Source organism: Halichoerus grypus, chromosome 2, assembly GCF_964656455.1.
Source record: "Halichoerus grypus chromosome 2, mHalGry1.hap1.1, whole genome shotgun sequence".
Classification (NCBI taxonomy): domain Eukaryota; kingdom Metazoa; phylum Chordata; class Mammalia; order Carnivora; family Phocidae; genus Halichoerus; species Halichoerus grypus.
This window is the reverse complement of record NC_135713.1, coordinates 182,188,681-183,342,113: the sequence shown is the minus strand read 5'-3', so window position 1 is coordinate 183,342,113 and position 1,153,433 is coordinate 182,188,681. Positions and strand designations below refer to the sequence as shown.

The window sequence follows — 1,153,433 nt, the reverse complement described above, 5'->3', positions numbered from 1 at the left end:
TCTTCAAGTTCATTCCTGAGTCCTTTACACAAGCTCTAGTGGTTTTTTAAATTGTTTCCTCGCTATTTGGTATGACAGATGTCCCAGGTTCATCTTGCATACTTCCTGCTCCAGACCTGGCAGGAGCCATTTTTCTGAGAATCACTGCTTTCTTTGAATGAGAAATTGCATTTCAGGACCATATACTCTGGTTGCCAGTGATGTTCATTGCTACTGAGGTTGGTTACTGTGTCTAAACATTTTCCATAGACGGAACTGGGGGTGGGGCGGTGAGTTTATTGCATGTTGATAAGGTTGGTCTGTGTCTTTGTTGGAAGAGGTCACTGAGAGGACGTGACCCACCGGGTCGACCTGTGAGCTGGCTGGGGCAACCGGAGGCTCCTCACCCCCTCGCCTGTCCTTGGAGTGTGCCTCTGGCCGGCTTTCCCCCCACTGGAAGCTAGCTGCCTGCAGGACGCCGCCCGAGACAGCAGTCTGTTGCAATCGGGACGATGGATGCGTGGTTGAACCCCATGAAGCCTCCACAGAAGGTTTTCAGATTCCGGTGGGTGGAGGTGGAGGTCTATTCGTCTTGCAGCTGCCCGAGACCAGCCTGGGAAGCCAGGTCCCTTGCTTATTAAGCCTGCCCCTGGCCCTCTGGAGCGGCCCGCCTCTTTCTCCCGGCTCTCCTCGCCCGCCCCGTCGGGGGGCCCGGTCAGCTCTTGTGCGGAAGCTCCCGAGTCCCGAGCCAACAGCCTTCTCCTCTCGAAGGTCAGTTTCACCAGGTACAAGATCTTGGCCTCCTACTTCCATTCCTTGTGTATCTTAAATATGTCACTCCTTTTCCTTCTGGCATAAAGTGTTGCTGTTGGAAAGTCTGGTAATAGCCTGAACTTCTTTCCCTTATGAAGTCACATGTTCTTATTTTCCAGATGGTTAAAGGAGTTTTTCCTTATTCTTCAAAAGTCCGGGGTAATGGTGTCAGAATGTCTTGGTGCTGGTCATTCGGGGTCGGTATTCTCAGGGATGACGTCTGCTCTTTCAATGTGAGGTTTCGAAAAAAAATTTTTTTTTTCATTTTCGGGAAGTTTCCTTTGTTTCTTTCGTTCTGTTAAGTGTTTTAATGTTTTAATTAATTAATTAATTTTAATTCCAGTGTAGTTGACATACGGAGGTCTGTTAGTGTCACGTGTACAATATAGTGACTGAGCAAAGTGTTCTTGAATTCTACTTCGCAGTATCTGTTCTGTTCCCGTGTGTGGGTTTTCTTCTTCAGGAGCTCTGCGCTCTGTCTGATATTCTTTGCCTGTCTTCGGTATTTGTCAGTCTTGCTTTTTTACCTATTCTTTATTTCTTTTTATTTTAATGCCCCCCCCTGCCGCCCCCCGGCTGCTGTTTCCACCTTCTATTTCTTTTAAGATACATGTTGTGTCTATCTGATCTTGTGTTCCCTCTGGTCTTGTCTTCATTTCTGAAACGCTGCTTTTCTTCCTTTTTCTGTTCTTTCCTGAGTTCTGTCACCTCAATTCTGAGTCTAATTCTGACCTATAATGTTCTTTTATGTCTTGTTGTTTGAAAAATGTGTCTGACCTTGATTGGAACCAGCCACCGTTTCATTTTGTTGTATGGACATGCCTTTCCGGTGCACCGTGTCTCCTCGGTATGGGGTCCCGTGCGAGAAGTAAGCCCTTGGCCTTCACGGTAGACCCCTTTGTTCACCCAGGCTTGGACACGACCCCTCCCCATGGAGCTGCTGTTCTGAGATTGGCCCTCAGTGTCTCTTAGAGAACACCTGTGGCCTCTATCAGGGTGCTCGCTGCTTCTCTCCACTTCCTCCTGATGGATACTCATAGTGCCGACAGTGATGGTCTTGTGGCCACTGTGGTTTGTCCCCACTCATTTGTACTTTGGGGTTCTTGAGTATACCTTGTCACATTTTGATGTAAATGTTGCCCATTTCTGGCTTTGTTATCTATCGTCTTCTTTTTTTTTAATTTGGAGATCATTGAGAAATTATGATCCCACTGCTACCATTTTACTAGAATTCTTTTTATAACAATTTAAGCATCTTTGTGTTATAGCACATACTGAAATTAAGCCTAACATATAAATAAATATACATAAGATAGATATAAAAAGATACAGTATGTAACAATAATTATATAATATATACGGTATATAATATATAACCATATATGTATATCTGTATACATATATACAATTTTACCCCTACAACGAAATGTAACAAAGGGAAAGAAAACAATTACCAAAAGCCCCCAGTACATAAGTTGATTTGTGTTCTTCCTCTAGTCTTCGTCCATCAGGTTTATTGTTTCATATCATACTTCACTCAAATTTAAAAATTTCTGTGAAAACAATAACATACATGATTAAGAAATCAAGTGATACCAGGACGCCTGGGTATCGGTTGGGTGACTGACTCTTGATTTCAGCTCAGGTTGTGATCTCAGGGCCGTGAGATCGAGCCCTGGGTCAGACTCTGTGCTCAGTTTGGAGTCGGCTTGAGATTCTCTCCCTCTGCCCCTCCCCCCACTCATGTTCACTCTCTCTCTCTTTCTCTCAAATAAATAAATCAATCTTAAAAAAAAAAAAAGAAATCAAGTGATATCCAAAAGGTTTGGAGTGAAAGGACACTCCCTGCCTCACCTCTGTTAACCCTCAGTCCTACTTCTTGGAGACTGCCATTTTGAATCCCCTTAGTCCTTCCTTCTGGTGGTTGCTTCTATATCTCTGAGTAATACGCTCATGCTACTATTTCCTGATCTATCATCTTTAGCCATTTTCTGTTTTCTTCCTGCTGTAACAAATGAGGATTTATGTCTATTGCACCAGTCTCCCCTTCCCTATTCAATCCTTTCAATATGGCAATTTTGTTATTTTCAGTTAAATGGCATTTCCATTATTATGACTAAGTAAATATTATTTACTACAAAAGGAAGTAGTGTGTTTTGATTACATTTAATTTCTTGCATTGCCTTCCTTTATATTCATCCCACCCCACCACCACCCCAAGCTGTGCCATTAGATCAGGTGTCTGTTTCCTTCCTTCTGCCCCCATCTGGAATCTGGGATTCTCCTTCTGTTCTCTTGGTTGTAATACCTGTGTTTCCTGCTCCCACATCTTCCATTTTCTTGGCTTGGTTCCTTGTTTTGTTCTGGCACATTCTCAAATAACTTCCTAAAATAAGGTGTATTAGAGAATTTTTTTTAAGAACATGGATGATTGAAAATATCTACCTAAGTCTCAAAATTAACTCCCTTAGAATTTTAGGGCATTGTTCTTCTGACGTACAGTATTGTTACTGAGAAATTGGTTAATATTAAAATTCTATTTCTGGGCGCCTGGGTGGCTCAGTTGGTTAAGCGACTGCCTTCGGCTCAGGTCATGATCCTGGAGTCCCTGGATCGAGTCCCGCATCGGGCTCCCTGCTCGGCAGGGAGCCTGCTTCTCCCTCTGACCCTCCCCCCTCTCATGTGCTCTGTCTCTCTCATTCTCTCTGTCTCAAATAAATAAATAAAATATTAAAAAAAAAAAAATTCTATTTCTTTCAAGGTAACTTAGAAAAAAATCTTTTCCTTTGGAATCTATTCTTTATTTTTGGTAACACAGGGCTTTATAATGACATGCCTTGGTATGTGGCTTTCTGCATCCCTTGTTCTGTGTACTCAGTGGAACTTTCCATCTGGAAACATCAATTATGGGAATTATCTTGAACTATTTCATTAATAGTTTCATTCCCTCTAGTTTCTCTATTCCCCTTTTCCAAAACTCCTAAGTCAATAGGTAGACTTTGGACCTTTTGTGCATTTGTTGGGTCCAGGCACCTGGCTAGCTGCTGGGGATAGTGAGGGATATGAGGTACCCCCTGCCATTAAGAATCTTGTTGAAGGCATAAATCTTTGGAGAGGAATTTATGATCAGAAGGACTTTTCTGGAAGAAATACTAACAGGAAAACCCAATAGCTCAAAAGGTTCTGTCTCATTGGTTATCTTGTTTGAGTAAGTTCAGGGTCACAAGCTAGTAAGTGGCAGAGATTTGGACATTGACTCCTAATTCTTTTTTTTTTATCAGGTTTAATTTTATTGTTATGTTAATCACCATACATTACATCATTAGTTTTTGATGTAGTGTTCCATGATTCATTGTTTGTGCATAACACCCAGTGCTCCATGCAGAATGTGCCCTCTTTAATACCCATCACCAGGCTAACCCATCCTCCCACCCCCCTCCCCTCTAGAACCCTCAGTTTGTTTTTCAGAGTCCATCGTCTCTCATGGTTCTTGACTCCTAATTCTAAAGCATCTTTGTTCCTACTACAACTCATCTACTCCTCCTGATGACACTTGTTCAGCTGCGGAGTCTTGACCAGTGGGAATAGACTTTCTTGGGTGTTCTCAAGATCTGATAGACAGCATTTGATATAGGAGGATTTCTGATCCCATTCCTTAAGAAGCAGTAGGTCAGAGTATGCCTTTGTAAAATAACTTCTGGATATTTTCACAGTTGGAAAGGATCAAGTTTTGGTGGTTCTGAAGACCCCACTTGGATTCCAGTCTCCAGCTCTAAGCAATCTCAGGCCACCTCCCCACCCCATTTCTTCCTGGGTCTCATTGTTCACTTTTTCCTTCCATGATGGGGAGGGTGCCTCCCCACCTCCATCCAGCCTTTGGGACACACTAGCTTGGTGTAGTTTTGTGACCTGTAGTTTTGTGATTGGTAGCTGTGATCATTGCAAACCTTAGGGAGCTGGAGAGAGGTGGTGGGGGCTGGGGAGTGGGTGGCAGCTCTGTTAAGAAAGATGAGACACACATAATTGCCACTTACATTTGCCACTATTGTAAATCCTCTCGAATAGACCCTGTGTCCCTAATGGGATGCCTTCACAGGGAGATGGGACCCCTCCTGATGAATCAATTGTGGATTCATTAGTCTCTCCCTGATATTTAATAGTAGCTGATACCCAGCCCTCCAGAGGTCAGCTCAGGCACCTACACCAAGAGGAAAAGAGTCAGGCTGGGAGCATTTAAGTCAACAAGGGAAGGGGCTGGTTTTGCTTGTGTTGGGAGCAAATCCATTTTCATGCTTCATTATTGAATCCGTTGCTACAAGGGAAGATTAAATACAAAGGTAGAGAAAGAAATGAAAAACACAGGTAGAAAGATAGAAAGTAAAGGAAAGAAGAGCTGACATGTGAAGCATTCAATTTTCTCCGGAGCTCACCTCTTTGGAATCTTCCGGAACTTCTGTTACTGACATCACCTCACTTAATTCTCACCAAGTTCCTCTGATTATCTTCTTTTTAGAGCGAAGGAATGGAGACCCAGAGAGGGTAACAGTTTTGCGTGGCTGCCCAGGTCTCAGGACTGTGGAAAGGCAGAATTTATGTTCTTTTTTTTTTTTTTTTTAAGATTTTATTTTTATTTATTTATTTGAGAGAGACTGATAGACAGAGCGGGGGGAGGGCCAGAGGGAGAGAGAATCTTAAGCAGACTCCTTGCTGAGCAGGGAGCCTGACAGGGGGCTCGATCTCATGACCCTGAGATCATGACCTAAGCCAAAACCAAGAGTCGGACACTTAACCAACTGAGCCACCCAGGTGGCCCAGAGTTTGTATTCTTTGAACTGTTCCAACATAGTACAACCCATCACTCAAAATCAGAGGTGGGCAAACTACCACTGGCAGGCTAAATCCACCCGGTGGCCTGTTCCTGGACTGCTATGTCCTAAGAATAGTTTTTATACTTTTTAATGGTGTAAAGAGAATCAAAAGCAGAATAATATTTCATGACACATGAAAATTATATGAAATTTAAACTTTGGTGTCCATGAGCAAAGTTTTGTTGTAGACCTGCTCAATTTTTGGTTTGTTTTTTGTTTTGTTCTAAAGATTTTATTAAAAAAATTTTTTTAAGGTTTTATTTATTTATTTGAGACAGAGAGAGAGAGAGAGAAAGAGCATGAGCGGGCGGGGTGGGGGGAGGTGTGGGAAGGGAGAGAGAGAAGCAGATTCCCCACTGAGCAGGGAGCCCCACACGGAGCTTGATCCCAGGACCCTGAGATCATGACCTGAGCTGAAGTCAGATGCTTAACTGACTGAGCCACCCAGGCGCCCCTTAAAGATTTTATTTTTAAGGAACTCTACACCCAACGTGGGGCTTGAACTCATGACCCCGTGATCAAGAGTTGCATGCTTTACTGACTGAGCCAACCAGGCACCCCTGCTCATTTGTTTATAGATTACCTATGGATGCCTTTGCCTTACCATGACGGCGTTGAGTCATCATGACGAAGAAAGACATCGTAGCTAGCAAAACATTAACTATAAAAAACATAAACATCTGGACTTTGACAGAAAAAGTTTGCCAACTCTGTTCAGACAGATTGCCGGAAACCCTGAGTGACAGAGGCAGAGACAAATTGAGTTCAGACATGGATGCACACTTTATTGATAACCGACTTACATTGTAAGACATAATTAAGCACCTGCAATTTCAGAAACACCAAACACTGCTCCGTTCCCAGCCAGCAATGGCCCCGTAAGGATTTTAGGATTTATAAGCCTAATTAAATATTGCAGTAGAGATTGTTCAGCCACTTTGGTGATTTGCCTTGAAGGTACTTAAATGACAGGGATGGGGTTTTGAACGTAACTTGAAGAGTTTGCGAATTTCTTTGTCTGTTGATTATCGCGTGGGTCAGGTCCTTCTGTTATCTGCTTTTAGAGCACCATGGATTGTTCCTTCCAAGCCCTTATGATTTCTCATTATATATATATATGTATATTTTATGTGATTAATTTCTTTCTCCTCCACTGGCTTTAAATTCCACAAGGAGAAGGACAATGTCTATTTTTTGCTCATCCATGACCATGTTTCCCAAGCAACCAACACACTCGATGACTTGGTGATTGTTAAATAAATAGATAAGTACATTTCAGTGAATGAGGGAATTAACCAATACATGAGTAGATGATGCAACAGGGAGTCACGACTCAAGGCAGCCTGCTGGGCACGGATCAAGGGCAAAACCGTACAAGGCAGAACACGGGGCTGAGACCTCTGGCCGCCTGCAAGAAGATGGAACTCATGTTTGAAGCACTTACTTCAAAACGGGTTTCATTATTCTGAAATGCTTTCCTAAATGGATGTAGCAAACTAAAACCAGGAATCCCATAGTGTAATCCAATAACAACAACAAAAAATGAAGCAAATTCGTTCCTATCTAGGCAATGATAAACAGACCAGAAGCTGAAATATAACATTCATGGATCTTTTAGGACGGAGAGGTGGGGAGATTGAGCCGAGGAAGGCGAGTGTGTAAGATGAGCTTACACTGTCTGGTGTGAACTTTCTTTAGCCGCTTGGTGCTCGAATGATTTTGGCTTTGGACCAAAGGCTCTTGCCTCACGGGCTGCTCCTCTCCAGAAACCACGTCCTCCCTCTGCCTGTGCATCTGCAGGGTTGATGGCCTTCAGGGATGGGTGAGTGGACCACGCTTTACAGATGGGACCACTGAAGCTAAGTGAGCACAGTAACTAGGCCAGAGAAAACAAATACATGTTTTCTCCTTAGTCCAAACCCTCCTTCCTCCAGGGCATCCGCACCACTCCGTAAACGAAAACCGTTCTTAGCCTCGGCCTGGAACCCATCATTTCTCACCACAGCTGGTGGAGAGAGGCACTTACCCCCCAGGCCCCCCCTGTGTATTGGTGCCCGAAGGACCGGTCTAGTTCCCGACCCTGTTTCTTTCTTTTTTTTTCTTTTAAAGATTTTATTTTATTTATTTGACAGAGAGAGACACAGCGAGAGAGGGAACACAAGCAGAGGGAGTGGGAGAGGGAGAAGCAGGCTTCCCCGCCGAGCAGGGAGCCCGATGCGGGACTCGATCCCAGGACGCTGGGATCAGGACCTGAGCCGAAGGCAGACGCTTAACCTCCTGAGCCACCCAGGTGCCCCTCTGGCCCTGTTTCTAAGCCCTCTTGAGTAAGTGCTTCATGAGCAGGGTGGGAAGGATTCAGGCAGTGGAGGTGGAGGGGTGGGGGAGAGGGGCAGAGTTGTGCCGGTGAGTATTGGTGGTGTGGTGGAAAGATCCCAGGATTTGGAGTCAGCTAGACCTAGGTCCAGATCTTGGCTTCTCTTGTGGCGATTTACGGAGCCTTTCTGGAAGCTTTTGCCTTCTCACCTGTGAAAGGAGGATAGTAAGATGTGCCTTGCAGGGTCCCTGTAAGCGTCGAGTGCCAAGTGGCCAGCCCAGACACTGCGCTCCCGGAGGGGACCAGCTCGCGTGTGCGCCGTCCTGTTTCTGCCATCTCTCCTTTAGGAAGTAGCGTGGTCCAGGGGGTGGGTGTGAGTCTTGCAGCCAGACGGACCCGGCGAGATCCCGTCTTGGCCGTGGACTGCACAGCTGTCGTCCTGGGCAGGTGGCTTAACCTCTCAGATCCTCCCTTTTCTCATTTGTAAACTGGGGATGGCAGGTGGGGGGGAGGCCACCTTGCAGGTTGAGCTTTACACAACAGAATACATGTGCAGTGCCTGGGGCAGAGTTGGGGGTGAATTCATTCCATGCAAATTTCCTCTTCCAAGGTCCTTTGTGAGTTGATGGAGCGAATCATGGCTATTTGCCCATCCAGGGGGGACTGCGTCTTACCACACACACACACACACACACACACTTTCAGCAGGAACCGTGAGCCCAGGAGCAGCCCCGCAGGATATGAACAGAGATGTCAGCTCTCACAGCCCGTCCGCGCAGAGGGCTGTTTGCGGGGCCCGCTCACGTCGGTGTGCCAGCCGGGTACCCACAGCACGCCTCTGTACCAGGCAGAACTTCCGCTGCGGACCAACTGGGCTCTGTCTGAGCCACGCCTCTTCCGAGAAGTCCTGATGACAAAACTCGCTCTCTGTTCTTCCACCAGGTGTAGCTCCTCTCGTTGCATTTATAAAAGTGGCTATGAAGAGGGAACCAACTCTCACACCCCGAGCTAGCCCTGAGGGCAGTTTTCTACATCTGTCCACCGATGGGATAAAATGTTCCCTTTCTAGACGTGTTCTTCGTGCCAAGGTTTTCTGGCAACAGGGGAAGGATTGAGGGTCCCATGTGCTGAAGAGGCAAGTGCTTTCCTCTAGCACCATGAGTTCTCTGGAAGCCCCAAAAGCATCCATTTCTCATTACTTCTCTGTGAAAGGCAGAGAGGGGGGAGGGAGTGTTTACTAGACTTCTGCCTGCCTCACACTCCGTTTTCATGAATCCTGGGCTTTGGCCTCAGACCCACCTGCGTTTAGATCCTCGCTCTGCCATTTCCTTACCTTGAGCAGATGCCTTAGTCTTTGTGAACCTGTGTCCACATCTGTAGAATGGGGGAGGGAAGAGAGCATGGAACGGCGTTGCCACTTGGCAATGTTCCTCCGTCCTTCCCCCCATTTCTTTAGGGTCTGTTAAAAAGGTGAACTATGGGATGGCTCAGTCAGTTAAGTGTCTGCCTTTGGCTCAGGTCATGATCCCGGGGTCCTGGGATCGAGTCCTGCATCGGGCTCCCTGCTCAGCGGGGAGCCTGCTTCTCCCTCTCCCTCTGCCCCTCCCCCTGCTTGTGCTCTCTCACTCTCTCTCTGATAAAAAAACAAAAGGTGAACTAATTAGGTGTGATAATGCTGAGCTCCCTCACACAGGGAATGATTCTTGATGGCCCCTGAGCCTAAGAAGACAGCAACTCTCCAGATCACTTCCGGGCAGCACTTATAGGGCCCAGGACCTGCTTGGCCAGGCAAAACAAGGAGGTAGGAAAGTCGTGATTGCAACTGCCCAGACACAGGTCCCAGGGCACCCCCCCCCCGCCCCTCCTGCTCCCCAGGCCACGCCTCCCCACCCAGCCTTTCTCACCGCCCTCTTTTTGCAATTGTGGCCACTGGGGCTGAGACTTCCTCCTTTCCCACTTCGCAGGTGACATCATCTGGGCGCTGAGGGCTTCTGGGTGTGGGGCGGGCTGCTTTCCGAGTGGCCGAGGTTAAAGCAGCGCACAATGACCCATCCACTGATGCTTTCTTCAGGCTATTTTGTCTCCTGCCCAGGCTCAGCACCTTTCTGTGTGACTTCTGACAATTCTTTAACCTTTCTGAGTCTCAGTGTCCTCATCTGCAAAATCAGGGGAGTACGCCTGTCTCAGCATTTTCCAAAATGTCTTCTGTGGGATCCTGGTTTGGGAGGAGGCTACAGGTGTCACGTGAACAGAGTTATGCGATCAGGTAAGTGTGGGCAAGATAAAGACTCTTCTTTACTCTCAGACTTCTCTTCAGGCAGTTTGAATCTTCAAGAGGGGGCTGTGACATTCTAAACATTCTAAAGTTTCCTTACCACCATAATATCCCCTTAGACATGACAGGTGATGTAGCATAGTCTAGTGGGGGAAGGACGCAGACTTGGGAGCCAGATTTACCTGAGGATAAGCCCCACCTTTGCCACCTACTAGTTGTATTAGTTATTGACTGCTGTGTAACGTATTCCCACACACCTAGTGGCTGAAAATGACACAGATTTATTATCTCACAGTATCTGTGGGTCAGGAACCTGGGATGAGAGCTCAGCTGGGTCATTGCTTCAGCGTCTTTCGCAAGGCTGCAGTCAAGGTGTTGGCCAGGGTTGGGGTCTCAGCTGAAGTCTCTGCTGGGGAAGGATGGGATTCCAAGCCCTTGTGGTTGTTGACAGGATGGAGTTCCCTGTGGGCTGTTGGCTGGAGGTTGCCCTCAGTTTCTCGCTACGTGGACCTCTCCAACATGGCAACCTGCTTCCTCAAATCCAGCAGGGGAGAAGTCTGCTAGCAAGGTGGACGTCACGATCTTACGTAGCCTAATCGTGGAAGTAACAGCCTGTGCATTTGATATATTCCCTTGGTTAGAAGTAGTTACTTGAGGGGCGTCTGGGTGGCTCAGTTGGTTAAGCGTCTGACTCTTGGTTTTGGCTCAGGTTGTGATTTCAGGGTCGTGGGATCAAGCCCTGCATTGTGCTCTGTGCTCAGCACAGAGTCTGCTTAAGACTCTCTCTCCCTCTCCCTCTGCCCTTCCCCGCGCGGTCTCTCTCTCTGTCTAAAATAAATAAATCTTAAAAAAAAAAAAGTAGTTACTTGGCCAGCCCTCACTCAAGAGAGGAGACTATGTGAAGGCATGAATACCAGGAGGCAGGGACCATCTGGGGCCGTCAGAAAATCTGCCCGTCACACTAGTTATGTGACTTTGGACAGGAGCTCTGCGCCTTAGGCTTCTCATCTGTAAAATTGGGGCGGCAATGCTAATATCTTCTGTATAAAGTTGTGATCACATGAGTTAACATATAGAGACAAGTGTCTGGCAAACAGCGGGCACTGTCTCTATTTGCTTTCATTGTTAGTAAGACCAGTACGTGGCACGGAGAATACACAGCAAGCGGTGTTCGAATGAATGAGTCCAAGATGGGCTTGCGTGACACGGAACACTCTCCAGGGACGGCTGCCCTCCTCATCCTCAGGATGCTGTAAAGATCAGAGGCAGCGAGCTGTGTGAAACGCCGGGCACCGTCCCTGGTGCACCCTGGGCCTCCCCGCACCCCCGTCCCCCCGCTGTCCCCTCCCCCAATAGTCATTTTCTCGGTACAGTGGCTGGGATGGTGCCAAGAGCAGTTAAGTGCTTCGCAGGGCCTCTGGATGAGGCTGGCAATGACAATTAAGTGCATTTGAGGAGCCCGAGCAGCGATGAAAATGAGGTGAATGGGAAGAAAGAGAACAAAGGTCTAAAGAAGTGGAAAAAAAGAGACAGGCAGGACCACTTTGAAGAGCAGTGCTATTTTTTCTCAATGGACCTCTGAGTCTGAAGTGTTTTCATATTCACATTTAAAATCTTAGAGACACTGCCCTGCGTTCTTTTCTTCCCTCTTAGCTGCTATTAATCATTGTATTCAAAGCAGGTATTTCTAGGGGCGCCTGGGTGGCTCAGTCATTCAGCGTCTGCCTTCGGCTCAGGTCATGATCCCAGGGTCCTGGGATCGAGCCCCACATCGGGCTCCCTGCTCCACAGGGAGTCTGCTTCTCCCTCTCCCACTCCCCCTGCTTGTGTTCCTTCTCTCGCTGTGTCTCTCTCTGTCAAATAAATAAAATCTTTAAAAAAAAAAAAAAAAGCAGGTATTTCTTCCCAGGCTTCTCCTTGGCAAATATCTGCACAGCATCTTCGTTTAAGTGGATTAAAATTGATTCACTTTGCAGCTTTCACGACACCTCTGGAGTTCACAGAAAGAACTGACATTTGCCTGGTGCTCTACATTTGCAGAGTACCTCCATGCCCAGTAGCCAGCTGAACTTTGAAATGACGGGGCCAGGTGGGGATGGCTCTTGTCTTCGTTTTAGGGGAGAGGGAAACCTCGGGCTGAGCCAGGCAGGCGCCCCTGGACACCTTTCTATTTTATTTTATTTTATTTTATTTATTTATTAGAAAGAGAGAGAGAGAGATCACGAGCAGTGGGGGAGCGGTAGCGGGAGAAACAGACTCCCCACTGAGCACGGAGCCTGATGCAGGACTTGATCCCAGGACCCCAGGATCATGACTCGAGCTGAAGGCAGACGCTTAACCGACTGAGCCACCCAGGGGCCTTGGATACCTTTCTATTTTAAGCCACCTTCCTTCAACAGCACAAGAATGGCTGGTAGGGCAAGGGGAGAGACTCCTGGGATGGTTTCCTTGGCTTGTCAGGAGGGCAGTCTGACCTCTGTTGGCTTCTGTCCCCCATGTTGGCTGTCTACTGCAGAGCACGTGCATTGCTGGGATGCTAGCCCTGGGCAGGGTGTCCAGGGACTCAGGCTACTCCTGTTCCCCTCAGCGCCCAGAAAAGTGACAGCCTCTGGAGACCTTCCCCTTTGCTCTCTGGGAGAGGCCAGTCAGGAGCACAGTTTTCTCCTGGAGATGTGCTGGAGCCAGGGGGCTGGTGGGGACGCCTCCCCCAGGCCCATATTGCTTTAGTCCAGTGGTTCTCAACCAGCCGTGACTTTGCCTCACTTCCTACCCCCTGGGGACATTTGGCAATGTCTGGAGATGACTTGGAGGGAGGGTTTGGGGTGTTACTGGCATCCAGTGGGTAGAGGTCAGGGATGCTGCCAAACACCCTATAGCGCACAGGACAGCCCCCTCCCCACAACAAAGAATTACCTGCCCCCACGTTGGTAGTGCCAATGTTGAGAAACCCTGCTTTGCCTTATTCTTCTAGAAGGTTCTATGAGACTAGGGGTTCGGGTGGAAGAAGGCAGGTAGCCTGTAGGGATGGGCTCAGACTGCTAAGTAGGTACTTGTGTCCGGGGCACCCCATCGCTCCCCACCCCCTCCGCCTATCTAGCCCTCCCTTGTCTGTTTTAATTCTGTTGGAAACCAAAACTGTTTGACAGGGCAAGATGTCTTCCCCATACTTCCTACGCCTGGCCTGCTTTTGGCCGTGGCCTTGAGGCTCTGGTTGGGAATTCACGTGTTACTGTTTGGAGAGAGTCATATTTTTTACAGCAACATAACCCATTTTACCTTTATAGTAATTGTTTTGGAATAAGAAGTAATCATCCAGGACTGACCAACTTGCTTTACTAAGCGTTCCTTTCTCACTCCTGGCAAATTGCTTTGAGAATTGAACAAAGCCCGGCTCAATCATGCAGGATATCCATTCCAAAGGATACCGGGGAAGTAAATCTCTGTTAAGCCAGCCTGAGTCATGCCTCCTCCTCCTTCTGCCCAGGGATCAATGGTGAGCGCGCGCTTCATTCCGCATGCCCAAGGTCTCGGGGATGGGTGCCTTAAGCCGGGGGCTTGACCGGGGCATGTGCGACGCTCATGGGATTGCATAGGAAACTTGTAACAGTAGACTGTTCTATTAAAGAGCTTTTGGTCCTTGGGGCTGAGGTCAGAGTTGGCACTTTCACGTGGCTGTTGAAATTAATTTGTGGCTGTCTTTCACTGACAGGGTTCTGTGGAATGTTAAATAGGTATGGAGTGAAAGAAGTGGTCCAATGAGTTTGTTCTTTACTGCAGGACTTCTCAGTGTCTTTACGTTGTTAACAAGCTGTGTGACGTGTCGAGAGGAGATATAGCAAGTGGGATTCCCCAAGTTTATTTGGTCTCAGAACTCTTATCGTTATGGAGCATCTCCCGTGATTAGTGATCTGCAGAACAGAATTTTGGAATATTGGAAAGGGGAAGGATGAGATCTCCTCTCTTCTCCCCCCCTCCCCCCAACCCCTGGCATTTATTTGAAGTCCAAGAAGAGGACGGTGATTATTTAGTGCTTGTAGGCTGATGGTGAAGCTAAGGGCGGTTGACAAACCCCGGTCTTCACAGAGGCCTGTGCTGTGGGTGGCTCTGCCTTCACAGCAGCCTCTGCCCCGGCCCAGCGGTGCAGGGAAAGAGCACTGGAAGGGGAGTCAGGAGCCCAGGGCTCCAGGCTAAGTTTCAAATATCTTCTCAAGGCCCGAGGATGGCGATTATGCAAGAGTTAGAACACCTTGACCTCCTGAGTGAATTATTCCCATTTCTATGATCTCCCCACAGACACTACTACAGAGACGGCCACCGCCTTGGCTGTTAATGATGTGACTGGGGGTCCACAGGAACAGGTCTCGCACGCGCAGCCTCCATGCAGCGCCGTAAGGCTTCCGAATCAGATCTCAGCAGCCCCTTGGGTTCGTCTCAGGATGCTGCTGAAACCACGGCTCTTCTGTTCCTTCTCTTATTCGTTCAACAGATACTGCATTGGGTCTGAGCCTGAGTCAGGCTCCCTCCGTGCTGGGTGCAGGGGACTCAGACACGAGTAGGAAGGGGTCCTTACCTCCAGGGGCGTGTCATCATCCATTTCTTGAAACCAGAAACACCACCATCTCCCCAACTGCAGCTCTCATCTGCAGCCAGATACCAACAAACCTCTGGACTCCATTCACTTTCCATCTCTGCTCCTGGGCATTCTAGTCCATCCTCTTGGCCTCTTGCCTCAGTGGCCCGGCCCCTTCCTTTACAGGGGAAGAAACTGAGGGGCTCTTTCTCCTCCTCTCCCCAGGCGCCCACCTTGGCCCAGAGAGGAGGGAGCGTCCACCAACAGGGCTCTTCACTCAGCGAAGGGCAGCCCTGTGAGCACCCTTTCTCTGCCCTCCTACTTGTTTTTCTTCACCGAGGATTGGTTTGGTCATGTTTTCCTGGTGGGCGGGCCTCCTGGTGTCTCCACTCTTTTTGACTTGTTTGCCCCCTGAATCAAAGAGCTCTGTTCTCAACCCATGCCTGTCCGGGGAGACGCCCTCCTGTCCTGTGGGTTCTAAGCTTTAAATTTGAGAGGGATGGAGGCTTCCACTCAGGCCTCTGTCCCAATTGTGTTTGCCCTTCCAGCTTTGTCAGAGGGCTCTTCCTTTTGCCGGTTATTGGGTACAAAGCTGGCCATTAATAAATCCAGACTCGAATTCCTCGTGTGTCTTTGGTGGCTGGTCAGCCAGAGGGGAAGAAGGGCAGGCGTCAGGGGTCCATCTCCAGCCCTACTCCAGATTGCTACACTTAGAGGCAGAGAGGGGGAGGGGCTCGCTCAAGGTCATGGGGACTCTTGGCCGATGTGGGACTTGAACTGTGGCCTTCTGACTCTTGGCCTGGTGCTCTTTCCTCCCCATCTCCCTCCTCAAATGAACAGAGCTGGTCAGTGATGCTCTGCTTGCTAAAAAGAGAATGAAGCTGTCTAGACACGATCATAAAAAATGGCCTCTGGATCCAGAGAGACTTGGGTGTCTGAATTTCCAGTCTCATCTCAGTTCCCTCCTCTGGAAATAGGGTTAATCGTGGCACCTTCCTCAGGGCGTGATGATGAGCATGAGATGAGATAATCCACTTCAAGTGCACAGCACAGTGCCTGGCACAGAGTAACTGCTCAGTCAACGTTACCTACTTTCCTTTCATACCAAATAAAACAATAAAAAGACTTTCAAGACAGAAAAATACAGGCCAAGAAGGGAAAACAGAATCCAGCTGATGTAGAGTAGCAGCTGAGGTGTTTTCCTGATGAACAGTGAGCAGATCAGCTAGGTGCTTGAGGAGCTGGAATTCCCATCTGGAATTCTGGGTGTTGTAACTGCTCCTGGCTGGCTGTGTGTAGTGCAGGCTGAACGCTCTCAGTACATACATCTAGAACACCACAGGCGCTAATATCTATAAATAGGGAGGAAGCCACAAATGAGAGCTCATTAAGTTCTTACTGACTGCTGAAAAGTAAATTAGAAAAAATAAACGGAGCTGAACATTTGTGTAAACCTCAATCTTGCTGATGTTTTTCAATTAGCAGAGTCATTTTTCATGCGAAAAATTAATGGCTATCATGTGCCACCTGGCTATAGAATCAAGTGACAAATTTGTTTTAATGACCACTGTCATATCTCTGGATTGAGCAAGGTATAACTAGTTACAGGCCATCTGGGGTGGGAGGAGGAGAGAGAAGGAGAGTTGGCGTTTAGGGAGCACTCCCTATGTACTAGACACTGCGCTCCACTAGGATGCACACCGTCCCAGAATTTTCTCCGTGGCCCGGTGAAACTGTTATCCTCATTTTGTAGATGAGGTTCAGAGAGGCGAAGGAACTTGCCCAAGGGGGCACAGTAGATGGGCAGGGCGGTGTGGTTCTAGAGTCTGTGTCTATCCCACTAAGTAACACTCTGGGGAGGGAGAAAGACGAGGCGGGAATGCGGGCGGTGTTGGCTGAGGTCTGGCAGGTGGCCGGAAGCAGGGGTGGGGTTGGAATTCAGTGAAGAGGGTTGACGTGGGCAGAATCCAGCTGCAGGAACCCTGATGAGGGAGATCCTTAGGATTCTGCAGGCATGGTGGTCTCTTTCTGAATAACAGAGCACCTGCCACCAAACAGGAGCTCCCATCTCTGGGAGAGGGACAGCAAGAGCAAGGCGGGAGCCAGGCAGGTTAGGATGTCTGTTGGAGGAGGGCCCTGAGTTAGCAGGTGCTCAGTAAACATTCAGTAGGACCAGTGAGCCGTTTACGAGAGCAAGATGTTACAGGGAGACACAGGGCCAAGGCTTACGCCCATGCCGGGACAACCTCACGGGGGTGGGAGGGCAGCAAGGAAGGCTTGTGGTGAGCCTGCTAGTCCAATCGGGAGCTGCCTTTGCTCTGGGGTGTGAGGGAGGCACCTGGACTTCCTAGACTCGTGTGGGGCCGCTGGACCCTACTGTTGCTGCTTACCCTCCCTTTTGGTAGTGCACAACTGGGCAAAAGAAGGAACCTGCCAAAGTGATCCTTTAATTTTGGAGGGTTTCTCCAAGGCTCGGGAATAAGCCCCTGGGACCTGAGCAGGGGTGAACCTTTGCTGTGGGGGAGGGCGGTTAGGAACAGCTCTGCCGTGAGGCAGGGTGCCCCCTCGTGACTTTGGTAGGATTTCTTGGAGCCTCAGGCTCCTCTCAGGAGCTTTCCTGATTGGTGTGAACTTGACTTTGAACCTGGTGGTAGATAGAGGTATTAAGGTTTTTTCATAGGTCTCTCTTTCCACTTGGCTTCCTCTTCTGTTCCTAATTCCTGAGGTCCATAATTATCCTGTTTGCTGTTTTGTAGTTTGGTGACTGTTATTTTTTGTTGTTGCCGTTCCTATTGGCAATTTGAATATTTTTTGTTGTATATCCCAGTGGGTTCCTTGAAACCACACTGTTCTTCCTGACATTTCTGGGGACACAGTGTTTGTTCCAGCCCTGACCTTGCTGTTTGACTGTTAAACATTTATTCTCCCTGTCTCTGTCCCTCTCTCCTTCTGGTATTATATATCTACCAATTTATCCATCCATTGATTCGGTCATTCATCTAGCTAACTAGCCCCCTATTTCTCTATGCATGCCATGGCTCTGAATTAGCAAAGATTAAAATGCTTGGTTAAGGGATAACCCTTGTAAATCATTCATGCTTTCCCGTGGCCATAGAAAGCAAAGAGAATTAAAAGAATAAAGAAAAATTCAGTTAGTCTAATCCTCATGTGAATTTACAGCCTCTGTTTCTTCCCCTAAAATGTTATCTTCTTGTCTGTGTCAGAGACAGGGAAGAAGGAAGTCAGACTTGTGTTGACTGGGGTTTTAGTTTTATCTGTGGGACGAGGTGTGCTTAGGGTCTTCCTACTCCACCCACTTCCTAGCCTCCTCTGTTGACTGGTGTTTTAGGCTTCCCATGTAAAGGGCAGATTTTTAAGATTGAAGAAAGGAGGGGAGCCATCCAAGGACCTTGAGATAAGATAATCAGGGGCAGGAGTTGCTGTGATGACCGGGCTCATTGATTTCTCCCAACTCCCCACCTGCAGGCCTCTTGGTCTTGTGCCTGAGGTGAGGGTTTGAGAACCATTGCTCAAACTTGACCAGCTTGTCCCTGGTTTTCAGTAGAGCTCCTTGATATCCATTTCTGACTCTGTGATAAGTATCCTTGGACTGGGAAGCTCATGGGACCTTCTCCAGGTACCTCTTTTCATTGCCCCACAGGAAGGCAGGTCAACCCTTGGGACTGAGGTTCCTTGGCTTCTCTCTGCTCTCCCAGAATGTACAGAGTTAAATGAAATAGTGTTACTTTATCCTTCTATTTCTATCAACAAGTGAGACTGGATTTTCTACAACGGCTATTAAAAAAGTCTTAAATATGGGAACTCTACTTCAGGCAGTTTTGCTGAATTTAAAGCCTCATATTGTTGGGTTTTTTGATAGTATAATATCAAAAAATAAAGTTTATGTTGTAATTTTCTGCAGTAAAAAAGTAGGTCTCGGGATGCCTGGGTGGCTCAGTCAGTTAAATGTCTGCCTTTGGCTCAGGTCATGATCCCGGGGTCCTGGGATCGAGTCCTGCGTCGGGCTCGCTGCTCTGCGGGGAGCCTGCTTCTCCCTCTGCCTGCTGCTCCTCCTGCTTGTGCTCTCTCTCTGTCTCTCTGGCGTATGAATAAATAAAATCTTAAAAAAAAAGTATGTCTCTTTTATAATATGTTGTTTAAGGTTGCAAACAGTCATTTCTTGAAAGGGATCATTTTAAGAGTGGGGACTTTGAAGTCAGATCCTTCAGATTCAAATCTTCACTCCACCATTAATTTGTTGTGTTATCCTGGGAAAATGACTTAACCCTCTCCATGCTTCAGTGTCCTTCTCTGTAAGATGTAGAAATAGTACTAGCACTGCCATGGGTTGGCTAGCGATGCTGTGGGTCGGCTTGCTCAGTCTCCCTTCCACCCTCCTTCTAGACTGTCTTCCTCTACGGCAGAGCTTGGGAAGCTAAAATCTACATCTGCCCAACGCCCTTGCAGTGAGGGTTCAGGTTGCAACGTAGGCTTTGCTGATTAGAGACACTGGCCCAAGATTTGGATGGCCAAGACCTTCTTCTTGACTCTTCTGCTGGCAAGCGAAGGTATGGGAATGCGAGGCTTTGGGACAACGTCCTGGTGCCCCGTCACCAGCCTCCTGGGGCCAGCGGTGCTTAGAGAGGCAGCAGCGGGGCCGGAGGGCCGGAGGGTCCTGGATTCTGACTCACAGTGATGGGGCTCCGCTGTGGACTCAGAAGTTCTAGTGTCAGCTTCAGGGGAGTCTCTCCCGGAGTTGACCAGTTCTTATTGTTCGAGAAATCAGTCTTGGGCACCTAGAGGAGAGCCTACTCCTCCTGACCTTGCAGTGACTTCGCAGCACCTGATTTCCTTTACGAAATCCCTCCCTGCTTCAAAGGGCCAGAGTTGTTGCAGTCTCTTGTACTGAGCCCGGGCTCATCCCGGGTTGGTGGCAGAGCTCAGGGAGGTCACGAAAGAACTAAATGGCCGGCCTGGCACCTGGTGAGCAGAGCCAGGGTTCACTAGCCATCAGTGAGGGTCATCACTGCAATCACTGTCATCCCATCCCAAACGCCTGCCCTTCCTGGCCCTGGGAGGTGCAGCTGAAAGTGACAGACAGGGGGCACCTGGGTGGCTCAGTCGGTTGAGCAACTTCAGCTCTGGTCGTGATCTCAGGGTCGTGGGTCCGAGCCCCGCGTCGGGCTCTGCGCTCAGCATGGAGTCTGCTTGTCCCTCTCCCTCCGTCCCCACACCCAAGCCCCCGTGCTCTCTCAAATAAATAAATAAAATCTTAAAAAAAAAAATGACAGACATGTTTCATCCTCTGAAAGATCTTACAGTCCAGAGGACTTAAAACGAGATTCACTTTTATGAGCTGATCTGCATGATTAATAATAGTTCTTTCATCCTGAGTTCCCTGACCTTATATTTTTTTTCACGACTGTGGGGACCCAAAGCCCGGGCATCCCTGTCCTGGATGCCATCCCCGGCTGCCTGCCATCATAGCCTCGTTCTCAGAGGAGAACAGATCGTGGGCTGCGGGATGCCAGGGAAAACAGAGAGCACACCTCCTTCTATCGCCCGCCCGCACTTGGCCCAGTGACCAGCAGGAGCGGGTCTCAGGGAAGGAAGAAGGGTGCATGAATGCCCTTGCCTGCCACTCTTCCCACGAGCGCCCCATCCAGGATAGCGGGTTTCAGCCGCGCCTGGGCATTGGAAGCATCTGCCGGCTTCGCAAAATTCTGATGCCCAGGACTCAGATCCAGAAGTACCATTGAGCTCTGTATTTTTTAAAGACCCTTTGATCCCTCGCCTCCCACCACCAGCCTTAATAATCACATGCTTAGCTGTAGGGGTGTTAATCCTATTAGAATCCATCACGCTGGTCTCAGTCATCTGCTGAGAAGCAGCGACATGAACCAGTTTGATTTTGTTCTTCTTTTATGGCCTTTCCCGCCCATGGAGGGGCAGGCGTCACAAGGTGTGGGTTGAGGACCCAACGACCCAGTGAGTTTATAGAGGTTCCCATTCTCTCCATTTCTAGGGTCTGCTCTGGGGCTTCACTGAGGCAGCCTTTCTGGCACCTGCCAAAGAACTTGGCTCATTCTGACTTGTTGGGACTGGCAGGAGTGAAATCCTTGGGAAAGACAACCCCCCCACCCCTCAGGAACACGTAGACATCCTGCTATTATGGTTGAAGGCGTGATTATTGCTGGAGCCTTTCATGTGTTCCTAATGCAGGGAGAGGAGTAGCTTTGCCAAGAGTCTGTCTGAATATTTACATTCTTGCTTCAGTAGGAGTCTCTGCTTTCTGGGAGTTGGCTCCCTCCATCTATGCAGCTTGGTGGGCAGCAACTGGAATCCACTCCAGTCCCTGGAGCCAGCCTTTTGCACCTGCTCTGGTGGGGGGTGGGGAGTCAGAGGCGGCCAAGAGCCAGTTTCTGCCTTTCAGGCATTCACAGCCTGGTCCAGAAGGGCAACAATTACAGGGCAGCTATGGCATCTGCAACTCCAGACACATTTATAGGGGAAGGCAGAGATAGGGAGGACTGACTCACTCGTTCCTGGTTGAATAAAGCTAGAGCCTTATAGGGAGCACGGACATTTGCCAAGTGGAGAAGGAGGGGAAGGGCATGTCCGGCAGAAGGAACAGCATTGGCAAAGGCACAGAGGCAAGTTGTAGGGCACAAAGTGTGAGGGACAAGAGCAGAAGTGGGAAGGGGCCAGGTCATGAGGATCCTCCCAGCCAGGCTCAGAAGCTGGGATTTGGGCCTGGGGAAATGGGGAGCCACAGAAGGGTTTTGAGCAAGGCAGTGACATAATAGGATTTGCATAATGGAGAGATTCCAGGCAGAGCTGGTGTGGCAGAGAGGCCCAGGGTTGGATTCAGGTCCCCTAGGTTCTTAACCTGGCTCTGCCGTGTCACCAGCTGTTCTCGGATTAGTCACTTTCCTTCTTTGACCCTCAGTGTCCTATGAAATGGTCATGATGATAACTTATAATGTCCTCCCAAGGCTGTCCAGGGGCCCCAGTACAGCAGAACGTGGAAAGGGAGTGTGAGAAATTGTGAGCAATTGGGCCTATTGTTGGTGCTGAGGTCCAGGCTTTCGAATCCTTCTAAGTGCCAGAAAGGAGGAGGTAAGACGTGAAGAGGGCTGGCTCTGCTTGGTTTGGCAGCTGGGGTGGGGCCGTCTACACCCTTGGGAAATCTATGCCTCCCCACCTGCTCACCCTTGCATGGCTCCTGTCCCTTCGTAGCTGGCTTGTCTGGGATGTGTAGACAGAGTTCATTCCTCGGTGGCACCTTTGCCCTTCCTCCCCCGAGAGGGATGGGGTGTGGGCAGTCTCAATGACTCAATGATTGTCCAGCCCAGTGTGAGGAAGGGGTAAACGTGGTGTGCAGGCGCCCAGAAGAACTTCATCATTCCAAGGATGCTTGCGTCAAAATGAAGGGAAACCCTGTCAAGGAGCTTCTGGCTGAGGCCAGTGGTTTGGATTTGCCACAGATGAGCCGAGGTGGCATGGAGAGGCCTCATGGGCAGCTCTAAAGAGAGGGCACGGGGGGCTGCTACCATCCTGGTCACGTGACTCGCGTCATTTCAAGTTCCTGCTTTGCCACCTGTTTGCTGTGTGACCTTAGGAAAGTCCCACAACCTTTCTGAGCTTTTGATTTTTTTCATACGCAAGTGGGGGCTTTTGAGAGTCTTTGTTGTTCTAAAGATCTGTGATAGTACTAACTGCCCCTAGTAATTGGAAATAACCAACCAGCCTTCAGGAATAAGAAATTACCATGAATTGGGGCGCCTGGGTGACTCAGTCGTTAAGCGTCTGCCTTCGGCTCAGGTCATGATCCCGGGGTCCTGGGATCGAGCCCCGCATCGGGCTCCCTGCTCAGCGGGAAGCCTGCTTCTCCCTCTCCCACTCCCCCTGCTTGTGTTCCCTCTCTAGCTGTCCCTCTGGCTCTCTCTCAAATAAAAAAAAAAAATCTTAAAAAAAAAAAAAAGAGGGCGCCTGGGTGGCTCAGTTGGTTGAGCAACTGCCTTCGGCTCAGGTCATGATCCTGGAGTCCCTGGATCGAGTCCCACATCGGGCTCCCTGCTCAGCAGGGAGTCTGCTTCTCCCTCTGATCCTCCCCCTCTCATGCTCTCTGTCTCCCATTCTCTCTCTCAGGTAAATAAATAAAATCTTTAAAAAAAAAAAAAAAATGCCTTTAAAAAAAAAAAAAAAGAAATCACCATGAATTAAGACCCTGGAAATAATAAAACAGTTTCAGGGGCCTGATTCTTCATTATTTTCAATTCCTCTCCCCCAGTCCTCTGAAAGGCCTCTAATTAGCTCATAGATAGGCCTTTGGTACGATCCGTGATTGAGCACAATGTGTGTGAGACGCATTCAGGCCCACAGTGGAGGGAGCCCCGTCGTTCTTAGACTGGAGCAAGCCTCAGAATAATCAATGCCAAAACTTGAGGGGGCCTGAGGGAGACCCTTACTGTATTAATCTGCTGGGGCTGTGGAAACAAGATGCTACACACAGGGTGACTTAAACAACAGACATTTATTTTATCATGGTTCTGAGACTGGAGGTCCAGATCTAGGTGCCGGCAGGGCTGGTTTCTCCTGAGCCTCTTCCCTTGGCCTGTCTCCACTTTCTCTATTTTCACATGGCCTTTCCTCTGCACATGCTCTGTCCTGCTCTCTCTCCCTCTTCGTATCATGGACCTTACAAGGTCTACTGCATTAAGACTCCAGCCGGATGGCTTCTTTTAACTTAATTACCTCCTTAAAGGCCCTACTCCCCGAATAGTCACATTGGGGGTTAGGGCTTTAACCTGTGAATTTTGGGGGGGTGGGACACATTCAGTCCATGACACTTACAACTGAAGAATTGCAGCCTTGCGGGGAAGTAGAATTACAAGTAGAAGACCCTAGTTCAAGTTGATTCCTTCCAACTCAATGGTGCTCTTGGGATAATGAGTGAAATGAGGCGGTTTGAGCAGAAGACCCCAACAGGCCCTTCTGGCTGAGCCATTCTAGCATCCGAAGGGTCAGGATGCAATGTAGGGTATGGGTTTCTTTCTCATGCTCGTAGCCTGATGGTTTCTGAGAACCAGTCCCAGTCTTCCCCACTTGGACATGACGATCTTACAGAGCAAGTGAAGGGAGGATTCTTCCAGGAATCCTGCAGCAGGCTGGGGGTCAGAAGTCTTGGAGCCTAGCTCTGTTACGTATTTCCTTACACAACCTTGGACTTGGACAACCTTCTTGGCTTTGGGCCTCAGTCCCCCTATTTGTAAAAATGATTTCGGTGAGCTCATTGCCTTCTCAGCAGGGGGAATGGGAGATGGTTTATTGAGATATATAGTCATCTTCCTTTATCTGAAGTTTGTTACCTGTGGTCAAAGGCAGTCTGGAAATAGAGGATCCTTCTGATGTATTGTCAGAAGGTCAGTAGTAACCTAACACTACCTCACGATGCCTATGTCATTCACTCACTTCCTTTCATCATGTGGGCATTTTATCATCTCACATCCCCACGAGAAGAGTGAATATGGCACAATAAGATATTTTGAGAGAGAGAGAGAGAGCACATTCATATAACTTTTATTACAGTGTATTGTTATAATTGTTCTATTTATTATTAGTTATTGTTGTGAATCTCTTACTGTGCCTCCTTTATAAATTAAAAGGGTAGGTATGTGTAGGAAAAAACATAGTACATAGGGTTCAGTGCTGTCTGTGGTTTCAGGCATCCACGGGGGGTCTTGGAATATATCCCCCACGGAAAAGGGGGTCTGCTGTAATTGATACATGACATTGTGTAAGTTTCTTTTTTTTTTAGAGATTTTATTTATTCATTTGAGACAGAGATACAGAGAGAGAGAGAGAGAGCATGAGCAGGGGGAGAGGCAGAGGGAGAGGGAGAAGCAGGCTCCCCACTGAGCCAGGAGCCTGACGCGGGGCTCCATCCCAGGACCCCGGGATCATGACCTGAGCCGAAGGCAGACGCTTCACCATCTGAGCCACCCGGGCACCCCAACACTGTGTAAGTTCCAAGTGTACACTTACATACTACACTATGATTACCATCATGGTGTTCGCTAACACCTCCTTCACATCACATAACGACAATTTCTTTTTTATGAGAACACTTAAGAGCTACTCTCTTGATAACTTTGAAGTATCTAACACAGTATTATTAGATCCCCCAAACTTATTCATCTTGTAACTGGAAGTTTATACCCTTTGACCAACATCTCCCTATTTCCCCCCAAGCCCCTGCTAACCACCATTCTAGTCTCTGTTTCTATGAGTTTGGCTTTTTTAGATAACATGTATAAGGGAGATCATACAGTATTTGTTTTTCTCTGGCTTATTTCACTTAGCATAATTCCCTCAAGGTCCATCCGTGTGTTGCAGATGGCAAGCTATCCTTTCTCACGGCGGACTAAGGTTCTGTTGTAGAGATGAGAGCTACCACATCTTCTCTATCCGTTCGCTCACTCAGGGACGGACACTCGGGTTGTTTTCATGTCCTGCCTGTTGCGCATGTGGCCGCCGAGGGCAGGGATGGGTTTTTGCGCCCCTTTTTACCGTGCACGTGTTACGATTCTTCACTCTGAGAGCCCTTCTTTGCTTTTCGTATTCAAATCGCCTTATCCCTGCATCTCTTTTCTCTTTTACCCCATCCAGTTGGCATCACTGAAAATTCCTTTTAAGATCTGACGACTTTTCAGAAATTATTTTCCAAGTCTGGCTACCTCTTTGATCCAGCCTTTGTGCTTTACTCTGGCGGGGCAGGCGGGCGGTGGGAGCGGGCTGTTCAGGGCCAAGGCTTCCTTCTGCGCCAGGGACAGTCGCGGTGGCCAGGCCCGGGTCTCACTGCTGCCACTGTCCCCGCACAGGCCGAGTTAGGTTTTGATCACGTAACCCTGGTTTGAGAGCTGTTGTCTGGCTGCTCCTGGGACAAGGACTTTGAGTTTCTTTGGGTATTACCCTGCAAAGGATTGCCCCGGCCACTTCACACTGGACCCTAAGCTCTGAAGGAATGGACCACTGCACAGCTCTCACGTCTGCAAGCCGACAGAGGACTGGAAGATCGGAAAACGGGGTATAGGACCTGGGAACCCTTTTTTTATTGATACCTCTTATTTGTTGGAACCCTCATATTAGCTCCCTCCCGAATTCTTTTTTTTTTTTTTTTACGTAGACTCCACGCCCACCATGGAGCCCAATGCGGGGCTTGAACTCACAACCCTGAGATCAAGACCTGAGCTGAGATCAAGAGTTGGGTGCTTAACTGATTGAATCACCCAGGCACCCACAGCCCTAATTCTTGAACCCCACTTGTATTGGTTTCTCAGAGCTGCTATCACAAAGCACCATGAACCAGGTGGTTTGGACCAATAGAAGTCAAGGTGTCACAGGGCCACACTCTCTCTGAAACCTGGAGGGGAGAATCCTTCCTTGCCTCTTCCTCCCTGCTAGCGGTTTCAGCCATCCCTGGAGTGTCCCTTGGCTTGCAGCCGCCTCACTCTGGTCTCTGCCTCCTTTGTCACGTGGCGTTCCCCCCTCGTGCACCTGTGTGTTTCTTACAGACACCAGTCATATTGGGTTCAAGGGCCCATCGTACTCCAATATGACCTCATATTAACCATTTACATCTGCAATGACCCTAGTACCAAATAAGTTCACATTTTGTGGTGCTGGGGTTTAGGACTTCAATATATGTTGGGGGGGTGGTGTCACAATTTAAAGCATTACATCACTATAAGCGAGGTCTTGATTTTTACAGTTGAGAAAACAGGCTCAGAGAAGTTGATGACCCCTCCAAATTCATATGTGTGACAAGTGGCAGAGTCAGAATTTGGGGTGTAATTCACCTGGTTCCAATGCCCATGTGCACTCCACTCGAACACAGCATTTGCATGCCTGGCCTCTGAGTCACCTGTATCCGAAGCACTGGAGGCCCCGTGTGCTTGTGAAACACACCTGGGCCCCGGGAATTCGTGTTTTTAATGAGCTGCCTAGTTGCTGTGGAGGCATGCTTTATTTATTTATTTTTTAAGATTTTTATTTATTTACTTGAGAGAGAGAGTGCACGAGCAGGGGGCAGGGGCAGTGGGAGAGAGAGACGGAGAAGCAGGGTCCCCACTGAGCATGGAGCCCATTCAAGGCTTGATCCCAGGACCCCCCCCTCCCCAGGTGCCCCCTAAGGCATGCTTTAACTCAGGAATTCCTGCCTTACATCTTGGTGCCTGTCTTGGGCTGAGGGAGTGGTGCATTGAGCAGCTTCCTACAGGTTGTCCCAGTAGGAAGTAGTTGGTGCGTCGTTGTAATGGTCAAAGTCTAAACTGGTTGTTCTCAAACTGTACTGTGATCATATATTATCTAGTGATCTTGTTACAATGCAGATGCAGATTTAAGAGGTCCAGGGTGGGAACCGTGTTTCTGCGTATCTAGCAAGGTCCCAGATGACACTGATGCCGAGTTTCCACGGAGCAATTTTGAGGAGCCGGGGTCCTAGAGGCCATCCTAGATGAGACACAGTGGTTGATGAATCAAGTATGGATTCTCAATTCTGGCTGCACATTTGGACCTCTGGTGAAGTTTTGAAATACCCATTTCCAAGTCCCATCCCACGAGAGTACTGATTTTATAAAAGCCTGTTAGGTAATTCCGTTGTGTGGCCAAGGTTAGGGACCACTATTTTAAAACAAGGTGAGGTGCCTAAGAATGCACATGCAGAAGGGGAGGCCAGCTTTTTTGTTGCACTGAGCTTCTTCCTTTAAAGTCCATGTCTGCCCGTACCAACTTCTGTTGCTGATCTTGACGTTGACTTCAGAGCCAAGAAACAAAGTCTGGCTCACCTGGCTGGAGGGGATGGGGTGAGGGGCCCTAGTGCTATTTACATTAAACCACTGGGTGCCCAGTTGTAGGCTGGTGGGGGTGAGTTTCCCCAGGGGCTCCAGAATGCAGAATGTTGTTATTTTCTGGCTGGAGTTCAGGTCCCTGATGGTCACCTAAATTGTCACCTGCCTCGTCCACCAACCCCCTGCTCTCACGTTCACCAACTCACGTCCCCGACTCCTGCCTTTGGACGGCTTCTCAGATGAGCTCCACCACACCCAAGGGCTTCACACTGGATAGAGTCTGCTCTAATGTGCAGTATACGGATTGTGATGATTTAACCCCTCTCTCTAATACCCCCAGCCCGTTTTACCAGGATTTCACCCCAAAGTCTCTGCTCTCAACCATCATATTCTACTAAAATTATTTGTGGGACCCTGTAGTGGAAGGTGGCTCAGAACAGCAGTTGAGGGCTTTGGCCTCAGGCCTGTCTGGGTTTGCAGCCCAGCTCCGCCTCCCTCTAGCCCTCATCTGTACAATGAGGTGAGTGGTATCCTTATCTCACAGGGAGGATGAGAACTGAGTGGAGTGATTTACGGAAAGCAGCCTCAGGATGGTGCCTGCACACATAAACACGGGTGTCTTTAGAGCACCAGTGTACCAGAGCCAGGGTGAGGCTGATCTTCAGGGGCCCCCACTGCCCCAGCCTCTCTGCTTCTGTGCCTCGTAAAAGCACAACATGGGCAGGTTTGCAAAGGGGTCTTTGGGGTCAACTCATTTCTCATAAGATCTGTCTGTTTCTATCCATTTTTCTCTCCTCTGCTTTTATTTTGATTGATTTATTTTTTTTTTTAAAAAACCACCCTTGTGAAGTAAATGAAACTGTCACTCAGGGAGACAATAGGCGGATGTAGTGATTAAGAACATTTTCTCCGGAGGGGCGCCTGGGTGGCTCAGCCAGTTAAGCGTCCAACTCTTTGTTTCAGCTCAGGTCAGGATCTTAAGGTCCTGAGATGGAGCCCCGTGTCGGGGTCCGTGCTCGGTGGGGAGTCTTCCTGTGGATTCTCTCTCTCCTTCTGCCCCCTGCCCCTTCCCCTGCTCGTGCTCTCAATCTCTCTCTAAAATAAATAAATACATCTTACAAACAAAAAAAGAACATTTTCTCTGGAGCCCATCCTGTGGCCTTGCCATTCAGAAGCTATGTCATCTTGGGCAAATTCCTAGCTCCTCAGTGTCTCTTACTCCTCATCTGTGGAAACAAAGATAATAATGATACGTGTCTCCTGGGGTTGTCAGGATAGTGCACGTAAAGTGCATGGGACAGGGCCTGGCTCTCAGAGAGCACCCAGGCTCTGTTGGCTTCTATGACCGACTGCACCCCCTCTGGCAGCCTATAATATGAGGCTTTGCATCTCCTTCAATCCCACAACTGCCTATGAGCTAGGAGGTGTTATCTCATTTCACAGATGAAGAAATGGAGGATTGGGCATTTGGGAACTGGCCCAAGATCATATAGGTAGTAAGTGGTGGTGTCGAGATTTGAACCTTGGACTTTTAACTAAAAGGCCCAAGGTCTTTTTTTCTCCAGAGTTTTTAATCCGGGGTCCAAGAACATCTAGTGGATTACTTGTAGGTTTCATTGGGTGTGGGGATTCTTTGAAATAGTTTCAAAATTGGGTGTTTGTGTTTGGGGGGTAGGATCCATTGCTTTCTTTAGACCTGCAGAGTGAACCATTGCATTATGCTGACTTTCTTATAAGATAGAAAAATTATTTAATTAACTCCAGATATATGAAATTTCCATTGCTGAGATCATGCAAATAATTGGGCTCTCATGCATCTGCATTGCTAGAATTAATAATTTCCACATTCATACTCTGTGCATACCAGACTAGTGCCTCCAGCACCATTTTGACCCCAATGGTCTTGGGAAGTCTGATTCAGAAGAGAGGATAACCTGGAAGTCTGAAGTCACTCCTGGAGGTAGACCCAGAGTCCTGGGCTTCCCTCCCAGCCTTTCCTCTGTGTTGCAGGGCTTTATCGCCCTTGCCTGTAAAACGTGGGGATTGTCCAGATGGCCACCAAGTCTCCCCTGAGCTTCTGTGGGCCGTTTTGCTCATGTCTTTCTTTTTTTTTTAATTTTTAATTTAAATTCAATTTAATTAACATACAGTGTATTATTAGTTTCAGAGGTAGAATTTAGAGATTCATCAGTTGCATATAACACCCAGTGTTCCTTCCATCAAGTGCCCTCCTTAATGCTCATCACCCAGTTACCCTATCTCCCCAACCACCTCCCCGCTTATGTCTTTCTTATATGAAGTCAAAGCAAAGATCAAAGTGCAGGCACATTTTTGGTCGACAGCCAATTAGTCATTCATTTGCTACATCTGGGGATGAGCTCTGCTGAGCAGAAGCCTCACTATAACTCCCCCTCTCCTTTCCCCCACTTTGGTCACCACCAAGGACTGTAGAGTTAAATTTGGAAGAGGCCACAGAGGTAGCTCTTCATTTATCCTTTTGTGCTCCTGAGCAAACTGAGGCCCAGAGATGGGGAGTGACTTGCATAAGGTCACATGGCTAGTAAGTGGCTGGATTGAGACTTGAACCCAAGTTTTCAGACTCCAAATCCAATGTCTGTTTACAAAGCCAAATTAGTACATAGTGATCTAGGAGCCCTCTGAGGGCTACCAGAATGTGACAAAACTGTGGGCTAGCGGGATTTCTGGGAATGCTGTTCTTCCCCTTCCTGGTGCCTCATCATACGGACATGGTCTTCCACGCATTGGAGGGAGGGAGGCAAGGAGGAAGAGGCAATATTGACCCCAGAGTGATGCCCCTGTCCTGGCAAGAGGGAGTGCCCATGCCCTCAGCTCCTGGGGCTCTGACCAACGGCTGGCCATTGTTGGGAGCTCATTTGCCTGCTAGTCTCCTTTTCTCATAGGGTTAGGGGACTGCAAGAAGAATTGGACATAATCTTTCATGCTTCATTCCTACGTGTCAGATCCCAGAATTTATTTATTACTTTCCCTTTGCTATAAGAATGGGATCAGTTCGAAGAGCTTGAGAGTCAGACAGCATGGATCCTGAATTTAAATCCCCAGCTCTGCTACTGTCTAGCTATGTGCCCCTAGGTAAGTTTCTGTCTTTCTGACCCTCGGTTTACCTAACTGCAAGATGGAGACAATAACGTTTAACTCAGAGGGTGAAGTGACAGGTGCGTCCGAGGTACTTCCTGCCGGCATTGGGTGGGAGCTCTCCGTTATGGACCACATGTTGATAGAAAGCAGGAATCCTGGCAGAGGGACTTCTCAGTGGGAGGCATCTCCTGGAGGGGCTCTCCTGGCCTGGCCTTCCAGGTCCACCTGGCAGCCACTGGTTCCCTCAGTACGTGTGGCTGAGCATCCATGAGAAGCCAGGTGAAGAGAGAGGAGCTGGGACAGCAAAATGTGTGAGAGTCAGCATCCGCCCTCAGGGACCTCACAGATCCGTGCCAGCAGAGCGATGCATTTTCTCTTTTAATTCTGTTTCTCCCTGGTTGGTTTTTAGGCCTCCTTGTTCCTCCTGAGTGGGAACTGCTTCAGCGGGTGCTGGTCCTGCTAGGGGCAGCCTCCCTGGGGGCATGCTGGTGGCTGGGGACGAAGAAGCAGCCAACAGACACATGGCTGGTCACCTGGGGACCCAGGAGGGGGATTCAGCTACTCAGTTCTTCGCCTCTCCAATTGTGGATTTCCTATCCCTGCCCTTTCCGTGGTCCGTACTTTTGTTTTTCTTGAAGTATTATTGCAGATATTGTATCTGTTAGTTTCAGATACACAGTGTAACAATTTGATATTTGTACATATTGTGAAATGATTGCCACAATAAGTCTAGTTGACATCCATCCCCACACATACTTACAGATCTTTTTGTGTGTGATGAGAATTTTTAAAAAAGATTTTATTTTATTTATTTGAGAGAGAGAGAGAGCAGAAGCAGGGGGAAGGTCAGAGGGAGAGGGAGAAGCAGGCTCCCCACTGAGCAGAGACCCTGACACAGGACTAGATCCCAGGACCCGGGACCATGACCTGAGCCTCAGGCAGACGCTTAACTGACTGAGCCACCCAGGCGTCCCTGTGTGTGATGAGAACTTTTAAGATCTACCCCAAGTAGCTTTCACATATGCAATACGGAATTATTAGGTAGAGACACCACATTGTATATCACATTTCCTTACTTGTTTTATAACTTTTAACTTATTTTATAACTTTTATAACTTTTGTATTTTTTTGACCCCTTCACCCACTTTACCCACCCCCGGCCCCTTGCCTTTGGCAGCCACCAGTCTGTTCTCTGTCTCAATCAGCTCGTTTTTTTGGTTTGTTTGTTGTTTTACGTTACACAGAGAAGAGAGATTGTGCAGTATTTGTCTTTCTCTGTCTGTGATTTCAGTTAGCATAATGCCCTCAAGGTCCATCCGTGTTGTTGCAATTGGAGATTTCCTCCCTTTTTAAATGGCGGAATAAAATTACATTGTGTGCATATATATATATATACTACATTTTCTTTATCCATTTTTCTCTTGATGGACACTTAGGTTGTTTCTATATCTTAGCTATTGTGAATAATGCTGCAGTGAACACGAAGGTGCATATGTCTTTTCATTTTCTTCAGACTAATGCTCAGATGTGAAATTGCTGGATCATATGGTAGTTCTATTTTTTTTTTCTTTTTTTAGAGAGAGTGAGAGAGAAAGAGAGAGGGTGGGGAGGGACAGAGGGAGAGGGAGAGGGAGAATCTCAAGCAAACTCCCCACTGAGCATGCAGCCCGACGTGGGGCTCGATCTCATGACCCTGAGATCATGACCTGAGCCGAACTCAAGAGTTGGACGCTTAACTGACTGAGCCACCCAGGTGCCTTGGTAGTTCTATTTTTTTTTCTAATGTAAAAAGTAACATGCATAGTTAAATATCCTTCTCCTCAAAGTCTGCCTTGCTCTCTGTCTGTTCACCCATCCACCATAATAATGGCCAACATGTGAAGGTTTTCCACGGGCTGGGCACTGTGCTCTGTATTTCAGGGTTGAGCCCTCACAGTAATATTGAGAGGGAGCTGCGACTACCACCTGTGCCTAAGATGAGAAAACGAGACATACAGAGGTAAGTGGCTTGCCCAAGGAAGTGGCAGAGCCGCCCAGGAACCCCTGCAGCCTGGCGCCAGAGCCCCAGCCCCGAGCTGCTAGAAGGCACGCTGCGTCTCTGTTTGCGGGTGGCAAGGAGAGACCCCGGCGGTGACTTAGCCCAGGTACTCACGCTGGCGACTTCTGAGCGGTGGATTTGGAGTGATTCGTGATTGTCTTCTTTAAAGTCCTCAGTAGTGTTTTAACTTTTGGATAATGTGCAGCTATCAGTTTTATAATATTGAAATAAACTAAAAGAGAGAGTTGCAGATAATCCACAAAGCATATGATTTGTGGGAGGCTAGACAGGAAGCAGGGATTTGGGGTTTTTTGGGGGCCAGGTGAAGGAAAGGGCTTTGAGAGGCAGTGAGAGGAAGCAACGCTGATCTTGACCGTCCTCTTCTGGTGCTCTTTGTTGCCTGGGTCCTCCTGATGCTTACCGGGGACGCTCCGCTGCCTCGCGCTCTTCCTGCCACAAGATGGCAATCACAGCACAATGATGGACCCTGCCTGTGGTCTCTTCGAGGGACACTTGAGCCTCCCCAGTGTCCAGTGGAGGAAGGGGCTTTCAGACAGGGACCCCAAAGCCGACATGCCCCTCTGATCCAAACCCCGGGCAGCCGGGCAGATGTATTCGGACGCTCCCATTTGCAGCAACCATGGCCCTTCCCAGAACAAGGCTGCATTATCCATTTTGCTTTCTGATGAAAGAGACATAGAGACAAAGTGACACAGAGGTTTCTGGGCACGGCAGGAATGCCGGCAAGCCTGGAGAATGGGCTATTTGTAATCTCTGGGGCTATTTATCTTGTGGCTTGTGTAGATTCTTTTTGCTCCGTGGAAAGAAATTGGTGCTAGCCTTCCAGGTGCAGAGGCTACGGGGCAAGTCCCAAGGCAGGAAGCTGGTAGCCTTCACCAGAGTCTTCCCGGGTGCGAGGCTGGGTGAAGCAGCTTCAGCTGGGGCTCAGCTTTTTGGCCAGGCTCCAGGGAGGAAGACTGCCAGGAACAGGCCTGCGTCCTAGGCTCTGTGGTGAAACTGGGGAAAGGCACAGATGAACGGGGTTGGAAGCCTGGAGTGGGAGGGGGGACACTGCATCCCTAGCACCTGAGGTGCCCAGGAGGGACTAGATTCAGGGTGGGCAGTGGGGGCGGGATTCCTGTATCAGTCCACACTAGCTGCTGTAACAAATGTAGCTTCAAATCTCAGCGGCTCACAGCAAGACGAGTTCACGTCCTCTTTGTGTGATGTTTAAAATGGGTGATCCTGACCCACAAGGAGGTAGCTCTTCTCCACGTGGTGATTCAGGGACCCAGCCTCCTTCTAACTTGTGGTCCTGCCATTTTCAACACGTGGCTTCCAAGGACTCTTAGAAGAAGAGGAAGGAGGGGCACCTGGGTGGCTCCATCAGCTGAGTGTCCGACTCTTGGTTGTGGCTCAGGTTGTAACCTCAGGGTCGTGGGATCGAGCCCCGTATCAGGCTCTATGCTTAGCCCAGTCTGCTTGGGACTTTCTCTTCTTCTGCCCCCCGCCCCGTGCCCCTGCACATTTTCTTGGTCTCTCAAATAAAAAAAATAAATCTTTAAAAGAAAAAGGAAAAAAAAAAAGAGAAGGGGAAGGAGCATGGGAGAACATGCATGGGAGATTTCCTGGGCCAGGCCCAGCCTCACACATTATTAAGACAGCCAGAAATGAGTCTCATGCCCACACCTAACTTCACAGAGGGGGCTGTGAAATGTAGCTTAGTGTGTGCCCAGGACGACGAAGTGGGTTTTATGCATAACTAGCCAAGACTCATTATTGAAATAGTCAGACTATAGAGTTTATCCCAAAGAAATAATCAGGTTTGAACACACAGATATTCGTGCACGAAGATGTTCATTGCTCTCTTATTATAAAAGTGAACCTTTGGAATGGACTTCAGTATTTAACAATAAGGGATAAAAGACCTTACGGTCTGTTCACACAAGGGAATTCTATGCTGACACTAGGGATGGTGCTGTAGAAGGCCGTGTTTTGGGCCCACAGTCCTCAAGTGATTTATTAGGTAGTAATTCCAGGAAGCCAGGACTCCTGTGAATCAAGGTTAAATACAATCAGGCATTATCTATTTTCATTGAAACGTTCTACCACTTAGAGTCAAATACAAAATATTTACTTTCAGTATAACTCTACAAGATATTCTCTCCGCATTTTTAGGAACAGATTTCCTCAAAAGCAAAATGTACAACTGAATTATACGGCAGACTTGGTAGGAGGCTATTTCTCTTCTGATCGCCCTGGTTCCATGTCTGAGCCCCCCCTGAACAGCGGCCTCACAGGGCAGAGACTGCGTCAGGCTTGTTTACAGCCCTGCACAGCGTGGGGCTGATCGTAGGCATGTGGCAAATATTTATTGACTAAAGTTAAATTGGATGCGATGACGTCAAATGAAAAAAACAATTTGAGCGGAAAAAAAAGGCAAGGAAAAAACCCCCCAAACATTCAGCCTGATGCCAGCTATGTAAAAAGAAGTTCATAGATGTGTCTAAAAAGACGGCAAGAGAACATATCAGCCTTCTTGCACTGTGTCATGTTCTCTTATTTAGAATTTTCTATTTTTTTATAGTGATTCATTTGCATAATCATTCACATCTATCATTTGCATAGTCAAAATAAACAGAAACAGTTATTCTTAGAAAAGACTGCTTGTAGGGACCAGAAATGCAGCTCTGAGGCTGTGCCTTGGAGATATCACAGGGTGAGGGGCATGGTACCTTCTCGCATTGAAGGCTGAGGTGTGGGGAGCTAGTTAAGTCATTTATGCTTAGTTCCTTGGTCTGGGCGCTGGAGAACCCAGCCAGGCTGTGAGGAGCTGGGGAACACAGAGGCAGAGGATGTGGTGGGGAGCCCACTCTTCTCTCTTGGATATTCATCCCGAGACATTTTGACATTCCCTCTGAAGTGTGAGTGTGTCCTTCATCTGCACTGAGAGTTGTGTGGGTTGAGTCTCTGGCGACAGGTGTGGGGTATAGGGGATGTCATCGGGGCATTTGGTTCTGTACCCCTTCTGGGAGCTTCCCCACCCTCTTAGGGTTGCTAGATAAAATGCACGGTGCCCAGTTAAATTTCAATTTCAGATAAACAACGAACCGTATTTTTGTATAAATATGGCCCAAAGATTGCACCCTTCACGTAACCCTAGCAAGCTCAAGAGCCTTGTTTTGGTGAAATGGCCTGCTACGTGAGAAGTGAGGGAGTTGTCTGAGCTCCCATCGGAGTCGGAACCTGAAGCCCAATAAAATGAGCCTCCTGCCTCTCTCTGCCCACCTCCTTTCCATCTTCCCAACCTCTGTCTTCCTCCTACGGGACTGCCAGGAGTGCTGTCTACACCCAGGGTTGCACCACCACTATCAGGGTGTGTAAATTCAGGGTACTTTCCCTGGAAACCCTCCCTTGGGGCGCATCAACCTTGCAGACTCTTCTGGGAGTCTTTTCGGAGCTCACCCCCTCTGCCTCTGGGTCTGAAAAGGACAGCAGGGCCCCCCCACCCCCACCCGACTGCAGGAGCTGCCAGGTCCTAGGTGTAACTGGGAGCAGGGCCTGCTTCTCCCAGGCCCGTCGCTAACACTTGTCAAAGAAATACCAAACAGTTCTTTTGGGGTGCTGGTTGGTTTTGAAAAGGAAATCTTCAGAGGAGGGTGATGAATAAATCATCCACGAATATGGAATTTTCCATCTTTCAAAACATTAGGTCAAACCAAGTGAAATTGCCAGTAGTTCTCTGCTTTGGACTTTATAAAACCAGCAGTTTAGATGCCGTAATTGTAACACTACACACAGCCACAAGATACCCCCACGCGCACAAACGTGTACTGTCCGTGTACAGACAGACTTATGTTACGGGGGGTTTAGCAAAGGGGCTCAGAATGACCAGCCCTGCCCCAGACAACTGCTCCAGCTGGCGTTTTTCTCAGAATTGTAAATTGAATTGAACAAGTTTGCACAATCCCCTCTGTTTACTCAGTGCCTACTTCTGGAGAAACCGCTGGGGTCAAGTTCTCTCTGCTGCAAAGCCATGGCCTCCTGAGGTGTCCACGGGTGAGAAGGAAAAACAGTAAGACATTCCTGAGAACATGGGCAGGATGGGATAACCCCATCCAGGATGGTAAAGCAGGCTCAGGGCCCATGCCAGTTAAAAGAGCAGGAGGCACAAAACTTTCAATGAGGCTGACGATAGGATGATCTGGAAAAGTCCAGAAGCCCAGGTGGGAGAGTGTTTGGTCTATGAGTATTTATGTGGAAAGCAGTCTGTTGGGATGGGGTGGTTTCTTCTTTAACTGTCCTACCATAGCTCCTTCATTTGCAAGCTATGTGGCCCGAGGCCAGTTATTCAGCCCCTCTGAGCCTCAGTTTTCTCATCTGTAAAATGGAGAGAGTAATTTCTACCTCACTGAGTGGCAGTGAACATCTGACAAAGAAAGGTAAAGGGAAGCATGCTATAAACTGTGAAAGCTCTAGGTAATTGTCACGTACCATGAACAGTGAGAATTCCCTCCCTGGAGGGGAGTTAAGGGAAGGAAGAGGTAGTTTCCCAGAGGCTTGGAGAATCAGACCATCAGGGAGTGATCCCAGTAGCCTAGGGAGGAAGAATGGACTGCAGTGGCAATGGTGGGTGGACAGGAAGAGAGCAGAGTTGTTAGGGAACGAGCCTCAGCCCTGCTGGGATGAAGGACGTGATACGGGGCACCAATGTTCATGATCATTCCAGTCCTTTCAGAGCTGCCAGCGTCGATTGAGGGTTCCCCTGCATGGCCAGGACCATGGTGTGGCTCCAGCCTGCCATTCTCTCAGGTTTCTGGAAACACAGAAGCCCTGGGAGTATCCGCCTTGTAGACTCTTCTCCAGTGGCTTACAGTACGCTGTGGTGTAGTGTTTCTCAAGCATCATCGACCTTAAATATTTTAGAAATCATCATGTAGTGATTTACGGCAATAACAGTTTGAGCATAAATGTTCAATAGTCGATATTGAAATCTCGAATATGCATGTACATTATAGGACGAGGTACCTCACGCAGCCTGTGATCTTCCAGTAGATGCTCCTGCTAGGAGCTTCTATGGCACACTCCCTACTCGCCTTGCTGCGGTGCTTGTCCTCCTTGGAGGAAAATAATCTTCAAGAAAAGTGATGGAACACAACTCAAACTAGCTTAAGCTAAAAAGAAGAGAGTTTCTTGGCTCAATCACTGGAAGCTTCAGTGGGGCAGCTCACTTCAGGGCTCTGGGTCTCTCTCAATTTCCTGGACCAGTTATCTCCACGGATGGGCAGATCACCAGCCTCCAATGCTTGCATCCTCCCGCTTAGCAACACCCGTGAAAAGACGGGGTCTTTCAGGATCGCAACGGCAGGAAAGTTCCAGGGGGATCCTGATTGGCTCATCTTTGGTCACGTGTCCGTTCCTGAACCAATGATTGTGGTCAGGAGAGTGGGTCTCTGATGGACCTCTTGGAGGGAGTGGGCAGAATCAGCCTCCTTTCTGTGCCTCAGAGATCGCATTCCCTGTCGGAAAGGGGAGTTCTCTTGCTAGAAGAAAGGGAGGAATGGATGCCAGAGGACAAAGCACAGGGTCCCCTCGCCGTACTTTAATGTTACAGCTTGTGAACTGTCCTCTCCGAGCCCTCAGCATAGCACCCTCAGGACAGCTGCCTGGAGTCAATGCTTCATCTATATCTGTTGAATTAATGAATAAATGAACAAGTGAATGAGCTACTTCAGCTAGTTAGGTGGTAAATTCTGCATCTCTAATGGGACGTCCTGTTATTCATAGGTATAGCACACTGTTTTCTTTTTTTAAATTGACGTGAAATTTATGTAACATAAAAGTTAACCATCTAACGATATACAGTTCGGGGGTATCTAGTACAGTAACAAGGTTGTGTCGCCAGCACCTCTATCTAGTTCAAGAACATTCTCATCATCCCATGGGGCGCCTGGGTGGCTCCGTCGTTAGGCGTCTGCCTTCGGCTCAGGTCCGATCCCGGGCTGCTGGGATCGAGCCCCGCATCGGGCTCCCTGCTCGGCGGGAGGACTTCTCCCTCTCCCACTCTCCCTGCTTGTGTTCCCTCTCTCTCTCTCTGTCAAATAAACAAAATCTTAAAAAAAAAAAAAAAAGCAAAACATTTTCATCATCCCAAAAGAAAACCCTTGCCTGTTAAAGCAGTCACTCCCCATTACCTCCTTCCCTACCCCCCGCCCCCCACTCCCACCCAGCCCCTGGCAACCACCAAACTGTTTTCTGTCTCTATGGATTTACCTGTTCTGGATATTTCATATGCCATCCTATTTCTTAAGCACATTTATGGGGTATTTTTCTTATAGTTACTAAACAAACTGAAGAAAAAAAACATTATTTTTTTAAAGATTTTTTATTTATTTGACAGAGAGAGAGACAGCCAGAGAGGGAATACAAGCAGGGGGAGAGGGGGAGGGAGAAGCAGGCTTCCCGCCGAGCAGGGACCCTGATGAAGGGCCCGATTCCAGGACCCTGGGATCATGACCTGAACTGAAGGCAGATGCTTAACGACGGAGCCACCGAGGTGCCCCAAAAACATTCTTTTAAAAAAAGATTTTATTTGTTTATTTGACAGAGAGAGAGAGAGCACAAGCAGGGGCAGAGGGAGAGGGAGAAGTAGGCTTCCTGCTGAGCAATGAGCCCGACGTGGGGCTCGATTCCAGGACCCTGGGATCATGACCTGAGCCGAAGGCAGACGCTTAACCGACTGAGCCACCGAGGTGCCCCAAACATGCATTCTTTTATTTTTTTTAAGAGATGTATTTATTTATTTTAGAGAGAGAAAGACAGGGAGAGCGTGAGCAGAGGGAGGGGCAGAGGGAGAGGGAGAGAGAATCCCAAGCAGACTCCATGCTGAACGCAGAGCCTAATATGGGGCTCGATCTTACGACCCTGAGATCATGACCTGAGCCCAAATCAAGAGTCCAACGCTTAACCAACTGAGCCACCCAGGTGCCCCAACATTATGTCTAATATATGGTTGCAAACAACACAGATCAGCTCGAGCCAGCTTAACTGAGAAAGGGGGGGATTACCAACCCACCTGAAGTCAAACCTGGTCCAAGGATCTGGTTGCCAGGGTCTGAAGACTTGCCAGAACTATCTTTTGTTTCCACTTCTTCACATCCATCAGCCTCTTCTTTCTCTGCTCAGATGGGTTTCCCCTGCTTTTTAGAGTATGTGGCAGAAGATACCCTCTCCCCAAACGCCAGGTTAATATCCATTCTGTTCTCACCACAGTCAGAGGCTCTGTGTCCACTTCCTAATTTCTGGGAGAGGGAATCAAGTGGTCCACTTGGACCAGGGGTCTCACCCCCTGCTGTTCCCAGCCCCATCACCTACCTAGGGTCTCGGGGGCAGGGCCATCCTATAAGCGGACAAAATTGCTCTGTGGAGGGCAGAGGGTGACATGAGCCCATGTCAGCAGGGAGAGGATCAGCAGCTACTTACTCAAAGGCCAGGGCTTCTCATCGGGACACCTGCCTGTTGGTCATAAGCCAAAGGGCTGCTCTGGCCTCCCTGAGCATGGCTGTAATTGATTTCGCTTCAGAGGATTTCCTGACCCTTCTTGAGATAATAGAAAGGACTAACATGAAATTCTCTCCCAAACAAAATCAATTGCTTTCCTTCTCCCACCAGCAGACAAAGGCAGTCCGCCGTTCCTCTGAGTGAGCAGACTCCCGAAGCGTGGAGCCCAGGGCCCAGGGAGGGCAGGCTGCCTTGGTCTGGAAGGGGTCTGTGCCAGGGTGAGACAGGTTTCAGGGGACGGTCGGAGTCACATGGGTCTGAGCTGCATGCCCGCCTCAACCTTTGCCCTATTTCTGGGTCTGGGCGGCTTTCTACGCCTCCTGACAGAAGTGTTTGAAGTTGGCCGGCTTCCTAGTGCCAGAGGAGGAAGGGTGTGCACCCGAGGCCCTGGCGTGGTGGGGACAGGTTCAAGGTGGGGACTCCCAGCTACTGTGTTCATAGAAGGCACCTTCGGGGCAGCGGTCAGGAGCAGAGCCTCAGTATCTTCAGGAAGCATCTAGCTGTTGCAGCTCTGCTGGCAGCTAAGCGGGAAGAGTTCCCTGCTCCAAGAGCCAGGACCAGGGGCTCAGCAGCCTACCTGGAACTGTACTTCCTAAATCCAGCTACCTGCAGCCCCCACACCAGCCCAGCGGCGTGCCTCTCTAGACTCCCCAGGTCGAGGAAGGAGAATGAGTGTGCACTTTGGAGCCGGGCAGAGCTGTGGACTCTGGTCCTGCTGCTTACTCGTCACCTGACTGGGACAACTCGGCCTCAGCTTCTGCATCTATAAAACGAGGCTAATCGTGTCTGTCTTTTGTTCTCTTTTTTTTTTATTTAAAGATTTTATTTATTTATTTGACAGAGAGAGAGAGACAGCGAGAGAGGGAACACAAGCAGGGGGAGTGGGAGAGGGAGAAGCAGGCTTCCCGCAGAGCAGGGAGCCCGATGCGGGGCTCGATCCCAGGACCCTGGGATCATGACCTGAGCCGAAGGCAGATGCTTAACGACTGAGCCACCCAGGTGCCCGTCTTTTGTTCTCTTGACGGAAGGATCAGATAAGGCACAGAGCTTAGCTTGGTGGTACAAAGGAGTTTATGTTTATCCCAAAGAATCCAAAAGTGTTGAGCATATTATTGTAGTCGGGCAGGAGCCACACCCACTGCTTTGGCTTCTCCCGAGTCTCTCTGCTGTGTCCTAGCTCATACCTTAAGTTGCTGGTTATCTCTGGGCAAGGGGCTTCCACACTTTTGGCCTCAGTTTTCTCATCTGTAAAATGGGGTTGTGAGAGAAGATTATCTTCTAGGTCCCCCCTGGCAGGGAAGCCCAGGTCTACCGGGTCCTCTGGGAAGGAGCACGAGTTCCCCAGAGCCCAAGCCTTGAAGGCTGACCACTTACAAGACGCCTAGAGACCAAGCAGGCCTATCCTCTGAGCCCCGCAGTCTGGAAAGCCCTGAGCACGGAGAAAGTGTTTTCTGTACGTGTGAAGGAAAGAGACTGCTCTGCCATTTGACTTCCCAGATTTGGTGCTTTGCTTCTAGAGCTTGAAGTTGCCAGTCCAGAAGCCTTATGAATTACAAAGAGTTTTCCGAAACCAAAGGCCACTGGAATATGCTATCAAAGAAGACTTGTTCACACTGGCACTTATAATGAGTGTAGGGCATTACCCTTTGAAAATGACTTTTCCCATGCAGTTTCAGAATGAAAAATGCAATATTGTGGGAGATCGTTGACCAGAGAGCCCAGAACAGCAGAGTCACCATAACATAGTCTTTTCCTTGGACATCTATGAAACTTTGTTGGCAATACTCAAGAAAAGGGTTTGGGTATTATGCAAGAGCCAGTTTATTTGCTTCATTCCTCATGAAGCTCAGCTCATGGTGGTCATGCGACGAGGTCAATCATTTCTCCTGGGACCCCAGGCTGACCTCAAGCCTCGTGGGGTAGACTGTGCATGGTGACGTACCCCTGTGCATGCTGTCTGACTGGAACTTCTAGGCGCTGGGTGAGGAGGCCACCTGGTGCAGGGGAGGGAGCCCTAGAGCTTGAGACAGCTCTCTGTCTTAATTCTGGCACATGTCCTTCGCTGTGTGGTTTTGGGCTAGTTGTTTCATCTCTCTGAGCTTCAGCTTCTTGGTCCGTAACATAGGGAGATAGCCTTGTGCTCCCTCCCTCCTGTGGAAGGTGGTCTGGAGTGGGGCAGGAGCTAACATATATGTTGAAAATGCTTTGCAAGGTGTAAAGCTCTATGCCCATCCCTGTGCTTCTTCTACGAAGTACTCTGCTTTTTGCAATCACTGTTGCTGGTTGATTATTATAGTTACTGGTCAATGAGGATATCATCAGTCTTTGGAAGGAAGGAAGGGACTCTGGGAAGACTTGGGGGGCCCTGAGGGCAGGTTGTTACTTTGTTACATCATTGATATGTGGTCGCCCAACGAGGAAGTGATGGCTTCAGCCTTCGACCTTGCCTACACCCACGCCAACTCAAATTCCCCAGTGGTTTTTGAACTCTGCTCTGTGGAACCTTAGATTGTTGTAGAGGCTTCGGGGATTCTACAAATATCTGAGCATCACTGTTACAGCGCTGGTGGTATTACTTAATGCCCCAGTGACAGTTCTTGTCCCAGCTGGTGGAATTTGAATCCACGTGCACCTCTGTCCTCTGTATCCTCGGTTTTCCCCAGTTATGAACATCCTGAAGGGTCCCTAAACATCATGCTCAGGAAAAGCCTCCAGACCTCTCTGACTGCATAGAGTTCCCCTCCTTTTCCCTTTCCTGGGCTCTGGTGATCGACCGAAGAGGACACGCTCAAACGGTGCTGCTCTAAGTTTTTTAGGTGGGCAACGCGGGGAGACAGCAGAGCGCTCGTCCTTGCAAAGTGCGGGAGGAATGAATGTGGCAAGAGGCGGGAGCGGAGCAATTTGGGCTTCATCATTCGGCAGCTTTGCCTCCTGAGAATACCTTGTGGTTTGGGAAATGACCCTTTAGGTTCACTGTAGCATTTTTCTTTGAATAAATGACAAACATCCATCATGTAATACATCCCTTGCAACATTTCAGCCTGTCACTAATGACCTTATTGGAAAGAACATTTGATTTAAGATTTAAACCGTTCACGACAACCTCTCTTAGCTTGGGTACATACATTTGAAATAAAATTAATATGATTTTAGCCCACGGTCAAGTAGTAAATCCATGACTTTTCCAGAAAATAATCAGCAATCTCCTCTCCCCCACCCTTCAATTCTTTAACGCAAATGTGCTTAAATCAAGCCCCGCTGGGTCCTGGAAATATAGTTAGAGGACTTTATCCATTTTTGACCAACTGAGGGTATATTCTCCGAGGTGTCAAAAGAATTATTATCTTATTTTAGGAGTCAAGGTTGGAGTAGCCCGTGTCTGTTATTCTCTCTGAGAGCTGCACATCAGATCCGAAACTGATGGTCTCTGTGGCTGAGGAAATGATTTCAGTCTGGGGAAAAGACACCGAATATCGTAGTGGCATCTGATAGCTTCTGTAAAAGCTGAAGAAATGTTGCTTCTGGTGGAACTTGTACTTTAATTAATATACACCCCTCTGCAACGCCTTCGTGCAAACGTCTTAAATGTCCGATGGGAGAGACGTGGCCCTGACCTTGGTCTTCTTTGCTTAGGATGTGCAAGTGTGTGCACTAGGTGTTTCCTAGCCTGGCCCATTTGTGGGTGGTGGGTACACGAGTGTGGCGTTTCTCTGCTTTGAGAAAAGTGCAGCCTCTTCTGGCTTCCCGGCAGCTCCTTGGGGAGGTCTCTGGCGCTGGAGGGCAGTGATGGTGAGGTGCCTTCCCCGAGGAAGGAGCCGGCTCCCTTATTGACGGGGAATTGAAATGGGAGCGTGTCTACACTGGTACCACAACGTTCTGGTTCCGTGCCGGGCACTGTTGCAGGTGCTCTGCACACGACAGTGAACAAGGCAGATGTGGTCCCTGAGCTCATGGTCATGATATCCGGGGGAGGGGGGGCGGGCAGATAAGTCAACAGGCAATTGCTAGAAAGTTGATCAACTCAGAGAAGGAAGCATAGGGCCCTGTGGGAATATATGGCAGGGGAACTTACCCGGAGGCCCTCTTGGAGGAGGTGACGTTTATGCTGAGGTCTGTGGTGTGGAAGCATGGAACATAGGCTATGAAGCAGAGCTGGATGCTTCTCGCACCACCTTGCCCAGATTGTCACGTGGCTCTTATTCCAGCCAACTCCTCTTCCCAGGGCTGTGGCCAGAATTGCCCCACCCCCACCAACCTTTCCCAAAAGTTTATAGACCTCACTGCCTCTTCTCTTAGGTGGAGATCCCTCCCCTCCCAGGGGGCCCCCATTTCTTCTCTGCACAGGGATTACTGGTGCGGTGGTGTCAGTGAGTCTTTGGATTTCCCAGATAAACCTAAATCCTCTGTGTTTAATCATTCTGACTAAGACTCTGTCCCAGATGAAGAAAGGATACAAACCTGAGGGCTCAGACTGGTTTAACAGTCAGGTTATGGGTCCAGCAGATCAACGCAAGGTCATGGGGCAGGTGTCTCATAGGGGAGGCTTTGGGACTGGCTGGGCCCCAGACCAGCCAGTGGGCTGAGCTCCTTCAGGGCACAGATGCTTGGACCAGACAGTCCTTGGTTGGGAGGCTTTTGCTGAGTTTGGGGTGCAGTGCTTCTTCTGTGGAAATGAGAACAAATGGGCCCAGCTTTTCAGAATTAATCAGAAATGTTCTTCCTGAGTCAGCTCAGGACCTCCTTTGCAGGCAGGCTGAGAAGACCCCCTTGCCTTGTATCCCACTGCCCGGGGTGGGGGGGTGAAGGGATGGGGGGAGTCTTCTCCAGGACCTTTCCCAGAGGGGCTCTCTGCCTTGTTGCCTCCCCTTGCCTTCCATCCTGTCTGGGCTCTGTCCCTGCTCCCTTCCCCTATTGGTCTGGCTTTCCCCTGGATTTCCAGTCACACTCAAGTCCTATAATCTGACACTAGGTCCTTCGCGTGCCCAGCCTTCATGCTGAGCTCCCAACCCTGTCCTGAGCATGGGGGTCTTTGCTCTGGAAAGCCTGGGACAGGCTCTTGGGGGCCGGTCCCGTCCCTTTCAACATGGGACACTGAGAGACACCAAGTGGCGGCAAGAACTCCAGGTGAGAGTGAGCACCTGCCCTGAAGACCCAGATTGCTGGGAGATCCGGATGTGGTGAGTGGGAGCAGGCGCTTGGCCACCAGAGGGTGCAACTGCTGAGGAATGGGCTGCGAGCCTGGCCTAGGGAGGGAGGAGTCATGGCGGGGCCAAGGGAACGACCTCTGACCCTCTAAGATTTGGCTCCTCCTTCCTTCCCTGGTCCCCTCTCAGCTCCGGCGTTCCCCCCATTTGCTTATGCTGGAATAAGGGGGCCTCCTTGCCACACCCTCCATCCAATCCATCCCTGGACTCTTCCTCAGAAACTTCTGGAACCTGGTCACCTCTCTCTACCCAGCTGCCTCTGGCTTGGCCTGTGTCCCTGTCCCTGTCACCTCTCCCCAGACCTTCAGTCACATTGTCATTCCCAGCTTCTATTTTTTCTTTCCCGAGGGTCTCCTCAGTCTAAGTGAGAAGTCTCGCATATATTTTCTTGTGCCACCCCATCCTTTTCCTTAACTGCACTTACCATAATTTGCAATAACATACTCATCAGAGTGATGATTGTCTCTCTCTCCTACCTCTGTACACTTGGGACTAAACGGACGAGGAATGTTTTGCTCAATATCCCCAAGCAGAGCCTGGCACACAGGAGACCCTGATATTTACTGAAGCCACCGGCCACGTGTAGTTATTTACATTTAAATGATGAAAGTTAAATAAAATAGAAAGATTCAGTTCCTCAGACCCACTGACCACATTTCAGTGGCTTGGGGCTCATGGCCGCGGCACTGGGCAGCACAGAACGTTTCCACCACTGCAGAAAGTTTTACTGGGCCATGCACGCAGCTGGCTAAGAAATTTAATTTCTAACTCAAGCTCCTCTTCTGCTGAGTAAGGGACACTTTCTGTTCTGTTTGGGGTCCCTCTCCCTCTTCCTGTGCTGGGACAACCGCTAGGAGTCTCGCGTAATGCCAGAGTTTCAGGTGGGGCCTTGGTGCTGTCCACACGGTCATTCTGGAGCATGCACCTCCTCTAGCACCAGCCCATGAAGAGCAAATAGTGCTGAAAGTCTTATAATGAAAAAGAGCAACACCAGCCTCCCTCTCCCCCTCCTTGGCTTCTTCTCATTCCCCAGAGGCATCCTTTTCCACGAAAAAAAAAAAAAAAAGCGATTTCTCCAGGATCATAAATAATATGTATTTATGGCTCTCTTTTGATTTGTCCACTTTAGACATTTTCTGCTTAATTCCTATTATAGTAGATGAGAATTTTTTGCTTTTGTTCATCCTCTTCAACTCTCTCATCCTTTCAGTTTTCTTGTCTTAGAGTTTTTTGACAGTACAAGGCGTTACTATAACAATACTGTTATTGTTCACTATTGAATGCACTATGATCCTATGTCATTTTTTGAACAGCTCTTTTAAAAAGTTAAGAATTGTGGGGCGCCTGGATGGCTCAGTCGGTTAAGCGTCTGCTTCTTGATTTCGCCTCGGGTCATGATCTCAGGGTAGTGTTATCGGGCCCCGCATCCGGTTCCATGTTCAGTGGGGAATCTGCTTGAGATTCTCTCTCTCCCTCTGTCCCTCCTTCGCTCCCTGAAATAAATGAATAAATCTTTAAAAAAAACGTTAATAACTGTGACATTTTATTTTTTTTCTTGTTTTCTTTGCATTCCTGGCAAAACTTCCTCACATCCTCTAATAATTTGCTAGGACAGTTTTTAGTGCAAATTTGCATATATACCTTTTATCTGCCCCCCACCCTGAAGAAAAAGACTCTTGGAGTCCTCTGTGCTCCTGGCCCACCCCGTCCTGGCCCACTGAATGGCCATCCTCCTGGGGTTCCCCTTACTTCTCACCTGTGCTGGGAACTCTGTTTCCTCAACCCGTGGCTCTGTTTGTCATGATTTCATCCTTCATGTTGGCCAAGTACAGCTATGGCAGCTCTTGAGACAGGGGGCCATCAGAGGTAAACTTTTTGAGTCCATGAATGTCCGAAAATATCTCTATCCTAGCCTCACCCTTGGTGGATAGTTTCACTGGGGCAAGAATTTTAGGCTGAAAATAATTTTTAGTCAGAATGTTAAGGTGCTGCCTCATTATTTTTTGGCTTCCGGCGTTGCTGTTTAGAAGTCCCAAACTAGCCCATGGAAGTAGTGGTGGGAGACAGAGAGAGAGAGAGGCCCACATGGAAGCTGCAGTGTGTCTTTTATAACCTAATCCTAGAAGTGACTTACTGTTGCTTCTACCATGTTCTGTTCACACAGACTGACCCTGGTCCAGCGTAGGAGGACACAACACAGATGTGTGGGTAGCAGGAAATGGGGAACGTTGGGGGCCATCTTGGATCTTGGTTATCATGGTTTCTTGGTCTATGTGCTCTTTATATGGATTTTCAAAAAGTCCACCATTTACGGTGCCCCATGTTCCAGGCTATCTTTTGCCTCCAATACTTTTTGCTTTTCTGTGACTCTGAGGTGATGAACTGGTTTGCTTCTCATGATCTCTTTCTCTGGCACTCAGCTTTGACCTTTCTCTGCCATGTCATTTTTCATTCCTTTATTCTTCTCTATTTCTATATGTCATGGTTCAACTTTACAGATAACTTGTAGCCTCATTAATACGGAGTTTCTGTTTCTGTATCTTGCTCTCCTTATTATCTTGGGATGAGTTTTGAGAAGGGAAGGCAGGGGGTAGAAAGATTTTTGCTCTACCATTTTGGAATCAGAAATCTTTCCAGAAAATCCCCAGCTAGTCGGTCCAGTTTTGCTCTTCTTCATGTATCTTCTATGCCTCAAATCTACCTAGGATTTATGAATTTTCAGTTCAAAAGCCAATAATGAACTCATTTGTTCTCTGTATTTGGCTATGTGATCCCTTCCCGGAGATAGTTAGCATAAAATGAGTGCTCAGATTTGTGAAGAGAGAAGGACAAAGGGTAAAAGAAATGTATGGAGCTGGGGCATCCTGGTCTTTTATCAAATGTGTTATTCTGTTATAACAGTTAAAGATGAGAAAAAAATAAAGATCAGGAACTCTGGAAACTCCAGAGAGAAGCTGGGCACTTAGTCATGAGGTATGCTTTCAAATTTAAATGGAAACCACAAGAGAACTCCAACTGTTAGAAACGAAGAGAAGGAGAACCTAGCAAGTTAACAAACTAGCATTTGATGACTCAGGCAAAATCTAGCTAACATGATCATCTCGTTGGTCCACTTACTTTGCAAATGGGGAAACTGAGGTCAGGGAAGGGAAGGGACCGGACCAAGGTCACAGAGTCAGTTAAGAGCAGAGATCAGATCTGAACTTTGGCTTTCACTTTGGTGCTTTTATCACTGTACCAAGAAGACTTTGACATTTTTATGACATTCCTCCTTTCTTTATCATTTGGAAATGGTTTTGACAATTCTCTACCCACCTCTTTATTTCTGAAGAGCAAGAACATAGTTTTTACCGATAGCCAGATGGCCTTTTCTCTGCCATCAGTCTTGATAATGGTAGTTGTGTGCAGGGAATAAATACAGAAGTTTGGGAAGTGCATCTTGAAGGTAAACAGTTGTCCTTATGGCAGGACTTCATGGAGCCTCTACCTTGTCAATGTACACGGTAAGTCTTCAAGAGATATATGGTCAGTAGATTGGTCTGCTCGGGTTACCATAGTAAAATACCACAGACTGGGCGGCTACACCAACAGAGATTTATTTTCTCACAGTCTGTAGGCTGAAGTCCAAGATCAAGTTGCCATCAGGGTTGATTTCTTCTGAGGCCTTTCTCCTTGGCTTTGAGATGGCTACTTTCTTGCTGTGTCTGTCTTCATGCAGTCTTTCCTCTGTGTGCACGCCTCGGTGGTATCTCTCTGTGTTTCCAAATTTCCTCTTCCTATAAGGACACCGGGATTGGATTGGATTAAGGCCCATTCTAAAGGTCTCATTTTAACTTCATCATCTCTTTAAGAGCTCCTGTCGCCAAAGGCAGGCACATTCTGAGGTCCTGAAGGTTAAGGCTGCAAAATATGAATTTTGGGGGAGATACAGTTCAGCCCCCAGCCGTCAGTGTTTCCCTGTCTTAGTGGGTGGTGGACTCCTTTTCAGTATTGAGGAATTTGTGGTTGAGGGAACATTCTTCAGGAAATGGTGCTCTCGGGAAACACAACAAGCCACAGCTGAAAAGATGCAGGACACTGTACCAATGTCCAAGATTTGCTATCACTGGTCTCGGGATGAAAATCAGGAACATATGATGGTGGGTGTCTAGGGGAAGGGACAGAGCTGGCTAGAAACAGCAGCTTTTTAACATTTAAAAATTTTATTTATTTGTTTTTTTTAAGAATATGGGGTGGCACATAGAATGGAAGGGAGGACCCCGGGAACCGAGGCCCTGTTTCTCTGTCTCTCTAGGCCTCTTGATATCTCTCTGATCTCTGCCTCTCTCTGCTTGGCTTCCTTTAGTTTACTCCCTTTTCCTGCAGGTGGATTTCTCCTTGACCCCCAAATAAGAGAGTATTCCTTGTCAGATCCAACATAAGAAGATTCTCATGGCTTACATTGTGGAGGGACATTTGGTTCTTTTATTGGTTGCAGGCTGGATATCATCCAGAAGAGGGGAATGAAAGAGTATGGGGCAAATAAAGGTAGAAAGGGCCTTATCATGTTGCAGTGACATTGGAGGAAAGACACAGTGATCCAGCCCCAGGGTGTGCAGAACTCTCGGGGAGGATATGTCTCTTTCAGCAAGGATGTCGTGTGAGTCAGGACTTGTTCTATGTCTTCATTTAGGGGATGGTCGTTCAGGAGTAGCCACAAGAGGAGACACAGGAAAGACTAGGAAAGCAAAGTTTATTATACTCCCAGGTCACAGAAGTAGGAGGCATGCCACGCAGGACCAAACGGGGAAGCACTAGTGTTCATCAGGAGGTAGAAGGACAGGAGCGAGGAGAAAGCCAAAGTCATGGCCTTTATTGGAGTTTCCACGGGAAAGGCAAGGCAGGGCAGGGTAAGCAGTGGAGGATCAGCTAGTTTAATAATTTTGATGAGCTCCAGGCTATGGAGGTGGTCCTTAGTTGCCTAGTACCTGGCCCTGGGGATGATTAAAAAATATTGCCTCTAGGCATGTTCCTGGTGAAGTGTTTTGCTATCGCTAAGATTTGGCTAGGTTAGGCATGAGGGGGAGCCCTGGTAAGAGAGAATACAAAGGCAACAAATTTCTGGGTAGCAGGCCAAAAACACTTTAGGTGCCAAAGAGTGACTCTTGACAAAGGATTTACGGCTGAACGGTGGAGTCAATCAGCACTTCTGTCCTTCCTTCTTTTTTCCTTCTTCCTTCCTTCCCCTTTTGGGGTTCCTGCCTTCAGAATCCCCCTGGATCCTGTCATGCTCAGTGGTTCCTAGATTAGAGAAGAGCAATGCCCATCTCTCTTTGTGTCCAAGGGTAGATGGCCTCCATCATTCATTCATTCAACAGTGTTTTTTTTTTTTTTTAAGATTAATTTATTTAAAAGAGAGATCCCTGAGATCATGACCTGAGCTGAAATCAAGAGTTGGATGCTCAGCTGACTGAGCCACCCAGGCACCTCTCCATTCAACAATTTTCTTTTTTAAAAAATTTTTTTATTGTTATGTTAATCCCCATACATTACATCATTAGTTTTAGATATAGTGTTCCATGATTCATTGTTTGTGCATAACACCCAGTGCTCCATGCAGAACGTGCCCTCTTTAATACCCATCACCAGGCTAACCCATCCTCCCACCCTCAACAGTTTTCTAAGAGCAGATTGTATCTTCGGCTCTGTGGGAGGTTCTGGGAACATGTGGTCAGATCAGAGGGCAGATGAAGTCTAGCGATCCTGTTCAGGGGGTGTGGAGTGATTATTGGTCTTTCTCTGGGTCCCCATTGCCATTTTCAGACCATTTCTCATTCATCCTCATAGAAAAGCACCTTTCTCTTCCAGGGTTATCTTCATCTGGCCAAAAGACCAAAAAAGCTTGAGAGAGGAATTGTCAGTGGGCTGAGCCTCAAAGGATGGGCAGTTTTTCCAGCTGAAGAAGATGGGGGAGTGGCTAAAGAGGGGACAGTAGAGACAGAGAAAGGAGAGGGTCAAATATATCATTAGAATTTTAGGCTGGTGGGCACAGCTCTGTTTCCCTTAGTTTCCAGTGAGATTACCCTCCTGGCACCAGAAAATGCCCCATTGCCCATCCCCTGGGGGAATATCTTCCAGTTGAAACTTTCTCAATCTGCTTTGCAGAGTTGAGTCTCCTTGTAACCCTTTTCTAGGAAATTTTGTCCTTGAAGGCAGCCGAGAGAGGTCCATTTAGCATTGAGACCGGTTTAAAGTGGGAAAGGTACAAGGATAATACGGCTTTGCGCAAAGTGGGTTTCTTTTTCACCATTGTGTTTGCATAGATGGTTCGTGGCTGAAGATTTCCCTCTGGAAAAGGTCAAGTCTTTTTTTTTTTTTTTTTTACCAATCCCAGAGGAAGTGTAATTGACATGAAGTTTGTAGGCTCACTCAGTAGTTTAACCCATTTATAAAAGCAGATCTTAAATTAAAAAAAAAAAAAATAACAGCACTGGCTTGATATTTTCTGGTTGTACAGTGGTTGATCACCCATAATTTCAGGAACACTGATGCAGTATGCAAGAGAAGAAGCCTTTGATTAGATTTAAATGGACATCTTGAATAGAGTCTAAAATGGGAAAAGAAAGCAGAGCTGCCCTTTGATTCTGCAAAAATAAAACCAATTTGCCTTGAAAAAACGTATCTCATTTTCTTTCTCTTTTCATATTTGCAAGTTAAATAGGATTAAATCCCAATCAGCCATTCATTATATATTTGCCAAATAGGTCGACTTCGACCTGGCTGAGTGTCAGATCTCCTCATGGCCAAGTTGAGTGTCAGGTACTTTGATTTACAGGGAGCTTCAGGAGCTGCTTGTGGCATCCTCTTTTCCTACTCAGAAAATGTGTTTTTTTTCTCCCCACCCCTCATAATTTAGAACTCCATCTCTTACGTCTGTGGACAGCATATAACTTTTGAGAATGAAGAACATGACCAAAGATATTGGAATGCATAACGTGAGGAAACCTAAAAGGAATACATAAATTCAAGATATCTAAAATCAATGGCTACTCACCAAGGTCTAATATTCTATATTTGGATAATTATTTTCACTTCTATTTCAGTTTTGAGACCCCACAGAATGAGTACTTAGGTTTTTTTTTTTTTTTCTTTGCCACAATGGATAAGATGTTTTGGAAATGAAGAATTCACTTCTGTGGTGGCCATCCTCCAGGCATAAGCAAAGTCCTTTCCTAACATGGTCACCTGGGGACTGAGATGTCAGAGTAGATAACTGTTTGAAAGAGGAAATGAGATTTCATCAGCCCTCTGTGTACCTTTGGAGCATGGTCAGATGGTCTTCATTGGATGGAAATAAAAATGTCTCTCTTTCTTTCTTTCTTTCTTTCTTTCTTTCTTTCTTTCTTTCTTTCTTTCCTCTTTCTTCTTTCTTTCTTTTTCTTTCTTTCTTTCTTTCTTTCTTTCTTTCTTTCTTTCTTTCTTTCTTTCTTTCTTTCTTTCTTTCTTCTTTCTTTCTTTCTTTCTTTTTCTTTTTTTTGGAACAAGAATTTTGGCTAAAATAAGATCAGGAGGACCTCTATGCTGAGGACTTGGTAAAGGGACACACAAGGGATAAATGTATGTACATAGCTGGTTCACTGTACCCAGAACTTGTTCTCTGTATTCATAACCTGTGACTGCCCTAAAGGGACAGATTAAAATTCAAAGCAGACAGATCCTTGGCTGTTTGATTTCAGACACAAAATTGGAAACAGGCTGATAAACATACACAGCACGCATCCCACTCTCATTCCCTCTGTGTTCCATTACACTGGGCTCGGCAGAGGCAGAACCCTGTCAGCTCTGGCTGAGAAGGGTTCCCCCTTTCCTCCCTAATGGCAAGAGTCTGGTTGTTCCAATCGAGTCTTCTTCTTCTTCTTTTTTTTATTATGTTATGTTAATCACCATACATTACATCATTAGTTTTTGATGTAGTGTTCCATGATTCATTGTTTGCATATAACACCCAGTGCTCCATTCAGTACTACCTCCTTTTCTCCAGTGTGTTTGAAACAGATGAGGTCTGGAGGGGCCTGGGTGGGAGCAAGCTCACATTTATTCCACTACCTTTCCGTGGGCTGGGGGAAGCAGGGGAGGCTTTACTCACATGAAGATACCCCATCTCCCTTTTGGGAGAATGGCCATGGTCATGAGACTCCCAAGACCTTAGTGATAAGTGATACCATTGGCTCGGTGACTCCATCCCCCATGATTTCAGGGGTGTGGCTGAGGTCTTTCATTGATCAGATTCTTTCTCTTTCCCTACTTGCCATTTAATTCTTCGATTTTTGAGGTCAAGACTCAACTCTGTATTTTCTTAAATGGGCAAATTTTGCATTAATCGTTGAAAGCTCAGGCATTGTCTTGCTGGACAATGATGGTCTTAGGTCTAAGGTTATAGAAGGTCATTCCTAGAGTCCTGAGATCAGGCACACTCATCCACGTTTTGAGCTTCATGGATCCTTGGAGGAAATGGACAGCTTTGCTTTTAGGGACAGAGCAGCTGACGACATTAGATTCTGGGCGCTGTTGGTGTCTTTAACCATACTAGTCTGTCAGCTGTAGGGCGAGGAAGTGGGCATTTGTGATTAACAATTCATGGAGTTCTCATTCTTTTTTTTTTTAGGTTACCACATAAATTTATTTTTTTATTTTATTATGTTATGATAGTCACCATACAATACATCATTAGTTTTTGATGTGGTGATCCAGGATTCATTGTTTTCGTACAACCCCCAGTGCTCCATGCAGTACGTGCCCTCCTTAATACCCATCACCGGGCTAACCAATCGCCCCTCCCCCTTCCCCTCTAAAACCCTGTTTGTTTCTCAGAGTCCATAGTCTCTCATGGTTCATCTCTCCCTCCCATTTCATTCTTAATGATTAATCAGTTTCTTATTAATGATTCCCGGGTATTCTGAGCACTAATAAAACTAATGATTACTTTTGAATATTAGCAGAGTTGTGTGTCCCTTTTAGAGATGGATGGTTGTCAAGTACGTATGCTTTAGAGCGAGTGTCAAGCCTAGACTGCCTTTTTGGAAACTGCTCTCTCTCTCCTTCTAAGAGCCTAGATTTGTGCCCTGTGATCTTGGCCCCTTAACTACATATGGCTGATGGAACCGTGGGTGGATTCCTAACTCAGGGAGATTATTAGGGACAGAGTATTTGCGTCCCTACCACAATTCATATGTGGAAAGCCTATCCCCCAAAGTGATGGTACTAGGAGGTAAATCCTTTGGGAGGTAATTGGGGTTAGATGAGGCCCTGAGGGTGAAGCCCTCATGAACGGGATCCATGCCCATATAAGGGTTACAAGAGAGTTTGCTTGTGAGGATACAATGAGCAGTTGACCATCTGCAACCCGGAAGAGGGTTCTCACCACAGCCTGACCATGCCCGCACCCTGATCTTGGACTTCTAGCCTCCAGAACTGTAAGAAGGAAATTTCTAAGCCACCCAGTCTACGGTGTTTTGCTATAGCAGCCCAAACTGACTAAGACAGGCATCTGTGATGCATCGAGTCAATCCATTATTGCTATTGGTCAGCTGAACAAAAGGCTATAGAGACTGGCTGGATGAGATGGTGTTGGGCAACGAAGAGTAACACGGTGTCGGGGCCAGAGCTGGTGCCGAGGCCAGCCAGACCCACGGGCAAGCTGAAGGCATGGGGAGAGACTCTAGAGCTGGTCTTTGGGTCGCACGAGTCAGGAGAAGCAGAGCTGCAAGAGCACGTGGCCCAGAGGGAGCGCTGTGGGGACTGCCCTCACCCCCCTCTGGCCCAGATTCCTGTCCCTGGATGCTCACCGGCTATTGTTGCCTGCAATGAATGATTCCATCTAGTTTGAGTGGGTTTCTCCTCCTTGCAAGCAGACAACCCCTGATCAGAAGAATGGCCTCTGCCTGCCAGAGGTGACTCATCACAGGGCCAGGGATAGTCCGTCTCAGTGAGAGGACACTCAGCTTCCAGGCAGGCCAAGAAAGTCTGTCTTGGTGCTGGAGTGTTTCATTTGTGCCATGCGATTGGGACAGGCCATGCGGGAGATCGTCGCTCTGGGCATGGGTGTCCTGTGGGGAGCGGGGAAGACAGAAGGATGGGAAGTGACTAGAGACATTTTGGGTGCCGGAACCGTGTTAGGTGCTTTGCCCGTATGCCTTCTTTTGTCCTTTTATGGCTATGGTAGGTTGAATAATGGTCCCCCCTAATATATCCACATCCTAATCCCCAGAATCTGTGTAATTTTATATGGTCAAAGGGACTTTGCTGATGTGATTAAGTGAAGAGTCTTGAGATCGTCACTGTCCGGGTGGGCCCAGTGTAATCACAAGGGCCCTGATAAGTGGGAGGCAGGGGCAGGTCAGAGGCAGAGGAGAAGGCGATGTGATGACACAGAGGTTGGAGTGACACGCTTTCACGGTGGAGGAGGGGGCCATGAGCCAAGAAATACAGACAGCCACTAAAAGCTGAAAAAAGCAAGGAAATGGATCCTCCCCTCAGAACCTCCAGAAGGAACCAGTCCTGCTGACCACCTTGACTTTTATTTTTTTTATTCAGTTTTTTGTTTTAATTCTAGTAGAACTAACATACAGTGTTATATTAGTTTCCGGTGTATAACATAGGGGTTCAACACTTCCATACATGACTCAGTGCTCATCGGGATAAGGGTTCTCTTTAGTCCTCATCCCCTAGTTCCTCCATCCCCCCCACCTCCCCTCTGGTAGCATCAGTTTGTTCTCTGCAGTTAAGAATCTATTTCTTGGCTTCTCTCTCTCTCTTTCACTTTGCTCATTTGTTTTGTTTCTTAAAGTCCACATATGAATGAAATCATATAGTATTTGTCTTTCTCCGCCTGACTTTTTCACTTAGTGTCATACTCTCCAGCTGTATCCATGTTGTTGCAAATGGCAAGATTTCATTTTTTTAATGGTTGAATAATATTCCACTGTATAATATATACCACATCTTTATCCATTCATCTATTGGTGGACACTTGGGCTGCTTCCATAATCTGGCTATTGTCTTTTTTTTTTTTTTTTTTTTAAAGATTTTATTTATTTATTTGACAGAAAGAGGCAGCAAGAGAGGGAACACAAGCAGGGGCAGAGGCTGAGCAAGGAGCCTGACACGGGGCTTGATCCCAGAACCCTGGGATCATGACCTGAGCTGAAGGCAGACGCTTAATGACTGAGCCACCCAGGCGCCCCCACAATCTGGCTATTGTAAATAATGCTGCAATAAACACAGGGGTGCATGTATCCCTTTGACTTAGTGTTTTTGTATTTTTGGGGTAAATACCCAGTAGTGCCATTACTAGACTGTAGGGTAGTTCTATTTTTAACTTTTTGAGGAACTCCATACGGTTTTCCACAGTAGCTGCACCAGTTTGCATTCCCACCAACAGTGTAAGAGAGTTCCTATTTCTCCACATCTTCGCCAACACATGTTTCTTGTTTTGTTGATTTTAGCCATTCTGACAGGTGTGAGGTGATATCTCATTGTAGTTTTGATCTGTATTTCCCTGATGATGAGTGATGTTGAGTATATTTTCATGTATCTCTTGGCCTTCTGGATGTCTTTTTTTTTTTTTTAAAGATTTTATTTATTTATTTGACAGGGAGAGACACAGCGAGAGCGGGAACACAAGCAGGGGGAGTGGGAGAGGGAGAAGCAGGCTTCCCGCTGAGCAGGGAGCCCGATGCGGGGCTCGATCCCAGGACCCTGGGATCATGACCTGAGCTGAAGGCAGGTGCTTAACGACTGAGCCACCCAGGCGCCCCATCTGGATATCTTCTTGGGAGAAATATCTGTTCATGTCTTCTGCCCATTTTTAAATTGGATTATTTGCTTTTTGGGTGTTGAGCTTTATATGTTTCCGGTGTTCCATATAAAAAGCTTTATATGTTCTTTATATATTTTGGATACTAACCCTTTATTGGATATGTCATTTGCAAATAGTTTACCATTCAGTAGGTTGCCTTTTAGTTTTATTGTTTCCTTTGCTGTGCAGAAGCTCTTTATTTTGATGTGGTCTCAATAGTTTATTTTTGTGTTTATTTCCCTCGCCTCAGAGGACATCTCTAGAAAAATGTTGCTACAGCTGGTGTCAGAGAAGTTACTGCCTGTGCTTTCTTCTAGAATTTTTATGGTTTCTGGTCTCACATTTAGGTCTTTTTAAAAATTTTTTTCTTTTCTTTTTTTTATTATTATGTTAGTCACCATACATTACATCATTAGTTTTTGATGTAGTGTTCCATGATTCATTGTTTGTGCATAACACCCAGTGCTCCATGCAGAACGTGCCCTCTTTAATACCCATCACCAGGCTAACCCATCCCCCCACCCCCTCCCCTCTAGAACCCTCAGTTTGTTTCTCAGAGTCCATCGTCTCTCATGGTTCCTCTCCCCCTCCGATTTCCCCCCCTTCATCACATTTAGGTCTTTAATTCACCTAGTGGATTTAATCCACCCAGACCACCTTGACTTTAGCCTAGTGAATCAGAGTTCAGATTTCTGACCTCCAGAGCTTCGAGAGAGTAAATCTAAGTTGTTTTTTTTTTTTTTAAAGAAACTGTAGGTGGATATTCTTGTTTTCTTTTTTCTTTTTTTTTTTATTAGGATTTTATTTATTTATTTGACACAGAGAGAGACAGCAAGAGCAGGAACACAAGCAGGGGGAGTGGGAGAGGGAGAAGCAGGCTTCCCGCGGAGCAGGGAGGCCGATGTGGGACTCGATCCCAGGACCCTGGGATCATGACCTGAGCCGAAGGCAGACGCCTAATGACTGAGCCACCCAGGCACCCCGTAAGTTGTTTTAAGCCGCTAAATTTGTGGCAGTTTGTTATAGCAGCAATAGGACACTAATGTGGTCGTATTCTTATTTTCCCCATTTTTACAAACAAGGAGGCTCAGTGTGGTTGAGTAACATTCCCAAGGACACACAGCTTGTAAGAGATGGAAAAGAGCTTTAGTTCCAAGCCTGTCAGACTCAGAACTGCTGTGGAAAGTTTCCCACTATCTGATTTTGCTGCCTGAGGGATCTTCTTTCCTAAGCACATCTTTGAGCACATCAAAAGCTCAATCTGTGTGCAGCAGGTGAATGCAGGCACCTGGAGCCAGAAAATGGGTGGGATGACTTCTCAGTATCCTTCCTTTCAACATCGCCAGGAAGTGGGTATTTGCCACCTTGTACAGAAGTGCACGTGACCTCTGGGGCCCCAGTGGCTGGACCCTCCCTGCTAGATCTGGCATCTGGGTCTCTTAGGTGCCCGCTTCTTTGAGGAGGCAGGAGTAGGTCTGATTTATTATGGTGCCTTCCCCAATTTCATGCCAAATGATTCAATTACAGTCACCCTCAGCACTCAGGAGAGGCTTCCTGCTGGCTGACAAGGATGAGCCCCGGGTGGCCTGGAGCATGTAGGAAAATTTCACCTTATTATTTATTGGAGGGGGAAAGTGGCATTTCTCCCACTTCGGAGTAGGTTAGTTAATCACCACGTATGGGAGAGGAGCAAGGAAAAATCTCCGTTTCCACAGCGAAGCCAGGTTTTAATGAGGAAATATGGCAATGTTTTTACTTTATATTCCCTGGCCACCCCCATGCCTCTCAGCTTGGCTTACCTCTGCCTCACTGAAAGGGATGAATGTTTATTGGCTTCTCACTAATCTAAGAACAATGGTTTCCATTTATAAAGCACTTACTCTGTGCCAGGCGTGGTGCTGGGCAATTTACAAGTGATCCTTAACCTGAGCCTGCAAAGTAAATATTACTATGCTCATCTCACAAACTGGGAAGCCGAGGCTCAGATAAATGGAGGAATCTGCCCAACAACACCCAACAAACAGGTCAGCTAGGATTCAAAACTAGGTTTTCCTGAAACTTGAGTATTCTTTGAGTATCCCTCAGATCCCTCTGCCTCTCCCCCTGCTCGAGCACTGGCTCTCTCTCTCTTTCTCAAATAAATAAAATTTATTTATTTATTTATTTTTAAGATTTTATTTATTTATTTGTCAGAGAGAGGGACAGAGCACAAGCAGGGGGAAGAGGCAGGCAGAGGGAGAAGCAGGCTCCCCGCTGAGCAGGAAGCCCGATGTGGGACTCGATCCCAGGACCCTGGGATCATGACCTGAGCCCAAGGCAGCCGCTTAACTGACTGAGCCACCCAGGCGTCCCTCAAATAAATAAAATTTTTAAAAAATGTATGGCACTTGGGGTGACTGGGTGGCTCAGTTGGTTAAGCATCCGACTCTTGATCTCAGCTCAGGTCTTGATCTCAGGGTCGTGAGGTCAGGCCCCATGTAGGGCTCCACAAGGGGCGTGGAGCCTACTTAAAAAATTTAAAAATGTATGGAACTCATAAAAGGTGATAGAAATGACTCATTATGACGAATTTATTGGAAGAACTTTTTGGTCTTCAGCTAAACCTTAAAAGACTTAGGGTATCACATGCAAGAAAATTCCCCGATTTTTGATGAAAATTTATCATATTGGTTTCCTTAGCACCAACATTCCCTACAGACTGGCATAGAAGGGCTGTAATAAAACATTCTTTGTTCCCAGAGTATATTTGGACTTTTGTTTTCAAAGCAACCTTTTGGATGTGCTCATCCCATTCACTCACTCCATTTCTGGTTCAAAATTTATTCCTCTGGGCATATTTGAAAGCAAGCACATTAAGGACAGGGCTCTGTCTTGTTCCCTGCTATGTTCCCTTGGCACCTAGGACAGTGTCTAGCTTACGGGAGGCTCTCAATTCATATTTGTTGCCTAACTGATGGGCTCCTCCTATTCAATATAGAGAAAGGGTCAGAAAAGGGGAAAAGGTCACATGCAGGAGTAGTGGATAGATAGGTGGCAACTTTTCAGGATCTCATTCTGTCATGTAATGGGTACTGCTCACCCAGTTTGTCTACTACTCCCAGCCTACCCAGCCAGGTGAAATCATCCACCCACCATGCCCCTTTCTCTTTTACACCAAACCAGTACTGGATGCCAGAGAATGTTCTAGGCAATCACTCAAGTCTTCCCTCATTATTCAGTTTTGCCATTGACCTTTCCCTTTCATTTTGTCTCCTGGTGCCAAAGCCCTTGACATGGCCACAAGCTCAGGGCCTCAGCTTTATCATGGCCCATGGTCTTTCTTTGGAGCCAGAGTGCTTTGGGTTTGAATTTAAGCCTGACCTACTGTCCAGCTGTGTGGCTTTGGGTAAATTTCTTAACCTCTCTGCTCTCCAGTTTCCTCATTAGTAAAATGAGGATAATAGCTGTGCTCCTCAGAGGGCTGGTTGAGAGGAGTCGATGAGCTAATATTTGTAAAGTGCTTAGACCAGCACCCAACACACAGTAAGTGTTAAATCCCTGTTTGCTGTTATTATAATCCTTATTGCTATTATTATAATGATGTCCTTCTTGGGCTCTCAATGGGCTGTCAGAGAAAGGCAGGCAGAGTGTCAGCCCAGGAGGGAGCCCTTGCTAATATCCATGACATCTGCAGGGGTGTGGTGATGCGGACTATTGCCAGAAGAAAATTCTTACCCACAGCCAACCACGAAGAACACCCTGAGGGTAAAAGCTGTTTCTTCGCTGCTGCTTTGGCTCCACTTCTCAGTCTATACTGAACTCTCTGTTGCCAACTCCCTGGAAGGCTCTTCTCTCTCTGCCTGTCCCCCTTCTTCTCCACTGCCACTCTGGCATCCTCCTGGTCTTTTCAGGCTCTCGATTCTACCCACAGAGTCCTGACTCCATCCTCTCATCCTTCATTCTCATCACAGCCCCAAGCCTGGTCCTCCAGGTTCTGCTGAGTCGTCAGAGTGAAGCCTCCGTAAGACCAAAAACATGTGCTTTGCCATTCAAGATAGCCTCTTACGGGCGAACCAGGGGGCATCATTACCCTAGCAAAGTGCCTCTTTTTCTGCCATACCAAAGACCTGCTCTCAAGAAGGGGTGAGCGTGGGCAGAAGAGCATGAGGGAGCAGGGAAGGCAACCCCTCCCCATCTTGCAGAGCACAGGGAGAATGCCTTTCCTGGGGGCGGTCCGGGGGTGTGGTCTGCAGCCTGGAGAGAGTGAATCCCTTGGGATCAAGCTGCACCCTGGAATTTAATTTCCAACCAGGCAGCTGGAGCCTGACTGTGCTATTAACAACCACCTGCTCTCATCACCATGCAGACCCTGATGGAAAGAGGCATTAATTTACAAAAGGGCGCCAAGTAGCAGACATGTGTCAATATGCGACTTTCAACTCAGGAGAGGAAATAAATCTCATTTTGGAATTGATGTCATGATTGACTTTAGAGCATATAAACTTGTTAGGTAATTGATCTCTGAGCAAAGTGGGAACGTGACGAGCAGGTAGAGGTTCCACATCTGACATTTTGTTCCCGGCCTCTCCCCCCCATTTCAGCCTCTCTCCCAGCGGTCCCCTCGTCCAGAGGTGGCTGGCCTAGACCAAAGAGAACAGATGTGTTTCTTCTTTTTCATGATACCCTGGGAGAACCATGCCAAAGGAAGGTGGACTCCTTAGCCTACTGTTTGATCCCTTGTTCTGGCTACAAAGTTACACTCTAGGTCTGCCCCCTGCATGCCGTGTCCTGGTCAGTTTCTATTAATTTCAAATGGCCAAGGAGATGAACAGCTGTAGGTCTGAACCCTTGAAAGCTGGCTGTGGTGGTTGTCTGGTGGTCTGTCCATCCCTAGACCCATCCAGCACCACCACCATTGCACCCCCTCCCCTCTGCTCATGGCCTCCCTTATTTCTACCACAATCCTTCCCCCCTCCCTTCTCCATTAGACCAGCGAATGGTGACGGAAAACTTGGGTCCCCCTGATGGGAGCATGGTGTTAGCCGTGAGGAGAAGCATACCACTAAATTTTAGGAGTCTGAATACCCTGGCTCTGAAGCTCGGTCTGATTTATTTATGGGCTGGCCTCTGTCACCCAGGGTACAGCATTATATCAGCCAGCGTGTTGAAGGTGCCCCCAGTGGTTTATGGCTGTGATAATGGAGTTGTTATGGGCCCTGGTGAGCTGAAATTTATCAAGGCCTAGGTTCTTCCCTGTGTTGCTGGCTCTGAGATGTCCCTTCACCTCTGTTCAGGACAATAACAGTAATAATAATAAATAATAATACCATAGAGGAAGTGATCATGATGATGATGGTAATAATTAATAATAATAATAATAATAATAATAATAATAATAAAATAACTCATGCCTACCAAGCCATTACTATGTGCCTGGCACATACATTAACACTTATACATTATTTTTTGCTCCTCAAACTGTCTTTAAGGTCGATGTTATCCAATCATTAATTTACAGGTGAGGAACGTTGAGGTTAAGCAATGTCCCCAAGATCACAGGGTTGGTAGGATTTGAGCTGGGAATTCAAATCCAGTTTGAAGCCAATGTTTTTTATTTTGTTATTTATTATTATTATTTTTAAAGATTTTATTTATGTATTTCGGACAGAGAAAGTGAGTGAGAGAGAGAGAGAGAGAGTGAGTGTGCGCGCACGAGTTGGGGGGAGGAGCAGAGAGAGAAGCAGACTCCCCGCTGAGTAGGGAGCCTGACTTGGGACTTGGTCCCAGGACCCTGGGATCATGACCTGAGCCGAAGGCAGACGCTTAACCGACTGAGCTACCTGGGCACCCCTATTATTATTATTAATTTATTTATTTTAAGTAAGCTCCATGCCCAGCGTGGATTCCAACGTGGGGCTTGAACTCATGACACTGAGATCAAGACCTGAGCTGAGATCCAGAGTCAGATGCTTAACTGACTGAGCCACCCAGGCACCTCTAATTTTAAAAATTTTTAATGGGTGTTATTCTGGGTGCTGTATTTGCTCCCCAGACTAATAGCCTCTGTGGAGATAAACAAAGGTGGCCAAAGGGAGAATAAGCGTTACTTTTTGACAGCAACGGAGTCAACCAGGACTATCACTTGCATTTGGCACTGCTTCCTTAGCCACAGGTGTTTCTAATTTGACCTTCATGTGCCCTGGTAGCAGGGAGGGGTGTGTGCTGGTTAAGGGACTAGAACATTCTGGTTACAAAAAGAGGAATGATGTCCCCCATGGGGGAACAAGCATCTTGGCCTTCTGATTTATAGCTAGTTCCTTGTGAGCTTGGTTACTGGGAGTCTGTCCAGTGACTAGTTAATCAACTCTTGGTCCTGCATGCCCCTCAGCCAGACCCAAGGGTGCGGTGGTGTCGGCCAGAACTAGTCAGCTGGCCTTTCCCTGGCAACATCTCTCCTTGGGCAAGAGTGTGATATGCTGGAAAGAGCTTGAACTTGGAAGTGGTGGACTAGTAGTAGAAACCTAGTTCTGTCTTTTCTTAGCAATGTGGGTGTTGAGCTGCTTACTTAACTCCTCTGAGATGTGCCTTTCTCATCTGAAAAGTGGGCATAAGAATACATTTGGAGTTCCTCTGGGGATTAAATCAAATATGGAATGTAAGGTTTGTGGTCCCTGGTTGGCACATCATAGTGGTTGGTTAGCTGCAACGTCAGGGAGGGCAGGAATAAGAGACAACAATACTCCTGTTCTCCCTGATCTTGGACCCAGAGAGTGTATATGCTTTGCTCATGTTTACACAATAAAAGCAGAACACAGCTCAGGTCTCCTTGTTGTCTGCTGTGGTTTCCACTCCAATAGGGCCTTGCATCAGTCTAGAGCAGGTGTTGGCAAACCTATGGCCCCAGGGCCAAATCGGGCCCATTGCTTGTTTTTGTAAGTAAAGTTTATTGGAAGATGGCCTTGTTCATTCATTTCCATATTGTCTAAGTCTAAACAGCAGAGCTGAGCTTGAATGGCCCATAAAACATACAATTTCTACTGTCTCGTCCTTTGTAGAGATAGTTCGCCAATTCGTGGTATAGAATGTCATTGCCCACTTAGGTGGGAGGAATTTCAGAGCGGGGAATCACAGAATCAGGAAAGCAAGGAGACCCTCAAAAGGTGGAAGGAGAGAAGCATTCGGGAGAAAACACTGGCTTCCAGGGAAAGGAGGGAGGGGAGTGAAGGGAGAATATAGACCTTCAGCAAGACCTGGCAAGAGCCCCAAAAGACAAGCCAGGAAATATTAAGAAATCGATAAATCTGCTCCCTTTAATTCCTTTGTCTCTGCGGGGGATGCGAAGCTGTTTGCAGAGATTATGAGAAAATATGTGTTGAATGTCTGGCAGAAGGCCAGGTCTCGAGATGGTCCTTCTGCAAGCCTGGCTGGCGACAGGGCTCGCATCTACTATTTGTCTTCCCTGCCTCTGGGCTCTGACTTTAGGACCCTGAATTTGATGTTTCTTGGAAATCCATCATCCTCTATAGCCAATTGGTCCCCAAGCCCTGTCTACTCTGACTCCTTAAGTATATCTTCAGTCTGTCCCTTCCTTTCCATTTCCACTGCCACAAACCTAGGGCCTCATCATCTCTCACGAGGATTATTATAATAACATCTGCCTGTCCATCCATCCGTCCATCCAACCATCCATCCATTCTTCCAGTTGTACTGAGTCCCTGCTGTGTACCATGTACTGAGCTAAACCCTGGTGTAGAATGCTGAGCACGATGCAGTCCTTGTCTTCAAGGCCTCATAGCTAATGGTCTTTAATAACTGAATTTCTACTTCTAGATTTACCTCCACCCAGGTTCTTTGTCCTCCTTGTTTTCAGGGTGCTCTTTTGAAAGCACACATTTGATTCTGCAATTCCTCTAGTTAAAACCTTCTAATAATTTCCTGGTAATTTGCCTATAGGACAAACTCCTCAGTCCTTAGTGAAGCATTTAGGCTCCTTTGCAAATTGATCTCTATTTATCTTTCCAGTGTTTTTCCCCCCCATAAATCTAAATTTCAGTGAACAATTTCTAATTATGGTTCAAGCCCAACATGAGATTTCATACTGTATTAGTGAGGGTAAGTAATGCTAGGCTCTGCAGAGGTAACAAATAAACCCTGAAATCTCAGTGCCTTAATGCAGTAAAATTTTATATATCACCTATATACAGTCTAATGTGATGTTCCTGGACAGCTCTCCTCCAAGCAATGACTCCGGGATCCAGGCTCCTTCCACCTCTGAAAGTGTCTGCAAGCTCATCCCAGAGTCATCCAACCAGCAGAGGAGAGGACGAAGGTGCATGGAGGGGTACTCAGGAAGTGTTAGGAACCAGATCTTGCCCCACTTTCATAGGTTAGAGCTCAATCATGTGAACCCAGTTAACTGCAGGGGAGGCTGGGAAATGTAGTTTAGCTGTGTGCCCAAGAGGATGAAGAAATGGATTTGACGATCGAATAGCATTATCTCTATCATTTAAATCTTTGTGTCTTTGTCCTTAAACTCTCTTCCCCCTCCTATTCTGGGCATGTGGGCATCTCCTTATCCTCCCACGCCTAGCCTCGCATCACCTCTCCTGAGAAGTCTTTCCTGGCCCCACACAGGCCCGGGTCCCTTTCTTTGTTTCCATAGTGCTTTGTCTATTGTTAACACTGATCAGATTTTTCTATGTGCCAGGCTCTGTTCTGAGCTCTTTGTATGCATTAACCCTTGTGACCTCTACACAAACTTTATAAAGTAGGTACCATTATTCTCCCCAATTCAAAGATGAGGAAACTGAGCATTATGGGAACAAGTGAATGCCCAAGGACTTCATTATAATAACACAGTGCACTGTACTGATGGGTTTTCCTATCTGTCACTCCTCTGGGACCATGAACAGGCAGGAGCCTGGTTTTCCTCATCTTCTATGCTTGAACATGGTGTGTCCTCAGCAACTATTTATTGCATGAAGAAATGTTATCATTCAATACGTTAATATATATTGGTAGGTTTATTTCATATGGACCCATAATGGGGTATGCTCAACAAATGTTTATTCCCAGTTGGTTGAAGAACTGAGTCATCAGTCAGTGATGGATGGCTCATTCTTTTAGAAGGAGCATATGACCAGCGGGACACCCCAGTGATGTTTGCAGATGTTGCAGCAGAAATCTGCTCCTGACAGAGCACTTGCTTTGCAAGCTGTTCTCTCCTGGTCTTTGTGGGCTTTGCATGGTGATCTTCAAACAGCTGGGCTCCATTGTGATCTGCCATATGCCAAGCTCAGGTGCATTTGCTCCTGACCCCAAGACTTGAGACAAATCAGGTGTCACGTGCCTTCAATTTGACCTTTGGATGAGCTTTGATTCCATCACTTAATAGGGTAGCCAACAGCACTTTTTGGCTCAAAAAAGTAGCAGTGCAATTAAATTGATCCAAATGAACCAAGCTTGAATTATGTGCTAACCCTTGAGGGAGGTGTTGATGTGAAGATGAGTAAGGTATATATGGTTCATGAATTGTGAATGCTCACATCCTGGGACTGAAGGAGGAGATATATTATCAGTAGTGCCTACCCGAGAGGGTTGCTCTGAGGCATGAATGAGACGAGACAGTGCAGTAGGGAGAGCCCATAGCCTGGTGCTGGCCACACTAGTAAGTGCTCAATTAGTATTAGCTGTTATATTATTATGACTATGTGGTGAGTGTTATCTTGGTGACATGTATGAAATACTTTGGGAGCAGAGTATCCAGTTGTGCCTGGGGAATTCTGGGAGGCATTCACAGAGGAAGTGAGATTAGAATATGGCTCCAATGGATGAGTAGGAATGCTTTTCAGAGAAGACAATGATGAGGGTGGGGATAGGCATTGGAGGCTGAGGAAACTAGGGGTACAAAATAAATTTTTTTTTTCTCTGAGGACAACAGGTAGCTTTGGCAAAGAGTGTGGCAGTTACCATGGGAGAACAGAAGGGGAAATGGAAAGTATGGTGTGGTAGGCAGAATACAGCTCCCTTGCTGCCAAACGCCTGGATCCTAATCTTGGGTACCATTGATATGTTATCTTACATGGTGATGGGGAGTTAAAGTTGTCAAGGGAATTAAGGTTGCTAATCAGTTGGTCTTAAAATGGGGAGATTATTCTGGTTTCCCCAGGGTGGCCTCAGTGTAATCATAAGTATCCTTAAAAGCAGAGGCAGGAGAGGGAGTTAAAATGATGCAACGTGAGAAGGATGGAGAAAGGAGCCATGAGCCAAGGAATGTGGGTGGTCTCTAGAAGCTGTGAAAGGGAAGGAAATGCATTCTCCCCTAAAGTCTCCAGAAATGAACACAGCCCTGCTCCCACCTTGCTTTTTCCTTCCATGACACCTGCATCGGACTTGTAATTTCTAGAACTGAAAAATAATAAGTTTGCTTTGTTGAGGCCACCAAGGTTGTGGTCATCTGTTACAGTCACAGCAGGAAACTGATACAGATCAGGAAGACAGAATGAAGGAGAGGAGTCTGAAAGGTGGGCTGAGCCAGACTATGCAAACCTTCCTAGGTTTTGTTCTCTTTTCCTGTAGGACAGAGATTCCAAACAAGTGTTCTGTCCCTTGACGTGTTCTGCAAACGGTCCAGAGATCAAATGACTCTGGGTATCATCACATGCTCTAGTCCTGAGTTGAAAATTCATCATGAACATTCATAATTTAAAGGCCCCAAGAAGTTCTGCAGCAAAGAGACCTGTTTAACTTTGTTTAATCAAAGATTTCCAAAATTTGCTTGATCATCAACTTCTCTTTTTTCTCATCAAGACCTGTTAATATCCCTGTTTTCTTCACATATGATCTATTACTTTGGAAAATCTTGCTGTAGGTGATGAGAACCTGTCAGAGGTTTAATTTTAATAAGTTTTTGTTTTTGTTTTTTATTTAAATTTTAAATTTAAAAAAAATTTGTTTTTTTTTTTAAAGTTGAAAGATAGTGTAACCTCATTCTGAAAAATAGAGATGCCCAGTGTATAGCAGCAAATTAAAGAATTGTGACCTGGAGCTGAACAGGGTTATGACCGGTTAGCACAAATCCTCCAGGAATGAGATGAACATCACGGAGTCACATATCAAAGACCTCTGGACTCATGTTGTAGGTAAGCAAGGAGGGAGGGAAGGGTTTGTTCTTTACTTTTGTCCTGAAGTGAGTAGGGGCTTTATGAGAACTTACCAGAATTCAAAAATCACTTGGTAGCGAGGATTTAGTGAGGGGATGGCATGGTGGCACAGGAAGGCTGTGGGACGAATAAGGACTGCATGCAGTATGAAGCTGTCTGCTCTGCTGAGGGGACCAGACACAATCCTCTTTCACAGTTGCAGTGCAGGTGACATGAGCTTGCTGGGTGACATCTTGGATATTGAAATTTTGGAGCCAAACTGCTGTCAGAAAGTACTGAGTCACAGTCTTTGTTTGTTTCCATGGGGTTGGAAAACACATGAAACCTGAGGTTGAGCAGCACCATCATCCTCTGGTTGAAGTGGAGTGGGGGCATGTGTATTATTGCTTGACCAACTTGCTCTTGTGGATTCAGAGAGACATCAACCAAAGTCTTGCCTCGATGTGGCTTTTCCAGCCATCGGCAAACAACCTACAGCGCCCCAATGAAAATACCTCAGTGCGCCTGTGTAACTACTCCAGTGTAACAATGGAAGCATTTCTAGTGTACCGGAGGAACTGCCTACGGTGGGCCAGGCTTTGTGTTTGTTTCTGGGGGGATTTGGGAGGATGAATAAGACATGGCCGTCCCACAAAGACTTCAGAATCCAGGATATCTAGAAAATCTAGGAAATGGAGTCACAGCTTGTCTGACAAAGCTCGGGCATTTGGAGGACAAGGTGGGGGCTTGTCACAGAATGTGGGGATGTTGAGGAAGGGTTCCTGGGAGAGGTGATGCCTGAACTGGGCTTTGAAGGATGTGTGAGCATCAGCCAGATGAAGTGTGTTGGCAGATGAGGATAAAGGGCATTATGGGCACAGTTGAGAACAACACAACCGAGGGGCAAAACAGTGAGTGGGAGGCAAGAAGCGTGTCTATGTTGGCGGCAGGAAATGTGTGGGGTAGGAGAGGTAGGAATCAGGTTATGAGGGATCTGATTACCATTCTAAGGAACTAGGGCTGCCCTTAGCCTACGGTGAGTGTTTTTTTCAAAGTTTGATTCCGATACTCTCGACATCAGAATCATAGGTCTTAGGTGCTGGTTAAAGATCTGCTGGAGCAGAGCCTCTGGAGGAGGCACCCAGGAGTCTGCGCTTTGGAGAAGGTCCCAGGTGATTCTGGTGTACACTGACCTTGAGAACTGCCACTTCAGGAGACAAGAGCCATTGAAGAGTTTCGAGTGGTGATGTGGTTTAGATCACTCGCCCTAGAGTCCTAGAGTCGAATGTAGGGTAGATTAGACAAGAGCAGGGAGACCAGTCAGGAGTCTCTTGAGATAATCCTGGTGGAAGTTAAGGACGACCTGACCACAGTAGAGGTAGCCAGAGTGCAGAGACATGCTGATGTGGCCAGAGGCAGGCGTACAGGTGAGCACTGAGCACTCACCTGGGGCCCCTATGGCTAGTTCTGGTTTAGAAAAAGGCACCCAGCATGGACTCTCTTGGCTGATGGGGGGGAGGGGCAATGAGAAGGGTAGGGAGTAATGGTGTTTGGAAGATGTAGGCAGTAAAGTGATTCCATGTTGGTAGAACTCAAAAGTCTGACTCAAGCTCAGTGTCTAGGTTAAATAATACTTTAGAATGATGGTGGCATCTGGGAATCACCAACTAGCAGGATGCACGTGTACACACGTGTGCGTGTAGGAGCAGAGGACATCGTCTTCACTTATGAAAAGGCAGATGTTCAATGATTATAGAAAATGTTAGAGACTTTCCATGTGTAGAATGGGGCAAATCAGAATGAGCCGAATGCAGAAGTTTCCAAGTGGTGGAATCTGAGTTCTCTTTCTCCTCCCACCCCCAAGGCAAGTCTCCTCCCCAGATGTATCTATGATTAATAGTTTGGTGTCTAACCTTTCAGAACTTCTATGCATGCACGTACATATAATATATTTCTATGCAAATTCAGTTTTATTTTGCATATGCATGTGTTTTGTTTTTTTATTTTTTTATTATTATGTTATGTAATCACCATACATTACATCATTAGTTTTTGATGTAGTGTTCCATGATTCATTGTTTGCGTATAACACCCAGTGCTCCATGCAGTATGTGCCCTTTTTAATACCCATCACCAGGCTAACCCATCCCCCCACCCCCCTCCCCTCTAGAACCCTCAGTTTGTTTCTCAGAGTCCATAGTCTCTCATGGTTTGTCTCCCCCTCCGATTACCCCCCCTTCATTCTTCCCTTCCTGCTTTCTTCTTCTTCTTCTTTTTTTTTTTTTTTTAACATATAATGTATTATTTGTTTCAGAGGTACGGGTCTGTGATTCAACAGTTTTACACAATTCACAGTGCTCACCATAGCACATACCCACCCCAATGTCTATCACCCAGCCACCCCATCCCTCTCACCCCCCACCACTCCAGCAACCCTCAGTTTGTTTCCTGAGATTAAGAATTCCTCATATCAGTGAGGTTATATGATATAAGTCTTTCTCTGATTAACTTATTTCGCTGAGCATAATACCCTCCAGTTCCATCCACATCATTGCAAATGGCAAGATTTCATTCCTTTTGATGACTGCATAATATTCCATTGTATATATATACCACATCTTCCTTATCCATTCATCTGTCGATGGACATCTTGGCTCTTTCCATAGTTTGGCTATTGTGGACATTGCTGCTATAAACATCGGGGTGCACGTACCCCTTCGGATCCTTACATTTGTATCTTTGGGGTAAATACCCAGTAGTGCAATTGCTGGATCGTATGGTAGCTCTATTTTCAACTTTTTGAGGAACCTCCATACTGTTTTCCAGAGTGGCTGCACCAGCTTGCATTCCCACCAACAGTGTAAGAGGGTTCCCCTTTCTCCGCATCCTCGCCAACATCTGTTGTTTCCTGACTTGTTAATTTTAGCCATTCTGACTGGTGTGAGGTGGTATCTCATTGAGGTTTTGATTTGGATTTCCCTGATGCCGAGAGATGTTGAGCACTTTTTCATGTGTCTGTTGGCCATTTGGATGTCTTTTTTGGAAAAATGTCTGTTCGTGTCTTCTGCCCATTTTCTGATTGGATCATTTGTTCTTTGGGTGTTGAGTTTAATAAGTTCTTTATAGATTTTGGATACTAGCCCTTTATCTGATATGTCATTTGCAAATATCTTCTCCCATTCTGTCGGTTGTCTTTTGGTTTTGTTGACTGTTTCTTTTGCTGTGCAAAAGCTTTTTATCTTGATGAAGTCATTTTTATGTGCATGTGTTTTTTATGGTCGATTTAAGAGATTTTCTTTCTTTATTAAAAAATCCCCCAGCCTCCCCGTTTTATTGAAATACAATTGACATACGACATTGTATTAGCATAAAGTATACAACATAATGATTTGGTATATGTATATATAGTAAAATGATCACCACAATAAGCTTAGTTAACATTTATCACCTCACAATTATGATTTTTTTTTCTTGCGGTAAGAACTGTTAAGATCTACTTTCTTAGCAACTTTCAAATATCCCTCACGATATTGTTAACTATAGTGGTCATGCTGTCCATTATGTCCCCAGGACTTATTTATCTGGAAATTTGTATCTTTTATCAACTCCACCTATTTCCCCTATCCTCCGCCTCCTACCTCTGACAACTATCTGTTTGTTCTCTGTTTCTATGAGCTTGGTTTTTTTAGATTACTCATATAAGTGAGATCATAATAGTATTTGTCTTTCTCTGTCTGAGTGATTTCACTTTGCATAATGCCTTCAAGGTCTGTTCATGTTGTCACAAATGGCAGGATTTCATTTTTTTATGGTTGAATAATATGCCATTATCTATCTATCTATCTATCTATCTATCTATTTATCTATCACACCTTTTTAAATCATTCATCTGTTGATGGACACTTAGTTTGTTTCCATGTCTTGGCTATTGTAAATAATGCTGCAATGAATGTGGGGATACAGATTATCTCTTTGAGATAGTGATTTTGCTCCCTTTGGATATATACTCAGAAGTGGAATTGCTAGAACATACAGTAGCTCTATTTTTAATTTTTTGAGGAAGCTCCATACTGTTTTCCATAGTGGCTGCACAATTTCCATTCCTACCAATAGCGCACAAGGGCTCCCTTTTGTCCACATCTTCACCAGCACTGATAGTCATTCTAACAGGTGTGCGGTGGTATCTCATTGTGGTTTTGACTTGCATTTCCCTGATGATGAATGATGTTGAGCACCTTTTCATGTACCTGTTAGCCATTTGTATGTCTTCTTTGGAAAGATGTCTACTCAGTTCCTCTATTTTTAAATTGGATTTTTTTTTTTTTTTTTTTTTTGCTGTTGGGTTGTATGGGTTCATTATAGATTTTGGATATTAACCCCTTATCAGATATATGATTTGCAAATATTTTCTTTTATTCTGTAGATTGCCTTTCCATTTTGTTGATGGTTTCCTTTGTTGTGTAGAAACCTTTTAGTCTGATGTAATCCTCGTTTATTTTTGCTTTTGGAGTCGAAGTAATGTGTGTCTTTTGCATGCCTGGAATACTGTAGATAAGTAGATACACTGCGACTGACTTTTTTCTTTTAACGATGTGTTTTGGAGAAGTTTCCATGTTGGTTTATGCAGATCTGATTCATTCTTTTAAAAATGCTGCATTTTCCTTGACACAGATACGCTTTTCTATCTCATACTCAAGGTTGATCCAAACGCAGAGCCGTTTCCTTTGCCCCAGCGAGGACCAGCAACATCCTCGTCTTTTCCTCCCCGAGCTCCCAGATGCCAGCAATAGGTTTTCCCTTCTTGTTCCTTGCAGTTTTCATTTCATTGCAGTTAAATCTCCCTCTCTGGCAGCCAGCCAAGCCATACCTTTGAGATGCCACCTGACTATATCTGAGTGGGAACAAGAGAGTTTGCTGTCTGCATTCCTGTTCTTGAAGAAAGCCCTCATGGGGTGAGATTTGGGAACCCTATCCATGGCACATTGACTTGGGGGCTTTGAACAGACACGGTATATCTGGCCCATTCTCATCTGAACTGAGAATCCCATTTCTATTCTTCTACCACTTACTGCTCTGTAAGTTCAAGAATCTGTGAACAGAGGAAAGGTATTTATTGGAGAGAGAGCCCACAAGGAGAAAAAAAGGACAAGTACTTGATAAAGGATTTCATGATTTGGAAAAACATATTTATATTTTCAGCCCTTGAAAGAGATGTTAAGGTTACAGAAGATTTGTCCTAACCACATCTCCTCACACAGACATTGGTGCGGGTTCCTTGTAACAATACCAGGCAAGGAGATGAGATATTAGCTGAGAATAATTGGAAGGTCTAAGTGAACCATGGAACGAGGGTCACTGAGACATCTCTGGCTTCTTCACCCACACGCTAATGGAAGAGTTTTGTGGGATTTAATTTAATTGAGCCAGTCAGAGTGGAAACCACTGAAAACCTGCTGCTTCTGTTTATTCTCTGGGTTTCTATGGAGAGATGAGCTCTGAGGGGTGATTCTTTTAAAGAGCGTTATAGGAGGAAAATAGTTCCCCGGTGGTCTGGGAGGAACTTGGACTTGGGTAGCGTAGGTGGCTATAGGTGACTTGAGGGGTCTGTGTGGTGATGTTCGAAGAAAACAGAATTTATGTTCCCTTGAGTTTCCTCAATAATAATTAAAATAATAAATTAATAATAGTTCATTTTTTTATTTTGAGTACTAACTGGGTTCTTTCACTATCTCACTTAATCCTCAGGTTATCTATGAGGTGGGCAGGGCAGAGTTAGTTTTCCCACTTTACTATTGCAAATCAGAAAAATTAAGTGACTTGTCTGAGGTCACACAGCTAGTTGGTAAGGGACGGTGCCTAAATTTGAAAATAGGTCATGTGATTCTATAACTTTTGCTCTTAACGTCTATGTTACACAGCCATGGACGTAGAAATCCAAACTGAGGGAGAAGAAAGCACAGAAGGACAACGAATTGACTATGGGGGATCGGCTTTAACTGACTGCAAGATTATCAGATGTCATTTAGGACTCTCTGAGGACACTAGGTAGATAGGTGTACGGATCTCACAGTCCAGGGGCTCTTTCTAGGGGCTTGCAGTATTTCATCACCTTCTCCCACCACTTGACATCATGAGCACTCCGGAAAGCATATTTTCCTTAGAGGTCATGGCTTGGGATTCCTGAGTTGTCCCCTTTCTTTTTTAGGGATCAGGAGTACAGGAGCACTAAAGCATCTTGAAAGGAGTGTTTGAGCATTCTGGATCAGGGAGGCCCTGCATCACGTGGACTGAGACAGGGTAGTCAGGAGTAGCCTTCCTAGTGCAGGATAGAGGCAACATCGTATCCCGGAAGGAGGGAGGAGAGAAAGTGCAATGAGGTCGGGAGGGCTTGGGATTTAGAGCAGGTTGGGATGTGGTGTGGGTGGAGCAGGCGGTTCTGAGGTTGTGAATGGACAGTGGGTGTGAGGATCTGCCTTTGATGTAATGGTGCTCTCATGGGAGAGAAGATTACTCCTTTAAAGGGCTGAGCAGGTGGACGGGGCCCAGGACAATGCCTTTAACACGGCATTAATTATGCCTGCTATTTGTATGGTGTTTTTACATTTTCAAAATAATTCCACCCAATATATTTGCTGCATCAAACTGAATGAAGTGGGATCTCTGTTATTCTGGAGGTTGATATGCATCCACGCCCATTATGATACTTTTGGAAGAAGTCAGTATCTCTGATGAGGTTTGGCACATCAACCTGAACTTGTGGGGTAGCTTATTATTATTATTATTTAATATTTTATTTATTTATTTGTCAGAGAGAGAGAGAGCGAGAGAGAGCGCACAAGCCGGGGGAGAGGCAGAGGGAGAAGCAGACCCTCTGCTGAGCAGGGAGCCCAATGCGGGGCTCGATCCCAGGACCCTGGGATCATGACCTGAGCTGAAGGCAGACGCTTAACTGACTGAGCCACCCAGGTGTCCCTAGCTTATTATTTTGATACAAAATGGCAGCAAGTATGTTCCTGTGACTGCCCTGGAACAAGTCTACAGTCCAGAGCACTACAGTCTGGAACATACCAGGGTTGGGTCCCTCCTGGTGAGAGATGGCGAGCAGGATAGAGCTGAGGATTACCTTTGATGTAAAAGAGGGACAAGAACTTCCTGGCACAGGGAGTCAACAGAGGGACAATCCCAGTCACTTGTAACCTCTTTCATCTCTAACTCCACTAGCCTTTCATCTGGTTCTCTCTCTCTCAGCATATTGAAGTGGAAATTCCTTGTTTTGGGGCCACCCAGGCCCATTTCTCCTTCTTCAGATACCAGCACCCAGAATCCCCTTGGGACGACCCCTCCTCCCTCACTCTCAGGGCATGGCTTTGGATAAAGATGACTCCATCGTGGGTTTTGGAGGTGGATCACGTGACCACATGCAGTGATTGGTTCAGGGATGGGCCCGTGACCAGGATTTAAAGTGGGCACCTTGGGGAGGAGAGGAACTCTCTGTGGCCTTGGGCCTTGATGGTGTCAGGATGGGGGGCTGTAGAGGTCAGTAGCCACCTTGCCCTGTGGGGAGAGCTGGAATACTCAAAAGGGCTTCAGTGAAAAGAGGCTAATGTCAGGACTATTTACAGAGGCGTGGGGAGGATTAAGGAGACCGAGAAGCACAGCAAAGCACCCAGGGGCTGGCAACAGTGGGGGGCTCTTGGTACCCTGAGTCCTGAAGGGGCGGGCTGAGGGAACAGTGTTACCAGAAACTGACAAGTGCTGGGGCCAGGGAAGAAGGAAGCAGCCCCTGCTGGACTGACAAGGCAGGGAGGACGCGGGGATGGGCTGGGAGGAAGGAAATACTCCAACCTCCCCCGCCTCAAGCCTTCCAGTCTTCTGCTGGTACTTGCACTGGCCGGGCCCCATCAGAGACAGAGATCAAGCTCAGATCAGCCTCCTCCTTGCAGAACAGGGCAGAGAAGGGCAGAGAACGGAACTGGGGTGGGGGAGGTGAAGTGGAGAAAACCAGCACAAAGCTGCTTTTGATGTTCTATTAGTTAGGAGAGGCAATAATCCTCCTTTTGGCTCGAGCCAGGTTTGTGTGGCTGTTCTGTCATCCGTTCGGCCAGAGTCCCATGTGGCACATGAAGCTTACTAGCTAGCCATTGTAGTTAGTGGTTACAGCCGTCCCCTGATCCACGGCTTTGCTTTCCATGGTTTCAGTTACCTGTGGTCAGCTGTGGTCCAGAAGCACGTGACCCTCCTTCTGACTTATCGTCAGAAGGTCAGAAGTAGCCTAATGCTACATCAGCATGCCTAGTCATTCAGCTCACCTGGTCTCATCAGGTAAGCATTTTATCTTCTCACACCATTGCAGGAAGAAGGGTGAGTATAATATAATAAGATATTTTGAGTGTGAGAGAGACCACATTCACATCACTTTTATTACAATTTATCATTATAATAATTCTATTTTTATTATTATTATTGTTAATCTCTTACTGTGTCTAATTTATAAAGTAAATTTTATTATAGGTATGTATGTATCAGAAAAAACATAGTATTTGTAGGGTTTGGTAGTCTCCCTCATTTCAGGTATGTTTCATCCTCCCGACTGTATTCTCAGTGAAGTGCCTGCACAAGGTAGATACTTGGCAAATGCTTGCTGAAGTGAATCAAACTGAATCCTAGGGCAGAGCGAATAGCTTATCCACAGACACAAGGCGCACCCACCACGGTACACCATGATGATAAATGGGGGTGTTGGAGTGGGTGGCACTTCGTGGCAAGGTAGGAGGACAGCCTGGGCGGCTTCACTCCTGCCGTGAAAGCAGAGAAGCCCCGAGCTCCTTGAAGAAGTAGGATGGTGGGAGGGAGCGGGGAGAGGAGCATCCGTGTGTCGGGGTCTGGGGGGTAACTCAGCCACATGGACTCTGATGGGCAATAGAGCCGGGGCGGAATTTCACGGGGACCAGGAAGTGTTCAGCAAGAAAAACTGGAGCAGAGCCTCAGGGTTAAAAGAGCCCATAGAAATCATCTGATGGAATCCCCAGCCTGTGAAACGGTAAGGGTGGGGTTGGGGCGGGAGGGCAGGATGAATGACTAAGCACCAGCATCGGCATTGGGTTGATGATCTGGTATAACACGCTGATACTGCAGGAGAAAAAGGAATTGCAAGCCAGGGTGAAAAAAATCAAGGAAGGGTTCTGATTGGCCTGGCTGGCTCCGGGCTCTGTCCATTCTTTCTTTCTTTTTTTTATTTTTAAAGATTTTTATTTATTTATTTGACAGGGAGAGACACAGCGAGAGAAGGAACACAAGCAGGGGGAGTGGGAGAGGGGTTAGCAGGCTTTCCGCTGAGCAGAGAGCCTGACGCGGGCCTTGATCCCAGGACCCCGGGATCCTGACCTGAGCTGAAGGCAGACGCTTAATGACTGAGCCACCCAGGTGCCCCGGGACTCTGTCCATTCTACCCATCCCAGAGGCCAGGAGATCTCATGCTTCTTTCTGCGCCAGTTACGAGAAGCGGTGAGGGAAAGGGAGCTGGGAAGACACAAACTAGGCATGCTGGTATTTCGAACCATTTCGGTCCGTCTGGAGCCAGGATCTATACCTTGTTTTTTGCAGATAGCATTGCAAAGATGGCATACCGGAGGGGGTAGTCTGGGGTTTTAAGGGACCATGAAATGCTACAGGCAAGAAAGACGTGGGATAGTCTGAAACAGTTGACTAGAAACGCCAAGGAACACAGTCAAACCCTGACAGCATTTTGGGCATTCAAACGAGTGTGCCCTAAGGCAGTATTTCTCCAAGTGTGGCCTGGGGAATCCCTGGGGGACTCTGAGACCCCCTCAGAGGGTCCTCAAGGTCAAAACTATTTTTATAATAATATCGGATGTTATTTGCTTATTTCACTCCCATTTCCTCACAAATGTACAGTGGAGAAGGAGAGTGAGATGTTCCAGGGAGTTCTGGCTTGTGCTAATGCTACACATTGAATCCAGAAGCAGGGATGAGACCACCAGGGGAAATTGGCATATAGATATATCTTTGGGGGATTTTGCACAAACACCCTGTCCTCTTTCTTTGGGATCCATATGGGCCTGGAAGGGAGGGGAAAAGCCCCCCAGAAGGTTACCTAGCAACTATCGGAGTTCAGGTGAAATCTGCTAATTAGATTGGTAGGAAGTGTGGCTGGCGAGGGATTGCCTAGCAACCGGCAGCCTCCTGGACCTCCTTGCAGATTTTGGCAGAGGGGCATCCATACCCTCCAGAAGGGTTCCCCCAAAGTTGCTGGCTCCTGGAAGATTTCAACCAAATTGATCCACCCTGACAATCTCTTTCTGGTTCTCTCCATCCCTTTCTCTCTCCTACTCCTTTCTCTGTGTCTCTTCATCAATCAATCCACCTGGTAGCTAAAAAAGTTGAACTTCGGAGGGAAGCAACAAGGCCTAGTGGAAAGGGCATGAGTTCTGGAACCAACTGACTAGGATTTCAAACCCATTTTGCCTCTTACTGATTCTGTGAGTTAGATAAGCTGCCTCATCTCTCTGAGTGGGTTTCTTTGTCTATGAAACAGGACATGATAGAGCCAGGCTCAGAAGGCTCTGGTGAGGTTTAAACTCAATAAGAGCTAGACTGCCTGCCATATGGTGGTACTCACCAAACGTTCCTTCTTGCCACTCCCCCTCTTTGCAAATTAGATATTCCTGATGCCGTAGGGAATCAATCAGAAGGATTAAACTATTAGAAATACACACCTAAGACATAAACACTGGAGAGGAGTAAACTGCAGTTATTCACACATAATACTGTATTTTATATAAATATATTGGGAACCACTTCTCCTGCCAGTTCTTCAAAACTGGACCCTCAAAAATGGAAAGAGAGAACAAAATATGTTTGAACATTGGTAAAGGTTTTTTTTTTTTTTAACCATCATGCCCATAGAAGATACTATCAGATCATGAATCTGCTGCATCAGAAGCATTAGGATGCTATGGTAGACAGAAGAATGGTCCCCAAAGATGCCCATGTCCTAATCCCCACAATCTGTGAGTAGGTTTCTTTACACGGTGAAAGGAATTCTGCAGATGGGATTAAGTGAAGGATCTTGAGGAGATTATCTTGGAATGTCATCAGGATCCTTCTAAGGGAAAGAGGGAGGCAGGAGGGGGGTGGACAGAAGATGCTCCCCTGCTGGTTCTGAAGAAGGGAGGGGTCGCAAGTCAAGGGATGCAGTGGTCTCTAGAAGCTGGAAAGGGAAACCAGTTCTCCCCTACAGCCTCCAGAAGGAATCCAGCTCCATTAATTACTTTAGCCTGATGAGAGTCATTTTGGACTTCCCATCTCTGGAACAGTAAGATAATAAATTTATGTTGCTTTTTTTTTTTTTTTTTAAGATTTTATTTATTTATTTGACAGAGAGATAGACAGAAGAGCACAAGCAGAGGGAGTGGCAGAGGGAGAGGGAGAAGCAGGCTCTGCACTGAGCAGGGAACCCGATGCGGGACTCGATCCCAGGACCCTGAGATCATGACCTGAGCCGAAGGCAGATGCTTAACCATCTGAGCCACCCAGGCGCCCTAAATTTATGTTGCTTTTAAGCTAAGCTTATGATAATCTGTCACAGCAGCAATAGGAAACGAATAAGATGCCTTTGAGAGTCTGGGCGGGGTGCGGGGGGGCTCAGACACCTGGGAACGTGACCCCGCTGTGCTCCCACACCTGCCCTTGACTAGTTGAGACAAGTTGATTCTTTTCTCTGAAGTTGTTTTTTTAAGCCTATTTATTGAAGGTATTGGACTAAAGCAGCATCTCTCCTGGGCCCCTTCTAGTGTGACTTTGGTCTGGCTCTGTGTGCTGGGACTGTCTAGTGGAGATAGTTGCAGTGCATAACTAAACATGTTGCTAGGTTCTTTGGGGGGCTTGTGTTCATTCAACAACTGGTACTTAATAGGTGCCAGGTGCTGTGCTAATTGCCGGGAATATAAAGACAAATAACCTGTTTCTGCTTTTGCAGGAATCCTAGTCCAGTGGTTGGTCGGTGGGGGGTAGGGGGGTTGGGCTAAGTTGGGCTAAGGCGCCTGACTGGTGTGAAGGTGGCTGCAAGACTGCCTGGAAGCGGTGAAGGATGAGGCTTGTGTAGCAGGAGGGGAGAGGAGGGACGGTGTGCCCTGTGGGAGGACAGGGAGTCGTGGGCTCCGGCTGGGGGCGAAGGCAGGAGTCAGAGCCTGGAGGGCATCAGAAGTCACACCAGGGACAGCAGGGAGCCCCTAAAACTTTCCATGGGGCATGGCAAGATATCCTTCATGTGCTGTGATTATTTTTCACTTTGATATTTTTAAACTAGAGAGACTATGGGATAAAGAGACTTGCCAACGAATTACTATTCCATTGTAGATATTAAAAAATATGAAGACCTAGAGAAAAATATGTCACAGCATTAGCTCTGCAGCTAAAATGCCTGGGTTTAAATCTTGGTTCTGATTGTCAAACTCAACACACAAAGAAGAAATAATGCAATCAAGAAATAGGCAGAAGACATGAACAGACATTTCTGCAAAGAAGACATCCAAATGGCCAACAGACACATGAAAAAATGCTCAACATAACTCAGCATCAGGGAAATCCAAATCAAAACCACAATGAGATACCACCTCACACCAGTCAGAATGGTTAAAATTAACAAGTCAGGAAACGACAGATGTTGGCCGGGATGTGGAGAAAGGGGAACCCTCCTACACTGTTGGTGGGAATGCAAACTGGTGCAGCCACTCTGGAAAACAGTATGGAAATTCCTCAAAAAGTTGAAAATAGAGCTATCCTACGACCCAGCCAATTGCACTACTGGGTATTTACCCCAAAGATACCAATGTAGTGATCCAAAGGGGCACCTGCACCCCAGTGTTTGTATCAGCAATGTCCACAATAGCCAAACAATGGAAAGAGCCTAGATGTCCATCAACAGATGAATGGATAAAGAAGATGTGGTATATATATACAATGGAATATTATGCAGCCATCAAAAATTTGAAATCTTGCCATTTGCAACAACATGGATGGAACTAGAGGGTATTATGCTAAATGAAATAAGTCAATCAGAGAAAGACAATTATCATATGATCTCACTGATATGAGGAATTTGAGAAACAAGACAAAGGATCATAGGGGAAGGGAGGGAAAAACAAAACAAGAGGAAACCAGAGAGGGAGACAAACTATAAGAGACTCACTCTTAATCTCAGGAAACAAACTGAAGGTTGCTGGAGGGGAGGGGGGTGGGAGGGATGGGGTGGCTGGGTGATGGACGTTGGGGAGGGTATGTGCTATGGTGAGTGCTGTGAATTGTGTAAGACTGATGAATCACAGACCTGTACCCCTGAAACAAATAATACATTATATGTTAATTAAAAAGATAAATCTTGGTTCTGTGGTTTGCTAGCTGTGTGTAACCTTGGGCAAATTGCTTAGCTCTTTGGTGCCTCAGTTTCCTTGTTTATAAAATGGGATAATAATAGAATGGCTTCAGAAAATTAAATGAATATAATAAAATGCTTAGAACACTGCCTAGAATATAGCTAATGTTCTGTAAGTGTTTGCTATTATAATTTCTCACAGGGTCCTACACATTAGAGTCCTTTCGAACATGACCCTCAAAAGCACACTTTTTGGTGTAAGGGAGGCAGTTGTCCTAGACCATGTCCAAGGGGCCTCATTACTGCATATGATAAGGTCACCAAGGTGGTCCTTGTTAAAATACCCTATCTCCACATATAGTCATACTGGGGGGTTAGGGTTTCAAGCCTTGAATTTGGGGGGAACACAATTTGGTTTATAACAGCTCCTCACAACCTAACCTCCTGTCGCTTCTGCTGTATTGTGTTTGTTAGAACTGAGCCCAGGCTCAAGGAGGGGAGATGACATGAGGGCATGCAGACCAGGAGGAGGGATCACCGGGGCTAGCTTCGAGGCTGCCTATCACAGTCATTCGTTCATAGAACAAAACTTTACTGACTGCCTACTTTGTCCCTTGGTGCGGCAATAGCAAATAAGACACACAAGATCCTATACCTCCTAGAGCTTGCATTCTGGGAAGAGAGATAGGATATATATCTATAGCTATATCTAGAGAATTGTCTAGATCTGTATCTACTAGAAGAAGCGGATCTAGCTCTACCTATCTAGAGAAGTAGATAGAGATAGGGCTCTATCCGTATTTAGGATCAGGTAGTGACGTGTGCTCTGCAGGCATGTAGAGCAGGGTGGGGATGGTGTAACGGAGAGAGCTGTGTCTATTGATGTGGCCACAGGACCCACTTGTTAGGATGACAGAGGTCTGCAGGAAGGAAAAGGGAAATCTGGGGGGAAGAGCCGGGGCTGCTTTGCTGTACAAATGAAGCAGAATCACAGCTGAGGCAGTCCCTCCTCCATGGAGAGGTGTCACGCAATTGTGCCATGGTGTTATTATTATTATTTTTGGCAACTTTTGCTGCCTGCCCACTCATGCCCTCTTCATCCAGTCTGCCTTGTGAAGAGATTAGCTAATAGATGCTTAGAAAGTTATTTGTCCAGAGTTATTGCCTTTTGTCCCCCACTATAGAGGGACTATCTTTGTTGTTTCTTCTGATTACATAGTGACACGTACTCTGTATACATTGTAAACCAAATCCAAACAATACAGGCATTTAAACTGTCAGAAGAATTTTGTGACCAAGAAAGGCCTTGACTCAGAGAAATAAAATGTACTGAATGCTGCTGATCCTGGGCACTGCTTAGGGGGAACATTGCAGGGGAGCTTCCCCACACTCTGAGACCCCAGCTTTATAGAGGGGGCAAGGGGTGCTCTTGTGCCCCATCTCCACAGTGTTGGGATGTAGACCAGAGTCCCCATCCACGCTTCTTCCTCCAAAGTACCTCCAGCACTGAAGGTGCTGCCTTCAGTGAATAGATGTCGGTGAGTAGACATCTGCAGATAGGGACATCGGTAAGATGTTATTTTGAATGGAGGTGGCCAGGGACTTGCCAGTTTCCCTTAGCATTGATCTTCTGTCCTCAGCCAGTCTCGGCTTTTCCTGAAAGGGAAAGGAAGGAAATGGCAGCAGGGTGTCTAGACTTCACACCCTGACTCAGATGGCCCTACTGGATGTTATCCCCATTAAGATATTTTCTGTTATTGTTCATAGAAAAAGAAGAGAAATTCCTTAATGAGGAGGGGGTGATCACAGGACTTGATCTGTTGTACAATGTACATCATTAAAATATGAGATCATACAATAGGGCAGGAAGAGTTGACTTCCCCAAATCATCTGGCTTCTCTGTCACCAGCTCCTTTCTTTTGAAATAATAGTAGTTAACATTTACTGAGCATGTACTGTGTACCAGGCACCGTTCTAAACCCTTTTTAGGAATTAATTATTTAAATCTCAGCTAAATGCCTATAGATGGAATGTCTGGATTAGAGGGTAGATATATGTTTAGCTTTTTAAGAAACTGCCAACCATTTTTCCAAACTGGATATCCCATTTTACATCTCACCAGCAACATACGAGAGTCCTGGTTACTTTATATCTTCTCCAACATCAGGTGCTGTCAATCATCTTCATTTGATCAAGTTTAACGGGTATGGAATGGTATTTCATCATGGTTTTACTTTCCCTGGGGACTAACGTTATTGAGTATTTTTACATGTGCTTATTATTTGTGCAAAATTCATTTTTAAATCTTTCTTATACTTAAATAATACATAATTTAGGGGCACCTGGGTTGCTCAGTCGGTTGAGCATCTGGCTCTTGATTTCAGCTCAGGTCATAATCGCAGGATCCTGAGATCAAGCCCCATATTGGGTACTAGATGCAGAGTCTCCTTGTCCCTCTCCATCCCCCGCCTGCTCTCATACTCTCTCTCTTTCAAATAAATAAATAAAATCTTAAAAAAATAAATAATTTAAGGCTATGAATTTTCCTCTGAGTATGGGTTTAGCCACATACCAAAGGGATTGAAAAGAAGTGCTCTAAATTTTTTTGTCCTAAATAATTTTGTCGTTTTATTTCTAATAATTGTTTCATTTCCTAAGTTATTTAAAGGATCATTTCCTGGTTTACTCAGTAGTTAAAACTTTTTGCTTGCTTCTCTTTAAATTATTTGCTTCTGAATTTATGACATTGTAGTCACTGAGCATGACCTGTAAAGTATTAACATTTGAGAAAAAACATACAGTTGTGGGCAAGTACATGATCACTATTTTTCAATCTTCTATAGGCATGAAGAATATAGTCTTTCTTTTTTAAGTGTATATGGTTCTCTTTCTACATCTCTATTAAATCAAGATTGATAATTATGTTGTCAAAATAATTTATATACTTATTCCTTATTTGTCTGTTTAAATAAAAAAATTTGAAGAGAGTTGTTTTAGATTGTCTTGCTGTGCTTTTCTTTCTTTCTTTTTTACTGAATTCTCTTTGCATTTCTAAGAGCCATTGCCTTGAATATTGTTTATTGCATAAATTTTCATGTATTTATTATCATAACTTCTTCATGGAGTGACTGTCATTTATATATCCTTCTGAAGCTGTTTAAATTTTTGGCCTAACATTTTATCCTCAGACCTTGATATTTCTATCCCTGTTTCTTTTTGTTTGCTTTTCTCAATATCTGTTTGCTCATCTGATGTTTTTCAACTTCACTGTGTCATTTTGCTTTAGGTCCATCTCTTTTATTTATTTATTTATTTGGGGGGGGTGGGAGGAGCTGAGGGAGAGGGACAAGCAGACTCCCCGCTGAGCACAGAGCCTGATGATGTGGGCTGGTCCTATGATCTTGAGATCATGACCTGAGCCAAAATCAAGAGTTGGGCGCTTTACCCACTGAGCCACCAGGTGCTTCCTAGGTTCATCTCTTTTAAACAAAACATAATTCCATTTTTGTTTTTCAAATCTGTTCTAAGGATCTTGACTTTTTTATAGCAGAATTCAACTCTCTTACATTTATTTGGTATCCAGGATGCTTGGTCTTATTCTTGCTGTTTAATTTTATGCTCTCTCTTTGTTATATTTTCTATTTGTTTCCTCATTTCCTCATTACTTATATTTATTAAATTGATGAAGTATTCTTTATTTCTTTTCTTTTTCTTTCCAGTTGGAAATTGGAAGTTCTAATATACATTTATATTCTGCTAGTGTTTACACTGAAACATTTAGTAAACATATTTAAACTTACATTTTGCTAACAGTTACAAAAATGAATAATAACCATGCCCCTTCAGTTCTGTTGAAATAATTAAGAATTTTAGTTTTATGTTAACTTTCTTCTTTCTCTTCTTTCTTTCTTTCTCTTTCTTTCTTTCTTTCTTTCTTTCTTTCTTTCTTTCTTTCTTTTCTTTCTTTCTTCTTTCTTTCTTTCTTCTTCCTTCCTTTCTTTCTTTCTTTCTTTCTTCTTTCTTTCTTTCGTCTTTCTTTCTTTCTAGAGAGGGAGAGAGAGACAGAGGGGCAGAGGGAGAGAGAGAGAATCTTAAGCAGGCTCCATGCCCAGCATGGAGCCGGATGTAGGGCTTGATCTCATGACCCTGAGATCATGACCTGAGCTGAAATCAAGAGTCAGACGCTTAGCCAACTGAGACACCCAGGCACCCCATGTTAACTTTTTTTCTTAGAGCATGTCTTTTATAGTTCAAGAATCCATTAACAATTGCATTGCAGTTTTAAGTCATAATATGAAATAAATGGCATAAAGCCATTTAAAATGGCTTATGCGAGAAATCTCCTCTCATATAAGCCATTTTCCTGGTAGTGGCATCGACATTCTCAGAAGATTACTTAAAAGGCAGTTGGGGCAATGAATTTTCTTCCCTCTCTAGAAGTCTGGCTGGGTGGTGGTTAATTCTTTATCTCCATGCCCCTGACTTAGTATATGAACACAGAGTGCACGGAGCCGACAGGTTAATGATGCCCCTGCGTGATGTTATAGATGGTCGTGCCCACTCTCCCTACAGGCTGCCTAGCTTTTCATCATTTACTTAGATTTATTTATAAATAAGTGTTTATTCAATTCATTGTAGGGGGCATTCAGCCTCTTTGTTCATCTGCCTGAGGACAGGGACCATTAAAAGGATAGTTTCTTGGGGTTCCTGGGTGGTTCAGTCAGTTAAGCGTCTGCCTTCAGCTCAGGTCATGATCTCGGGGTCCTGGGATCGAGCCCCACATTGGGCTCCCTGCTCAGTGGGGAGCCTGCTTCTCCCTATCCCTCTCCCTTTGCCACTCCCCCTGCTTGTGCTCTCTCCCTCGCTTGCTCTCTCTTTCTCAAATGAGTAAATAAAATCTTAAAAAAAAAAAAAGAATAGTTTCTTATATTCCCCCAGAGCCTTACACACAGTAAGCGGTTCACGCTGGTAGTGTGATGCTGGAGACATAGGACTGACCCTGAAGCTTGACCTGTGTTTGTCTCAGCTCTGCTACTTGTCAGTGTCACGAGCTTAAGTAAACTATTAACATCACTGACCTGCAGCTTCCTCAGCTCTAAGATAGTACTAACTTGGCAGGCTAGTTAAAAAGGATGAGAGGATCAAATCTCCAAGGATTTTGAGACCCACAGTGAACAATTGCTGGGTAAACCAGTGGATGTGTGGGAAATGAAGAAAAACAGAGACAAAGCCTGGAGACTTGGATGTATCCTGAATGTGAAGCCCACTCCCTGGAGCCTCTCTTTGTAGCTTCTGCTTTTCAGCCGAAAGGGTTTTGGGTGAGCTTGGCCAAGAAATGGCTGCACGATGTAGGCAGGGGTGCTGGCAAGGGTGGGGGGGACATTTAACCAACTGAGCCCCCTGGTACCCCTGAATCTGGTGTTGATGCAATCACGAAAACTTGGGCAGATTGTGGTACCACGTGGGATCTCATCACCTCCGCTGTACACGTGAGGAATCGAAGCATGGTACATCCAGGTACTTCACTTGCTCACGGTCTCCCGAAGCACTTGACGTGCTCTGATGTTTTCTGACAGAGAGAAAGCCGGGCAGACAGGCCCACATCACACGCACACTGCGGGATCCGTGTGCTTTCTCTGCCTCCCTCTTGTTGTCTCGCGGAAGGCCTGTCCTGTCACTGCCATCGGGGGCGGGGGGGATGGGCTCATCAGTAGGCAGGACTCGTAGCCCGAGCTCCTGGATCTGTTCTTGAAGTGAATTTCCATTGTGTTTGTTGCAAACAGTCAGGCAGCTCCCTGTTTCCTGTTGGCTCGACTTCCTTCTCATTAAGTTACCAAACTTCAAGGATCGGGGAGGGCGAGCAGGAGGCGAGGTGAGACAGGGTTAAAGGAGGACTGTGTTTTCAGCAAGTAATGGATTTCCCCGGCGCTGTTCCCGCTTAGGCTGGATGTAGTGACGGGATGTGAAGATGGGCTTCCTCGCTCTTCCCTGGTCGCAGCTCTGAAGATAGAGATCAGCTCTCCTCTTGGGGAGCTGGCCCCGCGACCAGACATCTGCTGCCGAGGCCGGAGGGAGGACTGGCCAGGGCTCTGGCCACAGGCCGGCAAGGCCAAGAGAGCTGGAGCGGAGCCATGGGGCATAGACACTGGCTCGAACCAGTTGTCTAGTCAAGCAGCCGGAGCGCGGGGAGGGGCGTCCACACATCCGGAGCCTGCTGGGAGGGGGAGACACAGCCAGTGTCTCCTTCAGTACTTACTTCATTTAATCTGCAGGTCAACCCCCCAACCTTCTTTTCTTTTCTTTCTTTTTTTTTTTTTAAGATTTTATTTATTTGCGAGAGAGAGAACGAGAGACAGAGAGCATGAGAGGGAGTGAGAGGGAGGAGGGTCAGAGGGAGAAGCAGGCTCCCTGCTGAGCAGGGAGCCCGATGCGGGACTCGATCCCGGGACTCCAGGATCATGACCTGAGCCGAAGGCAGTCGCTTAACCGACTGAGCCACCCAGGCGCCCCCTTATTTTATTTTCTTACTCTACAGACAGGAAACCAAAGCTTGGGGAGATTACATGTATCTGCAAAGGACATCTAGCAGGATCAGGATTCAAGTTCAGATCTGCTGGACTCCAGGGCCATTCCAGAAATCTGCCTTTCCTTTGGGCCCTGCGATAGGATGCGCTGGGTCCTTTCTGCTAAGATTTCCATCTTCCACCATCCCTTGAATGAAATACCAGAATGCAGATAATGAAACCCACAGAGAGAGGGGAATGTCCCAGTGTTGGATGTGGTTGTTGAAGAGGAGGTGACAGCTGACGCCAGGGGTCTCTGTCTCAAGCACGGGAAGCCTGGACCGAAAGCTTGGTGCCTGGGCTGGAGAAGCCGAAACAGGTTGGAGGTCCTTAGAAGTCATCTGGGGCAGTGGTTCTCAAATGGTGGTGATTTTGGTAATGTCTGGAAATGTTTTAGCTTGTCGTGCTGGGGGCAGAGGGGTACGACCAGCCTTCAGTGGGTAGAGGTTCACGGATGCTGCTAAACGTCCCACAGGGCACGGGACAGCCCTCCATGTCACAGAATCCTCTGACCTAAAATGTCCATGGTGCCCAGACCGGGAGAGCCTGGTCTTGGTATTTAAAGGTGTGTGAACAGCTTCCGAGAGGTGCGGTGCCCTCCCCCAGGCACTCACCAGGTGAGTGATGTTCGCACGGTGCCGAGCGGCCTCAGGCAAGGAATGTAGGAAGGGGCCTCGGATGGGAGCGAGGGGTTCAGGGGGACTCAGCTCAGATCGCCAGGCTGGGTAGCGCCTGCACAGGCGTCTTCTTGGGGAAGAGGTGCTTCTGGTCTGCTGATTTGTCCACTGGGCCCAGGGCCCATGGGAGGGAAGGGTGCTGTGGGGAGTCCTGGGAGCCAGTGTGAGCAGGGGCTTCTGAGAGAGGCTGACTGGAGGTTCCAGTCAGGTCGTTCTCACCCAGCCCTAGATGCTACTTCCTGAGCTGGCCTGCCCTGAACCTCATGGCCGTCTGGTGGGAAAATGGGCACCACCGTAGTCCCCAACCCCTATTGATAGTTAGAAAGCGCTTTTGGGGGCACCTGGCGGGCTCAGTGGGTTAAGCATCTGACTTCGGCTTGGGTCCTGATCCCAGGGTCCTGGGATCGAGCCCCGCATCGGGCTGCCTGCTCAGCGGGGAGCCTGCTTCTCCCTCTGCCTCTGCTCTCTCTTTCTCTCTCAAATAAATAAAATCTTTTTAAAAAGGGGGGGCTTTTTAACATCTGGTCTCCTCCTTGACCAGTGCAGTAGGCAGAACCCGCATGATCCTTCCCTTTTCTGAGACGATGGGAGTGGGGCTCGGGGGTTAACCGGCCGAACCAATGCCGGGGCTCTTCCCACTCGTCAGCCGCTTCCGTCGGAGCGGGGCGCCTTCGTGGGAGAGCTGTCCTGGCGCTCCGGCCTCCGCTCAGTCCCGCTTCTCTCCGTCCCGGGCGGCCTCTGTTTCCCGACGGTGTGAATAGCTCAGCTTTTACACTCCAGTGAACGAGTACGTTCTGGATTTAATTTCTTCATTTTAATAAAGGAACCTCCCAGTTGAGACATTGGTGTTTGGGAGGCCTGGTGCTGCCCAGCGGGGACACGGCATTGACCGAGCCATAGTTCTGTCCCTTACACGCTCAGAGCACAGGGGGGACAGAGACAGAGACAGAGACGCAGGGGCTGGGGAGTCAGCCGAGGGAGCCACAGGAGTGGAGCCCAGCACCCAACTCAGGCAGTAGCCAAAAACCACTGACCTCAGATTATTGCTTTATAATTGGCACCGCGTAAGGCCTTCCTCAGGACAGAGAGCGTTTCTTCTCACTTCTGTCTCTCTAGCCCTTAGCAGAGTGCTGGGCACACTGTCGTAGTCTGATGAATGCTTTTTCCTTGCTGTTCCCTCCCAGGGGGGGCAATGTAGAGCTTGGCTTCCCGAGTCTCAGTCCCGTAACGTATTTGTTGTGTGACTTTGGGAAAATAAATTAATCTCTCTGAGCTTCAGGTTCCTCGCTTGGAGAATGGGGATCAAAGTGATGGCTACCTCGCAGGCCTCCTGTGGAGGTTATCCATGTAAAGCATTCAGCTCTGTCACGGTGTGTGGCACGTGGGAAGACGTCCATAAATGCAGCCGCCCTATTATAGATGATATAATTGGCATGGTGATGTGTCTGCCTGCCCAGCACACGGACCAGCGCTTCTTAGATCCCACTAACCGTTGGCTGATTTGAATGGTTCTGGCACGAATGTTGTAAGAGTATGGATTTCACTGGTTAACCGACTTACAGTGCTTTATAGTTGGAAGTGAGGTGAGTTGTCGACATGCTAAGAAGTATCTTTAATGCCCTCCCTCCCCAACAAACATTAAAAAATTGTTGCTGAGACATGCTAGAGATGGGTCTGGAAGAACCCATCTGCCACGGCTGGAAGAACATGAGGCCAGTGAGTCTTAGATCCGTGAACGGAGCTTGGTGCTTACTGGCTGGCCTTCCCCCTGCCTGAACCTCTGAAGCCCATCTCTCATTCAGTAAGGGATCCACAGTGCTGAGCTCCAGAGCGCCTGCCTTCCATCCCAAGGGTGCCTGCAGCCAGCTCAGGGAGAGTACAGAGCCCTGCATCCTCAAGGCCTGCACTGCTAACATTCTCTGCCCTTTCCTGGGTCTGCCACATTCCCTTTGCTAAGCACCAGGAGACAGTTTGCCTGTTGGTTTATAGCCATCTCCACTGGTAGCCAAACAGTGGGCAGGACTGCTGATCCTGGCTAAGTCTGTGCTGGGAGCCCTGCGACAGAGGTGGGGAACGTCTCCTGCTCCCCTGAGCTGTGAGTGTCCAGGGCAGAAGCCTAGAGGCCCGGTCACACCACCTTGACGCACCCGGGGATGGGCTTGCTCTCTCTAGTCAGCTCAGAATTCCCATGTTGTCCCCAGCAATTGTTCTCTGTACACATATACGAAGATATTTTTTTTTTTTAAAGATTTTATTTATTTATTTGACAGAGAGAGACTCAGAAAGAGAGAGGGAACACAAGCAGGGGGAGTGGGAGAGGGAGAAGCAGGCTTCCCGCCGAGCAGGGAGCCCGATGCGGGGCTCGATCCCAGGACCTGGGATCATGACCTGAGCCGAAGGCAGACGCTTAACGACTGAGCCACCCAGGCGCCCCTCGAAGAGATTTTTTTTCTCCCTCTCTGTTGGTACACGATCAAAATGTTAGCATCTGGAAGCCCCCCTCCCTCTGCATTTCCAACCACCTGCTTGAGTGTTGTTAGGCAGTCAGCCGTGGGGACTGAGGCACTGAAGCTGAGGCAGCCATTGACTTTGAAGCTGGGGACTCGGAGACTCACTGTCAGCTCCACGCCTCTGCTTGGGGCCCTGCCAGTGTTGTAACAACATCTGCAGAGCGTGTCTAAGCACATGTTGGAATGATCCTCTCCAGACCCCGCATTGCCTTTTGTTAGAATTTCCCCTGTGCCCGTAGCATGCGTCTACTACTGACGAGTCTGTTGAGCCCCTGATTTCTTTCTGCACCACATCAGCCAGTCTCCGCAGACGTGTCCCTCGGCAGGTAGAGCTGGGTAGGGACTTTTGATCAGTCCAAAAAAAGACTTCAACCCTTAAAGAAATCCTGGGCCCACTTCCAGGGGCCTCTTTTGTCTGCCTTTACCAGAGGGAAATTTCTGGACCTCATTCTATGCATGCCCGGCTCTTGGATAGGTTACCCGCACCCACCCCCACGTTGTAAGGTTGACTTCAAAGGGGTTTCACAACTTCCTTCTGACTTTTGGGAGATATTTCTAAGGGCACTTTCCAAAATTGTAGGAAAAGAGGGAAGGGAGGTGGGGTGTGGACAGTGAGGACGAAAGTGGGACAGATGATGCTCCTGAAGGTAGAATCCCACCTACTGATCACCCAGTGATCTGAAGCTAAGCCTGGGGCCCCTCGGATCAGTTGATTGAACCAAGGCTTCTGTGCAGATGAAGTGACATTAATGTCAGTGGTAAGAAGAAATCCCTCTAGAGGGCAATGAAGCAGGAGGGATGTCTCTATAGGGAGAGTTAGAAATTCATTCTTCATTTTGAATCATTTTTAGAACCCCTGAAGGGTGAAATGAAGATATCACCCATGTAGACTAGTGTTCTGTGGAATGCGGTGACCCTCCACGTCCATCTTGAGGCACCACCTGGGGAAGAATCTGGCTGCTTCAGCTGTACAATGTGTTTTGGGTTCCCCAATATGTCACCATAAAGAAGAGACCCAAAGAACATGACATTTTTTAAAAAATTTTTTTATTGTTATGTTAATCACCATACATTACATCATTAGTTTTAGATGTAGTGTTCCATGATTCATTGTTTGCGTATAACACCCAGTGCTCCATGCAGAACGTGCCCTCTTTAATACCTATCACTAGGCTAACCCATCCTCCCACCCCCTCCCCTCTAGAACCCTCAGTTTGTTTTTCAGAGTCCATCATCTCTCATGGTTCTTCTCCCCCTCTGATTTGCCCCCCTTCATTCTTCCCCTCCTGCTATCTTCTTCTTTTTTCTTTTTTTCTTAACATATATTGCATTATTTGTTTCAGAGGTACAGATCTGAGATTCAACAGTCTTGCACAATTCACAGCGCTTACCAGAGCATATACCCTCCCCAGTGTCTATCACCCAGTCACCCCATCCCTCCCACCCCACCCCCCACTCCAGCAACCCTCAGTTTGTTTCCTGAGATTAAGAATTCCTCATATCAGTGAGGTCATATGATACATGTCTTTCTCTGTTTGACTTATTTCGCTCAGCATAATACCCTCCAGTTCCATCCACGTCGTTGCAAATGGCAAGATTTCATTCCTTTTGATGGCTGCATAATATTCCATTGTATATATATACCACCTCTTCTTTATCCATTCATCTGTCGATGGACATCTTGGCTCTTTCCACAGTTTGGCTATTGTGGACATTGCTGCTATAAACATCGGGGTGCACGTACCCCTTCGGATCCCTACATTTGTATCTTTGGGGTAAATACCCAGGAGTGCAATTGCTGGATCATATGGTAGCTCTATTTTCAACTTTTTGAGGAACCTCCATACTGTTTTCCAGAGTGGCTGCACCAGCTTGCATTCCCACCAACAGTGTAGGAGGGTTCCCCTTTCTCCGCATCCCCGCCAACATCTGTCGTTTCCTGACTTGTTAATTTTAGCCATTCTGACTGGTGTGAGGTGGTATCTCACTGAGGTTTTGATTTGGATTTCCCTGATGCCGAGCGATGTTGAACACTTTTTCCTGTGTCTGTTGGCCATTTGGATGTCTTCTTTGGAAAAATGTCTGTTCATGTCTTCTGCCCATTTCTTGATTGGAGTCTTAGAACATGACATTTTTTTTGAGCAGAGTTCATAAGTTCTCAAATACAGAAAATAAATATGAGGAGGGTCTTGGGAGATATAGAAAGCTCCAGAGACCTGGCTGGAGCCTTGAATCTGCTGAGAAATGAATGAGGAATAATTCCTCTTCTTGTGGGGGAGTGGCAGGGGGCAAGAGGATTTTCAAGAATGGGGATTTTTTTTTTTTTTTTAAGTAGGCTCCACCTCTAGTGTGGAGCCCAGTGTGGGACTTGAGCTCATGACCCCTGAGATCAAGACCTGAGCTGAGATCAAGAGTTGGACTCTTAACTGACTGAGCCTCCCAGGCACCCAAGAATGGGGATTTTTGATATGAAATTGCAAGCTGTCTATCTGTGAAATAAATCCTTACCCTTTGCAACCAAACCCTCAGCAAATTCTTTTTGACATGTGGGTTGGGGTATGGTTTTGGTCAAAGTCAGGAAAAAGGAACCCTGCTGCACTTTAGGATTGGTGAGAGTAGAGGAAAGAGGAGGCGGGGGAGGGAATTCATAAATAAGAGAGAATGTAGTGGGAGCGGGGATGGAGAGCCAGCAGAGGTCATGACAATGTGTCTTTGGGGATTTACGGAAGTCTTGAGGGAGGCATTGGATCTCCTGCAGGATGTGGGTGTGGGCACTGGTGCCAATTTTATTTAAATCCTAAAACTTAGAAACACCTCCTGTAATATTTGAATATGTGTGGATGCACATAGAAAAGGTCGGGAAGAAAATGTTCAGGGAGACCACTGTTGAGTTGCATCTGGGGGCTGTGACTTTATGTGAGTGCCCGGGAAGGTGAGGGGAACTTCACTGTTCCCACCACATATATTTCAGTATTATTTCATTTAAAGATGACAGATAAATTAAAAATGTACCATTTTATAATTTAAAAATAAAAAAAGGCCCAAATCATCCATAATCTCACTGCCCAGATGTGATAACTTTTAGCATTTGATGTGGATTCTTCCTGATGTGTTTCTATCCATATGTAAACACATGTTACCTGCGTATGTAAAAAATGAGGTCATCCCAGCCTTGTTGTGTAGCCCACTTTTGAAACCTAATAATATATCTTAAGCATCTTTCCGTGTCCTCAGAATACAGTTACACATCATCATCTTTTAATAGATGCATGATATTCCCTCATGTATGTGTCCCATGCCTGATGAAACCAACATTAAGGACATTAAAGTTGTTTCCATTTTTCCCTACTATATACGGTGAATATCTTCATGGATGCATCTTTTTGCATTTTTTAGTTATGTCGCAGAAAACATTCTGAGAGGTAGAATTACTGGATCAAAGAGCAGTCATGTTAAAAATTTTGATACATATCATCCAATAATCACCCCAAAATGTACCAGTTTCCACCTCTACCAGCTATCAGCTCTTACATATTTTTTGAGCTCGAACTCAGAAATAATATTCCAGACAAATAAACATTACTTTTGCCCCGAGGGGGTTTACATTCTATTAGGTGGTTTGTTAGCACATGCTAAGATTCCTTGTGTATTTGACAAGTATTTACACCATCCTTACCATGAGCCGGATAGTTTTCTGAGGACCTTAAAATATTAAGTCATTTAATCCTCATGACAACCCTGTAAATCAGTAGTAGTATTTCCATTTTACAAATGAAAAAGCTGAAGCGAAGACGTTAAGTAGCTTGCTTAAGGTCTCACTGGTGATAAGTGGCAGACCCAAGAGTCGAACCTACAAAACATCCTGGTTCCAGAATCTGTTTCTTAATCCTGTGCGCAACAGGTAATAAACCTCTTAGCACTGAGATGATAAACCAGTGGCTTGGAAACCCTACATTCAATCATGGAGGTTAACAGGGAGATGGTCTTCCGGCTTGCCAAGACCCTCCCTTTAGGGCTAGGGCTGAAAGGGGCCTCAAGGGGCTCAGCTGCTCCATGTCTGGGCAGTTGAAGATGGAATGGAGGAGCGAGGATCATGGAGTTTTCCCTGGAATTTTCCATTACAAGGGTAGCATTGGAGGAAACCCAGGGATGGGTAAACTACCTAGGGCCCTATGGCCTCCCCAGGAAGATGGAACTCTTTTTGGAGGTTTGAGTGGTGCATTGATTCTGAAGAAGCAGGAAAGCTAGAGTATGAAGAGGAGACAGACAGACAGACAGGCAGACAAGCAGAGAGACAGGATGAGATAGGAACTCCAGCTTGGATGAAGGTGGGAAGGCTAGAGAGCAGGGTGTGAGGGCCAGTTGTCCTGGGAAGGAATGATCAACCATATGGCTGGAAAGCAAGCTGCAGATGGGTTAGGTGGGAGATAAGGAAGGGTAGTTGGTTTCAAATCTTGGAAAGCTCTGAGCCCAGGCAAGGGCTTGGACTGAGGACAACAACAGAAAGCCCTTCAATCTTAGAGCAGAGAAGTGGTGTGACCTGAGCTGTTTTAGGAATATCTTGCAGAAAGCATGGAAAGATTTATGAGAGACTGTGATGAGAGATTACTGCAATGGTCTGAGCTAGAGGCATCTGGGGTTTGATTTCATCAGGCAGAGGCAATGTGAGCATAAAGATGGGCATGATGCAAAGGTCACACGAAGCTGAAACTGAGAAGTTTGCATGACTGACTTTTGTGAAGCTGGAGGGCGAGTGAGGGAGGAGAAAACATGATTTTGTGATTTTTAGCATGAGCATGTGGGAAGCTGCTCCTGCCCTTAGCTGAGATGGGAAACCCAGGATGAGGGTAGATTGAGGGTGGGGGTGAGAGAACAGAGACTCCTGTTTTGGATTTGTTGGTTCAGAACTCTGTGAACTGTCCCAGTGCAAGGGTCAAGTGGAAGGCCATGCACATTTGGAGCTCGGGACAGAAGGTAGATCTGAAGGAGAGTCCTGGAGTCATCAGCCCAGGGGACGGCTGTGAAGCAGTGAGTGGGGATGAGGTCCTACAGGGACAAGAGGCAGAGCAGGAGGAGCAGAGAACAAAGGGCTGGTCTTTGAGAAGCACTTCCATTTAGGAGAGTGGTTCTCAACCATGGCCCCATGTTGGAATCACCTGGAGACTAGAAAACTCCTGGTGCCTGGGTCCAAGATATTCTGATTTCATTGACCTGGAAGGCAGCCAGGGCATCAGACATTGGAATGCTCCCCAGATAATTGTACTGTGTAGCCAAGGTAGAGAGCCATTGGTTGAAGGAGATGACAGGAGAGGAATAAGATAGAGAGCCATCTCTGTAGAGCAGGTGAGCGTTTAGAAGTGTTTTCATTTGTTCTATAACATTTGCCAAGTACCTAATAATAATAATAGCTACCATATATTGAAGGCTTGGCTCTATCAGGACCCGTGCTGAGTGCTTTACACACATTATCTCATTGTGATGCTCACACAATACCATGAGATAGATATCTTTACTCTCTCTAATAGGTAAAGAAAGTAAGAATCAGAGAAATGCAGGAACTGCCAGAAGTCACTCATCTGAGTGGAGGAAGCAGGAATTAAACTTACTATATTGAATGTCTTCAAAACCCTTGGAGTTAATCACTGCGCTATGCTGCTCGCTGCCCCCTAGACCCTGTGCTCAGGGCTCTCAAGGGCCTTGTAATCGGATGGGTATTGGAAGAGTTACCCACCATCAGGTAAGCTCTGTCATGGAAGAACGTACCAAGCGCCATGGGTACCAGCTCACATCAGCCTGGAGGACTTAAGGAAAGCTTTGCCTAAGTGCTAATGCCCAGGGTAACATTTCCTGTTTATTCCTGCACCCAGAAAGAGGCTCCATGTCTTGATAGGAGGGTGGCGTGTGTGTGCAAGGAGGAGAGAATTGATGACGGCCAATGCTGATGTTACACAACTGTAATGTTGATCAACACACGGACACTCTTGAGAGAGACTTGGGGACTGTGTTAACTTTCAGACCCTTTGGCTTTGTGAAGATGACAAAGCCTTTCTGGTGGATGGCAGCCCAGTTGTTCTCTGTCTACTTTTAAGTTACCTTGGATCAAGAGCCACAACCGCTGGAAGGAGATTCTAGCCTCAGTACCACGGAAGAATTCTGCATGGGCCGAGCAGCCCGCCGAGTCAACCGTCCTCTGGAGAACAACTCTGAGGTAAAGTTTGGCACCTGTCTTGGGAAGGTGTCTTCTAAGCCAATGTGAATTTACTGTCTCTGGAAGGAGAAAGGGCACATTGAGGCTTTCAGAAATGGGAAGTTAAAAGTGGGCATTAGTCAAAGTTGTCATCCTCTTATATATCAAAATTAAGATGGTGCTGATGTCATTGTTGACCGCATGAGTCAGAACATAATAAACTTTAAAACTGCCAGACCAAAGGTAGATGCTCATGTCTGGGATTGATGACAGAAATCACAAGGTGCTTCATTAATTTCTCCACTGCCCATTTATGTGTGCATGAAGCTCAAGGGGCGAGAGGAGGGAAGCTGAACCTTTTGGCGGACATGGTCAACAAGACTGTAGTTTCAGAGGGAACCAGGTTCTCTCGGTACCTCTTAAGATCTGGTCCTTGGCCTCTGGTCTTGACTGAGAATGACACCTCTGTATTAATCACCCTGACCCCTCTCTCTGCTCTGTCCTTGAAGCTTCTCGAGGGAATTAGCTGGTAAACAGGTTTAATTGAAGTTCCTGAAAAGTCAGGGAGTTGAGAACTCTTTATTTGAATGCAATCACTCTATCGATTTAAGACACAATTAGCGACTAAATATACAATCTCATATAAGTGGCCTTTCCCAATTTGTGGAGCTGTTTTTATTAAACTTAGTGAAATCATTTGAGGCTAAGATATAAGACATTCAACACTAGGATGATTGAAAAATGGCAAAAATATCACTATTAAAATTACACACACACAATGATGAAAATATAAATGAGGATAAAACTTCAAGGGATTAATGTAAACTCTAGTGACCTTTCACCAAATGATTCATGATTTTAAAAATCTCTCTAAGCATTTTTCTCAACAGTCAATCACTGAATGTCCTCTAGAGGTCACGCACTGTGGTAGGTGCTAGAGATCCTGAGGTGATCAGGATAGAAAGCCCCTGCCTTCAGGAGGCTTCTGGTCCCATGGAGGAAAACAGGCCATGCATGTGGCTCTGTGAAGTCTACAAGGTGCTCTGATTGTTGAGAGGAGGGGTGTCTCTGAGAAGAGACTTTTCAAGAACCATGTCAGGTTGTTACGGAACCTGGACTGGATCGCCTGATGGAAGAACCAAGCGGCACCTGGAGATCTTGGAGGATGGGAGTTTATTGAACGCCGGCGGGCTCAGAGGAGAGTGGTCTCCAAAGGTCTGAGCCCCGAGCACAAACAAAGGGGGCAGTTTATACACTTCTACTTCTGCATACTTGGCACTTTTGGCACCTGGTGAAGCAGGGCAGGGAGAAGGACCCGGAAGAGCCCTGGGGCAAGGACTGGGACTCTCTCGCTGGCTAGGTTGGCCATCTTAGGACACAGATTTTCCTTATCAAGGTGAATGGTGGGAATATGGAGTGTGTTGAGGATTTATGGGGGGCAAGAGCCAGTAAACAACTCTTTTAAGAGGTATGAGGGAGAAGACCAGAGGAGAGAAATAAAGGAGTCTTTGGAGGGGCATATTAAGAGGAGGGAGGAGGGTGTTTTGAAGATTCAGCACATTTGAGTGTAAATATGAAGGCGATAGGAGAAGGAGGCAGGCAGAGAGAAAGAGAGAGAGAGAGAGCACACCAGTGAGTGAGAGAGATTAACTGTAGGTCCCAAGAGAGTGAGAATAGTTGACAGGTCGGAGAGGATGGCATCCAGTGCACAGGTGGAGAGATTTGTTACTTGGGACTTTGTGGTTACAATCCACCCTTGTTCCCTCAATCTCTTTCCTGCTCCATCAGCTGTAAGGGGTTGGGGGTCTTCTTGCCATTGCTACTTCTATGGTACCTTACAATCCCTTCTGTCATTTCCAGTTACCTTGTTAACAGTTCTTCTTTTTTTTTTTAAATTTTATTTATTTATTTGATAGAGAGAGACACAGTGAGAAAAGGAACACAAGAAGGGGGAATGGGAGAAGGAGAAGCAGGCTTCCTGCGGAGCAGGGAGCCCGATGTGGGGCTCGATCCCAGGACCCTGGGATCATGACCTGAGCCGAAGGCAGACGCTTAACGACTGAGCCACCCAGGCGCCCCAACAGTTCTTTATAGTAAATTCTCTTTTGTACAAACAACCGGTGTGGTTTATGTCTCCTGACTGAACTGTGCCTGATATGCTAGCAGTCTCCTCTGGGGGAGCTTCAGGGTTGGTTCTGGCTGGAACTGGGGATTCAGGGGCTGGGGCAGACTGCCCTTCAAACCTTCCACTCCAGCGTCATCTTGCCCCTTGCCGTGGACATTCCTGGTCCAGGGTGCCAACCAAGATGCTCAGCTTCTGTGAAACTCTCCCTTCCCCTCCACTGGGCACAAGAGATTTTCTGGGTCTCCTCCACATCAGGTGCAATTGACAAGGAACCAGGGGACATTTTTTTTACCATTTCTTGTATGGAACACATGCACTTGTGCTGCCATCTCTTTGCTGTCCTGTCCATGTCTTGTGCTGGGTCTGGCATCGGTGAGACTCTGTTTCTAATGTCAGTCAAGAAAGAGCACCTTAGGGGCACCTGGTGGTTCAGTTGTTTAAGCATCTGCCTTTGGCTCAGGTCATGATCCCAGGGTCCTGAGCGGGGAGTCTTCTGCTCCCTCTCCCTCTGCTGCTCTCTTGTGCTCTCTCTCTCTCGAATAAATAAATAAAAATCTTAAAAAAAAAAAAAAAGAAAGAGCACCTTAGTCCACCCATTTACAGTTACACTCAACCTCCTGGGCATTCTCTCATATTTTTCTTCCCTTTTCCCTACTTCCCTCTCATTAACTGGAGGATCTCAGCCACTGTACTCTCTCTAACTTGTTTCATCTTCTGTCAACCCTTGTCTCTTATTTCTAGGCCTCTCTATCTTGCCTTTGGGCAGAGGGAAGAAAAGTCAATTCTCCCAATTCACACATGCTCTCCACCGATTTGTCTCACGTGGTTCCCTGTCTACTGTGTCTAGCACTTTGGGACCTTTCCCCACCCCAGCCCAGCTTTTAAAAAAGATTCTTTGTAGTGGTTTTCTAGAAACATGACATGTGATGTCTTAGTTTACCAGTTGGCCACAGATGAATATGCCAGGTAGCACTCTGCTTTTATTATACGATGCTTACAGTGGGGGTGAGTAGGACAGGAAGTAGAAAGGACAGCGTAAGCTCCAATAGACAGCAGATCCGTCGGATGGCCTGGCCTTTCGGTTCTGCCGGCCTGTTTCTGTGGATTTCTCCTCAGTGTGGCAGAGCCCCCAGTGAGACTGCAGAGTCAGGTCCCCTAAGCGCCCTACCCAAAACTCAGCCCTTCCATTCCATCCAACAAAGTGCTCAGCTCAGCCTCTTTTCCACAGCACTTTTGCCCCAAATGCTAATTGCATTTAACTAATCCACAAAAGAAACATCCACACAGAATTCCATTTTAATTAGCATACCACACTCTTTGTGCAAATTTACTCTCAGAGGAGACCCATTGTAACCGTGTGGAGATAGTAATGACAGGGCCCCTTGATGTTTTCCCAATAGCTTTTAGCTGCAAAAGCATTTGGGCAGCACGCCGTGAGCATCCTGCCCGACTGTATTATTGGGGAACACCTCATTGATTAGAAGTTGGTCCTCCTGCAACTTCCTGAGTTTCTTGACACTTACTCTTGAACCCCAGATGGGCCTCTTCTTAGGAGGACGCTGTGAAAGGTAGCAGTGTGTAGGAGGAAAAGAAGAATTAGGCTATAGACCATTTTCTTTTCTCTGGGCCATGAAATTTCAATGGTGAAAAGAGACTTTAAAATTATTTTGTCCAGTGAGTTCATTTTATAGTTGGGAAAACTATGGTCCACGTTCTTTTAGCTTGAACTGGGACTAGAATCTCCACTGAGGGCCTCCCCAGTGGTTCTTAATGCTGGATACACGTTAGAATCCCCTGGGAATGTGAAAAAAAAAAAAAGTACCAGTGTCCCACTAAATCAGGTTTTGGTGGGGACCCGGCATTACTGTTTTTCTTTTCTTCTTTTTTTTTTTAGAGGGGATGCAGAGGGAGAGGGAGAGAGAGAATCTTAAGCAGACTCCATGCCTAGCTCGGAGCCGGATGTAGGGCTCGATCTCACGACCCTGAGATCATGACCTGAGCCAAAACCAAGAGTTGGAAGCTTAATCAACTGAGCCACCCAGGCACCCCCACCCCAGCATTGCTGTTTTTCAAAGCTCCATATTATGGGCTGAATTGTGTCTCCTCAAAATTGAATAAACGGATTGGATCGACTTGTCCATGGATCATCAGACCTGAGAGGGACATGGGATCAGAGATTGGCAAACAGTGAAAACTCAAAACAAGTAGCTGACCAATCGCCTGAACAAATGAAGGAACTTACAGATCAGTTGGTTCAATCCATTCATTTTATAGATGAGGAAACTAAGATATATCACATTCTTCAGAGGAGTAGCTGTGGCTCATCTTTCCATCTGAGTGAATAAAGGGATGCCATTAACACCCAAACTGAATATAAAATGCAAATACTACAGGGCGTAACAGCTATTAACACACGAGGCCCTTTCCCTGGCGAGCTGCTTGAATGCACACACTTGAGGGAGGATGTCCCTAGCAGCCAGCTTTGGAGAGTGGAAAGATGACTGAACTCAGGGACAGAAGATGTGGTTTCTGCTCATTGCTCTGTGACCTTGGGTTCTCTTTCACTTTTATCTCGCCTTTTCCTTAAAACAAACAAACAACAAAAGACAACAAAGGGACGCCTGAGTGGCTCAGTTGGTTAAGCATCTGCCTTCTGCTCATGATCCCAGCGTCATGATCCCAGTGTCCTGGGATCGAGTCCCACATCGGGCTCCTTGCTCAGTGGGGAGCCTGCTTCTCCCTCTGCTTCTGCTGCTTCCCCTGCTTGTGCTCTCTCTGTCTCTGACAAATAAATAAATAAAATCTTAAAAACAAACAAACCACCCCCCAAAGGCCAACCACAACAAAACAACAGAAAAGTGGAGAAGATAATTTAACAAATACTCATAGTCTGATAGCCCAGAATTAAAAATGACGTTATCCTATTTGCTTGGCATCGAATGTAGGAAACACTGCAGAGAAAGGTGAGCTTTCCTTCACCACCACGCACAGACTCACTCCTCTCCCGACAGGCAATTACTGAATTTTTTTTAAAAATTGAATTTGATATTCTTCCAGTCCTTTTTTTTCTTCTCCTGTTTTTGAGCGCAGCTTTGTATTTTGTCCTTTTGCTTTTTCATGTTAAAGGTGCTTTATGGAGGTATAATTTATATGCAGTAAAAGACAAAAACTTAAGCGTGCTTAAGAAGCAACCCTGAGATCAAGAGAGAACACTTCTCTTACCCTCGAAAAGTCTCCTTTCAGGCAGTACCATTTCCTCCAAGAGTTAACCTGATTCTTATCCATCTGAGTGTTGTTTGTGCTTGAACTTGATCTAGACGCACTCTTACAATGTTTTCTTGTATCTGGCTTCTGTTGTTCAACATAGTGGTTTTGAGATTCACCCATATGGATACTTGTTTCAGTAATTTACTATTTTGTGTTACTGAATGCTATTCCATTGTATGAATGTAGGGCAGTTAATTTGTTTATCCCATAACTATGTATTTTTATATATTTAAGATATTTTATCTAACATTTCTGTTTTTATAGCAGAAGGGGGATGTCTGTGTGTGTGTTCTTGCCTCTGACTTTCTTAACACTTACAAGCATTAGTTTCTTTGTCAAATGATTGTGCTGAACGAATGTGCCCCATGAAAGGACCGTTCCCAGAACTGGCTCTGAAACAACCTGGAGCAATGATTTCCAACCTCCGGAGTCGCCTGGGGAGCTTAAAAAATACCAGTGCTGGACCTCTTGAAGATTCAGAGTTAGTAGGTCTGGGAGGCGCTCTGGCATTTTTTCATGTGGTTAAAAACGACTGCCTGCTATTCTCCAATGATCATAAGAGCTAGCCTGAAATTTAATTTAATTTAATTTTATTTAAAGATTTTACTTATTCATTTGACAGAGAGAGAGAGAATGAGCAAGGGCAGAAGCAGAGGGAGAGGGAGAGGCAGGCTTCCCTCTGAGCAGGGAGCCCGATGCGGGGCTTGATCCCAGGACTCTGGGATCATGACCTGAGCCGAAGGCAGACGCTTAACCAACTGAGCCACCCAGGCGCCCCTAGCCTGAATTTTTAAAAGAAGCCCTCAAGTCAAGATTCTCCCTTACTTTACTATGAAAAGCCCCAGTAATATGAAGCCTACAACAAGCAAAAACATAACAAAGTGACAGATATGGAAAATCAGTAGGAGGAGAAAGGGTGGGGGTTTTGAAATGAAACCAAACCCTTTATGGTGTGTTGGGAAAGTCCCTGGCCTGGAGTCAGGAGATCTGTGTTCTAGCTCCAGCTGTGTAGACTGCTGGCAAGTTGCTTAAATTCTCTGGGTCTCGGGGTTCCCCCACTGTACCTAGAAGACGCAGGGGCTGGACAGTTCCTGAGAATCTCTCCAGCTCTGGTCCTCAGTGCTTCTCAGGTTCAAGAGGAGGCTGGAGTGAAAGGAGCTGGCGCTCCACTCTTCTCTCACTGTGTGTGTCACCCCGGGAGGGTGTGCCTCCTTCCTGCTGGATTAATTTTATTTGTGAAAGGTCTATGAAGCATGGCAAAGCCTTTGATTCACATGAATTCGTTGCAAGGGAAAGTATGTAGTTTGCAGCTGTAGGAAATATAAGGACACTGCTAAGCCAGGGAGAGAGGGATTTGCACTCTACTGCAACGTTGGTTCACGTCTCCATCTGTGCAAGGGATTAGCTAATGATTTGCTCCCAGGAGTCAGAATTTGCCCATCCCCTATGCAATAGTGCTAACTCGGCAGAGAAATGTGCGCCACATCCTAGAATTATAGTCTGCAGAAACCACCACAGTGGTTGGCACGTAGTAGGCGCTCAGTAAATATTTGATGAATAAAAGATCCATTTGGAGTTTCTTTGAGGATTCTCCTCTCTCAGCCTGGGTAGAGAAAGTAGTTCTTTCCTCTGTTGTCACCAATGCAGTTTATATTTGAGTAATAGCTTTCACTGCTTACTGTTGCTTTTCACTCACAGAGGAGGGTTTGAAGGAATAGTTATGTTTGGGGATGGGTCTGGGTGGGTGCATAGATTCGGGGGGACAGGGTTCATCCAGATTACCATCAGTCTGAGAAAGGGAGCGGCTATCATGAGAATCTCTTGAAAAACAGCCTCCTCCCCAAAGATACCTAGATCAAGCCCCATCCCAATGAAAATGTCTTTTTTACTTTTTTCTTCCCTTTTTTTTTGCAGTCAACATGCACAAACTAAGAAAGCAGAGCATAATGCAGGTATTACCAACACTAGGTATTTTTTTAATAAAGATTTGTTTATTTAATTTAGAGAGAGAGAGCCTGAGCAGGAGGGGGAGAGGGAGAGAGAGTCTCAAGCAGACCCCCTGCTGAGATCGTGACTTGAGCTGAAGCCAAGAGTCAGATGCTTACCTGACTATGCCACCCGGATGCCCCATCTTAACCGTTTTTAAGGGTACAGTTCAATTAAGTGTATTGACATTATTATGTAACAGAGCTCCAGAACATTTTCATCTTGTAAAAAGGATACTCTATATATCCCTTCTACTTCACAGGAAAATGCATGAAAAATACGCTCTGAAGGGGATGAATTAAGCGTGCAAGCTAGGTGGGTCTGGTTTTACCCAAGAGGTGACAAGGAGGAAATTAACTAAATTAATATTTATTGAGCACCTGCTAATATTCACTGAGCCCCTCCACACAGCATATCCAGGTACTTGCCGTCCTGAGATCCCACACTTCTCATTTTTGTTGAATTTGTTGATAGGAGGATGCTGTAAGGGGCTATAGTTTCTTTTTTCATGTTTTTTGGCTAAAGCCTGACTCCCTGTGTGAATCTGGGGCACTTGTCAGTTTTTTTTTCCCCCAGGGCTCTGACCACCGGGGTTGCACACCAGCCCTGCTCAGCAGACCCCCTGAGAAAGGAGCCTGGGGGGGGGTGGGGGGCAGAGCTCACTGTCTCAGTGTCTGTGCTGATATAGGGCAGAAGCACTGCATTCAAGTCCTGGTTGTACTGCTTCTTTTTTTTTTTTTTTTTTTTTATTATTTTTAAAGATTTTATTTATTTATTTGACAGAGAGAGACAGTGAGAGAGGGAACACAAGCAGGGGGAGTGGGAGAGGGAGAAGCAGGCTTCCTGCCGAGCAGGGAGCCCGATGTGGGACTCGATCCCAGGACCCCGGGATCATGACCTGAGCCGAAGGCAGACGCTTAACGACTGAGCCACCCAGGCGCCCCTGGTTGTACTGCTTCTAACTTAGGTATTCCTCGCTCCATTTCCAGAAAGAATTCGGATATGGCATGAGAAACAAACACTGATCAGCAGTTTTAATAATGGATAAGGATATTTGGACGAAGGGGAAAGAAGGCAGGACAGTAAGATAAAGCAGAGTGAGGATCCTGGCCATACATCCTGTGTACAGCTTTCTGGCTCTAGGGAGTTCATTTACATCCTTCAACTCTCTTTTAAAAAATGGCAGAGAGGGGGACGCCTGGGTGGCTCAATCGGTTAATCATCCGACTCTTGATTTCAGCTCAGGTCATGATCTCAGGGTCGTGAGATCGAGCCCTGCGTGGGGCTCTATCCATGCTGGGCCTGGAGCCTGCTTAAGATGTTCTTTCCCTCTCTCCCTCTGCCCCTCCCACCCCTAAAAATGGGAACCAAAACTTACCTCAAAAGTCATGAGAATTATACTAGAAAGTGCTAGATTAATGAATTATTGTTATTATAACAGATTCCCCCCTCCCCCGCCAAATCAGCCCAGTCAACTTCCCTTACAAATGAGTTAGATAAAAAAGATTTTTAGGGTAAATTTGGTGCAGTGGGCTCTTCCTTAGCCTTTTTGAGTTGTGACTTTCTTCCCATTCGGCTATTTAGAGAATGATCAGCAGAACAGAATTTACACTCTTTAGACAGATTGTACAAAAAAACTGGGAGCAAGTTCTGAATATCCAGGCCTCCGCTTTTGCAATATTTCCTGAAATTTTTAATGGATGCCCTCTACACAGCTCTGTAAGGAAAAAACTTGCATTTCTGTGGAAAAGTGTGTATTGTTTGGAGCATACCCTTTCAGATTATTGTATTCTGATTCTGTGGGGACTTAGGCCTATTATGGGTCGACTTTTGTCCCCCCTTGGCCACCCAATTTATCCGTTCAAGTTCTAACTCCCAGTACCTCAGAATGTGACCTTGTTTCGAAATAAGGTCATTGTAGATGTAGTTAAACTTAAGATGAAGTCCTACTGGAGCAGGGTGGGCCCTGTTCTAATATGACTGGTGTCCTTGAAGAAAGGGGAGATTAAGACACAGATGTGCATGGGGAGAGCACCGCATGAACACGAAGGCAGAGAGACGAGGATGATGCATCTATAGGCCAAGGAATGCTAAAGATTGCCCCCAAACCACCAGAAGCCAGGTGAGAGGCTTGGAACAGATCCTCCCTCGCAGTCCCCAGAAGGAACCGGCCCTGCCGACACCTTGATCTTGGACTTTCAGCCTCCAGAACCTTGACACAGTGCATTTCTATTTCTTAAGCCACCCAGCTGTGGCCCTTTGGTAAGGCAGCCCTAGACAACAAATAAAATCTTTCATTGTCTTTGAGCGATTTTTAAAACTGTGAGTGGTGGATCACTGATAACCAACTGCAAAATAATTCTTTTTAAAAATTATTATTTATTTACTTGACAGAGAGAGAGAGTGAGCACAAGCAGGGGGAGCGGGTGAGGGAGAAGCAGGCTCCCCACTGAGCAAGGAGCCCGATGCAGGGCTTGATCCCAGGACCCTGGGATCATGACCTGAGCTGACAGCAGCCGCCTAACCGACTGAGCCACCCTGGTGCCCCAATATAACTTTTGTCTATAGACTTGCAAATGTTGTCTCAGCCACAAAGAGGGTGAATTGGCTTTCCTTCCCCCGCTGTGAGAGAGGCCGGTCTTGTTTCTATTTGCCCATTCATTTAAATATTCTTCATCTTTAAGTGTGTCTGTTCTTTGGTTTGTTCTCTGGAACCAGGTGCCACCTCTTATTGGTTTCCTCATTTGGTAATGAGTTCAATAAAATCCTTAACATATATTTATGTAACGTCTATGGGAGAGCCCTGATTTTACTTTTTTGGGGGAGGGGCAGGGGGAGGAAATGATCCTTTACCACTTCCTCATTATCAGTGAATCCTTCCACCTGTGTCACACATTGCTCTATTTAGCATGTGTCTCTTTCCTGCTTTGGGTGACCATGTCCCAGGGGGTCAGAGACAGACCGATCTATGCCAGATCGAGGGAGGGTAGTCTGTGGGACACAACAGCGTTTATAAAATACTTGCAGGGGTGCCACGTGCAGGAGGGGCAGAGCCATTCCATGTTTCCTCCAGCAGCTCAGTTACAGGGAGACAGGTTTTGGCTCCAAAGGAAGATGGACCCCTAGATGAGCTAATCATCACCGTTATCCGAAGACAAAATTGCTGCCTTGGGAGTAGTGAGTTTTTGTGGTTGGGGTTGGGCAGGTAGGTTTGGGTGGCTTTTGGTGGGATGTTATACCAGCGTTTAAGGATAAAGGATTGGCTGGAAGTTTTAGGTCCCTTCTAGTCATGAGGATCAATAAGTCAAAGATCTAAAGATAGAAAGACACCTCTTTGCTTGCCCCCATTTCTAGCCCTGTCTTGCCTTACCTACAAAATTCCAAATTCCTTCTTCCTTCTCTAGTCCTGTTTCCAGCTTCTCAGTCGTTCCGTCCATTCCCCCTTCAATTCCGAGATGTCTCTTTTGGGGAGAGACCCTGCTTTCTCTTCATTAGCTTCGCCTCCCCTGGCTGCCTCCCAGACAGAGGAAGGGTGGAACGTTTAGCATCCTCGTCCTCTGGGCCTGGGCCTGGAGGCTTCTAGTTCTCACGCTGCATTTGACAAAGATGTCAAGGTGTCACTGGTAAGTGCCTGAGAGACCCCGTGGATGGCGTGTTACTGCCTGACACGCTGTCTGGGGCTGCAATCTAGCAAAGCTCAGAGGGTCTAATTAATGCCATACACATCTTGTCTAATGTCATCATAAATCTGCCTGGGAGGGCTTCTCATGGGCGTTTTCTGACTTTCGGTGCTAAGCTTCAGGAGTACCGATCACTGCTTCCCAGGCATGTCATCATTTTGCAGGTTATAATCTGCAAAACGGGACAGACACCTATTAGCATGGAGCCAGTTAAGATTGCACCCGCGACTTCATTATACACCATACACCTTGCAGCTTTGTAATTATGCAGTCAAAAAAATGAAAAAGAATTGCCAAAGGCAGTCACTTGACGTAGATATACAGTTACACAAGAATCATTGATATAATTTTGTTTTGCCTCCTTTTATTACAAAAAAGTAGATTAAAAAAATCAGAGCGCTCTGTCTGTGTACAGGAGGCCACCCCTTATCTTCAGGGGATATGTTCCAAGCCCCCTCGTGGAGGCCTGAACCTGGGGATATAGACTATGCTTTTTCCTATACAGACCTAGAAAAAAGTTTAATTTATCCATTAGGCACAGTAAGAGATTCACGACAATAACTAATAATAAAATAGAACAATTATAACAATATACCTTAATAGAAAAGTTACATGAGTGTGATCTCTCTCTCAAAATATCTTCCTGTCCCGTGTGCACCCTTCTTCTTGTGATGATGTGAAATGATAAAACGCCCACGTGAAGAGATGAAGTGAGGTGACGTGGCCTCAGGCTACAATGCTAAGTCAGAAGGAGGGTCATCTGCTTCTGGACCGCAGTTGACTATAGGTAATTGAAAGCACGGGTAAGGGGAGGACCACTGTATGTGGAAATTCCAATGCAGTTTCAATGCCTGGACTTTATAGGTTAACATAGGTAGTATCTTGGGTCTTTTTTAAAAAAAACGTTATTTAAATTCTAGTTAGTTAATATATTGTGCAATATTGGTTTCAGGAGTAGTCTCTTGGGTCTTAAAAATGGTAATTTGTAGGGTGCCCAGGTGGCTCGGTCGGTTAAGCATCTGCCTTCGGCTCAGGTCATGATCCTGGGGTCTTGGGATTGAGCCCTGCATCAGGCTCCTCGCTGGGCAGGGAGCCTGCTTCTCCCTCTGCCTCTGCCCTTCCCCCCACTCATGTTCTCTCTCTTTCTTTCTGAAGTAAATAAATAAAATCTTTAAAAAAAATGTTAATTTGCTGCTCTTGCTGCAATGGAAGTTGAAACTTCTCTTCATTTATTGTTGAGGATCTTTATTCTTTTAAGATGCTGTGGACATAGATTGTGTTGCAGATTCAAAAGGTGATGGTGAGCTATGCCCTCGGCCAGGGCCAGGCAGCTGGTTCTGAGTCCTCCCTGGGGGCAAGTGTGGGATTCTGTCCCTAAATCCCAGCCTGTGAGCTTGAGTCCCGTAGCACAGTGTTGCACGGCCCCAGGTCACTAGCGTGCCATTGAATCAACCAGAAGGACACTTAACCAGCAATCGCACAGGCAGCTGACTTTCTTTCCTCATCACTTTATTTCCCCTGGAACCCCTGTGTCACCAGCCAGGGGTCCATGGCCAGTGCCAGCCCAGCAGGGCTCAGTGGCCAGTGGGGAGTCTGCTTTACTGAGTCTTCAGAACCAGAGTTCCCTCCCTCCTTCTTTCCTCTGACTCTTTCCCTGAAACTCATGTCTATCAAGTCCCAGTCCCTGGATACATTTTCTTAATTTACTATTTTTTCCGTCATGGCTCATTACACCTCAGCTACAATTAGAAAAGTCACTTGGAGGTTTCTTCTCCCAGGAGATGGGTGTTAAGTCTTTTCTTGTGACTTCTGGCTATTTCATCAACTTGAGGAAGTGGCTGGCTCAAAGGGTATTCACACTTTAAAACTCTTCTCTTTCTTTCATTTTTTTTAATGAACGTTTAACTTAAATCATTATATCAGAAAGAATCATTTTCACGCCTCATGAAGACCTAAAAATAAAATATTATGCCTTTTTTTTTTTCTTTGCAATTCGAGTATATATTTATCCCCTTAGGGGCCATGATTCTAAAAAAGCTCAGGGTAAATGGGATTCTTAGGAACTAGGTGTTTTTCACTATGAGTTTACATGATCATCTCTGAGCTTAGATTTTAGCTTAATTTCTCTCTGACAGTCATTCAGTGTGTGCCCCTAATGATCTGCTCCCGGGTCTCACTGTCAAGTAGTTAATGATCTGTCAAGCAGCCCTTTCATTTACTAAACACTTGTTATTTTCCGTGTAAAAACATTTCAAGGCAAAGAACTGTTCTGCAAGGCAACAGATCATACCCAATTTCTATCTGGTAAACTTAGATGTCTCTTGGTTGGATCTTCTGTAATGGAATGTGTGAACAACGGGGTGTCAGGGAACCTCAGTTTTAGGCCTAACTTTGCTGCTAGCTTGGGATACGCTCAGTATCTGTAATATGTGACGTACATCCTGCTACTCCCGCCACTTGGTCATGGCAGACATTGCTAATTGATTAGGGTTATTAGAGATGAAAACCATTTGCCCCTCTAGCTCAAAGCAATCATTTCCTCTCCAAAATTCTGTTGTTGTGCATGATCAATCATTTCCTCTCCAAAATTCTGTTGTTGTGCATAATCAATGCCCATTCTTTTTTTTTTTGAAAAAAGACAAACTAACAGAAAAATGCCATTTCCTCCCGTCTGAAGAACTTTGAATTTCCAAGAGCCACAATTCTGATATCTTCATGGGATGTACTTGGAACCTCAGGAACTTGGATCCTGGGGAGGTGCCGGAAGTCAGGACTGAATAAGACAGAAGTTGACAGTCTGTTGACTCCCCTTTGCTGCCCTGGAGATTCTGAGAGGGCCCTAGGCTAGGTTCTACGCCTTCCAGCCTCAGTCTGTGAGCAGTCCTGCTGGCGCAGGCACCCAGTGGGAGACACTCCTGTCTGAGCTTCAGGAAATTCTGAAATGGCCCTGTAATCAGTTCTAGCTCTCCAATTACTATCACAGAGCAGTCCAGGCTGCCCCTGCATGTGGTGAGAGACACGCCCATCTGTGCCTCCAAAGCCAGGTCTGTAGACCTCAATCATGGGTATGGATCCTAAAACAGCCCTGGGACTCAGGTCCAGCCCCTCTCAACCATGGTCCAGGGCTAGTTCTGCCCACCCAGGGACCTACCCAGTGACTTGGAAGGAGCCTTCCCAGGGATGTGGTGGGAACCATACCCATCTATGCAGCCGGTAGTAGGTGAGCTGTCTAAGGACTCAGCTGTGGACCCTTGTCCCTATACCACCTTACTCAACAAGAGACTGGAGGCCGTGCCATCCACCCAGGGACTGAGCAGGACTCGTGCCTGCTTGAGCCTCTGGTAACAAGACTGCCAACTGCAAAGCCCACTGCGGACGCAGCGATAGCCTTGCAAGTCAGCCCTAGCCCAGCCTGACTGTGATTCCAGAGGTAATCTCATCAGCCTGGGGAACTGACAGAAGGTCTTTACCTGCCAAAACGAGTCTGTAAAGACTGAGAGGTGTTTGTTCTTTCAAATGCACAGACACCAAAGCAAGACTACATGGATCATTAAGAATCAGGCAAATATGACACCAAAAAAGGAAACTAATAAAACTCCAGAATTGGGGACTCAGAAATTAACCTATATATATATAGGTCATTAGTTAACCATATATATATATATGGTTAACTAATATTTGACAAAGGGGCCAAGAATAGATAATGTGAAGCTATAGTCTTTTCAGTAAATGGTGTTGGAAAAACTGGATATTGACATGCAAAAGAATGAAATTGTATCTTACACCGCTTACAAAAATTAACTTGACATGGATGAAAGACTTAAACAGCAGGGGCGCCTGGGTGGCTCAGTTGGTTAATTGTCTGACTCTTAGTTTCGGCTCAGGTCATGATCTCAGGGTTGTGAGATTGAGCCCTGCATTGGGCTCCATGCTGGGTGTGGAGCCTACTTAAGATTTTCTCTCTCTCCCTCTCCCTTGCCCCTCCCCCTGTTCTCTCTCTCTCCCTCTTAAAAAAAAATAACACTTAAACATAAGAATGGAAACTATAATACTCCTTCAAGAAAACACAGGGAAAAAAACTCCTTGACATTGGTCTTGGTAATTTTGGGCTATGACACCAAAGGCACAAGCAACAAAAGCAAATAAGTGGGAATATATATATCTATATATAAACTTCTGCACAGCAAAAGAAACAACCAACAGAATAAAAAGGCAACCTATGGAATGAAAGAAAGTATTTGCAAACCTTCTACCTGATAAGGGGTTACTATCCAAAATATATATGAAACTAATACAACTCAATATAAAAAAAACCAGATAATCCAATTAAAAAATGGGCAAAGGACCTGAATAGGTATTTTTCCAAAAAAGGATGTACAAATGGCCAGTAGGTACATGAAAAGGTATGAACATCACTATCAGAGAAATGCAAATTGAAACCACAACAAACTATCACCTCACCCTTGTTAGGATGGCCGTGATCAAAAAGGCAAGAAATAACAAGTGTTGATGAGGATGTGGAGAAAAGGGAACCCTAGTGCACTGTTGGGAATGTAAATTGATGTGATCACTATGGAAAACAGCATGAGTTTCCTCAAAAAATTAAAACTTTGGAACTACCATATGATTCAGCAATTCTTCTGTGTATATATCCAAAGGAAATGTACTTTCTATCTTGAAGAGAGATATGTACTTCCATGTTCATTGCAGCATTGTTTATAATGGCCAAGATATGGAAACAACCTAAGTGTCTGTGATGAATATATGGAAAAAGAAAAATGTAACACGCACACACAGACACACACAGTGGGATGTTATTCAGCCATAAAAAAGAAGGAAATCCTTCTTGACGGCATTCATGCTAAATGAAGTATATAGGACAGAGAAAGACAAATACTGTATGATTTCATTTATATGTAGAACCTAAAACAACTGAACTGAGAGGAACAAAAGGTAGTTTGGTGGTTGCCAGGGGCTGGGTAGGGGCCGGGTGGGTGGAGGAAATAGATGGAGGTGGTCCAAGGATACAAACTTCCAGTTATAGAATAAATAAGTTCTGGGGATGTAATGTACAGCAATACTGTATTGTATATTTGAAAGTAGCTAAGAGCTTAGATCTAAGCGTTCTTACCACAGGCAAAAAAGGAAACTATCTGAGATGATGGATGTGTTAACTAACCTTATTGTGGTAATCATTTTAAAATATATACATACATCAACTCATCATGTTGTACACCTAAACTTACATAATGTTATATGTCAATAAAGCTGGGAAAAAAAAGACAGGGGGAAGACAGAGGCCAAGGACACTGATGAAGCTAGAGTGAATAGATTCAATAAGGGTGACTTAGAGATCCAACACCCATGTTGAAATTGCTGTGGAATATTTTAGCTTGATAGAGCAGGTGGTAGAACTCAGCCTCATGGGCCTGTGAGCAGAAGAAGGCCAAGGATATTCAAGAAGGTAAGGTGCCCATTTTCACCTTCCTTCAGGGTTTTCACCCAGTGAACAGGGACACAGAGAAGAGGGTTCCAGGGGAAAAGAGCTTGCAAATACAAGACTGATGTCAGAGCCCCAGCCACAGAGGGTGGGCTAGAGTTGAAACAGGGAGCTAGAAAGGAAAAACTGCAATCTTGAGTGAATGCAGGACATGCAACCCCCAGGCCAGGGCAGAGATGCTAACCTTGACGTTAAACTCTACAGGGAGGGTCTGAGAAAGCTGGGGCTGCTGTAACCATTCTTGGCAAGGATTTCATAGCCCTCATATCCCGGGAGTGTGTGCACATAAAACCAAGGATCCGCCTGACTTGCAAACATTTCCTGCAGTGTAGCCAGCTCTCTCAAGGTACACTGAACGAAAGCGCTCAGTGTTGGGAGTGCAGGTGTCTTCCCCAGGCTATTTTGGAGATGCTGAATCTGAGGACATGAAGTCTTATACATCTTGTGGGAATAATGCTTTGATTGATTTGGGTAGGAAATTGAGTCCAGTAGAAAGTCTGGATCGTGGTTTTCTTTCCCCAGATGTCTCTTGATGTGCTCTGGGGACCAAGCTCAACTGACGGTCTCCTGCTGAAGATGGGGCTGTCCAGAAAACATAAGCAGCTTGACATGGTCTTTTGTAATCATTGCCACTGTCCCCCACAGTGGCCCACATTGGGAAAGGACTCTTCTTCCTTGGACCCAATTTGGTGCTGCCCCTTTGGGGTCTGTTTGCAAAGTCAAATCTGCTTGCCCTTGGGGCTCAGGTTCCAGTTCCACATGTCCTTGGTGCCATGAGTCTCAATCCGGGCTGCACATCCCAATTACACGAAGAACTTTAAAAAACAATTTTATGGGGGTGCCTGGGTGGCGCAGTCGGTTAAGCATCGACTCTTGGTTTTGGCTCAGGTCGTGACCTCAGGGTGGTGAGATCAAGCCCTGAGTCAGGCTCTGCGCTCAGCATGGAGTCTGCTTAAGACTTTCTCTTCCTCTCCTTCTGCCCCTACCCCTGCTCTCTCTCAAATGAATAAAGAAATCTTTAAAAAACCCCACAATTTTATGGTTGAAGTAATCTCTTGTTATCATCCCTTCAACTTCCGTAATTTGATTAATGAGAGCCCCAGGGAATTAATTTTTAATGAGTAATAACATGAAACATTATATTTCCTAAGGATTGTCCATGAGCATTTCTTCTCTTCCCTTCCCATTGCTTTTTCACATCCCTTCTTTTCTAACATTGTTTCCCTTTCAGATGTTTAGTGAGTATGAAGTCCAGAAAGTCCTAACAGGAAAGTATCAAGTGAATATAAATGTCAATATAATTAATTAATATAGTAAGCAAATTAGGGGCACCTGGCTGGCTCAGTTGGTAGAGAGTGAGACTCTTAATCTTGGGGTTGTAAGTTAGAGCCTCATGTTGGGTGTAGAGATTACTTAAAAATAAAATCTTAAAGGGGTGCCTGGGTGGCTCAGTCGTTAAGCGTCTGCCTTCGGCTCAGGTCATGGTCCCAGGGTCCTGGGATTGAGCCCCACATTGGGCTCCCTACTTGGTGGGAAGCCTGCTTCTCCCTCTCCCACTCCCCCTGCTTGTGTTCCCTCTCTCGCTGTGTCTCTCTTTGTCAAATAAATAAAATCTTTAAAAGAAAATAAAATCTTAAAAAAATTATAATAAGCAAATTAATATAGGCATTGAAAAAAATAGCTCTTCTGAAAAGAAAGTAAGGGGACCAACATTTGTTAAGTAAATTGAAAATAAAACCATTAAAATGGATGCCTGCACATTTGCATCAATTAATGTTCAGTTTTACAAGCTTTGCATGAAGCAGTTTATTTAAAAAAGAGATTTATTTATTTATTTATTTATTTATTTTAGAGAGAGCTCAGTGTGGGTGGGGAGCAGGGAGAGGGGCAGAGTGAGAGGGAGAGAGAGAATCTTAAGCAGGCTCCATGCTCAGTGTGGAGCCCAACTCAGGGCTTGATCTCATGACCCTGAGATCATGACCTGAGCCAAAATCAAGAGTTGGATGCTTAACTGACTAAGCCACCAAGGTGCCCCTTAAAAAAAAGTTTTAAATGAAATTTTTCTGCACTTTAATGTTTAAAACAAACAAATAAACAAAAAGCCAACACCTGGACCCACCCCATGGGTTCTGATATAATTCATCTGTGATGGGGCTGACCATTGGTGTTTTTCTTTTAAAGCTTCCCAGATAACTCTAATGTGTACTAGGGTTGAAAATCCTATTGAGAATCTCTGGGTTAGTTACTAGGCTCTATAAACATTGGTTAATTTTGACAAGGGCTGGAGTTAATTATTGGACAAAAAGAATGTGTTAAAGGGGCATTGACCTCTATATCTATAGTCTGACCATCTTAATATGGCGAGGGACCCATTTGAAACACAGGCAAACTTATTAGAACAGACAGCTTTGTCTTGTTCTCCCACAGTGGCCGAGTGGTGGAGAAGAGATTGTGGTACAACCATACTAGGCCACGCTATAGAGGAGTCTACTGTAATATAGCTAATTTATTTCCACTTTTCTCCTTCTTGTTCCAAATCAACATTTGATCACATTGTTTTTTTACAGTACTTTATTGAGGAAAAATTTACATACCAAAAATGCACACATTTTGTTTATTTATTATTATTATTTTTAAAAAGAGGGAAAAGTTTATTGAATATACTGCAAGGGAACAGCAGGTAGGACAGCAAAGGAGAGACTGTCTGACACACATTTTGATTGCACAGCTAGATGAATTTTTACAATGTGACCACCACTCAGATCAAGGTATAGAACATTTCCAACACCCCAGAAATTTCCCTTGTGCCCCTTTCCAGTTGATAATACATCCAGAAGTAACCACTCTTCTAATGAAAAACCTGTTTTCATATGAATTGGTTTTCCCCTATAGGCAAGGTGTTGTTTTCTCTGACTGCTCAAGAATTTTTCTTTGTCTTTAGTTTTCAGAAATTTAATCATAGTATTTCTTAGAGAGGATTTCTTGTGGTTTATCCTGTTTGGGTTTCACGCAGTTTCTTGAATCTGTAGGCTGGTAACTTTAATCAATTTTGGAAAATTCTTGACTACTATCTTTTCAAACCTTTTGAACATTCAAATGTTCTTTCTTCTCTCTTTCTGAGACTCCAATTACATGACATTGTCCTAGAGATCTCTGATGCTTTTTTTCTCCTCCCACCCTCCCTATTATTTTTTCCTCTCTATGTTTCAGCTTGGATGATTTCTACTGACCTATCTTTAAGTTCTTTAATCCTGTCTTCTGCTTTGTACAATCTGTTATAAAGCCCATCCAATAAGTTCTTTAACTCATATATTTTATTTTTCAGTTTGTTTACTTTTTGTTTTTATTTATCTATGGAAATTGTCCATATTTTTATCCAATTTGTTGGTTTTTCTTCTAATTTATTTGCCATATGTATAATAGTTATTTTAAATAAATTTTCTGCTTATTCTAATATCTCAGTCATCTGTAGGTTTGCTTGTGTTGGTTGCTTTTTCCCCTAATGATGGGACACATTATATAAAAGAAGATAGTGGAATCTGATACTATGTTCCCCCAGAAGGGGATTGCTTTTTCCTCTATCAGACAGCTAGGTAAAGGACTGATCTCTTTTATCTACTCAGGAGATGAGTTGGGTTGGGGCTTATTTGTTGCTTAATTAGCCTCAGGTCTCCTCTGGTTTCAGGTGACTTAACAGTGGGATCAATTTCTCCTTTCAGCAGAATTTTGGGATATAAATACTATAAGTTCATGAAATATCTTCCCCTGCTTTCCAGTTTAGCCCTTACTCCTGCACCAACACTTCCTTAGCAAAATTCCCATGAAGGGAATTGGCTGGCATAAAGAACTAGTTTAGCTTTTGGAATTTCTCCATATTCCAATATGCTCTATTAGTTCACATGTGGCATTTGGCTGCTTATTATTATTATTATTTTTTACCCCAGCAAAGTCCCTCAATCTCTGGCAAATCTGATCCTCTCCTGCTCTGCCTTGACTTGGTCAATGCCTCTGGAGACCAAAGTGATTACCAGTTTTTACTCATCTAGTAAGGGCTTATCCCTCTCTGGAATTTAATTCATTTGGACTTTTTGCATTCACAGATTTTTGATGATTTTAAAGAGTGTTTTCCTATTGTTATGGTAAAAGCAATGGTTTTTTACATCCTACCCATCTGTGTTGGGAAAAATTTTGGCCAAAGACCAGTGGACATTCTCTTTTTCTTTACAGGCCTCAAATTAAGTGTAGATTCTTGAAATAAGGCAGTGAGTGAATGGTTCAGAACTCTAAGATATGGCTATTTGTATTTTGAAATATTTTTGAAATACTTTCTTCATTTTCTTCTTAAGATAATGTTAAATAATCAGGATTTGGCAATAGTGCATTCTCAGCTCTTTGTGGGTGTGATCTCTTGCCTTGAACTCTTTGTAATATCTGCACAGATTTGGAGAGCATCCTACTCTTAGTTCATTTTATGAGGGTAACATAGAAGGAGGACAGTTCTGTACACCCGACTAAATCATTGCTGCTTCTTCATGTAACCTGCCTATTTTATACTCTGGGTGATTGGCAATGATGTCATCCAATTATAGATTTTCCTTTTCCTTTGGGTATCAAGAGTTGATATTTCTAAATTCTCTATCAGAGATTTTACAAAAAATTAACAAGTTCACAAAAGAAAAACTATTGAATTCACAGGCATCCATTCATTTCCTTGTTGTAATTTATATAAATTAGTCTTTTGATCTTCTAGTGAATATTTACCCAGTTCACAGAGGGAAGAAATACTGTCTTGTGGGAAAGAGCCAAAGCTTCCTGAAGGTCCCCTATGTTGTTATTAACTACTGTCTGGATCTTAGTAGACTCTAAGTTCCTTGAAGTCAAGAGCTGGGTTTGGTTTGCTCTTATATTCTCTGTGCTTGAGTAGGGACTCAATACCTAGATACTGAGTAAGTGAATTGACAAGAGACTAATTTTAATGTCCAGGAATAGCAATACATATGAAATAGAGGTATCAACAGTTATGTAAAACATGCAAAATTAAAGCCCAGACAGAGGGCAGCTGAAGAAATGGACCAAGAGGTTGTGTACCTTATGTACTACAGAAGGATTATTGTGTATGGACTTTCTGACTTGAGGACCAAATCCTATGCACAGGCATATTGCAAAAAAAGATGAAACAGCCAAGATAACAATGAGCACATAATGGGAACATGTTATAAACTATTATATATTTCTAGGAAATTATCCTTGGTAACTAGAGAACCAGACATGAATCTGAACTAATTTGACCCAAAAGCAAGCAAGATCCAGAAGGATACTGTGTTGTCCTATGAGAAATCTTGGGCACATGTTTACTAAAAGAGTTCTGAATATATTAGATGCTCAGAATAAGTGCAAAAAGCTTAAATAGGATAAATATGTGAAGGCCTAAATTCCTTCCTATAACTGAACCAAGAATGATTTGGCCAGAGAGGGTCATCTTATGATCTTAACAAGACAGTTGCTTGCCTCAATGTCCCTTTGTGACATTTCTTTGTGATCCCTTTGCCCCTTTTCTCAGTCTTAAGGGGGAACACAGATTGAGGAGGTGAGTACAACTGATTGAAAAGCTTTCATCTATTACTATTTTCCTTTTTCATGCTGTAATATTTTATTTTATTTATTATTATTAATTTTACTGACATGATTTTATACATACAAAACTCAATAGAAGAAATTTATTACTGTCTGCATTTGGCCATTATTGTTACTTGTCTTATGATTGTTACTGAAAATAATTTTTTTTTTCTTGTAGAGGAGGGGTGGTATGATGAAATAATCTGCTGGGGTACCAAATATGCTAAGCGTGCCCTGTGCTGGGGGCAATGGCACTAGTGAACCTTGGCCCAGCATGTGTGAAAATGGTGACAACGAGGGAGAAGTTTCTTCTGAAGAGAGATGAAGATTTATGTGGTTTGGTGGGTCCCACGGGGTTAAGGTTAAGCCCATGGATCTTTCTGCCTCAGGAGGGAGCTATTTTCAGCGTGAACTCCAGGCAGGAAGAGAAGGCCCACTGAGGAAACATCCTCCCTATTATGGACTGAATGCTTATTTTTCCCCAAGATTCATATGTGGAATCCTTAATCCCTAATGTGATGGTATTTGGAAGTAGGTTCTTGGAGAGATAATTAGATCATGAGTGTGGAGCGCTCATGAATGGAATTAGTGTGCTTATAAGAAGAGGCATGAGAGAGATGATCTCTCTGTCTTTCACGTGAGGACACATTAAGAAGGCAGCCTCCTCCAAGACCGGAAGAGGCTCTCCCCCAAACCCGACCATGCTGCCACCTGGCTCTTGGACTTCTGGCCCCTAGAACTGTGAGAAAGAAATTTTCTGTCTATGACTCTACCCATCCCCTGAGTAAATGGGGGTGATAAAGGGTAAGACCTACATCAGCACAGAGTCCTTGGGCTGGAGCACTTGCCAAGAGCTGCCACATCACAGGCATGGCTATAATATGGCAGCATGAGCTGGGGGAAAGAAAAACCTTTCCCAGTTGCCAGTTAATAAAGACCCTTTAGAACTGATGTTTGAGATATGTTTTTGCTTATTCAAGGTATGTCTCAAGAGCAAAAGAATCTCAGCCATTATAATGTATATTTTCTCCATAAGTATAATTGAAAAACTTCAGTGACTCTTACAAAAATGATTTATGTCTCACTCATTGAGCAATTCTTACATTGGCTATAATAGGTCCTAAAGCAGTTTTACAAATTGCCTTTTTTGTTTTTATATAGAGGGCATAATAGAGTCCTTCAGAGTCTAGATGCTGCCAAACTTGACATTCTCCCCTAAACGTATCCAGTGTTTCGATCTCTGATAAGAACCAGTACTTTCTCAGCTGTCTTCACTTTTTCTTCATTTTTATCATCAGCACCAGCAGCTGACTTTCTTTTGGGAGCTACTTTTCACACAGAAACAAAATTTGAGTCACTTCATAAAGGTTACGGCATCTAAGGCAACAAAGGAGAGAATGACCGAATTGTGTTGAGATGCAGAATTGGGGATTTGGTTAGGGTTATTCACTAGCTAAGTGGATGACTTGGTTCAGACCACTGATCCCACAGAATATAGGACTGAATATAGAGACGCTACAAAATACTACATGCCGTGGACCTTTGGTGCCATTCAAGGAATGGTCAATGCTATAGAAGTCCTAGTCACAGCAATCAGACAACAAAAAGAAATAAAAGGCATCCGAATCAGCAAAGAAGTCAAACTCTCACTCTTTGCAGATGATATGATACTTTATGTGGAAAACCCAAAAGACTCCACCCCAAAATCGCTAGAACTCATACAGGAATTCGGTAAGGTGGCAGGATATAAAATCAATGCACAGAAATCAGTTGCATTTATATACACCAACAACAAGACATAAGAAAGAGAAATTAAAGAGTCGATCCCATTTACAATTGCACCCAAAACCATAAGATACCTAGGAATAAATCTAACCAAAGAGGCAAAGAATCTTTACTCAGAAAACTATAAAATACTCATGAAAGAAATTGAGGAAGACACAAAGAAATGGAAAAACGTTCCATGTTCATGGATTGGAAGAACAAATACTGTGAAGATGTCAATGCTACCTAGAGCAATCTACACATTTAATGCAATCCCTATCAAAATACCATCCACTTTTTTCAAAGAAATGGAACAAATAATCCTAAAATTTGTATGGAACCAGAAAAGACCCCGAATAGCCAGAGGAATGTTGAAAAAGAAAAGCAAAGCTGGCGGCATCACAATTCCGGACTTCCAGCTCTATTACAAAGCTGTCATCATCAAGACAGTATGGTACTGGCACAAAAACAGACACATAGATCAATGGAACAGAATAGAGAGCCCAGAAATGGACCCTCAACTCTATGGTCAACTAATCTTTAACAAAGCAGGAAAGAATATCCAATGGAAAAAAGATAGTCTCTTCAACAAATGGTGTTGGGAAAATTGGACAGCCACATGCAGAAGAATGAAACTGGACCATTTCCTTACACCACACACAAAAATAGACTCAAAATGGTTGAAAGACCTAAGTGTGAGACAGGAGTCCACCAAAATCCTAAAGGAGAACACAGGCAGCAACTTCTTCTTCCTAGAAACATCGCCAAAGGCAAGGGAAGCAAGGGCAAAAATGAACTATTGGGACTTCATCAAGATAAAAAGCTTTTGCACAGCAAAGGAAATAGTCAACAAAACCAAAAGACAACCGACAGAATGGGAGAAGATATTTGCAAATGACATATCAGATAAAGGGCTAGTATCCAAAATCTATAAAGAACTTACCAAACTCAACACCCAAAGAACAAATGATCCAATCAAGAAATGGGCAGAAGACATGAACAGACATTTTTCCAAAGAAGACATCTAAATGGCCAACGGACACATGAAAAAGTGCTCAACATCACTCGTCATCAGGGAAATCCAAATCAAAACCACAATGAGATACCACCTCACACCAGTCAGAATGGCTAAAATTAACAAGTCAGGAAACAACAGATGTTGGCGAGGATGCGGAGAAAGGGGTACCCTCCTACACTGTTGGTGGGAATGCAAGCTGGTGCAGCCATTCTGGAAAACAGTGGAGGTTCCTCAAAAAGTTGAAAATAGAGCTACCATATGATGCAGCAATTGCACTCCTGGGTATTTACCCCAAAGATACAAATGTAGGGATCCGAAGGGGTATGTGCACCCCAATGTTTATAGCAACAATGTCCACAAAGCCAAACTATGGAAAGAGCCAAGATGTCCATCAACAGATGAATGGATAAAGAAGAGGTGGTATATATACACAATGGAATATTATGCAGCCATCAAAAGGAATGAAATCTTGCCATTTGCAATGACGTGGATAAAACTAGAGGGTTTATGCTGAGCGAAATAAGTCAATCAGAGAAAGACATGTATCATATGATCTCACTGATATGAGGAATTCTTAATCTCAGGAAACAAACTGAGGGTTGCTGGAGTGGTGGGGGGTGGGAGGGATGGGGTGGCTGGGTGATAGACATTGGGGAGGGTATGTGCTATAGTGAGTGCTGTGAATTGTGTAAGACTGTTGAAACACAGACCTGTACCTCTGAAACAAATAATACATTATATGTTAAAAAAAAAAAAAAAAGAAGATAGTAGGAAGGGAAGAATGAAGGGGGGGAATCAGAGGGGGAGACGAACCATGAGAGACTATGGACCCTGAGAAACAAACTGAGGGTTCTAGAGGGGAGGGGGGTGGGGGGATGGGTTAGCCTGGTGATGGGTATTAAGGAGGGCACGTACTGAATGGAGCACTGGGTGTTATACGCAAACAATGAATTATGGAACACTACATCAAACACTAATGATGTAATGTATGGTGATTAACATAACATAATAAAATAAAATTAAAAAAAGAAATGGTCAACGCTAAAGAAGGGCCACATGCACCCCAATGTTCATAGCAGCAATGTCCACAATAGCCAAAATGTGGGAGGAGCTGAGATGCCCCTCAACAGACGAATGGATAAAGAAGATGTGGTCCATATATACAATGCAATATTACTCAGCCATCAGAAAGGATGAATACCCACCCTTTGCATCAACATGGATGGAACTGGAGGAGATTATGCTAAGTGAAATAAGTCAAGCAGAGAATGAGAATTATCATATGATTTCACATATATGTGGAACATAAGGAATAGCATGGAGGACATTAGGAGAAGGAAGGGAAAAATGAAGCGTGGGGGGAATCGGAGGGGGGAGACGAACCATGAGAGAATATGGACTCCAGGAAACAAACTGAGGGTTTTAGAGGGGAGAGGGGTGGGGGGATGGGTTAGCTCGGTGATGGGTATTAAGGAGGGCACGTATTGCATGGAGCACTGGGTGTTATACACAAACAATGAATCATGGAACACTACATCAAACACTAATGATATATTGTATGGTGATTAACATAACATAAAAAAAAAGGAATGGTCAATGCTGTGAATGCTAAATCCAGAGGGCTTGTCAATGACCGAAGTCTTCTCTACTTAGAAATTGTGTATGGGATGGCTAGAAGGCAGAGGATAAATAAGAAGAGTCATTTCCAAGAGCTATCTGAGATAGAAACAAAAGGATTCGGGGAAAATATGAATGCCCTTGAGCCTGCTGGTTGACAATTACTACCAGCTTTGTTGGTAGTGTGTAGGACATGGGAATTCGGTACGAGAACCTACTGCATATCCTGTCGCTCATTGTGTATTGACAAGCAGAGTAACCTGCGTGGTGTCCTCACTGCAGAGAAGGAACTTAGGCATTCTCAGAAAAATGATTTTGTCACCCTTACAAATTTAAAGTTAAAGAATGTCTTCAGGTATTGGATGCGGATAACCAAGCTGTGTGAGTCTGAAATGATTATTATAGTCAAGATTCTGACCCTCATAAGGACCAAGGAAGAGGACCCCTTTCCCTCTTCCCACCCCACAGAGTTCTGCTTCAGTGAGATATTTTTCTTTCTTGTCTGGGACACTCAGCTATTGCATACACCCACACAATGGCAGGCAGGATGCAAACACTAGATGCAGTTATTTCCATTTGTGTACTTGTTTGACTTGCTTCCAGAAATTCAAATATCCAGAGGTTTAAAGTTACACACAGTTCAAAGATTATATTACAAGAGGTTCCTTTAGTAATCGTTGCTCCATAAAAAAAAAAAAAAAATTCACGGCTCAATATAATTTTAAAAAGCTTTGGCTTACCAAAAATCAATTTGCAAACACCTTTTGCATGGTAAACCCTGCATGTTGGGTCCAGGATGTTTCTTCAGCGCCCTTATCTTGCCCTGGATCAGTCTGGTGCTCTCCACCTACATCATTTTGGACCATGTGGGCTTCCACTCTTGATGACGATGATGTCAACTGCCTCTTTAGTGACTGTTCCCTCCAAGTTCAGTGTGACTCAGTACCCTCAACAACCCTCTTCTTGTTCAAGAGGGAGGCCTTAGGGGCTCTATAAAGGTGTTCCCCCTCTGTGCCCGGGTGCCCGGGGAACTGCTCTTGGCAAAGACCTCTGAGCCTGCCTGCTGCGTCTGGCCTGCATCCGGGTAGAGACCTCTAGCTTTGATTCCCTGCTGGCCTCTCTGCCTGCTTCCTTAGAACAGATGATCTAGAAGGCTCCCTGCTCCCTAGAGCTCTTTGCCCTTGACACGTTTCCCCATTTCCCTCTGTTCTGCATTTCACCACATGCACCAGCCTTGCCCTCCCACGCATCATATGCTCCTGCAATCCCAGCCTGAGTGGGGGCCCCACTGGTCTGGGAGGGAGCTTAGACACCCTAAGTGACCCTCCGGATGCTCGTGGGTTCTGGTTACATTGGCTCTTTCCCAGGTGGGGCTGAGACCGCTCATGAGCATGCGGTTGAGGAAGGTGTTAGAGCAGCTGCTCATCTGAATTCTCCTCAGGAGCCCTGACCAGGCCTCTGGCAGCACTTAATTCACTTTCATTTCCAAATTGGAACTCTGCTGGAAATGTTAAAGTGAATGGAATTCTGCACCAGGCAGGATGTCCTTTCTCATTTCATTCACATGTTTGGATATTTAGCTGTAGTTAAGGCTGGGTATGAAGCCAACTCTTCAAATCTTGGGAGAATTACTACCTGTGGTTTGGGGTGTGTGTGTGTGTGTGTGTGTGTGTGTGTGTGTGTGTGTGAGTTTTCTTTCCTATACCTGAGATTTCAGATTACCTTCTTTCCTACTGAATTGTCATACCCATGGCCTGGCTGCAAAGAAGGGGGGAAGCAAGGTTCTGACTTCTCCCTTGGGGAAGCAGTAGTCCTAAAGCGGAAACTTTATTCTAAACTCAGGAAGGCTAGTCAAACAGTACTGCGTGCCAGAAATTATGAAACATATCCTTGGCACTCAATGTTCAGGGTGTCAGGTCTATTCTGTGCTTCAACAATGACTTTGAAATGGATATAATGCCTTTCACTCCTCATTACTGCCTTAGGCTCCTATCATCTTACATAGATTTAGTGCCATAATTTAAAAAACTACTAGATAGAAGAAAAAGAGACTACAAAGGAGTCCTACTTTTTAAGAGAGTATTTTTATTTTTGTTAAAAAAGTACATGCCTGTAATTTTAAAAAGTCAAGCAGTGCTTCAAGACTTATCTAAAAAATACTTGGCTGTCCTTTGCTTAACAACCCTCCTTCACCTCTCCATTAGCAATGTCTTTGAGCTTTTAATCTTCTTTTCTTCCCATGTTTGCCCCTTCCATATTTCTAAATATGGATACACTACTCTCTCTTGATTAATCACCTTTAGACATTATTTATTGCCTTCCTATTATGAGGAAGGGGAATGAGAATTTTAAATCTCTACTATTCCTTTCTCTCTTCCAATATAATGAGAGCACTATGCATTATAACTATAGTGAATCCATATTTACTATTATTAGTATAACTTTAATATTGCCCACTTCTGGATTTAAAGTACAGTATTTTATTTTCTACTTGGACAAGTTATTTTTCCCTAGAATTAATAGTTAGCTCATTAATTTTTACTTCCTTGACTTTCTGGGATCTCTGGCTAAATTTTCTCACATCTTCCCCATAGATCTATGAAATTCAACTCAATTCAATTTTCTATGCATGCATGTGTCAGATAATCTATCAGTTAACAATTTAACCTTTCTTGGAGTCTGATCTCCTGGGACCTTCTTCCTTTGTTTCAATCATAACTATCTGTTCCCTGGAGGGTTTCCTATCCTGGACATTCCCTTTGCCTTTCTTCTATGTTGAATCTCCTATTTCCTGGATCCTGTGTGCTCTGTTTTTTGGTTAACTCTGTTATTTTGGTGAGGTACATTCTCTTGTAGTATTCCGAGAAAAGTAAGTATGAGAGATAAATTGTATGAAGCTCTGCTTACCTTATTCTACTTTCAAAATGGATTGATAGCTTAAATGGGTATAGAATTTTATGTTGGAGACCATTTTACTCCTAAGGTATTCTACTTTCTTCTAGCTTCTAGTACTGCTGTTTAAAAATCTGATGCCATTATCATTCTCAATTTTTTGTATGTGACTTTTTTTTCCTCTCTGGAAGTTAACATCTTTCAAGATTTTCTCTTTTTTTTAAAAAATTTTTTATTGTTATGTTAATCACCATACATTACATCATTAGTTTTAGATATAGTGTTCCATGATTCATTGTTTGCGTATAACACCCAGTGCTCCATGCAGAACGTGCCCTCTTTAATACCCATCACCAGGCTAACCCACCCCCCCACCCCCCTCCCCTCTAGAACCCTCAGTTTGTTTCTCAGAGTCCATAGTCTCTCATGGTTCGTCTCCCCCTCTGATTTTCCCCCTTCATTCTTCCCCTCCTGCTATCTTCTTCTTCTTCTTCTTTTTTTTTTTTTTTTAACATGTAATGTATTATTTGTTTCAGAGGTACAGGTCTGTGATTCAACAGTCTTACACAATTCACAGCGCTCATCATAGCACATACCCTCCCCAATGTTTATCACCCAGCCACCCTGTATACTTTTTTAAAAAAGATTTTATTGTATTTGTTTGTTAGAGAGAGAGAGAGAGAGCACAAGCAGGGGGAGTGGCAGGCAGGAGGAGAAGCAGGCTCTCCACTGAGCAGGGAGCCTGATGTGGGACTTGATCCCAGGACCCTGGGATCGTGACCTGAGCCAAAGGCAGATGCTTAACCAACTGAGCCACCCAGGTGTCCTGGTGGGCTCTTTTTATCAAAACAGTTGTGTCCTTCAGTCCTGGAAAATTTACTTGTAGTATTTCTTTGAAATAATTTTCCCCACCATTTTTTTTCTGTTCTTTCTTTTTGGAATTCCTATTAGGCAGATATTAGGCCTCTTGGACTGATCCTCTACTTTTATTATCTTTCTTTTCCTAGTGTCCATCTCTTCATCCTTTTTGTTGAATATTTTAAGGAAACTAGATATAATATTTAATTTTTAAGAGCTTATTATTGGTCTCTGATTATTTTCTTTAAGAAGATAGCAGACTGTCTTCATTCTCTGCAGTCATTAATTATAACTTCCTTGAATTTTTTGTTTTATTTTGTTTTGTTTTTCTTTTTCTAACTTCTTTCTTCCTGTTTGCTTTTGCCTGTATCTTTCAAGTTTCCAGCTGCCTCCAAATGCCTGGTGTCCATTCATATTTAAGAACGAGGCACTAAAAAGGTAATTAGGCTTGGTCTGGTCCTGTTGACTTCTCTGGCTTTCATGTAGGAAAATTTGTTGGCCAGCCAGATTACCCCCAAATGTCATTATTTGTAGGTCTTTTTTTCTCTTCTGATGGTGTTTATTTTCTTAAATCTTCTTGAGGAATATAAAATTAGATAACAGTGTTCTAAAGCTGGAATAAGGGAGAAGGCTGCAGGTCTCACCGTCAGAATACAGTGTTCGGTTAATTCTTCCTGATTTGAGTTTAGCAGCTCATGCACACCTTCCTCTGTGCCTGGTGTCCCTGAAATGGAGCCAGTTTGATTCACTCCATCCAGAGAATCTACACCTATCTCCCAATGGGCTGCAGGAGGCTAATTGCTTCACAGTACAGTGATGGTTTTACTCTTGCCTTGGTGGCACTTGGTGACTCCAGTTTTTAGTCTCTCTTGGGCTCTTTAGGTAAGTTAGTTCATTCCTCATTGGTTTTTCCCTTTGAAGACTTGGGTTTTACTTTACTCTGTCCTGCTAAGAGTGCTCCTCTTTCTGCTTTCTGGATTCATCTGTTGTGGTTCTGATTTACAGATGTCTTCTAGTCTCATAAAAATGGGACTTGTTCATGTTCCTTTTTCTTGTTCTCCTTGTTCTACAGTGTTTTCCAATAAGGGGTTCCCTTTATGAACACATGGACATGATGTGTTAGAAAATGAGTGTGCGAGTTAGCTAAATTTATCTCAACAGAATCCTTAGAACCAGGGTGGCCATATAATTTATTATCTGAACTGGGACACTTTAAAATTCAGCTGGGAGAGGGAAGAAGTTTTCATGCTGAGACAATAGGTATAAGCTTGGATTGTTCTGAGAAAACTGGGATATATGATCTCCCTATATAGAACTCAAACTTTCCTTTAATCTCTGGAGTACCAACTTTATCCTAAATATATTTATTTAAATAAACACACACACACAAATGTGTGTGTGTGTATATATATATATATATATATATTTAATTTTTTAAAAAGTAAAGTATCTCCTGTTAAAATTTATTCTTTAATGTAGTGTGCAGTGTCCTTCATCTTGGTTTCTGGCATGAATCCACAAGGACCGGACTAGACAATGAGCTGAAGGACAGCCATTGTCCTGTGCTCAAAATTGCCCCTCCTTTCCTGACTCATTATTCTCTTTACCTCAGACTTGTTCCCTTCAACACCTCCTTCCCTTGGAATGGATATGTCTCAGGAGACTCCTTAGTGCTTCTAGCAAACTGACCCTTGGAAGGTTTGCCCCACCAACCATCCTTTCATACCCAGAGGTGTTTGAGTCATAATGAATATAGCTTAGAGTTTTAAGTCTGGATCTCTTTGAGTGTCATGCTTATACTGCAGGAAAAAAAGGGATGGCAACCCGTTGAATTCACAGATCCTCTTAGGAAGTTTATACCAGGCAGTAGATAGAAGTCACGACCCCATTCCCCTGGTGCATGCGTGCACACACACGTCATTATATTGGGACCTTGAAGCTCCTCTTTCATGTGTAGCTCCCAGGCCTATATCACCATTCCTCAATTCAATATAATTCAGTTTATTTAATTCAGATGCATTTCAACATGCATCAGTGCCTACTGAATGTCAGACATTAGGTGGGGACTAAGCACATGAAGGTGAATTCTTGCAATCAGGGATGTTATAGTCTAGCTGGGTATAGATGTAAGAGGGTCAATATTTTTGAGGTCATTCCTTTCATATAGACAGAGAAGGACGAAAGACTCTTCTGGTGTAGGAGGACAGAATTTGGGGGTAGAGAGAAGAAGCACCCAGAGGGGTTTGGGAAAAACCTAGTGCAGGAAACGTCTTCCTTATTCTACATTCTCAAGTTATAGCCTGAGACAATTGTAAGACCCTTAAAGATGTTCCACTTTCACTGCGGTGCCTGATAACATGGTGCTGGCTGGGGGAAGAATGTAGACTAGAAATGGCTAGAGAAGTGTCCCTAGAGCTGGTCCTCAGGCAGTTACCAGTTCTCCAGGGTCCACACGTAATGTCCAGGGAATCAGAGTTTCCTGAGGGCTTCAGGGTCGGGGGTCATGCAAGTGCTAGAAAAGTGATGGGCTGAGGAGGCCTGATGCTGGCATAGGGAGGCCACATTCTCAGCTATGGATGCCATTGGCATGCCCAAAATGAACTGGGCAGAATTAGCCAGATGGTGGTAGATACCAGCATAGTCCTTAGTGGCCAGACCAGATCAGCCATTCCTAAGAGTATCCGATTCATCACATTCATGGTTGGATCAATACTCAAGCTGGAGATAGGAGACAGGCCATAGGCTGGTAGATAGTATGGTAGGTTTCCATTAGATGGTGGCCTAGAGCAAGAGTACAGAGGGATGGGTTGGAGAACACAGAAGTCACATGAAGTGAGGTATTGGATAGGAGAAGTAGACGGCCTCAAAATAGAGCTGGTTTGGGGGTGAATGTGGGTCTGTGGGATTGTGACTGGAAGCACCCCCTTTGCTCCCACAGTTGGATGTGGTTTTGGTTTCCTATTTTTTTTTTAAAAGTAGGTTCCACACACAGCATGGAGCCCAATGTGGGGCCTGAACCCATGACTCTGAGACCAAGACCTGAGCTGAGATCAGGATTCAGACGCTCAACCGACTGAGCCACCCAGGCACCCCTGTTTTAGTTTCCTATTACTGCTGCATCAAACTACCACCAAATTAGTGTATTGTTTTACAGGCCTGGAGGTCAGAAGTTCAAAACGGATCTCACTGGGCTAAAATCAATATGTCGGCAGGGCTGCATTCCTTCTGGAGTTCCTAGGGGAGAATCCCATTTCTTGCCGTTTCCAACTTCTAGTGACCAGGCATTTTTGGCTTGCAGTCCCTGCCTCCATCTTTAAAGCCAGGAACATAGGGCCAAATATTTCTCATGATGCCATCTCTCTGGTCTCTCTTCTGCCTCCTTCTTATCTTTTTTTTTTCTTTCAACCATCAGTGGCATTTTATTTGGGAAGTTTCTATGTATTACATAGATGTTCCTTTCTCTTTACCCCATTAAAAAAAAATCAGAAAGACTTAAAAAACATATAAAATCTCTTAACTAGTTTCTCTAGTCTTAGGCTAAAAAACTTAAGTGGTGCCTCTCCTTTATGACAATACTGCTTTTTCAGGAGAATTCATAGTCTGTCTTTATGGCTCACTACAGATTTCTACTCCTTCTTGGGGAAAAAATGGTCAATGTTTCTGCTTCCTTTTAATAAATTCCTTTCTTGATTATTACACATTATCATTCCCCACTTGACACCTTCTTAGAAACTTGATTGCTGGATGCATTTTTCATTTGGCAAAAATTCAATGTGGCTTTGCTTGGGATGTCTAAGTGTCAGAAACAGCAGTGTTGATGTTCTGATTTTGAGAGGGAAAATATATATAGAGATGCATACATTCCTGGAAGAACAAATGTAGGAGACTGAAATAGGGTGTGCACAGAGTTAAGAAGGCTGATAGACACTACTTGGTTTTGAATGCTGTGGCTGTCAGCCACTGAAGACTGCAGTGTAGGCCAGAATATAAATCTCTGCAGGAAGAAGTTTGGTCAGGCACTATGGAATGACAGAGTCGGCTTCATTTTGTTCCAAGTGTATCAGCACAGACACACGCCAGGAGGGGCAGTATGCTCACTTGCAATGAGCGGTTCCCCGTGAATGATCATTTATGAGCATTTCTGCAAATGCTTTGTCAACCTAGGCACCGGGGGAAGAGAAAAGAAGCATCCTCTTAAAATATACTTCCATCTCTAACTCACCCAAGCCCCCAGGTCTCCTGAGCTCTGTGACTTGCAAGGCCAAAATGGAGTTTAAGTACGTGTCCTTCTAGATCTGGAAGCTGGTTCACTGGGGCCATCTCCGAAGATCTGGGTGAGCGCAGGGCAGCAGCAAGCCTACCCAGAAGGGTACGCCTTAATGATCTTCACATCGTCCACAGGGTGGTCCTGGGGGTTTGTTTCCACCATTCCTACTCGATTCACCATTCCTATACCCTGGCACACTTGGCCAAAAATGGTGTGCTTGCCGTCGAGCCACTGGGTGGGGGCTAGGGTCACGAAAAACTGGCTGCCGTTGGTGTCTGGCTCCGCATTGGCCATGGCGAGAATTCCAGCCCCCGTGAATTTCAGGTCTGGATGAAGTTCATCCTCAAACTGCTTGCCAAGGATAGATGCACCACCCTGACCTGTCCCTGTTGGGTCACCTCCCTGGATCATGAAGTCTTTGATGATCCTGTGGAATTTGGTGCCATTGTAGTAACCTCGATGTGCCAACTCAGCAAGATTTTTACAGGTCTTCGGAGCATGCTTCCAGTATAACTCCAGCACAATGATCCCCATGCTCGTCTCCAAGTATATGTTGGGCGGCTGCCAGGAGTCTGGGGGGATCACCGCCATAGCGCAGCCGACCAAATCCTGCCTGCCTCCTTCTTATCTTACCCTCGTGATTACACTGGGCCTACTCACTAATCCAGGATAATCTCCCCATCTCAAGGTCAACTGATTAGCAACCTTAATTCTATCTACAGCCTTTACTTCCCTTTGCCATGGAACCTAACTTATTGGCGAGTTCTGGGACTTGAACATGGGTATCCTTGTGGGAAGGCATTGTTCTACTTTCTGCAGATGTTCTCCCACAAGGCCACACGCGTGACCGTAAAGTAGCAGGCACCTGTCTGGCTGATGTCTTTATGGAAGAGGTGGCAATTTAGCTGTGTTTTGAAGGAAAGGTAGAGGTTGGTGAAGTCGGGAGGTGAAGAGAGTGAATTAAAGGTAAGGGAGAAATGTGAGTAAAGGATCAGAGTTGGGAATGTGAGGAACAGAATGCAGGAAGTTTGATGACACCAGAAGGTACCTGTGGGGGGAGAGAGAGAGCTGAGATTGGGAAGGATGGTAAGAGACAACTGTTTAGTGCCTTGAAGTTTAGATGGAAGGCACTGGAGAGACACTGAAAGCTTGCATGGGATCAGGTAAGAAAAGACTACAAAATAACTATGTAAAGATATATGGTCGTTAAATCATTTGGCTCCCCTCACTCAGGCAATCTTTGATTTTATGCTCTTGACTTTTATTGGAATTGTTCAATAAAACTCACTTTGCATGATTTACCAAAATGTAGTTGAAGAAGTTCATTTTGTGGTTTCCCAAAGATGTGGTTGCATGTGAGGGATGTTCCCTGCACTGAGTGCCAAAGTTTGTCTCTTGACATTTATGTGTTTTCTAACTCAGGCACCATGAACTGTATCAGATAGTGATTTTTGGTTTGTTTGTGTTTGTTTGGCTTCCATGAAGCTCAGAGCCAAAGACTAAATTGCTAGATGCCTTATTTCTCTTGCTTGTACATTTATATATTTTTATTTATTATTTATTTATTTGTTTATTTATTTAACATTAAAATAGCCTCTTTTTTTATTATTATGTTATGTTAATCACCATACATTACATCGTTAGTTTTTGGTGTAGTGTTCCATGATTCATTGTTTGCGTATAACACCTAGTGCTCCATGCAGAACGTGCATTTATATATTTTCTAATTCCAAGTGGTCTCCAATTTTTCTTTTATGTCTCTGTGAGGGGTAATGCCAGCTGTTAACCCCAAATATCAGGGGGTTAAACACAATGGATATTTCTGTCTTTCTCACATACAATATTCTTGATTCCAGGTATTCCTGATCCCAAGTCCCTCCAAACAGTGATTTTTAGGAATCCAGGATCTTTCCTTTTTGACACTCCACCCTCATGTAGGCCTACGGAGTGCTCTGGATGCTAGTGGCAGATGAGGAAGAGGTGGAGGATTGTGTATGAGCCATACGAGGAAATGGCGCCTGTAACTTCTGCTCATTTCCCACTGACTAGAGTTCAGTCACCTACAGCACTGCCACCTAACAACCAGGGAAGCTGGGAAAGGTAGATAACTTGTGTGCTGGAAGAAAAGGAAACTTATTTGATGAACTAACTAGTCAACCTCTGTTATTATGGACTGAATGTTTGTGTACCTACAAAATTCATGTGTTGAAGCCCTAGCTACCAACGTGAGGGTCCTGGGAGGTGGGGCCTTTGGGAGTTAATTATGTTTAGATGAGGTCACGAGGGTGGGGTCCTTATGATAACATTAGAGACCTTCTAAGAAGAGGCCAGAACATCCCCTCTTGTTCCCTACCATGGGAGGATACAGCAAAAAGATGGTGGCTTGCATGCCAGCGAGAGAGCTTTCACCCAGGACTGGAACCAAATCAGCCAGCACCTTGATCTTTGACTTCCTAGTTGATCCAGAAGTGGGATAAATAAGTTTAATTTTCTGTTGTGTAAGCCACCCATTTAATGGCATTTTGTTATAACATCCTGAGCTGATGCAGACATTTGTCATATCTATCCTCCGATTACCAGGTACCTATTTTGTCCTTCCCACACATGGGAGATACTTTCTCCAAGTGAGGCCATCCAAAACCTCATCCAGTCACGTCTTCAAACTCCAAGTGCAGGATCTCTGGCTGATGATATGCACTTGTCTCCATTAGGTCAGCAGGTGGGTCCTTCAAAGATAAACTGAAGAGATGATTGTCATGCCCCCCCCCCCAACTTCCAACGTGCCATGCACAGCAGGGACCTGATAACTCACGAAAAACTCCCCTTCATCAAAGAGAGAGGTGGGAACTGCGTGTGGCTGGTCCAGAGCAAGGAGGAGATTTTGTCAGGGAGGTGGGGTGAGGCCCCTCTGCCTCGAAGTGGGAAGTTTCTTGAATTGACCTGACTCTGATTCGAGTGAAGAATGTCCTTGTTCTATGCTCTATGATCCCCGTTCTACCCTCTGTGAGGGTCTTCCAAGTCCCTTTCTTCCACAGCCCTCTGAAGTGGGCTTTGGGAGGAGACCCCTTCTTGGGGGCTGTAGAGCTTCCTGGCCTGGCACCCAATCACATGAATCTGGGCAGTCATAGACTTTTTTGGGGAAAAAAAAATCTCAAAAACTCAATTCTCTTCTTGTTTCTTTGCTTCCAGGGGGTCTCAAGTACCAGGAACCATTCTCCAAATCCCTTTTAGCCACAATTATCTGCTCTGGCTTATTTCTTTGCATCCTTGCCTCAATTGGGTGCCATCTGCAAAAATATGCTTTGGTAGGAACGTGCCTCTCCTTAATCTAACCTTTATCCCAAGGCAGGGTCCTGCTCTAAAAGGCAACCTACAGAATGGGAGAAGATATTTACAAATGACATATCAGATAAAGGATTATACCCAAAATCTATAAAGAACTCATCAAACTCAACATGCAAAAAACAAACAATCCAGTCGAGGACATTAACAGACAATTTCTCCAGAGAAGACATACAAATGGCTAACAGACACATGAAAAAATGGAGAAAAGGTTTGGATGGTCATGCCAGGGAGGTATCTATGGACTAGCCCTGGAACTGGCACACATATCTCTGCTCACGTTTTATTGGCGAGAACTCAGTCGTTCCTATTTGCACAGGAGGTTCTACCTAATTGCAAAGGAGGTTGGGAAATGTGGTCTAGTTTATATCCAGTAAGAAGAGAAAATGAGTTTGATAAAGAGTGAGCCAGACCTTGCCAAGCATCTTTACTTAAATGTCTTGTGCATGCGCTTTAATATTGTGACTTACTTCAGATCCTTTCAGAAACTGGCATGCTATAAATTAATTTTAAAAGACACACAGTCTGCCTTTCTTCTTCCAGAATTTTTTTCCCCTATAAAATATAGGACAGGGAAAAATTATTTCATAGTTTGTTCTCAGTTTGGGAAGTCTATCAATTTGGGTCCATCAGTGGTAATGGTCAGACCATCAGAAGCTTTCTGAGCACCTAATTCCAGGTTAGAGACTTTTTCCAGGGTCAACTTTCTTCTTCCTTTTGAAATGGCCTTATTCTTCTGCATCTCCTTAATCATGGACCAACCTCTCAGCTAGTTTGTTTTGGATTCAAGGGTGAGGCTTTTGTCTATGTACTTTCACTTTGATTAATCACTCTTTCTTGCAATTTCTTAGACTCACTACATGCACCCAGTTAGCCCTGTGCCTTTGCTCCTGCTTATCTGGGTTAAAAAAGTGTGAAGGTTCTGGTGTTCCAAGACTACCTGTCCTGGGCACAACATTTGGCAGGCTGTGGCACTGATGAGGTCTGGTGGATGGCAAGATCCTTGTTCTGGGCTCACATTCACCCTTCCCCTGCACCCTGTCCTTTGGTCTGGCTGTCCTTGCAGCACTCAGGGACTACCCAACTGCCTCCTGATGGGCCATCTGTAGGCACATTTGCTTTCTGGCAATTTTCTTTGCATAAGCGGCTTTTAAAAATGATTTGTGTGATTCATCCAGGTTTCTGATTTCAAATCGCATCCTGAATATTTACTGCCCCTCTTTTGTTCACTATTTTCTACAAAACTGGAACCCTTTTATTCCCCCCATCAATATACTCTTCCTAGCCTTTTACATAATAAAAAGCTTGAGTTTCAGCATTAATCATTGTGATTAATGGGATTCCACTAATAACCTTTTTCTACTTGGGAAGGGTCCAATTATGACTATATTTTGTGTTTGGCCTTGGGCCAGTTTCTAACCCAGTGATCCAAGTTTTCATTGGTTTCATGATTCCACAGCATGGACATTAACCTCTCCTAATCTACTTTCTCCTACATATTTCAGGCACAGCCAGTCCTCCAGACCTTCTGCTGACCCATCCTTGGATATAATGAGGCTGGCTGCTTGGGGAGGGAAGGTCTGCCTCTCTCACATTCTCAGTATGTTCAGACACAAGCCTATTCAGTGATTCTTGATGTTTTCCCCATGGGTGTTATCAAGCCACATTTAGGCTTCATAATTCTTTGGCTTACCATTCACCCTTATAATTAATAATGGAACCCTGCCAGAAACTTAAAAAAAATAATGCTCTTCAAGGAGAATTTTCAAAGGACTCTTCAGTTTAAACTCTTCAAAAGCTCTGGACTCCTTCTCTCAGACACAGTAGAGGAAATAAAGTAGCCCCTCAGAGACATAATAGGGGAAAAGAACATGGTCTTCAAGGTCAGGATGAGTTGTGAGGCCTTGAGAAAATTATTTAACTTCTAGGAGTCTCAATTTCCTCATTTGTGAAATGGGACTATGATTATCTTGCAGGAATAGGATAAGGATTAAATTGAATAATGTATCTAAAGAGGCTTGTGGTTCCATTTCCAATAATATAATAATCTAAGTAGTCTGAAAACCTCCCTACTAGAAAATGCCTAGAAATGCTGAAGAGACTATAACAAACATCCTTTGAAATGACTAAAAAGAAAGAGGGAATTCCCAGGAGCTGAAAACAGAGGGGACTAAAGACAAGGGCTGATGGTCCAGCAGTCTTGGGAGGTGAGAGTTTATTGTTTCCGGTAAACAAAGGTTTTGGATTTTAAAGCTCACACAGAGATGGGAGATGAGGTCTTGGGCTCTTGTATGGCAGGGAATTGGAACTGAGACCACTGAAAACATCTGGGACACTTGAAAGGCTATATCCTTGGAGAAATGGTTAGATATTATAGCCCATTGCAGAGATACTGAGATGGAATTTATCTGTCTCCTCTGGATTCTGAGTAGGGATCAATTTCCTCTTGAGAATTCCTAACAGTAGACCTTTATAACAGATTCCTTGCACAAGTCTGGGGTTCTAATGTACACTGCCTGCATGGTCTAGGGAAGCCCCTAACCCAAAAAATGAACATACCACTTGTTCCAAGCCAGTCATACCCTTGGAATGACTACAGTTGCAAATATAAAACTACCTTAAAAACCTGGGTAGATTTTTAACTCTGCCCACTTGGTATTTCCACAGATAAAGCCCCACTAGAATTTAGCTCAAAAACCAAATTATGAAATGCACGAGGAAACCACCTGCCATATCTAAGAGTTATCAGGCAAAGCATATGGTAGGATTGGAGTCCAGAAGCTTCCAATCACAGAGCTATTCAATGGAGACCATGAAATGGGTATACTAAAAAATTGTCAAAGTTATAATAGAAAGAGGTGAGAACCTGGGAAAAGAATGAAGCAGGATAGGCCAAAGAGAACTTGTAGAAATGAAAAATGCTGTCATTGAGATTAAAACTCAGTAGGCAGGGTGAAGAGTGGATTGGCTCAGGTGGCAAGAATATGAGTAAACTCAAATGCTTCCAATCAGTAGGTGCTCAGAAATTCCCAGCGATCCCTCTTTGGGAAACATTGAGGTGTTTACTTTCTCTTCTTGGTAAACTTGGGAGGTGAGGAGGGGTTAGAAATGTCCATGTCTGTTATTTGTAGATCTGCAAATGAAATTGTGAGTTGAATGTGTCTTTAGCGTCGCTGACCACTACCGTGGTACCATTTTCTCTATGGTGACTCTTTCTCTTTCATCTCCCTTCATTCTTAGCAACCCCAGGGGTTCATGGCCTTACGCTTTCACTCCGCTTCCCCTGCCAGAACGTCATCCCAGGAAAGGACCTTACAGATCTACATACAGCATAGGGTGCTGGAAAATGTTCAGGACTAGGAATCAGAAAACTTGGGCTTAAGAAGTGGGGCCATCACTGAAGAGGTATTTATAAAATTGGAATCATATTCCCTTTTCTTATTCTACAGAGTGATTGACAAGATCAGATAGATCCTGTTGTGATAATATATTATAAGTGGCAAAGCATAATACAACATTACAAAATTGCTATTATTGCTACTCATATCAAGAAATAATTAGAAGCCTCAGGGGCTATTCCTCTTGTGACCATTTGCTTTCAACAGGGAAGTCTATAAACTAAATGAACAGGTCTCCTATGGTGGGGATTCAGACATTGGTGGGCAACATGGGAAGCATTTTGGTGGAGTCTTCTTAACAACCCTGAAATCACACCAAATATGCAATTATCTTCCTTGTTCATTTGTAGCTGATATATTTCACATGTGATTTGGGGGTAGGATAGTGTGGGATGATAAGCTTCTGCAAAGTGACTGTGCATATCAAAATTGACTTTCAAAAGGCAAAGTTGGGCTTAGGGAGGGAAAGTGTCTGTGTCTCTGTTCCTCCCTAGCACAACTGAGTTCTCATAGTTGAGTGTTTTAATGTTTTCTGTTTGCATTACATACTCCATGAATAGTAATGTTCTTATTCTGCGCCAGTTTTCTTCTTTCTGCTGGATTGTTGGTCTTCTTATTGATTTTGCAGGTGCTTTTTATATATAAAAGGAATTCTGTCTTTATTTGTAATGCTATTTACAAATTTTTCTCTGGTTTTAATTTGTCTTTTAACTTGGCTAATGTTTCAAAGATTTAGAAACATTTTTACTTCCAGGCTTTGTGCCATTTTAATTTTCTCATTTTCTCATATTTTTTCATTTATTTTCTCATAAAAATTCTTTTTTTTAAAGATTTTATTTATTGAGAGAAAGAGTGCACGTGTGCGTGAGAGTGGAGGGGGTGCAGAGGGAGAGGGAGAGAGTGAGAATCTCAAGCAGACTTCCCACTGAGTCTGAGACCCTGACCTGAGCCGAAATCAAGAGCTGGACTCTCAACTGACTGAGCCACCCACGCGCCCCTGGCACGGATTCTCATGAAACTTTTGTGGTTTCACTTTGGTGTGAGATGTGAAATATGAGTCTAAAAAAGAGTGAAGCAGTTCTTTGTATCTAGATGAAGTTTCTGTTATTTCTCTTTTCTCTAAAGAGTCCTTAGAGGTCTGAGCAATCTCTTTCCTTTCAGAAATTTCAGAGATCTCTCTGATACTTTGGTAGATTGGGTTCTAGCCTGTGCAGTTTACATGGGAAAGGGGCATTTTTTTTTTTTATTCTTCTATTTGCTGTACTCCTTTGAGAATTCTTTCCAACAGAGACCAGTTTTCTCTATTATTAAATCTCTAAAAAGTTTAGTGGGTGGTATAAAGTTATAGACGCATTTCAAAGCCCAATTTATCAGCTAACCAAAGGCAGCTACCACACGTCTCTGTTCACCAGTAAATGTGAGGCAGTGAGAGGGTGGGCAGGCAGAGCTGAAAGATGTGGAGGGCGAAACTCCTGGAATGAACGGGGTTTGCCCACAACGGTGTAAGTCGTAAAGTGGGTTCCTGATGCAGCGTGCAGTCGGTTCCCTGTTGTCTGTGACCCATAGAACATTCCTCCTTTTTCCAGCTCACTGGAAAGGGGGCTGTTTATCTATGTGAGGATGAGGTTCCTGGACAGAGCCAGTGGGATGAAAGAAAACACCATAGACGCCATGGTGTTGTGTATCTGAGCAAGACCTCACATGTGACCCTATGAGTTTTTCTCATTCCTCTCTTCTCCTCATTTCCTCCCTTTCTTCTACTTTTCTTCCAGCAGCTTCCCTGGCAGGCTGTGCGCAGTGGGGGTGGTGGTGTCTTCCTCACTCCTGTTGGAGGTCAGCTCACCTCTAACTCTCATGAGGGGGAGTGCTGATCACACGGAGCCCGGGGGTCTCACTGAAGTGGACCAGGTATGTCCCTTTAGAACCACCCCTGCCTTCCAATCTTCTTTCTCTCTCTCTCTTTTTTTAGAGAGGGGGAGGGCAGAGGGAGAGGGAGGAGAGAATCTCCAGCAGATTCCCTGTTGAGCGTGGCGCCCCTCCACCTGGCTCCATCTCACAAACCTGAGACCATGACCTGAGCCGAAATCAAGAGTTGGATGCTTAACTGACTGAGCCACCCAGGTGCCCCTCCAAGCTTCTCTTTATAGGGGATAGAAGGAGCTATTTTCATTTCTCCAAAGTGCGGTGATTCCTAAAGCAGCGTTGCTCAGAGGTCCTTGATAGAAGACCACCACAGCAATGCTCCCCTGTCTGCCAGGAACAGAGGGTGGAGGACGGGGTCCAGGAGAGCAGTATCATCTACCCTGCATATATTCTGGCTAAGGCTGTAGCATGGAAGCACAGAATTTCAGGGTCTTCACAATGATTGATTTAAGTTATTTTACTGATAAGAAACAAAAGTAAATCACTCAGTTGTCCAAGGTCACAGAGTTAGTGGCAGGGCCAGAACTTGATCCCAAGTCTTTTGACTTGAATTCATTTAGTCTTGTGACAGATCATGCATGACTCGAAATGCTAAATTGAAAGCTGCCTGATTATTGCTATAAAAAGTGTCAGAACTTCTAGATGTGTTAGATGGGGAGGGGATACGATAGTTACTTACCCGATATCTCATCTCCCTTCTTCATTATTAACAGAAGCCCAGCTAAAAGGTAGTGGTGTGTCCACTAAAAAAGCATATTTTCCAGGTTTCTTTGCAGATGGCATGAGCATGTGATTCGTTGTAGACATGTAATGTCTACTTTCTGACTTGATTAAGCCACTCTAAGTAGATCTTTCTGTTATTTGCATATTCCTGTGATATCATCCAAAAAGAAATCTCTCTCCCTCTCTTTGTATATGCCCTAATTCGCAGAAAATAGCCTTATAACATTATTAAACACCACCAAATGTGTTAGCAAACAGATTATTAGAGGGTGAAATTATTTACATTACCAGAAGATTTTTCACATCTAAAGGATCACAGGATCCATTTCAACTGCATCTTTCTCAGTGTTTGTTTATAGATCATTTCATACTTAACAGAGGAGAAACTAAAAGCTGAGTTGTTCCGTGCTATTGCTGATTAAGAATCAATCAGAAACAGGGGCGCCTGAGTGGCTCAGTCGGTTAAGTGGCTGCCTTCAGCTCAGGTCATGATCCCAGGGTCCTGGGATCGAGCCCTGCATCGGGCTCCCTGCTCGGCGGAGAGCCTGCTTCTCCCTCTCCCTCTGTCTGCCGCTCTGCCTACTTGTGCTCTCTCTCTATCTCTGTTAAATAAATAAATAAAAATCTTAAAAAAAAAAAAAAAAGAATCAATCAGAAACAAAGATAAAACAAATCTGAAAGTATAATGCTCAAAAAAGACATTCATATTACGAGTTAGTTATTCTCTTCCTCCTCCTGCTCTCCTTCCTCTTCCCCCGCACCCCATTTCTATTTCTCTTTTTTAACCAGGCAGGAAACTCAAACATGATATGTCCTGGTTCAATGCCAGACGCCTGGCTTCCTAACAGAGTGAAATTGAACACATTTCTCACCACACTTCATTCTTTACATGAAACTTACCGTTGTTTTTTTTTTTTTTAAAGATTTTATTTATTTATTTGACACAGAGAGAGACAGCGAGAGAGGGAACACAAGCAGGGGGAGTGGGAGAGGGAGAGGCAGGCTTCCCGCTGAGCAGGGAGCCTGATGCGGAGCTCGATCCTAGGACCCTGGGATCATGACCTGAGCCGAAGGCAGACGCTTAACCAACTGAGCCATCCAGGTGCCCCAAAACTTACTCTTTAGGTATTTCCCCCCCTTTCTATTAAAAGCCCCTCTACCCTCCTGGATGCCCCAACTTGAAATCTCCATAATCTTTTCTCTCCCCACCCCAATGTTCAATTAGTTTTCAGACCTCGGGTGGGCGGGGTAGGGCATGGAGGAAAGGATCCCGAAGTGGATTTATCCAGTTGTTCTCCATGACCTCAATCACACCTGCTCTTTGGTCTGACCACTCATTAGCTGCTTGCATGGGAAATATCAATTTGTGTGATGGTGACATTTGAAGCTTACATGATTGCTTTGATATATTAGTTTTGGAGACCAAACACTCCAATTATAGCCAACAGAACACTTTTAATTGGGACTCAGAGGTAAAAGGACTTTCTGTTGCTATAGTTTCAGGGGTACATATGTGGTCAAGCTGTCTAAAGCTGGATTTATTTTCAGATGTAAGCTATTACAGACAGCGAGCTCTGGTGACTAAGGGACATCTGCTCTTCTGGGAGGGGTGGAGTGTGATCTTGGGGCTCATCTAAAACGAAGCTCTTAGGCAGGGCACATTCTGTTATGGTGGTGCTTTCAATGCCTTCGATTTCATATCCTTGGATGGTGAGTATATGTCTGGAAAGGAAACATTAACCTATACGTCTATGAGTGCTTTGCCAATAGACTAATGTTCTGAGCTTCAGAAGGAAGAAAGGAAGGAAGGAAGAAAGAAAGGAAGGAAGAAAGGAAGGAAGGAAAGAAAGAAGGAAGGGAATAAAAAAGCAAAGGGTACTTCTAAGCAAGTTAGTGACCTTAGCATCTTGATCTAGTTCCTAGAGTTGGAGAATCTCATGGAAACGGCCAAGGGTATAGAAAGAAGGAAAAACCTGCCTTGGCTACTAGACATGCTTCTAGCCATGCACCTGTGAGTCATGACAGACTTGCAGCTAAGAATGGATCAAAAGAAGGATTGAGTGGACTTATGACTTCTTTTATGCTTTAAACCCAGCTTGCCTAGGAGGTGAGTAGGAGAGACTTCAGAATTGAGCAACGCCCTTTCATTCCGAGAGATGCCAACTGGAGGCAAGGGTCCGCTGCAGTTAGAGTCATATCAGGATCCTGCAAGAAGGAGCTCATTAAGCGCCCTGTGCCCGTGGTACCTCCTTACAGATGGCACTTAGCACAGATGCCTCCATCAGGCAAAACACGGGGCACGTCCCAGCCACTCCTGGCAGCCCCTCCAGCCTGGCAGAGAAGATTGTAAACACAGAGATAAAACTTCTGCGGTGGTATTTGACAGCTTCAGCTCCGTCCCTCAGTCTGCGGGCTCTCTGGAATTCTGCAGTAAATCTCTTCTCTTCTCCCTTCATCGGGGTTCAAAGACTGGTTAAAAACTGGGCTATAAAACCGTCTCACATTCTAAAATTGGGAAATTGCACAGGTCATGTTTTCTAAGCACAACGTTATTAATAAATAAGAGCTGCACTAAAAACTCAACCACTTGAAAATTAAAAACAAAACATAAATGCAAAACATTCACTTAAACAATGCCTAGGTCAAGGGGAATACGAGAAGTGCAATTAGAGTGTAATTAGACAATGATGACATTAAGGACACTGGATACTAAAACTTATAGGATGATTAAAATTGTACTCAGGGAAAACACATAGCCTGAAATACCTTGCTTTTAAATAAGGGATAACTGCACGTAGGATTTAATCCAATGATTGGAAAACAAAATAGACTTACGTAAAGCACATCAAAATTATGGCAGACTTAAAAAATTTGTACTACAGTAGACAAGTGGCTAGCCACTCAAATCAAGAATCAGGAGAGAACATAAGCACACAAAATGAGGCATTAGAAAGAAGATATAGCAACTGATATTAAACTGGGATATTTCGTTCTACTACATAGAAACAAATTTGAGATTCCAAGAAATGCATGAATTTCTGAGATAATATAAATTACAATAATTTGCTCAACAAGAAGCAGAATCCTCGAATAGCGCATTCATCAGGAAGAAATTTTATTTATTTTTTTCCAGCTTTATTAAGATCTTACTGATGTAAAAGTTTAAGTGCACAATGTGATGATAGATGTATATATCAAAATGATATGCATGTCAAAATTATATCTATTTATCAAAATGATTACCACAGTAAGGTTAGTTAACACCTCCATCTTCTCACATTTTACAATTTTTGTGTGTGCCCTTATAAAAGAGACTCCAGGGAGCAACCTTCCCCTTTCTGACGTGGTGAGGACACAGGAAGAAGACAGCTATCTGTGAACCAGAGTGGACTTTCGCCAGACACTGAATCTGCTCACACTTTTATCTAGGACTTTCCAACTTCCAGAACCGTGAGAGATAAATTTCTATTATTTAAGCCACCATGTCTATGGTATTTTTATTATAGCAGCCCAAATGGATGAAGATATGGGCCTTAATAGGACAGTTGGTGAAATCCAAATCAAGTCTGGAATTTGGCTAATAGGAACCTAACAATGTCAGTTGCTTGGTTTTGACAAATGTACCCTGGTGATATTAAGAGATTGAGGTAGGGGAAGATTGGTGAGGAGTGTACTGGAAACCTCTGTACTGTCTTTGGAACTTTTCTGTAAATCTAAAACTATTATAAAATTAAAAGTTTATTTAAAACTAGAGATGTCACCTCACTTTCACAGATATTGTGACAATTAAGAGTAATATCATAAGGAAGCGCATAGAGACTCAATGAGGAATAGCTGTATTGAGCTAGCTTTGCTTGGGCTGGAGAAATCTCTTTTCTCCCCCTTGGTACCTCTCAATAAACATCAATGTAGGGAATAGGTGCAGTAGCTTTTCCTCTTGCCCTGAGTTCCTTTCTCCCTGCTCCCCATCCTGCCAAGCCCCTTCCTGAGGGGAGAGCAGTAGAAACCTTCCCACACAGCTGTGGCAACTTTTTAGTAGTTTGGACCAAGATTTATTGTCAATGGCCAACAGCTGAGGAACAGCTCCTTGTATTCCATACCCAGCCATTGTTTCTTTCACTCTTTTCTTCTCCTTCTTCCTCTTCCTCCTTCTTCTTCTCCTCCTCCTCCTTCTTCTTCTTCCTTCTTCTTCTTCTTCTTCTTCTTCTTCTTCTTCTTCTTCTTCTTCTTCTTCTTCTTCTTCTTCTTCTTCTTCTTCTTCTTCTTCTTCTTCTTCTTCTTCTTCTTCTTCTTTCTCCCCCTCCTCCTCCTCCTTCCTCTTCCTCTTCCTCTTCTTCTTCTTCTTCTTCTTCTTCAAGACTCCAAATGTGAGATCATACGGCATTTGTCTTTCTCTGTCTGACTTATTCACTTAGCATAATGCCCTCAAGTTCCATCCATGTTGTTGTAAATGGCAGGATTTCCTTTTTTTTTAATGGCTGATTAATATCCTATTGTATATTATACAACACATTTCTTTATCCATTTGTCCCATCAATGGACCCTTAGGTTGCTTCCAAGTCTTAGCTATTACAAATAATGCTGCAATGAACACAGGAGTGCATATATCTTTTTGGGTTAGAGTTTTAATTTCCTTTGGATAAATACTCACAAGTGGAATTGCTGGATCATATGGTAACTCTATTTTTAATTTTTTGAGGAAGCTCCATACTGTTTTCCATAGTGGCTGCATAATTTCCATTCCCAACAACAGTGCATGGGGGTTCCCTTTTCTCCACATCCTTGCTAACACTTGTTATTTCTTGTCTTTCTGATAGTAGCCATTATGACAGATGTAAGGTGATATCTCATGGTGGTTTTGATTTGCATTCCTCTGGTGATTAGTGATGTTGACCACCTTTTTATAGAAATGTTGGCCATCTGTATGTCTTCTTTGGAAAAATGTCTATTCGGATCCTCTGCTCACTTTTTAATCAGAGATTTTTTTGTTTGTTTGTTTGCTACTGAGTTGTAAGGGCTCCTTATACATTTTGGATGTTAAGCCCTCATCAGATATATTATTTGCAAATATTTTCTTCCATTTAATTGGTTGCTTTTTCATTTCGTTGATGGTTTCCTTTGCTGTGCAGAAGTTTTTAGTTTGATGCCGTCCCACTTTCTGATTTTCCTTTGGTTCTCTTTGCTTTTGTCAAATCCAAAAAATCATTGCCAAGACCAAAGTCACGGAGCCTACCACCTATGTTTTCTTCTAGGAGTGTTATGGTTTCAGGTCTTAAATTCAAGTCTTTAACCCAATTAGAATTAATTTTATGTGTGGTATAAGATGGTGGTCCAGTTTCTTTCTTTCTTTCTTTTTTTTTGCATGTGGGTATCTAGTTTTCCCAATATCATTTATTGAAGGGCCCATCCTTTCTCCATTGTGTATTCTTGACTTTGTTGTAGATTAATTGACCATATTCGCGTGGGTTTATTTCTGGGCTCTCTATCCAGTTCTATTGATCTGTGTGTCTGTTTTTATGCCCATGCCATACTGTTTTGATTACTACAGCTTTGTAGTATAGCTTGAAATCAGGAAACATGATGTCTCCAATTTGTTCTTTCTCAAGATTACTTTGACAATTTGGGGGGTTTCCTGTGGTTCCATACAGTTTTTAGGATTATTTGTTCTATTTCTGTGAAAAATATCATTGGAATTTTGATAGAGATTACATTGACACCATGGATTGCTTTGGGTAGTATGGACATTTTAACAATATCAATTCTTCTATTCCACGAACACAGAATATCTTTCTATTTATTTGTGTCTTCTTCAATTTCTTTCATCACTGTCTTATAGTTTTCTGTGTGTAGGTCTTTCACCTCTTGGTTAAATTTATTCTTAGGTATTTTATTCTTTTTGATGCAATTTTAAGTGGGATTATTTTTTAAATTTCTCTTTAAGCCATCTTTACTAATTGTTTTCTGTGTGATCTTGTGATCTTTAGCAAATTTGTTCCTATGTTAATAACTTGAATTTCCTCATTTTTAAAATGTGATAATAGTACCTACCTCACAGTGCTGTTGTGAGGACTCATTAAGGATATATGTGCATGCACCCATTTCTGTTTCTACTATGCAGTAGGCATTGAGAAAGGACAACCATGCCTCATAGATACACCCAGTGAGAACCACAAAATGTTGGTATTGCTTTCATGTGGGAGTATGACCTCCATGAAGGGAGAGGCTGCTATCTCTGTGTTGCCTTCCAGGGGAGTAAGAATAAAACATTTCCACTAAGGTTCTGCAAGGTAGTGGTCCTATGGGAAAAGTCCTATGTGCAGAGTAGGGGATGTGTTTGTAAAAATAAATAAAGAAAACCTCATTTAAGACCAAGTTGGGGAGCCCTGAAGGGGGAGCTCTCATGCATGTCCCACTCACTGCAGCCTGCATGACCAGTGGGAAGATAAGAATTATTTTGACAAGAGAGGACATTTTACACATAGGAATCTCATCTCCTGCTTTTAAGAAAAAGGAGGAAGATCCCTCCCTGCCCCAGCAACAATGCACTGACTACCACTGGCAGCCAATCAGGAAACCACCACAACCTCAAGCTTTTGTCCTTCTCCAATGAACTTTTGTTCAGAACCATCCTCCCCAATTTCCTCCTAAAACCTCATAAAGGCTGACTTCCTGTTTTGTCTCTGCAGACTTGCCTACCGTTCTCCATAGGCTGCTTGTCCCGAATTACAATTCCTCTGGTATTCCTGAATCAACTCATTTTGCCAGTAAGATAACTGGCTATTTTAAGGCTGATGTGTTTTTACCAGTAATGATATAGCGAGTCAGATGAATCCCAATTCACAGCTCAGTGGGGCCCTCCCTTGTCAAGAAGTTTTTCATTTTTCTCCCTGTTAAGACCCATGATGGGAGGGAGAGTGTCTTCTTTTTTGATTGCCCTTGATCCCTATTATCCTAGTACAGTTCCTGGCAGGTAGAAGGTCCTCGATCAATACTCTGTAGAATGGATAAATGGAATGTTAAGAAGATGGGGCTGTGAGAAGGGAGAAGTTGGAGACCTTCTTAGGAGCAAGACCATATGGTCCAGCTCACGTGGATAGGGAAGGAAAATCTCTCTTTTCTTGACCCTTTCCCCATCAGTTGGAAGCTCAGGTTTGTAGTTGGTGTCACTGGTGGTGGCACAAGGGGAAGAGTAAATGGACTGCTGAGAACGGAGCCAGCGGTCACTAGTGATACCTCAGGGCACAGAAGGTTGTGTGGGGACCTCCTCACGCTAGACAGGACCGCAAGAGACCCTCACACACACCACAAGTCCCCCAGCAGTGTACCACTGAGCTGCAGGTCATCACATGCTTTGAGTAATTTCAGTTCCATCGGAGTAGCTTTAGGATTTTCAGAGGGTTGTGTGAACTAGTCCTCAAAGAGATGCATATTTTTATTTTTTGTCTTTCCTTTGCTGCCTTTTGTGAGGTAAGCACTTGGTTTCCAAGCAGTTATGGCAAAAGAACTCATATAAGACTTGAGCTCAGCTTATTTGAGAGCCATCTGGGTTTCAAAGAGCCTTTTAAAAAATGTTGGGTTACTGGAAATTGATGGGCAAACTATTGTGCACTTTCATTTGCTGGACACGTGCAGCCAAGCGGAACAGAGAGTGCTTTTCTTTGTGGTAATTGTTCACTTATTCCCTTGTTTTCCATTTATTCTAAGTTGCCAGGGGTTAGAGGGGAACAAGCTATTCAAGAGACATAATCTATCAATAGTGTCTTTAAAAAAGGGAAAGAAACCAATATTTTATTATGGGTTTATAATGGCGGGCATTTTACATGTAATCAGTCAGCTGACTCTTCAAGCTCTTTTTAAGATCTAGATAGGATTGATTCAAAACGCTATTCCACGAAGTATGGAACATCCAAAGCCCTCCCCCAGACTTACGAACATTTCCTGGGGGCTTAAGCTCTCATAGTCTGCTCTGGCTCTGAGCTCACTTTCCTGCTGAAAATAATCATGTTGGTTGGAGCATGTTGGTCCCTGTTAGGCAGCCTCCCAACCTAGATGTGGGACAGTGATGAAGGGCCTTTCTGGGGCAAGAAGGGCAGAAAGAGACGGTTGAGGAGAGAGGAAGTAGTTCTATCATATCAATGTAAGTCATTTCAAGTTACTATTAAATTTCTCTATTTTTATGCCTCTATTGCCACACCCCTATGAGGTTACTGGCTAAGCCAGGTCACTGTGTGCTTAGTCTCCTGCTGGCTCATGAATTCTTCTCTCTAGGTAAGACTCCATTTATTTAAATGGTTTTAAGTTTGTTGTTCTCCCCCATTTAATTACACACATGTTATCTCATTTAGCACATGACAACCGCAAGAAATATGTACCCCTAGTCTCATCTTGTAGATGATATCTTGGAGCTCAGAGAGGTAAATGATTTAACAGAGGACACATGGCTCATTGTTGAGAAATTGGATTTCAGAGTGAGATTTATCTAGCTCTAAAGTCCATGTTCTTTCTGTCTTTCTCTTTGTATTTATAAATGTGATTGCTTTTAAAAAGTGGCCATGAGAATTCCAAGACCCTCCAACATTTTATCATAAGGAACCCTTATCTTCGAAGTCACTGTTTGAGCAACACTGCAGTTTTTTTGTGGGCTCATTTACCTCTCCATGCACTCATTCAACACAGTTCCTGAGTGTCTCTACCCAGTGATAAGCTTTGCGCGGACTGTTAGATGCCTCACACAGTCCAGAAATGGGACTGTGGTGAAAGGATTCATGAGTTGGAGAAGATAGTGTTGTTCAGAAAAGTTAGCTTCTTTTGGTCCCCTGCCTCTGCAGAAGACAGTGCATAATCAGGACAGAGGGGGGAGAATCTCAGTTCTTTAGGTTTTTAGTCGTGTATTAGTGGAAGAGGGTACAATGGCTACAGTGTGGGCCCCTTAACACCAAGTCCCATCCCCATCCTCCCACTGGGCACCATGACTCGACTTCTGCCTGTCAGGCATGGCTGACAGGATTCTTTGAGTAATATGATGTTTTATGTACCAGTCCATGAGCCCCACAGCACAGTGGGAGTAAAAGCTGGGTTACCTGGACCTTGGAAGACTAAAGAAAATTGAAAGTAGTAGAGTCCTCCAGATAACTGTAGGGCTAGGGAAGAGGGAAACTTACAAGAAGTGAGGTGGTTTTGCCTGAGAAGGAAGTGGTGCAAAATGATTGACTAGCTTCTAGTCCCTTCTTTATCTGCTTCTTCAAGATCTTGGGTCAGTTGCTTTGTCTCTCTAAGCTTCAGTTTTATTTGCAAACCAAGACTCTCCTGAACTCTTCCAAGTCTGACATTTTCTATTTTTTCCACAAGCATTGGAGACGAGGATCCTTGCCCACTACTGACTGGGAAGACTTGGTACCCTGCTGTTCTCAGGAAGCATTTATATAGCTCTCTGGTTGGCTCTTAGTTCAGTTCTCTTTTCCTCGCTGTCATTGGGCTGGATTTCTTATCTCTGCTGGAATTGCCTTCTATCTCTTCCCCCTTCAGTTCTTCCTTCTTTGTCCTCTGATTGACAAATGATGGAGAAACAGGCCGTGGCAGGAATCGGAGCTGCCTGTGGCTGAAGGGGGCTCTGCTCGAATCACCGCAAAAATTTTTAAACTTCGTGCCAGTAGAAGTATTGACTCTGATTTTATTTTCTCCTTTTGGTGAGGAATCTTAAATGAACTGTGGGTAGCCACGATTACCATGGGCTCACCCCATCAAGTCCCAAACACATGCTCTTGAAATTTCTGCTCCCAGTCAATACCACCTAGTTTCAATGAGAAGAGAAAGGTTACAAATTTTATATATAAAAGTGGGTATTGAAAAAGTCCTCTGGTTGGCTCCAGGTCAGCATCCAATTCACAGCACTTTATGAGAGTAATTCTTTTGGAGAGAGATTTTTCAGCCCATGGAAGTGACTTTCATGAGATATAGGGGCCAGCTGGGATGTCAGCGTGAAAACCCTTCTTCGTGTAAAAAGCTGATGGGAATGGGAAGAATCAGCCAAGCCTGTCTGTGTCTGGCTGGGTTTGGAGAGAGGCAGAGGCTGATAGTGGTGTGGTCCTATGGACACTTTGATGGGGGCTGCCAGATGCCTGGAGGAAATCTGCTCTCTGTACCCTCCTCTGTTTTCTTTAACTGCCAGAGGAAATAAGACTATCAAGTCCCTCCTAGCTAATGGTCAGACAAACTTTATTTCATTTCATTCATCCAATAACTATTGAGTATTCACTATGAGCCAGGTGAGGGACATCTAGTGGTGTTTCATCTGTGTCAGGGAGCTCAGTCCTAACAACAACCCTATAGCTTGGGTATTATCATCTCTAAGACTCAGATTCCTCTCTTGTTGTAAAGCTTATAAGAACTTTGCTTCTGGAGTAAGATGTGTTAGTTTGGGTCCTTCAAGAAGCAGACACCAAATGAGTTAGACTTGTAAGAGATTCACTGAGAGAAACAACAGTGAAGGAAAACAGGAAGGGAGGCAGAGAAGGCTGGGAGAGCCATCTGAGTGGTGCAGATCTGGCCCCTATGAAGGAGAGAGGGAAAGAAGGAAGGGAGGGAGGGAAGGAGGAGGAAGACTGCAGTACAGTTCTCAAAGCCAGGTTGATGGGGAATCTAGAGTCAAAGTCACCCATGAGAGGAGTGCACATTTCCCAGGAATAGGCCTGCCTTTAGTACCCTGCCATGCTCAGTCACTGACTAGGAACAGCCTATGGCATGTGTCTCCTTGTGTGAAAGCATTGATGAATTCTAGAGTGCAGCCCTGGGGCTGCTGGTCAACCACACTCCCAACAGTAGGGGATCTAAGAGGCACTGCCATGGTCCATACCCCTGTCCTGCCACCCACTATCTGGGTGACGGTGGGCAAGTTGAGTAACCTCTCTAAGCCTCATCTTTCCTCTTCTCTAAAATAAGAGAATTCACACCTCATAGGGTTCTATGGAGGAATACAAGAGATGATGCATATAAAAAAGCATTTTGCACAATGCTTCGCACCATAGTAAGGTGTTGAATGTTAAACAATCACTAGGTGTTATTACTTCAATGATTCAAGCTTTTATTTTCTTCTCCAAATGAAATATTCCTTAAAAAATCAACACAGAGTGGAACATTCTAGTGGAGAGGGGATGGGAAGCTGGTCTGGGTCTCCTCCATACTTGTACTGTAGCCCTTGGGGCTTCTCTGAGGAGCCCTAGGGGTTGAGGAAACATCAGGTGGAATCATATCATATAGATATTTTATGTGTGTGTGAGTGAGTGTATTTTTAATTTTTTTTTGTATTTTTAAAATTAATACACAGTAAGATTGACCTTTTGAGGGTGTATGGTCCTATGAGTGTTAATACATGTATCAATTTGTATAACCACGACTGTGATAGAAACATAGATCATCAGTTTCATCAGTATCATTGCACCCTCCCCCGCTCTTCACCCCTGGTAACCACTGGTCTGTTCTCCATCACTACACTTTTGTCTTTCTGAGAATGCCAAAAAGTAGAATCCTATAGTATTCGATCTTTGGGGCCTGGCTTCTCTCATTCAGCGATAATGCCTTTGAGATTCTTCCAAGTCTTTGTGTGTATCAATCATGGATTCCTTTTTTTGGCCGAGTGATATTTTGATGTATGGGTGCACCATAGTTTGTTTATTCATTCTCCTGATTAAGGAAATTTGGGTTGTTCAGAACGCCTGGCGCATCACTGGGGGGGTCATAAGCAATGGCTGTGGGACTAAATTGTGTCCCTGACTATGGTTAAACACACACCTAGGATGGTAGGACTATAACACATAGCAGTTAACTTTCTCTTCCAGATGCTTCTAGTTTATATTCCTAAAGCACTCACCAACAGTGTGCCCTTTTATCCATCCCCGCTGACATTTTTCAAGCATTTTAGTGACTCTGACCTCATTCTCTATTTAGCAACTTCATCACTTCAGTCCCATGCCGTTAAAAATTTATCCTCACTAATATCAACAATCATTAGGTTTATTTGAGTAATGAAGACACAGATGCTATTTAAAACTGCAACTGGCATCTAAGGAAAGTGGAGCTGTTTAAATTGAAGGCCTTCCAGCTTATGGAGCTCCCAAGGGGTTTGGTCTGGCTCTTCAAAGTCAGTCTGGAGCAGAGTTTGCTGTTTGGAGCTGTGGAAATTTGAAAGCTCTACCTCCCAATGGAGTGAGAAGAATTTGGGGGTTCTGGTGGTGGTCCTAGAGCTTGAGGACCAGGAGGAATAAAGAAGGTAAAGCAAGATGGAAGAATCTGTGATATGCACTAGGCTTGGAACCACATGGGATGAAGTAGTCAGTGAACCACACCCCCATCCCCGCCCCCCCGCCCCCCCGCCAGAGGTGAGATTTCACTCCCTCCTCTGTTTACTCTGTGATCCAGTAGTCACACTTTAGTACAGTGCTGGAGATAAAAACTATCAATTAACAACCCCTCCTGCCCTCTGGGCTCCAAATGGTTGAGAATAGATACCAGGAGTCAGATGTAGTAAGGATGTTCTCCTAAGAACAAGGCTGTCTGGAGTCCAGTTTGAAATTGTTCATATAGACTCCTTTGCTATCCCTTCTCTTCTTGGACTTCTTAGTAACATCTAACACATACCCACATGGTTCCTGTGAATGATCTTACCCTGAAAAATAGCAGCATCCTTTCTACTGCTAAAGTGTGTGAGAGCCAACATTGATTTGTTACTGGTAAAGAAAACTCCAATCTTACCCTGGCTCTCATTTCTATGCCAACAGTGGGGCAGAAAGAATAGATGTTAGACACAAGATTAAGACAGGGGTTTAATCTGGTGAAAGCAGGAGTTTGGAGCCAGAGAGGCGCAGTTCTCCCCCTCGCTTCCCACTTCTTTTCCACCATCAAGGACCCACATCATGTGGAGGAGTGCTTACTACTACCATAGGATGTGGAATGAGGGGTGTTAGGGACTGAATTATATCCTCCCCCCAAACTCAGATGTCAAAGTTCTAACCTCTAGGAGAATGTGTATTTGGAGTTAGGTTTGATAGGGAGTGGGACCCTAATCCTTAGAAGCAGAGGAAGAGATACTAGGGCTGATTGTACACCAAGAAAAGGCCATGGACACAGCAAGAAAGTGACCATCCACAAGTCAAGGAGAGAGGCCTCTGGAGAAACCAATCGCTGGCACCTTGATCTTGAACTTCCAGGCCCCAGAACTGTAAGCAATCAATTTCTGTTGGGTAAGCCCCCCAGTCTGTGGCATTTTGTAATGGCAGCCCCAGCAGACTGATACAAGGCATTCGGCAATCTCCCCTAGATCTCAAGGGGCAGGGAGCTCTCAGCTGATGTCTGAGAGATTTCTGGTAAGAACTGATGTCTCCATCCTGTTTATATAGTGCACAACCAAGAAGAAGCAGCTAGGTGAAAGGGGCAAAGCACTGACATATAGAGCCAGGAGACCCCGCTACTCTCTTGGCTTGGGCACTCACCTGTTTGTGACCTCTGACAGCAATTGCTTTGAGCCCCACTTTCCTCCAGCAGGAACACGAGGATAGTAAACCTGGCCATGACTGCTTTATAGAGCTAAGTGCCTCCAGGGAGAATACACGAAAGCTTGTTATTGCTTGGGAAGCATGATAACTTTTGCCCAAGCTCTCATGGAATCACTCAGAGGTTTGACCAGGAATAGTGAGACACAAAGGCCTATCACTGTCTAGAGGACCACGCTGAGAAGCACCTCTGTCATTTCTTACAGAATGGAGACATCCCCTGAATGAGGAATAAAAGCAGCATCCTTTCTACTGATAAAGTTTGTGAGAGCCAACACTGAGGTGTTACTAATAAAAAGCACTCCAGTGTTTGGGCTGCTTTCATAAATTATTATGGCTTCAGTTGGTAAAATTTTTTCAAACAGCAATTTGGAAAAATGTATCAAGGTCCTTAAAAATCTTTGTATTCTTTGACAGAGTAATTCCATTTATCATAACTTATTCTGAGGAAATAATGTGGAATGCAGAAAGCTGTACGCTTTAGGTGAGATGTTCCTTGCAACTTTATTTACTATGGTGTAAATTAGGAAATATTTTAAATCCCTGACATTAGGAGAATGACTAAGAAGTCATGGTATCTTCGTATGGTGGAAGATTATGTGGTCAGTAAAAGTATGTATACAAAAGTATATACATTGAAATGAAAAAGGCAGACTACAAACAAAATTGGAAGAAAATACAACAAAATGATAGCAGTTGATGCTAGAATTATGTATTTTTATTTTCTGCTTTATGCTTCTGTTTTTGGTAAATTTTCCACAGTGAACATGTGTATTTTTTATAATCAGAAAAAAAAAGAAGTAAAGGTCAAAGACGAAGATAAGAATGACAATGTATAAATAATTTCCTTCCTTGTGACATGGATCCTCTCTGCCGACCTTTATACCCCCCAGGAGGTATTGTGAAATTCAAATGAAGTAATGTGCAGCAACATTTATTCTCTTCCCACATCCTTCCTCAGCCCAGAAGAGAATAAACAGAACAGAATAAACCTAGCCAGCAGGGAAGAGCCGAAAAGAAACTTTCTACTTGTTCGTTTCCAAGGGGTGGTCAGTGCTAGCCTGACTCATGAAGAAGGTGAAGCCGCTGACATTCATTAGCCTAGTTTATCAATTGGGTCAAGTTCACGTTTCCTTCTGTCATCTTGGCTTAATTTGGAGATTCCCAGCCCTGGCTGTGCTTTAAAATCACCTGGAGGAGCTTTTAAAAACTATTGATAAGAGGCCCCACCTCCAGTGATTCAAACTCAATTGGTCTTGGGTGAGGTTGAGCAAGAGTGTTTGCAAAGCTCCTAGGTGATTCTAACATGCATTGTGGCCAAGAACCACTGGATTGATTGAATCAGGCTCTTTGAAATTCCAGCCTCTAGAGGGTAGGACCTGCCTCTTGCTCAGCCTCCAGGTCTTGGCTCTCTCTGTTTCAGCTTCTTAGCCTGTGAATGGTAGAAGAAGATCATGTCAGGTCTTTACCAGGGGCTGATTGTCTTTACTTTGTAAGGCAGGGAGCAGGAAGCTTCATTTGGGGCTCCATTAATTCATTTATTTTTATTTATTTTATTTTTAAAATTAAAAAAAATTTAAATTGTTTATTTAAATTCAATTTAGGTAACATATACTGTATTATTAGTTTCAGGGGTAGAATTTAGTGATTCATCAGTTGCATAGAACACCCAGTGCTCATTCCATCAAGTGCCCTCCTATTGCCCAGCACCCAATTACCCATCCCCCCACCCTCCAGCAACCCTCAGTTTATTTCTTACAGTGAAGAGTCTCTTATGGTTTGCCCCTCTGTTTTCATCTTACTTTATTTTTCCTTCCCTTTTGGGGCTCCATTCAAGCTATCCTCTCCAGCCTAGTTTTATCATTAAGGAGGCTGATTTGACTCTGAGCCCCATTTGATTCCTGGTATCTGTTCTCAACCAGTTAGAGCCAAGAGGACAGGAAAGGGAGATACTTGACAGTTTATATCTCCAACACCATAAAAAAGTATGATTACTGTATCGCAGGGATAACAAGGAAAGTAGTGAAAATCTTTACAAGGGAAACAAAGGAAGGATTCGCCAGGCTGGGTTTGAATGGAGCATATAGATCTGCTAGGCCAAGAAGGTAAAAGAGGAAGGATATTTCAGAGAGAAAGCGTGAGGATGTGAAAATCCTTACAGGGTCCTGGATCAGCAGAAAGTCTTATGATTGGTGCACGGAGTAAACATTTGGGGAGTGGCACACAAGAATAGAAATGTATTTTTGGAGTCTTGAGTGCCATGCTAATGATTCTAAATTCTGTCGTGAAGAAACTATCTAGCCATTAGAAAGCCTTATGCAAGTGTCCCATCTATATTCAGAAAGTCACAGGCGGTGGCCAAGGGGGACATGGATGCCTATATTTTACGTGGGTTTAAAACCTGTTTCCTATGTGGTGCCTGACAGTACCAGAACTGGGATTTTTCATGGAAGAATGTCTTACTTTTGCTTACTTGGTAATTCACTTTCCTCTCTCAGCCTCTCTCTTCCTGTTCTTTCTGCGGAGGTTCAAGAAGTAAATGAGCCATCACAAGCAGAGTCCCTTTCTTTTTTTTTTTTTTTAAAATTTTTTATTGTTATGTTAATCCCCATACATTACATCATTAGTTTTAGATATAGTGTTCCATGATTCATTGTTTGTGCATAACACCCAGTGCTCCATGCAGAACGTGCCCTCCTCAATACCCATCACCAGGCTAACCCATCCTCCCAACCCCCTCCCCTCTAGAACCCTCAGTTTGTTTTTCAGAGTCCATTGTCTCTCATGGTTCTTCTCCCCCTCCGATTTCCCCCCCTTCATTCTTCCCCTGCTGCTACATTCTTCTTCTTCTTTTTTTCTTTCTTAACATATATTGCATTATTTGTTTCAGAGGTACAGATCTGAGATTCAACAGTCTTGCACAATTCACAGCGCTTACCAGAACACATACCCTCCCCAGTGTCCATCACCCAGTCACCCCATCCCTCCCACCCCACCCCCCACTCCAGCAACCCTCAGTTTGTTTCCTGAGATTAAGAATTCCTCATATCAGTGAGGTCATATGATACATGTCTTTCTCTGTTTGACTTATTTCGCTCAGCATAATACCCTCCAGTTCCATCCACGTCGTTGCAAATGGCAAGATCTCATTCCTTTTGATGGCTGCATAATATTCCATTGTATATATATACCACATCTTCTTTATCCATTCATCTGTTGATGGACATCTTGGCTCTTTCCACAATTTGGCTATTGTGGACATTGCAAGCAGAGTCCCTTTCAAGACTGACTCCAGGCAAAGCTTTCAAGTGGGCCATTCTGCGGGCACCTTCAGCTCTCTCCAGCTTTTTCACACTTGGTGGGCTCCTCTTCCTCCTCGTACAGACCACCTACTAACTCCCTCTATCAACCCTTCTTTTTGTATGCATCCATCTGTATGTGTATTAAATTAACTATGAGTTTATATTAATTTCTCTGACTTTCATGTAGAATCACATGGGTCATTCAAGCCTCTTCCTTGCTTATCTGTAACCACCCACTCCAACAGTGAGAGAAACCTGGCTCATATCATCTCCCACCATCTCTTAATTGTTCCGTTCCAGGATTCATGCATAGTGGTTTCAGGTTATCTTGTCCTTACGTGGGAGACAGCTTTATCTATTATAGTATAGTGCTAACGTACAATGCCTTTGGCCTTTAGTCCTGGAGACAGTCCTCATTTCCAAAGTTATTTAAGTTCAGCATCTTGTTCTTCCATCCCCTTCAATGAGGTTAATTCATACATTTTACAACAATACACCAGACCCATTCTGGGAGCTCCCAACCTCCAAAATGAATTTTTAAAAATTTGATATGTTAAGATTTACTCTGTATCGTAAAGCTCTATGGGTATTGACAGATGTATAGTACCAATAGCCACCATTAGAGTTTCATACAGAATAGTTTCACCACCCTAAAAAAAAAAATCCCTCCTTCTTCCTGAACCTGTGATCTCTTTACCAAGTTTTGCTTATATGACATTCTAGAATGTCATCTTAATGGAATTGCATATATGTAGTCTTTCCAGACTAGCTTCTTTCACTTAGCAACGTGCAGTAGAGATTCATTCATGGCTTTGGATGGCTTGATAGCTCATTCTCTTTTTATCACTGAACAGTACTCCATTGGATGGATGTATCACAGTTTGTTGGTCCATTACCCGATGAAGGATGTCTTGGGTGCTTCCAAGTTTTGGTGATTATGAATAAAGACACTATAAATATTCATGTGTAGGTTTTGTCAAAGAATAATTGCACAAGGGAAGTTAAATGGGCCAGGAAGACTTTATTCAAGACTATTGCAATTGGGGAGAGAGATTGACCTCTCTCTCATTGAAACAAAAGGTGGGAGAATTTTTATGTGCTGGGGTTCACTGGTGGAAAAGTTGGGGTGGCTGCTTCTCCGAGGCCCTGAACTGACAAGGTAGGGGAGCACCAGGAGGACTCTATTCTAGGCAGAGGCTGCCTTGGAGGGTTCAGAGGGGCTTCTTTCTGTTCATCAGTTTGTCTTTGTCATCCCCTAACGCATTGTATTTGACACCTGGCATTGTTCCTGCTGCTATGACCATGACTTCTCTGCCCTGCAGAATTTGCCTTGGGCAACCTCTCCTAGTGCACCCTGGCTGTGGAAAATTCCTAAAATTCCTCCTACTTGGGCCTCTTATTTGTGGGAGGCATTCCTTCCAACTTACAGGAGCCCATGAGCAGGAATCAGATGTTTTACTGAATGTGTATAACTATTGCTGATCAAGGATTAAAGTGTTCCCACTGTACTAGCCGAAGTACAAGCTGGTCCTGCCATGGACTGCTGGCCGTCCTAGAGCCTGGGCCTCTAAGGAGACGGCACACCTTGCAAGGTGACAGGAAGCTCTCAGGGGGATGCTGGGAGGTTTTCTGGTTCTAGAACCTAGTAGTTACATAGGCACACAAGTAGGGCCCCAGAATGCTCTGGGGGTCCAGGAGAGATAAAACCCTATCAGCATGGCTAAGAAAGCTTCTCATAGGACCTCCTGGGATGGTTATCCCTTCGTTCTCATCCCCTCCACCCAGGGCCTGTGGTCCCCCAATATCCTTACAGCAAAAGCAGTTCCCAGGACACCTGAGGAGTAATAAGGCCACTGATGGGAAATGAGTCATGAATTCAGAAACCAGGGGTCTTAGGGACAGTGGCAAATGGGCTGGTTCAGGTGAGGTTCACCATGGGGTCTGACCCTCATGAGAGCACCAGGGTCTGGTTTACTGGCTGCTGGCTGCATGGTGTGGGGATGGGCTCACTGGCTGCAAGACTTAGGAAGGGGCCGTTGCTGGGAGCATCTGTGGAGACAGTGAATGCTCAGGCAGCTTGTCACTGGAAGCTTCTCACTGCAGAGAGTTAAGGCCAAGAGTTCTGGCTCAGGCCCTCACCGGAGTGGGACCTCTTATGAGTCATGGCCCCTCTCTGTTTCCCAGTCTGAAATCCTAGCTGCAAGCCCCTCCTTCCTTGGGGCCGGGTGGAAAGGAGTCCGTGAAGGAGCAGGCAGAACAGAATGTGGTTTCTTCTCGGCTCTTTCCCACAAACACAGGCTCTGTGCAGATGGGGCATCTGTGACAGAGCCTGTTAAAGGTTCTGAAAACAGATCAAGCTACACAGTGTGGCGCCTTCCTTCCTGCCAAGTGAGCAGGCCCAGCGGTGGCCACGTCTGATCTCCGTGGTCTCCCAGAGGGGATCCCACGGTCTGTGAAGGAGCCAGGGCTTTGTGAGCAGATGAGACCACATCGTGCTTTGGGGAAGAGTGAAGGAAAAGACTCTTGTATCTGGTGTTTGTTCCTTTCTTCCACTTTCTGCGTCTTCATTCTACTCTACCAAGTTACTCTTATTTAAAAAGTAGCTTGGTTATGTTCTCTAAAAATTATGTATTCTAAGTGTTGTTATTGAGATATAATCATAGTTGATATTAATGGACTGCATGCTCTGTGCCAGACACCGGATGAAGCACTTTATGTGCACAAGGAACACTAGAAGGGAAAATTATTCTTATGCCCATTTTACAGATGGGGAAATGGTAACTTAGAAAACCAGATAATTCGCTTAAGACGTGAGCCAGTATTGTAGAGGAGGGAACTGAGACTTTGCTTCAAAGGCCCTTCTTTTATCAAATACCTTAGTGCCTTTTCCATCTATAGAAATAAAGGCTGTTACAAAGAAAGAAAGAAAAGCATTTAGAATTCCATCAAAGGAAACTGTTAACATTTTGGCATATCACCTTCCGGGTATTTCCTATGCTATTTCGGTTTTTGAAGTGTTCCTTCATAATGCTTTATGGACATGTTTCCAAATCAATAAATATCATCACAAATGATGATTTCTTTAAAAAATGACTTCATAGTGTTCCATGATATGAAGGTACCCCATAATTTTTTTAACCGATCCCCACTTCTTGGGTCCTGCCAAGATTTTGCTCTTATAAACAATGCTGTGATATACATTCTTGTTTTGTTTTGTTTTGTTTTGTTTTGTTTTTTGTTTTTTTAAGTAGGCTCCACACCCAGCATGGAGCCCAATGCAGGGCTCATGACCCTGAGCTCAAGACTTGATCTGAGATCGAGTGGGACACTTAACTGACTGAGCCACCCGGGTGCCCCTGTGATGTACATTCTTCTTCATGCATCTTTGAAAACTTGTCCGGCATTTTCCATGGCATACTTTGCCAGAAATGGATTTGGGAGTGAAGTAGCTGTGCACATTTTAAGTGGGACCTGTTGACAGGTGACCATCCAGAGGGGACATGCAGATCACATTCCCACCAGCAGAGGGACTCTTTCTGAGAAAAGTTTGAGAAACACCCTTTAGAGCCATCTCTCATTTTCCTTGGACCCAGGGGCACTCACTTTGGTGTCTGTTTCTCTCACTTTTCAACTTTTCAACTTTGCAAAACCTCCTGGTGTTGCGGCCGCCTGAATGTTTCCCCGATGCTGTTTTTGTTTAAAAATGACTTCATTGAGTCATATTTTGCTCATCACATAATTCACTCTTTTGAAGTATACAATTCAATCATTTTTTATTAAATTTACCAAGTTGTGCAGTCATCACCATAAATCAGTTTTACAATTTTCTCATCACTTCAGTAGGATCCCTCATGTATATTCACTGTTAATGCTCCCCCCCCCTTCTCTGTCTCTGCCCCGGCAACCGCTGATCTACCTTCTGTCTCTACAATGTTGCTTTTTCTGGACATTTCATATAAATGGAATCATACAATATGTAGTCTCCTGTCTCTGGCTTCTTTTAATGAGCATAATGTTTTAAAGGTCCATCCACGTTGTAGTATGTAGCAGTGGCCCATTTCTTTTTATTGCTGGATAGTTTGTCATTGTATGTTTATACCTCATTCTGTGTAGCCATTTACCAGTTGATGGACGTTTGAGTTGTTTCCAATTTTTTAGTGTTATGAATAGTGCAGCAAAGAACATTCATGTGCAAATCTGTGTGCACATATGTTTTTATTTCTCCTGGGTAGATACTTGAGGGGAATTGCTGGATCATATGGCAAATTTATGTTTAACTTCTTAAGAAATTACCAAACTGTTGTTTTCCAAAGTGGCTGTGCCCTGAATTCGTGTTTCTGGTTTCCCACATCCTTACCAACATTTGTTACTGCCCATCTTCCTGCAATAGCCGTCAGTAAGCATGAAATGTTATCTCCCCGTGGCTTTAATCTGTATTTCCCTAATGACTAATGATGTTGAGCATTTTTATGCCCCTTAAATATTTTATTTTTTATTTTTTTATTTTTTTTAAAGATTTTATTTATTTATTTGAGAGAGAATGAGAGAGAGCACATGAGAGGGGGGAGGGTCAGAGGGAGAAGCAGACTCCCCGCCGAGCAGGGAGCCCGATGCGGGACTCGATCCAGGGACTCCAGGATCATGACCTGAGCCGAAGGCAGTCGCTTAACCAACTGAGCCACCCAGGCGCCCCCCCCTTAAATATTTTAGAATTAAAGATATCCATTGCAGAAAATTAAAAAAAATACAGAAAAATCAAAGAATCAAAGAAAGAAAAACCCCAGTGTATTTCCACAGCTAGATATAGCCATTTGCCATTTTGATGTCAATGTACGTGTGGGTCTTTTTCACGAATTGGTGTCTTACTGTATATGTGGTTTTGAAAATTATTTTTTCCCCTCCACATCTCTTCACATCATTAGACATTTTTCTACAACCCCTCCCTCCTCAATATAATCATTCTTACAAATGAAATCTGTCGTGGAATCTCAAGCTACGACACGGGGAGCAGAGCTTCTCTGAGTAGAGGGTGGGGGGAGTGGCTCTTGCCAGATCACGTGCCCCCCCTTTGAAGGCCAGCTTTCAAACTGCTTTTATAGATTATGTTTAATGGCTGCAATTAGTTCCCTACTGTTGAATCATAAGATTACGAAGTGGTTCAGAAGGTGGGAGCCAATCTGCTGAGGTTGAATCTCAGCTCTGCCATTTATTAGCTATGTATTCAACTGTGCCCCTGGCCTCAATTTCCTTGTTTGTACAATGGGAATAATAACAGCCCACCCTGTCATAGGAGAGTTCTGTGGACACATATGCACGGTTGCAATGATTTTGCCCGTCTCAGGTTTGAGTTACTTAATTTCATATAGTTATATAACAAAACTTAAGGATGACAATTTAAAAACATGTCTTTAAGTGAACACGCTAACAATCATTGCTTCTCTTGGAGGCCACACGAACTGGTCAATGGGCTAGTTCAGAGAGAAAATCAGTGTATGCTCTAGTTTGAATTCTCTATACACAGATGGGATATGAGGTCTTGGATAATTTACCTTTAGGATCATGATAATTTCTGCAAAGGCATTTTTTTTTGATGATTTGTCAAAGAAGAGCGACACAAGTGAAAAGGCATGATGTTCAAGTTCACAAATGGCATTCAAAATGTGACTGTGTGCATTATACAATATTTGGAGGATGATGTGCCCAGAACACCAGCATACCAGTGTTTCTTCAAACATTTTTTTCAAGAGAAGAGTTTCCTACTAAAAAAAGGGTTATGGGTGTTATACGCAAACAATGAATCATGGAACATTACATCAAAAACTAATGATGTAAGGTATGGTGATTAACATAACATAATAAAATTAAAAAAAAAAAAAAGGAGTTCTAATGCTGACATGGAAGGCTTGTTTTGGAAGGAGATGGAGTCTATATTTTTTGCTCATCATGTTTTACAACATATATTAATATATAAACCATACATATCCTTTAAATTGCTCCCCCTTTATTTCCTGTGAGACCCTGATTTTTCAACCAAGGGTTTGTTGATGAAATGAATGAATATAACTGTCCTTTGTTCATATCTGCTCGTATGTCCCGTAGGAACAATGTACCGCTATGTCATATGAATCCTGCATGTTTGCTGTGTTCCTAGAGGTTTTATAGTTCTTGGTTAGTATTATAAATGGAATATTTCCACCCAGTATTCCATTCCATTTCCAACTGGTTACTGTTGGTTTTGCTGATATGCAAATACAGCTGAACTGCCTTAGGACAGGTGTTAGCAGGGCCACAGTGAGCAGAACACAAGGGTGATATTCAAAAACACTGAAAAACAAGTAAAATCTTCCCAAAAGGCTCACAGAAGGGTGCAAGAGGGGCCTTACACGGCACGGCGTGCAGCAGCACCCGCTGGGTTCCTCTTCATTGGTCTTACATTGTGCCAGCATGCTTCTCTCTCTCTCCGTTCTCTTCTTCCAGATCCAGTCTTCTCTTTCTGGGGGGTAGCTCCAGGCCCTTTTTATGTCACCCAAACAAAGTTATTTCTAGGTTTATTCCAACTCTATCTATTACTCTGATCAGCACCACCCCAGCCAAGACCCTTGGTGGTTGGAGTGACAGAGAATCCTGTATTAGTTATCTATTGCTGTGTGAAAATTACCCCGAACACAATGCCTCAAAACATTTATTATCTCACAGTTTCTGTGGGTCAGGAATCTGGGAGCAGCTTGGTGATTCTGGTTCAGGCTCTCTGAGGTTGTGGTCCCGCTGTTGATGGGGACTATGGTCATGGTTATGTCAAGATTCAACAGGGTGGGTAGGGGGGAGGAACTGGGTCCAAGCTCTTGCATGTGGCTGCTGGCGGGCATTATGTCTTTGCCATGTGGGCACCTCTATACGCAGAGAGAGAGAGAGAGAGAGAAGGAAGAGAGAGAGAGAGAGGAAAAAAGACATCCCAAGTGAGAAGACAAGGAGAGTGGAATTAAGCCCACCTCTTGAGAGAAGAGGTATCAAAGCATTGTGGAACATCTTTAAAACCATCATGAATGTTTTCTTATAATGGGTTGGGAAAGAATGAAAATTATTATAGGCTATTTTTCCATACTTCTCATGCATAGGAAAGCTCTTGATTTCCTTGTTTGCATTTTCCATTAGCCAGCTTGCTAAACTCTTATTAAGTCAAAAAGTTTTCAGTGAATTCTTCTGGGGTTTCCAGGTAGATAATCATGGTTTTCTTTTCCTCTACTATTTATACTGTTTTTTTTTCCTTCTTCTCATTTTCCCTATCACTGACTAGAATTATCTTTAATAATAATAACCATAAATAATAAAGATAAGTAATGGTGGTGGTAGTGGGCATCCTCGTTTCATTCCTCACTTTAATGGAAATGTCTTTAGTGTTTCGGTAATAAGAACAATATAGGCTGCTCTTGGTTTATTGTGTTAAGGAAGCACCTCGCTTGTGCTAGTTTACTGAGAATTTTCAACTCTTCCTGGTTTTTGGAGCTTGGCTGTGTTGCAAGGTTTCAGGGAAGTGCGTGCTCTTGGATTTCCTAGCGCTTGAAGCGAAGAATTCCAGGCTGTGGAGTCCTAGCATTTGGCTAGGCCAGGGCCCATTTCCATAGGGTAAGGCAGGGAGATTCAGACATTTTGCTTTGAACTTAGTACTCCCGGGTTCCTATTTTCTTCTGTCCTGCCACTCTCTTTAAAGAACCCTGTCATAGCTACCATACGATCCAGCAATTGCACTACTGGGTATTTACCCCAAAGATACAAATGTAGGGATCCGAAGGGGTACGTGCACCCCGATGTTTATAGCAGCAATGTCCACAGTAGCCAAACTGTGGAAAGAGCCAAGATGTCCGACAGATGAATGGATAAAGAAGAGGTGGTATATATATACAATGGAATATTATGCAGCCATCAAAAGGAATGAGATCTTGCCATTTGCAACGACGTGGATGGAACTGGAGGGTGTTATGCTGAGCGAAATAAGTCAATCAGAGAAAGACATGTATCATATGACTTCACTGATAGGAGGAATTCTTAATCTCAGGAAACAAACTGAGGGTTGCTGGAGTGGGGGGTGGGGTGGGAGGGATGGGGTGGCTGGGTGATAGACACTGGGGAGGGTATGTGCTATGGTGAGTGCTGTGAATTGTGCAAGACTGTTGAATCACAGATCTGTACCTCTGAAACAAATAATGCAATATATGTTAAGAAAAAAAAAAAAGAAGAAGATAGCAGGAGGGGAAGAATGAAGGGGGGGAAGTCGGAGGGGAAGACGAACCATGAGACACTATGGACTCTGAGAAACAAACTGAGGGTTCTAGAGGGGAGGGGGGTGGGAGGATGGGTTAGCCTGGTGATGGGTATTAAAGAGGGCACGTTCTGCATGGAGCACTGGGTGTTATGCACAAACAATGAATCATGGAACACTACATCAAAAACTAATGATGTAGGGCGCCTGGGTGGCTCAGTTGGTTGGGCGACTGCCTTCGGCTCAGGTCATGATCCCGGAGTCCTGGGATCGAGTCCCGCATCGGGCTCCCAGCTCGGCGGGGAGCCTGCTTCTCCCTCTGACCCTATCCCCTCTCATGCTGTTTCTCTCTCTCTCTCTCTCTCTCAAATAAATAAATAAATAAAATCTTAAAAAAAAAAACAACTAATGATGTAATGTATGGTGATTAACATAACAATAAAAAAATTAAAAAAAAAAGAACCCTGTCATATTCCATTTGCTGGCCCTGGAAAGCTTGGTACTAAGGAGGCAAAGTAAAGAACTATGTGGACAGAAGACCGCCCCTATGTCCATTGACCCAGTTAAGATTGGAACCACCTACGGCTCTGCACTCATGGTCTGTCCCCTGGAGGGGGTTGGGTGACTCTAGCCAATGCTGGACATCCCCTCATGTCACTGGGTAATTTGTGGACTCTCTGGCTAGCTGTGTGGTATTCAGGGGAAACCTGCAGCTGGCTTTTCCTACAAATCATTCTCCAGGAGACTGAAGGGTGGGAATCCTAGCATCTACAACTTGAAGCCTCCTTTGTAGAAACTTCCTGTATCCTACCCACAGGGACCATGTTAGCAAGTTCAACCCTTGCTATATGGTGATCTCTTCTTTGCTGACTCAGGGGAAAACTGATTTGCTATAACACTTGGATAAAATGACCCTCATGACTGGCCCAATTAAAAGATGACCTTCAGCCTTTCTCCCCAAAGAGTGGACCAGCAGCATCAGAATCCTCTGGGGAGGGGCGGGGGAGATTGCTGGGAATGCAGACTCTCAGGCCTCACCCAGACCGACAGAATCAGAATCTGCATTTTCACAAGCCCCTCAGGTGATTCTCATGCACGAGAAGGTTTGAGAAGCTCTAATCTAAAGCATCTTGGCTGCACATTAAGTCATCTAGAGAGCTTTAAAAAAAATCCCAGTGCTCAAGCCATACCCTAGACCAGTGGGTTTCAACCATGTTGATTTTACCCAGCCCGGCCCCCACATTTGCCAAAGTCTGGGGCCAGTTTTGGTTGTTATGGCTGGGGTGCAGGTGCTTGGTATCCAGTGGGTAGAGGCCTGGCATCCAGTGGGTAGAGGCCAGAACTTCTTCCAGTGCACAGGACAGTCCCCCCAAACAGAATATTATCCAGCCTAAAATAACAGTAATACCAAGGTTGAGAAACTCTGCCCTGGAATTTCTGAGGACAGGGTATAGGCACCACAAATGATTTTCAATGTTCCTGATGTTAAGCATCCCCTGGGGTACTTGTTAATTTTTTTTTTTTTTAAGATTTTATTTATTTGACAGAGAGAGACACAGCGAGAGAGGGAACACAAGCAGGGGGAGTGGGAGAGGGAGAAGCAGGCTTCCCGCTGAGCAGGGAGCCCGATGCAGGGCTCGATCCCAGGACCCTGGGATCGTGACCTGAGCCGAAGGCAGACGCTTAATGACTGAGCCACCCAGGCGCCCCTGGGGTACTTGTTAATTATATAGCTCCCCATACCCTTCCAAGAATGATTCTCCATCATTATTGGATCTGGGATAGGGCTGGGATTCACAGTTTTAACAAGTATCCCAGGGGATGCTTATCATCAGGTAAGTTTGGAAACATTAGCCCAGGGCCAGGAAGAGCACAGATGCCAGGTTACAAGTTAATTTAGGAAATATATCCTTAAAGATGTACTAAAGTGGAATGCAGGATGGAGATATGACTTGGGACCCAGTCATACATTCTCAGGAACCACGGAGTAAGGGAAAACTGCATCCTCTACCCCTGCTCCATCCTGATTTCCAGTCTGAGCGGTGTGTGTGTGTGTGTGTGTTTCACCTAGGAATGGATTCAGAGGCATTGGGGACATGAGAGAGACCAAAACAGTACAGTGTCTTAAGTGTTCACAGCCTTGCCCTCTCCAAGGCCTTCTGGGAGGATCCTGAAAATCATCCACCTTGTTCCTGGCCTTGTTGAGCTTATTAAGGTAAACAAGGAGGAGGCTCAGCAGGAGCCTGGAGAGTTGTTATACTGATTTGATTTACCAAGAGAGGGCGATAGTGAGAGATAGTAGTGATTTTTCAGTGTGTATATTTTTTGGATTACAGACTGGAAGTTTTTTTTGAATGTAAAGTTGAAAATGGCCACAAGGTGGCCCTGTTATACTCAAACCAGCTCCCATGCAGGTGGACCATGGACTGGATTTACAGATCCAGGAGGGCCCAGTCACTCACAGCATGTTTGACGGGTAGCAGTTGGGTTGGTTGGGGAAGGGGGAATGATGAAGGAGAAGGGTAACAGAGTGCATGCGTGAGACATCTATATGGACTGTATATACTTGCTTCCCTTGGTCTGGAGCAGTTCCTGCTTTGATATCCATGACTTTCCCGTTTCTGATCTCCCGATTTTCCATAGTCTCTGACCCTAGAATGGACTCTCTAAAAGGAAGGCATGTTGCAGGATTTACTTCCATTTGACCCTGAACCTTACCAAACAACCTACCGACTGTTAAGACTGATGTCTAATTCCACTGTGTGGTAGACAAGAGGTTTCTGAGAACCCTTTTACATTTGAAGATGAAGGCTGTCAGTGAGGTTACGTACCCCACCACACCACACTCAAGGCACCTCCACACACAAGAATCTGGAATACTGGGAGCGGCTGGCTCTTGACTGAAAAGACAAACAGAGGGAATTCTGGGTGGCTCAGTCAGTTAAGCGTCTGCCTTCGGCTCAGGTCATGATCCCAGGGTCCTGGGATCGAGCCCCGCATCGGGCTCCCTGCTCAGCGGAAAGCCTGCTTCTCCCTCTCCCTCTGCCGCTCCCCCAGCTTGTGCTGTCTCTCTCTCTCTTTCTTCCTCCCTCCCTCTCTCTCTCTGATAAATAAATAAATAAAATCTTAAAAAAAAAAGACAAACAGAGATAACTGTTCATTCTAGGATCCTGACACCTTGATGGTGTTGCCATCCTAGGGAGTTTTCACTTCAATGACTCCCTGATTGTTTAGGTTGAAGTAGAACTTCTAGGGCTTCTACAAGCCCTTAACCTGGATCAGAGAGGGATGTTAGTAAAAGACAGCCCTGAAGATGATGTGACCTTCTAATACCCAGTGACGCCATTTGGAGCACGTCCTTGGCCTTCCAATAGCTGATACATAGGAAACAGCATGACCTTTGGGCACTGGGATCCTACTGCTTATCTTGAGGACATCCTGAAACGTGTTTTGGACCTGCACTTGGCCCAACCACCGGTCAGGGGAATCATGAACTGAGCAGAACAGCAGAAATCCTGAGAACTTAATTTTCTGAGGTATAGATGATGAGTGTCTGACAGATCTGTCTAGACAAGACATCTGTTCAGTCTTGCTCAAGGAGTTGGCTTTCTCGAACTGGAAGTCCCCAATCCCTCCTCCTGCTCATGTCTACTCTCTGAAGTTCATCTCCCGATTTTCCATAGTCTCTGACCCTAGAATGGACTCTCTAAAAGGAAGGCATGTTGCAGGATTTACTTCCATTTGACCCTGAACCTTACCAAACAACCTACCGACTGTTAAGACTGATGTCTAATTCCACTGTGTGGTAGACAAGAGATGCGCCTGATCCCCAGATCCCCCCTCAAGGAAGGATTTGCCTCTAACCATCAGCAACTTCAGGGTCTGCCACTGCAGAAGGGCCCTCTCACCCAATATCTCTGGTGATGGAGAGAGGTGGAGATATAAGGGGATATGAAGGCCTGGAACATGGACACTCCCACAGGAAGTCCTTGATCCCCACCTGCATTGCAGTTTGACTTTTTTCTCTGCCTGATCCTGTGTCCCCATCCCTGCCTTTTGCAGGTGTTGATCCCTAATAAAAAACTTTCACCTTGAATTGCATCTCAACATCTCCTTCTGGAGAACCCAACCTGAAATACATGACGTGGGCCCCATATTGCTAGGAGGGGGTGTGTGCCCCTGTGCTTCCTTTTTGAGAAAGCTGGTCCTAGTGGATGTCCATTTCCAAGCACAGAGGTGGTAGCTTCTGGTGATCAAGGCTATTTTGTGAGGGGAAGGCATTTTCTTATCATGGCGATGTTCAGGGGGAGTGTGGTTTGATGATTGCAGCTGGACCAGCCAAGGCAAACCCAGAGGCCCCCTTGGTTATTCCTAGTGCAAAAATATCCCAGAATTGAGCTAGGGGTCATCTCTGACCCTCCTTCTTTTTCTTTTTCTTCTTTTTCTTTTGGTCCTGTTTCTGCCCTTTGTAATTTTCCTGGCCTGTATCCTATTTCCTCTTCCTTCTGTGAGCAGTGTGTGTGTGTGTGTGTGTGTGTGTCATTTCAATTTGCAATTTCAACATGGGATGAGGAATTTTCAAGTAAATCTGGGCTTAGTGAGACAAATTAAAATCCAATTAAAGAAATAAAATCGTGAACGGTGAAGTACCCATGAGATGTCTTTGGGGGTGGGGGTGGGGGTCGGTTTGAGCTCAGAGAGGCGCTGAAAATCCCCCGTAGGGGCTGAACTCCATAGTGCAAGCTTGGATGGCAAAGCCAAGGATGGGGCGATTACAGGTGAGAGTCCGTGACGGCACCGTAGAGGAGATGAGAGGAATGGGTTGCAGGGGAAATTCATTTGATTAAAAAGCAGCTTAGCCTCTTGAAGAAGGCCAATTTGAAATAAAGAAGAAAGCAAAGCAAGGAAAGAAAGAAAGGAAGGAAGAAAGAGAACTATAAAGTTGCCATAAAACTTGCTATGAGGCAAATGGCAGAGGGAATGTGTAAGTGAAAGTTCTTGTTTGTACGTCCCCCAGGAGCTCTTCGGGGACTTGAGATCCTGCCCTGTTCTAGGTGCTGTGCGAGGTGTTAGGGATACAGCTGCTACTGATCTGTCCTCACGGGCTTGCATGCTGATGGGAGAGATGCCTTCACTCCCTGCTCCCAAAGCGGTGAGCCCCGACTGGCTCAGGCCACACCCTCTGTGACGAGCAGGTGGACCCCCAAGTATCTGCTGGCAGGAGCTGCTGCAGGTCGGAGACAGAATGACACAGAGAAGCAGGACTCGACTATGGCGTGGCGAAGGAGGCATTCAGCTCAGGTGCCAAAAAACCCAAGAATCAAGATAAATAACATTCTAATGCAATGTTTTTTTTATTTTTTTAAAGATTTTATTTATTTGACAGAGAGAGAGAGAGAGAGCACAAGCAGGGGGAGTGGCAGGCAGAGGGAGAGGGAGAAGCAGACTCCCTGCTGAGCAGAGAGCCCAAAGTGGGGCTCGATCCTAGGACCCTGGGGTCGTGACCTCAGCCGAAGGCAAACACTTAACCAACTGAGCCACCCAGGCACCCCCTAATGCAAAATTTTAAAACATCAAAATCAATGCAAAAATAAATCAAAATATCAAAATATCACAATTTTACATGAAGACAGGATCAGCATTCCTGATTTGTGCTTTACCTCAGGCTTTAATGTAGCTTGGCAAGGCACTGTTACTGAACTTGTCTTTGTTTAAAATGTTGGTATTTTGTTCATCTTGACATTTTTTGCATGCAATTTGATTTTTTAACATATTGCATTAAAATATTATTTATCTCGATTCCCAAGTGTTTTGGTACCCCCTTAAAATTTGCACCCAAGGCCGGTCCCAGCCCCTTGTGGTAGATAGATGGTGTTTGACCCCAGCGTGGCTCCCTGGACCCATTCTGAGCCTTCTGGAATGAGAAGAGCGATCAGTTCAAGGTGAAAGGACTGTTTTTACTAGGATCTCATGGGATTTGGAAACCAGAGAGACTTTACACCCAGTGATAAGGTGTGACAGAGCTTCGGGCAAGGGGCATTTCCCCTTTCTTGAGGGAGCCAGGGTGACTCGGTGTGCTAAGAACTGAAGGGTATGCAACAGGTGGGGGATTGGCAGCTCTGGGAGGGTGCCCTCCTTGAAGCACACCCCTCACACGATGTGTGGTTTACCTTTTTAATTGTAGTTCCTGACACCTCACAGGCACTCTGTGTCCATCGAGTGAAAGGATGAAGGCGATCTGTGGTGCGTACTGTGGCGTGATGAGACCCCCTGGTACCCCAGGAGGAGACTCTGAAGAGATCGGCTGTCTGCAGCAATATGGTATCACCCCGCCCCCAAAGTGCAAGGAATACTCTCCCACCTTAAAAATGTTATATCTAGGGGCGCCTGGGTGGTTCAGTTGTCGGGTGTCTGCCTTCAGCTCAGGTCATGATCCCAGGGTCCTGGGATCAAGTCCTACGTCGGGCTCCCTACTCGGCGGGGAGCCTGCTTCTCTCTCTCCCTGCTGCTCCCCCTGCTTGTGCTCTCTGTCAAATAAATAAATAAAATCTTTAAAAACAAACCTTTAAAAAATTTATATCTATAATATAAAAGTCACCATTTTAACCATTTTTAAATGTACCGTTCTGTGGCATTAAGTACATGCACACTGTTTGTACAACTTGTCACCACCCTCCTGTCCAGAACTTTTTCATTTACCCCAACTGACTTTCTATGCTCATTAAGCACTACCTCCCCTCCCCCCGCCCCCAGCAACCACTGTCCTACTTCCTGTCTCTACGAATTTGACCCCTCTGGGAACCTCATATAAGCACAATCGTACAGTACTTACCTTTTGTGACCTGACCACTTTACTTAGCATAATGCGTTCAACGTTCATCCATGGAGTAGCAGGTGTCAGAATTTCCTTCCTTTTTTTTTTTTTTTAAAGATTTTCTTTATTTATTTGACAGAGAGAGACACAGAGAGAGAGGGAACACAAGCAGGGGGAGTGGGAGAGGGAGAAGCAGGCTTTCCGCTGAGCAGGGAGCCCGATGCGCGGTTCAATCCCAGAACCCTGGGACCATGACCTGAGCCGAAGGCAGATGCTTAACAACTGAGCCACCCAGGTGCCCCAGAATTTCTTTCCTTTTTAAGGCTGAACAATATTCCACCGTATGTGTATACCACATTTTGTTTATCTACTCATATCCTGATGGACATGTGGGATGCTTGCACCTTTTGGCTACTGTGAATAATGCTGCTTTGAACAAACTCTCCCACTTTTTTTTTTTTTAAGTAGGCTCAATGCCCAGCGTGGAGCCCAGGGTGGGCCTTGAACTCAGGACCCTGAGATCAAGACCTGAGCTGAGATCAAGAGTCGGATGCTTAACCGACTGAGCCACCCAGGCGCACCTAAACTCTCCCACTTCTTCCACTTAGAGAAATAAAAAGGAAAGCCGCCCCCGCAAGGCTGTACCTGTCTGTGCTGATTCTATTTTACTCTCGGTTGCAGGTTTGGCCTCCTGGACAGAGGCAGCCAGTTGGCTTTAGACCCTTGGAATACCCACCGTGTTCGTAGGCACTTCATTTGGAGTTGCAGATGCAACATCGACCAAGACACGCCCCTCCCCTCCGAGAACTTGGTTTAATGCAGGGGCAGATTCATCAACAAACGACTCTGCTTGGGTCTTGTTTCGGTGAGAGAAGCAATTGCTTCTGTTTATTCTTTCGGTTCTTGAATGAGTAGGTAACTCCTGGAAAAGGAGAAGGTTTAGCTAAAGTGGAAATTATAAGAAATGTGGAGTCGTGATCAATATTCTTTTTTGAATTCTGAGGCACGATACTGGGGCCCCTAGTGCTGGGAACAGAAGGTTCTAACATTGTGACCCCTGTTCGGCTCTCCCCACCTGGGGGTTCCCAAGCCAGGGAGACAAGGGGGCTGCTTAGCAGGGAATTCTGCCCATGCGTCATGCCCCCGTTCTCACTCATAGACACACACACCTGTTCCCTGGAGGGAGACGAGCTTCAGAAAGTCCTTGAAACCAGGAGTCTGTTGGCCGATTTCATGGGAACGCTTCATGGCCGACGGAAAACCATCCAGCCTATTAGAAGTCATATACCCTCTTTAATGTGGATGATAAAACTTTAATTAAAGTGGTGATTAGAAACAGAGTGATAATGGCCACTAATAAAGTAGTTCATAGGGATCAATAGCTTTACAAAGAGCAGTCCATCCAATTGCTGGGGGGGCCGCTGTAGGCGGCCCCAGCACATGAGCTCTGGGCAGGGTAAAAGGATTAGGGGAAGGGTTTACTGGAATAGAGAGATAACATAAAAGGCAATTTATAATGTGTGACTCCAAGCAATGAGCTAGGGAAATGGAAAGCTGTGATGTGGATGGAAATCACTGCACCTTTGCATTATGAATGAGCTTTACAAGATTGCAGGCTCGAGCAAGATTTGGTTACTTGTGTACAAATGAACGGTATCTGCATTGTTTCTCTTTTTTGTTGTGGTCCATGTGTCTTAGGGTGAAGGGAGGCAGGACAAGCAAAACCACATCTGAGAAAGCCTTTAGCCATTGATGCTGTACTAATAATGGTAATAGTAATAAAGGCAGAGTCATAACAATAACAATAATAATAACAATGATAATAATAATACAGTGGTAATGAGCACTTCAGTGCCAAGCACTTTCATATTTCATCTTTAATCCCAGTGTCTCTCCTGCCAGGTGAAGGGTAAAAACCCTCTCTTTACCAAATGATGCAGAGGCCATATGTTGAGAAACTGGGTTGGAAAGGGAATCCAGGGAAGGTTTTCCGGAGGGTGAAGTTTTCATTTAGGATCTGCAAGGCACGAGAGGGAACATGAAGAGGGCATTCTACATTGGGAAGAATTTTCGGGAAGTGTCCTCTTACCTTCTCCCGCGCCTCCCAACCCAGTCCCTCCTACTATAAATGCAGCGTGGGACATGGCAGTGTCTGGTATCTGGAATCGGGCAGATGTGAGGTCAGATACCAGCACTGACACTCCATGGCTACTAGACCCTGGGGAGGCAGTAGACTATTCAAGCCTCGGTATTGCCATCTGTAAAATGGGGCTAATATTTATCCCATGGGATTCTTGTGAGGATCAAAGCAGAATTTAATGAGAGATACTGATAAAGCATCTAGCGGATAAAAGGGGCTGTTGGTTTTCCACTTCGGCTGGAGCAGAGGGCTGTGTCCCCGAGCTCCGTGAATGTGGCGGGGCCGCTGGGCTGTGGTGACTGAGGTCTTTATGGCTTGAAGTAGCCCTTTTACTGTCCAGCTGCTCTTTGTCCCTCTGTCATTGTTTTATTGCTCACTAATACTTACTACTCTTAGAAATTTTCCTGTTTCTATCCCTGTATCTTTATTGTCCCTACCTTCCCTTTGCAAATTAAGCTTTCAGAACAAACTTGTCAGTTTTGCTGGGGAAGTGTCCTTAACCTAGTTTAAGACTAATACTTCTACTTGAACCCTGGATCCTGTTCTCTCTCGGCCCCTCAGGGACTTGGCTCCAGGACGGTCTTTTCTTTTTCGGTAATCGATTTCTCCCTCATTGCGGGGTTATATCCACCACCACATAAACATATCATGTCACTCATCTTTTTTTCCCCAAAGATTTTATTTATTTATTTCAGAAAGAGAGAGCACAAATGTGGCGGGAGTGGCAGAGGGAGGAGAAGCAGGCTCCCCACTGAGCAGGGAGCCTGATGTGGGGCTCGATCCCAGGACCCCGGGATCATGACCCGAGCTGAAGGCAGATGCTTAACCGACTGAGCCACTCAGGTGCCCCAATGTCACTCATCTTTAAAACAAAAGTCAATACCCTCCATTGACGCCCCACATCTCCCTCCAACTATCACCCCATTTCTCTGCTTCTCTTTGTAAGAAAACAGAGCGTCCATCCTCAGTCTCCAGCTCATCACCTCCCACTTTCTCCTCATTGCCCCTCATTTGGGTGGTCATCTCTACTTCTCCATGGATGCTCCCTTTCACAAGGTCATTAGTGACCCCATCTGGTGAAAACCAGTGGTCACGTCTCAGAGACAACGTTATTGGGCCTGGCAGCAGCATCTGATGGGGCTAACCAGTTCCTGCGGGCCTCTGTGTGACCCCCACCCCAGCTTCTCCTCTTTCTCCCCTCCCCTTCCCCAATGGGCTCTCCATGCCCTGGCTTCTGACCTCAGTGGGCTTCCTCTCTATCTACACCCATCTCCGGTGATCTTCTCCCTCCATGCTGTGCATGCTGAGGTATTGTCACGGAACCCTCCCAGGAGCATGAGCATGTCTGTCTAAGTGCCTCCTCCTTGGCATCTCCTCTTGGATGTCCAATTGTCATGACCGGGGAAATGCGGCCAAATGCAACTCCTGTTGACTTTCCCCCAACTCCATCCTGACCCAGCTCTCTCAGTCTTGGGAAGGAGTTCTTCATCCATCTCATTGCTCAGGTACTCATAGAAAACGTGGGGTTTTCTATTCTCTCTCTTCACACACTCACAAATGCAATCCATTACTACATCCCATGGACTCCGTGTTCATGTTTTTCCATTTCCATTGCTCCTACCCAGGAGAAATCATTACCATTTCTTGCTAGACTCTTGCAGAAACTTCTTCTTTTTTTTATTTAAACATTTTTAAAAGATTTATTTATTTATTTGAGAGAGAGAGAGAGAGAGAAAGAGAGCACGCATGAACACATGGGGGGAGGGGCAGAGGGAGAGGGAGAAGCAGACTGGGGAAGCTGATGCAGAGCTCCATTCCAGGACCCAGAGATCATGACCTGAGCCCAGATCAAGAGCTGGCCACTTAACCGACTGAGCCACCCAGGAGCCCCTCTTGCAGCAACTTCTTAATGGGTCTGTCTGTTTCTACCTCTGTCTCCACCCTCTCCTCTCCGCCCCTCCCCCATCCATTTTCCATATGGCAGCCAGAATAATCTTTCCAAAGTAGGCATTGGACCATGACACTTTCCTGCTTAAAACCCTTGAATGGTGTCCATTTCATTTCGGAATCTCACACTTATACACACATGCACATGCAAGCACATACGCACATTCTGTTCTATGACCTTCAAGACCCTATAGGATTTGGCTCTCACCTACCTCTCTAATATTTTCTGTGTCTCTTTTGTCCTTATTCATCCACAGTGGCTTTCTTTCTGGCCATTTAACATGCTGAGTTCTTTCCTGCCTTTGTTGAGAGATACTTGCTGCACCCCCTCTAGAATACTCTTCCCCCAGGCCTTTCCACAAATCCCTTTCCCCTCCCTCAGCTCCTAATCCAAATGTTCCCTCCTTAGAGGGACCTTTTCCATCAACCCTGGTTAACCCCTTCTTTTTCCAGTCTACCTTATCTTTACCTTATTACTCTTTTTTGTTTTTTTAAAAGATTTTATTTATTTATTTGACAGAGACAGCGAGAGTGGACAAGCAGGGGGAGCAGTAGAAGGAGAGGGAGAAGCAGGCTTCCCGCTGAGGAAGGAGCCCGATGTGGGGCTCAGTCCCAGGACCCTGGGATCATGACCTGAGCCGAAGGCAGACGCTTAACCATCTGAGCCACCCAGGCGCCCCTGTTTTATTTTCTTGATTGCACTTAGCACCTGAAAGTATTTCATTCGTTCATTTTCCCTTGTTCGATGGTTGCCTTCTTCCACTAAAATATGTATTTTTGGGAGGCTGTATCCGCAGGTTCTGGGATAATTAACCCCCTGCACATAGTAGGAGCACAGGGAATGTTTGTGGAATGAATAAACAAAGGCTATTTGAAGAGCCTGTTTACCCTGCGATGTAATGTCAGATTCCTATTCACCTCTAACTATTCCCCTTGACTCTCCATGCTTTTCCTGCCCTCCCTTTATTCATTGAATACAAATTTCATAAGGATTTGGACCACAACACAGAAAGGCTTGGGAGGAAACACTGCATAATCCAGTGATTTTAAGAGTCCCTAACTTCTAATTAGCATGGTGCACGGCAATGGTGCTAAATGAACTGTAATAGTCTTATCAGGTCAAAACCCAGCTTTGTAGGGCAGCCCGAAATAGAGGCTGTGCTCTTTTTGTCTGTAGCAGGGCAGTCCATGGAGGTCTCTAAAGGTGTATCAAGGTTTAATAGGCAAATAACATACTTGGTAGAATTGTGCAGTGAGAGAGACACTTGCAAACTCTCTGGGGTGGGGCTTCCGGATATTGAAGTCTCTTTCAGGTGCATTTGGGGCCTGGCTGGATGGTTTCAATTAGAATTCAATTAGCATCAATCAAGGCGAACTCCAGGGGCAGCCAATGCATCGCAAGTGCCCCAGGCCCCAGGGCAGTTCTGAAACGAAGCTCAATGTAACCACAGGCACGAAGAGGAAGTGTCTCTCAGTTCTGTTCAGCGTGGAGCTAGGAACCCTTAACCATCATAACTCATGGCCCTTGGGGGACCAGCTGGCCTGTCCCTCCCTGGCCACACTATCTATACGACTCTCTTCTGGCCCTTTGGATGGTTGGGCCTGCTCGGATTACACAGTCTACGGCGTGTAAAAGTGTGCTTCTAGCACCTTCTCACATTCACAGCCATACTTCTAAACCATTTGTGGGAATGCACCCCGTAACAACTCGTTGTCAGTCACTTCCCTGGCTTCTGGCTTGAATATTGCCTCATTCTGAGATTTGACTTGGAAATTGCTTCTCACAGCTTTTGGGATCCAATGTTTCTGGGCTTTTCTTTGTGTAATCCTTAATAAACAGCTCTAACTATATGTATGTGTGTGTGTATGACTATCAGGGCAGGGTGATTTTGAGAGAGAAGCCTAATCCGTCTGCTCAAGTGGGAACTTTGGCTCCAGGGAGCATGTTGCCGGGAGTACTGTTTCCCTGGGGATTTTGGAGACCTCAGGGATATTAGAGAAGGGTACTTTGAAACTGATGGCTGAAACTTGAGAAGCCAAAACCAAGTCTCACCAACAAAGAGAGGGGGACAAACTACATTACCCAGTGTTGGGGGAAGTTCTTGGTATAGGTTAGAAGTCCCCCTTGCAGGTGAGTCTTCTCTTTCTTGAGACACAAACTGATTACTAACAAGGACAGAGACTTTGCGCACAGCATTGACAGTGATGCTCAAATATCCTGCAACCCAGCTTCAGAGGGAAACTTGTCTTGGGTTTCTTAGTGAAGAACAGACCCAATGGGGCCCCCTTCTTGGGAATGGAGTACCATTGTCCTAATCCTGGTGGAGAGAGGGCTCTCCCTCCACCATCTCTGTGAGAACATCGAAATGGTAGGTCAACAGCTGGGGCAAAGGATTTCTTGGTGTAAGTATTAGCAGCAGCTTTTGGTGAAAATACCTTTCAGCAGAACAGAGAGGGGCACCCATAGTACCAGGCAGAAGATTTTATTGGCCAGGAGGGGATGCTATCTTCCCAGAACCTGCTAGATGAAAAGCTCCCAGAGCTTGAACAAGGTGACTGTTTAAGGCCCTTATGGTTTAAGGCTCTCTTTTTTTTTTTTTTTTTTTTTACCCCCTTCACCATAGTTTTGGTGGATTTCTTCAGCAGGTTTGGCATCATAGTTAGTGATATACATTTGTGCCTTTGCTCTGGGTGGAGAACTCTGGGTCCTGCACAGTTGCTTATGTACAGAAAGGCAGCAAACAATAAATACGTGTTAAATGCACGTCAAAGGCTTTATGCCCAGGCTTTTCCCAGTGCTTGCAGCATGTGCAAAAATGCCAGCTATATATCTTGGAACAAAGAGTCGGCTCCTGAAAGAGAGGTAGAAAGCGAGGCTTAGCCATTGAAGAGGAAATGTCAAGCCGGGCAGGGCAGGCCCGAAGGATCCGTGTTCTCAGCGGTGTAAGTGTCCAGATTGGAGCCCTTGGCTGCCAGCCTGGCCCAGCCGTCAGGTGACGGGGAACAGCGCTCTTGACCTTTCAGTTCCGCAGCCGGGCCCTCTGCCCGAAGAACCAGCAAACCTCATCCGCTCCCTGAGCTGAAGCAGTGGAGGGAACCTGTGGGGCCCGGAATTTCTCTCTCGGGGGTGTGAGTGCAGCCTCCAGGAAATCACATGCCCTCCTCAGGGACAGTCGTCTTCTCTCCTGAAACCACCCAGACCTCCCGTTCCAGAGCAGAGAGGGCCCACCCTACCCCAGCCCAGGGCCCCATGTGGTCCTTAGTGAGCGTCAGTAGTTTCATTGAATTTTCTTCACCTCTGATTGGATAAAATGTGTGTGAGGAGCACCAGCTCGAGGTCTGGGGGACTGGGATTTGAATCCTAACTGCCACGCGATAGCGGAATGATGTGAGCACATAGCACTCTGAGCTTCTGTTTTCCCGCCTGTAAAATGGGGAGAAACAGTGCAGGGAAAGCTCGTTGGTCATCATGGGAGGAGGAGGACGAAGTGCTGCTCCCTTTCCCCCCTTATGTGGTTTCTTTATTGTTACCAGAATTGGCTCTTGACCAAATAAATGGTAAGGCCGCCATGTTGGCAGGCCTCTGCCTTCTTGCTGACAGGTTCTATACTCCATGTTGTTTTCTGCCTTTCCAGGTAATTCTCTGGTTTTTGGCTTCTTCTGTGGAGCTTTCCTGCCCCACTGCCCCTCATCAAAGCCGAACCATCATATTTTGCGTTCTCTCAGGACCTTGGTCAAGGAAGGAAATTGTCATCCCATGTCTCTTTTTATTACATTTCCTAAAAGGGAGTGAGGGCTTCGGTCTTGAGGCTAATAGGGAAGAGCCACCCACTGAAGACTCTGTTGGCTTGTGGGTGGCTCTGAGCCCACTGACGATCAGGCAGGATATGCCCAGGGGCTGGGGCCTCTGGCATTCGGAGGCTCCACCTTCCCCTAATCTCAGCATCATTGCTCATTCTTCATGGTTATTTCTGCCGTGGTTTCCTGATCATGTCTATTGTTATACTCTGGGGCTAGAGTCTGGTTCTGAATTCCAGTTTTTAAACAGGGGTTTTGATCGCCTTCCAGATCTTGCCAACCCATCCCCTGGAAGTCAGGTTCTCTTCGCAATAATTTCTCACCATCAGATGGGTTCTGTTCCTACGGGGCCCATTGCCGGGGCCCATTGCCGGGCTCTGCGTAGAGCTGCTGTCCCTTTCCTCCTGCTGCCAGTCCCCCACTCTGGGTTTGACTCCCTTGCACTGCAGCTGCAGGCCATTCAAGCCGGAGACCACCACATCTTGCTGGATCATGGCTTTGGACTGATGGTTTCCCCTTCAGGGGCCAGCTCTCCTGCTGAGTCACTTTCAGCTCGAGACCCTTTTCCTCTGGGCTCCTCCCCTGGCCCGCACAGCCCTGGGGCTAAGGGCCAGAGTGCTTCGTGCTCCCGCCTCCTGCTTAAGCTCATAAACAAATCCCACCAATAGCACTGATTTATGATTTATGTCCACCCTTTTCTCCACATACTTTCAAAGGTATTTCAGGCCGCTTTCAGGAAACAATACTTAAAACTGGTCTATACAAGACAGAATCACCAAATGGAAGAGAGGGATTGGAATGATGCTAGAAGCCTAGATTAAGGATATTTCTGTCTTTGAGAACCACATTTTCAACTGGATTTTCTAGCAGCCAAAGCGAAAAGGAAAATAGAATAAGTTGTATGGTCCCATTTTCTGGTTAATGGTGGTGCACTAAGCTCTAGCTGAATATCACTTAATTTTAATCTTTAGGCTAATACAGTGCTTTGTTTCAGTTAGAATTTCCTGGACATTCTTGAGGAATAATTTGGACGGCAAAGTTTTAAGCATCATGATAGATCAATTCAATTCAACCAACATTGATTTATTTTTTTAATTAAACAAGCTTCCTGAGCACCTAATTTATTAGCATGAAACTTTATGGCATATGCTATGGGGGACAGAAAGATCCAGAACCTTTCCTCGAGGAGCTCACGATGTAGAAAGGGGGATGAGAGGCACACCTATATGTCTACAAGACAAAGTAGAAAGTGATAAGATCTCTAAGAGGGGCAGGGACATGGTGCTAGGCAAGTCCAGAAAGGGGGTCAGGAGTCCAAAGTTTCATGGAGAAAGGTGATTGAGACAGTTCGGGTTTGTGCAAGTAGAGGTGGTGGGAGGGACAAATATAAGGAAAGGCCATTTGAAGTTGGAGGAACAGCGTGACTTGGGACAGTGCTATAAAAATCATGGGGTTGTGTTCAGGGAAAAGGCAGGGTCAGGGAACCCATGGCTATTTGATTGGATGCTAGAATGTCTGCTTGAAATCTATGAAGGGAGATCAAGGAGCACGAAGGCAGCCTGCCAGGATGGAATATGGAAGGCCTGGAATGCCATGCTGAGGAGTCAGCGAGAGGTAGCATGAAGTAGGTAGTCTAGGAACCCTGTTTCCTGAACTTGGGGTTTTATTCTGCAGGCGAAAGGAGCCGGTGGAGGGTTTTAAGCCAGCAAGTGATTCATCCACAGTTGGGCGTTAAGCCAATTATTTTGTCAGTTGAACACTGGGCAAATTGAAGCCAAGGAGATGGGGGCGGTGTGTGGGGGGGGTAGGGTGGGCAGGGAGAGCAGGGTTGAGGCCCCTGATCTAGTTCAGGTGGGAAGGAAACATAGAAGGAGCTGGAGCTGGGCAGTGAGGATGGCAGGGAGTTGGGTGGATTCAGGAGACATCACGGCTCAGTGTCTTTCCCTGAATTCTGATCAGTGATCTGATCAGTGTCTTAACTGAGCAAGACACAGTGTAATGAAGAGGCTGAGGAGGTGAGAGCCACATGGACAGCAGTTCAAATCCTACCTCCAGCACTCACCAGCGGTGTGATTTCAAGCAAACCACTTCATTTTTTTTTCTGAGTCTCATTCCTAACGCGAGGGTGAGAATACTGGCCTCACAAGGCTGTCATAAAGATTAGATGAGAGAACGAATGTGAAGCGCTTCCTATGATGCTTGGCCCAGAAGGCCCTAAATAAGGGCTTGTAACCAAAATTTATCTCTGCCCCCAGATGTTCTCCCAGATTGTGGTCTACTCTGGTAACTTGCCCGGATGCCTATAATTTGCTTGTTTCCCTGACCTTGGACTTTGCCTTTCCGTGTGATGTAGTCTACCTGTTCTTGGTCTCTGCTCTATGGGCTGATTCTGACCTGGGATACCTGGATGCATCTTTGCTCTTGATCTGAGTGCTGTCTTGTAAGTAGCCAGTAGGCACATGTGACTCCTGAGCCCTTGAAATGGGATGTAAGCATAAAATACACATGGAATTTCAAAAATTTAGTTTGAAAAACCAAATGTAAAATCTCTTCTAAATTATTTTCTGATATTGATTACATACTGAAATGCTATTTTGAATGTATTGAGTTAAAGAAAATATATAAAATTAATTTGACCTGTTTCTTTTTTTGAAGTGGTGGCAATAAAGCTAAGGTTACTGGGGACTCACGATGTGCTATGGACTGTTCTAGACTTGTCACATGGTTTGAGTCGTTAATCTTCACCACGTGCCGTAACTTACTGTTATTAGACTGACTTCACAGTTAAGAAAACTGAGGTTTGAAGAGTTTAGGGTAAATCTTTAAACACTTGTGTTTTTTACTTTTTAAAATCTGGCTCCTAGAAAAATTTAAATTATGTGTGCCTGTTCTGTTTTTGTATGGTCCATAAGCCAAGAAGGGGTTTTACATTTTTAAATGGCCAAAAAAAAAAAAGAAAAGAAAAGAAGACTGATATTTCAAGCTTCAGTGTTCCTAAATAAAGTTTTATTGAGACATGATCACACATAGTCATTTATACTGTGTATGGCTGCTTTTGTGTTATAATTGCAGAATTGAATGGTGGCAACAAAGACTGTACAGCCCATGAAGCCTAAAATATATACCATCTGGCCCTTTACAGAAAAAGCTTGCCGATCCCCGCTCTAGATCGTTCTCCCGATTGTGGACCCTTCCTCCGTCCTGACCACTGGCCCCTGAATCCCGTCCTGGATTAGTATTCCTTCTCTATACCTTATCTGGATTCTAAACTTCCCCAGTTCCCACCATACTGCTCTTTGGCTCTGTACCCCTACTCTGCTTCTACACGTAACCCCGGTCTGGCCCAAGGTCACTCCCTCTCAGTCACTTGTAGTGGCTCACACTGAGGTGACTTGTATGTGATTATGAAGTGAGCCATTCTGCCTCGGGCTTGTGTCCTTAATGGTGCCATCTTGGTGTTTTGCCTCATGTGGGTGGTGATTTGCCATAAAACAAGCCCAAATGCACTGAAAACACCAGCTTCTGAGGCTCACAAATCGCTACGGAAGACAGACAGACGGCAATGCCGCCGTCACATGGGAGCAGCCATCTGCTGTCACCAGCGTGGAGGATGTCGCTCAGGAAGCAGAATGTGGAGAGCAGAACGAAAACATCTGTTTCCAGGCTTGAATGTGGTCCCTCCGAAGAGCACAAGACAGTAACAGCCAGCAAGAGGAGAGGCTCTGGGTCCCAGGAAAAGCTTCACAAAGGATCCTTCCTTCAACCTTTGTAGCCCATGACTACCATAAACTCTCTTTCTTTAAGTAAGCTTTATTATTATCATTACTATTATTTTTACTATAATAGAAATACATGGTCATTGTTTAAAAAAAAAATAAGAAGGGGCCTCCAAGGATATCCATTAAACTTAGAATAATCTTCTTCCCCTGACTTACAAAGCCCTACATGATGTGACCCTACCCACATTTCTGTCCTTATTGTCTTCCACTCCTCTTCTTCCCACTGCACCCCAGCCCTAATGACCTTCTTTCTGTCCCTTGAACATACCATGTTTGATCCCATCTTCGGCTTTGCAGTCCCCTGCCCTCCACATAGCTGACCCTTCCTTGACATTCAGATAGTGTCTCCTTAGAGGGGCCTTCCCTGGCTACCCAATTCACAACAGCTACCAACTTACAACATCTCCCTGTTTTCATTCTCGGCATTGCCTTTTTTCTACCTGATGTTCTTCTTGTGGTTGAATATATGTCATCATCCACCAGGGCGCCCATGTGAACTGGAACATTTCCAACAGGATATCACTCATCCTAGCACATTCTTTGACTCCTAGATGGTATCAACAGATCTTCACTGAATGAATGAATAATTGAGATAGTCAGAAAGCCATGCAGATCAAAATGCTGAGATTCCCATCCCCCCCAAGGAAGAGAATAGAAGGTTCCTGTGCTTGCCTCGAGCTATAGAGAGGATACATCACAGAAATACTAGATGACTTCTCTTTGACCCGGATAATCTGAGTAAACAAGACCATCAGCTCCCACTACCGAAAGAAATGGACTCTGGTGAGACCCACAAGCACGGAGGAACCTCTGACACTCTTGTTGTTTGGGAGAATGTGGATTGCTTTGCTGAAGTGAAGAGAGGCAGCCATGGAAACAGTTTGCAGTTGCCTGGATGAGCAAGCCTGATAGACTTGGAACAGGGGAGGACATAGTAGATGCAGAGAGAAGTGTATGAACTTGTGGCATGCCTTGGATGAGAGTGAGAAGGACGGCTGACAAGACTGGATGTGGTATGAGAATAGTGAGGTCCGTCAAGAACAAAGACCTCATTTCGGTGTGATCTTCCTCCTACTCGTTGTTTCTTAACTCACCAAAATAAAAAAATAATAACGGGTGAGATTTGTGATGAAGGTAATAAAGTCAAGTCATCTTTTAATCCCAATTCCTTTTTCCCCACGTTTGGGAACACAACCAAAAATAAACAAAAATTGTAAAGCTCTATCTCTGATGAAACAGAGCAATGGCCACAGCTCCCAGTTATGAACTATCAAGCATGCGTACCTTAAGTGGAACAATCTGGACCCAAACGAGAGGAGATGCTGCAATCTAATGCTCTCCCTCGGATCTCAAGGAGGAAACAAATCTCCTAAAAAGTAAGAATCATGGTTTTGAGGGACATTTCTCTCATCATTTGACTGGAAAGACAATGTAAAATGAACTCAGCTCGGTTATAACCACAAGGGATGCTACATGTCAAGTGCAGTGGGACTAGAAGCTAAAAGGGTCCCGGGTCCTTTTTGACTTTCTTTACTAGCTGCATCAGCCCTGGATCGTCTTCCTCTGGGCTTTCTGTTACATGAAAACAATCAACTCTCTTGGGTTAAACCACCAATATTAGGTTTCTCTGAAATGCAGCATGTGGGGCAGTTGCCCACCTTGCAGCCCACATCCTGATGAGCATGGCTAACATGCTGCAGGTTGATCACAGGGTACCCTAGGCTTAGGCAAATATGAGGTCATCTAGATTCTGTTCCCTTAAACCATGTGACTCGTGGGCAGCTCCTGGGTGGTATAAACATGTGGCATCCCTCTCCTAATGATGGTAAAAATGCTTACTCTTGACCCAGCCTTGTAACTTGCTTTCTTCTCTGTTCCTCATCTGCCTAAACTTCACCTTATGACTTCGTCTCTCTGTTTCCCACCCTGTGCTCACAGCTTGGGCCAGTGGTTCTCAATGGGGGATGATTTCGCCTCCTCTCTCCCAACCCCGGAGGACATCTGGCAACGTCTGGAGATATTTTTGGTTGTTGCAACTTGGAGGAAAGTGTTACTGGCATCCACTGGGCAGAGGACAGAGTTGCTGATACATACCCTACAGTGCACAGAGCATCCTCCCACGGTGGTTAATTACCCAACCCAATATGTCACCGGGGCTGGATTGAGAAGCTCTGCCTTAGATCTAGCAACTGGTTATATCATTTTGGCTTAAGCCCTTGTCTATCTCTTAGCTTACACTCAACTCTGTCACCACTAACTCCTGGCTCTGAGGGATTCTACTACATGTAGCCCTGACCTGAGAATGCTACACTGTTTGGTCATTGTGTTCACTAACTTGGACCTTGAAAAAGGGACTCAGATAGGGATGAGGTGTGCCAGAGTGATTTATCTTGTTTTCCAAGCAAGCCCAGGGAGAAAGAGGCTAAGACAGAAGCATAGGGGAGTCCTGTTTAAGTCCTAGAGGTGAAATAAGATCTTGTCTATGTCAGGCGGAACTTGGAGGCCCAGTTACATGAAAGGATTGGGGGTGGGTAAATGGCTGTTAAAGCCAAACCATAAAGGGTAACTGATACAAAGTAGCATGCAAGGAACCAGTTAGGGGGACTTAATAGGAGACAAATAGAAGTGCAACATTCTCAAGCTATCACAGTGCACAGAAAGTGGAAAATGGTAGAAGGGAGAGCCCAGGAGATCGACAGAACAGAGGTGGCGGATGGGCCCGCAGAGGTCAGAGGTCTTTGAAATGGAGACAGAGCCTGTCCTAAAAAGCCTCTAACATTCTTCTAGGGTAGCAGAGAATAATCACTGGTTGTAGGGTAACACCTGTCCACGCCCGCAAGACCAGCGGTTCTCAACAAGGTCAAAAGGACTTTCATCTCATCTACCCAGATCTGCTCTATCATCTCCTTAGGTAAAATCTCTGAAATACTGCAAGCTGAGGAATCGTTTTGTTGTTAATTGGACATTTTTGTTTATAAAGAATTAACATGAGGCTGCAGAATGGTGGCAGAAGTTCTGGGCTTAAAGTCAAAAGACAGCGTTCTGTTGCTTCTAGTGAGTCACAGTCATTGGCCAAGCTTCAAGTTTTTTTGTTGTTTTTTTCTTTAAACCTAAAGAATTTTTTTAAAATTCTTTTTTATTGTTATGTTAATCACCATACATTACATCATTAGTTTTAGACGTAGTGTTCCATGATTCATTGTTTGTGCATAACACCCAGTGCTCCATGCAGAACGTGCCCTCTTTAATACCCATCACCAGGCTAACCCATCCTCCCCCCCTCCCCTCTAGAACCCTTAGTTTGTTTCTCAGAGTCCATCGTCTCTCATGGTTCGTCTCCCCCCTCCGATTTCCCCCCCTTCATTCTTCCCTTCCTGCTATCTTCTTTTTTTTTTCCTTAACATATATTGCTTTATTTGTTTCAGAGGTACAGATCTATGATTCAACAGTCTTGCACAATTTACAGCGCTCACCATAGCACATACCCTTCCCAGTGTCTATCACCCAGCCACCCCATCCCTCCCACCCCACCCCCCACTCCAGCAACCCTCAGTTTGTTTCCTGAGATTAAGAAATCCTCACATCAGTGAGTTCATATGATACATGTCTTTGTCTGATTGACTTATTTTGCTCAGCATAAACCCTCTAGTTCCATCCACGTCATTGCAAATGGCAAGATCTCATTCCTTTTGATGGCTGCATAATATTTCACATATATACCACATCTTCTTTATCCATTCATCTGTCGATGGACATCTTGGCTCTTTCCACAGTTTGGCTATTGTGGACATTGCTGCTATAAACATTGGGGTGCACGTACCCCTTCGGATCCCTACATTTGTATCTTTGGGGTAAATACCCAGTAGTGCAATTGCTGGATGGTATGGTAGCTCTATTTTCAACTTTTTGAGGAACCTCCATACTGTTTTCCAGAGTGGTTGCACCAGCTTGCCAAGCTTCAAGTTTTGAGTCTGCTAAATGGGTGTCATACACCCACGCTGTCTTGTAAGTGATGACTCAGGGACCAAATGAGGTGACAGATTAGGAGAGCTTGGAAAATTAGGCACATGAATATTTAAGATGCTGTAGTATTACCCAACACACCAGCTATGAACTGCTAGTTTGAGAGGATTAGAATAAGATAAAGTACACATAAAGTTCAAACTGTACAGAATAGATTTTATTTCCTCATGATACGGGACATTTTTGATATCATGGAGAGAAGGCAACCTTGGAGAGAAAGTAAACACAGGAATTCAAAGCCACTGTCCCGGGTTTGGGCTCTACAGGGAAAAATCTGGAGTTGACCTCCCATTTAGTGAGACACTTGAGATGTTCTAGACCATGTGGAAGTACAGGTCACAGAGGTAAGCATTTTGCCTAATAAAATGAGAGGATTTGGGTGTCAGAAGGAATCCGAGAGGGAAGGGGGTATGGACACTAAGAAGTAAGAAGTCTTTGGGGAGAAAGGGGGCTTAACAGCTTGGTGAGAAGAAGCTTCTCATTGCTTTTGATCCTCAAACATGTTTATGACTTTCTCGAATGACTTGAGAAGGTTGTTGTCACGTTGGGGCAGACGGCGGGCATCACCACAGAAAAGGGGCCGAGTTCCAGATCTGCATCAGCGAGGGGCAGAGAAAAAAAAGGGCTGCTGTAGATGGTGGGAGTGAAACCAGATTTTCATCTGGAGCCAGAATGCTGCACCATAATGGAGAGTGACCATTGGGGACTGTTTCGGTGTTAGCACTGAGAGTCCACATCCCAGAAAATCCCCTGGTCCCAGACAAATTGGGTTGATTGGGCACCTTCTAAGTGATGCTGGAATGAGGAAATTCAGGATTTTCAGGTAATTTAGGACGGTCATTGGACTCCCTCACCAGGCACGGATAGAGGAATGAGCCAATTAAAACATCTCTAAGGACAGGATGACATCTTGTTCCATATGTGTGCCTGAATGTTTGGGTTAGTAAAGACATTTGGTTGACAAAGGAGGCAGAAGAGAGAGCATGGTTCTTGCTGTTTTCTCTAATGTTTAATAAATTCCACTAATGCTGGAATTCCTGGGCTGTTGTTGCTTTGGTTCATCTTAAAAGAACATCTCAAGGCTCTTGCTTGTGAAGTTTGGGATAAATGAAATAACAAGACTCTATAAACACTCATGAAAAAAACCCCAAACTGGAAACCCTCCATTTTATTTGGAAATTGACTGAGAGAAAGGCTGCCAAGAAAATAGAATCATACAAAGACCACCAATATACCCTTTTATCTAGATTGTTTATTGTTAACATCTTACCTCATTTTTTATTTTTAGATTTATTTATTTTAATTTGAGAGAGAGAGAGAGAGAATGAGTGGGAGAGGCAGAGAGAGAAGGAAGACAGAATCCCAAGCAGACTCCGTGCTGAGCATGGAGCCTGATGTGGGGCTCGATCCCATGACCCTGATATTATGACCTGAGCTGAAACCAAGAGTCTGATGCTCAACTGACTGTGCCACCTTGGGCGCCGCCCCCCATTTGTTTTATAATTTGGGCAATTCTCATTTTCTCTCCCTATTTCTCTCTCACACACATGCACACACATAATTTTTTCTGAGCCATTCGATACTAGGTTGCGCACATCATGCCTTTGTACCCCTAAATGCATTATCTCCTCAGAATAGAAATATTTGCTTATATGTCACCTTCAGTAATTGAACATCAATACAGTCCTTTCCTCTAATCTTCCACGTACATTCCAGTTTGGTCAATTGGCTCAATAATGTCCTGTACAGCATCTCCCCTCTGTTCTTCCAGTTCAGGAACGGACGTAGGATCAAGTGTTTCATTTCATTGTCACATCTTTTTTGTCTCCTTTAATCTAGAACATTCTGTAGCCGTTCTTGGCCACCTGTAATGTTTTTGAAGGTATAATCCTGTTTCTGTGTTTCATAGAACGTTCCTCACTTGGGGGTTCGTCTGAGGTTTCTTCATGGTTTGATTGTGCACCCTGGTTTGCATGCTGCATATGGGATCCCGTGTCTGTCTCAGGCTTCACATCTGGAGGCACCCAGTGTCCACCTGCCCCTCATTGATGATGTTAGTTGTCACTATTCAGTCAAGGGGTTATCTGATTTCTATGCCATAGAGTTTTATGGTTTCCCACATATACATATATTCTTTTTTTTAAAGAAAGAGAGAGAGAGAGACAAATCCTGAAACAGACTCTTAACTGTAGAGAACACACTGATAGTTACCAGAGGGGAGGTGGGTGGGGGGATGGGTGAAATAGGTGATGGGGATGAAGGAGCACCCCTGTGATGTGCACCAGATGATGTGTGAAGTTGTTGAATCACTGTATTGTACACCTGAAACTAATATAACACTGTGGATTAACTATACTGGAATTAAAATAAAATAAAAAAAGTCTTAGTGTCTTCTTGTAAAATTCAGAGTGCAGGCGAGTCAGTCATGGCACTGCTGTTGTATTTTTGCTCTTTGCTTCTCACATGAGAAGTCAAGGAAAGAATTTTATATTAATTGAGAATGCTAGTGAGAGGAAAGAAGGGGAGTCCACCAGTAATGGGCAAAAAAGCACTGGTTTCCAAGCAGCTGTAGTAATTCCAACTTGAAATGTGTTTGCTTTGGGGAAGTTTAAAGACAAGGTTGCTTTGGCACAATTTTTTCCTCCGTTTTTCTTTCTTCTGTGTTCATCATTAGATGTTGATATTGGAGCTTCCAGTAGAAAAGCATGTTTTAGGATACCTTTCCTTAACTTTTCTCAACATTTATCCTCCTTTTGTGGAAGGGTATTATAAAACCCCATGAGGGCTTAATTTTAGGTTTCCTGCCTTTCCCACTCTGTTTTTTTCATTTGTCTCTGTCGAGGGTAGAAAATGCTAGAAAAACATTGCTTTCAGATGAGAATAATGTAATTTTTTGGTGAAAAGTTTGGTTTTGCTAAGCTCCTTTGGAAACCATCCAATTGTCAATTAATGTAAGCACATCATGTAACTCCTCTAAACATTGCAGAGCTCCCAGACCTCAAAACCACAAGTCCATTATCTGCTATTACTCAACTGAAATCTGGGAGCTCTGCATTGTACAAATCCTCTTGCAAAGTGTGTGTACATTTGGACGCTCCCAGATGGCTCTTCTGCTTGGTCCTGTCCTTCTGGCTACTTGGTCCCAGATAGCCCTGTGGTTAAAGGAGCAGATTTCTATTTAGGGACTATAAAGATACATATAAGCTCACAGGAAATATAAGTATAGACACAAAACCCCACATTAGTCTTCCCATACTCTATACTGAACCAATATGGTGGTTAACTGGGAATTTTTTTGCTTATTAACACACCCAAGCTCGGTTTCTTCATCTTTTAATTACATATAAAACAGGCCAAAAAAATTTGCATCTTTTAGTATTTGTTACCGCAAACTTCTCCTAGGAAAACTTTGGTGCTTTCTGTTTGACTCCTTCCCGGTCTTCAAATGCCCATTTCCCTCCCATCCAGCTCTTAGCCAAGGTTCATCTGGGAGAGAAAGTAACAACATCAGGAGGACAGGAGGAGGGAGGGAAGGGAAGAACGCAGGTGGTATTGAGGTAGGCGGGACTTCTCACCCCTGCTGCTTGTTAGAATCTTCTTGGGAACTTTTTTTCAGAATTCTTGGGATATTTAAAGAATGTCAAGGCATGGGTCCCTAATTTAATTGGTCTGGGCACTGGCATTTTCATAAAACTGCCTTGGTGATTCAGTGGAGCAGCTGGAGTTGAGAACCACTGAGGTTGATTTTTGATAAATGAGAGGGTAGAAAGGAGGAAGGTTCCAGAGAAGCTGTGGCTTGTGAGAGAATTGGAAATCAGGATGATCAGGAGAGAGAGGCTTTTTAGAAGTGTTAAGAAGTCGTGCTGTGGATTATACATTGGATCTTTGTTTATTACTTTTCTTTTTTATTAATTCTGTAAGTGTTTGATAAAAATCCACCAGTGAAACCATCTGGTCCTGGGCTTTTCTGTGTTTGGAGATTTTTGATTACTGATTTCAGTCTTCTTACTAGTAATTGATTTGTGAAGATTTTCTATTTCTTCCTGAAAGTCTTTGTAGGTTCCATGTTTCTAAGAATTTTCCCACTTTTTTTCTAGGTTGTGCAGTTTGTATATAGTTGTTTATAGTAGCTTTTATGATCCTTCATATTTCTATGATATCACTTGAAATGTTACCTCTTTCATTTAAACTTTTGTTGATTTGGGTCCACTCTCTTTTTTTTTCTTGGTTAGTCTAGCTAAATATTTGTCATTTCTATTAATCTTTTCCAAGAATTAACTTATAGTTTTATTGATATTTTCTATTATTTTCCTGTTCTCTATTTCATTTATTAGTGCTCTAATCTTTATCATTTCCTTTCTTGTGCTAACTTTGAACTCAGTGTTTTCTTTTTCTAGTCCCTTGCAACATGGAGTTGGTTCTTTATCTGAGATTTTTCTTGGTTCATAATGTGGATGATTATTGCTATCAACTTACCTGTTACAAATGCTTTTGCTACACCCCATAATTTTGGTATGCCATGTTCCCATTTTCATTTGTCTCAAGGTACTTTCATATTTTTGTCTTTGATCCATTGGTTGTTAAGGTGAGTGTCACTCAATTTCCATGTATTTATGCATTTTCTAGTTTTACTCCTATTGTTGATTTCCAGTCTCACACCACTGTGGTCAGAGAAGATACATGGTATGATTTTAATCATCTTGAATTTGCTAAGACTCCTTTTGTGGCCTAACGTATGGTCTATCCTAGAAAATGGACCATGTGCACCTGAGAAGAATGTGTGATTTTCTGTTATCATATAGGATGTTCTGTAGATGTTTGGTAGGTCCAGGATCTTTAATTTTTTCCTGAGAGATGTATGTAGAGATTAGAATTGCTTTTGGTTGCTGATCTGTGTTTCCTTGAAGACAATATCACACAATGGTAAGACTTTCCTTCTTTTGGCTTCAACAGTCCTCTTTACAGGATTTAAGATGGGTGTGTGTGTGAAAACCACAGAGCTCTCTAAGTATCTGTAAAGACCACACCCTCCCTCACCCTCTAACCCCATATATGAGCTCCTTGCCTGATCCCTTCAAAAGAAACCATTTGCAAGAAGAAGGATATAACAAGACCTGATTCTCTACCTCCCTATAAGCCAGTATTTTGCATATTTTAGGGTCATGAAATCAATTTACTGGCTTGTGACCCGCATATTGTATTTTTAATGAAAAAGAACAGACCAGAATATAAACAGAGTATGTGGCAGACAGTAAAGGCAGACATCATTTGTTAGTCTTCATCTCACTATGTGTCAATGAGAGTAGTACTTCTTATATTATAGTCTTATATTTCTTATATGAGATATTCTTTATTGTGAGTTTCAGTAAAAAAAAAAATTGAAAGCCACTGCTCTAAGTGACCACAAAGCCAACCGTATCATACCTTTATCTGTGTTTACTCCATAACTGGTAAGATTCCCAAGCTTCTCAGGTGGTCCTTTGTCACCTGGACTCATTCCCATGTGGGTCTGTACATTTCCCAATCTGACCCAATACACCACCTGTCTTGACTTCTCAGACTCTTCCACTCTGCCCTTGGAAACTCATGGGTTGGTCATTAGCAAAATTCCCAGTGTTCTCAAACTCTTTGGAAATTTCCTTCTTCTTGTTGCTGTATCTGAAAACTGATTCTTCTGTGAGGCCACTGATTTCCCATAGGCTCCCATGTGGTGGTTGTTTCTTTCCCTCACTTCCCACCTACCACTGCAGGTGGGGATAGGTGTCCTTTCTGCTCCTCATCACCACTTCCAGATCACTGTTCCTTCTTCATCCCTAAAGAAGCCAGCTCCTTCAGACCATACTACCCAGTACCCTTTCTTGTTGCAGCTGTCTTCAGTCTTTATGGTTAAACTCATTCACTGAAAATCAACGAACCTGGTTTTGTATCTTTCTTTCCATCCCTAGTCCTGCCATCATTCTTGACACTTTCAAAATCCACATGGGTGACTCATCCATCTTCCTGGTCTCCCAGTTCCTTGACCTTCTCACCTCCATTGATTTTTTCCTTCACCACACTCAGCCGCAATCCCCACGGTCATATGTTAGACCTGCACTGTCCAACACTGTAGCTGCTAGTCACAGGTGATTATTTAACTTAACTTCACTGAAATAAAATAAAAAACTTAGACCCTCAGTAGAACTAGCTACATTTCAAGTGTCCAATAGCCATTTGCAGCTAGCAGCTACCATATTGGACTATACAGATATAGAATATTTCTATCACTGCAAAAAGCTCTATAGAATAGTACTGCACTAAGACCTTTTCATGACAATAACACGATTTTAAGCGTTATGCTTCCAGACCATCATCTTATGTAGTTGTAGCTCACTCCTTCAAGTACCTGACTGTGATAGCTCTTTGATTCTGGACCTTCAATCCACTGACCTCAGCACTTTTCACTGTCTATTAATTATCCTCGTCATATCCTCAGTTTCCCCCTTACCCAACTTAAACTTCATGGTCCATCATTTCAAGCCCTGGCATAAATCTTCAACTTTCTTGCTCCCATTTCCCTCTGTCCTTCTCAACTAGAAAAACACTACCCCAGGTTAAATCTCTCCTCCTACACTGTATCTATACCCAAGGAGCAGAATGCAGCTTAAACATTTGAACTGTACCAATTCTTACTTGAATTTCATGACCATAAATCTCACATGGGCTCTCAGTACACCCGACTATATGTCACAAGTCAATTCACAAGTTCTAGGGTAACTAGGGGTCTGACTCTCAGCATTGGTGGGAGGACCCCTTTTCTCAGCTCTGGGGGTAGTAGTTACTCTTCACATCTTCTATTTCTGTCTTCTGTAGAGTTCTCTTTGAACTCTTTCAGTAGTTAACCACTTTTTACTAGTTAATAATTATTAATGTTAAATTTTCCCTATCCTAATTATGGGTGATTTCTGTCTCCTGATTATATCTAGAATGATACAGTGGAATTGACACAAGGTGAGATAAATAGACCAAGAGAAGAGAATAGAGGGTGCCCGAGGGGACCCATGCCATTTGTAGACACTTGGTTTATGACAAAGTTGACCCTGCAGAGCAATGGTGAGAAAAATGGTCTTTTCTATAAATGGAGCTGCTCTCTGACCATGTCTCCTAACTACCCTTCCCCACTGTCTGTGTGGCAGCCTCTCTAGCCTCTTTGTTGCTTGTTAGACACAGAGCTTCTGTGTTGCTATTCCCTTCCTTGGAATGTTCTTCCCTGGATATCTGCATGGCTTCATGTAACTCTATGCTCAAATCTCAGTCCCTCAGAGGGACTTTCCCTCTAAAATTGGGAAGTTCAGAATATCATTTCCAGCTATTCTTTAGTCCCTCACTTCATTCTATATTTTTTTCGTGGTTCTTCTTAGCTAAGTTTAAATATTTATGTTTGCTTATTGCTTGTCTCACTCTTAAAGTGTAAGATCCATCAAGAGATACTTTTTGTTTCTTTTCCTTTCCTTTTTTTTCTTTTCTTTCTCCTCCTCCTCCTTCTTCTTCTTTACTTCTGTATGCCCATCATTTAGAACAGAGTTTGCAATAAATATTTGTTGAATGAGCAAACGAATGAATGAATCATACTGACATGGGACCATGTGGGCCTAGGGTTTATTTGAGTTACATGCACATTTTTCTCTAAACTGAAATTTTAGCCTCACTCAAGGGAAAGCTCTGTTGTTTCCTGGCATCAGGCTCCTTCTCTAAGATTACCTGTCTTAAAGATTGACTGCCATTCTACTGAAGATTTTAAAACTGATGTTAAAAATGCAAATCAGATTATTTCACTTCCATGCTTAAATCCTCAAATGACTTCCCCTGGCATGTGGGATAAAATTCAAACTCCCTTTTCTGGTATACTGCTCTGGACACTATCTGTCCTCTTTCTACTTTTCTGACCTCTCTTTTTTTTTTTTAAGATTTTTATTTATTTATTTGTCAGAGAAAAAGAGAGAGCAAGCAGGGGGAGCAGCAGAGGGAGAGGGAGAAGCAGGCTCCCTGCCGAGCGGGGAGCCCAATGTGGGACTCCATCCCAGGACCCCAGGATCCTGACCTGAGCAGAAGGCAGACCCTTAACCGACTGAGCCACCCAGGTGTCCCGAAAAACAGCCATCCCAGAAGGCTCTGACCTCTTCTTTTACGTTCCCTTCTGCTCTTTCTCCTCTAGCCACACTTGGTTGCCTTCTGTTCTTTGAACAATACCCTGGCCCATTCCTTAGGACCTTTGAACTTGTATTTCCCTCTACTTAGAACACTGTTTTCAGATTTTCATTTGTTTAACCCATTGTCATTCAGTGCAGATGTCACCTTGGCAGAGAGGTCTTTCTTTATTTCCTCTCATCACCCTGTTTTATTTTCCATGTAGCACTGGTCACTTCCTAAAAATTACCCTCTTTATTTGTTTGCTTACTCTGTCTCTCTTCTTTATCACAATCTTGCTTTATGATATTTACTAGCATATTCCTAGTGTCTAGACAAACAGTGATTGATACTCAATAGGTGATCAATAAATATTTGCTAAATAAATGAACGTTTCATCAGGAATATCATCTAAGTGTCGAAATGCTAGCCTGAGGTGGGAACATTGATCCTCTTAGAAATAATGTGAGCACGTTGGGGGGGGACTTTCTGTTTGTAGGAACTTACAGTAAATTGACTTTCTTCACATTCACCCCTGCTTTTCTACAAAAGCCATTTTTCATTAAGAAAGAGGACATTTTAGGGGTGCCTGGGTGGCTCAGTTGGTTGAGCAACTACCTTCAGCTCAGGTCATGATCCTGGAGTCCCAGGATTGAGTCCCTAATCGGGCTCCCTGCTCGGTGGGGAGTCTGCCTCTCCCTCTGACCCTCCCCCCACCATGTGCTCTCTCTCATTCTCTCTCTCTCAAATAAATAAAATCTTAAAAAAAAAGACAAAAAAAGAAAGAGGACATTTTAATTTCCAGTTTTTTGCTTATAAATAAGGCACATTTTGTCACTCATACTCTTTCTTTGAAGACTTTTACTATGATCTGTCCTTCCTATCAGAACATTGCCTCTCTTTTATGATTGAAGGTGGACTGATATCTGCAGCTCATCTTCCTGGTCTTTTCTTCTGGCTTCTGGTTTATCAGCTTTAGGCAGTGTCTGCTGCTGTTGAAGAACAAAAATGTTAATCTTCTTTATTTGTTTTATGTATTATTTACGCCCCACCTGCTGCCAGACCAAGTTGAGGCAGCTAACTTCTCTTAATTACATTCTACCCTTGCCATTTGAAGTTTCCATCCAGACCCGGTACGGTTTCTCAGCAGTGCCACTGGGTCTTTGATTCCTTTTTGAAGAGGACGATGTTGGATGGTTGGATTGGATAATCTCTGGGCACTTTTATAGTTGTGACATTTTGAACTGCTCTTCACAAAGGAGAAGCAGTTAATGACCACTCATCCAGGGACCACTCCATACTCACCCCTACCCACTTCTTCCTGGGTAAATGTCTTCACCTCTTTTAGTTGCACTTCAAGACTAAGTTTGGAATGTGATATATAAAGATTTCCTTTTTTAGTAAAATGTGAACTTTTAGGTTGTTACATATAGAGCGTATAATACCATTTGTGGAATAACCTACTATGTGCCAGGCACTGTTAGTTACTTTATATAAGTTGTTTCAAATAATTTCCTTTTTAAAAAAGATTTATTTATTTTGAGAGAGAGAGAGAAAGAGAGAGAGCACGTTTTCACGCAAGTGGGGGGAGGGGCAGAAGGAGAGGAGAGAGAGAATCTCAAGCAGACTCCCCGCTGAGCAGGGATCCCAATGCAGGGCTCGACTTCACCACCCATGAGATCGTGACCTGAGCCAAAACCTAGTCGGATGCTTAGCTGACTGAGCCACCCAGGTGTCCATATTTCAATTAATTTCTATAAAATTTCTATAAGGTAGATATTAATACCCTTATTTTGCAGAAGAGAAAAAATGAGGATCAGAATAGTAACTTATGCAAGATAAAATAGCTAATAAGGGGCAGTAGTGGGATTTGAACTCTGGTCCATTCAGTCCCTCAATCAGATACTCTGATTGTATCTGTAGATGTATATATTCCTATGAGTGCAGCTCATAGAGGGAGAGAGACTCAGCCCAGGTGTTGGGTCAGGAACGGCTAAAGGAAGCTGAAACAGCTGTGGAGAGAAGCGATGCCTTCTCTACTCTGGGTTACACATACTTGTGTGAAGATGCGTATCTGACACAACTGTTACGGCAACAGTAGGCAAACAAATGGCCGATGGATGAGGTCACATCTGACCAGGGTCTTAGCCCAGTCAATAGGGTGGAAGTTGAGGTGAAGAACTGGCTTTCGAGACAGAAGAAATAGCATGTGTGAATCCCTTAAGACATGGTGCACTCGAAAACTGCGGAGTTGGGTGAGACCAGAGTATAGGATTTGTCTGCAGGTTGGAGAAAGGCTTGGACATGAGACTGCAAAGATCAGCAGAGGCCAGAGTATGAAGAGCCTTTGCATTTTGCTAAGTAGTTTGGAATGAGTCTCACAGGTGACAGAGGATTGCTGAAGAATTGAAGGGGAGTGACATGATCTGGCTTTATTTTGGAAAGCTTTCTCTCTTCACACATTATCTCTAACTCCTAAGACATGACTAGTGTCACTGGCCAGGTATGTGGGGCGTGCCCTTTGGGAGAACACCTTGTCTCCTTGGCGGGCCAGGATTCTCACCGTGCTAACCCCACGCCTGTGTATCAAAGATGATACATCAAAGACAGATAATGTCAGAGCCTGGATGGGGGTCTGTGGGTGGAGGGCCCCACCACTCAGTTTTGAAAGGGACTTTTCTATGGCACTTGAGATTAGAAGGAAGGCTGCTTTTGCCTCAAATGTCAAAGCATTCTGTGGGTGAATTTTCTGCTGGAAGTAAATCGATGACAATTTGAATTCATGCAGTAAACTCTGGAAAATAAAATTAAATTATTGGCTCTCTTTCCCCTTGAAGCTAAAGTGAGCTGAATACTTGGCCTCATGTTCAGAAACCTGGAGGGGAGGATAGACAGTTTCGGGGGTGAAAGAGAGGTGAGCAGAGAGGAAGGGTGAAGACCCGGAGGAAAAGGCTTTGTTTTCGGCTTTACAGCGCTGGACTGGATTCTAACACCAAACACTTCCGGGTCAGTGCTTTTGAAAGGCAGGTGTAATGAACACTTGCAAACTGTCATTTGGGAAAATATTATCCAAACACGTGGCCTAAGGTACCTCGTACAGTGCTCTTCGATGACTGGATGCTAGAAAATGTGGTAAAAAATGCTTCAAATAAGAGCCTCCAAGTTGGGAATGTTTAAAAATTACTTTAGATTTATTTTTGATTCCACAAACTCATTTGAGATTAAAAACACAAAGCTCCTGAGTAGCAAAATTGTTGTAAAACCCTTTCCCCTCCCCCCTCCGTCCCCCCCTCCTCTGGTAAACATCTCAATTCCATTGTAAAGGCCAAGAGTGGCAGGGTGACCAGCAGGACTTTCAGCCTTGTAGTCAGGCAAACCCAACTTAGAATCCCAGCCCAAAAACTTGAGTGTCCTTGGCCAAGTCATTTCTTTCTCTCGGGTTTAGTTTCTCATCTTTGAAATGGGGTCAACACCACTTATCTCCTAGGGTTGTTATAAGGATTGAATCAGAGCGATTGTAAAGGGCTCACTATTCTTTCTCTCTTTTTTTTTTTTTAAATTTATTTATTTATTTATTTGAGAGAGAGAGAGACAGCGAGAGAAGGAACACAAACAGGGGGAGTGGGAGAGGGAGAAGCGGGCTTCCCGCGGAGCAGGGAGCCTGATGCGGGGCTCGATCCCAGGACTCCGGGATCATGACCTAAGCTGAAGGCAGATGCTTAACGACTGAGCCGCCCACGTGCCCCAGGGCTCACTATTCTATTGGGCAAGTAATAAGCACTCAATAAAAGGCAGTCATGGTGATCATTATTGGGGTTCTTGAAAGTCAGGTTTCCCAGCACCAGTCCTATTTCTTCCTGATCTGCTGCCCACACCTCTGTTGACTCGGGTCATCTCCTTCCTGCTGACCTGAGTCCTTCTCTCCATCCTCAACTTGGAGAAATACTCCCAGCTCCGATGCCAACTTGCTTGAGCAGAGTGCTCAACTTTTGCTTCGGTCTCCTCATACTTTTAGTTCATCCTTCTACTCTGACGCTAGTTGACATTACAGATGTCTTGGTAATGACCCTTCCTGATGCCATCATTTCCCATCCGCCTCCTGTCCTGAGTGCCTGTGGTAGGCAGAATAATGTCCTCCTTCCCACCCCCAGAGATGTTCTGATTTCCAGAACCTGTGACTATGTCATTATATGGCAAAGGGAGGTTAAGGTTGCAAATGGAATGAAGGTTGGCAACTAACTGCTCTTGGATGGGGAGAGGATTCTGGATTATCTGGGTGAGCACGAAGTAATCTCAAGTGTCCACATATGGGAGAGAGGGAGGCAGGAGAGTCAGGTCAGAGGGAGGTGTGTGAGAGAGACTCCAAGGGCCATTGTTGGTGATGATGGTGGAAGGGGCGGTGAGCCACGGAATATGGGCAGCCTCTAGAAGCCAGAGAGACGAAAGAACAGATTCTCCTCTAATGCTTCCAGGAGAAAATACAGCTCTGCCAATACTTTGATCTTAGCCAAACAAGGCTCTTTTCAGACTTCGGACCTCCAGAATGGTGGGGTGATAAATCTGCATTGTTTCAAGCCATTAAATTGGTGGTAGTTTTCCCATGGCAACAACAGGAAATGAATACTCTGCCTTTTCCAGGCAAGCTGTGTGCTTTCTGGTGAATGGGTCCAGTCTTAAAGACAGGAAGATGAGGAGCGCCTGGGTGGCTCAGTCCGTTGGGTGTCCGAATCTTGTGGCTCTGCTCATGATCTCAGGGCTGGGGAATTGAGCCCTGTGTCGGGCTCTGCACTCAACACGGAGTCTGCTTGCAATTCTCTCTCTCCCTCTCCTACCCCTCCCCCTAATCACACACTCATGCTCTCTCTCTCTCAAATAAATAAGTAAAAAAAAAAAAAAAGCAGGAAAATAAGGTAACATGGAGTTCAGAATAAACCTTTCCAAAAACACATGGTACACAGGCAATTTATTACAAATAATATCAGTCCAATGATCATCTCAACTATCCACTTCCATTTTGAAGTGGAGAGAAAAAAAGCCTTTTATTTTCATGATTTGCCACTAAATACCATGTTTGAGTATTTAGTTATTTAGTAGTAAGTACCATACCATAATCTTCCATATTTTCCTTGCTCCCTTTTGATTTTAGCCTCAAGTATTACATTTTTATTTGTTAATTTTTTTTAAATAATTAAAAAAATTATCTTGGTATAGAAGCATAGAATATTAATTTTTTTACCACTTTTTAGCTCCTTAAATAATGGGTGCCTTCTTTCAAGTGAAATATTAGGTGAGCAGATATTATAAAACAGATTATGGCAAATTGTTCAGGTATAGATGGGTTGCCAATGGGGAGAAGATGCGATGCCCCAATGTCCAGCTTTATCCTCTGTGGCCCCTGGAGCATCTCACTGGAGCCTCAGAAAAAACATTGTTCTAGATTTGAGCTTTCCATTTGACAGATGGGAAAACTGTGGCCCAGAGGAAGAGCATTTCAGCTGAAGGGCACATGACCAGTTACCACCAGAAGGAGATTGACACCTGGGCCTCTGGACTTGGCTCTCAGGTGGGTTTTTTTGTTTTTGTTTTTTTTCACTTTGCTACATTAACCTAAACCCAAATTCTTGTTTCATTGGATTTGTTTCCCCCTCACTGATAAGGTGAGAGATACAAGGGCTGTCTGGTGGGTGGGTAGAAGAATGTTTTTCAATCAAAAAGTTCAGGCTCAAACGTGTGTCTCATGGTCTCATCTTGTCTCAGACATATACCAGCTGCTAAAATAATTTCTTCATCCTGCTACAATCATTCTTCGGTGTGGAAACTGAGACTCAGAAGGATTAAGTGGTAACCTTCTATCCATTTTCAGCTCACCTCTCAATCAGCAAATGTCTCTTCCCATTCAAAGAGATGAAAACCCTTTCCTTTCGCCTCAGTGTGGGGACTGTTGAAAAAGAGAGAAAGATGACGATTTCTCATGGATAGGAACGCAACCAGCCAACATTCTGTGCTTGTTGGATGACATTAGAAGAAAGGTGTGCCTTTCCTAGAAGTCTCTTAAAAATGACTAAATCCTTCAAGACTTCTCTTGGAGCAGGTGGGATTAGTAATTAGGGTGTGTGGTCAGGAGCCATCTTGGGAAATGATGGGGAAGATCTCCAAAACCCAAAGGAAGGAGGATCTAGCCCAGGCCAGCACTGAGAGTTATTACCAGCTCTTCCTGAGAAGGAAACATGGACTGGTATTGACTTCGTGTCTTCTCCCAGGTTGCTTACGACATGTGTAGAGTCAGTCATTCTCATTTCAGAGTGAGGCTCCAGTTGTTCTTCACAAATCCACCCTAGGCATTGCTGGGTGTACTGGGGTTAGGACTCCGCTGGTACACACCTGTGGGTTTTACCAGCAGGCCTCTTTCTGATTGGCCAGGGCTGACCGCATACCTGTCGTTAGATATTTTAAAGGGTCCCCCTGATATAAATACCAGGATCAGTCAAAATTCTGGCATCTGTAGTGAACCAAGCCAGGTATGCAAGATCACTTACAGAATTTTTTATGAAATTCATTTTGGTAGGGGTGCTGTAGTAAGCGATGGACCAGAATGCAAACGCCTTCCTATCTGGCTTCTTCGGCCGGACGCTCTTCAGCACCATGTGCTGTGTTTCAAGTGATGAAAAGCATTTTTCAATTTGATGGGTTTCATCTGCATTTTATTAGTCTATTTCTGGAAAAAATACCATTTGTACATCATTTTGCTTGCAGACTTGTCTTTATTATTCCTCTCCCCACCTCATGTGGTGGGTCGAGGATTTGATTTTCTCTCGGCTGTTGGCACATTTCTCATCCTCTCTCAGAGCAATTTACCCTCTGTGACAGTCCATCTGTCTTTCCTGCCCCCACTTACAAATACTTTGCTTTTTCCAATTTTCCTTATTTCCTTTTAATATCATCCACCTAGCCTTCCCTGACCTTTTCTGACTCTTCAGATGTGCCGTTGTTCCTTATCCGCGCAGTGTGATTGGTAGGAATCCCACAGATGCTCTGACAGCATCTCTCTCATAACTTGCCCTGTCACTCTCTCTTAACTGTCTCATTGACCTTTACTTGTATTTTATTGGCTTGTGTTTTTCTCTTATTAAAAAGAAAAAAAAGAGAAAAGTACAAACATTAAACACACGGCCATTGTCTGAGTGTTAGCATTTGAGAGAGGATCTGGGTGTGGGTGTATCTCCCGTCTTGCACCTGCTGGAGCTGGAGGGAGCGACCACATGGACCTGTGGCATTCAGTGGCCACCTCTGAGGCTTGTGGGGTTTTTTGGATGGGCAGATGGTCATTGTTGATGAGTGTCACCAAGAGGGGGAAGTATGCTTATTCTTGTATATCAGGGGTCAGCAAACTTTTTCTGTAAAGAACTAGATAGTAAAATGTTCAGCTTCTCAAGTCACTTGGTCCCTGTTGTAGCTACTCAACTCTGCTGTTTTGCAAAGGCAACCCAAGGGGACATGTGAAGAAATAGTCAGGGCTGTGTTTCAATAAAACTTTATTTACAGAAACAAGCAGTGGGTCAGATTTGGCTCAGGAGCCTTAGTTTGCTGACTTTTGTTTTAGAGTGATTTTACCTTCTAGCGTCTTACCTGTCCTTGTATATTTGTGCATTTGTTGTATGCTGGGAAGTGCCTTTTTAGACATAGGTTAGCATTCTATCCTGAGACACTCTCAGAGGTCACCTTGTGAGGGAGAGAGAGGCAGGGGAAAGGGAGTTTGGTGCAAGGAGATATCATGTCCTGTGTTTTGGCAATGACAGAAAGGGACCCTCATTCAGGCCTGCTGGAGGGAGCTGGCCTCCTTGTGGGTTGGGGGTAACTGGAGTTGGGAGATTGAAGATTCAGTTCTGACTCTGGATATTTTGCTCAGGAGCTGGATAGTTTGGATAAGTCACTTCACATCTTTGGATTTCAAGGTTCTTAACTGCAAAATGGGGTCATTGTTATTGCTGTTATTTTTCTTTTTTTAAAGATTTATTTATTTTAGAGAGAAAGAGATTGTACCAGAAGGGGAGGCACACAGGGAGAGGGAGAGAGAGAGATCATCTCCAGCAGACTCCCCACTGAGCACGGAGCTGGATGCAGGGCTCAATCTCATGACCCTGAGATCTTGACCTGAGCTGAAACCAAGAGTCTGACACTCAACCAACTGAGCCACCCAGGCGTCCCTGATGTTCTTCTTCTTCTTATTAAATTTAATGTTCTATAATATTTTACATCTCTGATTATCAATTGCTGGCTGGTGCAAGGATTTCTAACTTAAAGGAATTGCTGTCTTCTCATATCTTGAGGATAATGTAGAGTATGAATTATGATGAAGTCTTTATGTAACAGAAAATCCGAATGTAGGGATTATGATATAGGTGTTTATTTTTCTCTCAATCAGTTGTCCAGGGCTAATATGGTAGATTCAGGATGTGAACTGGGACTCGAGATCCTACTGTCTTTCTGTCCCCCTACTCTCAGTATATAGCTTTCATCCTCAGGGTTGCTTCATGGTGTCAGTATGGCCACTGGAGCTCCAGCCATCACATTCATGTTCCAAGCATCAGATCAGAGGAAGGGGCAAAGGCAAAAAGGAAGTCTTTTAAATAAGTCTCCTGGAAACTCCACCAAACGATATCCATTTATGCCATTAGTCACTCTCAACTTCCAGGAAATGCAGTGTTTTAGCCGGACACATTACTTCTCTCTATAATATATGGGATAAAAGGGAAAAATGGATATTAGGAAGGCAGATAGCAGTTTATGCAACATACAGATTTATATAATGGCCCAAGATGAGAAGTAGATAAATGCCCCAAACCACACCTGTGGCACAGCATTTCTATCTCACCTTTGACATTTTTTCCAACAAAAAACAGGTGAGTTTATATAACGGGTAGTGCAATCATATTACGATACATTTCATTCCGAAGGAGTTCTAGAAGTCATCTTGCTTCCCTTAGTTTTTCTCATAGACACCAGAATCTTAACTGAGCCTGGCATGCATAGCAGGGCTACTGTTAAGAAAACTAACAATGGGTCTGTTGTCAGCCCTGGCCATTTAGGACAGATGCCGGCTAGTGGGACAGATAGGTGTGTAGCAGCTGTTCCAAAGTAATACATGGGAAGGATTTGTGAAAAATGATGGGAGCCTCTCTCTGGAATAAAAATTATTTACCGTGCACACTTGTCAGAAATGAACCAGAAAGATACATAAATGATGATAGCAGGCTATAGCTCCTCCTCAGGAGAGGGCTGGTGGTAACTCTGTGCTGGCCTAGGATGATTCTTCTTCCTTAGGTTTTAGTGATCATCTGTGTTTTCCAAGTGGGCTTCTTACAATAGGCTCTAATAACTAATCCCACCTGCTCAAAGAGAAGTCTTTAAGGATTTAGTCATTTTTCATGGATTTTCATGGAAAGCAACCTTTTCCTCTAATATAATCCAACAAGCACAAAATGCTGGCTGTCTGTGTCCCTATCAATGAGAAATCTTCATATTTTTCTAACTCTGACTCTTTTTTACCGGAATGCTCAGGTTGGTGGCAACGGTTCTCACACTGTGCAAAAGGGAGAAGGTTTTCATCTCCTTAAATGGGAAGAGATGGAGTTCTGAGCTAAAAGTCGACCCCCTTTCATCCCTACAGTACGAGTGCTGTACTCGTATGATGAGAACGATACAGTGTGATACTTCCTGTGCATTTCCATTAGACAGGGGCGCTCTGGAACTCCGGTCTAAGTGGGCACAGCATTGTGTGGAGGCTTTCCTGAGTTGGACAGGACGGCCCCCCAAATAGTACATTTATAGTAGCAGTGTTTTCTGTCTTCCCCAGACCACCAAAATAAATCCTGTACTTTCCCTCTCAATTCTTGTTTTTTTTTTTTTTTTCCTGATTGGAGAGTCAGGAAAGCACATTTTGGGGTTGGGGAGAGAAGGGAGAGAGAGAGAGAAAAAAAACCAGCGCTGGGCCAGGTGTGGCTAGGAGTGGAAAGAAAGGTGTTTGTGTGTGTGTGTGTGTGTGTGTGTGTGTGTGTTTAAGTCAATCTGGACTATATTTGGATCCCATTCACGCTTTTTGAGAAATACAGGTAAATGATTTTTTATTACTTTTAGTTGTTGGATTGTCCTTTTTGGTCATGATACTCTCCACAAGTAAACCCATACAATAAAGAGTATATCTTAATAAAAAATAAACCTTTTTCTTATTAAGCAGTGCATGCCCTTTGTCAAAGTTGCTGGAAAGGGGTGACGGTCAGATCTTTAAGAAATTGCTATTTGCAAATTGCAGCTTCCTTGTTTTGGTGGACGAACAAGCAGACTTCGAGCGGATCTTTTTTCAAGGAAGAGTTACTCAGGTGGTTTTGAAGATTATACAAATGCAAGATTTAGTGGTTACTTTTCATCCTTGGGTTATACCCTTTGATATGCTTGGTTGGTGCTTTAGAAAAGGTGGATCTACTTGCCTAGGGGCAAAGGAGCCATTGGGAAGAAAGGATCAAGGCCCGAGATACTTCCTTTTTTAAAAATTGAAATATATTTGACATATAGCCATGTGTAAATTTCAGGTGTATAACATGTTGATTTGACACATTTGTATATTGCAACGTGATTGCCATTGTGGACTTAGTTATCACTCCTCTCACATCATGTAATTACCACTTCTTTTTTGTTGTGGGAATAGTTAAGATCTCGTCTCTTAGCAGGTTTGATGTTTGTTATACAGTATCGTCTGTAATCATTGTGTTGTGCATTTAATCTACAGGATTTATTTACCTACTAGTTGCAAGTTTGTACCTTTAAACAAATCTCTCCTATTTACCACCCCCAAGTCCCTGGCAACCACCATTCTCCTCTCTTTTATTATGAGTCCAGCTTTTTTAGTGATATCATACAGGACTTGTGTTTCTCTAAGTTATCTCACTTAGCATAATATCCTTAAGGCCCATCCATGTTGTCTCAAATGGGAGGATTTCCTTCTTTCTCATGGCTAATATTCCATACCAAATCTTCTTTATCCACTCATCTGTTGACAGACATTTAGGTTGTTTCTATATCTTGGCTATTGTGATCAATGCTGCAATGAACGTGGGAATGCAGATATCTCTTCGCGATCTTGCTTTCAATTCCTTTGGATAAATACCCAGAAGTGGGATTTGCTGGATCATATGGTACTTCTATTTTTAATTTTTTGAGGACCTTCCATATTGTTTTCCAGAGCGGCTACACCAATTTACATTCCCACCAAGGGTGCACAAGGGTTCCCTTTTCTCCACATCCTCCCCAACATTTGTAATCTTCCTGACAATAGCCATTCTAACAGGTGTGAAGTGAACCTCCATGCTTCCTTCTAAGGTTCAAAGTTAGCGGACACTTTCAGATGTGTTGCAATGGTCCCCAGGGTAAAGCACTGATTGGAAAGAAGAGCTAGGCTTCCAAGAGGCACTCAGGAGAAATGGGAGTCTGGATCATGACAGAGCCCGGAACAAAGACTCTGCTTGTGAAAGTGAGCCACTGATCCAGAGCCCTGGGCACCCACACCTGGAATACCTCAGCTGAGGTACTACGGAGGGAGGAGATTGTCCTTCCTCAAAGGATGCCCTTGGCTTGAGCAAGGATGTGGGTCAGGGAGGGGATCAACAGGGAAGTGCCAAGAAGGGCAGGCCCCAATTTTAGCAGCAACAAAACTCCAGCGTTTGTCAGGAATTTCTCTTTCTTTACCTAGCGGTGGGTAACAGAACTACATAAGTCTGAAGATTCCTGGACCATTCAGGAAGAGAGTCAAGCCCAGGAATGAGAAAATGGGCATTCTACTAATGTGAGAATATGTGAGTGATCAACTGACTTATAAAAAAGCACAAATAGAGCTTATTTGTACCCTAACCTGGTAGGGTGTTCATACCCAGCTACATCAGAAAATATAGATAAACAGAGAAGAAAATTCACAAGACCTATGATAATTATTATAATACCTCAGCATATATTGTCTTCTAGATTTTTCTGTCATAATTATACCCATATGATGAGACCTATTGTTTTTAAAATGGCTGGTTTTCACTTAGTGATATTTTATAAATACTTTTCTTATCAATGAACATCGTAGCATCATTTGTAATAGCTGAAAACATCCTACTTTTGGGTACAGTGTATTTTATATTCTGAAGGTAGAGTCATCCTTTTTTTTTTCTCAATAAAGACAATTACATAACATTACATTACATTACCCTGCTTAACTGTGGACTTGAGTTCAGGAAACAGTACAGGGTAATGGGTCAGAGTAGTGGCTTTGGATTCTGGATGACCTTGGCATTATTTCTGGATCTGCCGCTTCACACCATAGGATGTTAGAGAATTCATTTAACTTCACTTACCTGGAGTTTCACCAGCAGTAAAATATGCATAATAACTTCAACTTCGTCGTGCTGTTTTGAGGATTTGATTGTATGAGGTACGTAAAGTTCTTAGCCCAGAGCCTGACACAGAATAGTTATGCAGTCATGGTATAATTCATTCACACATTAGTGCATTAGTGCATTTACTGAATGACTATAGAGTTTCAGTCACAGTGATGAATGCTTAGGCTAAGAAATGAGAATATGGACCCATCCTTACCCTCAGGAAGCTCACTGATAAATGAAAGCACAGTTACAGAACAAGGAGATAAGAGCTGCCATTTTGAGTAATGCTCATGGGACCAGGAGGTGCTTAGGCTTCCTTGATGGCTATATTACATAAAAGACACAGTTATCATGCACTCTGAGGGGTGTTGTTACTTCCTCTTTTCCCCAGGAAGCAGAAGAAACCAGTGTTGGCCTCATAAGTGTGTCCCTTGTGTGTTTGCTCTCACATGGGCCACTCCTCCTTCATCTTTTAATTCCTTATCTGCTGGAGACATTGTTCAAGGCCAAGAGAGACTCAGCCTTGTGATGCCAGGGCCAGCCACGCTAACCAATGGGCCATGAACAGACCTGACAGAACAGTGCTCATTGAATGGAAATGGCTAGAACAGAGCCACATGAAGAGTCCTTTGGAGTTATTAAGCTAGGGAAGAGGTCTGTAACTCAACTGAGAAATGGAGGCCCCCATAGAGAATTCTTGTTTTGCCCGAGGCAGATGATTTCTGGCATCCAGGGGAGATAACCTGTAGGACAGTTGGAGGAGAATTAGAACAACCAGTTACATGCATATGGCATTATTATTTGTATCAAGGAGATTCTATTTGATATTCAAAAAGGAGAGAGAGGCTATTGTTTTTGTTTGACAACTGAAGATGAATAATTGACCCACCTGGTCCAGGAGGGATGTTGAGGATACGCTACATATTAAAGCTGGAACATGATACCTGTGTAGCCATAGCTAAAGAAGGTCCTCTTGACCCTCATCTCAAGAGTGAGGACTAAGCAGGGGCACCTGGGTGGCTCAGTTGGTTGAGTGTCCGACTCGTGATTTCAGCCCAGGTCATGATCTCAGGGTCCTGGGATCGAGCCCCATGCTGGGCTCTGCACTCAGCAGGGAGTCTGCTTGAGATTCTCTCTCACTCTCCCTCTGCCCCTTCCCCAGAGCTCTCTCTCTTTCTCTCTCCAAAATAAATAAATAAATCTTAAAAAAAAAAAAGTGTGAGGATTGAGCAAGGAGTCTTGTACTTTGCTCTATTTCACATCCATCAGACAGACAGCAGGACTGGGATTGTTCTCTTGGTAACTGCACTTAGGAGGAGCTCTGGAATACTTACCTAGAGATCAAGGACTGAGGGGTGATGTTTCTTTGGACAGAGCCATCCTTACTATATACCATGTGTGTTTCACAGCTGATGTGGCAAATAGGTTTAGGCTCTTGGGCCAATTTTGGTTTATTCAGATTAGCTACCTGAATCATTGCCTTGACATAGATTCTAAGGCCATGTTCAGGCTCAGGGGCATAGAAGGTCATGCTTGTTTGGTGAGTCTATCACAGGGACAGAAAAAGGCAATGGTGGCACCTATTACGGGATAAATAATGTGGGTATAGAAGTCTTTGTAGAGATTCTTTATACATTACAAGAAATAATCCTATATCCATTAGAGATGCTTTGCACAGTCAAGCTTTCTGCTTAAGAAGTAAAAGGGGTGATGAATAAACATATCTAATAGACACAGGATTATTCTTTCTAACATATAAAGAACTCCTACAAGTCAGTAAGACAACCCAATAGAAAAACAAAGTGTGCAAACAGGTAACTTGCAGAAAACAAAATCAAGACTGCCAATACGTATTTGAAAAATTGCATACCCTCTCTTAATAACCAGGACAATAGAAACTTAAATGATATTTTTTGAAAACCTATCAGATCAGCAAATATTAGAAAGTGATCCAGTCCAGGATTGGATGGATTATGAGGACATAGGAACAGTCATATACTGTCGTTGGAAGTATAAATTGGCTGTCTTTTATTGGAAGGCATTTTGGTAGTCCCTATTATAATTTTAATAAACATACCCTTTAGCCCAGAAATGCCAATTCAAAATTTTTGTTCTTGAGATACACTTATACATGTGCACGAATATGTACGAGGATACTCCCTGCAGAATTGTTCGCAACTGTGAAAAGCAATTAACAACCCCATGCCAATCATGTGGAAATTGATTAAATAATTTAATGTATTCATAATATGGAAATCTATTTAGTTCTTGAGAAGAATGAAACTGATCTACAGATGTACAGACAGGGGAAGATCTCTAAGATATAAGGTGAGAATAAAATTATTTTGCATGTGATACATGTGGTCCCATCCCATTAATGATTTTTTGACATCAAAACAATATATTCATATATATAGTGTGTATGTACATAAGTGTATTTTTTTAGAGTTTCTACAGACAGAACATAAATTGTTATGTGGTTACTTTTGGATGGGGGCTGGAATTGGGGGTCAGAGGTGGAGGGTGAAAGGGAACTTTAATTTTTTTCACTCTACATATTTTTTATTGTTGAAAATTTTAATCATGAGCGTGTGTTCCTTAATTGTTTTCTAAGAAGCCAGAGTTACGAGAGCACATGCTTCATTCCAGAAACTACAAAGGGGCTGGTAAGCTGGCGCCAGACTGTGAAAGCTCTGTATGTCAGGCTCAAGTTTAAATGAATTCTGTAGGTTATGGAGAGTTATTGAAGGGTTTCAGAAGAGAAGAAATGGGATCAGATGAGCATTTCTGATGGCTGCCCCTGGCAGTAGTTGGGGGATGGGGACACGACGGGTGCCCAGTATGTGTTTATTGGATGGACAGCTGAGGAGATGACTGATTTCTTATGGAAAAGCCTGAGTGTGAAATCACAAATGCCAATTCTGAGATGATTTTTTTCTCCTTTTCCAAATCAATTCAGAGAACGTCATGAGTGGCTTTTCGGTAGCTTGAAAAATGAGGAAACTGGATTGTATACAAGTCAGGAGGCAAATATGTTACGCTCCGTATGGTGATGAGAAACAGCCGGATCTTGGTTCCTCAGGGAGGTTTGTCACAACCAATATTTTGATAGTAACAAAGTAGTAAGGCTTGCACATTGTTTACTTAGTAAAGAGAGAGTAGCCTCAAGATTAAGCTTATAAAAGTGCCACCCCACTCATGGCACCGATGTGCTTTCTTCAGTGGAGGGAGAGGGATGGGTACAGGTAGGGTGATTAGAAATCCAGCTGAGGCCAGGACACCCAGGGGAAGGTGTCTTACCTGCGACAGGTGTGTTGGAGTAGGAGAAAATTTAAAGAACGCCTGTCTTAAAAAAAAAAAAAAAAGAAGAAGAAGAAGATAGCAGGAGGGGAAGAATGAAGGGGGGGAATCGGAGGGGGAGACGAACCATAAGAGATGATGGACTCTGAAAAACAAACTGCGGGTTCTAGAGGGGAGGGGGGTGGGAGGATGGGTTAGCCTGGTGATGGTTATTAAAGAGGGCACGTTCTGCATGGAGCACTGGGTGTTATGCACAAACAATGAATCATGGAACACTACATCAAAAACTAATGATGTAGTGTATGGTGATTAACATAACAATAAAAATTTTTAAAAAAAAAAGAACACCTGTCTTAAGCAAAGGAAATTGGGCCCTCTAAAATTTAAAGTACCACAGAATTGACTTGTTCTGACAAACAGCTTCCCCACCACTCATGCTACTCCCAGGGAATGGGATTCTTGGAGCTAACACGACCCTCATGCTGTGGTCACTACCAAGCTGGTCACCTTGCCAGTGGTGTGCTGGTAAACTAGAACTCCAGAACAACAGCAACAGAACAGACTGTGATGCTGTGGTTTATGATAAATATATGTGGCTTTGTCCTGTTGTGGCACAGAGCTCCTAAAAACCCTTGGACTTTCCTAAGTGATAAAGCAATAAATATAAAATCAGCGTCTTTCATTATTCATAACAAGCCCCTTTCAACTACACCTGAGTTTATGTTAATGAGGTGACTGTTGGAAAGCACTTAAGAGGGTCGCTGGTTGCCAGGGCAACCAACCTGTGATTAGAGGGCTGGAACTTTCAGATCCGGTCCCCCCTCCCCAAACCTCTGGGGAGGGGGGAGAGGGGCTGAAAGTTGTGTTAATCACCAGTGGCCAATGAGTCAATCAATGATGCCTTTGAAATGAAGCCTCCATAAAGACCCTAGCTGAAGGGGGTTCTGAGAGCTTCTGGGTTGGGGAACACATGGGGGCTGCTGGGAGAGTGGTGTGTCCTGAGAGGGCAGAGGAACTCTGCGCTCCTTCCCACACGCTTTGTCCCACGCGTCTCTTCCTTCTGGCTGTCCTTGAGTTATATCCCTTTGTAATAAACAGCTAATCTAGTAAATAAAATGTTTTCCTGTGTTCTGTGAGCCGCCCTAGCAAATTATTGACCCTGAGGAGGGGTAGGGGGACTTCTGATTGAAAGCCAGTTGGTCAGAAGCATAGGTGACAGCCTGGACTTGCCATTAGTGTCTGAAGGGGGGGCAGGCTTGGGGGCCTGAGCCCTCAGCTGGTGGGATCTGAGGCGAACTCCAGAGAGGCAGTGTCAGAATCGCGTTAACGATAGGACTGTCTGAGAATTGCTTGCTGGAAAGCCCCCAGACCTCTGGCGACCAGCAGTGTAGTGTGAGTCGTGTATTAGTGGCCCACAGAGAAACAAGGTGCCAAGAGGAGAAACAGTGAGTTTCACAAACAAACCCTGACTTTTATATTTTTGTATTCGTATTTGCTCATCTACGTGGTGCCGATACGTTCACCATGGTCAAATTTCAAGTCATCATCAGTTTAAGAAACTGGCTTATAGTATTCCTGAACGTTTAAGAATCAGCTCTCTGGGAGCTGGTATGGGTTGGAACTTCCCACCTGGAACTTCCCACAGGGGAAAATGCACATCATGGATTCTGGTCTAACTTAGGAAATAGCTGGCCTTTCCCTGATGGCGCAATAACTGAAGTGGTAATAATCCCATTTTATGAATGAGGAAACTGAAATTCAAGAAGTAACTTGCCCAAGATTCTATACAAGATTGTACATCTGCCATTTCCCTCTGGGAGAAGAAGCCCCCCCAAAGTCCAAGTGCATCAATACTTGGACTCCAGACCCTTTGGATCAAACAGGGGAACTCATGGGAAGTCAGTTTTGTATGGTCCTCCATAGTTAAAATAGCACGAGGGAGGTGTTGCTACAAAGATTTAATTCTTTTTTTTTTTTAAGGTTTTATTTATTTATTTAGAGAGAGAGAGAGCACATGTGTGTAAGTGTGGGGGCGGGGCAGAGGGTGAGGGAGAGAGAGAGATTCCAGCAGACTCCCCGCTGAGTGTGGAGCTGGACCCAGGGCTCAATCTCACAACCCCTGAGATCACGACCTGAGCCAAAATCAAGAGTCGGACGTGCTCAACCGACTGAGCCCCCCCAGGAGCCCCACAAAGATTTAAAACAACATGTTTGTTGTTTATTAAAACACTAAGTGCCCAGTGATTTAAGTGTAAAGTGCTGAACAAAAGCAGTTACTGTTAATAATGACAATGATCTCATAATCCTCAGGGCTTTGTCATAGATAAGATGTCCCCCAGGTTGGAAATGAGGCCAAGGGTCTGAGGGGATCATTCAGTTACTTGGGGCCTCATAGCTTGGGAGGAGCTGATCTGCCAACCGTGTCTTCTGAACCCAGCACATTCTATCATGTTTCTTCTTTGTGTGCGTCTTTCTTCTCTACCGGATTACAGCCCCTCTGAGAGCAAGACCCTCCTCTATCTCTGCTGTCTTTGTATTTCTACATTGTCAAAATGAGTTTTGATTTCCAGGAGGTAGTTTTTGTCCTGGCCTACGTAACAGGCTTAGCTAATGCAGTCAACCAACTGATTCTCATACAAATTTTCAAGCTCTCCACAAGGAGGAACCCAGACAAATCTTTCATAGCAGATAAGGCACTTGGAAATTGCAAGCAAGTAAGAGAAAGTTGTTTACTGCATTCTCCCTGTCTGTGTTACTGAAAGATCAGCCTGAGTTTCCTGTAACAAGTGGAGCTCGAAGCATCATCTCTCTATGGACGGCAGTACACGAGTCATTTCCCTGACTTGGGATGCTGGCTTCGGTCCTGTGCTTCTGAGTCATCTGGTCACCCTGACACTGTTCACAGGCTCCATCCGGAATCACCCCTTCCTGACCTGCTCACACTTTACTTTCCTACCTACACCCAGTTGATTCCCTGGCTTCTAAAGCCAGGGCTTATTTCTCTGCTCATGGTCAGTCATTAGCAACCCACTGGAAAACAGAAGGCCGGCCAGAGTGTAGTGAGAGATGGGGAAGGTGGCAGGAGGTGAGCCTGGAGAGATTCATGGGGACAGTGTTTCATATATACCGACTTGCATTCAGACATTTTTTCTAGTATGTACATCTGTTTTTACAACTATATTTTTTGTTCCTTGGAGATGGAACCAATTCCTTTTCCCCAGAGTGAACAGCCACAGTGAAGAAAGTAAATATTTGTCAACTGCAAACAGTGAGGTAAGAGGTGAGAGCTAGTGTAGCTGACGACAAATCACTTCACATATCTGGCCATCACTTTGATAATCTTAAAAAAAATGAAGATTGAACTAAGAACTCTCCAAAGCAGCAAAGTAGAAGGCAAGGGTCAGTAAAAATTTCCTGTAAATGTTCAGAGAATCTAAATATTTTAGGCTTTGCAGCCCATATGGTCTTTGTGGCAACTGTTCAACTCGGCCTTCTGGCAGGATAGCAGGCACAGGGCGAGTGAACATGGCTGTGTTCCAATAAAACTTTATTTACAAAAATAGGTGACAGGCTGACTCTCATATAGGCGAAAGGGCTTGAGTATGAGGCTTAGACCTGCATGGGTTTGACCCCAGCTTGGACACCAACTGTGGGGCCTTAGGCAAGTGAATGAATTCTTCCTCTCCTGAGGTTGTTCTGCAGTAGAAATCCGGGTGATGTTCTTGCAGGGACGCTTGCTGTGGGGATGAGGTGAATCTACATAAGGTACTCATCCCGGGGCCTGGTGTAGGTGTAACTGCGGCTTCCATCCTAACTTCTACTACTCCAGCTCTGATACTCAAGTTGTCTAGGAGTCTGTTGGTAATTTTAGTTCAGGCTTTTCTGAGATATAAGCCGACAGCTTGTAGGTGACATTTCCTCTGAGAAACAATAAACAATTTGAGCGGATTCCTTATCCGAACTTAGACCACGTGGATAGAGAGAAGCTTTGGGGACAGTGTTCTAAGTGGTTTGGGAGCTTTACTTTCTAAAATGCCCACCCAGCTGGCCTCTGGTCTGCTGTTCTGGGCGGTCTGTACTCCAGGCCGCCTGGGTGTCTCTTCCCTCCCAGGCCCTTTCCTGCCCTCAGCATGCCCACTTGCCCCTCCATGTGTCACCTGGCCCGTTCTCCTGTCTTAGGTGTTTCTCAAGGCCTCCATCAGAGGCTCTCAGTCTGGCCTCTTGGGTGACAGGAAGCCCAGACCTTGCAGGCCAGGTGCAGGGCACTGAGTTCAGGGAGCATCACGTCGTTCAAGGCAAGGAGGGGAAACTGAGGCAAGTCTTTCCAGACCTGGGGAGCCATGAGGGGCAAACTGATGGCAGTATCACTGAGTCGGGAGGCTACCGTGTCGAGGTTGGGTGTGTCACTCTGAAGTCAAGTTGCCTGGGGGTGAATCCCGGTTCCCTGCTCATTGGCTGCAGGACCCTGGGTGGGTCCCGTGGTTGGTTGCCTAATGAGTAAAACGGAGACTGTCATTGGACCTAGGACACAAGGCTGCACTGAGGACTAGCTATGGCTGTCTTCTCCATCTAAGGATCTGCTTGATGTCCGGCGAGTGCCGAAGGGCTACTTCCCTCTCTTTCCAGCTCGTGCAGGACCCCAGATGCTCACCTCAGCCCCGGAGGTTACATGACAATTTTGTCGAATGAATGAATGTGTCCGGCTTTATTTCTGACTTGCTTCCCTTAGCATTCACTCAGTTGTTAGTTTAGTCCTTCGTTCCTTCTGCACTGATTGGGCATCTGCTACGTGCCAGGCATTATGCCTGGTGCTCGGATCACAGATAAGACATGGCACCTGCCTCCAAGGAGTTGCTCATGCAGTAATTTATCTAGACAAGCAAACAATCCCAGTGCAGGGCAAATGTGTCCATAAGGCAGATGCACACAGAGAGAAGGGCAGGTGGTTCAGTTGATTGAGTCAGGGGGGGCTTCCGGGAGGAAGCGGTACTTAGATTTATTTTTTATTTATTTTTTATTTATTTTTAAAGATTTTATTTATTCATTTGAGACACAGAGATAGAGCATGAGCAGTGGGAGAGGCAGAGGGAAAGGAAGAAGCAGATTCCCTGCTGAGTCAGGAGCCCGATGTGGGGCTTGATCCCAGGACCCTGGGATCATGACCTGAGCCGAAGGCAGACGCTTAACCATCTGAGCCACCCAGGCACCCCTAGATTTATTTTTTAGTAAGTGGGTGAGAGGTGGATAAGCTGGGGAAGGGTGTTCCAAGCAGAGGGGAAAGCATATGCCATGGCTTGAAATACAGTGATTTGCTTAAGGTTTTATAAGTAATTCGTGTGACGGGAGCATAGGGTGGAGGGGAGAGTCTGGTGTCCTGCGGTGGGGTGGGGGTAGGAAGGATCGGATAATGAAAGGCCTCATGGACCAGACTAAGGGGCTTGAATTTCTTCTTTATTCTGTGGGCAGTGGGGAGCCCCAAAGGGTCCAAGCAGGGAGTGGTGAGTCCCATGGGCCAGATAAAGGGGTCACACTGCCCGGGGCTGCAGGAAAACCTCCTAGAGAATCCCTCAATAAACCGGCGCTGTGACCAGTGTAGTCCGAAGCCCAGAGTGCAGAGTATTGTTATTCTCCTTTTCTCTTTGCATTCTTTTTTATTTTTTGGGCACACCATAAGAAAATGTCATTTGCACTCTGAAGAGTGTTTTGCCCAGGGCAGAATTGGACGTGGGGCCCAAGCCGCTCTACAGTGACAGGTTGCTGTGTGGAAGGAGGTACTTGGTGTGAAGAGGCAATTAACGGTCCCAACTGTTGGACAGGAAACCCAGAACTTCAGAACCGTGCTCCTTCCGGACGCGTTTTCCCATTTCCCAAGTTCATAATTGCTCCGTGCGCTCCGCTCCCGCGGCGTGTGGCTCGGCTCTCTGCGCCCCACCGCCTGTCGGGGTCGCAGGCTGGGGGAACGCACCTGGGTCCCCTGTCGGGATCCTCAGCACCAGGCTGTCCCGCTGCAGCATGCTGTGGAGCTGCTTGCATGTCGTAGACGCCTTATTAACGTGGTTGTTCTAAATCTGATGAAAACAATGTCTCTTTTATTTTACCGGTGAGGAACTGAAGAGGGAGGGAGGAAGGAAGTTGACATATGTCAAAGGCTCCTCTGTGGCTGGCACCGCACTCCATCTACAGTACTCACTGAGTCCTTACGACAAGGATAGTATCACCCTATTTGAACAGATAAGGAAAATGAGGCTCACAAAGGCCGGTGAATCTGCCTCCATTTGTGAAGCGAATTATTGACCCAAATGGGTCTAGAACTCAGGGTTCTTTCAAGAGCATCCCCATGGCCTCCTGAAGGCCTGAGGCTGCAGTGGGGGCTCCATGTTGCATTGGGTCTTTCAGCTTTAGGGTCCAGAGCCAATTCCTTCAGCCTTTGGGGCCTTGATGGGACATGGCTACTCTCCTTGGGGAGGTCACTGGGTACCCAGACAAGATGGAACCAGCACACACAATGTAAGTGCCTTAGCCAGGGGAGCATGATAGAGACTCTTGTCATAGGCCAGTGAAACATGGGGCTGGGGAGGGAGCAGCTGCTCTCTGAGACCTGTAGCTCCAGGAGGGGGCCGGTCACTGCTACAGCCTTCGACAAAGCGTGTAGACACTGTCAGCCTGCCACCCAGGAGAGAGCTGTGGGAACACATCCCTCCACCCACTCCCTTCCTTCCTCCAGTCTGCTGCTTGTGATGGGACCCACTGCAGGACCCAAATGGAAGTGAGAGAGTCAAGGAGGCTGCTCATGGATCCGCAGGGTCAGCCTCTTGCAGCGCAGAGCAGGCCAAGAGTAGGTAAAGCTTCTCAAGAGCAGGGTGCGCCCCGGTTAGGCTCTTGTCACAGCTACTGTGTTTCTTAAGGCAATAGGTAGAGTGGGCTAGCCCTCCTCCCTGCAACCCTGCATTGACTGTGTCAGGGGGAATGTCACATGCTTATCAAACTGTTTCCATGGTCCTCTGGTCACACAGGGAGACTACATTTCCCAGTTTCCCTTGCAGCTAGAGTGGGGCCATGTGACTAGGTTCTGGCCAATAGGATGTGGGGAGAATGACATATGCTACTTCCAGGACTGGCCTGAATTGGAAGAACCTGGATCCCTGAGTCACTCACTGCTTGGAGGAGAGCTACCAAGGAGATTAACTTTGGCATTGAACTGTGATGCAAGAGAGACATAAATCTTTATTATGTTAAGCCCCGAGATTTGGGGGGGTTGATTGTTACAGCAATTAGCTTTCATTAACCTCACTAATATACCCTCCTCCTCCTAGTCATTGGCTAGATTTCCTCTCATCTGTACCTATTGATGATGCCCCAAATGCGTGTTAATGTTGTTGAAAACTGACCTCTGTGCCCTGGAGCCAAAATATGTAACTCAAAGTCAGAGTTTGGTATAAGAAGGAGGATAATTTATCACTTTGCTGGGCAAAGGAGGCTCAGCAGGAGAAGGTTTTCAAAAAAACTGCAAGCCCCCCCTAGAGGAAGGCTCTGGAGGGTCTTATAGGGAAATACAGGATCTAGCCGGTTTTGACAGAAATTGTGTACCCACTACCAGCCTCGTTCTTCATGTCTTTGGGGTGGTACCAGGTTCCCGAAACAAAAGGTTGAGAAGGGAGGGGGGAGGTTTGCAGGAGAGAGGAAGAAGATGACTTAGTTTAAAATCAAGCCTCCAGAAAGCATTAGTGCAGCTAGAGTGGGGCCTTGTGACTAGGTTCTGGCCTAGTTGATTTTTGTTCAACTTTATGCTTTTAAGCGGTTTCATTAATAAGCCCTGAAATGGAAATATTCGGAGGGGGTGGTGGGATATCTACTATGTGTGTGAAGAGATATCACCTCTATTTTGGGGTTCCAGTTTTAGGAACAGATGAAAGTGACATTTTTTATAGGCTTTTTTTTTAATATGCTAGGCATTTTCACACATGTTAATTTACTTAATCCTTTCAAAATCACGAGAGTTAGATATTATTTTGTATTCATGATTCCTGTTTTGCATGAGAAGACACTGGCTCGAAGAAATTAAATAACTCCTATCATCTCACAGCTGGGAAGCCGTCAAGTTACTAATAATCTGGAGGGAGAGAGATGACCCTCAGGTGGAACAACATAAGACTTTCAAAATGGCATCTGGAGAAGACCAAGCAATGTGAGGAAAGGCGTTATCTGTTCATGCAGAGGGGACCCAGAGCCAATGAGCTGTGAGACTTCAGAGAGCTTCACCAAGCATCAGTAGAACACGTGTGTTCTCAGGGAAAACACTTAAAGAGAATAGAAGGTGATAGCCTCCTGTCTCGAATGAGAACCCTGAAGTTCACAGAGGTCAGTTGCCACATCCAGGGGATCTGGCCGGTAAGATGAAGCACTGGGATTTGAACCTGTGCTTGAAGTCCTTGCTCTTTTTTTCTACTGATAATTGAAGTTCCCTTAGAGAGTGGTCATTCCCTAATCTGAACTTCTAGAATCGTTCGGGCTCAATTTTATAAATAACCCACCACGTAGCCACATTTCAACATGAGGGGAACCATGCTTGGGGTGGGGGGCTTGGGTCTGAATCTCTGATGGGTGTGGGGGGGGCTGGCACATAAAGGTTCCCAGTTGTGACAAATTTCTCCATCCAAATGAAGTCATACCTTCACATCGCATCTGCTAATATTTTTCATCATCGGTTTAAGAACTGTCAATAGCAACCATTGACCTTAATTATTTTTTTCCCCAGAGTTATCAATTTTATAGCAGGTACCCAAGGGGAGTCCAACTAGCTACATGTTTTTCTTTGCTATCAACATGGGTAGAAGTGTGGGGTATGGGGGAGGGGAGTCAGTACTAATTATTTCTTGAGGTTTCTGATGCTCAGCGTCACCAGATTTCTTCTCTTTTTCATCAAATTCTACTATCCTCCTAAGCTTCCCCGAGTGTCACCAGTTCTCCCCAACTCTGGCTTTTCTGGGAAGCCTGGGTTGTTTGCCAGTCCAGTGAGGGTTAAGCCGTCTGGGTTCCTGGAGTGGAGCCGTTTCTAATGCTTTCTCTTTGTCAGTGCTCAGTTTCCTCTTGAAAAGATTTATTATCAATTTTTCATCCTCGGCTTCAGCTTGGGCGTTTGACAGATCCTTAGTTATTTCCATGCTTTTGGACACTACATGAAGGAGTCTAGGTTCTCTTTGTTGCTGGGCTTCTCACTATAATTGGCTTGGGTCTTTAATCATGCAAACTTTTCTTGTGAATAATTCCGTAGCAAGAGTGTGGAAGATGGCCTCAGTGGTTTGACAGTTGTTTTAATTCACTAGAAACAAAACAGTTGCCCTGAGCGCCCATGATTTCTCCTGTCCATCTCTGGTTGGGAAAGAAAATTGGAAATGGCTTGGCTGAGATGCCCACTGCTAGTTCAAACTCAGGCTGGGGGGCTCTGGGACACACCGCTGCAGGGAGAACGAGCTCACTTCTCTTTGCCTGGAGGATACACGCTGGGGGGGGGGGGGGGAAGTGTTGCTGGCTGTCTACAGCAGCAATCTCCTCAGTCCCAGAGTTTCCCCAGTGGGTGGAGGGATTCTGCCTCTCCAGGGACAGAGGGAGGAAGATCCTAGGGTGGAGTGTTGGACAGTCCGAGAGACAGGTTTGAATCCTGGCTTTGCCATTAACTAAGAGTAGGCTACTGAGCAAGTTACTTACACATTTTGAGCCTCTGTTTGGTTCACTGTGCTTGGGGCCAATATGTGTTTATATTACAGAAGACTCTTGGAGGATTGACTAGAATAATGCCAGGAAAGGGCTTAGCACAATGCCTGGTGCAGAGGAGGTGTTCAGTGACCATCAGACATTGCTATCCACTGGGTTTCCCCATCAATCAAGTGATGCCACAAAGTTGGGCTTAAATAAAACTGGTGCACAAATCAGAGGCTGATTATTAATTCTACATCTCTCAATAATTCCCTCCCCACTCAAGCAGGTGCCTCCATCCCTGGTCTTGTTCATCCTGAGATTGGGGCTTTGGTTTCTCCTCTTCTTCTTCCTCCTCCTCCGCTCCTCTTCTTCTGAATTTGAAGTGAAATTGACATAACTTAAAATGAACCATTTTATTTTTTTTTTTAAGTTTTTTTTTATTTATTTGAGAAAGAGCGAAAGCGAGAGAGATCACAGAGGGAGAGGGAGAAACAGATTCATTGCTGAGCAGGGAGCCTGATGCAGGGCTCGATCCCAGGACCCCCGGGATCACCACCTGAGCCGAAGGCAGACGCTTCACTGACTGAGCCACCCAGGAGCCCCAAAGTGAACCATTTTGAAGTGAACAATTCAATGGCACTTAGTACATTCACAATATTGCACAACCACACCTATATCTAGATCCAAAACCTTTTGATCACCCCCAAAAGAAAGTCCTGTACCTGTTGAACCATTGCTCCCTATTTCCTCTGCTCCCTTCTCCAAGTCCCTAATAGCCACCAATCTGTGTTTTGGCTATATGGATTTACTTAATCTGGTTATTTCATATAAATGAAATACATAGTCTTCTGTGTTTGGCTTCCTTCCCTTAGCATAATGTTTTCAAGTTTCATCCACATTGTAGCATGGATCCGTACTTCATTCCTTTTTATGAATGAATAATGTTCCATTCTTCCATTGTATGGATATACCACATTTTGTTTATCCATTCATCCATTGCTGGGCAATTGGGCTCTATACACCTTTTGGCTATTGTGAACAGTGCTGCTATGAACACGCGTGTGCATGTACTTGTTTGAGTCTCTGTTCTCAGTTCTTTGGGGTACATACTGGTTACCTATTCTAATTCAGCTCCGCTGTGCATTTCTGACCAGCACGTTTTCTGCGAGGCACCGTGACAGAGAGGTGAGGTGTGAGGGTCCCGGTGCCAGGCTCTCTCCTCGGCTACTTACTAGTTGAGTGAGGAGCTTGGCTTCTCTGCACCTCTGGCTTCCCTTCTGTAAAACAGAGTTGTTACAGCAGTTCCTCCTTTACGGCAGAATTGCAACGATCAAGTGGACTGATGCCCATAAGAGCCCATAGTCTGTGCTTAGTGAACATTGGGCATCACTACTGGTCTCTCCCTCCACTGTTTCCCTCCTGGTGTCTCCTCTTTGATCCCCATTTGTTTAGGGTCTCTCATATATCTCCCAGAGCACCGGTGGCTGAAGTTTCTTCCTGGACAAGGTGGCTGAGTTATTGGGCTCTCCCTTTAACACTGGGAGTCTTAGGACCCTGGGAGACCAAGTCTCTGAAATAGGAAGAAGCTTTAGAGAAGCTAAGCCTTTCAGTGTATTCTTTCCTGACCAATAGGAATCTGAAGCTGCCTTCTTCCTTCACCCTAAAGCCCCCTGGGTCTACGGCAGCTCTGGAGTATTCCTAGATCCCATATGACTATCTTCTCTCTAGGGGAGGTGCCCTTACTCAGAGCTGCCAGTCGACTTATAATTTTTTCCCCTTCTGGTCATATTCCTGCTCAAGGAATGGCTTCTTATTGCTTATAATACTAAGATTATTTCTCTACAACCCAATGAAGCAGGTAGCTCTCTTCCCGTTTTATTTCAAAAGGAGTGGCCTCTTTTTTTTTTTTTTTTGGATGAGAAATCTTAAACTCAGAGGCATAAGATAATTGTCGGGGTCACCAGCAAGTGAATTGCAGAGCTCAGATTTGAACACGCTAGCCAGGCTTAGGAGCACCTGCTCCTTCTGGTTTGCACACTGCCAACCACCCTGGCTTCCTGATCCCAAGCCCAGCTGAATTTTCCTTGGTCCATTTTCATCTGATCTGTACTAAGCCAGTGAAGTTTCATCAAGCTGAGAGCACCTGCCAGGCTTGTTCTAGCCCCAGATCTTAGTCCCAGCTGTTCTGCTTATCTAGAATACCATACCTCCCACCTATGCCAATCCTGCCACCTGGCAGGCCTAATTCAAATCCCTCTTCCTTCACTAAAGTCCCCCACTGAGCTTTTCAATCAAGATGTTGTTCTTCATTTTGGAATTTCCTATCGCTCTTAAAGTTGCTGCCTTTCGGGGCTTCAGCTAGCGCAAGCGTTGCCTTTGTGTGAATTACAAGAAGGCCTTCATTCTCTCTAAGCTGCTGAATTGCAAAAAGATGTCCCCTGCCTCCCTCTCAGCTGAGCACTTTTGTGCAGTGTACAGAGTGTACAACCTCACTTGGCCATCTTGCCTATCTGACAATTTCAAAAATGATTATCTTCTGAGTACAAAATATTCCTTAGTCACAGGGATTATAAGAGTTCCACATTCATTCATTGTCTCTCACAATTAGATTTTAAACTTTTTGAGGGCAGGAACCATAATTTATCCTTCTGTTTCCCCCACCTTGCTTGGCGCAGAGCCAGCTGTGTGGTTGGTGCTGAGACCTCAGTGTCCAGCTGATGAGGTGACTCAGCAAGTGTTGTGTCAGCTCTTGGCTCTGAAGGGACCCAGCAAAACTCTCGCAGGTAAGATTAGACTGACACCTAAAGGTGACCTTGGGGACTCTGTTCCACTCCAGCCCATTTCTTTTTTCTTTTCTTTTTTTTTTTATTATGTTATGTTAATCACCATACATTACATCATTAGTTTTTGATGTAGTGTTCCATGATTCATTGTTTGTGCATAACACCCAGTGCTCCATGCAGAACGTGCCCTCTTTAATACCCATCACCAGGCAAACCCATCCCCCCATCCCCCTCCCCTCTAGAACCCTCAGTTTGTTTTTCAGAGTCCATCATCTCTCCTGGTTCATCTCCCGCTCCAATTTGCCCCCCTTCATTCTTTTTTTTTTTTTTTAATTTTTTTATTGTTATGTTAATCCCCATACATTACATCATTAGTTTTAGATATAGTGTTCCATGGTTCATTGTTTGTGCATAACACCCAGTGCTCCATGCAGAACGTGCCCTCCTCAATACCCATCACCAGGCAAACGCATCCCCCCATCCCCCTCCCCTCTAGAACCCGCAGTTTGTTTTTCAGAGTCCATCATCTCTCCTGGTTCATCTCCCGCTCCGATTTGCCCCCCTTCATTCTTCCCCTCCTGCTATCTTCTTTTTTTTAAAATTTTTTATTATGTTAATCACCATACATTACATCATTAGTTTTTGATGTAGGGTTCCATGATTCATTGTTTGTGCATAACACCCAGTGCTCCATGCAGAACGTGCCCTCTTTAATACCCATCACCAGGCTAACCCATCCCCCCATCCCCCTCCCCTCTAGAACCCTCAGTTTGTTTTTCAGAGTCCATCATCTCTCCTGGTTCATCTCCCCCTCCGATTTGCCCCCCTTCATTCTTCCCCTCCTGCTATCTTCTTCTTTTTTTAAAAATTTTTTATTATGTTAATTACCATACATTACATCATTAGTTTTTGATGTAGTGTTTCATGATTCATTGTTTGTGCATAACACCCAGTGCTCCATGCGGAACGTGCCCTCTTTAGTACCCATCACCAGGCTAACCCATCCCCCCACCCCCCTCCCCTCTAGAACCCTCAGTTTGTTTTCCAGCCCATTCCTCAGCTTTGGAACACATCCAACCTATTCCTTTAGGCTCCTGCCTTTCTGGTATGCTGGCTCCTTCCCTATTCACCCAAACACAGAGCTTTGTCAGCTCAGATGTCACCTCCTCAGGGAGCCTTCTCTCCTGGAAGCCTCTACTGAAATCAACGTCTCCCTCCTTCAGTTCCTTAGGTGGTCTTTCCTTTCTAACCCACCGTTCCTGACTCTTAGAAGTGCTTCTTCAGATGCAGCTCAAGTTTCCCGTTTCTGAAATCTGTTTGCATCTGGGCGGTGTATCCCAGAACACACTGGGGCCTCCTCTCTGCCTCTCTCCTAGGTATTTCTGAGGACCAGATTTGTGCCTGGCGCTCAGTGGCTGTGGGATTAGTGGCCAGCGGGGCCCCTGGCAGCACATATTCTCCAGCAATGCACCTCTCTTCACAGCAACAGAAACATTTGCATCCCTCGATTAACATTGCCTGACACTTGGTTGACACGTTTCCCAAGCTTTTTCTCACCTCTTCTCTGGTTTTGTTTTCACAACTTGTAGGATATGAGAAAAAAAATGATTATATCCATTTCACTCGTGAGGCACCTTCCGTTGGGGAGGCAGACATCTCATTGTCTGGTGACGGGGACCTGCTGCCACTCACTCGCTCGGGTGTCAGGAGCTCAACGGACCACTGGGGCATGGTGACAGTTTGGCTTTTGTTTCATCCTCTTAACTCTTGCCTGAAGTTAACCATTCAGTATCCTTTGAATTCCCACTGCATGGGAGCCCTGAGGTCAGGAGGCTGACTGGGTGTGAGGATTGAGTATCCTTGTCAACTCCAAAATCCTATGAGCACAGCTTGCTGGAATGATGTGTCAGAACCCTGCATCCTGGGCGTCCAAAGGGGTCCTGCTTTTCTTTTCATCCACTCTCTATTCATTCATTTTTTTGGAGTATGTGTTCCAGGGGCAGGGAGCCTATAGCCTATATTTGGGACTGTTTGGCAGATGCCTTGGTATAGAGTGGTGGGTCTCTGTCTCAGCTGACGTTAGATTCACCTGGGGCACTTTTAGAACCACCTATACTTGGCACCTTTATAAGTTCCCCCCAGGTGACTCTGATGGGCAGCCAACATCGAGAATGGTTCTCCAAGGCCTGGACTCATAGTCCGAGACTCTGCTTTATTATTTATTATTTATTTTTTTAAATTTTTATTGTTATGTTAATCACCATACATTACATCATTAGTTTTTGATGTAGTGTTCCATGATTCATTGTTTGTGCATAACACCCAGTGCTCCATGCAGAACGTGCCCTCTTTAATACCCATCACCAGGCTAACCCATCCTCCCACCCCCGTCCCCTCTAGAACCCTCAGTTTGTTTTTCAGAGTCCATGGAGAGACTCTGCTTTAACTGGGGGATGGGAACGATTGGCAGGTCTCTGTACCTTGGGGGCAGTATAAAGAAAAACGATGGTGGTCTTGGTAGGAAGAGCCCTTCCATTCTAGACCAGCTGAGAGCCAAGTTCACTTGATGCTTCTCTAGGATCAGCCTTTGTTAGCTCTGCTACTCAGCAACTGTGTGGTCTAGGCTAACTTTACCTCTCTGATTAACTCCTTTATCTACAGAACAAAGCCAAGAACTACATGGCAGAACCTCTATGGGCACCAAATAAAAGAAAAAAAAATATGTAAAATATATGTGAAAGAACCCAGGACCACGCCTGGTATGTGCCTGGTACAGAGGAGGAGCTCAACAACCCTGAATTGAAAAGAATCAAATATTATCCTGCCTCTCATAGGAAAATTCTACATATCAACCAACCACCTTGTTTGAGTACCTTCTATTTACAAAGAATTAGGATAGGATTTAAACATTCTTTTCTTTCTGTGCATAGGAGGGAGAGATACAAAGATGCATGAAGGGACAATGTTAGAGAGCTTCTGCCTGGCATGGGCAGACAGGAAAATAGGGAACCACATGGAGTTCTATCTCTGTAACACACATCGATTTCTGCAACTTTATTTCTGATACAGACCTGGATGAAGTAAATGTTAATCAGAGATAAAATCAATAGGCTGTGTGGGGCGACTGGGTGGCTCAGTTGGTTAAGCAGCCGACTCTTGGTTTCGGCTCAGGTCATGATCTCAGGGTCTTGAGATCAAGCCATGCTTCGGGCTCCACGCTTGGTGGGGAGTCGGTTTGAGATTCTTTCCCTCTTCCTCTGCCCCTCCCCCTGCTTGGGCATGCTCTCTCTTTCTCTCTCTCCCTCTCAAATAAATAAATAAAATATTTTTAAATATTTCAAACGCTGATACTTCTTTTATTTAAAACAGGGAGATTTTTTATCCAAACGCTAGACCTGTTAACTGAAGATCTGGGGCAGGAGGAGGGGACCGGGAAACATTCTCAGACCATCCCGAACAGTGACTGCGCACAGAGATTGGGATATGATTCTGAAAAGGGAAGAGCCGTTAGATCAGGCTGGCCTCTGGGCTCCCATGGATCCACCTTACAAGGGGAGCCCTTCTCTGAGCAGGTCCTTCAGACAGGGATGTGGTTCCCAGCTGCGCTGCATGTTGGAATCATCTGGGGATTTTTACAACACGCTGACAGTTGGCTGCCACCCCGGCATTCTGACTTCAGCGGTATGCGGCGCAGCCTGGGCACTGGAGTTTTTAAAACATCCCCGGGGGAGTCTAATGTGTAGCAAAGTTTGGGAGCCTCTAGAGTAGGAGGGAGTAGGAATGAGCATTTGGTGTCCAGTGGTCCTCACACTTGAGTGAGCACCAGAATCACCGGGAGGATGCCTGTAAAAACACACATGGCCGGGTCCCACGCCAGAGTGCTGTCTAAGAATTTACATTTCTGTCCAGTTTCCAGTGATGCTGACAGGGCCATACTCTCATAACCACTAGCTTAAGAGAGCTGGGTCTGGCTTTGCCCCTTATGAGCTGCGTAACCCTGAGCATGACCCCCAGTCGTAAGAAGTACAGTTTCTGCTTTTATAACATGGGACAGCAATGGTGACTAGCTCGTGGGCCTCTGTGGGCGTGAAATGAGATGATATTTGCAAGTTGCTTAACCCGGGGCTTGGCCCACAGGACACGTGCAACCCATTATCTGGGTGTTTCCTTAGGTTCTGTCCTGCCAGCTAGTGAGTGATGTCCAAGGGCATCTCTGCTCCTGGGGGTCCTACTTTCAGGGTTTCTGGAAGAAGAAAACTGTTACTCTCAGGAGCTAGGAGTGCTCGGGGAGGGGCAGGGGTTGTCCGGCAGGGTAGGGGCCCATGCTGGGGATGCAGGCACATGTCATTCGATGATTGTCAATGGGGCCCTTCAGCCAAAGCTGGGCGGGTAGGGGCTGCAATGGAGGCCTGCCCTCCTGCCCAAACTTCATGTTACTCACATTCCAGACCCATCTAGTATGGCCAGTGGTGGTTGTCCTGGTGTCACCATGGAAACCAAACTGCTACCAAGGGAGGTGGGAACTGGGCTCTAAATGGTGTTGGAAACCACAAAGCATGTCCTTGAGAGGAGCACTGGGAATCTCCCCGCTCTGCCTTCCCCTTTTCTCGTGCAATTTGCCCAGCGTTCTCTTCTGCGTATATTTACTTCCCCTCCCCATTTTGCTGAGGAGGGAACTGAGGCACGGCATGCATGTCCCTGCAGGTGGGCTCTGCAGGCCAAGCCGGCACTGTGGCCACCCCCTTTCTGAACACCCATGCACATCACATGGAGAAATGGATTTTTGTTTCTTAATGGCTTTACCAGGTCAACTCTCAGAGACTTTTTGATATGTTTAAACGTTCTATTTTTTTTTTTTCTTAGAGTGGTAGAAATCTAGTAAATCTTTATTACTTCCACATGGTTTGAAGGCAAAGTGCCCCGATTTCCATTTTATAGTTTGGGCCATGCAGGGAAGGATTGGCCCAGAAGGTGAGAGACTGGCTCATTCTCTCCATTTCCAGTTCTGGTTGGCCAGAGTGAAATTCTGCCCGTGCCCAGGGGCCCCAGGGGTGTCAGCCTGGGTTTTCTTCTGTTCTCCCTGGACTGAGAACTGAATGAGAGATGGAGTTAGGGAATGATCTTAGAGAGGCCATGGGAGGTCATCGAGTCCAGGTTATTTCTAGATAAGGACACCGTCCCCTGGAGGGGAGTTGATTTGCATCACAGAGGATGCTAGTAACAGAACAGAGCCTAGACACCTGGCCCCTGCCTTCCTTCCTCACTGGGGCTCCTTGCTCTGCGCCCCGACACGAGTCAGGCATATACCTATGTGCGGACTGCTGGGTATCTATTACTCTCATCTGATATTAATTGATGGCTTTGTTGTGATTAGTGCTAAGCCCTTCCTGGAGAGGGAGGTATGGTATGGTCCACATAAACGCTGCCAGGTGAGCCGCACACATGACCCACAGGCACCACGTGCAGAACAGTCACTGGTATTGAGTTGGTTGCTTTAAGTAGCTGTGTTCCATTCAAGCCTCACAACTCACAGAGGCGGTTATTAGCATCCCTGATGCCCAGATCAGAGAAGTAAAGCCACTTGCCTAGGATCACACAGCAAGCAGGCAAGTGGCAGAATGAAGATTTGAAGCCAGGTTTGGTTGATTTACCAATATTCTTCAGCCACTGTACTACACCGCTACCTGCCCTTGCAGGCTCAGGAAGATTCTGTCTCAGAGAGAAAGCAGCAAGCCATACAGATGAAGACTGTCCCCTGTCTACCTTGAACTTTTGCAGACCTGGTTTTCTGCAAAAATACAATTGCTCAGAAACTGGCTCCTAAGGCATCATGGCTAAGGCCATCCTCTAACTCACATTGGTGCAAAAAGTGAAAACACTTCAATTAAGTGTATTATTTCAAATATGAAGTATTTGGCTGTTTGATCATTTTTTTTTCATCGTCAATATGGCTAACGTGTCACTTGGCTGAAGTTTCCCATTTGCATGGACCCTGCCTGCCTGCGTGCTTCCCTCTTTCTGGGGACCGCGATAGGAAGGAGAGACGAAAGTTATTTTTAATTTGGCCACTGAACGAACATCCAAATCTTTCCTTCCAGCAGCCGAGCCTATATGTTTTCTCACCAGGGTATTAATTACCCGGCTCTGGGAACGGCCAGCCGGGTGGCTCCGGTGGCTCCCCAGCCTTACTGGCCACAATGCCATGGCTCGTGGACGGAGCAGGACCCTGAGGCTTCAGCAGGGAGCGTCCTCCTCCTCAATAAACTCAGACATGGGTACTGGCTAACTTGTTAAACACATTTATTGATTTCTTGACAGTAATCAAACACAGTGAGTGACCATTATAAACAAGGAAAGAAAGGCATTCGTTTGTATTTTGTGAGATCCGGCTGCACCTGGAGAGAAAAGACACCCCCTTCCCAGGAATTTACAAGGCAAAGTGCATTCCTTCAAGGGAGCATCACAGTGGGGTGGGGGATGGCAGTTTTGAAATGCAAGAAATCTGTCGCCTGCTATCTCAGGCTGAAGCTCACCTTGTATGAATGATCGAGCCATGGAGTGGAATTAAAGTTATACTTGCTTAGCAAATGCATTCCTGATTGCCACAAACTCAGTCAAAACTGGCTGCAAATGAACAGAACACGTAGATGAAGGAACAAGTGAAATCAAAGAATGCAGTTGCAATGGAGTCAGGGCTTCGCCTGTAAGGAAGGAGAACAGACCAAAGGCGGAAAAATGAAATTAACTTGTTAAACACATTTATTGAGCTGTTAACAATAACCAAACACAATGTATGACCTTTGGAAAACAAGAAACAGCAAATGGATCGATTTTGATCTTGGCAAATCCTACTACAGATATGTGACAAAGGGGAAATAATTCCATTTCTTTATAGTCTGCAGTGATATATATACAATGTGTATCTCTTCAAGGTCTGTCCTTTGCTCTTTGAATTTTTTTTGAGTAAACAGAAGAATCATAATCTAGAAATAAGTGTCCTTGGCCAACTTTGTCTTGGTTCACCTGTCACCAGCACCCTCAGAGGATCCTAGGACACCACCCGAGATAACTTGATGCCAAGAACAAAGTCCGCTTGATGTTGTCGGAGCTGTGTTTTCTCCTCTCTCTCTTTTGGAAGAATTTTGTATGTACAAAGGCTGAAAAGTCTCATTGGGTAGATTTCTTAGTTCAGGAAAACAGTATCAAAATTGTAATCTGGTTAACTGGTTATTTTCTTCTAAGACCTCTTATGAATGAGCCTGTTTTTTCTGAAACTTGACTTCCCATCTTGGAGGCCATGTTGAGTGTGTCTGTGTGTAGATATGTTTGCACGTGTTCGCATGTGTGTGCGAGTGCTTGTGTGTGTGTGTGTGTGTGCGTCAGTGAGTGTGTGGAAGAGATGTGTTCCTCTGCCATGGTTTTGCAGACACTTTTCATGAAGAAAGGGCCAATCCAAAGAGTGAATGAGGCTTGAGGGAGAGAGGGAGAGAGAAGAAAGAAGGGGGCATTCTAGGTTACATCAATTCACAGTTGTAGCATTTCTTCTTGAGATTCTTCTTGGTCTCGTTCCCTACTTGAGGAGCCATTCATTTACTGGAAAGAGAGAGAAAGGAAAACACACACACAACACAAAACGAGGCATAGTTGAATTAATGCACACAAAGCTTGGGGGTCTTACTCCAAAGGGGAAGGGACAGTTCTGTAAATTGTATGTATGTATCCTGACCACCCCCTCTGCTTCCTCATAAACCTCTAGGCCTGAGCTGTCCCATAGGGTTGTTACCAGTCACATGCGGCTACCATAAATTCAGTTAATTAAAATGAAAACTAAAAATTTAGCTGCATTGCTGTACTAGCCACACTGCAAATGTCAGATAGCCACATGTGGCTAGTAGCTACCATACCAAACAAGGTAGATATAGAACATTTCCAGAGTTGCAGAAAGTTCCAGTGGATGGCAGTGCTCTAGATGAGGGTTGGGCAAATGACAGCCCACAGGCCAAATACAGCCTGTGATCTGTTTTTGTCTGTAAAGTTTTATTGGAACGTGGCCACACACATTCATTTACATATTGCCTATGGCTGCTTTCACTCTACAACATAAGAGTGTAGCAGAGACTATATGACTCAAAAGCCTAAAGTATTTACCAGTTGGCCCTTACAGAAAAAGTTTGCCACCCCTGCTCTAGACTATACGCTCTGCATGGATGGGGCCCTATCTGTCTTCATCACCACTGTATTCCCATCACCTAGCTAAGTGCCCAGCACACAGTAGGTGCATCATAACTAGGCGTTGAATAAAGGGAAGGCTCAATGAATGGATTGTTTTTCTGGTAGTTCTGGCTGGAAGGGAACAGAAAATTATAGTTTTGACACTTTGCGTGTGTCTGACAGAGAAAAAAGAAAGAAGGAGATGCGGGGGAAGTAGGAGAGATGAAGTGGGGGACCAAGGGGTAGCTGCCTGGTAACATCCATAGTCCCCATATTAGGGTGGCACGTTATTGCTACAAAGGACTTCCCCATCTAGGCTCTCATTTGCTCCTCATGAGTCATGAACTAGATGGTATAGAGACTGTCATGAAAGAAGCCAGGTCCAGAGGGGAAATGAGGTGGTTGGGTTTACCTGGCTTGGTAGTGACAGAACCAGGCCAGGAGCTCGGGTGTGTGGGTTCCTTGTTGAAGACATCTCCATGACTCCGTTCTGTCTCCATCTTCCTTTCTATGTTGAGGGTTTACCACAATGATCAACAGATACTTAGCGTGTGTAGGAAGAGAGAGAGAGCTCGATGTGGACGAGAGGGTTACAGGAGGCAGGAGTCATCTTAAATGTCTCCTTTAGTAGGGATACTAGTCACCGCTAGGGACAGAGCACCGGAAAAAGATGTGCTCACACATGTTACCCTCATTGGATACCTGGCATCCAGAGTATTTGCTCCCCTTTTGGGAGAAAGGGGGTGGAGGTCCATTGTGCACATAGCTAAAAGCTTGAATGCTTCTAGCTGTCCTGTTCTAACAGATGACATTGGAAAATCAGCCTCTCTGGGCCCTTGGGTAAAATGGCAATAAAACTGCTATCTTATGCTAAGTGAAATAAGTCAGAGAAAGACAAATACCATATGATTTCACTCATATGTGGAATTTAAAAAACAAAACAAATGAACAAAGGGAAAAAAGAGAAAGAGAAAGAGGCAAACCAAGAAACAGAGTCTTTAAGTACAGAGAACACACTGATGGTTACCAAAGGGGAGGGGGGTTTCGGTGAACTAAGTGATGGGGATGAAGGGGTGTATCTGTCATGATGAGCACCGGGTGATGTATGGAAGTGTTGAATCACTCAACTGTACACCTGAAACTAATATCACACTGTATGTTAACTAACTGGAATTTAAATAAAAACTTAAAGAAAAAGAAAAAGGAAAATACCTCCCTGGCTCCCATCAGTTTAAAGTCATATGGTGCTGTATATACGAGAGGCTTAAGATGAGGTCTGCAACTTTCTGAAATGTCCTTAGTGTAATGATTTGTAACTATTTATGCAAAAAAATGTATATAACCCTAGCCAAATATTCTTTCATGGGAGCACTTTCTTCCTTGTGAAGACTGTATCCTAGGCAGCTGTCTTAACTTGGGCTCCAATAAAACTTCCTCCCTCCCTCCCTCCCTCCCTCCCTCCCTCCCTCCCTTTCTTCCTTCCTTCCTTCCTCTCTTCCTCCCTCCCTTCCTCCTTCCCTCCCTTCCTTCCTTTTATTTTTTCAATGCTGTCTTGCTTGAACCGGAAGGGATCTGCACATGTGACACCCCCTCCCCCATCTCTATCTCTGTATGTCTATCCCTATCTCTGTCTATCTCGAATGCTACAGAGGTTTTACCAACGGGAAAGCACCGTACAAATGGAAGGGGGTGGTCTCACTGTGATTTGTGATCCCGATTCTAATAAGACGACTGAGCCCCGGTGGGGGCCCGCTGCCCTCCAAGCCAGCACACCCACCTCTATACTGAAGCTTCTGGGCTCGGTTGTTCGGACAGTCCTTCCCCTGTAAACTGAAGTTGATGTTGGTGCGGATGCAGCGGTTGCTGAGCGGCTGCACAGGCCTGAAGTTGTCACTCATGCTCAGAAAGATCTGAGACGGCTGATTCTGGCTGAGCAGGCGTAAGGAATGCATCTGCGGGGAGAGACACAGCTGAGTCCCACCAGTCTCCTAACTGCGCTAGGGAGCATGTCAGACCGCGTAGACCGTGCCCAAGCCAGGCGGTCCTGGCTGTCTGGGACAGGGCACATGTGAGTGCTGCAGAGACCCCTGTTTCATGGATGCCGGTGTGTTGCAGGCCTCCTGATGCCTCTGTGCACAGAGTGAGCCGGGCTTCTACCTCACCAGGTCACGCATGTCTCTGAGCAAGTCCTTTGCTCTCTCTTAAGCTCAAACACACCATCTGTCAAAGGAGGAAATCCATCTGGTTGTTCTCCAGGGTCCCTTTTTCCTCTGACACCTCATGGTTCCAGAATTTCCAATAATTCAGGAAATTATTCCCCCCGCCCCCATGGGTGTTATCCACACCGTAGTGATTGTTCCAGGGGTCAGAGCTAAATTAAGCTGGATCAATTTGGTTGCTTTTCTGTGACTACCAGGACGGGGCGGCTGGACTAAAGGTTTTCCGCCATGTTCCAGCCCAGGACTGCGAAGCAAAGGAAGTTTTTAACAGGAAAGGAGGACAAAGAGAATGTGCAATAAGAAGCGAAAGAGAACAGAGAGGACAGACTTCCCGTGAATTCCGGACATCAATTTCTGATCTCAACTCCCATAGGATGCCCCCATATCTCTTGAATATCTCCTTTTTTCTAAGTGAGGTATCTGGAGGGGGTGGCGTGTCACCAAAAGAATCCCAATCAACACAGATAGGACTGGAAACTTCAAATGCTTCAGACTGTTGGGACGTGAGTACATATCCTGTCAAGGAGATTGGATTCTGCTTCCTTTGCTCATCTTCCTTTCGAGTTTTTATAGACGATCTTAGAATGCCAGAACTGGAGCAGACGTGACTTACCCCCCTCGTTATAAAGGGGAGGAACTTTCATTTCACATGGTGGGGGTGACAGCTGTGGGAGTGCACAGTGAGCCATTGGCAAAGCTCATACCCAGTGCTCAGACCTGGTTCTCAGGTAGTTCAAGGGCATACTAGCCCTGTGAGATGCTCTAAAAATACTTCACATTTCAACAGTTTGTGAAATGCTCAACATCCCATGCCTCTTCTTGGAGACTGACACATGTATTATCAATTTAAAGGCCCCGACAAGTTTCCCAGTAAGGAGATCTATCTATCTATCTATCTATCTATCTATCTATCTATCTATCTATCTATTTATCTATCTATTTATTTATTTAAATGTAGGCTCCACACCCAGCATGGAGCCCAACCCAACATGGGGCTTGAACTCACGACCGTGAGATCAAGATCTGGGCTGAGGTCTAGAGTAAGATGCTTAATCGCCTGAGCCACCCAGGGGCCCCTATTTAACTTTTTTTAAAACCCAGCTTTTTCAAACATTTTTGGACACACCATCCATTTTGCTCACTTGCTGTTTGAACATAATGACTGTAGTGAACACTTTGGGAATTGACCTTGCTGTCTTTTCTCATTCAGACACGTGGGATGCTTCTACAATTTGTTCATACTAAGCCTTTTCAGATGCTGGTTTTTCAAACATAGGTGTGGTGATTTCAATTGTGGACCCCCAGAATTCATAAATTGAAGTCCTAACCCCCCAGTACCTCAGAATGTGACCTGATTTGGAAATAGGGTCATCGCAGGTGTAATTAGTTAAGATGAGGTCTTTAGGGTGGGCCCTAATTCAGGGTGACACAGTGTCCTTATAAAAAAAGGGATTTGGGCAAATATGCAGGGGAAGAATGCCACATAAAGGTGGAGGCAGAGTGGGCAGTGCTTCTAGGAGCAAAGGAACACCAAAGATTCCTGGCTACCACCAGAAGGACGGGTGGGAAACAGATTCTTCCTTACATCCCTCGGAAGGGGCCAACCCTGCTGACACCTTGATCTTAGATTTATAGCCTCCAGAGCTGTGAGGCAGTACATTTCTGCTACTTAAGCCACAGAGTTTATGTTACATTTTGTCAAAGCAGTCCTAGCAAACTAATCAATAGGCACTCCATAAACCCAGCCAGTCTGGACATCATCTTCCCCATTAGCTGAAAGACCGCAGAAAAGCTCACCTGCATCCTGGTTATATAGACAGGTTTGTTCATTATTATCCAGCTTGCCGTCTCATAGCAGGGTGGGATAGTCATCGACCCATCATACGTAATGAAACTAGAGGTCTCTGGATATAGTTCCTCTATATTAAGTCCCTGTAGTAAATATGCATCATCTAGAGAAGGAAATAAGAAAGACTTAAGGGTTAGGTTTCTTGAGAACGTGCTGGGGTTGCTGATAATTTCTTTTTCTTTTCAGACTTAAGAAGACCATATCTGCAGGATAGGCTACAAAAATGAGCAGGCCCCCCCCCCGCCCCAATCTCAGTTATTTTCAACAACAAAGGCTTATTTCTTGCCCACATACACGTTAACCCTAGGTTGGCTGGGAGCTTCCTCCATGTCATCATCGTCCACACTCTGGGACTCAGGCCCTGACGGCAGCTGCTATCTAGACCCTTATGAGTAGCAATGAGAGAAAGCAACCAAGATGAAGCATATGTTGGCTCTTAACTCTCCCATCCCAGAAGGGGCACATGTCACTTCTTACATTTTAGTAGCCGAAAAGGTAACATGGCCAAGGCTGACATCAGGGATTCAAGGAAGCACATTTCTCTGGCAGGACGGGGCACTGAATATTGGCAAACAGAAGTGTGGTCTACCACGAGGGCACAAGAATGAACCAAATCCTTGCTTACAGTCCCTGAGACCTAGACCCATAGCATTACAGTCATAATGAAATACGCAATTAAAGGCTTCAGGGCTGATTGAAACACTGCCTGGTCGCCATTCTTATTTATTAACATTGTTTAATTAAAAGAACATTTAGAAAACACTTTTAAAAAGAAAAGCAAATCAGGCCAAATCTACCATGAGATTCAACAGTTAAGTCCAACAACTGATTTCATTTTTGTGGGTCTCTTCCCTATTGCATCCATGCACATAGCCTTTTCTCTTTTTACACCTACTTGAGATAGTCACATTCATATGTATTTTACTATTAAATGTGCTTTTTCAATTATGAGAGTGACATAAGTACATATCAGACTATATGGAAAAAAGAGAGACAACAAGAGGATAATCAATACCTCAGTCATCTGGAACAGTGGCCATGAGCATTTTGGTCTATTTCATTCTGATTTTTAAATTCAATGCACTGGTTGTATTTCTGTAAACACTGTAATGTACTGAGGTATTCAAATACCCACAAATTCCAATGAACCTCTCTCACCCTCCTCCTCTCCCTAGGATCCTTCCCCTTCTTTCTGCACGCTCTTCCTCTCTTCTCCTGGCTTTCAAAACACAGTGTTTGGTATTCCTATTTTTCTGGCCATTCTTTCTCAGGTTCTGTTGATTCTCCACCTGTTTATCTCAGTGTTGACATTTACTGGGGACAAGTCCAAGGCTTTTTTTTTTTTCTTCCTCACTCTACAGTGAGAAGCCCACCTACATCCATGGCTTCCATTGCCCTCTGTATCCTGGTGACTCCAGATCTAAGTGTCTGGGGGTCTTGTCATGAGTGTCCACCACTGTGGTCGGTCCAGGTGGCCCAGGGAACCCAGTGCCTCCAGGTGGAGGGAAGAGCCTGGCTCCTCCAGTCCTCCTAGATTCTCTCATCCATGTTTCCAACTCCCAGTGGGAAAGGACTAACTCTTCAGCGGTTGACATAACCTCTCAGGTTTAGGACTGTGCCCGTATAATGGTACAAAAGGACTTTCACATACAGCTGGAACCTCACAATGACCCTTAAGATTGGTCAGGCAGATAATAACATCCCCATTGACAAGATTAGAGAGGCAGAGTAACCTGCCAAAGGTCACAGAGCTGGCTGGTGACTACAGAGTGGGACCAGTTCTCCTGACTTCCAGCCCAGGGTAATTCATTCACTCAACAGATGTTCAGTATGCACCACTTTGTGCTGGGCTTAGGGTTAGGTAGGGTCTGAGGAGAGAGCAATGAACAAGATAGATGCAGTGCCCACCCTCATTTTATTGAAGAGACAGACAAAAATGGCCAAATTAATAAATGCAAGCTCTCCTATCAGGTGGTAATGAGTGTACCTTGGCCAGGCCTGTTCCTACCTTCCAATCCTGAGCATCAGGAGGCTAATCCATGTTCCTGGGCACAGGCCCCCATCCTTTCCCATCTCTTCCTCCAGAAATTGCTCACTCAAGTTTCTCTGATAAAAAAGAGCCATCTCTGCCAAGGGAACTTGAATTTCAGTGCCCCTTCACTCGTCAACGGAATTAAGAACAAATCAACTGATCCAGTGGTTTGGAATGATGTAAATAAAACCACCGTCTGCCTGCTCCATCCCCAACTCCTCCTCCCAGCCTCTGACCACCCTGAGGGGGGACCTGAATGTCTCCAGAATGACCATGGAGGCAGACAGAGTGGTCAAGCTGGATTTGGAGGCCAACCCTAGGAGGAAGGCCTTTCAATTTGCATTACATGTGTCCACTCTCCCAACCAAACACCAGAGAATCTAGACAAGCTCAGGAGAGATGCCGTGATCAGCATACGGCTGCCCTGGGGTTCCGCACTCTGGCCTGTGGGGTCAGATGCTTCCCGGACAAAGCCACAGTGTCCAGAGCACACACCAACGTGATGCTCCTTGGAAGTCACGTCAGGCGTCAACACAATAAGCTTCTGTTGAATAGCCATCATGTGGCTCTGTTTCTTAAGCCCCTAATATGTGTCAAGCACTACGCTAGGTATGGGTGAGCAGGATGTAATTAAATGAATGCAGCAAGGAGCCACAGAGACAGTGACACAGATCTGCACTGGGTACATTGAGAGGTTGTCATTTCTGCCTGGGGGTGGGACTCAGGAGAGTATTAATCGAGGAGCTGACCTGAACTGCATTTTGAATGACAGGAGGTAATCAGTGCGTAGCTGGCAGCAGGTGGCTGTCAAGGGCACCGTAGACATTTCTGCCAGGGAAAGAACTGAGGATGGAGAGAGAGATGCATAGGGGCTGAGGGCCGGAGTGGTGCTGGGGAGCTGCAGGGGTTGGGGGGGAGGGGTGTTGTGCAAAATGAAGCCAGCGGTGGGCACAGGCCACACCCGGGAGGTCCTTCTCTGCGCTGTTGGGAGTTGGGGCTTCCTCCTGTAGGCAATGTGAAGCCAGTGAAGGGTTTAGAGCAGGGGAGTAGCAAGATCAGATCTGCACTTAATGGTGCCTGCTCTCACGGAGCTTTGGCCCGAAGATTAACATATTGAATGAGAGAAGGAAGCATCCTGCACATCTTTATTAAAGGTCAATGCGATTTGTTTAACCAAGCTTGCACGCAGAGCATATTGGGTACTCTAGCATGCTGCTATTATTGTATTTTATTTTATTTGGGGCTGTGGGGAGGAGGGAAGGAAGGAGGTGGTGGAGCGAGGGGCATTCCAGGCATGACTGGAATAAAGGAAAAGAACATTTCTGTTTCTCTGAAACCAGAAGCAGCCTCTGTGTTGCATCCATATTCGAGGCAAGTTGGTGTGTGTGGGTGGCGGGGGGTGGGCAGGCGAGGAGCAAGACGCTATGTTCGGGGATGTAACCCACACAGTAGGGTAACAGCGTGCTCCCAAAACACTGCTGTGCCCGTATCCCAGACTCCACCTGCTGGGGTCCTGCCGGGAGATTCCTCTTCGCCCACGTCCCCTGAGAGATGCAATGCTCCATTGGAGAACTCGGGTAGCTTGCGGGCAGTTCCACCTTCCCGGGATCCTCACTCACCACTTGGTTCACACTTCACCTTTTGCCCTTCTTCTTCTCCTTCTCCTTCTTCTTCTTCCTTCTCCTTCTTCCTTCTCCTCCTTCTCTTCCTCCTCCTCCTTTCTTCTTCCTCTTCTTCTTCTTCTTCTTTTATTTGTAAGTAACCTCTACACCCAATGTGGGGCTCGAACTCACAACCCTGAGATCAAGAGTTACGTGCTCCACTGACTGAGCCAGCCAGGTGCTCCACCTTTTTGCCTTTTTTGTTTCCTCACGCTCCAGAACTTGGAAAGACCCAGTGTGAAGAGTGTGAGCACTGGACTCAGACCTGAGTTCGAATGCTGACACTGCTGCTCACCTTCCGTGTGACCTTGGATGTGCACGTAATGGCATGAGCCTCAGTTTCCACATCTGTAGCATGCAGATGGTTGGGGTAGCCATAGGACTGAATGTATGTGTCCCCCCAAAATTCATATGTTGAAGTCTTAACCTCTGATGTGACGGTATTAGGAGGCAGGGCTTTGGGGAGATAATTAGATCACGAGGATGGAGCCCTCATGAACGGGATTAGCATCCTTATAAAAGGGACCCCAGAGAGTGCTCTCACCCCTTCATCCTTGTGAAGATTCAACAAGATTTCCATAACCCAGGAGAGGGCCCTCGCCAGAACCCAGCCATACTGCCATCCTGATCTCAGAACTTCAGCCTCCGGAACTGTCAGAAGTAAGCTTCTGTAGCTTGTAAGCCATCCACCAACGTAGTTTGTGAAAGCAGCCCAACTTATAACTGAGACAGAGTACTTGCCTCTGAGTTGTTCAAAGAACAAATAAGATCCCACTTTTCAAGTACAGATGGTCCCCAACTCAGGATAATTCAATTTACGATTTTTCAACTTTATATTGGTGTGAAAGCAACAGTCATTCAGTAGAAATCATATTCTAAGTTGCGAATTTGGATCTTTTCCCAGGCCAGCGATAGGTGGTAGGATCTTCTTCCGTGAGGCCAGGCAACGGAGCCGAGGCTCCCTGTCAGCCCCTGGGTCGTGAGGGGTCAACAGCCCGCAACCTCCAGCCATTCTGTACCCACGCACAACCATCTACATTCCGTTTCTCACTTTCAGCGCAGTATTCAATAAATTACATGAGATAATCAATGCGTCATTATAAAATAGGCTGTGTGTTAGATGATTTTGCCTAACTGTAGGCTAATGTAAGTGCTCTGAACACGTGTAAGGTCAGCCAGGCTGAGCTATGATGCTCAGTAGGTGAGGTGTATTAAGTGCATTTTTCACCTAGGATATTTTCTTTTTTTTTAAAAGATTTTATTTATTTATTTGACAGAGAGAGACACAAAGAGAGAGGGAACACAACAAGCAGGGGGAGTGGGAGAGAGAGAAGTAGGCCTCCCGCTGAGCAGCGAGCCTGATGCGGGGCTCGATCCCAGGATCCTGGGATCATGACCTGAGCCGTAGGCAGACGCTTAACGACTGAGCCACCCAGGCGCCCCTCACCTAGGATATTTTCAACTTATGAGGGGTTTATCAAACGGAACCCCACGGGAAGTCGAGGAAGATCTGTACTTGGCAGAGGGCCCAGCCTATGGCACTTGCCCAGGATGACCTCTTCCCTGGGATAGGCTCTGCTTGACCTCCCTGAGGTCTCCTGGCTCGCTCCAGCTGGGTTAGTGCCTTCCTTTCTCACCATATTTGTTGAATCAGCTTGCCAATAATAACTTACTATTTAAATGTCCCCGCCACCCTGCGAGCTTTTGGGAGAAGGGCTTCTGTCTTTGATCTCTGAATCTCCAGGCCTCTGCCTGGGGCCCACCATGTACTGGGTGTTCAAGGAACACTGATTGGATGATCAGTAAGACAGTTTCTGCCCAGCAGCTCCACCTGGTGATGGTGTTGGGCAGAAACTAAAGGAAGAACGGGGAGCCTGGGTAGCTCAGTCGTTAAGCATCTGCTTTCGGCTCAGGTCATGATCCCAGGGTCCTGGGATCGAGCCCCACATCGGGCTCCCTGCTCGGCAGGAAGCCTGCTTCTCCCTCTCCCACTCCCCCTGCTTGTGTTCCTGCTCTTGCTATCTCTCTCCCTGTCAAATAAATAAATAAAATCTTAAAAAAAAAAAAGAAACTAAAGGAAGAAGAGGCAACATCATTTGTCAGGTGATGGGGAAAGATCTCTGAGGCTCCAGTCCTTACCACTAGCTTAAATACATACTGCCCGCTCCTCTCCCCAAATAGAGGCCCCCCCCCCCGCAAGATATCAGGGCGGGAGTGAGACTGGTGCCTGTCTCTGTCTGGCATCACCATGTTCCTACACCAAACACTTACACTGCTGTATTTACATTGCTGAAATTGGTGTAATGTTTGTCTTCATGATTCCCCCCACTCTGCCTCGGGCTGCCATTAAGTCAGTGTTCCAGCTTTTAGGGATTGGAATTTGAGAATCACAGGCCACCTTTTTACATCTTCTATTCTACCCATGGAGACTTGCTTGGTGTATTTGGCCGGATAAAGGCCATGGAAGCCAAGAAAAGAATATGGGCAAACCCCGCAGTTTCCAGCCCTGGGGTCAAAGAACACTGGGGTTGGGTTCCATGGCTGACCAGGTCAGGAATGAAGTATGACCCACTTCCACTGTCTATGCAGCCACCAGCGGAAAACCGTCAGTGTGTGCGTGTCACCGTTATCCTCTGGGCCCTGAGACAGAAAGGAGCCTAAGAACGAATGTGCTAGGTGGGTGGGTTCTGCTCACCAAACTCTCATGGATCGATGTATTCACCAGTAAGGATGGTAAAGATCTAGAGGTCAGAGTTGTTTGTGGATAGAGAGATACAGATTTGAGGGGAAGCTCAGAGGCCAGTGGGGGTGGTCCGTTTGGTTTAAGGCTATTTATTGAAAGGAAGAAGTTCAAATAAATTTTCATGTTTAAAGAGAGGTTTTCTTTCTTTCTAATTATTTTCTCCATTTTTCTGCCTTATCTTTTCTTATCATCTTTCCATCCACCTATCTTCTAACTATCCAACTGTCATATGAGAATGTAGCTTAGAGGGGGCAAAGCCCTGGACTTCAAGCATGAATCTTAATCCGAGTCTAAGTTCCAGTTGTGGCTTTGTCAGGAACTTTCCTCTTCCTTCGCGGCTAAGTCCCATAACCTCTTACTGTGGGCACCAGACTATTGTGGATAATTGCTCAAGTCATCTTCAGGTGAAAAAAGTCCATGGACCCCCAAACATCCTTCAACATAAACAAGCTTCTGTAGACATATTTATCCTCGGTCGGTCCAACTTCTGTAATTCTTTATGTGCTGACTACATCTCTATAGTACGGGAAGACCCCTGGGAGAATCACTAGGGATAGAACAGTTAGGTGCAACTAGTACCCGATTTTATTCTTTCAAAGGACTGGAGAAGTTGACAGATGTGCTTTTAATTTTATGACATGCTCTTGCTGAATCTGTGATTTATCTTATACTGAGTTCTCCGTGATGGATACAACTCTCATGCTGATTTTTTCTTCTTTTTTTAAAGATTTTATTTGTTTATTTGACACACAGAGAGAGAGAGAGAGAGAGAGAGAGAAGGAGAGAGAGAGAGAACAAGCAGGGGGGAGGCGTAGAGGGAGAGGGAGAAGCAGACTCCCCACTGAGCAGGGAGCCCGACCCTGGGCTCAATCCCAGGACCCCGATAACATGACCTGAGCTGAAGGCAGACGCTTAACTGACTGAGCCACCCAGGCGCCCCTCTTCTTCCTTTTTTTAGTAAGAAAAACATCCTATGACGACATGCCTAGGACTGCATAGTGGGGGAATTTTTCCCTTGGTCTGAGCTTCAATGGCAGCCTCTGTTAAATGTGTCGTGTTTACTTATGTGAACCACTGAGAGATTTAACATCGCCTGGCTCCCTGCTTATGAAGTTCCTGTCCAGAGAGAGCGGTACCAATGAGCAAAAGACACGGCGGCTCCAGAGATCGATACCGGGCTGGCTTCTGATCAATAAGGAATTATTTGGCAATTTTCTCATACGGAGTGACATTTCCTCTTGTAATCTGAGGCAAATCCGAGTGAATTGAAGAAAGGCAATTACCAAAGAATAAAGTAAGATGATTTTTTTGTTGTATACAAACAATCGGTGAAAAAGAGGACACCCGAGAATTGGATTCGTGGAGGGAACCCCTCCTTTCCTGTCCCTCGCTTCCTGGAGTTACTACTTAGATTGCAACATGGCAAGTGGTTGCTGCATTTCTCATTCTGTGAAAACATTTCCAAAGCCATTCTTGAAATGAAAGTACAAGTTCAATTAAGCATAGAGAAAGGCACCAGAAGCAATATGCTTCAACTCCCCGGTGATACTTTGTTACGCCGAACACTGCCTCCCTCTGAGGAGCAGGTGCCCAGAATACTTCCCAAGGACCTGAGAGGTATAAGGCAGTCACAAGTTGCTCTGTCCTTGCCGATGCATTCGTCTTTTAGCCGGGGTCAGGGCAGGGGCCCAAAGCAAAGTTATAAAGAGACAAGACAGAAAAAAAAAAAGTTTTAAGGGGATCATACTGTGTGTCAAAAACACGCTTAAAATCTCTCCTCTGAGTGCCTTCGGTTGTATGTCTTTTTTTATTTCCTTGGAGGGAATATATTAAGACAATAGCAGGATCTTTTTAAATTTGAAATCTGGGATCTTTTGGGTCCTTATTGGGCTGAAGTTCACCACTGTATTTACAATCTATGAAATGAACGGAGTATGTGAAATTGAAAGAGAATGAAGCCACCGAAATGATACACTGTCCTAGGACAGCGGAAGAAAGCCTTCATTTATATGTAATGTTCTAATAAGTACTCCCTGTTCCCCATTTAAGAAGGCTCTTTGCACTCCATTACTGGTTTCACCCTTGAAAATATCATAAAATCTTTTTTTAAAAAAATAACGCCAGCTCGATGAAGTCAGGTGGATACTAAAATGATAAGAATGTTACCTTCCATGCAACTGGAGCTCTGTAGCTGCTAATTAACACAAGGAAAATGGAGGGATATTGGCATTCTTGCAATATACCACATCAAAAAATTAAAATACTTCGTAAGTTACTGATATCTCCTCCAGAAATCCATTCAGAAAATCCATTTTTCAATGTCATGATTTCAGTCTTGACCCTCAGTCTATTGAAGGGGAATTTAACTTTAATAAAATGGATTGTCTTTAGAAGACTTTCTAAATTCAGCCTGAAATTAATTCTGGCTGGTCTTTTCCATTGTCGGTCTGGGTTCGTGAGAGTGTTTTATAAGATTTTCTCAGACATATGAAATCTAAGCTTACAAGGAAAGTAGAACCTCACTAGGCCATTACTATCCACTGCATGGCTTCATAGACAGGAGCTGTGCGTTATTTAAAGTAAGCCGTACTGTGTGCCCAGTATTGTATTCACCGCAAACAGTTTTTATTTGGCATTATAGTGACCTATCTCCCACCCTTCAGGAAGCTGGATTTGACCACCATGTACCTTTGGATGATTTAGGAAAGCGCAAAACAATACACCTCGTTTATACCAGGCGTTGTCTAGGCAGCTGACTGATTGCCTTGTTTAATCCTGACCCCAACCCTCTCAATATCAGGATAATTATCCTCATTTTACTGATGAGTAAATCATGATTTCAGAGTCGTTAAAAAACTTGCCTGAAGTCACACAGCCAAGGAAGTGGTAGAGCCAGGAGCCCAGGTTTGCTTCATTCCATCTCTCTTTGCTAGAGCACATTGCTTTCCGTAAGTGTGGTGGTTTCACCACCGTGGTATCTGGCTTCCAAAATTTCCAGTCCTTTTGGCAAGATTCTCCTTCTTGTTTTCTTTTACTGATTCCCTGGCATTGATTTTCTTAACTGGCTCAATAGAATGATTTTGCACAATTCCTTTTTCTCCTAGTCCTCTAATCTGTGACCAACTCAAGCAAATGGGACTGTGTACCTACTAGGTGCCATTGTGGTAATTCTGCCCCATGCTTCCATGCTTGCTCCCACTCACCTGCACCTCTCCAGCTAGTTGATGAGACAGACATGCAACAGCCTCTTCCAGGGTGGGATTTAAAAGATATCTTTAGAAATGATTTGCAATCCTAAGTATGGGTATTTGAGCTGCTCTTTCAAAAATGAGGAAATGTCCCGCCTCTCTCCTCTATTTATTCTCACTCATGATTTCACCCAGGTTTAAACGCCATCTGGATCCCAGTGACTTCCACATTTATATCTGCAGTTCTCTCTCCTGAAATCCAGATTCATATATCCAACTGCCCACTCCTCACCTCTTCTTGGATGCCCAACAGACATCTCAAGCTTACCACGTTCGAAACTTCTGATTCCCTTCCCCACCCACGAATATGCTTCATCACAGCTTTCCCCAGCTCCGCTGATGGGAATGTCTTCCCTCCAGATGCCTGGGCTAAAGCATTACAGTCATCTTTGACTCCTCTCTTTCTCTCACATCATAAATCCAATCTATCGAGAAATCTCGTGGCTCTTCCTTCAAAATATACCCCATCATTTCTCACCGCCCCCTTCACATTGGCCTGGGATCATGATTGACATTGTTGAATCATTGGGATGGTTGCAATTATCTCCCAGCGTTGACCCTTGCCCCTCTACCGTCTCTTTCCAAATATGCAACCACAGTGATCCTTGTCAGCAGATCGTGTCACTCTCTGCTCAAAGTCTTAGATTGATTTCTCATTACAGTGGCCTCCAAGAGAAAGACTGATAGGGACGATTGACCCATCTGGAACAAAAGTCTACACCTTCTCAGGTAATAAAGGCAGTGCCACTGTGTCCTTCTGGATGATGCTGATTTCCACCAGTGGTCCCATGCCAAGGCACAGGCAGGAGTTGCAGAGAGCTTGGAATAGGATGAACCTGAACTTTCAACATGCCCACCAGCTCTATGGTTAGTTTCTGTCTCTTCCATTTTGCAAACAAATGCAAAAAGCAAGGAGATGGCTCTTGAAACTGAACCAAAGTTAGAATTAAGAAAAAAACATGCTGCCCAGTTTCATGCAATGCAGAAGTATCATCATTACAACTAGTTTTAAGACCTCGGAGCTAAGGTTTTCTCTATCCCTAGAGAGGAAGCATGATGGGAAGACGAGGGCACAGAAAAGTTCCCGGGAGGACCTGTGTTTGAATCGTTGCTCTCTCACTATGGAAGGCTAGATTATTGGTCAGGAAGTGTTCACTCCCATCTCGCCCCCACCTCCATGGGTAGATTTTGATATTGGGCTTGGCATGTCTCTTGCTTTGGCCAGTTAAGAGGGGATGGAAGTGACGGTTTGTGAGTTTCAAGCCTAAGCCTTAAGGAACATCACGTATTTCTGACCTCCACCATGAGAAGTGCTTGCCATGGGTATCTACCCAATCCCAGAAAAGCAACAGCCATGTGGAGCCAAGCTGCCCTCACTGACCCATAGACCCACAGCTGCAACGGGAGAAATCAGTGCTTCCTGTTGAATGCTTGTTCGTTGTGCAGAAGTTGCTGACTTTTACAGCCGCTTACTAAATAGGTGTCCTTGCCAAAATTGCTTCCCTTCTTCAGGCCTTGGTTTCCTCATATGTAAATTGGGATAGCAATCAGACCCACTTTGAAGGTGGGTACTTTCCCCAGGTGGGGGCCTAGTGAAGGTGAGCACCAGGGAAGGTGCTGCCCATAAAGCTATCAGCACAAAGCCTGAGATGTGGGAAGTGCTCAGTTAGTGTTGCTTCCTTACTCCTCATGCTCAGCACGTGGCAGAGTGGGTACCATGTTTAAGTGAGTGTGGCAAGTTGAAGCTATGCTGGGGTGGGATTCTGGGTAGCAGCAGAGTGGGTGGGGGTCCAGGTCAGGTGTCCCTGGGTAATGTGGTTGGGTGGCCCTGGAGGCAGGGATCAATTTCTTTCACTCTTACTCAGAAGTATGGAAGCAGGGGACTCTGATAGATGCCCCCGAGCAGGTAGTGATGTCTTCCCTGGGGAGGCTTCTGGGCTTGTTTCCCACCCATGATTCCTGTTCACTAGGAACACCCCCCACTTGCCACCAGGCCAATCTTCCGCAGGCTGGCTGCCTCGGGGAGTTTAGCAGATGGAAGAGTGCTGGTGCTCTCCTGCTGAGCAAATCAATCCCTTTCGGCCATAGTGTCCTGGGCATAGTGGGGTCGAGGCCATTCCCACTGGTAGGGCCATCATTATCCTTGCGGTGTGTGATAAAGGTGCTACCGGGAATAACTCCCTTATTGCCCAGAGTGTAAGAGCACAAATACCTGCCATTAGGAGGCCTAAAGCAGTTACCTCTCCCCATGTGGGGTCTCTTTATCTTGCTTTCATTCCCTTTCTTTTTCCTTGGCCATGACTGAGGGAGAAGGGCTGCTCCCACTGCCTTCCATTTGCATTTCTAGGGCATTTCTTCAAATAGGTCTTCTGCCTAAACTCCTCGGAAGGCTTCAAGACCCTTCAAGATCTGGACCCAAACCGCCTTTCCTGTCCCTCCCTCTGTCCCTGTCACTGCTATGGCAGGGGCCACTCATGCCTCCATTAATTCAGGCCCTACCCATGTTTGTTGTGTATACTATGGGCACTGCAATGATCTGCTGAGGAAGGCAGAGTTTCTCCCCCTGAGCTCTTCACAGTCCTTGTAATGCTCTCCTCGCTTTGGATGCTGCTCTCTGTGCTTGGAATGTCCTCCCTCCTTCCCTCTCTTTTTCCCTCCTTCTGGCCTACCTTCCTGCCTGCCTTCCTGTTTTCCTGCCTTCCTTCCTGCCTGCCTTCCTCCTTCCTCCCCTTCCCCCCTCCTCCTTTCCTCACATCTCTCTCTCCCCAGCGAATAGTTATTCATCTCTTCAGTCCTTATTGAAATGGCACCTGCTTCGTGCAACCCTGCCATGTGTTCTAAGCAGATCTGCTGTGATCCCAAAGAATTCTCTTTAGATTTTTTACATTGTGCTTGTTACATAAATGTCTCTAATGCACTACGATCTGTCTCCCCACCTAGAGAGTGGGGACCTCGTGGACAGAAAACGTGTTCTATTGATCTAGCTCGTGGCACCCAGGAGCTACTCAATAAATATTTGTGGAGTGAGTGAGCGAACAGCTGAATGAAGGTCTTGGGTTTTCACACTGCTGCCCACTTCAGCTATCGCCGAAGCGCGTCCTTCTCGGTTCCCATGGAGCTGACGGGGCGGCAGTCAGCAGGGACGCTTCATTCCAAAGAGATGAAGCTGGAATTTCCCTCAGCTGCAAAATGGCCATCTGCCATTGGTCCCAACGAGACCTGTGCCGCTGGCTCTCCAGCCCCTTGTTTGCACCACAACTGGTACCTGTTCCTGAGGAAGGCCACTCTTCCGTAGCATGGACCCCCGTGGGTCGGCAGCAGCCACGTCCCTTAACGTGAATCAGACCCGTGCTGGGCGTGGGGCGGGGAGGAAAGTCCCACTAACAATTGACTCTGCAGCTGGCGATCTGTTAGATTGGGTGTTGGGGCTTAATGTGCGATTTCATGGCTTTTCATGGTCTCTACACTGCAAATTCGAGATGATTTGAAAACACTTTATTTAATTTTCATGCTTTTTTAATCAAAAAAGTTAAAAAGACTAATAATATTTTATGGGCAGTTATAAAATGTGCTATTTGCACATGAGACAGAAATGTCTTCCTTAGATGAGCAACCCGAGTGTGCACTGGGGCTTTGGTGAGGAAGGGTGCGCTAGTTTGGAGGCAACTCATTCTTTCAGGTGATGTCTGTCGAGGTGCCCTGGGATTCTCCAAGTTCATTCACCACCCCACACCCCAAGCTTTTCATGTGGAAGTGACTCGGCAGTGAGCACCTTGTGGGGAGGGCTGGGGTCAGGCCATTTTTACGTTTGGGGAGCCTCGCCTGGTGTTTGTCATGGGCAGGGGTGCAGAAAATGTTTTCTGAATGAGTGAAGGAAAGAAGGAGGGAAGGGTTCTCCATACTCTCCCTCCAGCAGTCCAAGAGGAGACCTGAAGGCATTCACTCTTTTCCCCATCGCCACCGGAAGCAGAAGCAGCAGATACAGCTGAGCTCCTCGCTTGGTGGAAGGGCATGCCGAGGGGGTGTGGGTATAAGAATGTTGGCGTGCTGCTTTTTACTTTGGTGAAATCATTATTTACCTATTGCTTAATTCAAAATCCCAGACCCAGACGGACCCTAGAAACTGGAAGTTCGATTTCTTCACTTTACAGATGAAGAAACAGAGTTAACATTGAAGAAGCTCCTTACTTAAGGACAAAGTTGGGACTTGAATCCCACTTTCCTGCTCCCTCCTAATTAGTTAAAAAATATTTTTTTCCCTGTACTACTTCTTTCGTCTCTTGGCGTGAGCTAAGCCTTTCCCAACTTCTGGGATTTCTTTGGGAGAAGTAGCACCTTTTTCCTTCTTCTCCTTTCAACTTTGCACAGCTCTCCCTTTTCTGCTTAAGGATTCTGGGGATAAAACACTCTGGAAACCCAAAGAAATGGACATAGTCCTCTAGAGCAGTGGATCACATATAGCAGTGCAGAAAGATGCCTCAGCCTGAAAAGGGACCCAGCGACACAGAGAGGGAGATTTGGTCCAGCTCTGGAAATGTTGAGGTTGGATCCAAACTACCTGGTGAATGCTTTTTCAATCATATAATTGGTGAAGCCCTAAATGTGGCCAGCTGACATGGTGGAGTTTGTCAGCTAGTGCAGTCCCCCAGCTCATTACCAATCCATGGGATAACGATGACCATCCTCATAATAATCATTATCGCCTTAGACAGGCATGGATGACAAAGGCACCCCGGGGACATTCTTTTGAAATGAGCTGCTTCTTAGCCAACCCTGACTCTCCAGAGTGACTTTCTAGAGAATTAAAGGATCATGAAGCTGAAAGAGGCCCTCTGAGATCATCAGTTCTGGCTTGCTGCCTTCAGACAGGACTAACCTTTATAGAATAGTTGTTGTATAGGAAATCGAACCAAACTTACTTTTATATGTTATTCTTGTGATAGTATCTCTGTTGAGCATTCGATTAAGAAATGGGTTTGATGAATCAGAAACCTAGGAGAGAAAAGAAAATATTAATGACTAGTCAGTGCTATCTCGGAATAAATGCTGCCTCCTTGCATTCAATTATTCATTCATATTCATTGAGTGCCTACCATGTGCCAAACAACATGGTGGCTGGAAATTCAGACATTAAATGCACACACTCTACTCTCAAGAAATCCTAGTCTAGAGAAAGAAGACAGGTGAGTAAATGAATGGTTATAATAGAGTGTGAAGATTGCTATGATAGAGTTGCAGGCATGATGATATTAGGGGAAGACAACCCACGTGGGGAATCTGGGGAGCTGAGTGAGCTGGGTCTTGAAGGATGGGTGGAAACTACAAGGTGCTTTGCTCGTAGAATGTAGGAAGGAAGAAGGGTAAGGAAAAAATTGCATCCAGAGGATCTGTGCATATGGACATGAGAGAGTGAGAACTAGTTATGCTCCAGCAAGTACTTCCGTGTAGCTGTTACTGAGGGTATGGGGGAAGGATGGAGGGTGAGGCAAGACAGGTAGGCAGGGGCTAGCTCATATCAGGCTTTGAATGTCATGGGAGGATATTTAAGCTTCATTCTGAAGGGATGAGGAACCATCAAAGAGTTTTAAGTAGAGGAGTGACATTTTAGGAAGGGGACAGTTATTCTAAAGACAGTGAGAGAGAAAGAGTACCCAGAATAGTGGTATCAGGGGATGAAAAAAAAATCTCTAAGAAATAATTTAGAACCTTATATAACTGCTTATTACAAGAATCAAATATATCATAAGCCATGCCATTGTGTCAACCAATCATCCATCCATCCATCCATCCATCCATCCATCAATCCATCCATCCATCCATCCATCCATCCATCCATGCACCCATACATCCAATAAATATTTACCAAGTGCCTATTAGGGGCCAAACATTGTACTAGATGTCCAGGGATCAGTTCCCATTTTATGTCCATGCCCTCAGGTCTCCAAATTCCTTCTTTGGGAGAACAAGGCAAGGTTCAAGGGGCTCAAGCCAGAGGACCACCATTTGGAGATTGTGATGTGCTCCCACATAACCGTGTACACTGTTTCTTAACAACCTCCCTTCTACTCAGTCTTTTCCAAGGCACAAGGGTTCATCTCAGTCAGTTCTCTCCTACCTCTCTCAGCTCTGCTCTGTAATTTACGCCTCAGCTGTTAATCGGATGCTGTGACACATCAGCATTTTAAATCTGATTTATTCTGAGGGTTGGAAAAATTGCAGCAGATGATTATTATTATTAGATAAGCAACAGGTAATTTTTAGTTTGGAGAAAGCACAGACTGTTTATTTTCCCTCCATCTGTCTCTCCTTTCCCACACGGTTTCCTGGATGTGTTGTGGTGAGACACACACTGGTGGGAGGGGGGGAAGCGTGATGAGTGAGAATGCTCAGTGGAGTTTGTCAGAGCCACCCCCAAATGGAGAAAAGTCCCAAAGCAAACACTGTTGCTCCCCAGAAGCTTTAGTGTCAAATTTAGCTTCTCCTTTGACCTCCTCTTTGGCCATTTAAAACATAGCTTGATGCCGCCTGTTTGTGCCAATTCACATGGAAGGAGAGACAAAAATATATTGTTACGGCTAGTAAGGAATCTGCCATGCCCCTTAATTAGGTGCCTTGGGCTCCTGGTATCCGGTGAGTCTGGGCAGCACTAATGTTGGGACTGGACCTTTTGAACTGATTAAAAATAATAGAAAAATTTCCAGAGTGCACACAGATGATTTGTGGGCTCTGGTGTGCTGGCGGCGTGGGAGGGAGGATAAAGTATGTACTTGGTATAAGTGAGCTTAAGTGGGAAGTTAATGGTGTGTGATTGAGCAGTAATTACAGCCAAATCTCAGCTCCCTGTGGTCATGGGAAGGATGGGGGATTAGGAGGGAACAGAGATAAATAAAACACACAGATAAACAATTCTCTTATTTTAGCCAACAACTCCAACCCTTCTATGGCTCAGTTTTTGGCCAGGGTGCCTTCTCTAGGGATTCAGCTGACCCAGAGGAGGGGCCTCTCATTTTCTGTGCCTGCCTACCCTGCAGTGATCTTCGCTGGGAAGGCGGGGGGCAGAAAGATCAGAAGGAGGGGAGGACCACCAGAGGTTGGGTGCCCTTAGAGCCAAGGGCTCTGTTCATCTCATTTCTAGGCACATGCCTAGCATAGGACAGGCCCATGTCCCACACTTAGTCGGTGTTTTGGGATGAGTGAGTGACAAGTCTCAGCTTGGATAACTCACTGTGGAGCATCTGGGAGTTGATTAAGTTGGACAAAGAGAGAAATGCTGTGACTTATTCTGAGATCCAGCGAGAAAGCTTCAGGTTTGCTCAGGGAAAGAATGGAAGCATCCCTAGGGGGCCAAACTGGCCTGAGAAGATGCAGGAGCTGGCCCCCAAACTTTCACTGACTGCAGGGGTGGGGACATAAGTTCCTCCCAACAGCCCGCTGGGACACAGCCGGGACCTGCGTCAGTAATCTCCCTGCAAGAGCTTGTGAAACACGCCCATGGTCTGCTGTTGAGGAGACTAACTTCCTGGCGTATCAATCACCCTGTCAGCTGGAACGTGCCTGAGCTTCTGGGATGACATCCACTGACTCGAGCGCTTTAAGCAAAGTGAGGCACAGTCAGGGGCCTAGGCTGAGGCACCTGCCAAAGAACAGGCGGTGTTGGGCAGCTCAGGTTGGCCGACATGGAACCCAGGCACGGGGAAGGCCAACGAGGCAGGTGAGCTCCTGGACACTCACAAGGCAATACTGTGACATATCGGCAGGCTTCCCAGCAACGAGCATGGCCCAGGATGAACACACAGGTTGTATCAACGTCATGATTGAGGCTGGTCGAGGGAGATAGAGTTTGCCCTGTGCTTGTGGGTGGCATAGGGGCATGGGGGAAGATGTTTGCAAATGTCATGATCTCTCTTCTTCATCTCAGTTGCTTTCTCCACGCTCTGTTGGGGAGGCATGTGGTATGAGGAAGGTCATTAGTGTGAAAGTCAAGCAAGACCTGGGCTCCTTTCCTGGATGGGCTGTTAGAAGCTACATGCACTTGGGTGGAATGCAAAGATTCTCTGAGCCATTTTCTTCATCATAAGGATGCTGGTGCCCGCCCCACAGGTTTATTATTAGGGTTAAGTCATAAAATATATGTAAAGTATGTCTCTCAGTGCCTGGAATTCAGAAATCTGCTGTTCATTATAACTGGGTCTGTGATGATGCCAAGAGGTGTAGAGTAGGGACTGGCAGGATCTCTGCCAGAACCAATGTCCTTTGGGTGTCACATCAGGTACTCAGAAGGTATGACAGCCCAAAAATATGCTTTCCTGGCCAAAACCCCTTCCTGTCTTTGCTAATGACAGCTGCAGGAGCTGAGTGGCCAACAGATACCTCTGGCCAATGTTCAGCTCTGCCCAGGCCACAGGAAGGCCTGATGGGACCCCCATGAGGGAGAGGAGCTCAGGAGGTGGCATGCACTCTAGAGAGGGAGGACCAGGCAGAGCCAAGTGCCTGTTGCAAAGGGTGATGATGCTTTGGGAGAGGAAATGGGGGTAATGCCTGGGGTGTCCCCATGCCCAGTCTCCTGAGCAGTGATCATGTCACCACAAGAACTCTGTTAAACCCCCCCAGTGGCAAATGCTGGATTTCTACTGATCATATTCACCAGATTCCAAGTTCTGACGGGTCTGGCCTCTCGTGGTCTGGCCAAAACTGCCCAAGGGGCTAGCACAGTGACTGTCAACTTTTGGAACTGTCATACGTTCCTTTTGTTTTCTCTCTCTTTTTTTCCCAATTGGAAAGACATTTCTTCTTTTTTCGTTTTCTTTTAAATTTGCATACCTGCTTCCCTCCGTATCTGTCAAAATGTTAAAGGTGATTATTATTATTATGATTTTTAACAAACTGGAATTTTCTTGGTTGGAGATCTGTTGTTGTCGTTGACTGTTGGGGAGATGTGGAGCCTCCTGAGAATGTCATAAACTCAGCCTTCGTGATCTCTCCTTAATTTCTCCCAGGGGTGCTTACGAGGGAAAGGGAGAGGAAGATGGGAGGTGTGGTTCAGAGCAACTTCAGGGAAGCTGGAGGGGGCTGTTCAGGGCAGGGCCTGGAGGGGAGGGACATCTCACATTTCCCTTCTATCTCTGTTTCCAAGGGGCCACTGAGGGACAGGAGCTTAATGCTGTGGGGTGTCAGTGAGCCACCCCTCCTCTTCTGTTGCATCCTTTTGCACGATGTGGGACCTGAAGACTGTCATTGGCTCCAGCTCCCCTTTTCTCTCTAGAACAAAGGCTGCTGAATCCTCAGGCTCTGGAGCTTTGAAATGGAGCCATCGTTTCTGCATCTTCGTGAAAGGGACCTCATGTGTCACAAATCTCATGGGTATAAAAGTCACCATCCCGAAGCTTTTCTTGGGCACGGACCTCACCCCTTTGGTTATTTCTGAGATCCAACAGAGACTGAGCTGGTATTCTGACCGGGCTGGGAATGGCAAGAAAAGAATGAAAGAATGCAAGGCACTTACTTTTATAAATATAGAAACTACCACCAATCCATTAGGGCTCTTTGCAGCTTCTGTGACATTTGTATATAACTCATGGTTATAGTGGATGAGCTGCACCTGGCAAGAGGGAAAAACAAGAGTAAGAACAACAACCTCGCCCGAACAGGTGTGAGGCACAGCAACTCCACCCTACATAAGGGTTAACTTTAAGGTACACTGTAGAACAATCGTAAAGACAATGTTGTAATTGAAAGGGATTCAGGGAGGTGTGTGTGCATGTATGTATGTGTGTGGGGTGTATATAAAATGCACACACACACACACACACACACGGATATACAAAAGTACCCATACATCTTTGCAAATGTTTTCTGGTAACAATCATGCCTTTAATAAGCTCTGCCCATCTGGCTCTGGCTCTGTCCCAGGATATTTCCCCTAAAGCATGTGCAAAGTGAATTTCTCTTATTAGGAGTGGAACTGCCCTGCAGGGGCAGACGTGCCCTCCTGGCTGCATCCATAGCTTCCACTGGCCCTGAGTGAATCTTCCCCCCATGGCCTTGGGCAAGCAGGGAATGGTTAGGTTCTGAGTCAGCCCAGTGACTCTGGGAGGACAGTGGCCAGCCTGTGAGATGCAGCATTCCTGATAAAGAGAGTGATGGCTCAGGCTGCGGATGCCCCAGCCTGCCAAGGTCATCTGCTTGTGCAGGACTCAACTTCCTCCTTGCTCAGTGAAGATCAGCAATCTGCTTGTTAAGCCTTTGTGCAATGGTTAGTGTGAGTAGCAAATGAAGTCTTGGATCTGGGCTCCAGGAAACTAGGTTTTCCCTTTCTTCCCTCATTTTTAAAAAATGCTTTTCTAAGGAATTGTGAAACATAGCATACATATATGTTTAAACGAATGCCCCACCAATTTTTAGCCACATGGGTAATTTACTCCATCTCACTGAGACTTGGTTACTTCCTCTGAAAAACAGGTGTGATTGTCTCTCCTTAGAATTCATCTCAGGCTGTGGTTTTAAAATAGATTTTTTTTTTTTTAACAGTATGGAAGTATAATTTTTGTAACAAACTAAAAAAAAAAAAAAAGTGAGAGTTCTTCCCCCACCTCTGTGTAATCCCAGCCCAAGCAATATGACTATTAACAGTTTAGCATATGTCCTTCCTGATATTTTTTGTGCTTATAGATCACACACATATACATGGAGGGTTTAAAAAATTATAAAAGATCCAGAATCTATAAATATCTAGGAGAGATAAATTCTTAGAAACATACAACCTACCAACACTGAATCAAGAAGAAATAAAAACCTGAACAGATGAATACAAATAAAGAGATTAAAGTAATAATCAACCCCCCCTCCCAACAAAAAGAAGCCCCAGACCAGGTTTTGTGGGTAAATTCTACCAATCATTCAAAGAAGAATTCATACTGATCCTTCTTAAACTCTTCCAAAAAATGGGAAGGAAAGAGAATACTTCCAAACTCATCTTACAAGGCCAACATCATCCTGACACCAAACAAAGCCAGATACTTTAAGAAAAGAGAACTACAGGCCAATATCCCTAGTGAACAAAGATGCAAAAACACCAATGGAATAGTAGCAAGCTGAATTTAACAACACATTGAAAGGATTATACATCATGACCAAGTAGGATTTATTCCTGGGATGCAAGGATGGTTTAACATACGTAAATCAATCAGTGTGATACACCACATTAACAGAATGAAAGATAAAACCACACGACCATCTCAATAGATTCAGAAAAAGCATCTGACAAAATTCACCATCCTTCATGATAAAAACTCTCAACAAAACAGGTATAGAAGGAACTTACCTCAATAAAATAAAAGCCATATATGAAAAGCCCATAGCTAATACAATCAATGGGGAAAAACTGAAAACTTTCCTCTAGGACAAGGATACCCACTCTTGCCACTTTGATTCAACATAGTGCTGGAAGTCATAGGCAGAGCAATTAGATAATAAAAAGAAATAAAAGGCATCCAAATCAAAAAGGAAATAAATAAAGTCAATTCCATTTACAATTGCAATAAAAAGAATAAAGTACAATTGACCTTGAACAACACAGGTTTGAACTGAGCTGGTCCACTTACATGCTGATTTTTTTTTTTTTAAATAGAGTACAATATTGTAAAGGTATTTTCTCTTATGATTTTCTTAATAGCATTTTCTTTTCTCTAGCTTACTTTATTGTAAGACTATAGTAGTGTACCAAACATGTGTTAATTGACTATGTTATCAGTAAGGCTTTTGGTCAACAGTAGGCTATTAGTAATCAAGTTTTTGTGAAGTCAAAAGTTATACAGGGATTTCTCACTGCATGGGGGGAGTTGGTGTCCCTAACTCTCGCATTGTTCAAGGGTCAGCTGTACTTAGGAGTAAGCTTAACCAAAGAAGTGAAAGACTTGTACACTGAAAACTATAAAATATTGATGAAGGAAATTAAAGAAGACATAGATAAATGGAAAGACATCCTGTGTTCATGGGTTGGAAAAATTAATATTGTTAAAATGTTCATACTACTTTCAGCTCAATCCCTATTAAAATTCCAATGGCATTCTTTACAGAAATAGAAAAAATATTCCTAAAATTAATATGGAACCAAAAAAGACTCTGAATAGTCAAAGCAATCTTGAATAAGAACAAAGCTTCCTGGTTCCACAATATGCTTCAAAGCTATAGTAATACAAAAAGTATGATACTGACATAAAAACATACGTATAGACCAGTGAAACAGAACAGAGGGCCCAGAAATAAATCCACACACTTATGGTCAACTAATCTTTGACAAGGATGCCAAGAATATACAATGGGCAAAGGATAGTCTCTTCAGTAAAAGATGTGGGGAAAACTGGATATCTCCTAAAGAAGAATGAAATTGAACCCTTATCTCATGTCATATAAAAAATTAACTTAAGGGCGCCTGGGTGGCTCAGTTGGTTAAGCGACTGCCTTCGGCTCAGGTCATGATCCTGGAGTCCCGGGATCGAGTCCCGCATCGGGCTCCCTGCTCGGCAGGGAGTCTGCTTCTCCCTCTCCCGCTCCCCCCTCTTGTGCTCTTTCTCTCTCTCACTCTCTCTCTCAAATAAATAAATAAAATCTTTAAAAAAAAAATTAAACTGGATTAAAGACTTATATATAAGACCTGAAACTGTAAAACTAGTAGAAGAAAACATAGGGAAAAAGCTTCTTGACATTCAGTGGTCTTGGCAATGATTTTTGGGTCATGACACCAAAAAGTACAGGCAATAAAAGCAAAAGTAGGCGAGTGGGACTGTATCCAACTAAAAAGCTTCTGCTTAGTAAAGGGAACAAAACAGTGAAAAGGCAACCTACAGAGTGGGAGGAAATATTTGCAAACCATGTATCTGATAAGGAGTCAATATCCAAACTATATAGGGAACTCAAACAACTCAATAGCAAAAACCCAAATAGCCTGGTTAAATACGGGCAAAGGGCTTGAATTGACATTTCTCAAAATAAGACATATAAATGGCCAATAGGTACATGGAAAGGTGCTCAACATCACCAGCCATCAGGGAAATGCAAATCAAAACCACAATGAAATATCACCACACACTTGTTAGAATGGCTATTATCAAAAAGACAAGAGACTACAAGTGTTGGTGAGGATGTAGAGAAAAGCAAACCCTTGTACACTGTTGGTAGGAAGGCAAACTGGTATATCACCATTATGGAAAACAGTATGGAGGTCCCTCAAAAAATTAAAAATAGGACTGCCATATGATCCAGCAATTCCACTACTGGGTCTGTATCCAAAGCAAATGAAATCTGGATCTCAGAGAGACATCTGCAGTCCCATGTTCATTACAGCATTATTCACATTAGCCAAGATATGGAAATAACCCAAGTTTCTGTTGATGAATGAATGGATAAAAAAAATGTATAAAGAAAAATAAGATGGAATATTAGTCACCCATAAAAATGAAGGAAATCCTGCCATTTGTGACAATATGGATGAACCAGGGGGACACCATGCTAAGTGAAAAGCCACACCCAGAAAGACAGATACTGTATGGTCTCACTTATGTATAGAACCTTAAATAGTCAAACTCATAGAAACAAAGAATAGCTTGGTGGTTGTCAGGGGCTGGGGGGAAACAGAAATGAGATGTTGGTCAAAGGGTACAAAGTTTCAGTTATTCAAGATAAGTGAGTTCAGGGGCTTTGAGTACAGCCTGGTGATGATAGTTAGCAATACTGTATTGCATACTTGAAATCTGCTAAGAGCATAGATCTTAAATTAAATCATCTTTACATACACACACAATAGTAACTATGTAGAGGTGGTGGATATGTTATTTAGTTTGTGGTAATCTAATATATTCATGTATTCATTTATCAAAACATCAAGTTGTACACCTTAAACATACATAATTTTTATCAGAGAAATCTCGAAAAGTTGTTAAAAAATAAAAAATGAATGGAATTATTTATAATTCTATTATAATTCTATTATATAATATATATAATTATATATTATATTATAATTCTTTATAATTATGACCCTGAACTTGATTTTTTAAAATTTAAAAATAGTTTGTGGCTATCTTTCGAAGCCAGTTTGTATAGAGCTACCTAAGTTTTTATAACAGCTGCAGAATTTTCTCTTGCACGAACGCTGAATGCCCCGTGACACATTTAACGATCCTCTCACTGGCTTTCAGTTTGTTTCCAGTTCTTCTTTCGTCTTGTAACAATGTCACAGAAAGCTCAGCTCTATCTGTCTGTAGCGGTGGGAACATTTTCCACAGGCTGATGGGAGAATCTAATAAGACAGTGCCTGTAAAAGTGATTTGTGACTCCGAAAAAGTGTAAGTGTATTCATTATTACCAATATCCTGTATTGTGTTAAAAAAAGGAGGTAAAGTTTTAGAAGCTGAGAAAGTCAATGATTTAAAAAAAAAAAGTGCTTTTCTTTGATCTTTGGAAAAAAACCACCTCTAACACAGTGGTTTGCAACCTTCACTGTGCATTTAAATCACCTGGGTGCTTTTAATACCCACCTGTGCCTGCTCCCCTGATTCTGATTTCATTGATTTGGAGTGGGAACAGGGCATGGAGATTTGTTAAATGCTCTCCAGCTAGCGGGCAGCTGGAGTGGAAAGCCAGTACCACACGATCAATGAGCATCCACACCCCCTCAATGCCCAGTCAGGTGGATGGAAACTTGGATCTGAGAATACCCTGACCATCCTGAGTCATTAGAGCTTTTCATGGAGGGAGCATGGTATTGCTGCTCTTGAAATATCCTATTTGCTCATTGCTTTCTCACTTCTCGTGCGTTTTGCCGACGGTGGCAGATGGTCCTACAGCAGCTCTTCTGTAATCAGAAAGGCAACCATGGGCAGGGACTGGCAACTCTGCTTTGCCTGTGCAGAGTGGATCAGGCAGGTTTCTCTGGCCCATTCTTATCATTTGCCGCCCGCCCCCACACACAGCCCTCGCTTTCTCCAGGTGGAGAAGTGTTGCCATGTGGAAGAACCAGGAGCTGTGGGGGACCTGCCACACCTCCCTTCAGTGTTGAGTAAGCTTCTTAATGAGAATCAAAACACATCCTGCCATCTACTAAGATCTTCCCACCGGGTGACCTACGAAACCACCTGGGGGACGTACCAGTGCTGCAAGGCATGCCTGGAAATTTCAGCATGCTCTGAGAATCAGGAGTTGGAGAGCCGGGAATTGGAAGGCGCTCCAGTGGAATGGTTCTTCCCTCCAACTCACGTGACTGAAAGATGCAGGAAGAAGTCTCTTGAGCCACTGGGTGACCCACAGGGTGGCATTCTGCAGGGGCCGGGGACTGCAGAAGGGTGAGGCTGTGCTCTGCTCTAAGCTTGAGTTGGCACATTTAGAATTTTGATCTGATGTCTTGCCTCCTCTTTGTTCCAAGGTAACTTGGCTAGGACTTTGATGTCATGAGCTTGGGTTTCTATTAGGAGTTACGGATGGCCTGCTTCTTACATGAGGGTTGAACCGTATGAGATTGGCCTTTTGATCTACCAAAATGGTGATTTTATAGAATTAATTAATTTGGAATACAACGCCTTCGCCCTCCCAAGATGTTAAAAAGACCCCTAGTGCTTTTTTACTTAATGTGCTGGGGAGACCAGCAGCTGCCACAACATCTGGAAGGGAACTTGTTAGAAATGTAGAATCTTGAGTCCTACCCTCGATCTCCTGAATGAAGATCTGCATTTAAAAAAATCCCCAGTGATTTGAATGCCCATTAAACTTTGAGAGGTACTGTTTAGCAGATACTGTTGGTTGGTTAGCAGAGAGCCCTGTCTGGTCTGGCTGTTCACTGCTCTTCTGGGTCAGTTAGGCTGGGTTGAGGGGTATAAGTATCATGTATGTTGGAAGACAGGCTGAGTCCAGATCATAGGAGGCCTAGAATATGAGCTATGGAAGGGTTTTGAGCAGATGGTAAGATAATCAGCACAGACTGCAGGAAGACAGATTCAAGCAGGGAGAGGCTGGAGGTAGGGAGGGTGTAATTTCAGGAGGTGGCTGTTTGGTGGACAGTGTTCTGTAGGAACTGCGGAATGTGTGTGTTCGGGAAGAATGGGCACCAAGCGATTCCCCCAGGCCTCAGAACCGTTAGGAGCCCCAAAGGACCCTACGAGGCAGCTTGGCAGTGGCCGGGTTTCTTGTTCCCATCTCTCAGAACACAATTTTGGCATCAAAGCCAAGAGCAGAGGATGCATGGGGCCTGTAGCAGTTCGTGCACCCAGAGTAGGGCTTAAGTGTGAAAAAGAACTGCTTCTCTCCCTACCTTCCAGAGCCAATGGAATTATAGTTACTGCAGCTGATGCTTTGTTCCTCCCCAGCTAGGCACAATGGTGCTAATCCAATGCCCACTAACCACGCACGATGTGCCTGGTGTGGGTGGGTCCTGCCATGAATTTGGGCTTGGGGGGGGCAGGTGGGCAGCCATGTACAGATCATGTCCTGCTAGGAGGAGAGTATCGGATTGGCAGGTGGGTTCTGAAAGTGATGTCTATGATGACTTTTTGCCAGTTATAGGTAATATTTTAAAATCCCCATCCTACAAATTCAGAACTTGTAATAATTTGGATGAACACTAAGATGTAGTTTGAACCTCAACTTCGGGGCTTACTCAAGGTGATCAGTGTCTGACACGAAAGAGGTGACAGTAAGTGGATGTTTGACCTCTGAGCAAGTGCAAAGCAACTTAAGACGGCGGGGACAAAGTACAAAGGGCTTACAAAAGCAAACTCTTTGGGAGCTAATCGTGATATGCTAATTAAGCATCAAGCCTAGTTATTCATTAAAGAGATGCCCCAAGGGCTTCTGCCAGCCTAGTTGGAATTACCATGTGGAAGAGCTAACCCTGGATTACAGGAAATTATTTTATAATCTTGACTTCTTATTAATTTAGACAGGTGCCCTCAATTGAGAAGCGTTCTGGAAATGCAAGAACGAGAAATCATTGTGTTAGAGGAAGAGATAAGATATTGTTGGTTTTTTCATGATGCTCCGATGCAGCTCAGAGCCTGACACCAAGATCTAGCACATTCACTGTACTTAAGTCCTTCGTGACCTGATGTGACTCTTCCTTGTGTGGCACTGGCTTGAACCTTGTGTTCTCATCCCAGAACATACTGTCTCACTCAATCCTACAGGCGCCTGGAATTCACTTGTTCAAAAAATCTTGGAGGGCCAACTACGTGCTGAGGCCGGTTGTATAAGACTGATGAAGTCCTTGACCTCCGAGAGGTCATTTCAGATAGCATTGACAGCTTTGAAGGAAACAAACAAGACTTTGGCTTGCAAAGTGAATGGCAGTAGTGGGAAAAATGGGGGTGAGGTACATAGGAGTGGGAACGATGTCAGGTAGTGTAGAGTTGGTGAAGCCCTGTCTGCAGAGGTGAGATCTGAGCTGCGTTCTGATGATGAAAGGAGCTGGGCGTGGAAGACTAGAAGGAGGCACGACACAGGCAGAGAGCACAGCCTCTGCAAAGGGGTAGGGACAAATGGCTGAGCATGGTTGGGGAAGGGTGAAGGTGGCTCAAGATGGGACGAGCTCATGGGGGGCTTTGCAGACAATGGTAAGGAGCTTTGACTTTATTTCAAATGCAACAGGAAGTCACTGGTTTTAAGGAAGAAATCAGTTTATCAGATGTGCATTTTTGAAAGATTTCCCAGGGCAGAGTGGAGACAGAGGAGACCTTGCCTCCCCTTCTTGACCTAACAGCTCAGCTCTGGTCTCATCTTCTCTAGGACATCTTCCATGAATCACTGACCTTGAACATCAAGTGCAGCTCCTCTCTGCTCCGTGGCGCTCTTGTCCAGGGGACAGGTTCAAAATACTTTACAGCTGGGATGGCGGAGTACTGAGTGATCAGGACAGACGTAAGTCATAGACAACTGGTACAATCACATGGGTGCTGAATGTCATTGTTGACATTAGTCACCACCATCATTTGTTGATAATCATCACCAACACTTGCTGCACACTTATTTGTGCGAGACAAAATGCCAGCAGTAACATCACCTCATTTAACCCTCATAAAATTCCGTGAGTTGTGCCATTCTGTCCATCTGAGTCATGGGGACACTGGGCCTCTGAGAGATGCTTTGCTCAAGGGAGTGGAAAGAGTTGAGATTGCCCTAGTTCCTATGCTGGTAGAGTTCACACTCTACTCATGCTCATGCACCATGTTATTTTGAAATTATTCTTTTCTCTACCTTTGAATAAACATCTCAAGGGCAGGGTTATCTTTCATCATAATCCATGCCCTGGGCCTGTCATGGGACTTGCTTGGAGGTGTTGGCAATGTTTGTTGAATGAATCCCAATTCTGCATCCTATAGATTCTTCATCTTGGGAGGGGCCTCGGAGGAAACCCAGGCCAGCCACTTCTTCTAAAAATGAAGAAACTGAACCCAGAGTGAGGCTTGCCCAAGATCATACAGTCAATCATACATCCATTCATTCAACAGCGTTTATTGAGCAACCACTAAGTGAGGCAGAGTAGTGTGAGTTGAAGTCGAACAGGGCGATGGGGCCAGACCATGGAAAGCCTGGCAGGCCAAGCTAAGGGGTCTGGATTCCATTCTAAGGGTGATGGAGAATTGTGTTTATGACTATACTCTTAGGACCACAGGCAAAGCTTCCGTGCCCCATCATGGAAGTGAGCAGCCTGACAAACATTGGTCTTTGGTGACAAGTAACTCAGCTTCCAAGCTGATAGAGAAGTACTCCTCTTTACTCCATGAGCAGAACTACTGCAAACAAGCTTCCGAGTCGACAGCAAGCTATCCTTGTCATCGGTTAGGCTGAGAGCAGCATGTGGTATAAAGGTCTCACACCGAGTTCACACTTGGCAGCAACGAGGTGATTCATGGGTGCGTACCAGGCTGTGCTTGCTCACCCTTCACGCCTCAGCAGAGTGACCAGCTGGGTCCTCAGACCGTGTTGTAGACGCCTCAGTTCGGCTTTCCCAGCGTGACGCTCCATTAGCAGGAGCCCCTTAGTGAACTCAGGAAAGAGCAGCCTTGTCATGGAAGACTACACACCTGGCATTTGGAGGGATAACACCACCACCTTAATTACCCCTGCTTAGACACCTCAGTGGCTTCCCATTGTTCTGAGACAGAGATGGAGACCCAAATCTGAGCACAAGCCATGTGTAGCCCCTGGCGTTTCCCACCACGTCTCCTTGTTCTATGTGCTCTGGCTACAGTGACCTTTTAGTCTCCTTGCGCACCATGCTTCTTCCTTCCCTAGAGCCTATGCATACGCTGTTCCTTCTGCCTAGGACGCCCTCCCCTCCCCTCTGTGTCTACCCTTTATTTACACACCCCTTTAGATCTGAGCTCAAGGGTCACCTCTTGAGAGAGATCCCCATGACCCACCCTCATGGCATCCCATGTCTTTCCTCTTTGAAACAGATCACAGTTTTGTTTCAGTTTCATTGTGCGATTGATTAATGCTTGTCATTTTCACTATGCTGACTTTAAGCTTCATTCAGGCAAGGATCATATCTGATCGGTCCTTGTGATGTCCCCATGCCCAGCACAGAACCTGGCACGTATTAGCTATAGCAACATAGAAACAATTGTTAAGTGAATGAATGAAGCCACGCAGGCTGGCAGAAATACAATAATATGTGATGTCCCCAAGGGACAGGGAGAGCAAGGCACTTGGCAGAGCTGGTAAAGGAACAGCCTGGAATCCTAAAGAGAGGATCTCTAATGGGAACTCGCCACTGGGTACCCTTGGGCAAGGCAGGCCTCTCATTTATAAACAGGATAATAATATTAACTACTTCACAGAACTGTGGTGATGATTTTATGAGACAAAATATATAAAGCATTTAGCCCAGGGCCTGGCATCTCACAAGCACTCAGTAATTAGCTCTTTAGAATGACTAAACAAGCAATCAATAATAGAGCCTTCAGCTCCCGCAGGAATAGGGGGTAGTGTGTGCAGCCCCCTCTCCTGGGTCCTCACTTTGAGCCTGTTTTCCCAAGGGAAGCTTGAGCAAGATATTGCCTGTTCAGAACCCAGATCGTTTTCCAATTTCTCTTGTCCTGTTCAGACACGTAGGGAGCACCCTGTGTTCCAGGCACCGGATGAGGTGAGAGCTTTTAAAGAGAAACATTTCCCCGGTGGTTCATCCTATAATCGAGAGGTTGGCAGGCTTTCTGTAGAGTCAGAAAGTAAATAAATTCAGCTATGTGGGTTATGGGCTCTCTGTCACAACTCTTCAAGTCTGCTTTGGAATGAAAGGCAGCACAGACAAAATATAAAAGAATGGGCGTCTCTGGGTTCCCACAAAACTCTATTTACAAAAACAGGCGGCAGGCTGTGGTTTGCCAACCCTGCTAGTCTAAATTTGAGAGATGAATACAAAAATTCAGGGGGTATACTTTACCCAGTCAGTGTTCTGTGGAGATAGGAAGAAAATACATATTGAAGGAATGTCAATATTAACCTCTCCCTTCCCTTTAAATGATGATTACCGCTATCACATTTCTATAGCCCTTTAAACTTTTCAAGGGCAGATTCAACTCCGGGAGGGCTTGATTCCAGTCAAGCCACAAGTCCCACCCGTCGTCTGCCAGACGCCAGGCGACCAGAGATGAGCGCCATATATTCAATTACCCCATTTGTTCCTGACATAGGCAAACGATGAAACAAAGGCACAGAGAGGTTAAACAACTCTTCCGAAGTCACACAGCCAAGTGACTCTGGTCCGCTTTGCTTTCGAGTGTACACACTTTTTCTCCTCACAAGAAAGGAGAAAGACAAAGGTGTTTTATATCTGAGGGCAGATCACATTTCAACAGCGGTTGCTGGAACAATTATCAGCTAGAACTTATTTATAGAGCATCATTAACAAGTTCGTCTTTATGTGTAAGAGCGCACGCAGTCTGCGGAGGAGAAGGCGGTTTGGTATTTACCAACTGTCAAGTTCTGGCCCTCAGGTTTGGCAATTATCACCGGTCTGCCTGGTGACAGATCATTTCCTCCATTTTAAGACGCGGAATGCAATTACGGCTAAAGAGAAAAAGAAGTGCCTATAATTTCAGGGACTAAAGACCCCCAAATGTGGTCCAGCAATCACAGCAACCTATAAAACCAGAGCGAAATACGGTATTCCAACCTCCCCCACCGAAGACCCCCAAAGATAACAAAACCTGGGTTTTTAAAGCATGGTGTTTTTCACTGAGTTGCATGACAGTTGGCACACGTGGGGAGTGATATGTTTGGATGGAGGATGCTTCTGGAAAAGCCATTACTTTGAATCCAGCCCAATACCTCTCCTGTCCAAATAACCCCGGGCTAGTTGTCTAGCCCCTCTGTGCCTTATTTTCTTCATCTGTGATATGGGAATGCAGCTAAGGATCGTTGTGAGAGTAAAACAAAAACATCCACTACACAGTCTTTCAGGAACGAGGCAGGGTATAGTCAAACATGCAAAATAAATGAGGTGACACATGCAAAGTACCACACATAGGAAAGGTGATTCCAATATTCCTTCTTTTTCCTTCCACAATGCAGAGATTGGACACACTTTCCTTCTTCCTGGTTTCTGGACTTGAAATCTGTTGTCACAAAACAAACCACATGCCAGGAATCTTCTGGAGCGTTCTCTCTTCTGAAGAGACATATTTCTCACATGTTTATCACGAACCACCGAATTAGGCTATTCCCTGATGCTTTTCTTTTCCTTTTTTTCCCCTGCAACATTTTGAAATAGCCATTTCTAGAAGCCAAGCTCTCTTCCTACGATCCTTTTTTCAAAGCATCTGTATCCTTTCCAACTCTCCTGAAAGAAGCTGCAGAAAGCCAGAGCAGGATGCCCTCCTGTAATGAGGTCCGGATCCTCCCGGAAGTGACTTCAGGCAGTGGCTGCTACCTGCCAGGATGGGAAGGTGAGGTCTGCAGGTATGTTTTGAACCTTGGCTGATTTTAATGAATGCTCTGCATCCTGCTACCCACACTTCACTGCTCTTGTCCTTCCTCTGCATCCAGCTACTTCCTGCCTATGCTCCCATGACGTCAAATGCATCCCAGCGAAGGGCGGGGGGGGGGGGAGGCTCATTCACTGGCTCTGGAGTTAAATGTCCTGGGTTCAAGTTCCAGTTATTCAGTCTCTTTGAGTCTCAATGTCTTCATATGCAAAAATGTGACTCCAACATAACCTTGCAAAGAGTCAGGATGATTAAATGAGCTAAAACATGTAAACGAGCTTTAGTGTGTAAATGAGATAAAGCAGGCTTTAGGAGCTGTGCCTGGAACAAAGCAAACGCTCATTAAATGGGAGGTTTGGTTATTACTATTAGACACGTCTGGCTGCTGGGGCTTAGATAAGGGACACGAGAAGCCTGGAAGGATGAAGTGACCTGTTACATCCAATAGATTACAGCAGAGCCCAGCTGTGAACACTTGGAGACTATATTTCTTGAAGACAAGGTTAGTCTATTATTCATTTTTGTATCTTACTTTATCTTACTGTCATCTGCTGCCAAGAAGATTCTGCCAGTCTTTTCTTTCTGTAGTTCATATGATGAAAATTGTAGATGTACTGGACGCACTGTCTCCATTATCTATGCACTGCTTCTCTTAGCCTCATGGTCATCCTTGTGGAAGAGCCTGTCCCCGGGGTGAAAACCCATGTTCTGGTACGTTCAGCTCGTTTTTGTTCCATGTTTATTGAATAAGGAACCCCAGAGCTCACATAAATAGTATTAATGAAGGCTCACTTTGTTCTAATTATTGTAGGGACATGTTATATAGTTCCTTTGGTTAAGATAAGAATCTTTTTTCTACTTCTAGTACCCACAGAAAAGCCTTGGCCAGAATGGGTTTATAAGTATGTTCCATAAGACTCTTTTTTTTTTTTTAAAGATTTTATTTATTTATTTATTTGAGAGAGAGAGAGAGAGAAACAGCATGAGAGGGGAGAGGGTCAGAGGGAGAAGAAGGCTCCCTGCTGAGCCGGGAGCCCAATGTGGGACTCGATTCCAGGACCCCGGGATCATGACCTGAGCTGAAGGCAGTCGCTTAACCAACTGAGCCACCCAGGCGCCCTCCCTGTTCCATAAGACTCTTAAGGGGTAGGCAGGCCACGGTCTCTTACAATCTTATATGTAAGAAGCCTAAGCTAATATTAGCTAATGGAAAACAATATTATGTTAAAAATTATTTTTATTATTATCTTACTCTATATTTTTATCTTATGTACTTTATTTTATTATTTTATTATGATCAAGTAGGGTTCATATCAGGAATCAAGAGTCAACATTAGAAAAAAATCTTCCAATGTAATTTGGTTGAATGGAGGGGGGAAGAACCGTGAACATTTTTCAGGAGGGATGACCTACTTTTAAGTCACACTTATACCAAATTAATACCCATTTTAGTGGAATTATTTCTCATCTTGGCCCAAGGACATGGCTTTAACAGTTGAGTCTTCTGACTTCACCGATGTGATGGCTGGTCTTGCATCTCTTAGACACTGTAGAAACTGTTAAGTTACTTTTGTTTCATTGTCCTGCTTAAAATGACTTCAGTTTTGAACTTAAAAAAGAAGAGTCCAGTGCTTCAACCTGATGGCCAGGATATCTTTGCCTGAGGTCTGATCTCAGGGCGTGGACGAGGAAGGCAACCTCCAAATGATCATGTGACGGCGTGGGCCAAAGCATGTCCATGGGAGACTGAGTCAGGCTCTGAAAACTTCCTTCTCTATTGCTCGGGGCCACCACCCACAGTGCAATGTGAATGACGTTCCAGGGGATCACGGTGTAAGGTTTCTATCCTTTCACAGTTATTTGTAGACGTTTATGGACTCACTAGTTTAGATATAATTCAACAGAAGAGACACATGATCTGTCAAATACCCACAGGCCACGACCATTACTAGGGGCTCTGCAGCAGGCGCATGCCGAGGGCTTGATCCAAAAGCCTTCTGAGCTTCACTTCGCAGTCGGTCCTGGGATTAGCCAGCCTCACATAAGTGCGAAACAGAGGAGGAACCAAACTCTCCTTGGTAATTAAAGACAGCTATGTGGTACTGGATGGCGTGAGGGCCTCAGAATCTCAAGTTCTAGTCCTCGGGGTCCAAGCTCTGTGCCTTACTTGCTTTGTGACCTCAGGTGATCACTGAATATTCTTCTGTCTCAGTTTCCTGATCTGTAACATGAGGCCAGCCACTTGTGCCTTCTAGGCTTTTGGGAAGGATTTGAAAAAATAATGGATTACACATCTGGGTGTATTTTCAGCCTGTGGGACAGTGCCTGGCATATTCTATGTTCTTAGATACTTGAAGGAAGAAATGCATGTATGAAAATCCTTCATATACATATTTTCTTTTTATTCCAAACACTGGAGGACTCAATCTTTTCAGGACTCTAATAAATGATTCTTACAGGTATCCTGGTGGGAGTAGTAGCTGGGGTGGGGAGGTGGGGGCTACTTGGATGACATCTTTAGAGGAAAAAGAAAAGAGCTCATCTGGAGAATAGTGAGATTCTTCTGGGAGCAATAACAAAGGTTAAATTAGGCACATTATAGAGGCAGAACCTGTTGTTCCAAGTTCTCAGACCAGAGCAAAGGAACCACTAGGCCAAGAGTAAAAGCCCTTCTTTTTCTCAGATTCCAACTCTAAAAGCAAGTAACTCTATCAAGACTTTGATGACACATTATTCAGTCACATCTGCTTTCTGCAGAGGCTGTAAACAAGCCATCACGGAGGAAGGAAAGATGAGATCCTCACAGACCTCTTGCATAGCCACCATATTCAGTCAGTGTTAATTCAGAAGAGTTACTTTTGATGAGTACTCACCTGCCTGTCGTATTAATGGAAATCGAAACACAACATCTATTAGATAAGAGAGGAGGGTTTTTTCTCCTCTTGTCAATCAGGCTGTGGAGCAATTTGGATAAAATGTTCCTAAAACTAGACTTTATTTTGTACACATTAATTGCATAAAGTGTAATACTTAACTAGATACGCACACTTTCAAAGTCCATTAAATATACATAAATACAATCCACAGGATTGACTCTGGGGATGAGGAGTAGAAAGAGCTCCAAGCTGGCAGTCAAGGGGACTGGGTTTTAAAGGACAGTCCTGCCACTCAATGGTTGGGTGGGTCCCTGCTCCCTTTTAGACCTCAGGGTGTTTATCTGGAAAACATGGAGATTTCAAGGACAGGGTTTTTGATTCTTCTAAAAAATGCACATGGGTGGGAGGTGTGGGCTGTTGCCTCCTGAGTTTCTGTCAAAGTCAATTAAGTCACATAAAACTGAAACCAAATATTTATTTGAAATGTTTAAATGAAAGCTTCTGTGAAATGTTTAAGTGCAAGTTGTAGTATATAGCATGTGTCCGCCTGTGGTCACAAATGGAAGGACTAGAGGTGGCCAGGCTGGTTGACAAGAGAAGAGGGGCTAAGGTCAAAGAATACCTGTGTGCAAGTCAGGAACAGTCTCTGGGTCTCCTGGCTGCCCGTCTGTGACCTCTGGTTTGCTAGTGTTTAGGCCAAACCAAATCACACCCAAACAAAACAAAATATCCCAAACCCTAGAACCGACACCCATGTTTTCATTCAGTTATTCTTTCGGTAAACACTTATCTGTGCCTCCTGGGCACCAGGCACCGTGTAGGACATGAGGTGATAAAAAGAGGGAAGGTCTCAGAGGCAGAAGGAAGCACATGTACAAAGGCCCTGTGGCACCAGGGAGGTGTGTGTAATAAGAAACGGCTGGAGCCCAGAAGGAAAGGTGAGCTAGGAGAAAAAGGGAGGGACCACACCCATACCCAGCCTTGGAGATCCTGGTAAGAATTTTGCCTTTATCCTAGGAAAAAGCACAAGTCATCTGAAGTTTTAAGACCAAAGGAAGGGTGTGTATGAAGGGATGGGGAATGGTGATAACATCAGATTTGCTTTTCGCACAGATCACTGAACCAAAAATTATGGAGAGAACTCTGTAAGTATAGGAGACTCTTCACTACAGCTCATTTCCTCGCTATGGTGTTGGATCCTTCCAGGTTCTCAGTGAGCCAGGCATTCCAAACCCTGGAATCAGATCACCCCAATTCAATAACATATCTCACATCACGGTGCTTGACAAGTTAAAAATAATTTGAATATCGCTTAAATTTTTTAATCTTAAAAGGCACGGAACATTATCTCGTGATTTTTTTTTCTTAAAAAAATAGAGAATTAAAAGAACAACATATTAATTACAGGGAATAGGAAACCCTCAGGCAAGCTTCTGAAAAATCAGGAAAAGTATTCAGGAAGATTATAAAAGATGAGTAATGAGTATAAAACATCTTTTGGCAAACACAGAAAAGTATTAGCTTATTCCAAGAAGTAAGATAAGGTCGGCCAATCACTGTAAAACAAATAGCAACCCCCCCCCCCAAAAAAAACCACTCGGCAACCAAGAAAGCCCTAATCCTACTTATAAGAAAAAGTACAAAAGCAATAATTCAGGAACTAATTTGACCGACGCAGGGATGGCCATGTTGGTTCCAGGCTATTGTTGCAATTTACAAGAAGCCAAATGCCAGAGGATAATGGGATCTGTCGTGAGGGTTCTCGCATGCCACACAGGGGGGAGGGAGCCACAAAGACATGCCACATTGAAGAAGAAGGAAGGAATTATGGATGCTGATGGGCTCACTGGCCAGGCTGACAGAGTCCTAGAATCCAGCCCTTCCTCTTCTACCCAGGCAATGTTTTATAGTCAAGACAGCTGTGCACAGTGGGCTCTGGATCAGTCTTCATTGTGTGTGACTATCCTATGCATTCCAAGGTCTTTAGAACTTTTGTACCCCTCCGACTAATTGCCTGTAGTACCCCCCCAATCATGGTGACAATCCTAAATGCCTCCCACACATTTTCAAACAACCCCTCCAGTACAAACACCTTGGAATGTGGATGGGGGTTTGGATTGGGGGTACTGCTCAGACTGAGGGTCATGGCTGGGAAATTCAGCTTATCTGTAAGCTGGAGGTAATGATGGGGTTCCCATGCTACATATCTGAGCTATACATCTTCATGAAGGTTGCAGGGTCTCAGGGGTGAAGCAAAAATGACCTTGGGTTGCCATACCCTTCCTGCTGTGCCCCTGTGTGGTCTGATCGTCATTCAACACCAATTCTTTGCAGGATGCAGCTAGTTCCTTCCTCTGCTGGTGGATCTTGTTTTATAGAAGGATCCTTTGATTCTGTTGCTGAGGGGTGGGTTGGGGCTGACCGTGGGGAAAAGGAGACAGAAGAAGGGAAGCTGAATTACCCTCACTCTATGGCCGGGGAGCCCAGATGGTGCCCTTGTCCTAGGCTCCCAAAATAAACTCTTGGAGGGAAACAGAGACCACATTTTGCTGACAGCATTTGGGAAGAGGCATGTGTGCAGTCTATATTAAGACTTCCGATGTCCATTCCGAGAGTATCTGTGTGCCCGTGAGAGCACGTTGTCTTTACTTGCAGACCACTGGGCCTAATATCTCTGTGGGCAGAGCACATTTCATCCTCTCCCTCCCATCCTGTAAGCCAGGCTCAACCATTCCATGAAGAGTTTGGCCCCAAATCAAGGCTCCATGTGGGACCTCCGTCATTTACCAGGGCAAAGGTCGTTTGCAGCAGAACCAGGTCAGTCAGAAGGGAAGGCTTGAGTCCCTTGTGCAACTAGAGTCTGAGACATTCCCAAGGGGGAGTGGGGTCAGTGCATTCACATCCCCGGAGAGGTAGCACCCACTCTGTGCCAGGAACTGTGCTGGGGTGGGGATTCCAAGACGGAAACCAAATCTTGGCCTCAAGCAGTTCCCAGTTCATGGAGAGCTTCATAATTGGATCTTCACGTACATTTCCTCACTGGACTCACATAATAGCCCTGCTGTGAATTAGCCCAGGAAGCTTTGAAGCCTACGTTCAGACAGGAGACTGAGGACCCAAAGCCACTCAGCTGGGAAGTGGTAGATCCTAGATTGGAATCCTGGTCTCTTATTTTCCAAACATAGTCTATTTCCCATCCCTAGACTTTTGTTCAGGCTGCTTCTTTCATCTCGTGTTGAAATCATTCTCTCCACTCATCCCCATCTCGCCTGATTATCAATTAAAAAAAAATTAAAGGAGCTGCTGTGTACGGAGAGTTTTCCACAGGCCAGCAGGGTCTGGAATACCCTGCAGACTCCATCTCATTCAATTCCTGTAATAGATGTCGTTGCAGGAACTGCTGTTCCCACTTAACAGATGTGGAAACTGAGGCCTGGGGGGGGTGTGTGGAACGACTTGCTTGAGGTTCCCCCAGGTGGTAAAAGGTAGAGTCATGAGTCAAACCTGGCCTGGGGGGCCACAGAAGCAGCCTCTGCTTCCCGGGGGTTAGCACAGTTGCTCTGTCTGCTTCGGGCCTCCCTGGCCGGACCTCTGGGACACCAACGCTCGAGTGAACCTGGGGAAATTTCCTTCCTTTGCTGGGCCCTGGTGAGGGGTTGGGTGATTTCAGAGCTCCATTCCAGCCCTGCCTTTCTCTGGTACTGCCTGCCGTGCCCACACTGCCCCCAGGTTTCCAGTCTTCAAAGAGTCACAGCAGCAACGACAACACTAGTGAGTATTATTGAGCCCTTAGTGGGAACCGGGACCGTGCCAGCCAGTTCACGTGCATTCTCTCTCATGCACGAGGACCTCACCATTACCTCCAATTCACAGATAAGGCACAGAGATGTTAAGTAATGCAGGGCACGCAGTTATTCAGGGATGGAACAAGGGCTGGAGCCTGACGCCAAAGACAACATGGCCCCCAAGCAGATGCAAAAGCTTTGGGATTTGGATGGTCAAGCCGACGGAGGGACTGGCTAAAGATATGAATCCCCTCTGGGTGAAGGCCTCATGCACTGGAGGGTTTCCCCGATTGTCAGCTGCAGAGACCAAGGCACAGGGGTCCATTCTCCCCCATACTCCTTCCTCAGCTCCAGTAGCTGGGCGTCCTGTCCTCTGAGGTTGGAGGGAGCGGGCTTGGTGCATGAGTCAGCCTCAAGGAGGAGGTGGGAGCCACTGCAGACACACCGCTAACCCTTCCCCTGTAAGCTCGGCCTCCAGCCTCTAGGCTTTTCCCAAGTGCTAATGCTGCCTCCTCCTTCCCCCCTCCAGACCTCCCTGCCCTTGGTAAGCCCTCAGGGTCCCCCACGGCCAGATCCCGCTGTTTCTGGCCTTTTCTTGCCTACGTATCTACAACATACAGCTTCTCGTTTAAGAGGTTCCTTCCTCTTCGTGCATGTGCCTCATAGTTTCACATTTGGCCTGGCATCACGCTGCCTGTCCCCAACTGGAATGGCCATTTTTTTTTTTTTTTTAGCTGTCATTTCTGCGAACTGAAAGTCCCTCCTCATTGCCATCTCCTCCATGCTGGCTCTCTGGATTTTCCTCTCTGGATTTGCTCTCTTTGTTCTTTTGAATTCTCATCGTACTACAATGTGGATTTTCCTCTGCTTTAAATGATAACTTTTTGTGTCCTTGTAGCGATTACCCCTCAGCCTCTAAGGAGTGGAAAGAGTTGAAAATCTGACCCTAGCCCTGCCATTAACTCTGTGACTTAGGGCCAGTGAGTTAACCTCTCTGAACTTGAATTTCTTCCTCTTTAAGATGGGATTAATACGACTTATTTTTCTAATCATTTTAAGGATTACATAAGTTCACGCACGTAAAACACTTAGCACATGCCGGGCTAGCAACAGGCACTCATGAATTCTAATTTATCCTTCCAGCTCACTTTCCTTCCTGACTCTTCCCCCCCACACATATACTCACACACACACACATCTACACACCCCACTGCCACTTGCTACCACCACCCCAAAGTGGCTCATTGCTGGTGTCCATGGGGTCACAGCATGGAGAGCTGTAAGACTCATTAGCGGTCCATTGTTTAGGTCATTGTTTTGCATATGAGTCACTAACACCTGAGTTGGGGGTCATTTGCTCTCACTGCCCCTAAGTTAGTACAGTCATATAGCTAACATTTATTGGTTTCCTACAATATACCAGGCATTGCGCTTGATGTTTGACGAGCATTATCTTATTTCATCCTCCTGATAAATCCTATGAGTTCGGGTAATAACATTTTCATCATCCCTATTTTATAGAGGGGGAAACCCATGCTTCAAGAAGTCAAGCAGCTTGCCCGATATCTCATTTTGCTACTAAGTTGCAGAGCTAGAATGTGAACCCCAGAGCATAATTCTAGAGCCTGGCTCTTACACAGAAGCTTAAAACAAAAGTGGACCCCAGATATCCTATATTCTTCCCAGAGTCCTCTCTAGGACCTCAGGAACGGCTGAGGCAATTCAGAAACAGCTCATTTCTGTCAGGGCAACTTGCCCAGCTCTGCCCAGGGAAGCTCAATTGAACAGAAATGAATTCCAGCGGCCAGCCCCTTGCCCGGCCAATCTCCTCCCTCAATGGCTAGAATAAGCTCCACAAGGGCTGGCCGCTTTCTGCTTTCTGGTGGGGAGCTCCTGTGAGCTTTGCAGGAGAGGAGGCCTGCCCTTAGGCCGCCGGAGATGGAGACTTTTCACTCTATCTTGGGCTGACACAAAACACCCACCTCTCTTGCTGGTCATTCGGAGGTGAACAGGCCTGTGGCTGGCCGTAAGGCCTGTCAAATTGCATGGGTGCCAGAAAGGGCCGTTCTTGGCTTTCTGGGACCTTGGATACAGAGCTGGGTAGGGCAGGGATAAGCAAAAACGGCTTCCCAGGCCGTGTCCTGGAGCCTCTTGTGTTCATTTCCCTTCTTTGGTGTTTGGAAAGCAGGACCCCCAGAGACCAGATGGCCGAGATCCAAGGCTAACTCAAGGCAGTCCCATAGAGCTGTGCTCCCTGGTGGTGGGGTGAATCATGGCATCTCAGCACGGGAGACATCAAGCATTTGCAGGGAATTTCATACTCCAAATCTCAGCCACACTTGGGGTCCTGCCAGTGAACCTCCTTCTGGATCTGCCCCACCTGCATCCGCTCTACCAATGCCACCAACTTCCCAGCACTGCGTTTTATGAACCTGGGCACCTCGGAAGACTCTACTGTCTTCCTTACTCCGGGGAGCCCATTTGTCACTGCACCCTGTGGATTTCAGAGATCTTTCTAAATAGTTCTGGCAACTGTCCTCATCCCCATTCCCAGGGCCATGACTACAGTTCAGGGTCTCACCTAATCTTACCTGGAATGTTCCACAACCTCCTAAGTGGCCTTGCTGCTTCTAATCCCATCTCTGCACAGGGTCATTGTGATGGCTCTAAGTGCAGACACTTCACTCCCCTGCTTAGGGAACTCTTCTGTGGCACCTCACTCTCCTGAGAGAAACATCCAAGCCCCTTTCAATGGCCGGGGAGGCGTTCACGACCTCCATGTTTCACCTTCCTGTCAAACCACACATGCCAGCCACCCTAAGCCACTGCAGCTTCATGGACAGACCCAACTATTTGTACATCTGTATCTCTGACTATGCCTTTCCCTCCACCTGAAATGTCCTTCACCCCTGTGTTCATCTGGCAGACTCTTATTCATCCTTCAAAACCCTGCTGAGGCTTCACCTTCCAGGTAGAAATGTGCTCATTTACCTCTGAGCCACCTTCCTACCTGCGACATACCTCTAGTAAGCCTTTACGGCTCCGCACTGCAGTGATTGTTCATGGGAACATCCCCCAGGTTTTGTAGAAAGCGACTGTCCAGGATCGAGCACAATCCCCATCATATCATAGGCACTAAATACACTTTGTTGATATGGATGATTTCCCCAAATTGATCAAGCTGATTCCTCTCACCAAGTACAACCACCGCAGGGAAGAAAAATCATCCTCTTACTTAGGAAAAAGAATTACTTGACATGTCTTAAAACTGTAAAACCCATGAACAAGCGCTTTATCCTTCTTTTTGTGGTTACTTTTTCTTTTTTATTGCATGGTTGGAGTCTGGATAAGTTGCCTGAGTTTTATTCATTTTCCAAACTCTGATCGTTATCTTGGGGGGTGGGGTGGGATGAAAAAACAAACCATATATTGTAGCTTTTTTCTTTCCCAGAGACATATATAGAGCAGCCTCTGAAGAAGTATTAATATTGAGAAAGATGCTATTATCTGCATTTTATTAATTAATCCATACATCTACCTGTCATTCTTTCTTTTCTATGGCCTTCCTCACAGCAGTGGTGCACACTTCTGCTGTTGGTAAATTGGCACAATAAATCTGGTGGGACCACCTCTATTTCCAGCCGTTCACTTAACATTTTATCACGCGGCTGTGGTCTCAGGATTGAAGTCAGTTAAAAAGATTAATACCATTTAATACCACCCAGAAGGAAGATGCCAGAAATCTGTTTAAGGTCTCATTATTCATGTCTTCATTCCCTTTGTGTGTGTATTCTGATAAGCATAACCATCCTTTTTAGGCTGCTAATAACTACTTAAAATGATTAAGGTAACTAGTTATTTCCTGTAAGAAAATTGCTCTGTTGTCATTAACACAGAATTAAAATGGCTCCCGTTTCATCTTTAGCACACAGCCTCTTGCCCCCCAGTTGCCTTAAATAAACAGAGAACCAACTCAAGGAGGCTGTGTGCTCCTTTGTAAGCGATGAGCTCTGACTAGGCAAGGAGAGGAAGTGTAGATTTGCCGAGGACCCCGCTATGGAGGCGGATGCTGGGAAGGAATACTTGGCTGACACCCATGTTGTAAGCCCATCCCCCTGACCTGCCACGGGGTTCGCAGGAGTATGATTCACATAATTGCCATAATTGGCATTATTCCTGTGAGGCCTGAGCAATGTGAATGGGATCCGGAACTCTAAAATCTCCCAGTCCTCTGGACCAGCGGTTCTAAAGTTTTCTCTTCCCTGGACACATACATGACATTCACCTGTGATACACATACACTCCCATGGGAATGCTCTGCTTTTGGAGAAAGACCCACAGATATCTTGTCGGGACAGAAACATCATGATCATTTGCAGGTCCCCTAGCTAGTAATGGTAAGTGAGGAATGATGGCTGCTTATTGGGGGTTTTAGCATAAATAAGTTTGACCAGTGCTACTTAAGGTGGAATCTATGAACATGCATCCTATAGTTTTTTTGAATATCCATTTCCAGTTCCGGATATATATCCAGGAGTGGAATTGCTGGGTCATATGGCAATTATATGTTTAACCCCTTGAGGGCCTGCCAAACTGTTTTCCTACATTTTTAAAAATATTTAATTTTATTATGTTATGTTAGTCACCATACAATACATCATTAGTTTTTGATGTAGTGTTCCATGATTCATTGTTTTCGAATAACACCCAGTGCTCCATGCAGTACGTGCCCTCCTTAATACCCATCACCAGATTAACCCATCCCCCCCGCCACCTCCCCCTAGAACCCTGTTTGTCTCTCGGAGTCCATAGTCTCTCATGGTTCGTCTCCCCCTCTGATTTCCCCTCCTTCATTTTTCCCTTCCTTCTCCTAATATCCTCCATGCTCTTCCTTATGTTCCACAAATTAAGTGAAACCATATGAGAACTGACTTTCTCTGCTTGACTTATTTCACTTAGCATAATCTCCTCCAGTCCCATCCATGTTGATGTAAAAGTTGGATATTCATCCTTTCTGATGGCTGAGTAATATTTCATTGTATATATGGACCACATCTTCTTTATCCATTCATCAGTTGAAGGGCATCTCGGCTCTTTCCACAGTTTGGCTATTGCGGACATTGCTGCTGTGAACATTGGGGTGCATATGGCCCTTCTTTTCACTACATCTGTGTCTTTGGGGTAAATACCCAGTAGTGCAATTGCCGGGTCAAAGGGTAGCTCTACATTTTTAAACAGCACTTAACCTGTGCCAGGCATTGAGTGAGAGTTCATAAGACAGTGCATTTGGACAATAAAGGTCGAGAGACAGGAGACCAGTGGGGCTGGAGGAGTCCATGCAGTCTACGGATCTGTCACATTGTCCTTCTCACTCTCTTGTTTGCTCTTGCTCTCTCCCACCTTTTTTTTTTAAATTTTTATTTATTTCTTAAAAGATTTTATTTATTTATTTGTGTGTGTGTGTGAGAGAGAGGGAGCATGCACAAGCAGGGGGAGCGGTAGGTAGAGGGAGAAGCAGGCTCCCCGCTGAGCAAGGGGCCTGACATGGGACTTGATCCCAGGACCCTGGGATTGTGACCTGAGCCAAAGGGAGACACTTAACTGACTGAGCCACCCAGGCGTCCCTTGCTCTTTTCCACCTTAACCATCTGCCATGAGTGGCTGCACCCAGCATCGGCATCACCTATGAGCTTGTTGGAAATGCAGAACATGGGGCCCCGCCCAGACCTACTGCAGCATCAGCTTTGGGGGGGAGGGGTAAGCGGAGCTCAGGATCTGTGTTGAAGAAGCTGTCCGGTGATTCTGATTTCTCAGGTTTGAGAAGTTCTGAGACAGACCTAGGTACAGCCTCCCAGCCACCCTCTTTCCTTTTATGCTGGAAAACCTCCCTGCAGCAAAGTGAGTGAGGGAGATACTGCATTAGGGACACTTTTGAGTCTGCTTTAATTTATATAGAATCAATCATTTGCAACACTCTGTGTGTACCCCACTTCATTTACATTTACAATAATAATACTAGATTATTTTGGGCAGTCCTGCATGGAAAGCCACCTTGGCCCCATGTTACACCAGTGACTGTCAGTTGGTCTCTGCAGAAACAATCCACGATCTTCCCATTAATTCCAGAGACTGTGCTCCTCCTCAGTGCTCACGCCAACCTGCAGTTGTGATGACTGGTCTACAGAGGAGTCAAATGCCCCCTGGTTAGCCCTCTGTGGCTTCCTGACAGCCAATGGCAGCGTTGACCTGTGATATTTGGTGCTTGCGTTGAGCCCTTCACATCTCTGCTGGTCAAGAAGTAGCAATGTAGTAGAGGATTGAGACCCTGCATTTTGTTGTCAGAAAGACCAGGATTCAAACCTGCCCCTTGAACTTGAACCTGTTTCTTTTTTTTTTTTTTTTAAGATTTTATTTATTTATTTGAGACAGAGAGAATGAGAGAGAGAGAGAGCACATGAGAGGGGGGAGGGTCAGAGGGAGAAGCAGGTTCCCTGCCGAGCAGGGAGCCCGATGTGGGACTCGATCCTGGGACTCCAGGATCATGACCTGAGCCGAAGGCAGTCGCCCAACCAACTGAGCCACCCAGGCACCCGAACTTGAACCTGTTTCTTAACTCTTGAAGAAGTCAATATCTTGCCTGCAGAATGGGTTAATAATCTCTACTACATGGAATATGTGTCCAATAAGTAGTGGTTATTATTGTTATTGATCCTTGCTGATGATATGTGTGGGAACTCTCCATAGTGCTTCTGTCCTCCCTCCCTCTCTCCTTTTAATAATAAAAAAAGAAGTACATGGAAAGAGGAAGACAGTTAAGGTAGGGTAGAGAGAGCAAGAGAGAGAGGCACTTGTCATGGTTCCTCAAAAGCTTCTAGAAGTACTAAAACCTTCTGGTCTCCTCCTGTCTCTAGATGTTTTTTGTTCAAGTGCACTCTCTTGTGAGCTCTTGAACTCTGTTTGGTACAGGGTAAGTGCTCAATTTAAAAATACAGAAAAACAGTTTGGTTGTTCCTCAAAAAGTTAAACCTACAATTACCATATAACTCAGCAATTCCACTCCTAGGTATATATCCAAAAGAACTGAAAATAGGTACTCAAACAAAAACTTGTGCATGCATATTTATAGCCACACTATTCACAACAGACAAAAGGGGGAAACAATACACATGTCCATCAATGGATGAATGGATAAACAAATTATGGTCTACCCATCCAATGGAGTATTGGTCGGTCATAAAAAGGAATAAAACACCCATACATGCTATAACAGGGATGAACCTCAAAAACATTATGCTGAGTGAAAGAAGCCAGACACCAAGGGTTATATATTGTACAATTCCATTTATGTACACTATCTCGGAATAAGTAAATCCACAGATAGCAGATTGGTGGTAGCCAGGGGCTGGGGGTGGGAGGAAGCATGCGGAGTGACTATTTAATAGGTATGGGGTTTTATGGGGGGGGGGTGACAAAAATATTTTGGAACTAGATGAAGGTGGTGGCTGCACAATTTTGTCATTGTACTAAGAGCCACAGAATTGTCCACTTTAAAATGGTTAGTTTAATGTTACTGAAATTAAAAAAACATATGCCTAGACGATAAAAAAATGAAAGGTTGACCTTGAATGATCGGTTTCAGTATTCCTAAAAGCACAACCACTGAAACAGATCTTTTATTTCTGTTGCTCCTTGCTATGACTAAAAATCCATCAGTCTGTGTGGGGAACTCCAGTGAGGGATGGATGGCTCTCTGGCAAGTGTACGTGGCCATAAATTTGGCCTTGCTAGTGCAAGGATTTCAGGTAAGAATCAGGAACTGTGAAAGCTGTTAACAACTCAGCTGTTTCCAAGACAGGTGAGCATCTAAGACAGGGCCATGGGCAAGGTTTAGTGTAGTCAGGAGAAAAATGTGAAGGAAATGCATGTAGGCAAGCCCTCCTGAGAGACAGATTCAGGGGCATAAAATTGGCAGTTCTTCTCCATTAAACAATTTGGGATGATCTGAAGTCTCCTCCAAGTTCCTGTCTCTCTCTTTATCTTAATTAGCAAAGCAAAGTCTTAGGTGCAGTAAGCCCTCTCCTTCCCTAACAGATTAGCTGGAAAATAGGAAGCTGAGCTTTTGCAAGAGTCTAATAATCAAGGAGTGAAGGAAAGAAGGACAGGACAGCCTGCAGACTAAGAGCTATGTGCTGCGAGGCGAACAAAGCCTTCCCAACCCATTAATTCACATGCAAATTCATTCACCTTCAAAAACAATGGCACTCATTTTTTTTGGTGTACTGTAAGGAATCAAAGATAGACGTGACCTAGTCATTCTCCCCCCTAGAAGAGCTTACTGACTATTGAGGGTTGAAGGGGAGAGGAGGACACAAACAAGTATTAAGCAAACAGGAGGGGCGTGTGTCAGATTGTATTGTGCACGAGGATCACTTGGGGACCTTGCTAAGATGCAGGTCTGATTCACTAGGTCTGGGGCAGGGCCCGAGATTCTGCATTTCTCAAAGTACTGAGGTGAAAGCACGCTTCTGGTCTGAGGACGCCCACTCGACACAGCAAGGAGCTAGAATATGATAACGGAGTGATGATACAAAGTGGGGTTCGGCAAACTCTGACCTGTGGGCCCCATCCGGCTTGCTCCCTGTTTTTGCATGGCTCACGAACTAAGGAAGGTTATACGCTTTTAAATGGAAAATAAAGGAAGTATGCTCTTTCATGACATCTGAAAATTCTATAAAATTCAAATTTTAGTGTCCATAAATAATGTTTCATTGGAACACAGATGACCCCATTCCTTTACCTATTGCCTATGACTGCTTTCTCACTGCAAAGACAGAGTTGAGGATTTGCAACTGAAACCATATGGCCCACGGAACCTAAAATACTCACTCTCTGGCCTTTCATGTGAAGTTTGTCTACCCCTGGCATAAAATAATAAGGGATTTCGAGAGAGAGGGAGAGACTACTTCCTGCTGGATTAATCGGAGGAGAATTCAAGGAGGGAGGGCATCTGAGTGTCTTGACTGTGGGTAGAATCTGAATGGTAGCCTTTGGGGAAGAAAGAAATCCACGAGGTACAAAGTCGTGGAAGTGGGAAACACAGGGGACGCGACAGCAGATCTCAGTGTTAAAACCACGAATAAACCAGGCCACTGTTGGGGCTGCCAATGTGGAAGCATCCTTAAAGCTTTCTCTGGAATGGGAAAGAAAAATGGCCTGATACAAAGAGACCTGTTCCCAACTCTGGGAAGATGGAACCAGCCAGGCAAGTATCTGGTCAACCGTGTGTGTGTGTGTGTGTGTGTGTGTGTGATTATTTATTTTATCATTATTTTATTTTATTATTAATATTGTACATTAATTAATATTAATTAAATGTGAGTATTTGGGACCCAGTGGTTCTCAAAGTTCGGGAGGGACACTGTCCCCCAGGGAGCGTTTGGAAATGTGTCAAGGTGTTTTGGGTTGTCACAATAATTGGGGAACATTTGGGGCGCCTGGGTGGCTCAGTCATTAAGTGGCTGCCTTCAGCTCAGGTCATGATCCCGGAGTCCTGGGATTGAGCCTGGCATTGGGCTCCCTGCTCAGCAGGAGGCCTGCTTCTCCCTCTCCCACCCACCCTACTTGTGTTCCCTCTCTCGCTATGTCTCTCTCTGTCAAATAAATAAATAAAAATCTTTAAAAAAAATAATTGGGGAAAATTTACTGACATTTACTATCCAGGGCCGGGGAAGCTAAACAGATTTTCAATGTGATGCAGAGGACAGTCAGTCTTGGCAACATCGAACTGGTTTCTCCTAAATGCTGAAAGCACCCCATTAACAGAGTTACGCTGGGGACTCTTCTGTGGTGTGGAATAGCCATGGGTTGAGGAATGAAAAAATGGAATAAAGGAAATGCAACCTGACTGGACACTGATGAATGGAGACCAGGCTAGAGGGTGTATTGATGCCAATACTTGGCCATTAGACCGGAAATCTTTCATTTCCCCCTCCGATTCCAGATTGGCCAGAATGCCAGGCTAGTGTACAAATTCCAAGAGAATCTATGTGTAGGGGATAGAGTGCTTCTTTTCGTGACCATTTACCCATCACCACTCTTTCAACCATCTGCATGGTGGCCAGATTGTTGGGTTTGGAGTCAGGAGGAGCTGGGTATGATTTCTGCTTTGTCTCTTCCTAGCTGGTGTTCCCAGGCAAGTTATTTCAATTTTCCTAACCTTAGTTTCCTGACCTGTAAAGTGACTATGGTGAAGGATTTTTGTACAAGTTGATTAAGATACTCCGTGGGGCAGGTTTAGCGCAATACTGGGGCCCATAGCAGTGCCCAGTAAATGTGTTTCCTTCTCTCTTTGCTTTGATGAGCAAACACTGATTTCTGCTGCTAATGGTGCTATTATTGGCCAGTTGGCAAAATTAGAGGAGAACCAGTTTTAGCTGAGCATGTCATTTATAGGTATAAAGCAGATTTCTCACCCCCAGCACTACTGATATTTGGGCTCAATAATTCTTTGTTGTGGGGGCTATCTTGTGCACAGTAGGATGTTTCTCAGCATCCCTGGCAACTATGCACTAGATACCAGTAGCATCCCCCAGCCAGACAACCAGAATTGTCTCCAGACATTGCCAAATTTTCCCAGGGAGGCAAAATCACCCTTTGTTTGAGAACCACTGGTTTAAGGTGAGAGAAAAATAAATAGTGGCTCTTTTGGATGAAGGGAGAAATGTGGGATTGTTTTGTTTTGTTGTCTAAGCAAAAATTCTGACCATAAGCCTCCAAACTCTATAGTCTATAAACACCAAACATAGCATGTTTTCATTCAGTGCTGGGCAATGAATGCACTAGGTCCTGGGGACAGACAGAAACAAGGCACAGTCCCTGTTTCCCAGGCATGAACAACCTGCTTTGCAGAATCCCATCTGGGGAAGAAGGTTCTTGAAACTCTGGCCACCAAGCAGCCATTCATTTTCTAGGCAGGGCCCGCCATTGGGTCTCTGGAAAACATGTGGTTGGGCAGCTGAACTGATAAGATGGGAGGCTATGTGGATTTATGCTGGTGCTTATTCTAAGAGTTGGACCAAGGCACAGGTTGAACCTGTTGGCAAAATGAAAGTTCCCTTGCCATGGTGGGGAGGCCGGATTTATCTCAGGGGATATGGTTTGGTGACAAGACTGATTATGTGGGGTGTATTGTTTATACAAGTGTAATGTACTCAGGGCTCAAGGCAGAAGGTGGGTTTTATAAATCAGCAGATAAGTAAAATAAATGCATTGCACTAGATACTCCTGCTGTCTGGATAAAGGTGAAAGGGGATGGTGAAACACAGTTATTTAAGGGAATTCAATAAACTTAGTGGATTCTTCCTTAAATGATCAGTTACTGCCGCCACCCAAAAGCACCCCCCCAGCCCCTAAGGCCATATTCCCTATAAGAAAATTCTAGAATGTTGGCATTGGAAACAGGATCTTGTTTTCTTTTTTTCTTTCTTTTTCTTGGTGGGGGGGTGGGCAGAGGGAGAAGGAGAGGGTGAGAGAGAATCTTAAGCAGGCTCTGCACTGGGCATGGGGCTCGATCTCACGACCCTGAGATCATGACCTGAGTCAAAATTAAGAGTTGGATGCTTAACCGACTGAGCTACCCAGGTGCCCCATGAGAACTCGTCTTCTTGACACCAATAATCAAAAAGTAAAGAAATGGAAAGACTCCCTGATGAGGGTGGGGAGAAGAGAGGAAACCCAATGATTACGAAGGGCTACTCTGTGCCAGGTGTTTGATATTGACATAGACAACATCTTATTTAATTCACATAGAAATCCTGTGGAACGATTATTTCCAAACTTGTCTGCTTATAAGAACCACCAGGCATGCTTATTACAAATCCAGAGATGTGAGTCCTACCCTTAGACCTTCTGAATCTGACTCTCTGGGGAAACAGGGAAATCTGTAGTTTTATACCACACCTTCTAATGATCAGGGGTTTCTGAATGATCAGGCTAGTTAGGGGAACACTGCGGTAAACTGTAATTTATCATCTCAAAGTTAGAGATATTGAAACCGGGCTTTGCCTGACCCCTAATTCTAAAGACTTTCTGTGGCTTCGTGCTGTCTCCTTGGAAATGACAGGTCCAATTAAGACTCAGACAAGATGGGCTTAAAATTTGTCTCTGCTTTGCATATTAGCTCCTTAGAGCTTTGAGAGTCAGTATAACGAGGAGAACAAAGCCCGTGACTGGAGTCTCAGGACCTGAGCTACTGCTCTGTACTTTATGGTGACCTCGGGTGAGTTACTAAAGCTCTGCTGGTCACAGTTTTTTCATCTGTAAAATGGTGATAAAAAAGTGCTTGCTTCGACTGCCTTGAGAATCACTGTGTGGATCGAATGAGATAATAGATGTGAAAGAGTTCTGCAAATGTAAAGCCATTTGTGAGGTCTTCCTGTGATGGAGTCCTGATGAAGTCGATGCCCAATTATCCACGTAACCAGTTCCTATTTTGTGCAAAGCCTTTGTAAAGGTCTGACCTTTCCTTCTCGTCTTTGGATCACTTCCCATGGTGTGTGCTCATGTGAAGACAAGGATTTCACACTTTGACAGGTTAACGCATGAAGAGTGCTCCCCATCAAAGGCGGCTCCTCAGTGTAGGCCACCCTCTAAGGGCATGTGTACATATTTTGTGACCTCTGGATAGACAACAGCAAACGTGCCACTGGATGCACCTGGATAACGGAATATTAACCAGGCCACCGTGAGGATCGTTGTGTTGCCTGCGTCCTGTGAGGTCACCTGCTGGTGGCTGAGGCCGTCAATGCACCTAGAGACACCTAAACATGGGTCCCCCTACCTAGTCATTGTGGGCAATAGATGCCCCCAAAGATGTCCATGTTCCAATCCCTGAAATCTGTGAATATGTTACCTTACATGGAAGAAGAGACTCTGCAGATGTGATTAACTGAAGGATCTTGAGATGAGCCCATTATCCTGGATTATCTAGGTGAGCTCAATGAAACCACACAGGTCCGTGTAAGTGAAAGAGGGAAGGGGGAGGAGAAAAGAGGAGATGGGATGTGGGAGGCAGGGACTGGAGCCATCCAGTGTGAGAAAGACTCAACAGGCCATTGCTGGCTTTGAAGACAGATCCTTCCCCAGAGCCTCCAGAAGGAATGCAGCCTGACCAGGACCTTAATTTTACTCTGTGAAACCAATTTGGGCTTCTTTTTCTTTAAAGATTTTTATTTATTTATTTTAGAGAGAGCGAGCAAGAGTGCGTGCGCATGAATGGGAGGGGTGAAGGGAGAGGGAGAGAGAATCTCAAGCAGGCTCCCCGCTGAGCGCGGAGCCTGACTTGGAGCTCGATTCCCATGACCTTGAGATCACGACCTGAGCCGAAACCGAGAGTCGGAAGCTCAACTGACTGCGCTGCCCTGGCACCCTAACCAATTTGGACTTCTGACCCCCAGAACCGTGAGATGTTTTAAGCCAGGAAGTTAGTGATAATGTGTTAGAGCAGGCCCGGAACCGAATGCGCCTCCTCTTTCAGGGTTTAGCAGTGGGGTGCTCAACAGCATGCTAGTGGAGGCTGGTCCCAAGCACTGCAGGGCACCCAGTGGTCTGCTGGCACTGAATGCCAGCCTCCCTCCCTCGTCACTGTGACCACGCGTTCCCAAAGGCCCCGTGGTGGGAGTGGGCACTGCCCAGGTTGAAAAGAACAGCTTATATGGCTGGGCCACCTGGGGAGGAAAGGTATATGTGGGAGCGGGCCTCCGAAAAGCAGGATTTACGAAATACATGGAAAGCTCGAAGGTCCTCATTAGCATTATTGGCTTACCTCTGGACTGCAAACTCTTCTTCGTGCTCTGTGTCCCCTGTACACCAGGGCCCGCTGCCAGGCCCAGAGTAGGGTGCGCTCTAAGTGTTTGTGAAGAAAATAAATGGGTTCTTTGATGAATTATTTCTCAGGCCTCCAAGAGGGATTTATGATGCCTTAAAATATTAAAATGCATAAGCTGAAAATAACGAAATAAAATCTCATTAAAAGGAGCATAGAAAGAGATGTCTGGGCACCTGGGATGGGAGGTCGGAGGGATGTAGGGGGGTTGAGGTCCTGTGTCTGAACGCCACCTTTGGCCCTGAATTTCTTCTTCTTCTTTTTTTTTTTTAAGATTTTATTTATTTGAGATAAAGAGATAGAGAGAGGGAGGGAGAGAGCATGGGGGGGCGGGGAGGGGGAGGAGAGGGGCAGAGGGAGAGGAAGAAGCAAGCTCCCTGACGCGGGGCTCGATCCCAGGACGCTGAGATCATGACCTGAGCCGAAGGCAGATGCTTAACTGACTGAGCGACCCAGGTGCCCCTGGCCTTGAATTTCTGACTGCAAAAGTTTAATGGGCAACACCCACTTAAACATCCCTTCGGGTCTCAGGTGGAGGTCAAAGGTGAATCCTAGAAGGGCGTGAGGAGTGACATGTTGTTTACCAGACAGGATCCCGTGGAGACTTGCACACTGGATATGCAAATGTAGGTTTGATCTCCGAAAACGTCCCTTACAATTAGGCAAGAGATGGTTGGAACACACAGTCAGCTTGATTAGAGATAGCCAGAGGCATGCTTGTGTGAGCAGTTTATTAAATTATTGAGATGTCTGGAGGCTACAGATGCCAGAGAGGATGACGTGAAGAGTCGGAGTTGGAGTCTGCAAATCACTGGAGATCCTGTCCTGTCAGTGGCAGGACAGGAGGGGAAGTTCTGGCTTGGGGAGGGGCAGAGAGGGTGCCAGGGTGTCACTGTGTCTTCCAGGCAAAGAAAACAAACCCACACGCAGTCCCCTGTGTCCCTCCCTGCCTCTGCAAAGCCACCAGGTACAGCTTCTCTGTGTTATTGATGCTAATGACCCACCTAATGGCCCTGCAAGAAGGATTTCACATTTGCAAATGACAGCTTTTGCAGGCGCCACAAATCGTGGAGCCGTGCCACAAATCGTGGAGCTTCGCCATCAAATGCAAAGGGGCTCAGATCACTGAAGGACTTGGGATAATGGGTGATAAAATGCAGTTTAATGCGGACAAATGTGGAATAATATGTCTTGGAACAAACAATCAGAAGGAGGAACAGCTGCTAAATGAATTGCTTTCCATTACACTGACCAGGGACTCGAAATGGTCCTTTGCAGTAGCCAAGGAGTTGACAGAGGGAAAGGCTGTAGAGAATGTTGTCCATTGCTGGACAAGAACCCCAGAAAAGTCAGAGGTAGGAGAATAACCAGGTTAGCACCTGTCTTGTAGGTACTCATTGCCTGAGTTAGGTGCTGGTGGCTGCTTCTCAGGCTCCTACTCAGCCTCCAAATGCTTAGGGGTTTAGGGGTGCCCCTGGGCTTGCACCTTGGCTTTCTCTTCTCCAGTCTCACTGTCTCTCCGAAGAATCTCAATCAGGTCCTTGACTTGAAGCATCATCTATACCCCGAAGACACCCAAAGTTAAATCTTCAATTGACCTCTCTCCAGAACTCTAGGTCAACAGGTCTCAAAGGTTCCTACACATTAGAATCATCTGAAGGATATTTTTAAAAATCCCAATATCCAGACCACTCCCTAGAGCAATTAGTCAGAATCTCTGGGGTTGGGACTCAGGTACCAGTTTTTACTCTATAAGAGAGTCCAACGAGTAGCCAAGTTTGAGAACCACCACTCTAGACTTCTTTCCCCAACTGCCTACTTAATTTCTCCTCTTGGATGTATAAAAACTTAATATGGCCAACAAACTTGATTATTGCCCCCACTCCACACCTAGTCCTCTCTAGTCCTCACTAGCCACTGATTGCTCAAGCCCCAAATCCAAGCTTTATTCTGTTTTTTTTTCCTATTTCTCTCAGTATCTAAATCTAATCCACCAGCAAATTCTTCAACACTAACTTGAACACATCCAACACCATCCTGCCATCAAGTCTAAACTGAAACATTGCAACTTTTTGCTTCCATTTGACTTCTCTCCAATCCATTCTCCCTTTGGTATCCAAGGTGATCTTAAAACCAAAAACAGACCATGTCATTCCTTGTTTAGAAGACTCTGATGGCCTCCCATGTAGAATAAAATCCAAGCTAATTATCCTGACTTCTAAAGCCCTATTCTGTGAAACCAACAGGATATTGAGTAAATGTGTGTGACTTCCCAGGCTACATAATAACACATCACAACCTCCCCTTATGTTCTCTTGGATCATTCGCTCTGGGGAAAGACAGCTGCAATGTTGTGAGGACACAGCAAGCAGCCCTATGGAGAAGTGTGTGTGGTGAGGACCTGAGGTCTCCAGCCACCAGCTGGTGCCGACAGCCGATCCACATGAGTGCGCCATCTTGGAATTGGATCCCTCACCCCAGTCAAACCCCAGCTGACATCTGCCTGTAACCTCTTATGAGACTTCTAGCATAGCTGCCCAGATTCCTGACCCTTGGAAACTGTGAGATAATAAATGTTTACTGTTCTAAGCCACTAAGTTTTGGGATAATTTATTATGTAGCAATGGATAACTAATATGTTGATTCATAAAAATCCAAGAGTCTGGAGACCTCTGCATTGCTCTAAACTATTCTGAACCATCTTTTGTATTACTGACTGGCTTTATCACTAAACATCTTTAAGCTTCAGCTTTCTCGTCTATAAAATGGGAACAATATTTATCACTCCCTCTCAGGTTGCTGTGGAAGATTAGAAGACATGATGCCTGTGTTTGGAACTATAATTGGTAGTAATATTTGTTATTATTATTCTTGGTTTTTATTACAGTTATGGGCTGTCTCATGCCTTCATCGGTTCGTAGTACTGTTTTCTCTACATGATCTGCATCCTTTCCCCAATCTACCTGCAGAATCATTCCTTCTTCCAGAAGCATGTAATCAAAATAACAGCAGCCGTTTATCATCCGCTACCTAATGTACTACGCTGGGGACTTTACAAGCAGGGATTTTTAAGTCTCCATTTACAAGTGAGAAACCTAAGGCTCAGGGAGGCTGAATCACCTCATGTAAGGTCCCTAATGCTGGTGGGAGCAGCCAGGATTCCAGCCCACGGCGATTCAATTCCAAAGGCCACTCTCATTTCAGGACATCAAAGTATGCTCAGTAATCTTTGAATGAATGAATATGTATGCAATATCATTTGTTACACAAACAGCAGAGGAGAAGAGTGGATGATCTGTGTGCACTCATTTCCACTTTGAGATATATACAATTACATGACAAAATGATGTCACAGGAAGTAGAATTTTGGCTTTGTACCAGACAACTCTTTGTCTCATGTGACCTGGTGATTGCCAATGACAATTTCTATGATGCAGGCTGACATCCTGTACATTCTAAGCTGTCCCCACTCTCCATATGCCCTGTGGTGCAGAGAATATGCCCTTGCTTTCATTTTGGCCTGAGTCATTTTCAGAGTTTGCTGAGAAAAAACATTCTCAACCACTAGGAGTGCTTAGAAAGGAAATGTGGCTTTGGAAACTTGATCTAAAAGTGTGTGTGTACATGTCTATGTGTTTTGGCTACGCAGAATAGTTCAGTAAACCATATGACACTGATTTTAACCCGTGCACATGAGTAGATATCCAAGAGGGGCCTCTAGGAGGTAATAATGCAATATTCTGGAAAATGCATCATGTTATCTGGACTATCCCATCACCTGTGTGCTATATGCATGTGGGCAGATTACTTAAACTCTCGGAACCTCCATCTTCTGTAAAATGGGGATAGTAACATCTAGTTCAGTTCTATTGTGAGGATTAAGCATATATCAAGTCTTACCTGATTTGGGTCTCCCATACTTCTCTGAGCTTATATCCTATGATACCATCCCACTGCATACTCCTTTTCAGCTGCATCAGCCTCCTGGCCATTCCTTAAACTCATCAGGCAGGTGTCCACCACAGGGCCTTTGCACCAGCTCTTCTCTTTGCTTCCACTATTTCCCCTTCAGATACCCAATGGCTCACCCCTGCATGTCTTGGCTTCCATGGCCCCTCTTCCATGAGGTCTGTTCTGACTACCCTAATTAGTGCTGCACCCTCCTCCAGCCATTCCATTGTTTTGCTTTTTCTTCTTTCCCTAGCATTTACCACCTCCTTATATGCAAAACAATGTATTTATTAATTATGATCCATCTCCTATTGCTAGAATATAAGCCACGTGAGGGCCAGGATATTTGTGCTTTACACACTGATGTATCCCCAGCAACCAGAACAGAGCCTGGCACGTAGGAGACACACCATAAATACCTTGCTGAATGAACGAATAAGTAAGTCCATGAATGAATGCATGAATGAATTCACTCAGTGCAGTGCCTGGCTATTGTAGACATCCAATAAAGTTACCTATTATTGTTGTATTGTAACCTGGGTATCCCTAGTCTTTCTCATTGTGGAGTTACAAATAATTTTAAATGCTTCAACTTGACTGCCTACCACCCCTGCACAGTGCAGGACCTCATCCCTCCCCCCCTGCCACTCCCATGCCTTCCAGTCATTTACAAGACCCCCGCAGGGGCCCAGGGAACCAGTCTGCTTTTGTTGAGCAGCTCCACACTTGCAGTGGTGTGAGATACTTGGGCACGTGGTGGTAGCCTCCTCCTCTGTCGTAACCCTCTGTAGGATGCTGCTTCCCTGCCTCCCTGGGCCCAGTGGGCTCTGCAGCTGCTTTCCCACTGTGCTCGGAGCCGCACCCCCCCAACACACACACCCCAGCATGGCAAATGCCACTATTACTGCTTTCCCAGTGGCTCTGAGCACCATCGCCGCGTGCTCCCTGGAATCAGAGAAACTGTTCCCTCCTCTACTCTCTGTTGCGATGGTTCACCCGGACCCTGAAGCAAACAGCCTGTGGTCCTAGCCCTCAAGGTTGCTGCTGGACAAGACACTCCCCCTTCAGCTTTTACTTAGGACCAGCACCTGACAAAGAGACACCAACCTGCTCTCCATGATCTTGCCTTCCCTCTTGTCTTTGCTCCAATCTTCCTTTGAACCAACCTCCTTCCTCTTGCTACAACCAGAGACAGGCATGGCCCCCAGGCCTCCCAATTCGTGCAAATGCCTGTTTGCCCGCAGGTGTCCTCGGACCCTACGCCCAATCTTTGCTCAGCTTCAGCCAAGACATCCCTCCAGAGCGTCAAAAACAAAACCAGCCATCATTAAAATGAAATTAAAAAAAAAATAAAACAGCACTGCAGAAGAACACAATGCCTTAAGTTACTGCGTGTTGGTAGACTGCCGGTCCCTCCAAAGGTCTGGTTGTGCATGACAAGGCTACTGTCACAGCCCAACAGATGGCCCACGGTATCAGGGGGCACTGATCTTGTTACAGTGAAATCCATTAAATGAAAAATTCCCCCCAGCAGGTGTGCACACCAGTTTTATACCCACGCGGGAATCCATCTCTTCATGAAGACATTGCTTTGGTGGTATTTATAGGCTGATGGTTGCAGGGTGAAGAGAGGGGTGACTGATATTAGTATTAATTGCAATCACTTGCATTTATCTAGTGCTTTATGCTTTTTCGAAAATGCTTCCACAGCTGTTCCCTCATTTGCTTCTTGCAATATTTCTATGAGGTAAGACATTAGATTGAGGGCAGTGAACCCAGGAAGGCGGGCACATTTCCTTCCTTCTTGGCAAGGTCTCGGAATAAGTTTGCAGCCCGTCTGCTGTGGCTGGGAGGCCGGCCTTCGGGTGGTGAGCCTGTGGGCCAGGGGATGCTGTGGAGAGAAGAGGAAGGAGCAGGAATCCCAGACACCCCCCTCCCCTGCAGGGTGTCCTTGGGAACCTGATGGAGATCCCTGTAAAGGCCGTAGTCTTAGCTGGGTTGTTGCAGGGCTCCTTCAACAGGTCTCCCCGCCTCCATCCTTGCCCTGCTTCCATCTGTTCTCAAGGCAGCAGCCACAGGGAGCATGCCTGGGTGGCACAGTCGGATAAGCGTCCCAGGTCCTGGAATCGAGCCCCACATCGGGTTCCTTGCTCAGCGGGGAGCCTGCTTCTCCCTCTCCCTCTGTCTGCTGCTCCCCCTGCTTGTGCTCTCTCTCTCTCTCTGACAAATAAGTAAATAAAATCTTTAAAAAAAAGAGTGGCATTGTCCTAAGTGTCTTAGGTCAAGGATTCTATAAAAAAAACAAACAAAAAACCCATTTCAGACTGTGTCACTGCAGTGCACCCCCCAACCCCCGCCCCCAACTCCCAGTGAGGGCAGAAGGGCTGACAATGGCTACAAGGCCCCCCACACCCATGGCCTGGCCCCACTACCCTCATGCCCCTGCTCCCACTCCTGCCATGTGGGCCTCCTTGGTGTTTCTCGAACATGGCACAGCCCACCTCAGGGCCCCCATGACACCTGCTTTCTCTGCCTCTCACATTCTTCCCCATCGCTGCTCGGCTCACACCTCACCTTCTCCATGGTGCCCACCCCAGTCTCTCCAGACCTCCTCTTGCCTGCCCACCCTCCTTTTTCCTTCCTTAGCCCTCTCTCCATGTATTGCTTTTCTCTGTGACACTTCGCTTCTTTTAACGTATTATATATATTCACTTCCCCAGGTGGCCATAAGAGATTACCACGAAATACAGAGATATATTCCCTCACAGTTCTGGAGGCTAGAAGTCCAAAATCAAGGTATGGGCAGAGTTAGTCCCTTCTGGTGGCTCCAAGGGAAAATCTGTCCCAAGCCTCTCTCCCTAGCTTCCGGGGGCTGCCGCAATCCTTGGTGTCCCTTGGCTGTGGGAGCGTGACCCCAACCTCTGTCCCTGTGTACACGTGGCTATCTTCTGTGGGTGTCTGTGTCCGCACTTCCTTCTTCTTATCAGGATGTTCATCATTGGATTAGGGCCCACCCTAATAATCTCATCTTAAATCGACTGGTGATATCTGTAAAGACTATTTCCAAATAAGGTCACATCCACAGGCGCCTGGGGTTAGGACTTGAACATATCTTTTTGGGAGACATAATTCAATCCCCAACACTGTACATTTAAAGATTTGATTATGTCTCTTGGTTATGGTCTGTTACCTCTGCTAGGTAAGCTCCGTGAAGACTGGGGCCTTTGTTACATGGACTGGGTAGACCCTAAGATACCCAACAAATGACAGCTTCCTTCCCTCAAGTTCTTCATCCTTTAAGTGTTATTTATATCCCCCAATGAAAGTCTCATAACAGTTAATTCTCAATTATCCACCCATACTTGGGAGTTGGCCAAAGACGTTCATAGTCGTTTCTAATGTATTGCCAGAGGAACCCTACTTTGACAAATTGGGCATTCTATCCAAATTGCTAGCTTATATTCAAACTCAATTTACATAGAGGCTGCCACTGCCTATAGAAGGCTATGACTTGGGCTAGAGTCTTAGATGAATTGTTTCCACTGAGACCCCCCCTTCCTTCTGCAGACCTTACAGTCACCTGCCCTCCAACTACCCGTCCGACCCTAGGCTTCGCCCAAAGTTTGGTACCTTGTCCAGATGTCCCAAGTCCTTCCTTAGAACCTGACAACCAGTCCAGAGAATCAGATCCCTCTCATTGAGAGCCAGAAGAGATCTTAGGAATCACTCATTCACTCACTTGCTCTATAATATATTTCTTGAACACCTACTAAGTGCTGGGCATTATGAGTGCCCCTTTTGGTCCCCTCTAAACCTCATAACACCCTGTGAGGTGGGCAGTAGGGTCCCTGCCCTGCACGTGAGGGCACAGAGGCAGAGAGAGAGGGTAAGGATTCACTGAGATTACTGGCCTGGTAGGTGGCAGATACAGACCCACACCCAGGATGCCTGGGTTCGAAGCCCCTTGAATGACATTGTCTTGTAACCCAGCTCCTCAGCGTTCTATTCAAAGAGGAGAGACGCAGATTCTATTCTGCTCTTCTTTCAGATTGTAGATCACTCTCACCCCCTTTTCGGTGACGCACTAAATAGCTCATAGAGGGCTGGTGAAGGAAGTTCTTACTCCCGGGTTAGAAAACAACTCTTTTTTTATCTCATTATCCTAAGGTCACTTTGGTGCTGGTCAAATAGGTACCCTGTGCACCTCCAGACTCCTTCTCCATTCTCCTCCTCTCTGTGTGGGAGGCTCACTGTGTACTCTGTCTTGACTGGCTCTCAGAGGGTTCTGTCAATGGCAGCCCCCCGGGGAGGAAGGGAGAGGGAGAAGGTCGGGGAGGTCAGGGTCCTTCTGCACCTGGCTCCTGCCTCGTGAGGCTGCTGGGCTGGCTGTGTCCTAAAACTCACTGCCCCTCTCAGGGCTGCCAACCCTACAAGAATCTCTCTCCTTCCAGCTTCTGGTAACTTCTCTTGCCTTTGTCCCTTTGGACCTCAGGGTAGTCACAAACACTCGGTTAGCATCCGTGGGTTAGTGTCTTTTCCCCAGTGGTTCTCTCACACTCACACTTTGGTGATACACTTCCCTCAAATTATCCAATTGTGGGGGTGCCATTTGTACCCTGTTGGGAATCTGCTGTATGCAAATAACTGTGCCCATATGGTAGAGCGGGACCCTGAGGCTTAGGAGGCGAAATGTCTTCCCCCAGGTCATATGTGGAGAAAGCAGCTGCCTGGGGGCTGGAATGAAGTCCCTCGTTTAGTGCTCTAGATCCAAGAGGAACGTCCAAATGGCCTGAGATAAGCCTCTTGGGGGCACATCAGACCCACAGAAGGCTGCTGACAGGTGGTTCTTGTTCTATCCCTGTATATAGTAGGTGATTCATAAATGTTGGCTGATGACAAAGTATTCTGGGTTCATTAGTTATGATGATTACATTTTGAATAACCACAAGTAGGAAGTTAGCCCATTTGGAATATCAGTATTGCGGAAAGGAAACTGGGACTGTCCCTAGTAGATCTAAGTCTGGATATTGGCCTGTGGAGGGCAAGGAGGGCACGCTCCTCATCTGTAACTGAGACAGGCCTCACTCTCCAGCACTGCTGTGAGCATCCAATGTGAAGACACCTGTCAGGGCCATGTTTTGGCAATAACATCCTGAGTCCCTCCAAGCAGTCCCGAGCTTATTGTCACTCGTGACAATATGTCTTCAGCATTCCACTCTGTGTCCCTAATGGGGTGCATGATGAACAGGAGTAGTGGGGTGGCAAAGAATGAGCTCCAGAGGAAACACTTAGGAAACTGGGCTTTCTGCCATTAAAAGAGACAGATCTTTATGGTGACCTAATTAAAGTTTTTAAAATTCAATTTGGACAGTTAGCAAGCTAGGCTCCTTTCCAGGAGGAATAAGGCCTTCGTGCAATGACCTAGCTGATCCCAGTCTGTCCACCATCTCGAGTAACAGAGTGGGTGTATTGGCTTCTTGCAGGAACCCAGGCTTCCCCGGGCCCAGTCTTGGGTCAGGAAGACATCCCGTGGGATCACACTGATGTCATGGGCCAAGAGTGGCTGCCATGACTTAGAGGAGGTGCTTCTGGGGGAAGAGAGTTATGAAGTATGGTTCTCACCAAGAGAGAGGTGATTTCTCTTTTGTAAACCCTGACAGTTGTTTTTTTCCCTTTTGTGTAATGCAAGTGCCTCACTTAAGCTTCGATTGCTGAGGCATCTGTTCTAAAGGGGCTATCTCAAGTAAACACACCACTAGATAAAGAGCCAGGCCACCTGTCTCCACCGAGTCTCCTTTGTTTTAGAGATCTTGGTTGATTTCAATAACTGACCATTTGGGCCATTTGTCATTTCTCTTCCTCTAAATTAAATTCCCACTCTTAAGTTTTAAGTTCACCAATAGAGAGTGGGCCTGAGAAAACGTAGACTCCCACCCTCCACCCTAATAAAACCAGGCCTGGGTGTGCTCTCTCTCTCTACTTGCAACCTGGCTGTGTGGCCCCAGGTGTACCATGTAATTTCCAGGGCCTGTAAGTAATAAGCCTGTGTTTTTTCAAAGTTTCCTAATGGTTACTGCTGAACCACAAGGGCTGACCCAGGCACGACATTGGTTATTGACAGGCTGAGAATGGTACAAAATATCTTTCAACTGTTGTTATGGAAGTTTATGGAGTCTAGAAGAAACAGCATCCTTCCAAATCACCCATCCATCCATCCTTCCATATTTCCATCCAACCGTCCATCCATCCACCTACCCACCTACCTCTCTGTTTATCCATCCAACATATACTGTCTGATTATTCCCCTCAAACACTGGAGATACAATACTAAATATAACACCATTCATACATTGAAAGAGCTCAGTCTTTATGCAAGTACAGATAACTAAGACAGTGGTTGCAAGCACAAGGCTCTGAGTCAGAAGACCAGCACAAGGTTGACTCTGATTTTAGTGGCCATGTGATCCTGGGCAAGTTGCTTCTCTCTAGGTCAAGTTTCTCCTCCATAGAATAATGCAGCAGGACTAGAGGAATGCACTCTAAGTCCTCTTCCAGGTCAGATACGCTACGATTCTCTGTCCAGGCAAATTCAGTGTAAAACAGATCATCTCGTGAGTGTACATTGTGATTATCTCTAGTAAGGGGTCTCCTCTGTCCACTTCGCCCCTGCAATGTGTCTCCTGTAATGTAGGCAGAGGGGTCCTTGCTAAAGTGAATATCATATTTCCCTTTTCATTCATCTCCCGAAGGGTGGATTCCTGTCCTCTCAGGCAAAAGATCAACATTCTTCATCTGGTCGCCTTGCCTAACCCTTCACCTCATTTTGCACCAAGCCTTGACGGGCTTTCTTTGCCCCTTACACTCATCATAGTTCCTCTTGCTAAAAGGCCCCTGTCTGGACCACTTATTTTTTCCCCCATCCTCCACCCAAGGAGAATTACCCATCCTTCAGATAGCAGCCTGCTCACCATTTCTTCAAGGACACTTTCTCTTACTTTTCAGGCAAGGCCTGGCTCCTTTGTCATATATACACATAGAATCATGTTTGTTTCCTTTAGACCACAAACCCTACTCCTGCTCTAAACCCTAACAAAGGGGTCTCTTGGTTTCAATGTTTGGCTTCCCAACCGCCTGTAGCTCCATGAGAGCAGGGACTGAGTCTAGTTTGCTCACCCGGGCGTTTCCTAAAACTGTGCCTGGCACATAGGGGGCGCTCAATACCCATTTCTTTTCTTTCCTTTTTTCTGAACAGTAAAGAATATGGTTAGTGTCATAGGCTGATAAATATGAATTCTGCCACACCTGGAAATGAGACTGGGAAATGGTATCCTCATTGAGTAAGTTCACCTGGAAAAAAAAAAACTGCCTCAAAAGAAAGCCACCCATACGTTATACACTTGCTGCAGAGAAGAGTAAGGTGCTCACTCTACCCCATCCAATGATTAAGGGTATCTATCAAATCTCCAGGGAGAGGACTCCTCTGAACCACAGTGGACGTCACACCAGCTGGGACTCTGAAGCCTGGGGCCCATCACCAGCTAGAAGACCAGAGAGTCAGAATTTGATGAGGGGTCTCTACCACCGGCCGACGTGGGGGCTATTCTCAGTCTGGAAAACTGGTTCTGTAGTTTAAAAAGCCGTAAAGGAAGAAGGGCAACTCATAATTTTTCTTGAACTTGGTTAAAAAATACTTCGAATGTGATTCTGAGTAGCACATCAGTGGTTGAGAGCATGAGTCTGGAAGTCTAGTTGGAGTCACAGTTCTAGCGCCGGGCGAGTCGTTTTGCGCCAAGCCTCAATTTCCTCAGCTATGAGGACAATGGTATGTTTATTACCAGGTGGTCAGAAGCAGGAATGGAGTCACGTAGGCTCAGTGGTTCACACAGGGCCTAGCATGTATTTCGTGCTCTGTAAACAGAAGCTGTTAGCAGTAAGACCAGTTACTTCCTTTGTCATGATCCTGTGCTCACTTATGGATCCATCTGGTGCTCCGGATTCTTGAGTGGACCCATTTGCCCGAAGTGGACTCCCGTGGGAACTGTTTGTTTTCATGGCCCCAAACCCTGACGCTTCTCCTTCTCCCCACAGCATGCCAAGTCCGTCAGCTACCAGAGTTGGCCCTCTTTTCGAACTGTCTCCAGAATCCATGGCTACTCTCTGGTCTGAGCTGCCAGCCTGCCTCGCCCTGATGATGCCAGTGGCACCCAACGGGTCTCCCTGCCTGTGCCTTTAACCCCTACTGTGGTTTCCTGGTACAACGGGCAGAACAAGCCTGTTAAAATCTCAGGCAGGGGGGCGCCTGGGTGGCCCAGTCGGTTAAGCAACCAACTCTTGATTTCGGCTCAAGTCATGATTTCAGGGTCATTAGATGGGGCTGTGCCTCGGGCTTGGCGCTCAGCGGGGAGTCTGCTTGAGATTCCCTCTCCCTCTGCTCCTCCCCCTGCTCATGCATGTGCATGTGCTCTCTCTCTCTCTCTCTCAAATAAATAAATAAATAAATAAATAAATAAATAAAATCTTAAAAAAAAACAAAAAACAAACCCTCAATCCGCTCCTGCAACCCTGTTTGAAAACCTCTAATGGTCCCCATCACACTTAGAATGAAACCCAAATCCAGACCCTGCCCTCCCAAACTTTCCTGATCAGCCCCAGCCGACCTTTCTAATCCTACTCACTCTCCCTGAACCCAGGTCCCAGCTACAGTGGCTTCCCTGCCACACACTGCGCACGTCCCTTCCCGAGGGCTGGAGACCTCGCCACCTGCCAGCCTGCACGCCGGCCTCCCCATGTCCTTCATGTCTTTGTTCATATGTTACCTTCTCAGCCAGGCCTTCCCAGACCGCCTTAGTTAATACTGCAGTCTCCACACGTGACCCTTTTCCTTATAATCCATCTCCTACTTTACTTTCGCCATTGCACTTGTCAACCATTTGATGTACTATACGTTTTACAGATTGGTCTGTTGTCTGTCTGTTCCTCTAAGTTCCATTATGAAGGAACTTTTGTTCTTTTTTTGTTCCCTGTTGTAGCTCCAGTGCCCAGATCCTCAGAGAAGCAACATGCTGGGTGCTTCTGAATGAATGAATGAATACAATGAATGAATAAGTATTCATGTATTCATTTATATTTATTCATTCATTGTATGAATATATGAATGAATGAGTGAGTGGTCAGCCCAGTTCTTGAGGTGTGGATGCCTTCTGTGTACACTCAGGAACTGTCCTGGATTATACGGTGGCTGTGTCAGGATCCCTAAGCTTCCTCTTTATAGGAGGGCTCTACTATTATCCAGTTCCTGAATTTTCTGGGTTGCAGAATCAATCCTGGACCTCAGATGTCCCTCATACCAGCTCAAGCATTGCAACACATTTTCACAATGGCAGAGAATGAGTCAGACTCTGATATGGTATAAATATTTAGCCACTTGCCTTCTGAAGGTGAATTCATTGTCTCAGGTTACCAGAAATATCTCTTGGTTCCCTGAAGCAGAAACACACTTTCTCATGTGCATAAATAGCCAAGACAAGTAAGAAGAAGCAGTCTGATGCTTACCATCTTGGCCACCAAGCATGATAAGTGGGCAGGGAAGGAAAGTGGCTAAGTATATACATTTGTTTCTCGTATTCCTATCCTTAAGCAGAACAATGGAATCCCTTCTGGAAGACTGGCTGGCTAAATTTGGAACTGTACTTTCCATTTTAGAGAACAGCGGCTTTGCTTTTATAGGAAAACTGGAGGCAGCTCTGGGGAAGGGGTGAATTGTGTTGGTGGTGGCACCCAGAAGTACTCATCAGGCTTGTTCATGTTGAGACACATGGTGGCCAAAGGATCGGCACTGGGAGATTCATGATAATGGCGCTTGCTGGGGAAGATATTAGGCAAATGTTTAAAGGAGGACATCAACCCAGGAAGTATCTGGGAGTAGGGATGAAGAGAAAATGGCACTACAAGTAGTAGAGAGCCCTAAGACATAACTGCTCCTTGCTGCTTTGGTGATCATAAGTGGTCTTGAGTAGTTATTCTAATCAGATTCTACTGATGACCAGTATATTATCTAAATGTTCCTCTGGGAAGCTTAGATGGGAAGGCAAGGGAACAGATAGGGAAAAGGAGGAACTCTCATGCCTCCATTGTGCTTGAGAGTGGAGTGGGGAGGGTGCAGGTGCAGGACACTAAAACACCGGCTTGCTGGCGATGGGCATGTGTGGGACATGCAGGAGAGGACATTAAAAATCTACAGTTTCACAGAGCTTCTAATATTGATATGATGATGTGGCTATATAAATTTGTAGTTGTCATTCATCAAAATTTTCTGCATCCTCATGTTAAGAGGACCTCAAAGCAGAGAATGATGGTTGTCTGTAGAATAAACATATTCTCCCTGAGTGTACCGAGACAATTATCAAGGGAAGTATGCTATCAAAAATAGGAACTTGGACTCCAAGGACAGAAGCTCATTCATTCTTCATTCATTCATTCATTCATTCATTCATTTATTCACTCACCCAGCAAATATGTTTTGAGTACCTACTATGTATCAGGTATATGTCCTGATGATATAGAAGTCAACAAGATGAACAAGATCCCTGCTATCTTAGAGCTTGAATTATGGTGGGGGAAGACAATAAACTAATGAGCAAAAAAATGGAAAAGATAACTTTTGATAGTGATGGGTGGTAAAATCAGTATGTGATGCAGAAGTCTGGGAGTTAATGTTCAGGCTACTTTCAAACGGATAGGCAGGGAATGCTTCTCTGGGAAGGGATGTTGGAGCTGAGACCTGAACAGTGGCGAGGACCCAGTCACATAAAGATCCAAGGTGATGGCTCACGTGGAGCTTTTGAAAATAACAGATGGTGGGCCCTATCTCCAGAGGTTCTAGTGTAATTGATCTGGAGATGAAACCCAAGGGTATCTTAATAGGTACCCAGGGTTGCCAACCATGTACGTAGACTAGAAGAAGAACTTACTAGATAGAATAGCATGTGCAAAGTCTCTGAGGTAGGGAAGAGCTAGGAGTGTTCCCAAAGCAGAAAGCTAAGTGTGGCTGGAAGGGAATGGCTGAGGCAGAAAGAGGTTAAGAGAATCGGAGGCGGCAGGGATTATACTGGCTATTGGTAAGCTTGCCATGGCTTTAGAACTGGACCCCTGAAGTACAGAGGACAAAAGGTTCCTGGCTACATGCAGAGGAGGGTATTGTTCTGAAGGCAGCCAGGGAGGCAGGATGGATGATAGGATTCAGTGTCATCAAACAGCAAACTAATCTTAACTGCAGAATTTCTCTGGTGATCAGTTGCCTGTTTTCCTGGGGTGATCAATCTATGAAAAGTTTCCAAATTGTGTTAAAACTGCCAGTTTTTTAGCAAACAGCACAGAGCATACTTTCCAGGGAGAGAAGTTCAATAATTAAAATGAGTCAGCACTGAAGGACTGGAGGGCGGTTTGATCTAGTTCAGCAGCCGACATTTTCTTAGCAGAAAAATGCAATATCCATAATACATTATTTTGCGCCGAACAGAAGTCAACTAGAACAGAATTATCTCAGGAGAGACCACGGAAGCTTGCCAGAAAATCATTTGGAAAGCAACAGGAAACTGGGTCTTCAAAAGCTGAAGTTGGGGAGTAGTTTTGGAGGCCACCGTCTCAGGTACCTGCAGGTCGGAGACACTCCCCAGAGCTGTCCCGACGTGCCTCTCTCCTGCTCTGGGGGGACTCCAAAGGGCACACAAACACAACCCCCAGGCCATCTGAACACCTGGGGTTCTGAAGCCTGGCTCCCATCCTCACCACCAGCAGAAAGATCTCTTCAATGTGGAGCAGCTCTTATCCTAGGGGGCAGGTTTGCATTTGCTTGGGGTGTTACTGCAGGAGGTGGGAGGTTGGGGTGATTTTTTTGTTTTTCTGAGACAAGAAGAGGTGTTGAAAGAGAAAAGCGCTTTCTCTGGATGGCCTGTGTCCCTGCAAGCATCCCCCCACTGAGCTTCCATGATGAGTGAAATCTGCCAAACCTGAAAGTGGCTTGGCTTGAAGTCCAAGCCCTGGTGAGAGGTTGCAGGAGTCTCCTCCTTACGCCTGCTGCAGTCTCCCTTCCCGGGGCTGGCTCTCCAACTTCAAAGAAAACAGAAATTGGCTCCATTCTGTCCTCCTGAAGTTCATGCAATTATGGGCCCAAATAAATTTGTGTTAGATTATGCCAAAGACTAAACAACATTTTGCTTTATTTTTTATTTTTTGCTTCACTGACAATAGTCCAAGAGAGGAAGCCTTCAATTAGAGTAGCAGAAAATACTGATTAGAATCAATCAACACCTCTAGAAGTTTAAACACTTAAGTTAATTAAATGGTTCAGTAAACTTGAAGCAAAACTTGAAAACAGAAATTGCAATGTATAAAAGGATGCTTAGATTTTTTAAAAAACAGATAATTATCCAACAAGCTCAACATCAACCTCACCAAAGGCTCTGTGGAAATGATCAGGCAGTGCATTAATTTTCATTGTAGCTCACACTTATGTTAACACCAATACTCAAAAGTAAAAACTCGTGATTCCTACCAGGGGGTGTGATGTTCTCAAAAAGAACTGGTTTAGACATAGACTATTGGGAAATTGGTAATGGCCATGTGGTTTTTGAAAAGTCCTGAATATTATAAGAGACCACTATTCCCTCACCTTCAGTATAAATAAAACCACACAAATGCAACTAGTTCTTGCTGATTTTGTTTAATTTAGAAGAAGGCCCAAACAGGATGCGTGAACATGGCATGCATATTATTTACAAAGACCTATATTTTGTAAACTCTTCTGCTACAAAATGAAGTCAAACTAGGTGTCTTTGGTTGGGTTCCCTTAGAAAGAGCCTGAGATGGGGAGTCTAATGATTTATTGAGGATGTGTTCTTCAGACAAGGTGGGGTGGGGGAGCAGGACAGAGCAGAAGCAAAGATCTAAGTAAGGATGTTGACTCAGATGGAGATCATTACAGTCTGAGCCCTTAAGGAAGTGTTGGACTTTGGATTACACAGCAAAATTAATACCACCTAAGTCAAGGAGGTCAGCTCTTTATGCCCTTGCCCTGTATATATCGGTCACTGACTACTATGGGCTTCTGTTGGAGATGGGTGGGAGTGGTGGGGTGTGGTCTCGTGGGCAACAGTGGTGGGGTGTGGTCTCGTGGGCAGTGTGGTCTCCCAGGAAAAGGGGCAGCTGTCAGGTGTGATATGACAAAGCACATCCACTGGGGTACGGACAAAGTGGCTACCAGATGGGATCTGGGCAGGGGGTCTACTCTACTGGACCAAGGAACTTCTACCTCATAGAAATCACTGGGTGATCTTAGGTAAGGGCAGGGCTGAAAGTTACCTTTGATGAAGAAGCCCATTCTGAAGTGTGAGCTGCATCAAGATACTGTCTTGTTCACCTCTGAGCATATTAATGCGTCAGTACATTAAATGAATGATGAACAGATCGCTTATAGCATCAACTGGAGATGGAGCAGTTTTCATGCCCTTTCCGGATATTTCACAAACACCCACTGGAGATAAAACAATAATATGCTACTTGAGGTTCAGTCTTACAAGGATACATAGGTTGGAGCCCTACTGTAGCTTGTCCCTGGGTATGTGGTTTTGGACCTCAGTTGTCAAATCTTTAAAATACAGTACAACTTCACAGGGCTCCCACGGGGCTTAAGAGAAATGGCACATGGAAATATTTAATAATTTGGCTTTTTCTCACAAAATGCTGTCCTTTGGTGGAGAGCCCGGAGTGAAGGAATAGAGACACCTAAAGCTAAAGCATTGGAAGACTTTAATAATAAAAATTTACTGTAGTAAGATAACACAACATTGGAACCATGCTCTAAGTCAATAGGCACCATGAATTGATATTGATCCACAGAACACACTTTTAGGAATGAAGCTACTAGATAAAGAGAGGTAGACCTAGAGCAAACATCTCATTGTTTTATTTCCCAAACTTGTTTGCAGCTCAGGCTCTGAACTCTTCCTAACTAGAGAAATTGAAAGTTGTAAGTAAAACATGGGTTTCCCATGTTTGGCCATTTGCAAGTGCACAACACTTACTACTCCTTCTCAGACTATGTGATGTGACTTATTTTTTGGGTTGCCAAACACTGCCTACTGCCAGTCAAGAAAGCAGAGGGAAAGTGAGCAGGCTTGTCAGGATAGGGCATGGTAATGCAGGCACTCTGTGCCCTTGTATGCCAGCTGTCTGATGACCTATCTTTGCCTCCACAGACTCTTCTTTCCGGCCCCTGCTGGACAACTGTTTATGGGTCCAGAATGGGGGTCACAGAGACTCATCCAAACAATAAATCAGAGATCATATTTTCATTATTTGGGACCATGAAGACTTCAGTTGTGCAACTGAGTGACTTCTTGAGAGTTTTTCCTATTTTAGAGTTCCTGAAGAATTGGGAGCTGCTACTCAACATGACCTTTCCTCACACTCATTGAATGGTCTGAACATTGTTCTCCTCATTGACTAAGGGACAGGACTAATGGCTGGACTTCAAGTACAGTCAGAAGGGATGAATGGCTGGCCATTTCTTGACTTGATCATGATAATGAGAGAATAGCTGTTTAACAGGCAGGTGTAAGAGGACCATTAGAATCCTGCATTGACTGAACCCATCAAAGACGTCCACCAAACATGAATCCATCAAAGATGGGGACAAGGTGGGGCCCCTGAGGACACTGGTTACGGTAAGTCATATGAGAAGAGTAGGATCTGAAAGAATATGAGTTTCAGTTTTGTATCTTTTTCTGACTATGGCTTCCTAGCCATATCACTTAAGCCTAGAACCAAAGGCAAGATTCCCTGACCACTAGACTTACTCAGACTAGAGCAAAAGATGGAGTATGGGCAATGAGCATTCATTGTTTTCCTGCCCAGTATCTGTCTATTCCCCGTTCTCTTGATAATAGCATCCTTCCTTTCCTTTGGAGAATGCCCCTACCTCACTCTATATGGCCATTGGGGAAATGCCAATCCTGGTACCCTGCTCCAGGGTGGGTCCACGACTGCACAATTTAAGCCAGATTTAATATCCTGGGAATTTGAATTATAAGTGGAGTGAAATATGGATGGAAGATGATTGACTATTTGATGGCAGTACTCAGAGTCAGTCTGTAATCCTTGGTGCTGATCTGATGTTCCTGACCTTCTTGAGGCCCTTGAGTCTATGAGATACCTGGTATCGCTTAAAAAATTCAATTTAATCCTTGAATTAGTTTGAATGGCTTTTCTGTTGCTTATACCAAGGAACATCGAGTGCTCCAGTATAGAGGGCCATAGTGTTCCTAAGGAGAGAAATGTCAGTGTCTCTTTCTCCGTGTCTCTTGCTCTCACGACATATGTATGTACATGCGATAGTGTGAGCACTGACAATAGTCAGTTAGGCCTCAGTGAACTTTACTCCAGGCCTCTTGTCAGTCTGAGAGGTGAGGTGTGATACTATGTGTTACTATCCATCTCTGTCTTAAAGAGGCATAGTCTCTTGGTGGAAAGAGTACAGAGTTTTGCAATCAAAGAAAACTGGCTTTGACTGCCAGTTCCACCATTTGTAATTCGTGTAACCCTGGGCAAACCTGGGTTCTATACCCTTTTACTTTCCCCACCTGTAAAATAGGGACAATAATGCTATCTTTTCACAGGTTGTGTGAGAATTAAATAAGACAATGTATACAAATGACCAAGTATTGTGACTTTCACTAGAACATGTAATTCCCTTCCGCCCTTGGAGCTCTCTGGGAGGTGGGCTGGGATCTTTATCACCATGGTTATTTTGCAATGGTGGGCTTTCTTAGGGCACTTGATGAGGCCACACTCAGCGGAATGAGTTAGAGACCCTTTGTGGTTTCAGACATGGGAGATATGACTGAAAGGGTGATATGGACCCTTGTTAAATGATGATGGGAGAATCTCAATTTAGATGTAAGCAAGAGTGTGCTCAGGTGGAGAGAGAAGTCTACAGATGGAAGAAATCTGCAGACAGCATATTTTCGTCTATATCTATGTGGGACAGTTTCAGTTAGGGGCCTGAGAGGGGGCAGGGAGGAATGAGGACTCATGGGTCCTTTTCCACACGTGTGATCCTAGCAACATAGGTGCTTGATATCCAGAGAGTGCAAAATAGCAAAGCCTGTCAGCACAGTGCCCTTCCCTCAAAGTCTCACTATTTCATGAGTGAATTGTAGGGGAAAGAACAAAGTAATGGTGGGGGTATAAAACAATTTTTTTGAGGGGTGGCAGTTTCCAAGTAATTGCATCGAGAATTTTGTGTTTGTTTTCCTGCATCAATTTATACTGCACACAACAATGTAAAATGGCCACTATTTTCTTTCCCTGCTCCCCTCCTGAGAACAGGCCCCCCGAGCCACCTCATTTGGGGGTTCTCCCTCCAGATGTGTTCCAGCAAATGAGGCCAAGTGACACATTACAACCCCTTCAATCATTTTCAGAGGAATCTGGTTGGGGTGGGGAAGTCGCCAAATTAGGGAAATGGATTAGTGTATTTGGGGGAGAAGAAATGCACAAGGGGTAAGAAACTACCTTAAAGAAAAGAATGTTCTAAAATGTTCACAGTTCCCTCTTTTGCCTCAAAAAGTGACATTTATTCAGAGATTAAAAAAAGAAAGAAAGAAAGAAAAAACCAGGATGTTCATTCCTTGGCTCCCTTCCCTGTCCCTCCTACCATCCCTCAGTTCTCCAGGATTGATCCCAGGCTGGAGTAAGCAGCAGCGCTGCCCCCTCGGGTGATGTCAGCATTGTGGCTCTAAGTACTGCCTCAGCACTTAGCTAAATGGACTTCACTTTGCCGCTCTCAGCTGAGCTTCCCTCCATATTATCTGGTGGGGGCGTTAGTCAAGCATATGCTTGCCTCCCCCACTGAATTGTAGGCACCCGTAAATGCTGCATTGAATCCTTTCCCTTACAGACCCTTCAATCTGAAAGCCTACTACTGAAAAATTTGGTTTGCATTCAACAGAAGGCCCTGACGTTCACCAGTTTCATGGTAGTACCTGCATTTGTTCATCAAGTTTATGGTCTTTGGGGCTTTGGCTATGTAGACAAGGGGATCTTAAGTACAGTGGGGACGTAGAGAAATGAATTAGAGTATTCCTTGCGCAATCTGTGAAATAGGTTGCTGCTGTCTTTGGAAACCCACTTCTTTGAGGTAGTTTTCTGTACCTCCTTTTACACCACAGCATCTGTAAACTATAAGCCGTGGGCATTTCCAAAAATGGTCACATCTTTTCCTCTGACCTTACTCCAGTCCCTCACTCCCTCCTGAGATCTCATCTGAGCCTACCACACATTGGCATGGGTGCAAAAGTACATTATAGAGAAGAGGGATTCGACGAATCATAAAATCTCACACGGTACTGGAGAAAGTCCAGGATAAATGGGCTTTGAATAAAATAAATGCCACCAAACCCCCCACATAAATGATGCACGGCATTGCCTGCAAACTGAGGCATGAAGGCATGAAAATTTAAACTCCCAGATGGCTCCCCCTCTGTTTCTTTTCAGCTTGCCTTCACAAAACTACATCACTCACTGTTGAACTTAGGTGACACGTGAACTCAGCCTATCGCCGAAAAGCCGCCTGGGAAGTTGAGTCATTGGGGATTTGAAGGCAAGATCCATGTTGTATTTGCCCCTGTAGTCCCAGCACCTAATATAGGATTGGGACACGGTCAGGCTCAGTAAGTGCTGCCTGCATGTTTCTAAATGGGGAGGAGAGTTGTCTCTAAGAGGGGTTAAGACCCATCAGCAGACGTCTTTCCTTCATGATTTAAGGGGTTGAGTATGAGCAGATGGGGATAAACCTTGTGTTTCCAGCCTTAAAGGAGGCAGTGGGCTTTGAGACCAGACAGGCTGAACTTTGCTTCTCAGCTCTGAAATATAATAGGCATCTAAAGGCATCTAAACTCTGAACCCTTGGTTTATCCACCATTGAGATGGTAATAATAATAATAGTAACAGCTCTAATATTAATAATAATAATTATTATAACCAATTACACCTTCAAAGCATTATTTCGAAGACTGAGCTAATTATGCACGCTGAGGGACCAGGACCCAAGAGATACCCTATGAATGCTTGCTCTTGCTCATGACTTCCCCAAACCCTTCACTGATTTGGCCTGATTCCACCAGTCCCACTTGTTGCTCCAATATCAAGGTCTATTCCAACCATGGGGATGTGTGACATTTTACTCCTAACAAGCATCTTTCAATAGGACAGATGTGGGTGCCCTTTTAATCCAGGTCTATTTTGTACGGTTTGAAAATGAAGTTGAAGAAATGAGGAAGAGGGACATCCTTCATAGTCACAGTTTGTCTCAGTGACTCTGCTAACCTTTAGGCCCTGGGATGTCTTTAGGGTTTCCCGTCTCCTGGCTCCCTTACCAAAATTAGTGTGCCATGGACTTTCATACATTCTCTTATGTGACATTCATATTAGCCCTGGGAGGAAGTCTGGACTAGACAAATTATCACTATTTTCCAAATGAGAAAATGGAATCTCAGAAAGACTTGTAATAAAAGAATCAAAGCCTATTAAAGCTGGAGGGTGTCTTGGAGATCACGTGGAACAATCCCGTCATTCTCTGATTGGAAAATGAAGCTTGGATCAGGAAGTGACTTGGCCTGAGGCTACATGGTCATTGGTAGAGCTGGGACTGAAACCCATTTGTCTTGATTCTTAGTTTGGTACTTTCCTCTTGGTTACACCTGTTAGGTCTCAAATGCAGATTTTTTTTTTTTTTTTTTTTTTTACAATAAATCTAGTGCTTAACCCCTAATACCACCATCTAAGAGATAGGCTTTTCCTGAAGTTAGTTCCCCTCCTGTTGAGACAAAGAGTGGCTAGTTGATTGAAAAAATATGATTGTCGGTCGCGACAATACCAACTCAGCTTTCAAGATGCTGTCTGGTTCTCACTTTTAGGACCGGGAACCAATGGGAAAGGAGGCCATCAGCCAGCCTGGCGGAAGGAGAATGCTGGGGAGGAGTCACGGCTGGGCATGTATTTATTCAAGCTATCCGAGAGCATGTCATTGGTGCTAGAACCTGAACTATGACAGGGTAATCAGGGTTACTGAAAAATTTGTGCCGAATGTCCAGTCTAGAGGGTGAGGCTCAGGATAAAATTGGAGGCTAAGTCATGAAGTGGATGCTGAGAGGTTCAAGAACAGGACGGATTCAGTATGAACAGTGGTTGAAAACCAAGGATGTGAATGGCCGCTGAGTGTTATCAGTGCGTGGGACGTGGTGTGGGGACAAGCACGCTGCCTGGAGGTACCGGCAGGACTGGACACATCCACTGAGCAATCCTGTGTGTGTCATCTATGGGAAAGACACACATTTCAGGCAATTAACCAGTCATAATCTTAAAGAATTACATACATATAAAGTGATTACATACATATATATATATATATTTAGGTCTCTGGGGAAGGTTTCTGAAACTCAGTTCATCTTCCCTTTGATGTGAGAGAAGCCGAATCAGACTGAAATCTTTTTTTTAACCTACTTGCCATTCATATGGGGTGCTTGCTGACCCTTTTATCTTTGCTGAAATCAGAATCCTTTATGTCTGATGAGTGTGCTAGTGCAGTGCTATTTGGGCTTCAGCGTGAGGCTGTTTCTCCCCCCTCTGTCCCCTTCCCCCATCTGTCTTCACATTTCTGAGTACAGATAAAAAGCCTGGCACTCATTAGCTGAGCACCGCTGTAGCCAGCCAGCCAGTGTTTACTCGTGCCCACGGGGCGCACGGCATTGGCCTGGGCACCTGTGTGAGCAGCCGACGGCCCCGCCATCCTCTGCCCTCAATCCCGGCTCCCAACAGGGCTGTGGGGCTGTGTGGGCCTGGCACACAGCAGGGGCAGGCAGACAGGCCTGGCGAATAGTAATCAGGACTATGAGGGGGCCTGGGAGTTTTGGAATTTTGAGGGCTCCGTGGTAGGAATTCAGAACTGTGAATGATTTTGTAAACAGCCATTCGAAATGACAGGAAGAGCATCCAGAAGTGCAGTTTCCATCGATGCCCTGACAGAGTAGCAGGGACCCCCCACTGCCATGCATTCTGTAACTGATACAATATGATAGGAAAGAATATTGTCACAATAAAGGACACCCCTAGGTCGGGAGATGTGTTGAGACTATCTGGGCCTGCCCGCTTGTTTTCTACTTAAGGAAACTGTTTTCTGTTTACGTGCTTAGGAAGGTCTAGTTGGGGTACGTCCTCTTAAATAACACAAACATTGGGAATGCGTTTTTTTCGGTAAATACTGGCCATTGCCAACAGAAGTGTAGGATGGGCTAAGATCCTCATCTTTTGGATGAGGTCAAAGAGGCCCCACTACTTCCGAATAAAATGCTGTCTCTGTTTTTGCCTAATGAAATTTCACTCACCCCAAACTGGGGAAATGAAAAACAGTTTGATTTTGGGGGTGGAGGGCTGTGGGCCACTTTTTCCTTTCTTTTGTTTTCTCAGAATATTATTATGATGGCTGTGTAATGCAGAAAAACAGTGACCTGCTCTCTCAGGGAATGAGTCAGCAATTGAAAATGCAATGGAAGAGAGAATATTTCCTTTCCTGGTTTGGGAATGAAAGTAAAGTATGCCTATCCCTGATGACCTGGGGAAAATTCTAACTCCTCCATGAAAGTCCTCTCTTAAATATCTCTGTGCCTCCCCAAGGCCCAGCACACTGGTGGGAGCCCAGTGGTCATTCAGCGAATCCTTGCTGAAGATGAAGGGCATAGTAATAGGTAGTGATAATGATGACACTTTCTACTGTTGAGTGTCTACCAGGAGCCAGCACGGGTGGGAAGCCGGCAAGGGAGGAGTGACATCCCAGTCTTCAAATGGTCAGGCTGAGACTCACAGAGACTAAGTGGTTTATCAATGCCACATAGTAAGTGGCAGGATTGGAACTTGATTTGCTGGACTCCAAAGGCCCTGCCCCGGCATGGGGGGTAGCTCTTAGCGGCATCCCGTGGGACCAAACGCATGTTAGTGTGGCTGGCCAGGGTGCTCCTCTCGATTCCCACCTGGACAGGACAAAGATTTATGAGCATTCCAGAATCCCTCTGAAAACAGCTTCTGAATAACCCACCTAAGAAAGGACCAGTAAATCAGCCTAGTTTCTTGGGTTTCCCATGGCTCTAGCTTGAACTTTAATAGAATGCACATCTTCTCCTCCTTCTAGTTTCACTAAATGTCAAGGTTTCATCAGCACGAGCCATGCTTTTCAGGGAGGGAAGTGTGCACTGCTGCCCAGCATACCAACAAGAGGATGGAGTGCTTTCCCAGTAACCAGCTCAATGTCAAGGCCAGTAGGGCAGTACTCCTGCTATGTTGGTAGCAAGTGGGAGCAGGTGCATGGGAGGTAGCCCAGAGCCGCTTGCTGGCTGATTAGGGGAAGGATGATTATTGGTTTCTCTCTCCTTCCCTAGCATCAAAGAGGGTATGTTTGCTCATTGACAGGATTCTTTTTCTCTTGTGATTTCTCTTTTTTTTCTATATTCATCCAGATATCTGTCCCTCGGGTTTGAGTAGAAGGCAGATGCTGATGGCCAGTCTTTATTCATGTATTCATTTATTCATTCATTCGTTCATTCATTCATTATAGAATGCTTCTGCTGGGAATTACGTCCTTTGCTGGAGATAGAGAGATAAAGACCTTGAACCATCTTGGAGATGGAAAGACTCTCTAGCTGTAAAAGAATGTGATGTGCAGTAGGGACACATTTACACATTCTGTGGGAGCCCCAAGGCGCTCCCTGCCTGGGGCTGGTAACAGTGATGCTGGTGTGGCTGGGGGCACAGAGAAATCTTCAGAAATCAGGTGCACTTCTGAACAGGGTCTTGAGGGAGAAGTGGGATTTGGTAGGCAGACATACAGGGCAGGAGGGTCGTTGTCCTAACCAGAGGACCTGCCCCTGTGAAGGCTGGAGAGGTCAATGAACATGTAGGTTTTGAAGGAGTGACTGGAAATCTACTCTTCTGTTCCTGTTTATGTGAATATGATGCATCCTTAAGGTCCAGCATAAGTCCCACTTAAGTAAGAGGCTGACCTGACCTTGAACCACCCCAGGCTTTCTTTTTTTTTTTTTTAATTTTATTTTATTATGTTATGTTAGTCACCATACAATATATCATTAGTTTTTGATGTAGTGATCCACAAATCATTGTTTTCGTATAAAACCCAGTGCTCCATGCAGTACGTGCCCTCCTTAATACCCATCACGAGGCTAACCCATCCTTCCACCCCCCTCCCCTCTAAAACCCTCAGTTTGTTTCTCGGAGTCCAGAGTCTCTCATGGTACGTCTCCCCCTCTGATTTCCCCCCTTCATTTTTCCCTTCCTTCTCCTAATGTCCTCCATGCTCTTCCTTATGTTCCACAAATAAGTGAAACCATATGATAATTGACTTTCTCTGCTTGACTTATTTCACTCAGCATAATCTCCTCCAGTCCCATCCATGTTGATGTAAAAGTTGGGTATTCATCCTTTCTGATGGCCAAGTAATATTCCATTGTATATATGGACCACATCTTCTTTATCCATTCATCTGTTGAAGGGCATCTCGGCTCTTTCCACAGTTTGGCTATTGCGGACATTGCTGCTATGAACATTGGGGTGCATATGGCCCTTCTTTTAAAATAATTCCATAGAATTATTTGTCTACACTTAACCATCTAGTGTCTTGTGTTAGTTACTACATAGCTTTCCAATGCATGTCTATCGTCTTCCCTGAGCACTTTCTTGAGCTCTTAGAAATATTTAATATGCACCTTGAATGTCTCAGAAAAGGACTTACAGATTTTCCAGAGATCTGCCCCCATGGGACAGAGGAGAGGCCCAAAAAAATAAAATGGATTGTCCACATTTATGAAACCATTTGGTGGGATCAGAACCCAGGGCTGTTGATTCTCACGAAGTGGCCTGTCTGTTGCATCAGCTGCTCCCCTATTTGTTGAGTAGAGGGGTGGGTGGTGGACAGATGGATGGATGGGTGGACACCATGGTGTGTGATGTTTATTAGCTGCAGCCTTGCCTGGGTGCTGCACACTCTTTAGCCACTTGCTAAGTCCCTGATGCCCCCACACTACCTGTGGGGAGGAGCATTTCTAGAAGCTGAGACTCCATCAATGGACTAACTTCCACAAGAGCCTTCTAATGACCCCTTTCACAGAGAAGCTGGCATTTAGGGGTGGCGGGAGGAGAGAAGGGGGCATAATCTCCTGCTTTCATTTTCAATTCTTCAGAAAGAAAGGTCTTCTCTAGTCTCTGGCAAGCGTTTTCAGAATGATACTCTCTGGGGTAAAAGGGGTATCCCACACATTCTTAATCAACACAGATTACTAAGATGTCACCAAGATGATGATTTTTTTTTTTTTTTACTTTTAAATGAAGTTTCTCTTGTCTCAGAACCTTTGAGTTGGAAAATATTTATGAACAGAGTTGGCTGCAGGTCAGGGATGCCCAGTGATGGCGTGGTCCCACACAGCGGCTCCCAGGGGTCCTGAGCTAAGCTGTCACTTTCTGCAGCTATACCCCAGGAAGTGGGTGGTCTTTCTCCCTTTTTAAAAATCAAAATGGGATAATAAGAATATTCTTTTATATTTGTAAAGAGAGACTTGCAAAGCACTTTAATTGCTTCATGCATTTTTTAAGCTATCATTACTGAGCTGAGCGTCCATTGTATTGATTTATCAGATATTTATTGAGCTCCTATTACTATCCTAAACATTAGGGGCATAGCAGTGAAAAAGAAGACCAACAGTGTCCCTGATATTGCAGAGCTTGCCTTTCCTCCCAGACTTTTTATTTTGAAATTATCTTGTATTTATGTAAGAGCTGTAAGAACAGTACAGGGAGTTTGTGTATGTTCTTCATCCACCTTCCCTTAGTGTTCCATGACTGTGGGACTTTTATCAAAATGAAGAAATTAACATCGGCACAACATTGTTAACTAAACTGGAGACTGTATTCAGCTTCCCCCAGTTTTTCACCACTGACCTTTTCTCAGGACCAATCTTAGATAGTTGTCCTTTCTCCTCACTCCCCTCCAGTCTCTGATAATTCTTCCGTCTTTCCTTGTTTTTCATGATCTGAGAGTTTTTGAAGGCTGCTTATCAGATATTTCATGGAAAGTCCCTCAGTTTGGGTCTGTCTGAGAACATATCCTGTATCTGTTCTGTTCCCCTGCTAGGACAGGGGATACCATTTCTGCTAAATCTCATGATTATACTGTGATAATGGGGTTTTGGATGCCATCACAAAGGTGGAGTATCCTTCTCGTCACTTCTGGGAGCAGCTGATATCCACATGGCATCCCCAGTAATGTTAACCTTCACTACTCGGTTCAGGCTTCTCCTCTGGAAAGCAAACATTTCCCCCCGCTTTCCATTTCTTTCTTTGGAAAGCAAGTCAGTAAGTCCTGCCCATGCTCCAGAGGGGAGGAATTAGCGGAGCTTGCTTTTTAATGAAGGGAGATAGAAGATATGCAAATAAGTAGATACCTGGGGGAAATTATCAGTAAGTGATACATGCTGAGCCAAGCATTAAAGCAGGCTGCTGTGACTGTGAGTGACCACGTAGTTAGGGACAGTTGCGGCTGAGATCTGAGTAACAAGGAGTCAGACACGAATAGGGCAGGGGGAAGAACGTTCCTGGGAAAGGACATGAACAAGCTTGGTATCATCAGACCACATCACTCTGCTCCAGTGACCCCCTTCTCACCCAGAGGGAAAGCCAAAGTCCTCACCTTGACCCCCCAAACCTTCACGATCCACCTTCCACCATTCTGCCTCTGCCCTCACGGCCCTTCCACTCCACCTCACTGACCACCACCCTGTTTCCCAAATGCACCAGGCACAATCCGTACTTAGGCCTTGGTACTGGCTGCTTCCTCTGGGGAAATTCTCTTCTGGCCCCTCTGCTCACGGTCGGCCCCCTCACCTTTCAGGTTGTGCTCCAATGTCATCTTTTCAGTGATGCCCACCTTGACCTTCTTATTAAAAAAGCAGTATGTACTCATTGCTGGTACTTCTGAGCTGTTTAACCTGCTCTCTTTTTCTGCATCACCTTTAACCTTGCAACACACACCCCCACATGCCCCAGACCCAGGGAGTGAGCAGGTAATCCCAACCCTAGGAACTCAAGCACTGGGTGAGAAGGAAGTCCCTTGTGTCTAATCAGGTCGCGGGCACTTTCTTTAGCTAACAAGGCCTGTGTGACAAGCCACTAGGCCTGCATGACTTCTTAATTTCCACCTCCTTAATGTATTTTTTTCCCTGACAGTTACCACTGCCAAGTTTGCCAGCAATGAACCCCCTCTCTCCCTGTTTTAGTCACTGCCTACAGTTCAGCAATAGTGAATTCTGTTGCTCCCTCTTCATTTGCTGGTGACTGAAGAGGCATCTGCATCATGTTCTCCACCAGCCTATGCATGAATAAGCTATTTTGGTGTAGAAACTGACATTTTGCGTGGAAGTTTCCAGTATTCCTGAAAGAAATAAAATCCAGGATTTTTTCGGTTTCCTTGACAGCCATCTCTTCGGTCCATCTCTTGCTCACCCAGCCAATATCCAACCCCTGCAGCCCTCTCTGGAGGCATTCCAGTGGGGTAGACAAGCTGACCTATTTAACAGCCATGCAGCAATGGCAGAGAAGGGGTGCTCAGAAAGACCAGGAAAACAAAGAACTGCGGCCGACGTATGTTCCTCTGCATCATACCATTTCTGCTAAATCTCATAAATCCTGGTTTTCTCTAATGATGGGGATATTGATGTGGCATTAATTTTCAGAAAACACAAAGTGTAGGCCAATGTGTGTGGTCAGAGAAGAGGAAGTAAGTCTCAGATAGACATCTCTCTGAAATGGCCAACAAATCAGGACAGAGGATGAATCAGTGAGGCATAAGTTGGTACCATTATTATTCCCATTTTACAGATGATGAAGCTGAGGCAGAGACCTGGGAAATAACTTGCTGAGGGCTAGCCCCAGCAGTAGAGGCAAGAGTCAAGTCTCGTGCTCATAACCCTCTGCCCGCGGCTCTGTGTATTCCCACCTCGAGCAGTGCCGTCTCTTAGCGCAGAACTCGGTGAGAAACACTAAATATCTCCTTACTAGAACAGAAACTCCTCAAGGACATGGATTGTTCATTATTCATATTAGAACCCAGAGGCTGGGAAAATTTTTCACACAGTAAAAACTCAAATACGTGTCTATGAGGAATAAATATAATTCATTATACAGAATTTTTGTGTTTTTCATTATTTTGAATTAGTCGTTCTTCTGTTTCCTTGATGAGGAAGTTATTAAACACACCAATCAGACTTTGTCAAACCTTGTGGTGCAAGAATATTTTCTTCCTTGTTGGATTCTTTTTCTGAACTTGCTGGCCATTATTTCCTGGTAGAAATGTTTTGTAAATCTGGCCAGAAAATCGATAGGGTCTTGAGCAAGGTTAAGGGATTAACATGTATTTGCAGTGAAGCAAATCATACTATATAGCTAGGGATATAGTTGGTTTTGCAAATTTAACCCTGATCCCCAGCTCTTAACTCAAGCAAACATTCTTTTTTTTTTCTGTTGAAAAAGAAATTGAATATATGCCAGTTGAAAAAAAAATGCACCTTCAATATTAAAGGTCCACTGTAAATGAACTTTTCTTTTAATTAAAACAAGCACCCAAATTAAAGAATATAACCTGCAGTGTTGATCAAGCGCAGCCTCTGCCCAAGAAAGCTGTGTGTTTCGCACCTGTTGGCATTTTCCAGAACACTAATAACGAGAAAACTATCCCAATGGGGATATCCTGGACTTTGATATTCAAAAGGCTTTTGGAGAGCGTCTTATATCTGGGTCTCTTAAGAAATAAAGTCAACACATGGGACAGAATAATTCCTTGGGTTGTTTCAGTTCCGTGGAAGGGACAGAGATTAGATACAGTTGTCATAAACTAATCATCTGTGCCCAGATAAGATGGTCCCCGACTAAGGTGGGCAACAGGGAGCTCGGATGATCAGCCCCACTGGATGCCTCACTCGACAGGCTTAATACCAAGCAAGTGAAAGTGGTTCCAAGCCAATGAGTAATTGTGAACAATATAAACAATTCTTCCTCTTTTTGCTCCGAGTTCTGGAAACTGACAGGCAAGAGGTGAGAACACATGTAAAGGTCCACTGATTATTTTAGAAATGTTCCCTTTTGGTGGCTGGGAAGAGTCCTTATTTTAACTATTCTGTTCCAATGTTAGACCACATCCCTCCTAAGTCTGTGTGGTTCTACCAGAGACAGCTCATCAGCCCACCCCTGGAGAAGACAACAGATAGAGAGGGAAGGGGCTGGAAACATTCTTGTCATCTCTGGGCCAGACACAGCGCTAAGGCTCTTGATCTCACACTGCCTTGTTTTATCCCAACAACAAAGCCTCTGAGGTTGATATTGTTACTACCATTTTCCTCATTTTGGAAGAGCCCAAATATTTTTGAAGGGCACACAGCTAGTGGCAGAACTGGCATCTGAATGTGGGTTTGCTTGATGCCAACCCCTGGGAAACTTGTTTGAGCCCACCCTGTGATTTATGTACTGGCAGAAAGGGAGGAGGGGGAGAGCAGCACCGGCGGCCAGGAAGACGAGTGACATGCTCTGATTTGCCACTGACGTCCCCACGATGAGTAAGATTGTTGTGACAATCACAAGACGTTAAATTCTTTGAGAGCACACTAGGGATTGACTACATTTATTCTTTCTACTAACAGGTACTATTCCTATTTGTCTGGGATGCTCTCATCCTATTTCAACCACATTCATAACCTCTCTTTCAAGATACTGCTCATGTCCGAAAGCCTCCTCCAACCCCTAGGTTTGCGTCCAATATATCGTGTGGATTTTGTTGGGCTGAGCAGGAAAAAACTACGTTCCCCACCAGTCGACATTTTTGGGGGTGTCCGTATGGCTTACAGCAACTGCTTATTCCATGTAATTGCTCTTCCTCCCACCAGGGCAGGTCCCCCCAGACCTGTTTATCTACATGACCATCTCACACACATAGCTGGTTGGGTCAGAGAGGATATCAGATCTAGGCTGGAAAAAAATCAAACCTCTTCTTGGAGAACTCGGAATTGGGATGAAGAGCCAGTCAGCCAGTCAGGCCAGGTGGTCTTGATCCAAGAGGACCTAAACTTGGGAGCCTAAGGGGTGGTCATTTATTCCCTGCATGGGCACAGAGAATCAGAAGAAAAGGACAGCTGATGGAGAGAATGAAAATAAAGCAGCTATGTGGAGGTCAGAAGTGGGGTTGGAATAGTTCCCAGGGTCATGACCTTGTCTCAGTTCTGGCTTCCAGGCTCTTTACTGGCCCAGGTGACCTTGAGTTCTATGACATATCCCAGAGGCTTTCCATAGATTGTCTTGGTCGCTTCACTTAGCTTGCGTGAGTTCCTGTGACCTGCATCCCAAAGCACCACACCTAAGATGCCCTTGGGGACCTGAACTCCATGAGGACAGTGGCTGGGTTTGTTCACTGAGCAGTCCTAGGCTGGAGCCATTCTTGGCTCAACTGCATGGATTTTTGTTGAATTGCTCTGGCTGATAATACAGCTTTTCTATCTAAGAGATAGAACACTACCTGTCCCCCAAACCGTCATCTGCTCGTGGGAATTAAAAGAATTGAAACCAAGGGCTTGTTGGTTCCACTGAAAGACGGGCCTCAGCCCCTGTCACTCCATCCCATTTCCAGCTTGAGAAGGCAGGTGGGGCGAAAGCTGGAAAGCATCCAAAAACAAGAACAGCAGGAGAAAGTGACAAGCGAGACAGGGTATGAAGGGGCTTGTTTTGTTGTGTGTGCTTTGGAATCAACTTGTTCTTTAATTAAGGGAAAAAAAATCACCCTCCAGCTAGTAAAGACACCCCTAAGAAAATTAAAATAATGTAAATCAAGCTAAATGAATACTCCAGAAGCAGCACTAGAGCTTGGTGGGACTGAGTGTTTGGATGCCCCCGAGGTTTTAAAAAGCAAAGCTGGCAACCGCCTTTTGGAGCCGAAACCCTCTCCCTTTTGTTTGATGGCAAAGAGTGACACCAATAGGGATTTACAGAGGGGTTTACGGTGACAGAATCTTCTTACTGTTCTGGCTCTCTAAAGACCAGAATTGAAACAAAGCCTAAGTGGATGATGATGATAATTCCTGGGGTTTCTTCCTAGGGGTGCTCCGTGTAGAGAAATCACTTAAATTGTAATTAAAACACACAAAGCAAAATGGTTCAAGGGGAACCTGTAGTTTCTAGTAAAATACCCTACTAACCACAGGAGCATTTTACCTGGGAGGTAGCTGAATGACCGACGCCTTGTAGAATGTGTGCGTGTTTGTGTGTGTGCACGCACGCGTGTACTAGTACTGCTAGTATACTGTGGCCATGGTAACAGGGACACAGTAGGAGGTTCAATATTTCAGGCATTCTAACAAGTAAAGGTGACATATCCAAGTCAGCAGGACAAGCTCAGCTTTAATTTTTGGTGTCACATCAAATGTCTTAATTTCCCAAGCTTTTACCTTAAAGGAGATATGATGGTGGCCACTTAGAGAGTATATACTTAATCTTTGGGGGAACCTCTTCAATGTAGCATAAAGATTTTATTGCAGACCCATGTTTCTGACTCTCCAGACAGCACAACGACCCCTTCCGTCAATGTTTATATGTGATGATAAAATGACTCAGGACGATTTTACTTCCCTGGGCCCCGTGGTGCTGGAAGGGCTCTGACCGAGCTACTCCAATCCTCTCATTTTCTGGATGAGGGGAAGGAGATCCAGAGAGGTTAAGCAGCTTGTCCAAGGTCTTCTAGACACAGATTGACCATATGATTCATTGTACAAAGTGGGGCATTTTTGAGAGAAAAGGAGGTGCTATTTCAATGACACCAGGACCAACTGACCTCAATCTAGACTGCCCTAGGAGCATGTGATCATCCTATCTAGACAGATCAAGGTTTTGCCTCAGACCCAGAGCATGAGAAAATGCTCTATTTGCTGCTGACCTTTGCAAGAAGGAAGAAGGAGTCGTTATCTGGGGAGGGGGAAGGGCGCTCCCAGAGGCCAGGATGGGGATTGCACTTCCTTGCACATGCTCCAGCCAATGCATTTCCGGAACCACATGTCCGAGCTGGTGTTAGCAGGGCCTGACTGGCTTGCATGGGGCCCCAGTGATGACTAGAAAGAGGTGCAGTTCTGAGGACAAACACCTTGGCCCGTGGGTGGCACATCTGCAGCCCTCTTCTAGGGAGTATTAATACCAACAAGAAATCAGCAATCAGAAAAGGTGAAATGTAGGAATTTCACCTCCTGCACGGATGCCACTCTGGATTCCTAGATGGGGACAGAGGGTAAAAATGCTGACCTTGAAAGATGGAGCCCGAAGAAGCATACCGTTGCCAATAAACACTACCATTACTGAGCGCTCACTGCGTGCCAGGCTCTGTTCTGAGCACTTTACATACACTGATCCTCTTAATCCTGAAAAATACCCGATAGGGTAGAACGGTTCTGTACCCTGATTATGATGATGGTTATGCAAATCTGTACATGCTAAAGTTCAGAGAACTGTATGCCAAAGGAAAACAGTTAATTTAAATGTATGATAATTTAAAAAATAAAGTTAAAAAAAAAGACTATATACTGTATGAGTCCATTGAAATTTGAAAAAAGCAAAACTACAGTGATAGCAGATCAGTGGTTACCAGGGGTCAGGGGATTGACTGCTGAGGGACATGAGGGCACCTTTCGTGATGATGAAAGCGTTCGAGATCATAGTTGTAGCGGTGGTTACATGACTATATATTTATGATGATATATTGACTTGTACAGTTAAAATGGCTGACTTTTATTGTAGGTAAACTTTACCTCAATAAAGCTGGGGAGGGGAGCCCTACAGATGGGCATCGCTGTTAGTCTCATCAATAAGGAAACCAAAGGACAAGTAGGTTGAGTAACTTGCCCAAGGTCACAGGTGTGTGTGACAAAGCCAGATTCAAACATAGGAATGAATAACTCTGGCAATTTTAACCTCTGCGATTAACCACTGCTTATGCAAGAAGGTCCCAGCTCGTCACCTGGGGGAAGAGGAACACATTAGCCCTAGACACGCAGGTGCAACGGGAAATGTGTGATCCCCACCAAGGACCTTACAGAAACAATAGTTGTTCTGGGTGGCTGTTTGGGTCCACCAGACTGGTCCTTCCTGAAGCAGACACAGCTGTTTGCTTTGAAAAACCTGGAGCAGGGGCACTGATTCCTGAGGCAGGTATCTGGTGATCGCTGGGCCTTCCCCCTTTTCCTGGCTGGGAGTATGATTTAAAATCTTCTGGCTAAGCTCATTTTGCCAAACAGCTCCTGCAGGGTCCATTTTTAAGACTCAATCCAGAAATTTCTAGCTCAGCAAACAGATCCAGTACCAGAAAATGTATTCGCCCAAGCCACCTCTGAGACTAAGGAATATGGTTTCCCATGCTTTGCAGAGGGAAACAGATGTGTTTATTCACAAACAAATTTACAGATATGCAATACCTTGCTTATTGTATTTCAAAGACACGAGAGCAAAAAAACATCACTGTGCATCTGTATGTAACGTCCTAGTTACTGTCCATCTGAGAGGGGCAGGTGAATGAATCTACAGTCCTCGGCAGGTGCACAAAAGGATGCTGTGTCATATTTCCCATTGCAGTTCGTGCCACTTGGAGAGATAGGCTCCCGTCTCACTTTATAGCCAGAAAAAGTGCAGGTTATTCTTAAGGCTGGTGCAGAACTGGGAGGGGTATTCGTGATTAGAGAGAATGAACTTACCCGTGATCAAGCAGCTACTTAGAAGCAGAACCAGTTAGGTGCCTTGACTTTGCATAGCTGAAGTCAGAGACCTGGGTTCAAATCCCCGCTCTTCCCCGTATGGACCATGTGACTGAAAGCAGGTTCTTTAATCTCTCTGACTTTCTTTTCCTTTTTGTAAAAATGGTGCTTCCGAGTGTTAGCTCACAGGTTTGTTGTGAGCAATGGGTGTGAGAAGGCACTGAACTGGGTCATGGTACAAGCTCAACAAATGAAAACCAATGGTAGCAACCATCTTGGTATGTTGTGATTATCTTCATAGGTCTTCTCTGCAAAGATTTTGGACTAGATGACTGGCATAGCACTTTGCAGCTTAAGAAGCCCTATCACAGGAATGCTTTTCCTCAATACACAATCAACTGATCATGTATATAGGACTGGCATTATTAAACCCAGATCAGAGTTTTAAAAGGTTAAGGAAGGCTAAGTGATTTGCCCCGTTTTGCCCTTGCTGAAATCACACAGCTAGTAGGCGAAAGAACAGGGTGTTGAAGGCAGATCTTTTAAGTAAAAACATTACCCTCTGTCTGGTGGCCCAAGAGTCTGACTCCCAAGCCACTGTCCCTTCCCCACCGTGCGTTTGTCTCGGCTTCCCTGTGGCCCTCTTCCGGACCAAGGCAACTGCTGTTCTTGGAAACTGCTTCTAACAAGATGATCCAATGAATAATCATGAGAGCAATCCTAGTGTTGCCCTTTTACTGCTGAGACGGGGATAGATTTATGTAGGTTGACCCTGGCTGGTATTTGGGAACGGATAATTACCTTCACTTACTATATCCTAGGCTGCTTTGGCTAAATATTTACTGCCCAGAATTCTGCTCTTTCCAACCAATTCTGAACATGAGCATGCCACAGGCAACTAAATGGCATAATTCATTTGGGGCGGCCATAAATCTAAGGCTTCTACCAGAAATGATGCAAAAAATTAATGGAACATGAAATCAAGTAAATGGAATTGAGTACAGTAATTAGTTCATATTTTAATCCTCAGGTCTGTTTATTATCCGTCAACTGGCGAGCAATTAAGTCGGCACCATTGAGATGATTAGCTTTGTTTCAGCAAAAGTTTATCGATATGTCAGAGCAAATGAATCTGGGGGTTTTAAATGGCTTTATTTTGAATTGTATAGCAGCACATCCATGGAGCGGCTAGACATCTCATGATTTAATTTTGCAATATTATTATCTAGATTACTTATATTTAATATTACTGAGCTGTTGTTCTACGTGGCTATTGGGGAGAGTGGGTAGGAGGGGGGATTCAAACTGTAGAAAAGCATGGCTTACATTCTTAGGTCCTCGTGATTGCCTTTTCGTATTAAGACCAACCAAAGGATCTTTCAGGAATTCTACTTTCTGTTTTAGTCTTCCAGTCTTTCATTTCTACATTTCTTGCAATCAGGCACTATTACAGTTCTCACATGGGTGGTATTTTTGTTTGGGGTGATTTGGTGACTTCTAGATCCATCTCCTCATGGATGCTGATGAGTGCTCATGCTTATAAAATAATCTGTCCATGTCTTTGCCTTTTTGAGGCTGGCTGCATTAACGTCCTTGTGATGGGTTCTGCTCACTAAGATAGGGAATCTGATTATCAGACTACACCTGCTCTACGGGACAACTAAACCAGATGATCTCAAAGGGCCTGCTGAATCTTGGGATTGTATATAATCTACATTTTTATCCGAAAAATTTTAAATCTCAAATTAGGGCGCCAGAAACTTAGGTTCCAGTCCTAATTCTGCCACTGTCTCTCAGTGACTTTGGGCAGGGCTCTTATCCTCTCTGGCATCTGAGTTTTCTTTTGTACAGTAAGTGGGTTGGAAGAGGTGACCTCCATGGACCTCCAATTTTAACACTTCAGACGGAGGCTTTGAGCAGACTTGTTCTTTTCAATAGTGGGTCTATACCTTGAAGTAGGAAATGTGATTTTTGGTGGAACCTCTGCAAATTTTAGTGAACTCCTGACAGTGGTCAGAGTAGTAGTGAATTCTTACTTCACACCTTTCTTTTCCAATTGATTTTATTCCTGTGGCTTTGGAAATGGGTGGAAAAAAGTACAGCTAGTTTGTAGAGGTGTTGGGTCCAGTACCCACCTTAACTGCAATGTCATTGTTTACTAAATAAAGGAAGACCACATTCGACACTTGTAAAGCCGAACACTGATGGTCTCCATGGTAACAGTTAGGTTCTACACACTGAACCTTGATCAAGTCCCAGGTAATGCCTGTCTTTAACAATGTCTTTGTAATATAATACTCCTTCCCTGCTTTAGACGGAACACCAGGGAGGAGATTAGAGTCCAGTAGAGGAGGATGGTGGCTGTCATAATGACATCCTGGCAGGACCAGGTCAGAGGTATGATGCAGGTTAGGATGGGAGTCCCCGGGATAATGAGTTGCCTCAGCAAGTTGTCTTTAAATGCAATGTCTTCTCTCTTTGGCTGCCCCATGGTGTCCATCTAAAACTAGCAATTTGGAAAGCTGCTGACTTGATTGGATTGTCCCTTCCCAGAAGCAATTATAAAAATGTCCAAAGGGAAGACTCCTTATCCTTAGATCCCAGTCATCATCTGCTTGCTGGCATCATCATAATATGCCCAATCACCATCTGGGCTTCTGACTTCTGTTTGCTTTGCTTCTCAAAGGCCAGTTTGCTAACTCTGAGTGGGACTGGCTCCTGGGATCCAGAACTTTGGCTTCTAGCATTGGCAAAGACTAATTCCTTGGTCTGATCTTGGGAGTAATTCCAGTGCTGAAATGAGGAATCTACATGAATGTTTCTAGCACATTGGCTATCCATTTTACCATTCCTCCTCCCAGGGACCCTGAAGAATTCACTTACTCTGTATTTGTGAATAACTTAACATAAAATGTCTAGAACTGCTGTTGATATGGACATTGACTTTATTAGGTTTGCCTTATGGCAATAGAACTGAATTCATGATATACTGGGCATAATTTAGGCACTCTGAAAGTTGCAATCTTTTATCTTCATTTTGCCCATTCAATCTTTTTATTCAGTAATATCCGTCAGGTGCCTGTCACATGTATGGGGACATATTAAAAAGTACGACCTACTCTGTGACTGCATGGAGCTAACATTCTGGGAAGTCAGGGTCTTACTCATGGTCTACAGATCCTTGAATGTCCCCCCTGGGCTAGGGCCCAGAGTAGGCGAGCAGTCACTACTCTGGGGTTTATGGGTAGGTAAACCTTGGCTTAGGTTAATCAATGTTATGAATCAGAAGACCTGAGCTAAGCCCAACCTCAATCATTTACTGTCTGCATGGTCTTGGGCCTTAGGTTCTCCAGGTAAGAGGGAGACAATACCAAGAGGCAACTTCACGGAGCCAGCGTTGGTGATTCAATGGGAGAATTTATGTTGTGCTTTGGAATTCATTGAGAGTAACGGCCAAAGTCCATACAAAGTCCAGGCAAAGAGGACCTGATATGCAGCAGCCCTGCCCACTCTCACCTCCCTGACTTCTCACGCCCTCTCTCTTACCCTGTGTTGGGGCTGCTCTCCCTCTTCCTAGAACGCTCACAGCTCTCTCCCACTTCAAAGCCATGGTAGCGGCTCTTACCTCTGCCTGGAATGTCCTTCCCCCAGACATCTCTATGGCAACCTCACAGATGACATCCTCTCAACACAGCTTATACAGACAATCCTGTTTACCCTTGTAACTCATTACCTCCCCTCCTCATGCTCTGATCCCTCCTGACTCTATTTCTTTTCCCATAGTGTTGATCTTATTCTAACTTACCATATGCATTTACTCATTTATTATGTTTATTATTTATTACTTGTCCATTCTCACTTGACTATAAGCACCATACAGGAAGGATTTTTATCTGTTTTCTTCACTGTAGCACATGGTAGGCACTCAATATTTGTTAGCTGAAGGAAAGAAGGAAGGAAGGAAGGAAGGAAGGAAAAGCAAATCAGGAAGCACGTAAACAGTGGCCAGATGTTAGCAGTGAGATTCGGTAGCCAGCTGTGGACGTGCCTGAGCAAGTTCTGGATTGTGCTGCTGAGTAATTGACTCAAGTCTGTGCCTTGTTCCTCCAAGGTGACAATTGTTCAATGCTTTTGTGTTCTTTACCACACTGAGGATAGGGCTAGGTTAGTACCTTGTTAATACATTTTGCATCTCTCAAAGTACAATCCTTTCTCAAAGAAAGCCCCGAACACGCCTTAGTGGTTGCTGTGAACTAAACCACTCTTTCTCTTTTCCAGTTTCTAATAGAACTTGGTGCTTTGGACAGCCTTTATTGAAACACCCCATCTTCAATTTAAATGAGGCTGCATATTCCTGGTATAGTCAATGAATACAACACACCCAAAATTCCAGGAAAAAATTCCTGTAAGCTTTGAATTCCTAGGTCGCCAAGAGTTGATTGAGTTATAGATTCAGTGATTGAATGACTCATTCCACAAACATCAATTAAGCACCTACTGTATGGTGGGTACTGTGCTAGGTGTATGGTATACAAAGATGAATAGTGAAAAAAGTCCCTGTCCTGAAGGAGTGTACGAAGATCATTTATTTTTTCATTCAGTAAACATTTATGGACTCTGACCTCATGTGTCTGACAATGTACAAAGTGCTGGGAATACAGCGATGATCAAAATAAAATCTCTATCAACAAAGAACTCCAGTTCCAAGAGAACTGAGAGTAAACAGTTATAAAATCTACAGTGATGGGCAATTTAATAGATTGGGGCCAGCAACATTTTTGTGTAAAAGACCAGATATTTTGTAAATATTTCGGCTTTTGCAGGCCACACAGAGTCTCTGTTGCACGTTCTTCTTCTTCTTCTTCTTTTATTTTTAAAAACCCAATCCTTTAAACATGTAAACCATGTTTAGCTACTCGACTGAATTTGGTCCACAGGCTACGGCTTGCGGACTACTGAAATAGGTGAATATGGAGGATTCTCTGGGAGTCACTGGCTGGGAGGAGGGGAGGAGGCTTGGAAAGTTCTGGGGTGTGGGGTGGGGGTGGGGGGCTGTGCACGAATGAGGAAGAGAGAGAGAAAGCTGGGATTCAGAACAGAGGGAACACCTTTACCTCGGCACTCAGGGAGTTCTTCCATACGTATGACCGTGTACCTGTTATTCTTAAACATCCCAATTCTCATTCCCCTTCAAAACTCCACTTGTATCAATGAACATCTCTACAAGGAGGTCTCAGCCTCCCGGCAAAGTGCTAATTACATTGCCTGAGTACCTCCCCCCAGAGCCGTTCCGTGCCTAATGGGGCCCTGGTTCTCCGTGATGTGCTCCTCAGCACATTTCATACTCTAGCACCCTGCAGAACAATCTGGTGTTGCTTATTCCTACAAATTTGTGCGGCTTTAGTGCAGCCAGTGTCTAAAGGATGCAAGTAACAGACTCCTTCAAGGGGACAGGGTCTGCATTTTCTGCACTTCTCAGTTGTTTGCACGGAGATAATTGTATTCCCTATTCTGGTTCAGAGCCACTAAATAAATAGATAAGCAAACAAACAAACAAGCAAACAAACCCATAAATAAATAACATACGACTTTTGTTCCTCCTTTTAATGAAGCAATCTTATCCACATTCATAGCAATAGCTGTGGACTCGTTCCTTGCTCGGATGTGTGTGAGCAGAATCAGAGACTCAAGAGGCTGAGCCGGGAAAAGCTCATGTTCCTACCTCACCTTCAGCGGGAGCAGCGACTGTGTCCGGCCACAGAGGTGTCCAAGTGTCCTCTCCTTAAAACAGTCCCGAGAGAGCTATTTCATAACCCCCTTCCAGAACCATCCTCAAATACAAGCCCCGTGACCCTGTATTTTAAATATACATGCCCCTCAGCAGACTGTCTGCTATGCGGGGCTATGGAGCTCAGCACACTGGAGACATGGGAAGATGGATGGCAGGAACGGGGGGACCTGGCAGAGGTTTCCCGCGAAGTGGCTGGTGCGAGTCTCAGTATATACACTCCCTTGCGCCTTCGGAAAGAACTTAAGGAAGGTTTTCAAAATGAGTATTTCCAACCTCCACTCAATAAGAACGCCTCTTTTTTGTCTAGCCTCACTACTGGAACTTCATCCATCCCCAGGATTCTTTTCAAATACTATCTTTTGCCTACTTAATGCATTTGTTTCTTTTCATAAATACCCTACTTTAGAGTGGACATAATCTAACCAGTTAGTTAGACACGATCAGCAAGTGAAGGGTCTTCCATATTAAAAACGGTTCATTTTCCCTTCTTGAAAAAATGGAGGCATTTGAATCCCTGAATATGCTCATTTATCACCAGCCCCCAACAAGGCATCCAGGAATGCTCCGTGTAGGACATGAATAATTTTTATAAAAATGCAGTTGCTGACTGTGTTGTACATCCACACAGCTTTATAAAACAAAGCAAATGATTACCATCAATTACAATAACCTCACTAGACAAGACTGCAATTAATCTTCAGCTCTTGAGATAACGACTGTTGCGCCGTGCCAAGGAAAATGCCTGGCATTAATTGACTTATCACGATTGGCGATGATAGATGGGACAGATGGCGATGTGATTATTCATTGTCAACAAAATAAGCACACGCTCTGTTGCTAGAAGTGTCTACTTAGGTCCTCTCAGAGGATAGCCAAAAACAGAGACCAAAGGTGGCTTTGAAGACAGCACAAAATAAAAATAAGACATTAACCTCCAGGATGGGCTATATTTACTCTAACTGGGGCTAACACTCAGTGGAATCTGGTTGGGGGACATTTTCTATAAGGAAATCATGGATTACATGGGATTTCAGCACTAGAAGGTACATTCTTTGCTCATGAGGATATGAGATGAGTCACTCTTATGAAGTCCTCAAATTCCATTCCATGCTTAATAATTCCAGTGATGGGAATTCACTATCTTCAGAGGCAAACTCGTTCCATCAATGGATAGCTCTCATTGTTAGAACATATATTTATTTAGTTGAACTCCATCTTTCTAGGACTTCCATCCATGGACCCTAGGTCTTTTCCCTCATGCCACAGAGAAGGTGCCAAAATTTTCTTGGTCACTAAACTCTTAAATATCTCAAAGGCTAATACTTAGCCACGTGACATTGTTTTGGTGCTTCTAGCATTCTGATTTCTTATACCTAAACCCACACCAGTTCAGAGACCACTCATACTGAGACCACTCATACTGAGGGGCTGGGAAAGAAAAGTAACACAGCTGATGTGGTCTGCCCAAGACAAGGTGTAATAGTACTTATGCTGAGGCCAATGCTCTGGCTTGCCTGCTTGGGAAGCTGTTCTCCAAATCTCATCCATCTAGACAGCACCCCAGCTTTGCCATTTGCCATAACACCCGGGTGCCCTTTTTAATTTTTGTGCAGTATGGTTTTGTTGATTAAGTGCTCATTGTTTAGAAAACTGGGATAATTCGGGCATATTCTGAGCTAAAACTGGCACAGTGGTCACTCACCAAAATCTCTTGGGGGTAATTTATATAAAGGTGCATATCTAGACCCCACTCCCTGAGACCCTGATTCAATTGCCCTAGGGCAGGATTCAAATGTAAATATTTTGACAATGGTCCCCAGTTAATTCTCACTTGCAACTCTGTTTCGATGCTTTATTCATTGAAAGCACTTAATAATGTGCCAGTGGAATGAGTGCTTCACAAACCTAATCATCAGACTCTCCTGGGGGCTTTAAAAATGCAGATTCCTTAGAGTGCCTGATACCTGTGGTCTGGGTATGTCTAGGAAAATTAATACTTTGAAAGATCAACTTGTTATGTGTTTCCGTTAAGGATTTTGGAGACACTCATTTACTCCAAAATTGTAGTTCCTATACAAATTACAATGCACCCTTATCACACACTGAAGAAAAAGGCAATTCTAAGGAATTCTACAAAGCAAATATTTTAGCCAAGTAACCATCCACACTTTTTCACTCATTCAATAAATAAATTCATTAATAAATTAGTTTTTAATCGGAGGCAATATTATGATAAGGATCAGTGAGGGAAAAAAGCAAAGAAATCAAACCAAAGAAATGAGCAAGTAAACCAACAAATAAAAGTTACAAATACTGAAATGATATGTATTTAAAAAGGAAGTGTTTATCTAATTTAGAATATTCCCTAATTCAGACTGGCAGTCCCTGGTCACTCTCAATTCATGGATTTTCGCTCTGCTTTCCTCATCTTCCCTGCTATACTCTAGCTCAGAATCTGCAACTCTCGGGAGTTTTTCCATTAGGGTGCCTTTGGCAGACATCCCTAATCAATCCTAGCATTTTTTTCCTATGGATCCAGGAAGGAGGCTCATTCCTGCTCAACCCTGTGCTCTATGCAGCCATTACTAATAGAGCACAGATGAGCTGAGCTCTACCTGAAGCTTCCCCAATACACACAATGTCCTGACACAGGTTGGTGCCTTTGTTGTTCATAATTTCCTGCTTTATCTTTGTTGTCTATCAACTCTTGAGTACTCCAAATGTTCCTTACATCTGAAATCCCACTTAATTTTCAAAATAACCTTATGAGGTGTGTAAACTCAGCCTTGGAAGGATCAAGAAACCATCTCAAGATCACATAATAAGTGTGTATTAGAGCAGGACATACAAACTCTGGTTCTTTGACTCCAGAGCTGATGTTCTTAAACATTATTCTGCATTTCCTCTCTTCTTAGCCCAGTTCAAAGGGTCCCTCCTCTGGGACACTTCTCCTGGCCCCTTCAGGGAAAATCTGTCACTTCTTCCTGTGAGTTGGCCAGGGTCTTTGTACATCTCAGAATACTCTAATAACAGAATACTTCAATGATTTGAATATAGTATTCTTTGAACTCCTTTGTGGTAGGAGCTTTGCCTTTTTTTTGTTTTTTGTTTTGTTTTGTTTTGTTTTTTAATCTTTGTATCCCTGGTACCTAGGAGAGAGCCTAGTAGATTCTCAGTTGATACACTTTGAACAATCATTAAAATCTGGCCAAGGGACTCCTTAAGGTTGGCCTCTCTTTCTCAGTGTATGGCCTTACTATATTAAAAACAATGCCAGGTTTAAACATGATGTTGATTGAAAAAATTTAAAAAGACTAGTCAATTGTGAGATACATACTTCTGTTATTTTAAAGCTTTCTTGACCTCAGTTACTGAGGACTTTTAAACAGAAACGTAGTTACCGACTATTTAGCATATAAGCCCCCCAGACCCCTAATTGATAACCACCCTCAAGTGTAAGAGGACAAATTAAATATACCATGCTTGTCAAGGGTCAGAATCCAGATGATATCTGTTATATCTCTCATCCTATAATTGAAGCTGGTTTGGCTCGCTGCTATGGTCTGTGTCCTACCTGGGTTGATGGTGGCACATAGTGATACTCACCAGTAATGGTGACATACAATGACATTTCTATTCTGTAGAAAGTCAGGCAGACTATTTAGTTGCCTGACATTTATTTCACAGTAAGTTATAGTTTTGTGCAAATAAGATCCATTCTGCCAGAAGGAAGAAATTATGGAACCTATACTCTCATATGAGAGGCTGATGGTCCAAGTAGGTGTAAGTGAAGGTATGCATGAAAAGTGAGGATTTGGGGTTAAAATAATGCTCCAGAGATACTGTAGGGCATGAGTCATGATAGCTGCACCAATGTCTCAGAAGGAAATACCCAGTTTCATTGTGGCCTTCCCTAGAAAACACTGGAAGCACGTTTATAGACTTCCACATCAACTTGCAAAAGACAGATGGAGAAAGGAGGCACTGACCTTCTCATTTCACAGATTTAAAAGAAAGCTTTCCATCTGTTATCCCACCTTGGGTATAAATAGACACCAAGTCTTATTAATTGGCACTCAACTTTAGTACTTCAACAGCCCCACATACCTCCCCAGAGAAGGCTTGTCCATTGAGGAGGTGCTCCGACCCTTGGCTGTCCTCACTCCCGAAGTGTAGTCGGATCTCCTCCAGCCGGTGGCTGTATGTCATGGGCCCTCCTGATATGTTAACCAAGTGTTCCTTGTCCAGGCGCAGGGACACATGTCTTCCAGTGTTGTACATGGTCCCACTGACCTGCAAGGCAATGCACAACAGGTCAAGCAAAGCTCTCTTTCCGTGTCTCACCAAACCAGCATGGTGCTTAGACCAATGCCTTTTGCCTCCTCTTGATAGGCAAACATTAGGCTAAGTTTATATATGAAATAGGGAGTAGCAGTACCTAGAAGGCATTCCTGCCCTACCTGGCTTCTGTGGTATTTTCTGCGAGGCATAAACCACATTTATGATCACATGATCATGTAGGAATTTGAGGTGGGAATTCAAAGGAGACCTCAGCAACTGTGACTAATATTTTGGACATTGCACTTTAGAAAAAATAACTTGTCCCTCTTAACAACAGGTGTTGGCAAGGATGTGGAGAAGGAGGAACCCTTGTGCACTGTCAGTGGGAAGGCAAACTGGGGCAGCCATTTTGCAAAACAGTATGGAGTTTCCTCAAAAAGTTAAAAAAAGATCCACCCTTCAATCCAGCAATCACACTACTGGATATTTACCCAAAGAATATAAAAACACTAGTGCAAAAGGCATACATGTAACCCTATGTTTATAGCAGCATTACTTACAAGAGCCAAACTATGGAAGCAGCCCAAGTATCCACTGACAGATAAATGGATATATATATAATGCAATATTACTCAGCCATAAAAAAGAATGGAATCTTGCCATTTGTAGCAACATGGATGGAGCTAGAGAGCATAAGGCTAAGCAAAACAAGTCAGTCAGAGAAAGACAAATACCATATGATTTCACTAATATGTGGAATTTAAGAAATAAAACAAATGAGCAAAGGAAGAAAAAAAAGAGAGAGAGAGACAAATCATGAAAGAGACTCTTAACTCTAGAGAACAAACTGATGGTCACCAGAGGGGAGCCAGGTGGGGGGATGGGTGAAATAGGCGATGGGGATTTAGGAGTGTGCTTGTCACGATGAGCACCAGGTGATGTATGGAAGTGCTGAATCACTATACTGTACACCTGAAACTAATACTACACTGTATTAAAATAAAAACTTAAAAATATAACTTGCCCCTCTAACCCTAAGTATTTGGAATGTAGAGATACTGTAAAAGTTAAAATCTCAGGTGTGAGAAATTGGAGAAAGCAAGAGATGCCACAAAGGCCAAATGAAAGACAAGGAAGCCAAAAATGGGTAAACAGGAGCAAACCATCGTGGGAGACTGAAGGTTTTGGTTTGAAGTCTCAAGTGTGCAGTCCCATGTGTCTTTGTTAGGTCCCTCTCTTGCCCTGGCCACCAGATGCTGCACAGAATGTGAGCTCTGACCCCCTTCTCAGAACTCATGGACTCAGTGCTAAGCTAAAGAGATGGATACAAGTTTCCCATTTCCCTTCCTCACTCCTGATTCCATCTTGCTTCAGCTTCTCAAACTGCTGACCTTACCGCTTGATGTTCCCTTTCCTTCTTTTCTCTTTGAACTTGATATTCAGCTTCATTTTATTGACTTAGCACCTCTCAACACTTGAACCCTGATTACTACCTGTGACTCTACTGCCTTTGTCTCCTGGGTTGACTTAGCTCTTGGGGCAGAACAAAAGCTTAAAGGAGACTCTGAATGGGTCTGAATGGAATGCTTCTGGACTTTCAGAGGCTGAGATACTTGGATTTTCTTCCTGCTTACTCTGGCTGCTTTGGGCCCAGCCTTCTGCCCTAGGGATTCCTTAAGGGCTTCATGTAACATATGATACATTCCTTAGTCATAGTTTCATACATTTTCTCTCTAGCACTACCCTTACCTGCCCCTCCACCTTTCTGACACTAGTGATAATCAGATAGGTCTGCAGATGGCTCACTGTGGTGGAGAGAATAACGCCCACTAAATACTCCATTGACTCATTTTGCTGTAAGGTGGAGCCCATGTGACTGACGTTGGCCATGGGGTATGAGGGGACATGACAGGTGTCCCTTCCAGGGTGAAACTCTGGAAGTGAAAAGCTTACATGCACAAGTCTCCAGTCTCTCTCTTCCCCTGCTGCCTCAATCCCTGGGGCCACATGGAAATATGTAATGTTCTATTGCTACAAGATGGAGCTCATGTCAGCCTGGGTGCTTGGCAGATTAAAGGGCAGATTGCAAAAAGGGCCAGAATTCTTCCCCTCCCTGTAACTGCATTCTTTACAACAGGACTCTGTAGCTGTTCCCTTCAAGATAGGGATCTGCTTCTCTCCCTCTTGACTCTGGGCTGGCCTTGTCACTTGCTTTGGCCAATAGGGGATATGATGTCTGTGCTCTGAGAGGCCTTGCATATTTCCTCACTCCTTCTTGGAAACTTGAGACCACCATGTCAACGAGCCTGGGCTAGCCTGCTGGGGGATGACATGACACTGAAGAGGAGAAGCCATCACAGACTGACCATCCCATGGCTGACCTGCCAGCTGACTGGCCCAGCCGAGGTCAGCCTAGCCTTGCCCAGACCAGAAGAACCACCCACAGACCCACGGACTTGGAAGGTAAATAATTGGGGTTTTAAGTCCCTAAGTTTTGGAGGTAGTCTGTTATGGAGCAAAAGCTAACTGATAAACACTAGGTCAATCATCTTTCCCCTCCTGAATCTGGAACTATCAACAGAAACTCTGTTGAGTGCCTGGCAGTGTTGAGTACCTGAACTGGAGAGTCACATGGAGTCCAGAGACTCAGCCTGCTAGGTAGCTGGAAGTCAGACCAGAGAGAGAAGAGAAAAGCAGATGTGCCAACAATGACAGAGGAAACCGTGCATTGAGAGAGAGAGAATAGCCACTTGACCTTCAGAAATCCTTGTTTGCAGTTCCTTCATGAGGCCTGAGCTGCATTTTCTCAGATGCTTTACATCTTACCAATAAATTAATTTTTTCTCAAGTTATCCATTCTTTGCAACCAGATAATCCCAAAGTGTGTACTCCTCCAGTCTCAAATAAATGCATATTTAGTCAGTATGAGATCATGAGAGCTTGTCATTTTTTTCATGTCCCAACTCATGATTTCCTTGGCAGTAAAATGGTCAGAGATAGGCTTGTGTTTGACATTGCATCTATCATTAAGTAAAAATTACTTTTTCTAATATTAAGATAATATAGGTATTATATATGGTTAAAAAGATATAGAATGGCTCAAGGAAATAAAAATTAGCCACAATTCCACAATTACCCAATGATCACCACTAATATTTTGATATATATATTCTTATAGCTATATATACTATAACATATATGTATGACTATCTATACCCATATTTTAACAAGATCATTTTATATGTGTGTCTGTATAATCAGATAAGTGATTTTTCACACACATGTATATATATATGAATTTGTATATATAAATATATACTATTATTTATAATATGCTATGTATAATATTAATATATTAATGATATCATGTAGTATATTTGTTATATATTAATATATAAATCATATTAATTATAATTATATTAGTATATAGATAATATGCTATAATATAGTATAATAGATGAATACAATATTATTCAGTATATATTATATATAATTATTATATATTATATATTTAATATACATAAATAATTATACGTATTATGTACACAAACACAATATTGTTATTTAACTATATAAATACCACATATGATTATATATTATATAAATATATATATAATTTTCACAAACATGAATATTTCCGGGTCACTAAACTGCTCTTCTGTAATGTCACTTTGAAATGGTTGCATAATACTCCACTGTAAAAATACATAACTTATTGTTGAATCTTTACATCCCCTTCACTTTTTCACTATTGCAAAAACGTACTGCAATGAGCATCCTATGGATAAATTAGCTTTATTAATCCAGGGATATTTCAATTGGCAAATTCTCTGTCAAGTGGTGTACACATTATTACAGTGCTTACTATCTATTGCCACATCCATCGGCTGTGGAGAGCAGGTCCCACAGAGCAGAGCTGGATCTCGGTAATTCTCTTCAAATGACAAAAAGAACAGCACCATGAGATTCAACCAGTAACATCTGTGGGCACCTATGGTGTGTGAGGCAGTGTAAAAGGAACTGCTCTGAATTCTTTCTTTTTTTTTTAAAGATTTTATTTATTTATTTGACAGAGAGACAGTGAGAGAGGGAACACAAGCAGGGGCAGTAGGAGAGGGAGGAGCAGGCTTCCCGTGGAGCAGGGAGCCCGATGCGGGGCTCCATCCCAGGACCCTGAGACCATGACCTGAGCAGAAGGCAGACGCATAACCGACTAAGCCACCCAGGTGCCCCAGTGCCCTGAATTCTTAGAGGATATATGCTCTGTCCCATTAGGGAAGTATCTGGGGCTTTCCTGCACTTCTAGAAATCTTTCCATCTGTGCCTGTCTAATGTCTAATGTTCCTAAGAAAACTGTTGCACATTGAAACAAGGCAGGGACCAGGTGGTATGCTTGTCTGCATTTCCCCAGGACTTAGAAAACCTACTGGCACGTAGCAGGTAGAAGAATGAAGGATCCTTGAGTCAAAAGATTCCCTGTGTGCCTCTTGGTGACCTTGGGAGGCTCAGTGAATTCCCTGAATCCTTAGTTTCCCTAAACATAATGTAGAGATAAGAACCACCCCCCCCATGAAAATGGGGGATAGAAAACTATAAGGCATATAGAAAACAAACGTCAAAATGATAGAAGTAAATCTTCCTTATCAGTAATTACTTTAAAAGTAAATAGATTCCACTTCTACGAGGTACCTAGAGTAATCAGAGTAATAGAGATAGAAAGTGGAACATGGTTGGGGAGAGGAAAAGGGAGTTATTACTTAATGGGCACAGAGTTTCAGTTTTGCAAGATGAAAAGAGTCCTGGAGACGGATGGTGGTGATAGTTGCAGGACGATGTGAAATGTCCTTAAGACCACTGAAATGTATACATAAGAATGGTTAATATGGTAAACTTTATATGTGTCTTTTACCGCAGTAAAAAAAAAGTTGGGGAAAAATTCCCTCATGAGTTATGAGAAATAAGGAAATAATACATGTAGCAGTCCAACATTTTTATTCTCTTCCTTCCCCCCCTCTTTTGACTTCTGCATGGGTGCCTAGCTGATGTCCAGGACCCATGCTGATCTTCCCCACCTCCCAGCATCCAGTGGGATACAGTGTTGCTTGCTAAACATCACAATGAAGGACTTCCACTGATTTCTGCATTGTGACGATTCGCTTGCCCATCATTCCAGATTATTATTTATTTATTTATTTATTGAACATGGGAGGTGGGGGAGGGACAAAGGGAGGGAGAGAGAGAGAATCTTAAGCAGGCTCCACCCCCAGCACAGAACCTGACACCGGGCTCCATCCCACACCCTGAGATCATGACCTGAGCTGAAATGAAGAGTCTGAATAATGCCTCTAACTGTGTGCTAGGAGCTGAGGATGGCATGGTGAGTAAAACCAGGCACAGTCCCTGCCCTCATGGAGCTCACACTCTCCACCATGCAGAGACCAGAGTAGGGGAAGGGAGTTATGGGAAATCCACCTGAAACTCGACCATTTGCCTATGTATTCTTACAGCTAGATGCAACACCCCCTTAGCCCCACCCTTTCCCTAGACACTGAAATAACATTAATTTGTATTAATCAAAAAAAGCTGTGTAGCCCGGGTATGGTTTGTTGCACTTTAATTTAAAAATAAAGGCTTGACAACATTATGTATGATATCTAATGGTACATCTGCACTGTAGTAATTAACATTGCAGTAGTGTCATTTTAACTGTAATGCTAATTACAGTGTTTCCAATGAACTACTTTGGTGCACAGCATGTTGGAAAAAGTTGTCTCATGCCGACCAGGAAACAGAGCTGCACAGAGAAGTTGAAGCTGCAGGGGGAGATCCCGGCTGCCTTTGGCTGCTTCATGGTTCTCCTCTATGTTTTATTTTAATCCATTCCAAAATGAGGTGAGAGGCGTAAGTGATGATCATTTTGCAAGGGAGGGCCCTAAGTGCAGTTGCTGAAGGCTCAGTGACTTACCCAGGATTGTACAACTGGAGGGGGTAGCAAAGCCAGGTCTTCTTGATTCCAGGTCTCATGATGTGAGCAAATGCAAGCATCTCAGCCCCTTTCAGATGGGAGCCCTGTGGGGAATTGTGATTTCTCCTCCAGTCTGCAAATGCAGGGCTTAGGCAGGCGCAGAGGCAGCGAGATTCCTTTTCAGGAAAATAGGGGACCGGAACGGACCCTTGGCTGCTAAAGTTCATCCCGGGAGGAGACCTGGAGAAATCTGTAGGTCAGGGAAGTCCCTTGATTTCCTTACCTGCAGACATTTACACTGGCTGGAGACAGGGTGGAGCCATATTTGTTGAGGGGAGCAGTTAACAGGTGTTCCACAGAGGGGCCTGTCAAGATTGCATGTCACTCAATATTATCTCGATCACTTGAACCCATCTAAAAGCCATGCGTTCTTTTGCAAAGCAAAGAATTAACCTCAGGTTATTCATTTTGTAAAACTGAATGTCTTCCTATAGCAAACACGGAGGTTTGCAGCAGCTCATGATTAGCCAAGTCCTGTTATTACAGGATTCATCTCTTTTATTCTGATGACACCGCTGTATTAGAGGGAAATAAATTCAACCAGTGTGCTTTTAGGGTCAAGAGAAGTTTGATTCTTTGACAGTCAGCAATGATCTTGTTCATAACAACTGCCATCCTAGTTTGACCTGTTACTGGGTGTCAGATACCACGCTAAGTTTTGAACCTGAACTTAATTAATTCTCACAATTTCTCCCTCACCAAACCCAGCACCAAACAAGTCTGGTACTTAGACTCAAGCCATTTGCTTCCTCTCAGATGATAAGAAACCGGGCTAGCCCTACCTGTGGCATGGAGGCCTCCCACAGGGCATACCTGTCCTTCTGGGCCTCTGGTGATTTTATACCAAAAGGCAAACAGCCCATTGGTTGGGGAGCCGGGGCTTGACCCCCACAAAGCTCTGTCTCTAAAGCCTGTGCTTTTAGCCACTGGAAATTATTAGATTGCCCAGCTGACGACCTAACGGCGCAATATGACAGGTTTTCTTTAAACACGAGTTGTTGGTGTAGGAACCCCACAGGGGTTTAGAGTCAAGGGTGTTCGGGATTGTTTATTGCATTAGGTAGGGTTCTCCGGAGAAAAGGAACCAGTAGGCTGTGTGTGGCAAGTTCAAATTCCATAGGGTGGGCCGCAGGCTGGCGAACCAGAGAAGAGCCGATGCTGCAGCTCAAGTCTGAAGGTCATTTGCTGCAGAATTCCTTCTTGCTCCAAGAAGCTCAGTCCTGTTGTTCTCATCAGGCATTCACCTGACCGGAGGCACACCCCCCCCCCCCCTGCATTATGGAGTGCTATTTGATTTATTCAAAGTCCACTGATTTAAATGTTTGTCTCATCCAAAAATACCCTCACAGAAACATCCAGAATGATGTTTGACCAAATATCTGGACACTGTGGCCCAGCCAAATTAACATATAAAATTAACCATCATATTTATCTTCACATCCCATTTGCTTTCTTTACTACACCACTCTTATCCAGTTATGCTGATACTATACAGAACACATCGATCTATGTTATATATATATATATATATATATATATTTTTTTTAATCACCTAATTTAAAAAGTCAGCTATCCTAAACTATTCAACAAACCTCAGTCACATGGAAGGAGAGCTAGTTTGAAATAATGTATGTCTGAGTTATAGAACAATCATAAAGAAATGATTTAACTGTTCTTGTCAAAAGCTATGTACACAACAAGGTAAATTTATCCTTGAGTCTGGAAGGGAACTCAGAGACAATGCTGGTGTAAGTCCCTCATGTTGTCTATCTTCCTATTTCCAGATTGGGAAAAAAAAAGGAGGAAGTGCGTCTTTTTTAAATGACCCAATTCACAAAATAAACATATTGAAGATCTTTAGTTTAATGGAGATAACACTTATAGGGTTGATATTTATTGAGGACAGCTAAGCATAAGTAAACCTTACCCTCAGAAATTCCAAAAGATTCAATAAAGTTACTTGCCTGGTATGACACAAAGCTTACGTGAGGTTTCCTTTATATTTTCTCTTGAGGCAGCCTGCCCAAATCTCCTGCAATATACTCAGAAATAATTCCCTACAGTTTAAGATTTTTAAAATTTATTTATTTGACAGAGAAAGAGACAACGAGAGAGGGAGCACAAGCAGGGGGAGTGGGAGAGGGAGAAGCAGGCTTCCCGAGGAGCAGGAAGCCCGATGCGGGGCTTGATCCCAGGACCCTGGGATCATGACCTGAGCCAAAGGCAGCCGCTTAACCGACTGAGCCACCCAGGCGCCCCAGAAATAATTCCCTACAGTTTAAATGGAAATGTTAACACTACGAATGGAGTAGTTGAGAGGAAATAGAATCTCAGTTGTGTAAAAGGAAGAGGTGACCATCTGACTTGGCATATGAGCTACCACATTCTCAAGAAGGTTCATTAGGAAAGCTGCGGGCAGGATGCACCCACAAATTTTGAGGACTTACTATGTGTCAGATGCTGTGCCAACTTTTTAAAAAATTTTAATTCCAGTGTAGTTAACATACGGTGTTTTATTAGTTTTAGATATACAATATAGTGATTCAACACTTCCATGCATCAGCCAGTGCTCATCAGGATAAGTGTACTTTTAATTCCCATCCCCTATTTGACCCATCTCCCTACCCACCTCCACTCTGGTAACCATCTGTTTGTTCCCTAGTTAAGAGTCGGTTCTTGGTTTCTCTCTCTCTCTCTTTTTCCTTGCTCATTTAAATTGCACATATGAGTGAAATTAATTGGTATTTGTTTTTTTCTGACTGGTTTATTTCACTTAGCATTATACTCTCTAGCTCCATCCCTGTCATCACAAATGGCAAGATTTAATTCTTTTTTATGGCTGAATAATATTCCATTATATATATATGCTACCTCTTCTGTCAATGGACAGTTGGGCTGCTTCCATAGTTTGGCTGTTGTAAATAATGCTACAATAAACACAGGGCTGCATGTATCTTTTTGAATTAGTGTTTTTATATTCTCTGGGTAAACAGCCAGTAGTGAGATTACTGGATCCTAGGGAAGTCCTATTTTTCATTTTTTGAGGAGTCTTCATACTGTCTTCCACAGTGGTTACACCAGTAGTGCATTCCCACCAACACAGCTGTGTCACTTTTTAGATCAGGAAACTGGGTACAGATAGGCTAAGAACTCTACTCAAGGGTATGAGGGAAGCAAGTAAGGGAACCACAGCTCAAAAGAAGTCTTGATGACTCAAAGTTCATGGTGTTCCCACTGTCTCAGAGAGCCACTTCAAAGCCACCAATGAGAGGCTGCACTCCATTTCTCATGACCCTGTAAATTTCAGAAATTTAATAATGGTCATTTTAATTATGTATTTTGGAGTTGGCATGTGAGCCCTCTTCACTCATCATGCAGGAGTGTTGGCATTCTTGCCTTTAAGATACAGTCTTCCTCAGCAGATTGTCTACTATACTATGAGTGAACACAATGGGCTGATGGATGTCACCATAATATCCACAACAGCTGTGACTATATATATTCCAGGCCTTGTACTTATTCCTTCTCATACATTATCTCGTTTAATCCTTACACTACCCATGTGAGGAAGGTATTATTATTCATATTCTACAGAGGAGGAGATGGAGGCTCAAGGACTCATAACTATAGCTCCAGAGTTAGAAATTGGCAGAGTCAGAATTCCAGCCCAGGCCTGTTTGACTCCAAGATCTCCAGCTCTTGAAAGCAAAGAAGTCTGCAAGTTGGCAGAAAGAGTTTTGGGGAAATCACGTAGCTTCTAAGTAGCTTCTAGGATTGGGGATAAACTCGTAAAGCCCAAATATGGTGTCCCCATCGATGTGCCTGAATGGGTTCAATTTGGGTAGTCCTAGCCTGAATCCTCTAGTTGTTTCTAGACCCAGTACAGCTGGGAAAATCCTAGCCCCTACTTGCTGGGGGTTGAGAGATGGGCCACACCTGCCTATCCTATTGTTGGCTTAGCAAGTGGGTGGCCAAGACCGTAGTGTTGGCTCAGTGCCTAGAAGGGTTAGTGAAGAAGGTTTGACAGCATGCTGTATAAATTAGGTGTTCTTTCATTGCAATTGAGGCTTCCTATTTTATGTCTCTGACCGCTCTGCTGAGGTGTGTAATAGGTCTTCTCTGAATGCAATTAGTGAGCCAAAGAGATTTAAGAACACAACTTAGACTGGTTTCCTATAGAGTAGCTCGAGATGCCAAAGGGCTGATCTGTAAAGGCAGAATGCAAGAAGCCAGTGGGCTGCTTGCTCACATGGGCACTCCAGAGGCATCACTATAAGGAAAAGCAACGTGGAAAAAATAACTGGAGTCAAATCATTGGCCTCACTGTACCGTACCATATACATGGATTGGGGAAATTTGGGTACTCTGGATTCTAGGGCTGAAAGGACTTTAGAGACAATCAAGCCCAACCTCTTCTTCCAAAAACCCAGAAAACTGGAACACAGGGAAGGTAAGAGCCTTGTCCAGGATTGCACAGCAACTAAGTGGTAGGTTCAAGACTAGAAATCAACCAACCAACACTGTTCCTTGCTCTGGGAAGCATATCTCCTCTTCCTCTTATTCTTTTGTTTTTCTTCCAAATTATTTTATGCTGAGGGTACATAAGCATACTGACTCAGAGACTCAGAGTTGAAAATGCTGGGTGTGTATACACGAATACCATAACCCACAGAAAATAAGAAAAGATTCAGCCTGACATCTGGACGTACCATTTACATGGTGTCAGTCATCTGGATTCATGGCTCGTCTTGTTTAATCCTTACGCTAGACATTTTATGTTATGTAGATTTCAGATAATAATTAGACATTGAAGGGATTAATTGTTAAGAAAAGAGATGAAAGTAAAGTAAAGGAAATGGAGCATTAGGAGAAGGCATTTTTTTTTTTTTTTTCCAATGCAGCTTTGAAAGAAAGCAGAAGAAACGTATTTGGAGCTTGTGGGTTGGGGCTGTTAGGAAGCAAGTGGCTGAGATGTGGGTAAGGAACAAAATGGAACCCGATAGGAGAGCTCTGCTTTGAGTTACCATACATGGAGTTGTGGAGGAGGGTTGAAGAAGTACTTCCAAGATCTCGCCCACTACTCTTTTTTTTTTTTTTAATCACTATGTGCCTAGGACAATAGCAGTGTCTATAGTGCCTCATCTTTATGCCATCTGCTAGCTTCCTGCGTCGCCCACTACTCTTAACCCTGCAGGGCGGATAGTAGTTTCTTCCTTAGCAAGGCTTAAGTTTACCCCAATCTTTCTCTATCCCATCCGTCTCAGTCAGTCTGCTTTTCCTACAGGAAGAGCCCAAGCTTTTGGAGTCCATGTTGAAAAACCAGATGAAGCGATCACATGTTCCACTTCTTATTATATGGATTCTATTATCATCATTATTATTAAGAAAAAAGTTGAAACTATGTAACATGGCAATATTGACTCTTCAAATAAGAGATATACAAATTCTATAGGGATGCTTGGCGTCACACTCTAGCAAAGCATCTCTTGAACATGACCGACACTGGTGGGGATGACAAGAGGAACAGAGAGCAGGTGTGAACGATGTTGTCTGGTCATGAGGGTTATGTGAAGATAATTCCCTTTATCCTCCATCTTCCTCAAGGGAATGAATGGCAGGGGGCTGACATTAGGCTAGGTATGTTCTGCCACACACAGTTTTTGGCACTGAAGCCCTTCACCGATACCTCAGCCCTTGGTCTGTGACCAAGGAGGGGGACCCCAGAGAATGCTTTCTGGAATGAGCTTCTCCCTTCCAGTCCTGGTATATGGATTTTTAGATGTGAGTCCCATGTACCACTTGTCTACTGAGTCAATGTTGCCAACCAATGATTTCATTCATTTAATATTATTTTAATGATTTAATATTATGAGCAAAATATACATTTAATAATTTGTCTTATGTGTGTCCTTACGTGCTTTATGAACATTCTAAATCCTTACACAGAATCTGCAAGGTAGGTGTGATCTTCACATTTTGCAGATGAGAAAACTGTCACCAAGAGGGTTATGTGACCTGCCCAGGGTCTCACAGCTAGTGGGTTAAAGAGTCTGAGTTTGGACAAAGACTGTTTGATTTCAAAGATGGGTCTCCTGCTTCACTGTGCTTTGTCTCTGTGACCTTGGTAATGTTGGTTTCACAATTAGTTACCCAATTCCCCTAGCTGGACTACTAGCACTCTGCTTGAAATCTTAGCCTGCTAGGACTTTGAGAGCCTGCAGAGTTCTTGCCAAGCCTCTCACGGTTGGTTGTCTGGATCCAATTTTTTTGACTCTCTAGTGAGTGGCCAGTTGGATACAGCAACTAGAATCAAGATGGTATCAGCTGATTGGCCAGCAGTACTGTCTCCATGGAAACCTCTGTTCCTCTGTTCCTTTGGTGCCCTGGGGGCCCACCTCAGTAATCTGCACTGGCTCAAGTCAAGTACTGGGTAGAGTATGCTCCTGTATATTTAAATATATTTATAATTTTTGGGAAAAGATAACATAGGCATGTTTACACTTACCTTTCCTGTTTCCTGCTGCATCCCCAGCACCTGAACGGTGCTTGGTTTCTATGTGTTGCAAAAAATGGACATGGTGGTGCCCAGCATCATCTAGGTGCCTGTCCCCAGCTCCGCCCTCTAGTCTGCCTCAGTGGGTCTGAGGTGGAACTCAGGAAACCACCATCTTCCTCTTCCAGTTTCCCTTGATGTTCTTTCTAACTCAATCTGTCAGATATTCAATGCTGGGGACAGGGACACAGTAATACAGAGTAATTTTCTTTATCCTTTCCCCATCCTCCAGGCTCTAAGGGTTGCTTTGATAATTATAAAGACAATAGCATTAAAACTCTCTCTAAACATAGAGTGGGCTATAAATAGAATCATCTTCAGGCCACTGTTTTTCCCTAAACTGTGAAAATTCAAGGTTAGGCCACCTTAATTAACACATTAAAACTTGCCTTAGAAAAGTTATTTCTAGCTTAAGGTCATTTAACTCAGTCCCTGATTCACAAGGCTTTAGGCAAATAACTCCCCATCTCCAGTTATTTCATCTCCAAAGAGGAAAATGCCTTTTGAGGGGAGTTTGGGGGGACCCAGTGGCAGAGCACCTAGATCACCTTCTTCACATTCCCTTGGGTGGGTGTCACTGGTCCCACTGGTTCTATTAGAATCACTGATGCCAATTTTTCAAAGACACAAGAAATAGCAAATGTTTGGGGGATAATCAGTTAATAAGTCCCTTTGTTCCTCCCTCAGTCGTTGTGTGCAAGTGAATTACTCAACCTTTACCTCCCTCACTGTCCTTGCTCTTATGGACTCTTGTCCACCATGAGCTGCCCCCCTCTAGGGCAGACTCAACTGCCCACAGTGGCCAGCAGGTCACATAGATAAGTGAGACAGGCCAGGTGGGAGACAACAGGGAGTGGTGGAGACTGGGGGAGGCACTGGGTGGTACCACTTCTTGGATATCTCTGGAAGGGTGCATAGCACACTAAGGCGGTGCTTGCCTCTGGGGGAGAAACCAAGAGGAATCAGGAAAAGGAGGGCTAGGGGTACAAGACTAAGTTTTCATCTTGTGCCCTTTGCCTTGTCTGAATTTTGAAAGTCAACAAAATAATTTTTAAATAAGATAAATTTAAAATTTTGAAATAAGATACTCTACATACAATCACATCTCATGCTAAAATCCGGGCTATGGTACAATGGTTATGATGTGGGCCCAGGAGCCAGCCTAGAGCAGGGGCCTACAGAGATTGAAAGCAAATCTACATCTGCAATTTTAAATTGTCTAATAGCTACATTTAAAAAAACACACCATGAAATTAACATTAAGAAAATATTTCATCTAACCCAATATATCCCAAATATTATTTCAACAGGTAATCTATACAGAAATTATCAGTGAGGTAGTTTACTTTCTTTTTTCATAGTACATTTTTGAAATTCAGAATATATATTTTGCACTCAAAGCACATCCCAGTTTGATCTTGAGGCATTTCAAATACTCAACAGCCACATGGGGTTAGTGGCTACCACACTGGAAAGTAAAGCCTGGTCAGTCTTCTTTTCCAATTTGTTCTCCCTCATGCAAACAGAACTATATCAAGGAGTGGGCCAACTGGGTAACTGCTGAGGGTACCTGACTCGGAGGAGCATCGAACACCCCAGGAATACATTAGGAATATAGTGCCAGTAACATATCTGTTACTCATCCAAGTAGACAACGCCCTATTTGTGAGATCTTTCCTCTCCCCTCCCCTCCTATCCCCTCCCCTCCCCTTCCTTTCCCTTCCCTTCTTTTCTCATCTCTTCTCCTTTCCCTTCCCTTCTTTCTTTGTGATTCACATCACAAATTTTATGGGGCAACCATGCATGGGAGCAGACAAATGACAGTTGCCTGGGTAGTTAGAATCTACTGACCTTGAAACCCAGTAAGGCATGGCCTAGTTCTATTTACTAGGCATGTCTACTATGTCCCATTGTCTAAATGATGAACCTCTTAATATTCCTCCTCAGATGTTGGCTGAATCTGAAAATCGTGAAATACACTGAGAAGCTAAATGACAAAAGTAGGAAACCTTTTGCTCACAGGTGTATTTGTTGGGGGATCATGGAAGAATTCCCAAGTGCTTCCATCCCACTGCTTCCTCCCTCTCCCAGGATCACACAGCCCCTGTTCCCATCTGGAAGGTCACTTATTCTATATTTCCCAGAGCTCTTCGTCTTGTCATTTGAATGACTGTGCATTTGCAATTTTCCATTGTTGCCCAGTTTTCACATGCTTTGCATTTCTCAGCGGGCTCTGCAAGTGTAATGAACATTTCCTGTGCCCAGGAAGGAAGGCTTACGGTCTTAAGCTGATAAGTAAATATCATCCACAATCCAAATCCGAATAGGACTCTGATGCATGTATTTTGCCGGATTCCTCACTGCTGCCGCTTACAACTTCAGTCTCTACCCAGTGCGGGGTGACCATGAAAAAAGAGACAGATTTCTAGAAACAGCATGCATCCTTTCCAGAAGCAAGCGACCACGGAAATTACATTTTCTGACTAGAGATCGCATCTCGATACACTACCGTTACCAGCACACCAACATCACTACCATCTCTTGAGCCCTATGTGTCTGCCCCTGGGCACTTGATCCTTGCCCCTGCCCCAGGAAGCAGATATTTTTATTATCACTCTTTTTATGAAGAAACTAAGGCTCAGCTAGGGTAAATAGGTCACAGGGCTCTACGTGTCAGAGATCATGTATGTGAAAGAGCCCGCGCGGACCCCACACAGAGCTGTTCTGTTGGCTCTGCGGGGAGAGAAATGAGTTCCGTCCAGGGATGCTGGCATCTCAAGTGGGCCTTGGAGATGGTAGGACGTGGATGCCCAGAGACACCTAGGATAAGGGGCGGCATCGGCGAAGACCAGGGCTGGGAAGATACAAGTCATGCAAAGGGGACGGTGGAGTGACTGGTCCATGTGACCAGAGTGATTGAGACACAAGCCGCCCAGGGTGGGGGGCGCACAAGGAGTCTGTGACAGGAGGTACCAGACACCTGCCATGTGGCAGACGGCCCTATTGGTGCTTTACAAAGGTCATCCTGTTTACTTTTCAGCGAAACATGTGCGGGCCGGCGTTATGACCATCTCTGAGCTACAAATGATGAGAACCGGGGTCTGAGAGAGATTCAGTGACTTGCCTCAGTCCCCAGCCAACGAGCGGAGGATGGAAGATGTGAGTGCATGTCTGTCCTATTCTTTCTGCCACAATGCAAAATCATGTCGCAAAAAGGACACTTTTCCTAAGAAATAATTTCCTGCCGGCAAGCTCTGCCCTCCTACACTGATTCTTCAGATTTGCCACATTTTTCAGACAGAGCCGGGTCCTCCTACCTGCCGGGAGGGTCCACCATCACTGCCATTACCACCCTGAACCCTCTTCTCCCTCTTCCCGGTCTCTGGCTAAAGGAATAAAATCTAAACATCAGCAACCACGGAAAGCCCAACAAAATGATTAAGTAGCTGTCAGCACCAACTAGAATCTCACCTGAGGGATGAGAAGATAAATACTGCAATAACCCAAATCTCAGAAATATGTGGCTCTGTTTTATGCAACTGATATTCAATTTCATGGCTCCAAAGCAACAGTTACATCAGCCAGTTTGTGTCCTTAATGCGGTAAAATGCCCATGGAGGGAAGGCCGTGGAGTTTGTGTGCAGTGCGGGGTGGGGGTTCTTTACTGAGGATCCTAGAATCAGCTCACTGGGGATCCAGCATGGGCAAGCAAATGGTCCTCTCCCACCTCACCCATGACAAACGTACTGAGTGGCTCCGAGGTGATCTGTACGGTTGATCCAGCTGATACCAGGACAGAGTATTTGTCAGATAAGTTAGAGCCAATTATATGCAGAAGACAGTCTTCAACCTAAAGGGCCAGAAAGAAATCATGCAGTCCCTTTCCAGACGCCCTCCCCATCCTACCTCCATCGTCCTGGTCCACTGAAAACATGCACAGACTTTTATTCAATAAGCTGACCTCATGGTGACTTTTTAGTATGTAATTCCAATCCCATGCCCCTTTTATGGTCAAAGAACTTAAAATATTCACAGCAAAACCCATTTTTATGTTTCTTCCAGTTGTTTACACACACACACACACACACACACACACACACACACACACACACCTACCCCACAGAAGAACTCTCCTCTTCTTTATCCCTGACATACATTCAACAATTATAAAAATTCCACCTCCTAAAAGGCTCCATAATCTGTCCCCTTCTCTCTGTCTCTGTAGCCACTACCTTATCTTATTCTGTCCCTTTATTTTACACTGTCCTGCCTGTTGTCTCCATCCCCCAACCACTGCCTAATTTAAGCCCTTATTTTTCTGTATTTCCTCAAATCTCAGATGTGAAACATTGTAAAATGCACTGTGATTTTATGTCCCACCCCGAAAAGAGAAAATACTACAAATGACATAGCACCGTTGGTAGGAGGGGTCCCCTAGAGATGTGAAAACGTGAAGAGAAAACATGCATCTTAAAAATTGACAACACATAGTATCTCAACTAAACTCTTATTGTCTCCTAACTGCTCACCCCTTCACTCTTGTCCTAGCTCTTCCTGCTCAGGCCCCGAGCTACCTCTCCTTTTCCTCTCCTTGGTAACCCCCTTCTCCTCCTTCCAGGTCACCTTCTCAGGGTCCCCTGAGACCCCGCACGCATGGTGATGACGTTTCCTTGTACTCCCATGGCATTCTGAACATGTCCATGTGTAATCACACATACACGTTGCTTTGTAATTATTTGCCTGTGTGTTTTTCCCCTCCAAGGACTATGAGGGATTTGAGGACAGGCTGCGTGTCTTGTTCAGCTCAACATCCCCAGACCCTGGCACAGGGCAGGGGCTCGGTGAGGTCGTGCGGAAGGAACGCGGTGGAGGGCTGCGAGCCGCTGCTTGCTTCTGGGCAAGCCACTAGAGGGCAGTGTGGAACCATTCCATCACCCAGAACTGCCGTCCCCAGGAATCCAGGTAGTAAAGGTTGAAGGAAGCCGGCCTCCTGCGGGCAAGCTGGCTGAGAGCCTAGGAAGCGATATAGCTCCAAGGGCGCCGTACCACTCGGCAGAATCTACTTTGAGGATGCTCCTTGCATCTCAGTATCCCTTGTCAGCCCGCCCACAACGGGTGGCTGCCTCAGCACATTCTTTTAATAAGAGCCAAGTGCTCTTCCCTGCTTTCCATCCTGAGTGGAAGGTGGGGGGAGGAGGCCATGGAGAGGGAAAGAAATGTCTCCTTCACATCCCCATCCTCATTTCTAATAAAGACAGCCTTGCCGAGAAGGGCCTGCAGTATAATTGCTCCACTTTGAAGAACAACAGGTAGCAGCATCAATATTTGATTTTTAAAAGGTTGTGTGAACAGTTTTAAATATTAAAGATAAAGGCAAAGACTCAGATTGCCTTTTCATCTCAGTAGTTGGAGCATTTTAAACGAAAAATGGTGCTAATGAGCAGAATAAGACTGTTTGCCCATCAAATGGTATTGGGTTGCAATAAAGCAAAATCATTTTGAGGTGGGCGGAGGCAAGGGGTGAGAAAGCGGTATCTATACCAGGGAAGTTCGCTGTTCATTATCTCTGTAATGAGACAAAAAGAGTGCAACTCTGCCAGGGTAACTTTCTTCCATCTTATCGTGGGATGTTTAGCTCCCTCAGTGAGTGGTCTGGGACAGGCTCTGAGGAAGCCTCATAAATTAACTATCCAACTTCCTGGCTAATGAGCCCAATATGTCAATTCCCAGTGATCAAAATGATGCGATTCAATAAAGCACAGTTCATTTTGTAAGGAAATATACTTTTAATAGGAAGAACTGCAGGGTCATGGTCCTCCCGAGATAATTATGGGCCAGAGGAATTAGAGGCTTGGAGCTGTACTTACCGTCTGGAGATACCCCGTGGGGCTTGTGTGGCAGAGAGTGTCTTTCAGGGACAATAAATTCCTTCATTATGTTTCCATTATGGCATTAATGCAGCAATCTCCGATTTACTTGTAACCAAGAAGGCTGGTTATTCCTGAAACTTGGCATTTAATGCTAATGAGTGCTTGCAAGACAGGCAGCTCCCTGTGTGTGTGTGTGTGTGTGTGTGTGTGTGTGTGGTGTGTTGGGCTCAGGCAATCCAGCAGGAAAGTCAGGAACATGGGAGGGCAGGGTTCAGAGGGCTGGCGTGACTCAGGCCAGACAGACAGATAGAGACCTGGAAAAGTCAGGAGTAGATCGTCGAAATCACACCTGAAAAGTGAAGCTGAGGACACCACTAGGTAAGCAGTACCCAGTGTGAGATCCAGACCCTGAGGGAAGGCAAACAGGACTCCCTTGAAAGACAGAGGAGTGCTGGGCAGCAAAAGGGTGCAGGACCCAGGCTCAGAAGCAAGAAAGGGCGCTGGGAACTCATGCCATTTCAGGGTTGTCCATGCAGTGTAGGACACTGCTCTTTGTGGTGATGGGGCCAAGGGCAGCCCAGCACAATGGGTGTGTCTCTAAGAGGCTCCACCTGGATAGAAAGAGCTCCTTTAAGAGCAAGGACTCCATAGTCAGACTTGTTGGAAAGGCTTGGTTCTGCGATCCGTACCCAACAGCGAAAAGGTACCTATCTGGTTTATAAAGATAAAAGTAGAATTTCACAAGTCTCCATGCAGGAGTGGATGATCCTCTAACATAATACCCATCCAGTGCTGGGAAGCTCTGCTTTGGATGGAAAAACCACTTAGGAAAGACGAGTTCTACTAGCATTCTTCAACTTGACTCCAGTGGAGTGGGTAGGTGATGTAGCAGGAGACAGGATAGTTCCTGGAGTCAGATTCAAGTTCTGACCTCTCTGCTCTCAGCTGGGTGGTGTTGGGCAGGTTGCTCAGCTTCTCTGAGCTGGAGTTTCCTTAACTGACATTTAATTTGCCCAGCAATCTATGTATTTCAAGGGAGATGGGAAGATAAATGAATGTGTCAGTTTGCTTACTTTTATTTTTTCTGTATTTCTCCAATACCAGAGATAAGAAAAAAAATATGGTATAGCAGAACCAGGATTTTTTTCCCTTGAAGCAATTCTTATCTATAATGGGACTTACCTAGGGCAGTAAGGTTGCTGTTAATTCAAGTAATTTGGAAAAAAATTGTAAAGAAAGGATTTTTTCCATGAGTCAGAGGGCTGAAAAGATTATGCATTAATTAGAGGTGTTTACTTAAGGTGAGAAGTAGATGGTGCCAAGTTCAACCTTATGCAGAGTCTTGCCAGAGGTCCGCGATGGGCAATGACTGGCAATGCTCATCAGCTTGCCCTGTCCTTGAAATGAGACTCTTGGTTGTCCAGAAATTGTGAGAGGTGACTTGGCAAGGATTTTCTTCTATTAAAAAAAAAAAAAAAGCCCTCTTTTTTGGCTTTTGACACTTACCTTGTTTTGGCCTTTGATTAAATTCAACTAATGGGCACCAAACATTTACTTCCTGCAAGTTTGTCTTATATGCTCTGTCTTTTAATCACCGTAATAATTATATAAAGTGGGTTTAATTATGCCCAATTTTTAGAGATGAAGAAACTGAAGTTCAGGCAGGTTAAGAACTTAATCACAGGGACAGCTAATTTGAGGAAAGGGGACTCCATATTCATGCCTCTGGATAGACTCCAGGTCTCACTTCCTTTTTCATATTTCACATCTTATTCTCAGTGACCTCTGGATTTGTTTCTCTTAAATTTTTTTTCTTTTTTTTAATTTAAATTCAATTAGCCAACATATAGTACATCGTTAGTTTTAAATGTAGTTTTCAATGATTCATCAGTTGTGTATAACACAACTCATCACATCACGTGCCCTCCTTAATGCCCAATCACCCAGATTGTCTTAAATTTTTAAAATCAACTTTATATTTTGGAATCATTTTAGTTTTACAGAAAAGTTGCAAAGATCATACAGAGAGTTCCTGTAAGCCCCTCACCCAGTTTTTTCTAATATTCACATCTTCTATAACCATTGTACATTGCTCACAACTAAGAAATTAGCATTAGTACATTACTATTAACTAAACTACAGGCTTTATTTGGATTTCCTCAGCGTTTCCATTTGTGTCCTTTTTCTGTTCTAGGATCCACTCCAGGACACCACACAGCATTCAGTGATTCTCAGTTGCAACTTTGTATTTGTTGCAACTTCATCTGGGCGAAGGTTGGCAAAGGGATCAAGTGTAAAGGCTAACATTTTTGTAGGCTGTACCCACTTGTAAAGATATGCTAGTTTTTTGTTTGGTTTTGATTTTGCCTTTGGTAGAAGCAGTTCTTAAAACTCGTTGCAAATGACACTTTCATTCTGGCTTGGAATCTTTGCTTGCTTGTATCACGACTGTGCAGGTTTGGGATTGAGATTCAGCTTTCAAAAGCAACTCTCCATCATTGTCTCCTTTCAAGGACGGGAAATTTCAAATCAGCTTTAGGCTTCCGCATTCGCTGTGCCAAACATTCCTGAAGTTTCCACAATTGCCAATAAATAAGACATCCCATCATCTTTAACGCGTCAAATTTTCTGATAAATTGAATTTCATGAAATATTGCTCTATTGATCTCAGTGCTCAGCTTACAATAAGGCGAGCTGGCCAGAATTGCTAGCTGGAACTTTCTGCAAGGAAGATGTTGTGTACTTACATGGGTAGGGACATTTATGAGGTCAGGGTCCCCGACTCTAAATTTTAGTTTCTGGCACTACCTCAAATCTGAACTGATCCACAGTGACCTCTCCATTGCTGCCCTCTGAACTTTTGTAGTAAAATTCCATTTTGGCTTATTAAAGGACGTGCAGAGGAGCTCTGTGAATTTGCACGGTAGCTAGTACTTGGCACACGGTGGGTGTGCAGTCCGCGTTAATGCTCCCTTTCCTTCGAGAACAAAAGGAAATCAAACCTGTCTCAGAACTCAATTTTGAGAGTTATCACGATGACAAAAAGGAAAGGGCCAACGATGAAGATGGATAACACGGCAAGACCAAAAAGGAAAAAGTCAAAGCACAGTGTTTTCCCCACACACCAGCTCTCCCAGGGCTGCTCTTGAAATAGTCTGCAGTGAGGTGCGGGTTCTTTTAAAAATTTTTTAAAAACACAAATAACATTTTCATACTTTTATAATGACAACATGTCTTGACTGCCATCTGTTCCTGCCATTTGTTAAGGCAACTCAATGAGAAAAGAGTATCTGGATGACTAATATTTAGCCTGTTCATAGTCTTTTTAAATGGGTGGACAGCTTCCCTTGAGATAATATCCCAGGATCCATGGCAAGCTCGTGGAGTGGGAGGGCTGAAAGCAGGGCTTTGCCACCACTAGGCAAATTGGGTCATTCAGCCAACATTTCTTGAGTAACTATGATGTGCCAGAGAGTGCGCTAGGACTAGAGAAGTAAAGATGGATGAGAGAGAATCTCCTTAGGCTGGTGGGGACTGAGCAGCAAATCCATGACTGTATACGAAAGGTTAAGTGCCATGACAGAGGTTTGCAAAGGATGCCACTGGAATATATAAGGAGGCCCAAGACCCAGTCTGTGAGTGTGTGTGTATGTTTGGGGTGAGGGGTGCGAGGGGAGAAAGAGGTGCTCAGGAAAGTTGCTCTGAAGAAGATAAAACCTGACCTGAGACTAGCAAAACTGGTAGGCATCAGCTATGTGTCAAAAAGGGGGGTGGGTGCAGCCTCAGATGAATCTGACAGGATTGACATGGTGCATCAAGGATACACATGTAGTCTCCCGTCTATTTTAACTGGACCCAAGAGCAGGAACATTCAGTAGAGGTAATAAGTCAAACCCTGTTCCCTGGGCACTCATTAGTGCACCCTAAAACAGTTGGTCAGCAAGAATGGATTGCTAAGCCCCAGAGCAGAGCAGGTGAAATACGAATGTAAGAGAAGACAACGTGGTGCATGATGGGAGGGTAGCCACAACCTCCCCCCAGGCCACAGTCAAACAGCAATGAGAGGCAGTACGTGAACTATGGGGATCCATTTGTGCTTAGGAACAGATAGATCCTATGTTAGCCTGAGGCCATGAAGTTGCTACTTGGGTTTTGTTGTTTCTTTTTTTTTTTTTTCCAGTCCAGTTACTGGAAGATCTGGTGCAAGAGGGCTAGACAGGCTTCCTCTCAAATCTTAAGGTTGTATCTCCATTGTTCTCTTAGATGACCGAGGTTAAACCCTTTTTAAATAACCCTTGTCATTTTTGCTTTGTTTTGTTTCGCATCCTAGCACTATTCGGGAGTACCTGTCTTTTTCTAATGCATAGGAATGCATAGTAACTGCACATTGTAAAACTGCATTCTCTCCCACGTGCAGCTGTAACATCCCGAGTTCTCCCCACATACTAGGAATCCTAAAGCAACAAAGCAAATAAGATACAAAGCCCCCGAGAGCTTGAAGGGTCACAAAATCACACAAATATTAATGCTATGGTTTGCTAAACTGAATTGAAGGCTTCCTATGTGCCAGCCCCTGCAATGATCACCATATCTCATTCAATCACGAGAGCAACCCTACGAGCTGGTACTAAGGTTATATTTACTTTATAGATAGGAGAAAGAGGCTCAGAGAGGGTCATTGACCTGTCTGAGACCACACAGCCAAGAGGGAATGAAATGAGGTCACCAATCCAGGCTTATCCACTTGCAAAGCCTTCTTTTGATCATCTCTCTCCCGAGAAGTCAGTCAAGGGAGCTTCCCCATGCCTGACTTGGCAGTGCGAACTCTTACTGGCCCTGGTGGATCTGGGGACCCCCTGTCCATGAAACTCAAAAGTCACATCCATGGAACTCTTTGAAGTCCATCTTTCCCGCTGTTGTCCCAAGTGGCTTTCCTGCCATGTCCCAGCCGTGTCACTCATGCTTTCTATGTTCAAGAAAGGGAACGTCCTCCAGCCCAGCTCTTTCCTCATTCGTCTGGCAAGCACTGAGTAAGCCTGCACCGTGTGTCAATGTTCTAGGCCTGGGGCGGTGGCGTGGGGCCAGGACGGGAGGGGACCAGTGAGACGAGACTTGACCAATAATGAGCTGGCAGCATCACCACGGCTCCTTACCTTTCACAGAGCTGCTTCATAAGCCCATTCTCCTCTGGCTCCCAGACAGAATGTTCTGCAGGGGGAGCAGGGCAGCCCAGCTCCCTGAGTTTAAGCCACTTGTCTATGGCCACGCCGCCTGCAGAGTTAGGGTTTGATACCATCCATGTGATGGCACGTGGAGGGCTCTGTACCCCCGCTCCTCCTATTTCTCCTCTTTTTCATTCTCACACATTCCATAACCTCCCTGGGCCTCACTTTCCTTATCCGTGAAATGGGGAGAGCAATGGTAGTATTGGTCTGCTGTGATGATAAATCAGGTACTACATGTAAAAAAATACATATGGTAATTACTTAACGAACATTAGGTGCCAGCAGTTAGTTACTACCTACAGTTGTCGGAATCACTATTACCTCTACTACTATGATGGCCGCACAAGAACGAGAAAATGATTACGAAGGGTATGCAAATGCACACAAATGAGCACAAGCACTTGCTTATAAAACATAACTGTTGGGTGATATGGGGTAAAAGAGTGAGATAAAATACGGCTTCCCACGGGGCGCCTGGGTGGCTCAGTCGTTAAGCATCTGCTTTCGGGTCAGGTCATGATCCCAGGGTCCTGGGATCGAGCCCCGCATTGGGCTCCCTGCTCAGCGGGAAGGCTGCTTCTCCCTCTCCCACTCCCCCTTCTTGTGTTCCCCCTCTCGCTGTCTCTCTCTCTCTGTCAAATAAATAAATAAAAAATTACGGCTTCCCAAACTTGGCTGTATTGATACACAGCTCTAACAGTTCATGCTTCAGTAATGAAGGCCACAAGGGGGACTAAAATATGGACTAAATCCTTAGGACATCCACAAATGGGAAAGACAGACAGGCAGACACACACATGGTGAGCAGGTTAAAATGAGGTGGGGGCCACGGTTGTCACGGGACCAGGGAGGAGGAGGAGAGGGGCTAACACACTCATGTGATTTAATTCTAATAACGGTCATGCGAGACAAGCGGTGTCTTACAAATGAGGACACTGAGACTCAGCGAAGTTAGGTAACTTGTCAAGGTCACAGAATGGAATGGAATTTTCACACAGATACTTGACTCCCACACTTTTTCTACCTCACCAATGACGATACCATAATCGGAAGAGAGCTTGTGGTTTCTCCCGTCTCTGGACTCTGAGAGCACTTAGCATCTGGAATTTACACTCACTCGCACACACAATATTCATGCACAGTGTGCACTGAGTTATTCGCATGCACAAGAGATCTCTACAATCAGGCTCTAAGTTCCCTGAAGGGGGGTCAGTGCTATCGTTGCTTTTATATTTCCCAGGGTGCCCAACATGCGGCCCAGGGCATGGTACGTATCTGTTGAATGGCCTGGTGGAGAGGAGAGATTCTGTTGTGCAAGACTGGGGAGGAGGCAAGGACTTTCATAAGCAATGGAAAATTTTGTGCCGAAGTAAAGTCAGAGTCCTTGACAAAGACCTCGGAGTATAGAAGCCTCTGGAAGCCAGAGTTGAGCTACAACTTCCTCCCTGGGGCATGGATGATTTGATCAGGTCTGGATCCCTTCCTGAAGTTGGGCTGCTCAGGTTCTCTTCTTACTAATCTGAGACGGGGACTAGGAGATTCAGTCTGGGCTGGTCTCTTAGATAAAGGGGATGAAACTCAGGAACTGTGGGCTGGTCAGCTCCTGCCTGAGAAGCAGACAGAAGGATGGAGCACACATTCAGAGACAAGATGTCCTCACAGCCTAATGGAGAAATTGCCAGATTTCTCCAGGGTGGCACATCATGGAAGGAGACCACTGGGTCTTTGGAGCCAGATTGCTTGGGTCCAAATCCTGGTTCTGCCCCTTACAGTCATCAGTGTGACTGGAGGAATACTGTTTAACTTCCCCATGCCTGAGTTTTCCCCTCTGGGAACTGAGAATGATAGTACCTTCTTTGGGATCGATCCCACGTCACCTGCTTCAGCACAGAGTTGGATACATCATACACCCTCAATGAAGAGCAGCTGCCATTTTCAGATTGTACCTGCATTTTATTCTGCTGGGTTTCCCATCTGTATGTTTCTGGCATCTTGACTACTTTTTCTTCCTCATTTCAGAACTCTCGGAGGCTCAATTGCTACTTGCAACACAAAACAAATCAAAGCCCTCTCGGTCGCCGGTAGAGAGACCTGTCTCTTCAACAGCTACTGCCTGAGCATATTTATCAGCTACTAGCCAGAAACACACACCTGTCTTCTCAGAAGTGACACCCCAGCACATTTCAAAGCACAGACCTTTCTCTCCTCCGATGGAGAAGGGGCTCTGCTTGTTTGTTCTCTTTGATTCTTGGGGCTTCTTATTAACTGGGTATAGGGCTGGGGATATTAATGTCCTCCCTTTGTCAAGAACATTCTCCAAAGTCATGAATAATCATGTTGTCATGCCTGTGTGACTTAAAATACAAAAGGTGCAATTTATGCAAGTTTTAAAGTTACTTTTTCCAAAGAGTTCAACCCATGATGCTGTCAGACTGTCAGAATATGGGCACCAGACTAGATTCTTAGCTGCTACTTATGAATTTTCAAAGGACTTTAGCACATTTTTAATTGGAGTTGTTTTCTTCCCCCCCTCAGCCTGCAAACCAATCTGTTTGGCTATTACATTTCGAGTGTGGTGGCAATATAATGTTGGACTGCTGGAAGGGGTGGGTGGAAAGCTTGCTTCATTTCAAGGTTACCTTCTAGGCTCAAGGCCATAGGCCTGAGACCAGGTTTCTCAGGCAATAAATAATTTTTTTATTTTTTTTTTAAAGAAAGGTGAGGAAAGAAAGCAGGATGCCAGCCAGTTAGGTGTGTGTGAAGTTTCTTAAGAAGAGCTTATATTTTCATAGCACTTCTCAGAGCAATTTGCACATACCCCAATGCACTTGAGCCTCCCACCAATGGTGCCCATTCTCATCCTCTTACTGGGACGTAAACATTTTTCCAGGGCTTGGGGAGACCTTGGCTCCCCGTGCCTCCTGACTCGTGAGGATGGATTCTTCCCAGACAAACACTTCTGGCCCATCTGTCCCCTCCTCACTCCTCCCCAAGGAAGAGTGGGCCGACTTCTCTGCTTTGAGAGTTTGGGGAAGAGTGGGCCGACTTCTCTGCACTGAGAGGGAGAAGTGACAGTGCCTTGCTCTCTGCTCAGAAGGACCTGCCTTCAGACGGGGTGTGCTATTTGGCTCTCTTGGTCATGCTGGGACCACCATGGTAAAGACCTGTCCCCTCTGAGGTCAGGCCTATGGTTTAGGAGGATAAGTTCAATTTGGGGTAATGAAGTGGGTGGTGTTCTCAAATTCACTTCGTAGCCCACCACAGCCACAACCTCCAACAGAGTGTTCATCATTGAGAGAGCTGACATTTTAAGTCTCCAACTATCCGACTCCTGGGTTCACCTCTTACTTCACGTGAACCATGTGGGAATCAGGGTGTGTGTGGGGGTGGGGTAGGGCATATTATTTATTAGCCCTCTCAAACACAAATTAAAAAAATCAAATCCATGATTAAATAGCAAATGGTGAGTTTGCTCTTTTATTTATTCCACACATATTCATGGGGTGTCCCCTATATGTCAGGGCACAGGTTTTAAAATGAAGAATCTTCAACAAGCATATATTTTCATGGTGGAGAAAGGCAGTGAACAATTAAATACACAATTACATGGTAATAAGGACTAATAAGCAAAGGAGAACAGGATGCTAAGAGAATGTATAATGGGGGATCTGACATAGTTTTGTTTGGAAATTGAAGGCTGTCTTCTTTGAGCAAGTGACATTTAAACTGGGCTCTAGAGGATGGGCAGGAGGAGGCTGGCCAAAGTATTCATGTGGAGGGGGGTGAAGGGTGATCCTAGCATAGGATCCTGGTTCAGGATCGGACCCTGAAAGGCAAGGTGCAGCTGAAACAGAAAAACGGGAGGGGACTGGGGCACACAGCAAGACGGGGCTGGCGAGACAGGCCAATTGTGCAGGATCTTGTAGGTCCGGTTTAGGATATTCTTGGTTTTTTTTTCCCTAAGATCAACAAGAAGGCACTGAAAGGTTTTTTTTTTTTTTTTTTTTTTTTAAGATTTTATTTATTTATTTGACAGAGACAGAGACAGAGAGAGAGGAAACACAAGCAGGGGGTGTGGGAGAGGGAGAAGCAGGCCTCCCGAGGAGCAGGGAGCCTGATGCGGGGCTCGATCCCAGGATCCTGGGATCATGACCTGAGCCGAAGGCAGACGCTTAACGATTGAGCCACCCAGGCGCCCCGCACTGAAAGGTTTTTAAGCAAGAGAGGGATTTGTTAAGATTTGGGGTTCCCAAAGATCACTCCAGCTGCAGTGTAAAGAATGGAAGAAAGCAGAGTAAGAATGGGAGCTGGGAACCCAGTGAGGAGCCCGTTCCCACAGTCCAAATAGGACATTAGAGATAGGGATTCATCTTGTGGCACTGAGGACGGTTTCGTTCTCTTAGTTTGGGTTGCCCCCAATTTGTTTGGGAGGTGATTTCAGGAAACACCAGGATGGAAAGAGGATATGAGACAGAGAAGGGAAGGAGGTCAACAAAAGCAAGTGATCCAGCTACTATGGGTAATGATGCTCTCTCTTGCCAGGACATATGCCTGAGAGCAGCACTCTCTAGTAATGGTGTAAGGTGAGCCACATATGTAACATAAAATTTTATAGTCATCACATTAAAAAAAAGCAAAAGAAAGCAGGTAAAATTAGTTTTAAGAATATTTTTTGTTTAGCCTAATATATCCCAAAGATTGTCATTTCAACATGTAGTCAAAATAAAAATTATTAATATTTTACGTGCACTTTCTTACCCTAAATCTTCAAAATCCAGTGTGTATTCTATAAAGATAGCACATCTCAGTGTGAACACCAAATTATCTTCGGACATACTCGATCTGTGTTGAGGGTTCATAGAGCTTCTGGCTGCTAAAGAAGATTCCCGTATCTACGTTGTGCTACACATACGTAAAAGTTTCCCAGTGACTGAACCAAGTGTCAGCTTTTGAATTTAAATTAATTAAAATGAAATAAAATCAAAACCTCATTTCTCAGTTGCACCAGCTTCCTTATAAGCGCTCAGTGGCCACATGTGGCTAGTGGCTACTGTTTTGGAGAGCTCGACCACAGACTATCCCACCAAGGCATGAGGGATGAGAGCTGGGATATTTATGCACCAACTACAGTCAGTCCCTGGGTGAGGACTTCTCCTGGCACCCCAGGCTTGCCTGTGCTTGGGCAGAGTGGACTCTGGTAATTAGAGGAAGCCCCCGACAGTTGGTGGCTGGGTGGGTGCACTCTGAAGTAAAGCCCAAGGGGATTAGAATGAGGATAAATCTGCTACAGAAGGACTGATGTTGGAAATAGAGTTTGCAGGCTGTGCAAAAAGAGGAGAGAGAGGGGGAGAGAGAGAGGGAGTGGGGAGAGAGAGTGGGGAACAGAGAGAAATCAAATATGATGTGTAGTTCATGGTTTACAGTTGTATGGACAGTAGGAACATTTATTGAGATAGGGAAGATGGGAGAGGGCACTGGTTTGGGAATAAAACCATCAATTTAATTTCAAATATTTGAGTTTGAAGTTCCTGTGAAATATTTAGGTAGAGATGTTGAGTTGGCTTTGGGATAAATTGGCTGAGAGATCAAGAAACATGTCAGAACAGTAAACCTGAAATATTACAGAATAGCTCCCGAACTCCGCTCACGATGAACAGTGACCAAACTGCAGATATTTCTAGAATGTGGCCAGTGGTGGGGTCTCATCTTTTGTGGTGCAGGATGGGTTCATGGGGCATCTCGTAGCTTGGGGCAGAAAAAAATCCATCAGGAATGTATATTCTTTGCCCTGAGTCCAGACTCCTCAGGCACCTTTTTCTTGGCCAGTGAGAGTAGACAGGGGCCGTTTCAGATAAAGGAAAGAGTTGTTGTAAGGGAGTTCCCATTCTCACTAACAGCAGCTTCCAGGTTATATCACATCCTAGGTGTTTGTTCACCTTGAGCCAATCAATCTCCCTGGGGCCCATCAACTCTGAGTATCCTGGCCCATGGGACAAGCCCAGTACCAGGAACACAGATGGCTCTCCCCAGACTCAGCTGATGGATCAGAGGAAGACCAGCAGCCCAGCCCACCAGTCCTTCAGATCCAGTGTCATTCGGAAGTCAAGCGTGGCTGTCTGGCTTGCAGGCTGGTTCGGGGGCACGAACCATCGCATGGGTACCCTGCAGACAGGTTTCTAAGGACACCGCCACCCTAGGTGATCCAGATGATGAGGTCTTACAGGATTTCACACTTTGTTAGGGAATTTTGTTCCATCAGTTTGGATAGATTGCAGAAAACACACCTTGACCACACGGTAATAGCTCTGATAGTTGTAAAATCACACCAAACACCTTTACTATAGAGGAAATAATGCAGTGCTCAATCATTTGTTCAACCTGAAGTTGTAAAGTGCTGACCTTTTTCCAGGCCTTGTGCTAGGACAGGAGCCACAGAGGAGCAGGGCACTGTCTCTGCTCCCACTCAGGAGGGAGGATCAGTAAACAATCAGGGTAGAATGTGCTAGAGGATATGATGGAGGGGTCACAGAAATGAGGCATCTAGCTCAGGCTGTGCAGGGAGAAGGAGATGGGGACGTTTCCCTGCCGAAAGCAACCTCTGGACTGGGCCTGTGGAGGGATCAGGAGCACAGAAACCCAAGTTCCTGGATCAAAGAGTCAAGAGGGGAGCCCCAGAACTCATTTTCCTGCCTCCTGGAACACTCTGCCATACATCAGGTGGTTGAACTAAGCACCGTTTGATTCACTGCAAGAGAGAGTCTATAGTGGAAAGTGCAGTGGAAAGACCCCAATAAGGGGTCAGAGCCAGCGAGGGCCTTTCATAGAAGGAATGGAGGCCCAGGCATTTGGGGGCTGGTAGGTTACAGGCTCTGTTTTCCTTTTTCCAAAAATGGGGGAAAGAGAAGTGGGCAGTAGTAGCTGGACTGAGAGCCCTGCCACGGGGCTTGGCATCTCAGGGCTCCCTGCCTGCCTAGGGCACCCCCCCATGTCCCCAGACAGGGTTCTGGCCTGCAGATGAACACTGGATGCTTTCTTAAAAATTTAATCTTCTCCCCCCTAGAACGATTCATTACAAATTCTATGTCCATGAGATGCATTAATATTGATTAAGAAACAGGTGCTCTCAGATTCAATTAGCAAAACTACAATTATTCACAGAGGGTTACGCCAGAAAATTGGGCAAAATATGCAGGTGTGCAAATGAGCTCTACCCGAGGGCCCTGCGGCAGGGCTTGAAAAATGTCCCCCCCCCCCCCCCCCCCCGCCCCAGCAAGTGCTTTCCTCGCCTTTCCCTTTGTTTGGGTGACAAACGGAGTTGCCATTTCAGCTGAACAGCCATGATGAACCTCGGTGGCTCAGAAGCCCAAAGAACTTCACAGTTGGAATCCTAGTCCCAAGTCAGGATTCCCAAACTGGCTCATCAAATCCCTGCTTGTGAATCCCAAGAGCCCTCAGCTCCATTCCAGGTGATTCAAGTTCGAGGAGTGGGGTGAGGGGCTCAGAATTTGTAGCTTGAAAAGTGACTCGTGGGACTCTTGTTACAAGTTTGGGGAATGCGCTTAAAGTGAAGGCTGGGGCTACCCAGAGCGATGAAATGCCATCGGGAGGGATGGATGATGGCAGGACATGGGAGGGACATTCAGTGTCCCTTCTGGTTGGGCCTGGCCGTATGTCCTATTCCAAGGGCTGTCTCTCTCCACGGGTGCTGAGTGAGGAGTGGTTTAATCTAACAGGCATGAAAACAAGAAGAGGGCATCACGATTTGCTAATTAATACTCTTTTTCATAAATAAGAGAGAGAAAATAAATAGCTTTGGGAGTGGAAGGATGGATAGCCAGCCTGGACTTCTGTAACATTTTTGGGATTCTTGCCAACAAAACATCCCTTGACAACAAGACAGGAGCCTTGGTGGCTTAGATGCCTTCCTGGCTAACTGTATTTCTAACCACGGACCCTCAGCCGCAGACATCAGAGTCTCATGGAATTTTTACCGCAGGAAGTGATGTCCAAGATAATTGAGTCCAACCCCTTTGCAGTGCAGAAGGAAGGCATGCTGTCGCAGAGAGGTGGGGGGACATGCCAGTCGGGTGATGAGGTGTGAGATACCAAAGATCTTCCCAAAGACGGGAGGAGAGCTGCCACATTTCCTGAACCGTGGTTCTGGCTGTCAGCGCCTTCTTGTGGTATACGGCATGGCCTTTGAGACTCTCTCATGATAGAGCTACCATAAGCTAGGGAGCAGGGGAGGCAGGAAGAACTTCAATTTGTTCAATATGTGTTAAGTGAGAACCCCGTATGTTCAAGGAATTGGGTGGCACAACAAGATGTATAAAATAAGAGCCCCGTCCTTTAGGTCACACAGACCTGTAAATGAATACCTGAAATATAATGTGACAAATGCAAAGTAGGAGTATACATAGAACAGTGGTAACTCCAGAGAGGAAGCCAAATTAGGGAAGTCTGCTGAGAAGGGTTTGAGTCAAAAGCCAAAGCTCATCCCATTCAGAGTCTCTGGCTCACATCAGGAGAACTGTCTCTGATCAAGAACCTAAAGAAATTCATCCCTGTCCCATAAGGAGATAAAGACCAATTCCTTACACGGGAAACCATCAGCACCGTCGTGCCACCAACTCAGATGACCAGACACAAATGAATTCTTCATGGAGCTAGGGTGTTATTGGCTCTTCCAGATCAACTACCGAAGTGAATACTCTCTCTTTTCCACATATTAGGATCCTGCTAGCCTTCGAAGCCCACTTAAAGCCTTTCCATCTTGGGCAGTACCTCATTTTCGATGTGATGCTGTAAAACTTTGTGTGAACCTGTATTTTAGAGCCTCCTTCATTCTATCTTGTATCAAAATTACTTGTGTGTATTTTTCTTTTTTCCTACTAGATGGTAAGTTCTTGAAAATAAACACATCCCCCCACCTCTACACAGGGGAACATCGAGCATGATGTGTAGGAGAGAACAACTGAAAGGTAAATAAATGGACAAGTGCTACATTGTACCTATTCCTATGTCCGGTTATCATGCCAAGTGCTTTATGGATATCTTGGGTACTTCTCATCTGAGAGACAGGTATGACTCCTCAATTTTACCAAAGAGAAGATGAGCACAGGGAGGTTGCATGACTTGCCTCAAGTGATGAAGACAGCAGACAGGGGAGCTAGAAATAGAGCCCAATTCTCTTTGGTTTCAAAGTCTGTTCTTCCACTTTACCAACTCCTTCCTAATGCTTTGCACATAACAGAAGTTCAGTAATTTTTAAACCATGACCTGATGAACCCATTAACAGATAGAGGGTATGTGATCACAGCTAAACATAACCAAATGCCATTTAACAGCTTCAAAGTACTCGAGCAGTAGAAGATGGGTACCAGCATCTGTTTGTCAGAATAACTACATTATGAGAAGCCAATTCATTTAAGTAAGAAGCAAAGATTGAATTAATGAATGACGATTAGTGGAGGAGCTCAGCCTCAGTTGCTGGGTATGTGTAAAACCATCATTGTAGCATGCTGTTCATTATGTTCAAATCAAAAGTAAATTGACTGGTAGCTATTAATTATGTTTTTATACATCTGGAAAAGAAAAAAATTGGAAAATAAGCACCGGGATCAACAGATCCAATAGAGAGGCTGGTGTATATTATGCAGATAGGAGCCATAAATCATGTGGGAGTGAATTTTAGGAATGATTATAATGTCTCACCCAACCACTACTATTCCAATTATAACAATATCTGATGTCTATGCAGCTCTTTGTAGTTTAAACATAATCTCAAACCCCTCATCAATGTTAACTCTCAAAGCAACACTATTTGGTATGGACTATCCCTATTTCACAGGTGAAGAAAGCAGCTCAGGGTTTCAAGCGCCTCACCCAAGGTTGCCCATAGTTAACAGAAAAGCAAAGAGTGCAAACTTTCAAGGAACTGTCCCCCCTTCCCAAGAGTTTTATTGTTCCCAGTACAGTCCATAGAGAGAAATGGGTTAGTCCAATCACTTTCGTCCTATCTTATGCAGTTCCATCTTCCTTCTTCTCTCTGTGGCCCATGCTGCTGAGGACCCAGCATACCTCACATCTGAGTCCACCTGAGTTGAAGAAACAGGATATGATGCCTCATGGTTTAAAATAAACTTGGATGGAGGCAAGGGTGGAGAGAATTTGAGACCATGAACTTACAGAGTCTGGAATTGCTGACAACTTCCTTGGGCTCAGTGGCCATTTCAGGGGCAAAAATTCAAAGAAACAACCTCAAGATGCCTGTGAGGGAAACCACGTGGGTGTGGTTTCACGGGATGAGGGCGGGTCTAAGATGATTTGCCTGCCGCCTTGTTTTACCACATGATATACACCTATTAAAGTCAAGAAGTCGCTGCTGGTTAGAAACGAAGGAAAGACTACAGATGGCAACAAAACCGAGTAACGGGCCATGGCTGGAACCATAATTCTCGATAATCTTTAATTTGGTGCAAATCTATTACAATCATCCCCGGGAGGCTGGGTACCCCACAGAAAGTAGGTTTTGCCCTGTGTTGAAGCTACTGGCTGAGACGGGAAGGGTAAGACAAGTGGCTTTTGACTAGAGATCGGGCTTAGAGAAATTTTCTGTAGCTCAGTTATAAACTTATCTCTGGTATGGTGGACAGTGGAAACACTGAACAGCTGCTGATTGGTAAATTAGTACACAGACCCACATGCTATCTGCGGAGCAGAGACAATTTCTTTCCCCCTTGCGTGTTTTAGACAGATGTTTGGTGTTCCTTGTGCTTTCTTGCCTTACCATCTCATTTCTGACCTTTCTTTGTCAACTGCTCATTCAGTGTAGGGTTATCATTTATCCACCTGCTGTGCCTCCATCTGCCTTCGAAGGCCTGAGCATGCTCCGATTCTGGACATTTGATGCAATCTGGGGATTTGCTTTTCAGAGCCCTTTTCTCTTTGTACACAATACATCACACAGCAAACAGTGACCGTGGGACACACCTCTGCAAAGTCAACAGATGCCGGGTGGTTGTTTGGAAGAAGGCTGAATTGAACTAGGCAGGACAGATATTTGCAAATTAAAACAACTGCTTTTCTGCCCGGGTTGTTGTTGAGTCTCACAAGGCGCAAGGAGAGAAGTTAATTACACCAGTCACCTTGAATTTCTTGAGTATCACAAGAGGGAAAGGTGCATTTTCAGTTTGTTTCCGGCTCCGCTGTTAACAAAAATGAGAGTGTAAATAGGGCATCCTGCTGCCCGGGCACCTGAACATAGAGACATCACCTGGGAGCTGGAAGGAGAGCTGCTGGAAGGGCCCCTTCTCCATTTTACCAGCAGAAAATTGAGGTCAGGGAGGTTACACGCTTGGCTCAAAGTCATACAGCTAATTGGTGACTGTGGTGGGAGTGGAGACTAGGTCACTTTGCCCCTGGGTCAGCAGGTGTCATCCTACTATATTGTGTTAATTTTAATTTCTATGTATTGGGCTTCAAGACCTTCTCCTGCTCAGGCAGGGATCTTTTTTTATATCATAAATTCAATTGTATGATATTTAAAAATTGATACCAAACAAATAAAACCAAGTAAGTATCATGTATAATATATACACTAAATATAATATGCAATGTTATAAATTTCCTCCTTCTTTCAACAAATATTTATTTAAGACCTTTGTGCAGCACTGGGATAGAGATAGTCAGAGTTTCAATAAAAGAAATTTATAACAGGGTGGAAAAGTAGGGGAAAAAAGTAGGGAAAGAAAAAAAGGTAGATAGTGCAACCCGGGAAATGTATTCAGGACAGCAAAATCAAGGATATTTCCACATATAGAAAGCAAGATATCTGAGACTTTCAAAAAAATCTGAAAGTCCTCACTTTAAGCAGGGCTGATATTAAAACTCAGTTAACTAGACGGGAATTACCTGGGACTCTCAGTTAATCAGACCTGGATTGCTAGTTCTGCCTTGGGAGAAAGAGACAAACCACAAAGAACTTAAGGTATGGCAAGCAGGATGGCATCTAGAAAGGGCTTGGGTCCAGACGTAGGTTTCCAGAAGGCTTAACTTTTCTATCATTCAGTTTCACCTCCTGCAAATGGCCAGTGTGAGGTGTCACTGAGTGGGTGGGAGGATATAGTGTATGTGGAGGATCTGGCCCAGAGGCTGGCACGCTGCATCTACTCAGTAAATGTTCATTGTCTTCCTTATTTCTTGAAAATGCTCTTCCAGAGGGGGCGCCTGAGTGGCTCAGTTTGTTAAGTGTCCAGACTCTCGATTTCAGCTCAGGTCATGATCTCAGGGTCCTGGGATTGAGCCCTGCGTTGGGCTCCCTACTCAGTGGGGAGTCTGCTTGTCTCCCTCTTCTCTCTCTTTCTCTCAAATAAGTAAGTAAATATATATATATTTTTTAAATGCACTTCCAGAGGACATTCCTGAATTTGGTCTATATTTACAGCTATGTCTGGCATCATCTTCCTTGTAAGACGGAACCGTGAGGACCAACATTTGGGATTATGTGACGAGGCTCTGGGGGAGCCACAACCATCCATAATGGTTCCAGTGTGTTCCACTTACCAAAGGAGAACAACGGAATTACACATTTTGGAAACGTGTAGCCATCAAAAAGTCAGCTGGAAGATTGAGTTAATCAGAGCATGGCCGGTATAAGAATTGTGGAGGATGGAGGTTTGTTTCATATGAACCTCACAAAGGTACCTTCAGATGCAGGTCTGTGTTTCCTGGTATCAGCTTCCTCCGGGAGGTAAAGGCTCCTCATGCCCTTACTAAAAACAGTCTCTCCTGGGTGGGACTGGTGCTGACAGAGCTCAGGGCTGACCCCGGGGAGGAGCACAGGGTCCTCTGCGAGGCATGGCCACACATGTGGTGTTCACAGGGCAGCACTGTGCTGGGCACATGCTGATGCTTCTGAATGTGTCAAATCCCTCTGCTTTCCAGAAATGATGGCCTGGGAGGGTAGGTTGGAGTGGCGGAGAATCCAACCAAAGCACAGGAAAAGCATGGCCTAAAAAAGTCCCAGAGAGAAAGCGATCTGAAAGGCTACAGACTATATGGTTCCAGCTGTAAGACATTCCGGAAGAGGCGAAATTATGGAGACAGTAAAGAGATCAGGGGAGTGGGGCGGGGAGAGGGGAGAGAAAGAGGCAGGGGAGTGGGGCGGGGAGAGGGGAGAGAAAGAGGCAGGGGAGTGGGGCGGGGAGAGGGGAAAGAAAGAGGCAGAGCACAGCGGGTTTTTAGGGGAGTGAAAATACTCTATGACATTGCAGTAGTGGATACATATCATTATACATCTGTCCAAACCTAAGCATGTACATCCAGAGTGAACTCTAGGGACACCTGGGTGGCTCAGTTGGTTAAGTGTCTGCCTCTGGCTCAGGTCATGAGCCCCGGGTCCTGGGATTGAGCCCTGAGTTGGGCTCCTGGCTCAGCAGGGAGTCTGCTTCTCCCTCTCCCTCTGCCCCTCCCCACCACTCATGTGCTCTCTCTCTCAAATAAATAAATAGAATCTTAAAAAAAGAGAGTGAACTCCAATGTAAACTATATGATCCATCAATATAGGCTCATCATTTATAACAAATGTACCACTCTGGTAAGGGATGTAGATAATAGGGAGGCTATGTGTGTGTGGGGGGGACAGGGGGTATATGGGAAATTCTATACCTTCCTCTCAATTTTGCTGTGGACCTAAAACTGCTTTAAAAAATAATCCTCCCCAAAAAAGTCCTAGGAGTCAGAGTGATTTACCGAAGTACTTTATTTTATAGATTGAGAAACTGCACTCTAGAAAGGGACAGAGGTTTCCAATAAACAGCAGCAGTGGGACCAGAATCCAGGGGTGCTATTTTTTCACTCAGTTTCTCCCTGCCATCCCTCTGACAACCTGGATCTTGACCGACCTTCCTGGGGCATTTGTGGACCACTCACATGGAGTCGGATGTTACAGATGGAAGGCGTCTTACAGACTTCTTGATTCAATTCTCTTCTTTTTCAGAGAAGGACACTGGGGCCCAGAAAGGGAATCTCATGGAAGTTAGTGAGAGAGCCTGACCAGAGCTCACCTCCTCTATCACGGGCCCAGGGCCATTTTTATTTTACTATGCAGAGGCCATGGACAGCCAGATTTCACGGAGGACCAAGCCACTCTCACCACCCCCAGGAACGGTGAGTTCAAGTGCCATGTCTCTGGCATCAACTTCCTTGTCAGATGGAAGAGCGAGGACATTCTAGGGCACCATGCAGAGAAACCTATATCCTTTGGGGAGAAGGAGATAGGAAGGAGATTAAGGCAAGAGAATAGATAAGAAGACCTACTATCCCCTAGTTTAAATCTTTTTAAAGTAAAATTCATGAATCCTGGACCACTCTAGCTTGGGATTAAAGCTAAACTCACGAGGGTCACAGAACTGATCTGCTCTGGGCTTTTTCTCGACCTGCCGTCAGGCTGCCTGGAACACTTCAAATCAGGAAAACATCTCCTGCTTACAATGTAGCATCTGTCACTCCATTCCCTTCCTCCCCGAAGTCCTGTCCATTGCCAAGGCCTCCAGGATCTGTGCCAAGAGCACTGGTGCTTTCCCTAAAGCCACCAAAGCCTGGGAAGGTGATTGCAAAGCCGGCTCTCACAGCTGCCAGGGACATTGGTACTTTTTTCTATAAAACATAGCATGAATGTCTTTAAAGATGAGGATGGTGACCTCGTTAGCAATTACTTAGTCATTATCTGCATCTTTCAAGGCATCTTTTTTCCCCCTTCTTCCCAGAAGCATCCCAGGTACACCACGGCTCCACCTACAGACCATCTGCTAGCGGCGTCGGCCAGAACAGCTGCCCACCAGCTGGAAGAGGGACCTGGAGAGCCTCGGCACAGCTCCACAGTGCCCTGCATCAGGGAGGCAGGCAGGCCTGTCATGGACGGCCCCAGCTGTGGGTGGTTGACACAGCCAATTGGGGCATGGAGTAGGGACTGAGGGCATTCAGGCAGCATGCAAATAGACGCGCCTTTGTCCCCACTGTGCAATGTGATGATGTTTCTGTGGACTTCCCAGGCTCAAGCTGCAAACTCCACTCTATCTTAATTCATAACACACACACACACACACACACACACACACACACACACGCTCACTGATTCCTGGAGTAGTGGTTCTGGAAGTGATCAGAGGATCATTTAATCCAGTGGGTCCTACACTTGACTATGTCTACTGATCATGCTAACAACCTGGGGAACTTTTAGAAATCACAGATTCTTGCTTTTAGAAATCACAGATTTTCAGTCCAGCCGCTGACCTAGTGAATAAGAATAAAGAATACCTGGAGGTAAAGCTATATATATATTATAATATATATACACACATATATATTGCTTTATATATGTAACATATGTGTATATATATATATTACAACATATATATATATATATATAATACACACACACACACACACACATATTTGAACAAGCTTTCCAAATGATTTGGATGTAGCCAGCCTAACATGCATCTACAGATTAGCATCTGGGATCCACTGATTGAAGTTCAAATACCCTCCCTCCACTGCTATAATTTTATCGAAGAGGACACAGTGGCACTGGGAGAGAAAGTGACTTGCCTTGAACCCATGGTAAAGCCCTGATAATCGCTCGACTTCTTATGCTTCCTCCTTCCTGCAAGTCTACTGCCCTGTCCTTATTGATGGCCAAACCTTCCTTTTTATTTTACTTATCTTCACACCAAGACACATGCACATTTGACTAAGCAACCACATTTACTGATCAAAAAATATTTAATCTAACGTTGCCTCCCATAGGAAGCTCAAATTCTCCCTAAACATGAGTCCTTTGGAGAGTCCTTAAGGCTTAAGAGAGACGCTGGGGCTTCAGAGATCAGTGTCTGAAAATGTACATCGACTGTTGTATACAAACGTCTGTGCTTGGTTTTTGGAAAAGGGTTCATAGCTCCCAACAGATCCTCAAAGGCATCTATCTATATCTCTAAAATGGCTAACACCTCTGGTTTATAATATCTCTGATAAGAGGTTGTTCGCCTATCATGTTGAAGGAGAAGACTTAGAAGTTTAAAAAAAGAAAGAAAAGAGAAAAAAAAAGTTCACTGTAGAGATCCAGCTTGACGTACTGATTTTTGGCACATCTAGCTGTGCTAAGCATCATGAAAGTGTTTGATAAAGTGTCAACATAGAAGACATGATCATAAAAGCTAGTGCAGCTTGAGAAAAAAAAATTTTTAAGTTGGCTTAAAGCTGCATTGTCACTAATGTGAAGCAAAGGGATGGCCAAACCAAAATGCCTCAAGGAAAAGGCAAGAGAAACCAGAGAAGGCTTAAGACACAGACTTGGAAGGATAATAAACCATTTTATCAGGGCAGGACTTGGGAGGAATGTGAAGCAGCAACTTTTAATTAAAGTTGGGCTAATACACTAATTTGGGAAACCAAGATTCATAATTAAAATTTTATGCCAACTCTGTGCATCACCAAACATTTTTAATGGCTCCAGGAAGAACATGATGTGGGTACAGGATACATCATGGTGCATGTTGAGGGAGCAGGTCAAATGCACGAGGTGGAGAAATTGGTGGGAAGAGCTAGGAAGCTTTGTCACTGATGTCATCAAATCCTCCTTCTTCTGCAAAATGAGCAGTGATTGCTTCTTGGTCAAAGGAGTGTGCAAATGTCTTTCACACACAGACTGAAGTGTAGTATCACTCCTCGGTACTTTCCTGCCTTCCCTAATTCAATATGGTTTCCTGAGGGCAGGGACTGTGTCTCTCATCTTTCTATCCTCAGTACCTAAGATATGTCTTGTATTAGTTATCTGGTCCCATATTAATACTGCCAAAGAATCACAAACCATCAGTGGCAGATGTCAATAAATCTTTAGTTAGCTTAGGAGTCTTTGGGGTTCAGGTGATCTGGACTGGATTTGCTTCTGTATCCATGATTAGCTGCAAGACATCTAGACAGTTTTGTCAAACTTGCTGGGTTCACTCACATGTCTGCGGGTTGCCTGGCTATTGGCTGATCTAGGATAGTCTTTGTTGGGATGATGGCCTGCACCATATATCTCATTCTCCAGGACGCTAGCTTAGGCACGATTTCCCAACACCTCACCAGACAAAGCAAGACCTACAGCTAAGTTCTGAATATGAATGAGAAGGCACTACCAAATTACTTGGCAAAGGGTATAGATACAGACAGAACTGAAGAATTGGGGCCCCTAATACAATCAGCCTCCCACATGCCTTGCATCTGCTGAAGGCTCAATAAAACTTCATTGCAAAAAATGAATGTTCTCCAAAGAAGATATCCAAATGGCCAATAAGCACAATGAAAAGATGTTTAATATCATTAGTCATCAGAGAAAGGCAAATCAAAACCACAATGAGATGTCACTTCACACCTACTAGGATAAGTGTTTGTAAGGGCGTGCAGAAATTGGAACCCTTGTACACTGCTTGTAGGAATGTGAGTTGGTGCAGACACTTTGGAAAACAGTCTAGCAGTTCCTCAAAAAGTTAAACATAGCATCAACACTTGACAGAGAAATTCCACTCTAGGTATCCAAGAGAAATAAAAACTTGTACACAAACATTTACAGCATAATTATGCATAAGAGCCAAGGGGTGGAAACTATCCACATATCTATCAATTGATGGATGGATAAATAAAATGTAGTATACCTGTACAGTGGGATGGCATCCATAAAAAGGAATGAAGAACTGACACATGCTACCACATGGATGAATCTTGAAAACATGATGCTGAATGAAAGAAGCCAGACACAAAGGGCCATGTGTGCTATGATTCCATTTATATGAAATGTCCAGAAGAGGCAAATCTGTAGGGCAAGAAAGTAGACTAGTGGTTGGTTGCCTAGGGCTGGCTGGGTTGGGTGAACTGGAGATAGCTTTTAATGGGTATAGGGTTTCTTATCGGGTGGCAAAAACATTGTACAATTGTGACAGTTGCACAACTCTGTCCATGTATAAAAAACATTCAACTGTACACTTTACAAGGGCGAACTATATGGTATCTCAATAAAGCTTTTACCAAAAAAAAAAAAAAAAAACCTAAACAAAATACCTCCTATAAAGGTACTCAGCCCAGTGTCTGGACATGTTAACCATACTTCATGAAATCAGTGACGTTGTAGATTGTAAGATGCACCATTATTTTTTTTTTTTTTTAAAGATTTTATTTATTTATTTGACACAGAGAGAGAGAGAGGAATCACAAGCAGGCAGAGTGGCAGGGAGCGGCAGAGGGAGAAGCAAGCTTCCCGCGGAGCAGGGAGCCCGATGTGGGACTCGATCCCAGGACTCTGGGATCGTGACCTGAGCCGAAGGCAGACGCTTAACGACTGAGCCACCCAGGCGCCCCAGATGCACCATTATTTTATGTACCACCAAGAAAGAAAAAAAACACTGCCAAGTAAACTGTGACATATCATCAGTTATAAGATACCTTCTAATTTTGGAGATGTTAAAATGTGGAAAAATGTGTGTCTTAAACCCAGTGAAATATGGCACACATTGAAGAAGTTAGTAGCATCTGAAATTAAATCTATTCAACAGAAAGACAGATGTTTCTGTCTTCAGATTCAAATTTGAGGCTCACACACCTTTCCTAGATTAATGGCTTTCTGGGTATCCATTCTTGACTCCCACTCTCCATCAAATTCAGCAGGTGTGTACAGGTGAAGTGCCTCCCCTCCCTGGGCCAACCCGCCCTGCCATCTGCACTGCAGCTCTGTCTAGGATCCAAGTCCCTGGTCTGCCTGAGCATCTCTTTGTAGGGAGGGAGGCCTGGGAGGGGAGTGAGCCTGTCCTTCCCTCAGGGACTGGAGGCCATTTCTGCCCCTGAAGCTCTTCAGGCGTCTTTTCTCTTCCCCATGATGGGATGTGACTGGGATAAACAAGGAGAGTGCTTTGTTGTGGCGAGAGATGTCTGGCCCCCAGTGGCAGCTGCAGCTGAGGAGAGAGTGAAAAACCACACACACGTTCACTTTTGTTTGGGTGATGAGCAGTCAGAGCTGTTGACTGACGGACAATAGGATGAATAAAAGCATGACCCATCCATCTTTTGGTTGTCAGTAAATCTGCAGTCCCCCTCAGGAACTGGGGAGAATTCTTGTCTCCCTCCTGCAATTGACCGGTCTCATTTACGACAGAGAGCAGAATAGCTTCATTGTGGGCAGGCTCTCATGTACTTTATTAACTTCTAATTTTCAAGCTAGAGGGGAAAAAAAACAACCCAAGCTCTTCAGTCCTCTCTCCCATATATATGAACCTTGTATGAGCTATAGAATGTTCTTGTGGGGAAATGCAATTAAGAAAAAAACAGTGTTCCTACTGGGTATTTACCCCAAAGATACAAATGTAGTGATCCGAAGGGGTACGTGCACCCCAATGTTTATAGCAGCAATGTCCACAATAGCCAAACTATGGAAAGAGCCAAGATGTCCATCAACAGATGAATGGATAAAGAAGATGTGATACACACACACACACACACACACACACACACACACACACACACACACACAAAATGGAATATTATGCAGCCATCAAAAAACCCGAAATCTTGCCATTTGCAACGATGTGGATGGAACTAGAGGGTATTATGCTAAGTGAAATAAGTCAATCAGAGAAAGACAAGTATCATATGATCTCACTGATATGAGGAATTTGAGAAACAAGACAGAGGATCATAGGGGAAGGGAGGAAAAAATGAAACAAGATGAAACCAGAGAGGGAGACAAACCGTAAGAGACTTTTAATCTCAGGAAACACATGGAGGGTTGCTGGAGTGGTGGGGGGTGGGAGGGATGGGGTGGCTGGGTGATAGACACTGGGGAGGGTATGTACTATGGTGAGCACTGTGAATTGTGTAAGACTGATGAATCACAGACCTGTACCTCTGAAACAAATAATACATTATATGTTAAAAAAAAGAGAAGATAGTAGGAAGGGAAAAATGAAGGGGGGAAATCGGAGGGGGAGATGAACCATGAGAGACTATGGACTCTGAGAAACAAACTGAGGGTTTTAGGGGGGAGGGGGGTGGGGGGATGGGTTAGCCTGGTGATGGGTATTAAATAGGGCACGTATTGCATGGAGCACTGGATGTTATGCACAAACAATTATTCATGGAACACTACATCAAAAACTAGTGATGTAATGTATGGTGATTAACATAACATAATAAAATAAAATTAATAAAAAAAGAAAATATGCACAATAAATTGTAGGTGTACAGTCAAAGAAAAAACAGTGCTCAAGGGCGCCTGGGTGGCTCAGTCGGTTAAGCGTCTGCCTTCGGCTCAGGTCATGATCCCAGGGTCCTGGGATCGAGCCCCGCATGGGGCTCCCTGCTCAGCGGGGAGTCTGTTTCTCCCTCTGCCTGCCCCTCCCCCTACTTGTGCTTTCTGTCAAATAAATAAATAAAATCTTAAAAAAAAAAAAGAAAGAAAAAAAAATAGTGCTCAGAAGCAATCTTTCTTAGAAATAAAACCTAGAAAGAGAACAATGAGAAGCAGCATGGATGTCATGGCCACATGAAGACTTTCTTCTGGGGCTGCTCTTTTGTTCTGAATGATTCCAGGTTTAGAGTGTTATGTCACAGAAATTCCAGCGAGAAAAGAAGGCATCTAGCGCACAACGACCAGTGTTTTATGGAAAGTATCTGAGCTGGTGACACCACGACATCGTGGATTGTGGAGTCTGAGGTGTGTGACCCTCATGGTTGTTTGTGTACTAGAAGCATGTGCGACTGTTGTCCTGAAGTCTTCACTTCAGCCCTACCAGAGACACTGCGCAGAGAACAGTCCCAACAGATCACAGTCGACGAAGCTTCGGGAGGGGAAGGATTGCAGGGTGTGGCCCACAGGATGCGGATAGTGGGCTATCACAGCTCAGGGCAGGCAGATAGCTTCATTTTCCCTCCAGATTCCAAATGGTAGGAAGTGGCTGCTTGCCACGCCGTGTTGAGAAGGATTCAGAGGCTGCTTCAGAATATCAATTGGAAAAAGTGCACTGTTAGTGATCACACGTCTCTATTCTTTTAGCAGGGGCTGGGGGTATGGCTGGGTCTGTCTGCTATAATGCTTCTCATGATTCCTTCCAGGAGACAGCATCCTAGGAGGGAAGATTTGGAATCAGGTACACCTGGTTTCCATCCTGGCTCTGCTTTTTATCACCTGACAAGGGCTCTGGTTTCTCATTTGCAAATGGCAGTGATAATAACAATTGTGATCTCTTGTACCTTGTTCACTTGGTGCCATGCACTGTTCGAAAGGGCTTTGCATGTTTTAACTCATGTGGTTCTTACAAGTGCCTAGCACAGTCGACCCTTGACATCATAGAAGGAAGATGCTTTCCATGAGGGAAAATTCTTCCTCCTCAGGTCAGTGCCATCCAACCCAGCCCAGTGCATTCTGCAGGCCCTGCTTGGACGGAGGACGTATCTGAAATATGAAGAACCAGGAGCGTTTCCTGTCTTTGAGCCAAAGGGCATCCGAAGATTAAGTCTGAAGTGAGAGGGGGTTGCTGAGTCTGGATTCAGCCTGAGGGGCAAATGGCTCGGGGCGTCCACAGAGTGTCCTCACCTCCAGTTAATGGGCAGATAACACTGGAGGCTGTGGCAAGGAAGGACCCGGCCACCTCCGTTCCATGCCCATTAGCACATGACACCTAATAGCTAACGCACAGCTCTGCGACCTGTGTCTGCTTTTACATAACCGAGTTGTAACTGATTCCAGGTTCTGCTGAATCTGCCCTTTGTCTTCACCAGGAACAATAAAACAACCATCTCACTGATATTAAATTAAATGCAGAGTTGCAGACCGCAGACTCATAGCCCCACATCTCAGGACGCTGCCAGTTATGCCCAGATCCCCTGCTGGCTAAATGATGAACATATATTTTTTAAAGATTTTATTTATTTGACAGAGAGCGAGAGAGGGAACACAAGCAGGGGGAGTGGGAGAGGGAGAAGCAGGCTTCCCGTGGAGCAGGGAGCCCGATGCGGGGCTCGATCCCAGGACCCTGGGATCATGACCTGAGCCGAAGGCAGACTGAGCCACCAGGCGCCCCAAATGATGAACATATTTCTCCTGGTTTAAATGGGGAATCAGCCCATTGCAGTACAAGCCAGTTTTTCCCTTCGTGTCCCGGATATCACTTGAAACCCTGCCAGAAAACGGACAGTACTCAGATCTCTGACTGGTAGGCAACTGAGACAGTCTAGCTGGAAGGCTGTATGGGAGGGGGTGGGTTTGAGGTTGGGGCTCGGAGAAGCTGATGAGATGGGAAACTCTGCCTAAGGTTTCCTGAAGCAGCAGCCTTGTCCTCCATCCTCCTAGGATTTAGTCTTCCCTTCCTGAGTCTTCCCTGTTCCAAAATGGCAGCCAGAACCAGGCAGCCTTCCCTGATGCTTCTGCCTCCCCCACCGTCCTGATTTCCAAACCTCGACTACAGACCTCGTTTCCTCTTTACTTTCTCTTCTTCCCCAGTCCTGATCTCTGTTTTCTCTCTCCCAGCTTTATGATCAAATCTAACAATGAAAAATGTCTGGAAATTCTAAAATCCTGAAAAACTTTTGGTTTATTTCTGTTTTTTTTTCCCTTTCCTTTATTTTGTTGGTGGTGTTTGGGCAAAAGGATGGCGTGGAGGACAAAGGAAAGAAACACCACGTTTTAGGAAGAGTAGAAATCTACACAATGCCTATTTTTAAGTGCCAGTTTTAGTCAACTTTAGGAGCATAAGGCACCTCTCTACAACTCAGTTTGCTAATTAAGTGGGGATTGGTATATTAAATTTTAAAGTATAATTTAGTCAGACAATAATTACCAGTGAACTAATTAAATTTGCTTTTCAGTGGTTTCAACTTTTGCCAGAAATGGAGCTATAAGTTACTGAACTGTAAGGAATTTAGCATCTTTCCTTTCATCAGTGAATAAAAAGCAGGAGAAACAGACTTTCTTTCAACATTGTATTGTACATCAATCCTATGGTAGGCTGTGTGATCTCGACCAAGTTACTAAACCTCTCTGTGCCCCAGTTTCTTTCTATTCTATGGTACCTATCTCACAGACTTTTCAATGAGGAATAAATGAGTCGGTTCTTATAAAATGTTTAGAATGTTGCCCGGCACATGCTAAATGCTAAATGAGTGTTATCTATGATGATTTTTAAAAACAATCTTTATGCTTTCTGCACTTATCTCCCCTAATGTTAAGCCCATTCAAAAATATAAATTTCTAGAAAAGGATCTAGAGGGGAAAAAAGGGAACAAGAACCTAAACTCACAGATGATAGCATCTGCTAGTCATTCTTAATTTGTGACCTATCCCTGCCCACATTTCTGCTTCCGATATTTCTCTCTTGTTCCTTTCATAAATTCTGAACTGAAGTTTGGAAGTGACCAGAACTGCTGGTTCATTTCTTGATTTGGGTCAGGTAAGGACCTTTCTGGGAGCAGTAATGGAGGTCATGAGAAGATAGAAGCATTAAAATCGAAAATGCTTGAGGTACTTGGACAATACACCAGTTTCTTCCACATGCTTCAAAATATGGAGGAATGGGAAGTTAGCACGAGGTGGAGGAAATGAAGTTGGTCAAAGGCATTGGCCACCTTGCTCTGGGGGTGCCTCAAGGAGTCACAGACTGCATTCCTAGCTGCGTTCTTCGTCTTGGCTCTGGGAGGTACCCTTCCAGCATTAGGAGTAAGTATGTGGCTTGTTTGGTAATCCACAATCTAATTAAGACATAAAGTATTTGTACAGTCCAATTAACAGGTAAGGACTCCCTAGCTCCCAGAAGAGTTCAAGCCCTTTCCGACTAGCAGACTCGACCCTTGCCAACCTGTTTACTCTCGTCAAGACCATGACATGATCACACCTGAATGGATTTGGCATATAATTTACCCATCTTCAAAGAGAGTATGTTTTTACTCCCTTCGAAAAATGGGTGGGGTATCACATATCCATAAAACTTGGCTACATAAAACACAAAAACTTGGTCAGTTTCTTTCTTAACCAACTATGGGCTCATGCTAATATTTTTCTTGGGCTTTATTTAGGCAAAGTTAATCTTCTGACAGCTGTTACATTTGCATCATTTGCGAAAAACTTTTCAGGAATAATCAAAATCTTTGCAGCTCTCACTGACCTCTTCTTGGCCTTTAACTTGGCCTCGTGTGGGTTTAAGTTGCAGATTCTTAGTTACTAACACAGTCAAATCTGCATTGCAATTTCATTAGGAGACCTAGGCTCAGCGTGTGACCTTTTCTGAGAAATCAGATAACTATGTTTAGTAACAAAGGGCTTTACTGGGAAACCTCTTCATAGCTTACGTATTTATGATCTTAAATAACTTTGCGATCATCTTCATGCAAACTCTCCAGGCAGAGAAAATCGAACGACTGTCTTCTATGATGTCACTAACTAGGAGTTGCTGAAATTTACCAACGGTTGTGCCATAGAACTCTTCACGCAGATGACTGCTTGACTATCAACTACATCAAAAGTTAAAATCACTATTGGTCACAGACATCCTTGAAAAATAACGGAACTGTATTCATTAACTCTGTTCAATAGATCAATTTGTTGTTGGCATCTTTTTTGTATTCCTGTTTCTGAATTTTCAGCCCAAGTGGTCTATAGTCACATGAACTCCCACAAAGAACTCTTTAAGGCAGGGAATTGGGATGAGGAGTGCCCAGTAGGAATCACATTTGCAAGAAAGCTAGGCAGCTGCTGTCTTGCTGAGCCCTGGGCAAGTACTACCCCATCCTGCTTATCCTATACAATTTCCCCAAGATCTGCTAGCCCCAGACTCCCATGTCTGTCCACTGGGTCCTCTCCTTTGAAACTGGCCCTACAGCCCATTCATGGTCAACTTTCGACCTCAGGTTGGACATTTGGTGTCTCCTTATTGAAATAAGCCTCTGCTTCTCCCCTCATGGCCCTTCTCCCCGCAGTCTTCACCCAGACATGACCCTAGTTCCCATCTTCACTCTTCCAACTTGGATGGAGCACCAAAGAGAAAAAAATAAATTTCCTTTCCCGGGAGAAAATTATCTGCAACAATGCAAAATGAAGTTATACACATCTAATTGAAAATGGGGGAAGGCGAGCCTGAAAACTTCCTAGCCCATTTTTACTAATTAAATATGTATGCGGCATCATTTATATTTTATACTTTATTACTTAGTAATCTGTCTGTTGTTCTATCTTAGTGAATGCAAAAACATCGATAAGGCTTGCATAGGCTTATGGGTGAAAGGGCTTTAAATTTTGCCATAAAGTCTTTTTTTCCCCTAGCTTTGAGATATAATTGACCTCTAACATTGTGTAAGTTGAAGGTGTACAGTGTAGTGATTTCATATATGTATATATTGCAAACTGATCACCACAATCAGGTTAGGTAACACATCCAACACTTGTCATAGTAACAAATTATTCTTTTGTGGTGAAACTAAAGATCTACTCTCTTAACAACTTTCAAATATTCAGCACCATATCGCGAACTATAGTCATTACACTATACATTACATCACCAGAACTTTTTCATCTTATAAGTTGGGACACTCTGACCACCTTCACCCCTTTCCCCAACCCCTCATCCCTGCCCCTCACGATTGTCAATCTGTTCTCTGTTTTCTATGATTGTTTTTCATTTTTTTAGATTCCACATATAAAATGAGATCATACAGTATTTGTCTTTCTCTGACTTATTTCACTTAGCATAATGCCCTCAGGGCTCGTCCATGTTGTTGCAAATGGCAGGAATTCCTTTTTTTTTTTTTTTAATGGATGAGTCATATTTGATTATATATATATATTCCACATTTCCACAGTATATATATATATTCCACATTTTCCTTATCCACATTTTCTTTATCCATTCATCTGTCTTACTTAGCTTGTTTCCAGGTCTTGGCTATTGTGAGTAATGCTGCAGTGAACACAAGAGGGCGGATGTTTTTTTGAGACTATGATACACGGTCTTCAACTCCTTTGTGGCAAACTTTTCCACTCTGAGGGTGCATAGTGAGGAAGGGGAAGGACTGTATGTTCCCTGAATTCTCCATTCCATATTTCTGGGCTCCTGCACTGAATACCTCTAATTCCTGTGTCTGGGGTCTTTCTCCCTTGCTTTGCAGGGTTAGATGACGATCTTGCTGGACCCCTGGTCTCAGGGGCCTCTTTCAGCCCCACAAATGATTTTCACAGATGCCTGTTTCCATACTGGGCAGCGCTTCAGCAAACATGCTATGTTAACACACGGTGTTCCTTCATGTTTCTGTGCCTTAATGAGGGCATTCCCTCTCTCCCCCACTTCCCTATCCATTTACTTAATAAACATATATTACACAGCTAGTGTGTGCTAGTTTGCTGGATGTTCTCAGGTGATCCGGTAAATGTCTCTCCCATGAGGGAGCTTTTATTTATTTATTTATTTAATTTATTTATTTTTATTTTTTAAAGATTTTATTTATTTATTTATTTGAGAGAGAGAGAGAGAGCAATCACAAGTCAGGTGAGGGGAAGAGGGAGAGGGAGAGGCAGGCTCCCCGCTGAGCAGGGAGCCCCATGCGGTGCTCGATCCCAGGACCCCGGGACCATGACCTGACCTGAAGGCAGATGCTTAACCGACTGAACCGCCCAGGTGCCCCAAGGGAGCTTTTATTATGTGTGATCAGGACAGTAACCAAGTAAATGATGGAGTAAATAAGATAATTACCATACTATGGAGGCAACAAGCAGGATGAGAAGATGGAGCAGTGGCTCTCAGTTACGACTGCACATCTGAATTGCCTGGAGAGCTTGAAACATTTATAGGTGCTTCGGCTCCATCCCCAGATCAATTAAGTCAGAAATTCTGGGAGTGGGGCCCAAGTATCCAAGTACCAGTATTCTTTAAAACCTCCTCAAGTCATTTCTTAAAATGTTATTGAAAACCTTATCAGAATGTATAACTTGTCGAATCACTATGTTGCACTCCTGAAACTAATGTAACATTGTGTATCAACTATAGTCAAATAAAAAAACCCACTTTATTTAAAAACTTTATTAAAAAGCTTCACTGCAGTATAATTTACATACCATAAATTCACCACTATAAGTATATGGTTCGATGATTTTTAGTAAACTGCAGTTGTAGAGCTATCCCCATAGTTCAGTTTTAGAACATTTCCAACACTCCAAAAGATCCCTCCTGCCCATTTATGGTAACTGTGCATGCCCGTCCCCAGCCCCAGGCGGCCCCTGATCTACTTTCTATAGACTTGCCTTTTCTAGATGTTTGCTGGGTACTTTTAATGTGCAGCCTGGATTGAGGAAGGCCAACACTGAGTGAGGAGGAGAGGGAGTGGCTAAGCTGGATCTGAAGGATGAGAATCAACCAGCCAGGCGTGTGGAGAAGGGCACTCCTGGCAGAAGGAACAGCAAAGGCAAAGGCTCGGAGGAGGGAGAGACCTTGGCATAGCTCAGGAGCAGAAAGGAGGCCACTGCACATAATGAGCAAGGGTGAGAGCAGAGCAGGAGGCAGGATACGGAACGTGCAGGGCTTCGAGGCAGGGCTTCCAGGCAGGGCAAGGAGCTGGGGTTTCCTCTGAGAGCCACGGGAGATCACCGAGGATTTTATGTAGGAGCAGGACAGGCCGTGATTTTTCTTTAAGCAAGGTTCCTGGCAGCTCTGTAGAGACCAGATCAGAGAGGGGCAAAAGGGAGAAGCAGGGAGGCCATCAAGGGGCTACCTCCATGTGGCCGACTTCTGCTCCTCCTGGAAGATTTGATTAAATGTGGCCCGGCCTTGGGAGGTTTTCTCTGTGTCCCCGCTTTTCTCCCACAGAGCTCCAGTCACACTTCCATTAAAAACCAATTACAAGGGATTGTTAATAATCTGTTTACTTGTCTGTCTTCCCGATAGGCTATGAATGCCTTTGGTGGATCTCGTGGGGGAAGAAAATCTCACCAAATCAATAAATTAATGGAAAATATAACAAACAAAAATGAGAAAGAGGGAAGAATTATGTGTTATTTATCCTTCTATTCTTAGTACTTGGCACTGCGCCTGGTGCTGTAACAGGTGTTCAGGAAATACATGTTTGTTGAATTGAATGATGCATCTCTTCAAGGGCTGTGCCCAGGCCTCGTGTTTGAATCCCTTCAGCAAGTAGCATGATTTAGTGCATGAGATAGGCGATGTATAATTTCATGTTGCGTAAATGAATCTAACTTGAGATGTGATTCCATCAGCAGATGGAAGAGAATGTGCAATGATAATGAAAAAGAACATTCTTGCAACAATGTATAGTTCTCAGAGCACTTGCATTCATTCAGGAAACAGTTGATGAGCACCTACCAGGAAGTAGGTGCTGTGTTGGGTGTTGGTGGGCACGGGGCTGTGGTCTTGCTGGAGGAAGCTGAGGGTCAGGATATCATACAGCAGGCTTGAAGTGGGTGAATCAAACCTCATTACCCCATTTTACAGATGAGGAAACCAAGGCACATTGAGGTACTTATCTAAGGGATCAGCTGAGACTCCAACCTGAGTCTTCTGCCTGCCAAGTCCCTTTGCTGGATAGTAGAAAGAACTGCCACATCCGGGACACTGGGCATTTCCCTGAGGAAAACAGTAATTATCTCTGGGGTGCAGACCATGTTGGACTCTTCTGAAACATGGAATTTATACCTGGAAGGGACCTTGGGGAGCATTTGGTTCAACAGCTTTATTTCACAGATAAGGAAACCGAAGCTCAGAGAACTGAAATGATCTTCCTTCACATTACACAGGTATTTAGTCAGAAAGCCATAAACTCTCGGAGTGAAAAGTCCTCAGACGTTTTATATTGAAGGAATTCAGAACCAGAGACGTAAAATGATTTGCATAAAATCATACAACTAGGAAATGGCAGAGCTCCAAAAAGAACCCAGCTCTTGGTTCCCTGCTCTCACTACTATTTGTGAAAAACCTCAGAGCTTGTATCTGTTGTTCACCAAAAAACATACAAAAAATGTCCATAATACCTTTAATCATAATAGCCCCAAAGTATAAAAAATAAAAGTGTCCATCAATGGTAGAATGGGTATAGGCACACAATGGAATACTATACAGCAATGAAAAAGAATGAGCTACTGCTTCGCAAAACAAGTTGGTCTAATATTAACAGATACAGTGACCAGCAAAAGAAGTCAGACCAGAAAAAGAGTCTATACCATGTGATTTCACTTTCATGAAGTTCAAGAATAGGCAAAGTAGTGATAGAGGTCCCAACAAGAGTTCCTGCACTGGTGGGCTGTGGTCTGGGAGAGGTCCTGAGGGACATGTCCAGGGTGCTAGAAATGTTCCGTGTCTTGGTCTGAGTGGAGGCAATACAGGTGTAAACATGTATAGTTCCCCAAATTGTCCTCTTAAGATCTGTGCATGTTTCCAAATACCAATTATATCTCAGTATATGAGATGAATGAAAAAGAGCAAAGTTCCTCCTTGTCCTCTCCCGCTGCTCACCACAGCTCTGGGAGGTAAGGCCAGGGCTCAGAGTATTAAGGGTTTTGCTCGGGGAATTTGCTGGTCAACCCCACAGCCCAGGGAATGTGCCTGCCCAGCCACAGCTCCACTCAAAGGAGGGTTTCAAGCCTTCAGCCAACAGAGAGAACGTTTTAAGTTTCTGAGAGAATTTATAAATGTGTTAATTACAGTCATCAAGATTTTGTATTGCAGTGAATGCTAATCTAATGGGTTTAGATGAGGCAGTTTACTCAACTTGCTTGTTATTTCTCAATTAACTTCTGAAATCTTTCTCTGACTTTTCAACTTACACCAACAGAGCCCCTGGAGTTTGGATAGAACGGATTTCTTTTAAGTACTATGTATAGTTTGCTTTGCCAGCAGAGAGTTGTGGGGGCAATTTCATATTTACACCTGCATCTCTGTCTTTTAAATTTTTGGTTTGCCTTGCTTTTGAGGAAGAATCTTTATCAGCACGAACATTAACTGTAGCTGAAGAATGCCTATGTGAACTATGGGCCATCTGCTAGATGGAATTCAACACGGGTACTGAAATCAGACAGTAGCCTGAAGAGTGCCTATGGGAGTTAAGGAAAAAACAAGTAAAACTGTACATATAGTGGGTCTCAACTAAACAAAGTTACACATATTTAAAAAATATATATAATAAAACATATATATATAAACAGTATATATATATATATATATACTGAAATGTCAACAGTGATTATATTTAGATAAGAAAACTAGAGTATTTTGCTCTTTCTCCTTTTCTGTATTTTTCAAATTTTCTTTAATGAGCATGCACTACATTTATAGTTAAAAAATGGCAGCTTTGAGGACAAAACAAATTAATTTTTAAAGTCTTTGAGGTGTACTTTCTAAATGTCCATTTTTCAGAGCTATTGAGTGCCTCATTGTATTCTTTTTTGCTTTGAGGTTTTTTTTTTAATTGAAGTATAGTTAACATACAATGGTATATTAGTTTCAGGTGTAGAGCATAGTGATTTGACAATTCTACACATTAAGCTATGCTCACCATAAGCAGAGTTATCACCTGTCACCATACAACATTATTATAATATTATTGACCCTCTCACCCATGCTGTACTTTTCATCCCCATGACTGATTTATTTTATGACTGGAAGTTTGTACTTCTTAGTCCCCTTCACCTATTTTGCTGACCCCTCTGACCCTGGCTCCTTTGGCAAACACCAGTTTGTTCTCTCAATTTATGATTCTGAGTCTGTTATTTTCTTTTTTAGATTCTACATATAAGTGAAATCATATGGTATTTATCTTTCTCCGATTTGTTTCACTTAGCAGAATACCCTGTAGGCTGCAAATGGCAAGATCTCATTCTTTTTCAAGGCCGAGTAATATTTCAGTGTGTGTGTATATGTGTGTGTGTGTGTGTGTCTACATACTTACATATCTTCTTTATTCATTCATCTACTGATGGACACTTAAACTGCTTCCATATCTTAGCTATTGTAAATAATGCTGCAATAAACACAGGGGGCATGTATCTTTTCAAATTAGTGTTTTCATTTTCTTTGGGTAAATACCCAGCAGGGGAATTACTGGATCATATGGTATTTCTATTATTAATTTTTTTTGAGGAACCTCCATACTGTTTTCCACAGTGGTTGCTCCAATTTACATTCCAACCCGCATTCTCCAGGACAGATCACATGTTAGGCCACAAAACAAGTTTCAGTAAATTTAAGAAAACTGAAATAGTATCAAGCATCCTTTTGGACCACAACCATATGGAACTAGAAATCAATTACAAGGAAAAAAAACTGGAAAAAACACAAACACATGGAGGCTAATCAACATGCTGCTAAACAACCAATGAGTCAATGAAGGAAGCAAAGAGGAAATTAAAAAAAAATACATAGAGACTAATGAAAATGAAAACACAGTAGTCTAAAATCTTTGGTATGCAGAGAAAGCAGTTCTGAGAGGCAAGTTTATAGTAACAACATTATACTTTTAAGCCAGTAAATTGAGGCTTATTAAGCCCTAACTTTGTGTTTGAGGCTTCTCACAGCACCATATGGGATAAAATAAAAATGTAGCAGCGCAAATAAGAGTGACAAAAGCAACAGGGGAAAAAACAGAGGCTAATGGAATAATGAAAACTAAGTTTATTTTGGCCTATTTCCTATTAGATAGTTAAAATAAGTTATCTTGATGGGGCACCTGGGTGGCTCAGTTGAGTGTCTGACTCTTGTTTTTGGCTCAGGTCATGATCTCCAGGTAATGAGATCAAGCCCCGAGTCAGGTTTCCCACCCAGCGGGGGAGTCTGCTTCTCTCTTTCTCTCTCTCCCTCTCCCTCTGCCCCTCCTCCTGCTCATGTTCTCTCTCTAAAATAAATAAATAAATCTTTTTTTTAATAAACCAAGTTATGTCCAACACATTCGTTGCTGAAGGTGGGTATGATCCCATTCGTTTATTCCACAAGCATTTCCAACCACTTACTGTGAGCCAGGCACTGTGTTCGGCGGTGGGGTTACAAAGATAAATAAGATTCAGTCCTTACAGTTGTATGTATGCAAATTATACCTAACGAAAAAAGTATAGCCTTTTATCTCAAGAGAGCTCCCCACTGAACAGATGTGAAAAACATTCAGAAAAGTTAAATGACTTGTCCAGTAGCCACCCCCCCGCCCCCGAAAGACAGTGCTGGGGCCAGGATTTCTGTCGCTTCCCTGTGACAATATCCTGGTGCTGCAGACCATTGAGTGTGGGTACAGATTCTGCAGGTCTGGCACCGAGGAACTGGTAAAGGCTGAGGGGACCAGGCTGACCTCCCTGGGCCTCAGGGGGTAAGATGTGGATACAGGGAGCTGACAGGGAAGATAGTCCTGCAGCTCAAAAAATCAGGGGGTGAGAAGGATCCCGCGATCTGATAGTCTTGTAAGGAAAATGGCCCATAAGTAGATAGTGAGGCTAGACTATGGGACAGGCTGTCTTGTCATTCAGATTTTGGCCTCTGATTGCCACCTCTGCAGAAAGGCCCAATTTGAAATGGCCATCCACTCATTTTCCATAGGATCTAATCTTAAATCTATACAGACCATTTATCAGTATTGATTATGTTTCTTGGTTTGTAGCCTCTAAAAAAAAAAAATCATTGCTTATTTCCTTCCATCAGAATGGAAAATAAAAGAGAACAGGGACCATGTGTGTCTTATTCTTAGCTTAATTCTTAGAGCCTGAAGCAGAGCCTGGAAAAGAAAACCTTCACTAAATATTTGTTGAGTGAATTAACTGGTTTTATAGGAGCACCAAGCAGGTTCCTAGCCAGGACAGAAGTACGGGGGCGGATGTCAGGGAAGGCTTCCTGCCGGCGGTGGCAGTTGAGATGGGTCTTGAGGGATGAGCAGGTTCTTTCCAGAGTCGGGGTAGGAGTGAGAGGGCTGAGGAAACAGAGGCGTGCCTAAAGGTGAGGCTCAACGTGAGGCAGGGGCCAAGCTCCAGCATGACCTGGAAGCTTCCATTTATTCGGAGGACAAGGGAGATCAATCGGAGGGTTGCAACTGGGACATGACACGATCAGATCTACGTCTTAGGAAGTCTGGCCATACGGAAAGACATTCGGGTGACACGAGCCTTGGGGGGGAGAACCCCTGACCCCCAGGGCCTGGCCTGGTGTTATCAGCCAGGCCTTGGTGTTCTCCTGATGAACAGAAACCCTTTCACAGAACACAGCAGACAAGGCCACTCTGCGACACTGCTGGGGCCAGTCAAAAACAAGACCACTCCACAGTGGTGTCTGGGCACAGACACCAGGCACACTGTCCCAACTGCAAAAATGACCAGACACTCCCCCCTTCATGGCTAGTGTGAGTGACTGCAGCTTCTGCACCCATTACAGTTCTTACGGTGCTTCGTGCTTCCAGCTTTATGGGTAAGATTTACCAAAATACCTCATCTTAGAATTATCCCCATTTCCTGGACGACAGTCCCCCGGGCCAAGCCCTGCTTCCTCGAACCCTCCTCCAAAGCACCGAATGCAAATCTCGCTCCTACAAGTCCCTCCTGGCACCTCTTACTGAGATGCCTCATGATACCCCATTCCACGCATGCTCCCTCCCTGGAAGGAGCAATAGATTTGTTCAGCTGCAGACGTGTTCCTGGAGGTCTTGGCTGGAAAGCCCACTGTTACTTTTCCGGGAGTTTTGCAAACCGGTGGTTAAATACATCACTATTAATAATTAAATTATATAAACTTCCAATTAAATAAGTTTATTATATTGAGACAATAGTAATGCATCCTCGAAACTCATTACTTCTTAATTCTTTTATTATGTTTCACTGTCCTCTGTCCTCTGGGGCTATGCGGATCTATTTTATCTGCAGGGTGGAAACAGTAGAAAATCATGCACTACCGTGCTCTCCTCCCAATCCTGTGTTTAGTGGTGTCATGTTGTGAGCTTGACATCTGCCATAGCGAGAGTATTTATACCATGGAAATTGTCATACACTACAAATCAGAGCTTCTCCTGATCTCCTTCCTCCAGCTGGTTGGTAAACCAGTACAACACCCTCACTCTAATCTACAAGTGCTGAGGCCTTGCACCCAGGCACCAAGAACAGGGCAGATCAGTGTGTGAATTCAAGGACTATTTAGGTGATAAGAGAATTGACAGGGAAGGGAATTAATGATCTGAGTTTTTCCTCTGTCCTCTGGTATGTAAAGTACAAAGCCTTGGGTTTCTTTTGTCTTAGGAGGCCTGTCTTTAGTACCAGGATATTCCCAATTCCCCGAACACTGACCTGGGTCCCACCTGCTCCCGGCTGATTTCTGGCCCTTGCCTTGAGAGCCGTCTGGATGAGGCGACCCTGCTTAGCCATTTCCCAAATAGCTCACCATTATCAATTAAGAGAACAAGACAAGCTGTGTCATAAATTTACTACGAGGGATGGTTTAGAAGTAAAGACGCATGAAGTGTTTACTTTTTAAAATGTTTCAATCAACATTAAAATTTCACTTAGACTAAATCAGGTAACAGAAAAGCATACAGCGGATAGAAAAAGACGAAAAGGGGAGTCATAAATAACGTTAAAAATCATGGCACTGGATGGGGAACAAGGGCACTCTAGTCTGAAGGAAGGGGCTTCTTCCAATGATGGTATCCCGGCACCTTAATGGTCCAGGTGACTAATGCTTGTAAAATACTTCGAAAGCATCAAGCACTGCATCCATGCTGGGGTGCTCCTGGGCCACTAGATCACCGTGGGAGGGGGTCTCAGTACAAATGCCACTTCCTACATGGAGCCCTTCTAGATCGAGGTCTTCCAGATCCTTCTAGGTGCCTTTGTCAGAACCCCAGCAGCTCTGTACCCTTAGGGTCAGTGTTGCTGCAACAACATGGCCATTTGCAGGCTTCGCTTGGAGGTCTGCGTTCTGATCCCTGCTTCTGCTGCCCTCTGCACAGCACCTGCCCCTCACAGGGTCGTAGCCTCAGGGGACTCTCCATAAAGCTGTGTGCAATCTCATGGCGAGCGGGAAAGCTTTCTCCTCTGAATGGCCTCTGCTCCCACACGATAGTCCTTCTATAAACCAACCCTCACAGGCCACGGAATAGTCCGATTGGTCTATCCACTCTGGGAGTCAGGCGTTGTCTAAAAACTCCTACTTTGTATGTCGGACAACTGAGGCTCAGGAACGTCAAGCAGCTTGCGGAAGACCCCAAGCCTCGTTCCCACTCACTCTAGCACCCTTTCCTCATTGTTTCCAAACAGCTGGGTGGTTTCTGCCACGGTCTGATTTCCTCCTGCCTTGCTTCCCCATGACGGTCAAACCAATAACCATCCGCACTATGAACATGACTGCCATCGAGGAAACCGATAGCCATCCCCACTACGAACACATCTGAACACATCTGCCATTGCGGAGGGTGCTTCCGTATTTGTCATCTTAATTAATCTGCACTGTGACTCCACTTCCAGCCTCGCAACCTTGGGCAAGACCTTCACCTCGCGGGGCCTCTGTTAACTTCAATTACCACATTCATCAATGCAACATCCAAGTGAGGCAGGGAAGATTTTATTAGTAGTAAATTATTAATAAGTATGCATTAATAATGCCCTCTTAAACTTTCATAACTGTTCAGAGTTTACAAAGCACTTTCTCAAGCATCTTCTCATCTCTTCTTCCAGTCCCACTGTAAGGCCGGTGGAGAGGCAGACGGTACTGTCCCAATGTGAATGTGAAGAAGCTGAGGCCTACAGAGACTCCAGCAGCATTTTTTTTTTAAAGATTTTATTTATTTATTTGACAGAGACAGAAATAGCGAGAGCAGGAACATAAGCAGCGGGAGTGGGAGAGGGAGAAGCAGGCTTCCCCTCCAGGAGGGAGCCCGATGTGGGACTCGATCCCAGGACCCTGGGATCATGACCTGAGCCGAAGGCAGACGCCTAACGACTGAGCCACCCAGGCCCCCTCCAGCAGCATTTTATAAAGTATATTTCGGGAGCATATGAATCCCTGGGAATACCTGGGGGAAAAGGGCTGAGTGGGAAATAACTGCATGCTATGTCCCCTGCTTAGAAAGTTAAAAGTGCACAGCACATTAAAGCCCTGATAAGTCCCGCAGTAAGGAAACCTGCTGAATTTTGTTTAAACTATGTGTGCGTAAACTTACCTAACCGCAAAAGATCCCCTCACTCTCTGAACAGTTATCAGTATTTTGTGAAACTGAGTTCCTGTGGAGCTCCTGTTCTGTAGAACTGACCTTTAGTATTGTCTGGACTAAACAATTTAATCAAGATTGTGTGGCTGTGAGTCCATATGCAGCTGATGTGGTCATTAGCAGAAATGAATTACAGCCCTCTGTTCATAATAAGTTGAACTACCTCTATGGTTCAGTTTCCTGTCTGCTTTGGCAAGTGAAAGTCATTGTTGCCAGTGAAATGCTGAGTCCGAGTACTGAGCTAACTTTACATCACTGTGAGGCTGGCCCAGACTTCTCCCATGTCGGGCTGCATTCCTCCTTAAACTTCTAGCCATGAGTACAGGGGTGGGAGATTGGGAAAAGGTGTATTGAGGTTTCTGTGTCCCAGCCTTTCAAGTCTAAAAAGATTGTGTAGTGTAGATATAAATTCTGGGGTCTTGTTGGTTGTTCTTCTTTCTCAGTTGTTCTGAACATTTGAGACAGTAGTCCAGATACCGAACACCAACGATTAGGTAAAGAGACTAAAATAGTTGCTCACAACCAGGAGCAATTCCCCCATCCCCTCCACTACCCTATTCTTTCTGCAGGGGACATTTGGCAGTCTGGAGACATTCCTGGCTGTCACCACTAGGAGGTGCATGAGCGGAGAGAGGCCAGGGATGCTGCAGAACATCCCGGTGCACAGGACAGCCCCCCACAACAAGGGATCATCTTGCCCCAAATGTCAATAGTGCTGAGGTAGAGAAAAGCTGGACTACAGGTATACCCCAACTTTTTGAGGCCATGTAGAGCAGTGAAAAGAGCACAGACTGCTTGCCTGAAAGCCGGGGTTCACGTCCTGGCTTCCCCAGTGTGAGGGAGACCTCTGGGGGCAGATTGGCAAGTGCTTTGACTCAGTACCTGGTACTGGGCTGCAGGTGAGGTGGTGCGACCCCCTGCTGGGCCGGGCCCCATGGCCATTGGTCCAGGCGACCTTCCATCTGCACTCTCTTCTATCACCTGTGGACTGGGCACCTACTGGAGGATTCTGGGGTCTCACCTGGATACCAGATCAGGGCTTCTGAAACTTAGGTCCTTGAATCCCCCAAGAGGTTCACAGATGCTGGAACTTGGGGGGCGGGGGAGCCATGACCTCTTTACTTTCATGAATCTCTCATTGAAAGACTGAATCACTGAATCTCTCATTTTTTTCATTGCAGTCTAACCGTACCTGTGACTTCTTTTCCAGTAGGAATCAGAGATTTTTCTCATATCACATTGCAGTTGTTAAGCCAATATCTCAAAACGTCATTTTCACTCATTGCTACTTTGTAATTATAGTAGTTATAAGAGTGGCTTCTAGCTCTTGTGTAATAATGCACTGATCAAGAAGCACACATGTTACTATAGTATAATTTGCTCTTTTTATTTTAATATTTTGATAACCATTTCACATTTGGTTTCCTCCGTTATCCTATGTATTTTATTTTATTCATTGACAAGCATTCTGCAAAGAAGCGTTCCCAGGCTGCACCAGACTCCTGGAGGGGTTCCTGGGACAAGAAGGTTCGGAGCCACGGCTCCCTGAATGAATGACCGTGTGAATCACAGTCCTCCCTCCCAGGTTGGCCCCACGCCATCCCTGGGAGGCCCCACCAACCCACACTGGGGCACAGCGTAAGCAAGGCACAAACCTTGCTTGTGTCAAACCACTGAGATTTGGGAGATGTGGGTCATAGCCCTTAGCCCATCCTGACCCTCACTGATTAACCCTGCCAAGTTTGTCCAGTGCCTCTAAGCCTGGCTTCCAGGCTTCTTGGGAAGAATCCTAACTGTCCATATGGTGGCTGGGAAGAGTAAAGGGGAAGTGTGTGTGGTGTGCGGGACAGATGCAGGGGTTACTGTGAATCGCCGAGTGGGGCTGCTATTCCCTGAGCCAGGGGTTGGCAACCTATGAGCCAACTGTTTCTGTAAACAACGTTTTATTGGAACACAAGCCCACCTGTTTGTTTATGGATCCTCTGCGGCCACCCTCATGGCAGAGCTGAGGACTTGAGGCAGAGACCGAGGGGCCCCTGTACCCTAAAATATTTACTATCCAGCTCTTTAAGAACAAGTATGCCCATCTCTGCCCTAGCCCTAAGCCTTGCTTTTCTCATTCTGGTGGTGGTGGTGGGAAAAGTTGCAGCCCCTTCGTGTGGATAAAAAACCTGGGGAGATACTACCCTCTACAGACCCAACTGTGAGGTTGGGGTTGGGACAGCTGGCGACAGAGAGCATGCCCTGCCACCTAAGGGCACAGACGGGATTCCGAGCCCCAAAAGGCAGCCCCCTTGGCATTTGCTTGAACTGGTTCAATATATGGATGCTTCCCCGGGGTTGTTGCCTTCGATCAGGTGGACAGACAGCCTCATATCTGGAGGACGTGCACAGGGCAGAGTACCAAGGGCAGTTTGTTCTATATGCTTCCAGCAGTATGACTCTTTCTACCTAAACTGTGAAGATATTATCACACCCAGTTTACAGGTAAAGAAACTGAATCATGATGGGCTACGGGAGTCTGTGTGAAGGAAGCTACCAGGTAACAGACCAGTGCCCTCAATGATCATGCACTTTCTTTAAAATGCCACCATGAGGATGCAGATTTGGGGGGGGCTGGCCCCAGGATTTGCCCCAGATGGTGTAATCAGTAGGTGGCAGAGCGGGCGTGTTAACTCGGTTTGGTTTCACAGCCACCACAGCGGACACGGCTCCACGCTGCTTCCTGCATCATTTTTGCTGCCTCTGGCGTCCGTGTCAAAGGACCTCTGTGCATGAGGAAAGCTGCGGCAGGGCCTCTGCCGTAAGCCGGAACGACCTTTCACATGACCCGAAGTCAACTCTTGTTTGTCCTCTGTTGTTGAATGCTGTGTGGTCCCGAGTCCGTCATTTACCCTCTCTGAGCCTCGGTTTATTCAAATGTCATAACAGAATTATTATAATCTTTATCCTTCCTCACTGGGTAATTTAGCACTCAAAGATAAAAAAGGAAAAAAAAATTAGTTGAGTAGATTTTTCTTTTTTTAGTCTCAGCATTGAAAAAAAAAGTATTTTTCTTTGAAAGACTCATAACACTGACAGCTGCCAAAATTAGCATCTGGCTCTTTTCCTTTTATTTAAATATATCTTATCTGATTCTGTTATTTTGGCACATTGTCGGGTGATACAATGCCAGTGTGAGAAGGAAGTTTAAGAGATTTATCCCAAGCCAGCTTTTAGTTGAGCAGTTGGGGAAACAGGGGTCCCAGCAGGGCAAGCAGTTTGCTTTGGCCCCCCCGCCCCAGGAAGTGTGAGCTGAGGCATCAACTCCGGCCCTGGACTTCCAGGAACTGTGTTCTCATTACTTTACTGCATCTTGAAGGAGAGGCCCACGGCAGGTGCTCGATTTCATGACGACGGTTCCTCAAGCACGGAAGTCACAATCGACGTGTCCCTCTCCTTTGGAGGTAGGTGTGCCTGCACTGTGAAATCCACCAGCTCTGGCTTAAAGATCCGGGCGTGAAGGGTGCTTCTGCCGCTGACAGATGGTGAGGCCGTGGGCTCATTTCTTACCCTTCCTGTGGAGTCTTTGTCTCCCTGCCTATCAAGCCGGGATGGGGCTAGTACTTACCTCGTAGATGCTGAGAGATGCTGAATAAGATGAGGTGGATAAAGCACGCCTAATAAAGTCCCTGGCATAGAGTAAGACTCCATAAGTGCTAGCCGTACTACATTGTTCTAGCCACTAAGGTAAGGATCCTACATCAAGTCCTAACTAGCACGGTCCACTCACGGGGCAGGAAAGAGGCTGTCATGTATGGACCCTGAGGTCCATAAGAAAGATGCCTAGAAACAAGGCATTAGTAGCCATGGCTATTTGCCCAGTTTTATGATTGAGAAAAACTGCATGCTAGAAAATCCCTGTGCGTTGAGGTCTCTTACTCGAAACTCACTAAATGCGAGTTTAAATACATATTTATTTCCTGTTCTGATATCAGTGAGTAGGAGTAGTGAGGAAATCACCCATAAACAACATAAATCTTCTGAGTTCCATCTTCTGCGGGGGGGGTTTCTTGGCAGCAAACAGTTGGCTCTCAGCATCTGATTTCATCTGTACATGGCCCTCCCCCCTCCCCCCATTGGCTGCCTCCTTCCTGGCCGCAGAGCTGGGGTTCAGCACTTGGTGGCTCCGGGGATCCAGGGCACCGCAAACCCACAAACCTGCACTAAAAGTCTTTAAGCATTAAGCTTTGATGAGGTTGATGCCCAGGAACTAGGCCTTTCAGCCACTGATGGAGGTCACAGTCTCCCTGGTTTACGAAAAACCAAGCGCTCAGTGGAGCCCTGCAGGGCTAGGAGCTGTTTGGGGCTAATTAGCCTCATTAAGAAATTGTTGATGAGCTCATGGAATCGAAATGTAGTCACAATCTGAAGTCACTTAGCAGATTTGCAACCTAAAAATAAAGTAACTTTCTGGCAGTTTCCCAAGGCCTCAAAGTACCGTGTTTGTATTTACCTCTGGGAGGAAGTAGTTCAGGTGAGGTCTTCCTCCTCAGCTGAGCCAGAGCCTGGAGACTGAAGGGGCTCCTGGTGCCTTTTTGTAACTTCTTTTCTTGGATTGAGATGTCTGTCCAGCAGAGTTCCCTACCCGCTCTTCTTGCATCCGGATCCAAAGCCTGGAGTTCTGCTCAAACCGACTCCCTACCTGAAGTGTGTGCTTTCTCTCTCTCTCTCTCTCTCTCTTTCTCTCTTTCTGTCTTTGATGATTTATTCTATGCTGGGTCATCCTATGTATTTTCTCATTTAATCATTATAAGGATCATATGACATGGTCACTACCACCATTCCTGTCTTATAAATGAGACTCAGAGAGGTTAAATGACTTTCCCCAAGTCCCACAGCTAGTAAGTGGCAGACCCAGAATTTGTTTTTTTTTTTTTTACTCTGTGGAGATTTTCATTTTGTTTATATTTTTTTTTCTTGTTCATTTTTTATTTTTTATTTATTTTTAATTTTTTTAAATTTTTTATTGTTATGTTAATCCCCATACATTACATCATTAGTTTTAGATATAGTGCTCCATGATTCATTGTTTGTGCATAACACCCAGTGCTCCATGCAGAACGTGCCCTCCTCAATACCCATCATCAGGCTAACCCATCCTCCCACACCCCCTCCCCTCTAGAACCCTCAGTTTGTTTTTCAGAGTCCATCGTCTCTCATGGTTCGTCTACCCCTCCGATTTACCCCCCTTCCTTCTTCCCCTCCTGCTACATTTTTCTTCTTTTTTTTTTTCTTCCGTAACATATATTGCATTATTTGTTTCAGAGGTACAGATCTGAGATTCAACAGTCTTGCACAATTCATAGCGCTTACCAGAGCACATACCCTCCCCAGTGTCCATCACCCAGTCACCCCATCCCTCCCGCCCCACCCCCCACTCCAGCAACCCTCAGTTTGTTTCCTGAGATTAAGAATTCCTCATATCAGTGAGGTCATATGATACATCAGACCCAGAATTTGAACCCCAAAAGTTTGACTCCAGGACCTGAACCCCCCATGTAAGACTGCATTCAACTGTGAGCACTTAGGATGTTCTCAGACTGCATCCACACCATTTCCCACTTCCATGTGCTCTTGTCTTGTACATGGATAATGGGTCTCCCCGACTGACACACAGTAGGCATTCAGTAAATATTTGTTGCAGGATTCCATGGGTTCTAAACTTCTTGAAAGTAATGATTTTGCTTTATATAGCTGGAGACCCTCCCCACAAGTTCCTTGCATTCTTTTGAGCTCATAGTTTGAAGCCATTACATTTTCCCCGACTATCAGATAGTCCTTTTTACTGGGCAAATTCTTTCTCATATCTAAATGAAATCTCTGACACAGCAATTTAAACTCATTTCCTTTAGTCTGAGCCGTGTTTTAAAATGTCCATCTGCACCTGAAGACTACTGAACACCGAGCCACATAACAGGAGAGAAAAGCATGGAGTTCAGAGTCTGAGGACCTAAGTTTGAATCCCATTCTGAAACCTGTTCACGGTGACCTTTGTCAGCTGACTCAAGATTCTTGAGTCTCAATTTTCTCAATTTTTCTTGATTACCCAGACCGCCTCATACAGCTGGTGTGGGGATTAAATTAGATAATATACATTGCATCGATTTGTACATCAGTTATTATTTTTACTGACCACAAGCTGGTGGTGATAATAATTGAGTTGTGGCTTCTTATGCTGAGCAAAATCAGCAGAAATCTTGAGGATGTCTTTCCCAGGTCAAACTACTGAGGAGAGGGGCTATGGATGCTTAATTCTGTCTACAATTCTCCCTTCAAGTTATTTATTGTGCACTTACTGCACGGTAGGCACTGAATGCTAAATGCTGGATATTCTAGATGCCAGATATGCAAAGCCATGCAAGACAGAGTCCATGGTGCCTGTAGTCTGAATGAAATAGAGACAGGTGAATCCCCAAGCACCATGCCATTGGTCAAGTTCAATGAAACAGGTGGAAGGAGGGAGAACCAGTGTATCATGGATATCTACTAAACCTTGGAATCATCCTTGACTTTTCCATTTCTCTTACATCCCATGGCCCATCTCCCAGCAAATCATGTCAGCTCTACCCTCAAAATACATCACAAATATGACCATTTCTCATCCAAAACTTCCATTCTTTTTTTTTAAAGATTTTATTTATTTATTTGAGAGAGAGAGAGAGCATGAGTGGGGGGCGGGGAGAGGGAGGCTGACGCAAGGCTCAATCCCAGGACTCTGGGATCATGACCTGAGCTGAAGGCAGACACTTAACCAACTGAGCCACTCAGGTGCCCCCAAAACCTCCATTCTTGACCATCCTATCTACAATAGCACCTACACTCTCTGGTTATCACTACCTTCTTGCTTAATCTATCTTCAAAGGACTTCACGGCGCTGCACATATGGTTAATTGTTTAGGTGTTAATTGTCTTCCATCCCATAGAATGGAAGCTCCTTGATGGTTTGTTTGGTTCACTGATGTCTTCCTAGTATATAGAACAATGCCTGGCACATGGTAGGTATTCAATAAATATAGACAGATAGAATGTACAAGGTGGTGCACCAGAAACACAGAGAAAGGGCATCTCACAGGACTTGGTCAGGCAGAGAAGAAGGTGCCACTTGATTTGAGATTTGAAGAATTAAAAGGTATTAGCTAGACAGAAAAGGGGGGAAGTGTATTTCATGGAAGGTCCAAATACTGTATGTAAAGACCCAAAGAGCATGATTCCTTTGGGGAACTTTAAGTGGTTCTAGAGGGAATGACGTCTAGAATCCTTCTACAGTGATCTCAGGAGGAGATTCAACCTTTTTTCCCATCACCTTCTTTTATCCTGAATAATTCACTGCAGGTTTAATGAACTGACATATTTTTAAAGCCTTTTTTCAAGCTCTGCTCTTTCCAACCTGGGCAATTCTTTATTTTCTTTATTTTTGTTTTCCTTAGTCTTTAACAGGCATAAAACATCCAGATGAAGAAAAGAAAACTTTCATTTCTTTCTTTACATGCTGCTTTGCTGGATCCCAAACACCATGAAATGAGTTGGTGAAATGCTAGGACAGTCACACCCAGAGCGCTGGCAGAGGGCCATGTGGGCCAGGCCAGGCCAGATCAGCTGACCCACAGGAAGCCTGTAGAAGGATGTAGTCCAAGCACAGGACGGCTCCTCCAGCTCCAGCCTGGGGCAACGGCTTCACTGATGTTTTCTGCCCATGGCTGGATGCTGCTTGGGAAATGAACCAGATTCACTTTGGAATACCAGTTACTTTGGGGCTGTTTCCAGTTCCGCTCATCCTTTTTACTTCCTCAGCACATATGGTCTTTCTCCTCTGTCCTCTCTCTATAAAGAATAGGATGAAGCCCAAGTGTACTCACGATGGAGGGAGAATGGGGTGGAACTTTTTTCAGATAATTGCATTTTCCAGGCCTCAGAGCCAGAGGCCTCCATGCTCCTAGAGTCGAACGAAATGATGGAAGATAGCTGTTAACACTGCAATGCTCTATCTGTGCTCCTAGTGGTAGAATTATCCAGAATCCTGGTGTTTCAGCTTCAAAAATGGCAGTACATCCATGTCCATGGATCCAACCTCCCTTTCCAAACTTATCTCTCCCTATGTAAGCAAGATAAACAACAACGACTTATTAAGGCATTAAGATGTGCCTGGCATTGTCACGCACACTGGAGATCACGACCTCCTTTATTCTTCTCCCTAACCCTTCCCTAAGCTAGGGCCACCTCTTCCTCCCCACCCCTGCTGCCATCATGTTCGGTCAGCCCACCTTGCTTGACTGTCCTTCTAAGCACTTTCCATAACTCTATTACATGAGATAATGTATTTACTTTTTTTGAGCATTACTCTCCTAAATGAAAATGAAAATGTCATAAGAACAGAGACTTTTTGTTCTATTTGGATAACTGCTATATCCCCTATGCCTCAAGCACATAATAGGTGCTCAACAAGTATTTGTTGGTGGGTGAATGATTAACCCATGAATTAGGTTTTATTATCCTTTTACTGAGGAAGAAACCAAGCATTTAAGAGGGAAATAAGTGGCCCAAGATAACAGACTCAGGATAAAGATGAGGGTAGAGCTGGGTCCCAGGCCAGCTAATCTCAAAGACATCTCTTTTAGTATATTCCTTCATGCCCTCTACACTCTAATGGGGCCAGGATTAGGGTGATGCAAGTGAGGCACTCATCTCAGTGCAGAATTTAAGGGGGTACCAAAAAATTTAGTAATTAAAATAAATAATATTTTAATGCACTATTTAAAAAAATTCAAAAATTTTAATGCCCTAAAACCATGATGCACAGAACTCCAAAATTATAAAGAAAGAAAGGATCCGTATTACTGATTCTTCCTTTTGCCTAGGGCTCCAATGTGGTTCAGCCAGCAGTGATAGGTCCTTATTTAAAATATTACCCTGACCCCTGCGGTGCTCCAGTCAGTGATGCGGTGAACCTCTTGTTCCTCTTGTACCACGGTGTGACATCTCCCATGCTCAGGGGCGTGGATGGCACACGCTCTGCCTTCCTCACTTCGCTAACCAGTGGCCATGTCCCAAGATGGCATTGGCATTGATCCCCCACTCCAAGCTCCGTTCGTCAGAACGTCGGTACTGCCCTGTGGTCCAATTACTGGACTGTTTTGTTGCATTTTCCGTATTGTTTGGTGAACGAGTGGAAAACAGAAAAATGAAAGAGCTGAATCTAGCGAGAGGAAGCATAAATCTTATAATCTAATCTAATTGGAATAAAAATGGAAATCATTAGGCATGCCAAAAGCAATGCTTCCTGAGCTTTAATCAGAAGCTGGATGCAGTGCCTGTTGACTGGGTGTCCACATGTGGAAGGAAAGAACAGGATGCGAGAGTACGTACAGAAATGAGATATTATCAAAGATTGAGTCAAAAGGTGAGGTTGAGTGAGGTTGTGATGCTTTTTTTCCCCAGATATCATTCTACAGTTGACCCTTGAACAATGGGGGGGCGGTTAGAGGCACAGTCAAAAATCCACATAAACTTTTGACTCTCCCCAAACCTAACGACTGCAGCCTACTGCTGACCAGAAGCATTGCCAATAACATAAACAGTCACCGTGTATTTTGTGTGTTATGTATCATGTTCTTACAATAAATTAAGCTAGAGAAAAGAAAATGCTATCAGGAAAATCATAAAGAAAAAAAAAAAACGTTTACAGTATTACTGTATATTTTGAAAAAAATCCATGTAAGTGGACCCATGCAAGTTCAAATCTGTGTTGTTCGAGGGTCCGCTGTAATTGTTAATCCAGAATGTACTCTGTGTCAGGCACTTTACATGTATTAGTTCATGTAACCCTCCTAACAACCCTAGGAGATAAGTGCTAATATTATCTGTTTTTCTATTACGGATGAGGAAACTGAGGCACAGACAGACTAAGTAATCTGCCCAAGGCTACACAGCCAGTGACTGTCAGAGCCAGAATTGAACCCAAGCAGTCTGGCTCCAGACTTTTATTTCTTCATCTCGCAAAGTTCTTTATTATTCTTTTATTCAACACATGTGTGACTCTCCTAATTGACTGTGTGGATTGCATCTTTACATTGTGCAAAATGAAGCAATGAAGAAGGAACAGAAGAATGGGATCTACCCAGGAGAAATGGCCTCAGCTCCTCAAATCCAGAGATTTCCGTGGATTTTCCATGACTTCTCTACATAGTGGATGGAAACCATAAAGTGCTATACAATTATAAAAGAAGTAAAGGGTACCAACTACTGAAAAGCATAGCAGTCCGAGACTAATAATAACATCCTTTCATGGAGATGACCCTTCCAGGACACTGTCAGGGAAGTATGTCACTGACATAGTAGAATTAGCACTAGGTTTTTCCAGAAAATTCTACCTTCAAGTCCCAACCAGGCCTTTGAAGCTCAGATGTGGAGAAGGCAGCTTCATCGTGAATAAAAAATGGATAATTACTCCTGCTCTGTGTTCCTCATGGAGTTGTTGTGACAGCAAATGAAAGAAGATACGAAAGGACCCCATACACTCTAAAGCAATGAGGAGTCTAGGCAGTGATCATATTTTCCCTGGATGGATTGAATCGCTCTCAGTCCATGTTCCACATGTCCTTCAAAGCCATGTGTGTGTGAGGGACACTGTGCTTTAATGCTAGGTCTTGCCTCCACCCTTTCCATCTGTCTCTGCTCTAGAAGACTGGCCCTATGCTTATCACTGGCTCCCTTGCTCTCTGGCTTCCATTTGGGTTTGGCCAATGAGGGACCCTGGCAGAGATTGGAACAAGGAAAGGAGGAAAAGGCCAGGGTATTTATTCCATTCGCCTGCCTATCCTCTTAAGGCAGCCCTGTCTACCTGGCCATCTCCTTCATTCATCTCTTTAGGTCTTAGGGCAGTGACAGCCAGTGCTGGGCACTGCACTCTCCCTGTGGTTTCTCTACCCTCTCCCCAAACCTATACACACAGTCCCTCTACCAAACCCTCCTCCACTTATCCTGATTTGTGTTATTGTTTCCTACTGAGACCCTCATTGAATCACCCACTCAAGGTCCTACACTTTCTTCATGAGGTTCTCCAATCCAGCAGAGAGCTAAGCCACTTTGCTCTGAACTCAAAGATCTCATTTTTGGTTTAAACCAATTTTTGGCAAAGTGAGTAGCATGGAATATTCAATCTAATGGGTATTAGTAAATGACATTTAAAAAATGTTCATGTTCTTTTTCTTTTTTTATTTAAATTCAATTAGCCAACGTATAATACATTATTAGTTTTTGATATAATGTTCAATGGTTCATTAGTTGTGTATAACACCCAGTGCTCATCATATCACGTGCCCTCCTTAATACTCATCACCCACTTATCCCATCCTCCCATCCACCTCCCCTTCTGCAACCCTCAGAGTTTGTTTCCTGGAGTCAAGAGTCTCATATGGTTTGTCTCCCTCTCTGATTTCTTCCTGTTCAGTTTTCCCTCCCTCCCCTATGGTCCTCTGAGCTATTCCTTATATTCCACATAGGAGTGAAACCATATGATAATTGTCTTTCTCTGCTTGACTTATTTCACTTAGCATAATCCTCTCCAGTTCCATCTATGTCAATGTAAATGGTAGATATTCATGTTCTGATATCCTTGGGAGGCACAGGTTGAGCAGACCCCATAACCATCACCCCTCCTTTTTTGTCTGTGAGACTTTTTAGAGCATTTAATTTGCTATTATGCATATTATATACCAGTAGGAGAGAAGACACACACACACACACGCACACACGCACAGTGTAATTGTAAGAAGCCATTGACTGTAAAACGTATTACTATTTCAGAGATACTATAATGTGAAAAAGAAAAAGATGCTGGTCTTAGTATAGAATACAATAGTAGGCACATCTTCCAGATTTTCTTGTTTGAGGAAACAATTTTGGTAGAAAATCTCACCAGAACAGAGCGCTAAAGGATATTATTTTGGCAAAGCCAACAACATATACAGCACCTGTGCATTTCTTTATTGCATCATTGTTTAGCTATAAATTGATTACTGATCTCCTGCTGTCAGGTAATCACTATTAATTCCATGTCTACACATAGAGATAACATCTTCTGGGCTCCACAGATACTCGGTGGCTCCAGGGTTCTGGGCAGAGGCTGACTAGCTGTTTGCCATGTTCTACTTCCTCCCACGCACACAGCTCACTGCCCTTCTCAGCCTTCCTCCCAGTGAGCTGTGGCCATGTGAGTTCTGGCTCACAGACAGCAGTTAGGAATGACGTGTGCCACTGTCAAGCTTGCCCCATTCGATTCTCCCCTTCACGCTTTCTCTTCCCATTTGCTGGTCGGACAGCAACACCTGGGGTGAAGCTGGAGCCATGAGTTAGGGATGGCAGACATCACAAGGCTACATCTCTGGACACATGAGCCCCCCCCGCCCCTCCGCCAACCATCTTCCCATCATTGCTGTTGGGACTCTGAGTGAGCAACAAATAAATTTCTGCTGTACACTACACCTGTGGGCTTCACCTGTTACCGTGGCTGGTACTGTACCAGCTAACACAGCCTCCCCATGAGCGTGGAGTGGCTGGGGCTAGGAATGTGGCCTGTGGCTGTAGACTGCACATGGCCTTGGCCTCTAAACTCAGAACATCCCTCTTCCTCCAGCCTTCTCTTTGACATCTTCCCTAGGCCCCAGCTGCTGGTTGCCCCCTTCCCATTCTTCCTACTCTTTTGGGCAGAGCTTTACCAAAGTGCTTATTAAGTTGCATTTCATCTCTCTATGTGCATGTTTATCTCCCTCATTTCATTACAAATTCCATTAGGTCGAGAACCTTGATGTATCTATGTCCCCGTTCTAAGCACCCTACATAGGGTGCATAGTTAAAAAATATTTTATTGAATGAATGAGTTACTAGGACTTTGGATGGTCCAATAAGGCATCTTGGGACATTCCTCATATATTTAGAGTACCTCCAAGTAAATCCCACCATTCAAACAAACATGTAATAAAACTAACCTAAGATTCTCCAAGAGGAATCAGAGTTTGGAGAAAAGCATTCATTCAAAGCAAAAGTATCTTTCATCCACAAACTTTTCAAAAGGGCTGTTCCATTGTTAAATACCTTTTGTTGAAACAAAATAAATCTTCCAAAGGTGTACTGTTGGTCATGATTTAAAACTTGGGTTCTGCAAACCATCCAGTTGCATGATACTGAGGGGACTGATCCTTTTTTGTCTCCTTTTTCTCATTTATAGTGTGGGAATTATAATAAATAGTGCAAAGTTTTTATGGAGAGTGAACGTATACGAAGTGTGTCAAAGAGTGCATGGCACACCGTAAGGACTACCTAAATGTCAGCTGTTTTTTTATTACTTCATAGGTAAGCAGTTTTATTTCCTGATTTCATTAAGATGTCTGGTTCTCACCTGCGTTAGCAAACTGTGGCCTCTAAGTCAGGCCCAGGCCCCAGCCCGTGTCTGCGTGGCCTTGCAAGCTCAGAATGGTTGTTGTATTTTTGTTTTGTATTTTTGTTGTATTTTTGTAAAACAAAAACAAAGAAAAATAAAACAAAATGTGATGGGTCATATGTGTCTGGCAAAGCTGAAAATACTTATTTTTCACTCCTCTTCTGATCTCTGCTTTAGAGTAACCGCTCCTTACTTGTGGGAATGACAGGGTTAGCTCTTCTTCCTGAGAGCGAGCATGGTAGAGTGGAGAGTAGATTGAGTACTGGCCTCAAACCCTCGGCCCTTTCTACGTACATTTGCTTGGACAAATTATGTAAGTCTTCTGAGCCAGTTTCCTCACTGTAATATGCAAAATTTAATTTTGTCCCTGTAAACAGGGGTGGGTGGGTGGTCATGCCTACTCCAAGGGCTGTTTTAAGAATTTACCATGAGAATGTATGTCTAGATGCCCCGCCCAGTGCCTCCCCCAGACTAGGGCCTCCGTGACTACTGTTTTCTTTCCCCTTCACATCAGTGCTTGTTCTACTGGACCTGGAATCTCACGATTCTTCTTAATGAGCAAAACTGTGGATTCAGAGCATGGTACGAGCGTTGTGCACAGAGCCATCGGGAAGCCTATGGGAGACTGTAGAACCCCCGCTCGAGAGTCCTGATGATATAGGACCAAGGAGGGCAATGGAGTCCTGATCACACAGCCCCACGAGCCCCCTTTCAAGAACTGATCTCCGGCTTTTCTTGGCTCTTCCTGATTCTCCTGGAACGCGGAGTCCTGCTTGAGGGTTGAAGTGATTTTGCAGGAATGAAGGTTGTAGGCAGGAGAGATTCATGTTATTCAAAGACTGCCCCCCACGGATGCGTTCTGCATCTTCTGAACAGCACATAGCAGCCTCCCTGTGGCTGCCTCCTTTAATTTTTAAAGCATTTGAAATCTTCACCAAGTTGGGAGACTTGTAAACATTCGTAATAGACAGGGAGTGTTGGAGCCTCACTTTCTGCACCCACAAAACTCAAGCACTGCGGGTGCAGAGCTGAGGGTCAGGGGCTGGGCGGCAGACAGCAGCGAGGTACTGAGGGGGTTGGTGGGGGTCCGGAGGACCATTCCTGTGACATCTTGCAAAGACAACTCCACGCAAATAAAGGTGGCAGCAAGGAACGACATTTAAAGGCTTTGTGCTAATACTTAGGAAAAGGGGACGCACGGAAATACACGTGATTGCAAACCACCGCAATCCCAGAAGAACCACAATGGGAAAGGGGAGGAGAAGGGGAACTAGCATCTGGTAGGTGACTACTGTGTGCCAGGCATTTCGTGAAATGCCTTCATGAGTAGGTTGACGATTCAGTTCTCACGGTGGCCCAGCAAGGCAGTTACAATCATCGCTCCAAACTGACAAAACCAGAAGCTCTGGTTTAGAGAGGCAAGTGCCTACTTAAGGCCTCACTCAGATAGAACCAGAGTCCAGGCTATGTTGATTTCCAAGCCATTGTTTGTTCCTAGAACAGAAGGTGGAGTGACATTCTGTTATGAGGTTCCTGAATGACCCTGACCCACAGGGTCCGTGTAGACATAAACAAGTCAAGAGAGTACACACACGGGGCTGAGGGCAAGGCACGATCTGGGGTCTCAGAGCAGTCCCTTAACTTCAGAATGAGATAGATTCATGCACAGTAGAATGGGGATGCCTCTGTCTGCCTTCTTTCTCTCTCTCTCTCTCTTTAAGATGCACCTGATTTAGAAAGAGTATTGTGCTTTTTAAGAATTCATTTCTGAGAGGTATTCCAGCTTTATAATTCTATGCTTCTATGGTTTGTAGCTCCTGTTATCCTTATTCATGAAAGGTTTATGACCAGCTGGTGCCAATGAGCTGCAACTCTTGAAAACTTCAGGAATTCACCTCATGAAAAGGCTTTTGTGTAGTCCTGGGCTTGCAAGGTGGGGTCCCAGGTATTCCAGGCATAGAAAGCTAACATTGCTTCAGCAAGGAGGCCAGCATGCAACCTCTCTGCTGACTCCACATCAGTGGAGAGGAGAAAGCCAGGAAATAGAATGCTAGACATTGGCCTAAGGGATGATGGCATGTGCCTGTCTCCCTCTAGTGGCTATTTGTGATGTGGGGCTGCCCCATAGCCCCTCCCTATATTTTGGTTTCTCTCTTATTACATGTCCTTCCTTCCCAAGAATAGAGACCAGAAAACCCATTTCCCCAGACTCCCTTGCAGCTAGAGTGGAGGTCTGAGCCTGGGTTTCTACCAGTTGGCTGCACCCATGTAAGACTTGGTTTCCGAAGTGAGCAGCTGAGGAGGTGGTCAGGTGTGGGGCACTTAAAACGCCAGTGGTCATTGCAATGGGGACTTCTATTTCTTCAGAGCTTCTAGCATCCAGCACTGAGGCTCAGGGGCAATGGCTGGGACAGTGATGTCTTCCCTAAAACAGTTCCCATGGCATGGATGGACACTGTCATTATCTCTACAGTTCCAAAGCCTGGCTCTTTGGTCCTTCTGCGGAGTCTGCAAGTCACCTAATGTCCTTGTAAAATTATTGTTTTTTATTTAAACCAGCCACAGCAGATGTTATTATTTGCATCTCAGAACCTTGACCAGTGCTGTCAAGTGACAAGAAGCACGTGGATCCTGGGTCAGTGCAGAGGCTCAAAGTATCCTTAAGGATTCAGCCTCTATCCTTTCAAGTTTTGTGTGTTTACTTTTTATTTTTTTTAAGATTTTATTTATTTATTTAGAGAGTGCCAGAGGGGGAGGGGCAGAGGGAGAGGGGGAGAGAGAGAATCTCAAGCAGACTCCCCACTGAGCGTGGAGCCCAATGTGGGCCTCAATCCCAGGACCCTGAGATCATGACCTGAGCCAAAACCAAGAGTCGGATGTTTAACTGACTGAGAACCAGATGCCTCACAGGAGAGAAGTTTTGAACAACAGAAAGAAGAATATGAAGGATGAGCTAAGCAACAGAGGAATGAGTGACATTGGTGACAAGTGAGTTTCCGGGCACTAGAGGTAATCAAATAGCACTGGTCTCCTGTAGAGATGAATCACGCATTGGATTGAGGCAGAGAAGTAAGGCTGGATGAGGATGAGGACCTTTTCAGTTCTGAGATTAAAGATTTAGGGAGAGATAGGGGGAGAGCAACATCAGCCTCATGGGAGGTTCTGGGGTGAGTGGAATCTCCTTGTCTAGCAGGGAGGGTTGCTGATTTAGGCCATCTGGAGTCAAGCACAGGTTTGATTCCTCTGCCCTCTCCGCAGTGCTTCTGTTGGGAGATGCCGGTGAAGTCCTTTGGGTATCCAGGTTTCTCCCTCGGGCATTAGCAGGAGTGGCTTCTTCTAAAGGAAAGCTAGCTGACCATTCTCACTGGTGGATCTCAGTAACACTGCCGCCCTAGAGGCCAAGAGAAACCAGTGCATCCTGTCTTCCTCCTCTCAGCCTTCATGCAGAGTAAGAGCTTATTTTTCAACAGCCTTTGACGCGTTTTTAAGCATTTACCCTCAGGATTATTTCTCTTTCTCTCTCTCTTTTGTTCTCCCAACTTCTAGCCAGCTGATTAAAATTCTAGTTAAACTGAAATACTCTTTCAGATTGGGCTATTCAGAATTAAGCAAAAAGCACCGAATTTGCTAAAGGTCTAGCACTTTTGATTAATCTTTAATTAATATTTCACTTTAATTTTCAATTTTAATTTCAGATTTGTAAAATCTGCATTGATAGTGGTTCTGAAATATATATGTTTTAGTAGACAACTGTTTTCTGAAAGATCTGACAAGAATCAGCTGGGAGAAAGTTATGGTAACACAGGGCAAAATAATATTGTACTGTGTTGACATTAATTTATCTTTGTTATTTGCCCTAATGATTTTATGATTTTATTGGTATGCTACATTGCCAAAAGTGTGGCTTATAATTTAATTTCCACTGCTGAGTCCAGAGAAGCCACTGGAGGCACCATAATGATGAAAGAAGAACCACGGTAGTAAGACCACGGAAAAGGCTACAAAGATGATTTATGTAACTTTCTTTTCCCATTTGCAGTTCATTAAGTCGCTGTCTTCTCGCAGTGACCAAGTGAAAATTAAAGTACTTCAGAAAAGAGCTTGGGGTTCAGCATCATTAAAGGAAGAGAAATGGGTGCCTGATGAACTTGACTGCAGAAATCTATAGAGCACAACTTAATCAGCCTCTACATTGATCTTGGATGCTCAGAGGCAGGTTTAAGACTGAACAAATCTTTTTAATGCATATTCTCTCCCTTTGAAAAGCAGCATATGATGCATGAGAATGATTTAGAGATTATCCCGGACTTCAGTTTCATAAAGTGAAATTGCACGTAGCACTTTCCAGATGTTCATGGAGAAATAGGAAGAGAATGTATACTTTTCATGGAGCTGCCTCCTTCCTGGGATTCTCTGTCCATGCTCCTAAAAGTCATCGTTCAGACAATGGCAATTGCTAAGAAGAAAGGGAAATTGCTTGCTGTCCAAATGATCATAATCACTTTGGGCCACCAGTGTTTACTTGCTTTTTAATGGAGGTTCAGAGAGACCAGCACAATCTGTGCATCTGGGCTGGCAAGGGCTGTGAGAAGGATCCTTTCCCCCAGTAGTACATCATCTCTCATTGTCATAGGGAGGGGGAGCTGCTCATGAGGCAGGTAGCAGAGGCACTAAGGCTTTGGTGTTGGACAAGCTTGGCCTTGAGTCCTTGCTTCTTCACTTACTGTGAATCCTTGAGCAAGTTACTTAAATTAGTTGAGCTCCAGATTCCTTACCTGCTGAAAGGGCTGATGAAACTTATCTAATATGGTTATAGAGGGAATTAAAGATGGGAACTGGAGAGAATGACAATCATCCCATGTCATGCAAAAACAGGATTTACTGGGAAATTTACCAGCAAAGGGTCAGCAAGACTGGTCACCCATTCTCTCCTTTGCCACAGAGAGGTGTCTAGGGGCCACGTTGGCGAGGCACAGTGTGAGGCTGTGCTCCACCACCTTGCTCCTCTACCCTTTTAGAGGCAAAGTGTGTGAGAGTCCTCAAAAGAGTGGCAAGAACAATCTGGTACTGCACCCCAGTTGCTCAACAGAGTTGTAGATAAACATCTTGCAGCTGGATACCAGCTCCCCGGGTGGGGAGGGGCTCATTTCTGGGATAGTATCAGTCCCAACCTGTGGGAAGTCTAAGTCCCTCCCCCTGGAAGAGATAAATGTTGGCCACCAAGAGTCACAGTGGAACGTCTGAGGAGATGGTGGCAAGGTTTGAATCTGATTTGAGACTGTGCCTCTTCAGTTGAGAAGCGAGGCCACTTTCCCTTGACCCATAGATTTTGCAAGTCAAACTTTACTTTGGGGCCTGTCAGACGTGTAACCGTGGTCTGCTGACAACAGAGCTATACTACTGGAATGTCCTAGAGATCTATGGCTCGCTACTCTCCATCCGATCTGGCTTTCTTCCTCCGCTACAACGTGAGCCTGGCACGGGCACTGAAAGCAAACTAGCATACGGCAAGATGTAATTAGGTTTCTAAGAAAGGTGTTTTTGTTGTTGTCTTTCAATTCAATAAAATAAACATTCACATTTTACCTTCTAGGCACCAGGGAATGTAGTCATGGGGCGGGTGTTACACCAACAACAATAACTCCTAACAGTTATTGAGTTTTAGCGCCTGCAGGCAGTACTCCAAGTACTTTATGTGTTTTATATAAAGAAAAAAACCTAACATATAACACTTGCCTTTGAGTTAGGTGGGGAGTCAGCCACTTAACCAACTGAATGGGCAATGCTAGCGCTAAGCGCCATGAGAGTGTTAACAGACAGAATGCTATGGGGGTCCAGAGAAGGCTTGTGGGGAACGGAAGTGAAGGGGACGTGAGAGCTAGAAGGGCCAGTAAAAACTAGGCAGATAGGAGAGGGATGGAAGGAAGGGCAAGGAGAAAGGCATGATGGTGGTGGTGGTGATGATGGTGAACAAAATCCAAAGAGGAGGAGGAGTAGAAAGGGAAAAAATTAAAGAAGATTTAAGAGACAACAGACTCCCCATCACCACTGGCACACCTTTCAGTACAGGCTTTCAAATTTTTCATTCATTGACTTGGAAGGGACCAGGAGACGCAAACATAGACAGAATGACTATGCCTTTTTGCTGACTTGGCCAAGTTTTTATCCCCTTTGGGAGGTTTTACCCAGGGGGTAAAACCCTCAACAGAGAGTAAAGGGGTAATGAAAGAGGGAAGGGAGATGTGAGGCTGGAGAAGAAACCCAAAAGTGAAATGCTGTGTGAAACTTTATAATGTCATAAGAAATGGTACCTGTATACTGGTTTTCAGATCACACACACACACACACACAACTTGGGGAGAGAGTCAGTGAAAAATGCTGTGAAAAGTGCAAGGCTTCAAGACAATTCTTCGATGAAGAAGCATCAGGAGCAGAATAGGCTTAGCAGGACTTTGTACAGCTTTCCTCGGCAAGCTGACTTTCCAGAAAATATGTCTCCTCATTTAGCATTATCATGGCCCCTGCTATGAAAGCAGGACTCTCTTCTACCAATTATAATGCAGATCAGGAGATAAGGACAAATATTTCTGAGGGTCCATCCTTTGGCAGATGCTGTGTATATAAAATTGCATTTAATTCTCATGACACCCTATAATGTTGGGTATGAAAGACTAGGTCATTTCACCAATGACTGTAAATTGTGACCTAGGGTTTTGGAACACTCTAAGGTCCTACAGCTGATACCAGTCAGGCCTCTTTTATTCCAAAGCATATATTCTATCAACTATATAGTGCTGCCCTGAAAACATTAGCCAACAATATTACTTTAATAAATAGTGCTTTGTATGTGTATATGATCAAACGTGAAAATGTAAGATGTTTTATATATGTCAAGTATATCTACGTGAGGGATTATCATGATTATTTGTCATTATTTCAGTGTTGTTGAAAACTTTCCATTGTTTACAATTTCTGAATTTTATTTTTGAGTCCATAGGACGCTTGATTCTTGGAGCTTCTAACCAGCTAATTATCTAATAGAAGTGCAATAGAACACCTGCTCTTCAAGGGAATATTTTTTTCTCTCCTGGTCAAGGACGAATTTGGATGATGAAAAAATCCATATGTTCTGCAACACTGAAGTCTTTAAAATAATATTTATCATCACCGATTTAAAAATTGGAGTGCAGGTGTCTTGAAGCATTTTATCTTTTCAATGTATAATTAATTACTTTGTTTAAAACCCTTATGAAGTAGGTGGTATAGGTATTATAATTCTCATCTTACATTCACCCGTTAACTTATTCACTTTACAAGTATTTATTAACACATTAAAAATATCTAAGCTCCAGAGAGATAGTTGATAGGCCTCTGAGTCAACAGAAGAAGCTAATGTCAGGCTGGAATCAGGGCTCTGGGGGTTTTGAATTTGGGGCATTTCTCACTAAACTGTCTTGCGTGAGTCTTCATTCTAATCTAGGTCTTTTGGACATACACTCTTGATGCCCTAGCTGGTTCACTTTATTGTAGGAAAGATCCTAATGGAACCAGTACTTTTTTTTTTTTAAATTTTTTTATTGTTATGTTAATCCCCATACATTACATCATTAGTTTTAGATGTAGTGTTCCATGATTCATTGTTTGTGCATAACACCCAGTGCTCCATGCAGAACATGCCCTCTTTAATACCCATCACCAGGCTAACCCATCCTCCCCCCCCCCGCCCTCTAGAACCCTCAGTTTGTTTTTCAGAGTCCATCGTCTCTCATGAACCAGTACTTTCTAAATCAACTCCCATTGGCCTCCACACCCCCATGGAACTATGGCTCTTCGAACTGCTGTAGCTTCAGAAATCCTGAGAAATGCATGAGGCGGCCTGTACGCTAACTCAATTATAGGGGATGGGACTGTTTAATTGCCACGAGAAGCTGAATACAGTTATTACTCAGAGTGAAAGAGCCTCATTTCTTATTTTCTTTGAAAACTGACAATTATCTTCTGGAATGACTTGATGCATTATCAAAACTTCCATAGAAATTCAGAGACATTCCACAACAGAGCAAGTTGACATAGCAAATATCTCTGCATACATATCCCGTACTTCTCAGAGAGTAGATGGGTGGAAAATACACAATTCTGCTCAAGGGGGTCTATGTATTAGCTCTCTGGCACCTTCTGTGACCCTGATCCTGCCTATTCCTTCCCTACCTCGCCTATCAAAGATTGGACAATTCCTTCCCATCTACCACCAGTGAGCCCTGTATAGACTTCTCTGATTAACAGTTATTTTGCTTTTATCTCTTGTTTTTTTCCCCTACTAAATTACAGGCTTCCTAAAGGCAGAGATCTTGTTTTATTAACATTTGTAGCCTTGATGCCTAACACAGTGCCTGACACAAAGCAGGCTTGAGAAATGGTTGTGGAAGGAGGACACAAATGCATGAAATCAGGGAGTCACAATCCTTGGTTAATTACATGTTCACTGTTGAGTGACAGAAGCAATAAGCAACAGGCTTTGAATATATCCAATGCTTTCTTACCATGCACAGAATGCTACGGCTAAAAGACTCTGCCTTATAGAAAAGATAAGTAAACATGTAAATGACGTAAAAAAATATCATTGATTTGTTCATCGGATTTTAGGTAAATCCATACTTTGGCACAGACACTAGCTGCTGACTTGGGATACAAAGGAATGACAGGGACCCTGGAGGGGCTTAAAGCTTGGAAGGAAGATGCTGGGCTATAATCAAGTAACAAAAATAAAGTAAATCAATGGCTTAATGAAAAGGAAGACTGAAACAGAAAATTGGAAAATTTCAGAAAAGATACAAACGTAGCTCTGGCACAAGAATTCACATGAAGAACAATTCTAGGAGTTAGCATCGTGACCGATGATCAAGGGGGTCACTAACACTGAGATGAAGTGTTACTGAATGGCAGAGGGTATGGTAGGATCGAAAGGCTATTCTAACTTAGTCCTTCCACCAGCCCTAGAAAGCAAGCACTGGGCTAGAGAAAGAAACTTGGAATCAAGGAGATAAAGGAAATAGAGTGTATGGGCCAAGAATACCAGCTTTGGCATCTGCAGAGCTGAGTTGGAATGATGGGTCCATAACTTAACTGTGTGACCTTGGCAAATCTTGTCAAGCCTCAGGATTTTCACCTGCAAGAGGGGCAAATGACAGCACCCACCTCACTGGTGAGGCAGGTAAGGTACTTATTAGTACACTGCCTACTGTAGAACCCACAAAGTGTTGACTACTTCGTTAGTTCAAGATCACACAGTTAGCAAGGGCCAAGGCAGGGCTTCATACGCAGGCCCTCTTAATTCCAAAGCTCATACTCTTTTATTACCTGCTCCCTTTCTGGGCAGAGTAGATGATCTGACATACATTCATTAGATGTCTGATATGGGCCAAAAGGCAGGATGCAGCCTTTCTGATCACATTACTAGGACATTTCTGTCCCAACTTGAACTCTCAACCCAATCTGATTGGGTCGGGACAGAAATACTCTAATAATAGTTCCTTGTGGCTATCATAATACAGAGTTGGTAAATTATAGATAAAAGGAGGGATAAATTATAGCTCTTTCCTATGTTTTTGACTTTGGAGAGTAAGTCTAAGCCTGAGGATAGGAAGGATGATCTTAATTTCGAATATATTCGGTCTGAGTTTTCTGTGGATCATACAAACACAGGAAGGTACAAATGGAAAAGACATGCTGAAGGCATTATCCGCAGGATATAACTATGTAAGGGAGATGGCTGGGAGGTTTTGAGCATGGAGGCAAAACATCAGGACCACAGTCAAAAATGTGTGGCTGTTATCAAGATGTCTTGAACAAAACAGATCAACACTGAAACCAAAGCAGCAGTAGAGGCAGACCCTGGGGAGAACAGATTCACAGTTTATCAGTCAAGAAACAGAAAGCAAAACAGAGCTGAGTCTACTTCATGGGGCCCATGTGGTTGTTTGGAAGTAAATTAACATCCTAGAGGGTTACGTGACAGGGATAGAGACGGACAGTGATGGCCTTCATTCCCATCAGCACGACAGTCAGGATCCTGCTTCCCTGGACAGGACCAGACTCTTACATGAAACACGGCCCCTTTGCCTACCCTTAGGAAGGACGTGTTCTTTGGCTTCCTTCCCCTCCTTTGCCTGCAGCAGCCCACGTCAGGACTTCACCCTCCCACCCCCACATCAGGTCTTCAGTCCACGTACCATTTATATTTGCCATTCTATGTGACTTTGGTGTGTAAACACTGAGAATTGGATTTTATAGTCCCCTTTCTGGTTTCATGGCCTCCATACACATCCATGCTGCTGTTATTATCTCTAACTCTGGCAGCAATGTGCACAAGATTGCAATGTCTTTGCTGATAAACATTTTATTTAACGGCAGTACTATTTCTATTGTACCCTGCTTCTCTTTCTAGCACAGATCTGGCTTTTCTGCAGGGCAACTCCCAATGTGAGTGTGAGAAGACAAACCTACAAAGAAGCCCCAGTAAATAGGATAACCAGCAGGATGCATGCACAGGGATTCCTGGGTGATTGGATGAGGGAGTGGCTCATTCCCCTCTGAAGAGTAGGCACCTTGGCTAGTCTTCAAAATCACCACGTACACTCAGGTGGAAGCTCCCTCCAAACAAAAGACACAGCATGGGTTGATTTATTATTTGGCTCCTATGTCTAAATACATTGGCAGCAAATAGCTGAGAACTTGGATTTGGCCGGCTTAAATGTAAGGAGATTTATTATCTCACAGAGCAAGCTGTCCATAGGTAGGGAAGGCTCCAGGCAAGGTATATCAGGGCTCTGACCCCACTTCACTGTGGTCCTGACTTCCTTTGTGGGTTTTGCTTCATCAGCAGTTCCAGGTGTATCAATGACTAGGGAATGTCTCCTCCTTGTGCCTCTTTTTAGCAGCAAGGGAATATTTCCCATTAATGCCCAAACAGTTTCTCACCTCACGGACCTGAACAGAGTCACGTGCTTGTGCCTCTGAGCCAGTCACTTGGAAGGAGTCTGAAATTGCCATGATGGTGTTAGGTCATTTGGGATTTGTCCCCTGAGCACTCATGTTTGCAGACAGAGGCCACCTGAACAAAATCAGTACTCCATCAATGAAGAGGAAGACGAGAACAGATTTGAAGTGGGCAGCCAACAGGGTCTGCTCTGTAGCCACTCTCTGCATATGATACTTTTTATTTTAAAAGAGAAGGAGCAAAAATAAAAACAAAAGAGTGCTATTAGATTAGGACCAGACTCAGGAAGGTAGACTGATTTGGGGCAAGGGACTCGGATTCCAGACGGCATGACACTCTTATAGAGAAGATCTAGAAATTTAAAGAGCTGGCTGCCTGTGAGCAGCAGGTGCAGAAATATCAAAATGTGTTCTGTGTACCCATTAGACATGGCTGTGATTGAGCACTGCCATGACAGTTACCTCCGTGCTCACCTGCAATCGTGCGTGGTGTTCGAGTTGACAGTTACTGTGATGCAGTTGGTGTCAAAGTTTTTTGTTTTGTTTTTTTTTAAGATTTTATTTATTTATTTGTCAGACAGAGAGAGAGAGAGAGCACAAGCAAGGGGAGCAGCAGGCAGAGGAAGAAGCAGGCTCCTTACCGAGCAAGGAGCCCAATGCAGGACTCAATCCCAGGACCCTGGGATCACAACCTGAGCCAAAGGCAGATGCTTAACCAACTGAGCCACCCAGGCATCATTGTGCCAAATTTCAAAGGGTTGGCAGCTACTAGACTCACTTGTTGGAAACATGACCTTATAAAAGATAAGGCATCACTGGTATGAAACTCTCTCTCTCATATACACTCACACAGAAAAAAAAAACATATATAATATATATATAAAACCAATCACTTATTTTTCATGCCTATTAAACCATTCTTGCTTTTAGTAAAAGTCACACTGATAAATCAATAAGGAATTAAAATTTAAGCATTCAGTATGAGAAGAAAAACAGTATATGGAATCATATAACCCAACTCCCTATCCTCAGCTGGCTTTCAGGTTTTACAAACAAGCCTATGAGAGACAAGCAAAAATTCATTTCTGATGCAGAAAAATGAGCAGAGTGGGGGCTGCAAATGGGTTATTTCCCCAGGTTGAGCAAGAGGAATGCTTACACCCAGCTTTGTTAAGTAACCTGTGGATGATAAGTAGTGTGACTATACCCATTGCTGGAAATCCACCGCATATGCGCTGAAGCTGGGGTTTATGGAGACATGAAATGGCCAGCCAAATTCACCTAGAGACAAGCTAAAGTGATGGGATAAAAACAGCTGCAGGAAGAATGAACCATAGACACATCTGCAGCTGGGGCAGTCTGTTCCTTGAAGCTAGTGGGAAAATTCTGAGCATCTAGCGCATTCCAAATGGGTAGATGGAGGGGAGGGGCACACGAAGAAGGTTGCTGTGAGAAGGAGCCACTGTGTTAAGGAGAGGTGGACAGCTATGTTGGCTGGGCCCTTAATATTTGGTGCAGAAAAGTTCTCTAACTGACATCTCCAACCACACAGCGTCTAAATAAACCATTGCATTCTTAAGACGAGACAGACTCATTTATTTTTGTCACTCTAATTGCCTTGAACATTGGTTCACGACTTCATCTGGAAAAGATTTTTAAAGGACAAATTCCAGATCTCTGCTACAGGGAAGATTGAACTGGAATCATCCAATGCTGGTTGAGTTTTCTCCCACATGAAGGCTCTCTTGCAGTCAAGGCATCATACCTGGTTATCTGAAATGACATGGGCCCATCTTCTGGAAAGAAGTTCCTCATGAAATTCAGTCCTAGTAACAGTCTCCAGTTGTACACACCATCTCTTTCCTACGCAAATATACCAAAATAACTCTATCTAATGTTATTTATTTATTTTTTAGTATTGCTTTAAAGAAGATGGAGATCTTAATGATAATCTTTAGTGGGATGGAGTTGGAGTTGTAGAAAGAAGAAAAAAAAATCAGAGAGTCTTTATTATCTCAGTTTTCATGATCAGAGTCTCCTCAGTTGCAAGATTTCAGAGAGAAGGAAATTCAAAATAGCATGTACGTATTCATTACTGAATTGACCACTTATAAAATCAGTCCCTATTCAAAATCAGTCCCCACTTAACACTAGAGACTTAGCCAACGTCATTACAAATCTCTCATTGACTCTCATAAAACACAGTCTTATAAATACACTTTGTAAATGGTTTAGACATTTTAAAATTTTCCAAGAAATGGAAGATTTCCTGAAGTTAAAAGAGATGCTGTTGAAGAACAGTTAGAATCACATGCAGAATTCTTGACGATGATGTGGCAGAAACACAACTAGGTATTATTTAAAGAAGAAAAAAAAAATCCTCAAGGATAATGACAGCTTAGGCATTATAGAGAGAATGCTACAAATACCAAAGGGGTTAGAGAATACTGATAAAATCCTTGAATTTTGCAAAAATAACCTTTCTGATTACGCTGAGAAAGTTAAAGTGAAGGCTCTATTGTGACATCATGTGATTTTGTTGGAAAAATTAATCCAAAGGGGGAAGCAAAACAAGACAATTCATTCTTTGTTTTCAGAATTAGTGGTATAGTTATAACCTGATTTTTTTCCAAATTTAAGTAAAGTACACTTATTTTCATAATTTTTCATGATGAAATACAAGTCAAACATAAGTCAAGCAGAAAAAGACAATTGTCATATAGTTTCACTCATATGTGGAACATAAGGAATATCATGGAGGACCATAGGGGAAGGGAGGGAAAACCGAATAGGAAGAAATCAGAGAGGGAGACAAACCATGAGAGATTCTGGACTCCAGGAAACAAACTTAGGTTTACAGAAGGGAGGGGGGTGGGAGGACGGGGTAACCGGGTGATGGGTATTAAGGAGGGCACATGTTGTGATAAGCACTGGGCGTTAAGTACAACTAATGAATCGTTGAACGCTACATCCAAAAGTAATGATGTACCATATGTTGGCTAACTGAACATAAAAAAAAACCAAAAAAATTTTTTTCATTCAATTTTTAGAAATTCTGGTCTCTATTTCAAGAGAATTCACTTTAAATGGTCATTTCCAGGTATCCATTATTGTTAAATAAGATGGAACTTCCGTAAATATTCTCTTGTCACTTGGCTAAATGACCTCATATGAGTCCAATATTAAGGATATCTGATATGGAAGCCCAGTTTTGTCCTGTGGTGGTTTCAAAATATTCCACAAATCTTTGGATACTTATCTCTTGAAAAGGCAGTCTAATTTCTCTTTTCTTGAGTGTGGGCTGGATTGAGTGATGCCCCTCTGATGAAAAGAATAACAGAAGTGATGCTAGGGGTACTGGGTTGAATGTGCCCCCTTCCCTCCTCACAAAAAGAAAATTCATGTCCACATGGAACTCCTATTTGGAAACAGGGCTTCTGCAAGATGTAATTAAAATGTGGTCATAGTGGATGAGGGTTGGCCCTTAATCCAATGACTGGTGCTCTTCTGAGAAAGCAGATGCACAGTGGGGAGGGCAGTCACATGAAGATGGAGGTAGAAACTGGAATGGTGCATCTATAAGCCAAGGAACACCCAGGGTTGCTGGTAACCACCAGAAGGTAGGAAGATGCAAGGAAAGATTCCTCCCCTAGGGTCTTCAGAGAGAGCATGGCCCTGCTGACACCTTGATTTTGGATGTTTCACCTCGAGAAGTATATGGAAGAATACATTCCTATAGTTTTAAGCCACTCAGTTTAGGGTACTTCATTATGGCAGCCTTAGGAGATGAATTCAGGGATAACTTCAGATTCTGTTACTAACACTGCAGTTTCCTCTTTGCTCACTCTCTCTTGGGTCTCTCACTCGAGGAGAAGTTAGATGTCTCGTCCTGCAGATACTCAGGCAGCCTCTAGAGAGGCCCCCTCAGTGAGGAATGGAGGCCTCCTGCCAATGGCCATGTGAGTGGGTCATCTTGAAAGAGGACCTTCCTGTCCCTGTCAAGCCTCTGCCAACGTCGTGGTGGCACCCACCTGAGAAACCCGGAGCCCGACCCCCAACTAAGCTGCTTCCAAATTTCTGACCCACAGAAATGGTGTGATAATACATATTCATTGTTTTAAGCCACTGAGCCTTGGCATAATTTTTTATGCAGCAACAAACAACTAATACCTTTGCTCCCTCAGATCTAATTTCCCTACCTCCAAAGTTCCTGAAGATCCGGCTACAAATAAAACACATTTAGAATTGAACAGAGATTTCTTCTCCCAAGGCTATTACAATTTTCCATAACTTTATTTCCACTGCTTATCCACCTCCTATTTCTGACAGATTAAAAAACAGCTTCTTCTCTCACAGAGCTCTACCATCTCTGAGATGTACAGATTTAAAATAAAGAGTGGTTGCCACTTTCATACATGTTATTAGTTTTATCACCTCAGATATTTAAAAATAATCTGAAGCTTCTCATATTCCCTTGGAAAATGCTCTCGGATGCAGATACCAATACTGGCCTTCTACTCAGTAGGCTTCAGAGGATGCTCAAGGGATTCATGTGGAAAACGGCTGGTCTCTGGTTTCCCTGATTCCTCAGAAAGCTCACTGAGGGGCTCAGCTGCTCTGGCAGCTTTACCCGTGAGTATACAAAGGAGGGAGGGGGTCCCTGAGAAAAAACTCCCCCAAGCATGTGACACAGGTCCACAGAGTTGGGCATTGGTCACTGCCTGATTTAACAGATTTTTTTTTTAATTAGAGAGAGAGCGTGAGAGTAAGCAGGGGTGGGGGGGGAGAGGGGTGGAGGGAGAGGGAGAGAGAGAATCTCAAGCAGACTCCATGCCCAGTGTGGAGCATGAAGCAAGGCTCGATCCTACGACCCTGAGATCATGACCTGAGCCGAAATCAAGAGTCGGATGCTTAACCGAGAGACACCTAGGTGCCCCTGATTTAAAAGATTTATCGAGTATCTGATAAGCACCAGGCATAGAATGTTAGGTCCTTGGCAGACAAGGAAGAATAAGATAAGGATCCAACACTGTCATCAGACAAACCCATAAAAAGATCATTATATGATATATGGTAAGGACAGAATAGAAATACATATAAAGTTCAATGGGAACCAAGAGGAGATGAGGCGGGCTTGCAAAATATGTTTTATTTTAGAATCTATTTGCCTGCAGGTCTGTTTGCCGTTGGAACCTGTATGGGAACCACCTTCAAGGTGATAACTGCACCCATCTGATGTTGAAGGAGGAGGAGGAGGAGAAGGAGGATGGGGAAGAGGGTAGGAAGAACAAATCCATTTACACTGCAGGCTCAGTACTATAGGCTCATGCCCTTGGGATGCATGAACGTGAGGAAGGTCACCTGTGGGTTGGAATCCTGTGCTGGGGCTGCTTCTGGTCAGAAACACCAGCTCATCTTGTACACCAGGTACTATACAATATTCTAAGTGCCTTACAAACATTAGCTCATTCAATCTTCCCAACAACCTGAAGAGGACAGTAGTATTATGATCCCTATTTTACAAATAGAGAAACTGAGGCAAGTAGGAGGCAGAGCTGGATTCAAACCTGGGCACTATGTCTCCTAACAATGCCCCTCCATACTGATCTCTCAACTGTCCCGAACACCAGCAGAAAGGATGTTTACTCTTTACCATAGCTGATTAGGGATTTTGACAAAGTATGGCACAAGGCAGAATTTTAAGCCTTTTAAGCAAATCATACTGGTTTTACTTGGGTGAGCTTGCTATTATAACCTAAGGCTGATTTGTGTCTCTGCTTGGTAGAGATGTTTAAAAAAGTAAATGAAGGGGAGGCAGACTCAGCTGTTTTGTGTTTTGTGACCATTTCCTAAAAATGGTCAGGATGCCCATGGCTGATTTGGATCAACGTATCACTATGTCTACTTTAAGCCTAAATACATTTGAACGTGATATTTTGGAAAGCAATTAATTAGGTGTGCTCCTAATTGCCTGGTGCCGTGGGCGGGTCAGACGGTTGTGGAACAGGGTTGTGGAACAGGGTGGACAGTTTAGTCTCATGTCATAAACCTGGGGCCATCTTATGAGACTCTGGAAGCCAGCTAGGGAATCTTGGCAGCTCATCGTGGATTTACTTTAAATGGAAGCGGCTAAAGAGAAGAGCTTCTGAGTCTCGAGTCAGCTGTACTGCATCGGCCCCTCTCTCCCTAATCTGTGGCTCCAAATAATTCTGTAAGTAGATAAAATTCTTAACCCATCCAAGAATAATATAATCAGACAACTAATACTGCAATCTTTCTCTCCTGGGGAAGCCTCTACAGAGCACAAATGAAGCAGACTTTTCCTAAGAATCCTCTGCCTTTCTCTTGGTTTCAAGTTTATCTCCTTGCGGGAATCACATCCGCTTTCGCTGAGCTGAGGGTGGTGAGTGGATTCTGGGATATTTGGAGATACACAGAATGCCCTCATCTTGTCATGTCTGTCATGGCAGTGCACCCTCATGTCGAGCCTCCCCAACCTTTTTTCAATGTCATGGTCACGTGGGATAGGATAATGATGCAATACTGTATTTTTAGCCCTGTTTATCCCATCCCGAGACATACCCAACTTCCCACCGTTAATGCCACCCAGTGGCATCAGTAACACGGGACATAAAATCATGCTGCTTCCCGTAACGGCTGGAATCTTGGGATGCAATGGACGATGGTATTTGTGACGCACGCTGGGGTAAATGTGCGAGGCTGCTTCTGGCTGGAGGCAGCCCCAGGTGCTGGCCAGCACCCACTGGAGACTGGGAGACTCAATATCTCAGGCATGCCTGTGATTCATTTGTGACACTCCAGGAGGGCATCTTTGCCTCCTCAGGTCTCAGACGCTCTGTCTGGAAAACAGAAATCATAACAGCACTTTCCCGATAAGAGGCCTTTGCAGGCCTTCTGTGAGTTTACGTACATAGAGCACATTCCTGCAATATGACATCAAAGAATCTTCCTTACTGCTGTTGGCTTTACAGGGCCAGGGCCAGGGGGAGGCGAGTGAGGCATTCGCCTTTGACACAAATCTTAAGGGGTGTCAGAATCTCAGTGATCAGGATAAATAATATTTTCATGCAATATTAAAAAAATAAAATGAACAAAAAATCAAAATTTTAGGGGTGCCTGGGTGGCTTAGTCGGTTAAGTGTCTGCCTTCGGCTCAGGTCATGATCCCGGGGTCTTGGGATCGAGCCCCATGTCCACTCTCTACTCAGCAGGGAGTCTGCTTCTCCCTCTCCCTCTGCCTGCTACTCTCCTGCTTGTGCTCTCTCTCTGTCAAATAAATAAATAAAAATCTTTAAAAAAAAAAAAATCAAAATTTTAAATAAAGACAGGATCTAGCTCTTAATCTCTATCCTGTTAGATCCCATTTTGATTTTTTTTACACAATTGCATTAAAATATTATATATCTCAATCATGAAGTTTTTTGGTGTCCCTTGACATTTTGTGCCTGAGGCTAGTGCCTCATGTCCTTCACCCTAGTCCTGACTCTGGTTACATTGCTGATGCTGGACTCCTTTGACTCAGACACTCATTCAGCAAGCCTCTGTTCGTGCCGGGTGCTGTGTCAGGCACGGGGGATACACAGGGGCGAGACGTAGCACTGGCCTGTGGAAAACACTGATATGCAAACAGATATGTGCCGCATACCCTTTAGGGATGCTAGAGACGCATCCCCTCATTGATTCATTCCACACTGTTTAGTGAACACCTCCTCAGTATGTATCAGGTACAACACGGGACTCAGGAGGAGAACAGTCCCCTCTATGTGGGTCGATATTTCCTTGTAAAACACACATTTCCAGTGGCCTACCGGGAGGTAGTGAGAAATCTTCCAGCAATTGAAAAATTTCTGTGGCTACTTGAGATGCATCACCCCGCACAGTGCCTACCACATTAGACATACCCCGTAAGTAAATGTTTGCGAAATGACTGTTCAAACTGACGGATTCCTGTAAGTAAGACAGAGATGATAAGTTACAGTCTGCCCACTTGGAATCCCTCTGTTTGCTTTGGATGCTGGCGGGCTTGGCACAATGGGAACAATCAGACTTTGCAGTCGATGGATGTGAACTTGACACTTGGTTCCACCACTTATGGTGGTGACCTTGGTCAATTTGCTTCATCCTTCTGAAACTGTCTCCTCCAGTAAGGTTAATCCCACCAACTTGCAGGTCTTTAACGAGACTATGGATCTGCAGAGTGTTTCGTAAAATCTGGCTCATAGGAGACACTTGGTGGATGTGCTTTTCTCTCCTTTCCACTTTGTTCCAGAACTTGATGGAAGTGCAGGTCAGAGAGTCTGAGACAACCCCGGGCAAAGGAAACCATTTGGGAAAGGGGCAATGAGATTTCACCATACAAAGAATGGGACCAGTCTGTTTCTTCGCATCAGTACCCCATAAGCAAGCTGGATGCAGGATTTGAATAATTCAGGCCCATTTCGACAAGACAGTCACAAATGGATTGGCTTCTCCAGGAAAGATGCCAAACCAGGGTCTGAAGAAACGTGGACCCAAAGAAAGTTTTCAAGGGCTAAAGAGACCCACGTGCCAAGAGCAGGAGAGTCCTGAGTGCTGCCGCAGAGATGCAAATTGGGGCCATGTCAGGAAAACACAACTTAAACCATAAAATGTCACTTCACATACAATTTAAGAGAGATCTATGAGAAATAAACTTTAGAAAAGTGCTCACATATATCAATGTATTACAGGTGCCTGGCAAAACATTTCTATGAAAATATGTAGTATGGTGTACATATAAATCTGTCCCTAGTTTTATGGTTCCATATACAGAGTCATAATGTATATAAAGTAGAGGAACATGGAGAACCAGTTCATTGCTTTAACCCATGCTGGTCACATGGACTTGGAATGATCCGTTAAATTTATATAGTGTCAAACAAGTACAATCACCATCTCAGAAGGAATCCAAGCAGCAAAGGCGGGTCTGGTCGTATTCATGTTATAGAGGGGCAGGTGGGTGGGGAACAGATGGAGATTTCTTGACCACCTGTGATGGGCCAGGTCTCTGCTAAGCACCTTACCTGCATTATCTCACTTCAGCCTCTCCACAATCCTTTGAGGCAGGTCCTACTGTTCCCATTTCACAGATGGGAAAACTGACACTCAGAGAGGTTGAGTTATGTAATCAAGGACACAGAGGCAGCAAATCCTGTGCTAGAATGGGAACCCTATGCAAGCAAGGGGATTGTACACCGTTTGCTCAGCTCTTAGAACAATGCTGGACACGAAATAAGTGCTCAATGAATATTTGTTGAGAACAAGTGAGGGAAGATGGCAAACCCAGGTTCAGTTAACTCTATGTCTGGTGTTTTTCCCCTGGGGTTGTGCAGTGATGAAGGGAACAAAGCAGCTCATCTACACAGAAGAGAGGGTTCCTGGGGCACGATGAGAGCTGGAGCCTCCAAGAGGCAGGTTATAGAGATCTTGGGAAATCCCACATTTAAGGAGCAAGCTGCCTCTCTGACCCAGTGCCTGTCCTGGCCACAGCTCTAGACCTGGCTGAGTTCAACGCCCCCTCCTGCTGCTCTTAGAATATCTATGAGGTACGATCCAGCAATTGCACTACTGGGTATTTACCCCAAAGATACAAATGTAGGGATCCGAAGGGGTACGTGCACCCCGATGTTTATAGCAGCAATGTCCACAATAGCCAAACTGTGGAAAGAGCCAAGATGTCCATCGACAGATGAATGGATAAAGAAGAGGTGGTATATATATACAATGGAATATTATGCAGCCATCAAAAGGAATGAGATCTTGCCATTTGCAACGACGTGGATGGAACTGGAGGGTGTTATGCTGAGCGAAATAAGTCAATCAGAGAAAGACATGTATCATATGACCTCACTGATATGAGGAATTCTTAATCTCAGGAAACAAACTGAGGGTTGCTGGAGTGGGGGGTGGGGTGGGAAGGATGGGGTGGCTGGGTGATAGACACTGGGGAGGGTATGTGCTATGGTGAGCACTGTGAATTGTGCAAGACTGTTGAATCACAGATCTGTACCTCTGAAACAAATAATGCAATATATGTTAAGAAAAAAAAAAAGAAGAAGATAGCAGGAGGGGAAGAATGAAGGGGGGAAATCGGAGGGGTAGACGAACCATGAGATACGATGGACTCTGAAAAACAAACTGAGGGTTCTAGAGGGGAGGGGGTGGGAGGATGGGTTAGCCTGGTGATGGGTATTAAAGAGGGCACGTTCTGCATGGAGCACTGGATGTTATGCACAAACAATGAATCATGGAACACTACATCAAAAACTAATGATGTAATGTATGGTGATTAACATAACAATAAAAAAATAAAAAAAAAGAATACCTATGAGGAGCAAAGTGGAGGCAGCATGGAATCTAGAAAGAGCATGATGCTTAGGGGCAGCAGCCCCAGTTCCAAGCCTCGGCAATGCCACTGACTAGAGATCTGACCTTGGAGATGTCACCCTAGCCTTCTAAACCTCCAGCTCCCTGTCTCTGCCAACAGTATATTACCCCTCTCTTGTGATCTTCTGGGCTGAATACAGCCTCGCAGGTCGTGTACTAAACAGCTCCACATCCTAGAGCCTAAAGTGTGAATGGCACCCCGTGCAGTTGTGTGACACAGTAGCCCTGCTCCCAGAGGGAACACAGGAGAAAGGAGCCACAAATGGAGCCAGACACACCTGAGTGCAAATCAGCTCTGTCACCCTCAGGTGCATGGCCTGGCCTCAGGTTCCCTCACCTGTAAATGAGAATAAAAGGAATATGTGCCTCCTAGGGTGGTTTTGAGGATGAAATGAATTAATACATGTGAAGCACTTAGAAGGCATGTAGTAGGTGCTCAGAGATATTTTGCTGTTACTATTTTATTATGTTACTTTGCTATTTTCAAATTCTGTGTTAAACCAATCTGTTTTGGGTCAGTTTGCTTGACTAGACTGGGAGCTTCTAGAAGGCAAGAATTGTGACCATTTATCCATCTATCACTATTGTCCTGGAGCTGTGCACATACCGGACGCTTGATCAATATTTGTGGAACTCAACTGAACCAGCCATTGGCAAAGGTCCGAGTTCTTCGGCCATGTCCCATCAAGGATTGTCTTCTTCTGTTTTAGACTTGAAACTTGAGCCAAGTACTTCCTAATTTATTGTAAAGGTTTAGATTTGACTGAACTTCAGATTTCACTAAACTTTCCTTTCTTACCCTCAGTCCCAACTCAAAACCTTTTACTTTGAGAGGAGTGAATGGAGAGCTTTCTGTCTGACTGTCGGCCAGAAATCCACACATAAGAAGGCCTCCTAGCTATTTGAAAGGAATTTTTTCTCTGCTCCTTTCTTGAGGTCATACAATTAAGTAGAAGAAATAATAGGCTACACCGTCTACCTAGGCCCCAGCATAATGCAGACTTTATACCCTCCAGGGCCAGAGTGAGAATCAGGGTCACGTGGCACCCTACAAACCATGTCCATGTTTGTAGGACAGTTTGGGGGCCCTCATCCATGACCACAGTCCAGCTCCATTCAAGTAGATTTCAGCTTCACTGAATTAGAAGGGGAGGACATTGGGTTTGTCCGTGATCTCTACACTACAGTGGTGAGTGGAGGTGACAGACGGCCAAAGAAATTTCAGACCAAAAAAGCCCCTATTGCTTTTCTGAATTATTTAGGATTTCGGATGACCCCTTCTAAGGAGGAAATATGTGACAGTTATAATACTTTTATAGTACTGAGCACTTGCTTATGTATTATTTAATTTAGTCATCATGGAAATTAAGGCAAGGATAATGAACCTCCAGATCACAGACTCAGAGAGGTTAAGTAACTTGCCCAGAGTCACACAGTTGAAATTCAAATCCAGGTCAAATTTAAATACTGTGTGTAGGGTGAAACGCTTGAGGTTTTAAGTCAGATGAATCTAGATGTAAATTCTAGGTCTGTTTCACAACAGCACTGTTGTATTAGGGAACCTATTAAAACTTTCTGAGTCTCCGTTCTACCACATGTAAAATGAGAATAATAGCTGTATTCATCCTACAGAGGTGTCCTGAAGGTCAAGTGAGATAAGACATCTGAGTCACTTAGCATGACATCTGCTACAAATTAGGTGATCCATCAAGTTTAGTTATTTATTACTACATTTCAAATGTACTATTCCTACATCATGCCATTTACATAATTCAGACATTCCCCATTCCCCTCATTCTTAAGAGAGCAATGGCTTTACGGGTTTTTAATTTAGAAATCCTAATCTTCCTCACCTGTTTTATTTAAATGAGAAAGTATCCTATTTAGATATAGGGGGACTTTATCCTATGTCCTTGGAAAAATTGAAAGGGCTAAGTGGACAGCTCAATAAGCTTGAGTCTACTTTACTGTAAGACATTAGCCTGAATGCTAATATATTAGTTGTTTAATAAAAAAGAGAATATTAAAAAGGTCCTGATGATATTTAAGTGTATAATAAAACCCACAGAAAATGCTAGATAGAGAGTGGGCAATGAAATACTGCCGCAATCTAATGATGCTAAAGCTACGGCGCAGCCCCCCAGTCCAGGGGCTCCCCAGGCTGCTCTGCGGGAGGCTGGAGACGGGGCAGCCACGGCATGGCTGGGAGCCCGCTGCTGTCCCTGCTCCAGTCAGCATGCCAAGAGCCAGAGTGCCGCCACTTGAACTGTCTCCCACTGAGCCCTTTAAGCAGATGGGGCCTGCCCACGCTGGATCACCCCCGACCTCTAAGTGAAGCCCATGGGCCATGACTCTGCTAACTAAGCCCAGGTCACCTGGTGCATTCACTTCAACCTGTGCTGCATGCCACACTCCGTCCCCAGGCTTTTGGCATCACTTCCAGCTCCCTGGCTTTGGTGACCTGCTACACAAATGTGTCTTCTGACTCGGTCTCTGCACCTGCCCTCAGGCACGCTTCACCATGGATGATAGGCACCTGCTCCCCGCCCCCCCCGCCCCAAGATTCCAAGGGAATGCTCGGCCAGTCAGTCTGCTCGCTAGGAGTCTTCTTTCATGGTCCCTCCCAAGAAGGGTACGCTGGCCAATCTGTGGTCCAGAATGAGGAACTGAGGCCAGGGGAAGGAGCTGAGGGTACAGGACAGCAGCGGCTTCACCCCTGCCAGGCACTGTTCGTTTTCAGTGAGGTCAGGCTATCTCTGGTCATCCAGGGGACACAGGGTTAGAATTGGGCAGTGGGTAGCAATTCAACTTGTGGCTGGAAAATTCTCTTGGGGAGGGGAGAGGGAGATGCCTTTCTGTGCAGTTTGTAAATGGACAGCAGGCGAAGAACCTCTTGGGTTTACGAGCACTAGCGTGGGTAGCTTCTAGGGGCTAGTCTGGTGGGATGCTCCCCTTTGAAAGGGCTAATGGGGAATATCGATGAACAGAGGGGCTGGCTGAGAAGTCACTTCCCAGTGACAGTAACATCTGAGGAAGGCAAGCTCTGCATAGGGCACCTTCCCAGGACTACAGAGGGGGTCCTGGCAGGCAGAATCTGCAGTCCTCTCCTGCTCTCTTGGAAGAGGTGATATGGTCCAGGGCATCCCAGAAGCTTCTGGGCACATGGCTTATGACCTGGGAGAAGGAGCTGAAGGCCACTTCTAAGCTGAAGGTGATGCCCACAGGGGAGTCAGCAAAACCGAGAATGATGTGAGCACTCACATTTACTGAACTCTCTGTGTATGCTGGGTCAGTTCCCGGCGCTTTATACACTTAACCCTCACAACTGCCTATGGGAAGGTGTTATTTTCATCCCTGCTTTAGAGATGAGGAAACTGAGGCATAGAAAGATCAAGTTAACTCGCCCAAGGTCAGTTGAGAATCTGTTTTCTTATGTGGCCCATCTTGCTGCCCACTCAGCTCTGGGGGAGACTGACAGCAACCGCCAACATGAGGAGAAGCAGAGGGAACATTGGCTCTAGATTAAAACCGCCCTGGATATGGCTCTGGCTTTGCATCCTACTGCTTTGTGACTTTGCAAAAATTGCTTTACCTTAGTTTCATCTTCCAGGACATGGGGGACAATGCCAGCCTGAAGAGTTAGTATGAGATGGGAATATAATAATTGGTATAAACCACCAAGCCCACAGTGCCCGACACACGGTGGGCATCCGTATATGTTGGCTCTTATTATTATGTGGGGAAGCACTTTGTGAAATTCAAACTATCATTTACATTTTAGCTCCACAATGGCAACACTGGAATATGCACCATCATTTAAGCAAAGACAAAATGTTGACAATTAAACTATCACACACCACCGAGGTAAGACACACCTCAATTTCAGGGATGCGAAGATGCTAAATGTAATGTAATATACCTATGTACAAACAACCTAAAAAGAATGTAGGGAGGCCTCCCCTCCCCCAGCAAGGAAGGGAAGCAATGCAAAGAAACAAAGAGCTCCAGTTTTATAAGGAGCGCAGGGCCCAGACCTCAAGGGGACTGAAGAGCCACGCACAGGTGCTAACTGGGCTGGGTGATGGTGCCTGAAGGCACTTAGACCTGGCCAACCTCTTCATCACTCGCGGAGCTACAGAGTTTAATAACGGGGGACTCTGGCTCTACCCTGAAGTAAAAAGAGGTGAAACGAAGAGGTGTGATTAATTCCTCAAGTGGATCCTTAAAATGTCAAAATGTGGACTGTGAGTAATCCACGCATGGGAAGAGGCCACAGGGTGCAGGAGAGGAAAGCGCAGAGGACACAAGGCCTGAAGACTCATCCCGGCCCCAGCTTTCGTCCCTCGTTATCTACGGGACTTGGGCTGGTCAGGTCACCTTCGGACCTCAATGACCCTGGCTACCAGTGAGGGGTGGAAGGAGGAGATAATGAGGTTTTTCTAGCTCTGAATAAGTATGTGGCTTCGCCTAAGGCAAATGTGCAAGGGGTAAGCCGAAGACGATACCAGAAATCTGGATTTTGCTATATTTCACATGCTTCCAACCTGTCGCCTGGACAACCCTAGCCCTTTGCTGCCTGAGATTTCCACCTGAGAAAGGACTAGCATGCTGGGGTCAAAGCCTTCCAAAAGCAGATCCAGTCCTAATGTATTTGAGATTTTTCTTTCATGCCATAAAGCGGCAGTGGAAATACTCTGCCTTCCAAACTCTTGTTTCAGTTTGTTTCCCCACGTTCATTCTGGCTAATTAAGGGCTCACCCATAGGAAAATAGATGTGAGAGACATCTCAGTAAGGCTACAACAGCATCTTCCCCAAACCCCCATTGCTTACCATGAGACCACAAGGAGTCCAGAAGCGTTTAATATAAAAGGACTGATCACTGTAAAGTGAGTGGCCGCCAAGGATCATGAAAATAATGACAAGACTGCAAATCACAAATAACAACCTAGAAGATTCAGAACAGCAACAGGAGCGGCGAATACACTAAGCTTCAGCTCAGATCAGCATCCACCTCCTTGGTGCACAATGGGGAGGAAGACAAAGGTGAACACGCCACAATCCCCTTGCCCACTGGATCTCCCATTTTCACGGGGCCGAGAGAAAGTGTCAAGACCCTTTTTCTACAAGGCTGTCTGTGCGGGGTGCAGGGGGTAGAGGGACAACAGAAGGTCACTTGGAGAAATGGGGACCCTGACTTGAAGCAGAGGGCTTGTAAAAAGATCTATGGAGGAAGGTGTGGATGGAGTGGAACAGTTTGATCACATGGTTCAATGGGAGGAGAAAGGAGGAATCCGCATTCCAGGTGACTGGGGCCTCTGGAGCAAACTCCAAGGGTCAGGGCAGTAATCCAGAATGTGGGGACTCTCGTGGATTTCACACATTTACGTGTATTGTAGGAGACACACAGAGACAAAAACACAGAGAGAGAAAAAGGGAGAGACTGACTTTATCCTCTATGCAGTGCAGAGTAATCCATTTGTTTTAGAGAGGGAAGTGACATGGCAATGCGTTAAATTGAGGATTAAAAAAAAATATGATCTTCCAAGCAAATCAAAACCATTGCTTTTCCCCACAAAACCATATACCCCAGAATAATAATAATAATAATAATAATAATAATAATAAGCACCATTTACTGAGTATCTGCCACTGCCAGGCATTCCACAACTGTGACCTCATTTATTCTTCACCATAACCTTAAATCTGTATTATTGTGCCCATTTTACAGATGAGGACACTGAGGTTCTAAGAAAGAACCTAAGACCCATGTCATGGCAGAGCAAGGACCAAAGAAAAGGCTCTCAGATTCTAAAGGCTGCTTTTTCCCACCTGCTGTAGACACCTTTCCTCATGTGCCACTGATTTTATCAGACAAAACAATGAGCCTGTATTTTAACAGAAAGAGCCTTGGACGAGAAGCCCCCTCATCAGCCTCACTCTTCAAGTTTCACTCTTAGGAATGGCAAGTGCCAAACCATAAGGCACAGTACGAAAAACCAGTCCAGGTCACAACACTGGCCTGATTACCTGCCGCGATGTGGCCTGGTCATACATGACTTCATTTTCCTTCTATTCTAGCAACAAACTGCTGTTGGGTTTGGGGGAAGAGCGACATTCCCACATTCTGTTCCTGTCGCCATTCCCATATGAAAGGGCTGGAAAGAGAGTAGAGTCTGTCTTCATGATCTGAATGATGTAAGAGGCAGTGGATGACACAGGCACAATGTTCTGTTTTCATAATTTTATGATTTCTGATTTAGTCTGCAGGGGCAAGCATAATAATAATCCTTCTGATTCTGTGATAGTGTCTCCCCTTAGAAAATACTCATTTCTGGTGCAGTTAGGGTCGAGATGGAATGAGAAACTCAAGACTTTCTCTTTAGCTCAGTCTGCTGAGGCCCGCCTTCTGGAATTCAGGGGGAAAAGAGCTCAGTAACCTCACACTGTCCTTCTTCTGAATATTCATGACTGTGACTTGCAACCATAACTACATTATTATGTAAATAGCAAAGCAGAGGAAGAAAGAAATGACTCATCAAAAATCTCCCTGGGAACCTCCATCAGAAATGCAAATCATAGAAGTTTCTGGATTCGAGGTGGGCACCTGGAATCTCAGCTTGTAGTTTTCTTTGGGCGAAGATTAAAAATAAAGAGAAACCATACGTTCCATTTGAGTGAGCAAGAGTAAGGGGACTTAGGCATTAAAAACAGAAGTAACACATGCAGAGAAGAACTTCCTTCTACACTGAGAAAGCAAGGTGCGCTTTTCCCGGTGTTCTTACACCGCGGTGCTCGGTGCAGGCCACCCCCATGGGGAGGATGGGGTAAATGTGCCCCGTGCTGAGACTGGGAGTCCCCACAGCCTACTCTCTCCACCGATTTTCAGTGTTTTCCTGAACAGATTTCCAGCTACAAAACCCTCAGCTATTGTGTAATTGCTCTGGTTACAGCTGAAAATGTTAGTCATTTCATTATACACACTCCAAAAGGGGTATATAAAAGTTGTTTACAAGGGCAAAGTCATAGTTCTGAACCCTGGCTCTAAGAGGTTCTTGTACCTTGCCATATTTTAATTCTTTAAACCCCCAGCAGCTACAGTTACACTTTTATAACTACCAGCATAGGAAGTTATTAAAATACTTGGCTCCAGTGCATCTGGGCCCCTTGCATCTGCCGGAGTGCCGTAAACTGTTACGGCCAGCCATTTGTGCAAGCCCACTGAAGAAGCATCATGATGGAATCATTTCTGTGGCCAGTAAGGGGAAGTTAAGGACACACTTCGAATCCAGGCCATGAGATGCAGTGATGGAGAGGATGGGTCTTGGAGTCAGAGTAAGCTGGAATCCTCATCTTGCCTCTTAATCCCCATGTGAGCAGATCCCTTAGCTTCTCAAAGTCTCTGGGGGCCTGTCTGCGGGGGGGGGGGGGGGGGTGTTGGGGGGGGACAATCATGGCACTCACCAACACAGGATGTGGTGGGAATTAAATGAGACATGGACCTGCCCCATAAAAGTTACGTATTATTATTGTTATTGAATTAATATCATTATCTTTTCTGCATCAGAGCAGGGTTCTGGAATCTGTGGCAGAATGAAATTTCACAACCATATCCCCCTGTTGTCATCACTTACTTAAAAAAAAAAACAACTTTATTGAGAGAACTTTGATATATGAAAACTGTACATATTTAAGGGGTACAATTGGATGTTTTGATATATGTCTATATTATGAAAAGATTGGCATAATCAAGCTAAATAATTTATCCATCGTCTCTACATAGTTATCATTTTTTTTTTTTTGGAGTGTGTATGTGTCTGCGTGTTGAGAAGATTTAAGATTTTTCTTCTTAGCAAATTTTAAGTGTGCAATGCAGTGTTGTTGACTTTTGTCACCATGCCGTATATCAGATGCCCAGAGCGGTTCATCTTGCATTAACTGAAACCTGTACCCTTTGACCAACATCTCCGCACTCACCCCTCCTCCTCCCTCTCTCCCCTGGCCCCTGGCAACCACCATCCCACTACTCTCTGCCGCTGTTGTTTTGACTGTTTTAGATTTTTCACATAAGTGAAATCATACGTATTTGTCTTTTTGTGTCTGGTGTATTTCACTCAGAGTAATGTCATCCTGTTCTTCACCCTTGCTGTCACAAGTGTAAGGGTGTCCTTCTTTTTAAAGGTTGAATAATATTCTATCATGTGTGTATGTGTGTGTGCATCACATTTTCTTTATCCATTGGCCCTTTGACATGTAGCCTATTACCCTATCTTGACTGTTGTGAATAATGCTGCAATGAGCACAGGACTATAGATGTCTCTCTGAGATCCAGATTTCATTTCCTATGAATATATTGCCAGAAGTGGGATTCTGGATCATAGGGTAGTTCTATTTTTCGTACTTTGAGGAAACTCCACGCTTTTTTCCAGAGTACCTATAATCGTTTTATTTTCTTTCTTTCTTTTTTTTTTTTTTTAAAGATTTTATTTATTTGACACAGAGAGAGAGAGAGAGAGCACAAGTAGGGGGAACTGCAGAGGGAGAAGGAGAAGCAGGCTTTCTGCTGAGCCAGGAGTCAGATGTGGGAGTGGATCCCAGGACCCTGGGATCATGACCTGAGCTGAAGGCGGACGCTTAGCCAACGGACCCACCCAGGCGCCCCTGCAATCGTTTTCTTAAGGGAACTGAAAGTAAGCAATGATGAACAATGATTCACACTACCTTTTCCTTCCTTCGCCACAGGGGTCCAGCCTGTGGCAAGATTTATACTCCTACCTGACCTCGTCTGTGAACAAGGAAAGGCAGGACCTGGCATACAACAGTCAGCATCCTGCGCTAGTTTGGGAGTACCTCCCAGCTGCCATGTTTGTTGACCTTTTCCTTCAGACTGGAAACTACCTGGCCTACAAGGGCGTCCAGGATTATACTCTCGGCTGGGTCTGGAAATTACCTTGAGGGTTCCACCCACCCAGTGAGGCACACGATTCCCTGGCCCACATTTCACACAGGCTACTGCAAGCCTGCAAATATTGGAGTCTGGAGAGCTGGGTTTAAGTCCCGACTATTGAGGATGTAATCGTGGAGAAATTACATAAACCCTCTGAGCCTCCATTTTCTCATCTGAAAAATGGACATTACATTATTATTTATTTCAAAGAGTTTTCATGAAGACTAAAGGATGCAGCACAAAAGAGCATTATGGACTGTAAAGGATTACATAAATGTTACACTTGTTATTACTTTTGGCAAGCAGGGTCATCATTGTCTGATCAGTTCCTTATAAGAAGTCAGAGGGTTTCTGTGATTAATGATGGGCAGGATACACCTAAAATATAGATGTTGTATTTTTTACTCAAATGTCAGAGCCATGGGGTTGACTGAAGACAGGATACAATGGGAGAGGCAGGGCTCCTTGTAAAGGGCCATGCCAGCCTACGTGGCTATGGAGAGGCCAGCGAGCCAGGGCAAGAGCAAGGTTCGCTTACTTCTGATTTATTGGAATTGAATTCCTTTATATTTTTCTTTCTTCCTTACAGACGTATCCCATTTCATCCTTAGGTTCTTTCCAAATCCCATTCCTGGAAACCCTTTCTCTTCTAGTCCCTTGAGACCCCTTGGACTTAGCACTCATCAAGCATTAATTTTTAAATGGTAGATGCTTTTACTGGACCCAGTACTGACCCTGTGAAATTAGTCCTTTCTATTTGGAGCCACCTCATTCTGGGGAGGCTCGAGCCCAGCCAGACTTGCAATGCTCATGGCCTCACTGCTCTGGAGGCCTCGTTTGCAGCCTTCTCTTATTTTCTTCCCTAAAACACCCAGCAAATTGAGTGGCTGGAAGTCTAGCTGCAAGCCCTGGTGAAGGGAGGGGGCCAAATCTGTGGTGTGTATTTTGATGGCCTGGAGGAGGCAGGCCTGCTCTTTCATGCTGCAAATCTGCAAGGACAACTGTCTGAGGGGAAGAACTGGCTCGTGGGGGGTTGTTGGCCACTGTCCATGCTCCACACTTAACTGCTCTGAGAGATGGTCTGGAGGATGGATGCACTCCCGAACGTTAGCTGTCCCAAACAGTTCCCGGTGACTGTGAATTTGGAGGACCAGCAGGAAGTAGGTTTCCTCTGCCTCCTAGACTTTCGTCCATGCAGCAGAAACATGCTAAAGACTTGAAATATAACAGCATAGCAGCTATTGACTTCTCTACCCTATTAAAATGTCATTGGCGGGAGGGGGTGTCAGGGGGCGGTACTCAGGATATAAACCCCAGCAACAGCCATCCTGATGGGCTGAGGTTTGGAAAACAAGATAGAGATGGAGGATGGGGCCAAGAGACATTGCACTAGGTACTTGATTTCCTCCCTCCCTCCTCCCCACTACTTGTGAGCTGTGTTGCGCTGATCTACTAAGCCAAGCATAGACACTGTACTTTTTGAAACTGTAACAGAAAACACGTATGAAGCTATTGCCTCTCCGCTTCAAATCCAGCTTTCCACACCTCCGTTTGTGAGGCCGGTGCCAGGACCCCGCAAAGGACATTTGGCCTTTGCGGGCTGGAGCCATGCCAGGTTCTGCCAGTAGGGGGCGCTGGCGGAGCCCGCGAGGCCCAGGAGAGCGCAGACACTGATCCGCTTCAGGTGTCAGGTCCGCGGTGCGTTGCCGCGGGCAACGTGCTGCAGGCCTCCTTTGCCTTTTTCGCGCCAGCAGCAGCAGCAGCAGCAGCAGCAGTTCCGTCTGGTAATTGCAATTTAATCCAGTTCGCAGTTTTCCCAACGTCACAGAACCAGCCTCATGGCGACCCTTCAGGACATCAGCACCATCCGGGCTCCTCAGGGCGTTGGGTCCTCTCAGCCCCGAGATGCCAGCATTGGCCAAATAACTCCCACCTCTCAGAGGTCTGAGCTTGGGCTACATCCGCCAAGCTTCTAGGTTTCACACTTCCTTTTATTTTCCCTGTCTTAGAACTGGCACGTGCTCCACGCAACTGTTGGCTCTGTGATACCTTCGTGTTATCTCTTTGCCTTTCCAGATATTCAACACCTAGCTAACCATCTTTTATACCAAGTTCTCTGTTAAAATACCTGGTGTGGTTTCTGTCTCCGGATTGGACTCTGACAGCTGCATCGCTTTGGCTCTCTGACATGCCTGGCAGTGAGAGCTCACAGCATTTCTTTTTAATCAAAGACACAAGTGCATGCTCTATGGGTTGTCTGTTGAAAGCCCATAAGAGACAGCTGGTATTTGAGAGAGATACTCTAGGAACCACAGTAACTATTCATACTGAAAAGTCTCCATTTATCATTAAGCCAGAGCATCTAAAGCCACATGCTGGGATCATGGAGGTACATACCTATCTCCCAGAGCTATTGGGGATATTAACTGAGATTGCCATATAAAGTACTTAGCAGATTATAAGTCTCCAAAAGTACTAGATAATTGTGTGTGTGTGTGTGTGTGCAAATACTTATTTTATTTTATTTTTAAATATTTTATTTATTTGACAGAGAGAGACACAGCAAGAGAGGGAACACAAGCAGGGGGAGTGGGAGAGGGAGAAGCCGACTCCCAGCTGAGCAGGGAGCCCGATGCGGGGCTGGATCCCAGGACCCTGGGAGCATGACCTGAGCTGAAGGCAGACGCTTAACGACTGAGCCACCCAGGTGCCCCTCAATTTTTTTAATAGACACATGACATTTGTTAACTATAGCATAAAGGAGGGAGCAAAAAAGAACCTATATGGTTGTGGTTTTTCTGCATTTTTCTTTAAGTGGTAAAATCTGAACTCTATGTAGACTGTGAAAAGATAGGTATGTATATTTTAATCATTTGAGTAACCACTAAAACACTATAGACAGTCAAAAAGTAAGTAGGCAAAACTGAATACTAAAAAATCAAATAATCAAAAGAAGGCACAAAAACAGAGTAATGAAAAACAGAGCAAACAAACTGAAAAACAATAAAATGACAGACCTAAATCTAACCATATCAATAATTACATTAAATGTAAATGTACTTTATTTTATTGATGTACTGTATTTTATTTTTAAATATTTTATTTATTTATTTGACAGAGAGAGACACAGCAAGAAAGGGAACACAAGCAGGGGGAGTGGGAGAGGGAGAAGCCGACTCCCAGCTGAGTAGGGAGCCCGATGCGGGGCTCAATCCCAGGACCCTGGGATCCTGACCTGAGCTGAAGGCAGACGCTTAATGACTGAGCCACCCAGGCACCCGTGCAAATACTTTTTAAAGCAGGACAAGTGATTGTGCTGTTTCCTGCAAAGTTGTTACAGGAAGTGATGCCATGTATTTGGGGATTTAGGAAAATAAATTGGAAGCTGTGTCCCTCTGCCTGTTTTTGCTATACAAAATTAGCAGGAATAAAAAGGAGACTACTGATACTCCTTTTAGCCCGGAGAAGAGAGGGCTTGAAGGGGGTGGAGAAGGACGACTTGAACTTCTTTAATCATCCTCAGAGATCTGAAGGAGATGAGAAATATGGCATGTTTTCCATGGCCCAAAAGGTCAATCAAGGGCTGATAGGAGAAAAAGAATACTTGCTGCTTAAGATAAACAGAAATCTGAGAAAAGTGAGAAATACCCAGAGGCTGACTGGCTGGAGAAGCAGAGGGTTCCCCCCATCAGATGAGGTGACTAATCAAAGCTGGTGGCTGCTAGGTTAAAACAGAGGGGCTTTGAGCAGCGATGGAGGGACTTGTGAAAGTTCTCTTCAAACCCAATGCTATTTCATCCTCTGGGTTTGGGCTAAGTTTTCTAGATTGACAGGTTAAAATTGCAAAGGTGGAAAAATAATGAGGATGTGGAGAGAGAGAAAAAGTTGAACAGATGCAAAGTATAAGGTTAGAAAGGCATCAGGAAAATCTACGCCTGTGAAAAAACTTCCTTTTTACTCCTATTATATTTTAAACCCGCTGAGTTGGAAAAATGAGAAATAGGTCATGATAGGTGGGCTTTTTTTTTTTTAAATGAGATGATTTGGGTCAATTTTCTATATACCAACTTTACATGTTTCAAAGGCAACTCTTGGAATAGCAAAGAGAGAACATAATAAAAAATTCATGGAAAAAAAAAGTTGCAATCAATGTAGAATAAGCCTTTGAAAATTAGCTAATTAATCTGGCTTTGCTTTGTTTCCTCATATCGGGGGACTTGATTTACATAAAAGAAGTCTAATGTGAATGATGAATGCACACACAGAAAATAAGAGTTGAATAAAAGATTACTTATGTGTATGACTAGACACTTCAAACACTCATAGTGAATGATGAATCACTGAAGACTACATCTAAAAAGAACTCCAGAACCATGACTTTCTTAAAACAAACCATAATGAATTCCACAAGGCTGGAAAGGGTCCGAAACAGAACTGCAAGACTTCATGTACGGTCCGCCATGTACAACAGTTACCCTCTTGCTATTGACATGATTTCTTCCTTAATTCTCTCATAGACAGAGCCAGCATCGAGGAGTGGACAACACACTGAGGTAAATTTCAACCCCTTGGAGAAATTTTCATAGGATCTGATCTGTATGAAGGAGGTACCATGTATAGGAAAGGGAGTCAGGCTGAGGTTGGAAGACTACTCGAATCTAGAATCAGATGGGGATTCTTGCACTAAGATTTTTAGGTTCTTTAGCAACTAGTGCAGTGAGCAAGAACATGGTACAATAGATATTTACAACTCTATTCATTCAGATAGGAGAGATTTTAGACAAAACCAGTGCTTAACAGGACTCCATTTTTTTTGGCCTCAACCCTAACACCATCCCCACCTCTGTGCTGTTACACTCCAGAAGAGACCCAATGTCTTATACTGAAATATCATACAACAAAATACCACAGACTGGATGACTTAAACAATATAAGTTTATTTTCCTACAGTTTTGGAGGCTGGAAGTCTGAGATCAGGGTGCTAGCCTGTTCGGTGTCTGATGAGGTTCTTTCTCCCTGTGCTCGCGTGCCCTTTCCTCAGCTCACGTGCATGGAGGGGTGGGGGGCAAGCTCTCTGGTGTCTCCTCTAATGTAAGAGTAATGTAACGTAACAATGTAATTAATGTAAGGCACTAATCCGAATATGAGGGCTCTACCCTCCTATCTCATCTAATCCTAATTACCACCCAAACATGCCACCTCCAAATACCATCTCACTGGGACTTAGAGCCTCAGCATACAAAATTTTTTTTGGGGGGGGGGAACATAAACACTCATTCCATAATAAAACCGAAGTGTGAAGCAAAATATGCTGATTTACTAGTGGTGTGACTTTGGCCAAATTGTATACCTAAATCTCAGATGCTTTCACTGGAAAACAGAAACTCCAACTACCCCTTCCTGACAAAGGTGTTATGGAGATTAAATGAGTCAATAAACACAAAACATATTTCACATAAAAATAGTGCAAGAGATTTTAGTTGTTACTACTGTTGTTGTTATTATTAGTATTATTAATTCAGATGGTACAAAGATGATTCTGAAAGCTGTTCCAAATGCTGCTCTCTGTTCTGGCCTTGCTTTGCTAATTACTATTTGGGCTTAAATTCAGCTCATTCTGTGCAGAAGACTACCTCGGATTATCCCCCAGTGAGTTAGATGGCACCTACCTTGCTCTCCCACGACTAAGCCTACATTTGTGAGCAAACAGCTTTCTCATTGCCTTGTGAATGCGATTTTGGTCTTCATCATACTAGTGAGACTCTGAGCTACTTGACGGACTATCCAGAGTTAGCCAAACTTCAGGGTTAAGGGCACAGTGTTTCATAGGACTGCTGTCACTTTGGATACCAGCCACAAGTTCAAGGTCCCCATGAGCCACCCTCACTTCTGACTAGCTGGCTATAAATTCAGGGGTCTCCAAAGACTCTTTCAGGCTTGAGAATTCACTAGGACAACTCACAGAACTCAGGAAAACACTATATTTATGATTAGAATACAAATCAGAAACCAACCAAAGAAGAGACACATAGGGTAAAGTCTGGGAGGGCTCATATGAGAAGCCCCCGTCATCCTCAGGGAGGCATCACCCTCATGGCACATCCGTGTGAGATAATACACAGAGTACAGCCAAACACGAACGCTCACCCGAACTTTGGTGCCCCGAGTTTTCACTGAGGCTTCATTATACCTGCATGATTGATTGAATCATTGGCTACATGACTGAACTCAATCTCCAGCCCTTCTTCCCTTCCCAGGGTTGGGCTGATATCAAGTGGATCAAAGCCAATCACTCAGCCATGCTGAGTCTCTGCATTAGCATAAACTATCAGGTGCATGTGTGTGGTCCAAGGGGTCCACTATGAATAACAAAGACACTCCTATCACTTAGGAACTTCCAAGGGTTTAGTGCTTACCTCCCAGGACCTTGGGACAAAGGTCAGCCAAATTCTTTATGACACAGGGATAGAGATTATGCCTCCTGAGTGGTTAGTAGAGTACATGGTATAGGGGATTAGTAAATATTTGCTGAATAAATAACAGAATGAGAAACAAAAGTCAAAACAAGGTTACTGTTTTAACCCCACTGAAAGAAAGAGTTGGACAATGACTTTTATTGGAGGCAGGGGTAGATTTATTTCTGGCATTTGAAGGCCTCACATCCCTTATTCCATTTCCTCTTCTACTTTCTCCTATTTTCACCGAGTTCTTCTCACTATCACTGTTCCTTACTACTGTGAAACAGACTTTGAGTTCCTCCTTAAAACTCTGCCTTTGCGTATTTACCCCAAAGATACAAAGGTAGGGATCCGAAAGGGTACGTGCACCCCGATGTTTATAGCAGCAATGTCCACAATAGCCAAACTGTGGAAAGAGCCAAGATGTCCATCGACAGATGAATGGATAAAGAAGAGGTGGTATATATATACAATGGAATATTATGCAGCCATCAAAAGGAATGAGATCTTGCCATTTGCAACGACGTGGATAGAACTGGAGGGTATTATGCTGAGCGAAATAAGTCAAACAGAGAAAGACATGTATCATATGATCTCACTGATATGAGGAATTCTTAATCTCAGGAAACAAACTGAGGGTTGCTAGAGTGGGGGGTGGGGTGGGAGGGATGGGGTGACTGGGTGATAGACACTGGGGAGGGTATGTGCTCTGGTAAGCGCTGTGAATTGTGCAAGACTGTTGAATCTCAGATCTGTACCTCTGAAACAAATAATGCAATATATGTTAAGAAAAAGAAAAAAGAAGAAGATAGCAGGAGGGAAGAATGAAGGGGGGTAAATCGGAGGGGTAGACGAACCATGAGAGACGATGGACTCTGAAAAACAAACTGAGGGTTCTAGAGGGGAGGGGGATGGGAGGATGGGTTAGCCTGGTGATGGGTATTGAGGAGGGCACGTTCTGCGTGGAGCACTGGGTGTTATGCACAAACAATGAATCATGGAACACTACATCTAAAACTAATGATGTAATGTATGGGGATTAACATAACAATAAAAAAATTAAAAAAAAAAACTCTGCCTTTGCGTTTCACACCTTTTCAATGGGATTTTGCAGTGCTCAGAGCTGAGGAAGTGAGACAGAAAACACTGCGTAAGAAAATCAGATTCCTCTCCCAGTGGCCGAGGTACCTTGATGCATGACAACATTTCAATCCTGGTGCTCACTCCTTTCTGCATTATATTAATGTCACTCCACTTGCCACTCCATTACTTATTAGTTAAATCAATAAGCAACCTGTAGGTTTGCTGCTTAGTGCCTGTCAAACTGAGGCACTCAGGGGGAGCTGTTAATGCAAAGTGGTATTTCAGGTGACAAGGGGCACACTGGTGGGGTGCCTGGGTGGGTCAGTTGGTTAAGCGTCTGCCTTCAGCTCAGATCATGATCCCAGGGCCCTGGGATCGAGCCCTGCATTGGGCTCCTTGCTCCGTGGGGAGCCTGCTTCTCTCTCTCCCTCTGCCCCTTCCCCTGCTTGTGCTTGTGCTCTCTCTCTCTGTCAGGTAAATAAATAAAATCTTTTAAGAAAAGGGGGCACATTGGCTCCTGAGAGAGGTGTGGGGTGGGCAGTTTGGCTCAACAAACAATTATTGAGTGCCTATTATTAAGTTAAGGCACAGTTTCTTGCCTCAAGGAACCTAATGCCTAGGGGACAATGGAGATGGAGGACAGGCAGAATGGATTTTTCCCTCTTTGGTTCTTTCTACCCAGTAGAAATTACTCAGGGTCCCTACGTCACCTTCTGAGGTGTGACTGGTGAATTCAAGATCCTAGTTCTTCCCCCTGCAGTCTGGCACTCCTCTTTTGCCTTTCTGCTTTATTTTTCTCCCATGGTATTTATCACCACCTGGCATCCTATATAATTTGCCTATTTGCTGCCTTGCCTCCTCCCACTAGAATGTAAGCTCCATGAAGGCAAGGGTTTTCATCTATTTTTACTCATGGCTATACTCCAATTGTGAAATCTATGCTGGGAACATAGTAGCTGTTCAATATCAATTTGTTGAATGAGTCTACAGGAGATTTTTTTCCTTGAAAAGCTCTCAAAGCCAGACACCACAGTATGTACTTTGTACATGTTGTCTCATTTAATTCTTAATGAGGAGAGGGCTAGTCAAAGAGCTGGCCTCTGGTCCCACGCCTCAACAGTGACAGCGCTGAGCTTTAAGACCAATAACTGTGGAACTCCCTGGCCCATGTTCTTCCCATCTATGATGTCGTTAGGCTATCTTTCTACCCAGTCCTGGTGAATGCCAAAAATGGTCAAGACTGCCGGCTCTGCCAGAAGAAGCTGGACAAATCTGCACCCAAGAAACCACACTGGTCTGTAAGGTTGGGACCGTGCCCCACTTTGCACATTCTCTGTCATGTCCTGCTAGTTCTTGACAGCTCCAGTAAACCCATTGCAACAGTTCTTAATCCTAATCTGACTCCTCCTGATGAAAGGCTCCTTAACTCTCCCTGTTCTGTCTCCAGATCTGAGCCAGTGAAGCCCCAATGAGGCACTAAGTTAAGAACCATCCCTCTAGCAGGGAGAAAGCTCTGAAATTTGTATGCTTTCTCCATGCCTTGCTTCAAGGTAGACTAGAGCTCATGGAACAGCCTCTCCATGGAACTGTCCTCCCATCTCTTCCCTCCTCCCTTGTGGTTATTCCCCCTGGCAGCTGGTTTTACTCTAGTTCTTTCCAGTGGCATCCTCATCTGACTCTTGTCAATCTTTCCTCAAGATTGGCCCATACTTCCAGCATATCCCCAGCCACTGGGTTTTTCTGGACAAAGCAACTAAGAGATGCTAAGACCTCTCCTTCCTAAGAGTTCTTGCTCCTTCTGTACCCTGAAAATCACTGCCTCTAAAATTGAGACTACTGCCCATTTCAGTAAGAAATGAGGCCACATGTCAATAGAATATAGGTAACTAGACATTTATAGCACTGGGCAGTGATGCAAAATTGATTAGCAAGTGTAATTGCAGTAAGTAAGATGCTCTCTGCTCCTGGTAATGATGACTCGTGGCATATTGAGAGAAAAAAGCATGATTTGCAAGGAAATGAGATTCCCAATATTAAGACTGGGTCTAAAAGCACCCAAATAGAATTGGAAATAACCTAACTATTGAATAAGACTGTAGAGTGTAATGATGAAGAGCATGGGCTTTACAAGGAGACAGTTCTGACTTCAAAGATCAATTTTAACATGTATTTGTTTTTCTGACAGGCAGCAAGTTCTTTAAACTCTCCAGGTCTCTGTCACCCCTACAAGGAAATGGGAATGCTAATAATGTTTACTCCTCTAGGTGATTGTAAGGATTAAAAGAGAAAATGCAAGTAAAGCGAAGTCTGTGTCTCTCACACAGCAAGGGCTCAACAAGTAAAAAAGAAAGTAAGGGAGAAAAAAACCTATCTACAGTGTTTTATTACTTCACCAGAAACTCCAGATACTGGGAAGCCACCACCCAGTGATCTACTGAAGCTAAGTCAGCCTACGGACGAAACGCAGTTTTGTAATTGATTAGCTTCAGACCTAGAGGCAACTGACAATCTCTGGTCCCTCAGGACAGGATCTGAGGTTCTGCCTTGTGAACCCAAGCTGCAAGGAGCAGGAAAAATCTTCCCAGAATGGGAAATGTAAAAGCAAAGTGCCAAAGGTGTCTAATTATTTCCAACAAATTTTAAAAGCTTCTCAACACTCATTTTGCATAAATGTAAATCTAAACAGTTGGATGATTCACAGTTTCTATGTTATTCTTTTAAAAATAAATACATCTGAGTTTTCCTTAAATAATTCTATCAAGATTCAAATAAAACAGGTGTAAGATGCAAAAAAGAAAGAAAGAAAGAAAGTAAAAGAAAATTCAGGGAAAGATATTCTACTTTGGCTTTCTGTTATATCTGGGAGACCATTCATCTTTTTTATTTTTATTTTTTTAATTTTTATTGTTATGTTAATCACCATACATTACATCATTAGTTTTTGATGTAGTGTTCCATGATTCATTGTTTGTGCATAACATCCAGTGCTCCATGCAGAACGTGCCCTCTTTAATACCCATCACCAGGCTAACCCATCCTCCCACCCCCTCCCCTCTAGAACCCTCAGTTTGTTTTTCAGAGTCCATCGTCTCTCATGGTTCATCTCTCCCTCTGATTCCCCCCCCCTTCATTCTTCCCCTCCTGCTATCTTCTTCTTTTTTTTTTCTTAACATATATTGTATTATTTGTTTCAGAGGTACAGATCTGAGATTCAATAGTCTTGCACAATTCACAGCGCCCACCATAGCACATACCCTCCCCAGTGTCTATCACCCAGCCACCCCATCCCTCCCACCCCACCCCCCACTCCAGCAACCCTCAGTTTGTTTCCTGAGATTAAGAATTCCTCATATCAGTGAGAGACCATTCATCTTATCTCCCGCTCTCTCCCTCTCTCTCTCATTTTTAGTAAACATTAATCCGCACAGATGGTGAACCATGGTAATCTCTGCTACCAGCTGCAGAGAGGAATTTTTAATGAAATGGGAATTTGAAGGTTTTTACACAAAGCACTAGGATCTCTTCTACTTTTTCTCATAATGCTCAAATTATTTTTACTGCCATGGGTTATATATGCATGATTGTGGCACTCCTTCTGGAACACACTGATCTACTGTGCAGAAGGTGCTGGTGCTTTATGCATGCTGTCTTGTGCCCTAGCCAGTATGAGGGTGCCAAGTCCCCCATAAAAGGCACTCAGTGGCTAAAATGACAAGACTTAGCCCTAAACTGCCCCATCTTTGTTTGGCTTTTGTTGATATGCCTCCCAATCCGATGGCCTCCCTTTTAATAAACTCCACAGAACTGTGGCCTTGATTTTGTGGCTTCTCTAATCTCCAACTGAAAGATTTGTCCCCCCCTTTTTTCCCCTGGCCCAGCACTGCTCAGACTGACCACCTAGTATTTTGACATCTCCTGCCTGATGTTAAGACCCTCCCTTACATACAACACTGTGAGCAGCTTTGTTGGACATGGCTCAGTGCTTAATCACTCACTTGACATCCTCAGTGCCTGCCCAAGACGGTCAATACTAGACACTTGCGATCATTCTTAAAGAAATCTTATCAGAAGGAATTGCAAGTTAGCTATAAAGCCTAAGTCTTTTTATAAAAAGCTTTATAAAAAGTTATATACACTCACATACACAAGCACACATGTGCAAAAAAAATCAAAAGTCAAACAATGTCTAACCTAAGTTGTATTTACCACTTTTAATAGGGACACATTACTTTAAAAAAGATTTATGCACCTCTAAAAACATTCAGAACATGGTGACACAGAATGATGTTGATGCTTATAATAGTTTTTAAACATAAACGACAAAGGGAAAAGAGTCAGAAACTCTAAAAAAGGTGGGGCAGGGAATTATTATCTGCTAATTAAGGATGGACACAAAAGAATGCTATAATCTTAAGGTTAGGAAATTCATCTCTATTGAAGTTAAATATTGAAAACTTCAATCTTGAACACTGAATTCTCTTGTGTACTCCTTTGATGACCACAAATCCAATCACAGACCATTTCAAATGCACAGGGAGAATCTTTGAAGGTGAAAGGAGGAGATCAGAGGAGACTCACTGCCATGGAAAGACTATCAGGATCAGGAAGCCTGGGATCTAGTCTCACAAGCCATGAACTTACTTTGTGATCCAGGCTGAGTTACCAGGCCTCTTCAGGCCTCAGTTTCCTGATGTGTAAATTTACTTGTGTGGTCCTCAGGCATGATTAATAAGAGTTCACCAGGAAATAATGCAAAACTCATCTGGAAATTTAACAGGAGACTCTCTTCCAGATCCTTGATATTGTCATTGGATGTTCATGGAGAAGGCAGGTTTCAGAACCCTGGACAGAGCTACTTGAACTCTGGAAGGGGAAGGAGGAAAAGCAGCTTACCCGACAGAGCAGAAAAAGTCAGCTGGATGAGAAAGGCTGGCTGTCAAATCTTTGGGAAGACTGGCCTCAACTAGTCTTGACAGTGTTGTCTATTAGAACCCATGTTAACATCCCTGGCAAGATTATAATCTTCTTAAAGCAGGGCTCCTTGAGGTTTAGTGCTCATTTGAGCCTTTTATCTAGAGATTTCCATATGCAGAAATGTGTATTTTTCACAGACCCACTGGTGATTCTGACATGCACTGGTGCTGGAGAGTTTTTTTTTTTAAGATTTTATTTATTTAATTGAGAGACAGAGAGAGAGAGCGAGCAAGAGAGCATAAGCAGTGGGAGCGGCAGAAGGAGAGGGAGAAGCAGACTCCCTGCTGAGCTGGAAGCCAGAATGCGGGACTCAATCCCAGGACCCCTGGGATCATGACCTGAGCAGAAGGCAGACGCTTAGCTGGCTGAGCCACCCAGATGCCCCACTGGAGAGGTTTTAAAAGCAGACCCTAGGTCTTATTAGGTGCCTGGTACCTACTAGACTGCCAAAGAAGCATGCTAAAAGAATGGATGTGCTGAATGAATTAATGTATTTCAGATTCTGCAATCCAGCATAAACACTGACTTTTATAGGACACATTACTCTGGCATCAGGCAAACTTCCACAGATGGTCACTATCCCAAAGATGCTTTTATATGAAGCCAGGTGAGGTCATCTGAGGTTACACCACATTGAGAAGAATGGAAGGTTATACTACTACAAAGAACATTTGTTTCGTAGGGTACAAAGAGTAAAACTAGCCAGATAAAAACTAGGGCACCAGAAGAGAAGGATGTAAACCTTGGAGTTGAGGTCTGATTTCTCAGGTGGAGATAAAAGAAGAAGTCAGGAACTATCCAAAATCAAGCCTCAGACCTTCCTACCCAAACCATTCTTTAATTAGTAATTATTAAGACCACTGCACTGCTGCATGATCTCTCAGGATTCAAGAATCTGAACTACAATCACTATGCTCTGTCTCACACTTTCCCTATAAGGAAACCAAAAGCCAGAAGAAAATAATTGCATGGAACCAAAGCCAGTGATACAATTCTGGCAATGACCAACTATACTTACACAGCTTGCAGCCCCTCCTAGGAGATTGCCCTCCTGGTCCAGGAATCACCAATAGCTTTTCTTGGGCCATGGCTTTATAGGACATGCTATGTTATTTTGCCCATCATGCAAGGGCTGGCAGTCCACAAATCACCCAAGGGCAGGATCATGCTCTGACGTGACTTGAGCAAATCATTTGTGTAAGTTAATGTGCAACTCCTATAGCTGTGCTGTCATCAAAACACTGGGTCAAATCAAATAAGTCCATCAAGGTGCTATAAAATATGCATGCAAAGAGAATGGATGTGATGTTGTTGAGAATAATAAAACAGTCCATAAAAGCTATGAAATAAATCAGCTGTTCTTTCAGGCATGGAATACAAAACACCACATACAGCAATATATATTATATATGCTGTAAGCACACATATATTATATATGAGCACTTATTGACACACTTGGAGAAACACAAAGCGATTCAGGTGTTTGCATCATGGAAGCATTTGCTCTCAAGGAGGCACTAGCACATTGATTGAAACAATGCTTTAACTTCTTTTTTTTTTTTTTTAAAGATTTTATTTATTTATTTGACAGAGAGAGACACAGCGAGAGAGAGAACACAAGCAGGGGGAGTGGGAGAGGGAGAAGCAGGCTTCCCGCGGAGCAGGAAGCCCGATGCGGGGCTCGATCCCAGGACCCTGGGATCATGACCTGAGCCGAAGGCAGATGCTTAACGACTGGCCACCCAGGCGCCCTGAAACAATGCTTTAACTACTGATCAATGGCTCTGCCAAGGACTATCTCTCTGGTGAATACTTCTCATGGGGAACAGGTGTCTCCCTAAAAAGGACAACTCATACATAGGAAATACAGGGAAATTACACTTATGTCATGAAAGAAGATTCTCAGGTAGGTAGCTCTAAGATGTTTTAAAGTGATTCTCTGCCTTTCTCCAAAGCCATGTTTTTAATCTCAGATCATGGGGCAGGGGAATGCACCCCCCACCTTTAGACCAAACAATGAATGAGTTAGGAGTAGAGAACCTTACCCCTCCTCCCTCCTTACATCCTTCCTTCTTTCCTTCTTTCCCACCTCTCTCTTTCCTTTCTCACCCTCTAACTCCCCTCCTCCTTTTGGGGGAAAAACATACTCTAAGACCGGGTGCCCTTCTGCACACTGCATTACCAAGGCCAGGATTATTTAGTGAGTATCTGTAGGTGACAGGCTCTTTGTTATGCAAACAGAATTATAGACATGAATGAGCTCCTACCCTGCCCTCAAAGAATTCATCATCTACTGTCAGAGAAACACATATACATAATTAATGATAATGCCAATAAAGATGAAATGTGTAATTTAAAGGAGAATATAAGCAAAGGAAAGAAAAACGAATTCCAATTACAGGGATTTTGATAAAGTGTCTTACATAAGATGGAATCTGAACTTTGACTGAGGGATAGGATTTTCATCAGGAGAAGAGAAGGACCAACCTCTCCAGCTAGGGAATAGCATGTTAAAGACCTAATGAAGAGAAAGGCAGTGGTAATTTTTCTCTACAGAGCATCACTACGATGCTGGTGCTTACCTGAATCTCTGGAAAGGAAATGCCTTCTCCTCCTTCTAGCAAAAAGGACTGGGGCTATTCCACAGAGTGACTTGGAACCCTAAAGACAGAGTTTCAATTTCCAGCTTCAGTAGTCACCTACATGTGGGGAGGGAGCTCTCCCACAAAGTGTCTTGAGGCCCTAAAAATTCCATTTTCTCTCCATTTTAGTGCTAGTTGGTAATCCAGAGGTCTAAGACCATGGGGATTCAAGAATAGCACCCCAAATCCATGCTCCCTCAGACATTATCGAGCCCATCTTGCAGGCTCATGCTAACCTTGCTCTGTTTTTTCCCCTTCTCAGACCTCTTCATCTCTCCCTGCTATTTGCCTTCTATCAGAACCTCTCCAGTGTTCAGATATCTCAACACATGCCAACACTCCACACGTAGAAAGGATGTAAGTTTCCCTGCCAGGCTATCCCAAGTCCTGAACAATAAGGAGTATTTGTAGTACTATCTGGAGCTGGCTCATTCTGGCTTGCAGTCAATTATCAAATTTTCAGGAATTTTGTGAGCTGGTGAGCCTGACATCGAATGAAGTAGGAGGACTTATGCCATGGGAATTGGCAAAGGCTACAAATCAAGGCTCTTATTTTCAGAGAGCTAGTCGTTAGATTTTTACCAGTACCATACTGAATATTTCGTTCTTCAGAGTCCCCAAATATTCTACACCAGTTAGCTAAGGATACACAAATGACTTTCAGAGAATTATCACCTTACTCCATAAACCAATGGAATGTTGCTGCCCTGGGAAGTGTTGAGAGATGGATCTCAACAATGGTGCTGGTCAAACATCCCCCATCAGGAGTGCAGTGTGCTGCAGGGAAGAGAGAAGCATTGAAGTATCATGTCTAAGAATTCTAGCTCTATTCCTTATTGACTATGTGATCTAGGACAAGTTATATAAGTCTCTGTACTTTGTTTTTTTTTTAACTGCAAAATGGGGACTCTAATAATTACGTGACAAAGTGGCTGCAAAGATTTAAAAAGATAATATTTGAAGGCACTTCGAACAATGTAATAGAACAGAGCTAAGTACCCAATAAATAACTTTGGAGAGAGCCTAAGATAGGTTCAAATGCTGGTACTACTCCTTTCCAGCATCTACAACCCTGTTAAAGTTATCTAACTTCTCTGGTTTTCCATGTTGTCATATGAAGAATAACACTAACTACTTTGCAGGGTGCAGTGAATTGGGTGTTTGGCATTCAGCATCCTTCTGGTCTTCTCAGTATTGCAGAGGCTGGAAAGCTAAAAACCTACACTTTTCAGACTCTCCTGTAGCCAACATTCAGAAGGGAATTAGGTTCTACTGATAGGAAGTACTTGTGTGGGGCTTGAAACATAGATGCAAAGCAGAGACAAATTTTTTTGGCTACAGCACTCCTTTGACCCTTCCAATGATGTTACATTCTTTTTTTTTTTTTTATATTCAGTTAGCCACCATATAGTACTTCATTAGTTTTTGATGTAGTGTTCAATGATTCATTAGTTGTGTATAACACCCAGTGCTCATTCTGTGTTAAATTACTCTAAGTTACCAAAGAGGTGTTTGTGTTCTGCAACTGAACCCTGACTGATAAACAGAGCTTGGGGAGGATTTCATAGGTACATAGGTCAATGTGCCTTAAATAGCTAGTATTGTGCCTGGCATGCAACAGGTTTTTAATAAATGTGAGCCCCCTTTTCTTTCCATACTCATCAATCCTCCTTTCTCTGTGGAAGAAGACCCAGCTCACCATGGCTTGTAATCAGCATAATCTGTTTTACGACTTTTCTGTGCAGAGTGTGGGGGAAATATGGGGGAATATTCACTCCCTGGAAAGCCAGAACTCTGCTCTAAGTCCATTTTTATACATGTAAATCCTCAAAGGATGCTAAACAATGTTATAAGAATGTGGCCTTCATGGACAGAACTATAGGATAGTTGCTGAACTTGGGAGGTAAGACTATCCCTTCTGGAAACTAACAGAAGATGGCATTGCTTGGAAAAGCTTCCCATGGGACCCAAGAATCAGTTTTGTGTTAATATAGGACTATTCCTATTGTAGGTGGTCTCCAACCCCAATATTATCTTATTAATTCCATTTTAAAACATTTCTATCTGAGCATCTACTCTGGGAGTAATTATTAAAAAACAAAACAAAACTCAGTTCTCCTTCCTCTGCTCTTTTATTCAAGTCCTTTTCAAGTTGTTTCCTAAACATTAGTAATTGTTTCAGAGATTAAAATGTCAGGAGGTGGGCAGAGCTAATTAGAGTAGCCCCTGACAACATGTACCAAAAAGCCATGTGAGAGAGAGCTAGATTCGTGAATATGACCTCATTATTAACATGGTGTATTATATTAACCTTGTTCCCAATGTAAAATGTGCTGAAAACACTGGTACTCAGCTCTTCCTGGTTTTGTTTGTGGCACCTCAGGCCACAAATATTAGAGCTAAAAATTGCAAGAGTATTACTAAATGAAGGCCTGGAAAATGAACTGGAGATGCAAATTGAAATAACACTATGGCACAAGAGACTGAGAGTCTGCTTTCTCAGTCCTCTAGGATGCCTCCTTTACCTAAGGGCACTGAGTTTGGAACTGGGTCTCTCCCCTCGGTAGCATGTCTCCACACTTACTCTTGGGCATCTTTTGTGGGGCACAATGAGGGGTAGTCAGAGTGGGGAGGGTGGTTTTAACCTGTGTCTGGATTTTTATTTACAGGCAACCAGAGAGCCATGGTATTACTACAAGGGTATGCAAGTCGCCATGAGTAAACTTAACACTCTCGACAGTCAACAGAACTGAACAACAAATATCTTTGATCCTCAAAGTCATTTAAGCTCTGCTCATAGCTCAGTGTCCTTCCCTGTGCAGACAGCTTTATGTAAAGGGAGGTCTCTGCAGCCATAAGGGATCTGGGTTCTACTCCCTATTCTACCACTTCAAGCTCTGTGTCATAGGGAAGTCTCTCAGACCCCACTCCTTTGTGGTTTTTTTTTAAACTTATTTTTTCAACTTTAAAATGATTTACATATAATAAAATTCACTTTTTCGGGGAGAGTATAGTTCAATGCATTTTAGCGCATGTGCAGATTCATGTGAACACCACCAAGATCAGGACACAGAACAATTTCATCATCTCTGCCACTTTTTACCCCTGGAAACCACTGATCTACTCTTTATTGTCTCCATCCCTATTGCCTTGTCCTTTCCAGAATGTCACATAGATGAAATTATACAGTAAATAACTTTCTGAGACTGGTTGCCTTTGCTTAGTGTAATGTATTTCAGGTTCATCCGTATTGTTGCGCCCACCAGCAATTCTTTCTTTTTCATTGCTGAGTAATATTCCACCATATAGGTATATCCATTCATCTGCTGAAGGACATTAGGTTGTTTCCAGTGATTATGAATAACGCTCATACAAACTTTTTTGGGAAAGTTTTCATGTGAATGTAAGTTTTCACTTCTCTCTTTTTTTTTTTTTAATTTTATTATGTTATGTTAGTCACCATACAATACATCATTAGTTTTTGATGTAGTGATCCACAATCCATTGTTTTCGTATAACACCCAGTGCTCCATGCAGTACGTGCCCTCCTTAATACCCATCACCGGGCTAACCAATCCCCCCTCCCCCCTCACCTCTAAAATCGTGTTTGTTTCTCAGGTCCATAGTCTCTCATGGTTCATCTCTCCCTCCAATCCCCCCCCCCCATTTTTCCCTTCCTTCTCCTAACGTCCTCCATGTTATTCCTTATGTTCCACAAATAAGTGAAACCATATGATAATTGACTTTCTCTGCTTGACTTATTTCACTTAGCATAATCTCCTCCAGTCCCATCCATGTTGATGTAAAAGTTGGGTATTCATCTTTTCTGATGGCTGAGTAATATTCCATTGTATATATGGACCACATCTTCTTTATCCATTCATCTGTTGAAGGGCATCTCGGCTCTTTCCACAGTTTGGCTATTGTGGACATTGCTGCTATGAACATTGGGGTGCATATGGCCCTTCTTTTCACTACATCTGTGTCTTTGGGGTAAATACCCAGTAGTGCAATTGCTGGGTCATAGGGTAGCTCTATTTTTAAATTTTTGAGGAACCTCCACACTGTTTTCCAAAGTGGCTGTACCAACTTGCATTCCCACCAACAGCGTAAGAGGGTTCCCCTTTCTCCACAACCTCTCCAACATTTGTTGTTTCTTTCCCTGTCCATTTTTGCCATTCTAACTGGTGTAAGGTGGTATCTCAGTGTGATTTTGATTTGAATTTCCCTGATGGCTAATGATGATGAACATTTTTTCATGTGTCTGTTAGCCATTTGTATGTCTTCTTCAGAGAAGTGTCTGTTCATCTCTTCTGCCCAGTTCTTGACTTGATTATTTGTTTTTTGGGTGTTGAGTTTGAGAAGTTCTTTATAGATCTTGGATACCAGCCCTTTATCTGTAGTGTCATTTGCAAATATCTTCTCCCATTCTGTGGGTTGCCTCTTTGTTCTGTTGACTGTTTCCTTTGCTGTGCAGAAGCTTTTTATCTTGATGAAGTCCCAAAAGTTCATTTTTGCTTTTGTTTCACTAGCTTTTGGAGATGTATCTTGAAAGAAGTTGCTGTGGCCGATGTCAAAGAGGTTACTGCCTATGTTCTCCTCTAGGATTTGGATGGATTCCTGTCTCACATTGAGATCTTTCATCCACTTTGAGTTTATCTTTGTGAATGGTGTTAGAGAATGGTCGAGTTTCATTCTTCTGCATGTGGCTGTCCAATTTTCCCAGCACCATTTATTGAAGAGACTGTCTTTTTTCCATTGCATGTTTTTTCCTGCTTTGTCAAAGATTATTTGACCATAGATTTGAGGGTCCATATCTGGGTTCTGTTCCATTGGTCTGTATGTCTGTTTTTGTGCCAGTACCATGCTGTCTTGGTGATCAAAGCTTTGTAATATAGCTTGAAATCGGGCAATGTGATGCCCCCAGCTTTGTTTTTCTTTTTCAACATTTCCTTGGCGATTCGGGGTCTTTTCTGATTCCATACAAATTTTAGGATTGTTTGTTCCCGCACTTTGAAAAGTGTCATTGGAATTTTGATCGGGATGGCATTGAAGGTATAGATTGCTCTGGGTAGCATAGACATTTTAACAATGTTTATTCTTCCGATCCATGAGCATGGAATATTTTTCCATCTTTTTGTGTCTTCTTCAATTTCTTTCATGAGTGTTTTGTAGTTCCTAGAGTATAGATCCTTTACCTCTTTGGTTAGGTTTATTCTGAGGTATCTTATGGTTTTTGGTGCTATTGTAAATGGAATCGTTTCTCTAATTTCTCTTTCTACAGTTGCGTTGTTAGTGTATAAGAAAGCAACTGATTTCTGTGCATTGATTTTGTATCCTGCCACATTACTGAATTGCTGGATGAGTTCTAGTAATTTGGGGGTGGAGTCTTTTGGGTTTTCCACATAAAGTATCATGTCGTCTGCAAAAAGAGAGAGTTTGACTTCTTCTTTGCCAATTTGAATACCTTTTATTTCTTTTTGTTGTTTGATTGCTGTTGCTAGGACTTCTAGTACTATGTTGAACAACAGTGGTGAGAGTGGGCACCCTTGACATGTTCCTGATCTTAAGGGAAAGGCTCTCAGCTTTTCCCCATTGAGGATGATATTCGCTGTGGGTTTCTCGTAGATGGATTTTATGAGCTTGAGGAATGTTCCCTCTATCCCTATACTCTGGAGAGTTTTAATCAGGAAAGGATGTTGTATTTTGTCAAATGCTTTTTCTGCATCAATTGAGAGGACCATATGGTTCTTCTCCCTCCTCTTATTAATGTGTTCTATCACAGTGATTGATTTGCGAATGTTGAACCACACTTGCATCCCGGGGATAAATCCCACTTGGTCGTGGTGGATGACCCTTTTAATGTATTGTTGGATCCTATTAGCTAGGATTTTGTTGAGGATTTTGGAATCCATATTCATCAGGGGTATCGGTCTGAAATTCTCCTTTTTGATGGGGTCTTTGCCTGGTTTGGGGATTAAGGTAATGCTGGCCTCATAGAATGAGTTTGGAAGTTTTCCTTCTGTTTCTATTTTTTGAAACAGCTTCAGTAGAATAGGTATTATTTCTTCTTTGAATGTTTGGTAGAATTCCCCAGGGAATCCATCAGGCCCTGGACTCTTGTTTTTTGGGAGGTTTTTGATCACTGCTTCAATCTCGTTACTGGTTATTGGCCTATTCAGGTTGTCAATTTCTTCCTGTTTCAGTCTTGGCAGCTTATAGGTTTCCAGGAAGGCCTCCATTTCATCCAGATTGCTCAGTTTATTGGCATATAGTTGTTGATAATAATTTCTAATAATTGTTTCTATTTCCTTGGTGTTAGTTGTGATCTCTCCCCTTTCATTCATAATTTTATTAATTCGGGTCCTTTCTCTTTTCTTTTGGATAAGTCTGGCCAGTGGTTTATCGATCTTATTAATTCTTTCAAAGAACCAACTTCTAGTTTCATTGATCTGATCTACTGTGTTTCTGGTTTCTAATTCATTGATTTCTGCTCTAATTTTAATTATTTCTCTTCTAATGCGTGGCTTAGGCATCGTTTGTTGCTTTTTCTCTAGTTCTTTAAGGTGTAGAGTTAGTTGGTGAATTCGGGATTTTTCTATTTTTTTGAATGAGGCTTGGATGGCTATGTATTTCCCCCTTAGGACCGCCTTTGCAGTATCCCATAGGTTTTGGACCGATGTATTTTCGTTCTCATTGATTTCCATGAATTGTTTAAGTTCTTCTTTGATTTCTTGGTTGACCCAAACATTCTTGAGCAGAGTGGTCTTTAGCTTCCAAGTGTTTGAATTTCTGCCAAATTTTTTCTTGTGATTGAGTTCCAGTTTTAGAGCATTGTGGTCTGAGAATATGCAGGGAATGATCTCAATCTTTTGGTATCGGTTGAGACCTGATTTGTGACCCAGTATATGGTCTATTCTGGAGAAAGTTCCATGTGCGCTCGAGAAGAATGAGTATTCTCTTGTTTTAGGGTGGAATATTCTGTAAATATCTATGAGGTCCATCTGGTCCAATGTATCATTCAAAGCTCTTGTTTCCTTGTTGATTTTCTGCTTAGATGATCTGTCCATTGCTGAGAGTGGAGTATTGAGGTCTCCTACAATTAACGTATTGTTATCAACATGACTCTTTATTTTGGTTAACAGTTGGCTTATATAGATGGCTGCTCCCATGTTGGGGGCGTAGATATTTACAATTGTTAGATCTTCTTGTTGGATAGACCCTTTAAGAATGATATAGTGTCCTTCTGTGTCTCTTATTACAGACTTTAGTTTAAAATCTAATTTGTCTGATATAAGAATTGCTACCCCAGCTTTCTTTTGAGGTCCGCTGGCATGGAAGATGGATCTCCATCCCTTCACTTTCAGTCTGGATGTATCTTTAGGTTCATAATGAGTTTCTTGTAGACAGCATATGGATGGGTCCTGTCTTTTTATCCAACCTGCAACCCTGTGCCGTTTTATGGGAGCGTTTAGGCCATTCATGTTGAGAGTGATTATTGAAAGATATGAATTAATTGTCATCATGTTGCCTGTGAAGACATTGTTTGTACAGATTGTCCCTGTAAATCTCTGTTGTATATCACTCTTGGGGTCTTTCTCCTTTTATAGAACCCCCCTTAATATTTCTTGCAGGGCCAGCTTAGTGGTCACATATTCTTTCAGCTTCTGCCGGTCTTGGAAGCTCTGCATTTCTCCATCCATTCTAAATGAAAGCCTTGCTGGATATTCTTGGCTGCATGTTATTCTCATTTAGTACCCTGAATATGTCTTGCCAGGCCTTTCTGGCTTGCCAGGTCTCTGTGGATAGGTCTGATGTTATTCTGATGTTCCTCCCTCTGTACGTAAGGAATCTCTTCCCCCTAACTGCCCTTAAGATGGTTTCCTTGGTTCTAAGATTTGCGAGTTTTACTATTACATGCCGGGGTGTTGGCCTGTTTTCCTTGATCTTAGGAGGGGTCCTCTCTGCCTCTAGGACTCGAATGTTTGTTTCATTCCCCAGATTAGGGAAGTTCTCAGCTACGATTTGCTCAAATACATCTTCTAGCCCCCTCTCTTTCTCCACTCCCTCCAGGATTCCAATTATTCTGACATTGGAACGCTTCATGGTGTCACTTATTTCTCTGATTCTATTTTCATGGATTCTGAGTTGTTTTTCCCTGGCCTCTTCTTTTCCCTTTTTATCTATTATATTGTCTTCCAGGTCACTTATTCTCTCTTCTGTCTCAGTTACCCTAGCTGTTAGATTATCTAGATTGGATTGGATCTCATTGATAGCATTTTTAAGTTCTGCCAATTCACCTTTTATTTCTGCCCGTAGACTCTATGTTGCCATTAATTGATTTCTCCGTTCTAGCCATTGTCTTCACAATTGCTAGCCTGAATTCCATCTCCGACATCTTGGTTATATCTGCATCCATTTGTAAATCTGCAGCATAAGTCATAATCTCTGAGTCTTTTCTGTTTTGGGGGCTCCTCCTCCTAGTCATTCTGTTGATGGGTGTTTGAGGGAATGTATAGAGTCCAAATTATTGACCAGAACCCAAGCAAGATGCACCTGTTTTCTTGGGACCTTAGGGTTGCTGGCCTCTTGTTTTCCCAGCCTGTCTTCTGCGGGAGGGGCCTGCCGCGCTGTTACTCAGGCAACCCTGTTTGGGTGGAGTTGCCCTGCGCCCCTGTGGTGGGGGATGGGCTCAGTGGGAATCAGTCTTTTGTTCTCTGGCGCCTTTCCCTGGCAGCTTTCCGGGTCTCTTCTGCGAGTCAGAGCAGAAGAGACCGTTTCCAACCCTCTGCCTCAGAGCAGAGAGACCGCAGTCTGTTCTTCAGTGAGCCCTCCAGGCCACACCATCTCCGTTTCTGTCCGTGCTGCTATAAACTGCAGCAGCCTGGGTTGTGCGCCCCTCCGCAGCGCTCCCAGTCCTGCCTCCAGGTCGGGGCATGTCTCTGCCCTTTGTGCTTCTAAAACCGCCAGCCACTCCCAGTTCACATGTGAGACTCCGCCGCTTCGGTTTCCCTCCCGGGGGCTGCAGTTCGTGTGCGTGTCCACCCCGGGGCCTGCAGTTCACCGGCGCGACTCCGACGGTCCGGGTTTCCGTCTGGGGGGGCTGCAGTTCGCGTGCGCGCAACCCCACAGCTCTGAGTTTCAGTACCGGGGGTTGCCCTAAAGTCCTTTCCCGACGCTACCAGTCTGCGAGTCTGTGCCCGTCCGCAGCGCGCGAGGCTGTCACTCACCGGCGGTGTAGGATCCCCACGGCCAGGCACCCTCCCGCTGCCGTTTATCCTCCAATATCTGCCCGCAGAATCACGGCTCTCTGCTTCGAACCTCAAAACCAATCGCCTGCGATATTCTGTTTGTAGAGATCCAGATCTTCTTACATCTCAGGCTGGTTTCGTGGGTGCTCAGAGTGGTCTGGTAGATATCCAGCTCAATTCCGGGGACCAGCTGAAATAGGGTCCCCTACTTCTCTGCCATCTTTCCCCATCCTCAGTTTTCACTTCTCAATGCAGAATTTTTCAATGACTGTATTATTATGTGCAGAATTTTAAGTGGGATAATTTTTTGATGTAGGAGGCTGCCTTGTGCTTTGTAAGATGTTTGGTGGCATCACTGGATTTACCCATTAGATACCAGTGGCATCCTCTGACCAGTGTGACCACCAAAAATGTCTCCTCATATTACTGAATGTTCCAGGGAGGGCAGGGCAAAAATGCTCTCAGTAGGTAACAATGCTCTGGGATAAAAACCCAGGAGAGAGATTGCTGGCCCATATCATAAGTATACATTTACCTTTTAAAGACACTGCTAAGCTATTTTTTCTAGATCATCTGTACCATTTTGCATTCCTACCAGCAACGCATGAGGTCAAATTGCCTTACATCTTTGAAAACACTTGGTAATAGTAGGTTTCTTAAATTTTAGCCATTCTAACAGCTACGCAGTTCCTTCATTTTAAAGTAAGGGATAAAAATACATCCTGTGTCAGATATTAGTGCAGCTCACTGATATTTTCAGTTCTGTGATGCTTCTCACTTGAGAAAATTTCATTTCCTGATCCCATTAAGTTCATTTCACTTTGTGAGTTACATTGGCCAAAGAATGGAAGTGAGTTGGGTCACTTCAGGATGGACGCATAGAAGAGCTGATGCACTCTTCTCTTGTCTTCCCTTTTCCCAGCTTTGGCAACAAGTTACATTCCAGATGGTGGGGACTTCATCAGCCAACGTCCTTGAGTGAAACTGACATGGAAGAGAGTCCCCTGCCAAACTTCAAATGGACATGATGTATGAACAAGAAATAAACCTTTGTTGTTTTAAGCCACTGATATTTTGAGATTGTCTGCTACCTCATCATATTTAGTCTATCTTGACTAAGACAAATTCCTATGTGATAGACACATCGTAAGCATTTAGGAGATAAATGTGGTTAATGCATTTATCACAGTTCTTGGCTCAAAATAAGTGCTCTGTAAATGGTTGCTATTATTATAACTATTTATTCTTCCCTGACCGTCCTACCCCAGGGTGATTCTTCCATTTATAAACACAGCTTTTATCTCTATAATGCTTAACACAACTACTTCAACTCCTTCAAGGTACTCTGTGAACAGATTGGTCTCAAAGAGACAGACCGAAGCAAGCGCACATTTCATTGGCCACCTGCCCATCAGGTGTGCTGTACACCATCCAGGGTTTGAGGACACAGTATCACTGTGATGCTGCACGCATATTCTTTTGGATGACAACAATCTCAATCATTTTACGGCCTATCTCCTTTAGGTCATTGTATGTTTTGAAGGTCTTTCACTGGTTGGCTAACCTTCTTACATTTTCTGTCTACTTACCCATTTTCCAAGAATGTAGAGAGGTATAAAAACACAATGGCTCCCAAAGCTGATGGTGCATCAGAATTACCTGCAGGAATCTGAAAAGTCTGATTCTAAGACCTAATCCCTCTGAGATTCTAAAGCAATAGATCCAAGGTGATATCTAGGACTTAATTTTTTTTTAGAGGGAGAGACCAAGAGCGTGTGTGCGCTGGGGTCCAGGGGGCGGGGGTTGTTGGAGATGGGCAGAGGGAGAGAGAGAATCTTAAGCAGGTTCCATGCCCAGCACAGAGCCCGACATGGGGCTCAATCTCACGACCCTGAGATCATGACCTGAGCTGAAATCAAGAGTTGGACACTTCACTGACTGAGCCACCCAGGCTCCCTGGACTTAATTTTTAATATTAATGTTTTAAAAATATTTTTTAAGAGTTCCCTACATAATTTTGTTGAGTAGACAAGTTTGGGAGCCTCTTCATTAGTTACAGAAGGGGAGAAAGTGTGACCTCAAGAATCCTGGTGAGACTCAGAAAAACTCCTGAAATTATCCCAGCCATTTAAGAATGCCAACAAAAGTCCATACTACTCACTTGGAAGAATTATAAGCTGCCATAGCATTTTCTTTCAAGTTATTGCCCAACACTGAAATTATTCCTGGCTCTGCTTTAACTTGGCAGAGAGACCTTAGGCAGAAAACTTAGCTCTTTGGGCACCAGGGTCCACATCTGCAAAATGTGTGAGACCTACAAAAGCCTTTGATCCATTATCTTCTATAATCCAAACATTTATTCTGATTATCCAACTAGATTGTCACATGAGTTGATGACTCCTTTTCTCAGGATTTTAATGCATCATATGGGCCCAGTAAATGTTTTTCAAATTTATAACTCTTCATTCACTAACAAACAGGGTGTCTGCCTGAGCGAGGGTCTCATCAGTTCAGGTTTGATTTATATGTATGTACGTATGTATTTATTTCTTATTTACTAGATCTCCAGTTTATTATAAAATGATACAACTTGGGTTCAGCCACATGGGAGAGATGCACAAGGCAAGGCATAGGGAAAGGGTGCGGAGCTTCCATGGCCTCTCTGCGTGACTCACCTTTCCCAGCGCTTCTGTTGTTCACCAACCTGGAAGCTCCAGGTTTTGCTTTTAACATAGTATTTTTTACCATTCCAAATACGATATATGCTCATTATATAAGATATGAAAAACAGATATAAATAACAGTAACATTTCATAATTCCAATATGCAAAAATACCCACTGTTAATAGCTTAGATTATTTTCCTCATTTATTAAAATAAAATATACAATATATAGCTCTACAATCTTTAAAAAATTTTCTTTCCATTATCACATGAGAATTTTGTCATGATTCAAGATTATTCAAAATTGAACTTTAAGTATCTGGTGTAGTATCTTATTAGATAGTTATCATACTTATGTAACCACTCCTCTCTGTCAGACATCTTAGGTAGCTTCCAATTATTCTCCATTGAACATCATGCGATGATGAATATTCTTTGCACATGCATTTTAATGTGTATATTTCTTTAGAATAAGCCACTAGAATTGGAGTTATTGGGGAGTCAAACACTGTAAATAGTGGCACAAGCCTTCTAAATGGTCCTCCTCTCTCCATTCTTCCCCTCCTCTCCTCATCTTCCTTACTGCTGCCAAGACTATCTTTCTAATACCTGGATTTTTTTCCCCTTTCTCTCCCATTAGACTAGAGCTATGACATCACTGTTTAAGATGGTGGTTACCTCCCCTCCACCTCCCAATATTATTACAATGAGCAGAAAGGTACAAAGTAAAGAATTAAATCAATTAAAGCTCTGGAAAATAGGAATGAACAGACCTGTGGAGGAATTTCTGAATGTTAAAGAACAAATGAGTTAGGTTTGGCAGGAAGTGAATACTATAGAACAGAGTGACCCAAAGCCTATCAAAAAAAAAAAAAAAAAAAAAAAATACCAGCAGAGAGGAGAGCCAATTGCTCCCAACAGCATCCTGGAGAAATTCCATGGGGATATCTGTAAGTCTGAGGAGCAGGGATGGAATAGAAAGATGTTCCTCAAAGCCGTATCAGAGAGGGGAATTCTTTTAAAAAGGAAAAGCAGTGAAACATGTCCAGGAGTGAAATGCACTGATGGTACCAATCTTTGAGTGGTAGTGTATTAACTATGTCTTTTATATTCTGTATTCTGATGCTCTGACATCTGGAGCTGGGCTGATCTGGGAGGGACTGCCACTCCCAAGGTTAGCCAATTTCTAGATGCAAACAACTTGCCCTGGGAGTGTGCTTTTCATATCAAACCAACCAATCCAGAGTCCACATCCCTACCATCTTCTTTATTTGGCTTTTATACTCCTGGGCCACTATTCATTGGCCCAAATTACCCCAGGTCTGGGTATCAGACAACTAGGGACTGTCCCTCTGCCCCGGAGCTCAGTAAAATTATTCAAATGAATTAATCTTAAACTGTTTACCTTGCCTTCATGGTTCCTTCCCAAAGAAACCATAATAAAGCCTCCTGCCTTCCATTCCCTCCTTCCCCTCTGCTGATGACAGACCCTAGTGCTTCCTGGCGTGGCCTGCCTCCTCCTCTTCGGAACTGTAAAAAACTCTTTTCAATGGCAATCATCTCCTCATTGGCTGGCCTTACCGTACCTTTCTATTAATGTGCTCTATTTTAATAGGACAAAGTCTTCCTTACTGTGTAGTACTCTTGGTATTCTCAACTCCCTGCCCAATCTCCTATAGGAAACCATGTTTATTGGCATATTCAATAGGTTTCAGCAATAAAAAATAAATAAGTAGATAAAAGACCTATGCAAAAGCATGGTAAAAAAAATCAATGTTGGGTGTGCAAACATATAGAATAATACGATGGCAACAATTAAACCCTGCGGTATTGGTGCATGAAGAAATGAGAAAAATGAAAAGAGAAAGCATACTACAGGGCTATGCGCACAGTCAGAAACTTAGTTGCATTTCAGATTAGTGGGGATAGGTGATTTATTCACAAAATTGAGTAACTGGAAAATATTAGATAGATCTCTTTTTCAAAGAGACTAAAAATGATCTTGAGATGGATTATAAACATAAATGTAGAAAAAATATCCCACCATGATTAAATTAATAGGATAATGTTTTTTTTTTTTTTTTATAATCTAATGCTAAAGGAAGCTTTCCCAAGCAAGAACAAAACCCAGAAACCACAAAGGAAAAGATTTACAGATTTTATATCTTAAAAATGGAAGTTTCTGTGAAACTTCAGCAAAAGTCACTATAAACACGTTTAAAAGACAAATTATAAAATGGAAAAAATATTTGCAACATCTAAAACAGAAAAATGGTTAATATTCATGATCTATATAACAAACTCATAAAAATGAAAATGAAAAAGACAGCCTAAGAGAAAAAAAGAGCAAGTGCTATGAATAGGCAATTCACACAAAAGGACAAAAGGCAAATAAACATACGAAAAGGTGATGAACCTCACTAGCAATCAGGGACATGCAAATGCAGCCTACAATAAGATAGCATTTTTCACCCATCAAATCAGTAGAAATTTTAAAGACTGATAATTTCCACGGACCGCAAAGCCAAGGGGGAAAGAGAGCACGTTATACTGATGTGGGAGGGAGGCAGTGCTGAGGAGGACAGTTTGGTAGAATCCTTTAAAATTACAAGTTTGTGACTTTTTGGGCTCAGCAAGTCCACTTCTACTGACATAACCTATTACATTGTTTGCTCAAGTGTATAAAGGCATGGGTACATGTTAGATGCAATAGTTTTTGTAATAGTAAAGAATGGAAGCATTCTCAAGGCTCATCAATAGAGGCATGATCAAATACCTTGGCAAACTTTCACAGTGGCTAAAAAGAAAGAATAGACTTATACGGCCTGACTTTAAAATAGATACCTATCTTAGAGTGTTGGTTAACAAGAAAAAAAAAAAAAAAACCAGAATGAAAGAAAGTTGCAAAATAATGCAACATGTACAGTATTATCTATTAATACGTGCATGTTTACATCTATAAAAGATATGTTCATATATTTAAAGGTGTATATTTATACAAGTATATATATATACATATAAATATAAATAAAGTAACTGACAAAAAACTTTGTAAAATCATAGTATTACATCATCATATCCCTTTTCATTTTCCCCAGCTGATCATTTGAGCCCCCATATGCCTTAGTACAAGGAAATCCAAGATCTCATTTGTGGTTGCCCATCCCACAAATTGTCCACAAACCCTTGGAATGTCATGAATGCCAACTGTAATTTCTGTGTGTGTGTGCATGTGTGTGCACGTGTTTTGGGGAAGGATGTCAATCCAGCTTCTAGACCCAAAAGATGCAGCTGAATGGGGCTGGCTTTCCTAAGATGTCATTGTGAAGACTGGCCTCCCACACTGTGGTCTGTGATAGTGATGCTTGGTTGTAATGATGCTCCCTGACCTAGGCATCTGTACTTGGTACTTGAAGGATGAGCTCTCCATGCCTTTTGAGCTAAGGTCAGCTGAGAGTGAGGCTTTCCATGCTCAGCTCTCTCAGTTCCTGTGCAGCCATCTCCCAGGGCTCCTGCCGGCCAGAGAACACTGAGTCAAGGCTGGAATCTTCCAGCTTGGAGACACAACATTGCCACCCTCCTTCCCTCTCTAGGAAATCCACCAAGGGGTCCAGGCAAGTTTTCCTTTTAGAACCTCAGAAGTCACTATTTATTCTCCTTTCCCAGAACAGAGTAATAGGTTGGCACCTCTCTTAGAAAGGAAAGCCTTCTAGGAGAAATTCTGGTGGGGTCTACCTTAGTTAAGGTACTGATGGAACAGTTTACTGATAGGACAGATTTGCTGTGCCTTGCACAGGTCTGGAAGGAGTCATGCCAAACTATTCTAGTGGGTCATCACCTTGTAGGACGGTGGGGATCGGGGAGAGAAGTATGGTCATATTTACTCCATAGTACTTTGAACGGACTAAATTTTGGGTTGATTTTATTTTGAGAGGATCAGTGAAGTTGTGTATACATACACACATACACATACATATTATGTATACATATTACCTATATGCAAACCAACTTAAAAATAATCAAAATGTTTCTTTCTCTCACCGGGACCATTTCCATCATCTTACACGGATGCCATTATTCCTTTCAACTAAAAACAAATCCCCTCATGATTACCCTTCCCTCTTGAGCTATAACTGTATTTCTCTGCTGCACTTTACAGCAGAAGTCCTCAAATTGTCTTTATAAATCACACTAATGATGATTTCCCCCTTCACTCATTACTACTGTTCTCATCAAGGTCACTAATGGCCTCCACAGTGTTGATCCGGTGGTCAGTTTCAATATGCATCATACCTGACCCATGAGCAGCTCCTTCCATTTTAGAGTATGTTCTCCTGGTTTCCAGCATACCAGCACTTCTAGTTTTCCTGCTCCTTTTCTGGTAGATCCATCTTAGTCTCCTTTACTGATTTTGCCTCAACCCCTTCCCATCTTACCATTGAGTGTTGCAGGACTCACTCCTTGAGCTTCTCCAGTGTGATTTCATCAGTCCTGGCTTTAAAGACCATGTATGTTCATCATATCCCAATATTTTACTGTTAGCCTAGCCTGATGTTCCTGAATTCCAGATTCTTATATCCTACTGCCTATTCAATATCTCCACTTAGAAATGTGATAAGTATGTCAAATTCAACATACCCAAACATGATGTTCTCTCTCAAACCTGATCTGCTTGCATTCTTCTACAAAACGTTCTACAAAACGATAAATGATAACTCCATCCTTTCAGTGGCTCAGGCAAAAATCATGGAATCCTCCTTGACCCCTCTCCTACTCTCACATTCCATATGCAACCTACCAGCAAATCTTGTTGACTCTACCTTCAAATTATATCCAGAATCTGAACACTTCTCACCAACTCTTGTGCTACCTCCTTGGCTCAAGACACAATCACCCTCCTCCTGGATTGTTGCCAACAGCCTTTTCACTGGCTGCCTTGACTCAGCTTTGAGTCCTTTCAATGACTCAACACAGGGTGATTCTGTTAAACCATAAGCAGATTGTCACTTTACTCACAACCCTACAGAAATCCCTCAGCTTTCTCAGAGTAAAGCAGAGTCCTTATAATGGCCACTAGGCCTCACATAGGTTCCCTATGACCTCATTGCCTTTCCCTCCCCTATCCCCCACTTTAGCCTCCCAGCTTTCCCTAGGACAGGCCACACAAGGCTTTGCCTCTGGACTTTTGCATTTGCTGCTCCCTTTTCCTGACTCGGAACACTCTGCCCCAAATATCCAATGGCTTGCCGATGTAATCCATGCAGGTCTTTGACTTTATGCCCTATTCTCAGCGAGGCTTTCCATTACTACACTGTTTAGAAGAGCACTCCTCCCACCCTCCTGACATTTCCTATGCCCCTTTCCAGTCTTTTCTTCTGCATAGCAATTATACCATCTGTATTTGTTTCCTAAAGCTAAAACAGACTAAGTGGCTTAAAACAACACAAATTTATTGTCTCATAGTTCTGGAGGCCAGAAGTCTAAAATCAAGGTGCTGGCAGGGTTGTTTCCTTTTGGTGGCTCTGAGGACGAATCTGTTCCATGCTCTCCTGGCTTGTGATTGTGCTGGCAATCCTTGTGTTCCTCAGCTTGTAAATATATCACTTTTATCTCTTTCTTCATTATCACATGGCCTTCTTCCTTGTGTGTCTGTGTACCTGTGTCATCACGTGACTTTCTTATTAGGACATCAGCCATTGGATTTAGGGCTCACACCAATCCTGTATGACCTCATCTTAACGTGATTGTATCTGCAAAGACTATTGCCAGATACATTCACATGCTTGGGCACCAGGGGTTAGACCTCAACACATCTTTGGGAGACACAGCCAGCCCAAAGTACCACTTGACATACAACGTATTTTACTTATTTTGTTGTCTTTCTCTTCATACAAGAATGCAAGCTCTCAGAGGGCAGAACTTTTTTGTCTGATTTTTTTTTTCACCATTATCCTCTCAGCAACTAACACGGTGCCTGGATGGGATGCACCCCATGAAGACTTGTTGAATGACTGGAGTCTCCCTGCTAGCTCCCCATGATGAAGAGCATAAAGGCCCCACCACTGGATACAGCATTGACGCACTTGGACAATCTGCCCCTCACTTAACTTTTCATGTGTAGCTCCTGTCTTCCAGCTCTTGTCTCTCAGTGTCCTAAATTTCTACCAAAGTGAACTCCTGGCTCTTCTTCAAAACAAACCCTTCTACAACTCCCCATATCTGCTCTTTTCCCCTCTCCTAAAATATTCCCCTCTCCTCATGACACATATTACTCGGTTAAAATCTCATACATCCTCCTAAGATCAGGGCAGTCCTCCTTGAAACCTGCTCTGAGCCCATATACAGGTAACAGTTGGGCAGTGAGGAGAGTGGCAAAGATGAGGTTTCTCAGGCGTTTTTTAAAGTCACCACCCTGCCTTCCAGGAAAGTCCTTAGTCCTGGGCAGACAGTGCAGAGCTTAGCACAGGAACACTCAAAATAGATGGTGCAGGAGCAAAAAAAGGGGCTTTGTCTCTCCAAACTATCCTCCAGAGATGGCCAGTCCAGTAATTGGGGGCTGGGTGAATCCTCCTCCAGCCACCCACCCCGTCTCCAAAGTCCATTTCCTTATAGCCATTTCCAGAGGTATTTTGAGCGCTGTGGGTGAATTTAGCAGTGTGGTCTTAGGCATAGATGAGCCTGAGTGGCTATAAAAACTGCTGCTGCCAACTGCACAAATTTCCTAGAGGAACGATACCTCCTCCAAAGTAACTCAAAGGTACAATTGGTAGTACAAAAGGTACTACCTCCTTGTTAGTAACTCAAAGGTAACTCGAAAGTAACTCAAAGGTACAATTGATCTGTTTCATCTTTAGGCAGCGTTCCACAAAGTCTTAGAACTACTACATTAGAATCATGTGAGTGCTTCTTGAAACTTCCTACGTCCATCTAAGTTCCCCCTGAATCAGATCTTTAGGTGCAACAGTAGAAGCTGCATTGTCAATGAGCCGCCCATTGGAAAATATGACACACAAGGAGGTTTAAAGATTCCTTTCTTAAAGGAACCCACTGCTAAATCCATCTATGGGAGCTATCATGGTCAACCGTATTCTTGACAAAGCTGGAAAGAGGAAGGAGTGAAATAAATAGCAAGTCTTTGGATCAAGTTGGGGTTTCTCTAAATACTCCCCCATCTCCAAGTAGAACTATTATTTGAAAGTGGGTCCCCAGCAAGGACCCTGTGGGCAGAAGTAAGCAGGCCCACAGGGCTGGCATGTGGAATGGAAGTGAGAGCAGTTCTTGAGAGCATGTTATCAATCACACCCAAAGACAGACAGGGATTCTGAGATGAGGGTACGCCCTGGACAATTATTCTATATACTTTCTTGCAGCCCATGGAACTGAATATCGATGCCAGATGCAGGTGGTCTAGTGCAAACAGTAAGGTCTTTGGAATAAGATAGAACAAGGTTTTAATTCCTGCTTTAGCAGTTATTTCTGGCTCAGTGAATCTGGGCAAGTTATTGAATTGATCTCAGCCTCAGTTTCCTCATCTGCATAATAGGAACATTAGTGCTTGGCTGGCCTGTTGTGAAGATTCAAGGAAATAAAGTGTGTGAGATCACCCACCGTGACACCTGACGGAGGCCCCTGAAATAAGACTTCTAGATTCATTTCCCATGTCCCCAGTAAATGATAATCAGAGGTTGGCCTTGATAGTAGAAGCTGGAGAAGGAGGAGCAGAAAAGGGGGAGGAGGAGAGGAAGGGAGAAGAAGAAGGAGAAAAGAAGGTGAAGAATAAAAAGGCGGAGGAGGAGGAAGAAAGGAATGAAGAAGGGAAGGAAAGGGGAGGGAGGAATAAATGAAGGGAAAAGAGAGAGAGAATGAGGGAAAAAAGTAAAAAAAAGAAAAAAATAGTGAAAGAAAAGAAAATTAGCTTGGTCTAGTTTGGAAGATATAAAATAAGTTACCTGTATATAAAATGTTCTACTGCATATTTCAATTAAAACATTTAAAGGATCCATCATGTCACTGTAGATTTCTCCAAATAACTAGAGAGTAGAGTAAGACTATTTTCTGTGGCTCAGAGTGAAATAATAGGGAAGTAAACATTGGAAAGCTTTTAAAGCATCCTAAATTGTTTTTTCTTCCTTCAAATGTCAAAATACCTGTCTCAATAGATATTTTTAAATTGCATTCCTTTTTCAAGATCCTTCTATCCCTAGTGTCTCGCTTAGGAATGAAAGAAATAACTTCGCCAGAAGCAGCACAATTGGGGGTGGGATGGGAAGGAAGTTTAAATAAATTTCAATTTGACCATCTCCTAGATCTTGGTAGCTATTTATCATGTTTTACCACTGAGTTTGTGGAAACTGGGGAGAAAAATAATCTTGATATTTTCTACTGCTCCCATTATCTACTGCTACCTAACAGATCATCCCAAAACTCAGTGGTTTAAAACAACAATTTATTATTGTCACTCATGGTTCTTTAGATTGACTGGGCTCAGTTGGGTAGCTTTCCCTTGGGGTCTTTCATGTGGTTGCAGTCTGGGACTATAGTCTCTGAAGGCTCTCTGGACCAGATGTTAAGTTGGGTCACTCCCCAAACCGGCAGTCGATTTGAGAATGTGGCTGGGAGTCAGCTGGGGCTGTCAATCAGAAAACCTACACATGGCCTCTCCAGGTGGCTTCAGCTTCTTGGGCATAGTGTCTGGATTCTGAGAGGGAAAGCCCCAAGAGTGAGCATTCAAAAGACCCAGGAGGGGCCTGCAAGGCTTCTTATAATCTAGCCTTGAAGTCATGCAATGTCATTGCTGCTGCATTCTATTGGTTACACAGGGCCAGCCAAGAATCAAGTGCACCAATACCTGAGTATGCAAGAGAAGGACTCCTGGGAAGCTGTGTTTGTTGGAGGCCACCTCTGCCGACTAGTGCCACATCAATTATTTTGTAATTAGACTTTCCTGTTCATATGGGCATTTCTACCTTTACAAAACCATTTTAGCACAAATCCCCAAATGGAAGTTTCACCTGCATGAAAAGAAAGTTACCATCAAAGGTAACAAAACACATGACCAAACATTGCCTGCTAAAGCATCTGTGAAACACCTTTTAGTAAATGGGGGGTCCGCTAGAGATATCCATCCTTTGTGAGTTTCTGACCCCAATCCCTAGGCAGAAAGGGAGTTAGAGTCTCCCAGCTGCTGAGGAGTCCTGAGGGAGTAAGTTGGCACAGACGGACCACGGATGTTGAGTACCTTGGGCAAGTCACTTCCCCTAGTTTCTTCACCTGGAAAAAAAAGAGGGAGCAAACTAGATGATTTTTGGGGTCTCTTCCCTTCTGACATTCCATTAACATGCCAGTGGCTTAGGGAACTTCAGAGAATAGAACATTTTAGTTAAATTATGGTGGTTGTAATGCATTTTTCTAAATCACCTCTTTTTTATCTTTTGGTTCATTCACGAGAATAGAGCAGGCAGGGTGCATCGACCCATGGTTCCATCACAGTGTGGTGGAGATCAAAGTACAGACATGGAGTCAGCAAGTGCTGGGTTTAAGTGTCGGCTCCAATATTCACAAGGGTAGGACCTATTCCCATTTGCTCAACCTCTCTGGTCCTTGGCTTTCTCATTTGTAAAAAATATTGACCCCATAGTTTTGTTGGAAGGAATAAATGAGATGAACTTTAAGATCCTACCACAGGGCTTTTTACCACTGAGCCATTTTTGTTGTTTGGTATTGTCTCTTAACCTCACTTGAATGGCATAATGGTTATGGTGTACCTGTAGCTTTTAGTTACCACAAATCTGTTTGAGAAATAGCCAGGGGATGAATAATACACATAAATAATAAGCGAGTGAACCATATTTCAAAGCAAAGCAATCCTATTTGAAAATGTGGACTCAAACCACAGTTTCAAACCAACCAAATATATTTATTGGGTCACTAGCATCCAGAAGGTGCTGTGCGAGTCTCCGTAGAAGACAAGGTTCCTATTAGGTGTCTGTATTCAAAGCTTCTTCCAGTCTACTTACCCAGAGATTGCTGAATTGGGAGGTGGTTGACAGGCCAGCAGCACAGATTGCGCTGTCTGCCAAGGAGAGAATTGAAAGCTTCCTTCTCCTCAGTGCCTAGCACAGCTCAGAAAGAGTCCTGCAAAGTGAGCACTGAACACAAGGCCATCTCTCCTCCTTTCCAGGTTTTCACAAGTAGGTCAAGAACAGTTCAGAGAAGATATACTTCTGCATCAGAAAACTATTCCAACTGACCAAGACTTAACTTTGTCCCTAGCAGGAGGGATGAATAAAGGATATCAATGAAAGGAAAGAACCCCCAAACTATCCCATGTACTACTACGCATCCATTACTAAAGAGGTACTGAGGACCCACCTGAGCAAGATGCTGTGTGGGGACTGAGGTGTGTGTGTGTGTGTGTGTGTGTGTGTGTGTGTGTGTGTGTGTGTGTGTAGGGGGTTGCATGAATAACACAAGGCTTTTAGGAGCTCACAAAAGGGGGAGATGAGACAGATACCTAAATAACCATAATTCAAGAAAGTGCTAAGGATTACAAAAGCTCAAAGTTCTGAGGACTGAGAAATGACAGCAATCAGGGAACAAGAGGGGAGGGAGGCCCCACTTCAGCCTGGCCATGGAGTAGAGGTAGCAACAGTAAGGAATTTGGTTTAGAGGAATCACAGTTTAGGAATGAAAGAGGAGGAAGAAAAGTCTGTAAAGAAGACTGAAGCCACACTCTAGAGCATTTTCAATACTGACTGACCTAATGGGTCAAATGGCAGAAAAACATAGCAGACATGGTTTGAATGAGAAGGGAGTTTGTTTATTCCATGCAAAAAAAATTAGGGAGCAGGCAGTCCAGAGTCAGGATGCTGGCTCAGCAATGGGTCTCCCATGGAGTATGCTGGCTCTTTCCATTTGCTCCATCCTGTCGTTCTTCATAGGCAGCTTTTTTTTTTTTTTTTTTTTTTTGTCCTCATGTTTGTCACCTCATGGTCAGAATATGACTGTTCCACCTCTGGCCTCAGGTGTGTGCTATAGGCAGGAAGAAGGGTTCAGGATAAAGGGACATGCTAGTCAAGCCCCTCCTAAGACTTTCACTTACATCTCACTAGAAATTTGTCATGCCTTCCCGAGCTGCAGGGGAGGCTGAGATCTTCGGAGTATCTTGCATTTTCTGCCACTGTGGTAAAGCAAGCTAAGGGGAAAAGGACTTATCAGTCCCTTTTGAGGACATAGTTCACAGTGTCCACCATAGAACTATTGATGGTTTTGGACAAGGGAATGATAGATTTGGAGCTGTGCTTCTTGATAATTAATTTGGCTGCAATACATAACCAAACTTGGAGAGAATGGTGACAGAGAGAAAGATGAGAACTCAAAGACACAGATTAAGTGATGGGTTCATAATCTTTCATATATTAGTAAGTAGTGGAATTGGGATTTGAATCTGGGCTGGTGGTTGCCAAGCTCTTTCCATCCATCTTTCTAAGGACTCCAAGGATTTGAGCCTTATGATTGAGAGCGTATAGGGCCCTTAATAGAACTATTTCCTACATAGAATCATAGGCATAAGCACCAAAGCTAAAGAGCCAATCATTTATTTATTCCTTTAATCCTGCTTTAATTAGGTCTACTGGTGTGTTATAAACAATCCAGAGAGAGAGAGTGTAATAAAGTGGAAAGAATGGGATTTCAGAGAAAGATGGAGATGGGTTCAAATCCCGGCTACTATTCCTCTTTCCAGTGGTATGATTTGGGGTTAGTCTCATAAATTCTTTGACCCTCAGTATCTTTATGTAAAATGGGGAGGAGAATAATAATGAAACAGATGTACAAAATAAGATAATGTGAGTATGCCAAACATATGGCCAGCATGGGTTAGTTAGTTGGCCCAACTTGCATTCTTAAATTTCTTCTAGACAATTCCAGCTAGGATTAGTTGTGTGTCACCAATAAGACACAGGTGAAGTTGGCTATATTTCTATGTTTACTTTTCTCATATGGATTCTTTCCTTTTCTCCTTTCTGACGGCGAGCATGATAGCTGGAGCTGATAGAGTCATACTACCACCATAAGGAAAAGGCCATGACAATTCTAGTGGTTTCATCATGGAGAAAAATGAACAATTGGACTGGCTCTAAAAGCTTCCAACCCCCTGACCTCTCATTATGTGACCAAAATAGAGCACTTGTTGAAGAAACTATGGTTTCATTTTCTATTACTTTCAGTTAAAAGCCCTTAAAATTGATATAGCATATAAAAGCACTTGGTGCTTAGCTGGCAATAAATGATGCTTGTTACTGCCATCATTGCTATTATTGTTATTGGTTCAGTAGCATTAGACAACATCAAACTAATGTTAACTTGCGGATGAGAAGACTATAATCAAAATACAGGAACAAATATGTGATATTCCCATGAAAAGATGAAAACAAAGTCAACCATGGAGGACTGAGAGTACAGTAACCCCATGTTGATTCTGCATGGGTGGAAACTATCTGTACATATGTTGGGAAAATCCAGGCTACAAGCCCAAATCCAGGATTATAGGAAAGGACTCTCTGTTCAGATGCAGGAACAGAGCGCGCATGGCAGGGGATAGAAGGAGGGAAGGCTTTCTCCTGGAGAATTCTGAGCGACGGCGACAAAATCAGGGCTCCGACTCTGGAAGAAAGATTCTCTCTGTGGCTCTAACTTAAATTTAGTGCTCATGGGGATGGACAGAAATCAAACTGGCAAAGAGAGACTGTAGTTTCCGGTAAAGAATTTAGCAATCAGGGAAGCCATGGTCCATGGAAATGCATTTTCTGACCTTCAGAATTCCCTAACCAGCTACTGAATGAGATAAATTGTTAATCTATAATGCACGTTAAATGCTCAGATTTTCACGAACCTAAAGTGCCAAATTAAACCCAATGGCTAATAGGCACCAAGAACAGAAAGGTTATTAAAAACAAATGAACAAACAATTCCAGTGCAGAGCATAGCCCTGTGTGTGTGTGTGTGTGTGTGTGTGTGTGTATTTGCTAAATAAGTGAATGATCCAATAAATAATATAGGGTCCTTCAGACAAAATCAGAGATTCTATATTCATGAGAGCAATATATGAAAATTTCCACCAATCTATTTGCCATCTATCTATATCACTTTTATTTATACATTTTCAAAAATATTTGTTACAGTTTACAGAAACACATACACAGCAATAGAATGAATTGACAGAAGAATTCTGCAGTTCAAGATAGTTGACTATGTATGTCTCCTGCCTTACATCCCATTAAATGACACAAGGTACATGAAATAGGAAGAAAATTATCACTGGGAAAACTATAGGAAGCTTGCCATGAGCAGATCAGAATATTCAGGAATTTCTGAAAGGTTTAAGTCTGATGGTAACATCTCTAATGGAGAAGAGGCTAAATAACCCACAACACAAAATGGAGAAAAGACAGGATGAAGAAAATATGAGATTTCCCAGCCAAATTCTGGAGGGGTCCCCAGATCAGGGACAGGGAAAGAGTGAGGAGTAACTGAATGAAGGAGCTGTACCATCTAGAAGGTTGATGCGGCATTTGTCCCTGAGTAAAGCTAGAGGAATGGCTTGCTGTTTAGGGTGAATGATCTATGATAGGCCCCCAGGGTAGGCAGTAGGGTCCAAAAAATGCAGCATTGTGCTTCCAAGTAACTTTGGTTGCCACAGTGAGCCACTAGCAGATAAATCCCCACACCTCCTAAGAAAAGGGCTTCCCAGGTATAGTCCCCACTACATGTAAGGACCCAGGGCTCCTGTCATCAGAATCTGTACCCATTGTTGGAGAAACAATGATTTTTACACATGATGAGAATGCCAAACTCAAGCTACCAATTCTATTCACCTAGGTCCTGATTTGTAAATGTGCACATGTAACCTAATCACTAATACTGAATGAAATATAATAGTCTGAAGTAATTCATAGGAGGAATATCCAGAAAAATCCCCTAGGAGAAGGAGTTAATGCATAAAATAGAAAAAAATTTAAAGCAAGTAAAATTAGCATATTCAGAAATAATTGTGAGTTTCCTCCCAGTTTTTTTTAAAAGATGAATCAGAATTCTTGAAAATTGAAAATATCACTGTGGAAATAAAATGCATGCATATTTGTGAGAGCTGAAAAAACAACATAAAGAACTCTTGCAAAAAACAAACAAACAAACAAACAAAGTAAAAAGCCTAAGAGATGAACTTCACGTAGAAAGTAAAAAGTGTGGTGGGCAGAATAATGGCCCTTACAAAAATGCCCTTATCTAATCCCTAAAAACTGCAAATATGTTACTTTACATGGGAAAAGGGATTTTGTGGATGTGATGAAGTTAAGGATCTTGAGATGGGGACAGTCTCCTGTATTATTCGGGTGGGCTCAATGTACACATCTTCCTTAACCTACAATGGGGATAACCATAATGTCTCAATAAACCACTCCTGAGTTGAAAATACTGTAAGTGGAAAATGCATGTAATACACCTACCCTATCAAATGTCATCATTTAGCTTAGCTGAACTTAACCGTGCTCAACACTTACATTAGCCTACAATTGGGCAAAATCATCTAACACAAAGCCTATTTGATAGTGAAGTACTGATTATCTCATGTAATTTATTGAATGCTGTAATGAAAGGGAAAAACAGAATGATTGTATGGGTCCAGAATGGTTGTCAGTGTGTTGGTTGTTCACCCTCATGACTGTGTGGCTGACTGAATGCCTCAGCTCACTGCTTCTTCCCAGCATTCTGAGAAAGCATCATACCTCACATCACTAGCTCAGGAAAAGATCCAAATTTGCAATCTGAAGTACGGTTTCTACAGAATGTGTATTGATTTTGCACCATCATAAAGTTGAAAGATTGTAAGTCAAACCATCATAAATTGGAGACGTCTGTAATCATAAGGGCCCTTGTAAGTGAAAGAGGGAGGCAGGGGCATCAGTCAGAGAGAAACTTAAAGATGATGTGCAGTTGGGTTTGAAGAGAAAGGAAGGGGCCATAAGCCAAGGAATGCAGGTGGCATCAAGAAGCTGCAGAAGGTAACTGAGTGGCTTCTCCCCAGAGCCTCCGGAAGGAATGCTGTTCTTTGGATGCCTTGATTTTAGCCCAGTGAAACACATTCTTAACTTTGCAGCCCCCAAACTATAATATAATAGATTTGATTTCTTTGAAGCCATGAAGTGTGTGGTCATGTGTTACAGCAGCCTGAGGAATAAATGCACGTGGAGAACAGTCCGCTGATCCAACAGCTGTGTAAGGAGAGTCCAGGAGAAAAGATGTGTGGATGGAGGGTAGGATGCAATCAAATAAACATCTGAAGGAATGTCTCTGAGCTGAAAGGGACTTGAGCTTTCAGAGAGAAAAAGGCCAACTTAGTCCTTTATGGCAAAATTGTAGAAAATTGGGATTCTTAAGGATAAAGAAAAATCCGGAAGTCAAACTCTCACTCTTTGCAGATGATATGATACTTTATGTGGAAAACCCAAAAGACTCCACCCCAAAACTGCTAGAACTCATACAGGAATTCAGTCAAGTGGCAGGATATAAAATCAATGCACAGAAATCAGTGGCATTCCTATACACCAACAACAAGACAGAAGAAAGAGAAATTAAGGAGTCGATCCCATTTACAATTGCACCCAAAACCATCAGATACCTAGGAATAAATATAACCAAAGAGGCAAAGGATCTGTACTCAGAAAACTATAAAATACTCATGAAAGAAATTGAGGAAGACACAAAGAAATGGAAAAACGTTCCATGCTCATGGATTGGAAGAACAAATATTGTGAAGATCTCAATGCTACCTAGAGCAATCTACACATTCAATGCAATCCCCATCAAAATACCATCCACTTTTTTCAAAGAAATGCAACAAATAAGCCTAAAATTTGTATGGAACCAGAGAAGACCCCGAATAGCCAGAGGAATGTTGAAAAAGAAAAGCAAAGCTGGCGGCATCACAATTCCGGACTTCCAGCTCTACTACAAAGCTGTCATCATCAAGACAGTATGGTACTGGCACAAAAACAGACACATAGATCAATGGAACAGAATAGAGAGCCCAGAAATGGACCCTCAACTCTATGGTCAACTAATCTTTGACAAAGCAGGAAAGAATGTCCAATGGAAAAAAGACCGTCTCTTCAACAAATGGTGTTGGGAAAATTGGACAGCCACATGCAGAAGAATGCAACTGGACCATCTCCTTACACCACACACAAAAATAGACTCCAAATGGTTGAAAGACCTCAATGTGAGACAGGAGTCCATCAAAATCCTCGAGGAGAACACAGGCAGCAACCTCTTCGACCTCAGCTGCAGCAACTTCTTCCTAGAAACATCGCCAAAGGCAAGGGAAGCAAGGGCAAAAATGAACTATTGGGACTTCATCAAGATAAAAAGCTTTTGCACAGCAAAGGAAACAGTCAACAAAACCAAAAGACAACCGACAGAATGGGAGAAGATATCTGCAAATGACATATCAGATAAAGGGCTAGTATCCAAAATCTATAAAGAACTTATCAAACTCAACACCCAAAGAACAAAGAATCCAATCAAGAAATGGGCAGAAGACATGAACAGACATTTTTCCAAAGAAGACATCCAAATGGCCAACAGACACAAGAAAAAGTGCTCAACATCGCTCGGCATCAGGGAAATCCAAATCAAACCTCAATGAGATACCACCTCACACCAGTCAGAATGGCTAAAATTAACAAGTCAGGAAACGACAGATGTTGGCGGGGATGTGGAGAAAGGGAACCCTCCTACACTGTTGGTGGGAATGCAAGCTGGTGCAACCACTCTGGAAAACAGTATGGAGGTTCCTCAAAAAGTTGAAAATAGAGCTACCATACGATCCAGCAATTGCACTACTGGGTATTTACCCCAAAGATACAAATGTAGGGATCCGAAGGGGTACGTGCACCCCGATGTTTATAGCAGCAATGTCCACAATAGCCAAACTGTGGAAAGAGCCAAGATGTCCATCGACAGATGAATGGATAAAGAAGAGGTGGTATATATATACAATGGAATATTATGCAGCCATCAAAAGGAATGAGATCTTGCCATTTGCAACGACGTGGATGGAACTGGAGGGTATTATGCTGAGCGAAATAAGTCAATCACAGAAAGACATGTATCATATGACCTCACTGATATGAGGAATTCTTAACCTCAGGAAACAAACTGAGGGTTGGTGGAGTGGGGAGTGGGGTGGGAGGGATGGGGTGGCTGGGTGATAGACACTGGGGAGGGTATGGGCTATGGTGAGCACTGTGAATTGTGCAGGACTGTTGGATCACAGATCTGTACCTCTGAAACAAATAATGCAATATATGTTAAGAAAGAAAAAAAGAAGAAGATAGCAGGAGGGGAAGAATGAAGGGGGGGAAATCGGAGGGGGCGATGAACCATGAGGGACGATGGACTCTGAAAAACAAACTGAGGGTTCTAGAGGGGAGTGGGTGGGAGGATGGGTTAGCCTGGTGATGGGTATTAAAGAGGGCACGTTCTGCATGGAGCACTGGGTGTTATGCACCAACAATGAATCATGGAACACTACATCAAAAACTAATGACGTAATGTATGGTGATTAACATAAGAATAAAAAAATTTAAAAAAAAAAGGATAAAGAAAAATCCGAACAAGTTTCCAGAGAGGGGAAAAAAATAAGGCTGGTAAAAGAAACTGTTGTCATTCTCATCACTGAGTCCATTATTCATTTGTGCCCAGTATTTTCTTTAATCTTTGCTAGAGCAGGACTCTGCTTATCTCATACATATGCATGAGGAAGAAGAACCTCACTGATAGAAGGCAGTTCTACAGTTAGTGGTAGAAATGGGATTAAAACTCAGGTTGCCTATTTCTGAAACTTGTAACCTCAGTTGCTTACACCAAGCTTCTCATCTGTAATAAAGAAAGCAGGAAAACAACAGACTAATGCTAAATATACGTATAAATATATATATATATATTTATATACACTTATATAAAGAGCTAAGGAGGGCGCCTGGGTAGCTCAGTTGTTAAGCATCTGCCTTAGGCTCAGGTCATGATCCCAGGGTCCTGGGATTGAGCCCCGCATCGGGCTCCCTGCTCAGCAGGGAGTCTGCTTCTCCCTCTCCCACTCCCCCTGCTTGTGTTTCCTCTCTCTCTGTCTCTCTCTCTGTCAAATAAATAAATAAAATCTTAAAAAAAATAAAATAAAGAGCTAAGGAAATGTGTTTTGAAGCTGGAGTCCTATCATTAAAGTACGGGGCAGAGGGTCACAGCACTTTTAGATATACAAGAACTCAGCGAGTTTACCATCCACATAACCTTTTCTGAAAACAAAACACTAAAAAAGATAAAATTTCTGGTTGTACTTCAGCAAAATAAAGCTGAGAAACAGAATATTACATAACATACCAATAAAATGAGCAATGATATCAGTAAAACTTATAGTTAATACCAGGTAATTGTTGAAAATATGGCAGTGAAATTTAATGGAATTGTTAAGTAAGTATTCATAAAAGAGAAGAGGCACAAAGTAAAAAATTAACAATCTGGAACCAAAATTGAAGATAATTTTAACAGTACAGAGGAGGCAGTAAGGAAGAAATAAAGGAAAGATATAAAATAACCAGTGATACAACTCTTATTTTGTTTCAGTGAGGTGGCTGTACATATTGCTTCATTTTTATGGAGAAAGGAAAATAACTTCTCAATGTGAAGGGTTTAGGGACGACCACTAGCAGAACAAAAATACAAGGTAAAACTTTTAAACTACCAAAAAGTAAAATGTAAAATAATCAAGAAAATATGATAAAGCATGGAAAACGTGAAATAACAAACATATCAGACATTATAAGGAATGACCATCGGCTGAATTTTTTCACTTAAAGGACTCTCAGTTTGGAGTCGGGGAAACAAACAAAAGAATCCCACTGTATTTAAGGAGAAATACCTAAAATAAAACCACATAAAGAAGTTGAAAATAATAATAATACAGGAAAAAGACAAAGATTTATCAGGCCAATGCAGTTCAAAGCAACTTGAGAGTTATAGACAAAGTAGAATTCAAGACAAAAAGCATTATATATATAAAAAAAGAGCACAATTTATACTGATAAAAACATGTGTTCTAATAATATACTAGCTATGAATGTTAATAACCAGGACAACACAGTTGACCTTTGAACAATTCATGGTTAGGGGCACCGATGCCCCACGCAATTGAAAATCCATGTATAACTTTTTAAAAAAGACTTATTTATTTATTTATTTATTTATTTAGAGTGCACACAGGGGCAGAGACAGGGAGGAGAGAGAGAATCTCAAGCCGACTCCATGCTGAGCACAGAACCTGATGTGGGGCTCCATCTCACCACCCCAAGATCATGACCTAAGCAGAAATCAAGAGTCAGACACTTAACTGACTGAGCCACCCAGGTGCCCCTCCATGTATAACTTTTGATTCTCCCAAAACTTAACTACTAAAAGCCCACTGTTGACCAGAAGCCTTACCAAGAACCTAAACAGTTGATGAACACATATTTCATGTGTTATACGTATTATATACTGTATTCTTACAATAAAGTAAGCTAAAGAAAAGAAAATGTTATTAAGAAAATCATAAGGAAGAGAAAATACATTTACAGGACTGTACTTTCATAGTATCCATGTATAAGCGGACCCATGCAGTTCAAACCCATGTTGTTCAAGGGTTAACTGTACATCAAGAAAAAAAAAGGATAATGAAAGGAGAGTTTTATTAAAAAAAAAAACACTGATATTTTAATTGAACGAAGTAGACACAAAAGTAAGGATATAGAGGATCTGAATAGCACAGTTAACAGTCTAGAAAGAACGAGAGAAAGGGAGAGGGGAGAAGGAAGACAGGAAGCAGTGATGGAAAGAAAGGATGGAGAAAAGGAAGTAAGAAGGAATGAAGAAAGACAGGAAAGGGGAAAAATTGGGTTTTGTCTCAGACATACTGAGACTATGCATTCTTTTTTATTAGACTATGAAATCTTGGGGTGCCTGGCTGGCTTAGTCAGTTAAGCGACTGACTCTTGATTTCGGCTCAGATGATGATCTCAGGGTCCTGGGATGGAGCCCGAGTTGGGCTCCATGCTCAGCCAGGAGTCTGCTTGAGATTCTCTCTCTCCCTCCTTCTCCACCCCTCCCCCACCACTCAAGTGTGCTCTCTCTCTCTCTGTAAAATAAAAATAAATCTGTAAAAAAAAAGACTATGAAATCTTTACAAAAATTGATCATGTACTTGGCCATAAAGAAACTGCATAAATGTACAAAAGCTCAAATCCTACAAGTTACATTCTCTGATTACTGTACAATGAAGTTGGATATTAAAACCAAAGGCATAACACAACAAAGAAAGACAAAAGGAAATCAAAATCCTTGGATATTTTTTAAAGGCTCATCTGTGTTAACATTTTGTGTAAAGCAAAAGTCAAAACTGACCTTGCAGCCTCCTTAGGAATGAGGGAAAATGAGAGCACTGTAAGAAACCTGAGACATGAAAGTCATGAAGAACCTCGGGCTTGGTAACAAAAAGATTAAATCTTTTTTTTTTTTTTTTAAGATTTATTTATTTATTTTAGAGAGAGAGAGAGAGTGAGAGAGTGGGGGGAGGAGTAGAGGGAGACAGGAGACTCCTTGTTGAGCATGGAGGCTGATGCAGGGTTCTATCCCATGACCCCGAGATCATTACCTGAGCCAGAATCAAGAGCTGGCCGCTTAACCGACTGAGCCACCCAGGCACCCCCCAAAATTAAACTTCTCATGTAGAAAAACTCACTGATTGGTTGAAGGACAGAGGAGAAAAACACTTGCAGTCTATTTAATAAAGGTTTAGTGCTCATAACATACAAAGAGAATATATAAATTCAGGAGAAAAATTAGGCCAATAGAGAAATAGAGAAATGGCAACTCACCAGGAAGAAACAGAAATGGTCAGTAAACATAGCAACAGATGTTCACACTGGTGATGGGGAAAATGCACACTGAAATAAGATACAGTTTTTGTCCACTGGATTGGAAAATATTTTAAGTCTGTTAATAACCAGTTTGGTTAGGTGGTGGGGAAACAGCATTCTTGCAATTTTTGACTGGTGTTTAAACTGGTTCAGATTTGCAAATATCTTCTTCCATTCCATAGGCTGCCTTTTAGTTTTGCTGACTGTTTTCTTCACTGTGCAGATTTCTGTGGTGATGAAGTCCCAATAGTTCATTTTTGCTTTTGTTTCCCTTGCCTCCAGAGACATATCTAAGTAAGAAGTTGCTACAGCCGAGGTCAAAGAGGTTATTGCCTCTGTTTTCCTCTAGGATTTTGATGGTTTCCTGTCTCACATGTAGGTCTTTCATCCATTTTGAATTTATTTTTGTGTGTGGTGTAAGGAAATGGTCCAGTTTCATTCTTCTACATGTTGCTGTCCAGTTTTCCCAACGCCATTTGTTAAAGAGACTGTCTCTTTTACAATAGATATTCTTTCCTGCTTTGTCGAAGATTAGTTGACCATAGAGTTGAGGGTTCATTTCTGGTTTCTATATTCTGTTCCATTGATCTATGTGTCTGTTTTTGTGCCAGTACCATACTGTCTTGAGGATTACAGCTTTGTAATATAGCTTGAAGTCCAGAATTGTGATACCAACCGCTTTGGTTCTCTTTTTTTCAAGACTTCTTTGGCTATTTGGGGTCTTTTATGGTTCTATACAGATTTTAGGACTGTTTGTTCTAGCTCTGTGAAAAACGCTAGTGATATTTTGATAGGGAATGCATTAAATTGCAGGACTGCTTTGGGTAGTATAGACATTTTAACAATATTTGTTCTTCCAATCCATGAGCATGGAATTTTTTTCAACTTCTTTGTGTGATCTTTAATTTCTTTCATAAGTGTTCTATCGTTTTCAGAGTACAGATCTTTTACCACTTTGGTTAGGGTTATTTCTAGGTATCGTATGGTTTTTTGGTGCAATTGTAAATGGGATTGATTCCTTGATTTCTCTTTCTGCTGCTTCATTAGTGGTGTATAGAAATGCAACAGATTTCTGTGCATTGATTTTGTATCCTGCAACTTTACTGAATTTGTGTATCAGTTCCAGCAATTTTCTAGTGGAGTCTTTTGGGTTTTCTACATAGACAATCGTGTCATCTGCGAATGAGAGTTTGACTTCTTCCTTGCCGATTTGGATGCCTTTTATTTCTTTCTATTGTCTGATTTGCAAATGACATATCTGATAAAGGGCTAGTATCCAAAATCTATAAAGAACTTAGCAAACTCAACACCCAAAAAACAAATAATCCAGTTAAGAAATGGGCAAAAGACATGAATACACATTTTTCTAAAGAAGACATCCAGATGGCCAACAGACACATAAAAACATCACTCATCATTAGGGAAATACAAATCAAAACTACAATGAGATACCACCTCACAGTAGTCAAAATGGCTAAAATTAACAAGACAGGAAACAACAGATGTTGGCGAGGATATGGAGAAAGGGGAACACTCTTACACTGTCAGTGGGAATGCAAGCTGGTGCAGCCACTCTTGAAAACAGTATGGAGGTTCCTCAGAAAGTTAAAAATAGAACTACCCTACAACCCAGCAATTGCATTACTAGGTATTTACCCAAAGGATACAAAAATAATGATTCGAAGGGGTACCAGCACCAGCAGCATTATCAACAATAGCCAAATTATGGAAAGAGCCCAAATGTCCGTCAACTGATGAATGGATAAAGATGTGGTATATATACTCAAGGGAATATCACTCAGCCATCAAAAAAGAATGAAATCTGGCCATTTGCAACAATGTGGATGGAGCTAGAGTGTATTATGTTTAGTGAAATAAGGCTGTCAGAGAAAGACAAACACCATGTGATTTCACTCATTTGTGGAATTTAAGAAACAAAACAGATGAACATGGGAGGGGGGAGAAAAGAGAGGGAGGCAAACCATAAGACACTATTAACTATAGGGAACAAACTGAGGATTGCTGGAGGGGAGGTGTGGGGGGAAGGGCTAAATTACTGATGGGGATTAAGGAGGGTATTTGTGGTGATGAGCACTGGGTGTTATATGTGAGTGATGAATCACTAAATTCTACTCTTGAAATTAGTATTACAGTATATGTTAACTAAGTAGAATTTAAATAAAAACTTAAAAAAATAAACTGGTTCAGATTTTTGGTGGGCAATTTAGCAGTACTAATCCAAAACTTTAAAACATACTTACTAATTCAATAATAATGTTGAATAAACCGTGAGCAATTATCACCTGAATCAGGAAATACTGTCTTCCCACCTCTGTCACTTTCCAGTCACTAAGAATACAGCTCCTTTGGGGGTGCCTGGGTGGCTCAGTTGGTTAAGCGACTGCCTTCGGCTCAGGTCATGATCCTGGAGTCCCTGGATCGAGTCCCGCATCGGGCTCCCTGCTCAGCGAGGAGCCTGCTTCTCCCTCTAACCCTCCCCCCTCTCATGTACTCTCTCTCTCTCTCCCATTGTCGCTCTTTCAAATAAATAAATAAACCTTTAAAAAAAAATAAAAAAATAGATCCTTTGAAACAGTAAGATTACTTCTAGCAATCTATCCTGCAATGATACTCAATGTGTGATTATTTGAAGAACGAGCAACTGAAGATAACTTTAGTTCTAACAACAGAATGGCTGGATCAAGTACATTTCAGCTATTCCATACAATACTAAGCAACTCTCAAAAATAATGCAGTAGAGATCTTTACGAACTGCTGCAGAAGAATGTCCATATATTGCTGAGTTAAGAAAAGCCTTCGTGTGCCTGCATACATGTCCCCCCCATGCATGCATGTATATGCAAGTGTATATACATATGTGTGTATGTACATATGTTACTTATATGTGACTATGTCTATAGATAAGTCTACAAGAATACACACTGCTGAACTGTCAACAATGACTTTCCCTAGAACATGACACTTAGGACTTAATTTTATACAACTGTATATATATATATTTTTTTGCCTAAACATGTAACATTACTTTCAAAATTCCAAAACTAACAATAGATAAATTAATCAAGGTAGGAAGCAAGATAAGGTTAGAGTAGTAAAAGGACACTGAGGATAGGTGAGTTTACATAAATCCAGGGCATTTGTTAGGGCTAGGTGAGCCATTAATCCACCACTGAGCCTCCTAAAAGTCAAAACAAGAAGAAAACCATAACCAGTATATGATTACAGAAACCATAATAATTACGCAAAACAGTTGCCATATTCTCGAGAGGTACCATTTCCCCAGGCACTTTGGTCTAAAAGATATTTCTTCTGGGGCGTCATATAAATCATTGATACAAATGAAAGGAAAAACCCTACCCATAAGAAATAGCATGATTAATTTGTAAGGCTGCTTCTTAAACTGACCACATTCATAAGATTAATCCCAGTGAGGAGCAAAGAAAGTCCTTCTTCCTTGAGAAAATATTAGTGAATCCCAGTTAAGTTCTTCAGACAGAAACATCCATAGCAGCAGAGTCATTGAAAAAAAATTACTACTCACTTGCACAAAGTGAAGAATAAAGCAGTGGGACATCTGAGATGAAGCAAGCTCACAAACTGCCCCCTCAAGAATTAGAATCCTTGGGGTGCCTGGGTGGCTCAGTTAGTTAAGTATCTGACTTTGGCTCAGGTCATGATCTCAGGGTCCTGGGATCGAGCCCGGTGTGGGGCTCCACGCTAAGCGGGGAGCCTGCTTGTCTCTCTCCCTCTGCCCCTCCCCCTGCTTGTGCTCTTTCTGTCCCTCTCTCAAATAAATTTTTAAAAAATCTGAAAAAAAAAGAAGAATTAGAACTCTTTTTAAATCAAAGCCATAACCAAGCTGGATAAAGAATATGATGACAACTTGGAGGTGCAGAACCTATTCATACCTACATATAAGTAAATGTGAGTAATTCATTCATTTATGTTAGCAAGTGACAAATTTGTTCCTGAGCAGAACAAACAAAATGAAATAATTTATTACTTAGAAAAAAAAATCAGCCAACAAATTCCAACAAAGGGACTTCTGTTATCTTAGGATGTTCTGTCCTCAGTCTATTAAGGTAAGGAAAAGCACGCTTCATGCCAAAGTGATGTGAAATGTTTACTTTGCCTTGTTTTAGGGTAGGGTGTAATTATTACCATCAGTGTCACATTTGTGTCTTTGCCTTCCTAGCATATGAATCAAATTTGCCACTTCATGAAGCATGAAATTACCTTTTCAATACTAATTCAATAATAATGTTGAATAAACCGTGAGCAATTATCACCTGAATCAGGAAATACTGTCTTCCCACCTCTGTCACTTTCCAGTCACTAAGAATACAGCTCTGTTTGCTCACACCACAGAAGGGTATGACATTGATGTGACGAATATTTCCAAAACTAGGTGAGTAAGAACATTCCAAGGGTTGGAATCCCAAGCCCCTTGCCTAGACATTTCCTGTATCCTTGGATCCCACAGAATGGTTATAGAGTTGTCATCTTTATTAAGTAACAAAACAAAACAAAACCACTTATTAAGTTATCCCCAGGTAGCAGACATTGTAAAGGAATGTAAAAGAGATTCATGGCTGCTTTCTAGTAAAAGCTTATACTTTGAGTAGGCATAAAATCTTTTGGAGCGATCAGGGAATCAGATCACAGAATTCTTGACAAAAAATATAGTAATAATAATAGCCATAGTAATCTGATAGTCATTATGGCAACACTAATAGCGAAAATCATAGCTACCCTTTAGTGAGTGTTTCCTATTTTCCAGGCGTGTTGCTACTAAGTGCTTCATTAGCATTATTTTATTTAATCCTCACACCCGTTCTATAAGGTAGAGATGACAAAACTGAGGCTTATAGAATTTGAGAAGTTTCCCCAAGATCACACATCTATTCAGTGTCATAGCTGAGACTGACACCAAGGTCTGTCGGAGCATAGAGTTCATTCTCTCTCCACTCTTCCATTCTAGCTGAAAAAGTCTCAGAAAACACCAAATTCATGACCATGCATATCTGTAATAGATGAAAAATCAAGAGCCAAAAATACTCAGGTGTCTGATTATAAATGTTCACTTGGACAGCCTTGCCTAGAACCAAGGCCAAGTGAGGGTGAAAAGCACCCCTAAAGACTCAACTCGAGGATTCAGGTAACACTGAGTACATTTTCTTTGTGTTAGTTGCTATTTGCTAAGTAGTGTGTTGTGTAAAATTCTGTGGTCCCTGCCTCAGTAGAGCTTATAGTCTAGTAGGGGAGGGAGGTGTCATTTAAATAATTACATAAGGGAAGGTAAAATTAAACTGTCATCATTGCTTCAAAAGAATGGTAAAAGGTTCAATGAGAGATTATAATATGGCTGTGGTAAGGAATTTTGTTTTTGGCTTAAACACTACAGGAAATTTTTTCAAAGGTGGGAAACAGTGCTAGTGTTGGAGGTAAGGAAACTATAATTTCAAAATCTCTGGATTGAGAGAACAGAGGATGAAGTGGAAAGTAAGTGTGTGGGGGGAGGTGGTAATACCAATTAGAAGATTATTAAATTGTCTTCAAAAGGGACAATGGTCTGGATTAGGATAAAGCTGGGAGTATATAGAAAAATGAAAGGATTCTAGAAATACACAAGAGGTTAACATTGACGTTCATGTAGGCAAATCATAAGCAAGTCATTCTTATGAAATCAAGCCTGGACTGGATTCTTACCAAAAAGTGATTTTCTCTCTTCTGATTTGTGGTGGGGACTTGACCCATTTATTTGAATCTTAATCGATTTTGAACCTGCTTAATAAGCATTAAAAAGTCTCTGTTTAATGGAATGCTAAGTGATTTTTGTATGTAATTTTTTTTTCCTGAGTAATTTTAGCGAAAATCCAGAGGAAAAAACTATTCTTTTCAAATTGGCTTACTTTATGGTTGAGAGATGGGCTCTATGGGTCTCTCTGATGTACAGAGAAAAACTCAACCCATAGTTTCTGCTCCTCAACCAGAAAAAAAAAAAAGAGAGAGACACTATTGATGGTTTTTCCTCAGTATTTCTGGCTCATGGGGTGGTGTATGCACTCTTCTGTTTTTTAGCCAATCTTTAACGCAGCTCCTCATAGCAGATGTCTCCCCTAGAAGGCTCACTTATATCTTATCCCACACCATGTATAAGCTGCATATACTATACCTGACTGGATCAGACATTAAAGAACAACAGAATTATTTTTTACACCATACTACTAAATCTAAAACAAAATTAGCTCTAGCCTACATGTATCATAAAAAGTATCACTGCCTTTAAGCTATATTTAAGTTAGTTTGTGTTTTGCCAATTGAGTCATAGCTGTCTGTCTGTCTGTCTACCTATCTATCTATCTATCCATCCATCCACCTATCTCTATCCCTACTTCTTCCCCCATCAACTTTTTCTCTATTTCTTTAAGTCACAAATGGATAATACCAGTGAAGAGTGGATTGTTTGGCCAATAGATCCACCCTTTGTCAGGGTCCCAATAAAAGCCAGATAAAAATAAGCCTTTGACATAAAGTTCTCACATTTTTCATAAACTTGGTGTTAAATTTCTCTCCACAAACCGAGCTACTCTTTATCCCTCATTCGTATGACAGATGCCTTTCCTCGTGTTCTTATTATTAGCCCTACCCTACCCTTAAGATTTCATACTTGGTACCACTTTCTGGCTACCATCTCAGTTCCTTTTCTTGGTCGTAAGTGATGTCTCTGTCTTATAAATGTCACCTCAGGTCACTGAGAGTAGGAACTGGAAGGGGAAGAAGCAGGACTGGGATCCCATGTGTACCCAGAGCCCATGTGCTTACCCACTGGTAAACTACTTCTATGAATAACCCTTCTACTTTAGCTTGGCCCCTAACACCTGCTCTTGTGGGCCCACTAGTCCTGCAGGCGCCCGCGAAGGAGGAACTGTCTAGACATAGTTCTGGGTGTATAATGAGGGCCCAGCCCCAAGTCAGCTTCTAGTTAGTGTTGCTTCCGAATCATGATGACATGAAGGTGAAGGTCTACTGACAGAATAAATGCTCTAGGCTACAATGCCAGCAGGCGCTCTTGTGAATACAAAGCACCAAGAACTTGTACTTCTCCCGGGCTTTCTGATATCCCAGGTTTAACACCCCTGCACTCTTGTGAATCTAGTGCAGCAAGGCTAAAAGGAAAAAAAGAACTATTAGTACCATTATGTTTTTAAAAAAAATTATGTTTCTTGCTTTTGGGTAGCTTTTAAATAATCGTGGCAACTCCTCAGCATTTTAAAGAAGCTTATTAAAAAAGGAGTTAGGAGGGGGCACCTGGGTGGCTCAGCTGTTTAAGCATCTGACTCTTGATTTCAGCTCAGGCATGATCTCAGGGTCGTGGGATCAAGCCCCTCGTGGGGCTCCGTGCTCAATGGGGAATCCGCTTGAGATTTTTCTCTCTCCCTCTCCCTTTGCCCCTCCCTCTACACGCACACGGGTGTGCTCACGCTCACGTGTGTGCTCTCTTTCTCTCACAAAAAAAAAAAAAAAAAAAAAAGTAGCCAGGAGTCTAGAATTTATTCTTAATATCCAAATTTGGAAATACTCTACATGGACAACATCCGAGAACACTGAGTAAGCTACGGCAAAGTTAATAATGATGACGATGATGTCATAACTGCAACAGCACGCATTTATCAAGCCCTTATTAGGAATCACTAGGACTAGATTCACCCCCTCATTTTACCTTTGCAACAACCTTACAAAGCTCAGGAACACAGTCAGTATAAGATGATGTTGCCAAGAGTTCAAGATAAAGTGGAGAAATAAAAAAAATAGGACATAAAATTCTTTCTTTTGCAAGAGAAAAACTAGTTACTAGAAAAAACTGGAAAGAAATACAGTATAATATTACTAGTGGTCAATTGTCAAAGGTGGGACTATGTGTACCTTTTCTTCCTTTTTTTCCTGAATTTCTTTTCTCTTACAAACCCTTGTTACTTTTCCATTGGGAAAGCACATGAAACCTTATTTAAAATAAACAAATGCTGGGTCATTTCTCTCCTGAAGATGACTAACTAGAAAAATATTTGTTCTCAAAAGGTCTTTGGGGGTCTCCAGAGAGTCTAAGTTAGATTTTGTTCTTCAGCAGGTTGAAAAACCATTGCCTACCATTCTTTCTTGGAGGCACTACTTCAAAATTCTCCCAAAGAGGAACATAGTTGTGGACCTCTCAGATCTGGAAAGACGCTGCTGGTGAACGAAAAATTACAGGAGATAAGGCACCTCAGGTGAGTCTGGTGATTTATACTCTTCTCAGCAACTTCATTTTCCTCTTTTCCTCCTTGTCCCTCACAAGACCCCTAGGAGTCAGCAACAACAGGCACTGTTAACGTCCTCATTACAGAAAGTCAGGGACAATGAGAACAGCTACCTGGCCCCACAATGAGCTAGTAAACATCTGAGACTGGAACCTAATCTCAGCTCTTAATTCCATGCCCTCTTTAAGTACAAGGGCTATCTACTAAGAGTCCTGATTACCCCTGGCAGGAAAGACAAGCTTACCAGGCCATGGGCTATGTAAAATGTGGATGGATGAAGGTTCTGTATAATGTCTGCTGTAAATTCACTATAGTGCAAACCTCAGAAAATTAAAGGCATACCAGTATTATCATAATCTGATTCAGCCAGTCATGCAATATTTATTGCATGCCAAGCACTATGAAAGTCCTGGGGATTCAGCGATGGCTGCCTTCAGGTAGCCTACCGTGGGGAATGAAACTTAGTAGTATAATACAATGGATGAGTAATGAGTAATGTAAAAGAGACATAACAAGGTGTAACAAGCTCTCAAAAGAAGGGCGTGCTGCTCCTCATTCATTCACTCATTCAGTGCTTCTTGCTACCACGTTTTGAGCTGGGTTCTGGGATCCACAGCAAAGAACACATGATCAGGGGCGCCTGGGTGGCTCAGTCAGTTAAGCGTCTGCCTTTGGCTCAGGTCATGATCCCAGGGTCCTGGGATCGAGCCCCGCATCGGGCTCCCTGCTCGGCGGGAAGCCTGCTTCTCCCTCTCCCACTCCCCCTGCTTGTGTTCCCTCTCTCACTGTCTCTCTGTCAAATAAATAAATAAAATCTTTAAAAAAAAAAAAAAAGAACACGTGATCTTTACCTGGGAGGATTACCATCTAATGGGGAAAACAGAATTATATTGATTATATAGACCTAAATTAAATCAGAAATGAGGTAAATGTGCCAAAGGATAGTTACCCAGTGCTGTAAAAAGCATATGTTCTACATATGATACATGCTTTTGACTCAAGGGAGAGTTTCTTTGCAACCCTCTACTAGAAACTGAGACATTTGGTAGTTCCTTGAAGGCTTGGACATTCACAGGATAGTTTCCAGGGGCTGACTGGAAGGAGCCTACTCAATAATGCTTATACATTTATGGTAATAATTTGATAGACTCACTGTTTCTCTGTTTTCTCCTCTCTACCACTGCACAGAGTAAATGCTTATCCTCTTGCCCTCAGTTTATGGATGGGATGTAAAGTTGGAATGTTCCTCTCTTCCCGAACAAGCCAGGCGCACACAGTTTTATTTTTTTCCCCTCCTGCAATCATATCACATTATTCATAGTAAAGCATTAGCTCCTAACCTGAAGCATCCTCCGCTGAGGGTAACAGATGGCATCAGGACGCCTATGCTAGAAGGAGTGGAAACCTGATTATACTCTTTCTAATTTTTTTCCCCTCCTACATGAAGCACACTATAGCCACCTCATCGAATATGGTGATGTGTCAAAACTTAATTAGCCAACACTTGTACCCCATCTACATTGTGTTGGGAACGATTTTTTCAAAAGCAAGAGAAAAGCGCTTAAAATACTCTGGCAAGAAGGGAATTCTTAGGATACAAAGGAGAGAGAATAATGCAATAAGCTATTTTATATTCCCAAGGCTTTCATACTTTCTTAGATAAGCTGAAGCAGGAGGAAACTGCTTGGTTCCTCGGATGCAGGCTGGCATTCTACACAAAAATGGGAAATACTGGCATGTCTGTGTGTACTTATAGGGCATCAGGGACTAGTATATTTGAATGAAGTATAGTTCCTGTGTTTCGGGCCTGCATCATAGGGTGACCAACCCCCCCTGGTTTGCCTGGAACTGAGAGGGCTTTTGCGATGCAAGAATTTCATTACACTGGGGAAGTCCGTGTCACCTTCAATGCATGTAAACAATAGTCATAAAAAGACTTACATTACAAACTTCGAAGGTCATGTTGACCAGGCCAGTGGTTTCTTCTGCTCTCCTTTTACCATTTGGAGGAAGGAGGCTGACTGTTCCTAGGAACATCAGAGGAGATTTTTCTTGTTCCTAAACTAGCTCATCTGTCCAAATCCTGTCTCCACCATCTTTCTTCTCTTCTGGCCCTGCTCCCCGTGTCCTAGCTACTACCCTCACAGCTTCCTGGCTGAATATAGTCAATTGCTCACAGCAGCATGAGAAGAGTCTCAGGCTCATCCATCCCCTGTTCACAAAGCAGGCCCAGAGCTCCTTTCACATTTTGTAGAGATTTTTAACCAGGGGACAGAAAAAAAAAAAAAAATGAGATAAACGGTCAAAGTGACAAACAGCCTCAAAAATCTCACAATAAAAATACACTTTTGCAATTCTCTAACATGTATATGGAGTGAGTTCTATCCTAGTGTCCTTATTTACTAATTGTGTGCCTGAGACAGTCAGTCCCACCTCTATTCCATCCCCAGCCTCTCTTGGCCTCTACTATTTACAGGCTTGGCAATGAGGTCTCTATCTTAGGCTCCTTCCACTGCTCATGACCATAGGAAGCAGTGAATGCAGTATAAACCATGTGGATTTTAGGGTCCTCTGCCTATTCAGAGCTGGTTTCAGATCTTGGCTCTGCCACTTTTTAGCTGAATACTCTTGGATGAATTACTGAATCCCTCTGAACCTCGGTTTACTCATTATATCGTCACAGAGATGTAAAAAACATCAAAAAGTCATATTTACATGTTGCCAACCTTCTAAGGAGGCTGCTTTGTTTGCTCTGATGTTCAGCATGATAGATAATTACGAGGCACACAGGAATCTCAACAGTCAGAGAAAGATGCAAGTACATCTCTATATTTTCTTCATTAAGGCAAGGAAGTGGTTGATGATTTTCCCCAAGATTGGAAATCCAAAGGGTTATTCATCAGTGTCCCAGAAATTGCAGTTGGCTCTCCCCCGTGGCATGGAGAGAGCTGTAGAATTGGAATATGAGGCTTAGACATGGCGTTAGAAGTGGTTGGGCAAACAGTTCACAATGCATCTCAGGTGGGAATAATTCCCACTGACCTCACCAACTTGTAAGAATTAATTGAGAACAGATCTAAAAGCATGGGACACAGACCATGCATGGGGCACAGACCATTAATGACCATTGGTGAAGTTGGGCAGACTTCTTTTTCCCTTCTGGTAAAGGAAATAGAAGGGTCACATGACTAGTAAATAGCATTTCTATCACTCCCTTGCTTCCCTTCTTCCTTGCTTAGAATCCACGATCCATCACCATGATCAGCCCCTTCCCTATAACTCAACTCCTTTATCGGGGTCACCTGCCACACCTGATAGCTGGCTGGAACTAGCTCTCCACCTACCTTGTCCCTGTCCCCAACTATAGAATGAGTTTGGATAAAAACATACAACTGTATTTTCATTTCAACCATAACTCTCAAGTATGTCCTCAGTATTCCCTAGCAACGCTTTGGTCAATTTATGATCCACATTCAGGGATATCTATTTTATACCTCCTCCCCACCCTCCTCAAATTTCCCATTCCCATTCTTTGCTCTCAGTTGATGACCTTGATTATTTGAAGGATAACACAAATCAGTCAGACACAGAGCTACTTCACCTTCCCATAAACCAAACCTACTTCCCCAGCCCCATCGGCACCCAGATTCTCTTCACCCCTCCAGTTACAGGAGTGAGCTGTCCTTTCATCCACCTATAGCCAGCACCTCCTTTTTGCATTGGATCCCACCTTCTGTTGCCTAAAGGAGGACGTGACGGCCACAGGGAGCTTGTCTTTCCTTAGCATTATCAGTGAATTGGATTATTCCCATTAGCATATGATTATGTCCTAATATATATCCTGTCTGAAATAAAAAACTACAACACCTATTTGATCCTCATTCCTAACTCTCTAATTTCTCTCTCTCTCTAGTATGTATATTATAAATCTATATCTATACGCACACACACACACACACACATACACTGTTCGTTTAATATCTGTTGCTGACCAGATCCCCACTCAAGGCTGCAGGACTTATCCCCCCAACTGCTCTGAGTGCTACAGCTAGGAGTCCTCAGTTGCTAGTTGTCTCCCAGAATTGCTTTTAGAGGGTAAGAGCCTCCTGCCCAAGATCACACCCCCTTCCCGGATAGCCCTCAGTCAGGCCCCGTGCACCAGTCTGAAGGTGAGGGCCCCCACATTCCAATGGGGGATCATTCTGCAGGGCCATCCTAGCTTCAGAGCTCGCCATGGGGTCACCCACATTGCAACCCAGCTTCTTCTGCTCAGTAGTCCCTCCTTCCTTTCCCCCACGGGAGTCGAGCTGGAGAGCCACCTTCAGTCAACTTCCTACACACCAATGCTCATCTCCGAGTCTTTTCCTGGGAAACCTGACCTGTAATACTTTCATTAACATGTGAGTTCCACCAGTGCTGGGGCCTTATCGGTCTGTTTTTCAGTCAGATGCCAGGGTTTAGAACAGTACTTGGTACATGGCAGATGTTCAAGGAATAGCTGGTAAATGAATGAATCAAATCACAGAGCTGGCATCAGATCTGGTCCTACAAGATCCCAAGCCAGTACTCTCTGCCCCACAAACACTACCACAAAGAGACTTCCAACTTATAACTTTGAGATCCAGTTCACTTTGAAACTCTGCCCTTGCTTCTGCATGCACCTGGTACCAGATGAGTCTTGCAGCTAGCTAACGCACAGAGATTAATTGGAAGAATTCGTTCTCACAAATGGTAAACCGGGGGCAGCTCATGCGTGGCCGTGTAATTACTTTGGTGGCACTGACACATCAGGAGGCCCCTGGAGGGTCCAGAATCCCACTCAGCCCAAGAGGTTTCCATCTTAACTTTGAATTTCCTTGGGCCTCTGTCACTTGAAGTCAAACAACATCATCTTAACAAATTTTGAGTGTGTGAATAATTTCTCTGTTTCTTCTGTCCTGGTATGTAAACCGATATTAAAGACTAGAATATTTATCATGTTGACAGCTCCCACCTGCTAGATTAGATTTTGCTAAGGAGCTGAGTTTTCCTCCGAGAGCATTCAACTCCATATCTTCCTACTCTCGCCTTCCACTTTAGACGCATTTGGTATTGGCTAGCTCTACACCAGAATAAAATGGGAGGCAGCCAATAGAAATAGCTGAGGATATTGGCCACCTTCAACCCAGACTACCAGGGAAATACAAATTTAGTTATGAAATAAAAAGCCAATTCAGTTAAGGAATGATGCTGTAGCTTCCCAATGACTTCTGTCACATCCACTGGATTAAAATTCACAGCCTTGCAGCTCATATTCCAGTGATGTGTTTAGTACCTACTTTACCAAATCACTAGGAAAGCTATGTGCCATGACATCTGTCCAAATGAAGAGAGAACCAAACTCTGATTAAGCAAATCGGATACTAATGCAAGGACAGTAGTGAAACGGGGCTACTTTCACTGAATGAAATGTCTTTGGCTCCCGTAAGTAATTTCTTGACTTGACTTCATCTGGTTCTCTGCAAAAGCCAGAGATACAGCTGCCCTTCTATTTCAGGGAAGACCGTAACTCAAGTGAATGCATGCACGAGCGCACACGATGTTTTGAAGCAGCCATGCTATCTTACTCACAGTCGGAATAAATGGGCCGCCATTTCCTTGTCACAGGTGAGACAGAGGTAGAAAGGGTACTGAGATACTCTTTCCTGGTCTTTGTTAAAGAGAAAAAAAAAATCATTTTCCCAGTTAAAGCAATACCGAATAAGACTGGATGCCATCTCTGTTTCTGCAAAATTATAGTGAAGGGGAGCTCAGATTTCTCTGAAACTAGAGGTCAGGCCTGCAGAGTTATTCACCATCTATCTACAGACTGAGCATGGAGAGACCTGTTATGATTTCAGGAAATGAAAGCCACACAAGGCAGGTGGAATTCAGAGGTAAACACTATCAGTTTGAAAGAGGGAAACATGGTGTCCTCTGCTCTTTCTACTGAGTTATTTTGAGACATAGGAAGACAGTGGAGAAACATGGACAATATTAGACACGAAAAGCAACCCCCTTTAGAAGAGCAAAAGGACAGTGTCAGGATGAGACTGCACCTGCCAATCTCCAATCATCATTGAAAGGACAAAGAGCCCATCTCGGGGAATCTTCTGCAGATGTTCTCTTGATAGCTACTTCTTTAATTGTCAGTTCAGGGCTTGGCTTTTTATAATTTGGTTTCCCAGGAAGAGCATCCTCTTCTCTTAGGAGAGTATTTAGCACCTGTGAGATTTGTAGAATCCACTCTCGTGTGATCTGCTCATCTCACTGATGTTAACCTCAGAAGGTAACGAGAATGTTGAGAAAGACCCTTCTCCTCAACAGCCTGCAGGCCAACTCATGGCCCCCTCCTCTCTTTTCAGGGCACGGGGTGTTTCTAAATTACTGCAACTTCTTCCACTTTGTCTGTAACTGAGAATATTTTCTGCTTCAATGTTTGAAATTGTAGATGTCATAAAATGTGGCCCTGCCCTGTGTTGCTTAACTCATCTGCTCCTGCTTCTATCTGTTGTCCTTTATCTTCAAATCCTGGGGACTGAGCTATTTGAACCAGACCTCCCAGCCAGAAGCAGGGCGACAGGAATGAACAGCAGACGGGGAAGCTCCTTTTGTGGGTTTGGGTTGGGGGGTGGGGAGAAGAGAGGCTTAGGGAGGGGGATGGTGTCAGAGGGGAGCCTTAAGGATGACGCACAGAATCCCCTCTGATCCTACCCTTAAGCTCTTTTAGAAAACCTAATCTCCAAAGATTTAGTTTATTTTTGATTATAAACAAAATATCTTTCTACCCATGGTAATTAATAAAACTAGAAAGCAGAGAAACAGACAAGCTGGTTTCCCTCTTCTTAATTAGGTACCTCTGATTTATTTAATTATTTGTTTTGTTCTTCTTTCTATCTCGCGTCATGCCACAAAAGATTTCCTATGGCTTACAGGGGAAAAAATTATATATAACAAAACTATCAAAGCAGGTTAAAGACAGAATAGAATGACAGGGCCCGGAGAGTAATTCAGCAGGCTATAAAGGCCCACTAATTTTATTACAGGTAAAGATTTGGCTCTGAAGTTCTTTATACTTAAAAGGAAATGAACAACACAGTTCTCATGGAGGGAAAAAGCACATCAATTGTGCGGAGGGAGCAAGGCTTTTCCTAACGCTTAGTGTTACAGAAATTTCTCACTGAGGGCTTCCTTCAGGAAGACCCAATGACACAATGTCCTTTACAAAATGCCAGTGGTGATTTAAAGGGTAGATCCTTCCTCTAGATTGTTCATAAATTTGAGTTTTGTAAGGCAAAATGAATTTTTTAAATTTTTTATTGTTATGTTAATCCCCATACATTACATCATTAGTTTTAGATGTAGTGTTCCATGATTCATTGTTTGTGCATAACATCCAGTGCTCCATGCAGAACGTGCCCTCTTTAATACCCATCACCAGGCTAACCCATCCTCCCCCCCTCCCCTCTAGAACCCTCAGTTTGTTTTTCAGAGTCCATCGTCTCTCATGGTTCCTCTCCCCCTCCGATTTCCCCCGCTTCATTCTTCCCCTCCTGCTATCCTCTTCTTTTTTTTTTTCTTAACATATATTGCATTATTTGTTTCATAGGTACAGATCTGAGATTCAACAGTCTTGCACAATTCACAGCGCTTACCAGAGCACATACCCTCCCCAGTATCTATCACCCAGTCACCCCATCCCTCCCACCCCACCCCCCACTCCACCAACCCTCAATTTGCTTTCTGAGATTAAGAATTCCTCATATCAGTGAGGTCATATGATACATGTCTTTCTCTGATTGACTTATTTCGCTCAGCATAATACCCTCCAGTTCCATCCACGTCGTTGCAAATGGCAAGCTCTCATTCCTTTTGATGGCTGCATAATATTCCATCGTATATATATACCACCTCTTCTTTATCCATTCATCTGTCGATGGACATCTTGGCTCTTTCCACAGTTTGGCTATTGTGGACATTGCTGCTATAAACATCGGGGTGCATGTACCCCTTCGGATCCCTACATTTGTATCTTTCGGGTAAATACCCAGTAGTGCAATTGCTGGATCGTATGGTAGCTCTATTTTCAACTTTTTGAGGAACCTCCATACTGTCTTCCAGAGTGGTTGCACCAGCTTGCATTCCCACCAACAGTGTAGGAGGTTCCCCTTTCTCCACATCCCCGCCAACATCTGTCATTTCCTGACTTGTTAATTTTAGCCATTCTGACTGGTGTGAGGTGGTATCTCACTGAGGTTTTGATTTGGATTTCCCTGATGCCGAGCGATGTTGAACACTTTTTCATGTGTCTGTTGGCCATTTGGATGTCTTCTTTGGAAAAATGTCTTTTCATGTCTTCTGCCCATTTCTTGATTGGATTCTTTGTTCTTTGGGTGTTGAGTTTGATAAGTTCTTTATAGATTTTGGATACTAGCCCTTTATCTGATATGTCATTAGGCAAAATGAATCTTAAAGGTGTTTGTTGCTGGGGGGGAGGGGACACATTTTGGTCTGTAAGTTATCACCTTTCAGTTTATCACTTTTGTTCACCGTGGATTTTTTCACGTGAAATTTTCTCAAATACAGGCCAATCTGGGGAGTGGAGAGACTGTAGTAGAAACCACAGATGGCTATGTGACTTGGCCCGTGTAATGTGGGTAGAAGCGACAAGGGTCCAGTTTTGCCCCTACGGCTTATGTGGTCCTGTGTGCTTTCACTTCCCCCTCTGAGAACTTCTGATCTCAGCTAAAAGGTCATGCTCTAGGTAGTTGCTGCCCCTTCAGCCTGGGCCACAAAGCCTAGCTGACCTTGACTTGAATAAGACCCGGCTCCGGCAGACCTGAAGACTCATGAGTAAGAAATACGTGCTTACGAGATTTTGTAGTTATTTGTTAAGTAATGCTATTAAATAGCATTATTGTGGCAAAAGCTTGCTAATACCTTGCCTTGACTATGCCACGAAGTTGTTGTGAAGGTTAAGTCAGAGAATGATCAAGGGTATTATTTGCATAACCAAATTTAATGGATGAATTATAACTGTTTACTTCTCTAATGTTTACTCCAATATACAGCTTATAGAGTTGACAGCAGACCTGCCTTTTGTTTGCTGGCAAATGAACTGATCCTGGGACAGTCACATACCCAGCAATGCATCGTAGGGGAGGTGGTTCATTCTGCCTGGCATTGAGAGACCCATTAGTAGACAGGTTAGGTGGACCCTTGTGTACTGGAACACAATACTGTGTCTATTTGGCCAATCATGCACAGACGGGAGAGTGAGTTGAGACTGTTGGCTGGAGTGACACAAAAGGACAATCCAGAAGAAGCTAGAAGGAGTGGGACAAAATAGTAAAGAGCTACTAAGAGGAGTCTAGAAACCCAAGTACAAGTCTGGCTGATCTATTGTTAAGCACTAATCATTTGATATGATGGAGATTACTTTGTTCAATCAGTAAAGATCTGAATTACCTACTTGTCCTTTCCTGGGGGTCACCATGGGAATTATAATGATAACATCCACATTTCTGCATATCTTTTTTAACCCACTTTGGTCATCCGAGCCCAGATTAAATACCAAAAACAGTTATCAAGAGGTTACCACCAATTTCAGTGCATATTTATTGGGCACCTACAATGAGCCAAATCCTACACGGTTTCAGGAATAAGCAAGATAGATCACTAGACATGGTTAAATATATGCCAGATTATAAAACACATGAAGACTGTACTCCATGAAGACTAAGAAGTCTAGCTCTCACTGATGGGGACCAGGACACGCAGCCCCAAAATAAGCCAGTTTGGCTTAAGAATTATTTTGAGCAGAACTCATTTGGGTTCCTGATGTCCCTTATCTTCCTAAAAGCAGAGCCTCCCCAAAGAACTCAACTGTCATAAAGCCCTCCCCTGAAGTAACTTTAATTTCTCTTCTGGAACAACACCACACTCAGACAGATGTCACAAACTATCCTATCTCCCATCCCGTCTCCTAAGAGCCCATTTATCTTTCCAAAAAGCCATTTGTTTTTCCGTAAGTGCCCTCTCTTCCCCTCCCTTTCCCCTACTAAGTTAGTTACATAGATCCCCAATTCGAACCATCCCTTTGAGTTACTCATCTCTATCCCTGTATTACTTCCATGTATTAATAGGCATCACACACATGTTAATAAACTTCTGTTTGTTTCTCTCTTGTTAATCTGTCTTTTGTCAACATAATCTACAGGGCCCCAGCTGGAGAATCTAGGGCAGAAGGAAAAAGATGTTCTGTTCAAAGCTTATCATCTACTATATGTTTTACCATGTTATATGTACCACCTTTTACCTCTTTTTATGGACAAAAAAGTACACTGATATTGATGGCATAAATAAAATTGACTTCAAATCACAAGCATATTATTGCATGAGTACATATTATTACATGGGCATCATTACTATGGTGACCTAATTTCCAGGGTCAGCTATTTCTCTGTTAAATTAAAATTAAATTGTGGAAATACTATGTGCTAGGCACAATGATGGGAGCATTCCAACAATCTGTGATTCTTTAATATTAACTCCGCTGGATAGATCAGGAAACAGGCTCAAGGGGATAAAGTAACTTGCTTAAGGCCGTTAGAGTCTAAGCACATTCCTTTTTTCTCTGCATCCTGCTACCCTCATAGTTTATTTACTGTGCTCCATATGGTGCAGTCAGTAAAAAACAAATGGCAACTGGAAAAAAAAAAAAAAAACAACAACCCAACTTGCCTGCCATTTCTCTTCTTCATAGCTAGAGAAAGAGTTTACTAACATCAGTGTCAATGATCATAAAGCGAAACGTCCTAAGCCTTAAATTTGCTTTTCAAATACCAGTATTTCAGAGGCAGATTACCTGACTCCAATAATATGCCTCAAACCTTGTACTGTAGGTGCAATGAGAGGGAATATTTTCATCCATTATAAGAGGCTTGTCAGGGGAAAATATTTTCCTGATATCATACCCAAGAGAACAGCATGTGGAGCAACATTATCATATTTTATTGAACTTTCATATATTCCATGCAGTATAATGTATATTTTATCTTTTCAAAAGCCTTGGTAACAAAAGAATAAAATATCTATCTAAAACTCAACGTACTTTCTAATAATGCTGCATGCACATTAATAGCTTTCAAAACAATTCACAGGGCTCTGGTAGCTCACCAGTCTGTGCTAGGAATGAATATCCTTCAGTTCCAGGAAGGAAAGCTCAACCCTGTGGCTTTGCTCACTCTTCATAGCAGGGGGCAGGTGGAAGCTAAGGGGCATAGGAAAGGGTATACATTCATAAAGGCTTCCTCTCAACTGGCAAGATGGGGGAGGAATGTCCTGAGCACTGGGAGTTAAGTACTAGCCTAGCTTAATTTGCATATTCTTGTGGCATCGCAAGGGTATTGATTCTAGCCTCTGAGAGACAATTTACATAAAGGTTTCAGGGCATTCTCAGGAAACTAGCAAAGAGGATTTTGGTAGACAATGACAGTCCCAAGAAAAACAAGGAGAAAGAAACCAATTGTTGGTAGTTGGGGGACGGGAGGCTGGGTGAATTACTTAGAGGTAGAAGAGAGCATAAAGACACATGTTTGAGATGAGGTATCCTTCTGCTGGTGACTGAGAGCTTCACGTCTGATTCCCACCAGGCGTGGTCACTCAAAGCGCTTCCAGGCAAGTCCCTAGGGTCTTGGTATAAACTCAGAGGCTCCTATGGAATTGGAAAAGCCATGTCATCTTCTAGGGACTCAAAAGAAAGTTCAAGGTCAGACCAGTTGGGCTTGGGATAAAGGTCTTCAGATGCTTTGGAGAAATACCACTGTCAGGATGGGAGTGATCATTCATGTTTCAGCAGCGCCTGCAAGAGCCATGCAGAGTACCGGGGAGGTGGGTCGCAGGGGGAGGAGTGACCCCACCTGCACAGGCATACTCCCAGGAAGCACGAGTCACCCAAGTCACCCGGGGCCACACAGAAGGGATGGACCTGGGAGGCTGGGGTAAGCTCCCAGCAATGGTCTAGAGCATGGACGTGAGCCAGAAACCATTGTCATCTTAAGTCTTTGCTTTGACTGTCCCATTCCCGAGATGCCTGGAGAACTGAGCATCACCTCTGAATTCCTTTCAGTCTTAACACTGGATGTGGAGAAGAACAAACCTAAAATTTCCATCCGTTATCATCATTATGATCCACAGAGAACTAAGGGCAGGCTGAGAAATGAATGGCAGGGGTGTACCAGCTTTGCCCCTGTTAAATTATGCACATCATATGAAATGACTTAAAGGATGAGTGCCCAGAAGAAACAGGGACAGGCCATTTACGCTGGCCAGTCCTCTGAGGCTCGTGACTTTAAAAGTTTCTCTTGATCTGCCATGAGCCCCGTGGAACATGGAAATGTGCCTACCGGGATTTCCACTGTGCAATTCTTGTTCTCTGGAGGAATACCCTACATGCAGAAGCACCACGGCGTGTCCTCAGCGCAAAGCAAGGGAAACAGAGCAGAGCAGACAGAAGACACAGAAAACACTGCCACCGTGTAAACAGAGAGAAAACACTCATGTCCGTGTCCTCGAAGCTAAAACTGTGTCTTTCTCCTGACTCTAGAGCTACCAGATCTGGTACGGTGATGACAGTAACTATCTGGGGCATTTTAGGTGGCACTTCTTTGATGAAGGCTGTAGGAAAATTAACTACCCATTTAGAAATGACATTCAGTATGTGCTCGGCCACCTTGCTAGGGAGGAGAGTGGCAGCCAGATAACAAAGCAGACCTAGAGCATCACCTCGAAGGATAAAATATGTATGATGCTAGAGCCAAAACAAACAGGCTGCAGAGATGCAATTAACAGGCAGAGCATGGCAGGAACCCAGCACAGGGCACCACCTTCCCTCATTCTCTCAAATGATGGCAAAGAGAAGGAAATTGGCTGAAAGTCAGGGCTCTTCTGATCCGAGACCCTCTCCTTCCTGAATCCATGCTATATTGGAGGGTATTTTTCCCCTGTCTTCAGCTTTAGTGCAACATTCTGGAAAGGGACACAGTGTTTCAGGCAGACGAGCTGAGGCTGAAACTCAGCTCTTTTTCTTGTCTCCCCTGTAACTCTAGGTAAATTATGTAACAACTGTACATCTCGGCTTCCTGGTCTGCAAAACTGACCATCTCAGATTGTTTGGGGAATGAAATGAGATAAAATATGTATGTATCAATGGATGTGGTAGGTACTCAATAAATCTACTTCCTTTCTCTCTTCCCATCTATTTGTAATTCCAGGATCTGGGGCATTTTTTTTTTCACTTATCTATATATCATTTCATTCAATAAACATTTATTGAGTGTTTTCTTTGTGCCATGCACTTTATTGCTAATCAGAATTTGTCAGCCACGGCCACGAAAAGAAGTGGGCCAAATGAGCCCAGACTGCAGGTTGAAAGGGGTTACCCTTATTCGAGACCCTATGTCTCATAGCTGTTGGTGTTTTAAGCACACAACCCACAAGGGAAATGCCAGACCACATGGTAATTAGCAAGAACAACATGTTCATCCAAACAGGCTGCAGAGATGCAAGATTTTGTTGCTCCCACTTGAATTTGCATCAAAGGACTCTGGCTGAGGTTAATTCACCTCCGAAAGGTGATCAAGGTATACACTTTTCTCTTCATTATATGGATGCCAGTCTTTGAAAGGCAAATTAAAGGCTTTATCAAACGTATGATTATGGGTGTTTGTGTAACATTTGACCTTCTTCTGTCTTCACAATCCTTTGAATTTTACGTTTCTAATCACAGTGTCGCAATCCAGAACACACAGAACAGTTTGACTATATTAGTGAAGTTACTTATTTATATATTATCTGTGATCACTTGCTTTCCTCCATTACATTCTTCCAAGTGGGTAACTTACAGTTATTAACTTTCAGGAAGCCCCTATATATCATAGCATCATACCATTAAGCCTTTTGGAAATTCATCACAAATCAGTATACAGATGACATTGATGTCTTATTGCTATTCATTCCTCCTGGGCTGTTTTTAGCAGTTCATTTTTTATATCCCTGAAGTGCTGAAATATGGCTCACTCCAGTATCTGTCCTTTTTGTAATCGCAAAAGGAAAGCTTGGCAGTTGTTGTATGTTACACTCTTGAGAAAAATGCTAGTAATATGTCGAATTGATTGAACAGCATGGACTCAAAACTGCCTGGCAAAGGGCTATTTCCTCAGTCTTATTCAGATTTTTTAAAAAAGCATACCTTTTAGAATCAGAAACTGTGAAATCATCATCACAAGGCAATGTGTTGAATAAGGATCACTTGGAAAAGCCCAGAAGCTCCTCCCCATTTCTTCCCTTTGCTCCTGCAAATATGTTTATTGCATGTGTTTACAGTGTTGCATGCTATTCTTCTGGAAACATACTATCACTGACAAGAAGCTGGGGGGTGGGTTTGGGGAACTGGGGTTGTGAAATAGCCCTGGACATCCCTAGTTCTGGGGCAGTGGCAGCTTAAACTGGAAAAGTTCTTGGTGACATTGCTTTGTGATTGCCAGGGCATTGGGTAAAAGCTGTCTCCATATGCCAACCTTACTTTGCAAAGGCATGATTAGGAGTAATGTGGGCTTGTAGAAGGCAACCAAGGAAAGACGATGTATTAAAAGAGGAATCAGAATGAAGGTAAGGAACGTCAGAATTCCATCTACTCATTTCTATGCTTCCCACCTCCTCCCCAGTTAGTGGAGACTGGGCTTGGGGAGGGTAGAGTACAGGGCAGCCCAAGTGGAATGATAGTTAAGGAGGCCAACACAGTCATTGGAGTCATTTCCAATATGAATATTTGGAGCGAATCTAAAACTTCTAACACTAGTTATCACAGATGCTGTTGGTGATCCCCTCAGATCCCCTTTTCTGGGAGAGTGAGCAGGTCTCTCAGCTCCTCTGAGTGTTGGCTGCAATCAACTCACCCTCCTCTTGGGAATTGCCCTTGGCCTATAAGAACCGCGGTGCGCTGGTCAATATTTACCAACCAGCTTTCTGGGGAAAAAAGGCCCTGTTTTGTAGCATTGGCAGATTTCTTTGGTATAAACACACTTACCATGGGGATTTCAAGTTACCAACTTGATGTCACTGAATGTAGAGGTGGGAAGAGATGGGCTCCGGAAAGCCAGTGTAAGTGAGCTTCTCCAGTGCATCACTGCACACAAGCCGCCTTGCCTGGGAACACCAGCGATGTTATACCCCACTTAGACTGCCTCCCTGGCCCGTGAGAGTAAGTAGAAGGCTGCAAGAACAGTGGTGCCATTCATGCTCAAGAGCTCCCCGTGGGATCCGGCTCCAGTTGGACTCCAGGTGGACTCCCATCTTTGCTGAACTTCTTCCCTGCTCTGCTGCCCCCACTCCTTTGCAGTTCTCACTTGAGAACCCTTCTTCAGCAATTCATTGGTTCAGGAAGCTGCATCTCAGGCTCTAAAAACTTGGGCTTGGGGAAGCACTGGACTCTGAAGGGGTGACACAACACTTAATTTGAACTGATAATTTTGCCCAAATCTTATTCTATCAGAGTCTCTCAAGCTCAAAATAAATAATTTGGGAGTCTTCAAGCACTAGGCTGTTTTCTATATTCAAACCTACCTAGCACACGGGCACTAAATAGTAACTATAAATAGCTGTATGTACTGCATAATCCCTCCTATCCCAGCACAAGCCATGCATGTTGCTTCTAGTGAGAAATCAGCGAAAATAGCTACTTGGCTTAAAAGAAAAAAAGTCGCTTCCCTCAACTTGAAATAAAAAAGAAGAAATATTTTCTGAATATTTCAGAGGAAAATGCAAATGAGGAAAAATCTCTGCTCCATAGAATTTGATGTGAGGCATATTTGTGATATGAAGGTGGGAGAAAATATTTTCAGGAGGTGAGATGCTGCTAGTTTGACAGGTTTCCATTGACTCCAACGCACCACACGGCATGTGTGTATGTTTTCACTTCTCGGTAAAAATGAGATCATGCCCCTTCATCATATGATATCATATGTAAACATGTTTTGTATATATGGTCAGAGCATGTGGGTTTCAGGGCTAAGGGCCAGAAATGACTAATATTATATTGTGTCACATCTGGTGAAGATCTTAGTAAACAGAGAAAAGAATCTGTTCAGAACACGAAGTAGGCAACATTAGCAAAATGTCTTACTGAATAGACACCAGGTTTATTGTATGAGAAAAACAGATACTAGGCTGAACTAGCTAATCTCTGAACATTTTTTATTTACCTTTTTAATAAAAATTGCATATATGTAAGGTGTGCAACATGAGGATTTGATATACACATGCACTGTTAAATGACTACTACAGTAAAACTAACCTATCCATCTACTCAGGGTTAGCATTTTCTTGTTGTTAGTGAGAGCAGCTGAAATCTACTGTCTTTGCAAATTTCCAGTATTCAATAGGGCATTATTAATGTTCGTCATTATGGTCTACATTAGATCTATATGCCTACTCATCCGACGTAACTACAACATTGGGGTGGGGAGGTGGGGAAATGGAAAAATAAACTGGCTGCTCTTAACTTTTCATACAGTTTAGATCTTGGCCCTAACATAGTACAGAACGGGGATTAGAACACCTACATTCTAAAATGATAAAAATATGAGATATTGGAAAGAAATGGATTATTTTAATTATTCTTTTTTTTTTCTCAGTTCAAGTTTAATAGAAACAACAAAAGACAAAAAGTGATGCCCTATTACTGTACATAAGAGTTGGCCTGCCCCATAACAGCTCAGGCCCTTCTCTCCAGAGGAAGAAAGGCTGGCCTCCCCAACCCCTGCAGGAAAGGCCCATCCTGTCCCCATACCACATCTGCACAGAGTCTAAAGTCTTATGTTCTAAGCATAACAATAGTACAAAAGAGATTTTGTTTTCATGGCCACCCACTGCAGCCCAGCCCTAAAACGACCCAGCGCTCACTTCTGCTTAGAGAAATATTCTTTGCTCTTCTGGACATCAGGCTTGACGGTATCACTGCCAGGCTTCCAGCCAGCTGGGCACACTTCCCCATGCTTGTCAGTAAACTGGAAGGCCTGAACCAGTCGCAGAGTCTCATCCACAGAGCGGCCGACAGGAAGGTCATCTACCGTGATCTGCCTAAGGATACCTTTATCATCAATGATAAAGAGGCCCCTGAACGAGATGCCTTCATCAGCCTTTAAGACTCCATAGTCCTGAGCAATGGTATGCTTGGGGTCTGATACCAAGGGAATGTTCATGGGTCCCAGTCCTCCTTGTTTCTTGGGTGTGCTGATCCATGCCAGGTGACAGAAATGAGAATCCACAGAAGCACCAATCACTTGACAGTTGAGTTTCTTAAATTCTTCTGCCCTGTCACTGAAAGCAATGATCTCCGTGGGGCACACAAAGGAGAAGTCAAGAGGGTAAAAGAAGAACACAATGTATTTTCCTTTGTAGTCAGATAGGCTGAGGTCTTTGAACTGGCCATCTGGCATAACAGCCGTGGCTTTGAAGTTGGGGGCAGGATGCCCAATTTTGGCATTTCCTGAAGACATCTTGCTCTCAGCGGCTCTGAGAACAAAAACGCCGAAGACAAGGCAGGAAGAAGACGCCTATTTTAATTATTCTTAATCCTTCATGAGACATTAATAAGGTTGCTTCTATACGACATTAAATTTTCATAAGAAAAAATTGGGGCACCTGGGTGGCTCAGTCGGTTAAGCATCTGACTCTTGATTTCATCTCAGCTTATGATCTCAGGCTCCTGGGATTGAGCCCTGCATCAGGCCCCACACTCAGCAGGGAGTCTGCTTGAAGATGCTCTCCCTCTGCCTCTCTCCCCACTCACACACACACTCTCTCTCTCAAATAAATAAATAAATAAATCTTTAAAAAAATAAATTTTCATAAGAAAAATGAAAAGTCTGATCGTTGCTCAGATGTTCAATTGTTAATGATGCATAGACTCCCCAAATCATACCTTTTATTCTAGTTTTCCAGTTTTAATGTAATTCTTTCGTTTCAGAAAAGCAGAATTAGAAGAAAATTTGTATTTTCTTAAGTCCTTCATACAGAATCTACTTCATTTTTTCCCCCTGAAATGATGGGGAAATTATTTATTTTTATTTTCAGACCAAAGATACCTGGTTTCTAGGCAACAATGGCCCTTTAACTGGACTCAAAGTCTCTGAAGTTCAGGTAGGGAGAGCTTGGCTGGTCTATGCAGCCAAATGACCAGGCTTACAAGGAGAAGACTGGCCAATTTCAGAGCCTTCTTGGAGAGAATGCACAACCGATATCAGATTTTTAATATCAAAATTCAGAACTCTTGGGTATATGACTGTTTCTGTGTCACCCAGGTGTTCTGCCAGTTTTATCCTCTTGACTGTGATGGAGACACTTGTTCTGGAATGCTTGAGAGATAACACAAAGTGGGAGAAGTAAAAATTAGGTCGTGTTTTTCCCTTTTCCCTTGCTCTTCTACCTCATTTTTAGATGAATGGCAAAAGAGCTGAACTACAAGCAGTGTAAGTGAGTACGACATTTTGTCACCTATTTGAAAGGGCAGTTAATTTGCCAAATGCCTGTTGGTTTCATCTGTGGAATCAAGTAACCAGACAACGAAGATGGTACCATGTGATTGATACTTAACACCCATGAAATTCCTGGGGAATTCATCTGCCTCTAAATTCATTAGATTTCTTGAGTCAATTCCCCGCATACTCTCTCATAAAAATTGTGCTCAGTCCTCGGATAACTTGAATTTTCTTTTATTTAAGTGTTGCCACCAAAATCATAGAATTGTCAATCTTTCTAAAATGTAGGAAAGGGGAGTACCTATTTCAGAAGACAGATGCAGAAGACAGAAGGCATGGGTTCCTTGGTCACATGAACCCAGGACCAGGAGGAAGGAGGGAGGAAAGCAAAGGGGGGCAGAGGAATGGGACAAGGTGAATGGGAGAAAGGAGACAGGGGAGGGGAGAAAAGGGTAGGAGAACAAGACAGAATGACTGAGAAGAGGAAGGTAAGTGGGGGGGGGAGGGGAGAGAGAGAGACAGAGAGATAGAGAGAGACAGAGACCAAGAAACAGGAAGGGAAAGCAAAGTCTTTTCTAATACTCACAAGAGGAATAAAGAAAGACACAGAACTAGATGTATTTATAAAATACTAAAGCCAACATCCAGGTGTTTCCTTCAAAGGCTTGCCTAATGACTGCACTGATTTTGTGGGCAATGTCAAGAGGGACACATTACAAGCAACTGCTGAGACGCTGAGCAGTAATCCTGAGCCCAGCTCTAAGCTAGGCGACTGTGCGTGAGAACCTGACGCCAACCACAGAACACCTTTGCTCTGAGCCCATTCCCAACTTAGGATACAGCATCGGTCTCTCACATTTTGCTTATCTTTCATCACAAGGCCCTGAAACCTTCCACTGCATGCAAAACGCTCTGCTCTGAGCAGAAACACAATTACCTTGGCCTCATTTCTTTATCTTTAATCAAAGTCCTTTCTTGTAACATTCATTTTCCCTGGATCCTCCATTTTAGCAACTCAGAGCAAAATATCCTAAAGGGGAAAGAGTCCGGTATCCAACACTTTGAGGAGTAATTTTGATAGCAGATGAGAAAGAGGACAAGGCAGGTTTCTTCCAAACCAATGCTAGGGCTTTAAAGGGAGTTCTCCGTTGGGAGTTAAATCCTCATTCCGGGGTCAGCCTCAAACAAACATATTCCGTGTGCCCATCTAACCATTGTTCGTAGTTTCTAGATTGGAAGGGGGATTCCAGGCCAGGTCAAGGCTGTCGTCTGATGCTTGAGCTCGTTCTAGAGTAGCACGTGGACTTCAGTGCCTGCTGGAACTCTTTTTGTGCTGGGGTTCTCAATGTAACACATGGAGGTCATTCACCCTTCACATGGCTTGAGCTCTTATTTTGAAATAAAGTCTGGTTCATGCCATTTCCAAACACCAGCACTAGTTTTCGGTGTCTGAGGCTGCACAGGACAGGTATAATTAGAAGGCGCCTGTAATTATATCTTAAAATGTCATCCTTTCAGAAAGAATTGAATACAAAACGTACAGAATGGTTCATTCTTCTCATCACTACTTTGTTCCCCTTTTTCTGCATTTCCCTTTGTCAACATCTTTTCCATTAGTTATTCTAACCATCAGTACTGAGGGATCTGACCGCAGTATCCCAGGTACTCTATTCTCCCTGAAGGTTATTATAGGACAATGACCTCACTTACGGAGGAGTACCTTATGTACTATGTAATTAGGTTGAATTCGTCTCTTGGCATCTTCCCTGTGCTATTTACTCATGCCGATCACATTATCCATTAACTTCCTCTACTTTTTTCGCATGTAGTGATTTTACAACAAATCCAGCCCACTCTGAATCTGTGCAGCTTTTTATAAAGATGGGCCTGAGAGGAAAGCTTTACCTTCATGCATACTGAATTTCAAACTCTTGGATACGGGTTGCTGGCAAGGTGGTTCTGGATTCATATTCTGTCATCCACGTCACCTCTCAGCATATATGTTACGGATTCTAAAGTGAGTATTAGTTTCTTTGATGGAGAAACTCTGGTAGGATTACGTTGTGTTTTCTCGCTAATGGCCACATCTCTGATGGTAGTTACCATGGTCTGAAAGTTCATATGTTCAAATCTCAATCCCTGAGGTGGGGTATTAAGAGGTGGGGCCTTTGGGAGGTGATTAGGTCATAAGGGCAGAGCCCTCCTGATCCGGGCTGGTGCCCCTAGAAAAGATGCCTCACAGAGCTCCCTGGCCGCTCACACCACGTGGGGACTCAGCAAGAAGGCGCCGGCTGTAAACCAGGATGGGGGCCCTCCCCGGAATGCGACCATGCCCCTGCCTTGATCTTGGACTTCCCAGCCTCCAACACCGTGAAGTCCATTCTTTAGAAGCCACCCCGTCAGTGACAGTTTGTTCCTGCAGCCCGAAGGGATGAAGGCAGTAACTAACAACTGTGGCACATCTCCTTCTCCGACAGCTGCCAGCCTGAGAACTCGAACGGCCACCTGCCTACTAAGTGTGTTACTTCATGTAATTCCCTCCACCACAACCACCACAACCCTGCAAGGTGGGTACAATTACGATCTCTCTTTTACAGAGGAGGGAACTGAAGCTCAGAGAGGTTAGGCTTCTCATATTTGGGTGGTTAGTGGTAAACCTAAAATCCAAACCAGAGCAGCACATCTGTGGGTATCTATCCCTCCCAACCCCCCAAACAAAGGTCTATATTGTCTTAATGTTCCTTCTCCCTGTAACTGTAACTTTAAAAGACCTTCTCGTTCTGCCACCCTAAACTCATTCTGGACCTTATTCTCCCTGAAATGATTTTCACAGGTTCCTTCCACTTTCATCCCCCTCCTCGGCTATAAAGCCCTTTCTCTCACATCTCTTCCCTCCCATTTAAAAACATTATTTTTGGCAAAACTCCCTGTGCAGCCACATCTGTAGCCTTAGCTCCTACCACTTCCTTTTTTTGAGGTATCATCATTTGTAATTGTATTGCCATAATTTCATTTTTAAGAGCTTCTTCGTCATCTAGAGTTACCTTCCATGAGGCAGAGAGATCACATCTACTTTAACTATGATAGTTCAAAAATCTGCCTTTTGAAGGTTTTAGGATCCATGTCTGACAATGCTTATTAGCATTCTTTTTTTTTTTTTTTTTACTTTGGAATACCGTATTTTCTAAGATAATACATCCACTTTCTTCCAGAATTTTACTGTCCATTCCATATCACTGAGCTGCTTTTCCTTGTTGGTTAGAATTAGAGTCAAACAAAGAGACCCTTTATTGTTTCCTTCTGAGAAAGGATATTGTCAGTATGGCAAGTCAAAAAACTTATCAAACCACAAAATACAAATGATTAAGAATTACATTCACTTCTTCATCAGCTCTTGGAGATCTACTGTGTCTCACAAGCACATGTAAAATTATAGGTGTCATTTCCATACCAGAGCTTCAGTATAAAAAGACCCGTGGTATTTAAAGATAGCTAATGAGTTCCAAATGGGAAAGAATACTTACCATTGAAAGTTTAATATCAGTTATGCGATAAAAACCAGCACCACGGTAACATATTTAGATGGCAAAATGGATCTATCGTTACATTTTCTTTAATCTTTTACATGTGGGGCCAGAACGACTAACATTTAAAGACCCTCCTGCAAACAGTATTTCATTCCACCGACCTGTCCATGCTAGCTCACACTCTAGCACCTCCATAGAGCCTGGTTCAGCCAACCCAACTTCTTACCACCCTTAAATATTAATGTCAAAATGATTGATTTGCTAATTAATCATTTCATTGTTTCCTTAGGTTCTCTTCCACTATTATCTCAAATAGTTATTTAAATCAGCTACTGTGATTTAATTTCTGTATATCTATATTTTCTCCCCTAATATATCGTGAAGTCCTTGAAGGAATATAAATGCCTTACTCATAAAAGGTTTCTAAACATAGCAATGTAGACACTGCAATGATTAATTGTGGTCAACTAAATTTTGCTATCAGGTTCATGGTGGAAATTTAAAAAATAGAGAAGTGATAAGATTTTAGGCACCCAACCAATTCACTATTTTTTTCAACATATTTTGACCATGTTTCAGGAAAAGTACAATAATCGAAAATTAGTCTCTAATGGCAGATTCTGTTGATGACAAGGTTACTTTTCATCATGGGACTTTCTCATATTTTTCCCACCTTAAGTCAAAGCAACTTTTCACTAATTCCACATAAACCTTTGGTTTGGTGATCAAAGATAATCTTGGTTCAGTTCAAATCAACCAGCCTCATCACAGATAACCTCAGGGATATAAAATGAAAATATGAAAGCACATTTATCATGAGGAGCCCTTAATCTAAGATGGGGAGATGAGGCAAGTAAGACTAATATACTACAGGCCAAGGTTCAGGTCCTAAATGAAATATAAGCAAGTCACTTAAAGAGGCAAATGAAGAGGGATTTCACCAGTCATGAAAGACATCAAGGGGAGCATCATGGCGGAGGCAGCACTGGTGCCAGAGAGGTTGAATAATAAAAAGGTAGGGATGGGGAGTGCCGAGGTACAGAGGCACGTCAGGTGAAGGGCTACACTGTGGCCAAAGCGCAGATCACAGGGAAAGGTGCGATACAGTCAATTAAGAATAAAGTATCACAGTCTCACTGGGAACAAAACGTAGGCATAAGATGTAAGAGGAATAAAGCTCTGGAGGGGAGATTTGGGGCCATATTGCAAGGACTATGAACGACAGGTTGAGACATTTGTACCTAATTTTATAAGTAATGATGAATTTTATTACCTCATATTCATTTAATGGGAAATTTGCAAATGGTCATGTAGATAAAGGGTATAGCCTTGCGTAGGATGTCTTCTTCTTGCCCCTTCAAATCTATCTTCACCTTGCCCTGTGGCCTGGAGGCTGGCTTAGGTACACTGAATCAACAGTTTTGTCTTGGTCTCTGACTTCTCCCCAGAGGGAGCCTGGCAAAGTGGGGGTAGCGAGGAGTGCAGCTGGGGTCTTTCATCCTCAGCTCCATCCCTGCGGTTGCATGAGCTGCAACCAGTCTCCTTGAAAGGGTCATCTTACATTCTGGGAGTCAGAGGTCAAAAATCAGTTTTGCTGGGCTAAAATCCAGGTTTTAGCAGGGCTGTGTTCCTTCTGGAGACTCTAGGGAAGAAACTGTTTCTTTGCCCTTTTCCAGTTTCTGGAGGCTGCCCATATTCTTTTGGCTCATGACAATGCATAACCCTGATCTTGCTTCCTTTGTCACATCTCCTTCTCTGCCTTGGACTTTCCTGCCTCTGTCTGTTCCTTATAAGAACGCTGTGACTGCATTGGGCCCATCAGGATAATAGAGGATGATCTTCCCATTTTAAGATGCTTACCTTAATCACATCTTCAAGATACCTCGTGCCATGTAAGATATCATAGTTATAAGTTCTGGGGATTAGGATATACATATCTTTAGGAGAGGGCATTATTCCATCTACCATATTTGTCAACTCTGTATTTTTGCCTAAAATGAAGGGATGAATTAAAAATCTATGGGTGTTTTTCAGATTATTAAATTAATGCAAGCTTGTTACAGAAAATCTAGAAGCTTTAGAAAAGTTGAAAGAAACAATATTACTCTTAATCTTGGTCTCTTTTCTATGCATAGCATGGGTGCTTTTTAAATACATAGGGATCATTAAGTGAATGACTTTAGAGGTTACCTTTTATATTTAATTCTCATGAGCAATGCCCGTGTCACTGACTACTGAGATGTCCATTTTATTAAAAGACCTAAAAGATGGGGAAGGATGCCGGAACTGATTTTTGGTTAAAATGGTAGGATCAGCAAGTGATTTTAGACTCAGTTTTAACATGTTTTTTCTTCTTTTAGATGTTTCAGATCAGCAGAGAGGTTATCTACAAACCATATCTCTTCCATGAACACTAACCTCACCTCTTAATCCAGAAACCCTTCAGCACCCACCTGTATCAGAGAATGCTCCAGACAAATATCTAGAGGAACTACTATATCCCCAAATGATCAAGCCAGGCCATTCAGATTTTGCTGTTCAGTAACATTCACACTCTACGCTGTTATTTTCAAATTACACCAAGAAGCTTACTTAGGTGAATAGCACACAGAATTTAATACACAAACACTTAACGTATACTCACTTTGGCGTGAGGAAAAAGACAAGGAAGGTAAAAATATATGTGAATTTGTACAAGTCCATTGACTACCAACGGTCTCCATCTTTAAAACAGTCAATCAGGCTTGAACTGAGCTTAAAATACCAGTTGTCAGAATCCAATTTCCCACATACAGGGATTTTAAATGATCTGAGACCGTGAAGGAAGAATTATCTCCACCTGCCTACTCTAATTCCTGAGTTGACTCAGTAGCTTTCTCTAGAAGAGATTCATTAGCTCCAAGATTAAAAAAAAATGTTTAGACTACTAGGAGTTAAGTTGAATGGGGTCAAGGGTGGGAGACTGATTCCAAGGTAAGATTCTTATGACCATACACAACCCAACCTTAAGTGCGTATTGTTTGAAAAGCACAGTTATTTAAAATTTTGTCCATAAGAGTCCTATGTGTCAGATATGAACAACTACGTTAAAAAAAAAAACACTCTCCTTCAAGAAAAAACAACAACAACCCAAACATTGCTTAAGAATTACCACTGAAAAGAAGCAACCTAAAAAAGTAAAAGAAATACCATTATTCAAGTATAATGAATATACTTTGTTATCCAAGACACAATATGTTTTGATTGACATCTAACTATTATTATTCTTTGTATTTTTGCATTCAGGTTGAATTTCAGCCCTTGCTCATGCTAAGATAAGCCCTTAATTCATGATTTGAGCCCCACGCCAGGTCAGACACATTAAAACGAACACAGCAACACAAGTCCGAGATTGCAGCAACGCTGCTTCATGGGCCTGGACATGAGTTTCACTGAAACACAAGCAGAAATCATGTTCATGGATAAGAATGTGACATTAAACACATAATGACTGGGATGCATTTAACATGCTGATACCCAGCAGATCTCAGACTTCACAACGTGGCACCTTGCCCACATTCTACAAAACCTCCCAGTCTTACAGGGTGGTCTTTAAACCTTTTGGTTTGGATACACATTTCTTCAAGGCAAAACTAAATTCACAGCAGTGATTTGAATACTCACTTCCAAAATAAGTCTCCAACTCATTAAACACCACCTTTAAAAAGCTGGCAAACATGATTTAGCTATTGTCTATCACGTTTAGACATTTCATTACCAGTTAGTTTATCCTCCTACCATCTATATTTTATTTTCCACCTTTCGCTAATGCAAAGGAAACCATCAGACAGTCCTCAGCTCTTCAAACAGCTGACAACACAAATCGTGCCAGATATAAATATTTACATCGTCGAAAGTAAATGTTTCCAAAATTCCAAACTCCAATGCATTTGAAAATTGATTTGGATCAGGTACACTTTACTGAATTGGAAATATAAAAAAAAAAAAATCTCTGTCAACAACAAAAAAAATACCAAACCAAAACATCAGTGCTTTTTAACATCAGGCTATCCCCCCCATCTCTTCTTTCCCAATAAATTTTAGGGAGAAGTATCTTGAATTAATTATTTTTCTCTTTCACATCAATATTTTCCTCTAAGATGGGCTGATGGAAAAGTGAAAATTATGTGTCCATTATATACGTTAGCTTGCCACCTTTCTCATCCCATGTCCAACGTACTCTTAACCTAAAAATGCTTCAATTGCTTGCTATAACTCAGGAAAAAGATCCGGTTCCTTAACACAGCCTCTAGATTTGGCCCCATCTTCCTTTTCCATCCTTACCTCCCTCCTCCTCCTCTTTGATCTCTGTGCTTCAGTCTTGCTGGTCCATCTTGTAGCTGATTTCGGGCCCTCATTCTGCATTTTTACTGCTTCTCACTTTGTCTAGAATACAATTATTCCCTCCATCACCCTCTCCAAGAAGGAAAGAATGATTGAAAAGTCAAAACTGCAACTTGCCCTTTCTGAATCCTGGTCAGTGAGCCTGCCCATGCTCATGACTTGAAGGAGAGAGGTGTATGTAGAAACCATGGCAAGTTCCCTTTAGAGTTTATAAAAATAAAACTTCAAATGGAATGATAATTTGGATAGGTTAATTTCTATGGAATCAGAGCAATAAACTACATAACCTACATAGGACTTTTCTAGAAAAATGCTTCTCAAGACGTATTTAAAATAGAACACAAACACTACATAGAGAAATAGTCTCAATTACGTGCAATGCCTTTTAAAACCCGCTTTGTGACCTGAGTCAAAGTCACTAACATCTCCAAAAACAGTCATCGGACTTTGGGTTTGTTTGTTTCGTTGGTTTTTCGGTGACAGTTATATAATAGGAAAAAATACATTCCGATATATCAGAAGGGGAAAAACTGTCTAACAAACTCCATGGTAAGTAAGGCAAACAGACCGTGTAAGTAGAGAGCAGAGCCCAAGGAACGCAAACCCTGGAGAATCGGCTGCCAGCAGTAACAAAAGTTGTCCATAATTTTATTCCCAATTTCTTGGACACAAATGATTTTCCATTCCTCTTGAGTTCACAATAACTAAATCACCTTCAAACACAATTTGCTGTGTGTGTGTATTTCCCACCTTCAATGAACTACTCAACAGTAAAAGGTAGCCAAAAAGAAATTAACCCACAAGAGAAATGCTAGAGTCCAGCAACAAGAAGACCCCACAGGCATTATGTCCTTCCGAAAATTAAGGAGGAGCACATCGCGGGGTGCGGTGGGGGAAGGAGGGACGCTGGTGTGAGAATCACAAAGCATAACTCAGCATTTCTGGGCAGGAGCTAGGATTCTTAGCCAGCCAAGATTCCCCTAGAAAGATTAATTATTGATTTTCTTATAAATCATCTAAGGTGATTGTTTGTTTTTCCTTCCAAGATGATACATTTCTGACTTTACGTTTGTTAAAACAATTTTCCCCCCACTTTGTTGAGGTTAAAAGAAGCCCCAGTAAAGAGGTTTCTGAGAGGAGCATTTTCCCAGCGTGATATGCTTGGGACGCACGCAACATTGCTTTCTGACCTTCATGGGGTACCAAGGGATAGGGCCTCGGGCAACCTCCAGGGGTTACAAAGTAATTAGAAGCATGAGGGTTTGACTAGCTAAGGAGAGAAAGCACCATTTAGACATAATTATATTGGTTGGCAGTAGGCCTGAGGTCTGTGATTTTACTCCTAGATGGAAAGACAAACTCATCACAGAGATGGAGACCCGGAAGACTAGCTTTCAGAATCAGCATCTCCCGGCGTCCTTAACTTCGCAATGGAAGCAACATGGCTGCTTACCTTCCTGCCCCCAGTGTTGATGCGAAGGGGAGTCAGAAAGGGGTCGAAGATCATGTGACTGGTCTCTATGTTGACCGGTGACTGCCGTTTCCCCACAGAGCAAAGATTCCAAGCTGAGTTCACCAATCCCCAGAAAGAAGGAACTAGAAACAGAAAGAAATTGTAGAATTAGTCTGGGTGGAAGGTTCGAGAAACAATGCAAAAAGAGCCATGGCACCAAAGTGGTGACATCGGAGAGAGCAACCTGATGTTTCCCACCCATAGAGATCCTTGGGTGTCACTAGGGTATTTTCTTGGCCTGGATTGTGGTCCATTTCTCTAAGTTTTACCTTCAGATTTTCTTGTTTCAGACCCACTCATCTTGGGGCCTCTTTGATGAGTACAGTTAGCATTAATGCCTTAATGGGAAGAAGGTGTAGTCCACCCACATCATCTTTTGAAGCACACCAAATATTTAGTAATTCCTGAGCTGATGCTCTGCTTTTCCGTGTGGCAGGAATGATATGGGAATCACCCTTGCTCTATATAGAAGGTATTTAAAGCTTTTAAAAGAAAGTAGCATTTGACATATACAAGGTGTTATTCTGTGGGCTGTCAAAACTAAACTGAGGGAATGAATGACTTTTATGACCCCCAGTCAATGCCAGACAGGAGCTTGGCAAAATGACTTTGTCTTTGTTTAATCCAGCACTGTGTCACTAACCTAATGTACCAGCAGCTTAAGAATGTGTTCATTTGATAGGCAGGAAAAAAATGGAGTGCTGGGTGCAAATATCCAAAGGGGAATCATCTACTCATTTTCCGTGTCCCATTAAAACATCTATGAAAATAAATTTCTAAGGCGATTTCCAGTTATCTTCTGTTTAAGAAAGTTAGCAGAGCAGGGGGAACCAATAACTAATTTTATGTCAGTGAAGATCACAGACTATATCTTCAGCTTTTTCCTGCCCCCTTCCCCTGTGCTCAGTATTTCCACCGAGGCTCTGGATCCATGTGTCCAATATGTGGCCAAGAGCTTATATGGTTATCACTCACTCATCCATCCACAGTGTCCATGAACAGCACAGTGAGTTCCTGTTGCATGTCCAGCCCTGGGTTAGGTGAATTTCAAGTAAGGCAGATATGTATGACTACCACACTGCGGGGGGTGGGGGGGCTTGGAGGGTTGCAGAACGAGGTGAGTGGGTTATGAATCTCTAGGTGAGGGGCACCAAACCCTGATATAGTGGTAGTGGAGTTAGGGAGTGATTCCTAGAGTAGATGAACCTAACAATCAAGTCACAACCCTCTCAAATGCACCTGTCCTCTCAGGAACTCAAATTTAATTCAGCCTTTACTTTAAGCAGCCATCATTCCTTCTCATGTCATGGATGGAGAAAATTGAGGCAAGAGAGGAGTAGTGCAAATACCTGCCGAAGAGACTCTATAAAAGACCCATAATTCAGGAGAAGAATCGAGCTGGATGGTATGTCTAGTACCATTGAAATCTAAAATTCTACCAACCTTTTATTTGTTACAGGCCGTTGTTGGGCAGAAGTGGGAGGAAAACCAAAAACAAGTTCCTCAGATTCTTAGAAGAATGTTTCAACACCAGAATAAGGGGGGGACTTCCTTGTGAAATATGGCAAATACTTAATTTGGCTGAACCCATGGCAATAAGCCCACTGGGTGGTTCCATTCCTTTTGGTTTAAGGAGTTTGAATTGGGGTTCTATCTCTAACTGATTTTCAAATGGCAGCCACGGGTAGAGTAATAAAGGGAGAAAGAGAAGCAGAGGGGGTGGGGTAGAAAGAAAAGAAGAACCTGTACATGTGTTCCTTGGCACTTTCATTTCCCATCATTATTTAAGTTATGTTATCCCTGCAAGTCATTTAACATCTTTAGAAGGTAGCATGCCCCAGCCAAATGATAATATTTAAGGAAGCTCTTGAATTAAACATGTATTTTTAAAAATATAAACTTCTGTCTCCTCTAAACTGCTATTTTTAAATCACTGACAATCCTATACTTATTCCCCAATCATTCAGCTTGTTATGCAAATAAAGTCCCCATCAGTGTCTGCTCCTACCCATCTTTGTCAGTGATGCATATAAACATGGCAGATGTGAGGATGCCAGGGATACGGCTATGGCCCTGCCCCAGATTAGATAAATCATTTATCTTTTGGGCTTTGGTTTGGTCTCTATAGCCTGTGTGGTAGGCTGAATAATGGCCCTCCTTCAAAGATGTTCACATCCTAAGATGTTACCTTCCATAACAAACGGTACTGTGCAGAAATGATTAAGTTAAGGGTACTGAGATGAGTAGATTATCCTTGATTGTCTGAGTGGGCCCAATGTAATCCCAAGGGTCTTTTTTAAGAGAGAGGTGTAGGAGGGTCAGAGGCATAGAGAAAAGATCTTGGGGTGGAAAGAGAGGACAGAAGACACTGGCATTGAAGATGGAGGAAGGGGATATAAGCCAAGGTGACCTCTAGAAGCTGGAATGGGCGAAGCAAGGGATTCTCCCCCCTAGAGCCTCCAGAAAGAACCCTGGCATACTGACCCCCAACGTTCATTTTGGGCTTCTCACCCCCAGAACTATAAGATAATAACTTTGTGGTATGTTAAGTCACTAAGTTGTAGTTCCTTGTTATAGCCACAGCAGGAAACTAATACAGCCCCCTTTGATCTTTAAAACTCTGTGAGACCATCACCTCTTTGACAGCGGGGCCATCTATGATGTCTGGGGGCTTTCCCCAGAAGGCAGCTGCATCATAAATGTAGTGAGAGCTAAGTGCAGGTTGCATCTCATCTATTCCCTTGAAAATCATTACCAAAAATAATTCCAACCCTATAAATGGGTTGCAAGACTGCTAATATATGGCAACACAGGGAGGCAGATGCTGCGGGGCCTAATAAACTTCACACCCCAAAAGCACCCCCACAAAAACACAAACAACAGAAACTTTATGCAAACATCTGCCTTGGCTTTTATTGGGCATGCCATTCTTTATGACAAAGAGTTTCAGGGTTTTATACTCCCACTTCACTGTCGAGGCCTATGTGTCTGGTTCCCACCACCTGCTCAGATGACGGAGGAACAGCTGAGAGCCCCTCACCCCCCATTCATTAGCTCCACCCCTGAAGGGCTACCTAAGTTTGCTCACTACTGGACTGCTCATTTTCAAATCAGCCATGAATTCACCGTCTTTCAGAAATAGAAGCCACCTTACAGATCATCTGGCCTGAACACATACATGAAATTAAGGCCTTAGCAGCAGAGGGTCAAGTCCTTCCTTCCCAGCAGGCTCCACACGAAGGCAGATTATTGGAGCCAAGGAGTGTCAGAGCTAAGTGTTGCCTTGGCCATTGTAAGACTCTGCTCCCGTTTCTCTTTTGGCAAATCCAAAGTAACATCAGTGCCTATTTTCCAGTTGAAATAAATTTCAAGTGCAAAGGTTCAAACTGACCTGCTTTGAACGTCAACCATTGCAAACAAGATTCAGATTTTTAAAAAGCCATGCAACGATGGGTGTGTTAGATACAAAGGCTTCAATCCAGGCAAGAGAGGAGGTGCTTGGGTCTCCTCTGCAGGGCCCTCGAGGAGATCTAATGGGGATGACTGCTCATGAAGAGCAGGTCCAGGGGTTGGTGTCCTGGGGCCAGCTGGGCTGGGGAAGGTTCTAGTCCAGATGAAAGAAGCCAATGCTTTTAGAATCCGTGTTAAGTGTTGGCACGATAACGAAGGTGTCAAAACTAGTTTAGGGAACTTAGGTGCCAAAAGGACCGGACTCAGATGTCTGCAAATGTGGTGTAATCTATTCTAGCGAAATGCATTAGGAGGAAGCATCTGGAAACAGGAGGGCATGGAGACTCCATGATTCCTGCGGCATGGGAGCAAGCCAGCAGATTTCACCTGCACAGCAAGGCTGGATGTGTGAATGAAGGCTTCAAGATTTAGAGTAAGAAGCTCTCCCTCTGGATTTGTGCAGAACATTATCCCCAGGATTCTGATACTTAACTATCCTCCATGTTACTGATCCTTCAGGTTGATAAACACACATATCACCCCTGGGAGCAGAGGTGGCATCGAGGGGTGCTATATGTGGCTTCTACTTCCAAATTTAGAGAATCACTGTTGAATTCTTTTTCTCTTAGTTTCCATGACTGTCCCAATAAATCAAATTTTTAAAGCTCTCTGTCATTTTTAAAAGCATCCATTATTATGGCTTATTGGCTAATGCTGTGTCTTTTTCTAGCTCAACTGGCGCAACGTATTGTTAAGAAAAAAACCCCACAAATGTAAATAAAGTAAAACTGAGTGAGAGTCACTCTAACCAATTAATGGACAACTGGTCTGAAACTGTTTGAATGCCATCATCCCTGGCATCCTTTTCCCACAGTCTTCTAATTTACATATAAACTAGAACACACAACAGACCTGGATATTTTTGCAAATTAATTTCTGCAGAGCTCAAACAATGGCTCTTAACAGCTGCATCACAGCTATGTGCTATTTTGCCAAAACATCTCCCCCATGGCAATGTTGTGTTGTTACCATAAACTACAAATCCCGAAGAGTCTCTTGGCTCTGGGTCCAGCAAGCTATGAAAGACGCCCAGTGACTAGGATTTCGGCTGCTTAAAATATGAGCCTTGGAAAACCCAAAGCAAAACCTATCAGCTGCTTGTTCAAAACCAGTGAACCAAAAAAATCCCCAGTTTAGTTATTAACACATCATGGTAACCCCCATACAAAAATGGAAAAGTTCTCACCGAAACAAGAAACAGATTAGGAGAGCAAGGAATCAGAGAACTCGAGTCCGATATTGAGAGTTAAAATTTGCCCCGGGACATTTTTTTTTTTTTTGTCCTAGAGATGATGCCCAGAGTCTGTCTGAGCTCTTAGGCATCCTCTTTATTCATGTGTCCTGAATTTTCATTTCTTGTCTCAGCAAATTTTGCAGACACCATGTTGGTGTGGGCAGGGAGTTTGGCACTGGGAATTAATTCATGCAGCTTATGTGAATTTGCTAAATCCTATGCGAGCAAGACAAACTCACTTAAAAAGTGTTTACTGACAGCCTATGACATGCCAGGCATTAGGCTTGACACCAAGAATTCATGCATCAAATATTTGCTGAGGACCTATTATGTACCAGGCCCTGTTATCAGTTCTGGGTAGTTCAGCAATGAATGAAAACAGCTCCTGCTGTCAGGGATCTTGCAGTCTAGCGGGGAATATGGGAGACACTGTTTATCTCCACACTTGCATATGTTTATCCACGTAGTTAGCAGTTCCGGTCAGCACGCTGTAGAGACAATCAAGATGGCCAATGAACTGGGGCGCCAGGGTGGCTCAGTTGGTTAAGCATCTGCCTTTGGCTGGGGTCATGATCCCAGAGTCCTGGGATCGAGCTCCGAATCGTCGTTGGGCTGCTTGTCCCTCTGCCCCTCCCCCAACTCGTGCTATCTCTCACTCACTCTCTCTCTAAAATAAATAAATACAAATTTTTTTTTAAAAAAGATGAAAATGGATTATAGAATAAAGCATGGGTAGGGAAATAACCTAGAATCGTCAGGGATAATTTCTCTGGAAGTGACATCTAATAGCAGTGGAAGAATTGAGAGGAGTCGTGCCTGAAGAATGGCAGGGAAAAGTGTGTCCAAGGCAGAGGAGCAGACTGGTCTTGGCAGAGAAGAGCCTCGTGTGTTCAAGGAACAAGAGGAAGCCAGTTAACTTGAACCTGATGAACCAGATGAGAGAGAAAGAAAGAGGAGATGAGGTTGGCTGGGTAGACAAGGGACAGATGTTTCAGTGAGGAGTTTGTACTTTAATGTATTAGAAAGCCACTGAGAGTTTTAGGCACAGGAGTACCATGAATTGATTGATGAATTAAAAGCATGTATTTGCCTTGGCTGGAATACAGCCAAGAATGAGCTTGATTATCCTTAGAGTAGTTTGAGTGGGAAAAGAATCGGTTCCCAAGCAACAGTTGGGTTTTTATGTGAATTTAATCCTATTGCTTTGGATTTGTTTAAATTCTATTTCAAAGGCAGAACTAATTGAATGTTTTAAAAACTATTCTCTTCAACATATGTGTCAATAAAATAGCATTTTTCCTAGGATCCAATGAGCGCTTTACAAGTCACCATTTGAAGCAAGGAATATTTTCATGAAGAGACTCCGCCAAGGCAATCTTTTCTTGCTTTCAAGCAATAAACTAAGTCCCCAACTTTTTGGCCAAAGGAAAGCAAATGAAAGATGGGAAAATGAATACTGGCATAAAACGTATCTTTGGTGAATTCAATCCTACAAATAAAGCCTTCCACTTCAATATAGCAATCTCTACTTTAGGGTTATAAAGCACATGAATACATTTTAAATAAGAACTCGTATCTTTCCCTTGCTCTTTTCCTCACCAATGCTGATTTACTGTCCCTTTCCCTATTCTCAACTGTAATAAATCTCTACTTTGAGCCATTATTAATAAGCATGTTTAAAATACCCACTGCTGCAGGCTTTTGGCCCCTTTCTGATTTCAGATTTATTTCATAGGAGGAATAGCGTTTGAATAACTCTTTTGCTTCTGGATTCTTCTTCCATTGCTGGGCCTCTGATCCATATTTCATAAAGGGCATCTAACAAGGGCTTCCCATTCTCTCACTTGGTGACCTCTCAGGGGTTGCAAAGTAACCTACTTAACACATAATCATTAAGCTGTGCATTCATCTGCAAATTAATGAAACATCTCCACTGAGTCAGATTAAAAAAAATGCCCCCACTCTTAAGTACACCCCATACGGTGGGAAGATAGGCATGCTAACAGTTACCATAAAACATGGTAAGTGTTACAATTAAGGAGTGTTCATATTAAAGCTTAAATGCAGAGAGGGGAGTAAACTGACTCTGACCCTTTCCTCAGGTGCTAGGATAAGCCTTCCTACTAGAGGGGATATTGGAGTTCAGCCTGCAAATATGACTAGAGGCTGCAAGCCACAAAAATCTTAGAACTACTTAAAAGCCAGAAGTACTTCCTCACACAGAGAAACTTGCCATTCTTAGCACCCAAGATGCACTATCACTGGAATCTGAATAACTATTATGCAGAGAGAGAGTTTAAGCCACTGGCTCTTCTAACTTCTCCGATTTGGGGGGTTATTATTGTATAGGAGAAAGATCATGAGCTACCATATCCTCACCACGGAACCTTGAATAGATGGCTAAACTTCTGTAGTCTCAGTTCCTCCATTTATAAAAACAGAGGTGCTGGGAAGATTAAGTGGGAACATGTTTATCAAAGGTCTAGCATTATGTGGTTTTTATAATAAGTATTCCATGAGGGTTGGAGAAGGGGTCCAGTGAGGGGATCCTGGAGGATGTTGTGGCCCCCGACCCTGGTTCCACCACTGCAGCCTTCCAGAGAGGGAAAAGGTGAGGGATCCCGGCAGCAGAGGGGGGAGAGGCAGCTTTCAGATGCCCACACAACCCAACCTGGATTCAGAGCGGGGAGCTGTCCAGATCAAAGGGCTGACCAGTTAATTTCATACCCGGAATGCGCCACGTGCAATTATTTCTCGAATCTATAACACTCAATGTCTGGATGAATGGGGGAGTGAGCAGTAATATGAATCATTCACAGTGGTTTTAACTCCAAAGACAACCATTTTTATTTAGCTTTTCAAAGTTGTTGGATTAATTGTTTGTATAGGACCTTCATCCACCTGTTTGGGGTTGGTGGGGACTGGCTTGCATTTCTGAAGACATATCACTTGAGGGTGAAAGGAAGGAAGAGGGGGTTTGCATTTGCATTTGCTGACCATGCACCACAATCTCTGTGCCACGAACCTGACATATCTCATCTTGCTAATCCTCCCTACAACTCTGTGAGATACTATTATCATTATTTTATAGATGAGAAAAGTAAGACTTAAGACTTAGAGAAGTTACGTGATTTTCCAAGGTCATTTGGCTAGTAAGTACAGTGACCAGAATTTGAGATCAGTTCCTTTCTTTAGAGCAAACAACCAGACAAAAATCATTCATGTGTGGTAGCAGGTGAAGCGATACACAAGTGTGCAGATCAAGGGGAAATTATCTCCCTCTTCTTCCTTCCAGGGACACCTTGAGGTAATCGGTGTGAACATTTTTGTCAGGCATCTTTCACTAAGCTCACATATACATGCCCAAACATGTATCCATATATTTATAGAGGTTCTATTTGTAAAACTATTGATTGGTTGACTGATGTAGAGAGCGCCCGTATTTGCAGGGGCAGGGGTGGGTGGGGAGGAAGGGCAGAGGGAGAGGGAGAGACAGAATCTCAAGCAGGCTCCATGCTCAGTGCAGAGCCCAATACGGGGCTCGATCTCATGACCCTGAGATCATGACCTGAGCCGAAATCTAGAATCAGACGCTCGACCCACTGAGCCACCCCGGCGCCCCTGTAAAATGACTTTTTGTTTCAAGCAACAATATGCCACTGATGTCCTCCCTGTCAGTGGTCCCTAGAGCTTCTCATTCATGTGTTAGGTGACAGAGCTTCCATAGTTTGGATGTACTTCACTTTTCTCAACCATTCCCTAGATGAGAGAGTAGGGTGATTTCCATCTTATTTTACCGAGCTTTTCATATATTTTTCACACAAATGCTTTCATTTTGGCAGGAAACATCCCTAAAGGTAGTACTGTCCAGTCAAGGTATGCACATGTTTTAATAGATGCTGCCAGGTTCCTTTAAAAGATACTGGCACTGTCTATAAATATTTATGTTCCTATTGGCTACATGTGTGTCCCTTTCCCCCATATCTCCATAGCCCTGGATGTTACTTATTTATTTGTTTGTTTATTTATTTATGGAGATCTAACAGGGAAAATGAGATCTCATTGATTTAATTTGCGTTTCCTAACTGCTGCTGAGGTTGAGCATCCTCTCACATGTTCATGAGCTATTTGCTTTTCTCTTTTGAAAATATTCCTCATGCGTTTTTCTCTGGGTTACTTATATTTTTATATAAATTTTTGTTGTAATTTGACCTGTAGAAACATTTACTCTTTGTCATGTGCTGTAAACATTTTCTCCTTGCTTATTATCTAGCTTTTAACCTCATTCTGGGTATTTCTATATAGGGATTTTTTAAGTTTTATGTGGTTGGATATATTGATCTATTTCTTTATAAGGTTTCTGAGTTTCCTCTATTACTTAAGATTGTATCTCCAAATACAGATTGTATAAATATTTTCTAAATTATTAAAAACTACTTTTATTATTATACTTTTTATAATTTGACTTTTAAAATCTATCAGAGATGAATTTGCATATGCTATGACAGTGGTCTAAGATTTTCCCAGATAGAAAGTGAATAATGCCAGCATTATTTATTAAATAAATCATCTTCCCCCACCAAAACAAATGTTACTTTACCACATACTAAGTTTCCATATATATTAGATTTGCCTCTGGACTTTTGAGCTTGTTCCACCTATTCTGTGTCAGTGCCATGTTGTTTTGAGTATAATAACATTTCTGGTAATTTATAAGATCAGACTTCCTGATCAAAAAGCCTGTTCTCGGGGCGGCTGGGTGGCTCAGTCTGTTAAGCGTCTGCCTTCGGCTCAGGTCATGATCCCAGGGTCTTGGAATTGAGTCCTGCGTTGGGCTCCCTGCTCAGTGGAGAGCCTGCTTCTCTCTCTCCCTCTGCCTCTCCCCCTGCTTGTGCGCACTCTCTCTCTCTGTGTCAAATAAGTAAATAAAATCTTAAAAAAAAAAAGCCTGCTCTCTTTCCTTGCTACCTCTAGGGGACCATAAATACCTGAGCTCCAGGGTAACCTGCTAGGATTAGTGATTCTAGATACGGAACATAGATGTAGTATTCTTGGGGACACCAGGTCGTTAGAGGCTATCTGACCCACCTATGAACATAGGTAGTTGTATACTTGAATCATATCTGATAGAGAGGACAGTGCTTGCCTCTTTCCTCAAAAAAGCACTAAAAGTGCAAAGGGCACATTCAAAAAAACTCCAAAATGGACTCCTTGGAAGACAGGGCACTGAGATAGAAATAGCATAGCATTTAGGGTCAGGAGAACTAGGTCCTGGTTCCACTAATAAAAGTCACATCTACTGAGTGCTTACCATGTGTTGGCCACCACACTAGGCATTTCCCATTCATCAGTTCATTTAATAATCTAGGAGGTAGATCTTGTTATTGTCCTAATTCTTACCAGGTCTTATAGGTATCTGAGGCACAAAGACATTAAGTAAGTTGCCCAAGATTTAAACATGTTATAGATGAACAACTAAAGCTCAGAGCATTGAGTAGTTTAACCAAGGACATTTAGCGAATACACAGCTGAGCTGGTGGTGACTTGAACCTAGGTCTGACTCCCACATCCCATATCGAGCACAGAGCTCAGTGGAACTAAGCAGCCAATATTATTTTCTCCTCAATATTTTGCTTTCTCAGAATTCATATGCCAGTGAGTCAGGATGACTTGTTCTTGAGAACCCACAGGAGGGCATAAAACGCAGTCTGGTTTACGTAGGCATTAAGCCCTGTGTGTCTGTCTTAGGTTTAAGATTTAAGCCTAACAATGGTGTTAAGCATTATCCGATTGTAATTTGGTGGAAATTTTTCTTGCCCCATATAATTATTGGTACTTCAGATAAAATCTGAAATTAGTCTACTGAAGCTGGTAATTGAAACCACAAAGAGAAGAATGTCTCAATGCATGTCAATAAACCAGCCCATTAATTATTTCCGCCTATTCAACTTCAAAGAAAATGACCAGCCTGATGTCTCTGAATAACCACACAACCTACTTGAAATTTAGATGAAAGCTGCATCCTCTTGACTTCAAGAAGTACACATCAGTAATGTTGAAACCAGCTGGGGCATGAGAATCGAAAACCAGGTAAGAAGCATTTTGCTAGTGAAAGTAGCTGATCTTCTTCAGCCTTTGGAAATTGAGAAACGTTCACTAATCCAGTATCTGGCAACAATTTCCCACAAATTCAAACATCGGTGAAACGCTTTTAAAATCCTGCAAAACATCTGGATATCTTGGACTATACTGTCCTTGATCTAGTTGAATGTGTAAACAACTTCTTTTCCCTCTCCCTCCCTCTGTAGGTGCACAAAATCATACCCCTTATACAAATGTCAAAAGGGGGAAAGCCCTACTACCCAGATGTGTGGAGATCAGCTGAGCCTCACCTCAGCGCATCCCAGCGGTAGGTATCTCAGCCTTTTGAAACATCTCACTGGGTCCACATCTGTGTCATCCCACAGAAACCCCCAGCTGTTCCAATCTGCCTTGAGTTTGGCATGTATTTAGGGCATTTTCTTTATCATCTGCACAAATAACAGGGCTCTGTTATCTTCATGATACATCAGGAGAAATAATCGTCATGCCATCAGTGAGTCTTGGGGCCCAAACACAATGGAATCAGTCACTAAACGGGGAACAAAGACACACAAATGGTCTGTTGGTCTTCTCCTGATTTTGTGCTAGGATGGACTGTCCAGTATGTCCGCAGTGTATTTTCTACGGAGACATCAGATTTAGTTTCTCTGATAGAGTTCCTTGACTAACACATTTAACTTCTCCTCTTAACTTTTCTATTTGACTTTTGTATCAACATGCTTCCTATTAGTAGGCAAGAAATCATGCAGGCATCTCCCTAACTGTAGATCTCTGTCAAAATCTTATGAACAATCAAATTCTAGGTGAGTTCTTTGCCTTGAAAAGCCCCTTATCCATCCTTGGTACCTCTAGCCTAATCCAGGTTCCCACTGCCATGTATCTTAGTCTCTGCAATAATTCCTTAAATAAATTCCTCAGCTCCAGGGTCCATTTCATCTCACAAATGGCCTGACAGCTGAGCACACAAGGAAGAACCAGGTCTGGAAATTGTGCCAGATCTGTGGTCCACAACAGAATTTAGAACACAGCAAGGGTCAGGGTTAGGTTACTCTAGACTTTTCCTTGTGGCCCTAGAACTCTGATTTGATGCCACCATTATATCCCCAATGCTTGGCACAGAGTAGTCACTCAATAACTATTTATGAAATGGGTAGATACACAAATGGATGGATGGAAGAGAGAGAGCAGGACAGTGCTGTCTGCTTTGCATTCCATTTTCCTGCTAGTGCTTGTTATATTACAGTCCTTTAATACAATTTATGGAATGAACGATGCACATCATTCTGCTTCATTTCTATACCCTCAACAACACAGTGTGCTCATTCCTACTTCTCTGCTTTTTTCCCTCCAACTTCACTAAGATATGACTGACAAATAAAAATTGCATATATTTAGGATTATGATGTGATTTTTTCAGGTGTATAATTTGATGATTTAATATACATATACATTATAAAATAGCTACAACAACTAAGTTAATTAACGCATCCACATAGTTTGTGTGTGTATGTTGAAAACACTTAAGATCTACTTTCTTAGCAAATCTCATGTATATAATACAGTATTATTAATAATCACCATGCCATACATTAGATGTCTGGAATGCATTCATCTCATAACTGAAACTATGTACCCTGTGACTTATTTGGCCCCACTCCCCCACTCCCCAGCCCCTACTCTCTTCTAAGAGTTAGAATTTTTAGATCCCACATTTTTATTCTTCTTTTCTCTCTTGACCTTCCTGTAATAAAATCCTACACATTCTACAATTCCTAATTTAAATCCCAATCCCTCCATTAAGTTATTCTCTATTGTTCAAGGTCATCATTCTGGATTTCTAGGGAAGCCAGTTCGATGCCAGACCATTTCATACTTAACTATGCATGGCTATATTGTTCACTGTTTTGCAAATGCATTATTATCATTTCCTAAGTAGAAGCAAGCACTTCAAGATCAGGAACTCAAACATAGCACAGCACTTGATTACAGGGCCCAGGCTCATAAAAGATGATTCATGAAGTGACTGACCAAGATTAAATCTCTCTAAGGGGCTTTTAAAGAAAAGGATTTGTATTTGAAAAGACACCAGCAGGGAAACAGATTTGGTGGTATTTTGACACTCATTGCCACCCAGTGCCCAAACATATGCCCAGCCCTCGGAAGCTCCTTGCAGTTCCACTAACATACCCTGCCTGCAGTGGCTCCATGCCTAGAACGCCCTTCCCAATGGCACATGCAGACAGCACGTTCTCCTCTTTCAAGATGCAGCTCGCTTTTCCCATCTGCTCCTCCCTCTATCTTCTACTCTTCCTGCTGGAGTCACATGTCCCACCCCTATGCAACTTGGGCACTCCTATCTTCCAATACTCGTATCTTGCAATTTTGTACATGCCTGTCCCCCCAATTACAATGGACATTTTTTGAAAACATTCTGTCTCTAAATCACCATCACTAAGCACAGTGCCTGGGATATAGTAAATTCCTAGGCAATGTTGTTTGAATAAAAAACAAAGGGCTAAAAAGTAGTCAAGATCTGATATATACTAGTGAAAGAGAAGTCAAAGGGTGAGGAATGGGGCGATCTGTCATTTTACTGAGCATCCCCTGTATGACAGGCTCAGTATTAGGCATTTATTCAGAATGTCTATTTCATGTCTGATCACTTTGCCCGGATGAAGTAGGAGAAAAGGCCTGATCCCGGTGATACGGTCTTATTTATCCAGGTAGTGAAGCATGAATACCAGACACAGTGGGGATTTGATAGTATTCTTATCAAGGCAAAAATCCAAAGTTGGCTTGCCACATGGAATAAAGAAAAAAGAATGATTCTAGATGCAAAATCAAAGGAAGAAAGTAGATGAGTGATCTGCAGTGGGCAGTAGGAAGGAGAATAAAAGAATTTCATGAGTCAGCCAATAAAGAGACAGAGTAGCATTTTATTCATTTGTATGTCCGTGAGTGTGGTATGTTCTGAGCTTTCAAAAGTGTAGCTCTGGGGCAGCCATTTGATCATCCTTGTACTAATCATGAAAGGTGGACTGAAGGCTACATCAAATGATCAGATTGCAAGAAGGACTAGAATACTACCACCACAGGAGACCCTGACACTGGTCAACAAGGCTTTAGAATGTAAAAACTCTGCTGGTACTTATGTTTCCATTTTGAAGGCATTTCTCATTTCCACATGGTACCGTATAAAGATTCAGTAATAAACGAATGCAGAAGTGCTTTGTAAACCATTAAACATTCTTAATTTCTTAATTATTCATGTTTGCATTGCAATATGTTTACAAATGATCAGCATTCTCTTGGCCAGTTGGCTCTCTGAATTTCAGTTTTGCTCTCCTGGCAGGACAACTCAAGTTCACGTACTAAACGCAAGGAATAGACCTTTGTTGCAATGCTTACTCACACAGACAGCATGAATGTTGGCCTTTTGTTTTATTATTGTTTCCTAAGGAAAACAAAGTGAGGTACTTAACAAACTATACTCCAACTTGCAGCCTCTCTAGGAGATCCACGACAGCGCAGCAAAAGAAATTCAGGCTGATCTAAGTGAAGCTTTCTTTTAGTGACTGATCCAGCTTTGAAGACTCTCTTGAATCAATGGCTTGGGACATTAAAGTCCAACATCATCTTTTTGATACAGCAAAAATCTGAAGTTTCCTCATTATAGTTGGCGGCTCCCTGGTCTTCACTGAGAAGAATTTGAAGTGCCCCGAGGAAACACCAGTTCATGGTGACGAGAGATTAAAAGAGCATTTGAGTTTTAAAGGCCCCAAATGCCTAAGAGAGTCAGCAAGGACGGCTCAGAAATTTTATCAGCAGTGAACACATCCTTAAAAGTTTCCTCTGTAAGCAGCCTCAACCTCAGCTCTGGGTCTGTCATAAGGCTGTCACCTCCTGCCTTTCTTGCCTTTGTGCACTGGGAAATCAGAAAAATCAGCAAAGCCCTCACTTTTGCAACACTTTATTTTTTTTTAAGATTTTATTTATTTATTTATTTATTTATTTATTTATTTATTTATTTGAGAGAGAGAGAGAGAGAGAAACAGCATGAGAGGGGAGAGGGTCAGAGGGAGAAGCAGGCTCCCTGCTGAGCAGGGAGCCCGATGCGGGGCTTGATCCCAGGATTCTGGGATCATGACCTGAGCTGAACGCAGTCGCTTAACCAATTGAGCCACCCAGGCACCCGCAACACTTTAAAGTTTATAAAGCATGTTCTCAAAAAATGCAGCTCCGCTACTTCCTGTGTAGTGGTACACAATTTCATCAACAAACCAATTTAGCAGGTCAACAAAAACCCTTGTGCAGTCTGGGTCACCAAATATAAGAATGTATACCCTCTTCTCTCAGAAGAAGGCAACCATTTAAAATTCTCTGTGATCTTCTAGGAAGCAGGACACAATACCCAAATCCAGAAGCAATCAGAGGCGATGGATTACTGGTCACCATAAGGGGACACCAGTGGAGTCTTAGCATAGTGATGAAGCATTAATTTTGGGGCAAAGCAAGAAGCTGTGAGTAGAGGAGGCACTCAGTTAATACTAGTTCAGTGAGGAAATGGGGGGGTAGATAAATGTTCGAAAAGAAGGGGAAACGGGAAGATGGCTGAAGAGTCAAAGCTCTTTATAGGATGCTCTATGGAGAGTTGGCTAATGAATGCAGTGACTGGATAATTAACCTTTATCAAGTGCTAACTCCACTTTAGGCCCTGTTCTAAGTGTTTATATATATATTAACTCATCGAATCCTCACAACAGTCATATCATGTGAATACAACCATTATCCCTATTTAACAGGTGAGGAGACTGGGGCAGAGGGAGCTTAAGTTTTATAGACAGAAGGTAGTCAACTTGGGATTCAAAGCCAAGAAGTCTGGCTCCAGAACCTGTGCCCCTTAAAAACCAGGTGAGCTTACTCACTTTGAGTCTTGATCTTTAAGGATACACAACAATCAAATGGGGAGCTTATCAAAAGAGCTGAATGGGGACTCCTATACCAGAGATTCTGATTAAATAAATTTACTGTGGAGTCCAGAGATCTTCATTATTAACAAGCAGCCCAGGTGCTTCCTATGCTGGTTGCTCATAGACCATAAAAATGGGAAAAATAAGCTGATAAAATTAACATTTTATGTTAATTTATGTTATGGAGAAAGTGAGTCTACCAGATTCACAAGGTCAGCCTTGTGAACAATGACAGATCTAAGGGCAAAACGTTATCAACTGAAGGGTCAATAAGAAAGACTAAAACAGAAACACCCACATTGTGCTTCCTGCCTTGACACAGGAAAATGGCATGGAAAATTGTCTCCTGGTGGGGATAGTAATATTTCACCAGGGCTCAGCCCTTGATTTTATCCACTGTCTTTTGTTCTAACTCCTTGTCGTCCAAGCAACCCTTGGATAAACGTTGCCAAGTGTTCTAATCTCAAGAAAGAAAGAAAAAAAAAAAAAGAGAGAAATAGTTCTGTTACTGAAGGGGGGAGGTCCTAATTTCCCCATTATAAAGTAAATTGTCATGATGGCTTATTTATCGGCCAATAGCCTGCTCACCTGTGGATATACCAAGATTCTCCTGTTTCTGCATGTGAGAATCTACACATCAGACACTGGGCCATGAGGTTTTGACCAACCCTCGGCCTCTGACTCAGGAACCGCCAGCAAGCAGAGCACACCTCTTCATGGCTTGCCTCTGCAGCAGCCTCCCCTCACCTCACCAGAGTCCACGCTCATCATTATTTTAGAAACCATAAACTGCATTTAAAAACCAAAAAATGACTTCTGCATAGAGATGTTCACCAGAACATAATTTATAATAATGAAGTGCTGGAAACAAACTAAATGTGCAGCAATATTAGGGGACGGTTTAGAAAATTAGGTGGGTTCACATAGGGGCGCCTGGGTGGCTCAGATGGTTAAGCGTCTGCCTTCGGCTCAGGTCATGATCTCAGGGTCCTGGGATCGAGCCCCGCGTCGGGCTCCCTACTTGGCGGGGAGCCTGCTTCTCCCTCTCCCTCTACTGTTCTCCCTGCTTGTGCTCTCTCACTCTCTCTGTCAAATAAATAAAATCTTAAAAAAAAAAAAAATGTGCCGTTGTTAACATAAATCTTAACTATACAGCAAATTTTTATATAGAATGTTGTTTCAAATATATACAACAATGTGTACTGGAGGGGGAAAAAATAACCAAAAGGTGGCTAGAAGTTATCTCTGGATAGTGGAATTATAGGTGACTGTTAATGTATACATAAGTACGTTTGTATGTTCCAAGCTTTCTACAAGAAAGAGGTAGTGCTTTCACAATTAAAAAAAAATTAAAACAAAACAAAACAAAAAAAACACAAAGACTGCTTATTTGGGCCAAATTTTAACCTTCCAGAGAATTCTGTTCTGTTAAACTGAGATTAATTTTCTTATCACATCTGTTTCGAAAGTAGGAATGATAAAAAAAAATGATTAAAAAAAACCCCAAAACCAAAAAACCTGTCTGCCTCCCTGTACCCACTTTCCAAATTTCTGGGCCAACTGGGATGATCTGGGCACACCGAGGCATAAAATGCAGGTGATACCTTCCCCTTGTAAGAAAAGAAATGGGGGTCATACTTAGCTACTGCCAAATGGGAGACATAAAGAACCTCAATATATTGAGCAAGAATTCTTCCTTTTCATCCCTGCCCTTGGACATGAGAAGTTAATAGGGATTTAGTTAATTGGCTGGTTTTCATCCTAATTGGCTAACAAATCCATTCCAATCTCAAGGAAAACCAAAGAGGTGGAAACAAGTAACAGGAGGGTTCCGATGCTGATTGATGTTTAAAAGAGATTGCATTTTAAGTGTCGGGAGGTCTGAGGTCCTGACGCTCAGAGCATTAGCTCCCTGGAGGGTTGCCGGGCTCCATCAAGGAAGGGGTGAGTGTCCCTGCCAGGACACCCTGGGACTTCCCGTCTCTTTGAAGACAAACTGAAACCGATGGCACACATTTGATTTTGTCATCTGACACTGAATTCAGTTTCAGCAAAGGCAGACTCGCTCTGGGCTGCAAAAAGAAGTTCCAGCAGGGCTCAGGCTCTTGGATCACATGGGCACCAGAATCTTCTAGAAGGTGCAAGTTAAATCCATCTAAGCTGAGTTTGCTCTTTCTTTCCTCACACCAATTAGTTCTGCCATTTAACACAGAGATTAGCAATCTCATTTCCTGGGACCGATTCATCAAAGGATCAGGATCAAACTAAGTGGAGCTAGCCTTCTGCAAAATTTTGAGGTAGGTGAAATTGGTTTTCCTCATCTCTTCACCTGCCTTTGCAGCCTCCTTCCTGCCCCGTTCCCTCCCCAGGGAGTCTGTTTCCTTTGCTCACTCCCTTGTGGTCCACCTCTGCTGCTCGTGATCACAGGTAGTACGTGTACCACAATCATACAGTCCAGACTACGACTCAGCCCTTATGATCACACATGCAAACACACTCTTAGGAGGGGTGGAAGAATGCTCGAGACTTGTGCAAGATCAGAGGGTCAGGCCAGATGAAAACTGATGGAAGGAAAAGTATAAAAAGTAAAAGGTAAAAAAATATAAAAACAAAGCAGAAGGGAATATGGGAAAAAGCATATGGTGAGAAGAGCTAACAGACCACCAACATTGACCTCAAGATCAGCTGACAAAGGTCCCAAGGCTCAGGCCATTGGCCACTGCAGTAAATGAAAGGACTCCAAGGTCAGCTGGGGGAAGAACCCAGAATTCACAAAACACGCAGAATGCAGTCTCTTCCATGTTTGTCCCTTTCCACTCCTTCTGTACACCTTTTGAACCTCCTGTCTAGTCTAAGATAATCACCCACTAGGAGGTCTTACAACATTCAGTTTCTCCTTGCTTTCCTTTTCCTGGCACTGAATTTTTTTTTTTAAGATTTTATTTATTGATTTGAGAGAGAGCTGAGACAGAGCACGAGCTGGGGGGAGGCGCAGAGGGAGAGGGAGAATCAGGCTCTCCTCTGAACAGGGAGCCTGACACAGGACTCGATCCCAGGCCCCTGGGATCATGACCTGAGCCAAAGACAGATGCTTAACTGACTGAGCCACCCAGGGGTCCCCATTCCTGGCACTGAATCTAACTGCTTCATTGTCCCCTGGAGCCTCCTTCAGTGAGGCTTTCAAGACCTTCCACCATCTGGAAGGAACCTGTCTTTGGAGCTTACCTCTCACTGCTCTTCCCCCCACACCTTGGCCTCCAGCTAAACAAGAACTGTCACCCCCCAGGTGTCCTGGGGCTTTCGTTTCTTCAGCAGAACCATGCTCTTTGCCTGATGCACCCACTCATTAAAATCCTACTCATTCTCCAAGGCTGGACTCAAGTATCTCTTCCTTTGGGAATCTCCCTCAATGCCCCCTTCTGCCTCATGAAGTGGTACTCCCTTTCTCCTCTGAAATTCTGTTGTATCCTCTCTAATGCTACCTCTTACAATATCTCTTACAATAGTGGCAGAAACCATGTTTTTAATGTCCTAATATTTTTTGGAGCTTATGGTATGATAATGGGATAGCAGGGGTTTGATGAATGCATGAGGAATCCCGACCACATACTGAGTGAATGCCACCACGCCATATGATGGAGCTTTCTCTTATTCTTGCTCACTCTCTCTTGCTTTCATATGCACACACATATACTCTCACACATTCCTGTCCATGAGAACAATTCAGATACCTTAACTGAAATATGAAAGATTGATAAGTAAAGGGAAAAATAGTAAAAAAAAAAAAAAAGAAAAGAAAAAGAAAGAAAGAATGATTAATACTTCCTTTCTCTCAAATAAGACAGATCTTTTTCTACTTGGCTTTTAGAATGTAATTGTTTATGAATTTCTGTACTTGAAAACCACCTCGTTCCACTGAGGCCTTTGGGTATGTTTTGTAATGCAAAATCTTGATTTTAGGATGCATCTTCACATGGAAAAAAATACTTGGTCTAGACTTTCTGAGCTACCTTTACCAGTCTGGTGGTGAAAGACTGAAAGAAGCAGCCTACATTTCCGTAGAAATTGGTAAATGGTAGGGTGCTACATGGGAGGGCCTCATTAAATCTGACAGTGGTTCACCTACCTGAGGTTTGTAAACAGAGCATCTGTTCTCATTGGTATAGACATGACCTTGTGGGTCTCTTTGCAGACTATATTAGTGCTGTGCAAATATTCCTACTCAGTTGTGAAGGCACATTATCCTCAGGGAAATTATTCTCCCAGCAAACAGACAGATGTTTAACTTCACTTAATATAACACTATAGTCTGCATTCTTAATGTGAGACAGGGGTCCTTTTTCCAGCTCGAGTAAAATTACGTCTGCCGTTTTAACACCACGGCTCTCTGTAGCAAAGATTAAGTCATTACCTCTTTCTGACTAGAAACTGTGCTTCTTTCAGCCCCCACTCAGGAAGGTCATTTGCAGAGGCCATGGTGTACCTCTCAGACCTTGGGAATCACAAGATGATGCAGGACGTGTCTGTGATGGTCTTTTTCAGCCTCTCTGAGAACTTCTAAACACTTCTGCTTGCAAATTCCCACAGTATAACATAGTGGGACTTATTTCCGGTTGCAGGAGTCAGACCCAGAAGAATACGAAACACGCCTTTTCCAAAGAGGCTAGGAAAGCTTAAGAAACTCAAGGGGGAAAAAAGGGGTGGGTGGGGTTAGACCAAACACACACATCTAGATTTATTCTTGGGGGCTTTGGCATACAATCTGCCTGTCTGCTAGTGGTGATCAAGGACCATTGTCCTTTGGAACTTAAGCAGAAGGGGCCCAGAGAACTGAGCTAGACCCGAGTTTGACACAGTGGAATTTCTTTTAATGCTGGGACTTAGGATGGCACGACCCACCCACGTGAGGTCCTCACAGCTTCCAATCTATCCTTCCACTCTGCTGGGCTCGACAGCCACGTTTGTGCTTTATCCGCTGGCTTCTGCAGACTCGAGCGGGATACTGGAAGGCTGGCGTGAAGGACCTGCTCCTTCCTGTCTGCATCCCCTCCTGCCGGCATTACCCCAGGGATGGGGCCTCACCCTAGCAGCACCATTGGGTTCTATTTCGCAGGGCTTCTGTCCCATACTCTCAGGACCAGCTCCATCACACCTTCTTTGAGATACTAACACCAACCAGATGACTTGCTCCCCAGAGGTCTGGGTCCCAGTTTTCAGGGACCTCCTCCAAGCTTCAGAGCCCCCAAAAGGAGCCCTGCTCCGAGTCCCCACTTCTGGGGCCTCTTTCCCTAAGCTTCTAAATTCTTGCCCCCATCTCTTCTCCCAGCCCTGGGGTGAAAGCTGATTACTTTTTTTTTTTTTTTTTTTAAAGATTTTATTTATTTATTTGAGAGAGAGAGAATGAGAGACAGAGAGCATGAGAGGGAGGAGAGTCAGAGGGAGAAGCAGACTCCCCGCTGAGCAGGGAGCCTGATGTGGGACTCGATCCCGGGACTCCAGGATCATGACCTGAGCCGAAGGCAGTCGCTTAACCAACTGAGCCACCCAGGAGCCCCGAAAGCTGATTACTTTTATCGTGACTCCTGTGATACACTAAAGGTCCCTTTTTCTTCTTCTCCTTTCCAATCCTCTGATTAAACAATTATTTTATATTAATGATCTCTATTGAAATAATGATGTGGTTTCTTTTCTCTTGACTGGGTCCTAATATGATTGATATAATTATAACTGATTTATTTATTATAATGGAGTGACACAGACTTTTACTGTATAGTTAATATTATCTTTATATTTTGTAAGGAGCATCCATGTGCTAAAAATGCATTTGTTAAAAAGAACCTGAAGGATCACTATTACTACCCTGAAAGATGTTCCTGATAGATTGATAAAAACAAATGCTTTTCTAAGTGGCAAGCATTTGTTTTATAATTAGAGAAAGAAAAAGGGAATGTTTAAGAAGGATAAAATAACAGGATACTGTCATCTCTAAAAGAGTACTTTATTAGCCCTGTTAAAATAACTCTTAAAATATCTTTAACATATGTAATCAGGACACTATGATTTTTTCCCCCATATTTAGCTGGGATTGCAATAACCATAAAACAATTAAGATGCAATTTTTTGATGTTTTTGCCACAATTTGAAACTCAAAACATTGACATGATATGCTTAATTCAAAGGCATACATGCTCCTGCGTCTAAAATTTAACTTTTTAGCTAAATATAGCAAAAACCAACTCACATTAAAGTCCACAGCTGGGAAAGAAGAATTAGCAAAAACTTTAATTATGGTCTCATTGACACTTCTATTTTCAAGCCCATTCATGAATTAATTTTAACTCTGTGCCTCTGGCTTCAATCAAACTGTAAGTACCTGTCAGAAAATGACAGTGTTTCAATATCTGCACATATGTCTGAAATTTCTGCATCTTGGTTCCTTTGTCAAAATTTCAACCTTGTGCCGTGTGGGGGAGGCTCTAAGGCAGAGGCAGCAAGACTGGTCTCCGAATTGGCCCAGATTGCCCATCCAGGGAATGTTCATTGACTCTATAAGCCAGAATGGAACTCCTTCTTAACAGAGTTGACCTCCAACTCATAATGCAGCAGGAGCGCTGCATGATGTAGGGAAGCAAGCACTGAAGAGGAGCTTCAGGGGACCCAAGTTCAAGGCCACGTCCCATAATGTGACATTGGGCTAATCCTACTCTGTGAAAACGGGCACTGAACTAGTAGAGCTTTGTTGGGAGCTATGCAGCCCGTCATCATAATAATAAGACCTTCTACCTGCAATGTTTAAGCAGTTGGTCTAAGGCAGTGGTTGCTAAAATTTTGGATAGCATAGCGCTCCCTGTCGATGAAAAAAAGAGTTCAGAATGCAACCTCCATATCAAAAGATTTGTTCATAAATTAGACACGTATGCCATTGTACTAATTAGTCCTAGTGCTTGGTCTCCTCTAAAACAGTGCCTATCAGTCAGCATCCTCTCTCATTCAGGCGAAGCCACAGGGGGGCTCCTTTCTGATCCTTGACGTTGCCAAGCATGTTCTTACCTCACCGTCTCTGCCCCACCTTCTTTAGCTGGCCCCTTGGCCCGTACCCTCAGCTACTTCAGGTCTTTTTCTTTTTTCTTTTTTTATGTTCAGTTAGCCACTGTATTATTAGTTTTTGATGTAGTGTTCAATGATTCATTAGTGCGTATAACACCCAGTACTCAACACAATACGTGCCCTCCTTAATACCCATCACCCGGTTACCCCCTCCCCTCTGAAACCCTCAGTTTGTTTCCCGGGGTCCAGGAATCAGAGAGGGAGCTACTTCAGGTCTTTGCTCAAGTGTCACTTTGTCAGAAGGCCTTCCCTGACTGCCTCATTTAAATTTAAAATCCTTCCCAGTTCGGCCCCTTGCCCTCCCTCTCCCCCTTCTTATTTCTCTCCAGAGCACTGTGCTGGGCATTCCCCATTGACCCTGGGGATACCTCTTCCTCTTTCTCCCCTTTTCTGCGCCCCAGGAGGCTGTAATCCATGGATTATACCAACTGGGCTCCTTTGCTCCCTGGCTTTCAGTTGAGTTGGGCCATAGGAAGCACAGCAGGGGACTGGAGGGAGAGACAAGCGAGAAAGAGGGAGCTTAATCCCTCCGTAACTATCCTACAGGAGCCAAGGACTGGAAAGGGCTGCTTTCCTCTCCCAAGGCCACACCTCCTGTTGGGTATCCTGCTCCTCCATCCACAACTGCTGCTCTCCCTTCTGAGCGCTGGGATGCTCCTTCCTCCTCTGGGGGAGACAGTGCCCCACTACCTGTAGCCCCTAAGGTGTCCCACCATCCCTTGTTGGTTTCTCTTAAACCCTGACTTGCCCTCTATAAGCAGCTCTTCATCAGTCTCTCCTCAATGACTTAGTTTGAGTGTGCCACCCAGGACGTTATCAATATTTATATTGCTAGTCTGTTTCCTCTCATTACAATGTAAAACTCCTGAAGACAGATTTTTCATCTGTTTTTTGTTGTGGTTCACTGCCATATGCACAGTTCCCAGCACATAGTAGGCACTCAGGTAAACAGATGAATACTATTTTTCTCCTGGATCCCTGTGGATTGTCTTGCACATTCTATTTTGGGAATCACTAGCTGAAGGTACAAATATATATGGTTCTTCGCCTGATTTTACTAACTCTCGGACTCATTTAGCCGAATTCCCATCTAATACAGAGCTCTGATTATTGTTAAATTGTAAGAAATGTAATTCAGTATCAAATCCTTCTGGAGGATCATTCTTGCCTCCCACAAGATTCCTATAATAATGGCCTCAACAGATATTGAGCCAATCATGGGAGAGACTTTATTAGTTCACCTTTCTAAGCTGTCTTTGAGCTAACAGATTTGTCCTTCTCCCTCCTGATTTCTGCTTTAAGATCCTGTCTTCCTTTCTTCCAATAAGGAAGATGAAAACTGCCCAAGGAAGTATAGATAAGTCTGGCTCATTTTGTCCCTATTCACACAACAAGGGAAAATCACTCAATATCTTGTTCCCCAGCTCAGTTACTTAATTTGCATACAATACTCCATTATTTAATTAACTCATAACTTCTAGGGCTTAGCTGCCCAGATCAGACTTAACAATTGTCTTTAGTAACAACATCCCTTAGAGCAGAATAGCTAATTACACAGAATTTTTTTTTTTTTTTAAATCAGAGGCACATACATATCCTTTTTCTGTCCTTCAATGTGAACATTTGGGTAATTGCTTCTGACTGAATTACCTTCTGCCTATTAAACATGCCGGTACTTCACTTTTGGATAAACCAGATCATTTTTCACACACCTGAGTTTCTTTCTCTGCATTAATCGATAAATGCAGCTGGGTTCTAAGAGTCTCTACTGTACTGAACAGAACCTGATCTTCAAGACAATTTCATGGAACCTGCTGAGGTTGCTTTGGGAGGAAGAACGTAAGTGGCAAGAAACTGCTGAATCTTGCATCCACAAGGAAACATTTTGTAAACACAGTATCTTCCATGTGCCACGTGGTTCCATTTTTAAATGCTGTGCTCATCTCTGGCTATATATAGCGGCATGAGTAAGTGTTTTCTATGGGGTTTTAAGTTTCTTGAGCTGCAAGTCAAAACATTGAGATGCTCCGTCTTTGGGAAGAAGAAGACATTAACTGCCAATATTATTAAAATGGAACTCTGCTTTCTATTACAACCAAAGTGTGTAAGCTTGCACCAGCAGTTACACAGAGTAAGATATAGTTTTCTTTCATTTGAACTTGAACAGCATTTATATTTTCCCATTCTTAGCAGTGGTCTGACTCTCCAATGTTCTATTAGTGTTCTAGGTGGGCCATACCAAGTGCCACAAACCAGGTGGCTTACACAACAGAAATGGATTGTGTCGCAGTTCCGGAGGCTAGAAATTCAAGACCAAGGTGTCAGCAGGGCCGGTTCCTGCTGAGGACTGTGGAGAATCTCTTCCATACCTTCTCCTTAGCCTTCTGCTGGTTTGCTGGCAGTCTTTGGTGTTTCTTCATTTCTCCACCATCATCCCTATCTCTGCCTTCGTCTTCACTTGGAGTTTTCCTGGTGTGCGTGTCTGTGTCCAAATTCCCCCCCCCCTTTTTTTTTTCCTTAAGATTTAATTTATTTGACAGAGAGACACAGCGAGAGAGGGAACACAAGCAGGGGGAGTGGGAGAGGGAGAAGCAGGCTTCCCGCGGAGCAGGGAGCCCGATGCGGGGCTCGATCCCAGGACCCTGGGGCCATGACCTGAGCTGAAGGCAGATGCTTAACAACTGAGCCACCCAGTGCCCCCAAATTTCCCTTTTTATAAGAACACCAGTCATACTGGATTAGAGGCTCACCCTACTCTAATATGGCTTAAGTCATTACATCTGCAATGACTCTATTCCGAATAAGGTCACATTCTGAGGTACTGGGGATTGGGACTTCCACATGAGCTATTTTTGGGGGGGCGGGAGGGAGGAGGCACAGTTCAACCCCTAACAAATGGTCAAAATTAAATCATGTGTCAAGAAGATGCTAAGAGATCACTGTATCCAACCCCTTTCTTTTTTAGTGAGAAACAGAAAGATAAAGTGACTTGTCCAGGGCTTGCTGGTAGAGAGTAGCACTGACAGACCTAGAACACAGGGCTTCTGGCTCTGGTTCTGGTGCTTTCCTAAGCACATGACACTGTCTTAGTTTTCTTCTTCCTGAAGCGGAGACTCCTTTGCATTTACAGAGGTGAAGTGGCAGCAGGGACCATCTTATGTGGGAAAACTGCCCAAAGATGGATGTAGCATGTCTACACCAGCTTGCTTTATGAGGGTCACCCCCCAATAGGCAATTAAAAAAGGGAAAGCTAGGTGTGAGAACTGAAAAGTAAACCTCACTGAGGGGCACACAGGGTACCTGCCATTTGCTCTGCACTCTGAGCAATTCTGAATTAGTAAGTTAAACGAGTTTTCGTAGTCCAAGGAATTACTCACAAGCACTGAGAGCTTCCTTTGTAGAAAGTGTTTTCAAACCCATTATCTCATCTGTTCCCTGTTCCCTCCCATCAGCTCTGAGACAAGCATTATTTCTATTTGATAGGAAGAGAAACTGAGGTTCAAGGATAAGCATATATATATATTTTTTAACTGAAGTGTTACAGCCTGACTTAATAAAGCTTGTATGTTATCTCAAGTTGGGATTCAAATTCCAGTGCTCTTTACTGAAGTCTTATCGTTCTGAGCAAAACTAAGTTAAACATGTTTAAAGTTCACAAACTCCTTAGTATTTACACTTGAGTTTTTTTTCCTACTTCTCCCTTGAAATATAAATTTGGGAGAACTTCTCATAGTCCAACCAAGTGCTTTAGGCATCCACTGCTTTGCACTCAGCAGATGGTCATAAAATCTGAGAAAAGGATGACATCTGTCTTCAGACCTTAGAGAGTCAGAGTCACATAAGCTTAGGATTTGAATGAGCTTAGAGGCTTTCTAAATAACACTTTTGTTTAAAACAGACAAGAAAGCTATGGTTCTAGATTCTACAGCAAGTTAAAAATCCAGCATCCTGAGTTCTGATGACTCTCAGCCCTGTGTTCTGATGACTATAGGATCTATCACCATTTCAATAAGAGAAATACTGGATGGAAGAAAGTCCCTATCACATTAGATTGCTTTTTTTTAGATGTGTACATTAGATTGCTTTTATCCCACTTTCTCTGAAGGCAAGAAAGGTCATTAAAGATGCATGGGAGAAACTGCAAAAGAGTACAATACTGTGCAAGAGTGATACTCAAAATTATTAAATTGCTGTCCACAGTGCCCTTTGAAGGCACAAAGCAGCTCCTCTGTAAGGTTATAAAAAGAGGTTGCATGTTGCCGGCTGAGGCTTCTTTCAACAGAGACCCCATTATGGCTCCAGAGGAAAGGACATGAATTCCTTCCAGGGAGTCTGTGTAAAAGATAGTGTATGCTTCTCTCCTGGCATCAAGACTCACAAAAGAGATAGGAAGTGTGAGGCTCTATTACTGATGAACTTCCCACAGAATATACTGCATCTCATTTTTAAAAATAGCCTTGCTCCTGTTGGGTGGAGTATTTGATGGCCTTCATAAAGAAACTGAAAGCTTTACCAGAAGTCTTGAAAGGAATAAAGAGCAGAACAGAGAGAGGGAAGAGAGGCCAAGAAGCTGGTCTCACTGCTCCTGGATATTTCTGGACCTCAAAGGGGTCATGTGTTTGACCTCGGGGTCTCACCGCCTCGGAATGGTTTTCCCCATGGCCTCAACTCATCTCCATCATTCTCCCCACTGCTAAGCAGGTTGGGTTTTGCCATCACCTTGGAAACTTCTATTTTCTCTACACTGTAAATCCTACCTTCCTCAGCATGGCCTGCCTGGTGTTTGGAAACCCAGCTTCTGCTCCAGCTCATCTCCTGCTTCTCTGTTCTAGTAACTCACGTCGCCACCACACTCGGGCACCTGCCACTCCTCAAACATGTCACTTGTTGCCGCTGCCTTGGTGTGCCCATTGTTTTCCTTCATCAATCAAAATTCTCCCTGACAACAAGGCTTAGCTCAGAAGCTCCCTTCCATGAGAAATCTTCTGGTCAGAACGAATCACTCCCAGCCTGAGCTCTTTCTTGGGGGCTCAGCTCAAAGCCTCCTACTTTAAGCTTTGGTTCTTCTGATTAGACGGAAAGACAAAGCCATTTGTAAACCAATGCCAAATCTAAAAACCTTAAAAAAACTTTTTCAGATTAATTTTAGATTTACAGAAAGGCTGCAAAGATAGTATAGACAGCTCCCACCTGATAACTTTTTAGAGTCACAAAATATTTTACAGAAATGTATAAAGAATATTACAAACACTTAAATCTTCACCTCCCATCTTTATCAAGTCTTAACATTTTGACATTTGCTTCAGATTTTTTTTTTAAACACAAAGCATTACTATTACTTTTAAAGTCTTCTGTGTATATCTCCCTGTTCTCAATCTCTTTTCCTCCTCAGAATTAATCAATGTCTTTATTTGGTGCTTATGATCAATTGGCATGCTTTTATATGTTTGCTTCACATGTATGTATCCCAGAAACCATACTGGATCGCTTTGCATATTGTCAAACTTTATACATATGGCATCATTCTGTATACATCAATCAGTTTTATATATTTTGCTTTTTCACATAACACGTGTTTGTGATTTTGTAGATCTAGTTCATTCATTTAATCTTCTGCATTTTATTATAGGAATACACAACCATCTATTCTATTCAGTTGCTAGGCATTTCAGTTTCTCATTTATTTTTTAGTGTGGACAAGGAGAAACAAACAACAATGCACATTGCAGCACTGGTTTTATTAGCAAAAGCAGGGAGTGGATCTGGATGGATTAATCCATGAGCTCATAAACTTTCCCACTCTAGAGCACCATTTAAGCCCTTACGAAAGAAAAAAAATAGAGATATCAAGATAATATTTTTGACAGTGGTGAGCAGTTTCTTGTTCATTTCTTAAAGATTTTATTTATTTATTTGAGAGAGAGAGAGCACAATCAGGGGGGAGGAACAGAGGAAGAGGGAGAAGCAGGCTCTCCACTGAGCAGGGAGCCTGACCTAGGACTCAATCCCAAGACCCTGAGATCATGACCTGAGCCGAAGGTATATGCTTAACTGACTGAGCCACCCAGGTGCCCCTCTTGTTCATTTTTGTTGAACAGAAAACTTTTTCTTCTTTAGATCCATAAAAACAGCAGGAGAGAAACCCACCAGCAGTTTTTAGGAAAATACACATAACAGAGGCACCTTTACCACTGCCAACCTTTTCCAAATCTCAAAAAAATGAAGGTAGAAGGTGCTGTTCATACTACCATATAAAACTGTAGAATTAAGTCCAAAGGATACCTAGAGTCTTATCTCTCGGAAATCTAATTTCCTATACCCAGCATTGGCCCAAATTGCTTTAACCTTCTCTTGAAACAATAAACTCTTAAAAAAAAAAACCCAAACAAACCCAGATACAGGTGATATCATTGTTTTTCCCCAAACAGTTTTAAAATACGCCTATAAATAATACTATAGAAAAGAGGGGAGCAGACAGGCGCAACTATTTTGGGAGCTAATTAAAGCAGAACTTGGGTTTTCTTGCTTAATGATTTTATACAAATCGGCAGAAAGGTGAGGAATGTTATTACAAGGTGGTCAGGCAGGAAAATAGATGCCTTGTCTCAACTCGAGAGAGCCCCCTGGTTCCACTGGGACATTTGCCTTTATTACCTTTTCCTTTCTGCTTATTGTGATAGTACGCAATCTCATAGGCATGGTGGTAGGATTGGGGGCACTGGGGTGAATAAGGTAGTGTCTGCTTTTAAGAAGCTACTGGCCACTCCATGAATATGTGGAAACAAAAGAGAGAGAGAGGGAGGGAGAGAGAGAGAGAGGGAGGGAGAGAGAGAGAAAGAGAGAGATGGCACAGTTCTTTGGGAGGAGGCAGGAGATTGAGTGGGATGCCACATAGAGGGAGCTGGAGCAAAGGCAAGGAGCAGTAACAAACCATCCCTGCCTCCAAGGAACACCTGCAACAGTACATCTACTTGGAACCTAAATCCTGGTTTCCATAGTTTTGTTAATAATACAACTACCCTGGGGCACCTGGGTGGCTCAGTCGGTTAAGCATCTGCCTTCAGCTCAGGTCGCGATCCCAGGGTCCTGGGATACAGCCCTGTGTCGGGCTCCCTGCTCAGCAGGGAGTCTGCTTCTCCCTCTCCCTCTGCCCCTGCTCATGCTCTCTCTCTCGCCACTTTCTCTCTCAAATAAATAAAATCTTTAAAAAAATTATACAACTGCCCAAACCATGATGTAGAAGAAATAATACAACCTGACTTAAAAGTATAAAAACAAAATGGAGTGTGCCACACACCAGCTACACTGAACTATTTTCTATCCCCCCAAACCATGAATTTTCAAGCCACAAAGCTTTACTTACAGCCCTACTTTGATGACATTCTCTGCATGTTCCACTTCCCTCTAGACTAATGCATCCTTAACACTCATTTGAAACCTCACCTCCCTAAGAAACCTTCCTCATACCCCCCCCAGAGGGGTGAATCATCCCTGTGCGTGCTTCCAGAGAAGGCTGCTTCTGTCCCTGTAAAGTATAGCACTCAGCACAGTCTGACAAATAGCCTCTTAATTGTGCGTGCCTCTGTGTCCTTCACTCTCAGAAGACAGGGATTCATCTCATTCATCTTTCTGGTCCCCTCAGTACCTGGCATAGTGCCAACTGTGTTAAGCGTTCAACGTGAAGTTCATTAGATGACTTGCATAGCTGAAAAGAAACAGTGCTGGGAACAAGAGTCATCAACAGATCCCAGTAGTATAATTGCCTTAGACTTCATGTGGATATGATTCCTTTGAAAAAAATGTGTTTTGTGTTTTTTTGTTTGTTTGTCTGTTTTTGGTAATTGGCATTGACTCAGCTCTACCTGGAAGCCCTAGGTTTAATTCCCTGGACAAGGAAGCAAGCTGTGTATGTTTGAGTGGGTGTATGAGGGTAGTCCTCATGGATCTTTTCTACAAACTGTGTTCAAAGTAGGCCCCTTTCTACTAGATTCCTCACCTTTCCTAGATAGAAAACAGTGGATGCTTATTTTAATTAAAGTAAACAACTACTTCAAAAGTATGCTCAAGAATGAAAATCGAAAAGGCAAGAAGGAAAACACTAGATGTAGCATTTAAAAGGGTATTATTTTTCCTTCAACTTGATGGTTTATTATATGTGTTGAAACAATTGTGAATGGCTTTTCCTTAGGTAATGTTAGGTATTTGGTGTGTTTTTTCCCCCCAATTTTCTCTAGAAAATTTACAGGAAAAGAGAAATATACCTTAGCAAGGAAGGCTGAGAATTATTTTAAAACTCAAACATATCAGGCCAATATACTCATGATATAAAAACAAAACAAAACAAAGCAAACAAACAGATAAGCAAAAGTAAAACAAAACATGAAGAAACAAATGAGAGTGCCAGTAGAAAGAAAAAAGTAATATAATTTTGTTTGGTTCAAGTTTTGGCTATGATGAAGTATGTATCTCTACATCTCCCATTGATTACTACTAAAGACATAAAGGCATCCATCAGAGGACTCAGGAAAAGTAAATGATAGCAGGTGAATTGGAGAAATAAATCAAAATTGAAAGTATGGCCAATATAGCAGTGAGTTTATGAGTATTTTCTTTTTCTTCCTAATCTCCCAGTTTGGACTCCAGAATAGCCTAAATCCCAGAACTGCAGATTAGGCATGAAGAGGAAAAACTCCAAGAGAAATATATTCCCTATTTTTCTTTCCAGAGGACTAGGAAGGAAAAGTATATGGAATGGAGACTGTGGAAGGAGATCCATTCCTTTGTGTGTTTTTTGTTTTGTTCATCTGGCTTAGTCCAGACAAGTCATAGTCACAAAGTTGTAAACTAATGGATGCAACAGCTATGAATATACCTAAGATTCTGAGAGAAATTATTTCTCTTTGAGCAGAGTAATTGGAAAACTGGTCCCTGTGGTCCAAAGAGAGAGTATGTTTGTGGGAAATTGTCGTTATTAATTTTCTTCCTCTTTTCCTTCTCATTGTTTTGCTCTCAAGGTGAACCAAGTCATGAAAAGTGTGAAACAGCATAGGAACCTAAAACTCAGACTTTTAAGAAACCCTGGAGACTGGACAGGAACTCTGAGGACTGTAGAGGAATGTGGTAGAGAAAAAGAGCCCCTAAATCTGTGCATGAATTCACAGGCTCACCGCTTAGCTGCACATGCATTGAAATTACGTGATTGAGCATAGTGAATGCTTCAAGAATTGGATTATTGTAAAACAAAGAGTTGACCCCTGGTTTGTGTACATACGGAGCAGACAGAATAGAGCTACAGATGCTTTGAAAACCACAGCCTATAGAAGGCAGGTGTGGCAAGAATCACACCAGGTTGATTATCTGAGAATACAAACAAAAAACAAAACAAACAAAAGGAAAACATTACCTAGAGAATTTAACAGGATGAGATAAACATAAATCTCAAAATGTCTATGATATAATTATTAGGCATAAAAAGACCCAGAAAAAAATCTCACCAACTCTCCAAAGAAAAGACAATCAAGTAATTACTAATCCCTGAGATGACCCATATGTTGAAATTATTGGGCAAAGCTTTGAAAGTAGTTATAACTATACTCCGTGAAAAGAAAAAAAATCTTTTGAAATGAATGAAAAGATAAAAGTTCTGAGGCAAGAAATAGAAAATATAAAGGAGAACTAAATGAAAATTTTAGAAATAAATATATGATAACTAAAATTTTTACCAGATAAACTCAATAGTATAGTGCAAATGTCAGCAAAAAAGAGTCACTGAACTTGAAAAAAAATAGTAGAAATGATCCTTTCTGAACAAGAGAGACAAAATTAATATACACACATACATACAGAGCCTCAGGGACCTGTAGGAGAGGTCTCACACTTGAGTTACTAGAATCCCAAAAAAAGAGGAAAAAGATTGGTGCGGAAAAAATAAACCTGAAAAATTTTCAAATTTGGTTGAAAGCCATAAATGTATAGATTTAAGAGTCTGAAAGTACCCAAAAAAGGGAAAAAATCACATGCAGAGACATCTTAATCAAACTGCTGAAATCTAAAGGCAAAGAAAAAAATCTTGAAAGCAGCAAGTAAAGACTCCCAACACTTTACATACAGGGGAACAGTTCAATGACAGCATATTTCAATGGAAATCTCAGAAGGCAGAAGACAGTATAATAACCTATTTAAAATGATGAAAAGCAAAGAACCATTAAATCAGAATTCTATACCCACCATAAATATCCTTCAGGAAAGAAAGGTGAAATAAGATATTTTTGGATGACAGAAAAAGCTAATAGAATTCATAGCAGCTGATCTTCTCTAAAAGAAATGATGAAAGTTCTTCAGGTCGAGGAGAAATGATACTAAAGAGAAACTTGGAACTTCAGGAATGAAAGAAGAGCAACAGAAATGGCAACCACCTGGGTAAACAGCCTTTTTATTTTTCCCTCTTAAGTTCTTTAAAATATGTTTGACTGTTGACGGTAAAAATTATAACATTGTGTGATGGGGTTTTCAATTTTTTTTTAATAGACACACGACATTTGTTAACTATAGCATAAAGGAGAGAGCATAAAAGAACCTATATGGTTGTGGTTTTTCTGCATTTTTCTTTAAGTGGTAAAATCTGAACTCTATGTAGACTGTGAAAAGATAGGTATATTATTTTAATCATTTGAGTAACCACTAAAACACTGTAGACAGTCAAAAAGTAAATAGGCAAAACTGAATACTAAAAAATCAAATAATCAAAAGAAGGCAGAAAAACCGAGGAATGAAAAACAGAGCAAACAAACTGAAAAACAATAAAATGACAGACCTAAATCTAACCATATCAATAATTACATTAAATGTAAATGTACTAGGCAAATTAAAGGAGAGATGATGAGATTTGAAATAATTAAGAATCAACTATATGCTCTCTGCAAGAAAAAGACTTAAATATAATGATATCGATACATTAAAAGTAAAAATAAGAAAAAAGACAAACCATGCAAACAGTATTCAGAAGGGAATTGGGATGGCCTATATTAATGTCAAATAAAGTATACTTCAGAACAAGGAAAATTACTGGGGATGACATAATGATGAAAGTATTAATTCACCAAGAAGACATAACAATCTTATATGTATATGTACCAAATAACAAAGCATTAAAATGCACGAAGTAAAAATGGATGAAGCTGGAAGAAATAGACAAATTAAAAATTACAGTTAGATTAAAAACACTCCCCTTTGTAATTAATAGAACAAGTAAACACGAAATCAGCAGGGGGGATATAGAGGTTTTTAACAAGACTCAGCCAACTTGACATACATGGAACATTCAACACAAGAGCAGAATATACATTCTTTTCAAGTGTATATGGAACATTCACCAAGTTAGACAAGATCTTGGGTCATAAAACGAACCTTAAGAAATTTTAAGTGACTGAAATGATATGAAGTATGTTCTATAACGATAGTGGAACTGAACCAGAAATCAGTAACAGAAAGATACTGGGGGAAAAAAAAAAACCCACAAATATTTGAAAGTTAAATAACACACTTCTAAATAATGCATCTGTCAAAAAGAAAGTCTCAAGGAACATTAGAAAATATTTTGAACTAAATGAAAATGAAAATATTACACGTGGTGGTCAGTTTTATGTAGCCAACTTAGCTAGGCTATTGTCCTTGTTATTGAATCAAACGTCAACCTAGTTTCTGCTGTGAGGTAGATATGGTTAAAGTCTACAGTCATTTTGGGTGCCTGGGTGGCTCAGTTGGCTAAGCGTCTGCCTTCGGCCCAGGTCATGATCCCAGGGTCCTAGGATCAAGTCCTGCATTGGGCTCCCTGCTCAGCGAGGAGTCTGCTTCTCCCTCTCCTACAGCCCCTCCCCCTGCTCATGCTCTTTGGCTCTATCTCTCTGTAAAATAAATAAATAAAATCTTAAAAAAAAAAGTCTACAGTCATTTTATGTTAAGCAAGGAAGATAATTCGTTGAAAAGGTAAAATAAAGATATTTTAGAAGGGTGTCCCACTAAAATGCCTTCCCTGAACTACTGTGAGCATACTGAATAAAACAATAGATCTGAACCATAAGAAACAGTCCAGTTCTTATTGGAACTCAACTATGTATTCATTCTTCCACCCAGATGGATATTGACTGTGGGCCAAGTACTATGATAAGCAATGAAAATCAGACCTAAAATTAAGATAAATGAATGAATGAATCTTTAAGACACTTCTGTGTGGAATTTAAAGAATGAGTAGGGAAGAAGCAGAAAAGTCCATTCCAGGCAGAAGGAAACAATATAAACAAAGAAACAGAATAAGAAAAATTATGTTTTGAGAAATTACCCTTTCTGCCCCTCAGATGCCTTCTGCTTCCTTTTGTGGGTCTCTGACAGTGGGGACTGGAGGCAATGAGGCAGCCAAAGCATATGGAGTTACTGAGCAGGCTGTTTGTAGAGGAACAGATAACAGAATAGCTACCTAGCCCAAGGAATGGGAAGAAGAGAGATGGAACACACATTGCAGGCCAATGCAGATTTTGTGCTCCCAACGGAATTTTTACAGCATCTTTAATTTAAAAAAATACTCTGCAAGGCTGGGTGAAAACCTGTCTAATTCCAAGCTGCGCAGGCTAAGTCTCGACTTCATTTAAATCCTATTAAAGCACAATCTTCTCAAATATCCTTTTATGATATCTAGAAAGTCTAATTCTTCAATTTAATTTTATGGGAGTATGGATTAAAAACGCTTATAAAGAACAAAGGGAATTACCCAAAGAAAGGCATTTCCTGGAGGGTGAAAAAAAGCCCTCCACACAGCAAAAGGAATTTTTTAGTTTTACTATTTTTACTTTTTTCCCCCCTCTATGTATGAGGAATAGAGAATGGGAAGTCTAAGATCTGAATTTAAAGCTATCGCCGAAGTATATTTTTTATTTTATGCGACATGGCTTTAACAGAGGAAAAGTGATTCTACTACCACCCTGCATAATTTTTGTAGAGGAAGCATAGATGTATTGCTGCTCAAATGCTGAAATGACTATTTGGCTTATTCAAAATTATTTGAACTATTAGCTCATGTAGGATAAGCATGCTAAACATTAATCCTTTCATGATCTAATTAATCAGCCTTTCCAAAGTTACTAAGACAAATTCTTCAAAGATGCTTTCAAAAATCCCTTTATCCTAAAAGGATTCATTGTTTTATTCTTCTTATCCAAAATCACAGATAAGTTATTTGCTCTACACCTAGATCCTTTTAAAAATAAACTAATATAGGCAAAACACCTACATTCCAGGATTGAAACAGAAATAGAGAGGAGTGAGGAAGCAACCAGCAACAGGCACGAGAAGTGATGAAAATTGACCTGACTACATCATAGACCTACACCAGGAAATACTACTCCAAAAATTCCATATTTGAATAGGTATTACATGGCAATTGGAGTTAATTTGTTAATCGGTGTGATCTAAATAAGGATTTCAAAATATACCATAAAATAAGTTCTAGATAAGATGTTTGATTCCTTGGGAAAATTGTTATAAATGATTTAGTAGTGAAGGACCTAGAGCTTCATTTGTCTCAGACCAGTGATGAGGAGAATCTAAAAATGAACCTGGAACATAACAGGCGTATTTGCAGGCAGTGGTGAGCTTACAGTTTATTTCCCATAAATGGCAAAAACCATGCTTATTACCTGCATAGGCTTAGGAGCACGAAAAACATATTCTACTTCTACAATTTCTTACAAATTGTTAACAAAACAATTTCTTCCCTAAGAAGAACAAATACCTAGTGATACTGTGTTTAAATTTATCCTTGGGCATGATGAATAAAAATGTATCTGGTGTGAGCTATGGATCCCTTATTACAGAAGGATTCTTTAGAAAGTCTAACCCTTTCTTCTTGCAGGAGAAAGCTTAGTCAGCATTATTTGGGGATGATCAATCTGGATAGAAACCACAACAGAAAATTAACACTTGCTTATCAGAATTGGTAATACTTCAGATAACATTGATGTGGGAATGAAAGTTACCCTTACCTAGCTAACTTTCAGTACTAGTTAAAAACGGAATTTTAACAAGATAGTAGAACTGTTTAGAAATATTTACTGGTATATTTTTGAGCTTTCTACTGCTACCATTTTATTTTCTTTTTCTTCTTCTTCTTTTCTTTTAATATTTATTTATTTATTTATTTTTTAGAGAGAGAGGGAGAGTGTGAGCAGGGGGAGGGATAAAGGGAGAGGGAGACAGAGAATCTTAAGCAGGCTCCATGCCAAGTACAGAGCCTGATGCGAGGCTCACTCTAATGACCCTGAGATTATGACCTGAGCCAAAATCAAGAGTCAGATGCTTACCTGACTGAGCCATCCAGGCACCCCTCTGTGTCTATCACTTTAAAAGTAACTCGTATTTTACACAGCATCTTATGTTAATAAAAAGTTATTGTTACCTACTTAATATATAGAATAAAGCCACTATAGATCTATTGATTTTTCAGACTATGCATTTAACCAAAGTAAAGGGATACTTTAAAAAATCTAAGCACAATTATTTATCTCAAATACCTTATACTCCTGGAGGAAGGAAAATACAGGGGCATATGCAATTATAGAACCCATATTGAATCAGAAATTATAGAAAATGTGACATGAGAGTTACATAAGGGAAGGATGCTATTTGAGGAATCAAGAAAAGAGCAAGGTCTCAAAAAAGATGTGAGATTTACTCTGGGCCCCCTCCCTTTTTTTTTTCTGGTTGCTCCTAGAAAAGTTCATTCATACTGTAGACTGTAACACTTTTTGGAAACCAGCTGAGAACAACACTGTGATCATAATTTGCCTTTTTTCTTTATGTTCACTGATATTCATGAATCTCCAATCTTTATTCCTAGATTTTATATCTATACCCTGAATACACAAGATTATAAGTGATATTCTGATTTAAGTTTGTATATAAACTTTTCTGAATATCTAAAAATCTGAAGGACAACAGTAGTGCTCACATAGAGATTAATAAGAGAAGACTTCTGCCTTAAAGAAGGCAACTATCCTTTGAGGGAAACAGATTCATGAACAGATATAAATTTAACATGCTGTGATAAGAGCACAAGGTAGTAGGGGAGCAAAAAGAGGATGTTGTTTGAAAATGTCATACATTCTGAAAATTATGTCTTATAACAGGTGGCCATAAGTGAAATACGCATGAGTTCTTTTCACCTCTGAAGACAATGGAAAAAATTAAATAATAAATAAAAACAAGAAATGATGAAGAAAAAAACCCCACAAAAACAAAACTGTATTAAGCAGTACTGAAGGAATCTGACCATAATGACCAGCTTAATTTGTTTTGTGTGACATCATCTATGGCATGGGATTGTTTAAATAAGGGACCATCCAAATGCCTCCAAAACAAAAATGAAAATAAACTGAAAGCATAGCTATAAAGAATCATGGGGAGAGACTTTCAGTCACTTCATTTCAGGTTGATGTGGCTCTCCATTGCCTGGTCAAATAGGTTACAAAATGCTGCAAAATTGGTGTGTGGAGTACTAGCCAACTGATGAGGCAGCATTCTACAGAGTCTAAATCTAATAAAGCATTAAGATTTTCAGTTCCTGACATAACAGAGTAATAAATATCAGACAAACTTTCCTGCCATAAACAACTATACAACTGGACACAACTACTTTCAGGCATTGGCAAAAGAGCACAAGACTGTGATCTTTGAAAGAAAAAAATACACACAAAATGAACTCCATATTTACCCTGAATTTCTGCCAGAGGGCACATTGCAAGCCTTGACATGTGCAAGTTGAGTCCAAGCAGAGAATGACATTCTCAGCTGGGAAAGGTATAGTTGAGGAGGGAGCTCTGAAGATAAGAAGCCCCAGAAATCTGCCTCTTTCGAGTCTCCTACACATGTGCAGGGCTACACTTTATGAGGTCTGGCAGAAAATAACTTCTGGGGAATTGTGAACTTAATAGAGTTTCTGAAGGTGGTTAATGTGGGGAAACATTGGAGTTCTGTCATTCAGAGTGGGAATATGTCCTTAAATGCCCCAAGCATTCAGTTAAAATTTCACAAAAATTACAATTAAAGAGTATGGCTACATTAGCCCCAACATATCCTTTAGATTTATCCTAATGAAGCCCCTAACAGCCCTCAGAGCATAAAGCTGATTCTTCAGTTATTTACTTTCCAGAAAAAAGAATCAATTTTGTTTAAAGACAATAATGTGTAAGGTCTAAACATGAGTCAAATACACATACAGCATATAATAAAAAATTGCTAGAAAACGAAGCAGGGAAATATAACACATAACTAGGAATCAATATGAATAGACTCAGATATGCCAATGATATTGTAATTAGCAGGTAAAGACTTTAAAAGTAGCTATTATAGGGGCGCCTGAGTGGCTCCATTGGTTGAGTGTCCAACTCTTGGTTTCGGGTCAGGTCATAATCTCAGGACTGTGAGATTGAGCCTTGCTTCGGGCTCCATGTTCAGCATGGAGTCTGCTTGAGATTCTCTCCCTTTCCCTCTCCCTTCCTCTCTTCCCCTCTCCTTACTCTCTCTCTCTAATAAAGAAATGAAATCTTAAAAAATAAAAGTAGTTATTATAAACAGATTCAATTTTTTAAAAAAAGATTGAGAATCTCAGCAAAGAAAAACTACAAAAAATAGAAATTCTACAACAGAAAATTACAATAGCTAAAATTTTTAAAAAAATTAGAAGACCTTAACAGTAGATGGACAATGCAAAAGAAAAGATTAGTGAACTTGAAGACAGGATGAAAGACTCTATATAAACTAAAGCTCAAAAAGAAAAATAAGCTTGAAAAAGGAAACAGAGCCTTAGTGAATTGTGGGACAACATCAAGCAGTCCAATATGTGTAATTGAAGTACCAGAAGGACAAGAGAGAGAGATTAGGCAAACATATTTGAAGAATTAATTATTAAACTTTTCCAAATTTGATGAAAAGTTTCAATTGCTGGGTCATAGGGTAGCTCTATTCTTAATTTTTTGAGGCACCTCCACACTGTTTTCCAAAGTGGCTGTACCAACTTGCATTCCCACCAACAGTGTAAGAGGGTTCCCCTTTCTCCACAACCTCTCCAACACTTGTTGTTTCTTTCCCTGTCCATTTTTGCCATTCTAACTGGTGTAAGGTGGTATCTCAGTGTGATTTTGATTTGAATTTCCCTGATGGCTAATGATGATGAACATTTTTTCATGTGTCTGTTAGCCATCTGTATGTCTTCTTTGGAGAAGTGTCTGTTCATGTCTTCTGTCCATTTTTTGACTTGATTATTTGTTTTTTGGGTGTTGAGTTTGAGAAGTTCTTTATAGATCTTGGATACCAGCCCTTTATCTGTAGTGTCATTTGCAAATATCTTCTCCCATTCAGTGGGTTGCCTCTTTGTTTTGCTGTTTCCTTTGCTGTGCAGAAGCTTTTTATCTTGACGAAGTCCCAAAGGTTCATTTTTGCTTTTGTTTCACTAGCCTTTGGAGATGAATCTTGAAAGAAGTTGCTGTGGCCGATGTCAAAGAGGTTACTGCCTATGATCTCCTCTAGGATTTTGATGGATTCCTGTCTCACACTGAGGTCTTTCATCCATTTTGAGTTTATCTTTGTGTATGGTGTTAGAGAATGGTCATGTTTCATTCTTCTGTATATAGCTGTCCAATTTTCCCAGCACCATTTATTGAAGAGACTGTCTTTTTTCCATTGCATATTTTTTCCTGCTTTGTCGAAGATTATTTGACCATAGAGATGAGGGTCCATATCTGGGCTCTCTATTCTGTTCCATTGGTCTATATGTCTGTTTTTGTGGCAGTACCATGCTGTCTTGGTGATCACAGCTTTGTAATATAGCTTGAAATCAGGCAACGTGATGCCTCCAGCTTTGTTTTTCTTTTTAAACATTGCCTTGGTGATTCAGGGTCTTTTCTGATTCCATACAAATTTTAGGATTGTTTGTTCCAGCACTTTGAAAAAATGTCATTGGAATTTTGATCAGGATGGCGTTGAAGGTATAGATTGCTCTGGGCAGCATAGATATTTTAACAATGTTTATTCTTCCGATCCATGAGCATGGAATATTTTTCCATCTTTGTGTGTCTTCTTCAATTTCTTTCATGAGTGTTCTGTAGTTCCTAGAGTACAGATCCTTTACCTCTTTAGTTAGGTTTATTCTGAGGTATCTTATGGTTTTTGGTGCTATTGTAAATGGAATCGTTTCTCTAATTTCTCTTTCTACAGTTACATTGTTAGTGTAAAAGAAAGCAACTGATTTCTGTGCATTGATTTTGTATCCTGCCACATTACTGAATTGCTGTATGAGTTCTAGTAATTTGGGGGTGGAGTCTTGGATTTTCCACATAAACTATCATGTCATCTGTGAAGACAGAGAGAGTTTGACTTCTTCTTTGCCAATTTGAATACCTTTTACTGGGTATTTACCCCAAAGACACAGATGTAGTGAAAAGAAGGGCCATATGCACCCTAATGTTCATAGCAGCAATGTCCACAATAGCCAAATTGTGGAAAGAGCTGAGATGCCCTTCAAGAGATGAACGGATAAAGAAGATGTGGTCCATATATACAAGGGAGTATTACTCAGCCATCAGAAAGGATGAATACCCAACTTTTACATCAACACAGATGGGACTGGAGGAGATTATGCTAAGTGAAATAAGTCAAGCAGAGAAAGTCAATTATCATATGGTTTCACTTATTTGTGGAACATAAGGAACAGCATGGAGGACATTAGGAGAAGGAAGGGAAAAATGAAGGGGGGGAAATGAGAGGGGGAGACGAACCATGAGAGACTATGGACTCCGAGAAACAAACTGAGGGTTTTAGAGGGGAGGGGGGTGGGGGGATGGGTAAGCCCGGTGATGGGTATTAAGGAGGGCACACACTGCATGGAGTTCAGGGTGTTATACGAAAACAATGAATCGTGGATCACTACATCAAAAACTAATGATGTATTGTATGGTGACTAACATAACATAATAAAATTTTTTAAAAAATTTCAAATCAGCTGATTACTCATTTCACCATCAAGAAGGTAGGAAATTTCTTATGAAATTAATACACAGTTAAGATGCATGTCTTCTTGATGAATTGTTACTATTAACATTATAAAATCTTTCTCATTATCCCTGATAATGCATTACTTGCTGAAGTCCAATTTGTCAGATATTAATATAACTACATTGGCTTTCTCATGATTAATGTTTGCATGATATGTTTTTCTCCATCCTTTTACTTTTGATCTGTCTGTGCCTTTATGTTTAAAAAGTTTTCTTATAAACAGCAAATAGTTGACCCTAGCTTTTTTATCTAGTCTGACAGTCTTTGTCTTTTAAATGGGGGAATTTAGTCCATTTACACTTAATATTATCATTCATAAGTTTAGATTAAATATGCCATGTTTATATTTTCTATAGTTTCTATTCATTATTTCATGTTTGTTTTCTATGTGTTCTGTCTGCCCTTCATTTCCACCTTTCCTACCTTCTTGATGGTGAAATGAGTAATCTTTAATATTGTATTTCAAAAAGGGATAATCGGTACAGACATTATAAAGATAATAAAGGAGCATTTATACAACTTTATGACAATGAATTATACAACTTAGATAAAATTAACAAATCCCATGAAGCAAAATTTAGCAAAACTGATATAATAAGAAATAGGAAGTATGATTAATCCTGTATCCATTAAGGAAATTTAATTTTAATTAAAAATTTTCCACTCAGGCCTAAAAAGCTTTACTGATAAATACTATAAAATCTTTAAGAAATGTACGGTATCAGTTTTATATGTACTTTTGCAGAAGATAGTGGAGATGAAACCACTTTTCAGTTAAGCTTATGAGGCTAGCATATGGTTGATACCAAATCTAGATACAGACATTATAAGAAAAAAAAATGCAGACCAATACACAAAAATTCTTACCAAAGTATTAGTAAACAAAACCCAGTAATATTTTTTTAAAGATTTTATTTATTTATTTGACAGAGAGGGGGAGAGAGCAAGCACAAGCAGGGGGAGCAGCAGGCAGGGGAGAAGCAGGCTCCCTGTTGAGCAAGGAGCCCAATGTGGGGCTCGATTCCAGGACCCTGGGACCATGACCTGAGCCAAAGGCAGACGTTTAACCAACTGAGCCACCCGGGTGCCCCAAAACCCAGTAATATTTCTTTTTTTTTTTTTTTTTTTTTAAGATTTTATTTATTTATTTGACAGAGAGAGACACAGCGAGAGAGGGAACACAAGCAGGGGGAGTGGGAGAGGGAGAAGCAGGCTTCCTGCTGAGCAGGGAGCCCGATGTGTGGCTCGATCCCAGAACCCTGGGATCATGACCTGAGCCGAAGGCAGACGCTTAACGACTGAGCCACCCAGGCGCCCCTATTTCTTTAAAGATTATATATAATGACTAAGTGATGCTTACTCCAGGAATTCAAGGCTGGTTAAACACACAAAATTCAATTAATATAACTGCCACATTAAAAGATTATAATAGAAAATGCATATGATTATTTCAATTGCCACAAAAAATTTTTTTAAATAAAATTCAATACTCTATCATTGAAAAATTCTCAGCAAACTATGAATAGAACGTTATGTCTTCAACCTAGTAAAATGCATCTGCTGAAAAACCTATAGCTAATATCACACTTAATTATAAAATATTAAACACTTCCTAAGATTTAAAAAAAAATCCATTAGCAGTATTTTATTTAAATACTTTACTGAAGATCCTAGATGGTGCAATAAAATAAGTAAATAGCACACAGATTACAAAGGAAGAAATAAAGCCATCTTAATTTACAAATGACATGATTGTGTACATATAAAATCCTAAGAAATCTACAAAAAAAAATCCCCAATGAACTAAAAAGTGCATTTATCAATACCATAGATACAAACCAATACAGGAAAAAGTAATTGAGTTCCTATGTACTGGTAATAAACATTTAGAAAAATAAAAACCAAAATACCACTTAACGATACCATCCAAATGATAAAATATTTAGGGTTAAATTTAATGGAATCTGTGGAAGAGCTCTATGCTGACACTTAAAACACTGCCGAGAGAAACTAAAGAAGACCTCAGTAAATGGAAAGATGTATCATGCTCTGGGATTGGAAGCTTCAATGTTATTAAAAAATCTTTTCATATAGATCTAAAGATTCAATGCATTTCTAGTCAAAGTCCTATGGGTTTGTATTTTTAACAGAAAAAAAAAACAAGCTGATTCTCAAATTTATATAGAAAAGCAAAGAATCTAGAATACCCAGAAAAATCCTGAGAAAGGACAAAGTTGGAGAATTTCAAAGCTTAGTATAAAGGTACAATAATCAAAATCATGAGGTATTGACATAAATATAAACAAGCAGATCAATGGAACAGAACTGAGATTCCAGAAATAGAGCTACACTTATACATAGACTTGATTTTTCCTTTTTTTTTTTTGGCAAAGGCACCAAAACAATGCAATAGGAAAAAAGAAAGAAAGAAAAGAAAAGAAAAACTCCTTTCAACAAATGGTCCTGATACAACTAGATATTCATATGGGGAAAACCAATTTCAACTTCTACCTCATCTCATGAACAAAAATTAATTTTAGGCAAATCATAGACTAGCTAAAACTAAAAATCAGAGCAGAAAATATTTTTGAACATATGCTAAGCAATGTTTTCTTCAACAGTACACAATAAAGCATGAATCATTAAAGGAAAAAATTTCATCAAAATAAAAAATCTTCTGCTCATAAAAAGACCTCATTGAGAAAATGAATAGGCAAGTAATAGATTGGAAAAAATATTTGCAAAACATATATCCTGACAAAGGATTTTTATCTGACAAGCTAAAATGTGAATTTATCAATATTATGGATAAAACCAATATAAAATGAGCAATTGGGTTCTATATAATAGCAGTAAATGTTTGAAAAAATAAAAATAAAAAAATACCATTGACAATATCATCCAAAACATAAAATATTTAGAGTTAAGTTCAATGTAATGTTTAGGAATTCAATCAGGGGGTGCCTGGGTGGCTCAGTTGGTTAAGCGACTGCCTTCAGCTCAGGTCATGATCCTGGAGTCCCGGGATCGAGTCCCACATCAGGTTCCCTGCTTAGCAGGGCGTCTGCCTCTCCCTCTGACACTCCCCCCTCCTGTGCTCTCTCTCTCTCTCTCTCTCTCTCTCTCTCATTCTCTCTCTCAAATAAATAAAAAAAAAAAAAAAAAAAAAAAAAAAAATCTAAAAAAAAAAGGAATTCAATCAGGAATTCAAGGTTGGTTAAATACACAAAATTGCATTAATTTAATTCAATTAATGTATCCATAGTAGGTAAATAACCCAATAGTACAAAAACAAACAACCCAATTTAAAAACATGGGGGGATAACTTGCACAATCACTTCACAAGGGTGATAAACAAATGGATAATACACACATGGAAGTGTTCCACATCACTTGTCATCAGGGAAATGCAAGTAAAAAATACAGTGGGTTACTACTACCCACCCAATAGAATCGATAAAATTAAAAACCCCAGAAATACCAAATGCTAGAGAGAAGGTGTAGCAACTCTAATACCCACACACTACTAGTGTAAGTATAAAATGGTACAATCACTTGATAAGAAGTTCTGGTAGCTTCTTAAAAGGTTAATCATAGGGGCACCTGGGTGGCTCAGTCAGTTGGGCGTCTGCCTTCAGCTCAGGTCATGATCCCAGGGTCTTGGGATCAAGCCCCGCATCAGGATCCCTGCTCAGTGGGAAGCCTGCTTCTCCCTCTCCCACTCCCCCTGCTTGTGTTCCCCCTCTCACTGTGTCTCTGTCAAATAAATAAAAATTTAAAAAAAAAAAAAAAGGTTAATCATATAGCCATCATATGATCTAGCATTTTCACTCTTAGGTACGTATCCCAGAAAAATGAAAATATATGTTCACGTAAAGATTTGTACATCAGTGTTCACAGCAATCTCATTCATCATTTGGAAATATCCCAAATGACCATCAACAGGAGAAACAACAAGCTGTGACAGTTATACAATGAAATATTGTCCAAGGGCAAAAGGCAGACAGCTATTTGTGATATGCTATAATACGAATGAATCTCAAAAACATGACGTTGGGTAAAAAAGTCAAACTGGAAAGAGTACATACTAATTGACTCCACCGTATGAAATTCTAAAGGGGACAAAACTAAAGTATGATGAAAGAAATCAGAACACTAGTTCTTTTTGGTGGGGGAGGGACACAATTGATGGGGAAGGTACACCAAGACACTTTCTGGAGTGACAAAAATGGCTTATGATGGGGGCGTGTTATACAGGGGTTCACACTCTTCAAAACTCACTGAGCTTTAGAGTGCAGGTATATGCATTTTACTGAACATACATTATATCGCAAGATTTTAAAAGGCTACATACACATGTGATTAGTGATAAAAGTGGATATTTACTTCTGCCCGCCCCCAGACAGTATTTATCCTCTTTTTCTTTTTTCTTTTCTTGCTGTTGCTGAGATGTATATTAAATAATGAAAGTAGCAGATCTTGTCTATACTGACATTGGTCTGGCCACTGGGGATAGATCTGTTAAGACGAAAGAACTCATTTAAATGTTAAGAAGGAATGGACTGGATTCAGAAAAACCAACTGAATTTACTTATTGTCTCTTTTTCCTAACCCATTCCACAGGTAAGCAGAACATAATACTTGTAAAGGTATTAAGAACTTAAAGCATGCTTGGAAAATTGCCACTCAGCCTTACAAGCAATGAAACAAGATCAGAGGTAGAGCTAGAGTCCCAATCATGAATTTTAACTTATAATTCACTGTAAGGCTATAAAAATTCCTTTGAACTTTTCCTCTCTCTTACCTCCAACACTTAGAACTATGGTGGCTAGGTACACATTGAGGAAAAAATGATGCAGAAATAGTACAGGCATTGTGTCTTTCAGTGCTTGCTTATCCTGGTATCTAATATCTGCCAGCACATCCATTGTGTACAAACCTCCCATGAAAATCTAACTGGGGTGGCCCGGGAGGCAGGTAAGTAGGAAAGATTCTCATCACTGTTACCAACTACAATGTGCTCAGTTTCTTGGTGGACTGAAATTACACAATCAGGGTCTATCCATGTATTCAGTTATATTCTCTCAAATGTTATAGAGCATTTGCATCTATGAGTTAAAGGTATCCAGGGAAAGAAATGTAATGCCCGATTCATTCAAACCTTCAAGGATAAAGCACTGAGAAGAGAAAATACTAAAAGAGACTCCAGGTCTATATTCAACCTTTGCTTGTACTGATTTATAACTGCCAAAGCTAGTCCAAGCTATGCATGGTACTCAAGACTCACTGTGCTCTTTCATCTCTTTTCCTCTGTTTGGAATGTTCTTTCCCCTTTTCTCTGCAGGTTAAAGTCCTACTCTTCACTCAAGGCTGTGCAAATACCACAACCTCTTCCCAATCAATTACTTCACCAACTTTTGGTACTTTAAATATATGTGCTCACATCTCTGTCTTTTCCAGAAGATAGGGAACTCACTGAGGGAAGCACTTTGTAATATTCATCTTTGTGTCCTTGTGGACTAGCTCACAATAGGTGCTAAATAACTATTTGATAAGGGCCAAATCAACTATATGAAGTAGAGATTTTGGAACACTGTCAACCATATGATCTGATTAGGTGTCAACTTCATGAAGGTATTCTAGCTCAAAATATTCAGTTGTTTTGGATTTTTTTTAACTTTTTTTTTTTTTACCCCAGCAATATTGCTTTTATCTCCAGCCTAATCTGGTTTCACATCTCAGAGTCAACTTTCAATTTTGCCATAGGAAATGATATATTTTTTCTATTTTCTTGATTCCAAACTCTTCCGTGTTTTATATCTGGTCATCCCTAATAGAGTATGTCATTTACCCACCATGAAACTAACTCTGTCCAGATTACTCATCTTTTAATGTTCCCTGTCAACTTTCTGGGTGTCAGGAAACCTGAACACTTTTCAAGCTATATTCCTACCTAGGACATTCATAACAGAGAGTGCTTCCTGCCATCATGAATAACTTTTCTTTCTCTCCTAGAAACAAATTGGGGATTAATATACACAGTCTCTCTCACATCAGGCTTTCTGATTTGTTTGACTGATTTCTTCCACTATAGTGTACAATATCAAAAGTACCATAGAAATCTCAATAAATTATCTGTACCTAAAGTGCCTCTTCTCTGTCTCTTGAATCTGCAATAATCTATTCTACTTAAATAACTCTGAAAATGGATGGCAGGCCTTATTTGTTTTCATGGGTCCAGTTCCTCTAGTTTTTTGCTAGATGACTGCATATGTATTTTGCCTCTTATTTGTTTACTTTTTACTGATTTAAAATCTTATGCAAAGGCAAAACAAAATAAGACATTGTCTGTGGCTACACATCAAGCATGAAAAGAATACTATAATTAGATAAAATTTCAGCAAAGCTCCAGCAATAAGGTCTAGTTACTCAACAATGGAACCAGAAGTCAATGACTACTGGTTATTCATTCACATCTTCATAACTGTATATACACATACATACATACACACACACACACACACACACACACACACACACGGTTGACACCTGAACAACACAGTTGCTGGACTGTGTGGGTCCACTTATGCATGGACTTTCTTTTAGATAAATACAACACAGTAGTGCAATATATTTTCTCTTCCTTATGATTTTCTTAATAACATTTCCTTTTCTCTAGCTTACTTTATTATAAGAATGCAGCAAAGAATATATATAACATACAAAATATGTGTTAATCAACTATTTATGTTATTGGTAAAGCTTCCAGTCAGCAGTAGGCTATTAGTAGTTATGTTTGGGGGGGGTAGTCAAAAATTATGTGCAGATTAAGGAAGGATTTGCACCCCTAATCTCCATGTTGTTCAAGGGTCAACTATATATACAAATATATATACATATATATGTACTTAGCTTAAGCTAAGTTTATATATATGTACTTAGCTTAAGCTATTGTACATATTTATAAATTTTAAGCTATGCCAACAAATCAAGAACATTTCGTAGTACATTCACTGTCTGGATGGCTCATTGTTTTTCTGTAAGGTCAAAAGAACATTTTGTAAGACAATTTTCCAGGGCACTTGTGCTGCTACATTCTCCTGGATTATTGGGCTCTGTAATTATTACAGGAGCTTTGTGGCTGGAATATGGTGAACGATGATTAAGAAAAGCAGGCTATGTGTAGGTGAAGCAAAATATCATCCATGGCAGAAAGAAACTGGACTGATGAGGACAGTGAAGACAAAATCCATTACATCAAAAGCAGAAAGAGCCCATTGTATATAAAGCCTAGAGCTCAGAGAGGGAGGAGAAGTTTACCACATAACAGGGTGGTAGAATTTCCTTACCTACTTTGGTAGGAGAGCCTTGACTTCTGTTCTCCTTGGCAAACATTCCCAACCTAAAGTCTTTATATGAGCATTGACTGTGATTAGTTTGACTATCATAGATGTTGCCCTTTAGTTAGTTTTCCCCAAATTATTTTATTCTAGTACTTCTCAACCTTAGTGGCTTCTGGGTCCATTCAATGGCTAACTTAATAAAAGCACTGCATGATTTCACCAAAAAATGCACATCTACCCATCTATAATAATATATACAATTTCAAGGAATAACATGATGGACACAAATACACAAAGCAAAATGCAGACAAAAAGAAAGTCAATGTCACAATATGAAAAGCAAACCGAGTTGGATTTAAGGCAAAAAGCATTAAAATGAAAAGAGGAGATAATTTCATGGGTAAAGTCAGAATTGGAACCATGACTGTTTTGAACTTTTATGTACTGAATAACATTGCATTGTTGTTCAGGTGAAATACCTAAAGCAAAATGACAGAATGCCAGGAAATTTTAGGGAGAAAGTTAAGGAAACAATGTAGTAGAGGGGAATTCCGTATTTTTTTTCTGTTTTTGACTGATAAAAAACCAAAGGAAGAAAATGGAACATGTAAATAACATAATTGAAAAAGTTGATCTAGTAAGTGTATGTGTTTGTGTGTGTATAATTCTACACTCTGCAAATACCTTCTATTTTAGTACACATGGAATGTTTACAAAAATTTACCGTATGTTTTTAGGCCACAAGTACCTTTTATACACATACACACACACACACACACACACACACACACACATTTTAATGTATAATTAGTTAAAACAGAAACAATAATAGCTATTCAGAATTAAATCCCTCTACCAGTTCTTATGTCAAAAAGTTCATTGAAGATTATCTATAAAATGACTGAAATATTATATATTTGACCTACAAAGCATATCTTAAGGTCCACTTAGAGAAAAGTTTAGAAAATTTGATGAATAAATCATAACCTCAGAAAATATAAAAAGAGCAAAAAATAGATAGCATGAAAAGATTTACTGAAAAGTCCATTCAACAAACATTTGTTGAAAATCTCCCACAGAAAAACTACAGATTTAAGGACGAAATCTGAGAATTTGTTCTATGGAGAAAAAGATAGAGTGGGGCGCCTGGGTGGCTCAGTGGGCTGAGTGCCTGACTCTTGGTTTCAGCTCAGGTCATCATCTCAGGGTCATGAGATCAAGCCCTGAGTCTGGCTCCACGCTCAGCATGGAGTCTGCTTGAGATTCTCTCTCTCCCTCTCCCTCTGCCCCCGCAACCGCTTGCTCCCTCCCCCTGCTCAAATAAATAAATACATATATACATACATACATACATAAATCTTAAAAAAAAGATATAGTGGGGTAATGGACATTGGGGAGGGTATGTGCTATGGTGAGTGCTGTGAATTGTGTAAGACTGATGAATCACAGACCTGTACCCCTGAAACAAATAATACATTATGTGTTAATAAAAAAAAGATACAGCAACAATAAAAATACAAAAACAGATTAACTATTCACCAAGCTAATTAAGAAAGGAAAGGAGTAAAGCACAAATACCTAAAAATATAAATTCAAAAGGAAAACAAAACGAGGGAATTTGTTGTCAGCAGATCTGCCTTGTAAACAGTATTAAAAGAAGTTCTTTAGAAAAAGGAAAATGATACAGGTCAGAAACTCAGAACTACATAAAGAAAGGAAGAGCGTCAGAGAGGAATGCATGAAGATAAAACAAAATCTTTTAGTTTTCTTATCCTTAATAACTTTAAGAAATAACAGCTTGGTCACAATAATACTAGCAATCACGTATTTAGTGATTATGACCTGTGAGTAAATGAAATGAATCAATGACAGAAGTGTTGTGAGGGATGGGGGGTAGGAACAGGGAATACTCTGAGGTGCTTGCACTACCCATGAAGTGGTACAGTGTTTGTTATTTGAAAGTAGACTTGAATTAATTATAAATGTATTTTGCAAACATTAGGGCAACCACACACACCCATGCACGTGCGCACACACACACACAGACACACACAAAAGAAAGTCTAGGTAAGAGACAGAAATCAAGAATCAGGAGTTGGGTTTTAGACACATTAGCTCTGAGAAACATTTTAAACATGCAAGTCCAGTAGGTGGGGTGGATGAAGAGAAATGAGGAAAGAAAATGAAAAGTAGCAACTGGTGATCGAGGAGAAAACCGAGAGAGGATGGTTTCCAGAGTGCCAGTGAAGAAAGATTCTTCTAAAAGATTAAAAAGTATACTTAAAATGCATAAAAATGTTGAACAAATATAAAACCGAGTGTGAGCAGTGGTTGCTTTGATGCAGTGGCTTTGTGGGCAATTTAATTTTGGTTTTTCTGATTCCAGTTTCCAAAACTGTTCTGCAATAAACAGCAACAGCATAGTAATAAGAAATGAGACCAGGAAAGTTGTGCTAAAAAATATCGGGCCCCTTACTCTTACTCAGGAGTACACATTCTTCATGTCTACCTTCCTAGTAAAGTCAGCTCCTAGGGAAAATGCTTAAGGAGATGCCCATGTTCCAGGAAAATCTGTCGGTAAAATGTTCCGGAGTAGCACTGTCCAATAGAAATACAGTGGGAGCCACCTATATAATTCAAAATTTCTTAGTGGGCATACTGAAAAAAACTAAAGGTGACAGATGAAATTCATTTTAATAACACTTTATTTAATACAGCATGTCCAAAGTATTACTATTTCAACACATAATCAATAAAAATATAACTGAGCCATTTAATCTTTTTTCCTGAAGTCTTTGAAGTCCGGTGCCTTTCACAATTATACCACAGCTCAACTCATACTCATGTCAAGGGCTCTAGAGCCACTTGCGGCTGGCTCCTACCATACTGGACACTGAAGTTCTTTCTAGACCTAGTACGGTCTACAGGCCAGCAGCATTGACATCACTGAGGAACTTGTAAGAAATGCACAATCCCAGTTCCCACCCTGCACCTACTGAATCAGAATCTGTTTCTAACAAACTGTCAAATGATGATGATCTACAGACCACATGTTGAATAGCAAGACTACATGTTTCCAACTCAATCTTCCTCTAGAATTTCTGCAGTGGTTCCCTAACTTATTTCCTGCCACTATTCTCTCTCCCCTCATCTCCATCATTTCTCCAAGCAGCATTTATTATGTGCTTGTTACCTTGTGCTAAGACTTTACAAGTCCTAGTGTGCCCATTTTCCAGAGGAGAAAACAGAGGCACTGAAAAGTTACATATTGTGCCCATGATCACCCAACCCGGGACTCACCTTGGTCTAAGTGCCCAACACTACCTAGTAAGTGGTGGGACTGGTTCTAAAACCAATTAGTCTGCCTCCAGAGTCCTACATCTTAACCAATAATGATCTGTTTACATATCTGTCTCTTCTACATCCAGCTCTTCAAGGACATTTACTATATTTTACACAAGTGTTGCTCCATAACACTTACATAATACGCCAAATGTTTTTGGAAGGAAGGGAAGGAGAACTCCTGTCTGTTCTCCTACTAGGGCCGTCCTTCCAGGACCAAATGCCTGCAGTGTGATCATGCATGCTTCCATTACTCACAACCCCCATTTTATGAGTGCTAGTGGATACGATATGACCATGTGGTAGGCTGTGGCCCAAGCACCAGTTTTGTTTCTATTATTTTGCATTAATATTAAGCAAAGTGACTAATCTTACTTTGAGAAGTTGAGAAGGCTTTGAAATTGGAGTAACAAATGGGCTTTCGTATTGACAAAAGTTATGGATAATATCCAAACCCAACTTTTGCTTAAGAAATGTTTCTTCCTAAATATTTAGAAGATGAATTTGGTCTAACTGATAATCTAACTGGTTTGAGTTCTATGAGTGGCAGTTGTGAAAACTCATGAAATGACCATAGAGGAAGTAGGAGATTTAAGGGAGAAAGTAAGAAGATCGAGTATCCAGGTGATAATTTTTATTGTACATCCAGTATCGAACCTTTTCAGATTCTCTTGCTTTTTGCTCTAATTTAATCAGTCCAATTCCATTTATATTTTCTCAGTTAAAACGCCTGCCCTTGGGAAAGGGACCAGTTGTTCCTTTGGCACTTTGGACTCCCTGTTCCTCACCTGGCCACACTGAAGTGGCTGAAATGCTCTCCAGGACATGGAGTTGTGGGTAAGGGAGCACCTTGTGCCCCTTGCTAGAATCTCAAGCTGGCTGCCAACATCCAGCTGCTTTTCCACAGAGACGCTGCCAAGTCAGGAGAACCACCTGCCTCACAGATGGCCTCAGTATCTGCTCCAACAATGGCAGACCCCCAAAAAGAGGGAGAAGAGTCTGTTCCTTTATGAGCAGGTGTAGAGATTGCTATCGTGTGGTATACCTTCCACCATTTAAAAGCTGTGTGCCCTTGGGCAAGTTACTTAGACTCTTTGTGCCTTATTTTGCTTCAATATGTAGACATGGACAAGTTTACTATAAACTTCAGGTTTCACTTATAATAATGTGGCATTTTTACTTAGTGCCAGAAGTTTCTAAGAGCATTAACAGAGAGCAAAAGATATGAAAAAATATAGTGCAGAGCCTGGCACCCAGTGAATAATATCACATTATCATCCCCCTGCAATCCTTTCCTACTTAACTACAGGAGTTTTGAGGCTTAGACAGTATCAGTATCTTAGGTCTCTCAATGGCCAACCACCCCCTCCAAGATACATTTATCCTTCAGAGGCATTTCATGCTAAACACCATTTGTATGCAATTCTCTACTGTATTTACTTACTTACCAACACAATAGTGAACAGATAGTGTCTGGGTCATTTCATTTTCCTTCTTGGGCATCTCATACAATGCCAGGAATGAACAGGTCCTCAATAAAGGGCTTTTTGTTGATGACAGGCACCCCCAATGTCTTTGGAAAACCTTCCATGAACCCCACAGTCTGGTCACCAATCCAGCTCTCCTCTCTTGTCTTACCCTGAGATCCTCCATCACAGATCCGGCCTCACTTCCTACAAATTGCGTGTTGTTATTACAAAACACTTCAAACGTACAGGGAAGTAAAACCTCCATGTCTCTACCACTCAGATTTCATGAATGTTGACCTCAGGTCATATTATTCAACTTCTGGTTTCTAGCAATCTATAAATGTTTCAGATGCAATCATAAACTTTTCAACCCCATTCCCTTCCTCCTTCCGCTGAGGCAACCACTTTCTTGTTAAGTCTGTAAGGTTCATTTTTACTTTTTGTAAAAATGGACTTACAGTATCTCTCTTACAGGCTTATGAGGATTAAGTAAAATAAAATATATAATGGGGTTGATAACGAGCTAACGGCTCAATAGTTGGATCTATCATCACCATCACCATCATTGTCCTCCTCCTCATTATTTTTCTCTGCGCGTTTATCTGTCTCTTTCAGTACAGTTATGCTTTTTTTTGACATCTGGAACTACCTTTTCTCGCTCTACACCTACAGCCTAGCCCAGTTCCCATTACACAGCCAGTGCACAAAACTTATAAATTAAACGAATGTTCTAAAGACTGGACTGATTGCTGTTCATTCTCTAATTTCAGGCATGGTCTTAAAACACATCAGGCACAGTCCTTTACCAATTCTCTAAAACATAAACTCGACCATAATATGCAGGCTGGTATTCACTCATCTCGAAAAATCCAGAGGACTGATAATCTCTTAGTACTTTCAAGCGGCCCTGGTTACTTGTTTGTTAGTATCATTCATTCTTCTCCAATACCTGACTCAGAGGACAATGGGACAAAATTAAGGTTCCTGACTTTGAGAAGCTGAATTAAAAGATGACCAGGTAGTGGACAGAGGTGTACACAGGATTCTGGCGTCCTCCAGATCCTCTCAAGATAAAAGCAGCCTTTTCGTTTGTTAAAACCCCACTTGCTGTCTCCTATTCAATTACTGAGATTTACAGACAGGAAAAAGCAGAACTTGCCATTTTAAATTATTTGCAATAAAATTCGATTTTGTTTACTCGACACTAAATACCGACAGTCAAGGAAGCGGCAGGCAATCTTACTCACTTCCCCCCGTACACTAATTAAACATTTTAGTGCAGAGATCAGCATAATTAAAGAATTAGGAAACAATGAGAAGTGCTTGGGATAATTTGTAATATCAGTGCACTGATGCACTGCGTCCAGATACCAGGATTTGATTGGCAGGACTTTATTAAGTTTTGGCAGCACTTAGGTAGGCTGGGAGCTCCTTTATGAGGCTCTTGTACATTAATCCAGGCTCCCGATCTCGTTAATACTGATGAGTGAAGGCAGTTAATTGAATTATGTATGAAGCACTGCTGATTAAATAATATTTCACTCCCCACTATAGAATTAGCTCTGCTGGATTAACATCCACTGTTGTCTCTGACACTGAATGTCATAAGGACCTCTTCCCAAGCATACACTTTGATTCTTTTCCATCTGTTCAACCGATGCAGCATCTCAGTTACCACTGGAACCAACTACCCATCAGCTTTGACATCAGGTCACTTTGGAGAAACGATAGTTATTTATTAGCATCTGTGTAACCACGAGCAAAAAGTCCTCCCCAGTGCCTCCAATATTCTAAGGATATTACTATTTAATATGTGGAACGTGAAGGAAAATTCAAATAATTTATAATTGTATTTGCATTGCATAAGGTAATAGGAAGAGAAAGTAACGCAGGGTCTTCCAAATCAGCCTTGAAAATTAAAGCTGTTTTGAGCCGCGTATGTGGCTCTGCTTCCGTGTTCTGCCCCTTCCTCTTCTCATGTAATCTCAGTAACTGCTGTCGAGAAAACAGAAGCCTCTCCCTGTGGAAGATGCACTCAAGTGTCTTTCCTCTGTCCTTCCCTCCCTCCTTTCCCTCTTTCTCCCAATCCATCCCTTCCTTTACTGTGACATTACTAAGTGGCAGATGCTGTGACGAGTGCTCGTATGCAGAGACAAACAACTGTGGTTACTCTCCTAGACAAGTTCATGTCTTATCAGGCAATAAGATAGGTATGTAGATATTTAATAGCATGTGATATGTATATACTAGTGATATGAATGGGGCCAAAGAGGGAGTAAACTAATCCTACTGGATTAGTCCTAGAGATATTGGAAGGCTTTGAAATTGGACAAATGGGGTGGGTCCTGAAAGATGGAGTAGGAATTTTCCAAGTCCGGACTCCATCAGAAAGAAGAAAAAGAATACAGGGTGCACTAAATGACACGTAGACCCATCATTCATTGAAGTACCAGAAAAGGGATTCCACTATCAAACTAGGAGTTTTGTTTCCAATAGTTAGATAAGATTTGTTGAGTTATTCCTCAGTTTTCCAAGGATTATGGTGTATTATGAGACCATACCACATAACGGAAGGAAGAGATACTTGGCAAGAGGCCAAATTTGCTTGTGACCTTTCTCAAGCCACTTCCATAGTCTGGGCTTTCATTTCTTCAACTGTAATGTACAGAGTTTGGTCAGGACACATCCTATGGAAGATCTGCAGAAATTCTGCCCAATAGTGCAGAATGAGGTTGGTCTATCTCCACGAGAGATAGGTTGGTAGGCTGCCTAGGTGAACTCACTCTAGATCAGGGTCTGGCTTCTCATTTGGCAAGTCCAAAAACCCTCTTATCAGTGCCGGACTGCAGTATCTGATTTACACGGACTAAATTTATAGCAGATTGAGGTATATAGAGTTCTTAATCTATAATAAATGTTCTTGGAACCGTACCTTGAAATTTTCTTCTTATAGAAAAACTATAGGGAAAGCTGTATTTTAATCAAAGCTTACTTAAGCATGAACTCAAAGCAAAGAGAATTGAATGATTTAATATTTTATGATATCAGATCCTGAAAGCACCTGTCTGAATGCATCCATCTCCACAGGAGAATCTGTCTGTCAAGAGGAACTGTTTTTAGTAGGCTGGGACAGGAACTCCTTTCTAAGGAGTGTTAAAGAGTCAGTGCCAATGTTCAGCTCCCAGACTTTCTTTTCATCTAAACTTTCATTACTCCCTTTTTTTCTTTCCTATAGATCTCAGTAAATATGTATTGTCTACAACTACTGTTCTCTCAATAAAGCCCCCACTGCTTCATTGGGCATTTGTTCTTCTTAAGATGACTGCCTATTTCTAATGGTCCATGAGTTGATTTGATAATTGAAGTTGGAGAGGACAATCTTATCTTCTCACATAGCTAAGTTCTTGGAAGTCCCTTGTTATTCTTTACCCACCTATGTCCTCCAACTCTAGAATTCTAAGACCTATAATAAGTTATCTTCTCATGGTGTGTCCAACATCAGACCTATTGAAGATGCTTAAATGGAATTGAATGGCAACCCAGAAATAAACAAATAGCCACAGTCATATTTTTTTTAAAAAGAAATAAAGCTGATAAGATGTCAAGATCATGACTAACACACAAAGCTATCTTAGAAGAGTAAAACCATGTAATGCATTTTACCTCTCAAATCTCAAGTTCATTAAATACTTAATATAAACAAAGCAACCAAGAGAAGAAAATAAAGCCCAGCACTCAGCATTTGGAATATTAGAAAAACATCATTCCTTAATTAAAATTGTTAATTGCTTTTATGCTGTGCTTCACTTATTGCAAATAAGTAAAAATATTCAGGAAATAAAATGCCTGAAACACAATTGCTGAATTTTCACCTAAGAATTCTGTTTATGTGCCTTAGCATTCCTTCAAAAAAAATTTATGCAAATAATGGTTTAACCAAATAATTGAAGTTTGATCATTAGGAGGAGACATTGTTCAATCATTAAAGAAATGTAAAAACCCTCAGCAGGCCAAATTAACATTTTCATTAAAGTTATATTCAAGCCTTACATTCAGTGGCATTCTCTAACTAAGGGAAATGGGTCTAACAACAACAACAAAGATGTATGGAGAAAAGCATAGCTGAGATTAATTCTAAAATTTCTATAATATCTGAGAAAGTTGTATGTTCTTCATGTAAAGCTTCTCTGTCCATCCAGAGCTGAGGATGACCCAATCGAGATGGCTGGATTTTCAGAACTCGCTTCCTGTGTTATTCTCGCTTTTAAGCCTTTGTCATGGCTGCCTTTCAGCAATGGGACCAAACTAGGTCAGCTATTGTGTGTCCTCACATATTACATTTCTTCTTCTCTTAGGAGCTGTCACTTTTCTTCTCTTTGAAATAAATTCACCTAAAGAGTCAAAGCCATTTCTCTCAATCAACTTCCCATCATTCTCTCTGGAGCCTTCAGAACTCACCATTATACTGTCAAAAGTGTGTCATCCATGCATTCACAAAAACACAACTCTTGAAAGCTGAATGATAATCATGGTTACTATTTACTGAACCGCTCAAATATGCCTTGCCAGCTGTGCTGGGGATTCAGCGATAAATAAAGCATTTTTGCCCTTGAGGAGCTCCCAGTCAACCAAGAGAGGCAAACATGTAAGCAGATGTTCATTGCAGAGAGGGTCTGTGTTAGAAAAGATGAGGGAGGAACTCACTCCAATGGGTGACTCTCCCACATCTCCTTTTCATGGTGTCATCATCCACCCTGTCCCCAACACTTCAATGTCACAGCCATCTCCTCTGTTGTCTTTTTCCCACCAAATGGTGGTTTCTGCTTCAGAAATATCCCTGATATCTCTCCTCTCTGCCAGTGAACTGGGCCCTCAACATCTCTCTGCCTGGATTGACTACAATAACCTCTTTGCCACTCCTATCTTCCCTCCAAAAATTATTATTGAATTTTAAGCAGCACTAATTCAAAAACAGCCACTGGGGGAGATGAATGAGGGATGGGCAAAATGGGTGAAGGGGAGCTGAAGATACAGGCTTCCAGTTATGGAAGAAATCACAGGAATAAAAGGTACAGCATAGGAAATATAGTTAATGGTATTGTAATAGCGTTGTGTGGTGACAGATGGTAGCTACACTGTGGTGAGCACGGCATCATAGACATTGTTGAATCACTAAGTTGTACACCAGAAAACTAAGGTAACATCGTATGTCAACTATACTTCAATAACAACAACAACAACACAACAACAACAACAACAACAGAAACCAGAGAGACCATCCTGACTACTGTGATAAACCATGATAATGTGATGCTGCTTAGGAGGCTAGAGTTTTTGCTCAAGAAAGAATCATGGGAATTTTTTAATGCCTTGTCGAAATTAACAAAGTAAGAGTTTGCCACCTTTATGGAATCATTGCTGAACTCAAGAAGCTAGCTGAATAATTGAATAAAAATGTGAACGATCCATTTTCAGTTCTTCTATTTTTAATTTTCTTCTTTTTTAGACTCAGTATTTTGTGGAGTTTAAATAAAATTTCAAGAAAATTAAAAAAAAAATTGCCATTGGCTCTGACTTGTTCACAAGATTTAAGTTCAATCTCTTCAACATGGCCCAGGTAACTTTTTACAATCTGGCCCTCACATATTACTTTAGCCTCATCCCACATCATTCTCCAGGTGACACCAAACTTTTCCTAAGTCTCTCTTTGTGCCATATTCTTTATCTTTGGCTTTGCATGCTCTTTTTTCTGCATGGCATACCTTTCTTTCTGGCTCCTTCTTCCTGGTAAAATTCTTATCCAGTAGATCAAAAGTCATTCCCACTTGGCCTTTTCAGCATCGAGCTTGCAAAGGCTACCAGATGGCCACTCACCCAACAACTGCAGGCCACTCCATATAAAGGCAAAAACTTGACTTTTAAATAACAGCTGAGGACCACATTTCAGCCAAGCATACAACATTCACATGTGGTAAAAATGTCACCAAGAGAGCTGCTATAACATGCTCGACTATTTTCTATGGATTTAAAGATGTTGATCCATTTCTCAAAATATCTACTTTTCTTACAGCCAACAGGTGCAACCTGGGATTTCAGAGCTTCAAGGTGATAGAGACTGAATTATACTCTAAACTTCCTAACTTCCACTCCCTCGGTATGGTTGTTTCTTGCCCATCCTTCAAATTTTGGCTTATATTCAGACTTTTTCAGAAATCTTTCTGATATTCTTCCCAGGATAGTCCCTGCTACCAACAGAATCATGACAGAGATTCTTTTCATTTATAGCATTTACCCCAACTTATTGTTATATATTCATTGTTTGACTTTGTCTTTTTCTGCACAAGTCTCTAAAGTCCATAGTGATAGGGACCACTTTTGTTTTATTCATCCATACCTACCCAGCACTAGCCTGGCACAGAGTAAGTCTCAATACATATGTGTTGAATGACTACAGTTCCGTGTTGTATCATGTCAGATGACACAAAAGCATAAAAAAAACAGTAGATGACATGACCACCAATGTTACAGTCTGATGGCTGAAGAAATCAATTATTGATGAAGATCTATACATATCAGGGTAGCTAAGTAATTTCTAAGAGTTTCATTGGCAAGAAAACCCCATGGAGGTCCTGAGAGAAAGAGAGGAAAAAGAAGAACTTTGAAATTTACAATCATACTCTTTGGGGGACAGAAAATTCATCCTGAGGTAGAAGAAAATCAAGTTGCCCAGGCTTCTTCCATGAAACATGTTGAGTTTTGGTAATGAAGCAATCTCTTTAGATGTAACACAATGCGGGAACAATTAAATATTATCTGACTCAATATTTATTAATTATTAAATATGGTTTGACTCAACTCAAATAAATATTATCTGACTCAACAGAAACTCTCGCATATTTAAAATACCATGCTCCAAGAAACTAAAAGAACAGGGCAATATTTTAGGGATCCCCAAACAAAACTGACACCACTGAGGAAATATCTCACCTCAATCCCTGTGAGAGAAGCACTTAGGCTAACAGAAGAGAGTCCACATAAGCTATGTTAATAATGTCAGCCTACAATGGCAATCCCAAAGTTACCTTCCCAGTGAGAACCACAGGGACAGAAGAATCAGAGGATTATGACCACCAAATGGCAAACTAAAAAGCAGCATGTTCACTGTAATATCTGCCAAGGTAAAAGATGGGTCACCCTGGTCACCCAGCCTGGTAAAGAAAGACAAAGAAGGTGTTGGGAGGCTCAGCTGTTCCTCTGGGTGGGGACCCAAGTCAAAGCAAATATTCTTTACAGAGGCAATGGCTGGCCATGTTTTTTGCTCATCTACCCTAGACTGCTACATCCTGGGGAACAAGGACTATAAAGACACACCACATGAGAAAATGAAGGAACGATAAAAATACTGAAATAATTTTGTGCTCAAATTACATGTACAGATTGCAAGTGCTATAGATATTGGAGAGACGAGAGAAAGAGTATCCAGAAAAGGATGGGATACAAATATTTGCTCTCCTCCAAATCCTTCATGGAGAGAGTCAGCCAAAGATAAATTTAACTTTACTTCTTTTAAATACCTGTCCCTGGAAATTCTTTATCCCATAAAACACCAACCTCATAAAATCACAGCACCATCCTATCTTCCTCTGATGTATTTATCTTCCTTCCCATTTCCCTTTTATCAATTAAAACACACTGCTCACAACTCTGACAGTGTCTCCTTTCACCCTGGGATCCCCTGGGCCCACTTTTTTTGCACAGCACATCAATTTATTTATATTTATTTCTCCTAATATATATTTTTTTCAATTGGTTTCTATTATGAAACACACCACAGGGAGAGAGCCTGGCATTAAAATCACACTGTGTGGTTTAATTTCACTTCATCGGCAGGACTCTGGTTTTAATCAACTTATTTTGGTTGCAGAATAAGTCTCAGCAATCATCCAGGGGTGTGAGGTAGGTCATAAGCTGAGAGTAATCAAATGAGTCTCTCTCGTTCCTCTCTCTTCCATAGGGAGTAGCACATTTCTTCCACTCCACATAAACTGCAGCTAAAGCCAGGTTCTAGATTGGTCTGGTGAAATTGTCACTGACTCTCCATTACCCCTACTAGTAATGGGAATCAATGGAGTGGATAATCCAAAGTAATGGTTGGTTCCAAATCAATCATGGTTGTCTTGAGGAATACAATTGATTTTTTTTTCTCCCTCAAAAGATTTACCTTTCTTATTAATTATGTTTCCTTGGTCCCTAAGGAGACATCAAGGAAAAAGAGACAGCACTCTTTAGAGGGCCAAGCAATACTGGGGCCGCTTTATAAACATCATCTTTGGCAATCACTTTAGGAGAAAGGCATTACTATTTCCAGTTTGTAGAGGAGAAAATTCAGGGGCAGAAGAGCATTGTGGGAAAATCTCTGGGCAAAGAGTTCAGGAAAACAGAGTTCAAGTTCCAGATCACCCTATACTTCCTGAAAATGTTGAAAACGTTTCCTGCCCATTGAGCCATTCAGTATTCAGCAAGCTCAATTCCTGCTGGACATGGGATGTGTGTTTAGTGCCATGAGGAAAGGATGCCAGCTTTTCCTGCAGATAATTCCATCATCAAGGTTGAAGACTTGTGCGACATGAAAGAGCGTCATGACTTCAGGCTCTTCTCATGAGTTCTAGCCTGTCCACTTTGTCCTAGCTTCCCTCTCTTCACATCCATCTTTCCTTCCTCATGGCTTTCCATGCAGACTCCAGGCTCCAGCACCAGACAGAGAAGCATCAGCCTCACATAACCTACTTACCCAGCCCCACAAGTGCATAAGGTCCAATCCCTAGAAGAATCCCTTATTCTCTACTGTGCCAATTAGATCTGCTTCTCTGATCAAACTCTCACCCACGCAGGGAGCCATCCTAGGAACTCACTTTCTCCTTCACATTAGTAAACAGACCCTCATGGCTCTGTGGGGAAAGTGAAGGGTGATCCAAAATATGCCAAGGGGATTTTTTTCTGTTCACAGATAAATCACAAAATGGGTAATTTGCATGTGGACAATCACGAGCTGAATGAAAAGATGTTCTTGTGAAGATAAGAGTCACCACTAGGCGTTAGGTCTTGCACTTTCATCATGGGAACAATGGAGTGCTCAAGCCCAGAGCCACCTGTGTGAACAAGTACGTGATGAAGATGAAGGTTGAGAGCAAGATTCATGGTTGTTGAGCCTCCTTTCTTATAGGTCCAGTGAAGGCAGTTAACCCACACGTGTGTCTAGCACCTTGCTTCTTTCAAGTGCTTTCACACTAATGCTCACACTTGTCAAAATGCCTGCCTAATGGAGTTGCTGTTAGAAACACACTGGTAATACATGTGGAGACCTCAGGATGAAGCTAGGGACAGAATGGTGAATAAGTGGTTATTATTTCTTAGATTTGTATGTTTATTTGACTTTTGTTGGCTCTCCTTAGTGAATCCTCAGGATAATCTTGAAATGCTATTATCACCCACTTTACTTAAGAGGAAATAAGCACAAAGTATAAAAATGCCTTGATTGAGGTCATATGGCTAGCAAGTACTTACCAGGACCAGCAGCAAGTGATAGAACAGGGGCCAATAACTTGATCCACTGAAATAATGATGATAAAGCAGATGCATATGGAGCATAAGTGATTATGTGGTGTGTCAGACTATGCCTACATATTAGCTTATTTCATCCTTACCAAGAAAAAAAACAACACTCTATAATAGGCAAAAATATTCTCTCTCTTTTACAAATTATGAAACTGAGGTTTAAAGATTAAGAGAAGTTACATTATCTGTTTTATGTTACACAGAGGTAAATGGTAAATGGGGACTAAAATCTGGACAGTAGGTGAGCAAGGGCCTGAGGGTGGGGTGGGGGCGGTGCCCCCAGCATCTGCTTCTTAATAGTGGATCCGTACGATACCTGTCTCATAATGTTGCCCCAAGGACTGGACGAGGGAATGTAAGTAAGCTGCTTGTATTATACCTGATATGTTCTAAGACTTCCTTACTAGTCTAAGCAGAGCTGGTGCTTCTACTGCTCATACCAAAGATGAGAAAACTGTCTTCTGGCCCAAATGCAGTGTGAGGCCTGTTTCCATATGGCCCATAAGATAAGAATGATTTTTTGCAGTTTTAAAGGGTTGCAACAAACAAAGAAAATAAAGAAGAATAAGCAACAACGACCCATGTAGTTCACAAGCCCTGAAGCATTTACTGTCCAGCTCTTTACAGAAAAACTTTGCCAATCCATGGTCTATACCATGCTGCTTCTTTGGTCTTGAGACACGGAAATGAAAGAACCAGAAAGGCTATTTCCATAGTTTGACTATTGCTGACAATGCTGCTATAAACACTGGGGTGCATGTATTCCCCCAAATACCCACTGACTGATGAATGGATAAAGAAGATGTGGTGCGTGTGTGTGTGTGTGTGTGTGTGTGTAAAATGGAATACTACCCAGCCATCAAAAAGAATGAAATCTTGCCATTTGCAATGACATGGATGGAGCTAGAGTATATTATGCTAAGCAAAATAAGTGAGTCAGAATAAGACAAATACTATATGATTTTGCTCATATGTGGAATTTAAGAAACAAAACGGGATGAACATATGGGAGGGAGAAAGAGAGAAAGGGGAAATCATGAGAGACTCTTAACTATAGAGAACAAACTGAGGGTTGATGGAGGGAAGTGGGAGGGGGATGGGATAGATGGGTGATGGGTATTAAGGAGGGCACTTGTTGCGATGAACACTGGGTATTCTATGTAAATGAGGAACCACTGAACTCTACTCCTGAAACCAATATTGAACTGTATGTCAACTAACTAGAATTTAAAACAAACAAATAAACAAAAACCAGAAAGGTTATATTGATTTACTCTAAAAAAGGCAGGGCTCTGCCTAGCGAATGAACAGATCCTAGAGGATAGAAGGAGCAGGTGAAAGAGGCAGACGGAAGCCATGTTTGGTGTTTTCCAGTGCAGTGAATAAAAATAACGAGAGGCCAGATGTTCTCTCTGCTGCGGCAGCCCTACCGCCCCTCCTCTGCCAAGCAATTAGAGCACAATGACCGCAGAGGAGTGGGGTTTTTTTTAGAGGATCTTGCTACCTGTCATGCCATGTGATCTTCTTCTACCATTTTTTTAAAAGATTAATTTTATTATTTTTAGAAAGAGAGAGAGCATGAGTGGGGGGAGGGGCAGAGGGAGAGAAGCAGACTCCCTGCTGATCGCAGAGCCAGATGCTGGCTCAATCCCAGAACACTGAGAGATGATGATCTGACCCAAAATCAAGAGTCAGCTGCTTATCTGACTGAACCATCCAGACGCCCCACCTTCTACCACTTTTTTAAAGAGACTAATAAAGATTTATCTTCATGCAAGACACAAACAAAGAGAAGCCAAGTCATTTGCTGGAAGACCCTGGGCTTCAATCAGCTGTGTTAGTTGGGTTTTCCTGGGGTTTAGAGCTACCTGGAAGTCTCAGACTACTGGCTTGGCTTCCAGATCAAAGAGAAACAAAAGGGTCAAGAAGAGCTCAAGACATATAACCTGAGAGCCACTCTGGGATTGATCCTGGTTTTACCTGAATCCTGACGAAGGCGATAAACAAAGGCTAGGGAAATGGTTTCTCCATAGGATGTGATAAGTCACAGGGGCTGTGGAAGCTCAAAACTTAATATGTGGGCAAGAGGCTACATTAGAACAAGCGTGTGATGGGGTGCCTGGGTGGCTCAGTGGGTTAAGCGTCTGCCTTTGGTTCAGGTCATGATCCCAGGGTCCTGGGATTGAGCCCTGAGTTGGGCTCCCTGCTCAGCCGGGAGCCTGCTTCTCTCTCTCCCTCTGGCCCTCTCCCTGCTTGTGCTCACTTTCTCTGTCAAATAAAGAAATAAAATCTAAACAAAACAAACAAAAAAACAAGCGTGTGCTTCCAAGGCTGTCATGCAATTTTATTTATTTTTTTAAAGATTTTATTTCTTTATTTGACAGAGAGCGAGAGAGCACAAACAGGGGGAGCAGTAAAAGGAGAGGGAGAAGCAGGCTCCCTGCTGAGGAGGGAGCCCAATGTGGAGCTTGATCGCAGGACCCTGGGATCATGACCTGAGCCGAAGGCAGATACTCAACCAGCTGAGCCACCCAGGTGCCCCCTATCATGCAATTTTAATTAAGAACACGAAGCTTCTGGAAATGTATCCAGGTTGGCCCACTGCAGAGGTAAGGTGTGTAAGAGCAAAAAGGAGCTATGGCATCAGGGAGGGAGGGAGAGGCTAGTGGGCAGGTGAAACAAGCCTCAAGATTCACACAGGGCCATAAAAAAGCTGTGTGCTCGGAACACTACATCAAAAACTAATGATGTAATGTATGGTGATTAACATAACAATAAAAAATTAAAAAAAAAAAAAAAGCTGTGTGCTCCTAGAAGCACATACAGGAGGTGCAACTGCAGGGAAGTGACTTGTTTGGGGTCACGGAGCAGTAAAACAGAGGAGGGCAGGTGGGCACAGATTGACTCAAACACAGAGAAACCGGTAGCTACACAAATGGTGAGACTTCAGGGGTGCTCTACATTTATTCTCACACGTAAATAATGAACATACAATATATCTAAGTTCATTTACTGGTTATTTCCCATGCATAATTTTATTTGATCCTTAATATCCAATTATGGGGAAAAAAATCAAGCTCTCCATCATAGAAATTAGGGAAAGAAAAGGAAAGCAAACTACTATGCAGTAAGAACCTTTGCTGTGTCATGAACTCTCTAGACAGGTCCACATTCTCTCATGCGAGCATCTTCACAGTATTATCACGTATTTAGTTATGCTTGCTGTTACTTACCATACAAGAACAGTGAGACTGAGACGTGTAGGAAAGGCTCACAAATGCCAGGATCTAAAGGTGGAAAGTAAACTCCAGTCCTTCACCTACAAGCAGTCAATATCTGTTAATGAGGGGATGAAATCTTTTTTTCCTGTTTAATAATTTTTAGGCTACAGTTTTGGATAGCAGCTGATGAAGGAAACACACACGCAAATGCTCATTACTCTTCCAATGATATCAGAGTAGGAAAAGCTGAAGACGGGGGGATTTGATGGGGAAGTCTGCAACTCAGGTAGAAAACAAGACACCCAGAGCTTGCCCATCGGGGAAACGGGAACATTTAGATGCAATAACTTTCTTTAAATGCAAAGGTGGAAATAGAGCCCACCTACCTGTTCTTTTGAATTGTATCGGCTTTGAACTACGTGTGGGTACTGGGCTAATCAATCAGTGTCCTTTCCCACTTCCACGTACATTTCTAAGGGAATAAACTCTTTCCTAAAAATATGCAGAGTAGTTACTTATAAGAAAAAAATAACACAGCACATAAATAAGTTAGCTGTCTCTTACCAGGACAACCACCGAAAATAACATCCACTTCCCACGGGGCTGCTTCCTACTTATATTAATAAATCAAAATATCTACTTATGATGATTTATTTGTAGATCTTGATGCTGAAAACTCATTTATCATTTGCAATGCAATTTGCCCATCTCTACAGATCATAAAAATTCATTGAATTGTGCTTCTTTTTATGGCATAATTTAATATCTTGTTTTTTCAGCACCAGAATAAATCCCCATAAGTATATAATTTCCCTATGTTATCCTTTAGCAGCCAATCACAAACAATGCATTTTATATTTGCATATGCATTTCATGAATTAGTGAAAGGAATGTCTCACATCATCATTTCTTAAATCAAAAGGTACAAAGAGAAGTATCTAACCTATTTAAGGAATCAGAACAACAAAAATGCTCAGTTAACAAGAAAGCCAGCTGTATATTTCTGGAATAAGTGCAATATCTTGCTGATTCTACCAAAACTGTGATTTATAACCAATACTGTGGAAAAGACACATATATGTGTTTTCTTAGAAGGTGACAGTAGAGATTTTTAGTACTACCATTCTGTGCCGTAGACACTAACAAGAGTTATGGCTACTGAAATAAAATAACATCCAAGATCTGGGATAGAGTTTATGAATTTTGCATTAATTGACATGCCACCAATTTACATTATTTTTACACCATTTCTACAAAGAGATGTGTTTCAATAATTATTTCCCCAATGTTTTAGAGAAACTGAGACATGGCAAGTTTCAGAGAATACCTCAAAAACTAGAATAAGGTAGTGATAAACAGTATTTATTGTCAACCAGTCTAGATCTCATTTTACAAGATAACAGGTAAATGATATTCTTTAATAATGAAAAAATTTCTTTTTTTTAGTATAAAATTATGAATATACCAACTTATTTTTTGTCTCTGAAGAAATTTGCTAATCATTCTCAGACATCTCAAAGCCAGGTCAAGAACAGGTTCTTATTTTTCTCATTCAAATCTTAAACTTGTCCAAAAAACAAAACAAAGCCTTAAGATTCTCGAAAATGTAAATGTTTTTTCAACTTCACTGATACCTCAGTAAGTTATTCTAAAGTATATAACTAAGAAACATTAGAACCTGGACCTTCATAAATCCCCAAAGTTGTGAATATCACTATAGTACATCTTTTTCCCCATGGAATGTGGTAAAGTATAATAATTTAGTTGACCCTTGAGGACCTTAATGATTCTATAAATACACCAATAAAATCATTTATAAAACCATAAAAATAAATTCTGCTTCCAAAATAAACTCTATACTTCATTATGCTTCCATGCTACTGTCATAATATTAATTATAAACTTACTAGAATCTTAAAATAAATTTTCTATCTCCATTAGGTATCTACCTCTTGAGAGTTATTCTCTAAGCAGTGAGCAATAGACAACTTCCAAGGCTCATCGAAATAAAAAGGGTGGGCCATCCACTGGGGCCACTCCCTAGCCAAGTGATTGGCTCCATTAACAGACATACACTGTGCGTGTCTCACCCATCCTCTTTGGAATTATACTTATCAAACATTATGGCTCTTTAGGGCACTTTGTAATAGTAAATGCAGTGAGTATTCCATCTGGCCTAGAAGAGGTCTATTTCACTGTTTTGGAGAGCAGTTGTTAAAGCCACTTCATGGATGACCAATTCCTTACCAGACTTTCATGGTACAGAGTAGCTATAATGGAGGGTTGATGAAGATTTGATTTACAATGTTGATGTAATAAGAAGCCTTCCAAAAAGAGCCCCAATATCCTCACAACTTGGCTTCAGAGGACCTTCTTTGAAATATATTGATCTCTTGGCTCTACTGGCCCATACTAACTAGTCACATGAGAAATGACCAGGGGTTGGGAAATTGGTGCCATACGCCAGATTTATTTTGAGCACTTGGACATGGAAGGAGAAAAGTGACAAATGGAGCAATAGAAAAAATGAGAGGAAACTGAGTTTAAGGTTCAAGGAGGAAAGAGGATGAAAAAAATGCCCTAAAGTAAAAAAAAAAAAAAAAAAATCATCACACACAGAGCTTCTGGTCTTAGCAGTAATGCCAAGTTGCAACTTTCATGTTGACAGAGCTTGAACACTATAGGATGAAACCAGCAGCACCCACAGGAGAAAGGATGAGGTCATGACATACAACTCACTCTCTTCTCTGCCCCTTAATCCCAACCACTTAAACTCAAAAAGGAAATGGGGCACACCTGAGCCTAAAATTCTCAATTATTACAATAATTATTACAGAAAATCATTACAGGTGAAGGGAATTAAGAGGTACAAACTTCCAGTTATAAAATAAGTAAGTTACAAGGATGAAAAGTACAGCATAGGGAAAATCGTCAATAATATTGTAATAACTTTGTATGATGATAGACAGTGACTACACTTATCATGGTGAGAGCTGTGTAATGTATAGAATTGTCAAATCACTATGTTATACACCTGAAACTAATATAACACCGTACGTCAACTATACTTCAATAAAAAATTACAGAAAATACAAAGAATAATATAGAAGTGCCATGTACCCTCTGCCACACACCCAGATTTAACCAATGTTAACATCTGCCATTCTTTCAACAGATCATTCTTTGTGAAAAAAATGTAAATGCAGTGGAAGATCCGTTTTCCTCGTTTTTAAGCCCATTTTTTCCCCCTGTCTCCTAGAGGTAATCAATGTCCCAAAGCTGTTTATGGCCTTTATGACCATTGTTTTATATTTTTAATATATATATTAAAATTTTACATGAATGTAATCATACAGTTTATTCTGCAACTTGCTTTTTCACATACGATTGGTTGTGTTGATATGGGCATATTTATTTTAAGTGCAGTAAAATATTCCTGAGTAATATCTTTTCTAAAAATGTCACGGCAATTCTTGTACCCTCTTGTGATTCTGATTAAGATATTACTGACTTGATTAATCTGGGGTGAATTAGCTTTTTCATTATATGAACTTTTGCCATTCATGTTTATTATGATTTTTTTCCCTTTTATCCAATCTTCTAGTTCTTTCCATCACATGTTGTAATTTTTGTGGTTGTTGTTATAAGCCTTTGACACATATTACGTGCACAGTATGGGTTCCTTGTAGTCATTACGTGAATGGTACATTTTTATCCCCCTATTATAATCTCTGTTTTGCTATGACTAATATATACAAATGCTTTCAATTTTTGCCTATTGATCTTATATCCAATAAACCTGTTCAATGCTCTTTAACAGTCTGGCTGTAAAATTTCTTTCAAGTTTCTATATAATTGTATCATATTCAAATAGTAACAATTATTTTTTCTTCTTTTCCAATCCTTCTACAATTTATTTATTTTACTTGTCTTTTCATGGCTGGGACTCCCAGTTACAAATTTACATGCTAGCAGTGACACTGCCATTAAAGACAGATATCTTATCACATATCTGTCTTTAATGGAAATACTTTTTACATTTCATCCATAAGTAAGGTGTTTGATATAAAATTTTGGTGGATACTGTGCAATAGATTAAGGAAGTTTTATTTGATCCTTAGTTCAAAAAGAATTTTATTATGAATAATGCTAAAATTTAGAAATTTTTTTCTGCTTCTTTGAGATGACCATGTGACTTTTTTTTTTTCATTAATTAATGTACTGAATTACACTGAGGGATTTTTATGATGTTGGCCCACTGTCACTTTCCTGGGGAAAAAATGACTTTTAAGAAAATATTAGTGTATTTTTAACATTCTGTTGAATTGAATTTGCTAATGTTTTATTTAAGATTTTGCATATGTGATCATACATGAGAATAGCTTATATTTTCTTTTCTGTTTTTATCTGATTTTGCTGTTAATATTATAGTAGCCTCAGGAGTTGGCAGCTTTCCTTATTTTCCTATTTTCTGAACAGCTTGTATTATGTGTGAACTATCTATTGCTCATAAATCCATTTATATCTATAGTTTTCTTTTTTTTTATTACATTATGTTAGTCACCATACATTACATCATTAGTTTTTGATGTAGTGTTCCATGATTCATTGTTTGCATATAACACCCAGTGCTCCATGCTGGTTTTTCTATTAAAAATTTCTATAATGCTTACTGGTTCATTTTTTTGAGCATGCTTAATTATTTCTATTTTTCTAGAAAATCATCCATCTCCTAAAATTTGAAATAAGTGATCAAAATAGTATCATATTTTCTTTTATCTCTTCACTGTATCTATGGTTACACTGCTTTTTTTTTTACTACTCATATTATTTATTCATGCAGTCCCTTTTATTTCTTAATCAATCTTGCTTATTTGTTTAGTAATACAATTTAGTTTGTTTTTCAAAGGGCCAGTTTGAGTTCTGTTGATGATCTCTTGTTTGTTTCCTATTTCATCACTGCTTCTTTCCAGAGGATTCCCTTGCAAACAAAGTTGTAAAGCCCTCAAGGAAAGCTATTACAAAGGAATTTAATAAAATCAGCAATTAGGATGTGAATATACTCCAGATGGAATGAAAATAACAAAGGAAACTAAAAACAGATCTAAGATGAGAAAGTTCAGAATCCTTGATAAAAATATCTTAACTGTGTTTTTTATTGAAAAGATAAGGTTTTAGACAAAAATTACTAGAAGTTGGGAGTGCAAAAAATGTCTAACACATAATTGTTTTTTGGTGGGAACACGGTAGAGAAAATAAGTAATTTACACTTTGGTTAAGTAAGTATGTTAAAAATGTAAGGGAGTACTCTGTCTTAGCCTTTTTTTTTTTTTTTTAAGATTTTATTTATTTATTTGACAGAGACAGAGAGAGCAGGAACACAAGCAGGGGGAGTGGGAGAGGGAGAAGCAGGCTCCCCTCTGAGCAGGGAGCCCCGTGTGGGACTTGATCCCAGGACTCTGGGATCATGACCTGAGCCAAAGGCAGCCGCCTAACGACTGAGCCACCCAGGCGCCCGAGTCTTAGCCTTTCTAATTTCTCTTTTTCTAATATTTTTGTTTTTGTTGCTGCCATGTGTTTGAAGCAGAGTGGGGCTCAAAATATGAAGTTACAATGTCAATGTCATCTTGACTGGAAATCAGTAGCAGACATTATCAGAAGTTTCAGACTTCCAGTACTTGCTTTTACTTAAAGAAATTTTGAAAGACCCTCTCGGTCTCAAGTGTCATGTAGACTTGATATATATAAAGCTCTTTAAACTGACTAAATTGAAACACTGAATTTAAACATGAGTGTAGTGGCCTTTCTATCTGAGCTTATTTCCTACTCTGGCTTGGGCATAGCGTCCCCTATTCCTAAACAGAAAACAGTTTACGCTCCAACCATGTGGGGGATTAGGGGCACCAATCTCTTGGCCAGTTGAAAATCCACAGTGGAAAATCTGCATATAACTTTTGACTCCCCCAAAACCTTATTACTAATAGTCTACTGTTGACTGGAAGCCTTTCTGATAACAAACTGTGGATAAACATGTATTTTGTATGTTATATGCATTATATACTGTATTCTTACAATAAAATAAGCTAAAGAAAATGTTATTAAGAAAAATCATAAGGAGGCACCTGGATGGCTCCGTCAGTTAAGCATCCGACTCTTGATTTCAGCTCAGGTCATGATCTCAGGGTCCTGCTTAAGATTTTCTCCCTCTCCTTCTGCCCCTCCCACCACCCTTCTCATGTGCACACTCTCTCTCTAAAAATAAATAGATAAATAAACAATAAATAAAAGAAAAATCATAAGGACAAAAAAATACATTTACAATACTTTATTGTATGTATCTAAAAAAATTCCGTATGTAAGTAAACCCGCACAGCTCAAACCTGTGTTGTTCAAGAGTCAACTGTAGTTGGTCTTCCATTCTGCCTTTGTCTACACCTTCCACCTTCTCTCCAGTCCTGCACCTGTACACTATTCTGTGGGTTCCTGGAACAGGAAGTGCTTCTCATGTTTTTCACTTTAGCATCTAGTACAGTGTCTGGCACAGAGCACTCAACCAATGTTTCTTGGATAGAAAAAAATGCTTCCTTTAGCCACTAATATTAGTCCTGATCAAAGCAGAAACTCAACTCTAAGTTTACAGGGCTGATCCAATGGCCCCTAAGCCCAGGAGAAATTACCAGACCATAAAGACACTACAAGTCTAAATCCCACTCCTATAAGGATCACCTGCCCTCTATTATAAGGCTTTCCTTTATACTCCCAACTGGAAATCATTTTGTTCCTCTTTTAATTTGTAAAGTATTTTGGCATATCTTTTATGTCACATTACTTTTCTATGTTATAGGACAGTGATTTATGAATAGACCTCTTTTTTATAGGACAGCAAAACTCTCTAGACCAGAATCTAATTTGTGTTTTATACATAGCAAAGCAAGTTACAAATATATGCTGAATAAATAGTTTAAAATATAAAGATAAATTTAAAAAAAAAAAGGATTTCCCATTTTTTCACTAATCAGTATTTTACCAGGTCACCGTGAAGGTTCCTGAACTATGGTTTTTGACATGTCACTTGGACAGAAGACATCCTATAGGCATTGAATATTGTTTTCCTTCCTTTCAAAGAATATACTCCTCAGCAGCAGCTTGGGAGCAGGCTACACACAACGCCCCAGCTTTTGGATGATCTCTAAAGCAACGGTCAATTGTAATCTTCAAGAGCATTTCTCTTCTGAATTTATAATTTGGAGATGTTTAGTTTTAGAGGATTAAGAAAAGTTTATGATTCAAAACTCACATTTTTAAGCCAATATATTAAAACACCTCTATGATTTTTACATTTTGTTCAAGGTGTATTTATTAGTACTTTTATGTCAGAAAAATGCATGCTGTCCTTTTTTAATTAGATGAAGCAAGGCTGATGTCATCAAATTGAAGTCCCACATTCAGTATTTCATTAGATACATAATTAAAGTTTAAGTCTTGTGCTCAGAGAATGAAGTCAAGTTTCAGTACATCTTCTGTAGAGAATGAGAAGTGGCACGCAGAGTAGAATACTGCATATGCACACTCAGTGGGGCCAAGAAGACCAATGTCTCGCTTCTGTCCTGGGTGGATCAACTCCCAACCTGCGAAGGTCATTCAAGCTTTCGGAGTGTTGCTTTCTGTGCTAGAAAATTGGGAATTGTACTTCTGACCTTGCAGAATATTTGTGATGGTTACAGAAAAGTCTGTATGGCTCCTAACACTGTATTATGCATCCATTATTCATGGTATAATTTATGGTCATTTATCATGACCATTTATCATGATATTTATCATGACGATGATGATGGTGAGGATGATGATATATGTTCACTAGGTTAGTAATTTCTCCTGGGCTTAGGGGCCATTGGATCAGCCCTGTAAACTTAGAGTTGAGTTTCTGCTTTGATCAGGTGGAAATAAGTAGTTTGTTCTCAGGGTCATCAACATGACAGTATGTCCTTGTGCAAATACTTTGGGCAATTTAAAAAATTACAATCTCATTGGCTTGGGCATCAATTTTTTATAGCTGATCATGATAAACTGGAATAGTTCATCACAACAGGATGATGATGCTAAATAATTTTAGTCAGTTATATTAACCAATATATAAAACATGAGATGCTTTATTAAAACAAATGAGAAATAAGCCTACTTTGCAAAAGTACATTTAGATTTCCTCCTCCCCCTCCCCACTCCTTTTTCCCCTCCTATTCCTCCTCCTCTTCTTCACTGTATCAATAGTCTGTAATGTGAGCTAGCTGGTTTCACATTTTATCACGGAAATGTATGTGAAATACACATCGAACATTACAAGGACAACATACATTGTAAGGGACATGACCCAGGAAAAGCTACAGGGGAAACAGAGAAGGGCTTAGGGATTTGTGGGTAAGAGAGAATCTTTGAAGGAACAGAAACAAGAAGTACCATGTTGATAGAGAAATGACTTCAGCATCATCAAAGAGCAAAGTGGAAACTTAAGAAGGAATGGGCATTGTTCCCTAGGTAACTAACCCCAAGGATATGGCTGTACACACAGCTGTGTTTTCATGTCATACATGGCCAAGGAGGCAGAACTACTTGTGAGGACCGACAGGACAGAAAGTGAGCCCACATCCAGGGTGAGCTGGGGGCTGCATCAGGGAGCATGTACCTGGACTGAGGAAGAAGCCTGGTCAGGAAGACCTCCCAGCTTCCTGCCCCAATACACCATGAACTGAGCTAGTACAGTAGCTTATCATTTATTAAACATAATCCTAAGCATTTTTTTTACAATTTCTGTTATAATTCTTATAATCAGTGATGATTATTATCTCAATTTTATAGATGAGAAAACCGAGGAACAGAGAGGTTTAATAACTTGTCTCGATTCTTTCAAAACCCTGAATCCTCACAACAATCCTACAAATTCAGCATTATTAATCTTATTTACAGATAAGATAGTTGAAGTTTGGAGCTACTGAGCAACTTAACAATACATAAAAGAGCCAAAATTTGAATAAAGATCTGTGATCCCAAAGAGAAAATGCCACTCAGTAAATGTTGCATTGATTGGAAAGAACTACTTCCAACTTCATTTTTACAGATACTGAGATTTGGACATTTTAGTGGTTCAAAAATAGTGTCATAATGGTAAGTGAAATAAGTCAGTGGGAGAAAGACAAATATCATATGATTTTACTCATATGCAGAATTTAGGAAACAAAACTAATGAACACAGGTTAAGGGAAGGCAAAATAAAATAGGATAAAAACAGAGAAGGAGACAAACCATAAGAGACTCTTAACTATAGGAAACAAACAAAGTTGCTGGAGGGGAGGTGGTTGGGGGATGGGGTAATTGGGTGATGGGCATTAAGGAGGGCACTTGATATAATGAGCAGTGGGTGTTGTATGCAACTGATGTATCACTAAATTCTACCCCCAAATTAATAATACACTATATGTTAAATTTTAAAAAATAGGGTCAGTTTTCTCATTGTCTTTATTCTCTTTAAAGAAGATAATCTTTCTTGTAAAATTATGTATTTTTTTCATGGAATTTAATATAACCATTTGTTTTAATTTTGTAGCTTATAAATATTTTTATTTTTTTCTGAACTGACTGATGCCAAAAAGATTATCTGTCACTGCTTCAGCCATTCAGAATACTGAGAAAGGTTAGTTTTGTTTTGTTTACTTTAGGCAAATCCCCACAAACAGGTTTGAGCAGCTAAAAGCAATTTGGGGATATGTTTTTATAAGGAACAATCTGAATATACATCTTATTTTATTTTTTATAAATATTTTATTTATTTATTTGAGAGAGGGATGGAGTGAGAGAGAGCAAGAGCAGGGGGAGAGGCAGGGGGAGAAGTAGATTCCTGGTGGAGCAGGGAGGACCCTGGGATCATGACCTGAGCGGAAGGCAGACGCTTAACCAACTGAGCCACCCAGGCGCCCCGCATTTTATATTTTTAACTTAAATCAATGTATACTATATATATAAACAAGTGCGCAGACCACAGGTGTACACAGCCTGAGGGATCTTCACATAATGAACAATTTTGTGTATTTAGAACCCAAAATCTAGGTCTTTGGCTAAAAAGTAGAAGACCACCAGCATCCCAGAAGCCCCAGAGGGAAGCAAGGAGAGGCAAGAAATATTTTGGAATTTTCTTTGTAATTTATCTTTTGATCCATGGGCTACTTAGAAACATGTTGCTTAATTTTCTAACATTTGGGCATTTTCTAGTTACATATCTATTGTTGATATAGAGTTTAATATCCCTATGAAGAGAATACATATTCAATTTTCTAATATTACACTGCACTGTTAACGTGCAGTGTAATATTAGTTTCAGGTGTAGAATACAGTTATCCAACACTTCTGTACAACACCCGGTGCTCATCACGACAAGTGCACTCCTTAATCCCCATCACCTGTTTCACCCATCCCTCCACCCATCTCTCCCCTGGTAACCAGCAGTTTGTTCTCTATAGTGAAGAGTCTGTTTCTTGGTTTGCCTCTCTCTCTCCCTCTCTTTTTTCCCCCTTTACCTGTTTGTTTTGTTTCTTAAATTCCACATATGGGTGAAATCATATGGTATTTGTCTTTCTCTGACTGACTTATTTCACTTAGTATAATACTCTTTAGCTCCATCCATGTCACTGCACATGGCAAGAGTTCATTCTCTTTTATAGCTGAGTAATATTCCAGTGTGTGTGTGTGTGTGTGTGTGTACACATACATGCATATACACACCTCTTCTTCTTTATCCATTCATCACTCAATGGACACTTGGGCTGTTTCCATAGTTTAGCTATTGTAAATAATGCTGCTATAAACCTAGGGGTGCGTGTATCCCTTTGAATTAGTATTTTTGTATTCTTTGCGTAAATACCTAGTAGTGCAATTGCTGGATTGTAGGGTAGTTCTATTTTTAACTTTCTGAGGACCCTCCATACTGTTTTCCAGAGTGGCTGCACCAGTTTCCATTTCCACCCACAGTACAAGAAGGTTCCCCTTTCTCGACATCCTTGCCAACACCTGTTGTTTCTTGTGTTTTTGATTTTAGCCATTCTGATGGGTGTGAGGTGATATCTCACTGTGGTTTTGATTTTCATTTCCCTGATGATGAGTGATGTTGAGCATCTTTTCATGTCTGTTTGTTTGTTTTTTTTATTTGTCATATCAGTTGTTGGAAGATTGTTAAAATCTCTTACTATGATTGTAGATGCCTCTATTTTTCTTGTAATTCTGTCAACTTTTGCTTTATTAAATTTGAGGCTATGTTTTTAGGTGAGCACGAATTTGGAACTCTTATATTGTCCTGGTGAACTGACACTTTTGTATTTATGAAATGTCCTCTTTCTCTCTAGTAATGCTTCTTGCCTTAAAGTCCACATTATCTGATATTAAACTGTTGGGAAGTACAGTTTTTTTCTACTCTTCTATGTTCAGTCTTATCTTTCCTTATTTTGGAGGTACTTTGCTTGTTGGTTGTACGATCTTTCTTTTAGTTGTTGAGATTATCATGTCAATACCTATACTGAAGTCTAATATAAATTAGTATTTTTGCTGCTTCCTGAGCAATGCAATGTTCTTAGAATGTTTCAATTCCAATGATACCCTTCCCACATTTTATGTTATTATTTTAGGGGTTATTTTAACTCTGCATATATTTTAAATCCAAAACAATACTGTTAATATTTTATTTTCATTATTGCCTTAGAAAGTCAATATTAACTCAGAGGTACATTTTTTTTTTCTTCACACATTCCTGAATTTTCTTGCTTGCATATGGAATCATTTTTTGTTTTGTTTTTTTTTAAGATCTTTATTTATTTGAGAGAGAGAAAGAGGGAAAGCACAAAGGGAGAGTGACAGGGAGAAGCAGACTCCCTGCTGAGCAGAGAGCCCGACATGGGGCTCGATCCCAGGACCCTGAGATCATGACTTGAGCCAAAGGCAGACACTTAACCGACTGAACCACCCAGGCGCCCCGGCACCATTTTTCTTTTGCCTGAAGCATTTCTTTGTATTTTCTTTACTGAAATTCTGCTGGTTTTTGTCTAATATAGAATTTGTCTGCTAGTATAGAATTTTGTCTGTCTACTGTAGAATTTCAGGATTTCTGTAATTTTCTTTAATTCTTTAAAAATGTCATTCCATTTACTCTGCCTTCCATAGACTCTGGTGAGATGGGGAAGTCTGTTTCATTGCTTCTTCTTTGAAAGTAACATTTTTCCTTCTGTATTTAAGATTTTCACTTTGCCTTTGTTAACAATTTTACTATGCTATCTCTAGATGTGTTTTTCTTTTCTTTTATTCTGCTTGCAGTTTGTCAAGATTTTTGGATCTGTGGGCTAGTGTATTTATCAGTTTTAGAAAATTTTCAGCCATTACCTCATCAAACTTTACTTCTACTTCATTCTGCACTACGCTTCTGTCTGAGCTTTTGGCCTCTTAGGTGTTGGCAACCTTGGTCACTGTATGATCCCTTCTGAGATATTTTAAAAATGTTTTATGCATGTTATCTAGCTCTCAGCAAAAGGACATATCTGATATAAGCTAATCCTTGGTAGCAAGAAGGAGAACATCCTCTTTTGAGGTGTTATTTCTTATACTGTACTAATCTCAGTCATCAGCTGAACACACAATCTTCTTATTCTTACTTAGACATAGTCACATACACAAAATGGGAGCCAAGTTTAAGATATTAAGTAAGTAATAATGTCAAGCCTATTAAATACAATTTAGATCTTCTACTGTCTCAGTCACCAGCTACTCTAAGGCTCATTCACATAGGACTAGGGCACTGTGACCCTCACTATAAACCCATGGGACCGGAGGGGCTGCCAAATCACAAGCTGGGGTCAGGTGTAGCAAAGCCATTGCCAGAAATCCCAAGCCACAGAGAAGCAAAGGAATTAAATCAGGTCAAAGGAGAAGTAGAGTGATGTATCAGAAGATATCCAAATGGATATTGGGGACCCTCACAAGCTACCTCCTCATCCACAGATGATGCTCAGGCCTCCCTCTAAAAGCAGATAACTTCCTGTCTCTAAGGTTCAGGTTTCTTAAAATGATGATAATCATGAATAATCATCCTACAGGCTTGTAGTGATTGGAAATAATAAATATGCATAGTGCTTAGGATAGTGTCTCGTTCATAGTAATTGCTTAATAAGTCAGAGCCATGATAGGTGATAATGACAATGATTGTGATGATGATCTTGAAACGAGAACGATCATCATTATTATCAGGAGGAAGTCAGAGGATATCAGAGTACACAGTCCTAACATGTTATAGCTGACTTTCCATGGGGTGTTTTTTTTTTAAGATAAAATGGGAAATCTAGTATTTATTGATTTTAAAATATGTGCTCTATCTTAGGGGCACCTGGGTGGCTCAGTTGGTTACGTGTCTTGACTCTTGATCTCAGCTCAGGTCTTGATCTCAGGGTTGTGAGTTCATGCCCCATGTTGGGCTCCATGCTGGGCATGGAGCCTACTTAAAAAAAAATATGTATGTGTGTGTATATACATATATATATATATATATGTATGTATTTGTTCTATCTTAAAGTGGCGATGCTCCTGAGGCTGCATCTAAGTGAAAGGGCAAAGTTCTGTTTGGGGGACCAGTATCACAAACAGATTCCATGGGACACATGATATGTCACAATGATGGTCCTGCCTTATCATCCCCCATAACTAATAAGAACAGGGAGGGGAAAAAGCTAACTCACTTATTGTCACAGATCTTGGAGAAGGACTCAATGCTAGTTTATATGGCTCAGAATTTCACAATGGTTAATACACAAGATCTCAAAGGAGAAACAGAAAATACCTCAGAATGGACACATTCTTCCTTGTGGCTCTTGCTGAAAAATACTGATAATAGAAAGCAATTTTCCTAAGGCTCATTCACATAGGACTAGATGGTTTTCTGCTTCAAATACGCTGCATTTTTAAAAGAGGATAATTTGAAAAAAAAAAAAAAAGCTGTCACTTACACCAAATGGATAAGACACCTAGATGGAAAGAGACAAAATCAGGACACTGTCATTTCTATTCATGAACACCTTTCCTGTCCTCATTTATCTTAAAATATTTTTTGATTGTAGAGAAGTGAAACATGCATAAAATACCAGCCTTTTCAGAATGTGATAGGCAACTTTGTTGAGACAAATGGATTTGATGATTGCTTTTCAAGCTGTGGATAAAGAGGGGGATGGTGATAAAACGGAATGGGTGAAAAACACACAGCGTGAAGAAACAGGTAGCAAAAGGAGCAAAACTTGACCAGGATGAACATTTACACTTTTTTTGATGGTGATACAGAAGGTAAAAAAAATAAAAAATACAAATAAATACTTAAAATATTATATATACATATATAACATATTATGTATGTTTTATATAATTTAATATATTTTATAATATAATTTATTTATAATTAATTTGTTTTTATATAATTTAATTTATATATATTTTAATGTAATGTAATTTATACACACTATATATATACATATATATATATAGTGTGTATATATATATATATATATATATATATATATATATATAAATAAAGTGAAAAATATCTCTTAAATGGAGGGGAACACACCAGTCCTTCTCCAACTTGTTGAGGTTAAGATTCTGGCAGACGTGGGCCCCCAGTCATGAGTGAACTTGTCTCAGTGAAGATCGAGAAAAGAGTCTTAGAAACTAAGGACCTTCTGCAATAGTGGGGCACAGGCATGGGGTTAGGGGGCCACATGTAGGTGAGGATCCTGCTTCACAAAGCGGGGTGTGCCCTGAGGCAAAATCAAATCATCCCTTGGCTCTGTCAAACCACCACTGCCTTCCCAGCCTTGGGGAGTCTTACCGTCCCCTCCCACAGAACCTCACAGTCCTCTGCTCACTGGTACCTGCCACCGTCCCTTCTTTTCTACTTCAATCCTCCCAAAGACCTCAAGTTTTCATACACAAAGGCACATGCCAAAAGGAAAGAAACCTCCTCAAGGAAAGAAAATGCAACTAGTTGGCTTCCTTCTTGGAATCTCAACCCTGGATCTCTGTTTTTTTCCATCTGTAAAAGGAAGAGCTTGAACTATAATTCCCTGAAGCCTGTTCCAGCTGGGAGCTCTGCGAGTCCAGGATTCCATGTTTTCTCAGGCTCTTCCCATTAAGTACAAAGACAGAAAATCATTCCAACCTCCCCAAAGCAGCACACATTTTCAGAGTCCTGTTGTTTTAGGTTCTAGGATGGGATCGTGAGAAAGTCGAAATTTACAACAAAACTAGGGAGAGAAGACATTCTCCCATAGAAGTTAACTCTGAAAAGTCTATGTAGGCGGGAGGGAGCCCCTAAGGTCGGGACAGACTGACCTCACCACATTCTGCGGGAAGAGCAAGACACGGACCCCTCCACCCATTCTTTCCCTCACTGCTAATCAGAACCGGTACCAGTCTCTCTTAGAAAAGAGTACCTTCCTAGAATTGAGGCAGGTATTATTCTGGGCACTCTTCCAATGGCAGAGCTGTGAGTCACAGAAGTTGATGCTTTGCCCAAGGTCACACAGTGTCTCCAGTAAGTGGCAGAGCAGGACAAGTAGAGGACAAGGGCAGTCCCATGATAGAACCTCACTTTTCTTGGGCTTCTGTACCCAGGGCCTCTGGGATCAGACTTCCAACAAACATTGGTGGGCTGGACTAATTTGGGCCCACCCGAGTTCCCTCTGGAGCCCTCTTGCTGACCATCACTTTATGTTGGCTGACCTTTCAGAACATCCCCCCCTGTAAATGCAAGTAATAATATCTGACTTCATGCCTCCCAGGAATGGGAAGATAAATGAGGTAATAAAGGTGAGAACCAGATGACCTCTTTTTAATGTCAGTGCTAAAAACCCCATGGAGTATTATGGTGCTATTAACAAAATGCAGGGGCTGCAGAGTTATATATGGCCAAAATCTTATACCTTCAGTTTTTTAGGAGGGAAACAGAGATGTGGAATCAGTATTTACTAATAATGAAACTGACAGCCAGCATGCTTTCACTTTCAAATGAACCCATTACATGCAAACCCAACTAATGGCAAAAGGACACCAATAGGTGATTTTATCAGTCTATATATACCTTTTATGGAACTATTCTGGACTTTATTAAAAAGAGAATTCTTTGATACATTTCATGCTTTGTAGCACTGCAGTGAAGCTGAAATTATAAAACAATGACTGACATCAAGTCTTTCAAGGGCACACCTTTGGTATAAAATGAGTACAACTGAAGTTACCAGAGGGTCTCTCCTGGGATAAGATTCTACTAACCAATTGCATCCCTGGCAAATGTTGGCAGCTGTTGCCCTGGGCTAGCTCTGGAACCCATAAAAGCAGCTAGAATGAATACTTGGGCATTAGAAGGGAAGCACACTTGTGCTGTGAGCCACTGTACTGCAAAGGGGCAACGCTAGTCAAGACAGGACTGTGGACATGATCCTGACTTAAATAGACTGGTTCCCTCCTCTAGTGTCCATTCACAAAATCCCACTTTTAGGGGGAATCCCATGGCTTTTAGGGCCATGAAGAGCCTAAGGCTAACTTACATTTCAATGTTTACCTTTTTCCCCACATGGCTTGTCATTAAAACTCTTCCCAGCTGGTGGCCTAGAGAACATATTTTCCTGGTTTTGCATCCCCCCCCCCCACAAACACACAACTCTGCTCAATTATATTCTTTAGAATTACTGGATGATTCCTTTTGAGGGTGCGATAATGGCCTAAACATGTCCGCATGTAAGGTTTTCCACTAGTAAACATTGAACATCTTCAGTTTTACGTTGGAAGTTCATCAGATATAATTGAGCCCTTCTATGTTTATTACTTGCTGAGGTTCCCTTCAAGTCTTTCTGTCTCATATCTCCTCTACTACATACCAAGAAACGAAAGGGACACAGTTAAGATTCCTGGACCTCTGCCTTGCCTAATTTAGGGATGACCATCACAGGAGTTGGACAATTACCATCTCAAGATTAAGTTTTCAAGAGATCATCCCAAAACATCCTTTGGTCAACAAATCCATATTCCAACAACATTTGAGTACTCTTTTTTTTTTAAAGATTTTATTTATTTATTTGAGAGAAAGAGGTGGAGGGCAGAGGGAGAGGGAGAAGCAGACTCTCTGCTGAGCAGGGAGCTGATGTGGGGCTCGATCCCAGGACCCTGAGATCATGACCTGAGCCGAAGGTGGACGCTTAACTGACTGAGCCACCCAGGTGCGCCCTTGAGCACTCTTTCTGGATCCTAGAATGAACAACACTGAGCAAGAGCATCATGTGGCCTTACCTTGACCAGAATCCTAGTGAGACTGAAGCAGTAGTACAATGATAGAGCACAGGACTTGGAAGTTAAAAGGCCTAAATCACATAGCTTTCAGCAGGTTGCTCAACGCTTCATGGCCTCATCTGTTTCTCATCTAGAAAATACCAAAGATTCCTATCCTATCATACAAATGATATTCCTCTCATTGTTGTGAGAGACTAATAAGACACAAAGTACATGGCATGGTGTCTGGCCAACAATGGGCACCTCACAATCAGCTTGAATCTGAATCTCCAGAAGGGAGTAAAGAAATTAAGAAGTATGAGACACTGAACTCTGTTCCCAAATATTTCCAAGAAACTTACAACTACTTAGCCATTTGAAAGCCATATACTTTCAAATTCAAGTATAAAAAAAGCCATGTGGCTGAACTAAAAAGTAGACTTATTCTATAGCTTATTGTATCACAATGTTATATGTGTGTTCATCTCACACACTTTATAATGTATACTCTTAGACAGAAAGACTTTTTTTTTTAAAGTCAAGAATTTTTATGTCAAGTGAGGGCATCTGCTCATTTGCATAGAGTGCATATTGCTTTGTTGCTTAGTACAGAGTAATGGCTTGCTTTTCACACCCTCAAGTCGAGTCCACCAATGATGGAAAACAGGCCTTTGGTGGCAGAGGCTTCTGTCCAGCTAAGCAGTAAATCTTAGCTGGTCCTAATGATTGTAGGGACTGACTCCTGGTAATAACTCTGATGTCATTATCCTCTCCCAGAAATACATGAATGATTCTGGCCTTTAAAAACAGATTTAAGAGAATGCATTTATCTTGACATTATCAGCCTTTTAAAGATCATGCAATAGGGCCTGTTGACCTTTCTGTCTTAACAATGAGTTGCAAAACCGTTGGATAACATTAATGGAATGAAGTGAGAAAGAGTGTGTACTCAGCAGCCATCCTGTTGAGTGGAAGAAGAAAGAAAGAGATGTTCAGGATGATAATGGGAACTTGCTTTAGTCCTGTGGGAACTGAGAAGTCACACGTAAATGGAAGCAAAGAGGTACAAACTGGACTCCATTTCTGTTTCTACTTCAAAGATGCGGTCCCTGGGCATACATCAAGGTGTGAGCCAAGGATAAAACATCTGGCTTATAATGCAGTGGTTGACAATGACTCCAACTCTGAGACATGTTTTCTTTACACCCAACAATGTAAATGTCTATACTTAAAAAAGATACATAATGTTCACCAATTCACCACTATCTACTGGGAACAGAATTGGATTCTGTTACTAATCATACGGAAGATTGTATGCAAATTCCCTCCCTAGTACTGAATTTCCCAAAATGTTTTTTATTTTTATTTAAAGATTCTGTATTTATTTATTTGACAGAGAGAGAGTACAAGCAGGGGAAGCAGCAGAGAGAGAGAGAGAGAAGCAGGCTCCCCGCTGAGCCCAATGTGGGGCTTGATCCCAGGACCCTAAGACCATGACCTGAACTGAAGGCAGATGCTTAACCGACTGAGCCACCCAGGCGCCCCCCAAATATTTTTTTAAATCAAGGGTTTTGGGGTGCCTGGGTGGCTCAGTCAATGGAGCATCCACCTCTTGGTTTCAGCTCAGGTCATGATCTCAGGGTCGTGGGATCAAGCCCTGCATTGGGCTCCCCACTGAGCAGGTGTGCCTGCTTGGGATTCTCTCTCTCCTTCTCTCTCTGCCCCTCCCCCTTGCTCTCTCTCAAAATAAATAAATAAATCTTTAAAAAAATTTAAAAAAATAAAAAATCAAGGGTTTCTAACATTTTAAAGATTGAAGAAAATAGTCATTGACAAATTCTTCACACAGTGCATTGGTCCTACCATGAGTTCAATAAATGCCAGTATCTTTCCCTCTACCCCCTAACTCCCCTCTTTGCACTAACTTGCTCAATCCACAAATCAAATGGTGGAACAAACTGATAAAGTTAAAAATTAGAAACTGAGATTATCTGACTCCCTTGGCATCTTTGAGATATAATTACCATGAACATATTTTCAGTGCAATACAGAGTTTTAACAGAGGTACAGGAATTTAAAATTGGAAGCACTCTGAAAAATACAGGAGCATCCATGGGCACAGCAAACATCTCTAATCTCATACACACAAATAAAAACGGATTAAGTGAAAAGCACTGACTGTTCTGCCTTCTAAACCCAACAGGGAGGTCATATCAATGCACAAGCTGAAATGCATAATTCTATGCTTACCCACTAGCACTACAGCCCAGTGAATGTTTTAAATCCCAGATACGGTTAAAAATATAGCTGGGTATGTGATTTTCTTTGAAAGCTAATATAGTGAAACGAACCACATACTAACAGGAGATGAACTAGTATTTCCATGGCAACCAAAGACTATCAATATCATTTTATTATTATTATTTTCACTTTGCAAGGCACCTTCTTTGATGAGCAATTCCCTTTCTGCATGGGTCTACTTGATAGCTCCCTGAATAATTCTAGTCCATGAGGCTTTGTATCTTTTTTTACATGCTGGAAATACAATGGCTTATTCTAATTATCTCATGAAACTCAACTCTTAAATAAAACTTGAAAGTAAAAACATAAAGCAGCCTCCTTCTTTGACTTTAGCTATTGGTTTCATGGCACCTTCCCCTAGGCAAAGTGCTAATAAGAAATGGGATATGCCTGCTGCAGAGAAGGGGTTCTTCTCATTTCTCCCTTGCAAGAAGGAGGGTTTGGGCCAAGTCAGGCCCCATTAAAAAAGAATAAGACATGAGTGACTGAAAACCTTCCTTCTGGATGACAAAGGAGTGGCTGGCGAAACAAACATTTATTGAGCAACTACTAGGAGTCAGGCACTTTGGATGAACCTATCAGTGTTCTAGGAAAACTCAGATCTGTAAGGGGGGGAAATGCGCATACATGGGATGTCTATAAACTGTGATACAAGCCATGATGGACTTAACATCAAGGTCACTATTGATTCATTGTCCAAACTGGGTCACTTTTGAGAATGAAAGGGGCACTGTTAATAATTATGCAAGGACAACTGACATAAACATTACCCCAGCTAGGATCATAGTATATGAAACAAAAGAGCAAAATGCATTTGGAGGAAGAGGGGACCACCAGGGGTTTCAGAGGAATTTTTGAGTTTGGGTCATCAAAGAAAAATAGATGTGGTGAAGTAGAGAAATGGGAGAACATTCCAGGCATAATGAAACAGGAAGCACAAAGATGTGAAACTGTAAAATTGCATTGTGTGGCTCTACCCATATGAGCCCAAAGAAAACAACCAGGAGCTGCCATTTTGGTCCCATTACACTGAGAAAATGCAAAAGCCTGATAATACCCAGTGTTGATAAGGATGTTGATTAATATCCCATGCATGAGCACAACCAATTTGGAGAGCACTATGGAAGTATCTGCTAAAATTGAAGCTATGTGTAACCTTATATCCAGAAATAAAATTCCCAGTATAAACCTACATGTGTGCCCAAGAAGAAATATAAAGGAATATTCACTGTACATTGTTTGTAATAGTGACGAATTAGAAATACCTTAATTGTTCACCAACAGCAGAATGAAAAAAAAAAATTGTAGCAACTCCATATAATGGACTGCTATTCAGCAGTTAAATGAACAAAAACCCAATGCATCTATCAACATAAATACATCTCACAAGCATGTTTGGTGAAAAAAAGAAAAAAGCTACAGAAAGATATATATTATAGGATGCCCTACCAATAAAGATTAACAGCATGGAAATCCTGCTATAAATTGTTTCATGGGTACATATATACAAATACAGTAAAAATGCATGATAAAAAGCTTGCATGGGAATGATAAATACAAAACGTTGGATAGTGGTTTGCTTTAGTTGGAAATAAAAGGAAAAGGATTAATAAGAGGCACACAGATACCTTTAACTGTAACCCAGCTTTATTCCTAGAAAAGAGAGAGATGATGGGGCGCCTGGGTGGCTCAGTCGTTAAGTGTCTGCCTTCGGCTCAGGTCATGATCCCAGGGTCCTGGGATCGAGCCCCGCATCGGGCTCCCTGCTCAGCGGGAAGCCTGCTTCTCCCTCTCCCACTCCCCCTGCTTGTGCTCTCCCTCTCGCTGTGTTTCTCTCTGTCAAATAAATAAATAAAATCTTAAAAAAAAGAAGAAGAGAGAGATGAAACAAATATGGAAACATTTTTAGATGTGACCAAGCTGAGTGATGGGCACAGGGGGTCCAATGTATTTTAGTATGGTGATTAGTGGGGTCTGAAGTCTGAGTGTGATCCAATCCCCTGGCTCTACCACTTTACCAGTGTGTGACCTTGAGAGAATTATTTTTTCCTTCACATCTCAACTCCTCGCCTGTAAAATATGGCCAGTGACAGCGCCCACATCATGGGGTTGCTATGAAGGCTGAATGAGTCAGTGTTTGAAAAGCTCTTAGAACACAAAGTAAGAGCTGTATTTGTTAAACAAAAAATGAACAATCAGTCTAGTGCACAGCTCAGTTAGGCAGAGAACAGGATAGCTGGGATGGGTCATGATGAACGATAGGCCGAAAGACAACCTAGGGGTAAAGCACAGGGCCTTGGAAGCCAGTAGGCTTCCATGAAGTCACTGAGTTGGAGTGAATATAGATGATAAAGGAAGTCTGCACTTGGAACCTTCTTGGAAGGACTGTAATTCAATCTATTATTGTATTTGGAAACACTGCCTGGGATGTAAGTGGTGCTCAAAAAAACAAGTGCGTTTCTTTTTATTCTTCTCTCAACCTAAAGTATTCCAGGGGGTAAAATAGGCTCCATCATAGCTCTGATATTAGGGTTCATGACTAAGGCCACGTTTAGAGGCTGGTTATGTCCTGTGCTATCTGGAGTGGCTATCAGAGGCACGAGTGGACTCATGGCATAGCTAGATAATCAATAGATTTACATAATGCAATTCTTCACATAGAGAGGGACCTGGAAGATCATCAGCCTGACTATGCTGGTTATTTGCCTGTCTCTTTGCTCTAAGACTCTCCTTTCCCCCTTCCATACTCTGTTCTGTGATGCCAGGACTCTATATGTTGCATTTCCTTTTCTTTTCTTTTTTTTAAGATTTTACTTATTTATTTATGAGAGAGAGAGATAGAGGGTATGAGCATGAGCAGGAGCAGGGGCAGAGGGAGAGGAAGAAGCAGACTCCCCACTGGGTATGGAACCCAACACGAGGCTCGATCCCAGGACCCCAGGATCATGACCTGAGCTGAAGGCAGACATTTAATCAACTGAGCCACCCAGATGCCCCTATATGGTGCATTTCTTATCTCCCTTCTAGCTGGCTTCATGTTAGGAGGTTGGGAAGGGGGCACAGGGGTTCCTTCACATTTCAGCATCTGTCCACGTGACTGCAGCAGCAGCAACAAGCAGTTAGGAATATGCTCTTCAGCCTTGTTCACCAATCCCAGGGCCCCAGGGGAGCACCACCCTGCTGTAGTCTCCAGAGACACAGCTGCACCCACCAGGCTAACCTAGCACCTGCTGGACCACAGTTGCCTGATAGTCCAAACGCTCACTGGGCCATGCTCTTTAACTAGGTCCTGGAACCAAAGCTCAGCCTCCCTGGTCATCCAAGTACCAGCCACGGGGTACCACTCCCTTTAGCAGTATGAGCAGCATGTCATCTGTCTCTTTAGAGATTTAAGTTACAGTCCCTTAAGGCCCACCTCCCAGGTCCCAAATTCTTCCTTGTGGCCTCTTCCTTTCTGATCCCAGAGCTCTAAGAGTGGGAGTTGCTTTCTGGTTTTATTCATGCCATGTTGCCTTGGCTCCCTCTTTTTGCACCTTTGACTTCCAAACATCTGTGCAATTCCCTGTATTAAATTTCCTTTGTATGAATTAGCTGGCATGGTTTTTCTTTTTCTTAACTGGACCCTGACTGGTTCAGCAAGCTTACCCTTGTGTCATTTCCCAGGATGAGAAAACTGAGCTTTGGAGAGCAGAAATACCTTACAGTAAGGTATTTACCTTACAACAGATGGTCTAGAACCCAGGTCTCCTGACTGGCAGCCCACCATCAATCAGGGATAATACACTGGACTTCTCCCCAAGGAATGAGAACTGGAAGGTCCATCGGTGATCCTATCAGTTAGTGCAGGGCTTTTCTTTACAAAAATAGGCCTTGGGTGGGATTTGGCTCATGCGCCCTCAGGCCCCAGTTTTCCAGCTCCTAGTGTGCTGGTTTTTAAATATTGCCATGCATCAGCATCACCTGAAGGGCTTGTTGAATATAAGTTTCTGGGCTCCACCCCCAGAGATGCTAATTCAGCGGGTCTGGAGAAGAGCCCTAGCATTCTGATTTCCAACAAGTTCCCAGGAGACAGGAGATACTGATGCTGGTACTACAGACTTGGGGAACCACTGCTATGATCCAACTTCTTTATTTTATATGTGAGGAGAATGAGGAGAATAATGCCAGACATGCTGATTCGATTTCTTACCAGAGGTGACATGGCCAGTAAATGAGGGAACTGGGGCTTCGACCATAACTTTATTTATTCTGAAAGTATGTATGAAGTTCCAACCCTATTCTGGGCACTGGGCTAGGTTCTAGTATGAAAGGATGAATGCAACGTGGGCTAGCAGTCGAGGGGAAGAAAATGAGATGAGAGAGGATGGTGCGTTAACTCTCCTGAGAGCACGGGAAGCAATGGGACCACAGTGAGGAAGCCCCTGGCTTCCTGACAGAGGTGACATCTGAGGCATACTGAAGAATAAACAGTAGCCACCCGGTCACTAAGCAGACGGGAGGAGGAAGTTCCAGGCAGGTAGGACAGCTTGTGTGAGATGCATGAGAAGCAACACGGCATCGTGCTGAGCAGCAGGACCTCTGGCTGAGGCTCTTAGTAACTGCAAGCCAAGGTGAGTTATTTAACCTCCAAGCCTCAGTGTCCTCTTCCAAAATTAGGGACACTCCAAGTACCTACCTTAGAGGGTTGATGTGTAGATCAGATACGATACTGAAGGCAAGAGGCTTTGGTACAATGTCTGAAACACAACTGGCCCTGCATGAACATGAGCGATCGGCATTGTGCTTGAGCGCAGCCATATGTCAGAACACACCACGTTCACAGTCGCGAACAGACCTAGAGTACGAAGTGCAGGTGAAGTTACGGAGGCAGGCAAGGTCAGACAGCGAAGGGCTGTCTGCAACAGTGTCTTTTCACGTGGGGGCAGTGAAGAGCCACGGAAGAATTCAGGCAGAAGAGTGACGTGAGAAGGTCTGCATTATACCTGGAGGAAGGGAGAATGATGCGGAGGGGGATGTCATCATCCCAGGGGTAGGGGCAGACTTGGAAGAAAAGATGATGAGGTCCATTTTGGAAATAAGTGGGATATTTCCATGGAAATGCCTAGAACTCAAAAGAAAGCTGTGCAAATTGGGGAGCCCTTAGTGTGAGCTGCATCCATGGAAGTAAATGAAATGACCGAGGGATACTCTGTGGAGAGAAGAAGGTAACACACCATGCTTATGCAGTAAGTACTGAGAAGTAGAAGGGAAGACTCATGAAATCTTATCCCAGTGGTTCCGAGAGAAGAGTTTCAAGAAGATACAGTCAATGATACAGACACTTCAGAGATCAAGCAAGATAAGGATCTATGAAGGATTCCTGGATTCAGAACCAGGATATGCAATTTTAGAATCTGCTTTATGCTAGGTGGACTACATCGTGTACATTTTATAAAGAACAATCAATTTGCCCACAAGAAGGTAAAGAGGATAGACAGTAACTAGTCAAAGAGTTAATAAGATTTTTTCAAACCAAGGAAATAAAGACATCTCCTGCTAAAAACCTCGAGAAAAAAATGATTTGAATATTTTACTCTTATTTTCTACCCAAGGTCGTGCATGGCATTCCAGGCCCTCTCTGATCTGGCCATAGATGATGCTAGGGCAGCCTCATCCAGCCCCCATGCTCTCACATTCTTCCCTGGACTGTCCCAGCCATGCTGAGAGTATCTTCCTCATCCCTGCCATGACTTTTCAAGTCTCCAGGCCTTTGGTCACTCTGTTCCTTATCCTTCCCTAAAATGATGAAAAACTGTGAGTAAAAAAAAAATGCCACTTACACTTGAAGCTTAATTTCTGCACCATGCCGGAACCCTCCTACACTGTTGGTGGGAATGCAAGCTGGCGCAGCCACTCTGGAAAACAGTATGGAGGTTCCTCAAAAAGTTGAAAATAGAGCTACCATATGATCCAGCAATTGCACTCCTGGGTATTTACCCCAAAGATACAAAAGTAGGGACCCGAAAGGCTACGTGCACCCCGATGTTTATAGCAGCAATGTCCACAATAGCCAAACTGTGGAAAGAGCCAAGATGTCCATCAACAGATGAATGGATAAAGAAGAGGTGGTATATATATACAATGGAATATTATGCAGCCATCAAAAGGAATGAGATCTTGCCATTTGCAGCGACGTGGATGGAACTGGAGGGTATTATGCTGAGCGAAATAAGTCAAACAGAGAAAGACATGTATCATATGACCTCACTGATATGAGGAATTCTTAATCTCAGGAAATAAACTGAGGGTTGCTGGAGTGGGGGGTGGGGTGGGAGGGATGGGGTGACTGGGTGATGGACACTGGGGAGGGTATGTGTTCTGGTAAGCGCTGTGAATTGTGCAAGACTGTTGAATCTCAGATCTGTACCTCTGAAACAAATAATGCAATATATGTTAAGAAAGAAAAAAAGAAGAAGAAGAATGTAGCAGGAGGGGAAGAATGAAGGGGGGAAATCGGAGGGGGAGAAGAACCATGAGAGACGATGGACTCTGAAAAACAAACTGAGGGTTCTAGAGGGGAGGGGGGTGGGAGGATGGGTTAGCCTGGTGATGGGTATTGAGGAGGGCACGTTCTGCATGGACCACTGGGTGTTATGCACAAACAATGAATCATGGAACACTATATCTAAAACTAATGATGTAATGTATGGGGATTAACATAACAATAAAAAAATTAAAAAAAAAAAATTTCTGCACCATGCTGGACTCTCAGCTTGCCCACCCACCATTATCCTCTGGCCCAACACTCTTTATTTTCTTCATAGCACGTTTTCACAAACAATATTTCATTTGTTTACTTGCTCTTTAGTTCCTGTCTCTTTTCTGGAATGCAAGCATCACAAGATAAAGGACCATACCTGCCCAGCTCTCTGTTCTATCCAGTTGTACCTACCGCATCCAAGTGCCCGGTATACAGAATGAACTCAATGCACAGTTAGGGAATGAATGGAGGGAACAATGTGTCCTGATGAAAAAAACGTTTTAAAATAATTTAGGACAAGTGTAAGAAAACACAAAGAAGTAACACACATCTACTGGAGAGTTGAATGGGATCAGAGGACTGAAGTTTAAGAGCAGGCAGGAGTATAGAAGGCTTATCGAGGGGAGAGAAGTCAACAGGTACCTACTAGATGCATCCCACATTAGTAATTTTATCCTCACAGGAATAACACCGAGTAAGTGGTACTTTTCTCATTTCATGAATGAGGGCACAGAAGCTTAAAGAGGCTACTAATGTGTTGCCCAAATCACACAGCTAATAAGTGGCAGCGTGGAAATGAGTCTGATTCTACAATACCATGGCATTGCATGATAGCATGTTGCTCTCAGGAATGAGAGCACATAAGAGCAAACCGAATGAAAAATTAAACAAGATGTGAATAGAGGCTTGGTGTCCATTAATTGATCTAGTATGGGGTAACAGTACCACCCACGTAAGAGCAGGTGACTTATAATTTCAGGATGGGTCATAATTAATCACTGTGTGCAGAGAACTGTGCAGTAAACACAACCCTGAACAAGGTTTTTATTAACCCAGACTTTGCTCACGACTCCACCATTTAGAGTTCAGTTGCCTTGTTTAAGCCCCTCACCCCGTTGTGCCTTCAGATCCTGCCTGCCTACTTAGCTCATAGAGTTGTGATGAGGAGCAAACAAGACACCACATTTTGCAAGCATTTTGCAAACTGAAACAAGCTATATGTACCTAAGGGATCATTAATTCTAGGCCCCCTGCCTTCTCCACCCTATACTCTTTGAAACATTGCTCTCACAAAATTTTTGCTTATCCTTTCTTGTCTTAATTACATTCGTGTGAATACAATTATGTGTATACATACTGTTTTTCTGAGCCCTGTTCAGAAGTAATTTTAAAAGACATGTTTCAAGAAACATTCTGAATAGTAGAGTAGACATTTGGGCTGCCAGATAGTCTGTTCAGCCACAAACCAACTATGTGACCATGTGGGAATAATTTTCCTTCTCTTAGTCTTACTTCTTTTACCCACAAAGTGAGAGAATTAAATGATTTCTAAAATATTTTCCAAGTCTCCCATTTTATGACTACTTACGCCTCTGAAATTAACTTGATGTGTTTAATCTTTCCAACCTGGTCCTTAAGAATCTCAAGTATTTATTTTCTTGCTCCCACAATGGTTCTAGGAAAGGATATGCCTACTAGGCCACTTTTTCCGACTATGAAAATCCTGGTTACAACATTGAAATCTAGGATGAGTAAGTTTCTGCGTAAATATTAGATTGACTCCGCATTCTCACTGTTAATGGGGATTTTGAAAAATACTTCCATTCTTCTCGTGGCACTTTTTGTCAGCTGGAAACTGATAGGAAATTTCAGGGGAGAAGTGATCACCTTAAGCAGCAGGCACCTGCTTTAATTCAGGGAATAAAAGTTACACTGATTTTTTTTTTAAATGATCTGAAACCAGCACATATCTCTACCCAAAGCCCAGACAGATGGATGAACCAATGGGCTGCCTGTGATCACCTCTGCTCCCCATACATCAACATGGGTAGGAAATAAATGTGTTTTTAATTACTTATGGTTTCAGATATAGCTAAGAAATTGAATCTCTCCATATTCGAAAAAAGTTAATATACCTTAAGCTACATTAATAGAAGTCTAGTTCCCTTGCCACGGGAGATAATTGACCCATTTAACTCCATATTTAAAGTAGAGTATTTATTTCTAGCTATCAGATGTTAAGCATAAAGGTAACACATTAGAGTTTGTCCAAAGGATAAATGATTAATATGGGGAGAAGCTCTGAAAGCCATGCTCTTTGTAAGAAATCAGAGGATTTTAATCCAGTTTAAAAAAGACTTGAAGGAGATCTCATAATGGTTGTCAATTATTTAACACAATATATTCTATGTTATCCAGGAGGGCAGAGCAGATAAATAGGAGGAAGATAAAGGAAGAGACATCTGTCTGATTGGTACAGAGAAGGTTCCAAATTACCGAGCAATCCTGTATTAGAGCAGGTCCTCCCAGAGGTGGCGCTGCCTGGACACAGAACATGTGTAAGCAGAGGGCGAGTGGCCATCTATCAGAGATGATATGGGTGGGAAAGAGCAAAGTTTCCTTAGAGCATTAAGGTTCTTTGTTCTTTCTTCCTTTTTTTTTTTTTTCTTCTATTTTTGAGTTATTCTCAAGTAACTTTCAAAATCAATCCCTTCAAAAACCTACATCTTTGGAGAGAAAGTGTGGGTTTCATTGCTCATTTAGAACCATGGGATTCTAATTCCAAATCCATGTCAGGGACCTGGTCTACTTATGAGCTCTTGTTCTTGTTCTGCACTAAGTCTTTTATAGTAGAGGTACTTGGGCCCTGAGATCTTCTTCCATCATAGTACTTTGCTTTTCATTTTGCCTTTAAAGTCTTTTCTGCATTCTACAGATGTTGAAGGTAGGGATCAAAATAGAGAATGGATGAAGAAACCTTTGTTTCAGACCTGATGGAATAGCAGGGATCAGATTACCCTCCTGCCTTAAACAAGAAGAAAACTGGAATAGATATATAAAAATGGATTTCAGACACGGCAACAAGCTGTTCAGGGCAATGATTCCTGAAAGAAGGAAAACAAACAAGATGAGGCATGTGAGTGCCCCAGATCACCACCTGAAAAATACTTCCAGGTCAAAGCATGAGAGGCAGGGACCCAAACAGAACCAGGTGGTCTTGCTGAGTTGAGGAGATAGAATTCAGTGTTTGGAGAGGCTAGGGTGGCTAGAATTTGTAAGCAGTTTACTGAGAGGAGGGAACCACACCAGAGATGAGTAGAAGGGAGCCTTGAGTCCTTGGCTGAGTACTAATCTTAGCATGCATGACAGAAAACTATCCAAAGCCAGGGAGAAAACACTGGAAACAGAGAGTCACAACAGTATCTGAAGCTCACACAGGGCTGGAAGTAGTTTGTATTCCCAACATCCAAAGTGGAAACACACAGATGTATAATTCAGAAGGCATCAGGTAGAACCCATAGAAGGGGACAATTGGGTGGTGGAGCTAAATTAGTCCTCAGCTAAAGGCTTCTCTGGCAAGGCTTCAAAGAAATCAAAAGATTTCAAGTAAGTTAAGTGCATGCTTGAACAAAATCCAGCACTAGAAAGGGAAGATAACAAAACCCAGCAGTGAAAATATAAAATTGGCAGTTATCTGCCACCAATTCAACATGGCAAGTCATGCAAAGAGACAGAAAAGGATAACTTACACCCTGGTGAAGAATCAATGGAAACAAATGCAGAAATACACAAAAGGTAGAATTTTTAGACAAAAACATTAAAACAGCTATTATAATTATCTTCTATATGTTCAAGAGAGTAGAGGAAAACATGAGCATAATGAGAAGTGGAAGGTTTAAAGAATATACAAAGGCATCTTCCAGAGATGAGAAATAAAATATCTGAAATGAAAATCACACTTTATGGGATCAATAGCAGGTTAGACACTGCAGTAGAAAAGATCCACGAAGTTGAAGAAACAGCAGTAGAAAGTAGCAAACATTAAGCAGAGAGAAAAAAAAACTTAAAAATTGAACAGAGAACCTCAGAGACTTGTGAAATAATAGCAATCAGTCTAAGAAACATATAACTAGAATCACAGAAGGACTTGAGGTGGGTGAGGGGATGGTCAGGGAAAAAAGTGAAGAAATAATGGTTAAAAAATTGTCAAATGTAACAAAAGACCTACAACCCAAGAAGCGCAAATGAACCGCAAACAGTTGAACATAAAGAAAACCATGACAAAAAAACATCATAACTAAACTGATAACAGCCAGTGAGAAAGAGAAAAATCTTAAAGTGGCCATAGGGAAAAAAATTACATTATACACAAAAAACAAAGATAAGAATTCCAGTGAACCTATTTAAAGCTTTGTGAGCCAAAACTCAGTAGAGCAATATCAAGCACCAAAAGAAAAATACAAACAAATGCACAAACTTGGACCTTGTTATCCAGTGGAAATATATTCTATAAATAAAGGTTAAATAAAATATTTTTCAGAAAAATAAAGTATGAAAATACTCATTGCAAGAGATCTGCTCTAAAAGAAATACTAAAAGAGTTTCTTCAATCAGAGGAAAAATGACAGCAATGAATATTTAGATCTACACAAAGAAGTAAAGAACGTTAGAAAAGGTAAATAGGTGGATAAATATGAAAGACTTTTTCCTCTCATTTTTAATCTCTTTAAAGGATAACTGTTTAAAGCAAAGATATGATGTATAAAAGGTTCTGTAACATACATAGGAGTAACATGTATGACATCAATAGTAGAAAGCCAGGAGAAGGGAAAGATGTGTCCTGTTGTTAGGTTCTCATAATAATAGGATGGTTTTAAAATACACAAAACAGAAACTGATGGAACTGAAAGAAAAAAAATCCAAAATCCACAATTAAATTGGAGATTTCAATGCTCTTCTTTGAATAATTGATATAACAATGACAAAATCAGTTAATACATGGAGAACTTGAAAAACACTTCCAATGAATGGAATCTAAGTGACATTTATAAAACACTCCACTAAAAGAGTAGCAAAATATACATTTTTTTCCACTGCACATGGAACATTTTCCAAGTAGACCATATTCTGAGACATGAAACAAATCTCAATAAATTTAAAGAAGTTTGAAAATATACAAAGAAGTAGTTCTGATCACAACAGAAATGAACTAGAAATCAGTAATGGAAAGACACCTGGTTAATTAACTGAATTTAAATAAAATAAAATCTAAAAAAATAATGGAAAGATACCTGGGAAAATTCCAAAATATATGGAAATTAAACAGCATACTTCTAAACAACTGATGGGTTAAAAAAAAAAAAAATCACAGAGAAATCAGGAAATGGTTTGAATTGAATGAAAATTAAATCACAATATATTAAAATATGTGGGATGTCACTAAGGTAGGCCTAGGTGGAAATTTGAAGCATGAAATGCTTATATTAAAAGGAATATAAGCAAGATATCTAGCTTCCATCTTAAAAAAAAAAAAAACAAACCAAAAACCAAACCAAAACAACAACAAAAAACCTAAAAAGAGAAAAGAAAATTGAACCCAAAATTAAAAAAAAAAAAAAGGAAGAAATAATAAATACTGGAGACCCTGGGTGGCTCAGTTGTTAAGTGGCTGCCTTCGGCTCAGGTCATGATCCCAGGGTCCTGGGGTCGAGCCCCGCAACGGGCTCCCTGCTCAGCGGGAAGCTTGCTTCTCCCTCTCCGGCTCCCCCTGCTTGTGCTTTCTCACTCTCTCTCTCAAATAAATAAATAAATAAAATCTTTAAAATATATGTATATATAGGGACCCTGAGTGGCTCAGTCAGTTAAGCGTCTGCCTTCGGCTCAGGTCATGATCCCAGGGTCCTGGGATCGAGCCCCGCATCGGGCTCTCTGCTCGGCAGGAAGCCTGCTTCTCCCTCTCCCACTCCCCCTGCTTGTGTTCCTGCTCTCGCTATCTCTGTCAAATGAACAAAATCTTTTAAAAAAATAAAAATAAAATAAATAAATAAATACTGGAGAACAATCAGTGAAATAGAACATAGAAAAAAAAAAATCAGTGATACCAAATCTGGCTTTGAGAAATGAACAAAATTGATAAGCCTCTAGTCAAACTATTTCAGGAAGAAAAAGAAGAAAAGGCACAAATTATTATTTTTTAAGGCACAAATTATTAATAGCACAAAGGGAAGCAGGTCTTCAAGATCCTACAGACACTGAAAGTATAATAAGTAACTTTATGCCAATAAACCTGACAACTAGGATGAAAAGGATGAATTCCCTAAAAACACATCAACCAAAGTTTGCTTGAGAAGAAGTAAGTAATCTGAATAGCTCTATAATTTTTTTTTTAAAAAGATTTTATTTATTTATTTGACAGAGACACAGCAAGAGAGGGAACACAAGCAGGGGGAGTGGGAGAGGGAGAAGCAGGCTTCCCGCGGAGCAGGGAGCCCGATGCGGGGCTCAATCCCAGGACCCCAGGATCATGACCTGAGCCAAAGGCAGACGCTTAATGACTGAGCCACCCAGGTGTCCCTGAATAGCTCTATAATTCTTCAAGAAATTAAGTTAGTAGTTAAAAAACTAAATCATCTAGGCCTGGGTGGCTTCACTAATTACTTCTACCAAATATTTATACTTCTAGAAAATAGAAGTTGATGGGACATTCCTAACTCATTCCATGAAATCAGAATCAAAATCATTTGGTCCCCAAACTAGACAAACACAAACACATTATATGGAAAGAAAACTTCAGATCAATGTATCTCTTAACATAAACACACAAAGATTCTTAACAAAATATTAACAAATAGAATCTAACAATATATTAAAGGATAGTAGACTACGACCAAGTATGGTTTACCCCCTAACTACAGGATTGGTTCAACATTCCAGAATCAATCAGTAATTCACTACATTAACTGTTAAAAACAAAAGGCCACGTGATTATCTCATTAGATGCAGAAAAAAACTTGATAAAATTCAACTACTGTTCAAGATAAAAATTCTTGGGGCACTTGGGTGGCTCAGTTGGTTAAGTCTCTGACTCTCGATTTCGGCTCAGGTCATGATTTCAGGTTCATGAGATCGAGCCCCACATCAGGCTCTACACTGAGTGTGGAGCCTGCTTAAGATTCTCTCTCTCCCTCTCCCTCTGCCTCTCCTCCACTCCTCGCTCACTCTCTCTCTTTCTAAAAAAAAAAAAAAAAAAAAAGAAGATAAAAATTCTTAGTACACTCAAAAGGGAACTTCCTCAACTCAATAAAGAACATTTATTAAAAACCTTTAACCATAATTAATCAATCATAATCATAATTGATTGGAAAAGACTGAATGTATTCTCCCTAATATGAGAAACATGAGGGTAATATTTACTCCCAAATCTTACATTATACATTGTCATAGAAGTGGTGGCTATGCAATAAGGCAAGGAAAACAAATAAGTCATAACATTAGAAAGGAAAATGTTAAACTTTATGTTTTCTTAGCATGATCATCTAATGTAAAACGAAATATTTATAATAAGTGAGTTTAGCAAGACCACAGGGTAGGAAGTCTATATATAAAAATTATATTTCTACATAGCAGAAAAAAACAAAAATTAAAGATAGGACATGAATATAATTTATGTTACCAAAAATATGAATACTTAGGCATAAATTTAGCAAATCTGAGAAAGACCTATATACTGCAAAGCATAAAACACTGCTAAAATAATTTAAAAGACCTAAATAAATGTAAAGGAATATATTATGTTCATGGATCAGAAGGCTCAATTGTATTAAAACAAGAATTCCCAAATTGATCTAGAGATTCAATTCAGTCTGTCAAAGTCCCTAAAGGCTTTTTTTTTTTTAAGAATTTGGTGAGTTATTTACATAATTTTACAGAAATGCAAAGATCTTAGAAAAGCCAAAACAATTTTGGAGGAGATAAACAAAATTATAGGATTTACATCACCTGAGTTTAAGATTTCTTGTAAAGCTACAGTCATTAAGATAATGTCTATATGGTGAAAAGATAGACAGCAATTTGACTAGAATAGAGTCCAGAAGTAGACCTGCACAAATACTGTTAATTGACTTTCAACAAAAGTCTCGAGTTATTTCAATGGGAAAGGATTATATTTTCAATATACGAACTGGAACAATTGGATATTCATGTGCACCCTTAGCTTAAATGATATGCAAAAATTAACTCAAAATATATCATAGTCCTAAAGCATGATCTACAATAATAAAACTTCTAGGAACAAACATTGAAAAAAATCTTTGTTATGCTGGATTAAATAAAAACTCTTTAGCTCACAGAAAGCATGAACCATAAAAGAAAGCATGCTTTAGCTCATAAAAAGCATGATAAATTGATTTTCTCAAGATTAAAAAATCTCTTCAAAATAGGAAAATGAAAAGACAAGCCACAGACCAAAAAAATATATTTTTAAATGTATCCAATAGATGACTTGTATCCAGAGAATATAAAGATCTCCCATAAATCAATAAAAATAAGAAAAACAACCCAATTTTCAAAATGAGCAACATATTTGAATAGAAACTTCACTGAACAAGATATATGAATGGCAAATAGGCACATGAATAGATGATCAACATCATTCATCATTAGGAAAATGCAAAATTATAAATATAACAAGCTATATTACTACACATTCACCAGAATAGCTAAAAATAAAATGACTAATAGAACCAAGTGTTGATGAGGATATGGAGATACTGAAACTCTCACACACTCCTGGTGGGAATGTACAACAGCACAGTCATTTTAGAAAACATTCTGGTAGCTTCCTGTAAAAGAAAATACACTTACCAAATGACTCAGTAAGGTAAGGCATTGAGTCAAGATAAATGAAAATATATATTCAGATAGGCACTTGTACATGAATGTTCACAGCAGCTTTATTCCAAATAGCCTAAATCTGGCAACAGCTCAAATGTCCATCAGTAAGTACACTTGGGATATGTATAGGATAAACCACTATTCAACAACATAAAGAAATGAGCAACTGATACAGTCAACAACACGAATGAACCTTACATCATGGTAAAGGAAAGAAACCATGCACAAAAGACTCTCTATATACCTACAATCTATCGTTCCATCAATACGAGCCTCTAGAAAATGTAAAATTATATTGATAGAAAGCTGACCAGTGGTTGTCAGGGACCAGGAGGTAGGAGGAATGAATCAACTAATGACAAAGGCGTACAAGGAAACTTTTGGGGATAATAAAAATGTTACATATCAAGGTTGTGGTATTAGTTACAGGACTGTATACATTTGTCAAAACTCATGGAATTATACATTTAAAAGCAGAAATTTTTACTATAAATTATACCTCAATAAAACAGATTTTAAAAAGACTACAAGATTTTCAAAAAGCCCTGAATTTCATATAGCATTTCTAAAAAGACCTCTCAATACCACCTCCCTTTCCCACAATTCTGCTGTTAGAATAAAAGCTGTATTTTTAGTAAGGTTTTAACAAAAAAGTAATGTCTGCTAATTTTTAAGCAATTAGAAAATACAGAAATGTAAAGAAAAGAAATAACCCCATCCACCAGAGATGTACATTTTTTTTCATTCTGCCAATTTTCCTTCCAGGGTTTTGCTTATATAGTTATGACAGAGTATAAAAAATTGAATAATACTGTATATTTAATATCTTGTTTTTATTACAAAAACTATAAAGTTAAAACTTAATATATGGTGTTTATTTTCCTGGTCAAATACCTAGTTTATAAGTATTTATTATTAAAAATAAATTCCAGTTAGAAAATATATCTTAGGGTAAAAAAAAAAACTGTGTTAATAAAATGAAAGCCTGAAGAAGTTCCATTTATTCTTATTCAGATGAAAATAAATGAATTTCCAGTCCTTGGTTCCCACTTTTAACTGATATCCCCACCCCACCCCCCAAAAATTCCTTTTTAACAATTTTGTTTCTTTTCCTGAGGCATCTGAGAGGCAATTTGCTGAGAGGCAAACTGGGGGGAAAAAGTCTTGCGCAGAGTTCATCCGCTCTGCAAATGGCTTAACTGGGGAGTCAGCCATTTGGCATCCTTGGTTTTAGCATATGTTTGGGAAACACATGGAACAAATCACCACATGCTGTGAATGCATTTGGGAAGCAGAATCATTCCACTGGAAAGCAAGACAGAGGGGCTGTGCTCTTCAGGTACGAATGAGACAGGGAAAAGGAGCCGAGAGGGAGAAATTGCATCTGGTTATCAACTACTGCACAGTGCAGGCATTCTACACGGCCGTGGAAAGATACAGACAACCTGCTTTCTGAGACTTGGCAATCTGTATGCACAAGTTCCCATAATATTTAGAACCCAGTGACTGCTATAAAAGGAACAAGGGATGTTTGAAGAGTTCAGAAGAGAATCTGATCAGTTCCCGCTGGAAATTATGGAATGGTGAAGGGAGGACGCTAATACTGGGTTGTGTGGGATGAGTCAGATTCCAACCAGCAGGAACAAGAACCTCCGGGGCGTGCTAGAGTAGGAAGAGAGATTCTAACTATGCTGGAAGGCACGACAAAGTTGCTAAGCTGAGAAAGCCTAGGATGCACTCAGGGAATAGATAATGAGTCCTGGTTGAAAGCTGCAGCTCCATACTGGGGAAGTGTGATGGATGAGCTTGGAAGTTGAGGCCAAATTACAGGTGGCTTTGGATACCAGGAGAGGCATGTAAACTTGATTCTGTAAGAAATGTGAGGTCACTGACAGCTTTTGATCTAGGAAATAATAGTCTGTGGTTGTGCTTTGGTTAATTTGGTTGCAATGGTAGAAAGTGATAGGAGCCTGAAAAGATTTAAAACCACCCAGGAGTTTATCACAATATTCTTAAAGTCTGAAATTCAAATGATACAAGAAATATAATGAAATGACAGGTGTAAATTATTTTTGCAGTTAAAAGCTGCGGGTTTAGGCAATACAATGATTTAAAGTGGGAAGAGTTAGAAAGAATCAAGGTCTATAAAGCCAACAAGAGGAGATAAACTTCCATTCCCACCTCCCATATTCACGGACGGCCGGTCTCACTGAATCCAGGAGAGACGGCAGGATGCTGAGAGGCACCACGGCAAAGTACTTAAAGAGGATGAATTCTAGACGCAGTCTGCCTGAGTTTGAGACCTGGCCCTGTCATCTACTAGCTATATGACCTTGAGTAAGAGGCTAAACTTCCACACGCCTCCATTTCTTTATTTGCAAAATGGAGCTAATAACCATCACCACTTCGTGGGATGGTTGTGAGGAATGAATGAGTTAACATTTGCAAAGTTCATTTCCAAATGAACATTTGGAATCATGCCTGGCACAAAGTAAGTGTGGCATAAATGTTTGTTAAAACATACAAATGCTCACATAATCCTATACTAATGTGAGTTGTCATAGGGGGTGAAACTGCTTCCATGTCTGCCCATCTCCTGAAATGCTGGCTTTTCTCCATGTCTAATCTCCTGTCTGTGAGCTCTAGTTTGTCTTTAGGCAATCTCATTCACTCCGTGGCTTTTAAATACCATTTGTATGTTGGCAGGAGGCAAACGCGTATTTCCCCTCAGACATCTCTTGCCAACACGTTGCCTCCTCTTGAGTGTTTCGTGAGTGTGTAAAAATTAGCATGGCTGAAACAGAACATTGGATTCTCTCCATTCCAGACCTGCCCCTCCCATGGTTCACCAGCTCAGATGACGGCTCCACCATTCACCAGGTTGTTCAGACTAAAAATTTAAGATTCATGCTCCATGACTCTCTTCCCATCCACTCCATCAGAATGTCCTATCCACACTACCTTCAGAATGTTCCCAGGATCAGCACACTCACTTCTGCCTTCATTCTTGCCCCTGCAGTTCTAGCCACCATTACTTTGCACCTGTCATTTTGCAAGACTTTCCCTAAGTCCACTCTTGCTCTCTTCTAGTCTACTCTCCCTGCAGTAGCTAAAAAGATTAAAGCAAAATATGTATCATTCATGCAGCTCCTCTGTTTAATACTCTACTTGCTTACTACTGAATAAAGATTTATTTATTTAAAGATTTTATTTATTTGAGAGAGACTGAGAGAGAGAGAGAGAGAGAGAGAGAGAGAGCACACAAGCAGGGAGAGGGGCAGAGGGAGAAGCAGACTTCCCACTGAGCGGGGAGCCTGAGGAGCAGCTCGATCCCAGGACCCCGGGATCATGACCTGAGCTGAAGGCAGACACTTAACCGACTGAGCCACCCAGGCGCCCCCTGAATAAAGACTGAAATCTTAATTCCTTACATGGCTTATGAGGCCCCTTACTCTCAGTTTTTATTCTTTTTTCCTGTTGCTCTGCACTTCAGTCCCATCCCTGGATTTCTCTACCAGGCTCCAGTGTACCAAACTCTTTCCCACCTCAAGGACTTCAGTGTTCATGCTCCATCTTGCTGTAACCTTCTTACCTTGCTGGTCTGCTGGCCAAATTCTACTCACCCTTCAAGGCTCACTTCAAATGACATTTGCCCAATAAGGTTTTCTCAACCTTATTTCCTTCATGGACTATACCATACTTTGTAAAGATGCATTTTAATCATGTACTTATTTGACTGATATTTTTCTCCGCCACTATTGTAAGCTCTGAGAGGGCAAGGCCGCATTTGTTTACTTCTATATACCCAGCCCCCTTCCAGTGCCTAGACAGAAATGTAATTTTTAACAGGAAGGAGGGATGGAAGGAGGCAAGGAAGGAAGGAAGAAACAGAAAGAAAGGCATTCACCAACATTGACCAATGGCCATTAACTTCTGCTTCTCTGAACCAGGGAGCCATTAAAATAATGGGGGAGTTGGAGAGAAAGAACTAGTTTGGCAGGTAAAGAGGACTTATTCCAGTTTTGGTTCATTATCATTCGGAGCACACATATTTATTCTCTTCCACCCATACTTCCCAGATATAATTACAGAAAAGATATTAGAAAAGGGATAAGTATATAACAACTCCAATAAATATGAACGAGTACGATTTGCAGGGCCAGGAATTTGGAGTTTTCTGAAGATATCAAGCAGGTAAGATCAGATTTTTTTTTTTTTTAAAGATTTTTTATTTATTTATTTGAGAGATAATTGAGATTATTTATTTATTTATTTATTTTATTTAATTTATTTATTATTTATCTCATTCTAGATAGAGAGAGAGCACGAGCAGGGGGAGGGTCAGAGGGAGAAGCAGACTCCCCACTGAGCAGGGAGCCCGATGCGGGACTCGATCCAGGGACTCCAGGATCATGACCTGAGCCGAAGGCAGTCTCTTAACCAACTGAGCCACCCAGGCGCCCCAGGTAAGATCAGATTTAAGAGAAGGATAAATAACTAGGAGAGAGAATAAACTCCTTGCAGTGGTAAGTCTTCCTTTCTAACTTTTCACCGGCTTCCCCGAGAAAGGCCAAGCCTCCAAGGGATAGAAAGCAGGAGCCGGCCACACACAGGGCCAGGATTAGAGTAGGCCTAGGAAGGGTTCTGCGGCTTTGCCACTCCCCCATGTGCGTGTGCGTGCGTACGTGCGTGTGCGTGCCTACGTGCGTGTGCGTGCCTACGTGCGTGTGCGTGCGTACGTGCGTGTGGTAGTGGTGGCAGTGGGGGTCCTCCTAGCGTGTACCTGGGGCCAGACAGAAAAGCTGAGCAAACCTACCGTACCTTCAGAACCACATAACTGGCCCAGAGATGAAACACAGGAGGGGCAACTCTGTAATAGCATGAACTACAATGACATGCACCACGCCCTTCATTATGGTGCTTCTTGGGGGCGCCTGGGGGGCTCGGTCAGTTAAGCAAATGACTCCTGGTTTTGGCTCAGGTCATGATCTCAGGGTCCTGGGATTGAGCGCTGCCTCAGGCCCCACACTCAGCAGGGAGTCTGCTTGAGATTGTCTCCCTCTGCCCCTCCCCCACTCTCTCTCTCTCTTTAAAAGTAAATAAATAAATCTTAAAAAAAGGGAAGGGAAGGGAAGAAGGGAAGGGAAGGGAAGCTTCCTGACGTTGGAGGCTGAGATTCACCAGCTTGTCTTTTTATCTACTCTTCCTCTACCTCAAAGAAAAGAGGGCCCATCAGCATTGTCCTCCCATTCAAGGTTAGAGACTTATCACAGAAACTGATGGGCATAACTAGAGAGAAAACCACACCAGTTTCCAATACTAAACGACTGAGTCCTTTGTTTAAAACATGAACAGATAGCCAACGATCACCAGGCATTTGAGGGAAGTCAACAACATGAAAGAGAAGAACGATGACTAACAGAACATTGAAGAGAAAAGAAAATGTGAAAAAAAAATCTCATCAGTATCCTTGTAGGGAGTTAGGTAGATAACGGATCCATAAAACAAGAAAATCTTCATAAAAAAGATAAATTGAAAAATAGAAATCATTTTTAGAAATTAAAATGTGATTGCCAAATTTCAAAAGTTAATGAAAGTCCTGTATAAAAGAACAGACACTGCTGAAGGCCAAGGTAGACCAATGAAAGGTAAGTAAAGGAAATCTCCTAGAACTTAAAATAAAAAGACAGAGAATGAAATGAGGAAAGCAAGCAAAGGACACAGAAATTGTGCATGAAAGGAAAAGAAAGGCCTAGAAATTAGGTCCATATGTTCCCAAAGCTGTCCAGAATGTGAGAGCAGAAGGAACAGATGGGGGGAAGGTAATCAAAGAAATAATAGAAGAAAATTTCCCTTAAATAAGAAGTGACTCGAATACTAGTTCATTTAGCCATTGAGATTCAGGAAGCTCTTACTTTTTGTCAGGCACTCTTCTTAGCGTTCATCGATCTGGGAACAAAACAGAAAAAAACAAAACAAAACAAAAAAAGACCTCTGCTGTGTTATAACCTGGATTGCAGCATGCTACGAGTGCAAACAATGAAAAAAGACATACCCATGTCTTTGGATATGTCCCATGACATTTCTGAACTTCAAGGATAAAGATAATGTCCTAAAAGCCAGTAGCAGCTGGGGTTGTTGGGAGACATTTATCTACAAAAGCATCAAACTTCTCATCCTGGACACCACTTGCAAGTTGACAGTAGAGTAATACCTAGAAAAAGCCGAAGGAAGGTGCTTTTGAAACTAAAATTCTGTTACCAAAGAAACTATCATCAAGGGTAAGGGCAAAAGAAAGACCTTTTATTGGACATCTGAGGGCCCAGAATATTGATCACCCCATACCTTTACTGCCCAAAAAAAGAGCAAAACTTAAAAATGGCATTCAGAAAATTATAACGTGAATTCAAGAGTATGCCGCAAGATATGAGAAAGAGTAGAAATAACCCATGAAGTAAAACTCGAACAAACAAAAACCAAAGCCAGTGTGATAGCTGAGCAACGTAGAACGCAATCAGTCTGACTTAGAACAGAATGTTAAAAAGCACCAAGGAGGATGTCCTCAAGAAAAAGTAGCTGCAACCACAAAATGCATCATTAAAAATCAGTAAGTATATAATATATCGTTATACTGGTACATTATACCACTTATACCATGGCATGTTAAATAATGTTATGATAATATGATATATTATTTATATATTTTCATCCTGATGAGATGAAGGCAGAATTTCTTCTGATCAACCTGGGTGACATGTTCCCAGGGAAACAAATGCAAGAAAGGTGTGATCTAAATATGAAACACTCTAAAAGGGGGCATGATTCTGGGCAGCTGCTGCGGTATTAGAAAGATCACTCTGGGGGAAGAAAAAAAAAAAAAACCAAAAATCTGCTTTCAGGAGTAAGGCAGATCGCCTGAAATAAAATATAATCGAGTGTATAACTGATATTAGCAACATCCTGTGAAACGCTGGTGCTCATAAGATGGGCAGGGAGAGGTGTTCAAAAGCTGGGACTATGAGGACATAACTGGGAAGAGGTTGGAACCAGGGCTAGAGGTGTTGGAGTTGTTCACATGAAGCAGGTGGGCTGCCAAGGCCATGAGAAGAGTGAAAAGGGCAAAGGAAGAGGCTCCAGAACACCATTCGTGGACAAAGGATGGGCACGGAAGGTTGCAAAGGAGCCCTCAGATCTAGAAGCTGCCAATACAGAAATGTGCACTCTTCCAGAAAGAAGAATCCTCGGTGATCCGAGTCCGGGCTGAAAAGGGGCCAATGGTATGGCACCTGGCAGGAACTGGTGACCCAGTTCTGTTCGGCGAGGGAGAAGACAGCTTGCCGGGTAAATTGGAGATGGAATGCAAAAATCATCACAGCTGCCACGGGGTCCAGTCATAAGGAGAGAAAGGAGGCCCCCCCCTTCCAGCCCTTATCGCCACACTGGGACCCTGCTATCCAGGCTGGGAAGGGAGTTGGGAAGGAGTCGACGCCCTCCTGCCGCCAAACCTGCAAAGAGCATCCAGAGAGTGGGCACGGGGGGCACGGGATACTTGCTGCATAAAAGCCTTTGCTACATAGATTGTCTTTTTGAAAATGTTGTCGAATGTTACAGTCTGTAACGAAGTCCACAGGCACCTCCCTGCCATCCTTTGGCGGTTATAAGAAGAATCCCTGGTTGGGGTTACAGTCGTGCTGCCTTTGATTATCTTCCACCTGACAAAGCAGTATAACCTGAGGGGGAAGCAGCCTGCTGTGTATTCTGTAAACAATGCCATTATCACACAACAACTCAATGAGCAGTATTTACCCTTACAAGGTACCTCTCAACTCACAGAGCTGCTTTTCAATAAAGCTATTACCTGTGGCTTGTGAAGGTAACCCAGGCACGTCTTTCCAATCGGAGGCATTGGCAGGAGGAGGAAGAGTGGATGTTCAGCTAACTGGGAGGGCGAACACCATGCATGGGAGCCCAGTTAGCTTCACTCAAAGAACCATGTGTTTCGTGTCCAGAAGGCAGCCACGACCTCTGCTTTGGGGTTGTTTATTCAGAAAATGTCAAGTTACTGAACTTAAGGCTGTGTAGTGTCAAACCTAAAGGATGTGACTAAGGAGCTTCTCATTTTTTTTAAATACCCCCTCCTCTGAACAACACAATTATTCTCCGGTAGTACTACGTTAATTAATAACAATATTTTTTTCTGTAGCTTTAAAACACAAAATTAAAAAAAATTTCAGTGGTAAAGGCATTATTCTGATTCAATAAAACATTTCGCGTATGAGCTGAAAATTGCACTGACCAAACAACATTATCCCTTGCAGTTCCCATTTGGCTTCAGTGTTTTAAATGTTAAGTACAAATAAAAACTCCGAGTAGTCACAGGGAATGACATAGTTGAAGTAATTCAAGATCTGCTTCTTTGTGTTTACAATCACAGTGCTATTGTTGCGTATTTTGAACCAGCTGTTTAAACTCGGGAATATGTAGTACTCCAGGGATAAGATAGGTCCTGAAGCTCTAGAAGTATTTCCTTTTTTTTTTTTTTAAAGATTTTATTTATTTATTTGAGAGAGAGAGCATGAGCATGAGCAGGGTTGGGGGGAGCAGAGGGAGAGGGAGAAGCAGGCTCCCCGCTGAGTAGGGAGCCCAATGCTGGGCTCGATCCCAGGACCCCGGGATCATGACCTGAGCCGAAGGCAGATGCTTAACCAACTGAGCCACTCAGGTGCCCCTCCAGAAGTATTTCCAAAGTGGTTGACTGGCTAGAGTCACTTGTGCTGATTGGACCAGGACTCAGTGTGTGGCACCAGGAAAAACATGTGCGTCTGAGACGGCTTGGTGCAAGATCCCATCCGCAACAATACCTCATACTGGATGGCTTCAACCCGACCATCTTCATAGTGATGTAGACATATAAAGCTGCATGTGTACTTGAGCGCAAGCTGTCTCTTTTTGCACAATGGGCAACTGTTAACATATCTTCAAAAGGCTTCCCTGGATTAGAAGGATGTATTAGGAACTCGGAATAGTAGTACAACCAAGCAGGGCCCTTCCTTGCAAACTTAAATAGCCCAGGGCAAAATTATGGTAACAAAAAGAGCAATACGTTTGTAGTCTTTCAGAGTGGACAAGGCATGTCTAGGTCTAATCTAGACAGTGGTCCCTCCTTATCCGCAGTTTCTTTTTCTGCGGTTTCCATTACCTGCAGTCAACTGCAGTTGGATAGCAGATGATCCACCTTCCGGCTTAACATCAGAAGGTCCCTAACAGCCTAACCCTAGTCACATGCCTACGTCATTCTCACTTCCCCTCACCCCATATACATTATATTGTCTTATGTCATCACAAGAAAAAGGATGAGCCCAGTACAGTGAGATATTTAGAGAGAGAGACCACATCCACCTAAGTTTTATTATAACATATTGTTATAATTGTTCTATTTTATTATTAGTATTGCCAAGAATCTCTTGCTGTGCCTAATTTATACATTAAACTTTAACATAGGTACGTACGTATAGGAAAAAAGATGGTAGATACAGGGTTTGGTACAACCTGCTTTTGAGGCATCCACTGGGGGTCTAGTATCTTGCATCCTCTACAGATAGGGGGCGATTACTATCATTTTATTTTTACAAAAATATTTGAGACATGGGTTTTATTGTCCTTATTTTACAAGTGTGTAAACTGAGGCTCTGAGAAGTTAGGTGATTTCTAAACATCACACAGCTGGTACACAATGGAGTGGGACACAAAGCATGATCTTTTGAGTCCATTGCACTTTCCATGACACAGCTTTGAAGTATGGTCATAATAGGGGCTGTCATATAAGAGATGCTTACAAGAATGTTTGCAAGAAGTTCACAATCTGTTACTTAGTAGTAGGTCAGATTCCATTATGTTTAATCCACCAGCAAAGCCCTTTTCCATCTAGTCGACCTGACTACTCTTCCATTATCTTTTAAGACCCTATGTCAAGAACCGTCTTCATCTGCAAAGCCTTCTCTGGCCTGAAGGCAGAGCTCATTGCAACTTTCACCTTTGTCTCTCCACTTGGGTTTCACATCCTCTACCAGGCTAAGCTGTAACCTCTGATTTGCAATCTGTCTCTAAACTTGTCTGTGAGCTCCTTAAGATCAGGGGCATTATTCTTATTTGTATCCCCAGTGTCTAGCAGGGTGTCTGGCATCTTTCAGGCTCAGAGTAAATTTTAATCTCTACACATCCCAATTTCTGAGAAAAAATCTAACTAAAGGTATTTATAATTGAGGGTCAGTGTAACATCACCCTCCTATACTGAGAAGAATACATCCATTAAGTTCTATTTGCTCTCTCATAGAGACAAGAGATCAGAAATCTAGACAGACACACTTACATCACTGACTCCATTTCCAAATACTGATATTGAACATAATAAAATTATCCTGTGAATGAAATCAATATTCTATTTCTTAAGGCTGCTAAATGTATCTCCCAAACCAATCTTATATCACATTAGCAAACTCTCCGAGAGTATTGGAGCCAGGATGGGTCTTTGAAAATAATGCAGCTCAAGGCGGTGATTTTATACATGAGGAAATCAAGAGCCTGAGATACTAAATGACTTGCCTAAGATTACAGATGTTTGGTTAGTGGATGAGCCAAGCTAGTGAGCACTTTCCTGTACTCTTTGTTGCTTCCATGACCCAAACAAGAAAGAAGACTGGTAATGACGAAAGTAAAGTTCAGGGGCAGCGTACTGCTGTGCTTGCTCGCCCACCCCCCTGCTCAAGTAAAGGAAACATAAGAACTTACACAGTAAGGATTGATTGCTCCAATAGCAGAGCGTTATTCCCCTGACCAAATAATAATGCAACAGGACTCTGTAAAATGCAAGTTTTATGCCTTAGAGAAATTAAAATGAATACTACCCTCAAACAGGAAGGTTTGCATACACTTTTGTAGCAAAGAAATTGATGCCATAAAGTGAGACATCAGGAGGGGCTTGATTTTAGAACATCTACCTCCAGAATTATAATAAATCTGTGTTGTTTCAAGCCTCTGCTTGTGTAATTGGTTATGGCAGCCGCATGAAACTAATACAATGACTTTATATCACACCCATCGAGTGAGGTGTATCAAAGGATGCTGGAGGGTAGGTAAGTTTAGGGGCTGTGGGATCCTCTTCCCTTCAAAGGGAGGCTGAGTGGGATTGGGGTGATCACGCAGTGAATGCCTGAGGGGAGAAAGGCTGTGTCCCATTGTCAACAGAGCCTGTCAGCTGAAGGTGGAGGAGGAGCTTGGGAAGATGTTGGCAAGCAAACACTGAGTCTGAGCCAAAGGGCAAGCTTGCCAAACACAAGGACAAAGGTCTGAGTAGGGAGAAGTATCAGAAGCCAGAGTCTGAGGCCAGAGGATAGAAGGGCAGGGGGAAAATGGCTGGAAGAGCAATTTGGGGCGGCATCTGGCTGTTGTCCATAGGGAGCCTCTCCATGCTGAGTCCCACCCACCTCACTGCTTCTTACCTGTCTCCACAAAGGAGAACAATTCCACCCTCCAGCAAGTTGCCCAAACCAGAAACCTGGGAGTCATGTAAAAAATCCTTCCCTCTCCACCAAAAGAACAAAGAATCCAATCAAGAAATGGGCAGAAGACATGAAAAGACATTTTTCCAAAGAAGACATCCAAACGGCCAACAGACACATGAAAAAGTGTTCAATATCGCTCGGCATCAGGGAAATCCAAATCAAAACCTCAATGAGATACCACCTCACACCAGTCAGAATGGCTAAAATTAACAAGTCAGGAAATGACAGATGTTGGCGGGGATGCGGAGAAAGGGGAACCCTCCTACGCTGTTGGTGGGAATGCAAGCTGGTGCAGCCACTCTGGAAAACAGTATGGAGGTTCCTCAAAAAGTTGAAAATAGAGCTACCATATGATCCAGCAATTGCACTCCTGGGTATTTACCCCAAAGATACAAAAGTAGGGACCCGAAAGGCTACGTGCACCCCGATGTTTATAGCAGCAATGTCCACAATAGCCAAACTGTGGAAAGAGCCAAGATGTCCATCAACAGATGAATGGATAAAGAAGAGGTGGTATATATATACAATGGAATATTAGGCAGCCATCAAAAGGAATGAAATCTTGCCATTTGCAACGACGTGGATGGAACTGGAGGGTATTATGCTGAGCGAAATAAGTCAAACAGAGAAAGACATGTATCATATGACCTCACTGATATGAGGAATTCTTAATCTCAGGAAACAAACTGAGGGTTGCTGGAGTGGGGGGTGGGGTGGGAGGGATGGGGTGACTGGGTGATGGACACTGGGGAGGGTATGTGTTCTGGTAAGCGCTGTGAATTGTGCAAGACTGTTGAATCTCAGATCTGTACCTCTGAAACAAATAATGCAATATATGTTAAGAAAGAAAAAAAGAAGAAGAATGTAGCAGGAGGGGAAGAATGAAGGGGGGGAAATCGGAGGGGGAGAAGAACCATGAGAGACGATGGACTCTGAAAAACAAACTGAGGGTTCTAGAGGGGAGGGGGGTGGGAGGATGGGTTAGCCTGGTGATGGGTATTGAGGAGGGCACGTTCTGCATGGAGCACTGGGTGTTATGCACAAACAATGAATCATGGAACACTATATCTAAAACTAATGATGTAATGTATGGGGATTAACATAACAATAAAAAATTAAAAAAAAAAAATCCTTCCCTCTCCCTCACACTTGACATTTGTTATAAATCTAGGAGCACTGGCTGAGAAATCTGAGGTGATGCGGGGGAAGCTAGCTTTGGTTTTCACCTGAGGGTACTCTTCACAGAAAGGCAACAACAACAACAAAAAAATATCCAATCCAAAAAATATTATTTCTCACCTCTCAATTTGAAGATGTTAGGCTAGAACAGTGTCTACTTCATCCTAAAATGGGATTGATTTAGCATGAGCATTTTGGCAGCCTTTTTGTTTTAAAGATTTTACTTATTGGGGAGCCTGGGTGGCTCAGTTGGTTAAAGCATCTGCCTTCGGCTCAGGTCATAATCTCAGGGTCCTGGGATCGAGCCCCGCTTCGGGCTCCCTGCTCCACGGGGAGTCTGCTTCTCCCTCTCCCTCTGTTCCTCCGCCTGCTCGTGTTCTCTGTCTCAAATAAATAAAATCTTTTAAAAAATGAAGTATTTATTTATTTATTTATTGGGGGCGGGAGGGGCAGAGGGAGAGAGAATCCCAAGTGGATTCCCCGCTGAGCACAGGGCTTGATCCCATGATCCTGAGATCACAACTTGAGCCCAAACCAAGAGTCGGACACTTAACTGACTGAGCCACCCAGATGCCCCCATTTTAGCAGTCTCTTACAGTTTTGTACATATGAAGGAATGAGGGGCACAACTTAGTACACAGGGGAACGCCCACACCATTTTCCACAGAGGAACGAAGCTCAGTGTGGTAGGCCAGACTCCAAGATGGCCTCCAACTTTCTCACCTTCTGGCGTACACACCCACCCTGAGTATGAATTGGATTTGCATGTAGGATGGAATTTCACTCCTGTAATTAGGTTATATGGTTTGTGAGAGATGAAGGGATTTCGCAGATGTGAATGAGGTCGACCGTCAACAGGCTTTGAGTCGATCACAGGGAGATTATTCTGGATAGGCCTAACTTTAAAAAGAGAGTCCAAACCTTCCCAGAAGAGAAGGGAGAAATTCAAAGAAAGACTCTTTCCTCTTGGCCTTGAAACAGTCAGTCGTGTTGTGAACTATGGAGAAGGGACAGCCTACAGGAGCTGAGGGCCTCAGTCCTACAATCGCGAAGAACTGAATTCTGCCCAGGAGCTGTGTGAGCTTGGCCCCAGATGAGAAGCAAAGGGACTGACACCTTTTGCAGCCTTATGAGACCCTGAGCAGAGGACCCAGCTAAGCCGTGCCTGAACGCCTGACCCAAGGAAACTGCAAGACAATGAACGTGTGTCTATTTAAGCCGCTAGTTGTATGGTAATTTGCTACAAAGCAACAGAAAATGAATATAGGCACCATCTACTATATGGAGGAATGGGGGGCATGTATGACCCTGGACAGGTCTTCCTACATCACCAAGCACCCCACCATCCAGCCTGCTTCCCTCCCCAGGAGGACTTCGGGGAGAAAAGAGAGCTCACATTCTTTACCGACGTCTAATAGGGGCCTGTCTTAAGTGGAGAAAATTGGCCATTTTAAACAACGCAGGTAATTAGGTATCGGTGCTAAACCACGGGTGGTTGCCAATAGATATAATTACCTGCATCTTCTAACAATCTTGAAGTCTTAAACCTATCCAACAAGGAAGGGGTGGGAATCTGCATGCTGCGAGAACAGACTGTCCCGTGCAAACCATTTCTCCTTGATTTTGAAGAACGTACCCGAGGATGGTGTGCAGTGGCCAAAGCAGCTTCCTAAGCCCATCCTGATCAGAAACGAAGCTTCGGGTTTCTTTTTGAATCATTCAGACAGAAACTCACTTTCATGATCCCTTGGTGCCTCCCAGATCTCGGAGGAAGAGCGAATTGCTTATAGCTTCTTACTGTCCTCCTTTTGTTCCTGGGATCCTCACGTGGAATACCTGACGTGTGGTCCAGGCATGTAGAGGCTCCTGACTGCCTCCGATCTCAAACCACTTTGCCTCTGACACCCTACGTTCCGGCCACAGTGAAGTTTGTTCCATTTTTTATGCATGTCATGCCCACGCATGACTCTGAGCTTTTACACAGGTGCACTCCTCTGCCGGGAATACACCTCGAAGCCTACTCTTTACACACCATTGCTCCTGAAACCCTTCTATATTCCTAAGTGGTGAGAGCACCAGAAGCATCTCTTGTTCTAATGAGACAACTCAAGGTGGGCTCCCGGATGGCCTCTAGATGGGGGCTGGTCAACAGAAAGACTGAGCCATGTATAGAAGCTTGGAATTTTCAGCCCCTCCACCCACCCCACCCAAGTTCTCAAAAGAGTCAGTAATTGATCATGCCCATGTGAGGAAGCCTCCATAAAAATCCCAATAGTGGGGGGTCTGGGAAGCTTCCTGGTTGGTGAGCCCATTCATGTACTGGGAGCGGTGGTACACCCCAGCTGCAGGGGATGGGAGCTCCTCGCCCTGTGTATTTCTTCATCTGGCTGTTCATCTGTATCACTTATCATATCCTTTAATAAACCAGTAAATGTAAGTTAAGTGTTTCCCTGAGTTCTGTGAGCCGCTCTAGCAAATTAAACTGGAAGAAGAGGTTGTGGGAGCCTCTGATTTGTAGCCAAGTCAGACAGAAGTCGTGGGTAGCCTGGGGACCTACTATGTGGGATTGGCATCTGAAATGGGGAGGTGGCCATCTTATGGGACTGAGCCCTTAACCTGTGGGATCAGACGCTCTCTCCACGTAGAAAGTGTTAGAATTGAGTTAAATTGACACTCAGATGGTGCTGTGGAGAATTATTTGCTGTGTGAGAGAAGCTCCATCCATCTGGTGACCTGAAGTGTCAGAAGTGAAACATGCTGTAGGAGGAGTAAAGGAGACACAGGTAGGAAATGGGAGGTTTTTCCAATGTACCTTCGTAGCCCTACTTCCTTTGGTACCGCTGGGCTTATTTTGATGCTGCTGATGCTGCTGATGATTCATACCTGGCTTCAAGGAGCAACAATTCCTCTGTTCTGATCCAAGTTGATTTAGCAAACATGGAGCCCCTGCTGTATGCAAGGTTTGTGCTATGTCCTGGAGGGGTAGGGTAAAGGGAGACAAAGCTCCTGCCCTTGGAGGCTAGACCCTCCTCAGAGTTCCCAATGCTCCTGTCTTAGCTCACATCTTCCTCATCCTGAATCTTGTATTAGCTTTCATCCCTCCCTTGGCACTCCAGTGCGTCCAGGGTAAAATCTAAACTGGCAGCTGGTATGGCCTTCGATGCCGGGACTCAGGCTGCCCTCCTCAGCCCTAACTCCCCTGAGCTCTCCTTGCACAGTGAGCCTCTCTCTTCCCAGCCTTGAGGACGTTGCCCATCTCCCTCCCCTCTCTGAAACACCATTTCTTCCCTCCCTGCCCTAGCAGAATCATACATGTTACCCTTGGGGACTCAGTTTAGGCACTGCATTGGCTGGGAAACCCTCTGTGCTCTCAAACTGGGCAACCCTGGACACCCTCCATGGCAATCCCAGAAATGCTGTCATGTGATGGATAGTTACCTATCTCCCTCTCTCCCACTGTCCTCAGCATCTTGAGACCACAGTGGAATGTCCTTTGTGTCTTTTTTTTTTTTTAAGATTGATTGATTGGTTGATTGATTGATTTTAGAGAGAGAGAGAGTGTATGCATGTGCGCACAGGGGGAGAGGGAGAGAGAAATTTTAGCAGACACCACACTAAGCATGGAGCCTGATGCGGGGCTTGATCTCACGACCCTAAGATTCATGACTTGAGCTGAAACCAAGAGTCAGTAGCTTAACCGACTGAGCCACCCAGGTGCCCTCTTTGTGTCTTTATCCACCAAGGACCAAGCTGAAAGCAGGCGTCTGGAGAGAACTTTCTGGATGAGAGAGTTCAAGAGGTCAGATTCAGCATCCTGAGAGCAACCCTTAGGAGGTGGTGACATGGAAGAGAAGTTCTTCACCTGCTCTAGGGTTTCATAAGGTTCTAAAAATATATACCCCAAGTGTCATGATTTAAAGCTTTCAAATGGAAGCAACCCCTCGATTCTGATGTCCTAGTCTGAAAAGAGAGAGAGAAACTCCCCATTTCAAACATGGCCATGTGAAGCAGGTGTTGGGGCTGAGAGTCCCCTTATTACTTTTAGTGACTGTCTCTCCCACTAGATTGAAGGAAGCCAGAGGCCATCTCTTTTTTGAAACCCTAGTGCCTAGCATAGTGCCTCCTCGGTAGAGAATGCCTTATTCCCCTACTGTTTTGGATACATGGAATGTGAAAAGACAGTATTTGGCACAAATTTTTCCGAAATGTGTTAAATGTGTGTATTTATGCTAAATGACAAATGTGTTATCTATATGTGTGAAAGAGAGATATACTTTAAATGTCACTAAACAAACCCCATGCCGAATCCTTCAATAACATGATTAACCCAGTTTTTGGTTTGTTTTTTTTCACAGTCTTAGTATAGGTGACTGCTACCTTTGCCTGGATGATTTAAAAAAAAAAAGAGAGAGAGAGAGAAGAAAGAAAGAAAGAAAAGAAAGGAAAGAAAGAAAGAAAGAAGAAAAGAAAGAAAGAAAGAAAAAGAAAGAAAGAAAGAAAGAAAGAAAGAAAGAAAGAAAGAAAGAAAGAAAGAAGCCACCTCATGAATCCTCATGAATCCTTGGTGTCTCTGATATTCTTATCAAAATGCAGGACATCTTCATTACTATAGCCAGAGCTGGCTTTTTAAAATACACATTTGATTGTGTCCCTCCAGAGCTCAGGGATGTCTTATAATTCCTCTATTTTTAAAGGAACTGTGTCTACGCTCTTGACCGTGAAACACAAAGAATCTCACGCATGAGCCCCATGGTGCGCCCTGCCCTGTAGACACTCCCCACACCCACGCTGCATTTCGACCCCATTGCCAGCTCGGTTCACTCCGACATTACCCCACCCTCTCCTCCTCCTCCACTGAGAACCCTGAATCTGGGAGAATGCTTTGGGCTGCAAGTGACAAAAAGCCTGACTCCAAACAGCTCCAACAGGAAGAGTTTTGTTGTCTCACTTAAGAAAATGAGGCCATTCCATGGTTAAGTTAATGCTACCAAGTAAGCCATGCAAGAGCTGCGTTCATTCCAAGTCTCTGTTTCGTCATCTTCGGTGTAGCTTTTGTCCCCACCGTGGACAGAATTGTTTACCCAGGCTCATGTCTATATTAGTGAATCAGTCAGAGTTTTCCAGAGAAACAGAACCAATAGAATGTGTGTGTGTCTGTGTGTAGAGAGAGAGATTTATTTTAAGGAACGGGCTCATTTCATTGTGGAGACTGACAAATCTGTAATTTGCAGAGAAGGGTGGCAGATTGGAGACCCAGAGAGGAGTTGATGTTGCAGCTTGAGGCCAAAAGGTTCTGGAAGCACAATTCCCTCTTCCTTGAGGAACCTCAGTCTTTCTCTCAAGGCCTTCAACTGATTGGATGAGGTCCACCGACATTAGGGAGGGTAATCCGCTTTACCTAAGCTTCACTGCTCTAAATGGTAATCTCATCTAAAAAAAAACACTTCACAGTGGGGCGCTTGGGTGGCTCAGTTGGTTAAGCGTCTGACTCTCCATCTCAGCTCAGCTCTTGATCTCAGGGTCATGAATTCAGGCCCCACTTTGGGCTCCATGCTGGGCATGGAGTCTACTTTAAAAAAAAATGTATCTTCACCAAAACATCTAGAATAGTGTTTGACCAAATATCTTGGTATTGTTGACAAGCCATTTGACACATGAAATTAGCCATCATGATGTCTAAATCAATCACTCTCAAGAAAGAGATTGAAATCACCATTAGTGGGGTAGATACTAATCAAAAATAACTTTCTAGGGCTGGAAAGGGACTCCTTCTCTGAGCACATGGCTGTGTGGTGGGTGAACATAAATAAAATCAGGGTTCCACCTGCAAAGCAGGCTGTAGTTAGGGGTGAGGTTTGATGAAAGTGTGGATTTGAGCAGGAAAACAACAAAGTCTGCTAATCAACAGGCAGGCAGAATCACAATCCTTTATGGATGCCTTTACATGTTCCATAAACCCTATTAGAGCCCTTGTTATACCGAGTCACGGGTTTGTGGCTCATCTTCCTCTTTAGACGGTGGGTGTACCCTTGAATGAGAACCATGTATCAGTTACCTCTTTATCAACAGCCCCATGCATGGTGCTCAGCATCAGGTGGTTACTCCATAGGTGCTTTGAACTGACCAAAGTGGATTATTCTGGTACTAAATTAACCTTGTGCTTGCCATTGCTAGAGAAATCATGTATTTCTTTGCACCACAAACTTTGTTGAAATCACAGATTCACAACTGTTATGCCAACTTTTTTCTAGATATTCCTGCAAAGAACCTATGGGGCAATAAAACTTGCCCAAATAGTCTAGTCATACTAAGTTCTCTTCTTTTTCACACATCCGTAACATGAAGAAAATCCCAGTGGCAAAGCAAAGAACACTCTCGACCTTATACTCAGCAATGATAATAAGAGATAAAGGGTCCACCATTTGCCCTAAGCACCAACTCAGACAAAGTAGGTCATTTGGAGTGTGTCAGATGCTACAGCCTCAGGTCCAATTACTTAATTCAAAAATTCTCATGACTCTTATCTTTTTTTAACAGAGTGGAGTGCCCCAAAGTGTAAGAAGTAAAATCATCAGATGCCAGTCTCCTCTTCCAGGAAGCCAAAGGACTTTGGGACCATTAGATGCAGAGGACGATAAAGTCATTTCTCAGTTGGCCACTGTGTAGAGAGCAGGTGAGCTCACCAATCCAAGGAAAAATTACTAAGCATTTTCCTTGTTCTATGCATCATGAGAGACCCTCACTTGCATTACTATGTTTCCAGTTTATAGCTTTCTGCTTTTTCCCAAGCAGAGAAGTATCAAATTTCCAATTACACTGCTATTGATAAAATAATAATAGTTATACCCAGAACAACTGACATGTACTCACACCATGCCTCAGACATTACCATAAGCACCTTATCTTGCATTATATAATTTTAATCCTCACAAAACCTCATGAGGCTAACTGGGTCCTTATCTCCATTTTAACAGATGAATAACCCAAGGATCTGAGAGGAGGTAGGCAATTTGCTGACAGAACGACCAGTAGGAAGCCAAAGACCCAGACTCAACACCAGGTGTGTCCGACTTGAGTCCTCACTGCACGTTTTATACATATCATCTCCTATAAAGCTGGAAATGAGGAAAAGTTCAGCTTTTTTAAATCAACACACAAAAGGAAAGATAAAACTTTCCTGTGGCTGTCTCAGAAGCAACAACCAAATCAAAAGAGGGCTTTGAACACATGTAAAGAAGGGATGTGCCAACCGAGGGGAAAACATCAAAAATAAAATGTGGAGCAGAAAAGCAAAATTTTGCAGGGCTTATTCAGTATTATCCGTGAGCACTTCGGTCACTACAGAGGATATTGGAGGATATTATTAGTTTGGCAAGGCTCATTATAACCTGGAGGGAATGCCCTTTGTTGCTTCAATTCCATAATTGCAAAGCACAAGCACATAATTATAAATACAATTTCTGGGATGCCTTGAATATGAGAAGCAGATTCCTCAGAAAAACCATAAGCACTCAATCCATTGGCAAGGGATGTCCCCAGTTGTCAAGGATAAAATGCCATGTATCTAGATCAGGCCACATGAATATAGCTTGTGTCGATTAAGTTGTTACAAGATTATTATTAGAAACCTGATCATTTCTGGGTGAATTAATCAAGACCAGTTTCTATGCCCACTGGGCCAAGGAATAAATGTGCCATAGTAAATTTGTACAGTTAATAATCTCAGTTTATGAGGCTATTTGGCAGTCAGCTGGCTTTTTCATGGGTCACCCACCTCTCCCTCACCAAGCTGCTTTCCTCCTACTGGAAAGCCCCAAGAGCATGGGTTAGTTACCGTCCCATGGTACAACTGAGAACGTAATGCTCAGAGGGGTTTAGTAACTTGCGGCGCTCCGCACAGTTGACGTCAGGAGCTCCACAGAAGAACCAGAACACAAGAGACAGCAGCCAAGGATGAACCAAGTGAGCTGGGGACACCGCTCTTCCCACCTGCCACCAACTACAAAGATCTCCACCGACACATGAAGCCCTCTGTGCTTAGCGCCCAAATGGGGAACTCCATATCGACTCCTCTCAAGAGCTGCATTTCTTCCCTTCCCACATCTAGGCAGTTAAAAATACTTTGAAATATCTCACCCGCCTTTCTGTCCGTCCTTCTCCTTAACATTCTTGCTCTTTCTCTTGCCTCTCTCCCAACTAAAGTCTGATACAGCAGAACGAGGAGGACCGTGATTAAGGTCAGAGTGGTGGGGGACCACAGGGACCCCCGCCTTCCTTTGACACTAAAGCCATGGTATGTTTCTGGCTCTAATTTGTCTTCAGTTCTCTCCCCACTCATGCTGACAGCATCCACTCCGGCCATTATTTTTAGCCCATGCTTAGCCCAATCTGCTAAGTCCTGACCACAGATGGTACTAAAGTGACATCAGTGACAGCATGCATCCCAGCAAGCCTCACTGTCATGGTCAGCCTTTCCAGACTTCCTGTTTCATTAATGTTAAAAAAAAAAAAAAAGGGCTCTTTCTCGCTTAAGCAAATTCCAACAGACAGAGCTTCAACCCTCTGTCCTCCGCAGCCCTCTCCCTGGCAGAGCCACCCAAGGGAAAGGCCTAGGGTTGTAGGCTCCCATGGAGAAAGGGGGTCTTGGTGGAACTGCCACTCTTGAACAAACGTCCCCTTGACGGAAAAGTCTTATTCCCACTGTGTACGAGAGATGCCACTGCTCCTTGCAATACCTTCCCTGGCGTGCAGCAAATGCAAAATTCTGGAAATAATATTATATTTCATTCAAATTCTTTCTTTAAAAAAAATAAAAGAATAAGAATAAATGTGTATTTACCTGGAACAAAGCTTCCCTGGACCACCTCCTTGTACGCCCACCAGCCTTCATGGATTTTTGGTGAATTCTGTTGAGCTGTAGGGGGAAAAAAAGGAAGAGACACTGAGAGGCTAGTGGAGGATCCCTGTGTCCTGTCTGGGAAGAAGGGTGAATATACATACAATAATCCTCTTCTACCCACAAGTCATCCTACAAAATGCAGCAGCTACCCTCCTTTTCCTTTTTTTTTTTTTTTCACAATATACTGTCTTTGTGTTTTTATAAAAAAAGCACTCAGGAGATTTCTATGCAAGGGAAATCGACAAAAATTATGTATTTAAGCCTATCTGAATTCCCCTGTCACTTGTCTCTACCTCTGACTCACCTCTTTTCTGCACCTGCCCCAGTACACGTGCGTGCGCACACGTACAGGTGCCCCAGTACAGGTGCGGGCACGCGCACACACACACACACACACACACACGCACACACACGCACCCTCCACTGGGCTTGAGGAGAGGAAGCTGATCCCAGCCACAAGCCAGGCAAGAACTCTACACGTGCACAAACCCCTTAGGAATGGAAAAGAGGTAGGGCATTTGCTAAAAGGGCTGGGCTAGAAGAGGGAAGGGCTTTCTTCAGGCCCCGGGAAAATGAAAACAAGAATATAAATCATCATGGTGAGAGCTTTGGTCGTCATAGGGAGAAACATGGAAAGCCCAAGAAATTGGGACATGGCATAGGGATCTGTGAGCTCATGCTGACAGGACCTCAGGATAATCCTTAACCTTTATGGCAGTTGGTGGGCGATCTGCGGTGATTCTATTACATGTGGGTGTCCGCCCAAAGTGCAGGCGGCACACACACTTGCGTGGATGCCTGAACTGCATTCACATCTCAGCTGTCAGTCACACTGGAAGAAAATAAGGTAATTTCAACCATATCTGTAATTTGGCGAGTACATAGCAAACGTTAAACCTTGACATTCATTGCCTTTCTTTAAATCTTGTTCTTTTTTCAGTCTCCTTCAGATGCATCATTCTGGGTTAGAGAACATGGTCCAAGACAATGCGTTTGAAAGCACAGCTTTGCATAGGGAGGATTTGCCAAATTGGCTTCCCTATGAGCTTCAATAGCTTAGCTCCAAGTGTCTCCCCATAGTAGAGAGAAAATACTTTTTCTGCGTATGACATTAAGCCCGCCGAGGCTTGCAGTTATTTGATGAAGAATGGTTTATGACACAGGACGAGTGAAAGAGAAGCCCACTCCTTCTGGAGATGACAGTGGGGGTTGAGTGGGGGTTGAGTGGGGGTTGAGACACAAATAGAAGAGGGACAAAGAACCTACTTAAGGATCTGGAAAGATATCACCTTTCAAGTTGCCCAGCACAAGTCTAGGGCTTGGGATGCGTCAAAGGACACTGGGTTACCCAGTACCCCATTTCCATGTGGAATGGATAGAGCTCCCACAGCCCTTGAGGAAGATCCTAAAGGCAGCTGAGTGGAAGGCCAGTGCATCTGTTCTGGGGCAGCAGGCAAAGGGAGAAGTGGCCTCAACACAGAGGCTGGAGAGACTTTGTCCAGCCAGGGAGCCAAGTGGAAGAGTCAACAGACTCCTGGTATTTGTGGTAAGGGAAAGACAGGGAGATTTGAAATCAGCTAGGAATTCTTTACACCTGACCAAGTTAAGAAACCAGATCAAGAGTTATATGGTTGGAAAGTTTACCAAGTAGGTGGACAAACGACATTTCTCTGGTTCAGAACAATTCTGATGCTTCCTCTGAGCCTTGATATTGCATGATCCACCTTCCCCCTCCTTCCCAGATCATTGGAGGGTCGTCATAGGACAAAGAGGAGAATGACAAAGGTTTAGAAGTCTGTGAGATCAGATTCACCTAATGCACTCAGACCCAGTGGCCCATTTTTTTTTAAAGATTTTATTTATTCATTTTAGGGCGGGGTGGAGAGAGGCAGAGGGAGAGAGAGAATCTCAAGCTGACTCTGTGGTTAGCGTGGAGCCCGACGTGGGGCTTGATCCTGGGACCCTGAGATCATGACCTGAGCTGAAACTAAGAGTCAGATGCTTAACTGACTGAGCCACCCAGGTGCCCCTACAGCGGCTCATTTTGAAACATTTTGTAATGCTCACCTTGATGATAATTAAATAAAACTCATAGGCAGTATATCCTACAAAAAAACTCAAATAAACAAACAAAAAAACAAACAAACAACTCTGATACTTCACTAAACTTCAGCCTAACTCTGCTGGACATGAAACATGTTCCAAGTGTGGAAGAGATACACATATCTGAAAGCCCAAAAGTATTGAACTGCAGACACCACTTAACAGCTTTGCATTAGAGATAAGCCAGGATTGATTTTCCTTATCAAAGACAGGAATTTTTGAGTTTTATTGAAACTCACAAAATTGACTGTCTTGAACAATTTAAACCATAAATATGGCCTTCTTTCTTTATTCCCAGAGGTACTTGGGAAAGCCATGTTCTCTTTTTTTTTCTAATTTTATTTTATTTAAATTCAATTAACATACAGTGTATTATTAGTTTCAGAGATAGAGTTCAGTGATTCATCAGTCTTATATAACACCCAGTGCTCATTACATCATGTGCCTTCCTTAATGCCCATAACCCAGTTACCCCACACCCCCCCAGCAACCGTCAGTTTGTTTCCTATGATTAAAGTCTCTTATGGTTTGACTCCCTCTCTGATTTTGTCTTATTTTACTTTTCCCTCACTTCCCCTATGATCCTCTGTTTTGTTTCTTAAATTCCACATATGAGTGAAATCTTATGATAACTGGCTTTCTCTGATTGATTTATTTCACTTAGCATAATACCCTCTAGTTCCATCCATGTCATTGCAAATGGTAAAGTTTCGCTTTTTTAATGGCTGAGTAATATTCCATTATATATACATACCACATCTTCTTTATCCATTCATCTGTCGATGGACATCTAAGGCTCTTTTCATAGTCTGGCTATTGTGGACACTGCTGCTATAAAGCGGTGCAGGCACCCCTTCAGATTACTACGTTTGTATCTTTTGGGTAAATACCTAGTAGTGCAATTGCTGGGTCATAGGGTAGTTCTATTTTTAACTTTTTGAGGAACCTCCATACTGTTTTCCAGAGTGGCTGCACCAGCTTGCATTCCCACCAGCAATGTAAGAGGGTTCCCCTTTCTCCACATCCTCACCAACATTTGTTGTTTCCTGACTTGTTAATTTTAGCCATTCTGACTGGTGTAGGGTGGTATCTCATTGCACCAAAAGCCATAAGATACCTAGGAATAAACCTAACCAAAGAGGTAAAAGATCTGTACTCTGAAAACTATAAAACACTTATGAAAGAAATTGAGAAAGACACAAAGAAATGGAAAAATGTTCCATGCTCGGAAAAACAAATATTGTTAAAATGTCTATGCTACCCAGAGCAATCTACACATTCAATGCAGTCCCTATCAAAATACCACCAACAGGGGCGCCTAGGTGGCTCAGTTGGTTAAGGGTCTGCCTTCGGCTCCGGTCATGATCCCAGGGTCCTGGGATCAAGCCCTGCATCAGGCTCCCTGCTCAGTGGAGAGCCTGCTTCTCCCTCTCCCTCTGCAGTTCCCCCTGGTTGTTGTCTCTCTCTGTCAGATAAATAAAATCTTTTAAATTAAAAAAAAAAAATACCACCAACATTTTTCAAAGAGCTGGAACAAATAATCCTAAAATTTGTATGGAACTAGAAAAGACTTAGAATAGCCAAAGGATGTTGAAAAAGAAAACCAAGCTGGTGGCATCACAATTCCAGACTTCAAGCTCTATTACAAAGCTCTAATCATCAGAAAAAGTATGGTACTGGCACAAAAACAGACACATAGATCAATCGAACAGAATAGAGAACCCAAAAATGGACCCTCAACTTTATGGTCAACTGATCTTCGACAAAGCAGGGAAGAATGTCAAGGGAAAAAAGACAGTCTCTTCAACAAATGGTCCTGGGGAAATTGGACAGCCACATGCAGAAGAACGAAACTGGACCATTTTCTTACACCACACAGAAAGATAAACTCAAAATGGCTGTAAGACCTAAATGTGATACAGGAATCCATCAGAGTCCTAGAGGAGAATGCAGTCAGTAACCTCTGTGACCTCGGCTACAGCAACTTCCTGCTAGACATGTCTCCAAAGGCAAGGGAAACAAAAGCAAAAATGAACTATTGGGACTTTTTATCATCAAGATAAAAAGCTTTTGCACAGCAAAGGAAACAGTTGACAAAAACAAAGGACAACTGACAAAATGGGAGAAGATATTTGTAAATGTTTTATCAGATAAAGGGCTAGTATCCAAAGTCTATAAAGAACTTATCAAACTCAACACCCAAAAAACAAGTAATCCAGTGAAGAAATGGGCAGAAGACATGAACAGACATTTCTCCAAAGAAGACATCCAAATGGCCAACAGACACAGGAAAAAATACTCAACATCACTTGGCATCAGGGAAAAGCAAATCAAAACCACAATGAGAAGCCACACTCTCTTGTATATATCTCATCATTACAAGTGAGGATCTTCACAGCACTCAAAAATTTCTGTTTTATATTAAATATTTTTACCAAGTTGTTTTACAGAACTTTTCATTGATAGTACTTACACATATCCATTTCAAACAATTAACACAGTGCTTTAGCTATAATGTAAAGGAGAAATAAATGTAATTCATAATAATATATATTTCAGTGTGTATGCTTGAGCATGATGCATTAGAACAGAGATTGGCAAATTATCATCTAGTAGCCAAAGACGGTCCACTGACTGTTTTTGTACCACTCAAAAGCTAAGAAGGCTTTGCATTTTAAGTAGTCAAAAAAATAAATAAAAAAGAATATCTTATGACATGTGAAAATTATATTAAATGGTAATTTCAATGTTTTATTGAAGTTATAAAGTTATTGAAGAATATAAAGTTTTATTGAAACACAGCCATGTCCATTTCTTTACCTATTGTCTATGGCTGCTTTTTCACTATAGTGACAGAGTTGAATAATTGTGACAGAGACCAATTAGCCTGCAAAACTTAAAATATTTCCTATGTGGCTCTTTACAGAAAAAGCTTGTTGACTGTTAATTTATGCACATAATTTCAAAAGACAATCAACATAATGTAATGCTTTAACTGTAATATAAAGGATAAATGCATAATTTGTAATAAAATATATTTCAATTTGTAAATACTTGGTTATGATACACCAGAAGAATGAAGAAGTTGGATATTTGATTGAAACAGGTACAAATAATACAGTTGGGGGGCACCTGGGTGGCTCAGTCAGTTGAGTGTCCAACTCTTGATTTTGACTTAGGTCATGATCTCAGAGTCCCGGGATTGGGCCCAGTGTTGGGCTCTGCACTCAGTGGGGTGTCTGCTTGAGATTCTCTCCCCCTCCCTCTGCTCTTCCCACCCCCCACCTCTCTCTCTCTCAAATAAATAAATAAACCTTAAAAAAAAAAATAAGACAGTTGTACTCTATTGGAGAGGCCACAATCCACAAGTGGCATTGCTCTCAGTGGTGTGATTTTCCAAAATACTGAACTACTCTTGGCAAAGTTCAGAACAAAATAAAGTACCATCTTCCCTTGATAGACACAGTATTTGCATTGCTGGAGAAGAGGACATACTAAAACTATGTAAGAGATACTTTGTGTTCATAAGCAACATGGAGTTTATATGCTCATATAAATAAAAATTTTTCACTCACTTGAATGTCTGCTGGGACATGGGACAATGTATCACTGTTTGAAACTGTCAAATATATTGCAGAGCATATTCTCTGCCTGCCCTGACCCAGTTGGTGCTAAATGCAGTATTTTTCATTAAAACAATCTCAAGGGGTTCCTGGGTGGCTTAGTCAGTTAAGTGTCTGTCTTCGGCTCAGGTCATGATCCCAGGGTCCTGGGATCAAGTCCCACATCGGGCTCCCTGCTCAGCCGGGAGTCTGCTTCTCCCTCCCCCTTCTCCTTCTCTCTCTTGCTCTCGCTCTGTCTCAAATAAAATCTTTAAAAAAATAAAACAATCTCACAATGCCCTTCTTGACAGTCACTGACCTAACAGGATTATTTACAGCACTATTCATCCATGCTAAATGAGAATAAAGCATGTTGAACACTAATCAGAAAACTTTTAGACAAAAGACACATTTCCCTATATATCTGAATTGTAGTGTCAAGTCCACATGCCACCGCATTACACATTTCAATATTTTTTCTTTTTCTTGCCATATGACCATATCCTTAAGAAACTATCATTTCCAGCAAAGGAAAAGCAGCGAGGAAGAAAGAGAAAGCAAAGATGTTCTTAAGATGACAAAAAGGGAAAGCAATTCCAATACAATCCTGAGTAAATCAAGTGTTCAGATTTTTAGATACATTCCTATTCTCTCTCTCTGTGCATATAGGCAACCCCCCCAGCCCCTACAGACACACACAGAGGCCCATTATAAGGAAGACCCATCAGTCTGACCTAAGCACTGATTTAGGAAATGTCATTTTTAAAAAAGATTTTATTTATTTATTTATTCATTAGAAAGGGGGGGAGAGAGAACACACAAGCAGGGGGAGTGGCAGGCAGAGGGAGAAGCAGGCTCCCCACTGAGCAGGGAGCCCAATGCGGGAGTCGATCCCAGGACCACAGGATCCTGACCTGAGCCAAAGGCAGACGCTTAATCGACTGAGCCACCCAGGAGTCCCAGGAGATGTCATTTAAAAGGTAGAAGAAAATGAAGTCCTTGGATAATTATGAGTATTGCAATGGACAGAAGTATTACCGCAAGCTTCTGTTCCATCCAGAAAGCAGCAAAACATCCTGTTCTCCCTTCATGTCCAGTCATTGATCCTTCAGCTACCCTACCCATTCAGAAGTGAAATTATGTAAGAGTTTAACAGGCGGCAAGACAATCAAACCATCTGAATGAAGTCTGTTAGAACGACAGAACTGCAGAGTTTCCGTTTGCTTTCTTTGACATGCCTGGTGAAGGATCCAAACTCGCCCTGCAAAAATCAATCAGCCTGAGCTGGGCCCACTTGCTGTCTATCAATTATAAAATATGATACCTGCAGGCTAGAGGTGAAGAAAAGGAAGGCGTTTTATACAATGTGTTATTGAATGCCATTGTATGCCCTGTCTGGCCTCATACTGTTGGGCAGTTTGGAAAGATAGGACAGCACATTGAAAAGGCACCTCATTTAAAGCTTTGCTCAGGGACACCTGGGTGGCTCAGTTGTTAAGCATCTGCCTTCGGCTCAGGTCATGATCCCAGGGTCCTGGGATCAAGCCCCACATCGGGCTCCCTGCTCAGCGGGGAGTCTGCTTCTACCTCTCCCTCTGCTGCTCCCCCCGCTTGTGCGCACTCTCTCTCTCTCTAACAAATAAATAAAATCTTTAAAAAATATATTTAAAGCTCTGCTACAGTAAGCATGAGTGGCTTGTTTCCAAACAGTGCACCAGGAGAGGTACTGGCTTTTCATTTTAAACCTTCCCAGCCAGATCCTCCTGATATCCAGTGAGTGGAGAGCCAGCTGAGAATTCCTCAGAGCAAACAGGTGAACAGAAAGCAGCCTTAGCCTCTGCAGCACTTTGCTGGTGCACTGGATTTCTTTACTTACCGTGCAACCAGCCCCTGGGAAAAATCCAGGTGTCTAATCAAAAAAATTGTGTTGACAGTAAAAGCTGTCATCACTGCCAGATGAGGAGATACACATAGCAAGGGCCCCCTCTTGATAGTAAGGAAAACATATTTCAATTTTATTCAACTTTTTTTTTCATTGTGGCAGTTTGAGAAATTGCGAGTTTTAAAAGAAAACTCAGAATCTCTGGATTTGGAAAGAGACACAGAATTCATTGCTCCGATCTCCTCTTGGGCAGTTGAGGAAATGGACGAACAGAGAAGGGATGCCCCTAATAAAGAAAAGAAAAAAAAAAATATATATATATAGTGTCTTAGACCAAGAGTCAGCAAACTTTTTCTGTAAATGGCCAGATAATAAATATTGTAGGCTTTTAAGGCCATACTGTCCCTGTCCCCACGACTCATCTATGCCACAGTAACACAAAAGCAGCCGTATACAATATATAAATGAATGGCTGTGGCTGTGTGCCAATAAAATGGTATTTACAAACACACATGGAGGGCTGGATTCAGCCTGTGGTGCGCAGCACTGTGTTGATTCCTGTCTTACAGCTAGAAATGATTTTTGTCATCTAGTTCCGCTTCCCTACTCAAATGTTTAGAAGTGAGCTACTTTAAAAGGAAAATTAGAATTTGGAAAGACATGAGTTTCTAATTACAGGTAAATGGCATCTGATCAATAAGCACTGTAGAATGGACGTGTAATACTAAATCTTTTCCAAATTCCCTGAAATTGGCCACCAGAGTCTACATAAAAGTCAATATGGCCCCCACACACACACAGTATTTCCACTGGGCTAACCACCAAACTTGTAGGGGTCTCCTATAAACACTGTCCACACCCCCATGCTGGGATTTTCAAACAGTCATAAAGGAACTGACTGATTCCTAAAACCCCTATTACCCTTCCCTTAAGTCTATAAAGCATGTTTCTGGATAACTCCTGGGATTCTCATCCTGGGATTCTCTGTGTCCATAGATAAAGTAATTATATTTTCACATGTTAATTGTTTCACATCATTTTGAGATGAACTTTTGCAACATTTCTCTCTATTTTCAATCCCTATCACTACCTTAGGTTCAGAGAAAACACAACTTGGGACCATCTCCATGTGGAAATTATAGTGGTCTCTTGACCTCGTTGAAAAGAAAACTCAAGGGCAGCACTGAGAGTGGCCAGCGTGGTAGGGAGGGAAATGGTGCAAGATGGAACAGAAGAGCTTTTACAAAGGGCTCCCGCAGGGGAAGGGAGATTGCTTAAGGAAACTCCCACCAAAATGCACCTAACTGTAAGCATGCACATTGCAAAAATGCACTTCCAAGCCCTTGGTCAGTGCAATGCTATTTGTGCCAGGTGGACTATGATAAGGGAAGACGGAACAAAATATAGGGGAGATGCACTTAGACCACAGGTACTACCGTGCTACTTCATTTAAATTGGGTAGGAGGAGCTCTGAACAGTATAGTGTCCTTAAGAAACTCCTTTTCTCTGCCTAAGGAGGTAACATAAGGAAGGAGGCACTGATCAGTAGAACACCAAATGTTGGAAGGTGAAAATAGTCCTGCTATCATTGAATGCAGGATGGGAAGGATCACATTCCCTATCCCCAAGACAATCACCGTTTTCCCTTAATGGCCGATTGTGCCCCCTACATGGGAAGCAGGAACATCGAGAAGAGCATGAATCACTAGGAGAAATGTAAATGACCATCCTGGTACATTTTGTGGCACCCACTGGACCTGCCAGGGATAATACTCTTCCCCAAGTGCTTGACTTCTGTAGGTCTCTCTCTCCTCCATGCACCTCTGATATTATGTGTTATCTTACATTTTGGCATGGAGATAGTGCCCCACATTTACCTGTTTCCATGTCATTCTTTCACACTAAACTAATATTTCGAGGCCAGAGAACATATCTTCTTTTGAAATACCATTATTTATGCAAAGTGTCGCCAAGATGAGGTGCCCAGGGGCGCCTGGGTGGCTCAGTCTTGACGCGTCTGCCTTCGGCTCAGGTCCTGATCCCAGGGTCCTGGGATCGGGCCCCACCTCCAGCTCCCTGCTCAGCAGGGAGCCTGCTTCTCCCTCTCCCACTTCCCCTGTTGTGTTCTTTCTCTTTTGTTGTGTCTCTCTCTGTCAAATAAATAAATAAAATCTTTAAAAAAAAAAAAAAAAAGAAGAAGAAAAGATGCCCAGTAATTGCTGGACGAATGCACGAAAAATGCTATCGTGAAGTCGAACGTTATACAAAATTGCAGACCCGCTCAAACAACCCTTGGGAGATTTTAGTTTATATCCAAAGACTTGTTGGTGTGATGCCTGCATTTGCGGTCAATGGGAATGTTGACAAAATCAGTTTCAAGTTGGTGGACAGGCCCACACTCACTTGAGATGGAAGACCACCAGGAGCTGACACTCTGCCTGGGAAATCAAAGCCATAGCAAACTCTTTTATTTAAGCTCAATGTGTTTCATTTAAAAGTATGGTGGGGGTGGGGGTGACACCATATCTGCGAGTATTTACATCTGCACCATTCTTTACATTTTTGAAGTTGTGAGACAAGAATGAGACTCATTTCTATTCCTCTACCCTACGTGACCCCCATTTACCATAAAAACTAGACAGAACACTCAGATCAAGGATTGTGCTAACTAACTGGGCCACACACTGACCACTGACTATTCAAGCACAGGAACTATATATAAGCTAGAATCACCTGGCACATTCGGCCAGACTCAAGCAAGCTGACATCAAAATTGTATGTGCGTTGGGAGGTTAAGGAAAAGAAAAAAAACAAAAATTGGTGGTGAAACAGACTGTATTACTTTCACCTAAAACGCTTAGGAGATTGCAGTTAAGAGGCTCAAATGTAGCTCGAGTCAAAAATCAACAAGAGAGAAAAGTCCCTACCATGGATGATTCTTAGTCCCTTTGCCTGGTATTCTAGAATCTAGACCACTCAGTCTGATCTCATTTCTCATAATCTTTATAAAATTTCTGCTCTACCTGCTGTCCCCAAGTATTCATGTTTATTTCTCTTTCTAAACCTTTGCTTTATTTAGCCTTTTTCCCCCCCAGAATTCCCTCTTTACCTACTTCTTCTTGACTAGTCTTTCTCAATTCTCAAAGGCTCACCAATTCCCACTCCTTTCAAGAAACTTTTCCTGATCACTTCAGTTCCACTGTGATCCCTCACATCCCTGAATTTCAGAATGTTAGTGTTTATTTCTCATTTGTCACTTTCATTATTTCAACAAACATCACAGAGTACCTACAATTGTCAGGCAGTGTTCTAACCATCGAACATACATCCTGTTTTCTAAGAACTTGTATTCTACTGGAGGGAGACAGGAAAACAAAAAGCAACTGAATTAAACTAGAAGGAGAAAATTATATACAGAAAGTATTCTGCAGTATAATTAAAGATTAGGACAAGATAATAGGAAAGTGACTGGAAGGACACTTTAGATTGTGTGACAGTTGATGGCCTTTCAGGTTATGACAATCTGAGATTTAAATGACAAAAAAGATCTGGTCTTATGCAGATCTATAGCACTTGTTTTTTTTTTTTTAATTTTTTTATTGTTATGTTAATCCCCATACATTACATCATTAGTTTTAGATATAGTGTTCCATGATTCATTGTTTGTGCATAACACCCAGTGCTCCATGCAGGACGTGCCCTCCTCAATACCCATCACCAGGCTAACCCATCCTCCCACCCCCCTCCCCTCTAGAACCCTCAGTTTGTTTTTCAGAGTCCATCGTCTCTCATGGTTCTTCTCCCCCTCCGATTTCCCCCCCTTCATTCTTCCCCTCCTGCTACATTCTTCTTCTTCTTTTTTTCTTTCTTAACATATATTGCATTATTTGTTTCAGAGGTACAGATCTGAGATTCAACAGTCTTGCACAATTCACAGCACTTACCAGAGCACATACCCTCCCCAGTGTCCATCACCCAGTCACCCCATCCCTCCCACCCCACCCCCCACTCCAGCAACCCTCAGTTTGTTTCCTGAGATTAAGAATTCCTCATATCAGTGAGGTCATATTAGAGCGCTTGTATTTCAGGTGGATTCAAGACCCTACGAAGGCAAGAAGGAGTTTGGCTTTTCAAGAAACAGAGAAGTAGCCACTATGGGTGAACCAGGGTAGATGCATGGAAAGATGGTTCAAGATGAGGCTGATAATTTAGGTCATGATCCGGTGGCTTCAACTAGGACTGTGTTGGTGAAAATAGAAGTGGATGGACACCATATCATTTAAAGGAAGAGTGAAGAGAACATGCTGATGGAATGAATGAGGGAAGTCAAAAGACCACAGATCAAAGATAACTCCTACCTTTTTTGGCCTGAGTGATTCGATGTTGACAGTTATTGAGCTGGCAAAGGGGACTGGGGGAAGAGTATCTTTGGAGCATGAAGTGAAGTCAAGAGTTCCATTTGAGATGGTGAGTAAGCATTTACGGGGAGATGCCAAGTAGATGGCTGGATATAAAATGAATTCTGAAGACAGTCAAAATGGGATATACATTCATGACTTTTTGACATATAAATGATATTTAAAACTTTGAGTTTAGAAGAGGTCATCAAGAAGAGTGAAAATGTAAAGAGAGAGACCAAAAGGGACAGTGAATAGAGCCCTGGGATGTTCAATACTTAGAAGTTGAATTGAGGAGGAAAATCTGAGATGAGCTTGAGAGGGAGAGGCCACTAAGGGTGGCAACAAAAAAGAAACAGGAGAGAAAAATAGTGGTCTGGTGCTAGTCCTGGTATCTTTATTTACTTTTGATAGATAGATAGATAGACAGACAGACAGACAGACAGACAGATATAAGATAGGGATAAATTTTAGAATAGTTTTACTTTCATAGAAAAATTACAAAGATAGAGGGTCCCAACATATACTCACACCCAGTGTCTTTTATTATCACTATCAGCTTCATCAGTACCTTTGTCACAAGTAATGAACCAGTATTGATACATTATTATTAACTAATGTCCATACTTTACTCAGATTCCCTATGTGTTTAACCTGAAGTCCTTTCTCTGTTCCCAGGATCCCATCAGGATCCCACATTCCATTTAGCTGTCATGTCTCCTTGGTCTTCTCATGGCTTCACCAATTTCTTCATATACTTTTTTAAAAAAGATTTCTTTGTTTATTTTTTAGAGAGCAAAAGCGAGTGCAAGCTGGGGGAAAGGCAGAGAGAGAGGAGACAGAGAATCCTCAAACAGACTCCCTGATGCGGGGTTCGATCTCACAACCCTGAGATCATGACCTAAGCTGAAATCAAGAGTCAGGTGCTCAACTGACTGAGCCACCCAGGTGCCCCTGTAAGTGATTATTTTTAAACAGAAATATTGGGGTAACCTCAAGAAAAATATATAGTGATAGAATAATGCTAATCCATTTAAAAACAATTTGACTTCTGACAAATAGGCAACTATTCAAGAAGCACTGTAACTGTCTAATGAACGATTCTTTTCCATCATAAATTCTTGTGATGAACATTTCATTAAAGTCAGGACACCTTTTGTATTCCATTTTTTTACTGTTACTTATTATCTTAGAATCAGGTATAGACGTATTTTCCATAAATACCATAGATCAATTTGGTAGTAGGTTCTGTCTATGTTTTAAAACAGGTGGATGAAACTTCAGACCCCAAAAATTCAAGTCCACGCCCAGGTTCACCCTGCCCTCTCCATCATGGGGAGAAGGAAAATGTATGTGTGTTGTATTCAGAATACTAAGACTATTGATACAATGAAACATTTTTTTACTATGTTATGTTAGTCACCATACAGTACATCATTAGTTTTTGATGTAGTGTTCCAACACTTTTTAAACTGCAGTTGATAAACACTGGTAATTCCTAAAATCAATGAGTTAGTCAATTGTGGGATTAATCTCATTTAATAAAAAACTTTCCATCAAAACTAGTAACTTTGAATGAGACCAAAACTTCCTCATTTCTCTCTTAAGCTTGAATTCAGTAAGGCTAAGTCAAATGAAAAGAAACAAGCAAGGTAGTTGGTGTCTTTTGAGAAGCAGTGTGAAATAATGGAGAATATGCAGCATCCCAGAGTTGAATCACAAATTCACTACCAAATTTTGTGTCACTCTGGGCAAATCATTTCACTTTTAAAATGCTCAGTTAAACACACACAAAACACCTCCCTGTCTTTATCTGAATATTGGGAATAACTACCTTGAAGGACTGTCAGAAATACTAAATATGCTAATGTATATAAGACAATACTTTAGGGGCACCTGGGTGGCTCAGTTGGTTAAGCTTCTGCCTTTGGCTCAGGTCATGATCTCAGGGTTCCGGGATCAAGTTCCACATCGGGCTCCCCGCTCAGCGGGGAGTCTGCTTCTCCCTCTCCTTCAGCCCCACCCCCTGCTCATGCTCTCTCTCTCTCAAATAAATAAATAAAATCTTAAAAAAAAAAAAAGAGGGGCGCCTGGGTGGCTCAGATGGTTAAGCGTCTGCCTTCGGCTCTGGTCGTGATCTCAGGGTCCTGGGATCGAGCCCCACATCGGGCTCCCTGCTCAGCGGGAAGCCTGCTTCTCCCTCTCCCACTCCCCCTGCTTGTGTTCCCTCTCTCGCTGTGTCTCTCTCTGTCAAATAAATAAATAAAAAATCTTAAAAAAAAAAAAAAAAGACAATACTTTTTGCCCAATAAACTGCACCCATTACTTTTATTATTTGCTGTCAGTGGTGGTGGCATTGGTAGGGAGAAGGGTGCACCCAGAGGCAGAACGGGAATCTAGCAAAAGGGAAAAAGTAGAAAATGCTCAGAAGAAGAAATCAGAAGCTATGGCATAATTTCACCTGAATCTGGTTGAAATTAAAAAAAAAAAATCACAGCCTAAAGAAGCATTGATCTGCATACTCCCATTCTCTAAATTCTGAGCCAACTCAGAAGGAAAAAGACAGCCCTGCCAGATTGAGGGAGAGCTCAGGAGCCCTTAAGGACACTTAGGACATTTGCAAATCAAAGTGCAGTCAGCAAGGAGCCTGCGGAAACAGGACCAGAGACCTGAAGCAGGAAAACAACCCATTCTGGGAACTCATACAGGGAACCTGTGCTATTTGCTAGGACAAAGCCAAGGTCAGTGGGCTGCAGAGAAAGCAGACAAAATGACCCTCTGCAATCAATTAGCCATGATGGGACAGAAGGTCAGATGCAAACCTTAAGAAAAGGCCAGGGTAGTTTATTAATTTATTTTTCTCATCTATTTGCAGCTCAGCATCGTTTTGTCCTTCTTTCACATTCTGATCCACTGAGTGTTTGCTGACCATGGAGTACATAACAGGGACCGTCACATACTTTGTAAGCAGTGGAGCCAGTGAATTAGGAGGATATCTGTGCAGTCCAGACCAGTCGAACTAGAGTTTCATTATTTAAATAACAAAGACGAAAGTGAAGTTTGGAATCTGAATTACCTGGAGACTTGTAACTGGAAAGACTTGATCATTCTACCTATCATAGCTACTACTTCAACGACAGGACTTGAAAATTTATATTCTTCCCCAGGACATTCCATTCCAGGTCCATCCAACCTTTTCAGCAGCTCACTCAATAGGGCACTTCTATTTTCCAGAACTTCACGATTCCAACAGTAGTGTTTTGCCCCTGTGTCAAACACAGTAAGAATAATGTCCCAATATTCATATTCTTCTTCTTCCTTTACAAGAGAAGCCCTAGTTTTTAGGAAGGCACATGACTTCTCAGAATAAAGACATTTCCCTACTTCCCCTGTAGCTAAGTGTGGGCATGTGACTAAGTTCTGGCTAATGAGATCTCAGTCAGAACCAGGAAGTGTTAAAGGGAAATGCTATGCCTCTTCTCACCCCTTCCAAAAGGCTAGAACGTGCATACAATGGCAAGACTTCAAGCAGCCATCTTGAACCATAAAGCAAAAGCCTCATTTCCAGTAACAAGAAAGAAGGAGCTAGAATCCCTACACTGCCTACATTTACATGAAAGAACGAACTCTCCATCTTATTTGGTATTTTCTTTTTTTTTTTTTTTTAAAGATTTTATTTATTTATTTGAGAGAGAGAGAGAGAATGAGAGAGAGAGAGCATGACGAGGGGAGGGTCAGAGGGAGAAGCAGACTCCCCACCGAGCAGGGAGCCTGATGTGGGACTCGATCCTGGGACTCCAGGATCATGACCTGAGCCGAAGGCAGTCGCTTAACCAACTGAGCCACCCAGGCGCCCCTTATTTGGTATTTTCTGTCACTCACAGCTGACACTAATCCCAACCTATACATACCCACCTCCAATACTGAAGAAACTAAGACTTGATTCTACATCTGCTATAGCTTTAATCCATTCTTTCCCACACATTTATAATGCCCAGACACAAGTCCTCAATAACTACGGGCATGGGCAATTACAACTGCCTAATCACAGGACTCCCCATCTCCATGCTCCCACTGCTGCCCCACACCTACCCCACTATTAAGATTTCTCCTCCTAGGGGAATCCGACTCTTGATTACAGCTCAGGTCATGGTTTCAGGGTTGTGAGATGGAGCCCCACACTGGGCTCTGTGCTCAGCACAGAGTCTGGTCTGCCTGAGATTCTCTCCCTCTGCCCCTCCCCCTGCCCTCATGTGCGCTCGCTCTCTCTCTCTCTCTCAAATAAATAATAAAAAAAAAAGATTTCTCCTCCTAGAGCAGTATTTTGCTCTTGTCTTTCATGGACTCTTCAAAAATCTTCAATGACACCAACTATTTACAAAACAATGTCCAAATTGGATCACTACCACATCCCTTCAATGCTCCCAATGGTTACACAATAATGGACAAGTGTCCTAGTGAGGCTTTCCATGCCCTGTATGGTGTGGTTAATTTATGTTTGTTTGTTTGTTTGTTTTTAACTTACTCTACTCCCGAGGGTCTCTTCTCTGTGCTCTCACAGCATTTATTACATACTTGTGTCTCATATATGCCATCTTCTTAAATTGTATCTTCATGGGTTTTTCCTCCTACCAGAACAGTTCCACGATAAATATTTTGAACTAAAGTAAATTTAGACATTTGTTTTTCACCGATTGACTCTAGGTCTTAGACTGAACTATCTGCTCTTGTTTATGTGTGTCAAATGCTCATGCTATTTCTTTTTCCTGTAACATCATCTTCTTCATGACATTTCCAAATTCTTCAAATATCAGCTCAAAGGCCACCTTCTCCTTGAAACCGTCCATGTTCTCTCCAGATGAAAGTAAGCTTTACCATCTCTGAGGTTTACTACCACTTTATGTACAATTTATTTCATTTCTGCCCAATTTAATAAGATTCAATTCAATCCAATCAAAAAAAAAAAAACTGTTATAATGTAATCTACATTTGACTACCTCTTCTGGGTTTCTGTTTTGAAGAGGCTTACAGTTCAGTGAGAAAGAAAGAGATGTTTTTAATATATTTGAGGCAAATGTTCATGAAGCGTAGGAGCTAAGGTAACACTAGTGATGGTAGTTTCCCTGTTGTAACAGGTAATCTCTAAAGTCTCAGTGGCATAGGACAAGTTTATTTCTCACACCTGTGAAATCTTAAACTGGGTTTCCTGACTGATGTAAGACTCTTGAGTGCAGGGCCCAGGCTCCTTCTGCCTTGTAGCTCTGCTGTCCACACCACATGGATTCAAACCACCATGCTGTGGACATCAGGCCAGAGGGAGGAGAGCGTGGGGTAGCTCTCACAGGTTGTTTTCGTGGCATCAGCCTGGAAATGATGCTCATTACTTCCACGCACATTCCATTGACTAGAACTTAGTCTTCTGAATACATCTAAATGTAAAGGAGGCTAGGCCAATGTTGTCTAGCGGTGGACAACATAATGGGGTTTGACTTGACAGAACCAAGGTAAGTCTTGTAGAACCCTCCATGTTCCTCAGTAATACTACAGAGAATTTTGAAAGCTTCCCATTCCCCTGAGATGAACCAAGAAGAGAAGGTAACATGTTTTGGGGAAGATATAGCCAGGGTGTCTCTAAATTTCAATTTGCCTAGGATATTCCTAACTTACCCTTACTGTCCCAAAATAAATATAAATAGGACCCTCCTTTGCTTTCAAAGGTGTCCCAGTTTAGATGGTCATCCCTACACATAGCCACAGTCTTTGTCATATGTAGCTGTAGCTGTTTTGAATTATTTGCCTGCAGGGCATCTGGAGTCAGATCAGATCATCCACATATTGGCCAATATTTTGTCTTGTATGGATGCTGTCCAACCTAAATCAAGAATGTGCACCTTCTCCCTCTCCTCCTGTACCCTCTGCCTTTCTCCTGCTTTCCTCATCATCATTTGCTCCCTGACAAATCAATAAAACCAATTTATTTGACGACAGAAAAGACCCAATTACTAGAAACCCGGGGACTCAGATACTTTCCTTTTATTTAAATGTTAAATGAAGGGGTGCCTAGGTGGCTCAGTTGGTTAAGCGACTGCGTTCGGCTCAGGTCATGATCCTGGAGTCCCGGGATCGAGTCCCTCATCGGGCTCCCTGCTCGGCAGGAAGCCTGCTTCTCCCTCTCCCACTCCCACTCCCCTTGCTTGTGTTCCCTCTCTCACTGTCTTTCTCTGTCAATTAATTAAATAAATAAAATCTTTATAAATAAATAAATAAATAAATAAATAAATGTTAGATGAAAGAGGCAAATTTCAAGGAAATAAGCTTTTTGAAGGTATTAAAGGCTGGGTTGTGATGGGGCTGAGTGGGGGGAGGGTTCCCCTTTCTCTGAGTAACCTTTCTCCATCAGCAAATATTCAACATGACCTCCCATTCTTTCTTCAACTCCTGTTCTATACAAGGGAGAATGGCTACTGGAATGAACTGTCGTGTAAGAGGGTAAATGTAATGAGTTATAATTATAAACAAACTATCTAGTTATATTTCATTTTCTTCTCAATATGGGCTAGCCGGTTCAGAAAAAAATGAAGATATGACATAGAATAACAGATGTGGAAGGGAGCTTGGAGATCTTGTTTTCTGTCCCCCCTTGTTTATCAGATGGAGAAACTGAGGCCCAGGGTGGTGAAAGCCTTCAGACGAGCTCATGGCAAGGAGGAGTACTATAATTTAAGGCCTCTGGTATTCCAATGGCTGCCCTTCCAACTTTACATAAAAAAAAGGATTTTCAGTGACTTGTAAAAGGGAAGATTCGTTGTCAGTCCAACAGAACATCTAACCTCAGTTATTCTGGATTATTAGTTTAGCAGTCAGCAAATCCAAGCTTTTCTGAGAGTACATGCACTAATTCCACTCAAGAAATCTGTAGAGGTGAGATTTTGTCCCGTCGGCCTGTGTAGCAGGGTTCTGGAACAGAACGCGCACTCTGTGCCTAGGAAAACCGAGTACAGGAACCAAGTTTGATGAGAAAGCTTCCTTTGTTCTGTAATCATCCACCTCCAGAATGCCGTGTGACTACCCTCAAGGTCTACCCGCTTGTAAAATCAAAGACAGATTATTATGAATGAAAAGACAGAACTATGGGAGCCTGCTTTCTCTGAGATCCTCTCCAAAAGTTAATCTTTAAAGGAACAAAGGCAAATGTACTTTAAAATGACTTGTTCCCCCCCACCCCCACCAAACAATAGGTTTTCTCAAGCTTCTGGGAATGCTAAGAACATCTTATCTCGGTTATAAATGTTACACGCCATCATTTAATAACAAAACCAAGAAAGGAAAAAGAAGGAAAACCCTTACAAACAAAGACTGTTTTATCACACAAGTGAGGCAAATGCCATTCCTTAGAGCTAAGAGAACAGTTGGCTTTCAGGAAAAAAAAAAAATCACCAAGCACAACAGTGGAAAAACACACTAAGGATTATAAAGAGCTCAGTCAATAAAATGCTCCCATCATCCTGGCCAGATTTCCTCAGACCATATTTTGTTCAGAAAGTAAGCAAATGCTCTTTCATCATTAGTTAATGCTCTGCAATTCAACAAATCCGCTTCCTTTGGAACATCCAGGGTCATGTGACCATAAATTTCAAAAGGTAGGCAAAAAGAGACATAGTCTGTGTGCTGCAGAAGCAAATGCTGTGCTCTCATTTTCAAGGTCAAAAAGATCGGATTGGAAGATTGAAGAAGTTCACATGAATTAGACCAATATTGACCTCCGCTGAGTTTCTGTGTCACCAGCGTGTGCATACCTAGCCACTAAACCGAGAGACGCTGGCTTGGGGGAGTGGAAGGTGTGCGAAGGTGCCATGGCAGGGGTCAGGGCTGGCTGGCATTGGGTTATGGGCTTGAGCTGGACTCAAAAAGGTATTCTCAGTAGTCAAGAGTCAGCCAAGAGAAGAAATAGTCATAATAATAGCTATCATTTAAATAGCTTTTAATAGTAGGTACTATTCAAGCGCTTTATGTATATCGACTAGTTAAACTCACATAGACCTTCCCTCTGTAGTGTTAACTTCCATCTCCCCTATTTTACAGGTGTGGAAACCAAAATTAAAGACGTTAAGTCATTCGCCCAGGGTCTCACTGGTCATAAGTGGTAGAGCTGAGACTTTCGCACTCAAGTGAGGGCTTTTCAAGAAAAGGATAGATACGAGGTTTATCTTTAGAGAACCGTAATAAAAAGAGAGAGAGAGAGGTATTGAGAGAGAGAAGCTCATCAAATGCCAAGAGGTAAAACAGGATTTGAGACATTTAGAGAGAAGAGGTCACCGGGACTGGAGAAATAGTTAGAAAAGGAGCAGGTGGGAGGCAAGAGGACTCTAGCAAACAGCTGGACCATGTTTAAAAAGGCTTCACGTAAAGGCACAGGTTGAGAGGGACACTCAAGGAAAGATCTATCACCCCTTCGACAGGGCTGTCTTCCTCCTGTCCAACTATTCCCTTACATCTATTCAGAAAACTAGACATTCTTGTGAATAAAGCTTCACTGCACCTGTGCTTAATTCCTTCAAAAACGCTTTGGAAGTAGAGTTATTTGGGGCAAAGGGGAGAAATAACTTAAATCAATGGGCATCCCCATTCTAATTAGAAAGAAAACAAGGGTGATTAAAATAACTATGAAAAAGGAAAAGCTAGCATTTATTCAGTGACGGATGCATGCCAGCTGATCTTCTGGGCACTTCATACGTACCATTTCACTCAATCAAGACAAATCTACAACACAGAAAATGTTCTGGAGATTAAAATTCAAAAACATTATATAACTTATCCAAGGTCATAAGCTCTTCAGTGGCAGATGCAGGATTTAAATGAAGTCTGTTTGATGCTAAAGCTCATGGGCCTTACTAGCTATATTGTTTGGAAGCTCTGAACCATCAATAGAGGAGGATTGGGAACCATAACCACAACTACTGAAAAGAAATGGGGAAAAAAATCATTATTTGTACACCATTTCTTGTCAAAAGCAATGTATAACTTTCAAAAAAACAAAAAAGCAATGAAGAAAACAATCCAATAGAGTCAAGAATGGAGAAAGGAGAGACAGAGAGAGACACAGAGCAGAGGAGAGGAGAGGACCAAGGAAAATCATACTGATAGAAAACAAAACAGGAAAATAAATTCAAATATATTAGTCATCACTAAAAATGTAAGCTGATTAAACTGAAGTATTATAAGCTGTCGACTCTCATACTGGATTTTTTAAATTAGATATTCTCTATTCTAACAATATGCCTGAAATAAAATGGCACAAAAAGACTGGAAGTGAAAAATGGAAATAACTGAAATATTCATTAACATAGGTCAATTAATTGTCATATTCATATGCAAGAAGGTCTTTAAGTATTAAGATAGACCTACAATTATATTAAATGAGAAAGTAATTTGTAAAAGAGTAATTATCTAAAATATATAGAATGTGACTTATGCACACCCTAAAACTCACAAAATAAAACTATACATTCTATGCATGTATACATATATAGTAAAGTTATAAAAACATAGATATACACTAACTTCAAGGAAGTTATTATCTCAAGAGGAGGACAGAGAATGGGGAATGGAATTGCAAAGGGGTATACAGATTACTACAAGTTTTATTTATTTAAAAGTATCTGAAGTGGGGCACCTGGGTGGCTCAGTCAGTTAAGCATCTGCCTTTGGCTCAGGTCATGATCCCAGGGTCCTGGGATCGAGTCCCACATCAGGCGCCCAGCTCAGTGGAGAGCCTGCTTCTCCCTCTCCCTCTGCTGCTCCCCCTGCTTGTGCTCTCTCTCTGTCAAATAAATAAATAAAATATTTAAAAAAAATAAAAAATAAATAAAAGTATCTGAAGCAATATAGCAAAATGTTAATATTTGCTTTTTCAGAATGGTGGGTACATTACTGTTTGACATATTCTTAGTAGTTTTGCAGTATGCTTAAAAGAATTCACAATTTTAGGGGTGCCTGGGTGGCTCAGTCATAAATGTCTGCCTTTGGCTCAGGTCATGATCCCAGGGTCCTGGGATTGAGCCCTGCATTGGGCTCCCTGCTCTATGGGGAGCCTGGTCTCCCTCTCCCTCTGCCTGCGGCTCCCCCTGCTTGTGCTCTCTCTCTTTGTCAAATAAATAAATAAATAAAATCTTTAAAAAAAGAAGGTTAGGGACTTACATGTTCAGATATCAATATTTTAAAGCTACAATAACTAACATGATGAATTATTGATAAGCAACTTGTAGACAGATTCATGAAATGGCACTGATGCTACTCGTGCTGAAATATTCCTCAGAAACAACAACAGTAACTCAAAAACATGTATGTATTCCTACGGTTACTGAGCATTATTATTTACAACAGTCAGGATATGGAAGCAACTCAAGGGTCAGTCCACAGATGAACGGATAAAGACGTGGTACCTATTTGCAATGGAATATTACTCAGCCATAGAAAGGACTGAAATCTTGCCATTTGGTGACAACATGGATGGACCTAAGGGTATTATGCTAAGTGAAATAAGTCAGAGAAAAAGACAAATACCATATGATTTCACTTATATGTAGAACCTAAAAAAAAACAAAACAAAACCTCAAAACATATGAAAAAACAAACTGGAAATAGACTCATAAATACAGAGAACAAACTGGTGGTTGCCAGAGGGGAGGAAGGCGGGGTGGGGGGATGAAATATGTGAAAGGGATTAAGAGGTACAAACTTCCAGTTATAAAATAAATAAGTCACAGGGATGAAGCACATAGCATTGAGAATATTGTCAATAATATTGTAAGAATTTGTATGATGACAAACAGTAATTACACTTATCATGGTGAGCATTTTGTAATGTATATAATTGTCAAGTCACGATGTTGTACACCTGAAACTAATATAATACTGTATGACAACTATACCTCAATAAAAAATAAATAAGTAATTTTAAGTTAATGTAGGTCACCCTCTTCCCCTAAACCTAGCTTGTTTATGAATTCTAGGTAGACCAGCAGCCTAACCCTCATAGAACACTCAGAGAAATGGAAACAAATGCTGTCCATGCCCTTATGGGAAATGAACTGGAACCTGGTTTAAAATTGGTGGGCTGGAGTCCCCTGAAGAAAACATAAAGGAACCCCTTCCAGGAGATTACCATGAGCCCATGAAAACAAAGACATATGTAAATGAGTGCTGACTACACTCTTATTATTAATAAACCTGAAAATAACTGAATGTTGAACAAAAATGCATGAGCTAAATATACCACAGAACATCTATCCATACAATGGAATATTAAATCATGTTTTTTGAAAATTAAAGACACAGGAAAAATCCTCACCAAAAAAACACTATTTGAAAAAAGACAGAATACAAAAAAAAAAAAAAAAGGATATAAAATATGATTCTGATTTTGAGAAGGGACGATAAAATCTGGAAGGAAATACAACCATATGTCAAGCAAGGCTATTTCCAGGTGGTAAGATTATGAAGTGAAGTTAATTTTCTAACTTTTATTTTTCTGTATTTTCCAGTAATGTGTATTTATTTTGCATGATTAGGATAAAAAAACGTTATTAAAAATTTAAAAGGCAAAACCTCCCACCGTGTGCTGAGCTTCCCAGAGCTAGTGACCCAGATTTCAGTGAAGACCCTAACAACTTCTCTTCTTAGTCATAAAAATAATGAGTTTTCCAACATTAATGTTTAATTTTCAGACCTATAGATAGGAGCAAGAAAACCCAAAGGACAATCATTCTTGAACATAATTTCTCACTCTCACACATTGGCCACTATGCTGCTGGCTAAACAGTTTCCCCCATCCTTAGTTACTCATTTTGACTCATGCATAAAAGATACATGTCAAATCAGAGAAACCTCTTTAAGGGCAATTATTAAGGAAGGGAGCCTGGAGTGTTGCTTCAAGCCGTTAACTCAGGAAACATGATAACATCTCGGACTCAATTTTACTTTGCTGCTGTAAATGACAGCAGACCTCACTCTGGGGAGCTTTGTTGTTTATGCCAGCATTCAATTTACCAGGAAATCCTGGATACTGTTAGCAAACCCAAAGCCCACCTCCATGACATGAGGTCTCCCTAATAGGACAGCAACTGCACAATGATACCTGTTCTGGAAGGAACTGCTCCCTGCACAGATAATGAAGTTTCACGAGGCTTTGTGAATAAGAGCAGCAAATGGGAGGCAGGCAAGGAATGGAATAATTGTTACCTGTAAAAGGTGAATGCTGTGTATGCTTTTCACACATTCTAGTGCTTCTAAAGGAAACCCCGATGTATGTCCCTAAGAGAGGGAAAAGTTAAAACAACCTCTCTGTCTCTCTGTATCGGCTCTGTCTCCTGACTCTCTGTGTCTTTGATTCTTTGTCTCTCTCTTGTGTCTCTCTGCATCTCTCTGTGCTCTTCTGTGAGTCTGTCTCCATGTGCATGTCTCTGTCTCTCTCTCTCTACAACATTTCTTCTCCTTGTTCATGGAATCTAAACAAAAAAGTTGGGGGTGGGGATGGCTAATATACCAATTTTGCCTGGCACTATGCTTGTTCCTTTATATATATTAATTCATTGAAGCCACTCAGGAACCCTAAGAGGAAGAAATGGAGGTTCAGAGAAGGATTGTGTCCAATGTCATAGGTAAGTGGTGGGGATGGAATTTGAATCCTGGTCCGTCTGTGCTGTCTGCTCAGAGAAGACAGAAGACAGCTCTCTGATAGTGAGCCACTGTGGTCGCCCTCTGGAGTGACACTATTCTTGGTCTGTGGCTACGCTTGGTGTAGGCACGTTCTCTATGATGGAAGCGCTTAGTCCTCATAATCTGCAAGCTGGGAAATCCATGGCCAACATGTGAGCTGACCTAGCCAAGGGTTTAGAGAGCAGAGCAACCAGCCTTCCATCCCTCCTACTTCCACTGCCTTTCTACCTGCTGTTTTTAAACTTCCTCCAACCTGATTTTTGTTCCTAAAACAATCTAACCTTATCTTTCCAAGGGTCTTCTAATGTGCAAGACCCAACGGCCACAACCCAGTCTTTACTGTATTTGGCTCTCTCTAAAGACTGAGCACTGTGAAGCTCACTTCCTTAACTTGCTTTGTCCTTAGCCACTATAATATGATATTGTACTCAACTACTTTCTGTTTATTCTTTTAAAAAAGGTAAAATAATATATAGACACACATATATGTATATGTGATATATACACACACAAACTTATCAGGGAATTAAATGAGAGTATGTAGTTGGGAAAATCAAATGTCATAGAACTGGCCACACAGTAGGTGCTCAATAAATATGTGTTGACTTAATGAATTAGTTATTCATTAATTCAACTGCCAGTATTATTCCCCATTCCTTGTCTCGAAAAATCTTCACTCCAGCCAAGTAGAAAAACTGCCTCCTATCCATGCCATTTGCTTTCTTGCTCACTTCTGCAGAACCCCCTCGAGAGAATTCCCTGTCCATTTACAAATGCTGTTCACATCCTGGCTCAAATCACTGCACCCACTGAAAGTCTTCTTTGCTACTTTAGATTGCAAAACTGTTCCTCTCTGAACATTTATGGCAATTTTTGCCTTTTGGCATTTTACCCTGTACTCCTCTGTGAATAATCTTTAGAGTTTTCAACGATTACCTAAGTCCTGTAATGTGATTTCACCTTTCCCTTGTTGTTGTCCTTTCAACTGAATGAGTCTTGGTTTTTGTGTCTTTTCTGTGCTCCTCTTACAGTAAGTACATACTCAATACATGTTGGATGCATTACTGTGGTGCAGTTAGGAGACAAATACCTTCCTTTTATGTGACAGAATGGGGGGAAGTGGGGTAACAAAATTGGCTGAGTTTCTCCTGTGCCCTAGATGCTTTACATACATATCTTGTGTAATTCTCACCACCAATTTATTAAGTGGACTTTATCTCATCTATACATGAGGAAACTGAATTTCTTGATTAGGGGTATGCATCTGTTTAGTAGGGAAGCTGGGATGCAAAACCAAAATTCAATGAGGAAGTTCATGTGCTCAAAATTACATCACACTAAACAAGAAAACTCTAGAAGAATACATACAAGAGTATCTTCAGGACTTCAAAATAGGCCAAGGTTTCTTTAACAGGACACAAATAGCTCTAACCAGTGAGGGGGGAAAAAGGTGGATAACCTGAGCCTCATTGAAATCAAGAACTTCTATTCATCTGAAGATATCATTAGAAGGGCAAAAAGGGAAGTCGTGAATTGGTGGAAAATACTTCCAGGCAAAAGATTTGTACCCAGAAAATATTAAATACTTCCACAAATAGGGATAAGAGAAGCAACCCAATTTAAAAAAAAATGGGCAAAAAAAGGGGGGGGCAAAAGACTTGGGGCACCTGGGTGGCTCAGTTGGCAGAGCATGTGACTCTTGATCTTGGGGTTGTGGGTTTGAGCCCCAGGTTGGGCACAGAGATTACTTAAAGATAAATAAAACTCTAAAGAAAATTTTAAATAAATAAAAATGGGCAAAAGACTTGAACAGGCCCTTCACAAACGAGGACATCCAAATGTCCGGTGACCATATGAAAACTTGCTCAAGGTCATTACTCATCAAGCAAATTAAAACCACAATGAAATGCCACTAATTCCCACCAGAATGGCTACACTTGAAACAACTGACAATACCAAGTATTGGCAAGGATACAGAGTAACTGGAATTCTCATATGCTGCTGGTGGGGCGTATAAATTGGCACAAGTACTTTGAAAAATTGTTTGGCAATATCTTCTAAGAGTTAAAACTACAAATTCCACCTACTCTACGACATAGCAATTTCACATCTAGGCATACAGGCAAAGAAATGAGTGTGCGAGTCTACAAAGACATGTCCAAGAATTGTTTACAGCAGCTTCATTCAACAGAGCCAAAGACTGTAAACAACCAACATGCCCACTGACAGGAGAATGAAATAAATATATATTTGTGTATTCATACAATGGCATACTACACATCAATTCAAAAAATGAACAACTGGGGGCGCCTGGGTGGCTCAGTTGTTAAGCATCTGCCTTCGGCTCAGGTCATGATCCCAGGGTCCTGGGATCGAGTCCCACATCGGGCTCCCTGCTCCGCGGGAAGCCCGCTTCTCCCTCTCCCACTCCCCCTGCTTGTGTTCCTGCTCTCACTATGTCTCTCTCTGTCAAATAAATAAATAAAATCTTAAAAAAAAAAAAAAAAAAATGAACAACTGGTATCTGCAACAAATGGCTGAATCTCACAAATTGTTAAATGAAAGAAGCAAGACACAAAAAGTATGTTCTGCATGATACTATTTACACCAGGTTTAAGGACAGGCAAGACAGGTCAATGTTTATAGAATTTCCAACAGTTTTTACCACTATGGGGTGGGAGTGGAGAGGTTGCTAATTGACTGGGAGGGAGTAGGAGTAGGAGGGAACCTACTACAGGACTCTAAAGAAGATGTGGTGTGTAACACACACACACACACACACACACACACACACACAGGAATATTATTCAGCCATGAAAAAGAGTGAAATCTTGCCATTTTCAACAACATGGATGGAGCCAGAGGGTATTATGCTAAGCACAATAAGTCAGTCAGAGAAAGACAAATACCATATGATTTCACTTATATGTGGAATTTAAGAAAAAAAACAAACAAGTAAAGGACTGGAAATATTCCATATTTTGATGTGGATGGTAGTTACATGGGCATATATATATTTATAGAATACATAATTATATATAAGTATACACCCATGTAACCATATAATGTAATATAACTATATTACATTATAGTAAAATTAAGATATATAAATCTATACAATTAGTATTTGCACATTTCATATATCTCAATAAAAATCAATAAACAAATAAAACAACACTGTCTCCCAATGAGGACAGTATGGTAAATGAAAATACAATTATAACTACAAGTTTCCTTTATAAGAATTTATGTGATCTATCCCTTTTATAATTAAGGTTCAGGGGAAAACAGCTGCCTCTCCTGTCACACTTCCCTTTACCAGACAATAAAACCATAAATCCTGCCATGTCTCACCCGTGCCAATAAGCACACACTAACTCAGTATTACTGATCACTTTCCTGGCCTGGGTCTTGGTATATTTACTTCTATTCCCTTTTTTTGCTGCCCACTCCCCACGTATGCCTTTTGCCACCTCAAAACTACACTAGATGCAGGTAAGGGCATAACAGAAAGAATGTACTAAATGAATAAGGTGCCAAGGACAGCGTTGAAAGGTGAGAGAAAGAGGATAATAGTCACTCAGAAAACATCGGTTTGGGTCTCCACTTTTACCTGCAGGCTCTTGAGCAAACCTCTGTCTCCTCACCTCTCAAACCAGGATGCCCTGACTCATCCCACAGGCATTGTGACTGTGTCACAGGATAATGTGTGCCAGGAGTCCAGGAAAGCATGGTGGTAGCATTCATCTGGCTACCAATACAGGGGTGCATGAGCTGAGGTCAGGGAAGGAGCAAGTCTGAGCGTCCCCACCGCAAACTGAGGACCTCATTGCTCTCTACCCGTCACATTTTCTCTGACCTACATTTCCTTTTGGGAACTTGGTGGGTGTTCTGCCTAATGAAACAGACTTCCTGCTGTCGGGAAGGAGGTCTCAACAAGAAGCCTGTGAAAGTGTCTTGAAAGGCCTGACTGGATAATGACCATGGAACTTAGAACCTCTGGTAGTACCTTCTTTTCTCTCCCCTTAGAGGAAAAGTCCCGGGCCAGACCTGCATGTCTGCTCACAGAAGAAAGCGATGGGAACCAGCTCAGAGGACAAAGTGAACAAGCTTCCGACAGAATTTAACCAATGCTCTGATCCTCCACCCCCTCACTTCCGTGACAATGGTTCCTTCTAGTTTCCAAAATTCATTACGTGTTGTCGGATGTCAAAATGCTCAGGCAATAATCTAATAGACACTAATGTCTCCACTACTCTTTTGGAAGAGAAGCTGATAGTATGTTAAATGTGCTAGGATCTCTTTCTTTAAAAAAAAAAAAAAAAATTAAATATTACAGGCAAAGCTGAAGTTCTACTACCCATCCCCCCTTCTTACCTGCCCCCTCCCTTGAGATCCCTCATGTCTGAGGTTGGTGTAAATCACTGGCATGCATCCTTTTGGTTTTCTATGCATAATCCCCTATACTATTGTTTGGGGGTGTCATTAAAGTTAAATAAAATGAATCCAGCCATACCCAGCCTTTCAAACTTGCTTTTCTCATTTGTCATATTGCAGACTCCATTCATTCATTCCAACCACTGTACAAGTTGTCATTGATTCGTCCATTCCCCTACTAATAAATAGTTGGATTCCACCACCACCACCACCCCCCTTTTTTTTAGGCCATTTCAAATTGTGCTGCAATGAATATCCTTGTGTAGATCTCATTTTTCATACTCTCGGATATCCCATTTAAAAAAAATCTAGAATGGGTGCTGAACAGTAGAATGGCTGAATTGTAGAATAAGCTTATCTTGAAATAAATTAGAGCTTTCTAAAGTGGTTACAACAGTTTAAACCACCGTATCGTTTGCCCACAGTTGGTGTAATCAGATTTTAAAATGTGTGCCAATATGATGGGTTTGAAATGGTAATCTACTGCAATTTTAATTTCCCCTGAATCCCAGTGAGACTGAGCACATTTTTCATATATTTATGGCTAGTTGAGTTTCTTCATCTATAAACAGACTTGTTTATACAGTTTGTACATGCAATGGTTTATTGGACTATCTGAATACATCTGGTGCCAGGGAATTTGACTCCTCCCAGAGAATCTCATCCCATTTTCCCACAGATCTAATTTTCAGAAGTTTCTTCTTTAAGGTCAAACCCAAACCTGCATCGATATTTCCACCCAGCATACTGGGTTTGCATTCTGGGATGACACAAGGTAAGTCTGGCCTTTCTTTCATACAACTGCCTTACACACTCATTTGTTCACTCACTCATTCATTCATTTCCAAACGCTAATTAAGTGCTCAGCAAGGTCAGGAATAAGACATGCTATCCAGGAGATACAGTTTAGAGGGGGAGACAGACATTGCATCAACTAATAACACAATAACATGGTAAGTCTAATAATAGGGGTCTCTACAAGAAACAAAGATAGGGCAGAACGAGGATGATTTCAAAAGATATTCACCATTTCAATACACAATTTATTAAAATATTAAAATATTTGCATAAAATTTATCATTTTACGTGGCCATTGCCATAAGCCCCCTGTGTATCTCCTCCTTCAATCACCTGACCATGCTGGCACCTTGTGGGGATAGCCCCCCAACATCTCAACATTACTTAAAGGGGTGGCACAGGTCGGGGGGCTCTAGGACCCTGTTTCTGTGCTACAGTTGGCCCCTGTTCTAGCTGGTTGGTGCTCAGGCCCATTGTTACATATTCTTTTTGTTTTGTTTAAGATTCATTTATTTATTTTAGAGAGAGAGAGAGGAGGGGCAGAGGGAGAGGGAGAGAGAATCTCAAGCAGACTCCGCACTGAGCATGGAGCCCAATACGGGGCTCAACTTCATGACCCTGAGATCATGACCTGAGCCAAAACCAAGAGTTGGGCACTTAACCAACTGAGCCACCCAGGCGCCCCTGTTGTTACATATTCTGACTATCTTCCCTGGGACGGGGCTACCTTCCCATGTGATCTGGTTTCAGGTATTCTCATCACCCTCTCTGAGATTTGTCTTTATCCCTCATAAATTATAGCACCCAAAACAATACTTCCATCTATGAGTAAATGGCCTAAGCACAGTTGTTTGTTAGACTTCACTGTGGGTCTGAAACATCTAAGGATCTTGTTAAAATGCACATTGATTCAGAAGGTTTGGGGGTGGGGCCTGGGATTCTGTATTTCTGACAACTTGCTAGGTGATGCCAAAGCTGCTGGTCTGGGGACCACATTTTGAGTAGCAACAGTCTCACCAGCTTGGAGTACGGTGCGACTCAACACCACCCTAATTTTAACACAACACTGTCAACAACCCAGCCCAGTGTCACATCAGCTTTTTGGCCAAGACACTAATCACATGTATTGACCTAAGTCCCCTAAGTCTTTTTAAGAAGGAGGGAGGTTAAAGTCTACTCTTTCTCATCTCTCATTTGTACAAAGATACAATTTTATACAAACATATACCTTTGCGTCCACACTGACTTGGAGTCTAGGGAAGCTGCATTCTGGTTGTTACTCGAACAGGTCAGTTTCTGGAGAAGTTATAACCCATGCTGCTTCTGACAATGCACCTGAGCTTCCGCTAGCCTGTCCAGAGATCCATTGCTAAATGAAAGCAACCTTCCAGTGAGCTAAGGTTCCAAGATGTATCATTAGAATGTTTCGTTCATTATTTTAGCCAGGGGTTTTTCAGCACTCCCACCTGGCAGTCGCTGTTTTAGGGACTGAGACAAAGTCCCTACTCTTATGGAGCTTACGTTCTGCGGGGGCCAGAGCTCCTAAACAAACAAAGAAAACCAATCTGAATAAAGAAACAAGAAGAGTTTCATATGCTGAGCAAAAGAGCAAAGAGTGAGTGAGTGGCAAGGTGGACTGGGTGGTTAAAAAAAAAAAAGAAAAAGGCCTCTCAGACATGATCTCATTTAGGCTGAGGTCTTCTGGATCGAGACTATAAGGAAGAAACCATACAGAGATTATAAGGAAAAAAAAAAAAAAATGCAGGTAGAGAAAACACACAGTACCAGACCCTGAAGCAAGAAAGAGCTTAACATGTTCACAGATCAAAAAGGCCAGTAAGCTGCCTGGAGCGTAACGAGCGGGGTAGGGGTAGCACACACCGACACCAGAGGTAGGGAGGGAAAGGGCCAGGTCCTGCCATGCTACAAAAGTCAGGGTAAGGAGTTTAGACTTTAGTCCAAGTGTGATGTGCAGCCATGAGAGATCCTTGAAATCTTTGGATTTGTTTTAGAACTAAAGCCTGTAAGGCTTGCTTCACCTCACATTACTAGGTGTTTTGTTTTTGACCCTTAATTTGGACCTTAGCTGTCTCCCCGGTTGGATGCATAAGTGGAACGCCGTACTGGGACGGTGGGAGCCGCTGGGTGCCGCCTACACAGACTCTGGACACTTCAGCCTCGAAGTTCTCCTTCAGCCACAGACCTGGTGACTACTCCTTGGTGAGCACCTCCCGTACCCAAGAGGAAGAACGAGTTTAGCACGTTCCTTCTTCCAGGGCTGTCCACTTGTGTCACTGTCCACTGAGGGCCCAGCCCTCAGCCCTCGGGTGGCGGTTAGGCTGACGACATCCCTTCACGCTGCTGTGGGTGCCACCTCATATGTTAAATGTGTCCACGTGGGCAGGGAGCCAGCCCAAAGGAGGGGCCTTGGAGTCAGACTGATCTGGGTTCAAATTCCAGCTCTGTCACTTAAAGCATTGTGGCCTTGGGCCAACAGCCACACCTGACTGAGATTCCCTTGCTATCTAGAAAATGGACATCATAATACAGTAAAACTGCCTCAGGAATTGAATGGAACTAAATTAAGATGCCATCGGGTCCGTGTTTTAGGCACTTAGCACATGCTCACTCCTCCCTGGGCTCCCCTCACAGAGGAGGGCGGAGTCCACCTCACAGCCCTGCCTTCTTTTTATCCTCCTTCTTCAAACAAGGGCACAAGTCATAATTACTGGGAGAACTTTGTCAAAAGGGATATTCTCCCACCCCCAGATCCAACTTTTTAAAATCTCTCAACTTTATCTTTCCTGTCTTCCTCTCTCTCAGTGACATCTCCAAATCTCTCTAAGGTGGTGGACTCAGGTGAGGCAGGGGCAGTGTCTGGGGCGCACAGTTTAAGGAGGACCCCTACCTCACACAATCCCCAGAGCATGTGCTTCCTTAAATCCAGCAGCTAGGCACCTCACTCTAGTCCTGACCTGCTGGGGATTTCATTCCCTCCATCCCCATGAGCTGCACAGAGGACAACCATTTCCTTTCTCCTGGTAGTTTAGATATAGCTTAGTTAACACTAGAGCTTAGGCACATTTTCTCATTGGGGTGAGTGTAAAAAATACAGGTTCCCGAGCCCCACCCCAGACCTCTGAAAGCAATTCACCCCCTGGTTGCACATTACACTTACTCAAAGCCGAGACTCCCACCTCCAGGGGTTCTGGTTCAACTGATCTGGGGTGGGGCCAAGTGGGTCATATAAAAAAAGCTTTTCAGATGTTTCTTACTGATGATTAGGGTAAAATCACTAGAATGGGATCAAAGAATATGCTCCCAGGTAATTCTTACACTCGCTAAAGCTTAAAAATCCACCTGTGTCCTGTTAAGCACTCTGGCTCTGGAAAAGAGACTCCGGTTCAGATCCTGACTCTTGCACGTGCTACCATACTACCTTGAGCAAGGTACCTGATTCCTCACCTATAAAATGACAGTAACAACAGTCCCTGCCGCAAAAGCATTTATGGCATTAAATAACATTTAAATCACTTAGCATAACATGTGGCACATAGCAAGTCTCATTAAGTCATGGCTATTATTATTATTAGCATGTTCTTAGCATTTTAAGCATTGATTTGGCTCTTACTGTGGGCAAGCAGTGTATACGTTTGTGTGTGTATAAATATACAAATAACATAATCTTGGGCCAGTTACCTAATACCCCTGTGCTCCCAGAAATTATAAACAGCATCTATAGGCTAAGTATATCATGAGGATTCAATGAAATATTGCATGTAAAGTGTTTAGCAGAGTCCAGTACACAGTAAATGACCAATACATTTCAGATATTAGAACTACAAATAGAACTTCAAAGTTGATATTCCTTTAGTATTTTTAATACAATTATTGTTCAAGAAAATGGTCCAACGTGGCTCCGTAAATGAAGCCAGATGTCTTATCCATATTTGTTTCCCCAGCTTTTAGCACAGTGGCTGGTACGCATCAGGGTGTTCAAGGAATGTTTCCCAAATGTACGAATGAATGAATGACCAGGGAATTTGTATTTGCCTTCACTCTCACACTGATCTCGCCTGTGTCCCTAGATTGTGAAAGCCCCACTGACCATGGGCCATTCATTCTGTTTCCAAATGCTGCCAACCTGCCCATAGCTCTAATCAAGAGCAGACCTGATTTATGCTGCCCGTGGAGTGAGCCTGGGAGGTGGAATCCTCCACCGATGATTTGTTTATCGCTGAGTCCTTGAAAATTGAATAGGGAGGGAGAGGGAGGTATGAAGAATGAATTAAGAGCTACTCCCCATCACATTTGATAAGAGGGCCTTTCACTCTGGCGGAGTATGGCTTTGTGTTGTTAATATGAAAATTCTACAAATGTTTAAAAAACACATGGCAAGTCCATGCCTGTGTCTTCTACCTGATGGTCACCAGAGCCTTGACAATGATGGAAGACAAGCTGCCTGGATTTCGGGGGCTCAATTAATGAACTGTTCCGGGCTGTGCTGTAACTCTGTAATACTCCTCAGCGAATGACTACAGTATATAAAGCAGAATGCGTTTCCCCCAGTTAGTGGATATTGATTAAAGGGTTTGTTTTATTTTTTTTAAAGATTTTATTTTATTTATTTGACAGAGAGAGACACAGAGAGAGAGGGAACACAAGCAGGGGGAGGGGGAGAGGGAGAGGGAGAAGCAGGCTCCCCGCAGAGCAAGGAGCCCGATGTGGGACTCGATCCCAGGACCCTGGGATCATGACCTGAGCCGAAGGCAGTCGCTTAACCGACTGAGCCACCCAGGCGCCCTAAAAGGTTTGTTTTAAAACATTAGACTAACTTGGTTCTTTGTTTTATTTATTCATATCTGTACATTAATTGAAAGCCCGACAGCTCAGAAAGATTGTATTAACTTGAACGCCCTCTACTGGCCATGAGATGGAGTACACACCTCTTTTTGACCAAAACTACAGCTATTTTTAAGAAAGCACTGGGCTTTTAAACTCCAAAATGCTTCCTACTGGTCAATTATGAGTATAGTAGAGAGACCCAGCTACACTAAACCCCAAACTGTCTGCCTTATTTTGGAATATTCTGCTTCCTGAAAGGAGAGGATCTGATTTTATATATTTGGTGATTAATGAAGAAACATGGCCAGCAGCCAGGAGACCCGAGTTCATAGAAGTCTGTCTTCTCATCTGTGAAAGGAGCTGGTTGACAAGCCCAAGGCTCCTTTTGAGTCTCTCCAACTGCTGTGGTAAGACAAGCCCAAGGCTCCTTTTGAGTCTCTCCAACTGCTGTGTTATAGACAGCATGCCAAATGCCCTGAGGTCTAGTCCTTACTCTAATTTTTACTCTTGCTGTAAAGTAAAAAACAAGAGGGGATGATCTTTATGGTTCCTTTGAATTCTGACGTGTTCTGACCAAGTCATACTAAACCTGAGCACATATAAATGACTGGGAGAAATTCTCAGAAGGATGATTCCAGTTAAAACTTTTTTTGTTTTTTTTCCTACGAATATTCTCTGGAAAATACAGGGTCTACCCTTTACAGAGTCACATACTTGTCAATGAAACGAATGTCTCCACATGAACAGTCTGAATAAACCTTAACAATTTTATTGTCTAGAAGACAGGGGAGGGAAAAAAATCCAGACACTAGATTCTAGATGCAGGTTTTCATAAATTGAAAAAATGAAGTGAAGAGGCCCTTCAAGTTCAAGGAAGAATAGCCACCTCTGAGTATCTAGAGACATTTGGAAAAAGGCTGGACTACTTCCCTCTACAAAGCAGACCTGCAATGTGATCGGCTGGCAACCTTTTGCTTCCCTTGGTTTGTGCCGGACTCCCTAGCCACTGTTCAGAGGAGACATTAGCTCAGGCAAGGTGAGCGTGCTGTGATTCTCCATCCTTGAAACAAATTCTGAGAGCATGTAAGAAAGTCCGAGCAAGGCAATGCTGGAAGAAGGTCTTTTTTTTCTACCACGAGGAAAACAAAAAAATGCCACCTAAATCAACATAAAATTGATGGACCTAGCAGTGATCTGTCCTAGATCAAATTCACCAAGTTACAAGAATTAGAAGCAAAAATCACAACTTCCTTATATCTAATTAGCCCTTTATTCTACCAGGCACTTTCAAATGCATACTTTCATTTGCTTCTTCAAACAACACTGGAAGGGATGGATAGGAGCATTATTAGGCCCATTTTGTAGATGAAACTGAACAATGTACATATCTTGCCTATAAAGACCAACTCACACAAATAATAAGTACTATTTTTTAGGTATTTAAAATCATGCTCTAGGGCGCCTGGGTGGCTCAGTTGGTTAAGCGACTGCCTTCGGCTCAGGTCATGATCCTGGAGTCCCTGGATCGAGTCCCGCATCGGGCTCCCTGCTCGGCAGGGAGCCTGCTTCTCCCTCTGACCCTCCCCCTTCTCATGTGCTCTCTCTCTCATTCTCTCTGTCTCAAATAAATAAATAAAATCTTTAAAAAAATAAAATAAAATAAAATAAAATAAAATCATGCTCTAATGGCTTAGAAAAACAGGCAAGTCATTCTAAGGATGTTAAGGTTATATGTATATAGGCATGCATACATGCATGCATCTCCCTTTCCAAGGAGAGCAAAAAAGAAATAAACCATGCATTACCAGGGGGTAAACCAGAGCAATGGAGCTGGGAGAGGAAATCTTCGAGCTTGATTGTGTGCTGACCTCTTCAAAACAAGAGTTCTATTCAATGTGAAGATCACTCAGAACATTGAGTGAGCACCTAAAAGGCCCTGCTGAGTGGGAAACATGTCTTCTCTTCCAAGTTCACTGCCTGGTTGGGGGACAAGCTTGGCAGATGAATGCAGATGAAATCCTGTAGACAAAATGGCAGCTATTTGTTCTTCAGGGTGGGAAAATAATGGACAGGAAGCTTCATGCAGGTCACATCCAATCCCACGAGCAAGTCTTTAAAAAATCTACCAGCTCTAGTTCAAAATATGTCCCAAAGCTCATCATTCTCTCCATCTCCACTATTACCATTCCAGACCAGTGGTCTAAAAGGTGGGAAGAAGACCACTGAAGGTATGTTTCATGACTTTTTGGTGGCCAGTGTCAGAGACAGGAGCATCAAAGAGGGGTCCTCTTCAGATCTACTAAAAAAATTGAGACCTTATTCCTGTTGTCTCTGGAATCAGGAGGTAACACATCCCATGTCTCCTTTGATGTCATGCCCACAAAGTTTTATCTGCAACAGGCTTATGTAGGAGCTCATACAATGTAACTACATGTGTTCATACTTCCTCAATCTCACCCACATGTACTCTGCAAGTACAAAGCTTAAAATACACCAGACTAGACACTAATGTGAGTCCAGCTGAAAAAATTGAGGCATCAGCATGATCTCTGTGTAAGCATGTGATAAAATCTCTACAGTCATCCTTTTCATCTGGATATGAGCTCTCCCTCCTCTAAATCCCCATAACCTTTCTTGCATCTCCCTGACAATATTTTTGCATCTGCTTTCTCTGCTTCTTGAACCATAAGCTCCTGTGGGTAGAAAACACGTATGATCATGTCTCTTACTCTACTCAGGCAGTTGGATACAACAAGGTCTACGGAGTCGGACACACCTGCCCCAGAGAGCTGGTCTCCCAACTGTGGAACCTGGAGCCCTTCACTAATCTCTCTGAGCCTCAATCCAACAGCAAAATGGTTACTGTAAAGATCAAATGAGCTAATACATGTGAACTGCCTAACCAATGCCTTGTCTCTAGTAACTGAGGCAATGTACTGTGCCTTCAGCTGGGCTTCCCGGATGTGCAATCTGAGATGGGGATTTGGGTGCCTGTGGTTTCACTGAAAGAGAGGTCTCAGGAAGGAGGGGAAGCGAGATAGGGCAGCAGGAGAAGCTAAGCCGAAATCTATCTTCAGCCTGATCTCAAGGGGAGCTCTGGAGCATAAACTGCACCACAGACTTGGCTCCAACCTGAAATGGATCTGGTGCTTTGTAGACGGCCCCCCTCTCCCCTCCCCCCCTCCATCTCTGTCCGTCATTGCTATGGGCCGGCCCCTCAAGGGCAGAGAAGACAGATCCTCTTCTCCATGGCCAGATAGCTCCCATTTGGCTGAGGACAATTCTCCAGAGAAGAGGGCACCTGTGCGCTTGACAGCAGCCAATATTCACAGCAACTGTGTAAGAGAGATCTGGGCAGGGCACCAACAGTACCCACTACACTATTATTATCATATTTATATCATCCCATGCCTAGATCTGTGCTTTTGATATGACAGGGACTCAATAAATGGTTATTACACCGAATTAAATTAAAGGCTCCAAATTATGGAGAGTATGCCAAACCAGCATGAGTTGCTCAAGTCTCATCCAGGGGTCCAAGAGCGTGGGAGGCAGCCCTCACATTTCTCCCCTTCACTGGCCCTCAAAATTACCCAGACGACACAAGGTTGTAGCATGTCCTTAAGTTCCTGGGCACACTGATTATGTCTGAAACTAACTTAAGTGTGAATTTCCTTGCTTTACTTGTTTCAGAGATTTTTTGGTGTTAATTACACCTGTGCTTACATCCAAATATTTCATTGTGATGCAGATTATACTTGTAAGTGCATGAATTATTCTTCGAAGGCAGAAGGAATTAATAATGTTTCACCACTCACTGTGACATGTTTCCAAGCACATAAGTGACAGATGCGTTTTTAAATGATGCACTTTCTCTTTTCCTTGTGTAAGGACTGAGATTTAAAGACATAGAAGATGTAAAGGCATTGCCTTCTGGAACTACTGATGTCATGCTTGGATTTCCATCTCCATCAGCAAACGCATGAATAAGTAATGTGCTCAGGTCCCAGTACCTGCTCAGATTAGATTGTTATCAGCAGCCTTACACTCTGAAACACCATTAAAGACAAATCCCCAGACACCCAGAGAGGGGAGGCGAGAGGAGGGGGGAGTTGGGTTGGTCATCGATAGGAGTAGAGGGAAAGCATTTTATAAATTGTGAGGTGCTTTATAAAGGTCAGTTATTAGTATTAATATTAATTCTTTTACCATCAAACTTATGTTCAGTGCTCTCCAAATCCCCTAACCCCACATTTCCTACTGATTTAATCAGCCCCTGGAAGAGATTTTGCTTCTGTACCAGGGGCTGGGGACAAATGACAGAGAGCCCAACCAGGTTGAGTGACCAGCTCTTTTCTTACACTTTCATCTGATACTCTTTCTATTGGTAGGGATCAAATTGAAGTGAGAAGGTAAGTCCCAGCAGGAGCTAGGAGAGCTTTAATAGTGAGCAGCCTCTAGGTATCATATGGAAAGGGAACAGGGATTCCAGACACAATCATCACTATCATGAGGTCAAGTAAATTAATGCCCAACAACCAGGTGATGAGTCTGGGAAGCAAGGAGACCTACTGCTCTGATTTACCACATTTCATTTTAGTTCTGTCAGGACCAGAAGGTATTTGAGAAAGGAAGAAAAAGGAAGAAACAATACCCACTATTTGGCATAGATAATCCACAAAATAATTAATTAATCCCTCAATTACATATACATGTAAATTCATAGTAATGGGAAAAATGGGGCCGGGGGAGGGTGGGGAGGGGGGCAGACTCCAGAAAGGCAAACGGTTGAGCTCTAGAATAGGGGATTGCAAACTATTGGCCAAATCTAGCCCTTTGTCTGTTTTTGTAAATACAGTTTTATTGGAACACGATAATACCCGTTCGTTTATGTATTCTCTATGACTGCTTTTACTCTACAACAGCAGGGTTGAGTAGGTGAGACAGAGACCATCTTGGCTTACAAGGCCAAAATTATATTCACTATCTGGCCCTTTACAGAAAACGTTTGCTGAATCCTTGCTCTATAGTCAGACTCCTTGGGATTAAATACTGGCTCTATCACTTATCAGTTATGTCACCTTAAGTAAGTTCTTCAGTCTCATCATGAGGAAACTAACACTACCTACCGCATAGGGTTGACATGAAGGTTGAATGAGTTAAAATATTCAAGGCACCTAGAACAGTGTCTAGAATATGTCAATGAATCAATAACTTAGCCATTATTATTATAAATAGCAAGATCAAACTTCCTCCTTCTCCCCATATATGTCATTGGCTCTTCTGCCAAAAGGACCACCTGGACACCTTGCTGCCCTTTCTCATGCAAAAATTTGGGATGTCTTTCAGACCCAACTTACCATGAATGCAGACAGATTGCCCTCTCGGTATTCCATAACAACCATTCAGAGAAGAAATCATTTTCTTTTCCTTTCCTCACTTTATTTCCATAAGAGGACTCCAGTCCAAAGCTCATGCAGAGATTTGAAACCCCCTTCCTCTGTCTGCTACTAAAATATTCAATCACCAGTCTAACAACTGCTAAAATAACAGTTTGCTTTCCCAACTAATAGTGTTTCTTCACCTTTAAAATCAGTCAGGGGCTCCAAAGATATTGTATGATCGAGGGACTATGGCTAAAAACACCAACCCTGAATTCCTGAGAGAGTTTATTACTGTGTACAGATTAGCTGTTCAAGATGCACAGAGGGCCCAGCCTCGTAAAGTCCAAAAGCAAGGGAGGAGGTAAACTTAGTACCAGTCGTGAATAACCCAGCTCCTTGAAAAACACAGATGGATGAGTAGATGACTCCTTTCTCTTTCTCCCTCCCTCCCTTCTCCTCCTCCTCCTTTCCCTCCTCCCCCTCTACCTCCTCCTCCTCCTTCTACTCTCTCTCTCTCTCCTTCTGGCAGTGTTCAGTAATAAAAAGATCAGTGTGGTGTGTAAAAAAAAATTACATGGATACACATATGTGCAAGGTACTGCCCTGGGGACCACAGAATAAAACCCTGAGGTATAATTCCTGTCCTAGGCAATTAATAATACCCTTGGGAAGACAAGACAAGCCCATGAAAACTTAAATAGCAATTAATGAGTTCAGCGACAGTACAAGACAACAATAGAAAAGATACTGCTATGTAATAAGTAATTAGTTGCTAAATGCTTTCTTTAGATAGTGAACATTATAGAAATTTCAGAAGAGAATAAGATCCACATGACATGTGAATTTGTTAACCAAAACAGAAGAGAATGGCCCTCCTACTTCCTCCTACTGAAGGAAGATGAAATGCCAAAGTTAAATATGTATTTACATTTCAAGTGAGTAATTTAAGGTGTTTAGTTTAAAATGAACATTAATTAACTAGCTTCCCTGGCTAACAATGTGTGTTCACCAGCCACGGAACACTGTTTTCTAACTTCCGTTGTGATGTTTTTGGGCCAATGTAGGTTGGACCCAGAGAGGCAGAAATCAGGGTGCATTCTATGGAGGAGCTTTGAGAAGAGGACAGCTCTCACAGCCACAGTGGGATGGAATAAGGTCCTCAACAGTGTCAAAGGACCCAAAAGCTGAGGGAACATCGCGGGATTCAGGGAGCAGCCTCCCCAGAGTCAGCACGAATGAGCACGTGTGGCTGAATTCTAGAATGTTCTAGAAAGACCAAGCTGAAACCTTGTGAGTAAGGCTCCTGAATGAAGCTTCTCTGCCACATTTACCAGTTCCCTGTAGGCAACCTTATTTCCCAGCATGGGAAAGGAGTTTATTCCCAGATGTGTCATCAAATTCAAGTTTAACCACACACCCAGATTTCTATTTCTTTTGGACCACTGAAGTTCTAATTTGGGTGCTTCAGTGATCTATCTGCTCACATAAACTCCACAGTACAGTGGTGCAGAACGTGTCTCCAAAACCAAACTGTCTGCGCTCCAGTCCCAGGTCTGCCACTTTAATCTTGAGCGAGGTGCTTACCCCAATGGGGAGGACAATACTACTGAACTCACAGGGTGTCACTAGGGCCAAGTGAGGTCATACATGTGAGGCTTTTATGCCTAGCAAGCATAAGTTGCCCTACTCTTGTCACTGTCTTCCTCTGTTACTTAACCTGACAGCTGTAGGGGCAGCCCTGCCTCTTTCTCTGGGACTAACACAGGCCCTACAAAGGGGATAGATCAAGTCAGTTTATTTGGTAGTCCTCTTTCTGGCCTTGTGTGTATCTTACTCCAACCCTGGTTCCCCCCAGAGGTGCTAATTTTAGTAACTTGATTCTAACTTTCTGCTTCCACCTATCAGATCCTGGTTTCAAAGTACCCCATTTCCTCTGGTGGGTGCCCTTTGTGTTGACCCATGTCAATCATTCTTAGACCTGGACCCAGTCTTTGCATCCCAGGCCCCTCCTACTGCTGGGTCCCTCCAGTGCTGTGCTCTGCCCCCTCCTGGGATCTTGTCTATGGCAGGACTGCTTGGGTGATGACTGCATGCCTACCTGGATATCTTCCACTGTCCTGGTGAAACCTTCCCCCATCACCTCCGATGCCCCCAAGAATCTGACTGGTTTCTACATCTTTGCATCTGTGGTTTGGCATCTAATCTACTCCAGTATGGTTAGCTTTTCCTATGGCAGATGACCTGAAAAGGCTGGGTCATCAAGTGTTCTGCAGACATTATGGCAAAGTCACTGAGTTTCTTCCAAGCGGTCTCAAAGGATTCACCTTCACTCCATCATCTCTTGTTCAGTTGGTTTGGCGAAATGAGAAGACAAGGAAGACATTCAGAGCTCCTCTCAATTCTACTATTATGGGCAAGACTATTCATCAGCATTAAGATATAGGAAGCAGACATAAGTGATGTGGGAAATTATCTCCAAAAATATGAGTGCTGCTTAGCACACAAACGAAAGCCTGACCCAGAGCGTGCACACAGAACAAAGTTGCTGAGTAACTCTTATCTAAATCACTCTACAGGCCTTAGGTACGTGAAGCCATGAACCCATTCCCCAATTCTCACTAGAGAGAGACCTTCATGGAAAATGAAAAAGAATTGTAGCCTCTTGGTAGACATCCTCCAGCAATCACATAAAGGGGGAAAAAATTGAGGACGTTCTTGGCTATCTTATACACACACACACACACACACACACACACACACACACACAGGACATCCAGGCAAAATAAAATGCCAGGTATTAACTTGCAATCACTGTTAAGACACCAGGTCTACCACCTCTGGCAGCTCAGAACACAGAGAACAAGCTGTGTTGCAGAAAAAAGACTGTCTCCCCAGCAACACTCTTGCCACTGCCACACACCTGAGCTGCCCTCTCATCCAATGGTCTCCAGGAGCCTGTAGGCGAAAAGCTGTTCATTGGGAGCGTTGACCTTCTCACTCCTCCCTGACCTCTGGTCCATGTCCCAGGACACTGTAATTACTAGCCTAGTACTGGGATCAGCAAGCCAACATCTCTTCCACAAATACACTTCTTACTGCCTTTTATTCCGTAGCAAATATCACTTTATGCGCCCCTCAATCAGAACTACCCCACTAGCTGTTAGTGTGGCTTGGACAGGGAGAAGAGTAAGAAAAAGTTAAAAAACCAGACAAACGCACTGCAAAGCCAAATTTGTATGAAGAACCCACAGATGCTGGGGACATCCACAGATGACAGAGTAAGGCGAGGGAGGCAGAACTCAGCCGCTGAGCTGAATAATATTTCACCGCAATATTTTTTTAAAAAGTTAATGCAAAAAATCCATTGTGAATAGGATATCCAAATGTTAAATAAGAATGGAATTCAACAGTGCCGTGAGGAACCATCTTTGTAACCTAAGACAAAAGGAAAAATCAGTAATGCTGATCCTGTCTTTATTAAAAATTTGGATTATTTCATCCGTCGTGGGTTTTTTTCCCTGCATCAATTTTGAGTTCTTAAAAATATTTTATTAAGGTATGACTTACTTTGATTTCTGAGGTTTTTGGTACCTCTCTCCTTCCATTTTTACCCCAGGCAAGTGCCTCATTTAGCTTACCCTCATCCCTGCCCTTCTCCAGGTTATTGAGAACCTTCATATCACTAGGAAAAGCAACGGTAGTGGCTTCTGATATAGCCTTCTGGAATACTGCTACCCACTTTGTTAAAAAATTAAAATTAAAAAAAAAAACAAGCAAACAAACAAAACAAAAACAGAGGCCCCAGAATGAGTACGGTGGAATGGAGGCCAGTTCTTACTGAAGCATTATTGGACAGGTTAAACATTCTTCTTGGGTTCAAATGCCATGGATTTTATTCAAGGGCGATTATTAGTGGAAAGCCCCAGATGTAACATTAATTTATCCATTTCTGTTGCATGATGGGTCCTGTTTTGCAAAGTCCTTTTTAATAGGTAATTTGGTCTTCACAACATCAAAGACATTATTTCTCCCCACTCCTGACCAAGCCCTGAGTACTGAAAAATGTTTTTTTCTAGACATTTATTAATCCATTATCAATACATTCTGTCCACCATCTTAATAGGCTAACATGCCTATAACTGCCAATCTCATCTTCTGATCAGTGGGAGACAGCCCGTGATGGCCAGCCTGAGCGGACACCACTGTGACCAAAGGCAGAGATACCTGACCTTCGAGTTAGCCTGTTTGGCTTCATCATGAATGTCAAATTTCAAAATTTGGGTTCTGATGAACTATTAATGAAAAGGAATGACATAAAAAATGGTACATATGCTATGTTTTCACCTAGGTATACAGAAAGATAATAAATATGTAAAAAGAAAAGTAGTTTGGTGTACTAGTAATAGGATTACAGATAATTTGTTTAAAAATCATGTGGTGTTTCCATTTAAAACTTGAAAAAGAATCCAGATCTCATTACCAAATTCCTGGTCTTGTTGGGGCCTGCAGATCCCCCAGGTAGAAACCCTGTTATACTGAAAACAAATCGGCGATAGGGGAGAGACGGAAAGAGAATTGGTAAAATAATAAATTTCTGAGCAAATATTCAGGAATAGAAGGCTCATGAATATATGGTAGGCAGGCCAAAGGGTTAAAGGCCATTGACCAAAGCTTGATATATTTCCTTAAGAAAATGATACTTTTCAAGATTATCTGCTAGACTGTAAGCTCCCTGAGTCCATCCATGTGTCCCAATATCCAGCAGAGTGCCTTTCCAGGACAGAACCAAGAAATATTTAATGAATAAATGAATGAGTTTTTATTTCATTGCCATTGTTTTCACATATGAATGCACTTCAAGAGGCATCAGGATTGGAGAAGTGAGCCTTTAAGACAGATACAGGCCTGCCATGAAGCACAGCCTTGGGCCCCTTTTGTAAAAAGACATCTTGTCTAGAACAATCATTAAGAGACAGTATGGTGCACCTCTATTTATTTATACCTATAGGCTAACAAACCAATGATCTGACCCACAGACCCTTCCTCTTGCACTTGTCCCCGCTGGACTCTCCGGTCTCTTGTTTCAGCCAGTATCCCACGCTGTCACACCCCTTAATTTCTTCCCTTTGACTGCATGGCTCCTTCCTGTACTTCCTGGCTCTTCAACACCCTACCTTACCTTCTCTAGGCCTGCATTTACCTCCTCTCTTTCACCACACACTCTACTGCACATACAATTTGGTCCACTTGGACAGCCTCTTATACACATTTTTGTTGATCCTCACAACAATCCTATGAAGTTGGCCAAGCAAGAGTTATCACTGGTCCCATTCTATGTATGGCAAAACTGAGGGTCAGAGAAGTTAAGTGCACTGGCCCCAGATCTCAGTAAGTGATATATCCAGGATTCAGAACCAAGTCAAGCCCTTTACCACTCTTCAGATGAGTACAGGATTCTGTTATATCACCAAGGACCTCAGCCTTGTACATAACATGTAGTCGATCGGAGCCTGACATTAGAAATGACATAACAAGTCATACAGGAAGCTTCAGAAGATCCTGGAGAACACAGTATCTTTCTCTGCCTATGGAATAAAATAGTCATTCTTTAGCATGATCTACAAGATTCTCATAACGTGGATTGTCTGACTTTCCATCTCCTTCTCCACCACACCCCATGATTCACACAGTGCCTCAGTCTTGCTGACCTTGCAGGATCCCTCACTTCTCTCCTGCCCTGCTCACCTGACAAACTCCTATTCATCCTTCTAGAGCCTGCTTAAGCAAGACTCATGAAACTTTCTGGGTGAGGTCTGCTCTCCTCTGTGCCCACAAGACTGTGTTACCCAAGTAGCTTCCCACAGCTCTTGGGATGAAGTCTGGACTTTCATTCTACATGGCTTGCCAAGGCCCTCTGTGATCTGGCTCTTACTTACATCTTCAGCCTTATCTCTTCCTGCATTTACCACGCTCTCACGCTGTTCCCTATCCATACTAACCCACCTTCAGTTTTCACATACACATCAATTGGCTCTCTCTTCTGCAAGCTCCTGCCCACGCAGCCCCTCTGCCTTTTCTTCCCCTTTGTTGGGAGAATTCCAACTCAATATTCAGTTAGTTTCAGCTGAGAGGTCACCTCCTCCAGGAAGCCCTCTAGAGTCAGGATTGGTGGCACTCTTCCTTGCATCGTGGCACCTCCTCACCATGGTAAGTACTTTGTGACTGACTCTCCCAAAGCACCCCTGATTTTTTCTTCCTTGATACATTCCCTGTCTGCCCAGGAGAGAGCCCATGACCAGATTCTCCTTGATGTTCCTTACTGGAGATGCCTCTCCATCTTTATAATCATCACTAAAAGGTTTTGGGGTGAATATTGTGGTGGAAAGAATGCTGAACTAGGTGCTGGCTCAGTCTCAGGTCCCATCCATTCATCCATCTATCCATCCATCCATCCATCCATCCATCCATTCATCCAATGGCTATTTATAGAGTACTTCCTATCTATGTTCTCAGCACTATTCCAGGCAACGAAGAGAACAGGCAAAGCCCCTGCCCTCATAAAATTTTCATTCCAGTGAGGGATTGGAAAACAAAAAAGATAAACACACAATGTAATGTTAGTGATACGTGCTGTGAGCAAAAACGTGGCTACGATACTGCCCACGCTAACCTGGACAGACCCATTAAATTTCTCTGAAACTCAATGTCATCATTTATAAAATGGTGTGAATAATATTTGCTCTAAATAACTAGCAGGGTTCCTTTGAGGTTCAGGTATGCAGAAATATGGATGCAGTTTTTGAAAACATCGCAAGTATATGCTATTATAATTATTAATTTTGATGTAATGTGGTCTCTATTTACTCTCTCCAACCGCCAATACATGAATAAAAAAGAATTCCATCAGTCATTTAGATATTTGAAATACCTAAAGAACAAACGTCTGGCTGAGGGCTGCGGCCTTCATGTGAATGTTTAGTTAACGTACCTGTGTGGTTGGAAAAGTCATGTGCTTGCTGATACCTGAAGGCATCAACCTCTAGAATTATTATTTTTCCCCATACTATTGAGATAATGGTAATTTTCCTGTCTAAATGTAAATTTAAAATGGGCATTTTCATGCTCGTCTGGGAAAACAAGCTAAACGGGACTGTCCATCTCACATAAATGTTATTTATACTTCTGTGTAGCTCATTTTTATTTAGGACATATGTACATGCCAGCAATGTGTGGGAGAACATTAAATCATTCCCCATGAAACTTAGGAGCCAAATTTAATTTTGCAACTCTTTGCAAAATTTTTAAAAAATGGCAACGTGTTTTTTTTTTTTTTTACAAGCTTTAAAAGGGAGAGCACATGAGAATAAACTAAACCATGCTTCTTCTATATTGCATTTGCTAAAGAAGAACCTGACATCCACCATTTTGAAAGGTGCACAGGAGTGTGGCAAAGATATGGCAAACGGGGGTAAGAACTTGAGGCTTCTTTATTTTACTTATGGACTGTTTGTTTGCAACTGTCCAATACAGCATGAACACATCCTCATGGTAATTCTGACAGTGCCTATAAGCTCAGGTACCTCTTTTCCCCTTACCTCTGCCGTCATACCCTCACTCCACCTGTAAGGTAATCACTGTTCCCAATTTCATGCGTATCCTTGTAGACTTTTTAATATGTATTTACAAACATATATACATGCGTCTACATGCAGAGCACACTATGCCTATTGTCCGGCAAGTCTGTTTCACCTGTGTTCTGGAGATGCCACCAGGTAGGCACAGAGAGGTCCACCATGGACTTTTGCACAGTTGCTTGCTATTTGTACAATGTGGTTCCACCGCATGGTGGAATCTTATCAGAATTTATCTCATTCCTATGGATGGATATTTGGGCTATTCACAGTGTCTTTATGGTCAAATTATACAACGACTGAGTATCTTGGATACGCTTCCTAAAGCACACATGTGCATACCACTGCTGGGTGTTCAGTGAGAGGTGTAACTGTGGCTTTGGGGACATTCATCTTTTTTCTTCATTTAAATTTTAACAGACACCGCAGACTTGCTCTCCAATAATGGAATATCCATTTACACTCTCACCAACTAGATCCACTCTAATTAGAGGGCATCACTATGCTATTCAGGGAGGAAGCAGACGGGGAAGGAGAAGCTGGTGCCCTCTAGTTCTCTGGGAATTACATACAAAATTTCAGCAGGTAAATCCTGAAGGAGGGGAAGGGGTTCAGCCTGGCAACAATCCTCCCTTTTCTATTATGTGAAAGTTAATTCCTCCATCATGCTACTTTGCCCTTTTATTCCACTTTCAGCTGCCCTTAGATCTCTGATATCGGATATCCTGTGGCTTCATATTCCCCTGGGATATGACCCTAATGAAACAGTCCATTGGAATTAACAGCAAGTATCATTTATTAAGTGACACACACTTCACGTGCACTATGTCAGTTAATCCTCGAAATAGTTCAGGTAGATAGGTACTTTTTGATCCACGGTTCACAGATGAGGATATAGTCAAAGAGGTTGCATGTACCTACCCAAGGTCACAACATGAAGCACAGGGTGCAGAAATCTGGACCCAGGCGGGGTTGGTTCCAATGTGGGCTCTGAGACTGTGAGCCACCAAGCTCCAATGCAAACAATCACTCCCTCCTAAGGCTCTCTATCTCTGCCTCCCTTATGTCAGGCGCTGCTTTCTGTCTCGTATTAGTTATTTGTGAATAGTATTTATCTTATCTTTTCGACTATTAGCTTCTTGAATGAAAGATGCATGGCTGAGTCACCTCTGTCTCCATCAACATTTCAAAAAACACAGCAGAAACTTAATAAATACACTTTAAATGAAAGACATACCATTCAATATCATAACATCTCTTCCCACACCATCCCATATCACTGAATCCCCTCCCACCCCCCGCCTGTGCTGAATCTGACCATGACCTTCACGGGTCACCTACTATGGATCTGTCGGAGGGCCGATTCCCACATCGGAACCCCTAGACCTGGATCTCTTCTAACACCATCTCTGTCATTAGGAACCATTTGCCCTATGGTCCATTTCCCCAGGACTCCACTGATGTAGGATCTCATGCCTTAATTTGAGTTAATTCATCTGATGCCTTAATTAGAATTTATTTGCCTTAGGGCCCCTGGATGGCTCAGTCGGTTAAGCATCTGACTCTTGGTTTCGGCTCAGGTCATGATCTCAGGGTCATGAGATAGAGCTCTGTGTCAGGCTCTGTGCTCGGTGGGGAGTGTGCTTGGGAGTCTCTCCTCCTCTCCTTCTGCCCCTCCGTCCCCCCACTCCCCCACCCCTGCACATGCGCGCACACGCGTTCTCTCTCTCTCTCCTAAACAAATAAATCTTTTACAAAAAATAATTTATTTGCCTTTATCAATTGCAGCTTTTTGTAGCTTGCTGCTCCCCATCTCTATGCTCTGCTGTCCACCTTTCATGCCAAGTCCTCTTGCTCTAGCGTTTATCCCCAATTTCCAATCTTTCGGGTGATGCTTTTATTTTGCCTTCCAAGTCAGCTGCTGAATGGAAGCTTGATTGGACTGTCTGGCTTCCAGGCCAGCTCTACCACTGGACACTCTCTCTTCAATCACTTGCCATTCCATGCTCTGCTATCCAAGGGAGAATAACACTACCCATGACAAATGCAAGCCCCCCCACATTTCAGCTTAGATCCAGAATCCTGGGCTTTGTTCATGGGGATGGAAATGCAGCCAATAGGCAATAACAAACAAGGACCATCAGTGCTCTGTGGAAGGAAGCAGCCCTCATGTCAATGAGACTAGACCGCCACTTTCCCCTCTGCCTCTCTCGAGCCCACTCATCCCAAAAGCCATCGTCAAGTTCCTCCTCCGTGTTGCCTTTCCCAATTTTCCCCAACAATTATTGAGACCCTCATTAGACATTTGATAAACATTTTCCAAACTAATATTGTCATTTTGTTTCATGTGATTTGCATTCTGTTTTAATAGACCAAAAGCTTCTTGGAATAGGGACCATATTGCCATATTCTCTGTAATCATCATCATCAATATAGCAAATATTTATGTAACACTATGTGCAGAAATGCTTTACATGAATTAACTCATTTAATCTTTATAAGAACCTTAAAAGATAGGTACTATTATCATCCCCACTTTGCAGATGGGAATACTGAGGCATAGAGAGACTAAGTAACTTGCTCAAGGTCACATGGATATCAATGTGGTAAAGCAAGTGCTCAAGTCTGGGCAGTCTGCTTCTAGAGTAGTCTCTGAGCTTAACCACTGAGACCTCTTCTTCCATGTAATCCCATCATAGTACTGAAAACAGATGAGCACAGAGATATTATACAATAAATACCCATTGGCTACCTGGTATACAATCTGATACTAGTTGTCCTTTTGGTGTCCTTAAGTCCTCTCTACAATCATTTTGAGACTCAACTGCACATTACTTAATTGGTCATTGTCCAATTGTGGAGTAAGGGCTCAGACTGGAACAGGATTTGCCCATAAGAGCTATGAAAGCTTTGGAGAAAGCAGACCCAGAGGAAGAGGCTGTCCAAACTTAGTTTGGCTGGAGAAGCACTGAGCATGACAACAAGAGGATAGGCTCCAGTTGAGGCAGACAATAAAGTGCAATAAAGTGCATTCTGGTTAAGAAAATGGGCTTTAGAGCAAGGCTACCTGAGCTGGAATCCCAGCGCAATGGGACACCTTTCTCATGGAGCTACCCTAAAGGCATGGGAGCTAATTCTTGTCAAGTACTCAGCACGGCAATGGGCAGAGTAGGTGCCCTGTGCGTGTTAACTGCTGTAATATTCATAATAATTAGAATGGAGAACAATATCTGGGATCTGGGTTCCTGACTTCTATATGGGACACAGCAAGGGAATGAGGCACAGTGAATATTCAGAATTCAGCAACTTTTTTCTGGGGCTCTGGCAACATGAATCCTTTGGGTTCTAGTGAACTTAGTCATAGGTCGTAGAACCAAATTTAGGGAGGGCACTGTACCCTAAGCCTAGAGATTCCAAGGTCCCTGTGTAATGCCTGGAGAAATTCAGGCACTAGGTGCAGGGAGAGGGGCCCCAAGTCAGGACTGAGCCAACATACGAGATTTGGTGCCAGGCGGAGGTGAAATCTCATGGCTCAGCTGAGGTGCAGGACCGGAGCAAGATAGCAGCAAGCATACCCTGGAGCAGAACCCAGTATATATGGGGTGGAACGGCCTCCATCAGCCCTTCCTCTGCTCAGGAAGAGCCCCGAGAACCATGGGCAGGCTGAGCTTGCACTAAGGATCACGTGACACTGAAGGTAAGGAAAAGCTGGGAGTGAGTCTGGACCTGCTCCACGTTGCATGGGGCTGCCTCACAGCCCTGTCCAGGCCTCACCCTGTTGGGGAGCCAGCAGTCTGGTGCCGTGCCCTTTGCTGAAGGCAGGTGCACGGCAGGTGACTGACCCCGGGGAGCGCAAACCAAGCTGTCGGTGGGCACAGCCCATGGTGCAAAGCTCAATTGCAAGCCTCGCAGCCTCAGGGGCCCCAGCGGTGGGGCCCACATCCTCGGGCAGGGAGCGTCGATTCACACAGCACGAGAGCCATAACATAGCAGGAGATCCACAGAAGGCTTTTAAATGTCTATTTTTTAAAGTGGTTAGCAAAGCAGGGGAGAAACTGTCAGAGATCCGAAATGAAGAGTTTAATTCAGAGTCAGCAAAGAGGCGAAAGGAAGCAGAAAGAGAAGACAGTGAAAGAAGAGGCTTCAGGATTTTGGAAGAGAAATGCAAAGGCCGGTAACAAGGGGAAAAAGTAACAGCCACATTTCAGAAATGGCTCAAATCGACATTTGGGAAGACTGTTTTCCATTCGGCAAACACCCGCTGCTTTTGCAGGCAGGTTATTTGCTCTGCCAGGAAAGCCCCCTCCTCCATGCATCTGACAAATTTCTATGTGTTCTTAACTCTGGCTCAGGGTTCATCTTTAGACAAAGCCACACTCTCTTTTGGTCTCTGTTTTTCACCGTTTGGAATGGTGTATTTCAAAGTCTAATACAATGGATTATGAGCTCCGGGCACTACAACCACCCACAGTCTCCTGGAGGCCATTTATCTTTCTATCCCCAAGACCCCGAAGACTTAGGTCAGTTACCGGCACCCAGTAGGTGCTCACTTGATAATCATTGAAGAAACACATGGATAAAGAATGAATAAATAAAAATAGGAAGGAAGGAATGAACCACGGAAGGAAGGAAGGAAGGAAGGAAGGTGGGAGGGAGTAAGGAAAGATCTTTAAGGCTGTAAGTGCAGGATGCACAGAGGGGAGGCAGAATTGAGTCCATAAATGTATCTTCGCATGTCCTAAGAGTCATGGGGACCATGCTAAGTATTTAGCTCACCGGCGAAGCAGCATAATCAAAGGTTATAAAGCAGGATGATGTTTGAAAAGCTATGTCCAATGCCCTCTTCACCCTACATGTTATTAATCTCATTTATTTGCTCCCTACTTCAAATTAATGTACTTGTGCCCAGAGATTTGGCATCTATGGCCTCATTCAAAACCAGCAGACCTCAACTTCTCCAAGAAATATTCTTAAAATGACCTCCTATCCAACTCTTTGTTTTGTCAGTAATTTTTTCTTAACTTATATCATTCCAACCCTGCACCTGTTTATTTGTCCCTCGGGGTGACAGCTCTCCATAGGAGTTATGAGTTTATTCTTTAGGGCCAAACAAACTTGGGTTCAAATCATAGCTTGGCTATTTGCTAGCTTTCTAACTCCAGTGAAATTACCTAATATCGCTGAGCCTCAGTCTGTTCAGCTATAGCGGGGTGATGAATGATGCCTCTCAACATGGTTTTTGTAAGAACTGAAGGCTATTTAAGGTTTAGATATATACTAAGCAATCAATAGCAGCTAGTAATATTGGTGTTGCGAGTATTAGTTAAAAATTGTAGTCATAGTAGGTTTGTTGGTTCTTGTGCCCTGCTATATACTCACTGGTGGGGGACACTCTCTTCTCTTTCTTAAGTTATTATTTCCTTTTCTTCCCCCTCCTCCAACTCTACATCACCCTCTCCCCTTCAAGGCATCTTGCAATTCTCTGTGACTCAGTGCACAGTGCCTGCTATGGATGATGGTTCCCCTTTGCCCCTGTGCCCTAGCTTCATGAACGCCACTGTCATCCACCCGGTTCACAAGCCAGAAACCTGGGTCTCGTTCTGACCCACCACTCTCCCTCACCCCTCACCATACGCAATTTACTAGGCTCTGTTGGCGCAAATCCTAAACAGCTCCTGGTTCTCTCCCTTACCCTCCATAACCACCACCACCTTCAGCTGGTGACCTCCATCTCTAACTCCGATTGCCACCAGGGTCTCCTGACTGCCCCCTCAGGATGACCTGTCTCCCTTACCTCTGTTGGCTGCCAGTCAACTCTCTACTCTGCAGCCAGAGAGGTCTTCTTAAAACTCAGATGTGATCATGGGACCCTCCTGCGGCTTTCCATTGCTCTTAGGGTAAATGCACAACTTGTTAACTTGGTTGTTCTAGAATCAGACTTATTACCTATGTTGGAACCACACTGGTTTATATCAGGGTCCCTCTTTGCATGGGTTGTCATCTTTTCCTCCAACAAGCTCTCCAAAGAAACAAGCTTTGCACAACACTGCCTCAAAAACAAAGGTAAGCCCTGACTCTGGACTAGGAAGGTCTCTTTTTGTTTCAGGATATTGTAAGTAACTAATACAAAACACTGTGTGAAGACAAGTCTCAGAGAAAAGGGCCAAGCTTGTAAAGTACAAGACAAAGTGATGGATGGAGGAGCTGGGTGCCTAAAAGCACTTCATTTCACTTTTCTAAATGTGCCCTGTCAAAGTGAAGGGAATAGACCCAGTAAGGCTTAAGTTAGTGGATGCACAATGAAGTAGAATATTTATCTTCCCGCTCTTGAGCTGTAGACCATCAGCATTAGAAAACACCATCAAGTCTGTCTCCCAACATGCCTGGGGCCCCCGGAGTGGGGAGGATTCTGATTTAATGAGCAAAGCATACCATCTGTCACAGGACTGTTGAGCAGTAACTCAGCAAACAGCAACTCCGGCCCCCAAGGAACAGAATGCTTGGGCACCATTCGGGTAAGATGTAGCCCTTGGCTCTGTGGTCAAGAGACCTTACACACCCTATCTATTCAACTTAGGAGTGATAAGTGAGATCTATGTGTCCTTGCTCACAGTCCAACCAGCCTCAACATTTTCTGTGTGGGTGCTTGATAAGCCGTTACAGAGGGGAGGCACCCAGCTTAGAACAAGGTGTTAGAGGGTTGCATCCTTAACCCTTACACTTTGTCAAGAAGCTTCCAGTAAACAATACTACTGACCAAAGCATTTACCTTAGCATACAACTACGGGTGGAGGGAAAGAGGAAAACAGGGAGAGTATAATTCATGTATATTCCTTATGGAATATGATTTTAAAATTGAAATAATCTAGGAGAATACACTGTGTATCTAAATCGGTGAAAGCAATATGGGACTTGCTCCTACCTCAATAGTAAAATAATTATGATCTTTAACCAAACAGACCAGAAATTATGTATCCAAATGAGGGTTTTACCCTTTGGAAGCAGTCACCTTAGAAAGCTATGTAATTCTTTGTCTGCATTTCCATGGCTCGTTTTACTTATTACATTTTGAGGTTTACTTCTCTGGGGGATTTTTTTCTCTTACACATGTGAAATCTCTAGCCCCTAACCCAGTGCTTGGCACATAAGCAGGCAGAACAGCAAACACACGCCCCCAGGAGTCAAATGACCAGAAGTTCAAATCCTACGTCTGTTAGCTAGCAATGTGAATTATGGTCTTTTGTTCTAAGCCTGTTTCCTCATCTGTAAAATGGGGATGATAATTGTCCATAACTCATGGAGTTTATATAATTATATGAAAATAAAGCAAATAAAATACTTAATATCATCTTTAACACAGAGGAAACACTCAACTAGTGTTGACTATTGTTACGATAGGCATTAATTAAAAAAATTAATTATTCCAATTATGATGTCTTTATACATAAATTGATGGGGCTCCTGTTCTGAAATCACTAGGACATCCTAATTCCTATTCTTCAAAACCACCTTAGTGTACATTTTTTTGTGGGATTTGATAATGTAGAGACAACTGAAAATTGGTTAAATTTCACCCAGTGTCTATGAGCATCTCAACTGTTAGCTTGAAGTCTTACTCTCTTATTTTCTTTTGTAACCATAATAGCTTTCACAGTGCTTGGCACTTAGCTCCAGTAAATGTTTATTTAATGAATGGAACATTTGTTGAATAAATCATGGAATGAATAAAGCAGGTGACCAAGCTGAATAATCACAAGCAATTACTCAGCTTGTTCACCCAAACTAGCTTCGGGACTCTGCTGGAACACTCTCAAAAAATGTGAATTGGATATGGGAAACAATCTTTCTAGCTTTCCTTCAATGCTGCTGTGCAGGACATTTTCATGCTTTCTAATCTCCCCTCACCTTTTGAATACTTTTTTGATGTGTATTCATTTCTTATTGCTGCTGTAACAAATTACTACAACTTTAGTGGCTTTAAACAACACAAATTTATTATCTTAGTATTTCTGGAGCTCAGAAATCTGATCTGGGTCAAGATCAAGGTGTCAACAGGCCCGTGTTCCTTCTTGAGGCCCCAGGGGAAAATCAGTTTCCTTGCCTTTCCAACCACTGGAGACCTTTTGCATTGTGTAGCCTTCGATCCCCTAACTCCTCCTTCGAAGTATTTCACTTCAACCTCGCTTCTATTATCACACATTCTTTACCTGACTCTGTTCTTCCTGCCTCCCTCTTCTAAGGACACTTGTGATTACACCAGGCCTGCCTGGATAATCCAGGAAAATCTCCCTATCTCAAGATCCTTAACTTCATCACATCTGCAAAGTCCCTTTTACCATGTACAGTAATACACACACAGATTTCCAAGATTAGGATGTGGGCATCTTTGGGGGGCCATATTCCACCAATCCAACCAATCCACTGTGTTTGGAGTATTTCCTGCCTTTAGTGTTTAATCCTACCCAAGCAGAAACCTGAACTTTGCTTTTGATAAAACACAGGCATGTGACTGAAGCTCGCCACTCTCAGATGCCAGACTCTTCTGTTTGATGTTGGTGTTATGAGGAAGGAGGTCTGATGGGCCATCCATTTCCTGGTGAGGCTGATGGTGGAAGCGTCCAGCTCTCTGAGCACCAGTGGTGTCTAGTGACCCCTCCACATGAGTGACAGGATTTGGCTATCTCTGCCCAGCAGTGGTAAGAGCAGGAGTGTTTTCTAGAACAATCCCATAGTACATTCTTGCAAGTGTACCCTCCAATTCCAATTCTTCCACCACCATAGATTCTGTGAGCACCTCAAATGCTTTCATGAACGTCTTGTCTGTGTCTTAAGAGTTTGGGTTTTAACTCTAGTCCTCAACATTTTTTTTAATTAGAACATCAAATGATTTACATTCCATACAATAATTATAAAAAAAACCTTGTCCGCTTACAGGAGTTTTAAAGAGGTTCTATTATTTAAAAGTAAGGACCCCAGTGGACATAGCCACCTGTCCTAGGTTATAAGAAGAGCCTGCAGAGGCTGATGGAGTGGTCCCAGAAAATGGGAACAATGAAGAATATTTTGGGGTGCCTTTTAAGGGCCAAGTCCTTAATAAAAAGGCTCTGTAGAAATGCAGTGCCATCATTCAAACTAGGGTTTGGTAAATTGCACCATCCTTTATAATAGCAGGTGTGAGGAGGAGGACAGAAAGAGAACACACTACATGCCTGGACTCTGAGACTTTGATTTTCACCCCCTGTTCATGAGGGGACAGAAAGAGATTTTGATTATTAATGTTGGTCAGCATGGACATACCCCTCAGTGTTTTTTAAAGCACTTTACCACCATTACTTATTTATATTAAATTAAATAGCCTTGGAATAGCCATTGGTTTAGAAAACAAAAGTACAACTGGCTCAAGACTGCTTCTCACTCCGGCCACCCTCACCCCTGCATTATCTACAGCACGCTCCCCTAGGGCTCTTAGTTCACCCCTTTGCAAGACGGGGGAATTTGATTTTTCAAAATAACGTTTTTCAACTGCTCTCTGCTCTGTGCCTTCTGACTCTGGCAGATCGTAGCTGGGTGACTTGGGACAGTCATTTAACTTTTCTGAGCTTCCTTCACCTACCGAACGCTGACATGATACCCCCAACCAGGTCTGCGGACAAGACTGAGTAAGCGTGTGGGATGGTAGCTGAGCTCAAGCCCTGGACTGAGACGGATCAGAGCTCAAATCTTGAGTTTACACTTTATCAGCTGGATGCCCTTCAGCAAGTTAACCTGGGGGCCTAAGATCCTCTCAACAAAATGGAAGATGGGTAAGCACTCCCTTACAAGGCTAAGCAATTAAATGAGATCATAGACGGGGCACTCCTTGCACCATGCCTGTCAGCTGCTAATACTGGAAACAGTGAAGAAGTTGGTCTGGAGTGGGTGTTTGTAGTGAGCCAAGGAATTTTCACATGGAAGAATGAAATCAACTTCTTGTCTTCACACATCCCCAGCCACCACCCTCCTTTAGTCTCTAGTGTTCCGAAATGCTCAGGAAACAGACATTTAAAAGCTGCTACTATTGACAGAGATCAGATCTGTGGTTGCCGGAGTTCAAGGATTGAACTCACAGAGGGACTGACTGCAAAGGCCCGCAAGAAAATGTAGAAATGTCTACTTACATGAGTCTTACTCATGGAAATACTCTGTAGCTTGATGGTGGTGGTGGTTACATAACGGCATTCTTTCCCTACACTCACCAAGCAGTAGATTTAAAACGAGTGCATGTTGTATATATTACACTTTGAGAAAGCTGATTTTAATGATCATATCTCAGGCACACTGGAACAGGGACTGGCAAGATTTTTTCAGTGTAGGGCCACATAGTAAATATTTTAGGCTTTCCAGGTTATGGGCTCTGATACAACTACTCGGCTCTGCTGTTGTTACGCAGAAGCAGTCATCGACAATAGATAATACATAAATGAATGGGTCGGCGTAGCTGGGTTTCAATACAATTTTATTTATGGACTGAAATTTGGTTTTACATATTTTTCATATATCATGAAATATTCTTCTTCTTTTGCTTTTTTCTAATTCACTTAAAAATGTAAAACATTCTTAGCTCCTGGCCTTCTAAAAACAGCCAGCAGGCTAGATTTGGTCTGGGGGCCACTGTGCTAGCCAAGCCCTGCTCTAGAGTTCAAAAGAGCCTCACCATCAAGCAGCATTCTGAAATCTGCTTAAGGGGCTTCTCCTTGCAAAGGCCGTGTCTAAGAGGGCTGGGAATCCAGCTCCTGGGAGTCCTGCGGGGGTCCTTGCCAGAATCTACTCCCTCTGTGGCCAGGCTAAGCCGCTGCTTCTTGCTTTCAATTTCTCCATCTGTCCTGGGAGGACGACCACGATCTCCCAGAGCCCAGCAAAACTCATTCAGCTTGCTATTTGGGAGAAAATGCTCTGTCCAAGTGCGGAAACCGATCAGGGCTGAGGTGATACGTCTGACCTGTCTCAATCATCTGGGGGAAAGGTTTGATTTTTCAGGTAGTCATTCCCAAAATTGCTTGTCTTTCCAGGTGACGTTCTTATTTCTGAATGTGGTCTGACCTTCACATTCCCTGAAGAGGAGGGTTATTTTTTCAAAGAGCTGACAGCAGAACCGTACTCTCAGAAAGCTGGCTCCTTCCCCGCCAAGCTGCCATCCCCAGCACCAACCATCCCTTAGGGGAGGGCGGCTTCCCCTCCGAATGTTTGCCTGGGCTGGGCCAGGGCTACTCCAAGCTCCTCTGACAGCAAAGGAAGCTTTACATATCCAAATCAGCTCCAACTAAGAGTTCTTACTCGGTTTCTGACAGCGGTGGGTGCTTAAGGAACCCACCTGGGGTGGTCAAGACTGCCAAGATGGCCCACAAAAGTCAAGATAATTCTCTAGTTCAAAAGCCTCAAGGCTTAAAAAATTTTTTTTGAATATTTCATATATTTAATCTTTCATTGGAGAAGATGGATTACCCAGGCACCCAGTTTATTATTCTATCTGTTGGAAGCATTCAAAATCAATTGTTTGCATTAGGAGTTGCAAACTTTTTCTGTAAAGGGCCAAACAGTAAATATTCTAGGTGTTTCAGGCAATACTGTCTCTGTTGTAGCTCCTCAACTCTGTTGCTGTGGTATAAAATCAGCCATAGACGAACGAATGAATGAGAATGGCTGTGTTCCAAGAAAACTTTGTTTAGGATGCGAAGCGGCAAAGCCAGATTTGGCCCACAGGCTGCTGAGCCCCATCCCAAGTGGTAGTATCTCTAAGAGGGACTAGGTGGGAAGAGGTAATAAAACTTAAATCAACAAACACTATTTGGAATATCTGCAAATAATCTTGTAATTATCACTACAGATCGGGGAGAAAAACCCACCTAACCCACACGTTGTGCTAGGAGTGAGAACAGAAAACGCAAGTTGACTAGACGCCTCTTGACCACACTGAGTTTGCCATCTGACAGAGGAAGAAAGGTCAGCGATGAGCAGCACTGGAGACAGAAAGAACCAGTGGGGCGTAGAGGACCAAGAGAGACCTTCTAACTTGAGGGATCACTACAGCCTTCACAGAGAAGGAGCCCCCCAGCTGAACTTGTGAGATGGGTATAATTCAGGTGGGCGAGAACCAGGGGGAGAAACACAGCATGCAAAGGCACAGGGTAAGGATGTGCGAAGTGTGTTCGCAGGATAGACAGTGGGCAAGTTGGAGCAAAGTTGGAAGGGTGTTTATGGAGTATGACAGACAACTTGGAAGCATCAGTTTTCACAGCGTGAGCTCTTTTTTTGTAGAGAGATGAAGGTTTCTGAACTTCTACAACAATATTCCCTACAAAGCAGGTAACTCAAAGAATCCACCTCCTTTACAAAGACGATGTGGCTGGCTGCATCTTATGTGTTATGAATGTCATGTTCTTAATGGGTCACATTTATTAAGCCATTATTAGGTGCCCAACAGTAACATACTAAGTGCTTTACTTTTATATGCCATGTAACACTTACCAAACAATCACTGAGGTGGCTATTTTTATCCCCATTTTACAGATTAGAAAACAGAGATGCACAAGAAGTTACCCAAAGCCTTCCAGCTTGGAAGAGGCAGCGTGTGGGTTTAAACCTACATCTGTCTCAAATAGCTTACCAGTGCATTCAAACATATTGCTGTGTTTTAATAGTTAAATGGTACATTTTCCAAAACCTCATTTATAAATTGTCTCTTCCAAGTGTTTCCTACTCAAAAATCCCCAATACTGTGATTACATTTCTCATCTTTTTATCTCCCTACTAATTATTTTTTTCAAGAGCAACAGATTCATAATTAAAGATTTAGAAATTTAAATTCTGTTCAAATTTCATCCAATATGAGTTCACTAATTTAGCATAAAATTGTGATTTTCATCAATCCCATATCTATCCATCTACATCCGTAATTCTTTTCATATTGGTTTTGTCTACATGTTAGGCGGGACTTGCTGTAATGCACATAAACCATGTATTTATCTCAAATGACTTTTGCTCAAACATAATAGTGGAATAAAATTTCAAATACCTAAAAACGCTTATAAATAAAGACCTAGAGGAGAACAAACTATTAATAACAGTTGCATTCAGGTTATGTGATTCCAGGTAATGTTTCCTTTTCTATTCTTCTCTAAATTACTTAAAATTGGGTTATATTATGGTTATGCTCTTAAAATATAATCATGTAAAAATGTTCTCCAAAAAAAAAAAAAAGATTATGAAACAACACATTGGGATCTAGTCTAATATGCAATTAATAAAAGAATTTCCTAATGCAAAAGGGGACTGTGTTCTGTGAAGTTTCCATGATTCTTGCTTACATGTACTTAAAGCTATTAAGTTTCATTAATTCACTGGGCTCTAATATCAGGCTAGCTGGTATGGGTGTATCTTTGGCTCCTCTAAATTCAATCAATTTAAGAGAAACAGGAGTAGGGGTTTGGTGGATTAGCCACAACAGGCCATTAATCTCCCCATCCTCAATTGTAATCCAGCCTCTATCAACGTGATTGGGGGAAAAGAATCCTGCAAAAAACCCAAACACTCAGAAAAGCTCCCAAGCCGGCTCCCTCGAGACAAACATGCTTAGGTCACAATTTGTTTGTCTTTACTTAACATCAATACAGCATTTGTCATCTGTCCTATTTCTTGTTGGTTTTTCTTTTATGCCTTTTGCTGAAATTCTCAGATCAGATATATTTGAAAGGGAACCATGTTGCAATCCCAGGAATAGCTCAGCATTTAACTATCATTTAAAAAATCATTCTCTCAAGTGGCTATAAAACATAAATCAAAACTATCATTTCATGTTGCAAATTTGTTGAAGAAACATGGTTAAGGTTACCATGTGCATAAATTAGTGGTGGGGGAAGCTGGCGAGACTGAATGATGAGAAGAAAATAGAGTAACCACATTCCAGTAAAAAATGAGCAACACTGATGTTGCATGTTTTAGAACATGCAAATATTTTATCTTCTATCATAAATGGATTAGATACTAATACCTCATTTCTTTATTGTTCTGGCCAATGAGACATTTACTCATGCATCAAGCAGGAAAAACCATGAGCAAGTTCCTGACTCAGGGTTTTGTTTATGCCACCAATCTCAAGGCCAAATATTTACTGGATTCCATGAGATCATATACCTATAATACAGGGCTTGATAAGGCCAAATCCTAGTTGTAAAATGAAAATAATGTGGCATTAAATATACATATTTTTAATTATTAAAAAAATGTGGGCTAGACTCAGTAAATTGCCTCTGAAGATCATTTTATGAAAAAGACATGATTGTCTTCTTTCTTATTACCTTTAAAATATTCCCCAAACATCCTAGCTTTCCCTGGTGAATCAGGTTCAACCAACCTCAACTGATTATATGTTATGTGCAGGCATTATGCTAAACACTTTCACATGATTTGGCTCATTTAATCCCCATGTTTTACATGATATTGCCAAATTCCTTCCTAATTTTGTCCAACATCTTTTGTTCTTTTAGCTTCAGCCATAACAATACAGAACCATTTATCAAGTACATTCTATGTGCTAAGCACTATGCTGTGTTTTAAAATTTCAGTCTCTCTTAACCCCAAAGATAGATGTTATTACTTCCAGTCTATGAAAGAGGATACTAAGGATTAGAGATTTTAAGTAACTTCCCAAGGTCACAAAACATGAGGCGAAATTCTAAGAATCCAATATATAGACCACATGGTTTTCAGTATTTGCTTTGATGAAGCAGCCAATGATGACCACCTGACTCTTTCCAAGGGTCTTACTAGAGAGCTACAAGGTCATCTTTCCACAAGTACAGTTTGGGTTATTCTCTCATCCCACACCTTACCTGATACTTGTCTATCTCGGAAGTCACCTGTTACTCTCCTGCCCACTCACAGTCATGAAAGTTCTTCCTGCAATTTAATTTTGCTCTCTCAACATTACCAAAACTAGAAAAGTTCAGCATCACAGCAAACTTGAATAACTTTCTGTAAAAGTTTCTTAACATGATAAATTTTCCAAGTTCGAAAGGGACCTAGAAATGACCTAGTCCAATATCCCTGTTTAAAAGGAAAAAACTGGGGCCCAGGCCAGTAAAACAATTTCCCCCAGACCACAGAGCTGGTAGCAGCAAAGCTAACACTAACGTCAATGTTTTCTAACTTCCATCCCATTAATCTTTTCTGCCACCCACCTTGATTGGCTCTTCCCTATAATTTACAGAAACGTGTTCTTAGAACAATATTTAAGAAGTCTCAAAATTCTGGATTTAGGAAAGCAATTTGCTTGTTCTTAACCATGGTTTCCTGTCTCTGATCTGACTTATTAAGCAAAGTAACATTTTGAAATACCAAGGCTATTTGGTTTTTGTTTAGCAGTTTGTGGGGTGGGCCACTGTTGAAAGGATCTTTGAAAGTTTAATCACTATTCTACATACTTGTCTACTTCCTCAAGGAATTCAGGTGTACTTCTGGAATCTTATAAACAGGCTGTGCATTACTTAAGGATGTATTATGGCAAAACCATAAAAAACTTTATCCTGTGTTACCCAGTTATGACAATACTGGGATAATTTTAAAGAAATAGTTCAATAGAAATAAATAATCTATACCTCTTTGACATCAGCCATAAAAATTTCCTTCTAGATATGTCTCCTGAGGCAAGGGAAACAAAAGCAAAAATAAACTATTGGGACTTCATCAAAATCAAACGCTTCTACACAGCAAAAGAAATAATCAACAAACTAAAAGGCAACCTACGGAATGGGAGAAGATATTTGCAAATGACATACCTGATTGGTATCCAAAATATATAAAGAACTTATAAAACTCAACACCCAAAAAACAAATAATCCAATTAAAAAATGGGCAGAAGACATGAATACACATTATTCCAAAGAAGACACACAGACAGCCAACAGACATACGAAAAGACACTCAACATCACTAATCATCAGGGAAATACAAATCAAAACCACAGTTAAGATATCACCTTACACCAATCAAAATGTCTAAAATAAAAAACACAAGAAACAACAAGTGTTGGTGAGGATGTGGAGAAAACAGAACCCCTCTTACACTGTTGGTGGGACTGCAAACTCGTGCAGCCACTCTGGAAAACAGTATAAAGGTTCCTCAAAAAGTTAAAAATAGAACTACCCTATGACCCAGCAATTGCAGTGCTATTACCCAAGAATACAAGAATACTAATCCAAAGGGATACATGCCCCCTGATGTTTATAGCAGCATGGTCTACCAACAGCCAAATTATGGAAACAGCCCAAGTGTCCATTGACTGATGAATGAAAAAGAAGATGTGATATATATATATATATATATATATATATATATATATATATATACACACTCAGTCACCAAAAAGAATGAAATCTTGCCATGTGCAACAACATGGATAGAGCTAAAGAGTATTATGCTAAGAGAAATAAGTCAGTTAGAGAAAGACAAATACCATATGATCTCACTCATATGTGGAATTTAAGAAACAAATGAGCAAAGGGGAAAAAAGTGAGAGAGAGATAGAGAGAGAGAGGCAAACAGACTCTTCACTACAGAGAACAAACTGATGGTTACCAGAGGGGAGGTAGGGGGGTGTGGGGGGGTTATGGGTGGAACAGGTGATGGGGATTAAGGAGTACACTTATTGTGATGAGCACCAGGTGATGTATGGAAGTGTTGAATCACTATATAATACACCTGAAACTAATATAACAGTGTATGCTAACTAACTGGCATTTAAATAAGAACTTAAAAAAAAGAACATTGGGGAGGGATGTGCTATGGTGAGTGCTGTGAATTGTGTAAGACTGATGAATCACAGACCTGTACCCCTGAAACAAATAATACATTGTATGTTAATAAAAAAAAAAGAAATATCTACAGACAAAAAAACATATGCCAAAAAATGGCAAAAACTAGAAACACAGATCTCAAAAACAGGGAAAAAGATAAATATAAATGAGGGTATTTTCGATGAATAAATTATATGGAACTATTACAAAGAAAGTCATGAGCATTAAGGTGGCAGATGCCAACTAACTGTTCATCACACCATTTTCCCTCTGCAACTCAATACAAGGCTAGCCTACAATTCCCAAGCTCTTTTGCAATAAGAACTGGCCATGTGACTGACCATAAGTGATGTGCACAGATTTCCTGCCTGGTCTATAAAAGCTCTCCCATGATCCTTCTCCATATGCTTTTTCCCCACCTGCTGATATTGATGCCGAGAACAACACTGGAAGAGAGCAGAGCCTCCATCAGCCTTGAGACTTCCAAGTCACTACAGAGACAAGATTCCTTCCCTTTTATCCCTCCCCCTCACCACGCCCTTATATACCTTACACACACACACACACACACACGCGCGCGCGCACAAACGCCTTGACACCAATGAGCAATTAATGTGAGCAGGAAGTAAGCTTCTACTGTGTTATGTCACCAAGCTTTCGCTGTTTATCCGTCAAAGTCCAGAATTTCTTGAGCTGACATAACTAGGAAGCAACAGGGAAAATACTTAAGATACAATGTAAAGTTAAAAAAAAACCAAACAAACAAAGAACAAAGATTTAAGGTTGAAAACGTTGCAACTCCAAACTTTGGTAAATAAGCATCTAGTCTATAAGGAATCAGTCTGTTTTCCTCAATTTCCTTTGATACTGTGATTTAGCATTAAAATGAACTCAGTGACTTCCAGCCTCACTCCTGTGTGTGGCGCCGAGAACACCCGCATATCAAGTCCCCTGACTTGCAAGGAGCGCTGACCAAGGAGGAACATTTCACTGGAACATACCTCCAGCCTGAACAGCAAATGCATAAATACAATTCTTCATTAATTTGTTCAACACCTCTTACCCTGAGGTGGGGCACATTACAAGACTTCACCTGGCTCAGTCAAGCGGCAATCTCAGCAGTTCCAAGAGCAGGAGAGGGAAAAAAGGGGGTGGGGGGGTGTACACCAACTCATGCACTTAAAATGCATAGGAGTCTCATTTAGCCACAACACAGCACTTCAAAGACACAAGCTGAAAGGCGGAAAAGAACTTCTTCACCACAGTGGAGAAACAGGGATGGAGCTTGTTACAGACACAAAACATAATGACTTCCCTCCTTTGTATTTTATTCTGCAGGGGTCTGAGCCGCCGGGACTTAGAGCCGGTAACATCACGGTGATTCTAAAGAGTCAGCCATCCAGTGACACTCCTATTCACACCCGGGCCATACAAGAGAAATGTATTACTCACAGACGCCCCACTTTCTAACTGTTGGTATAATCGCCATATATCTACAGAGAAGTTAAACATAAGGGCCCTTTTTTTTTTGCAAGCTTCCCTGATTTCTTTCTGTAATTAAAGTAACAAGCAAACTAACAACAACAAACCATCCAACTGAGCATTTCCCCACAGCTGTGGAGATCACCTAGAAGATTATAGGCAGAATGCACAGCCAGGAATAGCAAATTAATAATGTTCCTTTAATTTCTAGGCCCCAGAGTCTCCCCGCCGGTAAGAACTAGTGGGCAACACCACAGTTCTGTTACCAAAGGCCAGAGGGAGAAGTCAGTTCTCTGACACAAGACTGAAAACACCTTAAGAACCAGAGTCCAGGGAGCCTGGTGGCTCAGTCGTTTAAACGGCTGCCTTCAGCTCAAGTCATGATCCCAGGATCGAGTCCCACATTGGGCTCCCTGCTCAGCGGGAAGTCTGCTTCTCCCTCTCCCCCTCCTCCCCCTTTTTGTGCATGCTCTCTCTCTCTCAAATAAATAAAAATCTTAAAAAAAAAAAAAAAAAAAGACCCAGAGTCCAGACTAAAGAGTGGGTGGGCTTTTTTCCTAAAGCACTCTAGTGCAATGCTATTGGGCAGCGAACTTTCTCAAGTGCCGGCTTCTCCCAAGCTAGAATCCAACAAGAAAATGCCCTATCCTAAGCAATGTCCTTTAACAGGAATGAGAGGACACGGAGAAAGGAACAACAACACATCCACTGATCCTTAGCCCTCCTGGGGCAGGTCTAACAGCATGGAATCACCGAACACAAAGGAGCCAAAATATATTTTAAACAACTACAAGTGCCCCAACTAACAGTGGGTTTGTCAAATGCAGATAGGAGTGGAGTCTGAGAAGGAAACAGAAAGCTATCGAACATATTGCTCCCCGGGAAGGTTCCCGTCCTCTCTGACTCTCTGCCTGATCAAAGAACCTCATGCTGTAGAAGGGGAAGGGAAAGGGCAGCTAGCAGAGATCTTCTTCATCTCTCCTCCCTCATGGCCTCAGATCTTGTCTCCCATTCTCCCATGAAAGCAAGAAAGCCATTCTAAATCAGTCCTGGTTATTCATTTATGTGCTAATTCAGTCATTCCTTATTGAGCGTCTACTAAATGCAAAGTACTGGGTAGAGCAATGGAAAAAAAAAAACCCACAGCATTTACGTATCACCTACTATACATGCTACAAGGGCAAAGATCATGGCTGCGTTGCTTGGCACATCGCCTGGTCCAGAGCCTCCCTCAGAGGCGGCATTCATTAGCATTTGATGAATGAACGAACTGACACATTAAACAGCAGGGGTGGGGGGCAGAGCCCTTCCATAGATATGTCACTTTAGTTGTTCATTTCAAGAATCCCATGAGGTATTTATTATTATTCCAACCTCACAGAGGAAGAATGGCCCATCTCACTCAGTAAGTGCTGCCATCAACATGGTCTTCCTTGAGGGTGAGAGGTAGCCATGTGTGGTAGGAGGAGGGGGCAGTGAGCGGAAGTGGAATATGTTGACTCATATCCTTCAGTAAATGTGTTTATTCCAATTCTGGCATTGCTGCCAAATGTGTTGTGAAACCAGCAGGACTTGGCTCTGGAAAACTCACCTGAAAGTCACAGGCTTCATTTCCTACCGCCAGGCCCTTCAGCCACCGGGCATGAAGTATTGGACCAAGTTAAAGATTAATTCTGCGTTTTCTGTGACAAAAGGTCACACCTCTCCCAGATGAGGAGGAAAAGGCATTTGTAGGCTGTCTCCTTCACAGCCGCTGACAATCGCTCTGCCGCCATCCTGATGGTACCTTAATGCAAATGTAATCAAACCCAAACACTGGCTACCCCATTACCAGACCAATCTTGCTAACAAACAGCAATTATGGCTTTGTTATAAAGGCAATCCCGGACCATTTCTTACCACTCACAGCTCCCCACCCCGGCCCCTGCGTGATGGAAACCCTCTAAAGTTTTGTTTAGGGTTACAGGAGACGAAAATTGCAAAAAAGTTATAGGAAACACTCAATTATCAAAGAGAAGATAACTGGCATACTGCCAACTCCAGGCTCAGCCAGTGGGGTTCTGGCTTTTTTCTGGGGTCCAAACACATGGGGACAAACTAAGTAAGAAGATAAATTCTGTAACGTGTATCGGGGTTATTTCAGAAGTTTTGGGAAGCCACAGCACTAGAGGGGACACTGGAAAATCACCAGTGATCTGGGCCAAATGAAGCATAGCTGGACCCGAGCCCAAAGCTTTAACCCGGACTCATCGGCTCCCAGTGAAGAGAAAGACGTAAGCCAGAGCTACTTCTTGGGCCTTTAAAGGATGCTTTCCCTGCACAGGGAGGCGCAAGGGTGGTTTCTACTGACAATTTTTATATGCAAGGTGTTACTGTTATTGGAATCCTATCTCCCCAACCTCCCCGATCTCAACCTCATCCATCACACCCCACTCTCTAGTGGTTGCCATACTGCCCTCTTGACAGCACCCTGAATTCATCGTGGGTCTCATCTCATGGCCCCGCCTTTGCAAATGCGCTTTCCTGTGATCGTCCCTCCCCCATCACACTCCTCCTGGTCCATCAGCAAAAATCCTCCATCTTTCAAAGACTCAGCCCAAGCATCCTATAACACTACTTTCCTCCCTCCCTCCCACCTCCAGAATGAGTCAGACGTCCCTTCTCAATACTTAGCGGATTCTGCTGTCGCTACTAATATTTTTTAAATTGGTCTCTTACTAGATTGTGAATTGCTGGAGGGAAAGGTCCGGGTCTGACTCATTCCTGTTGGATCCCCAGTACCTTACATATAGTGCCCCCTCGATAAATGCTGAATGCTTAAGTGGACAAGGGAAGACATTTCATTTTAGGTCTCTATACTTGATCTACGGTAACTGGACCTTCGAGAGGGTAAAATGGGTATATAATTTAGTGGGCCATGAGTATACTCTCCCAAGCGAGCACGGAGTCGATTGGAAAGATGAGTACAGGGCAGAATAAGGCAGAACTGCTGCAAAATGCTTTGCAATGCTTCAAGCATCTGTTTGTCAACTAGTGCATCTATTGGGGGCGCACAATCCACATGGCATAAAAGCATGCACGGATCGGTTCACTTCCCTTAGCCTTCGTCTAACGTTAAAGACGGTACTAATAATGTTATTGTTATTCAAGTATAAAATTGCAGACATTTGCATTTGCTTCACATGAAAATACCAAATCTCAAAGATGAGAGTATATTAGGTCCATAACAGATAGGACAACTGCCTTCCTTTTTTTTTTTTTTAAGGTCTGTCACTCAGAATGTCCCATAATGGCCTAATTAATCTATTAGACCAGTATTTTTAAAATGGGTTTCGTGAGCAAGAATAAAGGCTGACAAGAAGACAAGGAATTTGGTTTCTAAGTTATTGCTTATTGCAATCAAAGTTTAAAAAGAATTGCACAGAAACCTTTTTTTTTTTTAATGTCATTTTTCCTTACCTCCACCTTAAGCTCCTCATAACTAAAAGAAAAAGCCTAAACTTCTTGTCTTGGCTAACAAGCCCCTGCTCACTGGCCCCAGGTTATTCTTCCAGTCTTGTCTCCAGTCATTATTTATTCCAGCCTACCCACTCCACATGCCGAGTTCACCACACTTCTGATCCTTGTTTCTTTTCATTCCTTCTTGTCTATCAACCTACTATTCTTGCCTCGTGCTATGTCCTTTTTTTTCCTGTTGTTCTGAAATCTCAGATATTCTTCCAACCTCATTCAAATGTTTCCTCCTCTATGAATCCTTTACCTTCCCCACTTTTTTTTTCAGATTTTATTTATTTGTCAGAGAAAGAGAGCACGCACGCACACAAGCAGGGGGAGTGGCAGGCAGAGGGAGAAGCAGACTCCCCGCTCAGCAAGGAGCCCGATGTGGGACTCTATCCCAGGGCCCCGGGATCATGACCTGAGCCGAAGGCAGAGACTTCACCGACTGAGCCACCCAGATCCCCCTCCCTTCTCCACTTGTATCCACCAACATGCTTCTTCACACTCCCATAGCACTTTGTGCACACCTCTATCCCCCGACATGTTCCATCTTGGAAATACCAAGAATCAGGTGTTTTTCATTTTTGTGATTTCTATGCCTGACACATAGTTCGCCGGCAATGCTCTTTTGCTGAACACTGAAGAAATGACTGAATGATTCAGTGGAATTTACAAGAACAGGTCCAAAGTGTCAATAACAAGGATAGTTACTGATGACAATGATGAGGATGATTTTATGGAGTTAGCTCTCATTCACTGAGTGACTACTACATGTCAAGTGCCATGGCAGGATCTTACGTATATTTTCTCCAACCCTCATTTTACAGATTTTGCAGAGCCTCAGAGAAGTTAAAGAACTTCTCTAAGACCACACAAAGGGAAAAATACCAAAGGGAGGAATATTATGTATAGGCCTATCTTGGTTCCAAAGCCCATGCTTACTCTCATATGATATGGGTAATTTGGCCCATGGTAAATGTATTCCAGACACCATGTTAGCATTTTACAAATATTGTTCTGCTCCTTACAATTACCCTGTAGGATCAACACCCTTGGGAAGTAAGTATCATCTCCATTTTACAGATGAGAAAGCTGAAGTGTCCCCAAAACTCAACCATCTACAATCCCAAATAGCCTACAAACTATGCAAAGGACAGCAGTAGCTTGAAACTTGCAACACAAATTTAAAACCCAAAGAAATGTTAGGATTTCAAAAAATTTTTAACAAAGTCCAGTCCACTGAATGCAGGCAAAGATCCATAATAAAAAAAATAATAATAATCACCAAGAAATTAAATATCTGAAGACACTCCATATTTTCTCAATTCAACAGCTCCCAATATGGGCTCATCCCAACTTTCCAGTATCCTAAAGTGAACCTTTTATTCCAATTAGGACTGTCTTCCTTGTATATCACTCATTCCTATTCCTCTCCTTTGGATGATGTAGTCCCTCCATCTCTTCTTTCCAAGCCTCCAACATCTATCCAATATCCTCCTTTTCCTTCATGTCTGGACTTCTCTCTTCTGCAGCATGTATATCCTTTATGAAATAATAAGACATTATTCTTATTATTTCATATTACTATACCTTTTGTGCAGTACAACTTTGCTGTCATGTCTTAACAATTAAGCATTCATTATTCATATTATTTTACATCACTCTATATTATGTGTACGTATCTCAACTTTGCTTTCATAACTATTCCATAGTATAGTAAAGACACAGATGCTTTACGTTTGTGCAACACAAAGAACATTCAGGATCACCCTCTGTTGTTCCCTCAACAATCCTCTGGACCAGGCAAAGAAGTTATCATTTTCATTTTACAGAGGAGAAAATTGAGACTCTAAGTGGCTAAAAGAATCACCCAAAGAGGTAATTAAGGAAGAGTATGACTGCAGGGTGGTTCTTCTAACTTCCATACTCTTTCTACGAAGGCTCACCGCCATACTTATTTATGGTGCCTGGATCTCTTCCTGACCTAAACCCCAGGCCCAAAGATGTAATGCTTAATCAAGGTGAAAGGTTGAGGTGTTAGGTACTGATGGCCTAGGATGGCAATCCAACCCCCTTTCCTCCCCACACAAGAAAATGATTCTCCACCTTGACATCTCTCTTTCCCCCAGGGGTTTTATATTACTCAGAAAGACTCTTGTCTCACAGACAAGAAAGTCCCATCTCTGATGATGGGATCTGTCAGTGACTGGGCTATATGACATCACACAGCATTGGATTTAAAGAAACCTATGAGATCATCAGATAAGTAGTCTTTGTGGGGGTGGGGGCTCTTTTTGTATTTAATGGAACGTTCTCTTTTAAGTCATATTGACAGCATATGTAGTTTGCCATCTTGGAAGCACTTTAAAGCTGGGTTTATACAGAGTTATAATTTACAACAGAAAGAGGAAAATTCTGTTGCTCCCCTGGGTAATAAGTACTATGATGTTCCCAGGTGATTTATTAAACTTTCCAAGCCTCACCTCAGTACTGGGCTCACAGAGATAAAGTGGGTTTTACTCATAATAGGCACCAAAGCCCAATGCTACCAGTTTCATTTATATGAGAAAGAAAATTAGGAGACAGTTCAAAGTTGTTAAGCCAAGGCCTCCTTGAAAGTAGAAGGAAAACGCTCAATGTCATAAAACGCGCTTGCTCATGATTTTCTTTTTGCTTTTAAACAAGTTGAAAGTGAGGAAGGTAAAGGCTCTGTTCTGTCACAGCCTCACAAATCTGTGCAGTGCCTGATTTGTAGGAAAAAAAATTATGTTATTGCAAGCTTTCTAGGCCTCAGATATTGTGCCAAGTGAAAAATCACTGAACGCATTATCTCATTTAATCCATGTAACAGAGGTGTGGGGTATGTACTATTATCCCCTCTCTACCTGTAAAGACACTGAAGTGAAACCATTTTAATTTTCCGATTAGGAAAAGAATGTATGAAATATTCTTTGCTTATAGGGATTGATGATCACAAGGGGCTGGCGGCCAACCTGGGTAATAGTCTCAACTGTTTGCCCGACAGTCATATACAACTCAAAGGCTACCTTAGGTCTAGTACTGAACTGCAATCACCCCAAACTTCCACTTCCAAACGAAGACTCGCATCCATTTAACGTAACTCATTCTTTCAATCCAGAGACATCCCAATAAAAAATACTTAATAAAAACATTTAAAAGAAATCCTGAGCCAAAAAAGAAGTGCTATACTGAATTCTGACGCAGTTAGACCTGGATGTGAATCCTGCATGCTGAACCACTGTGGGCTTCGGCTGCCTCATCTATAAAATTACCCTACAGACTCTAAGAAGAGAGGAGTTAAAATATGTGCAATGTTATGTAATATATATGAAAGCACCACATCATTTTAATTGCTATTGCTGTTATTATTATGAATAACCTGACAAAGAAGTAAAGTTACATAGAGGCAAGTAGGATGTGTTGTGGAAATGAAATCAGACAGCTATCTCTGGGCCAGGAAATTCTGTCCTGGTGCTGCTAAGCATTCATTCTCGCTGATCTGAGCTGCTTTTGTAAGAATGGAATGGTGCTCTCACTAGCACTGGAAAAAATCATCCTGGTTCTCCTTCTCTCTCTCTCTCTCTCTCTCTCTCTTTCCTTCTCTCCTCTTCACAGATCTTGGCTGCCTTACACTTTTGGCAAAATGACATCTGAGTCTGAAGTAGAACAGAACTCCCAGATCATGGCATTCCCTCTTAAGCCCAGCTGTGCTGGCCTAAGTAGCCAAAATGGATATGATCTTGCAAATGGAAGGTACACACGCTGCATCCTCAGCAGTTGGCTAAGTCTGGTCAAGCAGACCCCCAGTCCCCTTTGCTGACAGCTTCATCACGACCAAATGATTAGTGCCGCGCCATCAAACATACCAAGCCCAGGGCTCTGTATTTTAAGAAACATATCCACACAGACCCAGGGAGAAAACGCTTTGGGTACACTCAATTTGCAGAATGGGGAGGGGTAAGGGTGGGAATCTTTGTTTAACAAAACACTAAGCTACAAAGCACCACAGTGTTTCCGAAAGCCAATGTTACCGAGTGAAATTCAGTCACTAGAGGCCAGATCTACCACCAAAATTTTCCTTCTGCAAAATGTTTACACTGCAGACTTTTGCTGACCTTTTCTAGTAATGAAGTCAAGCCCACCAATGCATCAGTCACTGAGGCCTGGTAACTCAGGAAGAATTAGTACCCATTTACTGGGTAGGGTAATTCATCCCAAGATGGAAGAGAGGTGCTTTGTTTTTTAATTTTTTTTAATTTAAGATTTAGTAGGTTCTATGATCACAGGGTTATGTTCCTTTTGGTAAAGCTCAGTCGTGAGTAAATTAAAACTGCAAATCATGGAAACAGAAATGAAAGACCCACTAAACTCTCCCTGAGCCACAATTATTCAACCTTAGTGCACTGCATAACTCTACCTCTCAAGGCTGCTAGATGGGAGAAAAAAGTCCCCCAAATTGTGGCAACTGTGAATAATAATTATATTATTAATCAGAATTAGTACATGGATATCACTGAATGGGTAGTTGTTTTGGGAGGGAGGCCACCTTGGCTGTGGAGAAAGAATAGTCTTTTGAAAATTAAGTTCATGGATGTGTAAATGTAGAGTACCTAATGTTGCAACTCTGCCTAAATGTCTTCATAAAGTGCAAATTAATGCAGAGCCTAACTAGGCATTTGGAATGCTAACCTAGTTTTCTGTGTTTAGCTAATAGCTAGCAATTTTGCTTACACTTTTATCCTCTCATTACATAGCAATGATGATTATTTAGTAAATACATGTGAAAGGCCACATACTCCATAGCACCTCTTCTTGGTTGGAAATAACCCCCTCCTAATACTTGTGTTTATAGAATTTAGTTACTGATACACCAAATCAAGTAGAGCTATGATAAGGAGCCCACTAAGGCCTCTTTTGGAGGCCCAGAACAAACCCATTCTCAGAGGGTTCCCCTGTGATGGCCTGGCCAAGTGCAGGGTAGGGGCTGGGGATAAGGGAGTTTGGGGGATCCAGAGCTTCAGTGAATGTTAACCCTTTGTTAATCTTAAATGGACTCAGCTGGCTTGGCTGGTTTGTGAATTACTTATGATGGTGGAGACAGGTAGGGGAAGACTATTTTCTAACTAGTGAAATATTATGGAACTAGAGAGAGTTTGATACAGAGATGTAGAAGAGAAAGATGTAAAATGTGCTCTTGTAAGATGCTACCCAGGCCACCCCTGGTCATATGACTGTTATCAACCCTTATAAGTCACCTGGGAATTTTTCCTCTTAGATGCAGGATAGGGTAAAACAGGTCCCACTAGAGGATTTGGGGTGGTCGCAGGGCACTTCTTATTGTCTGCCAAGCATGCAACCTATCTCTAAAGTATTACAGAGGCAAAATTCTTTGTTGGGTGGGCAAGCCCCAAACAGAATGATTTTGAATACAAGATTCCCCCATTCCTGGCCTAAAAGGAGAAAGTTGAAACTGAACAGAGTAAGCACAGACAAGGATTTTTAACATCCAGAGCCAGGTCTGGCTTAGGGGGTGGGGACTAGCTGGGCTGAAGGAAGATGCAAGAAACAGGGCCCTCCACCTGAATCCTGCTCCTATGTGTCTGCTCCCAGGGGCAAGGTTCCTGCTGTCCTCTTCTGGTGACTTTATGGGAAGTTGGCTGAGTCCCCAATTCTGCAGAGGGAATGCAGGCAGAGGGGAGCCCTGCAAATGGGTCCTACCCTAACCACTTTAATATTAGACAGGTGGGAGGAGAAATGGGGGAGACACCGTCAGTGGGAGGTGGCACTGAACTGAGCTGGGGAATACTGCTGATCCTGGGGCTTTTTCTCATGGCTCGCCTCCACACCACCAACTCCCTGCACCAACAAAGACGCTGCTTGGAAATCAGAATGCCCTCCAACACACAGACACACAGGCGCAGGCAGGCACAAGCCCTACCCCATTCACCCCATCACTCCTGAAGCTACAGACTGGCGCAAGTAGTCTGAGGTCAGTGAGTCTGACCTAGCACATCCTGGCCGCTGGGAATAGGAGAGCCTACAGTCTAGAGTGGTATTTATGATAGTGTTGTTGCAGGTGAATTTTGCCTTTACTTGATGTGGAGCAGGGCGTGCTAGCATGTTTCAGACCATCATGACCAGTCCTGATGTGCTTGGGGAAGGCATGGAGGACCTCCCCATCCCTGGTCCCTACTGGTGGCACTCTCTAGTCCCGCATCCTCCTGCAGTCTCTTGAATGTGCCTAGATACCAGGGCAGGGCTCTGCGTCCATTTTGCCAGCCAGGAACCACCGAGTTTGGGAACTTTGAAAGCCAGGGGATGGGGGTGGGGGTTGCCAAGGCTCAGATTTCGGGGCCAGAGTTCTCATCCAGGAAAGCAGTTGAAAATCAACACCCATCAGCCTTTTCTTTCTTATCCCTTACCCCTTCTATGTTCCAGGACTCCATACAGATACTAACCATACCACACACAAACAGACACACAGACACAGTCGCGCGGGCGCGCGCATACACACACGCGCGCGCGCACACACACACACTCACACCCTTGGGCTTAGAAGGTTTTTAATCTGAAGGCAGCAAACCCAAAGAGCTGCAAGGGTCTCTGCCACCACCCCCTGCCCCTCCTACCCCGCGAGGCTACTTGACAGTCTACACACAATAGAACCCCATACATTCCAAACAGCACAACGTAACCCAAACCCGCCAGTGACTCCAGCGCGTCCCATACCTGATATGCAGACGATGAAATTGGCTTGAAGAAGAAAAAGCACCTCCCAGACTATTTCCATCCTCTGATTCTCATTCCAAGTGCATCACTCGACGGGAAAACGGGGGGGAAGGGGGGAGCCCGACACGGCACACACACATACAAACACGCACACACTTGCGAGCGAGCGCACACTCGCACTCCCACCCGACAGCCGGCCAGGGACAGTCACCCCCAAGATCAATATCGCAGTTTGAATTGTTCCGGCAAATCTCCCCTCGGGCTCGACGGATGTGCGCCCCAGATGTGCTGACACATGTCCGATGCCTCGCTGCCCCGGAGGTCTCCCCGATCGCCGGTCTCTGCTCCTCGCACGAGAGGCGGAAACAGCACTAGCCGCGGTGGCGGCAGCCACCTGAAGCCACCAGCGCCGGGTTCTTCCTGCAAAAACGAGACCCCGATCCGCCTGGCGCCCCAAGAAGACATAGACGATAGCCCCCCGCCGGGCCGCGCCGCACAGTTCCGGGCCCCCGGCGCTCGCAGCTCGCTGGCTAAGCCCAGGCAGTCCGCGACAAGTTGCCCTCGAAGTCCGCCCCCCTCACCGGGGCATGGTCAGAGGCTGGCTGCCGCGCTCCGGGGCCGCTCTCCTCCTGCTTCCGGGGGGCGGGGGGAGGAGACGACACCGCAGACAGGGGAGACAGAGAAAGAGAGGCAGGAATTATTGCCCGAAACCGCCGGCAGCCTCCGCCGACCCTCCCTGCTCCCCAAGCCCGCGCTCAGCCCGCCGCCTCCGAGCCCGGCTCGGGCGGCGCGTCCAGGGCGCCGAGCGCCGAAGGCGGGGAGCCTGGGACCCGGGCGCGTCGGGGGCCCGCGGGCTCCCCACGTCGTGCGCGCGCTTCCCCTTCCTCTGCTATTTTCCTGGGCTCCTGGGAACCCCCAGTTGCCTCGCTTCCATCGCCCGCAACTAGCGCCGCCGCCGCCGCGATTTTCCGCAATGCAACTGCAGGGGTCGTTATTTCCTCGCCTACCGAGCCCGACGCTGCCCGATTCGGAGGGGAGGAGGAGGGCAGGTGGGGGCGGGAGGAGGAGGAGGAGGGGGCGGCCCGGCCAGGTGAGCGTCCCCCGCCGCCGCCGCCGCCGCCGCCGCCAGCCTCCGCGGCAGCCCAGCCGCCCCGCGCCCGGGGGCGGAGGCAGGAGGCCGGGCTGGGGAGCCGAGGCTTAGCGTGGCCAGAAGGAGGAGGCGAGGACTGGGCGTCGGAGCTGCGGGCCAGCGCGGAGGCTCTTGGGCCCCGGCCGCTCGGTCGCCCTCCAGGATTGGGGAGTTTCTCATCTCCTCGGAAAGATTGGAAAGAACTTCGCGCCAGCCGCTCGGGCGCGGGAGACCCGGGCGGGACTCAGCCGGGGCGCTGTGATGCGCTCTCCCTCTGCTGCGGAATAGTGGGCATTTTTTTTTTTTTTTTGCATAATTCATTCCCTGCCCTCTCCCTCTCGTCCCTTTCCTGCCCCCCTCCTCCTTCCCCCTTTCCGCTCCAGTGCCAGAACACTACTTACCCCAGAGTTCTCCTCTCTGAACGCTCCTAGACCAGGTGCAACTCTCGCCCGCGAGTCCCTCACCTCCCTCCTCCCCGAAGCGGGGAAAAAACCGTCTTTCCAAGTCCGGGCGCGAGCAGGGGCCGCCGCCAACTGCGCCTCTGCTCAGCTCCGGGCGGATCCGAGACTATTGGAAACCCGGGCTTTACGGGAGCGGGCTTCCCTTCTTTTCGGTCTTTTATTCTGTTTTTCTTTCGGGAAGCTCAAGTGCTTTGGAGGCTTTTGCTGGGCTCCAGAATACTCTCTGCCAGCGACACTCAGCAGCTTCCACCGAAGGAGATTCCCCCACCAAATCCGCGCGCGCGCACACGCCCAGCGCGCGGCTCTCCGAGGCCCCGGGGGAAGGTGGGGGCGGCGTGAGCACCACCCACCGCCGTGGCCCAGGCCGAGGCCCAGGCCGGAGGCCGCGGGTGCGCAGAACGGCTCGCCGCGACCCGGGGAAGGACGAGCACCCGGGCAGCCGCTTGGAATGCAGATGCAGGGGAACTGGGAGGAAGCCCTGCGCTCGGGACTGTTCGCCCGAGAAGAGGGCTGGGAGCGAGAGAAGAAAAGACAAATCGTAGCACATTTGCATTGTGTCCGTCGCCGCAGCAGCGTTTTGAAAAAGCCCCAGACCTACCTCTTTGGGAGCGCTGAAGAAGAGGAGGGCAAGGGAGGGGAATCCCTGAAAAGATCTCGGATTTCTCGACGCGCTTGTCCGGATTGCAAACTGTGACGTTTGGAGATTTTGCACAAGCGCGGATGGACACACACAACAAACACAAACACACACGTAACCCGCAGGGGATTTTTTACTTTTTTTTTTTTTTTGGTGTTTAGAATCCATTTCAGTGTGAGTCTCGGTCCAATAACCGCAGAAAGGGTGGATAAGGGGAGAGGGAGAAGGAAAGAGGGCACCGTTCATCCGCACACAATTTAGTGAGGCTTCCAGGCTGTGTGGCATCTGGTGGGGCAGGTTTGGAGCCAAAGGAGTAACACTGCGGCGCTCCCAGGCTTCTTGAACTGACTCCAAATGCCCAGGAGTCTGGCGGGTCTTTTTGCAGAGGGGCGGGGGCGGGGGTGGGGGTGGAGGTGGGAGGGAACGGAGGCGAACAGCCTGAGCATCCTGGGTTGCGCCGGCGTGGGGAGCTGCGTAGTCCTGATGCCTCTGGGGATTGGGAAGAAGAACCACCTGGAAGACTTGCTTTAACAAGGAGGTGTGGCCAAGGACTCCAGGTGGTCAGCACATGAAACAAATCTAGGCCCAGGTGAAGAAAGTCCAAGATTCTTATGAAGGGAGTTTTCGAGGCTCTCAGCAGGGAAGTATTTGAGACCTCAGGACATTTAAAGATTCTAAGATAGTGAGAATTAGCCCATTTGGGAAATATATGGGGGATGTTTGTCTCCGTGCCTTGAAAGTCGACCGCGCAAAAGGGATTTTTGAAGGGAAAGTAAAGAAAGTAGTTTGCTAAAGATGAAACAATCCCACCCTAGCCAGGGTTTGTAAACATGGACAGTGACTGACCTTCTGCACTTGGGAGTGGAATTTGCTGCCAGCAGGAGAGCTCTGTCTGGAAGCAGAAGCAGGGTGCCTGGATTTTTATACCAAGACCCATTTATTTATTAATGAATTATGCACTGTGGCAAGATGCTGGAGTTTTGTAATTGAAAAATCCATAGTCCTTTCTTTCAAAATGCTTACAGACCATATTTTCTTCTACATTTTGCCTTAAGAGCCAATGCCAGTAAAATAATACTTAATTTTCCCCTCTTCAACTTGTGCACTGACCTTCTGCACTCTCAAGGAATAGTCTATTCACTGCCACCAAGTCCTTCCGGTAAAAAAAAAAAAAAATCCATATGATAGTATTTAAGCAAAAATAGTGGCACGCATCAATTTTTTGCTATATGTCATGCACTGCCAAATCCCTTATGTGAATTATCCTAATTATCATTATGTCTGTATGAGAGAAATATTACTTCCATTTTACAGATGATGAAACAGAGCCCCAGACTAGATATTTGCCCAAGGTGTTATAGTTATTAATTGATAGTGTAGAGATGAGAGCCAGGCATTTCAAACTCAGAGGACATTCCACACCATATCCCTTCATGCTCTGCAAAATGAAAAGTATAATCTCGGGAAGGTTATTTTGTATTTAGGTAAGGCAGAAGTCCATTTCGGTAAAGCAGAAGTCCTTAAACAAAGGCAGGGTGGAATGTAATGTTATCTTACGCGGTTTAGAACTTAACTGCTGTCGAATTGAGAGAAAGACAAGATCACTAGGAATTAGGGATAATCAAAGGCATTTCTAATGAAAGAATCTGAAAGCCTGCTAACTGCCAGTTCTGTTCTCTGCACTTGGAAGACAGCACTGAACACAACAGTTCCTCAACATTTAGTTTCAATATTCTCATTTTCTAGAAGAAAAAAAAAATTTTCTTGAGTCATTGCTAGGCTTAACCCGTATGGTTTTTAAGAAAAGCTCCATGTTGGGGCGGCTGGGTAGCTCAGTGGTTAAGCGTCTGCCTTCGGCTCAGGTCATGATCCCAGGGTCCTGGGATCGAGTCCCACATCGGGCTCCCTGCTCAGCGGGAAGCCTACTTCTCCCTCCCTCTCCCATTCTGCCTGCTTGTGTTCCCTCTCTTACTGTCTCTCTGTCAAATAAATGGATAAAATCTTAAAAAAAAGAAAGAAAGAAAGAAAGAAAAGCTCCATGTTAACCCGGAAGATAACTCAGAAAAAGCATGTACTAAGTAGGAACCTTCTATCTTCACTCTTTATTGAAATGTTTAGTTTTTTAGTCTACAAAACAAACAAATGAAAAAATAACAGTGTAGCTGGAAAATATTAATTCATAACAAGTTTTTTTCATATTTTAATGAGTTTGTACCCATATCTTGGTAACAACAGAGAATCTCTCTCCCCAATATCTGCCTTCATCTTTTGTCTCTGTCCTACCCTACACATCTCTCCCCTACAAATTCAGTGCAGGTATGCTACACATATAATAGAAAGTCTTTGCTGAGCCCCACTGTGGGGGCCAATTCCAGTTTCCCATAGAAAGCAGGGGATTGCAGGTATCCCCAGGAAAAGACAATATTGAAATCCTTTGGATTTTCTCTCTACCTTCTCTTTTTGTCAACCCCATCCAGAGAAAGAAGAGTGACTCCTCTGATTGATAAAATTTTTGCAAGCTTGACATCCATTAAAGCACATTCCCCAGAGGCTGAACATCTGTATTAGGAGCCAAAGCAGGTCCATCTCTCTTGATGTACCTGTGTTCAGGCACAGTGGGTTCACTATTTCACTAGTCTCCTTGCCATATCTAATTCAGAAAGAATAGTGGTTGTCTAAGGGAGGCAGAGGAGTGGAGAGGGCCAAGGAGGGAGGGGTTACAAAGGACCGCAAAGAAACTTTTTAGAGTAATGGATCTATACAGTATCTTAATTGTATTAATGGCTTATGGGTGTGTATATACATCAAAAGTTATCAGATTGTGCACTTTCAACATGTGCAGTTTATTTTGTGTCAATTATATCTCAAAATTATGCCTCCAAGTGGATGATTCACTTTTACAAATATAAGAGAGATTGTAATCATAAATAATCATAAATAGATGTATTTACTAAACCATGGCTAGGCTAGGCTTGGAGAAGCTTAACCTCAGTGCACTATTGTTCTATGTGAAATGTACTTACTACTAAATTTCTCAGACTTTGAGAAATATTAAACACTACAGGAGTTGTTCTTTCTTTAGTTTGGCAGCTGTGTAAAGAAGGGGCTCTGATGTTGTATCTGTGTCTTCATCTGTTTTACAGGTATTGGAATAGGATGTTATAAAATCATTATCCTCTTGGGCATAAGCCCCCCTAGTATTAAGTGGGAAATGTTCCCTTGAAGGTAGTAGAAATCATCTATCCAGTCATTCCTGGAGAGAGGAGGACCTTGGAGCGGAAATGAAAACTTGGGAGCTGAGTCTTACAATGAGCTGATCAAAGAATACTTCTTTTCAGAGCTAGGATGAGATGCAAAAGAGTCTGTACGTTCAGGAACATGTTCCATGGTGATGGGAGACTGCATCCTGCCACTAAGATGCAGGCTATGAACTAGGGGGTTCGAGAAAGCCTTATAGTAAGGTGGGAACATACCCTGAGGGAAACCAGTAAGATTGGCATGTAATTCTGTTATCTGAGAGCAATCATCTAATAACCAGTTAAAAGTTAGTCCCTGAATGTTTTTTCCTGTCTGCTCTCTCATGAGATGACTATTGATGAATGTTGTAACATAGTGTAGGAAAATTCCTGTGCCGACATGGACTCCGATGCAGCCATTCCAAAACCAATGTGGAGGTGGTAGCAGAAGCAAGCTCTTGGTGTTACCCCAAACTGCAGAGTGTGATGGCCAGTGACACCAAGGGCAGCCCATTGGCAAAACAGAGAGCTATGTGGAAGGAAGAGGTGGGTGATGGTGAAGACCCTCGTGATGACGTGGTTTGTGAGCACAGATGAGTTATCCCCTCAAGGACTCCTTAAAAGTTAGTTGGGGACCTCAAAAGGGGGACTAGGACTCCACTATCCAGTGTGCAGGTTGAGGCCATCAAGTGGTATATGAGTTTCCTGCTGGTGCTATGGTAAATTATTATAAATTTCCTGGCTTAAAACATTGGGCCCACCTAGATAATCCCGCGTAGTCTCTCCATCTCAAAACCTTTAATTTAATGGCATCTTAAGAATCCCTTTTGCCCTACAAGGTGACGTATTTATGGGTTCTAGGAATTAGGATATGGACATCTTGGCAGGACACCTTGGCACATTATTCTGTTTACCACAAGCAGGCAGATATTTGGGTCACATGAAAAGTGCCAAATGTAGATCAATGGAGCTTCTCAGGAAATAATTGCAGAACAAAACAAAACAAAACAAAAACTTGACACTCTTCAGTACCATTTAGTAATATACCATATACTTTTCAACAGTAAGTTCATGTGGTTTACTCGAGGCATGGGCATGAGACCTTGTTCTCTATTAATGAGTCAGTCAAGAGGAGATGTTAACGTATTTGAGTGGATGCAGTTCACTTCTCTGGACAGAGCACGTGAAGATGTTGAAATGGCATATGCCACCAGGACAATGGGTTATTTCCCTCTCTTTGACGTCAGACTGGGTAATAGGTTCATTACCACCAGTGTGCATTATATTTTTGAAACAGAATTTCTTCTCATCCGCCCTATAATTTGTGACCAACACAAGGGAATTTTATTTTTTCAAAGGAGATAGCAGACTTTTTATTCCTATCAAATGCTATACCTTATTTGGTATTTAAGTTTTGGCAGATGGACAGTAACTAGAAAATGATACACGCTAACTTTGCAGCATTTTGGCTAATGATTTGGGCATCATTTTGGAAGTCCATGAAACCCCTGCTGTGATTTTTGTCTTTTCATCGCGGTGAATTTCTCTTAAATATCCAACCTCCTGAACTCAAGCTCTTACAAATGGAAGACTTGTTCACAGTGAAGAAATAGCAGGAATCTTGTAAATGATTGCTGAAAAACTGAATAGGTTTATTTGTTTGTTCATTTAAATAGCTCCACACTTTCTTGCATTTTTGTCACAGATTTGATGATAGATGTTTTACGGTCCATTTCAAGTGCACATTAATAAAATTTCAGACCTGATCTTACCCCTTAATTTTCAGGTGAGAAGATGAGGGCCTAAGGTGAGGTTAAATGATGTGTCCAAGTTCAAATATAGGCAGAAGCAGAGGCAGAGTTAGAATTTGACTCCAGCCTTCCTAATTATTTTTAAACCTTTATCGGTTTGTCAACTGGTCCCTGTACACAGAGGACAAGGAACGGCCGAGCACTCTGGATTCAGATCCATATCTGTAGGTGGCAAGTTCAATAAGTAAGGGAGCTTATACACGAGGCTTGTCTTGGGTGGCTGCAAGCTGAGTTTATCTCTGCACCCATCCAGAATCCTAAAAGTTTATATAGACACCCTAACTGGGTTTAGTCACGTATTTAGTACAGAAGGTTTCAACAACATTTTACTCTCTCCTTCAAATAGCTCCTAAGGCAGGATCTGTGGACAGAGCATACAATCCAAGGACAGGGGAGGGGGGGGTAAGGAGTCTCTGATTGCCTGGTCCAGCTTGAGGGTCAACTGGCAGCCATGTCCTCTCGATGACCTTTTCCAGCAACCTACCATCCCCATCCTACTTTCCGTTGTTACCAAGTAACACAATGTAACAGCTGAAACATAGAAGATAAATATATTATCGAAATCCGTACAACTCAGAAGATGCTTTCCCTGGGTTTTCTGCTTTTTGTCCAGTGGACTTTCAACTCCACCCCATCATTTGTGTGTGTGTGTGTGTGTGTGTTTCTTTTACATTAAACACTTTCCAGTAAAGTGTTATACCAGTAAGACTCCTCTCCTCTCCTTAAGGCAGCCGCAGTACCTTTAGGTAGCAGTTATAGATCAATATAGAGGATTTTAGCTTCATAATGGTTCTAAGGTTTAAAGAAAGGCTTCAGTTAGAACAACAGTCTGCTCCTCTTTCAGCTTGTATAATTTTGGAATTAGCAACTAATGCATTAGGTTTCTAAATTATTTGCCAAGATTTTTTTCACATGGTCTCTCCAATGATTAGCATTAAAATTACAAGCATTAAGTTTCATTTTTTCATTTGCCCTTGAAAAACACGTTCTGGTTCAGGACGCAGCATTTTCTACAGGCTGGATTAGAGAGTCTTATGTCCCATTTATTTATTGGGAAAACCTACAAATAGTGAGGGTGGCAGATAGACCCACCCCAAATATTTGGAGGCTCAGGTCAAGAGTAAATCTGAGGGAGTCTTCAGTCTCCAAGCTGTGGCCCTTGCTCCTTCTCTTCTGCCTCCCCACACTGTCTCACATTGCCAGGGGGCTCATGTGGGGTCTTTCACATGCTCAAGTGCTTCAAGCCCAAGCCCAGGTTTCTACTGCACTCACTTATATGAAGAGTCATTTCTTGGCCACACCCTCAGTCCTGGGTGTGCACCCTCCCCCACTGCAGTTACCCTTGGGAAAGCAGACCCGCCCTCCCACAACAGTATTGCTCATCAAACTCGGTGACATGTGTGAAATTAACAGTCCTTTTCTTCAAAGCATTGAAGGTGTTCAATAGAGAGGAACACTGCACCTGGAAGTTTCTAAAAGGAATCCCATTTCTAAATCAACACAGAGTGGGGCTCCCGGGTGGCTCAGTGGGTTAACATCTGCCTCTGGCTCAGGTCATGATCTCTGGGTCCTGGATCAAGCCCCACCTGGAGCTCCCTGTGCAGCAGGGAGTCTGCTTCTCCCTCTCCCTCTGCCCCTTTCCCGGCTCATGCTTATGCGTGCACTCTCTCTTTCTCATATAAAGAAATAAATAATCAACAAATCAATAAACACAGAGGATGAGACCTGGGTCTCCACATCTCCCTTGTTTTCTTCTCCTGTGCATGGCATTTCTGGATTTTTATCCAACTTCAGCAAGAGATATTTTTCTTCCTTATACGACCCTATGGATTTAATAAAGCAGGAGTTGAATTGCCGTGGTAGGGAGCCCACCAAGTTCCGAATCTGTTCTCTGATTGTTGCTAGACAGAGGAGAAAACTCATTAAAACAAAAAGAACCTCCTGCCAAGCAGAACAGGAGAGGTATGAGTACCATAACCCTACGACAGAGTTAACAATACTTGAGACCAAAGGGGGTTGTAAGACTAGAGCTTTCGTTACGAAAATATAAACATGCCTTTGTCAGCGGCTGTAAAATATCAAGATTGCAGCAAATGTCACATAAACTTAAAACCAAGTGATGGTTTTCATCTCACTGGCTTGAATACTTTCCTTAATGAAATCTTTTAAGACCCTTATGAGCGAATATTATCTTGTGTTGAATTTCCTCTCGGGAGGAAGAAGGAACATAAATATCGCATGTGAAAATATACTTCATTTTAATCTCCCGTAAGTTATTATTTCTTTAGGAACATGGATTTTAAATGGATGTGAATGAAATCTTCAGTGTATTTTAAGTGACCAACTATTAAAAAAGAGTGTATTCATTTCACATCACTAACTTCTCTCATAATAAAATAGGAGTTCCTGGTGGCTGTTCCTCACTATCTTTCCCATGAAATGAGAAACAGACTTTCATCCTACCCTCTTCACTTCAGGTTTTTCATGAGAAAGAACATGAACAGAATGAGCTCTATTTTCTTCTCTTGTATAAGTGAATTTCAGAAGGAGGTGGTGGTAATTTTGGAGGTGTTGCCATAATAATTTTTTGGATTCTTGCATTCAGTTCAATCAATAACTAATTGACTTAGCTGGTTCAATAGTCCTCATTAACCACAGAAAAAGAATAGGGCTCCTAAGGAAGCAGAATGTGAATGCCAGTCTCCCACTCTCAAAGATTTCTCATTTACATTCAGGAATTTCATAAAATTTTCAAAGAAAATTGATTTTAATATACTTGAATTACAATGACTTTTAAGGAGGTGTAGGGTGATAGTGTCATAAAATCAAATGATGGAAAGCTTGGATAAAGCCCATTGGCATAAGGAAGTCAGGTCTCTAATGGTTCAGACACTGACTTTTATCCCAAGCCAGCCACTGAAGGCTGTCAGGAGAGCCTCTTTTCACCACCTGCTACCAACTATCTACTTTAAACCAGCAGGGTGCAACCTTGAGTCAGCCTGGATATGCCTTATCCCTGTGGAGAATGACCAAACTTAAAATGAAGCTAACTAGAGGTAGGGGAACTTGAGAGCCTCCTCCTAAACCATTCCCCACTGAGGGGAAGACATTTCTGGCTACTCTAGTGGAAACCCAAACTAGATAATGCAGGCCCCGTGAACCAAGCAGGGCCCTGTCAGGAACACAAAACCCATTCGTTATTTTTCTGAGAGAATTTAATGTACAGAATTGGTTGAACAGGTGTCGGGAGGACCAAAAAGCCAATAGGAAACACTAAGTCAACACAGAGAGAGTAACTGTAGGGAAGAGGTGCCACCATTATGACTGGGGAGACAAAGCAAAGATGTTAGGGTTATCAGAAGCCTGGAGGAGGGGTTCCTGAGGGTCTGGGACCCCTACTGCTCCGGAGAAGGTGCTTTCCCATTGGTGCTGGTCCCTGAGAAGCTCAGAGGGGAAGCTGTAACTCAGACCCTGAGGGCGGTGTTGCTCAGCTGCGACTAATACTTTTTATCTCTGATATGGCACAATGAAGGCGGTTTTGCTGGGAGAAACTGGAAAGTGGACCAATTGCCCCTTGCTGAAATAAGAGCTGTTGCTGGAGACACTTGCAAAAACTGGATGCAAAACTGAATGGATCCAGTGCTTTCTCTGCCTCCTGCCTTCTAATCTCCCTCTACCACCCCCTGTTGGCAAAAACGTCACGGAGAACAGCCTGGCAAGAGAGAAATGTATTTGATAAACACCCAGCCACAGCATCACAGAGTATGGAAGGAATTGAACAGAAAGCTGATAGGTTAATAACTGACACCCACTAATGACAACAACGACAGGACTTTGATGGAGAAAAATTACCCTCTAATGTTATAGAGCTACATTGGTTGGTTATAGAGCTGCATCTGTTGCTATCGTCCGGGGTTTTGAAAATGAAGAGTTGCCTCTCAGCTGCTTTTCACAGGACTTGATGAGACCGAAGCAGGACTTTCTCTCTGATTCAACAGCAGTTCTGATATGTTACACATAGCTTTGTATATACCCCATGTCATTTTCTAAAACCTGTTTCTATGTTGATTTCTCACTGCCCTAATGAAACTAAGCAGCTTACCCCAAAGTCTCTTTCCCTGCCTTTGAATTTGGCATATCATAGCTTTGGCTTTTTCCACCATATCAATCAAAGGCTGAGCCCTCCTCAGAATAATGATTGAGACCAGCTTCCAAATAGCCAGTGACCCCAAAGATGGTGCTTCACTTCCACGTTCCTAGAACCTGCCAGATAACAGTGTTGATGCAAAAAGAAAAGATGTCTTGTAGTCTGAAGACTTGATCCTGAGGTCATCTGAATTGGATAGGCAATACAGCTGACCTACAGACTTAGAAAGCATTATAGGAACTCAGAGAAGAAACATCCAATATGAACCGTAATAGCTGGGCGAGTCTTGGTGGCAGAGGTGAGTCACCCTAAATTCAAAGGTATGCTAACTTTAGCACTGCTGGGAACACAGTGGATAAAGAGGCACTGGATCTTGAATCGGAAGACTGGCATTTGAATCTGAGGTCTACCATTCACCATCTATGGGATTTCAAAAGACACTTGAGTGCTTTAAGCCACAGTCTCTTTGGCAAAAGCAGCATAAAAACATCTTTCATACAGAATTGTTGTGTTAATTACATGGGACAGTATGCATAAAAGCATTTAATACATTATAGATACTTAATAATTATTCATTGAAATCTATATGGAACGGTAATTGGAAAATCTAATATGTGGTTTAGGAAACATGCCAACCAGGAATTTAAAACATCAACTACCAGACACTCTTTGTATGCCAAGTTATCGTTCTCATGCATCCTGTTCTCTATCCCTTCCACCCTAGCTAATACAATGATGTTTGCTTAGCTGATGGGGTTCTGGGTTAGGAAGGTGATATAAAGGAGAGTAGACAATTATATAAACAGATATTTATAGTTTAAGCAAATAGTTGATGTTCACTAACTAAACCTTTTTTTTTTTTTCTTATTCTTATCAGGGAGGAAAAACACCAGGAAGATACTTGAAGGGGAACTGAGATAGGAATCAGAAAGCATGAAGTCACCGCTTTGTCGTTTGGAAGTTATGCGGGCAAGTTACTTGACTTTTCCCCAAATAGGGCTTTGTTTTACTTGTTGTTTTTAGTTTGTTTTGTTTTGTTTTGTTTTTTGACTCTGTAATAGGTGGACAGGTTATCTACCTCACCGGGCTGTTTTGAGAAATAAATGAGATAAGACATACAGAGTGCCTGGTGCAGAGTCAGCCCTAAATTCATGGGGGTTAGCACTTTTAGCTTCTGAGCACTTGGTTTTTTGGGTGGATCAGTGAGATCGGGGTTTGAGTCTTGCCTTTGTCACTAGCTGTGTGATCTTAGGTAATTCACTTAAAATCTCTTGGTCTTAGTTTCTTCGTCTTTAAAACTAAGAGACAAAGACTGAGTCTCTGTGCTTCGCAGGGTAAATGGGTAGTGCATCTGATGAGAAAATCATTGCGAGACACCTTATGTATGTGTGTTTACATATCTAGGTATGTACACCTGTATGCAGGTGTATGTGTACATATGTATAAAGTGCACGTACTTGTATGCATATCTGTATATACATGAGCGAGCACATATGTATGTATACACACACACACACACACACACACACATACATACAGGCCTTGATTTAGACCTTGATTTGGAAATGTCCGAATATTACATAATTTATCTATGGTAGTCCTGGGACTGGGATTTACTGATCAAGGCAAGGGAAGGGCGTCAAAATCCAGGCCGTGCTGTGACAACTGAGGGGAACAAATGTAACCTCTCATTTGTTACAGATAAACATTGATATCTTTATTCCATTCATTAATAATTAATTGCCCCAGGCTCTGATTCAAGTATAAATGTACCTTATGAAAGCCCCACAGCAGAGAAATATTGTGCAAAATGCAAAACACCAATTTTATCATGAGTAATAAAAATTCAATTAAGTTTAGAATAAATGTGTGAGTTAGTAACCGAAGCTTAACATAAAGCCATGGAATGTAAATAGATCTTGGAAAACAAAATAACAAGGGTGTGACAATTTATAAAGTGTATGGAAAATCCATCATTCCCTTCCCCACACTGGCAAGAAAAGGCCCACATTACGAGGGAGGGGAATAATCTTTGATATTTTTATTGTGATTTATAGCTGGAACAGTCCAACAAGAAAGCTGAATAGGAGGTTTCTTATACCGAGTGGCTTGAGGGGGAAATAAAAAATAAATCTCCTAGAATTATTTCTTCCATGTACGTTTGTTGGGGCCTGGAATTCTGAAGTGTTGGTGAGGGTCTTCACTCTAGAAAAAGATCTGTTTTGTAACTATGGACAAGGCCACTTAACTTAATATGTGATTTTCAGTTCACACATTAGAAAAATAAAAACACTGATGATATTATTATTATTATTAAACGTGTTATGAGAGAGTAAAATGAGGTGTTAGTGAAAGCACTTTGCATATACTGTGGAGGTTAACGAATATTATCCAAGAGATGATAATGTAACTTGAGGATTTTAGTATCTCTCATTGTTTGTTTGTTTTTCATTCATGTAGAATTTTCATGTTCAGATAACTTTGTTCTTCAAAAGAAGAACCTCAGAAAAGGATTTTTTCACAATTCTATCATTTCTCAAAAGAGTATGGCAATTCTTATTTGAAAAATGGATTTTAAAACAGTCATGCCAAAATAAAATAGCTAATTTACCATCACAACCGCTGTTTTTGAAACTAGAAAATGTATAGGGACACCTGGGTGGCTCAGTTGGTTAAACATCTGCCTTTGGCTCAGGTTATGATCCCAGGGTCTTGGGATCAAATCCCACATCAGGCTCCTTGTTCAGTAGGGAGCCTGCTTCTCCCTCTGCCTGCTGCTCCCCCTGCTTGTGCTCTCTCTCTCTCTGACAAATAAATAAATAAAATCTTTAAGAAAAAAAGATTAAAAAAAAAAAACTAGAAAATGTATAAACAAGTTTTATCACTCACTTTCTTCACTAAACTTGAGTTTGTTGCCAATTAATATATTCTAAGGAATAAGTCATAGATTTTGAAAGTAGTTTCTAAGAAAGAGTGTCCGCAGTATTCTGAGCAGTGATAACACAGGTGGAATCCCTGTGTTAGAACATGCTGGGGCTGGAAAGGACCACTCAGACTACCACCCGCAGCTATCTGCTAATGCCAGAGCTCCTTCCCTAGTTGTGCTCATCACTGATGGTCCAGGCTGTGCTTGCATACCTGAAGTGACGCAGGACTCACTACACACTGTAGCCTACTGTAGTCTACCTTTCGTGACTTATGTCTTTTGAAAATCCTTTCTTACAATGGAGCTGAAATCTGTTTTCCTGTAACTTTTATTCCAAAATTTCCATCTGTCTTGACTCTCTCCATGCTCTGTTTACTTCTCCTTCAAGTAGCAGATTTTCAGGTTTTCAATGATGTTTTCATTATGTTCTTAATCATTCTTTGTTTTTTTTTAAATAGCCTGGCTTCTTCAATCTCCGAAAGTATACCCAGAATTGACTATATCACTTCAAGTGTGTTCTGACCAGAGAGGGTTGTGCATTTGTGTGTTTGCATCTGTGTGTGTGTGTGTGTGTGTGTGTGTGTGTGCGCTGTGTATGTATGCATATGGGTGTATGTCCTCTTGCTTTTACCAGGCTGTGAAGGAAATAATGATGTTTATTTATTTATTCGATAAATATTAATTAGGGCCTTTGTACATGCAGGTGATGCTCATGATAGCCAGACATCAAAGACGAGCACAGTAAATAAATTCATGTTCTTAGGAGGCTTATATTTTAGTTGGAGAGTGACAAATATATGAATATGTGATTAAGTATCATATAGATAAGTGTTGAGGAGAAGATTAAAGTAGAGTAAGGTAATGGAATAGTTGATGAGGAGAGGGTAGCTCTTTGAGATCAGGTGATCAGGATAGGCCCTGCTTATGATGTAACTCTTAAAAATCAGCATATCTTTTTTTTTTTAAAAAGTATGATTGAGGTATAATTGACATGCAATGTTATATTAGTTGCAGGTATACAACGTATTGATTCGACAATTCTATACATGACTCAGTGTTCAGCATGGTAAGTGTAATCACCATACAAAGTTATTACAATGTTATCGACTATATTCGCTATGCTGTATTTTTCATCTCTGCTGCTTATTTATTTATTTTTGGTGGAAGTGTAGTTGACACACAATGTCACATTAGTTCAGGTGTGCAACGTAGTGATTTGACAAGTCTATACATCACATGACTTATTTATTTCACAACCAGAAATTTGTACCTCTTAATCCACCTTCATCTGTTTCATCCATTTCCCCTAATTCCCTCCCCTCTGGCAACCACCAGTTTGTTTTCTGTAATGATATAACATTTAAAGAGGGTGTAGAACAAAGCAAAGGAATGAACCAGTGGAGCCTGAAGGAAGAGCATTTCTGGCAGAGCTAATAACAAGTGCAAAGGTCCAGAAACAAATGAGCTTGGCATGTCTGAGGAACCATAAGAGACCTGGGTGCCTCTAGTTCAACATGCCAGAGGGAGGGTGGTAAGAGATGAGGTCAGAGAGATGGGCATAAATCAGATGCTATCAAGCCTTGTAGGCTGGGATAACAAGTTGGGGTCCTATTCCAAGAGGGATAGGGAATCCATTTGGTGTTTTCATCGAACACTGTCATTTTGAGATCACTGACTTGGGCTCCAGGGTAGAGAATTGACCTGGGTGACAGTGGTAGGGAGACCATGGAGAGTAGAAGTGGGGAGATCACCTGGGAAAAGTGACAGCTGCAGCTGAGGCAGGTAACAGGTGTTCTGATAACCAATTCCCCTGTGTGTGCGTGTGTGTGTAATGGGGTTCCCCACAAGCAATGCTCAGGATCCCAACTGGTTGTCCTACAATTCAACTCAGTTCTGACGCTGTCTGCCTGGAGGCAGCATCCGATTCCACAGGGGCAGGGCTGAGTCCCACAAGCCTCCCTCTGACCAGTACTTCAGATGCCAGTTCTAAGCTCAGGTTGTGACTTTTACTTCTGATCCACTGGCTGTAGATCAGAGGTTCCCACAAGCCCCTCAGTGGGTTCAATTAATTTGCCAGAGCAGCTCACAGAACTCAGAAAACCTCATTACTCACTAGATCACTGATTTATTATAAAAAAAGATATAACTCAGGAACAGGCAGATGGAAGAGATGCCTAAGGCAAGGCTTGGGGAAAGGGCTCTCAAGCTTCCTTGCCTTCTCCAGGCTCGGTTTTCCCAGCACCTTCATTTGTTCACTAACCCAGAATCTCTCTGAACTCTGCCCTTTGGGGTTTTTATGGAGGCTTCAGTACAGAGGCATAATGGATTAAATCATCGGCCACTGGTGATTGACCTCCCGCCCCTCCTCCCTCCCTGGAAGCATGTGTGTTGGGGAGGAGGGAGGAGGGACTGGAAGTTCCAACTCTCCAATGGCTTCCAAGGCAAACACAGTCCCTCAAGTCATCTCATTAACATAATAAAGGATACCATTCTTGCTCTTATCACTTAGGATAACTCCAAGGGTTTTTTGGATCTCTCTGCCAATGACAGCAAAAAGACCAAATATGTATTTCTTTCTTTTTTTTTTTTAAAGAGAGAAGGTGGGGAGGGGCAGAGGAAGAGAGAGAATCCCAAGCAGTTTCCACGCCCAGCATGTGAGCCTGAAGCGGAGCTTGATCTCACAACACTAAATCATGATCTGAGCCAAAAACAAGAGTTGGAGGCTTAACCTACTGAACCACCCAGGCATCCCCCCAAATAGACATTTCTTATGATAAATCACAATATCACAGCAAAAGACCTTGGGGCCTAGAACTAGGGCAAGTGGTTGAATTTGGGATCTATTTGAAGAGTAGTGTTGACAGGACTTGTTGATGGTCATAGGGATGGAAGAAATAGAGGGTTAAGGAATTCATTGTGGAACACATGCGTAACGGTTTTTGCAAACAGGTAAAGAATCAGTGGTCCAAAGAAAAGTGTTACTGACTCATGAAAAAGAATATTCTGACACATCCCATTCACAGCATGGTGCAACCAATGCAACACTGAACTAAGAACTCCATACTTTTCTAAGCCTTGTTGCTTAAGATTTAGCCTTGAGCAAGAAATTTCCCATCAGCGGGCACTCAGTTTTTCTACATGTAAAAATTAAAGGGTAAACTATATTTTCTCTAACAGTCCATTTACTTTATTTGTGCAATGTCTCTAAGGATTAAACACAACCTTTATTTGCTAATAGATATTCTGAACCCCTTGGTGACATTGTTGGTGACTTGGCTTCATAAGGGCCTGTAAGGGAAGTATTTCCCAAGGGAAAAGTGTATAGAATTTCATTAGGAATGTACCCAATGAATTGAGATGTCATTTAAAGCTTACACAGAATCCCATTTTGATGACCTGACCTAATAAAACCGAGTGAATAAACAGAAATTTGCCTCACTAATGCCTTGGGCAGAGGGAAGAGGCTCAATCTAGTTATTATACACCACTATGTGTTTGACAATGTTTCAAGTTCTTCAGCCAAAAGATTAATCTAAAAAGTCAGTAAATGTTTGTTCAGTGGGGAAAGAAATCATGATGATTGAATTACATATTATAGCTTCATTGATTGACAGCAAAAGTACTGAGATATTTGGCCTGGTAAATTGAAACTGTTGCATAGGAAGAAAAAAAAAAAAGAAGAAACCTTGATTGTGTAATCAGAGCATGTTAACACACTGTTATTATTTCAGATACGTGTTTTCTCTCTTTTGCAAAAAAGAAAAAAAATCTGAGAAAGAGTCTTGGTTTGTTTACACGAAAGATCCCATAGGCCAAGATCATGAAATATAAATAGGAAAGCAGCAACAACTAATGATAGAAGAAAGGTAGAATTGGGAAACATCTGGGCAAGGTGAGAGAAAAATGCAGGAGAGCAGGACGGAGGGCAAATTTGAACACGGTACCACTCTCTTACCTTCCACTACTCTGACTTAGAGAGAGGGAATAGGAAAACAAATTTCTCCGTGAATCTTGCCAAATTCCTCTTATTAACTCTTTAACTCTTCCTGCCTAGAGAAAAAGTTCATTTTTAAAAAAGATTTATTTATATATTTGAGAGAGAGAGAAAAAAAAACAGAGAGAGAGAGAGAGACAGCACCCACAAGCAAGGGAAGGGAGAGGGACAAGCAGATTCCACACTGAGCATGGAGCCTGACTCGGGGCTCCATCCCAGGACCCTGAGATCATGACCTGAGCCAAAACCAAGAGTCATTTGCTTAATTGACTGAGCCTCCCAGGTGCTCTCAGAAAAAGTTCATTTGGTAGCCTTCCTTTTAAAGCCATCCATCCGTATAAATCAGAAGTGAATTTAGTGTGCCTTTTCATTAGCCTTTTGGTCAGTGGTTCTCAAGCTGTAATGACCACAAGAATCACCCAGGGAACCTGCTGAAAATGCAGATGCCAGGACTCCATCCCCCAAAGATGCAGACTCCGTGCCTGAGGCAGAGCCCCCAGTTGACCTTCCTGCCAAGCACCTCAGGTGATTCTGATGCACGTAGGTCCACAGACCACATTGGAATATCCATTGTTTAAGAGGCAACAGAGTATGCAGTCAGGCTCTTTCCCTTCATTGTATCAAAGCTGAGCTGAAAAGGACAATTTTTCTGTTACGGGTATTTATCTTTGCTGAAATTCTATAGGTAGAGGGGAACTGTTATCAAACTTGCTGACTGGATAAAATGCAAAGTTCAATCCTATGCTGCTTAAGAGAAATGCACCAGGAAAATGAGGGCATCGGTGACAATTTTTATTCCAGCTCAGTAGAACTCAAGGTAAGAAACATTCAGTGGGAAAAAGCTGGTTATTTTATACTACTAAAAGCACACAATAAAGAGGTAACAATTGTGAACATTTATGCACCAATAAAACATCAAATATATAAAATGTTATTTTTAAAAATAAGGAAAATTTTTTAAAATTCTGAGAGGTTTTAATATAATTATAAATTGTATAATTGAAATAACCCGCAGCTAATTCTATTCAGTTTCTGCTATATTTAATTTGTATTAAAGGTACCATAAACCTTTTATTGATTTTGGTAAAGTCATAAAAAATTACTCCATGCTTAATTTGGTAGTGAAAAGTACAGCACTGAATGTGAGCAAAACAAAAACAACTGAAAATACCATTTATTTGAAACCAAAGATAAAAAGCCAACGAATGGCCAAGGCTTCAAGTTAATCAATAGCATATAACAATAATCTTAAGTGAGAGTGGATTTAGCAGACCCTATGCCAGACATCAAGGGTAGTTTTTATTTATCTAAATGGACTTTGAGTGGCTTTACTCTTTTTCTCCCTTCAAATGTAATCATGTTTATGTTTCCCACCATATATTTATGGGGTGTGTGTGTGTGTGTGTGTGTGTTATACTAATATGGGAGATACTAGTAGAAAGAAAACAGTGATTAATAAAAAATCATTTCTCTTTGCTTCTAGGATATGTAAGTAAAAAAGCAACATAGCCTTTGTGGGGTTTTTTGTTTTATTTTTTTGTTTTGTTTTGTTTTTTTCTTGCAACATGGTCTTTGAATACTTCCCTGTTTTATGGTATGATGAGACGTTATTAGCTAATCTTGTACAACTCTTGTTCAAGATCTAAAAAAAGAATTTCTCCAAGAGCCTGGTTATTTAAGACCAGAATCTGGTAGGGGTACTCGTTGTTCCACTGTTTCTAGGCCTTTCCAGTGAACAGAATTGGGGGTGGGGGTTGGGGGGGTATGTATGTTTATGTATATGCAGGTATACATGATCCATGTGTACACATATACGAAAACATGGGTCAATGCACACATATACATGGGTATTTACTTACATATATTTATATTCAAGATAAAATGCATACTTCCAATTAAAATTTAGAGTTACTAAGTTTTAGACTTAATCTCTTCAATCTTAGATCTATAGAACATTCTCTTACGTCAAAAACTTGGTTTCCAGTGTCACCAACATAATAATTAATGTGTGAAATTCCAAAATTCATGACTATCTCCCTCAAATGCTATCAATGTTACCTCGAAGGCATGGTTATTAAGATTTTTTAAAAAATGATCTTACTGGGGGCGCCTGGGTGGCTCAGTCGGTTGAGCGGCTGCCTTCGGCTCAGGTCATGATCCCGGGGTCCTGGGATCGAGCCCCGCATCGGGCTCCCTGCTCAGCGGGAAGCCTGCTTCTCCCTCTGCCTACTGCTCTGCCTACTTGTGCGCGCTCTCTCTCTCTGTCAAATAAATAAATAAAATCTTAAAAAAATCTTACTGTTTTTAGGATGTATGTTATTAGAGCTATTCAGTATAATAAATGTTTTACATTAATTGAAATAATGCTTTTATGTACAGCTATGCTACTAACTCAATACACAGCTAGGTTCCTTTGTTTCACTATGATCTTGATTTTTAGGAACTGCTTTTTACATTTTATTTTTATTTTCTCTCTATGTTGAATATTTGATCCTGTGATAAAACATATAAAACAAGATATATTTAGAGATTTCCAGCTTCAATTTCTGTCACTTACACTCTCTTCCTCCCTCCCATAGGTTACCATTATATTTTTCAATTTATCAATTATTTGATAAAATGAGCAAACAGCACACGTTTGTGTACTCTTTTTAAAGACTTTTCTCTACCTTGCATTTTTTCACTTAATGATACATCATAGAGACCCCTCTGTAGTGATAAATAGAAGAAATATTGTATTTCTTGTTCTGAGTTTTATAATTTCATACCTATAACACAAATCGATCTCCAAATCAATAGATTATTTAAGTTAGGGACTCATCAAATTTGGTGCCCCCAGTATCCTAACTTTAGTAAATGAAACTGTGTTTGAATGGCTTGCGTCTTATCCTGACATCCGTACCAAGAAATCCAGTCTGACTCTTGCATAGAGAGGCTTTTCTTGCTTGGTGCATTTGCTTTATTTTCTTTTGAATCAACAAATGCTTATTGAGAACTTCGTGCCGGTTACTAGGCATACCAAGATACATGAGATGCGTTCTGGCTTCAAATAGTTCAAACGTGAGCAGAGAAAATAGACCTAAGAGGGCCGATACGGTGTGGGAAGTGCTTGGCATGTGGTGCCTCATTTCCCCTGATGGCTTTGGTGATGGTACAGCCCGTGGGGGGCAAGTCGACAGACTGCAAGGGGCGTCTGGTTGGGCTTTCATGCTGGCTGGAAGGTACAGGGAGAAACACATGGTAGACATTTAATAAATAGTAATGTTTCTCTTCTCCCCTCTCACTTCCCCAAATAGTTTCCTTCCTGTAGAGCTAAGTGCTATTCCATCCTCTGACTCACCATTCTCCAGAACAGTCACACTCTCTGCATTAAGTATAATCTGCTCAGACAGTCACCCCATTTCTATTAGGTTATCATTTTGAACCTCTCCTTTCGGGGCCTCCCCTTCCTTCCTACCCCTCCTTTCCCTTTCCCTAATGCTTCCGTTTTATAGCTTTTCCAGTCATCCCCGCTGTTTACTCTTTTATTCTGATGTAACCAATCCCACTCATACAAACTCAATTCATTCCAAAAGGAGACTTAATGTGCCATAAAACTAACAGGGAGATTGCTCTCAAGGTGGGCAATAAGCTGACACAGCACACAGGTAATATTTATACAGCAATCCTACTTCAAGAAATACCAGCCACCGCACTGCTTGCAAATCACAGGGTAATTATCCGCTTTAGGTCCTTAATCACTGAAGCAAAGCCCTTCATAAGTAAACACAAATAGCGAATGTGAAGCTGGATGCGAAAGACAAATGAGACAAGGGAGAGACAACCTCTGGGGGCGAGGCCAGGAGCGGTGGAATGGGCCCTCCCTGCGGTCTTTCTGGAGGCAATCAAGCACCCTGGTCAATATCAGGGTCTCCAAACGCAGAGAGACAGGGGTTTAAAGAAGGTCCTGACCCTGGGCCAGTGGCTTTGGCCAGGTGTGCCTTGCTTTTCTTCCACAGAAGATGGCCATGATATTCCTGCCTTACTGATTAGTGGTAAGGATGGCATTACACGACGTACCTAAAGTGCTGGTACTTAATAGACACACACATGTTTCTTCTAATCAATATCGTCCTTGTCTTAATCTATAACTACCAAGTTTTTGTTGTTGTTGTGTTTGTTTTGTTTTGTTTTAACGAGGGAGTTTTTTTCATCTGGGGGAGTCCCAGAAGAAACCACGATTTGCGCCAATCCTCTCAGATGCTCCTGGACTGTTGGGGCAGAGAACACCTGGGCTGTCAGGATCACCGTTTACAGAGCGGCACGTGGGGATGCACTTTCAGCTTGCGGGTGCCACCGTCGTACAAATGCGGGTGGAAGTCTAATGTTTGTGGGGAGGCACAATGGTGCCTTTTCAGAAGCTGCGCTTCAACCCCAGAACCGGCATCGGGTCCCGGCTGAACATCCCTGAGAGCTAATGTCTAGAGCCTCACAGCACGTGTTAGAGACTGCTCAACAATGACCTCACCCCCAGCCCTCCAGTTTTCAGTATGGAATCAGAAGCCTTAATTTTGCAAGCAGGTAATTTGTTCCAACAGCTCCAAGTCTTGCTTTCAAACTCTCAGATGCTTAAAATGCAAACAGGAAAAAAACAACTTTAGCCCTACTGAGCTTTACCGCTACAGTAAAGAAGTCCCCCTTTATGTGTTTTCCTTGTCATCTTTGCTATAATTTCTGTTGGATACTTATTCCAGGCTGGAGAACCCTAGGCATTTGGAAATAGGTTCAAATTCGAGAATGGGCCTTTTGACCATCTCAAGATAGACCCTTCAGTTATAAAAAAAATGACTCTGTGAGTCTTACAATAGTAATAGCTCTCATTTATGGAGGGCTTGTTACATGTCAGGTTCTGTAGTGAGAACCTTGTATTAATTCACTCACTCCCCTCCATTACTTGTGAGATAGTTACGATTATTTTAATGTTTTCCCGGTTTTATTGAGATATAATTGGCATACATCCCTGTATGAGTTTCAGGTGTTAGCATGAAGGTTTAACTCACATACATTGTGAAGTGATATCCATAGTAAGTTATGATAACGTTCATCATCTCATAAAGATACAATAAAAATTATCGTTTTTATCTTAGAGACGAGGAAACTGAAACATGAGGAGTTAAGTAGCCTTTCCACGATTATACAGCTACTAAATAGGAGCCCGGGCATTGAATGCTGGTGGTGTGGGGCAGACAAAGCCTGCTCACCTGTCAGTTATAATATCCTGCCTCTTCCGGGGAAAGGAAATGTACACTCTCTTCAAGAGCTCAGAGAAGTGGGGACGCCGGGGTGGCTCAGTCAGTAAAGGGTCTGCCTTCCGCTCAGGTCATTATCTCAGGGTCCTGGGATGGAGCCCCACATTGGGCTCCCCGCTCAGCGGGGAGTCTGCTTCTCTCTCTGCCTCTGCCGCCGCTCCCCCTGCTTGTGCACTCTCTCTCTCTCTGTCAAAGAAATAAAATCTTAAAAAAAAAAAAAAGAGCCCAAAGAAGTGATTGTTCGGAAGATGAGCTGTAAAAAGCAAAACGCAATTTTCAATAGCTAATAGTATTATTATGTTATTTAACTTTATTGACACATAATTGACATTAGTTTCAGGTGTACAACATAATGATTTGATATGTGTCTATATTGTGAAATAATCTTTACGATAGATCCAGTTAACATTATTTACTTTTTATTTTGAGAATTTTTAAGTGTTTATTCTTGTGTGTTTTTAAATATTAAAAGAGAGTTATCGCATTGGGTCCTGATTCAATTGGCAAATTCGACAAGAGTGAGGGATTTCAAAAGATTCTTTGGATTCTATATCTGATATAGTTAATAATATATAGATGTCCAGAGCTGGAAATGACCTAAGAAATTATTTTCTCTTACCGCTCTCATTTAGTAAATAAGAAATACCTGTGGAATGAAGTGGTGCGCCCAAGGACACAGGCAAAGTAGAGACCAGAACTCTGCTCCTCTGATTCCCAGTGCTGTTTATTTTCCGTTTTTATTCACCTTTTAGATAGGTTTGAATTTTAATAAATTAAACAACAATGCATCTGGTATTGATATAGACCAGGTGAAGAAAATTAGGACAAACCTTGATATGAAGGTGATGGTTTCTATATTTTTTAAGAAGCCACACTGGGCTGGTCATATCCAGCTAAATAGAATTTGGACATGGGGATATGATGATCTATCAGGCAGAGAGGAATAATCCATGATTATTTACTTTAGTGACCCACAGTGAAGATTTTCATTGTTGCTAAACTTATTCCCTTGTGTTACAGGGAAGAAGGACCTAAGACCTGCCTCCCATACAAGTAACACCGCGTACTGGAGATGTCACTCAAAGGTAAAGTAGTGCACGTCACACATCAGTGCACTGGGGTAACGAGTACTATTTTCACTTCGTGCAAATGTTACGAACAACATGCTTGGTTGATTTTAAGAGTAGATGGAGTCACTTCTTATAAACATTCACACTGTGATTTCTATATCTGAAACAAATTCCATTGAAATCCTGTTAAAAATTGTAGTACTAATGCTGTAGCAGGTAGAAGAATACATCCCTTCCCCAAAATGTCTGTATTAGAATATCTGGATCATATGAATATGTTTCTTAATGGTAAAAGAGACTTTGCAGATCTGATTAAGGGTATGGACTGTGAGAAGAGAATACCTTGGATTATCCAGGTGGGATCAATCTAAGCACAGGCATCCTTAAATGTAGAAGAGGAAGACAGAAAAGTCAGAGAGATAATGACAGAAGAACAAAGAGGGAGCACTTCAAGCATGGAAAGGATTCAACCCGATGTTGCTGGTTTTAATGATGGAGGAAGGGGACCCCAAATCAAGTAATGCAGGTGACCTTGAGAAGCTGGGAATGGCCCTCAGCTGACACTCAGCCAACAAATGGGGACCTCAGTCCTATAAACACAAGGAATTTAATTCTGCCAACAATTTGAATAAACAGGGGAATGGAATCTCTCCTATTGGCTTAGGCTACTCAGGGTTCATTGAGTCAATCCAATCCAATCTGTAGAAATGAGACAGGAGGTCGGGTAGTTTCCAAAGGAAAGTCGGGGTCTTCTTCCCAGAAGGAGGAGAAATGAATGCCGGGCTGAAAATGACAGGCATCCTAGAAAGTAGGTCCCTTGCTATTCAAAATAAATCACACATCTACTTTTCCATACATAAAACTCACCCAAAAGGAGAAGGTTCAAGTCCAGTATTCCTCCTTAGCTGGTATGTAACTCTTGGCCACGTGGGCACATAGCCTCTCCTTGTCTTTTGATATATGTCTAAATTATACATTTATCCACACCCAACTCATCCAGCACACTGTGAGGTATCGATGGTATAAACCTTCTCTTTGGAGAAGTAGATATTGGTAAATAATATACTATAGTCCTATTTCCATGAGGCTTATCACATACTGTAGGTCAGAAAGTTGGTCAGCTGATCCCTGATAGAGGAGGGAATTTCTTGGTCAATCTGGTAGCCCGGCGTTCTGTTCTTTGGTAGATTCTTCCTTTTTTCATTGCACTCTGTGTTCATATTGTAATATGGCCATTGGCTAGAATTCCCTTTCTGTCTGTGGGTTTTACCTCTTTTGCAGCCTTTATGACACAATGTGAGTTCAGGGACAAGGGGATTCTTTTAGGGGTTAAACAATCACAACAGACAAGCTTGTGGGGATTTTTTTGTTTTGTTTTGCTTCATTTGTTTGTTTTTGTTTTGTTTTGTTTTCCAACACAATTCTGTGAACTGCTCGGGATATTTTGGTCTATTTACTTCATTCAAACTAGAGAGCATGGTGAGCCATAGTCTCTGAGCCCCGAACCTGATAAGGGAATTGTGGTTTCTAGCAACTGACCTCAGATAGTTTCCTGCCTACTTTTCCAAACCTCGCTTCAATGGCTTCCAAATTGGGCTGTGCTTTCGGACAGTTGAAAGCAATTGGTTAGGGAAGGAGAGACACGGATCTGCTCCTTGTCGCAGATTCACCCAAGCTGCATCTTCACATGGAGATAATGTGTTTTATGGTCCAGCTTTCCCCAACACACATTTGGGAAATGACTTGCAAATTTCTATAGACCTGCTCATTTTTTTCCACTTGAAAAAGTTGACTTTTCCTATTTGCCACCTAGTGTGGGGTGGATATGAGGATGAGTGTGGGAAAATTCCACGGTAAGCTTAAATGTCCTTGATTGGAAGCAAAGTGCTTTCAAACACTACGAAAATGTTATCGTTAGAGCCAAACTTTCAGGGAGGTGGGGGGAGTGAATATTTATATTCAGTTAGCAATGAGGTAAAAAGTCTCCTTTCTTCTCATTAGTGTGTAACATACAAATGCGTTATTATTTTAAAAACTGCATCTGAGGATTTATTTTCCCTGATGACTTTAGTGCATTTATTGTGACAATTCATATACTTGGGATTATTTCTACCATCTTATTTTGTGCTTTCTATGCTTTTGTCTTTCTCTTTCCTTTTTCACCTGCTTCAATGAATTAAGTAGTCTTTTTTTTTAGAAGATTTTATTTATTTATTTATTTATTTATTTATTTATTTATTTATTTGAGAGAGAATGAGCAAGAGAGAGAGAGCATGACCAGGGGGAGGGGCAAAGGGAGAGGGAGAAGTAGACTTCCTGCTGAGCAGGGAGTCCCACGAGGGACTCCATCCCAGGACCCTGAGATCATGACCTAAGACAAAGGCAGACACTTAACCGACTGAGCCACCCAGGCACCCCGAATTAAGGAGTCTTTATTCCCTTTTTCTTTGCTATTGTTTTAGAATTTATATGTATATGTGTATACGTATATATATACACACATACGTATATACACACACATACTCATATGCATACATATGTGTATATTTTGTGTGTCTATATATATATATATTCTTAGATGTGTAACATGACTAAGTCTAAAGTTAATGAATATTTTACCCTCAATCAATACAATAACCTTAAAATGCTTTAAGTCACTGACCTTACATATTGATTTTTGTCCAGTATTCTTATTCCTCCATGATTTCATACACTCAAAGTTACAATTTGTTATGGCTTGTGGGACATTAGATTATTGCTCAGTAAGAACCGCTATCTTCGTGGGCAAAATATGATTCCCTGTCCCTGAACTCTGGGATCCGTCATGTGACTCGCTTTGGCTCATGAGATATTCATAGACGGGAAACGAGTAGAGCTTGACAAGTTTGTACAGCAGGCTCCTACCTTTCTCCTTCTTTTTGTTTTTGGGACATAATTCACTTACCCTAAATTCACCCTTTTAAAGTGCATGACTCAGTGGTTTTTAGTGTATTCACAAAGTAGTGCAACCATCACCACTATCTAATTCCAGAACATCTTCATCACCTCAAAAATAACCCCATGTCCATCAGCCATTCTCAGTACCTGCTTTTACCAGCTCTTGGTGAGGACTTTTCTTTGTCTCTACGGACTTGCCTATTGTGGACATTAAATGTAAAAATGATATCCTACAAGATGTGACTGGCTTCTTTTACTTAGCACAATGTTTTCAAGGATCATCCATGCTGCAGCATGAACCAGCACTTGCTTTTTTATGGCTGAATAATATTTCATTGTATGGATATGCCACGTTTGCTTACCCATTCATCAGTTGATGGGCATTTGAATTGTTTCCACTTTTTGGCTAATACAAATAATGCTGCTATGAGCATTTATGCATAAGCTTTCATGTAGACCTGTTCTCAATTATTTTGTGAAATAGAGTGGAAAATTGCTACATAATAAAGTAACTCCATGTTTAACTTTTTGAGGAACTTCCAAACTATTGTCCGAAATGATTACACTATGTTAAACTCCCACTGATAATAGTGTGAGGGTTACAATTTCTCCATATCTTCATCTCTACTTGTGATTTCCATTTTTTATTATACATATTTTAGAAAGTGTGAAGTAGTAGCTCATGGTTTGGTTTGCGTTTTTCCGATGAATAATGGCGTTGAGCATTTTTCATGTTCTTATTGGCCATTTGTATATCACCTTTGGAGAAATGTCTATTTAAATCCTTTGCCCATTTTAACATTGGGTTATCTTTTTATTGTTGAGTTGTGAGAATTATTTTCAAATTATTGTTAGTAGATCCTTATCAGACACATGATTTGCAAATATTTCCTCCCATTTTGTGAGTTCTTTTCATTTTCTTGTGTCTTTTGATATACAAAAGTTGTAATGTTGATGAAATCCAATGTATCTGTTTTTCTTTGTTGTGTTTTTGGTATCATCATATCCAAGAAATCATTGCTAAATCCAAGGCCACAAAGACCTATTTCTCTGGAAGTCTTACCAGATATATGGTAAATCTTCTCTCTAGCTCCCATGCCTCTTAACTTCCCTTTTATATTTTTTTATCTTTTAATTTTTCAGTGTTTCATGATGAGTAGTTTTCTCCCATGTATTCTCCAGCTCTCTATGATTGTGTCCAACTTTTTCTTTAACTCATTTGTTGAGTTTTAATTTAAATGATAAGGTTTTCTATTTCTGAAAGTGTTAGGTGGTTATTTCTCAAATATCTCTGTCCTTTTTTTCATAGACCTACTTATATGCCTTAATTCCTTCTTTTATATTATTAGTCATTTTAAACATAATCATTTATAATTCCAGGTTATTCTACAATCTGATTTTCTTGGTAGCCTAATTCTGTGTGTGTATATATATGTGTGCATGCATGCATGCGTGTGCATGTACTGACTTTTGCTCATGGTTGCTTGTTTCCTCATGACCGTTATATTTTTTATGTGAGAGCACCCTTACACTGGCCTTCCCTGTGGAAATCCTGTATGATCTGGCTACGCTATTCTTAAGTGGTTTTGAGTTTTCTTTGGCCTAGAGCTTTGACGTGTTACAAATTGGGATCAATTTAATAGTCTATTGTTTGTGTAAAAGTGCACACACCATGCAGGTGGCATACATTTGCCCACAAATCCATGTGTTACAGTTTCACAGATATGAATTTTTAAGGGAAATCTGTTTTCTCATTCAAATACCAAGGAGATTCAGACGAAGTCTTTTTGATATATTTTGCTAATCCAGCTGTCCAAGGTCTCGGCCTTATGCAGAAGTCAGTTTCATTTGCCTCTTTCCCATTGGCCCAAGGTTTCATCTACCATGGTAATAAAATATAAGAATATAAAACACATCATTGAGACTGATAGTACCTCCTCAGGCCATTGCAACCTCTGCTCCCCTACTTACAGTTGTAGTTTTCTGTATTCTCTTTATATCCGATCCCTGAGAATTTCTCATACTTACTCAAGATTTTAGCTATGAGCTTAAAGGATATTCGATATATTTGTTTAGACTTCCTAAAGTGTTCTTAGTGAGCACATTTTCTGGTTATCTAGTCTATCGTTTTGGCAAAACTGGAAGCCTGAGAAATGTGCTGAAGACTAAATTTTGGCTGCAGAAATATTTCAGGATCAGGCTAGCTGTCTACAAATGTATACAAGTTGTTCTCTTATGAAAAGAACGTTCACAGGTTCCCAGTCCTTGAGGGGAAATCACTCAAGCTGGAAAGCCTATTATAGGATGCCCGCTACAGGATGCCAGTGTTTTACCCAAACACTGATTTTTGTTCTTTTCTTGATATAGATCTTAGAACTATGTGATAGACTACTTGCAAACAATTGCACACTGGTTTGTTTGGTCCTTTAAGAAAAGTGGGTGAAAATTAATTTAGCACGTCTCCTGTTAGGATCATATCTGAAGTTCCTATTCTCTGTGACCACTACTCAAGTGTCTCCTAGGAGAGTGTTCTCATTCTCTCTGTCGCTCTGGCTGTCTCTCATATTAATGAGCTGGCAACAATTCCAGATTATAGCATTGCAAGGAGAGGCCCATTGAGATTGGTGGCCTTGATAGTTTCATCCATTTGATTTTGCTTTTTAACTGGAATATTAGAAACTTACTATTTTAGATTTTGATATTTTAGATAATGTTGTGTTTGTACATTTTTACGATGTCTTAAGACTGAGAGACAATTATATTGAATCTAGAATTATAATTAAGAAAGTACCACCTCCAAGAAAAGTAAAGGAGGATCTTCCAACTGAGATGGGCAAATAAGTTATGAGTCTCTTCCCTCAATTTTAAACACAGGGAAATCCTTGATGAAAATGATGAGATTGGGGTGACTGGGTGGATTAGTCAGTTAAGCGTCTGCCCTCGGCTCAGGTGATGATCCTGGGGTCCTGGGATCGAGCCCCGCATCAGGCTCCCTGCTCAGCGTGGAGTCTGCTTCTCCCTCTCCCTCCTCTACCCCTTCGTGCTCTCACTCTCAAATAAATAAATAAAAATCTAAAAAAAGAAAGTAATGAGATTGTAATAAGTATCACCATAATTTAAATATAGAGCCAAGCTAAATATTTTTTAAAAATATTTACAAACTATTCCAATGGACATGTAATCCCCAGAGGTACATGAAATTGCACGGCTCATGGGGCACCCTGCAGAGGATATATGCCGAAACAGCTGATGTCTAAACATATTCATAGAAACTGGCATCAAGGTCTCAGACCCCTTATATAATTGGAACAGGAGCTATGGTTTCTTTTAAAACCCAGAAAGCAAGAAGTGAGGCCCTTATGTAAAAATTCAACCTATCCCCTCAAGGGTGCTTCACAGAAAGGAAGGAAGTAAACTCCCCCAAGTCATGGGTATATACAGAGTTAATCGTGGGAGATTGAATGAAAAACACTGAACTGCATATATGACTGTAAGGCTTGAATTCTTATGCCATCCTTTTGTGCAAAAGCCATTGATAGAAAACTAATGTAAAAACTGGTCTGGACCTCATTAGGCCCTAGCATGGGTTTTCACAGAACTGCCCTTTAAGGGCTTCTCCAAACGCAGGAACACCCGCAACTCCCTTAGAAAACAATTCTGAGGGACCAGTGAAGATCAGCCCACAGACAAAACTTACAAAGCACACAATTTTTCATACAATGCTATGAAAAATAGCCAACCGATGGGGCAAATTAGAGAAATCACGGGCAATGAATTCTGAAAAATAGAACACTCTGATATGGGTGTTCATTATGTGTAAATGTACAAAGAGATAAAATAAGGTGCAGAGACAATGAAGAGAAAGAGGCAATTGGGGAAAAAAGACCTATTTGGAAAGGAGTTAAATACAAATTTACAAAAGATAAAATGAGCAAACAAAAAAACACCTCAATAGACAGACGAAAGAAGAAACTAAACATAGCTTAAGAGAGAATTCATGGATTGGAAGAAAAAGATTGATGAATAAATACTCTACACTGGAACAGAGAGATAGAAAGATGGAAAATGTAAGAGCATTTGATAAAGAGGAAGGAGTAAAACACCACAACCTAATTCTAATCAAGTTTCCAGATCTGAACTCTAGTTGAAATACTTGAAAAGAGGTGGAGCTAGAATTCAACTCTCAGTTTTCCTGAATGTAAAGCCTGTGCTCTTTTTTTTTTTTTTTAATTAATTTTTTTTTTAAAGATTTTATTTATTTATTTGAGAGAGAGAATGAGATAGAGAGAGAGAGCATGAGAGGGGGGAGGGTCAGAGGGCGAAGCAGGCTCCCCCCTGAGCAGGGAGCCCGATGCGGGACTTGATCCAGGGACTCCAGGATCATGACCTGAGCCGAAGGCAGTGGCTTAACCAAATGAGCCACCCAGGCGCCCCTAAAGCCTGTGCTCTTAAGGCCCATGTGATACCCTGTCTTGGGTGCTGAGCGGCTGTGCTGGCTTTGGAGAGACAGACTCAGAGGAGCTGTCATTGCCTGGTGAGGCAGAATTTTGGGGTGAGAGCTCTCAGTGAGGCCAACTCATACCCATACACATCTTTATAATTTACAATATTTGTCCCATTTTATCCTCCCAACTATCTGTCTCATGTAATACAGAGATATGCAAGAGAAAAATACCTCATAGGTAAACAAAGCTAACAATACATTTTTACACCTTGAGTTAATGCTATTTACATGGTATTCACGGTACTTTATGGTCATAATCATCATTTTGCAGATGAAGATGATGAGCCTGATAAAGGTTCTTTGGTTCCCAAAGTCACAATTTTTTTTTTTAAGATTTATTTATGTATGGGGGCGCCTGGGTGGCTCAGTTGGTTAAGCGACTGCCTTCGGCTCAGGTCATGGTCCTGGAGTCCCGGGATCGAGTCCCACATCAGGCTCCCTGCTCGGCGGGGAGTCTGCTTCTCCCTCTGACCCTCCTCCCTCTCATGCTCTCTGTCTCTCGTTCTCTCTCTCTCAAATAAATAAATAAAATCTTTAAAAAAAAAAAGATTTATTTATGTATGAAAGAGAGAGAGCACTCATGCACACACACGTGCACATGGGTTGGGGGGGAGGGGCAAAGGGAGAGAGAGAATCTCAAGCAGACTCTGCGATGAGCACGGAGCCCGATGTGGGGCTCGATCTCACAACCATGAGATCACAACCTGAGCCGAAACCAAGAGTCAGATGCTTAAGCGACAGCACCACCCAGTCGCCCCCCAAAGTCACATTCTATGAAGCATCTAATCTGACTTGAATCAAGATCCTCAGTTTCCAAATTCTAGGCTATTTCTATTATAAAATACTATGGCCACAACTGCACGCTACTTTACCCTAACCTTGCTGCTAAGTCATGCTACTTCTGAAAGGAAAGTTGAGATTTCAACATGAATTTCTGGAAGCGGTGTCCTAAATGGCAGCTCCCCAAATGGTCCCCGATGGTGAAATGACAAAGAAGATGGGGAGTAAATCCGATATCTCTGTGTGCCAGTTACTTCCCCGTCTCCCACTCCCACTCAAGTTACCCACGGAGCCCCAGGAGTTGTTGTCTCCTTTTAATCTGGCACCGTGGGAACTGGAATCCAAATGTATATACCGCATTAAGGATGACCCGTGTCATTAGATTACACCTGAATTACTGGTCAAGATTAAAAACCGCATTAGCAAAGAAACCACTCATCAGTGGCCGTGTGTCTGGCAACAGGTATGACTCTGCTCCTGCTGAATGAGCAGGACAACGCCTCCACGGTTAGAGAGGCAGGTGCAAGTTCTGTCTGCCCCTTTCTAGTTCTCGGGGTTTTGATTATTGAAATCATCGAGGTTCTGCTTCCTCTTCTGTATTGGATATAATCAACAATTTTGCTTCAAAGAGTGGTTGGTTGCGAGGGTCAAGTAAGTGTCATACATTTTATGAACTGTTGTGCAGTCTTAAGTATTTTTCTGTGGCCTGGGCAGAAGTTCCATCTTGCCAGAAGGACTGTAAGACTCTCAGCTTATGCTTCAGACGTACTTTTGTTTCCCCTCCGAGAATATGGAGTAGATGCTAGGCTCTCAGTATTTACTTACTAAAATCATGGAACTAATTTGTGTTCTCTTATTAGTTCGTTGCATATTTATTTCCTGTCTATTCCCCACCAGAATACCAGTTTCATGAGGGGATGTTTACTTGTTTTGTTCTCCGCTGAATTGCAAACACCCTAAAACACGGCCTGGCACACATGGACAGTCATTAAATATTGAATCATGAATGAATGAATGAATGAATGATGCTCACTGAACTAGGAGTTTCTAGAATGGGAATCCAATATAATTTCTATTTTATATTTTTAGCACCAACTTCCTTTTCTCACCCATTTGGCACTTAACTAATTGTTCCTGGATGAATTTTAAAACCCTCACAAACTAGTTTTGTTGCCTTCCTGTCCATTCTCACCATCTTCACTCTTATTCAGGTACAAATTACATCACACTCAGATTATTTTTGTAAGTCTCCTATTTCCTGACTCCACTCTTTCTTCTCTAGTCCATAGTGTACTATGCTGCCAGAAAAATCTACCTAAAACACAGATTTCAGCTTGTTAACTGGCCTGAAAGTCTTCAACGGCTTCACATCATTGTACCTCTGAAACAAATAATACATTATATGTTAAAAAAAAAAAAAAAGAAGAAGAAGATAGCGTAAGGGGAAGAATGAAGGGGAGGAAATTGGAGGGGGAGACAAACCATGAGAGACTACGGACTCTGAAAAACAAACTGAGGGTTCTAGAGGGGAGGGGGGTGGGAGGATGGGTTAGCCTGGTGATGGGTATTAAAGAGGGCACATTCTGCATGGAGCACTGGGTGTTATGCACAAACAATGAATCCTGGAACACTACATCTAAAACTAATGATGTAATGTATGGGGATTAACATAATAATAAAAAAATGGCCATAGAACTAAAACAAAAAAACAAAACAAAACAAAATCTCATTCTGACATTCAGAACCCTCAACAGTAAATCCATCTGACTTTTCAATCCCTTCCCTATGACCCCCTCCTGCTTCTGAAACCCCATTCCAGCCGGCCTGTCTACTCCTTTCATGTCTTTAATTTTCTCACTTTTGCTCCTTTGATCATGTTAGTTAGCACCTAAAATGCACTTCCTCCATATCTATTATGGCTATGAAATCCAGCAACCTTTAGTTGTGAACGTTCTGTCCTAAATCATGGGATGTTTATCCCATAGTCCCTTTTGGTTCAATTTAAAATTTATTTCCAGTAAGATCGTACAAGATGGCAAACAAATCTTGTTGTTTGTTTATGTTTTGCTTATTTATTTATCAACATGCACTTTCAGAAAAGAGTTGAATTTCTTTCTCAGGGTTGTGGAAAGCTATTGGAGTGATTTTAGCAGAAGAGTGACATGATCTAAGTAATGTTTTAAAGCAGAGTGTCCCAGGGCACCTGGGTGGCTCAGTTGGTTAAGCGTCTGCCTTTGGCTCAGGTCATGATCCCGGGGTCCTGGGTTGGAGCCCCACATCGGGCTCCCTGCTCAGCGGGGAGCCTGCTTCTCTCTCTCCCTCTGCTGTTCCCCATGCTTGTGTGCTCTCTTCCTCTGTGTCAAATAAATAAATAAAATCTTAAAAAAAAAAAGGCAGTGTCCCAAGTGCAGCAGTACTGACATTTTGGGTCAGATAATTCTTTGTTGTGGGGAGTATTCCTGTGGGAAGTGGGAATGTTCAGCAGCATCTGAGGCTTCTACCTACCAGATGCCAGTAGAACCCCCATCCCCCACTGTGACAGCCCAAATGGCTCCAAGACATTGCCAATGGTCTCTTGGAAGGTACCCCACTGAGAACCCTTGTTTTAAACAACCCACTCCCCCCCCTCAGCTGCTCTGTGGAGAAGAGAACAAGGGAGAGAAGCAACTGTAAGATACCCTCACCATCTGTTTTCTCTGACCTTGGATGTGAGGCAAGGAGAGAAAAGAAATGTCCATTAGCTTTACTGTGATCTGAGCAGAGATAAATAATGTATCAATAACTGACTCCTCTCTGAAAGGTAAAGAAGAAAATATAACAGGTCCAAATAATCTAATGAGGAAGTTTGTGCTATTATGTGAGGTCTAGTTGGGTACACATGTTATACTGTAATCTGAAAACAGAAAATAAATAATTTTACAAGTGTTTCTTTTCTGCCTTGGAAATTCACATTTGTCCTTCTCTGGAGACAGACTGAGATTCGGGAAGCAGTTTTCAAAGTTTAATTGAGAATAAAACAATAACTTACATCTAAGAAATGTTTAGAAAGTACCACCACCATTGCCATTTTCAGAATTTAAAAGGTTTTGGGGCCCCTGGCCGGCTCAGTGGGTAGAGCATGCAACCCTTGATCTCAGGGTCATGAGTTCTACCCCTGTGCTGGACGTAGAGCCTGCTTTAAAAAATACAGTACAATAAAATAAAACACAAAGAATGTAAATGGTTTTAATCTTGATTGTTTTTGAGAGATTTCTTCCTGAAATCAAATGTGAATAGGAATTCTTCATTACAGATGACAGGAATATCAGCTCTCATTTCTTGTAGCCTCTGACTGGGGTAACTATTTCTCCTTAATCCTACCCTGCACCCCAGGACACCCTGAACCCCAAATCCAATCCTGGCTCTGGGCAGGGGAGATAGAAGGAGCTCCGCATCATTTACTCTTTGGCTCAGTTTTGAGTAGGTATCACTTCTGGTTCTAAGCCAACTTTGGCATGAGCTTTCCAGTGCTCTGGTTTCTCTCTTTTTTTAAATCTCTCCATGGGGGCGCCTGGGTGGCTCAGTCGTTAAGCGTCTGCCTTCGGCTCAGGTCATGGTCCCGGGGTCCTGGGATCGAGCCCCGCATCAGGCTCCCTGCTCCACGGGAAGCCCGCTTCTCCCTCTCCCACTCCCCCTGCTTGTGTTCCCTCTCTCGCTGTGTCTCTCTCTGTCAAATAAATAATAAAATATTAAAAAAATAAAAAAATAAAAAAATAAATAAATAAATCTCTCCTAATGCTTGGATTTAATGTGTTGTAAACCAATTCTCCTCACCTTGTCAAAATCCTTGCCACTATTTTTCTGATAGCAGCTGCTGGATTACAGTACACTTTTTATAGTTGTTTTTTTTTCTTTCTCCTTTTCATTGAGAAAATGAAGGTATTTTCTATAATAACTGAACTTTTGCAATCATAAACAAGTTTTCGAATTATTCGCTGGGAAAAAAATGGAAACAAACATTTATTACAGAAAGACACAGGCCTTTAAAGATATTAGGAGTTTAGATCTGAGTGGGGAACTCTTATCTCCAGCTCCATAATAACAGAGATAATAGTAATGATAGCAAGCATGACAGCACCAGGGATACGGCAGGGCACATTTTTATGTTCCACTCATCCTTTCCAGCTCTTTATTCTTTATAGTATTGGAGGTGTTCGGCAAGGAAGAGGACGAAACAGAGACTGTGTTTGTATAATAATAATGCACTAACATAATGCTCAGAGAGAAAGAGAACACAGGCTAGAGAAGACGTTGTCTGTCTTGAATGGGATTCCCTCCTTAGCAGAAGAAGGGCATACGGTCACCATGCAGAGCGTTAAGTCTGAAGACCGTCTCTTTCCCTCTCTCTGGGCTGGAGTGTGGACTCTTACAGAAAGGACTGATGCTAACTAAGGGGGAAGGATGAGAGACCAGTGATTCAAGAGGCTCCAGGGCACCCATTGTATGAACTGATAAATGACTGCATGAGCAAAGCAAAGGACCATTTTGCTCCACCTCTGGTCTCCGTGAGTTCAAGGTTGCCTACCAGAGTTTTTTTCCCCCTGTTGGTAATAGACTGCACTTAGGCTGCCTCCCACAAGCTAAGGAGGAACCACCACCACTCCCAGGAGAACAGCTAACATTCACTGAAGGCTTATTTAAAGTCCCTCACCAAGCCTTCTTCTGTGCCCTTGCAAAACCTGATCTTTATGCAGGCTTTCTTCTCCATAAATTGGAAAAGCCGGAGCCAGCTGTGTGTCCCGAAATACCTTGGAGACGTTGCTGCCAGGGGAGTTCATGAGTGGGGACCAAAATAGGGCCGACGATTTTTTTCCTGGGAGTCTGACTACCCAAGGGGCTGCCTGCTCTGCGTTGACGCGGCTTTGTTCATTTCTCCGTGACAAGAGCCTCGTGGCTGTCAGGACAAGATCCTTGGAAGCCCAGGGCTGAATTCGAAGGCAGCTTTCCCCTTGCAGGCTCTAACCAAATCCTTGTTCTCGGAGGATCGGCCTTGCACAAGCTCTGAGAGGGGCCCGCTGGGCTGGGTGATTGCCCAGTCTTGTCCCAAGTGTGGAATTTCACTTGGTGGCCTCGCAGAAGGCCGATTAGAGGGGGTGCTGATGACACCTTGAAAACCTGGCTGCAGATGTTTTGGGCCGTCTCTGGGGATGCCTCCTCTTCCTGAAACGGCAGGGCACCCACTCCTCTCCCTGCACACCTCCACCCCCGCTCCCTCTACCCATTACCACTAATCACCACCTTGAAGTTTTATGACTTTACAACTACTGTTTGGTGAGCTCCACCTGAAGGGAGATAAATCCTCAAAGTGAAGGCAATTTGTCAGCACAATATTAAAACGAAGTGTGGAGAAGAAACACTTCAGCAAAAGCCAAGCTCGCTAACCTTTCAAAAGGAAGTGTATTTAATTTGAGCTGAATCAGGAAGACTGTTTGGCTGTCTTCTGTATTTATAAGCGTTATGTGTAGGCTTCATGTTACCCCAAAGGCTGCTTGTAATCCTGTCCCTCTGCAAAAAAAAAATGTCTTCTTGAGCTGTAAGCTGCATTCTGAATTCTCACTAGTCTGCAATGCTTGTATGCTTGTTCAACCCACCTTAGGGCCATTTCCTGAATGTTACTTCCTACCTCCATCTTCCTACCCCTTCCTCAACCCTTACCACGTCACCCAAAAGAAGGCTGTTAGATATACCTCAGAGATGGGATTTTTTTTTTTAATTTTTTTATTGTTATGTTAATCCCCATACATTACATCATTAGTTTTAGATATAGTGTTCCATGATTCATTGTTTGTGCATAACACCCAGTGCTCCATGCAGAACGTGCCCTCCTCAATACCCATCACCAGGCTAACCCATCCTCCCACCCCCCTCCCCTCTAGAACCCTCAGTTTGTTTTTCAGAGTCCATCGTCTCTCATGGTTCTTCTCCCCCTCCGATTTCCCCCCCTTCATTCTTCCCCTCCTGCTACATTCTTCTTCTTCTTTTTTTCTTTCTTAACATATATTGCATTATTTGTTTCAGAGGTACAGATCTAAGATTCAACAGTCTTGCACAATTCACAGCGCTTACCAGAACACATACCCTCCCCAGTGTCCATCACCCAGTCACCCCATCCCTCCCACCCCACCCCCCACTCCAGCAACCCTCAGTTTGTTTCCTGAGATTAAGAATTCCTCATATCAGTGAGGTCATATGATACATGTCTTCAGAGATGGGATTTTTAATATAACGTCTTAACTCGTGTTCCTGTCCCTAGTTTCCACCTCTCTTGCCAAAAAGCAATACAAACTATTCTCCACATAGTTGTGAAAGTGATATTCCAAAAATATCTAATCACATTGCTCTCCTGCTTAAAACTTCTATGGCTCCCTATTGCCTACAGAATGGAGTCTAAACAACTTATAATGGAATCCATGGTTGTTCTCTACCTCTACCCACAGCTGTGTTGTTTCATAGCTTCCATGCCTTCCATGATTCTGATTGGAATACTTCCACTGTTTAATCTCAGGACTGGGGAAGTCCTATTCATCCTTCAAACCCCACGCCAGCACTCATCTCTTTTAGGACATCTTTTCTGACTTACTGTCTGTGTATTTAATCATTTCCTCCTCATGATTATTTCTGCCTCTTGTATCTGCTTGTAGTGGTGCACTTATTGGGTATTATAATTGGTTTCTCTCTCTCTCCTACTCAATTATAATTCCTTGAAGGTAGAGGCTATGTCTTACTCATTCCTGTGTCTTCAGGATTTAGCATAGCACCTGCCACACTGTAAGCTTTCCACAGTTAATTCTCAGATTGATTTATGCTTATTCACATCTCTAATGGATGTGTGGCAGAAAATAAGACAGTATACAAACATGAGAGAGGAAATAGGGCTTGAGTGGTGGAATCCTAATTCAGATATGGTCATGCTAGATTGACTCCATGGTTTCTTCCACTCAGATAAGCTGGAGGAGGTGACCTCTCGCTTTTGAGCTCAGTGAAAATGATCATGTTTCTCTTTTGATCTCCAGTGTCTTCTTTCCTGTTCTTCCCTCAGTTTTCTCTCTCCTTCTTAGAGCTAGAGGGCACTGCCCGAGTGTCCTCCTTCCTCATCCCCCACTTTTTTCTGCGGGTCTCATCCTGAGAGCATGACGTCAGGTTAATGCAGAAAGGTCCCAGTTTATACCTGTTGTACTAGTTTCATCCTGAAAAGTGGACCCCTTCACTCTCAAGTTCTAGGATTTGGACAAAAAAAAATTGTGGACATTTGCATACATGCACAAGTAGGGATGGAGAGAGCAGAGACAGAGTTTGAGGGGAGCAGGGGAGGGAAATGAGGACATGGCTTATGTTTCATGAAGAAAGGGAGGAAGAGAAGCCACCTCTTGCAATAATGGTGGTAAGTAATACTTGTGATGTGACGTGGTTTTAAATTCTTTTTTTTTAAGAGAGAAAGAGTGTGTGCAGGTTGGCGGGAGGGCAGAGGGAGAAGAAGGGAGAGAATCTCAAGCAGACTCCCCACTGGGTGTGGAACCTGATGCAGAGCTTGATCTCACGACCCTGAGATCACCATCTGAGCTGAAATTAAGAGTCAGGCGCTTAACTGACTGAGCCACCCAGGTGCCCCTAAATTATTTTCATGTTCATGATCTCATTGGATTTTCACAACCTGATGCGGTAGATGGAACAGGAAATAGAATCCTTGTTTACAGATGAGGAAACTGAACACTCAGTTGGCCCAAGTTTGCACAGTAAGTAGCAGCCCCAGGATTCAAATCTACATTTTTCTAACTATAAGTCCGCTATACTTTTGATGTTTCTATTGTGATTTCATAGCCGTGTATGTTTAATTTGTGATGAAATTCAGTGACTAAAGAATGGGAACTCTTTCTGGTAATGTTCTGCCTAGAATTTGTTCCCTTATGGCTGAAACCTAGAGGGGGCGATAGCTGTCCTTTCCCCACACCCATCCTAAGAGTCTACTGTCCACAGTGCAAGAAAGAGTCTCAGACAGATCTTGCAGGGCACAGAGACTGAAGAGAGACACATTTCTAGCCCATCCCAGGTATGTGCCCTATAAAATATAAATACAGATAGCAATTGAGAAATTCCTTTCATGAAGAGGAGCTTGTAGTAGATGCTATCCAGTGTCTGGCTTCTATTCCCTAATCTTCTTCTCTGCTGCCATCCATGACCCCCTGCCTGGAGCTTTATTATCTATAATGGCAAGCTTCAACCACATGCTGGGCAGGCTGAAAGTGCCGGGGAGTTAACACCCCTGGGAGCAGAGTTAACCCCCTTGGGGGTGGCTCTCATCAATGACTAACAGTTGTCAGTAGATAAATACCCCGACTTCCTCCTCCCCTCACTGAGGGAGCATCCACTCTGAGGCCTGTTTGGCACCATCTCCTGGAGTTCCCCAGGGAAACTGAACCTGAGCTGCCCACAGGGGGAACCTGCTTATTCGGGCACCCTGTGCTGACTCCCTTGTCTTCTTCATTTCACTTCCTCACCTCCCTCCTGGTGCTTCCTGGTATCACCTCCCAATAAACTACTGGTGCGGACATTCAAATCTCAAAGTCTGCTTCCAGGGGAACCCAATTTAAGACTTTCTTCCTTAAAAACTTCAAGCACTTGCAGAAAGAGAATGTTGGAGTTCTCCGCAGTGAATACATCAGCTTGATGTCAGAAAGCAACTGGTCCGCACAAAGTAACTTCCCTCAGACTGAGCACAGAAGACCAGCGTCAGTGGAGACCAATGGCCAATGACCAATGGTCAGCAACTATTAGAGAGGCGGTCTGTAACTCCCTAGTTAGATGCATACTAATTCCAGTTTGTTATTTATATGTTTATGTTTGTCATCAAATTCTACAGTGGCGCATGTTGCCGTCCCAGTGTTCTCAGGTGACCCTGTGTGCGTCTTCCTACTCAGGGCTAATTCTTCCTCCACCGGTGTGGTGATCTCATCCTGCTTACCTCAGGGACCCTTCTGCATTTCCTTAATCTGTCTTTTGTTCTTGTAGTTCCCTCTTTCCACGCTCTCCTCATCGCAGGAGTCTTTATTGTGTTACAAAAATGACCCTGGGAACTTGGGATGTTTTCTCCCTCTTCCAGTCAAGATTCTTAAAAAGAATAGATTCCTCTCCCTCTTGTTTCCTCATCTCCCACCCACCTCTCAGCCCACTGCAATCTGGCTTCTACTCTTACTACTTGACTGAAATTCCTTTTTGGAAGGTCAAAAGTCACTAAGGATTGGTCAAGGTGAAATCCAACTCTAAATGTCCAGCTCTTATAACACGTGACCCCTTCACAGCAACTGACAGTGCAGAGATGAAAAGTAATATTACACGTATAGTAAGTGCTTGGTAATGTCATCTATTATTATTAAGATTATTGCTAACTCCCTAACTTCTTGAGACCTATCCTAAGGCTTTCTGGAAACAACTTTGGTTTGTTTGCTTGCTTTTCTCTTACCCATCTGATCTCTCTTACTTCATTTCCTTTACTTGATCTTATGCCTTTGCTTACTTTTTTAATGTTGTGTTCTCCAGAGTTCTATTCTGTGCTTTTCTCTCCCTACGTGTGTCCCAGGGAGGTTCCATTTACTTCTATAACTTCAGAAATTCATTTCTCTAGTCCAGAATTTGTTTTAATGAATCATGGATTTTTACTTCTGATTCTTTTATGAATATCTCTACCTGGATATTTTAAAGGGCTACCCAACTCAACATACACAATGTAGAATTTCTTTCCTTTGTTATGCCTGTCTACCCCTCTCTGCTACTCCTTTAGTATTGCATATCATGAATGGCACCACCACCTCCATAGAAGCCCAAGCCAGAAACCTCCATGAATTCCTATTTTCTTCCTTCTCACACACCAACATCCCTCCCATCACCTCTAGTTGTCTATAATAGCCCATAGATAATAATATTTGAATATCTCTCCAACCCGCTTCCTCTTATCCAGTCTATAGACATTACCTGAGCCTTAGGTCTCATTATATCTTTTTGGTAAGATTGCCCCAGCAAACTTCTCAACCCTGCCTCCAGATAATACTTTACAGCCTGATGCCAGAGGAGGTTTCTAGTTTACTGTCTCATGCCAGAGAAGTATTCAAAACTATAATTCTTTATATAATATGATGTCTATAATATGAACTCTATTGATTGTAACACACACATGAATATAACACCCCAGGCCCTACAAGAACTTTTATGATCTAGATGTGGGCAGCTCTGGCGCCCCATAAATTGCCACTTCACAAAAATATACACAACCATACAAAATTGCTTAGTGACACACCCTGGGTTTGTGTCCTGGGCACTCTCCTCCACTTACCCCTCATCCCCACTTCCCCCAAAAGTAAGAATTACTAATCCAATACTACGGTGTACATATATCCCATATGGCCAATTCTATAGCATATTTTAAATAACCGATTTAAATGGTTGTCTTTCCTAGTGGCCTTTTGAAATCCTCAGAATAGGATATTTTATAATATTCACCATTAAACCACAGGGCTTATCACAGTGCTCAGTTCACTCCAGACGATGAGTTCAGTCATTTTCATCCAATTCCTGTTATCTATCTAAAGACTTATCTACAGAAGTTCTTCAGGAATTGTTAAGAACATAATAAATACATGAGGACAAGAGTTTCTGTCCAATATGAGCAGACGAGACTCAACGGGGAGGTGGGGTCAGAGGCTAAGGGGTCAAGTCTTGAATTCTACCAGATTCTCTTACTGTGAATTTAGACAAGTTATTTACATAAACCCTCTAAGTTTAAACTGGCTCAGCTTTAAAGTCAGGCTAACAATTCTTGCCTTACTATCCTATTGCACAGATTAAGTGAGATCATATGTGGCAAAATAACTTCATAAATTGAAGAATGCTTTAAAAATACAAGATATTATGATCACCACACATAAATGGTTTACTGATACCAAAAACACAGTTTCTTGATCATTTGGAATGATTTCAACTGCAAGAAACAAAACCAGAAAAATGGTGGCTTTAGAAACAGAAGTCTGTTTTTCTCATCAACAAGAAATATGGAGGTAAATAGTTGGTTCAGCCGGTTCAGTAATGTGTCAGGGACTCAGGGTCTGTCTCTATTTTTACTCCATCATCTTCAGCACATTGGCTTTTGTCTTCATGCTTGTTACCTCAAAGATGGCTAAAGCAGTTACAGACTTGACATCTTCATCCAAGGCAGAAAGAAAGGAGATAAGGGAGAAAGCACAAAATCCATTTGTTTTCTTTATTAGGAAGCACAAGCTTTTCTGGAAGCCTCCATCAGACTTCTGCTCCCATCTCATTGCCTGGAACTCCCATGGCCACTTGGAGCCCCGTGGAAGACTGGGGACTTCCAGTGAGCAAGGAAGAAGGAGCTTGAGAGTGGATGTTGGGCTTGCCGGCTAACAGTGTTTGCAACAGATATTTTTTTGAACACCTCAATTTTTAACCAGCTGTTGAGAAATCAAGCATAGCATTGTGTTCTCAGAGAAGCTTCCAGTGTGTAGGGGGGTAGTTATCATTAAGGGTGATTAAGAGTCAGCATGTCTTGGCTCAGTGGGGTAAGCAGCTGACTCTTGATTTCAGCTCAGGTCGTGATCTCAGGGTCCTGAGATTGAGCCCTGCTATTGAGCCCTGCATTGGGCTCCATGCTCAGCAGGGAGTCTGCTTGAGGTTCTCTCTCTTCTTCTCCCTCTGTTCCTCCCCCTGCTCTCTCTCTCTCTCTCCCTCTAAAATAAACAAAAGAGTCAGCATGTCTTTTCGGTTGTCTGGTCTTTCTTTCAGATCTCAATAAAATTTAAAGACCATAGTGTTTTCCCTGTGGTGGAAGAGAAGGTCACCCTAGCTCTATACTTTGCCTTCAGGAAATGCACCCATTAGAAGCTGATCAGGAACGTTAGAGAATAAGGTGCTCCCTGAGAAGTAGCTTTCCTCTATAGTGTCGGGTCCAGTCCAGTATAGACGGATAAACACAAAAGCATTATAGTTGGGAGAAGATTTAGAAACAGGAAGGAGGTGCCAGAAGAAAGAAAAAAAAAAGAAGACAAAACAAAACAAATGAACAAACAAAATTAAAGTTTCATTTCTCTCTCTGCTCAAGTCCCAACATAGCAACATAGCTCTTTATAAAGAGCAAGGCAGTCTCCCTCCCTGGGCCTACCTCCTAGCTGGATGGAACTGTGGGAAACCCCGGTAGTCTATAAGATTCCTGGGGAGTTCACTAGAGGTACGGGTATCTTCCAGGTCTGAGATAGTTATAAGCAGCCTCTTTCTTTTCATGTGTTCTGTCAAATACAGTTTGAAGGCATCTTAAATAAGCATCTTAAGGAAGTTGCCTGAAAGCACACAGGGCCGCGACTCTGTCCAAAGAGCAGTGTGGTCAATGAGTGTGCCTTGGGCTGTGAATACTGTACTGGACCACCCAGCACTTTAGAGTAGAACAACTCTGCAAACCCCAGCCCTTAGCTACTTTCTGTTTCTAGAAGAGCCAACTTGGGATGCCTTACGCTTTTAATCTTATTGAAAGGTGCTCTAAAAGCTCAGAGCCTATCGGGGCGCCTGGGTGGCTCAGATGGTTAAGTGTCTGCCTTTGGCTCAGGTCATGATCTCAGGGTCCTGGGATGGAGCCCTGCGTCAGGCTCCCTGCTTAGTAGGAAGCCTGCTTCTCTCTCTCCCTCTACTACTCCTCCCTGCTTGTACTCTCTCACTCTCTCTGTCGAATAAATAAATAAAATCTTAAAAAAAAAAAAAGCTCAGAGCCTATCAATTGCTCTTCATCTTTCTCATTCAAGCTAGAACAAAAATGCATTAAAATTAATTTATTATTTAAAATGGTAGGAATGGAATGTATAATGCTCTTCACAGAAATGTAGGAATTAATTCTAGTGATAAATCTGAGACCAGACTGCAATATCATGGTGAACTATTCTGTCTGCCCCCACCATCAGGTGAAAAATTACCTCGTGGAAGCAGTTCATTATGTATTTCTGTCCAGGTCTTCCCACACTCTCCTCCTCTTTCTTTATCTCCTCTCCCTCTTCTATGTAGTTCTTCACTTAAGCCACAAAGGCAGTGAGAGAGGTGATTTTGTTAACAGCTATCTGCCTGAAACACTCCATGGCCTCCTCATTTGAAGGTCTGTGGATGCTTTTATCTGCAGTACCTTCTACGAGTGTTGCCGCTGCCAAGGGTTTCGTGAAGAACATGACTAAGTCCAGTCTCCATTTTCCTCATTCAAATTATCTAATGACATTTTCATGGCTAACCCCTAAGACACCCATCCTTTAAATTGAAGTATCTTGAAAATCCATTTCCAGTTGAAGACAAGAATTGTTTTATTTGTTAGGTGTATTTATTTTTTTTCCATTGGTCAACAAGGCTTCAAATAGATCTCTGTGGTCAACTTCAAGTATTATAATTGCTTTTTTCTTAAGTTGCATACATGTGAAAGATGTTGATTAACTTGTTGGCATATGCAGAGAGCTGGACAATTTTTCTTTAAAAAATAAATTTGAAAAATGAAAGAATAATTCTTATGGCTCCTTTGCAAAAGCTAGCATTATATAAAGAACGTGTGCTCTAAAGAATTGGACAGACGTTTAGATCTGGGAGAGTTGGAAGATACTGTTAGAGTTTAATTTTTGGGCTTCAAGCCTCCCCACCGCCCCTCAGTCTCTACTAGCTTTTTATTTTTTATTTTTATTTATTTTTTATAAAGATTTTATTTATTTATTTATTTATTTATTTATTTATTTATTTATTGAGAGAGTGAGAGAGCACAAGCAGGGGGAAGGGCAGAGGGAGAGGGAGAAGCAGGTTCTCCGCTGAGCAGGGAGCCCCATGCAGGGCTTGATCCCAGGGCCCTGAGATCATGATCTGAGCCGAAGGCAGATGCCCAACTGACTGAGCCACCCAGGTGCCCCTCTATTCCCTTTTTACAAGTAAGAAAAATTTCTCAGGTAAGTGAAGGTCTTCCCAAGGTCATATGACTCATTGGCATGCAATCTCAAATCTCATTTCTGATCAGTGCTCATTCTGCTAAAATGGCTTTTCACTATGAAAAGTATTTTTTAAAAATGTTGAATGTGCAATATTCACATTCAACTCATGTCAAAGGAAAGAGCTAATGTTTAATTGGTTGTATTAAAAACTTCGCAAAGCAAAATTACATCAAAGTGAATCATCCTTTTCAAACATTTCTCAGCAGAATATAGTGTAAGATACACATGCTGGGAGTCAGACAGATCAGGGTTTACAGCTCAGCTCTGTGTCATGACCTTGAGCAAGTAACTTACCTCTTCTGAGGATAAGGATACTGATGCGCAATGTTGTTGTGAAAATTGGCAGCACTGCATGTGAAATACATAGCACAGTGCCTGGGATATAATAGGTACTGAAAAAAATAGCAGCTTTTATCAGGTAACAATAAACCTAACTTTTATATAAGTGATGGTGAGGGTTACATAATCTTAGGAACATGGAGAAAAATGGGCATCGTGCAGGTGTCTGTGGAAAGTGAATAGACTGATAAAAGGCATCAAGGTAAATACAGTGTGTCTGTAAATTAGTTCCTGTCTCTCTTGGCATGAATCAGCTCAGATATTGAAGGCTATTTCAACTACCTTGCCTAGGTCCTTAGCCAAATCTGAGGGAGATAGGGGGCAGAGTAGCAAAATTAGCTGTTCTAGCTGCTGGAGCCTGGAAAAATTCCTTGTACCCTGAGGTATATTAGCCAATATGCTTGGGAGCATGGTTTTCTACTTTCCTCCTTACCATTAGTTTGTCCAGCTTTGGGCCTCAACATCTGCCTTGGTGTCCTGATTTGCATGCGGGTTCCTCTAGTGGAGTTCAGGACACTTCGCTGAGACAATGATAACCTGCCTAGTGCTTAACACCCACCACTTTCAGAGACGGGACTGTCACTTGGAGCCCTCAATATTGACTGGGATCCTGCTCCATGTGCAAGGAGAACACGGGATTAGAATAAGCTCAAGCTCACCTCATCCTTCTGAATATTGTGATAGGATTGTGAGTCAACACCATCAGGTGCCAATCCTCCATTTCATTGAACTCATCCACCTAGATTGTACACCAACCCAGCTCCTTTGTTTTTCTCTTGCTGATAAGTTTTGATAGTTTCTCAGACCAAGCTGTCCTGAGCTAAGAAGTCTTTAGAAGATCTGCAGGTAAAAAAAGTTTGATGTAGATATCATGCGGAAACTGCTCTGTGCAGGACATTAATATTCCCATATCATCTCTATTTTCCCTGAGCCATAACTCTCTGTTACTCTCTGTTGTAAAGCCGTGAATACATTCTCAGAGACTCTTTGTGGAGTTTCAGTGATGCAACTCTTTCCCGTCATGAGGTTTGGTGGAACAGGGAGTCATGGCTAGGGGTTGGCTCTTCCTTCTGATGTTGAGCTATGTTTCTCGGACAAGCTTTAGGCACCTCAAACTTTTCCTTTTGTTATTTGTTTCATCATCCAAAGAGCCTTGCATATATACTTGCGAATGTCTGAAATAGCCCTAGATAACCTGATTAGGAGCTCCTTTAGAGACACTTGATATAACACTACAAAATCAAGCCTGTTCTCATTTTGACCTTTATTTATACAAATGATAACAGAAGCCTAAAGAGGTCTTGGGTGCAATGTTTGGGCCTTGAGGAGCACTTGACCGTGAATGAGTAGAACACAGGGGACTAGGATGCTGTGCTACCACCCACATGGAATATGTCCTTTCTCATAGGCGATAGAAAATGCTCTTGCTTCTGTGAACAGTAGAAGCAGAAGCTCTGAAGGACACCCTGAATGGCAATCATGGACTGCAAATATTAACTTCCAGGGATCTATATTTGCAATTTTTTCTCAATAAGGGCTAACGACTTTGACCTTCAGGCTTGTTCAGGGTGTTGGCTACTACTTTGAATTATTTTTAAACTAGAGAATGAATCTGGCATGCCATCATATCATTTTTAAAAATTAGATGTACAAAGATCACAGGATAGACCCAACACAGGTAAAATGCATGCTTTTTATTGTTACTCCAGAAGGAGGGCTGTTTTTCTACCCCAAACTCTTACTCCTTCCCTGAGTTCCCATTATGGCCAATGACATGGATCGACAGGTGCCAGGAGTCTCATCAGTAATCATGAACCAGAAGAGATGGGATGAGACAAAGGACCAGAAGTGCACAATTGGGACACAGATCACTGCAGAGCCACCTGTACTTGTTAAGGTTCTTTCGGTCACAGGCACCAGAAAGTAACCCTGGGAAGCTCAGGCACAATCAAAAACATTTTATCATGATCCTAATGTGGTTCTTACAGGATTGAAGGGAGAGATGAAAAACTAAGGCTCAGAAGGGGAAGGAATGAAGGCAGCGTGGACACATCAGCAGAAGTTTGGGGCCTTTTTCTTTTCTTTTTTTTTTTTTTTTAAAGATTTTATTTATTTGACAGAGAGAGACACAGCGAGAGAGGGAACACAAGCAGGTGGAGTGGGAGAGGGAGAAGCAGGCTTCCCGCCAAGCAGGGGAGCCCGATGCGGGGCTCGATCCCAGGACACTAGGATCATGACCTGAGCCGAAGGCAGACGCTTAACGACTGAGCCACCCAGGCGCCCCTGCGGCCTTTTTCTTGAGGTGACAACCGAGCGGTTTCAATTGTTGTGTTTCCAAATTTTGCCATTCCAAATGTCAAAATCCCATCAGATCATTTTGGGTTAGGTGCCTATCTTTGAATTAAACTGTTTAGTCAGGGGGGTCGGGTCACATGGGTTGAACAAGGCTTGTGGGACACACCCCAGTGGCCTGGGGTCAGTCTCAGAGAAGAGGATTTGTTTTGAGCTGGGTAGCCACCCACCCCACCCCCAAACTATATGCTACACACCTAATATCCCATCCTTAATTCTCACAATTAAAACTTTCCCAAAGCTCAAGTATAGATCGTGTGAAAAATGAACATGAACTACACACACACACACACACACACACACACACACAATCCAAAAGAGAAAAAAAACTGTGTTAAAGCAATTTGATGTTTTTTGCATCAGTTTTGTTGCTGAAGAAAAAAATTGTTCTTCAGCTCATAGAGTGTTGGTTATGGGCTGGATTGCATCTATCCAAAATTTGTCTTTGAAGTCCGACTCCGGAACCTGACTTTATTTGGAGATACAGTCTTCACAGAGATAATCAATTTCAAATGAGGTTATTAGGGTGAGGTCTAATCCAGTATGACTGGCATTCTTATAAAATGGGTAATTTATTTATTTATTTTTATAAAGATTTTATTTGTGCACATGCGAGAGAGAGAGAGAGAGCAAGCACAAGTGTACAAGCAGGGGGAGGGGCAGAGGCAAAGGAAGAAGCAGACTCCCCGCTGAGCAAGGAGCCATCCCAGGACCCCCCGGATCATGACCTGAGCTAAAGGCAGACGCTTAACAAACTGAGCCACCCAGGTGCCCTGAAAATGGGTAATTTAAAGACACAGCACACAGGGAGAACACCATGGGAAGATAAAGGCAGGGATCTGGGTGGGTGATGCATCTACAAGCCAAGGGATGCCAAATATTGCCAGCAACCCATCAGAAGGTAGGCAGAAGCATGGAACAGCTCCTTTACTGCTCTCAGAAGGAACCAGCCCTGCTGACATCTTGAAACTTGGACTCCTAGCCTCCGGAAATATGAGACCATACATTTCTGTTATTTAAGTCACCCAGTTTGTGGTAACTTTTTACAGCAAATCTATCAAAAGAATATAGCATTATCAAAATGTGAAAGGGTGCTGGTTCTACATTAAGAAGTGGCTAGATTGAACTTTAAGTTTTTAGAGAGAAAAATAATCCCATAAGAATCTCTTTATATGTGATGGTTGAGTGACTTTTCTGCTGAGGCTAGCCTTCACCTTCATTCCCATAGGATGACAGGGTGAGCATTTAATTAAATGCTCAAATGTGTCACAGACCAAATAAGATTGAGTAAGTGAGCTGTTAAGTAAATGGGCTAGCAGTCACATATAGAGATATGGCCTGGTGTTCTTATGTTCTTTGGGAAATCTTCTAATGTGAAGCTATTCTTTTCTCAGAGTAATAATTAGGACTTGAGCTAAACAGTCACTGGAAAGTTATAAAGAAATAGATTTTGTTGCATTTCTAGGTCAACAGTGGACTTTTTCCTCTCTGTAATTACTAACATTAGGTCAGCCATCTGTCCTTTTTACTGGCAAACCCATACATTTCAAAGACTCCGGCTGAGAAGAGCTTGACTACTTCTCGTCTCCAGCAAAATATAATAATTTCTAGTAATTTATAAATGTTTGGAATAGCAAAAAATCTCACAGAAATTACAATGGTTTATGTTGAGGTTACCCAACCCCAAATTCACTGGCAAATAACATAGCTTAAAAGGAGAACATAGAGGGGCGCCTGGGTGGCTCAGTTGGTTAAGCGACTGCCTTCGGCTCAGGTCATGATCCTGGAGTCCTGGGATCGAGTCCCACATCGGGCTCCCTGTTCAGCAGGGAGTCTGCTTCTCCCTCTGGCCCTCTTCCCTCTCATGCTGTTTCTCTCTCTCTCAAATAAATAAAATCTTTTTTTTAAAAAAAAGGAGAACATAGTTCTTCTTTTTAGGAAAAAAAAAAAAAAGTAACACAGACTTTTGGTGATGAGCTCAATATGAAATTTTGTAACTCAGTACCAGTGAGCTCTGGGGTGATTTAGCATGTTATTGTAATAGTACTTACCACAATCTGTAATCATCTCTTTTATATGTTTAATGTTTATCTCCCCAATCTTACAAACTCTATAAGGACCAGGAATATATTTGTCTTGGCCTCCACTGTGTCCCAGAAATCCAGCACAATGCAGGGAATTTAATAAATATTGATTGGCTAAAAGGATGATGAAGTATGAAAAAGCAGTGATTATTGCAGGGTCTAGGCAAAATATTACCAGTTTGATACAAATGGTAGATAACTTAATACTTCAGGAGATGGATTTCTACCTCTCCTTTGCTGATATTTAACCTGCTAATTAAAAAAAAAAATCCCAATTTGAATATGCCCAACTTGTTTTTATCATCTTTAATAATAGTTTTTCATTTGTCATAGCACAAAGTTCAAAATCTATAGAAAACTATTCTGCTTACCATCCAGCTTCGATCAGCACATCCAGCCTCCCCTCTTTGCATGTGTCCAGTCATTCTCTTAGCTTTTTCTCTCACTATGTTCTTTATGAGCTAGCCAAGGGACAACCCCATATGTTCTGTGTACTTTCCAGGCTATATGCTGGTGTTCTTGCCTAGACCAAGAAGCTATCTCCTTCACCTTTATCTGCTGCAACTCTATTAATCTTGCAGGACTCACTTCACCGCCTCCATAGAAACTTCCATGAACTCACTTCTCTCTTTTTTATAAAATTAACCACTTGCAAAATAATTTTTACATAGCAAATGAATTATTTTTCCTTGATGTCTGTATAGCTCTAGTGCTTGTCGAAAATGCCTTTAGGGAATCTATTTATCCCTCAATCCTCTGAACCTAGCTCAATGTGTGGAACACAGTAGGTGCTTAATGAATATCCAATGGATCCTTCTTGGTTTTCTCAGAATTCTTATTTTTAAATTCATTCTTCCAAAAAAATTGATTCTACGTCCATAAATATATTTAACCCACACAGAAGTGCTTTGCTCATGTGACCAGAGATGACTTAATGTTTTACAGGACAATAGAAGACTCAGATTATTGGACAAGTACATCCTCTTTTCAGCTCATTTAAAAGTAACTTAAAGAAACCTACCCTTAATTGCTCAAAACAGCCTAGTATAGATGGCATATCTCAATGCTGTGGGACTATTCAAATTTTACATTTGTTTCTTTCTATTTTTACAAAATAATCAAGCCAGTAAAATAATACAGCTTCTCATTCCTATTATACCCCTAGTCTAATTGACTTGGATTCTCCAGAGTCAATTAAAACTGAATATGTTATCCCACCCAGTCATGGGAAATGGATGCATCCTTCTATTTTCTTTGTAGGTTTATATAATCTTCTGTGGGGAAATGCTCAAGGCTGTGTATCTATAAACACACTCAGTTTGGGAAAGAATTTGGTTGAAGTTGGGAGGGGGGCTCCTGTGGATCAGTTGGGCAGCTGCCTTACTAAAAATGCCACTGAGGTGTTTCTAGATTGCTCCCAACGTGCCAGTTGGGAATGAGCTCAGCAAACCCAGAGGGATAGCAGAGCCTCTACCCCTGGGTCTGCTGTAGTTGCCCAGAGAGGCATCCAATCAATCTAGAGAATGTAAGTGGAGAGCTGAGTTTTCCTATAGATCACATGGTTTGAACTGGTGTTATTGATCTGGCACAAACTCTTCTGCATTGTTAATGGCCTCTTAATTGGGCAAAATGTTAAGGACATTCTAACGCAAGTACAGTTGTTATAGAAAAGTGGGGAAAATTCAACAGTATGGCAAGCTATTAGAGCAACAGAAGTGTTCATTCCTTTGGTGACATGAGTCTTCTCCTCACTGTGGATCCAGAGCAACAAACACAACACAATCTCTGGTTCTTCTGCCCAGGAGCATGTATACCATTTTCAGGGAAAATTTCAAATTTTTATGCCAAATATTCGTCAGCTAGTGCCTGAATTATTATAATAACATTTAGCCTTTGTATATTGCAATGCAGTTTATTGAAATGTTTTCCTGCACATTATATTTTTAGATTCTCATTGATCCCATAATTTGGATATAATTTAGAGTGACATAAAAGGTTTTGAGAGATTACATTATTTAAGACCACATAACTATGAAGTGGTATTTCTGGTAGTTATACCTAGGTTTTCTTAAGTTCCAAGTCCATACTCCTTTATTAAATGGTGTGAGATATGGTTCGTAATTACCCAGCAGGAGCACACATCCACTTATGGCTCTGACTTGAGAGAAATTGAAGAAGGCCTATCATAAACCATCTCTCCTAGTGTCTTCAGGAGACATGTACATTTTAACCATGTAAAAGTATTATGTTACCTTAAACTGTTCCAGGATAAGCAGCTAAAATAATAGCTGGTTCAAGAGATGTTTCTTGAGTATGGTCTATATCCCAGGCACTACATTAGGCTTTGGCATTGCAAAGATGAGTAGGGCATGGTCCTACCCATGAGCATCTAGCTCCAAACTCATTATACAGAGGATGCGTAAGAATAGGGAAAAGCTCTGAAGGATCCACTATCATACCAGCCTCCCAAGGGAAGTTAGTCAACTTTCTATTCTGTCACTCAGAACAAAGGTAGAAGTCCTTACAATAGCCCCCTGGTCTGCATATCTTACCTTTCTCATCTCTCTGACCTCGTCTCCCCTTACTCTCCCTCTCCGTGATTCAGCTCCAACACCACAGCTCTCTTCATTATTCCCTGAATGGCCCATTGGCAGTGGCTGTTTCTTCTGGCCGCAAATCTCTTCTTCCATATATCTGCTTGGCTAAATTTCTTACTCTCTCAACCATCATCTTCTTTAATATTCCAACTACATCTCCTCCCTCACCCTTCCCTGCTCTCCTCATTCGCTTGTTTATGCTTCACCTTCGCTTTGTTTTTATCCATAGCATGGATCACTCTATAACATAGTGTAGACTTTACTAATATGTCTGGTGTTTATTATCTGACTCAACATTCTAGAATAGAGCTCCAGGACTTTATGTTCACCAGTGTATCCTAAGCATCTAGAAGAAAGAGCATCTAGCACTCTTGGTATTTGTTGAATAAATATGATTCATACTTGGCTTTGTGTCACAAGCCTTCTTGTATATATTACTGTCATAACCTTACACACTTCTAGACAGTAGCTTTTATTCTCCCCATTTTACAGATATAGAAACTGAGAGCCAAAGAGCTTAAATATCCTGATTAACCTCATACAACTGATCTGCTACAGATTCTTTCCAGTACATGCTCCCTCAGTCTGGCAAAGAAGGATTTAGACCATTGCTGCATAACTGTTATGTCTGGGTGAAAGGAGTAGGCAGCTCAGGGTGAAGAATACTCAGGTATGAGTGACTGGTTAGCAGGGGGTCAAGGGGGAGACTTCAATTTTTGAGTCTAGGTGAAACAATTTGGGTAACAGGAAAAGGACCAGAAACATCCAAGAGCAGAGCTGTACCATTAAACCATGTTCAAGATCATTCCATGTAGGGCGCCTGGGTGGCTCAGTCAGTTAAGCGACTGCCTTCGGCTCAGGTCATGATCCTGGAGTCCCGGGATCGAGTCCCGCATCGGGCTACCTGCTCAGCAGGGAGTCTGCTTCTCCCTCTCCCGCTCCCCCCTCTTGTGCTCTCACTCTCTCTCTCAAATAAATAAATAAAATCTTTAAAAAAAAAAAAAAAAAAGATCATTCCATGTAGGAGGAGGGTTGGAGGTGGGCCTCACAGGAAGCTGGAGCAGAGTGGAAACAAACACTGAAGGTGGTCTCAAATTGAAAGTTAAGGTCCTTAAAGTCTTTGATAGATGGAGCTCCCTGATGGAGTCTTCATCTTACCTCAACCTGGTGTGCATGCTAGAGCATTTAAAAAAAAAATGGTGATTACAAACATTATTCATTCTGTATATTATCTTCCCTTTGGATTACAGCATACTTCTCCATGTCTCTGTCTGGCCATTGAATCACAATCTTCTTTGCTATATCAGTTCTTCAGAAAATTTCCAACAATGTCTCCTGGCAGAGAACCATGAGGCAGGTGTGTGGAGGGCAACGTGTGGTGAAGAGATTGGGCAGACTAAGACCCATCTATTCTGAATTCTGGCCTCACCACTTGCTAGCTATATAACCTAGGACAAGTGGCTCATGGGTGTTAGCCTCAGTTTCCTGAACTGAGAAATGGGCATAATCATACAAAACAATACAGTTGTGAAGATTGAACATATATAAGAAATTTGCATCAAGGACACAGTATGGTGACCAGCAAATAACAGGTGTGCTGAACAAATGTGATTATTTTTGCTTTGTTGTTGCTGTTGTTCTCTTGAAAACACAATGCCAGGATTTGGCCTTCCTATTCAATTCCAAAAGTGAACTTCTGGGGTCATCCAGGAAACTTAGCCACCATGCCAGGGACAGAAAGAACAACCATAACTGGGAGGAGGGGGAGGCAGTGGGAAAAACAAAACTTAAAGAAGAGCTGCCCCTTACTCTTCCTATTTACATAATCAAGGTGTTTGGAATTTTAATGTTTGGAATTTAAATGAGAAAGACATTTAAGGTTTGACTACAGGTGTTTAAACTGCAATTAAAAAGATTTAGAATTCTGACCAAAGACAAAAAAAGCCCCATTAAAGTTGAGACCCTTTATAACTTGAAATGAATCAGGTATCACTCAGATTTTTATGGGTCCAAAGTGAGATGCGCTTCTTCTGGTTTCCCCTTTATCCTAAACTGTACACATTGAAGAAGTCCAGAATGGTATCTGAACAGATGGCTATTTGCATAATTTTTAAAAATGCCAAAGAACATGTCACAATTGACCTAATGCTTCACTTGGGGTCCAGTGGTCTTTTGGATGAAATTATCAAAATGCCCGACAGGCCTTTTCCTGATTAGGGTGCAAAGTTTAGGACAGAGTCAGTGGTGAAAATGAAAAATATAAACTGATTCTAGTTTAGATTTCAGTGAAGGTGCTCATATTTAGATTTTTAGGAAGGAAAATAATGTGCTAAGTCATGCATTTCTTTAACATTTACTGAGCACCTATTATGTGGCAGGCACTGCCCTAGACCTTGGTGAGTCAGAAATAAACAGAGCAGGCACGTCTTTACCCTTATGGAACTTAAAGTCTTCCTGGGGAAGAGAAGAGACTGTGTTGTAAATCCAAGAAGTGTTGCTCATACATTGATACAGGTCTATTTCAGATACATTTGTGACTCTTAGGAGAGGTTTCAGTTTTCCCTGAAGAGTGGTCAGGAACAGGCTTGATAACATGAGCTGAGTTTTAAAAAATAAAGAGGTATTCTATGGGTAGATTAAATCAAGGACAGTATTCTGGGAGGGAGACATTTGAGCAAGATGCATTCAGCGATCTGCCCGTTACCTGGTGTGCCTGGAGCATAGGATTCAAGTGGAAGGTCAGAGAAGAAAGACACGGGACTGGAGGGGTAGGAAGGGCAGGTCCTAGAGGGCTTTGCATGTCCCACTAAAAGACCAAGACCTTATCCCGAAGGCTCGGGGTCATGCAAAGACGTATATCATGCATGTCAATCAGCTTTGACATTTAGAGAGATGAGTCCCGTAGGATCATGATGAAGTTCTGGAAGGTGTAAGCTTAGCAGCAGCAGAACCTTGTAGGACATTTTTGGAAGAATCCAGGTTAAAGATATTGAGGGTCTGGGCTACAAGCTCTCGTGTTCGAATTGTTTTTAAAAATCCTCCCAGGAAGCAAGGGCAAAAATGAACTATTGGGACTTCATCAAGATAAAAAGCTTTTGCACAGCAAAAGAAACAGTCAACAAAACCAAAAGACAACCGACAGAATGGGAGAAGATATTTGCAAATGACATATCAGATAAAGGGCTAGTATCCAAAATCTATAAAGAACTTCTGAAACTCAACACCCAAAGAACAAAGAATCCAATCAAGAAATGGGCAGAAGACATGAACAGACTTTTTTCCAAAGAAGACATCCAAATGGCCAACAGACACATGAAAAAGTGCTCAACATCGCTCGGCATCAGGGAAATCCAAATCAAACCTCAATGAGATACCACCTCACACCAGTCAGAATGGCTAAAATTAACAAGTCAGGAAACGACAGATGTTGGCGGGGATGCAGAGAAAGGGGAACCCTCCTACACTGTTGGTGGGAATGCAAGCTGGTGCAGCCACTCTGGAAAACAGTATGGAGGTTCCTCAAAAAGTTGAAAGTAGAGCTACCATACGATCCAGCAATTGCACTACTGGGTATTTACCCCAAAGATACAAATGTAGGGATCCGAAGGGGTATGTGCACCCCAATGTTTATAGCAACAATGTCCACAAAGCCAAACTATGGAAAGAGCCAAGATGTCCATCGACAGATGAATGGATAAAGAAGAGGTGGTATATATACACAATGGAATATTATGCAGCCATCAAAAGGAATGAAATCTTGCCATTTGCAATGACGTGGATGGAACTAGAGGGTTTATGCTGAATGAAATAAGTCTATCAGAGAAAGACATGTATCATATGATTTCACTGATATGAGGAATTCTTAATCTCAGGAAACAAACTGAGGGTTGCTGGAGTGGTGGGGGGTGGGAGGGATGGGGTGGCTGCGTGATAGACATTGGGGAGGGTATGTGCTATAGTGAGTGCTGTGAATTGTGTAAGACTGTTGAAACACAGACCTGTACCTCTGAAACAAATAATACATTATATGTTAAAAAAAAAAAAAAAGATAGTAGGAAGGGAAGAATGAAGGGGGGGAATCGGAGGGGGAGACGAACCATGAGAGACTATGGACCCTGAGAAACAAACTGAGGGTTCTAGCGGGGAGAGGGGTGGGGGGATGGGTTAGCCTGGTGATGGGTATTGGGGAGGGCACGTTCTGCATGGAGCACTGGGTGTTATGCACAAACAATGAATCATGAACACTACATCAAAAACTAATGATGTAATGTGTGGTGATTAACATAACAATAAATTAAAAAAAATCCTCCCAGGTTTCTCTCCTTTGGGGGCATTCCATGTGATGGTCCCCACTATCTCTCATTGCTCCCGAGGAAACTGCACTGGCAGGTGAATCAAAAGCAGCAATAAGTTTTGACCAAGTCATGAGAACAGAGCAAGGTACACAGAGACCCACTTCTAGCTCCTCCAGCTCTCAGAGCCAGGGATTTGGGAATGTACTGAGGGAGGAAAGACGTGGCAATTAAGTTTTTCATTAGTGGGAGTCCAGAGAAACAGCTGAGGCTAGAGGAAATGTTCTGTTGGTGAAGCCAACGAGAACCAGAGACGAGAGAAGAAAGAAATGAGAGCAGATGCAGAAGAATCCAGACACATGACCCTTACAGACCTTGGCATCTGAGTGAGAGCCAGACAGAAGAGAAGTGGGGTTTGGAATCCTCAGTTTTATTTTAGGAAATCTAAAATGGTCTGGCGAGAGACACTGGAAAAATAGAAAAAAGTCCGATTGTTCTGCTGAGAAAAACAGGAACACTCAAGTAGAACAAATTCACCCTGTGCCTAGCCCCCAACCCACCCCACTGCTTTCTTTCTTTGGAAAAAGATTGCAGAGAGGGCATTTACAAGTGATTCTGCTGGGTGTCTGTGAAATTAAGGAGAAAAAAAAAAAGAACAAGGAAATGAGAGAAAGCAACTATATTTGAAACAATGAGGTCTTTAGAGTTGTCCTTAACCGCGCTGTCGCCTTGCTGGGGCATGAGGAGGGCTGATGAGTAGAATGTCCTGAAATCAGACCTGTGTTAAGTGGAGAGCCAGAGAGACATCAGCAAAGATGAAAAGTTTTCATTTAAAACACACAAGGCTGGATTCCCCTGTGGCTCGCACAGTGTGGGACTTGGATTTCCAATTTCTTGCTCTCCACTATTCCCTCCACAAGTTCACATATTTTATTGAAAAGGTACTAAGACATGCACACTGTACTCAGTGTGTCTACAGCAAAGGATACACTGCAAAAAGCATTTGAGAGTGGAAAGCCCTGGCAGATCTTGTAGATAAAATGCAGCCATGTTCAATTAACTGTCCTAAAAATAAACAAAAATGCAGAAGTGAATTTAACAACTCGCTCAAATTTTAAAAGGCACTGTATTTCAAGTTGGGGGGGCGGATAAGCTATGATCTAGGACATTTTGAAGAGTTCTATGTCAAAGTTTTATACCTTACCCGTGAAGGGGTTGAAGAGAATGAAGAAATACTTGGTATTTAAAAGCCAACAGCACTGGGTTTTGATTCTTCCTTATTTCTACTAATCATTAGAGATGTTGTTCTTTAATTATCTCCAGTGCATGGCTAGCAATATCTTCTCTTGTAAATCCTGGAATGTTAGACTGGAAAGGCCCTTAGAGATCTCTGGGAAGTCTCTATAAATGAGAAAACAGGGGCCCAGAGAGAGATGGCTAATTTTCAGGGTTTAATGATTGCCCTGGTAAGAGAATATTTACTGAATCTAGACTCAGAATTAATCTCAGAGCTGGGAAATTGGAGGTGAGGTGCTAATATATATATATATATATATATATATATATATATATATATATATATTTTTTTTTTTTTTTTCCTGGTGCCTCTTCTTAATTTAGTTAAGTGATAGCTTAGGTAGCCCTCTAAAGCAGCAGGTTAGAAGAAAATGCTGGGTTTTACATATTTCCCTGATTATCGGAACAAGAAATGGAACCATAGACAGCCAAACGACTGTGTGGGTCAATCTGCTTGTTTGAAACCCTGGGACAGTGGTTTTCTGAGTTTAAAGAGAATGTAATCTTGCTCTCTTGCTGGCATCCATGAAAAATACATAGGCAGTTAACAACTTCGTCATGCAAAAAGGCCAGAATGGTGCTTATGGCATAAGACTCTGTCCCTTAAGGTTACAGAGATTAAGCAATGCGACCAAACTTCCAAACAAGAAATCGAAGGCCAAGGGAAGAAAATGAGTTCTTTCAAGATCTTCTTTTGTGTTTTACTTTTCATAATAAAATATGGACGAGGATAAATTATGCATTACTTTTTGCTTTCTTATCTCCCCTTTGACTCCTAGTGTTTACTGCTGAAATTTACCCAAATTATCTCTGCACACGATTAAAAAAATGGTAAAACCACGGCATTCTAAGTGAAATTGTTCCTGCCGTTGATGTGCAACTTAATGAAATGCCATCTCCAGTCCTTGATGAAATCCATTCCCATCCTGATTGGATGTTTACCCTCTCAATCCTGCCTTCTTGCTTGCCATGAACAATTCGGTTCTTTGCTGAAAATTTGGGAATCTTGGGTCATCTATGCAGAGTATGATGTTACTAATCAGTTGACATGTTACATGGATAAGGCAACCTAAAAGAGAGGTACTTTTTTTTTAATGTAAATGTTAACTATAGCTTGTCTATCCCATTCACTTATTTAACACATATTTCCTGAGCCTACTATGTGCCCATACTTACTCTCCTCACTGTTTGCTCAGCCTTAGTTTCTTCCCCCATGCTGCCACCGTATGATTTTCTGAGAGCACAAATGTGATTTTGTCACTCTGTTGCTTTAAAACTCCCCAACAGCCTGTAGGAAAAACTCTAAAGTCCTTAGCATAACTTTCTGGGACTTGATCCCTACCTAAGTCTTCAATTTCACCCCCTACCAATCCTATTTCATAGTTTCTATGCTCTTGTTATACCATCCCATTGGCTATTCTCATTGGCCATGCCAACATTTCTGCCCTCCTCCATCTGGGGAATCTCATCTCATGTTTGAGAGGAAAATCAAATATCTCACCTTCTATTTTCCTTAACCACCTCATCAGAGCTGCCTTTTCCTGCTGTCCTATCACTACACCACGTGCTTTCTGTCATTCAGCCAATAGGTACTTACTGGAAGCTGACCATATGCTAACTGTGTTCTAGGTGTGGTGAACAGTGCTTGCAGTCAGAGTCATCGGGGAGACAAACAATAATTAATTAATTGCAACTGTGGCAAGTACCACCAAGGAGAGGTGCAGGATTCTTTAAGAGCATAAAGCAAGGAGGAAGCATGTTATTAGGGTATTGGTGAAGGCTTCTATTATTATGCTTATTAATCTAATATTACAGCTATTAAACTCTGGTACAACTGTCGACTTATTTCACTTCATCACCTACACACATGAATTCTTTGGGGTTAAAGACCTGTGTTAGTCATCTTTCTATTACCAGTGACTAGCAGAGTAGCTGACGTATTGTAGACACTCAGAATATGTTTTCAAATTCAATACCTTATGCAAGTGGCCAGATCTCAACTTTTGCCTTTCTTAATAAGTTTTGATATTTTCTATGTGGAAAAATGAAGTATTTGTCCTGTGAGGTAGGTTTTATTATGCTCCTTGGATATATGACAGACTGGAACTTTGAGAAAGTAAGAATTTTTTTTCAAGTGTTTATATCCCTGAAATATGTAGAGCACTTACAAATTGATACTATTTAAGTGCGCATGGAAAAAAATACAGGTTGATGAGTTGAAGAAGAAATATGATTGGCTCATGGCCATATGAAAAGATGTTCCAACTACCCCAATAGTGATCAAGGAAATACTAATGACAATGAGATGACAATATCGGATTGCATTCTTTTCTAATCACAACCCAACCTCACTTAAGGATTGCGATTCTTTTTCAAGTTCACAAGATGCTTTCTTCTACTTGATTCTTACTTTGATTTCCATGCTTGTCCTCTTCATGCTAGTTTATTTTCTGAGTGTTATGGATGTGGGCGGGATACATTTTCTGCCTTATTATTTTTTTAAAAGGCATTTAATCGATTATCTGTTTTTTAGCAATTTGGGTTAAATCAAATAAGTAAATTGAATGATTCAAGAACTAGGGAATTTTCCAAAGTAATTAAATAGTTTCTCTCTCTCTTCTCAATCTGCTACCTTTGTGTATGTAGTTATATACATCCCATATTAAAAGCATTTTTGATTCCTTTTTGTTTATGAAAATGGATCAGGTAATATTATCTTGTAGTTTGTTTTCTTTAATCCAAAGCAAACTGGAACACTCTTCCAAGTCAATACAATTAAAGCTATGTCTGCTTTCATAGATCTTAGTATTTTCTAGTATGATATATTATCATGAAAATATGCCTCACATGATTCAGATTGATACCAGTGTTTTGCTTATCATGCAATTCATCAATCTGTCCTTATCTTTTTATATTTACTCACTAGTATTTTATTACCAAAAGTGATATTGTTGAACCAAAATGTATATGCACTTTTAATTTTATTATTTCATTTTTTTATTTGCAGCCAACACACAATGTTACATTCGTGTCAGGTGTACAAGATAGTGATTCAACTTCTCTGTATGTTATGTTGTGCTCACCATGAGTGTAGCTACCACCCGTCCCCATATGATGGGATTACAATATCATTGACTAGATTCCCTGTGCTATGCCTTTACTCCCATGACTGCCCTTCCTAATTTTAATAAAAAATGTCAGATTACTTTCCATCAGTGTTATAGATATTCATTGTCTCACCAAAAATATATAAAAATGTTTGTTTCCCAACATCCTTCCTAGCCCCTGATGTTCACAATCTCCTTTCATTTTTGCCAATCGATAAGCAAACAATTCCCATTTAATATTTGCTTTGCTTTTCATTCTTGTTGGTATCTATGAGGTGGAACATCTTTTCAAATGTTTATTAGTCATTCATATTTTCTATGAATTGCCAATCTTATTATTAGCATTTTTTTTCTGTTGGACTGTTGGACTATTAATCCTTTGATATGTTACAAATATTTCCTTTTATGGTTAACGCTTTTATATCTTATATTCGAAATTCTTAAATACTTCAAAGTCATAAAATATTCTCCTATATTCACTTCTAAATGATTTAAGTTTAGCTTTTCTTATTTAAATCTTTATTTCTTTCATCTATCTTTTTTTTTCCACTGTGTTTTATTTTTGGCTTTTTTTCTTTCTCTCAACACAGAGCTTTAATTGTCCCTATCACTTGTCACTTGCATGCTGCTGGGCATCTCCTATATGGTTAGTGAATTCTGGTAGTATTTTTAAGGCATTAACTGGGAACCATTGATGATTTTCAGCCAGGGGAGGAACACAACCATTGGTTTAATTATTACAATTTTCTACCATAGTAAACACAGTGCCCATTTATTGTGTGCCTATTACATTCTAGAGACTTTATGAAAATAATTTATAATCCTCTCAGCAAGCCTGAATCGTGGTTGTCATTAAGCCCATTTTCCAGATGTAAAGATTGAAATCCTGAGTTTAGGCCAGGGTCTGGCCTGCAGAATGAAATAAACAGTGAAGCCAGGTTTTGTGTCTGTCTGATTCCAAAGGACAAACCACGCTGCGTCTTCACTGTTCAGCTCAGGTAAATAGCTTTCTCATTGTTTCCACTTTGTACCACGCCGTTCCTATCTCTATGCTTTTCCTCACCAAATTCCCTCGTGTTGTAATTCTGTCTTTCGTCCTTGGGGCTCATACAGAAACAGAAAGGGTTAGAAATGCAAAGGTCAGACCTGGGAGTCGGTAAGACCCCACGCTGGGCAAAGGAAGAGGGCACATGGAATTAACCCGGCAAACAGACATCAAGGGAGTGTGAGAATCCAGGTTCGAGAGCGGTATCTGCCACATATTAGCTCCGTGAGGCCGGTGAAGGTGAATGTTGCTGACATTTAAGTTTTTATCCCATATACTTTTAAATCTACAAAGTAAAGTTAAAAGTCATGCTTAATGTGCACAGCTGTTTCATAACTCATCTGGTAATTTTAGTGAAATATAAGGCACCTGTGAAAAATGCTTTTTTAAATGGTAAAATGTTAAAATTGAGCATTGAACTTTTCTTAGGTGTATGTCTGGTCTGTCTACATCACTGCTGGCAGTATAATTGTCCCTAGCAAATGAGGCTACTGAGCTGTTGAAACGTGGCAGTGACGTGCTGTAAGTTTAAGATGCATGCCAGATTTTGACAACTTAGTACAAAAGAGAATGGAAAGAATGGAAAGAACCTTACTAATTTTTTGGTATTTATTACATGGTGTAATGATAATACTTTTGATATGCTGGATTACATACAACACACTAAAGTTAATTTCATCTGCTTCTTTTTACTTTTGTTTATATGGTTACAAGAATATTTTAAATTACATACATGCCCTGCTTTCTATTTCAGTTGGAAAGCACGGATATACATAATGCGTTTCTTTGGGGCATGAACCCTGATTCTCGCTGAATGAATTGATCTCCTTGAGTCTAGCTTTCCTCTTCCTATAATCCATCCTCCACTTTGCTGTCAGAGTTCCTTAAACACAGATCTAGTTTTTTCACTCTCCTGCTTAAATTCCTTTCAATGGTTTCTCCATGCCACATGAATAAAATCCAGCCCTCCCAAGACCTTTTGAAAGCTCACCAGGCTGTCCATGGTTCAGTCCTCAGCAAAGCTTTGCCACCTTTGGAAAGTGAGTCACTCCTCCCCACTCTATATGTGTCTGATAATGAAGGTGACATCTGACTTTTTTGTTCAAACAACCTAGGATACTTTCATGATGGGAAAAGGGCAGGGTCAGTAATAATGCTGGGATAAAAGGCATAAACTGGGACTGGCCCAAGAAAACCCCTTTCATGGTCCAGCTTTGCTGAACCACAGGTCACGTGTGTTTGCACTTGCTGTTCCTTCTACCTAAAATATTCTTCCTCCTCTTTCCTGCCATTCATTTCTCAGATTTCATTGTAAGCATTTCTTTCTTTCTTTCTCCCTTTCTTCCTTCCTTTGCTTTTCTTTCTTTCTCTCTCTTTCTCTCTCTCTCTCTCTCTCTCTTTCTTTCTTTCTTTCAGGTAGGCTCCACACCCAACATGGGGCTTGAACTCACGACCCTGAGATCAAGAGTTGCATGCTCTACCAACTGAGCCAGCCAGGCGCCCCTTCAAACATTTCTTTAATAGTCTCCCGAGACCACCATCCACTGGCCACTCTTCTGGGGTGATTTCCCAGCACTCTCCCCTACCACCTTCACTCTCCTATATTACAGTCTCTTCCTTATTCTCCCACTGTTTGTCTATCTCTTGAGCACATGAAATATGTCTTTTTACTGTTGTCTCTCCAACATATAGCCCATGGCCTTGTCTGGAATTAGTGTTTGAAAATTGTTTCCAAATGAATATTAATTGGCTCTTACCTCTTATCACAGCTAAGATCCACAGCCACATGGGCATGCCTGCTCTGGGGGCTGATTGAAGGGGGGTGCCACCATCTTCCACTAGGGGTTTCTCCAGCCGCAAGTTAACCTCTCTGAGAGTCTACAGCTCAGCTTCTGCAAGGATATGTGCAGGGGGTGATTGCAAGGGGTTCCTATTCCCAGACTAGGTGACGCCGGCACAACCTCCCCACACCAGGGATCCCTTCATTCCTGTGCCGGGTGGGGAGGCGCTGGGACTCCTCCTCCTGGCAAAGGTACATTTACAAAGTAAACGGTATTTTATCATACTTGGAAACAAGAAACGATAATCACTAATGAGATTTATGAAATTCAACCCAAGCTGACTTTGACTTTCCTAATAAAACATACCTCGCCTTAGCCAGCCCACACTATTGTCATAGTGAAAGCCTCTGGAGGCTAAGGCATGTCCTCTTTGAATTATGGATTGATTAAAAGGAGCACAACGTGTTATTTGAAGGTTGTGTGAAGGCCAAATAATGCCATCTGTGTAAGACAGGATATGATATTTTATACTGTCTGTGGAGATTTTTCCAATTACGTTTTATGGTCAAGTCTCAAAGATTCTGGCTTCTTATTTTATTTAACTCTGCAGGTGAGTATTCAGCAGGACATACACTCCCCTGAGGTAGACAAGATGGGGAAGTTGGGATCTGAAAGTCATAATTCAGCTTCAAACCGAGGTCATTTTAGGGGATGAGGAGCTCCTTTTGAATTCTCCCACTGTACCAAAGAAGAAAGAAAAAGATGGGTGCAGATCCTGATCCGACCATGGAGCTGCTCGTCAGAGTTGACTGTGGTGCAATGCAAGGGGGTCCTTTCCACATTGCCAAAGCCTAACTCAAGTTGGCGGTGAGCTTTGCAGTCAATCATCTCCTGTTTTTAGGGCCCCCAAGAGGCTGGTGACGGGGAGATTTCTGTCTCACAAAACTGTGAGGCAGCAGTTGCCCTTCTTAATGCCACATGTGTTTGACCTTTGTTTCCAGATATTTCAACTCACTTACTTCCGATATTTATCAGGCTGTGACTTGACTATTTCCTAACAGAAAGTCCACGCTCATAAACGATGGTCAAATAAATGAATTAGGGCTTGAGTTCTACAAATTCATTTAATGTCCTTGTTCCAGAAAATAGCAGACCAGGGGAGGAGGGCATAGATTTGTCTTACAGGTTATCCACAGACAAGCATGCTCTTTCTCAGGGGCCTACACTTTATTTACTATAAGATAGGAGTTCTGAGAAGTGAAAAAAACAATATCAAACTTTCTCAAATGCTCTCGTCAGCTTTCTGGAGCAAGTGATGTGCTTGGTTTCAAATGTAAATGATTGAATAAATAATTAAATGTGAATTACCATCTTCTTAAATATCCTTTTCCCTGCCAAGAATTAGTTGACCCATGCTTGGAGACCTGAGCCAAGCTAGGCCAGTCTGAATCCTTTTCCAGGCATTTTAAACTTGGGACAGGAAATCCCAAGTCCTCTCAGGAGGGGAAACTGAGTGATGAGAGATTCAGAAGCTGTTGTGTGCAGGTTCTCTATCTTGTGGAGAATGCTTCTGTCAAAGATAGAAGGTGACCTGTAGTAAATGCTGGGGGGGCGGGGGGCAGGAGAGAAAGAGAGAAGAAGATGGAGAAGGAGGAGGAGGAGAAGGAGAGGAAGAAAGAGAGGAAGGAGAAGGAGAAGAAGAAGGAGGAGGAGGAGCAGGGAGAGCAGGAGGAGAGGAGGGAGGAGGAGGAAGAGGGGGAGGAGGAGGAGGAAGAAGAAAAAGCTGCCCCAGTTTCTTTTTCTCACGGAGATTAGTCTTATCCCCGACCCTTCTTTGGTTGTGTGAGACAACAAATCCCTGTTATTTCCAAAGCTCATCAAGGTCTGATTCTGTCACATGCAAGAACCAATTTCCATCACCAACATCAGAATGGAATCTTCTGCCACTCTTAGCAATGCCTCTTCCAATTGCCCTGGACATTTATAAATCAACTTAGTGGATTTTTAAACATTTCCTATTTCTCTTTCTCTGAAGTCAATAGTCTACTTCCTCAGAGGGATGATGTCCCAAATCAGACTTATTCTAAAGCTAAGAAATAGCCATATTTTTATAGTGCTTGGCCTAGACCTGCCAGACCGAGTCTTCCCAAATTTTTCCATGTGGGCAATCATATTCAGTGGTCACTAAAACAGACTCTTGCTAAAACAGATAATTACAGCTTTCCTCTTTGATAAGGGTACATGTTGGGGCAAGGACTTCTGAAATGTAGACCCCAAGACAAAATAGTTACTCAAGAATGATAGTTTCTCAGGACACCTGGGTGGCTCAGTCAGTTAAGCATCTGCCTTTGGCTCAGGTCATGAACCCAGGGTCCTGGGATTGAGCCCCGCGTCAGGCTCCTTGCTCAGCGGGAAGCCTGCTTCTCCCTCTCCCACTACCCCTGCTTGTGTTCCCTCTCTCCTGTCTCTCTCTGCCAAATAAATAAAATCTTAAAAAGAAAAAAAGAATGATAGTTTCTCTCTCTCTCTCTCTCCTCCTTTTCTCCTCTCTCTCTCTCTCTCTCTCTCAGCAGTCCAGTAGTCTATGGGTTGTCAAATGGGGAACAGGTGGGCAGCTTTGCTCCATCAGGGGCCCAAGTTCCTTCTTTCTAATTATCCTACCATTCTTTAGAATGCTGGTTGAGCTAGCCCATCAGCAAGTACACTTTCCAGCTTATGGGAAAAGGAGAAGGGGAAGAACTCACATCAAGGGCAAGAAAGGTTTACTTAAGGAAAGGATGTGAAAGTTGCACATATTATCTTATGCCATTGATGAGAATTGGCATACAGGAGGCTGCAGCAAGGGAGACTGGGATGTGTAGTATCTAGCCTGGCAGCCTTGTGTCTTGCTGACACACAGGATGGTAGAAAGGGTCTATTACTAAAAGGAAAAAGGGGAGAATCAGTACTGTGGGAATATTACCAGTCTCTGCCACATGTTGCTAGACTATTACTATAGGGAAAGAATGTGCTTTCTCCTTAGCGAATAGGTCACTAGAATTTCCCATGTGCTAAAAACACATAAATTGCAGTTTGCTATCCCCTCAAGCTACTGCCCTCTTTTCATTTTGTTCACCACCAAAATTCTATCAAATAATTACCTGCACCAACTTTCCCACCACCTGCTTCCTCTGTAGCCCACTGCAATCTGATTTCTGTGCCTATGTCTTTTATGAACAAGCTTTCTTATGGGTCAGAAACGGCCCCTAGTCCCCTTCACTCACCTGCATTGGTTGCTGTGGAAGATTCTTTCCCCTTTGGAAATGCACTCATCAATTCTTGTGACTCAGCGCGATCTCGATTCTTCTTCTACTTCTTTAACCATGACTCCTCTATCTTTCTCTTTGACCATCTTGTTTATCTTATAATGAACCATTTTGTTCTCATTTTATAAATGTGGCATTATCTGTGGGTACAAATTCTTGAATTCTTCTTTACCCATCCTTCAGAAGTTTCCCCAGTGGCTTTGGCTAACTTCTAGGTTGACCTAAATTCCACACCCATACTGCCTTTGTCTTTTTTTTTTTTTTTTTTTTTTTAGAGAGAGAGAGAGAGTGGACACAGTGGGCTGGGTAGGGGCAGAGGGAGAGGGAGAGAAAGAATCTCAAGCAGGCTTCATGCCCAGTGCAGATCCTGATGCAGGGCTTGATCTCACAACCCTGAGATCATGACCTGAGCCAAAATCAAGAGTCAGACGTTTAACCAAGTGAGCCACCCAGGCGCCCCACTCCCTTTGTCTTATTACAATTTGCCTTATTCTCCCATGATGATGGGTGAAAAAGGATCTTGATACAAATCCAAGCACAGTCCCTACTAGCTTCCAATGACCAGGTGTGCCCTGTGACTTCTCTGGTTCATCAGATCTGTTTGGATTCCAAGAAAAGAAATTGCCTAAGCAAAAGAAAAGGATTCAAAGAGCTATTCTGGGGACACCCAAAGGTGGGCTGATGCCAGCAACAGACTGGAAAGAGGGGTCAGATCTATCTTCTCTCTTGTTGCTGCGTATGCTTCTGCCTGCCATGGCTTCATCCTCCTCGGGACGGAACAGGTCCAGGTAGGGCATGACTCCAAAGGTTCGTTATGCTCAATTTCATTTATTCAGGGCAAAACTGACTTTCCCTACGTGAATCTCTGTTTCTAAAATCCATGGAAAGAATCCCAGTGGAGGTGGGGGAAAGGAAGTACTCAGAAGAAACCAGAGGGATAGCATCCATAGAAGAGGACATTTTGGGGAACCCGTATCCAGTGAAGTCAATCATCTCTTAAATGCAAGCACTAACACACATCAAGGCTCTAACAAAGTGGAAAGAACATCAGACTTAGTGTTAAGAAATCTGCATTGTTTCAGCCTGCCATTATTTTAGCTGCATGGTTTGGCAAGTTTATGAGTGCCAATATTTTCATCACATAGTGATCCCTACATTCTGTCTTTCTTGGGATAAGTGAATGACATTATAGACACGAAACTGACTACTTTAGGACCCGGCACATAGACATTTAGTAAATGTTGAATCTAGTTGGCCAAGAGGTCCCTAAAGGGGAAAAAAAAAAAAAAGACACTGGTCTGGTAAGTTTGGGCAACCACTTTCCTCAGGGCTGGAAAATAACACAAAAATCCTCTTTCCAAATAATTCTCATCTACAAAAGACAGAGTATTAATGCATTTATCTGTTCTTCATTGGGTGAATTGGCTATGGATAGTCTATGCAGTGCTTAATTGGCCTTGCCAGTTCATTAGGAACTGCAGAACGGCGTCACAGACTTCCAAAGGAAGATGGATGGTGACCTGCTTGCTCACATAATAGGAAGCTGCACATCAGCTGAAAAGTGCACAAAGAAAAGTTTCCCAGCTTTGTCTGGGCAGGAGAAGTGTTTTGGTTCAATTCAAAGCAGACTTGTGGCCTCTTTGCCGTATTCTGCTGGATATATTTCTGAAAACAGTAGGAGTGTCTGGAAGATGGGACAGGGGAGTGCAAGAAAGATTATATCCTCCAACCTGAAGGTATTGATTATGTTTGTCTGGGAATGAAAAGAACAAGGGCCTATTACTTGGGAGTTTGTTTTTCTGAGGCTTTGGCTTCACAAAGGGATGGTTATTTGTACCCCTTCAACGTTTAACTTGTCCTAAACTCTGCTCCTAAATCCTACTGAATCAAGATGACACTGAGGTCTGATAATCCACAAAGTGGGAAGAAATGAGAGAAGACAAGTTGCATACTTCCATAAAGCCAATGAGAGTTTCCAGTACTCTTGGGAATAGCAAGACAGAGGGATTGCCCATCTGTGTTCATAAAATTCTTACAGGCTTCTAGTTTGTTTGCTGATTGTGAGGGCATTGAGGGCCAGGGGTCAGAGTTAATCACATAGGCTCATTAAGTGCCCACATTTCATGAGTACTTGCCAGATAAAGCAGGCCGAGGCCTCTAGCACATAGAAGTACATTAAAACCTATTTTCCACATGATCTCTTTTGACCTTATGTCTAAAAGACAGAGAGATTGAATAACCTGTCCAAAGTCACAGAATAATCAAATGGGTGTGTTCAAGATTTGAATGGGGTCTAGCCAATTCCAAGGCTTGAGTTTACCCCCACTGGCCTACTTTTGCCTATGGTCATTGTTCACCAATGAACAGCAGGCTTATGGTGTCCTAGGAATTGTAGTAAATGATCACATCTAATATTGATTGATCCTCTTTGCTTTTTCAATATCACTCTAGTCTAATTTTAGAATTGGATTGAGTTATGGGGCGCCTGGGTGGCTCAGTCGTTAAGCGTCTGCCTTCGGCTCAGGTCATGATCTCAGGGTCCTGGGATCGAGCCCCGCATCGGGCTCCCTGCTCCGCGGGAAGCCTGCTTCTCCCTCCCCCACTCCCCCTGCTTGTGTTCCCTCTCTTGCTGTCTCTCTCTCTATGTCAAATAAATAAATAAATAAAATCTTTAAAAAAAAAAAAAAAAAGAATTGGATTGAGTTAATAAAACAGAATAAGCAGATGCGAAAGGCATAGTCCCTCACCCCAGAGTCAGTTAACTGGCTTCAAGGAGGGTTGGTGGGAGGGAAGTGGGTCAAAGCTGACCAGAGATTAAATGGTAAAAAGGAAGGGGTGAATAGTGAGAATTTAGGATTAGCTGCATTTAAGAATTTAATTAGCCACATTTAGGAATTCTCCTTGGAGGGGCTGTTACTAGATGTGTTTGAGAAATGTACTAGGCTTCTGGAAGAATGGTGACTTTAAGAAGCAGAGTCCTTGGCAAGCCTGGGTGGCTCAGTCGGTTAAGCATCTGCCTTCAGCTCAGGTCATGATCCCGGGGTCCTGGGATCGAGTACCACATCGGGCTCCTTGCTCAACAGGGAGCCTGCATCTCCCTCTGCTTGTAGCTGCCACTGCTTGTGCTCTTCCTCTCTCTCTCTCTCTCTCTGATATAAAAAATCTAAAAAAAAAAAAAAAAAAGAAGAAGAAGCAGAGTGCTGGAGAAGTTCTAATTCTGAATTTGTTCCTGATTATTTGATTGACATTGGACAAATCACTTTTCCTCTCTCTGCCTTCATTTCCTCTCTTGCAAAATGCAGCAAATTTTATGGAACTTGCTCTAAACAGTCCTCAAGGGAAGATATGTGGATAAAAACCAGAAAGTTGTGAAAATTTTGCAGAAAATGTCTTTTATTTTCAAGGGCTATACAAATATGGTGTGTGATTATGGATGCAGGATACTGTCTTCATTTCTTATGGGTTGAATCATTTCTGGCCAAATCCTGCCTGCCCATCCTCCATCCTTCTTTGACCCTGTGACCTATCTATGACTTGGGTCTTTGAGGTTCCCTGGTATCCCTGTAGCCAGCATGGCATCCCTTTTAGCTTAATGCCTCTGGCTGGGGTAAATTCATAAGCAGCTCTTTTGAAACTAGAGCCTGGTGCTCACTGTCTGAAATATCTTCTTTATCAAAATGTCCAGGATAGGGCAGATCCACCAGGGGATGGCATATACAATGCTTTTTTTCCTGAAGAAGAACTGCGTTTTTCAAAAGAGATGCCTTCAGTTTCCCTCCTCTCACTCCCTCCAACCATTTGCTTTCTGTTGCACTATTATTAGAACCAGCTATAGATGAAACATTTGATGAGGCTCTTTCTTCCACTTGAGCATTATTCTTATAATCCTCCCAACAAGATCAGCTTAACCTTGATCTATTTGAACTAAAGAATTTTTATTTTTGCCTATATATGTTGACTCTCGATTGCCTATGGAAACAACAACATTGGGGATGAGGCTTGATAACCATAATTGTCAAGCTGCAGAATAAAAACTGAATTTGTGATTTGCTTTAGCCAATAGAATACAATAGAAGTCATGGTATGTCACTTCCAAGACTAAGCATCAGCACTTCTACTTGCTCTCTTGGAACCCTGCCATGTGAGCAAGCCCAGGCTTGCTGGAGAAAGAGAATCACATGGCTCAGTTCTATGCACCACCCCAGCTTCCAGCCAGCCAACTGCCAGGCATGTGAGTGAGATCATCACAGGCATGCCAACCTCTAGCCACCCTGCCAATTGACACAGATGTAAGACCATGCCCAGCCAAGATCAGCTGAGACTTTCCTAGATCAGCAGAACCACCCAGCTGACCTATAAACTTGTGAGCATTAATAAATGTTGTTTTAATCCACTGAGTCTTAGCATAATTGTTACGCAACAATAGATGGCTGATACAGAGGTCATCAATAACCAAACATAAAACAGGATCAGGAGAAATTAATTTCATCAGTATGAACAGCCTTGTCGGAGGGAGGTGATCTGGAGTATCAGAAACAGAACAGTCACTTGGGCTTTCCCAGAACTTAGGTGAGACCCCAAATTCTGACTCCTGCCCATGGTAGGCAGTGTGAGCATTGCAGGTACTCAGAAGGTATAGTTTTGTTGTTAATATACACTTGGAATTTGCATTTTTGTCTTTCAGTCTAATGTGCGTTTGGCTGATCATCTTGAATGGGCTGTAATGTGAATGTGTGGTTTCCCTTCACATAGAAACTTGCCTGAAGGAATGCCTCGGATACCCTGACCAGCACCGACACCCTCTTTGGTGACCCCAAGCATAGAGCTCCACTGGTCATACAGATTCCTTAAGTGTTAGAGATATTATACAAAGGCAATGCTTTATTTTTAATGATCTGCCCATTTAACAGTAGCAATGGATCCTTAACCAGGACAATTTGTCCCAGAGATATTTGCTTGGAATATAGAAGAATGTTTAGCCTTCTATTTCAGTATGGTGAGAAAACATAGACCCCGATTCACTTTAACATAAGTATACATTTTAAAATAGAGAGGTTTTGAACTACATTTGTATAGCTTATAAAAAATGTCATCTTTCATTAGTGGATCAGTCCTGGTTTGGGCAGTGTTTTTAGAGTACGGACTTCGAAGAAATGGTAATAAACATTACTATTTGGTAAACAAACTTAGCACACACTAAGTCTTTGGTTCCTATGTACAGAATCAAAGGCTGGTGAACGTCGAAGGAAACTATTGTCTTATGTGGCTTTGAACAGATTTGCCCAAAAAGCAAACAAGAGAACAGCAGTTCTCAGTATGACTGTAGTTCTACCTGAGCTCTTAGCAGTAAGAAACGGCGAGTTCTACCTGAGGAGCTAGGGAAGAATTTCCAGAGGAGTGACATTCATACTGGTTACAGAATTATGAGCAAGGGTCTTTGAGGTGCAGAGAAGAGGAGCTACTGTGTGTGTGTGTGTGCGTGTGTGTGTGTGTGTGTGCGTGCGTGTGTGCGTGTGTGTGTGCGTGTGTGTGTGCGTGTGTGTGTGTGTGCGTGTGTGTGCGTGTGTGTGTGCGTGTGTGTGTGCGTGTGCGTGTGTGTGTGTGCGTGTGTGTGTGTGCGTGTGCGTGTGTGTGCGTGTGCGTGTGCGTGTGTGCGTGTGCGTGTGTGTGCGTGTGCGTGTGCGTGTGCGTGTGTGTGTGCGTGTGTGTGTGTGTGCGTGTGTGTGTGTGTGCGTGTGTGTGTGTGTGTGTGTGTGCGTGCACAGGTACAGGTGTGTATTTATATAAAGAAAAATATGTATAGGGAATAACATCAGGGAAGATCAGCTAGCAATTTCATTAATCAGAATTTTTTAGGAAAAATTATGTTAACTTAATGAAGCAAATAGTAAATATCTACCATCAATATTTACAGTGCAATAAGTATCTAGTAGTGTGAACCAAAGGACTCATTGACGGAGATTGCTTTTCACTCTCTTTGAGGAACCAGACACATCATTAGGCCAGAGGTTGCTGGTGCTTTATTGTTATTATTTAATGATGTGAATTATGGGAATTTAATCCTCTCACTCTGAGTGACCATATATTCTTACTCCATTTGGGGTTGGGCATTCACACTCTGACCTTATTAGCTGTAAACGGACTCCAGATCCAGCTTAGTTGTACTTCCCTTGGGAATGGCAACCAGCCCATTAACAGCCCAGCCTTACAGTGCTTGAACACAAGGAATCAGGCAGTGGGTTCTGAGTAAGGGAAAAGCGGGAAATAGAAAGCAAACTGTTTTTCTTACTTCTCATTAAATCTCTTACCTCATGCTGTCGTAAACAGGGGTCAGACTCAGCCCTTGGTCAGGGTCCCCTAATTGGCTTATTCTAATTGGCTGCCTGGAATGCCTGCCCCAGGTGTAGACAGAATAATGACCTGAAAAACTGGCAGGGTCTCCTGGATTTTGACATTTGCTGCGTGGGATCTCCATATGTTATTGCCAGTTACTGAATCAGGAGGAAAAGGTATGAAATTTCAGTAAAATTAGTTGACATTCTGTAACTGGTTATCCATTGTCAGTTTTCTCTTTCTCAAGGCGAAATCTGGGTAGGGTAGACTAGACTTTGGGGACTAGACTTGGGGTGGGGGAAGAGGGAATGTTTGAAGGTAAACTTTAGAGTTGAGCTGGAGAGGCAAGTCCAAAACAGAGTGTCCAAGGCAAATAGTGCTGAAGAAACAATTGATGTGGAGAGCCAGGGAAGATGAATCTCAGAGAGACTGAAATTCAAATCCTGATGTTGCCATGGATTAACTTGGAACCTTGGTCAAGTTCTTAGTTATTCAGCCTAATTTTCCCCCACTCTGTTAAGTGAGTAATAAAAATAGTACCTGCCCCATAGCATTGTATTGGGAAAAATCATATAAAAGGTTTGGTAGAGTGTCTGGCATGACGTAAATGCCACCTATTTATTAATGCTGACAGTGATGAGGGTGATGATGGTGGTGGTGTTGGTAAAGACAAATTAGTATGTATGGAAACAAATTAGACTGAAAGAATTTGTGCACTTAGGTTAAAGCATCCAGCTAGCCAGTGTGAATTTCCTGAGGCGTGAATTTATCTGGTGAAAGACCTTCAGTTTCTTTTAAAGCAGATTCAGATCTCACGATGTAATTACATTTACACATGAGTCGCTGCTCTGGGTCTTTTTCTGTGGGTTTGAAATTGATGAGTAAAGACCTAAGTAGTTGCCGGCAGTGTTTCCCCCTGCCCCTTATTGGTCGGTTGTGTTACCTGCTGAGGCAGGATGGAGACTGGTTCTGGGCCGATGCTGTGTGCTCTCAGGTGCCCACCAGTATGTACATCGAGCAGGGAGGACACAGATTTCCTCCTCTTTCACTTTAATAGGTAAGTGACCAAGTTCCAAAGACTGTTTTCTGTTCAAAAACTGTCACTCTTTCTCCATAGAGATATAAGCAGATGTCAGGCAGATCAAGGGCAAGAGGGAAGAAGCACTGGTTCCTGAATAATTCCTTTTTAGCTTTGAGAATAAATTTAGGAATTGAGGGGAAGAGGTATGAGCTCACAACTCTCATTTTTTACAGACATTATTTCCAAACCTTCCTGATGTTGATCCCCATAGCTGTAGGGCCAGCTCAGCATAGTAACATTAAAAAAGAGAGAGAGAGAGAGAGAGAGAGAGAATTTTAATTGTAACATTTGCAATATGATATTTTTTTTTTCTGGTTCATTTGGTCCTCGGCTGCCTGCTAATAAAGACAGCTGTATCTACTCAGTTGTGTGAAGACATTTCTATTAGGTAAACAAAGCTCTGGTATATTCATTATATTTCTACTTATGGCAAAGGGATCTCTGTCTTCTGATTAGTCTCATTCCCTGATAATATTCCTCTACAACAAATTGGATTTACATTGCCTTAAGTCCTTAGCCTTAACCTTTCATTCCCCAACACACAAATCTTCTACTTGAACCAGACTTGGCTTCCTCTGCAGGCAGCAGTTGGATTCACTAAAATCTGACCCACAGGTCCAGGGCTGACCTGTTACTGAATTAGTTCTGCCTGGGTAAAGTGTTAGTATCCAAAATCTATAAAGAACTTACCAAACTCAACATCCAAAAAACAAATAATCCAGTTAAGAAATGGACAGAAGACGTGAATAGACACTCTTCCAAAGAAGACATCGAGATGGCTAACAGACACATGGAAAGATGCTCAACATCACTCAGCATCAGAGAAATGCAAATCAAAACCAGGATGAGCTATCACCTCACACCTGTCAGAATGGCTAAAACTAACAACACAAGAAACAACAGGTGTTGGCAAGGATGCGGAGAAAGGGGAGCCCTCTTAGACTATTGGTGGGAATGCAAACTAGTGCAGTCGCTCTGGAGAACAGTTTGGAGATTCCTCAAAAAGTTAAAAATATAATCACCCTATGACCCAGCAATTACACTACCAGGTATTTACCCAAAGGATACAAAAATACAGATTCAACAGAATACATGCACCCCAATGTTTAGAAGCATTATTTATCAACAATAGCAAAACTATGGAGAGAGCCCAAATGTCCATCAAAGTATGAATGGATAAAGAAGATGTGGGGTGTGTGTGTGTGTGTGTGTGTGTGTGTGTGTGTATGAATGGAATATTATTTAGCCACCAAAAATAATGAAATCTTGCCATTTGCAATGACGTGGATGGAGCTAGTGTATTATGCTAAGTGAAATAAGTCAGTCAGAGAAAAATAAATACCATATGATCTCACTCATATGTGGAATTTAAGAAAGAAAATATGAACATATGGGAAGGGGGAAAAGAAAAAAAGGAGAGAGGAAAACAAGCCATAAGTGACTCTTAACAATAGAGAGCACACTACGAGTTGATGGAGGGAAGTGGTGGGGATGGGCTAGATGGGTGATGGGTATTAAAGAGGGCACTTTTGATGAGCACTGAGTGTTGTATGTAAGTGATAAATCACTGAATTCCACCCCAGAAACCAATATTGCACTGTATGTTAACTTAAATTAACTTAAATTAAAATTAAATTAAAAATAAATTTTTATTAAAAATTTAAATTAAGTTTAATTTAAATAGAAAATAAATTTAAATTAAAATAAATTAAATTTATTAAATTAATTAAATTTTAAATTAAAATAAATTTAAATTAAAATAAATTTATTAAATTAATTAAATTTTAAATTAAAATAAATTAAAATTAAAATTAAATGTAATTAAAAATAAATAAATACATAAATAAAGTTTTAAAGTTTAGAGACAAAAAAAGAAAAAGTATGTCCTGGACACCATCTCTACCTACAGGTGGCATCAAGGAGAAATCTTTCTCCCCTAGGTTTGGAATCTCCTATCTGCAGAGTTTCCTTGGACCCCCCCACATTTCATTGAGCTACAGTCTAAGCACTGCCATGTCTATTTTGGGTTACTTTTTTTATTTTATTTTATTTATTTATTTGACAGAGACAGAGAGAGCATGAGCAGGGAGGAGAGGGAGAAACAGGTTCCCTGCTGAGCAGGGAGCCCAACACGGGGCTCAATCTCAGGACCCTGGGATCATGACATGAACCGAAGGCAGTCGTTTAACCCACTGAGCCACCCAGGTGCCCCTACCATGTCTATTTTGTTCAGACATAGAAAAAAATGTCTTTGGCCTTCACATGGTTGAGGAGCACGGTCTTGTTTGAACATTCAAGTGAGTTGCGAACCTTTAGAACTTGGGGTTCTGAAACAAAAAATATTCAGATTTCTAGCTCAGATCTAGCAGTGCCCTTGCTTTTATTTTTGCACACGGCATTAATCAGATGGATCTGAGTAGCCACTATTTAGTTTGGAGGGGGCACATGCTCTTTGATCTACTGAATCCACACTTGGACTGGTGCTGTAGACATGTGAGCTCACCACCCCTGATCTGGTCATGATGATTCCTGATCATGTGATTCCATACATTTTGGACCATACATATGAACCATACATTTTGGTTCACATGTTAGTTCTGGAGCCCTGCTCAGAAACTCAGCCCACTTGGCTGGAACACTGGCTACTTGCTGAGCTCTTGCTGACCCCCTCCCTTCCAGAGTCAGGAGAACTGCTATCTTTCTGCCCTGCTCAGGAAAGATAAACTGCATTGAAATGAGAGAAACTGTAATCCCTTGGGTCAGCAGTTATCTAAGCCTCTTTCTCTCTCCTTGCACTCACTATATGAGACCTTCTTGGGTATTACCATTGTTCAAACACACAAGACCTTGACTGCACACACTCATTAGATTTTTGGACAATGCCTATCCAACAGTCTATCCTGCAGGCTGGTCAGTTCCCCAGCTCCAGGTAAGCCCATTCCCAGATCACTTCCCTTGCTGCTCAGGCCACTATCAAAATCTCAGCAAGGCTTGGGGCAAAGCTCGAGGGAGTGGGACACAGTCACAACCCAAGGACGCGACCAGTGTGTTGATCCTGTTATGCCTTCCTAGAAAAACCACTAACTCCCAATGTTCCCAGGCTACCCCAGTCCCTGGCATCCTTCCTAACATAAATCCTACCTCCTTTGTAGAATTTTCTTTTTTCTTTATTCGTTGAGCAAGGATTTTTTAAGGGCTTCTATGTGATGGAGTAAACAGTGTGACTGAGGTTTAGGGTAGGACAATACAGATGAAATCTCTTTTTTAATGGGAATGTCACTCTAGTGGCGGAGTCAGCTAATGAGTGACAAAACACAGAAATGAAAAATAATGATTTCAGAAAGTTTAAAAAGTGCTATTAATAAAATAAAATAAGGCAATATGATGGCCAGTGGGGTTAGACAGAAACAATAGAAAATTTAGCGACTCTGTGTGGCGGTGACATTTGGGTTGCATGACCTTCTATCAGTTAAAATGATTTCAGTTTTAAAACAATCAGCTTAAGTAATTGGATTTTCTTCTCACATGATAAGATTGTGAAAATTAATTAGAGGAAACTTCATTTAAAATGGAGTCAGGAGGCCAGAAGCGGGAGCTCTTGCATACTACCATTCCTGGTCAATTGCAGACCCAACAGGAAGAGAGGGACCTTGTAAGTCCTACTATTTTAGCTACTACTTTACAATCCCGGCAGGAGGAGGAAAGGTTTTCCCCATTCCCCCCCCCACAACAGCCCAGCCAATGAGAGACTGACACAATTCAGCCAATGAAAAGCCACTACAGTTGGAACTCCACAGTTTACTCCAATAGACTTTTTGTTTTTAACAGCCCCTCCAACTTTCCCCTGGCTTGGGTAGAAGAGCGTTACTCTCCTTCGTTCTCAGGGCTTGCTTATGGTTTCACTGTACTTTGCCTGTCTGGGGTTGCAATTCTCTGCTATTCCCGAATAAACCCATTTTTGCTGGTAAAATAACTGGCAGTTTTATTTTTTAAAGATTTATTTATTTATTTGAGAGCGAATACGGGCGGCAGGAAGGAGGGGCAGAGGAGAGGGAGAGAGAGAATGTCAGCAGACCCCGCACTGAGTGCGGAGCCTGACTCGGGGTTCCATCTCACGAAGCTGAGATCATCACCTGAGCCGAAATCAAGAGTCCCTCTGTCGCTTAATCAGCTGAGCCACGCAGGTGCCCTGGCAGTTTTATTTGTAAGGTTAATGAGATATATATAGATATGAGAGCTTCCAGGCATAGCACTTTGGGGGATTAGCGCTACCTCCCTGAAAATATCCGGGCTCTGACTTTAGCCTACTGGGTTCATCCTCAGGCTGGTTGAAAGATGGCTGCAGTGTTCAGGATATCATATCCACATACCGAGGTCATCTGGAAAACAAAGAAGGGTAGCTCTCCTTGTGTGTCTCTTTGATCAGCTCAGAACACTTAGGTTCTTTTTAGAGAGATGTCCCCTCACATTTCATTGGCCAGGATTGAGTTTTATATACCTTCCTAAACCCAGCCCTGGCAGGGGGAATAGGATAACCTCGATTGGCTTACAGCAGGGCCAACAAACCTCTTCTGTAAAGGGCAAAAGAATACAGTAAGCCCTCTCCCCTACCCATGGTTTTGCTTTCCAGCATTTCAGTTACCATTGGTCAACAGCAGTCCAGAAACAGGACTCGCCTTCTGAGGAATGTTCAGAAGGTCAGTAGAGCCTAATGCTATGTTACAATACCTATGTCATTCACCTCACCTCATCACAAAAAGAAGGGTGAGTACAGTACAATAAGATATTTTGAAAGAGACAACATTCACATAAGTTTTATTACTGGATATTGTGTAATTGCACTATTTTATTAGTAGTTGTTGTTAATCTCTTACTGTGCCTACTTTATAATTAAGCTTTATCATAAGTGTGTTTATATAGGGAAAAAAACATAGCATTTGGTCCTGTGCGGTTTCAGGCATTCCCTGGGGGTCTTGGAATGTATCCTCCATGGATAAGGGGCAGGGGCTGCTGTAAATATTTTCAGCTTTGTAGACCATGAAATCTCTGTTGTAACCACTTACCTCTGTTGTTGTAACACAAAAGTAACCATAGACAATATGCACTGGAATGTGTGTGTCCAATAAAACTTTATTTACAAAAGCAGGCATCGCTTTTGACCATCAGGCCATAGTTGCTGACGGCTGGCTTGCACTAATTGCGATTTGTCCCTGGATAGGGTGACTCTGCCATTTTTAGTTCAAATCTGGGCACTTTGACACTGAAGGGGGAATGCTATTAATTTTTATACTTAAACAATAGGCATAAACTGGGACTGTTCTAAAGACCTCCTATGGGTCATGTGAAGCAAGGCTGAATACCTGAACACAACTGGACTCTGACAGAAGTGGGACATTGCTGCTGAAGTAGCCAAGAGCGTGTGCAACGACTGATAGGAAGGGGACAGGTTCCCGCAAGAGGTGAAGGGAGAGCACAGGTGAGGGAAGGACGGGCACAATGGGCATGATGAGCTGACAGTGAGGCTGGTATAGGGAGAGGCCCTCTACTGGAGGGTGATGACCATGGGGAGAGAGTTCACATGTGTGCAAAGAAGAGCAACCATTCAGACCTCAGAGGACATTTGGACCACGGTAAGAAAGTTGGAATTTATTTGAAGTGCATGGGAGCTGCTGGTTGATTTAGAAGAGTGACAAGTGTTTCGTGTTAGGAAGATACTCTGCTGGTGTGTGCACACTGGTGGCAAAAGTAAAAGCAAAGAGACTAGTTGGGACACAATTATGTACTACAGGCCAGAGATGCTCATGGCTCTGCCAAGTTAGTGGTGAAGGCAGAAGTAGATTGGTCTAGGAAATACGTTTTGAGGAACATCAAGGATTCCTGAAAGATTGTGTATAAGTGCATGGGGGGCTGTTGTGGGTGGAGCAGGTATGAGAAAGAGAGAAATGCAGAATAGCTATATTTATATAGCATTTATTTCGTGCCAGGTTTTTGCACATAGTAATTCATTTAGCCCTTTTAACAACTCTGTACTTTAATTATTCTCATTTTTAAATTTTTTTTTAAGATTTATTTATTTGAGAGAGAGCGAGAGCAAGTGGGCATGCACACGAGTGTGGAGAGAAGCAGAGGGAGAGAATCTCAAGCAGACTTCCTGCTGAGCCATGGAGCCTGAGGCAGGGCTCAATCCCAGGACCCAAGAGATCATCACGTGAGCTGAAATCATGAATCAGACACTTAACCGACTGAGCCACCCACGTGCCCCTAGTCTCACTTTTTAAATAAAGAATTGAGGCACAGAGTGGTCAAGTTACAAGTCCAAAGACACACAGCTGGTAAATGGCAGAACTAGGACCCAAATTTAGGCATTTGGCTACAGAATCCAGGCTTCTTATGCTGTTCTGTTTTTGTGCGATATGTGTTGTTCTTACCATATTCCTATGACCTAAGGATGTGGGTTGAGCCATTAGATAGAAGGAGCTATAATCTGCTGAGCTGGGCTAGAAAACACTGCCACAGGGAATAGCTCCTTGTGAGCCTGTCCTGCAGATTGCAAAGACGCATTTGTCAATGTCACCCAATGAGGACATCTTAATTCTTGTTTATTTGTGTTTATTTGATCACAAATTGATAGTTGTTGAATTTATCACATTATTTTAGATCTTGGCTCTTTATTGGACTGGAAGTTCATTGAGGAGAGAAATGGCATCTTCTCCATTTATGTATTACATCTACCATATAGCCTTATTATTTGCATGCAGTAAATACTCAATAAATATTACTTTGATTTGTAAAGCCCCAGACATTTAATTCTTTAATTTGAAACTTGCCAGAATTCTACACATTGATTTTTATTTGGAGCCTAAAGAGAAAACACTACTGATTTGAAAGTCTTGTCTGAATATTATAATATTCTTAAATTTAATTTTGCTTTTTCCCAGCTTTTTAGGTTTTTCAACACTCAAGTTTTTAATTCATTTTTAAAATGTTAACTTTTCTTTTCCGGAAAAAAAAAAAGTCACAAAAATAGTGCAAGGAATTCCCTTGTACTCCTCACCCAGACATCTCAAATGTTAGCATTTTCTATAACCACAGGTCCAACTATTTATGAACAATGAGCACTCCTTCCTCTGCAGATGCTGCTTTTCTGTGCTCATTATTTTCCCCTCTCCTGTTTTTTGTTCTGTCTCTGTGGATGCTTCTTCTCAGACTCTCTTGCTGGCTCCTCTCCAACCCTTTAACTCCTTGGTGTTCCTCAGGGTTCCAGCCTTGTTCATCTTCTCTCTAGTGACATTCTCTCCCTTGATAATATCATGCAGGCTCATGTTTTTAAACATAATTTATCTTGAAAAATTCTAAATTGATACCTACAGTTCTGGCATCTCCCTTGAGCTCCAGATTTCTCTATCAGACTGTTTACTTGACTTCACCACCTTGCCTCCATAGACATCTTGTATTTAGTATGCCCAAATATAAGATGTGATCCCTTCCCTTATTGCTGCCTCCAACTGCGCCTTCACCGTATTTCCCATTGCATTAAATAGCACCATTTAATGGAGCCATATTACTCAGGCTCCAAACCTCTGCTTAAATGTCCAGGTGCTCTGAGAAGTCTTTCCTGACTACCCAATCTGAATATCTGGACCCTTTCATGTCAACGTGACTAAGATGGCAGCTCCGTGGCTGCAAGGACCTCCTTTATTTTGCCCGGTGCCTACCAGACTGCCTGCCAGGTAGTAGGACCCCCATGTTGTTGGTAAATGAGGGGTTAATGAATGAACATGCATCTAACAAAATAAAATTCAATAGGTATTTCTTACAAATCTTAGATGGGGGATTTTTAAATTTTAGGTAATTGGTTCTGAAGGCAGTTTCCAACACCAATATAGGTTAGTAGTAAATACTTTTAAAATTCATATAAGTGTAATGCAACACACTGAATTTGCTTTTACTCTTCTGTAAGCATATAGCTTTGATACTTTCTTAAGATACTATGAATGATATTCTCTTAAGATAATAAAAAATGTATACTACCAACAACTAATGGTCAAACAAAGCCTTCATGGTAAAAAATTTGAAACTTAGCAATAAAAAAATAATAGCCAATAAAACTATAGTTATACAATATTTTCCTGAAAGTTCTGGCAAATGCAATAATGCATGAAGAAAACAACAACAGCAAATATATATAGACATATATAGATATATATGTCTATATATCTCTATATAACATTTTAATTTTAATTATTTTAATTATTAATATTATATTTATATTATACATTATAGGTTTTGAATATTTTAATAAATATTTTAAATATTTTAATATATAGCATAATAAAAATTATATATGTAATATTTTTATTTAATTTATATTAAATTATCTATTTACATAGTTTTATATATTTGTATATAATTTATATTTTTATATGACTTTATAAATATTTTATAACTATATTATATAAATAAAATATATATTTACTGAATATATATCAGCAAATATATATATATATATATACACCAGACTAAAAAAAAGTAATGAGACTACTGGCTAAAGGCGTATACCACAAGAACATGGAGGATCTCTTGGAAGCACACAGGCAAATGGGAGAACATTATTGGTTAGGGTAGCATCGATCATTTATCATGCAAAACTCACTTATAGATGCAAGAAAAGTGAATTCTAGGCTGCCAGTAGGGAAAACAGTGAAGCAAACTAATTTGCACTATGGACCATCAAAAGGCTCAGAAATGAGTGGCAGTAGGTATGGGTGATATCGACCTTAAAACAGGAAGAGGGAATAAAAGGCGGTGTAAACTCCCCAGCCTGCTCTATCCTCACACAAATACATGATTGCCCTTCACTATTGTGGTAGTAGAAGACTGAATGTATTTTCTGCAGAAGATAACTGTGGGAGCTCCCAGCCTCAGTGAGGAGTGTTAGTACAAGAAGAAGGACATTATAGGTATACATTTATTCACCAACTATTGAGATCTTCAGCTTTCTTCTCTCCTGGTGGCCCCTTGAAGACAGAGGAACAGTTAGTTTGCATCCTCCAGGCTGGATGTAAGAGACTTTTCTAGTGAATTTAACCAGTTCAGAAGGACAGACTAAAAACTACAACACTGAGGAGTTAAAAAATAAAAAAAAAGGTCAATCAGATCATTCCACTGTGAAGAGGTCCTACTGGTGTCCACAATGTTTCCAATCAGTTTTTTAGTTTTTGTTTCTAAAATATGAGAGAACACAAAGATCAAGTCCACCATAAACATTAAAGGAACTTGAAAGAAACAAATTAGTCCAAGAGATATTTTTATTTTTTTTAATTTTTAAATTTTTTTAAAATAAATTTTTTGTTCAAGTATAATTAACATACAGTGTTCAATTTGTTTTAGGTGTTAATATGATTCAACAATTCTATACATTTTTTTTAAAGATTTTATTTATTTATTTGACAGAGGGAACACAAGTAGGCAGAGAGGCAGGCAGAGGGAGAGGGAGAAGTAGGCTCCCCACTGAGGAAGGAGCCTGACGCGGGGCTCGATCTCAGGACCCTGGACTCATGACCTGAGCCATAGGCAGCTGCTTAACTGACTGAGCCACCCAGGCGCCCCAATTCTATACATTTCTCAGTGTTCATCACCAATGATAAGTATATTCTGATCCCCTTTATATTTCACTCCCCCCCCCCCCACCTCTCCTCTGGCAACCACCAGTTCTCTGTTTTTAAGAGTCTGGTTTTTTTGTTCATTTGTTTGTTTGTTTTGTTTCTTAAATTCCACATGAGTAAAATCATATGGTATTTGTCTTTCTCTAATTTATTTCACTTGACATAATAGATCCTTCCATGTTGTTGCAAATGGCAAGATTTCATTATTTTTTATGGCTGAGTAATATTCTATTCTTTATCCATTCATCCATCTTCTTTATCCATTCATCCATCTTCTGTATCCATTCATCCATCAGTGGACACTTGGGTTGCTTCCATATCTTGGCTATTATAAATAATGCTGACATTTTTAAAAGAGATATTTTTAAAAATAAATAAACAAGAAAACCCACCCAACCCTAAAGAACAGTAGTAAAATCAAATAACATTTTGACAGCAAAATAAAGCTTTAGGAAATTAAAACTATAATTGCAGAAAGGCAGAATTTAAAAGAACAATTGGATAATAGAATTGAGGCTATATCTCAGAAAGTAGAGTCAAATCTCAGATGGGAAAGAGAAGAGAGAGAAAAAAAGAATTAGAGGAAGAAACTAACAAGTACAACAGCAGAGAAGAGTTTCAGAAAAAGAGAAAAGAGAAAATGGACAAGGAGATGAAAGATGAAATAATTCAAGAAAATGAAGGAAGATCTAGAATGGAAGGGCTCATGACCAACTCATGATGCCAGAGTTGAAAGGCCCACTGAGTACCCTGCAGAACGGATGAAAATAAATCCACATCTCATTGTGAAATTTCAGAACACATGGAGAAAAGAGGGCATCTTTTTTTTTAAAGATTTTATTTATTTATTTATTTATTTATTTATTTATTTATTGCGAGCAGGGGGAGGGGCAGAGGGAGAGGGAGAGAGAGAATCTAAAGCAGGCTCCAAGCTGCGTGTGGAGCCCAATGCAGGGCTCGATCTCCTGACCCTGAGATCATGACCTAGGCTGAAATGAAGAGTCAGACACTTAACCAACTGAGCCACCCACATGCCTCAAAAGAGGGCATCTTAAAAGCTTTCCCAGAGAAAAAAAAACAAAAACAGTTTGTGCAAAGGACCGAGAGTCTGAGTGGCAAAGTATTTTTCAAGAGAGACACCAGAAACTGGAAAACATTGTAGAAATGCCTTCAAAATCTCTGAGTGAAAATAATTTCCAATTTAGAATTCTATACTCAATGTCACTATCAATTAAGTGTGAAGGTAGAATAAAGGCATTTATAGACAGACAAAAATTACCTCCTTTTCTTCAGGAAGCTACTAGAGGATGTACTCTGCCAAAAGTACAGTAATAAAGCAAGAAGGAGGAAGAAATGGAATTCAGGAAACAATGGACCCAACATACCAGAAAGATCTTCAACAGAAGAGAAGGATCAAAAGAAAAACTACAGGTAGAGAGACCACACTTGAAGTAGACCTGGAGAGCATACATCCCAGGAAAAACTTCTCCAAAAAGATGAACCTGAAAGAACATTTTATGTTTTTGGATATCTTGAGACAATTTCCCGCCACTGGGAAAGAAGATGATGACAGAGAGCAACACATGGAAAATGATGCCCTCCTCCCTTCCTCTAAAACAAAACAAAACAAAACAAAACAAAACAAAACACCCACCCAAACAAATAAACAAATAGAAACAAGACAATTATAATGTCGGAATAAAAAGTTGACCAGGAAAGTTAAACTACTGCTTGGCTCTCAGTAACATTTACATAAAAATAACAATGTAAACATTGATTAAATCAAAATTAAGAGATTGAGCAAAATGGGTGGAGGGGGTCAAAAGTTATAAAATAAGCCATGGGGATGTAATATACAGCATGGTGACTGTGTTTAATAACACCATCTGGCATATTTGGAAGTCCCTGAGAGAGTAGATCTTAAAAATACTCATCACAAGAAAAGTCTTTTTGTAACTATTTATGGTGACATGTTATCTAGACTTATTGTGGTGACCATTTTGCAATATACAGGTATTTGTATATATCATCATGTTGTATACCCAAAATGAATAGAATGTTATGTGTCAATTATACCTCAAAAAAACTTTTGAAGGATAGAGTGAAGGGGTTCTAAATGAAAGCTTAATTTGAACTTTTTATAGGAAGAAATCAGTAGATAGTCCTTAAAACTAAAAGAAATCAGTAAATAGTAATGTAGGCAGGTTATTTAGAAATGTGGAAGTAACTACCAAAAGAATCAGCTCAAAGGTTTGAAGGTTGCTCCTAGGAATGAGGAAATGTGCAGTGGGTAGTGTGGGAGTGTTCTTAGTTGTAACAAGGTTTATTTATAGATGTATTTGACCCTTTTACTCTCTGTATGTGTATACATTTTGATAAAAATAAAAATTTAATGACAACAGCTAAAAAGAATTACTAGAGAGAAATATCAGTTCATAGTAGTGAGAGAGCCAAAAATACCTGGGGATAACCATGAAGAAAAATGTGTTGCTGTTATGTGAAGAAAATGGCAAAACCTTACCATAAGGAAAAAATATATATAAATTAACGAAGAAACATAGTGTATTCCTGAGGAGGAAGACTATTTTAATATTGTCTATTCTTTATAGTTTTAAGACAATATCAATTAAAATATTATGAGAAGCTTTGGAGACTTTGGTGAAATGATATTAAATTTAATCTGGGAAATAAATAGGGTAATTTTGGAAAAAAAAGTGAAATAATGGGGAATCTGTTTTTTTCAAATATTAAGAGATATTTTGAAGTTGAAATTAAAGCAGAGTGGAACTGATACCTTACCCAAGAGATAGTACAATGGAAAAGAGTGAATAGCTTTGAAAAAACCCCGTAGTTCACATAAGAACTTATATAATTACTTAAAACACCAAAAATGATGTTTTAAAATTTGATATTGAAATATTAGGTTAGATCTTATGATATATTAGAAAATACATTCTCAAGAGATTAAAGTGTGAAATGTTTAAAACTGAAAATATTATAGGAAAGATAAGCAATACTTAAATTGATCATGAGTTTAGGTGAATTTTCTAAGCATCAAAACCAATGGAAGTAATCCCACCACACAGATAAATAGGTTGCACTGCGTAAAACTGAGAAGTTTTGAATATTAAAACAAAACAGAATACCCTATGCTTGCTCAGTCTATCGGTGTGACTTGACGGTGGGCTGGCTATTATGCTGGTGAACCCCCACCCCGTCAGTGACACACACTTTATTTGAGCTTTGTTCTGGTCCCCCCTCCCAGTCTCTCCTCCTCCACCCCCTAGCTGCCTTAGCTCTCCCAGTTTACCCATTCAATTTCTTCATTTTTAAATTTTAAATAATTTAGTTTTTAAATAAAAATTATATATATTTAAGATATACAACATAATGATTTGATATACCTATACATAGTGACATGATTACTACAGTCAAGCTAATTAACAGATTATCTCCTCACATAGTTACCAGTATGTGTATGTGTGTGTGGTTAGAACCCCTGAAACTTAATCTCTCAACAAATTTCCAGTATTCACTGCTCTCTTGTTAACTATAATCAGGGTGCTGTGCTTTAGATTTCTAGACTTATTCATCCTCCAAAACTGCAACTTTGTACCTTTTAACCAACATCGCCATTTCACCTACCTTATCATCCCCTGGTAACCACAATTCAGCTTTCTGCTTCTCTGTATTCAACCTTTTTAGATTCCACATTTAAGTGAGATCAGGCAGATTTTTTTCTTTCTGAGTCTGGCTTGTTTCACTTAGCCTAGTGTTCTCCAGACTCTATTGGTTTGCTTGGGCGGGCATAACCACCCAGCTCTCTCTTACTGGAGATGAGCATGGGGAGCGGGTAGGGATGACCCTCAGGGTTTTTCAAGGAATAGAGGCAGTCTTCCTGTTCATGTTCACCCTTCCTCTGGAGGTCTCCTGGGCAGATGGGTTTCCTCTTCTGCTTACTCCCCTCTTGAATTTCTGCGCTGTGGGTCTTTCTTCCAGTTTGTTTCAATTATCAACATGCTTCCATCTATTTTTTAATTTATTTTTTAAAGCTTTATTGAGATATAATTGATATACCCCAAAATGGCACATACCCAATGTATACATTTTGATGAGTCTGGACATAGACATACACCCATGATACGCCTCATTTATTTTTGATAGAAAAAAAAAATCTGTTGAAGTTTTTCCTCTGCTGATGTTCCCCTTGTGTTCTTTTTGTTCCTCTGATTTTATTTCCTTTTTTACTGCTGTAACATAATTTTAGTGGGAACTCAGGAGAGAGGGAAAAAAAACACTGTTGGCTCTGTCAATCATCTGGAACCAGTAGTCTTTTAATAAATGTTGTAGGAATATTTGATTTAATGGAAATGGAAGCATACTCTGCAACATTTAAATAAAATGCCAAATAATGAAATGATTATAATAAAAATTAACATTTCACAAACAGATGATTTTATAAATCAATATAAAAAACAGTAATGAGGGGCGCCAGGGCGGCTCAGTTGGTTAAGCATCCAACTCATGGCTGCAGCTTAGGTCATGATCTCATACACCTTGAAATTGAGCCCTGCATCAGGCTCCACGCTCAGCAGGGAATCTGCTTGAAGGTTTTCTCCCTCTGCCCCTCCTCTCACTTGCTCTCTCTCTCTCTCTCTCTCTCTCTCAAATAAAATAAATAAATCTTAAAAAAAAAAAACAAATAGCAATGACTTGGTGGACTATCAGGGTAATGACATAAACTGAAGAAATTAAAATAACCAATAAGTCTTTGGGAATATTTTAAACCTAATTAATCAAATATGTTTATGTAATGAAGTATATTTTTTCATGTGTTAAATTGAAATTTTAAAAATTTCATGTTACTTAATACTGAGTGCTGGGAGGTGACCCCTTCACAGACTGTCTGTGGGCATGTGCATTTAAAACGTCTAGAAAACACTTAAGCAAGATGTATTAAGGACACTTTCCAATATTTCTTTTTTTTAATCAGAAGATCCACTTCTAGGTATCTACCTCATAAGGACTATAAGAAATGTGGATAAATCATTGCAACATTACTAGTCTAATAGAGGGAAAAAAATGGAAACAACCTCTTATAGCCAACAGGGGTAGAATTTAAAAATAAATCATAATAAATCCATGCACTATTAAGTAGTCATTAAAAGAATATCTCAAAGAATATTTAATATTTAATATCATGCATAGAAAATATGCATGATAAGTTAGATTTTAAAGAGTTACTTAGGACAATGAATGGATCAGATATGGTCAAAACTCTGGGAGGATAGCATTTCAATCTAGAATTCTATTTCTAGCCAAATTATCCATCAAAATTGAAAGCAGGACTAAAGAGTTTGAGATATTTAAGGTCCTAAAAACTTTCCCTATCATGCATCTTTTCTTTTTTTTTTTTTTTTTTTTTTAAGATTTTATTTATTTGACAGAGAGAGAGAGAGGGAGAAGAGCAGGGGGAGAGGGAGAAACAGGCTCTCCGCAGAGCAGAGAGCCCGATGCGGGACTCAATCCCAGGACCCTGAGATCATGACCTGAGCTGAAGGCAGACACTTAACCGACTGAGCCACCCAGGCACCCCGCATCTTTTCTTAAGTAACTAATGAGGGTGTGCTCCAGCAACATATGGGTGTAAACCAAAAAAGAGGATGCAATTCGGGAAACAGAGGCTACAAGACAGGAAAGAGGAAAAGGAATTCTCAGGATCACATGGAGGGAAGTCACAGAATAGCATCTGTGAAAGGGCCATACAGAACAACTAGTCAAGCTTGGAGCAGGACACAAAAGTCTGCAATAAGGATTTCTCTAGAAAAATAAAAGGTACAGATTACTTGATTTGTTTGGCACTCTAGAATGTTTTATATATAGTTCAGTTAAAAATTCTTATGTTAGGGATGCCTGGGTGGCTCAGTCAGTTGGGCGTCTGCCTTCAGCTCAAGTCATGATCCCAGGGTCCTGGGATTGAGCCCTGAATCAGGCTCTCTGCTCAGCGAGGAACTTGATTCTCCCTCTCCCTCTGCCTGCCGCTCTGTCTACTTGTGCTCTCTCTCTCTGTCAAATAAATAAATAAAATCTTAAAAAAAAAAAAAAAAAGCGTTACTTAGGATCCAAATTATGCAAATGATTAAGGTTTTCACTTTTGGAAAAAATGTGTATGTAAAGAGACTTCCCTGTTTCCATAAAATGGAATGCCCAGCCTTTTTGCTTCCTTAGCGTTGCATGTTTAGAACTGGTTACACTTTCTACTGGAGTGTATTTGTCTTGGTTGACCATGAGCTCTTTGATAGAAGGGGTGTGCTTCATTATTCTTTGTTTGTGATTCTCATCAGGGGGCCTGACACATAATATATGTTCCATAGCTATTTGTTGAATTATTAAATGAAGGGATTAATGAATGACTGACTGATTGAATGAAAAAGTGTATAATATAGTCCTGGAAATGGAAGGCTAGTTGGGGAGGGGGGCGGGTCCAGTGCAGGTAGAATGGGGAGGTAAAAAGAAAGAGGCAGAAGGAATAGGAGTGAAGATAGATCTTTGGCCAGAAAGGGCAATAAAAGGAAATTCAGTCAAGCAGGGCTATGTAGAGAAATAAAGACAAAAAGACCAAGAAGGGATAATAGAAATGCATCATGATATTGTAGAAAGTCACGGGCTTTTAAAACAGAAGTATCTGGGCTTAAATTTTAAGTTCACTTTTGTTGGCTATGTAATCATACAGTAGAAAACAGACATGACCGTTCTTTCCTCGCGGAGATGGAATGAGATAACCTGAAAATTTCTTGGTGCTGAATGGGCCCATGACAACAGGTTCAAGGAGACAGAGAGACAGAGAAAGAAAACTCTTTCGATGAGGTGCAGTATCAACACAACGCACGGGTAGTAGAAAGTATTGTTCCAGGGAAGGGTTACTATAAAAGCCACAATCTTGGATAATAAGGAAGCACGCCTTTTTGCTGTGTTGCCATCCTGTTCTCAACACCCTACCATTTGTTTGCTGGCAGTGTACTTAAATTATATCAGCGGCGGATGGGTAAAAATCAAAGTTCACAAAGAGCCAAATCCTTTTAAGCTAGGTTTCCCTGCCTGTCATGGTATTTACTCAAATTATCACTCACTGGAGTCCAAAAAAAGTATTAAAAATAATTATTTATGCTTCTTGATTTTTTTTAATGAGACTAAAGGATGCATTGTGTCTTTTGATTGATGCAAGGGGCAGTTGAATGGAGAGATAAACATTGGTTGTGTTTTTGAGCCCAGCCAAGTGTTAAAAGCTGTATCTTGCAGTCATCCCCACATCCTTGTCAATGAGATAGTTTGGTTGAGCCTGGGCTTTGAAGACACATAGTTCTGGGTTCGAATCTCAACTCTAATACTTACTAGCTCAGGGACCTTGACACTGACTGTTGAGCTATGGAGTCACATTGCTTTCATCTGGGAAGATCATTAATGGTAGCAATTTCCTAGGATATTATAGGAATTAATGAAATTTATATAATCTTCCTAGCATTCCCAATATTGCTTGGCTCTAGTGAGAATTTTGGGCTTCATATGTTCTTTGGGAGTTTGGGTGGCCTACAGGCATTTGAAGAGAAGTTGTTTAAAAATGCTTATCCATGTATCATTGCAACTGATACATTTCCCAGGTTTTGATCTGGATTTTTCTGAGCAATCATGCAAGGGATGTTTGCCTGCTTCCTTAGGATTTTATGATGACTGTCTCGCTTGCTTGTTCTCCAGTTGAGACAGAGGCAGTCAGGAAATATTTCACCAGGGTGGAAAAATGAGCATCCATTTCTGACAACCAGCAATTCCCTTCTTCAAGTGCATCTTTTAGACGTAAACAGAAGTGTTAGAAAAGTACGTATACCTCATTCATCACCGCTTCAGAGAAGCGGATTCTATCATTCTGGAATCAAAAATGAGCATTCAACTCGAGGAGAAAGAAAGAAATCAATTATATTGGTGGCATTAAAGCATCATAACAAAGAAACTAAGAAGCACAGAATGAGATCTTATATTTTCTTTAAGTTGAAGAAGCCAAGCTTCCATTTTTTATACTTGGAAAGAACATCAATGAGATTGATTGGGAAAGGCTAGTAGAATGTTAAAATTATACAGCATTTTTGCAGGCTGACTGTAATTTGTACACACAATGGGCTATTACCTATGCATTGTTCTATGGAAGAAAAAAATAATTGCTTCTTCCCTTCCCTCCTCCTTTCTAAAAGCCTGATCAAGTGATTTATCTTTAACCTTATTGCAATGAGTAGTTTCATTATCATTTTTAAATTTTTAGTTGTTTTCTTTAGGGAAGGTGATAACAAATTAACAAAGAAGTTTTTGGTTTTCAAAATTCTCTTTGGGCATAGCAGCTGCTGGAGGATTAATATGATTCATATGAAATCTTTCTCTGGACAGTCTATTGGAGTTCAGATTTTTAAGAGAGCAAATTAGTATCTGCATGATGCAACGTTTAGAACAAGGAAGAGGGAATTGGGTTTAAGAATTTTCATCCTCAATATTTATTGGTGTATCACTGTATCAGATATATCCACCAAGTACAGTCTGTTCTTGCCAGTCTTGGTTAAAGCCTTAGCACTTCACCTTAGCATACCTCATGACAATCCTCTTTTGGAGAATTTTGGAAAATCACTTAACCAGGAAGCATTTACTGAGAAGCCACTTTGTTCACTGTACTCTGTAAAGGCTCTGAGCCAGTCATCACATAACTCACTCTATTTTAGCCCCAGGAATGATCTCTTCCCTGCGGATAGCCCTGATCTCAACCATATGTGGTGCAGTGGAAGTCTAAAGGATCTGCTCTCAGGCAGACACATCCATGCTCCAGCACTGACAAAGAAACTTCCTGCTATGGGACATCGGGTAAATTAGTAGTGGAAAATGCAGAAAGTATTAACTCTTTGGCAAGTATGTTTTCATTAGAGTCTGAATTAAATGTCCCTCCTCTGTACTCCCTTCCAAACTTATAAATACTTTTATCACGTGCACTTCTGGTTTACTGAAGTTGTTTATTTACAAGGCTAGATCTTCTGTTAAACCATAAGATCCCTGAGACTCGGGTCTGTGCCTTATTCATCTTCGTAACCTGAGCACTTAGCGCAGTGGTATGTGCCCCCTAGATCCTGAAACATCTTGGAAATTGAATGTTAGTGTAAATCAGGTTAAGGAATTCGGAGCCATGAAGTGTTAGTCCTGGAAATGACTGAGAGTCCATTGTTGTTATGCAAAATGATACATAACCAGTTTCCTACTGAGACATATTTATGTTTTTTGTTTTGTTTTGTTTTGTTTTTTATTTATCTGAGAGAGAGAATGGGAGACAGAGAGCATGAGAGGGGGAGGATCAGAGGGAGAAGCAGACTCCCCGCTGAGCAGGGAGTCCGATGCGGGACTCGATCCCGGGACTCCAGGATCATGACCTGAGCCGAAGGCAGTTGCTTAACCAACTGAGCCACCCAGGCGCCCCCGAGACATATTTATGTTTTACTAACTTTTTACTATTATAGATAATACCATATTGATTATATTTGTGTTTACATTTTGCAAACATACGTAATTATTTCCTTAATATATGTGTGTGTATGTTTGTGTGAGCAGCAGTGCGTTGGGTCTAGTGATTTGCAGTATAAAATGTTGATGTAAATCAACACTCTGCCCTCCAGAAACATTGTATCTTCCCACTAGAAGTGCATATTGTTTCTCCACACTTTAAAAAAATGAACATTAGATATTTTAAATCATTTAAGGTATTTTTCCAAACTGATAAATACAAATGATAATACCTTGCTTTTTTATATGTATTTCTAAATATAGTTGGCTGACTTATATATTCATTGGCACTGACATTCTTTCCTGAATTTGTGTTCTTTACCCGATTTTCCTTTAATTGTGATGGGTTTATCTTTTTCTTACTGATTTGTCATATAAATGGAATCATACAATATGTAGTTTTTTGGTTGGATTTCTTTCAATTAGGAAAATGCATTTGAGGTTTACCCCTGTTATATATAAATCAATAGTTTCTTTTTTTTTTTTAATAAACAGTACTCTATGTATGGCTGTATCACAGTTTGGTCGTACTTTTAGCAATGGAAGGACTTGGGGGTTCTTCCCAATTTTTGCTATATAGCTGAAGGTGCTATAAGCCTTTGTGTAAGTTTTTTGTGTGAATGTAAGTTTTTATTTCTTTTGGGTATATACCTAGGAGAGGTTTTGCTGGATCATATCATAAGTGTATCTAACTTTATAAGAAGCTGCCAGAGAGTTTTTGAATGGCTATATAATTTTACATTTCCACCAACAGTGTACGAGAGTTACAGTTGCTCCTCATTTTTGCTTTAGTAGAATAATTAAAAAAAAATATTTTTTTTTAGGAGTGCCTGGGTGACTCAGTCAGTTAAACATCCAACTCTTGATTTCGGCTCAGGTCATGAACTCAGTGTCGTGAGATCAAGTCCCACATGGGGATCCATGCTGGGCATGGAGCCTGCTTAAGATTCTCTCTCTCCCACTCCCTCTGCACCTCCCCCCACTCGCACACTCTCTCTCTAAAAAAAAAAAAAATTTTTTTATTTTTTTTTTTTTACTTACTCTAATGGGTATTATTGGTAACACATTGTGGGTTTAATTTAAATTTTCCTAATGACTAATAATGTGGAACATCTTTTCTATATGCTTACTTGCCATCTCTATATCTATTTTGGTGAGGTTTCTATTTAAATCTTTTGCTTATTTTCTTTAATTGGGTTGTTTTCTCATTTTTTGAATTTTGAGAGTTTATATATTTTCAATACAATCCTTTGTTAGACAGATGATCTGCAAATATTTTCTTCTAGTCTATCACGTGTTATCTCATTCTCTGAATGGTGTTTTTGAAACACTGAAGTATAGCCGACACAGAATGCACATGGTGTTCAGGTGTACTCACCACCTAATGATGCTGTGCTCACCACCAGTGTAGCTACCATCTGTCACCATACAGTGCTATTACAGTAAAATTCCCTCTGCTGTGCCTTTATTCCCATGACTTATACTGGAAGCCTATATCTCCCACTCCCCTTCATCCATTTTACCCATTCCCCCAACTTCCTCCCCTCTGGCAACCATCAGTTTGTTCTCTATGGGTCTGTTTCTGCTTTTTGTTTGTTTGCTTTATTTTTTAGATTCCACATATAAGTGAAGTCATATGGCATTTGTCTTTCTCTGACTTATTTCATTTAGCATAGTACCTTCTAGGTCCATCTCTGTTGTTGCAAATGGCAAGATTTCTTCTTTTTTAAGACTGACTAAATTCCTCTGTGTGTGTGTGTGTGTTTGTGTGTGTTTATACATTTTCTTTATACATTCATGTATCAAGGGACACTAGGGTTGCTTCCATATCTTGACTATTGTAAATAATGTTGCAATAAATATAGGGGAGCATGTATCTTTTCAAATTAGTATTTTTATTTTCTTTGGGTAAATACCCAGTAGTGGAATTACTGAATCATACGATATTTCTATTTATAATTTTTTGAGGAAACCATGCTGTTTTCCACAGTGGTTGCACCAGTTTGCGTTTCCACCAAAGTGCATGAGGGTTCCTTTTTCTCCACATCTTCACCAACACTTGTTATTTCTTATCTTTTTGATGTTAGCCATTCTAACATGTATAAGGTGATATTCTCATTGTGTTTTGATTTGCATTTCCCTGATGATTAGTGATGTTGAGCATCTTTTCATGTGTCTGTTGGCCATCATGGGTCTTCCTTGGGAAAATGCCTATTCAGGCTCTCTACCTATTTTTTAACTGGATTATTTGTCTTTTTGGTGTTGAGTTGTATCAGTTCTTTATATATTTTGGATACTTTATCAGATATGTCATTTGCAAATATCTTCTCCCACTCAGTAGGTTGTCTTTTCGTTTTGTTGATGGTTTTCTTTGCTGTGTAAGAGCCTTTTGTTTTGATGTAGTTCCATAGTTTATTTTTGCCTTTGTTTCTCTTGCCTCAGGAGACATATTAGAAAACTGTGATGATAGCTGATCTTAAAGAAATTATTGCCTGTATTTTCCTCTAAGAGTTTTATGGTTCTAGATCTCACATTTAGGTCTTTAATCCATTTTGAGTTTATTTATTTATTTATTTATTTATTTATTTATTATTTTATTATGTTATGTTACTCACCATACATTACATCATTAGTTTTTGATGTAGTGTTCCATGATTCATTGTTTGCATATAACACCCAGTGCTCCATGCAGTACGTGCCCTCTTTAATACCCATCACCAGGCTAACCCATCCCCCCAACCCCCTCCCCTCTAGAACCCTCAGTTTGTTTCTCAGAGTCCATAGTCTCTCATGGTTTGTCATTTTGAGTTTATTTTTGATGTATGGTGTAAGAAAGTGGTTCAGTTTTGGGGCCCCTGGGTGGCTCAGTCTGTTAAGCATCTGCCTTCAACTCAGGTCATGATCTCAGGGTCCTGAGATCAAGCCCCACATTGGGCTCTCTTCTCAGTGGGGAGCCTGATTCTGCCTGCTGTTCTGCCTGCTTGTGCTCTCTTTCTCTCTCTATCAAATAAATACATACATAAATACATACATACATACATAAAGTGGTCTGATTTCATTCTTTTGTGTGTAGCTGTCCAGTTTTCCCAGAACCATTTATTGAAGAAACTGTCTTTTCCTTAATGTATGTTCTTTCCTCCTTTGTCATAGAATAATTGACCATATAAGTTTATGAGTTTATTTCTGGGCTCTCTATTCTGTTCCACTGATCTATGTGTCTATTTGTGTCAGTACCATAGTGTTTTGATTACTACAGCTTTGTAGTATATCTTGAAATCTGGGATTGTGAACTTACAGTTTTGTTCTTCTTTCTCAAGATTGCTTTGGCTCTTTGGGGTCTTTTGTGGTTCCATACAAATTTTAGCATTATTTTAATTCTGTGAAAAATGCTAGTGGTATTTTGATAGGAATTGCATTGAATCTGTAGATTGCTTTGGGTAGTATGGACATTTTAACAATATTACTTCTTCTAATCCATGAGCATGGATTATCTTTGCATTTGTTTGTGTCATCTTCAATATTTTTTATCAGTGTTTTATAGTTTTCATAGTACAAGTCTTTCACCTTGGTTAAGTTTATTCCTAGGTATTTTATTCTTTTTGGTGCAATTTTAAATGGGACTGTTTTCTTAATTTCTCTTTCTGCTACTTCCTTATTAGTATATAGAGATACAACTGATTTCTGTGTATTAATTTTGTATCCTGTGACTTAACTGAATTCATTTATTACTTCTAGTAGTTTTTTGGTGGCATCTTTAGGGTTTCCTACATACAGTATCATTGAATGGTGGTTTTTTGAACAGCCAAATTGCTAATTTTGAAAAGTTCCAGTTTATCTTCATGTTTTTCTTTTTAGATCATTCTTTTGGTTTCAAATCTAAACTTGATTTGCCTACCTCAAGGTTGTGAAAAATTTCTCCTGTGTTTTCTTCTACAAGTGTTATAGGTATAGATTTTACATTTAGGTCTATGGCCTATTTTGATTTAATTTTTATACATAAAGTATGAGATGTGAGTTGAGGTTAAATTTTGTTTGCATATGGATGTCCAATTGACCCAACACCATTTGTTGAAAAGACTATCCTTTTTTCTTTTTTTTTTTAAGATTTTATGTATTTATTTATTTGAGAGAGGCAGATAGTGAGATAGAGCACGAGAGGGGAGGAGAGGGAGAAGCAGGCTCCCGGCTGAGCAAGGAGCCTGATGCGGAGCTTGATCTCAGGACCCTGGCATCATGACCTGAACTGAAGGCAGACGCTTAACCAACTGAGCCACCCAGGTGCCCCCAAAAGACTATCCTTTGTCCATAAATTGAACCTTTGTCAAAAATCAGTTGACTTTATTTGTGTGGGTCTTTTTCTGCACTCTCTATTCAATTGACATGTGTATACTTTCACCAGTATTACACTGTCTTGATTATTGTAACTTTATACTAAAACTTGGCATTGGATAGTGTGTGTTCTCTAACTTTATCCTTCTTTTTCAGAGATGTTTTGAGTTCGGTTTAAATTAAGATGGGGAGTGATATCATCAAGATGGCAATGTAGGAGGGTCACTGGCTTCAGTCCCCTTCACAGAGCAAAGTTGGAGGCATCACTCTTCCTGATTTCAAACTATATTATAAATCTATAGTACTGGTCAAAATAGTATGGTGCTGACATAAAAACAGACAAATAGTACCTATCCAAGGACGAAACACCATTATGAAAATCCCAGAACCCAGGGGATGAGGCTGAAGCACTTCTGTGGATAGCAGAGACTGAGTCAGACTGAGCTGGAAGGGTAAGAGGAGCAGGTACAATTTGACCATGTTGCCCCTCCTCCAGGCTGGACCATGCAACACCAGGGTGGCTCCCCTGGGCCTACAGTTTCTCTGGTGAGAAAATAAGAACACAAGCCTTGTGGGACACTTCACCTCACAGGGATCACTGGGGGAACTTCTGGATCCAGAACACTGGGGATCAGATAGAGACTGAGAATGGGGGTGGGGCTTACAGCCCAAACCTCCAGCCAGCAGCTCTGGTCATCTGTGGAGCAGAAGCAGTGCCCCATCTGGCCAGGAGCTCAGTTGGCAAATCACCCTGATTCTGATACCCAGCCAGTGGGTCCCAGCTGTAGAGTATATTCTAAGGTCCTGCCTTGACAGGGGAGCAAATCTGTAGCTTGCCCAACTACTAAGCATAACCTCTGGTGTTACCCCTCCAGGAAACATGGTCACAGACATCCGCCAGCTTTGGAGCACATCCTCCAGCCCACTGAGGCAGGCAGTCAAGTCAGCAGCCTGGCCTAACTGTTGAACCAACTTCTGGTCCTCGTAACCAGGGAGCCTGAACAGTGACTCTGAGCAGCCATGGAGCCCAGCCTGTGGTACCACCCAGCAGCCACGGAGTGACAACAAGCAGCAGAGTCTAGCATACAGCCCTGCCTGATTGCTGAACATAGCCTGTGGCATCCCCTAGCAAGGGAGCCCATCTAGAGACCCTGCCCAATCAGGGAGCTTAGCCTACTGCCCCACCCAATCAGAGAGCCCAGCCAGCAACCTCACCCAATGGCTTAGCACAGCCAAAGGTCTACACAATCACAAAGCCCAGCTTGTGTCCCCATTCAATTTTGGTTCACAGCCTGTGGCCCTCTCCTGCCATTTGCAATAACTTGGATGAATCTTGAGGGTATTATGCTATGTGAAATAGCCAGAAAGAGAAACACAAGTGTTATGTAATCTCACTTATATATGAACTCATAGAAACAGAGTCGACTGGTGGTTGCCAGGATGAGAAAGTGGGGGAATATGGGTGAAGTTGGTCAAAGGGTACAAACTTCCAGTTATGAGTTGAATATGTTCTGGGGATTTAAAGTACAGCATGGTGACTAAAACTAACAATACTCTTTTATAAACTTGAAAGTTGCTAAAAGATACATCTTAAAAGTTCTCACCAAAAAAAAAAAAGGTAACTATGTGAGATGATGAGTGTCTTAATTTACCTTATTGTAGTGATCATTCATAATATATTTGTTTATCATATGATCACATTGAACACTTTAAATTTATATAATGCTATGTGTTAATTATATCTCAATAAAGCTGGAAAAAATAAAAATTAAGGTGAGGATCAAAGTTATTTAATTATTACTCGTTAAAAATACCACTATTTCCCCCAGTGAATTGCAGTGGTATATTCGCCATCAGGTGACCTTATATGAATGGTTCTGTGTCTAGATTCAGTATTTTCTCCCATTGATTTGTCTATCATTGTATCAATACCTGTGTGATTGTTTTTAATTGCTCTCTTTTCACACTTTTGATTTATTTCTGGGATATCTATTCTGTTCCATTGATCTATATGTCTGTTTTTATGTCAATGCCATGCTATTTTGATTAATACTATAGATTTATAATGTATTTTGAAGTCAGGAAGTGTGATGCCTCCAGCTTTGTTCTTGCTAAGATTGCTTTGGCTATTTGGGGTCTTGTGGTTCCATATGAAGTTTAGGGTTGTTTTTTCTATTTCTGTGGAAAATGCTATTGAAATTTTAATAGGTATTGCACTGAATCTGTAGATTGCTTTGGGTAATACAAACATTTTAATAATATTATTTCTTCCAATCCATGAACACGGATGTTAGTCTACTTATTTGTGTCTTCTTTAATTTTTTTCAACAGTGTGTACATACAAGTAGGGAAGGCTAATACTGGACATTCTCTCTATTATCCTGTGCTCAGTATTGAATTAAAATGCATCAGGTAAACTGTATGCCAAAGAGTGAGATAAGAGTATTTGGTTTTGTCAATCTTCACCTTCTGGGAAGTCACATAGCATTATTGGACCCCAGGTTTGTTTTTGTTTGCTGGTTTGTTTGTTTGTTACCTCTAGAATGTAATGTATGTGGCATACATAACTTGCTAGATTTTTATGATCAGATGAATAACAGATAATTTTAAACACACACACACACACACACACACACACACACACACACACACTTTGTAAATGGCAAAGCCCTATACCAAAATAACATGTTACTGATAAAGATAACTTTCTTTTTACTAAATTCTGGGACTAGATGTCTAGAGACTTTTTCTTAACCTTATTTTACTGCTGGCTCTCTCGTTTGATAACAGGATTAGATCTAGAAAGCCAAGGTAGTGTGAGAAGGTAGATTATATGCAGTTTTTTCTTCTATCAGATGCTGCTTTTCATGAACAAGAGGACATATTCCCCTGAAACTCAATCTGGAAGAATTATACACATGTTTCCCAAAATAAAGCTGTGTGGGAAGTAATTGCAGACCTCCTGTTTGCCAGCCAATTCATCTCCATAATTCAGAAACCCCTGGCATGGTTAGTATCATTCGTTTGTACCAATAAAGTCCAGTACATCCTGCCACAGAATTCTTCCAGCTGTCATAAAGGGACTCAGGTACCTTTGAATACCATATGCTGGCAATAAGTCTAACCTAATAGCCAAGCCCATGGTCCCCTCATTGCTTTTAAGTCATTCCTCAGCATCACAGGGACCCCTTCAAAACTACCATTTAGCTGTCACACATGTCAGCAGATGAAAGCTAAAGGATGATAAATAACCGCATCACCCAACACAGCTTGGTCCAATATGCTCTCTGCCAACTCTCTTTCTCTGAAAATGCAGATCTTATGCTGCATTAAGATGGTGAAGTCAAAGGCAACACTATCAATGAAACATCCTTAGCAGACCCTTTCTCTTTTCAACATCCCCGCCTACTTGGCTCACAAGGTCAAGGATGCTAGTCTTCTTGAAGACACAGGGTGACAGGAAACATTGAGGAGGGAACAGCCAGCTGGGGCCCTGGCAATGAGCAAAGGGAATCCAGACTCTCCTAGATAATTCTTTATCTGTGTAAGAGATTTAACGTGGCCTGAGTTGGGCCTGTTGCCCTTGCTGAAATCCATTATTAGCTTGGTGTTCCTGGTCATGCCCTGTACTTTATCCAAGTGACCTTTTGACTTGAAATATCCTTTCTCCATTGCTTCAAGTTCATGATCTCCCCATCACTTCTCTGACCTCATCTCTTACCAGTTTACCCCCATTCCCCTTGGCCTCTTTGTCAGTCTCCAAACCCACCAACCTGCTCTTGCCCCAGGGTCTTCACTCTTGCTCTTCTCTGGTTGAAATGCTCTTCTCCTGGATATGTGTAAGACTGGCTCTATCCTTGGCCAGTTCATGTGTCAGAAACACCACCTTCTCCTCCATTTCCCTTTCCCTGTTTTACTTTTCTCCATAGCAGTCATCAGTGCTTACTTATGTACTTACTTATTAATTGCTTTGTTTATCAACTGTTTGTCCTTGTCCCTGTCTTTGGAATGTGAGTTCCACGAGGGCTGGGATTGTGTCTGTTTTCACACTGCTGCCGTAGAGAAGCAATTCAAATATTGTCAAATATTGAAGGCAATGCAAACCCTTCCTCAAATCTCAGCTAACCTGCCCCTTACTTCATTAAGCCATCTCTCATCCCCAACCTCTAACTTTGGTTCTCTCCTCTCTTCCTCTGCCTCTGTAACACTTTATTAAGACATTGAACACTTTTTTACCTGATCGTATGCCTAGTTGTTCTACAGATAATAGCTATTACCATTTCATCTTCTTGATTAGACTATAAGCTCCTCAAGGATATGAGCCGTTTGATTAAAGTTTGAATCCCCCATAATCCTTTGACTTATGTTAATTAAGTATTGGGGAAATAAATGAATGGCTGTAACATAATAAAATCATTCATTCACTCATTTACTCATTTGTTTAGTGAGAGCCTACTGGTCACAGCTCTGGGCACTGGGGAACAACATTGAACAAAACAGGAAAAAACAACAACATTGGTAAGTCATAAATTAAGTACCTGTATTTTATTGACTATTTTACATAAGTTATTGTTACCTGCATTTAATCCTTATGATAGTTGTATATGACAAAGATTATTATTCCTATTAAAGTATGAGTAAACTGTAAACACTAAGCTATTGAAGGGTATTTTTTCTGGATTTAATCTCCATCTCTCCAATCCCAATGTACACGTCTTAAGCAATATGCCATGTGTTCTAGCTTTGTGCAAAATCATGATGTCTGAGAACAAGTCACTTTGGGACATTTGATGATGATGTTTGGATGACACTGACACAAGCCTGTTGTGGGCAGAGGATGTTTGCTGATTTGGAAAAATTGCTTCCATATCCCCCCCTGTGAGGAGGTGCAGCCCTGCTGCCCAGCGGTAGGCAGTGGTGCTGGCTGAATGGACACTCCCCATGTTCCAAATCAGATCTCTTTTGTTGTTTCCAGCCCCTTTCTAGGCTTCCGTGAGAGTCTCCTTCAATGGCTTTTGTCTGTGGCTCCTCTTTGGAGGCCACTTTCAAGCCACTGGAGCCACTTGTGCTATGGGTACAAAAAGTGGGAAGTACCTGAGAGTTGGTCTCCTCCTCACCGCCATTTCTAGGGCTAGTCAGGCTGCATGTAAATTCTGGAAACCTGCCTGAAATTACACCCTTGCTTGACCTCTTCCCTTTGCCTTTTTTTGCTTTCCCCACTCTCTTACCGAGTTTTCCTCAAATTTACTTAATGAAATCAGTGGCTCACAAATCCTTATCTGACTTGAGGTCTGACTTGAAGAATCCAGCTGAAGATAGTCTCCTAGTTGAAAGCATTAAAGAAAATGTTTTCCCTAAGAAAGGGAAAGTATTTGCCACCCGACTCAGTTCTGCCTTTTTGGAGGAAGCTGCTTGCTGAGGGGTCAGGACTGGTCCTTGAGGGTGTCCCTTGGCCGTCTCTTAGATAGCAGTCCTCATCTAACCCCGATTGGCAGGAAAAATAAATTGGACTTATTTATTTAGATGTTGTCTATGGTTGCCCCAAATACACACACACACACACACACACACACACACACACATAGTCAATCAAATAAGTATTGAAAAACTTATTTTTAAGTCCATTCAGTCATCCCATCTAGCATTTATTGAGCATTCTTCACTTCCTAGCATTATACAAAAATAATATGTATTTCTTACCCTTGAGAAACTCACAATATGTGAGGCAGGACAGACATGTGATTAATAAAAAACACAGTGCAGGTGGATGAGTGCTACAGGAAAGGTTGGTATAAAGTGCCAGAGACCAGAAGAGGGAGCTATAAATTCTGGTAGGAGAAAAAAAGGAGAAAGATTTTACTGAGGAGATGACTTTTGAGCTGGTCTTGGAAGGAAGGAGAGAAATTGCCAGAAGGAGAGAGAGTTTTGTGTAGGTAGAGAGAACACTGGGAGTAAAAGAAGCATAGCTTTTTAAAGGATTCATTTGTAGTGTTTTTCGTGTTGCTGTTCCCCAATCCCACAACACTTCCTTTCCATTTTTAAGAAGACAGTCAAACAAAAGAATAAATAAATCAGGGGAGTTTTGCCTTTGGGGCTGAAAGGTATTATCTGAAAGCAACCTCCTTCCAGTGGGAGGGATGCTGGTGGGACGTGTGAGAAGTGGGGATGCAGAGCTGGGGTGTTTGGGGGGAGGGAGAGAAGGGGAAGCTGAGGTCTCCAGCCCCCCCCGGGTTTGGATAGCAGGCATGTCACCAGTGAGTAGGGATACCACAGAAGAGCTCCTCTAAATACTCTGCTCAATATAAAACTTTAAAGAGTCCTAGGGGAGGGAGTGGGTGGGGAGACAGTCCCATAATGACTAAGATCGAACTTACTGGGTAAAATGTGTACAACGTTAGATTTCATTTCAACGTTAGATTCAAAGAGAACAAAGAAGTGAGATATTTCTTGCATATAGGTTTTCCGAGTAAAATTCAATACTTGTTTCTGGCTCAATGCACACGAGGAACTTTGAGTGGTTGGCATGGCTTGCATGTGGGATGAAAGGGGAGTTTGGGAAGTTGGATGGGAGGCAGGTTGTAAAGCTTTTGTGTGCTGTTATTGTTTTATGCACTGATAAAGAATCATTACATATCTTTAAGTAGAAAAATATAACAGGCTCATGACAATGCTTTGGAGGGAGTCAAGATTGGGGTGAAGGCCTCTACACATTTGTCACCATGACAGGCACACGTGATGTGAAAAGGTAGAAGATCTGCCCTTGCCTCAAGGGCTTGCCGTTTTGCCAGGGAAATGAGACTTATTCTAAAGAAAGATGTGTAACAATGCTCTAGGAAAGAGTGACTGTCAGAGGCCACTTTCAGCTCCTGGTTTGTTTTCTACCCTTTGTTGCACTATTAAAATTGGCCACCGAGTAGTAGAATCAATGCTACATTGGTGGCTCCATCAGACTGAGCTCTTTGTTGGTTAGGGGCTTGGATATAGTCCTATTGCCCAATCCTCAGATGTAAAGGCTGAGCCATGACCTGTGGGTCCCCACATGTCTTGCCATATCCTTGTTTTACCTGAATCTACCTCTGCCAACCTGACCCAGACTCCACTACTGAATAAGTCATAGACAGACATGTGGCCCCCATGCTGTAGCACTCCCTACATCCTGGGGTGGTTCACTCCTATAGACGGGGTCTTCATCCCTCTACATCCATAGACTATATCCTTTTTCTGGAGCAGACCTCTACTTTTATTCTAGAACTGGGGCTCCCACCATACCATTCCAAACACTGGGTTGGGGTTCTAATACCCAGCTTAAGTTTCCACTGACGGCTTAATTTTGTATTCCATGTTCTTACCTTGTTTTCTGATGAACTGACGCATATGAGCAAATCATTCATGAGATACATGAATCGGGATGCGTGGCTCTTAAATTTGTGATGCTGCCTTGATCTTTGGAGTGTTGTCTTGATGTGATGTCCCAGCACTGACCCCTTTAGGATTTGGAGATTGTTACATCATCATACTCATTTTCTTCAGATCATGTCCCCAAGGCCTCCTTTACAACAGAGTAGACTTCTTGGACCCTGATTGTCTAGAGTGTTGTTTATTGCCCCTCCATACAAGATGACAACATGGAAGGAATCCAAGCAGGAGCTAGTGAGGCATAGGATTAGGGAGTTGTGGAGAAGGAACTGAAAGAAAAAGAGACTGAGGGAAGAGATATCCCAGACCTCACTGTACATTTGAGGTTCCCAGTAAATACTCAGATTTTTGTTTTTCATTTGATCTGCATACATACAAACAAAAGCACTCCAGTCTTCCCAGGGGAAGGAGGTTCTGAAGGCTTTGAACAGACTGTGACAGGAGCTAACCCTGCTGTGGGACCATTACATTTCACGGTGACAGAATGAAAAGTGGTACTTGTGGGTTGGGTGCTGAGCAAGAGAATGATTGAGAGCATCTCTATGGTGATATTTTGCCATTTTAAAAGGATTTGATGCTGGTTCTTAAGAGTAGTAGTTTTTAACCTCTTAAACATTCAGCACTGAAACCCTTCTGTCCAGGGAAACCTTATATAGAAAATTAATATGGAAAACATCCAAAACACAGCTGCTCAGGTTGAAGCAATTGTGTAGTGCCTGAGCCTTGGCCACTGGCTTTCCTCTCTGGCCCTGTCACTATGGTGGCACCCAAGGCTGGCAAAGCTCTCAGTGTCGTGTCCACAGAGCAGAGGCTACAAACTGGCATCTTGAGCGGTGGATCTAGCACATAGATGTATCTGGTTTGGATCTCACAGTATTTTAAAAAAACTTGAGTCAGTATTTTTTAAATGACAGAATTCACATGAAAAGTTTTAGTTTTCTACCTTCTCCTGAATACTTTGAAGTTCATTCAATGTGGAACCTGAATTCTCACACAATAACACTAGTTAAGAAAAGAAGAACAGTGTATTAGAGTTCTCCAGAGAAATAGGACCAGTAGAATGGATATATATATATATATATATATATATATATATATATATATATCTGTATCCATGTATCTCCACATATATCTATGGTTATTGATCATCTATCTATCTACCTATCTACATTATAGACATCGATTATCTATCTATGTATCTACAGAGAGACATTGATTGATTTTAAGGAATTGACTCACACAATTTGGTCCAGAGAATTGTAGCTCAAGTCTGGAGGCATCTGATGAAGGTAATCTCATTCACATTATGGAGGGTAATCTGCTTTACTCGGTCTTCCTACTTAAATGTAATCTCATCTAAACATCTCTTCTACAAAATACCTTCACAGAAACATCTAGAATATTTGATCAAATATTGGGGTATTGACTTAGCCAAGTTGACATCTAAAATTGCAAGCAGCTTGTGCCATATCACAAGCCACTATCTTTTTATTTCATTTATTAAAAAGGTATTGACTTAAAAAAATTTAAAATAATTATAAACATACAGACAACCTGGAAGTACAGTACAAAGAACTTTATTTTTCCCTAAATAAACATAGAATAGGTTATCAACCTAATCCAATCATTATTGGATACTTTGGGATATGTTTTGTACAAACAAGGTCATTCACCTACATAAACTCAATCCAACTACTAAAAGCAGGAGACTATACCAGTCACATCACTATACCAGTCTTCATTCCCCATTCGAGTATCCCCATAATGTTTTATATGTCAAAAGGATCCTGCTCAGGATCAGGCATTTCATTCAGTTCTCATGTCTCTTTAGTCTCCGGTCTGGAAGAACTTCCCACTCTCTCCTTTTGAAGATTACAGGTCAATTATTTTGGAGAATGTCCCTTAATTTGGGTTTGTTTGGTATTTCCAATTAGATTCATTTCATGCATCTTTGGCAGGGGTAATACAGAAATGATGCTTATTCCTCTTGCTGCATCCTATCAGGTGGAAGGAGGGTTGTACACCAGATGTGGATGGTTGAGTCTTCTAACTATGAATCAAAGCAGTCGCAGATCTTTGAAATCTATTTGTATGTGTGTGGGTGTGTCACATTTTATGTATTTCTCCTTGACTGGGTTCAACTACGTGTGGTTTTCTGCATTTGCTGATGTTTCTTCCCGATAAAATCACAGATAAGCAAATGTGACATTTGAGGTATACTTAAATTATTCCTCAATATATCAATCACCTTTGAACAAATGTACATTTTCACAAGTAGTATAGCAAAACTGGTTATAAGATGAATCTGAATAAATCTGCTTTTACTTTACTTGGATGATTTAAATTTTTTTTTTTTTTTTTTGGTAAAGAAAAAATTTACCATGGAAAAAAGAGACATCTGAGAGTGGTGCTGGGATCAGCCAAAATTCTTTCCGAACAGTGCAATAATGTCCATTAACAGCGAAGACTCATGATGCTAGTTGATATATACCCTAACCTCTTTGCTTAGGACCTTTCCTGGAACATTTTATACCCATGGTTACTCTTTCGCAGCTATCAATTTACCATGCAGACAAATGGTAGCAGAGTAATCTCTCTCTGCAACATAGGCATGATCGGCCTGATAAATATCCACAGGGAAACGGAATATTTCTGCATGAGAAAAATACAAGGAAAGAGCCGCCACATAAGAAATATAACCAGAATTTGTATCTAAAAGAATATGCACTGTATAAAGGGAATTTACATGCTAGAAGGAACCATATGAGATGATTCACTGCTATATAGCTAGAGTCATTAACACAGACACTGTGCGCTCGCACATTAATTTCCCAAAATGTCCAGAAATAGAAATTTAGATAAATACAGAAAAGAAGCAGCAGAGTTTTTAACTTTTTTGAGTTTTGGTTTCTGCACCTCTGAGAGTTTCCTTTCTCTCCTTTCCAGCTGATTTCAATAGCCCTGTCTTTTCCCTGGGCTTTTGACAAGTGATGAGACTCATGATTCTTGACAGCCCTCAAGCTTGGATTTTACTGAACAAAGTAAGGCTTTAGCCGAACAAGTGGATTTCATATTTAGAGCTTCCTCGGGTAGAGATGCCAGTTTAGGGAAAAATCAGAGACTGTAATTGTTCTTTTAGCACCCTACATCCATCCTTTTAATACTTCAGAGTTCCCCTGAAAAGAGAAAACACGTTTCATTCTAGGCTTGAGTCACAGTCCATCTTTGTGGTGGCTGATATAGCACTTTTTTTTAAAGCATATGACTTATCTCTTAGAGAAAAAGAGCTATCAGCCTCTTGGCCAAAAGGTGCACTTTCAAAGAGCAGGCTAAATGGAGTGAGGCACAGACCTGCTGTCTCATCCTATAGTTGGGATTATAGCATTAAAGATATCACTAGACAAGTATGCTCATTAAAACATTATTTGCCATAGGAAGAAAAGGTCCCATAAAATCTGGAAGCAAACTGAATGTCTATCAAGAGATTAAATTATTTTTATCCATTGGAATTGCATGCAGCCATTTAAAGTTATCTATTTCTTTTTTTTATTAAAGATTTTATTTATTTGACAGAGAGAGACACAGCGAGAGAGGGAACACAAGCAGGGGGAGTGGGAGAGGGAGAAGCAGGCTTCCCGTGGAGCAGGGAGCCCGATGCGGGGCTCGATCCCAGGACCCTGGGATCATGATCTGAGCCGAAGGCAGATGCGTAACGACTGAGCCACCCAGGCACCCCTAAAGTTACCTATTTCTTTACATAGAAAGAAGCTCATAACACTGTGGAAGGAAAAAAGAGGATGCGGAAGAGTATTCAAAGTAATAGCATGAGTGTGTGTGTGTGTGTGTGTGTGTGTATGTGTGTGTGTGTGTGTGCACAGCATGTGTGTACACATAAGCGCTTGAAAAGATGTTCAACCAACTGTTGATGGAACTAATTCTGATTGGTGAGATTTGTAGCGATGTATTTTTATTTAAATTTTCTTAAACAAGGAATATGTACATTCCAGAATAAGAATGAAAAATAAAATAGAATTCCCCTCAAGGACAGAAGCAACCTATTCATTCCACTGAAACTTGAAACTACATTAAATAAATGATCGACACACAGGATAGGAAATAAAACGTCATCAACAGTAACAACAAGAAGCAACTGAAACTTTTGTCCCCAAGCTATGAAAAGTACTTGCAATACAGAGACTCTTCTCTCAAATCAAAAAGGCTGTCAAGTGTGTTCATACCTCTCCAGATTTCAAATAAGATGTATATAACTCGGAGAGTTCAACTATCCTGGGAGGGCAAATGAATAAGCATCTTGTAATGATGAAGGAGTTCAAGGAGCCCGTGGATGCCTTTGTGCCAGCTACTGGTCTGAGTGTTTTAAGGTCACTAGTCTATTTAATCATCTTATACCCCATAAGGCAGGTACTATTAGTATCCCCATTTTAGGGATGAGGTAATGTCTATGAAACACAGAGAGGCAAGCCAACTTGCCTAAAAGATGCAGGGGAAGCCAGGATTCAACTGAGACAGTCTGACTCCAGAGCCTACGGTCACAATCATTTATGGGGAATACATTTCAGGAAGCCAAACCCAAATTTCACATTGGTGGAAGAGGCTGGGAAGAAGGAGGGGGTGTGCAGAATGACATCTTTGTTTTATCAGATCTGGATTTGGTAGAGAAGAGATGGGAAAATGGCAGTACTAGTTGCTAGTTCCTCAACAGTGGTAATTGAGCAGAGCTAACTGGGTAGTTTATCATTAAAAATTCCTATGAGCTATAGAAATTCACTGATTAAAGCTAATCCCCTTTTTGACTGATATGATGGCCATAAAAAAGGGAACTCTGACCCCCTGAGAGGGAGCGTACTCACGCTACAGAGTGTATTGCAGTTTGGAGAAGAGAGTATTCTAGGGCAATAAACCAGAAATGAGGGACTGCCTGCCCCGAATACGTCTCTTGTTCCCTCCTGTTTTGGAAAATAGAGGTCACAAGTGAAATATTCTTATTCAGAAAGCAAATATGCAAAACTAACCTAATAAAAGGGAGAATTAATAAAAGACAAATGGAAAATATGCATCTTAAGAAGAGTTATTTAATTAATAAAAGGACATTTTAGAAAACCATTCTCATACTCTCAAACAATTAAAGATACATAAGCATTACAAAAATTACAAGGGATCAAAGAAATAAGTCTGCAGAAAGAGAATGAGTGAGCTGCCAAATGTCAGAGGAGACAGAAGTAAGATATTTTGTGTAAATGACAGCCCCATGAAAATGTAGAAGGAGTTTGAGTAGATACTGATAAAACACAGGGGCATGGTGAATTAGATTGTGAAAATTACATAAAACAGAAGGTAGGTAGTAATAACAACAGTTAGAGGCAGGGATATTTGGAGGACACGAAAAATATATTCAACATATAGATAACCACCATGCTTGTTGCTGAAACAGAGAAAACAACATACCACACACCTTACATATGGACCAGAAAAAAAATATTCAGGAATATAATACAAGAAAGCTTTCCTAAGATGAATAACCATAAATGCACAGATTGAAAGAATACTATGTGATCAAAGGGGGAAAGTGCTAAAGAATGGCAATCACTGAAACATACCCTGATCAGAGGTTTCAGAGGTACCTCTGAAACAAATAATGCAATATATGTTAAGAAAAAAAAAGAAGAAGAAGAAGATAGCAGGAGGGGAAGAATGAAGGGGGGGAATTGGAGGGGGAGACGAACCATGAGAGACTATGGACTCTGAAAAACAAACTGAGGGTTCTAGAGGGGAGGGGGGTGGGAGGATGGGTTAGCCTGGTGATGGGTATTAAAGAGGGCACGTTCTGCATGGAGCACTGGGTGTTATGCACAAACAATGAATCATGGAACACTACATCAAAAACTAATGATGTAATGTATGGTAATTAACATAACAATAAAAAAATTATAAAAAAAGAAAAGGAAAAAAAAAAACATACCCTGATCAAGTTACTGTAATTCCTGGATATGAAAATTAATACTATTGTAATCTAAATAGAACAGAAATATCTAAACAAAGAAAAAAAATCAGATTGGCTTCACAATTCTCCTTAGCCACGCTTCAACAGAACAATACATTAGAATCATATTTTCAGAGTTGTGAGAAGAGTGAATACAAGAATTTCATACCCTCTAAGTTATTGTTCTTGTAAAATGGCATAGAAATGTAATGTCTGTAATTTAAGAATTTAGAGAATAATTGCACTCAATTAGATTGACTGGATAAGTATCTTTTTGAAATCTAGCCATTCAGAAGAAAGAGGAGGAGAATCAAAATGAGTAACTCGGAAATTTGGGAGCTGAACGATAAAAGAAATAGCAAGGATCACTGAATGTATATAAATATAGAAATTAGGCTTTAGAATCCATATTAAATGGTTTATAGAATATAAAAGGTATAAGATCTGACAGTGTAAAATTTTATACTAATAAAAATAAAGGAAGGGAAGACACAATAGGTAGGAGGCACTTTAGGTAAAATATTGTCTGTATTTTTAAGGGCAGGTTATCAATAGATATTGTTGAAATTGCTAAACTAGTAAATAAAATTTAGGTGTATTATTTTAAAGTTATTAGGTATTAAGAGAGTTACTGGAAAATCCACAATTTTAATTCAAAGCTTTGAAATTACCAAAAGGAGGAAAGGCAAAAAAAGACAACAAAAAAGAAACCTCTATCACAGCTCAACATTTTTGGAACATTCATACATGCATAAGCAAGCGTTTAAAATGAAAAACACATTAAAAACAAGATGGGGTGCTGGGCTGGCTCAGTCCGTAGACCATGTAACTCTTGATTTTGGGTTTGTAAGTTCGAGCCTCATGTTGGGTGTAGAGATTACTTAAAAATAAAATCTCAAGACACGTATTGAATGGAGCACTGGGTGTTATACAATGCAAACAATGAATCATGGAACTCAACATCAAAAACTAATGATGTAATGTATGGTGACTAACATAACATAAAAAAAAAAAAAGAAAAAGAAAAACCAAACAACCCTCAAAGCAAACACCTAAAAATAAAATGGAAAACAGTTCTCTCCAATACCTCTTGAGGTCAGTGAGTGAATCCAAAGGAAAACTTCAGAACATTCAGAACTTTAAACACTTATATTACCATAGTGGATTTTTCTGGTGGTAAATCTGGGTATATTCCACCTTTTCTTCTTACTAGAAACTAGATTTTGCTACCACTCAGACCTGCAGTTCCGTTTCTCAGAACAAGCTAGGGATTGGCCTGCTGGATACAATGGAACTCTTAACCCCCTCTGCTAGGGGCAGGTTGAGGAATGGTCATGGGAGCCAATTCTGGCTAACAATAGGGGGGAAGAGGCATACTATAGACTTCCAGGACTGTTTTTCCTTGTTCTTGAGTGAGCCAGAGAATGGCAGTTGTGAATGAGGAAACATGGAGCTCTAACTGCTACAGAAACAAAGAGATTCATCTTAAAACACAGCCTCCGCTGGGGACCACAGAGTAGAGGGACATGGAAAATCTTGAGCCTTGAAAACATCATGGAACTGCCCATAAATCAACCTGTAAGTCCATCCGGCAGATGAACTCCCTTTATGGTGAGCTAGTAGATGTTCTCATATCCAGTCAATATGAAGTGGTTTTTGTTTGCATTGTTTTACATACAGTGTTATGTTATGCATCTAACTGGTACAATTAATGAAAAGAACAAGTCAACTCAACAATTCTATAAGTATTTATCAAATGATTGTTATGTACTATGCATAGACATGGAAACTTTAGTAAATACGTATGCAGCAAATGTACACACACATATATACACAAATTTATATATACAGCAAATGTATACATACACACATATATGTAGATAAGGGTAGACAGGAAAAAGATAGGAGAGATCTGGAAGGATATAGGACAAAATGCTGATAGTATATAACATTTCCTACCAATTGCATTCTTTACAAGCATATTACTTTAACAACAACATATTCTTTGAAATTTTTGAAGATTAAAAAAAAAATCTATTTTCATTTTGACAATAAAGAAATCCCTGCTGTCTCTAGTATCTGCCCTTACAAAAAATGTCAACATTGTGTCTTTGGCTATAATCCACTGGTGAGAAGGTCCCAGCAGGAATACAGCAGAATTCTGTAGTCTGGCTGGGCTTAGATTTCCTATTTCATCATCTGAAAAAAAAATCATAGAACAAAATGCTTCAACAGCTCAACATTTCTGGAACATTCATATATGCAGAAGAAAGAGACTGAACCTCATTTTAAAAAAGGAAAAGCTATCCCAAAGGCACATTCTGTGAGCAGGAGCCCTATAGGCACACACATTGTACTAGTCTATAATAAAGATCTTGTTTATCAAGGGCAACATGTTTTAATGGCTTGGGAATTAAAATCTGGTTTCAGCTACCCCTCTGCCCCATCGCAGTGAATTAAATTTAATGCTGACAGGAGTAATACCCATTAGACTCCAGAGCAATAAATTTAAGCACCAAATTAATGAAACTGGACTGAAATGAAGGGTCTGGGAAGAACATTATGGACAGAGCAGACTCCTTTAATGATTGTTCTTTTCATAATGGAGAAAATCGGATCTAAGAACTAAAAATGCAGAACCACCCACCGTCTCAGCAGCCTCCAGGACTGCTGATGCTGGTTGGTATGTTTCTGTGGAACCTCCATTAGCAGCATTTCACGAAAATCTTGTTAGTCCTTTTGGGTAGAGCAGCACCATCTGAAGAGAAGAGTGATTATTGATTATGATCAATGAAAGGACAATGGGAAGTTGTCCTGAAAAGTTCAGGGAGAAACTGAGGGAAATATTTCCTTAATTAGATGAAAAGCCTTCGCTTTTTTCCCCTGCATTATTAATATAAGCCATCTCACAGCTTTGAATCTTTTTTAGAACAATTTAAATTTCAAAACAATGCAGATCTTGAGTTTATAGGAGTTAAGAGCTCTACCGAAACTTCTAGACTTTTTTTCAGTGTTTTTGAGATATGATTGACAAGTTTAAGGTGTACAGCATAATGGTTTGACTTACATATATTGTGAAATGATCACCACAAGATTTAGTTAGCATCCATTGAGTACAGACACAGTAAAAAGAGAAAGCAAAAAAGAAAAAAAAAAGTTTTCTGGTGATGAGAACTCTTAGGATTTATTCTCTTAACAACTTTCCTACGTATCATATAGCAGCGTTAGCCCTAGTCATCATGTTGTACATTACATCCTGAACCTTCCTAGTACTTATTTATCTTGTAACTGGAAATTTATACATTTTCTCAAATTCCCTGTCCCCCCCATCTCTGGTGACCACAAGTCTGATCTCTATTTCTGTGAGGTTTTTTTTATTCCTTATATAAGTAAGATCATACAGTATTTGTCTTTCTCTGACTTATTTCACTTAACATAATGCCTTTAAGATCCATCCGTGTTGTCGCAAATGGTAGGATATCCTCATTTTTTTATGGCTGAAATATACACAGACACACACCTTTATCCATTTATCTATTGATGGACACTTAGGTTATTTCCATGTCTTGGCTATTGTAAATAACGCTGCTATGACATGGGGGATGTGGATACATTTCAAAACTCCTAGCTTATAATCAGAGTAGTCAGAGATGAAAATGATCTTTTTGCTATCCTGTTATAAATACCTCCATTTTATCCTTGGTATTCCTATAACATCTCATTAAATATTGTAGCATCTGCACTGTAATGTCTAGAATCCTGGGGCCATTAGGGAGAAGAGTTCAGGAAGAGACTTAGTACTTGATAATAATGTTGGCATCAGCTGGAACGACTCTGTCTCTAGACTCTTTGATATGTAAGATAAAACATCCCTGTGTTGTTTAAGCCTTTTTAAGTTATTATTTTTCTAGTACTTGGAGCCAAAATTATCCTTTTTTTTATTTATATTAGTCACCATACATTACATCATTAGTTTTTGATGTAGTGTTCCATGATTCATTGTTCGTGTATAACACCCAGTGCTTTATTCAATATGTGCCCTCCTTAATACCCATCACCGGGCTCACCCATCCCTCCACCCCCCCTCCCCTTCTAACACCCTCAATTTGTTTCCTGGAGTCCATAGTCTCTCATGGTTCCTCTTCCCCTCTGATTCCCACCCCCCTTCAAGAGCAAAAATTATCCTTAATAAAGAAGATCAGGAACCAGAGCTTTATTTAGTCACTTAGAACAATTTTGATTTAGTTCCTACTATGTATAAGCCAGACACAGTCCCTATCTCATGGAGCCTACAGCTTAGTGAGGATTCCAGACTTTTAAAACACAATCAGAATCTCAAAGGAATCATGCTGAGTAAAAAAAAAAAGTCAGTCTCAGTAAATGGTTACATACAGCATGATTTCGTTTAGATGGCATTTTTAAAGTAATAGAATGGTGGAAATGGAGAATGCATTAGTGATTGCCAGGGGTTAGGGTTGGGGTGGGGTGGGGGTGGCTATAAAGGGGTAGCATAGGGAGTCTTGTGCTGGAACAGTTCTGCATCATATAGGATAAAATTGCATAGAAAATCACACATGCACACACACAAGAGCATGCAGTACTGAAGCTTAATGGTCTCTGTGGGATGTACCCATGTCAAATTCCTGGTTTTGCTATTTTACTAGCTACGTGAGGGGTTACCATTGAGGGTAACTGGGTAAAGGACACATGAGATCTCCCTGTACGTTGTTTTGCAACTTCCTATGCATCTATAATTATTTCAAAATAAAAGTAAAAACAAAGAGTTACAAGATAATAATAATCAGGAATGACAGATTGAACATATGCATCTAATTTCTAATTTCTACTTCTCCAAAAGCACCATTAAAACTACTGGAAACATTTATTTTCCTGAGGATTTAAATCCAAAAGTGCAGGGAAAACAGAAGCAAAGTAACATTAATGGGGTTTTGGAAACTGAAAAGCAGACGATGGGTTTATTACACCAAAGAAAGGCAAATCCACAGCCAGAATTACAGCTGGAAAGCAACTCAATTAATACTGCAAAACCTCTAAAAGGCTTAGGTTCTGGCAGTTCCAGGAACTTTTAGAATTAGGGGAAATGGGTGTGGGGGGAACTAAAGTATATTTTCTTGAGTAAAATATTTTTGAAAATTAGAAATCTAGGTCTTCTCCCTCATCCCATGATGCTGAATGGCAGTCAGTCCATCCTCCTCCCTGGCAGAAGAATGGATGTCTGCTTTTTGGTAAGATGTATTCTCATCAGGATCGAGGGCAAGAGTGGAGAACGTGGGTACCATCTGAAATATGGGGCAGGGGTAACTGACCATGGGCATACTGAATGCTGAGACCCCCTGGCACTTTTTCCAGTTAGGTCTCAGAATGCAGGCTGACAGTTGTCGACATCCAGGTAGGGGTTTGAAAGACTCCTTCCTGGAAATCGGACAAGCCCAAATTTTAAAAGAGCTAATCATACTGACTGTTTAAATTATCTAGTGCTACATAACAAACCACTGAAAAGCTTGGTGTTTAAAGTAACTTATTGGGCGCCTGGGTGGCTCAGTTGGTTAAGCGACGGCCTTCAGCTCAGGTCATGATCCTGGAGTTCCAGGATTGAGTCCTGCATTGGGCTCCCTGCTTAGCAGGGAGTCTGCTTCTTCCTCTGACCCTCCCCCCTCTCATGTGCTCTCTCTCCTTCATTCACTCTCTCAAATAAATAAATAAAATCTTTAAAAAAAAATAAAGTAACTTATTGTTTCCCAAAATTCTGTGGACTGAGTGAGCAGTGCTTCAGCTTCTGCCATTGCCTGAGGTACGAGGACGGAGGAATCATGTGAAGTCTCAACTGAGAGCTCAACTGGGAGCTATCAGTGAGAGGCATTCACTCCCCTCCTTGTGGGTCTCTCCATGTGGCTGCCTGAGCTGCCTCCCATCATGGAGTTTCCAAGTAGTGTTTAAAGAGGGAGCAGTTTAAAAGGGAAGCCCAGAAAGGGCTGAGAACTGGCACAGTATCACTTCTGCCATATTCTCTTGATGAAATCAGTCATGAGCCCAGCCCTTAGTCACCGTGGACATTCATGAATTCCAGGAGGCATCATTCATTGGAGGTCACTGATATAACAAGTCTACCTCACCAACATCAAGGGCTCCCCAACAAAGAGCCCCACCTGGATCATCCTAAAGTGAAGCTTAAATTATGTCCACCCTCAGAGATCCTGATCAGATTTTTAGTTGCCTGCTATTAAGTGTGTGCAGACCACAATCCATTGATACCTGAGACAACTGAAGAAAGCCTCCAACAGAGGAGACAAAAAAAAAACAGAAAAAAAGGGGAGGGACAAAAAACAAATTGAAGGAATCAGAAACCATATATATACACACAGATTATGTGTATCACAATTTAGAAACTGTATGTGTAAATATATTCATGCACATATAAAGACATATTCAGAAAGAACAATCAAAAAGACTTAGGGAATTGAAAATATATTGCAAAATTGAAAAACTAACTGGGTGATTTGGAAGATAAAGTTAGAGATACCTCTCAAAAAGTAAAGCAAAAAGAGAGGGAGAAATATAAGAGAAATTAAAAAAAATTAAAACCAGGAATCAGTTTCAGGACATTTGAATCATGGGCACTCTGGAGGGGAAAGTTGAGGATTTGGGATAGAGATTATCAATAAAAAATTATAGTCAGTCTCTAGAACTGAAGAACCTTAATTTTCATAATGAAAGGGATCACCGAAGGCCCAGAATTAGGGATGAAAATACACCCACACCAAAGCAAATATTTATAATTTCAGAGTACAGAGGACAAATGAGCTTTCAGAAAGGAGTGGGGGGGGGGGAGCAGAAATCCAAATGGCTTCAGCTTTCTCAAAGCAAAGCTGGAAGCATGAAGATAATGGAGCTCTGTTCTCAAAATTAAAAAAAGGAGATTATTTCACACTTAAAATCCCATTTAGCCGGGGCGCCTGGGTGGCTCAGATGGTTAAGCGTCTGCCTTCGGCTCAGGTCATGATCCCAGAGTCCTGGGATCAAGCCCCACATTGGGCTCCTGGGTCGGCGGGGAGCCTGCTTCTCCCTCTCCCTCTCTCCCTGCTCATGCTCTCTCTCTGTGTGTGTCTCAAATGAATAAATAATCTTAAAAAAAAAAATCCCATTTAGCCAAAATACCAATAAAATGTGTTGGTAGAATAATGACATTTTCAACATCTTAAGAAATAATCTCCCATGAACTCTTTCTGTGGAAACTCCTGGAGGATTACTTCCACTACAATGAGTAAACCAAGAAGGCAAGAAGAAGGGGAGATACAGGAGTAATGCAAAGGGCTTCTCTAGGTGCTAGTGCAGGGAGAACACCAGATGACAGCTGGGACCCAGGCTTGGAGTATGACCAGTCCATCTGGAGAACGTGACTCAAGATCCAAGGGCTGCCATCATCATCCCCTCTGCCATGCCACCATCTTTTTAGCCTGAGACATGAACTAGAGAAAGGATTCCATGAAAACAAGAAAATAATCCTGGAAGAGAAAATAACAACAAAAGGAACGTAATCAAAATCAAAACCAAATTCTAGGAAACAGAGAATGAAACCTAAGAGGCAGGCTAAGGGAGTTCAGAATTAACAGCAGAAGGGGAAGCTGGGGTAATAGCTGTGTCCTGCATCTACTCTCTGGGCCTGGAGAGCAACCAGCCCACATGGAACAGGAACAGAAGTTTATCTGAGGAATGACTTTGAGGAAAAAAAAACTTGGATTGGATGGAGCCTCTGATAGGATTGAGTTGGTGGAAAATTATAATGAAAGGTTATCGAAAGGTGGAAATAATTATAAATAGGCACAAAAAAATTTTTTTAAATGAAAAAATGAGACTTTTAAGATTTATTTATTTATTAGAGAAAGAGCATGCAAGCACTGAGCGGGGGGGAGGAGCAGATGGAGAGGGAGAAGCAGGCTCCCCGCTGAGCAGGGAGCCCGATGTGGGGCTCGATCCCAGGACCCTGAGATCATGACGCTTAACTGACTGAGCCACCAGGCGCCCCCAGACTATTATTTTTAAAAAAGGAAAGAAAATCTAATCGTGGTACCCAACAATGCTCAGCTGTATAGTTTTTGTCTAGCTATAGGAATATAAATACTGCATATTTTTAAACCAAAAGGCGTATTATAACTCTACCAAGAGGATGAGTGCACACAGAAAAAATGGCAGTATAAGAGAGCTAAATCTTCATTTCCCCTAATAAGTAGTGAATATATAAGAGAGAAGTATAAGCCTATTATTTAGAAATAACTATCTGCTTATATTATTTTGATTGCATAAAATTAATTTAAAATAATTGATAGTAAGGGGAAAAAGTATGCTGTTATTAAGAAAAGTATGTGGTGGGCATCTGGGTGACTCAAGTCATGATCCCAGAATCCTGGGATCGAGCCCCCCAGGGGGCTCCCTGCTCAGTAGGGGGTCTGCTTTTCCCTCTCCCTCTCCCCACTCGTGCTCTCTCTCTCGCTCGCTTGCTCACTCTCTCAAATAAATACACAGAATCTTAAAAAAAAAAAAAAATGTGGTGTGCAGCCTTGCTGAAGGACCTGGGATGGTTTCCCTAAGGAAATGTTCACTATGAGACTTTTCTAGTGATTAGGAATTAGTAGGGAGGAGGGAGAGGGATGATAAGGAAGAAAGCATTCCAAGCAGTAGCGACTAGCATGTGTAAGAACCCTTCGGAGGGCAAAAGCCGGACATAATCAAGATCCTGGGAAAAAAACCTTTGTGACTTGAGCAGAGAAGACATGCATGGCGTACAATTAAGCTAAAGCAGCAATAAATAGCCAGAGCATATGGAGACTTTGGGCACATGAAACATCATAGACTTCATCATTAAGGCAACGGGCGCTCATTGACTGGCTTTAAACTTTAACTTTTAAAACGCTACTTTGGCTGCTGTTCTGGAGCCTGGGTTGCAGGAGGCAAGGGGCCATGCAGAGATGCTATTTATCAAGATGGTTCAGTAAGACAGGACAATATGGTGAAAGGAAAAGCCCAAAGCCACTCAACATTAACATACAGAGCCACATCTACAACCGCTTGGTGGGCTCAGTCAGTAGAGCATGCGCTTCTTGATGTTGGGGTCGTGAGTTGGAGCCCCACGTTTTAACATCCACAACCAAGATCCTGGATCCATAGGCTAGCGCTTGGCCTCTACCCTGCATTGCAAGATGACAATTTTAGCTTTAGTGTGAACATGAGGATAAAATAAAAAGAATGGAAGCAAGATGGAAATGTCTATTTTGACCAGGGAAGAGAAAAACAGTTTATTAGCTCATGTTAGCACATGGAGTTGCTGATTCATTCATTCATTCAACCAGTATTTTTAAGCACCAGCTATATGCCAGGCACTATTCCTAGGAATACAGCTAAAAACAAACAAACAAGAACAAACAAACAAACAAACAAAAACAGAGTCTCTGATGTCTTCCATTATAGAGTTTTCATTCTACCTGGGTAGACAATAAAAGCTAGGAAAAAAAACTCAATTAAGATTAAGGAGATAGTGTTACCAGGATGGGGAGTGTGAGGTACTATCATAGGTAAGGTGGGTAGGGAGGCTGTCTATAACCTGAGTTTGATAGGATGCCTACATGAAGTGGGGGAGCCAGTTAGTTAGCCAGGAGAGGGACATTCTGCTCAGAGAATAGCTTCCCCGGCAGAATTGAAGAGTAAAAGTCTTGCACCAAGAGTTTTACTAGACCTGTTGAAGATGCAGCAAAGCTGGACTGGAGGAAGCAAAAGGTGCATAATTGAAGATGAGGGTAGAGAAGTAGCCAGGAAAAGATAAAATAAAACTCTGCCCACACTAAGTCTTAATAAATTAAAGATCAAAAGCTATATATTAGAGGCAGTATTTCTACGTCTGTACTATGGTAATAGACTCTCGGTTGATTTTCTTGTCTCTACTCAGCCGTCATGTGCAAGATTGCCAGGTAGAGTTTCCTAATGCACAGATTTTATCACATACTTTTTCTCTTCTCAGGAACCTTTACTAGTGTTGCCAGCTCAAAAGCAAAGTCCTCAGTTCTAATATTTATCGGCCAACCCCTCCTCAGCCAGCCCTCTTCTTTCTACACAAACTTGTCTCCTTGTATGCCCCAGAATGGGGTCCTCGGTTCAGTCTCTCCATCCTCACTGTCCTCTGAAAAGCATTCTATGACTGTCTCTGTATCCTTCAGTGCTCAGTGCAATTCATGTTCTTCACGGATTCAACCGTGTACTCGATACCCATTTTTTAATGTCTGATGCATGGAATGCACTTTACTAGGCCATTTGGAGGACACTAAAATGAAAACAATATGGTTCTTGCTCTCAGCGTACTTAAATAAGAAGAAGATACCAATCACTATATGCTAGAAATGGGATGAACCATTGAAGAGGAACACTTGTTGCTATGAAAAGATCTCTTTCAGTTGAAGCGCTCCAGGACAACTCCACCCCTTGATAACCTTTATTACCTTGAATTCTTGGGGCACCATTAGAGAACGCCTTGGACTTACTCTCTTTCTCATGGGTGTTTGTTTTGCCCCCTAAACTAGACTATAGCCTCCCTGAGGTCAGGAATGTTGTCTTCTGCTACTGTCCAGTGGTTACCAAGACTTCCCATGGAGTCTAGCACACCCTGTGTAGTCTCTAAATGCTGACAGGGTGAAGGTAGGTCGAATTTGAATCCAAAGCACCAATTACACTATTATGTGATCTGACTCAAAGCAACTTCCCTACACCATAGTCACCACCTAGTGGACTAACTGGGAATTGGAGTTTAAAATCTTACCAATAAAGAATGTCTGAGCACCATATATATTTGGTCTTTTGATTTGGACTGACAGCCCATCTGCAATTCTTCCATTAAATTTAAGTGAGTGAATCACAGTTCATTATGGTACCAATATTGGGTATATTTGAATTGAAAGAGTGTTCAATCTGAGTGATAATATGAATGGAAGGCAGCTGTTACGTTCAAGTTAAGTGATGTGAGCTGCAGTGGGGATGTGGATAACATACCAGGAACTTTGAACACAATGCTTTTCATTTTTTAACTAATATCAAGATTGCACGGGACCTCGCGATTATGGGAGGACACTGAGAATCCATATCCCAGTCCTACTTTAAAGATAAGGTGGCTTGGGTTTGGAGAGGGGAAGTAATTTACCTAAGATGACACAATGATTCGGTAGCAAAGCTGGAGTTAGAGCCCTGGGCACCTGCTCTCGTGCTGACCCATTCTGTTGCTCGGCACAGCCTTTTTGGAGGGAGCGACGCTCAGAAAAATGATAATTCATATGACTGCCTCCACTCACTGCCACTCTCTCCTATCAGTGGGCACCACCTGGAAAAAAAAAGGCAGTAGGGCATCCTAGTGCACAGGGTTTTTCCATTTTGCCAACAGATTGCGCTCATGCTTTGGGGGAAAGAGTAACCTTAAAATGATGAATGTTTGTCCTATTAAAAGCTCCTCCAGCACAGGCATTATTGATAGTGTGTAAAAAGGCCATCCATTTTAGTGCAAATGAAAATTGAAATGGAGAGAACATCATGTCTTTTTTTCTAATATATGATGCTAGCTCGGGAGCTGTGTGATTGGTATAAGCTGAAAACCTCTGTCCAAAGTCCTTGTGACCTTCGTCTTCTTCCTCCCCACTGGTGATCGCAGGGACTTGATCAGAAAGGAAGCTAGCTTCCAAACATCTATATAATAACGTCTGCAGGCTTCAGTAGGGTACTCAAGGACTCTCATAATCTGGTATCAATCTACTCCCTGGATATCTCCCATCACTTTCAGTCTCCAAATCAACCTGCTAGTCATTTGAGATGATTACCATTATTATTTCTAGGTCATTATATGTTCTTCCAGTCTCCTACATAAGATGTTTCCTCTGCCTTTTTGATCCCTTCCCATGTTTCCTGCAAGCCTGAGTCATTTCTCTTCTTTCTCAGTCCAGCCCCCAGTGACCCCACTGGGTCCTTCTCCCACCCACCCCCTTCCGTCTTTTAAGCTGCGTGAACTATGGCGTCATCAGGACATTTCCCATGCTCTTTAAGTTTATTAAGGGTATTCATATTAATGGAATTACGGTCAGGTATATGTCTGTCCCCTCCTCTAGCAGGCGTACTTACTGAGAGCAGACAGCTGAAGCATCTTTGTGTCTCCAGTGCCCCGCACATTGCCTAGAAGGCTGCAGGCAATTGAACATTTGCCTAAAGAAGGAAACTATCAATGAGTGGTGAGTGAATGAGTACCACATGTAAGATCAGAAAGCTTCACCGTGTGCATACTTCTTCTTTAAGCAGACCGTCTCAGCTCTAGACTCAATCTTAGCCGTAATCAGTCCCCAGGATCAGGAATTGAGAGCCTCTACCTAGGCTATCACCTCAGTTGCCAAGAGTTGTGTCATCTGCATATCACCAAGCAAGAACTTTCTGGCAGTAATATGGTGCTCACCTGAAAACAGTTTCGTCTTTTAAAATGAAGCGATCTTTTTCAGTGACATGACAGAGCACTTGGGACCCTCCATGCTGCATAATTAACATCCATGCATTAATGTTTCTACTTTGTCACTGGGTTTGAACCCTTCGCTGGTGATCGTCATCTGGTGGTATGAGAATTTCAGAGTAAACTGGCAGTTAATTTAACAGCATTTAGGACTAATGAGAGTAAAGGTGTCGGGATGAAATATACATTTCTTTGAAAACTCGGGCAACTCTTGCAACTATTTTGAAACCTGGTTAAGCATACAAACCTTAAAAGCAGCAGGATGAAAGAACAGCTGAATTGTGATTTAGCTCAGACAGGGAATCATTAGGGAGGCAGCGTAGAAAAATGAAAAGAGGATTAGGCTCAGAGCCAGAAGGTCTGGTCTAGATTTGAAATCCTTGCTTCACCTGTTCTCAACTGTGCCGCCTTCACTGCCTCCATCTTTTTTGTCCGGAAACTGTACATGTGAATTTCTACATTGCAGCGCTGTTGATGATAAAGTGAAATAATATATATGTAAGCTCCAAATCTGGCGTGCAATTGGTGCTCAATAAATGTCCCTTCATTTCTCCTTCAAAAAGAGAACATTCTGACAGGACATTTGTTATATTGCTGTGTCCTTCGTGAGCTTGGGAAAAACAGCAGATTCAGAAATGGGGATGAAGTGGCATCAAATATGCATAAGGAGGTAAGATCACTCAGGAGCTTACTAAACCACTTCAGACTTATTTCAAATTGAGAGAAATCAGAGGGTCTACTTAATCTTACAGCCCTACCGGTTCAGCAGCTGAAACCTCTGGATAGATAAAATGAATAGGGCATGTCTAATACCAAGACTAGCCTCTTAACTCATAACTCAGACTTAGCATGGTGGAAAGATCAGGGGCTTTTGTAGCCAGCTAGAATGAGGTTCAAATTCTGGCTCAGCTCCCTTCCTAACCCTGAGTGTCATTTAATCCTTTGTAATGAAGTGACCAGCCTCTCTGAGTACAATTCTTTTGTTGGTAAAAGTGGAGTAGAGTCCTACCTCATAGGCTGGCTCTGAGTATTACATTTGATAATGCATATAAGCAGCTAATACGGCACCTGACTCCTGGCGGGTGCATGACAATCTAGTTTTCTCCCCAACTTGAATCTTAGCATTGGTTTTCCCTAGTAGACTGGGAATTGGTCACTCTAAAGTATTAGAGCTGGACAGGCTTGTGGGGATCATCTCCCCCAGAATTTTAAAGTTCTATCACATGAATCCCTGGGGTTTCTTGGAGTGGTCCTCCATGGCACCTGAGGGATGGCAGAGTTCTCCATTTTAAGCTGTTTTATGTTTAAAAGAATGGGTAATACTCCTAACAAGGCAAATATCAATAGAACAGAGGTCTGCAAACCAGTGATCTGTGGCGACCCCTCATTTGATAGCCGAGTGAACTCAAGCCAGTGAAGGGTTAGGGCTTGCCAGAAATCAGATACTTAACACAGAATTGGGTTATGTTGTTCTCAGACCCATGATGACCAAAATAATTGAGGAGAAACTCTTCCATGAGAAATTTCATGTCTCCTACCTTTCGTGAGTTTTTCTTCCCAAGTCCCCTCTTCTCTTTACCTAAACCTCACAATCTTGCCTAAAACTAATTCTGTTTACAAAGCAATTTATATAAGAGATGGTCAAGTATTTCTATCACATTAACCATATCATATTATTTAAAAGAAAAAGGACAGTGCCCTGTGTCATGGGTGACACACTAGAGAGGGGGGAATGGCATTTGGATCTGGAATGGGGGTAGAGAAATAAACCAGCGAGCTATCTTTCTAGGACAATTGAAGATAGCGTCCCATGAACTGTGGAATATGGTATAATCAGCTTTCTGCAGAAAGAAGCACATAAACATATGAATGCACTTACATCAGGTTTGGGCGTCAGAGCTGAGTTCTAATTCTGACTCTACCACTCACTTGCTGTGGACCTTGAGCAAGTCGCTTCACCTGTTAGTCCTTCCCTATCTATGAAACGAGACATGTGAACAAGTATTTTGATGGTCCCTCCAAATTTGAACATTCTCTGATGATAGCTGAAAATGACATCTATCTTCTTCCACTCCACACTTGTCATATGCCAAGAGTGGAGAAGGTTTGTAATAGAGGACCTCTCAAGCCTTTTAAAGTGACTTTTCTTCAAGTACTTGGCTCTGTTGCTGGGACATTGGTTTATCAGAGGATGCTGCCTTTTGTCCCTGGTCCTATCGTCTGTGCCAGCAACAGCAACAGCAATAAAATGGGTCAATTAACCTACGAAAGTTACTTTACTAAATTTGCTTTGATCCCTGTCTGGTCACAGCCCATCAGTTTTGTTTCGTCCTCCTCCAGCACGTAGCTCTTGTTTGGAAATCCATCAAACTTTCCTTCCCCGGCTGAATTTGGTGTTCTTGTTCTTATCATCAGTCTCTGTAGCCTTCAACTCAGCAAGGTTTATTCTGGATCACTCCAGTACATTATGAGCAAAGCAGTTCTCCTAATGTTGGACCCACACTAGTTGGAGATGCTAAACATCATTCCTGTTTCCGTTATATATTTAGCTGGATGATTGCAAGACTGAGATTTGTTACTAGATGCCAATTTATTGTCTAATGATTCTTTATTTTGCATTTGGTTCTGGAGCATACATTTTAACACTGCAGCTTCTATCACACACCCAAACTGGGATTATGGTGGCAGTTTGGCATACAGTGAGGGGCATAGTTGTCTTGGGACAATTAGATATGTTAGACGTCGTGGCAGGCTTACATGAAATAGCTACTCCTTTAGAGGTTGACAAAGTATCTTACATAATGTGCTGTTACAGATGACTTCTATTTTACTTTTTGGCTGTTTGTGGGAAGTGAGGAGAAGAACTTGAAAGAAGGATCAATATTTTCCCACTTTATGAATATGCAAAATAATTTATTAAAAACCTACCAGGGGTCAAACCTCATAAAAAAGCAATGCAGCTCAGAAATGAAGGGTGCTGGTTTTATGATTTGCAAACTCCTTCCATGGAGTAGCCTCCAAAAGATTCCAAATGATCTGGCTCTTGCTTCTTCCTCCATTTTGTCTGCAGTTTCTCTCTTGCTCACATACACACTGGCTTCCTCTCTTCCAGACTGAAGGTCTTTGCACAGACTGCCCCTCTCCCTGGGGTGTGCCTGCTCTTTCGCCTGCTTCACCATGTCTAGCCAACCTCTAAGCTCTAACCTCAGTCTCAGATGATGTGCCCCTTTCTCACAGAGAACCTTGCTTTTCCCAGAGAAGATCCATGTCTTCTCCATTTTCCTCTCTCATGTCACCATGAACTCTGCCTTTATAGCCTTTACTATGTAGTTTTCATGTCATTATTTAAAATACATCCCACCTCTTTCCCAAAGGTTGAAACTATGTCAGGGACCATGCTTATTTGGTTTTACCAAATATCTCCTACTCAGGACATCATGGAAACTCACTAAATATTTCTATGTCAGTGAATATTTGCCCTCCCGTTACTCATTCATTCAACTCTGGACTCAGCCTCATATGACTACTGTACATCTTTGGATGTGGTGGATACCAACTTACTATAAAAATGGCAACTGATGAAAAATTTAATTTTATAATAAACACTGATCATATTAATTTACATTAATATAATCTCATTACTTACATTTCAAATGAATATTACTAATTGTTTTTTAAAGATTTTATTTATTTATTTATTTATTTATTTATTTGAGACAGAGAGAGAGAGCACGGTGGGGAGGGGCAATGGGAGAGGTAGAGATAGAATCTCAAGCAGACTCCACACACTGATCATGGAGCCCTGTGTGGAGCTCGATCCCACGACCCCAAAATCACGACCTGAGCCAAAATCATGAGTCAGATGCTTAACTGACTGAGCCACCCACACACCCCATTACTAATTCTTATTTAGGGATTGTTTGGTAGCAAAGATAAGGTATCCACTCAATGATACCCAATATAAAGGCTATATGAGAATCTACTAGAACCAGTTGCAGGGAACAGAACTGCATATCGTGGGACTGAAAAGTCTTTAGGCAACCTCTCAGTCTTCTCTTTTTTTGGCTCTATGATAATATTTGTTTTACCGCTTTCTGAACATGTCATGATTATCTTTGTTTCAGAATGCTTTTCTCAGTGAGACTCTTAATTTCTTCCCCCATAACTGTGGCTTGCATGGACAATAGCTTGTCGTGAGCCTGATTCTATCCCTAACTGTACGTGACTTCCAACTCCAGTGCTCAGCATTGTCATAGTCAGGCTCTGCCTGGCTTAGCTCAAACTCTCAAGAGGAAGATGTGGTCATTGGTTGTTGTCTATTCATAAGAGTATTCTTTAGGACCTTGCTAGAAAGGTCTTTGTAAAGACCTGCACTGTGGATCCAGAGCCCTGAATCAAATGTTCATGCTCAGTATACTGCTTTGAATAAGAAAATAGAGAGGGAAAGAAAATTTTGGAATCTCCCTATCAAAGTATTTAATGATGTAATCTTGGTGTTGACTTCGGAAATATGTATTTATTTGGGTTATTCTCCCATGGGGAATAATTTATTCCTTAATGACCAAAAGATAACTTGGGGGGTATGACTATTATGATAATATTATAAAACCAGAGGCAGAAGCAAGTCTTCATTCTTGGGTTTGACTTTGTTTCCCAAGGGTAGGGATATTGTCTATTAATCAGATTCTGTCTTGAGTGTTTCTGACCACTTTGTAGGTGCAAGGTGAACAGTTAGTTGGCTGGCCACTTGTAGAAATGTGGAAGCTTCTACAGTTAATGCAGGTTGTCCAAATGATGCCCATACTCCAGGCTTCTGAATGTGAGTCATGCTAGTAGGAACTTAAGTATTAGGGTTTGGGAGCAGGGATGCTGTTAAATGTCATGCCAATTCTCCTTTTCTGAGTTCTGAATCCATTGAGCTAGACAAAAGATTAAGGAAGAAGGAGAAATGAATAATTTTATTACTTGTTTAAGCCAAAGTTGAGAATAAGACAAAGCTATGGCACAAAATGGGCTTCCCTCTTGCCTCCCTCTCCTGTGCCCTTCCCCCGTCCTCTTTGAATTGTAGGACAATTGTCAAAATTGGACTAATGAAAGCCCCAGCTCCAGACTGAAAACTTCAAGGAATTGCTAACTCCAATCTTATTCAAATTGCTCTAGAGATGAAAAAAATGATGAAAAGCTACCTGACTTATTTTATGATGAGAGTCTGATCTTGATACTAAAACCAAAGGAAAATGTGAGTGAAGCAAATTATAGGCCAATTTCATCTGCTAACAAATAATAAAGTCTTAAATAGATATTAAGCAAACAGAGTCTAGTTGTTCATACACAGACAGAAATGGATTTACCATGGTGATAATGAAATTTAAGTCTCAGAGTCATTCTAGGTCATGTTGTTTAATTTTGGATTTTTAATTTAATTTGGGATCTTTTTTCTTAAGGAGGGTCCTCCAAATTGTGTAAGTTTCAGGTCCCGTAGAACTGGATCATCTCCTTACGTACCCATGTACACAAACATACACATACAATTATTCTAGGAATGCAAGAATCTATTGACATAACTAATCACAATAATAGGAAAAAAAGAGAAAAATATGATCACCTAAAGAGATAGGGAAAAAAAACACTGGATAAAATTCAACGTCTATTCTTTTGTGTGTGTGTGTGTGTGTGTGTGAAATAACTCAGGTATTTCTTTTTTTTTTTTTTCACTGATATATTTTATGATTTTTTATTGTTATGTTAATCACCATACATTACACCATACATTACATCATTAGTTTTAGATGTAGTGTTCCATGATTCATTGTTTATGCATAATACCCAGTGCTCCATGCAGAACGTGCCCTCTTTAATACCCATCACCAGGCTAACCCATCCCCCCACCCCCCTCCCCTCTAGAAGGGGTTTGTTTGTTTGTTTTTCAGAGTCCATCGTCTCTCATGGTTCATCTCCCCCTCCGATTTCCCCCCTTCATTCTTCCCCTCCTGCTATCTTCTTCTTTTTTTTTTTCTTAACGTATATTGCATTATTTGTTTCAGAGGTACAGATCTGAGATTCAACAGTCTTGCACAATTCACAGCGCTTACCAGAGCACATACCCTCCTCAGTGTCCATCACCCAGTCACCCCATCCCTCCCACCCCACCCCCCACTCCAGCAACCCTCAGTTTGTTTCCTGAGATTAAGAATTCCTCATATCAGTGAGGTCATATGATACATGTCTTTCTCTGATTGACTTATTTCGCTCAGCATAATACCCTCCAGTTCCATCCACGTCGTTGCAAATGGCAAGATCTCATTCCTTTTGATGGCTGCATAATATTCCATTGTATATATATACCACATCTTCTTTAGCCATTCATCTGTCGGTGGACATCTTGGCTCTTTCCACAGTTTGGCTATTGTGGACATTGCTGCTATAAACATCAGGGTGTGCACGTACCCCTTCGGATCCCTACATTTGTATCTTTGGGGTAAATACCCAGTAGTGCAATTGCTGGATCATATGGTAGCTCTATTTTCAACTTTTTGAGGAACTTCCGTACTGTTTTCCAGAGTGGCTGCACCAGCTTGCATTCCCACCAACAATGTAGGAGGGTTCCCCTTTCTCCGCATCCCCGCCAACATCTGTCGTTTCCTGACTTGTTAATTTTAGCCATTCTGACTGGTGTGAGGTGGTATCTCATTGAGGTTTTGATTTGGATTTCCCTGATGCAGAGCGATGTTGAGCACTTTTTCATGTGTCTGTTGGCCATTTGGATGCCTTCTTTGGAAAAATGTCTGTTCATCAACATCTATTCTTGATAACAGAGTAGAACATGCTTCATCTGATAAAGGGTAACCACCAAGAACTTCCACCAAGCATTGTACTTTCTTGTGAAATGTTGGAAGCATTCCCTTGGAGGAACAAGGCAAGGATAGCCACTATTGCTACTTCTCTCTACCACCCTTATGGTCAAAATCAATCCATTAAGACATCATAAACAAATAGTATAAGGTGGAAAAAAAAAACATGAAACAGATTTTATTTGAAGAAAAATAATTGCATTTATAGAAATACCCCCACAGAATCTAATGATGAACAGAATTAATAAAAGATTTGGCAAGCTTATCTGATACAAGTTTAATATGCCCAAATCAATGACTTCCTGATGCAGAAGCAAAAACCAGTTAGAAAATTTAGTAATAAAAAGATGTAATTTACAAAATAAAAAAATGTTATAAGTTAATGCATTTAATACAGTTGCAACTAAAATCACATCATGAGTTGCTATATTAAGAAAATTTATATGGAGCGACCAAGAATAACCAAAACAAGAAAAATAATAAAAAGTGACATTCACTCTGCAAGACATTGACCTATTATAAAGCTCTAGTAATTAAAACCCTGCAATAGGGCACCTGGGTGGCTCAGTCAGTTAAGCGACTGCCTTCAGCTCAGGTCACGATCCCAGGGTCCTGGGATCGAGTCCCACGTCGGGCTCCCTGCTCTGCGGGGAGCCTGCTTCTCCCTCTCCCACTCCCCCTGCTTGTGTTCCCTCTCTCGCTGTGTCTCTCTGTCAAATGAATAAATAAAATCTTTAAAAAAATAAAAAAATAAATAAAACCCTGCAGTAGTATGCAAAAATACCCATGCAGATGAATAGAACACAATGTAACATCCAAACAGAAACCTATGTAAATAGAGAATATTGGTATATGAGACAGGTAACAGCATAAATCAGTGAGAAAATCAGGGGCTGTGCATTAAATGGTACCAAGACAACTGGGTTAAATATTAGGAGAAAAGATCCAGTCTCTTTCTGCCATGAGACATGAAAGTCAATTCCAGGTAGAATAAAGATACAAATGTGAACAACAAAATTTCAGTTTTTGGAAAAAAAGTCTAGAAAAATATTCACATGGAGAAAGATGTCGTAAATAAGTCACATGAAGCGTAAAACATAAAGGAAAGGGTTGATAGATCTGAATCAAAATATAAAACTACTACACACCAAAAACCATAATAAAGCAGAGTTAAAAGATGAGCCACTGACAAGAAATTGATATTTTTACTACATATAGGCAACAAATAATTAGCAAAATCAACATTAACCAGGCCTGGCTTGTTTGGCTTGCCCTTCCTGATATTTGGCAAATTTCTCCTTATGTGAGTGCTGCTTCTCCAAGGCAGAAACCAGGTAGGGCAAAGGCAAGGGGCCTGGGTGTCAATGATCAGATGCACCAGGCAATACTCTGATTAGGAACAAAGTCCCAGCTGTAGAGGACAGCAAGCAATTTTTCAGCCTTTGGTCTTAAGGTTCATTAATGACACACACACAGAGTGTCTGGGCCCAGCTATGCAGCAGTGAGGCTTTTCCTGTGACAATCCTGCAGTGTGACTTGGGTGAACCATAGATATTCCAAGTCTGACCTCTGTCCTTCCAGAGATCTGATTAACTGCCCAATATCCTTTTACTAGATAACTTTTCTGCTTCAACTGGCTAGAGTATGTTTTTCTGCCTGCAGGTAAGAACAATGACTAATACAATCCATATCCAGACTATATAAAAAACACTTAACAAATCAAGAAAAGAATTTAAAAATGAACAGGCAATTCAGAGGAGGAGACCTGAACTGAATGTCTAACTAGTGTATGAAAAGATGCTCAACAGCACTAGTATTCAGGGAAATGCAAATTAAACAAGGAGATGATGCTTCCCACTGACCACAGAAGGCAACATTAACTACTAAGACCAACTGAAGGAGAAATGTGGTAAAGTATAACTTAGTACTACTGCTGATGGAATTGTGATATAAGTGGATTTGTGATGTGCCAACTGCTGATGTAAATTGGTACAACCATATGGAAGACGACATATTGTATCAAGGGGAAGCTGTGTGTGCCTATGACGTAACAAGTATGTCCGCTGGAGAAGCCCTTTCTAAATGCTCAAGGAGGCATGTACAAAGATGTTTGTAATATTGAAGTCTTGACAACAACCCAGAAAGTCCATAGAAGGATAAATATATAAATGATTCCATTTTTTTTAGTTAATGAAATTCCATTTGGTTAAAATGGATTAACAAAACAAATATGCACAAGGGGTAAACGTCAAGACGATGTTGAGTGGCCAAAAAATGAAATGGCATACTGAATCATGTCATGTTCGCATTAAAAAAGGAAACATCCTGTATAGTTTTGGGATATATATGTAGTGAAAATATAAAATCATGGATATAAAGGGTAGTCACCAATTTTGAGATCATGTTTACCTCTACGGGCAAGGGGAGGATTCCAATCATTTCCATTGTTATTTCCTTAAAAATATATTCTGAAGAAAATGTGCCAAAATGATAAAGTGTTAAATCAAGTAGTGGGTATATGTGTGTCCATGACGTTATTCCCATTCTTGTTTGTGTATTTGACATATTTCCTGCTTAAATTTATACTTGAGAACTTCATAGATGTTGAAGTGAAAGAAGACAAAGAGGAGGAGGAGGTGAATACTCGCAGCCTGACAACAAGAGCAGCATGGCCATATCTGGGAGCGATTTCAGTCCAGTGCAGCAGAAAAATGTACAACAACCTCTTACTTAGCAGTCTCCCCAGAGGTTGGGCACAAATCCTCCTCCTTATTCTCCAAATCAATTAAGCTAGTGTGCAACATGGGATTCCATATGAGAAAACTGAGTTCCTTGAAGCTATATTACCCTGAAGGAGCATATAGCAGATATTAAAAAATGCTGGCTTAGGGGTGCCTGGCTGGCTCAGATGGAGGATTGATAGATGAATAAAACAACATGGAATTTATTTATTATTTAAAAGGGTTTTTTTATTTGAATATAGTTGACACACAACATTAGTTTCGGGTGTATCGCATAATGATTCGACAAGTTATGCTCACCACAAATGCAGATACAACATGGAATTTTAAAGAACTAAATGTTAGGGGTCGCACCTAAGTTGAGAAACCAACTACTTAAATAGAAAAATGGGACAGATAGGTGTCAGGAACACCGTATTTGAGAAAAACAAGACATTTTAACCAACAAGGTCATCAGAGTAATGGCATCACTTGGGACGTCACACAGAAAATAAACGTTTTAATGGGAATGAACGAGCCCAAATTCAGGAGGGTACTATAAAATGTATAAACTTGGGGCGCCTGGGTGGCTCAGTTGTTAAGCGTCTGCCTTTGGCTCAGGTCATGATCCCGGGGTCCTGGGATCGAGCCCCGCGTCGGGCTCCCTGCTCTGCAGGAAGCCTGCTTCTCCTCTCCCTCTGCCCCTGCTTGTGTTCCCTCTCTCGCTGTGTTTCTCTCTCTGTCAAATAAATAAATAAAATCTTTAAAAAAAAAATGTATAAACTTGAATGATGGTACTAATTTAAGCATGTGAGTATGTCACAGTCTGGAGGTATTGGACAGTTGCAAATGTAAACCCTCTTAACGAATGAATACATCCACAGGTGGCTGAAAGGATAGCGTTTCCATTGTCTACTGCTGTGTAAAAAACTAGCCCCACACTTCGTGGCTTTGATGGGCTATGTCCGACAATTCTGTAGTATGGGGATCTGGTCAGGGTTCTGCTGGGCGGTTCTCCAAGTTGTATCCACTGAGGCCATTCACTCTTTCAGCTGCGTTTAACCAGCACCGTGGCTGGGCAGGAAGAAGGGCCAGTAAGTCTTCCACTCAAAGATGCCTCAGTGGTGCTCCATGTGGTCTCTCTCCCCATGTTCATGCTGTTATCATTTGTAGTCTATGCCAGGGTTTCTTGGCTTCTGTGCTACTGACATTTTGGGCAGAATGATGTTTTTTGCTGCCAGGTTCTGTTCTGTGCTCCCTGGGCTCTGCCCACTTGATACCAATGGCCCAGTCGATACCACTCAATACCCTTCCCCACATTGTGACAGTCAAATATATCTCCAGACATTGCCGAATGTCCTGAGGCAAATTTGCCCCCAGATTGAGAACCATCAGTCTGGCCCAACCAAGATTTTTAAGCATGGCACCCAGCTTCCCAGAGAAGGAAAGAGGAAGCTCCCAGTGGTTTCAAGGTTTGGGCCCAAAAGTTCCAGACCATGACTTTTGCCACAGTCTTTCAGTCAAAGTAAGTCACACACCAGCCCAGACTGAAGAAGAGGGAAAATAACTCTACCTCTTAAAGGAGGAGAGGCGAAGAATTCGTGGCTAACCTTAATCCACCACACATATAGCCTCTCTTCTGGTCTCGTCTGTGGTCCTCTTTCCTGTTCTACGATGATCCTCTTCTGGGTCCCATTCTACTCTTATACTATGTAAGGCTGTCGTGGGATGTCACATCCCACATCGTGGAATAACATAATGGCCAATGACCCAAGGCTCTGGGTCACACATGCCTGGGTTTAAATCCCAGCTCTGACACTTACTGATTATGTAACGTTGGGGAAATTTGAAAGTCACTGTGCCTCCATTTTTTCATTTGACCTACTTTTTCATCTTACTACCCCTAAGAGTTGTTGCAGATATTAAATGAGATGATAAATGCAAAGCACCACACACAGCTCTGGGTACTTGGTAAATGTGCAATAAATGTTTATTATTACTTTTATATTATTACTAAAGCCTTATCCTCAGCTTCTACTTATGAATTTGCCCAAGATTCATTTTAAGGACAGCCATTATGAAGTGATTTCTAGAGAAGTTTGCACCCTGTAAAGCTCTTTGAAAAATACTTGCTCCCCCTTAGGTTAACCTGGAAAAGCCTTCTCTGTGGGTACAGTTCTCCTGTCACTGGTATCCAAATGGAGTCCATGGTATCCCAAACTATCGTGTCCCACTGTGTTACATTTATTGTCGTGGTGAGGAGTAGTTTTGGTAAGAAGAATTATTTCCCAATTTGAATCCAAACAGAAATAAGTCTTTTTTTCTGTTGAGTGTGAGCATGATAACCATATTATTTATCCATAAATCAATAATCATCTTGTTTGGACTGCAACAGTTCAGAGTTTAACAAGTTAGCTATGTGCTTCTACTGTCCTTTTAAAAGCAATGTATAAAATTCTTGCAGAGGGGATCTATTCTTAAAAAAGTAGTCAGATTACTTAAATTTAAGTTGCTTAAAATACTGAAATGTTATAATTTTATTTTAATCTGTGTACATTTCTCAAGGTCATTAGCTCATATTAGGGCTATTTTGAAATGAACATATAGAGGAGGAATAAAAATTTCATGAATTCATGTCCAAAGGGAATATAATTTTGTAAGGCATTAAAATTATGCAAATATATTTTAATGGCGATGTTCTTTGCTAGGCAGCCCTTAATATATTTGTACAGCAGTCATTCAAATTCACTTGAACTTGAACAATAACATTCCGATAAAATACTGAATGAGTATTCAGGTGAAATGAGGTTTCTGTTCTGTTGGAAACTGCCACCTACACAGTAGGCTTTCAACTTTGCTTCAGATGTGTGGGATAGAAACCTTATCTAAATAACAAAGCAGAGAAGAGAAACAGAATTTGGTGTACGGAATATGACAGGGTTGAAGAGCTGGCCAGTTTTGGAAATGTGATTTGCCCAAGAATGATAAGAACAAAGACATGATTATAGAGAGTCCCTCAAAGACAGCTTAGATGTGGCCAAGTCTGGGATTAAAATGAATGGATCTGTTTAGCTGCATCTAGCATAAGATAAGATGTCTTTCCACACTGATGGAATTGGAAGATGAAAAAGGGGGAAAAAATCACCAACCTGCTTTGGGATAGATGAGAGAATACAATGATTAGAACTAAGTCATTTTCAAGTAGTGTGTGCGCTAAAGAAACTTGACAGGAAGACAGCTGCAGGTGGAAGGCAGGTGGAAGGCACTGTGTGGGCCAGTTTCAACCGGGAAGTCTCCAAGTGATTAAAAGAACATCTTGGCTTAGGTTTGTCTCTTAGAATTCTTTCACAGGCAGGCTGCTTTCTGTTCAGCCATTTTAATAAATACATAGTTCCAGCTGGACAGTTAGGTGTCTTTGGGGGAATTTGGGTGGACAGGACTTTCAGGTTCCCCTACCTTAATACACACGATTTTTCTTTCTCCTTTCCCTTACTGATTCTCATCAGTGTGACTCAAGACCACACTACCGAAATTACCACAAATATCACTGAGAAACTGCCCTTTGAAAATCTCAATGTCCTTTCCGAATCATCATTATCTTCAATGGTTTTGAAACACTGAATGCTATTAATCATATGTTGCTTCTTTAAACCTCTCTGCACTTGTTTGCTTTGCCATCTTCTTTTTCTTAGTAATTCTTTTTCTCCTATTAGCTGTTAATGTCTACCCACACCCCATCTTTCATGCCTTTATTTCTGGGTACTCACTCCCTCAGAAAGCTTATCCATTGCTGTTTCAACTATTACTACCTGGAAAATGAGTTCCAAATCTCAATCTCAAGCTATGGATCTAGTAATTGACTGTCCATACTGATGAACAGTTGTTGACTGTTCATGCACATCCAACACTCTCTAGAGGATATGTTTGTGTAGACAGCGCATCTACATTAACTAGAGCAGTACAACAAATATACCTGGAAAATTAGTGACAATACAATGAAATTGTGTTGCTACTGATATCACATCCAGTGTGGGGCCAATTGCTTTCTTCTAAGCAGTGACTCAAACATCTAGCTCCTTCCCTTTTTACACATGTGGCATCCAGCCCAGGCCTGAGGTGGAAGTGGGATACATCTCTTCCATCCACATCCGATTGGCCAGAACCCAGCCACATGATCCCAGCCTAACTTGAGGGAGACCCATAAATGTAGTCTTCATGTGAGCAGCAGAAGAAACAGAGAATATTTTTTTCTACCACATTTTCCCTCAAACCCAATCTAATTCGAATCTAATTCATCATCTTCCTTTCCAAACTATAGTTAACCAATTACAGCAAACAATTTCTGATAGTCATCCACCACTTTTTCCTAAGTATCTCAAGCTTAAAAACATTATCTTTCACAAGTCATTCTACTTTATTTCTTATATAAAGTTTGACACCAAAATGTATTATTTCTTCTTGTAAAATACCAGTCATACATGTTCAGTATTGCTACCTTAGACTACCTAGTCATAAACTTCACTTGTGTTACTTCAGACATCTCATATCATTTCCCTTTTCAGCTTATCCTGTATTGTTTTTCTGGAAATATCTTCCTAAAACAATGTTTCCTTCATGTCTCTCCCCTACATATTTTTCTCACCATCAAGCCCACACACTCAGTGATCTCAGAATTTTGCATAATCTGGTCCCATCCCACCCAGAGGACTTGACCTTCCATTGCTGTATTAGTCAGGGCTCCCCAGAGAAACAGAACCAACAGAATGTCTCCATCTAGGTCAGTGTCTGTGTCAATGTCTACATCTACATCTCTATCTAGAAAGAGATTTATTATATTGTAATCAGCTCACGTGACTATGGAGGCTGAGAAATCCCACCATCTGCTGTCTGCAAGCTGGAGATCCAGGAAAGCTGGTGGTATAATTCAAAGGCTTGAGAGCTGGATAGTTGACAGTATAGATCCCAGTGTGGGTCTGAAGGCCTAAGGACCAGGAGTGCTGTCGGCAAAAGATAGATGTCCCATCTTAGGCAGTGGGCAGAAAGTAAATTCCGCACTCATCTGTTTTTTTGTTCTATTCAGGCCCTCAATGGATTGGATGATGCCAACTCACAGTGGGGAGGATCATCTGCTTTACTCAGTCCATGATTTCAAATGCTTATCTCTTCTTGACATACCCTCACCGACACCCGGAAATAATGGTTAACCAGTTATCTGGGCATCCTGTGGCCCAGTCAAGTTGACAAATAAGATTCTCCATTATGATTGCTCTCCAGCATGTTCCGCATAATCTGGACAGGCCATTTCCCTCATAATTTCCACCATCTTCCATACATACAGGCCATGCTATTACTTGCCTCAGTGATCTTTTCCTAGCCTAAATGGCATCAACTCTTTTATTCATCTACCCAGATCCTATTTACCCTTTAAGAACCAACCCCTTTACCACCTCTATGAAACTCTCTTTGTCTTTCCAGGCCATGCTAATCCCTTCATTTCCTGTGCTCAGTTTAGCACTTTGCTTGGTTTTTCCTTGTTTCATGTTTGATTTTTCTCCTAAATTAGTAGATCAGCACTTAATTTAAGGACTCACAGTTTTTTATGATTGCACAATTCAACTCATATGTGCTCGTTTGTGTCCTATTTTTGTCTTAATCTCTTGCAGAGCCTAGGAGAGTGATTGGCATATAGTCAATTCTAAATAAAATAAAAATGTTATAAGGTTCAGAAAATTGCTCTTAGGGTCCTGTTTTTAGAGTCTGATTCTGATTTAAATATCCACAGCTGTCCAAGGAGACAGGAAACCCAGTGTTTAGGCCCAAGGAGAGTTGTTTATTTCTCTAGCACATCTTTCCATGGACATTTACATGAATTCTACCAGCTTTTTATTTTCATGGGATATTGTCTAGCATATAAAATTTTTACAGGACTCCTAAAGAGCTTCAATATAGTGTAAGAATTCTTACTATAAACCTGCATTAATACATTTAATTAACCAAAAATATTACATAACACATTTATTTAATATTAAGCCTATGGGCTATATATAGACAGTAATGATTTCTGGGCAAATTCAGTCTCTAAAATCAACTCACCTCATCTACTTGCAGAATTTGAAGTTTGTACATTAAAGTTTTCCTGAAGATTTAGATCTCCCCAGAACATATTCAGCTGTGCTTTTGAATATTTGTGCTTTGGTCAAGTTCAATTATAAGCTTTCAGGATTTGATGATTCATGTCATTATTTCAGGCTGCTTATACGGTTTTTCTTCAACTTGCACCTTCCTATCAATGAATTCTTGATTGTCCTGCAGGAGTGGGAAGAATCAAATCCACTTTACAAACAACTGTCATATTTCTTTCTTCCTTTAAATAATTTTGTTTCTGGAGAGTTATTTTCTGTGCCCATGTGTTTCTCTATGGGGTACTCTGCCCCTTGGTTTTCTGTCCCTTTCTTTGGTACATTCTTATAAAAAAAATCTTACAACTCTCATTTCATTCTCAAATAAAAACTTGACCAACTAAGCTTATATGTATACTCACCTAAAATGAGTTGAATTACAACAAAATGATTAGGATATTTACAAACACCAGTTTTCTGTGCTATTTCCAGTTTGTTCCATGTATGTTAATCCACTAGGGTCTCTGGCTTTCCTTTCATCTGTATTATCTCACATATTTTCCAAGCAACCTAGCAATGATGTGGAGACATCTAAGAAAGCCTCTCTTTAAAGAATATTGCTATTTTGTGAGTGATAAACTAGATGAGACACTTGAGGAAAATCCTGTTTTTAGGATCTGATTTGAATATCCACAGCTGCCCAGAAGGCAGAAAGCCCACAGTCTGGTCCACTGCCGCTGACTCTGTGTGACCATGGACAAACCAATGAATCTCTCCATACCTCAGGTTCCTCATTTGTAAAGTGACAGAGTTGGGCCAGATGATTTCTGAGACCCATTTGCAATCTTCTATGCTGTGATTTTTTTTCATCATTGATATTCATTGTGATTTGCAAAGAGATGAGAATTTTGAGCAAAGCTTTTGATTTAAAGTCTGTGTTCAGAAGAGCTGCTCATTGGCTTTGGTGAATACTAATGAGGGCATTTAGATATTTCATAGGATGAGCTCCAATGACTACCAGGATCTTCCTTCTCTTGAGCTTCAGATCCAGGAATATTCTTTTTCAGATCCATGGCTCATTTTTCAGGGTGATTATAGATAACAATAAGAAACTTTTCTTTTTTTTTTTTAAGAAAAGGCAAGATAATATACACCAGCCTTGTAAATAGGAATCACACATTTATCAGCCCACCAGGAATGTCTTCAATCCTCTTTCTACCAAGGCCTGCCTGGAAAGGGAACGCTTAGTTTGTCACTTGCTTCCTGAAACCCTTAAAAATGAAGATTTTATGAGGATTCGATGAGATGGTATATGTGTAAGCACTTTCTAAAATGAGCAGTTTTATTCAACGGTGTGACGTGGTAATAATTCTAGTACTAATGGTGATAGCACTCACTGCAGTGTGATAACACTGTAAATTGAGCTTTTGGACAGGGAGGTGAGTCCTAAATCTGGTACCAGATCTTATTAGGTTTGTGTAGGCTAACCTGGGAACCTAACTCCAATATTTAATAGGGTACCATGTCCACAATTGTTTCTGTCCATGGGAAAATGCATCCCAGATTCCAAAGTCAATTTTTAGAACACACCTATGTATGAATTGGAAAGATATATAGTTAAAAACGTGGACTCTACAGGTTTCTTACTGTTAGAGAACTTACAAAGGAGCAAGAGGAAAAGGCCAGAATCATCCGTTTGATATTTGGTAACAGAAATGTCAGTGTAGGGGTGCCTGGATGGCTCAGTTGATTAAGCATCTGACTCTTGATTTCAGCTCAGGTCATGATCTCAGGGTTGTGAGATTGAGCCCTGTGTTGGGCTCTGTGCTGGGCATGGAGCCTGCTTAAGATTCTCTCTCTCTCTCTCTCCCTCTGCCCCTCCCCCTCTACTCTCTCTCTCTCTAAAAAAAAAAAGAAATGTCAGTATAAACTCATATTTATAGATAAATAATGATAGATAGATGGCTAGATATAGTTATGCGTGGATACATGGATTATTGTGTGTGTATGTGTGTTTCTTAGTTCTGTCTACTGAGGAGGCCTAGAAACAGTGATAGCTCAGTAGAAGCAAGCACACTCAGCACCTGGGTCTTGGTTCCTAAACACCATACTCCAATCGGTGTCAGAGCACCTTGGAGAAATGGCTTATACTAGTGGTTGTGGCATAGAAAATATAGGATGAACTTGGAGCATGTTATAATGTCAAAAAAGTAAGAAAATGCTATAAATACATACATACATACATACATACATACATACATATGGTATTGAGTTATAATCCAAAGAACAAAATAAGTAAAACTGAAAATAAATTTAGCAAATTAAAAAAGAACAGCCTACTCATTAACATCCTAAGGATTTCTCCAAGATTGCGATGAAAGGCACTGTTTATGTTACATGAAGGATAAAGGATTTGAAATCAGAAACCTTCCTTTCAAAACATGGTTCTGATCTTTATAGTGTGTTCTTAGGCAAGCTATTTTGCCCAGGCTTTGATTTCCCAGTTTTCTATACGCCTTTCTTGAATTGCTATGACCCCCACATGGGATGATACAAAAAGTACTGTGAAACTATAAAGTGATATAAAAATATTAGCTCTTACCTGTTGGTTTTATTAGCCTATTGCAGTGATTTCTCAAAGCATAGTCTGGGGACCCTGAGGGGTTCCTAAAACCCTTTTATGATGGCCATGAAGCCAAATTATTTTCATAATAATTTTAAGGTGTTTGTTTCACTCACTCTCATTCTGTCCTGAGTGAAGAGTGGAGTCTCCTGGAGGCTGCGTGATCTGTGATGACATCATCATTCCAAAGCATCATGGAATGTGTATTGTTCATCTTTGAACAGTTTTTCAGTTTTAATTTCCAATATGGCAAATATTGATAGACATAACCCATATGAATAGGAACTTTTGGGGTCTCTAGTTACTTTTAAGAATACAAAGCGTTTTTGAGACGAAGATGTTTGAGACTACTATTTTATGACTCTAAAATAACTTTAAAATCTAAAATCAGCCATTTTTAGGGAAGACTCCTCCTTGGAGTAGTTGAATGACTATTAAACTATTCTGAATTTGAGAAATCACTTCATTCAGTGAACAGGGGTTTCAGCCTAGCATGTCTGAGATACTGAAATGCAATCGTGATTAGAACTTCCAACCCTGAGTCGAGTGAAGTAATACAGAAGCATAAACAAATAATTCTAATATAGTATGGTAAGTGTTGAATTTGCCTGAATGCAGAAGCCTCCTTGGGGAGATATTAGGGAGACTTACCAGAGCAGGAAACATTTGAAATTGGACTTAAGGAAAAGAAGAAGGGAAAATCCAGAAATTGGAATTTTAGTCCAGAATCCCAAACATTCCAGAAATCAGTGATAATACTAGCAAAGGAATGGCAGCACAGAAAGGCGACATTTCTTTAAGAGTGGCTAGAAGTTTGTAGTGACTGATTTTCCTTCGAAATATAGGTTTTGTTTGCCTGGTTTTACTATCATTCTTTGAAAGATTCCCATTGATGTTTAAATGGAGGTTTTATGGGTGATATGTCACTGTAGGTCAAGACAGCATCTTTTTTTTTTTAAGGACTTTTTAAACAAGAAAAGAAAAGAAGAAATAATAAAGATTGTTTTTTCATGGCAGGTATAGAATATTCTCCTATTGTTTATTGTATTAAAAGTTCTTTTCATGGCCAGCTCAAGTAAGCCATACTTTGGGAGTTTGTCTGCTTTCCATATCTCAAATCATATTGTACTGAAGCTTCAAAGCTCTGTTTCTATTATTTCTCTCTTAAGAACTTGACAAAGACCGAAAGGTTTACAGTACAGGCAAAAGATGATGTGCATTTCACATGCATCATCTTGTGTTGAAAGAAGGAAGTAAATTATCTTTTGATGGCCAACTGACTGCATGCATATGTGAAAAGAATGTTTTTCTCCTTTTCACACATTGTCTAAACCTAATTATCTTCCTTAAACCCTGAGATTTTTGTTCTGTGGGTTTTGGTAATCATTCAATATTCTCCACTGCTCCTTTGGCTTAAATATACCATTGTCCTCCTGGAATCAGTTATTACTTCGTTCATTCACATGTCCAGGTTCATAATATCAATGATAATTTTAAATTTTCAAAAATTCAACTATTTTGTACGGCATTTTGCTCACTGATTTCAACTGTTTTTAAAATTTTCAAATTGATAAAGAGAAGGGTGACACTCAGACTTCAGCAACTTTAATTTTCACCTGTTTTGTAAATTTGGACAAATATTATGGCATTTAACAAAGGGGAATGGATCAGTTTTTTTAAGTAAATTTTTATGTCCTTTAATCTCGATTACACCATGACTAGTGATACACTCTACATTTTGAATAGCAAAACGGCTTCCAATTTATCCCAGTGGGTCTAGACATAATCCCACACAGCGTAATGGGGAATGTCAAGGTCTTATATAAGGAACTTTGGTTTTCCTCTCTTTTCAAATTGATCATCTGCCTGAATAACATAATTATGGAACACAGCTCTAGCAAAAAAAAAAAACAGCGACCTATATGGGATCCCTGATACTGAAAAATGCAACTCATTGATTTACAGATTGCTGTTGACAATTTAAAAACAAATGCTTTAATAAAGCAAGTTGTTTTTGAATGTTAACATAATAACCATGATAGGCAGCTCTTTATAATCAGAGGCTAATCATTATTAATTCCTTTGACATTCAGTACAGTGACATTAATTATAACAAACTCTTTCAGTGAGCATCTAATGCAGTCTAGAGCTCAATAGCGAATGTGTTGCCATTTAGAATTCATTGTTGTACAGTCACTGGGATGTCTGGCTGTATGCTCCAATCTTGAGCATTTTCTTAATCAAAGTGAATATCTTACTTTTCTATAGATTAAAAAAAAACCCTATCTCTGAAATGTTTGATAATTATGCCTTATTTTTTCTTCTTGAATTCCATGACTTTGAAGTTTTGTTTGACCTAAAGAAAGTTTTTCTTTTCTGTTTTTTTTTTTTTTTTAAGATTTTATTTATTTATTTGACAGAGAGACACACAGTGAGAGAGGGAACACAAGCAGGGGGAGTGGGAGAGGGAGAAGCAGGCTTCCCACTGAGCAAGGAGCCTGATGCGGTACTTGATCCCAGGACCCTGGGATCAATGACCTGAGCTGAAGGCAGATGCTTAATGACTGAGCCACCCAGGTGCCCCAAAAGTTTTTCTTTTCTTTTTTTTTTTAAAATTTTTTATTGTTATGTTAATCACCATACATTATTACATCATTAGTTTTTGATGTAGTGTTCCATGCTTCATTGTTTGTGCACAACACCCAGTGCTCCATGCAGAACGTGCCCTCTTTAATACCCATCACTAGGCTAACCCATCCTCCCACCCCACTCCCCTCTAGAACCCTCAGTTTGTTTTTCAGAGTCCATCGTCTCTCATGGTTCATCCTCCCCTCCGATTTCCCCCCCTTCATTCTTCCCCTCCGGCTATCTTCTTCTTTTCTTTTTTTCTTAACATATATTGCATTATTTGTTTCAGAGGTACAGATCTATGATTCAACAGTCTTGCACAATTCACAGCGCTCATCATAGCACATACCCTCCCCAGCGTCTATCACCCAGCCACCCCATCCCTCCCACCTCTCCCCCCACGCCAGCAACCCTCAGTTTGTTTCCTGAGATTTAGAATTCCTCATATCAGTGAGGTCATATGATACATGTCTTTCTCTGATTGACTTATTTCGCTCAGCATAACACCCTCCAGTTCCAACCACGTCATTGCAAATGGCAAGAGCTCATTCCTTTTGATGGCTGCATAATATTCCATTGTGTATACATACCACTTCTTCTTTATCCATTCATCTGTCGATGGACATCTTGGCTCTTTCCGCAGTTTGGCTATTGTGGACATTGCTGCTATAAACATCGGGGTGCACATACCCCTTCAGATCCCTACATTTGTATCTTTGGGGTAAATACCCAGTAGTGCAATTGCTGGATCGTATGGTAGCTCTATTTTCAACTTTTTGAGGAACCTCCATACTGTTTTCCAGAGTGGTTGCACCAGCTTGCATTCCCACCAACACTGTAGGAGGGTTTCCCTTTCTCCACATCCCCACCAACATCTGTCATTTCCTGACTTGTTAATTTTAGCCAATCTGACTGGTGTGAGGTGGTATCTCATTGAGGTTTTGATTTGGATTTCCCTGATGCCGAGCGACGTTGAGCACTTTTTCATGTGTCTGTTGGCCATTTGGATGTCTTCTTTGGAAAAATGTCTGTTCATGTCTTCTGCCCATTTCTTGATTGGCTTCTTTGTTCTTTGGGTGTTGAGTTTGATAAGTTCTTTATAGATTTTGGATACTAGCCCTTTATCTGCTATGTCATTTGCAAATATCTTCTCCCATTCTGTCGGTTGTCTTTTGGTTTTGTTGACTGTTTCTTTTGCTGTGCAAAAACTTTTTATCTTGATGAAGTCCCAATAGTTCATTTTTGCCCTTGCTTCCCTTGCCTTTGGCGATGTTTCTGGGAAGAAGTTGCTGCGGCTGAGGTCAAAGAGGTTGCTGCCTGTGTTCTCCTTTAGGATTTGGATGGACTCCTGTCTTACATTGAGGTCTTTCAACCATTTGGAGTCTATTTGTGTGTAAGGAAATGGTCCCGTTTCATTCTTCTGCATGTGGCTGTCCAATTTTCCCAACACCATTTGTTGAAGAGACTGTCTTTTTTCCATTGGACATTCTTTCCTGCTTTGTCAAAGATTAGTTGACCACAGAGTTGAGGGTCCATTTCTGGGCTCTCTATTCTGTTCCATTGATCTATGTGCCTGTTTTTGTGCCAGGACCATACTGTCTTGATGATGACAGCTTTGTAATAGAGCTGGAAGTCTGGAATTGTGATGCCGCCAGCTTTGCTTTTCTTTTTCAACATTCCTCTGGCTATTTGGGGTCTTTTCTGGTTCCATACAAATTTTAGAATTATTTGTTCCATTTCTTTGAAAAAAGTGGATGGTATTTTGATGGGGATTGCACTGAATGTGTACATTGCTCTAGGTAGCATTGACATCTTCACAATATTTGTTCTTCCAATCCATGAGCATGGAACGTTTTTCCATTTCTTTGTGTCTTCCTCAATTTCTTTCATGAGTATTTTATAGTTTTCCGAGTACAGATCCTTTGCCTCTTTGGTTTGATTTATTCCTAGGTATCTTATGGTTTTGGGTGCAATTGTAAATGGGATTGATGCCTTAATTTCTCTTTCTTCTCTCTTGTTGGTGTATAGGAATGCTACTGATTTCTGTGCATTGATTTTATATCCTGCCACTTGACTGAATTCCTGTATGAGTTTTGGGGTGGGGTCTTTGGGGTTTTCCACATAAAGTATCATATCATCTGCAAAGAGTGAGAGTTTGACTTCTTCTTTGCCGATTTGGATGCCTTTGATTTCTTTTTGTTGTCTGATTGCTGTGGCTAGGACTTCTAATACTATGTTGAAGAGCAGTGGTGATAGTGGACATCCCTGCCGTGTTCCTGACCTTAGGGGGAAAGCTCTCAGTTTTTCCCCATTGAAAATGATATTCGCTGTAGGTTTTTCATAGATGGCTTTTATGATATTGAGGTATGTACCCTCTATCCCTATACTCTGAAGAGTTTTGATCAAGAAAGGATGCTGTACTTTGTCAAATGCTTTTTCTGCATCTATTGAGAGGATCATATGATTCTTGTTCTTTCTTTTGTTAATGTATTGTATCACGTTGATTGATTTGCGGATGTTGAACCAACCTTGCAGCCCAGGGATAAATCCGACTTGGTCGTGGTGAATAATCCTTTGAATGTACTGTTGGATCCTATTGGCTAGTATTTTGGTGAGAATTTTTGCATCCATGTTCATCAAGGATATTGGTCTGTAATTCTCCTTTTGGATGGGGTCTTTGTCTGGTTTGGGGATCAAGGTGATGGTGGCCTCATAAAACGAGTTTGGAAGTTTTCCTTCCATTTCTATTTTTTGGAAGAATAGGTATTAATTCTTCTTGAAATGTTTGGTAGAATTCCCCTGGGAAGCCATCTGGCCCTGGGCTTTTGTTTGTTGGGAGATTTTTGATGACTGTTTCAATTTCCTTAGTGGTTATAGGTCTGTTCAGGTTTTCTATTTCTTCCTGGTTCAGTTTTGGTAGTTGATACATCTCTAGGAATGCATCCATTTCTTCCAGGTTATCTAATTTGCTGGCATAGAGTTGCTCATAATATGTTCTTATAATTGTTTGTATTTCTTTGGTGTTGGTTGTGATTTCTCCTCTTTCATTCATGATTTTGTTGATTTGGGTCATTTCTCTTTTCTTTTTGATAAGTCTGGCCAGGGGTTTATCAATCTTGTTAATTCTTTCAAAGAACCAGCTCCTAGTTTCGTTGATCTCTTCTACTGTTCTTTTCGTTTCTATTTCATTGATTTCTGGTCTGATCTTTATTATTTCTCTTCTCCCGCAGGGTTTAGGCTTTATTTGCTGTTCTTTCTCCAGCTCCTTTAGGTGTAGGGTTAGGTTGTGTACTTGAGACCTTTCTTGTTTCTTGAGAAAGGCTTGTATTGCTATATACTTTCCTCTCAGGACTGCCTTTGCTGCATCCAAGATTTTGAACAGTTGTGTTTTCATTTTCATTGGTTTCCATGAATTTTTTAATTCTTCTTTAATTTCCTGGTTGACCCATTCATTCTTTAGTAAGATGCTCTTTAGCCTCCATGTATTTGAGTTCTTTCCGACTTTCCTCTTGTGATTGAGTTCTAGTTTCAAAGCATTGTGGTCTGAAAATAGGCAGGAAATAATCCCAATCTTTTGGTACCAGTTGAGACCTGATTTATGACCTAGGATGTGATCGATTCTGGAGAATGTTCCATGGGCACTAGAGAAGAATGTGTATTCCGTTGCTTTGGGATGGAATGTTCTGAATATGTCTGTGAAGTCCGTTTGGTCCAGTGTGTCATTTAAAGTCTTTATTTGCTTGTTGATCTTTTGCTTAGATGATCTGTCCATTTCAGTGAGGGGGGTGTTAAAGTCCCCCACTATTATTGTATTGTTGTCGATGTGTTTCTTTGCTTTTGTTATTAATTGCCTTATATAATTGGCTGCTCCCATGTTAGGGGCATAGATATTTACAATTGTTAGATCTTCTTGTTGGATAGACCCTTTAAGTATGATATAGTGCCCTTCCTCGTCTCTTATTACAGTCTTTGGTTTAAAATCTAATTTGTCTGATATAAGGATTGCCACCCCAGCTTTCTTTTGGTGTCCATTAGCATGGTAAATGGTTTTCCACCCCCTCACTTTAAATCTGGGGGTGTCTTTGGGTCTAAAATGAGTCTCTTGCAGACAGCATATCGATGGGTCTTGTTTTTTTATCCAATCTGATAGCCTGTGTCTTTTGATTGGGGCATTTAGCCCATTTACATTCAGGGTAACTATTGAAAGATAGGAATTTAGTGCCATTGTATTGCCTGTAAGGTGACTGTTACTGTATATTGTCTGTGTTCCTTTCTGGTCTATGTTGCTTTTAGGCTCTCTCTTTGCTTAGAGGATCCCTTTCAATATTTCTTGTAGGGCTGGTTTCGTGTTTGCAAACTCCTTTAGTTTTTGTTTGTCCTGGAAGCTTTTTCTCTCTCCTTCTATTTTCAGTGACAGCCTAGCTGGATATAGTATTCTTGGCTGCATATTTTTCTCATTAGTGCTCTGAATATATCATGCCAGTCCTTTCTGGCCTGCCAGGTCTCTGTGGATAGGTCTGTTGCCAATCTAATGTTTCTACCATTGTAGGTTACAGATCTCTTCTCCCAAGCTGCTTTCAGGATTTTCTCTTTGTCTCTGAGACTCGTAAGTTTTACTCTTAGATGTCGGGGTGTTGACCTATTTTTATTGATTTTGAGAGGGGTTCTCTGTGCCTCCTGGATTTTGATGCTTGTTTCCTTCCCCAAATTAGGGAAGTTCTCTGTTATAATTTGCTCCATTATACCTTCTGCCCCCTCTCTCTTTCTTCTTCTTCTGGGATCCCAATTATTCTAATGTTGTTTTGTCTTATGGTATCGCTTCTCTCTCAAATTCTGCCCTCGTGATCCAGTAGTTGTTCATCTCTCTTTTTCTCAGCTTCTTTATTTTCCATCATTTGGTCTTCTATCTCACTGATTCTTTCTTCTGCCTCATTTATCCTAGCAGCTAGCGCCCCCATTTTTGATTGCACCTCATTAATAACTTTTTGATTTCGACTTGGTTAGATTTTAGTTCTTTTATTACTCCAGAAAGGGTTTCTCTAATAACTTCCATGCTTTTTTCAAGTCCAGCTAGTATCTTTAAAGTGATGATTCTGAACTCTAGGTCCAACATCATACTAATGTCCGTATTGAGTAGGTCCCTGGCAGTCGGTACTACCTCTTGTTCTTTTTGTTGAGTTGATTTTTTTCATCTTGTCATTTTGTCCAGAGGAGAAGAGATTAATGAGAGAACAAAATGCTAACAGGGTAACAACGTCCCCAGAAAACATACTCTAAACAAATCAGAAAAGACTTGAAGCCGGGGGAAAAGAAAGGGAAAGAAAGAAAAAAGAAAAAGAAAAAGATAAAAACAAAAACAGAACAAAACAAAACAAAAAAACCAGAATATGATCAAATATGATCAAGCTGGTGCACAGATCAGTGCCACACACTAGATTTTGGGTGTATTTTGGTCTGTTAGAAGAAAGTGCCTCCCAATTTTAAAGAAAGAAAAACTTATATATGCAAAAATAAGGGTTGATATGATGAAGGGATGCAATATGACTGTAAAGATGAAAATTATAAAAAATTTTATAAAAGGAATTGATAAGAAGTTGTTTGAAAAAAGAAAGAAGAGGATTTTAAAAAAAAAGAAAAAAAAAAAAGGGAGAGAATGTGATCAGGCAGGAGAGTAGAACCAAACCATACACTAGAGATTTAGGGTATATTTTGATCTGTTAGAAGAAACTATCTCAAAATTTTAAAGAGAGAACAACTTATATATATATGCCTAAAATAAGGGTAACTACTATGAAGGGATAGAATATGACACTAAAAATGAAAAATAAAAATGTTTTTTAAAAAAGGGATTGATAAGATGTTGGTTGAAAAAGGGAAAAAGAAAAATTCAAAAAAAAGAGAGTTAAAAAAATTAACTTTGAAAGACTAAAGAATCATGGTAAAAAAGCCATGGATTCTGAACAGACATTTTTCCAAAGAAGACATCCAAATGGCCAACAGACACATGAAAAAGTGCTCAATATCGCTCGGCATCAGGGAAATCCAAATCAAAACCTCAATGAGATACCACCTCACACCAGTCAGAATGACTAAAATTAACAAGTCAGGAAATGACAGATGTTGGCGGGGATGCGGAGAAAGGGGAACCCTCCTACACTGTTGGTGGGAATGCAAGCTGGTGCAACCACTCTGGAAAACAGTATGGAGGTTCCTCAAAAAGTTGAAAATAGAGCTACCATATGATCCAGCAATTGCACTACTGGGTATTTACCCCAAAGATACAAAAGTAGGGACCCGAAAGGCTACGTGCACCCCGATGTTTATAGCAGCAATGTCCACAATAGCCAAACTGTGGAAAGAGCCAAGATGTCCATCAACAGATGAATGGATAAAGAAGAGGTGGTATATATATACAATGGAATATTATGCAGCCATCAAAAGGAATAAGATCTTGCCATTTGCAACGACGTGGATGGAACTGGAGGGTATTATGCTGAGCGAAATAAGTCAAACAGAGAAAGACATGTATCATATGACCTCACTGATATGAGGAATTCTTAATCTCAGGAAACAAACTGAGGGTTGCTGGAGTGGGGGGTGGGGTGGGAGGGATGGGGTGACTGGGTGATGGACACTGGGGAGGGTATGTGTTCTGGTAAGCGCTGTGAATTGTGCAAGACTGTTGAATCTCAGATCTGTACCTCTGAAACAAATAAGGCAATATATGTTAAGAAAGAAAAAAAGAAGAAGAAGAATGTAGCAGGAGGGGAAGAATGAAGGGGGGGAAATCGGAGGGGGAGAAGAACCATGAGAGACAATAGACTCTGAAAAACAAACTGAGGGTTCTAGAGGGGAGGGGGTTGGGAGGATGGGTTAGCCTGGTGATGGGTATTGAGGAGGGCACGTTCTGCATGGAGCACTGGGTGTTATGCACAAACAATGAATCATGGAACACTATATCTAAAACTAATGATGTAATGTATGGGGATTAACATAACAATAAAAAAATTAAAAAAAAAAAAGCCATGGATTCTATGTGCAGTATTCCCCTAGAGCTGGAGTTCTGCCGTTCTCATTGATCGGTAAACTTGGTCTTGGCTGGCTGTTCTCGCTGATCTTCTGGGGGCGGGGCCTGTTGCCGTGGTTCCCAAATGTCTTTGCCGGAGGCGGAATTGCCCCGCCCTTGCCCGGTCCGGGCTAAGTAATCTGCTCGGGTTTGCTCTCGGGAGCTTTTGTTCCCTGCAAGCTTTCCGTACAGCTTTGGAGGCCAAGAGTGAAAATGGCGGCCTCCCAGTCTCCGCCCCGGAGGAGCCGAGAACTCGGGGCCCCGCTCCTCAGTGAGCCCCCAGAGAAAAGCCGTCAGTCACTCCCGTCTCCCCGGTCTCCGGCCGCACTCCGTGCTCACCCGGCCTGTGACTGCGCGTTTCTATCTCTGGCACCCGACCCCGGGTGGAGTCTCCAAACCCAGCAGATCCCTGCGATGCGCTCCTGTGCCTCTCCTCCCGGGGGAGGAAGGGGAGTCTCCCTGGATCTGCCGCTTGTTGGGTCCCTGCTGGAGGAGCAGTGGCCCAACTGAGCCACGGATCATGGTTTATGGCAACCCCGAGCGGAGAGCCCGCTCCTCGGCTCCATCTCTGCAGCCGGCTTCCCCGCTCCGATCCCTGGGAGCTCTGCCACACTCAGGCACCACCGGTCTTTCTGTGACCCTGAGGGTCCTGAGACCACACTGTCCCACGAGGGTTCCACCCTCTGCTTAGCAACTGGAGCACGTCCCTCAGCGGAGCAGACTTCTAAAAGTTCCGATTTTGTGCTCTGCGGCTCTATCACTTGCCAGAAGTGGCCGGAGACCCCCTCCCCCGCCATCTATCCTCCCGAATATCGCCTCGAATTCACTTCTCCGCACATCCTCCCTTCCAGAAAGTGGTCGCTTTTCTGTTCAGAGAGTTGTTGCTCTTCTTTTCTTTGATCTCCTGTTGAGTTTGTAGGTGTTCAGAATGGTTTGATCCCTATCCAGCTGAATTCCTAAGACCAGATGAAATCCAGGTCTCCTACTCCTCTGCCATCTTGCCCCGCCCCCCAAGTTTTTATTTTCTATATCTAGACATTTCCCCCTAGATCTCTCCATTTGATTTATGCACATTCTCATTTTTTTAATTTTTCCTGAGTCATGAAAACTTAAAAAAAAAAAAAAGAGTGTTATAACCCTTTGCTATGTGCAGTAAACTGAATGGAGAATGACTATGCAAATCATTTCTTCACTTTCAAAATTGAGTTGTAGTAGAAAACAAAATCACCCACAAGAATCTGAATACTTGAAATTTCTGCTAATTTATTTTGTCTCAGTGTATAGGTTTTGGTACATCATCATGCTTTTGTTATCTTTTTTTTTCCGAATTGCTTTTGTTAGTAGGGTCTTATTTTAGGGATAGTGATGTAGCATAAGGCTCACAGGCTTTGGAATCAGACAGCTCTGTTGTTTATTTATTGCATGATCCTGATGAAAAGATGGTACTCAGTCTAAAGGGAGAATAAATTTTAGGCCTGCTATGAAGATTAGTTATAAGATCACTCAGAGCACACGGTAGATGCTTGACTAATGATGAGTAATCAGAGCTGACATTTACTGATCAGTTTGTGTCAGACAATGTGCAGCTTACATGTATCATCTCATTCAATACTCAGAACGCAGTATGATAAGTAAACCTCTTACCCTTGCTTTAAAGGTAAGGCAATTGAGACTTATAGATGTTTAATATTTTGCTCAAGTTCACATAACTAGTAAGTGATGAAAGTGGATTGGGGATGTGAACCTAGGAAGTCTGATCTTTGAATCAGTTTTTTATCCTGAGTTGTTTCCTCAGTATAATAGCTATTATTCTTCTTATTAAATTTATGCCACAGAATTTAGTTTTTCAGCAACAAATTCCCTTTTAGGAATTCTGAAACAAGAGAAGAGTATTGTTCTAGGGATAGTCCCTACCCTCAAGCTGCTTTGAGTAAGTTCTGGCTGGGGGTTCTTCTGAGTTCCTGGTATAAATAGTTTCTCTTTTCTTCCTTCTTCCTCTCCTCCTTCTCCTTCTCATCTCCATTTTCCTTTCTCTCATTCATTACACTCTCCCACCTTCCCTATTTCTATTTTTTTTGTTGTTGTTTTTTTAAAGTTCAGCTTTGGGACACTTGGGTGGCTCAATCGGTTAAGTGTCTGCCTTCAGCTCAGGTCATGATCCCAGGGTCCTGGAATCGATCCTTGCATCAGGCTCCCTGCTCAGCGGGGAGCCTGCTTCTCCCTCTGCTTGCCACTCCCCCTGCTTGTGCTCTCTCTCTATCAAATAAATAAATAAAACCTTAAAAAAATAAAGTTCAGCTTTATTGAGATAATTGAGAAATAGAAATTGTATATATTTAGCGTTTACAACTTGATGTTTTGATGTACGTACGTATTGTGAAACGGTCACCACAATCAAGCCAGTTGGCATGCCCACCACCTCCTATAGCTACCATTTCCCTTCTTTCTTTCTTTCTTTTTTTTCCTTTTTTTTGTGGTGAGAACACTTAAGTTCATCCTCTTCACAAATTTCAAGTATACACTACACTGTTGTTAACTACAGCCACAGTGCTCTACACCAGATTGCTAGAATTTATTCTTCTTGCATAAATAAAACTTTGTGCCCTTTGACCAATACCTCCCCCTGTCCCCCTCCACTGCACCTTTGGTAATCACACTCTGCTCTGTTTTTATGAGTCTGACTATTTTAGATTCCACATATAAGTGAGGTCGTGCCATATTTATCTTTCTCTGTCTGGCTTATTTCACTCAGCATAATGTCTTCCAGGTTCGGCCATGTTGTCACAAATGGTAGGAGTTCCTTCTCTTTTTGAGGCTGAATAATATTTCTTTTTCTGTATCACCCACATTTTCTTTATCTATTCATCTGCCAGTGGACATTTAGGTTGTGTCCATGTCTTGGCTATTGTGAATAATGCTGTAAAGTGGAATCATGGGTACCTCTTTCCTATCCTGCTTTCATTTCCTTTGAATATATACCCAGAATTGGGATTGCTGGATCATATGGTAGTACTGTTTAAAATTTTTGAGGGCCCTCCATACTGTTTTCCATGGTGGCTGCACCAATTTACATTCCCACCGACAGTGCACAAGGGTTCCCTTTTCTCCATACCCTTCTAAAACCTGTTAGGTAATCCAGAGCTACTAGCATGTCCTAACCTGCTGAATTTAGCATCATGCTGTGATCGGGTGTGGGGGAGGGGCTATGCAGAGCTAACCAGAGTGGAGACATTTGTTCTCTTTGGGGCATAGACTATTCTCATAACCACCTCCATCACTCTGTCACTACTTGTTCTACTTTTAAGAGTGAAAGTAAAAGAGAAATAGAATGAATAAAGTAAAATAAGCTAAAAGATCACTCCAGAAAATGGCAGTGATAAAATAGTAAAAAAAATACACAGCTATAATAAACACACACACACACCCAAGCTCCATCTAGGCAAAACAAATTCAGAAGATTAATTAGAGCCAATCATGTAAATCATAAATTACAAAAAAGAAAAAGAAAGAAAGAAAGAAAAGAAAAAGTGAGAGAGACATCCTGAATTGGCTGCTTATTCAAAGAACAGGACACTTCCCATAGGACAGTCAGCAGAGGTTGCCATGGGCTGTTCTTATTCCTTTTTCTTCTGCCTTCCTCAGGTTCTTCCAGGTGATTCTCCCCTTCACAAAGCTCAGTCCTGCCCAGAGGTTACTGGTTTATGCCATTGATTCCCCCAACTCATTGATTAAAAGAATCCCTTGAGGAATTTTCCCAGCATACCCAGTTGGCTCTCCACTTACCTTGAAGGCAGAAGAGTCTGTGGCCAGTGAAGCTTGAGACAGCTTCGAGGTGATTCTAAATCACAGCTCCCCTTCTTGCTGCCCTGATTACTTGCATCATAGTTATGGACTTTTTGAAGTGGGACTATATCCTTTCCCTGGATCAAAGAATCAAACATGATACTTTCTTGGATCAACACCCTGTTGGTGACTGTACAGGAATCCATGAAGGAGGAAGACCTGTGATATCTGGAGACATTCTCTGCTTCCTCAATAAAATAATTACATATGGGTACACTAGAAGTTTCTTCTATTTAGGATCCTAAAAGTGAAGAGTTGGAAAAAGCCCACGAGAGTCATTTAGTAAATCCTAGTAAATGGGGTTCAGGGGAAGGAAATGACTGGACCTACCAAGTCCCAGAGCTGACTGGGGGCTAAGACAGGACTAGAGTCCAGTTTTTTCCTGTTTAAAAAGCACTCTGTGTAATATTATGCAGCCATCAAAAGGAATAAGATCTTGCCATTTGCAACGACGTGGATGGAACTGGAGGGTATTATGCTGAGCGAAATAAGTCAAACAGAGAAAGACATGTATCATATGACCTCACTGATATGAGGAATTCTTAATCTCAGGAAACAAACTGAGGGTTGCTGGAGTGGGGGGTGGGGTGGGAGGGATGGGGTGACTGGGTGATGGACACTGGGGAGGGTATGTGTTCTGGTAAGCGCTGTGAATTGTGCAAGACTGTTGAATCTCAGATCTGTACCTCTGAAACAAATAAAGCAATATATGTTAAGAAAGAAAAAAAGAAGAAGAAGAATGTAGCAGGAGGGGAAGAATGAAGGGGGGGAAATTGGAGGGGGAGAAGAACCATGAGAGACGATGGACTCTGGAAAACAAACTGAGGGTTCTAGAGGGGAGGGGGTTGGGAGGATGGGTTAGCCTGGTGATGGGTATTGAGGAGGGCACGTTCTGCATGGAGCACTGGGTGTTATGCACAAACAATGAATCATGGAACACTATATCTAAAACTAATGATGTAATGTATGGGGATTAACATAACAATAAAAAAATTAAAAAAAAAAAAGCACTCTGTGTAGGTGAAAGTTCGTTCTGAGAAAAGTGCTGGTGTATCAACAAGCTGCTAATATTTTCTCCTCCTTAATCCTCTTCTTGAAATGTCAAGAAGACTCATTTGGGCACTAGAACCTCCGTGCATCTAGGTCTCAACCAATGTGGCTCTTCTCACCTATGTCTCAGCTTCCAGGAAAATGTGATCCTGGTGTTTTTCTGGTACTTGAGTTAATCACATCACATTTTATACTTGAAAGTAAGAGCAAGTCTGCCCCTTCATCCTTGGGTGACTCCCTGAGTTTTCCAATTCCAAAAACCTTCTGCAGGCTTATGCCTATTCGGGATAGCAATATACAGCACCCTTTATAATAACCCTAAAGTCATGGGAGTCGATGCAAGCAAGTATAGGAAAGAGGAGGCCATAGTTGCTGAGAGTCTGAAGTTTGAGAGTTTGAATTTTTAAAAAAGATTTATTTATTCATTTGAAAGAGAGAGAGTGCAAGCAGGGGGAGGGGTAGAGGAAGAAGGAGACAAGCAGACTCCCCACTGAGTGGGGAGCCTGTTACAGGGCTTAATCCCACAACCCTGAGATCATGACCTGAGCCAAAGTCGAGTCAGACACTTAACCTACTGAGCCACCAGGCGCCCATGAAGACAAATTTTAAGGGAAAGCCTTGTGCTCCTCAATGTACAGTCTCAATTTCAGACTGCATTAAATTGATATGCAGGAATGTCAAGGGGATGTCATGATAGTTGGACAGGGAGCAGGGAAGTTAGGGAAGGGAAGGCAAATGTCTACAGATATCCACGTTAGAATCTTGTGAGCTTGACTTTACCACTCAATACCTATGTGACCTAGAGAAAGAATCTTAAGCTCTCTGGGTGATAAATAAATGTCAACACTTACTACTCTAAAAATAAATTATTAAAGCATTTGTTCTCAAGAAAGATGGAATGTGAGGTTTTCTGACTTTGTCTAAATCCTAAATCTCTACTGTTTGATGTCACTGTAATTAAATAGATGGTTTCCAGGTGTTTTTAAAACCAAGTTTTGCTTTCAAATGAATGATAGCATGTTGCTTGTTTGTATTTACGTAAGATGGTGCATATATTTATATTCATGCCCCTAATATTATTTATTCAATCATTTGCTGAATTAATATTTGTTACTAGGTTTTTACCAAATCCATATTTAAAGAACATCAGATTGCTCACCTTTATTTATTTTTTGAAAGAGTTATTTTACTTTATTTATTTTTTATTAAGTAAGCTCTACGCCCAGCATGGGGCTTGAACTCATGATCTTGAGATCAAGAGTCACATGCTCTACTGACTGAACCAGCCAGGAGCCCCAAATTTCTCACCTTTAAATAGAAATGCATGTACATAACTAGGTAAGTCTTTCTGGGCATGAAGGCCCAAGTGGGATATTTTGGAATTCAAACTGACTTAGCCAGCCTATTAGGATGACATTCAACCCTGAATAAAGACTCAGCTGGGGTGTCTGGCTGGCTCAGTCAGTAGAGCATGCGACTCTTGATCTCAGGGTTGTGAGTTTGAACCCCATATTAGGTGTGCAGGTTACTTTAAAAAATAAAAATCTTTAAAAAAAAAAAAGACTCAGCAATTGATATTTAGTACAGATTGCAGAATGAATGGAATAGAACCATCTTCATCGCTAATTCCTCTCTTTGACCTGACTGTACTATCCAATTTTATCCAATGCTATCGCTTCCTCACATGGGCAACTCTAGCCATCATTTGACCCTGGATTCGAAACCAGGATAACTAGAGGATTTGTGACTTTCTAGATATTGTATGAATACTGAACTCAATTTACAAATCTGCAGATTGAAAGTCAATCTATGGTAAATCTTTGGTTACAAACTTACAGAAGCTACAAAGGAATGAAAACAAAACAGAACAATATAAAAGACCATCTATCTCCTTTGGGTGTTTTAGCATTCAGATTTAGAATTCCAGATTTTCAGAGATGGACAGGGAAATGCTGGAACAACCTGAAAAGCCAAAGACTCCATTGATGAAAGCAATAAGTATAACTATATTTGGTGGCCCACAAAAGACAGGTATGAAACTCACTTTTCTCCACTGGAATGTTAGCACAGCAGAAATGCATTTGTGTTCTTGGGGTCATATCGGGAGAGGATGCTCTTACAGCTCTCTTTCTGTGTACTCAGAGGTTCTGTTCATTTTCCAAGGAATTGCATCTCACAACTTGGAGATTCCACTAGCACAGCTTTCCCAGTGGTCCAGAGGTTGGACACAATTCAGTGTTAGCTTTATACTTGGTAGCTATATTAAGCCTCAAAAAAGGAAAGTTGGGCTATTTTACCCTCCTTTGCCTGTTTGCGAGTTTTTCCAGTGGTTCGCCTATTGTCCAGCTCCTCGTGTAGCTGGCAAAGCCTTCCCAGTCTTGATATGTTCATCTCTAGTAGTCTATGATGCTGCATCTTTTGTTGACCTCACATGCAACCACTCTTAATAACCTCTTGCAGTGCTCTGGGCCAACTCATGTTTCTAATACCTGCTTTGTGTTATTTCTCTTTGGAAACTTATTTCCACCCTTGTTCAACAGCTAGTCACTTTTCAGTATCTGCCTTAGTGTCACTTCCTCCATGAAGTCCTTTCTACAGGAAGAAATGGGCATCCATCTTCTGTTTCCAACACCGTACAAAGAACAGTTCTGGCACTTAACAATTCTTACTATGATTGTCTTTGTTTATGTGTTCATCTTCCCTACTGTGCTGTAAGTTTCTTGAATGAAAGATTAGGTCTGTGTTCATTTAAAGTGCAGACCCTAGATAACATGCAAGTTTCTTGGTCCCCGCCCCAGATTTTCTAAATCAGATTAATTGGAGATGGGGAGAAAATCTCCAAAATCTGCATCTTTTACAATCAACATGTAATTTGGTGTAAACAAGTTTGAGCAGCACTGATCTGTGACTTATTATTTCTTTACTCAGATTGTCTAGCATAGTGACTATAATAGGTGTTGAGTGAATGAGCTAATGAATGAAAGGATGAATAGGTGAAAAATTTGTATAGATTCATATGTAATCCATATATGACAGGAAGGTCTCCTCTCCCTAAAGAGATCTAGTTAAAATTGGTTCTGACTACAGAGTTCATGCAGTGTGAAAGTCTAAAGACCTTCCCACTCTAGCATGGGTGCACATACTTTCTGTTTTGTTCCACATTAGCCCAGACACAAAACTTAATCCTCCTACCAGTTTCTAAGACAAGTCTACTCACATGGACCATTTTGTGAGGTTAGTAGACTTGCAGAGGATTGTGGAGGTCATAGAGGACAAGTCACATCATGGAATCTTCTCCTTTTAATTCCTCTCTTCTCTTCTGCCCAAATTATTCCCAAATATGTATTTTTTTCTTCTTAAGTGTAGCTCTTCAGCTCTCCTTAACACCTCACACTTACCGATCAAACTCAACTCTAGCTGCTCAGTAGAACTACATCGGCTGTTTCATTGACCCACCAACCCAACAAGGGAGCTGGAACTTTATTTTTTGTTCTGGATTTAATATTTTCTTTTACATTTCTCCAAAGAAGACATCCAATTGGCCAACAGACACATGAAAAGATGCTCAACATCACTCAGCATCAGGGAAATACAAATCAAAACCACAGTGCAATATCACCTCACGCCAGTCAGAATGGCTAAAAACAACTCAGGAAACAACAGATGTCGGCGAGGATACGGAGAAAGGGGAATCCTTTTACATTGGTGGGAATGCAAAGTGGTGCAGCTACTCTAAAAAACAGTATGGATTTAAATAAATAAATAAATAAATAAATAAATAAACAGTATGGAGGTTCCTCAAAAAGTTAAAAATAGACCCTATCACCCAGCAATTGCACTACTAGGTATTTATCCAAAGGATACAAACATAGTGATTCGAAGGGGCATATGCACCCCAATGTTTATAGCAACAATGTCCACAGTAGCCGAACTATGGAAAGAGCCCAGATGTCCATTGACAGATGAACGGTATATATATACAATGGAATATTACTCAGCCATCAGAAAGAATAAAATCTTGCCATTTAAAATGACTTGGATGGAACTAGAGGGTATTATGCTAAGCAAAATAAGTCAGAGAAAGACAAAAGCATATGATTTCACTCATATGTGGAATTTAAGAAACAAAACAGATGAATTTAGGGGAAAGGAAGGAAAAAGAAAACAAAGAGGGAGGCAAACCATAAGAGACTCAACTCTAGGGAACAAACTGAGGATTGCTGGAGGGGAGGTGGTTGGAGGGATGGGGTAACTGGGTCATGGGCATTAAGGAGGTCACTTGAACCTGGATGTTGTTTGCAACCGATGAATCACTGAATTCTACCTCGGAAACTAATAATCTAGTACATGTTAATTAAATTGAATTTAAATAAAAAAATAATTCTGTCTTTTATACTTCACACCCTGCATGATTGATGGAGAGAGGCTGTCTTTGAATCACAGGGCTGAATTCCTTGTGGTGTCTTGGTGTAGACAGGGGGTGGTTTAGCAGGTTAAAAGTTAAAGCTTACAAGGTGTGCACATGGGACAGCACAGCCAAGATTCCAAGATGGGTTTCCATGTTCCTCACTGGAAGAACAAGGAAGGGAAAAGATAGGAACTAACAAATCTCTGCCTTGTCTCACAGGATAGAATAGACTTCTGTTCTATTTTCAACCTTCATTCCTTGCACAGTCCTCAGTTCAGTCCTTGTCAGGCTTTCCTCACATTTTGCTGAACCCAGAAATCCAGATCTGCACATCAAAAGTTGATGAGTCCAGGCTTTTAGTGGAAATTAGTTTACTCATCACTCTGACTGTTTAATTCACAAGGCCAGCGAGCCCTGGTATACCCCAGCTACAGTGAAAACTTTTCATTATTCTGTATTAGGATTATGATTATGATTTTGTTCAACAAGGCATAGAAAGAGAAAAAACACAGGTTTTGGTGATTAAACGTACTGGAGCCTAAACCCAACTCTACCATTTAATAGTCTGTGACTCTGAGCAAAGTAACTTACCTACTTATGTGTCAGCTTCCTCATTTGTACAAAGGGATAATAATAATAAATTAGGTTATATGTTTTAATGATATAAATGCATAAAAAGCACCCAGCATGATGCTAACAGAGAAATAATTCCACCTGCCCTCCCCTTCAGTTCTGAAATCATTTTGTCAACTAGGCCTATCCTCTGTCGATGGAATATGGAGGCTTACGCTCAGGTATAGAGATGTCCAAGAGAGAGAGCTGTGTGTGTGTGCATATACATGTGTACAGGCAAGGGATTATCTTTTCATTTGTTTCAAAACATAATTAAGCATATAATAGATTAAGTGGTTATCATAGTTTTAGGTGTTCATTGTAATATATGTTATTTATAGTTTTCAAATTGATTTCATGTCCATTATTTTAATGGTCTTACAATAACAGTAATAGGGTAGGGGTTTCCCCTATTTTATAAAAGAAGATATTGAGACTCTCAATGGTTTTTCCAAGTTCATCCTTCAAGGAAGTGGTGGAGACAACTCAGTCCATTTTTAATCAGTGAGAATTGCTTCATTCTCAGCTGCAAGACATAACCTTTTTTTTTTTTTTTTTTTGCTTAAATTAAACCTAGCTCAGGTATCCCTCCACCAAAGCTGTCAGGCAGCACAGGGACTGTCATCTTTCAAGGGTGCATTCCCTTTCCTTGGATTAAACAGCTCTTTGGAGAGGGTCTTTTGCCATAGTGGTCACCACTGGCATTGCTCCTTGGCTAGGCATGAGTGATCTCCTTAAGGGTAAGAAGCTCCCCTAGAGCACCATTACCTCCTTAATGGGTTCAGCCATGGGAACACTTTCCTGACCTCTTAAGGTCATACCTTCAGGGCCACCTTCACAGGCTTCCCCAGTGGTTATCTACTGCCATGCTACAAACTACCTCAATACATGGTTCTGCTGAGGTGATTCAAATGGTGGAATCTGGAACAACTGGAGCCTGGCCAGAACTCTCTCTCTCCTCCCCCCTCCCCCGTCTTACCTCTTTATGTGGCTAGCCTGGGCTTTCTCATAGCAGGACAGCTTCTGGGGAAATAGGGCTCCAGGTTCCAAAAGTGTTCCCAGGGACAAGCTGTAGAAGCTGTTCCTAAGGCCTGGGTTCAAGTGCTGTGGCACAGTATCACTTTCTATTGGTCAAAGCAGCCCCACATCCTGTCCAGATTCAAAAGAAGAGGGCATAGTTCCATAAGTTCCATAGTTCCATAGGTGGAAGGAGTGTCCAAGAATTTGTGACAATCCATAATTTGCCACACCAAGTTTCTGAGATCCTCGTACTTATGGGGAATTGTATTCCATTTTGCTCACGTGTCTACTCACCATGGATGAGTTATCTTTAAAAGATGTTTATCCTTGAGGTATAATTCCCTCAATTCTAATACTAGGTCCTCTGTCTCATGACCAAGATGAATGAGGTTTAATCACTTATTACTTACATATCCAGGTCTCATTTCCTAAAACTGCAAAAGTCTTAGCTATTCTGACAGATGTGAAGTGATATCTCATTGTGGTTTTGATTTCCATTTCCCTGATGATGAGGGATGTTGAGCATCTTTTCGTGTGTCCATTGGCTGTCTGCATCTTTGGAAAAATATATATTCAGGTCATTTGCCCATCTTTTAATTGGATTTTTTTAGGGTGAGTTGCATGAATTCTTTTTTGGGGGTGGTGGTTGGCTAACATATAGTGTAATATTAGTTTCAGGAGTAGAATTTACTTATTTATTTTTTTAAAGATTTTATTTATTTGACAGAGAGAGACACAGCGAGAGAGGGAACACAAGCAGGGAGAGTGGGAGAGGGAGAAGCAGGCTTCCTACGGAGCAAGGAGCCTGATGCGGGGCTCGATCCCAGGACCCTGGGATCATGACCTAAGCCAAAGGCAAACGCTTAATGACTGAGCCACCCAGGCGCCCCAGGAGTAGAATTTATTGAGTCATCAATTATATATAATACCCAGTGCTCATCACAAGTGCCCTCCTTAATCTCCATCATCCATTTAGCCCATCCCTCTGCCCACCTCTGCTCCAACAACCCTCAATTTGTTCTCTATGGTTAAGAGTCTGTTTTGTGATTTGCCTCTCTCTTTTCCCCCCTATGTTCATCTGTTTTATTTCTTAAATTCCACATATGAGTGAAATCATATGGTATTTGTCTTTCTCTGACTGACTTATTTTACTTTTAACATAATACACTTTAGCTCCACCCACATCATTGCAAATGGCAAGATTTCATTTTTTACGGCTGAGTAATAGTCTATTGTGTGTGTGTGTGTGTGTGTGTGTGTGTGTGTACACCACAATTTCTTTATCCATTCATCAGTCGATGGACACTGGGTCTCTTCCCATAACTTAGCTATTGTTGATAATGCTGCTATAAACATCAGAATACATGTGTCCCTTTGACTCAGTATTTTTTTATCTCTGGATAAATACCTAGTATGCAATTGCTGCATTGTAGAGTAGTTCTACAGCTAATATCCTCAGTGGGGAAAAACAGAGCTTTTCCTCTGTGGTCAGGAACAAGATAGGGATGTCCACTCTTACCATTGTCATTTAACATAAAACTAGAAGTCCTAGCCTCAGCAATCAGACAACAAAAAGAAATAAAAGGCATCCAAATCAGCAAGGAAGAAGTCAAACTTACACTATTCGCAGACAACATGATACTCTATGTAGAAAACCCAGAAGACTCCACCAAAAAATTGCTAGAACTGATAAAGTTGTTGGATACAAAATCAACGTACAGAAATCTGTTGCATTTCTCTACACCAATAATGAAGCAGCAGAGAGAGAGAAATCAAGGAATTGATCCAATTTGCAATTATACCAAAAACCATAAGATATCTAGGAATAAACCTACTAAAGAGGTGAAAAATCCATACCCTAAAAACCATAGAACACTTATTAAAGAAATTGAAGATGATCAAAGAAATGGAAAAACATTCCATACTTATGGATTAGAAGAACAAATATTGTTAAAATGTGTATACTACCTAAAGCAATCTATACATTTAATGCAATCCCTATCAAAATACCACCAACATTTTTCACAGAGCTAGAGCAAACAATCCTAAAATTTGTATAGAACCACAAAAGACCTTGAAGAGCCAAAGCAATTTTGAAAAAGAAAAATAAAGCTGGAGGCATGGCAGTTCAGGTTATGTTACAGAGCTGTGGTGATCAAGACAGTATGTTAGTGAAACAAAAACAGATACATAGATCAATGGAACAGAATAGAGAACCCAGAAATGGACCCTCAACTCTATGGTCAACTAATCTTCGACAAAGCAGGAAAGAATGTCCATTGGAAAAAAAAGACAGTCTCTTCAACAAATGGTGTTGGGAAAACTGGGCAGCAACGTTCAGGAGAATGAAACGGGACCACTTTCTTACACTATACACAAAAGTAAATTAAAAAATGGATTAAAGACCTGAATGTGGTAAAGGAAACTATCAAAATCCTAGAGGAGAACACAGGCAGTAATCTCTTCAACATCGGCCATAACAGCTTCTTACTAGACACATCGCCAGAGGCAAGGAAAACAAAAGCAAAAATAAACTATTGGGACTTCATCAAGATAAAAAGCTTCTGCACAGTGAAGCAAACAACAAAACTAAAAGGCAACCGATGGAATGGGAGAAGATATTTGCAAATGACATATTAGATAAAGGGTTAGTATCCAAAATCTATAAAGAACTTATCAAACTCAACATCCAAAAAACAAATGATCCAGTTAAGAAATGGGCAGAAGACATGAATAGACATTTTTCCAAAGAAGTCATACAGATGGCTAACAGACACATGAAAAGATGCTCAACATCACCGATCATCAGGGAAATACAAATCAAAACTACAGTGAGATATCACCTCACACCTGTCAGAATGGCTAAAATTAACAATGCAGGAACGAACAGATGTTAGCAAGGATGCTGAGAAAGGGGAAACCTCTTGCACTGTTGGTGCAAACTGGTGCGACCACTCTGGAAAACAGTATGGAGGTTCCTCAAAGAGTTGTGTAAGTTCTTTATATATTGTGGATCTAACCCCTTATTGGATATCTCATTTGCAAATATCTTTTATTTTTCAGTAGATGGCCTTTTTGTTTTGTTAATGGTTTCCTTCACTGTGCAGAAGCTTTTTATTTTGATGTAGTCCCAATAGTTTATTTTTGCTTTTGTTTCTCTTGCCTCAGGAGACAGATCTAGAAAAATGCTGCTATGGCTGATGTCAGAGAAATTACTATCTGTGTTCTCTTCTAGGATTTTTTATGGTTTCAGGTCTCACATTTAGGTCTTTAATACATTTTGAGTTTATTTTTGTGTATGGTGTTAAAAGGTGGTCCAGTTTCATTCTTTTGCATGTAGCTGTCCAGTTTTGCTAGAACCATTTATTGAAGAGAATGCCTTTTCTCCATTGTAAATTCTTGCCTCCTTTGTCGAGGACATGTAACTGTGTAACTATGGGTTTATGTCTGGGCTTTCTATTCTGTTTCATTGATATCATTTTGAATGGCCAACATCTAAAAGACAAGAAATAACAAGTGTTGACGAGTGTGTGGAGAAAAAGGACCCCTCGTGTGTTGTTGGTGGGAATGTGAATTGGTGCAGCCACCGTGGAAAACAGCATGGAGATTCCTCAAAACATTGAAAATAGAAATACCATATAATCCAATAATTCCACTATTGGGAAATTACGCAAAGCAAATGAAAACACTAATTTGAAATTATATATACATCCTTATGTTTATTGCAGCATTATTTACAATAGTCAAGAATGGAAGCAACCTAAATGGCCATCAGTAGACAAATGGAGAGGCGCCTGGGTGGCTTAGTCGGTTAAACGTCTACCTTCGGCTCAGGTCATGATTCCTGGGTCCTGGGATGGAGCCCCATGTCAGGCTCCCTGCTCAGCAGGGAGTCTGCTTCTCCCTCTCCCTCTGCCTGCCACTCCCCTTGCTTGTGCTCTCTCTCTATCTGTCAAATAAATAAACAAATATTTTTAAAAAATAGAAAAATGGATAAAGAAGATGTGAGATATAATATATATAACATGAAATATTACACAGCCATAAAAATGATGGGATCATGCCATTTGAGACAATAGAGATGGACCTGGATGGTATTATGCTAAGTGAAATAAGTCAGACTGAAAAAAACAAGTACTATATGATTTCACTCATAAATGCAATATAAAAAAACAAATGAATAAACAAAGAAAAAGCAGAATCAGACCTATAAATACAGATAACAAACTTGATGGTTGCCAAAGTGGAAGGAGGCGAGGGGTTGGGCAAAATGGGTGAAGAGGAGTAGGAGATACAGGTTTCCAGTTATGGAATGAATAAATCATGGGGATAAAAGGCATAGCATAACAAATAGTGTAATAGTGATGTATCCAGACAGATGGTAGCTACAGTTGTGGTAACCATAGCATAATGTATAAACTTGGGGAATCACTATATTGTACACCTGACACTAATGTAACATTGTACGTCAACTACATTAAAAAAAAATCCTGTAAAATGTCTTCCCACTTCTTGGGGTTGGGATTGGTAGAGGGAGATACTTTTATTATGTTGTGGTAAGTCAACTTTCTTCAAAAAAGGGATTCTTCCAAATCAAGCCCCAAACTTCTATGTTTTTGTGTCCTGCTAATTTTAATTCTCATTAAATCCTCCTACTATATATACTATATATATAAGTTTCATGGGTGTTGACTGAGTAAGTAAATGAGTGAATGAGAGAATACATAAATTGAAGGCATGCATATCTGTCCTTCCTAACAAGGATAGCATTAATTAACAGGACTAAATACTAAGGCTACTGTCCATTTCAATACAGACACCCAGTCCTCAAGGGACTTTGACAGTCATAGTTTCCTAATGCTAAAGCACAGTAATTCAGGTGCAGGATGCTAAGTACGTGGACTCTCAAGAAATGGCAGCTGGCTTTGTTTTCTCTTGTATGATAAGACTTTCAATGGCAGCTCACTGTGATAATGAAGTCATTGTTAATTCTTACATGGGAACCCTTCAGGCAAATCTCTTTAAAGCACTAATTTCTGAGATAACTCAAATCAGACATCAAATCGTACTTTTCATAAAAACTCAATGAAACATCAAGCCAAAGGCAGGACAGATGTTGCCCTTATGAAATGATCAGTGGATTGCTTGCTAAAAGTTCATTTATAGGTACATCATTTCATGTAATATGCTTGTTAGTACATTCAGAATGTCTGGCTAATGAGGTGTTTCAGTAGTTCCCAGGTCTGGGGCGGGGCCCTGGCACCTGTATTTTTCACAAGCTCCTTAGGGGATTTTGTTACATATCAATGTTTGAAAGTTAATCTACCTGGTATACACACACACACATGCATACATATATTTGTATATACATTTATGTATACGCATACATACACACACACACACACCTGTCCCAAAAACACAGAAGTAAAGAAGCAGAGAATTTGAGGAGTGAGATAGTAAGAAGGTTAAAGAGAGAAAGGGTGAAAAGAAAATTTCTAACTGGTTGTTCTTCTGGCTTTAATTTCATCTTATCTCCAGCACATTCTCCATTACGCCAGGAATAGTCACTCTTCTAAACCACAAATCTAGTCGTCTTCTTTTGCTGAAAAAACTTATGACAGTTTCTTATTACATGTGGAACAAAGTCTACATTATGGATCATGACTTTGAATGGGGACCCTCCTATCTTCTGAGATCCAAATTTTCCATTTCCCATCTCATGTTTAGTCTAGCCATCCTTGGCTACTTTTCCACTTGTTAAATAAGCCTCTTATTTCCACATTCCCATGCCTTGCTTTAAGCTTTCTTCCTAGAATGCTCTTCTCTCAACCTGAATTAAGAGGTATTTGTACTTTAATACTAAGCTAAATCTCAAGTTATTGACCTTTCCTGACACTATCTAATATTTTAAGAGACAAGATTTAAGAGAATCTATCTTCCAGGTCAATACTTGCAGATTTTGGGGGTCTGCATTTTGAGGTAAGGTCATCATTCCAGGGGATTACTAGAAGGCAATGTTATTGAAAATTACGTGGCCTATAGGAGCCACACTGGAATTTTTTTTAACTCTCAAATTTGCTAATGGTAATATTTACCTTAAATATACGCAGAACAGATAATTTTTTAAAATTTTTATTTATTTATTTTGGGGGGGCATGGCAGAGGGAGAGGGAGAGAGAATCTCAGGCAGACTCCCCGCTGAGCACAGAGCCCGTCTCGGGGCTCGATCCCAAGACCCTGAGATCATGACCTGAGCTGAAATCAAGAGTCAGCCACTTAACCGACTGAGCCACCCAGGTGCCCCAGGACAGATACTTTTCATTCCTACTTTATGTTGAAGACTTTTAGGGCCTGAGAGTATACATCCAAGTTTTTAAAAGGTTAATGTTCTATTTTGTCTGGAAAAAAATCAGGTAGCTCTGCACCCATACAAACCACCTCCATGCATTTTCAATGCTGATAGAAGAAAATCACAACTTTCTAGTTTTTCCCAATATCTCATGATAAAAATGGTGAAACATGCAGAAAAGTTGAAAGAATTATATAGTGGACACCCATATACCTACTATCTGGATGCTATAATTGTTAATATTTTGTGGTTTGCTTTGTCACATTACCGATTTTTTCCATCTGCCCATTCATTGATCCATCTTACTTTCCGTGCATCTCAGAGCAAGTTGCAAACACCAGTACACTTCTGATCCTTTCCCTCGTTAATGCAGAATGTTAAGACTTCCAAGTGAAAGCTTAGCAGTTCAAGCATATGCACTCGCTTCCATCAATAACACGTAATATCTACACTATAATCTTAAACTGCATGTGGTTTTGTTTTCTGTCAAAAGCATGGTTAAACTGACGAATATTTGAGCAAGATCACCTATTTCTCTGGTGTCTCACAAAATTCTATCAGGTCACATCACCAGAATGCAAAGCATTTTTAATACTGATAGCTTAGGTGTTGGAGAAATTCTGTGAGAAAAGTGATTTGATACTATGCTATTACTATTCACATGAAATTAATATAAAATTTTGCGGGATAGCATATGGTTTTTTCCCAGCTTATATATATCTATGGTTAATGACACTTTCCTTAATACAACTTACTGTCCTAAAGTATGAGTCGAACAATAATGCCTGCTTTGAATGAATGAGTAATGAATGTTTAGAGATCTAGTCCTTGAAGTTACTGAATTGCTCATTGGAGGAGAGAGAACATGACCCAGGAATACAAGGTGGGGGAGGGTTGGTAAGTTGATGAATCAAATGCTTGAATGTTATTTAGCTCTGTGAAATTAACAACCAGATGCACTAAACCTGGAAATAGTTAAAAATAAGGACCTCTTGGGAGCTGGACTGGACAAGAGAAGGTTGTGGAAGGAAACTGGTGATTTCCATCATAACAATAAAAAATAATGATAATAACAGCATATTTGGTGCTCATTGTGTGCCAAGAACTATTTTAAGTTCTTCACTTTTATATTACATCAAATGTTTACATTTACTTAATTTTCTTTTAATCTTTATAAAAGTTCTATGAGGTAGATGTTGCCGTCATTTTGCAGATGTGGAAACTGAGTCTCAAAGGAAGACTAGATTCTTTGAACTCGAGAAGTGTGTCCTACAGTTCATATTCTTCACTGTGACATCTTGATAATACTTGTGAAAGGAAAGATATCCATGAGATATTAGATATTTTTAGCCTTTCGCAGCAGGAAAACTTTTTCGTTTTAAAAAATCTTGTAAGCTTTTTTTTTTTTATCAGATAATAAAACCCATGTAAGAGCTTGTGTAAAGCCCTCTTCTCTGTTTTGTTTTGGAAGCTCAGACATCAGTATATTGCTCAAATACTGTAATTATTCCACTCTTGTTTTGGTTTCTGATCTCACTTTTATCTTTACCCTCTGTGCATATAGTCAAAATATCCAAAGTAAATAAGCAAGTACACAGACAAACATGACAATAAATTATTCCTTTACTTACTTGTTTGCTTCTACTCTGATGATTTTATTTAAAATTCTACACCTTTCACAATTTTTGGCATCGTTATGAGTTCTGTAAGAATGCTCCCTGAGGATTCAGAATAGTCATCAAGCCATTCACTAATAAAAATTCATGTAGCATTGAAAATGCAACATGAAAAATCTTTACTCAGGGTACATTAAAATTGGTACATCATTTGTTTTTCACTAATGAGAGGTTTGCAATCCTGGTGGATTCTGGGTAGAAAAGCTGATCCCACGTCAGTGCCTGCCTCTCTAAAAGTGTAAAGAGAAGATCATGGGTCTTATATTTTCTCTCTGGATTAATGCTTCCTTGTGTAGAGTATCCATATCATATTCTGACCCTATCATTTTTGATCATTCAACCTTCTTGAATGAATTTGTTCCTCAGCATTCTAATGGGCTGCTGTGCCTCCCAAGGATTATTAAGGTGTGACTCTGGTCACATATCACTAGACCTCTGAACAAAAGCTGTCAAAGGAAAGAGCACTGGGAACCTTCAGAGTGAGATCCACCTGGACATAAATAACAATGATTTAACTTTTCATCTCTGGTGTCAAGTAACTCTCATTTCAAAAGGGATCCATGTGTTAAAGTAGACTTTAAAAAAAAAATCTTTTTAAGGAGTCTATCCTGCCTTAAAATATATGTATCCTCCTCTTCTCTCCCAGGATGGATGGATATTTCAGTCTCTAGAACCAAGGTGAGCTAAAATAATGCTTGTATTCAAGCTCAAACAAAACAAACAAACAAAAACCTGCCAAAGAACATATAGTTGCAGCCTGAATCTATCTCAAAACAATCAAAGGAGAAACTTCCCTGTTCTTGCTACAACACCAGCTCCCAGCAGAGTTGAAATGTGAGATATGAGCAACTGTGCCTGATTTCATGGGATGTTTGTACCTTAGCTAGAAATATCATGCTGTTGATCCTAACATAATAAAAGGAGAGGATCTTAGGATTGGAAATATAAAAGCAAGCAAACAAAAAGAGTTTGAGATGATGTTATTGTTAAAGCAATCAACAAACAGATGCATCAAATGGTATTAAGTGTTAAAATAGAGAAGAGACAACATCTGAATTATATTTAAAAGACAAAAAAGACTGGGTTTTGCTACAGTGTAGAGAAGATACGGAGTGTTGCATGACCAGAGGCAGAGTGATCAGTGAAGTGGTTACTACTGCAGACCAGATGTCAGGTGGTAGTGGAGTAGACTATGGTGGAGGAAGTGAAATTGGAGAGAAGTATGTATTTGTGGTGCATATTGTGGACATGAAGCACTGAAAGATGAACCGATGGGTTGGGAAAGGAAGGAATCAGTGATGACCTCTAGGTGTTTAGCTTGAGCAACTAGATGATGGTGGGAACATTCGTTGAGTTGGAAAACTTGGGATTGGAACAAGTTTGGGGCTACAAATAGGGGCTTTCATTTTAGATACAATAAATACTACAATAAATATACTATTGATTCCCAAGTGGCATATGAGAAAGAACTTAAGCAAAAAGAAAAAGAGCTATTCTAACCTGAGAGACAATAGATAGATAATATATATGTGCAAGCAGGCATAAGATAGAACCAGAAAATGAGTGAATTAGGTTCCCTCTTACATATCTATGAGCAATTCTTGTGTTTTAAGTTAAATCCAAAGACCTGATTAAGTTTGCAAGCATCAGAAAGTGATAATTCCTTGGAAAATTCCGTGCTTTAGTTTATTACTAACAGTTTTGAAGAAGAAAGCATTTTATTGAAGTAGATATATACATAAATAATTTTTTTTTGTCCACAAAAGAACAAAAGAAACAAATTTCTGAATTTCTCAATGCAAGGGGATATAAATTATAATTATTATTGCCTGTATTTTTCTCCACCTTTATGAAACATTGTTCATTATAAAGGCTTAAAAATATTTGTAGAATGAATGACCATTTTCGTATCTTGTGTTTTCAATTAGGCTGTAAGCTCTTGACAATAGGATGTCCTATACTTCTTGGAATCCACCCAGCAACTAGGAACGTAGTATACTAAAAAGAATTAGATTTTGGATTATAGAAGGTACAGATGTGAATTACAGTGCAACTGCTTATCCTTTGACTTTGAGAAAGTTACTTAGCCTTGATAAATTTATACTTTTTCATTTGAAAAACTGTACTAATAATACTTGTTGTCCTGTGTTTGCTGTGAAAATTAAATAAGAAAACTTTAGCAATAGCCTAAAACAGTTCTTGGCATATATTGAAGTACTCAGTCAATGTTGACTTCCCTTCCCTAAGCATGATTCTATGGGCAGACTCAATAAATATTTGTCAAGTGAATGAATGACATTATCTTTAGGATATCATTACCATTAATTCCTAATGGGTCTTGCATTTTGGGTCAAAAGGACACTCTTTCAACCCTTTCGTATTTGGTGTTAATAGCCGTATAGTGTCACAGATCACAAAACCATATTTAATGTTTGTTGCTATTATCAATCAGTCCAGCTGAACACAGCCCACAGAATATAATTGAGTCAGATTAATTTTAATAACTGAAAGTGAACATTAGCATTCGTGGGAATGGGAATAAAATTGTCCCCACCACAAGTTAAATTACTGCTACTGTTCATAAATTTTAAAACAGCTGACTCTGAATTTCCACCTGCATCTTTTAAAATGATCTTTCTATCTTCCCATTATTTTTTTAATAGACACCTAGGCAGAATTTCATTTCAGTTGTACTTAGAGTAAAACTAGAAAGTGGCTGGAAAAAAACAACAACCCTGTTTCTTACTGAACTATTTATACCAATACTAGTTACATCTTAAGTGAGAAATGAGGGGGTGCTAAAGATCACGTTCCTCAAATTTTGTTTTGCCATTGTATTTTGAATGATTATTCTTCTCTTGAAATACTGATTTATAGGAACCCTGACTACCAAATACTATACCACAATGCACGTACATTATTAAACTCTAGGTCCTGGGCAAAAATTTAAGAACTACTTATTGATAAACAACTACCTAGATTTTCTAAGGTTTCTCTAGCTTTCATAGAAGTTCTTCTGGTCTAACTTCTAATCAGCCAAAGGCATTCAACTCTTCTAATAACATTCATATCTATAGAGGTCTGTAGATTCTTCTGTACTCCACCATTAAGTTCAGGAAACTGGGGCTTATATTTTAAAACCTCCCCCCCACACACACACGCACACATAGAAAATCACACATACTTGAGTCATGTATACTAGGAGGGAAAAGGCTACTCAGTCTACCAAGGATCAGAGTTTTTGGTTAGAACACTAGGTTCTGAGTGTTCAAAAACACCTCAGCCTTTCTCCCCAGTCAGGTGTTTCAGGGGGCGTCTAGCTACAGGGTAAAGTAGCTGGCTTTATTGGAGAAGGTAAACATATCAAGGATGCATTCCTAGGAATAAGTGAAAAAAGAATCTCAAAAATGCAGGCTAAATCATTTGCAATAACATGGATGGATCTAGAGGGTATCATGGTAAGTAAAATAAGTCAATCAGAGAAAGATAAATACCCTATGATTTCACTCCTGTGGAATTTAAGAAACAAAACAAATGACAAAGAGAAAAAGAGACAAATCAAAAACAGACTCTTAACTCTAGAGAACAAACTGATGAGTGGAGAGATGGGGAAAAGAGGTGAAGGGGATTAAGAGTACATGTATCAGGATGAGCACTGAGTCATGTGAGAATGATTGAGTCACTATATTGAACACCTAAAACTAATGTAACACTGTATGTTAACTATACTGGAATTTAAAATAATGTAGAAATACAAAGCCATTTCAAAAAAAAAATTCAGGCTAAATTAAAAATAAATAAAGCACGGGGAAACACTCTTAGGAAGGATGCCTTTAATACACAGAAGCCTTTTACATGGCTCATTTGAGATAAAGAAAGTAAAACGGGGCAGATGCTAGGGACTGTGCATACCAATAGATTAGCTAAGGCCATATAAGACTTACCTCTTTCAAGGGGAGTGATAAATAATGAGGAGAGCAGTAAAGAAACTGTCTATTTCTTGAAACTTGGCCCTATATCATCTAAGATGAGATTTGTTTTCATTTGTTTTATAATGACACAGGAAATTATAATTAAAGAGTTGACCCTGCTTCTGTTCTGAAACTTAGGGAAGTACATTCATCCATCAAAAGAAAAAAGAGAGAGAGAGAAAGCACATTTAATGTGTTTTTAACATATTAATAGGTAAAAGGGGTAAGTCTGTATTTACTTTAGCACATGCCAATAATGGGGGAAATAACTCTTTATCCTCTATTTATGATATAAGTCATAGAAGAATGGAAAGATACTTTTTTTTTTTTTTGGAAAGATACTTTTTTTTAACTTAAAGGAAAAAATCTACATATGGTCAAAAAATAATAAAAATTTTAAAAATCTACACTCAGTCAATACCATGTTTACTGAAGGGTCACTAGATGTTTTCTTTCTTTTTTTTTTTTTTTAAGATTTTATTTATTTATTTGTCATAGAGAGAGAGAGAAAAAGAGAGCACAAGCAAGGGAAGCGGCAGGCCGAGGGAGAAGCAGGCTTCCCACTGAGCAAGGAGGCAGATGTGGTACTTTATCCCAGGAGCCTGGGATCATGACCTGAGCTGAAGGCAGACCCAACAGAGCCACCCTAGATGTTTTCTTTATACAGTGGTAATATTGCTAGTTAGAAGCATGGGCCTTGGAAATAGGCTGCCCTGAACTAAATCCAGTTCTGCCATTTATTAGCTGTGTGATCTTGGACAAGATTCTTCACCTTTTTATATCAGTTTCCTCTCCTGGGAATAATAACATTAACTATCTCACAAGGCTGTTGTGGGGATTAACTGAGTAATCCACGTAAAGCACATAGAACAATGCCTGCCGTATTTGTTAACTATTATATATGTGTTAGCCATTTTCATTCTTGAAATTAATACATGAATATCTATCAGTAACAGTACTACTTGGTGTATATTAAAAATACCAGACATTGCACAGACATTGCACTAACATTAGAAAATAAAATGCAAGTTCTCAGTAAGTAAGGAGAAAGTGAGATTATCATTGTACTCGGGTTATATTACTGTTCATCTGTGGAGATAAAAAAGAAGAATCAACTGAAAACCATTATAAAAATGAAAAGTTTAAACAATAGATGAGACAAATGGAAAACAAATAGCAAGATGGTGTATTTAAATCCAATCAAATGTAAATGGCCTTAACATTCCAATTAATGGCAGAGATTTTAAGACTGGATAAAAAAGGTCAAGATCAAACTATTTGCTGTCCATTGGATCACTGTTTTCAATAAATGACACAGATTAAAAGTAAATAGATGCAAAAAGGCAGTCCATGCTAATACTAACAAGTAAAAGCTAGAGTGCCTATATTAATATCAACAAAGTAGATTTTAGACAAAGGTATATTACCTGAAATAAAGAGCATCATTTAATGATGGGGAAGTGATCGATTAAATAAGAGGACATAATAATCCTAAATGTATATATTCCTAAGAACAGAATTTTGAAGTGCATAAATTAAAAGTTAGTAGAAGTGAAAGGAGAAATTTAAAATTAACAAGTACTGTTGGATATATTGCATGAACCAATCACTCATAATAAACTTCTTTCTCTCTGTTTCTCTCTCTCTCTATATATATATATCCTATTGGTTCTGGTTTTCTGGAGAAACCTGACTAAAATGATTTCTATTTCTTAAATTGGCAAAGATCAAAAAGATTGATACAACTCATTGTTATCAAGATTATATAAAAATTGGTACTCTCATACATTTCTAATGGGCCCATATATTAATACACATGTGAATGTGTTACCAAATGTAAAATTACATATTTTCAATTCCAGAATTCCTCTTCTACAAATTTGTCTTAATGAAGAAAGGGCATAAACTTAACAGGTGCAAAAATACTGATCATGGCATTACTTTTTAAAAAAAATATTTATTTATTTGAGAAAGAGAGAGGGAGAGAGGGAGCACGGGGGATGGGCAGAGGCAGAGGGAGAGAGAAAGTCCCAAGCAGACTCCTGCTGAGTGTGGAGCCTGACATGGGGCTCGATGTCATGACCTTGAGGTCATGACCTGAGCCAAAATCGAGTCAGATGCTTAACTGACTGAGCCACCCAGGTGCCCCACATGGCATTACTTTTAATAGCAAATAGTATTAAGTAGTTTTAAAAATAAATTCTGATTTATTTATCAAAAGGAGACTATAATAACAATGTCATTTGAATAGTAAGAATAAATAGCATTATTGTAGCATTTACTAAGTGTCAGTCACTGTGGCTATTGAAATGATTATGTAGCTCTGTGCTTATTGACATGGAAATAAATATATCCATTTTATGTTTAAAAAAAAGGAAAGCCTACAAAACTGCATAGTATGGCCCAAATTTTCTAAATAGGTAGGAATTCTACTTATTATGAATATAGTATGTATATTCATAGAATAATTCCTGGGGGGTTATTAGGGTGACTATGGGTCTTGACTCACCTGGTATGGTCCCAAGTAGTTATTAACATCCCTTTTATTCTACGAAGTTCCCAGTTTGGATAACAAGTAATACAGCCATGCTGGTTTTGTGTGATTTTTTTCACTTTCTTCATTATTTACATCTATATTCAATTAAGTCTTTTTTTTAATGTTTTATTTATTTATTCATGAGAGTCAGAGAGAGAGAGAGAGGCAGAGGCAGAGGGAGAAGCAGGCTCCCTGCCTAGCAGGGAGCCTGATGCGGGACTCGATCCCAGAATCCTGGGATCATGACCTGAGCCGAAGGCAGACGCTTAACCATCTGAGCCACCCAGGTGCCCTTCAATTAAGTCTTGAAATGAGCATATATTTCATACATAAGTCATGGGAGAAACAATAATGACACTACCCCACAACAACAGTAAATCCATTTCTTAAGTGTTTTGTAAAGGAAACTGCTTTTCTGCGAGAGGAGGAAAAGTGTCAGTTCCTGTCAATATAAAGCAAGATGATAAAAATCTCTAAAAGTTGAAGAGGATTTGCAAAGAGCAGTCACATATTCAACAAGCAATAAATGCTCCAAGAGGAGGAAGAGACTGGATGGGTACAAGACATGGAGAAAGTCTCCAACATAGTTCTTCCTTGGTTAAAGGGCATCATGGGAGAATTATACTGTATTGGTGATAATGTGTGCTTTTTTTAAAAATTCAAAAAAAAATTTTAGTATCTGGGCTTGTCATGAAAGAGAGGTTTACAAAGAATTGGAACAAAACTCTCTTACGAGTATGATGGGACTGGTGGTAGGATCAGGTGTCCCAAATTGGTGTGAGAAGTTTCAGTTAATTAAGATCTAGCTAGAAAAGGGGCGCCTGGGTGGCTCAGTCGTTAAGCATCTGCCTTTGGCTCAGGTCATGATCCCAGGGTTCTGGGATCAAGCCCCGCATCGGGCTCCCTGCTCCGCTGGAAGCCTGCTTCTCCCTCTCCCCCCTGCTTGTGTTCTGTCTCTTGCTGTGTCTCTCTCTGTCAAATAAATTAAAAGAAAAAAGATCTAGCTAGAAGAGTTAGCATCTGCCTCTTGATGTAACAGAGAGACCTAGAGTGGAGAGAGGGATTGTTCTTACTCCTTTGAATTGAAGTTTGAATCAGCATAACTTAGATTTCTGACCTTAAGACTCATGATGAAGTTAAACCAAGTCCTTAGAGAATGCCAGAGTTATAGTTAACAGGAACTGGTATTGTTGAATTTTGGATTATAAGATGCACCAGCACATGCTCAAATTTGGACCCCAAATGTCAGCTGGGGTGAATCTGTAACATCTAAGTAAGACTATCTAGCCCCCTGCCACCCTACTGCCAGAATTCTATGATTTGTGGAAATTCCAAGGCTTGCCCCATGAAGGCTGCAATTCCCAGGGGAATTCCTTTCTCAAGGTTACCTTTGATCTAGTTCCTGCTTCTGTTCACCATCCTATGCATGTGCCTTTCCTCACACAAGTCCTTTTCTTTATTACACACACACACACACACACACACACACACACACACACACACAGTTCACACACCACTCACTGAAGGATTTGTGGGTGCAGCTGATTCTACTGGAAATCTGGGACTAAGCAGAGGTTTACAACCTTACAAACAGGGGTGCCTGGGTGGCTCAGTCGTTAAGCGTCTGCCTTCGGCTCAGGCCATGATCCCAGGGTCCTGGGATCGAGCCCTACATCGGGCTCCCTGTTTGGCAGGAAGCCTGCTTCTCCCTCTCCCACTCCCCCTGCTTGTGTTCCCTCTCTCGCTGTGTCTCTCTCTGTCAAATAAATAAATAAAATCTTTTAAAAAAACACACAACCATACAAACATTCTTCGCTGATTATTGGAGCCTCTGCATTTTCAAGTGTCTTCACCCTTGCTACAAAATCCAGATCCTGCTTCTTGCCATCTGTGGGGCCCAACTCACCCTCTCTTTCTCTCTCTTCACATCCTTTATCCTCTGTTTCTTTTTTTCTCAGACATAAAAACAAATGCTTTCTGTGTTTTTATCCAGAGCAAGTTAGCTTTGTCTAGTCTCTTCACAGAGGCTTAGTTTCGGGCTCCTTTTGTGAATTTAAGCCTTAAAATTACTCTGGTCTAATTAAATTCTTAGACAATGTGTCTTATTCTCCATTACCCATCTGCGAGAGGTGAGGATTTTGTTTTACAGTTTTAATTGTAATTCTCAATTTGCTACCAATTCACAGAAGTTTTACATTTTTTATGGTGGGCAGTTAAATAATTCATACTCTATTTTAATAAATAGCCCATTAGAATAAAGAGTCCTTGAAAAGAGAAGAATATTTTCATCTTATCTCAAGGAGTTATTTCATGTTTGGAGTAAATCTAAGCATTTTGATTATATTTATTTATTTATTTATTTATTTTTTAAAGATTTTATTTATTTATTTGAGAGAGAGAGAATGAGAGACAGACAGCACAAGAGGGAAGAGGGCAGAGGGAGAAGCAGGCTCCCTGCTGAGCAGGGAGCCCGATGCGGGACTCGATCCCGGGACTCCAGGATCATGACCTGAGCCGAAGGCAGTCGCTTAACCAACTGAGCCACCCAAGCGCCCTTGATTATATTTAAAAACTCGAAGCAATATTCTTTATCTGGTGGTATGGAGCCAAGTTGCAGGCATTGGAGAAAGTTTGGGGAAGTAATGTAAGTAGCTAACATATGTTGAATCCCAGAAAACTGGCTAGGGTTCCTTATAATATTATGTTTGTCTTTTTACTTATGCATTAGTTGGATTTATAAAAAGTAGAAAGAAGTTAAGAAAACACTCAAATCTAAATATACCATTCTAATGAGAAATAAAAATATTAAGCAGAATCAGTATAACAGCAGGTTGGAAAAATGTTAGGTCAAAGTTGTTTTCGTTTTTTGCTTTTTGCCACATTTACTTATTGAAATGGTAAATACACAGATTTGGGGAGGGGAGTAAATGCATAGAAATCTTTATTTTTCCCCAACACAATCCAACAAAAGTGTGAGACAATGATCAATTCAGCTGCAGAATAAGACTATTGGCTCTTCTATTCTCCATCTTCTCTATCATGGAAATTCCTGCATAAGAAGTCCTTCTCGTGTTCGGTTGTCCCAGATTTCACACATCCCTGGCAGCTCTGTCCAATATCTCTGTGACTGGGCTTTTTGTCTATGTTGACAGTGATCCTTTCACCTTTTCCAGTGGTTCTTCATCTGAAGGCTTCCTTGTGACATTAACTGACGTTTCTCTGGACAAGAATTTATTTAAGAGTAAAATAGTAGCACCAACTATAAATCCCCAGAAACACAAGAATTCAGAGAGTGCACAGCCTCAGATGTGAACAGTACAGACAAGCTGGGAAGAGAATGCTTTCTACCAATGACCTTATGTCCCTACTCAAAACGGTGCTTGTTGGGTCCCCTTCATGGAATCTTGCCACCAGTGTATGATCTCCAAAACTTTGGGGTGCATTTTTCCCCTCATATTAATATGTATACATTTTAAGTTATTTATTTAATTGTCATTGTAGTCCCCAAATACATCAATTGATTACAAGTATGTTAATTGTCCCCAAATTGGAAGGTGGGTGTACTTTATTGAATTCTTTCCACTGAGATTCAGAGGTAGGGGCTACTGTTTTCACAACAAATTCTTTGATTTTTTTTTTCTCCAGAAGTTTAATTCCTCAGACTTTAATTATTGCTTGCCTATGTTTCTCCAACTCTTGTTATGAATGGAGATTCCAAATAGTGCATCTGGATGGAGCTAAAGCTACCCATGTGTATTCATCTCAACGTCATGCCAGCCCGCCTTGCAAGTTTCCTATTTTGCCAACTCACGTTTGCAGACAATTAGATCTGTTATGAATGGAGAACAGTCGGAATGCAGAACAGTCTGATTTTGTCATGTGGTGCATTTTTCCTGCTTTCCAGTCATTTAGTCCGTTCATCCTCCTGGGCGTGATATGGTATCGGTCATCATATCATCATAGGATCTAGGTTCACTTGATGTGGTGGGTTGGGTTTCTCAGAAGCAGACTCTGAGATTGAGATTCATGAACAGGATGCTTATTAGCCAATGTTCTGAGGGTATAACAGTGGGGAGCAAAAAGGAGCAGGATTGGGCAGAAGCAGCTGTGACGCTGTCCTCATGAAGGGCTCAGTTCACCACATGGGGTCATGCTCTGGAGCACGGGATGGCTCTTCAGAGTTGTCTGGAAGTGAGGCAGGGGCCAGGCTTTTCTATACTTATGTAGATTAGTCATTGGATACGGACTTTCCCTAGAAGGAGGCCAACTGTCCCAGGCAGCTTTCCTCACCTGAGGCAATCCTCAAGGTTGGATGGCAGCTGAGGGTCATCTTCTGACAGCACTCACAACCACTGGGAGGAAAATTTTCTCATTCCTGAAGATCTGGGTAGCACATAACAGTATCTACCACACATTTTAATGGACACTCAACTTACAAGGTTTCTCTAGACCAATAGATTACAAAACTTTTTTTTTTTTTTAAGAAACAGTACCTTTTGTTCCAAGCAATAGCTTATACAAAATCTTTCTGTAGAGAAGAGACAAAAGCTTTCCCAGGATGCCCAAGAAATGACTCCTAAGATACCTCTACAGTTACTTAGATACCCAGAGTTTCTTGGGACACATTTGAAAACCTACTAGATAAATAGTTTTAAAACTTAGCTGATCATCAGAATCAGCTGAAAAACTTTAAAAAAAAATGAAACCACACACACAGCTTCTTGGGTTTCATACTGAGAGACTGTGGGTCAGTAGGTCTAGGATTGGGCATTAGGATAGAAATACTTAAGTGCACACACACACACACACACACGTACCCAGGTGATTCTTCTAGAATTATGCTCTTGGATAAGAGCTTTTGTTAAAACCAGGGTTTTTATTAGAAGAAAAAATATACAAATGGATTTCTATTTATTATTTGAAAATGAAAAAGGCTATGGTATACAGATTGGGAGGTGAGCAGGGGTAGGATCCCCGCTATGCTGCAATCTTCTTCCGTTCTTAATCTTCTTTCCTTAGCTACATGTTGTTGAAGTTCATGGATTTGTGTTATTCCTCAAAAGTACTTTGATGACTCTTTTGCTAGGTGCTGACTTTATTGGTTCATTTGGTTAGGTATTGGGGAAAGGAAGTTCTGAGATGACTCAGCCTACCAGCTTTGCATTGATTTCCCTGGTACGCGCATCTCCAGATATATGTGACAAAACCAAATTCCTCTCCAAAGTGACACTCTCCACCAGCAGTTGATGAGTGATCCTGCTACTCTACATTCCAATTAGCACTTGGTGTTGTTTATTTATTTATTAAATAAATATTTGCTGACTACCTACTGTGTGCTAAACATCATTCTAAGCGTTTGGGATAGGTCAATGAACAAAACAAGACATTCTAGCGGACTGATAACAGACAATATGACATGATAAATACCTAATTTTATTGGATGTTAGAAGATGATGAGTACATAAGGAGAGCAAGTAAGAGAGATCAGGAGTGGCATAGAAGGAGGAATTGAAGTGGTAATTTTAAATAAAGGGGTTCAGAGTGGTCTTTCTGAGAAGGTGACACTTGAACAGCTTTGAGAAGCAATAAAGGGAGTTAACCATGTGGTTATCTGGAGGACGCCAGTTCCAGCCAAAACTGAGTTTCTCAATTAGAGCACTGTTGACATTTTGGGTTGGGTAATTCTGTGTTGTGGGGGCTGTCCTATGCTTTGTAGGATGTTCAGCAGCATCCCTGGCCTCTACCCACTAGATGGTAGTTGTATCCTCCCCTCCAGTTCTTGCAACTAAGAATGATCCAAACATTGCCAAATGTCCCTGATTTAGAACTACTGGTATAAACCATGCAAATAATTTTGTCTTTTTCTATATGGGTCCTAATTGTCTCAGCTACCTATTATAAAGTCCATCTGCTGAATTGTAAAATGCTGACTTTGTCAAACAGAAAGTTTTCATATTTTTGAGGGTCAGAGTCTATACTCTATTATGTTTCTAAGATATATTTATTTATCTTTGAATAAATATTCTCTTAATTACTGTAACTTTGTAAGTCTTGGTATCTGGTAGGGTAAATTCTTCCTCTTCATTCTTATTTGAAATTAACTTAACCATTCTTTGCTATATACCCTCTTCCATATGCAATTTCAGACCAGCTTGTCACAGTCTATAAAAAACTGTGATGGGATTATTATAGAATTCATTAAATTTATAGATTAATTTAGAGGGAATTGACACCTTTATGAAATTGACTCTTCCCATCCATGACCAAAAGTATCTCTCTCCATTTATTTAGGGCTTTTTTATGTCCTTCAATAAAGATATTATTCATTTTCTCCATATAGGTCTTAGACCTTTCCTGATAGATTTATTTCTGGCTATGTGATAGGTTCTGTTGCTAATGTGAATGGTGGCTTTAAAAACAATTATTACATTTTCTTAACTGCTGTTTCTAGTGCGTAATTAGTTTTTGTATCTTCAATATAAAAATCTTGCTTATTATTCCTGGCAGTTTCCTGCAGATTGTACTTAATGGTCCAGGAAGACAATCATAAAATATGTGGATTACATAGGAAAAATTTTTCCTTTCCAATCCTTTTACCTCTTATTGCCTTTTGTTGTCTTTTGCTTTGGTTAGCAGGATGGTGGAGATTTTTCATTCTGTTCCTCATCTTAAAGTGATTGATTCTAATATTTTACCTAAAGTGCAGTCTTGTACTTGGTAGGTAACCTTTATCAGGTTAAGGATGATGCCTTTCCTTTTCAGTTTGCTATGAGTTTTATCTCGCATGGGTACTAAATTTTATCCAATATATTTTTTGGATCTACTGTGATGATCATATGATTTTTCTCCTTTAATCAATGAATGGAATAATTGCATTCACAGATTTTTCTCAAGTTAACCATTCTTACATTCCTGGAACAAACCCTATTTCATGCTCTCTGGAAAGAACAACTCCACTCTGCAATAAGGGAGTATCTGTTCCATTTCTAGAGAACTCATCTTGAAAAAGTTGCCTACAGAGGCAGATCCAGGTGTATAGGAACCTGAAACTTTATTCAACTTGGGGTCTGTTTATAAGAATAAATACTCGGATTTATGAACACAAATTAGCTATTACAGTGAATACCTATTTAAAACTGAACAAATTACAAATTTTATAAAGCTGATGAATACCATAAATATCACATTTCTTAACAGTTAGAACTCTGTTCATGAATTACTTGATTCATGAATTACATGAATTACTGTACTACTGTTTTGTTTTGTTTTTTTGGACTTTTGGCCACATAATCTTAAACCACTTCTTTATGGGACAGTGATTTTTAAATATTTCCTATGTAGATTCTAGACAAAGAATTCAGTGTTTCCTTTCTCATGAACAACCAACACTAGTTCTTTAAAAACTACATTGATATTGAGTATTCATAAAAGGTGCAAATTCCTGCGCATACACCCTGCTTTGTAATTCAGCAGCCTGTCTGTCCCCTATAAATACCAGAATCCGGGTAAGTTCTATTTTGCGTGATTTGTATAAAAATGACTGACACATTTGTAAGTGTCTAAGCTGTTTTATTAGGATGCTCATGACAGAAGAAAATGTCTGCTCTGAATAGACATTTTACAGAACAAATCTTTGGCTTACAATTTTACACTTGTGATATCTGGAAGAAATTTCCAGAGACTAGCTTCTGGCTCCACAGAATTCAAACTTTGTTTCTTTTCCACTGCTCGCACACTACCATTACTGAGAGCTGAAGGATACCTTCCGATTATGATGACACCTCTGTACTTTCGCATCATCACTAGCTTCATGGTCAACCCCCCACAGTAGGGACCACGGTTTAAACATTCTTTAGAAAGAAAAAAAATGGAAAATATAATGTATGGCATCAGTAAACTTGTATGACATCTTTCACAGTGTGTTCCCCTTGCAGCCCCGTGAAGTGAGGACATACACTCAACTTTTCACAGAACATTTACTTCCACGCTGCTGATTAAAATAAGATGCTCATCAATCCTCTCTCTGATAGAGAGCTTGCTCACAGAGACAAAGGCAAGGAAAATTAACTTTAAGAAAATGTCTGATAATTAAGCTTTCATTTTCCTTCCCATTCTGAAAATTTGCTTTCTTTCCCTACAGATAGAAGTCAGTTAATCCTTCTCCAAATTCACATAACTCCCACTAATATTTGATATTAATGATATAGACACTTCACTAAATAGTCATGCATGTGATGATTCTCCATTTACTCCTAGAGGGGTGACAAATAACATTTTCAAAGTGTTTTGATCTTCAAACTCTTAATTCACATTTGTTTTTATAATGAGGTCTTTGGAAATATTGAATGGATGTTCTTGAATTTGCCCTTTGTTGGCAAACAGTTCCACATGCTGAAAAATCAAAACATCTGTTCCATGTTCTTCTCCCCAGAGTATATCCCTATTTCTGAGAATATGGGGGGAATTCGAGCAGGGGGATCATTCTAAGGAACTAAAGAGCTGATAATGTTATCTTTCCCCACAAATTTCCTTGTCTGTGCATTCTCCCTCCTTCCCTTCTAGGCTGGCTCCATATGGGTACCCACAGCATTCATAGCCTTTCCAGTCCTTCTCAATCTGATTTTAGGGGAGGTTGTGATAGACTTTTGTCCACCGATTCATTCCTGATAGTTTGTTTTTCACTAATGTTTCTGCTAGGATTCGTGAAGCCTAACACACAAACAACAACACAGAGAATGATTACCTGAGAAAGTGCTCAGAACAAGGAAATGAATGTTGGTTCCAAATGTAACCATAAAGCATTTAAAATGAAATAGTTCTGATTTATTAAAGGAAGGATAAACAACAAACAGACATCTTTAAACGGAGGGTAAGAAAAATTAAAACTTGAGAAAGATACTGAGGTAATCACAGCCTTTTAAAGACAAAGGAAATTTAAAGCTGCAATGATGAATCAGCCCCAATTCCAAAATGTTCCGAGTGTCTAGGATAAATAAACCTTTTCGAATAACACATTTTGAAATTAGAAAATTAAAACAAATACCCGATGAGGGGAATTAGTTTTGCTCATTTTGATCCAAGAGACTGGAAGTTCTAGTGAAGGAGAAGCTGTTTCCCTCTTTCTTAAGCTTAAGGATCTGTCAAATACCAGACATTTTTATTAAGCATTCCAACCCTGTGCTCTTGGGGATGAAAATCAATGCACCTAGTCGGGGGAAAACACATTGGAATTGAAAGATTGTTGGCACGATGTGCCCCAGATGTGGCTCAGCATCAGCAGGACCCAAAGAGCTTGTTAAACTGCAAACACCAGGATGCACAGCCAGTATTAGGAACTGCTGGCTTGTAGGAAGTCAGTCAGAGGAGAGAGATCGAATTGGCTGCCTTTAAGGAATGAATAAATAAATAAATATATATTCATTCATTCATTCATTATGTATATATATATACTTATTATTTATTTATACATTTATTATATATTATATATTATATTTACATATTATTAATTTATATACTATATAAACTGTCTATAATTAATTATTAAATGTATTAATAAATTAATTATATATTAAATCATATATTAAATAAATATATTTTAAAAAATATATATATTTTTTATATATTAATAAATATAAAATAAATAAAATATAAAAATAAAAATATACACATAAAAATATGTGTAAATATATTTAAATATATAATTCAATATATTTATTAGTTATATTTATGAATTATATATAATTTAATATATAAAATATATTAAAATATATAAATATATAATATTTAAAAATGTATTTACCAATATGTATATTTACCTATATATATATATATATATATATATATTTACCAAATATATATATTTTTTTACCAAATTGTGGTAATTTAATAAATCACACTCCACCACTAAACAATCTGGTCAAGGTGTCCAGAGAGTCATAGAGTAGACCCGTGAGTCAGGGCTGGAGTCTTCGACTCTCTGTTTGTCTCAGTACAAACCACCTTTTAGCACCTGCCATTTTAAAGCCAACCTTCTTCATGGCAGACCCACCTAAACTATCATAAAAGTTTGTGAGGAATTAGATCAGGACCTGCATCCTGACTCTGCTACTTAGCCATCCTCTGAGCTTGGATAAATCCCCTAATTTCTGAACTTCGTTACCACATCTGTCAAATGAAGAGAATGGCACCTAATTTATAGGAAGTTATTCAATGTAATGATGTACACAAAAGTGCTGTATGAAGTCCTAGACATATACTGCTTCCTGCTGATGTTTAAAATACACACGCGGGGTGCCTGGGTGGCTCAGTCGGTTAAGCGTCTGCCTTCGGCTCAGGTCATGATCCCAGAGTCCTGGGATCAAGCCCCGCATCGGGCTCCCTGCTTGGCGAGGAGCCTGCTTCTCCCTCTCCCACTCCCCCTGCCTGTGTTCCTGCTCTCGCTATCTCTCTCTCTGTCAAATAAATAAATAAAATCTTTAAAAAAAAAATACACACAAATCCTGGGAAATCCAAATCAAAACCTCAATGAGATATCACCTCACACCAGTCAGAATGACTAAAATTAACAAGTCAGGAAATGACAGATGTTGGCGGGGATGCGGAGAAAGGGGAACCCTCCTACAATGTTGGCGGGAATCCAAGCTGGTGCTGCCACTCTGGAAAACTATGGAGGTTCCTCAAAAAGTTAAAAATAGAGCTACCATACGATCCAGCAATTGCACTACTGGGTATTTACCCCAAAGATACAAATGTAGGGATCCGAAGGGGTACGTGCACACCCTGATGTTTATAGCAGCAATGTCCACAATAGCCAAACTGTGGAAAGAGCCAAGATGTCCATTGACAGATGAATGGCTAAAGAAGATGTGGTGTATATCTACAATGGAATATTATGCAGCCATCAAAAAGAATGAGATCTTGCCATTTGCAACGACGTGGATGGAACTGGAGGGTTATTATGCTGAGCGAAATAAGTCAATCAGACAGACATGTATCATATGACCTCACTGATATGAGGAATTCTTAATCTCAGAAAACAGAGGGTTGCTGGAGTGGTGGGGGGTGGGAGGGATGGGGTGGCTGGGTGATAGACATTGGGGAGGGTATGTGCTATGGTGAGCGCTGTGAATTGTGCAAGACTGTTGAATCACAGATCTGTACCTCTGAAGCAAATAATACATTATATGTTAAAAAAAAAAAGAAGAAGAAGAAGATAGAAGGAGGGGAAGAATGAAGGGGGGGAAATCAGAAGGGGAGATGAACCATGAGAGACTATGGACTCTGAAAAACAAACTGAGGGTTCTAGAGGGGAGGGGGGTGGGAGGATGGGTTAGCCTGGTGATGGGTATTAAAGAGGGCACGTTCTGCATGGAGCACTGGGTGTTATGCACAAACAATGAATCATGGAACACTACATCAAAAACTAATGATGTAATGTATGGGGATTAACATAACATAATAAAAAAAAAAAAATCAAGGCCCTGTGGATGGAGAGTGTAGAAAAAGAGACAAACCAGGGATGCGCACAGACACCGGGTTTCAGTCGTATCTGAAGTGAATAGTGAATGTTGGGCAGCTCCATGGATATTCTAGTTTTATAAGCTAATAAACCTCCCATCCCCCAAAGGTAGTTCATACTGGCTGTTTACCCTACTTCTGACTAGAAGACTTCTGGCCAGTAAAAACATGTGTAGCTCTGCATCTGTGGAATCTCAGTTTGTGAATTCCACTGTAAACCCTTCCTGAATCATTTTCTCTTTTCCATCCTGGCTGAATTAATGTCTCCACACTTTGGGTATGCCTCCACTATTGGTTAATTTAGCTATCTTAAGTGTGAGTCTTCTCATAGACTATGAACTTCCCTGGGATACAGATTGTGTCTTAATTCAAATTTAGAAATCAGCATCTTGCAGATTACCTAACGTCTAGTAGGAGCTTGATGAAATCTATTGTGCAAACTGACTGATGACTAAATGACTATAATAAGTCTGTTGCAATGTTCAAAGGCAGAGACAAAATTTCATTTCTTCATTTCTACACCCTCCTATAACTAGACTTGAGGGCTATTTGGTCACAACGTTAATTGAATGGGAATCTGGGAATCTGGGAGACAGCAGAATACATCTTCCAGGATAGGAGATACCGAGCTAGTATAGTTCCAGTACTTTGCTTTCTGATGATTTAACAACCTGGAAAATCTAGAAGAATAGATTGTTGACACAATCCGTGTGATTCTCTCTTTAATATCATCTCTCTTAAATAATCCTTTCGCAGACACTGGCTCGTCACCCATTTATGATTGAATTCTCCAGCCAATGCCTGTGGTGCAGATGGTCTCTCAAGCCAGTTTCCCCACTGGGAAGGGAATGCACCGATCTGCCACTGTGGAGAGCTAGAATCCCAACATCAAGTTCTCCTTGTAACTTACTCAAGTGGCTTTCTAATACCAGTTCATCCCATGTGGGTGTGATGGGTGTGAGTCCTGTTTCCTAGGGCAAGGTGACTACAAGGAAGCCATTCAGGCTAGGTACCTGGGAGATCAGCACGTGGACCCCCCGTCTGCAGGAGGCCTTCCCACTGGGAGTTGTCAGTCTTGTATTGCTCTCCGCTCCTGCAAATCCTGTCTTGTCTGGATAGAGGTACACATGGAGCACGTCAACATTCCAACAGGACATGCATATCATTTTCCTTTCAGTGCGGCATTTGCTGAATCCTCAAGACACTTTTGATTATGTGTTGGGGCCACTTTTGCTTTGGACTCTGATCTCTGAAATTCAAATATAAGGTAATGGTGAAATAGAATTTAATTCTTTAAAAAATCTGATTGATTTTTTTTTTTTACCAATTTCAAGAATACATATATTATTAAAGGTTGGAGAAACTGTAGATTGTGGAGTGCCCAGTGGTTATAAAAGTCCCCCAAACTCCAGAGACGTTAGCCCCCTTCTCCTGGCTCTTGATTCTAGGGTTCAGATATTTTATTGCTAACGAAGACATTTCTCTGGGAAAATGTTCTGACATCCTACTTAATACTGTGTGGGTTGAAAGGAAGGGTGTCATTCTTTGGTCTGAGAATCTCTTGAAGATAAAACAATGCTAACCTTTAGTGTAATTACTGAGCAATAGCTCCCAGTGGGTGTAAATTATAGTTTGTTTTGCAAACTTGGCCTTGAGTTTCTTCAGAAGCATCTTCTGGGCAGCAGGGACTCTAATAAGGATTTAGGTGAGAAGGGGAAGATTTGGTTCACCAGACAGAGGCAAAAAGGCAAACATTAACATTTTCTGAACATGTACTACAAGACCAGTGTATCAAATATGCTCTGTCTGCAAAATTCACTTGAAACTACGGGATGCCAGTAAGCACAGCAATTAGCTGGTCACAACTGGTGGGATCAAGTTACACTTCTGTCCTTTACTAACCCAATAACCTTAGGCAAATTACTTAACCATCCCGAACTTCCATTTCCTTATTCATAAAATAGTATTAGTAATGACACCTCAATTCACAGTTTATATTTATTTTTTTTAAAGATTTTATTTATTTATTTGACAGAGAGAGACACAGCGAGAGAGGGAACACAAGCAGGGGGAGTGGGAGAGGGAGAAGCAGGCTTCCCGCGGAGCAGGGAGCCCGATGCGGGGCTCGATCCCAGGACCCTGGGATCATGACCTGAGCCGAAGGCAGATGCTTAACGACTGAGCCACCCAGGCACCCCTCATAGTTTTTAAAAATGAGAATTAAGTAAGATAATGCCGGTAGTCGTTTCCTTCAAAACCTGTTAGTATGTAATGGTTTTTATTATTACCAATTTGTCATTGTTTATTATTGAAGTCAACCAGATTAGCAAACTGAGTCTCAAGTAAGATGCCCAAGGCCATTTATACAGGCAGGCTGACGTTTCTCCCTGACCACCCTAGTTTTTCTTTTTGGAGGGAGCGTGACAGGGAGGAGGAGGAGGGAGCAGATGTGCATTTCAGAGGTGGAGAGATAGGTGAGGATTTTTGTGGAGCCTTGCACAAGGGGACCAGCACAGCAGGGCTCACTGTTCTTTTAGTATTATGATTGCAGCTGCTCAGCCTACCATTATGTTTTATAGGCTCTTTTCAAGCCTTTGCCATTTTTAGGCTTGCTTACCACATGTCTCGGTTTTTCGGATGTCAGAAATGGCTTTGCAAAGTTGTAGGGTACTGAAGCAACCTTGGCCATTCATCAGCTCTCAACATCCAAAGCGCTGCCAGGATTGTTCGGCAACATTGAAGGAAGGGAATTCACCCCTAGGGACTCGCTTTTGATTGCTATAGAGTTTTAGTCATAGCTATTGCTCTCATAAGAAAAATCCGCACCACCTGGGCTGCCCTGCAGTTTTTCATTATAGCGCCCAAGCTGTTCATTGCGATACAGTGAGCGTCCAAACCTTATGTCATCGATCCCAGTCTTGTTTGACTTGAAAGTAAAACCTGGTGTCTGAAATCCCTGTCTCTTGCCATCCTAAAAACTGTACCCATCAATCTTTCTTCTCATCCGCTCTAGCAAAGATGACAGAGACAGACATTTTTGTCCTTGCTTCTCAAGTGAAGACAACCGAACTTACTTTTAGACGGCCAGCTCTCTCCCGTTGCGCAGTGAGAACAGAGCCTTCGCTCCTCCGGGACCACGCCGGCTCGGCCTAGGACCTTGTTTCGGAAGGACGATTTCCTGTTTTCACCCGGTCCGTAGAAAACAGATACACGGAAGCATCAGCCACTCAAACATTGTTTCTTAGAGCCCACTGGACTCATTGGCTGCTAGAGAATCTCGTTATGCTATAAAATAAGGACAGGTGTTTGATGTTTTGGCTTCAGATCCCAACCGAAGCTGTTTCAGTTGTAGGAAAGAACCTAAGGTTCTGATAATTATTTTCTGATACATTACAGTCATTTGTTAGCTTATACAAGCTTCACAACCTTTAGGATAAATATTACTGGTGAAACTATGTCTGAGTGTTTGTCTCTCTTGTATCTTTTTCACCATGGCCACACAACTTCAAGGTCATTGGACAAGTAGTCAATATTGTTGAGGAACTGCAGTGATAAAAACAGGGTAGATGTTCTGTCTCAAGGAAACTGCTTTGAGACAAAATCTTATAAAGCCGCATGAGAGGCTTGTCTTAAATATGCAAGGTAGGGTTCTATCAGAATATGCCCTCTAAGGCCGAAGATAGAACTCAGTCCTTGATCATTTTAATGCCATAGGGGCTTCCGGGGATGATATATAACTATCCCATGGCTTTAGGGTTCGTTATGTAAGGTTTTAGGACTTTACATTTTAGGGGGGAGTTTTAGGGGGGAGTTGAATATAAAAATGAATTGGAGAGATTCTGGTAGAGGTTGGAAAATGTGGGAAATCCTAGACTGATTAGGTGGGTGTTTCCAGAAGGGACACCATCTTGTCCAGATGGATGGCTGCTTGGATGGATAGAGTATGGCCCAGAAACTCTATATGAAAGATTTCAAATACCCATATGCTAGCATTGGCCTGCAAGTGATGGTCAAAAGACAACCAAGAAGTGATCGGACTAAGGACACATGAGACACTAGGTCTAGAAACTGTCAGGTTTTTTTCAAAGTAACTCACAAGGACTGAACCTCAAGGGCCACGGGAAGTGCTAACTATCAAGGAATACTGCAGAGGCCAAAAGGAATCACAACCTCCCGCCAAAAGTGAGTCTAGAAGCTATCATACCTCATCATCTTCCCACATAAGGACAACATTAATATTTGCAATGTCCTAGAAGTCCAGTTTTGGTACAGAATCAACTTAATAGTCATGGGTAATAACAGCGTAGAACCCTCAGCTCATAACCAGTTTTATTCCAAAAGAGCATCAGGGGATGACAGGATAAACAAAATGTAGGATGTCCATCCAATGGGACACTATTTGGCCATAAAAAGGAACAAAGTGCTAACACACGCTATGACATCTGTAAACCTCAAAAACATTATGCTACGTGAAAGAAGCCAGATGAAAGACCTTACCTTGTATGATTGCCTGTATATGAAATGTCTAGAATAGGCAGATTAGTGGTGGATGATAGCTGGGGATGGCAACGAGCACAAGGTTTCTTTTGGGGGTGGTGGAACTGTTCTAAAGCGAGATTGTGAAGATTATTGCAGAACTCTGTACATTTATTGAAAAACACTGGCTTGCTCACCTGAAATGGGTGAATTTTTATGGCATGTAAATTTTATCTCAGTAAAACTGTTAAAACACACACACACGGGGTCTTTGCAAAGGAAGAACAGACCTAATGAACTCTGAAAGACACCAACAACCAGCTCATTAAGAGAGCACATGTCTTTGACATAAGCCCCAGGCATCAGATCATTTATATCATCTCATTTTCAGCAGAGAGAAAGGAGGGAGGCTCACCCGCCTCCGGTTCGTATCACAGCTTCTGGGACACAGTTAGCTCAGTTGTCGCTAGAGGGCACTATTATGCCATTGCTGTTAGGGGCAATACTGGGAGGTCTGGATTTACTCCCTGCTGCGGTGTGCAGGGACACTGCCGGCCCAGGGCTCTGGGGGACACGTGCACAGGTGACCAACCCTAGACTGGGGCCCCGTTTTACCAGCTGTTGGTCCTTCGGGTTGTGCCGGAGAGTGCGGGAAGGTAGGAAAGTCTCGGAAAGTCTCAGACATTTACTTCCTACTCCCCTGGCTAAGGAGAGATTCTAGATGAAAACCAAACTCAGCATATTCCCCCAGGGCTGCACTGCTCGGATGAGCTCGGGGATCAAAATAAACAGGAACTCTAAAAAAACTCCAGACTTCAAGAGATAACTTCTGAATACTCACTGATGACCTAGCCTCTCTCAGGGGGCCTCAGGGAGAGGGGCTAGGTCAGAGCAGCCCCCCAGACGCAGAGAAAAGTTGACTCTAATCTACTTCCCTGAGCGGAAAGATTCTACAGCTGCAGGGGTTTGGGACAAAGGGGAACTCGCATCAATGATGTGGATGAAGGCGGCTGGGAAAGGTATTGAGTAATGATGACAGATGGGCAGGGCTGAATACATTGTCTAGCATTTGACTGACAATGAATCTGCTAAATGAAAAACAAAACAAAAAACCCAGAGGAATTAAAAGTCAACAGGGTACATAATAGACTTTCAGAAAGACCAGGAAGAAGACTTGTTTTGGGGAGCAGCACCAGAAATTACTCTAGTTAATTCAGAATGATGGGAAGTTTGCCAAAGATGTTGTAACTGAACTAACAGGAGTCCGCTCCTTGGTGAGTTTCAGGGAGAGACTGCACCAGCTGGAGTTGTTACACAAAGGAAACTTTATTTGCAGCAAATAAGGAGATCATAGGGCATAACTTCCAAAGTCAGGACTCCCCAAGCAGGGTCACGTGAATGGGTTCCTTTTATTTAGGGCTAGGATGAATATTCAGAAAGGAGAGTTTTGTCATCCTATGGAGAGATGGATATAAGGTCGCACAGGCATTTTAAGGAAACATGCCTATACGTACATTGTAGGTTATTTTAATGAGGTTCTGTGTTCCTCCCCGGTGGAGATTTTAACATTATAATGAAGCAGAGGTAACTGTCAGGCAAGAGGGAAGGGCTGCAGGATTGCTCTGAGAGCCCTGGGAGGGGGCTGGGCTCATGACCTCAGGTAAGGAATGCAGGACCTTGCTTTCAAAACAGCACTGTGAATTTCTATACCACTGATTTATTGTCTCTGCTGTGGTTAGGCTATTTCCAGACCTGGAAGAGGGTGTTCGTTTTTGCATTCTCTTTGTTCGCTTAATATCCTTAACTACTGAGATTTTTGCATTTCTTTATCGCAAGATGTGTGCTTGGGTAAATAGGGCACAAAGGTCAAGGAAAATAGCTGGGGGCCTAAAATGACTTCTCTTGGGTCAGGAAAGCTATTATCTCATTTTTATTTTTTTGGGGGGGACCCCTAACTTTCTGCTTACAGTCCGGATAGACTAGCCCCTAAGGCTAAATCAAGTTATGACTTAGCAGTAATGAATGTAATAGAGCAGGGGAAAAAAATGCTGACTATCCAGAATTTCTTTCAGAGAACCCAGGAAGATACAAGTTGTTAAAATAAGTTCTTATTTACTACAATTAAATAACTAATATCTCATGGTGTCATGCACTTTTATATTTCATGTGTTAGAGTTTCCGTGAAGTTTTCAAATTTATGCAAAAAAAAAGAATAATTGCCATTAACTTCTCCTTAATTTCTTCAGAAACTATTGGAATTACATAGAGTTCCTAGGAATATTGCCACCAACTCCAAGATTAAACAGGTGATAAGTGGGATGGATCAGGCTCACAGAGTGAAATCACAGATTTGTCTTTATCCTCCTACAAAACACAGTGTTTTCACCTGGAGAAAGCTTTCTAGGAGCGGCTTTTATGGCTTGCTAGCCAGGAGTCCTGTGTTTTAGTGATGTGGACCTTTGGTCGGGGGTATAAGAGGTTTATGTTATTCACATATTCTATTGCTCTCATAAATCGAGGACTAACAGGTTTTATGGTGCTGTCGTTGTGGCTGAGTCTCCTGGCTTCTTTGTTGGTAATTGAGTTTATTTTGTTGGAAATTCACAAAAAGAGAGTCTTTTTGAGCTGTGGCTGAGCACTTGTAGGGAAAAATAGAAAAGGTCATGTTTGCTTGAATCACAAAATTTCTTTTGGCATTTTATTGTTGTCTCTGTGTCCTTGTCTGATTTTGGAACCAGAGAAATGCTGTCTTCCTAACATGAGTTTGGGAAGTGTTCCTTCTTCTAGTTTTTGGAAGGTATGTGTGGAGCTGGTTTCTTTCTCTTTGGGGTTTATTTCATGGATGTTCATTCACTGTTTTCATCACTGTTATTGCAGAGGGGGGTTGTTTGCATAGAAACCCTGAGAGTCAGGCAGAAGCTCTCATATTCTTCATCAGTTCCCACCTGGGGAAACCCTACTCCCATCTCCTTAAAGTTCTGAGTGCCTTTTTGGGGCACAGTCCTTCATATCAGACAGGCCTGGGTTCCAATTCTAGCTTTGCTTCTGATTTTCTAAACTTAATTTTCTTACAACATTTTTTAGGTTTACAGAAAAAAAAATTGTGCAGAAAGTATAAAGGGTTCCCATTTATCCCTTTTGTTCCCCCTACACAGTTTCTCTTATTTTTTACATCTTGCAATAGTGTAGTCCATTTGCTAGAATCGGTAAGCCAATACCAATTATTAACTAGAGTCTGTAGTTTATGTTAGAGTTCACTGCTTGGGCTGCACCATTGTTTGGCTTTGGACGGATGGTCATCGATTGACCATTAAAGAATCATACAGAAGTTTCACTATTCTAAACATGCCCTGTGATACATTTATTGATCCTGCCCCCTACACCCCCAAGCCCCTGAAAACCACTGATCTTTTTACTGTCTCCATACTTTTGCCTTTTCCGGAATGTCATAGAGTTGGAATCATGCAGTACGTAGACTTCTCAGATTGCCTTCATTCACTTAGCAATATGTTTTCAAGTTTCTTCCATGTCTTAATGATGAAGTTTTAGAATATAAGTGAGGTCCGGGGCCGATGACCAAGAAAGAATTGTTAAGACGTCCCTGGAGCAAAAAGGTGGTTTTATTAAAGCACGGGGACAGGACCCATGGGCAGAAAGAGCTGTTGCCCTGTGGTCTTGCAGAGTGGCTGATTATATACTCAGGAGTTGGGGAAGTGAGGACAAAAGGGGTGTCCAGAAGGACTGTCATATGCTAAAGACTCTCAGGATACTAGAGGCCTGGTTATTGTCAAGCCAAAGCTATTTCCCTCTCTAATGGGGCACTAACATGAAGACAATTGGGAGTTTCCTGGAGGAATGTTACATTCCTCCTATCACACGTACTTGTCAATGGGCTTCAGGTTCAATAGAAATCGAATTTTATTTATATTTCCTTCCGCCTCAGCCTCCCTCAATTTTATGGAGGGGAGGGTGATGTTAGGGCTTCAGGAAACTGAGTTTTGGGTCTCTTGGAAGTTAGGCTATTGATGAGAAAGCTTCTTCCTTGTAAATCACTAGAACATTTGTAAACTGAGACAGACTCCTGTCCTGCAAGACTTTGATCTCTATCAGTTAACCATTTGTTTTTCCTTTAGGGCAGCCAGGAGTGCCTGAGGAATGTCACACATACCAAATGCAGGGGGGTGGGGGGGTGGGGGGCAGTGGGGGGGTGTTGGAGGGTGCCAGCTTCTGCTTTGTCCTCAGTGAGCCTTCTGCTCTCTCATTTTCATGGCTTGATAGCTCATTTCTCTTTAATGCTGAGTACTATTCTGTTGTCTGGATGTACTAGTTTATTTATCCACTCACCCACTGAAGGATATCTTGTTGCATCTATGTTTTGACAATTATGAATTATGACTAAAGCTGCTATAAACACCTATGTAGACATAAATTTTCAACTTATTTGGGTAAATGTCCAGAAATGTGACTATTGGATTATATGGTAAGACTATGTTTAGCTTTGTAAGAAACTGTGTTTCCCAGTGTGACGCTACCATTTTTCATTCTCACTGGCAAAGAATGAAAGTTCCTGTGGTTCCACATCCTTGCCAGCATTTGGTGTCATCTGTGTTTTCAGATTTAGCCATTCTAGTAGGTGTGTAGTGGTATTTCACTGTTGTTTTAATTTGCAGTTCCCTAGTGATATAGGATATTGAACATCTTTTTATATGCTTATTTGCCATCTGTAGGTCTTCTTTGTTGAAGTGTCCATTCAGATCTCTTGCCCATTTTTTCGTTGGGTTGTTTTCTTATTGTTGAGTTTTAAGGTTCTTTGTGTATTTTGCATACGCGCCCTTTAGTGGATATATGCTTTGCAAATAGGTTTTCGCATCCATGCCTCAGTCTCTTATTAATTGTATGAGCTGGGCCAAGGCTCTTAACCTTTCTCAGCCTTAGTTTTCTTGTCTCAGAAAATGAGTATAACAATATCCAGCTTACTTGTAAGATTGTTTTAAGACATAAAGATGACAAGTCATGTGAAGGAACCCAGGCCACTGTCTGGCTCAATAAAAGCTGGCCTTTTGGCTTTCCCTCCTCTCCCAACACCCAAGCATATGTCCATTTAACACTTCTCATGTTTTATATGTGGTTGTTTTCATCATCAGTGCTTTTTACACTTTAATAAAGTGTAAGAACTGTACACTCTGATTCAGTGGATCTGGGGCAGAGCCTGAGATTCTGCATGGCTAACAAAGCTCCAGGTGATGTTGGTGCTCCTGAGAACACACTTGGAGTAGCAAGCAGTCACATGTCTGTCTCCTCCTTCACAGCAACGCCCTCAAACTTCTGTCTTAACCTATGAGTGGCCTATGAAATCAATTTTGCGGATTAGCAATCATCATTTTTATACACGTGGAACACAATAGAAAATATCACAGGGAGTTAACCATTAACAATATTGTTTCATGAAAAAAGCCTTAAAGTTACACACACACATATGCACAATGTGAATATTGAGGTCCAGGTAAAGGCTATTAATATTTACTGTATTACATCGAAAGAAGGCTAAAATCTTTGCTTGTTCAGGCATATATTGCCAGCCTCAAAAATATGTGTTTGCAACTGATAGGTAAATTAATACTGTTTATTGCAACTGGGGTGTAGAGAAAAGTAAGATAGGTAAGTTTTGAAATAGTCTGAGTAATCCTCATGATGAAGCAAAGACACAGGCTGGGCTTTGAGGAGTAGGGAGGATGACACTTGGTAGAAAAAGGAGGGGGGTGGGAACGACCTTCCTGCTTTAAGTAGAAAGTGTGCAGCGGAGGGCTCACCTCCAGGGGGGAGCCAAAGGGAAAAGATGGTCCAGGAATGGGAGGAAACAAGGAGCCAGGGACGGGTTGTGAGTTTGGAATTAAAAGGTAAAAGCAGAAACACACTGTGGATTAGTTGGCGTGGGGACAGTAAAAGGAAATGAGGCAGGAAGCCCAGCTAAATTTCTCTGCTGTATTAATACAGGAATCAGCTGATAAGAGCCTGAGTTAAGTTAATGGCAGAGAAAATGAGGATCACAAATCGTTCCGAAGGGTAATTCAGTGCCCTAAGCTCCCCCTCTATTCATACCGCGGTGGGGTATGCCAGTTAAGAGAAGGAAGCACACTTGTAAGCCTCTTTGCCTACCTTATCAGATGTTACGTGATGACGGGAATGACTCTACTTCCGTCCCTAGGGTAGACTCAATGTGTCAGTAGAACATGAAGTAGAGAAGGGAGGGCTGGGGTGGGAATCGGAGATTCTAATCCACCTGTCTCTTTATCTCTGTCATACTCTTTCCAAACCTGTCCTCCATCCACAGCTTCTCACACCGCCAAATAAAGACAGACCCACATCTAAACAAGCAGCACCATTCGGAGTTTGACCATCCTCATGAGCTTCTGGTTATGCAGCCAGGCATGGAAGAGCTGGGAAACACCTTGAGAGGTTTTTCAACCTGACTGTTTCATGTTACAGACGAGGAAGGGGACGGTGAGCAGTACACATTACACATAGGGCAGCAACTGACCAGGGACAAGCACTCCGCGGGGGTGCAGAGAGAGAGGGAGGAGCAGACTCCCCGCCGAGCAGGGAGCCTGACGCGGGGCTCGATCGCGGGACCCTGGGACCAGGACCGGAGCCGAAGGCAGGCGTTTAGTCCACCGAGCAACCCAGGCGCCCCACCACAGACGTTTTCTAAATGAAACAGAGGAGATAAGGGAAAGGATTACGACCCAGAACCTCTGCCTTCCAGACCACTCTCCTCTTCTGCTTGCCCCTCAGCTGGCTCTTCCCAAACCCTTACTACCTGAGAAAAATCCGAGCTCCAAATATTGGGGCCACACAGGGAAACGGGTTCATCCTAACACTCTAAGACGGCGCATGCTGCCGTTAGTAAAAGGTGCGTGAAGGAGGAAGATGAGTTTATGGGAAAGCCAGGAAATTCAATTCATTAAGATGTCAGAGCCCTGAAAAAACCTGGACCCACTTGTGAAACCCTGAAATAAAATAATGGGTTGGGCTGGCCACAGGGGTCCAAGGGTTCACAGAGAAGTGTGAGTACCAGAGGTACCAAGAAGAAAAACAGCTCCAGGAATCCCTCAAAGCCAGCAGTACTTCATTTCCTACAACTCCATTTTAGCCTGGCTGTGTTTTTTTATGTTGTTTGCGGGCTGTTTTTTTAAGCCCATGGATCCCTCAGACAGGTATATAGCAAAAAGGTGAACTGAAAGGAAGAAAAAGATTTGCTATGCAATAGAGAGAATAAAGAAAAGGACTATCTTTTGGGGGGGACTCTGGAAAACTCAGGTCTCTGTATCTACGCCTGTTCTCTTTCTTCTTAGTTCCCAGAGGTTAAAAATGGACAATTGGAAGCCCAAGGGGAAGTTCCAAAGAGGGGGGTGACCCTTCCTGGTGTGTTGGAAATCCCGGGACTGGTAAGTCAGGAGGAAAGCAGAGGGGGTCTCTTGGCTATAAGCATGTAAGATTTACATTCCTTGGTCCTAAAATCGAACAGACCAGGGCTGAATCTTGGCTCTTTCGTCATGGGCAAGTTCTTAACCTCCTCAGGTGGTTTGCATTTCAAAAATGAAGACAATGACCGTAACTTTGTCACAGGCTGTTTTGAGAATTAAGTGGGATAGTGCCACTCAATACAGTATTGTTAGCTTTAGGCACTTTGCTATATAGTAGATCTCCAGAACCTACTTATCTTGCATAAGCTAACAGTAGCGTATAACTAGTGGTATTGTATCATTTAAGGATAGTATTATATACTGTAATAGCTAATGGTATTGTATACTTAAAATTTGCGAAGAAGGTAGACCTTATGTTAAGGGTTCTTACCACTAAGGGTAATAACAATGGGGGTAAGAGCAAACTTTGGGAGGTGATGGACATGCCTCTGGCTTTGATAGTGGTGATGATTTCATGGGTGTCTAAGCACCCCCAAACTCATGGAGCTGTATACGCTAAACATGTCCACTCTTTACGTATCAATCAGACCTTAATAAAATGGTTAAAAGGTTAAAAAAAAAAAACAAGAATGCCATCCTGCACTGTGATTTCAGCAGGGTGACCTCAATTCTCCTTGGTTGGTTTATGCGGTCTCCTCAAACAGATCTGTTTCTGAGTCCCTGGGAACAGAGAATAAAAGCAGAGAGATCCTTTTCGCCAGGGGGGAAGAATGAAACTGGCAGATTGAGCCTTGTGTTCAGGTAACATCCTGCCAGCCAAATTGTGCCTGTTTGCAAAGGTCCTCCAATGGGATTCCTCAGAGGCCAGTCTGCATGGGATTGTCATGTCCCTGAGCCCGCATCTGGGAGCTTGGGTTGACTCTACATCACAGAGACTGCTCTTTGAACAAGTATTCCAGCACTCAAGCATCCAAAATAATGGTGCTCTTCAAAACAGATGCTCCTGGAGGCTAGTGCTTATTTCCTTGTTGGTAATGTACCCACTGTGTTAATTCCCACTCTGCAAAATATTGGGGATTCTTCCTTCGGTATGATCCCAGAGGCAGTTATAAATTAAAAACAGAAAAATTGCTCATCTTACATTTGGTTGCTGAATTGTGTTCCCCAACTTTATCAGTCATGTGATTTGTTTTTAATTTTTTTTTTCATGAGAACAATAATGAATAGGACTTATTAAGTATGTTAAGTCCCTGAGCTGTGTGTTTTCCAACAACTTTCAAGGCGGGAACGGTCATCCTGGAGATAATCCCCAGTTTTTAGTTGTCATTCCAATAAGCTTCTCACTGTAGAGTCTCACTCAGAATTGTTTAATTCCAAAGTCAATAAAATTTCCATTAGAGTAAAGTGATTGTTTTCCAAGTTTCAATCTATCTTTAAATGACCAAAAATTGCCAGAGAATGTGCTATGGGTAATTCTAAAAGAGGCTGTCTGACATATAACTTGCGTCAGCTCTATTAAAATAAATTTATATACTCACCTAATGTATAACTACTTTGAAGGAGGGGTGATTGCTCATTTCCTACCACGTATTTCATGTTTAGTTGGGAAAATGATTTCCGTCTCCACTCTAATCCATGGGTTCTCTCCTTATGCTGTATTCCATTTTATTTTTAGCCTGAAAGGAATTTCTAGAATGTTTATTAGGGTCTATCTGGCTGCTTGTATGTTTACTGCCTGGTTCAGGGAAGACTGATGAAGCTGTTATTAATTCAGCGCACCAGCATGCCCAGGTGCCTACCATGGCTGCAAGTCAGGTCTGAAACAGCTTTTCATATCTTTGAGCACCCTTCGAGTGCCTCTTCATCTGATGGTTGAGTAGCCTTCCACCTCAGTGATGCCACAGACAGTTTGCTCACCGTTTAAAATAGAAAGCTGAGCTGGATTGGTATCCAAAGGTGATGTGGACTGCACCAAAAAGTAGAGCTTAAGCTCTCACTAGGAAGCACAGCCCAAACTTAATGAAATGGGTGTGAAGGAATCCATAAAGTGCTTGGCACAGAGAAAATACTCTGTTGATATTAATATCTTCCTGTTCTTCCTTGAATTGCCTGAATTGCATGTCATGTGCATACGTGGGCTGAAAGAGGTATTATTTCAGGAAAAAGAGTCTAAGGATCATGTGCTTTTCGAGATACTCTGAACTCTATCACAGCACTGCTTAGGTGGGTTGTAAATTCACTTCACAGAGCCTCTTGACCAGTGATTATCTGCTCTGTTTCAAGAAACCCTAAGGTTTCACAAGTCATCTTACAGAGTTTATATACATATAGCATATACATACACACATATATATGTGGATAGATAGATAAGAAAGAAGATATAGTGGGGAGATAATGGAGAGAGAGATTAGCACATAAAAGATTACTCAAAAATAACTGTTTCTTTCATTTTTTTCTGTTTGCCCTACGACTAGCTCTCTAATTAGTTTACAACTAGCTCTTTATATATTCTGGATATTAACCCCTTATGACCTATGTGGTTTGCAAATATACTCTTCCATTCTATAGGTGGCCTTTTTATTCTGGTGATTGTCTCTAACAATGCACAATATTCCTAAATTTGATGTAGACCCAGTAGTCTATGTTTGCTGGTGTTGCCTGTGTTTTTGGTGACATATCTAAGAAATCATTGCCAAATCCAATGTAATGAAACTTTTCTCCTGCATTTTCTGCAAGGAGTTTTACAGTCTGGAGTCTTACAGTTACATCTTTAATCCATTTTGGGTTAGTTTTTCTGTATGATGTAAGATAGAGTCCAACTTCCTTCTTTCGCAGGTGGCTGTCTAGTTCTCCCTACTCCAAGGCACATAATTTTTTAGATAGCAACGTAACTCAACTGCATGGCTCAAATATTAAGGTTAGTATTTATTTCATATTGTACATGTGTATTTGACATTTCTTTGTATTCCAGTGTCAGTTAGATCTATAATCATAGCTGCTGCATCTGCTCGAAGAGCCATGGAGTAAACTCTGTCTCTGATTCCTTGTCTAGGATTTAGCTAGTTGGATTTAGCTAGTTGGATTTAGCTAGGATACAGACTAGCACACCTCTAACCCTGTTACTCTCCTGGTTTGAGCTCGTATATGTTTGTATCCCTACTGAGGTTTTCATTTTTGCTTCTCCCTTCTCATATGAATTTGTAATTATGGGTGATTTCTTTGGCCAGTGTCCTGGATCCTTACGCCTTCCCCTACCTCCTCACTGTTACTATAGACAACTCTTTTTTTTTTTTTTTTAAAGATTTTATTTATTTATTTGAGAGAGAGAGAATGGGAGACAGATAGCAAGATAGGGAAGAGGGTCAGAGGGAGAAGCAGACCCCCCGCCGAGCAGGGAGCCGATGTGGGACTCGATCCCGGGACTCCAGGATCATGACCTGAGCCGAAGGCAGTCGCTTAACCAACTGAGCCACCCAGGCGCCCTTACTATAGACAACTCTTAACTGAGAATTTTCCTTTTGACCTTCTCAGGTCTTTACCTCCCCAAGTATGGGAGCATGGAGTCCTTAAAATAAGGAGGAACATAACTACTCAAAAGAAGGTAGAGCCCTAATACTTTCATAGTGAGAAATATTTAGAAGAGCCAATTTTGAAAAAAAAAAGAAAAAGAAAAAGAAAATGCCATTTATCTACCTTATATTAAGATTAATTATAAAATATAATATAATTATTCCACAAATTGTATGATGACACTTTAGACCCTTGGCAATTTTAGTTTACACTCAACTTGAGCCCCCATTCAGTACTGGTATTTACCAGTTTTACAAAATTTAACAAAACTGGTGTTTTATTCTTATTATTTTGCTTTACTTTCTGTACCAATTCTAACTTGGCTCACTTATTGAGCCGGTGTTTCTCAAAATGGGATTCATGGACTGGCTGCCTATGAATCATCTGCGTAACTTACAAAATTCAGTTCCTGGGTGGACCCTACGATGGGCTTCTCGGTTTGGAACAATCAAATCTCAATTAATTTTGAAAGCCCAGCACTTTAAATTTTGTTTTACAAGTACCATTGTCACTGATTTTTTAAGTTACTTGTTCTTTAACTTGGCTGAGAGATTTATCTGAACTCTAGCCATTATCGTCTATATTGATCTTGTGGACGGATCCCTGGCACTTTCTCTTCTCTTCCTGCTGTACCTGAATTCCCTGGATCCAAGGCAAATTTCTGCTTGTCTTCACTTGTCCCACACAGTGTGTGCTCTCTTTCAACAGTTGTCCGCCGCCCTCTTCTATTAACTGTCAGCAGTGGGACACCTGGGTGGCTCAGTCGATTAAGCGTCTGCCTTCAGCTCAGGTCATGGTCTCAGGGTCCTGGGATCGAGTCCCACATCGGGCTCCTTGCTCAGTGGGGATCCTGCTTCTCCCTCTGCCTCTGCCACTCCCCCTGCTTGTGCTCTGTCTCTCTGTCAAATAAATAAATAAAATCTTAAAAAAAAAAACAAAAAAACTGTCAGCAGTGCCTCCATCTCTTTCTTAGACTTGGCATTACTTGTCATGGGGCGCAAGCATCCACTGATTATTGAATAGCAATGTACTCTTCTATAGTCCTCAGTCCCCTTGACGTCAGGCAGGGCCATGTGGTTCTTTGGCTGATGGAATATGGGGCAAAGGACTAAGGTCACTTTCAGGATGAAACTTTTAAGAGTTGGTGCTCGATTCTTAAATTCTCTTTTTTCCCACAGAAGCAACATGTAGATATGGCAGCCTAACAAATGCAAAACAGCCAGAATCGGGGCACTTGGGTGGTGCAGTCAGTTAAGCATCCGACTCTTGATTTCGGCCCAGGTCATGATCTCAGGGTCGTGGGATCGAGCCCCACATGAGGCTGCAAGCTCAGCGAGGAATCTGTTAAAGTTTCTCTCTCCCTCTCCATCTGCCCTTCCCCGTGCTCATTTTTTCTCTCTCTTTCTCTCTCTCTCAAATAAATAAATAAATAAATCTTAAAAAAAACAAACAGCCAGAATCAAAGAATCACTTCAAACAGGGCAACTTCTTTAAAGATCTTATCCTCCAACTTACATCAGAATTTACATGAGTAAGCAATATATCTTTATTGCATTAAGCCACAGAGATTTCAGGACAAATGTCACTAAGTTCAGCCTAGCCTATGCTCACTAACATAGTTGAGGTACATATTAATCTCTTTGTTTTGCCACATTAAGCTTTGTGGTTCTAGTGAGTATGTAATACAGGTGGGTCTATCCCAGTTTTCATTGACCATTTGACTTTGAACACATTAATATGAGAAATAGCCTATCTATAAGGTATTTCTAGTAACTTAGACTTGTAATCACTGATGATTCTAATAGGTCTTGTGAAGTTCCATGTAGACTGCAGCATTGGTTACTTCTTGTTTACGTGGGTTTCTCCAGATCTTTGATGAGTGCTGGTTTCTATGACTCCACTTCCCAATACTAAGAGAAATTCTTCGCTTAGCCCCTTTAAACAAGGCTGTTAGAGATAAAAATGTCAATTTTACCCAACGGGACGAGTAGTATGTTGTAGAGATTGGGGGTATCTTTCCTATCAGAGCCACATTTCCAGTAATGAGGCCATTTTTACCTCTCTGGTGTAGATCTTACTACAGCACTTTAGAAACAACAGGTACTTAATGTATGTTTATTGGAATGAGCTTGTTAATCATCTTTTTCTTTTGGACTCTGCCTCTTGAGGGGAAGGACTATGTCTTGTTTCATCTTTATGCTCTACACAATGCTTTGTTCATATTAAGAGCTTGGTAAACATGTAATTTAAATTTAGCAAGTAAGTCTGACAGTTATGAAATTGGAAAAGCATAATACTTGGGCTATCAGGTATGACTAGTGAGCCTCCATCTGGTTTTGATCCTGATGAATTAATGTCAATGAAATATTCAGCAGCAGCATCTCAGTGAGCCATCTATTTACTATATTTCGTGTTCCTCCCACATTCAATATTTAGTCATAACATTTATGGACAATAAGAATAGCAAACAAGTATGTAAGGCCTCTAATCTCAGCATGGCATGCTCCTGAAAATTAACACTGTGCTTTTTTACATGTCAGTGAGATCAATATAGTCTCATCATCACCCTTCATAAGATGAATTCAACTCTTGGATGGAAATATATATATATATATATATATATATATATATATATATATATATATATATATCCATTTCTTTAAAGGAAAGTAATTCTGTGTTAACATTCCTCTTTGCTAGAGGAAGGTTTCCACCATTAAAATGTTATTCTTCTTCAGAAAAAAAAATCACTGGACCTTTGGTATTTGAAATGATTTACGAATTATTTTGATTAATTTCTGGTGCAGCTAGAATTTCTTTGGTCATATTTTTCTCATGTAACTGAAGAAATATTTTCCCGCTCATTTATCTCCTGAATGGCCATTGCTCTGTTGACATGAACTTCATAATTAGCAACTCAGTATGTCTCCTTTATCTAGAAGCAATTCATTATAGTATTTGGTAACAAGTTTTACTTCACTTTGGGACATTCTTCCTGCTTGATGAATAGTGATTTTTAAAAAAACATAAAAGTTATGGGTTTTCCTATAATATCTAGTCACATATGGCCTTGCAAATAATATATATCTTAATATGAATGTTAAAAGTCTGTACAGTGATCATTATTTTAAGAAATAAAACTTAAAAAATATTTCTTGGTAGAATTTGTAATATTTTTAAAGAGTGTAAACACCATATTGTTGGCTATTCAAATTGATCGCATGTTTATGAAATTCTTACTAGGTACTCAATACTGTACTAGGCTCCAGGAATGCAGAAAAGGATTATACAGAAACCCCTATTCTCAAGGAATTCATGATCTAGTCAATAAGATGTGTTTGCATTCAAAATGTTATTATTGTGGCGAATACTCTCACTGGTTTACTTGAGAGGAGAGTGGTGACATTAGGCCTAACACCACTTACGAGCAGTTGTAGGCAGAAAGGGGCGAACAAGGAGGAAGCAGGGTCAGAAAAAGGTAAACACTGAGTTGTTTCTTAAAGGATGAAAAACATGTTACCACATTGAGAGAGTTAGGGCTTCTGTAGCTTCCCAGGCAGAGGGAAGAATATATTTAAAAGTATGAAGCGGGGAACCTGGGTGGCTCAGTCGGTTGGGTGTCTGCCTTTGGCTCAGGTCATGATTCTGGGGTCCTGGGATCAAGCCCCATGTCAGGCTCTCTGCTCAGCAGGGGGCCTGCTTTTCCCTCTCCCTCTGCCTGCCGCTCCCCCTGCTTGTGCTCTGTCTCTCTGTCAAAAAAATAAATAAAAATCTTCTTAAAATTTTTAAAAAATAAAAGTTTGAAGGCATACACACTGTGTTCCTTGACATACATTCAGATTGAGAAGACGTTGTTTCAGGATATATAGGAGAAAGAAGAGGGAAATCAGACTAGAGAGATTCAGGGGTCCGACCACAGGGATATAATGCCAAATCAGAATTAAGCCTTTACCTTCTAGGAAAATGAGCAAGTGATGAAGGATTTTGCACACAAAGTTGCATAATCAGGAGAATTTGTAGCATCAAGTTTCATGATTAGGAAACAGAAAGTCATATGACAAATCACTCTGTCATTTTCACCATCTTTAAGCCCTATTAAATGATATTAGAAATTTTAAGTCAAACATCACAGACTTCACTAGCTGGTGATTAAAACCATGGTCACATTTTAGCAAGAAACCAAATCTATGGGTTCTGACTCTGTACATGTTGACTAGCAGGAAGATCCTTAATTTCAAGGAAATTCCTTCTGTGGATACTCTCCAATTTTGGGGACCAGTGAAGGCTCCTCTCTTCTGTTGTATCCTCTGGTATTTGGTGAGGCACAGATATGTCTTGCTACTTACTTCTCTCCCCATCACTGCTGTTTTCCCTAGACTGCAGATCCCCAAGCAGTCCCCAGGATGAGTGTATGTTGTAGGTCCCCACTATATCACCAGACCCTCCACCACTTGTCCTTTTCACTGAAGTGGATAACAGCAAAGCTGCTTGCCATCTCAGGGACAGTTACCTTTGTATGTGAGTTATTCTCTTCCCACAGGGCATGACCTTTTAGGATGGTAGGGCAGGTCAGAGAGTAAGCATAAGCACATGTAGTAACATAGGTCAGGGAAGTGAATCTGCCCTACCCTGGCAGTCTCCTTAGTTTATGATGGTGTGTGTGTGTGTGTGTGTGTTTTCTGAGTCATCTGCTTCTCCAGTTGTGGAGGGAAAATAGAACATGGTTATCAGAAGTAATGATGATTACAGATAGGTTTCACAGTCTTTTCCATCTGCTCCAATTAAAGATACCTATTTCACTATTTCCATAACTTCTGGAAAGTTAGGATATCCTAAGATGTCTTGGGGAAAGGTATGACCTTAGTCTACATAATGGCCAGCTTAGCTCTGATACAGCAAACAAAGCCTACAAATATAGCACATTTGATAGACATAGGATGACTATTGGTCATAGTATTTCAAGAAATATTTGTTAAACTTCCACAGTGTGTTGAGTAATACTTCTACTGGGTAAGGTGATTGTTATGAATCTTCACCTTTTCCAGTAGATCACTTCTGGGGGACAGAGCTCCCAGGGTGAGAAGGATATGTCTTGTTCCTAGTTCTCTTCTTCTGTTTTCTAAAGGTAACTATAGGCAGGTGTCTGGGATGTGTGCATTTGAAATGACATGGAAAACTATACTTTCACCCCTCAAAAAAGGATTTGCCATTTGTGACTGAAAACAAAGAAAAAGTTTTAAATGTGATAGATGCTGGACACCGTTTTGGTCTGTTCTGTCATATATGCCTTTGTTTTTTGGAACTTTCCCTATTTTGTGTGATCTTGATAGAAAGGTCAGTCCTATAACACATTAGTTCCTAAAATAAGGCTGAGCCTGCGACATGTGGTATGCTGACAGTCTGCCTTTCCAAATGAGAAAGTCCTGATTTGTTGAGTTTGCATTGGCTCTGTCTCCAATCATCCCATCATGGCTGACTTCAGTCTCCCAACATGACGTCACTAAATGTGGAGTTGGGGAGAGAAGCACAGAATTGGCTCTCTAAAGTTGATATAAGCCCACTTCAGGTCACTGCCAGCAGGGTGATCCTGAGACTTTATACCCCTCTGGACACTGAGATTGGCCCAGGATTAAGTACATAAATCCAAACAATACTGATGAAGAGCGTTGTGAAGGGTTGGTACAGCAGCTTGTGGGGAGAGTACGGTAAACTTTCCCCTGAGACTGAGGCTGTGAGGAACATGTAAACTTAGGGCTACTAGTCACCACCTTGTTACCATATGAAGAAAGTATATGTGAAAATAAGGGAAGATGGTGGTAGAACCAAGAAGTGAAGAGACAGAGTCCAGGTGACAATTTGAAATCCTGGTCCTAGTTTTACCTGGCCAGATTCAGCCCTCTGGGACTTGCTGATTACATAAGAAAACGAATTCACTTTTTTACATAAGCTAATTGGGTTTCTGTCACTTGCAAGCAAAATAATCCTCAAACTAATGAATAAAGAATGTCTTAGAACAGGGGATTTATATTTTTGTATACTGAGAATGGAAAGTTTAGAAATCTTCGGGGACCCAGATAAGGATGATTAGGCTTTCCTTAAATAGGAGGTGTGCAAAAGAAAACCTGAAATTTCTTTGGGAAACAAAACAAGTGAGGAGACCACAAGAGCAAAGAGAGAGTGACCTACACCGAAAGACTCCAGGAGCAGCAGAAGCCAAGGGACTTGGCCAGAGAGTTTGTGCTTCTCCACACAGGGGGGCTTCTCCACCTTTTTTTTTTTTTTTTTTTTTTTTATCACCTATATGTGCAAAGAGGGGAGGAGTAGTAATAGTCTCCTGGAGGCTAAAATCGATCTACTCTAAAAATTCTATCCTTTTTACTATTGCCAGAGTTATCTTTATAACTGGACATCTGATTGCTCCGTCTTAAATGTAAAATGCTTTCATAATTTCCCTTTCGTGATATTATGATTTATAATATGAAATGCATAAAGACAACAGGTCTTTGACCCTGTTTCTGGCACAGAGCTCCTAAAACCCTCAGAGTCTCCTAAGTGAGGAGAACAACAAAGGTACCTTTTGTTAAGTTAATGAGGTGGATTTAGGAAAGCACTTAAGGAAGGAGGTTGGTTTCCAGGGGAGTCAACCCTGTGATTAGAAGGTTGGAGCTACCAGCTCCACACCTTGACCTCTGGGGAGGGGAGAGAGACTGGAGGTTGAGCCAATCACCAAAGGCCAATGAATTAGTCAGTCATGCTTATGTAATGGAGCCTCCATAAAACCTTAAAAGGAGGTGGTTTGGAGAGTTTCCAGGTTGGTGAACACGTGGAAGTTCTGGGAGAGTGGGGCATCTGGAGGGGGCATGAACTCTGCACCCTTGCCACATTCCTTGCCCTATGCAACTCTTCCATCTGGATGTTCCTGAGTTATATCCTTTTATAGTAAACCAGCAATCTAGTAAGTAAGATGTTTCTCTGAATTCTATGAGGTGCTCCAGCAAATCAGTCAGACCTGAGGAGGGGGTTATGGGAACCTCTAATTTATAACCAGTTCATCAGAAGTACAGGTGATAGCCTGGGCTTGCAACTGGCATCTGAAGTGGGGGTGGGAGGGCAGTCTTGTGGGACTGAGTCCTTTGCCTGTGGGATCTGGTAGTATCTCCAGGTAGAGGGTCAGAATTGAGTTGAATTGTAGGACACCCGGCTGGCGTCAGAGCATTGCTCCTTGCTGATGGAGAGCACCCCTCCCATATTGGAAATGGGTGATAAGACCCTTTACCTTTGCTTTGGCAGAAAAAAATTAAAACCCCTTTTCACGGTCTGTTAGTCCCTTTACAATGTAGTCCAATTCCATTTCATTCTCCTCAGACACCTACCTCCTAGGTCCCCTGCTCGCATGTGTCTCTGGGTATTTGTGTCCTAAAAGGTGCTCACCCTGCTGCCAAACTAGTTAAGACCTACTTGCCGTCTATGCTTTTAGCACAATCATCATTTCCTGTAAGAAGTATTTCCAGATTCCTCCAGGAGGCGTTGATAACTTCCATTTCTATTCTCCTTTGCATTGTAGCACTGATAAATTTGTTTGCATTTTCATTTTTGTATAACTGTTCCCAGCTAGACTGGAGACCCTTGAAGATGGGTTCCCATGACTAAGCCTCTTAAAAATGTAGTCTAAAGGGTGTCACAAATATAAGCCTTTAGGTTGTCTCAGCAGTTAAAGTAGCAGGCTGATTCTGTTTCAGAATATTTATTAAATGTCAGCCATTCTTCAGGCAAGTGGAAAGATTGGCAAGACATAGGTTAAGTCCTTTACATTCTAGAGCAGAATATAGGTGGGGGGAGGGAGATAGATAGATAGATAGATAGACACTTAGAGAGTAACAAGGAGATATGTATAGACTGCAATGATTGCCCAGGAGGCATTGTGCCTAGATCAGCTGCAGAAGTCTTCATAGAGAAAATAGCGTTTTGCGTTGAGTCTTCAAAGCATATGTAGACAGTCTTCCAGAAGAGGGAAGAGGAAGAAGGGAAAGCTCATTACAGACAAAAGTGACTACACACATGAAGTCACAGACGAAGTAGGACAGGTGTAGTTCATGGTGTAGAGCCAGATTGGGTGGCTGCTATGTGAGGTTTAGCTCAGTTTCTGGCCTGTCATAGGGGCTCAGTAAATGTTTGGTGAATGAATGAATAATAGGAGAAGTGTTTGGGGATAATTTGGGACTTAAATTCGAAGGGTCTTAGTATGACCAGGTAAGGAGTTGGTACTTCATCCAGGCTTAAATAGGCAGTGTTTCCTAGTGGTTAAGCCCAACCCTTAGTCAGACTGCCAGGTTTGAATGTTGGCTCCTTCACGTACAGTTTTGTAGCTGTAGAAAAGCCTAAAACCTCAGTTTCTTCACTGATAAAATCAGATTAATAATTATATTTGCCTTGTAGGTTTGCTGTGAGAATCAGAGTTAAAGCATTTAATGCAGAGGTTTGCACAGTGCGAATCTCTAATAAAGGTTCTCTGTTATTATTATTAAATGCTCTTTATGCTCTGGAGAGATTTTTGAAGAGTTTTAAGGAGAGAGTGAGAAGAGCAGGTTTTATTTCTCTAAGATGCTATAGGGCTGTCGGCATGCTAGGGTCCCCAGAAAGTCACCTTTCCTGATTTTTTTTCTGGCCTCTTTTGATCAGGTGTGAACAAAAACACTCACAGATCCTTGAAAAACATTGGTGATCTCAAAGAGAGCTAAGAGGCATAGAAACTATCTGTCAATATAAATAGATAATAGTAATATTAATAATAATAATTAATAATAACATCATTGCTTGCAGAGACTGTTTTAGCCTTGGACGAGGAAAGCAGTAGCTTGGTAATGGGACTAAGAGAAAGGCTAGTATTAAATATCAGGTTTAACCAAGTGTAGGAGAACAGGCAAGGGGATCATCTCGTAATCATCATTACGAGAGAAAGAAAATGTGTAAATTACCGCCTCTGTCTGCCTCTTTCCCATTTAAGGACAGCTGCAAACTCTTGTATCCTCACATGTAGGAAAAGTGCAGCCCTGCATGGAGCGATTTTGCTGGAAGCCTGACTCAGATTGGAAAAGGATGGGGAAGAACCAGAGAGTAGTCATGGAGCTCAGTAGCCCCTTCCTGCAACTCTGACTTGAGTCCTTTGACTATGGCTGGAGTTCTAACAGTTAGTGTTTCGGTGCGTGGGATAAACAAAAGCCATCATTTCTAGAACCATACTCCTCCATCTATGAATCCCATTGCACATCTATGTGGCCTAGTTGTAGGAATTGGCAGCTCAGTGGCAGTAAAGACAGTGCTTAGATAATGGTGCCAGGCTATTCCTTGGAGGTTTTGTGAGATATTAATACATGGTCTGTGAAAAAGTGATTCTGTGGCCGTATTTGTTTGGAAACAGTGACTTAAGCAAAATGAGATCAGTGTATTCATTTTCGGATTCCTAGATGCTTAATAAGCCAATGTTCATTGTGAATCTAGAGGAAAGATCCAAGCAGAGGGCAAGATGGTGGGCATGAGATAAAGAGTTCTGCACTCACTGTGGCCAGTCTAGTGAGAGAGACAGAGAAGTAGCCCAACTAGAACAATAGCTTGTGACTACTGCTGCTAAGTGGAATATCCTGCTTTATCACTTACCCACTTCACTTATGCCACTCCATTTTCTCAGCGCCAAAACCAGACCACTGATCTTGTCCTATTGGTACTTACTTCTTATCTGGCTGGTGACATCAGGAATTGGCTAAATACCTATGCAGACTCTTAGGCATACAAGGGGGCAGCTCAGTCTTACATCTGGCCCTTCGTTTCATGACCGATTCTGTCTGAGTGCTCCTCAGTCTCCTAGATTCAATGCTGGGCATAAGACAAAAGTCATAAGCTGTTTATTTCAAGTGCACAGAATTCCCAGCATCAGAGACAGGAAGAAATCTTAGCTCTCATCACATTCAATCTCTTCATTAGATATTATCATATTCAATCCCTTAATTTTATAGCAGCGTTCTGCTAAAGTAAGTTGGCTGTCATGTCTAACAGCTGCCCAAGTTGTGCACTGCACAACTGCAAGGCATCTTTCATCAGATGATGATTTGAATAGCATCCCCTGTGATAATCTAGGCAACTGTAGACAGCAGCCCTGGTTAGACATAGCAGTGTTTAATTTAGTTTCCTCTAGAAGAGGTAGCTGTGTGTTCTAAGGAGGCTGAGAATCGTAATTAAAATGTAATAATCAAAAGAGTATAAATCTTGATGCCTGAAAGGTGTATCGTGTTTCTAAAATACAGTGTTCCATTATAAAATAAATTGCTAGAGTGAACATGTTAACAGTTATCTAGCAAAAACTTGTATTATCTCCCTAATTTCAAAACTCAGCCTTCTCTATAGAGGACATGATTAAAACCTAATAGAAAAAGCAGGCGGGGCTGTCTGGGTGGCTCAGTCACTTAAGCGTCTGCCTTCGGCTCAGGTCATGATCCTGGAGTCCCAGGATCGAGTCCCACATCAGGCTTCCTGCTCAGCAGGGAGTCTGCTTCTCCCTCTGCCCCTTACCCTGCTCGTGTTCTCTCTCTCTCTCACTCTCTGTCTCTCTCTCTCAAATAAATAAATAAAATCCTTTAAAAAAAAAAACAGAAAGAAAGAAAAAGCAGCGGGGACAGAGAAGCAGTGGTGAGTGACACTAATATTTAGAGGAGGATCAGGGCAAAGGGGAACATGCCCAGAAAACACCTGATGGAAACCAGGTGTCCGACTAACAATGAAACAGACATACGTACAATCTTAGGTCTATGTAATACTCCTTGGTGAGTCCTCTCAGGTGGCTTGCTAAGTTGCAAAAGGAGTGACCCGAGTGTGTTACTTTTACAGATAAGACAATTGAAGAAGAGGAGGCTTTAATGTGTTTTCTGCTACCCCTTGGGGGTTAATTTCCAGAATGTCTCACCCGGGCAGCATCCGCATTCAATGTTGGTCCCACACCTGCTCCAACTTTGTGACCTGCCTCCATTTGGCTTGCCGAAGCATCCAGAACATACTGAAGTGGCCTTCAGGAATAGTAACTCTTCCGTGTCCCGCTGTGGGGTTTACCTTGCCAGGCAGGACTCGGATCTTAGTCGCCGGAGGGGATTTCACAGCCTGGCCGTGGTTGCTTGTCTTCCTTCACTTGCTTTACTTATTTCTCCCACTAGACTGTGACAACGTGGAGCACAGGGCCTCCGTATTCCATCCCAAACATCGCTCATTTCTAACACGGTGCCTGCCATACAGTAGACACTCAATAAATAATTGTCAAGGGAGGGAAGTAGGTTCCCTCACCCATCATTTGAGAATCTCAGCTCCAGTCCCTGTAAGCTGTTTTTTCATGTCTATTAAGCCCCAAGCCCATTAGTGCCCTACAAGGTCCAAAAGGCTATTTTAGCCAAGATAGATGTTTGCACAGCTTCCTCACTGCCCTGGCAAATGTGGGGGTGGACAACACTAATATTCATTCTGGATCAAAATCAGGAATTCCTGTTTGCTTAGGTTCCAGGGGTAAATCTTCCTGTACATAGAAATGTATCATGTTGATGTTCCTGATGGGCAGGCTGCCCGGAGCTTCATTGAGTTGTCAAAGTTTCTACTTGAGCTATTGACAATGGAGGCTTGAAAGTAAACAGCTTTGCCAACTCCAAATAGCTGGTTTGAGGCTGGGCAAACAGGAAAGCTTTGTACAAAGCTGAGCGCTGGCACAGGGCTTGGGGTTTTCAGTAAGTTTCTGCGCTTGGCTTCTGGAGGGGAACACGAAGCCTGGATTCTAACCTCAGACCAGGAAACGAGACCTTGAATTCAGGGTGTGAGGAAGCACTGGCCACATGCAGGTGACCAGGGAGAGCTGTGTAAGAACGAGAGGGAGGTTGATTTTAAGTCTACATCTACCACTTGGGCAAGCCATCTGACCTCTCTGATGCCACATTTCTGCATCATTTCTGTATCTCTAATAAGGATCTAGCGAGAGCAAAGGTGACTTGATAGAAAGGGATGTTTAAGTGCTGACATTGAAGTGAAACAAAGTTGAACTCCGTTCACGGATCTACGAAGCCCTACTTGTAAAGACTTAAGACACTAACTCAGCTTCACTTTGTTTTCTTCGGCCATAAAGTGGTAATAATACCACAAAGGGTGAGCCACAAATAGAGAGCTTGGTAGTCCGCAGCAAGAGACAGAGCTCTGACATTTAACACTGAGTGAGGAAGGCAATGATCAGAATACAAATAAGATGCTATGTGCGTGCATGCACGCACATGTGTGTTTGTATAAATTAATACATGTAGGGAAAATTGAAGAGACACCCTTAAAATGGACTAGAGTTAGGGAGTAAGGGGAAGGGGGGGGCGAGTGAAAAAAATGATGAAGGATAAAAGTCAAAAAAATAATCGGCTGGCATGGACCATAGATAGTCGTACTCCTGAACTGAGGAATAGGATTAGTTCCAATTCTGTGGTCCATGAAGGGGACAAAAAAGTCACCATGCAAATAAGTATAGAACTACAAACACGATAGCTGGTGTGAATAAAATAAAGATATGCTCAAGAAGAAGGGAAGGAGGGGAGCCTAACATGGATGTGACAGTGAGCTGGGTGAAGGGTGGAGGAAAGGACATTCCAGTTCACGGGAGGGCCAGTGCAAAGTCCATGGTGCTCTGAAGAGCTTGGTGTATTCAAGGCTCCGAGAGCCACCCCGCTGCTGCATGAGAGGAGGAGGGGTTAGAGATAAGCCTGAAGTGGGAGACAGAAGCTGAGCTCTGCAAGTTCCTGTGGACCACATGGAAAGGTTGCCTTTTTTTTTTTTTAAGATTTTATTTATTTATTTGAGAGAGAGAATGAGAGACAGAGAGCACGAGAGGGAAGAGGATCAGAGGGAGAAGCAGACCCCCCGCTGAGCAGGGAGCCCGATGTGGGACTCGATCCCGGGACTCCAGGATCATGACCTGAGCCGAAGGCAGTCACTTAACCAACTGAGCCACCCAGGCGCCCCGGAAAGGTTGCCTTTTAACTTAAGTGCAATGGGGAAGCTATAAAGAAGTTTTAAAAAAGCAGGAGCTGGTGGATAGTGATGGGTTTGATGGGCATAGAATGTATGTGGCGTGCTCAGATTTTTGTTGACTATTCTAACTGTGGTCAGGGAGCCAGAGCGGATGTAGACAGATCTATTACGAGCGTTCCTGCAGCTGTCCAGATGGGCCATGAGAGTGGTTTGGAAAACAGTGTGGGCAGTGGGAACACGGAGAAGTTAGTGGTTGGAAAAATACTTGGAGATAGCATCAACAAGTCATTTAAGACAAATATGTCTTTGGCGTGGATTATGTATGTGTCAAGACTACTTATCGATCTTCTTCGTTGCATGATTACACATCGCGTTCTGACTGAGATCGGAGATAGCCCTGTTACATTTCTTTAGCCAGTGAATGTTAACTAAAGTAGCACAGGTCCTTCTTTCTGGGTAGAATTTTTAAGAGCTAGAGGATGCTTTGATATATTTTCCATTTCCTTTGGCATGAGACCAGCAATGCCCTAGATAGAGGCTGTCTCACCAAGCTGGGTCTCAGTATGATAATAATGTGTGACAGAGCCTCAACTGACCAGTGATAAAATGAGTGAGAAATTAATCTTCTTGTCAAGTGTACATCAAATGCCTAGTAAGATATACTGTATGCTAGGCCATTGAAAAAAAAAATCTCAATATGTTTTAAAGGAGTAACATAATACTTAGAATATTTTCTTAGCACAATGGTATTAAATTGGAATCAATAACAGAAAGATATCTGAAAAATACTCAAATATTTGGAAATTAAACAACTCACTATAGAATAACCTATGGATCAAATTAGAAACAATTAGGGAAATCAGAATATACTTTGAAAGAATAAAAATGAAAACTCAGTATGTCAAAATTTATGGTAAGATGCTGAGGGAAATGTAAATTTTAAATGAACATATTGGAATGAAGAAAGTATAAAATCAATGATCTGTGATCCCACTTTAAGAAGCTAGAAGAAGGAAAGCTAATTAAATTTGAAGTAAATGGAAGAAAGTCTTTAATAAAATATGTGTGGAAATCAATAAAATAGATAATGGAAAAGCAATTGAGAAAATCAAAATAAAAAAATTGTTCTTTGAAAAGTTTAATAAAATTGATAAAGCATAAAAAGATTGATTAAGAAAAAAAATGATAGAAACATAAACTACCAATATCAGAAATGAAAGATAAGACATCATCACAAATCCTAGAAACATTGAAAGGATAATAAGGGGAAGGTTAGTATGAGAAAAATTTTATGGCAATAAATTCAGCAACTTAGATGAAATAAAAAAAAGTTATTTGAAAAGCACAATGTATGAGAGCTGCCGTTAGAAGAAATTTTTTTAAAAATTGGAAGCATCTGGGGGCGCCTGGGTGGAAATTTGATAGTGACAAAAAGATATATACACAAATCTATGAAGTAGAATAAAAGGTCTAGCAATGGGCCCACATATATATCGAAAAATACAAAGGTGCCATAGCAATTCAATGGGTAATGAAAGTGTTCTCATAAATGGTGCTGGAGCAACTGGATATCTGCATGGAAAAAATGAAACTCAACACATACTCTATGTCATATAATACAATTTATTTGAGATGTAATGCATACCTAAACTTAGAAGCTATTATCTATAAAACTTTTCAAATAAGACATAGAACAGTATCTTCACAACTTTGAAAAAGCCAAATTTTTTTTCCTTAGGAAATAATACAGAAAACACAGGAACTAAAAAGAAGATATTGATAAATTGAACATCATCAAAATTAAAAACCTCTGCACATCAAGAAAACAAACAGGCAGAGCATAGATTGGGTGAAAATATTCACAATATATATATTTGATAAAGGACTTATATCTAGAACATACAAAAATCCTACAACTCATTAATAAGGAAGATGTGGTACATATATACAATGGAATATTATTCAGCCATCAAAAATGATGAACACCCACCATTTGCATCAACATGGATAGAACTGGAGGGGATTATGCTAAGTGAAGTAAGTCAAGCAGAGAAAGACAATTATCCTATGGTTTCACTCATATGTGGAACATAAGCAATAGCATGGAGGACCGCAGGGGAAGGGAGGGAAAACTGAATAGGAAGAAATCAGAGAGGGAGACAAACCATGAGAGATTCTGGACTCCAGGAAACAAACTGAGGGTTTCAGAAGGGAGTGGGTAACAGGGTGATGGGTATTAAGGAGGGCAAGTGTTGTGATGAGCACTGGGTGTTATACGAAACTAATGAATCATTGAACACTACATCAAAAACTAATGATGTGGGGCGCCTGGGTGGCTCAGTCGTTAAGCGTCTGCCTTCGGCTCAGGTCATGATCCCAGGGTCCTGGGATCGAGCCCCGCATCAGGCTCCCTGCTCTACGGGAAGCCTGCTTCTCCCTCTCCCACTCCCCCTGCTTGTGTTCCCTCTCTTGCTGTGTCTCTCCCTGTCAAATAAATAAATAAAATCTTTAAAAAAAAAAAAAACAAAACTAATGATGTACTGTATGGTGATTAACTGAATATAATACAAAAAATAAGGAAAACAACCCATTTAAAAAGAGCAAAAGAGGGGTGCCTGGGTGGCACAGTTGGTTTAGTGTCCGATTCTTGGTTTCTGCTCAGGCTGTGATCTCAGGGTCCTGGGATGGAGCCCCATGTCGGACTCAGCGCTCTCCCCTCTGCCCCCCAACCCCCCCCCACACACGTTCACTCTCGCTTTCTCTCTCTAAATTAAACAAATCTTTTAATAGCAAAAGATTGAAGAGACACTTCACAGAAGAAGATACTCTAGTGGTCAATGAGCATACGAAAAACTGTCCAACATCCTTAGTCATCAAGGAAATGCAAATTAAAACAAATGAGATACCACTATATACCCACTAGCATGATTAAAATGCAAACTTTGGCATGTATATGGAGCAACTAGAATCTTAAACATTGTTGGTGGAGGTGTAAAATGGCACAACTGCTTCCAAAACTGCTAAAGTGTTCAGCAGTCTTTTAGATGTATCTATTCTATGACTCAGCAATTATAGTCCAAGGGAAATGAAATCACGCATCCACTCAAGTCTTGGATATAAGTGTTCATAGCAGCTTTATTTATAATAATCAGAGACTGGAAGCAATCCAAATGTTTATCCATGGGAGACTGAATAAGCAAACTGGTGTGTTCATATAATTCAATACTACTCAGCAATAAAAAGTGTGAACTAGTGATACATTGTAAAAATTAACCTCGATATGGCCTTTCTGATCCAACCCTATATCGTCAAAACTGTCAACCTCTAGTCTTGACCTTGTCATGCTTATTTCTCCTGTAGTCACTATACTCCAGCCACAGTGTCTTTTCTTCAGTTCCCCTCAATTAGTTGACAGATGAATGAGGACGGAGCGGCACGGAATATGTTCCTGTATCACCATCTCTAATACTCCTGAAAGCACACTCCATTTTCTTCAACATTTTACAATGAAAATTTTCAAAAGTTGAAAAATTTTACAGTAAACACCTGTATACCTACCACCAAGATTCTACCCTTAACAATTTATTATGCTTGTTTTAACACATATCTATCCATTATCCATCCTTCTATACAATGGCCCACTTTTATTCCATCAATTCTTTAGGGAAGCTGTCTTTGAATCCCCAAAGAGGCAAACGCCTTTCATCCAGCTCGGTACCCTCCATTACAATTTCTTATTCTTCTCTTACGATACTTGATTTAATTACCACGAATAGCTTCATTTAATGTTTGTCTTCTCTGCTGGACCAGTGATTCTCCAATTGAGCTTGCATCAGAACACCCGAGAGGCTTGCTAAAGCACAGGTTACTGAGCCCCATCTCCCAAATTTCTGATAGAGCTGGTCTTGGTTGGGGGTTCCAAAATTTGCATTTCTCACAAGTTCCAGGTGATGCTGATACTAAGGATCCACAGACAACACTTTGAGAACCATTGATGTTGATTGTAAGCACCATAGATTCAGAGATCAGGTCTGTTTTATTATTTATTGCTGATTCCCATCAGCTATCACAGGAACAGAGTGGGTACTCAGGATGTGGTATGGATTTGCTGAGGGAATAGATAGATAGATGATAGATAGATAGATAGATAGATAGTAAATGAATAACTATATACAGTGAATAAATGAATAAATATATATAGTGAATATACATACAAAGTAAATGAAAAGCATATGCATATATTCATATATGCTTTTCATTTACTGTATCATAAGAATTCCTCATAACCATTATTGTCAATAAATAGCTTAATCAGCATATCCTGTTTACTTATTTTCCCCTGTTCTTAGATAATAACATTGTTCCTAATCATATTCTGTTATATTGATTATAATTCTTTCCCAAATAGATTTTGATTTTCACAGGGGTTCCTTAACACCAGAAAAAAAATTGTCACCAACAAAGGACGAAGTATACTTTCTGATTTTATGTCTTTTTCTTATGATCACAGGCATGGTAAAATCAGCATATCATTTCCCACTTAAATGAGGTAGGAATTATGACTTCAAAAAGCACATTTCTCAAGGGAAGAAGCCAAAAAAAAAAAAAAAGAAACAAACAAAAACAAAAACCCTAAATATACTTTGACTAACTGCAAACAAGGTAATATTTGTGTGAGGTTTAATGCACAGGTGTGAAGGTGAGAGGTGAGGCCACAGAATGTGCCTTGAGCCATCAGTATGCATTACCCGAACCGTGAAAACACCTGGTTCTAAATGACTGAAGGCACCCATTGTCACTAAAGAGATTGCCTGGCCCAGCTCTGAGCTCTTCAGATAAAGGATGCAAAAAGAATGGCCTTGAGTTGAGTGTGACTTGTTAAAAAAAAATAAACTTTATTTTTTAGAGCAATTATTGGTTCACAGCAAAACTGAGAAGGTATGGAGATTTCTCAATTATTCTCAGCTCCCGCACGTGCATAGCCTTCCCTATCAACATCCTCCCCCAGAGTGGCACATTTGTTATAGCTGATAAACCTACGCTGACATCACCCAAAGTCCATAGTTTACATCACGGTTCACTCTTGGTGTTGTACATTGTATGGGTTTGGACAAATGCATAATGACATGTATTCACCCTTATAGTATCAAGAAGAATATATTCATTGCCCTAAAATCCTATGTGCTCCACCTTATTCACCCCTTACCCCCAACCCCTGTTAATCATTGATCTTTTTACTATATTGATAGTTTTGCCTTTTACAAAATATCGTCTAGTAGGAATCATGCCATATGTAGTCTTTTTAGATTGGCTTCTTTCACTTACTAATATACATTTAAGGTTCCTTTGTGTCTTTGCATAGCTTGATATATCATTTCTTTTTAGCATTGAATAATATTCCATTTTCTGAGTGTCCCACAGTTTATCCATTCACCTACTGAACAACATCTTGGTTGCTTCCAAATTTTGGCAAGTTTGAATAAAGCTGCTCTAAGCATAAATGTGCAGATTTCTGTGCACACATACGTCGTTAACTCCTTTGGGTAAGTACCAAGGGGCACGATTCCTGGGTTGTATGACCAGAGTATGTTTAGTTTTATAAGAAACCACCAAACTGTCTTTTGAAGTGGCTGTACCATTTTGCCTTCCCACTAGCAATGAATGAGTTTCTACTGCTCCACATCCTCGCCAGCATTTGGAGTTGGGAGCGTGCTGAATTGGGGCCATGTTACTGGTCATGCTATCTGTATTGTGCTAGCCCATTGTGGTTTTAATTTGCAATTCCCTGATGACATCTGATGTGGGACATCTTTTTAGATCCTTATGTACCATCTCTGTATCATCTTTTGGTGAGGTGTCTGCTAAGGTTTTGGCCTATTTTTTAAGTGGGTTTTTGTCTTGCTGTGTTTTAAGAGTTCTTTGTATATTTTGGGTAACAATCCTTTATCAGATGTGTCTTCCAAATATTTCTCCCAGTCTGTGTGGGTGTGTGTGTTTTGTTCTCTCAACAGTATCTTTCTCAAAGTAGACATTTTTAATTTGAATGAAGTCTAGCTGCCTTGTCATATTTTGTTGATGGCTGGACGTGATATACTGGGTAAAAGGAATTGCAGTAAATAGGCCTTTGGGAATGTGATGGTGAGGTGTGGGGGGAGGGGACATGTTTTGTAATCCCATGGGTAGGTCTGTCTTTTACTGGATTGTGAACTTCACTCGTGTTTCTCAGCTTCCCCCTCCCTTTTGCTGGGACAGGACGGCTAGAGTGGACTGGAGTTGCACGTGCCTTCCTTCACTGGAAGGATGACTGGTGTTGGGTTTTTCCCTTCCCCCAGGTCAGTTAGGCTCTGATAAAACTCTAGCAGGTTAGGCTTTAGTTAACTCGTTTTTCCTGAGGGCAGTACTTAATTAGGAAGAACCAAACCCTCTGGCATATCTCAAAATGGTTCCTTTGACCCTCCCCCTACCGGAAGCAGGAGGGGATTCCTCTGACATTCACTAATAAGAACCTGGTGGAGGGGCGCCTGGGTGGCTCAGTCCTTAAGCGTCTGCCTTCGGCTCAGGTCATGGTCCCAGGGTCCTGGGATCGAGCCCCGCATCGGGCTCCCTGCTCCGCGGGAAGCCTGCTTCTCCCTCTCCCACTCCCCCTGCTTGTGTTCCCTCTCTCGCTGTGTCTTTCTCTGTCAAATAAATAAATAAAATCTTAAAAAAAAAAAAAAGAACCTGGTGGAGCGTCTATAAGTACCGCTCACAAAAGTGTGGGGTTTCTCTCCGAGGAGTTTTTACCTCTCAGATGCGTCCACACTGAGCCTCCTGCAATTCATCCATTACGACGCACGTTTCCCTTTCCCGGTACTGGTTCCTGTGGAGATTTCTGCTCCAGTAAGCCGTGCTTCTCTATACTCACGTGTTTGTCCATCCAGTTTGTGGGGGTAAAGTGGTTCGCTTCGTGATCTTCTCTTACAGATCTAAAAAGAGTTGTTGATTTCCCAGTTTGTTTAGGTTTTCACTTGTTAGGATAGAGGGGCGACTTAAGCTTTTCACGTGCTAGGTTGGAAGCCTGAGTCTGACTTTTAAGTCGGCTTTTGTTGTGGTTCCTTGGCTGCATGCAGTATGGGGGTGGAAGGGAGGCATTCATTGCAAAACATCTTTAAAGTTTGCTAATTATTTCTGCCTGATTCAAATGATGAAAAATTTTCAAAATGATTTTTATCACTTTTATCATTTCCCTGCATTGGAATTGGGGAGCAGAGTTACTCTAGGCACCATTCCTACCCATACTGGACGCTTCCCCCTCATTTGAAAGCTGCCATGAACCTCCTTACAATGTTCTTTATTCAACACAAAATAAAATTGTCTAAGTAGAAGGCATAACATTCATCTGTCTGTAAATTCATCCAGCCTCCCTTTACTCTCTGCCTTCTTTGTTTCAGGTAGTGTGGGAAAAGAAGTCATGAAACATTGTCTTTCCTCACAGGAGTCAGAGTCTAGCAAAGAATACAACTAATAATCTCGGTGCAGTGTGATGTCAGCCTCAAGTAAATTATGCGTGGGTCTCCTGAGGGAAAAATTAGTATTTAAACAAGGCTGGGGCATCAGGTGGACACACTTAACTGAGTTTCGAAGACAGTACTTTTAGTATAAGCAGCGTGGCCACATACACCTTAAACTTCCATATGTTATATATCAATATTTCAATCAAGCTGGGGAAAAAGTGGGGGGAGTTGGCTAAAGCAATTTTAAGTGGAGGTAGCATCTAGGAAGATGGGAGGTATAAACAGAGCAAAGGTTTCCAAAGAACAAGAAGCCTTCAGTGTGGGATTGCTTATTTGAGACAATTCAGAAATTATGAGAGGTTGACCAAGGTCCGATCATGAATTGCTAAGAAACTGACCAACCAAGTAGACCCGTGCCTATCTCTTCAGCTTTATTTTACCACTTCCTCCTTGTTATCTGTGTTCTAGCCCCACTGGCCTTAGATCATTCTCCTAAATCTCTCATGCTTCCCCCTACCTATGGACCTGTACACACTGCCTGGGAGTTTCTTTCATGCATGCTTCCTTATCCAGGTGATGATGATGACTATTTCTTCAGATCTGGCCTCCAGTTCTGTTTTCTCAAGGAAGACCTCACTGACCCTTGACATGAGATCTCTCTCTATCTTGCATCTTCTCTGTTGGCTACACTCTTCCCAGGTAGCTCTTGTCTTGGTGGGTATTTATGAAGACCGTCACTCCCCCCCACTATTCTGGAAGCTCAAGCAGGAGAGAGGTCCTGTCTGTTTTCCTCAATATTATATCTCTTTTATGAGCAGAATTTCTGGCATATAAGGAGTGTTTAACATGTTCTGAATTAAAGAAGACAAAAACTAGTATTTATCAATAACTATATGCCTTGCTGTGTGTGTGTGCGTGCAAAAGTTTTTTCACTTAATCCTAGCCCAAACTCCTGCAGTTGCTGAAATTATTTCTATTTTACAATTAAGATGCATTGGGTTAATGGGAGTCAGTGTCTCAATACCAGACTATGAACTGCAGAGAAACTGAGTCCATCACCTGTCTACCTTTAAAATGAAATTAAATGACCAATTATATTTACTAATTCCATACATATGTATTGAGTATTTACTATGTGACAGACACTGTTCTATCTAGGCTCTGGGAATATGGCAGTGAGTAATACCAACCAAGTCCAGGTTCTTGTTTTCATGGAGCTCACAGTCTAGTGGGATATCCGTTAGCCCCCAAAAATCTCAGAGCTTGGAAATTACAGAACCAGCCTTTAACTTTAGGTCTCCTTGTCTCTGACCTTTTACAGCCTGCTGCTCTATGTAAGTCTCCCTAATACAGGCTCCAAAATAAATACATTTTTTCTGATGATCACATTCAGCCTAGTATAACCCTTGGGCATTACTCCTTCCCTGAGAGCACCCCTATCAGTTTGTGAGGTGACCCAACCTTTTTTGGCCGTCTTGAAAAGAAAACATTGCGGGGCGCCTGGGTGGCTCAGTCGTTAAGCGTCTGCCTTCGGCTCAGGTCATGGTCCCAGGGTCCTGGATCGAGCCCCACATCGGGCTCCCTGCTCCACGGGAAGCCTGCTTCTCCCTCTCCCACTCCGCCTGCTTGTGTTCCAGCTTTCGCTGTGTCTCTCTGTCAAATAACTAAATAAAATCTTTAAAAAAAAAAAAAGAAAAAAACTTAATTAAAAAAAAAACATTGCTTTTATCCTCACTCCCCTCATCGTTCTTTTGCTATCTTAGCATTTATCGTTATTCCAAAAGCAATTAACGTACTATTCTTAGAGTTCAACAAATATCCCAGCTCTAGAGGAATCAGTTGTGGTTTTTGTTTTGTTTTGTTTTGTTTTTGCCATAAAAGGAAGCATCTTTAACTTCTTGTAAAATAGCATACAGCATAAATGTAGTCCATTTGTCTGGTGCAGTCCTTTCATTTTGGACTTATTTTCTAGAATTGGCTACTTAACCTCTTACATACACATTTCTTTGGCCAGAGACTTAGTTAATAATCCCCTCTTAACACTGCCCTCTAGACCAAATTCAGAGAAGGTGCTCCATCTTTAAATGCTATTTTCCTTTTATGCACATTTATAATTCTGATACTTCTGTTACCTAATCTACATTTTCCAACTCTGAACTCCTGTCTCTCAAATGCCCTATATCCTTCTAAACAATACACTTAGATGTATTGCTCTTTCTTCTCTCATTGACCATTGCAAGCATCATCAAGTTAGTCCTATCATGGGGAAAAAAAATATATAACAAAATAAAAAACACTCCCACTGAGTTGTATAGACCTCGTGTTGTCCCTGGACCTCTATAGGTAACAACTCTAAACTTCTATAGTCTTCTGTTGCCTGTGCAATAGTTTGCTAGGGAATCAGTCCTCAAAAGCATCTAGCCTCCTTGGCATCCCTCTTTACTTCCCCTCCAGGATTTCTCTTTGTTCCTTTTCTGCTTATCAGTTCCTACAGGCCCAGTTAATCTAAGACTCAAGTTTCTCAAGCATAGGCCTCCTCTTCAAATTACCTGTTATTCCCTGTCAGGTTCATTGCCCTACCTTTTTTTTTTTTTTCTTTCTCTTTGTGAACTATAGCCAAGGCTGTTTTGTAAAGTAAATCTTCCCTCATCTTTCTGCATCAGGAAGAGAGTTGTTTCTGCTATTTTCATATTGTACTCTTTGTTCAAGAGTCGCTATTACATTTCTCTTCACTGCTTCCTGAAATTTACCTTTACCTTTCTTCTATTTTTTATCAGCAAGACACTTCCATTCTCCTCTCCTTCAGTTCCAGAAATATTTCTTGTATATTTTGGAGAAGATGCCAAGACTTACTTCATGAGTCTTGGCCTCACAGTTTTCCTTGCTGCTTTTTGTAAATTTTTCCTGAATCGTTTCGATGTTTATCCCTCTTTTTCCACAAGGGTGACACAACTAGTCCCTTTTTGTCAGGGCACAGCTGTGTTCTTCTTTTTCATATCACCTTTTTTCTTTCAGATTTTTTTTTTAAAGATTTTATTTATTTATTTGAGAGAGCAAGAGAGCACAAGTAGGCAGAGCCATAGGGAGAAGGATAAGCAGGCTTCCCACTGAGCAGAGAGCCCTGATTCGGGGCTCGATCCCAGGACCCTGGAATCATGACCTAAGCGAGCCGAAGGCAGACGCTTAACCGACGGAGCCACTCAGGTGCCCCAGTATCACCTTTTTTCATATCACAATGAAAGCATGTGGTTTCTTAATTCTAGGAATAGTCATTGTCTTTTAAGAAAACTTAAAAATAACATTTCATAATTATGTTTTTTTCCCTATAAAAACTACAAAGCCAATATAAACTATTTAATCCCAGGAATTTGATTTTTTTAAAAATATGTTACTTTGGTTATTCTTATTTGAGTACCTAAGTATTCCAGATAGTATGCTATGTTCTAGGAAAACAAAAATAAATTTCCTGCTTAAAATGTACTCAAAATTTCATGGAGACATTGGAGTATAAATAATTTTGATTCATGTGGTAAATAAAGCTATGTGATAAAGAGTTATGGGAACATAGAGGAGAAAGAAATTCATCTAGAGAATTAGAGACAGCTTCATAGGGGAGCATATCTTTGAATTGTGTATGAAAAAAGTGAATAAGCACATACAATATGGAAAGGCTATGAAAGAGATGTCCATGTTGTGGAAACATACTTTATATGTAGAGGTAAAAGGTATAAAAGAGCAGGGCACAGTTAGGGAAGGGAAACTAGTATGGCTTGAATCAAGTATAGATTATGTGAGGAGGGGAGATAGAAATCTAGTGGGCCGAGTATAGTAGGAATAGATTATGTGGATCTCTTTTGCCAGAGTTTGGGTTATAGTCAAGAGTGAATGCATATTGGGGCGCCTGGGTGGCTCAGTTGGTTAAGCGGCTGCCTTCGGCTCAGGTCATGATCCTGGAGTCCCTGGATCGAGTCCCGCATTGGGCTCCCTGCTCGGCAGGGAGTCTGCTTCTCCCTCTGACCCTCCCCGCTCTCATGTGCTCTCTCTCATTCTCTCTCTCAAATAAATAAATAAAATCTTTAAAAAAAAAAAAAAGTGAATGCATATAAACCCTGGAAACATGCTAGGTTAACATATAGAAGTCTATTTGTTGGGATTATTATATTCAAGTAACTGAGTGTTCTTGTTCAGCAGCAGGCAAGGTTCTTTTTGGTGCCCCCACTGAAGCGGACTCTGCCATCTTCCGTTCTCTGGATATCAATATTTATCCAGCAGAAGGGGAGGCAAAGATTCAGTTCCTTGGATATCAATAATTATCCAGCAGAAGGGGAGGCAGAGAGACCATAGAGGGTAGTACAGGAGGTTTTTATAAGGCGGTCCTGGATGTAGGGTACTTCATTATTTTTAAGGATTTATTTATTTATTTTAGAGCGAAAGAGAGGGAGAGTGAGCATGTGCACACGCAAGCGAGTGCAAGAGCAGCAGAGAGAGAATCTCAAGCAGACTCCCTGCTGAGCACAGGGCCCCGTGCGGGGCTCCATCTCATGACCCTGAGATCCTGACCTGGGCCAAAACCAAGAGTCAGACATTTAACTGACAGAGCCACCCAGGTGCCCCTACTTTTATCCATATGCTATTGGCTAGAACTAAAGGACAAGGCAAAAATCTACCAGAAAGGGACCCTGGGGAACGTCATGGAGGTGTGTGCCCAGGATAAAAGTCTCTGCCCCAGCAATGCAAAAATTTTCAAGTGGTCGGAGTTTTCAAGAAGGGAAAGGACCTATCTAGATTCTCACTCGGATGGAGAATACCAAGGGAACAAGCTTGGAGGAATAAAGCAAGTTTAAAATTGTATACATTGAGTTTGAGATGGTTTTAGCATAGGAATATGAATGGAGGGTATGCCTGGAGCTTGGAAGCACTGAAAGTTATTGTTAAATCTTTGAGAATTATCCAAACAAAAGTGAGATAGTTAAAATTACAAGAATTAATTATCTGACCAGGGATAGTGTGTAGGTCAAGCAGAGAACAAAAGATCTACCTTAAAATTTCTTATTTAAATAATTGAACAAATTAACATGAATCAAAAGAGGGCAATGGTTGTCAGAAAAGTAGGAAGAAAACTAAGAGCAATGTCACCAAAGCCAAGGGAAGAAATGGTTTCAGAGAAAGATTTATTCAGCAGCATAAAATGCAATACAAAATCCAGATAGGAAAAGGACAAGCTAATGTTAGAGGTTTTTAATGGCCTATGAAAAAGCAGCTTCAATTAAATTGTTGGAGTAGAGGCTAGAATGCTGTGATTCAAAAAAAGAATGGGAGAGAACTATATAAAAATAAAGGACTGACTCTTCCAAGAAACCTGGATAAGAAGGAAAAGTGAGAGAGAGAGAGTGACTTTAGGGAGAACAGGGTTGAAGACAAGGTTTTATTTTGAAGTTTTAAAGGGTAGTAGATATTTGAACATGTCTGTAGGATCAAGGGAAGGAGCAATGGAGGAGGTTTGAAATATCCAACAGACAGAATAATTGATGGAGCAATGCTTTAGAGGAGGAAAAGTTGCAAACATAGGTAGAGGCATCAGCTTTAGAAAGAAAATGTCAATATTTTCTTTCGGAGAGGCAAAAAGAATGAAAAGTTTAAAGGATGCAGCCATTTCACGCCAGAGAGAATATGATTCTGAAACTCAAGTTACTACAGTTATTTTCCTGAAGAAGTAGGAGGTAAGGTCTTCCAGTGAAAGTGCGTTAGGGGTGAGAGGAGAGTTGATGGCTTGATAAACTGGAAAAGGTTTAGAAGGCTCATGGTAAAGGGCAGGAGGAGGAGTCCAAGGCCCAACCAGGACAGCAGTTATATTATGTCCTGTATCTTCAGAACAGATCCTTCATTTAAGGCTATACCCTTCAGCCTCCACTCTCCCAAAGCCTGTATGGGTTTTCTACAATTCCTTTGGGCCCACTATTCTTTATGCAACTCTTTTGGAAGACCAATTTGTTTGCTCTAATCTGCCAAACCATCCAGTTTGATAGGCCTGATGGGCAAATGGACAAAACCTTAACCCTTTCCCTGTTTTCTGTCTTCTTCCAAATGCTTATTTGCAGATAACTTTTATATCCTGACTAAGATGGAGGAAGAAAATTAGGTCTGTTACTAAAATACCATAATGTAGCTTCTTTTCTGCATATGCATTAATACAGCATTAGTGATCACATTCCTTGTAGCTTCCACATTCACGACACTCTTTATCTTAAGATCTTGACCTGCTAGCTCCTGATTCAAGAAATCTCAAAAGCAATGCATCTTATCATCTGGGATGCTGAGATGAGGAAGGAAATTGACATGGGGTAAAACTGGGACTAAGGAGTTTAATTTTGATTCACCCTCAGCTTGGCCCTCTGATGTTTACATATTAATGGAACCATAGTTCAGATGACTACCAGTACCAAAGGGTTCAGGCCAGTTGTCTTAGTGTTCCCAGGCTACCATCATAAAATATCATAGACTGGGTGGCTTCAACAACAGAAATGTGTTTTCTCTTCATTCTGGGGACTGAAAATCCAAGATCAAGGTATCAGCAGGGCTGGGATCCAATTGGGTCCTCGGTCCTATATGAAAATGGCCAAGATCTACAAAGAATGTCTGACCCAATCCAGGAAGCTGGGACTCTTTCAGCAGGTAATAAGAAGTCTTCATAGAAGGTTGTGAGACTTTGCTGAGGCACAACTCTCCCCACATTGGTGAGGCGGGGGCTACTCATACAGAATTTGGGGGATCAGGAGTGACTGTAGACCTGGGATGGGTTTGCAGCTATGGGTATATATCATTAGTCACTTCAGCTGGAAGAAGGGGCTGACACATCCTCTAGAACTATTCACTCACCACCACTGCATTGCTTTCTTCATTATATTCACCACATCTGAGAAAGCATGGGAGAAAAGATGGGAAGATCAAAGTGGAATCAGCATCTTAAGATCAAGCCAGCTAATGATAATGGTGGGACTAGAACCCGAGCCCCTAAATGTCCAAGTGTTATACTTCCTCTGCTAGTATCTATTGCAGTTTAACTTTGCAGTCAGATTGACATTCTCTACAGGGAACGGAGACCCCATCTCTGTTTTATTACTCTAAATTACTGTTTGAGACTTAGAGGATGAAGCAGCTTCTGGGATGATGAAAATAAGAGTTCACCATCTTGGAGCACTTATGTGTCACCCACTTTCAATGTGTGATATCACTTAATTCCCCCAGACAACCCTGTGTAGTAGGTATTATTACCATTTTCATTTTATAGATGAAGAAAGAAAGGTTGAGAGGAGAATGAGGTGCCACAGCAAAGAAATAGCAAATCCAAGATTCAAACCCAGCTTGACTGAGTGAAGAGTCAAAGGTTATTACTAGGAAACTGGAGACCAAGTGCCTGGTAGAAACTGCTTGCTCTCATTGAGCAGAAAACTGATTTCATCTAAGTCTTTATTGTATTGGTATTTTTACAGCATGTGTTCTGTGCCAATGTATCATTTGACCTGAACCATTTAAAGGTATGCACATTTTCCCCTAAATGATAAATCAGACACTAATGATGAAGTTTATTCTCCCTCCTCTCACAGACAGAAGTTCAGAAACACATACCTCACAGAGGCAAAATTAGGAGCCCTTCTCTAAAAGAATGAACAATTCAGAATCCCATGATTACCTAAAATAATGTCCTGATTCAAAAAAGAAAAAAAAAATGCAACTGGAGGCTTCAAGAGAATAAAGGTTGAGATGCTAGTCCTAAAATTACCCATTTCCCAACCTCAGTGAAACATCAAATGTACAGTTGGTCTCTTCCCCACCCCCCATCGCCAGCGTAGAGTTTCAATTATCCCCAGAGGCACACCAGCCTGCTGTGCTAAGTAATAGTCTCAGAATTCTGAGACTCCCTCTACAGCCCGTCTCCACTACTGACTCACTGCAGGATTTGCTAAAACTTGGCTTGCTCACTCACTGAGATGAGCTAAGAGAAATAACACTCCTGATGTTTAAGGCTGTGAGCAGACAGCTGTGCTATCCCGGCAACAAGCAAAGGATGCTTAACGTGTAATCTGTTTAGTGTTGCATTCAAAACCTATATACAGGAAGTCGTCCAACACATAGTTAATGATATGCTTCATCATTATTTGACTGCATTGTAATTTGACCTAAATGGTGAACGGTTTGTGTAAATTCCTGTATTTATGAGCAGTGACTATCTCTTAACGTTTGTATGGCACTTTAAAGTTACAATGCACTTTACCATAGATTATCTCATTATCTCACATGAGAAGATCTAACGAGCTCAGTAAATATTAGTTTAATTTAAATCACTCAAAACCGTGTTAGAAAAGCTGGCTAGTAATTACTAACTCCTTTTATATGGATGAGGAAGCTGGGACACAGCTGGAGACACACAGCTACTTTGTGATTGGGCCAAAGCTAGAGCCAAAGCCATTTGACATCCATGACAGCTGGTCTTTTTACTGCCACACAGTTAAACACTTCTGAAGGTAGCATCAATGTTGTGTGGAGGTGGAGAGTGGGTAGAACTAAATGAAAAAGTAGCTTTTCAGCTGTCCCTCTGCAGTTTAGTTCCCTTTAGCTCCTTCAAGTGGTTTATCCTTCAATCCTTCTTACAATGGCATCTTGGACCACCTCCCTCTTTAATTCCTTAAGGCAGATGGATCTGTGTTTTATGTTGGTTGAGATGGGGAAAGGGGGGAGATACAAAACCTGTACCTCTCAGAAGACTACTGCTAACTTTTAATACTATTAATAGTAAAAAAGAAAATCATATTTGCATTGTGCTTTGTAGTTTTTAGAGTACTTTCTTTAGGTAAATGGCAAAAGTTCAAATAGCTTATCAGGGAGGGTTTCCATTATCTTGCTCTTATCTGCCCCCCTAATATCAGCTCCCCTGTTCCTCCAGATGCACTCGGCTCCAGTTACACAAAACTTCTAAAACTTGAAGGTAATAAGGAATTTTGTACCTCCATAACCTTGTACATGCTGTTTGCATGGATTGCCTCTCCCCTACTTTATCTCAAGTATCCAAAGGCTTTAATTCTTTCTCTTCAATGCTTAGTCATCAGAGTCCCCTGGGGGTGATTTTAAGAAACACTATCACTAGGCTCTGTCCTAGGCCAGTTGTATCTGAATGGGGGGGGGGGCGATCTTGGACATCTATAAAAATGTCTCTGTTTGATTTTGGTGCTTTCGAGGGTTGCGTGTCATTATTCACATTTCTGGCTATCGCATTAGGCCTTCAGCTCTTTGAGGGGATTGAGGATTTTATTTAATTTTGTATTCCCAGAGCCTAGCATGGCTTTAGTCTTGATTTCAAGATTGTATCTGTGTTGCTTCCCTAATTAGGGCTTAGAAGAAGTTACCCTGGACATCTGCTTTCTTGAGCGGAAACCTATAGTTACATCTGGGTAGGGCTCTCCCTTTTCTGGGATACTTTTCTTCACTCCATCCATGTGGTTTGGATGGAGTGGCTTTGTGTCTCCACTGTGACCCACCTTCTGGTTACAGCTGATGAGTTGGATGATGGGAAATTGCCTACTTAACCCAAACTTGCTCCCAAGATTATGGAAGTGGATTTAAGTGGTTTCCTCCTCAGACTGACTAGTCACTTCAAAGAAGTAAATTTATATCAACTACTGTTAGTGGTAATATTTTTCCAAAACAGAGAAAGCAGAAAAAGCACCAGTGGGGTGGGGGATACCAAGAAAAAGAACAAATAAGCAGATTTGCAAAGAAATACAAAGAAAAGAGAGAGACAGCCATTCAGTTTTTACCTCCAGATGATCTAGAGAGTGGAGTTAAGACTTTTTTTTTTTTTTTTAAGATTGATTGATTGATTTGAGAGAGAGCAGAGCGAGTGAGCAAGGGGAGGGGCAGAGGGAGGGAGAAAGAATCCTCAAGCGGACTCCCCGCTGAGTATGGAGCCCAACATGGGGCTTGATCCCAGGACCCTGAGGTCATGACCTGAGCTGAAATCAAGAGTTGGATGCTCAACCAACTGAGCCACCCAGGTGTCCCAGGAGTTAAGATTATTTTCTCATATGGATATCCAATTGGCCCTACTCTGTATTGAATAAACTATCATATTACCACTGCATTGCAATGTCCTCTTTGTCATAAATTGATACTTTTGTAGGTCTATTTCTAGGTTCTTCTTTGGTATATTTATCTATTTGTTTATCTTTGCACTGTCTGAAAGTATGCATTTTGGAAATCTTAATATCTAGTAGAGTAAGTCGTTCAGTTTTGACCCTTTATATTTTTACATTATTAGAAGCTTATTAATTTCTACCGTAAAGAACTTACTTTGATTGGGATTGCATTGAATACATAAATCTATGAAGAGAATTAAAATCTTTATAATATTTTGTAATCCAAGAATATAGTACATTCTCATGATTTAGCTCTGCTTTAATTTCTCTTAATCATATCCTGTAATTTTCTACATAAAATTTGCACATTGTTCATAGATTTTTCCCTTTTTTGATAGTGCTGTAAATGTATCTTTTAAAATACCCATGTTCTACTTTTTGTGAATATTTAGAAATACAGGTGGGGACGCCTGGGTGGCAGAGTCAGTTAAGCTTCCAACTCTTGGTTTTGGCTCAGGTCGTGATCTCAGGGTGGTGAGATTGAGCCCTGTGTTGGGCTCCGTGCTCATCGTGGAGTCTGCTTAAGACTCACTCTCTCCCTGTACCCTTCCCCAACCCTCTAAAACAAATCTTAAAAAAAATACAGATGATTTTGGGGTGCCTGGGTGGCTCAGTCAAGTAAGCGTCCAACTCTTGATCTCAGCTCAGGACTTAATCTCAGGAGCCTGAGTTCAGGCCCTGCATTGGGTTCCACGCTGGGCATGGAGCTTACTTAAGAAAAAAAAAAAAAGAAATACAGATGATTTTAAAATATACTGACTTTGCCTCCAATCCCTTCATCATATGTACTTAATAGTTGTAATACTTTTTCTTTATATTATTTTGGATTTTTTATGTAATCCTATCTATGAATAAGATAGTTTTATTTCATCCTATCGAGTTCTTTTTAAAAATGCCTACTATAAATGGTGATAATCAGTATTTTTTGTCTCCTCACAATCTCAGGGAGAAAGTGTTCTGTATTTCACCATTCAGTATGATGTTTGCTATACATATCTGGGGGGGGAGTGGGTTTTGTTAATTATATACATTTATTCTCAGTTTTCTTAGAGGTTGAATCATGAATGAGTGTTGGTTTTTATCAGATGATTTTTTTTTGTGTCTATTGAAATTATCTTACTTTTTTTCCTTTTTTAATCTGTTCATGTGGGGTAAGTTATATTGACTTAGAATCTTAACCAAGCTTTGTATTTCTAAAAGAAACCAAACTTTAATCATGGTATATTATCTGCTGTTATCTTTAAAAAAAAATTTTTTTTTTGTAATTTATTTGATAGACACACAGCGAGAGAGGGAACACAAACAGGGGGAGTGGGAGAGGGAGAAGCAGGCTTCCGGCAGAGCAGGGAGCCCGATGCGGGGCTCGATCCCACGACCCCAGGATCGTGACCTGAACTGAAGGCAGACGCTTAACGACTGAGCCACCCAGGTGCCCCTAAAAGTTTTTTACTTTTTTTTATTATCTGTCATATTGTCACTAGATTTGACCTGCCTTCCTTCCTTCCATTCTTCCTTTTTCCAGAAGATTTGCAGGTAATTTCATTAGAGAAGAGGCTTATAATTTTGATTTAATATCCTTGTCATCTTTTTAAATGAAAATTAGGCTGACTTCGTAACAAGAGTTGGGATGTGGAAATCTCAGTGTATTTATTTTTTAAGGTACACTGACTCATCAGGCAGATTGGTTGTGGGAAGATAATAGAAACGTAACAGCAGAAGCATTGTAAACAGTGCTGAAGGCAGTTTATAAAAGGGTAATGGTAGTTGCTCAGGGAGTTTAAAACAAAGTGAATCTACATTTGTTGAGACTAGTGTTCGTTTATCTAGCACTTTATGTGTCAGCCTACTGTGGGACTCCTGTCCTCTTCAAATGGTGCTCAGCACTTTTTGTGGATTATCTTAATCCACCCTATAACACTAAGTGGTAGATACTTTATTTTTTAAAGATTTATTTATTTGAGAGAGAGCATGGGTGTGTGAGTTGGGGGAGGGGCAGAGGGAGAGGGAGAGAGAATCTCAAGCAGACTCCCCACTGAGCATGGAGGCCTGACACCGGGCTGGATCTCATGACCCAGAGATCATGACCTGAGCTGAAACCAAGAGTCGATGTTCAGCCAGCTGAGCTACCCAGGTGCCCTAGTGGATACTTTTTAAATCCCCACTTTACAGGTGGGAATACTGAGACAACACAAAGAGTAAATAACTTGTCCAAGCTGATAAAGAGTTCGTATTTAAGATGGGATTTGAAATAATGACAGTAATCTTATTACATAGGTATTTTTCCCATTTTACTTATTAGATTCTTCTTTTTCAGAGAAATTGGGAAACTGCCCCCAATAGGGCACAACTAATAAGGAACTGAGGTAGGTTTTAAACTCAGATCTGTGTAATTCCAGCATATATGCTTTTCCTTCTGAACCACATGGTTTCAGGGATAGCTTTGGGCCTACTCTGCGTACCATTCTCTATAAAGAGCAGATTGCAGCTCTCCTCCTTGTAAAGCTACACATTCTCAGAAATGGTTGAGTGAGTACATGAAGTACAGGAGTACAGGAAGCCCAGATTCAGAGTTCTTAGCTCAGCTCTGCCACTCAGGAGCTGTATGATGTTGGTCAAGTTGTTTCATCTCTGTCAAGCACATGGGGTAAAGGAATGAAGATCATCTCCTGTTCTTCATGACTGTGTGGCAGTGGGAACGCTGTTGGGAGACATCACCGTGATCCTCTCCCCTTGAGCATGATGAGTTGGGTCTCACTCAGGTGCACTGGGGCTTCATTTGTGCGTTAGCATGAGTGTCTCCCAGTTTTCAAAAAATGTGGAATGCTGAACACAATCAACATAAGGTCGGCTCTACTCACTATATGGCAGTTTTCTTAAAAATACGTCCATAATATTTTAACTGTCATCCTTCCTCTGCTAAAACACCAGTCAGGTGCAGTGATTATGAACACAAACTCTGAACCCAGAACCGGAGTTCAAATCCTGTCTCTGTCACTTGGTCGCTGTGCGACCTTATGGCAGATTGCCCAACCTTTCTGTGCCCGGTTCCCTTCCCAAGACAGGATGATTGGCATGGTGTCTCCCTTATGCAGTTATTATTAGGATGACACAAGTTCATTAAATTAAAGTTCTTAGAGCAGTGCCTGGCACTCAGTAAGTGTTTGTTATTGCTGCTGGTGTATTATTATTGCTACTACCATATGTCTTCTAGCTGTTGTATGGATAGTGAAGAAACATAAAAGCCAAGCCATTTGACACCACCCGAGTTGTCAAACCCAACGAGATCTGCTTGGGACAATTTCAGCAGAAGTGTTTCAGCGTGTGGCATGAGCAGAAGAGGGACACCTGTGTTGTGTATAGGGGGACAGATCACTGAAATATATAGAGAGATAGAGTTATACAGAGATACAGTTTTATAAAAACGAATTTATTCCACTGTTAAACTTCCTAATTATAGCACATACTCTGTGTGTGTGGGGGGTGTGTGTGTACATGTATGTGTACGTGTGTGATTACCTGCTAAGTAGTTTGTATGATACGTAAGTACACAGAAATACAACATCCTCACCTGTCCTCATCCTTCAACCATCACCATGCCAGATAAGATCACTGTATCACTGTTAACGGTTTTGTGTGAATCCTTTCCATTCTTTTGCTATAAATAAATAATGCATTTCTTTGTATAGAAATGGGATATTTATTTTTCTGCAGTGTTTCTCATTATACTGGAGAAATCTTTCCATGTGAGTATATATAGCGCTACTCACCTTTTTTAACCCTTGCATAGTATTCCATGGTATAATTACACCTTAATTTATTTTACTGTACTTTCCCTGTTGTTAGACATTTCAGTTGTTTTCTGGTTTTTACTGTGAAAACAGAACTTCAGTAAACATCGTCATGCATGTATTTGCACACACACAAATGCGCATTTCTTTGGATAGGTTTCTAGAGGCTAAGAGTTTTTGTGCACATGGTGTTTTACTATTTATAAACCTTTTTTTTTTCTTTTTAATAATCACTGTTAAATATATCTGCTCAACATAAGACACAGGACTAGGAGTTTAAGTATGTTGTCTCCTTCATTCTTTACTGTCAATTCCATCTGTAGGTGACAAAAAAGCTCCTGTAGACTAAGCAACTTAATGCCAGTCATACTGCTGGTAAGTGGTATTAAGTGTTCATTTTTTGGTGCCCTTCTGAGTTATTTTTTGCTCAGAAAAGTCTATTCAGAGGTTTAAATTGTTTAGAAATTAATGTTTAATTTATTAAGCAAAAAAATCCAATACTTTTCTTCCTTATGCTTTTAAGTTCAGCTGACACACAGTATGCTTCTGTTCATGAGTCTAGAAAATTTTAGCAATCACATATAAGGGGATTTTGCATAACGTTTGCTTCCATTTACAACCTTCATAATTAAACATCTTCAAACATTTTTACATGTATAAAAGTTGATAAACAGGATTTTTTATTTAAGCATTTCAAATTGGTGACTGACAAGCCTTCGCAACTACTTGTACAACTCCTAGAAACCTCAAAAATAAAACATAAATATGCAGAATCTAAAGTCACTTTCTAGTGTTGAAATAAATTGAATATGACTTCAACTTAAAATATATATCCAAATCAGTCACTTACCCATATCAAATTAAAGCAAGAAAAGTAGAATCTTATTTTAATTGGCTAAATTATATAAAACATGAAGAATATAATATTTTAAAATGCACAGACTTTGTTTCAAATATTAATATTATGAGTTTCGTTTTCTTAAATATGTCTAGAATTCATCCTAGATCTTCCCAGACTTTAAGATGCTGAACCATTAAGGATGATGGTTTTTGTCATACAATTTTAGGATTAATTTCTAATAAAGATTTTTGGTAATTGAATTCTCAGATTGCTTGAGGTCACATAATAACCAGAAATTTGGGGGGGATACTATCTAGAATTTTGTCAGTCCTCCTGACAAGATACACTGAACTCTGTCCAGTCACATTGTTAATTACCAAAATGAGCTGTACTTTCATCTCCAACACTTTGAAAGAAGTACATTTCAAGCACAGAATAAGCTAAAAGTTTGTTACACAAAATGTAGTGTTTAAAAACACATATTGAAATTAACATTATCTCATTTTCCCTGAGCTTCTGAGACTAATTGAACAGATGCCTTTAAATGAAAAGTTAACAGAAAAATTAACACATAGCTGTTAGTCTTTTTTTTTTTATATACTTCCCTGAAATTGAAGCAATGAATTCCTTTAATGTATACTAAAGTTAATTTTTTTTTTAAGCCAGTCAGATTATTTGTTTTCCTTTGCTTTTTACAAAACTAAAGTAGCACCCAAGGCCAGGACCACGGTGAAATCAAGGCACCTAGGGAGCAAAATTTAAGAAAGCACTCACCATCGACGTCATGCAACTATCCACTCTATCCCTTCATGACCCTGACAGTGGGTGCCTCGTTCCTTGTCTCACCCTGGCCTTCATTTTCCTCCATAATCCTGGTGCCAGTAAAACCTACTTGAAATTGATGATACCTCAATTAAAATTAAAGACCATTTTTAGATTAGAACACTGCACAATTTTTGTTGCAGAACCCAGAAGAGGCTCAAAGAAATGATTGCCATTGCTATAATGAAACTCTGTCTTTGAGAATAGGGTTCTTCATGCTTATATAAAGTGAAAAACCAGTATAAAATGAATGCTGAATTCTTTCTCATTCCAGTGATAAGTCATAATTCTCCAGGGATAAACGGACACATTTTTAAACAAAAGCTGTGTATTAGTTCCCTATATGCTGTAACAAATTACCAAGTTCAGTGGTTTAAAACAGCACAGACTCAACATCTTTTAGTTCTAGAGGTCAGAAGTCCAGAGTCTCACAGGGCTAAAATTGGGGTGTCCTCAGGGCCATGTTCCCTCTGAAGGCTCCAGGAAAACCAGCCCATTTTCTTGCCTTTTTCAGCCCCTGAAGGCATCTGTATTCCTGGGTGCATCTTCTGCTCTGTCATCTCCACTTCTTTTCTCACTTTGACTCTTGCTTCCTTCTTCTAAGAACCCTTGTGATGACCCCGGGTCCACCCAGGATAATCTCCCCATGTCAAGATCCTTAATTTAATCACATCTGGAAAATCCTTTTATCCTGTAAAGTAACATATTTGCAGATTCTCAGGATTAGAACATGGGCATTTTGGAGGAAGAATTATTCTGTCTACCACAACCCCCTTCCAACTCATTAAGAGATGCATTTTAAGTGAAGTTTTAATACTTACATGAAAAATGTCTTATTAACACAAACAGTATTTTTCTATTCTCTAAAATCAATTCTGTATTAATTATAGTAGTATGAATATCTCAACCCAAAGACCTGAATTTTAACAATTAGAATCTTATGGTTACAGAAAAATGCAGTAAGCAAACTGTACAGCATATAATTTTTCATGTGTGATAGAATGACAATGTGGCAGTCCTTCAAATATAAAAATATGCTACACAAGGATACAATTCTATTGGGATGTTAAATAGATCTATGAATTCAAAAGCAAAATGAAACGATACAAAATTTTTAAATGTTAAAGGCCTATTTCATGTCATCTATAAATGGATAAAGGCATGTGTCAGATCGTGAGTGGTATTTAGAGTCCTTTGAATATATTGAAAATATAAAAAACTCTTATTTTCAAATATTACTATTTACAACATGCTAGGAATGATATACTTTACAGTTATTTGATTTCATGATAGAAACTTTTAGGTGAAAATATAAAATTGTATGCCAGGCCACATAGTTTCAAAATATTTTATAAGACAAATGAGCAAAAGTTTGTAGCCTGAAGGTGTAGGGTCTTATGTCATACTGAAATACTGTTCTAGGTCAAGAGCTACCCATCAGTCCCAGAGATTGTTGCAAACAGAATTTGATGCATAATTAGCTTGTAAACTATTTTCAGTCTCCATCTCTCTTGAGTCCTTATCTGTGGATGGTGATAATAACACTAGCTTTGTTCCCGGGGTTTTTGTCAATACCTAATGGGGAAAATTGTCTAATTTTTTTTTTCATAAATGAAAAAGTACAGTACAGATTATAGTTATTAATGTTGTTGACTCTTATGTAAGTACTAACTGACCAGTAATAGGGCTTTTCCTGAACCCTTTGTTTTGGAGACAGTTTTGCCATGAACCTGCTTATGACGAGATCAAAGATCAAATAGGAAATCCTGACAAATGCTTGCTCATTAAATCTCCTAAGGGATGACTTTAATGGGAACAACTGGTGGCTGTTTACCAAGTTGTAAAAGTTCAGGTCTTCGGAGATTTTCATTTTACACAGTCTTTCAAAGAGGGATTTTAAAGGTTACATTGAAATATGTCATCCTTAGTCCTCAATCTTCATGCCTCTGACCTCAGAAGGACACTGATAATAGCTTCGTGAAGGCGGGGATTTGCTACTCTCTAGAGGCATTGGCCGTAATTACTTGGTAGGAAAAGCTAATGATTTTCTCACTTGTAAGAAGACTGGAGCTTCCATTGGTTGTCATCGCTTTGGTAAATTGAATGGCTTTTCTTATGGTAATGTAGAGAATGAATGAACTGCACATTAAGGAGCTGTCTGAATAGGGAAATGTATTGACGTTTCAGCATTATCTGAATTGTGTGTTAAGAGTGGCTTTGTCAAATTAAAATGAATGGCAGGTCAAAGCAAGAATTAGAGAAGCTCTTTCTCACTACTCAGAAGACATACTAAATGTTCTCGAATCCTAGGAGTCCAAAAAATAATTAGCCAATTTAGGTTACAGACCCAAGCTTTCTTTATGGCGCTTGTGTTGGACACATGGAGAAATGAGAGGTTGCGACAAACCTTTGCAAAGGCAACTCTTGCCTCTTGTGTTGCTGCCCTCCACCATTTTTGTGTCTCAGCTCCTTACGCAGAGGGCGGCTTTGTGTAGTGGACATGGCTTCAACTGGAGTTCATGAGAATCTGATTCCTTTTCTCCTGATTTACCCCTACATATGTGGTAAGCCACTTTATTTCTCTGGTTCTCATTTGTCAACTTCCAACTATTGGGTCAGAGCTGCATTTTTTTTTTTTTATACTAAGCTACACACAAATAATGATCACAGCTTTGCATAAACCCCACCACCCCTTTTTTCCTTTTTCTTTTTTGTGCTGGGCCTCAGATTCAGAGAAAGCCCAGCACTGATTTTATGAGAAGAAAACCTCTTCCATGAGCAGAAAACCACATAACCTTTAGCATTTGTTTTTCTACTCCAGAAAGCCATCTAAGTGTCATTGGGAGAGATGGGTATTATTATACAGCTAAACTTGAATGTACTTTAATTAATTTTAAAAGTATATGTTTTGAGTGTGAGGTGACGGATAAGAAAGATAGATATCCAGTGAGGAGATGGAGGACCAGAGCTGCAATGTGACTTCCCCAAAGACCTAGAATCTTTGCAAATTATCCTGTGAAAGAAAATGGCTTAAAGTCTAAAGAAGCTGGAAATCTCTTTCAGATGGCTTGGAGTTGGTTGAGCCAACACTGGATGACTTGGATTCGAACCTCCGAAGGGAAAGAATAAAGTGAAACCCTGGGGCCCACCTTCAGAATTTATTATAAGAAAACTTGCTAGACCTTCAACCTCTTTATGAGCAGAAAGCCATAAGCCAAGAACCATGTGAATGCTACCTGTGTAATGTGCATTAAGCTAATGTCAGTCATGTGGACATGGCAGTTCAGGATGCCTGGCAACTTGGGGAGTCAAGAGAATGAAGTGAGGATGAGACATGGGTATTTAAGAAACTACATAGTGAATAAGCATGAGTTAGAATATTCTTTGTAAACAGAGCCTGGTGCATACTCTCCATAATGTTTTATAACTTTGATATCTAAAACACCGAGTCAAGAAAGGGCACCAACTGAAGAGAGCCATGGGTGCCATTGATGGTGATGCTTGCTTATATGGGGAACAAGTTGTTATTAGTAGGGTCATGTCAAAGAGCTTATGGCATATGAGGTGATCTTTAAGCACCTGAGGTGCTCTGCTAACACTATGTTTAAACCCTGAGGTATGAGAAGTAGACCAAAATCTAGAGGTCCTTAAAATGGTTCATACAAAACTAGGACCTAGTTGGGAGCCTTGATGTGAGACTAAAAGTGTTAAAAGAGCTCTGACAGTGGAACATCTTCTGGAAAATGGCTGTGCATCTCCTTCTAAGGGAGAAATTCTGTGAGGAGAGTAGATTAGCCATTATTAACACAACTGTACGAAAACAAGTATTTGCCTCACAGAATTTGGAATCAGAATCCTTGAGGGTGAGATCTGAGCATAATATGCTTTTAAAAGACTCGTCTGGAGACATTTATTTGTGCCCGACTTACACTTCATACCTCTTGGATTCATGAAATTCAAATGTTTCCCCAAAAATCTTCTGTTTAACTTAACATATCTTTAGTGTACACATCTATTTCTGTGGGGGCATAATTCCAGACACAAGGCTACCAAAACAGCGACGAAAACAACAAATAAGACTGTGAGGTTGCAGGGACTTTGATGGTCTGCTTGCCCACTGGCATGGAGGAGCACATGAGGGATTTGGTCTTGGATCTCGTGTTCTAGAATAAACAGATAGTAGTGATCCTATGAGAACTCTGCCAAGCAGAATGCAAGGGGTTGAGTCAGAGCACTCTCAAAGTTCTTCCATGGACCCTCAAACACAAGTTTTGTCCCGCTGCAGACACCACTGGCTTGCTGCTTCTGCATGTGACAACGGGACTATAGTTTGCTGATAAAGGATCTTCCAGGGCAGAGGGTCTTCTGGACCTTCTGGTGACTGGGAATATGGCACTTGGAAGACAAGGGCGATTGTAAACTGAAACTCAGAGCCCTGGAAAACATAGAGTTCATTACATTTGGCACCGAATTAGCTTTCTAGAGGTTGTCTGTCTTGTGTGCTTGTGTGATTGGGGTGCTGAGTCCTAACTGAGAAAAATCTTGCAACCAGGCTGATTGTGCCTCCACAAATGTGTGGGTTTCAAGCTTGGTTAGACCCCTGGGACTACCTGGTTATTCATCCCTATTTGTCTCCCTTTCTCTGTTCCTCACAATACTGTATCCTAAGAATTCCCCACATGCAATTCAGCGTGTTTTGAAAACACCATTTTTATAAAAGGCTACTTTCTATTCCATCGTATGGTTGTTTTATAATGTATTTAAACATTCTCTTATTGTTGAGCATGGAGGTTGTTTCCAATTTTTAGTTACGAATAATGTTGCCATGGATATCTTTGTACTAAATCTTGAAGAAATCTCTTATTATTTCTTTACAATAGATTCCTACTTGTAGAATTACTAAGTGAGAGAGTAGAAAATTTAAATGTGTATATATGTGTATGTTTATGATCTAAATAATGCATTTATTATAGAAGAAACATACAGATAAGCAACTATCATCTATAATCCCAAGACTCTGAGATTAACACAGTTAATATTTTACTAAATAATCATTTGGAAATGCTTTATGCATATGTTGTCATGAACTTTGCAAAAAAAAAAAAAAAAAAAAAAGGCTCCTTATACATCTTGCCAAATTCCTTCCAAGGAACATGACAATATAAACTCTTACCTGCTGTATATGAGCACTTCCATTATTATAATTAAATATGTTGGGAAATAATGTCCCATTATTTTTATTAGAATTTATGTAACTCTAATGAGGTCGATGATCATTTTGCATGTTGATTTTTCTGTTCTTTTCTCTTACTTTGTTCCCATCATATCCTATTGTATATATATACCACATCTTCTTTTTTTTTTTTAAGATTTTATTTATTTATTTGACAGAGAGAGAGCGAGAGCCGGAACACAAGCAGGGGGAGTGGGAGAGGGAGAAGCAGGCTTCCCGTGGAGCAGGGAGCCCGATGTGGGACTCGATCCCAGGACTCTGGGATCATGACCTGAGCCGAAGGCAGACGCTTAACGACTGAGCCACCCAGGCGCCCTATATACCACATCTTCTTTATCCATTCATCTGTTGATGGACATCTTGGCTCTTTCCACAGTTTGGCTATTGTGGACATTGCTGCTATAAACATCGGGGTGCACGTACCCCTTCGGATCCCTACATTTGTATCTTTGGGGTAAATACCCAGTAGTGCAGTTGCTGGGTCGTAGGGTAGCTCTATTTTCAACTTTTTGAGGAACCTCCATACTGTTTTCCAGAGTGGCTGCACCAGTTTGCATTCCCACCAACAGTGTAGGAGGGTTCTCCTTTATGCATCCTTTCTCCGCATCCTCGCCAACATCTGTCGTTTCCTGACTTGTTACAGAATTTCTCTTTTTTATCAGTTGTTTATGTTACACAAGTAGTGTCTGAATACATTGTCTCTTTTTAGTAATGAAAGCACCTTGTACATCAAACTAAAATCCCCTTAACTTTGACCTTTCAATATTTACATATTTTTCTTCCCTAAGAACTAACGTGCATTTAAGGAGTCATCTTCTAAAAATTACATCTCTATATTTCTTTTTTTAAATTTATTTTTATTTTTTATTTTTTTAAATTTTATTTTATTATGCTATGTACATCTCTGTATTTCCATATCTATCTCCGTGAAAAGCATATAATATGGTCTTGTGCCTACGCTGTTCTTCATCTTTTTTTTCAGCCAACATGTTTCTGAAATATCCATATTGATAATTTTGAACCACTTCATTCCTTTGAACTACCTCATACACTGTTTGAATTCACAGTGTATGTACATATAGATTTATCCTTTCTGCTAGTGTTAGACATTTAGTTTGTATAATTACTTAAAAAGAAGTCTCAGTTCTCATATATGAGAATGTTTTATTTTTTTTCAATAACTACAATAGCCGTGCTCTGTCAAGCTTCCTTCTGCCCCCTCCTGCTGGGTCGTGGGATCCCTTAATGACAGCTCATTTGAGCCAGTGAAGTCCCTTTCTGTTATTAAACCAGTTTCACTTCACTTCTTTAAGACTCAGTAATGTACCTTTTATCCCTGTAATCTCATATTCAATTCAAAGCAATATCCCTCACTGCTGCACTCACACCCTCATGTGGCTCTAAGGGCTAAGACTGGGGGCCGGGCGTGGGGGGTGGGGGGTAGGTAGAGTAGACTTGACCATGAACCCTCCTCCTCCACCTTGCCCCTACTTTTCCTTTCCCCTCTTCTCTCTCGGTGGTGTTAGCCCCAAGGAGAGAGGGGAATAAAACACATCATCTGTTTAAGAGCCCAACCTGGAGATCCTCCCTTGGGTTGGGTGTAAGCACTGTCCCAGCTTGCTGATTTCACAGTAGAAGAGTGGCAGCCCCTTTCCATGGCCCAGCTCAAGGCCACCTCCGTGGCTTTACCCGGCAGCAATCCCCAGCAGGAGAGCGGGGCTCAGTCTCCTTACCTTCTCTGGCCCCTGACTGAGTCTTGGGAGCCAAAGCAGGATCTGCTTTCTAGATTTATGGGAGTGGGGGACCTGAGTGGATTGTCAGTGTCCCCAGCTGGCTGTCCCTCTGTGCTGTCCCTCCCTTGTGTTCCTTTCATCTGGAGCAGGGGCTCTCTGGTGACTACGCAGAAATCTAACCAGAGATAAAATGTCAGTCTCCCATTCTTGTAGACCTCCCCATCCTGTCTCCGGAGATTCTCTGGGCTTTTCCTTTCCTGGGTATGGGAACTGGAAGAACCTCTTCCTCCCAGTTCTCCTGATAGGACCACGGGTTTGGGGGGGGGGGGTGTCACGTGTCAGTTCTACTGACTTGTTGTCTCTGTGTAGGCTCCAGGGGGAAAGGGCTGGTCCCCGCATTGGGCAGTTCTCTGTACCTAGACAATGAGAGGCATTTGATGTCTTTTATTCTCAGCTGTGTATTTTAGTTCTAGGAAAAAAGGAAATACCCTCTTTGTACCTCATGGCATCTTTTTTACCATAGTTTTCAAGGTTTCACTGTCCCACATAATGCCGTTCTGAACATCCTTGTGCTAACTAACCTTCTTGTACACACCGTGAGTACTTGTGATACAAGACTTCTAGAAGAGGGCCTGATGCGTCACAGGACACGCACAATTTTCAGTTTTAATAGATACTGCCAAATTGTCTTCTAAAATGGCCCTACCGACTTGAACCCCCACAGCACTGTAAGAGATTATTTCCCTAAACCTTCATCATATTTACATTACAGGCTTTTTTCTCTTATCGATGAAAAGTATTATCTCATTTTTAATTTGTCTCTTGATTTTTTTTCTCCCAAAAATGAATATCTTTTCATTGTTCCCCCTTTCTCCTGTGGTACTATTTGGCTTTTAAATTATGTGTATGAGATCTTAATTTTTAGAGAATGTCAATGCTTTGTCATAATATGTTTCACTACCCCCCCCAATTATTAGTAGCCCTTCAGTTAGAAAAATTTTTCTAAAATTTAGAAAATTTTCTAAAATTTTCTAAAATTCTAAAATTTAAGACTGCAGCACAGTCTTGCTTAAAATGTGGTGTTTCCAGTTGCCTTCAACATAAATTTTAAACTTTAACAAGCATGCAAAATGTACCCTTGGTATACTTGGTCAGCTCATCAATCAACATGGCCTGCCTTGGACCCCATGTGTTCACTGCATACTGAACCGTCCTTGGCTAATTGTTATTCCATCCCCTCTCTTGCCTCTCTACTTTGACCTGTATTTTTCCTGTTTTCTTCGGAATGGCTCTCTACTCCTCAACTTCTATTCCTCTTTGAAGATTCTGCTTATGTGTCCTCTCCTCTGGTAACGCCTGTTTCTTCTGTGTGACTTGAATATCTACCGAATACTCTTCTCATAATTCTAACAATTGGGTGATGTCTTTGTGGCCGGGTTCTAGTTTAATGATCCTTGATGTCCTGATGTTTAGCACTGTGGCTTGCACATAGGATGACCTGAGGGGGGAAATATTTTAGATGAATGAATAAAGAAAGAAGCTAAGACATAGAAATCTTAGTTATCATATCATGAACTATCTGAAAGAAATATACATTTATGAGGCACCCGGGTGGCTCAGTCAGCTGGGTGTCTGACTGTTGGTTTTGGCTCAGGTCATGATCTCAGGGGTGTGACATCAAGCCCTGCGTTAGGCTCTGAGCTCAGCAGGAGTCTGCTTGAGATTCTCTCTCTCTCTTCCCCTCTGCCCCTCTGACTTGCACACTCTCTCTCTCTAAAATAAATAAATAAATACATATATTTATTTATATAAATAAATTTATTTATATAAATAAATATATGTATTTATTTATTTATTTTAGATATATGTATTTATTATTTATATAATAAAATATATGTATATGTATTATACATGTATTTATAAATAAATATATGTATTTATTTATTTATATACATGGTTGAGAATGTACTTTAAACAATGAAGTTGGTAACTATAGAGAAGTTGAGAGGACAAATCAAGAATTGAGGTATAGAATGGGTAAAGATTAGTTATTCCAGAAATGAATTGCTTTAGGTGATGGTATTTTACAATGGAGTTTTCTCCTAGGATGTAAGCAAATAGGTATCAAACAGCAGAGTAAGCATAACAATTTTTAGGAGAGGATTCACAGGAAGGCGTGGTTGAAAAGTAGTTAGATGGTTTATGACAGTTCTAAATGCCTCATCCACATCAAGCAGATGTAAATGAACTGAAGATTAAAATAAAAAGTTGTAAAGAGGATTTTGGAAAAGATTGCTGGTGGACACTGAGCTCTTCTACCCATCTCAAAGGAAAGGGGTAGGTTGTGCCTGTCCTTCACCTTGTACCCATGAAAGGGGCTTCACCAGGACCCCACAGAGAGTTAACACACACACTTGCCTGGGGTCTGATTCTTGCCTGAGCAATGGATAGTGTAAGACATGGCCTGACTGTTGTAGACAAGATACCTAGAAATGATTACACCGAGTCGCCTGCACTCCCAACATACATCAGGAGGAAGGATGTGTGACTATTTCTCATGGAGCAGTGATGGATAAAATAAAGCTGGGGAAGAGTCAGAGGGTTGCCTGGAGGGGCATAGAGCTATCAGCAGAGAGAAACTGAAGGTATCACCCAATTTTAGAGGGTGAAGATAGAATAAGTGACCAGAATAACAAGAACAGAGATCAAGGGAATTGCAGGTGGAAACTCCCCAGAATGGCCCCCACAGATTCCATGAGAACACCATGGGAGAAATGGTCAGTCCAGACATCTGCCAGTTCTGGAGAAAAGCCATCCTTCCAGTAAGGACCACCTTTAATCCTTTTTCTTTCTTTATTTCTCATTCCTCTTCATTCCCCCCAAAGAGGGTTGGAATTTTGAACACACATAGAAGTGCACATTTCAATTCCTAATGAAACAGTATTTTATAACAGGAATTACTAAGAATGTCTTGAGGTGTGCCTGAATTTTCTATAGGGGTGGGAAAAGACAAAACGCCTCACTAAATGGTAAAAACAATGAGACACAACATAAAATGGCTTTATAATTTCATTTCATGACTCACGCTTGTTCAATGTGCTGATTACATTTTACTGAGAGCCTGGTAAGCACTTGTCAGTGGCACCTACCGGAGGTCCTGTGCCAGGGTCAACTATTTTAATAATTTACATGTTAAATCAGTTCTATTATATTTTATAGACATGCAGATTCCTCTTGAATTTCCCCCTAGATATCAATGCTTAGGTTCTTCAATTTTTGCCTCTGTCTTTTGAACCTCTGTGGTCAGTCTTAGTAAGTGAGAAGTTGCACATGTCATGAGGCTAGCTCAGATAAGCTGGAATAGATTTTGATACTCTCCTGTCCTGGCCTCCTGGATAGAATCAGTACTATTGATCACAGTGGCTGAGTTGGCCAGACAGCCACTACCCCAAGAAAAGGATCTCATCAGTCTGCTGGTGAAAACTCACAGGAAGACATGGGAACATTTTTCAGAGAATGATGTATTCTGTGCAGGCCGGGTTAGCAAGTTCATAGAATTAAGGGCAGTATGCTCTTTAGAGTCCTCTCTGTCTTTAGGATTGACAATGATATTTAGAGATATTCTGTATTTAGTTTATTATAAAAATGATTGCTGATTTTCAAAAGAAATGAAGATTCCTCTATTTTTAGGCTGCTGTATCAGTCAGAGTTCAGTCTAAAGCACAGCCATTCTCAGTATCCTGGTAAGGAATTTGTTACAGGAATTAGACCTTATATATTGGAGGGAGGAACTAGAGAATTAAAGGATTGAAAAGGGGAGTTAAGTGCTCTGAGAGAAAGGTCACTAACCATCCTGGGAGCAAGGGAGTGAGTTAGAACTTAAAGGGAAATCTGGAGGTTCCCGTGTGTCTTGTAGATGTCTCTGGAAGGCAGAGATTGCTCATGGCTATCAGCTCTGTGACTTTGCAGCAAAGCATCTGGAGGTGGGCATAGGATATTGTTAGTCAGCAGGACCAGCAGCTGGGAAGGAGAGCTGGGTGCTGAGTGGGAGAGCTTGGACCAGCTGGGATCTGCTGGGACCTCTGTATCTATCTTCAACATCTCTAACTTTGCAGAATGATGATTGCTGCTTCTGTGTCCCAAATCTCATATGACTTAATTTTTGACAAACTCCAACCCAGAATTACATAGACAAGGAGATTCTGGAAAATGTCATTCTCAGCATAACCAAGTTGACAATAGAACAACCCACCAGTCAACCCCTTATCAAATTGGCATATATACGCACCTCTTTTACCTATATTTAACTTCAAATGAGGACAATAGCAAAATGAGGCTTCTGCCTAACATGATGTAATCATTTCTTTGTACCTCAGACATGCTAACATTCCCTCCAAGGGAGAACACACAAACTCCCACTTCAACCATTTTTTGGATGATATTTATTCCTCTTCTGGTGAAGTCACACTCCCCCTTGACATCCTGTTACTTAAATACTGAATTATAAAGTTGACTTATGGAATAGGAAAAAGAGAACAAAGGAAGAAAAAACAAAAAGAATTAACATCCCTATGCAAATATATTCATATCAAAATAAGGAAGAAGTACTCATTTCCTCGCTACGACAGTTTGCTTTTCTGCAGTTGTTCATGGGATCAAAGCTGGCAGTTATAACTTCTTTCTAATACATGTTTGATATTCCTTTTGCCCTCAGCAAGCATTTCAGCTGGTCATGGTTCCTTGTTTACAAAGGTGATCAAACCTTCATTTCTATATGGGGTTGTTGTTGTTTTCCATTAACTTTGACCACAGGCCATGGGACAACTAAGAGATGCACCAGAGGCTCTCCTGAATTCTAGACATGCCCCTCCCTGCTCCTGTTGTATAGATGCAATTTAATTTCCTTCTGTCAGGAAAAAAAAATAGGATTAATCACCCAGATGTAGAACAATCCTGTCTTTACCTATTGTTTCACTGGCTCAAGTAGATCAAAGTGACCACGTGGCAGTTTCAACTTTTACTTTAATGGCATAATTACTGTGTCCCCAGTGGAAGCCTTTTTTTCTTGGGAATGAAGACCTGTAAGTAAACAGAGCACAACGTTATAAGGTTGGGGGAAATTTTAGCTAGATGACCACTAGGAGAAATAATGAATGTGGCCACTCCCATTTCCAACCCTTGAATCCCTGATCTGCGAAGGAAAGATAGCATTGTATGTTGGTTGCAGATAAAGGGTATTTACCACGTCTTTGAGGCGATCAACCCAACCTTGCAAAGTGTTGCTACCCAACTAATACACTGAGTCTTCAAAAGTGCATTCAACAGTTCAGCTATTTCAGGGTGTTAGGGGACATGATAATACCAGTAAACTCTGTGAGTGCAAAGGTATTGCTGCACTGGTCAGATTTCTGTTAGAAGCAATGTTATATGATATCATTAATATCGTGGCTCAGTGTAAGAAAAGAAGAAGCAATCATGGACTCTGGAGACTAGACTCTGATTTAGCAATTAAGAGTTGAATATAACCCTGGGGTAAGACAATGAATGGGACTGACCTTGCCAGATGAATGTAAATTGTTTTTCAGTGGTCCACACTATTAGGTATATAGAGGAAAATCATTCACCAGAACGATAGCTGGATACCAGGTGCCCGTGGATATGTTGACGTACTGCATCAGCTACAATAATAGTTCTAAGTTTACAGTAATCCCCTGACATTTTTAGAACATCCATTCTCTGTCTTCTGTGGAAGGTGGAACAGGTAGGTGGTAAGAATCACCACTCTTGCATTTTCTGAGGCCTTGAGGGTGGCCATATTTTCAATCTCTCCAAGAATGCAGTGTCATTTTGGTTTATTATTTTAGTAAGTAGAGTCAATTCTGGTGGCTTCTATGTGACCTTTCCTACAAGAAGAGCCATCACATTATGTGTCTGGAAACCAATGTGGGAACTCTGCCAGTTTCTGATATGTCTACTAACTTTATATTCTGGAACAGCGGAGATAAGCACAGATTGGGTTTGGGGGCCCACTGTGCCTGCTGTGAGATAGACCTGGGCCAAAACTTCATAATCACAGGGCCTCCATAAGCCCCTACTCTGACTGGTAGATCAGGTTAACATTTTAAGTCACCAGAAATTAGTGGTAGTTCAAAGCTATTGTTCAGTAATTCCTGAAAGGCCAACATAACCTTCCCCCACCTCTTCTATCCAAGCCATCTTGGTAAATGGTCACTGGTCACACTGGAGAAGAGCAGGAGAAGGATTTGAGGCATACATTTTTAGCACTTCATGGATTCCTTTCTCAAGGGGACTTGGATTCCTCTTTACTCAAGTTACTGAGTCTGTACGCTGGCTCAAGTCAAGTTGGGGCCTATATTTTTGACAATTTAAGTTCATTTTGATCTAGAACCTTTTTTCACTTCTGCCCTTTTATTTTAGTCCCAAGGACAGTATGATCACTTAGCCAACATCAACGATCTTTGTGCTTTCAACCATTCTGATTACTGCTTTGGCTCTAACCATCATTCAGTGTAAATTAGAAAAATCTCACAATTCTTTTTATGGGCATATGGCTCCTTTTCATGGGTTGTATTTTGCATCTGATTCTATAGGTCATGCCAGGACTTGAGCCTGGAAACAATGACAGGTGGTGGGATAAGGTCCTGAGGAGAACCAGCAGTCCCCTGTAGGTAACTACCTCACGGGAATTAAATGCAGGCTCTTCAGCCATAGGGAGACACAACTTATACAAGGGAGCAAGGTCTGCTTCTATTGTTAAAGGAAGCTTGTTAGAATTTTCAGGGTGTGATGTGCTCAGTTTCATTAGACTCTGCCCATTAAATCCCTCCATCCAAATTTCCAACATCCTGCTCCTTCTCAGGCAATACCCTAAATTTAACATAAAAACAAAAACAAAAACAAAAACCCTACACAGTTGTGGATTCAATCTGCATTGTACTTAAGTCACCCACAGGATTAGACTTTTGGTTTGATTTTTGGAAATCTTGTGCCTATGGTTATAGGAGATACGGGTTTTTTAGGGTAGTTACAAAAGCTTTCTGATTTTTTACTGGACCTTGCAGTGGGAATTTAAAGCCACAGGATCATACGTTTATTTCTCTAAGTGCTCTAATGCATTTGTAATTGGCCAAGTAACCCCAATATGCCTTATTTTAACTAAAAATGTTTATAGGAGCAACCACTTGGTCCCCTAAAGCACTGCCTTCCATGGGTGCTTGAATATAGATGTCTAGAGGTGACAATTTAGTTCTCTGTATTGTCACTGAATTCCTTGGACTACCAATGTGCTCTCTAACACTGGTGACAAGGTCATTAACGTCCATAAGTCTAATTAGATGTTAAAACCAATTCCAGATCTCCATTCTAAAGATTCTGTTGTCCCAGCACTACGTCTGGTACTTGTCACCGTATCGGTCATGGTTCATTCAGGGAAGCAGAGCCACTATGAGTGTTAGAAAGTGAGAAAGTTGTTAAACAAATTAGATGATACACAGTTAACAAAAGGAGCTGGGGAGTTAGAACTTGCAGGGAAGTATTGAAGCGGGCATGTCTAGCTGTTAGAGTAAGACCATCAAGAGAGGCTGGTGAAGTCTATGAATGTCTTTGCTCTTCATGGCCACTGCCTTTGAATTTTCAGCAAGGCATCTGATGGGGTGCGCCTGGGGGTTCTTTTGGTGAACAGATATATTAGTTGTCTGTTTATATTAGTATGTAACAAATTACCACAAATTTACCGATTTAAAACAACACATACTTATTATCTCACAGTTTTCGTGGGTCAGGAGTCTGGACACTGGTTAGCCTGCTCCTCTTCCTAGGGTCTCAGAAGCTGGGGTCTCATCTGAGGCTTGGGGGTCTCTTCCGAGGCTTGGGGTGTCTTCCAGGCTCATATGGTTGTTGGCAGAATTCTTTTCTTCGCTGCTGTAGATCTCAGGGAAGCTATGTTGTCAAGGCCAGTAGGAATGAACCTCTCTGACACTTTACCTTCTTTTAAAGGCTCTGATGATTAGGTCGAGCCCACCCCAGATAAGCTTGCTTTTGATTAACTCAGAGTCAGCTGATTAGTAACCTAGCTGTGGGAGTGATAGCCCATCATATTCACAGTCCCCCCCCCCCCCCAACCCGCACACTCAAGGGCAGGGCATTACACAAAGCGGGTACACCAGGGAGCAAGAACCTCGGGGCTTTCTTAGAACTCTGCCTACCACAGCAGGGGTGGTAGCTGAGAAAATAATCTGGGCCGACCAGAATCTGTCAGCACATCTGTACCTGCCTCTCATTACCTGCAGCCGGGACCAACCTCAAAGGGTGACAACCCTGCAGCTTTATTTCTTCCTCACCCAAATCATGCAACTTCATCTGACTGACCCAGAACCTACAGGAAAGCGAGTTCTGGAAAATGCAATTCCCAGTGCAGCCAAGCTGTCCACCAAACAATTCAGCACCACCAGGGTGGAAAAAATGGATTAACTTGCACTGAGCAGGGCACACCTACTTTCCAGAGAATCTATCATGTGTAACAAAACAGTGTTACTGTTTTTTCTTTTCATTTATTTAAATTCAATTAGCCAACTTATAGTACATCATTAGTTTCAGATGTAGTGTTCAATAATTTACCAGTCGCATATGACACCCAGTGCTCATCACATCACGTGCCCTCCTTAATGCCTGACACCCAGTTACCCCATCCCCCCACCGACCTCCCCTTCAGCAGCTCTCAGTTTGTTTCCTATGGTTAAGAGTCTCTCATGGTTTTTCTCCCTCTCTGATGACTGCAAAATAGTGTTACTGTTTTCAGATGAAGTGGTCTTCTTCCTGTACTGCTAATAGAGCCAATCCCCCTGAGTTGCCTTTTGGTGAAATAGAACTAGCCATTTTCTGTTTGTTCCAAGTACAAAGAATGGTGTTTCCCACTCTTACTTTTATGACACAGCTGGATCAGAATGGATATCTTTCTACAATGGAATTTTAAAGAAGCCACTTTTTTTCTATTTCATGCAATTTAAATGAACATCTGATAGTAAGAGAAGATGAGATTATTTGCAATATTGAATATCTGCCTTTGTCTCCATAGTACCTTTCTCCAAGGAACTCAGATGACTCTATCTCTGTAATGCTTATTACCATGAATAAGCAAGTGCAGGTTACAGCTATATTATCATTTTATAGTTGGAGAAACAGGATTTTGATTAAATGAAGCCACCTATAAAATCAGAACAAATTAGAAAATGCCAAAAGATCCAAGAACTTTCAAAGAAGTTAGTCCGGATTTGGAAAAAAAATAAAATAGCACTTGGTTGGAGAGAAGTGTAAGAAATTGGGCAGAAGGCAAAAAGCATAGACCGGGACTCAGGAGGTTTTACCATAAATTTCTTGTGGGACCCTCATTAAGTTGCTTCAGATTTCTGTGCCTTATCTCTCTGCTCATCTGAGATTTTTCCATCTCCAGAATTGAGGAAAGTGCCCGATACGTTGTCTGTGCTTCAGACCTGTTGAATCATTCAGTCACCCAATAAATTGCTCAAAAATCCACGGAAGGATTAGAATTAATTTTTGCCCAGCTTTGATACTCTGATTCTATTACCTCCTCTGTCTGATCGTATAGTTAGATTTTCATTGACCTTGGTGATTTTTTCCAGTACTTGAGCAAAAGGCGGGGCTTCTCAACTGGAGCTATCCACTCAGTGCTACTTTACACCCTAGAATTCCTTATATTTTGCTAGATTGTGTATACTGTGGTACTCCCTAGATATCAGGTCAATTCTACAATTATTGGGTAAAATGCCAATGTGCAGAAGCTCCCACTACTTGCCTTTTCTATTCCTACTCTTAGATTGTTCTATAAAGTTATAAAACCATGCCACCTCAGCTCTTCACAGACTGCTCTCCCCTGAGTCCTCTTAGCTGCTTACTAATCATGTTGCCCTGTAAAGATTCTACTCATCTCCTTCTAAATATTCTACTCTAATATCTATACACATCTACCACTCACATGTTATTTTTTTTTTTTATTTTAATTCCAGTAGAGTTAGTGTATGGTATTATATTTGTTTCAGGTATACAATATAGTGACTCAGCATTTCCATTCATTGCCCCGTGCTCATCACAACAAGTGCCCTCCTTAATCCCCATCACTTGTTTCACCCATCCCCCCACCCACCTCCCCTCTGGAAACCATCAGTGTGTTCTCTAGAGTTAAGAGTTTGGTTTTTGGTTTGTCTTTTTTTTTTTCTTTGTCGGTTTGTTTTGTTTCTTAAATTCCACATGTGAGTGAAGTCATATGGTATTTGTCTTTCTCTGACTGACTTATTTCATCTAGCATTTTACTCTCTAGATCTCTATATGTTGTTGGAAATGGCAAGATTTCATTCTTTTTTATGGCAGAATAATATTTCATTGTATATATATATATATACACATCACATCTTCTTTATCCGTTCATCTATCAATGGACACTCAGGCTGCTTCCATAATTTGGCTATTGTAAATAATGCTGCAATAAACATAGAGGTGCATATATCCTTTTGAATTAGTGTTTTCATATTCTTTAGGTAAATACCCAGTAGTGCGATTCCTGGATCATAGGGTAGTTTTATTTTTAATTTTTTGAGGAACCTCTGTACTGTTTTCCAGAGTGGCTGCACCGGTTTGCATTTCCAACATTGCATGAGGGTTCCTTTTTCTCCACATCCTCACCATCACGTTCTCTTTCTGCTGCTTCATTATTAGTGTATACAAATGCAATGGATTTCTCTATGTTGACTTTGCATCCTGTGACCTTACTGAATTCATTTGTCAGTTTTAGTAATTTTTTGGTAGTCTTTAGGGTTTTCTACATATAGTATGTAATCTGCAAACAGTAAAAGCTTTAGTACCTCCTTTTCAATTTGGATGCCTTTTATTCCTTTTTCTTTTCTGATTGCTGTGGCTAGGACTTCTGACGGTATGTTGAATAAAAGTGGTGAGAGTGGGCATCCTTGTCTTGATCCTGACCTTAGGGAAAAAGTTCTCAGTTTTTCACCATTGAGTATGATGTTGGCTGTGGGTTTTTTTTCTTTTTTTTTTTAGATTTATTTATTTATTTAAGTGACAGAGTGCAAGTGGGGGGAAGGGTAGAGGGAAAGGGAGAAGGAGGAAGCAAACACCACCCTCCACACCCCCACTCCCCCCCGTTGCTAATTGCGCAGCCCTATGCTGGGCTCAATCTCAGGACCCTGAGATCCATAATTTGCAAGGGCCACACACTTAACCAACTGAGCCACCCAGGCACCCCTTTACATATTTTTTTCCTCTCTCACTGGCTCAGCTTGATTACTTTCCATTACTCTGTCTTCCAGGTTACGGATTTGTTTTTCTGCTTCTTCTAGTCAACTATTTATTCCATCTAGTATATTTTTAATTTCATTCATTGTGTTCTTCATCTCTGATTGGTTCTTTTTCTCTTTGTTAGGGGTCTTGCTGATGTCCTCCACTCTCTTCTCAACTCCAGCATCTCTATGATCATTAGTTTCTTCATCAGACCTATTACTCATCTCTGTTTTGCTTAGGTCTCTTGCTGTGGTTTGGTCCTGTTCTTTTACTTGGGATATATTCCTCTGTCTCCTCATTTTGTGTAGCCCTCTTTGTTTCTGTGTGTTAGGAAAGTCAGCTCTATGGCCTGCTTCTAAAAGTAGTGTCCTTATGAAGAAGAAATCCTCTGGTGTCCTGAGGTGCAGTGTCCCCTCTTCACTGGAACCTGGCACTCCAGAGGTGTCTCCTGTGTGTGTCACGTGTTTCCTGCTGGGGGTGGCTGGACTGCTCTTGCCTTCAGTCCAGTCATCTGCAGTCGCTGTCTTCGCCTGCTCTGGGCAGTGTTTGGTCCTTGGACTGTTAGTGGGCCAGTGTGGGACCGCCTCGGGCTTGATGGAGTCAGATCATGTGTCTGTGAGGTGCGGTAGCACCAAACTGCAGGGTGCTTTCCCTGTGTTTTCCCCTAAGAAGCTTTCATTGGTGGGCGGGCCTGCAGTTAGCCCAGTTGTCTGCCCCTAGCCCACTGCTGGGACAGAAGTCGGCCTGGAGTGTGTGGTTATCTTTCCCTCTCCGCAGGAAAGGAGTCTCTTCGGAGTGGGTGCTGGCTCCTGTCCGGGCTGCTCGCACACTGCCAGGCTTGTGGTTCTGCTTTGGATGGATTCCAGCCAAAAGCATATTTGAGGAGGCGGTTCCCTGGTGTGTGCAGAGGCAGGACATGCAGCGTTTGCAAGATCTGTGCACAGCCAGTCCCCTGGAGGACAGGACCTACAGCACAGGGACTGAGGCAGGCCTGGCTGGAGGGCAGGGGGTGGAGCAGTGGCCGTAGCAAGTTAGGTAGCAGGTGTCTGTGCTGTGCTGCTTCCCAAGGTGGCCATCTGTTTATGCTGCGGGGTAGAGGGGGGGAATGGCTCCTGCCAGCTCCTTTGTTCCTGGACCAGTCTTCCAGTGATCTCTGTCCCTCTAGAACACCCCTGAGATGAGTAAATAACTCTTTCTCCTGGATGCCCCAGGCATTTTTTCAAACTGTTGCTTCTATACTGTTTCTCTGTGGGCTGTTTGCTGTGCTGTCTCTTTAAGGGCAGGGACTCAGTTTCCTCTCATCCAACAAGCTCTCCTTGAGTGGAGCCACTGATTTTTTTAAATTCTGGTTTTAAGTCCTGTTGGCTGTTAAGAACTCATGAAATTCGGACCCTCTGGTTTTCAAAGCCAAATGTTACGGGGATTCATCTTTCCTTTGTGGGTTCCCCAGTGTGAGGGTCTGTTTCTCTTCCCTCTCTGCACCCTCAGGTCCTTCCCTCCTGTGGACAGTCCTGCAGCTCCATTTAGCTGCCCACCACATCTCCGTTCTTCCTACCCTCTTTGATGGGACCTTTTCTCTACATTTAGCTGTGGAGTTTGTTCTGCCAGTCTTTGGGTTGGGGTTATTTACACTGATATTAGTGTTACCTAGTTGTAGATAACACTGGGGTGAGGTGAGCTTAGGGTCGTCCTAGTCCACCATCTCCCCAGAAATACCCACCAGTCATGTTATTAAAGCGATCTTCCTTTTGCTACTTACACTTCTTCCCTCACTTGTTTACCTCCTCATCCTGCTTAAATTGGCTCTAAGATCTTGCTAAAATATTTTTTTCTCAATTTATTTTTTGCTCATCTCACTGGCTTTCTTAGCTTCAAATAACACATCGATGCAAATGGTTCCCAAATCTGAGTCCTAGATGCAGATTTATTTCCTAATTTCGAATCCTACATTTCCAGATATGTACTAGATATTTTACCTGAAGTTTCTGTCATGTCTTCAAAATCAACATGTTTTAAACTGAAATGGTCAGTTTTTCTCTGGTTCTCTCACTAATGCAAATGGAATCATTGCTCTTTCCATCATTTGGGTTTGAAAACTTACTGTCACTCTGGACTCTTTTCCTTGTCCCTTTATTTCAAAATGTTGTCAAGTTCTCTTACTTCTGGTTTAATTCTTCATTCGGCCCAGTTGTGCTGCAAGGCATTCTGAGACCACTTTATTGTGGAGTATGGAAGATAGGGAAGGTGGGACTAAGTGGAGCCAGTGTTGGAGAATCTGATCCAGCTCTACAGGGCTGCCTTCTTTGGAAGGAGTCTTATGGACCCTCTCTATGGTCCTTATTAGGTGTTGCTATAGGATGTGATAAACTCAGGCTTTTTTTTTTTTTTTAAGATTTTATTTATTTACTTGACACAGAGAGAGAGAGACAGAGAGGGAACACAAGCAGGGGGAGTGGGAGAGGGAGAAGCAGGCTTCCCGCGGAGCAGGGAGCCTAATGTGGGGCTCGATCCCAGGACCCTGGGATCGTGACCTGAGCCAAAGGCAGACGCCCAACAGACTGAGCCACCCAGGTGCCCCTAGGCTTCACATTTTCAACAAAATGGTATTCAAACCTTTCTGTCAACCTTTTAAAGTTCTCCATTATTTTAGTACCAACATCCCTTTTCTGGCTAACTGTTCACACTCTGCCAATTGAACCTTGGATAACTTCCCAGCACCTACAACAGAAAATAAATAAAAATAATCAAGTATGCCAAATGGTGATTGGGTCTATGAAGAAAGATGAAGGAAGTTTAGGTGATGGAGAATGAGGTGGGTTGGAGTATGTATGCTGTTTTAGAGAGTGGTTAGGGAAGGTTACTTGGATAAGGTAACATCTAATAAGAGCATGCAGATGCTCTGAAGTGGAAGCATGCTTGGAGTGCTCTAGGAGCACATAGGAGGCCACAGGGGGTGGAGAGCAGTGAGTGAGATAAAGGGACACTGGCTCAGGTAGGGCCTTTTTCATATATGGTGACCCTAAGTCTTCCAACACTCCTAATCTATGCTTGTCTTCCCAGAGAAATTTTTAATGATTCCTTTTCTGTGCTCCAATACGTCCTGGTTTGGATGGTACTTACATTGTCTGGTGTTCTTTGGTGAGTGTGAAGAAAACAATACCTACTTACAGGGAGAGTTATAAGATTGTATGAGGTGATTCATTCATTCTTTCTACAAACACTTAGAGAATTTACTATATGTTTACTATCTGTAGATACGAAGGTAATTAAGAACTGGTTATAGCCCTCAAGAAACTTGTAGTATATAAGACAACCAAAAAAAATTAGTATGATATATTAAGGGTGATGACTGCATGTAAAAAGTACAGAAATAATACAGGGTGGTTGACTCTTCTGGACGTTTGGGCATATTCTAGTAAAGGCTTCATACAGGCAATTACATGTCTATGGAACTTTATAGAATAAATGGGAGTTTGACAGTCAAAGGCTGGGAGGAGATCCAGGCAGAGGACAGAGCAAATACAGAATCAAATGGTAAGAAATAGTCTGTTTTATTTAAGTACAAATGAATGAGTGATACTTTAAGAAATTCAGATGGTGGAATGGAGGGAAATGGAGTTCTAGGAAATGAGACAAGAGAAAGAGGTGGGGCCAGAATTTAAAGGTTTGTTTTTGTAACTCCAAGGAATTTGGACTTTATTATCTAGTCAATAGAGAGCTGCAGGAGGGTGTCCTAGTCATTAAGAGAGTGATAGGGTCTGATTTATATTTTTAGAATTACTCCAGGGCCATCTTAAATGGATTTCATGGGTGAAGTCAGGGAAATGAGTTAGAAAGTCATTGTAATAATTCGGAAGAGAAATATGTATGAAAGACATATCTGAGTGTACAATGCCTGATCTATAGTAGGTGTATAGTAAGTGATGCCTTCCTTTCTTGTTTGACAATTCTCTAGGTTAGTGATAGCAGCTGTTATGATCACCATTTTACAACTTGGGGAATTGAGTTGCTAGTTCCAGTGATTTCTCTGGGGGATTTAGATTATAAATGACAGGCCAGAGCTACTACTTTTGTGTTTTTGCTTTCAGATTCAGCACTCTTGTGGTATCTAAGAGCTTTGAGGATGCAAATGAAGATAGCAAGTCTTTAGATAAATAGAATATGCATTTTTGTGTATATGGCCTTCAAGGATCCAAGTATGAATCAGACCCTTCCTTAACCAAGTCCCATGTCTATAGTTCAACTATTCCACAAGTACTTTTGGAGAATTTATTATAAGCAGAAACTGGGGACACAGGGAAGAAAGAAACAAAGACCTTGCTCTACGTGAGCTTAAATTCTTCTGGATGTGAGACAATCAATAAGCAAGTTGAATAAATGGATCCTATGATTATAAGCAATGGTAAAATAAAACTATGTGACAAATTAATAGAAGATTGGGGACGGAAGATAATGGGAGGTCTATATTAAAATAAGTGATCAGGGGCGCCTGGGTGGCTCAGTCCTTAAGTGTCTGCCTTCAGCTCAGGTCATGATCCCAGGGTCTTGGGATCGAGCCCCACAATGGGCTCCCTGCTTGGTGGGAAGCCTGCTTCTTCCTCTCCCACTCCCCCTGCTTGGGTTCCTGCTCTCGTTATCTCTCTCTATATCAAATAAATAAACAAAATCTTTAAAAAAAAATAAAAAAATAAAAAATAAATAAAATAAGTGATCAGGAAAGACCTCTCTGAGGAAGTGACATTTGTGTTGAAACAAAGAAGCAAGACTTGTGAATTCTGTAAGAAAAGTTCATTTCAAGGAGACAGAAAGACCATCACAGATAAGGGCCCTGAAATAAACTATGTTGTGTGGTTAGAGATCAGTCAGAGAGAAAGATCAGTCACTGAGAGAGTAAGATGATGATTGAGAAAGAAGGTGGAGAGGGGCAGGAAAAAAGTTTACATCTTAGCTCAGTGTTTGTTTTCTTTTTCCTGAGGGACAGTAAATAGTGATGCTATCTACTAAAAAGGGCATGGATGAAGCTTCAGGGTAAAATCAAGACAGGAGAAGGTTGAGAAACCTAAAAACCCAAGTAGAGATGAGCCACTGATATTAATGGAGAACTCAGGAACAGAGAACAATTTTAGATAGACTCCTTCCCTAGTTGATCTTATGTAGAGAAAAGAGGGGGAAAGACCAGATTTTACAAAATTTATATTTTGGCAACGAAAATGGAGAAGCCGCTGATGAGGAATGAGAAATAATACCAGAATAAAGTGATTTCCCAGGAGCCCAGTGACAGAAGGGTTTTAAGAAAGAGGAAATAGTCAACTATGTCAGATGCTTCCAAGACGTCAAATAAAAGGATGACTGAGCATTGGACCAATGGGTCTGGGAAAATGAAGGATATTAATGACCTTGACAAATGGGGGTTTGGCAGAGTGATGGGGTTGGAGGCCAAAAAGAAGTGGGTTAAAAGAAAAAGGGAAATCCACGAGTGAACACTGATAACTCATACCTTGTCTGGGAGTTTATCAAATGGGGGAGCTGGGAGATAGATAGGATGGTAGCTAGAGGAGATAATAGGGTGCTGGGGGGGTGATGAGAGATATTATAGACCTTTTGTGTGATAATGAGAATGATCCTAGAAAGGGGAAATTACACTGTTAGGGAGTGTGGGCAGGGAAAGTGTCTCAGATGAATTCATGTTGGCATAACTAGGTAGACTTGTAAGCAACCATACTGAGAAGAGAACCAGAATTAGCTAATATTTATTGCATACATACTATGTGGAGGCATTCCACAAAGCTTTTCCCCATATAATACACTACAACTCTATGGTGTAGGCACTATCATTTCTTCTAATTTATAGATGCGGAAAATGTGTCTTAGTGTCCCATTGACTTGCCCCAAGGTCACACTATTAGTAAGTGGTAGACTCTCATTTCAGACCTGGGTCCCACTGGCTTGTGCACTTAATTCCTCTACTGTAATGTTAAGGAAAAGGAACTAGTACTTCTGTCTAGCTCAGTGAGGAATAGCTGTAGATAATCAAGGATGATAATGTATTTATTACTCCTTATTGCTGTGTGGAATTTTTATTAAAATTTCCAGATGCTTCAATAATAGTTTGACAGCTCAGAGTTTTGGTTAGTATTAATTCCAGAGTTGCAGGATGTAGGTTATTTCTGTAATCTGTGCCCAGAAACTGAGCCTAAAAGTCACTATTTCACAGAAATCGTCCTGAGGACAGGTTCCTTGAGCATGTACTATGCCGTAGGCTTTTTACCATTTTGTCTGTAATTTCTCCATTGAATTAAAACAAACAAACAAAAAAAAACCCACAACATTTTATTGACCTACATTGAACCAATGTAGTTGGTGGGCATATATAGATGAACAAGATAAAGTTTCTGTCCCCAAATGTTCAAAGTAAGAAGCAGATTCAGGGCGGTTAGTGCCTTATCTAGGTTATTTCTGTCAATAGAATTCAGTTGGGTTCTTTGAGGTCCTCACATTATTTATGCCCAGAACACAGCTATCCTAAGGCCTTGCATTTTGGCAACAGAGAAGGAAGTCAGACAACTAGTGACAGAAAACATTTTTTTTTCCCAAAGAAAAGGGTGATTGAATGATTAATTTTCTACCTCATTACAAAAAGAATTTGAGGAAGTTTGCAAAGATACAGAATACAGAGTTAATATAATTAAGGACAGAAATTAGGGAAAAGAAAAATAAGATGACTTCAGAATAGGGGCTGAATACCTCTCGTAAGTTGTGAGGATTTGGCCAGAGGTAGGAAAAAAAAATCATATACAAATACAGAGCAGATGCTCTCTAATTGGATAGAAATGGAATAATTATGTTAATCTGTCTTTTCTAAATCTGAAAAGGCCTTTAATGCTTTGTATAAATTTAAAATTAAAATATATCCGTATTATTTGACCCTTGCCTCAATTTCTCCTTTTAGGACAAAACTGCCTTCTGGTGTCACCTTCACTCAGCATCAGTTTTTCTCATGAAGATAATGTCAGCAGGAGGTCTTCCTCTTCTGCTATTCCCTTGTGCCCACCTGGCTATTGGGCAGATGCTCTCCTGTAGGGTACACAAATCTCCCAACATTAAGTTTTAATTGCATCTCCATAATTGTTGTTTAAATGTTGGCATTCATTTTATGAGCTGATTTTGCTATGCTAATCAGTGCTCAATTCAATCCAGAACAAACAAACAAACAATAACAACAACAAGAAAAACAGAACTCATGTATTTATAGCTTGTGAGTAAAATAGTACCACACATCACGACTGTGACTAATTGCTTCACATCTATCACAGGGCCAACAGACACCCTCTTCACAGAGCGTTCATCACTGTAAACAAAAGCTCCTCTGATTTGTTTTAGAATAAATTTGACTTGAGAAGGCACTGGGGCTCTATCAATAAGCCACAAAGAGTTTCCTTTGAACGGAACTGAGGTCACGCCTTGAAGAGCTTTCTTTTCTTCTTCTTAAGGAAATTGGGAGAACCAAGCTGGAAACGCCTTTCCCAGCGGCAAATGGAGGAACCAATTGTTCGGGGCCTCAGATGCTTTTCTTCAAACTCTTTGGACAATAAGAAAAAAGTTGCATATTGTCAAGAATGTGATCAATCAAAGCATAGGAGAGATGGCTTAATGGCATGAAATGGGTTTGGGATTTGGAGTCAAAGGATTTGGCTTTGGTGTAAATTTGGCAAGCGTATGGATATAACCAAAACCATTATGTGAATTTGGGCAGCCCCATGTCTTTGTGAAGATTCTTTTCCCAGATTCTTTTGCGGCAGAATGCGATGATAAATAATTCAAGCTCTGTATGGCATTGTAAGAATTAAATGAGAAAATATACTTGAGTGTTTGATAGATGATTGAATTAAACAACAAAGAAACATTATGTCTTAAAATAATGTGTTTCTATACATATTTGATGCATAACACAGCTTTAGCCAATGCTTTCTAGACTTTCCTGATTGTCCTATTCCAATTCCAATTTTAGACACAGAGAGAAGTAGAGATTTGAATTCTGTGGTTTAGAATAAATAGATATTTCTATTGCTATGACTCCAGATTTAATATTCAATAAATTATAGATTTGGTATGCTCTTAAAGTTAGAAAAATTTGATCAGTGTTAAACACCAATCTCCAAAATAGTTGTTTCTTGTTTGGTTGACAGAGACCCAATATTTCACGAGGGTTTCCATTTCAGTTTCAGGTCCTCTGATGAAAGCCCTGCCTCTGTAACACCCAGCCAAGTACATCACTGGAATTTAGCACCCAAACTCATTATTGGAATTTAGCACCGATCTGATAATGAGTCAGAAAACTATCTGATATGTTCTTGATTGCCCCAGTGCAGATTACAATTTGTCATCTTGATAGAAGCCCTAGGAGGCAGGAGTGGGGGATAGAACTTTATTTACAAATGTGCATATTGCCAAGACTGCTGCACTGATTTTAAAGCAGATGTAGGTCCTGGTCTTAGGCTGCCAAAATGTGGCAATCAGAGTCATTTTCCCACCTTGATTTCCAGTTCCCCGTGGTCTGCTTCCTGAGGGTGTTTCAGCGGTTGTTGACATTTGTCCTCCTAAGTATATGGTTTTGTATTTTTCAAGGCAATGAAGGCAAGTTTAGACATGGCATTGGCTTCGTCCTCAACAGTGCAACCTCAGCAGTATAAACTCTGCGGGGGGAGCAAGAGCAGAAGCGAGAAGACTAGTTAGGGGGAGTGACTCTGGTTTCCCAAGAATCTTCTCAAATTTTAGTGTATAAAAGAATTATAAAGAAACTTGTCAAAATGCAGATTTTAATGGGGTGAGGCTCAGGGTTCTGCATTTCTGTGAGCTCCCAGGCAGCGCAGACACTGTTGGTTCATGGACCATTGTTGAACAGCAAGGATCTAGGGTGGGTTCAGACCTTGTTGCTACTTCTATGCTCTCTCCTTTGACTTGACCCTTCAGGGCAGTGGTTCTCTACTGGATTCCCTGCATCTGAATTCCGACTAGAGAGTATTTAAAAAAGATATTGATGTCTGACTCCATGTCCCTGAAATTCTGATTTAATTATTCTGGTGGAAGGCCCAGACATACTTTTTTTTTTTTTTTTAAAGCTCCCCAGGTCATTCTAGGGCATAATCAAGACTGAGAAGTCTGGCTTTGGTTTATTTGGCTTGATCCCAGCTTCACACTTTGACACTACTTTCAGATCTCTCTTTGACTCCATACTTCACAGCATGCAGACCAATTGCCCCATCCCGCTGACCCCAGGATCTGAGCACTATGCTGTAGTGCTGACTTGTCCAGCAGAGAAACTACAGTAGATGGCCCACTCTCTTCATTTGGTGTCCTCAGTTCTTGAAACTCCCACAGCATCTTTATTATTTTATTTTACTACAATTTGTTTATGTGTCTCCCCCATTCAGCTACTCACAGACAAGGACTGTCTCGTATCTATCTTTATTTTACTAGGCCCTAGTATAGGGTACACAAACTGCACAGATGTACAGAATAAATGAAACGGATCAGTGCAGTGTGCTTGGTGGGCTCCCGAAGATCCCCTTAAAATTCTTCAATGAGGCATTCAAGTATGGAATGTGGAGGGTGTACATAGCTGCCTCCATTTCCCAAATGTGGTCAGGAAAAATGTGATTGAAAAGAACACAGACTAAAATAAACATCAGTTAACAACCTGATTTCTTATATATTCACATAGAATTGTCTTACTAAAAATTTGGGAAAATATTACTCCTATCATTTCTAACACTCCTTTATAGAGCTTATTATATTACTGGTTACTTTTCAAAAGTAAAAATATGTGTGTGTGTATAGATATGTGTGTTTGTGTAAAAGTGTGTGTGTGTGTATGCAGAATTAATGGTGTGTGTGTGTTTATAGCACATGCTATTATAACTTCCCATTTTACTGGTGAGGTGACTCCTGGCTTGGAGAGTCTCTATAGTTCGGCTTAAATCACATAGCTGGTAAGTGGCAAAGCTGGGATTTAAACCAAGCAGTTTGAGTCCAGAAATCCCTCCCATAAAAACTACCGCACAAGCCTGCCTACCACAGATGGCCTGAGGAGTTTGGAAGCCAAGTAGAGCTATCATACTTACCCTAAACACCTGTAAAAGTACCTTTCCTCCCCTGCCCACTTTGTTTTTTTTTTTTTTTGCTTGTTTGTTGTTTATTTTTACTGGTTGCATCTCAGGGTATGCTCATAACCAACTTAAATCTAAATTTTTAAAAAAGAATTTATTTGAAAGAGGGAGCGTGAGTGAGAGAGCATGAGCAGGGGCAGGGGGAGAAGCAGACTCCCCTGCTGAGCAGGGAACCCGACGTGGGACTCGATCCCAGGACCCTGGGATCATGACGTGAGCCAAAGGCAGATGCTTAACCGACTTAGCCACCCAGGCGCCCCTTAAACCTAAATCTTTTAAATGCTAACATATCTCTTAAGTTATTCTCTCTAGTGTATTCAATCACTCCCTATAATCTCAATCTTCCCTATCAGCTTCTGAATACCCTTGAATGGTTCCAAGCACTAAAAAGAAAGGATCACTATGTAACATGATAGAGGTACTAATGACCCTGTCACTGTAAGGGCAATCATATTACAGTATATAAATGCATCAAATTAACATGTTAACACACCTGAAATTTACACATTATATGTCAAATGTAGTTCAAACAAATAAAAATTAAAAAATACCCGTGAAGCTTTAAAATTAAAATAATTATAATAAAACTCTCAAATTCATATTCCTTTTCATTTGCCACCCCATCTCTCCCCTTCTCTTTATTATATTTTATAACACCTTTCCTTCACCTCTGATTTAATCCTCAGCCCTATGTAGCCTGACATCTACCCTCATCAGTCCATCAGAAACAGCTTTCACTCTGCCACTCATAACCTCCACACCATTAATCTCCTTTAACCAATTAATTTCAGGCCTTACCTTACTTGATCTCTCCATAGCTTCTGACAGTGTTAGACGCTGTCTTCTTAAAACACTTACTTTCTTGGAGCACCTGGGTGGCTCAGCGGGAAGCCTGCCTCCTCCCTCTCTGCCACTCCCCCTGCTTGTACTCTCTCTCGCTCTGTCAAATAAATAAAATTTTTAATAAAAAATAAGAAAACAAAAACCACTTACTTCCTTGACTTCCATGATGCTACGCTGCTCTATTTCATTTTTCTGCTTCTCTGGCTGCATATTCCATCTTCTTTGTAGATATGTCCTCAACTGTGCAGCAATTAAACAACAGAATTCCTTAAGCTTTTCTCCTACACCCTCCCCTCTTTTCCTCAGTGCTGTCCTTGTAGATGGTGCTTTGCACCCTAAGATTTTCTTTATTACTATATTCAGGTTAGACATTGTCTTTGAGCCATCAATAGTCTACTTGACTGATACTCTAGGATGTTTCAGAGGTCCATCAAAATTAACATGTCCCAAACTGAAACAGTTATTTTCCCCACCTGCCCTCTGAGTTGCCTAACAAATCATCTTCCCGGATCCTCTATCTCAGGGAATGGGGGCTTCCTCCATCTGGGTATGGTCCCCACACATTCACGAGTCATCTTTGAATCCTCTCTAATTTCCAGTCTGTAACTCTTGATTATACTTCTTCAGTACACTATTATTAATACAATGCTTTCTATACTTATGACAATTTTTGGTTATTTGAATTTCTTCCCCCCCATCTTCTAGGAGTCAAATGCTTACTCCAGCCTGGCCAGTTCTTCTGAGGCCCTGAAACAGTGTTTACTTGAATCCTTAACTCTTGATTTTCTTGAGTACTTTTAAAATTCTAAGTTGTACCAAGCTGTATCCATCACTAAATGTTGATGTTGACCCTTCAAAGTCACTGTTTCTGCCACTACAGAATCCAATTTTCTCCCTAACGCTCAGCCTGAACTCTGTGCAAACTGCCTCTTGATTCTCCCCTCCAGCTGATGAGCTCCTTCTGGGGGGGAGAGAACACAGAGACCAGGGCTTTTTTTCTTCTTTTCAGCAGTCTCTTTAGGTTCACATTTTGCTCGATTGACAAGTACTCAAGTCTGCCTTCTCTTTTTCTATTTCTGGAGGTTTCTGAGGGGTATTTAATGATTTTTCAAGCATTTCAGTCTTTCCAGTTAATTCTCCCCTGCCTGGCACACATGGTACATGGACCCACACATCTCTGAGAGCAGATCCATCTCAGTCTCTTACCTGAGTGGAAACAGATGCTCACTGCAGAAATAAGCTTCAGATGGATGCACGTAGAATAATCATCCTTCTGAAGACAGACTCCCCATGGAAAGAGAGCAGAGCATGATCAGACTAGTGCTGAATAAATGAAACTACGAGTTTAGCAGGGAGGGGGCACATCTTGAAAGGATACCCATTGAGTGCCAGCAAATCAATGCTGTAACCTAAAGATTATCTAGTTCAGCCTTTTTGCTTTACAGATGAGGAAACTGAGTCCTAGAGAGTTGAGATAATTTGCTGCTAGAGCAAAACTAGTGATTGCAGTGCAAAAATCTTTTGCTGCCCAGACCTCTTTGGATATGCACCGGTACTTGCTGATAGGCTTCTATAACAGTACCTGCTTCTCAGGATGCATGTTGCCTATCCCATCTATAATCAGTCTCCTCCCCCTCACATACCCTTTCTCTCTCCCTTTCTCTGTGAATTAAATTTGTAAGAAAAAAATTCTGAAGCATAACAAGTGTGCTTACCTTTCCTATACATATTCCATAGAAGATTTTAGAAAAAGATTTTTTAATTTATTTTACAGAGTGCATGATGGGGGAGGAGGAGGCAGAGGGAGAGAGAGAGTGGACGCAGGGCTCGATCTCTGACCCATGAAATCATGACCTGAGCTGGAATTACGTCAAACACTTAACCAACTAAGTCACCCAGGCACCCCTTTTTTCCTATTCTTGATCTACACACATAAAAGAGTCATCCTGGGTATTTTTGACCAACTGTCTTTCCCCTGGTTAAAGTTCTCTACCTCTTCTTGAACCAGTTTTCACCTGGTATTGGGCATCCGGTTCTAAGAAGTGAGACAAGGCAGTATTGAATTAGCCACAGTGGAAGGTAGTTTCACATGGCAATAGGGGGTAAATAATTCATTTCTGTGGTCACCTGACAGTGGTGATGTTATTATATATATAAGAAATTACCAAAATATGGAATAGAGAATGTGGTAAGAGAAGCTCAATTTCTAACCCCATGGGATTAGATGCTATTTTCTCGCCTTTATCCTTGTATCTGTTTTTCCTTAACAGTAGACTAGAAAAGCTAAGGAGAATATCTGAGTACATTGTGGAGAATGCCATCTTTACATAAGTATTTGTTAAAGGCTTATGATACATTAGACACTTTTATGAATGTCGGACTCTGGATAGAGGTAGGCCCTCTTCACATTTTGCTTCTATATCAACATATGGAAGTAGCTTCCAGCCTCTATCTGCCTGAGGGATCATCCTAGCTGCTGAGCCATCCAAGGTAGGTGGATAGTGGGAGCACAGTAAATGGCAGAATTACATTGAATAGTTAGCTAATTATTTCTTTTTTTTTTTCTTTTCTTTTTTTTTTAATATATATATATATTTTTTTAAGATTTTATTTATTTATTCATGAGAGACAGAGAGAGAGAGAGAAGCAGAGGGAGAAGCAGGCTCCCAAGGAGCAGGGAGCCCGATGCGGGACTCGATCCCAGGACCCTGGGATCATGACCTGAGCCGAAGGCAGACTCTTAACCGTCTGAGCCACCCAGGTGCCCTAGCTAATTATTTCTTGAAAACAGTATTCTTACCTGTACTAGATTCTGATCCATATCCATCCTCCCCTGTTTCTCCTGACCTAGCAAAATGCCCCTATCTATGTTTTTGCCTGCTGTGATTTCAGTACCCCTTCTAACCATATTTGGTGCCATCCGTTGGCGAAGCTGTCTCTTGTTGCTCATCTCTAGAGTCTCTGAACAGAGTACTCTTTCTTTTGGCCTGGATATCCTCCCCTAATCAGTGGTATATTTTGCCTTTTTCCTCCTTAATATCTGCCCTATCCTGTAGACATGTCTGAGTGAAAATCTTATGCTTTTTTCTATGCAGTAGACCTACCATGGCAAGTCATACGTGAGCTAGCGTACTCCTTGAGTGTCTGGGCATATAATTGCCCTTTGTCCTGATTCACTGGTTTTGACTCTTTGCTCAATCAAGGGTCTGCCTCCCAGGTGGTTGATTTTACCTCCAATTCTGGCTCCTCCTAGGGCAAGCCCTAGGCCCAACCCCTGTGATAACTTAAATTATTATGAAAAGTCTACAACTATAGATATGAGCTTGCTGGCCATTTCTGATTTTTCAAAGTAAGCCATATTGTCAATTTTTTGACCTAATTCCCTCACTGACACCAAATGCCCAATTATTTGAAAGATCTTTTCATTTATCTTAAAACATCAATAAAGGCAATAATCAAAGATTTCTCAAGTAGTTAGGCCAAGTGTTATCTGTGTGGATTAAACAAATTTTAATTTATGAGGTTGCTTCTGCTCAAATGTAGAACAAAGAGAAGATGTCACAGTGGAGAAGTTGCTTCACTGGCACTGTGTATGAGGCATTGAAGAAGTCCGATCACTTGACACATCACCAGTCATAATGATAGAGAATCTGAGAGTTGAGATTGACCTTGAGCACATTGTAAGGAGACCTCCCTCACATCTAGAACGTTCTGGGTGGTGGCCTAAGAATCCATTGCTAGCAAGTGAAATGGCAGACCAGTACATGTGTCTCCAAATTGGCAAAACTATAGAAATGCCAAGAAGAAAAGTGGCCTTTACAAATAATTCTATTGATTTTTGAGAACGCCTTAAAATTTAGATTTTCAGATAGAATGATAATTCCCATGACAGTTATTATATAGAACTTCAAAAGAATCCTTTAGGAAAATTATAGCTATATAACCCGCTATATGCCAGACACTGCCTTTTTTGTAACCCTCACAACAACACTATGAAGTATTAAACAACTTCATTTGATAAATGAGAAAATAAATGAATTAGTAGGGAGGAGAACCATATCTGGGATTATGCAGGTAATACATAGAAAAGCATTGGATTTCAGAAATACCTGACTCTGGGTCTATGATATTTTCAAAACACCTTGCTGTTTCTTTATTCCAGCCAAACAGCAACTTTAGAGGTTGCTCCTGATTTCAACTTAGGCAATGACTTTTATCAGCTAGGTGTTACGTAATACATACAACATTTTGCTTCCAAATAGGCTGTTATTTATGTGGTGATTTGGGGAAAAATATTTCACTTGAGCTGGGCTGCAAGCATAGCACAATCACTAATAAGAATGAGGATATACAACTGATGTAATTTTGAAAATAGGGAAGCAAGTGAGAGTGTATCAGTTTAAAAGATACTTTTTTTTTTTTTTTGGATGGTGGAGAAAAGGATAAAGGGACAAATAGGTGGCAAAGGTTGCTCATAAGCTGCTACCAGCTTATGCTGTAGTGGTTTTGCTGTATTCAAAGGGAATGAAGAGGTTTTTGACTACACCACTATGTGGGTGGACGAGGAGGTGGTTTGTTTTGAGCCATCCTAGCTCTGAGGTATCTAAAATCTATTCATAGATCTTCTGGTCAGTGACTGAATTCACTTCTGTTGCACCCAGCCAAGGAAAATTTTAATGTCTGCAATGGGTTGAATAGTGGCTCCAAAATGATATGTCCAAATTCTAACCCCTGGTACTGTGAACACAACCTTATTTGGAAATAGGATCTTTGCAGATGTGGTTAAAGATCTTGAGATCATCCTGGATTAATTAGATGGGGCCTAAATTCAGTGAAATGTGGCCTTAGAAGAGAGCCACAGAGGGAGAAGGCCATGTGAAGACAGAGCCACAGTGACTATAAGTCACCAGGAGCTGGGAAAGTCAAGGAAGGGTTCTCCACCGGAACCTTTGGAAGGAACCCTACTAGCACCTTGACTATAGATTTCTGGCCACCACAACTGTGAGAGAATAAATTTGTGGGTTTTTAAGATTTATTTATTAGAGAGAGATGGAGAGGGACAAGCAGACTCCACACTGAGCATGGAACTGACATGGGGCTCTATCCCAGGACCCTGAGATCGTGACCTGAGCCAAAACCAAGAGTTGGATGCTTACCTGACTGAGCTACTCAGGCGCCCCAAATCTGTGCTATTGTTAAGTCACCCAGTCTGTGGTAATGTGTACAGCAGCAGCCCTAGGAAAGTAATGCAATGTCTAAATGGAAATCTCTCCCGCTCAGATGTTTTTATTCCTTGCTTCTGACCCTTGTCCCACACTACATGCAAGAGCATTATGCATGAACTGAGGTGAATTCATATTTTAGCATTTCTCCCGGAAATTCTCAATTCCAACAATGGATTTGACCAATGAGGATTTGAACATAGTTGGGAAGGGCAGGGCAGGCCCTGGGCTCAATTTTCCAGCATGCTTTCTGACTTGGCAGTCAAAGTACCCTGTGTCAAAAAACTGATGCTAATATTGCTGGGGATGAGAGTAGCAAGAACAGAGTGGGCCACTGGTTTGTATTTCACAGTTGGGTGGATCTTTTATCATCTGGAAGTGACACCTTTATCAATATGTGCCCCTCTTTTTTTGGCTCCCAGTTTTACTCCAGCTAACATGGAGTTATTAATTAATATGACATGACTTTGTATGTTGTGGCATAAAAGAGAAATAGTATCTACTGTAATAGCCAATCCTGTTTCTTAGCAAGCATTGCAATTACCCAGGCAAAGTGATTTCCTTTTGAGTAAATTCAGGGATGGAACCATAAAATAATGTCTTGTTCTTTCTCTCCCACATGACTTCTTCACACATGTTCCTAAACAAACCACCCTCCAAACAACATGTTTGCATAAGTGCCCACAACTCTTAATGATGCTGAATGGCTTTTTTTTTTTTTTTAAATAGCTGGAGGCTTTGAATTAGGGGAATTTTGGCAAAGGACTAGGGAAGGTTGGGTTTAACCCAAGCTTGAGGAAAATATTAGGTTCTGGAATGGAGGCAGCTACCAGAAGTACACACATTTAAATACATAAAATCAGGAAACTCCCCCCAACCTTTTTGCTTGTCAATTTCTTACATACTAGTATACCTCTCAGCTTTTCCATTGGGATATTTTCATGCTGTCATTCTCAGGTTCAACAAATATCTGTTAAATATCTATAGCTTCCCAGACAAGGTTAGGTGATTTATATACTTTATCTTATTAAATCCTTGAAAATAACAATGCAAGGGCTGGAATTATTATCCTTGTGGAGCAGAAACTAAGGTTAGAAAAATTAAATTACTTGTTCCAAATGATAGCCCAAATAAATCTCAGAGCTAGGTATTTCAGCTCTGGTCTTTAGGCCCAAATTTATTTATTTCCCTTTTCTTTTTGTTTAAGAACTTAAATTGGTCAAGCATTTCTTAATATGACCTAAGAAATGTGCATCAGTGCAGGTGTTCTCAATGGGCATTATCTCCCAGTAGTATTTACCATGGCGGTAACTGCAGAGAAAGTTCTTCAGGGTAAGTTATAGTAGAAGATCACTCTGTATAGGGATATTTAATTTTATAAAAAACAAAATAGCCCTACAAACTGCAAGCATTTAATTTTTAATGTGCTAACTTTAATTAAGTTTAATTAATGCTGCTGAGCTTGGTAAACTTAAAGAACTTCAAATGACACCTCCCAGAAGCCCTGAAACATGTTTCTTACTTGTTGAACCTGCCTTCTGGCTGAATCTCAACTCATGCCTCAACAGAAATTGCTTACTCTTTGCTCTCTCTGAATCCATGCTGTCATTTACCCATTTGTTATATGAAATCCAATTTGTAATTGAATCTTTGTCCAATACTTGATCAGTGAGAGAGATGAGCTCTGAGATCATTTATTATCTTAAAGAGTACAACTGAGTTCTGCTGAGTTCTGCCTTCCCTAGTTAATAGCCGGGCTGTGTCTTCTTCAGGGATTGCTCTGGTTCATTGTTCATCTTGCTATTTATATCACTTGGTGATATTGGTGCTTCAGGGGTGAAGGTTCTCCCCCCTATTGACATGTGCAAATGAGTTTTAGAGAAAAGAGACCTGGAGCCTAGTATCTAATCCTACAGGTTTCCAGGTTCTGTTAATAGATTCTTGGAAAGCAGGAGATACCAACAGATGTCCTTTAAAGCTCTAAGGGGAGGTAGAGCATCTTTCACATTTAAGGTATCAGAAACACTCCGGAAGCTGTTAGAACCACACAGCTATAGAGCTTTCCAGATTGAAGACTCTAGAGAACTCTGAAGCTTTAACTCCTAAATTCAGTACCTGGAACAGAATTTTCTCAAGACTGACTCAGGTCCTTTGGCTAAGTCCCTTACTATTTCCAGACCTCAGTGTGGCTCTTCTACCCTTGGTGACTCTCCTTTCACCTTTTCTCCAGTGGTTGCATCACCTTGTTTTCCTGCTGTCTTAGCTGGGGCTGCTGTAATAAAACCCCACCGACTGGGAGGTTTGTTTGTTTATTTATTAAAAAGATTTATTTATTTGTTTATTTGACAGAGACAGAGAGAGCAGGAACACAAGCAGGGGGAGTGGGAGAGGGAGAAGCAGGCTTCCCGCGGAACAGGGAGCCCAATGCGGGGCTCGATCCCAGGACCCTGGCATCATGACCTGAGCTGAAGGCAGATGCTTAATGACTGAGCCACCCAGGAGCCCCCCGACTGGGAGGTTTAAACAGCAGAAACTTACTTCTCACCCTTCTAGAGGCTGGGAAGTCCAAGATCAAGGTGTTGGCGGATTTTGTTCCCAGTGAAAACTTTTTCTTCTAGTTTGCAGAGGGAAGTCTTGCTGTATCCTCACATGGCAGAGACAGAGAGATTAGCTCCCTTGCATCTCTCCTAATTTTGGCACTAATCCCATCCTGGGGGTTCTACACTCATGATCTAATTACTTCCCAAAGACCCCACCTCCAAATACCATCACATTAGGGATTAGGGCTTCAACATAGGAATTTTGAGAGGACACAGACATTTAATCTGTGGTACTGTTAACCAAGAGGAGCAATACCTGCTCCCCCCTTACACCAGCCTCCCACCTATGCCCTGGAGCCCAGCTCTTTACACTCTCCTCAAGAACTTGTCTCTAGAAGTCTCCATTTCTCCTACATTGTTTCTCTTTACTAGAAGGTGGCATTCCTTTTGGTACATAATTCTCCCACTTTTAAAAAATCTCCAAGTAAAGTGAAAACTTCTTATTTTCACTTCCCCTGCCATCTACCACCTCATTTCTGTGTTCCCTTGTATAGCAAAATTCTTCAAAGGATCCAGTATCTCAATTTCCTCTTCTGTTTTATTTTTTAATTTTTTTTAAAGATTTTATTTATTTATTTGACAGAGACATAGCGAGAGCAGGAACACAAGCAGGGGGAGTGGGAGAGGGAGAAGCAGGCTTCCTGCGGAGCAGGGAGCCCAATGTGGGGCTCGATCCCAGGACCCTGGGATCATGACCTGAGCTGAAGGCAGATGCTTAACGACTGAGCCACCCAGGCGCCTCTCTTCTGTTTTCTTTTAAACACTTTTTTTTTTAAGGGTGGCGTAACAGAATAGGACACCTTTTGTTTTTTGGGTTTTTAAAAAAGATTTTATTTATTTATTTTAGAAAGAGAGAGCACGAGGGGGTGGGCGGAGGGAGAAGCAGACTCCCCGCTGGGCAAAGAGCCCCACTCAGGACTCGATCCCAAGACCCTGGGATCATGACCTGAGGCAAAGGCAGACGCTTAACCTACTGAGCCACCTTCTAAACACTGTTCTATCAGGCTTTTATTTCCAGCAGAAGTCATCATGATAGACCACTTCTTCCTTACTGTACTGTTCTCACTTGGCTTCCAGTTGCCATACTCTTCTGTTTCTCCCCCTACATCACTCATGATTGCTCCTTCTTAGTCCCTTTTGCAGTTCTTCCTCTGTGTCCACCCTCTCTCCTTGACTTCCAAATTTATCTCCAGCCAAGGCCTCTCTCTTAAACTCTGTACCCATATATTCAAGGACCTTAGATATAACATTTAACATGTCTAATTTAACATGTCAAAACTGAACTCTGAGGTTATCTCCTCCCTCATACACAAACCTGTTCCATCTACTGTTTTTCCTATTTCGATTGATGGCCAGTCCATCACTCAGTTATCTAGTTCAAAAATCCTTATTTTTTTAAAAAAAGATTTTATTATTTCAGACAGAGAAAGAGAGCACAAGCACGGGCGGGGCAGAGGGAGAAGCACACTCCCTGCTGAGCAAGAAACCTGATGTGAGGCTCCATCCCAGGATCCTGGGATCATGACCTGAGTCAAAGGCAGATGCTTAACTGGCTGAGCCACCCAGGCGCCCCTAGTTCAAAATCTTTAAATTGACCGCTTTCTTTGTTACATACACCACATCCAGTTCACCAGGAAATTCTACTGATGCTACCTTCAGAGTATATTCAGAACCCAAACAATACTTTTAACGTTCTGCCCTACAACACCCCAGGTTCAAGACACCATCATCTTAATCCCGGGTTATTTCAGTAGTTCCCTAACTGGTTTTCCTACTTCAGCACTTGCTTTGTTTTAGTCTCCTTTGCTGTCTTTGCTTAGTGCCTTGTTTCCTCTTAGAAGAAACAGTCTTCAGTCTGTTCTCAACAGAACAGCCAGAGTGATCCTTTTAAAACATAAATCATGTCCTCCTCCTATCCTAAGGTCTACAATAGTACCCTACTTCAATCTTGATGAAAAATCAAGGTCCTAGTAGCTTATAGTAGAAGTAATGACTGTGTAACAATAAATACTATTTCTGTTACAAATTAGTCATTTACTTATTTTGAAAAGTAAAAGAATAGGTATCTCTTAAGAAGCCCTTTAAATTTTTGTAGTGAACTGCAAGGCTTAGTAGAATGGTACATAAAAGGTGGGAAAACATTAGACATTTTTATTATAGTCAACAAGCAACTATTAATTTTTTTTGCCATAAATTAATATTTGCCATAAATAAAATGACATGTTAGATAAGCTGGGGATTAAAAATCCTAGACTAATCCTCTAGGGACTCTTACAGATACATATTCATACAGGTGCATGCCGTAAGTGATTCTTTTTTTTTTTTTTTAAAGATTTTATTTATTTATTTGATAGAGAGAGACACAGCGAGAGAGGGAGCACAAGCAGGGGGAGTGGGAGAGGGAGAAGCAGGCTTCCCGTGGAGCAGGGAGCCCGATGCGGGGCTTGATCCCAGGACCCTGGGATCATGACCTGAGCCGAAGGCAGACACTTAACGACTGAGCCACCCAGGTGCCCCCATAAGTGATTCTTATACAAGGCATACGTGCTTTAGTAGAAGTACAAAGTGCTGATGGAATATAGAGTAGGAATATTAGAATGAGCTGAGATTTAAAGAGAGTTAAAGCATGGGTGGCTCAGTCGGCTAAGCCTCTGCCTTCGGCTCAGGTCATGATCCCAGAGTCCCAGGATCAAGCCCCCCACAGTGGGGGGGGGGGGTACTTGCTCAGCAGGGAGTCTGTTTCTCCCTCTGCTCCTCACCCCACTCATGCTCTCTCTCACTCTCTCTCAAATAAATAAAATCTTAAAGAGTACTGAAATTTGGGGGAGATTTAGACAGACTGCGGTAGAGGGTGGGAGTTGGTGTGAACAAAAGTATTGCATAGGGAGGTGAAAGTAGGAACAAAATCACAAAAGAAAAAACTTCCAAATATGCTATAGTAGCAGTGAATAGTCAGTATGACTGAAAGGTAATGTGCTTAGCCCAAAGTGGAGTACTAGGGAGGCTGTATGTAGTGCGCAGGTAGAGACAAATGACATAAAATTTGAAAGAACTGAGGACTTTTGACACAGAATCTTAAATTTCTAGGCTTAACATCCTAGTGCTTTTCTTTATTCCAAGAGGAGCCATTAAAATTGTCAGGGGAGTGCCTTACTTGATTCACAGCTTTAGTTTAATTAATCCAATTGTAATTTATTAAATAGCCAAGCTGTCCTCACTACTACTATTCTGGATATTTTGATATTAATAAAGAACATTTAGACCATTTGACAAAATACAAATTCCAGGGCCAATGTCCAGACATTATCTGGCATGGGATCCAGACATCCACACTGAACACAAGCCTATGAATGATTCTGTGGGCAGTTGGTGTGCTGACCCATTTTGGGGAAATACTGATTTGTAGTGTACGAAGCTGTAGAAGTCTTTTTAAGCTTATGCTGTCTAGTAGAGCTTCTATAATTTAATATTTTAGTTTGGGAGTCACCATTTATATTCCTGGTCTGCAAATACATGTATATGTGTGTGTGTGTAAGTGTATGATACTTATAGACACAAACACTTCCCCTTCGCTCAGACCATCTAAAAATGTAGCAGACATTGTGAAATTTCATTTGTTTGTGGATCCCAAGAGTAAGAGCATTCTCCTACACAAAACATCATTGCTATAGATAAGAAAATAACAGTAATTTAATACGATCATTAAAGGTATAATTCATTATTAAACTCCTACAGTTACTCCCCAAATATATGTTATAACTATTTTTTAAACCCAAGATCCAATCAAGGATTATGCACTGCACTCCCCATCTCAGGGTATTAAGAGCCTTCTTACTGCCTCCTTCTGTTCTTTATGAGATAGAATAATTTGAGGAGTTCACTTGAAAGCTTCCATATTCTGGACTTTTTTATTTTCTCATGATTAAGTTCAAATTAAAAAAAAATTCTGAAGTTCCACAAAGGTGATGTTACCTACTTTCTATAGCATCATATCAGGAAATACATAATGTCAGGCCATCCAGCAAAAAGATATATAACCATGCAGATAAAATAACTTATTCAAATACATATTAAACACAGTGTTCTGATTGTACTCCCTTAGTGGAATATGTTCCCAGGACAAAAATACTGAAAAATTTTGGACTCCATTTTGTGGGTTTTCTTGTTAGTGGTTTTGGCTTGGTAATTGTTAAATTGTTTTGTATTATTGTAGGTCACTGTAGGACAAAGCAAATGAGAAAATGTATTATTTGTAGAAACATTTTTGAACCCATTTTCTCACTATTCGAGAAACGAAATACAAATAAGGAATGGCAGAAGGTTTTGAATTTGGATTAGAAGTATTAATAGGGACTGATGATTAAAAGAAAGTAGGAAAAGGGAAGGCTGAGTGGCTCAGTTGGTTAAGTGTCTGCCTTTGGCTCAGGTCATAGTCCCAGGGTCTGGGATCCATCCCTGTGTCAAGTTCCCTGGTCAGCAGGGAGTCTTCTCCCTCACCCTCTGCTCCCCCCTCCCCCGCCGCTTCACGCTGTCTCTCACACAAACAAACAAATAAGAAAGTAGGAAGGATGATACTGTAAAAACCAGTTAGCACACCTGTTTCTTAGTTATTGGTTTCTAAATATCATTTCTCACTTCCAGTATCAGAATTCCTTGGAGAAATTGCTAATTTCAGGAAAAATACAGGTTGAGCCTAGAATAAAACTATCCTTTTATGCCAGAGCAAGAAAGGGCTAACATATTAATGAAGTCGTGTCAAAAGAACATGTGCTTATAGAAGGTGGTGTGAAGGGGATTTAGCTGGCCAAATTTGGATAATTAAAGTCTCAAATTAATCATGATGGCAACTGATTATAACATAATGAATAAAAATGTATGTATGAATATACAGTAATGTTCTCCCACCCCCACCTAAAGGATAAAGAAGGACAGGTTTTAATTTTTTTTAATAGAAGTTTGCCAGTTTTGATGGATTAAAGATTAAATTATTTGTTACTTTCTCCACTTAGAGGTGAGATAGTGAATCTGGGCTGGATACATGTGGTAGAAGGGATATAGTGACGATTCTGGGTCTAAACTTTAAGAAGGTAAGAAAGCTTCTGTTTCCTTATTCTTAGAACACTGGATCTGGCATGATTATGTTCCCTCTCAGAATCCAATCACCATGCAGTGAGAATCCAAACCCACAAGGAGATGCTAAATTTTGGGACACTGATCAATAGCCTCCACTGAATTCCCAGCCAATAGCTAACTTTAACTGCCAGCCATGTAAGTCAGCCATCTTGGAAGTCCCAGTTAAATCCAACTCCTACATGACTATACTCAATATCATGTGAAGCTAAAGAACCACCCAATTGATCCCTGTCAATGAACAAAATCATGACATAATAAAGTAGTTGTTTTAAGCCATTCCGTTTTGGTATGGTTTGTAATACAGCAGTAGATAACCAAGACGTGGCTAATACATGTAGAAGGAATATTAGCATAGGAAATCAACACTTTGTATATCCCAATATAATAATGGACTCAGGCAAGGATACTCAATAGATGCTAAAACTTTAGGGGAAAATTAGCATAACAGTAATATGTATTCTTATCTAAGTACTTGATATTTATGATCATTTATTCAATTGTTCTTTTAAATCTCAGGAGATTTGGGGCCTGGCTTATTCACTATTAACTATTATTTTTCACCCAGCCACACCTGAAAAGTGGTTGGATAGAATATTATGCAGTGATTGAGTCATGTATGGTGACAAGAGTGGCAGAGGCAGAAAGTCCTGATTGGCTATCATTGATCCTTTCTGTTGTCACTCATACAGGTCCAATTGGCAAAGAATACTCAACGAGCTGAATTTCTCTATTATCCAGTCCGCTTCTTGCCTGTTATGTTTGACTAATTATGGAATAGTAAATACCCAAATCAAACTTTTATGGTTAATTGGTGGGTTAATGAACCCACAGAAAACACTTTAATTAATTCCCCTTGTTGTGCTGACAAGAGAGATAGGACTGAATCTGAGCATTTGCATTGGAGATGTTCGAAATCTTGATAATAGCACAGACATGACACCTCAGAAGAACTACAATCTGCACTCTATTTGAGGTTAGAATTTTCTTAAGATAATCAACCATTGAATAGTTGTCAAGATGTGGATTTCATATGAGCAACACATAATTCATTTTGTCTACAACCTGACTTCTCTTCATCGGTACTCCGGTGTAATCAACCATTCTGTCCATCTCCCAATCACCTAGACTTGAAGCTCAGCACATCATCTTTTACTCTTCCCTTTACAAGTCAGTAATGAAAGGCAAGGATGTTAATTATTTACTGAGAACTGAGTATTGTGGATTTTACTATCTAATTTACTTAATTACTAATTTTATCCTGACAAAAATCCAGGTAAATATTATTAGTCCATTACATAAATGAGGAAAATGAGACTGAGGAAGATTAAGTGACTTGCCCATGCTTTCCCAATTTTATCAATCAACATTTAACAGGAAGTAATTTCTGTTGAATATATGTATTTATGCATATATACTTATGCATACATATACACACATATACGTATTATACACACAGAGGGCAGAAAAACATGTTGTGTTATAAGTATACAATAAACAAAATCCAGAATGTGGGAAACTTTAAAGGTCAAATTGTCTAGCTTTTTCAATACATGTTTAATTGGAACAAGATCAGATAGTTCAAAGAATCTACAGAAAATCTGAGAAACTAGACTTGGCAAAAGAAAGCAATTAAGATTCTAAGGTGATAGATAGTACATTGGGCATTCTAACTTGGGAATTCTCAGTGCTGTGGCCACAGAATTCTTATATACTCCCATTTAATTTTAAATTAAAACACAGGGAAAGTGACACAAAACAAATGTATAGCATAAAGAGTTATAAGGTGAATACCTCACCTCCATTCCTAGAAATCCCCCCAGTGTTCCTCCTTCCCTCTGTGTCTCAATCCACTCACCCTTTCAAATGTCATCACTACTTCACTTTATATTAATCATTTTCATGAATTTCTTTAAAATTTCACCTAAATGTGCATTTCTAGACACTATAGTTTGGTTTTTCTCATTTTAAAATACATACATAATGTGATGAGCACTGGGTGTTACACACAACTAACAAATCATTGAACACTGCGCCAGAAACTAATGATGATGTACTATATGTTGGCTAACTGACTTAAAAAAAAAAATTTAGTTGAAAAAAATAAAAATAAATAAAATATGTATGTATGAGTTTCTGTTTACAGGTTCCCTCTTCATCTCTATTTTCCTTAAGATTTCTTTGTTGAAGAAGTGGGTCCATTTGACCTGTAGAGTTTCTCAGTGTCTGGATTTTGCTGCTTGCATACTTTCAATATAGTGCAACATGCTGTTGTTTAAATTAATCCCTTCTATACTACATTCTCTCTTTTCTTCCACAACGAAAACTCCTGTTTCTCAAGGGACACAAGGGACAGTGACATTAGAATATCACATAACTATCATTTATGTACCCAAATTACATGTAACACAGTCCACAGTAACAATACTACTGCTATTTTAAATACTGAAAAATATGAATGTTTTTGCATACGTTCTATTCACCAATTTATATTTTTTAAAGATAATTATATTGTATCTATTTAACTGAGCCTATAGCCCTTCCTTACTATATTTTTGTCCTTTAATCTCAACTTGAAGGTAACCATGTTTAATGCTTACAATTCATACTCAACTTAAGTCTTTCTTTTTGGTTGATTAAAGCATGTATTCTAGTAAGTTCCTAAGGAATGGCTCATGGGAGTAAATCTCCCTGAGTATTTGCATGATGTAGTTTACACCTTTACACTTGAAAGTCAGTTTAGCTGGATATAAAATCTTTGGCTCATATTTTCTCTACTTAATATCTCTTATATTAAAATAAAATGTTATTCCATTTTCTTCAGGTATAGAACATTACTGTATAATTTTATTTCCTTTATAAGTCATGTCTTGCTTAGATACCTGGGGGTTTTATATTTCTTTAATGTCTAAAATTTTACTATTTTATAATTTGGTATTGGTCATTCAAATATCCTCAAGTATATGGTACAATTTTGATATGCAATCAAATCTTTTTTAATGTAATGCATTTTTAAAATTATAATTTAATATTTGTTTCTATTCTCTTATTTTGGTTTACTTTCTCAGAGTCTCCTATCACCTATAAGTTGTATTTTTGTATGTGTGCCTATTTTCCATATATGTTACTTTTTGAATATTTTTATTACTGATTTTTCAAAAATTTCCTTTCGTTTTGTTTGTCTTATGTTCTTTATAATTTAGTCTTTGTATTTGTTCTCTGCTGCTGCTGCATAACAAACTACAACAAAACTGAATGACTTAGAACAACAATAAACACTCTCACCATTTCTGACTCAGAGACTTAAAATGTTGTGGTCATCTGAAGACTTGACTGAAGGCTAAAAGTTGCACCTTCAAGGTAAGTAACACTTGTGGCTGGAGAGTTGGTGCTAGCTATTGGTAGGAGGTCTCCTTTTTGGCCTTTCCATAGGGCTAAATGAACTCACCATATGGAAGATGGCTTCTCCCAGATCAGGAGATCCAAGAAGGCAAATGGAACATGCAATGCCTTTTATGACCTAGCCTCAAAGATCACATGCTGTCACTTCCATGGTACTCTACTGATCAGTCCTGTGTCAATGTAAAAAAATATAAAAAGGTTTAAATATTAGGAGACAAGGGTCACTGGAGGCTGGCTATCATATCTTAATGTCTAAAGTAATTTAAAAAATTTTTGGAACTACTTCTTGAGTTCTGTTACCTGCTTTATGAGTTTTTCTAATTCTGATTTATGTTGTTGCTAATGTCTTGTATCTGTTTCTTAATGTCTTTTAGTGCTTTTCAATATAGATATTTACTGTTTTGATGTGTTCTTTGAGCAAGACTTTTTTAGGTGCTTTCATTATCTGTAAAAATGGTATTCTGTTTATTATTCTCTTTTCTCTTATGACCATTTTAAAATAAAATTTGACTTTGGTACTTCTCTATTGCTCATTTTACATGAAATTAGTTTTCCTGAGGTTTTAGAAGATGTGGTTCAGGGTAGCTATTATAACTTGCAGAAATTTCTCTTCTCTTGTTTTCCTGGAGTATTCAAAAATATGATGGCTTGCTTTCTAACATAGTGGCTTTGTTCTCCTCCCCAACTTTTATCTGGACCTCTTTTTGTTACATTTCTGCTCAATTTTGATTAGATTCCTAACAGTTTCTTCAAAGTGCAAGGCTCTTACCTGAAAGGGAGTCTAATGTTTAGAGGATGTAGACTCTTCTAGTTCCTTTAGTATTTGCTGTATAATCTTTGTATTCATCCGCTATTAGACTGGACAAAACCCTGCCAGCTGCTGTTCTTAAATTGGCCCTCTATGCTTTCTAGTGAATACTTGTTGTTCTTTTTGAGATTCTACTGTTCTCAGGTCCATTAGATGCCTTGTTACTTCCCTCTGCTTTCTCATCTGCAGAGATGGTCACTGTGCAGATCAAATGGTTATTGCTAGTTTGTCTTTACCCATTGTAATTTGAAGTTTAGGGGATGTCTCATCACCTATTTTTTTTCTTTTTTGAGAGATAGCACTTGAGAGAGAGATCACAAGCAGGGGTGGGGGATAGAAGGAGAAGCAGACTCCCCACTGAGCAGGGAGCCTGATGTAGGACTCGATCCCAGGACTCTGGGATCATGACCTAAGCCGAAGGCAGACGCTTAACTGACTGAGCCACCCAGGTGCCCACCTATTTTTCTTTTTTAAATAGATTGCCTGTAGGATTTTAGTTTTGTTATCTAGTTGCCCTGTCTGTTTTTCAGTCTCTCTGAATATCAACATAAACTAGGCTGCCACCATCTACCATGTTCCCAACCCCTCAATAGCTGCATTGTTAATGCAAATGCTGCTACCAGTAATACTTTTTCAAGCGCCCCTGAATATTTGTGTCACTTTCTCAGGGTTTATAATCCTGTCCTAGAGCCTCTAATTACCTGGCCTATGGGCTATGCTCATGTTCCAGCTACGAATGGGCACTGAGATGAAATATCTAGCCCTAAGTGTTGAGACTGCACTAAACACCCTAAAGCATGCATATGTCACACACACATGCCTCACTTTTCCATATTAAAAAATAGATGACTCTGATTCTCATTAGTTAGTGTCTTAGACTGTTGGGCTGCTATAAAAAATATCAGAGACTGGGTGGCTTGTCAAGAAACTTACTTCTCACAGTTCTGGAAGCTGGTAAGTCCAAGATGAAGGCACTGGCAGATTTGGAGTCTGGTGAAAACATAACATAGAAAGAATGAGAAAGCTCTCTGGGTTCTCTTTTTAAGGCCACTAATCATATTCCTGGGAACTCTACCCTCATGACCAAATCACCTCCCAAAAGCCCTACATCCTAATATGATCACACTGGGAGTTAAGATTTCAACATATGAATTTTAGGGGTACACATTAAGTTCATAATAGTATACTCGGATTAAGGCCCAGATTATTGGATTCCTCATCCTCTAGGTCTTTATGATCCTGAATCAATATTTTAACAGCAATGGACCACAATCTAAAGTTAAGCACTACCAACATATACTATATAAATAGAAGATGTAAGGGAAATTGGTTTAACATGTGAATATATATTTTGACATACAACTGAATGTGCTTTTTAGCCAAATGCCAGATGGCTAAATTTTAAAAACAATAGTCAGCTGAAGCTCACTATTTCCATCATAGAATGAACTTTTAGGATACAGGAACAAATCTTAAGTATTACCACAAATTTTATTACTGAACTCTTAGTATTAAAATTGTAGTGGTCAAATTTTGTTGGTTTGGTGTTACAGTGTAAGGACAACAGTTTCTCAGCTGGCAACTGCTAGATTCTTCCTATAATCGTTATATGGCACATTTGTGATTCTAAATAGATGTTCACTTTTCAGCTTTGGATTCATTAGGAACATGAATTTTTAGGAAAGGTAATTTGCTTTAACACTCTTCTTTATTTCATATTCTTTATAGTCTTTAAGATACATGGATCAAAGATAATTTATAAAGGATCTAGTTGCACATGCAATTGGAACTATTTCTCCCTTTGAAACTTGAAGGTAGCAAATTTGACATTCTGCTATTAATTCATACTCGCCAGATGTTAAGAATTCCCAAAACGGGATTTTTCATGACTCCTGGCCTTAATTCAATTAAATAATTAAAAATATATATACATATATAATTTAATTTTTGAAGGCTGATACATCAAAAATTATGTATTAAGTTAGAATATATTCTAATTTCTTTTACTTTTTCTTATAATATTAATTGTACCTTAAAGACTTCTATTAGTTCAAAATAATATATAGTTTTCCCTAATACCTAATTCTTATTGTTTGTATTAAATGTCAAATTATTTCTCTATTTTTGAACTATCTAAAAGTTTTTAATAATTTTTCATTCATAAAATTAAGAACTTTTACTCTCCTTGTTAATTATGGCAACATTTTGCTCCTGTAGTATCTTTTTTCCTTGAAATGTGACAAAATGTTAACATGTAAAACACACCAGATCATTATTTTGAGATAACATATATTTGATAGTGAATATTTAAACATTAGGATTATATCCAGAATATTAACAGACCAAGTAATTTGTGTCAGTCATCTTGCCATCCAAAAAATACTGAAAAATTAGACAAAATATATTATAAAAATATGCCTTGGAGACATGAGAAAATCAAAAAGGTAGTGACAAGTTAGAATCCAAGAGAGAGACCCAAAGAGGTGAGACTTAAATTTAGGTCCAATTTCCCCCAATGGGTAATTACTGACTTTAAAAAGAATGTAAGAAGCCCTCTCCCGGCAAGATGGCGGAGGAGTAGGAGACCTAAATTTCATCTGGTCCCAGGAATTCAGCTGGATAGGGATCAAACCATTCTGAACACCTACAAACTCAACAGGAGTTCGAAGAAAAGAATAGCAGCAACTCTCTGAACAGAAAAGCGACCACTTTCTGGAAGGTAGGACGTGCAGAGAATTGAATCTGAGGCGATATTCAGGAGGATAGACGGCAGGGGAGGGGGCCTTTGTCGGCCGCTTTTGGCAAGTGATAGAGCTGCGGAGCACAAAATCGGAGCTTTTAGAAGTCTCTGCTGAGGGATGTTGCTCCAGTGGCTAAGTGGGGGGTGGAACCCTCGCGGGACAGTGTGGTCTCAGGACCCTCGGGGTCACAGAAAGACCGGGGATGCCTGAGTGTGGCAGAGCTCCCAGGTATCGGAGCAGGGAAGCCAGCTACAGAGACGGAGCCGAGGCGCGGGCTCTCAGCTCGGGGTTGTCATAAACCGTGATCCGTGGCACACTTGGGCCACTGCACCTCCAGCAGGGACCCGACAAGCGGCAGATCCAGGGAGACTCTGAGGAGCGGTGCGGGAGCACACCGCAGGGATCTGCTGGGTTTGGAGACTCCACACCGAGTCGGGTGCCAGAGATAGAAACGCTCGGTCACAGGCCGGGTGAGCACGGAGTGCAGCCGGGGACCAGGGAGACGGGAGTGATTGACTGCTTTTCTCTGGGGGTGCACTGAGGGGTGGAGATTGGGAGGCTGCCATTTTCAGTCTCATCCTCCAAAGCCGTACGGAAAGCTTGCAGGGAATAAAAGCTCCCGAGAGCAAACCCGAGCAGATTACTTAGCCTGGACCAGGCAAGGGCGGGGCAATTCTGCCTCCGGCAAAGACTTTGGGAACCACGGCAACAGGCCCCTCCCCCAGAAGATCAGCAAGAACAGCCAGCCGAGACCAAGTTTACCGATCAATGAAAACGGCAGAACTCCAGCACTAGGGCAATACTGCACATAGAATTCATGGCTTTTATTCCCCTGATTCTTTAGTCTTTCAAAGTTAATTTTTTTAATTTTCCTTTTTTTCTTTTTCTATTTTTTTAAATTTTTCTTTTTCCCTTTTTCAACGAACATCTTATCAATCCCTTTTTTAAAAAATCCTTTTTATTTTTCATTTTTAGAGTCATATTCTATCCAGATCTTCATAGTAGTTAACCTTCTTTTTGGTATATATATGTAAGTTTTCTCTTTAAAATTTTAGGATACAGTTTCTTCTAACAAACAGACCAAAATATACCCTAGATGTCTAGTGTATGGCTTTGTTCTAGTCTCCTGCCTGATCACATTCTTTTTTTTTATTTCTCTTCTTTTTTCAACCAACTTATCAATTCCTTTTATAAAATCCTTTATAATTTTCATATTTACAGTTATATTCCATCCCTTCATCGTATTTACCCTTATTTTTGTACATATATAAGCTTTTCATTCTTTAAAATTTTGGGAGGCACTTTCTTCTAAAAGACCAAACTATGTCCAAAATCTAGGGTGTGGCACTGATCTATTCAGCAGCCTGATCATATTTGATCATATTGTTTTTTTTTTCTTTTTTCTTTCTTTCCCTTTTTTTCCCCCTGGTTTCAGGTCTCTTCTGATTTGTTCAGCGTATATTTTTCTGGGGTCGTTGTTACCCTGTAGCATTTTGTTCTCTCATTCAGTTATTCTCCTCTGGAAAAAATGACAAGATGAGAAAAATCACCTCAATAAAAAGAACAAGAGGCAGTACCAACTGCCAGGGATGTAATCAATACGGATATTAGTAAGATGTCAGAACTAGAGTTCAGAATGATGATTTTAAAGATACTAGCTGGGCTTGAAAAAAGCATGGACGTTATTAGAGAAACCCTTTCTGGAGAAGTAAAAGAACTAAAATCTAACCAAGTCGAAGTCAAAAAGGCTATTAATGAGGTGCAATCAAAAATGGAGGCTCTAACTGCTAGGATAAATGAGGCGGAAGAGAGAATCAGTGATATAGAAGACCAAATGATGGAAAATAAAGAAGCTGAGAAAAAGAGAGATAAATAACTACTGGATCACGAGGGCAGAATTTGAGAGATAAGCGATACCATAAGACAAAACAGTATTAGAATAATTGGGATCCCAGAAGAAGAAGAAAGAGAGAGAGGGGCAGAAGGTATATTGGAGCAAATTATAGCAGAGAACTTCCCTAATTTGGGGAAGGAAACAGGCATCAAAATCCCAGAGGCACAGAGAACCCCTCTCAAAATCAATAAAAATAGGTCAACACCCTGACATCTAATAGTAAAACTTACGAGTCTCAGAGATAAAGAGAAAATCCTGAAAGCAGCTCGGGAGAAGAGATCTGTAACCTACAATGGTAGAAACATTAGATTGGCAACAGACCTATCCACAGAGACCTGGCAGGTCAGAAAGGACTGGCATGATATATTCAGAGCACTAAATGAGAAAAATACGCAGCCAAGACTACTGTATCCAGCTAGGCTGTCATTGAAAATAGAAGGAGAGATAAAAAGCTTCCAGGACAAACAAAAACTAAAAGAATTTGCAAACACAAAACCAGCCCTAAAAGAAATATTGAAAGGGGTCCTCTAAGCAAAGAGAGAGCCTAAAAGCAACATAGACCAGAAAGGAACACAGACAATATACAGTAACAGTCACCTTACAGACAATACAATGGCGCTAAATTCCTATCTTTCAATAGTTACCCTGAATGTAAATGGGCTAAATGCCCCAATCAAAAGACACAGGCTATCAGATTGGATAAAAAAACAAGACCCATTGATATGCTGTCTGCAAGAGACTCATTTTAGACCCAAAGACACCCCCAGATTGAAAGGGAGGGGGTGGAAAACCATTTACCATGCTAATGGACACCAAAAGAAAGCTGGGGTGGCAATCCTTATATCAGACAAATTAGATTTTAAACCAAAGACTGTAATAAGAGATGAGGAAGGACACACTATCCTACTTAAAGGGTCTATCCAACAGGAAGATCTAACAACTGTAAATATCTATGCCCCTAACACGGGAGCAGCCAATTATATAAGGCAATTAATAACAAAAGCAAAGAAACACATCAACAACAATACAGTAATAGTGGGGGACTTTAACACCCCCCTCACTGAAATGGACAGATCATCTAAGCAAAAGATCAAGAAGGAAATAAAGGCTTTAAATGACACACTGGACCAAATGGATTTCACAGATATATTCAGAACATTCCATCCCAAAGCAACAGAATACACATTCTTCTCTAGTGCCCATGGAACATTCTCCAGAATCGATCACATCCTAGGTCACAACTCAGGTCTCAGCTGGTACCAAAAGATTGGGATCATTCCCTGCATATTTTCAGACCACAATGCTTTGAAAGTAGAACTCAATCACAAGAAGAAAGTCAGAAAGAACTCAAATACATGGAGGCTAAAGAGCATCCTACTGAAGAATGAATGGGTCAACCGGGAAATTAAAGAAGAATTAAAAAAATTCATGGAAACCATGAAAATGAAAACACAACTGTTCAAAATCTTTGGGATGCAGCAAAGGCAGTCCTGAGAGGAAAGTATATAGCAATACAAGCCTTTCTCAAGAAACAAGAAAGGTCTCAAGTACACAACCTAACCTTACACCTAAAGGAGCTGGAGAAAGAACAGCAAATAAAGCCTAAACCCAGCAGGAGAAGAGAAATAATAAAGATCAGAGCAGAAATCAATGAAATAGAAACCAAAAGAACAGAACAGATCAACGAAACTAGGAGCTGGTTCTTTGAAAGAATTAACAAGATTGATAAGCCCCTGGCCAGACTTATCAAAAAGAAAAGATAAACGACCCATATCAACAAAATCATGAATGAAAGAGGAGAAATCACAACCAGCACCAAAGAAATACAAACAATTATAAGAACATACTATGAGCAACTCTATGCCAGCAAATTATATAATCTGGAAGAAATGGATGCATTCCTAGAGATGTATCAACTACCAAAACTGAACCAGGAAGAAATAGAAAACCTGAACAGACCTATAACCGCTAAGGAAATTGAAGCAGTCATCAAAAATCTCCCAAGGAAAAGAGCCCAGGGCCTGATGGCTTCCCAGGGGAATTCTACCAAACACTTAAAGAAGAATTAATACCAATTCTTCTGAAACTGTTCCAAAAAAAAGAAATGGAAGGAAAACTTCCAAACTCATTTTATGAGGCCACCATAACCTTGATCCCCAAACCAAAGACCCCATCAAAAAGAATTACACATCAATATCCTTGATGAACATTGATGTAAAAATTCTCACCAAAATAGGATCCAACAGTATATTAAAAGGATTATTCACCACGACCAAGTGGGATTTATCCCTTGGCTGCAAGGTTGGTTCAACATCTGCAAATCAGTGTGATACAATACATTAATAAAAGAACAAGAACCATATGATGCTCTCAATAGATGCAGAAAAAGCATTTGACAAAGTACAGCATCCTTTCTTGATCAAAACTCTTCAGAATATAGGGAGAGAGGGTACATACGTCAATATCATAAAAGCCATCTATGAAAAATCCACAGCGAATATCATTCTCAATGGGGAAAAACTGAGAGCTTTCCCCCTAAGGTCAGGAACGCGGCAGGAATGTCCACTATCACCAGTGCTATTCAACATAGTATTAGAAGTCCTAGCCACAGCAATCAGACAACAAAAAGAAATCAAAGGCATCCAAATTGGCAAAGAAGAAGTCAAACTCTCACTCTTTGCAGATGATATGATACTTTATGTGGAAAACCCAAAAGACTCCACCTCAAAACTGCTAGAACTCACACAGGAATTCAGTAAACTGGCAGGATATAAAATCAATGCACAGAAATCAGTGGCATTCCTATACACCAACAATAAGACAGAAGAGAAATTAAGGAGTCGATCCCATTTACAATTGCTCCCAAAACCATAAGATACCTAGGAATAAATCTAACCAAAGAGGCAAAGGATCTGTACTCAGAAAACTATAAAATACTCATGAAAGAAAGTGAGGAGGAAACAAAGAAATGGAAAAACGTTCCATGCTCATGGATTGGAAGAACAAATATTGTGAAGATGTCAATGCTACCTAGAGCCATCTACATGTATTCAGTGCAATCCCCATCAAAATACCATCAACTTATTTCAAAGAAATGGAGCAAATAATCCTGAAATTCGTATGGAACCAGAAAAGACTCCGAATAGCCAGAGGAATGTTGAAAAAGAAAAGCAGAGCTGGTGGCATCACAATTCCGGACTTTAAGCTCTGTTACAAAGCTGTTATCATCAAGACAGTATGGTACCGGCACAAAAGCAGACACATAGATCAGTGGAACAGAATAGATCGCCCAGAAATGGACCCTCAACTCTGTGGTCAACTAATCTTTGACAAAGCAGGAAAGAATGTCGAATGGAAAAAAGACAGTCTCTTTAACAAATGGTGTTGGGAAAATTGGACAGCCACATGCAGAAGAAGGAAACTGGGCCATTTCCTTACACCACACACAAAAATAGACTCAAAATGGTTGAAGGACGTCAATGTGAGACAGGCGTCCATCCAAATCCTAAAGGAGAACACAGGCAGCAACCTCTTCGACCTCAGCCACAGCAACTTCTTCCTAGAAACATTGCCAAAGGCAAGGGGCACAAGGGCAAAAATGAACTATTGGGACTTCATCAAGATCAAAAGCTTTTGCACAGCAAAAGAAACAGTCAACAAAACCAAAAGACAACCGACAGAATGGGAGAAGAGATTTGCAAATGACATATCAGATAAAGGGCTAGTATCCAAAATCTATAAAGAACTTCTGAAACTCAACACCCAAAGAACAAATGATCCAATCAAGAAATGGGCAGAAGACATGAACAGACATTTTTCCAAAGAAGATATCCAAATGGCCAACAGACACATGAAAAAGTGCTCAACATTGCTCGGCATCAGGGAAATCCAAATCAAAACCTCAATGAGGTACCACCTCACACCAGTCAGAATGGCTAAAATGAACAAGTCAGGAAATGACAGATGTTGGCGGGGATGCAGAGAAAGGGGAACCCTCCTACACTGTTGGTGGGATTGCAAGCTGGTGCAGCCACTCTGGAAAACAGTATGGAGGTTCCTCAAAAAGTTGAAAATAGAGCTACCATATGATCCAGCAATTGCACTCCTGGGTATTTACCCCAAAGATACAAAAGTAGGGACCCGAAAGGCTACGTGCACCCCGATGTTTATAGCAGCAATGTCCACAATAGGCAAAGTGTGGAAGAGCCAAGATGTCCATCGACAGATGATTGGATAAAGAAGATATGGTATATATATACAATGGAATATTATGCAGCCATCAAAAGGAATGAGATCTTGCCATTTGCAACGACGTGGATGGAACTGGAGGGTTTATGCTGAGCGAAATAATCAGAGAAAGACATGTATCTTATTATCTCACTGATCGGAAGAATTCTTAATCTCAGGAAACAAACTGAGGGTTGCTGGAATTGTGGGGGTTGGGAGGGTTGGAGTGCCTGGATGATAGACAGTGGGGAGTGTATGTGCTATGGTGAGCACTGTGAATTGTGTAAGAATGTTGAATCACAGACCTGTACCTCTGAAACAAATAATACATTATATGTTAAAAAAAAAAAAAAGAAGAAGATAGTAGGAAGGGAAAAATGAAGGGGGCAAATCGGAATGGGAGATGAACCATGAGAGACTATGGACTCTGAAAAACAAACTGAGGGTTCTAGAGGGGAGGGGGCTGGGGGGATGGGTTAGCCCGGTGATGGTTATTAAGGAGGGCACGCACTTAATGGAGCACTGGGTGTTATATGCAAACAATGAATCATGCAACAGTACATCAAAAACTAATGATGTAAAGTATCATGATTAACATAATAAAATAAAAAGTCTATTCTTGGTGATAGTGGTTATTAATAATATATTGTTTAGACAAAATTGGAACTGGGAACACAGAACAGGACTGTGGGTCCTGGTGCTTCATCTGCATGGATAAGTCACTCCCTGGGCAACCCAAGAGAACTTGGGTCTATAACAGTCTTTTTTAAATGCTGTTAAACTCATTTCCTGGAAATACAATTCTGATCCTGTTCCAATCCTCTGATAACTAACATTCAAACTCTTGGGCCTGATGTGTAAGGCTCCTCCCAATCTTTCACCTATTTTCCCTGGCTAGGATCGAACAACTATCTTTCTAGTAGTTTCCACTTTATCTCTATTCTTTACTGCATTCCAGATGTTGTCCTACATATGTTCCCACAAAAACAACAACAACAACAAAGCAAAAACCCCTACTCAATAGAGTCATTCTTCCTCTATTTGAGACTACACAAGCCATCTTGTTGCTATGAAGGAACAAGTATGAGGATGAAAACATGGGCTAAAGCTGTTGTTCTCAAAGGCTAACATGAATAAGAAAAAGAACTAGAAAGATGTGGTTCTGATTCCGTAGGTTAGGGTGGTGCCCATAAGTTTATATTTCTAACAAATGCCTGGTAATGCTAGTGTTGCTGACCCGTGGACCACATATTGAGTAGTACAGGCTAAAATATGGCAGAGGAGAATGGCAGAAAGAGCCCTGAAGACATTGTAGAACACTTGCACTAATGCCAGCAATAGCCTAAATTTGAAATATTTGTTATGTAGAAAAAACTCACCAAAAACCTATAAATCTTTAGCCCACTCTTATTATTTTGCTTTCAGCCAATCCCATTCCAAATGTTATTATTTATCATTATTATCAAAATCTTCAGCATTTGTTATCATCCTAGCCATTATTTATACTATGTGCTGGGCATTATATGACCTGTTTTGATAAAGTTATGTTTTGCAGTTCTCACAGCAGCTTTGTGAAGTGAGTATAACTTTCTCTGTTTATGGTAGAGGAAAATAAGGCATAGAGAGGTTAAGTATTTTTACCAAAGCTCACAATTAGAAGGTGCTATGCAGGCCAGTATCTCCCAAATTCCCCTGCTGTTAACTTCTATGTTATAAGCCACCTACATTAAGCATACAACAGATGCTTAATAACAGTTGGTGGGTGATTTTTTAAAAAATTTACTTATTTGATAAATTTGTCATGTTACAATTTGTAAATTTAAGGTGTACGGCAAGTTACTTTGATACATTTATATGTTGTATGATTGCCATTGAAGCAATATTTATCACATTATAGTACCATATTATTAGCTACATTCATTATACTTTGCATTAGATATCTATAAAACAGGCACATGAAAAGATGCTCAACATCACTAGTCATCAGGGAAATGCAAATCAAAACCACAATGAGAGATCTCCTCCCATCTGTTAAAATGGGTATTATCAAGAAGACAAGAGACAACAGGTGCTGGAAAGGATATGGTGAAAAATGAACCCTTATACACTGCTGGTGGGAATATAAATTAGTCCAACCATTATGGAAAACAATATGGAGGTTCCTTAAAAAACTAAAAATAGATCTTCCATATGATCCAGCAATTCCACTACTGGGTATATACCCACAGGAAATGAAAAAAGGATTTTGGCAAGATGTACACACATATTTATCTTAGCATTATTCACAATAGCCAAGATATGCATAATTAAAATTTTCCTGGATCATTCCAGTTGAAGCTGTCTCTTTATGATTGCATGTATCTTAACACTTTGCTGTTCATTGTTCATTCTCATATCAACACTTAAATGCTATGAGTAAGGATCCATAGTAAACACAGAGTACAAAGTCATCCCAGGTCTCAACAAAATTATAGGCTGATAATGGAAAAATGAGATAATAAAATCAGTTTTTACAATACCAAGTTAGTTTTACAGTAGTATTAATAGAAAATATATCTTCCAATTTTGGGTAGCTATTTGCACACAAGTGATACTCCCTAATAGAATTGCTATATGTGGTAAAAACAGTACATGTTTATCAGATACTTGCATTTCCAGCCCCTAATAGATTTCATGCATTGCAGGTTCTCCTCAGATTTGAATAAATTAATACATCTCTGCATAACAGCATATCACACACATACACCCTCAGTATTATATTTTTAAAGGGATTTTTTTTGTTTTTCGTGAACTTTTTATTGAAAGGCAAAAATATACGTCACCTTCATTTTGTGGCTTAGAGTGAAAAGAAACAGCTAAACAATTTAAAAAATAATAGCATCATTAAACACCTAAAATTTGTCATACTACATTCTTTACATGTTTAAAGTAATTACAACAATCCCACAAAAGTAGGATCATCTCCATTTTATACACACACAAAAAATATGAAAAGTATATAAGTCAAGGGTTGGCCTATTTTGGGAACTAAATTTTTACTTATGGTCTATGGCTGGTTTCTGTTTACAGTAGCAGAATTGAGGGCAACAAAGGCCATATTGTCCACAAAGCCTAAAATATTTATTAGCTGGCCCTTTATAGAAAAGCATTTCTAACCCCCAAAGAAACTTCCAAAGTCACTGAGTAGGAAGTGATAAAAACTGAGTTTAATTGGGTTCTGCCTATTTCTAAATCCCACTTAGGATAGGTGGGCTTTGGAAATACCAGGCTTAGATTCTCAATTCCAACTTGACTAGGTGTTAGCTATGGATCTGTGGACTCTGTGAGCATTGATACTGTCTAATGTTCAGTGTCCTCAACAGTAAAGTGGGGATAATAGTCGTATCTACCTGTTAGTGTGACTATGAAAATCAAATGTGTTGATTCACATACAAGTCCTTGTTTATAAGATCTATTATCTGGTAATTGGTGAAGACATGGAAGTGGTTACTACTTCTGCTATTGCTACTATTACTCCTATCTTTCTATTACTTTTATTAATGCCATAATTACTCTAATACAAGGCATTCCTAGGACTTACACCGTTATTTGACGGCAAAACTGCTATTAGAATGCTATTTCTTACTTACTATTTAGTACTTTGTTTTTTTGCCCAATGTTTCAGAAATTGTGTGACAACATACTCTGATATCTTTTTTTTAAATTTATATTGAACTAATGGTGGTCAATATAGGTCAAAACCAAGACAGTAAATTCCATTATGGCAAAAACTGTGTGATCTGTATGTATGTATGCTTATGTGTGGCAGGGTGTTTTGGCATAGACTAGATGCTGAATGATTGTTGAATTAACATTTAAGCATTTATTAAAATGTCACACATGAAAGATAAACACAGGTATAAAAAGGCTCTTCATTTTCTAGGGAATAAAAAAGGAAGCGATGTTTTGTCTTTGAGAGAGAATCAGTGAAAACTACTTAAATTTGATATTCCAAGTCTTAGTAACTAATCCTTTTATCTCTGTTTACATATAATATTAGTTGTGTTAGTGAGCAACCTACTTCTTCTTTTTTTTTAAATTTTATTATGTTTTTGACATACAATTGGCATTACCTTACATTAAAACAGCTAAGGGGATTTTCCACTGAAATTATTTTTCACCCAAGTACAATTTTGGGGAACTTGCATCATTCCATAATGAAGTATTCAACTCCAAATGAGACTGTTAGCCTGCACTGCATAAAGCCAGCTCATTTGTAAGAACCCTGCAGGGACAAAAAGGAGAGTGAAGAAGTCTTATGTGTTTCCCCAGTGCTTTTGAAATTAATAGCTGGCACATGTTGAATCATAACACAAGAGTGACAAAACAGGAGATCTATTTTAATAGACTTGAATATATATCTGGAAGGATATAGTTAGAACAGGGAGGAAATGAATTTGACCGTTGATTACAAAATGATCTTGATGTAGGTGAGGCTGTACAAGAAAATAACAAATTTGCTACACATGGTACCATAAATGATCATGTTCTTCTTTCTCAGAGTGAAGAGAATCTTTTATTAGATTTGGAAAACAAAGCATCTATTTGACAATCAGCACTGATTGGAAAGTATAAATAGTAACTCGTCAAAACATTCAACTAATTAGGAAACTTTGGAGGAACCCAGTGGATTTTTGAAAAAGCTAGTAGATCAAAGGTGGAGTTAACATGGTATTACAATTCAATGAAAATGGAATTCCCTGCCTTATGGCATGCCCTTGATCCACTTATTTGTTAATTCAAACATGCATTGTTTGTTAGATGCTGAGGATAGAAATATGAGTGTCAGTTCAGGCTGCTATAATGAAATACTGCACACTAGACATCTTATAAACAACAGAAACTTATTTTTCACTGTTCTGCAGGTTGAGAAGTTCAAGGTCAAAGTGCCAGCAGATTCAATATCTGGTGAAGACCCAGCTCCTGGTTCATAGATGGGGGTCTTCTCACTCTATCCCTGCATGGCAAAATGGATAAGGGAGCTTTCTGGGGTCTCTTTCACAAGGGCATCAATTCCATTCATAGGTCAACGTTCCTGACTGAATTGCCTCCGCAAAGCCCTGTGTCCAAATACCATCACATTGGGGATTAGGTTTCAACATATGAATTTCCAGAGGATACAGATATTCAGTCCGTAACAGTGAGATATAATGATTATCCTAAAGTTGATTTTAGTTTATTCAGCAAGACAAGCAAGTAAACGTAGTTAATAAGTGCAGTGGTAGAGTTACATGCTAAGGATCACATGGAGTCACAGTGAAGTGGGATGCAGAGAAAAGTTCATGGAGAAGGTGAGGCTTGAAGTACTATAATTTCTTTGCTGATTTTGATATCAGGGCAATCCTGCCTTCATGAATTGAGTTGGGAAGTGTTTATTCTGTTTTCTGGTACAGATTGTGAAGAACTGGTATTATTTCTTCCTTATATGTTTAGTAGAATTCACCATTGAAACCATTCCAGACTGAAATTTTCCTTGTGGGAAGAATTTTAACTTTAAATTTAATTTCTTTAATAGATATGAAGTTATTCATCCAATTTATTTCTTCTAGACTTAGTGTCTTCAAAGGAATATGTCCCTTTTATCTAAGTTTTCAAATTTATTGGCATAAAAAGTTTTATTTGATATTTCCTGATCTTCTAATGTCTATAGGATTTGTAGTAATGTCTCTTTTATTCCTAATACTTTTAATTTATGTCAAAATCTTTTAAAAATTTCTTTGTAAGTTTGGCTAGAAGATAATAAATTTTACTGACTGTTATTCAGAGAACCAGGTTTTAGTTATTTTCTCTATTGCTGTTTGGTTCTTCACTTTATTAATTTCTTAAGATAAATCTTTATTATTTCATTTCTTTATGCTTTGGAGTTTATATGATCATTTTTCCTTGGTTTCTTAAGGTGGAACCTGAGGTCATTTACTTGAAACAGTATTTCTTTTCTAATATATACAATTAATATTATAGATTTTCCTCTAAACAGTGCTTTTAGCTTCATTCCACAAATGTGATGTTTTATTTTAATTTCCTTTCAATTCAGTATGTTTTCTAGTTTCTTTTGTGATTATTTTATCTATGGATTACTTACAGATGTTTTAATTTCCAAATTATTTGGGGGGATTTTTCTGATAACATTCTGTATTGATTTCTAGTTTAGTATGGTTGTAGTCAAAGAACATACTTTGTATCATTTCAGCTGTCTTAAATTGTCCCAAATGTGGTTTACTTTTATGAACTTTTGTGTACACTATAAAAGGTGTGTAAACTTTAAAAGGTGTATTCTGCTACTATTGGGTGGAATGTTCTAAAATGTCAATTACAAGACTCTCTCAACTACTGAGAGAAGGGTGTTAAAATATCCAATTAAAATTATGGCTCTTCATATTTCTCCATTTAATTTCTTTTTCTTTCATGTATTTTGTACTTCTTTTTTAAATTTTTATTATTGATTATTTTTTTAAAGATTTATTTATTTATTTGACAGACAAAGAAGGACACTATATAATCATTAAGGGGACAATTCAACAAGAGGACATAACAATTGTAAATATTTATGCACCCAACCTGGGAACATTCAAATACCTAAAACAGTTAAAAAAAAAAAAAAAAACTTAAAGGAACTGATCGATAGTAATACTATAATAGCAGGGGACTTTTAACACTCCACTCACACCAATGGACAGATCATCTTAAACAGAAAATCAACAAGGAAACAGTAATTTTGAATGACACATTGAATCAGATGGGTTTAACAGATACAGTCAGAATATTCCATTCTAAAACAGCAGAATACACATTGAAGTGCATATGCAATATTCTCCAGAATAGATCAAATGGTAGATCACAAAACAAGTCTAAACAATTTCAAGAAGAGTGAAGTTATACCATCTTTTCTGAGTACAACACAATGAAACTAGAAATCAACCACAAGAAAAAATCTGGAAAGAGCACAAATATATGGAGGTTAAGTAACATGCTACAAAACAAAGAATGGGTCAACCAATAAAGAGGAAAGTATAAAAACAAATGGAGTCAATGAAAACAAAATGATCCAAAATCTTTGGGATGCAGCAAAAGCAGTTCTAAGAGGGAAGTTTATAGCAATACAGGCCTACCTCAAGAAGCAAGAAAAATGCAAATAAACAAACTAACATTACACCTCAAGGAGCTAGAAAAAATAAAAAGGAATAAACAAAATCCAAATCCAACAGAAGGAAGGAAATAATAAAGATTAGAACAGAAATAAATGATATAGAAACAAACAAACAATAAAAACACAATACAACAGATCAAGGAAACCAGGAGCTGGTTCTTTGAAAACACCAAGAAAACTGATAAACCTCAAGCAAGATAATCAAAAAAGAGAGAACTCAAGTAAAATCATAAATGAAAGAGGAGAAATGACAGCTGACACCACAGAAATACAAAGGATTTTAAGAGAATACTATGAAAAATTATATGCCAAAAATTGGACTACCTAGGAGAAATGGATATATCCCTACCAACATATAAGCTACAAAAATTGAAGCAGGAAGAAATAGAAAATTTGAACAGATGGACTACCAACAATGAAATTGAATCAGTAATCAAGAAACTATTAATAAAAGTCCAGGACGAGAAGGCTTTATAGGTGGTGAATTCTACCACCTATGGTGATAGAAGAAAAGATTCTCCTCAATCTTTTCCCAAAAATAGAAGAGGAAGTAAAACTTCCAAATTTATTCTATGAGGCCTACATTATCCTGATTCCAATACCAGAGATACTACTCAAAAAGAGAACTACAGGCCAATATCTCTGATGAACATAGATGCAGAAATCCTCAACAAAATATTAGCAAACGAAATCCAACAATACATTAAAAAAATCATTCACCACAATCAAGGGGGATTTATTCCTGCAATGCAAGTGTGATTCAATATTTGCTAATCAATCAATGTGATATAGCACACATCAATAAGTGAGAGGATAAAAAACATACCATTTCATTAGATACAGAAAAAGCATTTGACAAAGTACAACATCCATTCATGATAAAAACCCCCAAGAAAGTAGGTTTAGAACATACTTTAACATAGTAAAGGCCATATATGAAAAACCCACAGCCAACATCATGCTCAGTGGTGAAAACCTGAGAGCTTTTCCCCTAAGGTCAAGAAAAAGACAATGATGCCCACTCTCACCACTTTTATTCAACATAGTAGCCATAGCAATCACACAAGAAAAAGGAATAAAAGGCATCCAAATTGATAAGGAAGTAGTAAAACTTTTACTGTTTGCAGATGACATGATACTATATGTAGAAAGCCTAAAGACTACCAAAAAACTACTAGAAGTGATAAAGAATTCAGTAAGGTTACAGGATACAAAATCAATGTAAAGAAATCCATTGAATCTCTATATACTATAATGAAGCAGCAGAAGGAGAAATTAAGAAAACAGTCCCATTTACAATTGCACCAAAAATAATAAAATACCTAGGAATCAACCAAAGAGGTGAAAGACCTGTACTCTTTCAAATATTGATGAAAGAAAACATTGATGAAAGAAACTGAAGACAACACAAACAAATGCAGACACTAGATGCTCATAGATTGGAAGAACAACTATTGTTAAAATGTCTATACTACCCAAAGCAATCTGCAGATTTAATACAATCCCTATCAAAAATGCCAATAGCATTTTTCACAGAACTAGAACAAATAATCCTAAAATTTGTATGTAACTACAAAAGACACCAAGTAGCCAAAGCAATCTTGAAAAAGAAAAAACTGGAGGTATCACAATTCCAGACTTCAAGTAAGTAATCAAAACAGCATGGTACTGGCACAAAAATAGACAACTAGATCAATGGGAAAAGAATAGAATGCCCCAAAATAAAACCTTAGTTACATGGCCAATTAATCCTTGACAAAGCAGAAAAGAATATACAATGGGAAAAAGTCTCTTCAACACATGGTATTGGGAAAACTGGACCAGCTATATGCAAAGGAAAGAAACTGGACCACATTATTACACCATATACAAAAATAAAATGGATTAAGGATCTAAGTGTGAAATCTGAAACCATAAAAATCCTAGAAGAAAGCACAGACAGTAATTTCTCTGACATCAGCCATAACAACATCTTTCTAGATATGTCTCCTTAGGCAAGGGAAACAAAAGCAAAAATAAACTGTTGGGACTACATCAAAATAAAAAGCTTCTGCACAGTGAAGGAAACAACCAACAAAACGAAAACACAACACAGACACATCCAATAAAGGGTTAGAATCCAAAATATATAAAGAACTCATAAAAATTAATGTCTCCCAAAAATAATCTGATTATAAATGGGCAGAAGACATGAACCCACATTTCTCCAAAGAAGACATCCAGATGGCCAACAGACACATGAAAAGATACTAAACATCACTCATCGTCAGGGAAATGCAAATCAATACCACAATGAGATATCACCTCACACCTGTCAGAATGGCTAAAATCAAAACCACAAGAAACAAGTGTTGGTGAGGATGTGGAGAAAGAGGAACCCTCTTGCACTGTTGGTGGGAATGAAAACTGGTACAGTCACTGTGGAAGACAGTATGGAGGTTCCACAAAAAATTAAAAATATATCTACCCTACAATCCAGTAATCAAACTTCTCTGCATTTACCCAAAGAATGCAAAAACACTAATTAAAGGGATACATGTACCTCTATGTTTCTTGCAGCATTATATACAATAGCCAAGATACAGAAGCAAACTAAGTGTTCATCCATAGATGAATGGGTAAAGAAGATGTGGTATATATATATAAAATGGAATATTATCCAAACACAAACAGGCATGAAATCTTGCCATTTGCAACAATATGGGTGGATCTAGAGAGTATAATGCTAAGCAAAATAAGCCAGTCAGAGAAAGACAAATACCATGATTTCATTCATATGTGGAATTTAAGAAATAAAGCAAATGAACAAAGGGGGGGAAAAAGAGACAAACCAAAAAAACAGACTCTTATCTATAGAGAACAAACTGATGGTTACCATAGGAGGGGTGGGTGGGGAGATGGGTGAAATAGGTAAAAGGGATTAAGAGTACATTTATTAAGAGCACTGAATAATAGATGGAATTGTTGAATCACTATATTGTACACCTGAAATGAATATAGCACTGTGTGTTAAGTATATGGGAATTAAAATTAAAAAAATCAAATATACTTTAAGGATAAAACAAATCCTATCTGTATTACTCATTAGCAAAGAAAAAAATGATAATTGCTAAGAAAATGGAGCTGGAAAAGTCTCTAGTATGTAGGAAATGCTTTGCAATACATTTAGAATACATATAATTTTGAGTAGAATAAAATAATAAAAATAAATAAAATAATAAATTATAAATGCTTCTGGAAGGCTCCTTCTGATCATGGTAAATATGGGAAGGTGATAGGAGAAGGTGCAAATCAGCCACACACATTAGTTAAGAGACAGTTGCAATAGCTAAGCTTGAGTGGATCAGAACTGCACAAAGAGTGATAGATTGGGGTTGGGAGGGGATGTTTATAAGCTCTTTTCTTTCATATAAAGAAGGAAAAGGTAGACTAAAATCTCTGTGGTAAGTAGTTTCTAGAATGTCTCCCAATGATCCCAGTCTCTCAGCATTTAAATTCTTGGGTAATCCCCTCTCCTTGAGTATGGGCTGGACCTAGTGACTTATTTCTAAAGAATGGAATAGAATAGACTTGCTCTAAAGAATGGCAACAGTGATGGGGTGTCACATAGAGATTGTTATAAAAGACTGACTTCATTCTTGATCCTTCTCTTTCTTATTGTATCTGTTTATCTGTCTATCTATCTGGAACTTCTCCTTCACCCATTCTGATGGAGCAAGATGCCATGATATGAATTGCTCCAAGAACTGAGACCCTCAGTTTAGTTGCCTAGGAAGAGGTGAATTCTGCCAAGGACCACATGAGTGAGCTTGGAAACAAATCCTTCCCTAGTCTGATGACTATAGTGCTAACCGAGATCTTTGTTGCAGCCTTGTGAGAGACGCAGAACCAAAAGGCACAGCTAAGCTAGGACTGGATTCCTGACCCACAGAAACTATGAGATGATAAATTTTGTTGGTTTAAGCTACTAACTTTTGGAGTAATTTGGTATGTGATAATTGATGACTAATACAGTGTCTCATTTACTTCTTCTCCCTCAACGCCTCCAAGAAATAATATATTAAATATCCTTTTGAGAATTTTGATGCTTAAGACAAGATAAATGTATCTCTTTGGTTTTCTTTCAGTCTGATTTACAATAGCATTCCATTATTTGAATAGCTTGTGATAATTTTCATAGGGCTTTCACAGACATCTATAATAATATTGCGACCTGGACTTTATTATCTCTATTTTACACTGAAGAAACTTTGGCTCAGTATAGTTAGAAGATCTAATAGTCACAACTGTCAGGGAAAAGAGATTGACCACAAGAGAGCTGGGTCTAACTCCCAGCCATGAACACAATAGTGCATCACCTCTGAAATGACATAACATTTAATGTTAGGAAAATCATGGCAGAGGTACCTTTTGTTCACCAAATATGGGCCTTTCCACATTGCTCAGGCCTCTTTTGGTCATATGGACCTACCGTAATTTCCTGTAAACAGAAGAGGCCTTCCCACCTCTGGGCTGAATCATCCTAACCCTGGTGCCCAAACCTTCATTGCTCTCTTCTGCCACAGTGACTTCAGAGGTCCTGGTTCCAGAGGGCACAGCCACAGAAAAGTAGGGCCTCTGTCAGCCTGGAACCCCAAGGACAGTGTGGATCAAGGCTCCCTGCTCACTCCTGATAAGTATACACTATGAGTAAGAAATCAGCTTTTTGATGTTAAACCACTGAAATTTCAGAGTTAAATTTTATTGCTGAATAAACTTACCTATCCTAAATATAGCACAGAACTGAACAAATATAATTCCAAATGAGCAGGAAAAGTTCTATTCTCTCCTTTACCTGAAGATTTATAGAGTGTGTTACTCTCCTAAAGTAGATTTCCTTCCTTCCTTCCTTCCTCCCTCCCTTCCTTCCTTCCTTTCCTTCTTTCAAATCAATTAACATATAGTGTATTATTAGTTTCAGAGGCAGAGTTTGGTGATTCATCAGTTGCATATAACACCCAGTGCTCATTCATCACCCAGTTACTCCATCCCCCCACCCTTCTCCCCTCCAGCAACCCTCAGTTTGTTTCCTAGAGTTCAGCATCTCTTATGGTTTGCCTCCCTCTCTATTTTCATCTTACTTTATTTTTCCTTCCCTTCCCCTATGTTCATTTCTTTTGTTTCTTAAATTCCACATAGAATATTTGTCTTTCTCTGACTGACTGACTTTGCTTAGCATAATACCCTCTGGTTCCATCCACATCATTGCAAATGGCAAGATTTCATTCTTTTTGACGGCTAATTTTGACGGTTAAAGTAGATTTTCTTAAAGACAATTTGTTTAATGACATCTCTTCATCTTTAAATTCTGACATACACCATATCACAACCTCAGTTGCTGGTCACCACTCTAGCACTGCTGAATGATGGCAGGAAGACCACATCCTAAAAAATGAAGGACAGGGTTGGCTCTGTGGGGGTCTACTGCAGTTGGATAGAGCCTGGCCTCAGAAGGACCTATGCTTAGAGTTTAGTTTTCTGTTGTTGCAGTCTTGAAATTCTTAATAATTTTACCTTTGAATTTTTGTTTTATAAACAGAGCCCAAGAGAATAATGGAGCATGAGCCTGACCATCTTAGCTCACATGGTCCTGCCTCTAACTGCCTCTCCAGGACAAATTCTCAGCTCCCCTTATCTTTGTCCCCTGCCTTGCCTGGCCTCCTTCCCCATGCTGGTTTCCTTGCTACATTCTGGCCCCAGCATAGATGGGAGTGAGACACAGATATTCCATGGCTTCTTGGGGTAGGGGCAGGGCTTAGTGGTTACTGTCCTTGCCCTGATAGCTCAGTAGTGAGTACCTGTCTCCAGTCTAGGTACCAAGGGCATCCAGGTATGCAGGTTATAATACCCTTGGGGGTTGCCCATACATTGGGCTGGGAAGGTGGGCCTGTGAGAGAGGAGATACCTGGCTCCACTTCTCAAGATGCTGTCCTGGCCAGTGCCTGGTAAGTAGTTCAGGCAGCTCTTAGGCAGAGCAAGTGTGCACACGGCCTATATTATCTGGCAGAACCTGGGTGCCTGAGAGCATCCCCTACCCCTCATGACAGCCTTCCAGAGTCTGGCTTGTAATTTTCATTTCTGCCAGTTCCAGGCACTCTTGAGGATAAGCCACAAATAAGAATTGTGTAATTTCAGTGATTCAGCATACAAGTTAAATGCTCTGATATTTGCATATAGAAGTGGCATTTCACGATATAAAGATGGATGGTAAGATCCATGCTAATCATTTAAAATTGTAACTTTCCTTAGTATTGAATAGCAAATAAAGTAAAAAAAAAAAAAAAACACAAAGGGAAGGAAAAAACTTTATATTTTAATACTTCTAATGATACTTTCCCCTTGATTTTTGAATAATGGGATCGGCCTTGTTATTTTGCACTGAGTCCTGCAAATTATGTAGCAGGTCTTGAGGAAGAACCAGCATTGGAAAACAAAAACAAAAAACAAAACTAAGAGGTTAGTAAATCACACAACAGTGAGATCTCTTCCAATACAAATCTCCCATTGTAAACTCCTGGTGCCTTAAGATGCTGTTTAGTTGTCCAAATCTCTTTAAAAATCACAACAACCTACAGCTGGCTTCACCAAGCCACCTCTGAAGTCTTTCCGCTTTGAACTGGGTCCAGCTATACACAAAAGGCTTACATCTCTTCCTTAACTATAATGCTAAAATAAAACATATGAGGTCTAAAGAGGAATTGCTGAATGGGTTTATCAGACCCTGGCCACAGTGGGAAGTCACAAAGAAAGACAAAACAGTCTTTTGCTTCATACTTGCTTTTGAAATTCCATCCCTCCAGCTCCTCTGTGCTTCTTTCTTGCAAAGGGCAGACTATTTCTGCCAAAATCTTTGCAACAGAGCCAACAGAATTTATCTCAGGCTTGGCAGCCAATATACATTATCCACAGGTTTCTGGCTAAACTATTAAAATTAATCAGGTGGCAAACTTTCATTTTAGCAGCTCTAATAAACAAGAGAACCAGATTCCCAGGGGGTGGAAATGTCAGTAAATATAGCAGCTTTAAAAGGAAGAAATTCTTCAAAATGTCTAAGGATGTACTCAAGTTTTAGTCAAATGGACCTACACTACAGTTACAGTATAGGCAAAACCATTTTTATTGAGGCATGTTTCACTGTGAGAGGAATCAACTCCATTCTCCTATAGAATTTTAAGCAAGCTTTCAGGTTGCATGAGATGATGCTCCATTTGCAGGGTGGGACCAGAGGGGGAAAAAAAAAGAGTCTTTATGGATATTGTTTTCCTTGTGGACACAAAATTAATTCTGAAGCCAGGATTTCAAGTCATAGACCTGACATTGGATTTTTAGAAGGCACACATCGCAGAAACAGAAAGGCTCACCAAATATTTCAGGTGCTCTCAGCTTTCCAGCACTTGTGCAGTTAAGCAGATCCATATATAACTTGTTCTGAGCTAACTTGATATGTATTACTTCCAGGCTAAAGCACAGACGAGCCATATGCATTCTCCAGGCTTCTCTCTTCCCCTGTAGCAGTGACAGGCTGGATTGCAGACTTCACTCAGTTTGGATTCCTGAGAGACCACATGCAGCATGCCCCTGCCAAACCGTGTTGGCTGTGCAGCATGGAAAGGAAACAGGCACTTGTTGTGGGAAGGCGCTAGCATTTAGAGGTTAATTTGTAATGCAGTCTATCTAGCCTGTCCTAATTACTGATAAAATTAGTACCAGTGGTGGGATGTGGCCCCTGAAAAACTAAAAATGATAAAGGGCAAGGTCACTAAGCAAACAGGCTGGAGTAATAGCCATCCTTGCTCTGCACTGGCCAAACATTTGATAAAACTGCTCTGCAGTAACTTGCAAGGGAGATGGTACACCTGATGAACTATATCTCTGGGGGAAAGGCGATGGAAAACAAAATGATTGTAGTGTGTATTTGTGGTTATTTTCTGCATTTGGCTTGGGATTAGAGAAAGAAAGAGATAAACCCACAAAAGAACTGGCTGGTTGCAAATAGAAATAGAAGCAAATAGAAAAATTCCAGAAATGCATGATCTGCCAGTATCAAGAAAGACAAATTTGAATGACAATTCCAACCTTTAGGAAAGATTAGCTGAAGGCCATGACCTTCAAAACAGCTGTCACAGTCCTTCAATGGATTAATGTACCACAGGAGAAATATCAGATTAAGGATATGATATCCAGGAAAGCTTATCAATTGATTAAATAGTTCAGGGCAAAGCTCATATTAAGCAAGTCCTTTCTACCTCCTATTTCAGGCAAACTCAACGTGCCCACCTTTAACTGTCAGGAGACAGAAGTTTTGGTGTCAAGAAGATAAAGAAATGTAACAAATATGAGGACCAAGTTTCTAAAAAGGCCTGTTTGTAATGGGGAAGGCGGTATCCCTTGCATTTGGAAATGACAGGAAACAAATAGGAAGTCTACTACATCTTTGAGTGACAGAGAAACCAAGAACTTGGGCTAGCACATCTTGGGCCACAACCTTCTAATGGATAAGGACTACATTACCCCAACAATCATTTTTGTATGTGGTATGGAGGATAAGGCACAATAGAGGACCTCCTGGACCAGGGAACAGGGATCATAGAAAACAATGAATCAGAGTACTCCAACCAGAAAGCAGAATCAGAGCCAAATTGGGAAAATTCTTCCCTCACCTTGGGGGTGCTGTTCTTCACAACATCTGCCCAGTGGTGTTGCAGCACAGACCTGACTGCTGCATTGCATGACTCCAACTTTAATCAGTCACTGTGGCTATTTGGCACCTTGTATTAGGTGGTGTACTGGAGGACTGTGGATTTCCTATCTATGTAACTAATAGGAACCTAGACCATGAAGAATTACCACTAAATTTGATGCCAAGGCTATTATGCATTGCTAGAAACCCCGGGACTTTTGGGTTCTCTATATTGGGAGGAGAGGGGCATGTTCTAGGTGTGGGAAGAAGAAAGTAGAGAGATTTTTGACTACCAGAAAGATAACCTGTCATATGATTAATTATGTGTTAGGGGTCATATGACTAATTATGTGTTAAAGAATATAATACCAAGTTCAAAACTTTCCAGTACTCTTCCTCTGCTATAGTGACCAGTGGCATGTCCAGTGGTGGAAATCTCCATCAGCTAGTATCCCTGAGGGAGCATGTGAAGCAGTTCTCTACCTCTACGCCCATATAACCACATTACCTATGTAACATGAAAAAGAAAGATTCATTGAGTTAAACTGAGATTTTGGGGTTAATTTATTACTGCCACATAATCTAACTTAACCTAATACAAGAAGATATGTGGAATATAATTTCTAATGAATGGAAAAATGTGGGCATGAAACCAGGGAGTTTGAATAGTAGAGAGGGAGTTCATCACTAGTGAAAATGATGTGGGAAAGAGCCTCAAATATGGAATCCAGTAGACCTGATTTGAATCTGTTCATGTATCTCAATAATTCTATGACCTTGAACTTGTTATTTAAACTCTTTAGGCCTAATATCCTCACATGTAAAGTGGGGGTAATGAAACCCACCTCAGGTTGTTATAAGGATTAAATATATTTTATACAAAGGAATCAATGCAAGGACTACACAAATGCCAGCTAGTTTTTCTCCTCACTCCCTCCTCTGCCAGCCCTACCATTCCTTATTGGATGAACGTGGTAAAAAAATTCATCAAATGAGGCATAGGAATGCCTCCAAATATTCAATTGCATTTCAGAGAAAGGTCAGAAAGATAACACAAATTCTTGAAGCAGCTGGGCATAAAACTATTGAATTGGTGTCAAATTCTAGTGAACTTGAAAGCTCATAACTTTAAAGCAAATTATAAAACAAAACAAAAGGAAAGGAAAGAAAACAAACAAATAAAAGGCCCAAGCAGGTCAAACAGAAAGAGTCCGTGGCTAGAAAATTAAGATTCAGCCATGGGTGTGTCAGCATCTACCCTAGAATGAGAAAAGCATTAGGTCTCTTTGATCAGATTGTTTCATATGAATCCCATTCCATCCACTAGTTTTGGAGCAAGGCTCTGAACATCTCTAATACTCAGTTTCCTGTGTGTAAAATGGGAAGGATGATAGTTTCTACTTCATAGGTTGCGTGATCATACCTACTGCCTGGTAGGTATGATCACCATCACCATCATCATCATTACCATGGTTGGATATGGGGTCAATGCGAAGGGGGCCTTGAAAGTCCGGAAAACTATAGGGATGAAATTGGTAGGCTGAGAATATGAATCTGTTAGTGTTGTTTAAGAAGGTTTGGAAGCACTCTAAGCTAGTTTTCTGATCCCTCAGTACACGCTCAACAAGCAGATATACTTTCAATTTTCATTCTTATAAGGAGAAATAATCAAATTAATAACATGGAAACTGGAAGTTGAATGCTGACCTTTCTAAGTTTCAAGAAATCTTTCAATAGTCACGGGGTAAAGGTAATGTTCTGAGACAGCTACTATGGCTAATTATAAATGATTGTTATTTATTAAACATATCTCTCATTTGTTACACAAATACTTCACTGATTACCCTGTCATTTTATCTTAACCTAGCGGGTGAACACTATGCCATGTGCTGGGGATACATCGGTAAAAAGAACAGACACTAATCTTGGCCTTCATGCAATTCACAACCAAAGGCTCCAAAACAAATGAATCACTCATGATTCGCCTATACCTATTACTGTTCTTATCACCTTGCTCTGCCCTAATTTCTTTGACCCCCATTATAGCAATAGCTACCTCTCACTTGAGGGCAGTGACAATGCCTTACTCATCTTGATAACAAGTGCTAAAAATATATTCTTATTTGATTAAAACTTGCTGAATGAATTAATGAATGAAATTAAATTAGCCTCAGAATAGCCTATGTATTTATATCCCCAATTCTATATATAAATACACGACTTGTTTTAACCTTTGACTGATGAGTTCTGAGATTGGGTTGAAATTTGCATACATAATGCTTTTAAAACTTAAATAATATTTGATTTCCTTAGTCTGAAATAGATTCAATTTTATTTTTTATATTATGTTTCTTGATTTTATGCAGGTGCAGGGAGTTGATGTCTGTCTTATAGAGAGTCAAATGATTTCACAAATTTTGTGTTGTAAATAATGTAAGTAAGGTAAGGAAAACCTACTCTGAATGTTCATTCTCACTTTTAAATTAAATTGCAAAACATTGGCCTTGCCCAGATACATTAATAATTTTTTCTCTTGAATATGCATTGCATTCAACAAATAGGCAAGGATGCTGTCTGTATAAACATCCCTTCCCCTGAGACACCATAACCAACCACTGTGGGGATAAGAGCCAGGTTAGGTAGGAGTGGGATTTAGGTTCTACAGAGAGATAGCTGAGACAAATTCCTATCAAAGGCAACTGGAGGAAGCGAGTGTGGATATTAAATTCAAAGGAATTGGAATAGGAGATCAAGATCGGCTTCTTGAGGCCAAGAGATGAGTGTATCAGCAAAGATCTCATTACAGTATAGAGATCCAGGTTCTTAACTAGCTCAACCATTTATAACCCATATTATATTTATTTATTTTTTAAAGATTTTATTTATTTGAGATAGAGCTAAAGAGACAGCACGAGCAGGGGGAAGAGCAGAGGGAGAGGGAGAAATAGGCTCCCCGCTGAGCAGGGAGCCTGTAGCGGGGCTTCATCCCAGGACCCTGAGTTCACAACCTGAACCAAAGGCAGACGCTTAACTGACTGAGCCACCCAGGCGCCCCATATAACCCATATTATATTTAAGAAATTATTTAGCCACCCTGAGAACCAGTATTTGAACCTCAGTGAATTCATTAGGGTAGAGGCTCTCTGGCAGTCCATCAACTGTAGTCTTTCCTGGTGACTTACTATTTTCCTTCTCTGAAAACCCCATAGATGTTATTTTTATTACGGCTGTTTTCACATTGTATTTCTAAATGAAACATTTAAAACCAGCCCTGATCTGTACAACTAGTAAGAATGTGAAATGGCATGTCCTTTCCAGAAAATAATTTGCCAATAGGTTAAAAAAACAAACCCCAGAACTTTAAAGTATGCATAATTTTGACCCAGTAATTCTACTCGTAGGAATTTGACCTAATAACAGTTGTGACCAAGGATTTCTACACCAGCCTTTTTATTATAGCATTATTTATAATGTGATAAGGCAGATACAATTTAAATTTTAAATAGGAGAATTAGTACAGATAAATGAAAGCATGTTATGCAGCCATCAAAAATTATATTTTCACAGAATATTTGAAGATATGTGTAAATAATTGCCATAGAGTATTACAAGAAAATAGATATTTTAAGTATTTTAATACAAGTTCTATTTATGTGCATGTGTACTTTAAATTTGTATTTATGTAATATTAAAGAAATACACCAAAATATTAATGTATGTTCCTGTTATGGGCTAAATTGTATCCTCCTAAAATTCATATGTTGAAGTTCTAAACCCTAGTACCTTAGAATGTAACTGTATTTGAAGATAGTAAAGTTAAATGAGGTCATTAGAGTGGGCCCTATCCAATGTGACTGGTGTCCTTATAAGAGGAAGAGAAGCACACACAGACACAGAAAAAAGAAAGACCATGTGAAGGCACAGGAAGAAGGTCGTGTCATCTTCAAGTCAAGGAGAGAGGCCTCAAAAGAAACCAACTCTGACCTTAATCTTGGACTTCCAGCTCCTAGCATTGTAAGAAAATAAATTCCTGTTGCTTAAGTTGCCTAGACTGCGGTACTTGGCATGGCAGCCCTAGCTAACTAATACAGTTCCTCTGGGAGGTAGACTTTTAAGTGTTTTTTATTTCCTTTTTTATATGTGTTTATGTAGTCTCTAGCAGTTTTACCATGAGGCTGAGCCCTGAGTACAGACACTGTTTCCTCAGAGATAGGTACATTTCCCCCGCTCTTTCTTCTTGCTGAGTAAGCGGGTCCGGATCACACTCTGTAAGTAGCTTATCTATGTGTGTGTCTCCATTACTTGGCTGGGAGCCCTTGCAGGGCAAAGACTTTGTTCAAATAAACTTTGTAATACCTCTGCCTACTGTTGCAGGTGGCACATGTTAGACTCCCCCAAATGTCTGTGGAATGATATTTAGGTGGTACTGATTTATAATGTGTTTGGTCTGCGCTCTACTATTATAGAACAGTTTACTCTGTAGCTATGGTGAACATTCTGAGTGTTTGCATCACCTCTATAAAAGCATCATTTATGGATGCTAAGTTGAGACTTCCCTTCAACATAAGGAAAAATTCAACCTGCTGTTCTTTTGGCTTGTTACTAGTGCTGCTTAGTTTTTACTCGAACTTTCCATCAGCAACCCCTCTCCTCCCATTCCTCTTTATATTCTCTTTTCCTCCACTACCACTTAGTTTCACACACAACACACACAGTCTTTGTCCAAAGGATGGGTCAAAGATACTTAGAGCTCAATAAAAAGCATTTCATATAAAAGACTATTGATCTAAACTGTGGACTAGAATAGAGTTTAGGGAGAGTAGAAGGTCAAAAAATGGGTTTCCTTGTCTATTTGGAGAGAGGGGAGGGGAGCTGGAAAAGAGGAAGAAATCAAGTATGAGAGCAGGCATCAATAAATACTTCCTGCCTCATTTTAGTCACTTGGCAGAAGTAAATTGGTCTATTTTTCTGAAAAGGGCAGGAATCCCTTGAAGGTTTGGAATCAAGGCTAACCCTCTTCTATCCACTGAATTTTTCCTTGAAAATGTCATTATTTTAAGACATTGATATATCTTTCTAGCTACTTTTGAGCACCTACTAAATCCAGGGTACTTTGCTCGTATAATATTCCTAATCCAGAAATCATCCCTGAAAATAGTAGTATCATTATTAGATAAACTGATTCCAAAAGGTTAACTAGCTTATCTAAGGTCACAGGAAAATGTCTTTGGGGGTAGGCAGTCATCTTAGAGAAAGTTCCTAGAATCCTTCCAAGAATAGGTTCCAAGAAGAAGAAGAAATATTTATTGCAGATCTAATATGACAGTTATTTTGCATACATAGTCTTGTTTGATATGCTCAGTATTGCTAACAGATAGGAATTAGCATTGCTACCTTACATGGCAGAAAAGGTGGAATAATCTGCCAATGAGCACAATTTTAACTAATAGAGCTGAGATTTAAATCCATTTTCATCTGAGTTGGAAGAAATCTAATAGGGACTTTTTGGAAATTACTAAGAGAGTGCCCTCAAGTAGAAAAAGTATGAGAAGTATAATGGACCCTGTATATTATACATTATTATACTATTATAATATTATAAATAGTATTATAATACTATTATAATTATAGTATTTATAGTATAATAGTATACTATTATTAATATATACTATTAATTAATATTATTAATTATACTATTCCTATCTCCAATTCAATGAATTTCTCTGGACTCCTAGAGATAAGAGTTCCATATCTCCAGCATGGGAGTAAAACTAATGCACATTTTATTTTTAACAAGTTGTGCTGCTCTGCTTTTAAACGCCAGCAAAAAAAGAGACTTAAACTCAGATCATATATTTATAACATTTTCTCTGTTGCTGAGCAAATAAGAATTTGACATTCACTGTTACCTGGTTATGCTTTGTCTATATCTGATCAGTCTAATATAGTAGCCACTGGCACGTGTGGCTATTAAAATTAAGTTAAACTAAATAAAGTTAAAAATTCAGTTTCCTAGATGTGCCCGTCACATTTCACATCCTGAAGAGCCACATGTGGCTGATGGTTACCATATTGGACAGTGCAGGTGCAGAACCTTTTCCATCATTGCAGAAAGTTCTGTTGGAGAACATTAGTTGATATTAAAAACTTGCAGAGGGTTACAATGTCTTATTTGCCAATGGAGTATATACTCCAAACAGCTGTTGTGTCAAACAAATGCCTTTGGGATCTTGCTTATTAATCTCCTCTGTTCAGAAAGGATAATTTTTCAAGTTCAGCATTGAGACCTATTGGTAGATGAATGAATTATGAGAAGGAACCCAAGCAAAAATCATGGATTGAGACACCCATATTCATCTGTATTTCATAAAAATCACAATCAATGAGCTAGTAAGGCACTAAGAGATGAAACTTGGAGAACTTGCCTAGCTTTCATTTATTTGTTTGTTCATTTATTCTTGCAGGTAACAGTCATTCAACTTCTGCTACTGATACGGGTATTGCAGAATTTATAACAGAATACCCTCAAAGATTTCAGAATTGGTGGCGGGGGCAGAAATAGAGATAGACAACTTTATCTGAAACTCGATGGGCTAACTGCCACTATATGGACCATAAGTATTTTGTTCATAGCATTAAGTTTTTCTGGGAGCTTGAATCAGGCTTACTCTAGATAATGAAGGAGAGGGAGGAAAGCTGCTGGAGTGAATGCTCTCGTGGGAATAGGGTGATTGTGCTGGTCATTCTTAGCTTGCCACCCCAAATCTATTCTCCACCAATTTCTGTCTTACTCTTTGCAAGAAGGGAGGCTGACCCCAGTGGATGTATCACCTATACCCCTTGCTGACTAGTTTTCAGTTGAGTTTGACCAATAGAAGTTACCTGTCCGATATCAGAGGTCAAGAGGGGAGAGAGCTTAGGTTATTTTCTTCTGTTTCCATGGCAGGAGCTGGAACTCTTAAAGGTTACAACTTCCAGGTCTAACTCTTAGCTGGGGATTCATAACCACAATCTCCTCTCCTGTCCCTTCAGCTACAGGGCTTCCCCTAGCTCTCAGATCTGGGTGTTTCAACACTGCTTTTTTCTCCCTTAACTATACCCATATTTCTAGAAGGAGTCCCTTCATTAAAGTGTCTCCATTTGAAATATCTGGGTTAAATTCCATGTCCATCTGGGACCCTGACTTAATATAGTGAAAGAAGAGAAGAAGCCTGGTAGCTGAGAGCCAGACAATGAGGACTTCTGAAGGAAGGCATGTTTGATGAGGATTTTATTTATTTATTTTTAAGATTTTATTTATTTATTTGACAGAGCTAGAGACACAGCAAGAGAGGGAACACAAGCAGGGGGAGTGGGAGAGGGAGAAGCAGGCTTCCCGCGGAGCAGGGAGCCCGGTGTGGGGCTTGATCCCAGGACCCTGGGATCATGACCTGAGCTGAAGGCAGATGCTTAACTGACTGAGCCACCCAGGCGCCCCAATGAGGATTTTAGAGAGCTGGACTTAACATAGTGTACTAATGCCTTTGGATTTGGAGGGATTATTTGAGGAATTTTGAAGCGTTTACAAGATCTGTGTCCTACTTCCCATTTCCCTGCCCTCCATTCCCACTCCCTAAAGGTTACCTTAGTGAGCAATTTCTGTGTAACCTTCTAAATGTTCTGCACTGCATGCTCAAACATACGGTTTGAGCACCCAGCCATGCTCAAGCACACAGAAGGAAAATAAATTCGCCTCCTACTTGTCAGGAGAATGGTAGACACCATCATAATTCTTCCTCCTTTGACTATACACTAGAGGTTCTCAAAGGGTGATGCCATGACCAGCAGCAGCAACAGCAGCAGTGGCTTCTGGAAACTAGTTAAAACTACACATTCTCAAGCCTTTCCCAGACCTATTGAATCAGAAACTCTGGATGTGGAGTACAGAACTCTAGATTTTTAATAAGCCCTCCTGGTTGCACACTTCAGTTTGAGAACCAGTGAAATACACAGTTCTGAACACCCGTCTTCCACACCCATCTGATGGTCATTACTGCTTCACACAGACTTGGGTGGTCCTCCTGAACTTAGGCTCTGACACTGTCAACTGCTCAGAACAGGAATTCCATCCAATGTGAGTTTTGAAGTCATGATGTTTTGCTTTCCTCTTTAAAAGTGAAAGCCTATGCAGTATTTCCTTTCTCCTTGCCTTTCTTCATGACTCATACAATTTAGCTTCAATCATCTCTGGAAGCCCAAGACCCGTTGGTTACCACATCTTAACCCTTTATCACTATAATCATATTCAATCTTCCGGTCCTCTTAAAGTATTCCAAAAAATGTTGGCCTAAATTCAACAATCTTTTCTGTGTTCTCAACCACCTCTCAGAATGACCCGAACAGATGTGTAGATGTTTCCTGCAGTTCTCATGAGTCAAAGCTGATTTTTATTTCATACCGCACATACCTTATGGTCTATAGTTTCTTCTTTTTGCTGTTTTCAAGCTGCATATTTTTCTGTCTCCACCAAAACTAAGTTCTTGGCCATTACAACTTAACATTTGGTAGCCTCCCTTTTGCTTTTGTCTAGTAACCTTTTTAATTTATAGGTTTACATTTGACTCATTGCCTTGCTCTCTGTCACTAATTCCTTTCCAACTTCAGTGACTTCAAGATCCAGATTATTTGTCAAGCTCTTGGAAGCTAGCCCTAGACTTCCTTACTTCTGATTTTCTTTTCCTCTACCCCACTTTAGCCACCAACTCCTATAAGCTCAGCCTTGATCTTTTCATCCATAGTCAAATGATAAATTATAAGCATGCTCATGGATAGCTACAAGCTCCCATCCTTCCAGAGGGCAATTATGATAGTTTTCCTAGTCTGCCAGTTCCATGGAGCTAAGACTAATGAAGGATATGATTCTTGCTGGAGCCTGGAAGCATGGAAATTAAAGGAGTCTGCAGAGTTGTGATTGAGGTGGGGCAGGAAACCAGAAAAGAAAATCTACATGGGTCATTGAAATAAATAGATGCTCCAGAGTAGACATCAGGGTTTGGGATTGGGGAATCAGCAATCCAAAATGATAAAGCAAAGAGTAATAGATCTGATAGGCAAATAGGGAGATTCATAGTAGTGGCAAATAATCATCCAGAGGTCACTATCTCGGCTGGTTTCCATGGAGGATTTGATTTTTTCAAGAGTCATATGTTGAGCAAATGCTATCAGCGTTATTCCAAAGATCAAATACAAGCATGTCATGGATGCAGAGGAGCTTTCCGATGAAAATGTCAGTTGTTACTACTATTCTTGATTTAAATGACCCCTCTTGACATTATAGGAAGCACTGATACTGTGGTGTCCCTCCTTTCTCTTTAAACCCAGCAAATGTTTCTTTCCTGGTTTCTTCAGTGGGTAAGAGAATTATGCAGAAGCTGGCTGGGGTTGGTTAATTATTCAAATGTGCTTATTATACAAAAGCAGCATATTTGTTCTGTCCCTATTTGTGCATATATATTTATTTTTTATGAACCTTACTTCCCGTCAGTAAAGATAAGAGAATAGAATTAGCACATCTGTACCATTTGTTGTGACAAAATATGAACTTAAGATCTGTATGCTGATTTAGGGAAGCATATTCCTAGGAGTACATGGTGAGTCTGATGGAATAAAATTTCAGTAATAAATACAGTTGTGGGAATCTGCATTAAAAAGCAGCACTAAAACCAAATGACATGAAAGACTGTTATGGAAGCTTTTTAAAGAGAATTTAAACAGAAATAGAGCCATCTCTAGAGAGGGGGAGCATTGGGACAAACCGTTTGTGGAAAGGGAGTGGGAAGAATTAGAACAAGGAGGAGGCTTCTCCCTGCCAGTTTCCAAATTTGTGAATGCCAGTACCTTGAAGGAGTCATGAGAAAGATGCTAAAGAAAACAGGGAGGGGAAAGCTACAAAATGTAAGCAGTGCTTGATAGGCAAAAATTTTGTATAACTGTGGAGATAGGGGGAGAAGAGACATGCCTAAATGTGTTGGAGCTAATTATATTTGCTAATTGCATTTTCTTTTATTGATGCTCTCTCACCCAAGTCACAGCAATGCCTAAGGACAGACACCGCTGTTGCTTTTTTGAGGTGGCCAGAGGAGGATTGTCCAGAGCACATGCTGGGTTTCTTGCCACCTTATAGAGAACACATCTTCCTTGGAAGGCAGGTCCACTTGCCATATACCCAAAATTCCTCCTTGTAAGCTGTAATTAGGAACAGGAGGGTGGATGCCCTTTGAGATATTTTTCAACATAGCTGTTAGGGATTGTTCCTCTGTGTGACATACACTAGACCTGCAATATGGATTTAGGGAGGACACAAACAAATACTATTAATTTTAACATCTGGACATTCAACTTTTGCTCTCATCTATTTATGGCCACTGATCCTCGTCTTCCATTTTCAGTACCAATATAAATATTGTTATTAAGGTCAATGTATTTATATGAAGAAAATGAACTACTTACTTAAAAAATAATTATCTATTTAGTATTAGGTCAGCCAGCAGATAGGCAAAATTTGTGAAGGTGGCTCTCAAGTGACTGACATTTGGGAAGCACTGTAAGAAAACATGATGGGGCAGAAAGAAGACAGGACAGAGAATCAAAGTTATGGATGCTCACCTTTGCTAATAATTATCTGTGCATTTTGGACAAGTGGTTTAATCTTGCTTAACTTCATTTTTTAATATTGATAATAATTCCCAATTTAGCTAATTTACAGTATTTTTTTGGTGAAGATTCAATGGAATAGTGTATTTGATAGTCTCTAAAAAAATTCCCAGTGTTATAATGGGGAAGTATTGTGCATACACCTGAAGAGGGCCTCTGCTGAGTCATGCTTTTAAGAGTCTCATCCGAGTGTGACCAGAACCTCTAACTTACTTCTACCAATAGAATATAAATGCCAAAGGTGATGGGATGATACTCCCTTGATTAGGTTTGGTAACATAAGTCTTAGCAGACTACTGGCATTGAAGAAGCAAACAGCCCTATTGTGGATGGCCTATGGTGAAGGCCATGTGGCAGAGAACTGTGGGTAGTATCTAGGACTAAGGTGGCCTCCAGCTGAGAGCCAGTTAAGAAAGTGGGGCCTTGGGACAGTCAGCCACAAGGAACTTAATTAAGCTAATAACCTCAGTGAGTTTGGAAGCAGATTCTTTCCGTTGAGAATTATTCACCCAGATAAAAACATGGTTTGGCTAAGCCTGATTATAACCTCACGAGTCCCTAGGAAATTAAAAAAAAAAAAAAAACTCTTCAGTCGTACTAGCCACATCTCAAGCTCATACAGTGCAGATATAGAACTTGTTCAACATTAAACAAAGTTCTATTGGTCAGGACTCCTCTGGAGCTCCCTTAAGGAACAAGCTGAGTTTGAGACTTCCCCTACAATTGAACCCTGGTTTGGCTGCTTCCCTTAACCTGTCCCACTTCTTCTCCTCCCGTACTGCTGTCTCCTTGGCAAATTTCCTTCATAATAACACTTTTGCATGCAAGCCCTGTTTCAGGGGAATTCTGGCTAAAACTCTAGAGAAATCCACCAGGAGAAATTTCAGTTCTTTTTATTTCTATCTCTGAATGCTAAATGCCAAAATTGACTTTCATTACTACTGATGTTTTAAATCTTCATTCCTTCATGGTATTCCCCCTTGGTTGTTAAATGTGGAACTATCGACTACTGCATTTGCAGTTTACAAAGCACTTTCCTCGACATTATTTTGAAGGAACAATATTTATAATTTTAGCACATTTGTGCTGATTTATAGCAGGTGATCAATAACAAATAACTATGGAGATCCTTATTTTAAAGGTTAGAGAATTAAACCCCAACATGGTTGTAACAATTCTAAGACCATATCTCAAACAAGTGGCACATTTGGAATTCATGGCTGGCTCTTTTGACCAAGAACTCAGTGCTCCTTCTATACAACACACTCACCTTAGAACTCAAGGGGTATGCCAAATCTAGCACAGTGTGTGCATCTGTGATGGATAACAATGTGTATGTTCTGTGAATGGAGATTGTGCACTGGAAACGTGAGAAGTAGGTGATTTCGAGATGACTACGGTTCAAGTTGGGAAGTAGGCCTTCACATGCTTTCCTTTAAAATATCTATGATTGTTTAGTGCCCTGATGTTTTACATTTGCTTCAACCATGTAGTTAGTCTGACCAATTTCTCTACCACACATTCACAAAGTGACCTAATAGGTCAAATATGCTCAATTGTCATCGTCATCTTCCTCCTCTTCCTCCTCCTCACCATGAGCAGCAACAACATCCTCCTCATCATCTGTTTATTGAGCCAGGCAATATGCTAAGATGTGGCAGTCATTAATTTATTCAGTACTCATAACAAGCCTAGGAGCTGGTGCCATTATTATTATGCTCATTTTGTAAATGAGCAGAATGAGGCAGATGTCAAAGACCTATAATAATTACATAGGATACAACTTCCTTCCTTCCCACCATGATTCCCATTCAACACAGTTATCCTGGCCAGGTAGGGAATGATGATTCTTAACCAATCCTACTTGGGCTGGTTTCAGTCTATGTCCTTTCTCCCCATAATATTGTCAGTAGCAGTGGAGGAAATTAAGTAGGTTACTAAGAATAATGCCAATGTCTTTTCTCTCAGATTTTCTGCCTTATGCTAACCTGGAAAGTAAACATCAACAGATTCGGTTACATTACTTAAAAAACAGATGGGTATCATTTCCTTTGCATCACTTCCAAAGACCTGTTGTTATTGTTTGAAAATAGAGCTAATTAATGCAATGCAGCACTGTAATTAGATCCTCTTTGTCCTAGAAATTGGCCAGACACTGCAGATTTATCCAAGAAAGTTCTTCATGGCACTGGGAGAATAATGAGTCTCATTCACTCTTAGCCTCAGCCCCATCTGAACTAGTGACCCAGGGGTGGATGGCTCAGAGGCCCATTACCAGCCCCCAGAGCCATCTATTGTGACAAGGGTGTTGATGGATCCAGCTTAATGCCACCCAGATATTATCTCTGAATCTTAAGCAAAAGACAAACTGCAGCTACAAGGCAGATATAAAAGTCTCTTGCTGAGATTTGTAGAAAGTGTTGTCATTTTAATTAACATTTCCAAACAATAATAGTCATTATTTAGTGCTGCAAAGCCAGCCACACACCAAATGCTAAATTTCTGAGTATTTTAAAGCAGAAAAATGCTCTTCTGGGAAATGGAGAGAAAATTTGGTTTTCTGTTTCTAGATTGGGAGTATCAGATCAAAGCATTCTTTTTCTCCTTTTAAATAAAAACTGTGTGACTTATTCTAAAATCATTCTTCCTTTGCTAATTTGACCCCTGACATGTAGTACCTTTGCAAAAATTCTTACAATGGATTAAAATTGTATTTTTTAAAATGAGCTTGAGATCTTGAGCTTTATGGGCTGCAAAAATACAAGGTAATTGGAGGTGCTTTGGAACTGGGAACATGAAGGAATAAAACCAATTTCTACAAGAGATTAAATGTTCTTTTCATGCAAAAGAATGCAGGGACCATCCCACCACTTCCCTTCATCTGTCTCCCCATCCCCATAGTCTCTGAACCACTGACTTAACTCACAGATTGATCCCTTATCCCCTGCTGTCTCCCAAACAGAAACAATGTTTAGTCACAGAAGGCAAAGTGCTCTGATCCTTCTTCTAGCTCTTCACAGCTGGTGTCTCTCTTGAACCTGGGTTCCTCTTTTTTTTACTTTTCCTTTTTGTCTGTGTTGCTTGACCCTCCCTGCTCAGCGATAGACCTCGATGCTGTCCATCTCCAGGCTCAACTCCACTGAGCCCATAAACTCATTCTGACTCGGGCAGAGCAATTTCAGATTAGTTGATGGGTCAAAATATTAATAACAGCTAACATTTACTCTTCTCTTGGTATGTGCCAGGCGATACTCTGTATCAATCGTTTGATGCGTTCAGCAACCCTATGAAGCACTATTACTATTCTGATTTTACAGAGGAGGAGACTGAGGTACAGAAAGGTTAAGCAACTTGCCTAAAGTAAGTAATAGATTCAGGATCTGAGCCTCTGAACCTTTATTTTCCATTCCTTGTCCCCTTAGCCAGAGGCACGGGGATCTAGGCAAGGCTAAAATTTGCCTTGACCACTCTCCTGCCCAGGTCTTAGCATTACTTGAATTAAAACCCCTGGGTGGAGCCAACTTTACTAACAGTGTTTTACTTTGTTCTCCAGCTCTTTATGGGAACGAGGGGTCTTGCCTTGGGCCCTGAATCTCAGCCACTTGATAGTTCTTTAGAACATCTTTCTGGTTCTCACCAGTCCTTCAGGCAAGGGGATTCCAGAGACATCCAACTGTTTCTCAATGGCTGACCTGGATCTCCTTCTAAACAGATGACAACTTGCCTCTTTGTTGTTGTTGCTTTTTTTTTTTTTTTAAAGATTTTATTCATTTGACAGGGAGACACACAGCGAGAGAGGGAACACAAGCAGAGGGAGTGGGAGAGGGAGAAGCAGGCTTCCCGCCAAGCAGGGAGCCCGATGTGGGGCTCGATCCCAGGACCCTGGGACCGCAACCTGAGCCGAAGGCAGACACTTAACGACTGAGCCACCCAGCCGCCCCAGACACCTTGCCTTTTTGTATTTAATTTGGCAGTATTTCCCTTGAATCATCCATGTTACTTCATTCTACTGCTTTCACATGCTTGTCTGGGCCACCATCTTCTGCCAGATGAATGCAATAGATTCCCTGTGGGGCTCCCAGCTTAAAGTCTTGGCCTCTCCAACCCATTTTCCATGCTCAACCAGGGAAATCTGTTAACTATGAAAACCTGGTCATTTTCATGATTAACATCTTTATAGCTACCCATTACTCTTGGGATCAAGCCCTAACTCTGATGCAGCTTATGAGGCTTTGCCTGACAGGACCTCACCTTTACCTGGTGCTGGTCCTCAGTGCACTCTCTCCATTTGCCATGCTTTCTCCTACTATAGGATTTTTGCACAAATTCCTTCTGCCTTGGAGCAATCTTCCTCTTGTCTCCACATAAATCACCAACTCATCCTTCAGGTCTTTGCTTACAGTTTTCTTCCCTACAGCATTCTCCCCTGTTCTTGCAGATCAGATCAAGCCTCTTTTTATAAACTCTCCTAGCACCTCCCTGCTGGGTGCTTAATATACATTGCGCATGTCCCATGTGCCAGATACTTATCAGCTGTAATTTGTTACCACATGATAGGACCCAATAGCATTAAGGCCAGATTTGTCTAGTTCACAGCTGTGTTCTCAGGTATATCCAGAGCACTATGTTCCCACAGCATGTATTAGATAATGAATGAATGAATGAACTAATGAACAGATTGCCACAGGGAACTTGCAGCTGTTAGCAGATTGGGAGGCTTCCTAAAAGATAGCATTTATTGGGCACCTACGATATGTTAAACCTTGTCATGGACTTAAATATTTTATCTCATTTTATAGTCACAACAACCTTATAAGGTAGCTTCTGATATTAACCTCATTTTACAGATGAGTAAACTAAGACTTTTAACTGAAAGAGCCCGATGTGGGGCTCAATCCCAGGACCCTCTATGTATATATTATATAGTCTATGTAAGTATGTATATATACGTACACATACACATGTATATGTATATATATATATACACACACAAGAGCAAAAAGCTATTTGTATGTGTATATTTACTCTCTATACATATGCACACATATATATCCACACATGCACACACACGAGAGAGAGAGAGAGAGAGAGGGAGAGAGCCAGTGGTGGGAGGGAGGGAGAGAGAGAGAGATACCCGCTTACCAAGTGTATTATCAGAAATGTAGGGAAGAATGAAGGGGGGGAAATTGGAGGGGGAGACGAACCATGAGAGACGATGGACTCTGAGAAACAAACTGAGGGTTCTAGAGGGGAGTGGGGTGGGAGGATGGGTTAGCCTGGTGATGGGTATTGAGGAGGGCACGTTCTGCATGGAGCACTGGGTGTTATGCACAAACAATGAATCATGGAACACTATATCTAAAACTAATGATGTAATGTATGGGGATTAACATAACAATAAAAAATAATTAAAAAAAAGAAATGTAGGCCCTACAAACAGGTTTCTTTCCTTATAATTGCAGGCCTCTCCATTCCTAGCTCTATCCCACTTACACACATGTACTGTATTCCCAACTTGTACCTTGATTTATGGTACCTGATTCTATGGCCAATAACAGGATTGGGGTGAGGATAAGAAAAGAAGTATGTTCAAAGAGGACTTCACTCTTTTGTGCTCCTAAGAAAAGGTCTCTCTTATCCATGTGCTTCCCTTATTCTCCTGCAGAATCATCTGTGGGGTGTGGGGGTGGCAAAGAGAAGGACATGGAGGGAGGAAACAAAAATGGGCTTTTGTTTTTCTCTGGAGGCAAAAATCCCCTTTATTTTCAACAAGTTCCATTTGGAGATTTGTCAAGTGACTTCCTACCTCTCCCTTAGGCCCTTCGAGTGGATGTTCTTTGGTGTGCTGGACATTCTGCGTGGGATTAGCTCATTAAATGATCAAAGTATGTATGGCGTGCTGTGTGACTGAGCTGAAGAGGGCAGGAATTAGGCCTATACTTGCAAAATATTTCTCTATTGATGAATTCAGGATTTTATATGAAAAATTAAAACACTTGGTTCTTAGGATTTTTCAATGAAAATTAAAAACATGTCTATCATAAGTGAAAACATTCAGAATTTATTTGATAAATACAGCATTTGAAAGAAAAATGTTTATTTTTAATAAACATTTGCTAATTAGGAGAGTCGCCAGATGAGGAAGCTGCAGAAACTGTTTTTGTTGTGTTATTTTGTCTTTTCTTATTCCCTGGGTTAATTAAGTTTTAAAATCCATAATTTGGAAATTATCAAACCATGGCATGGATGCTGGAATCCTCCAACATATTTTTAAAATACACATTTGATTAATTTGGGGAAATTAAGCTCAGGTCAGCGCATTTTGTTATGGCTTCAAGCTTCCTGCTTTGTATTTTTTTTTTTAAATTTAATAAATTGTTGGGTTTGGGTTCTTCCCCACTGTGAGCCATATTTTCATTTTTGACACCAGCTAACTCAGTCACTGGATAATGCCTTCAAGAATTATCTTGACAAGATGCACTGAAATCAGGATGACAGTTAGGTAGATGTGTTGTGCAATTAAATTATATCTAACAAAGGACCAGTGGATTCTCTACATCTAAGAATGATTGGACAACCATGCTTATGTTTGATCATTCATCTCTGCTGAAGTTGGGATGACTGGCTCAGCCTGATCAATGTGATATCATGTAACTTTTACGATTCTTTAATGAAATGCTTTCTAAGGTGGATTGTCAGGTTCTTGACAGATTATATATTTTGCAGTCTACAGAATTTCATTCATTAAGGTGTTAGAAGGAATTCTCTATTTAGCGAAACAAGATACATGCCTGTTAATGTTAGCTCTTTATAGGAAACATCAGCACATGCATTATAATTTCTTTAAACTTCTCAAGGTGATTTGAATATGCAATTTTGTATTTTCTATATTTTCCACAATATGCCATTCAGCTGATGTAGGTTAGGAGGATGCCTTTGTTAATACAATCAATTGAAAGATGTATAAAGAGGAGGGACAGAATTAGTTTATACTAATCATGACTCCTTGATAATAGACTTGTCTCCTTGTAGTTAGAGAAAGATTCCTCTTCAAAACCAATTCTTCCAGGCTAATAAAAACAACATTTCAAAAGCACATACAGGAGTTCTTGCAAGAAGGTAAAATAATGAATTATTAAAAGTACTGCAGCTTCTTGATAAAAATTTTATGATAACTGTAGAGTGTTCATCTAACCTTGCCTTTTAGCAACATGGAAACATGAACTCCACTTATTTCAAGTTGTAAATTGGTTTCCTCTTATTGTCTCATTTAAACAATCTTTTCCAGAATAGACCCGGAGGTGCCAAATGACTCCAAATGGTAAGCCACAGGTTTTTTTTTTTCTCCTCCAGAATTATTGTACCCATTATATTAACACCTTATACTTTGTTGTAAAGCTCCTTGCATTTACAGAGGTTATTATGCTTCTCCAAAATAATGTGCCAACAGATTATATGCATTAGTGAGGAGAAGGGGAATCTGAGTGCTGAGCACAATCTTAACTGGGAAACATCTACAAGTACAGTATTTAGAATGCACCAAGGAAGAAAAACAGAGTAAAATTTCATATTGGCATCTGCATCCATTATAGCACTGACAGAGGTGCCTGGTGAACTTAAAGAATGCTTATATTGTCCTTTTCTATCTTTGGGTCCCATATTTGCTCACCTTCTCTCTATCTAGAGAAGGTGGGGGGAAAGAGAGGAACATACTTCCTTTGGGCACTTTTATATGCAGGCACCACAAAGCAACAATTTTTATATCAGTTTTGCACTGAGTACGATCTTCAGGTATGGTGGCTATTGATTGCAAGCATGTCTCTTATAGATTATTTATTCCAGAGGAATTGCAACCTGACGTCATAGGGAGGATAATTCCCCCAACTCATTACATTGCCAGTAAGTACTACGGGCACCCAGCATCCTTGGACTGTGTTTTGTGGAAATAAACAAACTGGAAAGCATTTCCCTGAGACACAAAGTAGTGAAGAAAGCCCAGCTTGCATAGACAGGAGACCACACCATTATCACTTATTACTGAACTTAAGTAAATTATTTTCCTTTTTTATAATCTCTACCATCTTTCTATAGGAACTGGAATTGAGATTATTCAATCTAAAAGTAAATGATTTAAGATAGGTGAACAGCCTAGTATAGTGCCTATCTCAAAGACGATTCTCAATAAATAATAGTAAATTCACTTTGAATTTATCTATCTCTGGGGATCAGTTTTGCACCCTACAAGAGTGGCACACATTAATTTTACCTCTGTAATTATGCTGATTGGTCAGAATGGCCACTAATTTTTCATTTGAGTATCCTGAAATTTTAAGGATCAGGATAAGCTGAGATTGTTCACCATGTAGAAAACATGGATATGTTAAAGCAAGGTAGGTAAAGCATATTATTTAACAGAATTTACTCAATAGAAACCCATGGTCTTGTAGTAACCATCAGTTGGGTTCTACATGGCCAAGGGATGTATATATGTATATATGTTTGCTTGAGGAGACAGATGTTTTGTTGGGAATAATTAAACCCATAGTTGGTAATGAAAACTCAAACAGTTGACCCTAGAGGTACCCGGGTGCCTAGTTGGTTAAGAGTCTGACTCTTGATATTGCTCAGCTCATGATCTCAGGGGTCTGAGATGGAGCCCCACACCAGGCTCCGTGTCCAAGATTCTCTCTTTCCCCCACTCTCTCTCAAAACAAACAAAAAAACAAAAACACGGTTGACCCTATTGTGTATACATTGGAATCAAATGGTGATTCCTAAATCTTCCTTGAGGAAATGATAGTAAGTGTTCTCTACTAGGACTCAAACAGGAGTCCGTCATGCTTGGTTCTAGGCACTAATCTGAAAGTAACAATCAGGCCCTTCTTTCTAAGAAGGCAATCTCCAAGCACAGTTAGCATGACCTTACATAGTGCTCACTACATACAGGCACTTTCTAAGTGTTTTATATTCACCCTTCATTCAATTATCACACGTGAACAACTAGGAGATATTTCCTCCTAAGGAAAAGGGACAGATTACTGTTTGTTGAGAAGAACTTAGTGTCTTCAACTTCTATTTCTCAGTATTCTTCTCTAATGCAACAGTTGCAGGAAGGAGTGCCGGGGTGATCCTGAGTTTGTACTTACTGTTTCAGTGTAATTAGTCATGCTTCTTCCTTTGACTCTCCAGTCTCAACAATAAATTATGTCGTCCGCTGTTTATGGGATCTGTATTTATCTCCAGTTTTCTATGCCCTACCTTCTTGAGGACCTGAAGGTAGCTTCCTCCTAGGCCCACTCTGTCCTGCCAGAACCTTCTTTGCTTTGGCAAATATCCTCTACCTTAACCAGACCTCAGGAGTAATACAGAGCAATAAGATGGTGAAAGGCTTTTTTCCAACAGTTTGTGTTGTGGGACAGTTACTTTTTCTTTAGAATCTAAACTTAGAAAGTAGTTCCTTTTATTTGATTTCATATTACCTGTGTAAAACCACCCCCATATGGTATCAAGGATATTGAAACTTAATGAGTTTGTGTTCAACAGCATGTACATAATTATGTTTCAGATAAGGGTGGCAACTAATTAGTGGGTTGTGAAATCTATTCAATGGTTCAAAAGCAGCATTTAAAAGTGAGGAAGAATAGAGAATATTAGAATATGTTCCACATATAAGGCTACATGTTACTTTGAGAGAGTTTAGTCTTAATTGTGTGTGTGTGTGAGTGTGTGTGTGTGTGAGTGTGTGTGTGAGTGTGTGTGTGGTGTAGGTATGGGAAGGAGGGGTACCTAGTCTCCATAATGATCCCCCATTATCACTGCTTCCTGGTATTGTTCCCTCCCATACTCATTCATGGCTGGTTTGTGTCATCAATAGGATATTACAAAAGTAATGGTGTATGACTTCTGAGGCTAGGTCATAAAGAACCTTGCAGGGTCTGCTAAGGATTTGGGTTGTTTTCTCTGTGTGAAACCATTTCCATATCATGAGGATGCTCAAGCAGCTGTGTAGAGAAACCCCTGTGAGTTTGAATGGAGATTCCCATCAAAAGCTGGCACCATCTTGCCAGCCATGTTCATGGACCACCTTGGAAGTAGATCTTCCAACTGCATTCAAGCCTTCAACTGACCACGGCCCCAGCCTAGATCTTGACTAAAACCTGGTGGGAAACCTGATGCCAGAACGACCCAGCTAAGCTCTTCCCAAATACCTGACCCACAGAAATTGTGAGAGATAATGAATGTTCATTACTGTTTTAAGCTACTTAGTTTTGAAGTATTTTTTTATGTGACAGTGGATTCACATATATTCACATGTAGGGACATGTGCACACACACACACAAGTATATATAGAGAGGAATTTTAAACCTGTTGTGATAAAAAATGTATTTCTTACTACTTATTGTGCTAAAAAATATTTTAAAATACGTAGAGGAACAGGAAATCTTATTACTGATGGGAAGGTAAAATGGTACAGCCACTTTGGAAGATAATTTGGCAGTTTCTTACAAAACTAAACACAGTCTTACCATATACTCCAGCAACAGTGTTCCTTGGTATTTCTGTGAGGGAACTGAAAATGTATGTCCACAGAGAAATCTGCATGTGGATGTTTATAATAGCTTTATTCATACTTGCCAAAATTGGGAAGTAACCAAGATACCCTTAGTAGGTGAATGGATAAACTGGTATATCTAGAAGATGGGAATTTTATTCAGCACTAAAAAGAAATAAGGTATTGAGCCATGCAAAGACATGGTGGACACTTAAATGCATGTTACTAAGTTCCATAGTGACAACTAGTTGACTGGCAAAGCCATGGAGACAAAGAAAAAGATTAGTGGCCAACTGGAGGGTTGGAAGGATGAATAGGTGAAGCATGAAGGAGTTTTGGGGGAGTAAAACTAGGCTGTATGATACTCTAAGGGCAGCTGTATTTCATTCTACATTTGTCTAGACCCACAGAATGTACACCACCAAGAGTGAAGCTTGATGTAACCTGCGGATGTTGGGTGTTGATGATGCATCACTGATGGTTCCGCAGTTGTAACGAATGTTCCACGCTGATGAAGATATTGATGATGAGGGAGGCTGTGCATGTGTGAGGGGAAGGGGCATCTGGGAAATCTCTGTACCTTCCTCTCAGATTTGCTGTGAATCTAAAACTACTCTAATATAATAAAATCTTTTAAAAATACCAGTATATATTAGGAATGAAAAGGGAGAGAGAACAGAAATATGTGAAAGGCTTCCAATGTGCCTGTTGCTGTACAAAATTAAGATGTTTGTCAAAGGTGATACTCTTTGTCTTTAAACTGTATTAACTTTCCTAGAAGATATTTGGGTGTCTGTCTTAGGACTCACTGCTGCTGCAGTCTTTTTATAACCTATAGGTTTTTCTTTTTTATAACCTTGACTTCTCATTTAGCTACTCGTTCAATATTATGGTGCTCCTTTTAGCTTTATGTTGTCATCATTATAGACCTTTTTTAAACAATTAGACATTCTTGTAAGCACTGTTGGACAATGAAAAGGCTGTATCATTTTATAAAATTAATAATCAGAAGGGGGGTGGCACCTGGGTGGCTCATTTGGTTAAGCATCTGCCTTTGGCTCAGGTCATGATCCTGGCATCCTGGGATTGAGCCCCACATCGGATTCCCTGTTCAGTGGGGAGCCTGCTTCTCCCTCTCCTCCCTGCTCACGCTCTCTCTTGCATGTGTGCTCTCTCTCTAATAAATAAATAAATAAATAAAATCTTTAAAAAAAACAGTGGGGGATGGCTATGTTCACAATGCATAGTTTCCTAAAAATGTTGTGTTTTACTTTCACATTAAAATTTTACATCAATACTTAAAAATTTGAATCTTTGTTGGAACGACACAGACAATTTCAGAAAACAGTATGTTGGGGGTCACTTTAACGAAGCCCTATCTTACTCTGAATTTAAATTTTTTTTTGTCTTGCTGTGTTCTACGGTGAGGAAGTTGGTGAAGAAATGTAATGAATTATATTCAGGGTTAAAGTTTATGTGGAAGAAACTTAATGACTTTTTCGTGGGGGATAGTTCTGCTAGCAGGAGTCAGCCAGTTACAGGGTAAACAGCTTTCAAAGTCCACTGAAGGCAGTTCATAGGAAGGAAAGGGGAAGGGAGAAAGGGAATGAGAGATACAGGCGGAGTATCAAGCTCAGCACAGGTGTTAATATCTTCGCCTAATCCAGGAACTCTCTATTATCTCCCAGTTATGTGTATTTTCACCAAGGCTTTCTATATTCCCTGCAGATTCCTTCTCTTTTGGGATTCAGTTCCTAGTCTCATAAGTTTTAATGTTTTATTTAAGTAATCTCTACACCCAATGAGGGGCTCAAACTCTTGACCACTTGATCAAGAGTCTCAAGCTCCTCTGACTGAGCCAGCCAGGCACCCCTCTCATAATCTTTCTTAATGTTAACCACTATTGCTCAATTAAGGGGAGTCCTTTTGCTGTTTTAAAATCCCATCGTAACTGGCTGGGTTTACCAAGGTGAGAAAGCACTGTCACGTCAGCTTCCGTTTCTTCCATTGCCTTTACTCTTAGTAAAGACATCAGTGGACCAGTTCAGTCCTAACAAACTATCACCTGGGCCCCAGCACTTCACATCTTTGTCCTGACATGGAGAGCTGCCATTATTATTTTAGCACAATGATTCTCAAACCTGGCTGCACATGAGAAATGTTGGTGACTGGGCTCCATGCCCGGAGATTCTAATTCGATGTTATATTTTGCCCTACTATTTTTTAAAAGCCACCCAGGTGATTTTGGTGTATGATCAAGCTTGAGAAACACTGTTGTAGAGTAAGTCATCTGGCAAATTTGAAAATACCTTTTATGGTAGCTAGCACACAGCAATCTTTCTAAACAAACCATATGTCTAATTGTGTATCTCCACATCCCTGGTTCTTCCCTGAGGATGAAGTTCAAGTTATTTCTCCAGCCTTGCTACTTGATAGCTTGCTCCATTTGATTTATATTGCAGGCATACAGAACTGTTGGTAGATTCCCAATTATATTCTTGTAAGTCATGCTTCCATGCCTTTCCCCACCTAAAATACTCTTTGTCTTCCTACCCTCTTGTTTCTCATATTTATTCCATCAAATCACACTTCAGATGTCCCCTTGATGGAAAGCTTTTCATGATGCTTCCTATGGCACACCCTCCTCAGTAACTTTAAACCTTATGCAGTTTTAGAGCTATGTCTATCCTTTGATGTAATTTATTTGGTTCTGCAACTATCCTAGGTTGTAAGTCCCTTAAAGGTAGGAAGACGAAGGGCCTTTTGTCTGTATCCATGCATGAATGTGTGCATACATAGTAGGCACTCGATCTATATTTGTGAAATGAGCTACATTCCTTTTCTCCCAAATTTTATTATAAAGAAATAAAAAGGCACTATTCAACAGATTGGTGCCTCCTGCTACCTAAACTCACCATTCTTTGTGTGCCACAAATTGAACCCATTGCAAAAAAATCCAAGGCCTTTCTTTTGCTTTTAACCTACTCACATTCTCTTCATTCACTTCAAAGGTAAGTATCTTGAAATGAACATTGTGTCGGGGACAGAGACAAGGCAAAGGCAACTACATTCTCTTGCTTTTAATGAGACACTCCTCAGTTACAAGATTTCTATATATGCAATGGAAAGACTTTTAAAGAATAGGAGAAATTCCAAATAGGGGTTAATATAGCTATGCAGACTTCAAATTTGGCTACCCATTAAAAATCCTTTGAAATTCTAATTAAGTATTAGTTACTCTGCTTGGAACTTTATCACAAGACATAAAAGTTTTCCACCACAAAGAATTGCCACTAGACTACATAGATCAACATGATTCTGTTATTGTTCTTGTTGTTTTTCTCTCTTCCCACTCACATATTTTTTTCCTTCCTCCCATCTTCCTTCCTTCTTCTTTCCTTACTTCCCTTCTCTTCCTTTTTTAATGTCCCTCATTCTGTTATTCTTTCTCTAAATATGAAAAACATTCATACATTTTTTTACTGATTTATTTCTCACAACACTATATGCCATCACTATGCTAAGTACCAGTAAGTCAAAGATAAAGAAGTTCTAGCCCTTACCCTCAGGGAACTCCAAGTTTCATGAGGGCAGACAGACCAAAAAACAACTGTCTTGTACGGTAGGTGTTAAAATAGTTGCATCGCAAGGTACCATGAGAACACAGAAAAGCAAACAGAATGCCTTCTAAAGTATAAAATATCTTTAAAATGTCAAACCAAAGAACAAGCAAAATCATTTTGAGCTGCAACCACGTACAAGCTTCTTGCTAAGCATTGGTTTCCTTGCATATATGAACTCATACAATCCTGATAATTAACTATCCAAGATGAGGACTGTGACTTGACCATTTATTTAGATCTGAAAACTAAACTTCAAAAAAGTTGTGTGACTTTTCAAGGGCACACCTCTAGTAACAGAGGATGTCTTATCTTAGATAGTGTTATAAATACAATTATTATTTGCAGCTTGGAGGTACTCCATGCGACTGGGATAGAAGATAAAGGTGTAAATTGGTAGCTAAATTTATGGAGAGTTAAATCCGTGCTAAGTGTTGTTTTAAGTGGTTTGTGATATTAACTCATTAATAGCCACACGAGGTAGGTGCTATTGTTACCTATTTTAAAGGGCAGTACACTGAGCCATGAAGAGGTGAAGATCATAAAGGTACTTAGTGGTCACTGGACATTGGACTCAGCCATTCTTGAGCTGGCAACCCAAGACAGACACCTATAAGCATAGGGAAGGATATGAAGTGTGAGTTGTAGGTGCTGAAGGAGTGGCACTGAGAATATGGGCTTTAAATCAAAAGCTACCCATGGAAGCAAGCCTTTCCTTCTTTCACTAGTCTGGCCTGCTAAGGTAGCAGCAGCATGGTGTAAGGCAAGTTGTGTGGGCTCTGAAATCAGCACAGGGTTTCAATCCTGCCTTTGCTCATGCTTGTGCCATCTTGGCAAATTCTTTAGATTGTGAAGCCTTAAATTCCTCATCTCTCAATAATGAGAGTCATAAACATTCCAAGTGACTGTTCTGTGGGCCAATGAGATCATTTGTTCAAAAGTGCCCAACACATACTAAATGCTCAGTAAATGCCCCACTCCCCCGCCAGTCATGCTTTGTCTGACTCCAAAATCTTACTGGTGTTTTAAATAATAAAGGTAGGAATAAAGCATTGCTTTGGCAAGATTCTAAACCTCTCAAATCCCCTTAAATCTCCACAGCAGTTTGATCTTTCAACCAAATTCAGGATTTCTCTAAGAAAAATGCCCTATGTTTTTGACTTTGTAATACTCCAGCATTTAAGCCACCTACCACTGTTGTTAATGAGTCTACTGACAGCCTATCATAGAGCCTTGTACTTCATAGTCATTATTTCAGTACATGTGGCTGGAGTAGATGCCTCCACTCCATCATATCAAAAGTTCAGAGAGAAGGCTTCTTGTTCTTAGCTCTCAATCCCATCTATCTTCAAAGAAAGAAAGAAAGAAAGAAAGAAAAAAAAAAAAAAACCCTGCTAAGCAGGAGCTGAGGGAGATGGGGTGGCAGAGAGAATTTTAATGAAAGAAATTAAATGATTCAGGAATATAAATCAGCTGACGATTTAGCTTCTTGTAAGGGGGTAATTTTTGGCACCTAAGGCAACTGCTATGGACCCACACCCGTATCCTGTGATATCTCTTGCTTTATTTCTGTCTCTACACTGCTAAGCTATGTTTTCTTTCTTTCCTGCAGCTTGTCTTGTGGCATATCCTTAAATGGTATCAAGGTTTTCTCATAGCTGCCTACTGTAGCCCATCACTGCCTTGGAAGCCAGCAAACCAAGAAGCAAAGGATAGTAATGAGTCCTTTACATAACATTGCAGTATTTGCTGTTCCCAACAGCTCTGTTCCTTGCTAAGGCAGTGTGGGGAGCAATTACCACTACCCATATAAAGTCTGACTGCCTTAATCATTCTTGGAAAAACAATTTCGGTACACTCATTAGAGCCAAAAGAGTTCCTCCTTCTCCAAAGGGATTTCTGAAATGGGAACACTGAAGTAGAATCTGACAGAGCAGAAAAGCAGGGGGAGTTCAGAGAGATGAGAAAGCAAGAAAAAGAGGTTTGTTTCGATTGTGTCTTTGGGTATGAAAGAGCCCCATTTTGATCCAGGGTTTTTTGTTTGTTTGTTTGTTTTTTGACCATTATGATATAGTCACTTCAAAATATTGAGATTGCATGTGTAACCAAATGATAAATGTGTGTAACCAAATGATAAATTAATAGCCCAGATCTTCGAAGAGAGACACCAAAGTCAGCTTGATCTTCTTTTGTGATTATCCTTTGGGAGCCATGGGGACTGGGCAAAGGAATCTTCTATGGCTGTCCATGTTAGGGTAGCATGGATGAGGCCAGAGATAGTCTGACCTCAAGGACCAGATGGGTCAGGGAGGATTCCTAACTGATGATGGAGAAGAGCATGCTCACCCGCCCTGTATTACTGCTGGTATGGGTAGAGCACATGGGGCTCCAACTTCAGAGGCATATGCCTGAGACCCAGTCCCACTAAGCAAACAGTGAGGGGAAAAAACAGTGACCCTTTGATTTAAAGAAAGGCAAGTTCTAGGCACAGTGTATTCATACTACCAGATTTTTCTCTAACTCAGCCACTCTGGCACCCCTGCCATGTCTTGGAAAAATGTTGTGCATGTGTGTATGAGTGTACTTAAAAAGTAGACTCACTAAAGACACATCCAGACCTAGACGTAGAATAGTATAATCATTGCTTAGCACAACACTGAGGAAGAGGGACCTCTTTCCTGCCCCCTTACCTTCCCTCACTGTCTCACACACACACACATAACTGTAACAGATATCAAGGGAACTTTTGCTAGGCCAGAGAAGGAAATGAAACACTTTGGGCAACCCCATCTAACAAACACTGTATCGGTTACCATGTGGCAGTTACACGTATACAACAAAGAACACAGGACTTGGTGAATTGGGAGTTTTATATTCCTTTCTTTCTTTTCTTTGAGGAACTAGGACCAAGTTAGCTCCCTAGGGTTGGACTTATCTTGGGACCAGGGCAACTGAAGGAGGGAAAAACAGTATTCCTATAAATAGCTTAATGGAGTCACAGTGTAATTTAACCTGAACACTAAAAAAAAGCATGATCCTATTTTGTATCCCTCACTGGTGATTTTCATCTATTGTTTCTCAATATAAACACATTTTAGAGCTTGAGGAGACTTTAAAGGGAAGAATGCAAAGACGAAGGGAAAGAAAATAACATTTATTGAGCATATTCTATGTCCTAGGTACTCTGGTAAGCTTTCTAGAGATGTTCGTGTATTCAATACTCGCAAAATTCTGTAAGATTTAGGGTTGGGTCTTATTTACGAACGAAGAGTTAAGGCATAGGAGATGGTAAGTGATTTGCCTTAAGTCACATAATTACTGCAAGGTAGATTTGGGATGTGAACTAGCAGAGCAGTGCCTTCTCTTTTAGGATGGGCAAAATGAGCTGGAAGAGGATGAAGGGAAAGGCGAGCTGAATGCAAAACCAAAACTAGAACTCGGATTTTCTCACTCCCAGCAAGTGTTCTTTCCAGCCCAGTCTCCCTTGACACTATTAAATGCCTAGGAAAACTGAAAGTAGGCAAGTATGGAAGAGAAATAAGAAGGGGAAAAATTAAGAAAATAAGAAAATTGCACTTCCCTCAAGTATCCAAGATTGTGACTCCTTTTTTTTTTTCTCCCCTCTACATGGTTACATAATCTAAGCAAAAGAACTTCAAGAATTTTCAGTCACAACTGTAATGTCCCTGGTAATGTTTTTATGTAGCTTTTATTTTTTCCCATGCATTGCTTCTATCACCTGTTGGGTATTATTAGATTTTACACACTATTTGACATGAAACTTGGCCCCTGATGAAATGATGCTATTTTGGATTCTCGTGAAAGCCTACAAGACTGGAAATAGATTTATCATGCCATAGCTCCTTACCTTACTTGAAGAAATCTGCATGAATACACTGTAACTTTGCTCTTGAGACTGGAAATTTTTTTTAAGGGATACATAGATAATAAAAGGTAATGCTATTTTATCTTTCCATCTTTTAGCATATGTAAGCATATACGAGCGAAGCGTGTTTTAAGAGGACAAAGATTTGAAACGATTGTTTCTTAATGAATCGATTCATTTAGTAACTGGTAATATTTTGCCTTATGGACAATTCAATTCTCATAACATCTTGTTTTCTCTTTATGTTTGTAATTAGGAAAGTCTGAGATTAATTTGCAGTCTTCTTGAGTAAATGTAATAATCTAATGACCTGCATTCTTTATTACTTATTTGTTCCTCTGGTCTTGACTTACATATTTTACCCTTACTTTCTCACCCTCTGTTTAAAAAATATTTTTGTTATTTTTTAAAATTAATTACATTTACTTCCCTTTTTTCAAATCCTTTCAAAAAATGGAGGGCTACAGGTAAAGAACTAGTTAGCAAGCAAGCAAGCTACACTTACTCGATGGCATCATTTCAATAAGAGACCTTTTTATTTTTTAATTTTTATTTTTGATTTAAATTCAATTATTAACATATGATGTATTATTAATTTCAGAGGTAGAAGTCAGTGATTCATCAGTCTTATATAATACCCAGTGCTCATTACCTCACATGCCCTCCTTAACGCCCATCACCTAGCCACCCCATCACTTCACTCCCTTCCCCTCCAGCAACCCTCAGTTTGTTTCCTATGATTAAGAATCTCTTATGGTTTGTCTTCTTCTCTGGTTTCATCTTTTATTTTTTCCTCCCTTCCCCTATGATCCTCTGTTTTGTTTCTTAAATTCCACATATGAATGAGATCATATGATAATTGTCTTTCTCTGAATGACTTATTTTGCTTAGCATAATACCCTCTAGTTCCATCCACATCATTGCAAATGGCAAGATTTTTTTTTTTTTTTGATGGCTGAGTAGTATTCTGTTTTATATATACACCACATCTTTATCCATTCATCTATCAGTGGACATCTGGGCTCTTTCCATCGTTTGGCTATTGTGGACATTGCTGCTATAAACATCGGGGTGCACGTACCCCTTCGGATCACTACATTTGTATCTTTGGGGTAAATACCCAGTAGTGCAATTGCTGGGTCATAGGGTAGCTCTATTTTCAACTTTTGAGGAACCTCCATACTGTTTTCCAGAGTGGCTGTACCAGCTGGCATTCCCACCAACAGTGTAAGAGGGTTCTCCTTAAGAGACAGTTTCTTTTTTTACAGTTTAAAATGAGAAATTTCTCAAAGGGTAAAATTTCATCCTGTTCAGCATGGCTCCTAATCCTATGAAGCACTGCCCACTTTCTGTTTTAAAACAAGAATGATAAATCGGGTTAGGTTGGTGGAACTGAGCAGCAACGCATGTGTGATATGTTGCTGTCATGTTCACAGAATATAAATTTTATATTGTGGTTGAAACCAACATATGTACTCTAATGCAGATGTGGCTATTCAGTTTGACTTAGTATTTCACTGCATATGCTGATCAGTTCTCTTATGTTTCTCATTTTATTAGTGGCTTTTGATCACCTTGATTTGGGTTTTTTTTTTTTTAAATGGTGATTAAAAGATATTTGAAACATTTTGCAGTGACTTTTGTAAGTAGCCTAACAAATGTTATTAAGCAAATATTAAAATTAACTCATAAAATCTGAGTTGTATAGGATAATCTATAAAATAAAACCCTACTAATTTAGGAGCTCAGTTATTGGAATCATTTAAGAGTTGTTTTAGCTCTTTCATTACTATTCTTTCAAAATACAGACTGAAGACAAATCGTAAGAGAAGAAATAGGTCAGCTTTGAGAGGTCTTACAATATTTTCAAGATATTCATCTGACTCTGGCTCTTACAGTAAAATATACCCAATTCTAACTTCATCCTTTATAATATTAAGCAAAAAGTTGTAAGACATAACTCTAGCCTCAGATTTATAATTATACCATCTAAAAGGAACCCTAGTGCTAGCGCTAATCATATCTAAAACCCTAATATTAATGCTAAGCCTCGTTAAAGCCTCTCATACCAGATTAACATTTACTCTCATGATAAAGCTAAATCCTAACCTTCTCTTAACTTTATCCTTAATACTAGCATCATCACAAAACCCAGAAAAGAAGTAAGTTTCAAGTCCCATAAATTCAGACTGGTGGTGTGTTCTCTGGGTCACTTCGTTGAGAACAATTTCAAGGCTCAAGAGGAAAGAGTTCTGAAATGCATTAGTAATGTCTGCCCTGATGTGTGAGGCAGGAATTGCAACGCGGATGCCAAGCATTTACCATTCCTGGTAATACTAACTCTTGTCCTGGTCTGGTCTTAGCTCCCTGAAGGAAGGATGGCCAGATCTGCATGGCTGGCCAATCCTAAGGGGCAAGAGGAGAGTTCCCTGCTTTTATCTTAATTATAATAAAGAGATGGGGCTTGAGTTCCTTCCTAAGGGTTTTTTTCCTAGAGGGACTGCAGGAATCCTTTAGGGAGGAAAATGATAGGTTTTTGTTTTTAATTTTGAGGAACATAGATTTAAAAAGATTTTTTTTTATTTTACAGTTTGTCAGAATGAGTCCTTCATTCCCTAAAAATGAAAGAATTCCAACAAAGAGTTGGAATTTAAAATCTCAATACTACATTCTAATAAGAAGTGACCAATTTCCAGAGAGGTGCCTAATGATCATTCTGCTACCAAAGGAATAAATTGTCCCATTTTGTTTCTCTAGGACTTTTATTTAATATATCCAACGTGCTTAATCTCTGCCGATTGTTAATTTGACACAATCAATGGTATATTTCACAAGCTATAAGTATCATTCTTACAGTGCAATCAATGTTTCTGAGCACATGGGGCATGATCTTCAAATAATGGTTGGAAAAATTGTATTTTTAATTGGTTTTATTGAAAATTTTGAATATAGACAAAACTAGAAAGAATAGAATGATGAACTCCCAGATACTCTTGACCAGCTTCAACAGTTATCAACCTATGGCTAACCTTGTTTAACCAATTACATACCCATCTGTAGATTTGACTCAAATTTTAGTTATCATTTTGTTATATGTACATATTTCTGTAAGTTAGTGACTTGATTTTTTTAATCAGCTTTGAGATATATTCAAATACCATAAATTCACTAATTTAAAATGTACAATTCAGTGCTTTTCAGTGTGTTTGCTGAGTTGTTCTAAAATCACCACCATAATTTTAGAACATTTTCATCACTCCCAAAAGAAACCCAAGACATTTAGTCACTCCTCATTTTACTTCTACCCTCCAGCCAGAGGCAACCACTCACCTAGTATTTTTCAGTGTAGATTTATCTATTCTGCACATTTTATACCAGAGGAATCATAATATTTTGTCTTTGTGTTACTTTAACTTAGTATAATGTTCTTAAGGCTCATCCCTGTTGTATCAAGTATCAGTACTTCCTTTTTTTTTTTTTATAAATCAAATAATGTCTCATTGTATGGAGAGATCACATTTGGTTTATTCATTCACCATTTGATGGACATTTGGGTTGTTTTCATTTTTTGACTATTAGAAATAATGCTGCTGTGAATATTCATGTATGCATTTTTGTGTGGATTAATATTCTCATTTTTCTTGGATGTACAATTAAGAGTAAAAATGGATAGTATGGCAATGCTGTTAAAAAAAAAAAGGTTAAGGGGTGCCTGGGTGGCTCAGTCAGTTGTTTCTGCCTGCATTGGGCTCCCTGCTCAGCAGGGAGTCTGCTTCTCCCTCTCCATCCCCCTTCCCCCCCTCAAATAAATAAATAAAATAGTAAAAAAAAAAAAAAAAAAAACCTTTTGAGGAACATATCAAATTCCTTCCAAACTGGCTGCACCATTTTACTTCCTCACCAGCAATATATGTAGGTTCCAATTTCTCCATATGTTCACCAACACTTATTATTGTGCTTTTTTTATTATAGCTGTCCTAGTGGGTGTGAATTACTATGATTTTTGTTTACATTTCCCAAATGATTAATGACCTTGAACATTATTTCCTGTGCTCATTGTCTTTGTACATCTTCCTTGGAGAAATGTCTATACTATTCTTTGCTCATTTAAAATTCAGTTACTTGTCTTTATATTATTGAATTGTAAGAGTGGCTTATGTATTATGGATACAATTCCCTTATTGCATATGATTGGCAAGTATTTTCTCTTATTCTATGGATGGTATTTTCACTGTCCTGATGCTATTATTTCTGAACAGTTTTTTTTTTTTTTTAATTTTAATGAAGTTTATCTATGTATACCTTTGTTTCTTGTGTTTTGGGTAATGTATCTACCTAACCATTTCCAAATGTGAAGCAAAGATTATTTATTCCTATGTTTCCTTAGAAGAGTTTTACAGGTTAGATATTTGTTCTCCAGTGAATTTTTTGACACCCTTGTCAAAATTAATTGCCCATAAATATAAAGGTTCATTTCTGGACCTTAATTTTTATTTCACTGATCTATATATCTCTCTTTATGTTAGGACCACACTGTCTTGATTAGTGTAGCTTTGTAGTAATTTTTGAAATCAGGATGTGTGGGTCCTCCTTTATTATAATTTTTTAACATTGTTTGGCTATTTTGAGTCCCTTATATTTCATACAAACTTCAGGATCAGCTTGATAATTTCTAAAAAAAGAAAGAAAAAAAGAAAGAAAGGCAGCTGGTATTTTAATAGGCATTATGTTGAATTTGTAGATGATTTAGGGAGTATTGCCAACCTAACAATATTAAGTTTTCCAGTCAGTAACATAGGATGTTATTCCATTTATTTAGCTCTTCTTTAATTCCTTTAAGATTTTATTTATTTTAGAGAGAGAGAGAGAGCACTTGCATACAAGTGGGAGGGGGGGGCAGAGGGAGAGAGAAACAGACTCCCTGCTGAGCAGGGAGCCCTGTGCAGGGCTGGATCCCAAGACCCCGGGATCATGACCTGAGCCAAAGGCAGACACTTAACTGACTGTGCCACCCAGGTGCCCCTTCTTTAATTTCTTTCAATGTTTTGTAGTTTTCTTTTTTTACAAATCTTGCACTGCATTTGTTAAATTTATTACAAAGTATTTTATTTTATTGATGCCCCGAAAATACAGTTGTTTTCTGTATTTCATTTTTAGGTTGCCTGCTAGTATATAGAAATGCAATTGATTTTTCTATATTGGTTTTGTATCCTACAACCTAGATGAAGTCAAAATTTTTTTGGTGGATTCCTTATAATTTTTTATTATTTGTTCCTTTCTTTCCAATATCAATGCTTTTTTGTTTTTCTTGTCTACTTGGCTTTTCTAGAACCACCAGTACAATATTGTATAAAAGTGGCAAGAACATTCATTGTTGTCTTGTTCCTGATCTTAGCAGGAATGCATCAAGTCCTTACTCAGTATAATCTTGGCTGCTGGTTTTTTGTAGATGCCCTTTACCGGGCTGAGAAAGTTAACTCCTAATCTTAGTTTGTTGAGTGCTTTTTTTATCATGAAAGAATGTTGAATGTTAAGTGCTATGATAAAATCAGATGATCATGTGGCTTGGGTTCTCCATTCTATCAATATGGTATATTACATTAATTGATGTTCAGAATTAAATCAACCTTGAATTTCTGGGTTAAATCCCACTCGCTCATGGTATTTCTGTAAGGTAGCTTATCATGTCCCTGTTTCCATTCCTAATTTTTATTCCCCCCTTCCCTTTTTGCTACAGGTGTGTCTATTTAGTTGACATTTTCAAAGAACAAACTTCTAGTTTTGTTGATTTTTTCAAGCTTTCTATTTCATGTATTTTTGTTTTGTTATTTTTTTCTGCTTACTTCGGGTTTACTTTTCTCTTGATTTTTTGGTTTCTTCTTCAGTTGGAAAGTTAGGTTATTTGTTGGAGATCAGTCTTCATTTTTATCATAGTTATTTGCAGCTACTAATTTCCCCTGCTTTAGCCACATTCCATATATTTTGCTCTGTTGTCTCAGTCTTTGAGAATGAAAGATAGGAAATATCTTATTCAAATATCTTTGAATAATGAAAGATAGGAAAAGAAAATAACCCAGCAGATAAATTATTCAATCTTACTCCTCCATAGATCAAGGACTTTGACACTCAGTGATACCATATAATGTGTTTTAGAAACCAGAGTGACTGAAAAACTGAGGTATAGTTGCATTTGCTTAAGAACTGGGGCCATCAAGAAGCTTATGTTCTAGGGGCACCTGGGTGGCTCAGTCAGTTAAGCATCTGTGTTTGGCTCAGGTCATGAACCCAGGGTCCTGGGATGGAGCCCCGCATCAGGCTCCCTGCTCAGTGGGGAGTCTGCTTCTCTCTCCCCCTTAGCCCTTCCCCTTGCCCCCCTGTTCGTGCTCTCTCTCTTGCTCTGCTGTCTCTTTCTATCAAAAATAAATAAATAAATAAGTAAATAAATAAATAAAATTAATCTTTAAAAAAAAAAAGAAGGTCATGTCTTTATATTTGTTTTCCTTCTCCGATTTCTCTTTATCCCTACTCTTGTTAAACTAGCTCCCTCTGATAAAATATCCTGCAAGTGCTTCCTCAGGATTTGCATTATGGGAGACCCAGGCTAAGATGTACATAGAAAGCACAATTAATACATCTGCTAACAGTCCTTAAGTGTTGTGGCCATTATCTGTGTGGGAAATTGGAACATCATCTTAGATGTCCAAATTTTATTCAACATCCAAATCCAATCAGAAACCTAGGAATATTTACTCTGCCATCTTAGTATAGCTGATATCTGTGTTCTCTTCTACATCCCTACAAATTCTGCCTCAGTTTATTTTTCTCTCTTGTTTCATCTTTTTTTTTTTTTTTTTTTTTTAATTAAGTAGGCTCTATGCCCAACGTGGGGGTTGAACTCATGACCCCAAGACCAAAAGTTGCATGCTCTACTAACTGAGCCAGTTAGGCGCCCCTCTCTTGTACATCTTAACTGGACAGTTGTATTACTTTTCTAATCAGGTTCCTGCCTCCAGTCCTATCTTGTTCAAACTTTGGTAAAATGATCTTTCACATTATCTTACTTCATATCTCTCAGTAACTTCCTATCCTTTGAGATACATTTTAAATTAGAATGGAGTTGTATCATATATGCATTTACAAATTAAATAATTTTGATTTTGATGAAAGAGAAAAATTAAAAAAGTAATTAGTGATGTAAGAGTAAAAGGAGGACAGATCATCAGAGTATGTCCAATGTCCATCATCTGTCTCGGATATTTATACCAACACATTACTGAACAGGGTTGGATGGATAAAAGCCACATATACCATACTTTATGAGAAATTTATGGGATTTTAAGAGCAATGTTGGCTATATGTTATTCTTAAAATCAACTCATGAGGTGACATAGGTACTCACTTTAGCTGAAAATACTTACTCATAAGTGATCCTATCTCTCCATGCTTCCCTAATTTGTACTGTAATCTCCAGTCATTCAGAACTACCTGTATTTCTTTAAATTCAGACACATGCCATAAACATTCACAAATTTTTGTTTTTGCACTTACTGTTCTTTGCTTACAACATCTTCCATGAATTTACATGGTCTACCCCTATTTGCCCTTTAAGACTTAGCTTAAATATCAAACTCCAAACATGACTTTTCTCTCCCCCTTATTTTTTTTTCCAGTGTAGTTATCATATACTATTACATTCATTTCAGGTGTACAATATAGTAATCCAACAACTCTATGTATTACTCAGTGCTTATCACCATAAGTGCACTCTTAATCCCCTTCGCCTACCCCCCTTATTCTGAGATTGGTTCCTTTTTTGTGATCCCTTAGGGCTATGTGCATAACTCTCTCATCATACACCATATACTCATCTCTGTCTTCAAACTGTAAGCTTCCTGAAGGCATGGCCTCTGTCCCATCTGCCTCTGTGTTCCCTGAGTTTAAGAAAATACTTGGCAAATAGAATCACTAAACTGTTTATTGAATTAAATTGGTCCTTAGCTATAAATCATACATTGTTATAGAAAATCAACTCTAGTTACTATTGTAAAATTGCAGGCCTAAAGCATATAAAATGAAGATGCATTTGTGGTGATTAGATAAAATAGATAAATCTGTAAATATATACCCCAAAGTAGTTATCTTCTCTCATTTCTCATGGCTTTAAAGGAGATGGTTGCTTAAACAGTAGAGAACAACGTAATAGAGAAATGTTCCACTTTTTGGATTCCATTTGTGCTTTGGTAGTTGAAGATAAACCACCGGAAAAAATGATGGTAATGATAATAAAATCATTGAGCCTAAAATTACTTGGGTCTATGATTGCAAAAGCCATGGGGCCTTTTCCTCCAATAGCACAAATTAACAAAAGATGCTCTGATATGCTGCATAGTTTACCTTGGAGTGTTTTCAAAAGTCTATCTAAAGAAACTCTCATGATGACTGAAGTATAAAGGTTTTAAAAGAAATGATAGGTAGATTTTAATGATTAATATAATTTTCATACTAAAGTCTATGTCCTCTGACTTCAAAATTATAGCACATTTTATACACAATTATGCAGTGGTGCAGGATCAGAGAATACTTTTAAAATAAGCATATCATCTTACAGTTTACATTTTTTATTCTCTTTAAGTACTACTATGGGATATAAAAATGCACTGTAATCCCTTTATAGCTATATAAATGCTGTGGGTTAAATTGTCCAAATGGTGTATGTCTCAACTTCTTGATATGAAATGTATGCTTGTTTATTCCTATAGAATTTAGAGGGAGGTAAATTTTATTGTTACAGATAACAATAAATACATTTTTTATTCAAACTGAGATAAATAGTTTTAAGAAAACATTTTCCCCTTGTGGATTAAAAGAAAAAAAATACTTCAACAGAATATCTGCAATTATATAACTATAAGTTAAAATTCATATGTTGCAAAAGGACGTGCTCAAAGTTTAAGGAAATGTTTAGACATAGCTTGACTGGAAATTAAAAGGAACTTTTCTCATTTAATTAATTTGGGACTACTGCATTAAAAATAATATACAGCAGCAAAATTTACTTCTTCAGTTGTACTTTATATTTTTATATTCAGATATATATGTATATTCATTCCAGAGATTGTCATCTTTATATCTGTAACTAAATATCATATATATACCATATATCATATCTGTGCATGTATTATAGCTAAGAATATATTTTGCAGGACTATAAAGAATGGGCTGCCAGAGCCAGTGGGATGGTGAAGCATCAGAGAGAGGATCAATTTTTGAAGCATTATTAGAGGTAATTTGCAGAGAACAAGAATGGGCAATGCTGTTTGGAACTGAGTTTGCTTTTTGAGCAAGTTTTCTCTACCTCCGAGTAGAATTGTCCATAAACTCAAGACCATTAGGTACAGCTTTGGGAGTGAGTGGATTTTTTATATTAACTATGAAAGGTGTTAGTTTTACTTCACTGTTGATATGGGTGAAAACGGAGGGGACTGATACATCAGCCCTCAGGGTTGACTCTTCACATCTTTAGTCAACGCCCCTTGAAGGCATATACTCTGTGCCAGCCATTCATTTCTTGGCAAGGAGAACACATTGGTGAGCCAGACACCATCGTAGACCCCAAGAGGATTCTGGCCTGAACCTGACTCTGGACACTCATAAATTTACAGATGAAGTAAAAGAAGAATGAAAAAGACTAACAAAGCCATAGGCACAATGTGCCCTAGGTATATATAGTTGTCATACATCCTAATTTTGGCATGCCTCTCAGTTCTTAAATAAATAAATAAATAAATAAATAAATAAATAAATAAAAATTAAAGCCTGGTTTTATTACATGATTTGATTTGGAGGTCCTGAATCGAATTGAATATGAATATATACAAAATTATGAATTATTTTTCATATATCAAAGTACATTGTAGAAAGAGTATAGACATTGGTGTTAGACATTTGTGAATCCCAATATCTCTAAGTTTGTGATTATTTAGGTGAATTTAGGAAATTACTTCACCTATCAGTTTCCTCACCTACAAAGTAAACATGATGTTAGCTTTGCAAGTTGTTAGGATTAGACATTTAAAGTAGCCAATGCAATGCCTAGCACCACCTAGTCAGCATTTGGTAAACAGGAGTTATTGCAGATCTTTTAATAAGCAAGCGTACATTGTGAATTTCAAAGAGGTGTATGTAGTTTATAGCATTTACCAAACTTGTTTAAAGAATATGAATTAAAACTTCAAAAGGAGTGACATTAACAACTTGGCAGAAGAAGTAGCCCTTTGTCTCACAAACACACCAATTCAGCCCAAACTCATGGATAAATTCTTTGTGAGAACTCAGAAACCAACTGAAAGGTTCTTGTACCCCAGGAGAATGCAAAACCAGACTCACCAAATAGAGGAGAGATTCAAAACAACCTCTCACTGGAGATTTTGCCCCAGGCACTGCACCATATCAACAGGAAGAAGGTGGAAGATTTGTGCAGGGAGAACTACAAAACACTGATGAAGGAAATGAAAGAAGACAAACACAAGTAAAAAGATATACTGTGTTCATGAATTGGAAGACGTAATATTGTTAAAATATCCATACTACCCAAAGTGATCTATAGATTCAGTGTAATCTCTGCCAAATTCTAATGTTCTTTTTTTTTTTTAACAGAGATAGAACAACAACAACAACAAAAACAATTCTACAATTCATATGTGCCACAGAAAAACAAAAACAGACAAATCGATCTTGAAAAAGAAATACTGGAGAAGTTGCTCTTCCTGATATCAAAGTATATTACAAAGCTACAATAATCAAAACAGATGTTACTGGCATAAAGACAGATCAGTAGAACAGCACAGAGAGTCCAGAAATACATGCACACATACACAATCATCTGATCTCCAACAAGTGTGTGAAGGATACACAATGGGGAATAGGTAGTCTCTTCAACAAATTGAGACAGGAAAACTGAAGGACTCCATAAAAACCTGCTTTTTGCTACTTTTCCTGCTTCTATGCTTGCTAGGATGTGCACCCCTACTTTACACATGCCTCAGAATGCACATAGTGTATGTCCTCCTTGTAAGGGACAAGGAGGTAATAGTTTCTTTAGAACAGATAACATCTAAGGACAGACCAAGTGAGAATGACTGGACAAAGCATAGTCCATACCACCAGAGCTAGACATCTTGATACCAAACCCCCTGGCTCCAAGGAATAACACCTGGGCCCTCGTCTTTGTTCTAACCAGTTCCTGGATGCCTGAGTAGACATATACACCAGACTACAATCCTCAATAAAAGCATCCAGACCCTGAACAAAGCCAAGACTCCCTCCTTTCCTTTCAGAGTCTCCCAGACATTCTATCTGTACCTACACTCTCTCTACACCTTCAGTAAACTCTGCTTACACCTCCTGCTGGCTCCTGTTTGATTTCTATCCTGCACACAGCCAGGGGCCCTCTTGGCTCGTGCTGTAGGGCCCCCTTTGGGTGCTTGGACCCAGCCTGCTGGCATCAAAATGATGTTGGTAAAATTGGACATCCACACATGAAATAATGAAACTGGACCCTTATCTTACACCATACACAAAAATTAACTGAAAATGAATTAAATTCTTAAATGTAAGACCTCAAACCATAAAACTATTAGAAGAAGACATAGGGGAAAAACTCAGGGCATTGGACTTGGCAGTGATTTCATGGATCTCACACCAAAAGTACAGGTGTCAAAACAAACAAACAAAAAGTGGGACTACATCAAACTAAAAAGCTTCTGCACAGCCCAAGGAACCAATCAACAGAGTAAAAAGGCAACCAACAAAATATGAGAAAGTATTTCATACCATGTATTTGAAAATATACAAGGAATTCTTGCAACTCAATAGCCAAAAACTAAAAATAAAAAACAAAAATAACAAAAACTAATAAACCAATTTAAAAATGGGCTAAGAACTTGAAGACATTTCTCCAAAGAAAACACACCAGTAGGAAATAGATATATATTTTTTAAAAATGCTAAACATCACTATCATCAGGGAAATGCAAATCAAAATCAGAAAATCACCTCACACCTATCAGGATGACTATTTTTTTTTAAAGACTTATTTATTTATTTGAGGGAGAGAGTGCACAAGCAGGAGGGGCAGAGGGAAAGGGACAGAGAATCCCAAGTGGACTCCATGCTGAGCACAGAGCCCATTGTGAGGCTCGACCTCATGACCCTGAGATCACGACCTGAGCTGAAACCAAGAGTCAGAGGCTTAACCAACTGAGCCACCCAGGCGCCCCCAGTATGGCTATTATCAAAGAAACAAAAGACAAGTGTTGGTAGGTATATGAAGAAATTGGAACACTTGCTCAGTGTTGGGAATGCAAAATCATGCAGCTACTCTGGAAAACAGAATGAAGGTTCCTTGAAAAGTTAAAATAGAACTAAAATATGATTCAGAAATTTCACTTCTGGGTATGTATCTAAAAGAATTGAAATCAGGGGTGCCTGGCTGGCTTAGTTGGAAGAGCATGTGACTCTTGATCTTGGAGTTGTGAGTTCAGGCTCTATATTGGGTGTAGAGATTACTAAAAAAATAAAACTTAAAAAAATGAAATAATTGAAATCAGGATCTTGAAGAGATATTAGCACTCTTATATTTATTGCAGCATGATCCACAACAGCCAAGATGTAAAAACACATAAATGGCAGATGAATAGATAAAGAAAATGTGGTATATGCATACAATGGAACACTATTCAGCTTTTTAAAAAGAACCAGTTCTGCAATATGCAACAAAATGAATGAAACTTGAAGACATTATGTTAAGTGAAATAAGCCAGTCACAGAAAGACAAATACTTCATGGTTCCACTTTTATGAAGAATCTAAAATAGTCAAATTCATAGAATCAAAGAATGGGATGGTAGTTGCCAGGGGCTAGGATTAGGGAAAAATAAAGAGTTATTAATCAACAGGCATAAAGACTCAGAAAAGTAAAATGAATAAGCTCTAGATTGCTGTACAACATTTTACCTGTAGTCAATAATTTAGTATTAAAATTTGTTAAGAGGGCAAATCTCATGTTGAGTGACGTTATCATATTTAAATTTAGAATTAACATTTAAGAAGAGAAACACTAATTATGTATGTATCAAGTCCATCATAATTAGATTAAAAGCTAAATTTCTATTTATTTAATTTTCAATAAACCTGCCAAAATTATTTTTAAAAAAATTTAAGGGAGGGGGGAAAGATGGCGGAGGAGTAGGGGACCCTATTTCAACTGGTCCCCGGAATTGAGCTGGATATCTACCAGACCACTCTGAGCACCCACGAAACCAGCCTGAGATGTAAGAAGATCTGGATCTCCACAAACAGAATATCGCAGGTGGTTGGTTTTGAGGTACGAAGCTGAGAGCCATGATTCTGCGGGCAGATATCGGAGGATAAACGGCAGCGGGAGGGTGCCTGGATGTGGGGATCCTACACCGCCGGTGAGCGACAGCCTCGCGCGCTGCGGACGGGCACAGACTCGCAGACCGGTAGCGTCGGGAAAGGACTTTAGGGCAGAGAAGCACAAAGGGCAGAGACGTGCCCCGACCTGGAAGCAGGACTGGGAGCGCTACGGAGGGGCGCACAACCCAGGACGCTGCAGTTTATAGCCGCACGGACAGAAACAGAGATAGTGTGGCCTGGAGGGCTCACTGAAGCACAGACTGCGGTCTCTCTGCTCTGAGGCAGAGGGTTGGAAACAGTCTCTTCTGCTCTGACTCACGGAAGAGAGGCGGAAAGCCGCCAGGGAAAGGCGCCAGAGAACAAAGGCCCCAAAGACTGATTCCCACTGAGCCCATCCCCCGCCACAGGGGCGCAGGGCAACTCTGCCCAAACAGGGTTGCCTGAGTAACAGCGCGGCAGGCCCCTCCCCCAGAAGACAGGCTGGGAAAACAAGAGGCCAGCAACCCTAAGGTCCCAAGAAAACAGGTGCATCTTGCTTGGGTTCTGGTCAATAATTTGGACTCTATACATTCCCTCAAACACCCATCAACAGAATGACTAGGAGGAGGTGCCCCCAAAACAGAAAAGACTCAGAGAGTATGACTTATGCTGCAGATTTACAAATGGATGCAGATATAACCAAGCTGTCAGAGATGGAATTCAGGCTAGCAGTTGTGAAGACAATGGCTAGAATGGAGAAATCAATTAATGGCAACATAGAGTCTCTAAGGGCAGAAATAAAAGTGGAATTGGCAGAACTTAAAAATGCTATCGATGAGATCCAATCCAATCTAGATAATCTAACAGCTAGGGTAACTGAGACAGAAGAGAGAATAAGCGATGTGGAAGACGGTATTATAGATAAAAAGGGGAAAGAGGAGGCCAGGGAAAAACAACTCAGAATCCATGAAAATAGAATCAGAGAAATAAGTGACACCATGAGGCGTTCCAATGTCAGAATCATTGGAATCCCGGAGGGAGTGGAGACTGAGAGAGGGCTAGAAGATGTATTTGAGCAAATCGTAGCTGAGAACTTCCCTAATCTGGGGAATGAAACAAACATTCGAGTCCTAGAGGCAGAGAGGACCCCTCCCAAGATCAAGGAAAACAGGCCAACACCCCGGCATGTAATAGTAAAACTTGCAAATCTTAGAACGAAGGAAACCATCTTAAGGGCAGCTAGGGGGAAGAGATTCCTTAAGTACAGACGGAGGAACATCAGAATAACGTCAGACCTATCCACAGAGACCTGGCAAGCCAGAAAGGCCTGGCAAGACATATTCAGGGTACTAAATGAGAAGAACATGCAGCCAAGAATACTTTATCTGGCAAGGCTTTCATTTATAATGGATGGAGAGATGCAGATCTTCCACGACCGGCAGAAGTTGAAAGAATATGTGACCACTAAGCTGGCCCTGCAAGAAATATTAAGGGGGGTTCTATAAAAGGAGAAAGACCCCAAGAGTGATCTACAACAGAAATTTACAGGGACAATCTATAAAAACAATGTCTTCACAGGCAACATGATGATAATTAATTCATATCTTTCAATAATCACTCTCAACGTAAATGGCCTAAACGCTCCCAAAATGGCACAGGGTTGCAGATTGGATAAAAAGACAGGACCCATCCATATGCTGTCTACAAGAGACTCATTTTGAACCTAAAGATACATCCAGACTGAAAGTGAAGGGATGGAGATCTATCTTCCATGCCAGCGGAACTCAAAAGAAAGCTGGGGTAGCAATTCTTATATCAGACAAATTAGATTTTGAAGTAAAGTCTGTAATTAGAGACACAGAAGGACACTATATCATTCTTAAAGGGTCTATCCAACAAGAAGATCTAACAGTTGTAAATATCTATGCCCCCAACATGGGAGCAGCCATCTACATAAGCCAACTGTTAACCAAAATAAAGAGTCATATTGATAACAATACGTTAATTGTAGGAGACCTCAATACTCCACTCTCAGCAATGGACAGATCATCTAAGCAGAAAATCAACAAGGAAACAAGAGCTTTGAATGATACATTGGACCAGATGGACCTCATAGATATTTACAGAACATTCCACCCTAAAACAACAGAATACTCATTCTTCTCGAGCGCACATGGAACTTTCTCCAGAATAGACCATATACTGGCTCACAAATCAGGTCTCAACCAATACCAGAAGATTGAGATTATTCCCTGCATATTCTCAGACCACAATGCTCTAAAACTGGAACTCAATCACAAGAAAAAATTTGGCAGAAATTCAAACACTTGGAAGCTAAAGACCACTGTGCTCAAGAATGTTTGGGTCAACCAAGAAATCAAAGAAGAACTTAAACAATTCATGGAAATCAATGAGAATGATAACACATAGGTCCAAAACCTATGGGATACTGCAAAGGCGGTCCTAAGGGGGAAATACATAGCCATCCAAGCCTCACTCAAAAAAATAGAAAAATCCCGAATTCACCAACTAACTCTACACCTTAAAGAACTAGAGAAAAAGCAACAAACGACACCTAAGCCACGCATTAGAAGAGAAATAATTAAAATTAGAGCAGAAATCAATGAATTAGAAACCAGAAACACAGTAGATCAGATCAATGAAACTAGAAGTTGGTTCTTTGAAAGAATTAATAAGATTGATAAACCACTGGCCAGACTTATCTAAAAGAAGAGAGAAAGGACCCAAATTAATAAAATTATGAATGAAAGGGGAGAGATCACGACCAACACCAAGGAAATAGAAACAATTATTAGAAATTATTATCAACAACTATATGCCAATAAACTGAGCAATCTGGATGAAATGGAGGCCTTCCTGGAAACCTATAAGCTGCCAAGACTGAAACAGGAAGAAATTGAGAACCTGAATAGGCCAATAACCAGTCACGAGATTGAAGCAGTGATCAAAAACCTCCCAAAAAACAAGAGTCCAGGGCCTGATGGATTCCCTGGGGAATTCTACCAAACATTCAAAGAAGAAATAATACCTATTCTACTGAAGCTGTTTCAAAAAATAGAAACAGAAGGAAAACTTCCAAACTCATTCTATGAGGCCAGCATTACCTTAATCCCCAAACCAGGCAAAGACCCCATCAAAAAGGAGAATTTCAGACCGATATCCCTGATGAATATGGATTCCAAAATCCCCAACAAAATCCTAGCTAATAGGATCCAACAATACATTAAAAGGATCATCCACCACGACCAAGTGGGATTTATCTCCAGGATGCAAGGGTGGTTCAACATTTGCAAATCAATCAATGTGATAGAACACATTAATAAGAGGAGGGAGAAGAACCATATGGTCCTCTCAATTGATGCAGAAAAAGCATTTGACAAAATACAACATCCTTTCCTGATTAAAACTCTCCAGAGTATAGGGATAGAGGGAACATTCCTCAAGCTCATAAAATCCATCTATGAAAAACCCACAGCAAATATCATCCTCAATGGGGAAAAGCTGAGAGCCTTTCCCTTAAGATCAGGAACATGTCAAGGGTGCCCACTCTCACCACTGTTGTTCAACATAGTACTAGAAGTCCTAGCAACAGCAATCAGACAACAAAAAGAAATAAAAGGTATTCAAATTGGCAAAGAAGAAGTCAAACTCTCTCTTTTCGCAGACGACATGATACTTTATGTGGAAAACCCAAAAGACTCCACCCCCAAATTACGAGAACTCATTCAGCAATTCAGTAATGTGGCAGAATACAAAATCAATGCACAGAAATCAGTTGCTTTCTAATACACTAACAACGCAACTGTTGAAAGAGAAATTAAAGAAACGATTCCATTTGCAATAGCACCAAAAACCATAAGATACCTCAGAATAAACCTAACCAAAGAGGTAAAGGATTTTTACTCTAGGAACTACAAAACACTCATGAAAGAAATTGAAGAAGACACAAAAAGATGGAAAAATATTCCATGCTCATGGATCGGAAGAATAAACAGTGTGAAAATGTCTATGTTACCCAGAGCACTCTATACCTTCAATGCCATCGTGATCAAAATTCCAATGACATTTTTCAAAGTGCTGGAACAAACAATCCTAAAATTTGTATGAAATCAGAAAAGACCCCGAATCGCCAAGGAGATGTTGAAAAAGAAAAACAAAGCTGGGGGCATCACGTTGCCCGATTTCAAGCTATATTACAAAGCTGTGATCACCAAGACAGCATGGTACTGGCACAAAAACAGACATACAGACCAATGGAACAGAATAGAGAACCCAGATATCGACCCTCAACTCTATGGTCAAATAATCTTTGACAAAGCAGGAAAAAACATGCAATGGAAAAAGGACAGTCTCTTCAATAAATGGTGCTGGGAAAATTGGACAGCCACATGCAGAAGAATGAAACTTGACCATTCTCTAACACCATTCACAAAGATAAACTCAAAGTGGATGAAAGACCTCAATGTGAGACAGGAATCCATCAAAATCCTAGAGGAGAACATAGGCAGTAACCTCTTTGACATCGCCCACAGCAACTTCTTTCAAGATACATCTCCAAAAGCTAGTGAAACAAAAGCAAAAATGAACTTTTGGGACTTCATCAAGATAAAAAGCTTCTGCACAGCAAAGGAAACAGTCAACAGAACAAAGAGGCAACCCACAGAATGGGAGAAGATATTTGCAAATGACACTACAGATAAAGGGCTGGTATCCAAAATCTATAAAGAACTTGTCAAACTCAACACCCAAAAAACAAATAATCAAGTCAAAAAGTGGGCAGAAGAGATGAACAGACACTTCTCTGAAGAAGACACACAAATGGCTAACAGACACATGAAAAAATGTTCATCCTCATTAGCCATCAGGGAAATCCAAATCAAAACCACACTGAGATACCACCTTACACCAGTTAGAATGGCAAAAATGGACAGGGAGAGAAACAACAAATGTTGGAGAGGTTGTGGAGAAAGGGGAACCCTCTTACACTGTTGGTGGGAATGCAAGTTGGTACAGCCACTTTGGAAAACAGTGTGGAGGCTCCTCAAAAATTTAAAAATAGAGCTACCCTATGACCCAGCAATTGCACTCCTGGGTATTTACCCCAAAGACACAGATGTAGTGAAAAGAAGGGCCATATGCACCCCAATGTTCATAGCAGCAATGTCTGCAATAGCCAAACTGTGGAAAGAGCCGAGATGCCCTTCAACAGATGAATGGATAAAGAAGATGTGGTCCATATATACAATGGAATATTACTCAGCCATCAAAAAGATGAATACCCAACTTTTACATCAACATGGATGGGACTGGAGGAGATTATGCTAAGTGAAATAAGTCAAGCAGAGAAAGTCAATTATCATATGGTTTCACTTATTTGTGGAACATAAGGAATAACATGGAGGACATTAAGAGAAGGAAGGGAAAAATGGGCAGGGGGAATTGGATGGAGAGATGAACCATGAGAGACTATGGACCTGAGAAACAAACAGGGCTTTAGAGGGGAGGGGGAAGGGGGACTGGTTAGCCCGGTGATGGGTATTAAGGAGGGCACGTACTACATGGAGCAATGGGTGTTATACGAAAACAATGGATCGTGGATCACTACATCAAAAACTAATGATATATTGTATGGTGACTAACATAACATAATAAAATTAAAAAAAAAATAAAACTAATGATGTAATGTATGGTGATTAACATAACAATAAAAACTAAAAAAAAACCCATTTAAATGCAAAAGTAAATAAAATAAAGCCTGGGAGTAAAAAAAAAAAAAAAGAAAAACAAAGTTGGAGTTATCACAACTCCAGACTTCAAGTTTTATTACAAAGTTATAGTAATCAAAACAGTGAAGTACTGGCATAAAAATAGACACACAGATCAATGGAGCAGAATAGAAAACTCAAAAATAAACTCACAATTACATGGCCAATTAATCTTTGGCAAAGCAGGAAAGAACATCCAATGGGAAAAAGACAGCCTATTTAACAAATGGTGTTGGGGAAACTGGTCAGCTACATGCAAAAGAATGAAAAAAAATCAGTTTCTTATACCATCCACAAAAATAAATTCAAAATGGAAGAAAAACCTAAATGTGAGACCTGAAACCATAAAAATCCTAGAAGAGAGCACAGGCAGTAATGTCTCTTATATTGGCTGTAGCATCATTTTTCTACATATATCTCTTGAGGCAAGGGAAATAAAAGCAAAAATAAACTATTGAGACTACATCAAAATAAAAAGCTCTGCACATCAAAGGAAACAACCAACAAAACTAAAAGGCAACCTACAGAATGGGTGAAGATATTTGCAATGACATATCCAATAAAGGGTTAGTATTCAAAATATAAAAAAAATGTATACAACTCAACACCCAAAAAACAATCCAGTTAAAAATGGGCAGAAGGCTTGAATGGACATTTCTCAAAAGAAGACATCCAGATGTTCAACAGATACATTAAAGGTGCTCAACAACCCTCAGCATCAGGGAAATGCAAACCAAAACTACGAGATACCACCTGAGAATGGCTAAAATCAAAAACACAAGAAACAACAAGTGTTGTCAAGGATACGGAGGAATAGAAACCCTCATGCACTGTTGGTGGGAATGCAAACTGGTGCAGCCACTGTGGAAAACAGTATGGGGGTTCCTCAAAATTTAAAAATAGAACTACCCTATGATCCAGCAATTGCACTAGTAGATATTTACGCAAAGAATACAAAAATAGTAATTCAAGGGGATACATGAATCCAGATGTTTATAGCAGCATTATCTATAACAGCCAAATTATGGAAACAGCCCATGTGTCTATTGATAGATGAACAGATAAAGAAAAGGCAATAGACAGATCTATATCTATCTATCTATCTATCTATCTATCTATCTATCTATCTATCATCTATCTATAATCTATATCTATACCTATCTATATCTCTATATCTATATATCATCTATGTCTATATAATGGAAAATTTTTCAGCCATAAAAAGAATGAAATCTAGCCATTTGCAACAACATACATGGAGCTAGAGAGTATAATGCTAAGTGAAATAAGTCAGTCACAGAAAAACAAATACCACAAAATTTTGTTCATATGTGGAATTTAAGACACATAACAAATGAGCAAAGGAAAAAAAAGAGAGAGAGAAAGACAAACCCAGAAATGTACTCTTGACTATAGAAAACAAACTGATGTTTACCAGAGGGGAAGTGCATGGAGGGATGGGTTAAATAGGTGATGGGGATTAAGGAGTGCACTTGTTGTGATGAGCACTGGGTCATGCATTGAATTGTTGAATCGTTGTATTGTACACCTGAAACTAATAAACTATTTGTTAGCTATATTGGCATTAAAATTAAAAGAAATAAACATTTTTGTAAAAAATAAAATAAAAAACTCCATTCTAGGAAAAAAAAAAAAATTTAAGGCGGAGTATATAAAGAATTGCCAGGCCTTACCTGCTAAAATGTATGTAATGAAAAAGAGAGGCACCCCATGTAATGAGAACTAATTTTAATTATCTTTAGAAAAGACATGAACAAACTGGAAAAGAATTCTGTAGGATGACAGTCATTAAAAAAAACCAAAAAACAAAACAAAACAAAAAACTCAACTATACAATAAGAAGTGGTAAAACTAGTTCTACTTTTACACTGTTTCTTTGACCTTTGTTAAGTTCCTAAACACACATGTTATACAAATGAAAAGTTAAGGACCCCAATGTAAGGTCCTTCCCAGTATTTATGTTATGATTATAATAAAGATCATCCAAAGGTTTGTTTTTTTTTTTTTAAGATTTATTTATTTTAGAGAGAGAGAGAGAGGAGGGAGGGGCAAAGGGAGAGAGAGAATCTCAAACAGACTCCCCACCAAGCCTGGAGCCTGATGTGGGGCTCAATCTCACAACCCTAAGATCATGACCTGAGCCAAAACTAAGAGTTGGATGCTCAATGGACTGAGCCACCCAGGTGCCCCCATCCTGCGGTTTTTATAAGGATTCAACTAATCACACTATTGTGGCATTTTTCTTCTGCATTGATAAGTGGAAAAAAATTAAATGTAAATTTTTAAAACATTCAACACAAAACAAAATGCAAGCTTGCTTCTCTTCTCAGCCAAATAGAGAGTAAAGCAGTCTGACAGCGTATAACATCAAAACCCTCAGACTATCTCCCAGTCCCATAAATTTTTAAAAATCCACACAACACGGATGCAGTTTTTATACGTAAATGGTTTTATAATAATTATAAGCAAAGATGAGGTGGTATTATACTGTGTGATACTTTATGTATAAGTAATTATACTCTGTGATACCTTACAGCCCATTTAAACATTTTATGTGTTAATATCATTTCTAAATGCTGACTTCCAAAATAATCAGCCATGTAATACTTTGTACTTTGCTACCTCTGCATCCATTCTGAATTAATGTACTTCAGAAATGCATTTGCAAAACAGGACGGCCTCTTTATTTTTAACATATTTTAATTGGTTACAACAATTAAAATAAATGGATACTATCAAATATAAAGTAATTTCATCCTGCATGTCTACTGTTGTTGTTGTTCTGATTAAATTACTTTCTCATTTTATGCATATACTTTAGGTATTCTAGGATGACTACTAGAAAACGTCCTTTGCTAGTTATGCCCTTCTGTGGAAGAGAAGGCAAACTCATGATCATTGTCTACCATGAAACAGTAGGAAGTGATGCTGGTAGTTCAGAAACATGTATTCTATTTTGGTCGTATTCGTCCCCTCCACCCCCTCTCGGTCTCAGTTTAAGCAGCATAGTGGTCAATCACGTAGCTTTTCCCCAGCCAACAGTCCTAAAATATAACCTGGTAAACTATAGCCTACCTGTCAGTCTTCTAGTTCAGAAACAAATTTTAAACCCCCAACCAATGCTTCTCATACAGGAGGCTCTGCAGTTTTCCTCATTTCACAGATGTCAATGCCAAGTTGACTGACTAATCTCTTCCTCTTACAGTCTTCTCTCTACTGCACCTTGTTTAATTAGCTGTTTGGCTATTTCTCTTCTGCTATTTCTCTTCTCTTCTCTTCTTACAGGACTGCTGTAACCTTCCAAGTGCCTAAATACAGTTTTCCAGTCTGTATTCAGGGGGGCCCCATTCACCTCCCCAAACATGGTTGGCTATAAGTCAGCCATGATCTGGGATTTGCTACTTTGTTATGGTTTTCCAGTATACATCTCTTGTGGCAGCCTTAGGATAAGTGTTCAAATTCAGTGCAAAATCTTGGTGTGAAACTCACCACACTTCTAGGAATTGGCCCTGAAGAAAAAAATTGGACAAGTGTGTAATTATGTCAGTGGAACCACAAGTGTACACTCCACAACTGCATTGTTTGATGATTAAAAATGTCCTCATTGTTTAATAGGATAATATAATAAATTGTGACAAGTATATTAGAAAAGATGATATAGTTTTAAAGAAAATGCACATTTATTGAGTGGGCAGATTTTCAGTATACATTTTTCATTAAATTGGCACATTTAAATTGGCAAAGAAGTCAAACTCTTTTCACAGATGACATGATACTTTACGTGGAAAACCCAAAAGACTGCTCCCAAATTACTAGAACTCATACAGCAATTCAGCAACATGTCAGGATACAAAAATCAATGCACAGAAATCAGGTGCATTTCTATATACAAACAATGTGACTGAAGAAAGAGAAATTAAGGAATTGATTCCATTTACAATAGCACCAAAAACCATAAGATACCTAGGAATAAACCTAACCAAAGAGGTGAAGGATCTATACCCTAGAAACTACAGAACACTTATGAAAGAAGTTGAGGAAGACACAAAGAGATGGAAAAACATTCCATGCTCATGGATTGGAAGAATAAACATTGTGAAAATGTCTATGCTGCCCAGGGCAATCTATACTTTCAATGAAATCCTTATCAAAATACCATCGACATTTTCCGTGGAGCTGGAACAAATAATCCTAAAATTTGTATGGAACCAGAAAAGACCCCAAATTGCCAGGGGATTGTTGAAAAAGAAAACTGAAGCTTGGGGCATCACAATGCCTGACTTCAAGCTCTATTACAAAGCTTTGATCATCAAGACAGTATGGTACTGGCACCAAAACAGACACATAGATCAGTGGAACAGAAATAGAGACCCCAGAAATGGACTCTCAACTCTATGGTCAACTAATCTTTGACAAATCAAGAAAGAATATCCAATGGAAAAAAGACAGTCTCTTCAATAAATGATGTTGGGAAAATTGGACAGCCACATCCAGAAGAATGAAACTGGACCATTCTCTTATAGCACACAAAAAAATAGACTCAAACTGGATGAAAGACCTAAATGAGAGACAGGAATCCATCAAAATCCTAGAGGAGAACATAGGCAGTAACCTCTTCGACATTGGCCACAGCGACATCTTTCAAGACATGTCTCTAAAGGCAAGGGAAACAAAAGCAAAAATGAACTATTGGGACTTCATCAAGATAAAGAGCTTCTGCACAGCAAAGGAAACAGTCAACAAAACTAAGAGGCAACCCATGGAATGGGAGAAGATATTTGCAAATGACATTATGGATAAAGGACCAAGATCCTTAATCTTCTCAAACTCAACACCCAAAAAACAAATAATCCAGTCAAGAAATGGACAGAAGACATGAACAGACACTTCTCCAAAGAAGACATACAAATGGCTAACAGACACATGAAAAAATGTTCAACATCACTAGCCATCAGGGAAATACAAATCAAAACCATAATGAGATACCACCTTACACCAGTTAGAATGGCAAAAATTAACAAGACAGCAAACAACAAGTGTTGGCGAGGATGTGGAGAAAGGGGAACCCTCTTACACTGTTGGTGGGAATGCAAGCTGGTGCAGCCACTCTGGAAAACAGTGTGGAGGTTCCTCAAGACATTAAAAATAGAGCTGCCCTATGACCCAACAATTTCACTACTGGGTATTTACCCCAAAGATACAGATGTAGTGAGAAAAAGGGGCATGTGCACCCCAATGTTTTTTTTTTTTTAAGATTTTATTTATTCATTTGAGACACAGAGATACAGAGACAGAGAGAGCATGAGCAGGAAGAGAGGCAGAGGGAGAGGGAGAAGCAGGCTCCTTGCTGAGCCAGGAGCCCGATGTGGGACTCGATCCCAGGACCTTGGGATCATGACCTGAGCCGAAGGCAGACACTTAACCGACTGAGCCACCCAGGCGCCCCTGCACCCCAATGTTCATAGTGGCAATCTCCACGATAGCCAAACTATGGAAGGAGTCAAGATGCCCTTCAACAGATGAATGGATAAAGATGTGGTTCATATATACGATGGAATATTACTCAGCCATCTGAAAGGATGAATACCCACAATTTGCATCAACATGGATGGAACTGGAGGGGGTTATGCTAAGTGAAATAAGTCAAATAGAGAAAGACAATTATCATATGGTTTCACTCATATGTGGAACATAAGGAATAACACAGAGGACCACAGGGGAAGAGAGAGAAAACTGAATGGGAAGAAATCAGAGAGGGAGACAAACCATGAGAGACTCTGGGCTCTGGGAACCGAACTGAGGGTTACAGAAGGGAGGGGGTGAGAGGATGGGATACCGGGTGATGGGTATTAAGGAGGGCATGTGTGGTGATGAGCACTGGGTGTTATATGCAACTAATGAATCGTTGAACACTACATCAAAAACTAATGATGTACTATATGCTGGCTAATGGAACATAAAAAAAAAAAGTTTGTGAGCCAAAAAAAAAAATATGTTGCACAACAATATGTATGACATAAATTCATGTTAATGAAAATTAATCATGCATATGTGTATATATGTTTACTTATGTATATATGTACTAAAAACTGCAAGATTAGACAAAAAATGTTACCAGTGTTGAGACCTAAGCAGTAGGATTATACATGACTTTTACAAATAATTCTTTTTTGCAGGTTTACATTTTTTAACATGAACATTCACTATATGTAATATTGACTTGTCAAATACTTGAAAAATTTTAATCATGTTCTTCATCCTCAAAAGTATTTTATAAAAGATCACAAACTCAAAACATTCTCTGCTACCTACTTTAGTTAGCACATCATTTCTCTTTTCTCCATTCAGACCTAAACCTTTAAAAAATATTTGTCTTTATTTTTGTTTCAGCTAATCTTCAACAAAGTAGCAAAGAATATCCAATGGGAAAAAGACAGTCTCTTCAACAAATGGTGCTGGGAAAACTGGACAGCGACATGCAGAATAAAACTGGACCACTTTCTTACACCACACACAAAAATAAATTCAAAATGGATGAGAGACCTAAATGTAAGACAGGAAAACCATCAATATCCTAGAGTTTGCAGGCAGCAAACTCTTTGACCTTGGCTATAGCAACTTCTTACTACACATGTCTCTGGAGGCAAGGGAAACAAAAGCAAAAATGAACCATTAGGAGCTTATCAAGATAAACAGCTTCCGCACTGTGAAGGAAACAACAAAACTAAAAGGCAACTGATGGAATGGGAGAAGATATTTGCAAATGACATATCAGATAAAGGGTTAGTATCCAAAATCTATAAAGAACTTACCAAACTCAACACTCAAAAAACAAATAATCCATTTAAGAAATGAGCAGAATACATGAATAGATACTTGCATTTCCTCACTTTTAAATTATTTTCAAACTATTCTAACACTCATTACTCTATTGAAGTTTTTCCATGAAAGTTATCAGTAAGTACTTATGGCTAAATACATGCAATTTAAAAAATTTTTTATCTGTCTTTGCCTCATGGTATTGTGGACCCCTTTCTCCCAACTAGGTGATTCCATGACATCCTAAACTCTTATGTCATGCCATGGTTGAAACTTTGATTGCTTGTTTAATTTTCTATCCTTCCAATTGAATCATAAGCTCCATGAAAGCAGGGCACAATCAATTTGGCTCATAATCACTGGACTTAGCCCAGGGTCATGCATAGAGTAGATGTCCAACAAAGACATATCAAATAACTAATGAATAGATGAAGAATTTTTTAAAAGATAATCTGATCATGGGGCACCTGGGTGGCTCAGTCGTTAGGCATCTGCCTTCGGCTCAGGTCATGGTCCCAGGGTCCTGGGATCGAGCCCCGCATTGGGCTCCCTGCTCGGCGGGAAGCCTGCTTCTTCCTCTCCCACTCCCCCTGCTTGTGTTCCCTCTCTCGCTGTCTCTTAAAAAAAAAAAAAAAAAGATAATCTGATCATTCTGAAATGATAGGTCATTGACATTCTATTCCAGTTTCAGAAACCTAAATTATTTTAACGTTATGTTTTTCAGTAAAGACCCTATTTCCCAGTTATAAAGAAGGAAATAGTGTTCAGAGCTTTTTGCCAAAAGTGGGCACAGTGAAGTCTAGTTGAACAACTGCTTAATAGAGAGGAACCTGAGCCTCAGAATGAATATATCAATTTCCTAAACTCACTGGTAGAACTAGCAAAAACTCTCTTCGGTTGATTTCTCTCCTCTATCCCCAACCCATGCTATCAATCAAATATGTTGTAGAAGCTTAAGCCACGCACCAGAAGATGGGAAAACAACAACAAAAACACAGGGCTGTTGTGATTTATTGAACTAAACCACATCAAAGACATATAGCTGCAAAGAATCTAATTAAAATTGGATGTTTCAGTTTGCCAGCTGTATCTATTATTTATAATTAGGGGTTGTGATCTTATTTAAGCCGAGCTCCAAGATTCCCTCCCACTCTGAGGTCACTTGGCAGTTGGGAGGAGAATGTAGTCAACCCCTCCATGTTTTTTTCTGGACTCTGGATTTTGGCTAAAAACCTCAGCTTCTGCCTGACACATGTGACTTCTAACTACATATTTAGCTACAGAAAGGGAATTCCTCTTTCTGATTTCAATGCTAGTGATTATTGAGTGTAGAAGGAGCAGTAGTTTTGGGAATAATCAGATCCTGCCTCCCGTGTGATCTGTGGGCTTGAACTGATGACCTTGCAGTCTTCTTTAATGAGTTTCTTAAACAAGCATTAGAAAGTGAAATAAAATTGCATTTTGGCTTTCTTCAGAATTCTAGCAATTTGTTCTATGGCACAGAGTGTATAGGGCAAAATGCTATGAATAATAGCACTCCATTCATTCAAGATGAAAGCAGGAATACTGTCTTGTTCACGGACTATACTTCTGTCCCTTAGATGGCTAAGAAAAGCTTTGTTTGTTAGACAGGTAATTCATAAAGATAATGCTTACTAATTTAATATTATTCACAAATAAAAGGAGTGCAATTCGTTCTGTCCTCCCTGTATGCAAGAGAAAGACATGCTATGTGAGAAGTTAACATATACATAAATACAACTATGGACTTGCCCTTAGAAATCAAATAATTACATCTTCTCTGAACTATCATAGAGGTTTTTATGTTTATGGTTTTTATTAGGTATTGTAACCATAAAATCGAAGAGGGAGGAAGAGGGACTGAATTCATTTAGCTACTAATTAGTTTAGATTACAAGTAGATAGTGGCAACAGAATGAGCAACTCAATTGGTAAAATAATCAGTCAAAGCTGTTTATTTTTTCTTATGGCAAGAAATTGGCCAAATGGCAGAAATGTTTCCCTTCAACAGGTCAATTTGTTGTAATATAGATGACATTGGGTCTCCCTTTCAATTATGACACAATTTCACACACACTCTTATCAGGGAGAAAGAAAAAACAACCCTCATGTTGTTGATCTCTTGCTTTCTGCTAGTCTCTGTGTTAGACAGAATGACATACTTTGTATCATTTAATTCTCTTAATCATGTGAAATAGGCATCATCAGTTCTGTTGTTCAGATGAAAAAACTGAGGCTTAAGGAATTATGTTATTGACCATGTTTGCCCATTCAATAAGTGGTAACAAAATAACACAAACCCTCTTCCCAGCTGTTAAGCCCACACTCTTTCGACTATACCACATTGCAACTCAGGGTCAAGAGTGAAGACGGAACATAGGGAAGGAGATAGGAATATACCTAATATGAATAATGTTCATGGGAGGGTGAAGAAAATGAAAGTCTTAATATAAGTGGTTTCACTCTGAAACATGGTCTAATTCTTTATTAACTGTTCTAGTAACCTAATCAGGACCTTTTGCAGAGCTGGGTGTGTAGGCTTGAAGTTAAAACCAGAGGGAGGAAGTGATGCTGAGCATTCATCATTGATCAGCTTGTTTGGCACCTGTCTTTTCTCTTTGTCATTGTATTAGTTCTTCCACCAGCTTTTTAACTTTTAAAAAGTTCTTTCCATTCTCTGAGTGTTCTTTTTTAGGTTCTTTTTAATGCTTACTCTATTTTCTCTCTCAAGAATATTCTAGTGTTTTTTGTTTTTTTGTTTTTGTTTTGTTTTGTTTATTTGACAGAGCGAGAGAGCACAGCAGGGGGAGCAGCAGAGGGAGAGGGAGAGGGAGAAGCAGGCTCTCCACTGAGCTGGGAGCCCAATGTGGGATTCGATCCCAGGACCCTGGGATCATGACCTGAGCCGAAGGCAGACGCTTAACCAATTGAGCCACCCAGGCACCCCACAGAGTGTTTTTAAATGTTTCTTCTGCTCTCTGTAATGTCTTCTTCCAAGGTCATCTGTTCCCCTGCAAGTTTTATTCTGTATCTTTCTCATGAGGGGGGTTACCTCCAATGTACGTTGATCCTTGGCTGATGATGCATAGTTCAGAGAAAAACATATTAAAAGATGATTGGAGATTTGGAATCACACCCATTATGTGAACAAATCTTATCTAGAGAGTTATTATATAAGAAATGGGCATTTTTAAAAAAGATTTTATTTATTTATTTGAGAGAGAGAGAGAGAGAGAGAGCACGAGTGGGGTGAAGGGCAGAGGGAGAATCAGACTCCCCACTGAGCAGGGATCTCGATATGGGGCTCCATTCCAGGACCCTGGGATCATGACCCGAGCTGAAGGCAGATGCTTAACCAACTGAGCCACCCAGGTGCCCCAGAAGTGGGCATTTTTTAAAAATTTTATTTTATTATGTTATGTTAGTCACCATACAGTACATCATTAGTTTTTGATGTAGTGTTCCATGATTCATTGTTTGCGTATAACACCCAGTGCTCCATTCAAAACGTGCCCTCCTTAATACCCATCACCGGGCTAACCCACCCCCCCACCCCCTCCCCTCTAAAACCCTCAGTTTGTTTCTCAGAGTCCATAGTCTCTCATGGTTCCTCTCCCCCTCCGATTTGCCCCCCTGCATTTTTCCCTTCCTACTTTTTTTTTTTTTTTTAACATATAATGTATTATTTGTTTCAGAGGTACAGGTCTGTGATTCATCAGTCTTACACAATTCACAGTGCTCACCAAAGCACATACCCTCCTCAATGTCCATCACCCAGCCACCCCCTCCCTCCCACCCCCCACCACTCCAGCAATTCTCAGTTTGTTTCCTGAGATCAAGAATTCCTCATATCAGTGAGATCATATGATACTTGTCTTTCTCTGATTGAGTTACTTCGCTTAGCATAATACCCTCTAGTTCCATCCATGTCATTTCAAATGGCAAGATTTCGTGTTTTTTGATGGCTGCATAATATTCCATTATATATATATATATATATATATATATATATATATATATATATATATATACCACATCTTCTTTATCCATTCATCTGTTGATGGACATCTTGGCTCTTTCCACAGTTTGGTATTGTGGACATTGCTGCTATAAACATTGGGGTGCTCGTACCCCTTCAGATCACTACATTTGTATCTTTGAGGTAAATACCCAGTAATATAATTGCTGGGTCGGAGGGTAGCTCTATTTTCAACTTTTTGAGGAACCACCAATACCGTTTTCCAGAGTGGCTGTACCAGCTTGCATTCCCACCAACAGTGTAGGAGAGTTCCCCTTCTCCGCATCCTCGCCAACATCTGTCATTTCCTGACTGTTAATTTTAGCCATTCTGACTGGTGTGAGGCAGTATCTCATTGAGGTTTTGATTGGATTTCCCTGATGCCAAGTGATGTTGAGCACTTTTTCATGTGTCTATTGGCCATTTGGATGTCTTCATTGGAAAATTATCTGTTCAGGTCTTCTGCCTGTTTCTTGATTGGATTATTTTTGTTCTTTGGGTGTTGAGTTTGATAACTTCTTTATAGATTTTGGATACTAGCCCTTTATCTGATATGTCATTTGCAAATATCTTCTCCAGAAATGGGCATTTTTAATGTCTTCTCATAATTAAGTATCTAAAGGCACTTAATGTGGAGCCTATGCCCAGAAGTAATACCCATATAGCTGCTCTGGAGGTGGACATGGTATTTCCTAGTTGCTAGTGGTTTTTTGAACTTAATAAAGGCAGAGGGGCTATAGTAGTCCTCAGCATTATGTACAATGACTTTTAAGCATTACATTATTTCCAATATGGTACCTCTTTTCTCAGTTGTAGAAACATCTCCATGAAATAAACTCTGTTATTTTTCTGGTGTTGAGGGTGGATAGTCACTTGGCAGGTAGAACAGAGTAAGGTATTTGGTGGTTCTAATTTCTATGTATGCAAACATAGCGATCTCTTTTCAGACCTGCCACACATTTATGTTTTAGAGGTTCTTGGTGTCTCCAATTTCTGAGGCTTTCTGAAGTTCCACAGTTTAACTCACTTTAGTTTTTCCTCTGTCTTGTTTTCTCCCTGTCCTTCTGCCAGGCTTGGGTATCTGCTTCCTTTTGTCTTCTAAGTCAGTTACGACTTATTCATCTATTTCTGACATTTTGTAACAGAGATAGGTTATCTCTAAGCAAACCTATTATCTTTTTCCCTTGACACACAGACTGTATTTCTGAGCCTTCCTTACAGCCACACAACTGAGTTCTGGTAATAAAATATGAGGGAGGTTGTAATTGCCATGTCCAGGTCTGGCCCCTAGTAGCCTCTCACATATAGTTTTCATTCTCTTTCACCCTTGCCTCTGCGATGATCTAGGAAACCATATAATAAAGATAGAGGAGTAAGGAAAGTCTTTTCATGAGTGAAAACTACATTTAGATTCAAAGTCATTGAAAATATGCAGAGTCCTTTTGGTTATAAAAGAGGGCCATAGGGAAGGAAGAACAAGCTCTGGTTCTCAGGAGTCTAAATATGATTGAAATAATATTATCTTTCAGCTTCATCTAGAATATTTACACTGGTGGAATTTACTAAATCCAAGTGAAAATACAGACATTTTTATCTTCAAGATCATATTAAGTAACAGGAAACCTAACTCAGATAAGATTTTTAAAAAGATTGAAAAATTTCTTTGAAGGATGTCTCACTCACAGATAGTGAAAATCATCTCAGTTTTTACAGTCTTCTCACAGGACTACCTGAAGAAGTACCAAGGTTATATATGCCCTTGAATTCTGTGGGGCATGACTTTATTCCCACATACTCCTGGAGGAGAGACCACACAAAAAAGAGACACCTGCTCCCTTTCCTAAAGGTGTTTGTATTGGGTACTATTCTTCTCTCAAAAGATATTTTTTAAACAGTAAGCATTAACTCATAGCCTATTTATTTCCTCTGCTAGGGGAAATTATCTCTTTAAGCCATAATCTCAATGATGAGTGGGTTATTTCCCCTCAAGGGTCAGTATGAAGAACACTGGACTTCCAAGTTCCAGGCATCCTGCCCACCTGAATGAACCAGGTCTCCTGGAAATGAGAGAAATGAAGTAGGATGGGGATATCTTCTGCTCTTCTCTCCCTGTGATTGAGACTAGCCATTTGCTTTGTGCATCCTTGTTTTCAACTCAGTGATGTGCAGGCCAACAAGATGACTTCACATCCAAGATATATTCTCCAACCTAGGTTTACCACAGAGTTTTTGAAAGCTGACTTAAATAAATACCCTTTTTGACTTTGTGCACATTTTCTTCATTAGACAGACCCTATAAGCCAAAAAAAAAAAAAAAAAAAAAAAGAAGAAGAAGAAGAAGAAGACACTCTAAACTCTAACAAAAATCATTAGATTTTTATCAGTAGCCACTCCTAAAGTGGCTAAAATCCCAACATAGAATTCCAGAAGTTACCAGTAAGATAAGTCTTCCAGGTTTTAAGAGGAAAGTCTTTCAGTAAGTGAAAATGAGATTTAGATTCATAATCATTGAAAATACAATGAGTTTCTGTTGGTTTTAAAAGAGGACCATATAATGATAGGGAAGGAAGAACCCTAAAAGCCTATTACAGTTCCACTCTCACAGATGGGGAGAAGCTTTCATGTATTTGATTGAAACCTTAGCCATGGGTAATCTCTTTGTGAACATGACGACAGATTCATATTCCTCCCATTGCATCAGGTAACTATAAAAAAGTAGAAAACAAACACCTGGATTTCTAACCAGGGAGAACCTGATTGTTGCAAAAGCATTTTCCTTCTCACTGCCAACCTCATGCTAAGGCATACAATCAACTGAAACCTAAAATGGATGAAAATCTACATCACTTTTAAAGCATCAATAATGCACCATGTAAGTAACTCCACTGTGAAATCTTTTCTTAGGTACAGATGCACTGAGGTGCTCAAGAGGATGAAGCATGAAATCTAAGCTAGGCTCCAGAAATTAAGAAAAGTAGTGGGGGGTATTCATGAGGTAGCAAGAATTGGATACCACTGTTATTATGTAATTCTATAAAACAAAGGCAAAGAAATTCTGAAGGAAGCAGAAAAAAGAGAATAAAGACAGGCAGTGGAGATGGTGGTGATAATACAGATAGTATGGAGATAGTATTAATGAGATAATGAGAGCAATCAGATAGTCTTAAGATTGAGATAGTATTGAGAATGGCGGGGCTGCTGAGGACTGTGTATTGTGGGGGATGGATACAGCAATATTTGGTGGAATGCAGTGCTAAAAGCAGAGTGGGTGGTAGAAGAAATAACATGGTAAGAGGAAACTCAACCCTAAAGTCTCTACAGGTATACATGAGCTTAGGCTCTCCTATCATGTTTCTAGGAAATAAGCTTTGTAAGTATTAAACTCAAACACATCTGTAAACTAATTGCTATTGCTTTCTACTGCATCTTAAATAAGTCTTGCTTTGAGGGTTGGTGCTAAATGAAGGTGTCAAATCGCTGTATACAATATGATATAAATTAATGTTATAGAAGATGATCTGTAAAACGTCTAGCCGAAGATTTGTTGTTTTGTGGCAAGATTTAGCATTGCTCCACGTTCGAAATTGATTTCCTTTCAAGAGTTCTTGTTTCTTAAGTCAGTAATGTGAGCAAGTATGTGGTGCCACTTTGATAATGTATAAAATGCCTGTTTCCATCCTTCAACTGGCACAGAAAAGGCAAAAGTAAACAATAGAGTATTTCTGACATGTTTGACTTAATTTTTGACTCTCAGGTTCAAATTACCAAAGGAAAAATAGTTCAAAGTAGTGCTTAGTCTCTTCGTAGGGGAAGAGGAGGCCTATTTATCTGACTGCTGTTGGTGCTGTTTCTTTGGGCTATGGTCAACATAAACAAGACATCCAAAATCATTCTCTTCTAAATAGAGATGGGCATGAGCCTTAAAGCCCTTTATCTTCCTTAAGTGTAGTTTAAAAAGGACAACTGCTAACATTTGCTCTTACACCTATCAGGTGGACCCCGGTTTATTTTATTCAACCTTTATTAAAACTTTATAATGTAGGTATTAAAATAATCCTAACTTCACTTTTGAGGAAACAGATTTAAAATAGTTGTCAAGGTCACAGACTCGGGATTCAAATTGTTTTATCTAAAAGGAAGGTTGCCTTTGTATTTTTTTAAAGATCATTTACTTATTTAGAGAGAGAGTTGAGTCAGCATGCACATGAGTCGGGGGAGGAGCAGAAGAAGGGGGAGAGAGAATCTCAAAGAGACTCCCCTCTGAGCGCAGAGCCCAACACAGGGCATGATCCCACAACCCTGAGATCATGACATGAGCCAAAATCAAAAGTTGGACACTTAACTGACTGAGCCACCCAGGTGTCCCTCTTCCTTTGTCTTCTTAAAAGGAATGATGCACAGATGTAATTGGGGGCAAACACAGCACTGGGAAACATTTCATAGTGTAGATCTCAAACTCATTTTGATCTTAATATTTATCTCATTTTTGTTTAATTGTTGATGAATTAATGAAGGCATTTAATATTATCCTTCTTTTCTATATAATTTTGGATTCTTATGAATTATGCAGGTCATAGTCAGAATATTTAATTACCATACAGCTCCACTATACCAACTAACCACTCAAAATGGAAGCCAACTGCACACAATTCTTAGGGGTCTGTCATTGTTTACAGGGTGAATGTCAGCCCTAAATTTATGTTCTCTTCATGGTTGTTAGACAATGGAGAGGCCAGAGTATGGTGACTTATATTTCAAGAATTTCTGCATCCAGGTAAGGTTTCTCCCTCCAGTGTTAATGAATCTGTACTTTTTGTCACAAAGAAATGAGCTTGTAAGAAAGAAAAAAAAACAAGATCTCTGAATGTGGCTTTTGACAGAAAGACTTTTCATCTTGAGACCTGTGTTTCCATCCATAATCTCGTTTTTCCCATCTCTCCTGAAATAATCTTATTTATTATGGTGTGTAGTTTTCACAATAATTAGAAGGCAGGTATAATCTGGATTCCGCTGTAGAATGAGAAAGTAGCTCTTAACCCTTATGTAAATTTTGTGCATGTATACATTTCCGAACTGACTTTGAACATCACATTCCCTGTTTTCATTATACCAGCAGGCATCATGAAGCTGATTTATTTTCTTAAGCTTCTCCAAACCAGCCTGGTCTCTCCTCACATGTTCCTCAGAATACTCTAAGATCCCAAGGATGTTGCATGTATTTGGTGGTTGGGAATAAGGTGAAGTTAGAATGGCCAGTTATGAAAAGATGCATCAAAGAAGGAATAGGAGATTGTGGAAATGCCGGAGAAAATATAAATGAAGGGCAAATTGTAGAAGAGGGGCAGCCTAAAAGAGGCCAACATGTATAGCAAAAGAGGCAATTTTGTTGTAGCATAAAAAGCACCAAAATAATTGTATGGGGGTAACCCTTTGACACTTAGCAGTGTCTCTTTGGATAAGTAACTTAACACCACTGATTCCTCATTTCCTCATCTGTAGAATGGAGAGGATAATTAATTCACAGGATTGTTATAAGTGTTGGGTGAAATAACATATAAGACACATCAGAGTTCTTGGTACATAGCAGCAACAAATTCTAGTTGAATGATATGGTCTGAAACACCCTCATTGCACTGTGAATCACAAAACACACAAATAGCCAGTGCTTTTTTGGGGGGCGGGGAGGGGGAGCCCTGGTAAATGCAAATGTTTAGGTGTTTTCTTCTACATGCTGTCAAAATAATTGCTTGGTGCTTGAATTCACTGTATACATTCCCAATTTCTTTTCTTCTCTGAATGGCTTTATTTTCTTTCTGAAACTAAGTGTACTCTTTGATGAGTGACAAGTTTGTCTCTCTCTTTTGATGGACCCAGTCATCTGATTTTGTCACTCTGCAGAAAGCAGATGTTAAATAGTATTCCAAAGAGGTATGTCTTTTAAAATAGATAAAATAGAATTTGTTGGGCCTGAAATGTTCTTATGATGACAAAGAGATTAACTTCAGTTTAACCTCATTAATTATATTCGTGGGTTAAGAATCTGGAGACAAACTATTGCAGTTGGCCTTCAAAAGTTTAGCTGCTATGACTTATTGATGGTATATAAAATGGAAATAATTTGAAGGACTTTTAGGTTGGACTTAGATTTTTTTTTTTTTTTGGTGGTTCCAGATTCTGTAATTTAGGACAGTGGTTCTCAAAATTGGCTGGGTATCAGAATTGCCATAGTAGCTTATTAAAATATGTTGCCAGGGCCACACTCCTGGTGATTCTTATCCATTGGTTCTGGGGTAAAACTCAGGCATATATATTTTTAATAAGTGATTTCTATGCAATTAAGAGTGCTGCTGGAAACCAAAGATGGATTAAAAAAGAGGAGGGGGGACAAGGGAGTAAAAAACAGAACAACAATCCAGTGATTTTTATCACCATGAATTTTTGTGTGTACTGGACCCCCAAGGAATGTTTGTTGAAAAGAAAAAAAAAAAAAGGCTTAATTTGATAAAATAAACCTGAAAAGGTTTGCTCAGCAGCCTCAAATCCCTCCGTATTTTATAGTCATATTCTACTAATTCTGAAGCTCAAAATATGTCATCTGGAATTCCTTTTCTAACCCAAACTACTCTTATAAACCAAATTTACTTCTATTCCTTGATGTGTTTATGAGGCAAAGACTTTACACTATTGAAAGTTAATAAATTGGCGTTAATACGATGGCAGAGTAAAGTGGTACTTCTCTTGTGCTCTCGGGAATAATGAACAACATTGTCAATGAAACTAGGAGAGGTCAGAAGAGATGCCTACATTATGGCTCCCGAGCAGACTCACACAGCTATCTGGTGTAACTGACTTACTCTGTGAGCCAACATGAACAATCCTTTCTTTGGAGCAGTGGATACAGGCAGTGTAAGCTGGCCGTGGAAACTTTTCTGGATACCACTGGCAAACACAGAATAGCAGGGGAGGAAGTGCTGGATGAGGAAACATGCAGACATGCCATATTTGTGGGAAGCAGTCTGTCAGTGAGGCAAGGTGAAGGAGAAAAATAGCTTTCTGTTTGCTGGGGAGAAAGAGACTAGAAGAGATAACACACATAATATACAACCCTGGGCCACGAGAAACTTCAGTCAGAACTAGGGAAAATTCCTCGGAGCCTGATATCTTGTTCCTGCCCCTAGCACAAGATCCCTGAAGATAGCTTGTCCAAGGATAACTTACCTTATTCGTAGATTAAAAAAATATATATTAGGAAAGATATCAGCCTAGGATCTATAAGAACACTATATAGTCAGTGTTCGGTAAGTGAAAATGAAAAACATTTCATCAAGAGATCAGTGGCATTATAATTATCTGTGGCAGAATCCTATTGCCTCTGCAAGAGATATTGGCCAAAAAGGGACCCTGTTTCCTGCCTCTGAAGCATATGACTGGTTTCTGGGACCTTTTCTAAGGCTGCCACAGAATATTCCAGGGCCTCTATAACCATATTTGGCAGCAGAAAAAGCAGAAGCAGCAGCAGTAGAAGAAATATGACATCTAATTTCTGTTTTCAAGCAATCATATACAAATGCGTTTGATGGCCGGATCTAAATTTCACCCAGAACCCAAGATGAAAGGGAGGCTAGGAAGTACAGTTTACAAAAAATACTAATTACAAACAAATGATTAAAGCATAAGTGCACATACAGCTTAATGAATTGCTATAAAGTAAACTTTGATTTAATTACCACCCCCAAACTAAAAGTTTTTAAAAATAGGAAAATATGCTCATTTTTCCTCACGTCGAGAGAAATACAAATCATGACTATAATGCTATGGCATCTTTACATATAAGATTGTCAAAAAAAAAAAAAGGTGACATTGATGACATTTTGTTATTGGCAAGAATATGGATAAACGGGTATTAAACTAAATATGCACATAGTTATTGACCCAGTGTTTCACTTCTAGGGCTTTATTCTACCAGTATACACACATCTGGAAATATATCCATTTTGGAATTATTTCTAATAGCAAAAGATTGAAACAAAATATTAAATGGTAATATAAAAAGGGCTGAGTAAAGATGCTTTTATAGTGCATTGTTAAAACTGAATAGCCATTAAAAAGATGAGTCAGCTTTATGTATAACGATATGGAATCATCTCCAAAATGTACTAAGTACAAAAATCAAGGTGTAGAGTGGAATCCCACTATGTATATGAAACACACATATGGTTGTTATATGTAGAGAAAAGTTTCTCTAAAAGACTATTCATGAAACTAGAAGGGCAGTTGTCTTCAAAGGAAAGAAATAGGGTGGGTAGAAAAAATTAGGAGATTTCATAATATACCCTTAAGCACCATTTAAATTTTGCTTCATGAATATGTATAACCTATTCAAAATGGATTTTTAAAATAAGTCACTTGACTTCTACTGACACATTACTTTTTTTGATTTACTATATACTTTTTTTTTTAAAGTACTGGGCATTTAAAAAGTCATGTAAAATATCCATACATTATAAAATCCACTCTTTAGGTATACAGTTCAATAATTTTTGACAAATAGAGATGTGTCACTATCATCACTATCAAGATGAAAGATGATTTCTAACGCCTATGAACTTCTTTTAAGAAAAAAAATCCTAGGTACATTCAGAAGATAGTGAGAAGAGAACAATTATAAATCATTAAACATTCAATCACTGTGAACACCCACATTACTTTCATTTTTGTGGGTGCAAAGATGATTAGTGTGTTTTGAACTTTCTGGGTCATTCTTTACATTAGCTTGGTATGAAGGCAAGAAAGATGTTAGAAGAGAAATAAAATGCATTAATCATGCATAGAAAGTCCCAAATGCTAGGTTTTCATGCACTAACACTTCTATAAATATTAACCTTCTCCCAAAAATATAATGTCAGATAATGATAGAAACCTGGTCATAGAGGGTGAAATGACTGTTAATTGCATTTTTGAGTCATTTGGCTAAATTTTCAGCAATATTACATATCTTTTCAAAGTTGTCTTTGTTTAGCCCCATTAGCCCAAGCGTACATAATTAGTTTCTGCATCACTGAATGTTAGTCACTTCCCCCACCCCAACAGGCTTCTTTCTTTTTATCTCACTTGTTCTCTCCTTTCCACACATGCTCTGCTCCACCCCCCTGGATATGACCAGGAATGTGAACTATTTTTTAGACCCAGGATACAAATCATGGAATCTCTGTGCTCCTAACTCAGAAGCTAACTATGGATTTGTTAAGGATAATATTGGAATTCTATGAGCAATCCACCTTTCTCCTCTGATTCTCTGCTCAGTTGGCTGCAATTCTAAGGAATGATGAGTTAAATTTTGTCTTGGTAAAAATTCCTTTGCAATTTGTGGACTATTTGTGAAATACAGAATTATTCCCTCCTTTTCATTTCTGCATCAGGTGAATGCACTTTTCCCTCCTTCCCTTAAGAATTTTAAAGTAAAAAAGAAAGTGGCTATGAAGGAACCCCTACGCTTCTAATATCTCCTGGGAAATATTCGGTGGCATCCCTAATGTTTAATAGATTTGAGTCTTTTGGTTTCTCCTAAGTAGTTCTTCCCCATATTCCACTGGGCTGTCTGGGTTTCTTTCTGTGTTGACCTTGCTAATTATATTTTGGCTTCTGCCATCTACTTGAAGGAATTTATTAAACATTAAACAATGGCATTTTATTAGGCAATTAGGAGGAGTGGGAAAAGGAGAGGCTGATTTTTTTTTTTCCCTATCCTTTCACATAAGATGCCTATGTAAATCCTCCCTCAGGCAGAACCTAATGAATTCAAGCCATTGGACCATTACTTTCATTTCCTTTTCAGTTTTGTGGGTAATGTCCAAGCACATGCTTATTTTAAATTAAATAACCTTGTTATCTTTGGAGTGTTTTCATAACCCCCAAACTATATATGCAGGCTTTGAATACCCTTGAAGGTAGGCTTTGACATATCTTCAAACATCAAAAAGATGGTCAATGATTTAAGTATTTCCAGAGCACATTAAAAATCATGAAAATGAGCAAATTTTGATGAGTCTTACTGCATTCCAGAATGTTAAAATTTCAAAGTGCTGTTGGAGGTCCTGTAGTACAATTTTTTCACTTTATAGATGAGTCAGTCGGACCCAGAAATATGCAACAAACAAAACTAGAGAACAGAGCCAATAATCAATCTAAGTCTCTCTGTTTTCAGTCTAAGTTTCTTTCCACTATAACATATTCCTAAAGCCACCTAATACTGATGAAAATGAGATATTTAGAATGTGTTGAAAATACTTTTATTTTTTTTAAGTACATTATATAGCTCTTCGTGGTTTTTACTCAAAATATTGATGAGAGTTGGGGAAGGTCAGTTGCGTTTTTGATTTATGCTGAAATAGCAAGCAGACATAACCAAGCTCTTGATAATCACTCCAGAATTTTCCTATGTATGTCTAGGTATGTTCTTTCATTTATATATAAATCACTTTCTCATCTACAGTCCCAGTCATTATACTTCAATAACGGAAAGTAGTCTCTCCTAGTGATGGGTTGGGCTTTTTGGTTTTTTTTCTGCGAGAAGATCTTCATAAAACATTATTTAAGATAACTTGTACTCACATTAATGTAAATGGAAATTGTTTCTTTCAGAGCAGTAATACTCTTGAGGAAGTCAAGGGGTTGTTTGTAAAATATAAAGCAGGGAGTATTTTACTCTGAATTGCACTGCTTATTCAAATATGATATTCTGGGAAGGGAAGGGGGACCAGGCTTTTCACAGCTCTTTACTAATAAATAACAGGTGATAATGGTAATGCTCTGACTACTGAAATATTAAGTGAACAGGTTGAGTTCAGTATTATTTCAATTCTTAAACATCTCTCTGCTCTTCAGACAAGTGTGAAAAAACAATCAGTAAAATAACACAGAAAATAAAATCAGTCCTTAGGACAAAAGCTTATGAAACAAAATGATTAGAAATGCTATTAAAAATGTTAATTCTGTTGTTTAAGTTTTGCTTTCACTGATCAATTGCAATATACCTAATAAAACAACACAATTCTACTTAAATGTAGGTATGAATATCTTCAGAGGAAAAGAGGAAAGAGAATTAAATTATTTGGTGTCTATTATATGTGAGGCATTCTATAAGGCAATTAACGTGTGCAACCTTATTTAAGCTCCATAGCAAACTACACAAGAAAAAAACAGTTTCAGAGAAGTCACTCAACCTACCCAAAGTCACATGGAAAAGCAAAAGCAAGGACAGAAATAGAATTAGATCCCAAATCTGATTGACTTTAATGTCTCAAGTTGTTGAGATAGATACATAGATATAGATATAGACATATAGATAGATAGATCTATATCTCCAAAGTTGAGATTTTATATATATATTATTTCAATATTTCATATATTAATATTAACATTAATATTAATATTATATATACATATATGCATCTTTTTGGCCTAAAAATAATTGCTAAAGGAATTCTTGGCTAGAACTTTGTATAGCCTAGATTATAGAGAGATTGCATTAATAATGGTTATCATTGTATTCCTCCCGCTTTTTCCTTCTCATCCTCATTATCTTTATTCCTTTGAATCACAGGCAACAAAGTACTATATTTTCAAAGCAGATTTTTTTCATGTTTTCCTAAGAGATCTTTTATTCTTCCAATTACTATCTCTGTTGATATCCTGCCATCAACTTTTACAAATGTTCTATTTTTAATTTTCTTTCTTAGGTATTAATACTTTATACATGATCCTATGTCTATTTTATTGTAACTCAGTTTAAAGTCAAGGTATCAAAATTCTTGTTTGTGTTGACTTTAATTTACAGTATTAATCAATGAAATAAATTTTTAAAAATAAACAAATTGATCTCTGGACATCCCAGAACTTTTTGAGGTATTGAAGAGACATAGGTAAATAAACATATTCTCTGTCTCCTAGGAACTTACATTCCATTTAACAGTAATGATACCTTACATTAACACAGACCTCTATAGCTAATGAAATACTTTAACATGTATTATCTCCTAATGAGATAATTTGCAAAAATATACTAAATTTGTTGGGATATATTATATGGAGAAGGAATTTGAAAACAAGATTTAAATAGCTATAGTCAGTTTCACATTTAACAAAAAAGCCTATTGATGAGGCTAGATTCTATAGTAGAGAGTAGAAAATAAAATTTTCTCCAAGCCTTGTATGATTATGCCTCTATAGGTTTTTAGGAATTTGGCTGAAGAAATTAGGTTATAATTGATGGGTTGTTGTAAGAGGATGGAAGAGAAGGATAAAGCAAATTTCAGGAAGAACGAGGTTTGGGGAAGGTGATTGGAATTGAGAATGGTGGTTTGCTGCTTTGGTTACAAATAAGAATTATCTTGGAGCTTTTAAAAGCATCAATGCCCAAGATTCACCCATAGATATTTTGAATTTATTGTTGTAGGGTGAGCCCCAGGTATTGGCATGTTTCTAATAGGTAACTAGGGTTGAGTACCACTCCCTTAGTGTTAGTGCTCAGAGTTTAGTCTGCATTGGAATCACTGGAAGATTTATTAAACTCAGAGTTTCTGGCGCATTACATTTGGGTTGGGACCTTATGGACTAAATGTTTGTGTCCCCTTGAAATCTATATGTTGAAGCCATAACCCCCAACACGATTGTATTTGGAGGTAGGGCCTATGAGGAGGTGATAAAGCCCTCATCCAGCAGGGCTGTTGCCCTTATAATAAGGGGAAGAGACACCAGAGCTTTCTCTTTCCACCATGTGAAGACACAGCAAGAAGGTGGCTGTCTGCAAGCCAGGAAGAGAGCTCTTCCCAGAAACCAAATTGGTGGGCACCTTGATCTTGGACTCTCTAGCCTCCAGAACTGTGGGAAAATAAATTTCTGTGTTTAAGCCACCCAGTCTATGGTATTTTGTTATAGCAGTCCTAGAGGACTAAAACAGGGCCCAAGAATTGACATTTCTAAGAAATGTTGCTGATGCTATTATCTCAGGGACCACATTTAAAGAATGACTAGTTAAACAAATAAAAGCTGTCTTAGTAACCGGAAGTCATTATTAATTATGTTCATGCAAAAATAACAGTGTCCACAGTAGTGTTTCACAGTGTCCATATCCTCATAGTTTAGGAGTGAATTTCCTCTATAGTTTGAGCAAATTGTCTTGCTAATAGGCATTCTGTTTTATCTTAAGGAGTTACAACAGACTATCTTACCTAGAAAACCCACAGAGAAGTGTGTTCATTCACAGTACCTTGTCTACATGTAACTTTGCCCTTTTTGTTTTGTTTCTAAATAGCCTGAGATTTGTTTATTCATTCTAGAGAGAACCAAAGCTGTGGGATTAGTATATTGTGAACTTTTGGGGTCTACTTCTTTAGTTTGTTTTAAATACATAAAAACATACTTTTGAATTATACTACCCACCTATGGTAGGCATTGCTGAGTTGTGGAAGATATTTGGCTATAATTTTCAATAACAAAATTAGTAATTTCATACAAAGAATACAGACTAGGATGATCTTTTCCAATCATAGGACACTGCAAGAAGATTAGTTAAAAGAACAGGTTGTCTTCTTCTGACAGTATTCACTGTCAGAAAATGACAACCTTGACTACCATAAAATAGCAACCCTGACCTCCAAAAATGCTTTATTTTTCTCAAAAACAAGTTGTTCATAGAGGTTATTCATAAAGTACACAATTTAGTTAGAGAAGAACAGAAAGGAAAAGAAAAGGAATCCTATCTTAAAAAGATAAAAACCTGAGAATGTCTACATATGTGAAGTGAATGAAGACTTTAATTAATCATTTTGGTGCCTTATCCCACAAGCATTGCTATTAATGAAAAATGTAGGTTCTTCTGAGAACTAAGTTAGCTGAATCTGTGGCTTTATGAGTCTGATAAATGATTGGTTGTGTATTTCACTGTCCTCCCTGAATTTAATTCACAGCAGCAGGGAAAATTCTCCTTTGTAGGGTGGCCAGCTAGGGAAATCACTCTGGAAGGAGAGGGAACTGAAAATTTGGAGAAGCAAAGAAAAATGAATCGAGGGATGACATTGGCGGCTTTGAAAAATGGATAAATTCTTGGTTCAAGAACACGGACAATGCTATTCAAGGACTCTGAATAATGAGACCACTTGGGTTTGTACATGGAGATTACTGGCTGCCGAGGCATTGTCTCCACCTACCACAAATAGCATCATCTGCTCAAGAAACAAAAACTGGAGTGTCCTCATTTTATAGACGGTTTGTGCAAGAGGAAATTATCTGCTTTATGCACATGGTGAAATAAGTATGTGCAGTATTTTCTCTTTCCTAACAAATAGACAAGTTTTTGTTTTGTTTGTATCAGAGATTCATCTGGAAAAACTCAAATAATACTGTAAGGAAATCAGAGGGCCAATGTGTGGAATAACCCAATCTCTAGAATTTGTGGACTATAAAGAGTAGACTGAATGAAATATTAAATATACTTCTTAGCTTCCCGTGAATTGTGGAAAGTGGGAAGTACGTGTATTTCAGATATACAGTCAAGAAAAGGTGACCAGAACTTTCTTTATTGGTTCCCAAGCTTTTTGATTTGGTATGAGTAATAATACTACAGTTGATTATAAATCTCATATTTAAAAAATTGTCCAGTGAAAATATTCTTGTCACCCAGATGGTTTAGTGTCTACTCAGGTTAGAAGGTTTAAATATTGCCAAGTAACTCTTCTTTATTGATAAAGAACTTTTGAATAGCCTCAGATAAGAGACTGAAGAAACATCTTTCTATTTCTCCTAAATTATGGATTTGGCAGTTTTCTGGATATATCTTTCAAAATGTACTTTGGTTTCCTTTTCAAAAAAAAAATGCTAATCTAAGTTTCTCAAGACAGCACGCTACTGAGGATGAAGCAGAATTTAAGCAGATAGATCAGTATTGACTATCGTTAATATTGCATGGAGAAATCTTTTAGGAACAAAATGAAATTGTTTCCAGCTTGTATTGGTCTCTCTGCTGAGTTTCATTCAAACTTTGACTCTGGACAGCAAACAATGATTAAATAAGTAATGTAACCTAAAAATGAGCTCCCAGGCAATGCTTCTCATACAAAATACAAATCTTACTAAATCTATAAGGGCCAGAATAGCTATTGATGGGAAGATTGAATACTGAGGTAGTTCAAGACAGTGGTTTTTAAAAATTTTGTTTCTTAACCCATTTCCTTTTTTTAAAAAAATTATTCTAGTGACATGAAATCATATTTGGTAGATCGAGATTCAAGACCTACTGATATGCTGTTAGATAACTGTTGTCCTCCAAGCTGATGATAGTTTCATTGTCTTAAATTATAAAAAGCCACAATAGATAACTTGCCATCCTTTCTATTAAAATTTAGAAACCAACACTTCTAAAACAGAAATCCTCATTTGGGGCAGCTGAATTCCACTATATATATATATATATATATATATATATATATATATATATATATATATATATATATATGGCTTATCTCCAAAAAGAAATCTATATAACCTATCAACTAATTGAGTTACATGAAACCTACATTTCCCAGAAAAATCTCCAGGAGTCTGTATTGCAAAACAATTATATGTTTCCTATATGTGACATTAAGATATTTTTCTAGTATCAAACAATTAGAGTCATGACATTTTGGCACAGCTACCTTGATGTGATTTTTCAAATACATTTTTTACAAGGACTAAAAGCAAGCCATTCCATTTGAGGCATTGTAAAAGGGGGGAAAAAAGACTACTATTTTAGCAAGAGCCAAAGACTGAGGCAGCCCTAGGAATACAGTTTGGACAAGATTAACGAAGTCTTTTCCTCTATTGAGCATACCTTTTGTTGCAGAAACATGCCTACTAAGAATTACAAAATTATTTAATTTTCATCATAATGCAGGCTGTGAAGGGAAATTATAGGTTCAGAATAGGATTACCTGATTTCTCCTGGGACCCAAGGAAATGTTTATTGATGAAGTGATGTTCATGCTGAGCTCACAAGAATGAGGAGGACTTATCTGGATCAAGGATAGCAGAGAGTGTTCCAAATATGGAACAGATTGTGTGAGGACCTTGAGGCAGGAAACAACAGATTTAGGAAACATAATAGATCATTCAATAGATTGAAAGAAAACATTGAGCCAAGAAAGGAGCAGGAATGATAGATAAGTCTCATGAGGAAAGCAGGTCTAGATGATGGAGGGATGTGAATCTACATTGAGGAGTTTGGTCTCTGTTCTAAAAGTTGTCTGTTAGTCAGTTCTGTTTAAGATGGACGTTAAAGGGTGCCTGGGTGGCTCAGTCGGTTAAGCGACTGCCTTCGGCTCAGGTCATGATCCTGGAGTCCCTGGATCGAGTCCCGCATCGGGCTCCCTGCTCAGCACGGAGTCTGCTTCTCCCTCTGACCCTCCTCGCTCTCATGTTCTCTGTCTCTCATCCCCTCTCTCTCAAATAAAAAATCTTAAAAAAAAAAAAAAAAAAAAATGGACGTTAAAACTTTATGAGCCTGAAAGAATTCTCAACCAAATTTAGTCTTGTCTCATGGCTTGATTAGTTTAATTTCAAAATGATTCAGTCCACAATAGCTCAAGGGGATGAAGAATTTGCCTTAATAAATTACTTTGTTGTTCACTCAGCCCCCAGACTGTCAGCTCCTCGAGGGGCAAGGACCACATTTTCTCCAAGTCATGTAAATTTTCTGAAGTGTTGGCAGCACTCTGTACCCTGTGGAGTACTCAGTACCTTTTGTTTGATGTTGCTGATGAGACCTAAAAAATAATCCCTTAAAATACCTACTATTAAAATGTAGCAAAACGGATACATTGGTCTTTCTCTCTTCTCATAGACCATAAGACATGTATATTAAAGTGATAATTTATATGAAAAAGCATCTGCTATCGTTCACATAAGTATGGTTTTTATGAACTACAAATGCTTTTCACCAATATTTAAAAAGCTTAAATTGAAAAATGAATAAATAAAAGTGATGGATAACCATTGATCACTTTCAGTAGGATAATTAGAGGGCTGGATTTGTGATTTCAGTGAAGGAAAAGGTACAGTGTGTTAATGAATTTGGAAATGCTAATTGGATGGCTTTTTAAATCATCCAGGTCAGAGACTAAGGGAGCCTGGATTGGGTTTTGGCAAAGGAATAAAAGAAGTGGATATATTTGAGCAGTAACTACAGATGGTTAGGATATATGGGAAAGGAAGAAGTCTTGGAGGATTATGAGGTTTCTTTCAAGAGCTATGAAATGAATGGCTATATTATGCTGTAATGGAACTAATATTGTTTGAAAAGCAGAATCTGTGGTGGGGTTGAGGGCTGAGGGAGGAGATTATGAATGCAGTTTTATACCTGAGTTCGAAATCCCTATGAAATATCCCAATGAAGTTGTCAAGTAGGCAGTTGGATGTATTAAGCTGTAACTACGAAAGATTTGAGACTAGACCTACCGCGAGATGTCCTGGCACGGGGAGGGGCTACAGTAAGATCTTCTGCCATGGGACGGGGCTACAGTAAGATCTACCAAGGGGCGGGGCTACAGCAGGGGGCTCAGTAAAAACTGTCACAGGGAGAGTTTAAGTAACTTGCTCATCATGGCACCAAGGCTAAGTAGGTAAGAAGGGAGTTAGCCACAGGCCTGCAGTCCATTCTCTCCCTTTTCTGAGGAATACCTCTGGAAAGAAAGAAGTGTAACCTGATCAAATCTCTTTATAGATATGCTAATGACAGAGTTCCTGGCAAGCACCCTAGTAGTACTTACTAACTGGAATGTCCTTTTCCATGTAATGCTTTTAGGGCATTTACCTGGTCTTTCCAGGATGGCTTAAGATAAACCTAGAAAATGTCACATAAGTTATGTCACTATTGGAACATAAAATGGAGTTTTGTTGTTCTTTTTTGAGTAATACATATATGGAAATCACTTAGATTTCTCATAGATTATATATGAAACTATATATATGGCCCATATGTCTTAATGTGACCAGAAAGCATATGAGAACTTGCAGTGACAGTCTGAATTTCTCCCTGTTTTTCTTGTGCCTTGTGAATACTTGTGTCTTTGAACCTAGGACCTAAGACTGACCTTAAAAAAAAAAAAAAAAAATTGAAAATTAGGTCAAGGATGAGCTGGCAAAGGAATTTGAAAAGTAGTTATCAGAGAAATATTAGAAAAGAGCAGGAAGACGTGGTGTCACAGGAACCAGGAAATAAAGCTGATATTTTCATCCCTGAGCCTTATCCCATTGCTGAGCCTCCCTCCAGTACCCGGCATAGGCTTGAAGATGAGCCGGGCTACAGACTGTTAAGGACAAAGAATCGTGTGGGTTAGGGATAATAAACGTGAGGATGAGTCTCAGAGAAATGGGTGGCAGTCAGGGAGGAGGTTTGGTCAGGGATGGGGTGAGGGAGGACGTAACAGTTAGGCACCACCCAAGTCAAATTATGTATAAGCATAAGACAGGAGTACTGTACCAGCTTAATTCAGAAAAGCTCTTCAGTCATTTTAAGCAGAATATTTGCTCAGTTTCTAACAATTCTCTGATATCCTGAGTGATTTGCTGCTCACATTCACTAATGACTTCATGAGCATTATGGTGGTCATACTTATTTACTTTCCAATAATAATTTCAGAATACTAATGGAATTTATTTTGCTTTCTCTTTGAAAATCTAGCCGACAAATTAATCTGCTTTTTGTAAGCTTCCTAATTGTAGTAATTTTGTTTGATTGAATCTATATTAGGCACTGGAGTAGAAAGGGGAGAGGAAATTGTGGGTTCATAAAAAGATCCCTTAAATCCACTGTCAGCTGTATAGTCAATCTTCGATTAAATTTTTTCTCAGTTGTTCCAGTAAAATACAATGCCATGAATAAACTTAAAAGTGATAGTTTTAGGATAAATAATCGAGATCACATAGCCCAATCAAAAATAGGTAACATTTTTCTGGTTTATAAAATTAACACAGGCTCATGGAAATTCTAAAATGACAGAAATGAAGAGAGTAGAAAGTGGACATCATAATGGGTGAGGGTCAGGGATATGTGCTGTGCACATTATCTGGTAATTAAGAAAAAAAGAGCCATTTTGATGTAACTATGTCAATACTTCATTAAAATATCCTTTGCATAAAAATGATTGTATCAAAACTGCTAAATCAAAATGGCTATCACCATAAAAATCTACGGCAAACTCCTAGAGCATTCAATAGTAAGTGCTAAAGAAGTTTCTCTGGCACTCTAGTCCTTTTGAAATACTTTGAGAAATCAGGGTTTGTGTTCAAACTATTTTGAGAAATGCTGCACACTACCACCCTCTTGCAAATTTACAATGTGCATTAATATTTTAAAGGTTATGAAAAATATTTTTTGAAGCCTGCTTAAATTAATTTACTCCAGAATTTCCGAAAGTAATTTGATCACAGGACTCTGAATGTGTGTGTTTATAAAATGTTACTGGTATTTGCTCATATTTATTTAGCATTTATTTCGTTGAAAGCATAATGCTAAGCACTTTATGTGCCTATTTCAAATAAATCTTAACCAACCTAGGTAGTAGTTACTATTATTATTGCCACTTTACACAGAGAGAAAGTAAGACATAACACAATTAACCTATTGCCAAGGTAATCTAGCTAACACCTTAATTTAGCCAAGAAGAATCTGGGACTGAATTCCAGCTTAGGTCTGACTGAATCCACAGCTTGATCTCTTAAGCATTACCCTGCACTAATCTCTAATATTCCATGGAATTTTTGCTAATTTTGATATAACTTTTGGGGCTTCAGCAGTTAATTTCTAAAAAGAAGAATCATGACTCTGCCCTTCATATCTCTCAGTCTTCATCTTTCTTGAAGTGGAATTGCTGCAGTTTTGTTTTGGTCTATTTCTCAAAGCACACAGCTGCCTCTGTAATTGGCCCTATCGTCAATCTAGACTCAAGATCCTTGATAGAATATAAGATTTCAAATTCCCCACTGCCACTGCCCAACTCTTACTCAAATTTCAGTGACAAGTAGTTCAGATGAACTGCATAAAAAATATGAAATCCATTCGTTCTTCCCAATATTCTAAAAAATTGTTACACCTGATAGAACCACATGATCACAGACAGTTCTCTCTTTGAATCAATTGCTCTGAATTATGTTTTAGTGTTAAGTATATTCTCAGTGAGGAATGCTATTAGAAGCAAAATTTATACTATATTTGTAGTGGAATTAGCTGACATCCCTTGTTTCAAGCAATGATTTATAGTCATTAATATACACAGTGCTTTAGAAGACATTCAGGGGGAAAAAAAGAGATCTTTGATCAGGACTGGGGTTTGCCCATGAGCAACCATATCTGGTGGAATCACAGTGGGGGTGCAGAAGGCAACAGAAACCAGACTGCAGGAAGAAGACAGCCAGGAAGGAGCCAGTCAAACATCAGTGTTTCAGAAGCTTAGCGTGACACGTGTAGATGGAATCTGCCATGATCTGGCTATCTGTCCTTAATAGCAGAGAATTGACTGGAACACCATTAACACAGTTGAAATTAGCAGAGTGAATGCAGCTCACCTTTGTGTAGCCCATGATAGAGCCCTGACTTAGCTAGGGTCAACTCTGAGCAACTGCCAGAACAACTTTCTAAATAAAAAGATAGAGGATTGGAAATATTTGGGGGGGTGGGAAACAGTCTCTACAGGGGATGAAATTCCAATCAGAGCAGAAGACCTGGAACTAACAGGATCCATTAACATAAATGTAATGGAATTATATGGCTGAGTTGGTGAATGTTGAGATATCCCAGGCACATAACAATGTATTTACATGTGTTCACTTCAAACTGTTCTCTCTTAAAGCAAATTCATGAGGGAAACTTTCACCTAGGTTTTAATTCCAAAAGAAGCTCTGCTTCTCTGAAGATGCTCAGGTAGTAGGTGTGTGTGTGTGTGTGTGTGTGTGTGTGTGTGTGTGTGTGTGTGTGTGTGTGTGTATTGATCCCATATTGGTAAAATTGACTCTTTGGTGTATATATAGTTCTATGAATTATAACACATGTATAGATCTATGTATTCACCTCTACAGTCAGGATACTGTCGGAATTGTTTCATCACTTCAAACCACTTCTTCGTGCTACCATTTCATGGCCAGAGCTTTCCTCCACCTCTAGCTGCTTAATAACTACTGATCTGCTCTCTGACAGCATAATTTTGCTTTTGTGAAATGTCAAATAAATGCAGTATGGGGTCTTTTGAGACTTGCTTCTTCTACTCAACTAATGACTTTGAGATTCATCCAGGTTATTACATTTTTATCACTGAGTAGGATTTCATTGCATTACTGTATCACTGTTTATACATTCACCCATTGAAGGACATTTGGGTAGTCTTTAGTTTTTGACAATTATTAATGGAGATGCTATAAATATTTGTGTACAAATTCCTGTGTGAGCATAAGTTTTCATTTTTCTAGGATAAATACCTAGGAATGGTATTGCTAGAACATGTGATAGGTATGTATGTAACTTCATAAACTGACAAAAGTATCTGTGATGTGATTTATAATAAGAAACATGTATTTGGTATTCAAACCCTTTTCTGGCAAGATAACCTAAAACTCTTGGAATTTCCTAAGTGATGAGAACTATGAAGGTGTCTTTTGTTATGTTAATGAGGTGAAGTCTAGAAAGCACTTAAGGATGGGGACTGGTTCCCAGGGGTGCCCACCATGTGATTAGAGGGTTGGAAATTCTAGTCCCATCCCCTGACTTCTGGGAAGGGGATTGGAGCTGAAGGTTGAATTCAATCACTGAAAGCCAATGATCTAATCAATTATGCCTATTTAATGAAGGCTCCTTAAAAATCCAAAAGGAAGGGGTTTTGGAGAGCTTCCAGGTTGGTGAACACATGGAGGTGCTGGGAGAGTGGGGCACCTGGAGTGAGCATGAGATCTCCACCCCCTTTCCCTATACCTTGCCCTATGCATTTCTTCCATCTGGCTGCACCTGAGTCATATCCTTTTACGGTAAACCAGTAATCTAGTAAGTAAAGAGTTTCTCTGAATTCTGGGAGCTGTTCTAGGAATTTAATCAAACTCAAAGAGAGTTTGTTGGAACTGCAGATCTATGCTCAGCTGGTCAGAAGTGCAGGTGATATTTTTAATTTGCAATTCCCTGATGACATATGATGTGGAGCATCTTTCCATACTCTTCTTTGTCATCTGCATATCCCCTTTGATGAGGTGTATGTTAAGGTCTTTGGCCCATTTTTAAATAGGACTTTTTTGTTTTCTTATTGTTGAGTGTCAGCGGTTCTTCATATGTTTCCTATAATGATCCTTTATCAGACATCTTTTGTAACTATTTTCTTCCAGTCTGACTTGTCTTCTAATTTTCTTGATATTGTCTTTCACAGAGCAGAAGTTTTTGATTTTAATGAAGTTTATCCAGTATTTCTTTCATGGATAGCACCCTTAGTGTTGTATCGAAAAAGTCACTGCAACATCCAAGGTTATCTAGATTTTTCTTTTATGCTATCTTCTAGGAATGTTACAGTTTTGTGTTTTACATCTAGGTCTCTGATCCATTTTAACTTAATTTCTATAAAGGGTGTAAGGTCTGTGTCTAGATTCCTTTCTTTTGCATATGGAGGTCTAGTTTTCCAGCACCATCTATTGAAGAGATTATCTTGGCTTTATTGCTTCACCTTTGGTCCTTATGTCAAAGATCAGCTGACTGTATTTATGTGGGTCTATTTCTCAGCTCTCTATTTCATTGATCTAGCTGTATATTCTTTGACCAATACCACACTGTCTTTATTACTGCAGCTTTTCAGTAAATCTTGACATCGGATAGTGTCAGTCCTTCAACTTTGTTCTTCTCCTTCAATATTGTGTTGGCCTATTTATTTTTTATTTTTATTTTTATTTTTTTGAGCATCAATAAATGTTAGTTATTTATTCTTATCATTAGTATTTCTTTTTTTTAAATTTTTTATTGTTATGTTAATCCCCATACATTACATCATTAGTTTTAGATGTAGTGTTCCATGATTCATTGTTTGTGCATAACACCCAGTGCTCCATGCAGAACATGCCCTCTTTAATACCCATCACCAGGCTAATCCATCCTCCCACCCCCCTCCCCTCTAGAACCCTCAGTTTGTTTTTCAGAGTCCATCATCTCTCATGGTTCGTCTACCCCTCCAATTTCCCCCCCTTCATTGGCCTATTTATTTTTAACTTAGTTTTTTTTTTCTTCCTCTTGAGTTTTGAAAGTTCTTTAATATTTTCATTTTATTTTTTTAAAGATTTTATTTATTTATTTGACAGAGAGAGAGAGAGAGAGAGATCACAAGTAGGCAGACAGGCAGGTAGGCAGGCAGAGGGAGAGGGAGAAGCAGGCTCCCTGCCGAGCACGGAGCCCAATATGGGGCTCAATCCCAGGATGCCGGGATCATGACCTGAGCCGAAGGCAGACACTTAATCGACTGAGCCACCCAAGCACCCCTAAAGTTCTTTAATATTTTAATACGAGTCTTTCACCAGATAAATGATTTCTAAATATTTTCCCCTGGTATATATTTTTCTCTTTTCTAGTCATGCTATCTAAAAACTCTTTATCTCAAGGTCATGAAGATTTTTCTCTACAAGTTTGTCAAAAAGTACAAGATTATTTCTATGAGGATGAGATCATTTAGGCTATTTCTCTGACTGCATATCTGGTAGATACTAGATGAAAGATGGTGCCTTTTAATATAGTTAGGTTAATGTATTCTGGTTTGCCTCTTTTTGTTCTGAATATGTTTAAATCATTAAAGAACAGATTTTAAAATAAACCTATTCGATTCTTTTCATGCAATGGAACTGGAAACTAATTTATTATATTTTGTGTGGACATAATTTTATATATGTACTGTAAGTTGCCTTCATGCATTTATAAATATTTGAGTACTGACCATGTGAGAGGTACTGTGGAGGATATCAGTGATTAAATCACAATAAAACCCTTCCCCTCATGGGAAGGATATATTTCAGTGATATATGGATAGAATATAGATATAGATTATACACTATTACATAGGATATAGATCATATATCATATAGATTATATATGACCTAAATCATATATATTTAATATGTGTATATTCAATTTACACTGACTCGAAGGAGAAAGACAAATAACAATTTAAATGTTATTAGTAATTCTTTCTGCCATTTTAGTTAATGAACTATTCCCCCAAATCCTTTTGAGATAGGAGCTGTGAATGAGGTCTTTCTTCCATAAATCTCAGTTTCCAAATGAAATCTGTTGATGCAAGCATCTCCTGAGGTAACCCGAGCCCAAGATTAGAAGCCATATTTTTCCTAGAATATGGTTTTAAAATGCTGGGTTGGGACCTTATTTGTTGGCCAACTTTCTTAGGAATTTTCACTGATGTATTTTGATTATAGTCATTTATTTTTTACATACTAGAGTCCAATCCTCATGTACTAACTCTGTGACTTTAAGTTATATGTAATGATCACTATTTTAATAAGGGTGATGGATACACATCACTAAAATATGCTATATGTTGACTATTTTAATATAAACATTACTTTATCACTTTTCATATTATCAAAGTAGTTGAACAAGTCCATTTTCATTCTAGAAAGATTTGTGGCTGTGGACACAAATATTTATCACAGAATAGAATACAGATTTGATAGCATTCAAGATAGTACAGTGCAGTGATAAAAGCGGAAAATAAATGTGGTAAGATATAGAATAACAAGTATGTAACAGAATATCTTTCACAATTGTGAAATGTTCTTAAAATCACTTAGAGCTTTCTAGTACCAAAATCAAGTCAGAAACCTAAGAGTTATATGACACAATGCCTACAAACAGAGCAATATTTTGCAGTGAGGGCAAACAAATTTAAGACATATTACTTCCAAGTGTTTTCATAAAGGGGTACTAAAAAAACATTGGAAGAAATATGCTATGTAAATGCAAGGCTTCACATTATGGCAACAAAGTGTTGCCTTGTGAAATCTTAGACTGATTATTATTTGTAATTGAGGAAGCACATTGACAACTAAGTTTTCGTTTGTAGAAATAGTTATGGTAGTACATAAATTTCAAAGTTTTTTAAAAAAGTGTGTTTTAAGATGTTAACTATTGCTTTGACAAAAAAAAAGTTTACAATATAGTTTGTTTTACAGCTATCTTAGATTGTGCAGATGTAAACTTGAGAATGAATTAGCCCATAATTGAAGTTAGTTTTGTCCATTTACTGAGCTTTTTCCATTTAAGTAAAAGAGGAGAGAACTATAAAGAGAGGGAAGTGGAAATAAAGTATTTCCAGGAACAACTTTTGTGGGAGAAGACAGAGTAGCTTGAAAAACCAAGCCTTGGGGCGCCTGGGTGGCTCAGTTGGTTAAGCGACTGCCTTCAGCTCAGGTCATGATCCTGGAGTGCCTGGATCGAGTCCCGCATCAGGCTCCTTGCTCGGCAGGGAGTCTGCTTCTCCCTCTGACCCTCCCCACTCTCATGTGCTCTCTCTCATATAAATAAATAAAATCTTTAAAAAAAAAAAAAAAGAAAAAAAGAAAAACCAAGCCTTAAGCATAAACTCTTGGTATGTTTTCCCACCTTCCACTGTTGCTTCCCCCACCAACAGTTTAGTCCATCTTAATACTATATAATGATTGAGTCAATTTTTATGAATGATAAAGAGAGAAGAACACTGCCAATGTATCAATTTAATGAACATTATCATTAGGAGGATATAGTCAATCCTAATTAGTCCCAGATTCATAATTGTGATTTGGACCACTTGCTAAAATTCATTGGTAAGCCCAAAATCAATACTCACAGCAGTTTCACAGCCATTTGAGGATATGGGTAGAATGTTGAAAATTTGAGCTGTCCAACAGGCATGTTTCCACCTGAGGTTGAACAAGGTGACTTCCGCTTTCTTGTTTCAGCAGTCATATTATAAACAAGTATCTTTTTTGTGCTCTATTTAGTGTCACATTTTTGCACTTTTTGTTCATTTTGGGTTTTTTTTTGTTTAAAATGGCCCACAAACATAGTGTTAAAAGTGCTGTCTAGCACTCCTAAGCCCAAGACAGCTCTAATGTGCCTTACAGAGGAAATATACATATTAGATGAGCTTCATTCAGGCATGAGATATAGTACTATTGGCCATGAGTTCAATGTTAATGAATCAACAATATATTTTAAAAATGTGACTTTAAGCAGAAACACATACTTTTAAAAAGGTTGTAGACTGATCAGATGATGAAAATATTGTGACCAAAGGCTCACAGGAAGCTAACCCAGTATTTCCCTTAGGAGCAATGGTTTAGTATTTGCTAATTCTATGTTTGCAGCAACTTTATAACTACCATGAATAAGAAGTATTACATGCAACTGTATATTACATGCAAATGTATAATTTTCTCAGATAAAAATAAGTTCTACAATAATCTTCAGTAGTGACTCTACTGAAGCAATTATTTGATTTAATTGATTCTAGTTATGCAGAGCTTAATTTAAATCTTTATTCAAGCATCTAAGTAATGCATCCAACTGGAACATAAATATACTTGTACCTATAAGGATGATATTGTCAAATTAAAAATTTATAGTTAAATAATTGAATAATTTCTGCAGAAGGAAAGCAGATACTGTCACTATTATTACTTCTTCCTTTTTCATAAAAACACAAGATATTTGTTAAAGTTTGTACAACAGTCATTTTAAAGACCAGATACTTTTTTAGATTTAAACTCCATTCAATTCCACATTATTTGACACCTACTATGTATGGATCATTCTATGCACTAGGTCCCATTGATTCAGAAACAAGAAAGAAAAAGAGAAAGAGAAAGAAAGAGGAAGGAAGGAAGGAAGGAAGGAAGGAAAGAAGGAAGGGAGAGAGAGAGGAAGGGAGGGAGGGAGGGAGAGGGGGAGAGAGAGAGAGAAAAAGAAAGAAGGAAGGAAGGAAGGAAGGAAGGAAGGAAGGAAGGAAGGAAGGAAGGAAGGAAGGAAAGAAAGAAAGAAAGAAAAAGAAAGAAAAAGAAAGAAAGAAAGAGAGAAAGGGTATGGCCAGTACCCTTTCAGGGTTCATAACTGTGTGTGTGTGTGTGTGTGTGTGTGTGTGAGAGAGAGAGAGAGAGAGAAAGACATTTAGCTAGAGTTTATATAAGGAAGGGAGTTATTTACTCCCTTGGATCAGAGAAGAATTCACACAAAATAGATTCTTGAGCTAGCCTTGGATTTTGTCAGTGGGGTACAAAAGTAGAACAAAATTATGCAAAGATAAATGAGTATGGAGTATTGAAGTCACTGTGCATAGTTAAACTCAACATGGTTGGAAAAAGAATTCCTGTGAAGTCTTCCCCAAAGCAAAGAAGAATAATTGTGTTTGCTTCAGCTTGCTTCTATGGTAATCTATTGTTAACTGCCTAGCAGGTGGCATTGATATTATAGATAACTTAAGTTTACCTGTGGAAACACCTTACAGGGTAACCTGAATGTAGCAGACAAAGGAGGTGCCCTTGGTGTTTGTCAGGGACTTGGATGTAAATATTATGCTTTCAGCAATGAACAAATCAGCAAGTAGTTTCCAACTAGGTGTCAGAGAGGAAAATTAAGGGTTATGGATAAAAGAATTAGAGCTGGCAAAAAGAGAGGGGAATGAAAACACACTATGCCAGACATAGGCAAAACTCATAAAATAAATTTAATACTTAATTAAGCATTAATTTTTGCCCCCAGAACTGTACTGTTTTCAATTATATTATCTAATTTAATACTCAACTCTGAGGTATCATGTCGCTCAACAAAATAAAGAAATGAGTGTCAGAGAATTGTATGGCCTGCTCTAGGTCACATAGCTAAAAAATATGATTGTTAAGACTAAAATCTGAATCTTTAAATTTCTCACATTGCAATATATGGTACTACTTTCCTCCCTTACTTATAAACCTCTTCCTAAACACTAGGGAGAAAGAAAGAAAAAGAAAGAGAGAGAGGGAGAGAGAAAGAAAGAGAAAGAAAGAAAGAAAGAAAGAAAGAAAGAAAGAAAGAAGGAAAGAAAGGAAAGAAGGAAGGAAAGAAGGAAGGAAAGAAGGAAAGAAAGAAGGAAAGAAAAAAGGAAAGAAAAAAGGAAAGAAAGAAGGAAAGAAGGAAAGAAGGAAGGAAAGAAGGAAAGAAGGAAAGGAAGAAAGAAAGGAAGAGAGAAAGGAAGAAAAGAAAAAAGAAAAGAAAAGAAAAGAGAAAGGACATGGCCAGTGCCCTCTCAGGGTTCATAACTGTGTGTGTGTGTGTGTGTGTGTGTGTGTGTGTGTGTGTGTGCGCGCGCGCACGCGCGCGTGTGTGTGTGACAGTGATAAATACATTTAGCTAGAGTTTATATAAGGAAGGGAATTATTTACTTTCAGCTTAGGCTCTTCTGGTATCCTTTCAATTTTCATGGTTACCACTTTAACCCGAAGAATATTACCAAGGGCTTCCCTTTTTTGGCAAGACCTAGGCCAAATTTCCTCCCTCACTGAAATGTACTCTGAAGATGTAGTTTTGAATTTTAGCTCTGGCACCAGAAAACAATTCCTCTGCACATGTTTGTATGTATATTTGCATATATATTTTCATATTCAGATATTTTTAAGTGCTTGTGTTCATATATAATGCATCTTGCTTCAAACATGATTTAAAATTGTTAATAAAAATAACAAGCAATAAAACAACTTACTAAATTGTTTAAATATTTGAAGAGTACTTCTCATTTAAGAGGGAAGACTGTCATATACATGTACAAATGCTTCTTCCTGGGACCTCAATAAAATAATAGTAGACTAAAAGTGCATAGATTCTTAATGATGATTAAAGTAGGAAGAGAATCAGCATTGAATGAGGAATTTCAATAAATTTTTTGAAGATGAAAGCAGACAAATGAGGGTTGACCAGAGGAGTAGGGCCATGGACACAGATGGAACTGCAAGATCACTTGGGGGGACCTATTTAACTATAGTGATTCTAGAAAGAGAGAATAACAACAATGAACAGGAAAAAGGAACTTACTAAGGAAACAATGCAAGCAGGAAATTAATCTTAACACTGAAGGGGACTATCAAAGTCCAATCAGGAGGAATGAAAATTACCCAATTGTGAAATTTTAGAAGATGAAAGATTTAAAAAAAGAGATGAGAAGAGATGGGAGGAGGGAGGCAGAGGGAGGAAGGTAAGGTGGGAGAGAGAGAAAGAGAATGAGATTATAATACTGAAACATTATATGGGTTAGATAGTATGCCCAAGTTATTGGAAGAACTGAATAATTTGGCAAAGACAGACCGGAGGGGGGTGGGGGGCGGGAGATGGTTAGAAATGTCTAAATAAAAAATAAAAGCTATACAAGAGAAAATTTCATCACAGCTTACTATTTGACTCTGTAGAAAAATATAATTGGAAATTCATAATAAAAATAAAATATTTTTATTGATATTCAACTCATAAAATTAACTTGGAGACAAAAACACAGAAAATATAATTTCAGAATAAGTATAAAAATACAGACAATAAAAATTGGGAGAAGAAATAGAGAAATAAAGATCCAAGGAAGTTTAGATGGGCTAATATGCATGTTTTGTACACTGGGGAGGCAAGAAACATACAGTATAATTAGCATTTTCTATAAAAAATGAAGAAATAAAGACATTTAAGTAGCCTAAATATGTCAGTCACCTTCCCTTTGGAGCTGGGATGAACCTCATGGGAATGAACAGGGACTTTAGATACTGAGGCACAGACAAGGTATTATTCCTTTCAATTGAATATTGCCATTTGACTCTCAATATTCATTCCATTCCTCTTGTTAGGGATGGTCTTAAGCAGAATGTGATCTTAAGACTTGACCCTATCCCCAGGCAAGGACTCTGATGAGTCTAAGCCAATTAATTCAATTCTTTTAATTCCTTTCCCCTTGATACAGTTTGCTTTAGGAACCCAGGTTTAAGTTAATCTGTACAAATCAGTCTCCTGGTGAAAGTTCCTGGAACAGGGATAGATATATAAGTTGGTCCAATTAAACCGAAAGAGAAACATCTTATCATACGCTTCATGGAATGTAATAAAGAAGGCAATGCTAAGTTGCTGCTGGCAACCATCTTGTGACTATGAGAGAAGCAAAGGGCAGAACCAAGAGAATTGCAGAGAAACAAGAGTTTTGCCCAAAATGTGCATGACAACCATACCCCCCTCTATTCTAGCAGATATATGAAACCATCAAATCTTGTATTGTTTTAGGTAAGCTGACGTAGGTTAGAAGAGCCTAAGCTGAAAGTACCCTATTAGAAATACCACCTCAGCTGTAAGTCAGCCCTGCAGCTTCATGAGTGTCATCTGAGGAGTCAATGTTTTTCGTTATTAACCCCCTTCTTTAGACACAAGAGCATCATGTAAGGAGTAATCATACCTCCTTTTCTCCCTGGCTTCTTATAGGCACAATGATGGGGGTAATGATTCAATCAACTCTAACAGATTCTATCTAAAACACTGAAACTATCTAAATCCTGTGCTATACAACTCTAAATAGATAATGTACTAAATCTTAACCAACTCCCTAAAGATACACTACAAATAACTTTGTGAGAATGCTACAAGTATTTTGTTGGTGTGATATTCAAGGTATGGATAAAATGCTGGAGAAACCATAGAGGTTACCATAACAAAATTTAGGGAAAGGACACTTTTCTGTCACCTTAATTGCAAAAAATTGAGGCATCTGAGGTTAGTGTTAATGACCAAGGATACCAGCATATAGTTCAACTTTCTTCAGTTGGTTCATAACATGCATGATTATCCATTAAAAATTATCTCTGGTAAAAGTCTGAAATGATATGGATAGCCCACAGTAAATGGTCACCTTTAATTATGTTCAAATGGATGCTTTGCCTGATAGATTTCTGACATTAATAAATATTGCAGAAACAACACATTCATCATACCAAATAAGAGACAGCATTTTCTAATAATTTCATAACCAATTTCTAGATGACAGTGTGGAGAAGGGGAAAGGGATATTCACCAGTAAGAGGTAAATAGCTTAGTGGTATGCCTTGACAGAAGGGAACACAACCAGAGATTTATTTCCCTTCCATCTTTTTAGTTTAGATGAATTATGTGCCTGGCCAAAAGAGTAAGTCATGTGGACCAGAAGAAATCAATGGGAAGGAACTGGACATGAGGACTCCAAGGACAGATGTTGATACCACCAACCTGATCTTACTAATATTTAGATTTCATGGGTAACTAATTAGAAGGTTTCTAACCAAGACTTTGTGTCACTGAAAAAATAGTAGGAATGTTCTCATGGAGGGTAGAGATATGATGATACCAGTGAGTTAGAACACTAAATCAGAGAGAGAGAAGGGGGTTAGTTCTTCTAGTTGGTGAGATGATAGATGCTGAAACCACTCCATTACAGTGCTTTGGGAGCAGACTTGAAACCTGGGGAGAAACTAGAGCTGTTTGTAAAAGCCATGAAAATTGCAACTCAAGTGTATCATAGTATGAAGGCCTCTTGACGGGTTATAACAAAAAGGATTGTTTTTCAGAGACTACCTTTACACCTGGGAAAAGAATTCTTCAAGAGCATGTACATTCTCTTAAGGGATAGTTTTGATTGTGCAGATATCGGCTTGCTTACATGCAGTGCATGCTTCCAGCTAAAGACTGTCTGCCAGTGAGTTTCTGAGCTATCTCAGACCCTGGGCAGGATTTTGGCTCTCAGAGATGCTGTTTCACTGTTTCCAGAATCAATGAAGTCACCAGAGCAAGTGGAGCCTGATATGCTCCACATGGTTAACTTTACGACCCTTTGTTACTCTATGTTCATTGCCTTGCATTGCCTTTTAGAGCAGTGGTTCTTCAAGTGTGGTGCTCAGACCACCACCATCATCATCATCATCTAAGGATTTTTCTAGAGATATAAATTCTTTAGCCCCACCCCAGTCAAAACCAGAAACTCTAGGTGTTGAATCCAGCAATCTGTTTTTTAACAAGTTTCCCAGATGATTCTAATGCACACCAAAATTTGAGTAACTCTACCTTAGAATGTTGGGTTTTTTTAATCCTTAACTTTTCATCTACATATTTTCCTCCAACTCTTGTTGCTATCTTTATTGGGACTCTAGCTTGTGCCCACTGTCCAGGAAAATCAAATAAATTCAAATTCAGTGCTCCTTGTGGATGATTGAATAGGAATCAGCCATACTTTGTTTTAAATGCCACATGATATACACCAGGAACTTTTTATTAAAAATCTAGATACATGTTGACTTAAATTATTTTTCCCCACAGAACTGACAAATTTGATGGTAGCAGTCTACTCAATTTGTAACTTTAAGCCAACTACATAACACTGACCCATAAGTGCAAGAAATGGATAGTCAATAATACTACTAGTGGTCATTATAAACCTTTTTCCCTTGTTCCCACCTATGTTCAGTCAACTTCTCATCTTGTTCTGGTTGTTAGCTTCAGCCCAGTCTCTTAATATTCACTCTTAACTAGTCTTGGCATTTGAAAATGGTGTCTCTGACACTTGATCCTCACACCTTAGATTCCAATTTTATCTGCCTTCCTCATTTAAGGGAACTTCCGGTGGTATGCCTGTATATCGGCTGCAATGTGTTTGGCTGCAAGAAACATAATATCCCCCACACAGTGGCATCAGCAATAAACACATCTATTTATATTGCATAAGAATTATCTCACAAGCAAGAAATCAGATGGTAGTTTCAGGAGATTCGTCCAGTAACTCCGCACTGACAGGTCACTATATGCTCACCATGATTCCCTGATCTCTCTCACAAATTCAAAATGACTGTGTTAATTCAAACATCTTATTGGCTAATATTCCAAGTAGGGAGAAAGGAGGAGGACAGAAAGAAGGACTTCCTCATGTGTTTCTATCATGTCCTTTTGTTTTATTGTGGAGGAAATAAATTCTGGAAATTTCTAAGCAAATTTTCTCTTATGTCACCTTAGTCAGAACTGAGTTACATAATCACCTCTGGCTTAAGAGAAGCTGAAAAATTGAAAAATGACTGTGCTGTTGCTGTCTTCATCTATCTTGTATAATGAAAGGCATGTAGTGTGAAAGGGGTTTGAAGGGTGTTTACATCCTGCCTTATGTAAGCCTTCAGCAGTTTGCTCAAGTCTTCAAGGGGGGCAGAGAATGATACCTCAGTGGAAATAAAGAAAAGGAGGAAGGGAGTACAAGATAAAGATGGCCAATTTGACATTTCAAAAGTGATCCAGACATGAAGACCTGAAACAGCATTTTTAGATTTAAAGCTGTGTTGGGTATTTCCTCTTTTGTTTTTTTAAGATTTTATTTATTTATTTGAGAGAGAGAGAGATTGAGAGAGAGCACCATCAGGGGAGCATGGCAGAGGGAGAGGAAGAAGCAGACTCCTCGCTGAGCAGGGAGCCGGACACAAGGCTTGATCTCAGGACCCAGGGATCATGACCTGAGCAGAAGGCAGACACTTAACCAACTGAGCCACCCAGGCGTCCCTGTGTTGGATATTTTCAATAATCTCCAATGCTTTACATTGGCTTAACATTTTATAATTTAAAATCACTTCTATTCCATTTTTATTTTGATACTTTTAACAATCTGCAAGGCAGATAGTATTATTCCCACTTTATAAATGATTGAGCAACATTTGAGAGAGGTTCTATAACATGCCCTAGGCTTGGCAGAATGGAGTCTGGATCTCTAGACTTTTGGATCTAAGCCCAGGACACTATTTATCATCAAATATGATTGAAAAACAAAACTTTATTCTGTCCATTTGTAAAACATCCCAAAAGCTCTCAGTGGAAATATGGATATTTGTCCTTGTGAGGTACTTTGCAATCACCTCCTTATTGTACCCCAGGAAAATGGCAGCTACTTAGCTCATTTATCACAATGTTCACAGTGTCTTGGACTTTTCGAGTGGTAAGGAGATGGAGAGCATTAACACTTAGAGTCCCACAATATCCAGGTTCAGAGACTTTAAATAATGACACATTTTGAAAAAGAGGAGTAATTTTAATTGTTGAAAATAAATTGTCAATCAAGAGGTGGGGATACATAGGAGTATATATATGAGAATATATGTGACTAAAATGATAATGATGTTAATAATGCCAGATACCATATATTAATTACCTTCTATGTTGTGAGCACTATGTTAAGAACAGAGGTGGGATTAGAATGCAGTTTTTCCAACTGGGTCTGACTCTAAAGTACATACTCTAAAGCACTGTGCTATATTAAAATATGTATGTGTTGAATGTATGTTTATGTAAATATGTATCTCTATATTAGTTAATGCTCTTTCAATTGCAAATGAAAGAAATTCAGCCCCAATAAGCTGATAGAAAAGAGAACTGAGTAAATAAAATAGGAAAGTCTAATGATATATTGGCTTCAAGAATCACAGTGTTTAAGAGCACAGCATTTAAAATCAGTGGACTGTGAACCATGGTACTTTCTATCTCTTGGTTATGCTTACCCCTATGCATTGGCCTCATTTTCTCTTCATGGCCCCACTTGCTCAATTCGTTATATGTTTTAGATTGGTCATTGTTACTAGGGAAATGTTATACAGTATTAACAATGAGAAGGTTTGGACTATGTACCATGAGGGTCCAGGGGCTGACTACCATAAATGACTATCCTAAGAAAACTATATAGAATATATAGAGTTCCCCAAAGGAGTACTGCCTGGGAAATAACTAGTGCATCTCCACTATATTCCAGACATCTTCTTTCCCTTCATAAAATTTCAAAATACCTCCACTTAATATGAAATTAACCCAAATGTACTCACCTCTTCTCTAAAGTATACAATTAAAAGTCATATTTAGTTTTGCCTCTAGCTTCATGTTTAGAATCACAATCTAGGACAAACTTCTCTTGATCAGATCCAAATGTGGATCATCATATTCTTTAACCTATAGCTAAATCATAAATGTAATTCTCTTTAACATAACCAAACTGTAATAGGTCATGATAAATACAATGCAAATTCCTATATAGAAAATGGAAGATGTAAAATAATCACACAGTGATTGTTAGTCTACTTAGTCTGGCTTGTCGTTAGAGTAAGTTCCTTGGTCAGCCAGTTTGGCAGTCTAAGATCCCATGTGCTAGAAGGGGCTTCCATGTTTCTTGTTGGCCATCGTCATAGTTGAAAAGAGGTATACGAAGATTAGTCTTCAGATGGCTTCCCTACTTCTTTCCGATGCCTTGGTTATATAATTTAGAAATTGTTTCGGGTGCCTGAACAGTCTTGAAATTTCCCTCATAATAGCAGTCACTCAAAACTCTAATAACCATCAGTCAGATTGCTCAGTGGAAACCCTATGAGCTAGTAACAAATAGTGAAAATCTTGTCGGTCTTTTTATCTGGACCCCACATTAAGGATATCTATCCATAGTAATGGGCCTTGGTGTTTTGCCCAGCCTTCTACACAGCCTACACTTGAAATCCTTTCAGGTTAGCCTGTCTTTGGAAAAATTAAACAAGAGACTGGAATTGAATAGCATATGAACTTTAATTTCCAACTGGGTCTGCTCCCCAATGAATGACATTTAAGATAGGGGAGATTAACACTTTACTTTTTTGGTGTGTGAGATATTTGAGGAAGACATGTTTCATTCCATCATCCAAACTTTACATCGCTTTCCCTGGTCTCAATTTTATATCTCATTATGTTTTGTCCTGCTTTGCTTTTACCACCTTAAAGACAGGGAAGGGAAGGAAAGATAGCGGAGGAGTAGGGGATCCTATTTCAACTGGTTCCCAGAATTCAGCTGGATGTCTACCAGACCACTCTGAGCACCCATGAAACCAGCCTGAGATGTAAGAAGATCTGGATCTCTACAAGCAGAATATCACAGGCAGTTGGTTTTGAGGTACAAAGTGGGGAGCCCTGATTCCGCAGGCAGATATCAGAGGATAAATGGCAGCGGGAGGGAGCCTGGCCGAGGGGATCCTACACCGCCGGTGAGCGACAGCCTCATGTGCTGGAGATGGGGCACAGACTCGCAGACTGAAGCGGCGGGGAAAGGACTTTAGGGCAGCCCCCAAGGAGGAAACCCAGAGCGGCGGGGTCGCAAGGGCAAACTGCGAGCGGCTGGTGGTTTTAGAAGAACAAAGGGCAGAGACATGCCCTGACCTGGAGGCAGGACTGGGGTGCTGTGGAGGGGTGCACAACCCAGGATGCTGCAGTTTATAGCAGCACGGACAGAAATGGAGACAGTGAGGCCTGGAGAGCTCACTGAAGAACAGACTGCGGTCTCTCTGCTCTGAGGCTGAGGGTTGGACACGGTCTCCTCTGCTCTGACTCACAGAAGAGACACGGAAAGCTGCCAGGGAAAGCCACCAGAGAACAAAAGCCCCAAAAACTGATTCCCGCTGAGCCCATCCCCCACCACAGGGGGGCAGGGCAACTCCGCCCAAACAGGGTTGCCTGAGTAACAGCGCGGCAGGCCCCTCCCCCAGAAGACAGGCTGGGAAAACAAGAGGCCAGCAACCCTAAGGTCCCAAGAAAACAGGTGCATCTTGCTTGGGTTCTGGTCAATAATTTGGACTCTATACATTCCCGCAAACACCCATCAACAGAATGACTAGGAGGAGGAACCCCCCAAACAGAAAAGACTCAGAGATTATGACTTATGCTGCAGATTTACAAATGGATGCAGATATAACCAAGATGTCAGAGATGGAATTCAGGCTAGCAATTGTGAAGACAATGGCTATAATGGAGAAATCAATTAATGGCAACATAGAGTCTCTAAGGGCAGAAATGAAAGCTGAATTGGCAGAACTTAAAAATGCTATCGATGAGATCCAATCCAATCTAGATAATCTAACAGCTAGGGTAAGTGAGGCAGAAGAACAAATAAGCGACCTGGAAGACAATATAATAGATAAAAAGGGAAAAGAGGAGGCCAGGGAAAAACAACTCAGAATCCATGAAAATAGAATCAGAGAAATAAGTGACACCATGAGGCGCTCCAATGTCAGAATCATTGGAATCCCAGAGGGAGTGGAGACTGAGAGAGGGCTAGAAGATGTATTTGAGCAAATCGTAGCTGAGAACTTTCCTAATCTGGGGAATGAAACAAACATTCGAGTCCTAGAGGCAGAGAGGACCCCTCCCAAGATCAAGGAAAACAGGCCAACACCCCGGCATGTAATAGTAAAACTTGCAAATCTTAGAACGAAGGAAACCATCTTAAGGGCAGCTAGGGGGAAGAGATTCCTTACGTACAGATGGAGGAACATCAGAATAACGTCAGACCTATCCACAGAGACCTGGCAAGCCAGAAAGGCCTGGCAAGACATATTCAGGGTACTAAATGAGAAGAACATGCAGCCAAGAATACTTTATCCGGCAAGACTGTCATTTAGAATGGATGGAGAGATGCAGAGCTTCCACGACCGGCAGAAGTTGAAAGAATATGTGACCACTAAGCTGGCCCTGCAAGAAATATTAAGGGGGGTTCTATAAAAGGAGAAAGACCCCAAGAGTGATATACAACAGAGATTTACAGGGACAATCTATAAAAACAACGTCTTCACAGGCAACATGATGATAATTAATTCATATCTTTCAATAATCACTCTCAACGTGAATGGCCTAAATGCTCCCATAAAACGGCACAGGGTTGCAGATTGGATAAAAAGACAGGACCCATCCATATGCTGCCTACAAGAGACTCATTTTGAAGCTAAAGATACATCCACACTGAAAGTGAAGGGATGGAGATCCATCTTCCATGCCAGCGGACCTCAAAAGAAAGCTGGGGTAGCAATTCTTATATCAGACAAATTAGATTTTAAACTAAAGTCTGTAATAAGAGACACAGAAGGACACTATATCATTCTTAAAGGGTCTATCCAACAAGAAGATCTAACAATTGTAAATATCTATGCCCCCAACATGGGAGCAGCCATCTACATAAGCCAACTGTTAACCAAAATAAAGAGTCATATTGATAACAATACATTAATTGTAGGAGACCTCAATACTCCTCTCTCAGCAATGGACAGATCATCTAAGCAGAAAATCAATAAGGAAACAAGAGCTTTGAATGATACATTGGACCAGATGGACTTCATAGATATTTACAGAACATTCCACCCTAAAACAACAGAATACTCATTCTTCTCGAGCGCACATAGAACTTTCTCCAGAATAGACCATATACTGGCTCACAAATCAGGTCTCAACCGATACCAAAAGATTGAGATTATTCCCTGAATATTCTCAGACCACAATGCTCTAAAACTGGAACTCAATCACAAGAAAAAATTTGGCAGAAATTCAAACACTTGGAAGCTAAAGACCACTGTGCTCAAGAATGTTTGGGTCAACCAGGAAATCAAAGAAGAACTTAAATAATTCATGGAAATCAATGAGAACGAAAATACATCGGTCCAAAACCTATGGGATACTGCAAAGATGGTCCTAAGGGGGAAATACATAGCCATCCAAGCCTCATTCAAAAAAAACAGAAAAATCCCGAATTCACCAACTAACTCTACACCTTAAAGAACTAGAGAAAAAGCAACAAACGATGCCTAAGCCACGCATTAGAAGAGAAATAATTAAAATTAGAGCAGAAATCAATGAATTAGAAACCAGAAACACAGATCAGATCAACGAAACTAGAAGTTGGTTCTTTGAAAAAATTAATAAGATCAATAAACCACTGGCCAGACTTATCCAAAAGAAAATAGAAAGGACCCAAATTAATAAAATTATGAATGAAAAGGGAGAGATCACGACTAACACCAAGGAAATAGAAACAATTATTAGAAATTATTATCAACAACTATATGCCAATAAACTGAGCAATCTGGATGAAATGGAGGCCTTCCTGGAAACCTATAAGCTGCCAAGACTGAAACAGGAAGAAATTGACAACCTGAATAGGCCAATAACCAGTAACGAGATTGAAGCAGTGATCAAAAACCTCCCAAAAAACAAGAGTCCAGGGCCTGATGGATTCCCTGGGGAATTCTACCAAACATTCAAAGAAGAAATAATACCTATTCTACTGAAGCTGTTTCAAAAAATACAAACAGAAGGAAAACTTCCAAACTCATTCTATGAGGTCAGCATTACCTTAATCCCCAAACCAGGCAAAGACCCCATCAAAAAGGAGAATTTCAGACCAATATCCCTGATGAATATGGATTCCAAAATCCTCAACAAAATCCTAGCTAATAGGATCCAACAATACATTAAAAGGATCATCCACCACAACCAAGTGGGATTTATCCCTGGGATGCAAGGGTGGTTCAACATTTGCAAATCAATCAATGTGATAGAACACATTAATAAGAGGAAGGAGAAGAACCATATGGTCCTCTCAATTGATGCAGAAAAAGCATTCGACAAAATCCAACCTCCTTTCCTGATTAAAACTCTTCAGAGTATAAGGATAGAGGGAACATTCCTCAAGCTCATAAAATCCATCTATGAAAAACCCACAGCGAATATCATCCTCAATGGGGAAAAGCTGAGAGCCTTTCCCCTTAAGATCAGGAACACGTCAAGGATGCCCACTCACGCCACTATTGTTCAACATAGTACTAGAAGTCCTAGCAACAGCAATCAGACAACAAAAAGAAATAAAAGGTATTCAAATTGGCAAAGAAGAAGTCAAACTCTCTCTTTTTGCAGATGACATGATACTTTATATGGAAAACCCAAAAGACTCCACCCCCAAATTACGAGAACTCATTCAGCAATTCAGTAATGTGGCAGGATACAAAACCAATGCACAGAAATCAGTTGCTTTCTTATACACTAACAATGCAACTGTAGAAAGAGAAATTAGAGAAATGATTCCATTTACAATAGCACCAAAAACCATAAGATACCTCGGAATAAACCTAACCAAAGAGGTAAAGGATCTATACTCTAGGAACTACAGAACACTCATGAAAGAAATTGAAGAAGACACAAAAAGATGGAAAAATATTCCACGCTCATGGATCGGAAGAATAAACACTGTGAAAATGTCTATGCTACCCAGGGCACTCTATACCTTCAATACCATCCCGAGCAAAATTCTAATGACATTTTTCAAAGTGCTGGAACAAACAATCCTAAAATTTGTATGGAATCAGAAAAGATCCTGAATCACCAAGGAAATGTTGAAAAAGAAAAACAAAGCTGGGGGCATCACGTTGCCTGATTTCAAGCTATATTACAAAGCTGTGATCACCAAGACAGCATGGTACTGGCACAAAAACAGACATACAGACCAATGGAACAGAATAGAGAACCCAGATATGGACCCTCAACTCTATAGTCAAATAATCTTTGACGAAGCAGGAAAAAACATGCAATGGAAAAAAGACAGTCTCTTCAATAAATGGTGCTGGGAAAATTGGACAGCCACATGCAGAAGAATGAAACTTGACCATTCTCTAACACCATTCACAAAGATAAACTCAAAGTGGATGAAAGACCTCAATGTGAGACAGGAATCAATCAAAATCCTAGAGGAGAACATAGGCAGTAACCTCTTTGACATCGGCCACAGCAACTTCTTTCAAGATACATCTCCAAAAGCTAGTGAAACAAAAGCAAAAATGAACTTTTGGGACTTCATCAAGATAAAAAGCTTCTGCACAGCAAAGGAAACAGTCAACAGAACAAAGAGGCAACCCACAGAATGGGAGAAGATATTTGCAAATGACACTACAGATAAAGGGCTGGTATCCAAGATCTATAAAGAACTTCTCAAACTCAACACCCAAAAAACAAATAATCAAGTCAAAAAGTGGGAAGATATGAAAAGACACTTCTCCAAAGAAGACATACAAATGGCTAACAGACACATGAAAAAATATTCACCATCATTAGCCATCAGGGAAATTCAAATCAAAACCACACTGAGATACCACCTTACACCAGTTAGAATGGCAAAAATGGACAGGGAGAGAAACAACAAATGTTGGAGAGGTTGTGGAGAAAGGGGAACCCTCTTACACTGTTGGTGGGAATGCAAGTTGGTACAGCCACTTTGGAAAACAGTGTGGAGGTTCCTCAAAAATTTAAAAATAGAGCTACCCTATGACCCAGCAATTGCACTCCTGGGTATTTACCCCAAAGACACAGATGTAGTGAAAAGAAGGGCCATATGCACCCCAATGTTCATAGCAGCAATGTCTGCAATAGCCAAACTGTGGAAAGAGCCGAGATGCCCTTCAACAGATGAATGGATGAAGAAGATATGGTCCATATATACAATGGAATATTACTCAGCCATCAGAAAGGATGAATACCCACCTTTTACATCAACATGGATGGGACTGGAGGAGATTATGCTAAGTGAAATAAGTCAAGCAGAGAAAGTCAATTATCATATGGTTTCACTTATTTGTGGAACATAAGGAATAGCATGGAGGACATTAGGAGAAGGAAGGGAAAAATGAGGGGGGCGGGAATTGGATGGAGAGATGAACCATGAGAGATCATGGACTCTGAGAAACAAACAGGGTTTTAGAGGGGAGGGGGGGATGGGTTAGCCCAGTGATGGGTATTAAGGAGGGCACATACTGCATGGAGCACTGGGTTTTATATGAAAACAATGGATCGTGGATCACCACATCAAAAACTAATGATGTATTGTATGGTGACTAACATAACATAATAAAATTAAAAAAAAAAAAAAGACAGGGAAGAGCAGTAGACTCTATTTCACAAAGCACTGGCTTATTTGAACCTGAGTGGTCTTGGATTGCTGACTTGAGCAGAGAGGGCCTCCTATATACAAATCATACATGATTTGTTAGTCTTCACACACTGCTTATAGAAGAGACAACTTTTGTAGATTTTCTCTGTTCTAGAACTTTGCACGTCTGTAAGAAGTTACCAATATACTACCAGTATGCTTTTATGAATTGTCTTGAAATTACAACCTTGGTAGGTACGTGTGTGAAAGGGTTTTAGGTTTACAAATGACAGAAACCCAAATCAAACTTGTTTCAAGATATAAGGCAATTTTTTTACTCATGTAATTGGGTTACCAAGAGTTGTTTTCAAAATAGATGAATTTAGGAGCGTAATAAATGTCATTGGGCATATCAATTTGCCAATGTCTCTTTGTATCTCTCCATTCGAATTTCTCTTGTATGTTGGCGTCTTGCTCTCCTACAACAGATGGAATTCTTCTACATGTCTGGGGAAGCTGGCCACTCATGTTGTAATTTCATATATATGCAGCTTAGCAATTGAGGAAAAATTAGTATTTGCTGTCCCTATATGATAGATCATTACCAATCAGCTGCCTGACTTGACTGAGTTATATTCTCATTTTGGGCCAATCACTAATTTAGGAAATAGGATACTGATATCGACAAAGTCTGAATCACTCTGCTTTGGCAGAAACCACTATTTTTGCCAAACATTTTTTCCTTTGGTGAGGAATATGGAACTATATTTTCAAACTTCCCTTTCAGTTAGATGTGGGTAAGTGACAGTTTTTGGTCAGGGACAGAAGCAGAGTCCCACTCTTCAAAGCCTTATCCACATAAACCTACCAAAGAGTTCTCTACTCTTTCTTTTCTTATCTACCAACTGACTAGAGACAATTTTTTTTTTTTTTTTGACAGAGAGAGAGACAGCGAGAGAGGGAACACAAGCAGGGGGCAATGGGAGAGGGAGAAGCAGGCTTCCCGCGGAGCAGGGAGCCCGATGCGGGGCTCGACCCCAGGACCCTGAGATCATGACCTGAGCCGAAGGCAGTCGCTTAACCAACTGAGCCACCCAGGCGCCCCTGACCAGAGACAATTTTGAGAAACTATAAGGAAACCTTTATTCCTGAATAACAATGGAGAAGGCCACTCTCCAACCAGGAATATCCGCATTGAACTTTTTATGAATTTGAGTCAGGAGTTGTGTATTGTACAACTACTGATGTTTATGTTAACTAATATAACTTTCTGTCTCTCTAATTGATTGTCAGCTCCTTCAAAACCTCATGAATTTGGGAAAAGGTGGTTTCCAAAGGACAAAATGCTAGGCAGATTGGAAAAAAAAAGTATATGTAAATGTTTTATGTGTTTATAAATCTATGTATTACAATATACCTACATTGATAATCACAATATATGTGTGTGTTGGGGGGCCCGGTGTAGACATACAGATGTGTCCCCCAGATCCCTTTTCAAGAACTTGTTGCCCAGTAAGGGGAGGGGAGTCAGCAGATAGCCTCTAGCTGTCAGTTTCTTTGGAGTTTATCTCAACTGTAGAGATTCATCCCAGCCAAGATCATGCCCTTCCAGAAGAAGCCCAGATCCAGTGACTGAGTGAGGTGGGGTAATAAAGTCCCAGTCATTGTGCCCAGATGCCAGGCGTTGTTATTCTCCAGAGCTCCTTCCCAAACTGGCAGAGACTTCATTGTGTCTGAATCACAATTCTTTGTCCCGTGATTGATCTGACTTCTCCCTCCCTTCCCTTCGTAGATATGGACTCCTCATAAACATCTAGAACCTAAGACTTCATCAGTATCTGCTTCTGGAGAATTCAGTCTGCAATAGTGTATGTGTGTATGCATTTCTAAATAGATTCTGAATCTGTGTATATATATGTATATTCTAGAGCAAGTTCATCTAGAAAAAAAACTCTTGCTTCCACCATTTATTAAGTGAAGACAGTAAGTTATCACAAAGGACTGTACTGAGACTGAAATGGTTGAATCCATGAAAACGCAGAACTGTCTGGTACATATTAAGTGCTCAACAAATGTCAGTGATCTGCACATTAGCTATATATATGTATGTGTGTCTGTTGAGAAAGATTTCAGGCATATATGCCTCTTGATTTATGCAGAGCACTTCCCAGAATATAGTAATTATTGCTAAAAGCTGCCTGTTTCCCATGCTTAAAACAGATTACTGACAATACTGCCTCATTTTCATATACAATAGATGCTCTATAATTATTTTTCACTAATATAACCATAACAACTCCAAACACAGTATTTAGCTTTAACAAGCTACTCTTATTGATGCAGTCTTTGCTAAAAATGATTTCTACGAAAGCCTGTAGAAAGCTATGTTTAAAAAGGAACTTCCATGTGTTCACACCAGTTTCTCTTCCAACACATAAGGCAGCTGCTTCCATTACAATTTGGACACCCTTAAAGCCAGGTTCATTGTTACAGGTACATACTGATCAGGAATTTTCTTTTGCCTTCTTTTTGACTCCATCTTCTGCCCTAGAGGGTTTCCTTTTTATCCCTGAAATGTCTGCAAAAAATGAAGGTCTAGCAAAATAAAGGTCTGACTTTCGAAAGTCTTTTCTATTTTATCATGTTCCTTCTTCAGCCAAAGTCAGGGGACACTTTCTTGGTGTTCTCAAATGACTTGTGTGCTGTGAGCCAGCTTTTCCCCTTTGAATGATTCTCGTTCACAGTGGCCAATCTCTGATTCCCATGTCTACTAGAGAGGGAGCAGGGTTATCTTTTGTCTCCCCTTGACTCTGTTCTCCCAGAGAAAGGTTTCTTCCATTGGGCTAGCTAAGAGTTAGGTCATATAAGTATTAAATGGAATGGGCTTGGGTGGGGGGGAAGAAAAAGAGAGAACAATGTGTCTTTCAATATACTTCTCTGTCCTCAACTTTCAAAGCCCAAGGAGGACTTCTGCATGGCTCGTGCTACAGGAATGAAGCGTTTCAAGAGCTCTCAGAAGGGACTGTGCATGGGTCAGGAGAGGACTCTCATTTTAAGCTTGTTATCTTTTTTGTTAAACACACAGCATTTGCACCTGGAGATTAATACCAGTACAGCCCCCTTGTCCAGATAGTTGCAACTATCTTTAGAGTACAAAACAGGAAACTAGATTCTGTATTTTCTTAAAACAGCATGCTGTGAAGGAGCAAACTTCAAATTCCCCATTTTTCCCCCTTGACTAACAGAGATGTCTAATAAATTATTTTGACTACTCATGAAAAATCCTACTTTAGAGGAATAACCCCTTCAAAAGTTTTAGGATTTAAACAATATATTGTTATGATTCTTCAGTGGTTTTATTCTTTCACATAAGATCAATAATCAGGTTTGCTGGTTGTAATGTATATTTTATACATTGCCAGTTCTGTGAGATACTTAAGATCAGAGTTCTTATCTTATTCATCTTCACATTCCCAGGGTTTAGTATAGAACTCATAATAAGGCTTTGCATTGTTGTTGCCTGGAATAAAACTGGAGTGTTAAAATTGCCTCGATTATGGTTATATTATCAAATGTATGTACATGGAAGTTGGCCTTTCTGAAAAGCTAATTAAGAAGGTAACTTTGGGGGGCGCCTGGGTGGCTCAGTCGGTTGGGTGACTGCCTTCGGCTCAGGTCATGATCCCAGGGTCCTGGGATTGAGTCCCGCATCAGGCTCCTTGCTCCGCAGGGAGCCTGCTTCTCCCTCTCCAACTCCCCCTGCTTGTGTTCCCTCTCTCGCTGTCTCTCTCTCTGTCAAATAAATAAATAAAATCTTAAAAAAAAAAAAAAAAAAAGAAGGTAACTTTGGGGTATTAACTTGAATACTGAAGCTACTCTTATCTCCTACAGCATACATTACATTACACAAATATAAAAACAAAGAGCATCTCCAGAAGGAAGGATAAGGATCTTCACTGTTCCTATACACTGTTACTACCAGTAGAATAAGTAGCATTCGAATATAATAGACTTTCTGGTATATAAACAAACTAGAAGCACATGTAGTCACATTTTTAATAGTTTAAGCTTTATGAGATATCTTACGGTAGTAAAATGGAGAATAACTAAAATTCATTTAAAATGCCAGTAAGGATGCTTACAGAAAATGTTAAAATATGCATATAGCTTCTATTGAATAATTCATATCTTGTCGTAAGTCTCTAGATAATGTAACATTTGAACTGTGTATATTGAAAGTTGACTTGAATGATTGTTTTGCCTATATAATTGACAAACATCCCATGTGTATATAGATATTGTATTTCCAGAAAACTATGCTGCTTTGAGCTGTAGAGGTGGAGAGTTTGGGCCAATTAAATTATTCAAATGTTAAATTTGTTTTGCTATGGGATAAATTACCATAATTCATTCTGAGAGTTTTTGGGGAAAAAAAATGCTGTCACCATTTGCTGATTTTTTTTTCTTTCCATTAAACCAGTGGAAATGGATCAATACAAAACACTCATGAAACCTGGGGAAAATCATTTAGTTTTTTAACAGAGTTGTGTACCAATTTTTCAAAGTTCATAAATAATGCTCTCATTTAAGTTTTTACATGTGGCAAAATGACCCAAATTTCATGAATTTGCACCTCCAACTCAGAGAATTTTAAAGATAACAATGCCCTTAAACTTTTCTGGAATTTCAGAAAGTAGCTTCTTTCTTTTTTTTTTTTTCAATCTATAAATACTATTGCGTGCCAGCTACTTCTAAGTCATAGTGCTGGTATTAACAACAGCTATAAAGATGAATCAAATACATATTTTCCTCTAGGAGGCAAAGATAAGAGAAAGGGGACAGACATTTTTAAAAATACCTATTGTAAACCAGGAATGATGTTTTGTGTTTTCACATATATTTCCTGCTCATTGATTCTCACAACACTATGATGGAGTTATTATTTTTCTTATTTGACAAATGAGCAAACTGAATAATTAACTTGAACAAGTTTGTGCATTTGGTAGGCATGAGCCAGGAGCTAACTCCTAAAGTTCTTTCACCCTCAACCCCTTCTGTACTATACCCTGTTGCCTACAGTTAAATGGGATGAAGTAAATATAATACAAAATAGAAAATGTTAACTGCCAGAAGAGGAGTGCTGATAAAGTAAAATGAGAGTTTTACAGTTTTACATTTCACACTATAATCTTTGGAGGGCAAGAAAGGAACTTGACTTATAGCTTAGAATTCAACATTAGTTTCAGCCCCCAATGATTCAAACTCAAGGTGACTTCATTGGCATGGTGTGCTATTTTTAGAGTTGAAAACATTAGGAAATAATCACGGTATAATTTCTGAGATTACATAGCCATATTAATACTGGGCATTTCTTCATCCTTTTAAAAAATATTCATTTTTAAAAATTAGCATTCTACTTCCTTCCCTTTCAATAGGTCTTCTAAAAGTCATTTCCAAACCATTACAGCCCATGAAGTATTTACAGTGGCTGGCCTCCTTTCCACAAGATGATGACAACCATAATTACAATCGCAGGTCATAACCTTTCACATATACCTACAGCTTTAGGGGTTATAAACCCATAAAGAAGCTCCACATTACCATTTTTATGGTACAAACCAATCCTTTTACTGTGAGAGTCTCCAGGACAGCCATAGGTAATCAACCTTTTTCTCCACTGTCAGTCAGCAATTGGACTTTTATAAGAATTTGAAGAGACTATTCATATCCACAGCTATAACTGTTCCAAACATGTCTCTATTTCTCATTTTCTACTTTTCTCCAAAACATAGAACATTTGTTCACTGGATATTTACTATGAAGCCTATTCTTTGTCAGCCTTAGGTAATAATGTGGATACTGAACATCCAAGTGTCAAGAGTTCTATAGTCATGCTAAGTGAAATAAGTCCATCAGGGAAAGATAATTATCATATGACCTCACTCATATGTGGAATTTAAGAAACAAAACAGAGGATCCTAGGGGAAGAGAGGAAAAAATAAGAGGACAAAATCAGAGAGGGAGACAACCCATAAGAGACCCTTAATCATAGGAAATAAACTGAGGGTTGCTGGAGGGGAAAGGGGTGGGCAGATGGGATAACTGGGTGATGGGCATTATGGAGGGCATGTGATGTAATGAGCACTGGGTATTATATAAGACTGATGAATCAATGACCTCTACCTCTGAAAATAATAATACATTATATGTTAATTGAGTTTAAATTTAAAAAAAACAAAGAGTTCTAGAGTCATGGAAAATAAGGACAAAAGAAGAACAGGACTCCTGGGTCCTAGTTGGTCTCAGTGAAGAAAGATGTATGTTTGCCAAATCTGAGGAGAACAGAGATTTGTCTCTGGCTCAGTTAGGACTGGAATAACACAGTGTCATGACAGTCACAAAGGATCTGTCACTTTGAAGGCCCCTGAGAGATTGTACCCCATAAGGTGGGTGATCTATGAGAACAGGAGCATCATTGGTTTAGACAATGTCTGGTGGATGTGGTGGAGACATAATGGAAATCTGGTAAGAAAGTGGCAGCAATAAGCAAATTCACATTGTTTGAGAATATTAGTAAATATCCTCTGGGAATTCCCAGAACTATCAGGAGGAGATAAGAGAATTGTCAGGGGCTTAAAGTCCTGTGTGAGCAGGGAGAGTATAACATCAATGTTAATATGAGCTTATTTGCATACTAATGAAGACCTGAGCCAAAGATTGATCCCAATTTGTAATTACGAATTTGTTTTCTTGTGTAGCGTTCATGTTGCCCACTGTATTATAAACTACCTGAGGGCATAGAACCCGTCTTAGACACTAATTTTTTGGCACCAAGTAGCCACTTCTTAAATGTTTGCTAAGCATGATGGTAATAGGTCTCAATACTTGAGGCATTGTCAGTCAAATGTTACAGACAATGGTATAACAATGATAATAACTATAATTCAGTGAACATGGGCTATATGCCAGAAAATTCATGTTTTAGATTTTACAAATGTTAACTAATTCAATCCTCCTAACTAACTTGGGAAGGAGATACTTTGGTTTTGATTTTTGTCTCAGAGGCCAATTTGCTGGTGACATTGGGAAAGTTGTTTAATTTATCTATGCTTCAACTGCCTTCAGCTCAGGTCATGATCCTGGAGTCCCGGGATCGAGTCCCGCATCGGGCTCCCTGCTCGGCAGGGAGTCTGCTTCTCCCTCTGACCCTCCTCCCTCTCATGCTCTCTGTCTCTCATTCTCTCTCTCTCAAATAAATAAATAAAATCTTAAAAAAAAAAAATTTATCTATGCTTCAGTATCACTGCATTGTAAAAAGGGGGATAATACATGTGTTCTAGGGTACTTGTGATAAGTACATGCTAAGTATTGTGATCTTCACATACTAGATGCCAATGACAATACTCATTTCCATCCTTCCTTCCCTTCTCTTGTGTAACCCTGACCTCAGAGGATAATGCCTCTCTTCCTATAAAGTATAAAGGACCATCCAAATGATGTTTACTTAGAAATTACCTATATTATCCTTCCTTCCCTCATTCCTTTTTTTTTTTTTTTTTTGGTTGATTTTTTAAACAAAAGAGCTTTTCAGTTTTTGGTCAGAATGATTCTGTATCACTCTTGCTCCAGATAGCTTTACATGGGATTCCTCATTTTCCATCTCCACACAGCCCAGTATGTTGGAGGCATCAAAGGTCACTGTAGAGAGTCATCCATCATTTTGATACCTTTTATGAGTTGACTGTTCCTGATGGTGATAGGAAAGGCTGCTTAAAAGTGATGACTGCTAGAGGCACTTGATGTTCATAGTATTGAATGACTGAAATGTGTCCACTTGTGGGGCAACAGAAAAAATAAATAAAAATTGAAGAACAAGATGAAGAGGTAATAAAATGCAAAGGCAACTCTAAAAAGCATGTCCTCGTGGAGAAATATTGAAATACTGATTTCAGGGGAAAAATGAACCTAATTGTATCCTATCTCAAGGATGGAGACTCATGGATCATGCCTCATCCAGGATGCTAAATTATCCACATGGCAATAAACCCTTGAGCCCACTATCTTAATACTGTGTCCATATAAATTAAGCATTTGGGATCTGGCTCGTTCCAAATACCAGTGTCATGACAAAATGAAATCAGTGCCTTTCTTGAAGTCATGTTATTATTGCTAAAATAAATGTAGTATTTCCACTGATCTCCATTATCATATCAGGAGTGTGTTCTGCTGTTAAAAAATGTGTAGTGAATATGGCCCAATTATATTCAGTAGTAATAACATTAATTGAGTGCTTAGGATGTGCTATGCGCTGTGCGGCACCTTAGCTTTCCCAGGGAATCAGTACTAGAGTTGGCACTACTGGAGGAATTAACAATATCACATTAATCTGCCCAAGTTCAGAATCAAATAAGATATAGTACAGAGGACTAGGGCAGATAGTAAACAAAATATCCTCTTTACTACTGGTACAGATTATTGAATAATGTAGCTTTAGATTTGCACCCAAAAGGGATAGATGATGCTTCACTACAGTGTGAACAAACTTCTCTCTCAGTTACTAGATAAGCTGGAAAACTGGAGGACGCTCCCAAAAGTAGCAATGCCTTCCCCATTTTGTTTGCAATATAGCTGGAAACAGACTAGAATGCAGGTCTCCTGGAGAAAAGATGACTCAGAAGAGAGAAAGGACTGGTCAGGCTTATTTACTTCTTCAAATATTCTAATCAGATTAGCCTATGTGAGGAAGAATAAGTGAAGAGGCAGAGAGTAGCTGGAAGTATTTACCTGCCCTCCTGCATTGAAAATAAAGATCAAGTTTCCTTCTCTCATTGCATATAGAAGGGAGAAAAAGATGCCCCCACCCCCGATAAGCACATTACACAGTAATAATTGAAAAAACAAACTTAAGATGTTAAATGACTTTCTTAGTTTCACAAAACCAGTAAGTGAGAGAGACAGGCTCCTATGAAGTTTTTCAGCCTCCAAAGCTTTACCTGTGACTGCATGCAAGTAATAAATCATTTAGTACCATATATTGTAGAACTCAGAGGAATTGAGTTTATATAATCTGTAACATGCAAATGCTATTTAGATAATTAGAATTCACACCATTGTGCAACTAAGACTAAATTATATTAAAGAGGAATAGGCATACTCAAGTTTTTATTTTTAATTTTTTTTCCAGAGTTAAGTTATTCAGGCGAACCAAGTTGAGAGCAGTTTTCCAACCAGAGAAAAAAAGAACTGGTAAGTCATAGAAGGACAAATAATCATGCTATGCTCCAAGAATCACAAATGCTTCCATAAGGATGTGTCCAAGGGTTGCTTGCATGTAGGATTATGGCAGAGGATCAAACCAGGATGAACTTTGCAATATGTGCTAAGAATTTTGGAATTCCTTTGGAAGTTTTAAGAATTCTCAAAGATTTGAAAAAGAATGTCATATTGAATGATTTCCAGTTTAGAAATATCACTTTGGCAGAAATGTGGAGGGAACATCACAGTAGAATGTGACTGAGGATAAGGGCACCATTTGGGGGGCTATTAAATCATCTTAAAAAGAAGTTGATGAGGTGGTTTCAAGGAGGTAGAAGTAGTTATATAAAGAAATGAATAGATTGATAAGTTGTATACAAGAAGTATTCAGTTACACGCAGTGAACAATCCAATGTTGGAGGCAGAAGAAGGGAGAGATCTCTTCCTACTGAGAGGATGATCATGACTACCCATTGAAAAGGGGGAAATAGGCATTTTGGGATATAGGATAATGATGTATTCTTTTTGATCATATTGAGTTTGATGTCTAAGTGGAGATGTGCAATAGAAAATTGCACACAAAATCCTGAAATCAGAAGAGAAAACTGGGGTTAATACATCTATAAGTGATTGGATTAAAGAGGTAGACATGCAGGTAGATGGGATCAATCAGAGCAAGTATACAAAATAAGAAAATGATCAAATATCTACCTGGGGATGGTAACATTTAAAAGGTAGGAGAAGGAAGAAGAGTATATGATTGAGGAGTTAGGCACAGAAAATGAAATTAAAGAGGACTGCACTATCACAGTAGAAATGAAAGAAGAACTGACATATTTCCATTGAATTTGATGATTAAGAAACCTCTCTGCTGACCTCCGTGAGAGTAATTTTTGTAGATTTTTCAGGGTTAAAATAGATTGTGAATGGATGAGTCAATGAGAAGTGAGAAAATCCAGAGAAGGATATACCATGCTCTTCCAGGGAGCTGAGCTTTAGGATGAAAGACAGTCAAAAAGAAGTGGCCTCTAAAATAGGAGGAAGTTCAGATATAGATATTTTTTATATGTGTGGTTTGGAAGTTAAGAGATTTTCTTTGCTGTTGACTTTCATTTTATCTGCAATTAAAGCCAGGTCATGTGCGGGAAATATGGAGGAAGGTTGTGGTATTAGACCTTGCAGAGAACAGAAAAATAAAACAACTCCTATAAAGAATGGCAGAGGCACTTACAGAAATGTTATGGGACAGCATTAAGACAAGGAAATTTAAATGTGACTCTCATTGAAAAAAAAAAAAAGAAATAATATTAAAAGGGTTGTAAGTGCTAAAACACTCCAAAATCATTGGGTACATATCATAAGAGCATTTATCACACTTTTATAAATTATCTTTTGTATTACTTTTTCATTAGGCCATAAGCTAACTTGAGAGCGAGTGTTGGGTATTTTATTTTTGTGTTCTTCCCTAAGCACAGAGATCTGCAATTCAATAGATGCTACGGCAAAGACTTTTGGTGGCCAATACAATAACCTTTTTAATTTATAGAATCTCAACTTTGTTTAGTAAGCAATATACCCAAGCCTAGGAGACGAATCATGAATGGTCCAAACCTATCATAGTAATCCTATAGTTTTTTCATGGTAATTTCCATACTTTGGTCAAGAGTAGGGTTCAGCAAACTTTTTTTTTTTAAGATTTTATTTTTGAGTAATCTCTACATCCAACATGGGGCTTAACTTATGACCCTGAGATCGAGAATCACATGTTCTACCAACCAAGCCAGCCAGGCCCTCCAGCAAATTTTTTCTATGAAGGGCCAGAACATTTTTGGCTTTGTAGGCCATACAGTCTCTGTCACAACTATGCTGTTCTGCTATTGCAGTGGGAAAGCAGCCACAGATAATATGAAAACAAATAAGCATGTTGGTATTCCAATAATACTTTATTTACAAAAACAAGTGGGATCAGATCTGGCCCAGGCAGATCTTGATAAAGAGTTTGGCATAGGACACAATTTTGGCCAATAATACATAAGCTGGAATCTGGTTGGTTGGAGAATGAAATATTTAAACCAAATGTGACATTGAAATAGCTAGTTAGGACATGTTTATAGCCAGGGTAACATTGTGTGTGTGTGTGTGTGTGTGTGTGTGTGTGTGAACTTAGATGAAAATAAACCTTTTTTTAATTTTTGAAAGAGGTCTTCTATGCCAGGAAAAGTTCAGAAGCAGTAAATCATAAAATGCCGCTGAGGACAAGCAATACTCTGAATCAGATGTTACAGGTTAAAACTTTGCAGACTAATGCTTGAGGAGGAAAAAGAAAAAAATCTGAAAGAGAGTCACATGGTATTAGGTGAAGTAAGGCTCTTCAAACAAAGTTAGGAATTACTGACCTGAGAGGAGATTTGCAAAGAAAAAGAGGAAATATTTACTGCACTGTGTGCCTGGAACTCTGAATAATGCTTACAGTGAAGTATCATTTTATTCACAATGACAAAATACCCTGTGACTAGCTTCAAAAGAAGCTCTACTTTTTTCTTTCTTTTAAATGAAGATCAATTAAAAATATATTACTGAAATGTTCAATTTCAACATTCAGATTCAACACAAAAACTAATAAAAATGTAATATACCATAAAATACATTTATCTTGTCTAAGTGTTATAAATAAGTTAAAGGTTGGAAAATGAACTATATAGAATTTATATTCAACAACTTTTGCTATGTAATAAATCCAAGAGCTTAGTGGCTTAAAAACAGCAACCATTCATGCAGCAAAAATTCTACAGGTCATTAATCAGGGTTGGGCTTAGTCTAGTATTTCTTTAGGTTTGACTAGGCTTGGCTGATGTTGGTGGGGCTTGCTTTTGTGCATCTATGATTGGCTGGTGACCAAAATGGCTGTTTTATGATGGTTAACAAGGGCAGTTGAGGTGTCTGGGACCAGTCTTTGTGTAGCGTCTCAAACTCTAGCAGCTCACCCTGAGTTAGTCTGATGGCCACTGAATTCCAAGATCAGCGAAAGTAGAAATGGCAAAGCTTCTTGAAGTCCAGGCTCAGAGCTAATATAATAGCACTTCTGATGTATTCTGGTGGTCAAATAGGTCACAAGACCAGCTCAGATTCTACTATTAGGGTAACTGATTTCATATCTTCCTGGAACAAGCTGTAAATTACAGTGGCCAAATTTGCTATCAGGCAGAAAATCAAATACTAGTTTTAAGATTACTAGTCATTATTTATAATTTCAACTACGAGTTTTAATTTATAAAATATTTATTTTAAAAAGGAAGGAGTATGAAGCCTGTAGATGAACTATTAGAGGTGTCAGCTGTATCATGTGCATTTACCTACAACTCTTTCTTGTTATGCGAGTTAATATATTATCCTTATTTTTTAAGGTAATTTCAAATTGGACTGGCTATCTATTATTTGTAGCAAAAAAAAAAAAAAAAATCCTAGCTGAAATGTGAGGACAACTTTTATTTGAGAGTTGATTAATTCAAAACTCAAATTCAAATATATATTGATCTTTGGCCATGGTTCAATCGCTGTGTAAAGTAATGGGGATTAAAAGATAAATAAAGCTAAAGGCATAAGAGAAATATTTCCATTTAAGGAGCTCATAAAAGAAGAGGGAAAGACCATTAAAGATAGTGTCCACTGACTGAGATAGGGCTCATCAATGGGGAGGCAAAAAACTCCACAGAGTAAATGAAGCTTGAGCAAACCATCAGAAAATGAGAAGGTGTTTTCTAAGAAATCAAGAAAGAAGGGAATAAGGAAATGGGAAGCAATAAAGGGATATTTTAGACAAAGGGAAACCATAAATAAAGGCAAATGTATATAAATGAATTTGTTGTTTTCAGAGAATCATCAGTTGTCCACTCCTTACAGTTAACTCAGGGAGTGGATAGTAAAGTGGAAGGATGACATGAGAGGAAATGTCCAGAATACATGCGAAAGTGGAAGGCGATCTCTACTGACCGATGATTTGTAAACAGCAAGTCCCACGATCCCATCCAACCAATAATTTCCTAGAGAGTATCAGTCCATCTTCACTTTGTGTGTGTGTGTGTGTGTGTGTGTGTGTGTGTGTTTTGTTTTGGTTTTGACACAAGCATTGGCTATCTCTCCAGGTCTGTCCTTACAATGTAATAGTCATTCTAGGTGAGAAGTCAGTCCTTCACTAGAAATAATATCACAATCACCATTTCAGATGTTTCTGATTAAGGCTTAGTGAATTGAAATCTTATGCTAATTATATGACATATGCAATTGTACATAATATAGTGAGGTTTGGTGTGATAACTATCCATGGGTCTGCTATGATAGGTCAAAAGAACTGAAGTAGCAATTGTTAACTATATGCTTGTTTGATTTAACAAAGCACTATTCAGTCAGTTGTTTTCTAATTAGTTCCATGATAGACTGACTTCAATCTATCTCTTTTGCTTTGATTTTCCCAAAGTTGATATGTAGACACAACTGCTCTTCTCTGAAAGCAAATGCTTTTAATGATATGATAAAAGTATTAATGAATTTACTGTTCATTCCCCTTAATTAAAATTTTAGGAATTGGGAAACTCACCAGAATTTTCCTTTTACATTTGTTAATAATTTGTGTAATTTAAATATGCCTTTTTAAACTGTCAGCTACTCTTTAGCATATTTATCTGAAATTGCAAAATAAGTAGAAATCCTCAACAGACAAAATAACATATTAGTATAGTATATTTGAAATATAGAGCTGTTCATCAGGTTAAGTTAAAGAAAGGAGACATCTAAAGTAGAACTATCTGTATGTTTACTTTAAATTACTTAATGGGATTCCTTTTTAAGAATGCATAACCCGAAAGAATATGAAAAATAGCACTAAGAACTGACATTGCAAAATCAATTAATACTAGCTCATAGCCCAAATAGTTTTACTTACTTGAGCAATGCTTATCTATATTTTTGTGCATTTATAAGTGAAATTATGAGATATAAGAAATAAAGTGTGTATGTTAATACAGTAGGAATTTATATGTAAGTAAAGCCAGAAAAAAACTGCCCACTGGTAAAAAAAAAAAAAAAAAAAAAGTTTGTTTTTTGTTTTTAATTTAAGTATTCTGTACACCCAGTGTGGGGCTCAAACTCACAACCCCGAGGTCAAGTGTTGTATGACCTTACAACTGGAAGGAAGCGCATTAAACTTGGAGTCAGGAAAGTATCAGG

General features: G+C 41.7%; 2 protein-coding genes and 1 pseudogene across 5 annotated transcripts; all 3 read right to left on the bottom strand.

Moving 5' to 3' along the window:
• Positions 1 to 132,144: 132,144 nt before the first annotated feature.
• LOC118522015 (peptidyl-prolyl cis-trans isomerase-like 1 pseudogene) lies at positions 132,145 to 133,073 on the bottom strand (annotated as a pseudogene).
• Positions 133,074 to 232,096: 99,023 nt separating this feature from the next.
• CA10 (carbonic anhydrase 10) lies at positions 232,097 to 726,692 on the bottom strand. Of its 4 annotated transcripts, none has more exons than XM_078065118.1 (10): positions 726,572 to 726,692; positions 724,384 to 725,012; positions 647,969 to 648,043; positions 524,272 to 524,414; positions 336,026 to 336,211; positions 257,279 to 257,374; positions 252,696 to 252,768; positions 238,041 to 238,195; positions 235,802 to 235,976; positions 232,097 to 233,406 (listed from the first exon to the last, which is right to left on the bottom strand). In XM_078065118.1, exons 2-10 carry the CDS (start codon positions 724,442 to 724,444, stop codon positions 233,384 to 233,386), a joined length of 987 nt encoding a protein of 328 aa, XP_077921244.1. In that variant the 5' UTR covers positions 724,445 to 725,012; positions 726,572 to 726,692; the 3' UTR covers positions 232,097 to 233,383. The 4 variants fall into 4 exon arrangements, with proteins under 4 accessions (XP_077921244.1, XP_077921238.1, XP_077921234.1 ...); XM_078065112.1 differs by having other exon boundaries at positions 724,384 to 725,015; positions 726,572 to 726,677; XM_078065108.1 differs by lacking the exon at positions 726,572 to 726,692 and adding an exon at positions 725,914 to 726,443 and having other exon boundaries at positions 724,384 to 725,015.
• Positions 513,115 to 513,978, bottom strand: LOC118548935 (peroxiredoxin-1). Its single transcript, XM_036113092.2, has one exon. The coding sequence runs from the start codon at positions 513,925 to 513,927 to the stop codon at positions 513,328 to 513,330; it is 600 nt and encodes a 199-aa protein (XP_035968985.1). The 5' UTR covers positions 513,928 to 513,978; the 3' UTR covers positions 513,115 to 513,327.
• Positions 726,693 to 1,153,433: the final 426,741 nt, after the last annotated feature.

Bases quoted from the DNA above. Each gene is read 5' to 3' on its own strand.
- LOC118548935 (XM_036113092.2), bottom strand. From the start codon at position 513,927: ATGTCTTCAGGAAATGCCAAAATTGGGCATCCTGCCCCCAACTTCAAA.
- CA10 (XM_078065118.1), bottom strand. From the start codon at position 724,444: ATGGAAATAGTCTGGGAGGTGCTTTTTCTTCTTCAAGCCAATTTCATC. The intron at 524,415-647,968 runs GTAAATACACAT...TTCTGTTTCTAG, and splicing joins CCAGGGAAGCTTTGTTCCAG to TTCCTTCTTTCTGGGGATTG. The intron at 257,375-336,025 runs GTATGTGGGGCT...CCCTCTTGCCAG, and splicing joins GACAAGCCTTCTCTGGGGAG to GTGCAGCTCATCCACTATAA.